The following is a 1153433-nucleotide window of genomic DNA, read 5'->3' as shown; positions in this document are numbered from 1 at the left end:
TGCAATACAAAATTTCCTAAGTGAGAAATTACGTACAAATCAACTGAAAAAAAATCAAATCCTTTCCAAATGATAACAGAAGTAAATATAGCAGGACTGAAGGTTTTGCTTCAAAGACAAATTTTGCCTGGTTTCTATCAGCTGAGGTTTTGAAAGTCATTCCAACAGATTTGCATAGAAACATTACAATCTAAATCCAGTGCTGTAAATAAAACCAAGTCGAAATGCATGAAAGTCAGGGTCACAATATTATGTAACCACATTCAACAAGTTATGTAGAGAGTCCAATTTATTACAACCTATAAAATAAATTGATATAAATTGCAGTATTATTCCCTGGACACTATTTTTTTTAATATCTGTTTCTCTTTGAAGCAAGTTAATGTAATAACCCTTAAGTCTGCACATAGTCCTGTGCTTTATTACACTTATTGTTAGATGTGCAACATGCAGAGGCTCTACATTATTAAAAAGAGCAATTATCTGTGCGTCTAACAGGTCGATGTGATGTATCCAGTGTGTGTCTGTCTGCTTCTTGCTTTTGCGTGCAAGTTCGCTTCTCATTTTCAGCCTATGCCACTGGCTAGCACAATGTGCAAAACAGAAGAGCCAAATTTGTAAGTTTTCTCCCTGTCACTACACAGCCTCACACTCCATTGCTACGTCTTCAGCTGCAATGACACACGGAAACTGACTCCTTCGCGACCTGAGGCTGAAGCTTCAGAACATGCAGTGGGCAGGCCCACCGACAGGTAAATATACCTAGTACTCATGAAACAAACTCTCAGCTATGGGAAAATAGCTCCACTTTCTTGTTCATACTGTGGTATTATCATAACTATCTTCATTACAAGGGCTAATGCAGTGTTGAGAGCAGCCATGAGAGGGAGCTACAGTTACAACTATATAAAGGCAGTGATGCCAGACCGTAGGGGGGTGTATGCAGGAGATAGCCAGTGAAGGTCATAAAAGCAGATAGTGTGAGTAAGGTTAGATTATAATTGATATAGCAGTGAGATGAGCAGTAGATGAGTGTTATTAGATGTTATGGATCAATTGTGTATTCTTAAGGACTGCGTGTCGAATCCCAGTTTAGTAGTGTAAATAAAATCATAACTTTGTTTAAGTTAAAGCAATTGTGTGGTCATTGTGAACACTATGCCAACCATACTGAAATAAGCAATGCAAAGTACACCACAGATACCTCAGAAAAGTTGAAGTCTAAGGGAGTAAATACTGACGGAAAAATCTGGAGTGGAACCAAAGGCGGACCGAGGTGCAACTATGTTGGGTGGGATTCTCCGTTGCTGACATCGAAATCGTGAAACGGGAGTGGGCGGAGGATCAGTTCCGACGCCAAAATCGCGGCAGGCACCATTTTGAAGTCAAATCGCAATTCTCCATCACCTCTAAGGTGGTGGCAATGCACCCAGAATTCATGTACAGTAAACACCGTTTGCATGTAATTAGCGGGCCTGACCCGGTATTCTCCGGGATCTCCGGAATTCTCCGCATCCGATGGGTCGAGTTCCGACGGCGTGGTTCACTTGTGCTTTTAAAAATGGTGTGATCGGTGTCGTGGCTGATGAGGGAGGGAGAGGAGGTAGAACACAGAGTCGCAACTGTGGGGTGCCGGGCTGGGCACTGGCCGGGCTAGCTGGGGTGGGGGAAGCCCTGCCAAGACCAGGGAGGGGAGTGATGGTGGAATGGTCCGAGTGGTCAGGGTGATCCCCCATGGTACTAGGGTGATGTCCAGGCACGGACTGCCATTGCGGTGGCCTGGAATGCAGCCATTTTGTTACACACCCCGCGTGAGGACTCATGTGTACCGCCAGTCCCTGTTGCTCGAGGACCTGCCGGACTGGGCATGCCATCAAAGACTCCAGCTGACCAGGGAGACAGTGCGGCATATCTGCCAGATCATGGCATAGCTGGCACCGTGGGGGTATGGGGAAGGACGCCCGCTCCCGGTGGTCATCAAGGTGACGGTCGCCCTTAACTTTTACGCAACAGGCTCCTTCCAGGTGCCAAGTGGGGACCTGTCCAGAATATTACAAACCTCAGTGCACAGGCACTTTCCGCCATCCACCGGCACCGTTTCTCATTGCAATCGATTGTGTTCCATGTGGCACTGTGTGCCAGCTCCTTAATAGTAACTGATTTGCACTAATTTTGCTGTCGTGGAAGTCCTCGAATTCTGCATTGGTGTCAACACTTTGTCCGAGAAACAGAGGGTGCCGTCCGTCATCTTTCTGGCAACTCCTGGAACTAAACCAGTGCTGAACACATTGCATCCCTTTGGGAGGTCGAGAGGGGTCTCTGATGTTTGGGCAATCCAGGGTCTCCAAAGATTTTGGCCATGCGTGTGGCCGGGTAAGGGCACTCCAGTTTTGTTGGAGAACATTAACATAACATGTGAGACAGAATTCACACACAATCGACCGCCATGGCACAGACCATTGGCTAATGAGATGGAAGATTGCCACAATAATTATCTGCAGAACTTTAAAAGAATGAATGGATTTGATTTGCAGGGCAGTTATATGCAAATGTCTGGAGCAGTCAAGATTATAATCTGTATTCTATTCACACAGTAGTTGAAACGTATGTGAGGATATGCATGAATTAATACCAAAAGATGAAACCGAAGTTATGACTTCTACCAAATATTTTACTTAATCATCAATTTACAGTTGAGTTTCACTTTTGCTGTATTTTTCTACCAGCTGTTTAATCATGAACAGCTTATCAATTATATTCCAATGACTTCTAACACTATATTGTAGATTTTACATTGAGCACTTCTTTATCCTGTTGAAAGATACAGCCATTAATATTTTGAGACAGAACTTTAGAATGGGAATCTGTCGTAACAGGTGCACCAGCTTATTCTAACCTTTTCAATTATGGGTGATAAATAGCCTGAGTCTAATATAATGAGACAAATTCCTTAAACTACATTTAAATTTAGATTTAATGAACAACTGTTACTTCAATTGGGAATACTCCAGGAAATTCTTCAACCATTATAAGGTTTTTTTTGTCCAGAAGCACTTAATTTCACGAGGCTCTTTATTGCCACGTTGATTTCACAGATGCAAAACAGGTTCTACATTATTGGTGACTGATGGAGTCAATTTCTAAGAGCATCTTGAGAAATAGCATTTCCGTCATTATATAAAAGGTGAATACCTATTAGGGAGTTGTGGCCTTTAGTGTTCACTGGTGACTAAATCAATCATGAGCTATGTCATCTTGCCCGTAAGTTGCAAAACAGCCAGAACGCAGTCCGCTATGGTATTTTCTCTTTAATATACTTCTTCCTTCATTCCATAACAGTTCTGAAATAGCATCCCTTTCGAGATTAATTTAATAATAGTAAAATAGATTTGGTGTTGCTTATTTTCTCTATTACGCTCAGGTGTAGTAGTGTATTAGTTGATATTGCACCATTCATCCCTGCCCAACAGACCTTTACTTTCCAACAGGTTTTTTTGCCAGTCTCTGTTGTGATCCCCAAATTTCTCATTTGAAGTCGAACCCTTTTGGTGAAGCCTATGGAATTAATTTGGTTCAGCAAAACAATATCCTTAAATAAAATGGAAGCCTATTTTGATGTTATTCTGTAGTTAGGGTGCAGCCATGAAGATGGAGAGTCATCGCAGGCCTTATCACGACCAAAGTTGAATTAGTTTAACTAAGAAATCGTTATCACAGGGAGGTGAATTCAAATGTCAGACAATCAGCCCAATGCCACGGGATTAATTTAAAATTGTGAGAGGCATTCACTATGCCGAAGTCCCCAGTGAACTATGGCAAAAAGCAGTATTTACAGAGGAGGCCAAGGAAGGATAGTAAATATTTTGCCTGGCAAAATTCCAGACACGAAGGCCAAAAATTTCCATCCTTGTTTGCGGCTGGGATTTTCTGGTGCTGCTGAAGGTGAATGGAGTTTTGGCTGGAAGGCCACAATTTCTGTTCTCGCTCACAACTGGTCCCACCATAGGCAAGACCAGAGAATCCCACCCTTGGTGTGTAAACTCACCTGATCTCATTGGTATGCGTATGGGATTTGAGTCTATGGACATGGTCTAACGGCTACGTTGAGCCCAGAATGGATCAGTGGTAGCCAGTTAGATAGCGGGAGAGGCCAAAATTGCTATCCGATCCAGGGGATTGTCAGTTTCTGATTGAACAGGCCTGCACCTATGGGCGGTTTCCGACCTAGATGTGCTGAGGTACCAATTGCAGCAACTGAGGGCAATCTCCATTTTGTGAGGACCATGGAGAATCCAGCATGAGTTGAAGGATAGAAAGAAATGACATTTATTTACAATAACATAGAAATACAACAGCAGCAGCAACTCCCTTGCTGCCCACTCCTCTCTAGCTGGTTCCAAACTGGCCAGATCTATTTATGCAGGGAATCTGCTAATGTTTTCTCTGTCCCCCTCAATGGGGAAGCTCATACTCCCTAAGGATTGTGGGATTGCCATTAGTCCCCAGCCAGTGGTAAGCAGGCAGGTTATAACATCTCTCCCCTCCAAAGTCCAAGGAATCCACCAAAGATGAAGGAGGGCGTCGGATTCCTTTTGCCGCAAGCCGGACACCATTTGCACGAGGCGCTGGATCGGGAGGCATGTAACGAGATGGAGAATGGCGCTTCCGTGATGAATGGCGTAACGGTTGTACATCCACGGCCATTGGGCCCCGAGGACTTTCCCTCTGAGGCATCCTGTGTCTCCATCTTGGAGTCAGAGTCTGCTGCCTCTGTCATTTCTGCGTCTCTATCTCCATGCGGTTCTGTAACGACCTGCGCAGGCTTTGAGTGCGGCACCAGAGGAAGATTGTGAGGAATACTCTCCACTGTGCCTTGTCTCTGTGGCTGTAGAAATGAGCTCTGGGAATCTTTGGAAGAGATGGTGTTCTGGACCGAACATGGTCTACATGCTTGCACTGGAGACGACTCTGGGCTTGCACCTGGTAAGAGATCGGGCCCATTCGGTGAACGATTATGCCAGGGACCCACTGGGCACCACCAGCAAAATTTCGAATGAACACTGGGTCACTGGGCTCAAACTGCCGAATCGGCCGATGCTGAGAAAAACCATGTCCCCGCCGTTCTTGAGTGCGGCGTACTTTTGCGCCAATGTCCAGGAAAGCCATATTAAGACGGGTGCGAAGTCTCCAACCCATTAGGAGTTCTACGGGAGCTACCCCAGTCACCGCATGTGGAGTGGTCCTGTATGAAAACAAAAAACAAGTCAGTCTCGTGTCCATAGACCCGGAAGACTGCTTCTTTAGGTCTCGTTTGAATGTCTGTACTGCGCGCTCCGCCAACCCATTGGAAGCCGGGTGGTTTGAAGCGGTGCGGATATGGAGTATGCTGTTCACCTTTCTGAACCTCGCAAACTCCTCACTTGTGAATGGAGTGCCATTGTCCATGACCAGCACCTCGAGGAGGCCATGCGTACTGAAAGACAAACGCATCTTCTCGATTGTTGCGCAGGACGTTGTGCCTACCATCTTATGCACTTCTAACCATTTAGACTGGGCATCGATTAATAAAAGGAACCTGGATCCTTGAAAAGGGCCAGCGAATTCCGCATGCAAGCGCGCCCAAGGCCGCCCTGGTCATTCCCAGTGATATAGGGGCACGGCCGACGGAAGCTTCTGATGTTCCTGGCAAATGGAGCAGTTTTGGCCCACCTTCTCAATGTCGGTGTCGAGGACTGGCCACCAGACATAACTCCAGGCCAGCATTTTCATTTTGGTCACACCCAGATGCCCATTGTGCAAGTCCCTTAGTATCAGCTCCTGTCCTTTTTCCGGGAAAATCACATGCGTCGTCTACAAGAGGATACCGTCTTCCATGCTAAATTCTGACAGCTTGGAGGAAAATGCCCGCAACTCGCCTGGGAGCTGTCTATGCTGCCCACCATACAGGACTTTGTTATGAACCTTTTGACAGTACTGGCACCATCTGGGTCAACTCATGGATCTGTGATGCTGTAACAAGGAGTCCATAAAATTTAGGGTTGCAACCACCTCATCGGTCATGGGGGTCGACATGGGGCCGGTTGATAAAGGCAATTGGCTCAGTGCGTCGACATTCACTATCTGGTTTCCTGGTTTGTGCTCCAGAGAATACTCGTAGGCAGTGAGCATCAAAGCCCAGCGCTGGATCCGTGCGGAAGCAATGGGCGGTATTGGCTTATCCTCTCGGAAAAATCCCAGCAGAGGCTTATGATCAGTCACGATAGTGAAGTCGCCGCCATACACATACTGATGGAAGCATTTCCCCGCAAAGACCACCGCCGGCTTTCCAGGATCATAGTGGGTTAGTAACCCAGACGACGACAATTGTTCTTTTACTCACCGGAAAGCGGTTTCTTATGGCTGACCCCAAACCAAGTGTGATCCTTCTTTAGCAGTAGGTGCAACGGGTCCAGCGTAGTTGCCAGATTGGCGAGGAACTTCCTGGAATATTTTACGAGGCTGAGAAAAGAACGAAGATGCGAAGTGTCAGTCGCCTAAGTAGACAGCGACACGCGGTAAACCTCTCAAGATGCCCTCCATGATGCTTTGAAAAATATCGCAGGCAGAGGATACTCCAAAGGACAACCGTGTATATTCATACAGGCCCCGGTGTGTATTAATAGTTACATATGGCCAGGAGGCAGGGTGCAGCTCCAACTATAGATAGGCGTGACTCATATCTAATTTAGTGAACGAGAGTCCGCCTACAAGCTTCACGTAGAGATCCTCTATGCGAGGCATTGGATATCGGTTGAGCCGGGAAGCCGTATTCACTGCAAGTTTATCGTCGCTGCACAACCGAACTGTGGCATCTGCCTTCATTACAGGTACAATTGGTACGACCAGCCAAGTTCAAGACCACGATCGCTACCTGAGAGAGACAAGCCACAGCCGAGACGAACCTGATGATTTCCAGCCGACGCACGTGGGGACTCAGATAAAAGTGTTATCTACCCGCACAGAGCTGATCACCCAGAAGTTAAGTAAGGGTCATTTTAGTTGATAGGTGTAGTTTAGTGCGTAGCCGCTGTAGCCATCTCAGATGGCCACCTGCAAAGCACCATGGGAAATATGGCCAACTCAGGACTCAGACAGACTCAGAGCTTGTGTGTGTATTTGCAACCCAGATAGCTAGACGCAATCAAAACTCCCACTCGTTTGCATTCTAATTGCCCATTTCCCCAGAACAAAAGAATTGTACTCAGGTAACCGATACAGATACAGACTAATCGGCGCCTCTCCCTTTACTCAAGGAGTCCAAACAGCCAAGGTCAATGACCGCTAAGGACACGCCCAGCCATCAAGGCACCCAACCCTTTATTGGCCAAAATCGAAGGCAGTGATCGAAGCCTGTCGAATTATTGGGTCCAAGTTAAGAACTGCCCCAAAGAGCGCAAAATCCCAGAGGGATAAGAAGAGACACAGCCATGAAGTTTAGCAAGCCAATGGCAATAGTGTGTTGCTTGGCACAGTTGCGAGCCACCGAGGAGGTCATAGAGGGACTCTGTGCTCAGTTAAGAGGGCAGGAGAAAGAAAACAGGAGAAACGATGAGGAACTCCGTGAGATGTTAGCCGTTAAGGAAAGGGAAATCGCCGATGTTAAACACGCCCACCAGTCCTGGCTAGTACCCCTTAGCAGCTTCCAAACCCAGTACGACAAGGCCTATCAAGACACACAACGTGCGGTCTTGGTGAGACAGGAGACCGAACAAAAGGTCACTCAGCTAAAAAGCAGATGTGTGGATTTACAGGCAGCATTAATAGCGCTCCACTGGGCCACTAAAGAGCAAAAGTAAAGTACTGCTGATCAATTCAAGTGCCAGCGGTAGATAAACAGACTCCAGTCATTACTTTCGGTTCATAATGGATTTATGTGTACCTTCGGGACAGTAGGGAAAGAGAAGGAAGAGATGGCCAATTGGGCAGAGTTAAAAGAAAGTGCACTCATATACGTAGATAGAACTGAAGGTCAAAAACAACCGCCACCCATCCCGAAAAGAAAAGCACCAGCAGCCCCGGCTGAACAGGTCGCACCAACCCCCATGAGTAGTGAAACTGCCCCGGCACCAATGAATCCGGTCACTACAGAGAGAAGGATAGGGACTCATAGAGGTCCACCTATCACCTACACCACCCCGCTCACGGTAGCACAGTTAAGAGACGCCTGCAATAAGATAACACCATTTGAACCCACTGCAGACCCGCATAGCTTCTTTGAGGAGGTGCGCCAACAAAAGGTTATGTATGGATTGGATGAGAGGGAGGAAGTAAAGTTAATAGTAATGAGCCTTAGCCAGTCAGGAAGATCAGCGTTACCTGAACCCCAAAATGTAGGAGGAGGAACCTGAGCTGAAATGAAGGACTCCATATTATCTACTATCGGGTATAATAAAGGGGATCCATCAGAGGGTTTGAATAAGTGTAGGCAACAGAAAGGAGAGAACCCGACGGCCTTTGCCGGTCGCCTCTGGATCCATTTCAAAGCCATTTTGGGGGAATTAAACCACACTAACCTGGATGACGAAGCAACCACTAAATGATCCCGAACCTTAGTTTTGCATGCAACAGAAGCAGGTAAAAGGGCTTGTGCAAACTATGACCCGGCAGATCACACACATAATGAGGCATGGGTACTCTGACCTCTCTCTAGGGCATGGGAAAAGTCGCTACAGGAGTAGATGGAACAGAACAGATTAGAAGGCACCATGCACCCAGTTAGACCTAGTTATGAACTCCCAGAGCACAAGGTTCACCCCACGCGCCAGGAGGGACGTGTTATACTTGTAGACAAAGGGGACACTTCACCCGCGATTGTAGACAAAAGCCCCCACCCAATTATTGACACCAGAGCCCACAGGAGCAACCCAACCCCCCCGCCCAGAAACAATAGGCCAGATCACGATCGCCAGCCACAGTAGCTGGAAGGAAACTCGCGCCCCATGCATGCCGTAAACACCCGCTCAGATAACCTCGCATACAACTCCCTTGATTGACGGTAGAGGATGGTGGTAGGATCACTGGATGATTTATATGGAGGATTCCAAGGGACGTTCACTGGAAGAGGTATCTTTAACATTACCAGGACATTTAGGAGCCCAGACAGCAGAGCTTGCAGCCATAGCCTATGTAATCGATCACCCAGACTCTTTCCTGATGCCTGCGGCCATACATTCAGGTAGCCTGTATGTCTGCAACAGTTTAACATAATTTCTCCCCCTCTGGGATGCTCGTGGTTTTGTGTCAGAAAATGGAAAGCCCCTACCCTCCGCCCCTGTACTGAAAAACATCCTTAAAGAAGCAGCCAGCCGCACATATGGCCTCATGAAAGTAAAAAGTCACCACTGCACCTCCCCACCTGGTACTCTTAAGGCAGATGCCTCAGCTAAAGCTGGAGGCCGCAATGGTCACTTCTGGCAACCATCCGAATGCGAGCAGATGCATCCACTCCAGGTATCCCAAGCCAATATCGAAGATCTGTCCCAAGCAGAGAAGGCAGAAGAGTCCCTTAAACAGATTTTGAACGGCACCTACCCAGCCCCTCATGATAAATGGAAGGACACACTCATTATACAGGATGGCATAGTTTTAAAGAACGGAATTTATGTGGTCCCCACCCAGGACAGTAACCAGTTAATATACCAGTTCTATGACGGACACGGACATCAGGGAATTGACGCTACCATTGCCCATTTAAAACCTCTGTGTTGGTGGCCTGAATTGAAAAGCGATGTCACCCATTATGTTGAGAATTGCCTCATTTGTGCTCAAAACAATTCCGATCGTTATGCAAAGAAGGGAAAATTAAGACACACCTGACCGGTAGAGGCCCCCGGGACAAATCTTCAAATTGATTACATTGATTCAGCCCCACGCCTGACTGGAGTCCCCCACCGACTTATCCGCCCTCGCCTCACAGCATTGCTTCCACTTCCAGGACCCCAGACCATGACTACCCTCCGACATGCCACAACACTGATCCTCCACTATGGCACTGTGACCTCTCTCGCTGATTGATAAGGCATGACGGATCAGACAATTCACAGGCCTACGCGGCAAACACCCAGAGTAACAGTATGAACCTGCAGATGCGAGTCTGGCTGCCAGGAAGTACAGAAAGTGCAGACAATGAGCCTCTTCTGGGAAATGATTTAACGGAACAATTGATGTAGGCAAATATCTGAGGTGTCCAGATGATGACAAGCGGACGCTTACTAAGAATTAAGGTGTTCAATTTCTGATGGAGCCTGCCCACACTCTGCCTCTTCTTCTTTGTCACCTCTCTTTTAACGCATTGTTTAAATTCATGTCGGCCCGATACCACATCGCACCAGAATTTCTTTGTACAGTCAAAGACACGATCTGTGAGCACAGGCTTGCTATTTCCATGGGGAAAGCTTTCAGACAAATACAAACTCTTTCTGTTTGTCACGGTCATCCTGGTAGGGAAACAAGGCACTAATCCCGGCCCTACCTGAGGACTCCAAACACTGGTCAAGTAAACCTCGGGTAGTGGAGTAACGGCATTTCTCCCGCCCTACTCGCCGATCCCACTATTTATGACCTGAAGCGGCCCATACGCACCCCATGTCACCCTTGCTGGAATAGTTTCCTACACGCTTCATTGCCTTAAACTTTGCGTCCAGCCTGACTATCCCCTCTGTTTGATTGTGGGATCAAGAATGTGTTCCACAATGCTCCATATCTAAACTCTTTTTTCTTCCACCTTTCTCTAGACCGCTTCGGTCATTCCCACCTGCTATTTACACGTTAGTCACAACGATTGCTGATTACTGCTGCTATACACAGAACCCCTCTGTGCCCCTGGGAGGAAACGTTATAAAACTGGCTGCCCTAAAATTCAGCTGGTTAAGCAAAGCCTCAACCACCCATGGTTGTGATTTAAGATGGAGACTTGTCAAAGGAAGTGTCCGCCCACTCCAAACATCGACCACACAAGCAGTGAGATACTTGAACACTGAATTCTGCACTTTAAATTTGCATTTCTGATCACTCTTCAAAAGCTATTATTGAAAAAAAAATGGGTGAGTCACACATGCTGACAACCATAAAGGGTAATTGGAATTAAGAGAGAAAGACCAATAAACACAGATGTTAACCAAAAATAATAAAATTATACTACGCTTGCTTCCCTAGGAATATACAGAAAAGACACAGAAGACAGACAACATACAAAATGAATCCAGGCCCCCTACTCTTCACACTGATCATCGCTGGTGTTATAACCTGCCTGCTTACCACTGGCTGGGGACTAATGGCAATCCCATAATCCTTTGGGAGTATGAGTTTCCCCAATGAGGGGGCGGAGAAAGCATTAGCAGATTCCCTGCATAAATAGAGCTGGCCAGTTTGGAACCAGCTAGAGGAGAGTGAACAGCAAGGGAGGCGGCGGCTGCTGCTGCTGCTGCTGCTGCTGCTGCTGCTGCTGCTGCTGCTGCTGCTGCTGCTGCTGCTGCTGCTGCTGCTGCTGCTGCTGCTGCTGCTGCTGCTGCTGCTGCTGCTGCTGCTGCTGCTGCTGCTGCTGCTGCTGCATGTTATTTCTTTCTATCCTTCAATTCGTGCTGGATTCTTTGTGGCCCTCACAAAACTGGCGACGAGGGTTAAAGTGGATAGCTGTCTACGCTGCTGAAGCCACCTCCCTGGATTTTTGTTGGATACAGGTTGGAAGTTGTTTTCTATTACACCATGCCTCTGTATGGACGTTTTGATTACAGGGACGTCGGAGCAGGAACATTTGGAAAATTTGGAGGCTGTCCTTAGACGCTTTTCGGAGGCTGGAGTCCGTTTACGTTGCACAAAGTGCGTCTTTGAGGTGAAGGAAGTAGTCTACCTGGGTTATTGGGTAGACCGCGAAGGTTTGCACGCCATCGCAGAGTATGTAGACCACTTTCGGTCGAGAAGACCATCCCTTCCAAAGATTCCCCACCACCGGAGCACATTTCTACAGCCACAGAGACCAGACACAGTGGAAAGTATTCCTCACAATCTTTCTCTGGTGCCACACTCAAAGCCTGCGCAGATCGTTGCAGAAACGCGCGGAGATAGAGACGCCGAGATGACGGAGGCAGCAGACTCCAACTCCGAGACAGAGGACGCCTCAGAGGGGGAATCCTCAGCCTACGGGCCATGGATGTACAACCGTTATGCCGTTCATCATGGAAACGCCATTCTCCATCTCATTACACGCCACCTGACCCAGCGCCTCGTGCAAATGGTGTCCGGCCTGCGGCAAAACAAGTCCGACGCCCTCCTTCGCCAGGGTCTTCGGTGGATTCCTTGGACTTTGTGGGGGGGGGAGGGATGTTATAACCTGCCTGCTTACCACTGGCTGGGGACTAATGGCAATCCCACAATCCTTTGGGAGTATGAGCTTCCCCAATGAGGGGGCGGAGAAATAATTAGCAGATTCCCTGCATAAATAGAGCTGGTCAGTTTGGAACCGGCTAAAGGAGAGTGAGCAGCAAGGGAAGTTGCTGCTGCTGTTGTATATATATGTTATTGTAAATAAATGTTATTTCTTTCTATCCTTCAACTCGTGCTGGATTCTTCGTGGCCCTCACAAAAGCTGGACTTACTGAACTCCGGGCGCAACACAACACAAGCTGAGACCATGCTGCATACCTGTGGTTTGCTCCACCAAATACAGGGGAATGTGAGGACGGTGTTTTATGGGTAAATCCCAACAGAAGCATTCTATTTTGGTGTAATAATCAAAGGGCAATGTACAGAAGGTCCGACGGGAACACATTTGCATGCTACATTAGCACAACTGGAAAAGGGGTTTGGTGGGAACTTACGAATGAAGGGTGCCCCGAAATTGGATGTTTAAGGAGAAACTCAGGGAACACATTAGGAATCGGACAAAACTGCCCCGGGACATCCACTAAAGGTAGCTTAATATTGCACACAATTAGTTTAGGGCATGAGCCAGCCCCAAACACCACCACCCCACAGACTACCTCTAGTCAGGACACCACCCAGCAACTGTTAGAGATCGAGACCAAAATCCCAACCTGGTGGGAAAACTTTGCAAAATGGAACCCCCTCTCCTACGTAGTCGAGACCCTCCCCCTGAGTGCGGTAATATATATTGTCATCCTCACATTCCAACCCCATAAAGGTAAGGCAAAAGCCTCCCACCCTCAGATATACACGGTCCGAGCCCCCCTTTTCGGAATTCAATAAAACCAAGGTATCCTAGGAATGTCAATTTATAAGCGAATGTAATAACTGCTGCTGAAATGAGCCATTTGTGTTTTCTTTTCGTTATAAGGATAAGTAGAATGAATGAGGTGCTGCTGCTTTAAATTTTCTGTTGTAAGTAAATTTCTTTAATATGTGAGCAAGCAGCATGAGAGTAGGGTAGCTTAGAGGTTAGGTAGAAATGAGCTGTTGGTATGAATTTAATTTAAAGATAAAACAATAATTAGCAATGTATTTAATTTTGAGAAACTATGAAATATTAAGGAATTAGGTAAAACTGTGCAATTAATTTTAGGACAGAGTAGAGTAGGACCTGAACTGACTGACAGGTGACCGGCATTGTCAGGTAGACATGGGCTCGAGTCTGTGATCCACCACGCTTCACGTTCAGGATCAAGAGGATGGATATGTGGTCACCTAAAATGGCTGCCCGCAAAGGATAATGGGAATTGTGGTCAAGTCGGGACACAGACAGTGCATAGCCCCTGTGTATTGTGCAAAGGGAAACCAGACCAAACTGAAACTTAAGGTCAATCCCTGATTTCCCCAGGACAATAGACTCAAATTAAAGAATAGCAAAAGTAGCAGACTCCCCGGCGTCACCTCCCCTTATTTGGAAAGGCATATGCACTTGGAACAATAACGACTTGGACCCGCCCACCATCAAGATACCCGCCCCTAATTGGCGGGTATCGATCAGAGTGATCAAGACCCTATTGGTCCATTGCATCCTGAGTTAACCCCGCCCAAAAGGGCGCGAAAGAGAAGGATAAGAAACCCTGTGCACTAGAGATCAGCCTCTTTTGGGACCAGCCTGTTGCCCACTCCAATTGTAGGGTAACGACCAGCTAAGTTCAAGACCATGATCGCTCCCTGAGAGAGATGAGCCGCAGCCGAGACGAACCTGACGATTTTCAGCCAACACACGTGGTGACTCAGATAAAAGTCTTATCTACCCACACAGGGCTGGTCACCCAGAATTTAAGCAAAGGTTATCTTAGTTGATAGGTGTAGTTTAGTGCGTAGCCGCATGTATCATTGCTCAGAGAGATAAGCCTTATGTTTAATAATAAACTGTCTTTTGAACTAACATACTATTTGTGTGGTCATTTGGTCAATACAAGAAACATACTCGCTGCTTGTGGTTTGATAATAAAGTGGCAACACATCTCACCCCCTTCCCCCCTCCGATGAGATCCTCTAAATCATTGTTCACTCCCATCCCCCACCCATTTCCCCCTCGCCCACCCCACCCCCGCCGGCTACCCTGTTCCACCCTGTGTGTAGCATCACTCCAGCGGGTCATTATACAAGGCAGGAGGGAGATAACAACCCACTGTGAGGTAAGCTCTGGTACTGCTCAATCTATGTCATAGTCTGACACTTGTCTTTCTGCTGACAGCGGCCCATACCCATCACCTGCACGTGGTATGCCTCGAGGACTCCAGGTCTAGGACTACTGTGCCTGGAGGGTAGGGGCTGGGGAGAGCAGAGGGCAAGAGGGGGTGGGGCTGCAGGCCGGCACATTATGCGGAATAGTGTGACACAAGCTTCACATGTCTCAGGTGTAACATGTTTTAATTGTGAGCATCCAAAACTCTAATGGTCCATGGTGACCCTCCCCCGCCCAGTGTTCACAAACGGATCCTCAATTCTCTTAGGCCTCTGGGCTCTGCCACTATTTCCAGGTGTGTCCCCAGAATGCATATCAGAGGTGGAAGCAGCCTGTGGCTTCATGTGACGTGGCCTTTGATGCTCCTGGCAGCATCCTCTAGAGGCCCTGGTGCCGGATTCCATGGTCATCTTACTGGTGACACCCGGCCCGCCGTGCCATACTGTTCTGCCTGCCAACCTTGAGATGCGTCGGAGTACAGAAGACGGACTCAGGAAATATGGAGACTGCCGTCATCTCGCTGTTGGAAATGTCCGGGTCGGCCTCCAGCACTTCCCCCTCCCAGACGGTGCCTGTAGGGCCCTCTAGGTCTCAATGGGACGTAGGGACAGCTAGAGTGAGCTCCAGAGGCCCCTGCATCATCCGGCCCTACCGGTTCACATGGTGTCGCCGCCCTCAGCAACTGGGAAATGCTTCGAGTCCCTCAGCCATGGTCCACACTGACTCATCCAAGCCTTGGACACCACCACTCATGGTGCGGATGTTGGCCACCACCTTAGCAGTGTTGGCCTCGGTGCCGTGCATTGCTGGAACCATCTCCTGCACCCGTAGCCTTTGGGACTCTTCCAATCATCTATGCACTCTCTGGAATGTTGGTGACATTCCCCCTGAATCTCACAGCCGGACTGTCGCATCTGCCTCAGCTCCGGGATAACCTGGTCCAGAGGCTCGAATTCTGGCTGGGATCCAGCTGAGTCCTGGTATCCAACAGAACTCCAAATGCTTGTTCCCTTGGATGTCCTGCCTCCACCTGATGTGCAGCTGGTGGGGCAAGGGGGGGGGGGGGTTTGGTTTGCTTGCGGTGACAGTAGCCGACACATTGCTTCTGGTGAGAGGGGGTTGGAGATGGGAGGTAAGACAAGGGGGCCAATGTCAACTTACCCGTGCAGCCCTGTGGTGGTCATTGACTGCATTGGACCTCAGTTCCCCCCCCCCCCCCCCCCCATGGCTCTGCCCAAACTGACGATCACTGATGCTGCCTCCCAGGCAGCACTGATGACCCTGTGGCTGATTATCCAACCATCTTGGGGAAGAAGGTGTCCCATCCCAACTCCATGGTTCCCAGCAGCATGGCCAGGTCTGAAAAATGGAGCAGGCCTCTGTGGTGCCACGGCTGTGTGCTGTCTGGAGTGCGTTGGGAGGGATGGTTTATATGCTGCTCCCCCTTGTTAACGGGGAACTGCCGGGCGCAGTCCAGATGAATCAGCTGGCGGGACCAGGGGAGAACATTTCCATCCCAAACTGATGTTAGATACAGGTCGCGGTGAGCCAAGTCGGCCTTCGGGAAGCTCCTAGCAAGTTTCACTCACTCCCATACTTCGTGCCTCTCCCATTAGATCACACACAATGCTTCCAAATCATGTCATTGAAGGGTGTAGTGTATGTAATGATGAAGAAAAAAACACTTTGGTTTATAACAAAGGCATGAGTATCAGAGGAAAGGCCACAGTAGGGGATATAAGCACCAGTTATATCAGGTAGACACAAATGCTCTGTTGATACTCTCCGCACACAATTCTGCACCTGTAGCCCACAGAGTAGACCAGAACTAATTTTGTGGCAACTCATATTTTGATGAAACCACAAGTGCAGGGAAGCGTTCCCACAGAGCTTGGCTTATATAATATTTCTCTGATTAAGCATAAGACCTGCCAAGATAGCAATTCATAATCTTTATTGTAAAAGGAGAAGCTGTAATAGTGACAGGCAAAGCAGATAACAGTTTTGATGAAAGGTCACAGACCTGAAACATTAACTCTCTCTCTCTCTCCATATAGGATGCCAGAGTATTTCCAGCACTTGCTGTTTGAATTATTAAAGCAGTAAACTTGTCAGGCACTTCACCCATGAGTGTACCGTTTGCCCACCTCCACCATCAATGCACCATGGCTGCAGTATAATACCCACAGGATGCACTGCAGTAAATCACCAAGTCTTCTTCAACTTCTCAAACCCACAACCTTCACCATCCAGAAGAACAGGAGCAGGTGCCTTCCTATAATGTGGATTCGTGAACTGCACACAGTACTCTAGCTGTGGCCTCATCAACATTTTATACAGTTCCAGCATAACCTCCCTGCTCTTAAATTCTATGCCTCAGCCAATAAAGACAATTAGACCATATGCCTTCTTAACCATTCTCTTCATGCCCTGCTACCTTAAGAGGCACATGATCCTCAGTGCTTCTCAGGGTCCTGCCATTCATTATGCCTTGCACGTATCTGGGTTGAATTCCGTTTCCACTGATCAGCCCATCTGACAAGCCCATCTATATCCTCCTGTAATGTAAGACTATCCTCCTCATTTTTTACCACCCCACCAATTTTGGTATCATCTGCAAACTTAATGATCAACCCTCCTACATTCAAGTCTAAATCATTTATGTAAACCACAAACAGCAAAGGCCCCAACACCAATCCCTGCGGGAACCCACTGGACACAGTCTTCTCGTCAGTGGTGGTCAAGTGATGGAAAGGCTTTGAGGAATTTTGTACCTGCTCCTGTAAACACTGCATTTCTTTGAACAGTATAGTTGAGTTAGTCGTCAATTATGACTGTTCCACCCCCCAATCCCAGCACCACTACAAACTTTGCGAGATATTGACAGTGGGGTATTCATTGATGGAAATGTCAGTGTGTGTCATATGAATGCAGTTATGTATGTCTTGTTGGAGATGATCATTGCTTGGCACCTGTGTGGCGCAAATTTTACTTGCAAGTTATTAACCCAAGTGTAAATATTGTCCCGGTCTTGCTGCATATGGGCATCGAATGAAGAGTTGAGAATGGAGCTGATATCTTCAGATAAACAGCTCTTCGTAGTGACAAATCATAGTACATCTGTATTTGTCAATGCATCACTATCTGTTCATTCTTTTCTCAATTCTTTGATGTGTATTTGAGCAAATAATGGGTGGGATTCTCCAGTTTTGTCCATGGCGGGACCCATTGCGAGTGAGAACGGACAATTAGGCATTCCACATAAAACTTCATTCACTCCCAGCAGCACCAGAAAATCCCAGCCGCAAACTGGAACAGAAGATTTTGGCCAATAAGTCTGCATGCTGGCAGCAGTCTTGTTTTTTGGCCCTAATTTGCCAAGTCCAAAGTCAGTGCCATGTGAATTGAGTGCACAAGGTTGCCCCCATTTTCTGATCCCAGAACACTGCATGGAAAGTGTCCAGGATGATGCAGAACCTCACACATTTTCCCCGTAAAGACTACTTGGATCCGACACAGGTAACAGCACAGGTTGGATATAACACTGACACAAAGAGGCAAAGCTTGATGGGTGACGAGGACACTATGTTTTCTGGGAATGGTTTTCTCATAGGCAGTTTGTGATAGTGGGAGGGTTTGAGGCAGGCAGTTCGGAACGTAGAAAAATACAGATGAGGAACTAAGTCCTGTTAGTGTCAGAGATCTCAAGCCCATTTGTAATGGCAGATAGGACAATCTGTGGGCACGGGAATAAATGAAGAACACAAGGCCTAGGGGCATTTAACATTTAGCATTTTAGTGTCCTTGAAGTATCTAATTAGCTGATTAATTATTAAGTGATTTTTAGCTTTGGAATAGATGATCAGCTGCAGAACTGTGGGGTCAAGTTTAACAGGCACACTAGGATCTTCAAAACAAGTTGGTTTCTTACCCACATTAAACCCTCCCTTTTACATAATTTCCCATTTTAACCTGCGATGTTCCTGCAGGCAGACAAGGTGCCAGTTTCTAACTGCTGAGGGCCTTATGAATCAGGGTTCCATTACTTGCATTGTAAACAGAAGAACCCCTCCAATCTAAGTACAAAACATCCTTTTTTAGGACCAGGAGAAGAAATTCCCTTTTCCACCAATAGAAATGTCACCTTGCTTGCCTTAGACCCATTTTTCCTTCCATGAAACCCACTGAAGTATCTCCCGCCCCAATTGATCGGAGTACTGGAAAATATTCCTTTAATGCAGAAAGACCTGCCCCTCCCCGCCTGCTGGCCCACTGCCACTTTTCACTGATGCTAGATGGACAGCTGACCAGTGACATATAAGTGATATTTTAAGTACCTCAATCCCAACTTAAGCCAGAGTGTATTTCATATTCACCACTTCCTGCTGGACTGTAAGCCGCTCAGGGTTACGGTAGATAATAATTTCTTACGCAATTACTTAAAATGTATTTATTCTCTGGAATAACCCAACCCATTCCGACTATAATTTCATCACAGTGACATGACCACTACACCACCAGCACCTCTGGAGGACTGTGTTATAGAGAGTACAGCAGATTAACACAATGCATGAGAGACCTTTGAGGGACCGCACTGGAAATCTCCATCGAACCAGTCAATACATCAGGACTGCGTCTTCAAAAGCCCAGAAGCCTTCTCGATGGTAGTCCTTGTAATGAGATGCCATCAGTTATATTAGGACTTTTCAAAGTGCAGATTGCGACCCGCGGGTCGGTCACGGGCGGGTGTTAGAAGGGTCACGGAACTGAGGGTCTCATCGGTGTTCCTGAAAGATCCTGATGATATTTCTGAAGATTAAAGCTCTACAGTGTTCAGCACACCTTTGCTGAGCTGTTCTAAAACAGCTGCAACACTCTTATCTACCCGGAGCTGTGAATAGCGATGTCCACATACCAGAGAGAAAGTAACCCGAGTAATGCGAGTGACGTGAGTTGTGGAGCCTTGTTACAAAGGTCTGTGATTTATATCAATTCAGGTTATGTTTCCACTCACATCGCCAAGCAATACCGCAGTCTCTTTGGTTTCAGACGCATAGGATTAAGATTATTTTCTCAATACCGATATATGGCTCTGCACTTGGAGGCAAAGGGTTCATTTCCCTTTTACTGCACTGATGGGCATAGGACCAAAAAGGCCATAATTTAAAAACCGCAGCCTGATCAAAAATTAATTATTATGAATCTGTCCTGTGTTGAACATCATAAAATGAGAGGTAGAGTGACAGAGAGTTAAAATGGGACAAGTAGATTTTGAAACACTCCATTGTTGAGCTTTTAATTGTATTATCAAAAGGGAACAGCCTAACTTCCGTCACTCTGTGTCTATATCACTACTTCTCATATCTCTGCATCACTCTCCCTACATACTTTGTAACCCCACCTCTATTTATACAAGAGCGCTGAAGTAGTTGAGACAGACATGAAAATGAAATGAAAATCGCTTATTGTCACGAGTAGGCTTCAATGAAGTTACTGTGAAAAGCCCCTAGTCGCCACATTCCGGCGCCTGTTCGGGGAGGCTGGTACGGGAATCATCACGGCTGGTACGACATCATGCTGGGAGAACAAAGAACAAAGAAGAAAGAAAAGTACAGTAAGAAGTCTTGCAACACCAGGTTAAAGTCCAACAGGTTTGTTTCAAACACTAGCTTTCGGAGCACTGCTCCTTCCTCAGGTGAATGAAGGAGCAGTGATCTGAAAGCTAGTGTTTGAAACAAACCTGTTGGACTTTAGCCTGTTGTAAGACTTCTTACTGTGCTCACCCCAGTCCAACGCCGGCATCTCCACATCAAAGAAAAGTACAGCACAGGAAAAGGCCCTTCAAGCCCGTGCGGACCAAGCTGGCCGTCTAAACTAAAATCTTCTACACTTCCTGGGTCCGTATCCCTCTATTCCCATCCTATTCATGTCTTTGTCAAGATGCCCCTTAAATGTCACTATCATCCCTGCTTCCACCACTCCCTCCGGCAGCGAGTTCCAGGCACCCACTACCCTCTGTGTAAAAAACTTGCCTCGTACATCTCCGCTAAACCATGCCCCTCGCACTTTAAACCTATGCCCCCTAGTAATTGACCCCTCTACCTGGGGAAAAGCCTCTGACTATCCACTCTGTCTATGCCCCTCATAAATTTGTAGACGTCTATCAGATCGGCCCTTAACCTCCGTCGTTCCAGTGAGAACAAACAGAGTTTATTCAACCTCTCCTCATAGCTGTTGCCCTCCATACCAGGCAAAATCCTGGTAAATCTCTTCTGCACCCTCTCTAAAGCCTCAACATCCTTCTGGTAGTGTGGCGACCAGAATTGAACACTATACTCCAAGTGTGGCCTAACTAAGGTTCCATACAGCTGCAACATGACTTGCCAATTCTTATACTCAATGCCCCGGCCAATGAAGGCAAGTATGCCGTATGCCTTCTTGACTACCTTCTCCACCTGTGTTGCTCCTTTCAGTGACCTGTGGACCTGTACACCTAGATCTCTCTGACTTTCAATACTCTTGAGGGTTCTACCATTCACTGTATTTTCCGTACCTAAATTAGACCTTCCAAAATGCATTATCTCACATTTTTCCGGATTAAACTCCATCTGCCATCTCTCCACCCAAGTCTCCAAACGATCTAAATTCTGCTGTATCCTCTGACAGTCCTCATCGCTATCCGCAATTCCACCAAACTTTGTGTCGTCCGCAAACTTACTAATCAGACCAGTTACATTTTCCTCCAAATCATTTATATATACTACGAACAGCAAAGATCCCAGCACCGATCCTTGCGGAACACCACTAGTCACAGCCCTCCAATTAGAAAAGCACCCTTCCATTGCTACTCTCTGCCTTCTATGACCTAGCCAGTTCTGTATCCACCTTTCCAGCTCACCCCTGATCCCGTGTGACTTCACCTTTTGTACCAGTCTACCATGAGGGACCTTGTCAAAGGCCTTACTGAAGTCCATATAGACAACATCCACTGCCCTACCTGCATCAATCATCTTTGTGACCTCTTCGAAAAACTCTATGAAGTTAGTGAGACAACCTCCCATTCACAAAACCATGCTGCCTCTCACTAATACGTCCATTTGCTTCCAAATTGGAGTAGATCCTGTCTCGAAGAATTCTCTCCAGTAATTTCCCTACCACTGACGTAAGGCTCACCGGCCTGTAGTTCCCTGGATTATCCTTGCTACCCTTGTTAAACAAAGGAACAATATTGGCTATTCTCCAGTCCTCCGGGACATCACCTAAAGACAGTGAGGATCCAAAGATTTCTGTCACAGCCTCAGCAATTTCCTCTTTAGCCTCCTTCAGTATTCTGGGGTAGAAAAACAAAATTGGTGGACAGAGACATAGAAAATTGGAAGAGTTGTTCGGGCACAGGGAAAAAAAGAGAGGTGAACAAAGAGAAGGAGAGTGACTGGGCCAGATAAGAACAGAAAGAGAAACAAGGAAAACAAATAAATTCCTGGTGATAAAAGGAAAAACGAAGAAAAGAGTCATACATTAGGAGAAACCCAGGAGAAAAGAGACTTGCAATGCATAAGAGAGGCATTGAAAAAGGGAAATAATGGCACATGCATAGAGATCAAAACAATCAGACATGGTGGGAGATGCAGAGTAACTTGTCGGGAGATGTACATTGATAGGGAGAGAGTAAAACTGAAATGATTCAGCATAGCCCAGACATTGAGTGGGGGTGGGGGGGGGGGGGGGGGGGGAGGGTGCAGGGGGGTAGTGAGAGAGACAGAGAGAGAGAGATAGAGAAGGCATGTCTTCCTTCTATGTGCTCCAGTTACTCTGGGCCGATGCAGTCGGGGATGCATTTCCTTCCTCCTGTCTCACCCAGTCTGTGGGAAGTTGAGATTGTGGAGTGAGATTGTGAGGACCAAGTAGGCTCGCCTGTCGCATTAAAGGTAAGCGAACGTGGCATGGGTCCCAAAGGTCAGCCGGCGTGAGTCCTGAAGGTCGGCCAGTTGGCAACAGTGAGTCCTGAGGAAAGATTTTGAAAAACACAAAGTTATACCATCCCTACGTCTCAGCCGCAAAGGTTTCAAAAGCTTTCAATGCCCCCTTATCCGTTAGCAGACATCCACAGTTGCTTGTTTGTCCTATGAAGTGCTGTGGCACCTGTGATTGCTGGAGGATGAAGACATCATGTTAACTGCCAGGATAATGTGCTCACATAAGCCACGGACAAACTGCGACTTTAGGGAGTGGAAGCCCATCCTGTAGGTGAATCTCCCTGGCTGCTCACTCAGGTGAAATACATGAACCTCCGCACATGAGGGAAGATAACACTGGAGAAAACCCTACTCTTTTCTGTGCCTACCTTGCTCCATCCATTGGAATCTTTCTGTAGCCCCACCCCAACCACCCCCCACCCCGCACCACCCCCCCCCCCGAGCCTTCGGTGTTAATTATAAATTTGAGAAATTGGATCCATTGAAAATTTGGAAATGGAAGCCTGCAACTGAAAATATAGATCCTGAAAGCCCTTTTTAATGATGGCTTGACTCAAGGAGAAGAAACGAGCAAACGTCTCTTTGTTTTTGAGTGAAATAATAAAATGATTACTTATTATACTGAGCCCATAAGAAGCTGATAGAAAATTAAACCTAAATTTTAAATTGGTTTCAGTGTATAAAAGAAAGAGCTTTAGATTGGTTTGGACTTAACAGCAGAAGCATCTGAAATTACTATAGATTCACAATTAGCTTATGTGAAAGATATATTTTGCATTGTAGAATTAATGCGCTGGTAATCCCAGTTATATATCACAATTATGTCATTTGTCAGGACTCACTGACACTAGATATATTAAACTTTTCAGACAGTGAACTTAGCTGTTCCACATGCTATCTACTTAGGTTTAGCATGAATTTTTAATTCCAGACATAATGGGTAACACAATAGTACAGTGGTTAGCACAGTTGCTTCACAGCTCAGGGTCCCAGGTTCGATTCCCGGCTTGGGTCACTGTCTGTGTGGCGTCTGCACGCGTGGGTTTCCTCCGGGTGCTCTGGTTTCCTCCCACGAGTCCCGAAAGATATGCTGTTAGGAAATTTGGACATTCTGAATTTTCCCTCTGTGAACCCGAACAGGGTCCGGAATGTGGCGACTAGGGTATTTTCACAGTAACGTTATTGCAGTGTTAATGTAAGCCTACTTGTGACAATGAAGATTATTATTATTATGGGGTGATTCGCCGAGCCCCGCCGGGCCGGAGAATTGCCGCAACTGCGCCACGACGCCACGACGCCCCAATGCCGGCGCGCGATTCTCCGAGGTGTGGAGAATCGGCGCCATTTGCACTGGCGCGTTTGGCGCAGTGCCAGCCACGGGCCGCTGGAATCAGAGGGGCCGCCGATTCGCCGGCCCAGATGGGCCGAGCGGCCGCCCCAAAACGACAGAATCCCGCCAGCGCCGTTCACCCCTGGTCGCTGCCGGTGGGAACTCTGCGGGAACGCTCGGGGGGCGCGGCCTGTGGGGGGGGGGAAGGGGGCTCCTTCACCGGGGGTGGGGAGGGGCCTCCGATGGGGTCTGGCCCACGATCGGGGTCCACAGATCAGCGGGCCAGCCTCTCTACCCCCCGGGCCTACTTTCCGGCGTGGCCGGCCCCTGAACACTGACTCCATGTTTGGTCGGGGCCGATGCGTGTAAGACGTTCCCCACGTATGCGCAGGATGGCGCGGCCCAACTGCGCATGCGCAGGATTGTGCTGGCCTAACTGCGCATGCGTGGGTTAGTGCAGCGCACATTTGGCGCTGCGTAAGGAGGCTGGAGCGGCGTGAACCGCTCCAGCGGCGTGAACCGCTCCAGCGCCGTGCTGGTCCCCTATGGGGACAGAGTAGGTCATGCCCGGGCCCTTTTCGCGCCGTCGTGAAATGCGACGGCGTTCACGATGGCTCGAATACTTGGCCTCAATATCGGAGAATCACCCCCCATATATCCCTATTTAACTCAAGGTGCCAAGAAGCTACTTCAAATTATTTTTTAATTTGTGCAAATAATCAGTACTTTGTTTAGTGCAATGTCAGTGGTGGGTGTACATAAATTATTCTGTTGAATTCTGCTGATTTGATTTGAGGAAGATGATATTCCTTTGAGGCTGAAAATCCTTGGCCTTTCCAGCATATTCTTACCATAATTCCAATGGGAATTCCAATGTGGAATTGCCACAAGCCAAGCCTGCTTCTGGACAGGCTGGGTCTCAAGAGTTTACTTACGTGCTTCCTGTGACCCTTGTTAGCCTTCAGCCATCTCAATCTATTACATTGTGCAAAGGGAAAAGGGACAGAGATGGAAACCCAGCAGCTCAATGTAACCAGGCTGGTTGGTATATGCAGTGAATCAAAAACTGCCTGCTTCAGTAGTGCTTGTCAAGAAACTGTAGTTCCCTGGAAGTATTTTCCCCATCAAAGAGTGTATTCGAGGCAGGAAAATGGATGGGTGCAGGAAGTTTCAAACAGGAGCTTCTAACTGAAATCTAAATGACACAGAATTAATGTAAGAAATGATTCCACATCATGTGGCTGGACGTTTAGATGAATGCTCTTATATACTGAGCACTCAGCATTAGTATACTGCACTTTTAGGTTGTGAGCTTTTACCACAGCTAAGGAAAATATTTTTACCAATATACCATTCCAATTTGAAGTAATTTGACCTTTGTCTACATAGCTGACATAGACCTGTTTCGTGGATTCTTCAGTTGTTATTGGCCAGGATTTAGAGAACCCCAAAGTATATCATGGAGTTCACCTGACCCACAACTTTTAATAGATTGTGGTATGGGGAGCACACGGCCCACTCCACAGGTGTGGTACAGCAGAAATGGAAAAGTAACTTTTAAAGCAAAACAAATGTTTATTCTATGAACTCAAGTTAACCTTTTTGAAACATACAGTGAACATCTTGGCAACCATTAATTGAAATACAACCCCCAAAGATGACAACACTAAATAATCCTTTAAGCTTTCATTTTAACATCCATACAACTTAAAACACCTTTTACCAGAAGCACATCAGGTTAAAGTCACTACTGTTATTAGTTTTAAATCACCAGGATCGATTTACAGTCTTTAGATTACAGAGAGAGATTCATGCACCTTCTAGCTGTGACTGCAGCTATCCAGCTCTGTCTGGCTTTATCTCCAACACTGAAAACGAAACTAAACCACACCCTGCAGCAAACAGCCTAAAACGAAAGTAAAAACCTGATAGACAGCCCAGCTCCACCCACTCTCTGACATCCCTGCAGTAGTAAACACCCATTTCTTAAAGGTACTCTCACGACAGATATTTATATGCACACCCATTTATAAACACCCATTTTTTAAAGGTTCTCTCACATGACACAGTGTTAGTGTGTAACTCAATAGAATAGAACCTAAGGAAGGAATACGTGTGCCATCAACCCTGAGAGTGGGTGCTGTGGTAAAAGATTGAAACCACTCAAGTTGTAGGTTACAGCAACTGAGACTTTCTTCACCAACATGCTTGGAAGACACAACCCTGCTCCTACAGGGTGTCTGCCTGATACCAAGGCTGTGGAACATAGTTCTATCTTTTGGCTATCACACTTATACTATAAAATCTTAAAAAGCAGAATTATGCAGGCTGTCACTGTCCCATTTATCCAACTGAAGGCTGAAGGCTGTGCTTCTTATCATACTTTTCTTTACTCATCCCATGAAGATCATTAAGTTTGAACTTGTTACTTTCCCACACCAGCATGCTCAAAGAGGGCTCTACCAGCTTATTTTAAAGGTGTTAATGCTCATAACTATATTCGCCTACTAAAAGTTATTAATGTTTACTGTTGAATTATTTCAATTACCCCAGTTCAGTGGGCCATTCAACTGACTTCTCCATCTTCTGCCTTCTCTTCAAAGGTCTATATCTGTGCATGGGAACTGGCTCAAGTGAAGAAAGAATGTGATGTGGCTGGTCCTGTGATCATCTTCTTCTGCTTGTTATACACTGTTCCAAGACAATCAGAGGCAATTATTGTGCAGCTAGTATTGGTGCATAATATGTATCAAATGCATACATCAAGATTGTATCCACACAGTGGTTGGCACTGTTGTTTCATAGTGCCAGGGACCAAGGTTTGATTCCTGGCTTGGGTCACTGTCTGTGAGAAGTCTGCATGTTCTCGGCGTGTCTGCATAGGTTTCCTCCGGGTGCTCCGGTTTCCACCCGCCAGACCCGAAAGACATGCTTGTTAGGTGAATTGGACATTCTGAATTCTCCCTCAGTTCACCTGAACAAGTGCCGTAGTGTGGTCACTCGGGGATTTTCACAGTAACTTCATTGCAGTGCAGTGTAAGCCTACTTGTGAAACTAATAAAGATTATAACATAGTGCCCGTTATGTAGGTGCTGAATGTGGCAAGAGTTCAAAGAAAAATCTACTGAAACAATTTGGCCTTGAGGTAAACATCTTGTGCCACAGCCCCCATGACTGGCAGGTAGAGGCTTGCTGGGAATGGTTAGATCCTGAAAATGAGGGCCCAGCTCTCATTCCCCGCTAATGCATCCATTGCCATTTTTCGGCTTGTGGCTTTCACATTGTGGAAGTGCACAACTTATTTATATCAGACTTCCCACAGAGAATTAGGAATCTAATTTAAATTTAATTGTTGATAGCTGAGATTCCTAGTTCTCAGGAAACCTGGCAGTAAACTGAAGATGGGAATAACCAGTTCCAAAAAAAGATGTGCTTTTTTATAACACTCCTTGTGGGTCAGCAGGAGTAGGAGTGTTTCTTTAGTCCCTTTAAATAAACCTTCAGCCTTCCTCCTGTCAACCACAATCTCTTTCTCTCGTCACTAAAATGATCACCAACTTCCACCTACCTATTCCAAATCTCTGGCCTATCCCACCTTCCAACCATTTCCAACCCCGAGTGTCCAGCCTAAACATCCAACCTCCCTCAACCCCCAATCTCCAGCCTGAAACATGGTCTAATCACCTCCAAACTCCAATCTGCATGGTCCAACCACACACAACCATGAATGTTCAGCCTCCCAAAAACCAAACTTCCCTCAAACCCCAGCTTGAGACAGTGTCCACCCAGCTTCAGACACCAATTTCCACACTGCTCCACAATCCAAACACACTCAACCACAAATCTCAGGCCTGACACTCGGTCCAATCATCCTCAACACCCCCAAACCCTCCCAAAACCCCATCGTCCAATCACCCTCAATGCCCTATCTTTGACCTGACCAACAATCCAAGTACCCTTAACCTCAAATCTCCAGCCCGTCACAAAATTGCAATTGCCAGAGACTGTCAACAAGATTTACTGGTTCTTGCCATCAGCTGCCTCATCCTGCAGTTGGCCAATGTATCAGCATGATGGACTGCTCAGGAGTGCGGGGGGGGGGGGGGGGGGGGGGGGGGGTTGGGCGGTGGGGGGGGGGGCACGTGGAGATCGTGAAAATAAATCCATAATGTAGCCCTTTCATTATGCTGAGCAGGACCTCCACACCACAGTAACACTAACACTGGACCATGCCCCCTCACCCTCAACATTGCTGCGCACTCTCTGTCTCCCTATACATATCTTGACCTGCTTGCCTGAGTAACAGAAATCTACCTCATGGAAGCTGGGCTTTTCACTCTATAATTGTGGAAAATTAGTGTGCTCACACACTCTCCATCACATGACAACCAAACAGAAAATTTGCAAGTGATTGAGGTATGGGTGCAGAATATGAAAGCAATACTTTTATCTGAATGCACCATTCAATAAAGAATTCTGAGGCAAGTTTTGCTTGAGATGGAATTTTTTGCGCACCTGAGGGGGAATGAAATTTGCGGCAGAAGTGAGAAGAGAAAGATTTAAGGTGTTGATTTTTGCAATGTCACTGAAGTCAATCAGGCAGGCAAGCTCAGGCAATGGGGAACATTTGAAGCACTGATCATTTCAGACACAATGGTGAAATACTGTAGCAGCTTCAATAATAGCTAAAATGTTATTGTGAGGATTAAATTGTTGAAAAGATACTGCCTGTTATAATTTATAAAATAACTAGAAATTAATAAAGTACTTTCATCTCGCGCAAAAACTTCAAATCCACTGTGGAACGAAAACCAAATAAAATCCATAATGTAAGTAATGGAGTAAGGGAGCTGGGCAAAGGGAAGGACAAAGTTATTTGCTTCTTAAGCAATTTTTGAAAGTTGCAGGTAAATAGTGCTTCATCAGCCTGTCATGCAGTATTGCTTCAGTAGATTCACTGTGTCGTATTGAGAAGTTAATTGCCATCACGTTAGGTAGCAGTGAACATTGAAAACTGTGCTCCAAATCCTGGTCTGCTCCATGTACTATCTAATTGAGCAGCCTGCAAACAAAACAACAGGGAATGTTTGGCACAGTGAAGATTTGTCTCAAATACCTGAAGTGGAGGAAAATTATAGCATGTTCCTCAGGGACTTAAGATCTTAGTAGCATGGAAAATTCTAATCGGTGTTGTTCTTCGTCATGACATTATGTTACATGTTCTTGTACTTAGATTAAATATTTATTGGGGAAAAAAACAAAGTACTAGATATAGGAGATTATTGTGGCAAAAAATGATCATGGCAGGGTTGAGCCAGTTGTGTCAAGATTAGACTGGTTAAATCAGTTCTCTCGAGCATTAGTGGTTCAGCTCAAGGCTATTTATGCCAAGTGATATTTGACCTAATCAGAAGGAAGGAAAATAGTTTTCCACAATAAGTTGTCTTTTGTAGATCATTAAAAGACAAGGCAGCCACATATCAAGACATTAATGGGAGTCGAAATTCAACTTTGGGAGGCACAAACCAACTGGTAGCGAATCTTCCAGATGTTGCACATGCTGCCTGATTTATTTTCCATAGAATAGGTGTATAACAGCCAGTGAGTCACCAGTCCCCTCTTCCAACCACACTGGCATTCAATTTCACCCCCAAGTTATTCGTTCAGTAGCTTTCTTTAGACTTCCAAAATCTCTGTAATGCCTCAGATGGGATCATTATTGCTCCATTTGTGGATTTTGGATGTGAATGTAGCAGTAACTGGTTGCCAGCAGTTATTGCTAACCCAATAATGTATTATTTTGCCGTCACTATATTTTAACTTGACAATTCAACTGGGCTTTTCAACTGATGATCACCAGAAATAATTATTGTTATTTACTGTAAGAAGCTCTGTAAGTAACTACATTGTCAAATCACTGGAATCAAATCATCAATAACTGAATATTTAAAAACATATTGAAAAATACAGCATGGCGCTGCAAAATTAGATATTACCACTAAACCTGCTATTTTCTTTTCTTTTTTTTTATAAAGTTAGAGTACTCAATTATTTTTTTACAATTAAGGGGCAATTTAGCGGAGCCAATCCACCTTCCCTGCACATCTTTGGGTTATGGGGGTTGTGGGGGGAGAATGTGCAAACTCCACACAGACAGTTACCCAGGGCCGGGATTGATCCCGGGACCTTGGCGCCGTGAGGCAGCAATGCTAACCGCTGCGCCACCATGCTGCCCAAATCTGCTATTTTATGATTGAAATCTCATTGGCATAATAATCACAAGAGACTTGTAAATTACGGCCCACTCTGACAATCCCTGATTCCAAGCCACATGCTTACCTTTTGAAGTTTGATCCATTGCTTTCTGATTAATCAATTAATAAGGCATTCAAGAAATGTTTTTTATATTATGTGACCACAATATGATTCCCTTCAATTTTTGGCAACCAGATATTCTGTCCGATTATCTTTAATAATCATTCATTCACTCAAAACTCAATTTGTTCATATAAACATTCCTTTTTCATTCTTTGGATTGCTTCTTTAGTGGTCTATGTCTGTGACCAAATTTGTGTGCTTGTAAGACTGAAGTGGGCAATTGAAGTAATTTGACATTGATTGCTTTAAAGTAGGTAAATGTAATTATGAGTATCAACAGTTTTAAAATAAGTTGGGTGTGATATTCCAGCCTCATTACACTCACGCTCAAGTGTAATGAGGCCATGAATAGTGGGAGAGGCCAAAAACAGGAACCGTGCCAGGTACCAGTTTGCAATGCAACCGGCCGGCTCCCGAAGGCAAATTTGGAATATCACCGAGAAACAAATTGTCAGCACTTAAGCCCCATTTCCATACAATTAACGAGAGCCACCCACCATCAACGGCCTCCTGCCATTACTGGCCTCCCCAGGAAGTGCTCACACTGGTGCCGATTAGTACTCATTTTTAAAAATGTGAACCAGGCGGAAGGGCTTTTGTAGGGAGCCGAGGAGGTGACTAGCAATCTTTGCTCACAGGCAAAGAGCCCAGGGGCACTGGGCTTGCTGCCCTTGTTGTTGGTGGGGGATACGGGATCCTTGGTTGGGGGTGGGGGAACTCTCCGCAGGGTTAGGCCACCATGGGAGGGTGGGGGGAGAGGCTCTGGAAGCGGCAACTGGGGGGGGCAGTCACTTGCGGCACCACCATGCCAACCCTTGGATTCCAACCCCATTCCGGGGACGACCCTTGTCCGTGCCCGTATTCCTCACCGATCACTCATAACCACCAACGACTGGTGAGGCATCTGGCCGTGCGGCTGAAGGCTATCGCTAATAGGGAACTGGTAATCATAGTTAAGTGAGCACTTGACACATGCCAGGTGGGTTCCCATTGGGTAGGCGGGCCAAGTAACATGTGAGAGTCATTGTCTAGCATTCCGATCACTCCTTGATGCCTGAACACTGTGTGGGAGTCAACACCACGCATGTAACAGCCAAAATCCAAACATCCAGGGGATGGGACACAGCTCCCAGGCCGTGACGGCGGCAAGATGGCAGATGGGGGCCACACAGAAGGGGGGTTGCCTGGGTAGACAGGGAAATGTTCCGGGGGTCAGTCCGCGTTGCGGATGAAAGTGACAGAGGCATCATGATGTTTGTGCAAAGAGTTGTTTAATATGCTGGATAATACCCCATTTCCAATAGTGCCGTCACCCCCAGCACCGCCAGCCCCCAACCTCACCCCCAATTAACCCCTCAACCCTTTCCTGGTGCCCTCAGTGATACACAATGTGCCTGGCTCTCCTAGCTCTACCTACATCTTGGTGTTTCCCCAGGATGCACATCTGAGGTGGAGGCAGCCAGCTGCTTAACTTGTCCTGTGGCCTTCAATGCCACTGACGGGCATCCGCTGGGAGCTCTGGGGCAGTGGGACCTGGCTCACTTGTCGATGGCTCATGCACAGCCGTGCAGCCCTGTCCCGCATGCTGACCTCGAGATGCGGCCTCATCAGGGGGTTGGAACTCGGGAGTGCTGGAGGCCACCATCGCCGCCCAATGGGACGGTCGGGGTTGGCACTAGGTGCCCCAGAAGCCTGACCATTAACATTTCCCATCGAGGTGTGTGTATCTGCACAAGTTGGAGGATGGGGTCACAGTTGTGCCGTGACTATAACAGTTGCATCCTTGGAGCTCTCCTCTGAGGTTTTCTCCCCGGGATCAGCAGAGGGGACCGCTGAGATGGCAGGAGGGGCATGCTGAGGAGCAGCACTTGGGCAATTGTGAGGTAAGTGGGTGAGGTCCCATTAGAAGCCAGGCTGCAAGGGCAGTAGGTGCCTCAGGAATGGCTTGTATCCCTGCATCATGGGGAAGCACAGCTGAATTGTGTGTAGAACCCCACACTCAGGCACCACTCTGACGACCAAAGGGTTGAACTCTATTGAATATCAGTTTTTTTTTAATTCATTCATGCGATGTGGGCATTGAAGGCTGGGCCACCATTTATTGGCCATCTCTGATTGCCCTTGAGGGAACAGTTAAGATTCAACCACGTTACTGTGGATCTGGAGTCACATGTAGGCCAGACTGGGTAAGGGTAGCAGATTTCCTTCCCTAAAGGATGTTAGTGAACCAGATGGGTTTTTATGACATTCGACAATGGTTTCATGGTCATCATTAGACTTTTTAATTCCAGATTTTTATATTGAATTCAAATTTCACCATCTGCAGTGGCGGGATTTGAAACAAAGAACAAAGAAAAGTACAGCACAGGAACAGGCCCTTCGGCCCTCCAAGCCAGTGCCGACCATGCTGCCCGATTAAACTACAATATTCTGCACTTCCTGGGTCCTTATCCCTCTATTCCCATCCGATTCATGTATTTGTCAAGATGCCCCTTAAATGTCACTATCGTCCCTGCTTCCACCACCTCCTCCAGCAGTGAGTTCCAGGCACTCACTACCCTCTGTGTAAAAAACTTGCCTCGTACATCTACTCTAAACCTTGCCCCTCGCATCTTAAACCTATTGACCCCTCTACCTGGGGAAAAGCCTCTGACTATCCAAAAAGCCTCTGACTATCGAACATTTCTCTAGGTCTCTGGTTTACTAGTCAATACCACAATGCCACCACCTCACAAATACTTATGAAGGTTACAGATGCTCTTTATATGCGGGCCCACAAGTAAATTAACTTAGACAGGGACCAGGTGAGCCCAGGTGCCAAGTCATGGGCTTCACTCATTTAACAGGCCTACCCAAGTGCACAGTTTGATAGACTTCACCCACGCGGCCCTGTTGTCATCATGGTATCATGCGGCACAATTTATGAATCTCAACAGATTCCAATCCCTCCACGTCCGTGAAAAGGCCACAAGCTGAGGCTGAAACTCGCCACAATGAGGCTCACACTTTAACGTGTGTGCTGGTGGAGCAGGCCATCGGACAGTGGAAGATGCAGTTCTCGTGCCTGAACTAGTTGGCGTGTGCCTTCTAGTACAGCCCCCAGAGGGTGTTCAGCATTATTGTGGTCCATTGCACTCTCTGCAACTTGGCATTGCAGAGGGGAGACCACCTGGACCCAGAGGAGATGGAGAAGTGCCATATCTCAGATGAGGAGGTGGTTGAGGTGGGCAGGCAGCCAGGCACAACCCGCAGAGGAGGAGGAGGAAGGACCTTGGCCATGGTAAGTGCTTGCTTGGACCGTTGGGCTAGGCACACTCTCATAGCCTCTAGGTTTGGGGATGAGCAGTGTTATATTACTAATTTAGTAATATATTTTGTTACTAGTTGCTGTTTGCCCAGAAGGTTCTGATGGTGTGATCCTGAAGAAACCACAAGTCTTCAACTTAAAGCAAACTAATTTATTAAGTACGATTAATAATAATTGAGTTCGACACTCGACAGAACTATCACTAGAAATCAAGTAATTAAATATTAATGTATTAACTGATTCAAAACTACACGTGCTAACTATGCTGTGATCTAGCTATCTACACTACTGCTGTCTACTCATTCCTGGGTTGAAAGAGACCAAGATCCTCTGGGAGCTGATACTTATAGTAGGATATAGTGGTGCCCTCTAGTGGTAGTGTTACAGCTAGATGTTATAATTAACCCTTTAGTTCTCTACATATATACATATCATTACAAGCAGGACTAGGGGTGAGGATATCTCCAACCTTGGGGACTATCTCAGCATTAATGTGCTGTCAGCGGTAGGTTACCATGATGCTGCCTGATACCATGGGATGGGCACTAAAGCCATTGTCTGGACTCTGCAGAAGAATTATGCAGGAGAATGTTGATGACTTGCATTGAGGACAGAGTGATGTTCCTGTCTTCCTCAGTGATATGTCTGATTCCTGCCCAACAGAGAGTTGAACGCATCCTGCGAAGCAACAGATTTATCAAGGGGTTTAGAGATGTGTGGTGACCTCTTATCTGCAACAGCTCCCTTTGAGCTGTTCATCTAACTAATTTCCAGGGTGGAACATAGGAACATAAAAACATGGGCATTTGGCGCAGAAGTAGGCAATTCAGTCCTTCGAGCCTGTTCCGCCATTCAATCAGAGCATGGCTTATCTCTTCCTGATCTCAAATGCACCTCCCTGTCTATTCCCCAAATCCCTTTAGCCCATTTTTAAAAAATCAGAAATACGTCTATCTCTTTCTTGAAACCATTTAAGGACTCAGATTCCACCGCATTATTGGGCAGCGAGTTCCACAAATTCACCACCCTCTGCGAGATGTAGTTCCTTCTCACCTCAGTTCTAAATCTACCACCTCTCAACCTATATCTGTGATCTCTCATTCTAGATTGCCTCACAAGGGGGAACATTTGGTCTACGTTAACTTTATCAATCCCTCTTAGTAATTTACATACTTCGATCAAATCCCCTCTCATTCTTCTAAATTCCAGCGAGTGGCTCAGCCTCTCTACACTTTGTCAGCCCATAGCATCCTTATCGCTGGAAACAGTGACAGGGATGAGACACCTGAGCATTGACGCGGGGAGCCTGTGTCTGCAGCAGCATGTTTTCACAGAGTCATCAGTGTGAGACATGGCAGAGATATAGCGCTGCCACTCTCACACAGCACAGGGATGAAGTGACGAGTGTGCGTGGGGGTTTGCAGAGCATAGCACCATGAAATGACAGTGGAGGATCTGTTGATGAACAAACTGATGTTTGTTTACAAGTGCCTATTTACAGTGGTGACCTATCTTAACTAGTGACCATGTTCACCATGCCCACTATGCGTCACAGTTTCCTAATCTTCCTCACAATCACATGACATCTCAGTGTCTTCCCAGGATCTACAGCTGAGGTTGAAGTTATCTGCGGCCTTCCACGAACTGTTGCCTGAACTGACTTTGGCAGACGTCCCTTTGGAGCCTGGACCTTGAGGGTTTTAGCGTACCCTCAAGCAGCAAGGGTGTTGCAGTGCTGCCCCCCTCAGTGTCGAGGGCTGGAGGGGTGTTGCTCACAGGGAGGGGGGAGGGGAGAGTCTGATGGGCTGGACACAACCGAGGTTTCCTGGGTGGAGGGTCGCAGGCTGTTCTCCTGCTGATTCTTTTCTCTTTGGGTACCTGGGGGCCTCTGGGCTCCTTCATGAGAAAGAGGGGCACCTAGACATCCAGGAGTCCCGCCGTCCTCTGCCGATGACACTTGTGGATTCCCGCCAGCGCCTGCACCATGCAGATGATGCCCTCACCAAGTGAACAGAGATCCCTTACCATGGAGTGGGTGTCTCCACCGTGGACGTCACCTTCACAGTTTTGGCCTCGTTGCACAGGAGTGATGGCAGCATCTCCTCATACAGAAGGCGATTGACCTCCTCCAGTTGGCTTTGTGGTCTGAGGAGCGATACCTCCTGATCATCGTGACTCTGTCTTTGCACTTCCAGCATCTCTGGGAAAACCAGACGAAGAGGCATGTCATCGGCCAGTGGCTCAACAGTGTCCAGGGCCCCAGCATCCCTGGGACGTTACTGCCTCCATCTCCTGTGAATCTTCAGTTGTGAGGTGCTAGCCAGTGACTGACCCAGACGTCTACCTACTAGTTAAACCCACTAAGGTGTGAGTATCTGCGCTGGTGGAGGGTGCGGGTGACACATGTGATGCCTCTTCAATGGTTAGATCTGAGAATTGTCCTGAGCTGCTCATGTCTGTTGTTTCCTGTGGGTGCGAAGATGGTCCGGGCTTGCCATCTGATGCTCCTGCAAGGGAAGGGAGATACCATTTGTATATCATGGAAGATAAATTATGTGACATTTTTACTCACATGTTTGTACTTAGGGTTCTCATTTTTGCCTCCCAAATGGGAGTGGAAATCCTGTTGGAGGTCAATTTAAACAATCCCCAACACCTTCATCACCAGGTGTTGTGTTTTATCCTTGGAGATTTACAGAGGTGATACACCAGGTTCCATGTGCGCAGAAGTTTTTTCTTTTAAAAAATTATCTCTCTCAGGCCAATTGCAACATGCCTCAGTTCAGCTTCTTTATTTAAATAACCATGTTTAATGAATCACACTCAAAGAACAAATACCAAATCAAACACTGAATAATTGAACAATTGAACACTACAGAATCCTCTGCAGATCTGTGACTGAGTCCTTCAATGACCTGGCAAACATGTCACCCTTTGAACCTGGTCTCATGACTCAGTACATGTTGACCTCAAATCTAAGGATCCTTACAGTGCCAATCTCTGAGCTGCTGACTGTGAGTGTCAGACCACATAATAGGACCCATTCAACAGTGCTGTGCTGTTGCCCTCTCACCTCTGTCATGGGCTGCTATGATTGGGTAGGTGGCAGATCTTGGGTATCCAAATGAAGAAACTCACAAGAGGAAGGTTGGGTGAGGAAGGAAGTGGTTGGATATAAAGCAAGAGGTCTTGGTTACACCATTGACGACTAGTTTATCATGACAGATAGCGGGAGGAGGGTGAGTTGGGAGCAGAGAAGAGACATAAGTTAGGAAAATACTGTCATCCTGAGTATTCTCAGGATGACATGGGCTCAGTCGCTGTTGGCCCCATGCTGTATATTCATGGCAGCTAGAGTACGGAGCTGTGATACAACTGTTGGAAGTGGGAGAAGGATCCATGTCCACCAGGGGTGTTCAGAGAGCAGTTCTTCTCCCTAAAGCTTGGTTAGGAACAGCATGTCAATACATCCGCACTGAAATCTGCCACCTTCTGCAGCCAAAACTGCAACCGCAGAGCAGAGTAAGGATGAGATTATCTGTGTCATTGAAAGTGATCAGGGTCATGAACGCATTGAACTCCTTGTAGGCTGGAGCCAGTGATTTATGCAACATTTCCCACTTTGCAATTCAATGTTGCTTCGGGAGGCTCTACATTCCGATAAGTTCCAATACATTGTTGCTCGAGAAACAATGGGCGCAATCTTACCAAAAAATGGAATAATGTCAGTCATGGTGAGAAAAAAGGAGTCGGCGGGATTTCACAAGGAGTCTTACCCCTCTTAAGGAAAATGTTTCTCTCCACAAGAATTGGCACGCTCTTGCTGGTTCGCTCGCCCCAGGGAAACTTCATCACTGTAATCATTGGGGGGTTCCATATAAACGCTTCCCCAGCACTGTCCATTTTTTTCTTTATAAATTTAGAGTATCCAATTAATTTTTTCCAATTAAGGGGCAATTTAGCATGGCCAATCCACCTAGCCTGCACATCTTTGTGTTGGGGCGAAACCCACACAAACACGGGGAGAATGTGAAAACTCCACACGGACAGTGACCCAGAGCCGGGATCGAATCTGGGACCTCAGCACTGTGAGGCTGCAGGACTAACCCACTGCACCACCGTGCTGCCCAGCACTATCCATTGTTAGGGTACCAGACCAGGCCCCATTACAAACTGTGTAGTTGCACATCAATCAAGAAAAATCTGTTCAACCGTGTCCCGCACTTTTACAGCCAATCCCATGACCAACAAAACCATGGCAACAACTCCAAGTTGATGGATTTACAGAAGTGCAAGCAGGTCTGAGGACTCAATGGTTTTCCTTGTTGTTCATCATGTACTTAACAAATGGCAGGAAGTCATTACAACAAATTCCATAACCACCATTTCAGTCCTTCACATTCTAGGCAAGTAATTTACAAAAAGGGGATTGCCAGTGACTATCATGGCGGACAATGAGCTGCAGTTGTTTCCAGTCAGTTCACAGAGTTCCTAGCAAGAAATGGAATTCACCATCATCTTACAACCCACCATCAAATCGTGATGCTGATCAGAGTGATCAAGGACAGTCTGAAAGCTGGAATGGCAAAACAATCCTTCATATCCTACTTCACACATATTGATCCATCCAACACTCTCTGGCCACAAAGTTATCAGCCAAACGTTGACTGGCTGTAACTTTCACATGCCACTGACCGTTGTTAACACAAGAGCAAACAAAAACACAAGCAATGGGAGCAGGAGTAGACCAAGTGACCTGTCAAGCCACTAGTATCCACCAGTGAATACTATCAGCTGACTTTGGGCTTCAACTCCATTATCCTACCCACTCCCTATATCCCTTAATTTCCTCTCAGACCAAAGATCACTATATTCCAGCCTTAAATGATGATGAAGTATCCACAACCCTCTGGGGTAGAGAATTCCTAAGACTCACAACCCTTTGAGGGAAATAAATTCACCTCATCTTGGTCCTGAAAGATTGGCCCCTTATCGTGAGACTGTGCTCCCGTGTTTTACATTTTCCAGAGGATGTAATAAGCTGCCACTGCTATCCAACAAAAATAATAACGCAAAAGCGGATGAAGGCGCAAAGCATCAAAGTAATGCAAAATTACATTTCCACAATCGAACATGTGCAAGGAAACTACAATTGAAGTCGGAGATAGGGTTCACATCAAACCGCCAAATGGTGACAAGAAACCCACATCATCTTCAACAGGACCAAAGCAGGCCAAGTGGTTGTTCAGTATCAACACTTATCTTTTGGATGGCAACACCAAATGGAAGGCAAGACACTTGATGATCAACAGACCAGGGTCGGGACTCTGTGCAGCCCCGCGGCGAAATCGTGAGGGTGGAGAATCGATGTTTACACGGGAATCGTAGCCGGCGCCGCTCCCGTGATTCTCCGGTCCCCGGAGAATCGCTCATACACGCATTACGCGACGTGGCTGGGGGGCCATCGACAGAGGCCACCCCCCAGTGATTGTCCAGGCAAAATGGCCTGAGTTCCCAACGCTGCGGTTCTAACCACGTCTGGCCGGTCGGGAACCTCGGGTGGTGGCTGCGGACCAAGTACCGGGGGGCCTTATGGGCAGCCGGGGCGGCGATCGGGTGTGTTATATGGAGCGGCGCAAGGCCAATCATTGGCACCTTCTTTCATCATCCAGGTCAGCCTACTGAGTCTGCCATAGCGTTCGGCGTGGCTGCTTGAGGCCGCTGTGTGCATGCGCGGACTCGGAACTGGAAGTGAGGGGACCCGTACCCACAGCTGAAGTTGCAAGAAGCGCTCCGGGGTCCTGCCAGCCCCCTGCAGGTAGGTGAATAGCTGCTAATATTTTTATTAAATCTCCAGAGTAAAGCTCTTCTGCTGTAGGGATATAGCCAGCCCCAGATATTTCAAGCACAGTAATAATGAGGATACATGTTCTTCCCCGATGAGTGACCATGATATTGACCTCCACCTTATTGAGCTGATCATGCAGAACTTCAACCTCAAGTTCAAAGATCGCAGCTCCTTCATATCTCAAAAGTCTATTTCTGTACTTAGAGAAAATGAGAATATTTGGGTGCCTGCTTCTTTAAATAATGCAGTGCCCCATCTTATCGGAGAACACTTAATGCTTACAGAATGATCCACAAATTTATGCCAGAATTAGCCTTGCCCAAATTATATCCTCAGGTGGCATGAGCTATTTGGCTATGTGGTGTCAGTATATGGTTGGGTTCTGACCTTTTGGTGCAAGCTGGGGATACCCTTTTGTGCATCTCCCAAGACCCCACATGAGCTAGGCAGGAATCAACGAGTAGCAGAAATCATGCCGCAAAAACAGCATTAGGTCTGAATGTGATTGGAGGTGGTCCAATAGAACCTAAATCCATGCCCAAAAGGTTAACAGGCTTTTCATAGATTCAGATTAATAGTTAAATTTAGATCAGTAACTGTTGCCCCGGACCTTCAGGATGTATCGGACTGGACACACACAAGGATTTCACTCTGCAGTGAGGTTGAAAGCTGTGAAGCAATAATGCTTATTGTGAAGCAGAGAAATTGCTCCAGTCAAAAAACATTACAAATTTCTCAAAACAGTTTGGAGCTCTGGCACCTTGTGACTACTTGTGAAAAATATAACAGAAAGCCAATGTGATAATTTTTGCAGTGTTAACGTTTGGAACTTACCCAGAATGGAAGAAACTCATAAGTGCAATTCACCAATTAGAGTTACGGGGAGAGGTCATAATGTTATACGATCATGTAACGCAGGTCTGATAGAGGTCTGGCAGTCTGTTTTTCACTTCTCTATTTTTATTTTGGTTGACTTTAAAGGAAATGAAAATTGGGTGAGAAGTAAAGCAGCTGGCCAATTAATTGTCACTACTTTTACACTCGCACAGGCTGAAAATCTTCCCCATTGAGTAAGGTTTACAGCTCTTTGCACAAAAGGTTCCTGTGCTAAAGATTGAAAAACAACTCAGCAATCATAGGATGGCCCTGGATGCAGCATATTTCTTCACAGCCCAAGCCATTCCCAGGACTATAAAGATGTACAATCAAAATTAATAGATTTAATACCTTGACAATGTTCTTTTGGTAGACGTAAAGTCATTTTTATTACCAACACTTTATTAGTTTTCTGCATGTAAGAGATGTGCATATATAAAATAATGAATGTCTGTAAACCTGTAACAAAACTGTACAGCAATGAAATAGGACCAATTACATTGTAAACTACAGAAGCAAAACCTTCAGAAATTTATTAACCCCTGTGGCCCCACAAATGAGTTCTCTCAACAAATCACGATCAGTATGGTGAATAGAACTTATCCCGTATCGGTGAGAAGAATTGGAAGCAAAGAAAAGTCTGACAAAGGCAAGAAGGAAAATGGAAATAGAATAATTAGTGAAGGCAGTGTTTAAAGCTTGGTTTTAAAACGGTGTGTGTTTATTTGAAGTACATATAAGCAAATATTACAGTTATGACTTTGTTTCTGATGCTTGAGTAATATTTATTCCTGCACGTCAATGTCACAGTACCACAGTGTATGAAGCGCAAATTGTGAAAATGTCAAGCCCAGGCATTGCCTGACAATGGCAGGTTGAGGTCGGAAAGCCTTGAATTTGTTGATGAGGAGGTGTCCCACACCTTTCTTCGCAAGGGAGTCAGATTAAAATTAGAAAATAAGTGATCCTTTCAGGTAATGATCCTAGCTTGGCCTTCCAGTTAGGCCTCACTTCCAAACCTCAGACCATGAATACCTCTTCGCAGTTATTTGCTGAATCTCATTTTTTTAATACATCTCACTTTTTCTCTTTAGCCTTTCATGGGATGTGGGCCACTGGAAATTAAGGTCAGTATTTGTTCCCTATGTCAAATTGCATTTGAATTGAGTGATTTGCTACGTTGTTTTCAGAGGGCAGTTGTTGTGTGTCTGGGTTACATGTAGGTCAAACTGGGTAAAGGTGGCAAGTTTCCTTCCCAAAAGGACATAAGTGAGCCAGGTGGGTTTTTTTAAACAATTGACAATAGTACCACAGATAGGAGGGTGTTAAATTAAACAGCACTAATCTCACCTCTCACCACCCATCTGTAAACAAAAAGATGATTTGATTTGTTTCCCTATTCATATTTCCCAGCCTCTTGGTTTCTTTGTGTGATCTCATTTTCTTTTAATAACCCCACAGGAAACTCGAGATAGGATGGACTCCATTAGTTAGTTGATTTGCACAATCTCAAATGCGGAAAAGGGGGTAGCAACCTCACTCTCTCATATTCATGCAGTAAAAAGGATACAGAGAAGAGGGCTTTACAGTAGAAACCACTAAGAAAAAAAATTGCTCAAGAAAGAGTCCTGTCAAAGCTGTTGCCCTCATCAGAACTTCACAAGAATACCAGTACAAGGGGAAAACAACAATTTATACAGCACAGGAAGAGAACACTGATTGGTTGACCAAAGGACTCTGATTGATCGAGGCATTGCCATGGGGAATGCACCAGTTGATAGTTACTGAAAGATAACTGCAAAGAATTGTTTGAAATTCAAATCAGGCAGCTTGACCCTGATTGACAAAGGCATTGCCCTGGGAAGTGAATCAGAGAATAGCTGTCACTAATAATCTTTTGATGAAACAGGTGTAATGTGTGTACATGTATATATCATTGCAATTTTGACCTGCCGCCATTGCATGAATCAGTATTCATTGACTTGGCAACTCATGCAGTTGAGTTCAGTTTAAATGACTTCTGTTAAGATCCCAGTTCATGGTGGCACAATGGTTAGCATTGCTGCCTATGGCGCTGAGGACCTGGGTTCGAATCCCGGCCCTGGGTCACTGTCCGTGTGGAGTTTGCACGTTCTCCCCGTGTCTGCGTGGGTTTCACCCCCACAACCCAAAGATGTGCAGACTAGGTGGATTGCCCACTCTAAATTGCCCCTTAATTGGAAAAAATCATTGGGTACTCTAAATTTATTTAAAAAAAGATCCCAGTTGATGTTATAACTGACCAGGAAGATCTCAGAATGCAACCCTGACTCAAAATACCACAGATTCAACGTTTCTTAAAAATAAAACATGGAAGAACAAAGTCAAACTGAGCTGCTAATTACTTTTAACAGGAACAAAAAAAACATTTATTAAACATGAAAAGTTGGATTATGATACAATATTCCTTTACTCCCCTGTTACCTTAACAAATGCACACAGATTTTAACATTAACATGGATTACAAAGTACATCTTAAAATACAATGGTCTCATCAAAATGCAAGGTCCCCTTAAACACACAAAATGGTTCTGGTAAACCTCAAGTGAATGTCTGGACTTCTCTTCACAAATCCCCCCAGATTATTCTTACACCGTGAGCGACCTTGACTCATTAAACTCCAGCTTCCACATGAGTGACTTCAATTCCTTTCAATAATCATATTTTCAAATATTCTTTTAAATTATGCTTTCCCTCCATTGCTTCCATCAAGGTTTCACTTTCAGCTTTTATATCTCTTCTTTCAGGTTTCCTATGTTTTAAAGGCATTTACACAAACCTGAGGTCCAGTCACTTATTTCCACAATTACTTCAAATAATGGCTCCCAAACTAGTAATTTCTCACAAACCTTAGTACCAGGGCAGATGTCTTTCTGGCCTCTCATGGCCCAATGTCATTCCAACTCTCTGTGAATTTACTGAACAGCAATCAGTTTTCCCAGTTTTCTCTGTTCCTTTCATTGTAGACTACTTGAAAACTTTTCTTAATTTCTCTAGTTTTCTTAACTAGCTGGGCTTTAGGTTTACGACATCTGTTTCCTTAACTATTGCTTCATAGTATGGCTTTTCTTCCAGCAAGGCTGGCAAAGATGTTCTCTAGCCTTTTATAACCAATTGCTTCTGGGTGAGCTGTGAGAGCTGCCATCTCTCTCACTACCTATCGCCAACCACAATCAAATTAGCTGCACTAAAACATAAAAGCTTCTCTACCTTACAAGGTTCCAGCTGCTAAGCAATCACTGCTGGTTTATTTATTCTTCATTCTGTAGCCCTCTCTAAGCACAATAGTGACACAGTTGGAACTAAACCAAACCCCGCACCTACAAACATCTTTTGTCCAGCATGAATCGAACAATTGGTTTTATCCTTCCCGGCATAGACACATTAAATTAAACGCACTTAAATCTATAGCTTGGGCATGATTCAGCTCACTCATGTTAAAGTCCAAACTATAGCCAAACCTGAATGTTGCCCAAGCAGGCAAGCTCTGCTTCATTATCTGAAGAGTTGCGAATGGAACAGAGCAGTGGGTAATCATGAAGAAAAATCCTCAATAATCATAGAGAGAAGGTCATTGATGAAGCAGGTAAAGATGTCTGGGCCAAGGACACTACCCTGATGAGCTCTTGCAGCAATGTGCCATGGCTGAGATGATTAGCCTCCAACAACCACAATCGTTTTCTTGGAAATCTAAGGTATAGCTCCAACCGGTAGAGGGTTTTCTCCCCAATTCCAATAGACTCAATTTTTCTATGGTTCCTTGGTGCTACACTCTGTATGGATGTCAAAGAGAGGCATTCATGCCTCATCTGAATAATGTTTAAATATTGATTTCTGAGAAGTGAGAAGATGTGGGTTTCAGAGAAGCAATGTTATTTGCAGTGAGAATGGGTTATTGCTGGTTTCAGAATTCAGTTATGATTAGCTCCGATATAGTTTTTTTGAATGCTGGATTTGTTTCATGAATCCCTGGAATCTTGATTTATTTTGCAATTTTGCATGATAATTAAAGATCAAAAGCTTTCACGTTCCTGATTAGTGAAGCCATGTGTAGCAGAAACATTGTCAAGTTGTATGTTATTTTCTATAAATGATTTAAAACTTCAATAAAAATACAATTTGAAAATATACGACTGACTTGTAGAAAGTCAAGTCTCAGCTGTGCCATTAGGGTTTATTGCAAGTCTTTTCCATAAAATTATTGATGTTGATATATGTTTTAATTTTTTTCAAAATCAGTGCAGTGAAAGAAAACATGAGTTTTGTGGCTGCTGAATATTATATTTGGTATTGAAACATTCCATTAATCTAATAGTTCAATCTACAAATGCAGCTAATATGTATATATGTAAGCTTAAATGTGCTGTAAACAAAATAATGAATGATTGGTTTGTGAGTTTAGTCAGCCATTCACCGAAATAGCACACAGTCAAATATTGGTGAATTTATATTTTCTCATTGCCCTTTTCTCAACTTCAAAGTTGTACGGAAATTTATGACAGGATAACTCATTGGTAACTCTTTTCTTTGTCTAGCACCAGTGTTAATGAATCCTCTGTCAGATCCTCCGAATAAATTTTGAACTATGTTGATGTAGGGCTGCATTCTCCCCTACCTGGCGGGGTGGGGGTTCCGGCGTAGGGGAGTGGCGCCAACCACTCCGGCGTCGGGCCTCCCCAAAGGTGTGGAATTCTTCGCACCTTTGAGGGCTAGGCCCGCGCCGAAGCGGTTGGCACCACACCGACTGCCGCCAAAACCGGCACCAGCGGCCTTTCAGGCCCGCCGCCCGGCGCCAGGGCTGGCCGAAAGGTCTTCGCCGGTTCACGCATGCACCGGTGGTGACGTCACTGCTGGCGCATGCGGGCTGGGGGATTCTCTTTTGCCTCCGCCATGGTGGAGGCCGTGGCGGCGGCGGAAGAAAAAGAGTGCCCCCGCGGCACTGGCCCGCCCGCCGATCGGTCGGCCCCGATCGCGGGCCTGGCCACCATGGGGACACCCCCCCGGGGTCCGATAGCCCCGCGGCCCCCCCAGGACCTCGGGGGCCCGCTCGCGCAGCCGATCCCGCCGCCACCAGAGGTGGTTCAAACCTCGGTGGCAGGAGAGGCCTCCCAGCGGTGTGACTTCAGCCCATCGCGGCCCGGAGAATCGCCGCAGGGGGCTCGCCGCTCGACGTGGCGTGATTCCCGCCCCCGCCAATTCCCGAGTGGCGGAGAACTTCTGCCACGGCAGGGGCGGGATTGTCGGCGGCCCTGGGCGATTCTCCGACCCTGCGTGGGGTCGGAGAATTTCGCCCATAAGAAGAAAAGAAATTGGAGCACAGGAAATGTGCCCCATTCAACCAGTTCCATCATTCAATGTGATCATGGCTGATCTTACTTTGAACTCCAATTTCCTGCGCAATCCAATGTTCTTTAATTCCCTGAGAGCCAAAAATGCTGTCTATCTCAGCCTTAAATGTATTCCTCAAAGGAGCATCTTACAACCTTCCAGGATAGAGAATTCCAAAGATTCACGACACTTTCTTTGATTGAAACAATTTCTCCTCATTTCAATCCTAAATGATTGGCCGCTTGTCCTGACATCGTGCCGCCAGGTTTTAAACTCTCCAACCAATGGAAACAACCTTTCAGCTTCCACCCTATCAAGCTCCCTCAGAATTTGGAAGATTTCAATGAGATTGTCTCTTATTCTTCTAAACTCTAGAGAGTATAAACCCAATTTTCTCAATCTCTCATTATAGGATAACACTCTCATCCCAGGGACCAATCTAGTGCATTTCGCTGTATCGCGTCCAACGCAAGTATATCCAGGGTGCCCAGGTGGCACCAGCAGTGCCAGGGTATGACCCTGCCCCGAGGGCCTCCAATCCACTGCAGGAACCCCCACGAGTGCCATTCCGTCTGGCCCCCTTTTGTGGAGGCAAGCACTGAACAGTACACGGCCGAGGTCTCCAATACGAGGGAGTTAGATTCCACTAGCTGTCTCACTCTCATATGCAAATTTGCCAGAAAGTGATCCCACCCACAATGGGCAGAATTTGCATCAAAAGATCGCGTTAGATCTCATGAGGTGTGGCGAGCCAGGTAGATCCCGGAAGTGGGATCTCTTGGCATCTACCGCCCACTTTGGACCCAGCTACGCCACGCTGCTTTTCGTGAACAATGTGATCGGTAGATCCTGCCCAGAGTGTTAGGTTCAGACATAAAGCTGGCATGCATCTCTCCTGATGCACAGCTGAATTTCCACTCCAGGTTTTCTGGCACTCAGTACAGAGAGAATCTGGGGGCGTGGATTGCACCATCACTCTGGTGGGGCAGGGCCTGATAGGCCTGGCAAGGCCACTCCACAGAGATCAGGGTGCCATCATTAAAGGGCATCCCAATCTGCACTAAAAATAAACTCTCCCTCCCCCCACCAAACCTTCCTTGGGCAGAGAGGAAGTCTGCCACCCAGGCATCCCTTACCTCCCCTCGCCAGGCATCAGGGCACTGCCCTTCTCAGGAATAGCCCCCAAGCATCAGGGCACTCCTTTCCCTCTCAGGTATACCCCCCAAGCATCAGGGCATTCCCCCTGACTCTCAGGCATACCCCCTCACAGACATTGGGGCGTGCCCACACACAGGCATTGGGGCCCCACAACATATAAGGGAAACCCTCCCCCAATGGGGGTGGCACTGCCAGTGTGGCACTACCAGGGGAACTTCCAGGGCACTACCCAGGTATGTCCCTTATAATCCGGATGCCAGACTTACCTGTAAGCGTGAGTTTCCATTTTTGAAAGCCAGTCACGATTCGCCGACCGGTGTGAATTCACACCAGCTGGATGGAACGATACGCAAGAGTAGCAATGTTAAGCCTTGTAATGATATTTAAATTAATTATAAAATATGCTAACAAGGCTTGCCCTTCGTGGGTGTGAACCTGATTGTGGTATCGGAAGGAGGCTGGGAAGATCGCGTTCAGAAATCTCACTGACGCCAATCTCGGTCGGGATTCTCCAGTCTCCAATGCTGAAATCCCGTTCGGCGCCGAAATCGGGGCCAGCGCCGCTTTTCAGATGCTCCGCCCCTCCAAAACGGCATACTTGCAGAGTACGCAGCACGCGGTATGGACGGCCTCAGGACATCACCTGAGGCTCTCCCCCGATGCTCCGGCCCGATCGGCCTGGATCCCGACGGCGTGGGTCACTCATTCTATTTTTCGGGATCCTGGCGTGGCGGCTGCAGACAAAGTCCAGCGCTGCCACAGTTGGGGGGGAGCCAATCCGCGGGCGGAGGGGACTTTGCTGGGGGCTGGGGGCACTGGTGGGGGTGGTCAGGGAGTGGCGTGCCTGGCCAAAGGGTCAGCGCTTGGCCAGAGCCATGTTGCATGGCACGGCCGCTGGTGGCCACCGCCCTGCGCATGCGCGGCAATGGACCAGGGGGTTCTCCACAGCTAGAGCCTGCAAGCCCCCCACCAGACAGAGGATCGCTGGACGTTTTGCACCATTTGTTCGGGTCTAAAATGCCACTGTTCCCATGCTGGCGTCAGCACACAGTCTCAAAATCGGAGAATCCAGCTCCCCATATTTTGCCTCTCATGGTATTTACTGGCCATTATGGAATTTGCGTCCACGGCCAGTGCAGCCACTAATTTTTTTCTTTAAGTGTTTCCTACTGTTCATTTACCTCTATTTCTATTAGTCTATTTACCCAAATAATCAAAGCCTGTTCTCCTCTCATACCTATGTAACTGGCTCAACTTGGGTTATTGTTTGTGTTTGGAATATGGAACTCTCAAACTTAACATAGAATTGAACGATATGATCAATATTTCCCAGTGGATTTCTCACTATGGCATTGCTAATTAACTCTGTTTCTTTCAACAATAACAGATCTAAGATCATTTTTATCCCTAGTCGGCACCACAACATATTGTTCCAAGAAACTGCTACAAAAACATTCTGCAACTCATCCTCTCGACCACGCTTACCAATCTGATTGGCCCAGTCAATCATAGTTACTCTACCTAATTATTTTTTAGGAATCCCTCTATTTGAAAGTGTGTTTAGGAAGCACTGAACGAAAGTTCACGCTAAATTACAACCTGCCTGCATCTGTTGACATGAAAAATGGCAACTTGGGCAAGCTCATGGAAGGCCATCATTATTGAGGGACTATATTCCTATATGATGCATGTTTTTCAGGAGTAAAAGGGAGATCAGGGATAACCTGAAAATAAAAATGAAAATGTTTAAATTTGTCAAAAAACAAGACTTTTTTTATTGATAAATAACTAACATTTTGTACCTATTGCTCACCTGACTTGAAGCAAAAACAATTCAGACTCTCTCCCAGGTGGATTATCAAATTGATTCAACAGAAGTTTATCTCAAAAATCTTTATTTGTTTTTTAAATATTGGATTATTTGTCACAAACTACTCCATTAAGACAAGCAGCTCACTTGGATTTGATTTTAAAAATCAAATTTGTCAGTGAATGACAGTGACATTTGTCAGCATTCAGGGATGTTTTATTAAGCAGAAGGAATTTACACCAATGGAGAACCCTTATCTCATGGGCCTGAATTTCACACTGCCCCATTGGCGGGTTTTTAGGTTGGGGGAGGGGGTTATTGAATTGAAGGGATGAGATTCCCCCATGGATTCCCACACACCCCGACTACATTGGGGTTTTATGCTGGGGCGGGCAAGGCCTCAGATGGGAAGTCGGCCTTTTCCCATTTCCCAGCCAATATTTAGCCTGGCAGAAAGATTAAACTTGCCTGGGGGAAGGTCGAAAATCAACAGAGTTAAATTTTGGATGAGAAGTGAGGGGGAGGCGCCTCCATCAGACGCCCCCTTCGAAAGTCAGCCCCCCCCATACCTTCCCTACCCTCCCTGCCCTTGGACCCCTTGAACTTACCTGGGCATACAGGTAAGTTTGGTCTCAGGCCTCCCTCCTGCATTTTTTCTTCTGCTGCAGTGCTGTCACTGGGGAAGGGGGGCAGGGGGCGGGGTGGGGGGGGGGTGGGGGGGGGGGGGGTGAGGGCTGCCTCCTGAGACAACTCGCCTGCAACCACGTCATGTTCATTTTAATGTGTAATGGTTGCAGGGCAATCAATGCCGTCTGGTCTATGACTCTTCCGACGGTGGAAGTGAGATCCTGCCATCTGAAAAATTCAGGCCATGGACGCTTGTATGATTTTTTGCATGGTAATACTTCACATACCAATAATCCCAAATCATAGGTCTGAGTGTAAAATTCCAAGGAGGAGAAGACACTGAAATCCCAATAACCGTTTCCTTTGAAAATACTGGGCTGGACCCTCTGCAGCCCGCGCCGATCGCGGAGAATGCACTTACATGCCGAAATTGGGCCCGGCACCAATCCGACAATTCTCCGAGACCCGAAAATCGGTGTGATCGCGGAGTACACCGTGCGGCTGGGGGCCCATTGACAGAGGCCTGCCCAGCAATCCTCCACTCCCGACCGGCCGTGTTCCCGATAGCATGGAACTAACCATCTATTGCCGGTCGGGTGCTGGCGAGGCGGCTGCGTACTCAGTCCACGGCTGTCCTGGTGGGGGCAGGGGGATCGGACACCAGAGTGTGGGGCCTTATAGGGGGCCAGGGGTTAGATCTGCGCAGTTAGATGATTGGTGCGCAGCCAATCGGGGAGTCTAATTTGTGCATCTGGCTCCACGGTCTGAGTCCACCATGGAACTCGGCACGGCCGCTGGAGGCCACCGCCGTGCGCATGCACGGACTCCAAACCAGAGATGTGGGGGCCCGTATCTGCAGCTGAAGCTGTGAGAATCACTCCGGGTCCCTGCTAGCCCCCTGCAGGGCATTGAATTAGTTCATCTTTTTTGCAGGAATCTCTGGATTAAAACTCCAGCGTTTTTACGCTGGCGTGGGGACATAGTCCCATTTTGGGAGAATCCAGCCCACTATCCTTGTAAAATTGAAATTGAGACAAAATATTTCACCAAACTAAAAATCTTTTGCGAGGAAGAAATTCAAACTTCATCCTTTAAAGATGAGCCAACCTACTGCAGTTGTGAGAAGAAAAATGTCAGGCCTGTGATTCAACCCTGGCAGCTTTGGAAACTTCGTGCTCTTTGACGTACATGTGACATTGCCTTGTGCTTAATGCATCCTTCCTTGATGACAATAGGCTCAGTCTTGAGTTCAGATGGTCTTTTTACACTTTTGGTTTCAATATGAGGTGATGGACTACAGTAAGTATAAAATGTTCGGCCAAGAATGTAATGCCTATTATTATAAATTCTAGAAGGTCATAATGTGTTGGTATCGCATTCATAGAAATAGGTTGCTGGTAGCGTTTGATCTGGAGTATGACGTACACCTCGTGTTGTTTGATGGAAACAACAGGGCTGGAATTAAAAGCCATTAAAAAACACTCGTTGTTACATATGCCAGGAATGTTAAAAGCATCTCTTTTTTCTATAGCTGTGATAATTATTCTAAAAATTAATACATTTAAACATGTGAAGCCAGTGCATTTTTAGTACTTGAAACTTTCTGTCAAATAGACTGACAACTCATAACTTTATATTTTATGTTGTTCGGAAGAGATGATTGTAGAATACTGTTGTAGTTCATTCAGAAGAGAATTTTTTTTGCAAAGAACAATGCCATTTAAGAAAGAACAGCTGTTAGATATTGACTGTTCCTGCATTTTTATGCTCTTTGTATAATAACATAATCATATTACTGTACCATTACCTGGCTGTGCGCCTGGAGTAATTAATTCCTACTTTTGTATCGACTAAATTTGACACGGTTAGTATTTTCCAAAGGAAACAATTAACGTGCCTTCAGTGCCTTCTCTACTCCCTTTGCATTTCATATCCAAAACTATAATTTTGCATATTTTTTTGGATTATTGGAGTGTGAAATGCAATCACGCCGGAAACAATACAAATATTCACGGTATGTCTGCCGATAAAGAATTTAGCAAAACCTGTGAGAATCAAGATTGTTTTCAGTTTGCCTCTTGCTTCATTTTATCAATAGTGGGTACTTAAGGAGGAGAAAGAGGCCAACGAGAAAATGAAGGGGTTCAGATACAGTTATAAAATGAGAGAATTCATGGATTGTTGTCCTTTTTAGTATCTATCAACTGATTCTTGAATCATGTTTGAAATACCTGCTAACTGCAAAGTGGCATCAGCATTATTTTAGTTCACTCTCAAATGGCATGAAATAATGGATTATCTGTAATGGCTGCTGAAGTTTTGAAGTGAAGCTAGCTCATTAGAATAGCTTTTATAGTTCTAACATCACAATTGAACACAATAATCATACAGCACAATGCTTCAGAACTAAGATAACGTTTACGATGGCCAGAAATAGAGCATTTCAAAATGTTAAGCCTCACAAATTGTTTGAATTTCTCTTTGGTTAGAGACGGATAATTGGCTTCCTGATAAGACTCAGAACTCTATCTAATGGAACAACGATTATGTGGTTTTAAGGACAAGAGTGAGGCATGCAGGCAACAACTGGGAAGTCCAGCAAGTTGAAATAGGTTCTGTACAATTGTAGAGGGAATTTCCTACAATCATGGCAAGGGAACATTTGAAAAGTGGCAGAAATAATTTTCGCAAGTGAGACAGAAAGGACGTGTCTTCTATGTGTGCTCATTTCTGGAAAAAAAATGGTAAAACATTTCAAAATCTCATTCATTGGTATCTGGCACTAAGTGTTGGTTTTGAATCACAATTCTCAAGGTGAAAATATATGAGCATGGAGATATGAAATGATAATAATAATCGCTTATTGCCACAAGTAAGGTTCAATGAAGTTACTGTGAAAAGCCCATGGTCGCCACATTCCGGCGCCTGTTCGGGGAGGCCAGTATGGGAATTGAACCCACGCTGCTGGTTTTGTTCTGCATTACAAGCCAGCTGTTTAGCCCACTGTACTAAACTAGCCCCTCTTCCAGTATTATAACTTGCCAAGAAGCTGAATATCAGCTGCATGATAATGGAATTTTCTGAATTTATTTAGTTTCCTGAATAGGAATGAGGTGATTAACTAGATATATTTATTTTTATTCTTTGACAGGATGATCGCTGGTTAGGCCAGCATTTATTGCCCATCCTTAGTTGTTCTTCAAAAGGTGGTGGTGGGCTGCCTTCTTGAACTGCTGCAGTCCACGGTGGTGTAAGTTGCAGGACTTTTTAAAAATAAATTTAGTGTACCCAATTCATGTTTCCAATTAAGGGGCAATTTAGCATGGCCAATCCACCTAGCCTGCACATCTTTGGGTTGTGGGAGCGAAACCCACGCACACATGGGGAGAATGTGCAAACACCACACGGACAGTGACCCAGAGCCGTGATCAAACCTGGGATCTCGACGCCGTGAGGCAGCAGGTATAACCCACTGCATCACTGTGCTGCCCTGTAAGTTGCAGGACTTTGATTCAGCGATAACAAAGGAATGGTGATATATTTCCAGTCAGGAGGGTGAGTGAATTGGAGGGAAATTTACAGGTGGTGGAGGGAGTTCCCATGCATCTGTAGCCCTTGAGTCGGGTGGTGGGAGTTAACTTTTGAGGAAAGGTTCAACAGGTTGGGCCTATATTCATTGGTGTTTACATTATTGAGACATAAATCACCTGAGGGGACTTGTGCAATGCATAACAATATCTATTCCTAAGAGGGACAGGTATAAATTTCTCTTTGTTACGCCTATTTTCTGGCTGAAAAGTGGGGGCAAAAGGGTGCCAGTTTCATGGGGTTATGTCTAACATCACAAGAATGCTTGACTACGGCTGATTCCACATTATACCGGGTCATATTTTAGGTATCCTTGTCAGGCCTTTAGACATTGAGCAGCAGGGTAGCACAATGGCTAGCACTGTTGCTTCACAGCGTCACTCGGTGCAATTCTCGAGTTGGGTCACTGTGATTCTGGGTGCGATTCCCGGCTTGGGTCACTGTGCAGAGTCTGCACGTTTTCCCCATGTCTGCGTTGGTTTCCTCTGTGTGCTCCGGTTTCCTCTCACAAGTCCCAAGAGACGTGCTTGATAGGTGAATTGGACATCCTGCATTCTCCCTCCGTGTACCCGAACATGCACGGTAGTGTGGCAACTTGGGGATTTTCACAGTAATTTCACTGCAGTGTTAATGTAAGCCGACTTGTGACATTAATAAAGATTATTATTATTTTGCATATGTTCTGGAGGCACGGCAGTCACTGATTGCCCACCCAAAGTGTTCAAATTTGACCAGAGCTCACCTATGTGCTGCCACTTCGCTGTATTATCAACAGACATCAGATTATCTGCCATATACTCTGATTTACCCAATCGTACTCACTCTCTCCAGCGCTTCTGTGCTGTCAGACAGCTTGACAAATATTAGATGCTGGATTCTCCGTTCTGGAGACTAAATGCAGAAACTAAGCGCTCCCACTAGGAGCGATGTCTAGGGGAAATTCAGGTCATGCAAATGGGCCAGCACAATTTCCACCTACAGCCCGCATAATTCACAGCCCTGCTGGCGTCTGATTCGCTTGCATTGGGATTTTTGTTCATGGCTCCTGGAGTGGGGTTTGACCGAATGCTGGGTGCCATTGAGGAGAGGAGGGACACCCTCTTCCACAGGGTGGGCCAGTGACTCTAGTCCGCCATTCTGAACAAGGCCTGGAATGAGGTGGCAGAGGCTCTCAGTGCTGCCAGCCTCACCAGGAAGAACGGCATGCAACGCCATGAGATAATGGATCTCTTTAGAGCAGCTCGGGCGAGTAACCACCTCTGTGCCCCAGGCATTGCACATCACATCTGACCCAAATCCTCTAGAGGCCAACAACATCCCGCCTGCCTGCATCTCCCTTACAACCCACCCTCCACCAAACCCCAACACATGGATTGACCTCTTTGGCCAGGAACCTTGTGCACACCAGCCACCAGCTACACACATCCCAGCATCTCACTATGCCCTGTGTCCCCTAGGATAACGCGGCCCATAATCGCTGGGAGTGCCAGAGGATGGGAGGAGGCTTCCCAGATATTGGGGTCCACGCCGCCAGGAGGAAAGGGCCCTTCAACCCACGGGGAAGTTTGAGAAGATGGCAGTGGTTGCAATAGAGATCGGTATGCACCAAATAAGTGAGAGTCCAATGCAACACAGATGTCCCTTAAGCAAGTGAGTCACCCCTCTCTCACAGACCAATCCTTCCCCAAGATCTCACCCCATGCCTTTTGTCTTGCAGGATCACCATCATAAGAGACCAGGCCGCCCAGGGTCACTGCCCCCCCCACCCAGTCCCTCAGAACACTCCTTAGGCTGCCGGACCGGACGCTGGCTGGGCTGACTGGGGCAGGGGGTGGGGATGGGGGCAGCTGTCCTGCAGCCTCCGGCTAGCCCTCTGCTTCCTCCCTGGCCTTGTTCTCTAGCCCCTACAAGCCCAGCACTACCTCAACAACCTCATCCTCGCCCTCCTCCTCCTCGCAGGTGCCAGCCTCCCGTACCAGCCTCCCCGGACAGGCGCCGGAATGTGGCGACTAGGGGCTTTTCACAGTAACTTCATTGAAGCCTACTCGTGACAATAAGCGATTTTCATTTTTCAGGTAGCATATTTTCCTCATCAACAACGTTCAGCACGTCGCCCCTCTGTTGCACCAGCTTGTGGAGGGCACAGCAGACCACCACAAAGCGGGCGACCTGCTGGCTGGTGTACTGGGGTGCGCCACCAGAGTGGTCGAGGCATCGAAACCGCATCTTGAGGAGTCCAATGCACCACTCAATGACAGCCCGGGTGGCTGCATGGGCCTCGTTGTATCAGGTCTCCGCTTCAGTCTCCAACCTCCAGACTGGCATCATTATCCAGGTCCCCTTATCCCCAAAGAACCAGCCACCCATCCTGGGGTGCTCCCTAAAGAGGCCAGGAATGACCAACTGCACCAGGATGTAGCTGTCATGCACACTCACTAGGAAGAGTGCACACACATGCACTATTTTCATCTGGTGGTCGCACACAAGCTGTATGTTGACGGAGTGGAACTTCTTTCTGTTAACCTAGACCTCTGCCAGATGGCCCGGTGAGCTGCCCGGGCATTTGCTGAGCTTGGTCCATGTCAAAGATGATGTAGTTTTCCGCCCGGGGAAACAGGGAACCTGTCAGATGCACCTGTGGGCTGTGGCTTGTGAGATACCACACAAATCTCCGCGTGAGCCCTGGAATGATCCAGAGGCGTAAACGTTCAGAGCTGCGGTGACCTTGGCGGCCACCGGAAGCGGGTGTCCTCCTCCTCCATGTGGTCCACAGGGATGTGGCACAGATGCTGCAACGCCTGCTTGTTGAGGCGTAGTCTGCTGTGACACGGTCTGTCCGTCATCTGTTCGAATGACCAGTGATGCCTGTACACCTTGGGCTCCCTTCCTGACCTGATGGACGCCCAGGTCCTCAAGGTATGGCATGGGGTTCAGCACATGATCCCATGCCTCGAGCATCTGCAGATGCTGTTGCTGCAGCCGTCTCCGGTGTCTGGTTGCCTGGACTACCAGCTGCATGGACCACAACAGGGTAGTTGTTATGGGAGACTTTAACTTTCCAAATATTGACTGGAAAAGATATAGTACGAGTACATTAGATGGGTCGTTCTTTGTACAATGTGTGCAGGAGGGTTTCCTGACACAATATGTTGACAGGCCAACAAGAGGCGAGGCCACATTGGATTTGGTTTTGGGTAATGAACCAGGCCAGGTGGTAGATTTGGAGGTAGGTGAGCACTTTGGAACCTTTACGTTAGTGATGGAAAGGGATAAGTATACCCCGCAGGGCAAGAGTTATAGCTGGGGGAAGGGCAATTATGATGCCATTAGACATGACTTAGGATGTGTAGGTTGGAGAAGTAGGCTGCAAGGGTTGGGCACACTGGATATGTGGAGCTTGTTCAAGGAACAGCTATTGCATGTTCTTGATAAGTACGTACCAGTCAGGCAGGGAGGAAGGGGTCGAGCGAGGGAACCGTGGTTTACCAAAGAAGTGGAATCTCTTGTTAAGAGGAAGAAGGAGGCCTATGTGAAGATGAGGCGTGAAGTTTCAGTTGGGGCGCTTGATAGTTACAAGGAAGCGAGGAAGGATCTAAAGAGAGAGCTAAGACGAGCAAGGAGGGGACATGAGAAGTCTTTGGCAGGTAGGATCAAGGAAAACCCAAAAGCTTTCTATAGGTATGTCAGGAATAAAAGAATGACTAGGGTAAGAGTGGGGCCAATCAAGGACAGTGGTGGGAAGTTGTGTGTGGAGGCTGAGGAGATAAGCGAGATACTAAATGAATACTTTTCGTCAGTATTCACTCAGGAAAAAGATAATGTTGTGGAGGAGAATGCTGAGACCCAGGCTATTAGAATAGATGGCATTGAGGTGCGTAGGGAAGAAGTGTTGGAAATTCTGGACAAGGTGAAAATAGATAAGTCCCCGGGGCCTGATGGGATTTACCCTAGGATTCTCTGGGAAGCCAGGGAAGAGATTGCTGAGCCTTTGGCTTTGATTTTTAGGTCATCATTGGCTACAGGAATAGTGCCAGAGGACTGGAGGATAGCAAATGTGGTCCCTTTGTTCAAGAAGGGGAGTAGAGATAACCCCGGTAACTATAGGCCGGTGAGCCTCATGTCTGTTGTGGGTAAAGTCTTGGAGAGGATTATAAGAGATACGATTTATAATCATCTAGATAGGAATAATATATTAGGGATAGTCAGCATGGTTTTGTGAAGGGTAGGTCATGCCTCACAAACCTTATCGAGTTCTTTGAGAAGGTGACTGAACAGGTAGACGAGGGTAGAGCAGTTGATGTGGTGTATATGGATTTCAGTAAAGCGTTTGATAAGGTTCCCCACGGTCGGCTATTGCAGAAAATACGGAGGCTGGGGATTGAGGGTGATTTAGAGATGTGGATCAGAAATTGGCTAGTTGAAAGATGACAGAGGGTGGTGGTTGATGGCAAATGTTCAGAATGGAGTTCAGTTACGAGTGGCGTACCACAAGGATCTGTTCTGGGGCCGTTGCTGTTTGTCATTTTTATAAATGACCTAGAGGAGGGCACAGAAGGTTGGGTGAGTAAATTTGCAGATGACACTAATGTCGGTGGAGTTGTAGACAGTGTGGAAGGATGTTGCAGGTTACAGAGGGACATAGATAAGCTGCAGAGCTGGGCTGAGAGGTGGCAAATGGAGTTTAATGTAGAGAAGTGTGAGGTGATTCACTTTGGAAAGAATAACAGGAATGCGGAATATTTGGCTCATGGTAAAATCTTAGCAGTGTGGATGAGCAGAGGGATCTCGGTGTCCATGTACATAGATCCCTGAAAGTTGCCACCCAGGTTGATAGGGTTGTGAAGAAGGCCTATGGTGTGTTGGCCTTTATTGGTAGAGGGATTGAGTTCCGGAGCCATGAGGTCATGTTGCAGCTGTACAAAACTCTGGTACGGCCGCATTTGGAGTATTGCGTACAGTTCTGGTCGCCTCATTATAGGAAGGACGTGGAAGCTTTGGAACGGGTGCAGAGGAGATTTACCAGGATGTTGCCTGGTATGGAGGGAAAATCTTATGAGGAAAGGCTGATGGATTTGAGGTTGTTTTCATTAGAGAGAAGAAGGTTAAGAGGTGACTTAATAGAGGCATACAAGATGATCAGAGGGTTAGATAGGGTGGACAGTGAGAGCCTTCTCCCGCGGATGGAGGTGGCTAGCACGAGGGGACATAGCCTTAAATTGAGGGGTAATAGATATAGGGCAGACGTCAGAGGTAGGTTTTTTACGCAAAGAGTGGTGAGGCCATGGAATGCCCTACCTGCAACAGTAGTGAACTCGCCAACATTGAGGGCATTTAAAAGTTTATTGGATAAGCATATGGATGATAATGACATAGTGTAGGTTAGATGGCCTTTAGTTTTTGACTTCCCATGTCGGTGCAACATTGAGGGCCGAAGGGCCTGTACTGCGCTGTATCGTTCTATGTTCTATGTTCTATGACTATGGAAAGTTCTGGGTCCAATATCCCTGCCATAGTGTTCAATATCAGTAAGGAATTGGGAGAGGGTGTTAGACTAACAGACAGTGTTGGCTTCCACCCTGGACCCTCCAATTCCCCATTGATCCCCCCTCCCAACCAACCGGAAAGCCCTGCCCAAGCACACTCAGCTGCAACGGGCTCCTCTCACCGGACCCCAGACCCTGTACCCCAGACTCCCGCTCAAAACGTCACCTGGACCAGGTGCCCTTCCCATGGCCCTCATCCAACTTCCAACCACGGACATTGCCCCAGACCTGTGTCCTATCCCTTGGTGTTTGGATGTTGGCTGCTGTGTTTGTGTTAGCTAGAAAGGCTCTAAAGAGAGAGCTAAGAAGAGCCAGGAGTGGACATGAGAAGTCTTTGGCAGGTAGGATCAAGGATAACCCTAAAGCTTTCTATAGATATGTCAGGAGTAAAAGAATGACTAGGGTAAGAGTAGGGCCAGTCCAGGACAGTAGTGGGAAGTTGTGCGTGGAGTCCGAGGAGATAGGAGAGGTGCTAAATGAGTATTTTTTGTCCGTATTCAAACAGGAAAAAGACAATGTTGTCGAGGAGAATACTGAGATACAGGCTACTAGACTAGAAGGGCTTGAGGTTCATAAGGAGGAGGTGTTAGCGAATCTGGAAAGTGTGAAAATAGATAAGTCCCCTGGGCCGGATGGGATTTATCCTAGGATTCTCTGGGAAGCTAGGGAGGAGATTGCTGAGCCTTTGGCTTTGATCTTTAAGTCATCTTTGTCTACAGGAATAGTGCCAGAAGACTGGAGGATAGCAAATGTTGTCCCCTTGTTCAAGAAGGGGAGTAGAGATAACCCCAGTAACTATAGAACAGTGAGCCTTACTTCTGTTGTGGGAAAAGTCTTGGAAAGGTTTAAAAGGGATAGGATGTATAATCATCGGGAAAGGAATAATTTGATTAGAGATAGTCAACATGGTTTTGTGAAGGGCAGGTCGTGCCTCACAAACCTTTTTGAGTTCTTCGAGAAGGTGACCAAACAGGTGGATGAGGGTAAAGTAGTTGATGTGGTGTATATGGATATCAGTAAAGCGTTTAATAAGGTTCCCCACGGTAGGCTATTGCAGAAAATACAGAGGCATGGGATTCAGAGTGATTTAGCAGTTTGGATCAGAAATTGGCTAGCTGATAGAAGACAAAGGGCGGTGGTTGATGGGAAATGTTCTAACTGGTGTCCAGTTACTAGTGGTGTCCACAAGGATCTGTTTTGGGGCTTCTGCTGTTTGTCATTTTTATAAATGACCTGGAGGAGGGCGTAGAAGGATGGGTGAGTAAATGTGCAGATGACACTAAAGTCGGTTGAGTTGTGGACAGTGCAGAAGGATGTTACAAGTTACAGAGGGACATAGGTAAGCTGCACAGCTGGGCCGACAGCTGGCAAATGGAGTTTCATGCAGAAAAGTGTGAGGTGATTCATTTTGGAAGGAATAATAGGAAGACAGAGTACTGGGCTAATGGTAAGATTCTTGGCAGTGTGGATGAGCAGAGAGATCTCGGTGTCCATGTCCATAGATCCCTGAAAGTTGCCACCCAGGTTTGAGAGGGTTGTTAAGAAGGCGTACGATGTGTTAGCTTTTATTGGTAGAGGAATTGATTTTCGGAGCCATGAGGTCATGTTGCAGTTGTACAAAACTCTGGTGCGGCCGCATTTGGAGTATTGCGTGCAGTTCTGGTCGCCGCATTATAGGATGGATGTGGAAGCATTGGAAAGGGTACAGAGGAGATTTACAAGGATGTTGCCTGGTATGGAGGGAAGATCTTACGAGGAAAGGCTGAGGGACTTGAGGCTGTTTTCGTTAGAGAGAAGAAGGTTAAGAGGTGACTTAATTGAGGCATACAAGATGATCAGAGGATTAGATAGGGTGGACATTGAGAGCCTTTTTCCTCTGATGGTGATGTCCAGAACGAGGGGACATAGCTTTAAATTGAGGGGAGATAGATGTAGGACAGATGTCAGAGGTAGGTTCTTTACTCAGAGAGTAGTAAGGGCATGGAATGCCCTGCCTGCAACAGTAGTGGACTCACCAACACTAAACGCATTCAAATGGTCATTGGATAGGCATATGGATGATAAGGGAATAGTGCAGCTGGGCTTTAGAAGGGTTTCACAGTTCGGCGCAACATCGAGAGCCGAAGGGCCTGTACTGCGCTGTAATGTTCTATGTTACATAAGAACATAAGAACATAAGAACATAAGAACTAGGAGCAGGAGTAGGCCATCTGGCCCCTCGAGCCTGCTCCGCCATTCAATTAGATCATGGCTGATCTTTTGTGGACTCAGCTCCACTTTCCGGCCCGAACACCATAACCCTTAATCCCTTTATTCTTCAAAAAACTATCTACCTTTACCTTAAAAACATGTAATGAAGGAGCCTCAACTGCTTCACTGGGCAAGGAATTCCATAGATTCACAACCCTTTGGGTGAAGAAGTTCCTCCTAAACTCAGTCCTAAATCTACTTCCCCTTATTTTGAGGCTATGCCCCCTAGTTCTGCTGTCACCTGCCAGTGGAAACAACCTGCCCGCATCTATCCTATCTATTCCCTTCATAATTTTAAATGTTTCTATAAGATCCCCCCTCATCCTTCTAAATTCCAACGAGTACAGTCCCAGTCTACTCAACCTCTCCTCATAATCCAACCCCTTCAGCTCTGGGATTAACCTAGTGAATCTCCTCTGCACACCCTCCAGTGCCAGTACGTCCTTTCTCAAGTAAGGAGACCAAAACTGAACACAATACTCCAGGTGTGGCCGCACTAACACCTTATACAGTTGCAACATAACCTCCCTAGTCTTAAACTCCATCCCTCTAGCAATGAAGGACAAAATTCCATTTGCCTTCTTAATCACCTGTTGCACTTGTAAACCAACCTTCTGTGACTCATGCACTAGCACACCCAAGTCTCTCTGAACAGCGGCATGCTTTAATATTTTATCGTTTAAATAATAATCCCGTTTGCTGTTATTCCTACCAAAATGGATAACCTCACATTTGTCAACATTGTATTCCATCTGCCAGACCCGAGCCCATTCACTTAACCTATCCAAATCCCTCTGCAGACTTCCAGTATCCTCTGCACTTTTCGCTTTACCACTCATCTTAGTGTCATCTGCAAACTTGGACACATTGCCCTTGGTCCCCAACTCCAAATCATCAATGTAAATTGTGAACAATTGTGGGCCCAACACGGATCCCTGAGGGACACCACTAGCTACTGATTGCCAACCAGAGAAACACCCATTTATCCCAACTCTTTGCTTTCTATTAATTAACCAATCCTCTATCCATGCTACTACTTTACCCTTAATGCCATGCATCTTTATCTTATGCAGCAACCTTTTGTGTGGCACCTTGTCAAAGGCTTTCTGGAAATCTAGATATACCACATCCATCGGCTCCCCGTTATCTACTGCACTGGTAATGTCCTCAAAAAATTCCACTAAATTAGTTAGGCATGACCTGCCTTTAACGAACCCATGCTGCGTCTGCCCAATGGGACAATTTCTATCCAGATGCCTCGCAATTTCTTCCTTGATGATAGATTCCAGCATCTTCCCTATTACCGAAGTTAAACTCACTGGCCTATAATTTCCTGCTTTCTGCCTACCTCCTTTTTTAAACAGTGGCGTCACGTTTGCTAATTTCCAATCCACCGGGACCACCCCAGAGTCTAGTGAATTTCGGTAAATTATCACTAGTGCATCTGCAATTTCCCTAGCCATCTCTTTTAGCACTCTGGGATGCATTCCATCAGGGCCAGGAGACTTGTCTACCTTTAGCCCCATTAGCTTGCCCATCACTCCCTCCTTAGTGATAACAATCCTCTCAAGGTCCTCACCTGTCATAGCCTCATTTCTATCAGTCGCTGGCATGTTATTTGTGTCTTCCACTGTGAAGACCGACCCAAAAAACCTGTTCAGTTCCTCAGCCATTTCCTCATTTCCCATTATTAAAACTCCCTTCTCACCCTCTGAAGGACCAATATTTACCTTCGCCACTCTTTTTTGTCTTATATATTTGTAAAAACTTTTACTGTCTGTTTTTATATTCTGAGCAAGTTTACTCTCATACTCTATCTTACTCTTCTTTATAGCTTTTTTAGTAGCTTTCTGTTGCCCCCTAAAGATTTCCCAGTCCTCTAATCTCCCAGCAATCTTTGCCACTTTATATGCTTTTTCCTTCAATTTGATACTCTCCCTTATTTCCTTAGATATCCACGGTCGATTTTCCCTCTTTCTTCCGTCCTTCCTTTTTGTTGGTATAAACCTTTGCTGAGCACTGTGAAAAATCGCTTGGAAGGTTCTCCACTGTTCCTCAACTGTTCCACCATAAAGTCTTAGCTCCCAGTCTACCTTAGCTAGTTCTTCTCTCATCCCCTTGTAATCTCCTTTGTTTAAACACAAAACACTAGTATTTGATTTTACTTTCTCACCCTCCATCTGTATTTTAAATTCCACCATATTGTGATCGCTCCTTCCGAGAGGATCCCTAACTATGAGATCATGAATCAATCCTGTCTCATTACACAGGACAAGATCTAGGACCGCTTGTTCCCTCGTAGGTTCCATTACATACTGTTCTAGGAAACTATCGCGGATACATTCTATAAACTCCTCCTCACGGTTGCCTTGACCGACCTGGTTAAACCAATCGACATGTAGATTAAAATCCCCCATGATAACTGCTGTACCATTTCTACATGCATCAGTTATTTCTTTGTTTATTGCCTGCCCCACCATATCGTTACTATTTGGTGGCCGATAGACTACTCCTATCAGTGACTTTTTCGCCTTACTATTCCTGATTTCCACCCAAATGGATTCAACCTTATCCTCCATAGCACCGATGTCATCCCTTACTATTGCCCGGATGTCATCCTTAAATAACAGAGCAACACCACCTCCCTTACCATCCACTCTGTCCTTCCGAATAGTTTGATACCCTCGGATATTTAACTCCCAGTCGTGACCATCCTTTAACCATGTTTCAGTAATGGCCACTAAATCATAGTCATTTACGATGATTTGTGCCACCAACTCATTTACTTTATTCCAAATACTACGAGCATTCAGGTAAAGTACACTTATGTTGGTTTTTTTACCTCTGTTTTAAATCTTAACATCTCCAGTTTTATTCCTTTTGTTATTATTGGGCCTATTCACTGTGCTCCCCTCAGTCACTGTACCTTGTACTATCTCCCTTATGGATTTCTGACTATGTCTTCTCTGCCTTGCACTTTTCCCCTTACTTCCTTTTGTTTCTGTCCCTGTTTTACTACCTTCCAACTTCCAGCATTGGTTCCCATCCCCCTGCCATGTTCTATGCTGTTGCCTCTGACAGTGTTCAGGCACAGTCTCAAGCCATCACGGACGGATTGGGATGGTAGGCAATGACTCCAACATGGCCCATCCATCTACGGGAATCCACTTGGGTTGTGAAGTGCTCATGTAACCATGATTGCCAATTTCCTATTAGCTATAGACTTCAGCTGCACGGCCAGAGGCCTCGGCAGTTAGTGGGGGCTATGGTTGGTCGGTGGGGCAGATGGGCAGTGACAGAGATTGCCCCCACAATGGGTACACACGATCCAGGGATTGGCATGGTGGTGCCACAAGTCATTGGCACCCACCACCTCCTCCCCTGCCCCCCCCCCCCCCCACCACCATCCATGGTTGCCCACCCCAGCCGGGGCTGTCTCCAACCAGGCTTCCCCCAGTTGGGGGTCCCCCATCCTCCCGCCGAGCACTGGGGTGGTGTCCCCGGGTTCTTTGCCTGTGAGCAAAGATGGCTACTCACCTCCTCATCCCCCCACGGAAGTCCTTCCATTGGGTTAATGTTTTTAAAAAGGAGTACTAATCGGCACTGGTGTGACCATTTGCTGGGGAGGCCGATGAATGATGGGAGGCCATTGGATACAGTGTGACTCTCATTAATTGTATGGAAATGGGGTTTAAGTGGTGATAATTTGTTTCTCGCCAAGCTATGGCGAGATCCCATTTCGCCTATGGAAGTGGGCCGGTTGTATTGCAAACTGTTTGCCACCTGGCGCGGTTCTCGACCTCTATTCACAGGCCTCCTTTCGCTTGAGTGGGAGTGCACCGAGGTCGGAGAATCGCGCCCTTCGTCGCCCAAATGGAGAATCCTGCCCACTCTCAGTATCAACACCCCGTAGCCTGTAAGTTGCAGCTAGGGAGTGGGTTGAAACGATTTGCTGCAGCAAATAGGAAATTAGCCAGGGCACCCCAATCCAGAAGGGGACCTCCCGACTCCACGTATTTGCCACAAATTCTTTTCCTGCTACACTGGGAGGTCCAGGAAGTCAGAAAAGTTTGAAATGCTTGCTTACGTCTTTGCACCCCCCCCCCCCCCCCCCCCCGGAAGGTCCATTCTCCTCCAGATCGGGACACCCAATATCGGCATCAGGCAATGGAGAATCCAACTCGCACTTTCCTCAAGATAACAACACCAACAGCTTCCATTTGTATAATTCCTTTGACAAAGTAAAATACCCCGAGGCACCAAACATTAAAACTGAACCAGAGAAGCAAAGCAATCTTTAGGATCGGTGACCAAACACTTTGTCAAGCAAGTAGATGTTAACCCAAATCTTACAATAGAAGAGAGGATTGGAGGAGAGAGACAAAGACGATTTGGAGGGAATTCCATCACTTAGAGTCCAAAAAACTGAAGTAGTGGGGAAAAGAAAGTGGGGTGTACAAGAGAGCGATGTTGGAGGGATGGAGAGTTCTCCGAATGATGTAGGACCGGAGGAGGTTATTGAGAAAGGGAGGAAGGAGGCAATGGAGGCTATTGAGCACAAAGAAGAAGAATTTTAATATTGTGACGTAGGTAATCAATATAGACCAATGAGTACAGGAGTGATGGTTGAATGAAATTAGGTGCAAGTTAGAATGTGGGCAGTAGAGTTTAAACATTGGAAATACCAGAACCACAAACCTCCCATTCCCCTCCATGCTTGTGCTTTAGTTGTGTTGGTATTACAGACGAATATCTGTATTCCGTCAACATTTATATGGGTAAATTAGCGAAACAGGGCATGACCTGCTGAAATTATAGTTCTGAGAATGAAAGCGCTTAAATGGCCATTGTCTCAGGTTGAACCAGCATGTTTGCAATTTCAGCACCCTATATGATCCCAGCTGAGAAAAGTGAGTTGTTACAATCTGAAATTTATTACTTGAAAGGATACTGGAAGCAGATTCAATGATAATAAAGGGAATTGGATATATCTCTGAAAAAGAAACATTTTCAGGGCTAGAGAAAGAGGAGGGGAATGGGAATAATTGGTTAACACAGGCATGATGGGCCAAAAGGCTTGTTTCTGGTAAATTTTATCATTTGGACCTCATGTCTGTTCCATCACAAAGACTGCCGACTTCCATACCTGAAATTCACCCAGTACCTCAGCTCACCTGTCACTGAAAACCTCATCAATGCTTTTCATCTGCACTAGAATTGATATTCCAATTCTGTCCAAAAGAGTTTGCCATTGTATATCCTCTACAGATACACCATCTTGCATGGATACCCTACCTGTAGAAACATAACAGCAGAATGTGTTATAAAAATTATACTGACTGAAACCTCAAGCAGAAACACTATGGCTCAAGGGTGAGTGAATCTTCCTTCAGTCCCAATTTCAATAAGCTCTAATTAATGTAAAACTTATGAGAAAAAGATTGATTGCTTGAGTATTATTCATGCCTAAAATGGTGAATGGATGAAAGAAATTAACTGCAGGAAACAAGATTGTTCCTGTCGCTATATTCCTTTTGCCACAGTTCACAATATATAATCGGATGTGCAAAAAATAAAGCAGAAAACTACAGTGATCCTTTTATGCATGATGTGCATTTTAGATGGCCATAGATTTTATCTGGCAAATCTGATAATGTAATGACTGCTGTCACCCGATAATACCATCTATGTCATTTTCCTGTATTTAAGCTGGGTTTAAATCACTTTGAATGATCACCCTCATTCATTGCATACTATCACTAGGCAGCACTTTTCATTCCAAGGTTCTGTAAATGGGCAGCCATCAACTTCCATTTGGATATGGACAATAATTTTGTGATTTGCATTTGACCAATATAGTATAGCATAAGTTCAAGAAGAACCCACCAACATACATCTTAGCTGGTCTTTTCAATCAGATGTACTCTCTTGTGCAAAATCAGAAACTTGCATTAAGTAGCTGACATTTGTAACATCACATTCACAAAAATCCAGTTTCCAGTGTGCTACCTGTAAGTGTTGGCAAAATGGAAACATGCATCATGGAAATAGAAGGAAATGGCAAGCTCCTACTGAAGGAAATGGTGTAAGGGAAAAGGGATATTGGGAAGTATACGTTGTTGGGGGGGGGCATGGTAGCACAGGATTTGGGGGCATGGTAGCACAGCGGTTAGCACAGTTGCTTCATAGCTCCAGGGTTCCAGGTTCGATTCCCAGCTTGGGTCACTGTCTGTGCGGAGTCTGGACATTCTCCCCGTGTCTGCGTGGGTTTCCCTGGGTGCTCCGGTTTCCTCCCACAGTCCAAAGATGTGCAGGTTAGGTAATTGACCATGGTAAATTACCATTAGTGTTCAAAAAAGGTTAGATGGGGTTACAGGGATAGGGTGGAGGCTTGGGCTTAAGTTGGGTGCTCTTTCCAAGAGCCGGTGCAGACCCGATGGACCGAATGGCCTCCTTCTGCCAGTAAATTCTATGATACACTGCAACCTAATGGAAAATCATGGGAAGATAAATGAATACTGTCGCATTGGGTGAGCCGGAATAGCTGCTGGAATGCATAACTTTCAAGTCATAGTGCAGCCCTCTGCCTTGCCACTCCTGGTAAGGACGCTGCATTATCCCCATCACTACATCCAGCTCCTGTGTACATTTGTGCCTGTATCAAAACCCTGTTAATCATGCTGAATCATTCTTCAGATGTTCCTCAAGCAAAAAATAGAAGGTATCTCACGCGCTACACTTGCTGAGGCATAGCCTTCTTCGACGTTCTTTTTCCCCACCTGTTTTCTTACATCAATGGACAATTTTACCAGCCCCCAGGAGGCAGTAACATTATGGAGAGCCATGGTGGATTTGTTCTCCAACTATTAGGGAATTTTACCAGAATTGGACAGACTGCCTGCCCATGAATAACGACCATCCAATTTCCACAAATAAACACAGAGCCAGGGACCATTTTACGTGGTTGTTGGCATTTTGTTGCCAGCAGATCTATCCCCCATGGTGTGAGGAGCTGCCAGCTGAATGGAGATGTGGTCACGGTGGCAGTCCAGGTGGGATCATCCTGTAAAGCAAAGAGGGGGCCACGCTCAGAAGAAACAAAACAGCCAAACGGGGAAAAGGGAATACTGGTCCAAACTGTTTTTACCTTCTGGATGGGCAGGGAAGGCACTGGCCCCAGCCGGGAGGGTTCCGCCCCCTCAGACATGGCCCTGTATTCTTTTTTGAGTGAAAGATGTTTTCGCCCAATTCTGCATTGTGTGGGCCTGAACATGCCACAACAGCAAACACTGCTCCTGGTAGAGCTGCAGGCTCCCTTTGTTAATAGGACAGCAGTCTAGTAAACAACCACACAATTGGCGTGGCCTGTAAATTTTCGGAGCACGTACCACCTGTTGCTGTGCATGCCAGCAACACACCTTTCCTCCCAATGTCAGGGTGGCTACACGATCAGTAAAATTCAGGCCCATATTTCAATTCATACTCAGAATTGAGTTATTGGCCTTTTACGCTGCAGGAGCTCAGGGCTTTCAACAGTGCTTAAATTCTCACTTCAATTGTAAGTATCAAAATAGCAGCATAGAATTGCGCCTGGAGAAGCTGGGTTTGCCCAGCAAAAGGAGAAGACTTGAGAGACGTATTTCACGTAATGATTTTACCCAAGATTTTACAATAGGTTGAACCACGTAATGGGTAGATACAGTAAATAAAAATAAACTATGTTCACTGGTTGAAGGGTCAATAAGCTAAGAGCAAAAGAACCAAAGCAAAATGAAGAAAGGATTTATGCAATGAGTAGTTAGGATTTGGAATGCACTGCCTGATTGGATGGTCTATAGATTCAACATTAGGTACACAAGGGAATTGGACAAATATTTGAAGGAGAAAATAATTGCAAGTACAGGGGAAAGTGCAGGGACCGATTTTCAAAAGAACAGATGGATAGAACATCTCGGCTCGACAGACCAAATGGTCTTCTTTGATGCTGTGCTATTAACTGAACTCACACATATTGGCTGAGTCCAGGCAGACAGTCAGCTGGGCAGAAACCACATACCACATACTGAGGCTTAATCACTCAGAGTTCCTGGAAATAATTAGAAAGAACAGATAGGAAACAGACATGGGGTTAAAAATGCATTCAGCATTTAAATAAAAACTCGAACATAACTAATAGCTTCTGGAGTGCATTGGAAAGGAAAGCAAAATGATCCACCGAGCTTTAATGAAGCAGTAAGGAAGGGCAGGAATAATATGGTACGCAAGTATTTACATTGAACTAGTCACAATTGTTTTGATGATCAAAATCTTTCTTCTGCCTTATGGCTGATTTAGACTTCACCTCCTATGATAACTATTGTGAAGCAGGAGCAGTGCACAGTGTAAAGATTATCCAGTCACCAGCTGTTTTTACATAATTAATGGAAAATTTGTCTTCTCAGTCTTTGCTTAGCAAGATGAAATTATTCCCCGAGTGTGGGTTCATTCCCTGTAGAACCATATGACATAATTATAAGGGAACATAAAACCGACAAGAGAAAAAAAGCACCTTGTGGTTCTAAAGTCAACAGGTAGTCATGCAAAGAATACAGTGTACCAGGCACTGCAGGGCTAAATTTCCAATGGCACAAATAAAGGAGAGTTGAAACCCCAAATGCTCATATAAAAGAATGTTGACCCTGTCCCAAATTTTGGAGATGGGCAAACTGACATGTTCAGGGAGTGTGACTAAACACTGTAAGGCTGCATCAGAGATTGAGGTGTCTGCTGCAAAGCAGATGGGCACACAAGGCTGCCCTCAAGTTTTTTCCTGAAAAAACCTACAGTAAAGATTCTTCAGCACCAACAATATCCATAACTTGGGAGACAGTTCCTTCCAAGCAGTCAGAGTCAAGGTCCATTTGATGCAATTCTGCAATTTTCTGTTTGAATGGTAGTTGTTTTTTTGGCAATACCATAACTACTGCCATTTCACCAAATTTGGATCCAGTATTTGACAAAAGGTACAGCTAATATAGATTCTATAGAAGAGCAAGGTGCAATTGCACATATGTGTCAAGCAGCATTTGTCTCTGTGTCCACAATGGACACAATGATTTTTACAAGGATGTGGTGTCCTGGCAACATTCCAAATGACCCAGTAACAAAAGTCACTGGTGCCTTTGGGTAAACAGAGGTCCCCAGCTTCACACTAAAATGCGACCAGGACTTATACAGAATTGAGCTTATTTTCACTAGAGAAAATAAAGATTAAAAGCAGAGAGGTATTGTTCTTTAAATTTGAGGGACAAATATTTATTTTAGGGCATACTCATAAAAGGGGAGAGCATTTATACAACTTTAAAAGTCCCAGGTGCGGTGGGTGGCATGGTGGCACAGTGGTTAGCACTGCTGCCTCATAGCTCCAGGGACCCTGGTTCAATTGTGGTCTCGGGTGACTGTGTAGAGTTTGCATTTCTCCCCGTATGTGCGTGGGTTTCCTCCGGGTTCTCCGGTTTCTCCCACAGTCCAAAGATGTGCAGGTTAGGTGGATTGGTCATGCTAAATTGCCCCTTAGTGTCCAAAATGTCAAGTGGGGTTACTGGGTTATGGGGTTACGGTGGGCTTAAGTACGGTGCTCTTTTGGGCTGGTGCAGCCTCGGTAGGCTGAATGGCCTCCTTCTGCACTGTAAATTCTATGAATCTATAATCTACGACTGTAGACAAAATAAATATTTTTGCAATGGAATATTTTCCCAGAAAAAAGCAGCCAATATTATGTTAGCTAACTATTTTTAAAAAGAGATCAATTGTATCCTTTTAAGAAAATTGACAAAGAGTTATCTGGACTCGAAACGTTAGCTCTTTTCTCTCCCTAGAGATGCTGCCAGACCAGCTGAGATTTTCCAGCATTTTCGTTTTGGTTTCTGATTCCAGCATCCACAGTAATTTGCTTTTTAAGAATAGGATTGGATGATATTTTATGGAAAGAAGAAATTTGCTGTATAACTTCTCAAAGAAATGTATAGAAGTGTTTCACATACACATCATTTGTTTTTATAAACAAACAAGACAGACAGTTTTCACACAGGAAGGACATCATATAACAGCAAATGAGATATTAGAAGTGGTTGAGGAAAAATGTGTTGACCAGGAACCTCATTTTTTCCTTCACAAGATCTTTTCTATCAACAGAAAAGGCAGACAAAAGGCAGACAGATAGATATTCACATTCAGTTGTGATGGAAAACAGGCAGAAGGAAATCAGTTGCCACCCCAGCCATTTCCTGCCAATGTCTAAAGTGAAAATCTATCCTGGTTTATGTGCCCTTGTCAGTGCACTAGCACGCCTCCAGTACTGAAGTGAATTGCCAACCTGGATTTTATGTTTAATTGCTGGAATGGGCTTGAACCCATTACTTTCTACCTCAGTAACAAAACTACTACATTATGTTCATGTCAAAACATATCTCTGAGGCACAACACTAATGCAAAAAAAACATTACCCTGCTCTTTGCTTTCTGACTGCGAAACATCTCTCTTTGCAAATGGGGTGCTATTTTGACTTTAGTATCATATCTTTGAATTTTTCAAATGACATTTCTAATGTGAGATTTTATAAATGCTTCTGAAAATCCACAGATACGATGGGCTGGATTCTCCGTCGGCGAGATCCGCTGTTTTGCCAGCAGCGCACTCATGTCCATGGATTTCCCGATGGCGTGGGGGTGCCAACATTGGGAAACCCCATTGTCCGGCTGGTGGGAGTGAGAATCCTGCTGCCGGCAGGGGCGCGCCACACCAGAAAACGAGTGCAGCGGGATGGAAAATCCCACCCAATGCATTTTAAAAATCTAGTTACTTTGATTTGCTTCAAATTTGAAACAAATTTAGACAGAAACAACCTGTCCTTTTACACGTTCTTATGACTGTTCCGAATTAGCCCAAGCCTTTCCATCTACTGATTAATTCCATCCTCTGGAATGCACCTGGAAGATAGATTTTGCAATGTCTAACACTGCTGGTGGTGCACAGCTGTTACATATCAGAAAATGGTGGACAGCAATGGCCATGATTTTTCGAAATGCCTGTGTAAGAGGCAAGCAGCACAGAGCCTGATAAATGTAAAGATTTACCCACTAGTGCAGCATTCTAGTTGGCCTATAACAATGGTAGGCAACGTGCAGCCCGTGAACTAGGTACTGATTGCGGCCTATGAGGCATTTTGTTGAATATTGATCACATGCAGGGTTGGCAGATTTGTTGGTTGTCATCCACGTAGTTTCTTTCCCCCTACCAGCATGAATAAAGTGATACGCACGCAAAGCAAGGGCATGGGAAGTGATGTGTGTGCTGATTGCTCACAGCATTGACTGTGAGAGCTGTGCATTTCTGCTGCGTCCAATCAAAGCATACATCTTATTGCTTTTTACCGTTTGAAGTTGATGACATTTCTATTCATATGTGAATGATTAAGCACTTTCTCTAACTCATCATGAAAGTTTTAGCGTGTTTTTTAATGTATTTAATCTTATTCATAGGGTCATGGTCAGTGAAGATATTCGATTTCAATCTTACGGCTCACTGAGATGAAGGGCCATTCATGCAGCCCACTCACCAGCCTAGGTTACTCATCACTGGCCTATAATTTCCTGCCTCATCAATTTCCCTTACTAGCCATTTGTCATGATTCTCACTGTGAAACAAATGTTTGGTGAAAACTAAGGTTTGTGATATGTTTTCAGAATTCTGAGTCAGGTGACTTCTTATTTCTTTCCCCACCAACTTTTGAACACAATTGGCTTTTGAAGATTTATCTCCAGTGGAAGATAGTCCACATCCTCCTCGAGTTCTCCAACAGTCCAACTTTCATGCTCCTCTGTAAAAATATAAGGGCAAATACTCTGCTACTCCTAACTTACAATAATCCCTTATTTATAATGTGGTCCATCCTTTGTGCTCCTATTATTGTCTGCTGTTTCCCATAGCTTTTCTCATTTCCATTTTTACATCTGTAATTTGTTTGAAAATAATAGTCCCTATTTAATTAGACATTGGTCTAAATTTTCCGGTACGACCCAATTCCAGAATAGTCGGCAGCAGGATGGAAAATTTGATGGATCAGCAAAAGGCCCGTTAACTTTGAGCTGGAATTTCTGGTTCTGTGGCAGGTGGGAACCGAAAATCCCACCGTAGGATTATAGAATCATAGAATTTACAGTGCAGAAGAAGGCCATTCGGCCCACCGAGTCTGCACCAGCCCTTGGAAAGAGCACCCTACCCAAGCCCACACCTGCACCGTATCCCCATACCTCCACTCTATCCCCACACCTCCATCCCATCCCAGCAACTTCACCTAACCCAATCTTTTTGGATACTAAGGGCAGTTTAGCATGGCTAATCCACCTAACCTGCACATCTTTGGACTGTGGGAGGAAACCGGAGCATCCGGAGGAAACCCACGCAGACATGGGGAGAACGTGCAGACTCCACACAGTGATCCAAGCTGGGAATGAAATCTGGGACTCTGGAGCTGTGAAGCAACTGTGCTAACCATTACATCAGGTATCTGACACAGAAAGAGACATTTCGGTCCAAGCAGTCCATAGCAGCATTTACACTCCACTTGAATCTCCTCCTATCTTTCCTCATCTATATTTATCATTGTAACCCTCAATTCATAGAACATACATTGCATAGGCAGGCCATTCGGCCCATCGAGTCTGCACCGACCCACTTAAGCCCTCACTTCCACCCTATCCCTGTAACCCAATAACTGCTCCCAACCTTTTTGGTCACTAAGGGCAATTTAGCATGGCCAATCTACCTAACCTGCACATCTTTGGACTGTGGGAGGAAACCGGAGCACCCGGTGGAAAACCAAGCAGACACTGGGAGAGCGTGCAGACTCCGCACAGACAGTGACCCAGCGTGGAATTGAACTTGGGACCCTGGCGCTGTGAAGCCACAGTGCTAGCCACTTGTACTACCGTGCTGCCCCCTTCACTTCCCCCTTATATGCTTAAAAATGTGCTGGACCATTCACCTCAACCACTCCCTGTCCGATACCCAAAGAGAGGTGAGAATGTGGAAAGAAATTTCAATCAATGTAATTAGAATTGACGTTGCATATTCTATGTAACATGTTGTGATTTCCTGTAAATTTCATTGACTTATGTTTTATTTATTGCTTCTTTATTAGTCAGCATGTAGCAAAAATGAGCTATGTTGTAAAATCTTTTTAAAAATACATTGTGCTAACTTTCAGCAAAGAAAATAGAAAGTACACAAAGTAACTGTACGGCAACCTGAATGATCCCTAGAGAAATTGATGTCCATTGAACAAATGCTGAAATTTTAAAGTCACATTCTGGCTTTTAGCATAAGGTGAGTGGTAAAGTTTAAGTATCTGCTTTTCAATTTCTCATTTAAACTGTTGAAATTATTCCGAAGGCTTAAAAGCAGACTTCACTTTCAAAGCAAATTTGTGTAATGTGCATTTTATCTTTGCATGTGCGGTTCAAAATGGCAATAAGGTTATAAATAAAAAAGAAAAATGCCTTTGGTTGATTACTGTTTAAAGGAATTCTCCAAAGTGCAAAATTTCAAACAATCATGAAATACTTCTGCTTACCATAAATTAAATTTAAGCGTTTCAGACGCAGTTGGCAATGAATGATGATAGTGCGTTACAGATTAAGCAAGATAGGTAGAATGTTGCACATTGAGCACTGAAGTCTGCATTTCATTTACGAAACTACAGAATTTAAGAGTCATCCAGATTTGTGATTCCTTTGAAAGGTGAAGTCAGTCCAAAGCTCAAATTATCTATAGCTATGAAAAGAAAAACATGCAATTGGATGGTCTTTTGGGTTGTTTTCCCCTCAATTTAAAAAAACTAAAAAAGTTTCTCATTTGCCAATATCATGATATTCACATCCAACAATATGCACATATTGACAGCTGCAATGAAGAGGTGATACTCACAGTGAACTGTAGTACAAAATTAATTCAATGATTAGGTAAGGGAACACAGATCATTTTTATTTCAGTGGCATGATACTTACTTATATTTAGCATTAACTGTGCTTAATGTTCATTTGCATTTCTTGATGCAAACTAAAGAGAAACTGGGAACGTGAAAAAAGTTGCAATCAAGCCTATTGCTCAGGATGGTCAGCTTAAACGGGGCATGATCGACTGACCATGTCCCGCTGGGAGCTGAGCTGGACGCGGCTGGTAGATACCAGGAGAGGCCTCCCTCGGGCTTCCCAACTCCCAGTACGCGGTCAGGTCCCAGTCAACAACGGGTGGGGCCTGGGCAGCATGGTGGCACAGTGGTTAGCATTGCTGCCTACGGCGCAGAGGACCTGGGTTCGAATCCCGGCCCTGGGTCACTGTCCGTGTGGAGTTTGCACATCCTCCCCGTGTCTGCGTGGGTTTCACCCCCAAAACCCAAAGATGTGCAGGGTAGGTAGATTGGCCACTCTAAATTGCCCCTTTATTGGAGAAAATAATTGGGGACTCGAAATTTATTTTAAAAAAAATTAAAAAAAGGGTGGGGCCCAGTCTTGCATTCAGAAGTGGGTTTGTTTAAATGTGCTCCCGACGGATCTAACCAGCTCTCAGCATCTACTGGCCACCCCAGAGAGACCCAAGCAAGGCAGATGTTTAATACTGGTCCACACGACATGGACAAGGCAGAATAGCACCTGGGTCTCCCAGGCTATTGAAAACCCCTGGGGTATCAGGGACAGGGCAGGGTGCCCCCCTGGCTCTCTCCTTTGCATGCAGGCACCTTGGCACTGCCACCACTGGCACTGCCAAGGTGTCCAGGTCGCATTGCTAGGCTGGGAGGAGCGCTGCCAGGGTGGCAGTGCCAAGGTTCCCAGGTGGCTGTACCAAGCTGGCAGGAGCACTGCCAGGGTGCCAGGGTTCCTTTGTGCCAAAGTGGCACAGCCACTGGGGGGGGGGCATGCCCATGAAAGGAAGGTTGAAGGGGGAGTATGAAGGGTGGGGGGTGAGCGGGTGCAAGAAGGGGCCTCCGGAATTTTGGGGGGTGAAGGGTAGGGGTCTTGGGAGGTGCAAAAGGGGCATGGTAAGGCTGAAAAAGGGGGCCCTCAGCGACTCCATAGTGGGGTTTCCTTACTTGGGAGGATGTGGGGTAATGCCCATGTGTTTGGGAGGGGGGGGGGCATTGCCCCTGTACAGAGTGTGGAAACCCTCAAGCTCACATAGAAATCAGGGCACCCTTTCAAAATGGTAGCCCGGTCTCTGAGGAGCCAGTCTGGCCAGCGGGTTCAGCTCCCCAGTGAGGAACTGTGTGGGCAAAACCAGTGAGAAACTCCCCAGGGCCCAGAAAAGTGATTAAGGGCATGATTCGTTAGCCTCACTAGGCTCTTGCTCAAGCGAACTGAGGCAGGTGAATAGCAGGAGAGGCAGAAAACGAGAACCGCACCAGGTGCCAAACTGTTTGCGATGCAACAGGCCCGCTCCTGTAGGAGAAATTGGGATCTCGCTGGAGCGTGGCAAGCACCCAATAATAAACCATATTAGCTCCATTTCCATACAATTAATGAGAGGCTCCCCATGTCCAATGGCTTCCCATCATTCAGCAGTCTCCCCAGCAAGTGCTCACGCTGGCACCGATTAGTACATCTTTTGAAAAACATGAACGTGGTGGAAGGTCATCTTCTGTGGGGAGCCGTGGAGGTGAGTAGCCATCTTTGCTCATTGGCAAAGAGCCCGGGGGTGCTGGACTTGCCACACCATTGCTTGGTGGGGGGTGCAGGACCCTCGGCTGGGGGTGGGAGACCCTCCGGAGGGGTGGGCCGCTATGGGAGTGTGGGGGGAGGCAATGGGGGGAAGCTGGGGGGCAACCGCATGCGGCAATACCATGCCAACTGCAAGATCATGTGTACCCTGGGACAATCCTTGTCCCTGGCTACCTGCCTCACTGACCACCCATATTCCCATCGACTGATGAGCCATCTGGCCGTGCGATTGAAGGCCATTGCTGATAGAGAATTGGCAATCATGGTTGGGTGAGCACTTCACACAACCCAAGTGGATCGCTGTGGGTGGGTGGGCCATGTAGCATGTGGGAGTCATTGCCTACCATCCCCAATCACAACTAGATGCCTGGATAAGGATGGGACTCAGTTCTGGGGACATGTCAACGGCCGGAGGGTGGGTGGTTGTCATGAGGAGGGGGGGGGGGGGGGGGGGGGGGGGGGGGGGGGTGTTGCCAGGCACGATGGGCAAAGAATTCGGAGGTCAGCCTGCATTGCAGAAGAAAGTGACAGAGGCATCATACTAGTTGTGCACAAAGGTGTTTATTGTGTTTTACAATTCCCCACCCTCCTGATGGTGTTGCCCCCTCACCACCTACATACCCCACCAATCCCTCCCCAGGTGTCCCAGTGATCCGCAATGTGCTGTGCACTCCTAGCTCTACCCGACATCCAGGTGTGTTCCCAGGATGCACATCGGGGGCGGAGGCTGCCAGCTGCTTACCATGTCCTATGGCCTTCGATGCCCCTGGCGGGTGTCCTCTGTTCGGGTCTGAGGCCGGAGGGCCCCGGCTTCTCCTACACCCGTAGCCTCTTTGACTCCTCCAAGCAGCTATGGATCTGCTGGAGTGATGCTGACATCTCCTTCTCAATGTCTCGGCTCACCCTAACGTCTCCATCAGCTCTGGAATGATCCCTTCCACAGGCTCAGCATCAGGCTGGGACCCAGCTGGGTCATGAGATCCAGCAGACCTCCAACTGCTGTCTTGCCTGGGGGTTCCTGCCTCCACCAGATAAATATCAGCAGTGTGGTGCTCACCAAATTGTATCCCAGGAGCCTGGCCACTAACATGGCCCACTGGTGGAGGATGGGGATGACAGCTGTGACGTGGCTAGTATGGGTGACATCCTTGGAGCTCTTCTCCGAGGTGGTCTTATGGGAGACTGGAGAGGGTGCCACCCGGGTTGGGCTGGCACCGTCGGCTGGAGGACCTGCAGGAGAATGGACATATGGTCAGTGGGAGGGATGGGTCAGTCAGTAAGGCAATAACAACTCACATTTCACAGGTCCTCTGGGTGGAGCCCGGCAGTTCTTCACCTCTGCTTCGTCCGCCAGCCTACGCATTGGTGACCTCCCTGTCCTCGGCTACACCAGACATCTCCAGGGCACACTTCTCAAAGGTGGTGAAATTCCTGATGTCTGGTGCCACCACAAGTCTGAACCCTCTCCTCCTGATTGTGGGAGGGCTTTTCCTGAGGAGGCACAGAGGGAGCATCCTGAGCCACACACGTGGTTCACAGTGTTGGGAGGAGAGAGTGTGAAGGAAGGGTGGGGGGTTGAAGGGGGAAAGAGAGTGGAGGAAGGATTGGGGGCATTGAAGGGAGAGGGGGGTGGATGCTCCCGGGTGGGGGGGGGGGGGAGGTCTCGGGGTGGGGTGGGGGGCATTGGTGTCTACTCACTCATGCTACCTGGTGTAGGTCATTGACGTTCTTGCTGCACTGGAGGCCAGTCTACTTGATCTCACTCCCCGTGCTCACTGCTGCCGTCACTTCATCCAAGGTGGCGCTGGCTGCCCTATAGCTGACCCTCCTGCACCCTCAGGGGAGTAGGACATCCCTCCTCACCTCTACAGCATCTAGCAGCCTCCCCAGGTCAGCATCCCCAAATCTTGGGGCTGGTCTCCTCTACGCCACTGCTGCTCGATCTTGTAAATGGGGGGCTGGCGAGCGCGGTGCCAGTGATTCAGCTGCCGAGTCTTCATTTGCGTTGAGAATCCAGTGAGGCCTCGCTAAGTGGATCAATTACCATTGAATAACATTGCTGGCCTCACTGGGCCAAGAGCCGGGAAGCTCCCAGCAATTCCCGCTTGCTACAAAACTTAGAAATCTTTATGGAGAATCGCACCCTTAGTGTGGTTAGATAGCAGTGGGGAACTCGCCGACTGAGCCGGGGAACAAATCCCAGCCAAACCCGCCTGAAATGACTCTTCAGGCGGGATTCCCTGGTCGCGCCCGCCCAGCGAACGGAAATTCCCACCCAAGCTCAATGGACTTTTACATGGTCCGCAGCCTGCCCGTGGCTATCTGCGGTTGGCGGGGTGTAAGAATCCAGTCCTTAGGTCATGCCCATGATAACTGGCTGGATTCTTCCGCCCTGCCCACCGCAAGAACGCCACGGGCGAGACACGGGCAATGCAAAAATCCATTGACCTTGGGCGGGATTCTCTGTTTACCGGACGAATGCGGCCGGAGAATCCCACTGATTCCACTTTGCTTCCCCCTCTCAATTTATTGTGAGGTTAAATCTTTGACTTAGGTGAGGAAATTCATACTCTGCAACCACCTCTGAAGAATGGATAGACATTTGGAAGAGAAAAAAAATACACTGCAGATTCTGGCAATCTGAAAGAGGAACAGAAAGAATATGCTAGAAACATTGCGCAAGTCAGGCAAAATACTGTGGAGAGAAGTCATATCTTAGAACATAGAACATAGAACAGTACAGCACAGAACAGGCCCTTCGGCCCTCAATGTTGTGCCGAGCCATGATCACCCTACTCAAACCCACATATCCACCCTATACCCGTAACCCAACAACCTCCCCCTTAACCCTACTTTTTTTTATTAGGACACTACGGGCAATTTAGCATGGCCAATCCACCTAACCCGCACATCTTTGGACTGTGGGAGGAAACCGGAGCACCCGGAGGAAACCCACGCACACAGGGGGAGGACGTGCAGACTCCACACAGACAGTGACCCAGCCGGGAATCGAACCTAGGACCCTGGAGCTGTGAAGCATTTATGCTAACCACCATGCTACCCTGCTGCCCCAAATCTTGCATTTCATTATCAGCTCATATTACCTGTAATAATTTATTGCCTTGAAGGCCCTCTTTTAATCAATTGTCGGAGAAAAACAACCATTGTGGAACCAAGTTCGTGTCATCACTTGCACATGTAAACATATATTAATTAAGAACTGAACAAACAATTTCTTCGAAAATTTGCACAATTAGCAAGAAAATCTGTTGGTTTTCCTGTCAACAGCTTTAATCAAACAATCGATGAAGATGAACCAATGTACAGTTGAAGGGATTTATATAAAACTAAAGAAAGCAGCAACACTACAAATAATACCATCTCAATTTGGTGATTCACACAATATTAGAAGTTTAAAAAATGGCACTTTGTGAGAAATGTTGGCAGAGTTTCAGGGTGAAGGAGAAGTTAATGGTTGCAAAGCCAAAATTAGAAAATTGGAAAAAGTTGACAGATGCCCAAATGCTTTTTGAAGCAAGAGATGTAAAAGCAGAAATGCGTTAATATAATCATAAATATATAAGGGCAGCACGGTGGCGCAGTGGTTAACACTGCTGTCTCATGGCGCCGGGGTCCCAGGTTCGATCCCGGCTCTGGGTCACTGTCCGTGTGGAGTTTGCACATTCTCCCCGTGTTTGTGGGTTTCGCCCCCACAACCAAAGAGGTGCACGGTAGGTGGATTGGCCATGCTAAATTACCCCTCAATTGGAAAAAATGAATTGGGCACTTTAAATTAAAAAATAATAAATACATGTCTGTGTGAAATTTGGTGTGAATGTTTAAGGTGGGTTTAGAATTATCCTGGAATGTAAAATGTGGTACAGCCATAATGTAACAATTGACAACAGTTTACATTTTAACTTTCATGGCACTAATTTATAGGATGAGAGCTGTGATTGTTCAATTATTATCAAATAGAGCATTTACAATAATGTCACACAGGTTGGGATTATTTTTAAATAGTGAGGTATGACACAATCCAGGAAAAGTCTTTGCTTGTGAATTAAACATACACAATAATGACACCTCATATGTGTAGCTCTTTACATGCAGCAAAATGTGGCCAGTACGCACAAACAACTCAGTTTCTACTTCTCCAATTGCTGAAGCTGAAGTTCACTTTAAAGTGACAAATTGTGCCAATAATATGGAAATCAATCTTCATCAATTTTGACCTTGGCCTTCAAAAGTATATTTTTTATTCAAAATAATTTGGTGTTATTTTCAATGCAATTTTTTTTAATTGGAGTTGCTCAGATCAGGTTCATAATGATAGCTGGGCAAAGTATTCAGGGCATCCGCTTCTTCGAGGATAGAAATTTATAATCACCATACTTCACGTACAAGTGCCATTGCTCAATTGTCTTTGATACGTTCCTGTGAATGCTATTTGTATGCAGATATCAGAAGGAGTGTAGTTTGGCCCATCAAGCATTTGTACATGAAATTCAGTGAATGTAATTTATAGCCTTAGGTCTTCTAGGAAATAGGTAATTCTAAAAACTTCCTGAAAATGTAGCGTGTCTCTCCAAATATATATAATCTGTAATTACATTTTGAATATAATATTGAAATATATCCCTAAATTAAAGCATGGGGAAGAGGTGGGTATTATTTTAAACCAGGGGAAGTAGTGGCATAGTGGTATTGTCACTGGAATAGTAATTCAGAGACCCAGGATCATGCTTTGGTGACCTGGGTTTGGATGCCACCACGGCAGATGGTGAAGCATGAATTCAATAAAAAATCTAGAATTACAAGATTAATGATGACCATGAAACTATTGTCAATTGTCGTAAAAGAAACCATGGGTGAAATTTTCCAACCCCACGCAGGGTCGGAGAATCGCCCGGGGGCGCCGATATTCCCGCTCCCGCCATGTTCAAAATTCTCACACCCGCCATAAAACGGCGTTCTTCAAATCCCGCCGCCCGCCTCGGAGAACGGCTGGCGCCGGCGAGATGCCATTTTTTTTGGGCTTAATTATTCTCAGGCGTGGATGGGCCGAAGTCCCGCCGACGTGGCCACGGGTCACGTCGGCGAAAATCAAAGTTGGTTTATAACGGCGTCAACCATTGGTGATGGTTGACGCCGTTCGGTTACCTACGTCGAGTGCCGGGGAGGGGGGGAGGGGTTGTGAAGAGAGAGTGAAATCACTTACATCGCGTGCCGGGGGTAGGGGGGGTGGGGGGGGTAGGGGGGTGGGGGGGTAGGGGGGTAGGGGGGGTGGGGGGGGGGTAGGGGGGTAGGGGGTAGGGGGTAGAGGTAGGGGGGCTAGGGGTAGGAGTAGGGGGGGTTGTTGGGGGTGGGGGGTGTTGGGAAGAGAGAGAGATAAATACTTACCTCGAGTGCCAGTGGGGTGGGGGGGGGGGTTTGTGAAGAGAGAGAGTGAAATCACATACATCGCGTGCCGGGGGGTCGGGGTAGGGGTGGGTGGTTGGGGTCGGGGTAGGGGTGGGTGGTCGGGGTAGGGGTAGGGGTGGGGGGTAGGTGTAGTGGTGGGGGATAGGGGTGGGGGTAGGGGTGGGGGTGGGGGGTAGGGGTTGGGGTGGGGGGGGTAGGGAACTCAAGGTTCTGCAAGATGGCATAATTAAGTTCAAACATTTGGAGTAATAAATAATGAGGATCACCAAGAGTGCAGCAAATGTTTTTCTCTCTCTCTCTCAGATAGCCCCGCAGCACAATATACTCGCCATTTTAAAAAAAACAAGGCATTCACATCTATTCCAGCCGTGTTGGTTGCGGACTCTGCCACCCCTACCCCCTACCCCCCCCCCCCCCACCCCCCCACCCCCCCAACCCCTACCCCCACCCCCACCCACCCCCCTACCCCCCCCCTACCACCCCTACCCCCCCCACCACCCCTACCCCCCCCACCACCCCTACCCCCCCCCAACCACCCCTAACCCCCACCACCGGGCGGCGTTGATGATGTTGCCCGACATCAACCGACGCGCCACTTCCGCAGCGGGTGAAACTGACGCGTACAGCGTCACTCCGCTGTTGGCCCTTTCAGGACGGGAGATTTCGGGCTAATAAGCGGGCCCCGACGCCTGAGTCACCAGCGCCGTTTTTGCCCGCCGGTCAAGGGCGTCACGATGGACTTCGGTGAATTTCGCCCCATATCTCATTCACTAATGACTTTTAGGGAAGGAATTCTGTCGCTTTTACTTGGTCTGGCCTAAACATGGCAGGTCCACAGGAATGTGGTTGGCTCTTAAATGCCCACAGGGTTGAGCAATAAATGCTGGTCCAGCCAGCGACACCCACATGCCATGAATTAATTTTTTTAAATGATTATATGTGACAAATTAGTGCTACACTTCGAGAATGTCTCTTCAAAAAGCTACTTTGCATCCATGATTGCTCACCTGGAGCGTTCCAGCGCTGGTCACGCCCCGAGGCAGGTACAGAGTGAAGACAAGTAAAAGTTTAAGTCTTTATCATCCAGGACTCGCTAAAGATTGGGGCTGGCAGTCCCCATGAACAGCTAAACAGGTAGTCTTCAATCCCAGAACAATAGCATGAGAAGTGGTCATGATAAACAAACACAATATTGAAAATATGGAAACTTTAAAGAGATAGCAATTGTTAAACTCAGGACAAAGTTGTTCTTAATCAAAATCTCCACTAAAATACCTAAAAATGAGTCAGAACAATTTCAGAATTAATGCTTGAATTTTCTTCTCAAAATAGCCACTGAACCTCTATCCACTGAAGAAATTATGAGTGTGATTGGATGGTTATTTTTGTGAGATCAGTGTGTGTGTGTACTGTGCAACCTTCCGCTTGCTAATTCCAAGTTGCAGTGCCTCGGTGGATGCGTAACAACAAGCTCCAGCCTCAATATGCTCCTTAAATCTCCAAATTAAAATGTTGTCTGCAGAAAATTGACATACACCTGTAAGTTTCAAAACGGAAAGCAATGTTTGCTATGTTTCATCCTCTTCATTGCTATTGTGAAGTTCTTGGCAAGAAACAGGAAGAAACATTCAGAATCAAAATTGTACATGCTGCTAAAATATGGATGCAACATGGGCGCCTTTGTTGCTCTTCTAGGCTCCCTCTCCTGATAATGTGTTTTATTTGTTTGTTCATGGGATGTGGGCATTGCGGTTAGACCAGCATTTATTGTTCATCCCTAAATGCTCTTGAACTGAGTCGGCAGGATTTTCCATGCAACCCTACGGTGTGCCTTGCAGCTGCCGAGGCGGCCTGTACAATCAAATACTTGTTGTATTTGTGCAGCCCCCCCGACCCTCCCACGGCAGGGATTCACTGTTGGCGGGGACCAGAAGATCCGGCCGGCGCTAACAGCCAGAAAATTCCAGCCAGTGGCTTGCGAGGCCATTTCAGAGGACATTCAGAGTCAACACCATTGCATGGTAGCCTTAACTGGGCAAAATGCACAATTTTCAATACACTTTACTGTTATGAATTAAAATTACCCACATTGGTGTGTTCGGAAAAAAGACAGTGTCATAATATACACATCAGTATATGATGGTGCAGGGACACAGACTGACTGACACACTGCAAGACCAATCAACACACCCAACACAGCAGCCAATCACCAGTTAGGGCATGGTCACTATAAAGCCAGAAGGCACTAGTTTTCCCGCTCATTCGGGATGCAGCCTCTGAGACAGACAGAGCCCGCAGTCAGTAGCACAAACATCTACCATGAGCTAGCAGTATAGGCTGGTCAGGTTAGGCATAGGTCTTCAATAAATCTAACATAGTGTCGACACACAGTGCAAGTATGTTCAACAGCTCTTACTTAAATCAAATAGAGTTGTACTATTACAAGTGTTGGTAGCCTATCTATGTTACTGCTAAGGTAAACGCGGTCTCCACAGATCCAGAAAACCCAACACATCAGACAGTGGCCGAGATTCTCCCCTACCCGGTGGGGCGGGGGGTCCACTCCAGCGTCGGGCCGCCCCAAAGGTACGGAAGCCAAGTCCTAACATTGAGGGGGTAGGCCCGCGCCAGAGTGGTTGGCACTCCGCCGGCTGGCGGGAACAGCATTTGTCGCCACGCCAGCCGGGGCCGAAGGGACTTCGCCGGCCGGCAGAAGTCCGTGCATGCGCCGGAGCATCAGCGGCTGCTGACGTCAACCCCACGCATGCGCAGGGGAGGGAGTCACTTCCACCTCCGCCATCGTGAAGATCATGGCGAAGGCGGAAGGAAAAGAGTTCCCCCCACAACACAGGCCTGCCCGCCGATCGGTGGGACCCGATCGCGGGCGAGGCCACCGTGGGGGCACCCCCCGGGGCCAGATCACCCGCGCCCCCCCCCCTCAGGACCCCGGAACCCGCCCGCGGCGCATGGTCCTGCCGGTAAGGTAGGTGGTTTGATCCATGCCGGTGGGACCAGCATGACAGCGGTGGGACTTTGGCCCATCGTGGGCCGGAGAATCGCCCGGGGGGGGGGCTGCCGACTGGCGCGGCGCGACTCCCGCCCCCGCCGAATCTCTGGTGCCGGAGACTTCGGGACATGGCGGGGGCGGGATTCACGCCAGCCCCGGCGATTCCCGACCCGGCGGGGGGTGGGAGAATCCCGCCCAGTCTCTGGATCCATGGCAATGATTCATTTTTAAAACAAAATTATACAACCTATTTCTGATATTCAATTTTAATACATTAGGGACAATTACTCATTCTTATCTTAATGTTCACTGCAACAGGATTGATACATAGTTTTCAGCAGAATACACCTAAAAATTTATCTTTGAAATCTTCCCTAAATAGAAAGGCTTTCGTCAGGAACCAATGAACAAGTCGAACGACTCAAGTGACGGAGCTCTATAAACTGACTTTCTTCCTTATTGATTCTTCCTCCTCTAAAATTTTTAGATTTTGAATTTGGTATCTCTCCTTACAAGATTAAGTAACTGTTGTGCATAAACATGCTCATTATTAAATCTTTAACTGCAGAATCAGCATATGTAGAACAAACTAAAATTACCTTCCATTTTGTTTGGAGCAATTGTTTCTTGTCATCAAATCACAGTTGCCACTAAAAACAATTTGGCCAATTAGTTGTGCTGATTCTTCGACTGGAGTGATGAAGTTTTCTCTGTAATAAGGTCATTGGAAGTTTACCAAGGCTGAATCTCAGCCTGCCATGGGACCCTGGTCCTATTTCATGAGTCAAGTTTATGTTTTTTATTCACTCAAGGGGTGTTGACTACGCTGACTAGACCAGCATTCATTTCCCATCCCTAACGAATGAAATGAAAATCGCTTTTATCACAAGTAGGCTTCAAATGAAATTATTGTGAAAAGCCCCTAGTCGCCACATTCCGGTGCCTGTTCGGGGAGGCTGGTACGGGAATTGAACCGTGTTGCTGGCCTGCCTTGGTCTGCTATCAAAGCTAGCGATTTACCCCTGTGTTAAACCAGCCCCTTCAACTAATTGTCCTTGAGAACGTGGTAAGCTGCCTTCTTGAATTTCTGCACTCCGTGTGGTGTAAATATACCCACAGTGTTGTTAAGAAGGGAGTTCCAGGATCTTTGACTCAACAACTGAGAAGGACTGTAAATAAAGGCAAACATTGTCTACCTCATAAGATGCAGGAAAGAATGTCCCGAAGCGTGGTACATTGGCGAGACCATGCAGACGCTGCGGTAACAGATGAACGGACACCGTGGGACAATCGCCAGGCAGGAATATTCCCTTCCAGTCAGGGAATACTTCAGCAGTCAAGGGCATGCAGCCTCTGATCTTCGGGTAAGAATTCTCCAAGGCGGCGTTCAAGACGCACGACAACGCAGGATCGCCGAATAGAAACTGATAGCCAAGTTCCGCATGCATGAGTATGGCCTCAAAGGGGACCTTGGATTCATATCTCATTACATTACACCCCCCACCATCTGGCCTGAGCTTGCAAAATCCTACCTACTGTCCTGGCTTGAGATAATTCACACCCTTTTAACCTGTGATTATCCCTCTCTCCAGTCGCTCCTTCTGGACCTATAAAGACTTAATTACCTGCAAAGTCTTGCATTCAAAGTATCATCTTGCATCATTGATTTTGTCTATACATGTGTTTCTGGAACCCACCTCTTCATTCACCTGAGGAAGGAGCTGCGCTCCAGAAGCTAGTGCTTCAAAACAAACCTGTTGGACTTTACGGGGCAGCAGGGTAGCATGGTGGTTAGCATAAATGCTTCACAGCTCCAGGGTCCCAGGTTCGATTCCCGGCTGGGTCGCTGTCTGTGTGGAGTCTGCACGTCCTCCCCCTGTGTGCGTGGGTTTCCTCCGGGTGCTCCGGTTTCCTCCCACAGTCCAAAGATGTGCGGGTTAGGTGGATTGGCCATGCTAAATTGCCCGTAGTGTCCTAATAAAAGTAAGGTTAAGGAGGGGGGGTTGTTGGGTTACGGGTATAGGGTGGATACGTGGGTTTGAGTAGGGTGATCATGGCTCGGCACAACATTGAGGGCCGAAGGGCCTGTTCTGTGCTGTACTGTTCTATGTCTATGTTAATCTGGTGTTGTCAGACTTCTTACTGTGCCCACCCAAGTTCAATGCCAGCATCTCCACATCTTGTAGATGGTACACACTGCTGCTACTGTGCGCCGGTGGTGGAGGGATTGAATGTTTATGTAACAGATGCGACTCAAGTGAGCTGTTTTGTGCTGGGTGATGTCAAACTGTTAGAGCTGCACTCATTGAGGCAAGGTGGGAATATTCCATCACAGTCCTGATTTGTGTCTTTAGACTGCAAACAGGCAGTCGGGAGTCAGAAGGTGAGTTACTCACTGCAGGATTCCTAGCCTCTGACCTACTCTTGCAGCCTAAGTATTTTGCTCAGTTCGCTACTTGGTGATATGCATATGCAGAGCAAAGTATATAGGGCGCGATTCTCCGAGGGCGCGCCGGTTGGGAGAATAGTGGGCCGCGCCACTTTTTCATGCGACGCCGGTTCGACGCGCTCCCGCGATTCTCCCAACTGGCGAAATGGGTCCCGTCGTGTTCCGTGCGGCGCAATCCGGAGAATCGCCCGAGGCACCCAAAATGGCGATTCTCCGGTACCCCCGCTATTCTCCGGCCCATGGGCCGAAGTCCCGACAGCGTGACCCCAGTTCACGCCGTCGCCGTTCACACCTGCTTTTTATAATCGTGAGCCAGTCGTGCTGGCTGACGCTGAGCAGTGAGGAGGTGAGTGGACCATCCCGGAGTCTCCACAGACTGGGGAAGGCTTCCCCGAGAACGCTGCGGCCAACGGGGGGGGGCGAGGGGGAGAGGGAGTGAGTGGAGTTGGGAGAGGGAGAGGGAGTGAGTGGAGGTGGGGGGAGAGGGAGTGAGTGGAGGTGGGGGGGAGATTGAGTGAGTGGAGATGGGAGGGGGAGAGGGAGTGAGTGGAATGGGTCGTCCACCCACGTTTGCAACATGTCAGCCGCCCTGCCATGGCAGGACGGTGACGAGGACACGCCCGCAGGTTGTCGTGTGGCTGATGGGCAGAGCCCACTGATGCACCGGTGAGGAGGACATTGCTAACTGACCGTCGGACGCAGACAGTGACCAGGGGTTAGGCTGGCCGCGTGTCAGCAGCGCGACCAGGCCACTGGGGCACACAGGTATCCCGTGGCAGCCGGCTGCCGAGGTGTTGAAGAACCTCCGTGTAACATGTCGTTTCTCTGCCCCCCCACCACCCTTCTGCAGGTCACCATGTATGCCAACCAGACAGCGATGTTCACCGCAGTGGTTGGCGCCGCTGCACTGCAGTTGGCCATCCAGCAGTGTCGACAGCGACAGCCCACAGTGGATGCAGATGCAGGGGCTGCTGCAGCAGCAAAGGGAATGGCCACGGAGTGGGCCGTCATTGCCGTACAGGCCGCAGGCGCTCATGGCCGGTATGTTCAGGGGGATGCCGAGGGGAACATTGACCCCCAAACGCTGAGAAAGGCACAGGATACAGGCACTGATGTCGAGCAGCATGGGGGGGAGGAGGAGGAGGAGGCGGAGACACTGATGGTGGAGCCAGGGCGCCAGAGGCGACAATCGAAGCCGAGGGTGTACTGTGACCGGATCTCTTTCGAGGTCCTACCGGACATCACCTGCAGGAGGAGACACCGGTTCAGCAGGGAGACTGTCGCACATATCTGCCACCTCGTGGCGCACCTCGCCCCACGTGGAACGAGAGGAGGACACGCTATACCGGTATCCGTCAAGGTGACGGTGGCCCTAAACATCTACGCTGCCGGTTCCTTCCAGGCTCCGAGTGGGGACCTATCTGGGATATCACAGGCATCGGTCCGCAGGTGCATCCGGGATGTGACCGACGCCTAGTTCGCCATTGCGGACCGTTACATTACATTTCCTGAGGACCGAGCACATCAGGAAGCACAAGCCCGTGGATTCGCCAAGGTGGCCGGGATACCGATGGTCCAGGGAATGATCGATGGTGTTCACATCCCCATGCGCCTGCCTGCAGACAACAGGGAAGTGTTCACTAACAGGAAGGGCACATACTCGATGAACATCCAGGTTGTCTGCGACCCCCACATGAGGATCATGCACGTATGTGCAATGTTCCCAGGGAGTGTGCATGATGCCTACATTCTTGCGCAGTCGTCCATCCCCGCAATGTTTGAGGGACGCCCCCGGCTGAGGGGCTGGTTGTTGGGCGACAGGGGTTATCCATTGAGGTCTTGGCTGATTACGCCGATACGGAGGCCTCAGACCTTGGCGGAGACCCGATACAACGAGGCCCATGCAGCATCCAGGGGTGTCATGGAGCGATGCTTCGGCCTGCTGAAGATAAGATTCAGATACCTGGACCGCTCTGGAGAGGCCCTGCAGTACCGGCCCGACATGGTCGGTCGCATTGTTGTGGTATGCTGCGCGCTGCATAACACTGCTATGCAGAGGGGAGATGCCCTGGTGGAGGAGTCGGAGGGAGAAGCCAATGGCAGTGGTGCTAACGCTAATGAAGAGGAGGAGGAGGAGGAGGTTGAGGAGGAGGAGGTGGAGGAGGAGGTTGAGGAGGAGGAGGTGGAGGAGGATGGCGTGCAGCAGGGTGGGGCATGGGGCGCAGGACACAGACACGACCCGGGTGCTGGTAATGTCCAGGAGGCTGCACGATGGCACCGTCGAGGACAGCGGGCACGTGACGCGTTGGTGGCTGTAAGATTCACGCATTGCGTGGGAGGGGATCGCTGAACCCTGCATCGCCAATCGTGCACATGGACAGCACACAACCCCCCCCCCCGCACTCCCTCTCCGCGTACACTGCTCCAATTCAACATCACCTTACCACTGCGGCACAACGGTATAGGACAACATTGATGGCTGTGTCAGCGGGTGTGATCAGTGCCATGTTGAATGATGACAGCCCGCTCTGCGATGAGCTGTGAGCTCAGAATCGTTTGACAAAATCTGACTCATGGCAATAGCTGAACCATCCATCTCGGTGGTCGCTGCATTCATCAGGGACACTCCATCACGTGCCCGCGTGGGGTAGCTGGCGTCGGACTGCCGAGGACTACGGTGTCCGACTGTGGGGTGGGGGGGGGGGGGGGGCGTGAAAGGACTGCACACCCGGCACCGAAGTTTCACCGCTCGTCAACCCCAGCGACACTCGGTCACCATCAGGATCCCTGTGGCAACGGAACAATCACACAGTCTTACAAGTTAGGTGCAACAGTGAGTTTAATGGTGAATATTATGTCCAGATGCCCTAGCCCCTACAACTAAACTGTGCAGTGCACCCGTGCCAACTTACTATGTGTCCCTCTTCATTGCCTTACGGGCCCTACCACTATGCCTAAGTGAATCCCCAGATGGTACAGCAGGAGTGGAGGTGGACTGCTGAGAATCACCCCCTACGACATGTCTCCCCGTCGGCACTCGTTTCCTGGGGCGACCCAGCCTTGATGGGCCAGGCTGCTCCGCGGGCGCTTCGGATGACGTGGTGCCACTCTGCTCTGCCCGCTGCCCACCGGATGCACCAGGGATGGGACGGGGGGAGGCCGAGCATTCAGGGACGTCCCGTGATGGAGTTAATGGGACGGCCCCCAGAACCTCCTCCTCCCTCGGGGAGCCCGGTGGCCCCCGGGCTTCACTGTGGGACGGAGGTGTGAGCGGGGAGGTGCCCCGTCGCCCCACCGACACCTGCCGCTGCCAGTCCTGGAAGCCTGCAACGGTATCGACCAGGGTCCGAATGGTCGCTGAGGCGGAGTCCATGGAGTGAGACATTCCCACCAGGGACTGTGCAACCTCAACCTGTGAGTGCGCGCACGCCATCCAGCATGTGCGTCAGGCGGTCGATGCTCTCCGCGACTGACTGCTGGGACTGTGCCATGGCCTGCTGAGACTGTGCTATGGCCTGCTGGGACTGTGCCATGGCGTGCTGGGACTGGGCCATGGCGTGCTGGGACTGGTCATGGCCCGGTCAGACTCGGCCAGGGCATGTAGCGCCGCCGGCAATGTCATTTTGGCTCTGGCGCATTGCTGCCTGTGAGAGGGAAGCCCTCTCCTGGGCCATGGATGACACGTGCACATGAAGCCCAATGCCTTGCAGAACCTGACCCATGGCCGAAACCATTTCACCCATTGCCTCGACCACGGAAGCCACCCGTGCGGTGTCGGCCTGGGTGGCTGCCATGAGCGGCACCACTCCCTGCTCCTGGACGTGGATGGACTCCTCCAACTGCGTCTGCAGCTGCTGGAAGACGGCCCTCATCCCGTCATTTTGTCCCTGGGTTTCAAAATGCATCGGCTGTCCGGGTGGGTCGAGTAAATCCAGGAACCCGGGAAACGTCTGGGCGCCAGCTGGATGCTGGGCCTGGGCTGCCCTCCGACCGTCCAGCCCCTCGGCTGCTCCGAACTCCACCTGCTGTACCGGCTCAGCTGTGTGCTGCACGCCAGACCGTGACCCAGGGGCCTCATCACTTAATTGCCCAACCAAGATGAGTGTCTCTGGGATGGTGGATGGTGTGGGAGACAGCAGTGCCGCAAGCTCTAGGTCCTCATCCATCAGATATTCAGGAGTGTCCTGGTCCCAGTCATGTCCCGGCGCAGGGCGCGTGAGGCCAATGTACGGTTCAGCGTCGGGTGAGTTCGTTGACTGCGTCACCGTCCTCTGTGCGTCTGGGTCGACTGACCCCGTCCTGTCCTGTCTCACGGCCCGACCTTCAGGCAACGCACAGCCATGAAAGTTGTCACTGTCCGTCCTCTGTACGTCCCGCTCGAGAGTCCCGGATTTGGAGGATGACCCTCCTGGCCGACCTCCTACCACCCTCTGGAGTGCGTCCCTAGGTGCGATTGTCATCACGGATGGTCGCCTGTGTGTGGCACTAGACGGCCCTGGACGTTCGTCGGCTGGCCCTGGGGAACAGAATGATGCGGGGTTAGTTAGACACGCTCGGCCGGGTGTCGGGTGGTCCAGTGGGCAGAGTGTGAGGGGAGAGAGGATGGGTGGTCCAGTGGGCAGAGTGTGAGGGGAGAGAAGATGAGTGGTCCAATGTGCAGAGTGTGAGGGGACAGAGGATGGGCTGGGTGGGAGGTTCAAGCAGGGTTGTCTCACTTGCTTCTGCGCCTCCAACCTCGCATTGCGCGACCTCTCGGGTGGCAGATCCCCCAGCGAGGTCCAGTGCCCTCTGCTCAAACACTGTCGGGGGAGCATAATGGGTGCACCCCCTTTGGTTCTGTTGCGTTCCCGGCTGTTGTGAGCAGTCTTTTCCTGTTGGGTGGGGGGCATGGATAGAGCATCACAATTAGGCGGGTATCATCAGGGCATTCAGATATAGGCTACATTAATGCTGGGTGGGGGGAAAGTTGGAGCCACACCATGTTATCTCACCAGGGGGTCGCAGCGCTCATGTGGGTCTGTGACAACATTGTTCACCACCCTCCACTCACTCTCGCCCCCCCTCCCCCTCATGCCTGGAAAGGAGGGGGGGTGATGAGGGACATTGGGGGGGGGGGATGGTCGTGACCCGGGGGCACCCTCATGGCACTCACACAGGCAGCCCTGGTGAGGTCGTGGAGCTTCTTGAGGCATTGCTCCCCGGACCGAGGGGTCTGCCCCACAGCACTGACAGCCGTGCCCACCTCACGCCAATCCCGTCGCACGGCGCTGCGAGGGTGGCGATGCCCTCGTCTTGGGCAGAAGATGCCCCTGCGCTGCTCCACCTCATCTAGGAGGGTCTCTAGGTCGGCATCTCGGAACCTCGGCACTGCCCTCAGTGGCTTTGTCATCTTCCTCCCACCTCTGCTGCGGGTCTTTCTTTGCGCGGATTGCGCCTTTTAAGATGCAGCGCGACGTCATTCGGGCGACGCGCACTGATGACGTGCATTTACGCCACGCCCCCCGTGTTCCATGCGGCCCCGATGCTAGCCCATTCCCGGGGCCAGAATTGGTCGCGATCGGGGCCGTTTTGCGCCGTCGTGAAACCCGACGGAGTTCACGACGGCGAGGTCGCTCCTGCGCGACATTAGAGAATTCCGCCCCTAGTTTTCCGTATGACCTCGGACCAGCAGGTGGCGAGGGAGATCAACCATGAGACTCCAGAGATCCACCAGTTGGTAGTAAGTCGTACTGGAGAACAGTCGCATTAGAAGTAGCTCCAGCAGAATTCACTGAATTCACTAATCATTACCGTTTTTTTTATAGTTGTTAGTTATCTTTCCATGTGTTCATTTTGTTAATAAACTATCTTACAAGTCAAAGAGCTAGATGTTCTGTGTGCATCTTTACCACTGCCACAACACAGAACATAACAGGCTAGACAGCTGGTCCATGATACAGTGAGGCCAGCAGTACAGATTCAATTGCCATACTTACTGAGGTTATTTATGATAATCTCAGTAAGGTCCCACCTTCTCAACTTTACCCCTCATCTGAAGTGTGGTGATCCTCAGGTTAAATCACCATCTGTCAGCTCTCCCCCTCAAAGGGGAAAGCACCCTATAGTCATCTGGGACTATGACAACTTTCCCTTACTTATATATTTTTTGATAATCTTTCTTGTCACAAGTAGGCTTACATTGCAATGAAGTTACTGTGAAAAGCCTCTAGTTGCCACATTCCGGCACCTGTTTGGTACACGGAGGGAGAATTCATAATGTCCAAATTAACTAACAGCACGTCTTTCGGGGCTAGTGGAAGGAAACCGGAGCACCCGGAGGAAACCCATGGAGACACAGTGCTAACCACTGTGCTACTATGCTGCCCTAGTCCAGCTGTGTTTCTGGTCAATGCAAACCACCTCTCCCCCCACCCCAGGGTGTTGATAGTGGAGTATTCAGTGATGGTAATATTATTGAAAGTCAAGGGAATCTGTCTTGTTGGAGATGGTCATTGCCTGACACTTGAATGGAGCGGGTATTATTTGCCACTTGCCAATCCAAGTCTGTATATTCAGTTCTTGCTGCATTTGAACACTGATTGCTTGACTCGTCTCGAATGGTGCTGAACATTGTGCAGTCATCAATGAATATCCCCACTTCTGACCTAATGATGGAAGGACGCTGAAGCAGCTGAAAATGGTTGGTCTAGGACACTACCCTGGGGAACTCCGGCAATGATTTCCTGGAGCTGGGGCGACTGACCTCCAACAAACACATACCAGTACTGCACATCGGTTGCAGCATTATTTATAACCTCGACTGGAATCTCAGTGTGTGTGTGTATGGTGGAAAGATGGAAGGATGGTGGGGGTGAGAGAGGAGGGGAGCAGCAATGCGGCTGCTGAAGGTTAATTCAATGCTGCTGAACATCGAAAGTGGGTCCTTAGCTCATCTTTTCTCTCTGACCACCCAAAATGTGCCCGAGAAAGAGACGGAAAACATTAAGGAAACCTGACCACCTACATTATTCCTATTTTCCTGTCCTTTTCCCATATCCACAGTGGAATAGTCTTGTTTTCCATAGGAGTATCCTTTCATACTGTTTGTAGTGGTTATAGAAAATTCTAGCAATGTGACTAATGATATGAAGACGCAATAACTATTATCTTGAAATCACGTACTGGAATAGTGATTAAAAAGCAGATAGCATGCCAAAGTAATTCAGCTGCAAGCAATGTGTGCTGTGCCAGCTTTCATACCAAACAAAGGGGCACATCACTACCTTTTTATGATGAATTATGAAATTAGGGAGTGGAATAATGTAAGTACGTTTGACTGGATGCTGCACAATAGAAAGTGTGAGAAAATGAATGTAATTCTGCTCACCAGCCATTTCATTTATATCTCCAAAATTAAACCAGATAAGTGGCAATTTTTAAAACGTCCATGTGTTTGTTAAGTTGAATTAAGTTCACTGACAATAATGGTGTGAATTAAGTTCTTACATGTACATTTTAATCAAAAGGAAACCTTCTTTAACCTATCAAACTTTTCCATGAAATTTGTTTCCAGATTTCAATGAATCAACAGGAATTCATAACAACTCAACCTACACCTTCAATTCATCAAAACTGTTTTTTGTATTTTTAGAAAACTAAGCACCTGCTTATTAGCATATTTTGTAAAAGCAGTATCAGCTGCATCTTTTATCATTAATTTTTATTTTAAAAGTACCGTCTGTAATGTGGAGGTTATACATTTTCAAACGATTAATGTTGAAAAAAAAATGTAAATGTGTTCTGTCCCATAAAACTGCTCCAATTCAGAGTAGAACAGAGTGCTGTAAATAACAAGGGATGTGGATTTAATGGTGGAATATTTGAACTGATGAGCCTCCATGATTCTTAAGTGTTCGTGGAATCAAACCATCCAAACCAGCTTGGTCAAAGTTTTCCTGAGTTTCTGGGAATGGAAGAAACTGGTGAAATATTTGTCTTGACCAGGGAAACTCCAACCATGAATCCAACAAGTATTGATATTTATCCTGGACTCCATGGCAACAAGCACAAAGCTACAGTTCTTTCTCTTTATGACAATTAACCATGGAATCAATTAAGTTCAATTTACAGCAACGTATTTGCTATGTCATGTCAAAACGTTTGGGGCACAGGACAACCCATATTTATTATATTTTACCCTCCCTTCTTGGAAATATTTTGATAGGTCACCCAGATCAGTTCAAGGGTCAGTGAAGAGCAGCACCCCTGGGAGCTATTAGGTACACCCATGCTGTTGGGAATCAGGAGAAGCCCCAGGAGCCAGGTTATAGTTCTGTGCTGCTGAGAGTTCGGGCTTAGAAGTAGCTTTGGCAGCCATTGATAGCTCAGTGCAGCCAAGAGTTAGGGGGTCAAGCAAGCCCACATGACTGGCTGTGTTCAGAAGGCTTTAAAAGAGGCTTCAGCCAAACAAAGTTCTGTGGTTGGCAGGCTCCAAGTAGTGAGGCTTCAGGAGAAGAGCTGGAGAGCTGAAACGGTAGGGAAAAGTTGGTGACTCTGGTATTTTGCTTGGAATGGCCTTGGGAATCTGAGGGAACATAGTCTCAGGAGTGGAAATTGAAACCTTTGGAGATGAGGGGTCTCTGAGGCAGTTTGAGTCAAAGCAGCTGTTGTCGGAATTCAGAGGTTAGATCTTCAAATGTGGAAATCCCTCATGAGGGGGCAGAGTGTTTAAGGGATTGTTTAACTCACAATAGGCTCTGACATCTGATTAGATGTGGAGACATCATTGGTACCTGTCTTGGTCACATCTGCTATTTATTGTGCAGGGCAGTGTGTTTGACCACAGTTTGTGTGTCAATTCACATGTACCTTATATTGATTCTGGTCGTTAGCATTCAAGATCGATATTGTAAATTGTAAATGGAGAATCCCACTGCCAGCGGGGGAAAGGAGCGCCGGGGGTGGGGTGGGGTGGGGGCAACAGGTTCCGTGCTGAAAACATGGGGCTGGATTCTCTGCTCCTCGACGTGATAATTGCGTTCGGCGATGGGCCGGAAAATCCATTTTGGCGACAAAAACGGGAGCGACGTCGGTTTCTTAATTCTCCATCCCCTGAAAATCGGCGTACTCGAGCAGTACGCCGCGCCAAGTATGCATCACCTCAGGCCATTGCCTGAAGTCCGCACCGTGATGCTCCGTTGCCGAACGGCCAAATTCCTGACGGCGTAGGTTACGTGTGCTCACATCGTCCGGGATACTAGCGTGGCGCCTGCGGACTAAGTCCGGCGCCACCACAGTCGGGGGAGGGCCAAATGGCAGGCAGAAGGGCTGGGGGCAATGTGTGCGGGCGGTCCGGGGCGCGCGAGCGGTCAAAGGGGGGCACTATTTTGGCGGTCCCGGTCTGCGGGCTGAGTATGCCATGGAGCACGGCATGGCCACCACAGGGTGTCGCCGTGTACACGCACGGCTTCTGAACCGGAAGTGCTGGGGGCCGTATTGGCAGTTATAGCTGTGAGCTCGACACTGGGCCACTGACAGCAAAACGGGGATTCAGTGGCCTTTTGACGCCAGTTTTCTTCGCGTTAAAAAACATTGTTTTCACGACGACATCAGCACTTCGTCTCAAAATCGGAGAATCCAGCCGAGAGCATGTGGGACAGAAAATACCACCCATGGAGTCTTGCGATTTTATTCTTAGTGGGTAATAAAACTTTGTCTGTTTTAAATAAAAAATTACTGGTTCCCTAACTGGATTATACCTAAAATTTGGGGATTGGTCCAGGATCCTAAATAGCCATCAAAGTGAATTCTTCAATTTAGTCAGATTACAAAAATCATAGTAGTAGACTGCAAGCAAGCATGTATTTTTTCCATTAAATCAAAAGACACAGATTTCAAGGAATTAACCTTACAACTCCTAACATGTTTCGTGGAGGTTTTTAGATAGAAAATCTAGTCTTAATTTTCTTCATTACCATCCCAACGTGACGCTAAAAGAGTGTTAAAATAAGGGGAGAAAAATCAGAAAAAAAACAAAATAGCAGAGCCTGGATTTAATTAACTCCTGTTGGTGGAAATGTTTCTGAGAATGAGTAAGATAAGCAGGGTTGGTACAAAGGGAGACAATTGTCAGGGTGGACTGTACCGTTGATGTTCACCTATTTGCTTTCGACCATCAGATTCCACGACCATTGCAGTTGACTCCACTTTATTCGTTTATCAGGCTTCACATTTTCATTTCCTATTCCCCTTGAACTCTCCTCGAACTCTCAGGGTGTAAATTTAATTAAACCCGCATGATAGGAAACTCATGAGATTGGGTGGAATTCTACGTTTTGCACTTCCCTAAACTCTACTTTCCATCAAGATCAATGGAGAGTAAAATCGGACATAGTATAAAACCAGTATTGAACCTAATCCCAACCGGCAGGTTAGGTTAGAATTGCCTCTTTGCTGCCTCCTATATCATGGGCGGGGTTCTCCGCCGGCTGACACCGGAAATGGGGAAAGTGGCTGGGCGGAGATCGCGCATGAGGCGAAAATTGTGGTCGGCGCCAGGCATGCCATGCTCTGGTGTCTCAACAGCAGTGTCAATGTGTCTGCCAGGCCGAGGGGGGCAACGTGGGGGTGGGGGTGGGGGGGGGGGGGGGTGACAGGGTGACCAGGGGATGGGCCGCGGGGTCGTGGTGACCCACGCTGGGACCGGGGTGTCCGGGCACAGACCGCCATTGCTACAGCCTGAAAGGCCGCCATGTTGCTGCACACCCCACTGACTGCCCTCCAAGGCCAGTGGGTGATCAAAGTGACACTGGTGATATGGGTGCCCCCACCCCACCAGCAACTGTACCCCAGCCCCCAGCCTCCACTCCACCAACCCCACACACCAACACCCGCCCTCAATCCGACCACTGCTGCATCTCAGCCTGTACTCTCCACCCCACCAACCCCAGTAACCACCTCACACCCCACCAACACCCCCCCCCCTCCAACTAAACAACTGCCATCCATTGGCAGGGCAGCATGTGGTCCACCCAACGGCAATGCTCACAGTAGAACCTATAGGAGGGCACTGCACAGGGGCCGTGGAGCATACAGCTGGCATGTATGTCACCAGCCAATGACATCCCTGGCAGCTGGGACGAACACCAGGGACACAGACCCCCACGATGCTGGGCACCAACAGGGTCAGGTGTGCGGAGCGCAGGGTCCCAGGGGGAATGGGGATAGGTCCATGCCACTGGTCACACCCCCGGTCAGTGAGCCTGGAGGCGATTAGAGCATCCCGTGCACGACGGCCCAGGTGCACACTTTGTGCGGCCTCCTATGTCACCTTGGGCTGATATCCTGTCCACCCTCACCCTTCCCCGCATCCTCCTCCAGCATGATGTTGTGGATGATGCAGCAGGCCACCGCGATGTGGGAGACTCAGAGAATGTCCCTCATCGCACCTGAACATCATCTTCAGGATGCCGATGCACCACTCGATAATAGCTCTGGTCACTGCATGGGCGTTGTTATAGCGGGTCTCCGCTTCAGTCTGTAGCCTTCGGATAGGCATCATCAGCCATGACCGCAGTGGGTAACCCCTGTCACTCAGGAGCCAACCCTCCAGCTGGGGGTGCGCCTCGATGAGGCCGGGAGTCGTCGAGTGGGTCAGGATGAAGGCACCATACACTGCCCGGGTATCAAGTGCAGATGTGCATGATGTGTATCTGATGGTCACACACCAGCTGCATGTTCATAGAGTGGAACCCCTTTCAGTTTGTGCAAAACTGGCCTGTTATCTGCAGCTGCTCGTAGGGTGACATGCATCCTATTGATCACCCCCTGGACTCTGGACATCCCAGTGATGGCAGGGAACCCCACTGCACGGGCATGCTGGTGGGCTCAGATGAAAGGGATGCATTGAAAGGGATGCATTATGCCAAGTGGGGGCTGGAGTGATGGGGTGGTAGGATTGGTGAGTGGGGGCTGGTGTGCAGTATGGTGGGGTGGAGGGTGGGGTCTGTGGTGCGGGTGGGGGGGGGGGGTTGGAAGAGTGGGGGCTGGGGTGCAGCTTGTGGGAAGCCATACGACCGGTGTCACTCTGCAGAACCAGGCGCCAAGGTGGGAAGTCAGTGGGGTGTGCAGCAAGATGGCTGTCTTGCAGGCCGCGGCAATGGCTGTCCATGCCTGGACACCAACCCATTCCCGAGGGGGTCACCCTGGCCCCAGGCCTGTCCCCTGGTCTCCCTCCCGGTCCTGGCAGGGACCCCACACAGCCAGTGTCATGACCAGCAGCCCACGGTTGCGCCTCTCTGTGTCCTACCTTCTCTCTCTCCCTCAAATGCCATGGTGCCTCAATTTTTAAAAGCACAAGTGAACCTTGTCGTCGGGAATTCGCCCATGTGGAGACGGAGAATCCCGGAGGTCCCGGAGAGTACCGAGTCAGGCCCGCCAGTGATACACTAACAGCGTTTACTGCAGAGTAGAATGCATTGATGCTGCTGTCAAGGCACCGTAGAATTGCTATTTGATGTGAAACCAGCACCTGCCACGATTTTGGCATCAAAACCGATTTTCCATCCAACCGTGTTTCTCGATTTTGGCGTCAGCCGACAGAGAATCCCACCCTCTGTATTTCTGTTTTTCATACCAATATGTATCAACTTACATTTCTCCACATTTTATTCCATTTGCCAAATTTTTGCCCACTCGCTTAGCCTCTCCAAATCTCCTTCAAGGTCCTTTGCATCCTTCACACAATGCATGGGTCAATGCATGGGCCTTGTTTTGAATTATCTGCAAATTTGGAAATATTACCTTTCATCCCCACATACAAATTATTGATATGGATTGTGAGTAGCTGGCGCCCAATCATTGATCCTTGCGGTACTCCATTAGTCACAACCTGCCAACCTGAAAATGACCCACTTATTCTTATTCTTTTCTGTCTGTTAACCAATTCTCAATCCATGTGTGGGACCTTGTCAAAATCTTTCTGAAAATCTGAATATCCCATGGGCGGGATCACCCATTACTGCGGCTAAATGCCGGCTCGAATGGAGAATCCGCGGGAGGTCGATGCGACAAAAATCAGCGCAATCCCCTCACCGATTCCGGTACAGAAGAGGGGCTAGCACCGGCGCCGGCCAAACCCCCGCCTCCTGGGCTGAAAATGGCCGGGTCCCGGGCTGTGCATGCGCCCGGCTGACGACCTGCAGTGGTCGTGCCGTACAACACGGCTCCGGCCATGCATTGACCCAACCCGCAAACTGCATCAAAAACACACGAGCAGGCTTGTGAAACATGATTTCCCTTTCATAATTCCATGTTGACTCTGCCCAATCCTACTGTTAAGTATCCTGGTTTTCATGTCAATTATGTCAGTTGATCGTTACTTGTGATATCAAATGATAGCTAAACAATTGCTTTAGTGTGTAATTCATGTCAAATCATAGTTACATTGTTGCATTTGAGTGTTTTTGATATCAAATAAGCTCAAAATGAATGCTCTTACATCTACATTGTGTCAAAGTGTTGTGGTAGGGCTTTCCTCTTGTCATGCAGGGATGATTACATGTCGCCACTCACTTCTTTGGCTCCCATGTACTCAAGAGTCATCCCATTCCACATTCTCACTTGTACTATCCATTCCGCCCACCATCTTGCTGTTTCCCATGTCTTTGAGGAGAGCACCTACCAACTTTGAGGCCTACTCCTTTTGGAGAATCAGCTGTCTAATATCCCCTCTTATCCCGCACCTATCACAGGGATTGTACACTAGTTTCCCCAGCAATAAAAATAAGTAGCAGCTAGCAGGTGAAGAGAATCTGACTGTTTGCTGTCATAATATACACCAGTATATCATGGTGCAGACACGTACTGATGGACATACACTGGGACCAATCAACATGCACAAACACCGCAGCCAATCACCAGTTAGAATACACGCACTATAAAGGCAGAGGGCATCACGGTTCCCACTCATTCTGGATGCTGCCCTCAGAAGCACAAGAGCTCATCAAGTATAGTACAGACTCACACCACGTGCTGAGAGATTCAACTGGTTCAGACAGGCACAGGTCTCTAGTTAAACTAGCATTGTTTAAACCCAGAGTTCTCGTATGTCTTTTATTCTATAAGTAGTTAAGCAAATAGAGTTGAACCTTCTCCAGTGTTGGTGGCATATGTTAGCTTCGCAAGTCTACATCGTCCAACACTTCATTTGCGTCAGGCAACTGAGATTATAGACCAACTGATGTCATGCTACCAAAGTGGAGACTGGAGTTTTAAGTTTGTGTAATTTCAATTAGTAAAGTTGACAGTTCCCCTTTTAAAATACTAAAACACGCTGAACTACTGCACAGTGAAAATAGACCTGCCATCAATTTACAGGCTGAAGTCCAGAAGTAAAGGGGGGAGTGGGTATTGCCTTGTCAGGCAAGTCAGGCATCATCGCTTGGTCATTGCAAACCCAGTGTGATCAGAAATTCTTCAACCATTTCGTACTGTTTAATAATAATAATAATCTTTATTAGTGTCACAAATAGGCTTACATTAACACTGCAATGAAGTTACTGTGAAAATCCCCTGGGTGCCACACTCCAGCGCCTGTTCGTGTACACTGAGGGAGAATTCAGAATGTCCAATTCACCTAACAAGCACCGCTTTCTGAGCTTGTGGGAGGAAACCCACGCAGACACGGGGAGAACGTGCACAGTCAGTTACCCAGGCCAGGAACTGCAGCGTTAATTTCTTCCCATGCCCCAACATTATTCCCATGTTATATTGGAGTTGTGATAAAGAAATACCAGAGATATTTGAAAAAGCTGACCTGCATTTTCCAATAGCGCTGGTTTTACAAAGAAGACGTTTCGCTCACGTTTCTGCCAAAACTCATTAGCCTAAGCCTAAACGTAAAATCCCCCCTCAATCACTACATTCACGTTGTGCAATCAATTGTGATCAATTTGTGACTGATATCTACTCCAGCCTCAAAAGAGGTGTGGAATTGCCATGAAATGTTACATTCTTCAACTAACTGATTTAATGTGCTCTTGCCTTACTTTTTAATTGGCTTCAATTGACTGCTTTGATCTACCCTTGGTACATGAGACCTGTGACAAGCAGTCAATTGAAGCTACACAGGTGTGTCTTGTTCTGGTGCAATAAAATTTAGACTAATATGAAGTAAATTTAAAATAATTCCAGTAGCTGCAGGAGAGCTGGCACAGGTGATTAACACTATACTCATGTCATCACGGGGAGGCTATACTTAATTGGGGATATGCAACCATGTCGCAAACTCTCACTCCAGAGGAGGAATCATTATCGGAATCACTGTCAGGGAGAGGACATCCAGTAATTTTCACCACTCCCCAGACACATTGTTAAATTTCATTTCAGCCCTGACATTTCATCCTGCCCATGATCGAGGTTATAGCTAAAACGCTGCACAGCCAATCTGTCTATCCACCAACCATGAAAGTAGACAGGTCATGTAAAATTGCTTTCAACTGGCCCTTTCATGGGCTAAGTTGCCTGCTTTTCTCAAAATATGTTTTATTGCAGTTTTTCATTTTATTTATTACACAAAAAGAAGGCTATGTGCATCAGGTAGAATATACATGAAATTTCCATTGGTATCGACCACCCTCCCCTCTCCCTTTGGTCCTTTCCTCATCCCCCGACCCACCTTTTTATTGCTTTAAGATAGTTCCTTCAGTCTCATATTATACAGTGGGCAATCTATTTAAATATATGCAGTTCTTTCCCCTTTCCCTCCCCTCTTTGTTGATTGCTCCCCCCCCCCCCCCCACCCCCCCCCCCCCCCCCCCCCCCCCCACCCCCACCCCACCATCCTGTTTCCGGTGTTTTTTTGGGGGTTCTGTTATTTGTGGCCTGGGACTAAGCCCCCTAATATCCATTTTGGCCATTCTTCAGCTCTGTATCCTCTCTCTCTGCCCCCCCCTCCCCTCCCCCCCCCCTCTCCCCCCCCCCCCCCCTCTCCTGTCCCTTCCCAGTCGGTTCCCTGTAGTCTCTTTGGCTCCCGTGTGCTCCCCCCTCCCCTCGCTCAATTGGCTGTTGACTTCGAACAGGTCCTGGAACAAGTTGGTGAATGGCCTCCACTCTGACCCTGGAATAGCGAATTTGATCTTCTCCAGGTGTAAAAACTCCAAACAGGTCTGCCTGTCAGTCTGCAGCTGTGCCTGTGTGTTGATCGCCAGCCGAGCAGGATTCTTTGGTGGGTGATTATGGAAGCAAAGACAAGGATGCTGACCCCCTTCCCCATGAATAATTCTGGCTGGTCTGATACTCCAAAGACTGCCATTCTCGGGTATGGCTCCACCCTCAGCTCCAAAACCTTGGACAGTGCCTCGAAGAATGCTGTCCAGAACAACACAACAAGCTTGGGGCAAGCCCAGAACATATGGGTGTGGGTGTGGGTGTGGGTGTGGTTGCCCCCCCCTCACCCCCCTCCCCCTCCCTCCCCCCCCCCCCCCCCCACACCCCACCCCCGCACCGTTCACATTTATCCTCCACGTCCGGGAAGAACATGCTCATTTGGGTTCTTGTCAGGTGTGCTTAGTGCATCACTTTCAGCTTCGTGAGGCTTAGCCTTGCGCATGAGGAGGTGGAGTTGGCCTTGTTCAGTACTTCGTTCCAGAGTCCCCAACCTATTTCCATCCCAAGTTCTTCCTCCCTTTTTTCCCATGTTTCGTCCAGTAGGGAGCGTGTCCTTTCTGACAAACTTCCGTACAGGACCCCGCAGTTCTCCATTCACAACGCAAATGTAGTGATTGAGGGGGGATTTTGCGTTTAGGCTTATGGTAATGAGTTGCAGCAGAAACATGAGCAAACCCTCATCTCTGCAAACCCGGTGCTATTGGAAAATGCAGGTCAGCTTTTTAAAATATCTCGGGTATTACTTTATCACAACTCTGATGTAGGTCACTCTGTTCAGGCAGAGGATCACCTCTGGTATTCTCTCCCCGGGTGGGTAACCATTCTGATAGTGTTTTTTTGTCATCTCTCCTGCAGGAGCAACCACAGAATTCCTGCACTCCAGGGTTTCACTTTGTTAGGGGGCCATCCAAAATTAGCCATGGTCACTGTAGTCACCATGGGGCCAGGCCCCTGTGCTCCAGGGTTTCCCTTTGTCCAGGGACCACACAACATGCGGCCAACTGTGTGTAGGTTATGTGGCTGAGCCCCATGCACTCTGGGGTTTCCCTTTGCTTTGTGACCCTCTAAAACTTGCGGTGCCATCTTGTTCCATGTTTCATAGAGTGACTTGCTGAAGCCAGTCTGGAGCCCTTCCCCCTCCCTACCTGTCGTTTTGTTCCCCCTATAGATTTGTTTCCCCCCCTTACTGCCTCCCATGGACCCTATCCCATACCCCCCTTCTGTTTACCCCTCTTTTTTCCCCACTTTTATGCTGTGCCCCGCCCACCAGATGCTCTCTCCCTGATGGGAGATGCACCATGGCCCCCCTTTCACTCCTACCTCCTGGCGCTAAATTTTCCATTTGTGTGGTGCCCCCTTCCAGGGGTCGGTCTGACAATCTCCTCTAGCAGTATTTCCTCCATCACCTCCTCACACTCTCCTGCCCCTCTGCTGCACTCACCCACTCCTTTCTACAAACTAGTTCCCCTGTTCATAACAGGGCAATGCAGTCCCATGCAAAATTGTCCATTGGTTCTTCTCTGCCTCCTCTGTGTCTTCTTTAATGCTGTCTCCCTTGCTGTCTATCTATACCATTATTTTGGATGAACTTGTCCGCTTCTGCAGGTGTAGTAAAGTAATGTTCCTTGCCCTGGTATGTCGCTGAGAGCCTGGCTAGGTACAGTATCCCTGATTTAATTTTGTTTTTGTACAGGGCCGATTTTGTCGTATTTACATTCTGCCCTGCGCTTTGCCAGGTCAACCCCAATGTCCGGGTAGACTCTGAATTTGTATCCCTCCCAGTTGCATGCCTTCATCTGTCTGGCCCAGTGAAGGATTCGCTCCCGGTCCTGGTATTTGTGCAGCTTGGCAATGACTACAGTCGGCTGCTCCCCCGGCTCGGATCTTGGTTGGAGGGACCTATGAGCGCTGGGGAAGCTATCTCTCCCGACTAGGATACATAGAATTTGGGCCACATGGTCGGTTGGGTGCCTGCCCTCGATTTCCTCTGACAGGCCCATTATTCTGATATTCTGCCACCTCAACCTATTTTATTGGTCCTCCACCTTCCCTTTCAGGCTCCCCTGTGTTGCCACCAACCTCTTAATTCCGTGCTCCAGGGCGACGGGTCGGTCGCTCTGATCCATCGAGGCTTTCTCCAGCTCCTTTATCATGCTCCCCTGGGCCTCCAAGCTCTTTCCCATACTGTCAAGGGCCCCCTACATTGTGGCCAGTGCCTCCGCCACTGCCGCTTTGACTGTCGCCTTTATTTCAGCCTTAATATCGTCTCTCATCTCCTTCAGTTCCCTGGTGAGGAACGTCTTCCATCCATCATCTTGCGGGGAGGGCTCGGGGGTGCTCATTGTTTGGGTCGCTGGTTTCCTTCTCTCGAGAATGGCCAGGACCCCTCGCCTGGTGGGTCTTCTGATCGACTTGCTCACTGCCTCTGTCCCTTGCCACAGATTTTGGTGTCTCTGCGGCCTTTGAATTGCTGCTTCTTGGCATCCTTGCTGTATTGTTTGTTGTTAAGGATAAGGGGATGTTTTAGTCGGATTTTGTCGGCTAAATCCGGCTAGAAGTGTCTATTATTCTGTCTTTCAAAGGACAGCCACCTGATGTGTGACTACCCAGCACATCCCCGTCACCGGAAGTCCCCTAGGGCACCCAGTATTGAAGAAGGTGTGGCTGGATGCTAAATCACGAAGGTAATTTGGCCATTTTCCCTTCCTTTACTCTTACCAGTTAACTCTATACACACACCCAGACAGAGCATAGCATCAATGGGCTGCCTATATTTTCAGCTATACAATGCTGCTACTTACCCCTTTCATTATGAACCTAGTCTCTCTGCCCTTGCCTCTCTCCCTAGCTAAGTCCATTTACTAAGAAACCTTCATTCATGTGTTATTGACAGGAAAGGGAGGCAAAACTGAACTCTTTCTATTTTTCACCATCTATCTGTAAACAGAGGTGTTTCAGTTTTTACAATAGGCTGTGTCACATTTCCCAAACCCTCTGTTCTGTGAGGTCAAATTTTCAAGTGACTTGCAGCAAACTCTTTAGTGTTAAATTAGAAGTATAATTAATTCACACATTCAAACCTGGGGATGGTCACAACTTCATACACAGACAAAAGCGTAAAATAAAAATAAAAAGAAAGAAGAGATTTTACAACTATGAAGAACTTAAAATAAAAACCATCACGTACGTGGATATCAGTTCATGTGATTGCCAGTGTGCAGAAAGGTAGAGTCCAGTGAGAGTTCCTTCACAGAGGAGCTACAGTTCAACTAGCTGAAGCAGGATTTTGTAGAATTCCTTCAAATTTGATGATGATGCAGTGAGATGAGATTTTGGTATCCAGAAATTTGGTCTACTTGGCAGGCAATTGCAGGAATCTTCCAGAGAAAAATGGTTTAAAGTGGCTTAGACTTGACGCAGATTGTTGGTGAGCATGGAGTCCTGTTTTGATATTTGCAGACTGGAGTTTAACCAGCAGGCTGACTGCCAAGTCTGGAAAATGTAATAGTAAAGCTTTCCAAACGCTTAGCTCATGTGAAGTGGCATATTGATGAATCAGTTGCACACTACATAACAGTTCCTACGCCTTTGCTCAAAATCCATTGATTACTTCTGGAGATAAATGGTAACCTTTGGAGCCTCTGTGGGTATAACACATTTTAATGAATTCCTTTTTGTTATAGGACCAGGTTGGGGAGCAGGCTCTCTGCTTGTCCATGGTTTAATTGAATGTAATGTGTCCTCATAATGAGATTCCTCAAGGATGAATTTTGAGCTTTTGTCCTGTAACTGCTGTTGCAAATTTCCAGAAATTGTAACCAACTTGTGAATCATGTGACCCATAGCAGCCATCGTTTGGTTAATCAAAGTTCCCTTTTAAAATAAGCAGAAAAGTAACATTTAGTTTAACAGTTTATGATTATTTTCATGTCTTAGGGATAAGACACTTGTCTTAGTCATCTCCAGACTCAGTTGCACCAAACACTTTCCTGGTTGATTTTGCATTCTCTAGGCTTTCCATCCAAAGTTCTTCTGCCCACAATTTATTTCTCACAAAGTTCAATTTATCAACTTCAACAGTTTCTTAAGGCTCAAATTTAAATCTGTTGGACTGCTGTTAAAATTGACATAATCCCCATTCCTTTGCCTTTTGTCACCCCCCCCCCCCCCCCCCCCCCCAACCCACCCCCCAATTTCCTCTGCCCTGTTTGACCCCGTGTTCTAGATTTCCTTCCCTAACATCCTCCAATGTTAAACAATTTTTTTAAAGGTTTTCCATAAATCATAATTATTTTTTGGGCACCACTGCTAATAGCTCCTTCATAATGATTAGTGCACTTGCTGATGTGAAGGTTACATGCTAACTAGAACTGGTTGAACGGAATCACCTGTTTTCATTGTGCACACGTAATGTAAAATTGCACTTCCATGTAAAAGTGCAATATTTTTACATTCTGACTGTAAGAAAAAAGTGTGGATAAACATAGATAGGTTCATGCTAGAAATTGTGGGGAGACATAGAAGAGATATTGATTAGAAATGTGATCAATTAGGAATGCAGGTAGTGCAAGCCCATTAAGCCCTAGAATTGTACCAGTACCATATTGATAAAGTTGAAACAATTGGTTTCCAGTCCCCATTCAGGAAACTTGTGGGGCAACTTTGGCATACACGGTGAAATATGCAAGACAGCGGAGGGCTGAATTTTTGTCTGAGTTCAGAGGATTGTTTTGCTATGCAAATGCACACACAGTGTTTTCTGTGGTGGTGGGGGGGGGGGGGGGGGGGGGGCAAGAGATCATTGCGGGTTAGAAATGCGATTTTAAATGGGGGACTAAAATTGGATTTCCGTCATGCACTATTTTCATAGGGCGCTGTTGGGTTTTTAAAGCCCATTAAAAGCGTGCCAGGATTAAGAGTCAATGAGGAAAATGGAAAATCTGCTGAGTTGGGAACTTCGTGAAAGGTAAGTGTAAACTGTTTGCACACGTTCAAATACCACTGTTAGGTGCTGTACTGTAATGTGGATGGAGTTTGATGTAATGATTCATGGAGATCTGCCTTGCAAATGTAAATTAACCCTTACATTGGCCAACCTTTTATATTTTTGCAAATGCACTACACTATGTTTCCAATGGACAAAGCACCACAATGCAATGAAACATGATGTAAACTGTCCTGCCAGCCTGTGCTGTCATTTTTTGTACGGTGATTTAAAAGACCCTGACTGATTTTTAAAACTGCTTTTGACACTTGACAAAAAAATTACTTTTTCCCTTACATTTGACATTTGGAAAATTAACAACACTCAGAAAAACACCGAACTACATAATTCTTTAGTTCCCAGAAAGTAGTCTATTGATTGGGCGAACGTGGCCATTATCCATGTTTGACTGAGTTTCAAGTACCAATGGGTTTCAGAACAGTGGATACTCTATTCATCTGAAAATGAATTGCAGTTTTAAGTTGTAAAAATAGTTTCTGATTTGCTGATCCAAGCTGATAGGATTACAGATATTAGAATACTTTTTTTCACATAGCAGAATGTACATTTTCGCTTAGTTTCAATAACAGTGTATTTTCTGGCGATTTTTATTAGATTGTGAGAGGTTTATTTCTCCCCCAAGGAATATAAAATAGTTTCTGTCAATATTACATGGAATCTGAGGACTCTACATCATGTGTATTCAGTGAGTGGCAATGGAGGATACATAGGTAGGGTGGGCATAGAGGTGCCATGGATGTTTTAAGGGGGCATGAAGATACATGTGACCTGGAGGTGACATGGACAATCTGAGAGGCATGGGTGGTGGGAGGGCATGAGGAAGCCAATGGCTGAGGCTTAATGGGTCTTTAAACCCGATTGAGATCTGGGATACTGTGCTGGAGAACGGAGGTGGGACTTGTAATCAGAAACCTATGCACCAACACTCCTCCTGCACTGGCTCACAAACTGCACTGTGAACCCGACCCTGATGTGAAAAGACAAAAATAGCACATGAAGTCACACATGGGTTGGGTCTGCCATGAATATGCACAGGTTTGTTTTCCCATGCCCAGCGGGACATTCACCCCTGAGACACAACTACAGTTGGACCATTGGAGAATGATTTCACATTTACATGATCACTTGGTTTCTGAGGCAATGTTGTTTCTCAAATTGAGTCAGTTGACATTTTGGGCAACCAATAGGGTTACAATAACTAAATTGCCTGTGCAAGTCTTCAAAGCATTTTTATAATGTGGACCATTGTTTATTACATAAATTTCACTGATGATGCCATTCAGACAATTAAATTCTAAAGTAAGGTAGGTTTTCAGATGGATCACTGTTGGCTGAACATACTCAGGAGAGAAAGGTCCAGCAATCGGAATGTACTGAGGCACACAAATTCTAAAACCGATTTCCCTTCATGATTGAAAGGCTCTTTATTCATAGAGTGCAGCTGGGCCTACATTTGTAAGCCAGATCCTTTCATCACCCTGGTGAAACAAAGGAAATTTACTGAAAATTAAAATATGAAGGGAAATCGGTTTTAGAATATACTGGATGGGAAGAACCCAGAATTGAATCCTGGCTCGAAAGATCGTGGGCAGAATTCAGCCAAAAGATTTCTCAGTGTCATTTTGGGCGGGTTTGGTGAGGTGTTTATTGCTGGCTTTTTGGGGAAGATCTGCACCGCTATTCAACCACACATAGGGCGGGATTCTCCGGTCGCGATCTTCCCCTGAGATCTTCCCCTGAGGAAGGAGCAGTGCTCCGAAAGCTCGTGTTTGATCCAAACATGTTGGACTTTAACCTGGTGTTGTAAGACTTCTTACTGAGCTTCCCAAAAGGGAACAAAGCTCCCTAGTGAGCACGTTTAACGCAATTCAATGCTTCTTGTGTAGAATAAGGAGCCTAACCGGGAAGCGCATCACTGAGGCCGCAGATAGCCCCATTTTTTACAACGGAGAGCTCTGTTCGCCAGAACTCCCCATTGTAGCGAGAGATCGGGACACCATTTTTAAGTAGCATCCCAATCGCCGAGGCCCACAAAAAATACACTGACGTCCTCCCAGCCCGAACACAACATGGGAGGGTCCCCCAGACCCCAACAGTGGGAAACCCCAGCCTGATTGCGCAAAATATGCTAGCTTGGCACCATGGCAATGTCCCTGCTAGCTGGCAGTGCCACCTGAGCACCTTGGCAGTGCCAGGATAGCACCCAGGTGGCACTACCAAGGTCCAGGCTGACACCACCAGGGTACCCAGGTGGCACCAGCAGTGCCAGAGCACCATTCTGCAGAAAGGGCATGCAGCTTTGGGAATCCCTTGGGAATCCCCATGAGTGTCATTCCGTCTAGTTTCTGTTTCTGGAGACCAGCACCAAACAGCAATCACCCAAGGTCCCCAAGGCAAAGGGATTGAATCGCAAAGCCTGAGGTACCTTGGAAGTCTGCATATTAGAGTAAGGCTATCTGCCTCGCTCTAATATGCAGATTTGCCAAAGGGTGATCCCGCCTATTGTGAAACGTCTTGTGAGATTTTGTTGAATCTCGCAAAGTGTTGCGAGCTGGGTGGATCCTGGGAGCGGGATCTCACGGCTTTCACCGGCCATGCTGCACTGTAGCGAGATGCTTTTCTGCCACAGTGTGGCCAGAAGATCGCACCCTCTGGCCTCGTTATGCTCTCGCCCAAGCAAAATTAGGTCGATGAAGAGCGGCAGGGACCAAAAACGAGAACCGCGCCACGCACCAAACATTTGCCGTGCAGCCAGCCTGCTCCCTTAGGCGAAATCGGGATCTCGCCGCAGCGTGGTGAGCAACCAATTATCACCACTTAAGCCCCATTACCATACAATTAACGAGAGCCACGCCGTATCCAAAGGCCTCCGGTTATTTAGCATCTTCCCCAGCAACTGGTTACTGGCTTCGGTTAGTACTCCTTTTGAAACGTGAACCTGGTGGAAGGTCTTCTCTGGGGAACCAAGGAGGTGAGTAGCCATCTTTGGTCACAGGCAAGGAGCCCAGGGGCACTGGGTCTGCCACCCTAGTGCTTGGTGCGGGAGTGGGGGACCCTCGGCTGGAGGTGGAGGACCCTGTAGAGGGATGGGCCACCATAGGAGAGTAGGTGGGTGCACTGGGGGGGTAACGGGGGAGGTAGCCGCTCGCGGCACTAGCATGCCTGGATTGTGTGTACCACTTGTCGGCTACACATGCACAGCCGTGCTGCCCTGTTTCGTGTGCTGGCTGCGAGACGCAGCCTCATCAGAGGGGTGGAACTCGGGGGAGCTGATGGCCACCGTCCCTACTCTATCATTCGGATCCACGTTGGCACTCACAGCTCCTCCTCTAGGTCGGTGCCCATAGCACCCTGGGTTCACTTCAGGGCGGAGGGGCAGCTGGTTCGAGCCGCGATTGTTCCTGAATCATCTGGCTCTGCCAGCCCAGGCGGTTCCCCATGGTTCGCACCATCGTGTCGACACCCTCAGAGATGCTCCTCAGTGACCAGGCCACGCTCTGCAGCACCTCGGCAATTCCCACCTGCGGCTGAGACAAGCTCCACAGTGCCTCAGCTATGCCCATCTGAGAGTGGGACATGTCCCGCAGAACTTCATCAAGGCCAGCCTGGTACTGGGTGACATCCCCCAGCAAGTTAGACATTCTGTTGAGACCCTCTGCCATGACCATCACTGACTGTGCGATGCCTTGGACACCTTCACTAATGGTGCCGACATCGTGCAATGGGCTCTCCACTACAGTTGCCACACTAGCAGTGTTGGCCTCGGTGCCACCTGGTGAAATATGTGCCCATAGCCTCTGGGACTCTACCAATCAGCTACGGACTGTTGGAGTATCGCTGACATCTCCCTCTGAATTTCCTGGATGCTCCCTTATATCTCCATCAGCTCTGGGTAACCCTATTCCAGAGGCTCAGCATCCAGCTGGGACCCAGTTGGGTCTAGGTATCCAGCAGACCTCCGACTGCTGTCTTGCCTGTAGGTTCCTGTCTCCATCTGCTGTACATCAGCAGCAGTGTGGTACTCACCAGATTGTGCCCAAGAAGCCTGATCACTAACATTTCCCAGCGAGGTGTGTGTATTTGCATTGGTGGAAGGTGAGGATGACAGCTGCACCGCGACTATTATGATAGCATCCTTGGAGCTTTCCTCTGAGGTGGTCTCCTGGGAGGCTGGAGAGGATGCCATCCGGGATGGGCCGGTGCCTTCAGCTGGAGGACCTGCGGGAGACATGTGGTCAGTGGGAGGGATGGATCAGTTCGTAAGGCTATCAGTACTCACGATGACAGGTCCTCTGGATAGAGCCCGGTGGTTCCTCACATCTGCAGTGTCCTTCAGCCTCCACACGGGTGACCGCCCTGTTGTTGGCCACACCTGTTACCTCCAGTGCCTGCTCCTCAAAGGATTTTCAAGTCCGACAGCCCAGTACCAGTCTGGCCCTCTCCAAACGATTATGGGAAAGCTTTTCCTAAGGAGCCACAGGGAGGGCATCGTTAGCCACACATGTGGTTCGCAGATGTGGGGGAGAGGGATGTGGAGGGTTGGGGAGGCGGGAGTTGAAGTGGTGGGTGGAGGGAGGGCTGAAGGGGGAGGGGGATAGAGGAAGGGTTGGGGTAGCCTGGGGGGATGCTCCCATGGAGGGGTTTGGGGGTGGGCCGTTGGTGTCTACTCACTCGTGCTAGCCGGTGTAGGTCGTTGACCTTCCGACACTGGAGGCCAGTCCTCCTGGTCACACTGCCCGATCTGACAGCTGCCACCACCTCATCCCAGGCAGCACAGGGGGAACATTAGAGGTGGGCATTCCCATCTCGCCTCCACCATAACTAGAAGCCTCCCTAGGTCAGCATCTCCAAATCTTGGGGCCTGTCTCCTTGGTGCTATTGTTGTGAGCTGGCTCAAGCTTGTTAGCGAGGGGCTGGTGAGCGCAGTCCCTGTGAATCAGCTGGCGAGCCGGTATTTGGGGCAGAAAGCCCTTGAGGGCTTGTTAAGTGGACCGAGTGCCGGGAAACCCGCAGCAATTCCTGTTCACGAGCTCACTTCAAAATTTTTCCGGAGAATCACACCTTTAGTATCTGGATTCTTCACCACAAGATCGCTACGAACAGAACACGGACCTGTAAAGGTCCATTGACCATGGACTTGAATTTCCGGTCACCGGTTGGGCATGGCCGAAGAATCCAGCCCTTGGTTACTTTTTTAGGCACTAGGCCCTGGGGAGTTTATCACTGGTTTAGCTCACACTCCGAAGGCCCAAGTTCATTTTTGGCGGGTTTTTCAAGGAGTTTCCGCCAGCTCTGCCAACGAGTTCTCCATCACTATCCAATGACATTTGTCACTTTTGTGGGCCCTGGGGAGTTTCTCATCAGTTTCGCCCACACGTAGATTGTGATCCTCTTCATGATGTTGTCCGAAATGCAGTTTTCCGCGGCGCACTGAGGCTGTTGAGAGTCAGGAAACTCCGCTCCCGGGACCTACCCAGCTCGCCACGCCTCACGAGATTCAACGCAATCCCGCAAGATGTTGTGATGTGAATCCTGCCCACAATCGGCAGGACCATTTTTTGGCGAAACTGAATATTAGAGCAAAGCAGTAAGTGCCTTATAAGGGTGGTGCCCTGGCATTGCTGGTGCCACCTGGTTACCCTGGCAGTACGACCTGCATGCCAGCCTGGCACCCAGGGCACAACACTGTCCAAAGGGCATGTAGCCTGGGGGCTTCCGATCCCCTGAGTGAACCCCACGAGTGGCATTCCGTCTGATCCCTGTTGTGGGCAGGAATCACATCGCAACATCTTGCGACATCCTGTTGGATCTCGCAAGGCATGGTGAGCCGAGCAGATCCCGGGAATGGGGTCTCCTGACTTTCAACGGCAACACTGCGCAACGGCGAGCTGCGTTTCGGGCGCAGGGTGCCCTTTGGATCGCACCCTTGGAAATTTTTGAGCATTTGGAAGCTGAACTCAGAGATCAGACGGCCACTTTGAAAGGGTACCCGATCTCTCAGTGAGCTTGTCGGTCCCCCACACAGCGCCCCCCCCCCTCCCCCCCCCAAGGGCAATGTGACCACCTACAAATACAGAGGCATTCCCCTCTCCCACCCAATGAGAACACCCCTTTATGGGGTCCCTATTGGCCTCCCACGCCCCTTACGTGCTCCCCCTTCGAAGACCCAAAACTGTCACCTCCAACCTCCCAGAGACCCCTACCTACCTAGCCTGCACCCCCCACCATACCACCTCCACCCTCCCTTAATGGGCATGGCCCCCTCAGGCCCTGATCTTTGGCATGCCACCCTGGCACCCGGACATCCTTGCGCTGCCACTCTAGCACCCTGGCAGTGCCCCTTCTAGCTTGGCATTGCCACCCAGACACCTTGGCAGTGCCAGGGTAGCAGTGCGAAGGTGCCTGCATTCAAGGTGGAAGGCCTGAGGTAACCCTGCGCTATCCCTTTGGGCAGTGTTGTGCCCTGGGTGCCAGGCTGGCATGCAGGTCGTACTGCCAGGGTAACCAGGTGGCACCAGCAATGCCAGGGCACCTCCGATGACCTGGGAGATGCCCCGGGTGATGTTCCACCCATCCACGTTTGTGTGGCCCAGTGTTGAGCCCACCTGCAGCCTCCCTGCGGAGCCAGTAGATCCAATAAGAATTTCACCGGGTAAGCTCACCTCAGTCGGTTTATAACCAACTTAGATGCATGCTGTTTGGTCACACCCATTTTAGGCGGGGTTTTGATTCCAACACCTTGCGAGCTCTGAATAGATGCCATGAGGTGTAAAGGCTGCCGGAAGTCCATGGGTGACCCCACCTGGGATCTACCAGCCACCGGCGCTCTTGCTCGAGCACAACATGGCCAGTAGATCACTCTCTTTACGTTATTTGTATATTTACCAATACAAATGTAAATTACTTCAACCAAACTTTGTTTTCCTAACATGATATGTAGGTACCATTACGAATCTGCCATTGGGATCCGCGACAGTGTGTGTCAGTGGCCGAGAAAAAAACCCATTTAATGGCGAAGATCGCTGTACCTCGGCCCGTCCATCAAATCCCAAATGGAACACTTGGCTCACCCATCCCTTCCGCAGTCTGATCTGAACCCGTACTCGCAATTGGGCCTCCTGCAAAAACACCACATCAGCATTTAGATTCTTTGATTAGCAAAAACTCTCAACCTTTTACCAGGCCACCCAACCCCCTGAGGCTCCAGCTGATCAGCAGAACTGGGGCGCCCCCTCCCCCATCCCTGAGTCAGTCATTTCCACAGCCAGGGGCCACCACGTTCCTACTAAAAAAAAACGGACCTAAGGCCCGCCAAAATGGTCGCCACAGAGTGAGATAAAGAGAATCTCGTAATCACCATCAGCAAACTAGCCCCTCTCCTAAATTCCACTTCACACAAATATACGTTTTGATACCCAATTAAAACCAAGACCCCGCCACCAAATATTAACCTCCAACTATTTATAAATGCTAAGCTTGTCGAACCATGTGAGACTGTTTCAACAACTCCAGCTCTTCCCCACAACCCCCATTTCGCTCCCATTAACGAGCAGAATTTTAATACTAATGGGGGTAGTCCCCCCTCCCCTCGCAGGATACAGAAGAATAAAAACAGAATTTTATTACCCGTTCCAAGGATAAAACAGGCCTCTCAATACCCCCACAAGACTAACTTCCAAACCGGGGGAGTATAACTCCAGCCATGAGACAGAAAACAAAAGAGAACAACCCTTTTTATATGAGTCACCTCACCCCCCCCCTCCCCCAATAATCAAACCATATGTGAAGCAAAAATTCTCCATCATCCCCAGAGAAGAGAAAACCAAAGGAGATAAGAATTTCACCCTCAAACAACAACAATTCAATATGGGATACACCGATATTCCTCCCAACCTACAGTAGTCAAAGGCCAAACAAAGCATCATTAATTTGAACTGAGTCCATTCTTCTTGTGGCGTCCGTCTCCTCTGTTGTATTGAAGTAGAAGTCCCTTGACTGTACGTGACCTGCAGTCTCGCCAGGTACACCAGCCCGAACCAAACTTCTTTCCTGTACAAGGCAGCCTTCGCCTTGTTGAAGGCTGCCGCTTCATCGCCAATTCAGCTCCCATGTCCAGGTATATCCACATGTGACTGCTGTCCCATCTCAAATCCTGATGATCCTTGGCCTGTTTCAGGACCCACTCTTTCTCCTGAAAACTGTGGAAGAGCACTATTATCGCATGTGGCTGCTCATTCACTCGGGGTTTTTGACGAAGGGTCCAGTGAGATTCTGGGGGGGGGGGGGGGTCCACTCTCCTCCATCATTTTCCTGAAAAATCGAGAAAGGTATGCAGTTAGGTTCGGGCCCTCTACTCTCTCCGGCAACCCCACGACTCTAAGGTTCTGCCTCCTAGTTTAGTTTGCGAGGCCGTAAGCGTTACCCTTCAACCTCCTGTTTTCAGCAGCCATCACGGCTATTTCAGTTTCTAGGGAGGCAAGCTGTTCGCCGTGACTTGAGAGCACTTTTTCCATGCTTTCGATCACTTTGCCATGTTTTTTAACTACCTCCGCAGTTTTTCCTAATTTCACCCGGACAGGGTTTAGGGTTTCCTCAAATGACTTGCATAATTTTTCTTCCATCCACCACCACTACTTCTCGAAATGGGCATCAAATGCTTTAACTAGCATGCTGGCCGGCATGTCTGCAATGATCAGGGAGGCTACTGTTGCCAAAGCAGCTTCCGCCATTTTGTTCACGAGGGAGCCGCTCCACGTCTCCGAATCTGTCGAAGAATGTCGTTCTGTATGTTGCTGGCATTTTTTTCTTCATTGCAGTGGGATAGGGATCCTTTACCTTTAGTAGAAAATGTTTTGTTGAGAAAAAATTCCTGAAAAGAACAGGCATAAAAGGTTCTAAAATGCAGATCCTGGTGGGAGCTGCCATGTGACGATACCGGAAGTCCCAACTAAGGTGTAATAAAACCCCTTGAACCCAGAGATTGGTACCTTTAAAGTAGTAAACTCCATTAAAACCAGTCCTTCACAAACAGCTACCTTAACTGTTAATTGTCAACCAGCAGAAATTCAAACTGAACTGTTTAAAAGATGGTTACAATAAAATCCATACATGTTACTCCAGACCAACAAAAAACCCTCAAAATGAGTACTATCAAAATCTTACCCCATGATTCGGAAGATATCACAACTGTATAAGACAGGCTGAGTGGACCTGCTGGTCTTTTCCAAGATATTTGTGTATTCCAGTTAAGGTTTTGAACATGCACAATTTTACTAAGCCATTATAGCATTTCAACTATAGTCCTCCCAATCCCATCACAAAAAAATAAATTCCACATTTTATTAGTTTAAATAAAAATTATGTGCGAGTGTCATTGGCAAGGTCATCAGGTATTACCCATCCCTAATTGCCCTCAAGAAGGTACTGCAGCAGTCCATCTGGTGTAGGTGCACCCATAGTGCCAATAGGCAGAGTGCTCCTGCTTAAGTGAAGGATTTCCAAGTCAGGGTGGTGTCTGACTTGGAGGGGAACTTGGCAGATTGTAGCATTCCATGGAGCCTGCTGCCCTTGTCCTGCTAAGTGGTAGAGTCATGGGGTTGGAAGGTTCTCTCAAAGGAGCCTTGCTGAGTTGCTGCAGTGCATCTTGCAGATGGTACACTCGGCTGCCAGTGTTGGAGGGAGTGAATATTTAATATGGTGGCTGCTTTGTCTTGGATGGCTTCATTATTTTGGTCATTTGGTTCTTGTGTGTCGTAAAGAGTATTCCCAGTATTGATATTCGGTGAAAATTGCTGTGTACAAAATTAAATGGCAATGTCTACATCTAAAGCCTTAGCTTTACCAATATTATTTTTAATTGTTTGTTATGACACTTAAACTGGAAATCTTCTGAGGAGCTTCAGTCATGGTAAGCTGTGCAAACATTTGTTGTTTTATTACATCTGATTCTTGAAACTGTAGGTCTTTCCGTTTCCAAATCTCTTTTGTTTATCTACAGCATTAAAGCGATATTTCATTTGGATGAGTTGGGTTTATCTATCCATTTAGTACTCATGGGATTTTGTTTTAAAAAAAACAAGCTGCTTAAGTACCGATGTACAGGGGAATTCCTGAGATATCCTGCATCTTAGCTCTTCATAATTAATATGTTTGTAGTCTCTAGTGTAATATAGAAAATCATATTGTTTTCTGGCAGTTCACTTCCAATATTTAATTTTAAAGAAGTGGTCACTGTTTTCAGGTGCTGTGCATTCTGATTGGTTATGCCCCATTGTTTTGAATGAATATATTCATGTTTCTGTCATCGAAATTACCTTCAGGTTCTGAGTTTTTTTTATCACAGTGACCAGGTTTGTTTGTAACCAATTTCTGGAGCCTGCCATTTCCATGTGAAATGTATCAGAGACAATCTAGGGTGTATTAAAGAAACTGAAGGGGCTTCTTGATGAAAGTTCTGATCATCCTGGCTAAAGTGATGATATGTGAATATAGAGTTCCCAATGAATAAAATGCAAATGTATTTTGTGAGTTAGTTTCAACTTCAAGGTTTCAGTGGTCCATACTGACAAAAAAAACGACCTTAATATAATTTTGCCATTTCCATTGAGCACGTTTACTGACCCGTGAGCGATTTTAATTTTTGTTCTCCAGCTGATGTTTTCACAGGAATATCATTCATAATATAGCTCTCCTCTTTCCTTGTTTTTCATTCAGACTCAGTTCACAAGTGCTTTCAACGGGCAGCACGGTAGCATGGTGGTTAGCATAAATGCTTCACAGCTCCAGGGTCCCAGGTTCGATTCCCGGCTGGGTCGCTGTCTGTGTGGAGTCTGCACGTCCTCCCCGTGTGTGCGTGGGTTTCCTCCGGGTGCTCCGGTTTCCTCCCACAGTCCAAAGATGTGCGGGTTAGGTGGATTGGCCATGCTAAATTGCCCGTAGTGTCCTAATAAAAAGGGGGGGGTTGTTGGGTTACGGGTATGGGGTGGATACGTGGGTTTGAGTAGGGTGATCATGGCTCGGCACAACATTGAGGGCCGAAGGGCCTGTTCTGTGCTGTACTGTTCTATGTTCTATGGTGGTGAGCTTGGAAATGGATAGGGCATGTAATTAGATGGACGGTGGTCTACTGGGACCCTGCTGCTTTCTCTCCTATGCCAGAATTAAATTCAACCTTTCCACCTCAACATTTATTCTAGCCCTCAAGTAATCAATGAATGACCATTTAAAGTGCCTCATCCAAACACTTCTGGCATTAATCCAGCTGCAGGTGGGCCTGCCGCCATGTAGCAGATAAAACTGTGTGACTGCCTCATCATCTCTTGGGAGGGCGGGAGGGTTGCGGGGGAAGGGGAGTTCCTTGATTAAAGGAAATCACTGCCTGATCGAGGGACTGTTCATCGGGAGGGGAGGTTGCTGAGAGCCACTCCCTGACCTTGCTGTCGACTCCCCTGAAACTCTCTATCCCTCTCCCCACATTCTGGGAACACTCCTCCTCCACCCCATTGACCCTCCACTCCATGACTCATTGATTCTGGAACTCCAGTGGTTGTCCTTCCAGCAGTAACAATTTCCGCCCAATGACGCTGCTAAGGCCAAGAGCTGCTGGTCTCTGATTAGTTAACAGCTCTCAGTAGGTGGGGCTTCTACCCCAGGGATCTTGATTCCAGGGGAGGCCTGATTGGTTTGTGGTTCAGTGGGCCTTCCCAAAGGAGGTAATGTGGGTCTCTCGCCAGCTCTCCAGCCAACAGACGGGACCTCAGATAGCTCAACAAGATTCTGCGCTGGGAGTGGGAAAAAGCAACAGAATCGGAGAAAGAAAAATCAAAGCTGAAAACACCCAAGCTGAAGAGAGCCAATTTCAGTGATTTGAGAAAGAATCTAGCATACCTGGACTGAAAACAAAGCTTGACCAAGGAAACAGTAAGTAAACAATGCCATCATATATCGGCAGAGATAGTTTTGGCAGAAATCAAAACTTGACCATAAGGAGGAAAGGGTACAGAGCAGCTAAAGCTGGAGTTCCCTGGATGAAAAAATGAATTAGGGTACTAGAAATGCAAATTTATGACTAATACCGGGCACAAAATGGATAAAGAAAAACTTAAATTTATACTATTGATGATTTTGGGACATCCCACAATGCTTAGAACCAATGAAGTAGTTTTGAAATAATCACTGTTGCATTGGATGATGCATGGCAGCCAATTTTCACACAGCAACCTCCCACAGACAATACAATAATGACCAGATAACGGCAGAGTACAGAAAAGAGGAAAACCAAAAAAAAATAACAGCAAAGGGAGAGTATGAGAAAAGATTAGCAGGTAATTTAAAAGGAAGCCCAACATATTAAAATTAAAAATATAGTTAAAGTAATTGTGGGGTGATGAGAGACAAACACTTCTTGCAGAGACATCTGGCATGACTGAGGTACTGAATGAATACTTTGCATCTGTCTTCCCAAAAGTAGGAGATGAAGTTAATGCTATGGCAAGGACAGGGGAAACCAGATATTGGATAGGAAAAAATAAAGAGAAAGGAGTTTGATAAAGTTTCCCATGGCAGGTTGATGGAAAAAGTGAAGTCGTATGGGGTTCAGGGTGTACTAGCTAGATGGATAAAGAACTGGCTCGGCAAAAGGAGGCAGAGAGTAGTGGTGGAAGGGAGTGTCTCAAAATGGAGAAGGGTGACTAGTGGTGTTCCACAGGGATCCGTGCTCGGACCACTGTTGTTTGTGATATACATAAATGATCTGGAGGAAGGTATAGGTGGTCTGATGAGCAAGTTTGCAGATGATACTAAGATTGGTGGAGTTGCAGATAGCGAGGAGGACTGTCAGAGAATACAGCAAAATATAGATAGATTGGAGAGTTGGGCAGAGAAATGGCAGATGGAGTTCAATCCAGGCAAATGTGGGGTGATGCATTTTGGAAGATCTAATTCAAGAGCGGACTATATGGTCAATGGAAGAGTCCTGGGGAAAATTGATGTACAGAGAGATCTGGGAGTTCAGGTCCATTGTACCCTGAAGGTGGCAATGCAGGTTGATAGAGTGGTCAAGAAGGCATACAGCATGCTTGCCTTCATCGGACGGGGTATTGAGTACTAGAGTCGGCAGATCATGTTACAGTTGTATAGGACTTTGGTTGGGCCACATTTGGAATACTGCGTGCAGTTTTGGTCGCCACATTACCAGAAGGATGTGGATGCTTTAGAGAGGGTGCACCAGAATGTTGCCTGGTATGGAGGGTGCTAGCTATGAAGAAAGGTTGAGTAGATTAGGATTGTTTTTGTTGGAAAGACGGAGGTTGAGGGGGGACCTGATTAAGGTCTACAAAATTATGAGAGGTATGGACAGGGTGGATAGCAACAAGCTTTTTCCAAGATTGGGGGTGTCAATTACAAGGGGTCACGATTTCAAGGTGAGAGGGGGAAAGTTTAAGGGAGATGTCCATGGAAAGTTTTTTACGCAGAGGGTGGTGGGTGCCTGGAACACTTTGCCAGCGGAGGTGGTAGAGGCGGACATGATAGCATCATTTAAGATGCATCTAGACAGGTATATGAATGGGCGGGGAACAGAGGGAAGAAGACCTTGGAAAATAGGAGACAGGTTTAGATAAAGGATCTGGATCGGCGCAGGCTGGGGGGGCCAAAGGGCCTGTTCCTGTGCTATAATTTTCTTTGTTCTTTGTTCTCTTTGTTCTTTGAGGTGCTAACTAGGTTTGCATTCCCAAGTTAACATGTCATCTGGTCCATATGGCATGTCTCCTAAGTAGCTGAGGAAAGAAAGTTTAGAGATGGCAGAAGCTCCAATCTTCAATGTTTCTTGGATATGGAAGTGGTGCGAAAGGACTGGAGAACTGCAAATGTTACACCATGGTTAAAAAAGAGGGTGATTGCAGCTGTATCAGTCTAAAGTCATAACTCGGAAAACCACTGGAGATAATTGTCAAGGACAAAATTAAGATTTACTTGCCGAAGTTGGAGTTAGTAAGGATCAACCAGCAGGGATTTTGTGCAAAAATGCAAAAGGAATCTGATTTGCCCAGTAAAGTAATGGAAAGGGTTCTGAAAGGTAATGCAGTAGATGTATATATAAACTCACAAAAGACATTTGATAAAGAACCACATAGCAAACCTATTTGGAAAGTAGAAGAACATGTGGAAAGTGATATGTTTAGTATCTGATTGGTAAGGAATAGGAGGCAGTGACTGGTAGCAGATGGATATTTTTCTGACAGCAGACAGTGTGCAGTGGGGTTCTCCAGCAAACAGTAATTCGGTTATTCCTTTTCTTGTTCTATATAAAAAAATGTGGGCATGGATATTGGAAGTAGAATTGCAAAGCTTGAAGATAATGGGTGGCCAAATCCCCCACCCTATCCCCGTAAGCCCTCCAAAGCTCTATCTTCTTGATCTCCATACAGGATTTACTTACCCAATACTCCTCCAACAGCCGTTCCCAACCAACCAGAGTTCGAAGGGCACAGCCTTTACCAAAATGGCCAACCCTAGCTCATGAGCTCCTTCAAAATTACTGAAGTAGCAGCAATAGTACTGGACCTGTGCTTAAGAACTTGTGTGTCCCTACCCAAGCAGTTCTTGTATAGCTGCAACATAGGGGCCTCACGGTAGCATGGTGGTTAGCATCAATGCTTCACAGCTCCAGGGTCCCAGGTTCGATTCCCGGCTGGGTCACTGTCTGTGTGGAGTCTGCACGTCCTCCCCGTGTGTGCGTGGGTTTCCTCCGGGTGCTCCGGTTTCCTCCCACAGTCCAAAGATGTGCGGGTTAGGTGGATTGGCCATGCTAAATTGCCCGTAGTGTAAGGTTAATGGGGGGATTGTTGGGTTACGGGTATACGGGTTACGTGGGTTTAAAGTAGGGTGATCATTGTTCGGCACAACATCGAGGGCCGAAGGGCCTGTTCTGTGCTGTACTGTTCTATGTTCTATGTTCTATAGGTCTCGACCCGGCAATGTGGAAAATTGGCCAGCAGGGCAAATGCCTGTACACAAAAAGCAGGACAAATCCAACATGGCCAATTACTACTTCATTAGTCTACTCTCAGTCATCAGTAAGTAAAGGGATCATCATCAATGCCATCAAATGACACTTGCTTAGCAATATCTTGCTCAGTGACCCTCCTTTTGGGTTCCACCAGGCCACTCACTCAGCTCCTGACCTCATTGAAGCCTTGTTTCAAACATAGACAAAAGAGCTAGGGCGGGATTCTCCGATCCCCCGCCGGGTCAGACAATCCCCGACGTGAATCCCGCCCCGCCGTTCCAACGCTGGCTGCCGTATTCTCCGGCGGTGGTTTTTGGGTGGGGGCGGGGATAACGTTGTGCCGATTGGGCACCGTTCACAGCAGCCCCCCCCCCCACCCCCGGCCCCGATGGACCGAGTGGCAGAACCGCCGGCGTGAAATGGACATGGTCCCACATGGCAGGACCTGGCTGGTAGTCCGGCTGGTGCGGTCCTCGGGGGGGGGGGGGGGCGCGGGGGGATCCGGCCCCGGGGGGGGGGGGGGGGGGGGCCACGGGGGCAAGGCCCACGATTGAGGCCCACCGATCTGCGGGCAGACCTGTGCTGTGGGGGCACTCCTTTGTTCCACGCCGGCCTCTGTAGGGCTCCGCCATGGAGAAGACACCCCCCTGTGCATGCGCCAGAACACGCCGGTGGTTCTGCGTATGCCTGAACTCGCGCCGGCCGTTCAGCGCCGATTGGCGCAGCCCCAATCCCTCCAGCGCCGGCCTAGCCCCCGAATGTGTGGAGCATTCCGCAACTTGCCGGCGGCCCGACGTCAGAGCGGTTCGAGCCATTCTTGGCGCCGGCGTCGGCCCATCCGCCGATTGAGGGAGAATCCCGCCGGTAAACCCCAGAGATGAAGTGAGAGTGACTGCCCTTAACATCAAGGCAGCATTTGGCCGAGTATGGCATCAAGGAGCCCAATCAAGATGGAGTCAGGAGGAAACAGGGGGGAAACTCTCCACTGGATTTATACCGACCTCAAAGAAAGATGGTTGTGATTGTTGGAGGTCAGTCATCGCAGTTCCAGAACATTACTGAAGGAGTTCCCCAGGGTATTTACCTAGACCCAATCACCTTCAGCTGTTTCATTGATCACTTTCCTTCCGTCATAAAATCAGACGTGCAGATGTTCACAGATGACAACACAATGTTCAGCACTATTCGCAACCCAACTAAGATACTGAAGCAATCCATTTCCAAATGCAACAAAATGTGAAGAATATCCAGGCTTGAGCTAACAAGTGGCATGTAACATTCATGCCACACAAGTACCACAAGTACAAGTACAAGGCAACGACCACCTCCTGCAAGAGAAAGTTACCCCTTGACAATCAAAGGCATCACCATTACTGAATTCCCCACTATCAACATCCAGGGGGTTACCATTGACCAGAAACTGAACTGGATCAACCATATAAATACTATGGCTACAAGAGAAAGTCAGAGGCTAGGAGTCCTATGGCGAGTAACTCACATCCTGTCTCCCCAAACCCAGTCCACCATCTGTAAGACACAAGTCAGAGTCTGATGGAATATTTTCCATTGGCCTGGATGAGAGCAGCTCCAACAACGCTCAAGAAGCTCGGCGCCATCCAGGACAAAGCCGCCTGCTTGATTGCTCCCCCTTCCACAAACATTCAATCCCTCCACCACCAACACATAGTAGCAGCAGTGTGAACATTCTAGAAGATAGGTCGCTAAAATTGCCCCTTAATTGAAAAAATATATAATTGGGTCTTCTAAATTTATTTTTTTAAAATACAGGCTTTGAAACCAAAGTCCCTCCGGAATTCGACACACTGTTCAAGCAAACAACTTATCACAAACCTTTCCCCACTAGCCAGCAAACTGTGGATTCCATCACAACAGGCACAATGGGCTGAATGGCCATTTTCTGCACTGTAAAATTCTATATTTCTCATCTATTATTCCATGAAGGATACCTCAACATGATGTTTTCATTCTCTATCATATCTTCTGCGCTATCACAGGGATACTGCCATTTCAGACAGTGTACAATACAGATATATTCAAGGATGGGCACCATATTGTGCTTGCAGAAGGTAGCACGTTAATCACTTTACTTGTGGAAAGAGTATTGGGGCCACTAAGAAAATGCAGAGGGTGGTCCCAAAATAGGTGATTCTGTCTCACAAACTTGATTGAATGTTTGAGGGAGCTATGACATTGGAAGACAAGAGAAGCCCAGTAAATATTGCCATTCGAAAAGCTTTTGATAAAGTACTCCGCAAGAGTCTGCAAAGCACGGCTATGTGTCGTGCTACCATTGGGTAAGGAGGAATAAGCTAGCTCCCCTTTTTTCCAATCTCGACGCGCACACACATACATGCATGCACACACACTTGGATGAAAAAAAGAAGTTTCAGCAGGAGTTAAATGTAATGATTGTATGGGGCAATGTTTGACAAAAATCTTTAAACTTAGGTGGATGTATCCTAATGCATTTGCCAAGGGAAATTCCAGGAATCCCCAGGGCTGCTGAATGGGAAAAGGGTTTGGAGATTCCTAGTTCATTAGTACCTCAGAGTTTGTGACCAGCATCACTAGGTTATTGAGAAGTTGTAAAGAGAACAATTAAATATAAAACTTATATTGTACATGGCCTTTATCCAACCACATGTTGACTGTCCAGTTTTGTGGTGAAGGACATTAAGGATCAGGATAAGATGTAGAGGAAATTAATACCTAATTGAAGATTCTTATTTATGAAGTACAGGCCTGGAGAACGGAAACTTGTTTAAAGTGCAAACTTCAAGGGTATATGATTAAAAGCTTTTAAAATAGGTTCTGCCCAAATAGATAGGTTGATCCCATCAACTGATATTTTTTTTTTCCTATAGTCAGGTAAAAGGGACTTGAATGATTGGATTGATTCAGTCAGTAACCTTCTGCGATGTTAACTGCTATCTGTGGTTTACTGGAAGGTGGTTGCCAGGCCGACAGAAGGAATGAATATAACTCTGCAACAGAGAGAAGTATTAACAAAGGTCAGAGAGAGAAACTTGCCGTCTCACCTACTGTTTTAAGCAGGAAGCGGGTGTGGACAAAATCTGCTGGATGATATGAGGTTGTTGATGGAAGCGTGCTGATGTGTGACTTGATTTTATTATATTACTTTATTATGAATCTTAACTGCCCCACACATGGTGAGAGAATGCAATACATTTTTCCAACACATACTTTTTAACTATGCTGAAATGCGCATGTTATCCAGACACCAATGCCAGAATTATCTGGTTGTTGAATTCACTTTTCCTGATGGCAGCGCACTCCCGTCAGTGGGTTTTCCGGCGGCATGGGGTGGTTACAATGGGAAATCTCATTGACAAGCGATGGGAGATAGAATTCCACCGCTAGCGAATGGCATGTCGCCGAGACACATTGCTGGCAGACTGGAGAATCCCATCCTGGATTTTTTTAATGAACTAAGAGGGTAAACATTGCATGTGTCAATGAACAAGCAGCAAGTATGCTGTCTGTGGTGATATGCATCACTGTAGATACACAAGGGGTTATGTAAGTACACGTAGACTGGCTAGACACTAGAGGAAGCACCAGAGACATGACACACAGACATTCATCCAATAGGTCAGTAAGATAGAACACGACCAATGGGCATCCACGATACACACAGAGGTGACACTACCACAGGAGGGCATTACACCAACCCATATAAAAAGGACACAGCACACATGATCTTCCTCTTTCCAGTGGAGACACTCGAGTACAGACAGAGGGTTGATTAAACATCACACCCACCATGTGGATTGTAGCAGACTGGTTCGTCAGTCTGAGTAGCTATAGAAGGATTAACAGTAGAGTCGAATCCAAGTAGGAGAATTTTTAATAGTTCAATAAACGCGTTGGAGCTATCTCCACGTCTGAACCTTCCTTTGTCAGAGTGCACATTAAGGAAGCAGCTTATGCTAAGTCAAGAGCATAACAAGACATGGTACCAGTGAGTGACTGTTTCAATCCATATAGTTACAACTCAGCAAACAGTGACAACCAGCAACAAAACCCAGGCAAGATGATCGAGATTCCAGTTCCACAGTGGCTCACGTGCCAAGGAAATCTCAGTGAAAACTGGCGTGCATTCAGGCAAAGGTTTGAGATCTTCCTGGTAGCAGCCAACCTACAAGACATGGCCGATGCTGAAAAGACAGAGCTTCTGCTCACCATCGCCGGTGCCAGAGCAGAAGAAATCTTCAAAACATTCAAGTTCTCCAAAGGGCACAACAGCGATTTCTAGGCAGTCCTGGACAAATTCGAACAATACTGCAAGGAAAGCACAAACAGACCAACAGAAAACGGTAAGAGAGGCGCCAGTACCCCCCAAGAGGCGGAGGTTCCGGAGCAGAGAACGACAATTTTGATCAACGGCCATCTTGGTAAAGGTGCTGCACGTGCGCAGTTGAGAAAAAGCCCCCAAGTAAAGGAACAGTGATCTGAGCATGCCCAATCGCTTCCTGCGACCTATGTCACATGCAAAATGATGTCAGAGGCCCCAGACCACGCCCACTGAAAGAGGTAATGTCCCAAAACACGGGGAAAAAAAATTTAAAGCCGTAAAACCCGATTCTTTCACCTGGAACGACAGTACAATGCCTGAAATTCGACCAGTAGCTGAAAGTAACCCCCGCAGAACCATGAAGCAGTTAGCACCACCCAAAGAGATGATACAGTCCTTGAAGACTGTGACTCAGACCTTGAATTCTTCTTTGGACATCGCGAGCCCAATGCCAGCTCTGACACAAAAGGTGATGATGTGATCTTGGAAGACAACGACTCAGATGAACATTTCACCTTGGGAGGTGGCTACCCCAGTACCAAATCCGAACCGCAACTAGACGTGTTGTACATTGACGACCCCGAATACGAGTTATTTGGATTGGGGAATCTTCAGCCCAGCATATATGACATCCCGACTCGTGAGTGCAGGATTATGCTGCGGCCTGACACCAAGACACAGAGAGCGGTACAAGCCCACAGAGAGCGGCCTGCTGCCTCACAGAGAGTGGTCCACGCACTGCAAAGGTTCCCCGACTCTACACAGAGAGTGGTCCATGCACCACAAAAGATCCCAGCCTCCACACAGAAAGCGATGCAAGACTCCACACCGCAGTCCTTGCATGAACAAGAAGTGACTCGAGTGACACAAGCCTCCACAGCGAACTCGTGGACAGCCTCCATGATAGAAGCAAGGCAAGACTCCAAAGCACAGTCCTTGCATGAACAAGACCATGAGGGTCTAGCAACCTCCTCTGAGCAAACAGCAGCAGACAATGCAAGTTTGCCACGCTCAAGTGAACAACAGAAAGACTATGACAGTCTGCCATGCTCAAGTGCACAGCAAGAAGACTATGACAGTCTACCACGCTCCAGTGAACAACAAAGCAACTATGACAGTCCACCCAGATTGTTTGAGCCACAAGAAAAAGACTCTGACAGTCTACCCAGCTCACGTGAACAACAAGAAGCTACTGAGGCTCTACCCACTGTATATGAGACAACTGACAACGGCATCCCACTTCCCATACAAGATGTGCAATGTGACAGACCTCAGCTAGAATGTACAGAGGCACTCGATGATCACAGTGAGACTACTGGTGACTCCGGTGACACCACGTTACTTCAAACCTGATTCGCTCGAGCCTCTCCACAACCAAATGCATTCCTGAATGTTTTGACTCCAGACGTGGAGCATCAAGAAACCTCAGCTGACTCAGGTGAACCAGAAACTACCCCAGACGATGAGCATCGACAAGCCAAAACCGACTCAGGTGAAACAGACCAGACTCCAGATGGGGATAAACCTCAAGCCAAAGCTGATTCAAGTAAGCCGGACATGACTCCAGACGGGGAGCGCCGCGAACTCAGTGATGGCGCGCTCAAGAAAACAGCAGATGCCACAATGCACGCTGACACGAGTGACTGTGTGAAGGACTCGTATTATCCACAGAGTGTGGTCCTTGACCACAGCAAACACGGCAACAGATCCATCCAACACAACAACACAACCTATGAAAACCACATCAACGACAAGAATGAGAAGCGTACCAAAGGCAACAACGTCGACAACAAGCACGCCAAACACAACGCCACTGGAACTAGACTGGTACGACATGGTACAACTCTGCCCATGAGGGAAACTGTTACTGCTCAGCTCAGTACAATGATGTACCATGGCAGGATGATGCATCTTTCCACTTCACGTTTGCTGCACTGCCAACAGGCAACCTGGCCTTCAGGACAGATGCCATCCAACATCGCCACCGCAAGCATCGGAAGAAAAAAAGACTCCAAATCAGACAACAAAGTGATTTCACCACTTCTTGGTTCCTCACGCATAGGGATAAGGATGGCATTTACAATGCAATGCCATCATCAATATCACCACCTCACCAACCCAACAAGAAAGACATTCGACCATAATAATTAATGAATTTTGGACTCATGAATATGATTTGGACTTATTGTTTAATGATCACTGTTATCATTACTTGTACAGAGCATCAGTTATCTACCTGTTTTTGTTCAATTTTCTTTAACAGTGTACAGAAAATATGTAGGGGGGATGTGGTGATATGCATCACTGTAGATACACAACGAGTTAATGTAAGTACACGTAGACTAGCTAGACACTAGAGTGAGCACCAGAGACATGACACACAGACATTCATCCAATAGGTCAGTAAGATAGAACACGACCAATGGGCATTCACGATACACACAGAGGTGACACTACCACAGGAGGGCATTACACCAACCCATATATAAAGGGCACAGCACACATGATCTTCCTCTTTCCAGTGGAGACACTCAGTGAGTACAGACACAGGGTTGATTGAACATCACACCCACCACGTAGATTGTAGCAGACTGGTTTGTCAATCTGAGTAGCTATAGAAGAATTAACAGTGGAGTTGAATCTAAGTAGGAGAATTTTTAATAGTTCAATAAACGTGTTGGAGCTATCTCCACGTCTGAACCTTCCTTTGTCAGAGTGCACATCAAGGAAGCAGCTTATGCTAAGTCAAGAGCATAACAAGACACTGTCAGCATGTGACCTACTCACATTTGGTAGCTTGTAACACCCATCTTCTCCCACATTCTTCCTGGAAACTTTGGAATAGTGAGAAACAGCAGGAAATGGAAGAGACAGTATGAATGTTCCCCAGGTTCCCCACATCAGGAAAAGCTAGCCACCCCACTTAAGTGGCAAATAAATAACTTTTCTTTGTTCATGTAATATGAGCACACTAGCAAGGCAAACTTCTATTATTCATCTCTAATTGCCCGGAATCACCTTCTTGAACTACTGCAGTCCATGTGGTGTAGGGAAACCCACAGTGCTCTTCGGGAGGAAGTTCCAGGATTTTAACCCAGTGATAGTGATGCAACAGTTTCAAGCCAGGGTGGTGTGTTGCTTGGAGGGAAACTTGCAGTTGTTGTGTTGCTGTGCATGTGCTGTGCTAGTTCTTCTCAGTGGGAGATGTTATGGCTCGAACGGTGTGTTGAATGAGCCAAAGCAAGTTTCTTCAGTGCATCTTGTGTATTGCATGCACTTTGCCATTATGCACCAGTGGTGGAGGGTATGCAAAACAAGTGGGCTCTTTTGTCCTGGATAGTGTGAAAGTCCTTGGGCTGGATTCTCCGCACCCCTACGGTGAAATCGCGGAAGGTGCCGGGGCAGAGAATTCAGTTTGACGCGGAAATCGGGACCGGTGCCGGTTTTCCGATTCTCCGGGCACCGAAAAGCGCCGTCACCAGGGAGTACGCCACGCTGCCGGGGACCATTGCCAGAGGCCCACTCCGACATTCTCCGCCCCCGACCGGCCAAAGTCCCAACGGCATGAAACTAACTTGGTCCAGCCGGCCGGGATACTCGCATGGCGGCTGCGAACTCAGTTCGCAACCGACCTGGTCGGGGACAGGCCGATCAGAGGCTGAGGGTTCCTTATAGGCGGCCGGTGAATGATTCTGCGGGGTTTGAGGGTTGGGCACGTGGCGGATCGGGGATCTCCTTTGTGGGTCTACTTCCGCAGTCCGAGTCTCCCATGGAGCACAGAGATGCCGCTGGAGGCCACCGCCATGCGCACCCTCTGACCCGCCGGAAGTGCGGGGGCCCGTATCTGCAGCCAAAGCTGCGAGATTTTCTCCGGGTCCTTGCTAGCCCCCTGCAGGGCTGTGAATTCATGTCCCTTTTCAGGAGGAAAACTCCACCGTTCTGATGCCGGCGTGGGGACAAAGTCCCAAAAACAGAGAATCCAGCCCCTTGAGTATTTTTGGAGCTGTATTTATCAAGGCAAGTGGGGATCAGACTTGTGCCTTCTAGATGGTGGATAGACTTGGGGTCAGGGGACATTTCTGGAGGAGAGTTAATCACCACAGAATTTCCAGCTTCTGATCTGCTCTTGTAACCACAATATTTATATGGATAGTCCAGTTCAGTTTTTGGTTAATAGTAACACTCAGCATGTAGATGGTGGAGGATTAAGCAATGGTAATAGGTGATGGTAGAGAGTTAATTCCTGCTTTTTGGAGATAGTCATTATCTGATTATTTATGTGACACTAATGTGAAGCCTTTGTTGTAATGCTAGTCTGCTGCTGAAACCCATTTCATGCCTTTATTACCCCTGAGCTTTGATAATCACAACACATTCTAGTCAGTCTTCCACATTCCACACTTTGCAAACTGGAGATCATTCAAAACTCTGCTGCCCATGTCCTTACACCAAATTCCACTCAACCATCTCCTGTTTCTTGTTTTATTTGGTTACAATGGTTCGCAATTAAGCAATGCCTCAATGTTAGAATTCCCATCCTTGGCTTGGATTTTTATCTCTAGGGCAAGTAGTAAAAGTCAGGAAAATTCCCAGCTTTGTGTGCAGGCCTTGGAAAGGGTCCAGAGGAGGTTCACAAGAATGATCCCTGGAATGAAAAGCTTGTCATATGAGGAATGGTTGAGGACTCTAGGTCTGTACTCATTGGAGTTTAGAAGGATGAGGGATCTTATTGAAACTTACAGTATACTGAGAGGCCTAGAGAGTGTGGACGTGGAGAGGATGTGTTCACAAGTAGGAAAAACTAAAACCCTAGTGCACAGCCTCAGATTGAAGGGACGATCCTTTAAAACTGAGATGAGGAGGAATTTCTTCAGCCAGAGAAGAATGAATCTATGGAACACTTTGCCGCAGAAGGCTGCGGAAGCCAAATTACTGAGTGTCTTTAAAACAGAGATAGATAGTTTCCTGATTAATAAAGGGATCAGGGTTGTGGGGAGAAGACAGGAGAATGGGGATGAGACCATAAGCCATGATTGAATGACAGAGCAGGCTCAATGGGCCGAATGGTCCATTCTGCTCCTATGTCTTGTAGTCTTCTGACTTGAGAGATATATTTTTTTTAAAGAAACCATGGGGGAAAGTTACTGAACAAGTTCACAGACTCTGCTGATGATCGCTTAATACAAAGAATCAAATATTTCTTGAAACACAAAAAAATGAACTATACTACACCAGAAAGAAACATTGGAAACACCTCAATACAAACACCAGAAGACAATTCAAATTCCCACTATCCTAGTAAATCGTGCCCCATATTTTACACATCTGATCACAAAAATCCTGGAATTCCCTCCATAGTAGCATGGTGGGCGTACCTACGCCCCAGGGATTGCAGCGATTCAGGAAGGAAATGCACTCCCACCTCCTCAAGGGTAACTAGGAATGGGCAATCAATGCTGGCCTAGCCACTGATGACCACATCCTGTAAATTAATAATAAGTTTAAAAATCCATGTTCCTCCACATTTAAGTTCTTGATAAAGCATCTGCTATGATACTGCTTTTTCCTGCTCCACAAATAATTTACAAATTATACGGTTGCAGCAGTAAACTCCAATAAAATAGCCCAGATTCTTATTATGAAATTTTGCAAAAAAGATTAGGGGATTGTGGTCTGTATGAATAATAATCTCTGTAGAGTTGTTAGATATGTAGATTTCAAGATGTAACACGATTGAATACTTTTGCTGGCAAGAATTCAACTTCTGAGAAAAGTAACTAACAGACTATTCAATCCCCAACTCATTCTGCTCGAATAAAACTGCACCAACAGCTACATCGCTGGTATCAACAACTATTTCCAACAGCTTAGCATTATTCAGTACCCTACAGCCAATACAGTAGTCACACAACTTTCAAATGGTCAAAGGCACTTTAACACTCATTTATCCACACAAATTTCTTGGGCGGTATTCTCCGTTAGCTGACGCCAAAATCAGGAAACGCGATTGGGCGGAGAATCGGTTCGACGCCAAAATCGTGGCGGCCGCCGCTTTCATGCCAAATTGTAATTCTCCGCTGCCTCAAAAGCAGCGTCAATGCATTGCAGAATGTATGTACAGTCAGCACCATTGGCATACCATTAGCGGTCGTAACCCGGTATTCTCCAGGGCCTCCGCGATTCTCCGCCTCCAATGGGTCAAAGTCCCAATGGCGAGGTTCACTTGTGCTTTTAAAAACGTGAAACCGGCGTTGTGGCTGATGAGAGTGAGGTAGGACACGGAGAGGCGCAACCGTGAGCTGCCGGGCTGGCTGGAGTTGGGAGGGGCCCTGCCATATCCGGGTGGAGTGGGGGGAGTCGGTGGCGGGGGAACTGGCCTTGCGGCCAGGGTGACCCCCAGAGGACTGGGGCGGTGCCCAGGCATGGACCACAATTGCCACGCCCTTCAAGGCAGCCATCTTGCTGCGCACCCCAGTGACCACCCACTTTGGCCTTGGTTCTGCAAAGTGACACCGGCTGTGTGGGTGCTCTCATCCCCCCTCCCCAACCAACCTCCAGATGAATTGACTGGGGGGTGCTCGCCAGCAGCACGAACACTGCATCCCACACCCACATCCCCCCCAACACCCGCCCCCAGCTACCCCCCTCCTTGATACATACCTGCTACACTACGTGGTTGGGGGCCCTGGGTTGGCAGTAGCAGCGGGTCTGCTCCATGGGATGGAGGATGATGACAACCCGCTCTGGGATGAGCTCTGGTGCTCCACATCATTTGACAATGTCAAACAGTAAAAATAGAATTCCCTTTTCCCAATTATTGATTTTCATGACAGTAGGCTTTGATCTTATGCTTTTAAGTTTGATGCTATCTCTCTAATGCTCCTTGTGACTGCAGTTCATAAGCTGAAGAATTAAATTGTTTTGTTACCGAACAATTCAATGGCCCATAATTTCCGGGTTCCCCAGCGTCATATTTTGGTGGTACCCTATGATGCGCTGGGAATCTCTGTAGGAAGTTCCCATGTATGGGTTTACCTAGTAATTGCCCAGAAGTCAGAACTTCTCTGGACAATTGCACTGTGCTGGAAACCATCCAGCAGAAGCAATGTAAATCACTATTTTCGGATGGTTCTGCCAGTTTTACCCTGATAATTACTCGAAAAGAGTCAGAAGAAAAAAGCAGCTCCATCTCCAGATAAACTATTTAAACATTCAGACTGATCCTCATATGGGACACCCCGCACAAACCAAGGCACCTACCACACCACCCCCACACCCAGCTCTTCCTCCCCCCCCCCATCCCCCACAAAACCCCACTTTCCACAACCCCGACCCTGCTCTCCCGCCATCCCCAGTGTGGCCCGGTCCGACGCCCCTCGCAGACTGACGTCCCAGCCTCCCAGACTGAACACACTCCCTCCCTCTCTCCCAGAATTACCTTCCTCCCTCCCTCCCAGACTGCCCTCCCTCCCACACTGATCTCCTTCCCGGACCCTGGTCCGAAGCACCCCCCACAGGTCCTCCCCCCCCGCCCAGCCCCCCCCCCCCCCCTCCCCCTGTAAATTATCCCTTTAACGTCCCCTTTATGGCAGCTGCTGCTGTATACAGGGACGTTTTTTACCTCTTTGTGCCCCAGTTATTCCATGGTGATCATGCAGGGGGCATGCTTCAGTGCTTCTGTCTCACCCAGCCTTAGTGAGGAAGATTGGGTGAGGCAGGTGCTTAGGAATTACAGCGCAGCTAAATCTGGCAAGAGTGCCAATCCGACAGAGATTGCCACTCAGCGGAAGTTACGGGCCATTATTTCTTTGAATATTTGGGACATAAAATTTGAGCCTTAATCTGATTGTATTTCAAATGAAATTGGAAAAACTCAGCAGGCCTGGCAGCATTTGTGGAGTGAGAAACAGAGATAACGTCAGTCCGTATGGCTCGTTCCGGCATCCGCAGTATTTTGCTTTTATTTTCTGATTGAATTTCCTCAGGTAATCCATACCTTGTAAAAGCTGAACTAACTTTTCTGCTTCCAGTTTTTCCATAATTGTGCCCGAAGTGACTGCCTCAGATATTGATTCTCAACTCTGATTTTAGATCGGGGTCCACCACAGTCTATTCAGACCCTGCTAAATGGTTCTTCAAATGTTGGTATCAGAATTAAAGGTGCAGCTTTAACTGATGATTAGGGTTCCACACGTGTTAGGTACTCTGGTCTAACACTGGCTGCAACTGGATGCAGCTTAGATCAGAAAGATACTCCAGACCTTGAAGTTAGTTCAATCAGTTTTATTGAACTAATAGCACAGTTAGCACAGTTCTCTGTGAGTTTGACTCTCTGCTAAGTTAAGTGTGGTTACTCTGTCTGACTGAACCAGACTAGCTCTGAGCCACATGGTGGAGGTGTGAGATTGTAACAACACCTTTGACTGACTCTCTAGATGTTCATCAGTGGAACGAGGCGGAGTGTGAGTGTCTCGTGTCGTATATAATCAGACTCCACCCCTGAGTGTCCTGCCTGCTTATTGGTCATGTCCTGTTCTCTGTCTCCATTAGCTGCTGGTCTGTATATCATTAAGTGTGTGTCTGCATATCATGACACACACTACCTGATATGTATGACATGTTGTACTTCTTAAACTTCCGATTTGTGAATTCCTTCTTCTGCAGCTTACTCTCTCCCTTACTTTGCACTTTTTCCAATGCTACATCTCTGCAGCCGTGTAAGAATTCAAAGAACAAAGAGCAATACAGCATAGGAACAGGCCCTTCGGCCCTCCAAGCCTGTACTGGTCATGATATTAACATTTGCCAAAACCCTCAGCACTTCCTTGTGCCGTAACCCTCTATACCCATCCTATCCATGTGTTTGTCAAGATGCCTTTTGAACGCCGTTAATATATTTGCTTCCACAAACTCCCCTGGCAATGGATTTCGGGCACTCACCACCCTTTGCGTAAAAAAAACCTGCCTTGCACATCTCCTCTAAACCTTGCCCCAAGGACCTTAAACCTAGGCCCCAGGTGACTAACCCCTCCACCCTGGGAAAGAGTGCCTGCCCATCCACTCTATCCATGCCCCTCATAATCTTGTAGACCTCTATCAGGTCACCCCTCAACCTCCGTCTTTCTAATGAAATCAGTCCAAGTCTATTCACCCTCTCCACATATCTAATACCCTCCAGACCTGGCAGCATCCTGGTAAACCTCCTCTGCACACTCTCCAAAGCCTCCACATCCTTTTGGTAGTGTGGCGACCAGAATTGTACAAAATATTCCAAGTGCGGCCTTACCAAGGTTTTATACAACTGGAGCATGACCAAGGTTCTATAAAACTGCAGCATGTGAGGTAGAACATAGAACAGTACAGCACACAACAGGCCCTTCGGCCCTCAATGTTGTGCCGAGCCATGATCACCCTACTCAAACCCACGTATCCACCCTATACCCGTAACCCAACAACCCCCCCCATTAACCTTACTTTTTTAGGACACTACGGGCAATTTAGCATGGCCAATCCACCTAACCCGCACATCTTTGGACTGTGGGAGGAAACCGGAGCACCCGGAGGAAACCCACGCACACAGGGGGAGGACGTGCAGACTCCACACAGACAGTGACCCAGCCGGGAATCGAACCTGGGGCCCTGGAGCTGTGAAGCATTTATGCTAACCACCATGCTACCCCAGGTGACTGAATTTACAGCATATGCAGAAGCCAATTTAAAAAAAAAGAGCATATGCACAAATACTTGTTATTCTTCAAGAGAAATGGCAATGGAATCTCAAACACTGCAAATTCCTAATTATGAACATGAATTTGTGGGATCCAATTACATATATCAGATCCTGATTCCAAAAGTGGAAAGTGACAAATCTTACAAGGTCAAGGTGATATAAGCAGCTATCTTTTAAATACTAAAAGTTTTTTTTTTAACAAGTTACATTGATTAAGTGTTTGCTGTGTAATTCTATTGTCAGAGATTTATGGGGACATTTTTGCCAATTTGAATGAATGCTAAACATGCTTGCATCAAATTTCGTAGTCCACTATTTTAATAATGGATTAGTCCTATTTAAAACAAATGGGTTAAAGTCAGTATTGTATGAAAAGAAGAATCATGTTTTAATATCACCATCAGTGGTTTCTTAGCTCAAAAGGTATAGTGTCCAGAAATAGGACCAGTGCTAATAATGAAAACAAAATGGTCAGAAATGCAATCCTGATGAGGTCACTGAACACCACTATCTACAGAGGTCATTCTCAGACTGCTAGCAGCCAATCAGACATTAAAGTTGTTTGGCACCAGGCAGCCTTGATCACAGGGATTGAGATATCAATGTAGTTGTGGAAAGTGCAGGTTTTGGCCCGCAAATGGTCCTGAGAAACCAAACTTCACAGACCAGGCAGCTTCAAACGGTAAATGCAATAGTTAGCGGGTCATCTTTGAGTCAATGGGTTGAAAACTGCCAAGGTTCACTGAAGTTATACCTGGAGGAGTTCACCGATCAGGACCATGAAACACACACACAGATATTCAAGAAAGTCACTGAGAGTGGGAGAATGAAATCCAAACCACACCTTGTACAATATTCAGCATTATTAAAGCATCTCTCCATTAATCAGTCTTGAAATTAGTAATGTCCTGTTGTTATAGCAACAGTTAATAAATGTGGTATGTCTGAAGATAAAAAAGAATCAAGTCAATAAAGCTGTTGCCCAAAACATTCCAAATTATCGAAACCTGCTGCAGGAAAAAGCTGAGCACCTCATACTCTGAGTACAATATATTTACCAATTGGCTCAGGGCCAATGCTTTAATCTCTGTATGGCTTATATAGAATTACAAGTGGAATGATGGAATCATGGTGTTAATTTTCCAATCCTGCAATCCAAAAATGTGAAGATTTGGGAATAAAATGGTTGTCGCTCATCTCTAGCTTGTGCCCACTTTCAGCACAGTTCCACACATATTTAAATGAATAAATATAAAGCCTCATAACAGTGATGTTGCAACCGTTCTGTTTGCTGAAGTTAAATGTAGCCAGTATCGCTAGGGAAGTAGCAAAGACATGGTAAAAAGAAGTGAAAGAATCCTCTATACCCCTCCAAAGAGCACACTTAGGAATTTATTACCCTTGCACTATTGACTGGAGCATCCCACTCTCAGCAAATATTCAAAACCATACAATTCTCTGTTGACTGAAACCCTGCTGAATTCAATTGACAGACACAACAACTTTCTTTCTTTAAATCAAATCACTGCTTTGTTAATCAATGTGAACCATCAAGATCATTACTACAACAAGATTAATTCAGTTTCACACTGCCTTGGTAACAAACAAGCAATAATGTCCTCCTCTAAGACTATGATAAGCTCACAAGTATTAGTCATACTAATAATATTTATCCAGTAAACCTGTGTGGCGGTGTCATTACGCAATCACTCTGACCAAGCACAAACAGGGATTGGGTACTCTCTTCAAGTTCTGTACTCGAGGTCATCTTCTGCAATGGTTGTTCCCAGATTGTTGCTACCTTGGTCTTCTCTGTGATAATTTTTATACCTTTGTTGGTTTCATGTATCCAACTGTCCACATGCATGCCTGCACGTAGCTAGTTATCACACTTTATTTTGATCAAATAAAGATATGTAGATTTCTGCAGTTGTCTACTTCCAACTGTCCTTTTGTCCTTCTGTCTATGAAGTTGCTGGGCTGGATTCTTCCATAATGGGACTATGTCCCCTTGCTTGCGTAAAAACGCTGGAGTTTCACTCTGAAGATTCCTATACAAAAGATCAGCCAATTCACTCACCTGCAGGGGGCTAGCAAGGACCCAGAGTAGTTCACGCAGCTTTAGCTGCAGATACGGGCCCCCGCACTTTCGGTTTTGAGTCCTTGCACACACACGGCAGCGGCCTCCAGTGGACGTGCTGAGTGCCATGGCAGGCTCAGACCGCGGAGGCAGATGAGAAATATAGCTCCCCCCCGGATCGGCTGCATGCCCGGAGATCCAACCGCCCCAATCTGTCCCCCGGCCTCCCATATAGATGTACCAGTATAGATCTACTAGCTTGTTCCATGATTGTAAGAATTCTACAAGTAGCATGCTTGACTTGGTTGCAAATAGCTTTCGTAACTCTCCAAGGACATAACTTAACATACAAACTTAACACTCATGCACATCATTGCTGTTAATATCTGGATGTCAGAGTACAAAATTCAAGTAGAGTGGAAAACCGGAGGGAAGGAATGCAGATTCAAACTCTGTCTCTGGTTTTCAGAGCAACACAAACACATAGGATGCAACAAGAGATGTACAACTTCTGAAGTCCTGCTAATGTTCCCCCCCCTCCCCCACACACCACCCGTAACCCCCCGCCACCCCCACCCCCCATCCCCGTCCCAAGTTCAGTGCCCGTGGTGCATATCTCAAACAGAACAAACCTCGCTGCCACAAGTTTATTTCAAGCTACTCGTATACATCACTATCCTCATGAAAAAGATGGAGCAACTCAAATAATGCTGCATTTCTACCAAGTTATTGGCTTTCCATAAGTGGTGGAATTCATAATTGCACCAATATAATCATCAAGATGCTTTATAGGAACCGAATGGCACACATGAGTCATAAAAGATTCTTCAATGAGCAGAATAAAGCAAGAGGTTGGTCATATCCACAATTCTTTAACCTTTTGACAGTGTACAGTTCCAACAGAATAAGTAGTTAGCTGGTGACCAGGGCTAACCCTTGTTGCCCTTCAGTACAAAACTCCACATCAAGCTCAAAAGAAAATACAATCAAAAGCTGCATTTCTCTAACCGAAATCTGGTGGAGAAAAATATCAACATACTAAAACATTACTTCTGACCGCCTGGTACATCAAGTAGGTCTTATGTTGTCGTCAGAGTGAGACTTGAAAATTAACAGCACAATGTATGATGTACAATTTTGACATTGATGGTGAGGAAGCCCTCCACCAAAAAAGCGGAAAGAAAAGTTTGCAGCCCTGGCTACAAAGGATAGAAGAAGAAATCATAACCGAACAGTACACATTACCAATGATGAAATCATATTTTTTTAGAAAACCTGCCCCATATGGGTCCTTTCTCAGAGGTTGCCTCCCTGGTGCGTGCAATGTTGTTGAGGAATGTAAGGATATAAATTGTGGAGATATTGATCATAATCTTCCAATTGTTCCCCAATCCAGGGATTGTGCCAGAGGGCTAGGGAATTGCCTTGTTCTGTTAAAGAGGTAAGGATAAACCCAGCAACTACAGTCCAGTCAGTATAACCTCAGTGGTGAGGAAGATTTTGGAAAGAGTAATCTAGGGAAAAATTAACTGTCAAAATTAAGTCCCTGAGACAAACATGGGTTCATTACGAAAATTCTTCACAGATGTGTTTAAGGCAAATTGTGTTTAACCAACTTGCTTGAGTCTTTTGATGAGGTAACAGAGAAGGTTGAAGAAGAAAGTGTTTTGATATGGATTGTGTATGGACTTTCAAAAGGTGATTGATAAAGTGCCTGCCAGCAAAGCTGAAACTAATGGAATAAAAGGGACAGTGACATGAGAGGACAAGAAACAGTGTGAATCGTGTTTTTCAGGCTAGAGGAAGGTATACAGCATTGTTTCCCTGGGGGTGGATACACGGATCACTGCTTTTTATGATATATATATTAATAACTTGGACTTGGATCTGTCAGACACAATTTCAAAATTTGCAGGTGACAGAAAACTTGAAAGAGTATTTAACAGTGAGGAGGAAAATTAGAGGTTTCAAGAGGATGGAGGCAGGCTGATGGAGTGAGCAGACACATAGCAGATAAGAGTATGAAGTGATACATTTTGTATGAAGAATGAGAAGTGGCAATGTAAGCTAAAGTGTACAATCCTGAAGGAGAACAGAAACAGAAAATGCCGGAAATATTCAGCAGGTCTGACAATAGCTGTGAAATTAATGCATCAGATTGACGACCCTTCATCAGAACTGGGAGCATTTAAACTGGGCCCAGGAAGAGAGACACCCATGGGTATTTATGCATAAATCATTGAAGGTGGTTGGGCAGGATGAAAAAAAAGCATATGGAATTCTGGGCTTTATAAATAGTGGTATAGGTGTACAAAAACAAGGCAGTTATGATTAACCTATATTAAAAAACTACTTGGCTCAGTTGGAATAATGTGTCCAATTCTGGGCACCACGTTTTAGGAAGGAAGTGAAGGTCTCAGAGTATGTGCGGAAAATAATTATTAGAATAAACACAGGGATACGGGATAAGTTACATGCTACGGCCATTCAAATGCCCAGTCCTTGTTCTCTCATCCTCATTCTCCCTCTTCTCATGTTCTCTTCTGGCTGAGAAGCAGTTGATGGTATAAGCATGCAATTCGGACTTTCTCCTCACCCATCAACCCCAGTGCAGCCTTCATGTTTTTCCTCTCTGGCACCCAAGAACTGCAACATGCCCAAACGTGGAGGAAGACCAAAGAAGAGAGTGATGATGAAGATACAGGATTGTTTCTCAATTTCACAGCTGCAGCCACCAGCTCAGATGCTAACATGAGGATAGTACTGAGACAAGGATCTGGGCATGGTCAGACACAGAGAACAAGTACACTGCAGCGAGGGAAGAGGGAAAGGATAATATGAAGGGGCCCAGCACCAACTTGGCACAAGATTGAAGCCTATCCTTTCCAACATGAAACAGGTAGATAGCTCCAGAAGTACACCTATCGAACCAATTATGATGCCACATCTGATGTCTGTATCTCTCTTCCATTGCAGCATAATCAGCATCCACCTAATATCAGTGATTCAGGCGAGCTCAGACCACCAGGGCTCTGAAAACAACTGTTCAAAATGGCTTCTAGACTTATATTAGAGCATTCCAGCAATCTATTCCCTAACAAAGTATCAGATTCACTGTGCCAGTGGCCCCATGGAGTATCTGCGGCTCTCTCAGAATATTAGCATTGCTGCTCCTACCCCTGCCCTTGCTGTTGTCACATAACATCTTAACCCTACCATGATTCTACCAACTCACTCTCACCAAACTATTTTCTTTTGTATCTCAACCTTACTTCTGGCTTGGTGGGATTTAGAGAACCATATCGTTTTACATTTTGGTCAGGCACACAGCAGCTGGAATGTTGTCCCGTTGAATGAGGAGCTCGCCTTCTCTCATCTCAGTAGGGACCTGTTGCCTTCCCAGATTCCTTTTTAATTCCTGAATTCTCTAGCATGCCCTGCATCTTATGTTCACTGACTCCTGAAAAACATTGTCACGTTTCTCAGCACAGTAGCTTGCTCAAACCAAAATGTGTTTTCGCTTTTCAGCTCTTAGTTTTTCATCGCCCGTCCGTCCTTGGATGAATGCAACTACTTTTTATAAAGGGACCCTGTCCCCCTTCTCTCGGCGCACAAATCGCTCGATAAAGATGCAACAAAATAATGAGGAAAAGGCAAAACGCTGGAGATCTAGGAGCTATATATTGGTGGGAAACTATTACAAATGCAGGTTAAACATCCCCAAAAAACTGTTGCCAGTCAGCCCACCAACTCAAACTGTTTGTAATGGCTCTAAGCCCAGAGGGGCCTGGAGATCACTCTCCAAGGTCAGCTGCAGCCTTCTCCAATGAGAGTCAGCGACTATCTGTAGTCAACCATGCTGTAATCACCAGTGAAGATCTTCATTGGAACATTAGGTAAGGCAGAGGCAAGCAAAGGCATACCGAAAAGGCACAAAGTGAATGCACAAAGGTGATCAGTTTATCTTGCCTGATTTAATTAGTACATTTGGATTGGAATGCTTATTTTGTGTTGGCTTTTACTTTTCCATTGTGAGAAAGACACCAGTTGGCGTTTGGAAAATTGGGATTGAGGTGATTGATATAGCTCATTAATTATTTGTGGGCAGCACGGTGGCACAGTGGATTAGAACTGCTGCCTCACGGCGCCGAGGTCCCAGGATCGAAACCCGGCTCTGGGTCACTGTCCGTGTGGAGTTTGCACATTCACCCCGTGTTTGCGTGAATTTCGCCCCCACAATCCAAAGATGTGCAGGGTAGGTGGATTGACCATGCTAAATTGCCTCTTAATTGGAAAAAATGAACTGGGTGCACTAAATTTAGTTAAAAAAATTAAAATTAATTATTTGATCATGTAAAGCCCCGGCAGAAAAGGACTCTAGGTTGCAACTTCCGTTCCTCTTCCAGCTCCTCAATATCTCACCTGATACATGGTGGCAAAGGTTGTTCCCACATGATGGTAAGGTTATGCCACCTTGAGCATACCACACCAAACTTTAAGATCTGCTTGGCCGACTACTGCAGGATTCCTCCAGAATGGTCCAGACAGTGCTATTGTTGCTTTATGATGACAATGGTCTGTTGTATAAGACTTCCTGCAGCACCAGTCTCTCGTATGCCTTTTTAAAAATGTATTTGGTTCCAAACTTATTTGAAAAGTCCAAAAACATAATTTTTTTTTTTCTTTATAAATTTAGAATATCCAATTCATTTTTTCCAATTAAGGGGCAATTTAACGTGGCCAATCCACCTACCCTGCACATCTTTGGGTTGTGGGGGTGAAACCCACGCAGACACGGGGAGAATGTGCAAACTCCTCACAGACAGTGACCCAGGGCCGGTATCGAACCTGGGTCCTCACCACCGTAGGCAGCAATGCTAACCACTGTGCCACCGTGCCGCCCGCAAAAACATACATAATCTGGGGAACATGCTCCCCAACTCATAGCTTTACAGTCTGCGCAATGTTTTTCCATTTTTCACTACCCCAGAACATATGCGCATGATTCACTTCTCACATTTGTCTACCACGCCTTCGAGGAACCCACTCATCCTTGTCCTCGTACTGTGCACCCTATGTACCACCTTAAACTGTATCAAACTCATTCTCGCACATGACGAGGTCGAATTCACTCTACGCAGTGCCTCACCCCACACACCCCAACCTATCTCCCCCTTCCCAGCTCCTTCTCCCATTTCTCCTTGATCCTCACCACTGGCGTTCCCCCCTGCTCTTCCAGCCACATATGTCCCCAATCCGATATTCCCCTTCCACATCCAGAAGCAGCAACCGTTCTAAAAGGGCAGATTTCAGCAGCCTAGGAAACTGTTTCCACACCTTCCATGCACAGTTCCTTACTTGTAAATACCTAAATTCACTTCCCTTCGGGAGCTCTACTCGCAACCTCAGCTCCTCAATACTTGCGAACTCTCTTCCAGATATAAATCCCTCGCCCTCACCAGCCCTACCTCTCTCCATCTCCTGTACATACCATCCGTCTCCCCCAGATTAAACCCATGGTTCTTACACAACAGTGTTTATACCGACATCCCATCCATCCTAAAATGTCTCCTCAGCCCTCAGCTGGTTCCACATCTTTATTGTGGACTGTACAACTGGGCTCTCAGTATATCTCCTCAGTGCCAGTGGCAGCACCATCGTTACCATGGCCCTCAGGCTGCACTCCCCGACATGACTCTTCCTCCATCCTAACCCATTCTAACCCCTCTCCTTCCCACCACCGCCTCACTTTCTCAACATTCGCTGCCTAATTTAGCCTCGCTAAATGCCCCCAGTAGGTGTGGTGCTAGTTCCGCCGCACCATTCCTCTGGGGCCTTCCCCGACTTCATCCCTCTTAGAACCTCCATCCCTCCATTACCTCCATCGGCCCTAGAGCCTCCTCTAGCGCCTGCCTCCTCTCCTCATCCAGCTGCGGAACTTCCAGCCTGTCTAAGAACCGCCCCATATCCCCTCCTCACCCCCGGATCTGCCCTGTACAATTCCTCATAATATTCCCTGAACGCTTTATTTATCTTCCCCTACTCTGACACTATCTCTGACACTTCCTTTGCACTAACAGGCACCATCTTTGGGTGCTGGTTTAGCACAGTGGGCTAAACAGCTGGCTTGTAATGCGGAATAAAGCAACAGCACGTGTTCAATTCCTGTGCCGACCTCCCAAACAGGTGCCGGAATGTGGTGACTGGGGGCTTTTCACAGTAACTTCATTGAAGCCTACTTGTGACAATAAGCGATTATATTTATATATATATATATACATATATATATTATGTGTATACCTCCCCTTCCCTGTCCATATCCTGAAGATGTTCCTAGATGCGACCTGCCTCCGTAGCTGATGTGCTAACATGCGGCTTGCCTTCTCTCCATATTCATATTGCATCCCCTTCCCCCTCCGTAGCTGCCCAACCACCCTTCCCTTCATCAAACTGTCCCTGTAACTTCCTTCTCTTGGCCAATCCTCCACGGTGGGGGCCTCAAATACTCCCTGTCCACCTCGACTATCTCGCTATAGTCGTTCGTAATCCTCTTCCTATCTTTGTGTGCCTTGAACGAGATAATCTCCCCTCGAACCACCACCTCCAAAGCCTCACAGAATGTGGCAGCCGATATCTCCCTGGTTTGGTTCAACTCCACATAGTCTTTATTCACCGACTACACTTTATCGCAAAACCCCCTGTCCGCTAACAGCCGTGAATCTAACCTCCATCCCGGCCTCTACTCCCGTCCCGAACTAAGTTCAGTGCAGCGCGTAGTCCGAGATTACAATCCTCCCACCTCCCCCACCAAGACCTCATGGCTCACCACAAAAAAAAATAATTCTGGCGTATACCTTATCCACGTGGGAGAAGAAGGAGTACTCCTTCTCCCTCCAGGTTCTTAAATCTCCATGGGTCCACCATTCCCATCCTTTCCATAAACCCTCCAAGCTCCTTTCCCATCTGCAGCCTTCCCATTGACCTGGGGCCTGACCTGTCTACCCTCTGTTCCAGCGCACAATTAAAGTCTCCTCCCATAATCAACTGATGTGCATCCAAGTCCAGAATTGCTCCCAGCAGCCCACTCATGAACCCCACATCATCCCAATTTGGTGCATATATATTCACTAGTACCACCGGGGTCACCTCCAACACCCCGCTCACCATCATGTATCCTCCACCCGGGTCCCTCATTTCCTTTGCACTCACGAACACCATCTTTTTACTTAGCAAAATAGCCCCCCGTGACTTTTAGTCAAACCTGTGTGAAATACCGAGGCCGGGATTCTCCGCTATCCAGCGCGGCGAACCATACTGGCGCTGAGGAGTGGCGTGAACCACTTCGGCGGCGGGCCGCCCGGAAGGCGCTGAATCCTCCGCGCCTACAAGGGCTAGGCTGGCGGCAGCGGGGTTGGCGCCGCGCCAACCAGCGCCGAAGGGCCTCTGCCAGCCGGCGCAAGTCGGCGCATGCGCGGGAGTGCCAGCGTGTTCTGGCGTGATCCCAGCACATGCGCAGGGGGGCTCTTCTCCCGTCAACCATGGCGGACCGTTACAGCGGCCGGCGCTGAGGGAAAGAGTGCCCCATGGCATAGGCACGCAAGCAGATCGGTGAGTCCCGATCACGGGCCAGGCCACCGTGGAGCCCCAAGATCCCCCCGCACCCCCCCCCCAACCCGGGGCTCAGAAGGCCCTCCACAGAGCCAGGTCCCGCTGGTAAGGACCTTGTTCGATTTACGCCGGCGGGACTGGCCGAAAGCGGGTGGCCACTTGGCCCATCGCGGAGTGGAGGATCGCCGGGGGGCCCACTGCCAACGGACCCCGACCGGCGCAATGCGATTCCCACACCCACCGAAAAACCGGCGTCGGAGAATCCGGCAGCTGGCGTCGGGGCGGGATTCACACGGCACCCCGGCGATTCTCCGGCCCGGCGGGGGGTCGGAGAATCCCGCCGCTAACCTACCCATCCCTTTCTCAGCGTAATCTGATCCTTCACGCGGAGGTGTGTCTCCTGCAGAAACACCATCCCATCTTCAGCCTCCTTAGGTTCGCAAAGACACAAGATCTCTTCCCTGGCTCGTTTAGCCACTGCACGTTCCATGTTATGAGCCTTACCGGAGGCCTGCGGCTCCACTCCCCTCTACTGTTCACCATCCTCGCCGACCCATTCTATCCCCTTTAATTTCACCTTATACCGGACCCATCCAAGATGGCCCGCTTCTGCACCCATGACCACGCTCCTCCTCCAACCTTGCCACATCTCATCTCCATCTCCCCCACCCAAACGATGCATGTTCACCAGCATTACATGCCAGCGTGGCAGCTCATGTCCGAAGGCTCCTCCTATCTACCCCTCCAGCCCTCCCCTCACTCTTTCCTCCTTGATCTGTGTAAACAGCTCCCGATGGCTTTCCCCCACTCAAACAAAGTCACATCCAAAACCAAAGGCCACCTCCTCCAAAAAATAAACACCCCCACAGGCAGCAGGTGTGAGGGGCAGTTGCCCCCTTAATAACTTATGACACCTTGACAAATAGTTGTCCCAACAAACTTCCCCCACCTGAGAAGAAAGAAAAGTCCCCCCACCCTCCAACCCCCACACTACCCATGTCCTCTGAACTCAGTTGTGCCAACTCCTCCGTCTTCCATCAAAATTAAGTTCTGCCCCAGTTTATGCTCTTTAATAAAATCATTGGCCTCCTCTGGGGTTTCAAAATAGTGCTCCCAGCCTTCGAAAGTCATCCACAGTTTCACCGCGTACAGCAACCTAAACCTAATCTGCCATCGATAGAGAGCCGCCTTGGCCCTGTTGAACCCAGCAAGCTTTTTTGCCAGCTCCACTCCAATGTCCTGGTACATTCGGACCTTGTTCCCTCCCATTCAGAGTTCCATTTCTCCCTGGCCCACAGCAGAATCTTTTCCTTTTCCACAAACTTGTAGAGCCTTACAATCACCACCAGTGGTAGCTCCCCCACTCTTGGCTTCTGCCTTAGAGACCTGTGTGCTCTATCCACCACTGGGGCTTTGTCCAGCATCCCCTCCACCACCAGCCCTGCCCACATCCTCGAGACATATCTCGTGGCATTCATGCCTTCCACTCCTTAACGCAGGCCGACAATACATAGGTTCTGCCTTCTGGATCTGCTCTCCTGCTTTTCCACCTTTGCCCTTAACGACTTGCAAAGGTCCCCCAGGAGCCCCACATCGGCCTCCAATGCCACCACTTGATCACTGTGGTCCGACATCACCCTCTCCATCTCCCGGATTTGCGACCCCTGTGCCTCCAAACACTTCTCGACCCTCTCCATCGAGCCATCCATGGATGTAACTGCTCCTTTGATAGCCTTCGATCGGTCTCCCTGCATTTCCTTTCTTTGTTGGTGAAACACATCTCTAATAAATGGCATCAACTGTTCCATCTCTGGTTTTCCAACCTGCATCAACTCTTCGCTTCCGCCATTTTCCAATTGCTGCTGTGCCATAGGTCTCTTCCAGTTCCTTGGCCAGGTCTTTCACCTTCTTCTGCCGGGTCTGATAACCAGTAGGCATGCCACTCAAGGGGGGGTATCTTCTCCTCCGCACCTTCCACTACACTGCCCCCTCAGAATTCTCCCATTTCCGGGAAAAATAGATCAATTCTACACCTTGGAGCTGGAACTGCCCTGTGTGCGACCACTCACTCCATGGTTGCCACCGGAAGTCAGTCTCATGTATGCCTGCTGTGATGCATAGGTGGGTTGCAGACCAGAGCCATATGCCATGCCATCAGTTGCCACCCTTTGGACTGTTATAGTGATTGGAATATAACTGGCACAGATGACCATCACAGAATGAGTACATTGTGATGCTTGCTGTCAGGATATCAAGCATTGACCTGCATACTATGCTGTCTCTGGCCGCAAACCAGTTACATATTACATTTCTTGGTTCAAGCACGTGGCAGAGCTGATGTGAGGCATATGAAAGCAAACTGCATTCGATCAAAGGCACTTTCCATCATCCTCACAATCCTCGTGTTCGCTCTATCTATTTGATGCTGGCAAGACAGAATGAAATGAAGCTTTCTCTCTTTGCATAGACAGCATCAGTGACTTCCCTTATATTACAGGTGTACTGCAATCTGAGAGATTTTACTTCTATCTCCAACAGCAGCTTGGAATGAGACAGATGCATTGAAGTTCAAAGCTTGATAGCTGCAGGCAACATAGTCCTTATCCTGCTGGGAGGTTGGAGTATGGCTCCACCAGGTGGCAGTTCACCAACGATCCCTTTTCAAGCATTGGTCATCACTGATGCTCCTCAGATGGATATGCACTCTTGCCAAGACCTTCCCTGTTGCTCCTCCCTCCTCTAGCAGCTTGTCCTGTTCTCTATGGCCCCTCCTTATTCTTCCAGTCTTGCAAGCAGAAGGCCTACTTTGTTAGTCTACCTGGCAGCAATTGGCTGTGCAGAAACCTTTAAGTCAGCATATAAGTACATCAGTAATGATGCACCTTTCCTTGCTGAATATTAACATGTTAAATCAAATATTGTAGGCACCCAAACTGCATATAATTGCAACCAAAGCCAAAAGCAATAATGCAGCAAATAACCTGTGAGTAATTCCTAATCACTTTAAATAGTGCTGGTGGGGTGTCCTTCACACTATTTAACATCATGTTTAGCTGCACAAGGTTAAGACAGCTGCAGACTACAGTGTGGAGCTCCAAAGTAGCAAAATTGACATCAATTCAACATTGCTTGCTGATTGGTGTCATTATTTGTTTGCTCTGCATGCTGCCTGTGGCCAACAGGTGTGCATGCACACACTTCTATGAATGCCATCTTTGACACTTAAGTGGGCATTTAGTGGCCATGGAAAGAGCCCAAATCTATCTCCTGAAAGTTTTACAAGAGTAATAGGGGAATTCGGACCAAGGTCACATCATGGGAAAAAGCAGTCAAATGTTAAAATTATAGACGCTATATCTGGAAGCAATCAAAAGAAGATAGAATAATTAATGGCACAAATAGAGACACATTGATTTGATCTACTGTGATGTGGTCACAGGGTTGTGAACTGAATCTTTCAGGTTATTTCACTTTTAGAAAAGGAGGTGGGGTTGCCCTGAATTAGGATGTGGAGATGCTGGTGTTGGACTGGGGTGGGCACAGTAAGTAGTCTTACAACACCAGGTTAAAGTCCAACATGTTTGTTTCAAATCGCTACTTCGGAGCGCAACTCCTTCCTCAGGTGATAAAGAATTAGATAAAGCAATAATGAGAAAGGATCTTAACACAGAAGACTAATATGTAGAATTAGTGTGTGTGAAGCTAAAAACAACACCAACTTGCATTAACATTGCACCTTTAACATAGTGCAATGTGCATAGTTGCCACCCGGAGCAAACCCCCGCAACAGTTCCATGTTTACAGCCAACATGTGTGACATATTCCCGCTAATTTCCTGGGGAAGCTAACTTTGCACATGTCACTTAACAGGCAAACTGCAGAAAATCAGTTGAGCACCATCCTATTCCCTTTGATGAATGGCAAACATCTGCAAGTCACCACCCCAAATGAAGTGGCATACCTTTCCTGAGAGCTGCAGAACACAAAAAGTCATCATTACCGCAAGACATGTTAATAGTAGCCAGGTAGGAACTCAGCTGAAGAACATGACAATTAGCTACTGACACTGCTGATTTCCTTCTGATAGAGATAACCTGATCTCTTTTTGTCCCGCTTGCCCCGAGTGACGGCATTTCATCAGGTCCCATGTGCTGCTGCCTCTCTCAATAGTGATATCAAGAAGCATACACCACTATTTTGCACATTCTTACTGGAACATGCTTTAACCCCAAACACTGTTTTGAGAGTACCTTTGTGTTAATATAAGCCTCCGTGTAACACTCTGCAAACTTGCTGGTTAATGGTGTCATCATCCAAGATTGAAGAGGATAGCCAGAATCCCTCAGTAGCAGCCATCCGTGTAGTTTTCTATGACTGTGAAAAATTGCTTCAATGTTGAACTGTCGCAGGATACAAGAGTTATGGGTTCAATGTAGAGGATGAGAAACTGTTTATGCATTTCCCAACTAAACACTTCTGCATGTGAAATGTTTCAACCTATGCGATAATGATGAGGTTGCTATATAAATGCAGATTCTTTATTTTTTTTCTGTAAGATGTGGCTTAGCCAGATGAAGCTCAAATGAGCATGTTTATTCAATTGCTGATGTCTGCATCTTTTGGGAAATGACAATATCAAAAGAAATTTTGCTGTATAGATGTCTGCCGTTGTGGCTCAATGCGGAGGTGAATATACCACAGCTTGTACTTAGCAAAGTCTTGTGGACACAAAGCTACAGAAAAGAGCAACTCACACCTATCGAATTTTGTTTCCAGTTGGAATGACCCTGAAACAACATAAACATCAAGGTCATGGTTGCACTCACTATGAATTCCTCTTCTAGCATGGGTTTGCTAAATGGCACTACTTTCTCTTTGGATAGTTACAGACATTATGTGTGGTACTGTACTCAGTTGGCTGGACAGCTGGTTTGTGAGGCAGAGCGAGGCATGGGTTCAATTCCCTTAGTGGCTGGGATTACTCATGAAGGCCCCACCTCCTCAACCTGCCCCTCGCCTGAGGTGTGGAGATCCTCAGGTTAAATCACCACCAGTCAACTCTCTCTCAAAGAGAGCAGCCTATGATCATCTGGGACTATGGTGACTTTACTTTAACTCTGAATAAAATACTAAGTTGTTGGTCCTTAGGTAGTGGATGTGTTCCCATGAGTGATGGCAAGGTTAGCAGTTCTATATTGTCTGCACACCTTTCAACATTCTACCATCAGCACCTATGCAAAATACAAAGACTGTCAATGTTGCTTATCCAAAGTGCTTTTTCAGCAGTATTGTTTAATTAATTTCAACTAAAATAATTTATCAGTGAAAATTGCTGATCAAAGCGAAAATGCAAAAATAGGCCTTAATTAGGTGCACTAACAAGAAAAAATGCACACAATTCTAGCTCCAATTTGGGACTAGTGAAGATCCGTCTCTCATAAGTAGGAAGAACTGTTGAGAATTCAAGTAACCCAATTCTTCACTTGGTCTATTGGAGTATTGTTTAATATATCGTGGGCCGAAGGGCCTGTACTGCGCTGTATCGTTCTATGTTCTATGTTCTATGTTCTATTAACCATTAATCACCTGTGACTAATGGGTGATAATATACAGTAACTAAATAATCAACACCATCATTGGCTCTGCAATCTCAATACACATTTCCTCAAAATATGTATATAAGGGCAGCATGGCGACACAGTAGTTAGCACTACTACCTCACAGAGTCAGGAATCCAGATTTGATTGCTGTCTGTGTGGAGTTTGTACATTCTCCCCGTGTCTGCATGTGTTTACTCCAAGTGCTCCGGTTTCCTCCCACAGTCCAAAGATGTGCAGGTTAGGTGGATTGGCCATGATCACTGTACGGGGTTACGGGGGAGTGGTCCCAGGTAGAGAGAGCTCTTCTGGAGGGTTTGTGTGGACTCGATGGGCCGAATGACCTCCTCCAGCACTGTAGGGATTCTATGTACTTCAACCTTGTTTTGCAATTATTGGTAAAATATAGTAAGATAATAGGATAAGCAGAATGTCTGACTGATTTTTGATTGCATGAATTTTACATAACTGCTCATTGGCTATTTGCTAAAATGGTGTACAAAACATTGAATCTCCGTATCGTGGAAACACTCGTAACATTGTGAGGAGTGTAGCTGGATAATCATGGTCAACTAGAGCAATTCGAAGAACGACTTTGGCATTGTTGAAGAAAGCAAGTCCATCCAGTAAGGAGCAGCTGCAGCAGGGTTTATCATAGCAAAGAGCAAGCGGCATTTGGATGTGTTTTGGATGAAGAGCAGGGACACATCTGGCATGTTTTATTGTGTCACTTTCAGCATCACTCTGATAAATTCAAAGCGTTGCTTACAACTGATGCAAGTCTAGACGCTGCACTGAAAAATATTGTGTTAAAGAGTCATGCCAAAATTCTGAACTTTAGTGAAAGTGACAAACAAAAATGAAATGAAAAATGAAAATCGCTTATTGTCACGAGTAGGCTTCAATGAAGTTACTGTGAAAAGCCCCTAGTCGCCACATTCCGGCGCCTGTCCGGGGAGGCTGGCACGGGAATCGAACCGTGCTGCTGGCCTGCTTGGTCTGCTTTAAAAGCCAGTGATTTAGCCCAGTGAGCTAAATCAGCCCCTAATGTTCCACTCTGATAAGTTAAGCAAATAAATATGTGAAATATCCATTATCTTGCGTGTATTACCTGTACGCTTTTTATAAAAAATCTAAATTATAACAAGTGGCTTAATGATCCCCAAGAGTATAATCTTAAAACAGATGGGTAAATAATATCACTGTGGTTGAGCCTATGGCTAATCAGTGATTTCTTTTGGATTATGCTGACATGATTCTAATGTTTAAAAAGGAAATTAGAACAAATCTGGGAACTAGACACCAATTAGCGTAATGTTAGCAATAGAAATGATTATTGAAAGAAGGAATAGGAAAATATCTAATTGAATATAATCAAGGGTGGACAGCGCGGATTTAAATAAGTAAAGTCAAGCTTAACTAACCTTATTGATTTCTTTGCAAGGGTAGATAAGTATTAAGCAGTAGACACAATGGGTTTGATTCAGCCAATAAATGTCGATGTATCATTTTGGGCGGATTTGGAGGGGTATCTCCCACTGGCTTTTTGGGTAGGATCTACACCGTTATCTAAGCACAATTAGCCATTTTTCTGGCCCTTGGGGAATTTCTCCCACGTCTAGCCCGCACTTAGAAATTTTTTTAACACTGAATTCGCTGGTGAGAGCGACTCCTAAGAGATCGGGCCACATTTTGAATGGGTGCCCCGAACTCTAGGTGAGCTTGAGGTTCCCACACCCCACACCTCGCAAGTGCAATGTCACCCACAGCACACATGAGCATTACCTCCCACCCTCCTAAGTGAGGACACCCTGCTATGGGGGCGTTGAGAGCCCCTCCCTTTTAAGGCTTCCCTGCCCCCCCTCCCCCCCTTTCAGGACGCCTACTCTTCACCCACCCAACGTTTATTAGGTCCCTTCATATCCGCCCTTCACCCCCACCCTTCATAATGCCCCTCATCTCTCCTTTAATTCACATGGCCCCCCCTTGGGCCCAGATCCTTGGCAGTGCCAACCTAGAGCCCAGACACCCTGGCACTGCTACTCAGACACCTTGGCAGTGCCCCTGACAGTGCCACCTTGGGCACCTTGGCAGTGCCAAGGTGACAGTGGCAAGGTGCCCGAATGCGAGGGAGAGCGTGGGGGACACCCGGGTACCGTTACGCCTGGTCCATGAGGACCAGTACTAAATGTTGCCTGGTCCAGGCCTTACTCGTGAGGCCATTAGTTCCTGGGCCCCAGAGAATACGGCCCTGGGAGAATGCAATGGATACATATTTAAATGAGCCATTCGGATGAATCTAGATAGATGTCTCAACCTGCTCAACCGTCGAGAATCTCACGAGAGGCCTCTTGCCAGATTTATCGGCCTCATCGCGCCACCAGGTCATTAAAGGCATTAAATCACGCCCAATATCTTTGTTTCCAAAAGTTCTTTAATAAAGGTGCCATATAGTAGACTAAGACAGATCATGTGCAGCCAGAGACAAGTAGCAGACAGGATAGCAATCTGGCTACAAAATGCAAAACAGAGTCGATCTTTGAATGGGGTGGTGGGAGGGGGGGGGGGGGGGGGGGGGCGCAGGGTGGCAGTGGCATAGCGGTATTATCATTGGACTAGTAAACCACAGACCCAATGACACTAAGGGCGCGATTCTCCACCCCCCACGACGGGTCGGAGAATAGCGGGAGGGCCTTCCCGACATTTTTCCCGACCTCCCGCTATTCTCCCCCCCCCCCCACGCCCGCCCCCCGACACGAATCGCTGCTCACCGTTTTTTTACGGCGAGCAGCGATTCTCCCCTAGCCAATGGGCCGATTTCCCAGGCCTTTACGGCCGTTTTCACGAACGGCAACACACCTGCTCTCACCGTTCGTGAAAACGGCCGCAAAGTGCCGTTCTGGGTAACCATGGCACCGATTGGCACGGCTGCACCAAGGCCGTGCCAAGGGTGCCATGGGCCCACGATCGGTGGGCACCGATCGCGGGCAGCGGGTCCGAACCCCGCGCACTCTTTGTTCCTCCGCCGCCCGCTGGATCAGTCCGCGGGGCGGCTGAGGTGCATACCGGCCCGTGCATGCGCGGGTTTCACGCATATGCGTGATGACGTCAACCGCGCATGCGCGGCTGACGTCATCGTGCGCGTCAGCCGCCGTTAACTTTGACGTGCGGGCTTAGCGAATTTCGCTAAGCCTGCGATGCCGAGGTTCACGGGGCCCCGCTGCTAGCCCCGACTGGAGAGCAGAATCGGGTCCCGGGAGGGGGCGCGGAGGCTGCCGGGAAACACGGCCGGTTTCACGGCAGCCTTCACGACTCTCCGCATTTGTGGAGAAAATGTTTACAGGCCTGCTATGTATTTTGTCATTTTTTACTCTTCTGGAAATCTAGGTACAGTACATCCACTGGTTGCCCTTTATCCACAGTACCTGTGCCTGTTTCAAGGAACTCCAATAAATTGGTCAAAAATTATTTCCCTTTCTCAAAACCATGTTGACTCTGCCTAATTATCTTGAATTTTCCCAAATGCCCCGCTGAAACATCGTTAATAATGGCTTCCAACATTTTCCCTATGACAAATTAGAGGCTAACTGGCCTGTAGTTCCTCTTTTCTGTGTCCCTCCATTTTTTGCCAAAGATCATTCATTCTCAGAGCTGGCACACATTATATATTTAAAGGCTGTTATACATTAGATAAAAATCTAAGAAGCTTTCAGGGGAGGAGTGAAAGCTTACAAATCAATTTCAGGATTTTAAGATTCGCAAGTTGCTTGTGCAGTCGCAGTGGAGGCTGAAGCTTATTGATTTCAACATTACACCTTACCCATTGTGACTCACTAGTCAACAACATGGGCAGCAATGTGCCCTTTGTGACAGCTTTATGCTCAGCACAATATTCAGCATCCTTTTTCTTTTTCATCCCTTCTTGTTTTCATTCTCATTTTCATCCCTTCTTGCTTTCATTCTTCTGCAATGGTAACTCGTACGTTCAACTACCATGTGATACTTAACATCTGAATACTTTCATGGCCCTTTAGGCTGGTGAATCAGGTAGTTTGCAGTGCAATTGGAAACCTTCTGTGAGGCTTATGAAGGATCTTCATAATTTTAAATGGTGCCAAGTACTGTTGCTAGGGCTTAGATATGTGATGCTGACAATAATCCTTACCAATGCAGTTTAAAATCAGAGGCAGAACACACAGGTCATTTGATTTTCAAACATAAATCTAATCTAGTATTAAATTAATATGTTCATGTGATGCATGATTCTTTTTCAAACATCCAAAATATGTCATTACACTTCAAAGCTGATCTTCAGGAATACAGAGAATTCTCAATAGGACTATCACGTGAGAATTCCCACTGTCACTGCCATTATCGACACTCTCCTTTCCCCATACTCAGAATCCTGAGCCCTCATTGCTCTTGACAGGAGTCACTGCTTCCTGCTCATTCCCAACCCACTCAAGTTTGCCCAAGACCAATTCCCAGTTTCCAATAACTGGGCCCCACTGTAAGCAAGACCTAGCTTAAAGTTTCCAGAATATTTTCAGCCTTTTCAGAAATGTGTTTTAAAATTTTCAAAACAATGAAAAAAATTTAAATTGGCTTCTGTTCACAGAAACCCCCAGATTTTGACAGGCTCAAAGCACAATTCCCTACAGTACTTACTCATGCAAGCAATAATAGTATTTTATTTAAGCAGTGTGATTGTCAATTAATTAAAACAGGGCTTTCAGCGAAGGGTGGAAAAGTACAGTAGACGTTTTAAATCTTCATTTTCTCTTCCACTCCCACTGCGCTGGACACCCATTCCTCTCCCTTCAACCTCACCATGTTACAGTATTCTGTTTTCTACCATCATTTGTCATCTCTGCTTATATTGTGCTCCATCCTACATGCCAGTCTTTTCCACCTCCTACTGGTTCCTTGTACCTGTACACCATGTCCTTCCCCACTCTGGCTCCTCCCACTGTCCTGCCATCACTGTGGCTTTTTCTCCTTCAAGCCACCTTCGACTATTTCCACACAAACATTGACATCTATCCCTTCTCACAAATACATTCCTACTTGGAAATATCACAGCAGAACCAAACAAGCAACCATTATCGCCCATCGGTCAGAAGCAATTGTTTCTATGAACCAAGTTCTGTGATATAAGCACAGCTGAAAAATGATATCAGAATCACAGAGTTTGAAGCTCAAATATTGACATCAACCAATCTCCTTACTTGCAACAAACTTACAAACAAATTTCTCCCAGTCCCCCTTGTGCCCATCATTAATGATTTCCATGATGGGGAAAAAAATGTGATCATGATAAAATGTTACATTTGACATCAGCTGTACAAAAATTCTACACCATTAGGATTTTGAGAGTGTGTCTATTTTTATGCTAATGATTAAAATATTATACATTAATCAAACAATGAATAAGATTATTAATAAACATAAGTTAACAAAAACTAAATCCACAGTAAATTCAGAATTCAAGAACCATGCATGTTAGGATTTTTGATATCAGTTTCACAAAATCAATGGCGAAGATAGTAATTATATGAACTACAATGCGTATCTTAAATAAAATTATAGATTTTTGTGATGAGTAGGATTGATTGGTAGAAAATATGATTAATATAATAATGATACGATCCTCAATTAATCATCTGATGGGGACAGAAAAAAACATCTTGGTGGAAAACTGCTTGGTATTTCTCACCAAAACAAAACACTTTGGCAGGAAACATTTTTTAAAATTTAATATATGAACTTGCATTGCTCTTCCACAGTAGGTTCATTTTTCTTCCCCCAACATGACTTGTTTTGTCAGACGCGAGATCGTTTACAAGTCAAACAAATCACTCACTACTTCTGTTAAAAAAAAATTAAGAGCGTTTATTTTAAGATAAATGGCTTTAGTTAAAATGAGATAATAATCTGGAAAATCATGGATCGACCTATTTATAACATTTTCATCACTAAAGCCACACGCCACAATTTCAACCTATTTGTGTTGTCCAAAATGTATCACACATTGAATTGTGAAGTAATCTACCACAGTACTCAATAAAAGCTTACATTTATATAATATCCTTAATATAGAAAATAATTCCAAGATTTTTCACAAAAACATAACTAGACAAAAAATGGTGTGAGCCAAAGTTTGGGATTTTGGGAGGGGGTGACTAAAAGTTTAGTACTTTCACATTCATCGTAATAATGCAATAAGTGAACTGCAAACAATGATGTAATCCATGGGTTCAGATCCCAGCATAAACATAGAAACATAGAAAATATGAGCAGGGGGAGACCATTCAGCCCTTTGAGCGTGCTCCACCATTCATTATGATCATAGTTGCTCATCCAAGTCAATAGCCTAATCCCATTTTCTTCCCATATCCTTTGCTCCCCTTCACCCAAAGTGCTATATTTAATGGCTTCTTGAAAACACACATGTTTTAAGATGGAATCAAACTCATATTGTGCACATTTATCTTTTGGATATCAATGGTAAGATTATTTTTTGAATTTATTGTACTTACAAGCATACCATTATCATTTATTATACACCGAGGGTTGAAGCTGAATGGAAGAAATTCAACATTGTTAGAAGGGCTAACCTTTGGCTGAGACATTTAATGTCTTGTTTGCTTGTTCAGGAGAACATGTAAGATCCTCTGGCGCAATTCAAAGAAAAGTAAGAAATATCTCCCAGTGCCCCAGCTATCATACCCTCCACAATTACCAGAAGTAGAAGAGATTTACTGGTTACTAATCCCGTTTGCTCTTTCCCAGATTGACAACTATTATTTGTGCATTTGAAACAATAAAAAAGATACTACTGTTGAAACACTTTGGAACATCTTGAGGATGTAAAAACTATTGTATAAATGCTAATTATTTCTTTGCATATCAGATCGTGAATATTAGTTCTAACTATGACACTTATTGCTCCAGTGGTCTACATTTGTGATGTTTGACCAATGACACATAGGACATTGTGCCTAGTCAATCTGATGGTATCTAATTCTATTTTGAATTAGGCCATAATATTTACAGTACTGTTTCCTTTTATAACAGAGTAACTGAAAATCTGTGCTCTTGTAAGTATTCTATATGACTATTTTTCATGATTATTTTAATGCAAAATCAATTTACTCAATTTAGTGATCATATACTTTCTAACTACGTGTGGCTGTAGCATTACTGAACAGAAGATGCGATTAAATGAAAAAAGATGATGAAAATCTGAAAAGAAAATACTGAAAATGTACAGTGAGTGAATCAGTTTCTCAAAGTGAGAGATGCTTTTCTCCAACTAATTTTCTTTCAGTTTTTCTCCTCTCATTTTCTTTTGATAACATCACCTCTTTGCTGAGATATTGTTCTATTGTTGGTAATTACCCTCCACATCTTTCCCCGTACATCATATTTACATACAAGCTATGCGGGTGGGTGTTGTTGGGTTATTTGTCTATTATGCCATTTCCATAATTGGCTGCTGGATAACAATTATGTTTAGAAATATATGGAACATAAGAAACAAGAGCAGAAGTACACATGGCCCCTGAAGCCTGATCAGCCATTCAATAGAATAATGGTTGCCCTTCTGCCTCAACTCTACTTTCCTGCCAATTCCTCACATTCAATTCCCTGAGATATCAAAATTATATCCAGCTCTGCATGGAATATGTTCAATGAATGGAGTATCCACAACCCTCTGGGCTAAATAATTCCAAGACTCACAATCCTCTCGTGAAGAAACTTATTTCACCTTAGTCTTAAATGGTTGACTCCTTATCCTAAGGCTTTGCTTCAGTATTTTAGATTCCCCAGACAAGAAAGTAACCGTTCAGTGTCTTCCCCTCCCGAACCATGTATGTGTCAATGACGTTGCCTCTCATTCTTCTAAACTCCTCACGGTACAGGCCCAATTTACTCAGTTTCTAAACAAAAATCAGTCTAGTAAACCTTTGCCGTACCACCTCTAAAGCTAATATCTCCTCTCTTAGATATGGAGACCAAATCTGTGTACAATACCCAAAGTGTGGTCTCACCAAAGCCCAATACAACTGTAGCAAGATTTCCTTGTCCTTGTATTTCAATCTCCTTGCAATAAAAGCCAATATGTCATTAGCCTTCACAATGACTTACTGTACCTGCATGCTAATTTGTGTAGCCCTCTAAAATGTCCACCTGCAAAGGACCAAGGGAATTGTGGTTAACTTGGATACAGACAAGTACACAGCCTCTGTGTATTGTGCAAAGAAGCCAGACCTGACCGAAACTTGCACCCATTAAAAGTCAATCATCATTTCCCCCAGGACAATAGAGTTTGAATCAAAGAACAACAACAGTAGCAGACTAACCAGTGCCACTTCCCCATATTTGGAAAGGCCTACGTGCCTAGGACAATGATAGCTAGGACCCGCCCAGCCACCGAGGTATCCGCCCCCTAATTGGCCAAGATCAAAAAGGGTGATCGAAACTGCATTGATCCATTGGAGCTGGAGATAGGACCACACAAAAGGGCGCAAAAGAGAAGAAGGATAGGAAGCCCTGTGCACTAGGAATTGCCTCTTTTGGACTGGCCTGTGTGCGTCCAATTGCAGCATATTAACCAGCCAAGTTCAAGGACCCGCAATTGCTACCTGAAGGACTAGCCCAGCCGAGACAAACCTGAAGACTTCCAACCGACCCACGTGGACACAGATAAAGGCCTTATCTCCCGCACAGAGCCGGTCACCCGAAGTTAAGTAAAGGTTATCTTAGTTATTAGATTTAGTTTAGTGTGTAGCCGCATGAATCACTGCATGTAAAACAAGTGTATTTGTTAATAAACTGTCTTATGACCAATATACTGGTTGTGTGGTCATTCGGTCAATATAAGAAACCGCTTGTGGTTCACATAAAAATAAAGAAGTCAACATTTATTGGCGACTCTAACAGCACCTCAATTAGAAGTGACTTGTTACTCTGAGAGGAAAGCCCACAGCTTTGAATTGAATTTGGAAAAGAAAAACGAACCACAAGAGTAAGTTTGATATCGACCAAATAACCGAATTTCGGAAGTGTGCACTAACCGCATGCGTAACTAACTGGGAAGAATAAGGTAAATTCGTCAGACTTGCATGCAAATCTAGAGGGATTGTGAACTGGAATATAGCTGTAAGCCATACCCATTGTTCGATTGATTCCTTATTCCCCCTGTTCCAAATTATAAGTAGAGAAGAGATGGCAGCGCAATTGTTGGAGAAAATGATGAATCCACAGCAGCAACCCGAGGTCACAGTAGTCGACAAATCAGAGCAGTGTCCCATATGGGAGGATGTGTTGAGAAAGTATTTAAAGGCGAAAGGATGGTCGAATTTTTGTGCAAATACTGAGTCAGGTCCAGGAAAGATAGGACAAACTTAGTGGGTGAATTTATGTGAAGTCTATAAGAAAAACGTAATAAAGTTCAGAAAGCCAATGGCAATAGTGTGCTGCTTGGCACAGTTGCGAGGCACCAAGGAGGTCGTCGAGCCACTCTGCAGTCAGTTCATAGAGATGGAGGAGGAGAATGAGGGAAACAGTAAGGAAAGCGAGAACATTATTGAGGAACTCTGGGAGACGTTAGCTGCTAAAGACATGAAAATCTCTGATGTTAAACGCGCCCACCAGTCTTGCATAGTACACCTTAACAACTTCCAAACCCAGTAAGACAAGACCTATCAAGACACACAGTGCGCAGTCTTGGTAAGAGAGAAGACTGAACACCAGGTCACTCAGTTAACAAAAAATGCGCCGATTTACAGGAAGCTTTAAGAGCACTCCACCAGTCCACAAAAGAACAAAGGCAGAGCACTGTTGACCACGCTAAATGCCAGCAAAAGATAGATAAGCTCCAGTTGTTACTTTACGTTCACAATGGTTTTATGTGTACCTTCAGGACAGACGAGACAGATGAAGAAGAGATGGCAGATTGGGAAGAGTTAATTGAAAGCCCTTACATGTATGCAAAGGGAACGGAGAATCAAAAGCAACCACCACGCATCCCAAAAAGAAAGGCATCAGCAGCACCGGCTGCACTGGTCGCACCAACCCCCACAGCTGCCCTGACACCCATGAATCCGGTCACCACAGAATGAAGGATAAGGGATCAGGCCAGTCCAGATATCACCTACATCACCCCACTTTTGGTATCCCAGTTAAGGGACACTTACTCTAAAATCACTCCATTTCAGTCCACTGCAGACCCGCACAGCTTCTTTGAGGAGGTGCGCCAGCAAAAGGTTATGTACGGATTAGATGAGAAGGAGGAGGTAAAATTGATCAGAATGAGTCTCAGCCAGTCGGTACGGTCAGCTTTGCCAGACCCCCAAAACGTAGGAAGAGCAACCCTAGAGGAAATGAAGATCGCAATATTAGACGCTATTGGATACAGCAAAGGGGATCCAGAAGAGGGATTAAACAAATGTAGGCAAAAGAAAGTGGAACACCCGACCGCCTTTGCCGGTCGCCTCTGGATACATTTCAAGGTAGTATATGGAAATTTAGACCGCGCTCACTTAGATGACGAAGACACCACTAAATTGTCACATACTTTAGTTTCACGTGCCACTGAAGCAGGTAAAAGGGCTTGCGCAAATTATGACCTGGCAGATACTACACACAATGAGGCTTGGGTACTCAGACGCCTATCTAGGGCATGGGAACAGTCCCTGCAGGATCACATGGACCAGGACGGAGTAGAAGCCACAATGTACCCAGTTAGAACTAACCAGGAACCCACATGGACAAATGAGGGCAGAAGAGAGGGACACTACCCCAGAGAACAGCACCCCAGAGCACCAGGCCCAACTCATGCACCATGAGGTTCATGTTACACTTGTGGGCAAGTAGGACATTTCACCCGTGACTGGAGACAAAGCCCCCCACACAATCAACGACCCCAACATAGAACATAGAACATAGAACATAGACCATTACAGCGCAGTACAGGCCCTTCGGCCCACGATGTTGCACCATCCTGTGAAACCCTTCTAAAGTCCCTCTACACTATTCCCTTATCGTCCATATGCCTATCCAATGACCATTTGAATGCCCTTAGTGTTGGCGAGTCCACTACTGTTGCAGGCAGGGCTTTCCACTCCCTTACTGCTCTCTGAGTAAAGAACCTACCTCTGACATCTGTCCTATATCTATCTCCCCTCAATTTAAAGCTATGTCCCCTCGTGCTGGACATCACCATCTGAGGAAAAAGGCTCTCGATGTCCACCCTATCTAATTCTCTGATCATCTTGTATGCCTCAATTAAGTCCCCTCTTAACCTTCTTCTCTCTAATGAAAACAGCCTCAAGTCCTTCAGCCTTTCCTCATATGATCTTCCCTCCAGACCAGGCAACATTCTTGTAAATCTCCTCTGTACCCTTTCCAATGCTTCCACATCCTTCCTATAATGCGGCGACCAGAACTGCACACAATACTCCAAATGCGGCCGCACCAGAGTTTTGTACAACTACAACATGACCTCATGGCTCCGAAACTCAATTCCTCTACCAATAAAAGCTAACACACCGTACGCCTTCTTAACAACCCTCTCAACCTGGGTGGCAACTTTCAGGGATCTATGGACATGGACACCGAGATCTCTCTGCTCGTCAACACTACCAAGAATCTTACCATTAGCCCAGTACTCTGCCTTTCTGTTATCCCTTCCAAAATGAATCACTTCACACTTTTTTGCATTAAACTCCATTTGCCACCTGTCAGCCCAGCTCTGCAGCTTATCTATGTCCCTCTGAAACTTGTAACATCCTTCTGCACTGTCCACAACTCCACCGACTTTAGTGTCATCTGCAAATTTACTCACCCATCCTTCTACGCCCTCCTCCAGGCCATTTATAAAAATGACAAACAGCAACGGCCCCAAAACAGATCCTTGTGGCACACAACTAGTAACTGGACACCAGTCAGAGCATTTCCCATCAACCACCACTCTTTGTCTTCTATCAGCTAGCCAATTTCTGATCCAAACTGCTAAATCAACCTGAATCCCATGCCTCTGTATTTTCTGCAATAGCCTACCGTGGGGAACCTTATCAAACGCTTTACTGAAATCCATATACACCACATCAACTGCTTTACCCTCATCCACCTGTTTGGTCACCTTCTCGAAGAACTCAATGAGGTTTGTGAGGCACGACCTACCCTTCACAAAACCATGTTGACTATCTCTATTCAAATTATTCCTTTCCAGATGATTATACATCCTATCTCTTATAAACCTTTCCAAGACTTTTCCCACAACAGAAGTAAGGCTCACTGGTCTATAGTTACCGGGGTTATCTCTATTCCCCTTCTTGTACAAGGGGACAACATTTGCTATCCTCCAATCCTCTGGCACTATTCCTGTAGACAAAGATGACTTAAAGATCAAAGCCAAAGGCTCAGCAATCTCCTCCCTAGCTTCCCAGAGAATCCTAGGATAAATCCCATCCGGCCCAGGGGACTTATCTATTTTCACACTTTCCAGAATCGCTAACACCTCCTCCTTATGAACCTCAAGCCCTTCTAGTCTAGTAGCCTGTATCTCAGTATTCTCCTCGACAACTTTGTCTTTTTCCTCTGTGAATACTGACGAAAAATACTCATTTAGCACCTCTCCTATCTCCTCGGACTCTATGCACAACTTCCCACTACTGTCCTTGACTGACCCTACTCTTACCCTAGTCATTCTTTTATTCCTGACATACCTATAGAAAGCTTTAGGGTTATCCTTGATCCTACCTGTCAAAGACTTCTCATGTCCTCGCTTGGCTCTTCTTAACTCTCTCTTTAGTGCCTTCCTAGCTAACTTGTAACTCTCAAGCGACACAACTGAACCATCACGTCTCATCTTCACATAAGCCTCCTTCTTCCTCTTGACAAGTGATTCAACTGGTTTAGTAACCCATGGTTCCCTCACTCGACCACTTCCTCCCTGCCTAACAGGTACATACTTATCAAGGACACGCAGTAGCTGTTCCTTGAACATGCTCCACATTTCCATTGTGTCCATCCCCTGCAGTTTTCCTCTCCAGGCGATGCATCCTAAGTCTTGCCTCATCGCATCATAATTGCCTTTTCCCCAGCAATAACTCTTGCCCTGCGGTTTATACCTATCCCTTTCCATCGCTAAAGTAAACGTAATCGAATTGTGGTCACTGTCACCAAAATGCTCACCTAACTCCAAATCTAACACCTGTCCTGGTTCATTATCCAGTACCAAATCCAATACGGCCTCGCCTCTTGTTGGCCTATCTACATACTGCATCAGGAAACCCTCCTGCACACATTGGACAAAAACGGATCCATCTAAAGTACTCGAACTATAGTGTTTCCAGTCAATATTTGGAAAGTTAAAGTCCCCCATAACAACTACCCTGTTATTTTCGCTTCTATCCAGAATCATCTTTGCAATCCTTTCCTCTACATCTCTGGAACTTTTCGGAGGCCTATAGAAAAGCCCTAACAGGGTGACCTCTCCTTTCCTGTTTCTTAACTCAGCCCATACTACCTCAGTATTCGAGTCCTCATCAAATGTCCTCTCAGCCACCGTAATACTGTCCTTGACTAACAATGCCACCCCTCCCCCTCTCTTACCACCTTCCCTGAACTTACTGAAATATCTAAACCCCGGCACCTGCAACAACCATTCCTCGCTCTGCTCTATTCATGTCTCCGAAATGGCCACAACATCGAAGTCCCAGGTACTAACCCATGCCGCAAGCTCACCCACCTTATTCCGGATGCTCCTGGCATTGAAGTAGACGCACTTTAGACCACCTTCCTTCCTGCCGGTACACTCCTGCAACTTTGAAACCTTACTCATGACCTCACTACTCTCAGCTTCTTGTGTACTGGAGCTACAATTCAGGTTCCCAATCCCCTGCTGAACTAGTTTAAACCCTCCCGAAGAGCATTAGCAAACCTCCCCCCTGAGGATATTAGTACCCCTCTGGTCCAGGTGTAGACCATCCTGTTTGTAGAGGTCCCACCTACCCCAGAATGAGCCCCAATTGTCCAGGAATCTGAAACCCTCGATCCTGCAACATCCCTGCAGCCACGTGTTCAACTGCTCTCTCTCCCTATTCCTCGACTCGCTAGCACATGGCACGGGTAACAACCCAGAGATAATAACTCTGTTTGTTCTAGCTCTAAGTTTCCACCCTAGCTCCCTGAATTCCTGCCTTACATCCCTATCCCTTTTCCTACCTATGTCATTGGTACCTATGTGGACCACGACTTGGGGCTTCTCCCCCTCCTCCTTAAGGATCCCGAAAACACGATCTGAGACGAACAGCCCAACACCCTACCCAGAAACAGTAGACCAGACCATGATCGCCAGCCACAACAGCTAGAAGGAAAAGTTCACCCCGTGCATACCATAAATGCCTGCTCAGAGAACCTCGCTTATAACTTCTTAGATTGATGGTGTCTGGAGACTCCAAAATGGGTCTGTGACACGCACTGGGATAATGTTGGATGACCGGTAGTCACAGGCACAGTCCAGGGACATGCAGTTGATTTTCTCTGGGACACAGGAGGTCCCACATCATACTAAACTCCTCAAACCTGTTCCAAAAAGGGCAGCACGGTGGCCTAGTGGTTAGCATAACCGCCTCACGGCGCTGAGGTCCCAGGTTCGATCCCGGCTCTGGGTCACTGTCCGTGTGGAGTTTGCACGTTCTCCCCGTGTCTGCGTGGGTTTCGCCCCCACAACCCAAAAATGTGCAGAGTAGGTGGATTGGCCACGCTAAATTGCCCCTTAATTGGAAAAAATAATTGGCTAATCTAAATTTATAAAAAAAAAAAACCTGTTCCAAAAAACACCCTGTCCAACCACAGATACCATTACACTCAGTGGATTCACAGGTCACATGCAAGAGGGATACATCACAGCCCCTATACGTGTCCAGATAGGAAATGTAACCACTAAATACCCTGTTGTTTTAGTCGACCTATCCCCAACCGCAGAACATATCCTAGATATAGATTTCATGAACTCTCATAACCTCTGCTTCGATCCCGTAAACACGTGTGCCTGGCAGATGTCCAAAACAACCAGAGCTTCCACCACGGTCTCAGTAGGAGATTACGAAAACAGGATTCGCTCAGTAGGGGACTATAGGTTCAACCCTTCGGCAATTAGCACAGATGCCACCATTGAACAGGTACTAGCCACACACAAAGGTGCTTTTGCCAAGCACAAGCATAACCCCGGCACATTCCTGGCACAGTTATGATTTCAGGTCCCGACCCCAAACCACAGGATCAGTATGAATTCCCACAGCAGCCTGAGAGCGAAATCTTAAAAGTCATTAACAGTCTGTTAAAACAAGGAGTGATTAAATCCATAGCTTCCATTAATAGTGCCCCGATTTGGCCCGTAAAGAAACCAGATGGTTCATGACAACTCACAATTAACTATCGTAAACTACATAAAGTTACCCCTTTAACAGTCCCCACCATTTCCACGAGTCCCGCGACCATGCTTAAGCAGGGAGTGCAAGCAAAATATTTCACCGTGTGGGATATTAGCAATGGTTTTTGGTCCATTCCCCTAGACCGAGCTTGCCAATATAAATTCGCGTTCACTTTTCAAGGCCAACAGTACACATGGACGTGTCTTCCCCAAGGATTCCATAGCTCCCCCTCCATTTTCCACAGACAGCTAGTTTCTGGTCTCTCTAAATTCTCCTGCCCCGAATGCCTAGTTCACTATAAGACGAACTACTCCTGCAAACCAATACCAGGTAAATCATGTGGCTCTGTTAGACAAATTACTAACCCTGGTCCAGTCCATCGGATGTAAGGTAAACCCCAAAAAGGCACAGATACTGTGGGAAAAGATACTCTATTTAGGCACCATTATCACCCACAGCAAACGCAAGATTGAACAGAAGCGAATTGACTCTATTGTGAAATTGCTCCTGCCCCGTAATGTAGGTTTAGTGGGATACTGTAGGAATTACATAGATGGTTTTGCCATCAAGGCCGGCCCACTCTCAGGGCTTCTGAAAAAGAACACCCCATGGAATTGGCTTCCACAGCACACAGACGACATAGACGATTTAAAACTCACCCTAGGCACAGCTCCCGCTCTACAAGTCCTCGACCCTGACTTGCCCTATGCCATAGAAGTAGCAACCAATGACTGAAGCCTATCAGCAGTGCTCCTATAGGAACGCCATGATCGATTAGGACTGGTAGCCTACGCTTCTAGAGGTTTGGACCCCGTAGAACAACAATATTCTGTCTGTGAACGACACTTGCTTGCAGCCTTTTGGGCAGTTCAGTATTTTGCTTATATTACAGGCCTCACAAGGACGCCCACTAGAAGAGGTATCTTTAAAATTTCCCGGCCACTTAGGTTCGCAAGCAGCAGAACTCGCAGCCATAGCTTATGTAATTGATCACCCGGACACTTTTCCAATGCCTGCAGACATACACTCTGACCGCTTGTAGTTTGCAACAGTTTGACCGAATTCCCCCCCCCTATGGGAATCTCCAGGTTTTGTATCCGCCAACAGAAAACCCCTACCCTCTGCCCCTTTACTGAAACACATTCTAAAGAAGCCACCGGCCGCACATACGGTATCATTAAAGTAAAGAGCCATCACCGCACCTCCCCACCCGGTAATCGCAAGGCAGGCGCCTTAGCTAAAACTGGATCACGCAATGGTCACGTCTGGCAACCACCCGAAGGTGAACAGATGCCTTCAATCCAGGTTTCCCAAACCAACATTGAAAATTTATCCCAAGCCCAGAAAGCAGACAACTCCCTTAAACAGGTACTGAATGGCACCTACCCAGCCCCCTATGATAAATGGAAGGACACACTCACAAGACAGGACGGAATAGTTTTAAAGGACGGAATTTATGTGGTCCCCACCCAAGACAGAAATCAGCTAATCTACCAATTCCATGACAGACACGGACATCAGGGAATAGACAACACCATTGCCCATTTAAGACGTTTGTGTTGGTGGCCCGAATTGAAAAGCGATGTCACACATTATGTTGAGAATTGTCTCATTTGCGCTCAGAACAATCCAGAACATTATACAAAGAAGGGACAATTAAGACACACCCAACCTGTAGAAGGCCCCTGGACAAATCTGCAATTCAATTACATTGGTCCCCTCCCCCTTAAGAAATGGTTTCAAGTATGTGCTGGTTGTTATAGATACATTTACAAAATGGGTCGAAGCATTCCCCACACGTTCAAACACAGCAAAGGCCACCGCTAAAATTTTGACCCAACAGATATTTACGCACTGGGGTCTTCCACGCAGCATTGAGTCAGATCAAGGTTCCCACTTCACCAGCAGTGTAATGCAAACCATTATGACTATTTTCGGCATCAAACAGAAATTCCCCACAGCATACCATCCCCAATCCAGCGGTATAGTGGAGCGCATGAATCGCTTTATAAACGGAAATTAGGAAAACGGTACAGCAGAACAATTCCATTTGGGACACAGTACTACCCTTCACTCTCATGTTTATCAGGAACACTGTTTCCAGTTCCACAGGTTTCACCCCCCACACCCTTATGACAGGGAGACCCATGAAAGGCATTGAATGTTTATTAGGGCTCGATTTGGCAAATCCCACAGTAACCGCTATCACCCATGGAAAAGCAGTTCAACAGGTCACAGAGAACACTAAAGCGGCACAGCTAGCTGCTGCTGTCCGACTAGGTTCTAGAAAGAAGCAGAGTAAATCCAACTTCGACAAAAAGGTTTACCCCATAGAATACACTGTCGGCCAGCAAGTTATGATCTCGTTGCACAATCTCAGTTCCTTCCTATACTCTAAATTTGCAGGCCCCTACTCAATTTCTGACAAAGTAAGCCCCTCCGTGTACAAAATATCGCACCCTAACGCTAAGACTGGTTGGTTCCACAACAACCAACTCAAAGTCTACGGATCACAACGTAGTCACGCCCACCACTTAACCTTGGCAATGGGAGAGGATGACGCTCTGCCCACTGACGATTCAGCCCGACGCCCACTCCAACCCTCCCCCCCTCATAATGACACCTATCCCTCGACTCTGCCCATACTCACAGCTTTCAATCCGCATTTGACTCGGATGAGAGCCTCCTGGAATTGACTGACATCCCTGACAACTGGCGTGATCTCTCCGCCATCAGCTACCCTAGCCCCTGGAACGACGTGTTGAATCTCTTTGACCCTTTCAATGACCACCCCCATCCACCGACTGATCCTCTGCCTACCCGCAGCAACACTGCTTCCACTTCCAGTTCACCAGTCTCTGACCACCCTCCATCACGCCACTACCCCGCAACTCCTTTTTGGCACTGTGGCAATTGCTGCAGGCTGGTAAGACATGACGAACCGGACCATCCGAACTCCTACGTGACTAATGCCCAAAATCTGCAGACACGAGTCTGGCAACCAAGAGAAGAAAGCACTGAGTCCCTCTTGGGCAATGATTTAACGCAACTGATGCACGCAAATATCTGAGGTGTCCAGATGATGGGAAACGGACACCAGCTAAGAATTAAGGTGTCCTAATTTCTGATGGAGCCTGCCGTCTTCTTCTTTCTACCTTATCTTCCTTCTCGATACATGGTTTTAATTGACATTGGCCTGACACCCGATTTCTTTATACAGTCATAGTTACTCTTCCCACAGAGACATAAGATGTGGTGTACTGACCAATGGCCGATAAAGGCACACCTGTTGGATCTCACATGACTACAAATTCTTTCCACTAATTTCGGTCACCCAGGTAGGGAGTAACGGCACTAATCCCTGCCCTACCTGAGGGCCCCAGAATAATCCGGTCAATTCAAGCTCGGGTAGTGGAGTAACGGCACTAACCCCCACCCTATCTGGGGATACCACCCTTTCTTATCCCACTGCAGCCCACATGCACCTCATGTTGCCTTTATGCTCCCTGGAATGAATTACTACACGCTACAATGACCTGGGCAGGTCTTGAATCTTCCTTTCACTCCATTTTCTAAACCCTTAGTTCTTGCACCTTTCTTTACACCCCTACAGGACGCTTCAACATGCTATTTACACTTAAAAGTACAATGGTTGTTGATCACTGCTGCTACCTCTGAGCCCCTGGGACGAAACTTTATGAAACTGGCTGCCCTAAAATTCGGCTGGTTAAGCAAAGTCTCAACTTCCCATGGTTGTTGGTAAAGATGTAGCCTGGTCGAAGAAAGCATCCACCCACTCCTAACATCGACCATACAAGCTATGAGTAACTTGAACGATTGCATTGCGGCACTTCAATTAGTACCTCTCAAATTTTTTTTTAGAAACAAAATGGCGGAGTCACACATGGTGACAATCATAAAGGACAATTGGAACTAAGCGAGAAAGACTAACACACACAGATATTAACCAACGATAATGACATGACACTATGCTTGATTCCCTACGATTACACGGAGAATAGACACAGGATGAATCCAGGACACCTACTTTTCACATGGATAATCGCTGGACTTACCGGTCTCCGAGCACAAAACATCAAAGACTCTCCACAGCCTGGCGGCTTGTGGTATAAATCCCCAGATGCAGGGGAATGCGAGGAAGGAACACTTTGGGTCAAGCCCAACAGAAGCTTCCTATTTGGGTGTGATAACCAAAGAACCGTGTATCAAAAGCCCAACGGGACCACATCAGAATGTTACATCAGCACAACTGGGAAAGGAGATTTGTTGGAACTCACTAATGAAGGGTGCCTCAAAATTGGATGTTTAAAGAGAAGTACAAGGAACACATTCGGAATCAGACAAAATTGCTCTGGGGCACCCACTAAAGATAACTTGGTAATACACATAATCAGAAGTAATAGAGATAGAAAAAAACTGATTTTAAAAAAAAAGGCATGAAACTGTTAAATATAGATTTTTAGAGATACCGGGGTGGTGGTGGTGGGGGGTGAACACCAAGTGTTGACTTCTTTATTTCTATGTGAAATAAAGATTAGGGCCATGACGCACTCCTGGTCTTCAGATCATCTACTACAGTCATCCACATTTTCAGATATGTACGACCGAGAGAGTGGGACTGGCAAATATAATCCATCGCCACTGTATTCACTCGATGCACTGCAATCATTTCAAGCACATGTACTTCTTGTGGGCACACCTTACCACCTCTTCCACACAAATCCTGTTATATACTGAAATACATTCCTTTATATTGTGGGTGAGACAAAAAGGAGAAACAGGAACTCTACTTAGCTTCCTAGGTTCAAAGAAAGAGGAGCAGAATTAGGCCATTTGGCCCATCGAGTCTGTTCCATAATTATATCATGGTTGATCGTATCCTGGCATTAACTGGACCGTCCTCCCCATTCTCCATAGCCCTTCAACCCATTACCAATTACAAACCTGTCTCACTCCTCCTTAAATTTACTCACTGTCCCAGCATCCATCACACTCTGAGGTAGCAAATTCCACAGATTCACAATCCTTTGAGAGAAGTAGTTTCTCCTCAACTCTGTTTTAAATTTGCTAATTCTTATCCTAAGACTATGACATCTTGTTCTAGAATGCCCCACAGAGGAACATGGAACATACAGTGCAGAGGCAGGCCATTCGACCCATCGAGTGCACCAACCCACTTAAGTCCTCACTTCCACCCTATCCCCGTAATCCAATAACGCCTCCGAACCTTTTTGGTCACGAAAGGCAATTTAGCATGGCCAATCCACCTAACCAGCACTTCTTTGGACTGTGGGAGGAAACCGGAGCACCCGGAGGAAACCCACGCAGACACGGGGAGAATGTGCAGACTCCACACAGACAGTGACCCAGCGGGGAATCGAACCTGCGACCCTAACGCTGTGAAGCCACAGTGTTATCCACTTGTGCTAACGTGCTGTCCATATCCGTTTACTTTATCCATACCTTTTATCACCTTGTATACTTCAATTTGATCTCTCCTCTTTCTTCTAAACTCTAGATAGTATAGGCGTAAAATGTTCAATCTCTCTTCATACGACAAACCCCTCCTCTCTGGAATCAACCTAGTCAACCTCTTGAAATATAAACTACTTCATCAAGACAACAGCTCCCGACCCCAGTATAGAATTGGGAAGGAAGCTATTGCAATACAATCTTGACATTTCTGCTCTAATCAAAACCCAACTAGCAGAGGAGGGCCAGAAGGCAGAGCTATTAGCAGATCAATTATTATTTTCAGTCGGCAAGTCAAAGAATGAGAGGAAAGAGGCAGATGTCAGTTTTACTATCAATTCTACATCACAGAAACTTTAGATACTTTCTATAGAAGATATAAACAATCACCTCGTGACTCTATGCATAGCTCTCATGAACAAATATGTCACGATGATCTGCGCATGTTCTCCAACAATGACTAGTCCTGAGGATATCAAGGACAAATTCTATGAGGACTTGGACAGAGCTATTCCAAATACTCCACAGTAGGACAAGCTCTTTGTGTTGGGAGTTGTTTCAATGTCAGGGTAAGAGCTGCCTATCAGGCTTGGGAGGGTGTCCTCGGTATCAAGAACCCAGCAGCAATGGCCTGGTGATCCTGAGTCTCTGCTCCCAAGGGAATGTGTCAATCAGCAGCAACATCTTTAGATAGGAAAAAAAGTACAAAAACACTTGGATCTACCCACCATCAATTTCACTTTACATCCTTAAGGTTGGCCTGCTGGATGATGATAACAATCACCAGGGTTACGAGAGGAATCACACTATACTATTCTCTAAGACAGTGTTCTTCAAACTTTTTTTCCGGGGACCCATTTTTTATTTATTTTTTCTTAAATTTAGAGTACCCAATTATTTTTTCCAATTAAGGGGCAATTTAGCATAGCCAATCCACCTAACCTGCACATCTTTGGGTTGTGGGGGTGAAACCCACGCAGACACGGGGAGAATGTGTGGGGACCCATTTTAACCAACCGGCCAACCTTCGGGACCCAACCCGGCCGACCTTCAGGACCCTACCCGGCCGACCTTCACGACCCACGCTGTCCGACCTGAGCGACCCACCATTTTCTCTCACCCTGTTTGCTGCTGATAAAAATGGAGGAAATGGTTTTGGGTCCCTTTGGCCCTCGTACACGCTCCTCCAATGGAACCTGTTGGATAAAGGTGAAGCCTTCCGGTGTCGGAAAGTATGGAGTCGCCATCTGTCCAAAATTCTGCATTTCTTTCCTGTACAATTTTATCAAATAAAACACCCCCGTACTTGTAAAAAAAATGAATAAAATAAATGAAAAAATAAAAATTAGATGAATAAGATAAATGAATAAAATGAATAAAACCCCCCCGAACTTGTAAAAAAAATTAAATGAATAAAATAAATGAAAAAAAAAATTAAATGAATAAAATGAATACACACACCCCCCCGTCCCCGAACTTGTAAAACAAAAAGCCGCGACGTTAAAAGAAAATAGCGGCAGCACTGCGCATGCGCGGCAATTATTTTTTTTACATGTTCACGCCCATTTTGAAGGCCGCTTGCAGCTGGCGTCATGAAAAGCCGGCTGCTGCGCGGGGATTTGCGCGATCGGGAGCGCCGCGAAGGACAGCTCCACGACCCTCCCGACACCCGCCCGTGACCCACCCGTGGGACGCGCCCCCGAGTTTGAAGAACACTGCTCTAAGATGAAGTTTACTATTTCACCCAAAAGACCAACTTTCACTCGACCCCCCAAGAAAGGTGGTGCAGAATTTGGCAGCGTCAGCTAAGAAATCACACCAGGAGGGCAAAAGGAACCCACAATCGAAACCGTGTTGGAGACAAGACGCATGGTGGGTCAAACCAGACAGAGTTTCAAGTCTCTGTTGAACAGCGCAATATGAGGCATTTTTGTAATGACCTAGAAACTGGGTATAGTTTCCCCCCTCAAGGGGCTACTCACCTGTTCTCAGCACAAAAAAGAGAATCTCCTCTGCATATTTATCAAAGAGTGTTGGGCTGATGTTTGTTTGGGATACATTTAACTGCCCATCCACTATAAACGGGCCAGCTACTGGCCCAAGGGTGAAATTCTGGACAGCAAATTTCTTGTCATTGGGGCTGACAAAGCCATCAGATCCCTACCCTCAAAGAAAACGCAGACAAGATCCCAGGAAAAGTATACAAATCTGGTGTTCCCAGATAACCATCAAACTCACACAATGTAACCACAGATTGTAGGATCAACAAACCATTCTTCAGGAGTTCGAGGATACCATGATTGTTCACGTGTGCAAAGAAACAGGACAAAAATCTGTGCGACAACCACAGAGGAGCCTGCGATAGCTGGTAATATTGTGCAGACTGGTAAGCCACAGAGCACATTGTCTATCGGCAGAAAGTCAAAGTAGATTCAGGAAACGCAGAAGCACTTGCAAAATAACCTTCACCCTTTTGAGAAATCCCAGGAGAAATGGTTAAATATTTAAGGTTCCAAAGTAGCCATTGGTAAAGCTATATTTTCTGCCTATTGCCTATAAATGGACAATAAATTCAGCCCCTGTGTAATGCCAAACTTGGACTTTAATAGTTATAATAGTAGGTGCTATACTATATGAAATAACATACTTTGAAACAGAGTTAAAATGTAACAGCTTGGTTATTTTCAGAAACTACATCTGCAGTTCTATTCTTCAGTTCCATCATACCTTGAAGACTGTCCAACTGCATTATTACTGTAAACCTCCCTCCCAAGCATCCATTTCTTTATTCTATATTTAACTGTAATAAGCAGTCACTGTCGTAAGCTTATGTAATCAATAACAGTGAGCTTCTTCCCTCTATGAATTGAGAGAGGGTTAATACAATTACATGGCAATTATATTGAAATGATATCTTTTGTAACATTCAGCTCGCTCAGCAGGCTGACAACAATTAGTTGATTTTAGTGGGTAGTACCAAAGGAGAGATTTTATTCATTGCATGTTAATAGTAGTGAAACAGTTTTCAGAATTTAAATGATGTGATATTAGACAGGTGTCAGGAGGGATACAGTCCAAACTAATGAGTTCTTAAGGATAGAATCATGTTCTCCCCTTATGAATGCTGGAAATGAGAAGAAGAACGGAAGTAAGAATCCGAGGTCTAAAATACAAACAAATTTAATTGATAGTTTTTTACTGAAAACAAGAATGGTAAATGTTGTTACTATTGTGGGTTTTTCATGACTTGCCAGATTAGCTGTTGATTTTTGCAATGGCTGACACTGCATATACAGTTCTGAGCTTATCCAAATATCTGAACGAAACAATTCCTGACATTTTCTTATTCATTTAACTCCGATTTTAGATTTTTCCCATGAGATTTCAAAGGTTATCAATTTATAATAAAAGTGCAGATTTGATATTCCACATGGCCACCCGGGGCAAAGTTTCAATTTCTGGTAAAGACAAGAGCATCTAAACGAATCAACAATAATACAACCATCAAACCTCCCAGCCCACATTCCATTCCTCCAGAATAACACCTTCTGTTGCAAAGATCGATCGCTGCATTGCTGTTGACCTGCAAAACTCCTTGGGTTCCCTCATAGCAGTAATCCAATCAGCACTGCATTTCACTGAGGCAGTGAGAGGTGTATCTTCCCACTCCATGCAGTGTAGGTCAAGGTACAAAAAGAAATAGTCCAGAAAAGAATCAACATTGAGACTGAGTCTGGAAATATTTTCTAGTTATAATCCTTGGCCCACTGCTCAAAGCTGCCCAATACATTGCATTGCACATATTGCAGTCATAATGCACTAGCGATGGGAATGTTTGGAGATACCACATAATGTCCCATATATAACCCATTTAGTATGCAAGAAAATGATGAACCAGCCCATCTGCCAATTAATATTCACAAACCATACAGTAACATATTAAATTCCTGTACCTGTCTCCCAGAACAGGCGCTGGAATTTGGCAACTAGGGCAGTGGTGTGCAGAGGGGGGGGGGGGGGGGGGGGGGGGGGGGGGCGACGGTGCATTGGCCCCGGGCATCCATTGGATGGGGGCATCCAATCAGAGAAGGAAAAAAAAAAAAAAAAAAAAATTTTTTTAAATTTAGATTACCCAATTATTTTTTTCAATTAAGGGGCAATTTAGCGTGGCCAATTCACCTACTCTGCACATTTTTTGGGTTGTGGGGGCGAAACCAACGCAGACACGAGGAGAATGTGCAATCTCCACATGGACATTGACCCAGAGCCGGGATCGAACCTGGGACCTCAGTTCCGTGAGGCGGTTGTGCTAACCACTAGGCCACCGTGCTGCCCCAGAGAAGGAAATAAGATAGTAATTTTAAAATTTCAGCGGTGATAAATCAATTTTTGGAGGCTCACCACACTGCAGAGGCAGTTGTTAGCCCTTGATTCCTTTAACATGGTGTACCCTTTCTGTCTAGAGAAAATGGTCCTTCTCCCCATCCCCCCCACCGCATGCGCATGATGTACGTGGTGCAACCATCAAAAGCAACAAGCAGACGTGGCTGTTCGTTCCTGCGTTTCCTCGAGTCATAACTCGTCTTTTCTTCAGCTTTTTGTGCATCTAGATTAGTTCTTTTACCTACTCAGGTCAGTGAATAGCTCTAGAACAGGTGCAACTATGGTTTTTATAGGTTTTTTGGCGATATTTAATGAAATATTTACGTGGGATGTAGTAAGAGTGAAGCCTGGATGATCAGAGGACTGCTATGGCATTTAATCTCGGAATAGGAGACATTTATTCCTTAACATGCTAATATTCGAATACAGATACCACTAATTTGCAAGTCTATGATATAAATTGCACAAAATTATCAGTGGAGAATCAGTGTGAAATAATTTGATACGAAGGAACAAAGAAATGAAATATGGTTTATCCGTCTGCAACTGACCGATTGTTTACCATTTTCTTCCCATTTTCTCATGCGTCTTACGGTTTTTGAGATAGAAAATGAAATGTTACGAGTATTTCGTGTACAACCGAGTGGAGCACAGAACAGGAAAAAAAAGAGGGCCAGAGTCGAAGAAGAGTCCTATCAAAGAGGGGCATTAGATGCATGGATAAAAATAAGTAAAGAAGAAGTAGGAGAACCTGGAGAAGTAAAAGATGATGTGGGTGCAGAGAAGGATTTTTCTGATACGGATTCAGCTCGGTCAGAACATAATACTCTCTCTCCTCAGTCTCGTTGTCAGGATGATGATCCATGTGAAGAAAATAAAGAAGATATTTGCATATTTTTGCAAAGAAGCGATTTTGGCTGTTTGAAGAAACCGACTCCAGATCATTTGAAGATGACAATATTACAACATGGCCCTGAAAGATATCAGAATAAAAGTGGTCCATTTGCTGAGAAGGATGGGAGATCATTTTCCAAACAGTGGTTTGATAAAGTTTCCACAAACGGAGAAATTGTGGAGAGAAAATGGTTGTTATACTCTCCATATCGGAAAGCATGCTACTGTTTTGTTTGCTTTTTGTTTTCAAAGGAGCATTTGTCGTCTGTGTCAAACTTTGGAAAGGAAGACGGTTTCTCCACTTGGAGAAAACTAAATCCAACAATACCTGACCATGAGAAAAGCCCTTCTCATAGAGCTCACATGAGGGAATACCTGAACCTTGTAGTTCGACTCCATCATTCAACTACGATAGATGCTGAACTTCAACAGCAAATGTCTGCTGAAAAGAAAAGATGGAAAGCTATAACTGAACGGATTGTCGAGGTTATATCCTTTCTGGCAAAGCAGAATCTGGCCCATCGTGGACATTGAGGAGAAGGAATATATGGGTTATCAGAGCCAGGGGAGACAGTCAGTGAAAATACAGGAAACTTTCTAGCAACAATCAGACTTTTGGCCAAATATGATGACATCTTAGCAAAACACTTGCAGAGAGGGAAAGAGAAACCAAAAAGTGTCACCTACTTGTCCAACAGAATTCAAAACGAAATAATCAATCTTCTTGGTGAAACTGTCAAGAAAAATATAATTTCCGAAATTAAGGACGCAAAATATTTTAGCATAATGCTGGATTCAACTCCAGATATTGCCCATGAAGATCAGGTTTCTGAAATTCTGCGTTACGTTCATATTGATGAAAACAGAAAAGTAGAAATAAAGGAGACATTTCTGGGATTTTTTCAAGTCAACAAGAAAGATGCAGTCTGCCTGGTAAATAAAATTCAGGAAAAATTGGAAGAAGACAAAATTTCCATGAATGACTCTCGTGGTCAAGCATATGATAACGCAGCAGTTATGGCTGGAGTGAGAGGAGGTGTTCAACAAAAAATTCTTGAATTTAACCCAAAAGCTGTGTTTGTGAACTGCGAGAACCACAGCCTCAATTTGTCCTGTGTCCATGCAAGTGAGGTGCAACCTGTTGTTACATTTTTTGGCATTCTAGAAAAACTCTACTTTTTTTTCTTCATCTACTTCTCGTTGGGAAGTGTTAAAATCATTTGTCACTCGGACTGTGAAAAGACAGTGTGACACAAGATGGAGTTCCAGCCATGATGCTGTGCAAATAATCCACGAAGAGGGTGACAATGATATTGCAAGCCTTCAACACCTGCTGGAAGGAGAATTTTCAAGGGAAACTAAATCTGATGCAGGATCGCTACCGAACTCTATTCAACAGTTCCCGTTTATAGCTTTATTAAATTTTTGGTACTCATTTTTATCATCAGTGGATAAAGTCTCAAAACGTTTGCAGGATCCGAAAATGGGGTTCCATGAAGCTTCTTGTGATCTGAGAGGACTTATTCATATCTTGAATTTGAAGAATGACGAAATTATCCACAATGCAATAGATTTAGCCAATGAATATTGTCAAAATTGGGGAATACCAATTGTACGAACAAGGAGAAGAAGAATAATGCATGGAGAGTCAGCAAGAGATAGTGGACTGACGGCACAAGAAGAAATGAATAGAGTATTGGTAGAGATTGTGAACAGATTAAAAACTGAAATTGAAGACCGCAGTGTCCGTCTTCAAAGACTCAGTGACCGATTTTCTTTTCTTCTGAACTTGAATTCAGGAGTGATTGAAGATAAACAAGAAAGAGAGAAATTAAAAAAGGAATGTTCAGACTTTGCAAATTATTATGACAATGATGTGGTTGCAATTCAGTTATATGACAAAATTATTGATTTTGTGATGCTCCTTCGAGCTGGAGGGAATAGAGTTCCCCCTGATCCTAAAGATGCTCTGGAGTCTTTACTGCAGTATGGGAGGGATGTCTTTCCGACGCTGTGTGTTTCATACGGATTACTGCTTACAATCGCATTTTCAGTCGCAAGCTGTGAAAGGTCATTTTCAAAACTGAAATTAATAAAAACATATCTGAGGTCTTCTATGTCACAGGAGCGACTGACCAACCTGGCTTTAATAAGCATTGAAAAAGAATTTCTCACAGCTGATGTAAAAAGTGAAGTAGTTCAGGTGTTTTGTGACAGGAGGTATCATTTGGGGAAAAGAACTTAATAAATTTGATTGATTTATATTAAAATCGAATAAAGCGTTTATTTCATGTTTCATCTGTGTTTATATATTCAAAATGTTTTCCTTTCTCATAATATTTCTCAGTATATTAGGCCTTATACTTGAGTCTTTGGGGCATACAATCAAGATTTGCCCCGGGCATCACCAGACCTCTGCACGCCACTGAACTAGGGGCTTTTCGCAGTAACTTCATTTGAAGCCTACTTGTGACAATAAGCGATTTTCATTTCATTTCATAGAAAAAGACTGAAATAGCATGAACAGCATCAATGTTTACAATCTGAATTTATATAATGTATTCAACCTAGGTAAGGACGACGAAGCACTTTACAGAACAAAAGGAAAAAATGCAAACATTGAGTTAATGGAGTGAATCAGAATAGCCAAAAGCTTAGTCAAAGCACTGAGTTTTGTGCAGCATCTTAAGGAAGTGGATGTGTTTTGCTAAGGAATCCCAGGCATTGAAATCATACAGCTGGAGGCATGGTCATCAATATTTCTTGATCTTTATTTTTTTTTTACAGGATGTGGGCTTTGCTGGCAAGGCTAACATTTGTTGAACATCCCAAAATTCCCTTGAGAAGGTTGTGGCGAGTTGCCTGCTTGAACCGCTGCAGTCCATGTGGTGTAGGTACACCCACTGTGCTATCAGAGACAGAATTCCAGGAGTTTGACCCAGCAACAGTGAAGGAGCGGCGATATGTTTCCAAGTCAGGGTGGTGAGTGGCTTGAAGGGGAGCTTGCGAGTGGCGGTGTGCCCATGAATCTAGTGCCCCAGGTGGTAGTGGTCATGGGTTTGGAAGGTGCTGCCAAGGACACTTGGTGAGTTCCTGCAGTGCAGTTACACGCTGCTGTGTGTCAGTGGTGGAGGGAGTGAATGTTTGTGGAAAGGGTAGCAATCGAACGGCTGCTTTGTCCTGGATGCTGTTGAGCTTCTTGAGTGTTGCTGGAGCTACACCCATCCAGGCAAGTAAGGAGTAATCCACTGCATTCCTGACTTGTGCCCTTTAGATGGTGGACAGGTTTTGGGGAGTCAGGTGAGTTACACGCCACAGGATTCCTAGCCTCTGACCTGCACTTTCAGCCACAGTATTTATATGGTTAGTCCTGGTTCTGGTCAATGGACACCCCCAGGATGTTGAAAGTGAGGGATCCAGTGATGCTAATGCCATTGGTGGTCATCGGGTGATGACTTGATTCTCTCTTATTGGAGATGGTCATTGTCTGACAGTTGTGTGGCGCGAATGTTAATTGCCAGTTGTCAGCCCAAGCGTGGATATTATCCAGGTCTTGCTGCATTTGCACATGGACTGCTTCAGTGTCTGAGAAGTCACGGTATGGTAGTGATTTTACAGATCCACCACACTCTGGGTGAAGACATTTCTCCTAACCTCAGTCCTAAAAGGTTTACCCCTTATCCTCAAACTATGATGCCTCGTTCTGGACTCCCACACCATCGGGAACAGTCTGTATGTACCTGGTCTAATCCTGTTGGAATTTTATACGTTTCTGTGAGATGCCACCTCACTCTCCTAAACTCCAATGAATACAAACCTAACCAACTTAGTCTCTCCTCATAGACAGTCCTGCCATGCATGGAATCAGACTGGTAAACCTTTGCTGCTCTCCCTCCATAGGAAGCACATCCTTCCTCAAATAAGGACACCAAAATGGCACATAATACCCCAGATGTGGCCTCACAAATATCCCATAAAATTGTAGCAAAACATCCCTATTCTAAAACACAAATCCTCTCACTATGAAGGCCAACATACCATTTTCCTTCTTTACTGCCTGCTGTACCTGTGCCCTTACTTTCAGTGACTGATGCACGGGGACACCAAGATCTCGCTGTGTAACCACCTCTCTCAATTTATGCCTTCTTATTTTTGCTACCAAAATGGATAACCTCACATTCACCCACTTTATACTGCATCTGCCACGCATATGGCCACTCACTCAGCCTGTCCAAATCACGCTGAAGCATCTCTGTATCCTCCTCACATCTCACCCTCCAACCCAACTTTGTGACATCTGCAAATTTGGAAATGCTACATTTAGTTCCCTCGTCCAAATCATTAATACATAAAATGAGTAGTTAGGGTCCTAGCATAGATCCCTGTGGTACCCCACTAGTCACTGCCTGCCAATCGGATAAAGACCCATTTATCCTAACTTTTTGCTTTCTGTCTGCGAACCAGCTTTCTATCCATCTCAAGACACTACCCGTAAACCCATCCGCTTTAACTTTACATCGTAATCTGCTGTGTGAGATCTTATCGAAAGCCTGAAAGTCTAAATAAATCACAATCACCAGCAGAGGGACAGGTAGTATTGAGGAAGCAGGTGGGCTGTAGAAGGACTTGGACAGGGTGGGAGAGTGGGCTAAGAAGTGGAAGATGGAATACAATGTGGAAAAGTGTGATGTTATGCACTTTGGAAGGAGGAATGGAGGCGTAGACTATTTTCTAAATGGGGAAACGCTTCGGAAATCAGAAGAACAAAGGGACTTATTCAAGATTCTCTTAAGGTTAACGTGCAGTTTCAGTCGGCAGTTAGAAAGGCAACTGCAATGTTAACGTTCATGTTGAGAGGGCTAGAATACAAGAGCAGGCTTATACTTCTGAGGCTGTATAAGGCTCTGTTCAGACCCCATTTTGAATATTGTGAGCAGTTTTGAGCCCTGTATATAAGGAAGGATGTGCTGGCCTTGGAAAGGGTCCAGAGAAGGTTCACAAGAATGAACCCTGGAATGAAGAGCTTGTCATATGAGGAGCGTTGAGGACTCTGGGTCTGTACTCCTCGGAGTTTAGAAGGATGAGGGGGGATCTTATTGAAACTTACTGGATACTGCAAGGCCTGGATAGAGTGAACATTGAGAGGATGTTTCCACTGGGAGGAGAAACTAGAACCCAAGGGCACAACCTCAAACCGAAGGGATGATCTTTTTATACAGAGATGAGGAGGAATTTCTTCAGCCAGAGGGTAATGAATTTGTGGAACTCTTTGCTGCAGAAGGCTGTGGAGGCCAAATCAATCAGCGTCTTTAAGACAGAGATAGATAGGTTCTTGATAAATAAGGGGATCAGGGTAATGGGGAGAAGACAGGGGAATGGGGATGAGAAAAATATCAGCATGATTGAATTGTGGAGCAGACACAATAGCCGACTGGCCTAATTCTGCTCCGATGTCTTATGGTCTTGTTGAATTATTGGGCAGGATTCTCCCGTACCCGGCGGGGCGGGGTGTCCTGGCGGGACGGAATGGCGTGAACCACTCCGGCGTCGGCCCGCCCCAAAGGTGCGGAATCCTCCGCACCTTCAGGGGCTAGGCCGGCCCCAGAGTGCTTTGCGCCCCACCGGCCGGTGTGGAAGGCCTTTGGCGCCACGCCAGCCAGGGCCGAAGGGACTCCGCCGGCCAGCATGGGTCCGCGCATGAACGAGAGCGTCAGCGGCTGCTGACGTCATCCCCGCGCATGCGCAGGGGGGGGGGTGTTCACCTACGCGTCGGCCATCACGGAGGCTGACACGGCCGATGTGTAGGAAAAGAGTGCCCCCCCAGGCACAGGCCCGCCCGCGGATCAGTGGGCCCCGATCGCGGGCCAGGCCACCGTGGGGGCACCCCCCCCAGGGCCAGATGGGCCAGCACCACCCCCCCCAGGACCGAAGAGCCCACCTGCACCGCCAGGTCCCGCCGGTAAAGGACCTAGTCTAATCTACGCCGGCGGGACTGGCAAAGAACCAGCGGGACTTCAGCCCATCGCGGGCCAGAGAATCGCTGGGGGGGGGGGGGGGCGCGCTGTGAGTAGCCGCCGACCGGAGAATTCGGCAGCCGGCAGGGGCGGGATTCATGCGATTCTCCGACACGGCGGGGGGTGGGGTGTCGAAGAATCCCGCCCAAAGTCTCCGAGCATGGTTTCCCTATCATAAATCCATGCTGACTTTGTCTGATTATACCACTGCTTTCCAAATGCTGTGCTATGAAATCCTTGATAATGGACTCTAGCAACTTCCCTACTCCCAACGTTGGGCTCACTGTTCCCTGTTTTCTCTCTACCTCATTTTTTGAATAGCAGGGTTAATTTAGTCACCCTCCAATCTGTTGGAACAATTCCAGAATCCAAAGGATTTTGGAAAATGTCCGCCAAATGGAGCTACTATTTTTAGGGCTACTTCTTAAGGATTAAGATTTTCAGGCCCTGGAGATTTATTTGCCTTCAATCCTATTAATTTCCCTCAAACTATTTCTCACTAATACTTTATTTACGCCCCTCACGAAAACTTATGTTTCTCACCTCAGGCTAGGTGAAGTTAAGACATCCACCTTTGTCCCTTTATGCAGCAGTGAGGCCAATACTTCAAAAACAGCCACCAACGGGCACGGCTCCAGCTGAACATCACAAATCTCTGACATCATATTAAAAAAGGAGACCCAGAAACTGACAAGCTTGGGCAAGACCAAAATACATGTGTGTGATTCATCGGCTCTCTTGAAAATAAATATCTGTGGATTAATTCCATCATCTCTATATTTTTTTTGGAACATACAGTGCAGAAGGAGACCATTCAGCCCATCGAGTCTGTACCGACCCACATTAAGCCCTCACTTCCACCCTATCCCCGTAACCCAATAAGCCCGCCTAACTTTTTTGGACACTAAGGGCAATTTAGCATGGCCAATCCACCTAACCTGCACATCTTTGGACTGTGGGAGGAAACCAGAGCACCCGGAGGAAACCCACGCAGACACAGGGAGAACGTGCAGACTCTTCACAGACAGTGACCCAGTGGGGAATCGAACCTGGGACCCGGGCGCTGTGAAGCCACAGTGCTAACCACTTGTGCTAACGTGCTGCCCTTAGTGCTACCATGCTGCCCTTTATGCCAAATAAAAAAAACGAAGGGGCAAAAATAACTTGCTCAGAAACTGTCACCTGGGCCTTGAAAAAGAGTGAATTAAAGAGATGACATGAACTATTGTGTGCCAACATGCAACACCTGGGTGAGAAATATTTCCCTCTTGGTTGAGCTTTCTGGATGAAGTTGCCAGCGACATGGCGGGCATGAAGGAATCACTTTGCTTCAAAGAAACTGACCAAATAAAATGTGTTCACATGTAGTTTACATGGATTTCAGCAAAGCCTTTGACAAGGTCCCACATGGGAGACTTATAAATAAGGAAATGCACACAATGTGATACTGGGGAACTTGATTAGGTGGATTCAAAATCGCCATAGCTGTAGGAGACAAAGGGTGATGACAGATGGCTTCTTTAGTGACTGAAGTGGCAAGTTTGCTGATGACACAATCCTAGTGGGTTGGATCTTGAACAACGATGAATCAGAGTACATGAGGGTAATAGAGAACCTAGTGGAGTGGTGTAACGACAACAATTTCTCCCTCAATGTCAGCAAAACTAAAGTGCTGGTCGTTGACTTCAGGAAGCAGTATCGTACACACACCTGTCTGCATCAGTAGTGCCGAAGAGGTTGATAGCTTCAAATTTCTAGGCGAGCACATCACCAACAATCTGTCCTGGTCCACCCATGCCGACGCTACAACCAAGAAAGCACAACAGCACCTATACTTTCTCAAGGAACTAAGAAAATTTGGTATGTCCACATAGACTCTGACAAACATATACAGGTGCACCATAAAAAGCATGCTACCTGGCTGCATCACAGCCTGGTACGGCAACTGCTTGGCCCAAGACCGTAAGAAACTTCAAAGGGTCATGAATACAGGCCAGTCCACCACACAGACCCGCCTCCCATTCATCGACTCTGTCTACATTTCCCGCTAACTCGGGAAAGCGGGCAGCATAATCAAAGACCTCTCGCAACCGGCTTACTTACTCTTCCAACTTCTTCCATGGGGGAGGAGATACAAAGGTCTGAGAACACACACTAACAGATCCAAAACAGCTTCTTCCCCAGTATTACCAGACTCCTAAAAGACCCTCTTATGGACTGATCTGATCTCTTCACACATCTTCTCTCCTGAGTAGTACTGCACTCCTGTATGCTTCATCCGATACCTGTGTCTATGTATTTACATTGTGTATTTATGGTTTCTCTATTTTTTTTCATTTATGGAATGATTTGTCTGGACTGTACGCAGAACAATACTTTTCACTGTACCTCGGTACATGTGTCAATAAACAAATCCAGATCCAAATTCAAATGGAAGCCAGTGTCCAATGGCATACCACAGGGATCTGTGCTGGTTCCCCTACTGTTTGACATTTATATAAACAACATAGATGAATATGTGCGGGGTAGGATCAGGAATTTTTGTGGATGGCACAAAGATTGGCCAGGTGGTTAACAGTGAGTTGAGTGCCTTGGGTTACAGGACAGAAAAGTGGCAGATGCAATTTTACCCTGAAAAGTCTGAGGTGATACACTTTGTAAGGAGTAATGTGAGAAGGAATTATTCAATAAATGGCCTGACACTGAGAAGTTCTGAGAAACAAAGGGACCTTGGATTGTATGTCCATAGATCTCTGAAGACAGAAGGGCAAGTTAATAGGATGGTGTTAAAAGCGGCATGATGGCACAGTGGTTAGCACTGCTGCCTCACGGCTCCAGGGACCAGGGTTCAATTCCTGCCTCGGCTGACTGTGTGGAGTTTGCACTTTCTCCCCATGTATGTGTGTGTTTCCATCGGGTGCTCTGGTTTCCTCCCACAGTCCAAAGATGTGAAGGTTAGGTAGATAGGCTATGCTAAATTGCCTCTTAGTGTTCAAAAGGTTAGGTGGGGTTACTGGGTTATGGGGATAGGGTAGAAGTATAGGCTTAAGTTCAGTGCCCTTTCTAAGGGCCAGTGCAGACTTGATGGGCTGAATAGCCTCCTTCTGCACTGCAAATTCTCAGAAAAGGCTTATGCGACACTTGCCTTTATCAGTCGAGGCATAGGTTACAAAAGCAGGGACATCATGTTGGAATTGTGCAGAACTTTGGCAATAACTGGAGTATTGTGTGCAATTTTGGCCGCCACATTATAGGAATTATGTGATTGCACTGGAGGGGGTGATTCACCTGGATGGAACATTTAAGTTATGAAGAGAGGCTTGAGTTCTATTCGCTGAAGCAGAGAAGACTGAGAGGCAATCTGATTGAGGTGTACAAGATTATGAGGGGCATGGACAGGATGGATAGGGAGCAGCTGTTCCTCTTTGTTGAACGGTCAGTTGCTAGAGAGCACAAATTCAAGGTGAGGGTCAGGTGGTTTAAGGGGGATTTGAGGAAAACGTTTTTTACCCAGAGGGTGGTGATGGTCTGGAATGCAATGTCTGGAAGGGTGGTAGAGGCGAGTTGCCTCATATCTGTTAAAAAGTACCTGGATGAGCTCTTGGCATGTCATGACATTCAAGGCTATGGGCCAAGTGCTGAAAATGGGATTAGGTTGGTATGACAGGTGTTTTTCATGTGTCAGTGGAGACTAAATGGGCCAAAGGGTCTCTTCTGCACAGTATTATTCTGTGATTCTGTGTTTCAATTAAGTAATTTTCTCTTTTAATAATAAAATATAGGGCAGCACGGTGGCGCAGCTTTAGCACTGCTGCCTCACGCCGCTGAGGACCTGGGTTCAATCCTGGCCCCGGGTCACCGCGTGTGGAGTTTGCACATTCTCCCTGTGTTTGCTTGGGTCTCACCCCACAACCCAAAGATGTACAGGTTAGGTAGATTGGCCGCACTAAAATGGGCATTGATTGGAAAAATTTAAATTTAAATTTAAAAATAATACAATATAGAAACAGAAAATACTGATAAACTCAGCAGGGGTGGCAGCATCTGTGGAAGGAGAAACATTTCAGATCTAAATTACCCTTCCTGTAGTCTATCCAGCATTTTCTGTATTTAGTTCAGATTTCCAGCAGTATTTTGCTTTCATTTGAGTGCCTCCCTTTAATTAATTAATGCTAGGTTCAACTTAAAATTCCTAAAATAATGGATGTGGAGAAACGGGGTTGAAAGTGAGCTTCAACAAATAAGTATTCTCTCGGATTTATGTTCCACTTTCACATGCCAATTGAATCGAATTCCTGGAAGCCCCCTGGTGGTAGTTCATCATGAATTCAACCAGCTACAGTACCAATAGTAGGTAAACCATTCATTTTAAATACGCACAATAAGATTGTTAATAAAGATGGTTTGAAGGAAGATATTGTACCCCACGGGTGATCTATCTCTTGCTGACTGAACTACTCGAGATTTCCTGATTTCCCCACTTTATTTGTGGTTGTGAATGTTGGTTTAGAACCACACACACACATATATATATAACATGGGACTCATATTGACAAAGGTAGAAATATAATGTAGTCAATGTGATAGCCTCAAGTACAGATATTGACTTTCGAACAAGAATGCAACCTTAGCCCTAATCTATCAACATTATATGTTGCTGTATGCACAGTTAGCAAATACTGATTGTCAAAATAAACTAAGTTCTCACTCCATATGGTCCATCTGGACAATGCTCCATTATCTCTTTATGCCGAATAAAAAAGGACCAAAATCATCTTGCTCAGAATCTGCAGCCTGGGTCTTGAAAAAAGAGTGAATGGGAGAGATGTTATGAACCATCGTGTGCCATGCCATGCAACACCTGGGTGAGAAATATTTCCCTGTTGGTTGGGCCTACTGGATGAAGTTGCTAATGACCATAATGCTATGGCAGGGATGAGGAATTGCCTTAAAAAAAAACTGTCCATAAAACTCAACCAGATTCTATACAAACTTGGTGTGAATTTCTGGAACCGAGCGGCTGTTTTCTATCTTCCAAGCCCCCACCTCGAATTCACCTATTGATATGATATAGTATGTGTTAAACGTTCTGAAGAGGAGGAATGATTTGACGGTCGCGGTTCAAAGCTATTTCCTATTTGGGAGAGTCACAGTCCCCTAACGCCAGTTACCTTAATAGTCTCTCACTGAGATTTCACTCTGACAACGTCAACTTGACAACGTTTTTAACACGCTTTCGGTATCACCATTGATTCATACAAAAGCTAGACTAGAGTGTATGTGAAGTAAACATAATATTAGGCGCACATTAAAGCAGTTACACTATAATATTTGCAGAAGAAATAGGCTACAGTATCCGACAGCTGTAAAGTTCAAGATCATTGGGTCTGGTTAGTAAAATAGTAGTTTATTTAATCCTCGGTTGTTCCATCCGGGTACCTCCACCTGAGCATTTTATATCACAAACTGAATTATAGGAATCAAGTGTTGATTTTGTAATTGAATTATTCATAACATTAAGTTTATTAATGGTCAATATGCTAATTCACATTGAAGCAAATTGCCAATCAAAACATTTTTTCAAGATATGCCAATATGTTAGTCTGCCCAACATCTGCAACATTTCTTTGAAGTGCTTTTACATATTTTAATGACACATAGACGACACAATGTCCCATGCAAACGTGCCTGTATCAATGGATTGAATAGAAAGAAATGGGAAGTAAAGTCACCATAGTCCCATAGACTGTTTTCCCCCTTGAGGGGGAGAGCTGACTGGTGGTGGTTTAACCTGAGGGTCACCACACCTCAGGCCAGAGGCAAGGCTGAGAAGGTGGGACCTTCATGAATAACCTCAGCCAGCACGGGGCTAAAAACAAATAATGATAATTTAATATCAATAGAAAACGCTATTGCTGGTATTGTAAATAGAGTTGACTGACATTCACGAGCCATTTAAAACAGTTAAAATTAAAAATGCAGATAATGTAAATCTTGACTATTATATTAATAATGCTTATGAGGTCGGAAGCCATACAGGTCAACACTGCCCGAGATGGAGAAGCAGATATCCTCAGTCAGCAGAGAGCCACGTATAGGCAGGTGGCAAGCGTTTTATTTTGTAAAATCTTTCTGATTTATTTGACAAAAAAACTCTACCTACTCTATGCTGTTTAAAACTAATTAAACAAACGCTTTCCCTTCCATTCCATCCCATATTTTCACATTAACTTCATTGCAGTGTTAATATAAGCCTACCTGTGACACTAATAACGATTATTACTATTTCTCGTTTTGATTTTGGCAATTAGGAGTAAAGTTGGGGGGGGGGGGGGGCATTAGCGGGAATTGTTCTTCCAAAGTGTGGTATAATTCATGATGTTCTCCAATTTGCAACCACGTTTCTCTGCAATTGGCAAACATGGCCAGTCAGTGGTTGAATAGCATTTGGAAATTGAGAAAGCCGAAAGCCACTAACGGTTTGTCAGTTCACCTCTGACAATCGCGTAAATGATCACGTTTTTAATTGAATCTGAATAGACGTGTGGTTTTAGAGGGTTTTGTGCACTGTTGGAGTGGGATTGGGTCGCAGTGTGTATATAGCAGCAGGTTAATCGACAGAGACAGCCCAGGTGGTCTCTTTAGCTATCTTTAATAACTTTCCCCGCCTTTTGTTTATTTGCTTATACTTCCTGGGTTTCCCGGTATGTGTAGTCATTTCATTGGGTAGACTTCTCCAGTTATTGTTTGAACCCTTCTGGCAATATCTTGTTTGTTTAAACATTTACAGGATTTTTTTTAAATGTAGGCGAGCAATCCACCTTGTATTTTGTTATTTAAAGCTGGCCTCAGTAGCAGTAAGATGCGTTTTATGTGTGATATTGACACCCCCTAGTGCTCGGTGTCAGCTCTCTGACCTGCTGCCATTGCCTGGCTGACGCCGGCTACATTCGCTCGGATTGAACCATAAATATATATTCTGCAAGTTTGTTAAAACCATCATTCTCTATTTAGGGGGAGGGGGAAGAGCATCAGCCCCATCCTCTCTACACTCTTTATGATAATGTGATTTTTTTTTAAAAAAGATATCAAGTTGCACTAGGGCAGCCGGCTGGACGAGGCTGTGCTGAAAGTTGTCAATTTGGGAAGCTCCGACTCCGAGAGGCAGTGGAGCGGCTGTATGAAGGTGGCGTCTGTCTTCCCGGCGTTTCCCAAAACCCGAGGACTCACTCAGCAGCCATTTGCTTGGAACAAAATTTTTTTTAAAAACATACTTTGCTGGCCAGCGAGAGATTTCAGGGGGTGGCTCACAGTCGTGTTCGTACTTTTTTATTGTACGGCAGCAGCCCCCGCTGCCGGGGAGAGAGAGAGAGAGAGGATAAACAATCTCTCTCTTTATCATAGGGGGCGGTTTCCCGAGTGGGAAAATCTTCCTGCGGTTTAATGTTCCCTCTTTAGAGAGAGGAACCTGAGTCGCGAGTGACTGCTTCAGTTTGTGAGGAGATGCTGCTGCTGCCGTGTGTGTGTTTGCTGATTCCACCACCCAGACCATGTTGCCCATGGCTCCCTCAGTCTGGACGTGAGCGGGTGGCCGGAGGAGGGCGGCTGCATTGACTCTCGGCGGCAATTCTATTATTCCACTTCTCCCTTTGACACCCCGCCGGCCTACCTGGTGTTTTCAGCCGGAGGGAGAGGAGCAGCTTCTCCTGGACTAAGGGAACAAGGTGGCGGGAGGAGGTGGGGGTTGTTGTTTGCACTGAAGGATGATTTTGAGCGTGAAATTCGGCGTCTTCCTGCTTCTCTCCGAGCGGCTGCTCGCCGCCGCGACTCACCTTTCCAACCAAGGTAAGAGAGGGGAAAGTGTCAGCTCCTCATCGACACTTTTAACTTTCACAGTTCTACCAGCAGCCCCATCCAGACCCTCTGTGTACAAAACGGCGTGCTTCCCCTCTCCTGGCAATGGCCAAAGAGGGGTTTTAAAATCTTTCCAAAACGTGTATTTAAAAACAAAACTGTTCAATCTTTTCCCACATCTGAATAATTGGTAGATTCGCCGCAGGGTTGCACAGCACAATCTGTGCCATGGATATAGATGGATAGTACAGCTACGTCTGCACCATCATTCATCTAGCAGCAGCACCTTCTCGAAGTTTAATGGATCTGAACTGATGCAAGATGGCAATGATAGACAAGTTTGGTATTTGTGCACGATAGTCGCTATTTGTTTTTTTTTTGTTAATTCGTGCCCGAGATGTAATCCCCACTTTGACTTAAACAGTCAACCATCGATCATTACTTAGTCTAAGCAACACCTAAAAGGAACGGCATTTCAATGTGTGGATCTCCCAATGAACACAGTGCCGAGTTGCGCTGCCAAGTTCATTCAACAATCAAACATATTTTTACACGTGCCCTGCTAATTTATCCGGCCGCTTTGATTTCATTCGGTAACATGTAACATCCCAAGTAGGATGAGCAGGGTTGGAGTCGACACCTTTGAACTGAAATTTGTAGAAGTGCCAGTTAGTCGGATAATTTCGTTACTATGGAATAGCCACTCAGACCAAAGGGCACAATATTGAAGATGAGTGTTTATAGTATATTAAACTGTAGTTGAACTTTACTGGTTTCCAAGACCGAACTAAGTGCTTTATTATTTGGCCTTCAAATAGTTATGAGATTTGCAATAAATAGATTATGGCACAATACTCGCAATTTAGGATCGACCTCATTTCGTGCTTTTGAGGAGGTACAACTACTAATTTTATCCAGTGATTTCAATATAAACCAAGCATTAATATATTGAATGTTTATACTAAGGATAGTGACCATTTAATTGAGCTGATTAAGATTTAGCATTATTTAGAAGGTACTATTGCAAGGGTACAACTATGATAGCCCTTTTCAGAGAATAATGTGGTTTGATGTAGGGTAAGATTTAGATTTTAATTGGGGACAGCGTTGTAGAGAAGAGCATAACAATTCATTGTTGTCTGTGAAAATAGCAAGTGGATTCTCCTAATATAATTAGTGTAATAAAACGAGTCATTTGAGGTTTTGAGTATTTTTATAATTAATGAATCACATTTCAGTACTTATTACTTCATCAAAGAATGGGCCAAATGGCTTGGAGCAGTAGCACTGGCGAAAGTAGAAAATGAATTACTAGCTATATTGAAAGTATATTTAACTTGATTCTAATGATAGAAATACTTTGCAATTTGATTAGAATTACAATGTGGAAACAGTCCCTGATCATTTCAATTAGTTTTAATCAATTCTTCAAAAATGATGGTACTTTTTGGAGTTAATAAATACTATTGAGCTATTTTTTAATTTAAAAAATACAACAATGAAATTCTTGCTTAATATTTCTGAATTAAAATCAATCACCACTCGCCTTGGAATTAAAATATTTTCTGTATTGAATAAAGACACACATTGGAATGCTGAATAAAACAATATTAAAACCTATTGCAAAAGGTACAGTGCTGTGTTCTAGAAAAAAATGTGTTAACCTCAAACTTTCTGCATCCATGCATCAATGTGATATACACTGCAAAAAATATATAAGATTTACAATTTGTCAGATTGAAAGCAGAAACCTTTATGACAATCCTCATCTGACAGGCTCGCAAGTCCCTATTTGAATTTGGCTAAGTATGAAATATGCATTTGCATCAGAAATCCTGACTGTAAGGTATTACTTTAGTCACCCTCATGTTAACAATCACATTTTCCTTTGTTTACAAATTACCTCAACAGTTCTGAAGTATAAACAAGAGACCAGATCTGTATGGGAAAGATTATCACATGAACAAAGTCAGAAACTAACTGTGTCAAAATAAAAAGCATAATCTTATGGTATAATGCATTTGGAGTAAGTCAAAGGCAATCTTGGAAGGAAAAAGACAATATTGAAAACTTTATAAACTGCTTCTCAAGCAAAAATAAAATAGAATTTTCTGCCAAGATAATGGTGTGGTTCCGTTAGTGATCTACGCATGGTTCAGCGGCTTAAGGCATGGGGCAGATGTGCCATTAAAATATCTGAAAGTTGCTGTCCAAGTTTCCATCGTCTGATATTAGCTTCATGATGACCATATCTTGCTGTTTACCTCGCCACTGAAGTGCATGAAATGGCCGAATTGTGTTAATTATAGCCAGTCAATGTTTTGCTTAACTGTTATAAGTATGAGTCTCATTCCTTCAAGTTTTAATTATTTGAGACTTCAAAATGTAAAATTTTAAATACTGTTGATTTTACCTTTCTTTCCTTTTCTCATCCCTCCCTTTATTTCACTTTCTGCACCTGATTTGATATTGCTACCACCGACTCTAATTCACACTTGCTTCTTAGTCCTGCTGGTGTTACTTCACAATCCTTCAGTCTGTTTGAGGTGCACAGATGTTTGTTGTGCTTCATCAGGACCAGGATGCCATATTCCTCTCACTGTGACATTATCAGCTCACTCTTTCAGTACCTTGTCATGCAAAAACCCCAAAAATTTCAATACGTACAAGGGCAAGTATAACTATATGGTAGATTATGGTTAATGTCCTGCCACAGCAAATTATTGCCTAATACATTGGAATGAGAAATCCATAAGTAGATCAGCTAAATTGTTGTGTACATTTTCATATGTCAAAGCAGATTGGTGATAAAATATACTACTGACTTCAGTATAACATTCTAATGCACCCTGTAACAGTGGTTAGCACTGTTGCTTCACAGCGCCAGAGTCGCAGGTTCAATTCCTGGCTTGGGTCACTGTCTGTGCAGAGTCTGCAAGTTCTCCCCGTGTCTTTGTGGGTTTCCTCCTGGTGCTCCGGTTCCCTCCTACAAGTCCCAAAAAGATGTGATGTTAGGTAAATTGCACGTTCTGAATTCTCCTTCAATGTACCCGAACAGGCACTGGAGTGCGGTGACTAAGGGCTTTTCACAGTAACATCATTACAGTGTTAATGTAAGCCGACTTGTGACAATAGATTATTATTATTATTATTATTTTTATACTTATCAATCAAGTCATTCTGTAAGATAGTTTCAAGTTACAATGGTTAAAAACTGGCCTAAATGTAAAATCCGTTCCTTTCGCTACCAAAGTAAAGGTACTTCACAGACATTGATAGAATATCTGATTTGCTCCAAAAATTAGCATTTGAGTTTCTGTCCTCCAATCCTACATGGAAATAAAAGTTTAGAACTGTCACCTGAAACATTACATCTAATATTCTCACATAGCATTGGGTGGAAAATTCATTGCCTACCTATGTTACCTTCTCTTTTTCCATGCTATGTCATAAAGAAAAGGAAGATACTGGAACAAATATTTTCCTGTTTTTTCACTAAGAATATATGTAGATGCTTTGCTATTTAAAAGAAAAAAATCATTTTGCATCAATATATTGGATGGCGAGAAAATAACCTGGTAATTGTGTCATATGACCATAAGTGGCAATGTGTAATTTGAAAAAAAAGCTTTATTACCAGAATGCATGTGAAAGTGTACGTGTGCATTGTAAACATCGAATTCCAGTGGAAATCTGTACGTAAATTAGAGGGGCATGCTATCCATAAAAGCTCCATGTTCATTGCTTTAAATGGAATTATGGGGAGTTTTGTTTTAAAACATTTCTATTACACAGATTTTCGATAGCTTTCTAATTCCATGTATAACTCCTAACTTCCCAATGTACATTGATCTGTTCTATTTTTTACCCACAGCATTTTCGAATGTACATTTCCTTTTAACCATGAGGCAGAAAAGCTAGGTCTGATCATAAACGTATTTGAATGTTTTGATTTTAATAACTAATTGTATAGTTTTACTGACATGGCATAGTAGCACAGTGGTTAGCATTGTTGCTTCACAGTGCCAGGGTCCCGGCTTCGATTCCCAGCTTGGGTCACTGTCTGTGCGGAGTCTGCACATTCTCCCTCTGTCTGCGTGGGTTTCCTCCGGGTTCTCCGGTTTCCTCCCATAGTCCAAAGATGTGCAGGTTAGGTGGACTGGTCGCGCTAAATTGCCCTGCAGTTCCAAACGTTAGGTGGGATTGCTGGGTTACGGGGATAGTGTGGAGGTGTGGGCTTAGGCAGGGTGCTCTTTCAGGGGCCGATGTAGACTCGATGAGCCGAATGGCCTCCTTCTGCACTGTAGATTCTATGCTATGATATGACATGGTTCAGTCACATGCTGCAGAAAGCTGTATATCCTTTCATTAATTAGCTGTGATCACCAAAGTTAATTCCTGATAGAATTAAATTCTGGTTAAAGTACAAGAGCCAGGGATAGCATTGAGGAATAATTGACACTTGTTTGTTTTATTTTGTTGTTTAAATATGCATTTTGAAGCCTTGGGCTGGATTCTCCGCACCCCGGTGGCGAAATCGCAGCCGGCGCCGGGGCGGAGAATCCAGTTTGATGCCAAAAACGAGCCCGGCGCTGGTTTGGTGATTCTCCAGACACTGAAAAGCGGGATCATTGGGGAGTACGCGCGCCGAGTTCCCAACGGCGTGGAACTAACCTGCTATTGCCAGTCAGGATATGCATGTGGCGGCTGCGGACTCGGTCCGTGGCTGCCCTGGTCGGGGGCGGGCTGATCAGAGGCTGGGAGAGGGGCCTTATTGGCGGACGGGGAATGCTTGTGCCAGGTTTGAGGGTCGGGCCCGTGGTCGATCGGGGGTCTCTTTCTTGGGCCTGGCTCCACGGTCCAAGTCTGCCATGGAGCATGGTGTGACTGCTGGAGGTTGCTGCCGTTCACATGCGTGGCCTCTGACTCGGAAGTGTGGGGGCCCGTATCTGCAGTAAAAGCTGCAAGATTTACTCCGGGTCCCAACTAGCCCCCTGCAGGGCTATGAATTCATGTCCCTTTTTTTTCTAGGATCTCCAGGAGTAAAACTCCCAAGGTTTTGACGCCGGCGTGGGGACATATACCCAATAATGGAGAATCCAGCCCCTTGTGTTTACTGAATATCAGAAAGTAACTTTTCAAGGTTACTCTTATCTGTCTGAAGTATTTTCTTCTGTCTTCTGCACGGTTTGTGCTTGCAATCGCAAGGGCCGTGGCAATGCTCTAATAGCTGCTAGCCAGGGGAATTGTTCTGTTCTCCTTGATGCAACACTGTAACTTCCTTCTCCCTGCTTAGCAGAAAGGTACTCCGACCCCTTTCTATCCTTGTATTGAGACACTGGACTGAGCGTGTGCTATGTGTTTCTAATTTCTTTTACACTTTCCTGTATTCCTTTGCCTCTCTGCTCTTGTCATACAACATGGAAGGTAGGGAAAAGCTAGTAAAAATTGCAAAGGCTAAATATCAAGGCAAGGACCTTTTTATGACTCTGGTTAAATATAAAGATTGACTTCGTCATATCATTGATATGACTCGGGTCACTTATTCAGACAAGTAAGCAGCGAGGGTCAAAAGGGTCAGCCTTTAAAGGATATAAAGCACAGCCAGATTTGTAAAACACATTTATGCATTTTCCCCTCCATTTTGTCAATTCATATTTCTACTGTTTTGGGCATTAAACATCCAAATTATTTTAAAATAGCAGGATTACTGATAAAATGACCATCCATGATAAGTGATGCTCATAGCACAAATTCTTGCTGGCATTTTTTTCTTTTTCATTTGAATGAATAAAATGCATTTGCTGCAACATTTGCTATTGTGCTTGCTGATATTCCTTTGAGTTAATTACTTAATTTAGTGTTGGAAATCCTTCCTGAATTGCCAATTCATTTTATATAAGGTGGTTGTGAAGTTGTCTTTTTTAAATAAAATGATGAAACAATCCGTGTAGGTAAAACCTAGGTCAACGTTATCAATCTTAAATTCTGTGGATACCTAAATGCACCTTGATATTACTGAAAAAGTTAATATTAACATTGCTGTATTGCAGAACTAAGAATAGAAAATATTGTGCACAGAAATCAGAAAACTTCTATAATTGATTATATTACCTAATGATAAGCATTGTACTGTTAGTTAGAAAGCGACCATACAGCCCATTGTGTCTATGGAGGCTCTCTGTATGTATCATTTTAGATTTAGATTTAGAACAGTACAGCACAGAACAGGCCCTTCGGCCCTCAATGTTGTGCCGAGCAATGATCACCCTACTCAAACCCACGTATCCACCCTATACCCGTAACCCAACAACGCCCTCTTTTATGCTGCCGCATTCTTCCTAAAGTGTTCTGGATACAAAGGGGGCCATTCTCTGAGCCCTGTGCCGGGCCGCAGTATCGCTGCAACCGCGCCACGACACCCCGACACCAGCGCACGATTCTCTGAGATGAGGAGAATCGGCGCCATTTGGAATGGGCAGGACCGTCGATTCTCTGGCCCATATGGGCCGAGCGGCCGCATGGTTACGACAGAATCCCGCCGGCGCCGTTCACCCCTGGTCGCTGCCGGCGGGAACTCTGCGCGAGCGGGTGGGGTGGGGGGTTTCTGTCCCGGAGGGGGGGGGGGGCTCCGATGGGGTCAGGCCCGCGATCGGGGCCCACCAATTGGCCCCCAATACTCCGGTTGAGGCCAAACCAGTGCTTTTGTAAAGACCCCCGTGCTTTTGTATACTCTGCCCCTATTTATAAAGCCCACATTCCTGTATGCCTTATTCAGGTGCTTTCTCAACCTGCCTTGTCACTTTCAATGTGAATGTGCCCCGAGTTCCTTCTGCTCCTACACCTTCTTTAGAATTGGATCCTTTAGTTTATATTGCTTCTTCTTTGTATCAATTTACACTTCAGTGCATTACAGTTCATCTGCCAGATGTTTGTGTATTCCACTAGCCTGTTCATGTCGTCCCGAATGTCTATCCCAATCACCCTCTCAGTTCATAATCCTTCCAAGTTTCATGTCAACTTTGTCCTGGACAACCAAATTAAGATCATGAATAGAGATTACAAAAAGCAGTGTTCCAAATACTGAACCCTGGCGACCCCACGATTTGATGTCATTCTCTATACACGAATAGATTGCGGAGCAAAATCCTATATTGTAATGTGACAAAAAGATCATCTCTATAAATTTCAGTTTTCAACAATTGTGTATTTGTATCAGTTCAATTTATTCTTCCTGTCTGGGGATGTTTGCTTCCTTAATAAAACAAATCATAATTATATTTTCAACGTGGCAAGATAAAATAATTGAAGTGTGATGTTCAGCAATGTATTCCATATGGAGTTTGAGATGACACTGATACATGGTTACCTGTTGAAGGAAATAAAAGACTGCATATTTTGACAAAAAATCCATAATGAACAGAAACCTTATCTGTCTCTATCATGGATAAAAATCTGGAGGCTATTATCCAAGGTTAGAATTCATACTCCATTAGAAGCTTCTAAACAAGCCATGTCTGACAAATTTTTAACGTGTATTGGTGAAAGGAAATGCAGTGGGTGTTCAATAGGTGGATTTCTGAAGTGTCTGATAAGGTAAGGCATAAAGAAGGGACTTTTGGGCTGAACATGGATTTAAAGGAAATGGAGCAGCATGGATAAGAAGTTGGTTGTAGGAGAGAAAGAGATTAGTGATTAACAAATGTATTTTCATTTGGACTTTAAACCCTCCTGTTGGGTTTTTCTATCTCCAGCTCCAGGCTGTGGTACAATGACCACGATATTAAAACTTGATTCAAAATAGCCATTGAAAATAATTATTTGGAAAAGGTTTAAAAAAGGATTGAAATAACTATTGAGCCAGTACAAGAATGATGGGCCAAAGGGCCATCTCTGTGCTTTAAAATTTTTTTCATTAAACAAATTCAGGAAAAGTATTTTGCACAGCAGGAATCTGAGTTAAACGTCGTCCCCCCCCCCCCTCCCCCCCCCCCTCTCTTCTCTCAAAGGTTAAGATAAATAGATAATTTATGATGCCAAAGTTGCACAGATTCTAGTGTCCCACAGATTCTTTTCGGCTATGAAGAGTGACCGTCATGTTAACTTGTCCAAATATTTTATTACACTAAAGCATTGTGTCACCACTACATAGTTTTGCATTTTAATTCATTCCTGATTTCAATCCACATTCAGGAGACAAACGTATGTCATGCATTTTTCCCAGCAGTCTGTGTGCAAATGTTGGGGGGTTTTAGCAATAAATGGGGAAGAAACAGTTTCTACTGGCAAAAGGGCAAGTAACCAAAGAAAAGATGGGCGGTGATCCTGGTTATTTTCTTGAGGGGAGTAATAAAGCCTTATCAATTTGCCCTGTCACCTTAGGATTTGTGAATATGATCCCTCTGTTCTTCTACGCTTAGTAGCACCATTTAGACTTGAAAGGAAGGCATTTTGGAGTCTATGAGGAAAGAGCAGAGATGTGTGACAAATTGGGTAGCTCTTTCAAAAAGCCAGCATGATGGACTGACTAGACTCGCTTGTTCTTTATTATTCTGACTCTACGATCGCGCCTGTAAACCTCCAAAAACAGTTACACAAACAGAATCTCGGGAAAATCTCCTTTGCTTTGAGTTCTGAGTGAAATAACTAAAAGGAAGAGTCATATGTCACATTTTATATAAAACAGGTGATCGATTTTTGGAATTAATACGGTCAGAAGAAATCTCAGTATTTCTAGCACCTCTTTTATGTCAGATAGCCAGACGTAGCACTTAGTAATCACTGGAATGGTTTTAGATATTAGAATTGTTATAAGGAAACCAAGGTAGCTGAGAATTAATTAATCATGCCGTGTATTGAAGGAAAGAAAGACTTTGATTTTCCAACCAGTTTGGGTGGTTTAATTTTACCCATGCCTGGTTATTTTGGTTGCAATAAAATGGAAATAGCACCAGCAAATAAGTAAAATCTTGTCACTTTAAGCACGTTAAATGTTATTGAATATCCTACTGCTTAAAACTGTCAAGTGACTCCACTAAACCAATCATATCAACACAAAGCCTTAGATATAATCTAAATCTTTCACTCTTGTTACCATCCTGTTCGGGACCATGAGCATCTGAACTCATCAGACTTAACTGATGGAACCAAACCACAAGATTTCACATTTTAAACAAAAAAAACTTTATTGTATGCAAGAAGATTTCCCACACCCCTCCCCCAATGAATTCCCTTCTCCATCACAACAATTGAGAAGATTTATTCACTTATGCAGGGACCTATTCACAAACAATGCCAAAAATCCCTCCGTCCAAACCCAGTCTTTTTTATTTTACTTCAGTGTTCCAGTTATTCTCCAAGGTAATATGTTATGGGGTCCTGGCCATTAGCTTTTCAGCTAAACAACTCTCAATAATACCTTATGATTTTGGATGCCTCAGCTCCTAGTTATCATTGCCAATAATACCTATCTGCCTTCTCTTGGATTCCAAGCTATCTCTGCTGACTGGATTCTGCCACAATATTCTGAGGACTACTGTAGACCTCTTCCTTTAGCTGCAATCTAGGCAAGCTTTCCAGTTGCTATGCCCCTCACAAAATCCAGTTCCAGCCATTGCTGTGTGGTCAACAACAAAGTTAGTATTTTCTCTGCTTTAAAAGGGCACACCTGACTAAAGATCATCTCCCGTTGGCCCTATCAAATCAGTGAGATGTAGTCTCCATCAAAGCGAGACTGCAGCTGCCTGCTTTCTGAGTAAACATCCACATATCTTAAACAAAATAGCCTTCTAACCCCACAGTCCATCTCTTTAACAAGTGGTAATTTTCCAAAATTCTTTGCCTCTGGAATGATTCTTGCAGACTGGAGGATAGCTAATATAACCCCACTATGAAAAAGGGAGGTCGAGAGAAAACGGGGAACAAAAGACCAGTGAGCCTAATGCCAGTAGGAGGGAAGTTGCTAGAGTCCATTATCAAGGATTTCCTAGCACAGCATTTGGAAAGCAGTGGTATAATCAGACAAAGTCAGCATGGATTTATGAACGGGAAATCATGCTTGGCAAGTCTACTGGAATTATTTAAAGATTTAACTAGTAGAGTTGACCAGTGGTTGTGGTTTGTTTAGACTATCTGATGGCAGATTACTATGTAAAGTTAAAGCACATGGGATTGCAGGTAGTGTCTTGAGATGGATAGAAAGCTGGTTAGCAGACAGGAAGCGAAAAGTTGGAGTAAATGGGTATTTTTCCAATTGGCAGCCAGCGACTAGTGATCTGTGATAGGACCCCAACTGTTCACATTCTGTATCAATGATTTGTATGTGGGGAACTAAATGTAATATTTCCAAGTTTGTAGATGATACAAAGTTGGATGGGGGTGAGAAGGATGCAGTGGGATTTGGACAGGCTGAGTAAGTGGGCATATGCATAGCAGATACAGTATAATGTGGATAAATGTGAGGTCATCCAGTTCGGTAGCAAAAATAGGAAGGCAGATTATTATTTGAATGGGTGTAAATTGAGAGAGATGGATACCCAGTGAGACCTTAATGTCCTTGTGCATCAGTCCTGAACATAAGCACACAGGTACAACAGACAGTAAAGAAGGCAAATTATATGTTGGCCTTCATAACAAGAGGATTTGAGTATAGGAATAGGCATGTTTTACTGCAATTGTATAGGGCATTGTTGAGGCCACACCTAGAGTATTGTGTGCAATTTTGGTGTCATTATGAGGAAGGATTTTCTTGCTATGGAGGGAGTGTAGCAAAGGTTTACCAGGCTGATTCTTGGGATGGCGGGACTGACGTATGAGGAGAGACTAAGTCAGTTATGATTATATTTATTGGAGTTTAAAAGAGTGAAAAGGGATCTCATAACCTGTACAATTCTAACAGTTTTAGACAGGATACATTTAGAATTGTGGGGAGTCCAGAATTAGGGGTTACAGGCAAATCATTTAGGACTGAGGTGAGGATACATTTCTTCACCCAGAGAGTGGTTAATCTGTAGAATTCACTACCGTAAAAAGTAGTTGAGGCCAAAACGTTGTCATTTCAAGAAGGAATCAGATATCCTCTTGGGGCTAAAGGGATATGGGGGGAAGGTAAGCTCAGGCTATTGAACATGATGATCAGCCAGGACCGTAATGAATGGCGGAGCAGGCTTGAAGGGCCAAATGGCCTCTTATTTTATATTCTAAAGTTGGCATGCTTTGAGATGGTCCCGAGCAGGAATGCAAACCCATTATTTTACCCTCAATACAACTCTTAGATTATGCAACCCATATGATTAATTTCTATCCTTAATGGAGTTTTATTACCTTCTTACCCAGAATTTAGGTTCTTTAATGGATATAATGATAGATGCCCTGGCTGTACAAAGAAGTGCAGAAATAAGTCATTCGTTGTCTGGTGTTCACCGAGGACCCGAGTTCAATCCCGGCCCCAGGTCAGTGTCCGTGTGGAGTTTGCACATTTTCCCCATGTCTACATGGGTCTCAGCCCCACAACCCAATGATGTGCAGGGTAGGTGGATGCTCAATTGCCCCTTAATTGGAAAAATTAAGAAAAATCATTGTTTAGTGTTTACACTTCCAACTCGGGCCTTGTAAGAAAATACGGACCTTTTAAGTGCAATAAACCCAGACTTTCTGAGTTGCATTAACATTAGTTGTGTTAATCAGTTTCTCAGCGAGATGCTCCAATTTCTCGACAGTTAAAACTGTAATTCCGAAAGCTAGATTGAATTGTAAAAATTACACCCTTGTTCAAAAAAGGGTGTAAAGATACACCTAATGACTTTGGTGGTGGGAAGATGTTTAGAAACAATAATCTGTGGCAAATTAATAGTCATATGGGTTAATTAAGGTCACTATGATAGAGTTTTTGGAGAGGTAACAGAAGATGCTTACTTTGGGGCAGGCACTGTGGTTAGCACTGCTGCCTCACAGCACGAAGAACCCAGGTTCAATTCTGGCTTGGGTCACTGTCTGTGCAGAGATTGTATGTTCTCCCTGTGCCTGCGTGGGATTCCTCCGGGTGTTCCAGTTTCCTCCCACAGTCCAAAGATGTGCAGATTAGGTTGATTGGCCATGCTAAATTGTCCCATAGTGTCCAGGGATGTGCAAGTTAGAGTATGGGAACAGGGGGGAAGTGAGTATGAATAGAGTGCTGATTTGAGGGGTCGGTACTGACGCGATAGGCCAAATAGCCTTCTGCACTGAGGGATTCTATTCTATGAACAGAGGATTAATGAGGACAATGCAGTTGATGTGGTGTATATGGACTTCAAAGAGGCATTTTATACAATGTCACACAATAAGCTTGAAGTTATAGCTCATGGAATAAAAGGGACAGTAGCAACCTGGATACAAAATTGGCTGAGTGACAGGAAACCAAGAGAAGTGGTTGATGGATGATTTCTAGACTGGAGGAATCTTTATAGTGGAGTTCTCCAGGGGTCATTGCTGGGATCCTTGCATTTCCTGATATATATTAATGATCCAGAGCATGGTGCGCCAAGCACTATTTCACAACTTGTGGATGATATGAAACTTTGAAGCATTGAAAACTGAGGAGGATAATGTAGGACGCCAAAGGACATAGACAAATTGGTGGAATGAATGGACAGGTGACAGATGAAGAGAAATGTCAGGTGGTTCATTTTGGGTGAAGGAACATGGAGAAACAATATAAAATAAAGGACACAATTCTAGAAAGAGTATAGGAACAAAGGGTGTATGTGTGCATAAGTCATTAAAGTTGGGAGGACAGAGAGTGATTAATAAAGCACACCGTATTCTATGCTTTATTCAGGGCATGGAGTACAAGAGCAATGTTGAACTTCTGTAAGACACTAGTTCGACCTCAGTTGCAGTAAGCATCCAATTCTGGTGGCGCACTTAGGAAAAATATGAAGGCATTGGAAAAACTGCAGAAAAGATCCCTGAAAATGGATCCAGGGATGAGAAACTTCAATGATGAAGATAGATTGGAGAAGTTAGGAATGTTTTCCCTGAAGAAAAGACTGAAGAGAACTGATGGAGGTATTCAAAATCATAAGGAGTCTGGGAAGAGAAGATAGGGAGAAACTATTCCCACTTGTGAAAGGATTGAGAACATGAGGGCACAGAACGTGCACCGAGGTACAGTAAAAAGTAGAATCATACAATCATAGAATTTACAGTACAGAAGGAGGCCATTCAGTCTATCGAGTCTGCACCGGCCCTTGGAAAGAACACCCAACTTAAGTCCATGCCTCCACCCTATCCCCGTAACCCAATAACCCCATGTAATATTTTTGGACACTAAGGGGCAATTTCGCATGGGCAAGCTGCCTAACCTCCTGGATCCTGGAGCTGTGAGGCAGCAGTGTTGACCACTGTACCACCGTGCCGTCCCACATATTGTTCTGTGTACAGTCCAGGCAGATTGTTCCATATATGAAAAACATAGGATATATGATAAATACACAAATGTAAATACTTAGACGTCGGGTGAAGCAAGTGGTTAAGGTCCGACGTGCACTGCCTGAGTATGGGTGGAGGCAGGTTCATTCAAGGTATCAGACTGTTATCTGAAAAGGAAGAATGTCCAGAATTATGGGCAGAAGGCAGGAGATGAAGATTGGCACTAAGTGTAATGCTCATTCACAGAACTGTTGCAAACACAATGGACTAAATAGTTGCCTCCTGCGTTGTGGCAATTTATGATTGTGATCCTGTAAAAGTTTTATATTCTGAAGCATCTAAATTATGAACTAGATATTTGCAGCACTTTGCTATTTCATGTCAACGTTAAACTACAGTACAACACCTGGAAGTCTGGAACTCTGTCTCTGCATGGATACCATGAAATAATGAGTCCAACAGTAGCAGCTGTTCTTTACATATATATTAAAGTGAAGATCAAAAAAAGGTCACATAATAAATTATTGTAATTTTCCTGTGAAACATGTTGTTTACATATATTTAAAAAGTACTGGAAATCTTTCCCTTTCCTCCCACATTAATGTTGTCTTTTTAAATAAACAAGCTAACATTGTCTGACATTTTGCTCAGTTCATGTACATCGTTCACAACCAAGTCCAATCATCCTGCTTACTTATTTGCTTGACTAACAAAGATGTACAATACTTATTCCAGTTTCAAGATTTGCAGGTGACAATACAGTTCAAAATCAGTGACTTAAAAAAAAAGAACATCTTTCCATTTAACCTTTTTAGATCGTAAGATGCAGGAGCAGAATTAGGCCATTTGGCCCATTGAGTCTGCTCTGCCATTCATTAAGGTCATGGTTGATCTGATATAATCCTCAACTCCAGTTTCCCGCCTTATCCCCATAACCCTTGATTCCCTTACTGATTAAACATCTGTCTATCTCAGCCTTGAACATACTTGACGATCCAGCCTATACAGCTCTCTGAGGTAAAGGATTCCACAGATTCACTACCCTCTGAGAGAAGAAATTCCTCCACTGTTTGTCTTAAATGGACAATCCCTTACTGAGGTTATGCCCTCTGGTCCTAGACTCTCCCACAAGAGGAAATATCCTCTCAACATCTATCCTGTCAAGTCCCCTGGGAATCCTATATTTCTCAATAAGTTCAGCTCTCGTTCTTCTAAGCTCAATGAGTACAGGCTCAACGCTCCTCACAAGAAAATCCCTCTATACCCATGATCAACCAAGTGAACCTGCTCTGGTTGTTACAGTATGTAACAGTATGAAAATCCTCCATTTACCTTGCCATCATATGCTCCATAAAGCCTACTTTGGGAAGTATTTCTTACATTTGACCTTTGCAGTGTACTTCACTATTGCTGAAGTAAGTTCTATGTATGGTGTTTATATCGGGCTCAGAAATTGCTGAAGTGGCGTATTTCACAGCATCCTCCATGCATTGGACTGTTCTTTGCTCTTGCTCTTATTTTCATACCACAAATCGCTAGGAATGCAAATTGATAGCCGTGTAATGATATCAATGCGCATTAGGTTTGATGGTTTAATCTCAAAATGGTGAAACTTAAGGATACAGGAAAGGAAGCAGGATGAGTTTTGAGTAAAATTATTTGCAGTGAGAGAAATGGGGGGGGGGGGGGTGCATTCAATTAAGTGGAAAAAACACAACAAAGAAAACACTTTTTAAAAACTATATTCAGCACCAAGGAAACCAGCAATTTCCTAACAGGAGTGAAATTCCACAGTTTAAATTGTTCCCTTTCTATTCTGTATTGTTGGGAGGTATTTCAGCACTGCAAATCACATCATTAACAGGATTCTTCGGAATGAAATACAAAGCCCTCAATAGCCGTGACGAGATTCATTTGAGCTCATGGTCTAACTCCAACAATTTCATGACATTTATCGGTACATTAACAGTGAACTTCTGCTTTTGTGACACTAATGGCAGAACGGCACATACTCCAAGTTGTGGTGATTAGCAACTGGCGTATCTCTTCCTTGTTTTTTTAAATCTACTAATAAGGACTGATGTTAAAGGATGTGCCATTAGGGCAGCACGGCAGCACAGTGTTTAGCACTGTTGCTTCACAGCGCCAGGGTCCCAGGTTCGATTCCCGGCTTGGGTCACTGCCTGGGCAGAGTCTGCACGTTCTTCCCGTGTCTGCGTGGGTTTCCTCCGAGTGCTCCGGTTTCCTCCCACATACCAAAGATATGCAGGTTAGGTGGATTGGCCATGCTAAATTGCCCTTAGTGTGACCAAAAAGGTTAGGTGGGGTTACTGTGTTACAGGACAGGGTGAAGGCGCGGGCTTAGGTAGGCTGCTCTTTTCAAGGGCTGGTGCAGACTTCATGGCTAAATGGCCTCCTGTACTGTAAATTCCATGATTACTTCAGACTTTTCCCAGCAATCTTGCTCTCTCAAATATTTGCATCATTACTTTCTGGAACTGCAAACTATAAATCATGTACTTAGGGTGTTAGTATTGGGTTCTCTCTGAATGGTCGAACTGACACAGTGGGGGTGATTCTCTGGCTGTGTAACACCAAACGCACATCCCGCTATGCCAGGAGAATAGCAAGTGAGCCCCTGTACAGGCTGTACGTCGGGTGGCAAATGCTCCCGGCCCGATACAGGTGACACAATCAGGTTCGTGCCCTCACTGGGTGTCAACCAGATCAGCATATTTAAATAAGCATTAGATATGCTGCATCCGTATAAAACTGGATTCTCCCAGTATCTCCCCCAACCACCGCTCACCACCGGTGCACCGTGAGGCCAGCAGGAATCACCTCTAATCCACAGAGACCAGACATGATGACCATGCTATGAGGCTCCGAGCGCATTGGAGACATGATGTCTGTGATATTGTGAGAGCGACACTCACACTTTGAGATCGAGGTGCCCTTTAAACATAGCGCCAGGGACGAAGCCCACCGAAAAAGTGGTCTATGGGACCTCAAGATGCTGGCAAGCCCAGCTTTATTGAGATCAGGGAGCTACGTTTAAAGGGTATCTGGGGTTCAGTACCACCCCACCATCCTTGCCAGCATCAGCCCCCTCTTCCCTCCACCCCGTGCTCCAAGGATTGCTGGCATCAGGGCCCTCTCAAAAGCATCTACTTTCAGGCCCCACCCACTTCTCATAGCAAAGCCCCCCCCCCCCCCCCTCAGGTGGCAATACCCTACGGGGATATCAAATGCCCATCCTATCATGGCCTCACGCCCTGGCACTGCTACCCAATGTCAATGTCAAAAGAAATGACGTGTCAGTGCAATTTGCACCAATTTTCCCACAGGAAATTAGTCATATTTTGGGGAAAATTCTGCCCAGTATCTCCTTAACCAATGAAATTTAAGGATTAAGGAAGAAACCAGAACAACAGAGAAAGGAACAGGGTGAATTAAGAATCAAATCCAATACAGAAAAAGAAATAAAGAAAAGGAAAGAAAGATTGGAATAAGAGAGAGGAAAAAAAGTTTATAATGTTTCAAACTATTTGGAATTAGATTGAGAAGTTGAAGTTCTGTTCTGGTGCAGAGAGAATAATTTGCTATTGAAATAAAATATCACCCTATCAAAAGAATGCTTGCACTCAATCACTAACCTTCACCTTTTTTGTCAAGTTTCGTCAATGGAAAATGAATCTGCAAATTGTCCAGGATGCTGGTGAGGCCTCACCTGGAATACTGTGTACAGTTTTGGTCCCCTTACCTAATAAACAATATAGTAATATTGGAGGCTGTCCAAAGGAGATTCGCCAGGTCAATTCCTGAGATCCGAGGGTTGTCCTATCGAGAAATTAAATAGTGTGGGCCTGTATTCCTTGGAGTTTCTAAGAGTGAAGGGTGACCTTATTCAAACATATCCTGAGGGGGGCTTAACAAGGTAGATGCTGCAATGTTTTTACTAGTGGGAGTGTCTTGAACAAGGGGACATAGCTACAAAATAAAGGGTGATCATTTAAAACTAATAACCGGCGGTGTAGGAATTTCTTCTCGCAGAGGGTGGTGAATTCCTGGGATTCTCTGCTCCGAAGGGTCATGGAGGCTGGATCATTAAAAGCATTTAAAGTGGAGTTGGATAAATATTTGATAGATCAAGGAATACTGGGCGGCACGACAGCACAGTGGGCAGCACAGTTGCTTCACAGCTCTCTGGTCTCAGATTCGACTCCCGGCTTGGGTCACTGTCTGTACCGAGTCTGCACATTCATCCTGTGCCTGCGTGGGTTTTCGTTGGGTGCTTTGGTTTTCTCCCATGCCATGCTAAATTGCTCTGAGTGTCCAAAAACAACGGTTAGGTGGGGTTATGGGGATAGGGGGATGGTGTGGGGATAGGGTGGTGGTGTGGGCTCAGGTAGGGTGCTATTTCCAAGGGCCGGTGCAGACTCCTTCTGTAAATTCTATAATAGAGGGCTATGGGGAAATGGCACAGAAGGGGCCAGCATAATCAGCCATGATCCTATTGAATGGTGGGGCAGGCTCGAAGGGCCTGGTGGCCTACTCCTGCTTCTATTTCTTGTGTTCTTGTCCTTCACTAGTATTAGGCACAAGGCCTAATCCTTGCTGCAAAAGTAACAATGTGTTAATGATGCGTACCTTTATTCATGTGTAAATTCAGGAGATTAAAAGATAACCCATGAATAGCAAATTGCTGCTCGATCATTTCCTTCACAGAGACAGCATCCTTCTCTTAGTCTCCTATCACGGGCAAAGATTCAAGTAGCGGAATTATGATTAACCAAAAGACAAAGATCTTAAGGAAACTGGCAAAAGAACCAGAGGTCATATGAGGGAGAAAAAGTTTTAAGCAGCAATTTAGCAAGTGATTCTCATAGCAGTGGAACAACGAGAGAGGCCGAAAAAGAGAACCGCTGCATGCGCTAAACAGTTTGCGATGCAACCGGCCCACGCCGTAGGTGAAATCGGGATCCCGCCATAGCATGTGGCGAAACCACTTCAGCCCTATTCCAAACAATTAATGGGAACTAGCCCATATCCAATGGCCTCCCGTGATTCAGCAGCCTCCCCAGTGAGTGTTCACGCTGGCACCAATTAGTACCCCTTTTGAAAAACGTGAACCTGGCGGAAGGGCTTCTGTGGGGAGCTGATGAGGTTGGTAGCCATATTTGCTTACAGGCACTGGGCCTGCCACCCCAATGCTCGATGGGGGTGTGTGGGGCACCCTCAGCAGGAGGGGGGATGATGTACCATCAATTGAACGCGAGACGAGTTGCTGAACAAAAGTATGGCTTTAATCTACTAGATGTTAGCCCTGCGGTCGATTACAGTATAAGGACAACTGCCGGGAGTACTGGGTATTTATACCCCGCCCAATCGGGGAGCCGTCACATGACTGGTCTCAACCAACCGGTCGAGAGGCACATGACTGACCAGGGCCAATGGTAAGCCGTTGTTCTGCACCAATGGCAGGCAGCTATGCTAATCATACCACCACATTCACCCCTTGCGGAGAAAGAAGCCGGGGGGGGGGGGGTGGGAGGTGTTAAAGAGAGCTGGGGGGGGGGGGGGAGAATTGGTGGTATGAGTAGTAAGGAGAGAAGGAAAAAAAATGTATCCTTGGCTTCTCACTGGCCCAGACATTTAGCAACAGTACATAAGTGTCCATACAAGGTCCATGGTGGTGTTGAAGTAAAATGGACTCGATCAGCCTTTTCGTTGCCCTTGACATCCTGGCCGACCGCCGCAGTGGAGTTGGTGATGTTGGCTCAGCCGATGGTGGTGATTCAGGATAGAATGTCCTGGACTCCGGGAGTGATGGTCCTTGAACTGTCGCCGTACCCTGGGCTGGTGGGGGAGATGCCATGGATGGGGGAGGGGTGGCCTGGGTGGGGTGCTGGGGGAAAAGGGACAGGGGGGGGGTCTGTGGTGAAGGGGGGGAGGGCCGCATGCCTGCGGGTGCCAGGTCCCGGAGGGAGACCGTGTCCTGCCAACCGTCGGGGTACTCCACGTACGCATACTGCGCGTTAGCGTGGAGTAACTGGACTTGTTCCACCAACGGGTCGGACTTGTGCACCTGCACATGCTTCCGGAGCAAGGTGGGTCCAGGGGCGGCCAGCCACGTCGGGAGAGGGGATCCGGAGGACGACTTCCTGGGGAAAACAAGAAGACGTTCATGAGGTGTCTGATTAGTTGTAGTACAGAGGAGGGAGCGGATAGAATGTAGGGATTCGGCGATAACCTCTTGCCATCGGGAAATAGGGAGAATTCTGGACCGGAGGGCCAGTAGTATGGTCTTCCAGATGGTACCATTCTCCCGCTCGACCTGTCCGTTACCCCGGGGTTATAGCTGGTCGTCCTGCTAGAGGCAATGCCCCTGCTGAGCAGGAATTGACGCAGCCCGTTGCTCATAAAGGAGGACCCCCAATCGTTGTGTATGTACGCGGGGTAGCCGAACAGGGAGAAGATGGAGAGGAGGGCCTTAATGATGGTCGATGTGATCATGTCGGGGCAGGGAATGGCGAAGGGAAGCGGGAGTATTCATCGATCACCGTCAGGAAGTAAATGTGGCGGCTGCTAGAGGGAAGGGGCCCCTTGAAGTCTATGCTGAGACGTTCGAAGGGGCGGGATGCTTTGATCAGATGCGCGCGCTCGGGGCGGTAGAAGTGCGGTTTACACTCTGCGCAGATGTGGCAGTCACGGGTTACTGTCCTGACTTCCTCGATGGAGTAGGGCAGGTTGTGGGTCTTTATGAAATGATAGAAACGGGTCACCCCTGGATGGCAGAGGTCCGCGTGGAGGGAGCGGAGGCGGTCTATCTGCGCGCTGGCGCAGGTACCACGGGAAAGGGTATCAGGAGGCTCATTGGGCTTCCCAGGACGATACAAGATATCGTAGTTGTACGTGGACAACTCGATCCGCCACCGCAACATCTTGGCGTTCTTAATCTTGCCCCTCTGTGCATTATCAAACATGAAGGCTACTGACCGTTGGTCTGTGAGGAAGGTAAACTTCCTGCCGGCCAAATAGTGCCTCCAATGTCGCACAGCTTCGACTATGGCCTGGGCTTCCTTTTCCACTGAGGCGTGGCGGAGTTCGGAAGCCTGGAGGGTTCTGGAGAAAAAGGCCACGGGTCTGCCCGCTTGGTTCAGGGTGGCCGCCAGAGCTACTTCTGATGCATCGCTCTCGACCTGGAAGGGGAGGGACTCGTCGATGGCGCGCATCGTGGCCTTTGCGATGTCCACTTTGATGCGGCTAAAGGCCTGGCAGGCCTCTGATAACGGCTGGAAGGTCGTGGACTGAATGAGGGGACGGGCCTTGTCGGCGTAATTGGGAACCCATTGGGCGTAGTAAGCGAAGAAACCCAGGCAGCCTTTAAGGGATTTGAGGGTATTGGGTGAGGGAGTTCCATCAGGGGGCGCATGTGTTCGGGGTCGGGGCCTATCACTCCGTTACACACTACGTAGCCGAGGATGGCTAGACAGTCGGTGCTAAACTCGCACTTATCCTTATTGTAAGTGAGGTTAAGGAGTTTTGCGGTTTGGAGAAATTTTTGGAGGTTGGTGTCATGGTCCTGCTGGTCGTGGCCGCAGATGGTGACATTATCGAGATACGGGAAGATAGCCCGTAATCCGTACTTGTCGACCATTCGGTCCATCTCCCGTTGGAAGACCGAGACCCCATTTGTGACACCGAATGGAACCCTGAGGAAGTGATAGAGGCGCCCATCTGCCTCGAACGCGGTGTACTTGCGGTCACTCGCGCGGATGGGGAGCTGGTGATAAGCGGACTTGAGGTCCACCGTGGAGAAGACTTTGTATTTCGCAATCTTGTTTACCATGGCGGAAATACGGGGGAGAGGATACGCGTCCAGTTGCATAAACCGGTTGATGGTCTGGCTGTAGTCGATGACCATCCGGTTTTTCTCCCCAGTCCGGACCACCAGCACTTGGGCTCACCAGGGACTGCTGCTGGCCTCTTCCTTCAGCAACCTCTGGACCTCGGACCTGATGAAGGTCCGGTCCTGGGCGCTGTACCGTCTGCTCCGGGTCGCGACGGGTTTGCAATCGGGGGTGAGATTAGCAAACAAGGAGGGGGGGTCCACTTTGAGGGACGGGAGGCTGCAGACAGTGAGGCCCCCGAATTGGAAGGTCAAACTCTGCAGGTTGCACTGGAAGTCCAGTCCTAGGGGTGCCGGTGCGCAAAGGTATTTTTATTAAGGCATTTTGTATATATATTGAACACAACCAAAACCAGAATGAGAACAAACAGGAAACCCCCCTCCATTCCAACAAGATCCATCTCCGGGCTACCAGGGAGACAAGATGTCGGCCTCTCTCACCCCCTGCCACCTGGGTCTTCGGACACTCCGAATATCACCACTTCTGGACTCGGGACTGCTTTCAGCTTCAGCACCTTGGACATCACATCCGCGAACCCCTGTCAGAACCCCCTCAACTTTGGACATGCCCAAAACATGTAAACATGGTTCGCATGCCTCCCCATGCACCATCCACACCTGTCCTCCATCTCCTCAAAGAACCTGCTCATCCTGGCCACTGTCATATGCGCCTTATGCACTACCTTAAATTGGATAAGGCTAAGCCTAGCACACGAGGAAGATGCGTTCACCCTCGTCAAAGCCTCCTCCCACAGCCCAGCCTCCATTTCCATCCTTAATTCCTCCTCTCACTTCCACTTAGCTTCTCCTATCGGGGCTCCCTCTCAGTCCATTAACTCCGTAAATCTCGGATACCTTACCCTCATCACTCCTGCTTTCAATATCACCTTGTCCTGAAGCTTCAGGGGCGGCAGGTCGGAAAAGAACGACACTTGTTTCCTTACATAATCCTGCAAGTACCAGAACCCATTTCCGCTGGGCAGCTCATACTCCTCTTCCGATTCCTCTAACTCGAAAAGCTGCCCCCCACAAAAAGGTGCCCATACTGCTCGATCTCCGCCCGCCGCTACCCTCAATCCCGCGTCTAAGCTCCCGGGTGCAAATCTAGGTGAAGGGCTTTTAATGTTTCACAGGTGTCCCACTCTCGCGATGATGCAGCCCCATTCTCCCCACCACCTGCTCCCCCCCCCCCCCCCCCTCTCTCCCTGGTGCCCTTAGTGATCCTCAATGTGCCTTCCTTGCTCTACCATTATGTCTAGTTCTGTCCCCAGGAAATAGACTCAGCCAGCTGCTTATCATGTCTTGTGACCATCGATGCCCCCGGCAGGCATTCTCTAGGGGCTCTAGGCCTGGAGGGCCCCAGTGCGCTTGTCAGCGGCACATGCACAGCTGTACCACGCTATCACATGTGCTGACTGCACATCAGAAGGGTGTAACTTGGGGAGCTGGTGGCCATCATCCCCACTCCATGTGATGAGTTCCAGTTGGCACCCAACGCCCTCTCCTTCTGGTCAGTGCTCATAGGGCCCTGTGGTTCACCTCGGGATGGATGGACAGCTGGTTAGAGCCCCGGCTGCCCCTGCATCATCTGGCACTGTCAGCCCTGGTGGCTCCCTGATGTCTGCACCATCGCATTGACACCCTCAGCAATGCTTCTCAGTGATAGGGCCATGTTCTACAGCACCTCGGCAATGCCCACCTGTGACTGGGGCCCACTCTGCAGCACCTCGGCCATGCCCATCTGAGAGTGGGGCATGTCCCGCAGAACCTCATCAAGGTCAACCTGGTCCTGGGTCACGTCCACAAGTGAGTTGGGCTTTCTGCTGAGACCCTCAGCCATGGCTGTCACCGATGCGCGACGCTTTAGACACCTTCACTCATGCTGACATCGTGCACAAGGCTGTCCACTGCAGTCACCACCCTAGCAGTGTTGGCCTCGGTGCTACGCATTGCTGTCGATATCTTCTGCACCCGTAGCCTCTGGGACTCCTCCAATCAGATATGGACCTCTCGCTGAATGTCCCGGTCGCTCCGGATAGCCTGGTTCAAAGGCTCAGCATCTGGCTGGGACCCAGCTATATCCTGGGATCCAGCAAACCTCTGACAACTGTCTCACTTGTGCATTCTTGCCTCCACTTGATGTACATCGGCAAGTGTGTGGTGCTCACCAGATAGTGCCCCAGAAGCCTGACCACTAACGCCAGTGTGTGTCTCTGAGCGAGTGGAGGGTGGGGATGATAGCTGTAACGCTTCGATCTTGGCATCCTTGGAGCTCTCCTCCGAGGTGTTCTCATGGGAGGCAGGGGTCGAGGGTACCCCAGATGGGCTGGCGCCGTCGGCTGGAGAACCTGCGGGAGAATTAACATGTGGTGAGTGGGAGGGATGGATATGACAATAACAACTCGTGTGTGGCCGGTCCTCCGGGTATGGCCCGATGGATCCTCAACTCCGCGGTGTGTGCCGAGATCCGCATTGGTGACCGCTCTGTTCTCGGCAACCCCCGACACCTCCAAGGCCGGTTCCTCCAAGGTCGTGAGGATTGTTATGTCCGACACCCCTCTGCCAGTCTGTCCACTCCTGGTAATTGTGGGAGAGCCTTTCCTGCAGATACACAGAGACGACATTATTAGCCGCACACATGCTTCACACTGGTGGGAGAGGTGGGGAAGGAAGGGTTAGGGGCCGCTTGGAGAGTTGGGGGGCTGTGGATGCTTGCGTGGGGGAGGAAAGGCCTTGTGGGGTGGTGTTAGTGTCAACTCATCCGTGCTGCCCGGTGTAGGCCGTTGACCTACTTGTGGCACTGGAAGCCAGTCCTCCTTGTGTTCTGTGTTCTTGTCTATGCAATGCATCTACTGAACTGCTGGTGACTTAACTACAATGATGATTTATTGATGTACACGTGGTAAAGTAACAATCAGAATTGCTACTCAGACCAAGTTATCATCGAGTTACATTAGACTCTCCTGGAACCACCCTTATGTACGATTGTCCTAGTGTACGCCTCACAACCTTTTCCGATAGCCTGATGTCACATGACTGATGCCTGATGCCTGATGCCATCTGAAGGGCGGAGGGCGCACTGCTGAGTGTATGTAATAATATTCACATATCACCACATACCTGGCCATGGTTCCTGAGATGACTGCTTCTGCTACTCCATCCCAGGTAGCCCTGTGGCTCACCCTCTGGGGGAAACAGGACATCCCTCCTGGCCTTGAGCGTATCTAGGAGCCTCTGCAGATCTTCATCTCCAAATCTTGGGAACGGTCTCCTCAGCACCTTGGCTCCGAGCTGAGTTGGGTTGGCTGTTAACGGGGGGGGGCGGGGGGGGGGGGGGGTAAGCGCAGTCCTGGTGAATCGGCTGCAGAGCCATTATTTGTGCTGAGAAGCCTGTGGGGTCTCGTTAAGTGGACCAATTAATGTTGAACAGGGTTCCCGGCCAAGCGCCAGGTAGCTCACAGGAGTTCCCACTCGCTACCACACTTGGAAACCTTTCTGAAGAATCACATCCATTGTCGAGAATGACAGTGCCCTGCAGAAGAGAATTTGGAAAGTACTCATCGGGGAAAATTTGCAAGTCTATGGAAAAAAAACGAACATAGGACTAACTGAATAGGCCTTTTGAAAAGCTGGATAGGCTTGATAGCCGAATGACCACCATTATGTTATCATTCTATGGCAAGACATTTATTCAAATGTAGAAAGCACATTGAAATTTGCTGTGCTGTTTCTGATGTATTGTCACACTTGCTACAAAATAATTTACCTCTATTGGTAATTGCATTTGGAGTAAAGACATGGTGCAATCTCTAGGCAAGTGGTTGAAATTGACAGCATCTCACCATTGGGGGAAATTTGCAGGTGCAATCACTTTCTTGAAGCTGCTTACATGTCATTTCATGTCTTGGTTGTGTAGTTGGTTCAGTTATTGTTAAAAGAGGAAATCGAACAATCTTCGCCATTGCTTAGTCTTGCCCTTCTTTAGAAGTTAAATCTGTGTGACAAATTCTGAGTGAAGGAAACAGAATATCTGTGCAGAAAATCCGACTGAAGCGAGCAGGGAATTCATAGAATCATAGAATCTACAGTGCAGAAGGAGGCCATTCGGCCCATCGAGTCTGCACTGGCCCTTGGAAATAGCACCCCACTTAAGCCCATACTTACACCAAATCCCCTTAATCTAGTGACCCCACCTCCCCTTTTTGGAAACGAAGGGCAATTTATCATGGCCAATCCACCTAGGGATTTGTAGGACAGCACGGGAGCATAAGTGGATAGCAATGTGGCTTCACAGCGCCAGGGTCCCAGGTTAGATTCCCCACTGGGTCATTGTCTGTGCGGAGGCTGCACGTTCTCTCCGTGTCTCGTGGGTTCCTCCGGGTGCTCCGGTTTCCTCCCACAGTCCAAAGATGTGCAGGTTAAGTGGATTGGTCATGATAAATTGCCCTTAGTGACCAAAAAGATTAGGAGGGGTTATTGGGTTACGGGGATAGGGTGGAGGTGAGGGCTTAAGTGGGTTGGTGCAGACTCGATGGGCTGAATGGCCTCCATCTGCACTGTATGTTCTATGTTAACCTGCACATCTTTGGACTGTGGGAGGAAACCAGAACACCTGGCGGAAACTCACGCAGACACGGGGAGAACGTGCAGACTCTGCACAGACAGTACCCCAAGCTGGAAATTGAACCTGGGACCTATCTGTGCTAACCACTGTGCTACCGTGCTGCCCCTATTCTACCGTGCTGCCCCTGGCAATTGTCTATCTCAACTCATTAGATTGAAGGATTGAGAACTAAACAAACAAGGACTGAAAAGGAAGTAGAAATGAGAGTAGGTGACTTAAATGTCGAATCAATTATAAAAGTAGAAATAAAGAGTGAAAGAATGATGATTGAGAGTGAGGAAAAGAGACAAAGTTTTAAAATCTCAAAACATTTATGAAAAATCTCCAATTAATATCTGAAGGAATGAGATTGGACGCTTCTAATAATTGTCAGTGCCATAACGGTTGATTTTCAGGAATGAATACTGATTATGCCATTAAAGCATACTTGTATTTAAAATGTCGAGGCTTGAACTATTGTAGCAAGTTTAGTTTGCATTTACCTAGCAAATATAGAAATTGCACAGCATTCATTGATGCAGACCGAGAAATGCTGTTTTCATGCAGCTACGGCAACACAGCACATCAAGTCAACTTCTGGAAATTTAAGGGCAGCACGGCGGCACAGTGGTTAGCATTGCTGCCTACGGTGCTGAGGACCTGGGTTCGAATCCCGGCCCTTGGTCACTGTCCCAGTGAGTTTGCACATTCTCCCCGTGTCTGTGTGGGTTTCACCCCTGATGTACCATCAATTGGACGCGAGACACGATGAAGATCCAAACTGTGGCTTTAATCAGCTAGTTGTTAGCCCGGTGGTCGACTACAGAGAAAGGCCGACCGCCGGGAAACCTGGGTACTTATACCCTGCCTCGGAGGCGGGGTCTACTTGCCTCTCGACCAATTGGTGAGCTGTCACATGATTAGTCCCAGCCAATCAGACGAGAGGCACATGACCAGCCAGAGCCAATGGGAAACCAATGTTCTGCACCAATGGCAATGCTCCCACTCATATCACCACAACCCCCACAACCCAAAGATGTGCAGGATAGGCGGATTGGCCACGCTAAATTGCCGCTTAATTGGAGAAAATAATTGGGTACTCTAAATTTATTTTTAAAACACTTCTGGAAATTTATAATTCAGCCACACATCTGCTCAACACCATGATCTGCACATTAGTAATGACGAGCTTCCTAAGTTTCCTCACTAGAAAAATTTGGCCTCATTATCTATTTCCATGCTGACTGCAACCTTGGCTTCATTAGACAAATAATAAATTCAGCACTTGTGCACTTCAAATGATCAACTTTATTAGGTTAGTTTTGAGGGAAAAATATTCTTTAAAAAAAATGGAACACCTACTCGGGAATGAGGAGATTCTGCAACATACCTGCAATTATTTTGATTGTAGAAGATTTTATCAAATGCGATTGTTTGGACGTTCCACCTGTGAATTATTTTAAGGCACTGCTCAATATCAGACTATTATGATGGAGCATGATGGATTGTGTGTGTCCCCTGTGCTGTGATCTTGGCAGCAGCTCATCCATGAAGGTGTGATCTAGAGGTGAAGTGCCCTGTTTATAAGTTACCTGAAGGAGCAGACGAGGTAAGCACTAGAAGTCTGATTTTTCTTTTCAAATTCGCACAACATTCCTCTGGGCAAGAATATAGGACAAATCCAGAAATTATATTTGTGGTATGTTATTTTTCCCACTCCAGTAATAACTCTCTTCAATGTCCTGTATTCCTTTATGGTAGTTATGGATGAGGTGGTTAAATGGCAAGATACAGATACATTGATCTGGAATTTGAAGTCAATGCCGCGAGAAATCTAGCAATCTCTGTGCTGTGGTATTCCATTTTCCTGCTGCTAGATTAAATATGGCACCAAATCAAAAGAGGTCTTGGCTTGCAGGAACAGTAATATCAGCAAGCTGGTAAGCAGCCAATCATATAGAAGTATTCACAAACAACAAAGAAAAGTACAGCACAGGAACAGGCCCTCCGGCCCTCCAAGCCTGTGCCGACCATGCTGCCCGTCTAAACTAAAATCCTCTCCACTTCCTGGGTCCATATCCCTCTATTCCCATCCTATTATTGTATTTGTTAAGATGCCCCTTAAATGTCACTATCATCCCTGCTTCCACCACTTCCTCCGGCAGCGAGTTCCAGGCACCCACTACCCTCTGGGTAAAAAAACTTGCCTCGTACATCTCCTCCAAACCTTGCCCCTCGCACCTTAAAGCCATTGATGCACGATCAATTGTACAAAGACTAAGGTTGGATACAACTGTGGCTTTATTGCAGTAAGATGTGTGGCCTCCCACAGCAGCTGGCGAAATGGCTGCTCAATAGAGGACACGCATATTTATACTCCTACTGGGCGGAGCCAGCAGGCAGGGGCTACCGGCAAACCTGTAGTATAGGTCCTACCTTACATCACCTAATACAGGTGTAACAGTGGTTTACCACATTCACCCCTGTTAAAAATGAGTCCGGTGGGGGTAGTGGAGAAGTATATACAATAGTGAATTTATGTAGTGTTTTATCAGGGGGAAAAAAAATGTCCTTTGAAAGTCCGGTGCCAGTTAGAGATTCAACCAGTCAGGTGCCTTGACGTTCCTCTGTGAGCGACGTAGTGGTGGCGGTGATGTCGATGCTGACCTGATGTTGGATGACTCCGGAAGTGGAGGGGGGCACCAGGCTGGAGAAGTTTGTATGGGTAGAACCTGCTGGTGCCAGGTCCCTGAGGGAGACAGTATCTTGGCGGCCATCGGGGTATGCCACATAGGCATACTGGGGGTTGGCATGGAGCTTACGGCACTTACGGCATCGTCTGGAGTTCCGCATTATGCTGCCCATGTGCACATTCCTGAAGTTGCTCTCCATTTAATTGGAATCATAACACTGAGCACTGACAGCTTCACCATCATTTCCACTGCAAAATCTGGGCCATAAAGATTTTAGTGACGCTATTCTGGCGTTTTCAGTTCTGACCCACTCAGCATTACAGTCAAAATTGTGTTTGGCTGAGGCCCATGCTGTGCCCAGTTACAGAGTTATATTGATTTTGCCCGTCAACTGCCTATTTAGCTGAGTTTGAATTGAATTAAATACCAAGTGTGTGATGTTTTACTGCTAAGTGTGAAAGGTCACATTTCTGCTCCGGCTCAGTGGTCGCTCTCTCATGAGTGGGAGGGGTTTGGGGTCAAACCACTCACGAGAGATTTGAACATGTAATCAATGCTGGCACTTCAATGCAGTATTGAGAGTGCTACACTGTCTGATGTGCATATTTTAGATGGGAAGTTAAACAATGCTCTGTTTCTCCACTCAGATGGATGTAAAGATCACATGGCACTTTGTTGAAGAAGAGCAGGGCAGTTTACCCCAATATACTGGTCAATATTTCCCCTTCAATCAATCTTGTGTCATGTGGTGTGTGGAGGTTAAGTGAAGACATTTCAAAGAGAACTAATAGATGGCACTTAGAAGTCACCAGTTGTTCCCTTCCCAACTCCATACTAGCATTTTCCAGTTATAATCCATAGCTCCTATTATCAGTGAAACCTGCTTGAGTAAGTTATATGTCACTGAGCTAATGGACAAAGCTTGAATGTTCTTTTGTTTATCCTACTAATGTGCAGTTGAAATCGAATAACATTGATACATAGAGTCTGAACATGTATTGCTATTATTTCAATAAGTACTTCTATATATTTTTTTAAATGACAGAAATGTCTATGCATTATTCTATGATTGAGAGAATGTAACTTAATTGCCTGAGTGAATGCCAGATGCCTGTTTTTGAAAAGAAAAGAAGTATCAATCTTGGTGGTGGCACCGAAGCTGCAGGAGGGGGAAGGGGGTACGTGTATGGATGGAAATGTTGGAAGTTTCTTCCAACTGTTGGAATGTGAAACAAAATGAGTAGTGCCAATGCATTTTGTGATTGGAATAGTTTTAACTTCAGGAGTAGTTGCCTCAATTCTGTTTTGATGTGACTAAACCCCAATTTCAGAAAAGGAGTAGCATTTTGGCACTATGAACCGAGGATGTGGATTGAATTCACTAAAATTTAATTTGTGTGGGGCGATTCTGCGAGAGATTGAGAAACCAGAAACACCCGCACAAGTGAACAGTTAATTCGATCAACCTAGACTAAATTCAAAGCAGTGCCCAGATCCAAAAGACATGTTATGCTAATATAATATTTAAATCGATTAAAAACAAATATTTTGCTGTATATAAAATATAACTTCTGTCTTTGGAAATGGCTGCACATAGGACAGTGATTGAAGTGTCAGTAATGCAATTGCGTTGCACTATTGGAGACGAATAGAGAAAGACAATTGTGATTTTATTCCCCCCTCTTGGATGAATTACTACCAAACACTCACTCGCATGTTTGTTTTTTGTAATAATACATGTCGTATAAATTGCCTTAGAAAGAAAGCATAAATACATTTTCTAAACTTGTTTGCATCAGGCGTGCTCGATGAAATTTTACTCCATGCCATTAAACCATTGAGCAGGATAAGAAAAATGTGTACATTAGTGTGACAAATTCTATAGTTTTGTCACTGGCACATCGTTGATAAAGCTTTGATTTTGTTTATAAATATCAATGAATACAATGTGTCCTGTTTAACCAAAGCTGAGAAAGGAAAGGATTAAGTTGGCTTCTCGAGTGCATCTGGTTTCCGGAAAACTTCGATACAATACCTTTTGTGGTAATGAAGCCAGAAAAGCATCAGGCTCAATTCTCCGTTGCCGAGGGAACCCCTTTACCAGCGCTGGGTCCTGGTCCCCGCATGGGTTGGGATTAAGGTTCAAGCCACGTGCCATCAAGAGGATGTAAATGGATCATTAAGGTCCATTTGCATCCTGTTAATGGGTTGAGCACCATATTCTCCGGGCCCTCGTCATTCTCCGGTCCTCTGGGCCAGGACTCACGTGGGCGAGAATTGGCACAGGTATTGACAAATGTGGTCCTGACACGGTGCACCTCGCGGTGGGTGAAGGGGGAAACTCTTTCAGGGCTTTGCCCCCAAAGTCCATTGGAGGGCTACCATTGCCCACCCCCCACAACCACTCGGCAGAAATTGCACCTCATTTCCTGCCAGAGATCACAAGAAATGTTTTGGAAGAATTCTGCCACTTGTGTTTATTGGAGGGAAATATAGGGCACGATTCGCAGGCCTCGTTGCATTCTTGCTTGAGCAAAATAAGCCTGGTGAATAGCGGGAGAGGCAGAAAACGCGATTCTTGCCAGACGCCAAACAGTTTGAGATGCAACCAGCCTGCTCCTGTCAGAGAAATGGGATCTCGCCATAGCTTGGCAAGAAACTAATTGTCACCACTTAAGACCTATTCCTATACAAGTAACGGGACCCACCCCATATCCAATGGCTTCTCCAGCAAGTGGTCACACAACCCAAGTGGGTTCCCGTGGGTGGACGGGCCATATAGCACGTGGGAGTCATTGCTTCGCATCCCAATCAGACCGCGATGTCTGGACACTGTCCCTAAACATTGCAGGAGGCGACAGCAGCGAACACCCGAACACCCAGGTGATGGGACACAGCTCCTGCGACATGTCCATGGCCGGAGGGTGGGTGGCTGCTACGGGGAGCTGGGGATGCTTGGTGAGATGGACCAAAGGTTCCTAGGTTGGGTCGCATTGCGAAAGAAAGTTACAGAGGCGTCATACTGCTTGTGGTCAAGGGTTTTTAATATGTCACAGGTGTCCCAACGACTCCCTCACCACCCCCCCCCCCCCACTTCTGCCTAGCACCCTCCCCGCTCTCCCTCGGTGTGCTCAGGGATCCTCAATGTTCTTAATCGTCTCTGTTCCAGGATGTACATCTGAGTTGAAGGCAACCAACTACTGACCTCATCTTGTGGACTTTGATGCCCCTGGTGGAGTCCTCTGGGGCCGGAGGGTCACATCACACTTGTCGATGGCACATGCACAGCCTGACCGGTGTGCTAACTTTGAGATGCGGCCTCATCAGAGGGGTGGAACTCGGGGGAGCTGTTGGCCACCATGGGACCAGTGTGGGTTGGCTTTCGCTTGTTCTCCATAGGGCCCTGGGGTTAACCTCAGGATGGAGGGACAGCTGGTTCTCAACTGCCCCTGCATCATCTGGCTCTGGCAGCCCTGGCGGCTCCCCAATGTCTGTACTAAGGTGTTGATGCACTCAGTGATGCTACTCTGCAGCGCCTCAGCAATGCTCACCTCTGGCTGGAACAAGCTCCGCAGTGCCTCAACCATTTCCATCTGAGAACGGGACATGCCCACAGAACCATCAAGGTCAGCCTGGTACTGGGTAACATCGCCCAGTGAGTCGGACATTTTGCCGAGACCTTCAGCCATGGCCGTTGCCAATTGACTCCTTGGACTCCTTCACTCACGCTGCTGACATCGTGCATCAGGCTCTCCACTGCAGTTACCACCCTAGCAGTGTTGATCTCAGTCCCACGCGTTGCCGGCGACATCTTCTGCGCACATAGCCTCTGGCACTCCTCCAATCGGCAATGGACCTGCTGGAGTGTCCTCATCTCTGTAGCGTCCGCCAACCTCCGCATTCATGACCACTCTCGCTCTGTCCTCGGCCAGCCAGGGCCCATTCCTCGAAGGTGGTGAGAATTCCTATGTCTGACTCCCCTCCTATGGTGTGGGCCCTCTCCCGACGATTGTGAGAGGCCTTCACTTGCAGAGACACAGAGAGGGCATTGGTAGCCGCACGCATGGAGGGGAAGGTGTGAGCGAAGGGTGGAGGGTTGAAGGTAGAGGGGGTTCAGGGAGGGTTCGGGGCCGCATGGAGAGTTTGGGAGGTGGATGCTCACACAGGGGCGGAAAGGTCTCGGTGGGGGAGGTTGGGGTGGGGGGGGCATTGATGTCAACTCATCTGTGCTGCCTGCTGTATGTCATTGACCTTTTGTCGACATTGAAGGCCAGTCTTCCTGGTCACACTCCCTGAGCTCACAGCCCCTGCCAACTCATCCCAGGTGGCACTGGCTCCCTCATGGCCTCCACTGCATCGGGGAGCCAACCCAGGTCCGAATCCCCGACTCTTGGATCCGGTCGTTTTGGCGCCATAGTTGCGAGTTGAGTGGGGTTGGTTGTGCAACTGCTGTTTAAATGCTACTTGACCTTGTTGCGGGGGGGGGATGCGGTGGCGAGCGTCCTGGCGAATTGGCTGGCGAGCCTTCATTTGCAGCGAGAAGCCCACGGGGCCTTGTTAAGTGTGCCAATTAACGCTGAATTACATTGCCAGCCTTACCGGGCCAAGGTGCGGGAAGCTCGTGGCAGTCTCCGCTCGCTACCACACAGAAATCTTGCCGGAGAATCGTGTATTGGACACTGATAATCTAGGATTCAGCATGTATTAATATTATGGAACTTCTGCAAATGGTCCAAGTAATTCACAAAGATTGGGTTTATGAAAGGCATGAGATTCTTGGAAGTGCTGTGAGATTGTTGCCACAGGAAAACCTCCTTTTAAAGTATTCTGGAATTTTATCACGTTTGTGGTCGCAAATTGATTTTCTTGTTGCTTTCACCTATAAGTACAATCTCCTCAATGCTGGAGCTATTGTATTTTCAAGCTGAATTAATTCAGATCTTGCTTCAATGGGGAGTTGAGATCAGTGGCGTGCAGAGGTCTGGTGATGCCCGGGGCAAATCTTGAGTGTATGCCCCAAAGACTCAAGTATAAGGCCTAATATACTGAGAAATATTATGAGAAAGGAAAACATTTTGAATATATAAACACAGATGAAACATGAAATAAATGCTTTATTCGATTTTAATATAAATCAATCAAATTTATTAAGTTCTTTTCCCCAAATGATACCTCCTGTCACAAAACACCTGAACTACTTCACTTTTTACATCAGCTGTGAGAAATTCTTTTTCAATGCTTATTAAAGCCAGGTTGGTCAGTCGCTCCTGTGACATAGAAGACCTCAGATATGTTTTTATTAATTTCAGTTTTGAAAATGACCTTTCACAGCTTGCGACTGAAAATGCGATTGTAAGCAGTAATCTGTATGAAACACACAGCGTCGGAAAGACATCCCTCCCATACTGCAGTAAAGACTCCAGAGCATTTTTAGGATCAGGGGGAACTCAATTCCCTCCAGCTCGAAAGAGCATCACAAAATCAATAATTTTGTCATATAACTGAATTGCAACCACATCATTGTCATAATAATTTGCAAAGTCTGAACATTCCTTTTTTAATTTCTCTCTTTCTTGTTCATCTTCAATCACTCCTGAATTCAAGTTCAGAAGAAAAGAAAATCGGTCACTGAGTCTTTGAAGACGGACACTGCGGTCTTCAATTTCAGTTTTTAATCTGTTCACAATCTCTACCATTACTCTATTCATTTCTTCTTGTGCCGTCAGTACACTATCTCTTGCTGACTCTCCAGGCATTATTATTCTTCTCCTTGTTCGTGCAATTGGTATTCCCCAATTTTGACAATATTCATTGGCTAAATCTATTGCATTGTGGATAATTTCGTCATTCTTCAAATTCAAGATATGAATAAGTCCTCTCAGATCACAAGAAGCTTCATGGAACCCCATTTTCGGATCCTACAAACGTTTTGAGACTTTATCCACTGATGATAAAACTGAGTACCAAAAATTTAATAAAGCTATAAACGGGAACTGTTGAATAGAGTTCAGTAGCGATCCTGCATCAGATTTAGTTTCCCTTGAAAATTCTCCTTCCAGCAGGTGTTGAAGGCTTGCAATAACATTGTCACACTCTTCGTGGATTACTTGCACAGCATCATGGCTGGAACTCCATCTTGTGTCACACTGTCTTTTCACAGTCCGAGTGACAAATGATTTTAACACTTCCCAACGAGAAGTAGATGAAGAAAAAAAAGTAAAGAGTTTTTCTAGAATGCCAAAAAATGTAACAACAACAGGTTGCACCTCACTTGCATGGACACAGGACAAATTGAGGCTGTGGTTCTCGCAGTTCACAAACACAGCTTTTGGGTTAACTTCAAGAATTTTTTGTTGAACACCTCCTCTCACTCCAGCCATAACTGCTGCGTTATCATATGCTTGACCACGACAGTCATTCATGGAAATTTTGTCTTCTTCCAATTTTTCCTGAATTTTATTTACCAGGCTGACTGCATCTTTCTTGTTGACTTGAAAAAATCCCAGAAATGTCTCCTTTATTTCTACTTTTCTGTTTTCATCAATATGAACGTAACGCAGAATTTCAGAAACCTGATCTTCATGAGCAATATCTGGAGTTGAATCCAGCATTATGCTAAAATATTTTGCGTCCTTAATTTCGGAAATTATATTTTTCTTGACAGTTTCACCAAGAAGATTGATTATTTTGTTTTGAATTCTGTTGGACAAGTAGGTGACACTTTTTGGTTTCTCTTTCCCTCTCTGCAAGTGTTTTGCTAAGATGTCATCATATTTGGCCAAAAGTCTGATTGTTGCTAGAAAGTTTCCTGTATTTTCACTGACTGTCTCCCCTGGCTCTGATAACCCAGATATTCCTTCTCCTCGATGTCCACGATAGGCCAGATTCTGTTTTGCCAGAAAGGATATAACCTCGACAATCCGTTCAGTTATAGCTTTCCATCTTTTCTTTTCAGCAGACATTTGCTGTTGAAGTTCAGCATCTATCGTAGTTGAATGATGGAGTCGAACTACGAGGTTCAGGTATTCCCTCATGTGAGCTCTATGAGAAGGGCTTTTATCATGGTCAGGTATTGTTGGATTTAATTTTCTCCAAGTGGAGAAACCGTCTTCCTTTCCAAAGTTTAACACAGACGACAAATGCTCCTTTGAAAACAAAAAGCAAACAAAACAGTAGCATGCTTTCCGATATGGAGAGTATAACAACCATTTTCTCTCCACAATTTCTCCGTTTGTGGAAACTTTATCAAACCACTGTTTGGAAAATGATCTCCCATCCTTCTCAGCAAATGGACCACTTTTATTCTGATATCTTTCAGGGCCATGTTGTAATATTGTCATCTTCAAATGATCTGGAATCGGTTTCTTCAAACAGCCAAAATCGCTTCTTTGCAAAAATATGCAAAAATCTTCTTTATTTTCTTCACATGGATCATCATCCTGACAACGAGACTGAGGAGAGAGAGTATTATGTTCTGACCGAGCTGAATCCGTATCAGAAAAATCCTTCTCTGCACCCACATCATCTTTTACTTCTCCAGGTTCTCCTACTTCTTTACTTCTTTTTATCCATGCATCTAATGCCCCTCTTTGATGGGACTCTTCTTCGACTCTGGCCCTCTTTTTTTCCCTGTTCTGTGCTCCACTCGGTTGTACACGAAATACTCGTAACATTTCATTTTCTATCTCAAAAACCGTAAGACGCATGAGAAAATGGGAAGAAAATGGTAAACAATCGGTCAGTTGCAGACGGATAAACCATATTTCATTTCTTTGTTCCTTCGTATCAAATTATTTCACACTGATTCTCCACTGATAATTTTGTGCAATTTATATCATAGACTTGCAAATTAGTGGTATCTGTATTCGAATATTAGCATGTTAAGGAATAAATGTCTCCTATTCCGAGATTAAATGCCATAGCAGTCCTCTGATCATCCAGGCTTCACTCTTACTACATCCCACGTAAATATTTCATTAAATATCGCCAAAAAACCTATAAAAACCGTAGTTGCACCTGTTCTAGAGCTATTCACTGACATGAGTAGGTAAAAGAACTAATCTAGATGCACAAAAAGCTGAAGAAAAGACGAGTTATGACTCGAGGAAACGCAGGAACGAACAGCCATGTCTGCTTGTTGCTTTTGATCGTTGCACCACGTACATCATCCGCATGCGTGTGGGGGGATGGGGAGAAGGACCATTTTCTCTAGACAGAAAGGGTACACCATGTTAAAGGAATAAAGGGCTAACAACTGCCTCTGCAGTGTGGTGAGCCTCCAAAAATTGATTTATCACCGCTGAAATTTAAAAATTACTATCTTATTTCCTTCTCTGGGGCAGCACGGTGGCCTAGTGGTTAGCACAACCGCCTCACGGAACTGAGGTCCCAGGTTCGATCCCGGCTCTGGGTCAATGTCCGTGTGGAGTTTGCACATTCTCCCCGTGTCTGCGTTGGTTTCGCCCCCACAACCCAAAAAATGTGCAGAGTAGGTGGATTGGCCACGCTAAATTGCCCCTTAATTGAAAAAAATAATTGGGTAATCAAAATTTTTTTTAAAAATTTAAAAAAAAAAAAAAAAATTTTTTTTTTTCCTTCTCTGATTGGATGCCCCCATCCAATGGATGCCCGGGGCCAATGCACCGTCGGCCCCCCCCTCTGCACGCCACTGGTTGAGATCCAGTGCAGTTTTCAGATGAAGGTGGGATAGAGAATGGAGAAAACTGGAACACAATGCAGACGTACTTTGTCCCCATTTTAAAGTAATACATTTGATCCTAAATTTTAAATTTCCATTATTTGTGAATCTTTCATGTTGCACACAGTAAGTTGGAAACTATCTTGTCTGTCTCTGCTGTCTTTGTGTTTTATTGCTTTCTTTCTCTACCCTTAACTCTTCTCATTTTAAACTACACGGTCAACCTCTGTAGCCTTGTTTTCAGCTTGCTTCTCTGTCACTTACCTACTGCTGAACTTGCCACCTACACTCCTCCATTTCTTCTTGCTCTCCCTCTGGAGACCTTGCTTCAATATTGTCCCCCTCCACTCTGACTGTGCCTTTCTGTGAATCATTGAGGCTTTGTTTTCAAAGCTCAACAAATTTAAGGGAAAAAAGTCAATTGAGAATACAAGTAGTATCTCTGTACTTCCCATTTTCCATATTGGCCTTTCCGAGCGAGCAAAAAAAACAGAGGTGAGACAACTAATTGGCTTATGAATTCAGCTATTTAAAGAAAAAATATCAAATGGAGAATATCCCTCTTGGCCACACCCTTTAAATACTCACCTGTTACCTGAAAGCTTTTGAAACTGGATACAATTTCAAAGCTACGAAAGAAAGTTACGGAGGAGAAATTTCAAGCTGAGGAAAAATCATTGGTTCAGCTGACTAAACAATTCGGATGCATCATTGGAAATTAAGTTCACTGCATCGCTCAGAATGCAAATCCAAAATTAGCTTGAGTCACAACTTTGGGAAAAAATATCAAATCCAGCTCAGGCTTTTTGGGAGAAACCAAGTCCTCTTTAGTGAAGACATTAATACAGATTAGTGGATAAGCTTAATTTTACTGGAATTATTTTTGTGTTTGATTTATTTAAACCTTTTTCACTCAACATTAGAAATCCCCATTACTTAGGCAACAAAAGATGAGAAATTTGAAATAGGTTGCACGATTAGGTTCAATAAAATAGCAAACTACTGCGGATGCTGGATCTGAAACAAGACCGATGCTGGGAAAACTCAACAGCTCTGGCACTATCTATTAGGAGAGAAAGCAGAATGAAATGAAATGAAAATCGCTTATTGTCACAAGTTGACTTCAAATGAAGTTACTGTGAAAAGCCCCGAGCAATTTAGCAGACACGCACGCCCAACTTGGTGTTGGGACAAGGCCATTGAAACTCACGAGAGGCTTCCTGCGAGATTTGTATCGTGAGATTTAACATAATTACGTGAAGTGCCGCAATCTGAATCTTGCCCATCAGGCTCATTTAAATATGCATTTGTAGGATTCTCTGTGCCTGAGATCTAATGGCTGTACCTGGGAGACCTCGCCAGAACGCTGTTTAGTACTGTTTCACAAATGCGGACCAGTCATAAATGCCATTAGAGACCCCTGGTGGGGCAGCACGGTGGCACAGTGGGTTAGCCCTACTGCCTCATGGCGCCGAGGTCCCAGGTTCGATCCCGGCTCTGTGCCACTGTCCGTGTGGAGTTTGCACATTCTCCCCGTGTTTGCGTGGGTTTCGTCCCCACAACTCAAACATGTGCAGGCTAGGTGGATTGGCTGTGCTAAATTGCCCCTTAATTGGAAAAATGAATTGGGTATTCTAAATGTTTTTTAAATTAGAGACCCCTGGTGGTCGGGGACAGGGCAGGGTGGCAGCCTGAAATTCCCTCTGGCACCCAGGCACCTTGGCACTGCCAGCTTGGCACCACAGCCATGGTGACAAAGCCAGGTGGGCATTGGCAGTGTCAGGGTGGCTGGGTGCCAGGTCGTCACTGCCAGGGGTGTGGCCCAGTTGGGTGGGGGGCTTTACCAGTTGGAGGTGGGTGAGGGGGTGTTTCCAGGGTCCTCTCCAAGGGGAGGGTCACAAATGGGGGGGCTCAACGGCAGGTAATAACTTGGGTGTGGCCTTGGCGGCGAGAAACCCCTTGAGGCCAAAATGAAGGCAGCTTTCCATTCAATCACAGAGAGTTTCTCGGCACTATAGCCGCCGAGAAACACTCCGCTTAAATGCGTCCAGAACCGGACATCGATTTATTCCCAGTTCAATCTCGCCCAACAGTCCGAATCCATTGTATCTTCATCAGAAATGATGGGAGGGAGAGTGTGCTGGAGCTGTAAGAGATTGCAACTTGAGAGATTACATTGAGGTGAAAAGATTGTGTTAACATTGGAATTCAGAATGGGACAGGGTGGAGTCAGGAATTGACAAACGTGATGACATGAAGCCATGTTGTGCAGACAGGAAATGTATGCAAATCTAAGATTTTTATTACTGATAAATTTTTCTGTCTATATTCAGCCTATGTAAACTTGTGCTATCATCATTATCCTCCTGTTAGTTATGATACTGTCGGAGGCAATCTCGGTCTAAAAACAATGGAGGTTGGTGGTTAATCACTGATCATCCTGAGCACATCCTTGCACTGCCCAACTTCCCCATTAATATACATCTAGGTTTATCATGCGTGCCAAATTTTATGCCTTGATACTCTGCTGCACTGTGTCTAACGTTCAGGTAAATAAGCTTTCAAATATATTGGGCAGGATTCTCCGATTTTGCGGCAAAGTGCTGACGCCTCTAACCTGGTGCTGCAGTGTCAATGTTAGACAATAATAACAGGTCGTATTACTATCTCTAGGTGCTTTGGAAAGGTAGTGGTGAGCCCTAATGAAAAGTCGAAAGTCTTGTGATGGTGATACTCCTATGATGGCAAGGGGGAATCCCAATAATATGAACTGATATTTAATATGGTATATAACTTGGTGATCCTGGGGTGTTGGTGTTCCCAGGACTTTGAGGGTTGCTGCACTTGATGTTAAAAGAGAGTACAGATGTATATTGAGTTCAGTGATGTGGTATTTATCTAGTGTGACAGCTTAGTGAAATTGGTGTGTGACCAAGTATCCTCTAAGATTGGGAGATTAAGTTTACAATTAATTATCAACATGTTGAGGTAAATAAACTTTCAAATGTATTGGCTATGTTCTTGTATATTTTAATACACCTGGAAATGCTTGCCTGAGTGGAACCTGGAAAAGTATTCAAATAATGAAAGGTAAATCTATAAAATAAGAAATATTGCTCAAAAGATATTGAACAAATATTTTCTCCATTTCTGCATATTCGTATGAGAACCGAATAGGAGATTTATTCATATGTGTTTTTAAGATTTTAAAGTAGCTCACCTTTTGCGTTATCACTCATTAGCCACTCCAAAGTTACACAAGTTCAGTATTTGTAGATGAAAAACATATAATTCTGGATTGCAAGCATGAATTACATCTCTGTATGACACTAATTTCCAATTTTCTCCTTTGTATGGGGGTTTAAAAAGTCAAACCAGGAGGCTGCTGACCTGCTTGGATATTTGGCTAGCAAAGCAGAGGCAAACCTGCGGTCAGGCAAAATTATAAAGATGGCCAGCAGGTAGCAGGGTTGAGGCAGGCATGTGGTTAGACAATGGAAAGTTACGAAAAAGATGCTGGGTAAGAATTGGTTGATCAAATCTTCGGCATTTTCAGCCAGGAATGATAGCAAGACTTAAAGGGTTTAATATTTGCTTGCAGGGGGCAGCACGGTGGCGCAGTGGGCTAGCCCTGTTGCCTCACGACGCCGAGGTCCCAGGTTCGATCCCGTCTCTGGGTCACTATCCGTGTGAAGTTTACACATTCTCCCCGTGTCTGTGTGGGTTTCGCCCCCACAACCCAAAGATGTGCAGGGTAGTTGGATTGATTGAACATGCTAAATTGTCCCTTAATTAGAAAAAAAATGAATTGGTGTACTAAATTTATATATTAAAAAAATATTTGGTTGCAGAAATGTAACTCATGCTGGGTTGATTACAGAAGATTTAGAGGTGATTTTATTTCAGGGTGTATAAAAAAAAATGATTAATGAATTTGGTTGGGCAGCCATGTCCTCCAGGGAGCTAGCTCCAGAACAAGGGAGGCACAATTGCCAAATTAGAGCTTGGTTATTCAGGGTTGAAATAATGAAGCACTTTCACACAAACCACAGAGCTCGGCAGGCATTCTCTCTCCCCCAGCTTCCCCCACAAAAAAAGCTCAGTTGAAATTTTCAAGGCTGAGATTGACAGATTTCCTTTCAAGTAAGGGTATTGAGGGATACAGATTAAAGGGGGATAAGCGTATGAAATGTTACATCTTAGTAAGAAAAATTACAACACTTTGAAAAATTAGAGTCTAAATACGCTGGCGGGGCGAAGGGAGCTGGGAATAAAAATGTACACAAATCGATAAAAGCAGTGACTCGTTAATCAGGCCATTTAAAAAAAAATCAGCGAGGCATATTGATTTTCGAAAGGGATGGAATTGAAAAGTAGTATGCTAAATTTATATCGAACCTTTATTAGATCAGTGTTTGCATGTATTTCTGGGAACCATATTATAGAAAGGATACTGAAGCAGTAGAGAGTGCAAAAAAAGAAATTATAACAGTTGAGAATATATTGTTGAATAGGCTGTATTTCTCTTTGAAAAGAAATGCCTGAGGGATTGATTTAATAGCGATCTTGAAAATTATGAAAGGTTTTCATAGATTAGACATGGGCTGGGATTCGCCGTTTCTGATGCTAAGTGTTGACGACGCCAGAAGTCTGCCGCCGAATGTGGATCAATTTAGCAACAGTGGAGGGGCTAGCACCAGCGCCACGTGGAACACAGTTGATTCCAATGTAAATCAGTGTGGGATTCACCAGGTCAGTGATTGACACTGGAGGCTGACAAGCTGCAGCTGCATATACAATCCCCACATACACTCATCCCAGCCAACAAGATCGCATAGGGTTGTGCTGGTGTGCGCCCATACAGCTGATGGGTCGGCTGGAGCCAGAGGACACCTAGGGTAGTAGCCTGGGAGGACACCTATTCAACCCATGGCCCTAAGTTCACAGTGGGCTGTTAGTGGCGTGTGCAGCTGCATGGCGGCCTTGCCTGCTGCGGCAATGGTGTTCGGTATCCGTCCACCAGACCCCACAGCCCACTTCCTGACCATTCCCCGCTACTCCTCCCGGCCCTGGCAGAAGCCCCCAGCCAGTGGTACAACTGTCAGCATACTACAGCGATGTTGCACACTTCCCGTGCCCCCCTCTCTCCGTCAGCAGTCACGATGCTGGTTTCACGATTTTTGAAAGCACCAGTGGACTGCTCCTGCTAATGACATGCAAACGGTGCTTCCTGTATGAGCATTATGGACTGCATTGACGTCGCTGTAGAGGTGACGGAGAATTGCGATTTGGCGTCAGATTGGCATCCGCTGCGATTTTGGCGTCAGAACCTATTCTCCACCCAATCGGGGTCAACCGACAGAGAATCGCGGCAATGGTGTTTTCACTTGTGGAAAGAGCAAAAATGACGACCATCAAGAAAAGGTTGATTTAAGATACAGATGCTATAATATTGAATGGCAGTATAGTGTGGCGCTAACAATTTCACTCAAAGACGAGACACAAGTACAATCAAGGCTTTATTGCTGTGTGATGCTATTCCTCCGGCTGCAACTGTAGACTAGGGTCTGAGTGACTCACACGCATATTTATACACAAGCTCCCTGTGGGCGGAGCTAGCCGGCAGGGGCTTACCGGAGGAACCTGTATTTCAGGTACAGCCATACGTCCCCCTACTGCAAGTATGCATATCTACAGTGGTTATCACCACATTCACCCCCTGTAAAAATGAGTCCGGCGCGGGTGACGTGTAACTATAATACAAAGGATGATATATTTACAAAAGGGTTCAAACAAAGAAAACCAAGAGTCCATCCGATTAGCAGGTTACAGGTTGAGCTGAACCGGCGGTCGAACGTTCCGCTGTGATCGGCGTAGCTGTGGTGGCGACGTTGGTGCAGGTGCTGGCGGTGTTGGTGCTGGCTGCTGGCGGGATGACTCCGAGAGCGAGCTGAAATCTTCCGTGTCCTCCAGTGTGGGCAGGGGGACGAGGGATGGACCTGGTGGGGACGAATAGGGGGGCGCCGGGGAAAAGGAGGGTGGCGCGGGGGGGGAAAAGGGTCATGAGCATGAGTTCGACACCTGAGGGGGCCAGGTCTCGGAGCGAGACTGTGTCCTGGCGGCCTTCGGGGAACTCCACGTAGGCATACTGAGGGTTGGCGTGGAGATGGCGTACTTTGTCCACCAGGAGTTCCGCCTTGTGGTGCTGGACATGCCTACGGAGAAGGACTGGGCCCGGAGTCATGAGCCAAGTCGGGAGCGACACCCCGGATGTGGACTTCCTAGGGAAGGCAAAAACACGTTCATGGGGTGTACTGTTAGTTGCGGTGCACAGTAGTGACCTAATGGAATGGAGCGCGTCAGGGACGACCTGCTGCCAGCGAGCGGCTGGGAGGTTCCTGGACCGTAGGGCCAGCTGGACGGCCCTCCATACCGTCCCGTTCTCCCTCTCTACCTGCCCGTTTCCCCGGGGGTTGTAGCTGGTCGTCCTGCTGGAGGCAATACCCCATGCTGAGCAGGAAATGACGCAGCTCATCACTCGTGAACGAGGATCCCCTGTCACTGTGGATGTAGTCGGGGAAACCGAACAGGGCGGAAATGGAATCCAGGGCCTTGATGACGGTGGCAGTTGTCGTATCCGGGCAGGGGATGGCGAAGGGGAACCTAGAGAATTAATCGACCACACTAAGGATGTAGGTGTTGCGGTCGGTGGAGGGGAGGGGCCCTTTCAAGTCCACGCTGAGGCGTTCAAAGGGGTGGGACGCTTTCACCAGGCGCGCGCGATCTGGCCGGTAGAAGTGCGGCTTGCACTCCGCACAGATCTGGCAGTCTCTGGTGACTGTCCGTACTTCGTCGACTGAGTAGGGCAGATTGCGGGCTTTGATTAGATGGTACAAGCGAGTGACCCCCGGATGGCAAAGGCTCTTGTGCAAAGCACGGAGCTGGTTCACTTGTGCGCTGGCACATGTACTTCGGGAGAGGGCGTCTGGGGGCTCGTTAAGCTTGCCGGGGCGATACAAGATCTTGTAGTTAAAGGTGGAGAGCTCGATTCTCCACCGCAAGATTTTGTCATTCTTGATCTTGCCCCGCTCCGTATGGTTGAACATGAAGGCTACCAACCATTGGTCAGTGAGGATAGTGAATCTCTTGCTGGCCAGGTAATGCCTCCAGTGCCGCATGGCTTCAACGATTGCCTGGGCTTCCTTTTCAACAGAGGAATGTCGAATTTCGGAGGCGTGGAGGGTGCGTGAAAAGAATGCCACGGGTCTGCCTGCCTGATTCAGCGTGGCGGCAAGTGCGACATCTGAAGCGTCGCTTTCTACTTGGACAGGCAGTGTCTCGTCTACTGCGTGCATCCCGGCCTTGGCTATGTCAGATCGAATACGGGCGAAGGCCTGTTGTGCCTCGGCCGAGAGGGGAAAATGTGTGGACTGCATAAGTGGGCGGGCCTTGTCCGTGTATTGTGGGACCCACTGGGCGTAATAAGAAAAGAACCCAAGGTAGCGTTTGAGGGCCTTGGGGGAGTGGAAGCTCCATGAGGGGGCGCATGCGGTCGGGGTCGGGCTGTGGCGGAACACGCACTTCTCCTTGTTGTACGTGAGATTAAGGAGAGATGCGGTGTGGGGGAATTTAGAAAGGTTGGCGTCATGGTCCTGCTGGTCATTGCCGCAGATGGTGACATTGTCGAGGTAAGGGAAGGTGGCCTGCAGTCCGTACCGGTCAACCATTCGGTCCATTTCTCGTTGAAATACCGAGACTCCATTCGTGACGCCGAAGGGAACCCTAAGAAATTTGTACAGACGACTGTCTGCCTCGAAGGCAGTGTAGGGACGGTCCGATTTACGGATGGGGAGCTGGTGGTAGGCAGATTTCAGGTCAATAGTAGAGAAGACCCGATACTGTGCAATCTGATTGACCATATCAGAAATGCGGGGGAGGGGGTACGCGTCGAACTGCGTGTACTGGTTGATGGTCTGGCTGTAGTCCACGACCATCCTGTGCTTCTCCCCGGTCTTAACCACTACCACCTGGGCTCTCCAAAAGCTGTTGCTAGTCTGGATGATACCCTCCCGAAGCAGCCGCTGGACTTCGGACTTGATGAAGGCCTTGTCCTGGGTGCTGTACCGTCTGCTCCTGGTGGCGACGGGCTTGCAATCTGCGGTCAGATTGGCAAAGAATGAGTGAGGCTCGACCTTGAGGGTCACGAGGCCGCAAACGGTGAGGGGAGGTAGGGGTCCGCTGAATTTAGGGTGAGGTGGTTATCACCACATATAGGTTCATCAGAATGAATAGCTGACTCTAATTCATTTTGTGATGTTGGTGATGGAACCTGACTGGAGGCACAGGCAACTTGCATAAATGAGTACTTGATACTCAATTCCAGCCTGAGTTAGGATAGAGTCCCCCTTTAAAATGGTGCCTCATGTATGATTAACATATGCGTGCAAGTATATTAACAGGGTGCAAGCAGAATATTTTAAGACCAGTCAAGAAAACAGGGCTGGATTCTCCGTTTTAGGGACTATGTCCCCATGCTGTCGGGAAAACTGTGGTCTTTTACGCCAGGAAAACTGGCATCAAAAGGCCACAGATCCATCGTCTTTCAGGGGGCTAGCAGGCAGCTGTCGTAGAGCTCGCAGATCTAGCTGCCAATACGGCCTCCCGCATTTCCGGGTGAGAACTGCGCATGCGCATGGCAGCAGCCTCCAGCGGCCGCACCGTGCTCGATGGCAGACTCAGCCCGTGCACCTGGACCGCCGAAATAGTACCCCGCATTGGCGGCTCATTTGCCCTGGACTACCCTCACACATAGCCCCCAGTTCCGAATGAAGCCCTTTGATTGGCCCTCTCCCGACTCCGCGGCCACCACTTGAGGTTCCCAAATGGCAGGACCATGTCAGAACCACGCCGTCGGGAATTCGGCCAGTCGGGGACAGAGAATAGCAGGGCGGGCATAGGGCAATGGCCTGAGGTGGGGGATACTAGGCGCGATGTACTCCCCAAGTACACCGATTTTCGGGGGGGCGTGGAATAAAGAAACCAGCGCCGGTTCCGATTTTGTGTGCAAAAACGGATTCCCCGTTGCCGAACGCGATTTCGGCGTCAGGGTGCGGAGAAATGTTCCTTAAGTAAAGAATTCTACTTGAGCAATTTTCACTGGTTCCAGTTCTGGATGAAAATAACTGCAGATTGCTGCTGCAAAATTTAAAATATGCTGCCTTTCCACCTGCGCATCTTTATTTCCTCTTGCAGCACCCCTCTATTCTCATTCTCACAACAAGATTGGCTGTGCTTGCTCAAAGTTCTCTCCTGCACCTATTTGTAACTGCAGCTGCTGGACCAGAGATAAAGCCAAAAATGTAATATCTGTTTGGTAAAGGCCCTGGGTGGGTTTCTCTGTCCCACCGCACCAGACTTCTGAAGCGGCACGCCATCGAGATTCTCCGTCCCGCTGGCTGGTCGATGGATTTTCCCATTGTGGGGTAGCCCCACAACGTCGGGGAAACCCCTGGGTTGCTGGCAAAATGGAGAATCCGAACAGCGGAGAATTCAGACCACTATATGTGAACATATAGAAATCCTGCTGGTGGTCACTGCAACACTGATCCCAGGTGAACTGGCTTAAAAATGCATTGTGCATACACATTCCTGCACTGGATCCTAAATGTAACACCAGCCACTTAATGTGCTGTTCCATTAGCTTTCTTTTTGATGGGACCGGATTAATATCTTAACCAAAATTTATATCGTGGTCAAAATTAATATCTAGACCAAAAAGCTTCGCTTTACACCTTTAGTCCCCTATGGTAGATTAACTTAGAAAGGAAATTGTAAAATTTTAATCAGTCTTTCCAAAGTCCCTAGGACTTTTTAAATTTGCTGCTTTGACTTACAATTTCCAGTTGTAATTATGCCAGCCTTCACCCTGCCTTGATTTTCTTGAGAGGCTTGAGGAGACTAGTTTTGTTAATATGTACCCTATTACCTGAGCTTATGTCTGGTCCATTGTTTCTCACAGGCACGTTTCCAGTTTACGGTTTGAATTAATTCAAACAAAAATAATTCCCCTGTTGCTACCTTTCTAAAATACTGTCCCAATTCTTTTGAATCAATTTCACTAGAAATGAAACTGGATCCAGAAGTCCTGCCCCCATTTCCAACATTCATTTCCAGGGGTGGGGGAGGAAGGGTAGCAAAGATCAAGGAAAAATGCAACTCTCATGTTGGAGTCCGCAGAATCAGGCAGGGCCATTTGAACTCCATGCTGAGTTCAAACATGCCTTTTGTTTTGCTGCAACAAGGTTTATGGCTCCTCTCATTATTCGCTGTCCTGAAATGTGAAAGTTATGAATGTTTAGAGAAACTGTAAATACTCTTGAAGTAGGGCAAATCGGTAGAGCTATCAAGTTGTCAAGTCATTTAAATGGCCAACCTTTAAAAACAAAATACTTGGGGTGGAGGGGGGAGTGCCTTCCTGAACATTTTTTTTTCAGTTCTTAATGCTCTTTACGCTTCAATACCCATTTGTTCATGTAACGCTAAGTGCTATCATTATACCATTATTAATGCTTGGCTTCTTTCCACAATCTATCATTATAATAGTGATTGAAAACTCAGTGGTTATTAAGGGATTATCTGTCTTTGAAAGATTGTGAATATAAGTCTATTTGTTTTGATAAGGGATTGAGTACTAGAGGGGACTTAAATGTTTAGGATAGACTTTTCTGATTGGGAGTTTTTTTTCCACAGTGAGCTTTATTAGATATTCAGAACTTAATTTAATCTCGGCATCAGATCTGCCATGGTGAATATTGCGTGATAGGGCATGAAAGGTGTAAGGACAAAGTCCAGTGAGTGCATGGGTCATAGGTTATCATAAGGGCCATAAGGATGAATGGGGTCAGGATTGGCATGGAGGTCATTGGACATGGATAGAGGTCATGGGATGCCATGGAGGCTGTTAATATTGTTGTCAAAATTAATATCTAGACCAATAAGCTTCGCTTTACACCATTAGTCCCCGACGGTAGATTAACTTAGAAAGGAAATTGGAAAATTATAATTAGTCTTTCCAAAGTCCCTAGAACTTTTTTAATTTTTCATGGTGGGGGTATGAACTAGCATGCATGGGTAATGGTGAATGAGTAAAGGATGAGTGGTTTTGAGTATTAGAGGCTTTAAGCTTTAAGATGACAACTGGGGTGAAGTCCCAGAGACCTGAGGTGGGCCTTAAAACAAGCTCCGTAGCCCATCCCGATCTACATCCAGGAATGCTGGGGGTGGGTGCAGCGAGCTTGGAAACTTCCCAATTCCCTCTACCCAATTTGCGAACAATACCCCAGGGTGGAGATCTCGGGCGCGATTCTCCCAAAACGGGAGAAATCGTAAGGCTGGCGTCAAACCCGGGCGGGTTTGACGCCAGTGCGCCCCTTCCCGACCGGGAACCGATTCTGGTCCCCGGTCGGGGCTAGCAGCCCGACGCCGCAAGCTCCGGCATCACGGGCTTAACGAATTTCGTTAACCCCGCTTGCCGGAGTTAGCGCCGGCTGACGCGTCATATGACGTCAGCCGCGCATGCGCGGATTGGAAGACTCCAACCCGCGCATGCGCGGATGACGTCATCGCGTATTTGCGCGAAACCCGCGCATGCGCGGTCCGGGATGCCCCTCAGCCGCCCCGCGAATGGATACTGCGGGGCGGCGGAAGGACAAATAGTGCGCGGGCATCGGGCCCACTGCCCGCGATCGGTGGGCACCGATCGCGGGCCCATGGCACCCTTGGCACAGCCGTGGTACTGCCGTGCCAATCGGTGCCATGGTTATAAAAAGCGAGTTGTTCCCGCCGTTTTTACGAACGGCCAGACCAGGTCTGTTTGCCGTTCGTAAAAACAGCGTAAAGGGCTGGGACTTCGGCCCATCGAACAGCTGTGAATCGCTGCCGGCCGTAAAAAAAACGGCGGCAGCGATTCGTGTCGGGAGTTGGGGGGGGGGGGGGGGGGGGAGAATAGGGGGAGGGCGGGAAAAATGTCGGGAAGGCCCTCCCGCTATTCTCCGACCCGTCGTGGGGGTCGGAGAATTTCGCCCCTCATTTTTGGTATTATACTCTGTTAAAATAACTTGGTATGGTCACTTCGACTTATTTGTTTATATTAAATTGCTAAGCTGTAGCTCAAAGATGGGAAAGTTTTTGAAAATCCTCAAGTATTATAAATCTGATAAGAGCAGGGCAAGAGTTATAGCTGGGGGAAGGGCAATTATGATGCCATTAGACATGACTTAGGATGTGTTGGTTGGAGAAGTAGGCTGCAAGGGTTGGGCACACTGGATATGTGGAGCTTGTTCAAGGAACAGCTATTGCATGTTCTTGATAAGTACGTACCAGTCAGGCAGGGAGGAAGGGGTCGAGCGAGGGAACCGTGGTTTACCAAAGAAGTGGAATCTCTTGTTAAGAGGAAGAAGGAGGCCTATGTGAAGATGAGGCATGAAGTTTCAGTTGGGGCGCATGATAGTTACAAGGAAGCGAGGAAGGATCTAAAGAGAGAGCTGAGACGAGCAAGGAGGGGACATGAGAAGTCTTTGGCAGGTAGGATCAAGGAAAACCCAAAAGCTTTCTATAGATATGTCAGGAATAAAAGAATGACTAGGGTAAGAGTAGGGCCAGTCAAGGACAGTGGTGGGAAGTTGTGTGTGGAGGCTGAGGAGATAAGCGAGATACTAAATGAATACTTTTCGTCAGTATTCACTCAAGAAAAAGATAATATTGTGGAGGAGAATGCTGAGACCCAGGCTAGTAGAATAGATGGCATTGAGGTGCGTAGGGAAGAAGTGTTGGCAATTCTGGACAAGGTGAAAATAGATAAGTCCCCGGGGCCGGATGGGATTTATTCTAGGATTCTCTGGGAAGCCAGGGAAGAGATTGCTGAGCCTTTGGCTTTGATTTTTAGGTCATCATTGGCTACAGGAATAGTGCCAGAGGACTGGAGGATAGCAAATGTGGTCCCTTTGTTCAAGAAGGGGAGTAGAGATAACCCCGGTAACTATAGGCCGGTGAGCCTAACGTCTGTGGTGGGTAAGGTCTTGGAGAGGATTATAAAAGATACGATTTATAATCATCTAGATAGGAATAATATGATTAGGGATAGTCAGCATGGTTTTGTGAAGGGTAGGTCATGCCTCACAAACCTTATCGAGTTCTTTGAGAAGGTGACTGAACAGGTAGACGAGGGTAGAGCAGTTGATGTGGTGTATATGGATTTCAGTAAAGCGTTTGATAAGGTTCCCCACGGTCGGCTATTGCAGAAAATACGGAGGCTGGGGATTGAGGGTGATTTAGAGATGTGGATCAGAAATTGGCTAGTTGAAAGAAGACAGAGAGTGGTAGTTGATGGGAAATGTTCAGAATGGAGTTCAGTTACGAGTGGCGTACCACATGGATCTGTTCTGGGGCCGTTGCTGTTTGTCATTTTTATAAATGACCTAGAGGAGGGCATAGAAGGATGGGTGAGTAAATTTGCAGACGACACTAAAGTCGGTGGAGTTGTAGACAGTGCGGAAGGATGTTGCAGGTTACAGAGGGACATAGATAAGCTGCAGAGCTGGGCTGAGAGGTGGCAAATGGAGTTTAATGTGGAGAAGTGTGAGGTGATTCACTTTGGAAAGAATAACAGGAATGCGGAATATTTGGCTAATGGTAAAATTCTTGGTAGTGTGGATGAGCAGAGGGATCTCGGTGTCCATGTACATAGATCCCTGAAAGTTGCCACCCAGGTTGATAGGGTTGTGAAGAAGGCCTATGGTGTGTTGGCCTTTATTGGTAGAGGGATTGAGTTCCGGAGCCATGAGGTCATGTTGCAGTTGTACAAAACTCTAGTACGGCCGCATTTGGAGTATTGCGTACAGTTCTGGTCGCCTCATTATAGGAAGGACGTGGAAGCTTTGGAACGGGTGCAGAGGAGATTTACCAGGATGTTGCCTGGTATGGAGGGAAAATCTTATGAGGAAAGGCTGATGGACTTGAGGTTGTTTTCGTTAGAGAGAAGAAGGTTAAGAGGTGACTTAATAGAGGCATACAAAATGATCAGAGGGTTAGATAGGGTGGACAGCGAGAGCCTTCTCCCGCGGATGGAGGTGGCTAGCACGAGGGGACATAGCCTTAAATTGAGGGGTAATAGATATAGGACAGAGGTCAGAGGTGGGTTTTTTACACAAAGAGTGGTGAGGCCGTGGAATGCCCTACCTGCAACAGTAGTGAACTCGCCAACATTGAGGGCATTAAAAAATTTATTGGATAAGCATATGGATGATAAGGGCATAGTGTAGGTTAGATGGCCTTTAGTTTTTTTTTTCCATGTCGGTGCAACATCGAGGGCCGAAGGGCCTGTACTGCGCTGTATCGTTCTATGTTCTAGTACATTAGGCAAGTCATTATTTATCAGAAAGCTTTGAGCAGAAAATTTGCCTTAAAAATGTTGCATTATGTAATGAGCATCTAAACTAAGGCCCACATCTTATGACCCACCATTCCTGATCAGAGTGGAGATGATTGGAGACCTGGAATCAGCTCTGCTCTGAGTAGCCCTTGGGATGAGGGGGTTGCCTTCAGCTGAGAGGGTGAATAAATTGGGCCTATATTCCATGGAGTTCCTAAGAATTCGAGGAAATTTCATTGAAAAGACAAGATTCTGAAGGTACGATTAGGTAGAGGCTGAGAGCTTGTTTCCATTGATTGGGGAATCTAGAACAAGGGGGCACAGTCTCTGGTTAAGAGGCCGATCACTTAGGACTGAGATCTGAAGAAATTACTTCACTCAAAGGATTGTGAATCCTGGGAATACGCTATCCATGTAGATGTTCCATACATTTAAGGCTGGGATGCAGAGATCTTTGGTGTCTCAGGGAATCGAGGAGCCATAGAATGGAACATCTACATGGAAGCCCAAGATTTGCCATGATCATATTGATGCAGTGTCAATCCCTATCCCTTGGATAACCAGAGGCTTTTCCCCAGGGTAGAGAGGTCAATTACTAGGGGGCATAGGTTTAAGGTGCAAGGGGCAAGGTTTGGAGACGATGTACAAGGCAAGTTTTTTTACACAGAGGGTAAAGGGTGCCTGGAACTCGCTGCCGGAGGAGATGGTGGAAGCAGGGACAATAGTCACATTTAAGGGGCATCTTGACAAATACATAAATAGGATGGGAATAGAGGGATATGGACCCAAGGAAGTGTAGAAGATTTTAGTTTAGAAGGGCAACATGGTGGGCACGGGCTTGAAGGGCCTGTTCCTGTGCTGTACTTTTGTTTGTTCTTTGTTTTCTTTCTTTGTTCTATTGAAGGTCAGTAACTACAGGGTCATAAGTGGTGTTGTGCTAGAATCAATCAATATGTTGCATTTTACCATCCGCTGAATAGCCATAACACAGCTATTTCGACACAGAATGAAGCTGTTTGGCCCATCGTGCCTGCATCAGCTCTCCGAATGAGCAACTCACCTCGTGCCTTCCCCTGCCTTCTCTGCATAATCCTGCACATTCTTCCTTTTCAGATACGAGTCTAATTCCCTTCTAAATGCTTCAGTTGACCCTGGGACCAACAGACACTCAAGCATTAGTTTGAAATTAATTTGTTCTACTTTTTCATAAAAGTGAAAATCCTTATTCTGCTGTTTTCTTTACATTGCTTAATTAAAAACTCAATAATTCCCAATTTATTTGAACATAAAATGAAATTTATTTAACAAGAACTGTGTTGCTTCTGCGTGCAATGCAATATCCCCAACCTATTTCTCTGTAAAGCAAAAGTATCAAGGATCATAACTTTGATATTTCCCATCTTCTTGCTTGTGTTGTCTCTAATTGACCCTGCAAATAGATGGAAAAGGCATGTTTTGGAACAGGAATTTGGGGACAAGAGTGCCACCCAAGTGTCTGTTTGATCAATGGCACCATTCCTGGACTCCACCCACCTTCACTCTTGATGCACCAGTACAGTCTCAGAATTCTCCACAACTTACTAAGCTTGCTTCAATGTCACCTTCCTACTTGTGACGACTACTACAGAGCAGGACACAACAATATTATGGGAGCATTATCATCTCCAACTCTTTTCCAAGTCACATGCTTCCCGGACTTCAACTATCACTGCGTCTTAGCCACAGGGCCAAATTACTATTTTTAAAAAATTATTCATTTATGGGATGTGGACGTTGCTGGTTAGGCCAACATCTTGAAATTCTGTCGCTAATATTATTGGAAGGACACAATCTGCATAAGGCCTGCAGCAGGCCGTCTTTACCCTTACTCCATGACCTAGAATTTAAGCAACCTATGAGTAAATATTACATAGCGGTCATCCTTTGACCACGACCTTTCTATACATCTATGCATAGGTGAGAAAGTGATCTTTTGTCAAATTTGCAATAGTCATACGAGAGTTTTGGCTCAAAAACAATCTCTTCTTCCAGCACTATTGCTGAAATTGCTTAATTAAGTGAATCATTCTAGTGTATGATATTTCTTTCCCTCTTTAGGAATGGCTCAATTTAAAAGAGGGTGAGAATACAGAAGACATAATAGATTAGCACATTGCACATTATGTAATGACTTATGGGACCTGGGTTTGAGCTCGATGTTGGTGATGGGGAGAAATACCTTTTCAGTTTGCTGAGGAAAAAGCCTATGTGAAATCAGTTTTCCAGCTTAATCTAATTTTGAAGGAACATGGATGTGGTGCAGAAATGCTTCCACATGTGATAATTTCACTGAGACCACAAGAGGATAACTGATGTGGAAAGTGGAAGACAGGTTAATTGTTTCTGAAGTTTGAATTAAAACAGATTGCTGGAGTAAGTGTAAAAGGTACTTGATTTTGCATGAGGCCACACTGTACCTGATGTGGGAAAGATTGTGATTCCATGAGGCAGAAGAGGAAATGGGCATCGAGAACCTTTACCTCAACAAAAAAAAAGCATTATTTAGACTTGAGCAAATTATTCAGTGTGCCTGAATGTTCAAATTCGATTAAATATATTCCAGGATTTCACTGGACATGCAGTAATTGCAATGGCCTCATTTTCAAAATAATTCAAAGATGTGAAGATTCACTTGTCAAGATGATAAGATACTCCTGTGAAGAAGGCGATTAAGCCCATTTTGATTCATCCATCCAGAACAACCCTATCCTTGACCCCTTTATAGCATTTAATTATTTCTTAAGTGATTTGGTTTGTATTGCCTCCGCCACTTTACCAAGGATTCCATTTCCAGACGATCATGCTGTACTTGAAAGAAATACTTCTGATGCTGTGCTTTCATCATTAGAAATTTGTGTTGCGTTGTTTTACTGTCACAGTTTACTTTGCCGTTCCAAAATAACCTTTTATATACTACATTCAGTCCCTTTTTAAATTAGTTGAATCTAATTTTTCAATGCAATGGAGATTAGAAAACAACATGAGCACCATGAGTTGTTGACTTGGTGGTAGCTACATTACCGTGAGGAAGGGCCAAGTGAAGGTTAGGAGGGATCAGAATAGGTTGAAACCTTGGAGCAGGTTGCTTCTCCAGCTTATTGGGTGGGGACTCTGTAAATGTCCAACTGGCGAGTGTGTTTGCAGACATCTTCAAACTTTCCCTACTTCGTTCCGAGGTTCCCACCTGCTTCAAGAGGACCGCCATCATGCTGGTGCCAAAGAAGAATCAGGCAATGTGCCAATGGCATTGACTTCTATCACTATGATGTGCTTCGAGAGGTTGGTCATGAGACACATTGGGCGGGATACTCCAACCCCCCGCCAGGTTGTGAATCCCGCCCCTGCCGGCCGCCGAATTCTCTGGAGCCAGAGAACTGGCAGGGGCGGGAATCGGCCCCCCCGGCGATTCACCGACCCGCAATGGGCCGAAGTCCCGCTCGATCTATGCAGGTCCCGCCAGCGTAAATTAGAGATGGTCCCTTACCGGCGGGACCTGGCGGCGCGGGTGGTCTCCGGGGTCCTGGGGGGGGGGGGGGGGGGGGCGCAGGGCGATCTGGCCCCGGGGGTTGCCCCCATTGTGGCCTGGCCCGCGATCGAGGCCCACCGATCCGCGGGTGGGCCTGTGCCATGGGGCCAGCCATGTAAGCCTCCATGGTGGCCGACACATGCATGAATTCAACAGCCGCTGATGCTCCCGCGCATGCGCAGACCTGCGCCGGCCGGCGGAGTCCCTTCGGCCCCGTCTAGTGCGGCGCCAAAGGCCTTCCATGCCGGCCGGCGGGGCGCCAACCTCTCCGGGGCTGGCCTAGCCCCGAACGGTGTGGAGTATTCCGCACCTTTGGGGCGGCCTGATGTGGGAGTGGTTCACGCCACTCCGTCCCGCCGGGACCCCATGCCCTGCCGGGTATGGAAGAATCCCGCCCATCAACTCTCTCTTTCAACTTCCCATTGGGCAGGAGATATAAAAGTCTGAGAATACGCACTAACGAGTTCAAAAACAGCTTCTTCCCGGCTGTTACCAGATTCCTGAATGACCCTCTTATGGACTGATCTGATCTCTGATCTGATCTTTTCACACACCTTCTCTACTGAGTAGTACTACACCATAGACTCATCCGACGCCTGTGCCTATGTATTTACATTTGTTATTTATGTATATCCTTTGTTTTTTCATTTGTGGAATGATCTGACTGAACTGTACACAGAACAATACTTTTCACTGTACCTTAGTACACGTGAAAATAAACCAAAATCCAAATGTGAGGGAAAACAATTTGGAAAAGAAGATTTTTACCCAAAAATAGAACGCAGCTTGGATGGACATAATTTTTATTCTTTTCAGGAAACCATGTTTTCTAAAAATGATTGAATTTTCTGGCTAGAAACCACTAATTGAATTTTTGAAAACTAAAGCCACATTTCAATGACTTGTGGCTGAACATTTACATAAATATACTTTCCACATTCTCCTGAAATAGAGACTGCCTGCCTGCAAAGCCTCACCAGGAACAATTGCATTGAAGGAGCTTTGAAGGACCATGAACCATCTCCTATCCCATTTGCAAAGCATCCCAACTCACCTGGATATACTCAGCTGAGTAGGGACAAACCATTAGACATAATCACTAGGACAATGGGACTCTGACTATGAAAGGAATCTGACCATATAAACCAGACAATTGGAGCCACTGGCCCTGAACATATTTGAATCACTAGGCAGTTGGGAAATGAGGGTTATGTGCCAAGTTAGCTTGCCCTTTGTGTATTTAGGCAGCTGTTTTCACTGTAGACCAGTGCACAAGCAAACAAGATGTTGAAGAAGCGAGACCCTGAGAGAGTGCGTCCATTCTCTGCAAGTTTTGAACCTTGTCTTGTGATTTTGACACACAAGTGCCACAGGCGGCGGCATTTGTAAAGAACTCAACCGAACAGCTGCCATCTCCACCAGAATCGATAAATTGTCCATCTTAATCTTTAAACTGCCTCAGTGCTGGACCCCGAAGGACCACCGGGTTCAGCCTGAAGCCAGCCAAGTCACTAGCCTTTGAGAGTTCTTTCTTCTTCTCCTTAGAGTTTGGCTCCATTAGGCGTCAGACATTTTGTGCATTCTGCCTTTGACAGTTCAGGATCTCAGAAACCTGCATCAGCTTCTGCTGCAGGAGTGAACACTTGTTGCTGGTATGCCTCCGAGATCCTATGCCTCCACCGGCGGGGGGGGGATTCCCGACGGCGAGGATAACCTTTGCTTTCAAAAATTCAGAAACAGGTGGGTGGCTGCTGGGGGGAGAGAGGGAGTACAGAAGGTGTCCAACATTGCTATAGTGTGTTGACAGTTGTGCCGCTAGCCGGGGGGGCTTCTGCCTGGAGCGGGGGGGAGTAGTGGCGGGTGGCCAGGAGATGGGCTGTGGGGTCAGGATGGATGGGCATACACCACCATTACCGCTGCCTACCAGGCAGCCATACGACTGCACATTGTGAACTCAGTGCCGTGGGTCATATGGGTGGCTCCTCACACCAGCCCTCCTAGGTACCCACTGGACCCAGCCGACCCATCAACGGGATGGGCTCCAGCGCACCCTGTGCTTCTTGTTGGCTGGGATGAGTGTGTGCGGAGAGTGGAGTGTTCGTATGTGGCTGCAGCTTGTCAGCCTCTCGAGTGCCAATCACAAGCCCAGCAAATCTGGCAGTTTTCCGTTGGAATCGATCGTATTCCACGTGGCTGGTGCTAGCCCCTCAACGGTCAGTGAATTGGTCCAAGTGCGGCGCCAGTTTTGCTATTGTAGTACTCCACTAATCCTGCCCCGATGTCAACACTTGATCTCAGGAACGGAGAATCCAGCTGAAGGAATCTATTTAATCACAATTCATAGCTTTTTGAAAATATATTAAAGAAAAATATGGGGCGGGGTTCTCCGTCCGGCCACGGTGCGCATTTCCTGGTGTGGTGGGATGGAGACGGCGCTCCCCTGTGGACAAAATGGGGCACTCCCCTGTGGACAAAATGGGGTTATGTGCGGTTTCACCCGCGCGTTCCCTGCTGCGGCCCCTCATACAACGCGAGATGCTGTGTGCGCCAGGAAATACGTGACTAAACGTGCTTGCTATGGGACTTTGTTCCTAATTAGTTGAATCACACCCTTGGTCACCAAGCTGCTTCAAAGTGGCCATCTTTTGATATATCGTTTTCCAGCGTTTGACATGTGATCCAAAGACATTGCTGGGAACAATTCAGCCTACTTGTGGTGGCTTTCTATAAGATTGCACATTTTGTTCAGCTCAGAAAGCTTTCACTATGGCCTGATGAATGAATTTGTATTTAGCTTTCTAAGTGAGGAAATATTTAATTTTATTTCACTTAGTTACTTTTCTCCCATTGTAGGCACAAAAATGCTCAGTGGGAAGTTTGTTTTCCTGAAATTGAAAGAATTTTAAAATATGTTTGATTTTTAATTAGCAGATCTGTAGCACAAATACTACAGATTTGTAGTATTTGTAGTGAAGTGGTTGAAAGCATTTCTATTTGTTGTGGGAGATCAACACACCAATTTTTTTTTAAGTAACAAAATGGTTGCAATAAAAAAATCTAAGTGAAGCAGCTCACATTGTATTGTTATAAAGATGCTTTTGCGTTCTTTTGTTAATGTACAATGTTTATAAGGATATCTAACCTAAAAGAAACTTGAGTATTAATTTAAAGTATTGGTGCTAGATTGCTCCAGTTCGAGTTCTATTTCACCATACCCGTGCCTGCATTGGGATTTTGGATCTGAACATGCTCCATTTGTCTTCAGAGTGATGGCTAGAATCGAGCCTAGGATGATGGAAGGAAATCTTCTCCCACCCCCGGTTTTCATGGCCATAAATGAAAGGTGCTCTGGGCAAGTTCAATTCTGTACTCAGTGGCTGCTGTCCCATCACACGTAGCTGCTGCTAGTTTGTCCTTGGTTACACTAAATTGGCAGCCTCACATTTAAAAATCCAGAAGTAGGTTGGAAGCATAAGTAGAAATATACCGATGGAATCATGAAAGTACATTGGGAGACACCACTGAAGGAATCTTGCCCTTTGTTTAATCTCTGCCAGACAAGTATGGGTATTGCTGGTACAAAAATAGTGAGGAATGTTCCTTTCCTGTGCACCTGATGCGTTCAACCTTGATGAGCAAAAATAAAGTCAGGAAGTACTTTTTTTGTAGTTTCACTGTAGCTCCTTAAGACGTTCAGTGACAAAAATAACGTCATTTATTTTTTCAGTCTGCTTCTTGGGACTCATTATCCATACTGGGAGGAAAGAAACATTGTTTAGATTCAATTTTGCCATGATCTGTGCAGTAGGTATTTACAATGTTATAAAAATAGAGCAACCCTATTCATGAATGCATTATATATCCTTGATGCATTCCATCAGAAGCGTAACAAGGCACTACTCTAATGAGCTGCCAAGAAACAAATTAAACCACATTTGTAAATAACTTAAATTAATGCAGAGAACTGTAGAATCAAAAAATACAGTAAGAATGTTTCTAAATGATTTTCTTTTAGCAGTGCTAAAAATTAAATGGCTACAGATGAGGACCAGGAGATTTGTGTTTATCACATGACTGGAATTTAGCAAAAATTCTTAAATGCAGATGTATGTTCTTAAATGGGCTTTAAGTAACAGTTTCTTAGTAATCTAGGTAATCAAGTGCAAAAGTACGACCATCAGAATTTGTTTCCCAGTAATTCACCAATGAGTTTTATTCAGGGAGGCAAATATTGTATAACAATTACAGTTTGGTTTTGCAGTACATCTTGGAGGCATATCTAGTGTTTGGTGCCTGACACAGAAGTGTTTGAATAAATAATGAGCTTCTGTCTGCATTCGCGCATTGCAGCTTAGTTTCAGGATTCTGCCAGCATCCTGCCGAATGTTTTTGTAGCACATATATAAAGGTGACCTATTTGGTTGTTAAGACTATTTAGCACTGTGCTGCTATTAAACAAAAGGGTGACGATCAGGAATAAAACTGCCGTGTTTAATTTATGACTGTCGTAAATGTTTCAATAGATAAATAATTAAACATTGTGTCACATTGTATTTATAGCAACTGTTTAAAAATATAGCTAACTACTAGATACGATACAAATAGCATTGAGAGTAAGCTATATGTTACATTAAACACAGAATTATTGGAGTGGCCAAATAGGCTGACACACAACTAAGGGAAGTATTACAGTGAGGTATACATTCAACCTTACTCCATGGCATGAATTTTGCAGTCTCTAGAAAGGTAAGGGGAGGATCTCCCGATCTCCCTGTGTCTAGTAACCATCTGGGTGGGAGGGTGAGTTGTGAAGAGGATGCAGAGATGTTTCAGAGTGATTTGGACAAGCAGAGTGAGTGGGCAAATGCATGACGTATGCAGAATAATGTGGTTAAATGTGAGGTTATCCACTTTGGTAGCAAAAAAATGGGAGACAGATTATTGTATGAATGACTATAGATTGCAGTGAGAGCTTGGTGCCCTCATACACCAGTCACTGAAGGTAAACATGCAGGTGCAGCAGGAGGTAATAAAGGCAAATGGTATGTTTCATAGCGAGAGGATTCGAGAACAGGAGCACGGATGTCTTGCTGCAATTATACAGGGCCCTGGAATGTAGTTTGCAGTTTTGGGCTCCTTATCTGAAGAAGGATGCTCTTGCTATAGAAGGAGTGCAGAGAAGGTTTACCAGAATGATTCCTGGGCTGACAGGACTGACGTATGAGGAGAAATTAAGTGGTCAGGTACATATTCAGAAGAATTGGGGGGAGGGGTGGAATTTCATAACCTATAAAAGTCTAACAACACTAGACAGGGTAGATGGAGGAAGGATGTTCTCAATGGTGGGGGCGTGTCCAGAAACATGGTTCATAGTCAAAGGAAATAGGATAAACCTTTTAGGACTGAGATGAGGAGAAATCTCTTCACCGAGACTGGTAAGCCTTGGAGTTGGCTACCACTGGAAGCAATTGAAGCCAAAACGTTGTATGTTTTCCAAGAACGTGTTAAATCTAGCACTTGGGGCAAAGTGGATCAAAGGACACGAGGGCAAAACAGGAACAGGTTACTGAGTTGGATGAACAGCCTTGATCATATTAAATGGCGAAGTAGGCTGAATGGCCTACTCCTATGTTTCTACCTCTTATACCAGATCAACTGACGATTGTGAAAAAGAGAGAACTTGCAGTTATAAATTGCCTTTCCCAACCTTCAGAGTTCTGGCCAATATTAATATGTCAACTGACACTATTATAGTTAATTATCAGGTCATTATCACATTGCTGTGTGCAAATTTGTTGCTATGGTTCCTACTTTACAAAAGTAACTATGCTTCAAAAATAATTGATCAGCTGTAATGTTCATTGGTACATATGAAACTGTGAAGAATAATATGTACATTCAAGTTTGTTCTTTGTCCCAAAGGGCTAAATGATTAGGATCCATTAAATCCACCATTCAGAACAAATTCTTGTCAAACAAAACAAATGAAAATAATGGTAATTTTAATCAGTCTTCCCCAAAAGGAAACAAAATAAAATAATGTTAGCGACTCATCTCCATGCAATAGAAAATTCCCATACTGTGCATCAAGTTGGGTAGGTAATAAAATTGAGTCTTTGTAATATTCAGGGCTTTGCTTACTTCAGGATTGAATGCAGCACATGGGTTTGACTGCAACTGTTAATATGTCTAATATGCTTCACTGTGTTTCACAGACATGTATTCCAGATTTATCAATTGTTCAAAATGTCTTGTGAATATTTGTTAAAATCTTTTGAAATATTTTTTTTGCTGTTAAATTCACCAATTTAACTGTTCCTGGATAGACTCCACTATTCTTGAGATCACAGCATCATCGGATAGATAGCCATATAGCTTTCACAAAGGGGCATCTGGACTTGAAACGTTAGTTCTTTTCTCTCCTTACAGATGCTGCCAGACCTGCTGTAATTTTCCAGCATTTCTCTTTGGGTAAGCGTATAACTTTTTGTGCCGTGTGCACAGAAAGCTTGTACCGTTATTTGACTCTGCAAAATGAACATTACCAACTTTGATTATACGTTGGTATCACTGAAAATGACAACTAAATTCTAATATTGACATTTTACTTATTTCTAGTTGTACTACTAGACACAACAGCTGCGCTAGGAGAGCTGGGATGGAAGGCATACCCATTAAATGGGGTGAGTCCACAATAATTTTCTTTAATTGTGTGCATCTATATGTTGGGCCACAAACAGCAGTTTAGTAAGAAAAATATTTAAAGAGGGTTTCACATGTAGAAGTTGAGGAGTATTGTCACATATTGGTGTTGGGTGGGATTCTCCACCGGCGGGATTCTCCGTTATTCCGGTGCCCGGGGGTTTCCTGACGGCATGGGGCTGCCCCACAATAGGAAACCCCATTGACCGGCCGGCGTAACCGTGTATGCCACCGGCGGGTCGGGGCAGAAATGTGGCGTGGCGGGGAGGAGAATCCAGTCCCTGGACCGTGTGCTCCACTAACTCATTTGACGCTGGGTGGTCACACAAATGCTTTTCATGCATGAGAATGACTAGTTACTATAGGGAAAATACATTGAGAAATCTAAAATGTTTAATGCTAGAAACTTGGCTTAATTTCTTTTTAAATACTGTTGCAGCCAAAGTGCTTTTTTACACTTCAAATTTTAAAACACTTATCAGCCTTTTGACTCCTGCACCAATTCTTTGCCAAAATTATTGCAGTGCTCTGATAAGTTTAATGTGTGACTCATCCCGATTTCTTTTTATAGTCAGGTTTATCTACTAGATTAATGCTGCTCTGATTGTAAATGTGATGTGAAATGCCAACATAGTGCAGTCAATTTCACGCAGCACTTCAGGTTCACCTGAGCTAAGATCTACCCATATGACGGCCTGATGTAATGTTTTCACAAAATGTCCTAGTTTTTGCAGTCCGTAATGAAGCAACAGCACTTAGCCGACAGTGCGGAAATAGATGATTGGGATTGGATTAAGATGGACGAGAAAATAAAGATAGATAAAGTGTTTATAAAAATTAAATCCTCATATTATCCATTATCATGGAGAAATTTGCTATTCAATAAATATATTGGTCACAATTCTTCTGGACAGCCTGTCAGTCAGTGCAGGGAATCCGATGGCCCAGTGAATTGGGCGCGAGCCAAAAACCGGTTTCACACCATGCAGCACTCACCCTATCACTCACTCCGTCCCTCCTTCCGCCCTGCCTCCCCCCCAAAAAAACCTATCCACACACTGGATTGGGAGAGGAGGAAAACTCATGTGGAAACGCAGTCCACTCTGAGGTGGGCTCAGAGGATACGCCAGCAGAGGTGCCAATGCAAGGTTGGTGTTGGGTGAACCCTACTCCTGAGCTTGGCCTTTCTCCACTCCCGCTTCCCTGATGACGACGACTTGGGGTCTTTCTCCAGCTGTGCTTCTTAAGCAAAAAGGCAAAAATTAAGCAAAAAGGCTCTGCTGCTTGTGTCCTTCAGTTGTCATTTAAACAATTTATTGTTTTGACGTTAATTTTGTTATTTTTTTCATAGTTAACTGTGTATTAAACCAGATCTCAGGCAGCTGCTGTTTGGTTTCTTGTTGAATGGGAATGAAAGCCTGGTTGTTTTTGGCAACTGGCAAAAAGGGTTATTTTTCTCCAATAGAAATGCTCAGCACATCTGGCACTATCTGTGCCCAGAGAAACAAAGGTCAGTGATGGTGCAGGACCTCACGCCTCAATTCCATTTCTCTCTCCATTGACACTGTCTGGCCTGCTGATTTTTTTCCAGCATTTTCTATTTATATTTCAAATTTCCTAGACCTGTAGTACTTTGCTCTCCAATGATAAACTCCATGTGGCCATTTGTAAGTGTGGTTACTTTCAATTTAAAGTGAGAAAATGTTTATCACTCAATGCAAAGTGCAATGTTTCTATTAAGAAAGCCCACATGTGTGAATAGAGGTAGCACATTATCCACAGGTAGATTGATTGGTGATAATTTACTGGAAGTTTTTTTGCCATTTTTAAACTTGGAAATGAAACCAAGAGTCATGTGCCAATAGCATATATTACAGTTAGTTCAATATATTCTGATTTGTACATAAGATTGATGCTTGCAGTGCTTGAAGTTCAAGTCTTTTGGATGTTGCTGTCTGAGTATTGCAGAGCGCCAAGTTCCAAGAAGCAGATTTCGTAGCATAATATGAAAGACCAAGCTGTGTGTAATTGTTTGACAAAGTCATGGCTCTAAAGTGCATCATGCTGAACTTTCAATGGGTTTTATAAATAGAGGCATAGAACATATAGTGCATATACTGCAGAACTAGGCAATTTGGCCCATCGAGTCTGCACCAACCCACTTCAGTCCTCACTTCCACCTTATCCCCGTAACCCAATAATCCCTCCTAACCTTTTTGGACACTTAAGGGCAATTTAGAATGGCCAATCCCATCTAATCTACACATCTCTGAACTGTGGGAGGAAACCGGAGCACCCGGAGGAAACACACACCGACACCGGGAGAACGTGCATACTCCGCACATAGTACAAACGTCAAGAATTATTTGCTAAATCTATACAAAACTCATCAACTCCACTGTGACTCTGGTTCCCAATTCTGGGCGCCTGCAGGATGTGGAGGGCAAGAGGAATAAAGGGCCCGGAAACAGGAGAAGAACTGGGGCCCATGATTTCTCCCCCTGGCCTTCCCAAAGGCTGTCCACCATCTAAAAGGCATAAGTCAGAGTGTGATGGAATACTTCTGTTTGCTTAGATGAGTGTGGCTTCAATAACTTTCAATAAACTTGACACCATCCAGGACAAAACACCCCTCTTGATTGGCACTCCATTTCATCAGCTGAAGCATTCACTCCCTCCATCACTAGCACACAGTGGCAGCGATGTGTACCATCTGCAAGATGCACTGTGTCAGCCTGCCAAGCCTCCTTCGACAGCACCTTCCAAACCAGTGACTTCAACCACCTAGGACAGGCATGGGAACACCAAAACTTGCAAGTACCCTTCCAAATCACACACCATTCTCACTTGGATCTTTTTCACCATTCCTTCATTGTAGCTGGTTCAGAACCTGGAATTCTGTCCCTAACAGCACTGTGAGCATACATGCACCAATTGGATTGCTCACCACCACCTTCCCAGGGATAATTAAGATTGGGTAACAAATGTCAGCCTTGCCAGCAAGGTCCACATCCCAAGAAAGAATCAAAAAAGTGACAAGCACCATACAGTGAATTCAACAGTTCTAAGGAAATACATTTTAGCTTTTCCATACTTGCATAGTGAGGGAACAGTAAGAAGTCGTACAAAACCAGGTTAAAGTCCAACAGGCTTGTTTGGAATCAATGGGTGGGATTCTCTGCGTTCGGTGCGTTGGCCCGACTCCGGCATCAAAAACGGCACGAACCACTCTGGTGTCGGGCTGACTGGAAGTAGCGGAATTCTCCGGTGCCGGAGGGGTTCATGCCGCGCCAGCTGGCGCTGAAGGGACTGCACGAGTTAACGCATGCGCAGAACCGCCGGCGTGGCTCCGCGCATGCGCAGGCCAGCCGGCGTATTCTGGCGTATGCGCAGGGGGGGCGTGTTCTCTGCGCCAGCCATGGCGGAGCCCGACAGGGGCCAGCACAGAAGGAAGAGGTGCTCCCACGGCACAGGCCGGCACGCAGAACGGTGGGCAATGATCGCGGGCCAGGCCACCGTGGGGCCCACCCCGGGGCTTTTGGAGCGCACCTGATGAAGGAGCAGTTCTCCGAAAGCTAGTGATTCCAAACAAACCTGTTGAACTTTAACCTGGTGTTGTAAGACTTCTTACTGTACCCACTCCAATCCAACACCGGCATCTCCACATCATGGCATAGTGAGGGGGTAGACGCCAGAAAATGTTGTGTACAGAGTAGAGTCCAGTAGTTCAGATGTAGATGCCAAGTAGACTCAAGGAACTCCATTGAAAATTATATAATAATCTCCATTAGTGTCACAAGTAGGCTTGCCTTAATAATAATAATAAGGACGATGTCTAATCTTGATTCTGGTGAATTCAATGTGTAAGCCTCCAATTACATTTTCATGTTCTACTCTGATATGGTTCCTACAAATCTGAATAATAAAAATAATGGAAAGGTAAGAATTTATTGTAATTTGGTTTTAAGCTTTCACACCATGCTGACAGGATTTTTCAAATCAATTTTTTTGCTATTGAAAATATATTCAGACACTTTCACGCTGGAGCTTCCAGAAATAAAAGGACGTGCAGCATCTAAGAACAAAGAACAAAGAAAAGGACAGCACAGGAACAGGCCCTTCGGCCCTCCAAGCCTGTGCCAACCATGCTGCCTGTCTAAACTAAAATCTTCTACACTTCCGGGGTCCGTATCCCTCTACTCCCATCCTATTCATGTATTTAAAGAGGATTGTGGAGTTAGTTGTGTCATGGCAGAGATTTCACAATAGCGATTATAGCAAAACATTCACTGTTTAGCATCTTCACCCTACAGACAGCAACTTTTAACGTCCGCAAATGCAGAAATCCAAAAGTTGCTGTCAGTGATTATATGCATCTCCAGAAGGTGAACTGCTGAAGCACCTCCAGACTGCATTCAGTGGAAAATCACCTGAATTTACAAGAACTTCCACTCATGCGCTGTTAGTCTCATTAGAAAAACCCTTGCAAAAGTTACACTTTGTTGAACAATTGGAATTAGCTACATAATTGCTGCTAAATACCCTCACTGTCCTTAAAGAGCCAATGGGCACAATTCTCTCGATTGGAAACTAAGTGATCCAGCCAGCAGCAAAACCGGAGTGATTCCCATTGGTTCTAGGAATGATATCGACGTGCCATTCAATGGAACACCGGTGTTCTCATTAGACCTGAGAGAAGCGGGTCCTAAATTCTCTGACGAGTCCTGTTCCTCAGAGACCAAGACTCCACAATCTCTCAATGCTGCTGCAGCACCCGCCCCCCCCCCAATCTGGTAGATCGCTGGCAAGGCCCCCCCCCTTCAGTTTCCTTCTTCACCCCCTTTCAGCCCTGCCCCCATCACCCCCTCCCCTTCAGGCCCTGCCACTTGGCAGTGCCAACCTTGGAGCTAGCAATCTGAGGGGTGGCAAGAGGGTGAGTACCTTCCTTAAAAATGCCTTCAAGGTGCTGTAGCTGGTCCTTCATGGGAGCTGGGATGTAAGGGGGACCGTTTGGCTTCTTTTCCCATCTGCAGCCTTTATACCCTTTAAACTGCCTGACAGCATGCCAAGTTCAAAATCTGTGAGATGAAGATAAAAATAGTCCATTGAATGTGGTGAAAACCTTTGAAGTGTTTTTTTTTCCCACAGTTAATTTCATTGCCCTTTAATGTTTTCTAGCCTGTGTGTCTGCCTAGGAGCCTGAAAGCTTTGAACTGCATTGTGTACATTCAATTTAATCAACCATTGTGTTATAAATGTAGGAATTTCAGATATATTGTACGATAAGTATTTGGTGAAGTAAAGGGTTAAAACCTTGGGTTAAAGTGTGTTTGACTGCTGAAAACATGTTTTCAAAGTATCTTAAGTTGAAAAACAACAAAACATTTTGGAGCCAGAGGTGCAATTAGCCATCATTAAAACTTAAACTAGTGCAATCTTGTTTTAACTAAGGGGAATTCCCTGCGAGTTAATTAGTTTCCAGCTTGGTGGGATGATGTAATTGCTGGGTGGAGCTAAGGCATCAAGCTTTTTGAGAAAGCATTTTCAATTCAGTTCTGTTCTTGATGAAGTCAGGATTTCCTCTCTTCAGTTTAGCTAAAAGACAATTAACAGTCTTTAAAGCACTGTAGACCTGTCTGAGGACAAGGGGGAGTTGAAACAGTCCAGTTGAAATAGCTTTTGAAGACATACAGCCAGAATTTCTGACAGGAGTCATATTTCTTTCTGTAAAGCAGTGTCACTTTCTCAAAGAATATCTCTGTGTCATTGGTGTTTAAGGTGGTTTGAGAGCAGAAATTGTTTATTTTCTTGTTGTTTAAGTGGGAATAAAGATAGCAGTTAAGAGTATTCACAGTATGGGGCAGCACGGTGGCGCAGTGGGTTAGCCCTGCAGCCTCATGGCGCCGAGGTCCCAGGTTCGATCCCGGCTCTGGGTCACTGTCCGTATGGAGCTTGCACATTCTCCCCGTGTCTGCGTGGGTTTCGCCCCCACAACCCAAAGATGTGCAGGGTAGGTGAATTGGCCACGCTAAATTGCCCCTTAATTGGAAAAAATGAATTGGGTACTCTAAAAATTGAAACAAATATTTAAAAAAAAAAGAGTATTCACAGTATTGAGCAATATTGTTTTCGGGGTCTTGTGTGATGTTATGGATTTTAGTGCTGTGTTAGTAATAAAGTTTGTTTTTGTGCAATCACTTCTGGAATGAGGTATCCTTTCCTCTCAGTCTCACAAACTTAAAATAAAATACTGGGGTCACTGTCCAGTATCCCAGCCACCATTGTGATCTATTCTGGGATAGTTATAATTGCCTTTCATAAGTTTTTTCATTGACAGGTCCAGGAAGTTTCAAAAGGAGGATTAAGGGTGTGTATATATATTTAGCTCTTCAGGGGTGCATTAACTCCGAGGAGCAGCTGTTTATTTTTCCAACAAATTTTTTTGAGAGGTTGTCTCTTTGTTCTGAGCACCTGGAAGCTCTGGAGAATAAAGAGATCACCTCTCAGACACAGTTTTCTTTGCGTATCTCTGTTCTCCAAAACACTGATCAGCTTCTGTTTGTGCTCTCACTCATTTGACGAAAGCTTTGGGATGACAGTGATGTGACAAGCTATGTTTCCTCTCAATCCTGTCTAATGCTCCAATTGCGCTGGGGACTCATTTGTTTTTTCTTTGCTCTTTCATGGAATATGGGTATCGCTGGAAGGCCAGCATTTGTTGTCCGTTCCCTAATTACCCTTGAACTGAGTGACTTGTGAGATTATTTCAAGTCAGACTGAGACTAGCTTTTTTTAATTCCAGATTTTTTATTTATTGAACCTGAATCCCACCAGCTAACATGGTTGGATTTGAACCCATGTCCCAGAGCATTGGTCTGGTCCTCTGGATTATTAATCCAGTGACATGACCACAAAAAGTACCATCCCTCCCTAAAACTGTAGCTCTTCAGCAGGTTTGCACCTGCACAGAAGGGTCAGAGTGCGAGAAAGGGTAAATAACATAACCCAGAATGCATTCTGGCTGTTGAAACACATTGCTGCATGGTCTATGGCCCTTGTTCCAAGAACTGCTGCTACCACAGAACTTTGCCTTGGAGCGGAGTTCCTGCCGGATTCTTGCTTGCGAACATGTTGAGGTGTGAAGTATCCACATGAGCAGTATTTCCCAACCCCCACAAAGGCACGGGCCCTAGTGATTAGCACCATATGTACCCTTGCTCCACCCTAGCTGGAGACCTGCCCTTTGGGGAATCAGGGAGTGAGTTGCCCACTGGGGAATTTTCAGCCCACTGGCCTGTTCTTGTCGTCACAGGATTTATAAGGTGTGTCCAGTTAACCTTCTGCTCAATGGTAACCCCCAAGATGTTAAAGTTGGGGAATTCAACAATGGTAATGCTTTTGAATATAAGGAAAGATGGCTAGATTCTCTCTTGTTGGAGATGATCATTGCCTGGGACCTATGTGAAAATAATGTTACTGCTTATCAGCCCAGGCCTGAACATTATCCAGGTCTTGCTGCATATGGATGTGGACTGCTTCAGTATAGGAGTTGCAAACTCTATTGAACACACATCGCCACATCTGACCTTATGGAGGGAAGGCCATTGATGAAGCAGTTGAAACTGGGTGGATCTGGGACACTATCACGAGCAAGTCCTGGATCTCAAATGATTGACCTTTACCAACAATGACCTTTATGTTAGGTAGGATTCAAAACCAGTTGCGAGGCTTTCAATTTAGGCTACTTGGTCCCACGTTGATATGAAGGGCAGCAACTCTCACTTCACTTCCTGAATTCAGGTCTTTGTGTCACATTTGGACCACAGCACAGCCAGCGATACCTTCTATTGCTTTACTGGTGATCTAAGAGTGGATTGATGAGGTGGTAATGTGGTGGTTTGGATTTGCCCTTCCGTTTTGTGGAGGGGAGGTATCTGGACAAATTTCAACATTGGTGGTGCCACTGTTGTAGCTGTACCGCACTGCTGTATGGCTAGTTCCAGCACAAATCTTCAGGACTATCGCCAGAATGTTCTTGGGGCCTATATATTTGCAGTATTCAGTACCTTAACCTATTTCTTGATATCATGTGGAGTGAATTAGCAGAAAACTGGCATCTGGAATGCTGAAAACCTCAAAAGGAGGCCAAGATAGATTATCCACATGGCACTGTCACTGAAGATAGTTGAAGATGTTTCAGTTTGTCCTTTATGCTGTTGTGTTGGTTTCCCCTATAGAATGGAGGTATTTGTGAAGCCGCCTCCTCCTGTCAGTTGTTTAATTGTCCACCACCATTCATGACTAAATGTGACAGGGTTATAGAGCTTTGATATTTATTCTGGGATCCCCTAGTTATGACTATTGCATGCTGCTTCCATTATTGACTGGCATGTAATCCTCTGTTGTTGTTCCACCCCTGGCTGTAACACTCGAGCCTCAGGGCGTGGTATTGGGGGTGGGGGATAGACCAGATCCACTGGGAATCCCCTTCAGACGTTCAGGGGTATGGTTTTCATGGTAATTGCCTGGAAGTCCAAACTTCCCCTGGGTAATTGCCCTGCACTGGGGGTCATCCAAAAAGTGTGATTTAAATCGCACATTTCGGATGGCGCCGGCTGTTACATCAATAGTTAGAATTAAAACCAATTCTGGGCAACTATTGCACAGTGCCACATTGACCCGCAAACTCCCAGGGGACACCCTTCAGCCCCCTAAATGACTCGCCCACTCACCTGATGTCCTACGTGCTGACCCTTCTTCCCCCACTACAGGACACTCCCCCCCCCCCCACTACAGGACTCTTTCTCCCCCCCCCCCCCCCCCCACCCCCCCCCCCCCCCACCAATCAGTCCCGATTATTAACCTTCCCACCCCCTTAAGGCCAGGCGGAACTCACTGGGAAACTGTGAACTAGTCCTTTTTCCTATTTGGCAAATCATGATAACCAATGGGACACGCCATCACGCTCCCCTGTAGAAAAAAACACTGCTTCAAGAAAGCAGCAACATTATCAACGGGGAGTAATGTTCAGGTTAACAGATGAGCTGCAGGGCAGTCCTCAGGATAAAGACATCTTCCCAGTCACACAAATAAGCAAAAGCCAAGAATAAAGCAAGATCAATGAGCACTCTTCAGAATCTCTCAGGGCTTCCGACCATTGAAGTAAGAAACATCATTATTTCTGCCATGCAATCAGACGGTCTACAGCCTAGGTCCCCGCTGGCGAGGGAGGACTTGACCAGTTCAACCACCTCAAACCCCTTACACCAAGCATCAGGAACAGGACAATGCAGGACCAGTGACTGGTGAGTCAGATCGATCCCTGGCCTCGAAGACAGGATATGTTGATGCCATCAAATCTGATGCAACCTGCCTCCAAATCAATATTACAAAAACATTGGCAGTCAATTTTAAAATTCACTCGGGAACTCCTCCGTCACCCCTGACCAAGGGTCGGGCCCAGAGATATACCTAATTCGGTCTCCTTCTCCAGGACCCTTCAGGATGGATGACAAGCCATGTAGCAGGATCTCGACAACACAGAGGTGGGCCCCCACCTGGGAAAGTGGTCTTAAGTGAAAGAACCTTTTCATGTGGGCAGCATGGTAGCATAGTGGTTAGCACAGTTGCTTCACAGCTCCAGGATCCCAGGTTTGATTCCCGACTTGGGTCACTGTCTGTGCGGAGTCTGCACGTCCTCCCGTGTCTGCATGGGTTTCTTCCGGCTGCTCCGGTTTCCTCCCATAGTCCAAAGATGTGCACGTTAGGTGGATTGGCCATGCTAAATTGCCCTTAGTGTCAAAAAATGTTAAGTGGGGGTTACTTGGTTACGGGGATAGTGTAGTTATGTGGGCTTTGTAAGGGCCGGTGCAGACTCGATGGGCTGAATGGCCTCCTTCTGCACTGTATATCCTATGATTCTGTGTGCCTCCATTGTCTCCATTACGTACTCTGCAACTCTTGGAAGTGAGCCCTAATGACCTGCACCGCAAAACTGAGATTTTCAGCAGAGACAATTGGCCATATTCTCCATTCCTGAGAATAAGTGTTGAGGTCGGAGCTGGATTCGTGGAGTTCTACGCAAAACATGCGCTACAGCTGGACCAATTCAATGACCATTCAGCGACTAGCACCGGTGCCACGTGGAACACAATCGATTCCAATGGGTAATGGTGGCGGATTCACCGGGTCTGGGATTGGCACTCAATTGACGAGCTGCAGCCGCATTTATACTCTTCACTCCCCACACAGACCATCCCAGCCAACAAGACTTGCGGCCCTGAGGTTCACTGACATGGAACTGTGGACCCTGCTGGCTGCCGCTGAGGAGAGGTGGCTGGCCCTGTACCCCAGGGTGGGAAAGAGGCTGCCAGCTGCCTCCATTTATTGGGCCTGAATGCAAGTGGCAGAGGTGGTCAGTGCCATGAGCAACACCGTCCGGACTAGCCAGCAGTACCAGAAGAAACTGTAAGATCTCAGGGTGGCCAGGGTGAGTAGACAGCACTGTGCATCTGGCACCAACCCCAGTCCCACTCACCTGTGACCCAACTATAATCCTACCCCCACCCAGAATGTGCCCAAACCCGCACCCTGCACCACATGCCGGCACCGATACTCGTTGCCATGGCCGCGTGCCCTGGCCACTCAAGCCACCAGCCACCCATCCCCAGGATTCATGCATCGAACTGTTTAACACTGCATTTCTGTGCCCCACCGCCCCAAGCACAAGGCCGCTCATAACTGCCGGGAGAAGCCAGAGCAGAGGGCACTGGACATGGTCGATGGACTCGAGGAAAGGGCAGTTGCCGGAGTAGAGGTCCAAGGCGAGGAAGTGAAAACCCGCTTGTTACATTATGTACTCTGGGATATTACAGGCTGCAACTCGATGCAGCTTTGACCAAAAGATACTCCAGACGTTGAAGTAAGTTCAATGTGATTTATTGAACCATTAGCACAGTTCTCTGAGTTTGACTCTCCTGCTAATCATGCTATAGTTACTCAGTCTAACTAACCAGTCTGCTCTAAGCCACGTGGTGGGTGTAATGCTTCTAATCTACCCCTGTCCTACTCTCTAAGTGTCGCCTGTGGAAAGAGACAGAGCATGTTTGCCCTGTCCGTATATATGGGTTGCCCCCTTGTGGTAGTGTCACCCCTGGGTGTCTTGACTGCCAATTGGTCGTGTCCTATTCTATGTGTTCATTAACTGTATGTCTGCATGTTATGACATCTCTGGTGCTCCCTCTAGTGTTTACTTAGTCGTTATGTATTTACATTAACACCTTGTGTATTTTTGCTGTTTTTGAGGGGGCGGAGAATCCGAGAAACGACGCTACCCCCAATTTTGGCGTAAAAACGGATTCTCAGGCCAATCGCCAAACTCTACTTTGCTCAGTCAGATTCCCTTGCAAAATGGTAGACGGGGCTTTCCATACATTGTGTTCCATTTGGTCACTACTATCCTACTTTCTTTTCCCCCACCTTTCCAGAAATATGATAATGTTTCCTTTGTCTTCACCAACCCACCCCAAAACCCCCCGCATTTGACAGAACACCTTCCTCTATTTTCACCAACTCTAATATGAGCCCACATTTTCTACTCCACCTCCAGCATTCCAAGGAATTGGTCCTTATTTGACACCTTAATCCTGATCAATCTTCTAACACATGCTCTCCTTTCCCTGACAACTTCACAGCATTTGAAACACCTATGATACGTTATCCTTTTGCTAAATGCCAATACTCCTGGACTCCTGATGCTTGCAACTTCTTTGTCCCATTCCAGCTTGGAAGCAATTGGTTAATTTTAACTGTCATGATGCAACTTTACCCTATTGCTTCCGGGGTGATGTTCTGTCTAGGTAGCGAGTCCACATTATACAATAGAGGGGTAAACTGTTTCCTTGGAGCATTGGAAGTTTAGAACTGTATTCTAAGAGTCTTGTAAAATGGTGACTTAATGTGTAGATTTAGCTGAAGGAGTTATGGGGTGGGGTGTTAGCCAGGACTCTCCACTCGTAAGCACAATGTGGTTTTAATGAAAGAGGAAATGCTGGAAAATCTCAGCAGGCCTGGCAGCATCTGAAGGGAGAAAAAGAGCTCACGTTTCGAGTTCGATAACTCTTTGTCAAAGCGCAATGTGGTTTTCATTGGGTAAGCTCAGACAGTATCCATTGGATATATCTGGAACTTCCTAAGTCTTGCCACTGATGGCCTGAACGTACCTGAACTCTCTGATGAAAGAATATGCATTTGCATGTCAAGAAAAATTCTGCAAATGAATATTTCTCAGTACCTTAATTGTGACACTTATTGGAGATCTAAGCCAGAATTTGAATTTGTTCGGGCAGGCACGTGCCCAACCAAGAAGCGTATGAAATCATGCGACAAGACTTCACAAATTCAAGACGTCGCGCACTCGAACAATGTTTTGGTGGGTGGGTGCAAGAGTGCTAGCACGCCCACCAACAATCCAGCTGCTAATTTAGTACATTTAGGAGTCAATTGAATGAAATTTTACACAGCCCATCCGCTTTTATAGTTGGTGGGTGGGCCGATTGGCCAGGTGGCCGTTACGTTTTAGCTTCAATCTCGATCCAGGGCAGGGTGAACTGTCAGGGCTGAAATAATATTTATACGGTTGCCTGGGGACTGAGGTTTGTGTTTGAATGTGCTGCCCAGACATTTTGCAAAGTTTTTTCAATCAGTATTGATATTTTTACATATCTGCAGTTCGCTGAGGCAGCTCCACAGTGGCTGTCCCCTGAGGGAGCACGATAGAAAGTGTCAGCCCGTATACTCCCTTTTCTTGGTTCCTTTCCTCCCTGGCAGCACTCAGCCTTTCACAGAGCATGTTTCACGCTGGCTGACCTTTAATTGAAATAGCCCTCCAGGGCCGACTGCGGCCGGGAACGACTTTTGCGCCCGCTTCTGGGCTTGCTGAGCGCACACACCCAGTGGACGAGAATTCAGGCTCTAGATTTGTTTTCTGTATTTGTACAATTTCTAGCTGCTCAACAAAAACAAAGAGCCAGAAGAAGATGAACCAATGTTGACTTCCATTGCTGCCCTAAGGTATTGATTGGATTCAGGTCAGCTCGCAGCACATGGTAAAGCTCTGCAACTCTCCCTGCCATATTTAATCCTGCAGGGGCAGTTCTGGGTAGTTGTGTTTTACTCTTGTTTATACAGTTGTTTGCATAATGGTTGTGCCTTTGTCCAATTGCATTAAATCCTCTGATGGAAAATAGTCGTCATTTCTTGCAATGAGAAGCTGAGAGAAAGCAAAACTTTATACACATTTCTGGAAGTCAATATCCCTGGGGACATTTAGTCTTACATGGCAACATGTGGAAAACCAAAACAATCACAGGCTTCTTCTTTACCGATTCATTTTCATAATTTGCTCGCCGGGGAAGCTCTTCATATTCTGTACATATTCTTTCCCGAGATGCATTCCCAAGCTTACAGGCTTTTAAAGTTCACATTCCCAAGCTTACAGGCTTTTTAAATTCAGGTTATCAGTTGCGAGATTTGAGAAACCCCAGATGTACATGTTTGTAAGGAATGACAATAGTGAACCAGGCACTCGCCAATAAAAACTTTCCCTGATAAGTTTTCTCTTATCCCCAGTCTGAAAATGTCCACACATTTAATACTTTGGAAAAATATGAAGATGGCCAAGCGCTTATCTATAGGTTTCTTATTAGGCAGCACCACCAATTCAAGGGCAATAAATTGCATTTTTTCCCCACAGTAAACATGGTGTCATCTGGCACTCTGCTGACCAGAATTTCTGACAGCTTGATTTTTTTTTAAAGCCAATCACCTTCAGTGTTCAGGCAACTTAAAAAAAATAAAGAAACTGCCAACAATAGATTGTAAATCTGCAAAGTTGGTTTTAGATTTTAGATCAAAATTATGGGTCAGTTCTGGTTATTGTCTGAACAAAGTTATACCCACCATTTCTTCTGCCCAGAGTAATATAACTTCCCATTGACTAGCATTTTTGATTTACCGGCACCACCCATTCATCCCCCATGCCAGAGAACAAAGATTTTACTGTATAATGTTCTTTTTCCCTAACAAAGATCCAAAGCACATACAATACAGCTAACGGAAGTTGCTAATAAATTTACATTGTGTATTTCAAGTCATAACACAAATAGCGTGCTACAAAAACAGTCCTATTTAGAAGCATAACTGTTCTAATGCCATCACAACTGATGACTGCTCCTCTAGGTAGCACCCATGATTATTCAAGGTTGCTTTATCTCTGGGCTGGGCAAGGAGGCAGAACCCAAGCCTACCTCAGCTAGAAAGGGGATTTAAACCTTGCACTATTGGCATGATTCTGAACCATACTCAAGCCATCTAACCAACTGAGTTAATCAACCCCACCAGAAAAATACTAATTAGATCTATATCGAACAGATTATAGCCGTGCCAGTTGAGCATTTTCCCCACAAAGTTTCACACAGTGAGATAGATTCAATATGTAACCCTATTGAAAACACTTGAATATGAACTGTACTAGTGAATACACATCGTGCAGTTTTGATAAGTAATGGAAATATTTTTTGACAGGTAAGAGAAACGCCACATTCAAACAGAATATTATAGTGAGCAAATTGGTTTCCAAGAAGCCATTAGAGTCAAATCAGTAGTAAAAACACAAATTTTCTTTTGTTCGACAGACTCACAATGAAACCTCTAATCACTGCTATGTGCAGCATCTGTGTTTTCATAAGAGATTATGTGCGCAAACACTGATATTACTTTTGGGTCCCATCTGAGCACATGTGTCAGGCTGCACTGTGATCGTAGTGGAGTGAGTAATGGTCTTCACTAACCACAACGCCAGACTTTTTAATTGGCCAAATCAAATTGAAATTACATTTATAATAAAGCTGATTTGATGCTCATGAAGACTAGTCAAGAGAAGTTAGAAGAATGAACAACATGCGGATCCTCTTTAGCTTTTTTTATACTTTTTGTGAACATTATTGATTGAAAAGTGAATATGTTGTCAGTAAAGATACAAATGTATCCAAAACAGCCATCCACAGAGCCTTGTTGCATCAGATTACTAAATTAGTGCTAAATGGATTCACATTATGTGCTTTCAGCCTGCACTTGCTCAAACCTATATTACTTTCCTTATTGTTATGATCCCAGATGATGCTATTGGGTGGGAAGATCCCAGAATGGAACCCGCGCTCAAACGACCATGGGTGGGATTCACCGTTTGTGAGACTAAGTGTTGACGGCAACGCCGAATTTATGGACTTTCACGACAAAAAAACTGCCGCCACACCTGGACCGATTCCACTACTGCTAAGGGGCTAGCACCAGTGCCACGCGAACACAATCGATTCTAATGAGAAACGGTGCCAGTTTTGCGATTCACACTCAAAGGCTGACAAGCTGCAGCCGCATATACATATTTCACTCCACACACACCCTCCCAGCCAACAAGATGGCAGTGAGGAGATCAACCTCGAGGTTTATCGATGATGAGCTGGAGACACTCTTGGACGCGGTGGAGAAGTGGCAGATATCCTTGTACCCAGGCCCGGGAAGGATGCCAGCTGCCACCATGTGATGTGCCTGGGCGCAGGTGGCAGAGGCCATGAGCACCATGGGCAACACACCATCCAGACAGGCCAGCAGTGCCGGAAAAAACTGCACGACCTCCTCAGGGCGACCAAGGTGAGTAGGCAGCACTGTGCCCATGGCAGTAACCTGCAATCCCACACACCCGTCACCCTACCCCCCTTCTCCCACCAGGAGGACGGCCGAACCCCTAACCTGTCGGTACCCAAACCTGTCGTTATGGCTGGATGCCCTGGCCACTGAGGCCACCAGCTACCCACTCCAGGGGCTGCATGCATCGGACAAGAGGGGGACTGCCAGACCTGCAACCCTTCACCGTGGCCGAGCAGAGGGCCCTGGACATGGTCGGTGGCCTAGAGTAACAGGAGATCGTCGAAGTGGAGCTTGGCCCTGGGCGAGTAAGTGAGAACCTGCTTAGTTGCCGTTCTCTGTAACACGTACCAACCCACCCCCCCCACCACCCACACTCCAATATCACCCTCACCCCCACACCAGCTTCATGCCAACACCACCACCCCCCACACCCACATGCCCAACCCCACTCTCTCCCGACCCGCAATCTAATCATGCGTCTTGTCTTGTCGTGTGTCTTGCAGGACCTGCTGATGATGGGGCCGGTCCATCTGGTGTCCGCACCCCCAGCCAATGCCACACCCACACACACACACACACACACACCTCCCCCCCCCCCCCCCCCCCCCCAACTCCATGAGCCGAGCAGTGATGTTGAAAGCAGCTTGGATACCAGATCTCCGCCTGAGACTCCGGACGGGTAGGAGGATGACCCTGATTTCCCATCACAGCTATCTCCATCACCCTCCACCATCCCAGAGGCACTCACTTCGATTGGGCATGTTAGTGAAGAGGCTGCTGGGACATTATCTGGTGCGCACCACCTGGAAATAGCAGCAGCGCTCCTGAACGTGGCCAAGTCACAGCAAGCCATGGCTGGGAATGTCGGCAGCACTGCCCAGGCACTGGCCAACGTGGCACAGACACCAGAGGGAGATGGCGCAGTCACTGGCTGATGTGACACAAACCCAGAAGGTGGTGGCACCCTGGATGGGCCGAACGGCTGTAAAGAAAAACATAGAACATAGAACAGTACAGCACAGAACAGGCCCTTCGGCCCTCGATGTTGTGCCGAGCAATGATCACCCTACTCAAACCCACGTATCCACCCTATACCCGTAACCCAACTACCCCCCCCCCCCCCCCCAACCTTACTTTTTTAGGACACTACGGGCAATTTAGCATGGCCAATCCACCTAACCCGCACATCTTTGGACTGTGGGAGGAAACCGGAGCACCCGGAGGAAACCCACGCACACACGGGGAGGACGTGCAGACTCCGCACAGACAGTGACCCAGCCGGGAATTGAACCTGGGACCCTGGAGCTGTGAAGCATTTATGCTAACCACCATGCTACCGTGCTGCCATGCTACATGTCCCGCCGGCGCCATTCTAACCTGCTCTGAGCCAGCGGGACCTCGGCTTTGAAGGGTCCTAGGGCAGCCTGTGGGGGGGGGGGGGGGGGGGGGGGGTCTGACCCCGGGGGGCCTGCAATGTGGCCTGGCCCACGATCGGAATACACTGATCGGTGGGCCGGCCTCGCTGTCTCCCGGCCTCCTTTCTTCCGCGCCGGCACCTGTACTCTTGCGCCACGTTGGGTTGGGGCTGGCGTGGACAAGGGAGACACTGCATATGCGCAGAAATTGCACTAGTGGGACTGCGCAAGAGTGGGTTCGTGCCAGACCCACTGTGCATGCGCGCATCCCCCGCCACCCATTCCATGGCCAGATCAGCAGCTGGAGCGTGTGAACCGCTCCAGCGTCCTGCTGGCCCCCTTTAGGGGCCAGAATTGCTGATCCTGGGGCCATGTTGACGCCGTCGGGAAATGCGGCGGTGTTTCTGACGGCGTCAGCACTTAACCTCAGGATCAGAGAATCCCGCCCGTAGAACTTTAAAAATCTCTTAGTATAATATACTATCTGTAGATGTGAAATACCAGTTTAAAATGTTTTCTTGGGCTCCGTTTCATGTTATTATGGACATTTGGTCAGCTCTGAACAGTAGCTACGATACTGGACCAGATGCCATAACATTTTAAGTTTTAAGATGGTGCAGAAAGATCGATTTGTTCCAGGAGTGATAATATATGAAGTGGGCTTGGTTATTTTATAAACAAACTTTATTGAAACAAAAGAAAATAAAACAATATTTAAACTTTTATTTCAGCCCGAACACTAACGGATTGAATGTAGTTTCTTAACCTTAACTGCTGCCAATTCACACCGGAGAAGCCAATAATGTTGCTCTTTTTAACTGGATACTGATATGGCAGTTATTAATGATGATATTACTTTTCAGAGTCGGCAGATATCAAATGATACCATCACAAGATTTTACCGCATATTGATCAAAGACCAAACAACCAGTAGTTAGTTCAAGTTCAATAATAGTTTACTTGCACACAAGAATTACTTCGACATGCAACATAAAACACTAAAAGCTAAACTACGCCTAACACTGCAACAACCTGTACTTAACTTCAAGCACCCGGCTTTATGCAGAGTAACAAGGCCTTTGTTCGGATCTTGCGTGGCTGGGTCTGGAGAAGTGACTTAGGGCGCAATTCTCCGCACTCACGACGGTGCGGAGAATAGCGTGGCACGTAAAATTTTACGGCCACGTTAGTCCGACGCCCTCCCGCTATTCTCCCCCCCCCATCCCCCCCCCCACGCTCAACTCCCGATACGAATCGCTGCCGCCGTTTTTTTTACGGCCAGCAGCGATTCTCAGCTGTCCGATGGGCCGAGTTCCCAGCCCTTTACGGCTGTTTTTACGAACGGCAAACACACCTGGTCTGGCCGTTTGTAAGAACGGCCGTTAAGTCCCGATTTGTAAAACCATGGCACCGATTGGCACGGCAGTACCACGGCCGTGCCAAGGGTGCCATGGGCCCGCGATCGGTGGGCACCGATCGCGGGCAGCGGGTCCGATGCCCGCGCACTCTTTGTCCCTCCGCCGCCCCGCTGTATCACTTCGCGGGGTGGCTGAGGGGCATCCCGGCCCGCGCATGCGCGGGTTTCGCGCAAATGCGCGATGACGTCATCCGCGCATGCGCGGGTTGGAGTCTTCCAATCCGCGCATGCGCGGCTGACGTCATATGGCGCGTCAGCCGGCGCAAACTCTGGCAAGCGGGCTTAACGAAATTCATTAAGCCCGCGATGCCGGAGTTTACGACGGCGGCATGCTAGCCCCGACCGGGGACCAGAATCGGTTCCCGGTCGGGGAGGGGGGGGGGGGGGGCTGGCGTCAAACCCGCCCGGATTTGACGCCAGCCTTACAATTTCTCCCCCTCTGGGAGAATCGCGCCCTTAGTTTCTGCTGGGCTCATCTGTCTGGTAGCGATTGTTGGTCTTGAACTTGTCTTCTGGTCGTGATGCTGCACTTGGTTTTAGGTGTAGGTCGGGGCCAAGAGAGACCAAGTGCCAGCGCCAAGAGAGACTGAACACATAGCAGAGTCTCTCTTTATCCTTCTGGGGTTTCGCGTTCTTTTGGGCGGTTCTTAGCTTTGGACCCAATAATTCAGCAGGCTTCGATTACTGCCTTCGATTATGGCCAATAAAGGTGCGGTTGCCTTGATGGCAGGGCATGTCCTGAGCGGTCATTGACCGTGGCTTTTTGGGCTCCCTAAGCAAAGGGAGTGGCGCCGATGAGTCTGTTTCTGTATCTGTTACCTGAGTACAGGTCTTTTGTTCTGGGGAAATGGGCCATTAGAATGCAAAGTAGGTGGGGGTTCGTTAGCGTCTAGTTATCTGAGTTATCAATATACATAAGCTCTGAGCGTCAGAGTCCTGGGTTGACCATATTTCCCATGGTCCTTTGCAGATGGCCATATTTCCCAGGGTTCTTTGTAAGTGGCCATCCCAGATGGCTACATAACACATTAGCTCCCTTAAAATTCACTTTAAATAACCATGCCACTCTGATGCCACTTACACAGACAGGCCAAGGCAATTCTTGCATTTATGAAGCAATTTTTCTTCTGTTAGAAACATTTGTTCAGAACCCGTTACCAAAGTCTGCCTCTGTGACAACTTTCATGACCTCTCTTGTCAATTTCCACTGCCTTCTGCCTGTAACTATTCAGAATAGCATTATTTCTCTCTCCCTTTCTAAGCTCCGCCCAGCCCCTTAAACAAAGCTTCTCTGGGGTATCCAGACTTGAACCTATCATCATTATCTTGGCTGATTTCTCACTCCCGTTTATGCAACAGAGGTATTCCATTCATATGCAACTAACCTTCTTGTGATAGACAATTAGGTCATTAGACTCTGTGATGGGCTAATGGCGAGTCATACAAGGTTGGCCTGAAGGACAGTGAATCTTGAGTGGAACATCCTGGCTGAACCACCCTGTGTATTTCCACTGATGAGGTTAAGCGTGAATGGAACAAGGTAACTCAAACTCTGTGCATGTCCCTCTGACTCTTCTGCTAGCAGTCTTTTCCCTCAGTCTGTTTAACCCCTAAGCTACCTGCTGCAACTTGGACCCCATTTATATACCCAAGTTCCTAATATCATGACAATGTCACATACCTATATCGAATCGTTAGCCAGGCCCTTAGCACATGAAATACCAGCCCTAAATATCAGCACTAATATTATTACGTATTTGAGGGGTAAATCAAACCATTGTTAGAAATCCATAGGGAGATTGAAGGCGAGCTTCTGGTTTTATGAGGCAAACAGAATTTCTACATATATCTCACCACAAATGCAGTGCTTTTTTTTAACATGTTTGAAATGGCAGGCATTGTGAACTTGTCACTATTTTTCTTGCAATCTTTGACTCTTTCGCTGGTTGGACGAGCTTGCACTTAATCAATTGTGGTGTTACATCTTGGGCTTCTTCTAGCAAGCCTCTCAAAATTGAGTATTGCTTTGGAAATGGATAAAAGACTTGATTGAGACTGGTTTCAAAGGATGGAAGATTTTGATCGAAGTCTACTTAATTGATAACTCCGTAACTGGAAAATACAATTTTAGGGATAAATTTACAATCCTTCTCTGTCTACCATTGAGGGCTGGAAATTCTTTTGGTCAGTGAAATCTTGTGTACATGTTGTGTATTTGTCCAGCTTTAGTGTTTCTAATCGAGTGCATTGTGCCAAAGAAACAATGTCAAATTCTAATAATCTGATGAAATCTGCTCAACTGGGCCGGGGGGGGGGGGGTCTCAACTGGGTCAGGGGGGGGGGGGGGGCCTATGTTCCTCTGTGCCGGGCCCCTGTAGTGCTCTGCCATGTTGCACAGGGGCTGGTGCGGAGACAGCAACCACGTGCATGTGTCGGCGTGGAGACAGGCATGTGCGGACGTGTGCCAGCCGTGCAGGGCCGGCTTTTGGTGCTGGAGCAGCGCACAGCACTCCGGCGCCATTCTAGCCCCCGAGGAAAAGGAGAATGACTGGGCCTGGAGGCCATTGACGCCGGCGTCGCTCGCGCCAGTTTTGACACTGGCGTCAACACTTGGCCGCGATATCGATGAATCCCGGCCCTGACATTTTTGCTACTGTCTGCTTTTTGCTTTAATACATCAGCTAAGAACTTTGCAGCTTAAGTTGTACATGTTGGTACATGCATTATACCACTATCTGAAGACTTGAAAAACATGAGAGGGGTTGTGCTGCATCAGTTACTGTGGTTGAGACGCTAAATGAAGTCCATCTAACCTGTTCAGTGAACATGAAAGATCCAAAGAGTGGGGGATTCTTCTAATATAGGCGAACATTTATCTCTCAACCAGCATCATTGAAACATTTATCTCATTGTTTTTGTGATGCCTTGCTGTATGAAAATCGTCAGCCACATATGCTTGCATTATAACAGTGACCACCAATTAAATGTTTTTTCAATGCAATGAAGCACTTTGAGGTGCCTGACCATGTGAAACACATATGTAGACGATGTTCCTTGTCTGTTGAGATAGGTTAGTGAAGGTGACTGGATGGAAGAAAAACCTGGAATACATTTAATGGAAGTGTCTATATGATTATTACGTCTTAGAAATGTTTATTTGTTTGATGAGATTACTATATTTTTGGACTTTAGCTTTAAATTGTAGCATAAATGAAGAGGGTCATGTGACCTGTTCTGCCATTAAGCGTGGGTGGTTAATTGTTAGGGATCAGAGGAATAATGTTGTTTTATTCAGAGGGAGATACAAAGTATATACTTAGAGATAATGCTGGTAAGCATTGAGCCGCAAATCGATCCCAAGTGCTTTTGCTATTAAATTGTTAACATTGTGCTGTATAATATCCCTTCAGCTCTGAAATGAAAGGGAGTTGGGATCAAAGATAACTGATTAGCTTTGTACCTATGTAAAAAGCTAATGTGTTGCCATGGGTAAAGGGAGAAGGAAGGCATTTTGAGAAGGGGAAACAGGCTTCCCTTAAACTCAGGCATATCACAAACAGTACTTGCAGTTTTGTTTTGTGTGGCCTGTAACCAATTGAGGAGAGCACGAAATGGAATCAACCAAACCTGCAGTTTAAGCAGAGAAAAATGCTGCTTCTGTCCTTCGCCAGGCAGATTATGGGTGGGAGCTTGTGATCAGTGTGAAAACATAGTTTGTAAGCAGTTAAAGGACGCTGGAGGATTCATCGTTAAGAGGTTCTTCTGAAATATGAAGCAACCCATGGGAAGGTGGGAGTAATTTTGTTCGGTATAAGAACTATGATTCCGTGGAGAGTGTGTTGTGTGACGAGTAGCAAAGAACCACTTATTTCTAGTTTAGAAATTGCCTACAGAGAAAAAAAAAGCATTTTGCCAATCATATATTTGACATTTGACACCATAAAAGTTGTAAAAATACAAAAACTTTATGTCATTTTTTTCTCAACTGGTAGCAAAGTTTGAATTTCTCTTTGAAGTTATAGGTCTCCACTGAGATCATAACAAAATATAATAGTAAAAGGTAGTAGATCCTAATATAAAAGCACTGAGTGCTTCAGGAGCTTTTTAGAACTGGTACTTTAAAGTGCAAAATTTGTTTTAACATGGTTTTCGTGCCTGGATGGATGTTGGGGCATGGGAGCTTACATCCACTTAAGGACAAAAGTTGCGGGACAGTGGGGAAATACTTACGTTTGTATAAAATGCATTTCTCAGATTGTTGCTGAAGAAATTTTCTTGTAACTGGAAGAATTGCACGCAGTTAACGCCTTCCACTTCCGCAACCCCACAGCTTCATCTTAATAATAATTGGATCCCTCACACCAACTGGCGGGCAGCACGGAGCACAGTGGTTAGCACTGTGGCTTCACAGGGTCCCAGGTTCGATTCCCGCTTGGGTCACTGTCTGTGTGGAGTCTGCACGTTCTCCCCGTGTCTGCGTGAGTTTCCTTCGGTGCTCCGGTTTCCTCCCACAGTCCAAAGATGTGCAGGTTAGGTGGATTGGCCATGCTAAATTGCCCATCGTGTCCAAAAAGGATAGGAGGGGATACTGGGTTACGAGGATAGGATGGAAGTGCGGGCTTAAGTGGGGTGGTCTTTCCAAGGGTCAGTGCAGACTTGATGGGCCAAATGGCCTCCTTCTGCACTGTAAATTCTCTGTTCTATGACTCCGAACCTGATTTGACCTAAAGGCTCAGGTTTTCCTCCTACATTTACAAAAGCCAATTCCGAGGCCGCAGCACTTTAATCCGGTCGTGGTGAGATGGGGGAATGACTACATCAATTGCAGTATCAGCAGGAGCTTATAAATTCACCATAAAAAATAAGACCGAGTAAAATACATATTATAACAGGAAAAGATGTTGGGGAAGGAAGAACAAATTTACTTGCATCTTAAGGAAGCTTTCTAAGTGAATGCGTCTTTCAGACATGTGTCATTAGGCAGGGGAAGGCTCAAGTTTTGGGGTTGAAGGTGGTGGAAGAAGCTGGTGGATGTGGACAATAGGTTTGGTTGATTTTTTTCTGATCCCTTTTAACCATGTCACTGAAGAGCACTTTTTGACTCCAAATCTCCAATAAGGAATGATTGCAGAGTGGCAGTCATCTTTATCGAGTGGCTTCAACAGAGTGACTGAGAAGTTTAGTGCCTCGGACATGGTGACGGCAGATGCCCTGAGGATTTGTTTACGTGGACCTAAAGCCTAATGAAGGGTTTGAAATATATTATTTTTGAAGCATCAGGATGCTTTTTGTGATTAGACTGGCCTTACCTCTAGAGGCCAGATTTTCTGTGTGTAAGGCCTGCTTCATCTGTCTGATGCTGTTAGATTGAAGAGGGAAAGACTTGGCCTTATGTATTTGAATTAGAAGGTTGTGCTTTTGAGGTCTCCAGCAGGACTTGAGCACTTAATCTCGGCTGACACTTTGACAAGACAGTACTCCTTTAGTACTGCATTGGAGACATTAAACTGAGGCCCTGCCTGTCTGTTCAAGATGGAAGGAAAATATGTTTATAAAGAAGAACTCAGGATTCTCCAACTGACCTGAAAAGATTTATCCAAAAATCACCAAAACAGATTAAGAGATCATTATAAATTTGAAACAAAAATCAGAAAATACTGGAAACAGTCAACAAATCTGGCATCATCTATCGAGAAGCATGATTGATAATCAAAAGTCAATAATTGGTCTCACATGTGTTATTGAGTGGAACCCGCGTTATTAAGTGGAACCTGTTATCTATGAACCAGCTGCCATGTTTTCTTTAAAATAATAGCTGGGATTCTCCCCTACCCGGCGGGGTGGGGGGTCCCGGCGTGTTGGAGTGCCATGAACAACTCCAGCGTTGGGCCGCCACAAAGGTGTGGAAGTCCCGGCACCTTTAGGGGCCAAGCCCTCACATTGAGGGGCTAGGCCCACGCCGGAGTGGTCCCCGATCCGCCGGCTGGCGTGAACAGCCTTTGGCGCCACGCCAGCTGGGGCCGAAAGGAATTCGCCGGCTGCCGTAAGTCCGTGCATGCGCCAGAGCGTCAGCAGCTGCTGACGTCATACCGGTGCATTTGCATGGGAGGGGGTCTCTCCCACCTCCGCCATGGTGAAGACCACGGCGAAGGCAGAAGAAAAAGAGTGCCCCCCGGCACAGGCCTGCCGGCCGATCTGTGGGCCCCGATTGCGGGCCAGGCCACCGTGGGGCACCCCCCGGGGTCAGATCGCCCCGCGCCTCCCCCAGGACCCCGGCGCCCACCCGCGCTGCCAATCCCGCCAGCCAGGTAGGTGGTTTAATCCACGCCGGCCGGAGAGGCTTGTCAGCGGCGGGACTTTGGCCCATCGCGGGCTGGAGAATCGGCGCGGGGGGCCCACCGAACGGCACGGCGCGAGTCCCGCCCCCGCCGAATCACAGGTGGCGGAGAATTTGGGACACGGCGGGGGCGGGATTGACCTGGCAGGGGGTCAGAGAATCCCGCCCATAGTTAACACTTAAAAATTAAACACCTTCATGAAGCAGGTGGACCCATGGAGGTTCAGCCACCTGAGGGAGAAGGTGTACCCCTTCTTCTCCAATGTTCACAAAGCTTATTCCCGCGTAGACTGCTTCGTAAAGGGTAAGTCGGTGCTTCCAACGGTGGTCTTCCAGGCGGAATACTCCACAATCGTAATCTTGGATCATGCACTACACTACATGGATGTGAGGTTGGAGATAGGCTGGGCCCATCAACCCCCAGGGAGACTGGACACCACCCTCCATGTCAATAAGGCATAGGGCGAAAAAATATCTCAAGCCATCAATGGATATGTATCCTGTAAATAAAATGGGGAGGTCACCCTCCACATTCTGGGAGGCAATGAAGGCTGTGATAAGGGGGGATGGGGAGAATAATAGCATATAAGGCCCTCAGGGACAGAAAGGAAAAGGCGGCCAGGTAATGGCTGATCGACTCCATATTAGGAATAGATGGCAGCGCTCCATGGCCCCAGCTGGGGAGCTACTGGCGGAGGGGAATAAGTTACAAATGGAATTTGTCCTGCACTCCATGGGGAAAGCAGTGAAAAAGAAAACAATTTAATTCTCTGGCCCGCGATGGGCCGAAGTTCCGCTGCTGACATGCCTCTCCCGCCGGCGTGGATAAAACCACCTACCTGACTGGCGGGATTGGCAGCGCGGGCAGGCGCCGGGTTCCTTGGGGGATGGGGGGGGGGCGCGGGGCAATCTGACCCCGGGGTGTGCCCCCACAGTGGGCATGATCGGGGCCCACTGATCGGCGGGCGGGCCTGTGCCGTGGGGGCACTCTTTTTCTTCCGCCTTCTCCATGGTCTTCACCATGGCGGAGGCGGGAGAGACCCCCTCCCATGCGCATGCGCCGGGATGACGTGACGCTCTTTGTGTAAAGAACCCACCTCTGACATCCCTCCTATATCTCCCACCCTGATCTTACAGTTATGTCCCCTTGTAACAGCTACATCCAGTTTCTCTCTGGATTCTCTCTCTGCGGAGCTCCAGCATCATGGAGACTCGATAAAAAATGACCTTATGGTGGTCATGAGGTTGGGAGTAGAGGCAGTGCTGGCTCCCATAAAGGGAGTAATGGGCAGAGTGCAGTGGAGACTGGAGACCCAAGAGGTAATGGTGCGGTACCTGGAGAAATCGGCCACCGACCAGGACAAGCGGAGCTCCTCACTTGCAGCTGAGTTCACAAGGTTGGTGATGACCCAGAAGGCACTGATTCGCCTACGTGTCCTTTGTCCTGGGATTGAGATCGGGGTCTTCCTTTCTCTACTTTTGCTGATCTTGCAGCTCTGCTGCTGGTTCGACGGCATCTCAGTCGGTTGGGTATTAAGTGGGGGCGAAGCTGGGGAACTTTGACTTATTTGTGGGGTCCATTTGATCGGTCAAAATGGTCGAGTGAGAAGTTCCCAACACGTTTTGTGCGACCGCTCCGCTCATGGCCGCCACCGGAAGTGACACGAACATTATGGTGAAAGCATTGCTAAATTGTCCATTCAAATTGGGTTCCCTGAAGAGAGTTTGTACTCCACTTGCTTCACTTGGTTGTTTCCTGTGCTAAGAATGTAATCAACTTCTGGATATTGCTGGCAGTAAATGTGAATAATTACACCATTCCCCTCAATTTGCAAATTGAGAATACATGAGAATACATATTCCCTAAATATTCAAATACTCTTATATTTTCTCTTTTTCTGTATGTTTATGCTTTTGTTGAGTCCATGGCATTATGATTATCACAAATCCACACTACAGGGTAAAATGTGTTTCAATTGTCTTGTATTTTGATTGTGCATATCTTAAATATTGAACAGTGTCCCCTCAAAATTCAATCAGATCTTCATCCTAATGGTTGACAGTATGAAAAATAAACCTCGCCTGACTTCCTCTCTTCCAGAGATGATGTAACGCTGGGATGAAATAGAAGGTTCAGGCTTGTGGGACATATTAAAATTGGGGAATGCCGTATCAAAAATTTTGAACAGCAATAGAATTTGCTGGCAAAATTTTGATGTTTAAGTTTTTTTTTTAAATTTAAATTAGCTTGGCAAAGGAGGGATTTGGATAGGAGAGAAACAATGCTGGTAATAGCAGGAAGAAAAATAGTAAGTGAAATTGGAAACAGTGGAAACAAAGGCCAGCATCAAATGGGGTTGAAATGCAGAAAGAATGTTAAAAAGGCAAAATTAAAGGTACTCCATCTGAACATGTGCAGCATTCGGGAAAAATGCAGATTAATTAATGGCACAAATAAAAGTATATAGGTGTGATCTAATTACAATTACGGAGACTTGGCTTCAGGGTGACCAAAGCTGGGAACTGAATGTTCAAGGGTGCTCAACATTTAGGAAGCATGAAAAGGAGGTGGGGGAGCTCTGTTAATAAAGGATGAGATCAGTAAATTATTAAAGTATCTTAGATTAGAAACTCAAGATGTAGACTCAGTTTGGGTGGCGCTACGAAGCAGCAAGGGGCAGCAAAGATTAGTGGGAGTTAGTTGTAGGCCACCTACAGAAGTGGTGAAGTAGGGCATAATATATCAGGAAATTAGAGGTGCGGGTAATGAGGAAAATAGAGTAATCACGGATGACTTCAGTTTACAGAGAGGGTGAAATTTCCCCAAATATTGGCAAAGGCTGATAGCGGGTAGAAAAGTTACATTAAAACCACTGTCACCAACTGTAGCTTTCTCAGCTATATTATTCGGGACATAGTGCCAAGAACCTAAAGGCGCGGGTTCTACAACATCACTAGGGAAGTGCCTGGGCATACACTCACCTCAGCTTCTCTGGACGACTTGGCCACCAGGCACATTCCTCGGGAGACCAGTTGTAATTTACGTTGGTGTGCTCTCATGTGATGTGAATCGATTTTCTAAAGGGGGGAGGGGTTGCTGGATGATTCAAGCATAGAGGCCTGATAATGACATGTAAATGTATGGAGATGTATGTTCCCAATGTTGAATGTCAGGAATCGTGTTACGTCACTGGTGGGGGGTGGGTGGGTGGGGGGGGGGAAGGAGTGGGAGCAATCATGACACGCTTTTACGACAGCATGAAATATGATTTGGGCTCCTTGCAAGATTTTCTGCTCTTTTCAGCAAACCGGCCGCCCAAAAAAGTGGAAAATCCGACTATAGACACCGGGCAAGCCAAATTAGCACATGTGCTGTGGAGCATGAATTCTTTCAATGTATGAAATGATTTCTAAATCTGTTTGCTAAGATATCAACTAGGGAATGGGTTGTTTTAGATCTCCATTATGCAATGAAAAAAGGCTAATCAATAATTTCATTGTAAAGGACCCTATAGGGAAGAGTGAATATTATATGATGAAATAGAAACCATGTTTGACAAACCTATTGTTGATGTTTGAGGACAGAACTAGAAGAATAGATGAGTGAGAAGCAGTGAATGTGGTGTATTTAGATTTTAAGAAAGCTTTTGATGAGGTTCCACCCAAGTGGTTAAAAAATAAAATTAGAGCACACGGAATTGGGAATAATATACTGGCATGGGTTAAGATTTGGTTAACAGGCAGAAAACAGAATAGGAATAAACCTGTCATTCTCAGGTTAGCAGGTTGTCTCTAGTAAGGATCAATGCTTGGGTCCCATCCATTCTCACTCTATGTTCATGATTTGGATGTCGAGATCAATGTTTGCTGGTGACACAAAACTAGGCAGGAATGTGAATTGTGAGGATGCAAAAAGGCTTCCAAAAACATGGCAGATAGAATTCTCCCTGGCTGGGGAAACATGCTCAAAATAAGTGGTAGGCTATTTAGGACCGAGATGAGGGGGATTTTTTTTCAGTTGGAGGATGGTGAGCCTTTAGAATTCTCTGCCCAGCGGACTGGGAAGACACACTCATTGTGTATGTACAAGGCAAATATCAATAGATATTAGATATCAAGGGTTATGGGGATGGACTGGAAAGTTGAGGTCAAAGATCCGCCATGATCTAGTTGAATGGTAAAGCAGACTCGAGGGCCCGAACGGCCTATTCTTTCCTAGATTCCTATGAATGCCCTTGGGTTGATCACTCTTTTGAATCTGGATGCAATGCTTGATTGTCCTTCCCGTCCAACCACCAGTGAGAGCTTTTTGAGTCCCAAGTTAAACTTGAACTGTTGCAAATGGAGCTTCCAGTTGTGAGATTCATGAAAACATATGCCCTTTAAAGTAGAAAGGAGGAAACCTGTTTTAACTACAACTACAGTGTAGAAATGTCAATTTCTTACTTAGAATCGCATCTCCATTAACAGGATGTCTTAAAAAAAATTGCTTTGAGGGTGAGGTGTGGTGGAAAGGGGTGGAGGGAGAGAGACAGAGAGCTCTGAAGATGTGTCACACTGACTTGAAACGCCAGCTCTGTTTCTCTCTCCACATATGCTGCCAGACCTGCTCAGTTTTTCCAGCATTTCCGTTTTCATTTTAAAATATCATAGCCGTTTGTTTTGGACGGATTTCTGTAGGTTGTCAGGACAGGGGAAAAGAGGCTCTAAAGCATGACATAACCTCTATTCTCAGTTGAAAAGAAATTCAGCTGAACAAAGCTCAATTTTGATGACTGTCAGGTAATGATTAATTAGGGATGTTACTGTGTCATTTAGTATCGACTAACAGAATGAAGGCGCTGGCATATTCGAGTTGGTTCAGCAACCATTTCAATAGTCAAGTCTGTTGTACTTGCGCAGTAAGAATCTTTGTCATCCTCTTATCTCCCTAACTGAAGGCTGCTTGACAACCTCATTGAATGTAAGAAATTTCAAGGTGAAGGCATTTCTGTACATAGATCTATATGTTGTAAGTAATTTCTCATCAAGGAGCTCTGTTCTTTTTATTTTGCGACGATAAAATGTATTAATTTTCTACCAAATATTGGGCTTATCTGATCTCACACCTCATTATGGTTTGGTATGTAGAACAACTAAGCTCAGGATAAAAGTAAATTACTGCGGATGCTGGAATCTGAAACAAAAACAAAAGTACTGGACAATCTTGGCAGGTCTGACAGCATCTGGAGAGAGAGAAGGGGGCTAACGTTTCGAAGCTCAGGTGCTTCTTGGTGGGATGCTAAGAGACATAATGGCAGAACATTGTCATCTTTTCCTTTTTGTTTTTTAACCCTGGTCCTCTGTAGCCCCATCTCCATAACCTGGGGCAGTATGAAGAGGCAACCTGTCAATTATTTAACTGGATATAGTGATTTATAGAGGTAATTCCTGCAGCGTCCCAGTCATGGTGCACTGTATTGTTGTCTCACTACGCAACTTCTAGTTTTTGCAATTAAAATGTGAGACCTCAAAATTATTTTCACTGGCAGAATTCTTCTGTGAGACTTTAAACAGTGAATGCAGTAGAGCAGGGGTGGGCAAACTACGGCCCGCGGGCCGCATGCGGCCCGCCAAAGGTATTTCTGCGGCCCACCAAGTCATTTAAAAAAAAAAAAAAAAAAATTTTTTTAAAAAATTTTTTTTTTTTTTTTTTTTTAATTTTTTTTTCAGGTTAATGGGGGGGGGGGGCTGTTGGGTTACTTACTGGTATAGGGTGGATACGTTGACTTGAGTAGGGTGATCATTGCTCGGCACAACGTCGAGGGCCGAAGGGCCTGTTCTGTGCTGTACTGTTCTATGTTCTATATGAGGCGCCCAGAATCATAACCGGGTGAAGTAATTATTTTACTTAATATACTATGCGGCCCTTTGTGAATTGTGAATTTCTGAATGTGGCCCTTGCACGGAAAAGTTTGCCCACCCCTGCAGTAGAGACTGCAATAGATGCACTGAAATGATATAAAACAAAATCCTTTTGCATTAATTGTACCTGTCTTGTTAAAGGGTGACCACATGTTGAACGTTTTTCTTTTCTCTATTCTATTTTTCCAACCAACATTATTTTCAATTCAATGTGACGCTGAGCAAAACACTTCAGCTCCTTGCTTTACTCCATTGTTTTTGCTTCAGAGCTTTATGGCGAAGCCTGAGAAGATTACTTTTCTTTCAATTTTCTCCTCTTCTCTGCCCTTTTGTTTGTAGAAAATGACTGAGCAGTGTTGAATGGGTGATTCCACCTACTTGATGGAGTTAAGGACAGGATGAGATCAGCCATGATCGAATGGCGGAGCAGACTCGATGGGCCAAATGGCCTAATTCTGCTCCTATATCTTATGAACACATGAACCCCCGCAGCATGTTTTGCAGCAGTGGTGGGGGCCCCGCCTTTGGCCAGTGGCGGGATAGCCTGGTCTCATTGCTATCAACAGGTTTTCCAGTTATTCATGCCCGCTGCCTGATATTGATTAATCAGAAATGGAAATTATGATTGATTTCACTACCTTGTCTTTTTCTCAAATTCCTCCCCACTCCCCCACAACCAACAGTTTCTGACCCTAAGCTTAACTGCCTGGAATTTGTTAGCTCAATTATGGTGCATCAAACTGTACAGGTGGGCTAAGTGATGTGCCAGTTTAAACTGTTGATTTGTATCCCACTCTGTCCGCATATCAATCCTTTGAATCTTTTGTATTTGCTGTCATTTTGATTACAGTGAGCAAATTTAAATTAGTTCTTTACATTGATATTTTTGTCAAACCTGTAGCAAACGCGATATCAAATCATTATGTAATTTGTCACTGTTTTACCATGTGTTGTTAGGAGTCAATCTTTAATGCTGTAAAATTAGGCTTTCCAATGAGTTTAATAAAAAAAACTTCCAATTCACAAACCCAATTTTGCCATTCTGTCGCCTTATACTAAACTTTGGTCCCTATTTTACCCCTTTCTTTAACCATTCTGGAATTTGCATGTCTGTGTCTATGTACCTTTTTTAATAAAGGAGAAAGGCTAGAAACGGCAAGGCATAAAAACAGTAGTGCTCTTTTCAGTCTGCCCTCTCTTATGTGAGGGCATGCTTGAGTGGAATACTTAGTTTCACTGCCAGAACCATTATTTTCATGTACATTTAAGTCTCTTGTGTATCACCAGAATTATTTTAAAACAATATATAGAAGTAAACAGATATGTCTCTTTGGCTTTGACTCATTATAAATCAAGCGCTGGGTTTTTCACACTCTGGCATCACAGCCTTTTCACATGTTGAGTTCCAAACCTGTGAAGGCACTGTGCTGTCTCTGTCAGCATCCTGATAAACACGATTTTCCAGATAAATGTCTCTCTCTTTCTCTGGAATGTCTGACTAAGGAGCTAATCATAATCCATTCATCTCCGAATTCAAACTTGCATACTAAAATATATTCTATTCCCAATAGCTAGCATTGTTAATCTGAACCTTGGTGAGTAATGTCACACCAGCTGACATTATATTTTGGAAGAATGTGATTGCTTGGTTGTTTCTCTGGAATATGATGCATCACAGTTTCTATTTGTACACATGATTGGTGAGGTAGACCCTGAACAAAAGACCAAATTTAAAACAAAACCGATGCATAACCAATCAAGAAACAGAAACTCTATAGGCGCACAAAATCTATGACGTATTTAATTTTTGGATATAATGCCTTTACACATTCACCTTCAGATCAGATTTTCTTTTCAGTTCTACTGCTTTCACGGCCAAGTATTTCAATAGTACCTGACACATTAGTCATTTTATTCAAACTTTTTGCGGTCTTTTGAAAATCCTAACTTCTCATTCATGTGGCCCTCCTCCACAACAATCTTTTCCACACCTGTCTCAGCCCAGACTTGTGGGTTGTGTCTGGTTGATGCAACCCTGTCCCACTCACTTCCCTGTGGCACACAACTACGAATTAATATCTTATTTTGTCCTTGAACCATATTTAAAATGGTGCACCCTTTAATAAAGACGTGGGAGTCCACCCCGAGTAAAACAAAGGACTAGATTTATTCACAATAACGATATGTGCACTATCCAGTAAATCCCTACCAGGTTCCTTCTCTGGCCAGTAGCTACCAGGGTTCTCCCACTCCTCAATGGGGGAGCTTGTACTCCGCGAGGGCCATGGGGAAGATAATCACTCCCAGCCCATAAACCTTATACGGATTTTACACATGACGTGGAGATGCCGGCGTTGGACTGGGGTGAGCACAGTAAGAAGTCTTACAACACCAGGTTAAAGTCCAACAGGTTTGTTTCAAACACGAGCTTTCGGAGCGCAGCTCGTTCCTCAGGTGAATGGCGAGGTATGTTCCAGAAACATTTATAGAGACAAAGTCAGAGATGCTGGACAATGCTTGGAATGCGAGCATTTGCAGGTAATCAAATCATTACAGATCCAGGGAGAGGGATAATCACAGGTTAAAGAGGTGTGAATTATCTCAAGCCAGAACAGTTGGTAGCAGGGCCGGCTCAAGGTACCGGCAACTCGGGCAGTCGCCCGGGGCGCCATGTGCTAGGGGGTTCCATCAAGGTGTGCGGGTCCCGCGCATGCGCAGTTGGGCCGGTGCCAACCAGCGCATGCGCGGTGGCCGCCCTCCCTCAGGCCGCCCCGCACAAACATGGCGGATGGATCCAGGCTCGCCGGTGGTCACTCTGGCCACCCCTCGGGCCCCCCCCCCCCGCCACCCCCCCCCCCCGGAAGGGCGCCGAAGTTCAGCTTGCCCGGGGCGCCAGCAACCCTAGGGCCGGCGCTGGTTGGTAGGATTTTGCAAGTCCAGGGTTTTACACACTCAAACTTGGTTCCCTCACATTTTGGATCATGAAGAGGCGACAGAAATGTTTCAGAAAGGACTGCAAGAATAGGTTCCCCTCTTTTTAAAAAAAAATGTATTTGCTCGGTCTATTCACTTAAGAGATGCATTAGCAACGGGGTCGTTTGATAGGACTATATAAAATATTGAAACACTAGGGGCGGGATTCTCCATTGGGCAGAGAATAGGTTCCGATGGCAGTCACGGCGGGCGCTGATTCAACGGCAAATTGCAATTCTCCGTCACCTCGACCGCGGCGTCAATATGTACTGGAACGCACGTACAGTAACATCGTTTGCATATCATTCACGGGCCTGACCCAGTATTCTCCGGGGCTTTCGCAATTCTCCTCCTCCGATGGGCCGAGTTCCCAATGGCGTGGTTCATTTGCGCTTTTAAAAATCGTGAAACCGGCGTCATGATGAGGGAGAGAGAGAGAGGAGGTAGGACACAGAGAGGAGCGACTGTAGGCTACCGGGCTGGACACTGGCTGGGGTGTGGGGTGGCGATGATGGGGGAAAAGTCCGAGTGGCCAGGGTGACACCCCTGATTCTGCAGAATGACACCAACCATATGGGTGCCCACTCCCACATCCCACCCTCCACCATGCCCCCCCCCAACTTGGCCGTCATCCTTCGACGGCCCACCCAGGACAATGGGGGCCGCGATGCATACCCCTGACGACGGCAGTGTCAGCCAACGGTACCCCTGGCATCAGGGACAGGTGCGAGGGCCAAAGGCCCTCACAGTGCCGACCACTGATGGAGCCAGTGGTGCGGAATGGGGAGGGGGGGGGGGGGGGGGGGGGACATGCAGGGGCAGAATCCGCAGTGCCAACCAGAGACACCTTGTAGCTAGGTGAACCTGGTTGGGCATGGGGTACCCACCATGTCATTGAGTTGGCTTTTCACCCCCTGCAGACAATGGATATTGGAATGTAACCAGCAATGGTGGCCTTTCTGCTGGTTGTCGCCGACCTAAGGGATAGCCTGCACGAGCCGGCGCTGCTCTAGGAGGAGAAAGCTGCAATAGCGGAGCGTGCAGCTGCGGAGTGAACGAGGGACAAGTGGCAGCCGTCCAGGATGGAGAGCGAGCTGTTCACTCAGCTGAGGAGGTCCGCCCTTTCCCCCTCCCACCCTCTGCGACCAGCCTCCCTCTCACACCCATCAGACAGAACACTGAGACAGGTTGTAACAGTTGCAACAGGTGTTTAATGTGAACAAATATTTACAGATTTGTGCCCTAGCCCCTATAACTAAACCGTGCCCTATACTCATGTCAACATAACTGCGGTCTAGCTTTCTAGTCTTATGTGCCCTAACACTACATCTTGGTGGACCCCTAGATGATATATCTTTCATCTAGGAGGAGTGGAGGCGGCCTGCTGTGGCACCTGCCCTGCGACAAGGGTCCCTTTGGCGGGCATCTTCCGGGACGACCAGTCCTGGGCGGACCCGGCTGCTGCTCGGGTGTCCCAGGTGGCGTGGTGCTGCCCTCTTCTGCCCGCTGCCCACTAGATGCACCAGGGACAGGAGTGGAGGGGAGTCCGAAGTGCTGCAGTGTTCTGGCACCTCCCCTGCTGGAGCCACCAGCACTGGGTCCATCACCACCTCCTCCCTCGGGGTGCCCAATGGCCCCCAGACAACTCTACAGGACAGGGGTGTGAGCAGAGTTAACCCCGAGGGCTCCCCACCACCTGGCGCTGCCAGTCCTGGAGGCCCACTCTGGTCTCGACCAGGGTCTGCCGCTCTCAGCCATGGAGCATAAGGATTGGACCATCTTCGTCTGGGACTACGCCTCAACACTCATTGACTGTGCCTCCATCTTCTGAGTCTGTGTCACATCAGCCAGTGACTGTGCCATCTCCCTTTGGGACTAGGCCACCTCCCTCTATGTCGGCGTCACGTCGGCCAGTGCCTGGGTAATACTAGCGATGTTCCCAGCCATGGCCTGCTGTGACTGGGCCGCGCTCAGGAGCACCGCTGTGATTTGCAATTGGCTCTGGCACATAGTTGCTTGTAAGGCAGCAACCCCGACCGGGCCTCGGCCAGCACCTGCACAGAATGCTTCAGGCCTTGGACATGCTGATCCACAGCCAAAACTGTTGCCCCAATGCCTCCACCGTGGATGCCACCTATGTGGTGTTGGCCTGGGTGGCACGCATGGTCGGCACTACCTTCTGCTGCTGCTCGCGGTTGGACTCGTTCATCTGCAGGTGCTGGATGCTTGCTGACAATCCGTCATGTAGTCCCTGGCTCTGCATCTGCACCTCCACGATTGATGATAGTCATAGTCTTTATTCTCACAAGTAGGTTTACATCAACACTGCAATGAAGTTACTGTGAAAAGCCCCTCATCACCACATTCCGGCCCCGGTTCGGGTACACAGAGGGAGAATTCAGAATGTCCAATTCACCTAACAGCGCGTCTTTGGACTGTGGGAGGAAACCGGAGCACCTAGAGGAAACCCACACAGACATGGGACGAACGTGCAGACTTCACACAGACAGTGACCCAAGCGGGGACTCGAATATGGGACCCTTGCTCTGTGAAGAAGCAGTGCTAACCACTGTGCTACCGTGCTGTCCAATGGGTCTGTCCGTTTCAGAATCCCGACACTGTCTGGATAGCAGCTAGTCCCTGGGGTCGGCCTGCCCTCCGACTGTCCACCCCCTCGGGTGTTCCTACCTCCAGCTGCTGTACCGGAGCAGCTGTATGGTGAGCACCTGATAGCGGCCCAGGAGCCTTTTCACTAACATGCCCAACCAAGGTGAGAGCCTCTGGGTTGGTGGAGGGTGTTTGAGTCAGGTTTAATGGAAAATCACTGCCACCCCCCACTCCGAGGTCTCCTGACGGCTGGTGTCCGAGCTGCTCTCATCACTGCCCTGCTCACGGTGGGGCACAGGCTGTGGGTGGGGTATGCTTGATGGACCTGCCCCATCCCCAGCAGGGGATACAAGAAGAGACGCATTATAAGACCCCGGGCCGGGGGAGAGTGGGGGTGAGCATCTGGCTATGGGCAGAGGGTGGTAGGGTGGGGGTGGTGTAGGCTGAGAGTGGTGTGGGGGTGAGAGTGGTGTGGGGGTGAGGTTAGGATGGGGTGAGAGTGGTGTAGTGGTAAGGTGGATGTTAGGGTCGTTGACACACATGTCATGGGAAACCACAACTAAGCGGCGTTTCACTTCTTCGCGGCTGAGGTCCACCCCGCCGACCTCCCTTTCCTCTGGGCCGCCGACCACATCCAGGGCCCTCTGCTCTGCCACACTGAGGGGTCGCAAGTCTGGAGGTCCCCTTCCTGACTTATCCCGCTCCTGGCAGTTGTGGGCGGCCTTCTCTTGGGTAGGGGAACAGAAAATGACAGAGTTAGACAGTCCGATGCATGCAGCCCAGGGGGTGGGTACCTGGTGGCCTCAGTGGCCAGGGCACCCAGCCACGGCAGCCAGTATGGGTGCCGACATGTGGTGCAAGGTGGGTGTACGCCTGCCCTGCAGGTTGGGGGATGGGGGGAGGGTCGGGTTATGGGTGTGTGGGATGGGGGTTAATGCCAGTGGCACAGTGCTGCCTACTCACCCTGGCCGCACTGAGGAGGTCTTGCAGTTTTATACGGCACTGCTGGCCAGTGTGGTCGATGTGGCCCACAGCGCTGACCGCCTCTGCCACCTGTGCCTGGGCATGACGAACGGTAATGGCTGGCAGCCTCCTTCCCACGCCAGGGTAAAGGGTTGCCCTCCTCTCCCCCACCGTGTCCAGGAGGGTCTTGAGCTCTGTGTCACGACCCTTGTTGCTGTACTCCTTGTTGCCATCTAGTTAGCTGAGATGGGTCTCTGGGGAGTGAAGTGTGTATATGCGGCTACAGCTTGTCAGCCTCCTGATTGTCAAATCGCGAAACTGGTGAATCCCGCACCGTTTCTCATCAGAGTCGATTGTGTTCCACATAGCGCCGGTGCTAATCCCTTAACAGCAGCAGAATCATTCCAAGTGCAGCACCAGATTTGCTGTCACGAAACTCCTCGAATTCTGTGTTGGCATCAACAGTTAGTCTCAGAAATTGTGAAGCCCGCCCCAGATTTTGTTCCCCTTTCTCTGGTTTTGCTTTCCACAGATGCCACCACACTTGCTACTGATAGATTATTGCAATTTGAAAAATTGGAGGTGACCAGTGATCATGTATATATGTTGCAACAAATTGGAGCTCGTTTTAGATGCTCCCCAGAGTAGAGCAAATTGCTGATTGGTGTGGAGCAATCGGGTGTTTGAGAGAAAGGCTACTTTTTTGGCTGGGGTAGATATCGTATCTAATAAAAGTTGGGAATAATTTTCTCGTAAGATTGCGAATCTGTGGAACTCTCATCCTCAGAGAGTGGTAGAAGCCAGGTCTTTGAATATTTTTAAGGGAGTGGTAAGTAGATTCTTGACTAACAAGGGAGTCGAAGGATATCGCACGGTAGCATTGTGGATAGCACAATCGCTTCACAGGTCCAGGGTCCCAGGTTCGATTCCGGCTTGGGTCACTGTCTGTGCGGAGTCTGCACATCCTCCCCGTGTGTGCGTGGGTTTCCTCCGGGTACTCCAGTTTCCTCCCACAGTCCAAAGATGTGCAGGTTAGGTGGATTGGCCATGCTAAATTGCCCTTAGTGTCCAAAATTGCCCTTAGTGTTGGGTGGGGTTGGTGGGTTATGGGGATAGGGTGGAGGTGTTGACCTTGGGTAGGATGCTCTTTCCAAGAGCCGGTGCACACTCGATGGGCCGAATGGCCTCCTTCTGCACTGTAAATTCAATGTAATGCTATGTAATCGTGGATAGACTGAGAACATGGTGTTGAGGCCATATCAGATCAGCCAAGATCTTATTGAATGTGGAGCAGGTGTGAAGTGCTGAATGGCGTATTCCTACTCGTAATTTGCATGTTCGTACATATATTTCGATATATTCTTCGTTCTTCTGGTCTCATGGGCTAGTTTTTCATTGCCTCAGGGGGCTGAAGAGGAATTGTTCCATATTTTTGCCCTAATTAATTGTGGGATTTGATTAATTTTGCCTTTCCCTGGAGATTACCTGGCTACTGATGGATAGAGATTTTTTATTCATGATGTCTGTGTGCGGATGACTTGATCACCCAAGTGGTATTTTGCTGTCTGTCATTTCATTATGTTCCATTCAGAGCTTTAATGATTAGCAGGATACTTTAATTTTATTCCTGATTGGATTATTATGCCACATAAAAAATGTGGCATAGTAATGTTTATTTGTTTAAAAATTGATAGTGAAAATTAGCGACTATGTACATTTTCTCAATTTATTTTCCTACTGCCCCTAAAAAAAAATCCCTTTATTTTATCATAGTCTTGGGAATAAGAATTCAACCATTAAGGACTCTGGTGTGTCCCAGCGATTTATCCTTGGCCCCTTCTATTTCTCATCCATATGCTGCCCATCAACTGAAAGTGCAGCCTTAGTTTTCATATGAACGCTGCCAACACCCAGTTCTATCTCACCACCACTTCTCTTGCGATCTCGACTGTTGCTAAATTTTCAGACTGTCTAACTGACATCCAGTACTCGAATGAGCAGAAATTTTCCCCAGTTAAATATTGGGAAGACTGAAGTTTTATGTTTGGTCCCTGCTGCCAACCCCAACCTACTGACTCTATCCCTCTGCCAGTCTCCGATTGAACCAATCTGTTTGCAACCTTGGTGTCACACCTGTCCCCATAATGAGCTTCCAACCAGCCATCTGCGCCATCACCAAAGACACCTATTTTCACTCCGGAACATTGTCTGACTTCTCCCCTGCCTCAGTCAATCTGCTAACGAGACTCTGTTACCTCTAGACATGGATATCCCGACACAATCCCGGCTGATCTCTCACATTCCACCATCTGTAAACTTGAGGTGACCCAATACACTACTCGTGCCGTAACTTGCCCAAAGTTCCATTCACCCATTAGCCCTGTGATCACCGACTAACATTGGCTCATTTGACCTAATACTTCCTTGTGTCTGTCAAATTGTTTTTTATAATCCTCCTGTGAAATGTACTGGGACATTTTTATTACATTTTCATTTTTGTTGCGTTGGGAAACCTTTGCATTTAGTGGTTGTCGTCCTTCGAATTCTGTTTCTTAGAGCGATGAGGATACTCCGTTATTAAAGACAGAGATGGATTGATTTTTTGGATATTTAGGGTATTAAAGGTATTAGGGATAATGCGGAGAATTCAGAGTTGAGAGAGATGATCAGCCATGATCATATTGAATAGCAGAATAGGCAGAGGGCTGAGTGTCCTACTCCTGTCCAATTTCTTGGGCGGGATTCTCTCACTCCGGGGCTGGGCCGGAGAATCGCCGGGACCGGCGCGAATCGTGCCACACCGCAATCTCTGGAGAGCACAGAATCGGCCCCATTGGTGCCAGTCGGGGGCCGCTCTACGGGACCCCCCAGCGATTCTCAGCCCAGGATGGGCCAAGGGGCCACGCTAAAAAAGCCGAGTCCCACCGGCGCCATCCACACCTGCTCTTACCCGGTAGGGCCTCGGCGTGGATGCATCTCGGGGTGGCCTGGTGGGGAGGGAGCGGGTCCGATCCCGGGTGGGGGGGGCCTCCGCTGTGGCCTGGCCCATGATAAGGGCCGGCCGATCGGGGGGGCCAGCTTCTCGGGCTGGGGCCTCTTTTGTTCCGCGCCGGCCCCTGTAGCCCTACGCCATGTTGCGTCAGGGCCAGCGTGGAGAAAGGAGCCACTACGCATGCGCGCATTGGCGCCGGCCCCACTGCGCATGCGCAGACCCACGGCCCCCACTGACGCCGAGGATCCATCAGCTGGAGCGGCGTAGGTCGCTCCAGTACCATGCTGGCCCCCTGTAGGGGTCAGAAATGCTGCTCCTGAGACCATGTTGATGCCGTCGAGCAACACAACGGCATTTACGACGGTGTCAACACTTGGCCTCAGGATCAGAGAATCCCACCCCTTATGTTCTTAAGACTTAAGTGGCAATGCAGTCATCAGACATCCGAAACATCACCCCACCACCCACCCTCTACATGGGTCTGGAACCCTGAATTCATCTCAGTTGTGTGCACACATGCCATCAGATCCTTATACAACAATTCCACGCCTGCCACAAACATGGGCCCAATCCCAAAGCTCTCCAACACCGCAAACAAATAGCTGCCCTCCACACGATCAAACGCCTTCTCTGCATCCAGTGCCACCACCACCTCCAACCCCCTCCCTTCTGCCGGAGAAAGCACCACATTCAACACACGCCACACATTTGATGACAACTGCCCTGTACCAACCCCAACTGATTCTTCCCAATCACCTTTGGGAGGCAGAACCTGTGTGATCCTGAACAGGGAAATAAATGTGTCGCTTCAACCAATCAGATTGAAGAATCTTCACTGAAATATGCAACGAGGAAGTGTGAGTTAGAATTTTTCTTTCTCTTGTTTATCGAATGGGTAAATATTACAATATCGTGCCCTTGTATATATTTCAATGCAAAGTCGATCAGTAAGGTACTAGTGTGGTGCAGCTTGCGCAGAAGCTGAATAAATAGAACAACAATTTTGGGAGTTGCATATTTCACTGCACATTGATGCGACGCCCTGGGCTAGGGCGTGATCAATACCAGCCCCTCATGCCCCGGAGTCACAACACAAGTGAATTAACCAATAATGCTTATAAAAATACTCAAAACTTTGATCCTTGGCTCTCCCATAAGTACAGTCACCAAGTTTTAGTTTAAACACAATTACTGTTTATTTATAATCAGAACAAATATGAAATAGGCATTGAATACAGCTGCTTAACGTCAAGCTAATACCTGACTCCCAATTTAACTGCCCCACCCTATTCCTACACACACAAGATGAACAAATACAGAGGTGGAAAAGGGTAAAAATAGTATGGATTAAGATCAAAAGTTCAGGGTCCTTGTTTCCGATGATGAGTTCTTCAGTACACTTTCTTCACAGTATGAGTGTAGTTTAAAATTTCTAGTTTACAGCCTGTAATGTTCTTTGCTGCAGCTAGCAATATCTTACTCACAGCTTTTCCAGCAGAGGCCCCTGGCTTCATACCATCCTGTTCTGCAGAAAGAGTTATCAGATTCTGGTCTCTGCTTGCATCAGCATTTTCTGCAGAGAGTTGGTTCCTACAGTAATGTTTTGGTGACAATTCACTGGTTATTACTGGATGAAACAGAGTGGGGGGAAAATAAAACTTTATTCCCTTAGTTACCAATTGCAAAAACTGAAAGCTCTTTAGGTCTTTGAAGCATTTCAGTGGGAACAGAACCAATCACCACATATTACCAGGCAGAGCACCGCCTTTTAGTCCCATTCATTGGCCACCTGCGACATCAATCAATCTGAGTCATCACTGATGTGTCTAAAACAGCACAGCCTTCTGGATCTTCCTGTTTGAATTAAATATGCAGGCTGCTGCTTTGCCTTAAAGTCATAGGTCTATTAAACAACCATAGATCAAAATGTAACAGCAAAAATAGAAGGGAAAAGAAGGGAATAAACAGGGGATACACAACTGCAACCAGGAATGACCCTCAGTCTGTAAAGGGATGAATAATTATTGTTAACGAGATGAATTTCCCAATGACCAATGGAAATATCTGAAAGACAAGATTTCAAGTTTTAGGACATTTTACTGTACCAAATTAAAATTAACATAGATCAAACATTACTTACTGGGCAACCAACACTCCAAACCAAACAAAATGTACTCCTGCATCAACAATTTAGTTAAATCAAGATTCTTTTTAAATTTCCTTTTGTTGTGATTGCAGTTCTGGCAGATGGGCAGGAATATAAGATTAAGTCCCAAGGCACTCCCATTTTGTAGTGGGCTCACCTTTCCCTACCATGAATCTGCTGATGGAATTCGAAAATTGTTCCACTCAGTTGGGATATCCCAGCACTCACTGTCACCAGCAAGACGTATCGCAGTGACCACTTGTTCCTTAAATCTCAAAGTCCCATCAGTCGCGCACTCTTCCTTCTGAACCGAGCAATACCTTTTACAAGTGTTCTTAGCTGCTAACACCAAAACAGTTCACCCTGTGTTTCACATCTGTAGCTGATCCTTCCTCATACAGCAGTAATTCATTTGTCCCTCTCTGTCTCTGTGTTCAAAAACATGTTATCCCTCTAATTATGTAAAACTGTGAAAATTGTGACTTGATTATCAATAGATTTCAGTTTGAGTTTCTTCCTCATAACAACAAGATCACAAGGGCCTGTCACTGGGCAGAAGTTTAGTATGAGCTCACCAACCCCCTTTCCAGAACATTCTGTTTCTCCTCCAATTAAAGGAGACATTTTAAAGCCCAACTGTCTTATAACGTCCCACATTCTTAACACCATATAAAACACTAGTTGGATCTCACTGTGATTACTGTATCCAATTCTGAGCATCACACATCAGGATGCACATGAAGGCTTTGTTGGAGGTACAGAAGAGATACACAAAAATGGTTCCAGGAATAAGGGATTGCACGTTTGTGGATGGACTGGAAAAGCTGGGGTTGTACTCCTTGGAGCAAAGAGAGCAAAGTTGAGATTTCTTACAAGATTAAAAAATCATAAATGTTTGGATCGAGTAAATGAGGAGAAAGGGTTGACAACAGAAGGTACAGAATTGAAGTTGTTGTCAAAAGAACTAGAGATAGCAAGAGGCAGGAAGTAGCTGGGATATAGAATAAACTGGCCAATAGGGTGGTAAATATAGATTTAATAGTAACCTTCTTCGGGAATTATGTTAATACTTGAAAGAAGAGAGCGATGGAGGGAACCAAGTGGACTGCTCCTTGAAAAAGCCAGTGCAGCTACAATGGACTGAATTGCCATCTCCCAGGCGGTGCTATTCTATAATTGTAGTAAAAGGAAATTGATGAATGCCTGTCACTTTGTGTTGCTATAAATCTTTTAAATCCTGCACAGCACAAGTTTTTATTTCTCTTTCTTTCTCCCTGCCCCATCCACCCCTTACACTCCTCCATCTGAGGCTTTTTTCACACTCGATGTTGCACTCGGTGCAACATCGAGGGCCGAAGGGCCTGTACTGCGCTGTATCGTTCTATGTTCTATGTTCTAAATATTTTCATGGGTTTGTGCAATAATAAACAATCTACATTTGTTCTGAATTTTCCACCATTCTAAACATTAAATTTATTAAACTACCAAAAGTTTTGGTTGGAAATCTGAAGATTAATCCTTTAATGCAGAATAGAAATTTGATAACCAGATTCTCGTACTCCTGGATACTATTTTAAGCAGGGCCATTCTGTGTTGGATTCATTGCCGAAAGGAACATTTCTCTAAGCAGATCCCCTGGTAAAGATTATTCTCATGAAAACGTTTATGAGAATCCTGTTAGTGGTTCGTGCAACTTACTTGACAGATAAGGTAACCTTATGATCCCTTATTTTTTATCGCCTTGATAATGATGTCTTAATAATTTATCTATTAGTCCCTTTTGTATGTGTGTTCTTTCCAGTTCTATGGCGAGCATCTAATGCTGTCAAAGGGACATGATCCAGACTGATATCGCAGAGTAGAAAACTATTCCACCTCATTGAGATTTTAATGAAATGTTTCACCAATTCCCATTGCATAGGAGACAAAGCCTATGATTGCCAATAGAGATAGTCACAGGTAGAAATGCTTTGGTTACAATAACGGGCAGCTTTCAGCAAACATTTTATTTGATCTGTGCTTGAAAGAGCCATGCGAGCCATCAAAGAGTCCTTCGAGAAACCATGGGAAAAATTAACAGCAGGTTTTACAGAACATATCAAACATCACTCAAAGAAACGGCATTTTTCTGACAACTTTCAAGAGGCCGATCTGTATCTCAAGTGAGACGCCGAAACCACTTTAAATTGTGCTTTAAATTGCAATAGCTGCAGACAATTCCTCCTGGGCTATGCAGAAACCTGCCATCCTACAGTGACAAAGACCCAGTTATTGTAACTGAAAGATGGTGAATTAGATTGGAATTAATTTTGATGAAGATTGGCCTACTTTGGTCTGAAACAGAATCGGCTGCTGAGTCCCACAAACAGGTAATGCAGCCATCGGTTCCATCAATACAAATGTCTCTTGGAACTAATTCTGACAGACAGAAAATTGTAAAACTGTTAAGTTTAGTTGGTTAGCGAATCTTTTGGATTTCATGACTTGACTGTCAGTCCTCTGCTAGAAGATTGAGAGTGGTGCTCCTGCATTTCATACTTTGAATTAACCTACACCTTTATTGAAGGGCAGCAACAGACATAGTTTATCATAGGTGGTAAACAGTAATAGTTTATTGACTTGTTTAATGCTTTGAGAGTGAGAATGCAATTGGGATTCAAGAACCGAGTGTTGGAATAATGCACAGGAGGTTAACAATGTCATTAAAGTTGATACATAAGCTCAGTTGTGAACAAATTTAAAATTATGCTTTCACATTTAAATGCAGAGTGGCACGTTCTTACTACAGCAGTGCTATCAATGGTGGTCCAACTTCGATAGAAGCAAATAAATGAGGTAATGCTACTGCTAATAGAGGAGCCTCCATGCACCCGAAGAAGTGATCAAACCTAATGTTTCAGGATGCAGCCCAGCACTGACTGCAAATTTAAACACTCAGGTCAACAGTGCCAGACATGGTTTTATTTTGTCATTGACAGGCTGAGTGCTCAGCAAACCTGTGCAGGCTAGTAATGCAGATTCCCTTTCAGAGATTATACATAGGGCGCGATACTCCAGAGAAATGTCAATGTGGTAGCGAGCAGGAATTGGTCCGAACTTCCCAGTGCGCGGCCCAGTGAGGCCGGCAATGAAATACAATTTTAATTGGTCCACTTAACAAGGCCTAATGGGCTTCTCTCCGCAAATGATGGCTCACCAGCTGATTCGCCGGGACCGCGATCAATAGCCTCCCGCTAACAAGGTCGAGCAGCACTTAGGCTGCACTTGCTCAGCCAACCCCAGCCAGCTCGCAACAATGGCACCAAGGGGCCCAGCCCCAAGATTCGGGGACGCTGACCTAGGAGGCTCCACAACGCGGTGGAGGTCAGGAAGGATGTCCTGTTACCCCGAGGGTCCCAGAGGGTGAACCACAAGGCAGCCAGTGCTGCCTGGAACGAGCTGGTGGCAGCCGTCGGCTCAGGGAGTGTGACCCAGGAGGACATCCTGGCCTTCAGTGCCAGAAAAAGGTCAACGACCTGCACCGGGCAGCACGGGTGAGTAGACACCTATGTGCCTCCCGGTGACCCCCGGCACTCTCTTCCCCCCTCAGCCACCCCGACCCCCGCCTTCAGACCCCCTCTCCCACCACTGTAAATCACGCATGTGGCTAACTATGCCCTCTCTGTGTCTCCTCAGTAAAAGCTCTCCCACAATCAATAGGACAGGGCCCAGACTGGGGGTGGGGTGCCTGTGAGAATCAGAAACCTCACCTACTTCGAGGAATGGGCCTTGGAGGTAACTGGTGTGACCAAGGACAGGCGGTCACCAACGGGGAGGCTCACGGATGCCGCAGAGGTGACGAATCACCGGGATCCACCCGGAGGACCAGTCTAATGTGAGTAGTGATTACCTTACTGACTGACCCATCCCTCTCACTGACCACATTTCCATTCTCCCACACACTCTGCAGCCGACGGAACCAGCCCATCCTGGGCTGCCCCCTCTCCTGACTCCGAGGAGAACACCACGGAGGAGAGCTCAGAGGATGCAACTATTATAATCACGGCACAGCTGTCATTCCCCACCCTCCACCTGCGCAGATACACACACCTTGTTGGGAAAACTAATGGTCAGGCGTCGGGGGAACAATCTGGTGAGCACCACACTGCCCATGATGCACATCTGGTGGAGGCAGGAACCCCCAGGCAAGACAACAGTCAGAGGGCTGCTCGATCTCAGGGCCCAGTTGGGTCCCTGCCTGATGCTGAGCCTCTGGAAGTGAGTTACCGGGAGCTGATGGAGATGATAGGGACCAGCCTGGATGTTCAGAAGGAAATGTCAGCATCCCTCCAGCAGATCCATAGCAGCTTGGAGGAGTCCCAGAGGAAACGGGTGCAGTAATGGCGCCGGCAATGAGTGGCACCAAGGCCAATATTGCAAGGGTGGCGGCCACAATGGAAAGCCCAGAACACAACGTCGGCACCATGAGTGATGGTGTCCGAGGCATTTTGCAGTAGGTGATGGCCATGGCTGATGATCTCGGCAGATCTCGTTGGGGGATGTTATCTAGCACCAGACTGACCTTGATGATGTTCTGCGGGACATCACCCGCTCTCAGATGGGTATGGCTAAGGCACCAAGGAGCTTGTCGCAGTCTCAGGTGGGCATGGCTGAGGCACTGCAGAGGCCGTCGATACCATGGTGCAGACATTGGGGAATCGCCAGGGTTGGCAGAGTCAGACAATATAGGGGCAGCTGGGGCTCAAAGCAGCTGCCCTTCTGCCCCAAGGTGAACCTCAGCACCCTGTGGACACCGACAGTGAGGAGGGGGCATTGAGTGCCAACCCGGACCTGTCCCATGCAATGGCGGTGGTGGACATTAGCTCCTCCGAGTTCCACCCCTCTGATGAAGCCGCATCTTGAGGTCTGCACATGGGACATGGTGGCATGGCTGTGCGTGTGGTGCCAACTTGTGAGCCGGGGCCCTCCAGCCTCCAGAACCACCAGTGGACACCCACCAGGGGCATTGAGGGTCACGGGACAAGGTAAGCAGCTGGCTGCCTCCAGCTCAGATGTGCATCCTGGGGAAACACCTTGATGTAGTGGCAGAGCTAGGAGGGCCAAGCCCGTTGAGGATCACTGAGGGCACCAGGGGAGGCGGTGGGGGAAGGGGGCGAAGTAGGGGGTGGCGACAGCGGGTTGGGGGTTGTGGAGTGGCACCACAGAGAGTGAGGTATTGTACAGCACTGTAAAATCCTTTTTGCACAACCATTATGATACCTATAACTTTCTTCCACGACGCAAGTTGACCCTTCGACCCTTTACCCATCTCTCCAGTCATCCCCCATCCTCGTGGGACCCATCTTCCGGCCGTGGACATGTCCCCGGACGTGTGTCCCATCCCCTGGGTGTTCGGATGTTCAAGCACGGTGGGGTTGGCAATGTCCCCCACATGCTACATGGCTCGCCCACTCACAGGAATCCATTTGGCGTGTGTGAAGTTCTCACTTAACCACGATTGCCAATTCCTATCAGCAATAGCCTTTCACTGTGCAGCCAGAGGTCTCAGCAGTCGGTGGGGGGTATGGCTGATTGGTCGGGCAGCCGAGTAGGGTCAGGCGTTGTCCCAGGAATGGGTAAATATCATCCAGTGTTACCATGGTGGTGTCACGAGTGCTTGCCCCCAGTTGATTCCCTAGCGCCCCCTCCACCCCCCTTGGCGGCCTACCCCTGCAGAGGATCCCCCACCACCAGCTGAGGGTCTGCTGCCTCCTTCCGGGCACTAGGGTGGCAAACCCAGCGCCCCCTGTCTCTTTGCCTGTGAGCAAAGATAGCTACTCACCTCGTTGGCTCCCCATGGAAGCCCTTCCGCAGGTTTACATTTTTCAAAAGAAGTACTAATCAGCGCCAACGTGAGCACTCGCTGGGGAGGCTGCTAAATAACGGGAGGCCATTAGATATGGGGTGGTTCTCATTAATTGTATGGAATTGGGGCTTAAGTGGTGATAATCGGTTCCATCTATGGGAGCGGGCCAGTTGCATCGCAAATTGTTTGGCGCCCGGCGCGGATCTCGTTTTTGGCCTCTCCCGCTATTGACCGGCCTCATTACGCTTGAGTGAGAGCGTAACAAGGCCGGAGAATCACGCCCATAGTTTCTCTACCCTGCAAGGATGATATATGGCAACCAATAATAAAGCTGATTTTAAAATGACTTAATGTGGATAATCTTATAAATAAGTCATTGTTTGACTGTTCCTGCTGATGCAGTGGAACAGCCATGTTGTAAATATGTTGGATTCTATAGTATCAGCAGCTATCTGCAGTGGTTCGACAATGTAGAAGGACTGTTTAATAGCAACAACAGCATTTGACATGTTTTCCGATAAGGCACTCTAATTTACTAATGGTTATCCACAGCTTACTCTTGACAGTTTTCTGTTTATAAGTCAAAATGTCTGTGTGCCAAAAAATCTAATGAGATAGGGCGAAGGATGGTACTTTTCTCTGATTATTTCCTGCTCTAATTTTAGTACTAGATTGAAATTAGTCATTATTTTCTCGGCAGAGAATGTTCCATGTACTGAGGGCAGTGGTCACATTTGATACTTGCAGTGTTCTTACAGATTAAGCCCGAACGTTACAACAAAGAAAGAAATGTTCACAAATTAGATTGTAATTGATATGGTTTGCATATATATTTTTGCCAAGAAATTTCCATAGTGCAAACCAAACAAAAACTAATGCGACATGTTTCCTTTCTGAAATGGTATTGGCTCAGATATTGTGATTAGACCATAAGACATTGGAGCAGAATTAGGCAATTCGGTCCATCAAGTCTGCTCTGTTATTCAATCATGGCTGATATGTTTCGCATCCCAATTCTCCTGCCTTCTCCCCATAATCCCCATCCCCTTGTTAATCAAGAACCTATCTATCTCTGTCTTAAAGACACTCTGTAATTTGGCCTCCACTGCCTTCTGCGGCAGAGTTGCACAGATTCACCACCCTCTGGCTGATGAAATTCCTCCTCATTTCCGTTTTAAAGGATCGTCCCTTCAGTCTAAGGCTGTGCCCTCGGGTTCTAGTTTTTCCTACTAGTGGAAACATCTTCTTCACATCCACTGTATCTAGGCCTCTAAGTATCCTGTAAGCTTCAATAAGATTCCCCCCATCATCCTTCTAAACTCCAATGAGTACAGACAGAGTCCAAACATTTCCTCATATGACAAGCTCTTCATTCCAAGGATCGTTCTTGTGAACCTTCTCTGGACCCTTTCCAAGGCCTACACATTGTTCCTAAATATGGGCCCAAAACTGCGCATAATACTCCAAATGGTATAGGATCAGCCTTATGCAGCCTCAGACGTACATCCCTGCTCTTGTATTCTAGCCCTTTTGACATGAATGCTAACATTGCATTTGCCTTCCTAACTGTCAACTGAATCTGCACGTTAATCTTAAAATAACCTTGAACGAGGTCTCCTCAGTCCCTTTGTGCTTCTGATTTCCTACGCCTTTTCCCAATTAGAAAATAGTCTATGCCTCCATTTTTCTTCGCAAAGTGCAGAACTTCATACTTTTCCACATTGTATTCCATCTGCCACTTTCTTTGCCCACTCTCTTAGCCTATCCAAGTCCTTCTGCAGCTCCCCTTCCCACCGTTTCCTCAATACTATCTGTCCCTCCCTCTGCTTACCTCTGTATCATCTGCCAACTTAGCAACAGTGCCCTCAGTTCCTTCTTCCAGATCATTAATGACGATTGTGGAAATTTGTGGTCCCAACACCGACCCCTGAGGCACACTAGTCACCAGCTGCCATCATGAAAACGTTCCTTTATTCCAACTCTCTGCTTTCTGCCAGCCAGCCTGTCCTCTACCCATCCTAGTATCTTGCCCGAAACACCATGGGCTCTTAACTTATTTAACAGCCTCCTATCCGGCACCTTGTCAAAGACCTTCTGGAAATCTAAATAAGATCACCTCCGCTGGTTCTCCTTTGTCTAACTTCCTTGTTACCCCCTCAAATAATTTAAACATATTTATCAGATGTGACCTCCCCTTGACAAAGTCGTGCTGACTCAGTCCTATTTTATCATGCACTTCCATGTACTCCGCAATCTCATCTTTAATAATGGACTCTAGGGGCAGCATGCTGGCACCGTGGTTAGCATTGCTGCCTCTCGACGCCAAAGTCCCAGGTTTGATCCCAGCCCTGGGTCACTGTCCGTGTGTAGATGGCACTTTCTCCCCGTGTCTGCGTGGGTTTTGCCCCCACAACCCAAAGATGTGCAGGGTAGGTGGATTGTCCATGCCAAATTGCCCCTTAATTGGATAAAATGAATTGGAAATGCTTAAATTTGTATATAAAAAATAATAATGGACTCTAAAATCTTACCAATGGTCAAAGTCAGGCTAACCGGCCTATAATTTCCCGTCTTCTGCCTCCCTCCCTTTTTAAACAGTGGTGTTACATTACCCACTTTCCAGTCCTCTGGAACCCTTCCTGCCACCAGTGATTCCTGAAAGATCACCACCAATGCCTCCCCAATCTCCTCAACTATCTTCTTTAGAACGCTGGGATGTAGCCCATCCAGTCCAGGTGATTTATCCACCTTCAGACCTTTCCGTTTCCCCAGCATCTTCTCCTTAGTGATGGCCACTGCACTCACCTGTGCCCCCTGATTCTCCTGAAGCTCTGGTCTCCCACTGGTGTCTTCCGCTGTGAAGACTGATGCAAAGTAACTATTCAGTTCCTCTGCTATTTCTTTGTTTCCTATTACTACTTCTCCAGCTTCATTTTCCAGTGATCCAATATGTATTCTTGCCTCTCTCTTACCTTTCATATATTTTAAAAATGTTTGCCGTCATCTTTTATATTACTATGATATCATATTGTGGTCATTGCTCTCTAAGGGTTTCTTCACCATCAGTTCCCTAATCATATCTGCCTCATTACACATCACCAAATCCAGAATTGCCTGTTCCCGAGTCAGCTCTACCACAAACTGCTCCAAAAAAACATCTTGTAGATGTTCCACAAATTCCTTTTCTTAGGATCCGCTACCAACCTGATTTTCCCAGTCCACCTGCATATTGAAGTCCTCCATGATTATTGTAATATTGCCTTTCTTATATGCCTTTTCTATCTCCTGATTTATTTTCTGCCCCCCATCCTGACTACTGCTAGGTAACTTTCATAACTCCCATTCGGATCTTTTTTCCTTTGTGATTCCTCAATTCTATCCACACAGATTCTATGCCTTCCGATCCTAAATCGCTTCTTGCTATTGATTTCATTTAATTCCTTATTGACAATGCAACCCAGCTCCCTCTGCCCATCTTCCTGTCCTTTCGATAGGACTCATATCCTTGGATATTTAGATCCCCACTCTGATCCCCTTGCAGCCACGTCTCTGTGGTGCCCACAACATTTTACCGGCCAATTTCAATGTGTGCAACAAGCTCAATTACCTTGTTTTGTATACTGCGCGCATTTAGGTACAACCCTCGCTGCATTGCATTGACCACAACCCTATTCATATTTGTCCTTTTTTTCACTCTGTTACGATAGGGAAATGATAGCATTATTGATAGTTGCATCATGAAATTGACAGCAATTTCTGGCATTTGCACATGTAATGAAATACTAAAATCCTGAAGTTGCTGCAAGCAATTCCCCGTCCCTTCACAGGAGGAGGATACATCTTTTTTTTAAAAACCACTTAATTTGAGGTAAAATTCTACATTTTACTCTAATACTTGTGCTGTAAAAGCACTTGCAAAAGCTAGCTTTTGCTGAATCATGCAAAACTAAGTTTTTAACTGCATCATTATTGCTGACTCGCCTCTCTGGCTTTGAAAAACGTAGCTTTATGTGGAATGTCAAATGTCTAGATTGGAATACAATTCCACTGTTCTTTTGTTTTTTATGTTGTTGTTTCAAGTTTTATTTGTTCTCATGAGTAAATAGTGAATAATAACCAGTGCTTCGTACTTCCTGGTTTCTTGCCCATGAAAATTCTGCAGTGTAATTGGCTGTTTAACTGTTTGGTGACATTACGTTTGCTGGACACCAGAGATTCCTATGGCACACTGGCATCTTCCTTCAAAGTCACTGGCCACAAAACCCAGGCATGTTTAAGTAAACACAATGGGAAAGTAACTGTTGCATTGTTTTTAATCAATTCTAAATAGTACAACTGAAAACAAATTCAGAATACGATTGGCAGCTGAGCTCAATGCATGTTAATGAAACATAACAGCAAAGAAAAAACAAATGTCAGTAATCAACCAGTTATTTAAACAATCATTCTGACATGCAGTTTTGTAGAAAAAACTTCCAGTTAAAAATACATTATTGAATCCTAAAAACTTTAACCTCAAAGCAATTATATTAATTGTAACAGCCAATAATTTTGTAGTTAAATATTGTATAAATGACTGTAATTGATTAAACATTCAAACTCAAGGCTCATTAGCTCAATATCTGCTATGTAAAAGAATGAAGCATGCATCAATTTGTCAAAAACTAGTACAGTAATGTTTCCTGTCATTTGTGTAATTAATAATTGCTTAACATCAAATTTAACATGAACTGTGATGAACCAGAATGGCAAAACAATACTCTAAAAGGGCCAATTTGAAGGCAGCAAGGGAAAAGCATAAAGTAGAACGAGGTGAGCAGGGATAACATGCAGGTGTGCTTCTGTTGAAAATGAAGGGTCCTTTTCAGAAAATGTCAGGCACATAGAAAAATGACAAACTAAGGAAAGTAAATAAATTTAGGAAGCGTGACCCAAAGTGAATTAATAAGAGGGAAAAATGGAAATAGAGAAAACAAGCCCCACAAAGCCGTTGAGAGAAAGGGGAAGTAAACCATTGACAGAATAGCAGAATATTCAACGGGGGCTGATAAAATGACAGAGAGAACTTGAAATGAGCATAACTACAGCAGCTGAACACAACAGTAATAACCTCTTCCCGTATTGTAACAGCAAGATTTAAACTGCCAAGTAATTTAATGCCTCGTAACAAAAAGAAATAGCAGATTTTCCATTATCTACAAAATAGAGATGATACTCCTCAGAATACAGAACATAAAATCACAACACCTCAAAATAAAACTAGACCTGGTAAAGTCACTTGACAAAAACTTTGGCGAGGTTCACTGTATAGTATTTTTTTGCACTCTCTGAAGTTCATACTGGGCATCATTACTTGTAAAAATAGATATGTGACATAGTTTGAATGGAACAACAGCTGGGCTTTGTCTTCAACAAGCATCAGTGTATAAAAAGACAACCTTCCATTTTATTCCAGCGACCAAAGATGTATCATCGTTTCTTATTTCTATTTTGATGTGCATCAACCGGACGGTCATTTTTCAATTGAATCCGATCTTAATCTTGTTTATAGCATGATAAGAATAAAACAATTAAATCAATATGATTCACTGCAGATACAACTTATTGCAACAGTATCAAACAGCAACATCAATTTGGCATTTGGGTGAATTGTGCAGGCCTATTACTTGACTTGTAACTATTTTCAAGTTTGATTTTGTTGCATCCGCTGTACTGTTACGAAGCAATGGCTTTATAATTCAATAGGGAATCTGAATGATGCTCTGACAAATTAAGAAGCTTTGAATTCTTTGAAATAATTATGTAAAGTTATTTTAGCCTCCTGGTTTCCGTCATACACACTTGTGGCATTTTCATAGTTCCCAAAACGTATGGTAGGCCAAAAGTGCTCGGATAAATTCAGTTGTCACGAGTTAATTATCTTTGAAGGTCAAGCTGTTTTGATGTATTGATGTTTCAGAAGTGAAATATTGAAGCTAGGTAGTTGAAAGAGTTTCAGTGAGGGAGGTACATATGGACATCTAAGTGTTCAGCATTTCAAAAGCCATTTCTAATAACCCAGCAATCACAATACAGAGATAGATTGGATTAAAGGTAACAGGAAGGAATTGAATGAACATTGTGACAGCAAGGTTCCTTCTTGCTGAAAAGTAGAAGTCAGAATAAAGGCAAACCAATAAAATCCTGATGAATAGCGACACAACTCAAAGCCAGTATTAATTATGCTACATAAATGAGATTCCCTTTCAATCGATTATTTTCAATATATTCTGAATCTTATGCTTGTTTTACCAGTTCCAGCAGTTAGGTTTTTCACTTGAGTTGAATGAACCCTTGACCCGTCAAGTGAGGACCAAGTGCACTGTAATCGTCACAATAACGCAACATTTAAAAAAAAAAATCTAATTGCAATCTCAGCAGACTCCTATACATTCTCTGCCAGGAAACAACGTGAATTCTTACAAAATTTCTGGTATCTTCAGAACACCACAAAACATTTCGCAAGTAATAAATACATTTATTGAAATGCAGTTGCTGTCATACATCCAGTTTAAGCACAGCAAGATTTCAAAAGCAACAGCAATGATTGCTTATGTTTTTGGTTATTGTAGCTGAGGGAAGGATATTGACCGGGGGATATGAGCTGTTTTTAATTCATATGACCTTTTTATATCCACTGGGGTAGCCAGATTCTCATCTGATATTATCTCTGATACAGAGTTCCCTCAGTTTGTGCTTAAATGTTGGTGTGGAATTCAAAACCATCATTCCGCTTAGGGTGAAATTAATTCTGGACAGAAATGCTGAATGGCATTTTACATCCTGCTTGATTTTGCTTTTCAGTGGACAAGGCAATTGTGCAGGTGTGGAGAAGGCTGCTGATTTGCTTTCACTCGTTTTGTGCCCAAAGCCAATTTCACCCTTTTCAATTCAAATATACATTGTCATTGAATCATGAGAATTGCACCAAAAAATCTGTTTGCTCAGCTCAGCAACCTTGTGCCTGTGTTCGTTTTTTTTAACTTGTCCAACTACGGCAATCAAATGCTCCTTCCTCCTGTCTGCTCTTCAAATACTTTTGAATGATCTAGTGTTTTGCCTAATCAGCCATTTGTGAATTTGTTGTAATGCATTCTAATAACTGTTTTTCTTCTAACTATGCCCCTTGCTAACAAACATCTAATTTACTAATCAATGGATCATTTTGAACCATTTCCCTCGTTTTCAAGCTTTTCAAAGATTTTATTTGCTTCAATTCAAATAATAAAGATAAGGGGAGAGTAGACAATAGTATCTCAAACTCATCAAATTAATCCAGCTACAAACATGTTTGGGTATAATGGTTGACTGGCCTCCCATGCTGTCAACCTCAATGTTTCATGACTATAATGCCCAATTCCTTCTTTAAGTCACAAATCTTTACCTTCCCCATTAATCTCATTCTTCTTGTTTTTTTTCCTCCCTGTTCTTTAATGCCTTGCTGGAATTCAATGTAACCTTTCTATTCAGTGTCTTCCATGTAAATCCCCTTTCAAGATCTATATCTGTGTCTTCAGATTTATTTTCCATTCCCTGTTCAAAGTTTTACTATTTTTTTCATAAACTTAGAGTACCTAATTATTTTGTTTCCAATTAAAAGGGCAATTTAGTGCGGCCAATCCACCTAACCCGCACATCGTTGGGTTGTGAAACCCACTCAGACACGGGGAGAATTTGCAAACTCCATCTGGACAGTGACCACCCAGGGCTGCGATTCGAACCCGGACCCTCAGCGCCAGAGGCAGCAGTGCTAACCACTGTGCCACATGCCGCCCCCAAAGTTTTACTATTTAACGTATTGGTACAGCCAGGGAGGACTGAAGCCCACGTTTTAAAAAAAATAATAATAATTCTGGGGCTTTGCTAGCTAGGCCAGCATTTATTGCCCATTCCTAATTGCCCTTGAGAAGGTGGTGATGAACCACCTTCTTGAACCACTGCAGTCCGTGTGGCATAGGTACACCCACAGTGCTGGTAGGGAATGGCAATGGCAATATATTTCCAAGTCAGGATGGTGCGTGGCTAGGTGGGAAACTGGCAGGTGGTGGTGTTCCCCTGTGTATACAATCCTTGTCCTCCTTGATGGTAATGTCTGTGGGTTTGGAATGTTCTGTCGAAGGAGGTTTGGTGAATTCCTGCAGTGCATCTGCATTCATCCCTATCACCTGTGCTTGCCGAATCCTCTTCACGCCTCTGATAACTAATTCCCATGTTCTTCCATTATTCTCTTCCTCTTTTCTCTACTCTTGCATTCCAAGCTGCTTCCATTATCTCTGCACACCTTTCTATAGGTCTACCTGTACCCTTGCTATCAATTTTCCTTGATCACTTTCTCCTGATTTGCACATTCATTTGTGCACTAAGTGGATTAGACTGAGGAAATGAATCTCTCACACGCAAGCAAGATAGTTTGACCTTTCAACTCTTCAGTTACACTGAATAATATTCATGCAATATAACTAATAAATGAAATGCATGATGATTATGCATTGTTTTATTTTTCATTGAACCCTTGAATCACGTGTCAGCTTCAATTATTGATAATTTTAAATTCATTGACATAATTTAAGATACTTTCTGTTTGTTTACAGTAGACTGGTATTCAAGTCTACATTTTAGTAATTCTCTGGGGGTAATTGGACACAACTGCAGAGCAGAGCACTATTGTGTCGCAGCTCAAGGAGGATTAGCATTGTGCCTTTTTCACTCTGCAGTTAGTGAATCTCCTGTCAAGTGAGTCACAGCTGCATTGCTATTTTTCAAGTGACGGAGGAATCAATATATCCCTGCAGTCCAACACTTGGCTGATGCAAGGCCATGCAGAAGCAATTAACAATGAAAAAAGTGGGTCTAATCTGTGTGTGTGTGTGCGTCTCTCTCTCTCTCTCTCTCTCTCCGCCTCCATCTCTCTGTGCCTTCCTCTCCCTCTCCCTCTCGCTCTCTCTGTGCCTATCTGTCTCTCTTTATAACACACCTTTTCTCATTGTATTTGTTTGGTCACCCTCCCTCTGCCTTCCACCCTCTCCCCGTCTCTCATTTCATCTGGTTTGTTTTCCATATATCTACAAATATCTTTTTTTTTTACCATCCCCCTAGAGATCAATAACTTTCAAAAAAGAGATATGAGTTTTCCTGCAACCAATGGAAAGAAGTGCATGACAAAAAAAAATAAAATCGCATATTCAGACTTTTACTGTAATAAACAGCTAAAATCAACACAATCTAAACTTCTAGGTAGTACATCAAACTACAGAAGAGGTACTCCTCCATTAACTAATTAACTCAACCAAAAATGTACATTATGCCGTGCTTTCAGCAGATGTTTAGCCTTGTAGATGAAGTCTCACATTCTTCCTGATGTAATTTGAAAGTTTCTTCACTCTGCCTTCTGAGTATCCCCAAACTCAATCTGGTAACTCGTTGGCCTTTAAATCTCCAACACCCAAACTTTTCAACAAAAGATCAGTTTTCCTCAGTACCCGACTTGTTAGCTAACACAACAGTCTCTTTTTCTGCATTTCAGAACAGAGATTTCATTATCTCTCCTGGTCTCTGAGCCGTATAGTCTGTGTCCAGAAAAAATAGCTGCCTCTCTTTTTGGTGTCAAGGTGCAAAAACTGGCACTTTATTTTCTACAGGTTTTAGCCTGGGCCTTTTTCCCCATGACAAGTAAATCACATGGACTTGCCTCCCGGTAAAATATGATATTATCCTCCCGCGCCCCCCCTCCCCCACCCCCCTCCTCCAACCCTGTTCTCGGACTTTGTTTTACCTTGACATGGAGGAGATAGTGTAAAACCTAACTGCCTTATAAAATCTTTCACTCATAACATTTTGACTTTCATCAATTATTGCTCAGTCTTTGCTTCAAGATGACAGCCAGCAAGTAGGATATTGGAAAATATATGGAGCAAATTTACTGAGGTACTGTGGTTGTAGGCCTGATGCCAGGAAGGGGTAAGATGGCTGGTGCATTTGGATGGAATATGAAGAGACACAACAGGATGCCTTGTAGTCTGCGGTGGGTGGGAAAAGTAGCCTGCTTTGAGCTGAGATCCAGGAGCAAAGATGGTAGTCTGGTACGTAGCAATAGAGTGAGCTAACTCTTAGGTGGCAGGAACCTGATATTCTAAAGATAAGACTAGACCGAGCAGTACTCCGGAGAAGAGAATTGTCGGGGATGGCTGGTAATAAAATATTAGAACAGAATCAATTAAAGAAAGACACTGAAGTGAATTCTACGCCGAAGGGATTCTCCGTTCCATTGGCAGTGCTCCCTGCCTGCAGTTTCCTGGTGGCGAGGGGTGGCCACAAATCCCACTGGCCGGCAGCGGGAATGGAGAATGGAGTGCAGTGGCACGTTGCCATGGAACATGTGGCTGGGGAGGCGGAGAACCCATTACATAGCTCTTAAGCTACTAATATGGAATATAACAAATACAATATTTTCACAAGAGAAATAATGAATTATCTAATGTCAATTATAGCAATGTGGAACCTCCTGACGATAACTTAGAGTCAGTTTTAGGTCAGAGGTATGAATTTTATCTTCAGAGTAGTGCTTTAGTGGGCTCCTGCCCTTTTGCTGGGTGGGTTATTGTTCAACCACTTCTTCCTGGCCAGTGTAGCCCATCTATCCTGAAAAGGGAGTTTGCATGGGTGAACTCTGCCCTGATGTCACAACCCTACCAGCTGTTTGACATCAATTCTTCAAGTACTGGCACCAAATGTGTACATCCCTCACAGGGATTCAGCTGAAAGATGGGCGCTGCCCTTGTGTTATTTCAAGGGTCAGTAAACAAGCTGCAGGTTAGTTGGTTTTGTGTTGCTTCAGCCTTGGCTGAGTTTATGGAAGCATGGTACTGGATTAAGAATTTGTAAGTTTGTGCTTCTAGTCGGGGAGGGTGGAGGAATACCTGACTCAGGCATAGGGGCTATAGCCACAGTGACCAGGAGATGGAGCACAGGACGCAGAGGGGGAAAAGTCTGAAAAAGGGCAGAGGAGGTGGACTCCGGCAGAAGGCCCTATCTTTCAATAAGAGAGCAGTGGCAGCTTCAGGTTCAGAAAGGAGGTGGTTACCATCTGGAGCCTGTCACCAGGGCAAGAATGACCCTGCCAGCGGCTGTCAGGATCACCATTCCCCTCACCTTTTACATATCATGGTTCTTTTAAGTGGGATTGTGAAACATGGGCCAGTATTGCCCAGCATATTGCCTACTGCAGCGTCTGGGCAGTGACCAAGGCTAAACACAGTAGATGAGATGAATTCATCAATATCTCACTAGGGAGAGAAAAAATGGATGAAAGGTCATGTGGCTTCTCAAATTGGCAGGATTCCTGATGGTGCATGGTGCAATTCATTGCACCCATGTAACGCTGCAAACTTTCCATGTCAATGGGGAGAAGTCAGGGACCACAAGGAGTTCCATTCAGTTGTGTAACTACGTCAATTCACCATTGACTTGCTGAATGCCCACTATCCTGGCAACAGCGACAATGCAGGTACAGGGCAGCAGTTGGCCCTACCCACTTTTCGCCTTCTTAGAATAACTAGAGGTTGGCTGCTGGGGGAAGGGACTACCCCCCCCCCTCCATGGGGCACACATGATGACCCCATTACATCATCCTTTCATGTGAGCTGAACAGGCCTTACCATAGCCACGAGTAACATCGTGGAGCAAGCAGTCAGACACCTCAAACAATCATATCATAGAACCATGGAATTCTTACAGTGTAGTAGGAAGCAATTTGGCATAGAACGTCTGCACTAACTGTCTAAAAGAGCATCCTACGTAGGCCTACTCCCCTGCCCTATCCCCGTAACCACATCTAACCTGAAGATCTTTGGACTGTGGGAGGAAACTGGAGTCCCCTGGAGGAAACCCACATAAACATTGTGAGAAAGTGCATAGTCTACACAAGACAGTCACCCAAGGCCAAAATTGAACCCAGGTTCCTGGCACTGTGAGGCGGCAGTGCTAACCACTGTTCCACCGTGCCGCTCCAGTAGATCTGCTGCCATGACTACTATAGGATCATAGACTTAGGAGCAGGAGTAGGCCATAAGGCCTTTTTAGCCTGCTCCACAATTTAAGAAAATCATGGCTAATCTGATTGTGTTCAGCTCTACCTCCCTGTCTGCTCACCATAACCCTTGACTCTATTGGCTATCACATTTATCTAATTCGGCTTTGATTAAATTTAAAGACCCAGCCTCCACTACTTTTTGAGGAAGAGAATTCCACAGACGAACAGCCCTGAGATAGAAAAAAAATCTCATCACTGGCTTAAAAGGAAGATGTTGTACTCTTAGCTCCCTAGTTTTAGTCTCCCCCTCGAGAGGAAGCATCCTCTCAGTCTACCTTGTCCAGTCCCATCATGATCCTATATGTTTCAATAATGTTTCATGTATAATGACCCCAGTCTTCATTAGTGTCCATCTCTGAGAGAGGCTTTATTGAACTGGCTAGCAATGGCACCCTACAGTGCTAACCTCCTGGTAGAGTTACATGAATATAGCAAGGCAGGTAGTCGGGCAGTACAAGATTGCATTTCTAAAATGCAAACTCCAATATGCATCGGCCGAGCATGTTCAACCTTTCCACATAGAATAAATCTCCCATGCTAGGAATGAGTTGAGTGAACCTTCTCTGAACTACTTCAAAAGCAGTTATATTTTTGAAAATAGGAAGCCCAAAACTGTACACAGTATTCCAGATGTGGACTCACCAATGCCCTGTACGGCTAGAGTAAAACTCCCCTACTTTTATATTACATTCTTCTTGCAATAAATACCAACATTGCATCTGCCTTCCTAATTACTGCTGTACTTGCTGATTAACTTTGTGATTCATGTACCAGGTCACCCAAATCCTCTGTACCACTGAGTTTTGAAATTTTGCTCAGTTTAAAAAACACACAGCTTTTATATTCTTCCTGGCAAGAAGTTTACATTTACAGACTTAGCACTTTATCTGCAAAATGTTTGCCCACTTAACCTGTCTGAATCCCTTTACAGACTCTTTGTGTGCGATTCTCTGATCCTGAGGCTAAGTGTTGACGCCATCGTAAATGCTTCAGCTGCCGATACCGGCGTCAAACGGGCGCTGCAGGTCTGCGCATGCGCGCTGCGGCCGGTGCAAATTCTGGCATGCACGTCACGACCGGCACGAACTTGCGCATGCGCAGTAGGTGCCTTCTCTACGCCGACTCCGACGCAACATGGCGGAGAGATACAGGGGCCCGGCGCGTAGTAAAAAAGGCCCCCACCAGGAGAAGCTTTCCCGCTGAACGGTCGGCCCTGATCGCGGGCTAGGCCATGGTCGAGGTCCCCCCCCGTGTCGGATCCCCCCCCCCCCCCAACCAGGCCGCCCCCCCTGCAGGATGAACGCCGAGGTCCTGCCGCCAGGTCGGACCACATGTGAACGGCGCCGGCGGGACTCGGCCTTTCTCGGCGGCCACTCGGCCCAACATGGGCGGAGAATCACCGGGGGTGGGGACTGCGTAGAGCGGAGAATCCAGCCTATTAGCTCCTCTTGACAACTTATTCTCCTACCTATCGTAGTGCCATCAGCAAATTTAACAACCACACTTTCGGTCACTTCATCCATGTCATTTATGTAGATTGTAAAATGTTGAAGACACAACACTGATCCATGTGGCACTGCACTGTTGTATCTTTAGACTAACAGTACCAAAGACATAGGATTTCAGAAGCACATGGGTTTGATGCAAGATTAACAGAGGTTTATTGAATAGGTCTTCACTGTACAAGGTTTGACACCATGCCCCCTATAAACCCATAAAGTAGCCAATGGCATCACACATTTCACCTGACTCAGACCTTAGAGACAATGCACAAAAATACAATAACCCACAAATATAACATCTCTCCCCCTTTACTTCTAAGATCCCATGTAACTAATAACTAGGATATTACTGTATGTAGCGAGCCCTGCAGATTGACTCCTCAGTGTAATGATATGTATATTGACTGGGATGTAAAGAGTTAACAAGTTAATGATAATGCTTCCTACCACTAGAGGGAACCACAGAACAGTCATATATATATCATGTGACTTGAGGGATTCTGGGATAAGAATGTGAGGCACGAGAGAGAGAGCAGTTGCACTTGAGAAAGTCTGCTCATTCGAGAAAGCATAGTTTATTAGAGAAACCTTCTACTTGAGGAATGTGATTGAATCTTAGAAGTGTAATACATTTACAGTTTTGTTTGTTGACAAAGCTATGTGCGTTTTATTCAACATTTCACATCCATGCCATCCAGGTAAAGCAAAATAGAGACAACAACATGGTACCAGGTCTGGTCTTAGAGTAGAATAGTCAGGTCTAGGGATAAACAAAAAAAATTCTGTTTGAAGAAAGAAATAAAAATGTGTGAAAAAGAAGTCTCAACCAGACTCCAGTAACAACAATCCGATTCCAAGAGCAGCAACTAGCAGCATCACAAAAAGTAATACCCAGCCAAAGCTTCATGGAGGGTGTGCAGACACCAAGGTCATTTAGGACATCGGGTAATGCAGATGTGAACTGGAAAATTTTCAAACAAGAGTTTGAACTGTATCTCTCAGACTTAAATCTCCAAGCAGTCAGTGCGAAGCAAAATATTGTGCTGTTACTCACTTTGGCTGGACCACAGGCTATAGAAGTGCACTTTGAGAATTAAGTTGAAAAAAATAAGTTTGAAGTGGTCATTGAAAAAATTGATAACTATTTTGACCTTAAAAGAAATGAAAAGCTCAGTGAACAACTGCAAAAGATACAACAAATAATGCTGGGAGATTCAATAAAAATGTGCTGTGTATGTAAAGAATCTAAAAATAGATGTGCCAAAATGTTGAATCGGGAACGTGGTGCGAAAATTCTCAACTCCGTTGAAGCTCTGGAGCAGATTGAAATTCAGCGCGCTCAAAAAGATGGCTGATTCGCGCAAGGGCACCGAAAGAAAAACCACGATTCACCTGTTGAATGTTCTACGCTTTGCACAGGCGTAATCTGGAAGAATACCGTTTTGTGCATGCACAGAATCTTAGTAGTGTAATAAATTTATAGTTTTGTTTGTTAACAAAGATTTGTGTTCTTTATTCAATACTACGCATCCGAGCCATCCAGGTAAAGCAGAATAGAGAACGCAACACTCAGATTTCCCTTCTCTTGAATTTTTCCAAAACTTTATCAGTTTCAATGCTAGCAATTTCTGATCTTCTGTTAATCAGTTGATCGATTGATCAGGTGAAGCTGCTCCACTTCAACGATTTTTGAAAAATAAAAATGTTGCTTCATTCTTCTGATCCTGCTGTCATACAAAGTTTTCTTTTTATGAATTGTTGTATCTTTAGACTAACACTACAAAACAAACTGGCTTGCAGATCCTTGTGGGTTTACTGCAAGATAAACAGAGGTTTATTGAATCGGTCTTCACTGAACAAGGTTTGGCACAAGACTTCCTAAAAGCTAGCGAAGTAGATAATGATGTCATGCATGTTACATGACTGTGATCTTAAAGAGGCATTGCACACAACTAAAATAACCCACATATATAACATCTGCCAGTTATAGAACTGAGAAAAGGTCCATTCATCCCTACTCATGTTAACTAACCAAGCTTTTAACCATGCTAACGTGTTACCCCCTGTACCCCAACACGTGTGTAGCAACCTTTGATGAGGCATTTTATCGAATGCCTTTTGGAAATCTAAATATACCACATTATTCACCTTGAATCTTACTTCCTCAGAAAATGGATCAGTTAAACATGACATCTCTTTCACAAAATCCACGTTGGCTCAACCCAATCAAATTGTGATCATTTCAGTATCTTGCTACAACTACCTTAAAAATGGATTCAGGCACTTTCCCTCTGACAGATGTTAAGTTACTGACCTGTAGTTTCCTGCTTTTTGCTTCGCTCCTTCCTTGAAGAAAAGTGTTACATTAGCTATTTTTGAGTTAGCTGGGACCATTCCAGAATCTGAGGCATTTTGGTCACCGGAGAATCGCGTGCCGGCGTGGGGGCCCATTTTGGGTCATTCTCCGCTCCCGCACTGAGTGGGATTTTGACGCGGAGGGTCGGACAATCCCACCCTATTTTCTTACTCATTGGGATAACACGAGTGTTATTAAATATCTCCTTAAAAGGTCTCCCAGTGCAACTCTCCTGTCCTACCTTTTAGCCTAATTTCCCAGTTCACCTTATCCAGCGCTGCCTCATATGCTCATAGTTACCTTAATTTAGCTTTTAAACATGGACCCACACGTCTTGTTGTCAAACTGAGCATTAAATTTTATCACGTTGTGATTGCTATCACCTAGAGCCTCCTTTGCTATGAAGTTATTGATTAATCCTGACTCATTTTACATTCCCAGGTCTAGAGTAGCCTGCTCCTTGGTTGGTTCCAGAATATACTGCTATTAGCAACTGTTCCGAAAAAATTCTTATAAACCCATTTTGCAGACCACCTTTGCAAATTTGATTTGCCTAATTTACATGTAGATTAATTCCCCCTGTCCCCGTGATTACTGCGGTATTTGTCTTAAATGCCCCATTTATTTCTTACTGTATATTCTGTGCTACAGTGTGGCTACTGTTAGGAAATCTATAATCTACTCCAAAAAGTGACATTTTATCTTCCTGTTCCTAATCTCTAACTGAACAGATTCTACATCTTGCTCTTTTAAGCTAAGATCATTTCTTTGTATTGAACTAATGTCATCCTTAAGAAACAGAGCTACCCCACCACCTTTTATGAGCTTTCTGTCATTCTGAAATGTCAAACACCCTTCCAACATTTATGCTCTAGATGAGCGTTGCAGCGCACTACAGAGAGGGTTTTGAAGGTTCTCATGGTCTGCTGCATCCTTCATAATTTTGTCATTATGAAGGTGCACACCTTACTTCAGGAATCTGGAGGAGGATGAGGAGGGATTCTGATCCTTTGTAACTGGGCAACTAGTCAGAGAGTGGGTTTTCAGGCTCTACTTCCACTGAGCCAATTTCCCCAGAACAACATGGGCACAACTGGCACGTTGCAGCATCCTGTTGACTATCATCTGAAAGTAAAAGCTATCTGCAAAAACCCTTGCATAACATCCGTATCCAACAACACATTCAATGTTGCTGACATAATGAATTATTCACACTTGTGTAATCTCTTAGTGCCAGCCTTGCAGGTGGCTTTGCCTTTCCTCGTGCTCCTAAACAGTGCTATCCCAGAGACATAGAACAGAGAACATACAGTGCTGAAGGAGGCCATTCGGCCCACCGAGTCAACACTGACCCACTTAAACCCTCACTTCCACCCTATCCCCGTAACCCAATAACCACTCCTAACCTTTTTTGGTCACTAAGGGCAATTTATCATGCCTAATCCAGCTAACCTGCACAACTGTGGGAGGAAACCGGAGCATCTGGAGGTAACCTACGCACACACGGGGAGAACGTGCAGACTCCGCACAGACAGTGACCCAGTGGGGAATGGAACCTGGGACCCTGATGCTGTTAAGCCACAGTGCTGTCCACTTGTGCTGCCCAAGACTGCGGCATGGCTATTGGACGTCTGCTGACTTCACTGGGGGAGATTGCAGTGACCTTGCATGATGCTCTTGAGCAGCTTTAAGCCTTGAACCTGGCTTTTTGACAGTGCCAGTTCAGCTTGAAAGTACCAGGGCGGGCTTGGTGAATGACGGTCAACACAGGGCCTTGTCTGAATGACAGCATTGAGGGATTAATGTTTTCATCTGGAAAGGGATCAGCAAGTTCATGTTCCACAAAGCTACTGCCCCCCGGGGAACACTTCAACAACCAGAGTAATCTTTTGGAGGACTGATTGCTGGGCTACTGCAAGAGCCTGGATTTCCTTTGAGCACAGATCTGCAGCAACAATCCTGGCAGTCTGAGCCTGCATGGCATGAAACATGAATCTCTCAACCTCAGAAGTCAGCTGTTGCAAGATTTCTGCTTGCGCTGTATTGGAGGCTGAGATAGTCATTAGATGCCCCAAGGACAAATCTGCTGGTGCAGTCATGGAATTGGCTACCAGCTCCACAGTGGAATGGAGGGGCTTCAAGCACGATTCCCACTGACATGATGGAGCTGGACTCTCGTGTTCCTCGAGACTGAAAGAAGAGACTGACAGAAGCGACTGACAGAAGAGACTCACATCAAGCACCCTTTTGTGGACAGCATGGTAGAACAGTGGGTAGCACTAGTGCTTCACAGTTCCAGGCTCCCAGATTTGATTCCCGGCTTGGGTCACTGTCTGTGCGGAGTCTGCACGTTCTCCCCGTGTCTGCGTGGGTTTCTTCCAAGTGCTCCAGTTTTGTTCCCACATGTCCTGAAAGACAGGCTGTTGGTGAATTGGACATTCTGAATTCTCCCTCTGAGTACCCGAACAGGCGCTGGAATGTGGCGACTAGGGGTTTTTCACATTAACTTCATTGCAGTGATAATGTAAGCATACTTGTGACAATAAAGATTATTATTATAAGTCTGCCTGGCAGAGCTGCTAATGCATCAAGCATCTCTCAAAGCAGATATTATCTGCATTCTGGCTTCCGGGGAGTTGACACATCAAGTACCCTTTTCCCCTAGCTTGACTGCAGCCCACTCGTGCCCAGTTACACACCATATGCAGGTACTGACTCTAGACTAGCCTCTCAGTACAAGTGGTTTCAGAATCTGAGCTGAGATCTGCCAGTGTCAGATCAAGTGTGTTCTTGTCACCAGTGTGGGGATGCTTTTACTTTTCCTCTTTAAAAATGTCCACATGACACCAAATCACCCACTTGACACCAAATCACCCAGAGTGTAGGAGTGAGGATTGTTGGGGGTAGATAGCAAGCGCTCCATGATCACACCATCTGCAACTTTCACTTTGTGCTACATCTGAGGATGTGGGTTCGGAGGGAGTTGAAAAACTGCAGAGGCAGTCACTTAGTGTCTTCCTGGATAGCCTTAGTGGCATATAGGCCACAGGCTCTACAACCAGATCCATGATTCTGAGCACCATCTCGAGGGGCTCAGGAGTTGGAGTCATGCGCAACCCCCCGCCCACCTCCACCCACTAGTTCCTCTGAGGGTAACCTCGTACTGCAAGGGGCTGGTTTAGCACATTGGGCTAAGGCAGCTGACTTGTAATGCTGAACAAGACAAGCAGCGCGGGTTCAATTCCCGTTCCAGCCTCCCCGAACAGGCGTCGCAATGTGGTGACTAGGGGCTTTTAACAGTAACTTAATTGAAGCCTACTTGTGACAATCAGTGATTATTATTATTGTTATTACAGGATATAATATCAGTGAATAAGCTCGACTGTTTGCTTGATTTCCTTACCGTAGCTGAATAGCTGGGGTTATATGGAGGCAGCGAGAGGTAGATTTGAGGCTAACATCATTGGAGGATATGTGAGGGTGACTAGAGTATGAATGTTAGGTGCGAGTTCTGAGAACTACTAAAGGATAAGGGTATGCTGCACTGATCAACTTGAGAGGTTGGTGAAATGGTGAGTATATTCACATTTGAGGATGTACTCACCGACCTTGACCAATAAATCAATGATTGTTTGTGAAAACATTGAAACCATTTACTCCTGAGCCCTTGCCCAGTCATAGAATCCCTTGGTATCCTGACTGCGCAGAAGGAGGCCATTTGGCCCATCGAGTCTGCACCAACCCGCCAACAGAACAGCGACCTAGAACCACTCCCCTGCCCTATCTCTGTAACCCCACCTAAACTTTGGACACTAAGGGACAATTTAGTATGGCCAAGGACAATTTAGCATGGCCAATCCACCTAACCTGCACATGTTTGGACAGTGGAAGGAAACTGGAGCACCCAGAGGAAACTCACACAGACACGGCGAGACATGGGTCCCTAATGCTGTGAGGCAGCAGTGCTAACCACTGTGCCACCCTCCAGCCATACTATGGATCTAACAAGGCATCTCAGCCTGCAAAATCCACCAAGACAGAACCTGCCCTGGTCAGCGCACCAGAACCTCGATTCCTCCTACCAAGGCTTTGCTGCAGCTCAAACCTGAAAACAATGTGAATGATGATTTTCTGCAACACTGATTGAGAAGCAAACGTACTATGGTGGAGATGTACACAGGTTTGGCCCTTGAATATCAGGTCAAACGGTCAGGATTCAGACTATATGTGGCCACGACCAGCTGGCGGTGCTACACAGCCATGCCCTGAAACCAAACAGTTTTGTGGTAGTATCAGACAGTGCCCACTTTGTACGCAATTGCCGTCACCTTCTGCAAGTAGCAGAACCAGCACCAACAGATAACATAAGGCACCAGCAGAGCTGCAGACTTCTACAGAGGTCAACACAGCAAATCTTGCACAGAAGAAATGTCCCGTGTTGCTAACAGTGAGGACACTGGCCACAGAAAGACTGCAATGCTACGAAGCAGTGTAATCACATACTCACGTTCGTTGCAATATTTGGGGTGTCGGATTTGCTGGTGCTGCAGATGGATGCGTTGGCATATTTTCTTGCCTTCGCCTCGTTGATTACCCGGAGGCGTGTTCTGCTGGGGTGGAGGTCTGCGTCTCCACCCAGTGCCTCAGTATCGTTGGGAGATTTGATGGTGACGGTCAAGTGCACTGTGAGAGATTTGGCTGAAGGATTCTCCCAGAGGTGGCGAACTTTCATAAGGAACCAATCACCATCAATTGTTGAGGGAGTGGGGGGATGGAGGGGTTGTGTTAATGTTACTTTTGCATGCCTTTTTTCTGTACATTTTATTTTGTTCTATGGATTTGTTTATTTTGTAATTTAAAAAACAAAAAAATTCTGATAAAAACAATTTTTTAAAAGTAATCAAATGCTCAGGGCACCTGGGTAGGTTGAACACAAGGTTCCAGAACTTTATTATCACGTAGCTGAGAACTGACTTTCGAATTTCAGTTTTCTTTCCGAACAGGAAAGCGGGCGGGGGGAGGGGGGTGGAGAACAAGACGTGATGGGCTATGCACCAGTTGTTTCAGCTTAATCCGTGCTTCTATATATATATATATTTTTTGTAAATAGTTATGCATTGTTGGTCGTTTAATTGCATGTCACACAATGGTCTGTACATTGTCTGTTATTGCGCTCACTGTTGTATCTCATGCCACTGGGGATCTCAACTAAATGGGGAGCATGAACACCGAGTGATCTTGTGAGAACATGATGATGCAGCTGCAAAGAGATCTCATTGCGGGAGCATGGAAGTGATCTCTGGGAGCGCAAGCAGAGCACAAGTGTTTTAAGTGGCTGCAGAGCTGGTGAATAAAGTGCCTTCTTGAAAGTGCTTGTTGTTGGTGATGCAGGGAATCCACAAGATTTACAATGAATAACTAACTCTAACAAGTGCCCCTTTTCTTCATCCTGCTTTATATTCTATATGTTGTTCTGATTCCTCTCTGATGCACAAGTCTTTACGTTCAGAAAAGCGATTCTTGGAAACATGCGTTGACAATTTAAAAAGTCATTGTTATTGATTTCTAAGCATTTTGTGCATTAACAATAAGATAATTTGTGTGTCTGTCGATCAATTCAAATATCTTGCTCGCATCGTTCAGTTACCTTGGGCCTTCAGTATAACTGGCACTGGGGCAACGCGAATGTTTCCAAATCTAGATGCAATTGTAATTGTGACAAGGGGGGTGACGTGACCTGCTCCAAGATGTATGGCAGCGTCATTTTTTCTTGAGCAGTCCAAGGTTAGCTTGTCCCCAATTTTCCCTTTCTATCAGGGAGCTACCCATCTTCCATTGTATGCCAACCTCGATGTAGCATCTCTGATGGAAAGTCACAATATAGAGAATTGCAGGTGTGCAGATACATTTTATCACAGAATATTGGAAGAAGGAGTGCACTGGGCTATTGCACCATTTTTTGGAAGGTATAATTTTACTCTAATGCCTTACCATGCTTCTAGTAGTCTTAATGGTAAAAACAATGTTCACTTATAGTTCCAACTTCTGGGGAAGGGGAATATTAGATTAAATGTTTCTCGATGGAAGTGCATACTCGTCATTTTATAGGGTTTTTATGTGTTAAATTTATATGGTGAATTTCGTGCGCATTAAGGTTAAAAGGTAAGTGCTAGGAAGTGCTACATTTTATCTTAATTTTTGCCACCTCCCTTAATTATCCAGCATTACCTGGTCAGGGATGTCAATAATTCTTCAACAAGGTGCGTTAGCACCTGAAGACTGTACCTCCCTTTCTCCAATTTTCTACCATTTTCAGCTTGTATGGTATAAAAACATGTTTTTTTGTTGCTGAATTGCTCTGTAATATGCCAAGCAGAGCGGTATTGTGATTTGCTCAAAAATCACAAAAGCAACTTTTGCGCAACCGTGTGTCCATTGATCCGGTATAATTGCCAGCCACAGGCATTATAACTCTTACAATACCTTGATGGTCGGGAACGATCCATGAAAGTCAGGAATGGCAAAAGTAAATTGAAGTCCTTTGCCAACAGCCAAATTCAAGACCTATGCTCGCACTTGCTAACAGAAAAACCCTCTCCTCAAGATGTCTCTGTTAGGCCTGTCATTAATCACTTGCACTATTGGCTTACCCCAGAGGAAAAGCGGCATTGTTTTTAATCCATTACTTCATCCAATTCTCTCTTAGTTTCTTTATTTATCTGACTTAATTTTAATATTAAATGTGCCCTGAAAAGGTCTGTTCCTATGTGCAATGATAAACAATGAAATCAAGTCTTAGTTTGCTGTTGTGTGCTAGCTAGTTTATATAACCTGACTATAACTATTACTGCCACAGTTAAGTGAATGCAGCTGCAGTTCTATTTAAATTGGTGCCATAGTGCTGCTGTGAGGAGAAGTATCTTTTTATCTGATCATCACAGTAATAATATTGATTGTGTGTGCATTTGCCACAATTGCGAGATGGCTAAAGTGTGAAATTGTTATATTTGCGGTAACCTCAGGGCATTGTTGCTACTTTGTAACAAAAAGTGTTCTTATTGTAAGTCAAAATTGTTATTGCGCTGACAGCTCCCAAGACAATCTTCAACTTTCAGCCCTCTCGGTGACCCTGAATCATAATTTTCTCTAAATCTCTTTGAATTGCAGATTCAACTTTCCCTGAAATAGGATTTCTGTCTCTGTGGCATTTCTCTCTGACATGCCATTGCCCAAATACACGCACTACCTGTGGTTTCCAGGACATCCTCTTCACTTCGCTCCTGGCCTACCTCGCATACTGAACGTGGGACAACCTTTCCATGATGACTAGTCTAGACTTGACATTCTAAATCAACAAACTTGCAAGGTTCACCGAGTGGAAAGTCTAGAATCTGCTTATTCTAAACCAGGGTAAAATACTATTGCAATAGGGTGAACAATTTTGACTTAAAAAAAAATTAACCTTAGAATGTGAGCATCCCTGGCAAGACCAGAATTTATTGCCCATCCCTACTTGCCCTCAAGGTGGTGGTAGTGAGCCACTGCCACGAACTACTGCAGTCCATGTGGTGCAGGTACACCCTATACCAGGCTGGCAAACTACAACTAGTGGGGTGCCGCAGGGGTCAGTCCTCGACCTCAACTGGTTACAATCTATATAAATGATCTGCAAACAGGGACAGAGTGTAACAGAGCAAATTTGCGGATGGTACGAAAATAGGTGGGAAATAAGGCAGTGAAGAGGAGATAAAGGGCTGGATTCTCCATTTGAGACACAAGGTGCTGACACTGGGACTGAATCACAAGTGATCTACATGCACAAAGGCGATGTCGGTCACAGAGCAATTCAGGACATCTTAATGGGCTAGCACCGGTACCACTGGAACAATGCATGCCAGCATATGACACAATGGATCGGGATCGGCACTGGAGAGCCTTTCAAGCAGGAGCATCATATAGGCACTCCGCTCCCTACACACCCTCATCAAAGCCAAGAAGATGGCAATGTTTGAGCTAGAGCCGCCCATGGGGTCGGCTGGGGCCAGAGAGTACCTATGGGTTGGCCTTGACACATTGATAAATGCTCCCCCTTGTGGGGCAATCTAGAACGAGAGGTCACAGATACCGGTTGAGAGGCGGTAGATTTAAAACGGAGATGATTTAAAACTACTTCAGTTCAGAGAGTGATGAATTTGTGGAATTTGATGCCTCAGAGTGCAGTGGAGTCTGAATCATTAAATGGTTTAAAGAAGGAGATAAATATATTTCTGATTTTTTTTAAAAAATGGGTTAAAGGAATATGGGGAACAGGCAGGGAGGTGGATTTGAGACCAGGCAGAGATCAGCCATGATCGAATTGAACAGAGAGGCAGGCTCGAAGGGCTGAATTGCCTACTTCTACTCCTAATATCTATGTACCCTGCAGTGCTGCTACACAGGGGAGTACCAGGATTTTGATGCAGTTACAGTGGCGGAACAGTAATATAGTTCCAAGTGAGGATGGTGTGTGGCTTGCAGGTGTTGGAGGGAGCTCCAATGTGGTCCATTGCTTTTATTCTTGTGAGTGGTGGATGTCGTGGATTTGGAAGATGCTGTCGAAAGAGTCTTAATTAGTTGTTGCAGTGCATCTTGTATATGGTACACACTGCTACCAATGAGTACTGATGGTGGAGGGAGTTAACTTTAAGGTTATGGATGGGGTGTTAATCAAGTTGGCTTTTTGCTTGTGCGGCATTGAGCTTCTTGAGTGTTGTTGGAGCTGCACTTATCCAGGCAAGTGGAGAGTATTCCATCGCACCGCTGGCCTGTGCCTCGTAAATGGTGGACAGGCTTTGGGGAGTCGGGTGGTGAGTTATTCACCGCTGAATTCACAGACACTGGCCTGCTTTTGCAATCATAGTATTTATATGGCTGGTCCAATTAAGTGCCTGGACAATGATAACCCTCACAGATGTTGATGGCAGGGAATTCTGTGATGGTAATGCCACTGAATGTCAAGGAGAGTTGGTTAAATTCTCTCTTGTTGAAGATGGTTAATACCTGGCACTTGAATGGCACCAATGTCACTTGCCACCTCTCAGCCTAAGCCAGAATGTTCTTCAGGTTTTGCTGCATGCAGGCACAGACTTATTCAATATCTGAGCAGTTACGAATGGTAGTGAACGCTGTGCAATTAAGTGGCTGCCCCAATTCTAACTTCATGTTGGAGGGAAGGCCATTGTTGAAGCAGCTGAAGATAGTTGGTACGAGGATTGTACACTAAGGAACACCTGCGGCGATGATGAGTATTATGTAATATAGTGCCTCAGTCACCATTGTGCCTTCTTTTCGAGTCCATCTATTTCATTTCATTGGGCAGTACGGTAGCATTGTGGATAGCACAATCGCTTCACAGCTCCAGGGTCCCAGGTTCGATTCCGGCTTGGGTTACTGTCTGTGCGGAGTCTGCACATCCTCCCCGTGTGTGCGTGGGTTTCCTCTGGGTGCTCCGGTTTCCTCCCACAGTCCAAAGATGTGCAGGTTAGGTGGATTGGCCATGATAAATTGCCCTTAGTGTTGGGTGGGGTTACTGGGTTATGGGGATAGGGTGGAGGTGTTGACCTTGGGTAGGGTGCTCTTTCCAAGAGCCGGTGCTGACTCGATGGGCCGAATGGCCTCCTTCTGCACTGTAAATTCTATGATACTCTATGATTGTACCTTTTGATGCAGTATTCTACATTTACCAACGATTTAGATCACTGGATCAAATATTAAGATTCTGAAAGGAACGAAGAGGATTGAACTTGCAATTGCATCTTACTGTAGAAAGCTGTAAAGGATGATTTGGTTGAATGCAAAGTCTGTGTCAGGTTTAACTTATGTTTGTCAAAAATATTATCACATCTTCTGCCACTGATACATGAATTCACAACCGTTTTGGTTGTCGTGGCAGCCATTTCTGACGTGTCACTTTCTAAAATCATGCAGTAATAATTGCGACAGAAATAAATTAACAAATAAAATGAACATTGTCAAATGCAGTTTTCCGTTGAAAATATTTCCTAATTTTCCCATACAATTATGAAAAGACGTGATGTGCATTTTCAATGCTTCAAACTTAATATATTAATACAGTGTGAAGGTTTTCATGCTATTAGACTCTTGCTATGCTGCCAGTAGATGTTTAGTTGGCTTGCTGATTGTGGGAAGGAGTGGGCATTGAGGAGAATGATTTATTAACAGTACTCCATGTCTGTAAAAGAACCACCTTCTGCAGATAAAATTGACATCAAATAGGAAGTCCAGGTGTTTGGATTAGGAGCTTGAGGGTGCTGTCAGAGGCGAATTATTTTTAGCAGAGCTTTGAAAATGGAAAAAGAATGGTAATTCTGGGAGAGAACCTCTATGCTAGAATGAGCCATGGCTCCATTGCTTTAAAAAATGGGCTCCGCTACTCGTTTTTCAAGATTATTCTCCTTATAGCTTTTCAAAAACAAAATATATAAAATTGAGAAATGATAATTATTTAATAATTAGTTTAATAATGTGATTCCAACACCAATACTCATGTATCATGGTCAATGTTTACAATGTCATGCGCATTCATTTAATTTCTCTTCTGGCTGGTGTATTGAGGAAATAGCTTGCCATTTTATTACGAGTAAGGGAAGACATGATTACTAAACTTGGATTCCACTGATTGACTGTCCAAGTCTTGTGTTTGGAATGAAAAAAAACACAGAATCATAGAATTTACCGTGCAGAAGTAGGCCATTCGGCTCATCGAATCTGCACCGGCCCTTGGAAAGAGCACTCTACTTAAGACCACACATCCACCCTATCCCCGCAACCTCACCTCACCTTTTTTGGACACTATGGGACTATTTAGCATGACCAATCCACCCAATCTACACATCCTTGGACTGTGGGAGGAAACCGGAGCACCCAGAGGAAACTCACGGGGAGAACGTGCAGACCCCGCACAGACATTGACCCAAGCCGAGAATCGAACCTGGGACCCTGGAGCTGTGAAGCAACAGTGCTAACCACTGTGCTACTATGCCGCCCATCAAATTAGCACTCATTTTAGTTTCTTTGTTCTGACTTGTTTTTTACATAAAATATTGAACAAAATGTGTGTTTACACACTGTCTTAGTATATCAAGATTGAAGTATTGAAAATGCACATGCCATTTCATAACTGTAAGTTAAAATTGGGAAATATTTTCAATGGAAAATGCATTTAAATATGTTCATCTTATTTGCTAATTTATTTCTGTATCAATCCTGGAGTAGCATTGCAACATTTTGGAAAATGTTATTTTTCCTGTAAAAAACAAATGTCTGTTCCTCATCCTGAATGTACCACGTCCGACAGCACAATAGAGGCTTGTAATAATCCAAGAGTGATGGGGTTATTAGTAATACTGTGCTAATGAACTGGAAAATGTTTTGTATGGATAGATTTCCTTTGATTAACTATGATTCTAACTCTTTCATTTACAAGCTGGGTTTAACATTGGAAGGGAAGTTTTTGTTAAACTACTATTTACTGGAAATGCCAAGATGCCTTAGTCACAGAGTATTGCCAGCTGGAGGCAATCCTAGATGGTCCTTTTGTGTTTTGACAGTGTTATCTCAATCATCTTTCAGTGCAGAACCCTAATAGCTCAAGCTGAACGTTCTACAGAAAAGCACGGCTGTGCTGGGCTTCTGGACACTTAACAGTGAGAACTTCTGTACATGATCTTTTCAGGAGGAAAATTGGTGTTGGCCTTTCGAGTCCATGGTGCAATCTATAACCTCATCAACTAAACGTAGACAGGGCTCACTATAAACCAATAATCTTTTCTGTCCCCCTCCTATTCAGTGGGAAAAAAATATGCAAACGTTTTTCTTCCTTATAGAGCAAATCCTTCTCCAATTGTCTTCACCTATCAATGAGTTAAAATTACCTAAATTATTAGTTACTTGTGATCCCTAAATTCTTGAAGCAATTTCAAATCTATGTTTCAGAACTTTAAATATTGTAATCGTGAAGTCATCAAATTAAGAAAGTTAATCATTTAACTCAGTGCAGTTTCTTCATTAAAAGGTGTTCACATTTTACCTGTGATGTACAGTCTGTTACAACTAGGTGAAGACGGGTGCAAAGACCCTTTTCCCCCACCCGCCCGTCCACCCCCCACCCCACTATTTTCCCATTTCTTGGTTGATTGTAACACAGTATTTTGAAATTGTTAGAACCCCCCCCCCCCCCCCCCCCCCCCCCCCCCACCCCCCCGGGCTTGTGTACGGCCAATTCCAGCTTCACTTGACCCAGAGTTGCAACACAAGTGAAAGTCAATGTTATTTTAAAATACCTCTGGTCCTTGGCTGAGCCCAATAAACTACAGTCACCAGGTTTAAAACTTTTAACACAAGCAACTATTTATTACTCACACTGCTATTAAAAACTGACAGAAAAATGTAATTGACTATCTAATACTCCTTTCCCACCAAACCCCCCCCCCCCCCCCAAATATCCCCACTTTTTACACACACAAACAATAAAGGGGAAAGGATGAGTGAGAGGTAAAGATAATATTAATAAAAATAAAGGGACAAAGGACCTTTGATGCACTAGGGTGGCTTCTAGTTAACTTCTTTCAGGAGTTCAAGTTTTGTTTTGGTACTACTTCCTTCCAGGTTTGAGATGGTATTTCTCTTGTAAGGTTGTTTACTTTCTCTTTAGATTCAAAAGTTTATAGTAAAGATGTGCCAGGCATTCACTGGTTTTAGAACAATAAAGCAGTTCTTTACTTCAGTAATGAGAGAGAGACTTTCCTTTGCTTCCAATGTCTAAACACTTCTGCGTGGTTCTCTCTCCAAAAGCATCATGCTGGAATCAATCACTGACTGTCATAATGTAGAACACTGTCCCTGGCCAAATCACAGGTTGCCAGCCAGCCAATCGAACCAACTTCCTCCATGGTTGGTTCCTAAGATTCATCGGCACCGACGGTTTGTTTGCTCCCCTCAAAAATACAAACCTAAAAACACACTGTCCTGACGAGCAGGCTACTTCAGGTTGAGTCTGCTCACATTCCAATTATGGGTCCACGGACCAAGAATAATAAAATAAAAAAATATAAACAGGAAGGACTCTTACAAAATTCTCAAGGATGAATGTGCCAGTTTAGTGTATATACTTAACTAGCTATCTGCTGTTTACAAACAACTCAACTTTCTTGACTTTAAATGAGTAAAGGGTTAGTTGTATTGTGCTAACCCACCCAGGTAAAGATGATATATTGAAAAAAGGGTACATATATCCCGACTGTTCAAACATATGTGCATGCACATGCGCACACATATACACGAGCATTCAAAAATACAAGATACAAAGTAGAGGAGGTTAATTTTTAACCAAGTTAACATTCAACGATAAAAGGAAAAGATATTAAATGTTCACAGATTGAGACCTTTGCTGTTTCAGCCTTTTGGCTAGCGTCCTTGGGCTTTCCTCTTGGAAATGCTGCTTTGAAGCTTTCCTTAGAATTTATTTGCTGTATACAGTCTGATACAGCAGGCAGGTTTAATTTCAGTTGACCGAGAGCAAGGGAGAGAGAGAAAGGTATGCAGATGTTTCTTTTCCAGACTGCAATCAGAGTTTTGGAATAAAAGACATTTCAAAATGGTGATGTAATATTTGAGTACGCTACAAAAAGTAATTACTTAGCCCATGTCAGGAAAGACCTAGGGCTATTGTGCTGTGGCCTAGGTGATTTTTTTTTTAAATGTCCAAATCACTTCTGATTGACTCATTCTTCCATGTAATGAGCTGAGAAGAGCATCAACACCTTCAAGGTAGCCATTGTTTCTGTAGCCTCTCCATTTCCAGTTTCACGGAACGTGGCTTTTATAGTGATGCAAATTGTGGCAGCCATTTTAAGTTTTAATCTATCCTCAAAGTGAACTTTGACATCTGCAGGTGTCAATTTCACAGGAGGGTAGCCCTGGACGTGTATTGGCTCCATCCACATGGGGAAACTTCCAAAACTTGACAAATTTGCAGTTACAGTCCTGTTGGGTGAAATGTGGCAGCCAGCTTAAGCCAGTCTCTTTGTTTTAACAATTTAAACTGCTCTTTTCAAAAAGAAATCTGCATACAAGTTAGAACATAGAACATAGAATATTACAGCGCAGTACGGGCCCTTCGGCCCTCAATGTTGCGCCGACCTGTGAAACCTATCTGACCTACACTATTCCATTTTCATCCATATGTCTATCCAGTGACCACTTAAATGCCCTTAAAGTTGGCGAGTCTACTACTGTTGCAGGCAGGGCGTTCCACACCCCTACTACTCTCCGAGTAAAGAAACTGCCTCTGACATCTGTCCTATATCTACCACCCCTCAATTTAAAGCTATGTCCCCTCATCTTGGTCATCACCATCCGAGGAAAAAGACTCTCACTGTCCACCCTATCTAACCCTCTGACGATCTTATATGTCTCTATTAAGTCACCTCTCAGCCTTCTCCTCTCTAACGAAAACAACCTCAAGTCCCTGAGCCTTTCCTCGTAAGACCTTCCCTCCATACCAGGCAACATCCTAGTAAATCTCCTCTGAACCCTTTCCAATGCTTCCACATCCTTCCTATAATGTGGTGACCAGAACTGCACGCAGTACTCCAGGAGCGGCCGCACCAGAGTTATGGACAGCTGCAGCATGACCTTATGGCTCCGAAACTCAATCCCCCTACTGATAAAGGCTAGCACACCATATGCCTTCTTAACAGCCCTATTAACCTGGGTGGCAACTTTCAGGGATTTATGTACCTGGATGCCAAGATCTCTCTGTTCATCTACACTACCAAGAATATTGCCATTAGCCCAGTACTCTGCATTCCTGTTACTTCTTCCAAAGTGAACCACCTCACACTTTTCCGCATTAAACTCCATCTGCCACCTCTCAGCCCAGCTCTGCAGCTTATCTATGTCCCTCTGTATCCTATAACATCCTTCAGCACTATCCACAACTCCACTGACCTTTGTGTCATCTGCAAATTTACTAACCCATCCTTCTACACCCTCTTCCAGGTCATTTATAAAAATGACAAACAGCAGTGGCCCCAAAACAGATCCTTGCGGTACACCACTAGTAACTGAACTCCAGGATGAGCATTTGCCATCAACCACTACCCTCTGTCTTCTTTCAGCTAGCCAATTACTGATCCAAACTGCTAAATCACCTTCAATCCCATACTTCCTTATCTATAGTACTCGAACTATAGTATTTCCAGTCAATATTTGGAAAGTTAAAGTCCCCCATAACAACTACCCTGTTACTCTCGCTCCTGTCGAGAATCATCTTTGCAATCCTTTCCTCTACATCTCTGGAACTATTCAGAGGTCTATAGACAACTCCCAACAGGGTGACCTCTCCTCTCCTGTTCCTAACCTCGGTCCATACTACCTCAGTAGACGAGTCCTCAAACGTCCTTTCTACCGCCGTAATACTTTCCTTGATTAACAATGCCACACTCCCCCCCCCCCCCCCCCCCCCCCCCCATCTTTTACCATCTTCTCTGTTCTTATAGAAACATCTAAATCCTGGAACCTGCAACAACCATTCCTGTCCCTGCTCTACCCAGTTCAAGAGTTAAAATTGAGATGTAATATTTGACATCAATACACCTCTGTAACAAGTCACAGTGACATTGAGTGGAACATTGAAACATCATTTAGTATATTTGTTTCATTCTCCTACATTTCTTTTTGTATAATAAAAGGGTTTCTCTCCTCAAACATGTGTCACAATATCATCTATTGATGTAGTGAACCAAGACCACATACAATGTTACAGTGGGAGAGTTAAGTGTTGCATGTAGCCTGAATAGATGTGCTTTGAAGCAATGGCATTGATATGAGTGTGCAGAGAATTTAATTGAAAGGAACATGAATACATTCCACTTTTTCATTGCATAATTATTACTTTTGAATTTATTTTGAATTGAAGCTGTGATAATTGTATCCTCTGCAAAATTGTTTTTTTAGTACTTTGCTGTTTTCTGATCTCTTTCACTTGGAAGTATTGGCAGGTTGTTAGTGGGGCCACCATAGGCTGTTTGTAGGCCCATTGGTGTTGCGGGGGGGGGGGGGGGGGTTCTTCCAGGCAATTGGAGGTCCCCTTGTGGTTGGCCTTTTGGGAGGGTGATATTCTGGCACTGCTAATACCACTTGGGCACCCTGGCACTACCACCTTGGAAATGCCATCTGAGTACCTGGGTGGCACTGCCACACTGGGGTTTGGGCCCAACAGTGACCTGCCCTTATGAGGTAGAACATACAGTGCAGAAGGAGGCCATTTGGCCTATCGAGTCTGCACCGACCCACTTAAGCCCTCACTTCCACCCTATCCCCTGTATTATTCCTTGTGTCTGAATAAAGCTTGTAGTCTTACAGTTGTAGCAGATGCTTTATTTCTATGAGTTTGTTCTCTCTCCAGCATTTATACTATGTTACATCTGAGCTGTCTGTCTGTGTCCTGCTCACCAGATGCCATTCCTGTGAAGACTCTCCTGACTTCCTGTTTGTCTATATACATCACTGGTGCTCTCTCTAGTGGTTACTTAGTTGTAGTGTATTTACATTAACCCCTTGTGCATATACAATGATGCATAGCACTACATTCCCCCCTTTATTTCTTTTTACATATTTTCTGTACTTTGTAAAAGAAAATTGTACAAAACAGGTAGATAAATTATGATATGTGCAAGTTGAAATGATATTGATGATTATACAATGCCAATTAATATTTATGAGTCCAATCTTAATTTTAAAAAAATTATGAGCCCAAACTTTATGAATTTGTTCGGTCGAGTTGCTTTCTTCTATTGTTGTTGAAATGGTGATGTTGATGTTGTCATTTCTTTGTGAACGACATCAGTGTTCTCGTGTTTAAGTAACCAAGAAGTCACCATGAGGTGTTTGAATGGTCGAATCACTTTGTTGTCTGATTTAAATTTTTTTTTCTATGCTTGTGGTAGCGATTCTGTATGTCATCTTTGTTGTCTGACCTGGTCTTTTTCCTATGCTTGCGGTGTCGATTCTGGATGTCACCTTTGTTGTCTGAGCTGGACTTTTCCCTGTGCTTGTGGTATTGATTCTGTGTGTCATCTGCCTTGAAAGCCGGTTTGCTTGTTTGTAGTGGAGCAAATGTGAATTTGTGAGATTCGTTGTCATGCCATGGTATGTTTGTACTCTTGCTGTTGTTTTGAGCTGTGCTGTTACATTGTTCTTCATGTGCAGAGTTGCACCATGTCATACAAGTTGTTGCTTCGATGTTGTTTTTGTCATTTCTGTCTTTGTTGTTTCCGTTGTTGTTCTTGTTGATTTTGCCGTGCTTGTTGTTGCTGTTGTTATGCTTCTTGTTGTTGTTTTTGTTGTTGTTCTTGTTGTTTTTGTTGTCGTGCTTGTAGTTTTTGTTATCGTGCTTGTAGTTTTTGTTATTGCTCCTGCTGTGCCACTTGTTGTTTTTGTTGTTCTTGTTGCGCTCAATGACTGTTCCGTGTGGATGATTTGAGTCCTTCTCAAAGTTATTTGTGTCAGTGTCCTTTGTGGTATCTGATGTTTCACTGAGCGTTTCTTCTTGAGTATTGTGAGAATGATTTGATGTTGCATTGATCTTGGTGACATCACTCCTTTGTGGTTGATGTGATTCCTTTGATTCCTTGGTGCTCCTCTTCTGGAGTCATTTCAGGTTCATTTGAATCATCTTTGGTTTCTTGGTGCTCCTCTTCTGGAGTCAAAATCTTCAAGATTTCATTTTCTGGTGGATAGTTAAGAGTAGATGAGGTTTTAATTGACGTGGTCTTACTGGACTTGAGTAGTTTCACTTTGATTGTTGAGTGCTTTTGTCCATACGAGCTGAGATCTGTCAGTCTCGCTGTGATCTTGCACATCTTTTATGTCGATTGCGATCACATTGTCACTATTCTCACATACAGTGGGTAGACATTCAGTGTCTTCTTGTTGGCTAAATGAGCTGGGTAGACTTTCACAATCTTCGTGCATGGTTGTCGCTGTGGAGTCTTTAATTGCTTCCATTCTGGAGTATGTCAACGAGCTTTCTGTGGAGGCTTGCGCACTCTGTGGAGTCTTGCAGTGTTCTCTCTTTGGAGTCGATCTGTGCTCTCTCAACTGAGTCATTCAGTACTCCCTGTGTGGCATCGTTTTCTTCTTGGGTATTTGACAGGTTGCTGTCATCCAATGTATCGACGATCTGCCATTGCATCATGGTTTTGGATTCATGTAGAGTCGTGTTGAGCTTTTCAACCGTGGCGTTGATGCTTTTATGATCATCATATCCGAATAACTCAGCCACGTCTGATTAGTATTTTTCGATAAACGAATCATCTGTTTTTGTTTCAGATATGTTGTTGTGCTGTTCATGTTCAATGAACAAATCATCATCTTTGGTTTCGGATTTGTCATTGTGCTCTTCACTTTGGGTGGTGCAGACTGCTTGTTCCAGAGTGCTGCAAAAGTTATGTTCAACTGCTGGTAGAAGTTCAGGCATTGTTGTGCCTTTTGATGTTAAATTTGTTGGTTTTGCGCCTTTAAGAGTCTTGTTCGTGATTTTAGGGCATCTCCCCTTTAAGTGGGTGTGGTCTGAGTTGTCTGACATCATGACGCTTGTGATGGAAAGTGTTGGACTCGATTGGGCATGCACAAATCCATTTTCCTTTATTGTGCGCTTTTTCGTAAACTGCGCATGTACGGCTTGCGCATGTGCAGAAGGATCTGCGGCCAATACTTCTTTTTTCAATTGCACATGTGCAGTTGCAGTTTCCTGTGCATGCACAGACCCAGATTTGCGTCTTTTGTTCCTGGGAAGTTTAAAATGTGCTCAGACTCCATTTTAACTTCTTCAGATCCGTGGAAAATAACATTTTTGCTGTTTTTTCTTGTTAAAAACTTAAAGTTACTTTTTTCTTGCGATCTGCACTTGTCAATCGCAGTTTCCAGCAATAAACCTTTCTATTCTGATGATTGTTTCAGGTCCGCAACACTGATTCCCTGTGCAATTTGGTCTCTGAACATTGAATGTCTTAAAGCAGCATTGTTACTGGTGTTACAGTGATCTTCAAATTTTTAGGTATTACTTCTAATTTGGTGTTGTCTTCACCTATCGACTAATTAAAGCAGTTATAGATTTCTCTAGCTTCATGTCCTGCTAGAAGCGCTATTTTCATTTCTTCTGAGGCCGTGCTCAGCTCATTAGCTACAATATATAGTTTGAATGTTTGTTTCAAGATTTTCCATCTATGACTTAATTTACCGGTTGTTTTCAGCTGCGGTGGAGTTCAAACGAGTTTGAACACGAGGTTGACACAAGTCAATGAAGTTACTGTGAAAAGCCCCTAGTCGCCACATTCCGGCGCCTGTTCGGGGAGGCTGTTACGGGAATTGAACTGTGCTGCTGGCCTGCTTGGTCTGCTTTCAAAGCCAGCGATTTAGCCCTGAGCTAAACAGCCCTGACATTTCTACAGTCACAATATTTCTGCATTTACAGCTCGGTTTCTAGCAGCTCTGTTTACTTTAGCTCTGAGTCAACAACCAGGCGTGACCCATCAAACAAAATTGGCATAGATTAGTTCCCAGACTCTTGTAATCAGAACAAAACATTGAAGCTGCAGTGATTTTTTTAAGTGTTCTGAAAACTATTTCAAGGTTTTCTGTGGCATCATTGAATTTTGAAAAACTTGAATTTTCATGTGTCATGCAAGAATTCTTAAAACTCACAGTGATTGAAGATGGTGGTTTTAATTTAATTTGTTGCTGTGCTGCATTTTTGAGCTGTTAAAATAATATTACCTGACTTCATACAAATTCACACAGGTAGGAGTTGTTCTTCACCATTCTTGTAGCAGAAGGGATGTGATTCCATGTTCGGAGGTGACTTAATTTTCCAAAGGTGTGGTATAATATCCATGAATCCCTCTATTTTACTTAAAGATTCTTTCTTTTGTAATGGGTAGGCAGAAGCCCAATGTTGGATAATCTGGATGAGGCTGGAAAGCCAGCAGCTAAGAATGTGATTGGTGTGGTGTACATGCAGCCATTCCCTCATTTAAATATATAATATATTAATATATGTTGTGAATAGTTGGGGTCCTAGCGCCGACCCCTGCGGCGCCCCACTAGTCACTACCTAGTGCCATTTGGAAAAGGATCCATTTATTCCTACTCTTGGTATTTTGTCTGCCAATCAGTTTTCTATCCATCTAAATACACTAACCCTAATCCCAGGCACTGCACGGTGGCACAGTGGTCAGCATTGCTTGCCTCATGGCGCCGAGGTCCAAGGTTCGATCCCGGCTCGTGCGGTGGCAGACCGTGTGGTGTTTGCACATTCTCCCCGTGTGTGCGTGGGTTTCGCTCCCATAAGCCAAAGATGTGCAGGGTTGGTGGATTGGTCACGCTAAAATTGCCCTTTAATTGGAAAAAAATGAATTTGGTATTCTAAAATTTACACGCTAATCTCTCATATAGGACTTTGTCTAAAGCCTTCTGAAAGTCCAAATAAACCACATCCACCAGGTCCCTCTCATCAACTCTACTTCTTACACCTTCAAAGAATTATAGATTTATCACGCATGATTTCCCTTTTGTAAATCCATGCTGACTTTGTCTGATCTGCCACTGTTTTCCAAGTGCTGTGCTATTATACTTTGCGATGTGGAGATGCCGGCGTTGGACTGGGGTGGGCACAGTAAGAAGTCTTACAACACCAGGTTAAATTCCAACAGGTTTGTTTGGAGTCATGAGCTTTCGGAGCACAGCTCCTCTCCAGGTGATGAAGGAACTGCGCTCCGAAAGCTACTGACTCCAAACAAACCTGTTGGACTTTAACCTAGTATTATATTTTTTATAATGGATTCTAGCATTTTCCTCCTAACGATGTCCGTCTGACTGGTCTGTAATTCCGTTTTCACTTTATCTCCCCTTCTAAATAGTGGGGTTACATTAACTACCCTCCAATCTGTAGAAACTGTTCTACAGTCTGTAAAATCTTGGAAGATGACCACCATTGCATCCACTATTTCTAGGGCTACTTCCTTAAGTACTCTGGAATGTACATTATTAGTGCCTGAGGATTTATCGGCCTTTAATCCCATCAATTTCCCCAACACCCATTTCCCCACTAACACCGATTTCCTGCAGTTCCTCCCTCTTACTAAAGCCTGTGATCCCCAACATTTCTGGTAGGTCATTTGTATCCTCCTTTGTGAAGACATAACAAAGTATGTATTTAGTTGGTCAACCATTTCTTTGTCCCCCATTATAAATTCCCCTTTTTCTGACTGTAAGGGACCTAGATTTGTCTTCACCAATCCTTTTCTCTTCACATATCGCGATGTGTGACACTAAACTGTTCTCAATCCTCATGTCTGCTGGGATTTTGTTCTGGCCATTTTGTATGCCTATTCCTCAGATCTAATACTATCTCTAATTCCCCTTGTAAGCCATGGTTTGATCATTTTTCCCATTCTATTTTTGCAACAGACAGAAATTATCAATTGTTGCAGTTCACCCATGTGCCCTTTGAATGTTTGCCATCGCCTCCAGTATGTCTCCAATCTGAGTACTGATTAGAGCAGTGTTCTTCAAAGTCGGGGGCGTGACCCGCAGGTGGGTCGGGGGTGGATGTCGAGAGGGTCGCGGAGCCGTTGTCCGCGGCGCTCCCCAATGCGCAAATCCCCACGCAGCAGCCGGCTTTTCATAACACCGGCTGCAAGCGGCCGCGAACATGTTTTTAAAAAAAAATTGGCCGCATTGCGCATGCGCATGCCGCGAACATGTTGAAAAATTCAGCCGCATTGCGCATGCGCGCACGATGATCGGCGCGCATGCATGCCGGTAATCGAGCACGCATGCGCAGTGCGGCCGCTATTTTTTTAAATGATTGCAGCTTTTTGTTTTACAAGTTCTGCAGTGGTTTTTATTCATTTATTCATTTATTTTTATTCATTTCATTTTTATTTTTTTCATTTATTTTTTTTCATCTTTTTTTTACAAATTCGGGGGGGGTTTATTCATTTTTTCCATTTATTTTACTCATTTTATTTTTTTTAGAAGTTTGGGGGGGTGGGGGGGGGGGGGGGGGGTTGTTATTTGATAAAATTTTACAGGAAAAAATTCAGAACTTTGGACAGATGGAGACTCCATACTTTCCGACACCGGAAGGCTTCACCTTTATCCAACAGGTTCCATTGGAGGAGTGTGTACGAGGGCCAAAGGGACCCAAAACCATTTCCTCTATTTTTGTCAGTAGCAAACGAGGTAAGAGAAAATGGTGGGTCGCGCAGGTCGGCCGGCGTGGGTCGCCAAGTTCGGCTGGCGTGGGTCCCGAAGGTTGGCCGATTGGTAAAAATGGGTCCCGGGAAAAAAAGCTTGAAGAACACTGGATTAGAGGCAAATGGTATTGTTTTTGCATGAAGACTCGTTTAACACTTGGCTCAAGCATGATTTATACCTTCATACTTGGTACTGTCGTAGAGTTGCATTAATTATTACTTCTACACAATTAATTCGCTCCAAATACTTTCATTACGAGATATCAAGATCAGTAAAGCAGAAAACGACTCTGAAATGCGTAGGTTGGAGTCGTGTCAGTGGAGTCATTCACTGGGAAATGGGGATAAACAAGCTTGTTTATGAATTGAGTGTCATTGAATGTAAGAGGCAGAGTTTCCACATGACATGTTGATAAGGAGCAATTTTATGTAATTAAGTTCTTAAATGGAGAAAAGCATTCAGTATTGTTCTTTTTCACCATGAATAAGAATGTTGTGGTAATGAACATCAGGAAATGTAAAATTTATATGCAAATGCAGAAAATTAAAGCTACCTCACCTTGCTAAAATATATGTTTATACTCTTGTGATGGAGCAAGTTCCTGATGTATGTTCCGGGACAGGAGGCAGTTGGAATTTTTTCTTATCAGAGATTGCTAGTTTATTTTGTTTGTGAAGAAAAATTTCTGACTCAAATGCTTTTTTGAAATATACAATGGTAAAGTAGTCCAAAAATGTAATTACGTTTATATACTGTTTTGGGGTTCTGTGGAATGAGATATTGAGGCAACAGGGAGATGGATATAAATACATTGCCTGATACTGAGCCGTGCAGGTAAAGGATGCTTCCGAGCCTGTTTCCTGCTATGTGTTGACTTAGCTGGTTTCAGTTAGCACAGCAGATTGATGCTACAATTGGCCTCCGTAGAGAGAGAAAAATTGGTGGTGAGCACTAGCCAGTGTTCTGTTGAGACGTAGGTGTGTAATTTGCTCACTACCAGACGAGGAGCACATCAGTTAGTGAGGCCACCTTTTTCTGTTTTTTTAACAAATTACACAGTCTACACAGAGGAGAGAAGAACAGCCAGAGACTGGGGTTGGGGGGGGAGAGAAATAAAGCACAGCGAGTGTGTGTAATCAATTCAGAACACAGTGAGAATTGCTTGCAAGTAGAGCCGGGTAGGGAACGCAGGAAATTAAAATGCCTGGACCTCGATGCTAGCTGCTTCTCGACAGAAGTGGGTGAAAGGGACATCCTGCTAGCAGGTATACAAAGAACATTTCCATAATGCTACCATATTGGAGAGCCCACCATCTCTGAAATTATTTTGACTTATTTCCCTATCTGCCACTTGACTACTGCCCTTATGGCTGCTCTCTGACCTTTTCAGTTGTGGAGAGTGGGGAAATTCATGATGGAACAGCCCCAATTACAGGCTGAATATACAAAGGCTATTTAATAACCTCTGACACTTCAATTTTTGATCCTTAATGATTTATTCATGAAGCTTGAACTTAGGGAAAGGGGAGATAGAGTCGAGGTAAAATTAGTCAAGTGGAGGAAGCAGCAGCAACATTTAGTGACAACCCCAGTGGTGAAAAGACCAGTTTCAACTTCTGTGGTGGCGGGACACTGGGTATGGCTACTGTCCATTATATACTCGTACTGGAGCTGACTGCCAGTTAGACACCAGTCCCCAGAGACAAATGCCTGTTATCAGCACCATGCAGGGACCCACTACCCGTTATACACCAACTCCCAGAGGCAACTGCCTGTTAACCCAGACCTCACAGGGACCCACTATCCATCATAGAGTGTGCACCGGGACCTGCTGCCCATCACAGAGCGTACATCGAGACCTGCTGCCCATTGTGGGGCATGCACCGAGACCCGCTGCCCATCATCTGCTAATTATATGGGCAGCACGGTAGCATTGTGGTTAGCACAGTTGCTTCACAGCTCCAGGGTCCCAGGTTCTATTCGCAGCTTGGGAGTACGGAGTCTGCACGTTCTCCCTGTGTTTGCGTGAGTTTTCTCCAGATGCTCCGGTTTCCTCCCACAGTCCAAAGACGTGCGGGTTAGGTGGATTGGCCATGCTAAATTGCCCTTAGTATCCAAAATGGTTACGGGGATGGGATGGAGGTGTGGGCTTGGGTAGGGTGTCTTTCCAAGGGCCGGTGCAGACTCGATGGGCCGAATGGCCTCGTTCAGCAGTGTAAATTCTATGAATACACCCCTCCCCAGGATTGAAACCTTAATCACAGACATTACTACTCAGCAGGTTTGGCAGCATCTGTGGAGAAAGAAACACAATTAATGTTTTGAGTCTATATGACTCTTCTACATAAAGAATACTAGATGAAACATATGCACCAGTCAGCAATGGACAAAGACAGAGCTATTTGTGACTTCTCATCACCAATGTTGTGCTAATGGTTAAACAGTTACCTGCCCAAAATGCAATGGGGTTTAACCAAGATCCTCATTAGCTGAATAGCTCGACCCCAAATGACCATGTCACGTGACTTGGGCTTCTTAAAAATTCATTTATGGGATGTGGGTGTCGCTCGCTCGGTCAACATTTATTGCCCAGACTCCAGTCTCAGTCATATGACATGATTGTTTCTGGTCGAGCTTTAAGCTGTTTGAATTGTTTTAATTGTACAGCTTTTGCATTCTGTTTTCAGTCACTGTTTTATCTTAAGAGAACCAGGATTCCATGCGAGCGTCCTGCGTCTGTCTTCCATCTTCCATCAAAAGCAGCAGCAGAACAAGGAGCTGGATTCTCCACACCCCGACGCTGAAATCATAGTCAGCGCGGGGGCAGAGAATCCATTTTCCAGCACGTAATCGGGACAAGTGCCGGTTCCCCAGAAAACACGCCACCTGGGACCTACCTGGGGCCATTGCCAGAGGCCCACTCCGCCATCTGAGCAGTGCAATCGGTGGAATTTACATTCTTCAATCATTGGGTGAAGCCCGTTTGGTGGGCATGGTCTTATTTGGGCTAATTGAATTTTGAACCAGTGTAAAAGATTGAAGGAAAGCCAAACGTAAGTGGTTCACATTTAAAAATCCCTCATACTTGTGTTGCTTTGGCTAATTCTGCTTTGATTTAGCTGCTATTACTGGAATTATGGAATGAAAACTCTCTTTAGGAATTTAAGGGTTATTCTGTTAATGTCCCCTCAAACCTTTTTGTTGTAAAAAGTGAAGCTGTCCATTTTACACCTCTGTCCATAATTTGTCAATCTCAATGGATGTCAAGCTCAGTTTGAACCCAATTGGCCATTGGCAGTTACTGCCAAATGAAGACAGCCATTGTGCTCATAATAATGCGGAACAACATAACCAACACCCAAATAACTATATCTTATTGTTCCTCAAATGCATTTTTTTTTGTCTCAATCTAACTGCGCAGAATTCTTTTACAAATACTACTTACTCTTTGAGTGCAATCTTCCCAAAAGTGAACGAAGTCCTGAGCGAGACCATTTTGCCGAGAAACACCTGGCTATTTAATACAACTTGCTTTCAATAATGGGCTGAACAGGGAACGCGGCCAAGGCCGCACGTAGCCCTGTATTTTAGCCTCTTATCCCCTTGGAGACCCCCACAAGAGCCGTTCCACCTGGCCCCCATTTTTAAATTGCATTCCAATCTCTGGGGCACCAAAAACCTGAGTGCCAGGATGGCACTGCCAGGGTTCCCAGGTGACATCAAGTGCCTGGGCACCACCCCGCCCACAGGACATGCAGCTGGGGGCCTCTTATCCCCTTGGAGACCCCCACAAGAGCCATTCCTCCTGGCCCCCATTTGTGGGGCTCGCCAAACGGCACTCGGCCAAGGTCCTCGAGGCGATTACTTGCCTGGATGAGTGCAGTACAAAACTCAAGAGGCTGAACATCATTGAGGACCCATTTGATTGTCACTCCATCCACAACCAGTGCTACAAGGTGCATTGCAGCAAATTGCCACTCCTCCTTTGATAATCCCTTGCATTCCCACAACCTCTACCATTTAGAAGAACAAGGGCAGGAGACTCATGGGGACACTATCATCATCTACAAGTTCCCTTCCATGTTGTAAAACATTTTGATTTGGAACTGAACTGTAGTTCCTTCACTACTGCTGAGTCAATATCAGAACTCCCAAGCAGTGCACTGGGTGTACCTACACGCATGGACTGCACTGGTTGAAGAAGCTGTTCCCCACCTTCTTGAGGGCAATTAAGAATGGGCAATAAATGATGATCTTGCCAGTGATGCCCTCATCCCATGAATGGATTTTAAAAAACCTCCTCCAGACTTTCCAGTTGTTTCCTTTTGGTTCTGATTTGCTGTTTGTTTCATTCATCCAATCTGTGGTGTACTGTGGGAGATCGTTCGGATACTAAATTTGCTAAATTTACTAAATTAGTAATTACTAATAGTTTAAAACAATGAAAGGAACAGATAAGGAATTACATGTGAAGTAATAGTGGTGGAGGAGAAGCAGCCATGAGGAAATTCCTGGCCTGATTATTGTGATGAAGTCAGATGTGCGGAATCACCTTCTGTCAGCCCCGCATTATGATGTCCGGTCAGTACAGTAATGCATGTATTCATCTAAGAAATACACGAGTCACAAAGTCATTTGTGTTTCATTTCAAATATTATTTTAAATATTAATGTTAAATCTGGTTTTGAAAAGCAGGTTAATTAAGTTTTCTGATGTAGCTAAAGTACCGCCAACCTACTTTGACAGTTGTAGAGCCTTAAAAATAGTGCAAAGCACAAGTTTTCCTTCAAAAGGGGAACAATGTGTATTATATATGTGGGTTATTATTGTTCTGTTGATGAACGGTCACTTGAAGAGTTTAGTCACGGGATAGTCTGTGCTGTCATCAGTTATTTTACGGGCTTCGAGCCAGTCTTGACCAAGCCTAAAATGTCTTGCCAATGTTTACACCAACTTTGCTGGTTCTTATTATGGGCACATGTTCATGGACACCTTCCAAGTGGCCTGAGGTGGTCCGGATGAAGTCATCAACCACAGTAAAAATCAGCAAAACATTCAATGAGATTTTCGGCAGTTGTACACGGTTTACGGCTCAGGAGTGCGATGAGTGGTATCCAACTCATAAAATCTGCACTTTATCACTTATTCATGAATAACTTAACCGAAAGGCTTGTCCAATCTTTGAAGCATGCACTGAAAGCTTCCATGGACCCAGGTTCATTACATCGCTGCTTAAACAGTTCCTTGGTGACTTTTGGCAACACCACACATGTGACTACACAGAGTTCCCCAGCTTTACTAATGACGAGGAAGCTGAGAACTACATTTTATCAACTCCACAGGAGACTTCCGAGATAGTAGAACACAATCAGCAGTCACAGATCATGGGAAAAGGTCATTCGAGAAGACACTAGTTAAAACAAGGAGAGCATACGGCTATACCACTAGTGAGAAGTGGGTTTCAGCAATTGTATTGGCTCAAACTGGACCAATCTCCTATACAGTACAAACTGAAGATGAGTTAGTGTAGAGATGACATGCAGATCAGTTATCTACATGTATAGATGTACCAGTAGATATATGACAGAACTACCTCAAGAGGAAACATCATTCATAAAACCAGACCATGTAACTGAGACTTCTGGTCAATCTGCGGAGCAGAGATTGTCGAAGAATACCTTGCTGCTACTAGACTCATAGAAACATAGAAAATAAGAGCAGAGCTGGAGGGGACGCTGGTGGTATTAGTGAACAGCTATGCATCAAACTTGCACGATGTGGAGTTTATCAGGCGGGTGTCAGAGAAGAATCCAGGCATGGACCCGTATAGGCTGATCATGGGAGGGGACTTTAATACGATTATAGATCGACGGCTAGATTGGTCAAGTTCGAGGTCAGGGAGGGCGCCAGCCACGGCAAAGGAGCTAAAGGGGTTCATGGAGCAGATGGGAAGGGTAGATCTGTGGAGGTTTGGATGACCGAGATCAAAGGAGTTTTCTTTTTTCCCCAATGTGCACAACTGTACTCCCGGATCGACTTTTTTGTTTTAGATAGGGCTTTTCTGGCGGGGGTGGTAGACAGCGAGTACTCGGCGATTGTAGAGTCGGACCATGCCCCACACTGGGTGGATTTACGGGTGTGAAAGGGGGGGGGGGCCAGTGCCCGCACTGGAGATTGGATGTAGGACTGTTAGCGGATGAGGAGGTCTGCGTGCTGGTGAGGGAGGCCATCCAGAAATATGTGGAGACAAATCACACAGAGGTTTAGGCAGCAACGGTATGGGAGGCACTGAAGGCAGTAGTTCGGGGGGAGTTGGTTTTGGTACGGGCTCATAGGGAGAAGATGGAGCAGGCAGAGATGTACAGGCTGCTTAGAGAAGTTCTCCAGCTGGATAGGAGGCACTCGGAGGCCCTGGACGAATTATGCTATGAAGGAACGGCAGAAGTTGCAGATGGAGTTTGGTCTGCTATCCACAGGGAAGACGGTGGGGCAGTTGAGAAGGGCGAGAGGAGCGGTGTATGAATATTGGAAGAAGGCCAGTAAGATGAAAGCATGCCAGCTCAGGAAACGGGAGGCTGCTATGGAGATGGGAAGAATGAAGGATAGAGGGGGCAACCAGCAGGGGTGAATGGGGTGTTCAAGGAATTTTATAGTCGCCTGTATGAATTGGAGCCACCAGCTGGGGTGGAGGGGATGAGGCAATTCTTGGAGGGTTTGGAGTTTCCGAAGGTGGAGGAAGGGATGGTGGTGGGTGTGGGAGCCCCTATCGGACTTGTTGATGTAGTGGAGGGGTTAGAGGCCATGCAGTCGGGAAAAGCTCCGGCTGGACGGATACCCAATGGAATTTTATAAAAGGTTTTCTGGGGTGCTGGGTCCATTGCTGGTGAGGGCATTTAATGAAGCTAGAGAGCGAGATGTTCTTCCCCCACTAATGTCACAGGCTTCGATCTCATTGATTCTGAAGCAGGAGAAGGACCCAGAACAATGCGGGTTGTACAGACCAATCTCTTTACTCAATGTAGATGCCAAATCGCTGGCCACAATTTTGGCCTCGAGAATAGAGGGCTAAAATGTTGTCATGATGCCCTCCAAGGGTAGGGAGGTGGTCGCTATGGACGCGGAGAAGGCCTTTGACTGGGTGGAGTGGAAGTATTTGTGGGAGGTCCTGGGACTGTTTGGGTTTGGGCAGGGCTTTGTAGATTGGGTCCGATTGCTGTACCAGGTACCAGTGGTGAGTGTTTGGATTATTTTAGACTGAACCGGGGGACAAAGAAGGGGTGTCCAGTCTCCCCACAGTTATTTGCCTTGGCTACAGAGCCATCGGCGATGGCGCTGAGAGCGTCAAAGGACTGGAAGTGGTTAGTCAGGTGGGGGGAGTGGAGCATAGGGTCTCGTTTTATGTGGATGATCTACTGCTGTATATTTCTGACCCATTAGGGGGGATGGGAGAGATTATGTGACCCGTTAGGGGGAAAGGGAGAGATTATGTGGATCCTAGGGGAATTTGGCCGCTTCTCGGGACTTAAATTCAACATGGGTAAGAATGAGGTCTTTGAGATCCAGGAGAGGGGCGGGAGAGGGGGAGCTGGCTTTATCGAGCTTCAGGAACTATTACTGGAAGGCAAATATTGCCATGATCAGGAAGTGGGTAGTGCGGGAGGGGTCTGTGTGGGATCGGGTGGAGGCAGCGCCATGTCGGGGCACCAGCGTAGGAGCACTGGTGACAGCACCTCTGCCGTTCTCAGCGGCTCAGTACTCCACAAACTCGGTGGTGGTGGCGGCTCTGATGTTAATGGTGGCAGTGGCGCAAGCATATTGGATTAGATTGGATTTGTTTATTGTCGCGTGTACCGAAGTACAGTGCGAGCAGCTCAACAGATCATTAAGTACATGGGAAGAAAAGGGAATAAAAGGATATGGGAGTGGAGGAAGCATCGGCGTCAGCTCCAATTTGTGGCAACCATTGGTTTGTGGTGGGAAGGTTGGATGGGGGGGTTTCAGAGGTGGCAGAGAGCAGGGATTGAGAGGCTGGGGGATTTGATTATCGATGAGAGCGTTCCTTATTTGGAGGATTTGGAGGAGGAGTTTGAACTGCCGGGCGGGAATGGGTTTCGCTTTCTGCAGGTGAGAGACTTTGTACGAAGGCAGCTTTCAACCTTTCCGCTTCTACCGCCATAGAGGATACAGGATAAGGTAGTTTCAAAAAGGGGGGGTGGGGGAGGGCAAGGTCTCAGAAATTTCTGAAGAGGTCAAGGAGTAGGAGAGAACCCAGCTAGGGGAGGTAAAGCGCAAGTGGGAAGACGAGCTAGATAAGGAGTTAGAAGCGGGATTGTGGGAGGATGCTCTGAGTAGAGTCAACATGTCCTCATCATGTGCCAGGCTCAGCCTGATACAATTCAAGGTGGTGCACTGGGCACACATGACGGTGACCCGGATGAACAGGTTTTTGAAGGGGTGGAGGACAGGTGTGGGAGGTGTGCGGGAGGGCATGAAAATCATGCCCACATCATTTGGGAATGTCCGAAGCTTAGGAGATTCTGGCACGGATTTTCTGATGTCATGCCCATGGTATTAAAGACAAGGCTGGCACCGAGTCCAGAGGAGGCAGTTTTTGGAGTGCCGGAAGACCCGGGAGTCCAGGGTCCAGTGAGTGAGGCTGACGTTTTCGCCTTTGCTTCCTTGGTAGCCTGGAGACAGATCTTATTGGCGTGGAGGAGCTCGGGGTTATGGGTTAGCGACATGGCTGGGTTTCTCAGGCTTGAGATACTCAAGTCCGCCCTAGAGGATCAATGTTAGGATTCGTCGGAGGTGGTAGCTGTTTATCGACTTCGTCGGGGGAAACTAAATTGTTAGCGGATACAATAGGAGCGCGGTTGGGGGGGGGGTGCTAGGTAACGTGGGGGGGTAGGGGGAGATAGTTTAGTTTAGGCGGGATCAGTGAGAGGAGGAGGTGGGACTGGGGAATTGTGTGTATAAGCCATGTTGGCTGGGTATGGTTGTTGGTTGGGGGGATGTTATTTACTGTTACATTTACATTTGTATTTGTTGTTATAAAATCGTAAATGCCTTAATAAAATGTTTTTTTTTAAAAGAATATCAGAGCTGAAGGAGGCCATTTGGCCCTTTGCGCCTGCTCCACCATTCATTTTGATCATGGTTTGATCATCCAACTCAATCGCCTAATCCCGCTTTCCTTCCCTATCCATTGATCGCCTTTGCCCCAAGTTCTATATCTAACTGCTTCTTGAAAACATACAATGATTTTGGCCTTAACTGTGTCCTGTGGTAACAATTCCACAGGCTGACTGCTCTCTGGGTGAAGAAATTCCTTATGCAAAAGAGTCTGTTATGCCTTCTAGGGTAGAGTCATCCACAGAAGAGCCTGAGTACATTTAAGGTCAAGAGTAATCAAATCCCTGAAGTGCGCAGTCAAACAGTGCGGAGTAGACACCCAACAGATCACTGTTCCTATTGATTATATTACCACTGTGTAATAATTTAATGCCTGCCCTTTTATATATATATTTTCATGTAAAAATACTGTAGTTATTTGTTGTGTTGGACTTTAGAGGTAAAGAGGGAGGGATGGTATATAGAACATAGAACATAGAACAGTACAGCACAGAACAGGCCCTTCGGCCCTCGATGTTGTGCCGAGCAATGATCACCCTACTTAAACCCACGTAACCCGTATACCCGTAACCCAACAATCCCCCCATTAACCTTACACTACGGGCAATTTAGCATGGCCAATCCACCTAACCCGCACATCTTTGGACTGTGGGAGGAAACCGGAGCACCCGGAGGAAACTCACGCACACACGGGGAGGACGTGCAGACTCCACACAGACAGTGACCCAGCCGGGAATCGAACCTGGGACCCTGGAGCTGTGAAGCATTGATGCTAACCACCATGCTACCGTGAGGCCATATATGTGGGTTGTTATTGAATGTTGTTGAATGGTCACTTTGAGTTTAGTCACATGATATCATCAGTTACTTCACAGGCTTAGAGTCAGTCTCGCTCTAACCTTTGTACAGTACAACCATCTAATAAACCTCGGTTGATTATCGCGTTCGACCCATGTGTTTCAGCATTTCCATTTTTTATCTTGCGAGTACCATACACAACAATGTGTTGCGCCTTTTGTCTGAGGTTTGGAGATTATTGTCTCCTTATCACTGTCTTGGGAAGAGCTGCTTATTTATTTCAAACTTTGTTTTTGTGAAACCCAAACTTGCAATTCTAAAGGGTGTCTTTTAATAAATTGGTAGAAATTCAATTTATAGCAATTTATTCTTATTTCAGAATTCTTTGAATGAAAACTATTGCATGTGCGTGTGTGTGCGTGCCCAGACTTGACAAATTATGGTTCAGTGTGAATGCATTTCTTAATGGATTTGACTGAAGCCTTTTTCAAGTTATGTCTCCACTTGCTAGTTTCTGTTTGTATGTATTTCCTCTCATTATTACTTCGTATGGATTGTTGCATAAATGTACATAGTTCCCAGCAGAGTAAAAAATCAATTTGTGCTGAATGTGGCAGTGAAATGAAGCCAGCAGGACATTTGAGCAGATAGCTAATCAGGCTCATAAGGACTGATGTTCTGTGTCAACGCTTTTAATTATCTTATAATATTTAGGAGTACATTAATTTTGGCTATGAAATCTAACGAGGATTAATTGTAAAGTTTCTTATTCTAGAAACATGGAGATTTTACAGCACATTCAAGCCATCATGTTTGTTCTGTGCAAGAGTTAACCAGCAAAATTATACTTTTCAGCTCTAACCATAGGATGTGATGTAATGGCACATCCAAGTACTTTTAAAATGAGGGTACCTGGCTCGACTTCCCTCTGGGTGAAGAACATTCTCCTCAACCCCCTTCAAATCCTTCTGCCAATCACGTCAACCTCTCTGCGCTGGGAAATGGGTCTATACTGTCCAGGCCCCACATTGTTTTACATAGCTAAATTAAATCTCCCCTTCTCCTGCTCTGTTCCAAAGGAAATAACCCCAATTGATGCAATCTTTCCTTGTCGTTAAAATTCTCCATTCGATACATCAAAGTGTGTTTTTGAATTAAAATCTGACTAGAATTCGAATCAGGCCAAATTATTACCTCTGAAATCAAACCATTTTCACATTGGGAAATATTTGTGTCCTATTTTTTTGATACCTATGGCTTGGAATCACCGTTCGACTTTTAGTCTAAATCCAATGGGAATTATAAATGAGAGCAAATAAGTTATGTGATTTTCTTTTAAATAGCAATGGGATTTCTAGTCTATTTTCTAAAAAGAAAACTAGCCTAAATACAACAGCTGCTGACCACAGGTGCAAAAATAAGTGCCGTAGTAAGACAGGATATGGAAAATATCTAAATCGTAAAATATGCATATGTTTTATAGCAAACCACTATGTTTTTGCAATTTCTGAATCACGTTTTCCTTTTGTAATGAGTGCTTCTTTAAATTACATCTGTCTTTCAATCAAATCAACCTTCTCTTTGCTGATTGCTTTTAAAATATTGATATATCCTCTTCATGCTGTAATGCTTTTCAGGCAGTGCTTCATTGTGGTAAACTTTGAATGGGTATCAGCAGCAGTCCAAATCTGGAAACCTGCCAGGATAATATAGGAAACAGCAGGCTGCATTTTGCTCTTTTTCTACTGATAAAATAGAGGCCGAGAAGAAGTTTATACTCAAGTGAAAGTATCAAATGTTTCCCATGGTGGTTTCCTCAAGAACAACAACAATTTGTCTTTACACAGCAACTTTAAATGTTCCCAAGCTGTTCCCAGGAGTTGTATATAGCAAAATTAAACACTGAGCCCCATATATTGCTCTGAGGACAGATCGTCAAAAGGTTTTTCTAAAGCGGATGGTTTTAAGGAGAGTGTTGAAGGAAACAAAAGTGGCAGGAGGGTGGAGAGGCTGAGAAAGAGAAAGCCCTAACCAACTGAAGACCACCAATGGTGGAGCGATTGAAATCTGGGATGCTCAGGAAGCTAGAATTAGACAAGTGTGGACATCCCAGAGGGCTGTGGGCTGGAGAAGTCGATAGAGGTAGGTGAGCAAGGAGGCCATGGAGGAATTTGAAAACAACAAGGAGAATTTGGAAGTTGAAGTATTGATCAACTAATAGTCAATGTAAAATAAAAGCAAGTTATGACGGATTCTCTAATCTGAAACAAAAACAAAAAACGCTGGACAATCTCAGCAGGTCTGACAGCATCTGTAGAGAGAGAACGGAGCAAACGTTTCAAGTCTGGATGACTCTTCATCAAAGCTAGGAGTCAATATAGGTCAGTTTGTGCAGCAGTGACGGGTGAATGGGACTTATTGCAGGTTAGGAAACAGATATCAGAGTTTTGGACAATCTCAGGTTTATAGGGAGTAGAATGTGGAAGCTAGCCAGAAGTGTATTGAACAATCATGTCCAAAGGTAATAAAGGCATGGATGAGAACTTCAAAAGCATGGCAATAGACAGGTTTAGTGATAGAGTGTGGGTATGTGGTCGGAAACAGAGATCAATTTCAAGCATGATACTAAGATGGAATAGTTTGATCAGCTTCAGACCATTGCCAAGGAAAGGAATAGAGTCAGCAGGTAGGGAACTGATTCTGTAGCAAGGAATGAAGGCAATTGCTTCATTCTTCCCAATATTTCAGTTGCAGGAAAATTATGCTCACTGGTTGGAGAGGCATTCTGATAATGTAGCAACACTAGAGGAATCGAGAGATTTTTCAACAAACAGTTGTTTCAATCCTTGTAGAGACCAGTAACTTTAAAAGAAAAAATCGCTAAGCTACTTAGGGAAAGAATCATTGGACAAGAGTTCACATTTTCAGACATTTAATGTAACAAACAAAAGTCAAGATAGCCTAAACAATACTTAATAGGCAACAAATAACCCGAACTACAGAAAAGATACTTCTCCATTAACTAATGCAACTAATATATTTTACAGCACAGTTTTACTTTTTGACATGTTCGCAGCAGATATGTAGACTTGAAAATTAATTCCCAAACTCCTGGCTTTTCAGTTAGCTCCTTTCTCTCTGTGAGACCAAGACAAGTCTTCCAATATCCTCCTGAATGCCATTCCACTCAGATTGCATCTCCAAACCGGTTTCGAGCATTCTCTTGGGTCTTTAAATCCCCACAAGTTCTGTCAAGAGTAGTGGCCAATTAATGCTCAAATAAGGGTCTTATCTCACCACTGTCCTAATTTCAAAGGCAGTGGAAAAAGCCTGTCAATTGGGCCAGTGGTCAGTAGGCAACCCAAAACCTCATCCCCTGCCTTAAAATTGTGGCAGGGATGGGAGCGCTTGGGCTGGTGGTGAGTACACCATCAATGACATGGCAGCCAAATTTATAGGTCCGTTCACCTTTTTCCTGCCCATAAAATTCAGCATGAGTCTGTGTGTCTCTGTTGTGAAAACCAGTTACTCATTTGTGTTAATATGTGAAAACAGACACAAGGCGCGGGATTCTCTGGTCCGATACCAAAATCGCATTCGGTGTTCGGCTGGAGAATCCACGTTGGCGCCGAAATCGGGGGCAGCGGCGCTTTTGTAATGCTCCGCCGCGCCCCCCCCCCCCCAAAATGGCGCATTCGCAGAGTACGCCGCACACCATCAGGACAGCCTCAGGACATTACCTGAGACATCCCCCCCCCCCCCCCCCCCCCCCCCCCCACCCCCAGTGCTCCATCCCCGATGGGCCAAGTTTCCGATGGTGTCAGTCACGTGTGGTATTTTTATTCGGGAACAGGGTGTGGCGGCTGTGGACTAAGTCCAGAGCCACCACAGTCAGTGGGGAGCTGATCCAGGGGCCTTTGCCGGGGTCAGGGGCACTGCTGGGGGATAGTCTAGTCTGGGGGTGGCGAGCCTGGCATAAGGGGTCACTATTTGTCAGGCCAGGTCCGCGTGCGGCCGGCACCATGTTGCACGGCGTGGCCGCTGCAGGCTGCCACTGTGCGCATGCATGGCCACAGACCGGAAATTCTCTGGGGTCTCTACATTGCGTGTCTGCTAAACCCCACCAAATGGAGGATCGGTAGATGGTTTACGCTATCTTTCAATCGTAAAACGCCACCGTTTTCAGGCCAGTGCCAGCACTTAGTCTCGGAATCGGCCAATCCAGCCCCTGATTGTCTGTAGGTTTTAGTGGCAAAACACAAACTTTTCAGAACAAAACCTTCACAACCCCCCCCCCCCCCCCCCCCCAGTCCCCCACCTTCATTCAAAATGCTTGTTTCACCTTAAATTAGCGATGTTTTTAAAAACGTGAGAATTGTCTTAAGTATGGTGCTGCTCAACTTCAGCACATTTACTCAGAAAAGTGTATTTAGTTTGCTATTAGATACATTGGCCCAGATGATCTGGGAGGAGACGCAGACCAGGAGCCACTGAGGGGAGAGGGGAGCAGCAGGGCAACTCTTGACCTCCAGGTAAGGGTTGAGGAGGGAGGGCGGGTGGGCAACCAACCAAAAAGAACAGGAACATGGCCATGGCAGGCCAGGGTCAGGAGGGCATTAATGTCATTGGGGTGGGGTTTGACGTCATTTGGGGTAGGCTGCCATGTTACTTGGGGTGGGGCATGATGTGGTGAGACCCTCAAAGAGGGAGAGCATGGAGCCCCCCCAAAAGTGTAAATCTGACTCTGGAGGGGTGTGAACCTTTGGAATTCTCTACCCTGGAAAGCTTTGTATGCTCAGTTGTTGAGTGCATTCAAGGCTGAGGCACGTGGATCTTTGAATTCCAAGGGAATCGGACATATTGGTCAGGTGGGAATTTAATTTTGGCAAGCTAAAAGTGAATCTTGTATAAAATTGAAACAAAAATTGCTGGAAATACTTAGCAGGTTAGGTGTCATCTGCAGGGAGAGAGAAAAACAGCTTAATTGTCAGGTTGACGACCTTTTGTCAGAACTAGAAAAGGTTAGAGACGTAATAGGTTTTAAGTATGTACATAGGCGGATAAAAGAGAGAGAAAGAAAAAAAATGTAGGATCTGTGATTGAACAGAACATCCATTCTATCAGCGATTTACTTGCACAAATTTCATTTTAGCTTACCTCTTTCACCCTTCTCTACAGTGTCTTCTCTACATTGGTGAGACCAAACACAAATTGAGTGGCCACTTCATGGAAAATGTCCATTCAGCACGTAAGGTGACCCCGAGTTTCTCGTCCGTTGGGGCAGCACGGTAGCATGGTGGTTAGCATAAATGCTTCACAGCTCCAGGGTCCCAGGTTCAGTTCCCGGCTGGGTCACTGTCTGTGTGGAGTCTGCACATCCTCCCCCTGTGTGCGTGGGTTTCCTCCGGGTGCTCCGGTTTCCTCCCACAGTCCAAAGATGTGCGGGTTAGGTGGATTGGCCGTGATAAATTGCCCGTAGTGTCCTAATAAAAGTAAGGTTAAGGGGGGGGTTGTTGGGTTACGGGTATAGGGTGGGTACGTGGGTTTTGAGTAGGGTGACCATTGCTCGGCACAACATCGAGGGCCGAAGGGCCTGTTCTGTGCTGTACTGTTCTATGTTCTATGTTGTCACATTAATCCTCCGCTCCACTCGCACTCTGACCCCTCTGTCCTGAATATCGACACTCGTCCAAAGGAATTCATGGCAAGTTTAAGGAACAGCAGCTCACCTTTAGATTAGCCAGTATACAGCATTCCCGAATCAAAATTTAGTTCAACAATTTTGATCATAATCTATGTTCCAATTTTTATGGATTAGTCTGCTGTTGTCATGTACCCATCTTTTGTTTCTGCATTTTTCCCGATACCATCCACTTTTGACTTGCACCATCATCCAGTTTGTCATTTAATCTGTCCTGCCTTCTAACGTAACACCCTCATCCTCTCCGCCCCCTTTACCAACCACTTTGCCTGCTTAAAACCTGTAAACCTTTCATCAGAAATGAGAAAAGTGAAAGATGTGTGAACCAGAAATGTTAACTCTGATTCTCTCTCCTGCTGCTCCCTGACCCGAGCATTTCCAGCATTTTCCAGGTTGAATTATCAGACCCTGGTGCAATAAGACCAGAGCTGGAAAATGCAATGAGCCATTGTTTTCAATAGGACCAGAAGATCCCACGGTGGGAGAGGCCAGATGTTTCAGCACAGATTTTCAGAACCTGCAGCATTTTAATTTTGCATTCGGGTGCTAAATACCCCGTGCATATAAAAGATTGATTAAAGGAGTATTTTGTTATATATTGATTAGCAATTCCACACAACAAGCTGTAATTAAATGTTTTGCAGTTTTTCTGGTTAACAAATGTCGTCAAAAACTAATTCTGCTACTCTTGAATTTTAGAGTGGAATTGGCTGCAGGTATTATAGAATTCTGACAATGCAGAAGCAGGCAATTTGGCCCATCGAGTCTGCACTGAACCTCTGAAAGAGCACCCACTTAGGCCCATGACCCTTACCTAACCTTTTGGACACTAAGGGGCAATTTAGCATGGCCAATCCAAATAACCTGCACATCTTTGACTGTGGGAGGAAACCAGAGCACCCAGAGAAAATCCAAGTAGACATGGGGAGAACGTGCAAACTCTGCACAGTCACCTAAGGTCGGAATCGAATCTGGGTCCCTAGCACTGTGAAGCTGCAGCATTAACTACTGTGCCACCATGCTGCATGTACAGCAGTTAAGTTCAGTTATATCCAGTGATTAGGCTCAATTGTTTCTTGTGTACCAGAAGCTGCAGCTCAACATTAAAACATTTGGCTAACTTCAAAAGAAATTTGAATAATAACAAAATAATGGCAGGATGTTCTGGCCCTCCAGAAAATTGATCATCTAGAACAAAAAGCATAGACGATTCCTCTGGAAGAAACCATTTTGTAGCCTTTTTGTACACTGCAATAAAAATAATAAGACTGCTCGATTGACGAACAAAATGGAGGCAAATAGTTGAGTTAAATTATTATTTGCAATCTGTGATTAACACAGTTTGAAAGTGTCAAGATTTTAATTGTTGCAATGAGGGTCAAAGCAGAACACAGTCCATTTCTCCTCTCTTTACCAGCCTCCTGTGCGCCCAACCTTCCAAAACTTGGGATATATCACATTCCCAATGCCTCCAAACTAACATTTGCTGATGATGCAATTATATGTTCCTCAAAACGAGGATTTGGGTTTTCTCTGTCATCGTGATGATGCCACCTGTCTACCTCCACACTCCCATTACTAGCTGATGGCCTTGCCTGGATTTAACATTTTAAACCTGAAAAGTGTTGAAATACAAGACAAATTACAACATACAACAGTATGTTATCTGTCAATGTAACAATATCTAGAAATATTAGTCAGTTTGCACTCAACCTCTGTGACAGAACAGTGTAAAATAACTTCCCTTTAGAATGTTCTGGTGGACGTTGAGGGACACAAAGGTATTTCAAAGGAAGTTGCTGAGTTATTGAAAGCTACAGTTTGTAAGCGATTTCTTAAAGCACAAGAAAAGTGGTTTTCAAGAGTGTTGCAGAGAACAGGAACATCATGACACAAATGGATTGAAGGAAACAAAACAGGGAACAGGCAGTAAGTAATATGAAGCTAGAGGATTGGAGTTTGCTGATAAGCTAGAGGATTGGACTTTGATCATAAAATGGAGGATTGAAGTTTGCTGATTGGTACTGCGATGATTACACCAGCAGAAACTCTTGCACTTCCATGTCATAAAATGTCCAAAGGAACTTCACGGAAACATTATAAAACAAAATATGTCACCAAACAAAATAAGGAAATATTAGGCCAAACCACTAAAGAGGTGGGTTTTAATAGGTGTCTTCAATGAGGAAGGAAGCTAGATAGGCAGAAAGGTGGAGGATGTGAATTCCAAAGCTTATCCTTGGCAAATGATGGCATGACTGTAGCCATCTCAGATGACCACCTGCAAAGGACCATGGGAATTATGGCCAACCCAGGACTCAGACAGACTCAGAGCTTGTGTGTGTATTTGCAACCCAAATGGCTAGACACGATCGAAACCTCCACTCATTTGCATTCTAATGGCCCATTTCCCCAGAACAAAAGAACTGTACTCAGGTAACCAATACAGATACAGACTAGTCGGCGCCTCTCCCTTTACTCAGGGAGCCCAAACAGCCAAGGTCAATGACCGCTAAGGGCATGCCCAGCTATCAAGGCACCCGCCCCTTTATTGGCCAAAATTGAAGGCAGTGATTGAAGCCTGTCAAATTATTGGGCCCAAGTTAAGGACCGCCCCAAAGAGCGCAAAATCCCAGAGGGATAAGAAAAACACAGCCATGTGCTCGGTCTCTCTTGGATCCGGCCTATGCCAACCCAAGTGCAGCACAATGACCAGACAGACAAGTTCAAAACCAACGATCGCTACCAGACGGATGAGCCCAGCAGAAACCGAGCCACTTCTTCCACCCAGCCACGCAAGGTCTGGACAAAGGCCTTGTCCATCTGCATAGAGCCGGTTGCCCTGAAGTTAAGTATAGGATATTGTAGTTGTTAGGTGTAGTTTAACTTGTCGTGTGTCATGTTGCATGTTGAGGTAATCCTTGTGTGTAAATAAACCGTTTTTGAACTTGAACTGACTAACTGGTTGTGTGGTCTTTTGATCGATACCCGAAAGCCTTGTGGTGGCGACTCTAATGAGCATCATTATTAATTGGCAACATTATTGGCAACTCTGGTGGCAACATGACCAATGGCATAGAAATTAAAATTGCAATGTTCGAAAGGCCAGAATAAGATGACTGCAGAAATCTCTGAGGGTAGTGGGGCCAGAAGAGGTTGCAGATGTTGGGAGGGGGCGAGGCCATGGACGAATTGCTAAACAAAAATGAGAATATTTAAAATTGAGTTGCTTGAGTCATAGCCAATGTAGGTCAGTGAGCACAAGATTGATAGTTGAATAGGACTTGGTGCAGGTTAAGACATGGGCAGCAGAGTTTTGTTGACTTCTGTTTATGCAGGGTCGAGACGTGCTTTAAAAATGCTGGACTAGAGGTAATGAATGCATCAGTAATAGATTAACTGAGACAGGAGAAAAGTCAGACATATAATGGAGGGGGACAGAAATGATCTTAGTGATGGTATGAATGAGTGGTCAGAAGCTCATCACAAGGTCAAATGTGACACCAAGGGCAAGATATACCGACTACCCCATTGCGTGTTTTTCGATGGCTGAGGCTGTCCGCCAGAGGGATCTACCAATTCTGCTGTTGTCAACAGGATTTCCCGGTGATAGCACTCCTCATCACCGGGAAACATGTGTGCTGGCGTGGGATCAGAATATCCAGCCAGTGTGAACAGCCGGTAAATTCTGCCCCAAGTTTGTGAATAAACTGGATTAGTCTCAAGTCTGTTGCCTGGGAGTTGGTAGCTAGAAGATAAAGTTTGGGGTGGGATTGAAAGCAAGGTATTCAGTCTTCCTAATATTTAATTGGAGGAAATTCCTGCTCGTCCAATACTGGATGTTATATAAGCATCCTTCTAATTTAATAATTGTGGGGGAGTTGAGGGTGAGGAAACACTGGGTAATGTTAGTGTACAGGTGACACCAACAATATCCTTTCAGATGATATAATTGAGGGGCAGTATTAAATGAGAAGTAGATGGGGAACAAAATATAGACACTTCAGAAACAGAAGAGGTAAAGGTGCAAGAAGAGAAGCCACACAAGTGATTTTCTGGTTATGATTGAATAGAATCATAGAAACATAGAATTTACAGTGTAGAAAGAGGCCATTGAGTCCATCGAGTCTGCACCAGCCCTTGGAAAGAGCACCCTAGTTAAACCCACGGTTCCACCCTATCCCCATAACCTAACCTTTTTGGACACTTAAGGGTAAATTTAGAATGGCCAATTCACCTAACCTGCACATTTTTGGACTGTGGGAGGAAGCCGGAGCACCCAGAGGAAACCCACGCAGTCTCGGGGAGAAAGTGCAAACCCCACATAGACAGTCACCCAAGCTGGGAATTGAACCCGGGTCCCTGGAGCTGCGAGGCAACAGTTCTCACCACTGTGCCATGGTGCCGCCCCATCGACAAGAATGGAATCTGGTGAGAATAATCCCACCCGCTGTGAAAGGGTGAAGGGGAATGAATTGGTCAATATTACTCAAACCGTGTCGAACAAGGCTGTGGAAGGATGGCAAAAAGTAGGATGATGGCCTTTTGAAGTGTATTGAGTGATGCACAAGGAATCAATTAAGCTTTAGAAGGATGAGAGATGATAATTGTCTGTAAAATTCCAAACGGAGGATGGAAATGGGAGCTGTTGGGAATTTGTGAGAAAGCAATCCTTGGCTATTCAAAAATGTGTTTCAAGGCCTTGGGAGCTGAGGAGTGAAGAGATAGAAAGAAGTATGAGGGTGTCGACAAACTAGATGTCAGATGAGACTTAGCAGCGGGTTGGACAGACTATTGGGATTGCACACCACTGGATTCAGCATGAGTGCACACTAAGGAGATAAATAAAATGAGAAATTCAAGTGACAGATGTTGAAATGGATAGGTGTGGCTGTGGTAGACGTCTTAAAATCTGGGATGTGAAATGGAATATAGTTACATTTGTAATTTTTTTTAATGCAAACCATGGATCATGAAAAATTATATGCCCTTCTATTTTTATGAACAGTCCTAATGAGAAGTTTGACAAGTTGTGAGATTACATGCTTAAACTGAAGAAGAAAATTCTTTGACAAGACCATATTTCTTCTAATACTAAGGAAGTAGTAACATCTATAAAATACATTGCCCGGTTTTAACTCAAGGTCTAGTTTCCAACACTGAAGTGAATGTTTAAGTTAGAACATCGTCTCCCACCCCTGAAAAAAAGCCTCCGAATATTTTAATATCCAGGGCTCATTAAATTCTGCCGATGGAATTCTGAACCATCACAGGCAGGAAGTACTGGAAAATGATATGTCCCAGAATTATTCTCCAAAACCAAGTAAGTGATGGTGTTCGGCTGCTGAGCTGACGCAGGGAGTGACAGTAATGCATGAGTGGGGGTGGGGTGTGTGATAGAGGGGCAATTTTTTTGGCGGTTAGGAGGGGCCTAATTCTTTTCCGGTACACCTAATGTCATTGATGCCTGACACGCATCAACAAACAAAATATCCCACTGATTCTGAGTGGGTGTTATTGTTGGTCAGTTTGGCAGTTTAAAATTGTATTTAGGTGACTGCAAAAACAGGTAAGTAACCTTGCTAATGGACTTCCAGTGGCAGCATATAGGAGAAAGTCGCACATTGGGTGGTTCCTGCTCTAGGCTTGATACTTTTGAATTGAATGCCCAGTCCCAGGGGCAATTCTTCAACAGATAAGTGCAGGAAGACATAAGGAAGGAGGGGGATGCCCAAAAACCAAAAGAAAGCCGCCGTGAAGAAGGGAGCGAGTGAAGATTCACCGTCGCTTGAAAGGGTCAGCTCGGCAACTGGAAAGATGACGGAGGCTGGGTCGCTGGGTGGGGCCGCATTGTTCACAGCAGAAGATGACCAAGGTGATGGTTGGGGAGTTTGAAAAGCAGTTTGCAAAGCACAAAGTACTAATCACAAAGGAACTCGCCTCATCGGAGGCGGAGAATCGCGGAGGCTCTGAAGAATATCGTATCGGGCCTGCTAATGATATGCAAATGGTGTCTACCATACGAACAGAGTGAAACGCCTTGACGCTATTTTCAAGTTGACAGAGAATCTTGATCTGGCGTCAAATCGGTGACTGCACCGATTTCAGCGTTTGAACCGATTCTCCGCCCAATCGCCTTTCCCGAATTTGGCGTTGGCTAACGGAGAATACTGCCAGGGTGTCTCTGTATGTGGATAGTTTATTGTTATATATCTCCGAGGGGAACATAATGGAACTTCTCAAAAGACTTGGGTCTTTTTTAGGATATAAATTGAACCTGGAAAATAATAAATATTTTGTGGTGTCCTGGCCGGGAGTGGAAAGGGGAGTGGGAGGGCTGCCATTTTGCCGGGCAGCAACACACTTCAGCTATTTCTGGGGGGGGGGGGGGGGGGGGGGGGGGGGGGGGGGCTCTTTTTACTAGCTTGGTGGGGAGGGTGAGAGCGGACTTGGCAATGCTGGACAACCTCTCTCTGTCACTAGCAGGTCGGATGCGGCCGATTAAAATGATTGAGCTGCAAGATTTCTGTTTCTATTTCAGTGCCTGTCGGTCTTTTTGCCGAAGGCATTCTTTAAGGAAGTGGGGAAGTTTGGCACTTTGTTCATTTGTGGGAGGATGATAGCCAAGGTCAGGAGATTGGTCCTGCAGAGAGGATGGCAAGCGGGCGGCGTTGGGCCCCCGAGTTTATTATACTAATTTTAGGGCGAATGCCAAAAGGTGGAGTTAGGTTGGAAGGGGAAGTCCTGGTGGGTTAGAATGGAGGAGGGTCTGTGTAAGGGGTCAGGATTGAGGGCGTGGCACCGGCACTGCTCCCGATGGCCCTGAGCAAGTACTCTGGGAGTCTGGTGGTGGTGGCAACACTGAAGATTTGGAGGCAGTTGGGGCAACACTTTAAGTTGGGAGCTGGGGCAGGGAAGATGCCAATCAGGTGAATCACAGGTTTTAGCTGGGAAGGCTAGATGGAAGATTTTGGAGATGGGAGGAGAGGAGTGATCAAGGTATTAAAAGACCTGCTCCTGGCTGGATGTTATGCAAGATTGGAAGAGTTGGGGAGAATATGGACTGGCACATGGGGAAGGGTTTAGCTACCTGCAACTCCAAGATTTTGCAAGGAAGGAAGTTCAGAGCTTCCCGATAGCACCAACCCCGTCAGTGTTGGAAGAGATATTGGCACCAAGGTGAATGGAGAAGGTGGTGGTGTCGCCGATCTACAGGAGGATTTTGAAAGAGCTGGTTTAGCACACTGGGCTAAACCGCTAGCTTTTAAAGCAGACCAAGGCAGGCCAGCAGCACGGTTCAATTCCTGTACCAGCCTCCCCGAACAAGTGGTGGAATGTGGCGACTAGGGGCTTTTCACAGTAACTTCATTGAAGCCTACTTGTGACAATAAGTGATTTTCATTTCATTTCATTTCCATGGAGGGAATCAAAGCAAAGTGGGCGGAAGAGTTGGGAGAGGTTATGGAAGACAGTTTGTGGAGTGAGGTGCTCCGGACGGTGAATGCCTCAACCTCATGCGTGAGGTTGGGGCTGATACAGATGAATGTCGTGTACAGGGTGCCCCTCATGAGGACAAATCTTTTGATGGAGTGGAGGACTTACGTGAGCATCATGAGAGGGTCCCGCAAATCATGCACATATGTTTTGGTCCTGTCCGAAGCTGGAGAGGTATTGGGGGGAAGGTTTTCAGTATCATCTTGGGCATACTGCATGTGAACTTGGAACCAGGACCCTTCAAGGCCATTTTCAGGGTGTTGGACCGGCCCGAGCTGCAGGCGGGTGCAGGGGCAGATGTTTAGGCCTTCACCTCGCTGATTGCCCGGAGACGGGTCCTGTTGTGTGGAGGTCTGCTTCTCCAGCCTGTGCTTTGGCTTGGCGGAGGAACTGACTTGAATTTCTGACTCTTGAGAAGTTGAAATTTGAGCTGAGGAGAACGAAGGAGGGATTCTACAATTCATGGGGCCTGTTTATTCTGCACTTTCGAGAACCGGTTGCCATTAAACATTGGGGAGGAGGGGGGGTTTGGGGTTATTTTTGTTTTTGATTGCACTGAATGACTTAATCTTTCACCTGCAATACACGTGTGGGTGTGTTGGTCTGTATATTGAGGGGGGTGCTGTTTTTGTTTGGGGAATTGTTATTGCATTTGTTTTTTGTTTGTTTTTTCTTTTGTTGTTTATTTCATGAAAATGTTGAAAATGAGGAGAATAAAAAGATTTTAAAAAGGTAACCTTGCTATTTTTAATTGTCCACTGAGGCAGATCATTAAAATAAGTCCATTATTTTAAATTAAATCACATTTGAAATAGAAAGATGTAAAGTATTGTGAAGAAATTAATTAATTGTGATGTAAATCTAACACTTTTCATGGAGTGAACACAATTGAAACAACGGTCCTGTTTCTGTGTCTCTGATATTTCCAGGTTAGGTTGTTCCAATACACATGGGATTTATCTACCAGGGAGTACTTAATAACTTTGCTACATAATGACACAAAGTTATTGAGGCTCCTCAATTACACTCTCTCTATTGTTCCCTAGCCGAGGTTAAGATTCTGCTCATATCTGACTATAGGTTAAGCATTGATGCCGACACTGAGCTAATGATTGGGATTCTCTTGGGAATGGTGGGAACCCCGATGGCATGGTGAATCAGGTGTCAGACCAAAAGCTGATTTCACGTCAATCATGAAACGCGTTGCGAGTTTTCAAGTCGGCCCCGATGAGGTCCCTGCACAAACCTGGTGGGAACATGCAAATATCTTATTTGAGTTGTTTTGAATGTAATTTATGGGCAGGACGCATGCCTCCTGGGATGCTCCAGCCCCCCCTCAGCTGAAAGCCCTGTTGGCGTGAATAGGTGCAGGTCCTGAGAAATGGGGACCTGGCGGCTTGCGGTCTGAGGGTTAGCAAAGGCTTCCAGAGTGCTGAGGGAGTCCCTCCTGGGAGGTGGGGTGAGAGGGGCTTGTGCTGAGCTGGAGGGGCTCAAGTCGGGGGACTTTCTTCAGATGGGGTAGTTTGGCTACTTTTCCAATTACAGCCTTTGAACCCTTTAAACATTCATTCAGTAATTTAAAAATACAGTTTTGTAAAAGTGTTCCCATATGTACTCCTAAACCCTTTACAGAGAATGTCAAAATTGTCATGGGAATGCCCCTTAAGAAATGTTTGTCTTCTCAAATGGCTGCAGTGATATCATTGTGTGGGTGGAGCTGGGCTCTGGCTCTGGTTTTTACTCTTGTTTGAAGCTGTTCCCAAGGATCTGGGACTCTCTCTCTCTACTCTCTCTCTCTGCATGTTTAAAAAGCTGTTCCCAAATCACTTGACAACTTCAAGTAATACCTGTTTTCTGTAAGGAATTCAAATCTACAGTTTTGTGGAAAAAAGGGTGTTTTGGTTATGGATGTAGTTACTTGATTGAAGTAGTAAAGGGAAGTTATTAAGAATTAAATATAGAGTTCTGTAGCTGTGTGGGGTTTTATGTTTGTAGTTGATAAAATGCTTAATGTCTGTGTTTATAAAATGTTAACTGAATTTGTAGAATAATCTTTGTTTTTGATTTAAAGTACTTAAGGCTCAGTTTGAGTACAACCTTGTGCTCCTCATAACCAAAATCTATTAAAGGTTGCAGGTCAGGTGAACCCCATGATATACTTGGGTGTTCTTTAAACCCTGGCCCATAACAAATTGTGGGCTTGTCCGGGATAAAAGTCTATCTTTCGTGATTGGGTTGGCTTAGTGAACTTAAAGACAGTGAGGGGTGAGCATATTTGTGTTTGCTTTTCAGGTGTGGTATTCTGGGTTAAGTAGGGATGGTGTTGTGGACAATGGCTCTTTCAGAGGCTCAGACGTTTTGGGGGGTGGAGAAGGTCAAATGCAGTACCTTATGAACAGAGACTAAAAATACGACTTTTAGATTTGGCAAAAACATTGCAGTTAACATTACCTGACAACATACGAAAAGAAGAGGTAATTGCTGCGGTAGCTGAGCATTTAAAATTGCCTGAGATACAGTCAGACTCATTGGAAAAGGCAAAATATCAGTTACAAATCAAGCAACTTGAACATGAAAAGAATTAAAGCAGCTTGAATATGTAATGAGGGGAAAAGAAAGAATTGCCCGAGCAGAACAAAAAGAGAGAGGGAGATACAGATCAGGGAAAAAGAAAAATAGAGAGAAAAGATGGAGAGGAAAAGAAAAGGAGAGAGAATAAAGGGAAAAAGAGACAGATTTTGAACTTCAGAAAATGGACATGAAACATGACAGTCAGTTAAAATTGGCGAATGTAAAGAGAAACGTACAGTTTGAGGATAGTGATGAGGATAGTGAGAAAGAGTGACACAGTCGATGGCTTGGTGGGGATCTATTTAAATATGTCCAAGCATTTCCAAGGTTTGATGAGAAGGATGTAGAAGCCTTTTTCATTTCATTTGAGAAGGTAGCTAAACAAATGAAATGGCCACAAGTCATGTGGGTATCACTGATTCAAACAAAGTTAGTAGGTAGAGCTAGTGAAGTGTTTGGATTACTATCAGGGGAGGTATCTGGGACGTATGAGGAGGTGAAAAATTCCATTTTAGGTGCATATGAGCTAGTGCCTGAAGCCTACAGACAAAGGTTTTGGAATTTAAGGAAAGAACTTGGTCAAATGTACATAGAGTTTGAAAGAATTAAACAGAGTAATTTTGATAGGTCGACAAGAGCTGTGAAAATAGACAAAACGTATGAAGCTCTTAGAGAAATTATTCTTTTGGAGGAGTTTAAAAATTAAAATCCTAATGTAGTGAGAACTCGTGAAGAGCAGAGGGTTAAAACTGTGAGATTAGCAGCAGAAATGGCAGATGATAATGAAAAGTTCATAAATCGAAGTTTAGTTTCGTACATCAGTTTCAGCCAGTGAGGGATAGAAACTGAGGAAAAGAGAAACACTCAAGTGGGTAAAGGTAAAGGGGGTATAATGGGAGATAATAAGGAGAGTGTACCTCAGATTAAAAAAGAAATCCAGGAGAGTGGAAAAGAAATCAAAAGTTTTAGATGTTTTCACTGTAATAAACTCGGCCATGTAAAGTCACAGTGTTGGTGGGTGAGAAAAGCACTGGGAAGGCTGATGTGGTAAAACAGGATAAGCCAGTGGGTTTGTTAAAGTGGTAAAGGAAAGCCCAAGTGAAGTGAAGGAGGTGCAGAAGATTATACAGCCTGATCAAGAGGTAATTAGTAAGAAGGTGGCAGATGTTTTAAAGAATTTACTTGTGTGGGTCATGTTTACGCATGTGCACCAGGAGGAGCAGGTAAAGAAGTCAGAATTTTAAGAGATACAGGAACTGGTCAATCTTTGATGATAAGAGTTATGTAGTTTGGGAGGAATATTGCCAGAAAAGGTGGGTAATATGTGGATTCAGGATGAGAAGAATTTTCCATTATATAAGATAAAGTTGGAAAGCCCAGTGAAGAGTAGTGACGTGGTAGTAGGAATAATAGTTTATCTTGTCCGGGAATACAGTTTATCTTGGATAATGATATAGCTGGATTGCAGGTCGGAGTGATGCCTACTGTGGTTGATAAGCCACTGAAAAAAATCAGGACAACTGAAGTGTTGAAGGACGAATATCCTGGGATGTTTCCAGATTGTGAAGTAACCAGGTCGATAGTCACAGGTTAAGACAAGAGGAGAAATCAAAGAGTGAAGATGAAGTTAAAGTTCAATTATCAGAAATGATTTTTGATCAGATGGTTGGAAAAGAACAAGAACAGGTGGAGGATGAGGCGGATATTTTTAGCTCAGGAAAATTCGTGGAGTTACAACAGAAAGTTACAGAAATAAAATGGTTGTATCAGAAAGCATACATGGAAAAAGAATCTGAGTGTATACCAGAATGTTATTACCATAAAAATGATGTCTTTATGAGAAAATGGAGACCTTTACATATGTAGGTGGATGAAAAGTGGGCAGAAGGTCATCAAGTAGTATTGCTGGTAAGGTATAGAAAGGAGGTGTTGTGGGTAGCACATGAGGTACCAGTAGGAGGTAATTTGGGAGTAAGGAAAACTCGAGCTAAAATACATAAACATTTTTATTGGGCTGGAATACATAAAGTTGTAGTTAAATTTTGTCAATCATGTCACACATGTCAAGTGACAGGAAAACCTCAAGCAGTGATAAAACCAGCAAACTTAATACCATTCCAGCATTTGAGGAACCTTTTACAAGGGTCTTAATTGATTGCGTAGGACCGCTTCCTGAAACAAAAAGTGGGAATCAATATCTTTTGACTATAATAGATGTGTCTACTAGGTTTGCAGAGGTCATTCCAGTACGCAATATTACTGCTAAAAGGATTGTGGAGGAGTTACTTCAATTCTTTACTGGATATGGACTACTCACAGAAATTCAATCGGATCAAGGATGAAATTTTACCTCCAGGTTATTCAAAGAAGTTATGGATAGCTGAGGAATAAAACAATTTAAATCCACTGCATACCATCCAGAATTGCAGGGAGTGTTGGAAAGGTGGCATTAGACATTAAAGATAATGTTGAGGGCTTATTGTCAAGATTATCCAGAGGATTGCGATACAGGAATTCCATTCGTACTGTTTGCAATTAGGGATGCACCTAATGAGTCAACCAAATTCAGTCCTTTTGAACTAATTTTTGATTGAGGTAAGAGGACCACTTAAATTGATTAAGGAGAAATTGGTGAGTGAGAAATCAGATCTTCCATTAGTGGATTCCATGTCAAATTTTAGGGAACGATTAAATAGAGCAGGTGAATTGGCTAGACAACATTTAAAAATTGCACAAAATGTGATGAAATGGGTAGCGGACAAGAAAGCAAAAGTTCGTAGTTTTTCCAGTGGAGATAAAGTTTTAGTATTGTTACCAGTGGTAAGTGAACCTTTAAAAGCAAGGTTTTGTGGACCTTATCAGATTGAAAGGAAATTAAGTGAAGTGAATTATGTGGTAAGAACACCAGACAGAAGGAAAACTCACCGAGATTGTCATATGAATATACTTAAAAGGTACTTTGAAAGGGAAGGCGAGCAAAAGAAGTAGGTTTTAGTTATTCTGACTCCAAATGCCGAACCAAATCCGAATGACTATGAATTTGACATTCCTCAAATTAAATTGGACAACGAGGATATTCTTAAAATTGGGATAAATTGTTGAGTTACCTTCCAGAGGAAAAAACAGACTGACCTGAAAGAGTTATTGCTATCACATGAGCAAGTTTGTGGAGATAAGTTGGGAAGTACTAAAATGGCTATACATGATGTAGATGTGGGAAATGCTGTTCCAATTACACAACATCCATACAGACTTAACCATTTACAATTGGCACAGGTTAACAAAGAAATTGAAAGTATATTTAAAAATGGCATAATTGAGGTGGGTTGCAGCCAATGGAGCTCACCCATACATATGGTACTAAAACCAGATGGTTCCCAACGATTGTGTGGAGTACAGAAATGCAGTTACCAAAACAGACTCTTATCCTACCCCACACTTGGAGGATTGCATTGAGAAGGTGGGACAGTCAGTTTTTATTTCCAAACTGGATTTACTTAAAGGTTACTGGCAGGTATTTTTATCCGAAAGTGTGAAGGGGATTTCAGCTTTTGTGACTCCAGATGGTATATATCAATTCAAAGTTATGCCATTTGGCATGAAAAACGCACCAGCCACATTTCAACGGTTAACTAACAAAGTCTTTCAGCATTACCCAATTGTGCAGATCGCCGATCTGGTGATTTTCAGTCAGACATGGAAAGAACATTTGAAGCATCTGATGGAGTTATTCGATCGACTTGAAGACGTGGGTTTGGTGGTAAACCGAGCTAAAATTGAATTTGGTAAAGCCCAAGTCACTTTCCTTGGCCAAACAATTGGGACAAGGTCGAATGATCCCGAGAGTGAAAACAAAGTTATTGGGGCGTTTCCAATACCCTCAACACGAGGGAAATAATGTGATTTCTTGCCATGAGTGGATTTTACGAAAATTTGGCTGAATTTTAGCAATGTGGTTACTCCACTGATGGACGTGCTGAAGCAGCATAGCAAATTTCAGTGGACGGTGGAGTGTCAACAGGTATTTGCTGGCTGAAGGCTGTGTTAACCACTGCTCCTGTGTTGTCCACACCCAAATTAAACAAAACCATCTCAAAGTGGCTGTTAGATGTGAGTGTTGTGGGTGTAGTGCGGTGCTCTTACAAGAACGTGACGGAGGACTAGAGCGGCCCATTGGTTATTTTTCAAAGAAATTGAATTATCACCAGAGGAAGTATTCAACGATTGAGAAGGAGACGTTGAGCTTGGTGCTGGCTTTGCAACATTTTCACATTCATGTGACCAGCAATTTGTCTGAAACAAATTTATAGACTGATCATAACCATTGACATTTTTGGAATGATTCTGGAATACCAATGCTAGACTGTTTCAATGGAGTTTATTGTTACAGCCATTTCATTTAAAAATTATACATGTGGCAGGATGAGAAAATGTGATAGCCGATGCTTTGTCACGAATGTGATGAAGAGAAGCAGGTTCGATGGTGGAAGAAGAAGAAATAAAATGGACTGTATTATTATTAATGATTGCCTGTTTTGTTTTTGTTCAAAAAAGTGTATTTTTCAATATTCTTTGTCAATTTTCCTTGAAGGAAAGTGAAAAGGTGAAAAATGAAACCATCTTGAACTTGATGGGTTTTTTTCTTGGGTGAGATGTCATGGGAATGTCCCTTTAAGAAATGTTTGTCTTCTCAAATGGCTGCAGTGATGTCATTGTGTGGGTGGAGCTGGGCTCTGGCTCTGGTTTTTATTTTCGTTTTGAGCTGGAAGCAGTTTGTGGCTCTGAGTTTTACTTTTGGTTTAGACAGTTGGAAGCTGTATTCAGACTACAAAGATCTGGGAGTCTCTCTCTGCATGTTAAAAAGGTATATCCAGGTCACTTGATAACTTCAAAGTAATACCTGTTTTCTGTCAGGGATTCAAACCTACTATTTTGTGAAGAGGGGCGTTTTGGTTTATGGATGTTGTTACTTGATTGAAGTAGTAAAGGGAAGTCATTAAAGGTTAAATATAGAGTTCTGTAGCTGTGTGGGGTATTTATGTTTGTAGTTGATAAAATGCTGAATGTGTGTGTTTATAAAATGTTAACTGAATTTGTAGAATAAACTTTGTTTTTGATTTAAAGTACTTAAGGCTCTGTTGAGTACAATATGAAAGGATGGCCCTAATGCTCCTCATAACCAAAATCTACAAACAGTAGTAGCTCAGGTGAACTCCATGATATACTTTGGTGTTCTTTAAACGCTGGCGCATAACAATGTGCCAAGGCCTATGAGATGAAGGAAAAAGTTCATTTTAATGTGGTGGAAACCTTTGAGGTGTTTTTTTCATAGTCAATTTCATTGTCCTTTAAACTTTCCTTGCCTGTTTGTATGCCTAGACACCTAAAAGCTTTGAACTGCATTATTTATATTCAATTTCCTTGACTATTGCCTGTTACAAGCTTTTGAACACAGATCCAGGCTGCTTCATAGAGAGGGATTAAGGTTGTTTATTTATGTAGCTCTGCAGGATCCATTGACTCAGAAGTGCAGCTGTTTTTTAACCACAATTTTTTTCAAGACGCTGTCTGTTTGTTCTCAAGAACTTCAGGTGTTGTCAGACTGTTCAAAGGGTTTTAAGGCTGCATATGGGAAGAGCAGTCAAATAACCCTCATCCCAGTAAATACTCCGACATGAGTCACTCCAGCCCAGCACAAACACCCCTCACCCCCACCCCCTCAAGAAAGACTCCCTTCGGCACATAGAACATAGAAATAGAACGACTACAGCGCAGTACAGGCCCTTCGGCCCTCGATGTTGCACCGACATGGAAAAAACTAAAGGCCATCTAAACCTACACTATGCCTTATCATCCATATGCTTATCCAATAAATGTTTAATGCCCTCAATGTTGGCGTGTTCACTACTGTTGCAGGTAGGGCATTCCACGGCCTCACCACTCTTTGCGTAAAAAACCCACCTCTGACCTCTGTCCTATATCTATTACCCCTCAATTTAAGGCTATGTCCCTCGTGCTAGCCACCTCCATCCGCGGAGAAGGCTCTCGCTGTCCACCCTATCTAACCCTCTGATCATTTTGTATGCCTCTATTAAGTCACCTCTTAACCTTCTTCTCTCTAACGAAAACAACCTCAAGTCCATCAGCCTTTCCTCATAAGATTTTCCCTCCATACCAGGCAACATCCTGGTAAATCTCCTCTGCACCCGTTCCAAAGCTTTCCACGTCCTTCCTATAATGAGGCGACCAGAACTGTACGCAATACTCCAAATGCGGCCGTACTAGAGTTTGTACAACTGCAACATGACCTCATGGCTCGGAACTCAATCCCTCTACCAATAAAGGCCAACACACCTATAGGCCTTTCTTCACAACCCTATCAACCTGGGTGGCAACTTTCAGGGATCTATGTACATGGACACCGAGATCCCTCTGCTCATCCACACTACCAAGAATTTTACCATTAGCCAATATTCCACATTTCTGTTATTCTTTTCCAAAGTGAATCACCTCACACTTCTCCACATTAAACTCCATTTTGCCACCTCTCAGCCCAGCTCTTGCAGCTTATCTATGTCCCTCTGTAACCTGCAACATCCTTCCGCACTGTCTACAACTCCACCGACTTTAGTGTCGTCTGCAAATTTACTCACCCATCCTTCTGCGCCCTCCTCTAGGTCATTATAAAAATGACAAACAGCAACGGCCCCAAACAGATCCTTGTGGTACGCCACTCGTAACTGAACTCCATTCTGAACATTTCCATCAACTACCACTCTCTGTCTTCTTTCAACTAGCAATTCTGATCACATCTCTAAACACCCTCAATCCCCAGCCTCCGTATTTTCTGCAATAGACGACCGTGGGGAACCTTATCAACGCTTACTGAAATCCATAAAAACACCACATCAACTGCTCTACCCTCGTCCTACCTGTTCAGTCACCTTCTCAAAGAACTCAAAAGTTTGTGAGGCATGACCTACCCTTCACAAAACCATGCTGACTGTCCCTAATCATATTATTCCTCTTCTAGCTGATTATAAATCGTATCTTTTATAATCCTCTCCAAGACTTACCCACACGATGTTAGGCTCACGGCCTAGAGTACCGGGGTTATCTCTACTCCCCTTCTTGAACAAAGGGACCACATTTGCTATCCTCCAGTCGTCTGGCACTATTCTGTAGCCAATGATGACCTAAAAATCAAAGCCAAAGGTCAGCAATCTCTTCCCTGGCTTCCCAGAGAATCCTAGGATAAATCCCATCCGGGCCCCGGGGACTTATCTATTTTCACCTTGTCCAGAATTGCCAACACTTCTTCCCTACGCACCTCAATGCCATCTATTCTAATAGCCTGGGTCTCAGCATTCTCCTCCACAATATTATCTTTTCTTGAGTGAATACTGATGAAAAGTATTCATTTAGTAGTCTCGCTTATCTCCTCAGCCTCCACACACAACTTCCCACCACTGTCCTTGACTGGCCCTACTCTTACCCTAGTCATCTTTTATTCCTGACATACCTATAGAAGCTTTTGGGTTTTCCTTGATCCTACCTGCCAAAGACTTCTCATGTCCCCTCCTTGCTCGTCTCAGCTCTCTCTTTAGATCCTTCCCTCGCTTCCTTTGTAAGTATCAAGCGCCCCAACTGAAACTTCATGCTCATCTTCACATAGGCTCCTTTCTTCCTTCTTAACAAGAGATTCCACTCTTTGGAAACCACGTTCCCTCGCTCGACCCTTCCTCCTGCCTGACTGGTACGTACTTATCAAGACACATGCAATAGCTGTTCTTGAACAAGCTCCACATATCCAGTGGCCCAACCCTTGCAGCCTACTTCTCCAACCAACAAATCCTAAGTCATGTCTAATGGCATCATAATTGCCCTTCCCCCAGCTATAACTCTTGCCTGCGGGGTAATTATCCCTTTCCATCACTAACGTAAAGGTCACCGAATTGTGGTCATGTTTCAAAGTGCTCACCTACCTCCAGATCTAACCACCTGGCCTGGTCATTACCCAAAACCAAATCCAATGTGGCCTCGCCTCTTGTTGGCCTGTCAACATATTGTGTTCAGGAAACCCCTCCTGCACACATGTACAAAGAATGACCCATCTAATGTACTCGAACTATATCTTTTCCAGTCAATATTTGGAAAGTTAAAGTCTCCCATAACAACTACCCTGTTACTTTCGCTCTTTTCCAGAATCATCTTCGCCATCCTTTCCTCTACATCCCTAGAACTATTAGGTGGCCTATAGAAAACTCCCAACAGGGTGACCTCTCCTTCCTGTTTCTAACCTCAGCCCATACTACCTCAGAAGAAGAGTCCCCATCTAGCATCCTTTCCGCCACCGTAATACTGTCCTTGACTAGCAGCGCCACACCTCCCCTCTTTTGCCCCCTTCTCTGAGCTTACTAAAACACCTAAACCCCGGAACCTGCAACAACCATTCCTGTCCCTGCTCTATCCATGTCTCTGAAATGGCCACAACATCGAAGTCCCAGGTACCAACCCATGCTGCCAGTTCCCCAACCTTATTTCGTATACTCCTGGCATTGAAGTAGACACACTTCAAACCACCTACCTGAACACTGGCACCCTCCTGCGAAGTCAAATCTGTGCTCCTGACCTCTATACTCTCAATCTCCCTGGAGACAATTGTAGGGAGATTTACTTATCCATTTGCCACTCCTTGAACTGCAAGGTTCCAGGTTGCCATGTCAGAGGTGGGGCCTGACAAGGGGATATTAAGGGGGTGAGGGGGAATGAGTGACGTGTTGATGTGGGTGGGGATGAAGGGGTTACTGAATGGTGTGGGGGGCCCTTGCCAGCGATCCAGGGGCCCTAACTGGCATTCTGGGAATAGGTGGTGGAGTGCAGGGGCCTACAGCAACATTCTGAGATTGGGGCATCCTTCTGAGGAGCAGGAACCCTGAGTTTAATCACTGCCCCTCTCAGGCACAATGAGAACCCCAGTGTGCCACTGATGGCATACAAAACCAGATTGAAGGCAAAAGATTTCTAAGTGCCATTGAATGGCACATTAGGTTGCTCCTTGTACCAGTGGGAATCACTCCGGTTTGCAGGCGGGGAGCACTTAGTCTCTAATCAGAGAAGCACGTCCAATGTGTCCTCTGGTAACTCAAAAAATTAAGTTGGAAAATTTGCATTTTCATCAGATAGACTGCACAGTATTCATTGTATAAAGGCTGAAACTCATAAATAATAGTGTAAAATGTGTAGTATAATTTCCCTTTGAATAAAATCCAATAATACTGATATTGTACAATGAACAACCTTGCATCTGCATAAGTTGATTTTTTAAATAGTTTAGTCACACCTTCTGTCAATTCTTTCACATTCTTAAATTTTGTGTCGTCAATAACATTTGCTGCATAAAATCTATCAGAACTATTGCATAATCATCGGTTGTGCCATATGACTTTACTTTGCTATATTTATTTTAAATGCATTCAATACCGATTCTAAGGTTATGATAAAAAAAATTGCTAATTTCTACATTTGTTCTCTCCTGGATGTGTCCTGCACCTTAAAAATCTTTGTCCCATGTGGTCTGTTTCTTTGTCACCACAACTATCTATTGGTCCTCTTTTTTTTCACTTTCTTCCATACCATGACTGCCCATTGTGCAACCTCCTCCACCACATGCACCTCCCCTATTTCCCAACACTTCTTACCCCTCTGCTCCTCAGCTCCATTCTGAGCAGACTTACCATATTAATGTTGATGGTGGAGCAGAAGTGAACAACAAACCTATATCTTTTACAAGTATTTGACCATTTTCCCCTCCATATTTTTTTTAAAAGCTTTACTTTTTAAGTCAATTGCAGTTCTCTTGTAAGTCAGCTATGTCACTGAAAATTGCTCAGATATTTCCAAAAATATTGGAGAGAGCAAACATTTATGCATTCTGAGACATGGGGTTGCTTTGGTCGTATACTGGGATTAATTGATTGTCCAAACTTCTCTGGTTCCGATTACAGTGACACTAAGAGACTTAGGGCGAATTCAGCGGCCTCGTCGTGCCTGACTTGGTTTTAGGATTAGGCTGTTGAATGTCACGAGAGGTGATCTGGATCTCGCACTTGGCTGGGCAAGATCCAGATATGCATATTTAAATGAGCTGTTAGCCGTTTTTAGTACTTCTATACATAAATGCGGACCAGTCATAATGGCACCTGGGGTGGTAGTGGGGGGGGGGGTCTCCCAGGCCTTTTAGAGACCAACAGGTGGTCAAGCATGAGCAGGGTGGTATCGTGGCATTCAGCTAGAATCTGGGAACCTTAGCACTGCCAGGGTGCCCAGCTGGCAGTGTCAATGTGCCCAGGGCTAGGTTTCCCATGACAGGGATTGGGGCATGAGGGTGCCTTGGCCATAAGAGTTGGGGTGAGGGGGGGGGGGGGGGGGGGCGAAGGCTGCATTGGGGTAACTGAGAGGGGTGAAAGATCTGCCCTGATCGGCGAGCAGTCTTCTTGCACTGGTGAAGCTCAGCTCGGGCAGTGCAGGAAATGACCTAGGCGGCCTGTTGATGTAGTGTTCTTCTTCGAGGCCAAAAAAATAGCAGCATGCCGTTGGATAGCGTGGCAACGCCGAGAAACATACCGCTAAACTCACCGGAAACCGGACATAGAAATGTTTTGGTTGAAACAATAAGGCTCAAACATTAGTGAGAGGAGATAATAGATTTATAAGAGTGGTATTAAAGATTGAATATCCAGTTACAAAACTAGTGAATATTTTTGTCTATTTTCTGAATAATATTTTCTTTCATTTCAGATTATCATCATGGATCAAAATTTAGCTGAATCCAGAGTTGCTCAGTTTCTTCATTTGATTTTCCTCTTTGTTTTGCAGTGGGATGCCATCCCAGAATGGACGAACGCAACCGACCCTCCACACCTATCAGGTTTGCAATGTGATGGAACCCAATCAAAACAACTGGCTGCGGACGAACTGGATTTCACGTGAGGCGGCTCAGAAGGTGTACGTTGAATTAAAGTTCACCCTGAGGGACTGCAACAGCATTCCCTGGGTTCTAGGAACTTGCAAGAAACGATCAATCTATATTACATGGAATCAAATGAATCTCATGGTGTTAAGTTCAAGCAAAATCAGTACACTAAAATTGATACAATTGCAGCTGATGAGAGTTTACTCAGATGGATCTAGGTGATCGTATACTTAAACTGAACACTGAGATCCGTGAGGTTGGGCCAATAACCAAAAAGGGCTTTTACCTTGCCTTTCAGGATATTGGTGCTTGCATCGCTCTTGTCTCTGTGCGTGTGTACTATAAAAAATGCCCATTTACTTTCCGCAACTTGGCAATGTTTCCTGACACAATCCCCAGAGTGGATTCTTCGTCCCTTGTAGAAGTCCGTGGGTCCTGTGTAAAGAATGCAGAGGAGAAGGATACACCAAAACTGTATTGCGGCGCAGATGGAGACTGGCTGGTTCCTTTGGGAAGATGTGTCTGCAGCATTGGCTATGAGGAGGTTAATGGAGCCTGCCATGGTGAGTGAATAAAACATGCACTAAAAATTTTTACGACGGTACAAGTAAGTTTTCCTTTCGAGACTGTTTGACAATAGTGGTAGGAGAGAGAGAGCGCAAGTAATAGGTATCGCATCACATAGTTATTCAAAAGCACAACATCAAATCTAATCTTATGGTCTGACATGGGCTTTCTAGAAAAGAAAACATGTAGCTAAACAATTTCTCCACTTTTGTGCAATCCAAAAATAAACTGTGAGACAATCCTAAGGGGAATTACAGCACTGCAGCAAAACAGAAACTGTCCATGGGTCAGAATTCCCAATGTAACTCGGCTCCTGAAGCTTTTAATATAAACTGTCTGAAAAGCAGTAGTCACTTCTTTTCAGTCTAAACCATTAGTAAATGGAAGCATTCTATTTTCTGTGAATGTCAATGACCAGACTAATGTTTTTGGACATCGAATATCTGGACGTCATACTACCTGCATTCGTTAAATTCTTGTTTCATTTCATGAATATAATAAACATATTTGTGCGTTATAGAAAACAAAATAAATGTTTGGGAAATTGCCATATATGCAACTTGTAGTATCTATCCTGCATTTGCTTCTAGATTCCTGACTTATTAGTTAAGGGCAGTTTAATTTGAATGCCTGCCATGATAATTTCTACAGTGATCAAGGTTGGAGTGTATATTCCCACGTGTCTCTTGTGGTTCAGAGGGAACTGATGGGCAGGAATGTTAACTTGATGTATTTATCACGTAGACCTGTTTTCAAAGGGGCACTGGCAGAGTCCTCTGAACAGCTTGTGTGTCTGCTGCCTTGGCCACAGATCTTGCATCACATGTAACCATCATTAGAAGTGTGAAGGAACATTCAAATAGTCAAAAACGAACCAACATCATGCAGCCAATTGAAGATAGAAAGCAAATCAAATTACTGCATAATGCGGTTTGAATATAATGAGTAACCAGGAAAATGGGTCCAGGAGCACTCACTAATGTTCCATCCGAGATGGAACTCCTGTGTGGCCTCTTTGGGCATTTATGAGTTTATATTCCATTATGTTAATTGGTTGGGTCACAAATATAAAGGGCCCACTGCGTGCTCACACACTGTTTATTTGTACATAGAAGCTGTATAAGGTTCTTGATAACTGCTTTCATTCTGCAGTATATTTTGGTGGCCAGACTCCTAACATTTGAATTTTTAACACCTCCTGTTTCTCTGGGTTTTTTTTGATATGGCATCAATTTGCACATTAACTTTGTTGCTATGACATCAACATTCTATGATGTACTTGATTTCTTATATAAGATCCATCTGTGTTCCTGGTTTTTAAATAGTAAAGCAACTGCCTGTGATAGTGCACTCACTGCAGTGCATTCACAGCATTTCTGCCACCATTAAGTATGTGGGCATGATCACAATAAAGCTGGTAGCATGTTCTGACCACAGACACAAAGTCGATCCTAATGCTCATTATAGATGCGTAGCAGGTTTCATTTCTGATTTTGATATTGAAAACCTCCATCAAATCTTCCCTCAACCTAATTCCTGTTCCACAATGAGACCTCCCAGTTGCTTTCTTCTTTTTTTAATAAACAATTTTATTGAGGTAGTTTTGGCTTTGTAAACAGTTACAGACATCAACAGAAAGAAAGCAAAAAAGGCAAAAATGTGCAAACATCCATGTACTTTCAATACTTCAATTGTAACATACTGCACAAGCCCGCTCCTCTCCCACCGGTACTACCCGCCATTTTATCCCTCCTACTCTACTCTACTCTACCCCCCACCCCCTGCTGACGCTCACTCTCCCGCAAAGAAGTCAAAAATGGTTGCCACCTCCGGGCGAGCCCCTGTACAGATCCCCTCAAGGCGAACTTAATTTTTTTCCATACCCAGGAAACTCAACATGTCCGCAAGCCACAATTCAGTCTTCGGGGGCTTTGAGTCCCTCCACGCCAATAGTATCCGTCGCCGGGCTATCAGGGAAGCAAAGGCCAAAACATCGGCCTCTTTCTCCCCCTGGACTCCCGGGTCTTCCGAAACCCCAAAAATTGCCACCCCTGGATCCATCGCCACCCTTGTTTTTAGCACCCGGGACATGACGTCCGCAAATCCCTCCCAGTACCCCCTCAGCTTACGGAATGCCCAAAACATGTGAACGTGGTTCGCTGGTCCTCCCGCGCACCTAGCGCATTTGTCCTCTATCCCAAAGAATTTGCTCATCCGAGCCACCGTCATATGGGCCCGGTGAACGACCTTAAATTGAATCAGCCCGAGCCTGGCACATGTCGCGGTCGAATTTACCCTACTCAGGGCCTCTGCCCACAGCCCGTCCTCCATTTCCCCACCTAGCTCCTCCTCCCATTTAAGTTTCAGTTCCTCCGTCTGGGACCCTTCCTCCCTCATGAGCACCTTATAAATACTAGAGACTCTACCCTCCCCTTCTTCCCCCCTAGAGACTACTCTGTCTAGGATCCCCATTGGCGGGAAGCGTGGGAAAGATGGGACCTGTCTACGAACAAAGTCCCGCAACTGTAGGTACCTAAAATCATTTCCCCTTACCAGCCCAAATTTCTCCTCCAAGCTCCTCAAACTCGCAAAGCTCCCTTCCAGGAACATATCGCCCACCCTTCCCACCCCCGCCCGCTGCCATACTCGAAACCCCCCATCCATACTCCCGGGGGCAAACCGATGGTTGTCGCAGATTGGCGCCCAAACCGACACCCCCGTCTCCCCTACATGCCTCCTCCACTGGCCCCATATCCGCAGGGTCGCCACCACTACGGGGCTGGTGGAGTACTTGGCCGGCGGCAGCGGTAGAGGAGCCGTGACCAGGGCTGCCAAGCTGGAGCCCCTGCACGAAGCCGCCTCCACCCGCTCCCAGATAGACCCCGTACCCACTATCCACTTCCTTATCATAGCGATGTTGGCCGCCCAGTAATAATTAATCAGACTCGGCAAAGCCAGCCCTCCCTCGCTGCGGTTCCTCTCCAACATCGCCTTCTTCACCCACATAGATTTTCCCGCCCAGACAAAGCTCATGATCATCCTGTTAACTCTTTTGAAGAAGGACTGTGGAACAAAGATCGGGATGCACTGAAAAACAAACAGAAATCTAGGGAGGATTGTCATCTTTACAGTCTGCACCCTCCCTGCCAGCGACAGCGGGAGTGCATCCCATCTCCGAAACTCTCCCTTCATTTGCTCCACCACCCTGGCCAAATTTAACTTGTGCAGCCTGCCCCAGTCTTGTGCCACCTGGATTCCCAAATACCGGAAATTTTCTTCATCCAGCCTAAACGGTAGCCCTCTCAATCTGTTCTCCTGGCCCCAAACATTTCACTCTTGGCCGTATTCAATTTGTATCCTGAAAACTGGCCGAACTTCCTCAACATTCCCAGTATACTTCCCATCCCGGCCACTGGGTCCGACACGTACAGGAGCAGGTCACCTGCGTAAAGAGAGACCCTGTGTTCTACCCCGCCCCTCACCATCCCCTTCCATCCCTCTGCGGCTCTCAGCGCAATCGCCAGCGGCTCTATGGCCAGCGCAAACAGCAGCGGGGAGAGCGGGCAGCCCTCTCTGGTCCCTCGGTACAACCTAAAGTACTCCGACACTTCTCTGTTTGTCCTGACGCTGGCCCTCGGGGCCTGATATAATAATTTGATCCAATCCACCAATCCCTCCCCGAACCCAAACCGTCCGAGCACCTCCCATAGATAGTCCCACTCCACCCGTTCAAAGGCCTTCTCGGCATCCATTGCCACCACTACCTCCACCTCCCTGCCCGCCGGGGGCATCATTATCACATTAAGTAATCTTCTCAGGTTGGCCGCCAGCTGCCTACCTTTCACAAACCCAGTTTGGTCCTCCCCAATCACCTCCGGTACGCAGTCCTCCATTCTAACCGCCAGTACCTTTTCCAGGAGCTTGGCGTCAACATTAATTAGGAAGATTGGCCTGTAGGGCCCGCACGCCTCCGGGTCTTTACCCTGCTTCAATATCAGTGATATAGTGGCTTGCGACATTGCCGGCGGCAGGGTCCCTTTGTCCCTTGCCTCATTGAAAACCCTCGCCAAGACCGGGCCCACCAGCTCAGAAAACTTCCTATAGAACTCTACTGGGTATCCATCCGGCCCCGGTGCTTTCCCCGACTGCATGGCCTTTAGGCCCCCCAATACCTCCTCCACTCTAATCGGGGTCCCCAGCTCATCCACTTGCCCCCCACCTACTGTTGGGAAGGTTAACCCGTCCAGAAACCTTTTCATCTCCTCCGGTTCTTCCGGCGGCTCCGAAGTATACAGCTTGCGATAGAAGTCCCGGAATACCTTATTGAATCCTGCTGGGTCCTCCACTTTGCGCCCCTCCCCATCCCTCACTCTACCTATTTCCCTGGCCGCCTCCCTCCTCCTGAGTTGCTGCGCTAACAGTCTGCTAGCCTTTTCCCCATGCTCGTACACTGCTCCCCTCGCCTTCCTAAGCTGTTCCACGACCCTACTCATGAATAGTGCCCCCAGTTTCGCCTGTAGTCTCTGCCACTCCCTGAGTAAAACCTCCCCCGGGGACTCCGCGTGCTCTTCATCTATCCGACCCATTTCCCTGACCAATCTATCCATCTCTGCCCTGTCTGCCTTGGCTCTGTGGGCCCCAATTGAAATCAGCTCCCCCCCGCACTACTGCCTTTAGCGCCTCCCACAGGGTCACCGCTGAGACCTCCCCCATGTCATTCACCTGCAAGTAATTTTGCATACACCTCCGAAGTCTCTCACAGATCCCCTCCTCCGACAGCAGTCCCACGTCTAGCCTCCATTGCGGGCGTTGATAGCTCACCCTCCTGATCTCCAGGTCTACCCAGTGCGGGGCATGGTCTGAGATAGTAATTGCCGAATATTCCGTGTTCTTTACCTCCCCTATACAATCCCTGCTTAGTACGAAGAAATCTATCCTAGAATATAGTTTATGGACGTGCGAGTAAAACGAGTAGCCCCTTCCTGTCGGCTGTCTATCTCTCCAGGGGTCCACTGCCCCCATTTGCTCCATAAACCCTTTCAGCTCCCTTGCCATTGCTGGGAGTCTACCCGTTCTGGGACACGACCGGTCCAAAGCCGGATCAAGGACAATGTTAAACTCTCTCCCCCCCCCCCCCCCCCCCCCATTATTAGCCTGCGAGAGTCCAGGTCCGGGATCTTCCCCAGCACTCTTTTAATGAAATGAAAAATGAAATGAAAATCGCTTATTGTCACGAGTAGGCTTCAATGAAGTTACTGTGAAAAGCCCCTAGTCGCCACATTCCGGCGCCTGTCCGGGGAGGCTGGTACAGGAATCGAACCGTGCTCCTGGCCTGCTTGGTCTGCTTTAAAAGCCAGCGATTTAGCCGAGTGAGCTAAACCAGCGGATGAAGTCCACGTCATCCCAGTTCGGGGCATATATATTCACCAGCACCTCTCTTCTCCCGTCCATTCTGCCCCGTACCATCAGGTATCTGCCCCCCCTGTCTGCGGCTATGCCCTCCGCCTCAAATTGCACCCGCTTGTTGATCATGATTGCCACCCCCCGGACTTTGAGTCCAAGTCCGAGTGGAAGACTTGGCTAATCCAGCCCTTCCTTAGCCTGGTCTGGTCAGACACTTTCAGATGTGTCTCCTGCAACATAATTACGTCCGCCCTCAGAGCCCGCAAGTGCACGAACACCTGCGCCCTCTTAATCGGCCATTCAGTCCCCTGACGTTCCAGGTGATCAGCCTGGTCGGGGGGCCCAACCCACCCCCCCACCATGCCGGTCAGCCATAGCCTTTCTCGGGCCGGCCCCCAGCCCGTGCGTCGCGCCATTCCTGGCCCGCCCGTTGGCTGCCTCCACCCTCGACCTCCTTTCCAGTGCCTATTTCAAGTCCCTCCCACGTCAGCAGAACAACCCCCCCCCTAACCACATCCCCCGATACTCCCACCCCTGCCATCCACTGGCTGTGATCTCCCCCCCCTCCACCTGACTCCCTTGACTAGCCAATCTGCTAGCCCGATGACTCAACACTCCGGCGCCTTCCTGTCTCATTCCCATTGTTTCCCCGTCCTCCTCCCCATCCCCCTCTCCAACCCACTGGAGCAAACTCACTGGCACAGGAAGGCATGGACATCAACAAAACAACAAAAAAAACCACAAACCAAAAAAACAAAACCCCCAACCCACGTCCTTGGCCCCCCTTGCTGACCGGCCCCACTTCGCTACCGTGCCGGCTCCAGTGTCCTCCGCGAGCTGCACAAAAAGTACAAATCTGCCCAAAAAGGAAAAAACAGAAAAAAGAGGAAAAAACAAAAACATGAGAAAGAAAAACCCCCAAACCACTGCCCATGAACAAAGGAAAGAGTCCCAAATGTTCCGCTTGGCACCTTTGACCCAGCAAACCGTTGAACAGCAGTCCAGGTCCATTCGGCGTACCTTCCCACAGTAATCCTCGGGCCTTAATTTGCGTCCGTGGGGCCTCTTTTCGGGACCAGCCCCTGATCCCTCGCAAAATCCATCGCTTCTTCAGGCTCGGAGAAGTAGTGGTGTTGACCCTGGTGCGTGACCCATAGGCGAGTCGGGAACAGCAGACCAAACTTCACGTGCTTCTTGAACAGCACCTCCTTGACATTCTTAAAGGCTGCTCGCCGCCGAGCCACCTCCTGGCTTAGGTCCTGGTAAATGCGGAGAACACTGTTGTTCCACGTGCTGCTCCTGGTGCTCTTTGCCCACCGCAGCACCCGCTCCTTGTCCACGAACCTGTGGAACCTAATCACCATCGGGCGGGGGGGGTCCGCCCGGCCGCCCCTGCCTCGCCTGCACTCTGTGTGCTCCCTCCAGCTCCGGCGGTCGCGGAAAGGCTTCGGCCCCCATCAGCTGCATCAATAGGTCTGCTACAAACGTTGCGGCATCAGCTCCCTCAGCCCCCTCCGGGAGGCCGACCATCCTCAGGTTGTTCCTGCGGACTCTATTCTCCAGCTCCTCCACTCTTTCCAGCAGTCTTCTCTGCCGCTCTTTCAGGCCGTCAACTTCTAGAGCCGCAACCGTCTGCGCATCCGCCTGCTCCTCCACCACCTCTCCCAGCTCCTTAACTTTAATATCTTGTGCATCCAGCCTCTGGTTTAGCTGATCCAACGCTTTCTGGATTGGGTCCAAGCTGTCCCGCTTCAGCGCTTCAAAACTGGACTTCATTACCTCGAGCATGTTATCCAGTGCCAGCTGGATTGCTGAGTCCAGGGTCCGTATGTCCGCCATCTTAGGTCCCAGGTAAGTTTCTTCAGGTCTTTGCCTCTGTCCCTTTTTCTCTTTTTTCTTCTGCCTTCTGGACTCCCGCTGTTCCATGTGCCGCAGCCCGCTCCTCAGCACTTTCGCTGCCGCCTTCCTACAGGTCCGTGGTCCCGCTATCGCGGGGAATCAGCCCCTAAACGACCGCCGGAGTGAGAGCCCGCCGAATGTGCGGCTCACTCGGGCATCGCCGCCACCGGAAGTCCTCCCAGTTGCTTTCTTGACCATCCTTTTGGATTTGTTACTTTTGCTTCTGTTTATCCTCAATACAAAGGCCTTGAGATTACAAATCTGGGGTCCACAACCCCACCTTTCCCTACTTGCACCGTCCGCCTTCTTAAAGGTGGTTTAACACTCGAGCACTGATTAGACTTTTTGTAGGGCATTTTTGGAGACCTTTTGTATGAGGTCTCCAAGCATGCACTTCCATTGAAGGTGTGTCGTGGATTGGCTGAATCACAACAGGATGTTTCAGAATGGCTTAGTGACAAGAGTGAGAAGAGGTAAAGGCCCTCTGTGAACTGGATGCCCTGGAGGACTAGAGCTGCTGTGACGATCCCTTGGAGCAGAGGAATCCACCTTGTCCTCCTGCCGTCCCCTTCTTCAGCAGCTGGTGCGGCTCTGACCCATCTCATTTCCTACTCTCATTCCTCTTGCAGAGCAAGGGAAACCCATGCAAGATGTCAATGGATAAGCATTCACTTTTTCTTGATGCCTTCTAGAAACTCAAATATGTAGAGTAGCCTATTTTAGGGTTAAGTCCTCAGTGAGTTTCCAATATGAATGTTGCCAGAGTGTTCGTGAAGTCTTCAAACAATGGTCCATAACTCTGGTATCTATATCTGCGGGGAGGGCGGATGGGGGGGAGGGGGGGGGGGGTACTCCAAAGATGTGATGGGAAACCCCAAACTCCAGAGGTTTCCAGGTCAGGATTGCATGGCAACTGTCCAGGAAGTTTGAACTTCCTTTGTGAAATTGCCCTGGATGGTGAACCATACAACAGTATAATTTAAATCGCAAAATTTGGATGCTCCCAACTGTCATTCAGCAACAGTTACCCAGAGGTTAGAAGAATTAAAACCACTTCCAGCTATTTGGTAGCTATTGTACTGACCCTTGCCCCCGGAAGGCCCATATGGACCAAGCCCACCCCCACCACCCCCACAAACCCCTATCCTTGCCCCTCCCTGGTTTGTCAAGGTAGCTGGACCTTTTAAATGTACCTGCTTTATGGCAGTTGGTGGTGTCGTAAAACTGGGGCATGGCTTACTTACCTATGACTCAGCTGCCCTTGACTGTAGGCCTCAGAAACCTGCTGCACTGGAGTGATCTTGCCCGGCCTGAATGGGAAGGTCAGGCGAGATAGGAGTGGCTGCATTTTAAGATGAGAAATTAGAAGTCATGTGGCAATCTGATTCAATTGCTGCTCCCCCGAGGTTACAGGCCTTTAAAATCCCAGAAAGTCTCCAATATGTTTCAAAGGTTCTCTTTGAACTTCTGGCAGTAAATAGCAAATAGTACATGACATACCTTTGCAATGTCTCATTTACTTCCTGTCAGTTTGGTGCAGCAGGGTGTTAGTTCAAGTGTCAGCCACCAAAATGCTGCAGAGCCTCCTTAAGGGACAATGGCAAACACTTTAATCAATCAGGCAATCGGCTGCTTATATTTCTCTGTGCAAGCATCAACTACTTTACCTAGATGACATCTTGTGCATAAAATGGGCAAGTGGACATACTATTTACTGTGTCATTGGAGGAGTAGTCAGAAGTGAGTGGTGCTGGATCTTTCCAAGGAGTTCAATGGAGTTTCAAGGCTCTGATCAACAAATCTACCAATACTCATGCCGGCTATATTTGTAGGCTCTCTTGGGTTGCAACGTGACAGAGAAACAGAATGCAGGCAACAAAAGGGGGGAGCAGAGGGAGCAGGAAGAGGAGGATTCTCAGTGGAAGGTCACACCCACCAATGTATTCAGAGAGTACATCTACCTCCATCTCCGCCAATTGAACAGTGTCTGAGATGGCTAATAATGCTTTTATCCTGCACCAATCAGCAAATCTTGCTTTATTTGAGACAATGATACCGTGGGTGGCTGCTTCTTGACTAGGGAAACTCTTTTTCCCAGTGGCTCGTTGGTCTCCTTTGCCACCTGACCAGATGGTTGTTATGGGGCTGGTCTAGCACAGTGGGCTAAACAGCTGGCTTGAAATGCAGAACAATGCCAGCAGCGCAGGTTCAATTCCCGTACCGGCCTCCCCGCACAGGCACTGAATGTGACGACTAGGCGCTTTTCACAATAGCTTCAGTGAAGCCTACTTGTGACAATAAGCGATTATTATTATATTATCAGGAACCATTCTTCAACCAAGAATATCATGGAGGAAACCATTGACATTCCATAAAAATGATTCCACTGTCTGGACCACTCAAGGGTCCTTACTTGTTGGAATGGGTCTCCAAATCTGTGGTGGCCTGCTGCATTGTACAGAACCCGACTCTCTGGTATGGGCGGCATGAGGGCGGCATGTGGCTCAGTGGATAGCACTGAGACTGTGGCGCTGAGGACCCGGGTTTGAATCCGGCCCTGCGTCACTGTCCAGTTTGGAGTTTGCACATTCTCCCATGTCTGTGTGGGATTCACCCCCACAACCCAATGATGTGCAGGTTAGGTGGATTAGCCACGCTAAATTGCCCCTTAATTGGAAAAGAAAAATGATTGGGTACTCTAAACATTTTTTTAAAAAAGGTATGGGTGGCATGGAAGCATAGTAGTTAGCACTGTTGCTTCACAGCTCCAGGGAGCCAGGCTCGATTCCCGGCTTGGGTCACTGTCTGTGCAGAGTCTGCACGTTTTCACCATGTCTGCGTGGGTTTCCTCCGGGTGCTCCGGTTTCCTCCCACAGTCCAAAGACGTGCCGGTTAGGTGGATTGGCCATGCTAAATTGCTCTGTGTCCAAAATAGGTTTGGTGGGGTTACTGCGTTACAGGGATGGGTGGAGATGTGGGCTTAGGTAGGATTCTTTTTCCAAGGGTCGGTGCAGACTTGTTGCGCCAAATAGCCACCTTCTGCACTGTAAATTCTATGATTCTATATGGGTTTCAAACAAAAGAGGTCCCTGGTCAGATCATCTATAGCTTGCACTTGATTGCCAGAAAGCGGGATGTGGATGAGATGGATTTTGAGGAGAGTTCTAAGGTAGGTATATACCATTATCCTTGTTGTTTGGTGATGCTCTTTGCAACAGCAAAAGCCTCCTAATAATTCACAGCACCCTCTCCTGCGAATGGCTCAGGAGTACAGTCAATCACAAAGTCTCTGTGGCTCCTACCTGTGATGTACCACCTTGTCCTGCAAGCAAGAGGAAGAATGTCAATGAGAGTATTGTAAGAAGTCTTACAACACCAGGTTAAAGTCCAACAGGTTTGTTTCAAACACGAGCTTTCGGAGCACGGCTCCTTCTTCAGGTGATTCACCTGAAGAAGGAGCCGTGCTCCGAAAGCTCGTGTTTGAAACAAACCTGTTGGACTTTAACCTGGTGTTGTAAGACTTCTTACTGTGCTCACCCCAGTCCAACGCCGGCATCTCCACATCAATGAGAGTATTGCAATGCTTTAAGCTCTGTATCATGGTGAACAACTGCAAGTATGGACAGGCTGTGAAATGTGGGTAAGAAGTCTGTGTCACTGGTAACTGTATGGGGGGAGTGAGTTGGATAATGTTACTATGAATGTTATGATGTATCCTTATTTCCAGAGATTGCTGAATGTTGAATGATGCCAGAATAATGCATTGAGTAGCATGTGAAGTTGGTGGTGTAAATGGTAGTTGATGGCATTTTGAAGATGCATTCACTGATTCTGACCACTCATGTAATGTCGTTAAACCTTTTGAGACACAACAAACCAGATTCTTGGGGCCAGGCAGCTTGAATTGACCTTCATGGATGTGTATTCACATTCCAGTATCTGTCTCAAGGGTCACCTGGTCTTTTGCAGAAACTTCACCTCCTATCCACCGCCTCGATTAAGGCCTCCAGTGCCACACCAGAAAACCTCCCTCTGGACTGTGGTTGTGTTAGTAGCCTTTGTTACTTTCTATGGAGAGCTGCTGGGAGGTGTGTGGGGGGTGGGGGGGGGGGGGGGGGGGGGGGTTGATGTGGAGTGTAGTTGGGAGATAATCATCTTCTGTCGCCAGCAAGACATTCTTCTTTAAAAAGTGCAGGTTAGCTATAACTTGTGAAAAGGATACACTCACCTCGGCTCCCTACATCACAACAGTGGGGCGTGAGGTAATTGTGTATCACAATCCCCATTGGCATAGTGACAAGAGGTGTCATCAACAGTGCTATCAAGTGACAGTTACTATCCAATAACCTGTCTCCCAATGCTCAGTTTGGTGTGTGCCAGGGCAACTTGTCACCAGGCTGCATCATAACCTTTGCCCAAACAAAGACAAAATTGTTGAATCCATGAGGTGAGAGTGACTACCCTTCACATCATCGTAGGATTTGACTGAGTGCGGCATCAAGAAACCTTGGCAAAACTGAAGTCAGTCGGAATCCAGGAGAAAACTGTCCACTGGCTTTATTCATACGTAGCACAAAGAAGGATAATTTAGCTGTTGCAAGTCAAGTATCCCAAACCCAGGACATCACTGCAGGAGTTCCAGAGGATAGTGTCTGAGGCCCAATCATCTTCAGATGCTGACCTTCCCTCCATCAAACTATTAGAACTGGGGATACTTGATGATGATTGCAATGTTCAGTCTGATTCCCAACTCCTCTGATAATAAAGCAATCATGCAGCAAGATCTGGACAGCATTCAGGATTGGACTGATAAACAATATTTGTGCCACACAAGTGTCAGGCAGGACCATCTCCAATGAAAGAGTGACTGAGCACCGCCACTGAACATTCAATGGGATCATCATCACTAGATCCTATTCCATCAACATCTTGGGGTCACTATTGACCAGGTGCTTAACTGAGTGAGTGAGATAAATATGGTGGCTACAAGGGCAGGTCAAAGTCTGGCTATTTTGCAATGAGGAAATCACCTACTAACTCCAGATGCCTGTCCATCACATACAAGGCACAAGTCAGGGGTGTGATGGAATATTCCTCACTTTCCTGGATGACTGCAGCTCCAACAACACTCAAGACATCATCCAGGACAAAACAGCCCACTGAAAGGTATCCCATCCACCATTTAAACATTCACTTCCTCCACCATTGGCACACCAGAGCAGTGTGTGGACCATCTACAAGATGGACTACAGCCTAAGTTTCCTGAACTGCATCTTCCAAACCGCTACCACTACTGTGAAGAAGAAAAGGCAGCTTACAAATGCAAATATCACTACCTACTAATTTTCACACAAGTTGCATACCATCCTGGCTTAAAAGTTAAACGTAAGTCTTGTATTTAAAGAATGCTATTCAGTAAATCCCTCAAAGTGCTTTACAGTCAGTGAAGTCTTGTTGAAGTGTAGTTCAAGTCATAATGTAGGAATGCAGAAGCAATCTATTTGCACACAACAAATTGCTGCAGTAAAGAAAAAGAACATTTGGCCCATCGAGTCTGCACCAACCCTCTGAAAGAGCACCCTATTTAAGCCCACTTACCCGCCCTATCCCCGTAACCCCATAATCCCACCAAACCTGCACCTCTTTGGACAATAAGGGCAATTATTCATGACAAATCCACCGAACCTGCACATATTTGGACTGTGGTCAGAAACCGGAGCACCGGAAAGAAACACTAGGAGAATACACAGTCACCCGAGGCCAGAATTGAACCCACGTTCCTGGCGCTGTGAGCAGCAGTGCTGTGGCGCCCAGCAGGAAAACAACCCAATCATCTTGCCCAACCTCATTAATTAATTTCCATGTTGGGACAGGCCTGGATAGCCTGCAGTCTGCCATGGTGTCCGGGTGCCATATTTAAAATGTGTCCAACATCACGGACTCACCGTTGAAGAAAGAAGATGGACCTCCTGGCAATGAACATGGATCCACAGGATTACTCTGAGACTCGAAGGTGGACCTCCTCCAGGACATAATCTTCAAGGGCCACCTGCAGATGCTCCTCCCACCCACTTCTGTGCTGTTCCAGAGACCAAGGTTGTAGGTAGCCTCCATCCCGAACTCCGGAAGCAGCATTGATCGGATGAGTCTTGACATCTGCACACAGGTTGTTCCTAACATGTTTTATGCCGTGCGTAGAATCTGGCGTGGGGAGGATGCAAATGAGATTCATGCTGGCCTTGAGTGAGTTTTCCAAACTGTCATGGCAGGCACCAGCAGAAGATTCCACTGTTAATTCACACTGGCACCATATTCTCCCTCGCACCTGCCATCAAACACGTCGGTGGAGACTTGGGAGAATCCATCTATATCACTTTTCCTTTTATTCTCGCAGGTTCAAAATACTAAAAATTCCTCGCTAACACCAATGTGACTGTACCTACATTCATAGACTGTGGCAGTTCAAGAGGGTGGATCGCCATCACCTTCTTGAGTGCAATGAGAGACGGGCCATAAATTCTGGCCTTTCCAGTGATGCTCATGCTGTGTGAAAGAATGAAAAAGCTTTTGACTTGTAGCAACTGTTTATTCCACGCACAAGAATACCTCAAACAAATGGCAGTGGGTCAGGAAATGATATACATTCAAATGGCAGCTGGAGTGATGACTTCATAGTTGTACACTCCACATGATCCGACATTGACATATGGCTGTTTGCTTTGGTGAAGTGAAGTTCTTGCTGAAACTTCCATCTGAATGGCATTGGGTGTCTATAAACAAGTTTTATCCTCACCAACTGGAATCCTGGCTGGCAAGGTGGATGCTACATAATTTTAATGATTGCCGCAAATTGTTATGTGTGTTATCCTGATGAGCAAACTAAGGATTCTTGAGTTTAATTAGCAGTGGTCACCAGCCTTCAGGACACCTGTAAGAGGCAGGACAAAGCAGGGGCCAATTATGTAATTTACATATGGTATAGCTCAAAGTGGTTTTCGGTTGAGTCGGCCTGATTAATTAGCTTTCAAGTGGAAAATATGCAGAGCCTTAAGGTTACTGCCTTGAACACGATATGCTTGAATTTCTGGCACCGATGATTGAAATGTTTCTTTAGTTCTTCAGGAAGCCACACTGCTTGAATTGTAAAGCAATATCTACAATAACAGCTGACAATGAAAATAACGCACCACAATAAGACCTTGATAATGATCTGGGTATCTGGAATCCTTTAATAATTCACTCCATCTAAGAACTTTGTAATTTATCTGTCTAACCGTTTAAAGCACGGATTTGTGGTTTATCGATTATTGCCAGCCTTTTCCTTGGGCTCGACTGAAAGAGGTGATGGTTCCGGTCAAATTTTCTAAACTCAGTGCAGCATTTCTTAGCCAGTGAGAAGCACTAAAGGTGCAAGTGTAATGCAGAGAGCATTTCAGATTGTAGCTCTGGTCCCAGCCTAGCAGAATCCAATTTATATTGCCCAGCTTCAACTGTTAGAACTTTAACTGTAGCACCATTCACATGGAGGGATAAACATGAGCAGAGAACTCTCTATGCTCTCTAAACATTAAAATCCTACAGACACCCACTTGATAAATCAGGATTGATTCCACAATATATTTTCGCTTCATGCAGTGTCAAAGCTGATAGGTTTTAAATTTCACTTTAACGTGTGCAAAAGGGAATCTTGCCGTATCAGTGCATAATGCTAAGTGTACCTCCAGAAGAAAGAAAACTTCCTGTTTGCTCAAATCAGTGATAGACACATTTTAGAAGAAATTAAGTTAAAACCATTATTGACATAAATATGGCCCGTAACTTTCCCAGAATGGCAAACTCTGGTGGATTGCTACTCTCACCAGACTTACCCACACTCGGAATTCCTAAGTCCCTGACTCATCTAACCTTCCTCACTCAGGCTGGGTGAGCCAGGAGCAGCGAAACGCAGTATCGCGTGGAATAACTGGGGTGCAGAGAGGTAAGAAACCTCTAGCTGCCATAAATGAGGTGTTTAGAGGGACAATTAACAGGTAAGTGGTGCAGAAAAATGGGAGTGGGGGGTCCAGACCTGAGAAAATGGAGGGAGGGGTAGGGGAGGGGGGGGGGGAGGGGGTGTTGGGGTCAGGTGGGGATGGTGTGGTGGGTCGCCCGGGAAGTAATGGGCCATATAATACCCTTATATTTATTTAAGTCAGAAAAAAGACATAAAATCTTATTTCATAAGAGAATGCAGCTCTGCTTCACCAAAATAATGCTAGGAATGGGAAAGTATGGTTAAGAGGAAAGACTTGTATTCCCACTTGAACCAAAGAAGATCGAGAGGAATTTTTAAAATATGAAGTGGTTTTGTTGAGGTGATCTGGGAAAGAAATTAATTCCTTTCGTTGGAAGTGGTGGATTCAATGACAATTTACAATGTTAAATCTTAGTGCTAAACATTTAAGAAGAGAGTTTCGGAGAAATTCCAAACACAGAATGCTGTTGGAACTCAAACTCTTTGCATGGTTGAGGCAAAACTGTGATGATCTTTGTTTAAATTAATATTATTAAGTTTGTGTTGTTGCTTAAAAGAACATGCAGACTTTGTACTAAACCAAAGTTGATTTATTTACACAACGCTATACATTGTGAACTCCTGAGTATGCAGAAAAAGCTAAGTGTTAGATAAAATAACTACAATATATAGAACGACTGAAAAACACAACTGTCGCCAACCCTCTCTACTAACTCTCTCCAAGAGCACGTGGAACACCGTGTGGATTGTGAGATGTGCTCTTACTCCATCTAGTGGCTGGATGCTGTAATTACAAACTATTCTACATGATCATTCATATATGCAAAGATGATGTACTAGATGTCATTACACTGTCTTAAGGTAGAGTTTGATAAATAATTGAATGCGAAATATGCAATGAAGAGAAAGCAGAATAGCGAAGTTCCACTACAGACATGATACAAAGATACGAATTAGGAGCAGGAGTAGGCCACTTGACCCCTCGGGCCTGCTCCGCTCAGTAAGCTCAAGGCAGATTGTGACCTGAACCCCACATTCCTGCCTCCAACTGATAACATTTCACCCCTTGTTAATCAATAATCTATCTAGCTCTGCCTTAAAAAATATTCAAATACTCTGCTTCCACTGCCTTTTGAGGAAGAGAGTTCCAGAGACTCGCTACCATCTGAGAAAAAAAATCTCATCTCATTCTTAAACGAGTGACACCTTATTTTTAAGCAGTAAGCCCTAGTTCTAGTTTCTCGCACATCTTCTCCACATCCACTGTCAATACCCCATAGAGCTTTAAGATTTTGATCAAGTCAATGGACCCCCCAGATGACCATCTGTAACATTCATTGTTCCAAAAAGACAGTTATTTTTTCTGGCATCATCTTGTTTGACGATGAATAGGCTAATTTTGCAATTAGTGGTTTATATCGGCAATTTTATCTTGCTAATAATATTCTCCAAATATGTATAATGTCACATAGGAACTTATTTTCTGATTGTCTGTTTCTGAGAAATTCAAAGCATTAATATGAACTGTGCAATGTCACATGCATTCCACTGTTGTGCCCCCCCCCCCCCCCCACCACCACCCCGCGCTTTGTGCTCCCATATTGAATTCCGTAAACTTCTCATGATGAAGAGACCAATTAAAAGAAAAACTTAAAAATTATTCTTCTCGCATGTCTAATGCAATGCAGGCATTTATCGATTTCAGTTGCCCTTGTAGGTGACCACATATTATCGACCATAACATTGAAGCAACAGACTGTGTCTTCGGAGCAAAGTCCATTCTTAATGGTATTTAGTTGTATGGCCCAGATGCATCTTTTCTGCTCTGTTCTGGGATTTGCAGATAACTCAGTTTCTGTTTGTTGGAAAGGATGCTTTTTCATGAGTATACTGACACCTCTCAATAATAAAAGATCCAACAGTAGAGACTGAAAAAAGAGACTTGAATTTGCTATTCAAAGGATCCAGTATGCATGGAACAAACAAGTTGTCTTTCTGTTCTGAATTGTACACAAAATACTGATAAAATAATTCTACAAGCCGCCATGAGGCTATACTGTTACAACCTTAAAATGAAAACGCAGTAAATTAGGTCATTTATAAATAAAATAATTCAAATCGTTGTAGTGAAGTACTATGGTTACAAATACAATATTGATTTGCTTTCAGTGAATACAGGGAAGCCAATTTGAGTCAACTGAACTGGAAAGAAATAGGGTGAATAGATATGCATTTGGAAGATGTTAAAGCAAACTGGATTCAAACCTGATCTCTCAGCAAGTTTAAAACCCTGCAGATATGTATTAGGTAGCCATAGATGTTTTGTGTGCTGTGCATAAAGCTACACCATCAAATTTGCCACCCACACACTAAAATTTACTTTCATGCTAGATAAAATCTAAAGCCTAAAGGTTATGCTCTGATATTGTAGGAAATATACTTGACATATATTACATTGCATCCCTTATCTGAAATTCTGAAAACTGAAAAATTCCAAAAACCGCATTTTTGTTTGAGTGCCAACATGATGTCATGAGTGGGGAATCCAGCAAGGCTCTAGGAAGGTTCCTGGGTGATGCGCAGGTGGCAACGCACTGCACATGCACATTATCACATTATATTCCGGAATTGGAAAAATTCTGAAATCTGATACACACTCGGCCCCAAGCATTTTGTATAAGGGATGCTCAACCTGCACCAAATATTGTAACCAGTCATTAATCTACGTAGTCTAATTTTATTACAAGTTTGGTACATATGACATGATGGCACAGTGGTTAGCAATGCTGCATCAAAACGGCAGGGACCCGGGATTGATTCTGACCTTCGGTGACTGTGTGGAGTTTGCACATTCTCCTGTGTCTGCGTGGGTTTCCTCCAGGTGCTTTGGTTTCCTACCACAGTCCAAAGATGTGCAGGTTAGGTAGATTGGCCATGCTAAATTACCCCTGAGTGTCCAAAAGGTTGGTGGGGTTACAGGGGTAGGGCGGGGGGAGTGGACCTGGGTTGGGTGCTCTTTCGGAGGGTTTGGTGCAGACTCGATGGACTAAATGGCCTCCTGCATTGTCTGGATTTCATGATTCAATCCAGGAATGCACTTAGAAACAAATTGAGTCATTGAGTAATAACATATTTAAGTACTTCACAGTTATTTGTGGTATTTTAGGTTTGAAATGTGCTTATCATGAAGGTACTATCCTCCCAGTGATCATTTTCCTGACATTGTGGAACACATCCCCCAACCCCCACCATCCGTAACTTGTATATCTGGTACCAAAATGCAAAGCCTGTGTGTTTAGCACAGGGGTGGGCAAACTACGGCCCGCGGGCCGCATGCGGCCCGCCAAAGGTATTTCTGCGGCCCACCAAGTCATTAAAAAAAAAAAAAAAAAAAAAAAATTTTTTTAAAAATTTTTTTTTTTTTTTTAAATTTTTTTTTAAATGTTAATGGGTGGGGGGGCTGTTGGGTTACTTACTGGTATAGGTGGATACGTTGACTTGAGTAGGGTGATCATTGCTTGGCACAACGTCGAGGGCCGAAGGGCCTGTTCTGTGCTGTACTGTTCCATGTTCTATATGACGCGCCCACAATCATAACCGGGTGAAGTAATTATTTTACTTAATATACTATGCGGCCCTTTGTGAATTGTGAATTTCTGAATGCGGCCCTTGCACGGAAAAGTTTGCCCACCCCTGGTTTAGCATCTAGCTCTATGACAAGTTGAACTAGGAGAAATTTGACTTTGTATCCATTCCAGCCAAAGCACCTGAGCAGAATTCTAAGCAGACTATAAACTGCACCCTGATCACAGTGAATACTCCACATGCACACTTTGCTGCAAATGGAGTTCAGATAGCGGTCAGCCATAATCTAATAGAATGGCAGAAACAGCTCGAGAGACTGAATAGCCTTATCCCGCTCCTCTGACATAAAATGGCACATTTTGTAATAAGATTGCATAATAGTATCTAAAATATAGGCATTTGTTTCAACCGAAACAAAAACTGACAATTGCAAATAGAAGATGGGTCATGTGTGCATTATTAATCTATAGACATTCCATGGAAATGCAGAACTTTAAACGGTGATTGAGTAGTTATAAACCGTATGGAGAAATCCGCTTCGGTAGAAATGGAGTAAGTTGTTCGTGGTTTTACTTTTACATTTGCCGTGGTTCTTAGTCTTAAATTTGTTTCTAAAAAGCTCCATAAAATGGAAATCTCATATCTGCCTTGTCAAAGCCAGCCACGGTATTCTGCAAGGAATCCAAATGTTGTTAACATGGTAATATTTTAACCACCAGGTTGTTAGTGCTGGTGTGCCACCAGAACACCTCCTGCTGTCTAATCATATCTATTCCAGCAGTCAGCATAGGGCCCTGATTTACATATTTAAGATAGCTTGCCCTTATTTAAGGTGGACTGACAGGCCCATTCACAGGCTCCCCTGGAAATTTTATTGGGCTGGTTTGCGGCAATTATGAAGCAGCCACGATCCCCACCCAAACACAGATTTTGGAATTATTGTCTGACTATTTTTCAGGGGAGCAATGGATGGCTGTCAGTGGAAGATAGTCCCTGAGACATCTTGCATTATTTCCATTGAGGTTGTTACCAAAATAAGAGGCTTATTGTTTACCCAATATATCCCACTATCAGATACTTTCCTAAGTTCAAAGAGCAGGAAATTGAGCCTGGTGAACAGGATAAGTATCATCATCATCAGCTGTCCCTCGATTCATGGGTGTACTCAGGTTTGTGACTTTCTGCCATGGATTTCCATGTGACTGAACAGGCCGATTCTCAACCCACAGATCCCTGTACACATGGGGTAGGATCTCCCATGAAGTAGTAGTCGTGCAGATTTTAATTCATTTTCTTTCCTCCTCTGCTGCCATTTTGCCTCATCATTAATGCTCGTGTCCTTCTTGAAGCTAGTGTCCTTCTTGAAGCCAAAACCATGAGCATTCAAAATAAACTCCTGAGAAACCAACCGCGATGGACTGGACACTGTGTCCCGATGACTGAAACGTGTCTCCCCCACAAGGTCCTGTTTTCCCAACTGCAAAATGGTCAGTGTTCCAGGGGAGGATGAAGAAAATCTTCAAGGACATTCTCAATCTCTCCTAGGAAACTCTGAAGCTCTCCTTGAAATGTGGCAATATTGACATTAATGACTGTGAGTAAGGAGCTTGCTACCAGTTGCTCCAAATGGCGACAGTTTGTCCATCAAGCTGCAATCTGCTTCTGAGTCCAAACGCCTTAATGATAGGGTTTTAAAGAGTATAAAACCCAAAGAAAGGGAGGTCTCACATGAACCTAAATTTTAGATTGTTTTGTGAAAGGTTCAATGCATAGTTCATTGAAACAGTGGTTTCAAAAATTGGTGGATTTACACTGAGTTGAACAATTTATTATGAATAAAACTGGTTTTCATAAAACAACAGGCATGGTATAATAAAGGATTCTACTATTTCCATGGATGAGTTTTGTGAAGCTAGTGTGATGATAGGCAAAGAATGAGGCAACCAGACACCAAGGAATGATCTTCAATTAGCATTCTTGGGGGAAATCCTGGGTGGAGTTCTCCAATCCCGCGGCAGGGTGTCCACGCCAGCGTGAACGGGCTGCTACCATGGCACGGTGCTGGAGCGGTTCCCGCCGCTCCAGTTGCAGATCCCAGCATGAACTGTGCGCCGCAGGATCCACGCAGGCGCAGTGGCACCGGCGCCAACGTGCGCATGCGCAGTGGCCTCCTTCAACTCGCCGGCCCCAACGCAACATGGCGCAGGACTACAGGGGCCGGCACGTAGGAATGCAGGCCCCCAGCCACAGAGGCCATCGGGGCGCGTGGCACAATTCGTGCGGAGATTGGAGAATCTCGCCCCCTATCTTGTGAAAAATCTTATTACACCACAAATAATAGCTGAGCTGATGTTATCATGGCTTTGCATTGCATAAGGGTATAACATTACTGAGGAAGACTTTATACCTTTATGACATTGTGACTAAAAGTCGGAGATGAGACTAAGGTCATCAGAGGAAGGAGCTTGAGGCTGGAAAATTCTAATCAATGATTTCCCCTGCTATTTTTACAATCCATGACCATATTAAGATTTTATAAGAAATAAATGGCTTTATTACACACAGTCAGGAAGTATTACTGGGGGAAAATTGTGATATTTTAATCTAATACAATGTATTTTATTTGATTACAGAACAAAATATTTGATTATATCTGGCTGTTAACTTTTCAATATAAAAAGCATACGTGGCCTAACTGAGCAACATACGTGTTTAAAATACAATTGCCTCCAAAAATCTGAGTTAATCCCCCAAAATATCAGTCAATCTCCTTTAAGAAGCCTTAACAACCCTTTCATTTTGCCCAAACCAGCCCCTGGTAATTACCATAATTCTATCTTCTCTTTGGCGATCACTCGCTAACATGTATGATTTTCCACCTAAGTAACTCTGTGATACTGGTCATGGGTTCTGCGAGTTTTTGCACGGCTGATGAGCCCGTTCCTAGAGCCCCATCTTCAACTGAACACTTGGCTGGTGTTTCTGGGAGGTGGGATCGGACCTTGGACTCTACAACTACATCTCAGGCTCCATTTCTGGTTCTCCTCTTGCAGTTCGGTGTCCTTGAAGAATTGTGTCCTTTCAATCAGGAGGTTCCTCCAAGTATGTCTCTTCTGAGAAAGGGTCTGCCAGGCGGAAGGTAAGCCTTCAGGGTTTTTTGAAGCGTTTCCTTTGTCCTCTTCTTGTTCGGGAGCATTCCTTGAGCTGGGAAAAGAAGATTTGCTTTGGCAATCGGGACTCTGACATTCTAAGCACATGGCTGATCCAGCGGAGTTGGTTTCGGATGATCATGGCCTCGATGCTGGTACGCTTGGCACCTTTTGGGACGCTGATGTTAGTATGCCTGTCCGCCCAGCTGCTGCGGTGAATCAATCTCAGACAGCATTGAAGGTATCTCTCCAGGGCCTTGAGATGTATGTAGTCCATGTTTATGAACCGTATAGAAGAGTTAGGAGGACAACTGGCCTGTACGTGAGGATCTGGGTGTCAGCACAGATGTCACAGTCATCAAAGACTCTCCTCCTTAGGCTTCCAAAGGAGGTGCTTGCGGATTGGATATGATGTTGGATCTCCGCAGCAATGTCAGCCTTAGAGGAGAGGTAGCTCCCCAGTATGGGAAGTGTTCCGTATTTTGTAGGATTTCTCCATTGATCTTGATAGAGGGAAGAGACCGGATCTTTCCCTGGGGCAGGTTGGTAAAGCACTTGAGTCTTCTTGAGGTTGAGGCTGAGACCGATTCTTTGGTATGCTTCCTTCCGCGAAGGCATACATTATGGCTTGGAGATTCTCTTCTGTGAGAGTGAAAATGGTGATGTTATCCATATACTGAAGTTCCACGAGCGACGGTGTTGCTTTCTTCTTGGATTTCAACTGGTCGAGATTGAAAAGTTTTCCCATCCTGTAGAGGATGTCCGCTCCAATAGGAAGCTTGCTCTTGACAAATTGAAGGATGGCGGGGATGGAGAAAAGGGTGGGGGGCAATGACACATCCCTGCCAGATTCCAGTCTTGACTTCAAATGTTTCTGTCTTATTTCCATCGGTGGTGACTGTCGCCGACATCTTGATGTGGAGGAGTTGGAGGATGTTGATGAATTTCTCTGGACAGCTTTACTTTGACAGGGTCTACCATAGCATTTCCCGATCGACTGAGTCAAAAACTTTCCTTAGATCAATGTCGGCCCTGTAGAGTGGATGATATTGCTCCTGGCATTTCTCTTGAAGTTGCCAGGCAGTGAAAATCATGTCCTCTGTTCCACGGTTTAGTCAGAAGTCACACTGGCTTTCTGAAAGGATTGCTTCAGAGACTAGGAGAAAGCAGCTAGCAATAATTCAGGCAATGATTTTCCCAGCGATGTAGCGTAGGGAGATTCCTCAATAGTTCCCGCAATCCACTTTGTCTCCTAGTTTGAAGATGGGGGTGATGGCGGCCTCCCTGAGGTCGGCAGAAATATCTTCTCTGTCCCAGATTTCAGCTACAGCTGCTGAAGATGACAGGTGATCTCTTCTCCTTCAAGTTGGAAAATCTCCGCTGGGATCCTGCCCATTCCTGTGGCTTTTCCATTATTTATGTGATTAATGGTGGCTTCAACTTCATCTACGTTTGCTGGGAGTCCACGATCATCTTTGAAGGGGAGTTGGGGATTTCCTGAAGCATGTCCTTATATCCAGATATACCACATCCATCGGCTCCCCGTTATCTACTGCACTGGTAATGTCCTCAAAAAATTCCACTAAATTAGTTAGGCATGACCTGCCTTTTACGAACCCATGCTGCGTCTGCCCAATGGGACAATTTCTATCCAGATGCCTCGCAATTTCTTCCTTGATGATAGATTCCAGCATCTTCCCTACTACCGAAGTTAAGCTCACTGGCCTATAATTTCCTGCTTTCTGCCTACCTCCTTTTTTAAACAGTGGCGTCACGTTTGCTAATTTCCAATCCACCGGGACCACCCCAGAGTCTAGTGAATTTCGGTAAATTATCACTAGTGCATCTGCAATTTCCCTAGCCATCTCTTTTAGCACTCTGGGATGCATTCCATCAGGGCCAGGAGACTTGTCTACCTTTAGCCCCATTAGCTTGTCCATCACTCCCTCCTTAGTGATAACAATCCTCTCAAGGTCCTCACCTGTCATAGCCTCATTTCTATCAGTCGCTGGCATGTTATTTGTGTCTTCCACTGTGAAGACCGACCCAAAAAACCTGTTCAGTTAGAATTTAGAACAGTACAGCACAGTCCTCAGCCATTTCCTCATTTCCCATTATTAAAACTCCCTTCTCATCCTCTAAAGGACCAATATTTACCTTAGCCACTCTTTTTTGTCTTAAATAATTTGTAAAAACTTTTACTGTCTGTTTTTATATTCTGAGCAAGTTTACTCTCATACTCTATCTTACTCTTCTTTATAGCTTTTTTAGTAGCTTTCTGTTGCCCCCTAAAGATTTCCCAGTCCTCTAATCTCCCAGCAATCTTTGCCACTTTATATGCTTTTTCCTTCAATTTGATACTCTCCCTTATTTCCTTAGATATCCACGGTCGATTTTCCCTCTTTCTTCCGTCCTTCCTTTTTGTTGGTATAAACCTTTGCTGAGCACTGTGAAAAATCGCTTGGAAGGTTCTCCACTGTTCCTCAACTGTTCCACCATAAAGTCTTAGCTCCCAGTCTACCTTAGCTAGTTCTTCTCTCATCCCCTTGTAATCTACTTTGTTTAAACACAAAACACTAGTATTTGATTTTACTTTCTCACCCTCCATCTGTATTTTAAATTCCACCATATTGTGATCGCTCCTTCCGAGAGGATCCCTAACTATGAGATCATGAATCAATCCTGTCTCATTACACAGGACAAGATCTAGGACCGCTTGTTCCCTCGTAGGTTCCATTACATACTGTTCAGGGAAACTATCGCGGATACATTCTATAAACTCCTCCTCAAGGTTGCCTTGACCGACCTGATTAAACCAATCGACATGTAGATTAAAATTCCCCATGATAACTGCTGTACCATTTCTACATGCATCAGTTATTTCTTTGTTTATTGCCTGCCCCACCATATTGTTACTATTTGGTGGCCGATAGACTACTCCTATCAGTGACTTTTTCGCCTTACTATTCCTGATTTCCACCCAAATGGATTCAACCTTATCCTCCATAACACCGATGTCATCCCTTACTATTGCCCGGATGTCATCCTTAAATAACAGAGCAACACCACCTCCCTTACCATCCACTCTGTCCTTCCGAATAGTTTGATACCCTCGGATATTTAACTCCCAGTCGTGACCATCCTTTAACCATGTTTCAGTAATGGCCACTAAATCATAGTCATTTACGATGATTTGTGCCATCAACTCATTTACTTTATTCCGAATACTACAAGCATTCAGGTAAAGTACACTTATGTTGTTTTTTTTACCTCTGTTTTGAATCTTAACATCTCCAGTTTTATTCCTTTTGTTATTACTGGGCCTATTCACTGAGCTCCCCTCAGTCACTGTACCTTGTACTGTCGCCCTGTTAAATTTTTGACTATGTCTTCTCTGCCTTGCACTTTTCCCCTTACTTCCTTTTGCTTCTGTCCCTGTTTTACTACCTTCCAACTTCCTGCATCGGTTCCCATCCCCCTGCCACATTAGTTTAAACCCTCCCCAACAGCTCTAGAAAACACCCCCCTAGGACATCGGTTCCAGTCCTGCCCAGGTGCAGACCGTCCGATTTGTACTGGTCCCACCTCCCCTGAACCGGTCCCAATGCCCCAGGAATTTGAATCCCTCCCTCTTGCACCATTTCTCAATTCACGCATTCATCCTATCTATTCTGACATTCCTGCTCTGACTAGCTCGTGGCACTGGTAGCAATCCTGAGATTACTACCTTTGAGGTCCTACTTTTTAGTTTAACTCCTAACTCCCTGAATTCAGCTTGTAGGACCTCATCCAGTTTTTTACCTATATCGTTGGTGCCTATGTACACCACAACAGCTGGCTGTTCACCCCCCCCCCCCCCCCCCCCCCCTCCCCCCCCACAGAATGTCCTCCAGCCACTCCGAGACAACCTTGACCCTTGCACCAGGGAGGCAACATACCATCCTAGAGTCTTGACTGCATCCACAGAACCGCCTATCTATTCCCCTTACGATCGAGTCCCCTATCACTATAGCCCTGCCATTTTTCTTCCTGCCCTGCTGTGCAGCAGAGCCAGCCATGGTGCCATGAACCTTCCTGCTGCTGCCTTCCCCTGGTGAGCCATCTCCCTCAACAATATCCAAAGTGGTATATCTGTTTTGCAGGGAGATGACCTCAGGGGACACCTGCACTGCCTTCCTACTCTTGCTCTGTATTTTACCCATTTTCTATCTCCCTCAGTAACTTTCACGTGCGGTATGACAAACTCGCTAAACGTGCTATCCACGACCTTCTCAGCATCGCGGATGCTCTAAAGTGAGTCCATCAGCAGCTCCAGAGCCGTCAAGCGGTCGAACAGGAGCTGCAACTGAACACATTTCTTGCACGGGAAAGAGCCAGGGACAGTGGATGTGTCCTTGAGCTCCCACATCGCACACGAGGAGCATGACACGGGTCTGGGATCTCCTGCCATGTCTTCAACATTAGGTAAACTTATACATCTACAATTTCAAAAAACGAAAGAAAAATAAATAAATTAGACAATGAAAAGAAAAACTACTTACCAGTCACTTACCAGAGTTAAAAGCACCTCCTCCCCACCCAGCTTCGAATTCCCACCTAGCTTCAAATTTACAAACTCACTCTTGGTTGAGCCTCACTCTGGCTGTGTCTTCTCTGACTCACTGGGAGAACTCACCCAGGGTCTCAGAATCTCCCTGGTTCTCTCCCTGCAGATTAAAAGTTACAGGCCAGAAGAAAGAGAGAGAACAAAACAGCAGAGAAAAAGCACCTTCTCCCACTCTGCACCGAATTACCTCACTGCACCAAATTACCAAGTTCCAACTTCCTACTCTGGTTGTGCCTCAATCCGGCTGTGTCTTCTCGACTTGCACAAAGCTTACTGAATGCACTTTCTGTCTGTCTTTATCTCCAGGAAGACTTTATCTTTTTGGTGGAACAATGTATTAGTGATGACAAGTTAGTGTTCCACGCACTTGGTGAGCAGGAGAACCCATTGGAGTTGCGATCCCAACTCCTTCCTTTCCGTTGGTTCCTTTCCAGAGATGGGAGTCCTTTCCAATCCTGGCGTAGAAGTCCCCAAGAAGGATAATCTTATCTTCCTAAGGAATGTTGGAGTACATGGTGTCCAGGGTGGGTATGAAAACCTTTGTACTCATCACTTGTATCAAGGGTTGGGGCATAGGTCCTCCAACTGTTGCCTGCTGGTTCTTAGCAAGTTGTAGACTGAGCACCATGAAGTGCTCATTGACAGGGAGCCCTTAGAGTTGGTTGGTATTTTCTTCTTGATGGTAAAACCAATTCTGAGTCCTGGATTGGTCCTTGGGTTTTTCTCTCCTGAAGAAGGTGTAACCACCGCCATCTTCCTCAGCTGCCCTTCGCCTGCTTATTGGGTCTCTGAAGGGCAGCGACATCCAATGTTGAAGAGTCTGAGTTCATGGAGAACAAGGCAGTTCTCCATTCTAGTCGATTGTTTTGCTCATTGTCAATGAGGTTTATTAAATACCAGGGACCAAAATTCCATTTAACTTTGATTTTCTGACTGCAGGTAGATGTGGTTTTCCAAACAGGTTGGAGATAGAACAGATTATTTTTAGGGCACCTTTTCTAGTCTCTTCCCCATGTGGGGTGAACAGAGTGAATCCTGAAGAGGGTAGCTCAGTCGTGAAGGTGCTGAAACGCTCTCCTGTTCCTATTCCAAGAGTGAAACGACTGAATAAAACTTGTCTGTGCGGAGGTGTGCTGGTTTCATCTAGCTAGGAGCCTGGTGCAGAAAACATGTCATGTGGGAATGCCATTCACACCAGCAGACACACAGTCCTTGATAGGATAGGTCAAGTTGCAGTAACAAAGGAAGCTCAATGACTGGAGATCTCACGAGATAGGTATATAAAAACAGTTGGTTTTAATTCTGTTCATATTGAACTAGGTGCCCACTAATCACTCTATCCTGCATTTCAATGGAAGAGGGAGATACCACGATGGCTTCATCATGCAACAATCTGGCATCCCAGCCTTCACATCACAGAGATGTTGGTTTATGCGTGTTGTTATTCCCTGCAATAATGACCTGGATTTTACTTGGTATATTCACTGATGATCCACACTAGCTGCTGCCCCTCAACCAGGTGAAATTACTTGAACAGGAACTTCCCTGCTCAGTACGTTGTGGAGGAAAGCAGAGAGAGTGGACTTTTCAGGAGCACCTTTGTGTTTAATAGGGATGAATCCCTGGAAGAGCTTTTCTTTAAGTACGGGCAGATCTCTAAAGTGAGAATAATTAAAGCAAAGACTGGGAAAATTGACTAATTATAATCCAGCTGAAGAAACATGAACCTGGGGAGGCAGCTTCTATGGAGCTCCTACAACTAGAGACATTGGGCGGGATGCACTGTCACCCGACGCCGATATCGTAATCGGTGATCAGGCAGAGACTCCCAAATCAGGGGCGGAACCGGTTTGGCCCCGATTTTCTATTTTCCGCACACTCTGAAATGGCGTCATCATGTCGTGCGCCATTGGAATGCCATTGAAGCGTCACCTGAAGGCCCTCCCCCCGATACTCCACCTCCAATGGGCCGAGTTCCTGACCACGCGGTTGACGTGTGGCCTCAGCGGTCAGGAACCTGGCGTTGTAGCTGCAGACTGTGTCTAGCGCCGCCGCAGTTGGCCTGGAGCATGTTGCTGCCTGGGGGTCGGGGAGCTTCCACGAGGGCTGGGGAAACTGGTGGGGGGTTGGGTAGGGGTTGCCCAGGGTTACAGTATTTGGCAGGTCGGGTCCGTGCACGGCTGGCGCCATGTTTTACGGCACGACTGCTGTAAGGCACAAAAATTGAAGCCCTAGGTATATAATTTAAAGCTAAAGTGTCAAAAGATAGGCGGAACTGTCGGCATTTAAAAAATAATAGAAGTGTGATCATATTTCGTAAGATCATTTCAGGTAGGGATTGGATAAATGCTTGCGAGGAAAGGGAATATAGGGTTCATCCCTCCATAATCTGACAAAGAAACAAATGAGTTTTTGTCAAAGATCAGGCTGGATTTTATCCTGTCCAAGAAACTGCCATGGGCTGCATCCCTTTAATAGCTGCTGCTTTCCAGATTTTTGTACTCCTGGGTCAGACTCTCTCAGCAAGCTCTCCATTCTGCCACAGCTTATTCCAATTCGGGAAAAGATTTCCCACCACAAAATTCAGCATTTCTTAAATTGAAGCCATTGTGTGTCTGCATTATGAACCAGCTGAAGCACAATTTTGCCATTGTTGTAAAATTAGATTTATTTTCTCTGCACACTACAGGGGACCACTCCCAGTATAATATTTACCATATCGAACATTAGTTTTTTAAAAATCTGCTTTGCAAGTATATGCTGGAACATACAAATGAGTCATGTTATCTAGGTGCTCCATGCACCCTACGATGTTTGCGCTGATGTGGAAGTAATGCCTTTCTATTCTCTTTCTAATGCTCTGTCCCTCATTGAATACACTGAAAGGACATGAAAACATTGGCCTTTGTTGTCTCAGACATCTTTCAAATTTTATTCAGGAGCTGAACAAAGTCGTGGTGTAACAATTATTAAAGGCTTTTTGTTGGAGGAACCCTCATAGAGATAGAAACATTACATGTGATATATATTTAGCATTTGTCAATGCTGGTTATAATGTGTCATTTATTCAAGTATTATTTTACTTTGAAACATTTTGCTAATATATTTCTATTTACTTAAATAATTCATCGTAATTTTCATAATGCTTGTACCTTGATAAAGCGTTCACTATGCTAATATCTTGAGCTTTCACTAATCCTGCAACACCTTTTGCCTTTTATGACTGATTTAGCTTTGGCAATACAAATGGACCTCGAACACTGTGTGTATCCTGTAGGCTATCAAATAAACATGAGCTCCGTGCAATAGGCACAATTAATGCTACATGAAATCTGTGGTTTAACAATGTTAAAATTAACATAATGGAAGTAAAATCACTGAAATCATGATTTTAACCTAACCGGCAAGTCTAATTGATCAGAAGGAGGACTGGGTCATTTTAACCAATGTGGAGGCTGATAGGCAGAAACATCAAATTGTGAAACAGCTAGCTGCCACTGAGGCCCAAGGTTGCCATATGAGGGTCAATCCTTCTGCTCCTGTCCCACAAAAAAACCTTAGATTGCGTTTCTTTATTTTCTTGGCCTGCAGCTCATCTGAGGTATCCGGTTTCCCTGCTCATGCCAACAGTAAGAAGTCTTACAGCACCATGTTGAAGTCCAACAGGTTTGTTTCAAATACTAGCTTTCAGAGCATTGCTCCTTCCTCAGGTGAATGAAGAGGTATGCTCCAGAAACATATCTATAGACAAAGTCAAAGATGCCAGACAATGCTTAGAATGCGAGCATTTGCAGGTAATTGAATATTTACAGATGCAGAGATAGAGGTAACCCCAGGTTAAAGAGGTGCGAATTGTCTCAAGCCAGGCCAGTTGGTAGGATTTTGCAACCCAGGCCAGATGGTGGGGGGTGAATGTAATGCGACATGAATCCCAGGTCCCGGTTGAGGCCGCACTCATGTGTGCGGAACTTGGCTATAAGTTTCTGCTCAGCAATTCTGCGTTGTCGCGCTTCCTGAAGGCCGCCTTGGAGAATGCTTACCCGGAGATCAGAGGCTGAATGCCCTTGACTGCTGGAGTGTTCCCCGACTGGAAGGGAATATTCCTGCTTGGTGATTGCCGCACGATGTCCGTTCATTCATTGTCGCAACGTCTGCATGGTCTCGCCAATGTACCATGCTTCGGGACATCCTTTCCTGCAGCGTATGAGGTAGACGACATTGGCTGAGTCGCACGAGTATATACTGCGTGCCTGGTGGGTGGTGTTCTCACGTGTAATGGTGGTATCCATGTCGATGATCTGGCATGTGTTGCAGAGATTCCCATGGCAGGGTTGTGTGGTGTCGTGGTCTTTGTTCTGAAGACTGGGTAGTTTGCTGCAAACAATGGTTTGTTTGAGGTTGTGCGATTGTTTGAAGGCAAGTAGTGGGGGTGTGGGGATGACCTTGGCAAAATGTTCATCTTCATCGATGATGTGTTGAAGGCTGCGAAGAAGATGTCGTAGTTTATCTGCCCCAGGAAAGTACTGGACGACGAAGGATACTCTGTCGGTTGTGTCCCATGTTTGTCTTCTGAGGAGATTGGTGCTGTTTTTTGCTGTGGTGCATTGGAACTGTTGATCAATGAGTCAAGCGCCATATCCCATTCGTACAAGGGCATCTTTCAGCATCTGTAGATGTCTTTTACGCTCCTCCTCATCTGAGCAGATCCTGTGTGTACAGAGGGCTTGTCCATAAGGGATGGCTTCTTTAACGTGTTTGGGGTGGAAGCTGGAGAAGTGGAGCATCGTGAGGTTATCCGTGGGCTTGCGGTAAAGCGAAGTACTGAGGTGACCGTCCTTGATGGAGATGAGTGTGTCCAAGAATGCAACTGATTTTGGAGAGTAGTCCATGGTGAATCTGATGGTGGGATGGACCTTATTGATGTCATTGTGTAGTCTTTTCAGTTATTCTTTGCCGTGGGTTCAAAGGAAAAAAATGTCATTGATGTATCTGGTGTATAACGTCGGTTGAAGATCCTGTGTGGTGAGGAGGTCTTGTTCAAACTTGTGCATGAAGATGGTGGCAGATTTAGCTGCGAATATGGTCCCCATGGCTGTTCTTTGCATCTGGATGAAGAATTTGTCGAAGGTGAAGATGTTGTGATCCAGAATGAAACGGATGATTTGAAGAATTGCGTCTGGAGATTGGCAGTTGTCGGTGTTGAGTACTGAGGCTGTTGCAGGAATGCCGTCGTCATGGGGGATGCTGGTGTAGAGTGCCGGGACGTCCATTGTGCCGAGGAATGTTCCTGGTTCAACTAGTCCATGGGTGCTGAGTTTCTGTAGGAAGTCCGTCCTGTCGCGACAGAAGCTGGGCGTACTTTGTACGATGGGTTTCAAGATGCCCTCGATGTAGCCAGAGAGGTTCTCACACAGGGTCCCATTGCCTGAAACGATAGGACGGCCTGGTGTGTTGGCCTTGTGTATTTTCAGGAGGCAGTAGAGATCTCCAATGCGGGGATGAGAGCACGTAGGGTGCTCTGAAGGTCTGTATCCAAGGTCTTGATTGGTCTGTTGAGTTGGCGGATATGTTCCATGGTCGGATCTGCGGGTAACTATCTGTAGTGTTCCTGGTTGTTGAGTTATTGGTATACTTCTTTGCAGTTGTCCGTTCTGTTCAGTATGACGGTGGCCCCTCCTTTGTCTGCTGGTTTGATGACGATGTTACGGTTGGTCTTGAGAGCGCGGATGGCGTTGCGTTGTGCTTGGGTGACGTTCGGGACTGTCTTGTGAATGCGACTGATGAATCTGACATTGACGCGACTCCTGACGGCTTGAGCATACATGTCGAGTCTAGGGCAGCGGCCTTCCGGAGGGGTTCAATTTGACTCTTTCCTCTTCGGTTGCCGCACTGCAGATCTCTCGGTTTGCTGTTCAGGTTCATTGGTAAACTCCTTGGGTTCGCTGTCGGCCTCATGGGGTCTGTGGAAAAATTCCTGGAACCTCATTCGTCTGATGAATTCCTGCATGTCTGCCGCGAGACTGATGGGGTCCATTTTGGTGGTGGTGCAGAAATTGAGCCCTCTGCTGAGGACTTCGATTTTGTCTGGTTGAAGGGTGTAGTCCCACAAGTTGACAATAGATTTCCCTTTATTGTTTTCTACTGTGGTACCGGGGGAGGCTTGGTTGCTGCTGGTGCTGATGCCGAGTTTCTCAAGTTTCATGGGATTCATGTTGCATTACATTCATCCCCCACCATCTGGCCTGGGCTTGCAAAATCCTACCAACTGGCCTGGCCTGAGACAATTCGCACCTCTTTAACCTGGGGTTACCTCTATCTCTGCATCTGTAAATATTTAGTTACCTGCAAATGCTCGCATTCTAAGCATTGTCTGGCATCTTTGACTTTGTCTATAGATATGTTTCTGGAGCATACCTCTTCATTCACCTGAGGAAGGAGCAATGCTCCGAAAGCTAGTATTTGAAACAAACCTGTTGGACTTCAACATGGTGCTGTAAGACTTCTTACTGTTGGCATGAGCAGGGAAACTGGATACCTCAGATGAGCTGCAGGCCAAGAAAATAAAGAAACACAATCTAAGGTTTCTTTGTGGGACAGGAGCAGCAGGATTGACCCTCATATGGCAACCTTGGGCCTCGGTGGCAGCTAGCTGTTTCACAATGTGATGTTTCTGCCTATCAGCCTCCACATTGGTTACAATGACCCAGTCCTCCTTCTGATCAATTAGACTTGCCGGTTAGGTTAAAATCATGATTTCAGTGATTTTACTTCCATTATGTTAATTTTAACATTGTTAAACCACAGATTGAAACAAACCTGTTGGACTTTAACCTGGTGTTGTAAGACTACTTACTGTGCTCCCCCCAGTCCAATGCCGGCATCTCCACATCAAGCCAACAGTGGCAGTTGGATGCATGAGGTCCAAACTACACCAGATCCTGAAATTTGCATTTCAGTGAGGCCTCTGCATAGCCCGGGAATGTTGGCCACAATGTATCTGGAAACTGGTACCTGGTGTGAAGTGCATTTAGTGAGTAGGATGCTGCCCTGGGTTTTAACCTATAGTTGTCAAGCGCAGGGAGTGGTTGGTGGGGTGGTGGGGAGGTTAAGATCATCCGTTGAAGCTACTTTGCCTGTATTAGAACACAAATTATTTCATATTTACAAAAAAAAGAAAATGTTGGAAATAATTGGGTCCAATAGCACCTGTGGAAAGAGAAACCGTTAGCCTTTCAGGTTCGGACAGGCTCCATAAAGTGGTTAATCTCAAATTATGTCATTGTTTCTCGAGTTATCTCATCAGAGGTAATGTAGGGATTAATAAATAGCTGGTAATTGACGTGTTGGGTACTCTGGATCAGTGGAGACTGCTTTTACCTTAGCAATAACATAGACAGGCTACCAACACTTATAATCGTACAACTCTACTTTATTAATTTAAGAGCTGTTGAACATACTTGCACTGTGGGTCGACACTATGTTAGATTAATTGCAGACCTATGCCTAACCTGACCAGCCTATACTGCTAGCTCATGGTAGATGTTTGTGCTACTGACTGCGGGCTCTGTCTGCTCAGACTGCATCCCGATTGAATGGGAAAACTAGTGTCCTCTGGTTTTATGGTGACCGTGCCCTAACTGGTGATTGGCTGCTGTGTTGTGTGTGTTGATTGGTCTTGCAGTGTGTCAGTCAGTCTGTGTCTCTGCACCATCATATACTGATGTGTATATTATGACAGTAATCATTTGTGAAAAAGAAAGAATGTTGGCAACATCTTGTGAAAGCTCAACTCATTTTAAATTCAGAAACAGTTGGGCGGGATTCTCTGACCCCGAATCCCTGGGGGGGGGGGGGGTAGCACAAATCCCGCCCCGCCGCTTCGAGGCCGGCTGCCATATTCTCCGGCGGCGGTTTTCGGGCGGAGGCGGGGATCACGCCACGCCGGTCAGAGGCTGTTGGCAGTGGCCCCCCCTGGCAATTCTCAGGGCCCCGATGGGCCGAGCGGCTGTCAGTTCCTGGCCAGTCCCGCCAGCGTGAAATGGACATGGTCCCACACGGTGGGACCTGGCTGGTAGGCCGTCTAGTGGAGTCCTTGGGGGGGACTGCGCATGCGCCAAGTTGCGCCGGCCCTTTGGTGCCGGTTGGCGCGGCACCAAACCCTCCGGCGCTGGCCTAGCCCCTGGAAGTGCAGAGGATTCCTCAACTTCCGATTGGGCCGACACCGGAATGGCCATCCCGCCAATTGCGGGAGAATCCCGCCCAGTGATTTTTATCTGCCCATTGGGTAAAGTACTGTACTGTACTTTCAATTTTTCAAGAATGGTAACCACATGTTTGGATTGAATTGGATTGGATATGGTGTATATGGTGGGAATGATTGACTGTAAATTGTCTTTGAGCACATTTTCCACAATCACCTGTCGTCATGTTATTGTAGATAAACTATTTTAACCTGCAACATGACTTGATTTATTTTCCAGCTTTAAACGACAAATGATTTTAACGTCATATTGCATCGATCAAAGTTTTCCATCCCTTGAGTAATGAGATTTTCTCACACATACTACACAAAAGTGGAACTTTTTTTCATGATCACAATGAAAAATCCATCATCAGCCTTGTGAGAAATGGTATAATAGCTCTGACACTAAAGGAAACAGAACTTCCTACCCTATTTCCTGATGCTGAAATAGAACATTATTGTGAGGGATTAATACCTTACACAGCATATTTTTATAAAATATTTACATAGAGCCTCATTGCTTCATTTTTAAAATTAATAAATAAATAAGACCATTAAGATGGTTGAACCTAAGTCTGTCTGTGATCACCCCTTTCCCCCCCCACGTCCAATCATTCTTTCAATTTGTAATGGCTGAGACATTTAGCAATCTTCGAAACCCAGCTGCACTTTAAATAATGGATGCATATCCTTTGCTGGCGACTGGGTGGAGAAGTGGGGATCATGTGAACTCGGCCTCGGGCCTGTTGAACAAGATAGCATGCCTTTCTGAGCTCAATAGTCCAGTCTGCTTTTTATTGTCTGTCCAGCAGCCTCACAGACAAGGAGCTCTGCCCAGTTGGGTGGTGAGATGAGAACTTAGTGCTGTTTAAACTAACCCCCTTCTGCCTGTAACAACATAGTACCTATATAGGTATTGTAACATAATAGTTATAGAACATAGAACATAGAACATTACAGCGCAGTACGGGCCCTTCGGCCCTCGATGTTGCGCCGACCTGTGAAACCATCTGAAGCCTTACACTATTCCATTTTCATCCATATGTCTATCCAGTGACCACTTAAATGCCCTTAAAGTTGGTGAGTCTACTACTGTTGCAGGCAGGGCGTTCCACACCCCTACTACTCTCTGAGGAAAGAAACTGCCTCTGACATCTGTCCTATATCTACTACCCCTCAATTTAAAGCTATGTTCCCTCGTGTTGGTCATCACCATCCGAGGAAAGAGACTCTCACTGTCCACCCTATCTAACCCTCTGACTATCTTATATGTCTCTATTAAGTCATCTATCAGCCTTCCCCTCTCCAACGAAAACAACCTCCAGTCCCTGAGCCTTTCCTCGTAAGACCTTCCCTCCATACCAGGCAACATCCTAGTAAATCTCCTCTGAACCCTTTCCAAAGCTTCCACATCCTTCCTATAATGTGGTGACCAGAACTGCACGCAGTACCCCAGGAGCGGCCGCACCAGAGTTATGTACAGCTGCAGCATGACCTTGTGGCTCTGAAACTCAATCCCCCTACTGATAAAGGCTAGCACACCATATGCCTTCTTAACAGCCCTATTAACCTTGTTGGCAACTTTCAGGGATTTATGTACCTGGATGCCGAGATCTCTCTGTTCATCTACACTACCAAGAATCTTGCCATTAGCCCAGTACTCTGCATTCCTGTTACTCCTTCCAAAGTGAACCACCTCACACTTTTCCGCATTAAACTCCATCTGCCACCTCTCAGCCCAGCTCTGCAGCTTATCTAAGTCCCTCTGTATCCTATAACATCCTTCAGCACTATCCACAACTCCACCGACCTTCGTGTCATCTGCAAATTTACTAACCCATCCTTCTACACCCTCTTCCAGGTCATTTATAAAAGTGACAAACAGCAGTGACCCCAAAACAGATCCTTGCGGTACACCACTAGTAACTGAACTCCAGGATGAACATTTGCCATCAACCACCACCCTCTGTCTTCTTTCAGCTAGCCAATTACTGATCCAAACTGCTAAATCACCTTCAATCCCACACTTCCTTATTTTCTGCAATAGCCTACCGTAGGGAACCTTATCAAACGCCTTACTGAAATCCATATACACCATATCAATTGCTTTACCCTCATCCACCTGTTTGGTCACCTTCTCAAAAAACCCAATAAGGTTTGTGAGGCATGACCTACCCTTCACAAAACCGTGTTGACTATCGCTAATCAACTTGTTCTTTTCAAGATGATTATAAACCTGTTACTAGACTAGTATTCCTGAGGCCTGCATTATTGATCTCGAGTCATGAGTTCAAATACTGCCACAGCATTCAATTAATTAGATAACAATGTGGAATCAGTAACTAGTATCTGTAATAGTTACCATGAAACTACTAGATCATTGTAAAGTTCTGATTGAAGAGTGTCCTAGCAATTCAGAAATGACCTGCCAAACTACTCAGTTGTACTCCAGAAGGTGGCTCTCTCCAACCTTGACAAGGACAATTGGAGATGAGCCTGGGTCAGTCCACGTAAAAGTGGGCATGGGCTGCATCAGAAATCGCCCCTAATTGGTGCTACATTCACAGTCTTGGTCAGAAAAGCCATGGGATAGCAATACATAAAATGGTGAACTGACTGATGCTCCAGATCATTAATGTGTCAAAACATTATTTCAAATAATTTCAACAACATTCGGTGAAATATATCTTTTAACAGCATATTTCTCAATGTGAGATTGCAACATTGGACCACAATTCAGTTTATTAAACGTGCAGTGACTTACACTAAAGGCAATGCGCCTTATTTTTAAATTTCCTTTGATCATGTGTTGAAACATTTTATAACTACATTTAATACTTTCAAATATTGCATCAACTTGACTAAAGATAGGTGCCGTCACTATGAGTATCAATTGGAAATATGTAACTGTACAAGCTGAGCACAAGAATGCTTTTTTATGGCTCTCTTATAGCTCAGTAAGTTAATGCTGTTTACTATGACACTGTAATCTGCAGGTCAGACAGGCCCTAGTTTGGGTCTACAAAGAATGAGTCAACCTCAGTCAAGCTCCTGTCAGAGATAGTGCAGTGTGCCTCGGGCAAAAGTTTGTTATAGTTCCTGTCACTGTTAATTATGCAGCAACTCTTGCTGTTGTTGCATGTTCGTGGACATCAGATAAACAGATGTTCTATATGACTCGCTCTCACCTACCTACCATTAGGCTTTTCATTAAACCTATTGCTAGTTAATAAACACAGTGTTTGGTACAGGTTCTTTCCATTGAGTTATGTCTGCAAGTGCAGTCTGTAGCCACCTTTGATGGTCTGATCCCATTGTTGATGTGCTTGCTGATCAGTATTTGTTGAAAGGGCATTCTGTTATACATTACCACGACAATTATTTTCTTACTGGAAACCTAACTTCAGAATACTTAAATGTTCTATCAATTTGCAACTTCACAGGTTTGTTTGGCGAAGTGCTACCGCAAGAATAAAACAAAAGCCTCAAGGTGATAATTCAACAATTGTGAACTGATGTGTGGAATAATGTTTAAAACATAGACAGCAAAACCAAGCCTTTGTAGCACAGTTTCAACTGAAGGTATCCAGAATCATCTGTGGAGTAACAAAATGACCATTGGCAATGCTGCATCTGATTTGCTGCTCTGCTGACAAAAACATGTGGGAATGTATGGACTAAATTATTAACAATGAGCTCAATGTACTCGACCACAGAATTTATAGAGTATTTCGTGTTTTGTGGCATCTTGTTGAGTGTGGCCAATTAGTTGTTGTTGGCTGATCATTATTTCATGGATCACTACATTGAGCAACATGTATTGATCGGAGTGCTGCAACTACGTTTTCAAAAGAACATTTTAAGAAGCATTGCAGTGGAGCCAGCAGGCGTTCTCCCTTGAATCCACAGCATCCCATTCAGTGCGCCTCCCAGGACTCGAATGGGACTCTGTCAGTGGAGGCATAGCAGGCACCAGCATCACCTATTGACATTATTGTAGCTCAATGCCCAAATTCAGGCTACCTTGGTGCTTCCAGGTTGACTATGTTGCACACAAATTCCTACCTTCCCACCCAAAACCAGCTGACAACAAATTTATTCTCAATGCGCTCCCCATGCCTGTACTAGTCCGCACATAAATAACTGAATTTATAAATCAAACCATGAAAAATTGGGAGCTTTATAATTTTTTCTCTTATTGCCAGAAGCAATAAGCAATCTTCCTAAAATGTTTCACAATTCACATTGTCATAGAAACTAGCCGCATGGAAGGTGGTGTGTTCGTGTTTGTCGCCATATCTAGCCTAATGCTGCCTTCAGCTCTTAGTCTATAGCATTATACTATAGAGCCCTACATTTGGAGTACTGTGTGCAGTTCTGGTCGCCTCATTTTAGGAAGGATGTGGAAGCTTTGGAAAAGGTGCAAAGGAGATTTACCAGGATGTTGCCTGGAATGGAGAGTAGGTCATACGAGGAAAGGTTGAGGGTGCTAGGCCTTTTCTCATTAGAACGGAGAAGGATGAGGGGCGACTTGATAGAGGTTTATAAGATGATTAGGGGAATAGATAGAGTAGACAGTCAGAGACTTTTTCCCCGGGTGGAACACACCATTACAAGGGGACATAAATTTAAGATAAATGGTGGAAGATATAGAGGGGATGTCAGAGGTAGGTTCTTTACCCAGAGAGTAGTGGGGGCATGGAATGCACTGCCTGTGGAAGTAGTTGAGTCGGAGACGTTAGGGACCTTCAAGCGGCTATTGGATAGGTACATGGATTAGGGTAGAATAATGGAGTGTAGGTTAACTTCTTAAGGGCAGCACGGTAGCGTTGTGAATAGCATAATTGCTTCACAGCTCCAGGGTCCCAAGTTCGATTTCGACTTGGGTCACTGTCTGTGTGGAGTCTGCACATCCTCCCCGTGGCTGCGTGGGTTTCCTCCGGGTACTCCGGTTTCCTCCCACAGTCCAAAGATGTGCAGGTTGGGTGGATTGGCCATGAAAAATTGTTCAAAATTCTATGATTAACCTAGGACAAAAGTTCGGCGCAACATCGTGGGCCGAAGGGCCTGTTCTGTGCTGTATTTCTCTGTCTCTAAGTGCAGATCCAAGTATGTTTTACATTTTGAGTTGTTCTGTCTTTCCTTCAGACAATAAGTTCCAGATCCCTGCCATCCTTTGTGTGAAAAATACCCCCAGCCCCCGCCCCTTAACTCCACTCTCAACATCTATCTCTTACCCTAAATCTGTGCCTCCTGGTTGTGGATGGCACTGCATCAGAGCCCAGTGTATGAACAAGGACATAGAACAAAGAATAAAGAAAAGTACAGCACAGGAACAGGCCCCTCGGCCCTCCAAGCCTGTGCCAACCATGATGCCCGTCTAAACTAAAATCTTCTACACTTCCTGGGTCCGTATCCCTCTACTCCCACCCTATTCATGTATTTGCCACGATGCTCTTTAAATGTCACTTTTGTCACTGTACCCACCACCTCCTCCGGCAGCGAGTTCCAAGCACCCACTACCCTCTGTGTAAAAAAACTTGCCTCGTACATCTCCTCTAAACCTTGCCCCTCGCACCTTAAACCTATGCCCCCAGTAATTGACCCCTCTACCCTGGGAAAAAGCCTCTGACTATCCACTCTGTCTATGCCCCTCATAATTTTGTAGACCTCTATCAGGTCGCACCTCAACCTCCGCCGTTCCAGTGAGAACAAACCGAGTTTATTCAACCGCTCCTCATAGCTAATGCCCTCCATACCAGGCAACATCCTGGTAAATCTCTTCTGCACCCTCTGTAAAGCCTCCATATCCTTCTGGTTGTGTGGCAACCAGAATTGAGCACTGTACTCCAAGTGTGGCCTAACTACGGCTCCATAAAGCTGCAACATGACTTGCCAATTTTTTAACTCAATGTCCCGGCCAATGAAGGCAAGCATGCCTTATGCCTTCTTGACTACCTTCTCCACCTGTGTTGCCCCTTTCAGTGACCTGTGGACCTCACTGACTGTCAATACTCTTGAGGGTTCTACCATTCACTATAAATTCCCTACCTGCATTAGACCTTCCAAAATGCATTACCTCACATTTGTCCAGATTAAATCCCATCTGCCATCTCTCCGCCCAAGTCTCCAAATTATGTAAATCCTGCTGTATCCTGACAGTCCTCATCGCTATCCGCAATTCCACCAACCTTTGTGTCGTCTGCAAACTTACTAATCAGACCAGTTACATTTTCCTCCAAATCATTTACATATACTATGAACAGCCAAGGACCCAGCAGTGATCCCAGCGGAACGCCATTAGTCACAGCCCTCCAATCAGAAAAGCAACCTTCCATTGCTTCTCTCTGCCTTCTATGACCTAGCCAGTTCTGTATCCATCTTGCCAGCTCACCCCCGATCCCGTGTGACTTCACCTTTTGTACCAGTCAACCATGAGGGACCTTGTCAAAGGCCTTACTGAAGTCCATATAGACAACATCCACTGCCCTACCTGCATCAATCATCTTTGTGACCTCTTCGAAAAACTCTATCAAGTTAATGAACCACGACCTCCCCTTCACAAAACTGTGCTGCCTCTCGGCAATACAAATATAGTTGTGGGTGTTTTTTAAGAGCGGTCTGAAGTCCGCCCAGTTGAGTGCATCTCTTGGGCGATGTGCTGTGGCGGATTCGACAGCCGATGTGTCAGTTTTTCAAAAGGGGTCCCGTCGATTTTCTAGATAGCTACAAACTCCCCATTGGGGAATTGAACCCCGGTCTCCCGTGTGACATAGGGTGGGATTTGGGATTTCCCACTCTTTCCGCGGCATGTTTTCCAGTGGTGGTTTTTTTGGTCGCTGGTGGGGATGGAAGATCCCGCTGGCAGGAAGAGCCTGAAAATCTCACCCATTGTGCATGAAGGCAATATGGATACTATTGTAGTAGGGGCCTTCACCAGCAGGTGGTGAGCGCCCTAATTAGGGGAACTGGTCAGTCCCGCAGGGCCCCGCCATGCGGGGAGCAGTGTCCTCATCAGGCTGAGGGGATTGAAATAGATGCCATGAGATGAGGGAGAGAGCAGTAGGGTGCAGAATTCAAGGAATTTTGCTGTAAGACCAATGCCACAAATAATATAACTTGAAGCTTCTGACAGTGCTTAGAAAACTGGGAAGTGGAGCAGAGTGGACATACAGCCCAGGAGACCTAGTCACCTTGATAGTACCTCCCCAATCTGAGAAGCCCAAGGAGGGGAAGGTTCCCCTTTTGTCTGGAAGACGAGATAATCTAGTTCACGTGAATGTGGAAAATTAGCAGTAAAAACTCAACAACTGAACTCTGCAACCTGGCAGATCAGGAGTTAAACTCTCGAAGGAATCCTGGTGGATCTGGAGTGTCGGTCACAAATATCCATCGTAAATAGTCCGTGCCTCTAAGTTAAGCCTTTTCAATGAATGATTGATGCCAGTGGAATAAAGGATCCCTGTTTTATAACCTTTGCGCAGTCCCGTGTGCTTAAATCACGCATTAGATGACAAAAGTTGACTTTATGGTGACTGTAACACTTTGCTGCCAATACAATGGAGCTACCATGGAGTTTTTGGAGTAAACTGTTGAAGGTTTGCCAAGGCCACATAATGAGCCTTTCCAAAATGCCATTTAAATGAAACAGCGCATCTAATGGGATTCTACCTTTCTTGTTCCATGTGCTTAGTTACATTTGGTTGCAGTTATTGCTAGTGCTTACATGAGTTTGTACAAAAGGGAAACAAGCTTTCATTTCAGAAGAACCAAACCCCAAACCAGTGAACAGATAATCATCTTAATTAGTGTCACTTGTAGGCTTGCATTGGCACTGCAATGAAGTTATTGTGGAAAAACCCCTAGTCGCCACACTCCAGCGCCTGTTCTGGTACACTGAGGGAGAATTCAGGACGTCCAATTCACCTAGCAAACATGGCTTTCGGGCAGTGTTGGGAGGAAACCAGAGCACCCGGAAGAAACCCATGCAGACAGAGGGGAATTGTGCAGACTCCTCACAGACAGTGACCCAAGCTGGGAATCGAACCCAGATCACTGGCACTGTGAAGCAACAGTGCGAACCACTGTGCTGCCATGTCATACTATTGCCAATTAGTTGCAAAGTTATTTAATATAACATTAACTTAAATGACCAGAACTGCTTTTAAATCTAGAGAGCCAATATCTTTGTTGGCGGGTGTATTCAAATTGGTTTCATTAGTTTCCAGTTAGGTACTCCATTAAATACACACATTTTCAAAGCATTTCCCCAGGGCACACTTCATAAATAATTACATCAATTGCATTTGCTTTGAATTCAAAATATGAGGTTGATGCAAATAAAATCTTTGAAATATTTGTCGCCATTAGCATCTGAAACAAGGTTTGTTTAATTGTCTTGATAAAATGGATGTGTGTGGGTATTCTTTAATGATTTTCTGAAAAGCGATTCTCATCTCTGGGCCCTTTCAACGCTCCTTTACAAATTTGATTACTAAAACAATATAAATTAAGCATAAAATTCTTGCTTTCATTATTAGATTTAAACGTTTTCAAATAAATATAACAGTCTCTTTCACTATTTTTTATCAGAAAGCTAATTTAAAAGTAATTAATTGAATTAACTAGGGAAACTACTAAATGCTGAGTAAAACTAATCTCTTGTATTCTTTTGAGAAAGCACTGGGGAAAATTGAAACTTTGCCCAAACTTAGGTCAATGTCATCACAGACTGATCATTGACATTTTCCAAGATGTTTGACATTTTCACAATTACAATGGCTTGCGTTTCAGGCCAACTTCAGCTATGTTCGAACTCTTAAACAATACATTTACTCGTCCAATAGCAACAGCGTCAGTAAGCCGATGCAAGAGACTACCCAACCTTCAGAACAACTACCACGACACCACACAATCCTGCCATGGTAATCTATGCAAGACGTGCCAGATCATTGACATGGATACCACCATTACACGGGAGAACACCACCCACCAGGTATGCGGTAGATACTTGTGCGACTCAGCCAAGGTTGTCTACCTCATACGCTGCACGAAAGGATGTCCCGAAGCATGGTACATTGGCGAGACCATGCAGACGCTGCGACAACGAATGAACGGACATCGCACGACAATCATCAGGCAGGAATGTTCCCTTCCAGTCGGGTAACACTTCAGCAGTCAAGGACATTCAGCCTCTGATTTCCGGGTAAGCGTTCTCCAAGGCGGCCTTCAGGACGCACGACAACGCAGAATCGCCGAGCAGAAACTTATAGCCAAGTTCCGCACACATGAGTACGGCCTCAACCGGGACCTGGGATTCATGTCGCATTACATTCATCCCCCACCATCTGCCCTGGGCTGGCAAAATCCTACCAACTGTCCTGGCTTGAGACAATTCATATCTCTTTCTCCTGCCGTTACCCCTATCTCTGGATCTGTAAAGGTTCAATTACCTGCAAATGCTCGCATTCTAAGCATTGTCTGGCATCTTTGAATTTGTCTATATGTATGTTTCTGGAACATACCACTTCATTCACCTGAGGAAGGAGCAGTGCTCCGAAAGCTAGTGTTTGAAACAAACATGTTGGACTTTAACCTGGTGTTGTAAGACTTCTTACTATCTTAAAAACACTCAGTGATTTGGCCTCCACAGCCTTCTGCGGCAAAGAGTTCCACAGATTGACCACCCTCTGGCTGAAGAAATTCCTCCTCATCCTGTTTTAAAGGATCTTCCCTTTAGTTTGAGATTGTGTCCTCTGGTTCTAGTTTTTCCTACGAGTGGAAACATCCTCTCCACGTCCACTCTATCCAGGCCTAGCAGTAACCTGTAAGTTTCAATAAGATCTCCCCTCATCCTTCTAAACTCCAATGAGTGCAGACCCAGAGTCCTCAACCGTTCCTCATCCGACAAGCTCTTAATTTTAGGGATCATTCTTGTGAACGTCCTCTAGATCCTTTTAAGGCCAACACACCTTCCTGAGGTACGGGACCCAAAACTATTCATAATATTCCAAATGGGGTCTGACTAGAGCAGGGGTGGGCAAACTTTTCCGTGCAAGGGCCACATTCAGAAATTCACAATTTTAAAGGGCCGCATAGTATATTAAGTAAAATAATTAATATTTTAAATAGCCAAAATAAAAGGTCTTTAACGAAAAAAAAGCACATTTATTTGAAAAACAAAGTAACTCAGTAAGTAACAGAACAATGTCAATGAGAATGATGCATCTGACTGCAGTCATTTACCAGTTTGTTGAAATCAGGTGTCAAGTTGCTTGTGCTGATCCTTAACACTGACAGAAGCACAGCCTGGCCGAGTCAACGATAAAAACGCGCGTAGTGGGGTGGATGAGTGGGGCTGCCTTATTGGTCGGTTTAGTTGGGTGTGCGACCAATAGGAGTCCAGGTTACAAACAATAATAAGGCTTATTGTTTGTAACCTGGACTCCTATTGGTCGCACACCCAACTAAACCGACCAATGAGACAGCCCCACTCATCCACCCCACTACGCGCGTTTTTATGCGGCCCGCCAATGAGGTGCCCGGAATCATAACCGGCATTTTTGAAAAGCCGCCGGGGAAAAGCCGCTGAAGTAAATGCGCTTATTGAATAAGCGCATTTACTTCAGCGGCTTTTCCCCGGCGGCTTTTCAAAAATGCCGGTTATGATTCCGGGCACCTCATTGGCGGGCCGCATAAAAACCTTTGTTGGGCCGCATGCGGCCCGCGGGCCGTAGTTTGCCCACCCCTGGACTAGAGCCTTATACAGCCTCAGAAGTACATCCCTGCTCTTGTATTGTACCGGGCAGCACGGTAGCATGGTGGTTAGCATAAATGCTTCACAGCTCCAGGGTCCCAGGTTCGATTCCCGGCTGGGTCACTGTCTGTGCGGAGTCTGCACGTCCTCCCCGAGTGTGCGTGGATTTCCTCCGGGTGCTCCGGTTTCCTCCCACAGTCCAAAGATGTGCGGGTTAGGTGGATTGGCCATGATAAATTGCCCGTAGTGTCCTAAAAAAAGTAATGTTAAGGGGGGGGTTGTTGGGTTACGGGTATAGGGGGGATACGTGGGTTTGAGTAGGGTGATCATTGTTCGGCACAACATCGAGGGCCGAAGGGCCTGTTCTGTGCTGTACTATTCTATGTTCTATGTTCTATTCTAGCCCTCTCATCATGAATGCTAACATTGCATTTGCCTTTCCTCCCACACCAATCTTTGAGCCACGCATTAACCTCCTTAATCTTATTGACTCCGCCAATTAGCTCGTGACTCAGGTAATTGTTTGATGAGGTGACACTGGCCTGGGGTTTCCTCTGTTCGCTATTACAGATTTGGGAGAGATATAATTTCCAGCCACTTTCTTTTCTTTATTTGTTTGTGGGATGTGAGCCTCGCTGGCTGGGTCAGCATTTATTGCCCATCCCTGAGGGTATTTAAGAGTCAACCACATTGCTGTGGATCTGGAGTCACATGTAGGCCAGACTGGGTAATGATGACAGATTTCCTTTCCTAATGGGCATGAGTGAACCAGATGGCTTTTCATGACAGTTGACCATGGTTTCATGGTCATCATTAGACTTTTAATTCCAGGTTTTTAAAATTAAATTCAAATCCCACCATCTGTCTTGGTGGGATTCAAGCTGGGTCCCCAGAGCATTACCCTGACTCTCTGGATTATTAATCCAGTGACACAATATGCCATCGCCTCCCCTATTTAAATGGCCACATGTGTCCGATGGATAGCCAAAACACCTATTCATTCTTGTATGAGTGTATTCATATAATACAGTAACTACTACACATCATCTTTGTGAAAGAGCTCTCATTTTAGAAGAATACACAGAAGGGCTGCAGGAGGAGCAGCCTGAGGATGAGGTAGAGGGGAATCCATTGCTGCCTGAAAAGGCATTTGTTTTATTCTCAAAGAAGAGACCTTGACTTAACTTCCACTTCTGCCCATGACATTAACTATACATTACTATATCTTCATTCTTCCCCGCAAAACTATCGCCCCCTCTGCATTCTGCATCTAGAAGAGTCCGATGCACCACTCGAGCCAACCAGCCATCCTGGGGTGGTCCTCGAAGAGGCCGGGGATGTCTGACTGCCCCAGGATGTAGCTGTCGTGCATACTCCCTGGGAAGCGTGCACACACATGCATGACCGTCATGTGGTGGTCACACACAAACTGGACGTTCAGGGAGTGGAACCCCTTCCTGCTGACGTAGGGCATTCCCAGACGATCTGGTGAGCACAAGGCGACACGTGTGCCATCTATTAGCCCCTGGACCTAGGGCATCCCGTCAATGGCAGAGAATACTGCTGCCCGGGCATCTTGTTGGGACTGGCCCATGTCAAAGTTTATACAGTTTGCTGCCCAGTCAAAAAGGGCATCCATGATCTCGCAGCTGCACTTGTGGGCTGCAGCTTGTGAGATGCCTCACAAGTCCCTACTCGAGCCCAGGAATGACCCTGAGGCATAGATGTTCAGGGCTGTGGACCTTGATGGCCACCGTGAGCCCGTATCCGCTTCCTCCACATGGTGTCACGTCCACGAGGACATGGCACAGGTGTCGGACTGTCTCCTTTTTTGAGGCAGAACCTTCTGTGGCACATTCTGTCTGTCATCGGTTCGAAAGACCAGTGACGCCTGTACACCTCGGGAAGTCGCCAGCCTCCTCCTCTGGGTCCCTCCCTGGCCCGGTGGGCGGTGGAGTCCTCAGTGTGTTGGAAAGTGGGCCCTGCACAAGTGCCACTGCTCAAGTCTCTGTTGATGCTGCCCCCTCTGGAGCCAGGTCGCCTGGCCTGCCAGCAACACTGTGGTGGCAGCCATCATGGGGTCCAAGATATCATCAATTGCGTGTAATATCTGTAAGGAATTGGAGAGGGTGGGAGATTGACTACCAGCGGTGTCCCCCACCCAGGACCCTCCATTGCTCCCCACTCCCACATCCCCTGCCATTCAACAAGCCCTGCACACACCCTGAGAGCCCTTGGCCACCGGACACCACACCCTGTACACCAAATACCTGCACGTAACGTTACCTGGTCCCCTCTTCAGTTCACACTTCCACACTCTGGTCGCCAAAATGTCCCTGGTGTTAGGGCCCAGCCCCTGGGTAATCGGATGTTAGCTGTTGCATCCGTGGTGTTGCCTTTCGCACTGATGAGGCACAGTGAGCAAGCGCCACGGTCTGATTGATATGTTCTGCAATAACTCCCAAATGCTACATGGCACGCATACCTACCAACTGATACCTACCAGCACGGTAGCATTGTGGACAGTGGCATGCAGAGGGGGGGCCGATGGTGCGTTGGCCCCGGGCATCCATTGGATGGGGGCAGTGGCGTGCAGAGAATGGATCACGCCTGCGCACCGCGGTCGGCCGGAGCGCGCCTGCGCAGGTCGCCTGCTGGTGAAGAGGCGGCTTTCCACTCGCCGGCTGGAGCGGGAACAGAAAGGGCGCGAATTCTCCCGAATCGACGGCAGTGCCACCATGGGTGCGTTTTCTTTATTCTTTATCTTTATCTTTTGATCCATTTTAAAACTCTTCTCTGAACCCTCTCTATAGCTGTCAACTTACTAAACTGTCGTGCCTAGAATTTGACATTTGGGCTAGGGGCACCCATTTGGGACAGAACCAGTATCTTATAAAGATTCATCATGGCCTCTTAACTTTTGCCCTCTTAGGGCAGCACGGTGGCCTAGTGGTTAGCACAACCGCCTCACGGCGCTGAGGTCCCAGGTTCGATCCCGGCTCTGGGTCACTGTCCGTGTGGAGTTTGCACATTCTCCCCGTGTCTGCGTGGGTTTCGCCCCCACAACCCAAAAATGTGCAGAGTAGGTGGATTGGCCACACTAAATTGCCCCTTAATTGGAAAAAATAATTGGGTAATCTAAATTTATAAAAAAAAAAAAAAAAAAACTTTTGCCCTCTTACCCTTTATACTTAAAGCCCAGGGTCCTATAAATGGGAGATTCTCAGAGACTTGACTGCCAGCTGCTAGAGCTCGGATCTTGAACAGAGCTTTTATATCTGGATTTGGGGACCCTTTATGCACTGGCATAGTGCAAAAACAGGCCCCACATGACCAGGGTTTTGTGAAGAAGAAGGGATCTGGAAATGTGTCGACTGTGAAAATTATATTTGTGGAAATTGGGTGAAGTAATGCCGGTGTTTGATGAGACTTGGTGCTAAAGCTTTAGAGAAATGAAGATGGAATTTGATTTGAAGAAGTTCAATGTTTTGAAGGATATTGTGGCTGAAATGAATGTGATACGTGCTGAATGGGCTGACTGAGAAATGTGTGAGATATGTCTTTGTATCTGCTATGTGTAATTTATCGGTCATATTATTGCAATTTTCCTGTTAATTCATGTTTAATTTACGTTGATTTTGGTGTGATTGCTAATATAAAAGTGAAGTCTTGTATATTGGCCTTAGTTGGGTTGTTTGTAGTTTGTTTCCACAAGGGTCATAACAGTATTTCCATGACGTTGCTGCTCTTATCCTTCTCCATGGGGGTTGCAGAGGAGGGAGGCACAACTTTCGAGACATAACATAACGAGTCTTTGGGGCATACAATCAAGATTTGCCCTGGGCATCACCAGACCTTTGCACGCCACTGATTGTGGATAGCACAATTGCTTCACAGCGCCAGGGTCCCAGGTTCGATTCCGGCTTGGGTCACTGTCTGTGCGGAGCCTGCACATCCTCCCCGTGTATGCGCGGGTTTCCTCCGGGTCCTCCGGTTTCCTCCCACAGATCAAAGATGCGCAGGTTAGGTGGATTGGCCATGATATATTGCCCCTAGTATCCAAAATTGCCCTTAGTGTTGGGTGGGGTTACTGGGTTATGGGGATAGGGTGGAGGTGTTGACCTTGGGTAGGGTGCTCTTTCCAGGAGCCGGTGCAGACTTGTAGGGCCGAATGGCCTCCTTCTGCACTGTAAATTCTATGTAAAAAAACTGGGATCCACTGGGGATGTGTGAAGTGCTCACTCAACTATGATAGCCAATTCCCACTTAGCAATAGCCTTCAACCAGGCGGCAGAGGTGTCCACGGTGAGCCAGAGTTATGATTGATTGGTGGCGCTGGTGGGCTTGGGCAGGGGCTGGGGTTGCCCCAGGAACGGGAACACACGATACATGGGGTGGCATGGCAGATCCGTGGGTGCTGTGTCACCCAACCCCCCCCCCAAGAAGCGGTGGCAGCCATCCCCCTGGTCTGCAACCCCCCCCCCCCCACTGATGGCGGCCCACCCCGACAGAGGCTGGCCCCCCTTCGTGTACCGGGGTAGCAACCCCACTGACCCCCGGCTCATTGCCTGGGAGCAATTTCCCCTGGCAGCCCTTTTGCCAGGTTCACGTTTCAAAAAGAAGTACTAATCGGTGCCTGCAAGACCACTTGCTGGGGAGCCAGTTGGATTATGGGGGCTGTTAGATAGAGGGTCCCTCCCGGTAATTATATGGAGATTGGCCTTAAGTGGTAGCTATTGGTTTCTCGTCACACTACGGTGAGCAGACCGGTTAGATCACAAACAAATCGGCGATAGGCAGGGTTCTCAATTATGGCCTCTCTTGCGATCTAACTGCCTCATTGTGTTCTCACTTAAGCGCAACACGGCCTTTAAATCACACCCAATGTTGTAAGTAGGATTAGTAGCTCAAAGCACGAGCAAAATAAAGTGCAATAGATTAATTTTACTAGAGGAATCCATACAAACAGAATAAGATCCCGTAAGCATTATAAAACAGTGCAAATTGAGAGTGTTCATCAAATTGGGGTAATTCAATCAAAAAGCATCTAGCCAATGTGTGAACCCATGTTCAGCAATGTATTATTCACCTTGATACTCCCTTTAGCATTGTTGATTTGCTTTTGTCTGGACAAGGAGATTTGCCTTATCCAAGAAGACAGCAGTTGCTACTGTCAGGCTCAAAAGATAAATACAGATGAAGTCCATTTATTCCATCTCTTGTTCATTCACCCAGAAGGAAAAATGGAAAATCCTTTCATCACTGCCTTCGACTTGTTCCTAAATCACCCCAGAAGATTTTCATTTCCATTACTCTTCTCGTTCCAAGTGTTGATTGCTTTCTGCAGAGAAATTCTCCTGCATAAATGTCCTAAATCTGTCCTTTCACTTATCTGAATCTGTTACGCCTGGTCTGTTGCCGTAGTGTGGCGACTAAGGGATTTTCACTGTATCTTGCGACAATAATAAAGATTATTATTGGACATTGAGAATTCTCCTGCTGTTATGTATTTCCTTGGAATAGTGTTTCAGATTTGCCTTTGTTAGATAATTGAATACCTATACACTTCAACATTCATGGCTAAAGAGCTTTGTTTTTATAGTTGCTTCGTATATTTAACATCAGGGAAGAATTTAGTGTCTCTTAGCAGTCCTGTGTATGGGTTCAATGAATTTAATGCTGCAAGATTGTGAGATGTTTCTGCCATTCACTTGGCACTCAAGGTAAGTCATCTCTTCATCTCATCTGTCTTCCAGATAGGTGCATGCAACAGTATACATGCATCCAGGATTATAATTTTCTCACATCCTTCTGATTCCATAACAATGAGCAAGTAACTTATTCACTTGACAGGATAGTCCATCATTTGGAACTGGAATATTTCCCTCATCCTGTTGGCTAATGCTGAACAAAGCACTGAAGGTAGAGACTGGCAAGTGGACTGTATAATAGTAGCTCAGTACCATTTTAATTACATGCTGAATGAAATAGACAAATGACCCAATTTTGGATTTGTGGTCAGCTGATAATTGCCATTGCTTTGTATGTATCTAGATGAAAGTATGGTGCTGTTACGATAATGTGAATCAACACCATCATGGCATTGCAGCTTTCTATGGGAGCTGATGTCCTACTCTCCTGTCATCCTATGGTGATGTTCTCTCCATTGACTGCCACGGGCTTGTAATTTGCAAACACTTGCCATGTTTTATATTATTCTCTTTTTGAAAGAGAGTGTGTTGTCAGGAATTAACGTGGCAAATCCAGGCACAATTGCGAGCACATTGTTAATTAAATATAAACACCTATAACTTGTACAATACCAATGTGCCACTGATGTCATGATTGTGTCTGGAGCCATTCAATTGTGAGCAACGTGCTTTAATAGCATCCGATATATAAATGTTTAAGTCTGCACCTCTTTGTTCCTCTGTATTAATATTAAGAGTTTATTAAAAATTTATGATGCAGCACAATTGATTTAGTGAGCCTCAGCCTATAGTTTTCTCACTTCAGTGCCTCATTTACCTATTTAAATCAGATTCTACCCTCCACAACGGACCTTGAAATTATTACATTGGGATGTTCATTGTTCAGCAACATATATTTGACAGCTTTCCCAGTCACAGTAATGGATTATGATAAGCAAAATGAAAACGGTACCAAGTGGCAACACATCTAAGGCAGTCACAGACTGCACTGGAAGTGTTTAGTCTTTGAGGAATTCTTACTTCAAAGACATGCCGATCAAAGCTAAGAGAAATTCCCACATGATACAGTGAAAGAGATGTTTAAAAAAAAATCTTCTGTAGACAATAATGTTAAGTGCTCAGCATTTTGGCATCAATTTATAGCAGCACAGAGAGAATTTATGTATGATGACAAAAGTTTATCATCTTCACCTATTCACTCAAACAGTCACCTTATTACAGTAATTTAGATTCTAGACTGCCATTTCAGTAGATATTTTCATCTTTGGATTTGAAAGGTCATCCAAGTAAATTGTGTACAAAAAAAAACATTTTAATGTACAAGGTTCTGTTCGAAATTAACTTCTTGACAAAACTGTGCTTTCTCTACAATTTCTACTTTTACCACAACGTATCTCCTTTTTTTAAAGAGTTGCATGTTGGAAGGTGGGGATGCACTGAATGTGGCAGTGAATATACTTTCTCGTTGATTGACTTACTTTAAGAGCTCCATCAACCAGAATGATCGTTGCAAAATATTCCTTGATAGAAATGCTTTTTAAATGTTCGTTGAGACACAATTAAGTAAAGCCAGATGTTTTTTCTTACTTCCCCACTGTACCTTCACCAAGGGTTTCTGGTGAGTACGGCGCTGGATAGGGAGCAGCTAAAAGGGATTTTCTGACCATTTGTCAAAGATCTCCGCCGACCTTTACGTTTTACTTAGCTGTTTTGATAAAAATGAATGTGCAATAAAAAGTTTACTCGACTAGTGATGGAGAAAATGGTACTTTGTATTCTATGTTCATTTTATTGAAAGTTTGTAAGCGAACATTAAATTAATTATTTTCTATGAAACCTTCTAAAATAAACTGCTGTCATTCAGAATTTTTAGTTTCCTTAAAACCAACAAGCTCGCCATCTATGAATCAATTGATATCTAGCCCTAAAAGAGGTCTGGCCTATGGGTGTGAAATCCTTCACCCTCTTCCACCCTTGATACTCATGAGTTCCTTTGGCATTGACTTCCTTTTCAAGATCACCTTCCTGTTTCCTCTGTACTGAGAGGCAGTGAATAATTTTAAACTAGATATCCCAGATGTTGTGTTCCCCTTTTCCGAGAGGTTTAACTCAACATGCAGCCCAGTAAATGCTTACAAATAACATTAATTTGTGGGAAACTGGGATAATAAGTAACTCAGTGTAAATAATGGGATTCTAGCCTTGTTCCAGCTTTAGCTACAGATGTTTATGAATGCTGTGTTGTAGCTGGCGCTGGCAAGCCAATATGGATGGCACCAATTCCCAGCCTAGGTAAGTGGGGACGGTTTGCAGCAGGAAGAGTATCCAGCTGCAAAAATCACCTGCCAAATCCAAATGATGATTGATATAAAAGGAGAAGGGTGATCAACCAGCATTGATCAACCTCCATGTAACATAGGGGAAAAAGAGGAAGAAGAAGAAGTAGTGTCTCATTTTGGCCTTTCGGAATTGTGGTTGAGGATTACACCCTTTGATATTTTACTATCAACATTGGACCATGCAAAGCCATTCTATGTCACTTTAGACTTCATGAAGTACCTGAAGAAAGTATTGTTTTTTCCAGTTTTATTGAAGTTGAGACAACAATCTACTTTCACGATTCAGTGGTCAGTTTATTTAAAATCCTCCTACAACAAAGATTTGCATATCAAAGGCTGCAATCATTAAGCATCCCTTTCTGGTTCCATCTGCTGCCTGCCTCTGGTGAGACTCGTAAAGCGAAATAAAGCAATGTTATGGAGATCACAGTTACTGTATACTTAACTCCCTCTAGTATTATGCTGAAGAAATTTCAATTTTCAGATCAGGTACATTACTGAAGATGTGCATATAAATGAAAGTACAGCTCAGCCATCAAAAGGATAGATAGCAGGGTTTTGGAAATTAAACCACAGTAGCTGTCAGAAACGAGCATGGCATTGAAATTTCAGGCAAGAAAACCATGATGTTTTGTTTCAGCTGGATAACCAATTCTATTTATACAACACATCTGCAATGGTCTGTGCAGGAAAAAAAATAATGTAACAGATCAAAATGAAGAGCCACCAAAAAGCAATAATAACTCCGTAACTTTGATATCTTTGAAGGGAACAAAAATTCCAGACAATATCAGCAAGTATAATGATGTCTCCATGCCATTTGGGAGTTATGCTGTGCTTTCTTAAAAGTATACCAGTTGAATCTTGGACTGTTAAGCTTAGTTTCAACAAAGCTCAACTGATATTATTTTGAAAAGTAAAGCTTGGCCCTGCTAACAGCAAAGTATCCGTACTCTGCATGATGATAAATGTACTTTATGCAACATTTTAACATTGATGTTAGCTTGACAGCTCTGCCTGACATGCAAAATCAACAGCCTTGACCCCAGATACACTCTCTCTCTCTGTCTCTCTCTCTCTATCCGTTGCCAGCAGTCAGTTTAACACCCATACACTCCAGTGGCTAGCCTATCTTCAGACCCGACATCCTAAGGCTTGATATGAATAATACATGCAGAGAATACCAAAGGACGCGATCACCAATTAGTACTTCCCTTCAGTTCCGGCATCAGGTGCTCTACATTTCCCCACTTGCACAGTGTCGAAACTGGCAGCTTGTGTGCTCACTGGTTTTGCCCCACACTGTTTAAATTGCTTTGACTCCAAGCTCAAGAAGCTCCATTTCCTGGACTTGGGATCAAGCTGACCGTTTGCTGTCTGGGAAGTGTCTGGGACTACACCTACCCCTCAAAGTCTGAACTGAGCTTGAAAAACTCCTGCCATGCAATATTCGGATGGATCAACAGGAATAAAGGGCTCATTATAAAGGGAAACCAGTGCAGGGCCGCTCACCGGCCCCACCCGCATTCCTCTCCACCCTGTTCCTACCTCTGCCACCCAAAGGTTCGGTGGGACTGTGTGAAAGAATGGTCAGATTGCATGCTGGGATCACCCAGGTGGAGAGTGGAATTTGCTACACTGGGCAGGAGTCAGATGTTGTTGAACGATGCAGAGCACAAGAGCTTAACGCAGAGCGGTTCGTCATCATCCTCCGTCCCATGGTCCAGACCCACAGATACTGCTAACCCAGGACCCACATCCTGTGGTGAGGCAGGTAGAAATCATGGAGGGGGTTGCAGGTGTAGGGAAGGGTTGGTGCAGGAAGAGTGGACATGGGACCGGGTGGTCAGCAGGGGAGTTGTGGGGGTGGGACAGGATGTTTGTGCCACCAGCCACGCCTCCTAGTCGGCGAACCTGGAGGCGATTAGAGTGTCCTGTGTCGCCTGCCCTGGCTCGTATGTTGTGCAGCCTCCTGTATGGTCTGCTATGGTCATGGCTGATGACGCCGATCTGGAAATCACAGACCAACGTGGAGACCCACTACAACGATGCCCACGCTGCGACCAGGGCCATGGTCGAGTGGAATATCAGTCCTGAAGATGTGGTTCAGATGCCTGCAATGCTCTGGGGAGGGTCCTCCAGTATAGTGCTCAGAGGATGCCGCAGGCTATCATGGTGGCCTGATGCATTCTGATGCATCGCGCAGCAGAAGGGCAACATGCTGGAGGAGGAGGATGAATGACAGGCCTTGTCCAATGAGGAAGATGCTGGGCAGGGCATGCGGCTCAGACAGGCACAGAAATCTTCAGAAAAAAAATGTCAGAAAGCTAATTTGGCCCTTGGAGTTGCTGGTTGCTTAATAGGTAAAGTCATTGTTACAGATTGTATAAATTAATTCCACATGTTCATACCCGGGTCTTTTTTTCACTGTTGTAATAGTATGTCTGTAATTAATCTAATTTTAGTACATGCAGGTTTGAGATTTTGCAGGAAGGAGATACAGAGCTTTCCAGTGGAGCCGGCCTCCACATTGCTGGAGGAGATGCTGACGACAGGGGGACTGGCGAAGGGGGTAGTATCGGTGGTTTACCAGGCTATTTTGGAAGAGGAGAAGGAACCACCGGAAGGGATCAAAGCAACGTTGGAGGGAGAGTTGGGAGAGGTTTTGGAGGAGGGGTTCTGGTCTGAGGTGCTCCGGAGAGTGAACGCCTCCACCTTGTGCGCGAGGTTGGGGCTGATACAGCTAAGGATGGTATATAGAGCACACCTCACTAGCGCGAGGATGAGACGGCTCTTTGAGGGGGTAGAAGGTGTGTGTGAAGGTTGCAAGGGGAGCCCTGTAAATCACATTCATATGTTTTGGTCCTGTCCAAAGCTGGAGGATTACTGGAAGGAGGTATTTAGGGTAATTTCTAAAGTGGTGCACGTGAAACTGGACCCGGACCCTCGGGAGGCCATTTTAAGGGTGTTGGACCAGCCGGGTTTGGAAACGGGTGCGGAGGCAGATGTTGTAGCCTTTGCCTCATTGATCGCCCAAAGGCAGATCTTGATGGGATGGAGAGCAACCTCTCCACCCTGTGCCCTGGCGTGGCGGGGGGGACCATTTGGAATTCTTGACTCCTGAGAAGGTTAAGTTTGAACTGAGGGGAAGGATGGAGGGGTTCTACAATTCATGGACATTATTCATTATGCACTTTCAAGAACTGGATAACATTGAACATTAGTGGGGGGGGGGGGTTTGGAGGGTTGGGGGGAGGGGGCTCTACGTGTTAATGGTGACTGGGTGATTCCTGGTTCCTTTTTGTTACTTGTTTATGTTATCATGCAGGCAATTGTTTGGGGCTTGGCGGGAGGATGGGATTGTTGTTGTTGATGTGGGGATTGGCATTATTTTTGTTACTGCTTATTGTTTATTGTTGGTGGGTGCAAATTTGGGAGAAAATGTAAAAGGAGGAGAATAAAAATATTTTATCAATGAATCTAATTCTAGGAAAATATTGAGTAGTTTATGAAATATATAACCCTAACCCAACCCCAACCCTAATTCCACCTCAAAATATGAATTATACACACTTTTTTAAGTGTTTTTATTTCCCTCACCTTTTCGGTTTTCTAGCAGGATCAGGGTCCTTCTATAATGGCTTGACTAGTTACGTTGGTATGTATCTGAGATATAATCTTTGGGAAAATATTGATTCAGTCCCTGGTAGTGTGTGCTGTATTGGTGATCTCACTGTTGGGCAGCGATAGGGGTGCTGACAATTGGAGCAATGCCCCTAAGTTATGGTGTGTTTGGGGACAGGGAAGGATGATCTGAATTATTCAGAACTTCTACTCTTCATTGCTATTAAATAACAACAACTTGCATTTATATACCCACTAGGAAATGTCCCTGGTCCTTCCCAGAGCTATTCGTAAAACCAATTCAAAGGAGCAACTTGGTTGAAAAGAAGCATTTTAACGCTGGCTCTTAAAGGAAGCAAAGGAGTTAGAGAAGAGAGCTTCTTAAGGAGAGAATGTCATGAGCATGAGCAGAAGGCATCACCACCATTGGTGAAACAGGGAGGCCAAAGTAAGAGGACCAAAGAATTTCAGGGAGGGGAATTATAGTTCAGAAGAGGTAGCAGAAATGGGGAGGGCCTAGGCAATAAATAGATTTGAACACCTAAATGAAAACGTTGAATCTGAGGCATTGATAAATGGGTTGCCAATCCAGAGCAGTGACGATGGGTTTGTAAAGGACAAGGTATCAGGAGAAAATCAAGACGATTGACTCTGGAGGTAACATTTGTTTGAAGGAGGGTTTCAGCAGCTGTTATGCTTGAGGTAGACTGAATGATGATTCCAAGGCTTCGCCAAGAAAGGAATATGGCCACTGAAGTTCAGTTCAGGGTCAAACGGGATACTCAGGTTGCAGTCTAATTCAGGACAAGATAACCGCCAAGAAGGAAAATGACATTTTCAGTGAAGATGCAAGGCTTGTTGCACAGGTCAAAGTTTCAAATTTGTCTTTAGCTAAAGGAAATTTCACTCTTCCAAATTTGGATATCAAACCAAGTGTGGCTGCACAAAACCGTTAAAGAAATCAAAGAAAATGGAAGAGAGATAGAGCAGATTCATGCAAGAGCAGCACGGTAGCATAGCGGTTAGCATTGTGGCTTCACAGCACCAGGGTCTCAGGTTCGATTCCCTGCTGGGTCACTGTCTGTGCGGAGTCTGCACGCTCTCCCCGTGTTTGCGTGGGTTTCCTCCGTGTGCTCCAGTTTCCTCCCACAGTCCAAAGATGTGCAGGTTAGGTGGATTGGCCATGCTAAATTGCCCGTAGTGTCCAAAAAGGTTAGGAGGAGTTATTGGGTTAAGGGGATAGGGTTGAAGTGAGGGCTTAAGTGGGTTGGTGCAGACTCGATGGGCCGAATGGCCTCCTTCTGCACTGTATGTTTTATGTATATCTATGTATAATATCAGTGCACAAGTGAATGGTGATCCAATTGCTTCAATGCCAGGCAAAGACCATCCCCAACAAGAAAGAATCTAACCGTCTCTCCTTGACATTCAATGGCTTGCCCTCACTGAATCCCCCACAATTAACATCCTGGGGCTTACCATTGCCCGCTTGATTGACACCCCATCTACAAACGTTAACCACCTCCACCACCAATGCACAGTGGCAGCCATGTGTACCATCTACAAGATGCACTACAAGAACTCACCAAAGTTCTTTAGGCAGCATCTTCCAAGCCCATGACTGCTATCATACAGAAGGACAAGCCTTCCAAGCCACTCACCATTCTTCGCCTTTCCTTCACTGATGCTGGGTAAAAATCCTGGAAAACTCTCCTGAACATCCACATCCCCCAAATGAATTTTTAAAAAAATGATATTTTCACAGGGCAAAATGTAGGTGAGGAAGAGGAGAGGGACAGGGTAGGTTTCTGAGTACCTCCTCATTTGATGGTGTTTAAGGGCTGAGAAGATAAGAGATGCTGGAGATGCTCTGACTACGAATGAATAGGTAAGAACTGTATTATGTCAAGCTCAGTATCAAGGAGGTGGTCAATGGAGGACAGATATTGGAAGAAAATTGTGTCAACCTTGAGGCTGCAAGATGAATGAACAGAATGTGGAATTAATCTTAATTGCAGAGAATTTAGTTTGTGATGCTAACTAGGACCACATTGGTGCTCTGCAAAGTGGCAAAGCTGAAATTTCCACTTTGGGCAGGAATTTTATCAGTTACAGGATTGGTGGACTCAGAATTTAGAATAGAATTAGAATCATGGAGTTCCTACAATGCAGAAGGAGGCCATTTGGCACATCAAATCTGCACCAATGCTCTGAAAGAGAACCCTACTTAGGCCCACTCCCCCACCCTATCCCTATAACCCCACCAAACCTGCACATCTTTGAACCCTAAGGGGCAATTTAACATGGTCAATTCACCTAACCTGCACATCTTTGGACTATTGGAGGAAATCAGACCACCCTGAGGAAACCTACGCAGAAACAAAGAGAATGTGCAAACTCCACACAGACAGTTACCAAGGCCGGACTTGAACCTGGGTCCTGGGTGCTGAGAGGCAGCAGTGCTAACCACTGTGCCACCAAGCCGCCCCACAACATCTTCAAGGACCCTGAAGAAGAAAGAGAGATTGAGTGTGGGTCAGTAACCTTTACAGACACAGAAGTAAACGGTCGATATTTTCAGGGATCATGATGAAAATTATTTTGAAAGATCGGGGGGAGAGTGCCTGATGAGAAGAAATTTAAATATCTGTAATGGGGGATATGTGTCTTTAATCTTAAGTCAGGCGGTAACTGTTGGCAACCTTCCATCTCGTGAGATGCTGATTTGCTCTGTGGTAGTAAATTCTGTATTAAGCATCATCTGCTATCGTTCAGAAGCCCCATTCTGGCATTTGCTGCAGAGGTTTGAGAAGGTGCACAATCCAGTGGCTTCTCTTTTCTCTGGGTCCTCCTCTCGACCAACTGAGTTTTTCATTTTTTTTTAATAAATGTTTTTTATTGGGTTTTTGAACATAGTATATTTATAGAACATAGAACATAGAACAGTACAGCACAGAACAGGCCCTTCGGCCCTCGATGTTGTGCCGAGCCATGATCACCCTACTTAAACCCACGTAACCCGTATACCCATAACCCAACAATCCCCCCATTAACCTTACACTGCGGGCAATTTAGCATGGCCAATCCACCTAACCCGCACATCTTTGGACTGTGGGAGGAAACCGGAGCACCCGGAGGAAACCCACGCACACACGGGGAGGACGTGCAGACTCCACACAGACAGTGACCCAGCCGGGAATCGAACCTGGGACCCTGGAGCTGTGAAGCATTGATGCTAACCACCATGCTACCTGTGTACAATTATGTACACAGATTAAAATATATATATATATATATATATATATATAGAAGAGAAAAAAACAACTGGTAGGATATTGTACACTAGCTCAAAAGCAGCAACTCTGTACAGTTAACAATATTATGTGTAAAGCTTTTCATTTCTGCTGACCTCTTTCACCGCCCATCCAGAAGTCACGGCCATCAGCGACCAGCTCTCATTTGTCTGTCGATATCCCATGATCTTCAGATCTTGCTTGCCGGTGGTGGAGATATGGATGCCCACAAGAATGTGACCCTGTGACCAGTTCTTTGCACAAGTCTTTGGATACATGGTCACCATCCATCTGATGAATGTACTTGAGCCAGCGCAGTTATCATTGGCTCAGCAAGAGCATATGTTGATGGAATTAGTTCACGACAGGATCTGAGTTAGTAACCTTGCCCTGCCAAGAGATGCCAAGGATACATTTGAGACAGCGAAGCTGGAAACTGTTCAGCCTTTTCTCCTGCCTAGGATTTGTTGTTCCGGTCTCACCATTGTATAGGAGTGCACTGAGAATGCAGGCTTGGTAGACTCACAGTTTGGTGATCTGTCAGTTTGCTGTTGTTCCACACTCTCTTACTCAGCTGCAGCTTTTGCAATGTGTGCAGTTTTTGCAATGTGTGCATTTTGGTTTCAGCATCAAGATTACTGGTGATTGTAGAGCTCAGATATGTGAAGCTGCCAACAACTTCGAGCAACACATTATCCATGCCGATAGATGGTGGCGTGGCAATATCCAGGGCTGTGACATTTGTCTTCCTGATAATGACAGTTATGCCAAACTCAGTACAGGCGTCAGAGCCTTTCCATTTTCCCTTGAGGAGGTTCCTTGCTATGGAATATTAGTGTGGCATCATCAGCATCGAGAAATTTGCTTAAGAGGACTTTTGGCACATTTGATCTTGGATCTAAAGTGGTCAAGGCTGAACAGCTTTATGTCAGTTCTGGTATGCAATAGACACCCTTTGTCGATGAACTAAAGTCATATGACAGCAGCAATGAGAAGATTGCCAAATACTGCCAGTGCCAGAACACAAGCCTGTTTGAACTTTGACAGAGTCATCCAGACTCAAAACGTTAGTTCCCTTCTCTTTCTAGAGATACTGTCAGACCTTCTGAGATTGTCCAATATTTTCTGTTTTGTTTCAGCATTTGCAGTAATTTGCTTTTATCTACAAGCCTGTTTGACCCCACTGCAGATCTTGAAACCTTCCATATTTGCGCTTAAATCAGCATTGTTGTCATGGAAAGAGGGGATTGAGCAGCTTAATTGGGCAGCTAATTTTCTCCATCAGCTTAAATAGACCACCTCTGCTAACATGGTTCAATGCCTTTGTGAAATTGATGAAGGCAGTAGGTCATTCGGTATATTTGTTTATGGCATTTCTCTTGCTTCTGTCAGACTGAGAAGATCGTGGTGGAAATTCACCATCTGGGACTAAGTTGCGTCACAGGGAAAGGTGGAATGGTTGCCTGCTGTTAAGGCCGGCAGGCCACCATGCCACATCCTTTGACCCCAACCTCATTGATTATGTACCCGGGGGTTTTGTGCCATATACCATGGCAGGGCAGGCGTGATGGCGAAAGTCGAGGCATCAGATCTAGGTGTCATATTTAATAGGTGCCGAACATCACTGACTCCCGGTTGGAGAAAGAAGATGGGCGTCTGAAAAAATGGATCTCCAAGAACACACTGAGGCTGGAAGATGGACCTACTCATGACACAGAAGTTGGAAGATGCACCTGCAATCTGCTCCCCCCCCCCCCCCCCCCCCCCCCTCCCCACCCACTGATATGGTGTTCTGGGGTCCAGGATTGTTGGCAGCCTTCATACTGAACTCCAGAGGCAGTCTCAAACATTGTTCAGGTGGGTCCTGACTTCTGTCTGCCACATTGTTCCAGATGTGGTCTGGAGCTGTGTTTTTTTCCTGCTGGCGTGGCAGAGAATTGAGCGTGGGTGGAAGATTCTGGTTAGAACTTCATCTGCATCTCATTAGCAGGATGCAAATCAGTATCACACTGGCCTCCAGCTGGTTTCTCTATCTGCCATGGTGGTGACCAGCGGACAGTCCCGCGGGAAACTTCCACCGACATGAGACTGATTTTGGCCTCCTGCCAAATTCTCCCCACCTATTGGCGAGGCAATGGGAGAATTCTGCAACATGTCGATTGTGGATTTTAGTTGTGAAACCACACTTGGATTCAGGATGAATGAGTTCAGCTGAGATCTGCAGTCTTGAAAGGGGAACAAGAGCAAGTACTTTTCCTACTTTGCACATCAGGGAGAAAAGCAGGGAGAACAGGGGCAGCACGGTAGCAGTGGTTAGCACAGATAGGTCCCAGGTTCAATTTCCGGCTTGGGGTACTGTCTGTGCAGAGTCTGCACGTTCTGCCTGTGTCTGCGTGAGTTTCCCCCAGGTGTTCTGGTTTCCTCCCACAGTCCAAAGATGTGCAGATTAACATAGAAACATAGAACATACAGTGCAGAAGGAGGCCATTCGGCACCTCAAGTCTGCACCGACCCACTTAAGCCCTCACTTCCACCCTATCCCCATAACCCAATAACCCCTCCTAAACTTTTGGACACTAAGGGCAATTTGTCATCGCCAGTCCACCTAACCTGCATGTCTTTGGACTGTGGGAGGAAACCGGTGCACCCGGAGGAAACCCATACGGACACGGCGAGATTGTGCAGACTCTGCACAGACAGTGACCCAGTGGGGAATCGAACCTGAGACCCTGGCGCTGTGAAGCCACAGTGTTAGCCACGTATGCTACCGTGCTGCCCACTAAATTTAGATTACCCAATTCATTTTTTCCAATTAAGGGGCAATTTACCATGGCCAATCCCCCTACCCTGCACACCTTTGGGTTGTGGGGGCGAAACCCATGCAAACACGGGGAGAATGTGCTAACTCCACACTAACAGTGACCCAGAGCCTGGATCGAATCTGGGACCTTGGCGCCGTGAGGCAGCAATGCTAACCATTGCACCACCGTGCTGCCCTTCCATTCTGTTGTTGCTGCAGTCGCTGTAGTTGTCCTTGTTCTTTGTACAGCATCACAATTGTTGTATCAGACATATTCTGTGGCACTGCCCCTTTACTTCAGCAGAGACACAGAAATGTGTACCGCTGCTGCAGGAGTGTTGGTTTCCTGAGCGTTGTCTTCTGTTGGTATAGCATCAGCACCTGGAGCTTTGCCATGGATAAATCTGTGGCTTCCACTTTGTACAAGATTGAAATCTGTCATTCACCACAGTTGGAATCCCAGCATGTCTCCACCTTACATATTGGTATTCCAAAATATTAATACACTGAATCCACTTTTTTGAGTGTAAAACGTTTCTACCTTTGATGTGGATTGGCCAGCACTCAGGTCAGATACAAAATAGAGCTTCCTGTATTCTTATCTTGTGGACACTTTTATATTGTAGTCTTCTCTCTTTGAAAAGCAGTTGGAAAAAGTTGCTCAAACTTAACTCATCATTTGAGGCTCAATTCAGAACCTAGGGTCCAGAGGTGAAAGGACATTGCACTAACCTATTGCACCACCTAGTGTCCACTTTGCCTAGTTTGTTCCCATCTATTTTATAATTGGATTTCAAATTGTCATTTGCATATCACATAATTAGGGATACCACCCATTTTGACTCATCCATCCAGATAAATCAAAACACCAGCAGCCACCACCCCTTCCCCTGATATGTATTGTTTCGCTGATTCACTGTCTTTTTTAAACCCTCATTTTTCCATGGACCTTTATTCAACTTGTTGATCACTGTACATAGGGGGTTGTACAGTGCCCCTACACAGGGGTAGCATGGTGGTTAGCATAAATGCTTCACAGCTCCAGGGTCCCAGGTTCGGTTCCCCGCTGGGTCACTGTCTGTGCGGAGTCTGCACGTCCTCCCCGTGTGTGCGTGGGTTTCCTCCGGGTGCTCCGGTTTCCTCCCCAGTCCAAAGATGTGCGGATTAGGTGGATTGGCCATGCTAAATTGCCCTTAGTGTCCTAAAAGTAAGGTTAAGGGGGAGTTGTTGGGTTACGGGTATAGTGTGGATACGTGGGTTTGAGTAGGGTGATCATTGCTCGGCACAACATCGAGGGCCGAAGGGCCTGTTCTGTGCTGTACTGTTCTATGTTCTATAAAGAAGGATTTATATATTTATTTAGCCTGCACTGTAACCTCAGATTTTTAAAGAATCTAGTATTCTCTCGTTTATCTTTGTCTAGTCTTATATCACAACTCATTATTCTCTGTCTTTAGTACTTGAATATCTCTTTTTTGATTCTTGATGAGCAGAACTGGGTGCAGCTTTCAAAGTGTGGGGCTGTGGTAAATACCACTGGTCACACACTACGTGTATTGCGGTACTGCCACTGTACTGCAGTTAATACAGTAAATCCCAGCCTACTGGCTCCTCCCAGCAGGCGCTGTATAAAAGTGTATAATCTCCTGCGCTGCTTTCATTCTGGTTCCAGCTGCAGGAGGCTTAACATCTAGTGCCATGAATTGATATACCATCAATGACCATGAGACGAAATGGTGAAACTATTGAGGCTTTATTGCACTGGATGCACCCAAGTCCCACAAGGTGTCGGAATCAGAATCCCGCCCAAAGTGGCATGACCAATGCACGCCTAAGTAGGTTTTAAACCTACTTAGGTGAGTTTACCAGGGATCTACTGGCCTCTCGGGATCTATCAGCTTCCAAGCAAGGCTGCAGCCGGGCGCCATTCAGTACTGGTCCATACAAACGTGGACCAGGCGGAATGGCAGGGTTAGTGCAGGGTGGCCCCCTGGCTTTCCCCCTGGAACATAAGCACCTTAGCACTGCTTAACTGGCACCCTTGCACAGCCACCCTGACAGTGCTCCTGCCAGCTTGGCAGTGCCAGGGTGCCCAGATGCCAGGGTGGCACTGCCAAGGGTCAGGGCGCGAGGGGGGCAATGCCCATGAAAGGATAGCGGAGGGAGCTTTTGAAGGGTCGGGGGTGCAGGGCAAATAAGTAGTGGCGTCTGAGTGGTTTGGGGGGCTGACGGGTGAGGGTCCCGGAGGTGCCAGGGGTCTCAAAGGGTGTGTGTGGGGGGGGTGCTGAAGAGGGGAGGGGTTGAGGAACACCAAAGCGGGCTGCCCTCACTTGAGGGTGTGGGTAGTTCCCATGTGTGTGTGTGAGGGGGTGACATTGCCCATGGGTGGGGAGTGTGGGAGGCCCACAAGCTCACTTAGAGATTGGAGCACCCTTTCAAAATGGCGGTCCGATCTCTGAATTCAGCTCCCCAGTGCTGAAAGCAAATTTAAGTGTAGACTAAACCGGTGAGAAATTCCCCAGGGCTCAAAACATGACTACATGTCGTTTCATTGCGGTGGGGAACTCACTGGCAGAGCTGACAGGAAACTCCCATCAAAACCCACCACAAATGAACTTAGAAATTTTTCCATTGAATTCCGTCCTTGGTCTCATGAGAGGACTCATGTTTGATCATTTCCTCCTGTTACCAATATTCTTATTGTTTTGGCTATGTTAGCCCTTTGAGCCTGTTCCACCATTCAGTGAAGTCGAGTTTAATCTGCAACTCAATGGCACTATAGCGCAGTGATTAGCACTGCTGCCTCACAGCTCCAGGGTCCTGAGTTCAATTCCGGCCTCGGGTGATTGGCTGTGTGGAGTTTGCACTTTCTCCCCGTGTCTGCGTAGGTTTCCTCCGGGTGCTCTGAGTTCCTCCCACAGTCCAAAGATGATTGACCATGCTAAATTGCCCATTGGTGTCCAAAAGAAAAGGTTAGGTGGGGGTTACATGGACTTAAGTAGGGTGCTCTTTCCAAGGCCAGTGCAGACTCGATGGGCCAGATTGGCTCCTTCTGCACTGTAAATTCTGAACTTCATAAACTCATCTTTGGTTCAGTCGCCTTTGGTTAACAAACAACTATCAAAATCAAATTTAAAACTTACGAAAACAGAAAATGCTGGACACTCTGAGCAGGTCTGACATCATCTGTGGAGAGAAAAGGGAGCCAATGTTTAGAGTCTGAATGACACAAAGCTTTGACCAAGAGTCATCCAGACTCGAAACATTAGCTCCCTTTTCTCTTCGCAGATGCTGTCAGACCTGCTGAGATTGTCCAGCATTTAATGTTCTTGTTTCAGTTTCCAGCATCCACAGTAATTTGCTTTTATCTAGGTGTTTAAAATTTACAATTGATCTGATTTTTAGCCAATTCCAAGAGTTCCAAACTGAAACCACACTTTGGTTGTTGAGGTATTTCGTTTAATTTCTGAAAAGTCTGGTCCGGACATTTAGACAATGCCCCTAATCTTAGAATCACCAACCAGTGAAAATAATTTCTATCGATTTACTCGATCTGTTCCCCAAACTAAGTCTGCTATAACTTCCAGATCATTCTCAGCTTCAGCCTTGGGCCTTTCAACATTACTCACACAGTCTGCAATTTGTCTTTTTTTCTCTCCTGAGTGCAATATTTTACATTTGTATGCATGAAAGTTAATCTGCCTTTATTCTGCTAGCTTTGTTATCTTGTCCAACCCATTCCATAATTTATGAGTGACATTACCACAGTTCTTCCTAATTGTGTTCTTCAGCAAATTTGATCACTATGCGGTGAATTTCTGAATCAAGATTTATGTAAGTTACAAACAGTCCTGAGGACCTGACTCATGCTTCCAGCAACTCGGCTAAATTGCTGGCTTTTAAAGCAGACCAAGCAGGCCAGCAGCACGGTTCGATTCCCGTACCAGCCTCCCCGGACAGGCGCCGGAATGTGGCGACTAGGGGCTCCACATAACTCCTCTAATGAGGGCTCATTGAATGGAAATTTCTATGGGACTTCGCCCTCTTCAACGCTTTAACTTTGCTGGACATACTGTCGAAACTCTGTTAAGACCTGAAAATTAGCTCATATTCACACAATTGGTGAAGTTACGGTTGTAGACTGTGAGCAGCTCCAAGAAAATCCACTACCATCGCTCCCTAACCCTCAAGCATTTATTTATCTACTCCCAAGGTTTATTCTGATCTCAACAGCATTGAATTAATTGATAACTTTGAAATGAAAAATGAAAACCGCTTATTGTCATGAGTAGGCTTCAATGAAGTTACTGTGAAAAGCCCCTAGTCGCCACATTCCGGTGCCTGTCCGGGGAGGCTGGTACAGGAATTGAACCGTGCTGCTGGCCTGCTTGGTCTGCTTTAAAAGCCAGCAATTTAGCCGAGTGAGCTAAACCAGCCCCTTTGCATGTGTAAGTTTTGTACTTTTTTGGAAACTCAAGATATACCGGGCGCGATTCTCCGCACTCACGACGGGGCGGAGAATAGCGGGCGGCGCAAATTTTTACGGCGACGCTGGTCCGACGCCTTCCCGCTATTCTCCCACCCCCCCCCCCCATGCCCGCCCCCCGACATGAATCGCTGCTCGCCGTTTTTTTACGGCGAGCAGCGATTCTCCCCTGACCGATGGGCCGATTTCCAAGGCCTTTACGGCCGTTTTCACGAATTTTAATACACCTGCTATACAAGTTCGTGAAAACAGCGGCAAAGTGCCATTCTGCAAAACCATGCCACCGATTGGCACGGCCGCACCACGGCTGTGCCAAGGGTGGCATGGGCCCCTGATCGGTGGGCATCGATCGCGGGCAGCGGGTCCGATTCCCGCGCACTCTTTCTCCCTCCGCCGCCCTGCAGGATAAGTCCGCTGGGCGGCTGAGGGGCATTACGGACCGCGCATGCGCGGGTCTGACGCATATGCGCGGATTGGAGTCGTCCAGTCCTCGCATGCGCGGCTGACGTCACCATATGCCCATAGCGAAATTCGTTAAGCCCGCGATGCCGTAGTTCACGGGGCCGCGATGCTAGCCCCGACCGGGGAGCAGAATCGGGTCCCGGGAGGGGGCGCGGAGGCTGCCGTGAAACACGGCCGTTTTCGTGGCAGCCTTCATGACTCTCCGCCTTTGCGGAGAATCGTGCCCACCATGTCTCGGGGCTTATGCCAACCAACTTGGGTTATCATTTAAGTAAATTTACTCCTGACAATTCATCTGTACAACTCTACATAGAAATGGAAATAAGGTTGATGACAGTTGGTTTCGCAATCTTTTTACCTATTGGCACTATACATACTACTGACTATTTTGTTCTTCTTTTAGTTGCTTTTAACTTACAACTGCAACAGGAATATAAGTCATTCAAAAATAGATATTCTGTAAATTGGCATCTGGGTTCAAACATTCACCTGTAGACATTACAAATATCACTGGCAATGCTCTGTATTGGCAATTATAGCATCAAGTATTGCCACTGTCGACATGTTGGAGGCTATGTGTTACAGTTGTCGATTTTCAGACAAACTGGCCTCGGGTTACAATTATGGAGCCATTATTGATTAGTCAGAGATAATGATTATTTTACTAAGAAAAGTCAAACCATTAACAATAAAATAACGTATTGCTGGGTTACACAATGGAACTTGTGTTGAGTGCCCACTGAATGCTTATCTTTGCTGCAGCCAGCTTTGAGCTGAGGCTTTGATGATTAAGTGGAGAATGTCTGTATCTGTAGAGTCCTCTTTCAATGCCTTGAATTGCCTTGATGTGGAAGATGAAAGGTTAAACTTAGTGAACTAAACAGCCGAGCACTACTACCCAGATAGACCAATCATATCTTTGAAGTGCAAGTCAGATTCTTTGAAGAAATCTTTGCTTGTTTTTCAATTGGCCAGTAATTATACTAATTATTTCTGACACTTTAATAGAAGGGGAGGTGGACAATCACTTTTGTGTTGTCTGAGCAATCTTTACTAGGTCAAGTCTGGAACACAGTCTTTGAAATTTCATATGTTTCAGAAGATTTCTTTAGTTTTCTTTAATTCCTTCATGGGATGTATAAGTGGCTGGCTGGCTTACCATTTATTGCCCATTCCTGAGGGCATTTTAAGAGTCCAACACATTGATGTAGGTTTGTAGTCACATGGAGGCCAGACCAGGTAAGGATGACAGATTTCCTTTGGGCATCAGTGAACCAGATGGGTTTTCACGACAATTAACAATGGTTTCATGGTTGCCATTAGACTTTTAATTCCAAATTTTTATTGTATTAAAATTCCAACAACTGCCCTAGTGGGATTCAAACCCAGGTCCCCTGAGTATTACCCTGGGTCTCTGGATTGCCAGTCCAGTGACAATACCTCTACGCCACTGCCAACCCGAGCATATTGACCAGTGACACTAGTAAACCTTGGCTTTGATAGGTTTTGCCTACAGCCATGTTAACATGGCTCAGTTAGAAACACACTCGTCTCTCAAATGGAACATTGTAGGTTCGAGCCCATTACAGAACTAGGGTCCAACAGCAATCCAGATTGACACTTCAGTGCAGTTATGAGGGAGTGTTGCACTGTCAAAGGTGCTGTCTTTCGGCTGAGATGTTAAACTGAGGCTCTGTCTGCTCTCTCAGCAAGACATAGAAGAATCTTCGGTACTATTTTGAAGAAGAGCAGGGGAGATATTCCTGGTGTCTTGCCAATATTTGTCCTACAGTCAATCTTGCAATAAAAAACAGATAATCTGATCATTATCACATTGCTGTTTGTAGGCGTTTGCTATGTGCAAATTGACTGCCAGATTCCTTAAAGTACAAAACAGTGACTACACTTTAAAAGTACTTCATTAACTGTAAAGCACTTTGGGATGTCCATTGGTCATGAAAGGTGCGATATAAAGGAAAGTCTCTTTTTTTAAATAATCAAGGTCAGGGGGGTGTGATCTACCGGCCACGTTGTGCCGGGCAGTTGATAGCTGGAGAGGCCGAAATCGTGAACCACACCGGGCGGGATAGCTTTCCGATCTAACCTGCCCGCTCCCATTGGTGAGTTCCGGATCCTGTCGCGGCAAGGCGAGAAACAAATTAACAACATTTGAGACCAATCTCTATCCCATTATCGAGAAGGACACCCTATCAAACGGCCTCCCGTGATATAACCGCCTCCCCAGCGAGCAGTCATTCAGAACACTTATTTAAAAATGTGTAGCCAGCGCAATGGCTGCTGTGGGGATCCAAGGAGGTGAGTAGCCATCTTCAGAATCAGGCACCCACCCCAGGAGCACCGGGTCCACTGCCCCAGTTTTCAGGATGGGGGGGAGCCCACGGGTCGAAGGTCAGGCTTGTGGGGGCTGTCATCGTAGGGGAGGGGGTCGTTCCTGGTCCAAGGGGCCACAGCACCCATGGGTATAGCTTTCTGCCCCCAAATCCAGGCTCTCCAATGCGGTTGCACTCTAGCAGTGTCAGCCTTGCCACCACAAAGTACCGGTGCTATCTCCTGCGCCCGTAGCCTTTGTGACTCCACCAATCTGCTATTGACCCACTGAAGTGTTGCTGACACCCCCTCTGAATCTCACAGAGGCACCCTATCGAGTGCATCAGCTTACTCATCAATAATTACTTAGCTTATTCAGCCAGGTGCTGCACTTCCATGGTGCTGCACGACTAGTTATTGTGGACCTGTCTATTCCCACACTCTGAGTGGTCTGAGGGACCGTTGATCTGGCAGAACTGTTCCACACAAATTCTGGCACAGACTCGGTCCTGAGGTTGCATGTTGTGAGACACAGTACCTGTATAGCTGGAGGCAACCCTCCCCCCACCATAGGCTACTAACTAATTTCCAGGCAATGGCATTTGTTACCTTACAATCAATCTTTGAGACAGAGCTGAGCTCTTCAGAGTGTAGCTGTAAAGGGTTATTTTAAATGCATTGACCTGCTAAAAGTTACTGTGCAATTATATATATTTTTATAAATATTTTTATTCTCCTTTTTCACATTTTCATCAAAATTTACAACAATAGATAATCAACAGTAACAACAAATAAAATGGCAATCCCCCAGCCAACAATCTCCTTATCCCACCTTATCCCACCCACCCTCAGCTCCTAACATTTTGAATACAAAACACCAATGAAATAGAATCATCAATAACTTATACATTCCAAAAGAAAGCCCGACCCCCCACTCCAGTGTTCGATGTCATCTAATTCATGAAAATGCATGATGAACAAGGCCCAGGAGTTTTAGAACTCTTCCATCCTCTCCCTCAACTTGAACTTTACTTTCTCGAGCGTTAAGAACTCCAGCAGATCCCCCCCGTATACGAGTTGGTACTATTCAGTTGAGAAGATATACGGTGGCTCACCCTTGCGTGCAGTAGACTGAGTTTCTGCTCCTCTGTAGTTTCTGGAGTACTTGATTCAGCCAGGTAGGCCTTAGAACATCTGAGCCAGTGCTGGTAGATTTATCTTGCCTCTGCAGCCTGCGGGTCGAGTTCTAGTCGGTCAGGTTTGAGGGCTGATTCCATAGTTGTTTCTTGAGTTGTTTCTTCGATTTCTTCTTATCGATTTCTTCTTGTTTCCTAAGATCATTAAATGGAGGTGACCGTCAATTCACACGACACGTAGTTGGAAGTGAACAGTGGTCTGGGCTGCAGGAGAGTTTGGAGAGGGGGATTTCTTCACCAGGCACAAAGTTGTTAGAAGAATTCCTGCGGGAGTTAAAGATTTTAGCTCGGGACTGTAATTCACCACACTGTGCAATTATATTTTCCAGAAATATTTTAGGATATCATGCACAACAAAACCTTTCATCAGCCTTATCTGAGGAAAGATGTTCTTGCTGTGGAGGGAATGCAGCGAGGGTTTACCAGGCTTATTTCTTGGATAGCGGGACTATATATGAGGAGCGACTAAGTCGGTTAGGATTATATTCATTGGAGTTCAGAAGAGTGAGAGGGGATCTTATAGAAACTTATAAAATTCTCACATGATTAGATGGAGTAGATTCAGAAGAATGTTCCCGAATGATGGGGGAGTCCAGAACTAGGGTTCAAAGTTTGAGGTAAGGGGTAAACCTTTTAGGACTGAGTTGAGGAGAAATGTCTTTACCCAGAGAGTGGTGAATCTGTGGAATTCACTTCCACAGAACGTAGTTGTGCCAAACTGCTATGTAATTTCAAGAAGGAATTAGATGTATCTCTTGGGGCTCAAGGGATCAGGAATATGAGGGGAAGGCGGGATTGAACTTGATGATCAGCCATGATCATAATGAATGGTGGAGCAAGCCCAAATAGCCAAATGGCCGCCTCCTGTTTCTATTTTCTGTACAACACCCTGGCATGACCTATGTATTGATGATATTGTTTGATGTTATCTGGCATATTTCATACTTTGTACATAGATGTGGAGACATAACATATTAGATTGCAACTCACCAGGGCGGCACGGTAGCACAGTGGTCATCAATGTTGCATCACAGCGCCAGGGTCCCAGGTTCGATTTTTGGCTTGGGTCATTGTCTATGCAGAGTCTGTATATTCTCCCTGTGTCTGCTGGGTTTCCTCCGGGTGCTCCGGTTTCCTCCCACTGTCCAAAGATGTGCGTGTTAGGTGGAGGTCACGCTAAATTGCCTTGTCGTGTCCAAACGTTAGATGTGGTTGCTGAGTTACGGGGAATAGGGTGGAGGTGTGGGTTCAGGTAGGGTGCTCTTTCAGGGACCGGTTCCTGAATGTTCTACCAAGGACAGGAAGGCTGCATCTGGAGTTTATAGTTTCGGTTTGATGTTAGGGCTGAAGGAAGCTCTTTGGAGTTTTCTCTCTCCCTTAAAAGGGTAGATCACTCTCAAGCACCTCAGCTGGGATTCACTCCAGGTAAACGGAACAACCAGCTTTTCCTCTCTATCCAGCCTGTGAGTGTTCAATGTTTGAAGACAGAGCAGGAGGGCATGATCTCTCTCTCTTACCTGATGGATTCTGCCTAAAGGTTCAAAGTAAAGACCTTTCTCTCTCTACAGTCAGATAGACCTGCATGGAAGTTCAGTCCAGAAACAGCTGCAGGCAGTGCTACTTGTTTAAAGAACCCTTTTTAAAATCTCATGGGTGATCTTTGCTTTTCCGCAGTAAAACTAGGGAACATTCTGGTGGAATTGGAAACAAAACATAATTACACAGGCCTGATGGAAGTTCAGTCCAGAAACAACTCCAGACAGGGCTAGTTATTTAAAGACCCCTCTTTAAAATCTCGTGGGTGATCTCTGTTTTCCCTCAGTAAAACTAGGGGACATTCTGGTGGAGTTGGAAACAAATATGAATTACACAGGCCTGAGGTGGATATTCTGAGTGAAGGTCCAGACTAATAAAAGTGAAAGTAACTCCCCAGAGGGAATCCCACAGTCTGGGGTTTTGAATGTTCCAGCCAGAAGACCACAGTCAGCTTGAAAGCCACTCCAACATCCGAAGCAAGGACACACATCTTCCATTTTACATTGATCCTCTTTTGTTCTTCCCCTCCCCCTCCAAATGTATGTCTTGTGTGGGTTTAGGAAGAGAGTGGGACCAAAATAGGGGGAGTAGTTGATTAGCTGCCCACTTTTCCAGTTTAATTATTTCATGAGTTGATCTCTGTTGTTCTTGTAAATAAACAGTTGTGTTTCGCTCACAAATTTGGTGTCTGTAAGTCCTTGGAGCAATCAAGGGCCAAACTTGATTGGAAGATTTATACAAATGATTGGTTAATTCACTTGTGTTGGGATTCCGGGGCCTGTGGGGCTGGAATTGAATATGCACAAGCCCAGGGTATCATAACACTGTGGAGAGAGGAAGATAGGGTTAACACCAAGCTTGGCTTCATTTTCCTTGGTGGTTGAAAGAATTCTTGTCCCTACTTCTCATTTCATGTCGACATGATATAGCCTGGTCTCATGTCAAGTTCTTTATTAATACTCACAGTTGAGTGAGCTCCTCCATGATGTGTTCTCCTTGTGTATCAGTTCCTGTTACAAATCTCCCATCGCAATCAGCTCATCTACTGTGAGATTTATTGTTTGCTTTCTTCTCGCTAACTCGACTTTTCTATTTTTTTCTGGCTAAATATGCTACTGCTTATCAGCTAGATCACTGTTTTTATAGTGTTAGAATCATTTCTGCTTGCAGGCTTGTTTACTGATCCTGGTGGAGCAGAATTGCCCCAGTGATAACTACACCTAATTATCACCGCAAAACTACTCATTGGGACTAAACTAAACTAAATTATTGTCTGAAAAATTGCATGTCTTTGAGATTGACCCGATGGAGATGGGATCAATCTTTCATAAATTACAGATTCAAATAAAAGCCCCAATGGAAAGGAATGAAAATGTCTGTTAGTGCCCGTAGCCACCAATGTTCTCCAGTGGTCTAGTCCCCAGGCTTTGATGTTGTTCATTTTCTTCTTCACCTTTCCTCCTCATCCATTAACACTTTGCTGGATTCTAGCTCCCCATTCTTTTTTTAAATGTATTTTATTTTATTACAAACATGTATCAAAGCAGGTTACAGCAAATAAACATCCTGGGAAACATACTTCCCAACAATCAACTATACAGTCTGTACAAATCCCTCACCTTGACCAGCCCCACTTACCCATGATTCTCGCAAAGCGGCGTTAGCACAGACATTCCTTCCATCCTAAAATGCCTCCTCAGCTGATTCTATATCTTCACCGTTGACTGCACCACTGGGCTCCCTGAATACCTATCGGAGCCATTGGCAATGCAGCCATTGCCATAACCAAAGGGGTTATTCTTGACTTGTGAGCCATTATAGAGTTTCAGCAAGCTATTTTCCCCTCATGTTGCTCATAAGATAAACTCATTGGACTACCGGTACCTGCTTCTACTTTCTTAATCACTTTGATTTTTGGGTGTTCAATGAAATATAAATAAGATGCATTCATTTGTGACTTTGATGTAAGTGTTTTGAAAGGCCAGATAAGGAGTACATGTATCAATCTGTAAACTTGAATAGCAGGGACAAATGGCAAAAGCAGAGCCAACTTATTTTACTGGGGCAGTGTCATAAATATATTAATCTCTCGGACTGTTGACATACTTACAATGAACTAAATACATGGGTACATTTTTCATCAACCCAAATACAAATTAAGGGAGTGTATTACCTGAGCTTTTTATTCTTAATTTGTCAATTTCCTCCTATCAATTAGAGGAATAAATCCCTTATTGTGTATGTGTGCATCGATACATATACATTAAAGTTTGTTACTTCTCATAAGTGTGACATTTTTTGTCTTATTACGCCTGCCATTATTACATACATAGCTCCCTATTTCTAAACCCGGACGCTTTATTTATCTGAAACTCATTCTTCCCATATAACTCATTTCAGCTCGGGTTTGCATAATTTCCAGTTGACATCATCAAGATACGTGGTGCCTATCTTGGTTGCGATCCCCTTGAGGTGTTTCAAAATTCCATCACCTTTCACCCACACTCCCACCTGTTGCCTCTCATATCTTCATGCAAATTGCATTTCCACGTTTGCTCCTGCTAGCTCGTGGTACTGTGGTTCACTCACCACCTCCTGAACGGGAAGCAATCAAGTTTTATCTCATTTAAAATGCTTATTACTCTTTTACCATACAATCCAGAAAGAGATTGAAAGAGTTTAAAGTCAGTTCCTAGATCAAAGCCGGGATTCACCAATAGGGCAAAGGTTGATGCCCTAAATGGCTTCAGTGACATTCAGTGAGCAGTCAGATTTGATGTTCAAAAGTGCACTAGAATAAGTTAAATGGCGTGTTATGTCAATGCTGCTACAATACCACTTAAAAAACAGTTGTATCAAAATGATCCACACTACTGCCTGCCTGGTGCCTGCTCCACCATATGTAAATAAGAGCAGATAAGCTTGTCAAAGTTCCAGGCTCTATTTCTCTCAATCAGTGACTCAAATGAAAGATCTAAGAAGGCTGCCACTATATAGGTGGTAGTAATATGAAGTTTATATAATATTGAGGTGCCTGGACATTGATTTGTTCTGTCTATTGCTCGATAACTACTCCGAGCACTTCTCCGATAGTGAACAATATTATATTTCTGGATGCAAGCAATGGATTTCACAAAAGGAAATTCTATCTTTGTATCCTGAAGAGAGGATGAGGAAATTGAAGAAAATAGTTTGGAGTGAAGCGTCTTTGAAAAACTGTTGTTAAAATAAATTTAGAGCATCCAATTCAATTTTTCCAATTCAGGGGCAATTTTAGCGCGGCCAATCCACCTAGCCTATACGTCGTTGGGTTGTGGGGGCGAACCCATGCAAACATGCGGAGAATGTGCAAACTCCACACGCACAGTGACCCAGAGTCGGGATCGAACCTGGGACCTTGCCACCATGAGGCAGCAATGCTAACCACTGCACTATCGTGCTGCCCATCTTAGAAAAACTTTGTTTCCAATATGTTGCCACTCATTTGTTTAGGGTTTGAAGACTGAGAAATCTTAAATTGACTTTGATCTTAGATTATCAGTGTCATGGATTTCCCCCTCGAATCTATTGGGGGGAGTTATGCCAGCTGCTAACAGGAGATCTACAGCCTACTCGAAAGAGGAAAACATTTTTACAACACCTTGGGTGAATGCGCAGCCCCACGTGCCCGGAGGCACTACACAAGTGAATTAACCAATAATTCTTATAAAAATACCCAAAGACTTTGGTGCTTGGCTGCCCAATAATTACGTAATCAACTAGTCTGTAAATGTAAACACAATTACAGTTTATTTATAACAAGAACTGTTATGAGATATGCAACAAATGCAACTGGTTAACTATAAACTAATTCCTAATCCCTACTTTAATCTGTCCTCATCCTCCACCCACACACACTGGACAGGAAAACACAGGGGATGGAAAGAGGTAAAAAGCATAAATGAAAGGAAGAAAGAATCTTTGTTTCAGATGATGGTTCTTAGCACACTTTTCTGAACAGCAAGCTTGCAGATTGAAGTATTTGATGTGCAGCATATAATGGTCTTCTCTGTAGATTAATTCATTCAGGTTGTCTGTAGTTTAGAAGTGCTGTACTCAGGGCAGCATGTGGTTAGCACTGTGACTACGGCGCTGAGGACAAGGGTTCAAATCCTGGCCCTGGGTCACTGTCCATGTGAAGTTTGCACATTCTCCCCATGTCTGCGTGGGTTTCACCCCCACAACCCACAGATGTGCAGGTTAAGTATAATAATCATTTATTGTCACAAGTAGGCTTCAATGAAGTTACTGTGAAAATCCCCTAGTCGCTACATTCCAGTGCCTGTTCGGGGAGGCTGGTATGGGAATTGAACCCACGCTGATGGCATTGTTCTGCATTATTTTGTATTACAAGCCAGCTGTTTAGCCCACTGTGCTAAACTGGATTCCTCTGCTTGAATTAAAGATACAGGCTGCTTGCCTTAAAGACACTTGTCCATTAATCATCCATGGATCAAAATGTAACAGCAAAAATAAAAGAAAGGGGAAATAAGGGAATAAACAGGAAGGACCCTTACAACAGTATTATAATTGAAAAGACCACTGTTTTTATCACTGTACCCTTCCAAGTAAGGTCAGATGTCATTTGCCACATCCGTCACACTGCAGTTCATTATAGGTGGTCAGCTTTGGCTCAGTTGCATCACTTTCACCTCTCCGTCAGATGCTCAAGAGTTCAAGCTGAAACCCAAGACTTCAACATAATACGACTCTGAACTTTCAGTGCAAGGCTGAGAGAAAGCAGCATTATTAGAAGTGTTATCTTTCAGTTAAGACATTAAACCAACATCTTCTGCACACTCAGCTGGATTTAATCAATCCCTTATCACTATTCAAAGGCAATCAGGGACATGTCCTGGTGTCTGGGCTAATATTTATCTCTCCACTAACACTAGCCACCTGTCAATGGCCCCACCAGCCGTGCCGTGTAACCCAGAGAATCATGGAAGGGGCGCCGGCTACAATTCCCGCGTAAACATAGATTCTCCACCAAATGCGATTTTGGCGCTGGGTTGCGGAGAATCCCGTCACATATATGTGGATTGATTGGAGATCAGAAATGTTCCCTGTATCCATGGGTTAGGATTACAGCTATGTATCCACTGATGGAGTGGGAAAGCAAATATAATGAGGCCCCATGGGACAACAGAACTGTGAAAGTGCAGACCAGCGACATTCTTAAGTCTCAATTAAAGCACCTGGATAAATCTGGTGGAGCCAGAAAGTGAAACACTGCAAAAGCCCCAGAATCAGAGCAGCTAGGTCTGACATAATAATCCCGTTAGGAAGAAAAGAGTTCTGTTTCCTGAAGCTGAAAGATAATAGAGAATGACACATTAGGAGAAACATTCCCAGGAAGCAGAAGACTGGCACAATTAAGACAGCCATCACCTTGTTATTGGAGAAAATGGGGCAGCAAATTATTGCTGAACGCTTCCAATAAATGTCGAGACATCAAAATTAAAATTTTCTTCTCTGAACGTCCATTCCTTCTGTCCAACTCCCATCAAAAGATTCCTACATCTCAGAGTTTCTTATGTTTTTATGTTCCATAATTCAGCTCTTTGACTGAGGCATTAACCTCAGACTTTGTATCGTCTCTGAAGTGGGCAGAAAAGATCCTATTGGCTGAAGATGAGCAGATTATTTCACCGGTCCTTGGCCATTAATTATTCCTCAATCAACACTTGCAAGAACATCTGATCTATCTGGCCCTTTATGTGATTGTCTTCAAAATAGACTGATATTGTACAAATCTGTTAAATTGCAACTTCCACAGGAATCAATCCTGAAGTTTATATGCTCATTTTTTTTTCTTTCCAAACTAAAATTCATAAATAATGTGCAATAATTCCTTACACTACAGCAGCAACACTTCCTTACCTCAATGTTTTCTCCTTGTGCCAATTACTTGGCTTATTGTATTTCTCTGAGGTACTCTCTGACTGACGAGAATTGAGAGATAGATAGTTGGGAAATGTTGCCTTTGATGCCCTAGGTTAGTGGATAACACAATGGTTAAACTTTTGACTTTGGCTGGTGATGTAAAACAGGGGGTCTTGATTCATGAACAGTAATCCCCCATCATATATATTTGAGAAGTGAAAATCTGAAGAGAAATTCTTCACGGCAGCATGGTAGCACAAGTGGATAGCACTGTGGCTTCACAGTGCCAGGGTCCCAGGTTCGATTCCCCGCTGGGTCACTGTCTGTGCGGAGTCTGCATGTTCTCCCTGTGTCTGTGTGGGTTTTCTCCGGGTGCTCTGGTTTCCTCCCACAGTCTAAAGACGTGCAGGTTAGGTGGATTGGCCATAATAAATTGCCCTTGGTGACCAAAAAAAAAGGTTAAGAGGGGTTATTGGGTTACAGGGATAGGGTGGAAATGAGGGCTTAAGTGGGTCGGTGCAGACTCGATGGGCCAAATGGTTTTATGTTCTATGAAATGATATGGTTAAATTGATGATGCTTATTTTAAACTACCAAAATTTTCAGGTCAAAGTCAATAAACTGGGTTCTCTGCCATCCTCAGGCGGTAGGAGTTCCCGATGCGGCAGGGAATCCAGCATTGTGGAAAAAGCAGGACCATTCGTTTCCGATGCTCCGGTCCCCCACGAGCATTGGGATCAAGGTTCACACCTTGCACCGGCGAGAGAATGCAAATAGGTCATTTTAGACCCATTTGCATCTTATTAATGGGCTGGGCACCATATTCTCTAGGCGCGCATCATTCTCCGATCCTCTGGGCCGGAACATAAGTGGGCAGGAATTGTTGCAAGTCTTGACAAACATGGTCCTCACGCAGTCGACCTCGTAGTGGGTCAAGGGGAAACTCTTTAAGGGTGACCTACAGGACCTGCCCGAGCCACCTCCATCAGGCCACTTCCGCCACCAGACACCCCCACAATAAATGAGACTGGCCCAGAGATCCCCTAATTAAAGAGGCCCCCACAGACTCCCTAAATAGAGACCCCCTCAGAGACCCCCGAAATAAAGAGACCCTCCCCACAGCCCCCCTAAATGAAGACACTTCCCGAGGGAATCCTTAATAAAAAGACCCACCACAGAGACCCCCGAAATAAAGAGACCGCCACAGAGACCCTGGAAATAGAGAGACCCTGCCCAGAGATCTCTAAATAAAGAGATCCTCCACCCAGAGACATCCCAGAAAAAGACTCCTGTCAGGAAGCCCCCCCGCCCCTCCCCCCCCCCCCCCCTTGTCTGCAAGCTGGAGAGCAGTCCAGACAGAAGCAGTGAAAACAATCACCACATTGAAACTCAATACATCTGCTGGCCCAGACACAGGAAGCAGCACCTGTAAATTCATGGAAAGAGAAATCTAGCCAGATGTGTTTAAACCCACTCAGATCTTTGATAGAAAGCCATTCATTCATTTCTCCTTTATATAGATTTTACTCGGCTGTGATTTTATTCGGCTGTGATACACACCCAGCTGACAACATTATTCCATTCATCTCTCTTGATGGTTGTATGACTTTGAAGTGGTCAGCTGTGAAACAAAAGTAATGTTTCTAAACATCAAGCTCTGAATAACAGCTCCTGCACCACATCAAACAGAATTAAGTACTTTCTGTTAGTTTCACTGGTGATTACTTCTAAGTCACTCAACCATGAAAGGGGTTGCTTTATTTATGGTGTCTCGGGGGGGGGGGGGGGGGGGGGGGGGGGGGGATCTCGTTATTAGGGGGTCTCAAGGGGGTTGTTATTTAGGGAGTCTCAGGGTGGGGAGTCTCATTATTTAGGGGTCTCTGGGGTGGTCACTTTATTTAGGGGGGCTCTTGGAGTCATCTGTTGATTTAGGGGGTTTCTGGGCATGGTATCTTTATTTAGGGGGTCTCTGGAGGGGGGAATCGTTGGAGGGGGATGTCAGGTCAGTCCCATACTGGTGTCGCGAAATTGAGCTGCAGGATGGCTGAATTGTGCTGCGGGAGGCTGAATTGCACTGCAGGGGGGCTGAATTGCACTGTGGCAAGGATGAATTGCACTGTGGTGTGGGGTGTAGACCTCACTATTTGGCCACCTGCTCAAAATGGCAGCCCATTAGCGGGATTCCTGAGGAATCACTTGCAATGCTCGCCGTGACAAATTTGCATGGCTAAGGATTGTGAATCGCTTCCTGATTTGTGCTCTGCATAAGCTCGAATCAGGTGCAATTCAGCTCCGGTGGGAGAATTTGGACGGTATTCTCCGTTCCCTGACGCCGATTTCATAATCAGCGATTATCCCTTTTGACGCTGAAATCGGGGGCGGTGCCTGTTTGACGCACGTTTCATATGCTCCGCCCCCTCCGAAACGGCACCATCGCCATGTACGCCACACACCGTTGGGATAACCTCACCGCCTCACCTGAAAGCCAGGTGCCCAATGGCATAGTTCACTTATGGCCTCCGCCGTATGGGAACCCGGCGTGGGGGCTGCGGTCTGTGTCCAGCGCCGCCACAGTTGGGCGGGAGCCGTGCTGCAGGTCGGGGTGGGGGGGGGGCTTCTGCGAGGCCTTGGGGGAATGGTGGGGGTGGCCACGGGTTGGCTAGGTCGGCACCATCTGGCAGGTCAGGTCCGCGCACGACAGTCGCCATGTTTTAAGGCTCGACCGCTGCAGGTTGTCGGCGTGCGCGGCCACTGACCTGGCCATTGTCTGGCCGTTTATTTTGTGGAGGCCGGGAGTTTTACGCGACACAGCTGCTAGCCCCTCACTGGTCGCATGATCAGTAAGGGAGTGGCGCCGATTTATTTCCACATAAAGCGCCATAAATCCTCCGGACGTATCCTCAGAAACGGAGAATCTGGCCCAATCTCCCCAAAGGGAGAATCCTGCCCAATAGTTTGCAGAAGACACTGGATTCCACCTGTAGTCTGAAGCCAATTAAACTTTATGCTGCTGCTGAACTGCGCAGAAAACGTAACAGTGATAATGAACCATGCTTATGCTCAGCTGTAGAACAAGATTTTTGTATAGTTAAGTAATAACACATGTCATCATTCCCATACCAGCCTCCCCGGACAGGCGCCGGAATGTGGCGACTAGGGGCTTTTCACAGTAACTTCATTGAAGCCTACTCGTGACAATAAGTGATTTTCATTTCATTTCATTTCACCATTGTGATTGTATCCAGGACATTTTTGAATTTACCATAGCCTCTTTTAGAAAAATAATTTGTGGAAATCCATCATGTGGGAGTTGTCTTTGTTCCTTGCCATTTTTAGTGTAACTATCTGCTGGCCATTAATCCAAATATATGACTTATTTGTATAATAGGAGATTTGTCCTAGCTTAATCTTCACTGTCTCATGTGGTTGTCTTGTTACATGGCGCAGTAGTGGCAAAAAAATCAAGTTCTTCTCCAGTTTGCCAAACTGGAACGGAACATTGTGGGGGTTAGAGTTAATGCACCTGTGGTACAGTTGACATTTTTGGGCTCAGTTTTTATTTCTAATGTGCTTGTGCTTGGTTTCACCTTCAAAGTCTATATGATCAGTACTTAGCAAGTCAACCTAATGAAATCCTACGTAAGTCGAAAATGATTCCTGAAACAATTCATGAAGGACATTACTTATTATCCCTAAATCATGGATAAATTAATGAAATGTCAGCCTTTTTCACAGTCTATTGTATATAGCTCTGCCTTTACTTCATCTCTGTATCTTCAAACGCAGCAAAGAAGTGAGTATGAAGTACTTCAAACCTCAAAGTTATACCACAGTACAAGCTTCCATTTATGAACCTACAAAGCACTTATTTCTTAATATACATGCAATTTTATTTACTGTAGATTATGATGTATTGTGTTATCATAGTTATCATAGAATTTACAGTGCAGAAGGAGGCCATTCAGCCCATTGAGTCTGCATCGGCTCTTGGAAAGAGCACCCTACCCAAGGTCAACAACTCCACCCTATCCCCATAATCCAGTAACCCCACCCAACACTAAGGACAATTTTGGACACTAGGGGCAATTTATCATGGCCAATCCACCTAACCTGCACATCTTTGGACTGTGGGAGGAAACCGGAGCACCCGGAGGAAACCCACGCACACACGGGGAGGATGTGCAGACTCCGCACAGACAGTGACCCAAGCCGGAATCGAACCTGGGACCCTGGAGCTGTGAAGCGATTGTGCTATCCACAATGCTACCGTGCTGCCTTTAAACACCCTTGGGCCAACTTTGGTGGCAAGTATAAAATGTGAACTGGTGCTGTTGGTTTAGGTGGTTGCCATTTTGAAATTTGTAAAAACAATACCAGTAATTCAAGTTAAATCTAATTGACCCGTGCTATTAAATAAATCAATTCTACGAGAATTCCTTGAACCACAATCAAAAGATTTTAAAAACCGTCAAATTAATTGTCTCAGCATCCCGTGGAAAGCTTCATCCAATTCATTCCAAGCCACTTTGGATAAGGCATCATCAGACGGATTCTACTCTAGATCAAATTTGGTGCTTTTTGTTTCAGAATAGAACTGTAGACATGATACAGCATATGAGGGGACCATTAGGTCCATCTTGTCCACGCCGACCCAAAGACACCCTTTCTAATCCTTTCTTCCTTCACACTGCCCATAACCCTGCAGTTTACAGCACTTAATGATCACTCAACAGCAAATCATCATCTTCTCCGCCCACTCATTTGGATACTCCGCGTTTTTGAACGATCTGATGGCAATTGAACGATCAGGGGCTGGTTTAGCACAGTGGGTTAAACAGCTGGCGTGTAATGTAGAACAAGGCCAGCAGCATGGGTTCAATTCCCGTACCAGCCTCCCCGAACACGCTCTGGAATGTGATGACTCGGGGCTTTTCACAGTAACTTCATTGAAGTCTACTTGTGACAATTAGCGATTATTATTATTATTTATGAATGAATAACAACCCATATTTGATGAGGAAATATCACAAAACATTAAACCGAGCAGGATGCTATTTCCACTGTTTGTGAAGGGTTTGCTCTCCATCAACCATCTGCCTGTTCCAGTCAGCGTGAACATCATCCTCCAATGACTTATCGAGGCACACATCAAAAAGTTGAGCTATGAACATTAGACCCCGAACCAAACTTCAATTTGGGTGTCATTTCTTCACATGCTTGAAACTCATTAGTTATAAGCTGTGTTCTTTATGTAGACCTGTTCTACACATTATCGATCCACAACTTCACTCCATCCTCATCCATCCAACCATTATCATGAACATGCTCAAAAACCCCTGCAGATATTTTTGGCATGGATTTACTTTTGAAAATTACCATATGTTCTAATTTTGTTCTTTTGGTCATGAGGGTTAGTGTTACGGTGAATATTGTCTTCTTTTGGTTTTCAGTTCAACTCTTTTCAATCCTTACCAACTCCATCGTTTGGCTGCTGCGCATATCAAAATTCATTGTTGTTTCATCCATGTTGCCAGTGTATCATAATGGGCACTCGTGTTTTGGCCGTTCTCTGCTGATGCAGCATGGAAACTGGCAATTTTAGTAGTCTCTGAGTGATCTTGGTCTTTTGCCGTTGTACCTTGACATTTTTGTTCCACAAAGCAGCTACACCCAATTAGCTTTTGTTCTGAAATCCTTGCTGGTCGCGGGGTTTGATTTGGTCCACTTATGTGCATATGTGTGCATTGTATTTCTGGTGTCAATTTAACAGTCCCACAATTTTCAAGGACCTGTTATAATATCTGCTTCTCGAGATAAGGCCAGTGGCTGGTCCCAGATCCCATGGTGCATTTGGTCTTGGGCATCTTCTTCAGGGCAGATTCTTTCTTCTTGACTTATCTCTCCAGCTTTTCAACAATACCAGATTCCCTCACTGCTGCACAGTCATTTGATGAGTTGACTAATGTTATGACCTTTAGCTTGAAACCAACTTCATGCTTCGTTCTTTTTGCCAGGGAACTAATTTCCATTCAGCGTTTGCCGCACATGGTCTGCTCTGTGTTGGTATGTCTTAAATTCCCTTTCATGTTCTTGACAACACAGCCTGTATCATCTGCTTGATCCCATATGTCAACTTATAAGTTAAGTAAACAGGCACCTCTGAAGTGAAAATTGCCAACTCCTAATGTGAGTACAGATTTTCTGAGCAAAAAATGGGTGGCGATCTTTTTGCTGAGTATAGCCCTAAGCATAGGGCGGGATTCTGCATTGCCCGACGCCGATATCATAATCGGCGATTGGGTGGAGAATCAACTTTGTTGCACAGATCGGGACCGGGGACGATTTGACGCTGGTCAGCCATGCTCCGCCCCCTTGTAAATGGCGTAATCGTGTCATGCACTGCCATTGCAACGGCGATGGCATGTCATCGGCCGGCCCTCCCGCGATGCTCCGCCCCCGATGGGCCGAGTTCCCAACTGCGTGGGACACATGTGGTCTCAGCGGCTGAGAACACAGCGTGGCGGCTGCGGACTGTGTCCAGCACCGCCACACTCGGCCAGGATCCATGCCGCTGACCGGGGGGGGGCGGGGGGGGGGGGGGGGGGGGGGGGGGGGGGGCTTTCGTGAGGACTGGGGAAACTGGTGGGATGTGACCAGGCGGTGGCCTGGGGGTAGCCTGTGGGGTTACGGATGACGAGTTGGTCCACGCACGGCCGGCGCCATGTTGTACGGCACAACTGCTGCATGTCGTCAGTCGTGCATTTGCGCGGCCTGGGAACCGGCCATTCTCCAGCCTTTTTCGGCACGGGAACCTGTAGTTTCAGCCGCTGCCGCTGCTAACTCCTCACTAGTCCCAGAATCAGTGAGGGGTCGGTGCCGATTTTTTTCATTGCAAACTTCCCGCAAATTCTCAGTTCGAGCTGGCACTTAGCCGCTGAAACGGAGAATCCAGCCACGGGTTTTGGCATCAAAAGAATTGAGTCATCTAACATGCTGCGATTTACTGTAATTAGAAACCAGACTATTAAGCACATTCGCATAATTCCTTTTGGTTGAGTGGTTTGTATCAGCATTGGCTTTGCACAGTTTATCAACAAATACTTGAAAAGTTGAAACTATTCACTGTTAATTCATGTCAAAGCAATACTACATATGGTTTCTGGGTGTTTAGCTGCAAGATGCACTGAACAATTTTTTTTTGCCGAAGATTGTACCAGTACCATCACGGGCAAATCAAACTAAATGCTCTTTATATATCTGACTTAATATCAACAGCCATTGAGACATTCAGAAAAGCTCTGTGTGATGGTTTCTGTTTCAACTTGGGGATGCTCAGTAGGTTAGACAACATTTAGTGAGGGTCAATTGTTGTGTCAGTGTGCCAAGGAAGATACAGCACTTGTGTAGGATGTATATTGATCAACTTTAGTTGATATCTTACAACTAAAAATCCACAACCTTCTAACTGTACCCTTACTATAACACGGATTAGATTGCACCAAAATGACTGCAAATAAGGAACCTAGTTACTCAGGGGTTTTGCAGGGTCTTGTGAGAAACAAAGCTTATGTCCACTTACCAGACCAATAGCACAGGAGGTTGTCATGCTGAGAGCAGGAATTCCCAATGACAGAAGTTCAGGTGTGACTGACTTGGGCATCTCCACAACAGTCAATACACCCATTGAAAGACGACATACCATCCACTTTCTGGCTGGAAGTAGGATTTTCTATGATTCACCAACCTGGGCACAATGGCTGAATTGCGTGTGAGCCCCAAATTGGGTACTGTGCTGGGTGGGAAAACTCACGTGAGTCTCCCGACCTGCTCTGCCCGGCACGATCTGGATTTCGCCCTCATTGGATCTAGTACTACATATTTAAATTAGCCGTATGGATTATTTAAATAACCCAGCTGCCGGATTCGCCTGGCTGGGTGCCGTTTAATAAGTCAGAACAGCACCCAGGGGGTCTCCAAGGCCATTTGAGACACCGGGTGGTCGGGGAGACAGGGCAGGGTGATACCCTAGCACACCCCCAGCACGTGGACACCTTAGCACTGCCAGCCTGGCAGTGCCACCCTCGCACTGCGAGGATGCAAGAGGCAATGTTAGGGTGCCAGGCTGGCAGTGCGGCGGGCTTCTTGCCAGGTAGAGGATGTGTGAGGAGGGATCCCGAGGGCCTCCACAACATTGGGGGTGCTGAGGAAAGGGGAGCAGTCAAAAGAGTGTGTGGGGGGGGGGGGTGCTGAAAGGGATGGAAGGATAGATTGGGGCTACAGGACGAAATGGCTTTCCGATCTGCGAGGACATTTCCTGCTGGCTCCAGCTGAAAATCCCTTTATGTACGGCCACAGTGTGAATCCCCACCTAACCTTCTGAGCTTCAATCTCAGAGGTTTTAGGGGGGTGCATGGTAGCACTTAGTCCAAAATCACCACCCCTCCCCTGCCTTGTTATGCTCTTGGCGTAGCATAAGCGGCTTCCTTGATGTTCACTCTGACAAAGGAAGGTTTAGACGTGGAGATAACTTCAACACGTTTATTAAACTATTAACAATTTTCCTACTTAGATTTACCACTACTGTTAATCCTGCTATAGCTACTCAGACTGACAAACCAGTCTGCTACAATCCAGGTGGTGGGTGTGATGTTGAATCAACCCTGTGTCTGAATTCACTGAGTGTCTCCACTGGAAAGAGAAAGATCATGTGTGCTGTGTCCTTCATATATGGGTTGGTGTAATGCTCCCCTGTGGTAGTGTCACCTCTGTGTGTGTCGTGAATGTCCATTGGTCATGTCCTATCTTACTGATCTATTGGTTGAGTGTCTGTGTGTCATGTCTCTGGTGCTACTTCTAGTGTTTAGCTAGTCTATGTGTACTTACATTAACCCCTTGTGTATCTACAGTGATGCATATCACCACATCCCCCACCAGTGGATCTTTGACCTCGCCTCTTATTGTGAACTACTTTAATCTGTGCATATCTCCTTGTGTGGTCTTTGTTGCACTATGATCCATTTCAAAGATTTAATCCCTTTATTCCTGCAGTTAAAGTTGGATCCAAATATTGGGAATGATTCTTTGCCGGTTGGTGATCATTGAAGAAAGTCTTTTGGAATTGAATCTAGTTCTGACGTATGGATTCTATCCATGACTACTTCCGTAAATGAATTATTTCCTGAAGAATCATCTTTGCTTCTTAATGCTTTGTGTTCCAATGTCAGCTTTCTCAATGATCATGATTGAGCATCTCTTGTTTTTCTAAAGGCAGATCAGGTGAATTTGTTATTGCTCATTTGGCCCAGAAGCTTGGCTTTTCCAATATGGTTGAAGCTTAGATCTGAACAATCTGAAGCAAGATTTAGTTAAGAATCAAATGGACATGTGAAACAAAAACATAAACATGGCAGATGAAGTTTAGTGCCGAGGTAGGATATTTCCTCAAACGGGGAATGAAAAAAAGTACGAGGCAAGATTCTCAATGGAGCAGGATCAAAGAGCTTTTAAAGATGGGAACTCAGATACAAAATGGCTAACAGACATCAAAAATGTTGGCTTTATACATCAGAATATTGAATATAAAAGGAACGAGATTATGAATTTGTACATTGTTGATTAGGCCACAGCATGCAATCTGAACAACGCATTAATTATAAGGAGGATATTAGAGCATGGAGTTAACAACAAAGTTTAACCAGAAGAATGAAGAGGCAAGTAAGACAATATTCCACAAATGGAGTCATCAGAACATTAATGGTTTAATTTAAGTTTGCAATAATAGCACAAGGAATTAGGTATTTGAAAAAGACAATCTCTATTGAGTAGTACTGCACTCCGTATGCTTCATCCGATGTCTGTGTCTATGTATTTACATTGTGTATTTATGTATGTCCTATGTTTTTTCATGTATGGAATGATCTGACTGGACTCCATGCAGAACAATATATTTCACTGTACCTCGGTACACGTGACAATAAATTCAAATCCAAATGAAAAAAGTGTTTGGAAAAAGGACAAAAGGTAATGTTGAGAATAGATAGCTGTAGTTGAGGAGCTGACAATGGCACAGGAGTGGTTGGCAGAATGGCTTCTTTTTGGACTGTAATTTTGATGGTCCACTGCAGAAATTACATGATTTTCTTTTGCAGCAGTTTTGCCGAGGGGTTCAATTTACAGATACCAACAGTTCATCATTTTAGGCTGAATTTTCCAGCGTGCTTGGGACCCCAATGTCAGGTCCATTTGATGCTCCAAATATCATCAGCCTGCGCACAGATGCAACCAGCTGGGAAGTGGTCTCTTAATTTTCCAACTGTACGTTTGCCACCCTATTAATGGATGGTGGATGGGTTCCTGAGGTTAAAGGTTCATTCAGAGGATCTGCAGCACTGAGTGGCTGTCCCACCTACTTGGAGATGTTGCTGAGCAAAAAAGTAGATCTTGAGGGTGCCTCAACAAGGATGCATTCTCGATTGCCAGCAGCTAAGTCAGCAAATAAGAGGCCCGAAGCTGGCAGACAGGGCCACTACTGTTTAAGGGCAGCAGGGTAGCATGGTGGTTAGCATAAATGCTTCACAGCTCCAGGGTCCCAGGTTCGATTCCTGGCTGGGTCACTGTCTGTGTGGAGTTTGCACGTCCTCCCCCTGTGTGCGTGGGTTTCCTCCGGGTGCTCCGGTTTCCTCCCACAGTCCAAAGATGTGCGGGTTAGGTAGATTGGCCATGCTAAATTGCCCGTAGTGTCCTAATAAAAAAAAAAGTAAGGTTAAGGGGGGGGTTGTTGGATTATGGGTATGGGGTGGATACGTGGGTTTGAGTAGGGTGATCATGGCGCGGCACAACATTGAGGGCCGAAGGGCCTGTTCTGTGCTGTACTGTTCTATGTTCTATGTCTCTATGTACTCATTGATTTGAAGAGAAACACCTTTTGCAGGATTGGTTTTGGCTGAGGTTACGGCCTTTGCATAGGGTTCTGTCATTGAGGCATAAAAAACTTGCTCCAATGGCACCCACCTCCATGCTTCCTGGAGGTCACTTCAATTCAACTGATGGACTCTGAACTGAGCAAGCATCCAGTCTGCTGGTGGGAAACTATTGGCACTGTCGCAACATGGCCCCTAAGTTACCCAAATTAGATGCCTGCTTCTGTGGATCATGCAGGCCACCATGTGTGCCTCCTGAGTAATCCCCCTATCCCAACACAGCTCACCCTCACTTTTTGTGACCCCCTGCCTACACGGGGCTGGGAAAATTCAGTTTGTGATAAAGAAGTAGCAAAATATATACGAGACCATTAGCTTTCTTTTGAGTACGAATTAAAGCAAAGATTCTCTCTTTGTTTACCTGCTACTTTAATTGTGCAGTTTAAATAATATACGCTACATATACGTGCTGCTGTCCATGCCACGGCAGCCAGAGTATTATGTTTATGGCCAGTTAGGCACAGTCGCCTGACTGGAACTGTTATTTAAAAGAACATTCAAATAGTAAAATTGCATTGATGTGCACAATTAAGCACCTTAATGAAGTCAAGAATGGAATATGAGAGCCCTAAAAAAGATGTGGATCTGAATAATGCTTCGGGATTGAATACCTGATCATGTTGCATCCGGTAAATCATTGCTTTGGAGGCTATCACTGTGTTCTCAAGAATCCAAAGCTGCTGCTCGCATAATCAACTGCTCAGTCATTTTTCAGAAGGTCTTTCTTTGTATTCTTGTTAAGTTCATGTCAGTGGTAGCTTTTGGGTTGTTTAATATTTGTTTACATAGGCTTGATCGCCCCATTTAACGGACCTTGTCATGGGACTGTTTGGAAGATTTTAAATAATCTGATGGCAGTGGAAATTAATTAGATGGCCATTGCCATTCAATGGGAAACATGGAAGCCCCATTAACCATACTGAAAATGAGGAGCTATCCTGGTGAATGTACAACAATGGACCAAATGTATGTTTAACAATTGGACATAAATAAACAATTCTACAAGCAACCGATCAGGTTCAAGCTTGGTTGGGGGGGGAGGGGGGCATTGTGACACAGTAGTTAGCACTCCTGCCTCACAGTGCTGAGGACCCAGATTCGATCCCGGGCCTGGTTCACTGACCATATGGAGTTTGCACATTCTCCACATTGCTCACCCCCCACAATCCAAAGATGTGCAGAATCGGCGGGTTGACCACGCTAGATGGCCCCTTAATTGGAAAAAAAATAATTTGGTACTCTTTAAAAAACAAAGAAAAAAAATGTTGTTAAATAAAATAAATAAAGCTTGGCAGCCCTGCACATCCAACTCTGATTGGCAGGAAACAATTAAGCAACTAAAAGGAAGAGAGGTTTTTCTGAAAACCCATTCCTCAATGGTGGTGGAGTTCAGCATGTGAGTGCAAAAGATGAAAACTTCTCCTGAGATGTCCACTATCCCAGATGCCAGACTTCAGTCCATTCAATTCACACCACATGATATCAAGGAACAATTGAGTGCATTGGGCACAGCAAAGAGTTTGGGTACCAACAACATCTGGCTATAATACTGATTCCTGGAAGTTACAAACCAAGGCCAAATATATATTTTTAAGGTTTATATCATATTCTAAATTTTGGGCTGTGTAAAATACATATTATTGAGAATGTCAATATTTCAAGTTCTTAATTCTACAATCCACATGGTTCCAAATCTGAAATAACTGTGTTGATATATTTTCCCAGTATTGAAATGTTATCTTGAAATGTTTTATTGGCAATTTTGGTGCAGATGGAACATTATTCACAATGTATTAATTGCCTGCCCCTATGATCTGCAACACCACTGATGTCAACCTCCGTTTGTAGATATATAGATCAAAAAATGTAATCTTCCATTCAGCTTATTTATGAAGATGTATCAGTGCTTTGGATAAAATGACTTCTTACAGGAGTTTCAGAATGTTGTCCTCGGGCTACATATAAATATATTATTTTTTTCTCCTCAAGTAATCATGCTTCTTCATCTTCCTTTTTTGCAGTCTTCAGGGAGTAACTAGTTTGCAGTTCTGAAAGAAAGTGTTGCATTCTGAATTTCAAAATATACCTCCTTTGCTCCATATGCCTTAATGGTTTTGGTTAACATAAATCTTTCAATCTCAGTTTCAAATTTAGCAATTATTGTTTCTTGATTTCACTCTTGAAAGGTCTGGCTTGAATTTTTAAACTATGCCTTCTGGTCCTCAACTCCCAACAGCAAAAATAGTTTCTTCCCCTATCTATTACCATGTTGAATTCGGATTTGGTGAAATCCTGTCTGTTGGGTTTCCATTGGGGTCATTGCGGAAGTTTGGTTCTTCAACATTATTGGTCTTCAAGTAGAGCACCACATGTGCAATTTTCCAGTTTAAACAATTTTAAAATAAATTCTTTCATGGGATGAGGGCATGCTGGTTGGGCCCCCATTTATTGCCCATCCCTAATTGCCCTTGAAGGGGCATTTTTAAGAATCAACCACATTGTTGTGGATCTGGAGTCGCATGTAGGCCAGACCAGGTAAGGATGGAAAATCAGAGCAGTATTTTCTGAGCAAAGAAAAATACTACAAATATTAATTTTAATTAGCTTAAGTGTATTTCAGTCATATGCAATGTTGCAAAAAATGTTCACAGTTCTAAACGAAAAAACAGTAGCCACAACTAATTTATCATGAGCAATTTATCATTAGCCTTGGTTCAAACATGGACAAGCCTTGGTTCAAACATGGACAGAAGAGCTGAATGACAGAGGTGAGGTGAGAGTGAACGTCCTTGACATCAAGGCAGCATTTGAGGGCACCACGGTAGCATGGTGGTTAGCATCAATGCTTCACAGCTCCAGGGTCCCAGGTTCGATTCCCGGCTGGGTCACTGTCTGTGCGGAGTCTGCACGTCCTCCCCGTGTGTGCGTGGATTTCCTCCGGGTGCTCCGGTTTCCTCCCACAGTCCAAAGATGTGCGGGTTAGGTGGATTGGCCAGGCTAAATTGCCATTAGTGTCCTAAAATATAATGTTAATGGGGGTTGTTGGGTTACTGGTATAGGGTGGATATGTGGGCTTGAGTAGGGTGATCATTGCTCGGCACAACATTGAGGGCCGAAGGGCCTGTTCTGTGCTGTACTGTTCTAAAAAAAAAAGTGCATCTTCTGCCAGTTCCTTGCTCCTTAAACTATAATAAACTGATCAGGTTCTTCAGGCAGGAGATTTGCGTGACACCAAATGTCATCTTATTTATTGCTGGGTTTTGTGAATTGTTACCTTTTTATTGATCTGTTGTTTAGTGAAAACGCAGTGTTATTTTCCAATGTTAGAAGGCAGAGCTATGCAGACATGAAGCTTGACAGATGTCAGTCAAAAATATTGTTTTTGGATAGAAGGTATTTACCCCAGGGTTAATTTAGGGAAAATACATGGGATTGGGGAATGACACCAGGTCTTTGTCTAATTTACTCAGATATTTCCAGAGGGAGTTTATAAACCGAGAGTAAGTACAATCTTAATGAGAAGAGTATGACATCACATAGCTACAATTTTATTTGGGTCGCTGCTTTTCGAAAGGCAGATTGTTGAGGGAAACCGTGATCAGAATTGAGCCTGTGCCTTCTGCCTAGCTTGCTCAACCAGCAGGACCTGACATTGACCTGGGTACAATTTGGGGCCAATTGGAAGGCAGGCTGTTTCTTTTCATTAGGTCACTAGGACAGACATAACGTGAAGATATCAGAAAGTCCGAAAGGAAACAGCTATTCCCATTGCTGCTCTGCTCTCAGGCTTACAGTAACATTTTAACTTTCTTCTGCTACTAAATTGTGTTCCTGCATAGGTTTGAATCCAGAAATATAAAAGCCAGGGAGAGTGCGTTTCGAATGCACTCCACTTGACAACCAGAAAAATGCAGCAAAAAGGGTAAAATTGGCTCCATGATGTTGCTATAATTGATTAATGGCAATAGTGTCTTGACTGTCTTAAAATTGGCAATGTGAATTGATGTGAAGAGTGGATTCCTTCTTTGACCTAAATGTGTTAAACTAAACGAGTGCACATGGTAGGTACCATGTATTGTGTACCCATTTATCCAAAACGACCAACTCCGGATATGCAAGGTGCATTGCTGTCTATTAGAGAATGTGCCTGTGAGGTCTCGATAGTCCAACCCAACTCATGTGGCTTTATCTCCACCTTGCCAGCACAAAAAACAGTTTGGTCATTCCATCAGTTTCTTCCAAATTAGTCCATTACAATATCAGTCCTGCTCCCCCAAATAGGCTCGGCAAAAATAGACAATTTTTAAAAAAAATCTATTTTCTCATCGGTAAGAACGAATATCCCTTAAAATTTTAGCTGGGCTCCAGATTTTCAATGTCATCCATTTGATTAAATGTTAGCACAAAATCAGAGCTGTGCTGGATGCTTATGACAATTATTCAAAAAGCTTGACACCCCAAAATTGTGTTTAATCAGGTCCTTGCACGACAGGCCAGCTTTGTATTAGTCATAGAACACAACAGGGCAGAAGGAGACCACCAGGCCCATCGAGTCCACACTGACCCACTTAAGCCCTCACTTCCACCCCATCCCCACAACCCAACAACTCCCACAATCTTTTTTGGTCACAAAGGGCAATTTATCATGGCCAATCCACCTAACTTGCAAGTCTTTGGACTGTGGGAGGAAACCGGAGCACCCGGAGGCAACCCACGCAAACACGGGGAGAATGTGCAGACTCTGCACAGACAGTGACCCAGCAGGGAATCGAACCTGGGACCCTGGCACTGTGAAGCCACAGTGCTAATCACTTGTACTGTAATGGTAGCCAGCCATTATGTTAAGACCGTAATTGAAGCCTCACATGTCATCAAAAGCAGTATCACAAAGATATAGTACAGATCAAGAACAATATAAATTTCCAGTATGTTTTGTGTTATTCATTCAGGGGATAAAGGCTTTTCTGGCAAGATGCGGATTTATGGTCCTTAACTGTCCTGGAAGCCGGTTGTTGAGCTTCATTTTTGCACTGCTGATGTATCTGGAGTGAAGATCCTTGTTGCACAGAATTTTGAACCAGCAGTGATGAAAGAACGACAATCAAATGAAATCTTGCTCAGTCAAACCCAGATGACATGGAATTATACATGCATCGAGGTTATCAATCATTCCGGTTGAAAGAATAGGAAAGGTCATGAAACATTGGGCGGAATTCTCCACAGGGTCAGGAAATCACCCGGGGCCTTCGTAAATCCCGCCCCCACCGTGGCCGGAATTCTCCGCCTCCCCCGGCGGGGTGGGAATCACGCCCCGCCGATTGGCGGGCCCCCCGCGCCGGTTGGCGGGCCCCCCGCGGCGATTCTCCGGCCCGCAATGGGCTGAAGTCCTGCCGCTGTCAGGTCTCTCTGCCAACGTGGTTTAAACCACCTCTGGTGCTGGCGGGAGCAGGTGGCGCAAGCAGGCCCCGGGGTCCTGGGGGGGATCGCGGGGCGATCGGACCCCGGGGGGTGCCCCCACGGTGGCCTGGCCCACGATCGGGGCCCACCGATCGGCGGGTGGGCCTGTGCCGTGGGGGCACTCTTTTTCTTCCGCTGCCACCATGGCCTCCACCATGGCGGAGGCGGAAGAGACCCCCTCCACCGCACATGCGCCGGTGGTGACATCAGTGGCCGCTGACGCTCCGGCGCATGTGCGGACTCATGGTGACAGGCGAAGGCCTTTCGGCCATCCCTGACGCTGGTCGGCGTGGCGCCAAAGGCCGTTGGCGCCAGTCGGCGGAGCGGGAGCCACTCCGGCGCGGGCCTAGCCCCTAAATTCTCCGTACCTTTGGGGAGGCCTGACGTCGGAGTGGTTCTCGCCACTCCGGTACGCTGGGACCCCTCGCCCCACCGGGTAGGGGAAAATCCCGGCCATAGTCTATGATTAGTCAAAATTTGCAGAGCTCAATCGGTTACTCGACCTTTGTTTGGCGCGTTCCAGAAAAATAATGCCAAAACCTTTCACGAGGAGAGCGGCGGTGAGTCAGTGAAGGAGCGCGAGGAGAGCGGCAGGACACAGTGAGAGCGAGGAGTGCGGCGGGGACACAGGATAAAAGAGCGCGAGGAGAGCGGCGGTGAGTCAGTGAAGGAGCGCAAGGAGAGCGGCGGTGAGTCAGTGAAGGAGCGCGAGGAGAGCGGCGGTGAGTCAGTGAAGGAGCGCGAGGAGAGCGGCGGTGAGTCAGTGAAGGAGCGCAAGGAGAGCGGCAGGACACAGTGAGAGCGAGGAGTGCGGCGGGGACACAGGATAAAAGAGCGCGAGGAGAGCGGCGGTGAGTCAGTGAAGGAGCGCGAGGAGAGCAGCGGTGAGTCAGTGAAGGAGCGCAAGGAGAGCGGCAGGACACAGTGAGAGCGAGGAGTGCGGCGGGGATACAGGATAAAAGAGCGCGAGGGGAGCGGCGGTGAGTCAGTGAAAGAGGGCGAGGGGACACATTGAGCGGCGGGGTGCCAGTGGAAGTAAAGATAATATAAGGCGGGAACCGGAAGTACGACCCGCGGACTTCTGGGAAGGATTTTCCCCTAGCCAATAAATTCTGGCGGAGAGGAAACCCGAGACACTACACGTATAGTGTCTCCCACCCGCCCTCCTCCTCTAACATAATAATAAGGCCCATTGGTGTGAGCAGGTAAGTGCTATATTATATTATTATTTTTTATTTATTTTATATTTGTTTACCAGAACTTGGTTGGAACTAAGAGGGATGGCAGGGAAGACAGTGCAATGTTCCTCCTGCAGGATGTTTGAGGTGAGGGATGCCGTTAGTGTCCCTGCTGATTTTACCTGCAGGAAGTGCAGCCATCTCCAGCTCCTACAAGACCGAGTTATGGTACTGGAGCTGGAGTTGGATGAACTTCGGATCATTCGGGAGGCAGAGGGAGTCATAGATAGGAGCATCAGGGAAGTAGTTACACCAAAGACTGGAGATAGATGGGTAACTGTAAGAGGGACTGGGAAGAAGCAGTCAGTGCAGGGACCCCCTGCGGTCGTTCCCCTGAGTAACAAGTATACCGTTTTGGATACTTGTTGGGGGGGGGGGGAGACTTACCAGGGGAAAGCCATGGGATACGGGCCTCTGGCACAGAGTCTGTCCCTGTTGCTCAAAAGGGAAGGGGGGATAGGAGCAGAGCATTAGTAATTGGGGACTCAATAGTCAGGGGCACAGATAGGAGATTTTTTAGGAGCGAGAGAGACTCACATTTGGTATGTTGCCTCCCAGGTGCAAGGGTACGTGATGTCTCGGATCGTGTTTTTCGCGTCCTTAAGGGGGAAGGGGAGCAGCCCCAAGTTGTAGTCCACATTGGCACTAACGACATAGGTAGGAAAGGGGACAAGGATGTCAGGCAGGCATTTAGGGAGCTAGGATGGAAGCTTAGAGTGAGAACAAACAGAGTTGTTATCTCCGGGTTGTTGCCCGTGCCACGTGATAGTGAGATGAGGAATAGGGAGAGAGAGCAATTAAACACGTGGCTACAGGGATGGTGCAGGCGGGAGGGATTCAGATTTCTGGATAACTGGGGCTCTTTCTGGGGAAGGTGGGACCTCTACAGACAGGTTGGTCTACATCTGAACCTGAGGGGCACCAATATCCTGGGGGGGAGATTTGTTAGTGCTCTTTGGGGGGGTTTAAAGTAATTCAGCAGGGGCATGGGAAACTGGATTGTAGTTTTGGGGTACGGGAGATTGAGAGTATAGAGGTCAGGAGCACAGATTTGACTTCGCAGGAGGGTGCCAGTGTTCAGGTAGGTGGTTTGAAGTGTGTCTACTTCAATGCCAGGAGTATACGAAATAAGGTAGGGGAACTGGCAGCATGGGTTGGTACCTGGGACTTCGATGTTGTGGCCATTTCAGAGACATGGATAAAGCAGGGACAGGAATGGTTGTTGCAGGTTCCAGGGTTCAGGTGTTTTAGTAAGGTCAGAGAAGGGGGCAAAAGAGGGGGAGGTGTGGCGCTGCTAGTCAAGGACAGTATTACGGTGGCAGAAAGGATGCAAGATGGGGACTCTTCTTCCGAGGTAGTATAGGCTGAGGTTAGAAACAGGAAAGGAGAGGTCACCCTGCTGGGAGTTTTCTATAGGCCACCTAATAGTTCTAGAGATGTAGAGGAAAGGATGGCGAAGATGATTCTGGAAAAGAGCGAAAGTAACAGGGTAGTTGTTATGGGGGACTTTAACTTTCCAAATATTGACTGGAAAAGATATAGTTTGAGTACATTAGATGGGTCGTTCTTTGTACAACGTGTGCAGGAGGGTTTCCTGACACAATATATTGACAGGCCAACAAGAGGTGAGGCCACATTGGATTTGGTTTTGGGTAATGAACCAGGCCAGGTGTTAGATCTGGAGGTAGATGAACACTTTGGAGACAGTGACCACAATTCGGTGACCTTTACATTAGTGATGGAAAGGGATAAGTATACCCCGCAGGGCAAGAGTTATAGCTGGGGGAAGGGCAATTATGATGCCATTAGACATGACTTAGGATGTGTAGGTTGGAGAAGTAGGCTGCAAGGGTTGGGCACACTGGATATGTGGAGCTTGTTCAAGGAACAGCTATTGCGTGTTCTTGATCAGTACGTACCAGTCAGGCAGGGAGGAAGGGGTCGAGCGAGGGAACCGTGATTTACCAAAGAAGTGGAATCTCTTGTTAAGAGGAAAAAGGAGGCCTATGTGAAGATGAAGCGTGAAGTTTCAGTTGGGGCGTTTGATAGTTACAGGGAAGCGAGGAAGGATCTAAAGAGAGAGCTAAGACGAGCAAGGAGGGGACATGAGAAGTCCTTGGCAGGTAGGATCAAGGAAAACCCAAAAGCTTTCTATAGGTATGTCAGGAATAAAAGAATGACGAGGGTAAGAGTAGGGCCAGTCAAGGACAGTGGTGGGAAGTTGTGTGTGGAGGCTGAGGAGATAAGCGAGATACTAAATGAATACTTTTCGTCAGTATTCACTCAGGAAAAAGATAATGTTGTGGAGGAGAATGCTGAGACCCAGGCTATTAGAATAGATGGCATTGAGGTGCGTAGGGAAGAAGTGTTGGCAATTCTGGACAAGGTGAAAATAGATAAGTGCCCGGGGCCTGATGGGATTTATCCTAGGATTCTCTGGGAAGCCAGGGAAGAGATTGCTGAGCCTTTGGCTTTGATTTTTATGTCATCATTGGCTACAGGATTAGTGCCAGAGGACTGGAGGATAGCAAATGTGGTCCCTTTGTTCAAGAAGGGGAGTAGAGATAACCCCGGTAACTATAGGCCGGTGAGCCTAACGTCTGTGGTGGGTAAAGTCTTGGAGAGGATTATAAAAGATACGATTTATAATCATCTAGATAGGAATAATATGATTAGGGATAGTCAGCATGGTTTTGTGAAGGGTAGGTCATGCCTCACAAACCTTATCGAGTTCTTTGAGAAGGTGACTGAACAGGTAGACGAGGGTAGAGCAGTTGATGTGGTGTGGTGTATATGGATTTCAGTAAAGCGTTTGATAAGATTCCCCACGGTCGGCTATTGCAGAAAATACGGAGGCTGGAGATTGAGGGTGATTTAGAGATGTGGATCAGAAATTGGCTAGTTAAAAGAAAACAGAGAGTGGTGGTTGATGGGAAATGTTCAGAATGGAGTTCATTTACGAGTGGCGTACCACAAGGATCTGTTCTGGGGCCGTTGCTGTTTGTCATTTTTATAAATGACCTAGAGGAGGGCGCAGAAGGATGGGTGAGTAAATTTGCAGACGACACTAAAGTCGGTGGAGTTGTAGAAAGTGCGGAAGGATGTTGCAGGTTACAGAGGGACATAGATAAGCTGCAGAGCTGGGCTGAGAGGTGGCAAATGGAGTTTAGTGTGGAGAAGTGTGAGGTGATTCACTTTGGAAAGAATAACAGGAATGAGGAATATTTGGCTAATGGTAAAATTCTTGGTAGTGTGGATGAGCAGAGGGATCTCGGTGTCCATGTACATAGATCCCTGAAAGTTGCCACCCAGGTTGATAGGGTTGTGAAGAAGGCCTATGGTGCGTTGGCCTTTATTGGTAGAGGGATTGAGTTCCGGAGCCATGAGGTCATGTTGCAGTTGTACAAAACTCTAGTACGGCCGCATTTGGAGTATTGCGTACAGTTCTGGTCGCCTCATTATAGGAAGGACGTAGAAGCTTTGGAGCGGGTGCAGAGGAGATTTACCAGGATGTTGCCTGGTATGGAGGGAAAATCTTATGAGGAAAGGCGGATGGACTTGAGGTTGTTTTTGTTAGAGAGAAGAAGGTTAAGAGGTGACTTAATAGAGGCATACAAAATGATCAGAGGGTTAGATAGGGTGGACAGTGAGAACCTTCTCCCGCGGATGGAGGTGGCTAGCACGAGGGGACATAGCCTTAAATTGAGGGGTAATAGATATAGGACAGAGGTCAGAGGTGGTTTTTTTATGCAAAGAGTGGTGAGGCCGTGGAATGCCCTACCTGCAACAGTAGTGAACTCGCCAACATTGAGGGCATTTAAAAGTTTATTGGATAAGCATATGGATGATAATGGGATAGTGTTGGTTAGATGGCCTTTAGTTTTTCGACTTCCCATGTCGGTGCAACATCGAGGGCCGAAGGGCTTGTACTGCGCTGTATCGTTCTATGTTCTATGTTCTAAGAGAGATGCTTCTACAGCACAAGCAAGCAAGCCTCCTTCATCAGGAGTCATGTAACTGTGCCGACTAATCAGAGTGTAACAGTTAGATGTAGGCTCACTGAAATATTAAATGCTGGCCAAGCCATAATTTAACATCACAATTACCAAGTGAAGTGACGTGCAAAGCATGAAAGTAGATCAAATCAGTGAGAAAGTCAATAGTGCTGTTGATTGGAGAGAAGGTGAAGTTGATAGAGCAAGTAGAAAATTGTGAGTGGTGGAGGAATTAATCTTTAAGGTGGTGGATGGGGGTGCTGATCAAGAAAGTTGATTTGTCTTGGTGTCAAGCTTCTCAACTGTTTTGGGTGCTGAACTCATCCAGGCAAATGAGGAGTATTCTACCATACCCGTGCCGTACAACAGCCAGGATGTTGTCATGGCACATGGTCTTTGCAGTGTCCAGTGTCTTCAGCTATTTCTTGATATCACATGGAGTGAACCAAATTAGCTGAAGACTGGCATCTATCATGGTCAGGTCCTCAGGTGGAGGCCAAGGTAGATCACGCACCTGGGATTGTTGATTGCACTGGATGTGTCTTGATTGTATTCAATGCCCAGAGTCAAGGCCAATTGGCCCATTCACTTTAATACAACTGAGTGCCTTGTTGAGCCATTTCAGAATGCAATTAAAAATCAACTATATTGTTTTTGGTAAAACTAAGTTACGGCGGATGTCGGAATCTCAAACATCAACAAAAAGTGCTGGATAATCTCAGCAGCTCTGACAGCATCTGTGGAGAGAGAACGGAGCTAAAGTTTCGAGTCTGGGTGACTCTTTGTCAAAACTTAGCTTGTTAAACAATTTGTGGCACAAATTAAGTGTGATGCAATGTAATTTTTGCCCCATTGAATTCACCATGAAATAATTGGGAAATTATAACAGGCCATTATTTCTTTGTGATGCACGATCAATTACACAAAGACTTGAGTTGGGTACAACTGAGGCTTTATTGCTCTAAGATGTGTGGCCTCCCATAGCAGCTGGCGAAGTGGCTGCAGCATGGGGGACACACATATTTATACTTCGCCTACTGGCCGGAGCCAGAAGGCAGGGACTACCAACGTACCTGTAGTACAGGTCCTAATATACATCACCTAATAGAGGTGCAACAGTGGTTTACCACATTCACCCACTGTTAACATTCAGTCCAGCGGGAGTGGTGGAGAACTATATACAACAAATGGTTTTCTTTTTACATTTACATTTACAATATTTGTTAAAGAGAAAATAAATGTCTTTTGAAGTCCAGTGGACCAGTTAGAGGTTTAACCGGTCCGGGGCCTTGATGTGCCGCTGGGAGCGACGTAGTGGTGGCGACAATGGCGATGCTGGTCTGATGTCCAGAGCCTCCGGGAGCATGCTGAAATCCTCGGGCATGGGCAGGGGGGGTTGCTGCTGGGAGCGCTGGGGGAGGGGAGGGTGGTGCCGGGCCAGAGGGGTGTGTGTGTGTGGAACCTGCTGGTGCCAGGTCCCTGAGGGAGACAGTATCCTGGCGGCTGTCGGGGTACGCCACATAGGCATACTGGGCGTTTACATGGAGCAATTGCACCCTTTCCACCAACGGGTCAGCCTTGTGGAGTTGGACATGCCTACGGAGCAGGACGGGTCCTGGAGCTGCGAGCCAAGTCGGGAGCGACACCCCGGATGTGGACTTCCTGGTGAAGGCAAAAAGACGTTCATGGGGTGTGTTGTTAGTAGCGGTGCACAGCAGTGACCGAATGGAGTGGAGTGCATCAGGGAGGACCTCCTACCAGCGGGAGGTTCCTGGACCGCAGGGCCAGTTGGACGGCCCTCCATACCGTCCCATTCTCCCTCTCTACCTGTCTGTTTCCCCGGGGGTTGTAGCTTGTCGTTCTGCTGGAGACGATACCCCTGCTGAGTGGGAACTGACGCAGCTCATCACTCATGAAGGAGGATTCCCTGTCACTGTGGATGTTGGCGGCGAAACTGAACAGAGTGAAGATTGTGTTGAGGGCTTTGATAACGGTGGGAGACATCATATCGGGGCATGGGATGGCGAAGGGGAATCTGGAGTACTCATCGACCACACTGAGAAAATACGTGTTATGATCGGGGGAGGGGAGGGGCCCTTTGAAATCCACGCTGAGGCGCTCAAAGGGGCGAGAGGCCTTCACCAGGTACGCATGGTCCGGCCGGTTCTTTAGCCACAGTATTTGTGTGGCTGGTCCAGTTAAGTTTCTGGTCAATGGTGACCCAAAAGATGTTGTTGATGAGGGACTTGATGCACGATCAATTGTACAAAGACTGAGGTTGGATATAACTGTGGCTTTATTGCAGTAAGATGTTTGGCCTCCCACAGCAGCTGGCAAAATGGCTGCTGAATAAAGGACACGCACCTCCTACTGGGCAGAGCCAGCAGGCGGGGGCTAACGGCGAACCTGTAGTACAGGTCCTACCTTACATCACCTAATACAAGTGTAACAGTGGTTTACCACATTCACCCCATGTTAGAAATGAGTCCGGCAGGGGTGGTGGAGAACTATATACAGTAGTGAATTTATGTACAGTGTTTTATCAGGGAAAAGGAAAAAAAAGTCCTTCGAAAGTCCGGTGCCAGTTAGAGATTCAACCGGTCTGGTGCCTTGACGTTCCGCCGGGAGCGACGTAGTGGTGGCGACGATGTCGATGCTGGCGATGTCGATGCTGCCCTGATGTTGGATGACTCCGGGAGTGTGTCGAAATCCTCTTCATCCTCTGGTGTGGGCAGGGGAAGGAGGGATGGTCCTGGTGGGGTTAATGTTGGGAGCGCTGGGGGAGGGGAGGGTGGCGCCGGGCCGGAGAAGTGTGTATGGGTGGAACCTGCTGGTGCCAAGTCCCTGAGGGAGACAGTATATTGGCGGTCGTCGGGATACGCCACATAGGCATACTGGGGGTTGGCATGGAGCAAGTGCACCCAATCCAGCAACGGGACCGCCTTGAGGTGTCGGACGTGCCTACGGAGCAGGACGGGTCCGGGAGCTGCGAGCCAAGTGGGGAGCGACACTCCGGATGTGGACTTCCTGGGGAAGGCAAAAAGAAGTTCATGGGGTGTGTTATTCATAGCGGTGCACAGTAGTGACTGGATGGAATGTAGTGCATCAGAGAGGACCTCCTGCCAGTGAGAGGCTCGGAGATTCCTGGACGGTAGGGCCAGTAGGACCACCCTCCATACTGTCCCGTTCTCCCTCTCTCCCTGCCCGTATCCCCGGGGATTATAGCTGGTCGTCCTGCTTGAGGCGATACCCCTGCTAAGCAGGAACTGACGCAGCTCATCACTCATGGATGAGGATCCCCTGTCACTGTGGATGTAGGCGGGGAAACCGAACAGAGCGAAGATTGTGTTGAGGGCTTTGATGACGGTGGCAGACGTCATATCGGGGCATGGGATGGTGAAGGGGAATCTGGAGTACTCATCGACCACACTGAGAATACATATGTTTCGGTTGGTGGAGGGGAGGGGCCCGTTGAAATCCATGGTGAGGCGTTCAAAAGGGCGGGAGGCCTTCACCAGGCGCGCACGGTCCGGCCGGCAGAAGTGAGGCTTGCACTCCGCACAGACCTGGCAGTCCCTGGTGATTGTCTGTACTGCCTCGACGGAGTAGGCCAGATTGCGGGCCTTTATGAAATGGTATAACCGTGTGACTCCCGGGTGACAAAGGCTGTCGTGTAGGGCCCGGAGTCGGTCTACCTGTGCGCTGGCACATGTACCTCGGGATAGGGCATCTGGGGGTTCATTGAGCGTACCACGGCAATACAAAATCTCGTAATTGTAGGTGGGGAGCTCGATCCTCCATCTTAAGATCTTATAATTTTTGATCTTGCCCCGCTGTGTGTTATTGAACATGAAGGCTACCGACCGTTGGTCAGTGAGGAGCGTGAATCTCTGCTAGCCAGGTAATGCCTCCAATGCTGCACAGCTTCAACGATAGCTTGGGCCTCTTTTTCGACAGATAAGTGCCGAATTTCTGAGGCATGAAGGGTGTGGGAAAAGAATGCCACGTGTCTGCCTGCCTGATTGAGGGTGGCGGCAAGTGTGACGTCTGATGCGTCGCTTTCTACTTGGAAGCGCAGTGTCTCGTCTACTGCTTGCATCCCGGCCTTGGCGATATCGGCTCTGATATGGGCAAAGGCATGTTGGTCCTCAGCCGTCAGGGGAAAATGGGTTGACTGTATGAGTGGGCGGGCCTTGTCCACATAGTTTGGGACACACTGAGCGTAGTACGAAAAGAACCCCAGGCAGCGTTTGAGGGCCTTGGGGTAGTGGGGGAGGAGGAGCTCCATGAGGGGGCGCATTCGGTCGGGACCACATAGCCGAGGATGGCTAAGCGGGCCGTGCTACACACACTTCTCCTTGTTGTAGGTGAGGTTTAGGAGAGTGGCGGTGTGGAGCAATTTGGCAATGTTGGCGTCGTGGTCCTGCTGATCATGGCCGCAGATGATGACATTGTCTATGTACAGAAAGGTGGCCTGCAAAACGTACCGGTCAACCATTCAGTCCATCTCCCTTTGGAAGACCGAGACCCCATTGGTGACGCCGAAGGGAAACCTGAGGAAGTGATAGAGGCAGCCGTCTGCCTCGAAGGCAGTGTATGGACGGTCCGATTTACCAATGGAGAGCTGGTGGTAGGCTGATTTGAGGTCAACCTTGAGAAGACCCGGTGCTGTGCAATCTGATTGACCATATCAGATATGCGTGGGAGGGGGTACGCGTCGAACCTTGTGTGCCGATTGATGGTCTGGCTGTAGTCCACGACGATTCTGTCTTTCTCCCCAGTTTTAACTACTACCACTTGGGTTCTCCAGAGGCTGTTGCTGGCCTCAATTATGCCTTCCTGAAGCAGCCGTTGGGCGTCGGACCTGATGAAGGCCTTGTCGTGGGTGCTGTACCGTCTGCTCCTGGTGGCGACGGGTTTGCAATCTGAGGTTAGATTTGCAAAGAGGGAAGGCGGATCTACCTTTAGGGTCACGAGGCCGCACACAGCGAGGGGGTAGGAGCCCGTCAAATTTCAGGGTTAGGCTCTGGAGGTTGCACTGGAAGTCCAGGCCGAGTAGTATGGCAGTGCAGAGGGTAGGGAGGATGTTGAGGCATAAGCCGCTGAATTCTACACCCTGGACCGTGAATATGACCATACAGTACCCCCGGATCGCCACGGAATGGGATCTGGAGACCAGGGCGATTTCTTGGTTGGCAGGGTGTACCGCGAGTGATCGGAGCCTTATCGTATCTGGGTGGATGAAGCTTTTGTGCTCCCGGTGTCCTGCAGACAAGAGGTCACGTGTCCGTTGATTTTAACGCTGGTCGATGCGGTGACCAGGTTGTGCGGATGAGACTGGTTGATGGTCACTGAGGCGAGTTGTAGTCGGTCGTCGCTGGTGTAGAATGATGGAGAGCGCGGGGGGCACAGGTCCTGGAATGCTGGCGATGCCCATGTGCCATGGGGGAGACAAGATGGCGGCGCCTGAAGATCTTGCGGAGGACAAAATGGCGGTGCCCATGGGCCACACGTGGCTGGGGTTGAACAAGATGGCGGTGCCCATGGGCCGCACATGTTGCTCGGAGGAGAAGATGGCGGTGCCCACTGGCCGCTCTTGGTCTGAGGGGGAGAATATGGTGGCGCCCACTGGCCGCACGTGGTCCGGGGAGGTGAAGATGGCGGTGCCCATTGTCCGTAATACGAAGGGGGTGGGGGTGATAGCGGCGATTGCGCGGGCCTGGCATACTGTGGTGAAGTGCCCCTTCTTTCCGCAAGCCTTACAAAGGGCAGCGCGGGCCGGGCATCGTTGGCGGGGGTGTTTCTGCTGGCCACAAAAGTAACATCCGGGACCCCCGGGGTTCGCTGGCTGGTGCATGGCGCCGGCGTATTGGCTGGGTAAGGCCCCTGCTGGGGTGGCAGTCTGTGGGGTCCACGATGCGCAGGAGGGGTGGGCCATTTGGCTGGGGTGTAGGCCTGAACGTTGCACGAGGCAAACGTCATGGAGAGTGCTGGTTTCTTTGTCTCTGCTATGTTGAGCATGGCCCCTTCTAAAAGTCGCTGGCGTATGGGGTCTGACCCAATCCCCATAACAAACACGTCCCGCATGAGGAAGTTTGAATGTTCAGTGGCCGTAATGGCCTGACAGTCACAGTACTGGACCAGTGGGATTAGGGCCCGCCAGAAGTCTTCTGTGGACTCACCAGGGAGTTGAGAGCGAGTGGCGAGTACGTGCCTGGCGAAGAGCATGTTTGTCTTCTGAGCGTAATTCTCTTTGCGAAGCGTCATGGCTTCAGCGTAGTTCGGTGCGTCCTGGATTAGCGGAAAGATGCTAGAGCTCAACCTTGAGTACAGGATCTGTATCTTCTGAGCCTCCGAGACAGGGCTGGGCGCCGAGTTGATGTATGCCTCGAAACAAGCTAGCCAGTGTTGAGAGTCCTTTTTGGCGTCACGGTTTGATACCAAGGTCCACGTTTTGAAAATCTTAGAGCAATAAATTGACACACGATCAATTGCACAAAGACTTGAGTTAGGTACAACTGAGACTTTATTGCTCTAAGATGTGTGGCCTCCCACAGCAGCTGGCGAAATGGCTGCAGCATGGGGGACACACATATTTATACTCTGCCTACTGGGTGGAGCCAGCAGGCAGGGACTACCAACGTACCTGTAGTACAGGTCCTACCATACATCACCTAATAGAGGCGCAACAGTGGTTTACCACACTTTGTAAATAAAAAAAAGTTTTATCTTGCTGTTTTGAATAAAGCTGCGATTAACGATAGAGATATTAATTTGGGTAATGGAGTGGTTTTAGATATGGGCCGGGATTCTCCGAGCTTTCGCACCGCAATCGCGCTCAGCGAATGGCATCAGATCCCAGAGAATTGCCGCCAATCGCGTTGGCGTGCGGTCGATGTGGCGCCGGTCGGGGGCCATTGAAAGAGTCCCCTGCGGCGATTCTCCACCGCCAACTGGCCAAGTTCCCGCCGGCATGGTTCACTCATGGTTCCACCCGGCAGGAGCTCGGAGTGGTGGCTGCAGACTGACTCTGCGGCCGCCCTGATGGGCGGCGGGGGGATCCGTCACCGGGGAGGGCTTCCAGGACGGCCAGGCCCGTGTTCGGAGGCCATCGATCGGCGGGCACATGCAATCTCAGGGGGGCCTATGTTGTCGGGACTGGGCCGCGGTGTGGGTCTGCCATGTCGCGCAGGCCACCGCTCGTATGTGCAGACCCACGGACGGAAATGCAGGGCCCCGTATCGTGAGCCGGAGCTGCGAGGAGCACTCCAGGGCCCTGCTAGCTCCCTTCAAAACGGATAATCACTTTGGACTTTCTCCAGGAAAGTCCAGAGTGATTCGCGCCCGTTTTCTCGCAGGTGTGGGAACACAGCCCCATTATGAGAGAATGCCACCCATGATCTCTGGCACAGAAACAGGCCATTTGGCCCAATCACTGCACGTCAGTGTTTATGTTCCACTTGAGCCTCCTCCCATCTTTCCCCATCTAAATCTATAATTCTAACCCTCTATTCACTTGTCCTTCAGATACTTGTCTAAAGTCCCCTAAAATACATCTAGAAATTTCACTTCAACCCACTGCCCATGTTAGCACAATCCAGTTTCTCACCGTTCTCTGGGTAGAGACGTGCCTCATGAGGTTCCTAGTTATGCTGGCTCAAAAAGTGGTAGACTGATGGGATGTAGATTAATTTGTTCTTAACCTAGGACAAAAGTTCGGCACAGCATCATGGGCCGAAGGGCCTGTTCTGTGCTGTATTTTTCTATGTTCTATGTTTTTTATGGCGGGATTCTCCTCCCAGCGAAGCCTGATTCGCGAGGCACAATCAGGTGGAGAATTGTGAGTCAGCCGAAAATCAAGGCCGGCGCTGGGGCTCCAACGGAATGCCATTCTCCGGTGCCTCGACAGCGAAGTGAATGAATTCTATCCCACACAGAGAGAAAACGCCATTGGCATATCATTAATGGGCCTGTCCAGGTCCGGGGCTCCCGCAATGCTCTGCCAGCATGAATTATCGACGGCAAGTTCACTTGTGGTTTTAAAAATCGGGAAACAGGTGCAGTGGCTGCTGAGGGAGAGAGTGAAGGGTGGTCACGTTCCCAGAGACGTGACCATGGGCTGCTGGTCCAGCAATTTGCATGGCTGGCTCAGGAGGGGCGAACGTCTGCTAGGGTCAGGCAGAGTAGCGGTGGGTGATCAGGGGATGGGCAATGGGTTTGGGATGTCCCCCCCAGGACCGGGATGTCCAGGAACAGGCCACCATTGGAACGGCCTGCAATGCACCCATCCTGCTGCGCACCCCACAGTACATCGTGTCCTGTGGTTACGTAGAGCGACACCGGCCATATAAGTGCACCCAATCCCCCCCCCACTAGCCCAGCACCACCCCATCAATCGCCCCATCCACAACCAAGCGGCACCCACCGGTAGGGCATCACGGGCCCACCTAAGGGGAACATCTATGGTAGCCCATACAGGAGGGTGCCAGAAGGGGGCCATGGAGCGTACCACTGGCATGGGTACCGCCAGCCACCAGTCCTTACTGCTGAGAGGGGCAAATGTCCGGGCCAGGGATACGGTGTGGAGGGCAGAGTGCCGGGGGAACGGCCAGGGGTGGGTGTGGAGTTGTAGAGGAGGGAGGGTGTAGGGATGGGGACATGTGAGGGCAGGGGCTGCAGTGCAGGCCGAGACCTCCATGTAGTCCATTGGACCTGGTTGGACAGGGGCTCTGCACCAAGCTAACCATTCTCCCCCCCCCCCCCCCCCCCCCCCCGCCCCCACTGCAGACAATGGATTTTGAAATCCTACTCAGAATGGTTGCCATCCTGGCTGCATCTGCCTTGCTGCAGCCCTTTTAAAAAAAATTATTTTATTCCAAACTTATTCAAACGTTTACAAACCAAAAGTTCAGGGAATATGCTTCCCACCAAACAATCTTACAGTTTATACAAATTTTTCCCATTTTCATTCCCCTCCCCCTCTCTCCATGATGAATAACTTCTCAAACGTGACCACAAACATCCCCCATCTTGCCTGAAAGCCCTCCACTGAACCCCTCAATTCATGTTACATTTTTTCCAGACGGCGAAAGTTATATCAGTCACCTAGCCAGGCCGCCACACCTGGCGCCATTGCCGACCACTATTCCAACAAGATCCTTCACCGGGCAACCAGAGAGGCAAGGCTACGACATTGGCCTTCCTCCCCTCCATCAGCTCCGGCTTCTCTGATATCCCGAATATCACCAACCCCCTCCCCCTCCGTTAGTGTCGTGAACACTCCCGCCCAATATCTTTCCCGCATCTCGCTGCCTCAAAACATATGCACCCACACTTCTCGCGCTTGTCTGCCACTCCCTGGAAGAACCCATTCAGTCTCGACCAAGGCATGTACCCTGTGTACCACCTTGATCTGTATCAAACTCATCCTCACACATGAGGAAGTTGCATTTACCCTGCACAGCGCCTCACTCCATACTCCCCGGTTTATCTCCTCTCCCAACTCCCCCTCCCACTTCTCCTTAACCTTCACCACCTGTTCACCTCCCTGCCCTCCCAACCATTCATAAATGACCCCAATCCTGCCCTCTCCTTCCAGCAATGCCCCCCCCCCCCCCCACTTCTGTAACTATTTCCAGACCTTCTGTGCAAAGTCCCTTACCTGCAAGAATCTGAACTCACTTTCTCTCGGGAGCTGTACACTCTCCTTCAGTTCCTAGATAATAGTAAACCTCTCTTCCAGGTACAGATCCCTCACCCTGACCAGCCCCACTTCTCTCCACTTCCGTCTGTTTCCCCTTTCCCAAATCCTTGGTTCTCGTACAGCGGCATTAACACCAACATCCCCTTTATCCTAAAGTGCCTCCTCAACTGATTCCAGACCTTCACGATGAATTGCACAACTGGGCTCTCCCTATATCCAGTGGCAAAGCTGACCTGACCATAGCCCTCAGACTGGACACCCTGCAGGATCCTTCCTCCATCCCAACCCATTCTGCCCCTTCTCCTTCCTGCCACCACCTCACCTTCTCCACATTCACCGCGCAATAATAATGCAGCAAGTTTGGCAACGCCAAACCACCACCCCCCCCCACCCCAATTCTGCCTCTGCGTCTGTCTCTGTAACAGGGTCCTCTTTACCCTTGGCACCTTCCCTGCCCACACATACTCTGAAATAATCGTATCCAGCTTCCGGAAAAAGGCCTTTGGTCCAAATATCGGAAGCATCTGGAATATGAATAGGACCCTCCCTGCCAGAGTCAGATGCAGCGTGTCCCACCACTTAAGATCCATCTTAACCTCCTCCACCAGCTTTGTTAAATTCCAATTATGCAATGTCGCCCACTCTCCTGTTGCCTAAATCCATAGATATCTGAACCTGTCTCTGGCTACTTTGAATGGTCGCCTCCCTTGGTTGGCACTTTGACCCAATTCGTTTACAGGGAACACTTCACTTTTTCCTACGTTCAACGTGTATCCCGAGAATGCTCCAAACTTCCCTGATAGGCCCATTATCCTGCCTGTGCTCTCCAGCGGATCTGACAAGTACAGTAACTGGTCGTCTGCATACAGTGACACCAGGTGCTCTTTTCTTCCCCTCCTGATCCCTCGCCACTTTGCCAACCCAGGGGCTCTGTTGTGAATACGAACAGCAGCGGCAACAGCGGTCATCCCTGACTTGTTCCGCTGTGTAACCTGAACCTTTGAGCTCATATCTTTTGTTTGTACACTTGCCACAGGTGCCACACTCACGCCACAATCTTCAGCCCACACCTGTACCTTTACATGACCTCGAACAGGTACCGCCACTTCAGCCGGTCAAATGCTTTCTCCGCATCCATGGACACCACTACCTCTGGTTCCCATCCTCTCTTTGGGGTCATAATCATATTTAACAGCTGCCTAATATTACAGGAGAGCTGCCTGCCCTTTAGGGAACCTGTTTGGTCCTCCACGACCACCCCTGGGACACAACCTTCCATCCTTCCGCCAGCACTTTTACATCTGTGTTTTACAGCGATATGGGCCTGTATGACCCACAATCTAACGGGTCCTTCCCCTTCTTTGGTAACAATTGATCGTTGCCTGCACCATCGTCTCCGGCAGCGCGCCCTTCTCCAGCGCCTCGCTAAACACCCCCACCAGATGCGGTGTCAGCTCTGTCACAAACTCCTTATAAAATTCTGCCGGGTAACCATCCGGCCCCGGGGCCTTTCCTGACTTCATACCCCTTATACTATCCAATATCTCCCTCAGCCCCAAAGGCTCCTCTTGCGCCTGCCTCTTCTCTTCCTCCAGCTGCGGAAACTCCAGCCCATCCAGAAACCCCCCCATGTCCCCTTCTTCACCCCCTGTCTGCCAACAACCCCAAGTCAAGTCTCCATCCCGGCCTCTGCTCCCTTCCTGATCTGAGCCGAATCTCCAGCCAGTGGGGCGCATTGTCCGAAATTACTATTCTTGCGTACTTTGCCCCCTCCAACCCCACAAGCACCTTACAGCTCACCACGAAAAAGCTGGTTCTGGAGAGTACCCTGTAAACATGTGAGAAAAAGGAATACTCCCTTCCCCCTCGGTTCTTAAAACACCACGGGTCCACCAAGCCCATCTTTTCCATGAACCCTCCCAGCTCTTTTGCCATCCATATCCTTCCCATTGACCTGGGGCTCGACCTGTCCACCCTTGGTTCCAGCACACACTTAAAATCTCCCCCCATGATCAATTCATGCATGGCCAAGTCCAGGATCGCTGCCAGCAACCCCTCATGAACAGTACATCGTCCCAATTCTTCTTTCTCATCATGATGGCCACCCCCTGCGACTTTGAGTCACCACCCCTCCCGCCTCCCTCATCTCTTTGTTCGGTGTAGAAGGCTCCCAACGGACCACACCCTCCCCAACACACCCCACACCTCAGTACGCCTCTTCCAGAAAAAAAGCAAAAACACCGCCACAGGCAGCAGGAGGGGGGAGTCCCCTTACAAGCTTTTCACCCCTGCTACCCATTGTTGACACAACAAGAACAGAAAAAGCCTCCACCTGGGACGAAAAGAATCCCCCCCCCCCCCCCCCCCCCGCCCTCCAACCCCCACTCTACCCATTTCTTCCGTTACTCCGAAGTGCCGGCACCGCCATCCCCCAATAAAGCTCAGTTCTCCCCCAGTTTGTGCTCCTTAATAAAGTCACTGGCCGCATCTGGGGTCTCAAAGTAGTATTCCCGGGCCTCATAAGTCACCCATAGTTTTACCAGTTAGAGCATTCCGAACCTGATTGCCGTCTCTACAGCACCACCTTGGCCCTGTTGCATCCAGCGTGCCATTTTGTCAGTTCGCTCCAATGCCCTGGTTTATTTGAATCTTGTTCCCCTCCCATTCACAGTTCGGCTTCTCCCTGGCCCACTGCAGGATCTTCTCTTTTTCCACAAACTTGTGGAGTCTTATGATCACCGACCGTGGCAACTCCCCAACTCTTGGCTTCTGCCTCAGAGACCTGTGCGCTCTGTCCCCTTCAAGGGCCTTATCCAACACCCCCTCTGACACCAGCCCTGCCAACATCCTCGAAACATACCTCACGGCACTCGTGCCTTCCATATCTTCAGGCAGGCCGATGATGTGCAGGTTCTGCCTTCTCGACCTTTTCTCTTGCTCTTTCACTTTGCTCTCAGCGTCTTGCAAAGGTCTCCTGAGAGCTCCACCTCTGCCTCCCAATCGCTGTTGTCCAACATCACCCTCTCCATCTCTCGGATCTTCGACCCCTGTGCTCCAGACCCTTTGGCATCCTGAAGATGCGGTTCAGGTGCCATTCAACCCTTTTCATCGAGTCCTTCAGGGGTGCCGCAGCCCCTTTGATGACTTTTTAATCTGTCTTCCGGCATCACTTTCCTTTGTTGACAGAACTCTTTCCTGATAAAAGCCATCAACAGCTCCATCTGGCGCTTTCCAACCTGTACTGGTCCTTCCTCCTCTGCCATCTTGCCAATGCGTATTGCCCACAGATCTCTTCCAACTCATTGGCCAGGTCTTTCGCCTTCTTCTGCCGAGTTTGATAACCAGTAGACATGCCACACCCGGGGGCAACTTCTTCTCCAACCTTCCACTACACTTTTCTGGGGAAGGTGAAAGGTCTGAAGGTGGATAGATCACCTGGACCGGATATATTACACCCCAGGCTTCCAAAGGAGATAGCTGAGGAAATTGTGGAGGCATTGGTGGTGATCTTTCAGGAATCACTGGAGACAGGAATGGTCCCAGAGGACTGGAAAGTGAATATCTGATTATGAAGAGAGGGAGGCAGAAGACAGGAAATTATAGGCCAGTTAGCCTGACTTCAATCATTGGTAAGAATTTAGAGTCCATTATTAAAGATGAAATTGCGGAGTACTTGGAAGTGCATGATAAAATAGGACTGAGTCAGCGCGGCTTTGTCAAGGGGAGGTCATGTCTGACAAATCTGTTAGATTTCTTTGAGGTGGTAACAAGGAAGTTAGACAAAGGAGAACCAATGGATGTGATTTGTTTAGATTTCCAGAAGGCCTTTGACAAACTGCCACATAGGAGACTGTTAAATAAATTAAGAGCCCATGGTGTTAAGGGTAAGATCCTGGCATGGATAGTCGATTGGCTGACTGGCAGAAGGCAGAGAGTGGGAATAAAGGGGTCTTTTTAAGGATGGCAGCCGGTGACTAATGGTGTGCCTCAGGGGTCTGCGCTGGGACACAATTTTTCACAATATACATTAACGATCTGGAAAAAGGAACTGAAGGCACTATTGCTATGTTTGCAGATGATACAAAGATCTGTCGAGGGACAGGTGGTATTGTGGAAGCGGGGGGCTGCAGAAGGATTTGGACAGGCTCGGAGAGTGGGCAAAGAAGTGGCAGATGGAATACAACGTGGAAAAGTGTGAGGTTATGCACTTGGAAGGAGGAACGGAGGCAGAGACTATTTTCTAAATGCAGAAGTGCTTAGGAAATCAGAAGCATAAAGAGACTTGGGAGTCCTTATACGTGATTCTGTTAAGATTAAAGTGCAGGTTCAGTCATTAGTTAACAAGGCAGGTGCAATGTTAGCCTTCATGTCACGAGGGCTAGAATACAAGAACATGGATGTACTTCTGAGGCTGTAGAAGGCTCTGGTCAGACCCCATGTGGAGTATTGTGAGCAGTTTGGGGCCCTGTACCTAAGGAAGGATGTGCTGGCCTTGGAAAGGGTCCAGAGGAGGTTCACAAGAATGATCCCTGGAATGAAGAGTTTGTTTAAGGTACAGTTGAGGCCTCTGGGTCTGTACTCTGAGTTTAGGATAAGGGGGGATCTTATTGAAACTTCCGGGATACTGCGAGGCCTGAACAGAGTGGATGTGGAGAGGATGTTTCCACGTAGGAAAAACTAGAACCAGAGGATATAATCTCAGATTAAAGGGCCGATCCTTTAAAACTGAGATGAGGAGGAATTCCTTCAGCCAGTGGGTGGTGAATCTGTGCAACTCTGCCGCAGAAGGCTGTGGAGGCCAAATCACTGAGTGTCTTTAAGACAGAAATAGATAGGTTCTTGATTAATATGGGGATCAGGGATTATGGGAAGAAGGCAAGAGAATGGGGAAGAGAAAAATATCAGCCATGATTGAATGGCAGAGAAGACTCGATGGGCCGAATGGCCTAATTCTGCTCCTATAACTTATGGTCTTTTCCATCGCAGTTTCTCCCGTTTTCAGGCAAAAAGAGTGCTTTTCTTTGCCTTTGAGCAGGAGCTGCCCTGTGTGTGACCACTCACACCATGGCCAACACATAAAGTCCTTGCCGCAGCATCCCTGGGAGATGCACTGATGCTGTCCGAGCAGGAACTGCACGGGAAGGACTCTGCAGCAGTGGAGATTGCCCCAGAGGAACTGGCGCCAGCCGGTGAGGATGGAGAGCCGGCCGTCCAACAGGCCGAGGAGGAAATGGGAAAGACATGCCATATCAGATCTCATGTGTACCGGCAGCACATGTCATTCAAGGACCTGCTGGACAGGGCATGTTGTCGAATACTTTGGCTGAGCAGGGGGACCGTAAGGCAGAACTTCTGGATCATGGCGCACCTACCATCGAGGTATTGGGGAGGATACCCCCTCCTGGTGGCCGTCAAGGTGAACCTTTTCGCCATCGGTTCCTTCCGGACCAAAGTGGGGACCTGTCAGGGGTCTCGCAGTCTTTGGTACACAGGTGCATCTGCACGTCTGTGCACCCCACCCCCCCCCCCCCCGCCTCCTGTCCTCTCCAACCCCACACCCATCCCCGGCCAATCCCCAGGCACTCTGCCCTCCACACCACACCCTTGGAGGCCTTTTCGGTTTGCACAGGATATCAGCTTCAAAGTGGACCAAGCCCACAAAGGTGCCCAGGCAGCAGGGTTCACCATCATTGCCAGGATGCCCCAAGTTCAGGAAGTGATCAGTAGGACGCATGTCCGCCTACTGTGGTGAACGTATTATAGTAACCATTCACCACTCTACTACATTGTATCACGCTGTGCCCATCTGGGCTACACCTATGGACCATTGTACTGTGCTACACTGTTTGTATCATGTTGGTGCCCTTCTGGGCTCAGCCCCCTTGAGGAGAGATATAAAAAGCAGCTGCCCTGTAGGCGGCTCTCATAGTAGACCAGTCGCAGGCAGGCACTGTTGGTTAAAGCCTCTCTTCACTTCTATTCTCTGTCTCGAGTGAATTGATGGTCGCATCACCTACAAACATCGAAGCATGAGGGGTGGTCTTCATGAATAGATTGGGGTACTACACGATAAATGTGCAGCAGGTGTATGACCACGAGATGCACATCATGCCCGTCTGTGCCTGATACCCGGCAGTGTGAATGATGCCTTCAACTTGGCACACTCGATGATTCCTGACACGTTTGAGGACCCCCGGGTGAGGAGTTGGCACCTAGGCGACAGGGGCTGGCTGCTGCGGTCATGGCTGATGATGCCTATACGGAGGCCACAGACCAACGTGGAAACCTGCTACAATGACACCCAAGCTAATGACCAATGCCACTCGTGATTGAGTGGTGTATCAGCATCCTGAAAATACGGTTCGGGTGCCTGGACAGCCCTGGAGAGGCCTTCCAGTATAGGGCTGTGGGTTTAAGTAGGGTGATCATTGCTCGGCACAACATCGAGGGCCGAAGGGCCTGTTCTGTGCTGTACTGTTCTATGTTCTATGTTCTATAGGGCTCGGTGAGTCTCCCACATCATGGTGGCCTGCTGCGTCCTCTACATAGTGCAACAGAGGGATGACCTGCTGGAGGAGGCGGATGAACGCTGGGCCTCATCCAATGAGGAGGACGCGGGGGAGGGCCAGAATGGACAGGGCATGGGGCCCAGGCAGGCACAGGAGGTCATGCAATATAGTGAGACATGACCCCCCCCCCCATAGCAAATTCATGCTGACTGTTCTTGATTAATCCCTGCCTCTCCAACTGCAGTTTATTCAGTACCTAAGAATTGCTTCCAATAGTTTCCGCCCAACCGAGGTTAGAATGGCTGGCCTGTAGTTTCCTGGTTTATCCCTTCCTCCCTTCGTGAATATTGGTATCATATTGGCTATCTTCCTGTCCTCTGGCACCTCTCCTGTGGCCAGAGAAATTAAAGTTTAATGTCAATGCCCCTGTTATTTTCTCACTTGCATCACGCGACAGCCTAGGATACATTTCATCTGTCCCTGGATATTTGTCAACTTTTGAGCCTGCCCGACCACTCAGAACCCCCTCTCTGTCTGTGTTAGAACCATAGAATCCCTACAGTGTAGAAGGAGGCCATTCGGCCCACTAAGTCTGTACCAACCGTCTGAAAGCGCACCCTATCTAGGCACACGCCCTCACCCTCTCCCGTAACCCAGTAACCCCACGTAACCTTTTGCACACTAAGAGGCAATTTAACATAGCCAATCCACCTAACCTGCACATCTTTGGACTGTGGGAGGAAACCGGAGCACCCGGAGGAAACCCACGCAGACACAGGGAGAACGTACAAATTCCACATAGACAGTCACCCAAGGCTGGAATTGAAACCGGGTCCCTGGCGCTGTGAGGCACCAGTGCTAACCACCAGATGCGTTAATCTCTTGAACTTTATTACAGTCCTTCTCCCTGATTTCTATACCTACAGGGTCCCTCTCATGAGTGAACCATCATGAAGTATTCATTTAGAACCTTACCTACGTCTCTGGCTCCATCCAAAATTATCACTGTGGTCCTTAATGAGCCCTATTTTCCCTTAGTTATCCTTTCACCTTAATGTACTTTTAAAACAATTTAGGATTTTCCTTTATCTTACCTGCCAGTATCCTTTAATGTTCCTATTTTTCTCTTCTAATTTTCTTTTTAAGTTCCCTCTTTCACATTATCTGTGCCTCTAGGGCTTCTGCTCTTTTGAGCCCTCGATATCTGCCATAAGCCTCCCTTTTTCTCTTGATCCAATGCTATATATCCCTCGATATCCAGGAACATGTTGGCCCTGTATTCTCCCTATTTCCTTCTTGAATGCGTCCCACAGATTTACCTAGAAGCGTCTGCTCCCAGTCCACTATGGCCAAATCATATCTTATTAAAATCAGCCTACTTCCAGTTTAAACTTTGATCTCAGGCCCATCCTTGTCCTTTTCCATAACAACCTTGAATCTAACGGAGTTATGATCATTGTCTGAAAAATGATCCCCCACTGATAGTTCAACCACTAGTCCAGCTCGGTTACTGAAAATTAACTCCAGGACTCTCTCTTGTAAGACCCTTCACATACTGGCTCAAAAAGTTCTCCTGGATGTATTTTAAGAATTCCGCTCCCTCTCAACCTTTCACACTTTGTATACCCCAGTTAATATTGGGGAAGTTGAAATCCCCCATTATCATTAAAATAATAATAATAATCTTTTGTCACAAGTCAGCTTAAATTGCAATGAAGTTACTGTGAAAAACCCCTGGTTGCCACACTCCGGCGCCTGTTCGGGTACACAGAGGGAGAATTCGGAATGTCCAAATTACCTAACAACACATCTTTCGGGACTTGTAGGAGGAAACCAGAGGAAACCCTCGCAGGCACGGGGAGAAAGTGCAGACTCCAGACAGACAGTGACCCAAACTGGGAATCGAATCTGGGACCCTGGAGCTGTGAAGCAACAGTGGTAACCACTGTGCTACCGTGCCACCCATATCAAATTAGTACCATATTACCTACCATATTACTTTCGCACTTCTCTGAAATTTGCATACCTATCTGCTCTTCTATTTCTCTCGGACTGTTAAGGGTTGGTAGAACACTCCCAGCAATGTGATTGCTCCTTTTTGGTTTTTAAGTTCTACCCATATGGCTTCAGTTGAAGAGCCTTCTAAGATGTTGTCCCTCCTTCCTGCTGTAATTAATACACTAATCAAAATAGTTACACCCCCTCATCTTTTACCTCCTCCTCTATCTCGCCTGAAGATCCTGTATCCTTCCAGATAAATGTTGCAATCTGCCTCATTCCTTGATGAGAAACTATTGTTCAAAATCAATTCTAACCACTTATTCCCTGTTTCACCTCATGATCAAAGTTCAGGATACCAGACACCATGGCGCTTGTCCTGAACTCTAGAATTGTGTCGAGCCATTTCACTTGAATCTTAATGAAGCCAGCCTCAGTTGCTGTACCTGTTCTTTCAAGGATTGCTGTCTGGCTCTGGAACTTCCCATGGACTACTGTATTTGCAGGCTGTCAGAGATGACAAATATCAATGGTACGACTATTGTTGTATTTATGACTATGAATGTGTGGCCAGGTCAAAGTGAGGTTGGCCAAAAGAAGGCAAAAGCAAATCAGGTAAATAATATTTTAGCAGTGGTGACACTAGAAGTGGAGGTCAAGTTACTGTTTGGAAGGAGAAAGTAAGCATGTACGGCACAGTATATTTTAGCTTATTTTGGTGGATTCCTAACTGAAATAGAATATATTGAAAGAAGTCGAGCATTTTCTTGTTGATCCAATTGTGTAATAGGTGAATTGAAAAAGCTCGAATTCTGTAAGTTTGTTTCTGATGCACACACACTAATGTTTGGTGTCTAAGTTAATTTTTGAAAGAAGTCTTTTCCTATTGCCAATCTTCAGCCAATCAATAGTGGTCCTAAAGTCCACACTGAGATGAAATTCCTGGCAATTACATCTCTTTCTGTCTACCTGAGGCTTACATCCTCGCTAAGTGCCATGGGAATAGATTTAGAACTGTAATTGTCCATCAGGTGAATTCAATGTGCTGGTATCAGGCAGGAGGGAAGAAGTGATATTGCTAAAAGAATAATATTGTCAGAAAATATACCAGGCCAGATTTTGTAGGAGGAATTACTGTTCCCATTATTATGGAGTAAATCAGTACCAATTTCAGCATCCATTCACATGTAGTTAAACAGAAAAATCAGAAAACTACTGTCCAACTTGCTTGATGCCTTCAAAAGCTTTGCTACGTCAGAACCTCTTCAAATGACTAGGTATTCTAACACGTGGAAGGAATTTTATTCTTTCATGGTTTGTGGGCATCACTGTATAGGCCAGCATTTATTACCCATCCTTAATAGTCCTCAAGGAGGTGGTAGTGAGTCTCCTTCTTGAACCATTGTAGGCCATGTGCTGTAGGTGCACCCACAATGCTGCAGGGAAGGGAGGTCTAAGTTTTTGACCCAGCGATAATCCGTAGAATCCCTACAGTGCAGAGGAGGCCATTTGACCCAACAAGTCTGCACCGACTCTCCAAAAGAGCACTATCCGTAACCCACCTAACCTGAACATCTACACACTGAGGGGCAATTTAGCATAACCAATCCACCGAACCTGCATACCTTTGGACAGTGGGAAGAAACCAGAGCACCTCGAGGAAACCCATGCAGACACGAGGAGAATATGCAAACTGCACAGTCATCCAAAGATGGAATAGAACCCGGGTACCTGGTGCTGTGAGGCAGCAGTGCTAACCACTGTGCCACCGCGATGCCCATGAAGGTGTCTAAATGTAACGAGTTACCCACAAAACATGCAAAAAAAATTAATCCTTGTCCTTTCTACCGTTATAGGCATATTTAACATTGTGATGTGTCTTAATTCCTACTGAACAACCCTTCTGCCACTGAAAATTAATTTCTACAAATGTAGAGTCACATTCTTTAATTGTCATTGGACTTCTTTTTGCTCCTGTTCCTGTCTGCCTATTTTATCTATTTCTTTGCCCTTTCTTTTTTTCCACCTCTTTATTTTGCTTCCTGCAGGCAATTAGGCATTAATTAATTATTCTAACTTCTATGGCTCTTTACATGGCTCTTTAAAGATTCTCCAATCTGACTGTCCATCGATTGCACTGTTTGCTCAGATCCAAAATCCTCTTTAGAGTGCATTGTGCAAAATCCTAGAAGAAGTCGATGGGCAGCTGTAAGCGTAATGGACAATGGATGCTCTTCATTCTCTGTTGACTGCAAAATCTGAAGCAATGATATATATAGTTTCCAGATTTGGATACATTTTAATGTAAAGAATTTTATTTCCACTTTTTTGTCATTCTGTTCTATCTCTTCCCTAAAACCCTCGATTTTGTATGTTTTCATCAAACATGTAATTTGCTTAGAAAAGGTGCCTGATAACCTTTTAACGTCATCTGAGAAGCTGTGACGGGATATGTAGAGATCAATGAAAATAGTTGAAATTGAAACAATTGTAATCTGATGCCTACCAGTTTAATGCAAAGATTTTGACAATAAGGTCAGGCAAAATAGTTTTGCAACTGACACCTATTCATTTTTTCTTTTCCAAATTTCACCCCATATCAGTGAAATAAATGAATGTGAATCAATTCTAATTGATTTTACAAGGCTCTGGTATTCAATTGTAGCATTTTCTCTTTACAGCTGTCATCTGGTTTATAATGATTCAGTTCTAACGGGGAACAGAAAATCTAGTAGTGACATTAATATAGATACAGACAACTGTTCTAAATTTAGATATATATTTGCAGCAGACTGGAGAAAAGTGATTGGAATTTGTCGCAAGCAAGGGAAGCAAAATTGAATTGATTTGATACTTGTCCTATGTGTACGTCTGTATCTTGAGCTGCTTTTATTTTAACATTAACTCAGTGTATAGAAAGTCAGATTGGTTTCTTGTGATGAAATTCCACAGTGCTCTCTGGTATCTGATTTTCAAAAATCACTCAAAATTACCCAGACAAGGTTACTGATTTGTCGAATCAAGGGCAAAACACCCTTAAGTGGCAGTGTCATGAAAGTCTTACAGAAATGAAACACATTCAAATTAAGAACAGGAATTGTGCTTAGCTTACGACAATCTTTTTTTTTTAATAAGATACTTTGGAGGCAAGATTACAAGGAAATTAAAAGGAAACAAAAATAAAACATCACTGGTCACAAACACCTTGTCTGGAGTGGATTTTGGGTTTGCTGAAGCTCCAAGATGCTTGCATCTGCCATTGTGCTCTGCAAACCGTTATTGTTAACTTAGCTTTACAAGTGGCCCCCAAGCGTAATGCTGTTATGCCTGTAGCCAAAATATTTGCAAAAAATGTTCAAATATGCATAATTTGCAATGTATCAATAGAATTAAGCAATAACCTGTTCAACTTGCAGCATTTTGAAATGGGTCTCGTAGGATATTAATTATGATTTTCATAATTCACTATTTTCCACAAATGTACAGACTGGTCAGTCATAATATTTAACCCAAGATCTCCTTTAAACAGACAAGAAGGAGGGGATTACATATTGGTGAGACACAACCTATTTTTGTGCAGAAATCATGTTAGGAAAATCTGATATGGCCTCCCCTGACTGTGATTATATAATACATCCCTGATAATTCCCTCAAGCATCTTACCTATTAACGATCTCAGGCTAGCGGGATTACAATTACCCGGTTTTCTCCAAACCCCCTTTTTAAAAAATGAAACTATGTTAGTCCCCAACAGTTCCTGATTCCAAGAAGTTTTAAAGCTGTGGGTCAGGAGGTTGGCATCTGTCCCAGCTCCTTGACAGGTCTAGACTGGCAGCCTGATGTAGCTGATTATTCATGCTGAAACAATAGTCTTATCCATTTTAATATTAATACCTTGACTAGTTTGAGGGACAAATATACAGTATTGACGTTCAGTCCTTCCGATGTCGATCTGAAATATACCAGTCAGCAACAACTGCCACCAGATACCAGGAAGTAGGGGGTTATGGGGATAGGGAGAAAAGTGGAGTTGAAGCTACAGTCAGATAGTTATAATCTTATTGAATGGGGGAATAGGCTTGAGAGGCTGAAGAGCCTGCTCCTGCTGCTATTTATTTGTGTTCTTATGTTCACTTTGCATCAAAGACCTCAATTATACCATGTACGGTATTGGAGTGCATGTTATAAGAAGGATATTAAAGCTTTGGAAAGGAAGCATCATGGATGGAATCTTCTGCACTCAATGCTGGTGAGACCATTTTCAGAACAGTGATCTACTTCTGCAACAGGCCAGCTTTTCTGAGGCTCTTTCCCAGAGCCCTAGTTTTACCATTCCACCCTCAAGTTCCCTAATCAATCAGGGAGGTTGGGTGGCATGAAACACTGGATCTGTCAAAGGACAGATTTCTCATTAAAGGGACCATGACATGGGTGAGAATAGTTTAATGAGCATGGATTTTTGAGGTTGTAACGAATGGATCACTTACCTGGGAGTCCTGCTGCAGGATCTGAGGGTCTGCAGTGTGGTGAATCCGAGGAAGAGGACAGTCTCTTCAGTCAAGCAAGCATGGGTGGAAGTAGTTGAAGAAGTCAGCAGTGGAAATGTTCCCTCTCCTGCCTGGAGACAGTGCACCAAGAGGGCCAGAAGGATGAGTGGTGTACCACTTTCAAATGCCAATCCCCAAATTCTAAATTCCCCAGCATTATCCTGCACAGCACTCCTTGGAAAAAAAACTTTTCAGCTGCACTCATTACTCTCTCTCCAAGCACCTCCTCATATCCCTTTCTGAGCAGCCAACATTCATCCTCATCTTAAAGCCATCTCACCCCTTGTCCCCACAGTCACCTTCCACACATGGTCACTTTCCTTGCACAATCTGGCAAGAGGCAGTGGTCCCAGTCTGGTGAGGAAGTTTCGGTGAATCTCCAATATCAGCACATTTCCTTCCCTGCCTGTCAATTTCAGTGAAGAAGTGCTTCCCATTGTGCACTCGGCGCAGTGACTCTGATCAGATACTGTCAGGTGACCTTGCTGTCAAAACTATAATAGAGTGCCAAAACAGTACATTTTAAACTGCCTTAATTACTTACCTAACAGATCTAAGAAGGTTCACCAACTTCAATCCCACCTTGCGGAGAAGGATGGGAAGACGGCAGAATCCCAATCCAAAGTAAATTTGAGGGGATTAAACTCCTCGCATGCATGCACACTAATCTGCCTTGAATTGGCTGGGTCAATTCCACCCACACAAACTCATTAGGAAGCTATGTGATATGAGGAAAAAGCAATATGAAGATAGTCTTTAAACGTTGGAACATTTGCCCAGTGGCGGACTGGCCAGGGTGTCAGCTTGCCCGATGGCAAGTGGGCCCCTGATGAAGTGGGCCCACTATATCAAATAAAAATGCAATAAAGAAACAAACACAGACAACTGTTTTAATAATAAAAAGGAATAAGAAAAAAAAGAGAACAGGACACAAATAAGCAGTGCATGAAAAGGAACGAAGCAGGGGAGGTAGTGGAAGGATGTGGAATAGGGGGGCCCGGGTCGGGCATAATTAAGGAAATTTCATGTTTTCAGCAAGAGTGTGTGAATTTAAAGATAAAGTTACAATTCGTGATTTGAGATGGTCGGCAACTTCAAAGGATATCAAGCAGTAGTCTTGGTTCAGCCGGTACATCGGTCCAGGGCCTGGAGAGCCAAGAAGGGGCCCGTGAATCTCTGAAGAGCCCTTAAAAATTATAATTAATTAGATAAATAAATCTCCAACTTCTTTCCTGAGATTTGTATTCTAACTTAATAAAATATAAATGTTTTTAAAAAGAGCAATACCAAATAAAAATGCAATAAAGAAACAAACAAATAATCACTCAGTGTATGAAGGAACGAAGCAGTGTTAAACGGATGTGAAAAGGAGTGGAGGGGCCGGGGGGGGGGGTCTGGTTCACCCGGGTCGGACATAGTTGGAAATCCACGTTTTCAGCAAGAGTGTGTGAATTTAAAGATAAAGTTACAGTTCGTGATTTGAGAAGGTCGGCAACTTTAAAGGATATCAAGCATACATAGGGTCGTGAGGTCACCGAAAAGGAGAAGCGGTAACTTTGACCGTGAATCATGAGGTCAAAGATATTGAAGTGATAAGCCATTATCGGTAAACTCAAAGGGTTGTGACTTGTAACACTACACTGGTATCAAACTGGACATGTTAACTTTGGTCATGGGACCATTCTAAATGTCTTACTATAGCTGGACCAAACTTCTAAGTTTCAACAGTTGGCTCAGTTGCTTGCTGGTGTGAACACTGGAAAGTGGATTGTCTCCTCTTCTGAAGCTGCATAGGCCACAGTAGTATTGACTAATGAACATAGCCTATTGAAGTGTAAGTAAGTTATTTTATATTTTTTATCAAGTAGGGGTTTATCTGCCGTTCCTTCAAGTTATTCTTGCAATCATCAATATTAATTTTTCCCAATGTGGGCTATTTTTAATTAAGTTTTTATTTCAGGAATATTACCCCTACTAGCATGGAAAAGAAAAAGCATAAATCTGGGTCACTAAAACGCAAAGAACAAAAAGAAGCAGAAAGGAAGGAATCAGCCAAGCGATGCAGGCCTATTACAGAGTTTATAATACCACAAGCACAATCCACATCAATATCCAGTTCTGCAACAAATAATCAAGAAGCAAGAAACAATGCTCATGGTGAAGATGCAATGACATGCTAGTTACAAGAACAGAGAAGAGCTACTTTGAATGTAGAGACAAATACAAGTGCATCCATTACTAATCAACCCAGGCCCAATATTTCTTCTGGCTTCCTTGTTCCGGTATCTGTACTGCCTGTAGTTGCAACATCTGAACACATAGCTTCAACTAGTGACAGGGAATCAGATATTCCTTCAAGCATAAATGACTTGGTTTCTGAAGCACATCCTGTAAATGAACCTGCGCAAGAAAATGAAAGGTCAATTACTGGAATCTTCCAATATCCATCACGAGCAAAGCTAAAACAGTTTTTTGCTGAACATCCACTTCAGCCACTTGATGATCTGCCATTTGATGCTCGTTTGTATGAGAGGAAAATTATGAATGACTCAGTCCCAAGAAAATGGCTAAAATATAACAAAGAAAATAGATGCTTATATTGTTCATACTGCTTAGCCTTTGAGTTTCCCAACACTTGTAATCCATCACCCTTTGTATGTGGCTTTAGTGACTACAGGCGTATTAGCCAGAGCTTGACTTTACATGAATCGACAACAACACATGTCAGAAATGCTCAGCAATATATCAGTGTGGTTAATGATGGCACCTTAGATAATTTTTTTGCAGCATCACTAATTAAAAGGAAAGAAGAAGTATTGAAGCAGAGAGGTATTGTCATGAGGATTATAGACATCATAAAGATGTTAGGCAAGCAAGCACTTCCTTTTCAAGGTCACAGAAATGAATCGGCCTACACTCTAGATAATGAGGTTCTGAATCATGGCAATTTTTTAGCTACAGTGCAGTTGATGGCAACATATGACCCCATTATGGCAGCTCACGTTTCTGCAGTGCAAAACAAGTCTAAACAAAGAATCAAACGATTAGAGCAACAAGTAAAGGCTCAAAGTAAAGGCCGTGGTGGACTTGTTACATACCTGAGTAAAACAACTATAAACATGTTAATCAAAATTATGAAGAATATGATACAAGAAAGAATTAGTCACGAAGTTTCTCAAGCAAAATATTATTCTATTCAGGTTGATTCAACACAAGATAATTCATCCATCGATCAGTTTAGCATTATTATTCGGTATGTGCTTAAAGGAATTATCTGTGAGCGACTACTTTCAGTTGTGCCAAGTAATGATGGTGCAGGACAGGGACTTTTTGATCTATTGATTGAAACATTACAGCATCTTAAAATTGACCCCCAAAAATGTTTATCTGATAGCACAGATAGCGCTGCAAGCTACCATGGCCAGTATAATGGTTTACAAAGTAAAATTGCTGATGTGGCTGATCAACATGTTCATATATGGTGCTATGCCCATGTCTTGAATTTGGTGATAACTGAAACAACAAAATGTTGTGTGCCTGTAGTTTCTTTTTCCAATTTGCTCCAGAATATAGCAACTTTTGTCAAAGCATCATGCAAGAGAACGGCTGTATGGATAGAAGTTGTTGGAAAACATCTAGGACAAGAAAAAATGAAACAATTAAAGCTAATTGATGAGACCAGATGGTCAGGAAAATCCAATGCAGCAACAACTATATTTGGATGTTTTGATGATGCCGCTGCCAGTACTTTCGTAAATCTATTGACATGCTTATCAATGATACAAGATTCAAAAAACTTTGATGCAAAAACAAAACATGAAGCAAATGTTTTACTTCAAAGTCTTCTAAAGTTTGAAACCATATTGACAGCATTTACTTACTTGTATATATTTGAAACTACAACCCCGTTATCAAGTTATCTACAGACAAGTGGTTTAGATATGTTTACTGCATGGAGTTTGGTAGATTCAGCGACAACAAAGTTGAAGGAACAGACAAGAACATTTGATATCGTTCACAGCAAGGCTTTGGAATTTGTAAATAAATGTAATGACAGGATTTCACAGATGAATATGGATGAAAATCAAACATTGGAAATTGATGCGTTGGAAACAGCATTGCCAGTTAAGAGGCAGAGGAAGAAGAAAAGAATGGCAGATGAGCTTTTTGATGATGAAAGAAATTCCTCAGATTCTCTAGCTGATTTTCGAGTAAATGTGTTTAACCTAATAATGGACCGCATTGTCCAGTCACTAGAATCACGCTTTGTACAACACAAACAGTTGTATAAAGATTTGTCCTGCTTGGACCCAGCAAAGTTTAAAACTATTGCAGAGAAGGGCCTTGAAGATGAAGCATTGGAAGGTATTATTAAGCTGTTTCCACAAATCAGCAAAGATCAAGTAATATTGGAATTGTTTTCTTTTGCTTCAAACTTTGATGTATTAAAGCTATTGCTTAATGATGGTGAGAATATGGATTCCAGTTTCAACAATTGTAAAATTTGCAGCACTTGCCCATCATGTGTACTAAAAATTCTGGCATCCAACAGACTTCATGACAAGGCATATGATAACCTTTATGAACATTATAAAGTCATCTGCACACTATCAGTTACTCAAGTCCAATGTGAGAGGACATTTTCAAAGCTAAAGATCATAAAGACAAGGTTAAGAAATTCGCTGTCTGAGGAGAATTTGGAATCATACATGTTGCTATCCATTGAAAAGGAATTGTTAGATGAATTGGATGCAGAAGCAATTATTGGCAGATCCGCACAATCATCTAGCGAACACAAACGATTGCTCTTAATATAGTGGACTGCCTGCAATGCTGTATTGTGCTTTTGAACTATCTGTTAATGTGTAAATTGTGCAGTAAACTATTTAAAAATATCAACCAATTACTTAAAATTTAAAAAAAAATTAAAAATTCAATTATAACATTCTGTATTTACATTTGGTATCTACTGCCAGTAATATGTACAGTACATGTACACTGTAATTACTAAGAAATACACATTTTTTTCCACAAAAATTTTAATTGTACCCTTTTTTCCATATGTATTTTTTGAAAATTTTATTTATTCGTTATGAAAATTAAATGATAGCATTGTAGTTGTGGGTGGGCCCACTTTGTCTCCTGGCAACCAATATTTTTAGACCCAGTCTGCCACTGCATTTGCCATTCACAAAGAGTTTACAGGGTGGCCTGATTGCATTGTCCAGTAAGTAAATAATATAGTTTCTCAAATTTGTTTTCAGCAAAATTAAATTTGAAAATGTGTGTGATTTTGTCACCTATAGGCCAAGCTGTATAAGTAGTTTATTTTTGCATTTGTTCAAAAAACATGCAATTTCAAAAATGCATACTTTCCTTCATATGACCAATCTGCATTTTTCATTTCTTTCTGATACCTGACTTTCCTAGTTTTCTGTGTCCACGTACAGAAAACCCTGGATATAATCCAGGCTTGGGCGATGGTGGCAAGTGATATTTGCACCACACAAGTGCCAGGCATTGACCGTATCCATCAAAACAGAGTTAACTACCTCCCCATGACATTCAATGGCAATGCCATCATTGAATTCTCACCACAGACATCCTGGGGCGGGGGGATTGTGGGGGTGGGGGGGGGGGGGGGCTGGTGGGGTGGTTGCCATTTATCAGAATCTAAACTGGACAAGCCTCACAAATACTGTGGCTACAAGGGCCACCTTTCTACCATCGACAAGGCACAAGTCAGGAGTGCGATGAAATACTCTCCACTTGCCGGGATGATTATTATTCCAGAAATACTAAAGCTTGACACTATCCAGGATAAAGCTGCTTGATCAGCAGACATTCTGTAGTGTGTGCTATAGAAAAGATACACTGCAGCAACTCGCTGAGGCTTATTCGGCAGCACATCATAAACCCACAACCTTGACCGTCAGAAGGACAAATGCGGCAGGAGAATAGGTAACCACAACTCCACATCCACCTCTAAGCCACACTGTTGAACAAAAAAACTAACATACAAAGAAGGCTTTCAACAAGTTGAAATTAAATATTTAACTTTTCATTGCTGCGTTAAATTGTCGTTAATCTTTTTGATTCATTCGTGAAATCTGTGCCAGCATTTATTGCCCTTGATTAAGGGCAGGGTTCTCCAGCCCCGTCCATCCGGCAACTGGAGAATCCCACCCGAGGTCAATGGATTTCTCCATTGTCTGTGACTTGCCCGTGGAGTTCTTGTGGCTGGCGCGGTGGAAGAATCCAACCCTAAGAGTCAACCACATTGATGTGGGTCTGGAGTCACATATAGGCCAGACTGGGTAAGGATAGCAGATTTACTTCCTTAAAGGATACTAGTAAACCAGCTTTTAGGACATTCAATTTATGATCATCATTAGACTTTTAATTACAATTTGTTTTATTGAATTCAATTTTCACCATTTGCTGCGGTGGGATTCTAACCCGGGTCATTACCCTGAGTCTCTGGATTACTAGCCAAGCGACAATACCACTACGCCATCGCCTCCCCTAAATTGTTGCTGTAATGCTATCAACTTTGTTAGACCTGTGATAAATATTCTGCATATTAGTCACAGTGCTCTTGGAGCATTTGCAGCTATTTGGTTTGTTCTTCCAGTTTTGCTGCAAAGTTGTATTTTATCTTAAGATGACACTGATCTATGAGAAATACAATACTTTTCATATTATTTTGCTCTGCATATAAATATAATGCATAAATAGCACCATCAGTTTGGTCATGGAAACCATTGTTTCTTATGGATTTGAGTTCCAAATTTCATAGCGCAATTTACTCATCAATTTAGGTGATCTGTTTTATCTCCTTTAAACTGCATCAGTAGTCGGAATATGTAATTGGCCCAGCTTTTTTACAATCTTGTATTTTTTTTAATTGGCTGGGCAGCACGGTGGCGCAGTGATTAGCACTGCTGCCTCACGTGCTGAGGACCTGGGCTTGATCCCGGCTCTGGGTCACTGTCCGTGTGGAGTCTGCACATTCTCCCGTGTTTGCATGGGTCTCACTCCCACAGCTCAAAGATGTGCAGGGTAGATGGATTGGCCACGCTAAATTGCCCCTTAATTGGAAAAAAAATAATTGGGTACTTTAAATTTATATTAAAAAAATATTTTAATACTGGCAAACAGAATAAAGGGACCTGAGTAAAATTCTGTGTTTTGCACATTGCTGAAGGGCAAGAAAATATCTAAAAGATACATTTTTTAATTTTCATTCTCATGGATATACCTTTTCCATATACCTTGCATTAATTACCCTTTTTATATTGTCTAATGAGGCAGAATTTACTGTCAAAAGAAAGGTGTGACTAATGGCACTCTCCGTTATTTATGCATGAATGATGCGGCAAGTTCAAGCAAGAGGAGCAAATGCAAAATTAATATTGAAAAAGTTTCTGCTTGAGTTGCACTGTTTTGCTATTAGTTTTGTGAAAATGGCACTTCTCTGCCTAGCCCGCCAGTGAAATGCATTGAATGGCATGAGTTGCTTTGTTTGTGTTGTGGATGTAAACTAAACCCTCCAAAGATACTGAGGATTAGTAATTAATTGCTTAAGTATGCTTCCAATGATGCGATAATTGTTCATTACTACAAATCAACCTCCATGGCAATCAAAATTAATCAAAATTAACTGTTACAAATGTGAAGTTCCACTCCCTTGTGCTTTGGCGTTTTCAGGGTAATTTTAAAGAAGTTAAATTTGATTTTTTTTGTTCTGAGTTCTCTATGCTGTCTTTTGTTTTTATCTCTGGTATTCTCATTCTTCATTCTTCCTCTTTACCTGCCTTTCTGTACTTGCTTTGACCTTGAACTCAACCTGTTAATGTTTTTCAGTCCTTCTAATTATTTCTCAATCTTTGAATCTGATTCGTTAAGGAGGTACTCTGTTAGTTACTCTGTTTAGTCAAATCCTGGATGCCATGTTCCTTTGGGTGCGATATGAACAGCTGGATCTTTCAGCAACTTCTTGGACAAAATGTTTTAAACTGAAGGGTGCTTTTTCCTGGATGGTGTCGAGCTTCTTGAGTTGGAGCTGCAATCATCCGGGAAAGTGGAGAGCATTTCATCATACTCCTGACTTGTGCCTTGCTGTTGGGGAACAGGTTTTGAGGAATCAGGAGGTAAGTTATTTGCTGCAGAATTCCCAACCTCTGACCTGTTCTTGCAGCCACGGTATTTATAAGTCCAGTTCCTGATAAATGGTAAACCCCCCCAGGATGCTGGTAGTGGGGGATTCAGCGATGGTAATGCCATTGAATGTCAAGGGGAGATGGTTAGATCCTCTCTTGTTGGAGATGGTCATTGCCTAGCACTTGCGTGACGTGAATGTTACTTGCTACTTATCAGCCCAAGCCTGAATGTTGTCCAGGTCTTGCTGCATATGAACATGAACTACTTCAGAATCTGAGAAGTTGTGAATGGTGCTGAAAATTCTGCAGCAATCAGTAAACATTCCCACTTCTGACCTTATGATGGAGGGAAGGTCATTGTTGTAGCAGCTGAAGTAGTTGGGCTTTAGAGGAACTCATGCAGTGGTAAACTTGAACTGACATGATTGACTTCCTACTTTTTGTGTACAGGACGTCGCTGGGTACTTTTCCACATTGCTGGGTAGATGTCATTGTTGTAACTGTACTGGAATAGCTTGGCTAGGGGCGTGGCAATTTCTGAATCAAAAGTCTTCAAGACTATTGCTGGAATATTGTCAGGGCGCATCGTCTTTGCAGAATCCAATGCCTTCAGCCTTTCCATTATATCATGTGGAATTAATCGAATTGACTGAAGATTGGCATCTGTGATGCTGCGGCCCTGTGGAGGAGGCTGAAAATCATCATCTGCTCTGCACTTGTGGCTGAAGATTGTTGAAAATTCTTCAGCCTTTTCTTTTGCACTGATGTGCTGGGCTCCCCCATCATTAAGGATGTGGATATTTGTGGAGCTTCTGCCTCCAGTGAGTTGTTTAATCGTTCACCACTATTCACGACTGGATGCGTCAAGCCTGTAGAACTTACAGTTGATCTGTTGGTTGTGGGGTTGCAGAGCTCTGTCTATCGCATGCTACCTCTGCTGTTTGGTATGCCAGGTTGACACCCCACTTTTGGTATGCCTGATGTTGTTCCTGGAATGCCCTCCTGCACCCTTCATTGAACCGGGGTTGATCCCCTGCCTTGATGGTAATGGTAGAGTGAGGGATATGCTGGGCTATGAGGTAACTGATTGTGGTTTGTGTACAATTCTGCTGCTGCTGCTGATGGCCCGCAGGGCCTCATGGATGCCCAGTTTTGATTTGCTAGATTTGTTCTTAATCCATCCATTCAATACAATGGTAGCGCCAAACAACACAATCCTCAATGTGAAGTTGGGATTTCATCTTCACAAAGACTATGCATTGGTTACTCCTACCAATACTGTTATGAACTGATGCATCAGTGACAGGTGGATTAGGGTTCGGGTCAACCATGTTTTACTCTCTTATTGGTGTCCTCACCACTTGACGCCGACCCAGTCTAGCTGTTACGGTCTTCAGGACCTGGCCAGCTTGGTCAGGTGTGGTGCTATCAAATCCCATTTGAAGATCCCACCCAAAGTACATTCTGTGCCATTGCCACCCTCCAATGGGGGATGATATGTGGTAATCAGCAGGTTTCCTAACCCACATTTGACTTGATGTCATGTTCCCAGGGCAACTCCCTCCCTGTATCCTACTCTACCGCTAACCTCTTGAGTGTCCATCCCACCAGTGGGACAGGGCGAACCCAAGAATGGTGGTGTCTGGGACATTGTAAGATATGATTCTGTCAGTCTGACCACCTCACGCTGTTACTTGACTAACTTTTGAGACAGCTCTCTCAACTTTGGCACAAGCCTCCAGATGTTATAAGGAGGACTTTGCAGGGTGAACAGAGCTGGATTTACCATTGTTACTTCCAGTGCCTGGATCAATGTTTGGTGGTCAATCCGGTTTCATTCGTTTTTGACTGTGTAACTGAAAATTTTACGTGGCATTTAAGAGTCAACCACATTGCTGTGGGCCTGGGGTCACATATTGGCCAGACCAGGTAAAGACAGAAGATTTCCTTCCCTGAAGGACATGACTGAACCAGATGGTTCTTTGCGACAATTGACAATGGTTCCCAAACCACCGTTATTGAGCTTTTAATTCCAAATTTATTAGTTGAATTTAAATTCCACCAGCTGCAGAAGACAGAATTTGAACCCTTGTCCTCAAAGCATTAGACAGAGCCTCAGGATTATTAGTCCAGTGACATTACTACTATGCCACTGCTTCCCAGCATTCTGCATTGGCACAGTTTTTTTTTTACCTCCCTTCCAAAGATATATTGAAATGGAGGATGCAGCCATCTAACCAAATAAAGAACTACATTTCAAGCACATTGATACCAGTGACCCCTGCTGGAAGCCCAGAATGCCTTGCCCACTGGGAACTGGTGCTTCTGTAATGTGCAACTGATGAACACACGTGGAATTCTCGCACCAAGCATGCTTTCAGGCAACCATGACACTCTTGCACTGATAGAGTGACACCACTAAGGGATGCAAAATTATAGAAAAGAAACAGACATTTATAAATCATCTGACACAAACAAACAAGTATTCACTACATACACCTTGAGGCCCAAGTGCATCTTGTGTTCTCTTGATTCTTTTATGTGTACTCCACATGGCGATTTTTCTTTTCACTACAGTGGAGGTAAACTGCTCACTTTGTAGTCCAGTCACTTGGGATTATCTTAGTGGCTAAGCGACATCTCCAGGGTGCCAGGATGTTGTGGGGTTCCTGCATAGGTACAGGGGTCTCCTCTGTCATCACAGCAACATGAGATGCTGTTGTCACTGGCAGAGGGACTGAAGAGCTATTGTCCACACTCTGAGTGCCCTGAGAGGAACCTCCAGATGCAGAAGATAGCTGCTCCTCACAAAGCACACGTATCTCTCCGAGATGGTGCAGATTCCCGGCACCTTGTCTACCTCTTACCTTGGCATTGTCCCTTGAGCTCAGTGACATAATATGCAGGTCAGTACTCACCCCCAGCTGCCACTGACTGGTATATTTATTCTGGCTCTACATGAAAGTCAGAAATCTTTGATGAAAGAGGCAACATATGCAGATGAGAGGAAAATGGCAGCATTCGTGACACGGATATACTTCTCCACTTCCAAACCAGGGTGCACACACAGCCTGGAATCCCCACCATATCTTCACACACCTCACATTGAACTTCCAGTATCTGCTGCCTCACCAATGACTGCAAAAGGTACATCATCAACCTAGTGCTCAGGATGGGTCTGGCCTCCTACTCTCCTCCAAGTATCAGTAGCCTTGGCTGTCACAGCCTCTGACAGTTGTTCGGATGCGTGTGGTGCTCAAAACAGATTGTGACCCCATTTACTTGTGAATGCATACCCACTAATGTGGAAGTATCAATGCTGGTGCAGGATGTGGAGGGGGAATGATGTGACAGTGCACCCTCTAAGGTACCCTGTTCCTCCTCAAGCAATGGACGAGTGTCAGCTCTCTGTTCCTGTGGTTGACCTCTGAAAGAAAACAAAGTAATCTGCGCATCCCATCCCTCCAAAGGAGCCTACAGTCAGCACCATCTCAAATTAATGTCTGTATATTGGAGGCTACTTGAACACCAGATCAGGAATACGAAGGGTGGAAGGGTGCAGTCACAATGTTGGGGGTTACTACAGGCTTCCCAACAGCCAGCAGGCGATAGAGGAGCAGATAGGGAGACAGATTTTGGAAAAGAGTAAAAACAGCAGGGTTGTTGTGATGCGAGACTTCAACTTCCCCAATATTGACTGGGACTCACTTAGTGCTAGGGGCTTAGATGGGGCAGAGTTTGTAAGGAGCATCCAGGAGGGCTTCTTAAAACAATATGTAGACAGTCCAACTAGGGAAGGGGGCTGCACTGACCTGGTATTGGGGAATGAGCCCGGCCAGGTGCTAGAAGTTTCAGTAGGGGAGCATTTTGGGAACCGTGACCACAATTCAGTAAGTTTTAAAGTGCTGCTGGACAAGGATAAGAGTGGTCCTGTGGTGAATGTGCTAAATTGGGGGAAGGCTAACTGTAACAATATTAGGTGGGAACTGAAGAACCTAGATTGGGGGCGGATGTTTGAGGGTAAATCAACATCTGACATGTGGGAAGCTTTCAAATATCAGTTGAAAGGAATTCAGGACCGGCATGTTCCTGTGAGGAAGAAGGATAAATACGGCAAATTTCAGGAACCTTGGATAACGAGAGATATTGTAGGCCTTGTCAAAAAGAAAAAGGAGGCATTTGTCAGGGCTAGAAGGCTGGGAACAGACGAAGCCTGTGTGGAATATAAGGAAAGGTGGAAGGAACTTAAGCAAGGATTCAGGAGGGCTATAAGGGGTCACGAAAGGTCATTGGCAAATAGGGTTAAGGAAAATCCCAAGGCTTTTTACACATACATAAAAGGCAAGTGGGTAGCCAGGAAAGGGTTGGCCCACTGAAGAATAGGCAAGGGAATCTATGTGTGGAGCCAGAGGAAATGGGCGAGGTACTAAATTAATACTTTGCATCAGTATTCACCAAAGAGAAGGAAATGGTGGATGTTGAGTCTGGAGAAGGGTGTGTCGATAGCCTGGGTCACATTGAGTCCAAAAAGAAGAGGTGTTGGGCGTCTTGAAAAATATTAAGGTAGATAAGTCCCCAGGGCCTGATGGGATCGACCCCAGAATACTGAAGGAGGGTAGCGAGGAAATTGCTGAGGCCTTTAAAAAAATCTTTGGATCCTCACTGTCTTCAGGTGATGTCCCGGAGGACTGGAGAATAGCCAATGTTATTCCTTTGTTTAAGAAGGGTAGCAAGGATAATCCAGGGAACTACAGGCCGGTGAGCCTTACGTCAGTGGTAGGGAAATTACTGGAGAGAATTCTTCGAGGCAGGATCTACTCCCATTTGGAAGCAAATGGACGTATTAGTGAGAGGCAGCATTGTTTTGTGAAGGGAAGGTTGTGTCTCATTAACATGATAGAGTTTTTCAAAGAGGTCACAAAGGTGATTGGTGCAGGTAGGGCAGTGGCTGTTGTCTATATGGACTTCAGTAAGGCCTTTGACAAGGTCCCACATGACAGACTGGTACAAAAGGTGAAGTCACACGGGATCAGGGGTGAGCTGGCAAGATGGATACAGAACTGGCTAGGTCATAGAAGGCAGAGAGTAGCAATGGAAGGGTGCTTTTCTAATTGGAGGGCTGTGACTAGTGGTGTTCCGCAGGGATCAGTGCTGGGACCTTTCCTGTTCGTAGTGTATATAAATGATTTGGAGGAAAATGTAACTGGTCTGATTAATAAGTTTGCAGACGACACAAAGGTTGGTGGAATTGCGGATAGCGATGAGGACTGTCAGAGGATACAGCAGGATTTAGATTGTTTGGAGACTTGGGCGGAGATATGGCAGATGGAGTTTAATCCGGACAAATGTGAGGTAATGCATTTTGGAAGGTCTAATGCAGGTAGGGAATTTATAGTGAATGGTAGAACCCTAAAGAGTTGAAAGTCAGAAAGATCTAGGTGTACAGGTCCACAGGTCACTGAAAGGGGCAACACAGGTGGAGAAGGTAGTCAAGAAGGCATGCGGCATGCTTGCTTTCATTGGCCGGGGTATTGAGTATAAGAATTGGAAACGCATGTTGCAGCCGTATTGAACCTTATTTATGCCACACTTTGAGTACAGTGTTCAATTCTGGTCGCCACACTACCAGAAGGATGCGGAGGCTTTAGAGAGGGTGCAGAAGAGATTTACCAGGATGTTGCCTGGTATGGAGGGTATTAGCTATGAGGAGCGGTTGAATAAACTCGGTTTGTTCTCACTGGAACGACGGAGGTTGAGGGCGACCTGATAGAGGTCTACAAAATTATGAGGGACATAGACAGTGTGGATAGTCAGAGGCTTTCCCCAGGGTAGAGGGGTCAATTACTAGGGGGCATAGGTTTAAGGTGCGAGGGGCAAGGTTTAGAGTAGATGTACGAGGTAAGTCTTTTTACACAGAAGGTAGTGGGTTCCTGGAACTCGCTGCCGGAGGAAGTGGTGGAAGCAGGGACGATAGTGACATTTGAGGGGCATCTTGACAAATTCATGAATAGGATGGGAATAGAGGGATACGGACCCAGGAAGTGTAGAAGATTGTAGTTTAGTCGGGCAGCATGGTCGGCACGGTCTTGGAGGGCCGAAGGGCCTGTTCCTGTGCTGTACTTTTCTTTGTCCTTTGTTCAAACCCGTTCTCTCCCGAGGCTTCCCGCATTGCTGGTGATAAGGCGACTTGACTTCCTGCGTCGGCAATCTGGCCACATGTCCATGATGGGGGAGGCACTGTGATATCCTGCCAAATCAACAATAGCCTCCTTCTATGCGCAGCAGGATGGCAATGATCAGAACTCTGTCTCTCCTGCAGGAACTGAATAGAATGATTTTGGTTGCCACACCAGAGCAGACACAATACCTGATCACTGCATACCAGCTGCTGCCTTTGTATCCTGTGGCATATCTGTGGCAGTGAGTCCCTCTGGAGTCATAATACGAAGTTTGCACCCCCAGCCAGCAATGGCTGGTTTGTATCTCTGACAGAGCTGCAGCCATTCCTTTCCAAGGGAATGCTTTAGCCTGACCCCATTGCCAACAACATGGTGGGCTGTTACTCCCCAGGAACCGCGCCCGTACACATATCCAGGTGTTTACCCCTAAGTAGACTGAGGTGTGGTACTTTCCCTTGCAGAGTGCAGAAGATCATTGATGACAGCCACATTCTCTGGCCGACTGCTTGGCTACTAACCTCCTCCATGATCTCCATCTGGGCTTGCTTGGATATGCAGGGATGTCTCCTCCTGCCTCTAGGGAAGAGTAACTCCTGCCTTGTCCAGGTAACCTGGAGGAGAACATTGTGAGTCACCACTGAAGAAATAGCCACCCACCGTTGTCCTTCTGCTATGCTAACCAAGTGCATGTCTCCTGTGAAATTCACCTCTGGAGGCTGCATAAGCCACGGGTCAGAGGAATTTTGTAGGTCTCTGAATCTTCAGTGCTGGGATGATTGCCACAACAAATGATCTTTGGATCAGGGCCAATGTATTGATGGCCCTTTAAACATGGCATCAACACTTTCCTTCTGTGTAAAGTGCCAGTACAGCCTCTGCCTCATTGCTTGTCTCCAGCTGTTGAGTGATCACAGCAACCCTGCCTGCCGGCCATTAATTGACCAACTGGCATGAGCTTGTGACAATTATCGGGCCTGGGAGTGTTTTCACACCTGTTCTGATTCCGGTTCTCACCTGGTCCTGTGAAAACACGGCCACATTTTCCAGAAGCAGTTCCTTGTTGGGATGTATGGTATTGTGTCCTGTTGATGCATGCTGGGACTGGACAGATACTTTGACATTCGTTTCAGTGGGAAAGCCCCATTGACGCTAATTTCAGTTAACCAATCAGACACAAAATATAGTTAAAATGTCCCCATTCTGCTTATCTATAGTCCAAAAGTTTTCAGAAGAATAAATGAACCTAAACTGAGTCTGGATCTTCAAATTCAGTTTGCATATACTGTATCCTGCAAATGTTCCTGAACCCAAAATGTTGAACTACCTATACATTCTTTGCAGAATCATTAATGTTTAAGTCTTGCTGTTCTTCCCGGGGTGTGTGCTCTGCCTGAAGGCAGGTCCTTGTCTGTTGATCCTTCATCTTGAGCTGTTTACTTGGCAGTTCCTTGTTGGCGGTGATTTGCTATTGCCTTCCACTCTGGGAGCAGGGCAAATAGACAGGCCTTAGCCAGAACACTCTTGAACGCACACTGCTGGTGTCATTTTGAACCACACGCTAGCCATCTAGCCAATTTAGCTGGTCTGCCTTTGTTGTTCTTCATATTTACCATATTATTTATACCATGTGTATGTTATCTGAATCATGTGCTAATTCGTTGATGCCAGCTTTAGATCCTCATGATTGCAGGAAGTGTCAAAGAACAAGGAAGTAAGCTGAGGTTGTGGCAATGATTGAACTGGATTGTGAGACTAGCATCGAAATTCACCGTTCATTGCACCTTTAAGTTGTCCACAGCATTTTTCTTCAGGAGTCTGAAACAGCACAGCTTGCTCTGTGTGAGATCTGGGACCTGTGTAAACAGGGCAAACAACAGTGTGACTCATCAACCAATCCAAGTCCGACGCAGAGTCCAACACAGGAAGTATAAATTAGAGTATTTAGCTTAATGAAAAATCGTGTACTCAAAGTGAAATAGAGGGAAAGAAAGATGGGGGTAATTCATTCAGTAAATACACAGTGAATAATTAATTAATTAATAATTAAAACCTGAATGAATGAGATGCTACATGTATAAAAGTAAATCTTTAATAAAAGGAAACTTCACTTACCCTTGAGCAGACAAGACCTAACTTTATCTCGTGTTTCTAATTCAGAGAAGTGGGTAATTACCACAACTTCATGATCTCCATGCATATTAGTACCTCTTTTAATTACTTTTCAATGTAACAATACCAATGGAAGTATTATAAATTGGACCGAAACTTCATGATTTCCACATTTTACTGTGCATTTGAGGATACCAGACATTGCTGTCCGATTTAGCGCATAATATGTCAGTCCAGATAGTCTCACGTAACTCGCATCTCAATATGTGCCAGATGCGCCATGAGCCTTGCTTTGAATGCAATGGGAAACAAGGCAGGGAATTTGTAAGGCGCAGATCTGTTGGAATTTTGATGGAGAAAAGATAAACATTTTGACAAAGAGACAGGCAGTCAAGAGACAGGCTGGAAAGTTGTAAGATTTTTTTCTCTTAATTAGAGCAGTAGTTTACAATAGGCCTGGGATTTATGAGTATTGTATTAAATTTAAAGATTAACTAATAAAACTACTTGACATAACTGCAACAAATCATTGAATAAAGATGTATTTACTACCTGTAGAGACAAGAAGAAAGACTGCACAGAGGGGAATAGAGCAGAAGATAAAGTGGTAATAATAGGGAACACTCTCATTCGGGAGATAGATTGCATCCTTTCCAGCCAAAAATGAGAATCCTGAAGGGTGTGCTGCCTGTCCAGTGTGAGGAGAAGGGCTATCTTTTGGTGGCTGGAGAGGAACTTGGAGAGAGGTGGGGAAAATCCAGTTGCCATGGTCCATGATAGAACTGACAGTATAGGTAGGAACATAGCGGGAATCCCATTGAAAAATGTCTTGGCTCTGAATTAAAAAGGAGGACCTCAAAGGTAATCTTTGGATTACTGCTTGAGCCAAGTGCAAATTGCCATAGGTGCAGACAGATGAGGAGAATTAACAAGTGGCTAAAAAGCTGTTGTGGGGGAAAAAAAAGGGGTTCATTTTCATGGGACAGGATGCAGCAGAAAGGGTTAATAGGGAGGTGAAAAATTAAGGGTGGCAGGAGGGGTCTACAAGAAACATGAGTAGCCTAAATGTAAACAAAACAAGCCAGGAGAGCAAAAGAAAGAATAAAGTAAGAGATGGCAAGTTATAGATGGGAATCTAAAAAGATGGTCAAATATTAAATGAGAAGATTTAAATTAGTTAAATTAAAAAATGAGTTAAAATGTCTGCATAGCAATGCACATAGTATTTGCAAAAACAGGGAAACTGGAGGTAATCGTGCATTGAGCAAACCAGACGGGGATTACTGGGACATACATGACCTCAAAAAGTTTAGTCTGGGAATTAAAGATTGCAGGGTATAATATATTTAGAAAAGGTAGAGAGGGGTGCTGGAGTAGCTGTACTTATTAAAAATAAGAAAGGCAGTAGTAAAAAGGGACACATTTATCAGCGAGACAAAAACAGAATCTATAAAGAAAGAGATAAAAGATACTAAATAATCAATCACATTAATTAGTCTGGTCTACAGATTACCTTGTAGTGGAAGGAGATTGAGAAAGAAATATGCAGATAAATTAGGAAATTGAGTAAAAACATAATGGCCTGTTACTTCCTGGCTTCCCAGTGTCGGAATTGGGGGGTACCCTAAAGATGCACAGGGGAATCCCTCAGAAGTTTCTCCCAGTCATCATCCAGAAGAGCTAACTTCCCCTGGACAATTACATTCCATGGGGAACCATCGGACATAGCGATTTAAATTGCTAACTTCAGATAATTCTGTCAATGTTCCACTCTGGAAAATGTTGGAAAAAATAAAAGCACTTCGAACTTCAGTGTAACTATTTTAAAGACCCAGACCAAGAGCAGCATGGGACCCCCTCACACACACTCTGGAACTCCCCAACTAGGCACTTCCCCCATGGTAAGCTTTATTTCCAGAGGAATAGATTGGGAAGTTCTGCTAAACCTGTAGTGCACCATGGTTAGATTACACCTGAACTGTGTGCAGTTCTAGTCTCCATATTATAAAAAGGAAATAGAGGCATTGGAGAACATGCAGAGAAAATTTACAATGATGATACCAGAAAGGTGTGTGTGTGTGTGTGTATAAGCATATATATATATATTTTTTTAAATAAATTTAGAGTACCCAATTATTTTTTCCAATTAAGGGGCAATTTAGAGTGGCCAATCTACCTATCCTGCACATCTTTGGGTTGTGGGGGTGAAACCCAGGCAGACACGGGGAGAATGTGCAAACTCCACACGGATAGTGACCCAGGGCCGGGATTCGAACCCAGGTCCTCAGCGCCGTAGGCAGCAATGCTAACCACTGTGCCACCGTGCTGGCCATAAGCATATATATATAATATATGGCCGGCGAATGACATAACAGAGGTCTTTAAATCTCTGAAAGGTTTTGATAAAGTTGATACAAAGAGAATGTTCCCAATTGTGGGAAAGACATAAAATAGTCGTCAAGAAATCCGATAGGAACTTCAGAATCATTGACTGTTACAGCACAGGAGGAGGCCACTTGGCCTATCGAGTCTGTGTCAGCTCTTTACAAGTTTCATTTCCCCGCCTTTTCCCTTTAGCCCTGCAAATCATTTTAGTACAGCTCAGTGGGACTTTTCTTGTTTCCGCTATGTAATTGTAGCCAAAGCAACTCCAGCAATGGTTCCTCTACACCCTCACCCCTACTCCACACCATTGTTGTGAAGTCCTCCCAAGGGTTCAGAAACTACTTCACCAAGAGTGGTGAGAATGTGGAACTCACTGGGCGTGATTTAACGGAGAAGAAATCAGAGTCCGCTTTTTGGCGCATTGGGCAGCCACCGAGAAACACCCTGCTTTTCACCAGCACTTTGCCATTTTTAGGGCCTCTGTGAGGAACGCCCTGTCAAGGCCACACTTACATCATTTTCCTGCATTGAGGAGCCCCCCTCAGTATCCCACCGCGGCCTCTGGGCCCTGCCACTTCACTCACCTTACCTCTTCCGGGGTCCTGGAGGCCCTCTCCCCTCACCTACCTCTTAAGGGCAAGGCATCCCGGGTCTGAACCGTGGGATGGGCAACCTGCGCACCTTGGCACTTCAAACCTGGCAGTGCCTCTGCTAGCCCGGCAGTGAAACTCGGGCACCCAGGCAGTGCCAGGCTAGCAGTGCCAAGGGGCCTTCGTGCCAGCAAGAGTATCAGGGTACCACTCTGCCAAGACCCCAACCACCTAGGATCGCCAATGGCCTGGGAGACTCCTTCCAGGTACTGTTGTGACTGGTCCACTTTTGTGTGGACCAGTACTAAACGGTGTCTGTTCAAGGCCTCAATGGAGAGGCCATTAGTTACTGGGCCCCGTGAGGATGCGGCACAGGAATATTTAAATCAGCCTAATGGCATATTTAAATATGCCAATCTGGATCACACCCAGTGAGGGCGAGTTCCTGATCACGATGACTTGCGAGATTTGGTTGAATCTGCGAGACGCCTCAAGTTACATGAATCTCACAAGCGGCCTCTCGCTGATAAATCCTGTCCACTGACACTGGGACTGTTCGAAGTGAATAATATGGCATTTAAAGTGAAGCTATAGAAATAGGGAATAGGGGGTTACAATTATAGATTTAGATGAGGAATAGGCTCAAGTGAAGCACAGACACTGACATGGCTGAGCTGAATGGCTTGTTTCTGTGCCCTATGTCTTATGTCATTCTATGTGATTGGAGCAACAAGTATTGTGCTTAAATTAAACTCAACAGCCACACATTAGATTATTGTCTCTTCCAAGGGCTAGTTCCCAAAAGAGCTGTTTGAAACCAGATATGCAAATCACCATATGGAAAATCCAGAAGGTACTAGTTTTTCAGCAAAGTTTATTAAGACAGCCTGTTCAGACAAAAACATGTTTTCTGGGAAAGAAAAGGGTAATTTGGCACAATTCAAAAAGCAGTTGAAGACTGCTGAAGATTTAATTCTGTTGCATCTGATATAAATGAAAGGAATGTCCACAATGTGAGGGCGAGGAACATTCAATAATACCTGTTCTTTCCCCATCTCTCTTTTCACTGCCTAAAGCCCCAAACAGTTCTTCCAGGTGATGCAATGATTTATTTGTATTTCTTTCAATCTAGTTTGCTGTTCTCGCTGCTCGCTGTGGCCTTCTCTACACTGGGGAGACCAAACACAAATTGGGTGACTGCTTTGCAGAATACCTCTGCTCAGTCTGCAGACATGGCCTTCAGCTTTCAGTTGCTTCCCCATCCTGCTGTCACGCTCACATTTCTGTCCTTGGTCTCCTGCAGTGAAGCTCAATACAAGCTCGAGAAACAGAACCTCATATTCCGATTAGACACTTTTCAGCCTTCTGGACTCAGCATTGAGTCAGTCATACAACCTTTGGCCATGCACCCTGTTCCCCATTTTGATTCTGTAATTTGCCATGTTTTGGTTTAAATCTTGTTTTTCATGTTTTTGCTTTCACACAGAGCTGTTCATTATTCTGGCATCCACACTAACTCTGGACAAATGCTTTTTCTCATTGCTAAATCACTGTTTGCCTTTTGTTCCATGACATCGAATGGGGTGGCACAGTGGTTCGCACTGCTGACTCACAGCACCAGAAACCCGGGTTCAATTCCGGCTTTGGGTCACTGCCTGTGTGGAGCGACACTCACCCCGTGTCTGCGTGGGTTTCCACTGGGTGCTCCGGTTTTCTCCCACAGTCCAAAGCTCTGCAGGTTAGGTGGACTGGCCATGCTACATTTCCCCATTCCAGGGGTGTGTGGGTTAGGTGGGGTAATGGGGTTACAGTGATAGGGCGGGAGTCTGGATAGTGTGCTCTTTCAGAGGGTCGGTGCAGACTCGATGGGCCAAATTGCCTCCTTCTGCTCTGTAGGAATTCTATGAATTCATGATGAGAGGGAATTATTTAGACCAAGAAATAAAGTTTGATGGACACCGATTTGATGGGAGTGGGGTCAAGGGAGCAGAAAGTGAGTCTTCTTGACAAGGTGAATTTGGGAAGAGTGAGGGGAAATAGGAAATAACTGGAGCGAGATAAATTATTTTACATCTATGGCAAAGAAAATGTTTTATTACATAGAATTTACAGTGCAGAAGGAGGCCATTCGGCCCATCAAGTCTGCACCGGCTCCTGGAAAGAGCACCCTACCCAAGGTTAACACCTCCACCCTATCCCCATAACCCAGTAACCCCACACAACACTAAGGGCAATTTTGGACACTAAGGGCAATTTATCACGGCCAATCCACCTAACCTGCACATCTTTGGACTGAGGGAGGAAACCGGAGCACCCGGAGGAAACCCACGCACACACGGGGAGGATGTGCAGACTCTTCACAGACAGTGACCCAAGCCGGAATCGAACCTGGGACCCTGGAGCTGTGAAGCGATTGTGCTATCCACAATGCTACCGTGCTGCCCCTGGGATCTGGGAATGGGTTTGGCTTGGTGGGCAGTGGGAAGAGGAGGAAGCAAAAGACAGAATTGGGCATGCGCTGCTTGTATTTGTTGGAGATGAAGGGGACGGGGAAAGTGTAACCTAGGTTATTTTTGTTGTCCAGCATGATCCTAGCACAGTGGGCTATTTTGTTTGATGACTGTGATGCCTAATAGTGCTTGAAATGATCAAAACCGATCTGGTGATGAATTACTATGTTGGTGCCAGATAAAGAACATAAGAACAAGGACAGGATGAGGCGATTCAGCCCCTTGAACCCACTCCGCCATTCAATATGATCATAGCGGATCTGGTCTCGGCCTCAACTTCACTTTTCTGCCCATTCCCCATAACCCTTCAGCCCATTACTAATTAAGAATTTGTCTATCTGCTCCTTAAATTTACTCAATGTCCCGGCATCCACCGCACTCTGGGGTAGTGAATGCCACAGATTCACGACCCTCTGAGAGAAGTCATTTCTCCTCATCCCTCTTTTAAATTTGCCACCCCTTATCCTACAACTATCATATCTCATTCTAGGTTGCTCCACAAGAGGCATCATCCATTCTGTGTCTACTTTGCCAATACCTGTTATCATCATACAGACCTTAAAATCTCCACAGAAGGCTTTAGAGGCCAAATCACTGACTATCTTTAAGACAGAGATAGATAGGTTTCTGATTAATAATGGAATCAGGGGTTATGGGGTGAAGGCAGGAATATGGGGAAGAGAAACACATAAGCCATGAGTGAATGAGTGGCGCAGAGTCGAATAGCCAAATGGCCTAATTCTGCTCCTATGTCTAATGGTCTTATGGGCTCCTCTCATTCTTCTGAACTAAAGAAAATATAGGCCTAAACTGCTGAATCTCTCTTCATAAAACAAACCCCGCACCTCTGGAATCAATCTAGTGAACCTCCTCTGACTGCCTCTAATGCAGCTACCTCCATCAGGGGAGCAAAAATGTACACAGTACTTCAGATGCAGTCTCACTAATGCCTTGAACAGTTGCAGCAACACTTCCCCACTTTTATACTCTATTTCTTCAGCCATGAATGCCAACATTCCATTTGCCTTCCTTATTACCTCTGTACCTGCTTGCGTGTTTCCTGCGATTCATGCTCGAGGACATCCAGATCCCTCTACACCAGGTCACTCTGAGGTTTCTTGCCATTTAGATAATAAGTTACGTTTCTATTTTTCTGACCAAAATGGATAATTTCACACTTGCCCAGTTAAACTCCATTTGCTAAATTTTGGCCCACTTTCCTCACGTATGCCTTTGTAAATGTCTTATTTCCTCATTGGAGCTTACTATCCCATCTACTAGTGACATCTGCAAATATGGCTACAGTACCTTCCATCCCTAGCTCCGCATTGATAAAGTGAAGATGAGGAATCACGCTCGGAGAAATGACTGTCATTGGAGAGAGCAAAGATCTTGCTTGGGTAAGAGCATCGTAGGTGGAAGTGAAGGAATGGTTGAGCAAATTGAAAATGAAAAATGAAATGAAAATCGCTTATTGTCACGAGTAGGCTTCAATGAAGTTACTGTGAAAAGCCCCTAGTCGCCACATTCCGGCGCCTATCCGGGGAGGCTGGTACGGGAATCGAACCGCGCTGCTGGCCTGCTTGGTCTGCTTTAAAAGCCAGCGATTTATCCCAGTGAGCTAAACCGGTTGCAGATGTATTATGACAAATGGAAGGCAGTTGGGAGTTTGAAAATCCAGTTGTAAATGACTTTGCGCAAAGGCTCTAGCCAGCTTTTTTTGAGTTCCTCTGTTTCCTCCCAATGTCTAATAAGCTGAAGGTTAATGAATGCAAGCAACTCAATCTAAAAGTTACAAAGGAGCTGCATTAATTTACAAACTGCTTTCAATGTAATGAGAATTCCCTGCTGCAGCGGATCATAGTGCACTGATTAGATTCTTCTATCAGCTTTTCAAATAAAATGGGAGCTAAGTGTTTCAATGAGATTTATAAAGTACAAACATCTAATTCAATATTAATAAGAACTAGTAAGCAGGGACTACCATATTTTTCCTTATCAGTCTTTTTCTTCATCAGAATAAATAGACAAAATATCATTATTAATATCACAAATGCACGATTGCATGTGATAGGTGAGCAAGAGATAAGCCCCTGAGTTACAGAGCATGTTATAAAAATGGATCATTAAAGCTCGATGGAGAAATAAAGTTAGTACTTTTCAACTGCTTCAAAGCAGACAGAGAGAGATACCAATGGGCACGATTCTTCCAAAAGGGAACAAAGTCCCATAATGAGCGTGTGTCCCAGCACTCACAGTGCCGAGAAACACATGGCTATTCAACACAACTCATATTGAATAAGGGGCCTGAATGGGGAACGCATAGCCAAGGCTGCAAATAGCCTAGTTTGGTACAGTGCTGAGTTCTGCTCACCGGAATTTCCCATTTTAGCAAGAGATTGGGACACCATTTTTAAATGACATCCCCCTCTCTGAGGCGTCCGAAACAACCCCCAAACCCCCCCAGCCCAAACGCACTATGGGAGGGTCCCCGGCGCCAGCGCCGCCCCCGTGGCACGGCCCCCCCCCCAACACCCACGCTGGTTGACGCCGGTCTGATCGTGTACGTGCAGAAAATGCACTGTTAGGGTACCCAGGTGGCACCAGCAGTGCCAGGGCACCACACTGCCCAAAGAGGGTGCAGGTAGGAGCCTTCAATCCCCTTGGAGACCCCCACATTCCACCTAGTCCCCTTTTGTGAGGACCAGTGCGGAAAGGCGCTCTCCCAAGGTCTCTAAGGCGAAGGGGTTGAATCCCAATGCCTCAGGTACCTTGGGATTCTGCAAATTAGAATGAGGCTTACTGCCTTGCTCTAATATGTAGATTTGCTGAAATATGATCCCGCCCATTGTGGGCGGGGTTCGCATCGCAGGGTCTTGACAGATTGCGTTGAGTCTCGTGAGGCGTGGCGTGCCGAGTAGATTCCGAGAGCAGGGTTACCCGGCTTTCAATGGCCACGCTGCGCCGCTGTGAGCTGCTTTTCCGGCGCAGCATGGATGTTGGATCGTGCCCAATGTGTTGACACAAATAAAGTGAACAGCAAGGTAAATTCATGAAGAATTTCATGTCCGAAAAATGAAGTGGATGCAGCAGCAAAAGTGATGGAGAGTTGAATGCACAAATAATTCAAGTTGTAGTGAGTAATTCCTAAATGTAATCACTTTCATGTTAGTCTGCAGGCCTTTTTCCTTTTGCTGGTTGTCCGTGTTTATTAATCAGGGCTAGCTGCTAAAACTGAACTCCGACACCACCTGTGAAAGTTTGATTTAAATGTAAACATTTTTTTAAAATTTAGAGTACCCAATTCATTTTTTCCAATTAAGGGGCAATTTAGTGTGGCCCATCCACTTAGCCTGCATATTTTTGGGTTGTGGGGGCGAAACCCACGCAAACATGGGGAGAATGTGCAAACTGCATACAGACAGTGACCCAGAGCCGGGATTTCGGCACCGTGAGGGCGAACCCACTGCGCCACTGTGCTGCCCTATTTAAATGTAAACATCTCAAATGAAGAGATGAAAATAGTTGAGGTAAGTTTCTGGAGATTATCATGTGCTTATAATAACAGGTGCTTATAATAATATGAAAACAGGTCAGATTGTCAAGTCAAAAAGTGGCATGGAGGCACAGTGGTTCCGGCCTCGGGTGACTGTGGAGTTTGCACGTTCCACCCCGTGTCAGCTGGGTTTCCTCCGTGTGCTCTGGTTTCCTCCCACAGTCCAAAGATGTGGGGCGCGATTCTCTGCTCCCCACGCCGGGTGGGAGAATCGCCGGAGGGCCCCCCGACAAATTGCACGACCCCCTGGCGCCCCCCCCCCCCCCCCCCCCGCGATTCTCCCCCCCGCCCCGCCCCCGGCTCGGAAGAATCGGCGCTCGCCGTTTTTCATGGCAAACAGCGATTCTCCAACCCGGATGGGCTGAGCGGCCTGCCGTTCGCGGCCGTTTCACGACGGCGACAAACACACCTGGTCGCTGCCGTCGTGAAACGGGAGGGAGAAGCCCGTTTGGGGCTTGTAGGTGGCCTAGCAAGGAAAGAGCACCACGACTGTGCTCGGGACGGGACAGGCCCGCGATCGGTGCCCACCAATCATTGGGCTGGCGTCTAAATCGGACGCACTATTTCCCCTCCGCCGCCCCGCAAGACCAAGCCGCCACGTCTTGCGGGGCGGCTGAGGGGAAAGACGGCCACCACGCATGCGCGGGTTCGCGCCGTCAGCGTCATGAAGCCAGCCGCGCATGCGCGGGTTGGAGCCGGCCAACCTGCGCATGTGCAGCTGACGTCATTAGGCGCGCCGGCCATGTCATTCTTGGCGTGATGCCCCCACGGCCGAGAGTTACGGAGCACCGCTCCTAGCCCAGACGGGAGGGGAGAATAGGGGGCGAGGAGCGGCCTCCGAGGCCGTCATGAAACTCGGCTGAGTTCACGACGGCCCTCCCGATTTTTCCCGGGAGTGGAGAATTCCGCCCGTGTAGTTTGGGTGGATTGGTCATGCTAAGTTGCCCCTTTATGTCCAAAGCTGTACAGTTTAGGTAGGATTACGGAGGTCGGGCAGGTAGTGTGCCAGGGTAGGGTGCTCTTTCATAGGGCTGATGGAGACTCGATGGTCCAAATGGCCTCCTTCTGCCCTGTAGGGATCCTTGAGAGAAATTGGCTGTCTTTGTTTTTGTTAAATAGATTTAAATGTGATTTTGGATGGCATGAATGTGTTCTAGATGCAGGGCTTTACATTGCGATGAATGCCGTAAATTAATTTGAAATGCAGCAACGTGGTACTGGTTTGTGGTGTCACTATGGCAAAACACATGCTCGCCTCCTCTGCCACTTTAATAATGTTGTGCCGTTTTGACACAATTGTTAAGCTGGTAAATCGAGGATGTTGTATCAGATTAATTACTTCACCAGAAACAATTAGGAATCTGGAGGTGGAAGAAAACTTAATGTTTTGAATGATCAGTTTGATTTGATCTTCTTGACCTCAACAATGCAAATGTACAGAATTATAAACTGTGGGGAGTACCAATAAGTACCATTCTTCTTTTAATAATTACAGTAAGTCCTCGTTTTAAGTTGTGGTTGTTTTCCTGGAATCACAACTGTAAGTGAAACAACTTGGTATGAATCGTAAGTTCCCATAGGAATCAATGATAAAGCTGGAGTTAGGTTCCACCGGACGTTTCTCGCCCGGGGAAAAAAACAATGTACAAGTTGAAATACTGCACCATACGTGTACAGCACTGTGGTTCCTAACTGAAGTAACTTGAAATGAAAATGAAATGAAAATCGCTTATTGTCACGAGTAGGCTTCAATGAAGTTACTGTGAAAAGCCCCTAGTCGCCACATTCCGCCGCCTGTCCGGGGAGGCTGGTACGGGAATCGAACCGTGCTGCTGGCCTGCTTGGTCTGCTTTAAAAGCCAGCAATTTAGCCCAGTGAGCTAAACCAGCCCCTGAAGTACTTTACTTGAGAAGTAAAGTAGGTCTTGAAATATATAATAAAGCCTGTATAAATTAAAGTTAGACAACATTTACTCTCTTCAAGCCATTTTAAAACATTCAATTTCACTGTGAATTTGATGGCTTTTCTTGCTTTCTTTGCAGGAGCAGAGACACCGCCAGCACTTAGTGGGCATTCTGGCTCATGTTTAAAAGTAATTTAAAAGTCTCACTCGCAGCAGGTACTCCTGAAACTTCAAAATTTAAATTAAGTCTAAATCCAATTTTTTGCTTGGAAAAACTGTCATTGGATGCCTCTGGGCTTTTAAAAAAATTGACAGTGCCTCATATCCAGTACAAACAGCCTACTTAACAATTGTGTCAATTAGGTCACAGGAACCAATGTTACAAGAAGGGAGGTGACGCGTGATGATAGCGGGAATGGCACAAGAAAGGCAATGACAGAAGATTATTCTAAAATAGAAATCATGACTTAAATTGCAAATGATAGACATAAAACTGCTTTGAAACATAACAACTTGAAGCAAGCAGTTGCTGTACCAGGAAACATGAAAAAGAAATGTATCTCCGTGTAAATAGCAGCGAGTGTTAAAACCAAAATCACATGATTAATTAAGGAAGTGAAGAACAGCGGAGGCGATTCTCTGCTCTGCGGACCAAGTGCCCGTGCCGTCGTGAACGCCGTTGCGTTTCACGACGGCGCAAACAGGGCCCGGGCACGACCTATTCTGGCCCCCACAGGGGCCAGCACGGCGCTGGAGCAGTTCACGCCACTCCAGCGTCCTTATGTGGCAGCAAATGGGCGCTGCGTGAACCCGCGCATGCGCAGTTGGGGCAGCTGAATCCTGCGCATGCGCAGTTGGGCCGCGCCATCCTGCGCATGCTAGGGGAACTTCTTACGCGCGCCGGCCCCAACGCAATATGGTGTGGGTGTTCAGGGGCCGGCCGCGGTGGAATGTAGGCCCGGAGGGGGTGGGGGAGGCTGGCCCGACGATCGGTGGGCCACGATCGGGGACCAGAGCCCTTCGTAGGCCCTCCCGGTGAAGGAACCCCCTCCCCCCGCCCCCACCCCCCCCCCCATCCCACCACAGGCCGCCACCTGAGCGTTCCCGCAGAGTTACCGCTGGCAGTGAGCAGGGGTGGATGGCACCGCAGGACCCTGACGTGTCGGAGCAGCTGCTCGGCCCATTCAGGCTGGAGAATCGCCGCTCGCCATTTGCGGTGATTCTCCGAGCAGCCCGGTGCAATTCGCGCATCGCTGGCTTTGGGCGGGTGGGAAAATAGTGTGCGGGAGTCGGGGCGGCGTGGCGCGATTCGTGCGGCGTTCCGGTGATTCTCCCACCCAGCCGGGGGGTGGGGGGAATACTGCCCAGCGTGTGGTGGCCTTTGACCTGGAAGCAGTACCATCAGGACAATTTATCATCAAAATAGAAAATGCTGGATAAACTCAGCAGGTCTGTCTGCATCTATGGAGTTAGACACCAAAGGTTTGAGTCCATATGACTCTTCTACAGGAGGAAAGTTTGTAAATTGTTTCGGGAATCTGTAATTGTCTGAAAGTAATATGAAAGGGTTAATGCGCGATCAATAAGCACAGAAACGAACGAGTAGTCCGAATCGAAGGCTTTAATCTACAAGAAGTGTGCCCAGCAACTTGAGTGCAGAAAGAACGATGGCTGCTGGGAAACACGGGCTCTTATACTCCACCTCGTGGGCGGAGCTACCTTCATCTCGACCAATGGGAAAGCAACACTTGAGCCAATGGGCAGCAAGTCTTCTCCACCAATAGCAGCTCACACTCCCAGGTACCGTAGTACCTCTAGTCATACTACCACAAGGTTCTTTTGAGAGTTTGCATCTATTGTAAACGGATCCATTGTAATTTTCTTTAATGAGAAGAAATACTGTTCCATGAGCCCTGTTGACCCTTGGCCTGGAAGCAGTACCACAGGAAAGAAGTAAAGATATACGTGCCTTGTGGGCAGAGACAAAGAGGCTGCAGCCTCTTTCACAGGATATTATCCTTTCACAGGATATGGGTGTTGCTGGCGAGGCAAACATTTGTTGCCCAATCCCCATTTGCCCTTGAGATGGTTCTGGTGAGTTGATACCTTGAACTGCTGCAGTCCATGTGGTGTGGTAGATACACCCACAGTACTATTAAGGAGGGTGTTTCAGGATTTTGATACACTAAAGCAGGTTCTGCTGGAGTGTATTTTTCAGGTGAAATGCAGCTGCTGGTGAATGTGACTCAAGGGCCAAATTGAGTGGAAAAGTGAGAGACTTTGCAAAGCAGAGAACAAGGTAGAAAACTTTAGAACTGCACATGGTGCCACATGGCCTAGCCAGCGATGCCCACATCCCAAGATGATTTTTTTTTAATGCCTGCAGTGAATGATGTGGGTACTGGTGCTTTTGTATCTTTGTTGTATCGACTATTTAAAGGCAAATTAATTGTTTTATTCAAAGTATCATTGGCCTGTTAATTCATGTGTAATTTGCACTGAGTGTTCAGTATTTAAGTCAAAGCTTTAAAAGGTGAAATCATTTTGATAATTTCTTCATTTTGGATGGTCATTGGGTTAATTTGGTTATTTTGATTTACGTTCCCTCATGGATCTTAACGAACCAAAAATTATTATTGAAAATACAGAGTGGTGGGCGAAATGGAAACCCCACAAAAATAACTCAGGTGAATATTTGAAGCAACAGTCAAGAAACGACAATGGTGATTGATAACTGCAAAGTTAATTAAACCGTGTCTTTCATTGCAGAGCAGACAGAATGTTAAATAGTAGCTGGGATATTTTATAGAATATGTTCGATTGAAAGATCATGGAAGATAAGAATATGGATGACTTTAGAAGTTCCAGTCAAACTGGTTCTGGAACCTATGATATATGCATAAGTCAATTATAACTGCATTATGCAAAATTTAAATAATTAAATGTCTCCTGCACTGGGTGAAATTACCCCTGAAATTCTCAGTAAGATGCATGAGGAAGTAGATGAGGCACAATTTCAAGACCTCCATAAATATTAATTGTGTCTAAAACTGAAGACAAACCCATGCAAAGTCAGGACAAAAAACTAACTGGTGTATAGTTTATTGATTTTGGTCTGATATTGGAGCAGGGAAACTGTCAAAGCTATTTAACAGGATATTATCATTAGCCATCTCAACAGTAAAGCAGTCATAAGGAAAATATGTATCCTTCCCCAAACAGCAGATCAGGCATTTCAAGACTGACGGAGCTTGTTTAGAGAATCTGACCATCTCTGCATGACATTCAAAGGCATTATTATCACTGAATTCCCTACCATCAACAACCTTGGGGTTGCCCTTGATCAAGAACTGAACTGGACCAGTCATATAAATACTGAGGTTACAAGAGCAGGGGCGAAATTCTCCGACCCCCAGCAGGGTCGGAGAATCGCCTGGGGCTGCCAAAAATCCCGCCCCCGCCGTGGCAGAGATTCTCCGCCACCCGGGAAGGGGCGGTGGCGGGAATCTCGCCACTCCGATCAGCGAGGCCCCTGCGGTGATTCTCCGGCCCAAATGGGCCGAAGTCCCGCCGCTGGGAGGCCTCTCCTGCCGCCGAGGTTTGAACCACCTCTGTAACGGCGGGATCAGCGGCGCGAGCGGGCCCCGGGGTCCTGGGGGGGCGGGGAGCGATCGAACCCCGGGCGGTGCCCCCACGGTGGCCTGGCCCGCGATCAGGTCCCCCCGCTCAGACTCCGGGCCAGTGCCCTGGGTGCACTCTTTCTCCTTCCGCGGCCGCCACGGCCTCCGCCATGGCGGAAGCGGAAGAGAACCCCGCATCGCGCATGCGCCGGCAGTGACGTCAGCGGCCAGCTGCCGCTGACGTCACTGCCGGCGCATGCGCCGACCGGCGAAAGCCTTTCGGCCAGCCCCGCTACCGGGGGCGCCGGTTTTTTGCGGCAGTCTTCTGGTGCCAACCGCTCCGGCGCGGGGCTTGTCCACAAAGGGGGGGAGAATTCCGCACCTTTGGGGCGGCCCGACCCCTGAGTGGTTGGCGCCACTCCCCTACGCCGGGACCCTCCATCACGCCGGGTAGCGGAGAATCCAGCCCCAGGTTAGAGACTGGGAGTTCTGTGGCTCGTAACTCACCATCTGATTCCCCAAAACCACTTCACCATCTGCAAGGCACAAGTCAGAGGTGTGAAGGGTGTTGTTCAACTTCAATACTCAAGAAGCTTGGCACCATCCAGGACAAAGAAGCACACTTAATCGTGACATTAATGTTAAGCGGAGGTTTGTGAAGCCAAGCAGATGCCATTTATACTTAATCGGCATCCCACCCATCACTTTAAATATTCAGTCTCTCCACTGTGGGCACACCAGTGGGAGAAATGTATACTGTATTAAGATATACTGCAGCAACTTGTCAAGCCTCCCTTGGTAGCACCTTCCAAACCTGCGAAGAGCAACAGACACATGGAACACCACTACCTGTAAATTCCGCTCCAAACCACGCACCATCCTGAATTTGACCTGTAATACAATCCCGATGACTCAAATCCGCAGCGATCCACCCAAAGATTTGTGTTAAGCGGAGGTGTGTGAAGCCAAGCAGACCCCATTTAAACATGAATGAATCTCTATTTAACCCATATGACTACAAAGGTGGTCTATGTCTAAAACAACAGGTTCAAATGTCCAAATTAAAACACAGTAAATCAGCGAATGTGTAAAAATTCTTTATTCAATTTGTTCACACCTTACAATGGCCTGACCTTGTCAAAAACTGGGGTTTTGCATTGAACAATGTCAGGAATCATCTCCAGAAATACATTGGGCACGATCCAATGGCTACGCTGTGCCCAAAAGCATCTCACCATGGCGCAGTGTGGCCGATTTAAAGCCGGGAGATCCCGCTCCCACGATCTACCCGGCTTGCAACGCCTCACGGGATCCAATGCGATCTCACGAGACGCATCGATGTAAAACCTGGCCATTGTGGATGGAATCACATTTTGGCAAATCTGCACATTAGAGCGAGACAGCTGGTCTCATTCTAATGTGCAGCTTCCTGGGATACCTGAGGCTTTGGGATTCATCCCTTTTGCTTCGGAGATCTCGGGCGAGTGCCATTCAGTACTGGACCTCACAAATGGGTAGCAGACGGAACGGCACTCATGGGGATCTCCCAGGGGTTCGGAGGCCCCCAGCTGCATGTGTTTGGGCAGGGTGGTGACCTGGCAGTGCCACCTGGGTGCCAGCCTGGCGCTGCCAAGGTGCTCAGGTGGCATTGCCAGCTGGCGTGGGCACTGCCAGGTTGGCACAGGAATGTGCCAAGCTGGCATTTATTTCATGCTGCGATCAGGGGGTGCCCTGCATGGGTGTTGGGGTCATGAGGTGGAAGGGTCAGGGATTGCTGCGGGGGCCTGGGAGTTAATTTCTAAATGGCGTCCCGATCTTTCACTGCACTGGAGAGTTCCGGCAAAATCAAGTGCAGTTTTGGCCCCTGATACAATGCGAGTCATGTTGTACAGCCGTGTGTTTCTCGCCACTGCGAGTGCTTGGAGTGCAATTTAGCCATAAACTCATTGGCTTTGCATATCTATTCACAAGGAAGTCTCAATGTCAAATGATGGCCTGCCCAGTGCACCATGATTTTGTGCTCTTGTGTTGTCTAACTCTGTACTGATTAATCAGCACAGCCATATGAAAAGATTAGCAAATTTGACTAATCCGGAGATACCAGTGCAAAATTTTGACTTACCACGGGCATCGTTCTAAAAGATTTGTATTCTAACGTGAGAATCACTGATGACTGATAAAACTGGGGTTTTGTGTCTCCTAAGTTCAACTCATTGGGATTTCACTGTATAGTGCATTCCTTCACTGTTGCTGGGTCAGAAAGCTGCAACTCCTTTCCTAACAGCACTATGGGTGTATTAAATGTAAATGTGACCACAGGCTGCTCTCGTTTTTGAGAGCTGACAGGTAATTCTTTAATCTAAGGGCCACCACAGCCTGGGTGAGGGGCAAGGTTGAGGAGGCAGAGCCTTCATGAATAACCTTAGCCAGTACGGGAATTAAATCCTTGCTGTTAGCGTCGCTCCGCAACACAAACCAGCTGATTATCTAGCTGAGCTAACTGACCCCCTTCACCAATTAGACTGCAGCGGATCAAGAAAGCAGCTCACTGCCACCTTCTAACGGGCAATTAGGGATGGGCAACAAATGTGTTGTTGCCAGCAGCTTTCTCATCCATGGAATAATAAAATAAAGGACATATCAAGCTGATATAATTTGTTTGTGAGAAAATGTTAAGATTCAGTAAGAAGCAGAACCATTGCGCATTCTTTTAAACAATGGATTCCTTTATCCTCCCTCTGGAATTCCTCTGTTGATAAATAGATATGATGGCCTTGGCCAGACAAAATGCACGATGCAATCTTCAATACGCTACGACATTCCACTTCTTAATAACTGCGAGTCATTGCATTTTTCAGTGGTTTGTTTCCAGAAGTATGAACTTCAACATCGACCGGAAACACGTGCAGATTTAACAATGCGCTCTCGATATAAAATGACACCTGACATGGTGTAATCTCATTTAAGTCATTCTTCATTGGAGATATCAAAGTCGGAATTGGGTTCAATGCTTACGAATGGTGTTTTCAGTGCCTGGAAGAATGTTTCCTGTGATGATTTGTGAGCCGCGCTTCGCAGTAATCACTGATTCTTTTGTCTTGACCGTAACAAATGTCTGGATGTCATAGGGGTTGTTTGCTTTCCAATAGGACGATCATGTTTCACAAACTCTTATCACGTGGTGTTAATGATGCAGTTCTGAATTTCATGTTTTCCCTGTGTTTAATTTAATTTGATCTTAATGTTCTCAATCGTGTTCCCATACCTGTTGCACATTAGCTACGCAGGGTAGCTCAGGAAGAGCCATTTGCACAGGATGTGCTGAGGCAGGTGTAGCAGGAGGCTTTCCATTAGTTGAGTAAGGAGTCGCTCTTTAATTGTGGGGGAATAAACAACACAACTCTTCCACGATTTCCTTCCAGCTGTAGCTGTACGCTTCACTTTTTTTGTTCCTCAACTTTTCCATTAGCTCTTGTCCAGTGGGATTTGAATTTTCAAATGGGCTACCCAGGTAGTTTACCAATTTACTAAAATAATCGCTGTTGAATGAGGGTCCATTATCATTTCTTGCCGTTCAAGGGCCTCCAAACAAAGTGAAAATTTAGCCAAGCTTTGCGATGACTGCTTTTGTTAAAGTTGATGTAACTATTTTTACAACTGGGAATCTGCTGTAGTCATCAGTGACAACAAGCAAGTGTTCACCAATAGGCGAATGTGTGAAATTAACACCAACTTCAATCCATGATCCTCAAGTAGATAAGACATCTTGAGAGGATAACAAAGATTTGACATTGTGTTTGTTTGACATGACAAAACCTGATTGATTGATTTTGTGCTCTACCATGCTGTCAATTCTTGGGAACTATTCCTTCAGGAGTTGTTTGGTTTTGTTAATTCCCTGGTGATCTCCATGTGCGATATTGATGACACATTCCCTCAACGTTGCTGAATGACAATCCAAGGTTAGGGTTAGCTCTGCGCAGGTGAAGGAGACACAGCCTGAATGAGTGAGACACATCCAGAGTGGGAATTAGAACTTGGTAATTTGGTGCAGTGAGGTAATTTGGTGCAGAGTGGGAGAAGGTGCTTTTTCCCTACTGTTTTGCTCTCTCTCTTTCTTCTGGCCTGTAACTTGTAATCTGCAGGGAGAGAACCAGATAGCATCCTGGGAAGGTAAGTGATTTTTATTTTTTTTTATTACCTTTTCAAATTGTGTGTGGGGGGGGGAAATTGAAGTAACATCACAGTAAAGCTGTGACCTGACTGGCTGTTTGGGAATCTACACTAAATTTAAACAAATTAAGCATTGTTAATCTAATTAAACATAATTACTTAATTATAATTTAGAGGGGTATCTAAGCCAGAGATCAGAGAGTACTGTATTTAGCTTTCACATTTATAGTAGAAATCTAGTGCTAGGAAACATATAGTTAACAGCAACTTTTAAAAAAAATGTTTAAATTTAATTTACCAATTAATTGACGCAATGTCAATTAGAGGGGTGCAGTGCTCTGACTGTGAGATGTGGCAGGTCCGGGAGGCTTCCGGCATCCCGGACGGCTTCATCTGCAGAAAGTGCATCCAATTGGAGCTTCTCGCAGACCTCATGGTTCGGTTGGAGCAGCAGTTGGATGCACTTAGGAGCATACAGGTGGCGAAAAGCGTCATAGATAGTAGTTATATAAATGTGGTCACACCCAAGGTGCAGGCAGAGAGATGGGTGACCACCAGAAAGGGCAGGCAGTCAGTGCAGGAATCCCCTGTGGTTGTCCCCCTCTCGAACAAGTATATCCCTTTTGATACTGTCAGGAGGGATAGCCTAGCAGGGGAAAACAGCAGTAGCCAGAGCAGTGGCACCACGGCTGGCTCTAATGTTCAGAGAGGGTCAAAGTGCAGACATCGGACGTGAATGACTCCAGGATGGTATGTTGCCTTCCTGGTGCCAGGGTCCAGGATGTCTCTGAACGGGTAGCGGGCATCCTGAAGGGGGAGGACAAACAGGCAAAGGCTGTTGTACATATTGGTACTAATGACATAGGCAGGAAGGGGCATGAGGTCCTGCAGCAGGAGTTCAAGTAGCTCGGCAGAAAGTTAAAAGACAGGACCTCTAGGGTTGTAATCTCGGGATTACTCCCTGTGCCACCTGCCAGTGAGGCTAGACATGGGAAGATAGAGCAGCTAAACACGTGGCTAAACAGCTGGTGTAGGAGGGAGTGTTTCCATTATCTGGACCACTGGGAGCTCTTCCGGGGCAGGTGTGACCTATATAAGAAGGACGGGTTGCATCTCAACTGGAGAGCCATAAATATCCTGGCCGCGAGGTTTGCTAGTGTCACACGGGAGGGTTTAAACTAGTATGGCAGGGGGGTGGGCACCGGAGCTATAGGTCAGAAGGTGAAAGCATTGAGGGAGAACTAGGGAATAGGGCCACTGTGGCTCTGAGGAAGAGCAGACAGGGAGATGTTGCTGAAAACAGCAGGTCCGGTGGCCTGAAGTGCATATGTTTTAATGCAAGAAGTATTACGGGTAAGGCAGATGAACTTAGAGCTTGGATTAGTACTTGGAACTATGATGTTGTTACCATTACAGAGACCTGGTTGAGGGAAGGAGAGGATTGGCAGCTAAACATTCCAGGATTTAGATGTTTCAGGCGGGATAGAGGGGGATGTAAAAGGGGTGGCGGAGTTGCGCTACTGGTTAGGGAGAATATCACAGCTGTACTACGGGAGGACAACTCAGAGGGCAGCGAGGCTATATGGGGAGGGATCAGGAACAAGAAAGGTGCAGTCACAATGTTGGGGGTTACTATAGGCCTCCCAACAGCAAGCGGACATAGAGGAGCAGATAGGTAGACAGATTTTGGAAACGAGTAAAAACAACAGGGTTGTTGTGATGGGAGACTTCAATTTCCCCAATATTGACTGGGACTCACTTAGTGGTAGGGGCTTAGACGGGGCAGAGTTTGTAAGGAGCATCCAGGAGGGCTTCTTAAAATAATATGTAGACAGTCCAACGAGGGAAGGGGCTGTACTGGACCTGGTTTTGGGGAATATGCCCAGCCAGGTGCTAGAAGTTTCAGTAGGGGAGCATTTCGGGAACCGTGACCACAAATCAGTAGGTTTTAAAGTGCTGCTGGACAAGGATAAGAGTGGTCTTAGGGTGAATGTGCTAAATTGGGGGAAGGCTAATCATAACAATATTAGGCGGGAACTGAAGAACCTAGATTGGGGCGGATGTTTGAGGGTAAATCAACATCTGATATGTGGGAGGCTGAAAGGAATTTAGGACCGGCATGTTCCTGTGCGGAAGAAGGATAAATATTGCAAATTTCAGGAACCTTGGATAACGAGAGATATTATAGCCCTCGTCAAAAAGAAAAAGGAGGCATTTGTCAGGGCTAGAAGGCTGGGAACAGACGAAGCCTGTGTGGAATATAAGTAAAGTAGGAAGGAACCTAAGCAAGGAGTCAGGAGGGCTAGAAGGGGTCATGAAAAGTCATTAGCAAATAGGGTTAAGGAAAATCCCAAGGCTTTTTACACGTACATAAAAAGCAAGAGGGTAGCCAGGGAAAGGATTGGCCCACTGAAGGATAGGCAAAGGAATCTATGTGTGGAGCCAGAGGAAATGGGCGAGGTACTAAATGAATACTTTGCATCAGTATTCATAAAGAGAAGGAATTGGTGGATGTTGAGTCTGGAGAACGGTGTGTAGATAGCCTGAGTCACATTGAGATCCAAAAAGAAGTGTTGGGCGTCTTGAAAAATATTAAGGTAGATAAGTCCCCAGAGCCTGATGGGATCTACCACAGAATACTGAAGGAGGCTAGAGAGGAAATTGCTGAGGCCTTGACAGAAATCATTGGATCCTCACTGTCTTCAGGTGATGTCCCGGAGGACTGGAGAATAGCCAATGTTGTTCCTTTGTTTAAGAAGGGTAGCAAGGATAATCCAGGGAACCACATGCCGGTGAGCCTTACATCAGTGGTAGGGAAATTACTGGAGAGAATTCTTCGAGACAGGATCTACTCCCATTTGGAAGCAAAACGGTGTATTAGTGAGAGGCAGCATGGTTTTGTGAAGGGGAGGTCGTGTCTCACTAACTTGATAGAGTTATTCGAAGCGGTCACAAAGATGATTGATGCGGGTAGGGCAGTGGATTTTGTCCATATGGACTTCAGTAAGGCCTTTGACAAGGTCCCTCATGGCAGACTGGTACAAAAGGTGAAGTCACACGGTATCAGGAGTGAGCTGGCAAGGTGGATACAGAACTGGCTAGGTCATCGAAGGCAGAGAGTAGCAATGGAAGGGTGCTTTTCTGATTGGAGGGCTGTGACTAGTGGTGTTCCGCAGGGATCAGTGCTGGGACCTTTGCTGTTCATAGTATATATAAATGATTTGGAGGAAAATGTAACTGGTCTGATTAGTAAGTATTCAGACGACACAAAGGTTGGTGGAATTGCGGATAGCGATGAGGACTGTCAGAGGATACAGCATGATTTAGATCATTTGGAGACTTGGGCGGAGAGATGGCAGATGGAGTTTAATCCAGACAAATGTGAGGTAATGCATTTTGGAAGGCCTAATGAAGGTAGGGAATATACAGTGAATGGTAGAACCCTCAAGAGTATTGAAAGTCAGAAAGATCTAGGTGGTCCACAGGTCACTGAAAGGGGCAACACAGGTGGAGAAGGTAGTCAAGAAGGCATACGGCATGCTTGCCGCCATTGGCCGGGGCATTGAGTATAAGAATTGGCAAGTCATGTTGCAGTTTTATAGAACCTTAGTGAGGCCACACTTGGAGTATCGTGTTCAATTCTGGTTGCCACACTACCAGAAGGATGTGGAGGCTTCAGAGAGGGTGCAGAAGAGATTTACCAGGATGTTGCCTGGTATGGAGGGCATTAGCTATGAGGAGCGGTTGAATAAACTTGGTTTATTCTCACTGGAACGACGGAGGTTGAGGGGCGACCTGATAGAGGTCTACAAAATTATGAGGGGCATAGACAGTGTGGATAGTCAGAGGCTTTCCCCAGGGTAGAGGGGTCAATTACTAGGGGGCATAGGTTTAAGGTGCGAGGGGCAAGGTTTAGAGGAGATGTACGAGGCAAGTTTTTTACACAGAGGGTAGTGGGTGCCTGGAACCTGCTGCTGGAGGAGGATGGTGGAAGCAGGGACTATAGTGACATTTAAGGGGCATCTTGACAAATTCATGAATAGGATGGGAATAGAGGGATACGGACCCAGGAAGTGTAGAAGATTTTAGTTTAGTCGGGCAGCATGGTCAGCACGGGCTTGGAGGGCCGAAGGGCCTGTTCCTGTGCTATACCTTTCTTTGTTCTTTGTTCTAAGGTAGTGCTGTGTAATGTGAGATCAAATCTGGTTGTAATAAGAATATAAGAACATAAGAACATAAGAACTAGGAGCAGGAGTAGGCCATCTGGCCCCTCGAGCCTGCTCCGCCATTCAATTAGATCATGGCTGATCTTTTGTGGACTCAGCTCCACTTTCCGGCCCGAACACCATAACCCTTAATCCCTTTATTCTTCAAAAAACTATCTATCTTTACCTTAAAAATATGTAATGAAGGAGCCTCAACTGCTTCACTGGGCAAGGAATTCCATAGATTCACAACCCTTTGGGTGAAGAAGTTCCTCCTAAACTCAGTCCTAAATCTACTTCCCCTTATTTTGAGGCTATGCCCCCTAGTTCTGCTGTCACCCGCCAGTGGAAACAACCTGCCCGCATCTATCCTATCTATTCCCTTCATAATTTTAAATGTTTCTATAAGATCCCCCCTCATCCTTCTAAATTCCAACGAGTACAGTCCCAGTCTACTCAACCTCTCCTCATAATCCAACCCCTTCAGCTCTGGGATTAACCTAGTGAATCTCCTCTGCACACCCTCCAGTGCCAGTACGTCCTTTCTCAAGTAAGGAGACCAAAACTGAACACAATACTCCAGGTGTGGCCGCACTAACACCTTATACAATTGCAACATAACCTCCCTAGTCTTAAACTCCATCCCTCTAGCAATGAAGGACAAAATTCCATTTGCCTTCTTAATCACCTGTTGCACTTGTAAACCAACCTTCTGTGACTCATGCACTAGCACACCCAAGTCTCTCTGAACAGCGGCATGCTTTAATATTTTATTGTTTAAATAATAATCCCGTTTGCTGTTATTCCTACCAAAATGGATAACCTCACATTTGTCAACATTGTATTCCATCTGCCAGACCCGAGCCCATTCACTTAACCTATCCAAATCCCTCTGCAGACTTCCAGTATCCTCTGCACTTTTCGCTTTACCACTCATCTTAGTGTCATCTGCAAACTTGGACACATTGCCCTTGGTCCCCAACTCCAAATCATCAATGTAAATTGTGAACAATTGTGGGCCCAACACGGATCCCTGAGGGACACCACTAGCTACTGATTGCCAACCAGAGAAACACCCATTTATCCCAACTCTTTGCTTTCTATTAATTAACCAATCCTCTATCCATGCTACTACTTTACCCTTAATGCCATGCATCTTTATCTTATGCAGCAACTTTTTGTGTGGCACCTTGTCAAAGGCTTTCTGGAAATCCAGATATACCACATCCATCGGCTCCCCGTTATCTACTGCACTGGTAATGTCCTCAAAAAATTCCACTAAATTAGTTAGGCATGACCTGCCTTTAACGAACCCATGCTGCGTCTGCCCAATGGGACAATTTCTATCCAGATGCCTCGCAATTTCTTCCTTGATGATAGATTCCAGCATCTTCCCTATTACCGAAGTTAAACTCACTGGCCTATAATTTCCTGCTTTCTGCCTACCTCCTTTTTTAAACAGTGGCGTCACGTTTGCTAATTTCCAATCCACCGGGACCACCCCAGAGTCTAGTGAATTTCGGTAAATTATCACTAGTGCATCTGCAATTTCCCTAGCCATCTCTTTTAGCACTCTGGGATGCATTCCATCAGGGCCAGGAGACTTGTCTACCTTTAGCCCCATTAGCTTGCCCATCACTCCCTCCTTAGTGATAACAATCCTCTCAAGGTCCTCACCTGTCATAGCCTCATTTCTATCAGTCGCTGGCATGTTATTTGTGTCTTCCACTGTGAAGACCGACCCAAAAAACCTGTTCAGTTCCTCAGCCATTTCCTCATTTCCCATTATTAAATCTCCCTTCTCATTCTCTAAAGGACCAATATTTACCTTAGCCACTCTTTTTTGTCTTATATATTTGTAAAAACTTTTACTGTCTGTTTTTATATTCTGAGCAAGTTTACTCTCATACTCTATCTTACTCTTCTTTATAGCTTTTTTAGTAGCTTTCTGTTGCCCCCTAAAGATTTCCCAGTCCTCTAATCTCCCAGCAATCTTTGCCACTTTATATGCTTTTTCCTTCAATTTGATACTCTCCCTTATTTCCTTAGATATCCACGGTCGATTTTCCCTCTTTCTTCCGTCCTTCCTTTTTGTTGGTATAAACCTTTGCTGAGCACTGTGAAAAATCACGTGGAAGGTTCTCCACTGTTCCTTAACTGTTCCACCATAAAGTCTTAGCTCCCAGTCTACCTTAGCTAGTTCTTCTCTCATCCCCTTGTAATCTCCTTTGTTTAAACACAAAACACTAGTATTTGATTTTACTTTCTCACCCTCCATCTGTATTTTAAATGCCACCATATTGTGATTGCTCCTTCCGAGAGGATCCCTAACTATGAGATCATGATCTCATTTCGAATGTTGTGAAAATCTTGTTGTGCTTCAGCGATTTGGTTTACAGACATTCTCTTGATCCACCTTGTAGCTGTCAGCCTGGGGCAGAAGGTAATATATGTATGTGTGTTGTGCATGGATATGCATTCAATCTAAAGGCACACACTAATCACAGATACATGTAAACGATGTGCACACACCAACCATATACTAACACACACAATCCTCGTACACATACTATAGTCATAGACAAACAAATACCAACGATATATAATACTAAACCCTGCTTCAAACTGAAACGTAGAGGTTTGTGAGGCATCATGGGGTAACGGCTAACTGACTTGACTATTCGTAAAACCTTCGTAGTTCCCATGGATATTTATGGGGAATGGCTTACTCAGCAGGACATGCCTTATTGGGAACTGCCTCTGAGAAACATGTTTGTAGCATCAGTCCGTAGGTATCAGGCGAACCAAAGGATAATTCATAAGGGCCTCCATCTGTTTTTGAGTACAACACACAACCCCATGCTGCCGAGCAACCAATATTGTTGAACTGTATCCAGCCAACATAGGCTGCGTAACTAGCTTTGACTTACACAGTGGTACAAGGCAAGCGTGCCCACTGTACTGCTGCTGTTTGCGCTGGCCATGGAACCATTGGCGATGGCTCTCAGGGGTCGGCAGAGTGGCGGAGGATTATGAGGGGACAGAGGGAGCATCGGGTGTCGCCCTATGCCGATGACCTCTTGCTGTATGTTTTGGATCCGTTGGAGAGTATGGGAATGCACAACGCCGAATTTTGCTGGAGTGGCGGTCGGCATCGCCACCTGGAGTAGCGTCTTGGTTGGTTGGGTGACCTGTACGACTTCCTGCGATTAGAGAAGATAAAGTGAATTAAGGGGCTCCTCAGAGGGGTTTGAGGAAAGGTGGGGAATGTTTGTGACAGTGTTTGAGTGGGTGTTCATCGAAGGGGAGTGGGTGGGGGGGGGGCGTGGAAAAGAGGAAAAATCTGTACAGACTGTCTAGTTGATTGTTGGGAAGCGTGATTCCCAGGGTGTTCATTCGCTGTAACCTGTTTTGATACATGTTTGTAATAAAAAACAATCTCTTTCCAGTTTCATGATTCCATAGCCATCATATATAGTTACAATACCATATATAGTTACAATACCTCATCTTGTCAGTTTTACTGACCTTGGCACCACATTTAGAACTATGTAGTTAAGATGTTGTTTGGCAACCATGAAATCTTGACTATGACCAACTGTCAGCAAAGGATGTTGCAAAGGATAGTCTGCCAGTTTGAACCTGACTGGCTGCTACTCAGTATGGAATTCACTGTCTTATTTGACTTCTCAATGCTTTATTTGAGTGGATGATTTGCTGTGTGGATTGTTGAAGAAGCTTACTGATCACTTCAAACTTGCTTCCTTACATGAAAGTGTAAGATTCCCCATGTAGATAATGTAGCGAGGTCAGGAAAGAAACCACAATGATGCACTATCAATTACCACAAAGACGAGAGTAGTGAAATAATTAAGGCTTGAGTGAGCAAAGATGCTGTGCCTCCTGTAGCTGCTATTAGAATGGCTGCAGCACCGGCGAGCACACACATTTATACACCGCCTACTGGGCGGAGCCAGCAGGCAGGGATTTACCCATGTACCTCTAGTATATGTGTCTTACCATAATACATATAATACAGCTGTTGGTGACTACCACACACGTGATTAGTCCTAGCAGACCATGGACTTCCTGCATGTTTATAAGATCTGCAGCACTTGCAATAATTCCAACTTCCCATGGATCAGATTGTATTCTACATCCATTAAAGACATGACCGATTCATTGATTCAGTCTTTGTTCAAGAGGGAGTTTGCATTCTCAAAGACACTGTAGGTGTGCCTCAAGTTCACTTTTGGCATGACGGGAGATGGAAATGTCATCACTGATGTTCAGCATTGAATTCTTTGAAACCTTGAAATGCCGACTGAAATAGCCCAGCTGCTGAATTGACTACAAAGTTGAAGGAAGATACCTCCATTCTTCTGCAAGTTCAATTTAATGGTAACCTGCATTGAGGTCAAATTTAGCGAAGGGCTCAGCATCATTGCACTGGTCTTTTTCTGCCATTCTTTTGTACATTTGCAAGTTCAAGTAATTAATTGGAGCACTTTGAGCCATTGCTGAGAAGTGTGATAAATCACTGCCAAATCCCTTAGTCATAAAAGTAAGTTATCAGTTTGAGTGTCATTTAGCAACCAAATGTAATTTTTCAAAGGACAGATTTAAAAAAAATGTCTTGTCATCTTTGCTGAGAATAGGCATCTGGAAATGTAATGGCAAAGAAGTTAACATTTATTCTGCGACGTGTGCAGTAGTTTAGAGCATGTTTTTACACATAATTTCACCTCCACTTCCTCTGCTAGACATCAGGAAAGTTCTTTATGATAATTCAACCTTTACGGTCCTTCACCCACTCAGCTGAAGGACCATATTGGACAGGAATTAATTTTCTGCATTGCATCAGGTAATAAGCTTTGGCTTTATGCAAATAATGGTTTCTTCTCAATTAGTCCAACAATGCAGCTCACCCCAATTTCAGATAAGCACCTCCAATGGAGCAGTAAGACATTTCTGATTCACAAAATCTAGCTTTTCAGCCTCACAGCTCAATTAGTGCCATATTTGAAGCAGTTTGGAGTTTAGGATTTATTGCATGCCTCTTGGGAATGATGAAATTGACACTGTCAGCACTTAATGCATTGTCAAAGGAGGAGACATTTTTGCAGTTACCATGCTTTATTTGTACTCTGTTTTGCAGTTAGGTGAGGGGATTTTCACTTATCTACTTTGTGTGTGTGACAGTATAAAATGGTATAGTGCCTGTGTCATGTAAATCATGTTGCCTTCGTAGCATTTTCAATATAAGCAATGTACTGTATTATGAAATCATTAACTAAGATAGACCATGTGTTGACAGCTTCTTTCGGATTTTGCTTTGCCATTTCCCACTGCCTCCCTTTTCCGAATCTCTTCACCACTACTGTTTACCCTTTGCCCCCAAAATAGCAGGTGTATTTTAGCCCAGACTGCAAATTGAAGCAACAGGTTTAATGTTGCTTGTATACAGGCCACATTGTTTATTCCCCAACCATTCTTATTCAATGGCTGAAAGGTTCTGCTCAAATTTCATTTCCCAATTTCCTGGGTTTCTTGGTCATCAGGACTAGACGGTACTGCTGGCTGACTCTGGCTTGGGTATTGTGACCTTGCTCTGCTATTTGGCCAGTCCAAGTATTATGGTAACCTGTAATAGTTAGCAGTACCAACTCCCAATCAGATTTAACAATGCACTTCAGTGAGCTACTGAGATTTCAGCTTTACTCTGCAGATCTGTTGGATAAATTAATTAATTTTTCACAAATAGATTTCAAATTAAGATCATGGGCGGGATTCTCCCTTTGGGGGACTAAGTCCCCACGCCCGCCGGAAAACAGGTGAGAATCACTCCAGAAATTTTCCTCGAAAGTCCAGGGTGATTCCCCATTTTTCACAGGGCTAGCAGGACCCCGGCGTGTGTCCCACAGCTCTGGCTGCCGCCAGGGCCCTGCTGGACAGACATCTAGCCGTGTCATGCGGACGGCGGCCGCAAGCGGGTCCACGCATGCATGCAGCGGCCCACCTCGGCAGGGCGCGCCGACATGGCGGAGCCACTCAGCGGGCCCACGCGGAGGAAGATAGGGTCGCTCCCAGATCACGATGGCCCGCCGATCCGTGGCCCCCAATCGTGGGCCTGCACGTCGTCAACGTCTCCCCCCCCCCCCCCCCCCCCCAGTGTCTGATCCCCACGCCGCCTCACCATAACGGCCACATCAGCCGTGACTCCGGGTTCCCATTGGGAGCAACCACATTAAAACCACGCCGGTGGGACTTGGCGGGCACTCGGTCCGTCGAGTGCGGAGAATCGGCGGGTGGCCTTTTCCAACAGCCCCCGACCAGTGCCGCGGCGATTCTCCGGTCACCGGAGAATAGCGGGATGCCGTGGGAGCCAATTTTGGGTAACTCTCCGCCCCCACGCTGAGTGCGATTTCGATGCGGTGGGTCGGAAAATCCCGCCCCATTTTTTGCATTTGTCTTATGATCTCTGACATCAACTTCTCAATGTGTCTGTTGTAATTTGGACTGTGATTAATTGAAAACGTGATCTATCTGAGTATGGTGTAGATCACTATTAAATTTGTGCTATCAATATTTTTCATTATTGGAAAGGATACTTGTTTATTGTTCCTTGGTTGAGTTTTGATAGTAAAAAGTTGTAAGAAACAGAGGATATTGAACTGGCAGCAATGGAAATCCACAGCTTACATTCCAAAACCCTGTGCTATTTCCAATCACAGAGGCCAGATAATGATTTTTTTCTTCTTTCAGTTGAGCAATAACAAAAATACCCTCTTGATTTACAAAAACAATTTACCAGGGTTAAGTTCCTTTATAAGCTGACCTGACACCAGTGTTCTCGAAAATTAGGATTCTATTCGGTTGTATTCTTCCTGATTTGCTGGTGTATTTGATAAAGAAAGAAAGGCTTACATGTATATAGTGCCTTTCCTGACCACAGGATGTCCCAACACACCTGAAAGCCAACAAAGTACTTCTGAAGCGTAATGTAGGAAATGCATCAGCTAACTTGTGCACAGTTAGCTTCCATAACCAACAATGTGATAGTAACCAGACAACAAGAAGTAAATCCAGTCATCAATGTATAGCTGTCTCATTTACTTCACATCTGTCTTCACCCAAGAGAATGTGGAGGTGGCTATGGAACTCGGGGGGGAGACTGTGAGGTTCTTGAGCAAATTGTCATAGGGAGTGACAACGGAGAGGAGGTGGTGGCAGGCTTAAAAGTGGACAAATCTCAGGTCTCGATGAATTGTGTCTCAGGATGCTGTGGGTAGGCAAGGGAGGAGATTACAGGGATCTGACCCATTTTTAAAAATTCCTCTCTGGCCACGGGGGAAGTGCCAGAGGTCTGTGGAATAGCTAATGTGGTCCTACTATTTAAGAAAGGTTGTTGAGATAAGCATGGGAACTACAGACCAGTGAATCTCACGTCGGTTGGTGGGAAACGTTTAGAGAAAATTCTGTATTAGCGAATCTATCTCCACTTGGAAAGGCAATGTTTGATCAGAAATGGTCAAATAAGCTTCGTCAGAGGGAGGTCATGCCTAACAAATTTGATGCAATTTTTGAGCATGTGACCAGGTATGCAGATGAGGGTAGTTTACATGGATTTCAGAAAAGCCTTTGACAAAGTCCCACACGGGAGACTTATAAAGACGGCAAATGCGCATGGGATACAGGGTAAATTGATGAGGTGGATTCAAACTTGGCTTAGCTGTAGGACTAGAGGGTGATGCCAGATGGCTGCTTTAGTGACTGGAAGCCAGTGTCCCGTGTCAACCGCAGGGATCTGTGCAGGGTCCCCTATTGTTTGTCATTTATATAAAATACATCGTTGACTATGTGAGCAGTAGGATCAGTAAGTTTGCAGATGACATAAAGATTGGCCATGTGGTTAACAGTGAGGTTGAGTGTCTTGGGTTACAGGACGATATAGACGGGACGGTCAAATGGGCAGAAACGAGGCACATGGCATTTAACCCTGAAAAGTGTGAGGTGATACACTTTGGAAGGAGTAATGTGACAAGGAAGTATTCGATCAATAGCCTGACACTAGAAAATTATGAGGAACAAAGGGACCTTGGCATGTTTGTCCATAGATCTCTGAAGGTACAAGGGCAGGTTAATAGGGTGGTGAAAAAGGCATATGGGACACTTGCCTTTATCAATCGAAGCATAGATTACAAAAGCGGGGAGGTCATGTTGGAGTTGTATAGAACTTTGGTGAGGCCACAGCTGGAGTACTGAGTGCAATTCTGGTCGCCACATTATTGTAAGGATGTGATTGCACTGGAGGGGGTGCAGAAGTGATTCACCAGGATATTGCCTGGGAGAGAACATTTAAGTTGAGAAGAGAGGTTGGATAGGCTTGGGTGTTTTCACTGGAGCAGATAAGACTGAGCGGTGACTTAATCGACGTGTACAAGATTATGAGGGGCATGGACAGGGTGGTTAGGAAGCAACTGTTCTTCTTAGTTGAAGGGTCTGTTGTGAGAGGACACAAGTTCAAGGTGAGGAGCAGGAACTTTATAGGAGATTTGAGGGGAAACCTTTTTACCCAGAGGGTGGTGATAGTCTGGAATGCACTGCCTGAGAATGGTGGAGGTGGGTTGACTCACATCCTTTAAGTAACTGGCTATGAGCCAAGTGCTGGCAAATGATATTAGGTATGCAGGTCGGGTGTCTTTCATGCATCGGTGCAGACGCGATGGGCCAAAGGGACTCTTCTGCACTGTATTATTCTCTGATTTACACTGCTAAATTGTACCTGTAAACAATCAAAGTTGCTATATGTAACTGTTTTAGCTGATGTGGTTTCAGATTGTAGGACATAATTGTGCTTCAAGGTGAATGGTTGTTACAGTTAAAACATTAACTGTCATAATAAAAATTGATTTCAATATATTCGGAGCACCTTCCTCCATGTTCCTCTTCCCCGCCTCCAACTCATTATGGTGTGTTGTGTACAAATTGCTGTATTTCCAACGTTACCATCGTGAATACACTTCAAAAGTATTTCATTGCCTGTAAAGTGCTTTGGGACACCTTAAGATCATCAAAAGCACTGTATTAATGAAAGTGTTTTCTGTGCCAACATCTATCCTATTTAGTTCTTCAGGATGACAGTTGGATTATGCAGATATATTTAAAACAAAGTTTGCTTTTGGAACACATAATTGCTACTCAAAATCAAAGAATCCCAACATTTGATTAACTTGGAAATGCTGACTATTGATATTATGTAAGAGCATCTCAATGTCAATATAAAGACCTGAGGAGTAATAACACAGTCGCTGTTGTAAGATTACTGAAGCACAGCTCCTGTCGTTTCTATGTTACATCTTATGTTCTGTTGAGATCTTTTATGTTGAGGTGTCTTTTCTAATCTGAGAAATATTTGGTTCACAAGAACTGCAGAATAATAATAACATGGATTTGCATCTATTAATCCAATGATAGATTTGTTCCAGTAGTGCCAAGAATCATGATTTTAAAAAGAGCAACCACTGGACGAAATTGTTCTATAAATAAGCTGTTTTTAAAAAAGTATCTAGGATGCAATTAAGTGAACATATTAATAATATCTCTGCTAACAAGAATAATATAATCAGCCTTCAGAACTTCATTTATGATCTTTTGTACCCAAAGTTTGAATTTTTTGATATGTTTACATGTTAATCAGTGCTCTGAAAACCTGGGAGGAATGAACTGCACTTTGGCATGGCTGGGAATAGAGATATGCCTGGCGTAGTGGCAATGTCCCTGCATGAGTAATCAAGAGAACAAGCTCATGCTCTGAGGACATGGGTTCAAATCCCACCACTGCAGCTGGTGGAACTTAAATTTGGTTAATAGATAAGGAATTGAAAGCTAATGGCGGTGACCATGAAACTATCGTTAATTGTTGTAAAAAATCATCTGGTTCACTAATGTCCTCTAGGGAAGTAAATCCTCGTCCTGACTCACTCTGGCCTACATAACTCAAGACAATGTTGTTGGTACTTCATATTGCACTGAAAGGGCAATTGGAGATGGTCAGTGGCACACACACACACACACTCCATGAAAGAATAAAAAGAAAAAAAACCTCCCTCTAGCGAAGCAGTTCTTCAGGTCTAGCTTTGTTCACACTGCTTTCTGGGAACTCCTGCTTTCTGGTGGGAGATCTAAATAGCATAGGTGTCAGCATTTCCTTAAATATGTTCTTTCCCTTTGATCTCTCCATTGTCTCACCCCATCTCTTCCAGAATGCATTCTCCCAGAATTGATTACATTAATGTCTTTACTTTAATCTTAAGATGTAAAAGAAAAGTAAACTCGTCCTATCTTTCCTTTACTTCCTTACATCTCTTTTACACCAATACATGTTTTCTCTTGAACCAAAAGAACCCATTCAAATTTGCCCCTGTCATTGCCTTATGTAAACACTTGTTTTAAGTCATATCAAAATCACTTCTTACTGTTAGCTTAGGTTGTCACAATCACACTATATCTTACTTTTACCATACTCACAAACCCCCAACATGTCGCCTTCCAGTACGTACTAAATATGATAATTATATTACCGACAGAAAGGTATTACAAATCATTTGTATTCTTGACACACAGCTGACACAGACGCAACTGGCTGGCTGGCCCCTGCACAATAACCATGTTATGATATAACTGCTGAAAAATAATGAATTCTCATCCTGCCTCTGGTTCTTTTGCCAATTATCTTAAATCATTGTCAACTGATTACCAATCCTCCAGCCTCTGGAAACAGTTTCTCCCTATGTATTCCAGCAAAACCCATCCAAATTTTGAACATTATTGTTGAAACTCTCCTAAACTTCTTCTGTATTAAACAGAATAATTTCAGCTTCATTAATCTCCTCTTCATATAGCTGAAGTCCTGGTATAATTCTAGTAAATCTCCCTCAGGCCTTGACATCCGTTCTAAAGCACTTTGAACATAATCCAGCAGAGGCCTAACCAGTGATTTATAAAAGTTCAACATAACATTCTTGTTTTTCAATTTTATGCGGCCATTTACAATATCAGTGATTATATATGCTCTATTGACAACCTTCTGAACATGTCCTCCAAGTTCAAAGATTTGTGTCTGTAAGCACCCAGGCCTCTTAGTTCCTGCACCCCTTTTAATATAATACCATTCAGTTTATATTGCCTCTCCTCATCTCTCCTCCCAAATGCATTCTTTTGCACTTCTAAATAGTATTGCCTCCTGAATTACTTGTGATTTGCAAATTATTTGATAATATACATTGGCTGCTGATGCAAGGAAAAAGCAGCCTCTGATTGGACAAGCAGCTTCAGAGCATTTTTCAAATGTTATACATCAGCCTGGCCTATGGTGGGATCACTGGATGTGTTGAAAGGAACCCCAGGGTTAGGTAGAACCCAACTGGATTGTCCATGGTAAATTGCCCCTCAGTGTCCAATGATGTGCAGGTTAGGTAGATTGACCATGATGAATGTGTTCCGGGAATAAAGCGGGGGACTATGCCCAGGTAGAGTGCTCTTTCAGAGGGTCGGTGCAAATTCAATGGGTCGAATGGACTCCTTCTGCATTGTAGGGATTCTGTGGATTCTATGGATGCCGTTGGGCGGAATTCACCCAAAATAATCCTAAAGGCGGGATTCTCTAGCTACGCCCGCTCAGCGACCGGAAATTCCCACCCGAGGTCAATGGACCACATCCCGCCCATGGTGATCTAGTGGCAGGCGGGTTGGATGAATGCAGCCCTGATTGTCATTTTGCGGGACTTTGACAGGGTGTTTCCCGCCAGCTTTTTCAGTGAGAGCCACACCAATATTGATCCACAGGCAGTCGTTTTGGGGGATTTGGGGAGCTTCTTCCCGGGATAGCCCACACTCAGAAATTATTTCAACAGGGGGGAGCTGACTTCTCCGGCGAGATCGTCTCCTCAAAGATCGGGCCATCATTTTGAAAGAGTGCCCGAATCTCTAAGTGTGCTTGAAGGTCTCCCACACTCCCACCCACGGTCAATGTCACCCTACCACAGACATGGGCATTACCAGCCCCCCCCCCCACCCACCGGCCCAAGTGAGGACACCCCGCTTTGGGGTCTTTGAAGGCCCTGCACCTTTCAGGCCCCTCATTTTTAGGACCCCCAACCTTCACCCACCCCAACCTTTCTGAGGCCTCTTCATAGCCGCCCTTCATCTCTCCCCCCCCCCCCCCCCCCCGCCCCACCTTCAACCCCCTCTCGTGAGGTCACTCGAGAGATTCACAACACTCGAAATGTCTCATGAGATTCAATAGAACCCTATGAGATGTCACGATCTGGATATCACCCTCACTGAGTAAGATCCAGATCAGCATATTTGAATGAGCCATATGGCTCATTAAGTACATATTCTCAGGATTCACTCGGCATGCGGGACATAACGACCACGCCTGGGAGACTTCGCCAGGATGCCACTTAGTACTTCTTCACACACAAGTGGATTAGTCATAACAAGCATCGCGGGGTGGGGGTCATTCAAGACCCCCATGTGGTCGGGGACAGGGCAGGGTGTCACCCTGGCTCTATCTCTGGCAAATGGTCACCTTAGCATTGCCATCCTGGCAGTCCCAGGGTGCCCGTGTTTCAGGTTGGCACTGCCAGGTGTCAGGCAGGGGTGGCTTATCAGGTGGAGAGGGGTTCCTGGGGGGCTTCCCCAAGGTTGTGGGATGAGGGGGGAATGAAAAATGGGGGGGGTGGGGCAGGACTGAAAGGGAGGGGGAGGGGGAATCCAGGCAGCTAGACAAAATGGCGCTCCAATCTGTGAGAAGCCTTTTCCGCTGGCGCGCGTCAGCTCACCAACAGGAAATCCCTCTTATTGCGGCCTCGGCAGAAAGAATCTCCCCGAGGCCAAGAGAAACAGCGAAGTGCAATGGAATAGCGGAGTGTTTCTTGGTGCTGCAGTGCTGAGAAATATCCTGTTAAAAACACCATACTTTAACTCAAGTTCGCTCAATCACACCCATTCGTTTTTAAAGGGCATAAACACTATTTTAATGAGAAATGGATGTAATATGTTCCAGTTATATGATCAATGCTGGCATAGTTCTAAATCCCTTTGTGTAATCCACCTACACTCACTGTGATGGTATCCATAACCATGCTCTGCGTCTGTGCGTTAAATTAAATTCCCAGAATATGCTTTATCAGCATTGTATATTGTCACTGTATTTATTAAAAGAATCTCATAGGACAGTCAGCTCATCATTCAAAATAAAATTGACTAACAGCACAACTTGTTTTTTTCAACACAGGCAAAATAAGAGAGAGTACTGTGCTGGCTGCAGTTTGTGCAAAGAAAGGTCAGTAGAAGTGAAAATAAGACTCGCAAGGGGACCCTAATGAGGTAGTTTCAGGGGAAAAATGGTGCGGCGTGACCTCAAGTATTACATGGAATCACAGAATACTATAGCACAGTGGAGGCCATTTGACCCATCTGGCCTGCAGCAGCTCTTTTGAAGAGTCATCCTGCTGGTGTCACTCCACCGCCACTTCCCCACATCCCTACAGTTTGTCCTCCTTCAAGTATTTAGCACATCCTTTTTGAAAGCTACAATAGAAATTGTATCCACCACAATATCATAGAGTGTATTCTAATTCCTAACCACTAATACATAAAAGTGTTTTTCCACATGCTGTCGCTCGTTCCTTCATGTTAAGTCTGTGTCCACTGGTTACTGACCCTTCAGCCTTCAAAGCCAGTTTGTCTCCATTTACTTTATCATTACAATTCATGATATTAAACACCTCTAATAATCTCCTCGTGGTCTTCTCATCTCGAAGGGGAACAACCCTATTATAACATTGCAATTAAATATCTGTGTAGAATTGTTTGTTTTAAAAAGTATCCATCTTACAATATATATGTATAGGAATCTCAAAGTTTCAGCACAACACACTCATGGTGGATTTCCCTGCTTGGTAGATCTTGTGATGTCAAGGGGCTATACTGACTAAGGCGATGATTGAAACAGGTTAGAACAACCAAAATCATGACATAGATGTTAAACACTAAGCTCATGTTATCACAACCTCACCGAAGCAAAGCAGGCATGCTCCCATTGGGTTCTTCTCATTAATTGCAAGGATGGTTAGTGTTGTGCAACTCACTATCATTAAAAATATTATGGCAGAGACTGCCACTGAAACTGGTATAAAAAAACCTCAACAGTAGAACAAATCCCACTTGACTCATATGCTTCATTACCTAATGTTTAATTATGCTTTACAGAGTGCTCACTGGCATACCGTTAAGCATTATGTTGTCCAGCATCACCGGCCAGGGTTTTTAATACGGGGTGGTGGGGAGTGCGTGCAGTGAGTGGTTGGAGCCAAGGTGGATTACACATATCAAGAAAAAATGTTGTATTTTCAAACTTACCACTTGATAATATACAGCAAATACTTCCATCCTTTATGTAAAGTTGCCATAGTCTCAGATGACCATATGCTGTTTTTCCATTTGAGGAGGAGAGCTGACTCGGTGATTTAACCTGAGGATCACCACACCTCAGGCGAGGGGCAAGGTTGAGAAGGTGGGGCCCTCATGAATAACCTCAGCCAGTCTGGGAATTGAACCGGTACTGTTTGCTTTGCTCTAACTGGCCACCAATCCTTTATGTATATGCGATGCGATTACATCATTCATTATTTTTCTTTTTTTAAAATAAATTTAGAGCACCCAATTATTTTTTTCCAATGAACAGGCAATTTAGCGTGGCCAATCCACCTACCCTGCAAATCTTTGGATAGTGGGGGTGAAACCCACACAGGCACGGGGAGAATGTGCAAACTCCACACAGACAGTGACCTGGGGCTGAGATCGAACCTGGGTCCTCGGCACCATGAAGCAGCAGTGCTAACCACTGCACCAATTATGACATCATTCACACTGATAATATTGTATTACTATAACTCCTCACCTTATTATACATAAGCTCAGACCAACGCTACCTGACTACAAGTGATGTAGTCTATTTGCTTTTCTTTATTCCTTCACAGGGTGTGGATCAGCATTTATTGCCAATATATAATTGCCCCAGAGAAAGTGCTGGTGAGCCACTATCTTAAAGCACCCACAGTGCCATTAGGGAGGGAGCACTAGTATGTTGACCCAGAAATAGTGCAGGAATGGCAATATAGATACAAGTTGGGATGGTGTGTGGCTAATAAAGGAACATGCAGGTGGTAGTGTTCCAATGCCTTTGTTCTTCTTGGTGGTAGAGGTTGTGGGTTTGGAAGGTTCTGTTGAAATAGCCTTGGCAAGTTGCTGCAGTGTATTTTGTAGGTGATACACACTCCTGCTATTGTGAACCAGTGGTGGAAGAAGTGAATGTTTAAGGCAGTGAATATGGTACCAAGGAATATAGAAATTGTGAGCAGAAGTAGGCAATTCAGCCCCTCGATCCTGCTCCACCATTCTATCAGATCATGGCTGATCTCTTCCTGGTCTCAAATCCACCTCCCTACCTATTCCCCATGTCTCTTTAACCCATATTTTTTATCAGAAATATTGCTATCTCCATCTTGAAACCATTTAATGACTCGGACTCCTCCACACTATGAGGCAGCGAGTTCAACAAATTCACCACTCTCTGCGAGATGTATTTCCTCCTCATCACAGTTCTAAATCTACTGCCTCTCAACCTATATCTGTGACCTCTTGTTCTAGATTGCCCCATAAGGGGAAACGTTTAGCCTACGTTTACTTTATCAATCTCTTTTAGTATTTTATATACTTAGATCAGATCCCCTCTCATCCTTCTAAACTCCAGTGAGTATAAACCCAAATAATTTAATCTCTCCTCATATGTCAACACTTTCATCCCTGGAATCAATCTGGTGAACCTCCTCTGAACTGCCTCCAACACCACCACATCCTTCCTCCAATAAGGAGACCAAAACTGGACAAATACTCCAGATGTGCTCTCACCAACACCCTATAAAATTGCAACAATACTTCTCTACTTTTATACTCCAGTCCTTTTTTAAAAAATGTTTTTAATTGAGTTTTCATATTTTATATCCAACAAATTACAAATTATTAGGGAAAAAAAACACGCAAAAATTAACATGTATATTTACAGGTAAGCATCTTCATAATAACAACTGTGGCTGTCCCCTTTAGCCGGCATACATATTTTACATTCCCCAATATGGCCGAGGCACATGTTTATAGGCATTTATTTATAGTTTGGTTTTGGGCCTTAGCTTGCCATCAAACCCCCATAACGAACCCGTAGCCCTCCCCCCCCCCCCCCCCCCCCCCCGGCTACCTTCCCCCGATTCCCGTCCATTTTCCCCTGATTCTTGGCCACCCGACTATTCTTCCTCTTGTTCGTTGGCCACAAACAGGTCCCAGAACAATTGCATGAATGGCTCCCACGTTTTTTGGAAGCCGTCGTCTGACCCTCGGATGGCGAATTTGATTTTCTCCATTTGGAGAGATTCCGAGAGGTCGGACAGCCAGTCTGCAGCTCTGGGCGGTGCTGCTGACCGCCAGCCAAACAGGATTCTACGGCGGGCGATCAGGGAGGCAAAGGCAAGGGCATCCACCCTCCTCCCCAGGAATAGATCTGGCTGGTCTAAAACCCCGAAGACCGCCACTATCGGGCATGGCTCCACCCTCACCCCCACCACTTTGGACATAGCCTCGAAGAAGGCTGTCCAGCACTCCACAAGTCTGGGGCAAGACCAGAACATGTGGGCATGGTTGGCCGGGCCTCTTTGGCACCGTTCACATCTGTCCTCCACCTCCGGGAAGAACCTACTCATACGGTTTCTTCTTAAGTGGGCTCTATGTACCACTTTTAGTTGCGTCAGGCTGAGCCTTGCGCACGTGGAGGTGGAGTTGACCCTATGCAGTGCTTCGCTCCAGAGTCCCCACCTATCTCAATCCCCAGGTCGTCCTCCCATTTCATTCTTGTTGCGTCCAGTACGGTGTCGTCCCTTTCTACCAGTCGGTCATACATGTCGCTACAGTTCCCTTTCTCTAGGATACTTGCGTCCAGTAGGTCTTCCAGTAGTGTCTGTCGTGGCGGTTGTGGGTACGTCCTTGTCTCCTTTCGTAAGAAGTTTTTGAGCTGCAGGTACCGTAGCTCGTTCCCCCCGGCTAGCCGAAATTTATACTCCAGTCCTTTTGCAATAAACGGTAACATTGCATTTGCTCTTTCTAATTATATTTTGTACCTGCATACCGACCTGCGATTCACGAACAAAGACACCCAGATCCCTCTGCCCAGGCACATTTGAATGTGCTTTCCATTTGGATAATTTCCCTTTCTATTTTTCGGCCAAAATGTATAACCTCACACTTATCCCCATTGAACTCCATCTGCCAAATTTTGGCCCAATCTCCTAGTCCAGTGTTTTTGAAACTTCTTTGTGCGGGTCACATTTTTACCAAACAGCCATCTTTCAGGAGCCACGCTGACCGAACTCCACGGCCCACACCGCCCAAACTTCATGACCCACCATTTTCACTTATCTTTGATGTTACAGGTGAGTCTGCTTGGTCCTCACGGTCTCACTTTCTTTGCCATTCAATGTTTTCTTTTTATAAATTTTGAGTACCCAACTTTTTCCAATTAAGGGACAATTTAGCAAGGCCAGTCCACCTGCCCTGCACATCTTTGGGTTGTGGGGATGAAACACTAGCAAATGGGGAGAATGTGCAAATTCCACACGGAAAGTCACCCAGAGCTGGGATTGAGCCTGCGCCACCGTGCTGCCCTTGTCATTCAATGTTACATTTCTGCTCAGGACTTTAGCTGATGATTTAAGTTCTCGTTGTATCCATTGAAAAAAATCGAGAGGTTTGTCGAACTCGCCATGCTTAGTTTTAAATTGCCTTTGAAGTTTTGAGGGTTTTAATCTCTCATTTGTCAGTACTTCCCCAAATATAACACACACAAACTTTACATCCTGATTTGCAGTGGCACAATTAATAAGCCCATACCTCAAGAAATCATTTTTATACTACTTTGTTCCTGCTTTCAGCTTCTTCAGTGGTTGTTCACCAGAGGCCCTGGAGCTGACACCAGCACGTCTGGTAGCTACAAAATGGAGGGATATCTCTCTCGCCGCGAGCACATGATGTCAGTGTACGGAGCATATGACCTGCTCTCTGAGAGGTCGCGCAGGCGCAGGATGGCCAGCATTCTGAAAGTTGGTCATGGCCGACGTTTATAAAAGCCGATCGCGGCCATTGGGCACTCTTCCTGCAATCAGAAATGCCATGAAAATGACTGTCCTAGCCAATCTACATTAATTCCCTCTTCGCTGCCTGCTTTCCCACCTATTTTACTATCATCTACAAATTTTGCTATGTTATACTCTGAACCTGCTTTCAGATAATTTATATAGATTATAAACAGTTGAGATCTGAGGACTGACCCCTGCAGCACCCCACTAGTTACAGTTTGCCAGCCAGAGAAGGACCCATTTATACCGATCCTTTGTTTTCTGTCAGTCAGCCATTCCTCAATCCAATCTAGTACTCTATCCACAATCCCTTGCGATCACACCTTCTCAATCAGTCTTTATATGCAGCACCTTGTCAAACGCCTTCTGGAAGTCTAGATATACCACATCCACAGGCTTCCGTTATCCACCTTGCTAGTTACATCCTCAAAGAATGCAAGCAAGTTTGTCGAGCATGACTTGCCCTTCATAAAACCATGCTGATTGAGTTTTGCCTTTCCAAATGTTCAGTCATCTCCTCCTTAATGATTGTTCCCAGCAACCTCCCCACCACAGAGGTCAAGCCAACCAGTGCACAGTTTCCTACTTTTTTTGCCTTTCTCCCTTTTTGAATAGGGGCATCACATTAGCGTGTTTCCAATCCACTGGAATCTTCCATGGTCCAGGGAATTCTGAAATACCAGAACCAATGCATCCACTATCTCTGCTTCCACCTCCATTAATACCCTAGGGTGCAGGCCATCAGGTCACAGAGACTTACCCATTAGTTTATTCAGTACCATCTTCCCAGTAATAGTTATTGCACCAGGTTCCTCTGCATTAACTGCAGGTTTTGGAAAACCTTTATTATCCTCTACTGTGAAGACAGAGGCCAAATATTAGTTCAGTGCCTTCACCATCTCTGTGTTCCCCATTATTACCTCACCACTATCATCCTCTAAAGGACCAACATTTACATTAGTTATTCTCTTCCCCTTTATATACTTATAGAAGCTTTTGTTATCATTGTTTATGTTTTCTGCTTGTTTCCTTTCGCAGTTCATCTTGGTTCTTTTGATTTTATTTTTAAGATCTTTTTGCTGAACCTCTCAATGCTCTAGCTTAACACTAGCTTTTGCAGCATGGTATGCCCTAGCTTTGCCTTCATGTCTTCCTTGACTTCCTTTTATAACCATGGAACTGTTTTTTCCCTTTTATAATTCCTCTTCTCTCAGGAATATACTTTAATTCCGAGGTATTTAATAAATCCCTGCATATCCACCACTGTTCCTCAACTGTCCTACCCTCAATTGATTGTGCCTAGTCTACTTGGGCCAACTCCTTTTGTCAGCCCTTGATAATTACCTTTGTACAACTGTAAATCTCTAGTGTGGCACTCTGTCTTCTCTTGCTCATTCTGAATTTGAAATTCTAGCATGCTGTGATCACTCCTTCCAAGAGGATCCTGAATGGCAAGATTATTTATCAACCCTTATTCATTACAAAATACTAAATCTACAATAACCTGCTCCATGGTTGGTCCATAACATATTGCTCTGAATAAGAAGTCTCACAAAGTTAAAGTTAAAGTCCAAAAGATTTATTGAAATCACTAGCTTTCAGAGTGCTGCTCCTTCATCAGGCTCCTTCATCTTCACCTGCTTACCATTCACAATGATTACCATTGTGCCCTTCTCACAACCCCTCATTATTTCTTGGTTTATACCATGGAAGTATTGCTTGGAGGCCAGTAACTTACTGCTACCAAGAGGTTTTTTCCCTTGTGTTTTATTTCCACCCAAATCGATTCAGAATTTTGGCCCTTAGTGCCAATATCATTTCTTAATAAAGCCTTGATGTCACCTTTAATCAATAAAACTACTCCACCTCCTGTTCTATCCTTTCAGAATACTGAATACCCTTGAAGATTCAACTACCAGTCCCAGTCCTCTTGCAACCATGTTTCAGTAATCCCCACCAAATCATACCCATTGTCTCTATTTGTGACGTCAGCTCATTGATCTTATTCTGAATACTGCATGCATTTAGGTACAAGGCTTTTAAATATATCCTACTGATTTGTCTTTCCCTTGCAGGATTTTCTTGTGCACTATGCTTTTAAACATTCTGACCTGCTTCATTAACCTCTGTTTTTTTTTATAAATTTAAAGTACCCAATTCATTTTTTCCAATTAAGACGCAATTTAGCATGGCCAATTCACCTACCCTGCACATCTTTGGGTTGTGCGGGTGAAACCCACGCAATCACGGGGAGAATGTGCAAACTCCAAACAGACATGGACCCAGAGCCGGGATCGAACCTGGGACCTCGCCGCCGTGAGGCAGCAATGCTAATCACTTTGCCACCGTGCTGCCCTTCATTAATCTCTGATAACCCTCAGCCCCACCCTCAACATTCAGTCCTATGGTCACCTTACATTTTGATTTTATATGTTTCCTCTCCCCTCTGTAGTTGTTAGACCGGCCCTGCCTGTTCTTTATCCTTTCCACAAGAACACTGGTCCCAGATCCGTTCAGGTGGAGATCGTCCCAAAGGTGCAGATCCCTCCTGCCCCAGTACTGATGCCAGTGCCTCTCCTTTAACCACGTGTTTACTTCCCTAATTTTCTCATCTCTATGCCAATACAATCCAGAGATTGTAACCCTTGAGGACCTGTTCTTTAATTTTGTTCCTAGTTCCTGATAATCCCCAAACAAGTCCTCTTTCCTAGTCTTTCCTATGATGTTTGTCCCACCATGGACCACAGCAACTGGATCCTCCCCCTCCCAATCCAATATCCTTTCAAGCCGGTTAGAGATGTCCCTCACCCTGGCTCCGGGCCAGAACATACCATGCGGCACTCGGTCCTTTTTGCAAATGATGCTATCAGTTCCCCTAACTAGAGAACCCCTACAACTACCACTTGTCTTTTTTCTCCCCCCCCCCCACTGAAATGGCCCCCTGTACCACAGTGCAGTGGTCGTCTAGTTCATCCTCCCAACAGTCCTTTTCCTTATCCGCACAGGGAGCAAGTATCTCACACATGTTGGACAGCGTCAAGAGCTGAGGCACCTCCGTTTCTGATTTCAGGATGCTTCTATGAGTCTCACTCACAGTCACACTCTGTTGTCCCTGATCACTGGCCAAATTGGAGATACTTAGGTACGGGTGTGACCGTCCCCTGAAATAAAGCATCCAGGTAACTCTTCCCCCTCTCAGGTTTCCCGCAATGTCTGAAACTCAGACTCCAGATTATCAATTCTGAGCCGAAATGCCTCATGCAACAAACACTTGCTGCACCAGGCGGCATGGTGGCACAGTGGTTAGCACTGCTTCCTCACAGCTCCGGGGAACCGGGTTCAATTCTGGCCTCAGGTGACTGTGTGGAGTTTGAACTTTCTCCCCGTATCTGCTTACTTTCCTCCATGAGGGACACACTCATGTTACTTTTATGAAGTGTTATGCCACCCAGGGCAAGTGCGCGGTCAATTCCAGCAAAATGCAACAGCAAAAATAAAAGTAAGGGAATAAAAAGGAACTAGCAGGAAGGACCCTTGCAGAAGAAAAAGAAGAAAATACTCCTCTCTTTTGACATATTTTTTCCCCCTGTCTGTTGTCACAGTAATGTAAGGAAAATGTTGCATTACATCTGGCAGTATTGGTCTTTAAATAAGATCTGTGAGTTTTTGAAAATTGACACACAAGCCCAAAGATGGCTGAGGATGTAAAGTCAATCACTGGCTGAAATGCTGCTGGGTTGTACTCTGTGGAACCGCACCTTATTTCCAGACAAAGATAACTCTAAAGCATACCGAAACTAATTGCCAGCTCCTGTGGAGATAATGGGACATGATTGTAGATGGGTATTATCTCATCCAGAAATATCCTGAGTATTATTCAGATGGATTTGTGGATTCCGCTGTCCAGGAGTACATGAAGACTGGGATAAAAGCCAGCTGAAAAGCGGCCCCACAAATATGTGTCAGCTAGTGCTGGAGGTGTCAGAGAGTGCGACACAGAGACAAAAAGCAGCCAGCAGCAGTTACACCGCTACAAAAGCTTTTTGCAGGTATATCTCCATCTTTCTTTCTGATGGTTGAAGCAAGGCAAGTCAGAAAAGACCACAACTGAAACGGAAACAAAGAAGTTTTTCTGTGAAACAACAGAATACTGGAATCTCAACATTGACTATTCGCCTGCTTGAGTCAGCATTGCTGGGATGAAATTTCAACAGCCGCAACGCTCAATCTTCTACTCCTCATGTGTCGAGGACTTTTTTCTAGACTTATTTACTTTGCGCTCAATTCTTACATTTGTATGTGCATGTATTTTATCAATCTCTTGCCTTCAATGGTTAATAAACTAATTATGTCTTTATCTCAAGAGAGCCTGGTTAAATTGGCTCCTTTTAAAGCATAAATATTGGTTCCGGGAAAAGGTATCTGCAAAGGGCGGAATCTTTTTTAGGTTTCTTATTGTAACCAGCAGAGAATGATTGAAATTAGAAAAATTATCCCTCCTCACACAGTGCATAATCCCAGCCAGGCGGTAACAAATTGAGGGATATTGCCCGCGTTAACAAATTTGGGGAACCTCACTTGGGACCAGTCATAACACTGTTTTAAAGCACTTCTAGCTGCATTGTCAATGTAGGATTTCAAATTGGGCATTCAAAAGATTCTCTGTCCAATTTTTTATTCCTTCATGTGGCCTCCCTTCATAGGCAGCAGCACAACTAAGCTACGGAATTCAGATTGTGAAGCAAATTGGCATCCTACTAATCCACACAACAGTGCCAGTCTTCAAATACTACTTTACTAGTTGTAAGCTGGCTGTATTGTTGATATTTAACATGTAAATAAGCGAAGCACAATAAATATTCATCAAAGAGGAATTAAGGAATTTTATTGTTCACAGTAATATTCATTTTTCATTCGTCTGCAAGGTGAGTGCATTGTCAGAATATTTTAATTTTCTATATTTAAATATGTTATTCTGAAGGCAAGGGGTTGTATTCTCCAATAATGGGTCTATGTCCCCATGCCAGCGTACAAACTGTGGCGTTTCGCTCTGGACTTTCCGTAAGAAAGTCCTGAGTGATTCTCCTACCTGCAGGAGGCTGGCAGGGCCCAGGACTGCTCCTCGCAACTCTGGCTGTGGGTACTCTGGCTGGCCTTGCACTTCGGGTCGGAGTCCGCTCATGCGCATGGCGGTGGCCTGCAGCGGCCACCCCATGGGACATGGCGCACCAGGAATGGAGCCCCCCCCCCCCCCCCCGCGAGATCGTGCATGATGGGTTCCCATTTATGTTACAAAGAACAAAGAAAAGTACAGCACAGGAGCAGGCCCTTCGGCCCTCCAAGCCTGTGCCGACCATGCTGCCTGTCTAAACTAAAATCTTCTCCACATCCGGGGTCCGTATCCCTCTATTCCAATCCTATTTCACGTATTTGCCAAGATGTCCCTTAAATGTCACTATCGTCCCTGCTTCCACCACCACCGCCGGCAGCGAGTTTCAGGCACCCATTACCCTCTGTGTAAGAAAACTTGCCTTGTACATCTCCTGTAAACCTTGCCCCTCGCACCTTAAATCTATGCCCCCTAGAATTGACCCTTCTACCTTAGGAAAAAGCCTCTGATTATCCCCCCTGTCTATGCCCATCATAATTTTGTAGACCCCTATCAGGTCGCCCCTCAACCTCCGCCGTTCCAGTGAGAACAAACAGAGTTTATTCAACCTCTCCTCATAGCTAAAGCCCTCCAAACCAGGCAACATCCTGGTAAATCTCTTCTGCACCCTCTCCAAAGCCTCCACATCCTTCTGATAGTGTGGCGACCAGAATTGAACCCTATGGGCGCGCCCAGGGGTGAACGGTGCTGGCGGGACTCTGCCGTTTCCGCGCAGCTGCTCAGCCCATCTGGGCCGGAGAATCAGCGGCCCAGACAGCGGCCTGCGACCGGCGCTGTGCCAAATGGCTCCAATTCTCCGCACCCCGGAGAATCACACGCCGGCATCAGGGCGGCGTGGTGCGGTTGCGGCGATTCTCCGGCCTGCCGCAGGGTTGGGTGAATCGCGCCTTATACTCCAAGTGTGGCCTAACTAAGTTTCTATACAGCTGCAACATGACTTGCCAATTTTTGTACTCAATGCCCCGGCCAATGAAGGCAAGCATGCCGTATGCCTTCTTGACTACCTTCTCCATCTGTGTTGCCCCTTTCAGTGACCTGTGGACCTGTACACTCAGATCTCTCTGATTGTCAATACTCTTGAGGGTTCTACCATTCACTGTGTATTCCCTACCTGCATTAGACCTTCCAAAATGCATTACCTCACATTTGTCCGGATCAAACTCCATCTGCCGTCTCTCCGCCCAAGTCGCCAAACGATCTAAATCCTGCTGTATCCTCTGGCAGTCTCATCACTATCCACAATTCCACCAACCTTTGTGTCGTCCGCAAACTCACTAATCAGACCAGTTACATTTTCCTCCAAATCATTTATATGGAATATGAACAGCAAAGGTGCCAGAACTGATTCCTGTGGAATACCACTAGTCGCAGCTCTTCAATCAGAAAAGCACCCTTCCATTGCTACTCTCTGCCTTCTATGACCTAGCCAGTTCTGTATCCATCTTGCCAACTCATCTCTGATCCCGTGTGACTTCACCTTTTGTACCAGTCTGCCATGAGGGACCTTGTCAAAGGCCTTACTGAAGTCCATATAGACAACATCCACTGACTTACCTGCATCAATCATCTTTGTGACCTCCTTGAAAAACTCTATCAAGTTAGTGAGACACAACCTCCCCTTCACCTCCCCTTCACAAAACCGTGCTGCCTCTCGCTAATATGTCCATTTGCTTCCAAACGGGAGTAGATGATGTCTCGAAGAATTCTCTCCCGTAATTTCCCTACCACTGACGTAAGGCTCACCGGCCTGTAGTTCCCTGGATTATCCTTGCTACCCTTCTTAAACAAAGGAACAACATTGGCTGTTCTCCAGTTCTCTGGGACATCAACTGAAGACAGTGAGGATCCAAAGATTTCTGTCATTACTTGGAGCTGAACAATCAATGTTAAGACATTTATTTGTTGCAAAGAAAAGGGAGAGGATCTGGATAGTTACTTTGCATCAGTCTTCACGGTGGAGGACACCAATGGGATACCAGAACTCCATGAGAATCAGGAGGCAGTGTTGAGTGTAGTGACCATCACTAAGGAGAAGGTTCTGGGGAAACTGAAAGGCTGAAGGTGGATAAATCACCAGGCTTCTAAAAGAGATGGCTGGGAGATTGTGGAGGCATTGGTGGTGGGCAGCACAGTCGCATTGTGGATAGCACTATTGCTTCACAGCTCCAGAGTCCCAGGTTCGATTCCGGCTTGGGTCACTGTCTATGCGGAGTCTGCACATCCTCCCCGTGTGTGCGTGGATTCTCCGGGTGCTCCGGTTTCCTCCCACAGTCCAAAGATGTGCAGGTTAGGTGGATTGGCCATGCTAAATTGCCCTTAGTGTCCAAATTGCCCTTAGTGTTGGGTGGAGTTACTGGGTTATGGGGATAGGGTGGATGAGTTGACCTTGGGTAGGGTGCTCTTTCCAAGAGGTGGTGCAGACTCGATGGGCCGAATGGCCTCCTTCTGCACTGTAAATTCTACGAATCACTGGAAGCAGAGAGGGTCCCAGAGGACTGGAAAATGGCTAATGTAACACCCCGTGATAGAAGGGAGGAGGGCAGAAGACTGGAAACTATAAGCCGGTAAGCCTGACATCGGTCATTGGTTAAGAATTTAGAGTCCATTATGAGAGGTGAGATTGCGGAGCACTTGGAAGTGCCTGATAAACAGGAGTCAGCATGGCTTAGTCAAGGGGAAGGCATGTCTGACAAACCTGTTAGAATTCTTTGACGAGGTAACAAGGAAGTTAGATAAAAGAGGACCAGTGGGTGTGATCTATTAAGGTTTAAGAGCCCATGGTTTTAAGGGCAAGATACGAGCATGGATAGAGGATTGGCTGACTGGCAGAAGGCAGAGAGTGGGGATAAAGGGGTATTTTTCAGGATGGAAGCCAGTGACTAGTGGTGTGCCTCAGGCGTCAGTGCTGGGACCACAACCTTTCACAATATACATGGAAGAAGGAACTGAGGGCACTGCTACGTTTGCAAATGATACAAAAATATGCAGAGGGACTGGTAGTGTTCAGGAAATAGGGGGCAGCAGAAAGACTTGGGCAGGCTAGGAGAATGGGCAATGAAGTGGCAGATGAAATACAATGTGGAAAAGTGTGAGGTTATGCACTTTAGAAGGAAGAATTGAGGCATAGACTATTTTCTAAATGGGAAAATGCTTAGGAAATCAGAAACACAAAGGGACTTGGGAGCCCTTTATTACGATTCTCCTAAGGTTAATGTGCAGGTTCAGTCGGCAGTTAGGAAGGGAAATGCAATGTCAGTATTTATGTCGTGGGCAAGAATACAAGAGCAAGGATGTACTTCTGAGGCAATAAAAGGTTCTAGTCAGACCCCATTTGGAGTATTGTGAGCAGATTTGGGCCCTTTATCTAAGGAAGGATGTGCTGGCCTTGGAAACGGTCCAAAGGAGGTTCACAAGAATGATCCTTGGAATGAAGAGCTTGTCATATAAGGAGCGGTTGAGGACTGCGGGTCTGCACTCGTTGGAGTTTAGGATGGGGGAGGTCTTATTGAAACTTACAGGATACAGTGAGGTCTGGATAGAGTGGACGTGGAGAGGAAGTTTCCACGAGTAGTAAAAACTAGGAGAAGGGCAGAGCCTCAAACTAAAGGGACGATCCTTGAAAACAGAGATGAGGAGGAATTTCTTCAGCCAGAGGATGTTGAATCTGTGGAACTCTTTGCCGCAGAAGTCTGTGGAGGCCAAATCACTGAGTGTCCTTAAGACAGAGATAGATAGGTTCTTGATTAATAAGGATCATGGATTATGGGGAGAAGGCAGCAGAATGGAGATGAGAAAATATAAGCCATGATCGAATGGTGGAGCAGACTTGATGGGCCGAGTGGCCTAATTCTGCTCCATTGTGTTATGGTCTTGTGGTTGTGGTAACACTCTCATTTGCAATTGTCTTTTTCACTCTGTGCAAAACCTGTATGAATTGGTGTCTGACTCCTGAAAATACATTTTTTGTTTTTCTTTATTAATTTCGAGTATCGAATTTTCTTTTTCCAATTAAGGGACAATTTAGTATGGCCAATCCACCTATCTTGCACATCTTTTGGGTTATGGGGGTGAGACCTACGCACACACGGGGAGAATATGCAAACTCCACACAGACAGTGACCCGGGGCCGGGATCGAACCTGGGACCTCTGCGCGTGAGGCAGCAGTGCTAACCACTACGCCACCGTGCCGCCCAAAAACACAATAATAATAATAATGTTTATTAGTGTCACAAGTAGGCTTGCATTAACATTGCAATAAAGTTACTGTGAAAATCCCCTAGTCGCCACACTCCGGCGCCTGTTCGGGTATACTGAGGGGGAATTATGTACTGTACTCCATAAATAAAGCTCACAAATTAGGTTGGATGGAATTTGGCCTGCAACATACACACAAACTTGGCAAAGAATGTTTCAAATATACCAGCGTGGAACATCTAAACTTGTGTTAGTTTGCACCTCCTGTCTATGCTACTTGACATCCCGTTGTCACAGCTATGCTGTACTTTTTCTGCCAGTGTTTTCCAATTCTATATTCTTGTGGCAACATTTATCATCGAAAAAACTTACGTAAACTTTTCACTCTCAAAGTGTGTTGACTGGATCTGCCATCGAAGGTGTCCTCTGGGGAGAGGTAGCCCTTCTCTGTCACTTCATGGAACTACATGGCTGATTCGCTATCATTGAGAAAACTGTGCTCGTGTTCATTAATCAGCTTGCAAACTCCCCACATTGTATTTCTCTTTTCTCAATTTACACTGAATCCTAATGTGTGAAATTGATTTTGAAGCTTGATAAAACTGAAGAAGATATTCATGCCCATGATATCCACTCAATCCCTTTAATTTGGATTTACAGCCACTTGTTCTGTTAGACTCGGCTTTCTGCATAAGGGGAAAGCTATTCCAGCAGTTGCGCAGCATTATTCAAAGGGCGGGAGCACAAGTTTCAGAGCAATCAGATGCACTGGAGAAGAGGCGATAGAAAATAATTCCAGTGGTTCAGCAGAGTAAATGGTAATGATGCATCTTGTGAAATCTGGTTCAATGTATATACTCCGGTTGCACGGTCCCTCATTCTAACTGCAGGTGAAAGTAGCCGTTGACTTTTCAGAAAGGCTAGTGATTTAAAACTAAAATGACAGCATTACACAGTATCACAGGCAGAGTATATGGTTGGGATTCTCCATTCAGTAGTCGAAGTGCTCCCGCTCTCGGACAATCACGGCAGGTTTGCGTTGCTGCTGGAAGCAATTCACAGGATGTAAATGGGCCAGCACACTGGCTACGTGCATCCCCCCTGAGTCCTGGATCTTCAGGCACCTGATTCACTGGGGTCGGGTTTAGAGTCGAGAGGTTGACAATCTGGAGCAGCTTTTAGGTGCTCCCTGCAGCCCACATTCCCATTGCATCCAAAAGGAAGGTTGGGAAAAAAAAACCTGCTCCCAGGTTTCTGGATGCTGACATCAACTGGATGTTGGATGCCGACGAGGAGAGGAGGGGCACATTTTTTTTCCAGAGTGTGGAGGCGACATCAGCCACCAATAATAACCAAAGGCTGAGAGGAGGTGGCAGAGGCTGGCAGCCTCGCCAAGAGGACCGGCATGTACTGCCGCAAAAAGATGAACAACCTCCTTCGAGCAGCCCAGGTGATTACTCACCTGTGAGCCCCAGTATCATTCCTAACCTTAACCCCTCATACCTGTCCCCAATCCTAGGGATGCCACTAACACCCCACATACCTACATGTCCCTCGAAACTCAACCTCCAAGAACTCCCAACACATGCCCTGCCCTCTTTAACCAGGAGGGGGTGTCAGCAACATTCCAGCACCTGCAAGTCCAGCTGGAGGAGTCCACTCGCCTTCAGGTGCAGGAGATGTTGCCGACGATACGTGACACCCAGACCAACACTGGAAGGGTGGCATTTGTGGTGGAAGGCCTTGGGCAAAAAATTAGAAACATGTGCCAGGATGTCCAAGGCTTGGAGCACACTGTTCTGTCCATGGCTGAGACACAGATGGACATATCCCGGGCACAGACTGACATTGTAGTGGTGCTCCAGAACTTGACCATTCTCAAAGGGACATGGCTGAGGGCATTGAGAGCATTGGCCGGGCGCTGACTGACCTTAGCCAGTCACAGAGGGACAGGTCTCAATCACAGAGGGACATGACTGAAGCAGTGAAGGATATGGCAGTCTCACTGAGGGACATATTCCAGTCACAGAGCTCCATGGTTGAGGGCATCGGCCCCATGGTTCGGATGAGGGCAGACCTCCTGGACTCCTGGCAATGCCAGGTGACGGTGAGGCCTCCAGAATTTACCCCGGCTTTCCCTTCGTCCCATGGAGTAGCCCAGGGACCAGAGTCCATCCCGAGGTAAGAAGAAGTGATGGGGTCCATGTCGGGGAGGAGCTGGAACACTTCACCCCTTCTGATTCTCCCCCCCCCTCCCCACCATCACCTGACACTGCCGCATCTGCTGGGCAACAGGCAGAACAGTGTGACTGAGTGAGGGGAGCTCTCAGGATGGCTTGGACACATTAATGTCCCGCATGCCTACACCCTCAATGAGGCAGACCAGGGGAGCCGCTGTATGAGACTGCCGAGTGTGACAGCATCTCCAGTAAATGAGCCAAACCCCTTCATCATCTCCCCCCACCCCCATTCCTCCAACATCTTGGAGCCCATGAGAAGGAGCCCCCATCGCACAAGCCGGGATCACCCTCAACGGTCGCTGAATTGGTCTTCATGCGGCAGTTTTGCTATTGTGGAAGAACACAAATTGCCCCAGAGTCAACAGTTAGTCTCAGGAATGGAGAATCCCTCCCAAAGTCTGTAACACACTACCACACAGACAATATAGACGATTAGAAAAGCAATACAATTGTAAGCTGTAAATATTTCCGTCTCTTTGGTAGCATGCGTGCCATTTCTTAAATGAATTAAATATTTGGCTGGAGCAGAGGTCTTGTAAAACAGAGAATTCACAGCAAACTGTGAGGCTTCAACCAGTTGAATTGTCAGGAGGTTGGCTCTCAGGTGAACTTGAAGATGAAATGTGTCTTGTTCTGATAATGTTACAAATCAAAACACAAGGCTCCAATCACTTATTAGGGATTGGGTAAACACATTGTGGGTTCATGTATTAAGACTAGTCACATGAGAACAGTTTTATATACTGATATAAAACTTGAACGACATTAAGAGCTGTGTGTGTGCCCTACACAAAGCAAAAGTGAAACTGAAACAGGATCATGTGACACATTCCCCCATGTAGCAATGGCGCACTGATATCCCTTAAGGGCATGTTCCAATACGATATTTTGCGGAGGCGAGGGATGGCAGGAGAATTCTTCACTCACTTTTAAGGTCTGGTTGTCTTGGTTGTATGGTAGTCTTGCATCTAGTTTGATGGCTTTTCAGATGGTGTTTCAGATGCTATCTATCATGGGGTTTCTGATCAGAATTACTTCAGCAATTCCAGGGGTTGGTTTAGCACAGGGCTAAAGAGCTCGCTTTGAAAGCAGACCAAAGCAGGCCAGCAGCATGGTTCAATTCCCGTACCAGCGTCACCGAACAGGCGCCGGAATGTGGAGACTAGGGGCTTTTCACAGGAATTTCATTTGAAGCCTACTTGTGACAATAAGCAATTTTTAGTTTTCATTTTTGAGAAGAACAGATAACAAACTTAGCTTTGTTTGTTTGAGCCAACTTTGAAAGCTTTGTGACAGCCAGTGTTTTTCAAATGACGCATTCCATCTAACTTAGCCTTTTGAATACCTTTCAGGAAAAGCCTTTGGCTGGATGCACCCACGCATGCGTGTTTCCCGGCTGCATGGGATGGCCACAATGGGAAATCCCATTAGCAGGTGGCGGGAACAGAGAATCCCGTTGACCGCAAGGGCGCGCCGCCCAGGGAAATGCGACTGGCGGACCAGAGTATCCTGTCCCTTGAGGTTCACTGTGTTTTTGTCCCAGGGTGATGTCGAAAAATGAGTCAACAAATATGTCTTGTTCTGCTAACAGAACATCTTATAAAAAGGGACTTGTGAATTTCATAAGTGCGTGGCACTGTCTGTCTTTTAATTGGGTATTTGTCTGAGTTTCAGGGCTGTCTGGAGTGGATATTGCCAAATTCGGAGGATAGTGTGTGCCGACTACTTTCAAAATTGTGATGTCCATTTTAAAAGACAGCTTTAAAATGTGTTCTATCTTCAAGGGTAATTTAACAGATATTGTTGTGAAATAGGTTTTTATTTCACTTTTTAAATTTTGCATAAAATTGAATTTTGGACACAGGAATTTCAGTTTCCAAGGTAAAAGTCTGGTTTAAAAGTCAGGATAGATAGGATGAATGCGTGGCTCGAGAGATGGTGCAAGAGGGAGGGATTCAAATTCCTGGGGCATTGGGACCGGTTCTGGGGGAGGTGGGACCAGTACAAACTGGACGGTCTGCACCTGGGCAGGACTGGAACTGATGTCCTAGGGGGGGGTGTTTTCTAGAGCTGTTGGGGAGGGTTTAAACTAATGTGGCAGGGGGATGGGAACCGATGCAGGAAGTTGGAAGGTAGTAAAACAGGGACAGAAGCAAAAGGAAGTAAGGGGAAAAGTGCAAGGCAGAGAAGACATAGTCAGAAATCTAAAAGGGCGACAGTACAAGGTACAGTGACTGAGGGGAGCACAGTGAATAGGCCCAGTAATAACAAAAGGAATGAAACTGGAGATGTTAAGATTCAAAACAGAGGTAAAAAAACCAACATAAGTGTACTTTACCTGAATGCTCGTAGTATTTGGAATAAAGTAAATGCGTTGATGGCACAAATCATCGTAAATGACTATGATTTAGTGGCCATTACTGAAACATGGTTAAAGGATGGTCACGACTGGGAGTTAAATATCCGAGGGTATCAAACTATTCGGAAGGACAGAGTGGATGGTAAGGGAGGTGGTGTTGCTCTGTTATTTAAGGATGACATCCGGGCAATAGTAAGGGATGACATCGGTGCTATGGAGGATAAGGTTGAATCCATTTGGGTGGAAATCAGGAATAGTAAGGCAAAAAAGTCACTGATAGGAGTAGTCTATCGGCCACCAAATAGTAACGATATGGTGGGGCAGGCAATAAACAAGGAAATAACTGATGTATGTAGAAATGGTACAGCAGTTATCATGGGGGATTTTAATCTACATGTCGATTGGTTTAACCAGGTCGGTCAAGGCAACCTTGAGGAGGAGTTTATAGAATGTATCCGCGATAGTTTCCTAGAACAGTATGTAATGGAACCTACGAGGGAACAAGCGGTCCTAGATCTTGTCCTGTGTAATGAGACAGGATTGATTCATGATCTCATAGTTAGGGATCCTCTCGGAAGGAGCGATCACAATATGGTGGAATTTAAAATACAGATGGAGGGTGAGAAAGTAAAATCAAATACTAGTGTTTTGTGTTTAAACAAAGGAGATTACAAGGGGATGAGAGAAGAACTAGCTAAGGTAGACTGGGAGCTAAGACTTTATGGTGGAACAGTTAAGGAACAGTGGAGAACCTTCCACGTGATTTTTCACAGTGCTCAGCAAAGGTTTATACCAACAAAAAGGAAGGACGGAAGAAAGAGGGAAAATCGACCGTGGATATCTAAGGAAATAAGGGAGAGTATCAAATTGAAGGAAAAAGCATATAAAGTGGCAAAGATTGCTGGGAGATTAGAGGACTGGGAAATCTTTAGTGGGCAACAGAAAGCTACTAAAAAAGCTATAAAGAAGAGTAAGATAGAGTATGAGAGTAAACAGACAGTAAAAGTTTTTACAAATATATAAGACAAAAAAGAGTGGCTCAGGTAAATATTGGTCCTTTAGAGGATGAGAAGGGAGTTTTAATAATGGGAGATGAGGAAATGGCTGAGGAACTGAACAGGTTTTTTTTGGTCGGTCTTCACAGTGGAAGACACAAATAACATGCCAGCGACTGATAGAAATGAGGCTATGACAGGTGAGGACCTTGAGAGGATTGTTATCACTAAGGAGGGAGTGATGGGCAAGCTAATGGGGCTAAAGGTAGACAAGTCTCCTGGCCCTGATGGATGCATCCCAGAGTGCTAAAAGAGATGGCTAGGGAAATTGCAGATGCACTAGTGATAATTTACCGAAATTCACTAGACTCTGGGGTGGTCCCGGTGGATTGGAAATTAGCAAACGTGACGCCACTGTTTAAAAAAGGAGGTAGGCAGAAAGCAGGAAATTATAGGCCAGTGAGCTTAACTTCGGTAGTAGGGAAGATGCTGGAATCTATCATCAAGGAAGAAATTGCGAGGCATCTGGATAGAAATTGTCCCATTGGGCAGACGCAGCATGGGTTTGTAAAAGGCAGGTCATGCCTAACTAATTTAGTGGAATTTTGTGAGGACATTACCAGTGCAGTAGATAATGGGGAACCGATGGATGTGGTATATCTGGATTTCCAGAAAGCCATTAACAAGGTGCCTCACAAAAGGTTGCTGCATAAGATAAAGATGCATGGCATTAAGGGTAAAGTAGTAGCATGGATAGAGGATTGGTTAATTAATAGAAAGCAAAGAGTTGGGATAAATGGGTGTTTCTCTGGTTGGCAATCAGTAGCTAGTGGTGTCCCTCAGGGATCCGTGTTGGGCCCACAATTGTTCACAATTTACATAGATGATTTGGAGTTGGGGACCAAGGGCAATGTGTCCAAGTTTGCAGATGACACTAAGATGAGTGGTAAAGCGAAAAGTGCAGAGGATACTGGAAGTCTGCAGAGGGATTTGGATAGGATAAGTGAATGGGCTCGGGTCTGGCAGATGGAATACAATGTTGACAAATGTGAGGTTATCCATTTTGGTAGGAATAACAGCAAACGGGATTATTATTTAAACGATAAAATATTAAAGCATGCCGCTGTTCAGAGAGACTTGGGTGTGCTAGTGCATGAGTCACAGAAGGTTGGTTTACAAGTGTAACAGGTGATTAAGAAGGCAAATGGAATTTTGTCCTTCATTGCTAGAGGGATGGAGTTTAAGACTAGGGAGGTCATGTTGCAATTGTATAAGGTGTTAGTGCGGCCACACCTGGAGTATTGTGTTCAGTTTTGGTCTCCTTACTTGAGAAAGGACGTACTGGCGCTGGAGGGTGTGCAGAGGAGATTCACTAGGTTAATCCCAGAGCTGAAGGGGTTGGATTATGAGGAGAGGTTGAGTAGACTGGGACTGTACTCGTTGGAATTTAGAAGGATGAGGGGGGATCTTATAGAAACATTTAAAATTATGAAGGGAATAGATAGGATAGATGCGGGCAGGTTGTTTCCACTGGCGGGTGACATAGCAGAACTAGGGGACATAGCCTCAAAATAAGGGGAAGTAGATTTAGGACTGAGTTTAGGAGGAACTTCTTCACCCAAAGGGTTGTGAATCTATGGAATTCCTTGCCCAGTGAAGCAGTTGAGGCACCTTCATTACATGTTTTTAAGGTAAAGATAGATAGTTTTTTGAAGAATTAAGGGTTCTGGTGTTCGGACCGGAAAGTGGAGCTGAGTCCACAAAAGATCAGCCATGATCTAATTGAATGGCGGAGCAGGCTCGAGGGGCCAGATGGCCTACTCCTGCTCCTAGTTCTTATGTTCTTATGTTCTTATGTTAATGTGGAAAATTTTAACAACCTCAATGATGTGAGGAAGTGGTTATGGGTCAGGGAGAATTAGCTTTGGAATTCCCAATAGAGTGCTCATATTGGTGTTGTTGCTAAGATATATGGAGAGATGTTTTAACATTTAACATCTCACAGGAAACATGTTACAATAGGGCAGCATGGTCGCATAGTGGTTAGCACTGTCGCTTCACAGCGCCAGGATCCCAGGTTCGATTCCCCGCTGGGTCACTGTCTGTGTGGAGTCTGCACGTTCTCCCCTGATTAGCAAGTTTGCAGATGATACTAAGATTGGTGGAGTTGCAGATAGCAAGGGGGATTGTCAGAGAATATAGCAAAATTTTGATAGATTGGAGAGTTGGGCAGTGAAATGGCAGATGGAGTTCAATCCAGGCAAATGTGAGGTGATGCATTTTGGAAGATCCAATTCAAGAGTGGACTATACAGTCAATGGAAGAGTCCTGGGGAAAATAGAAAGACCTGGGAGTTCAGGTCCATTGTACACTGAAAGTGGCAACGCAGGTCGATAGAGTGGTCAAGAAGGTATATAGCATGCTTGCCTTCGTCGGATAGGGTATTGAGTATAAGAGTCGGCAGGTCATGTTACAGTTGTATAGGACTTTGGTTAGGCCACATTTGGAATACTGCATGCAGTTCTGGTCGCTACATTACCAGAAGGATGTGGATGCCTTGGAGAGGGTGCAGAGGAGGTTCACCAGGATGTTGCCTGGTAATGGAGGGCGCTAGCTATGAAGAAAGGTTGAGTAGATTAGGATTGTTTTCATTGGACAGACGGAGGTTGAGGGGGGACCTGATTGAGGTCTCCAAAATTATGAGAGGTATGGACAGGGTGGATAGCAACAAGCTTTTTCCAAGAGTGGAGGTGTCAATTACAAGGGGTCATGATTTCAAGGTGAGAGGGGGAAAGTTTAAGGGAGATGTGCGTGGAAGGTTTTTTACCCAGAGGGTGGTGGGTGCCTGGAACGCTTTGCCAGTATAGGTGATAGAGACGAGCACGATAGCATCATTTAAGATGCATCTAGACAGATATATGAACGGGCGGGGAACAGAGGGACGTAGATCCTTGGAAAATGGATGACAGGTGTAGATAAAGGATCTGGATCGGCGCAGGCTGGGAGGGCTGAAGGGCCTGTTCCTGTGCTGTAATTTTCTTTGTTCTTTGTTCTTCTTTGTGTGTGCGTGGGTTTCCTCCGGGTGCTCCGGTTTCCTCTCAAAGTCCAAAGACGTGCAGGTTAGGTGGATTGGCCATGATAAATTGCCCTTAGTGTCCCAAAAGGTTGGGAGGGAATATTGGGTTACGGGGATATGGTGGAAGTGACGGCTTTAGTGGGTCTGGGCAGACTTGATGGGCCGAATGGCCTCCTTTTGCACTGTATGTTCTATGTAGTTTCCTATGGCCACGATATTTAATGAAATGGCAATGATCAACTTTCAAAATGTATTTGCTATGGATTTATGAAATGCAACAAAAATGCTAAAACAGCTTTTTTTTATTAGTTGCTGTATTTGTAGCACTGCGGCAACAAATTGACTAATCCTTTTACTTTCTTTTGAAAGAAAATGCTAGAAATGGAAAACTTTGAACGGTTAAAAAAAAATACGCTGTGGCAATCCTTCTTGCCTGCCATGAGAAAAGAGCAAATTAGTGGTCATTGTCTCTGAGCCGCTTGAGTGCTCTGCAACTGCATGATGCACGAGTGTCAGCTCCACTTATCAGCAAAGCAGCATTCGAATGAGACACAGAAGGGATCAGTTCCAGTCACTGCATATATGCTGCCAACTTAAGCTATTTAGCTTGGCCTTCAGCTGATAGAAAACATCAAAATTCCTTCACAGAATTGGCTGTATATCATTCTGTTCAATTGACACCAACAATGTGGTAATAGAAGGTCGCTCAGGTGCCAGAAACCACAATTACCTTCAAGTGAGTTGAAGCATTCACAAACTATTTCTTCCTGCTATGAAATAAGGTGGCTTGCAATAGGAGCACATCACAAATCGTTTGAGCATTTCTTATTGAATTGAATAGGAAAGGGAAATGAAGGTATTTCCTCAGGAAAAATGAACACAAACATGATGTTGAGAAAAGCAGTGAAGAAATGCAACACGGCATCCAGAAAATCACATCTGCAGCCATCGGTTAATTTTAAGCAACAAACAAATGCCTTTTGCAGGCTGCGAAATTCTGATTCGAAACCAATCCAGATGTGTTTTTCAAATTGCGGCTTGCAATTAAAAATTGTACACATTGTTACAATCCCTTGTAGAGATTGATAACTTCAAAAGAGATTGGAATTCATAGTGACCAAACGATCAAATGACAAGATTTCACATTTTAAGATTTTTACTGCAACAAAATCAAATCAACAACTAATAGCACTTTGTCAGCAATCAGTACATTAAACTGCACCGTAGGCGGAATGGTAGCACATTGGTGAGTTAGCATTGCTGCTTCACAGCTCCAGGGACCCGGGTTCGATTCTGGCCTTGGGTGACTGTCTGTGTGGAGTTTGCATGTTCTCTCTGTGCCTGCATGGGCTGGCTCCAGTTTCCTCCTACGGTCCAAATGGGTGTAGGTTAGATGGATTGGCCATGCTAAGTTTCCCCTTAGAGGGCAGCACGGTGGTGCAGTGGCGAGCACTGGGACTGCGGTGCTGAGGACCCGGGTTCGAATCCCGGCTCTAGATCACTGTCCGTGTAGAGTTTGCACATTCTCCCCGTGTTTGCATGGGTTTCACCCCCATAACCCAAAGATGTGCAGGTTAGGTGGATTGGCCACGCAAAATTTCCCCTTAATTGGGAAAGAAAAATAATTGGGTGCTCTAAATTTCTAAAGAAACAAAAAAAAATTCCCCTTAGTGTCCAAAAGATGTGCAGGTTAGGTGGGGTTATGGGGATTGGGTGGGGAGCGGGCCTAGGTGGGGTGCCCTTTTGGAGAGACAGTCAGGATTCGATGGCCCACATAGACGCCTTCTATAGAGATTTTATTCCGTATCCCTCATTAGCTCTTTAACATGAGTAAAAACTGCATGTTGGATTTATACATTGCATCGGACTCTAGTAGAATTGTGGTCTTTAAAGGCACCAGCCTAAAGGTACTCTTCGTTTCCAAAAGGCTTATTTATTTCCCTGTTTCCCTGAGCCATAATATCTAGTGTCCTCAAGTCATTTCCATCAGTCTTCTGAGAATCCCAAAAGAGATTTGCAGCAGCCAGGCCCACTGATTCAGGATCCCGACCACGGCAGGTGTATTTTCCAGTGCTCTTGGATTTCCAAAGGGCCCTTCCCTTCAGCCAGAGAACAAGCTCCCATTGGCATCCTGCGTGGTAGGTAACAAAGTACATCTTTTCCCCCTGCTGTTCACAGTAGCTATTGCTTCCTGATCTCTCCAGGCCTTTGAGTCTTATTGGTTGAAGGTCTGTAATCAGTACAAACCAAGACCAGTTACTTCTGCTGTTGTGTTCTTGTGTGAAAACTGGGACTTGAGTTTCAATTGAACTTGCCCCTGTCCGCTTGTTTACAAGTCACTTAGGCTTAGAACATAGAACATAGAACAGTACAGCACAGAACAGGCCCTTCGGCCCTCGATGTTGTGCCGAGCCATGATCACCCTACTCAAACCCACGTATCCACCCTATACCCATAACCCAACAACCCCCCACCCCTTAACCTTACTTTTTAGGACACTACGGGCAATTTAGCATGGCCAATCCACCTAACCCGCACATCTTTGGACTGTGGGAGGAAACCGGAGCACCCGGAGGAAACCCACGCACACACGGGGAGGACGTGCAGACTCCGCACAGACAGTGACCCAGCCGGGAACCGAACCTGGGACCCTGGAGCTGTGAAGCATTTATGCTAACCACCATGCTACCGTGCTGCCCCGTGCTACCGTACCGTGCTTCTTACTGTCTCAATGCCTAGTGGTCATGGCAACATGCACTAATTTGATTGAGGTTTTTTTTGTGAGGTAATGGAGATGTTGGATGAGGGCAGCGCTTGATGCTGGATATTGTACCGTGTGACAGACTTGTCCGCAGCATTGAATTGGATCTTTCAGGGTTCTGTGGCCCTCATCTCCCAGCTAAATAGTTGAGGGTGGGGAAGCCTGCTCATGATTTTAAAGACTGTCCTGCAGAATGTGATGCCAGGAGCTGCATTAATTGCTTTAAGATAAGACCTCCATTCCTATCTCAAGAAGAAGATCCTCCTTGGAGATATGCCACCAATTTCTCGGCTGGCAACTGTGTACACCCAGGAGGGCCAGCTGGGAGTGGTGGCTATTTCTGGGACTACAGGCAATCCCACTATGCTGAGGAGTCTTGCTAGGTTTGGGGTCGGGAGTCTCAAAAAGGGAACTGTGGAGAGTGGGGCATGGATTTGAGAGGCCAGGAGAAGGGTCAAGTAGATGGGGTGGGCCATCACCTTGAGGGTGATAACTCCTATTGCAAAGGAGATTACCTAAATTTGCCCGACAGCAGTTTCCCACATGGTGTGGACCCCTCACTGGGGATAAAATATTGGTGGAAGTGTAATAAGGCCTTAAGTGGCGATTAATTAGCCACTTAAGGACCTCTATAGTGGGGCTATCTGAATTGTTCTTTGAGAGAGATAATCAGGTTCACCAGACTGAAACACGATCCTCTGCCGCAACGCCATATTTTGTCATTTTAAAGAGGTTCAAATCTAAGCTACTTTGACCTCAGATTTGGAACACTTGAGCTAAACAAAAAAGCTGACATGTCAAAATTAATTCTCAACAGTCAAAAGCATTGAATAAAGTTGATGACAAAAACACTATGTAAAGGCATCTGAATTAGTTAACAACTTCTTAATCACACTGATTTTGGGATTTCCAGAAAGGATTTTTCTGTGAAAACATATACTCAGTGGATTTAAAAGCACATACTGCAAATGCTAGAAAGATCATCAAAACAGAAAATTGGAAGCATTTAACAGATCAGGGGAATATTGTCTTCCGGTTGCCATTGCTATGTATATACATTTTTTTAAATTCATCTACTGGATGTGGGCATTGTTGGATAGGCCTGCATTTATTGCCCATCCATAGTTCTCTCTCCCTAGTTCCCCATCAGAAGGTGGTGATGATTTGCTTTCTTGAACCGCTGCAGTCTTTCAGGCGTAGGTACACCCACTATGCTGTTAGGGAGGAGGTTACAGGATTTTGCCAGCGACAGTGAGGGAACGGCGATATGTTTCCAAGTCAGGATGGTGAGTGATTTGGAGGGAAATCCCCAGGTGGCGGAGTTCCCAAATATCTGCTGCTCTTGTTCTTCTAGATGGTAGTGGTCATGGGATTGGAAGGTGCTGCCTAAGGAGCCTTGGTGAGTTACTGCCGTGCATCTTGTAGATGGTATTCACTGCTGTCACTGTTCGTCAATGGTGGAGGGTTTGAATGTTTGTGGAAGGAGGAGCAATCAAGTGGGCTGCATTGTCCTGGATGGTGTCAAGCTTCTTGAGTGTTGTTGGAGCTGCACTCATCCAGGCAAGTGGAGTGTATTCCATTTCACTCCTGGCTTGTGCCTTGTAGATGGTGGGCAGGCTTGTGGGAGGGTCAGAAGGTGAATTAGTCACCGTAGGATTCCTAGCCTTTGACCTGTCCTGGTAGCCACAGTATTAAATTGGCTAGTCCAGTTCAGTTTCTGATCAATGGTAACCCTCAGGATGTTGATTGTGGGGGATTCAGCGATGGAAGGCCATTAAATGTCAAGGGGCGATGGTTATATCCTCTCTTGTGGAAGATTGTCATTCCCTGGCACTTGTGTGGCGCAAATGTAACTTGCCACTTGTCAGCCCAAGCCTGGATATTGTCCAGGTCTTGCTGTATTTGGATATGGACTGCTTCATCATCTGAGGAGTAGCGAATGGTACTGAATATTGTGCAGTCATTCGCAAAAATATCCACTTCTGACAGTCTAATGACCATGGATTAGATTGCAAATTCCCTAATCACATAAATTTGGGTTCAAGGAGCTTCCAGGGAACCTGAAGGGGAACTTGCAAATACTTTTTTTTCAGTGAGGAATACGTTTAAAACACTGACGTTAGAGAAAAGGCTGTTTGCACAGGTGGGTGGACCGACCTTCAAAGACTGCTGCACAACCAAAATTTTTCAAACCTACTTATTTCAAATGAAATTGGACATCATTTGGTGGCTAAGGTGGCTGCTGCATGCTAGGTGACTTTACAATTGCTGTACAGACATGGATTAGTTCATGTCTGAACCTGCTTCTGTAAAATTCACAATTGCAAACGGGTTTCTCAGGTGCAAAGTAACCACTCTTACCAACTCAATGGAACGGGATCAACAAATTAATGGTCGGCAGACTTGTCGGAGCCGTAAGGATGGAACATCCCTTGCAAACAACCCAAAATTCTCAACACTCTTTTGAGACTTCGGAGACTTACAGTCTCCATTGTTAACACACTAGCTGCTGTCAGTGTCTCCAATAGTAAATACTTTGCACCATCTTTCCAATAAAACCACCTAAATCATCCTTGGATCTCTAACCACTCAGTCAGATGTCAGGACAAGACACAGTCCCAAAACATAATTGTAGAAAACTCATAATTGTAATAGGGAGGAGTGTTTTGTTTATTTAAGCCTTCATGGTTGACCTTGCCTTAGCCTTTTCCACTCCTAGCATACACTAACTGTACCCCATTTTTCGGACAAATTTAAGGTACTTTTTGGAGCCTTTTTTCCAAGTTAAATGACATTCTAAAAAAAATAGCTTGACCTCAGGCATTGTTGCACCTATCTTGTTTTTCTTACTCATTTTCCAATGATTTTCTCCCCACTCCTCTAAGGTCATTGGCTCTTTCATTGAAATGTAGTTCAAACAGAAGTAATTGATTTTTTGGTATCCAGATGACTACTATTAATTGCTGAGTCCTTATAGTGAGGGTCAAAAGCTATTCTTTTGTGGAAGACACTGCAGTTTACTCATTTACCAAGCACCAACAGCTAAATGTCCACATACTTTTTTCTGCACAATGATTTTGTGGTAAGAGCATTGGTGGATTTACTTTTCTTTGTCCAGCAGGCTGTGTGTGTGTGGCTACTTTGACTGGGAAGCGCTAATTCTTTGGGAAGGCAGGCTGCAATTGCAGTGGTTTTGCATCTTGTCATTTCATCTCCAACTTAGATCAAAAAAGTATCTCCTGTCTGATGTCTAGAAATGTCTTATGTGAAAGGAGATTGAACTTTTAAGATGTTGTGTATCAGGCATGACAATCGAACATAGAATGACAGTGTCATGCTGTCACATTTAGCCACAGCTAAACCATGCAATTGGAGTATCTGTTGAGATTCTATCCAATCAGCCTGACAGTGCCTCAGTTGCCTAATATCTGTCTCTGGAAATGTGTTACTCGCTTGTGTTTGTTCAGAGGATGTCAAGGGAGATCAATTCCAACCTCCACAGTAGTATTAAAAGTTAGCGATACAACAATAAGGATAGCAAAGATGTTGCCAAAAAAAATTTAATCAAGTGGTATTAGGACAAAATGCCTTCTCAGTAAAAATCCAGTTATTGTTTTGGGCAACAGATAAAGAATTTGCATTTGAATAGCACCTTTCATATCCTTAGGACTTTCCAAAGCTAATGAAGTGTGAAATAGGGAGAAAGCGGAGAGGCAATGTACACTAAATGGTTCAGTTTTAAAAGGGATGCAGGAAGAGATTGACCTGGGGTATAAATATCCAAATCTTGGTAGGTGATTGACCAAGTTGAGAAAATTGGAAAAAAAAGTACATAAAACCATTGGCTTTATCAGAAGAGACATAGACTTGATTTTCCATTCCTTCACGCCGATGGGATTCTCTGTTAACGCTGCAGTGGATGGAGATTTGGCTGAGCACCAAACTCTCTTGTTCCCACTGGCAGCAGTAGCGAGGCGGTCCCGCAACGGATAGTCCCGCCATAGAGTGCGAAAGAAAGGAAGTAATACCAAAAGTTTATATAGCAGGGTTAGGCCTGTATATTTAGCTGTATATTGTGTCCAATTTATGGTACCATACTTCTGAAAGGATTTCAAAGCACTTGAGAGGGTGCAGAGGAATCGTACCTGGAATCGTACATCGAATATGGAATTTCAATAATGGAGAGTCTAAAGCTGTAATTGGTCATTTGGGAGTTGGGGGGCGCGACCGCACCATGCCACCCTGTCGCCGGCACGTGATTCTCTGAGGTATGGAGAATTGCCGCCATTTGCACCGGCGCGTTTGACGCGGTGCCGGTTGCGAGCCGCTGTACGTGGCTGGGCCACCGATTCTCCGGTCTGGATGGGCCCAGCGGCCATGTGGAAAAAGCAGAGACCCGTCGGCGCCGTCCACACCTGGTCGCTGCCAGCGGGAACTCTGAGAGAAGGGTTGGGGGCAGCCAGTGGGGGTGGTCCTCCGATGTGGTCTGGCACGCGATCGGGGCCCACCAAGTACAGAAAATATTTTGGCATTCATTGATCTCTTCTCTATACATTTACTTTCTTGAGATGGAACTCAGTTAAATTCAGGTAGCTTCTGCTGAACATTGCAAAGCATAATACAAATAATAGTCCATGGTATGACTTTAGTTAATGGAGATATAACTTGATGAACCATTTTATTGCCAAGTTCACCTTCCTGACATGTATGATCGTCACACATCTAATTTTCTATTTATAGTTCTGTTGCTAACCTCTTTTGATCCTATGGGATGAAAGAGGAAGCTTATCTCATCTGTGAAATATCTGAATTTCTAGAGTAAGTTCAAATGTCACTGTTCAATAGTTATTTCATAATCTACCTACTTACATTATGCTAAACATTGTGCTTTAATCGACTTGATCCAATTCTTTTCCATAAATAAAAGTAATGTAAAGTTGCCATCGTCCCAAATGACCATAGTCTGCTTGCCCCTTTGAGAGGGGAACTGACTGGTGCTGATTTAACCTGAGGATCACCACACCTCAGACGAGGGGCAAAGTTGAGAAGACTTCATGAATACCCTCAGCCGGTACGGGAATTGAACCTGCGCTGTTGGTCTTTCTCTGTGTTATGGGACAGGGTTTCGAGAATCCCAAAGTGTATCATGGAGTTCACCTGACCCACAACTTTTAATAGATTTTGGTATGGGGAGCACACGGCTCACTGTACAGGTGTGGCACAGCAGAAATGGACGAGTATTTTTAAAAAAAAAACAATGTTCATTCTATGAACACAAGTTAACTTTTCTAAAGCAAACAGTGAACATCTTAGCAACCAGTAAATCAAATACACCACCCAAAGAATATAACATTAAGTAACCTGTATGCTGTCCTTTTACACCCAAAAGACTTAACAAACTTTAAACAGAAGCACATCAGGGTTTACATTCAATACTGAAAACATTTAAATTTCTGAATTCACCAAATGATCAATAGATAGTACTGCATGGCAGAGAGCTCAACAATACAGCTGCTTTGGCTGACTTCAGCTGCAACACACTGCAAAATAAAACCAAAAAGACAGACACAACCAAGCTTTTCTCAAAGTGAAGCTAAAAAGCAGAACCAGAGCTCAGCTCCACCCACACTCTGACATCACTGCAGTAACATGAGCAGCTAACAATTTCTTAAAGCAACATTCTCATGACACCACCCCCCAAGAAAAAAAACCCATTAACTTCAAGATGGTTTAATTTTTCACCTTTTCACCATCCTTTAAGAAATGCACACAGTAAATATACTTTATCGTTCGCAAAAAAACAACACATGCAAACAGGTATAATAATAGTCCATTTTTTTCCCGTTCTTCTTCCTCCAACTGAAACTCCTTCTCGATTGACAGTCTCTTTGAACAAGAAGGTCTCTGCATGATCCGTGCATTTCTCTACGCCTCAGCATTTCTCTTTAAAGTCAGATACTTTAGTTCAATCTGGTCACCGAGTCCCTTGTAATTCTCCAACACAGGAGCATTGGTTATCACAGCTCTCCGGAAGTCAAATGCCTATTGAAAGTCCGCTGTTCATTGAAATTATTAATGTTTCTTCAGCAAGTCCATCAGTGGAGCAATCAAGCGACAAACCGTTTGCACCAATGTTCAATCAAATCCACTCATACCAAGAAATCACATTATTTCCCTTTATCTTGAGGGTATTGGAAACTCCTCAAGGAAAGTGATTCGGGCTTTTCCAAATTCACTTTTGGCTAGGTTTATCACCAAACCCTCCTCCTGAAGTCGATCGAATAACTACATCAGATGGTTTAAATGTTCTGTCCATGTCTGGCTGAAAATTACCAGATCATCGATGATACTGCACAATTGGGTAATCCTGAAATGACTGTGTTAGTTAAGCGTTGAAATGTGGCTGGGGCGTTTTTCATGCCAAATGGCATAACTTTGAATTGGTATATACCTGGAGTATATACCCGGAGTTACAAAAGCTGAAATCTCCTTTGCCCTTTTGGATAAAGTTATCTGCCAGTAACCTTTAAGTAAATTGAATTTGGAAATAAAAACTGATTGTCCCACTTTCTCAATGCAATCCTCCAAACATGGGATAGCATAAGACTCCATTCTTGTAACTACATTAACCTTTCTATAGTCCACACACAGCCGTTGGGTACCATCTGGTTTTGGTACCATCACTATGGGTGAGCTCCATTGGCTGCAACCCGCTTCAATTATTCAATTTTTAAGCATACTCTCAATCTCTTTGTTGACATGTGCCAATTTTAAAGGGTTAAGTCTGTATGGAAGTTGTTTGATTGGAACAGCATTTTCCACATCTACATCATGTATAACCATTTTAGTACTTCCCAATTTATCTCTACACACGTGATATCAATAACTCTTTCAGGTCAGTTCCTCTGGAAGGTAACTCAACAATTTATCCCAATTTTTAAGAACATCCTCGCTTTCCAATTTAATTTGAGGTATGTCAAATTCACTGTCATCTGGATTTGGTTCATCACTTTGAGTTAGAATCATTCAAACCTCCTTTTTCTGTCCTTCCCTTTCAAGGTACCTTTAAGCATATTCACATGACACACTCGGCGAGTCTTCCTTCTATCTGGTGTTTTTACCACATAATTCACCTCACTTAATTTCTTTTCAATCTGATAAGGTCCACTAAAGCTAGCTTTTAAAGGCTCATCTACCACTGCTAACAACACTAAAACTTTATCTCCACTGGCAAAACTGTGAACTTTGGATTTCTTGTCCGCGACCCATTTAATCACATTTTGTGCAACTTTTAAATGTTGTCTAGCCAATTCACCTCCTCTATTTAATCGTTCCCTAAAATTTGACACGTAATCCAATAATATAATTTCCGATTTCTCACTCACCAACTTTTCCTTAATCAATTTAAGTGGTCCTCTCACTTCATGACCAAAATTTAATTCAAAAGGACTAAATTTGGTTGACTCATTAGGAGCATCCCTAATTACAAACAGTACGAATGGAATTCCTTTATCCCAATCCTCTGGATAATCTTGACGATAAGCCCTCAACATTGTCTTTAATGTCTGATGCCACCCTTCTCATGCTTCCTGCAGTTCTAGATGGTACGCAGTTGATTTAAATTGTTTTATTCCGAAGCTATCAATAACTTCTTTGAATAACTTTGAGGTAAAATTTGATCCTTGATCCGATTGTATTTCTATGGGTTGTCCATATCTAGTAAAGTATTTAAGTAACTCCTCCACAATCTTTTTAGCTGTAATATTACGTACTGGAATAGTCTCTGGAAACCTAGTAGACACATCCATTATCTTTTTTTTGAAATAAAAAAGAAAAATTATTCCTTTTTTTAAAATTTAGAGCACCCAATTAATTTTTCCAATTAAGGGGCAATTTAGCGTGGCCAATTCATCTAACCAGCACATCTTTGGGTTGTGGGGGTGAGACGCATGCAGACACGGGGATAATGTGCAAACTCCACACGGACAGTGACCCAGGGTCGGGATTCGAACCCGGATCCTCAGCGCCATAGGCAGCAATGCTAACTACTGTGCCACCGTGCTGCCCTAGACACATCCTTTATCGTCAAAAGATATTGATTCCCAATTTTTGTTTCAGGAAGCGGTCATATGCAATCAATTAGGTCCCTTGTAAAAGGTTCCTCAAATGCTGGAATGGGTATTAAGGGCGCTGGTTTTATTACTGCTTGAGGTTTCCATATCACTTGACATGTGTGACATGATTGACAAAATTTAACTACATCTTTATGTGGTATGGGGAGCACACGGCTCACTCGACAGGTATGGTACAGCAGAAATGGACGAGTTTTTTTGAAACAAAACAATGTTTCTTCTATGAACTCAGGTTAACCTTTCTAAAACAAACATTGAACATCTTAGCAACCAGTAAATCAATACACCACCCAAAGAATACAACACTAAGTAACCTGTATGCTGTCCTTTTACACCCAAAAGACTTAAACGTTAAACAGAAGCACATCAGGGTTTACATCAATACTGAAAACTTTAAATTTCTGAATTCACCAAATGATCAATTGATAGTACTGCATGGCAGAGAGCTCAACAATACAGCTGCTTTGGCTGACTTCAGCTGCAACACACTGCAAAACGAAACCAAAAAGGCAGACACAACCAAGCTTTTCTCAAAGTGAAACTAAAAAGCAGAACCAGAGCTCAGCTCCACCCACACTCTGACATCACTGCAGTAACATGAGCAGCTAACCATTTCTTAAAGCGACATTCTCTTGACATCTGCATCAGGGACTATCTGGCCAGCCACCTTTTTTGACCCTGAGCTGAACTTCTAACCATCTCAAAAAGCAAAATATTGTGGACGCTGGAAACCTGAAATAAAAACACAAAATGCTTGAAATACTCAGCAAATTTTGCAGCACCTGTGGAGAGGGGAATAGATTTACCATTACATGATAAAAAGCACAACATAAAAGATTAACTCTGTGTCTCTATCTACTATCCTACATTTTTTATTTTTTTTAAATTCATTTTTACGGGATGTGAGCATCTCTGGCTGGGCCAGAATTTATTGCCCATCGCTAATTGCCTTCCATTTCAGGAGACATTGAGAGTCAATTACATCTTGAGTCATATGTAGGCCAGACCAGGCAAGATGGCAGATTCCCTTTCTTGGAGGACATTAATGAACCAGGTGGTTATTTATGACAATCAACAATAGTTTCATCACCAGAGTTTAATTCCATATTTTTTATTGAATTTAATTTCACCGTCTGCCATGGTGGGATTTGAATCCCCAGATCACCCGCTGGGTCTCTAGATTAGTAGTCCAGTGACAATGCCACTATGACACCACCTGCTGAGTATTTCCAGCATGTTTTGTTTATATTTTTGATCCTGTATTATGCATGACATAAAGGCTCACTAATGTGACATTGACAGCTTCCATCCCACTTCAACCCATGTAATACTGAAACTATCTCCCATATTTCTGATGCACTCAAGAACCACCATTTCAATGCTACCCTGGCTGACCTTCCATCCTCCACTTTGCATAAACCATGGCTCATCTAATTAAAGTCTGTGGACTTACCCTATCCACACAGTTCATGTTCCTCTGTCACTTTTGACCACACCGACATAAATTCTTAGCTTTTCAACCAAAATTTACACTTTACAAGTCCCACCTTGATATTTAAATCCATCATGGCCTCACTCCTCCCTATTAACTGTAACCTGATACACCCCAACAACTCCAACCAATCTCTCCACTTATCTGGCTCTGGCTTTTTGTGTACAAACATAGCCTGCCTCGCCATCCCGTTGTCTTATCACATGAATATTGATCAAAGCCCAGACTTCAGTGGCATGATTGTTAAGTTAGCAGAGTACTGTAGTGGCTGCAGAAGCACATAAAAATGATGCAATATCCCACTGGGAGTACAGTGGCAGAAGTATAAACAGTGCCAGACATCAGTTCTTTCTCTGTTGTTATTGCTGTAGAATCAATGTAGATAGGATAGATTCCATTATACTGAGAGCTAAGGGTGTTCACAATATGCAAGATAATTGGTGCTGCTATAATGTAATTATGACACCGCGGCAGTAGAATATAAAGAAAGAATGGTTTGCTACAACTATGCCTGACATGGAAAATAATACCTGAGCTGATTACTAATTGTGAGCAATCATTGTGAACTGGATATACCTCAATTCACTTTGTCAACCACTGAGTTTGATTTAAGATTAATGTATCTCTAAGTTAGTTTTTAGTCTAATAATATTCTGTTTTAGTGCTTGTAACATTCCAAATTTACATTACTAAATGTATCAGCAACAACAGTGAAACGTCTACACACAACTGCGCAAAAAACATGTTTGTAATTTTGTATTTCAGTGTGGGAGCTTCACTGATCTTGGGGGAAGTGTCATGAATTTGAGCACAGCATTACTAACATGTACGGATGGATAGGAAATTACCCTAATATAACTGTCATTTGTAAACTTTTAAGATACTTTTTTATCAGCATTTGCTCTGTTAGCAAAGAAATGACTCAATTCCAAATTGTAAGATTATTTAAATTGCTTTTTAATCAAGTTTTCTGAGGACCATAACAGCGTTACCACAGCAAATATCATTCTTGCTAAAAATGTGCTGTTAATGCTCATTACACATTTACACAGAAACATATTTAGTATTTGTGAAAACAAAACACTTTGAAAACTCGAAGGTTATTTTATTGCTTCAAGGCAAATGAGAAACCGGAGAGCCTCTGAATAACATAAATATGCAGCATAGATAGAATCTTCTTCTAACTGAAGGAGTACATGGAATACTGTGTGTGACACTCTTTACTGTTCAGCAATTCAAAAAATGTCCCCTTTTGCCCTCCTGTCTCAAGAGTGTTCAAAGAAAGTCTTTACTCTGAGCAAAATATGTGCAAAATAGGCTGATGTTATCATGTGTCATAATAAATAACAAGGTTAGCACGAAACCTTGGATAATGTGTCCCCAGCCAGTGTTTTGCCATTGCCTCACATGTTGCCTGTACCCTTTTATAATTCACACTTATTTATCTGGCGATTTATGATGGGCACATTTTGCCTGTGAATCAGCACTTATTATTTTTTTAAAAACAGCTGTAGTACACGAGGTTTAATTTAATAGCAACTACGAAAGCCCAGAAGATTATCCGGTAGCTTCATGGAACATTGCACAGAAATTTGCTTTCTCCGGTTCCTGAGGTGCCGGATTTCCCTATACAGAACAGGCTATGCAAGTGTCTAAATAGGAATTTTGTTCGAATTCAGAACTTTGCAATGGCTTCTAAATAAACATTTTTTTTCATAGGAACAGATTTGGCATGTCTCATTGACTTTAATCATAAATATAACTTGGGCTTTAAAGTAAACACCTTTCCAAAGAATAAATTAATGAATCCAAGGCTTTTGACAGGAATCACATTTGAATGGATTTGTGTTGGAGAAGCAGAAAGGCAATGTCATAATTCTAACCCTTACTTGAACTCCCTTGCAGCATGTCTCCCTGCTCCGGGTGTGAGATCGATAAATGCATTCCCATTTGTTTAAATGTGTTGGTGTATTTTTATGCATAAATTATTTTTCTAACACAAACTGACCTTGACAGCTATGCAATATCCGACTGCAAACCTATTGATATGTTATCGATTAAAATGTTTCAACTCAAATCTGCATTTTAAATCATTTTTCATGTCATGAGTATCTCATCTCACTCAGTAAAGATATATCATGAAACAATTTGTGCAATTTCAACTAAACTCATAGTTTCATAATCAGCTTTGAGGGATCCACATCATGAGATAGATCTGCATCACTGAGCTATCCATAATTCTGCATTAACTGGGGGCAAAACCAGATTGGAAACATCACCTTGTACAGTTGTCGTCGGGAGTGTTTATTTTCTGAGTAGGGGTCAAGGAAACTTTTTAGAACAGAGTAAAAGTTTCCATATTTCCTAATTATTCTTATGTTATGCATGATCTAGGATTACTTAATGTTAGCAATTACGTGTAAAAGAGCAAAAATGTATTTGCTTCCCAAGTACTGGTATTCCTTATCTTGGAGCAGTTAAATTTAAAGCATAAGCTTAATTTTAAAGTTTCTGTGTAGGTCTTCTTGACCCACATAGAGGCTAGGCCTTTTATATTTTGAAAATATGATTTTTCAACTTGCAACTTCTGGAGGGAAATAGCCCCAATCGGTTTAGTCTTTTATGATAATCATAATTTCTCAGTTCTGGCATTATTTTTATCAGTCAGTTTTGTACTTTTCCAGTATCTCTAAGCCCTTTTGAAAATTCAGTAATGAGAACTGTGAACACCACCACTAAGTGTGGTCTGACTGAGGCTCCTCCAGAGAAGAGCGATCACGATGATGATAGGATTTCAAATTCAGTTTAAGGGTGAGAAACCTGGACCTGAGACTTGTGCCTTTAACCTAAATAAAGGCAATTGCAAATGTATGAAGACAGAGTTGGCTAAAGTGGACTGGGAAGAAGACCAAAGTTATATAGCAGATAAGCAGTGGTAGGCATTAAGATGATATGACATAATTCTTATTTTTTGTCTAGTTATTAATACTTCATAATTTCACAACAATGATAAATTCTATTCAGAAAGAAATTTAATGAGAAGTATCAACTATCCCAGGCTAAAAAAGGTAGTTGAAGATGTATCAAATTGAAAGAAAATGCATACAATGATGCAAAGATTGGTGGTAGGCCAGCACACTGGGAACATAGAAACTAGCAATGGATGACTAAAAGAAAAATGAGGGAGAAAATGGATTATGAGAGTCAATTAGCAAGAAATATAAAAACACACAATGGATTATGAGTAAACTAACAAGAAATATAAAAAAGTCAGTAAGAGTTTCTATAAATATCTAAAAAGGAAGAGATTAGATAAAGTAAACATTGATCCCTTCGAGGGGCTAAAGAACTAATGATTGGAAACGAGAAAATGGTCAAACTTTGAACAATTATTTTGTATCTGTCTTCAATCCAATATTGACATGAAATCAGAGGGCAAAGGGAGCGAGGAACTTCAAACAATAATTATCGTGAAAGAAAAAGTATTAGACAAACTAATGGGATAAATGCTGACAGGACTCTAGACCTGATAGTTTGCATCCTAGGTGCAGGAGCGTTTTCAGAGACTGAGTATTGAGCTGGCTTTTATGTGGGGGAATCTCCCCTCTTAATTAAGGCTCAGCTAACACAAAGCCTTGTGGAAACAGCAACTCTGGTTAAGACGGCTTTACTTTTCAAGCTTGGTCAACGTACGAGGGAGAGTGATGTAGACAAGTGCCAAAATCACTCTGCTTTACATTGCTTTAGGTTCAACAGTAATACAGTTTCCAAAAATCAGTAGCCCTACTGGACACGGTCCAATCCTTGTAGCTATAGATTATACCTTGACCAATGAATTTTTCTTTAGGCAGCATAGTAACTGCATGATCAGCCCATGATGTAGTCATGTCCTCTCCACTGGCCATCTGTTGTTTTCAAGACCCCCCATTCACTGTCCTTTGCTCTCCCTCACTCCCTTTTCCTCTTACCGTAGTGTGGTTCCTAGCTGTACCATAGCCTACCTGTGTATGGGATGTCTAGGTTTGCTGATAACAGCTGCTTCCTCTGGATGTGTTTCTGCTGACCACATTATTTCTGTATTATTCTGTCTTTCTTACGAATGTGGTCAAGTTAGCTATCTTAAATCCCATCATACATTGCGGCCACTAGTATTAGCAAGAGTTTAAATGCTTGTTACTGCTATGTTCGATGAATACATGTTCAATAGTTAATAATGATTATTGGATATATTTTCTAGTTAGTTTAAGCCCTCAATAAACTAACTTATGTAGAACTTTTCTAGTGTTATCCTATCTATCTGGTTTTAAGGGGTCTCATCGCAGAACCCCCCCCCCCCCCCCCACTACGTTCTAAAAGAGTGGCTGCAGATATAGTGGGTGATTGGTTGTAATTTTCCAAAATTTCCTAATTTCCGGAAAGTTCCAAGTGAATTGGAACTGTAATGCCTCAATTCAGGAAAAAAGACATACAGAAAGCAGGAAACTATAGGCCAGTTAGCTTAACATCTGTCATTCGTGAAATGCCGTCATTAAGGAAATAGTAGCAGGACATTTAAAACTTCCTGAAAAAATAAGGCAGTATCAATATAGTTTTGTGAAAGGGAAATCATGTTTGACACATGTATTGGAGTTCTTTGAGGATATAATGAGCAGAGTGAATGATGGGATTTTAGGCTTTTTGAATGTCCAAAGGCATTCAATAAGGTGCAATAAGGTGCCACATAAAAGGTGACGACACGAGAGCTTATGATGTTAGGAGTAATGTATTAGTTTGGATACAGGTTGGCTAAGTTGCGGGGTGCTGCTTGCTGATGGTTCCCGTCCACTCGCTCCCCTGTGAATCAATCTCGCAACCCCCTTCCTGCCATCACTCGCTGTTGCCTGGGTCCTTTCTTGATCTGAGGCCTCAGCTGGATGTCATACTGGAGCAGCCACCGCCTCCCGAGGGGCACTGAAGAGAGCAGAATTGCTGCTGGCCTTTGAGTAAGTAAGTGACAAAAACTGGAACACTACCAGGCAGATTACAGATCACTGTGATCCAAGAAATCTTTTGTTTGAATTAAATTTGTGCCTGGTTTTCATTAGAGATGTGGGTTTCCTCTGAGATGGGCAGGCATTTTATGAAGATATTCAAATATGCGAGACTTTGCAATGCCAATTGTTGTATGCTGCCATGTTGATATGTTAATGCCGGAGAAATTATTCCAGTCAATTGAAGCTGAAAGTTAACATGCGGATTCATTAATATTCAAACCAATTCTCTAGATTATTATTCACCATTGAAATTTTGAATCTATTTATGGACAAAATGTTTATACCTTTCTAATATTTTAGAGAAGCCACATATTTTAAGTAATAGTCAACAATATGTTTTTAACATATTTCAATCCCAAAGGAAACATGGCAACCGTTTACAAATAATATTCCATACATTGATGTCCAGTGCTATTTTAAGTAAACTTGAAATAGGACACACACATGGGTTTAAGGTAGAAGTTTAAATATTGTATTATTTTAAAAATCATACAATTTACAATTTTTTTCTGAACGAATGTAACTTCACAATTGTGAAATTAGTCTTTCAGGCCAGAGAGATTGTTCAACTGTGGCCATGATTTAGAGCGCCATTAAAAACTGTGTTAAACTTTATTAAATAAGATTTGACATTCTAATTGGTGTTTACAGTGAAAAGGTGCATAGAAAGCTGAAGTTCGCATTCAACCCATTGCTTTTGTGTTGATTATATCTGCAAAGGCTGCAACAGTTCACCCTATGGGGAAGCAAGGAGTCACGGAAAGTTGGAGAGCAAAGGGTTAATATTGGTAGCATACATGATACTGATGCAATGATGATGTCAGATCATATGATTGAACAATTAGAAAGATCTGGGAGGAGGAGAAGCATATTTTGAGAGTATAGACAATCCTCAAAACACCCATCTAGACCCTGACGACATAAGACAACATGGTGGCAGCAAGCAAAAGGCCCAGCAAAATGTAAACCAAAGATACAGGGCTGACAAGAAAAGCAATCCTTGAAGGAAGGACAAAGGGAAATAAAATTAAGACTCACCAGGATGTCAGAACATCGTAGGAACAACAGATGCAGGAACAATTCCAGAGCTCAGTGGAAGAATGGAACCCACGCTACCTCTCATAATAATAATCGTTTATTGTCACAAGTAGGATTCAATGAAGTTACTGTGAAAAGCCCCGAGTCGCCATATTCCGACGCCTGTTTGGGGAGGCTGGAACGGGAATTGAACCCGCGCTGCTGGCCTTGTTCTGCATTACAAGCCAGCTGTTTAGCCCACTGTGCTAAGAACATTTCAGAATGTAGAAGGTTCGCAACAGCCCAGAACTGGGACAACTGGAGAAAAGGGTTCACAAGATACCAAACTGCTTCAGGATTGCACAAAAAAGATCAAAAAGGCCAGGTTAGTACATGACTTTAAGCAAGAGGATCTATCATTGATGGTGTGATGGCAAGGCAGAGGGTTGATGAGGCTTCACCCTCTTATGAAGAACTCCTGCAAGCTTTCAACTTTTTATTTCTGTTTCTGGAATTTAATAACAGAGAGGATTAAATTTAGTGGAAGAAAGCAAAGGCTAGGTGAAAGCATGCATTTGTTCATCAACCATCATGATAGGCTGGCAAGGAATGGCAATTATGGAATCTTAAAGGGTAAGCTGACTCGTGACAGGATTGTAGTTGGAATCCTAGATAGAACATTATCAGATCTGTTACAGGCATGGGACAAGGGAGAATTTAACTCTCGTCAAGCAGTGCAGATTGGGAGGCAAAAAGAAGTCGGAAACAGAATCGGGAGTATGTTAACTGGGAATCAGAGTTTCCATGGAGAAGATCGAATGGCATCATTCAGTTTTCAGGGCATAAAAGAGCATGGCCAAGCCTAAGTTGGTCAAAACAGGAAGATGTGCGCCAGTCATCATTTTGAAATGTCTTCGGTGCAGTAGGAACACACAGCACAATTGAGAAGAATGGCCCAACAGGAGCGGTAGCATGCTACAATTATGAACAAATAAGTCATTTCACAGTGTTTGTCATTCAAAAATGCTGACAACCTGTGAAAAGAGAGAGATAATTTTGAAACCGTTTTTATAAATATACAAGAAGTGGAAGTACCACAAGTAAAGGATCTAACCAGTAAAGTAACAAACCTTAATAAAAGCAAATTACTGCAGATGCTGGAATCTGAAACGAAAGGGACAATGCTGGAAAATCTCAGCAGGTCTGGCAGCATCTGTCGGGAGAGAACAGAGCTAACGTTTCGAGTCCGATGACTCTTTGTCAAAGCTTTGACAAAGAGGCATCGGACTCGAAACGTTAGCTCTTTTCTCTCCCTACAGATGCTGCCAGACCTGCTGAGATTTTCCAGCATTGTCCCTTAAATAACAAACCTTTCCTGGGGGAGGTGAATGACAGTGAAATCACGTATTGGGGTATTAAACTCGAAGTGGATCAACGCCATATGGCGTTTTAAAACTAGACACAGGAGCAAGGGTTTCTATTTTATATGATGAGGTAAAATGGTCCTTACATGTTACATTGCAACAATCACTTATCAAATGACAAGGTCCTGACGGGACAACTTTGAAAGTCAAAAACCAACACATAGCAAAGCTGAAAGATAAAGACCGATAAATCTTCAGCTCCGTGATTGAAAGTCAAACGTGCTCTCTACTCGGCAGAAAGGCATGCATGCCTAAGACTGAAGTTAATCTATCAAGTGGATGAGGTTGGTGAGAGGAACAACAGCAGTACATTTCATGATGAGTCTACAAAATTATTTACAGAAGTAGGACTCAGGAAGTTAAAGACTGAGCACCAGACAACCCTACAAGTTGTTGCTAAACCAATTAGCCTCTTTACATCAAGAACTCAGTCTTGAATGAAGGCAAGGGTGAAATTGATGGGATGCAGCAGCAAGGGGCTACCTCACAGGTCAAAAGCCAACAAAGTAATGTTCTGGAATGGAGTTAGTCCGAAAGCTAAATGACTTGATAAGAATGTGTTTGGATTTAACGCAATTAAATAAAATCAATGGAGTATGAGATCCATACTTTATTTACCAAATTGGATGTGAACGGTGCATTTTGGTAGTTTCTCTTGGACAAAGAATGCAGATTACTGACCACATTTATTAAGCCATTCCGTTGATTATTTTTTCAGTGGATTATACTTTGACATATTCTGCACGTCCGCTCCAGAAATTTGTAACAGAGCAATGACTTCACATTCTCGATGTTTTGGATAGAGTCATATGCTATGTGGATGATATACTTATACATGGCTCCATAAGAGAAGAGAATGATCACACATTCAGAGCTGTCCTGATTACAGGATGCAGGCCAAACATTGAATGAAAAATGGAACTAGCTAACAAAAAGGGAGAACTGATGAGTGAACTGCAGTGTTGTCACAGGAAATAGAACACTTAAATGAGGACTTGAATGTCTAAATAATAAACATGTGGAAGCAAATTCAATAAAGATCTTCAATTAAAACTTGATGAACTTCAAGTATCAGTAGTCTTGATTAAGTATCCTGAAAAGCACCTTGAACAGGAAAAGAAATTGCTGATGAATTAGAATATTTGGTTGAATGCTAAATTAAAAACCAAGACTGATGAACTACTGAAACTTCGCTGTAAAAAATGCAATGAAATTATTGAACTTTGATGCAATCTGGTGAACAAAGAGGATGGATGCACCGTGAGGAAGAACTGGGAAGCAACCCGGCTAAGAACATTAACGACAGGTATACAGCACGTGAGTTACCAGTAATGAAGTCCAGAGAGACAGCATGGATCCGATACCAATCTTATTCTTTATCATATATTTAAGGATGGGACCATCATTGAAAAAGCTACACGACCAATATTATACCATGAGGTATAAGGTGAAACCAAACACAGCATCTTAATATCCTTGGAGAGGAAGCAGCAGAAACTTGGACTTAATACTCAGATACCGATGATGAAGAAGAAGAGAATTGCTACAAGCTCCACAACCACACAGGAAAAGAATGCTCACGCTGACAGAAGGGAGAGTGCAGAACATCCTCGACCTCCGAAGGAGATCAGAACTAGGTCAGGTAGATTGGTCAAGACACCCCAGGGCTAACCCTGTTAAATCTAAACCTTTGCAGGGATCTGTGGGAGGATGTAAATATGATGGGGGTAAAGACTTGTGAGGAGATGTAGAGAAAAGGGTTAACATCAAAAGCAAACATGATGCTGATGTAATAATGAGGCCAAATCACATGACTGAGAAGGAAGAGGAGATATGGAAGGACAAGATCCAACTACGTGTAGAGGTCCAAATGTGTAATTACGTGCTATGAACAGAGTAATGATTTTGCGAAACAAGATTAAGTAGTGTACTTTGGGAGAATAGCCAGTCCCCAAAACATGGGCAGGATTCTCCCGCACTTGGCGCGATGCCCGATCCCGGGCCACCCGGAAGTTGCGGAATCCTCCGCACTTCCGGGGGCTAGGCAGGCGCCAGAGGGGGTTGGCGCTGCACCAACCAGCGGCGAAGGGCCGTGTGGACCGGCGCGAGTTTGCGCATGCGCAGGACTGCCGGTGTGTTTCGTGCGCATGCGCCAGGGGGTTTCTTCGCCACGCTGGCCATGGCGGAGCCTTACAGAGACCGGCAAATAGGGAAAGAGTGCCCCCACAGCACAGGCCCACCCGCAGATCAGTGGGCCCCGTTCGTGGGCCAGGCCACCGTGGGGGCTCTCCCGGGGCTGGATCCCCCCGCGCCCCCCCCCCCCCCCCCCCCCCCCTCCGAGGACCCCGCTAGACAGCCGACAAGCCAGGTCTGGACCATGTCTATTTCACGCCGGCGGGACTGGCTGGAAACAGGCGGCCGCTCGGCCCGTTGGGGCCTGGAGAATTGTTGGGGGGCTGCTGCAAACAGCCCCCGACCGGCGCGGCAGATCCCCGCCCCCACCCGAAAACTGGCGCCGGAAAACTCAGCAGCCGTCGTCGGAGCGGCGGGGCGGGATTGACGCCACCCCCCACCGATTCACCGACCCAGCGGGGAGTCAGAGAATCCAGCCCAACTTGTGTCTGGAATCTGACTACGTGATGAAACAACACTGACTCTGGGATTTGTGCATTTAACTGTACTTCTACGGGCACTAGAAATTACTGATAGGTTTGCATAGTATTGACAGCAAGTACGAACACTTTTGTCATCATTACAACTGTGTAAATTCTGAATCATTATGCCATTGTTTAAGCATACTATCAATTATCCTTTTGACCTCTCACTGGACTCGTGAGCTCTGAATAACCAGATTGCGTTTTGAATGCTGATATCACTACAGTTCCATCCTGAGATTATAGGTGAGACTCTGCTCGAGAAACAAACTGTGATAAGACCCAAATATCTTAACACCAGTAATGAAATAAATATCAAATGGGACAAAAACAGAAAATGCTGGATGAACTCAGCAGGCCTGGCAGCATCTGTGGAGAGAGAAAATTGACTTGGCATCTCAGGTCCGTACGATTTCTCTTCAGCTCTGAAGAAGAGTGATACGGACTTGAGGCATTATCTCTATTTCTCTCCCCACAGGCACCTTCAGGCCTGCTGAGTTTATCCAGCATTTTCTGTTTTAATTTCAGATACTAACATCCGCAGTGTTTTGCTTTTATTAAATATCGAATGCTGTGTTTGTGGCATTGGGTGCTCATTTAAAATATTGGTTGACAAAAATACTGGTCGACAAAAAGAAAGTAAGAGATTGCTCTTACATCATGATTATACATCCTCGAGATATTCTCAATTCTTCAGTTAATAAATTATGGTTGAAGTAGAGTTATGTCGGCAAATGTGGGAACCAATTTGTGCACAGCAAGGCATCAGAAATTACATGTGATCAATTGACACTGAAACAGTTTTGGTAATGAGGGTTGAGGAAGAACTCTGGCAAGCACACTGGGAGAACATTTTTCTTCTTTCTCATACAGTGCCATGGGAAATCTTCCTCTTGAACAGACAGACAGAACCTTAAGGTTAATGCTTCAACTGAAAGGCAACACCTCTGACTGAAGTGTCAGCCTAAATTATTTGCTCCAGCACAATCTTCTGTCTCAGCGATGTGAGTGCTGACTTCCAGCATGAAACAATGCCTGAAAAAACCAAAAAAGAATTTCTGTAGCCGTGAAGTAAACAGTTCATTTAATCAATAAAAACAGTTAAGACTTGTCTAATGTTCTTCAATACCTTAATAACACTAATTCCAAACCAACACATTTTCTTTGCTCACAAACTGCACATTCATAGATATCATAGAATTTACAGTGCAGAAGGAGGCCATCCGGCCCATCGATTCTGCACCGGCTCTTGGAAAGAGCACCCTACCCAAGGTCAACACCTTCACTCTATCCCCATAACCCGGTAACCCCATCAACACTAAGGGGAATTTTGGACACTAAGGGCAATTTATCATGGCCAATCCACCTAACCTGCACATCTTTGGACTGTGGGAGGAAACCGGAGCACCCGGAGGAAACCCACGCACACACGGGGAGGATGTGCCAACTCCGCACAGATAGTGACCCAAGCCGGAATCGAACCTGGGACCTTGGAGCTGTGAAGCGATTGTGCTATCCACAATGCTACCGTGCTGCCCGTACTCGACCCATATGTGACATCAAAAACCAATGTTTTCACACTGGTCGGGTTCACAACGAAGTTTGCAAGCTGCGATGGAGTGCATGAGGTATGGAATGCAGAGGTGAGCCAGTAAGGTGGCCCACTGTACTTCTCCAGCTCAGTATCCCAGCTCCCAGTAGTGTTTAAAGACTACCCAAAACTCACCTCTCATCTCCCCCGCCCCCATGCCCGCTGATCCAGTATGAACTTTGTCTTCAGATTCTGTGCAATATTAATGGAAGATATCTTCCATTACTAGGGGGGGGGTTCATCTCGTAAAAGCCTCAATTTCATTGATCCAGATTAAATTCTGCTATGTGAAAAAATCCTCGGAATACTTGTAATCCTATTGCCAACAAACCACATCAAATTGTCAATCTGTTATTGCAACTTCTTGAAACTGTCATTCATTCTCAGATGAATGGAATAACAACTGTGTTGAAACCCATTAGCACTTGAAACTCAGCCAAGCACTGATAATGGCAACAGCTGTCCAAACAATATAGAACTCTCTAGGAAGGAAAGAAAGTGCCTGTCAATCATTTCCTAATATGTATGCCCACACAGTTCTGAAATGATCCTTGTAAATTGTCTTTGCACCCGATCTTTGCACCCTCTTGGATATGCCACTATATCCTTTTAATAGTTTGGTGAACAGAACTACATGCAGTTCCAAGTCTGGTCGAACCAAAGTTCAATACAAATTTAGCATAACTTCCTTAATTTTAATTCTATCATTCTAGAAATAAGGCCTAGTGCTTGTTTTGTATGGTTTTGTTAACCTTTGGTGCAACGTTAATGATTGCATCATTGTTTTGTACTGATTGTATCGAAGTTGTGGTATTTGTCCGGTAGGTACAGACTAAACTCGCCACAGTAAGTTAAGTCTTGTCCATTTCATCTGAATTCCCTTTTTTAACAATGTGACAACTATTACACTATCAGTCAAGCTCTCTGAAAGTGAAAATTAACACTTACAAGTCTTTTTCTAATTTAATTCCTTCTCAGATCTCTTGCCATCACTTTCACATCAACAGCACCAACTTGCATTTATGTGGCATGTTTAAGCTAAATTATCCCGAGATGCTTTACAGGGATGTTGTCAATCAAGGTTGGACACTGGTCCACATAAGGTGCTATAGGCATTGGTGACAAAAGGCTTGGTCAAAGAGAGAAGTTTTAAGGGGTGTCTTAAAGGAGGAAAGAAGAGTTGAGAGTCAGATAGGTTTGGGGAGGGACATCCAGAGCTTAAGATCGGAATGGCCACCAGTGGTGAAGTGATTACCATTGGGGATGTTCAAGAAGTCAGACTTGGAGGAGTGCAGATATCTTTGAAGGCTCATTAATTCAATTGGTTAAAGGAATAGACAGAACTTGCCATGTTTGCTGAGATCCTAGATGCCTGATTTCCCTTGCTACAACATTATCAATTCACACATTCAGCAACACACCATGCAAAATTGTAAAAACCTACAAGTGTGCAAGGGCAAATGCAGCTGATGACAGATGTTGTTCGATGCCCTGCCACTGCGCATTATAATCTGTTAATTTTTGCAGTTTCCAGGTACTTTCAGTTTAAATTTGCAGAAAACAAAACTGCCAATGATCTAATGATAGTAACTGAACCTGAGGAAAGCCAAATATCTTTTTAATTACAATTGGATCAACAAGATTACTTTAATGGCCAGGTCCTCCACAGCACCAGACTGCAATAATTTCATTGCGTTTCAGTATTTATTTTCGACTGCAGTTTCACGCATGCAGAATATATTCATGTTCCAAGATGAATAGACAGAACTCAATGAGTGCCTGATTAGAACCTAAATGGTGGCCTGTGATGTAAAATTAATTGCTTCAGGCCCCACTGTAGCAGATTCCACGATTCATTTTGAATCTGGTCTGCTGCCACCTGCTCCCTGCTGCTCCATCAAACACCCGCAGCACAGCCTGAGAATGCTGATGAAGGTAAAGGTCAAGGAGTCCACTTCGATTTACAGAGTCCTTAAATACTTCAGACAGGCTGCAACTAGAATCCGTTTACCTGTTAATGCATGTCATGAGGAAGAATTGAAGATGAAAATTAAACTTCAGATAAACATATATGATATAGAATGTTAATGTGGAGTACATGCAGCCATTGATTAAATTAGCACACAGTGGTTGCGATCTAGTGGCCCCATTCGCTCCGGGCGCAAATTCCGTTATGGCCGCTAAATCAGGTGAGGGCCAAAGTGGGATTTGCACTGGCGAGATCTCAGTTTCAAACTTCCCTGCCCTGTCGGTTATGTGATAACGGGGCGTGAACCTGATTTCCATGAATTTGTGTACATTTTAATATAATGAAAGGGCTTTACGGTATAGCATCTGCCCACGATGTATCCTCCACCCTCCCCCCATGGCGAGATGTCACACTGGCGCAAAATGCTCGCAAAAGCCAGATGTGATGACCATGCCAGGGGCCCTGTGACACCTGGAGGCTACAGGGGTTGAGGGGAAAGGCTGGGCATTGCCCCTGGTATTGTCAGGGGGCACTGTCAAGTTGGCAGTGCCAAGAGGCATATAAAGAAGGCATTGACAAGGGAGCTCTGGCAGGGAGTAACCCTCCTCCATGGGGAGGAGGTCAGTTATGTGTGGTGGAGGGGGAGAGCCCTGATGACTGCGCAGGACGTTGGAGGAAGAGGGTAAACCTCTGATGACTGTGTGGCGGAGGGGGTTAGGCGCAGAAATATTGGTTTGTGGTGCTGGAGAGGCTTATCTGTAACTTTGAGATCATGGGGCGCCCCCAAACCCAGAACCCCGGCTTTACAGACTTCTTTAGCCCCCGCCCCAGCTGGCTGTGTGATCCTTGCCAGCACTTTGAAATTGCATAAAGTGCTGTTTGATCAGATGGAAAAAGGCCTTTCTGAATCCAACAAATTTCACACAGCTTTTCTCCCCTGATCCAGCGCACTCTGCTATTTTGGGAAAATTCCGCCCAATATGTTTTCCTGTGTTCAGCTTTTAGCGCAGCAAGTAATTGTGCATGATTTCAATCTTCACAGTATATTTTGATTGAGGCAATCTCAGAGACCGTCTACAATGATCGCCTGGTAAATTAGAAGGAAGGAAAAATTGGACAATAATGGATCTTGGGCATGCAGGTAACTGCAACTGAAAATTATCCATTTAACTGGAGGAGTTTTCTGAAACAGAATGCAATTGCGTTTTGTGTTAGATTGACCAATATTAAAATTAATTCCATGGTGCAGCTTGATGCATTTACTCTATCATGCAAACACAATTTACATTGTCGCCAGTCACCCAAAATATATAATCAGTTCAAGTTGTTAAAATGTACAATTTACACTTTAGAAAGTACTTGAAAAAGGTACAGCTATTATTCCCTGAGCTGGAAATAGCAAAATATGTTAAATGTGGAACTGAAAGTATTCTAATATTTTGATAACTTGTGATGACAAAATAAGATGATTGGCTCGAGGTACAATGTGTGAAAGAACGTCCAACTAAATGACAGTGCTAAAAAAGTAACCTCTACCTAAGAAGGAGTAATGTATTAATTTAAAAGAGTAATAAACATTCTCTAATTTAGAAAGAAAATGCTTAAAGCATTCATCATTGGGTTCATTTGGGGTTTTCTTTTGACATTCACTTAAGTTGTTTCAGTCTTATCTTTTAACTTTTAGCCCATATAAACATGCAGCATTCAAATATATTTGTTTTGAAATTCCACATTTCATGATTTTTTTTAATTCAGAAAAGTTATTAGAGAAAGAAATTGATGTAGAAGAAAATCTTTAAATGCTGTTCAAAGAAATAATAAATTCTGGAATAAATAGTTAATAGGTTAAATTGTTAACTATTATAGAAGAACATAGAACATAGAACAGTACAGCACAGTACAGGCCCTTCGGCCCATGATGTTGTGCCGACCATTTATCCTAATCTAATGTCAACCTAACCTACACCCCTTCTATTTACTGCTGACAATGTGCCTGTCCAAGAGTTGCCTAAATGTCCCTAATGACTCAGACTCCACCACCTCTGCTGGCAGTGCATTACACGCACCCACTACTCTCTGTGTAAAGAACCTACCTCTGACATCTCCCCTATACCTTCCTCCAATCACCTTAAAACTATGTCCCCTCATGACAGCCATTTCCACCCTGGGGAAAAGTTTCTCGCTATCCACTCTATCCATGCCTCTCATCACCTTGTACACCTCTATCAAGTCACCTCACTTCCTTCTTCGCTCCAGTGAGAAAAGCCCTAGCTCCCTCGACCTTTCTTCATAAGACATGCCCTCCAGTCCAGGCAGCATCCTGGTAAATCTCCTCTGTTGCCTCCCCAAAGCATTCACATCCTTCCTATAATGAGGCGACCAGAACTGGTGACAATATTCCAAGTGTGGTCTAACTAGGGTTTTTTAAAGCTACAGCAAAACCTCGCGGCTCTTAAACTCAATCCCCCTGTTAATGAAAGCCAACACACCATACGACTTCTTAACAGCCCTATCAATCTGGGTGGCAACCTTGAGGGATCTATGTACATGGACTCCAAGATCCCTCTGTTCCTCCACACTTCCAAGAATCCTGCCTTTAGCCCTGTATTCAGCATTCAAATTCAACCTTCCAAAATTAATCACTTCACATTTATCTAGGTTGAACTCTGTCTGCCACTTCTCAGTCCAGCTCTGCATCCTGTCAATGTCCTGTTGTAACCTTCAACAGCCCTCAACACTATCTACAACTCCCCCAACCTTCGTGTCATCGAAGGTCATCGAACCCACCCTTCCACTTCCTTACACAAGTCATTTATAAAAACCACAAAGAGCAGAGGTCCCAGAACAGATCCCTGCGGGACACCACTGGTCACTGCCCTCCAGGCGGAATACTTTCCATCCACTACTATCTTCTTCTGGCCAGCCAATTCTGTATTCAGACAGCCAAATTTCCATGTATCCCATGTAGAAAGACTGACGGATGAAAAGATAAAGTTGGAGAGATGTGTGATCAGACAAATAAAAAATAGTTACATATGGGTGGATCATTAGATTCAAGATGTGGAGATGCCGCCGTTGGACTGGGGTGAGCACAGTAAGAAGTCTTACAACACCAGGTTAAAGTCCAACAGGTTTGTTTCAAACACGAGCTTTCGGAGCGCAGCTCCTTCCTCAGGTGAATCAGTCACCTGAGAAAGGAGCTGCGCTCCGAAAGCTCATGTTTGAAACAAACCTGTTGGACTTTAACCTGGTGTCATTAGATTCAAGTACTGGAAAAAAAGAATGCTTCATTATGATTGAATTTAGAGTGTAATTTTGCAGATATTACTAAGTAACATGGTTTTTTGACAGTGCCACATTCTTTTATACTAAATAATTCAAATGAGACATACCTTTAATGCAAATTAAGTAATTAAATGACTTAAAACAATTAGGCCAAGATTTTCCAAACTAGATGTAATTCCTGTGGCACACAGCATCAGCATGCCAAAATGTAGAGGTTCGCGTTGGATATCTTTGGATCAGATCATCTTTGGATCATAAATCTTGCTCATTGTGCAGTCAGGATATGGGGAGCAGAATCTTGACTGTTTAAGTTGGAAAATGGGTCGCCAGCCAGGGTTGTGCTGGAATAGTTCAGCCTAGCGATAATTAAGACATGTGTGAGGGCAGGGTTGGTGTCGGGTAATATTACCAAGGTGGAAATAGGTCATCTTCGTGAGGGTGCGAAACAGATGCTGGCCTTGGGATCAAATGCAACGTTAAGGTTGCGAGTATTTGGCCTCAAAGTTGTCAGATGAAAGGAATGGAGTGAGTGACTAGGAAATGGTGTTTGTGATGGGGAGCAAGAACAATGGGTTTTGTCTTCCCCGATACATAGTTGACAGAAATCTCTGCTCATCCAGTACTGGATGTCAGACTAACAATCTGACAATTTAGAGACAATGGAGAAGTTAGGAGAGGTAATGGTGAGATACAGTTGGGTACCATCAATTACAGTGGAAGCTGAAGCCCTACTTTCAGATGATGTTGCTGAGGGGCACTATGTAGATGATAAATAGCAAGGGAGCTAAGGATCGAGGACGGTGGAGGTTGTGAAGTGTGAACGGGAACAAAATCACTGTGGCTGGTTCTTTGACTGCGACGAGATATATAAAAATGGAACTAATATTAGTGCACCAAAATTGCCTTAACTGATTATGAACTATGGATCTCTCAGGAAAGGATAGAGAGAACAGTAAATTGCACTTTTGTAGCTATGAGCAGATTATATGGGGAGGGACTTCATTTCAGTAATGTGACCTCTGAAACAGTTGATTGCTTAAGTGTGGAGTAATTAACTTTCCTTAAAGACTTGATTTGGATTGCAAAATTAAATAATCAGACCTTTACTCACATTGATTAGAGACATACAATTGGTTTATCTCATCAATAAAGATATTGCAACAAAAAAACCTTCTCATTAAAAAAAAAGCCCAAAAATATTAATCAACTGTGAGGTTGAAGTAGCTTTTAAAATAGGCAAAAATAAATCAAAAAAAGTGCTTATAAATATCGGCAGCGTCGAGATACACCCTGCTATTCACCAGTACCTTGCTGGTCTTTCGGGCCTCAGGAAATTGCTCCCCACCGAGGCCACACTTTAGCCATTTTGACCAGCAGCCCTAATCTCTGCACCCCCCACTTTCAGGCCTCGCCTGCATTATTGACACACCCAAAATTCTCAAGCCCCTGAAACCCCCCTCTAATTGGCAAGGCCTGACCCCTGGCAATGTCAACCCGGCACTGGGGCACCTTGGCACTGCTAGCCTGTCACCCTGGCAGTGCCTTCAGGGCAGCTGGGCAGTGCCAGGGTAACCAGGTGCCGGGGGCATTCTAGGACTCTACCCAATCCATCCCCAACCACCTGGATGTCTATAATGGCCTGCGAGACCCCCCCCCCCTCACACCTGGTCCACATTTGTGAAAACCAGTGTTGTCCTGTTGAGGTCTTGCAGGCCTGGCAATTGCCCCCTGGGCGCTCGGTGAAAGTGGCATCCAGGTATTTGAATTAGCCTAATAGGTCATTTAAATATGCAGATCTGGATCAAGCCCAGTGAAGGCGCGATCCAGGTTATGTCAGGCAGAGTGAGTCGGGCGCTACGCGATGTCTGGATCACACCTGTTTTCTGTAAAATGTATTCAAGCACTCAGCCTATCAAAGACAAAATTTTGATGCACTCAATTTATTCTGTTTGACGTACAACCCCTCCTATACATTGCTGAAATATCAAGGCCAGAGTTGTGACGAGGACTATGATCCAAACACTGGATGTCAGAAGCTGGGAGGTTGTTTGGAGGTGAATCTGGAAAGGTTTATTTATAATGGAAGCTCCTTCAAGTTTCTTTTTGGGATGTCGAGCTATTTCGATTCAACACGGTTAGGATGTAGGAAGAAGGGGAAAAAAATCATGTAGAATGATATATTCGATGCTTAGAATGGACCAACAAAGAAAATTCAGAGCTTAGTGTCATAATATACACACAGGTACATGATGGTGCACAGACAGGCAGTGATTGACACACAGGATGACTGGGAACACACAGAACACAGCAGCCAATCACCAGACAGGACACAACCACTATAAAGCCAGAGGGCACTAGTTTTCCCGCTCTCTTGGGATCCAGCCTCTGAGACAGTAAGAGCTCGTGAGCAGCAACTAGAACATACACCATGTGGTAGTAAGATAGTCTGGTCAGGTTAGCCTCAGGTATCCAGTCAAGTCAGCATAGTGTTAACCCACTGTTAAAGTATGTATGATAGTTAAGAGTTCAATAAAATTGAGTTGAATTTCTTCAAGTGTTGGAAGCCTGTCTCTCTCACTACTGCAGTAAACGCAGTGCTCGCAGACTCAGCTTACCCAACACATCACTTAGTACTTCAATAAAATAAAAAGGAAATTTCGAGCAAGCAGAGCAATGCTATGGGGATGAGGATTCAATTCTAATGGTTTATTTGAACAGAATTTTGAAGCAAAATTGAGGTCTGCTGACCACTGAGTTGAAGATCTTGTGGTAAATGCAGCAAAGGGAAAGGTAGATAGCCTTCTGCCCACTTTTCATATGCCTGGCAGAGATTTCACAGGGTGGGTTCATGGAGCTTTCTTTAGTTTCCATGAAAGCCATGCCTGCTGAGAATAGACAAGAGTTGCTTTCCGGAAGGATTTTTTCAGTGATTGGGGAAAGGATGCTAGCGAGGATTCGGACAATGATCTTCCCAGCGATGGAAAGTAGTGAGATTCCTCGGTAGTTCCCACAGTCTGCTTTGTTTCCTTTCTTGAAGATGGTGGTATCCTTGAAAGTGCCATGGTCAGCTGAAACCAACTTTGCTGGGCCAGCCAAGTACTTAGGATGCCAGAGTCAAGACTGCCAAAGCATATTTTCCTCGCCCTGCTCAACAAAGGCTCCTAAACAAGAGGAGGACAAAGGAAGCACTTCAAAGGCACCCTGAAGGCCTACCTCAATAAATTCAATAGACTTCAATACCTGGTAGACTCTTGCTCAGATGACACCTATTTGGAGGAACCTTCTGAGTGAAGGGACACGATTCTTCGAGAACAGGAGAAAGCAAGAGGAGGACCGGAAGAGGAGTCTGAAAAAGGCATACCAGTGATTATGAGTCCAAGGACCGATCCCACTTCATAGAAACACTTTTAAAATGTGTGATTGGAGATGCTCTAGGATTAGGCTTAGCAGCCACGCAAGGATCCACAGAGCCAATGACTAGTGACATGGAGTTTCTTAGGTCAACAATTGTACTCGTTAGTGAGTGATTGATGAAGAAGATTGTGGGAGAAATTCAACTGTGGCTACTCCCTCTTATACACCCCGTTTCATGTTTAATTCCACTTACGTCAACCATTAAAAAAAATTGAGTGAGGTGTATAAAGTTTCCCCAATAGTTACTTTCCATTTATACTGAAATGCTGAAATGCACGCTGCCTCAGCCTCTGAGCTTTACTTCAGCTTGCAAGAGCTGGGAGTGGTGTATTGGAGTTGAATATAGGGTGGAAGCACTATAAAAAAAAAGTAGATTATGTTGAATTTCATAGAATTTACAGTGCAAACAGGAGGCCATTCGGCCCATCGAGTCTGCACCGGCTCTTGGAAAGAGCACCCTACCCAAGCCCACACCTCCAGCCTATCCCCATAACACAGTAACCCCACCCAACATGAAGGACAATTTTGGACACTAGGGGCAATTTCACAAAATCACAACAAACTCCTGAAGTGAGAGTCAGAAAGTGAACCATTGCAACAGAGAGAGAGAAATCTGAGAAGATGCAAGGTAGTCATGAATGTAGATTTGGTGGGAGGTCGTAAGATCACAAGCAGTTTTGAAATACCAGACTCCATGGGTTACGTTTTGCTCTTTGAGTGGGGGCCCCAATGTTCGGGTCAGATGGGGGGGGTACATTCTGTGGGGGAAAAAGTCACTCAGCAGTGATTTTTTTTCTGAATTAGTGGCCAGAGGATGGGCTCAGTTAAGGACTCTATGTGCCTTCTCGAAGCTGGTGGACTTTTAACTATCCTTAGTTGACTCAGTCCTGCCCACTCAGATTCTTCCCTGGGAAAATGGCCTCGGACAAGATGGAACCAGCAAACTGGTGCACTGGCCACCCACCTAAGCACCTTTGTGGAACTGAAAATCCTGCTCAAACTGTCTTGGTGAAATCCAATGCATTGGCAAATGATTCATTAAGGCATTTTCAAGCAGTTTCTTTGGGGAAAAAGATGACTGAAAGCAGAGCCATGTTGTGGCAATGGTGGGCCAGAACAAAACTTTCAAAATGATGGTTAACTTCCTTTCCAAAGTACAAATGTTACTCACGGTCAAGCGTCTACTATTAAATTCCAATAAATTAAATAGACCTAATATTGACATTTAGATAATTGAAAAATTGATGTTACTATTTTCATTTATTTTAGTCTGGATATTTCCCCCTCAAAATATACAAAATGCCCTCTTTCAGCCTTAGTGTAATTAATGAATTTCCATTCCGAGAAGATTAGTCTGAAGCAAAAGCTGAGGTCAGTGACTGATTGGAAATTAGAACACATGGCATGTCATCTTTAAAGAGCAAGGTTAATTTGTTCCCTTGATACAATTCTTCCACGTCAGATGCTTAGATTAATGACTCTTTAATTTCCGTTCTACGAATTTATGATTGATGCATAGTGTCCTGAAACTCAGAGTGTACCATGGACTACTATTTCTGTTTTTAAAAAATAGGTTGGAGATACCACGTGCAAAAGTCAAAGTGAGACACTTCTCCTCCCATATCCCCATATCTTTCGAAATGTTAAGATATTTGCTGCCATTTTTTTGTAAAATCATTAAAAGTTGGTACAGAACAATATTTTGTTTCCTCGTAGTTTTGGAAGCCCTAAATTATAAAACTATGCATTATAGTTAGCAAAACAAATATCATTCAAATGAGAAACAAACGGGTGCTCAGCGCTAATTACAACATTTTTATGAAGTGGATTTGCTCAGTAGCCTGATACTGGTCAAACCAAAGACACTCGTGAGAAGATTTAACATCAACATATTATGTATAAATCTCTGATCCTTGGAAAAAACTGTTCACATCAAAGTAAACTCCTTCTAAAAAAAACAACTTTGGAGATATGCTGTTTTATGACATCAATTTAAAAATACTTGCTGAGTCTTTTTAGGGAACAGTTGGGGATTTCTCAGACTATTTTTGTTGCCACTTGGGAGGATGTTGAGAAGAGAGATTTTGCCAGCAAGGAAGACATAAAACATGGAACATGCAGTGCAGGAGGAGTCATTTGGCCCATTGAGTCTGCACTGACGATTTTAAGCCCTCACTTCCACCCTACCCCTGTAACCCAATAATCTCTGTAAAATAAAACATAAAACAAATTAGATAGGGAGTCAAAGACAAAAAGATTGTAAGAAATCCAGGATAATATCACAGTATAAGACACTAAAATCCCTCTAATTCTTTTGAGCCAGTGTTCCATTCTGGAATCTTCCTGTCCAGTTACATCAACTGGGATTGTAACATAGGCAAACTACAAAATTATGAGAGGTATGGACAGGGTGGATAGCAACAAGCTTTTTACAAGAGTGGGGTGTCAATTACAAGGGGAAAGTTTAAGGGAGATGTGCATGGGAGGTTTTTTACGCAGAGGGAAGTGGGTGCCTGGAACGCTTTGCCAGCGGAGGTGGTAGAGGTGGGCACGATAGCATCATTTAGGATGCATCTAGACAGATATATGAACGGGCGGGGAACAGAGGGAAGTAGATCCTTGGAAAATAGGGGACAGATTTAGATAAAGGATCTAGATCGGCGCAGGCTGGGAGGGCCGAAGGGCCTGTTCCTGTGCTGCAATTTTCTTTGTTCTTTGTTCATAAATTATAAGTTTCATGTTTACACAGTTGTATTCGATAGTCTGTAATTACTTGTTCAAAATGATGCTTGTGTTAGTCTCGGGTCCAGAAGTGTACCACCCAACTCTTCAGCCTGGCCCCAGCAAAAGCTCATACATAGATTTAAGTCTGACTGCATGCCATTTCTTCGGGGATGCTTACAGTCCATCAGTGACCACCATTTTCCTACTATTTGATTGGCTGGCAATTCTTGGAGATGGGATTCACTCCCAGATTGGGAAGGGGGAGGGGGGGGGGGGGGGGGGGGGTTGATGGTGGTGGAAATAAGTCCCATCTCCAGCCAATTCACACAATCATAGAATTTACAGTGCAGAAGGCTATTCTGCCCATTGAGTCTGCACCAGCCGTTGGAAAGAGCACCCCACTCAAGCCCCCGTCTCCACCCTATCCCCAGGACCCAGTAACCCCTCCTAACCTTTTGGATATCAAGGGGAAATTTAGCATGGCCAATCCACCTAACCTGCACTTCTTTTGACTGTGGGAGGAAACCGGAGCACCCGGAGGAAACCCACGCAATGGGGAGAAAGCATAAACTCCACACAAACAATCACCCAAGCCTGGAATAGAACCTGGGTCCCTGGAGTTGTGAGGCAGCAGTGCTGATGATTGTGCCACTGTACCGCCCATTGACAACCCAACAGTTGTAAATTGGCTATGAGGTGATCTGTCCAAATGGAAGTGGGCCCCTGTCTCTGAAAAATCCTGGCTATGGAGCATTGTAAACAGCATGCGCACCAGTGGATATATAGCAACAGCCTGAGTAGAGATAAAAGCAAATTACTGCGGATGCTGGAATCTGAAACGAAAGAGAAAATGCTGGAAAATCTCAGCAAGTCTGGCAGCGTATGTAAGGAGAAAAAAGAGCTAACGTTTCGAGTCCGATGACTATTTGCTAAAGGTTGTCCGAGCTTTGACAAAGAGTCACCGGACTCAAAATGTTAGATTTCTCTCCCTACAGATGCTGCCAGACTTGCTGAGAGTTTCCAGCATTTTCTCTTTCGATCCTGAGAAGACAGTTTTGCAGGCCTATTGTTTTTCATCTAGAATTGTAATTCAGGACTTCCGGTGGCGGCTATGAAGGGTTGGACTTTTGGATCTTTTCCCCTGATTTTCTACCGGACTTGAATTGTAAAACGGATGACAGAGGCAATTGTTTACTGAATTCCCACATCGGTGCATGGAGAGAAGGACTAGAAGTGCTCGTAAAGGCAGAAACAGAAAGACGGAGAAGGCCTGGGCTGAAGCTGCAGCGGGAGAATGCATGGCGAAGGACTGGACCTCTGGTTTGTTGACCCAGCGGTCAACGGAGCAGCTGATGCAAGTTATTTGGGAAGGCTTTGCTAAGCAGAAACGGGACTGCTTGGACCCTATAAAAGAGTCAGTTGAGCGGCTGGAGCTTAGATTGGACGCCCAAGATCGGGCGATCCAGAACAACAAAAGAACAACAAAGAACAAAGAAAATTACATTTCAGGAACAGGCCCTTCGGCCCTCCCAGCCTGCGCCGATCCAGATCATTTATCTAAACCTGTCTCCTATTTTCCAAGGTCTACTTCCCTCTGTTCCCCGCCTGTTGTTGGATAGGACTCAACCTATTCTACATGAATAAAAAAATCTATATATTTTGGTACAGTGTAGCTATGCATCCGGCATAGCACAAGGATTGATGTGAATGTGATTGTGCAAAACACACTGTTGCCTCAACTATTTAAAGTGAAATTTACCTTTTTATTTGAAGTATCATTTGCCTGTTAACTCGCGTTTAATTTACATTGCTTCAGATTAGTGTTTTTTAAAAAATATTTTTTATAGTGTTAAAGTAAAAGCTCAAAAAAAGAATCTTGTTGGTAATTTCTTCATGGGGGGGGGGGGGGATGTGAATCGGGGGGGGGGGGGGGGGGGGGGGGGCGGGGGGAGGTCAGTTAATAATTTGTGTCCGGTTTATACTTCCCCCACAGGGATTGTAGCATCAAAATATGTTTAATTGCCACCTGAAAAATGTTCTTCAGCAAGGTTGCTAACATGTGCAATCAGTCTTGATTTCAGTGTGGTTAAAAGAATGGGGACAGCATGCAGTAATTACAGCTGAGAGAGAAACATTTAGAATTCATATTGTCAATAAAATAGGCAACAGAAGATTGTGACAGAAAGAGAGAACTGAAAAAGCAAGAATATTAACCATTGATTGAATTGTACGTAGCACAAATTCATGGTCTTACGGACAAGATGATAACACTGTGAAGTAGATTCATAGCCAGTGCAAAAAAACAAGATGAAAGTCTCTTGTTCAGGTCAGAGGAGTAGTAAAAGAGGTTGTTATTTTGTCTATGATGACTGATGTGGTGAGTGTCAAGTCAGCCATGCCATTCTAACAAAAGAAGTGACGAGGAAAGGAAATTAACGCTGTTCTTGCACCCTTCCAGTTAATAACAGCCCTGACTACTTTCTCAGTTGAGAGCAGGGAACCGACAAATGGGAAAATGACAAATAATAAAGAAGCGTTTCTAACGAAGGAAAAGGTTTCTCTTCCACTGCTAACCTTTGTTTGACTTATGCAAACCTATTACAGAGGATTGACCAAATCCACAGCCAAATCCATTTCTGTTTGCATGGTTAGCCTCATTTACTTAAAACTGTGCAGAATTCTATGAAAGAAGTTAAATTCAGAAAGACTTTAATTAAAATATTTTAAGTCCCAACAGATGATGCAGCTTACTGGAATAATTATCTGGCAATCTAGACTTGGGGAGACTAAAAGTATACACTGAGAGTATTTGTATGTGCTATGGGTAGCACGGTAGCATTGTGGATAGCATAATTGCGTCACAGCTCCAGGGTCCCAGGTTCGATTCCGCCTTGGGTCACTGTCTGTGCGGAGTCTGCACATCCTCCCCGTGTGTGCGTGGGTTTCCTCCGGGTGCTCCGGTTTCCTCCCACAGTCCAAAGATGTGCAGGTTAGGTGGATTGGCCATGATAAATTGCCCTTAGTGTCCAAAATTGCCGTCAGTGTTGGGTGGGGTTACTGGGTTATGGGGATAGGGTGGAGGCGTTGACCTCGGGTAGGGTGCTCTTTCCAAGAGCCGGTGCAGACCCGATGGGCCGAGTGGCCTCCTTCTGCACTGTAAATTCTATGATGGTGACCAATGAGGAGATTAGGGATGTGGAATTGTGGTCCGTAATGCTGCTGTTGTCAGCTGTATAAAAGCCCGGAGGGGCAAAATGTCATGGGCCATGTTGCTGCCGACTTGAGGTGTGACACCACCCCCCCCACCACTACCTTTCCCCCTTCACCTCCCTTGTGGTGCCCCAAGCTGAACAGGATACTAACCCTGTCCATCGAGTCTGACAATGACATCAGTCAGCCATTCTGCTGCTACAACTTCAATTGTGTAGGTCCATTGAAAAGCTGCGCTAATAACCTGTAACTAAATATACATTCACAATGGACTCTCTCAGTCATACTGTTCAAAGGGACAGCCATTGAACTTGCAGTGTAAGTGCTTTTGACTTGTAAAGTTGGTAGAAGTGCTGTGCCTTGTTTCTGGAGGTCTGTTAGTGAGATTGCACATCCAGTCAGGGAGGTCACCATCAGAAGTGTCTTCAGGATGTATGAGAGCGATCATTGTGGTGTGTGTGGGCCTACAACCTAACGAACAAAAAGCAGCTAGGGGAATCTTTGCGAAGAAGGAGGAGGAGTGCCCTCCCATTGGCTTTTTGTCAGATCCTCCCAAACCTCCACCTGGACCGGGGCAATGCTTCCGACAAGTCAGGTTCACCAAGTGAAGAACAGAATGATACTACTCCCTTCAATGTGGTCAGGAGCTTCTCACCAGGATACAGTCAGATGTGCCGGTGGTTGTAAAGGTCAGAGTGCATTAATCTTCTATAACTGGAGCTTTCCAGGCCCAAGTGGGTGACATATCCGGACTGGGAAGTGAAAGAGAATGTCGGTCAAAAAAGGCAATTAAAAATGCTCTCTCATCAGGGAGAAGCAGAATGATTGGGTGCACAGATTTACCAGGATAGCGTGAAGTAGATCGCTATTGCCTGTTATCCCAATGGAATCAGCTCCAAATCCCTAACCTGTGCACATGAGAGAGCCATTGACTACACATGCTCAGTACACACTGAGTGGATGCCCAAACTTGTGGATTTCTGCAACATTCTTTAAAACATCACCATCGTAAGGGTGCAGCAATTGCCAGCAAAAGTCTGGAGGCCATCTCATGAGGAGGAAGATTAGGCAGGGGGAAAACTCAGAAACAACTTTTCTATGAATGAATGAGCTGTATAGCGGCACCTGCTCAGATTCTACTTCTGACTTTCCTTTAGCAGCATGGCTCCACTATTCAATCCTCACCATCCATCTGGGATTCCCCATCACAGCGCCACATTAACCAACATCCTACAATAAAAGCCACCAACAGGATAACTTCTTTATCCAAAATACATTCATTTATAAAAACAGCATGATTATTCACCATTGTGCATTCTGTTAGTGCCTGCCTTGTGGGTATCTTTCTCTGTCGTTGTGCTTCTACACAGTTGCTACCCTATTGGCTGTAGCATGATTAGTGGATGCTGTTCACTGTGTTGGGGGAGACTGCATGTAAAGTTGCAGGCAAGCGACCAGCCGGAAGCAATGTCTGTAGAAAGGTTTGGTTTTATTCTAGCAACTATACACACCTCCTACTCCCCGAAGGATGTCCTGTCCACGGCCCACAACTGGGCCAAAGTATTTATACCCTAGTAGTCCTGGACGAAGGGGGGTGTTAGCCCCACTCCCCTCATCGGAGTAGATCGTATTAAGATGAGGCCACAGCGAGTCTAATGTTGCAGATCCCCAGGCTCCTGTAGGGATATAACACTGCAGATGTCCTTGCAGGGTCGCTTGAGCATCTCTAGACCTTGAGAACCTGATGCATCAGGAATCCTGGTAATTGAATGGACATAGATTGCTGGACTGGTGTGAGAACCTACGTGTGCCTTTGGAAACCATATACATGGCCATACAGACAGCTGCCTGAGCATACATTCCAGCTAGCATGATGCATGATGCCAATCTGAGTTTCCACTGCAGCCCTGAGTTGGTAGATGGATTTCTCCCTCTGCTGTAATTCGATGTTCAAACAGCAGCCATCACAGCTGTGCCTACCAATGCTGTCATTGAGTTGGCCAACCACTTCATTAATGGAAGTGATGCGCTCCATGCTATATGTGAAGCCTTGTGGGGCTGGTTTAGCTCACTGAGCTAAATCGCTGGCTTTTAAAGCAGACCAAGCAGGCCAGCAGCACGGTTCTATTCCCGTACCAGCCTCCCCGGACAGGCGCCGGAATGTGGCGACTAGGGGCTTTTCACAGTAACTTCATTGAAGCCTACTCGTGACAATAAGCGATTTTCATTTCACATTGGAGCTGGGCTCTTCCATGACAATGACAGGAATCTAACAGGCCTGCTGTTGCACCAAAGCATCTTATTATGTGTACTCATCAGACCTCTGCTGCCCTATGAATGTCCTTATCTGAGGCCCTGCAGCAGGACCAGTCTGAAATCTCGCCCTCCAATCAGCTGGCACAGGAACTACCCTTTATCCCTGCCCTAGTTGCAGTCCATTCATGCCCGGTGTAGATGTCCACTCAATATTAGCCGCTATCTGAACAGGTGTCATATCAAGTGATGGGGCTTCTTCATCAGTGTTGTGGTGTTTCTCTCTCTCTCTCTCTCTCTCTCTCTCTCTCTCGCTCTCTCTCTCTCTCCATCTCCTTGGACTGCTGTGACTGGTGGGCAGCAATTCTTAAATGTATGGGCAAGAGAGGGTTGAGGTGAGGGGGAAGGTGGAGTGAAAAGCAAGAGATCAAATGTCATTCAATATAGCAGGGTAAGGATGGGAAGGGCGTTGAGAAGGGCTTTAAGACTAAGGCCGGACTTCTCCAAGCCTCCGTGCCACAATCACTCCTGCGCGGGGGCAGAGAATGTGGCGTCAGACTCTCGGCGCCTTCCCGCAATTCTCCGGCGACCGGAGAATCACCACCAGTTGTACGCGGTCAACGCAGCGCCAGTCGGGGGCCATTGAAAGAAGCCCCCGCGGCGATTCTTCGCAGATGACTGGCCGAGTTCCCGCTGGCATGGTTCATGAATGGTTCGACTCGGCGGGAGCTCAGAGTCGTGGCTGAGGTGGCCGTCCAGAGGGGTGGGGATGGGGGGATGGGGGGTGGGGGGCTCCACGATGGCCAGGCCCATGATTGGGGGCCACCAGTTGGCGGCCGCGCGTGATCTGGGGGCTGGGGATACCTACTTCTTCAGCGCCGGCCCGCTGTGTGGGTCTGCCATATCGCGCGGGGCCAGCTCCGCAGACGGCTGCCACGCAAATGCGGGGACCCGCGGCCAGAAGTGCAGGGCCCAGTAACAGCAGCCGGAACTACATGGAGCACTCCGGGGCCCTGCAAGCCCCCTTAAAATGGAGAAACCACCGGACTTTCTGGAAAAAAGTCAGGAGTGATTCACGCCCGTTTTCTCGCGGGTGTGGGGACATAGCTCCATTATTGGAGAGCCCCGCCCAATGTTTCTTGAATGCAGACAGCGCTTACCGCAAGCCCCTCACCCACCCAGCCAGCTAATTCAGCTTTGCTATCGTCTATTGTCAGGAACCTTGTCGTGCCAGAGAGGAGACAGAGTGTCAGAGATTGTGCTGCACTTTGTTTTAGTGATCTTGCTGGTGGAGTGAAGTTGGTGTCTTTGGAAGGTTTGAGGGGGGTCTGGAGTATTTGACAGTGAGGTCTGAGTTTTGAGAGTTAGGAATGTCAGTAGTGGGGTATGGCTGGCACCCTGAGGAGTGTGAAAGGTTAATGGTGCAGTGCATAATAGATGACATGTGAAGATGCACTCATTGACCTTTACCACCGGTGTGCGGTTATTGAACATTTTTATGGCACTGCTGCCAAGTTCTTGGGGCCAAACACCAGAAGTCCCCCCCCCCCCCCCCCCCCACCCCCACCCCCAGCCAGCTGACTGCATTCCCTCTGGAATATGTTCCAAAGGCTTCCGGGAACCCTGCAGAAACATGACATCTCTCCCTCCGTCAGCCTCCATGACCACGGCATCGCAGAGCCCTATCTCTGCCCTAGTGCTCCATTTTTATTCTCTCCAATTCAGCAGCAGCCTCCTCTGAAACATGAAACTTCCCTTTTGGAGGGACAGGCTCTCTTTAAGAGCTGGAGGTCACCTGGAATATGTGCTAGCCTAACACACTGTTAGGCTGCTCATTGTGCATGTCGCCAGGCAGCATTTAGGCTGCAGGTTTCATGGAAAATAAACAGCAGCACAAAGTTTTCATTCTGCCTGCTTCAATGGGGCAAGTCACAAATCCTGACCCCACTGCTCAAAGACGGATATGGACAAACGTTCAGCTGGAAGGGTATTCAGTTTGTAATTTTTATCCCAATTGGAAAGCTTTAGCCAGCGTTGCACATTAGTGATTAATGAGAGTTGTGACATAGGAAGTATTAGCACAGGACAGCACAGTGGTTAACACAGTTGCTTCACAGCTCACCAGGATCCCAGGTTCGATTCCCGGCTTGGGTCAATGTCTGTGCGGAGTCTGCACGTTCTCCCCATGTCTGCTTGGGTTTCCTCCAGGTGCTCCGGTTTCCTCCCACAGTCCAAAGATGTGCGGGTTAAGTAGATTGGCCATGCTAAATTGCCCTTAGTGTCCAAAAACGTTAGGCAAAGTTACTGGGTTGCGGGGATGGGATGGAGGTGTGGGCTTAGGTAGGGTGCTCTTTCCAAGGGCCGGTGCAGACTCGATGGGCCGGATGGCCTCCTTCTGCACTGTAAATTCGATGAATTCCAGTGCTTGTATGATCCTGGTTTAAAACAAAGGGTAGTCCTGGATGAAATAGCTCCCCTCCTTTAGTCTGCAACTAGCAAACAACTAAAATTAATCACATGTCAATATCTAAATCATACACCCAGGCCAAGTGTTCCAGTGTACTTGCGTAGATATCTTGTTGGCTGCCTGGGAATATTGGCTAATGGCAGTGTTTGATGAACGGCCCCAGGGTCTGATTGAGAGCTCTGCAGTAATGTGACGAGGATGCTTTAATGTTCCCACTGTGGTACAGATGGCAGCAACAACCATAACTGGTTCTGAGGGCAGCACGGTAGCATTGTGGATAGCGCAATCACTTCACAGCTCCAGGGTCCCAGGTTCGATTCCCGGCTTGGGTCACTGTCTGTGCGGAGTCTGCACATCCTCCCCGTGTGTGCGTGGGTTTCCTCCGGGTGCTCCGGTTTTCTCCCACAGTCCAAAGATGTGCAGGTTAGGTGGATTGGCCATGCTAAATTGCCCTTAGTGTCCAAAATTGCCCTTAGTGTTGGGTGGGGTTACTGGGTTATGGGGATAGGGTGGAGGTGTTAACCTTGGGTAGGGTGCTCTTTCCAGGAGCCGGTGCAGACTCGATGGGCTGAATGGCCTCCTTCTGCACTGTAAATTCTATGTAATTCTATGTAATTCTATGATTGATGGTTGTCCACTGTTTGAGGAAGGTTTGTGGCTGAATTCTCCGCTGTCGGGATTCTCTGTTTTGCCGGCAGCCCGGAGGTTTCCCGACAGTCTGGGGCTGCCCCCGATCTTTCACACAGGATTGTCGGGTCCTCCATAACAAATCATTTGGCATGGCATAGTTCTTCCCAGCATTGCATCATTGGTCACAGGGTTAAGGGGAGATCGCTGAAGAGCATCAGCGATAATTCAAAATGGGTCTTCTAAATTTAGAAGTTCTGTAGAATGGTCATTTATATCCAAAACATTAATTGTTTCTTCTCCAGAGATGCTGCCACACCTCATATCCAGCATTGTCTGTTTATATTTCAGATTTCTGGCATCCACAGCATTTTGTTTTTATTCTAGGTTTGAGACAGGTTGGTGCTAGGTTGGCTAAGTCGATCTGGGTAATTATTTATTTGCTAATGCAGCGGCTGTATTCTCTGGAGACTCTAGAATCAAAATGTAGATGAGGTGCCATGCTATTTCCAAGCCAAGGTGTTGGTGTTAACACATTCTGCTGGTGATAATTCTCATGCTAGAGTTTCGCTGGACATCAATAGATTTGTAAAGTTGACAGCCATGCCAGAGAGCAATACTTTGCCATAGAGTATAGCAGGGAAAGTGCTGTCATATGGAGGGACCGTGTTTCTGCTCCACATTTGAATCCAATGAGTCTCTGTATCAGGCTGACACTACTTTTTCATTTCTTCCCAAGGTTCTGATAATTCAGTTTCTACAGGCAGGTGCAATTGAATGTAGCTCCTAAAAAAAGAGGTTTTTTTGGTTGTGAAGATGGATCATTGTTCTGCAGATAAAATATTGAAAAGCAGTCCATGTGTTCATATGGCATACGGCGATGGCTGGCCCAGGAGTGGCATAAAGGTCTTGAATTGGTGTTGGAGGTCAAGTCTGCTTCAGTGCATGTTGATAATGTTACTGCTTGGTACAGTCGCTACAGCCGTCCTAATAATAAGAATCTTTATTAGTGTCACAAGTAGGCTTACATTACACTGCAATGAAGTTACTGTGAAACTCCCCTACAGACCACACTCCAGTGCCTGTTCTGGAACGTGCTTACTATCCTAAGATGATTCAATATCACTCAGTCACTGTGTGGATGCCCCTTCTCGCAGTTCCTGTTCAAAACTATTTTTCAAGTGTCATCCTTGGTTCAGTGGGATTGCTGTCATCACTGAGAGAGTATTGCACTGTCAGAAGTACTGTCTTATCAGAAGAGATTGATACATAGAAAATAGGAGCAGGAGGAGGCCATTTGGCCCTTCGAGCCTGCTTTGCCATTCATTGTGATCATGGCTGATCATCCAACTCGATAGCCTAATAGAGCTTTCCTCCCATATCCTTTCATCCCCTTTGCCTGAAGTGCCATATCTAAGTGCTTCTTGATGTTGCACAAGTTCCTATTTTCCCTCTCAGATGGCCATAAATGTTCCCATGACACTAATCAAAGAAAAGCAAGGGTGTTTTCTCTGTGTCCTCACAATTATTAATCCCTCAATCAACATCACTGTCAAAATAAAAGGATTGTTATTGTGCACAAATTGGTTGTCACATTACCTTACATCAAGACACTGATTCGACTTCAAAGAGAATTTAATTGGGTGGAAAGTATCTTGGGGCTACCTGAGGTTTTGGTAAGTCATAATATGAATTCAGTATTTTTCTTCTTTCTTCAGCAAAAGTTTTGAAAGGAAAGGTGGAGGAAGGATTTAAAAATCTTTAGTCCGGTGAGGTTTTATTGAGTGTGTTTTTAAATAATGTTATTCGAAAATACAAAGGCTGTGTGTACCTTTTGAATGGAGAAGTTGTGTGTGAACATGTGAAAAAAGACTGTCTGCGTGCATTGCAACTTTAGTTTTTGTGCCAAAGACATTGAGAAAGCATCAAACTGAGTGAGATAAAAAAAAATGTGAATGGAGGTAATTTTCAGTTTAGCCACCTGGATGTCACTCTGGCAGAACAGATTGTCAAAGGTCAAATTTTCATCCTTTTTATTTCAACGGGATGAACATTGGGCAGGTTCCACAACAATGGGTGATCCACTCACTCCTCCTTTGTTGCTGAGTTCAATGTCAGAGAAAGAAATGTTCAGTTTTAAAGTAAAACCTTCTAATTATCTCACCAGTTATATTGGTCATAATTACAGCTGTCAAGAAGCATTTCCTCATTGACTTGTGTGCTTTTTTTATTAAAAGGAAAAAAGTTAAATTTTGAAAATTTAAGGATCATTCTCAGGTCTATTTATAAAAGTCATGTGAGCATGTTTAATTTTTATTGGGGCGAGGGTCTAGTTTTCCAGATGTTGATTCTTGCAATGTTAACTATACCCTTCATGGAGGTTGATTTTCTTAAGATTGGGAGCTGAAAGCTGTCAGATCCCAGTGGCTCCCACCCCATATACTGCAGACTCTCGTCTCCCCAATGAACCAATTCACACTCTTCTTCTCTGATTGTAATGCTGCCAAATTCCAGGCACTCCACTGTCGACCTCTGTCAACCTCAGGAATTTTCTGATGGAATCTGTCAAGCCTTGGGTGGTGTAGAGAAAACATAGGACCATAGAACATTTACAGCACAGAAAGAAGGCATTCAGCCTCTCTGTGCAGGATGTCTACCAGAGCAAATTGCTTAGTCCCACCCCCATGTGTCCCCCCCCCCCCCCATTTTCTTTCCCCTCAGATACCTACCTAATTCTCATTGGAAGACCATGATTGGATCTGCCTCCCCCCGTCCACTGTCAATGATGCATTCTGGATCTTAACTACTCACGGTGTGAAAAGGTTTTAAAATGAAGAGATTGGGCTGGAAGGTGGTTGGCTGGCTGCTGGTTGAGCACCCCCTCTCCCGCAGCCCCAGTATAGGCAAGCGATTCTGTGGGTGGGGGGGGGGGGGAGATCTGGGATTTTATTTTAGAAGATTACTATTACTGTGACGGACAGCCAAATGGATCACTAGACTCTTTTTGGAGGAAGAGGGCCTAGTAGTAGCCACTACTAGCTGTGTTCAAGCTTCTTAGCTGAACAATTGTCCATCAGCTCATACCCATTTCTGAGGAAGTGTACAGAAATGCTTTTGGTGTATTTGTGCCTTATTTAAACCAGGTTCACTTTCCTTAAGGCACTGGCACATCAGCAGATGTCCTAAAATACCACCAGATATTTCTTAGCCGCTGTGGCAGGCACACTTGGCGGCAGCGATGCTCCTGGGAATTTGCCCTAAGTAATGGTTCCGAGTAAAATGGGAAAGGATCATTGCCACTCTAACCATCTTCCAGCAGCAATCCCTTTAGAGTGAACAATTCAAGTCCCTCTGTTTTTCCAGGGGAAATAAATGGATTATTAATCCTTTATAAATTAATAGCTTAAGTATTTTTATACTTGTACATTTTTATATTCATAATTACAGGCATTTTAAAATTTGGCTTCAAGATTTGTCCCTTCCTGTCAGATAGGAGGAGAAAATCTTGTTTAAACATTTAAATGTGATCTTTTTTTGCATTAATGATTTTAATTGAAGTGAAAAACTAAATACTATTTTGCTCTTCTGGTTCATTAAGTGAAACTTTTAAATGTATTTTGCTTTTTTGCTTCATTAAGTTATTAAAAGACTATGTAGATGTTCTGCCCATAGATTCGGAATGAGCAAAATGGATTAGTCAATACCATTAAAGCAATTTCATCTGTTTTTAATTGGCATTTGTTCAATTCACTTGAAATGTTGCACAAAAAATATTGCTCTTGTAGTTTTCCAGGGTGAATTTACATTTTTATTGATCTCCTGACATACTATTCATCACTTTGACCTTCAGTTACAAGTGCTTTTCACATATCCACTTCACCAGTAATAGTTCTGTTTGACTGTCATTTTTCAGCTTACAGGACTCAAGGCTAACTTGCACATTACTTGTTTCCTACTTTTTTATCACATTGCATTAGATCACAAATCAGTTATTTCCAAAATGCATCACCTTAAATTCTCAATGTGGCATTCTAAACTGTGGAATGTATACCATCATGAATTTGGCACCCTTAACGACCTCAGGCAGGCCTTGTAACTCTTTATTGATCGATATATTAGTCTGTGCCCTTTATAATGTGAGGAGTTTAGAGCTGTTCAACAACACTGATCAAATACACAGGGCGGAATGGAACCAAAAAATTCCGAAAGGCGTGGGGTGGGATTCTCCCGTAATTTTCGCGATCGCCAGAATCAGGCGCCAAAAACGGTGCGGATTACTCTGAGGTGGGCCCCCCCAAACGGTGCAAATTCTCCGGTCCGGATTAGGCTAGTAACGGCCTGATGCCATTCGCACGGTGTCACAGCACAGAAGATCCCCCCCCCGGAGACCAGACAAGATGGCCGCCTGCCGTGCAGCTCCGAGGTTCCAGGAGCGTGACATTGAGGCGCTCGTGGACGCAGTAGAGCAGAGGAAGGAGGCCCTGTACCCCAGACACGCAGGGTTGCCCCAGGTCTCAGCCGGCGCCTGTGGAGGAAGTGGCAGAGGCCGTCAGCGCTGTGGCTGTAACGCCGAGGACAGGCGCCCAGTGCCACAAGAAGGTGAATGACCTTGTCAGGGCAGCCAGTGTGAGTACCCCACCCCCCGCGCGATGTGCGGCACACCGCCATGTGCAACTAACCCTAACCCTAATGAGCTGCGCACCTCTGCCAGTATACGTACAACCGGTGGCCTGCATGTATATCCCTGCCGACCACTGTTGCCCTTTATCCCTGCCGTCTCCCCGCCCACCCCCACAGGAGAAGCGTGCACACAACAACAGGGAGCGTGAGAGAACTGGAGGGGGTCCAGCTGATGAGAGACCACTCATCGTTCATGAGGAGAGGGCCCTGGAACTGGCAGGCGGACCTGAGGACCAGGAGATTGTCGATGCAGAGATCGGGGGCGCAACACCAAGTGAGACCGCCCATGGCCCGTCCCCTTCCCCTTCCCCCATATCCCCCCTCCCCCATATCTTCCATATCCCCCTCCATCATATACCCCCATATCCCACATATCCCCCATATCCCCCTTCCCCATATCCCTCTCCCCCATATTCCCCATATCCCCCTCCTCCATATACCCCTCCCCCATAGTCCCCATATCCCCCCTCCCCATATCCCCCTCCCCCATATTCCCCATATCCCCCCTCCCCCATATCCCCCATATCTCCCCTCCCTCATATCCCCAATATCCCCCCTCCCCCATAGTCCCCATATCCCCCCTCCCCATATCCCCCCTCCCCCATATCTCCCGATCACCGCCTGCATGTCTAACCATGCATGCTGTATTGTGTATTGCAGGACCAAACGTCGAGGCGCCTGTCCCCGCGGAGGCCGACCATCCCCAGGACGCCCCAGGACTTCTACGAGACAGGGAGAGATGCGGCCCCTCCGGCATGCGATGCCCCAGGGCGGCCACGAGACAGGGCGAGACCCGGAGCAACACGGAGACGACGCCCCCGTCTTGTGCGAGTGCGGCAACACAGGCGTGCGACACCCAGCAATGAGGGGGGCAGCCACAGGCCCCCGTCGCAGCCGAGCCAGGACAGCCCTACCCAGGACAGCCATACCCAGGACAGCCCTTCCCAGGACACCGACACACATGACACCGACACACAGGACACCCACACACGGGACGGGTGGACAGGAACCACCACCCCAAGGGACCCCGGACTCTGGGTCGGACGATGATCACAACACAACGCCACTGTTGTCTCCAACACCCTCCACCATCGCGGTGCCCCTCACCTCGGTTGGGCACTTTAGCGATGAGGCTTCGGGTACACTCACTGGTGTGCACAACACAGCCGTACTGGTACAGCAGATGGAGGTGAGAGCAGCCAAGGGGCCAGGTGGTCGGTGGGAAGACCGGCCACAGCAACCATCTGCCGCCAAGACGGGTCCCGGGTTCCTGGATTTACCACAGCCACACACAGACCCGATGCAGTCACGGAACCAGGGACGATCGAGGGGGGTGACGGCTGGCTTGCAGCGGCTGCAGATGCAGGAGGAGGAGTGTACTCACATCCAGGAGCTGGGAGTGGTGCCGGTCATTTGTGCCACCCAGGCTGACACCGCAATGGGTGGCGTCCGTGGTGGAGGCAATGGGTGCAACGGTGTCAGACATGGGGAGCAGTATGCAAGGCCTGGGCTTTCCGTGCAGGCAGCGTCTGTGGCCCAGGACATGGCTGCCCTCTCACAGGAAGCCATGAGCCAGAGCCAGTGGCAGACGGCAGAGGCGCTCAACGCCGTAGCCCAGTCTCAGCAGGCCATGGGCCAGTCTCTGCAGGCAGTGGCCCAGTCTCAGCAGGCCATGGCGCAGTCCCAGCAGGCAGTGGCCCAGTCTCAGCAGGCAGTGGCCCAGTCTCAGCAGGCCATCGCTGGGGGCATCAGCGCCATTGCCCAGGTGCTGGCCAGTGTTTCCCAGACACATACAGGGATGGGCTTGCCTGAGCTCCATGGCTGTAAACTTGCAGACCCTTGTCGATACCAGGGCGGGCCTCCACGACTGGAAGCGCCAGGTGTCCGGGGGGGGGGGGGGGGGGGGTCAGATGGTCGGTCCCTTCGCATCCCCGACCCATCGGGCACCCTGAGGGAGGAGGAGGTGCAGGGGCCCGTTCCGGGTTCCCCCTGTAGGGGAGGCCCGAGAACACCACGACACCTCAGACTTGACGGACACGGGAGAGGGTGTCCTCCCTCAGTGCCATGCGGTGCCAGGTGTGCCATCAGGTGGCAGATGTGTGCCACTGTTTCATGGCTCATCTGGAGTCTCCTCCTGCATGCCTGGTCCGTGAGGTCCTGGTACGATGAGCGGGGCCAGTACACACGGGGCCTCTTTGGGCGTCTCCGTTGCCAAATTTCGAAGTGGGCAATAATATATACTGCATGAGAAAAGGGTGCTGATTGGTTGGAAAGTCAATTCTGGTAAAACTATTGCCATAGAGAAAGCACCATCACTGTTCAGACTCGGTGAGGATCCTTCAAGATAAATTAATTGGAAAGATACAGTTACATGCTCTATTTGCTGAGGCTCAGGTAGAGAGCACTGTTTTCTAATTATAGCAAGTTCCAGTGCAAAATGCAACTTGTTAGCAAGTGAAATGATGGATAATGCTATTTGTTGACTGTTGACGGCAAAATCTGACCCAAAGCTCTTAAAGTATAGAATTAAATGCTGGTAGGCCACAGCCTGGGAGTGTCCTAATTGCTTGTGCCAGGAACACCGGTAGCAAATTGATAGAAAAAAATTTAAAATTTCAGTTAAATTTTATTATTGTACTGTTATAACAGTAAAATGAAGATAATTGGAAATGGCAAAAGACAAGACGATAAATAATGGGCAGGAATTTCTGGCCATTCACACTGCCGGGATCTTATGGACCTGTCGACGGCGCACCCTGTGGCGGTGAGGGGTCCATTCAATGGGAAACCCTGGTGACAATGGCGGGACCAGGAGATTCTGCCACTGAGAACTGACCACTGCCACTGCAGAACATGGGGAGGAAATTCCCGCATAAAGGTTTTTTACTTATTAATTTTTAATTTATTCTTTGGATCTGGAGGGCAGTGGCAATCATACACCCCTAGTTTTCCTTGAGAAGGTGGTGGTGGACCCTGTTTGTCAAGTGAAAGTCCAAAACACTGCTCCACCTTAATTTAGAAATTACAATATTAGTACATAAAAGTTTCTTTTTAATGTCTATTTATTCGGATTTTCAGTTTTTCACTAAACGTTTGCATCAAACAAACAAAAGCCGAATGATAGCTCCAGGTGTCAATGTGCAACTGATACAGCACTAAACAATAGTCCTTACATAATTGAGAACAAATTGAGACCGGATGAATCAGGGACAAAATCCCCAACATGTTCGTTCCACTGGTAAATGACCCATCTGCACCCGAACGTGGTACAGGTAACATTGTGGACCGACTTCTCACCCATAGCGACAGAACAAAATCTCAGAAGCAGAACAGAACACCCTGAGAACCCCTGTACGAAGGGGAAATTGACTAACTCTTACAGAGCAACTTAAACTCTTCTCTCAATGCAGACCAGAACAAGCAGCCGTTCTACACATTTGAGATGGCAAAATGACAAAATCAAAGAGAGGACGGGGCACAACCAATCATGAATACTCAGCCTAGGCTCTCCCGGAGAAGAACTAAAAAGAGCAAAAAAAAGAGCCGAGCGCAAGAATCCAAACTTCCACAATCCTATCCCCCAGCCCCAGATCAAAAGACAAAACAGATCATCGGTCCACCAGCACCACCCTCAAGAGAGTGGCAGGGTATTATGGGGTCAAGAACCAATAGGAATATAACAACCCCCAGACTGGGGAGCACCCTGAGATGGAGAGGCAACCCGTCGCCTCCCACAACAAAGACTTAAAGAGGGAGCTATTCGACCTTCGACCCTGCTCCGTCATTCATTATGATCATGGCTGATCATCCATCTCATTGGCCTGATTCCCCCTTCCTCCTATATCCATTGATCCCCTTCACCCCAAATGCTATATCTAGCTGCTTCTTGAAAACATACAATGATTTGGCCACAACTACTTTCTGTGGTAGCGAATTCCACAAGCTGACCACACTCTGTGTGACAACATTTCTCCTAATTTCAGTCTTAAACGGTCTATCCCATACCATCAGGCTGTAACCACTGGTTCTGGACACACCCACCATCGGGAACATCCTCTTGCATCTACCCTGCCTAGTCCTGTTAGCATTTTATCGGTTATCGAAGATCCCTTCTCATTCTTCTGAACTCCAGTGAATATAATCCTAAACAATTCAATCTCTCCTCATACATCAGTCCTGCCATCCCAGGAATCAGCCTAGCAAATCTTCTCTGCACTCCCTCTAGAGCAAGAACATCCTTCCACAGATAAGTAGACCAAAACTACACACATATTCCAGGTGTGGCTTCACCAAGGCCCTGTATAATTGCAGCAAGTCATCCCTGCTCCTGCACGCAAATCCTCTGGCTATGAATGCCAACATACCATTTACCTTCATTACTCCCTGCTGCACCTACATGCTTATCTATAGCACCTCGTGTCTGAGGAGAGCCAGGTCTTGTTGCACTTTCCCCTCTCTTAATTTATGACCATTCTGATAATAATCTGCCTTTCTTTTTTGCTACCAAGTGCAAAATCTCACATTTATCCAAATTATACTGCATCTGCTATTCATTTACCCACATGCACAACTTGCCTAAATCACACTGAAGGATCTCTGTATCCTCCTCAGAACTCATCCTCATCCCAGCTTTGTTTTGCCCCTGATTCTCATTGACTCCATTTAGCTAGGACTCCTTGAAGCCATACTCAGATCAAATGCTGCACTGATGTCAAGGGCCGTCACTTTCACCGTACCTCTGGCATTCAGCTCTTTTATCCATGTTTAAACCAAGGCTGTAATGAAGTTAGGAGCTGAGTGACCCTGGCAGAACACAAACTGAGCATCCATGAGCAGATTATTGCTAAGTAAATGCCGCTTAATAATACTGCTGATGACCCCTTCCATCAGTTTGCTGATGATCGGGAGTATTGTTGCTAAATGTTGCTAAGTGTGCTTTACACTTAATTGCTCTGTTTTATAACCTTACTCTGGAATCGCCAGGTATCTTTATGATACCACCACGAGGTTCAAGTTCAAGTGCTGATCAATAACTCAATACATCAGTTAGTAAGGTTCAAATCAAAACACATTTATTATATACACAGTCAATCGCTACTCATGCATAAAATACTATTCACTAGGCTATTTCTAACACTAACAGGCCAATACTTAGCTTTGGAAAAGGGACCCACTAGGCCAGGGGAACAATTGGCCTCTTGTTCGATCCTGAGTCTGCAGGCTTCAAGCTGGTATGGACTAATGGTTAGGAGCGCCTATCTCGTAGCGTTCGTTGACTGGACACTTACTTGTTAGTGCAGCTGCGAGGCAAGTCTCTCCGAGTTGAGAGTCACGGTCAAGAGTTCTTTGAGAGCTGCCAAGAAGAACGAATTGAACTTGGGGACTCTACTTTATAGTTCCCAGGGGCTTCGCGCCCTGTTGGGCGGACCCCGTACCTGGTTCCAAGTGTTTGGACTGAGTTCTGATCACTTGGATCGATTTCTCCAATACTGGAGCTGTTCCCTGATCACTGGGCAGTTCCTAAGTGTCCGTTGGCCTTTCTTTGTCTTGGCTCTTGCTGGCGCCGAGGAGTCCGGCTTGGCCTCTATTATCTTAACTGTTTCAATTGTTCCCAGGGATCGCTCATCAATATGTAGATGGTCGTCAGTTTCAGTGCTGTCTGGGTTCTGCAAGTTATAATATACAGGAGATTTTGCACCTGTTTGTTTTTCTGTCCTTGACTGAATTTCCCTGCATTCTTAGCGAATCTCCATTTTAAAGTCAGGAAGTGGCCAACCCAGGTGGTTACAGTATTCTGATGGGGCATTAACTGGTTGGGTTGGATTTGTTTGTCTTTTGAGTACAGGATATACCTGGGCAATTTTCCACATTGCTGGGCAGAAGTCAGTATTGTAGCTATACTGGAACAGCTTGGTCAGGGGTGCAGCAAGTTCTGGAGCACAGGTCTTCAGTATCATTGTTGGAATATTGTCAGGGCCCATAGCCTTTGCAGTATCTATTGCCTTCAACCATTTCTTGATATCTTGTGGAGTGAATCAAATTGACTGAAGATTGACATCTGTGGTGTTGGGGACGTCAGAGAAGGCCGTGATGAATCATCTACTCCACACTGCTAGCTGAATATTGTTGCAAATTCTTCGGGCTTGTCTTTTGCATTGATGTGCTGGGCTCCTCCATCATTTATGATGAGGATATTTGTGGAGCCTCCTCCTCCAGTGATTTGTCTAATTGTCCATTCACGGCTAGATGTGACAGGACTACAGAGCTTAGATCTAATCTGTTCATTGTGGGATCACTTAGCTACGTCTGTTACTTGCTGCTGATGTTGTTTGGCATGCAAGTAGTCCTGATTTTTTTGTAGCATCACCAAGTTGAAACCTCATTTTTCGGTATGCATGGTGCTGCTCCTGGCATGCCCTCCTGCACTCTTCATTGAACCCGCGGTGATCCCCTGATTGGTGGTAATGGTAGAGTGGGGGATATTCCAGGCTATGGGGTTGCAGATTGTGGCTGAGTACAATTATTCTGCTGCTGATGACCCCCAGTGCCTCATGGATTCCCATTTTAGAGCTGCTAGCTCTCTTTGAAGTCAGTCCCATTTAGCACGGTGATAATGCCACACAACATGATGGAGGGTATCATGAATGTGAAGATGGGATTTTGTCTCCACTAGAGAGAAGCAATGGGCAAGGACTTCTGAGATTGTCTAGTAACTGTGCAATTAAACTTTCATGGGACACGTTTTTCATAGCCTCGTTTTGAAATGATGATCGGCATTCTGAGGAAGGTACTCTCACAGAACACTGATGGATTAAATGCTCCAATGAGTAGTGCTTGCAATTTAGCTGAAAGTAATAACTTCCAAATAGATATTGCCATGCTTGAAAAAAAAACATATTACCTCAGTGTCCCTGCCATGTTAAAGAGGAACTAGCTGGGGATAATGTTATTTTCAGCATTTAATTTTAAATGTTCAGAAGCCGAAATTTAGAAGATATTGCAGCTGAAAGTTGTTGATTCCTATCAAGGTTCAGCTGGAGTAGCTATGTAAATTAAAACAGATTAAAAATAATAGCAGGAATGCCCTCACCTCAAACCGAAAAGCTTTCCTTCTCGTGTTGTTTCCTGGAAGTGTCCTGTTGTTATTGGGCAAAGTTCTACACCAATCCCTTTCTTCAGCTTCCCAGGGAGATAAACACATTGGTGTTATTTTATGGTATGAAATAAATGCTTGATAGATTCATCACATTTGGGCAAGTAGGGGGGGAATGATTCATCTTATTTCTCAGTTTGCAGTTTATACTAAAAATAGTAACCCAGTTTTGATCATTAAGGTTAGTATTTGCTCATCATTAGCCTCCCTCCAAATATCACTATCACCCACGGCAACTTGGGTACAATTCTGGTAGCATGCTAACCTTGAACGTTTTGGATTTTTTAAAAGACATTTAAATTAGTATGTTCTGGCTGTTAAGCACTATTTATACCGCAGTTATATTTTTAAACGTAATGTTGGAAAAGTGGTTTATTTGGATTTGCAACAGATCAATCAAACAACTGCTTTCTCAAAAATTAACTCAACCATCTTATTATCTCTTACTTAAGATGCTCATCCACTCCTGCTCTCCTCCTCCAAAACAAAAAGTATTTAGTTCAAACTAATGCTCATCTCTCCCTCCTGCCATTAACCTGAGGAATCAATCACTCTTTGTCTCTCCCATAATTCATCCTTCCTCCAATCAATGGGACGGCCAAGAATCTGCCCCCACCAACACAATTGTGCACCCAAAGGCAAACAATTAAGGAGAGACTCTTTCCCCCATCCCAATCCTGAAAACATTGAATCCTGCTGAAATACCGTGTCATTGATGCCAAGGGTCTCTTGGTAACTCATTCAATGTTGCTGTAATTCACATGTGAGCCTTGAAGATGAGTCTTGTCAGGTTTCATAGCTGCTAAGGGTACCAGCGAATAACTTGATTCTGTCCTCACCCGATCTTTATATATTTGCACTTTTAGAAGGGCTTACTGGGTGTCAATCAGAAGTCAGGAGCCTGGTGAAATGTTCCCTTCCTCGCCCAATGCAATTGAATTACTTAACAGTTTACCTGCTGCTTCACATGGGATCAGCTAATGCAGCATCGACTGGGGATCAAAACTACACTTCCCCCCTAATGGACGCCCCAATCCCAGTGTCGAGAGACAGGACCCCCTCTCCCCACAATGGAAATGGTGACCCCTGCTGACAAGGGGAGCACCCCAAACCCCTCAACAAAGAGGGAACCTCCTGCCCCCCCCCCCCCCCCCCCCACCACCACAAAAGTAATAGGTGACCCCCCCACACCACGCAGGTGACCTCCCCCCCCCCCCTCAGCCCCCACCCTCAGGACCCCCTTTCAAGCCCAGCCCCCTTGGCATTGCCAACAGCGCAGTGCTCCCAGCATTGATACCCTGACCTGGTGCGCTGAACCCAGAGGAGGGTAAAGAAGGTAGATCAGGTGCTCATGTGCCCCTCTGCTTCTTCCAGGCTGCAGAGGGAGGGTCCCCCAAGGGTCCTGTGGGTTTGGTGGGCTCAGGCTGGGAGTAAGGGGTTGACCGCCCCTGGGATTGAAGTCCTATGGCTGGACTGCCCCTTCTAGTCCTGGGAAACCTGAAGATCACTCTTGGCATTGTGATTTCAGGTAGTTCTCTGATCAAAATCAGTCTTGTCTGTGTCTTGTGAAAACTTTGAAGTGGCCTGGTCACTTTGAACTGCTCTCCTTAATAGCTGATGAGCAGATCAAACCGTTCATTGAGGATATAACAGGAGAGCTTAGCATCAGGGTTCAAGACTGCTAATTATATGCAAACTAGGGGTTTTGCATAATTATTGGCTTTTTGTCACTCTGGGTGAGAAGTCCGTTTTTTCCAGGGGGATGGGTCCAGAGACTCATGACGGGTCTGCTGCCAAGCACCAATCCTGATTTTTGGGCAGATGTGGAATTCTCCATGCAATTGAGATTTGTGATTTCAGTGTGGTGGGGGTGGGGAGAGAATCCCAGCCAAGGTATACAGGCAGAGGATAAGTTGTCTGATCATCAGTGCTTCAAGTTCTTACAGCAGGTCACTGCTGATATTGGCAGCCCTCTGGAATGAGACCACCTGCCCAGTGGATTAGCTGCATACACATTGCCAGTGGCCAATAAGATGCCATTCACTGGAGGCTATGCCTGCATACCCTGGTTATGCTGGTCACCAATACTGTGCGCTCTCCTCTCCTGCTAGTCGAGAAGAGGTATGAGTTTTTGTCATGGCTTGTGTGGAGAGGAAGGAAGGGCAATATTTGTGGGAGGGGACTATGAGGCTGTCCGGAGGAGCGCTGTACAGGAGAGGGCTGACACTCTCAGAGTGGGGACTTGGCACTTGAAAATGCTTTCCAACTTTTCTGAGGTCCGAGATCCCCCTGGTACACTGTTTCTTGGCTAGAAGAACCGCACTTGTACCAATGATTCCTCGGTCACTTCTTTCTAAATTGGCTAGGTTGGAAAGATAGTCTTCCTGTAGTTGGAAAAGATTGCTTCACTGCAGCACCTCAGCTCCCTTAGCAGGACCTCCAATAAGAGTGAAAGAGCGAGGTTGCAGTCTTTCCAGGTCTCCTTTCAATTCCTGTGGCTGATGTTGCCTCTAAAATCCATGTCCTGTTGTAACTCATGTTGTGGTCTCTTTCATTAAAAATCCTTCCTTTGACAGTTCCAACACATCATGCTGCCTGGTATTTTACAACATTAGATCGGTGAGCACCTCAGTTTAGGTACTGCTCCTTGCGTGCTCCTCTACACCCCTCATTGAACCAGGGTTTATCCCCTGGTTTCTTGGACCACAAGGCTACATATTGTGATGAAATGCAGGTTTTGTGTGATAGGACTGTTACAAATTCACCCCACTTAGCATGGTGGTAGTGCCACACAACATGATAGAGCGAGTCCTCAGTATGAAGATGGGGCTTCATCTCCACAAAGTCTTTGCACTGGTCATTCCAACGAGAAGGACATCAAGAGGACATAGACATGCTGGTAGAAAAAAGGCCATAAGCATGGTGGATGTAACTTAACAGACTTTTCAAAGGGATACATTTTGGTGGGAAGAATGGAAAAACAAGTGTAGAAAAGTATTATACATGTGTATGCTTCATAACAGTCGGGAATTTTGTTAAGTTTATATTGTTTTTCCCGTGTCTGCGAGGGTTTCCTCTAGGCCCTCTGGTTTCCGCCCACAAGTCCCGAAAGACGTGCTTGTTAGGTGAATTGGACATTCTGAATTCTCCCTCAGTATACCCGAACAGGCGCCGGAGTGTGACGACTAGGGGATTTTCACAGTAACTTCATTGCAGTGTTAATGTAAGCCTACTTGTTACACTAATAAAGATTATTATTATTATTATTATTATTATTTTGATCAAAGAGCAGGTTGAGAGGAAATTTAATTGAAGTACTCAAGATCAGAAAGCGTTTAGTCAAAATAGATAGAGGACTGTTCCCATTGTCGAGAGGGTCGAGAACCAGAGGAAGAAGATTTATGACAATTGGCAAAGGGAGCGAATTAACATGAGGGAAATTAGGCAATGAGTTGTTATTATCTGGAATGCACTTCTTTGATCATTTGGTGAACGCAGATTTAATCATGGCTTTCAAAAGGCTATTAGATAAATGCTTGAAGTGAAAATAATTGTAGGGCGGCTGGGAGAGGGTGGTGATTTGGACTAGCTGGATTGTGCTTGCAGAGGGCCAGCATGGATTTGATGGGTTGAATGGCCACCTTCTGTGTTACAACCATTTTATGATTCTATGTATGTAACCTAAATATTAAATGGAACTTTGTTCCCCCTAACGTGACCAACACGCACTCTGGTGTAACTTTTTCTGCTGCCTGTCCGAAACAATAGACATTTTTCAAGTTATCCCTCACATTTAAAAAAATGAGAAAGGATGAATTAATGAGCACCAAATCAAGATTGCATGAGTGCAAGGCAGAAGGTTATAGAGCCAAGGTCAAAGTTATGGGCTGGTCAATGGCTCCTTGACATCTCATGAACCATTAGAACAAGCTGACAGGACTTCAATATAACATCTAATCTGAAGGGCATCTCGATTAAATTATTAGAGCTTCAAAAGACATAGATTTTTCCCGTGTTGATAGTTTGACTAATGATTTGTTTCAGCTGCAGGTCAGACTCACCTCTTCAATCAGTTATTTTCATTCTCCTTTACTTTTCACTTCCCTTTCACATGAAGTGCTGTGAGATATTTTAAGAGACGTGGTGAGTTCCTATATAAATGCAAGTTTCAAAGGAACAATGTACTAAAATGAAAGAAAGTTGAGATAAGTTTCACTCTCATCCATCCAAAGTACATTTTGTTTTACAATTTATTCTGTCGTAGCTAGGTAATCCTCTGGGCAGCCTGACCCTGTGTCACAGGGCTAAGTGTACATGAGAATAATTAAGCAGGTTTTATTGAACATGACATATGCAGTTGAATTAACTGTTGGTTCAACGGTAGCTGTTCAGACCTGAGTGCTTTTATATGAACCAGGCTTTCTCCCTTTCCCCTCTGCTAATGGCAACTAATAACCAATTGCTGGAAAGTGTGCAAGCGAAGCCAAATGATACATTTTCTGCCTGTTCCTCGGGTGTCCCTGTCGGGAAGTAAATAGCTGCCAAGTTTCGATCCCAGCAATGATCTAATTAAGATTGTGACATCAAAATAAGAAGTTTTGCATTTGAACCATTTTACTGACAACTCCCAACACAGATCACAGCCATTTCATAGAACTGTATTGCCATACCCTACCCAAATGAATATGGATATGTATTTTTTATAGTTAGAATTCATGGACCATGAATATAATTGTAATTTAAATAGTCAAAATACCCATATTATACAGTCTGTGAGATGATTATTGAGCACAACTAGCTTAATTTGAACTACCTTAAGTTGACAAGAATTGAGTTTTACACATTCACAAATCTCTTTTACATTGCTGGAAAATGGAGTGACTTCAGTATTATCCAAATCAAAATTGTCAGAAATGTGTTAAAAATGAAAACATTTAATTGCATAATAGATTGATGTAGACATAAATGACAGGTTGTTACAGCACACACAATCCTACTCAGGCATTTTAATAGGACTATTATTGATGAACTGCAAAACTGATTAGGTGATTAAAATATTGCATGGTGGGGAAATCCAAGGTGATTTGAGTGTGAAATTAAATTTATAAAGCTGAATAAAAGTCTTCCTCGATTCTTTTAAGTGCTGGAGCTGTACTACTTCAATGTATATGTTTTCTATCCTAGAATATTTGCTTCCCAATACTCTTCTCTGAATAGCTTATTAAAAACATTGAAACTAATGATAGATCAAGTTCATGAAGAGATAAATTTTCCTTTGAAGGTTGAATAAGGATGCCAAGGTAAAGAGGTAATGTTCCCTTGTATGAAACTTTACCACATTTATGCACAATGATCTGTGTAATACATGAAGTCTGATAACACAGGAGCAATCAGCGACTGCCCCACTTGCACAAGAAAATTGATTTTTTTTTTAAGACGTCATCTGTCCCTTAGTTGCACAATTCCCAATCAATGGGTTTTTCGGATATGCCTACAAATGGATGACGAGTGCTCTTGCCTGAAACTAGACACAAGCAGACTTCACTATGCCTACTGGGGTCATTGGTGCAGAACTCCAAATGCAATTTTCAGTACTGATGGGGAGAGCATTCATCACACATGCTGCATTCAATGGTAATGGCCTTCAAACTGCCTAACCAGCAAAAAGAGATTATTCATAAAATGGCCAATCAGCATTTCTTGTACATCTTTGTGGGGTGAGGGAAAGATACATTCACTGGATCAATAGAAAGGTTAGAGTAAAATTACTGCTACAATTGCAGGGCTTCACAAGACGATTATGCTTTAAAATGTTAATTTTAACTTGAGGCGCAACAGAATGTTCTGGAGAGGGGGTTGCAGATCATATGAAATCTCTCCCTGGAGGCAGGCCCATGAGATATGGTTGTCATGGGAAATGAAATCTAAACTAAAACCTCTTGAAAATCAGGTGACAGTTTTCACATCTTGACAGATAGCCTGCTTTTTGGAGTCAGAGAGAGAGAGAGAGAGATGATGCAGCAAATGGTGTGAGGAGCAGGGAAAGATTGATTTCTCTGTTAGCAACTAAGCTGGTTCTCTTTTCAAAAAGTAAATGACCAAACAGACTGGACCTGTGTAGGTTGAAAGAGGAGAAGAAAGATGAGCCATGCTGTTGGAAGTCTGTGCTGGAATGCTCTGGTTGAGTGAGACAATCTTTGGAAGACAATGCATGATTCAACATGTTGAATCTGGTTTAGCTCACAAAGCTAAATCGTTGACTTTTAAAGCAGACCAAGCAGGCCAGCAGCACGGTTCGATTCCCGTACCAGCCTCCCCGGACAGGCGCCGGAATGTGGCGACTAGGGGCTTTTCACAGTAACTTCATTGAAGCCTACTCGTGACAATAAGCGATTTTCATTTCATTTTCATTTCATTTTTCATGTTGTGGCAGAGAGAAATGAGTCTGTTGTAAAGCTGGGAGCAACTTGGGAGTTAATCTTGTAATGATATACGTCTGCCAGAAGTATGATGCTCAGTGAAAAAAGTTATATATTCGGTACCACTATTTGCATTAGTTAACTAAGGCAAAAATACCTTTAATTTAGTTTGATATATTAGTCGGCCATTAAGTAATGTTCGACCTATGTTGATTTTAGTTTGCTTGTTATAGTAAAAGTCTTACAACAGGAAACGATTGTCCCTGGTTTATTTCCATCAATCGCTGTGAAATTTATCTTTTTTTTAAAATTATCAGTCGCTACAGGCGAATTGTTATAAGAGTTAAGGCATATTGGATTCAATATCAGCTAATGAGAGGACTGAAAATAGAGTAAATAATGGGCCAAGTCTTCAAGAAGTGGAGATCACTGTTGGATTGCCAGTCTGCTCCAATTCATTTAACTTGCACCAGAGCTGCACATTTCTCACCCATATTTCCAAACTGGACCTTCTCAAAAATGCAGAAATTATCTGAGGGTTCTTCCTTTGCAGGGCAGGAACATCGAGTGAAGCCAAGCCCTGTCCCTTTTTTACAACACTCCCTGCTGTATTCTGGTAGGTTTGAAGGTCCCAAAGCCAGTTTGAGAAAATGTTGAGAGAATGTAATTTATGTGTAATGTAAGTGGGTGTGGGGATATGGTGGGAGCTGTGGAGGTGAAGGGATAAGGTAGGTAATTAACTGAGAGGTAGGGTGGCCTGTGGGTGATTGAGGGGGTAGGGTGTTGGGTAGGTGAGTGAGATGACAGGGTGGCAGGTTTGTAGGAGGTAGGGTGTCAGTTAATTTGGTGAGGGTTTAGGGTGGTAAACAGTTGACGAGATAGGATGGCAGGTAGGAGGGTGAGAAGGTAGAATGGCAGATAGGTGAGGGTAGGGTGGTAGGTAAGTGGGTAAAGGTGGTAGGGTGGGTTGGGGTTGGTAATCATGGGGCACAGTGAAGGTGTTAATTGGGTTGGGAGCTAATTGAAGTGAATTGGGTTGATAGTTGCGGGGGGGGGGGGGGGGCAATGGGATGGGAGTTAGTTGAGAACTGTTTTTATTCCTTCTAATCTTTCTTGGGGAAGTCTAGCAAGTGAATCGGGACCATCCAAAATCTCGAACTCTAGATCAGAGTTACTACTGTAATAATATGTATGTATAATGTAAATGGTTAATTAATACATCTCAGTGTAATACAAACACTAGAGGGCACCACCACTTCCAGTATAAATATAAGAACTCGGGGAATCTTGGGTAGTCTTCGGTTAGTAAGATTAGAGTAAAAGAAAAAAAACCATGAAGCTATTCGACTTGCGGAGCACCAACCTGAAACTGCAGAACCTTGTCGAATCCAGGATCGATGGACAAAGCTCAAGCTCCACGACATCTAAGAACGGGTGTTCAAGCAGCAATTCCAAATGTATTTAGAGGCTTTTGATTTGATGCACATAAAATTGTTCTTCTACACCCTATGGCTGGTCCACATGCCATTGTGATACAACATAGAACATAGAATTTACAGTGCGGAATCTATAATTCTTTCCAAAATATGTCGAATCAAGATAAAACAAAGTTTGAAGTAATTCTTGCAAAATTTGATCATCATTGCAAATTCTAAACTAATGAAACATTTGCGCGTTTTATTTTTAAAAAGTGATTGAAAAACAAGGATGAATCAATTGACTGCTTTGTTACTGATCTTGAACTACTAGCACAATCGTGTAACTTCTCAGCACTGAATGATTCCATGATTAGAGACCAAATAGTCTTTTGCATACTTGATGAAAAGCTTAGAGAAAGATTGCTCAGACAAAAGGATTTGACACTTTGAAATGTGTCATGTTCATCAGCAATCGAAAAATCAGTACCAAGAATTTTTTCTCTGTGAAAAGGGCGTGAAAACCAACCACGAGGTAGAGTTAAGGAGAGTTGCAGATGAAAAAGATGCGCATTTTGGATGGCAGCCTCTTGCGCGCGTATTCTAACCCTACACATGCGTACTTCGTCAAAAGACGTGAGACGGACAAAAAATGATCTGCGCATGCGCGAAGAAGTGTGTTTGATGACGTCTACGTCAATAACGTATGGAAGGTGTGTGTGGAACCTCCCATTTTCAAAAAAAAATCCCTGCCAGAGGAAAACAATTCTCACAATGTGGCAAGCAAAACCATTTTGCTGCTCTGCAAATCCACACTCGCATTTAAATCTGCGAAGTCCAATTCAAGACAGATTACTGTAAGAAGTGCAGAATCTAAGGGACAAGATTTTGAACAAAATTTTTCAAAGAACACAGAAGTTTACTCTTTGGAAAACACTTTATTTATCGGAATCATAGAAAAGTTTGATCACACCAATGAAGTAACATCACCTCTGAAGAGGAAGCAGCAGTGCTCCGAAAGCTAGTGTTTGAAACAAACCTGTTGGACTTTAACCTGTAAGACTTCTTACTGTAATCACCTCTGAAATCAGTCAATTCCATTAATTTGGATACAGAATAGAATGCTGTATTGAAAGTAAATGACTGTCCAATCAAATTTAAGTTGGATACAGGCACCTCTGCCAATTTGCTTGCAAAGCTTGACCTCAAAAAGCTTAAGCAAGCCCCTAAAATACCATCAGCCTGTAAATTAAAAGACTACAATGGCAATTCAATCACATCAATTGGATCATGCTATTTGATAGTTTCCAACATTGATATAGCAACTTCACTAAGATTCGAGATTGTCAAGTCAGATAAATCATCACTCTTAGGTGCGCAAGCCTGCAAAGATTTAAACCTAATACAGCAAATTTATACTGCAACTTCATGTCAACCCATACTGCATGATGAGGTATACTGAACCAATATCTTTGAAGGCATGGGTACTCTTCCATTCAAGCACAAAATCTTGTTAAGGATGGATGCCAAACCTGTGGTAAACCCTCCGAGGAGAATTCCTGCTCCACTCAGAGAAAGATTAAAACTTTAATTAGAAAGGCGACAACAACAAGGAATAATTTCAAGAATCATCAAACCGACTGACTAGGTCAGTTTGATGGTTTATGTGAAGAAACTGTCAGATGATCTCAGGATATGTATTGACCCCAAGGATCTCAACAAGAATATCATGAGGGAACATTATTCCATTCCAAAAAGAGAGGAAATCACTAGCTAGATGGCTAATGCACGCATCTTTTCCAAATTGGATGCATTGCGAGGTTTCTGGCAAATGCAACTGGATGAATCTAGTGGAAAGTTATGCACTTTCAACAACTTTTTGACAGGTTTAGTTTTAACAGGAAGCCATTTGGGATCATCTCTGCTTCTGAGATCTTCCAGCGCATAATGGAACAGATGACTGAGGGCATCAAAGGTGTTCGTGTCTACATCGACGACATTATCATATGGTCATCAATGAAGCAAGAACACATCTCAAGACGACAAAGGGTTTTTCAACGAATACACAAGTATGGTTTAAAGCTGAATCGATCCAAGTGTAGTTTCTGCATTTCCAAGCTAAAGTTCCTTGGAGACCAAATTTCTGAACATGGTGTTCGACCAGACACTGACAAGATTGCTGTCAATCAATGAATGAAAGTTCCAGAGGACAAAAAGGCAGTTCTATGTTTCTTTGGTGTACAATTTTTTGGCAAATTTATTCCTAATCTCTCAACCAGAACGACAGCTCTTAGAAATTTGATTTAAAAAGCCAACCACATTTGAATGGACAACCGATCATCTGATATGGTACTTGGATGTGAAATGTGTCAGAAGTTTAAACCTACACAATGAAAGGAGAAACTACAGCAACATTCTTTGGAAACATCTCCATGGGCCAAAGTTAGTATAGATCTATTTCATTGCAATGGCCGTGATTATGTTCTGATACTCGACTACTACTCAAATTATCCAGAAGTCATGAAGTTACCAGATCTTACATCCGGTTGTCCTTAAAGCAAGTCAGCAAACTTTCACCAGACATGGAATATCTACCATTGTCATGTCTGACAATGGACCGTGGTTCGACAGCAATGAATGGGCTGAGTTTTCACGACTGTACAACTTTGCTCATATCATGTCGAGTCCACATTACCCACAGTCGAACGGAAAAGTAGAAAAAGGAGTACATATCATCAAACAACTTCTAAACAAAGCTTTTGACTCTTCATCAGATATCATAGAGAGCGACTCCTCTTTCAACTGGACTATCACCTGCACAGATGTTAATGAGCAAAGAGTTGAGAACAACTTTACCATCAATACTTCTTCCAAATCCAGATCATTTGCCTTTGATATGAAAAATGAAACAGGAGCATGAACAACAGAGAATGTACTTTGATCAACATACAACGACTCTGGACTCATTGCCCCAGATGATGCCGTCAGGATCAATGTACCTGATGGAGGTTAGTCTGCTCCTGCAAGAGTCATCAGACAAGTAGCACCACATTCTTACATAGTTCAGATAGCTGACGGAAACATACTTCGACAAAATTGTGATGCACTTCAAAAAATTAAGCGACACACTAAAATATTTCCAGATTTACAACTTCATGAAAGTATTTTCCATGATACTTTAACCAGTACTCCAGTTTGTGATGACACACAAAGAACTGTTAAAACTTCTACGTCACCTCCTCGTGTATTAAGAAAATCTACGAGAAGAAGAAATCCTAATAGTCTGAATTTGTAAATAATTTATAGTGAACTTTGTGATCGTCACTCATTTTGCTCTGTTATGAGAATATACATATCATGTATTGTGATTGTATTTTTTCCTTTTGTTATACACAGAAATGAAATGTACCAGCCTCCCTGGACAGGCGCCGGAATGTGGCGACGAGGGGCTTTTCACAGTAACTTCATTGGGACCGGTTCTGGGGGAGGTGGGACCAGTACAAACCGGACGGTCTGCACTTGGGCAGGACTGGAACCGATGTCCTCGGGGGGGTGTTTTCTAGAGCTGTTGGGGAGGGTTTAAACTAATGTGGCAGGGGGATGGGAACCAATGCTGGAAGTTGGAAGGTCGTAAAACAGGGACAGAAACAAAAGGAAGTAAGGGGAAAAGTGCAAGGCAGAGAAGACATAGTCAGAAATCCATAAGGGCGACAGTACAAGGTCCAGTGACTGAGGGGAGCACAGTGAATAGGCCCAGTAATAACAAAAGGAATAAAACTGGAGATGTTAAGATTCAAAACAGAGGTAAAAAAACCAACATAAGTGTACTTTACCTGAATGCTCGTAGTATTCGGAATAAAGTAAATGAGTTGGTGGCACAAATCATCGTAAATGACTATGATTTAGTGGCCATTACTGAAACATGGTTAAAGGATGGTCACGACTGGGAGTTAAATATCCGAGGGTATCAAACTATTCGGAAGGACAGAGTGGATGGTAAGGGAGGTGGTGTTGCTCTGTTATTTAAGGATGACATCCGGGCAATAGTAAGGGATGACATCGGTGCTATGGAGGATAAGGTTGAATCCATTTGGGTGGAAATCAGGAATAGTAAGGCGAAAAAGTCACTGATAGGAGTAGTCTATCGGCCACCAAATAGTAACGAGATGGTGGGGCAGGCAATAAACAAAGAAATAACTGATGCATGTAGAAATGGTACAGCAGTTATCATGGGGGATTTTAATCTACATGTCGATTGGTTTAACCAGGTCGGTCAAGGCAACCGTGAGGAGGAGTTTATAGAATGTATCCGCGATAGTTTCCTAGAACAGTATGTAATGGAACCTACGAGGGAACAAGCGGTCCTAGATCTTGTCCTGTGTAATGAGACAGGATTGATTCATGATCTCATAGTTAGGGATCCTCTCGGAAGGAGCGATCACAATATGGTGGAATTTAAAATACAGATGGAGGGTGAGAAAGTAAAATCAAATACTAGTGTTTTGTGTTTAAACAAAGGAGATTACAAGGGGATGAGAGAAGAACTAGCTAAGGTAGACTGGGAGCTAAGACTTTATGGTGGAACAGTTGAGGAACAGTGGAGAACCTTCCAAGCGATTTTTCACAGTGCTCAGCAAAGGTTTATACCAACAAAAAGGAAGGACGGAAGAAAGAGGGAAAATCGACCGTGGATATCTAAGGAAATAAGGGAGAGTATCAAATTGAAGGAAAAAGCATATAAAGTGGCAAAGATTGCTGGGAGATTAGAGGACTGGGAAATCTTTAGGGGGCAACAGAAAGCTACTAAAAAAGCTATAAAGAAGAGTAAGATAGAGTATGAGAGTAAACTTGCTCAGAATATAAAAACAGACAGTAAAAGTTTTTACAAATATATAAGACAAAAAAGAGTGGCTCAGGTAAATATTGGTCCTTTAGAGGATGAGAAGGGAGTTTTAATAATGGGAAATGAGGAAATGGCTGAGGAACTGAACAGGTTTTTTGGGTCGGTCTTCACAGTGGAAGACACAAATAACATGCCAGCGACTGATAGAAATGAGGCTATGACAGGTGAGGACCTTGAGAGGATTGTTATCACTAAGGAGGGAGTGATGGGCAAGCTAATGGGGCTAAAGGTAGACAAGTCTCCTGGCCCTGATGGAATGCATCCCAGAGTGCTAAAAGAGATGGCTAGGGAAATTGCAGATGCACTAGTGATAATTTACCGAAATTCACTAGACTCTGGGGTGGTCCCGGTGGATTGGAAATTAGCAAACGTGACGCCACTGTTTAAAAATGGAGGTAGGCAGAAAGCAGGAAATTATAGGCCAGTGAGTTTAACTTCGGTAATAGGGAAGATGCTGGAATCTATCATCAAGGAAGAAATTGCGAGGCATCTGGATAGAAATTGTCCCATTGGGCAGACGCAGCATGGGTTCGTTAAAGGCAGGTCATGCCTAACTAATTTAGTGGAATTTTTTGAGGACATTACCAGTGCAGTAGATAACGGGGAGCCGATGGATGTGGTATATCTGGATTTCCAGAAAGCCTTTGACAAGGTGCCACACAAAAGGTTGCTGCATAAGATAAAGATGCATGGCATTTCGGGTAAAGTAGTAGCATGGATAGAGGATTGGTTAATTAATAGAAAGCAAAGAGTTGGGATAAATGGGTGTTTCTCTGGTTGGCAATCAGTAGCTAGTGGTGTCCCTCAGGGATCCGTGTTGGGCCCACAATTGTTCACAATTTACATTGATGATTTGGAGTTGGGGACCAAGGGCAATGTGTCCAAGTTTGCAGATGACACTAAGATGAGTGGTAAAGCGAAAAGTGCAGAGGATACTGGAAGTCTGCAGAGGGATTTGGATAGGTTAAGTGAATGGGCTCGGGTCTGGCAGATGGAATAGAATGTTGACAAATGTGAGGTTATCCATTTTGGTAGGAATAACAGCAAACGGGATTATTATTTAAATGATAAAATATTAAAGCATGCCGCTGTTCAGAGAGACTTGGGTGTGCTAGTGCATGAGTCACAGAAGGTTGGTTTACAAGTGCAACAGGTGATTAAGAAGGCAAATGGAATTTTGTCCTTCATTGCTAGAGGGATGGAGTTTAAGACTAGGGAGGTTATGTTGCAATTGTATAAGGTGTTAGTGCGGCCACACCTGGAGTATTGTGTTCAGTTTTGGTCTCCTTACTTGAGAAAGGACGTACTGGCGCTGGAAGGTGAGCAGAGGAGATTCACTAGGTTAATCCCAGAGCTGAAGGGGTTGGATTATGAGGAGAGGTTGAGTAGACTGGGACTGTACTCGTTGGAATTTAGAAGGATGAGGGGGGATCTTATAGAAACATTTAAAATTATGAAGGGAATAGATAGGATAGATGCGGGCAGGTTGTTTCCACTGGCGGGTGACAGCAGAACTAGGGGGCATAGCCTCAAAATAAGGGGAAATAGATTTAGGACTGAGTTTAGGAGGAACTTCTTCACCCAAAGGGTTGTGAATCTATGGAATTCCTTGCCCAGTGAAGCAGTTGAGGCTCCTTCATTGCATGTTTTTAAGGTAAAGATAGATAGTTTTTTGAAGAATAAAGGGATTAAGGGTTATGGTGTTCGGGCCGGAAAGTGGAGCTGAGTCCACAAAAGATCAGCCATGATCTAATTGAATGGCGGAGCAGGCTCGAGGGGCCAGATGGCCTACTCCTGCTCCTAGTTCTTATGTTCTTATGAAGCCTATTCGTGACAATAAGTGATTTTCATTTTTCATTTTCAAAAGGAATATAATGATATGTATATATGTATACAAGTAAAGGGTTAATTGCTACATCTCAGTGTAATACAAACACTAGAGGGCACTACCAGTTCCCAGTATAAATATAAGAACTCAGGGAATCTTGGGTAGTCAGTTGATTGTTAGAAGCAGAGAGAGATAGATCACCGCATAGTTAAGACTAGATAGAAGTAGCACGTGTAGTTCATTAGTTATTACTTAAACGCAGATTACTTTATTAATAGTTATAGTTCTGTGGAGTGTGCAAACTCAATATCAATTTAATTGTTATTCAATAAATCAGTTTTGCTTTAAGTTAGAGATTGGTGGTTTCTTTATAATCACACCATCAGACTATTCTGGGTGTGTGAAGCAAAGAATAACGATATATTACCAAAGAATAATATAACAACTACAGTTCCAGCTGGAGGGCAATCACCCTTTGGACTTCCCAACTTCCTTGGCAATTCCTGTCATTGTGCAGGGACTTCCAAGCGGTCCAGTGCTTTTGGTAGGTACAACCATCCCAAGATCGTCAGCTATTGGGGCCATTGTTTTTCAAATTGATGGGATTCGGTAATGATGTCCTCCAGTAACTGGAACCTCTTTTCCATCTGTATAAATGTTTTGGACATAGCTACAAGAGAGGAATACTGAATTTAGGTGAAATCAGAAAACTGAGGTGATCTGTGCAGAATTATGGAAGGGATTTCAAGAAGACAAACTGGTTAATAGACTGGGTAGCTAGGTAACAGATACATTTCAATACAAGTAATGTGCTGTAGTGCATTTGGGATAAACAGTGAAAGGAGGCACACCCGAAATGCCGAGGCTCCCGAAGTTCAGAAATACAGATTTAAGGAGGTGCGGATGCATCAACCTTTAAAGGTGAGAGTGGGAGTAGAAAATGGCAATTGGTTTTGTATTCGGGGACATGACATTTTAACACAACATTGGCTAGATCACAGTTGGATTGTTGCATGCAGTTCTGAGCATCCCATTAGTCGGAAGACGAATAGGTCTGTGGAAACAATACAACAAAGATTCACTGAGTAATATAAGGCATTAAATATAATGGTTACGATTGAAAATTGGGACTTTCCTTGCTCCAGACAATCAAAGGATAAGAGGAGATCTAATTAAGGCTTTGAAGTGTATGGCAGAGTTTGAAAGAATAAATAGTGAAAGATTGTTTCCCCCGGTTAGCAAACTGGCAGCAAGGGACATGTACTGAGAATTATCACTTGTAGAATGGAGAAGTTAAAATACATTCTTCCTACAATTGACAATTGACACAAAGATATAACCTTGTTTAAAGGAGAATTGGATAGATATTTTGAATAAAGACCAAGACAGTACCCAGAAAATATAATTTTAAAATCATCGCCAAAAGTGTGAAGGTTTTCAACAATTTTATTTTATACAGAAGGTTGTAAGGACATGGAATATCCTCCTGGAAAAATACTGCCTAGAGCAGAATCCATAACGGCTTTTTAAAAAACGGCCTATATATTTCAAAATGAAAAATATAGTGAAAGAAATGGAAATGTACAAGAACTAAATGTAAATCTCCTTTAGAGAGGTGGCACGTACACATTGGGCTGAATAACCTTTTGCTGTAAAATTTTAGTAATCTATTCTCAGAGTGAAAGAGCAGAGAAATTACAGTAGAAATGATTGTTCCAGTGGAAGTACTGGCACCATCCCAGAAATGATGGGTGGAATTGCTTCCATGCTCTTAAATGTCAATGATCTTTAAAGGCTCAAACTTATATATCATTATAATAGGGATCGGAAATGAAACTTGAGAAAAGCAAAGCATCACAGAGCATCATGTCAAATGTACATGGATTGAAAGTGGTTTAATGCCTTATTGCTATCCAGCATTGTACAGTAACTCCCATACTCTGAAGAATACCTACTGTTACATTATGCAAAAGATTTGGGGCGTGATTTAACGGCCGCATTGCACCTGGCACGGGTACGTTGGTTAAACCGCAAGAGAGGCCAAAATTGGGATCCGGGCTGGGCGCGAATTGGTTCACTATCTAACTGACCCGCTCCCTTTGGCTAGTTCCGGATCCCACCCAGACGGGCAAGACACCAGTCGGCACCAATTCAGAGCAATCTCCATCTCATTAGTGAGATGGAAGCCCAATCTAACGGCCTCCCGGGAACTAACCAGTTCCCCAGCGAGAGGTTACGCAAGCGCCGTTTAGCACTCCTTTTTAAAAATGGGAAGCTAGCGCAATGGCTGCTGACAGGAGGTGAGTGGTCTGGGGGCTGGATGCCATAGGCTAGGGATTGCCCCTGGGTGTGGGGGGGGGGGGGGGGGGGGGAAGAGGGGGGTGGTTGAAGGACTCAGCGTCTGCGGGACCTACAGGGCATTCTCCAATACTGTTTGTACCCATAATAGGGGCAACTGTAGCTGCTGCCTGTCTCTTCTACCAAACATTTAGAGGACAGAGTCCTGTTTTTGGTTATATGCTGAAGGTCACTTTAACTCCCTTTGGCTGTGAGCAGCTTCTGGCTGCACAGCTGAAGGCTTTTGCTAATAAGGAATTGGCATTGTTAGTTGTGAGAGTACTTCACAGCTGCAGGTTGTGTTTGCTGCTTGTTCCTTCTTGTGGCTACAAATGCCTGGAGGCTGTTGTTGCTGTTTCCTTCCTTTTCTGTAGTTGGAAAGAAGGACTATTTTAATAAGATACCTGTGTCCTGAAACACCTGGCTCAGGGGGATGCACGAGTCCAGAGGGCAATCTGGTTTAAAACACAAAGATGCTGCGGGACCTGGTGCACGCTATTGCTCCAAATTAGCCACCTGATGACCCTGTTGAAGAAATGCTGCGCAGAATTGCTGATGCATTTGTTGCTGGTGTGGTGAGTGCTGCATATAACTAGCACGTCACTGCGGGTTAATTGCTAGGACAAAGTTCTGGACATGACAACACCTCCTCAGGTTATCCTCCGTTTCTGTTGAGGAACCTACGAGGGATGATACAGTGTGTTTGTTTCTTTTGTGAAAATTAGCTGATATAGCTTTGTAATGGTATCAATATGAAACAACAACGCTTCCTTGGTTGTTTAATGGCTAGTGTGATAAGTGAAATGCTATGTAGTTGATTTTCAAATTTTCTTTACTATTGACCATTTAATAAACAAATGATTCTCAAGGGCATTCTCTTGTGTACACATGTCTTGTCTCAGATGAGTGTTATTGCTGAGCATTCCAATCAAACTGTGAGGCCTGGACACATTGCCTGAACGCTGGGGGTGTCAACACCACAAGGGCAGCAGCTGACAATCAAACACCCAAGAGCTGGGCTTAAGCATTAGGGATATCCCCACAACCAAAGGGTGAGTGCGTTGATCAGGGGTGGATACCTAAGCACCGCACTCCCTATTGTCCCCGGCAGGGGTCTGGATCTTGGAGCTCCTGTTTGGCTGGGGGGGTGTGCGCAGAACGGGTTCTCCTCACAATTGGCTTGATTGTCGGTACTGCAGAGAAGGCGAAACACAAAAGGGTGGAGGGAGGGTCCAGGAATATGATTGTCTCTATCCTGCTCCAATTCCGTACAGCAACCTAGATGGATGGTGTTGTTAACCCCGCAGAAGCAGCCCTCGTGGTGCTAGTGGCAGCCCAGGCAGCCAGACACTGGCAAAAGCAGCAGCAGCTTCGACACAGGCTAGAAGTGGCACCCCATGTGCAGGGGACCACTGCACACCCTGCAGACGCAGCCACCGATCAGGCCGAGGAGGGACCTAGAGGGGGACGCCAGTGATGGCCTCAGGTGTACAGGCAACATTGATCTTTCGAAGAGATGACGGACAGCATGTACCGTAGGAGACTCCGCCCCCACAAGGAGATGATGCCGCACCTGTGCCACATCCTTCCGGACTTGGCACCTCGTGGAGGAGGAGCACACCCACTCCTAGTGGCTGTGAAGGTCACTGCATCCCTGAATTATGCAGCAAATTCGTTCCAGGGCTCGAACAGGGATTAGTGCAACATTTTTCATGCTACAACCCACAAGTGCATCCGTGAGGTCACGGATGCCCTGTATTCCCAGCCAGCTGATTATAGTAACTTTGATTTGGACCAAGCGTATCATGATGCCCCAGGTGACGTGCATGTTGTCTTGCATGCACTGGGGCGCTCATGTGTGGCCACCACCTCGGGATCATGTACGTGTGTGCATGCTTCCCAAGGAGCATGCATGACAACTACGTCCTGGGACACTCGGAGGTCCCTTCTCCAGGATGATAGTTTGACTCTTGGGGGATAACGGGGATCTACTGAGGCCCTGGCTGATGATACCTGTGCGGAGGCTGGAGCCCGAGATGGATATCTGAATAAACGAAGCCTATTATGTCACCCGTGCTGTCTTTGAGCAATCCCCTCCCTCCCATACACTGTGGCCCCACCCCAAACTACGCTGTTCTACCCTTTGAGGGTTTATTTGCCATCACTCCAGGGTGATGGGCCTGTGTCGACACTATCAGTGGATCACTATATAAGGCTGGAGCATGATGACCACTCGCTATGAGGTAAGCTCTGGTGCTCCTCAGTCTGTGTCAAGGTCTGACTCCTTTCTGCTGAGGGCGTGGTCTCGCCCTTCACCTGCACGGGGTCTGCATTGGGAGCTCTTGCTGTAGGACTACTGTACCAGGGATAGGAGATTGGGAGAGCGGAGGGCAGCTGGGGGTGCGGGCAGACCTGCTGTGAAGAAAACATGATGGGGGCTTCAATGTACCAGGTCTAACATATTTTAACAGTGAACATTCAAAACCCATATTGTCTTGAGCTACAGATGGACCCACCCCTCCCTCCCAGTGCCCGCTCAGTGATCCTGAACCTTCTTCATCTTTCAGGCTCTGACACAATGTCTAGTGCACATCAGAGGTGGATGCAGCCTGCTTCTCATGCCATGTGGCCTTAGATGCCCTTGGTAGAGATCCTCTGGTGGGGCCTGAAGCGAGAGGGCCCTAACTGGCCTACCGGTGTCACTGAAATTGCCGTGCCACCCTATTCTGCCTACTGATCTTGAGATATGCCGGTGTCAGAAGGGGGGGGGGGGGGGGCGGGGTGCGGATTTGGGTGACGTGGGGAACATCGTTGTTTTCCTGGTGGCAGGCCCTGGGTCAGTCTCCAGCGCTCCCTCCTCCTGGATGATGCCCAGAGGGCCCTGAGGGTCTCTATCGGACTGAGGGACAGCTCGATTTAGCTCCAGAGCCTTCTGCATCACCTGGCTTTGCTGGTTCTGACACCTCCCCGTTGTCTGCATCATGGTATTGACACGCTCGGGGATGATCCTCAGCAATTAGGACATGTTGTCGAGGATCGCAGCCATGGCCGTCACTGACTGAGTCACGCCTTGGACATCACCACTCAAGACGCTGACCTCGTGCTGCAGGCGCCATGTCGTGAGCCCATAGTCTTTGGGACTCTTCTAATCGGCTATGCACTCGCCAGAGTGCTGCTGTTGTTCCCTCCTGAATCTCACGGCCGTGCCTTAACAACTGATTCAGCTCCGAGATGAACTTGCCCAGAGTTTTGGCATCTGACGGGGACTCAGCAGAGTCCTGGGATTCAACAGACCTCCTACTGCTTACTCGCTTGGATGTTCCTGCCTCCATTGATGCACATCAATAACTATGTGGTGCTCACCAGATTACGCCCCAGAAGCCTGTCCACTAATGTTGCCCACCGAGGTGTGAGTCTCTGTGCTGGTGGAAGGTGGGGGTGTTAGCACTGATGTCTCAATGGTGGTCTCCTCTGAGCCCCCTTGGGTGGCCGGGGGTGAACCGGGGGGGGGGGGGGCGACCCGGGTGGCCCAGCCTCATCAAGTGGAGATCCTGCTAGACAATGGACATGTGATCAGTGAGAGGAAAGGATCATTCTGTCTGCTGTGAACAACACACTTGTGACAGGTCATATGGATGAAGAGGCAGTGGATCCTCACCCCTGCGGTGCAGGCCGACCTCACTGACCGCGGCTCTCCTCGGTGAACCCCCCCGATCTGAAGGGCCGTTTGCTCATAGCGGGTGACGACCCTGATATCCAGGCCCCGCTGCCTGTCTGACTTCTTTCTTACCTGTATGGGTTAAGTTTTCTTGCGAGAACAGAGAGGGGGCATTGTGAGCTGCATGCTTGAGGCATCAGACGAGGCTATGGCAGGTGGCATGTGTTGGCACCACTCTTGGGCATGGAGGGTTTGTGCTGGTGGGTGCGAGCGCGTGCTGGGGTACAAGTGAAATGATATGCTGTGGGGGACGGGGCGGGGGAGGTTTGGTGCCAGAGGTTGGAGTGGCTAACAGGTGGGATTGATGCCTAGGGGCCGATGATAACTTGCCCTGGTGGCCCGGTGGAGGTTGTTGATCTTCATCTGACATTGTATGGCAGGCCAACTGATCTTGCTGACCGAACTGATGACTGCTGCCACTGCCTCTCAGGTGGCATTGGCGACCCTGTTGCTGGTCCTCCAACCCCCTCAGGGAAACAGGGTGTCTCATTTCTCTCCCACTGCATCCAGCAGCCTGGCCAGGTTGGCATCCTCGAAGCATTGAACAGGTCTACGTGGTGCCATGGGCATGTGCTTCATGGGAGTCAGTTCAGAGGGAGAGTTTATGAGCAGCTTCCCCTTATTTTTAAAAAATAAATATAGAGTACCCAATTCATGTTTTCCAATTAAGGGGCAATTTAACATGGCCAATCTTCCTAACCTGCACATCTTTGGGTTGTGGGGGCAAACCCACGCAAACTCCACACGGGCAGTGACCCAGAGCCGGGATTGAACCTGGGATCTCCGCGCCATGAGGCAGCAGTGCTACTCACTACCCCACCGTGCTGCACAGCTTCCCCTTGTTAGCGGGCAGCTGCCGACCACGAATCCAGCGAATCAGCTGGCAGGACAGCCAGTTCCACCGTGAAGCCCATGGGGGACCATTTCCAGCTCTAAGTGCCGTTAATTACGGGCCGTGGTCTCGCCGGCTTGGACATCGGGAATACCCGGGAAGTCGCGCCCGATATTTCACCGAGAACTGTTCCCATGAAATTGCATGCTTGATTTTTTTGTGCCATCCAGTTTAAGCTTTCTGAGTAAGTGAGTTTTGATGTTGAATAACACTTTTGTAATGCAAACTCAAGCCCAGCAGGAGTAGAGTTAAGACTACTCAAATTGATTTTATTCAGCATATGTCTAAGCTTCAAGAGAGGGGGATTTCATCCCATCGGGCACAACAAAATTCAAACACAAAATATCAAGCCTTATTCCTTTGGCAGATCGCTGTTTCTGATTTTGTTTTACAAACGGAATTTAGTTTTAGTAATTTCACAGTCCTAATAATAACTGAAACACTGTAGGGCAGATTCCCAAATTTCACTCCTGTTGAGGATTCTTACCTATCTGAATCTGAAATTAGAATCTCAAGTGCATGCTCAACATGGTTTCCCATCAATTCATCTGAAAGTTAATGGGAAGGAAATTATAGTAGACACTTATCTGAGTTCCTGAGCAGCCAATGGGGAGGTCCTCATCGTGAGTACAATTTATACAAGTGGCCCTTCCTTATGTGTCGGTCCTGCTCTGATCTCACCCGTAACATTTCTCTAGTGTTCTGGTCAAGAGGTGAAACATTTTAACCCAATTAATGCCCCATTCAGCTTTACTGTGGATATACTTTGACATTGTAGTAGTTCTTTAATGTTTGTCCTGATTGTGCTGTTACAGATAATTGATATAATTGATCATAAAAGTTGTTTGGCATACCTGGGTTCTTCTATTCTGTGTAACTCCGATATAACAACCATACTCTGCAGATTAAAACATACTCCACACTCGCGAATCACATTAATTAATTGCATATGACTTCACGCTTTCAAACTGTTCTCCACATGTACAAACTGGATGCTATTGGAATCAGGAAAGCATGTTACTCTATTAATCAATGGACTACTCATTTAGAAAATTGGAGTTGATTCTAAATTGTATGTTTTGACAATGTACTGACAAAAAAATTCAGCTTTTCAAGGTTCAATTAGTGCTTCAATCTCCAGACAGGTGGTTCTTTTAGACATGCCTGGAGTAATCATGTTGTCTAAATCAGGTAATAATTCCTTGAATGGCTATGTCTCCTACAGTTTTGCAGTGAATAATTATATAGTACTCGTCAATCTCCCAGATTGTTGCATGCAGTAGGTGGAGAATAGGCTCTCACTCTTACTGACTTGGTTCCTTCTCTTGACCTTCCCTTTTCAACTTTTATCCCTCTTTTGTTTACCCGCTGCGCCTCACCCCTACCTGTTTGTTTTGATCTCACTTCTTCCATTTATTTTATTTTCCTTTATGGTGTGTCAGGGGAAGAAGCCGCTATTTGCTATCAGCTGCATTTTGGGGTGGGAGTTGTGGAGAAAATGTAGATCCCTGTCACTACTCTGACCGACGACTACAACCTCAACATTCCATATCATTCATTGAGAGAGGGAGCCCAGCAATGCCAGGGTGACTGCCACTCTGGGGAAGTAACAAGCATTACACTTTATCACACACACTCTGAAATACATCTGGATGCGGTTTTCTTTCCAAGCATATCCCTCACTCTACCATTGCCATCAAGCCAATTGACCAACCCTGGTTCAATTTAGTGTAGGAGTGCATGCTCAGAGTTGCACTGGACAAAGGAGATACCAACCTGGTGAAGCCAGAGCATAAGACTCGCGTGCTGACCAGACAGCTGAGGCAGCATTCGCTAGACAGAGAACTAGCACATCCAGTCATGAATGGTAGACAATTAAGCAACTAACTGGAAGAAAAGCAACCCATCCTCATTGTTGAGGGAGCCCAGCACATCAGTAAAAAAGAATACAGAAGCACAGCCATCTTCAGCCAGGTGGGCTGAGTAAATAACTCACCTAGACCTCTTCCTGAGATCACTACCTTTGTAGAGGCCAGTCTTCCGATAATTCAATTAATTCCATGTGATAACAAAACAGCTCAAGCCACTTGAATACAGCAAGACCAAGGGCCCTGAGAACATCTCAGCCGCAGTACTGAAGACTTATGTTTCAGACTAGCCTTGTCCTTAACCAAGCATTAATAACGGATTAAGTTTCCGAAGAAATTCTTGCTACAAAAGGCAGTACTAATCCAACCCAGCCAATTACTACACCATCAGTCTGCTCTCAATCATCAGAAAAATGGAGGAAGGTGTCATCAACAATGCTATCAAGTGGCACTTACTCAGCAATAACCTGCTCCCTAATGCTCATTGGGCTATGTCAGGGCCACTCTGTTCCCAACCTCATTGCCCACATTCCTTGGTTTAAAGATGGATGAAAGAGCTGAATGCCAGAGGTGAGGTGAATGTGACTGCCTTTGACATGAAGGCAGCATTTGACTGTGTGGCATCAAGGAGCCCGAACAAAGGTAAAGTACTTTTCCTCCTTCATAAAGGTTATGTCAGGGTCACTGAAGTGGGGATGTTTGTTGCTGAAAATCGCACCATATTCAGTATAATTCATGATGCAGCAAGACCTGAATATCATTCTTCTGGGCTGATTAATGGCAAATAATAATGGAGCCATGCAAGTGCCGAACAATGACCATCTCCAACAAGAGACAATCTAACCACCAACCCTTGACTTTGAAGTGGTATAACCACTGATGAATCCCCACCACCAACATCGTAGGGGTTACCACCAGACATTGGGAGCGATTCTTCGGCTGCATGGCACTCAAGCGAGAGCACCAAATGGCCGGAGAATCTCGGGAGAAGTCTGCAGCGAGCCTCCCGACAGAATCCGCGCCTCGTGGGATTCATCGGAGTCCCGTGAGGTGTCAGAGTCGGACCCCGCCCCAAATAGTCGTGACCAAATGCAGCTCCCGGAAGTAGGTCGTAAACCTACTTGTGGCCTATCTGCCCGGAATCTACCAGCCTCCCTCAATTCTCCGACCTCCTCAGGGAGGCTGCAGCCTGGCGCCAAACACTGCTGTCCACACAAATATGGATCAGGAGGAATGGCACCCGGGGGGGGGGGGGATCTCCTGGGCCACCGGAGACCCATGGGTTGTCAGTGTAAGTGCAGGGTGGCTCCTTGGCCCTCCCCTGGAATGTGGGCACCTTGGCACTGCCAAGGTGCCTGGTGGCAATACCAAGCCAGCACGAGCACTGCCTGGGTGCCAGGGCAGCAGTGCAAAGGTGACCTGGTGCCAAGGTGGCAATGCCAAGGGTCAGTGGGCGAGGGGGGCCGTGCCCATGAAATAAGGGTTGAAGGGAGGTTTGAAGGGTGGGGCAGCGCAAGGCAGATAAGTACAGGCCTCCCGGAGGTTGGGGGGGTGATGGGTGGGGGGTCCTAAAAGGGAGGAAGGTACCTGCAAGGGGCGTGGGAGGGCCTGAAGAGGGGGGGGATCCCAGGGACCCCATAACGAGGTGTCCTCACTTTGGGGGCTGTGTGGTATTGTTGATGTGTGTGAGGGGTGACCCGTGAGAGATCGGGGCATCCTTTTAAAATGGCAGCCCCGTCTCTGAGTTCAGCTCCCCAGTGCTAAAAAAAATTCTAGGTGTGAGCTAAACTGGTGAGAAACTCCCCAGGGTCCAAAAAAGTGACTAAGTGTCATTGAATAACGGTGGGTTACTTGCCGGCAGAGCCGGTGGGAAACTCCCTGAAAAACCTGCCGCAAATTAACTTCAAAATTGTTTGGGAGAATCGCACCCATTAACTCACGAAAACTCCTTCGACAGCACCTTCCAAATCTGTGACCTCTATCACTTAGAAAGACAATCACAGCAGATGCATGGGAACACCACCAAGTTCCCCTCCAAGTCAACAAATGCTGGCATTGCCAGTAACACGCGCATCCTAAGAATTAGTTCTTTCAAAATTGGCATTTGATAAGTACTTTATGATCCAGAACACAGATTTCCTCACCTTCATTATTATTATTGTAGTTATGAAAAGAACATGGAGAGTGTAGATAACAGAGGATTACCACTTTCTCCTTGGCTTAGTCATCTGTTTGCTGACATTTATATTTTGTGAAAATTAACACCAAGGTGAAAACTTACAAACATATGAATTAAGAACAGGAGTAAGCCACTCGGCCCGTGGCTGATCTGATGGTAATCTGAACCTCACATTCCTGCCTACCCCTGGGCGGCGCGGTAACGCAGTGGTTAGCAGTGTTGCGTCACAGCGTCAGGGAGCCGGGTTCGATCCGGCTTGACTCACTGTTTGTGCGGAGTCTGCATGTTCTCCCCGTGTCTGCGTGGGTTTCCTCTGAGTGCTTTGGTTTCCACCCACAGCCCAAAGATGTGTGGGTTAGATGGATTGGTCATGCTAAATTGCTCTGTAGTGTCCAAAATGTTTGGTGGGGTTGCTGGGTTAGGGGGATAGGGTGGAGGTGTGGGCTTAGGTGGCGTGCTCGTTCCGGGGCCGGTGTAGACTCGATATGCCGAATGGCCTCCTTCTGCACTGTAAACTCTATGAAATCTTAAAGCTTGCAAGTAGGCAGAGGAGGCATGTTAGCTGATTGGTTCAGCCTGCCAGTATAGGCTCGTGAAGCGGTTTTTGTATTCACTAATCTCTCTATAACATTAGTCGTCATTTAAAAGAATGGATGACTTGTGTTTATTTCGTGCCCCTCATGATTTCAGTGCATGCAAAACACTGCAGCTAAAGAAGTGCTTTGGAAGTGTTGTTACCTTGGTAATAAAGCAAACGTAACAGACAACTTGCAAGCTGCCACAAATAGCAACCTGGTCATCGCCACATTATCTATTTTAATAATGTCCAGTAGTAGATAAATATTGGTCAGGACACCAGGGATAGCTGCCTTGCTGCTTTTCAAAATATGCCATGGAATCTTTTATGTCTACCTGACAGAGCATACAGGGCATTAGTTTAGGATGTCCTCCTCTGACAGTCAGTGTCAGGAATAAGGGAGATGAATTTAGAGCATGGATCAGTACTTGGAACTACGATGTTGTGGCCATTACAGAGACATGGATTTCATAGGGGCAGGAATGGTTGTTAGATGTTCCGGGGTTTAGATGTTTTCAGAAGAATAGTGAGGGAGGTAAAAGAGGATGGGGAGTGGCACTGTTAATTAGGGAGTGCACCACAGCTGCAGAAAAGGAGGTAGTTGAGGAGGGTTTGTCTACTGAGTCAGTATGGGTGGAAGTCGAAAACAAGAAAGGAGCAGTCACTTTATTGGGAGTTTTCTATAGAACCCCCAATAGCAGCAGACAGATAGAGGAACAGATTGGGCGGCAGATCTTGGAAAAGTGCAGAAGTAACAGAGTTGTTTTCATGGGTGACTTCAACTTCCCTAATATTGACTCGAACCTCCTTAGTGCAAATGTTTCAGATGGAGCAGATTTTATCAAGTGTGTACAGGAAGGATTCTTGACTCAATATATAGATAGGCTCGACAACAAACCAGGCCAGGTGTCAGATGTCTCGGTGGGAGAGCATTTCAGTGACATGACCACAACTCCTTGACCTTTACCATAGCCATGGAGAGGGATAGGAACAGACAGTATGGGAAGGTATTTAATTGGGGAAGGGGAAATTATACGGCTATTAAACAGGAGCTGAGGAGCATAAAGTGGGAACAATTGCTCTTGGGGAAATGCACAACAATAATGTGATTGTTTAAGCCGCACTTGCTGCGAATGCTGAATAGTTTTGTCCCACTGAGACGAGGAAGGAATGGTAAGGTGAAGGAGCCTTGGATGACAAGAAAAGTGGAGTTTCTGGTCAAGAGGAAGAAGGAAGCTTACGTAAGGTTGAGGAAGCAAGGATCTGGCACGGCTCTAGAGGGTTACAAGGTAGCCAGGAAGGAACTCAAAAATGGACTGAGGATAGCTAGAGGGGGGCATGGAAAAGCCCTGGCGGGAAGGATTGGGGAAAAACCCAAGGCGTTCTAAACCTATGTGAGAAATAAGAGGATGATCAGAGTGAGAGTAGGGATGATCAGGTATAGTGGAGAGAACTTGTGCTTAGAGTCTGGGGAGATGGGGGGGGGTCCCTAAATGAATACTTTGCTTCAGTATTCACTAGAGAGGAGGACCTTGTTGCCCATGAGAACAGTGTAAACCAGGTTAATAAACTTGAGCAGGTTGATATTAAGAAGGAAGATGTGCTGGAAATTTTGATAAGCATCGGGATAGATAAGTCCCCTGGGCCTGATGGGATATACCCAAGTTTACTACGGGAAGTGAGGGAGTAGATTGCCGCGCTGTTGGCGATGATCTTTGCGCCCTCACTCTCCACTGGAGTAGTACCGGAGGGAGGCGAATGTTGTTCCCCTATTCAAGAAAAGGAATAGGGAAATCCCTGGGAATTACAGAACCATCAGTCTTACGTCTGTGGTGAGCAAAATATTGGAAAGGCTTCTGAGAGATAGGATTTATGATTAATTCGAAAAACATGGTTTGATTAAAGATAGTCAGCATGGCTTTGTGAGGGGCAGGTCATGCCTCACAAGCCTCATTGAATTCTTTGAGGATGTGACGAGACACAGTGATGAAGGTTGGGCAGTGGATGTGGTGTATATGTATTTCAGTAAGCATTTGATAAGGTTTCCCATGGTAGGCTCATTCAGAAAGTTAGGGGGCATGGGATACAGGGAAATTTGGCTGTTTGGATACAGAATTGGCTGGCTGAAAGAAGACAGTGAGTGATAGTGGGTGGAAAGTATTCCGCCTAGAGGTCGGTGACCAGTGGTGTCCCGCAAGGATCTGTTCTGGGACCTCTGCTCTTTGTGGTTTTTATAAATGACTTGGATGAGGAAGTGGGAGGGTGGGTTAGTAAGTTTGCCAATGATACAAAGGTTGGGGGAGTTGTAGATAGTGTTGAGGGTTGTTGCAGGTTACAACAGGACATTGACAGGATGCAGAGCTGGGTTGAGAAGTGGCAGATGGAGTTCAACCTAGATAAATGTGAAGTGATTCATTTTGGAAGGTCGAATTTGAATGCTGAATACAGGGTTAAAGGGAGGATTCTTGGAAGTGTGGAGGAACAGAGGGATCTTGGGGTCCCCATACATAGATCCCTCAAAGTTGCCACCCAGGCGAATTGGGTTGTTAAGAAGGTGTATGGTGTGTTGGCTTTCATTCACAGGGGGATTGAGTTGTAGAGCCGCGAGGTTTTGCTGCAGCTTTATAAAACTCCAGTTAGACCAGACTTGGAATATTGTGTCCAGTCCTGGTCACCTCATTATAGGAAAGATGTGGATGCTTTGGAGAGGGTACAGAGGATATTTACCAGGATGCTGCCTGGACTGGAGGGCAAGTCTTATGAAGAAAGGTTGAGGGAGCTAGGGCTTTTCTCACTGGAGCGAAGAAGGCAGAGAGGTGACTTGATACAGGTGTACAAGGTGATGAGAGGCATGGAGAGAGTGGATAGCCAGAGACTTTTCCCCAGGGTGGAAATGGCTGTCATGAGGGGACATAATTTTAAGGTGATTGAAGGAAGGTATAGGGGAGATGTCAGAGGTAGGTTCTTTTCACAGAGAGTGGTGGGTGTGTGGAATGCACTGCCAACAGAGGTGGTAGAGTCAGAGTAATTAGGGACATTTAAGCGAGTCTTGGACAGACACATGGACAGCAGAAAGTTGAAGGAGTGTAGGTTAGGTTGATCTTAGATAGGTTAAATGGTTGGTAAAACATTGTGGGCTGCAGGGCCTGTAATGTGCTGTACTGTTCTATGTTCTCTATGTTCTCTGTTAATCATGGATTGGGCAACTACCAAATCTACCTTGTAATATAAATGGACAGTTTTTACAACAAGGTCCTTGATCATATATTGAAAAAATTCTTCCTGATGCATCCCTGCAATATGATGAGACCATTAAAACAATACCAAGTGGTTACAAAGTTTGTTTTATTACATTTCTGTATACTTCTGCTTTAACTTTGTTTTCGCATTGTATGATGATAACATCACAAAGTTGCTTCACAGAAGAGTAAGATAAACCAGAATGTAAATGTTCGATTAACATTAATAGAGATTAATTAATTAAAACAAATGATCTTTAATTGTATCATTGCATAATTGAACTTTTTCATACGACATTACACAGGTGCATTTTTATCTACTGCTTGCTTAATTTTGGAGTAGGGTTTCTGCTTTACACACATCTGATAACCCAGGTATTATTTGCATTTTCTTCCTCAAATTGCCACCCAGGTTCATATGCATATGGTAAAATATAAGATCTGTACAATACTGTAGCAGTGAAATTGGGCAGTGTCTTGGAAGACAAAGATTTTATGCTCAGCGGTGAAGCGATTGCACTTACCACTGATCTTGAAGGAAGTGTTCCTACAAAAATCTAGCAAGCTCTGTAATATGGACTTCATCTGTCCTAATGTTAATTTCATTCTGCCATCAGCTTTGGGGGATCTCTGGCATCCAGCAACAATGATCCCATCAAGCACGTTAAACAGCCAGTTACATTGAAGTATTCTCACAGACAGCAAACCAGGAAGTAACAAGTCGGTTTTATATTTCATTTGTTAGAATTTTATAGAAAGCAAATAACGTTTGGGACGTATACGTGGGATTAAGGTATAAACGGAAATATTATAAACAAACTTTTATCATGGAATAGAGACAGTCCATAAATATTAAATTTGGTTTTCAGACAAAGAAAATTGCTCACCAGTAGTTATAAGTTAGTATGCGATCAATAAACCCACTGACACCTCATTCAACAATGCTTAACTTTATCAAGGATTTTTACAATGAGATAGAGCATAAAGCAATGATGCTCATGTCAATTTCATGATTCCTAATTGATTTTCATCTGTCGGGACTTTGACATTACACCCTGTGGAGGAGCGAGGATTCACTGACAGCAACTTCTGGATCTCCGTGTATAACTGTCCAGGTGCACATGGGAGAGATTGCTGTCAGTTTGACAGAAAAACGGCAGCAAATGCTGATCGGTTTGACATCATGACAACTGTAAAATCCACCCACCTGCGAGTAACCAAAACTATATTTGTTTAAAGAAAGGCTATTTAGAATCCTTTGCTAGTTATATTGGTGTACAATTGTATTTTTAAGTACATTAAAAAAAAGTAATTCAAAAGCTTTCGCTTTGGAGGGTCACAAATAGGTGTCTTTAACAGAAACTAGCATTGATGGTTAACGCAATCCGGCAGCAACACCTATCTGAAGGTGCAGCCAGCTTCTCATGAGGTTGTATTTAAAGTAGCACCAAATAGCATGAAAACTTAATTCGTCCTGGATGTGACTTATGCTTCAAATTCTGCAGACCTTTGTGCTGGTTTGGCTGGGACAAATTGCTCTAAAAACTAGTGCAGCTCGTAGAAAAACCAGGGTGCTGACTCTTTCATTGAGATTTGATTCTATGGCCATCAGGTACTCTGTGGTACATCATCCAAGTAGCCATTATTTGTCGAAGTCATGATGCTGAGTACAAGTGGTTTAGCCAACGATTGAGGACATTACAGTCCAATATGGACACGTCCTCACTTACCATAAACATATGTGCTTGCAGTATAGCTTTCTGTAGAGCATTGAGGTGGAAACTTTGATTTGTTCCCCAATCCCTACTGTTTATACGGAATTGCAACAAAGTAAATTTGAAATGAAAATCGCTTATTGTCACGAGTAGGCTTCAATGAAGTTATTGTGAAAAGCCCCTAGTCACCACATTCCGGCGCCTGTCCGGGGAGGCTGGTACGGGAATCGAACCGTGCTGCTGGCCTGCTTGGTCTGCTTCAAAGCCAGCGATTTAGCTCAGTGAGCTAAACCAGCCCCTATATTATTGCCCTATATTATTGCACTTTGTTAATTTACAAGTTGAAGAGTCAATGGATGGGAGGCAGGTTCATGTGATCGACTGGACTGTGTTCACTGTTGTTCTGTTTACTTGCTATAAATATAGCAGTCAATACGGTCGCCTTCCTTAATCCTAATTATGTTTACACTTAGAGTCGCCAGGTATCTCTCGATACCGCCACAAGGTTCAAACCTGAATACCGATCAAAGAGCCAATACAAGAGTTAGTTAGTTCAAAGTCAATACTATTTATTTACACACACAGTAGGATCTACACATGCCCAAAGTAGTACAAACTAAACTATCCCTAACGCTAATGCCTATACTTAACTTTGGGTGCCCACTCAGTCAGAGGAACAATGGCCATTGTTCGGATCTGAGGTTGTTGGGTTCGAAGAGGTAACAGGAGAACAGCTAAGGTCGTCCGTCTGGTAGCGAGCGTTGACCTTGAACTTACTTGCTTCTGGTGATGCTGGTGGATGGGTCTCTCCGCCTGAGAGCCAAATCCAAGAGAGCGAATCTCTCGTGGGGGTTCCTTCTTATACCCAGAGGGGCTTCGCGTGCTTTTAGGCGGGCCTTAAACTTGGCCCCAATTAATTGGGCCGCTTCTCGATCGCTGGTATTGATCTTGTCCAATAAAGGGGTGGGTGCCCTGATGGCTGGGCGTGTCTTAGGTGGCCGTTGGCCTTGCTTTGTTTGTGTCTTTCTGGCGCCGGGATGTCTGCAATAGTATCGGGTACTTGAATGTTATTCCTTTGTTCCCGGAGATGGTCCATCAATATGCTAATCGACCTATAGTTTCAATTCCGTCTGGGAGCTGTCTCTCCAATATGCATGCAGGCTCTGTGCCTGCTTGTTTTCCTAACATTGTCCACAGTTCCCTACATTCTTTGTGAGCGTCCATTTTGTATTCTGGAAGTGGCCATTCCAGATGGCTACATCACGACTCTCTGATGTTTCTTGCGGTCTTGGGCTGAGCAGTTGCCATACCAGGCTGTGATGCAGCTAGATAGGATGCTTTCTGTGGTGCACCTGTAAAGATTGGTAAGAGTAAGTGTGGAAATGCCGAAGTATAGGCGCTGTTGTGCTTTCTTGCTGATAGCGTTGGCCTGGGTGGACCAGGACGGATTTTTGGTGATCTGCACCCGTAGGAATTTGAAGCTGTTAACTATCTCCACCTCGGCCCCGTTGATGTTGACAGGGGTGTGTACAGTACTTTGCTTCCTGAAGTCAATGACCAACTCTTTAGTTTAGCTGGCATTGAGAGGTAAATTGTTGTCGATGCACCACTCCACTAGGTTCTCTATCTCCCTCCTGTATTCTGATTCATCGTTATTTGAGACCCGACCCACTATGGTCGTGCCGTCGGCAAACTTGGAAATGGAGTAGGAACCAAATTTTGCCACGCAGTCATGTGTGTTCAGGGAGTATAGTAGGGGGCTAAGTACACAGCCTTGCAAGATCCCGGTATTGAGAACTAGCATGTTGTTTATTCTTACTGATTGTGGTCTGTGGGTCAGAAAGTCGAGGATCCAGTTGCAGAGTGAGGAGCCAAATCCTAGGTTTTGGAGCTTTGATATGAGCTTGGCTGGGATTATGGTGTTGAAGGCAGAGCTGTAATCAATAAATAAGAGTCTGATGTAGGAACACTTGTTGTCGAGATGCTTTAGGGACGAGTGTAGGGCCAGGGTAATGGCGTCTGCTGTGGACCAATTGCGGCGGTATGCGGGTTACAGTGGATTTAGGTGTTTTGGGAGTATGGAGTTGATGCGCTTCATGACCAACTTCTCGAAGCACTTCATTCTGATTGATGTCAGGGTCACCGGACGGTAGTCATTGAGGCACGTTGCCTGACTCTTCTTTGACACCGGTATGATGGTGGTCTTCTTGAAGCAGGTGGGGACCTCGGAGCGGAGTAGGGACAGGTTAAAGATGTCCGTGAAAATGTCTGCCAGCTGGTCCACGCAGATTTGAGTGCACAACCAGGGGTCCCGTCTGGACCCGTCGCCTTCCAAGGGTTCACTTTCAGGAAGGCCGACTGACTTCGGAAGCTGTGACAGTGGGTATGGGTGTGTTTTGGGAACTGAGCATAGAATTCATTGAGTTCATTGGGGAGGGTTGCACTGCTGCTGGAGATGTTGCTCGACTTCGCTTTGTAGCCCATTTTATTCTTTAGGTCTTGTCACAACCGACGAGAGTCGATAACTCTGGTCTGTGACTCCAGCTTGGACTGATATTCTCTCTTGGAACCCGGATGGTTTGTGGAGGTTGTACCTGGATTTCTTGCTGATGAAGCCTTGGGAAGTTGCTGCAGTGCATCTTGTAGATGATGCACGTTGCTGCCACTGTGCATCAATGGTAGACGAGATGAATGCTGAAGGTAGTGGATAGGGAGCCGGACAAGTGTGCTTCTTTTTCCTGGATAGTGCTGAACTTCATGGAGAGTATTTCATCACACTCCTGACTTGTGCCTTTTATATGGTGGACATGCCATGGTGAATGAATTGAGTTACTTTCCATAGAATTTCCAGCCACTGACCTGTTCTTGTAGCCACAGCATTTATGTAGCTCGTCCAGTTCAGTTTCTGGTCAATGGTAAACCCAAGACGTTGACAGTGGAGGCTTCAGCAATGATAATGCCATCAAATGTCAAGGGAAGATTAGTTAGATTCTCCCATGTTGGAGATAGCTATTGGCTGGCACTAGTGTGCCGCAAATATTACTTGCAATTTAGCAGCACGAGGCTGAATGTTATCCAATTCATGCTGCAAATGGACATGGACTGCTTCAGTATCTGAGGAGTCACAAACGGTGCTGAATATTGTGCAATCATCAAGGAACATCCGCACTTCTGATCTGATGATGGAGGAAAGTCATTGAGAAAGCAGTTTGAAAATGATTGGGCCTAAGACACTACCCTGAGAAACTCCTACAGTGATGCCCCAGGGCTGGGATGATTGACCTCTAACAAACACGCCCATCTCCCTTTGTGCCCAAACTGGCTCCAAACAGTGGACAGTTTCCCCCAATCCCCATTAACTCCAGTTTTGCAAGGGATACTTGATGCCATAGTCAGTCAACTGTTGCCGTGATGTTATACTCAGTCACATTTTCCTCACCTCATGATCTCCGCTCATTTTCCCATGTTAGAGCCAAGGCACAATGAGGTCAGGAACTGAGTAAAGTGAGCGTGAGTAAGCAGTTATTGATATGTAAATTCCGCTTGATAACAGTGTCAATGCCACTTTCCACCACTTTGCTGATGATCAAGAATAGAGTACATGGCCAAATTGGATTTATCCTGTTGTTTGAGGATAGGATGTACCTGGACAATTTTCCACATTGCTGGTTAGATGCCAGTGTTGTCGCTACACTGAAACAGCTTGGCTAGGGACACGGCATGTTCTGGAGCACATGTCTTTCGTTCCATTGCCAGAAGATTGTCAGGGCCCATAGCCTTTGCAGTTTCCAGTGCCTTCAGCTGTTTCTTGATATCACGTGGAGTGAATTGAATTGGTTAAAGGGAGGCATCTGTGATGCTGGGGACCTCTGGAGGAGGTTAGGATAAATTATCCACTGTGCACTTCTGGCTGAAGATTGTTGCTGCTGCATTTTATCTTTTGCACTGATGTACTGGGCTTCCCCATCATTAGGGATGGTGATGTTTTTGGAGCTTCCTCCACCTGTTAATTGTCCACACCATTCTTTTTTAAATTTAGAGTACCCAATTATTTTTTTCCAATTAAGTGGCAATTTAGCATAGCCAATCCATCTACCCTGCACATCCTTTGGGTTGTGGGGGTGAAACCCATGCAAACATGGGGAGATTGTGCAAACTCCATACGGACAGTGACTCAGGGCCGGGATTTGAGCCCGCGTCCGCAGTGCCGTTGGCAGCAGTGCTAACCATTGTGCCACCATGCCGCCCGGTCCCCACCATTCTTGATAGATATCTGTTCAAAATGATACAAGATTTTGACATAGGGTGAAACGGTTTCCATGGACAGGAAACAGAGGTATAGATTTGAGAGAATTGGCAAAAAAATACCAGAGGTGATCAACAGATTTTTTTTACACTGTGACTTGTTATGATCTGGAATGAAAGGGTCTTGAAGGAGGGTTCAATAACTTAGAAAAAGGAATTGGGTAAACACTTGAAAACCAAGAACTGTAAGGCTGTGGGGAAAAGACATGGTATTGTCTATTGGATAGCTGTTTCAAAGGACTGATAAAAGTTTGATGCACTGAATGGACTCGCTCTGTGCTGTACAATGATGTGATTCTATTGAGGAAAATGGAAACAGGGTGGCCACACATGGATTGGAATGCTCATATGAATGATAGGGCAGCACGGTAGCATAGTGGTTAGCATCAATGCTTCACAGCTCCAGGGTCCCAGGTTCGGTTCCCGGCTGGGTCACTGTCTGTGCGGAGTCTGCACGTCCTCCCCGTGTGTGCGTGGGTTTCCTCCGGGTGCTCCGGTTTCCTCCCACAGTCCAAAGATGTGCGGGTTAGGTGGATTGGCCATGCTAAATTGCCCGTAGTGTCCTAAAAAGTAAGGTTAAGGGGGAGTTGTTGGGTTACGGGTATAGGGTGGATACGTGAGTTTGAGTAGGGTGATCATTGCTCGGCACAACATCGAGGGCCGAAGGGCCTGTTCTGTGCTGTACTGTTCTAAATTCTAAATGATAAACACCAACATTGGTTGGGTTAGATGCTGTTTCCACATTGTGTCTAGTTAATTCTATGTCACAATAAGATGGACAGGTGTAGGAGTGGTTAGAAAAAGAGATGAGACAGCCAAACTCATTTCTGATATCTATTGTGCTTGCATGATGTGTAAATGAGCTCTAAAGGAGCCTCCAATGGGACTAAACACATCATAGCGCTTAACACCGTAGGAGTATTTCTTATACCTTGTTATATCTAGAGTATGAAATAAAAGCAGCTTTCAGAGTATCACATCATCTGAAATCCTCATGGGACAACTCAGTTGGTGATGAGTTTGGGATATTAATATGCAGTCCATCATGCAAATGTCCATCTTCACTCGGTATATAACTATTATTCAGCTGGTAAAATTCCCATCATCAGCAAGCTATTCATCATGTAGTGCATTAGATGGGATAACACAGGGGAAAGTGCAGTATCGTTGCACGTTGTACTGTGAATTCAGCTCAATAACCAATTTCTCCACGAGAAAATCTTTGACAGTAAGTGAACCTGGTGCATGTAGGTGGAACAATAGGAATAGGCATTTAATTTTATTGGTTTGAATTTGATGGTCACGTTGGTAAGCTAATAATAGCCTATATTTTAATTATAATCAAAGCTGCAAGAGGATTTAAGTATTATGAAAGTTAAATATTTATGATCAGCATAGGGAACAAAATGCATGTCCAAACAGGTATGAGTGAAATTTCTTCACAATGCTTATACTCCAATTTAGATTTAAAAGTGTCAAACAAGTACTGTGCAAAATTTCCTTCTGCTGATGAACTCGGAAGGTGTCATACTGGTAATGTTATAGACCTGGGCGAGATTCTCCGAGCATCCACGCCGAAAGCGTGATCGGCGCGGGGCCGCAGAATGGGCGTCAAACCCGAGATCGGGGGCGAAATTCTCCGAGCCCCCTACTGGGGGCTCGGAGAAAGCCTTTCGGCCAGCCCCGCTGCCGGGCGGCGGGCCTGAAAGGCCGCTGGCGCCGGTTTTTTGCGCCAGTCTTCTGGTGCCAACCGCTCTGGCGCGGGGCTAGCCCCCAAAGGTGCAGAGAATTCCCCACCTTTGGGGAGGCCCGACCCTGGAGTGGTTAGCGCCACTCCCCTACGCCGGGACCCCCCATCACGCTGGGTAGGGGAGAATCCCGCCCCGGGTCCGAGGGCGCTCCCGCGATTCTCTGGTCCCCGGAGAATCGCCGGCAATTGGGCATACGCAATCGACACGCCGCCGGTCGGGGGCCATTGAAAGAGGCCCTCGCGGTGATTCACCGAGTGCAGCTGGCCGAGTTCCCTCAAGGTTTCACCCAGCGAGAACGCGGTGTAGCGGCTGCGGACTCAGTCCGTGATGGCCTGTTGGGGGAGCCGGGGGGATCAATCATGACGGTGGAGGAGGCCTCCAGGATGGCCAGGCTCCGATCGGCGGCCACTGATCCGCGGGCGCGTGCGATCTGGGGGGGGGCCTAACTTCTTGGTGCCGGTCCGCGGTATGGGTCGGCCGTGTCTCGCGGGACGGCCGTGCAGGCTGCTGCCATGCTCATACGCGGACCCCCGACCGGAAGTGCAGCCGGAACTGCGAGGACAACACCGGGTCCTGCTATCCACCTGCAAATCGGAGAATCATCCTGGACTTTCTCCAGGTAATTCCAGAGTGATTTGGGCACATTTTCTGACATCGGCCCATTGTTGGAGAATCCTGCCCCCTGGGCTGGATTCTCCGATTCTGAGGCTCTGTCCGGAGCATGTGTCTAGCGTTCTGAATAAAAAGTCGGCGGCGCCCCCGCACCGATACTCCATCTGGTGGGGGGCTAGCAGCTGCACCACGTAAACCCCCCGGTTTTCCCTGCAGTTACGGACGAAGAATTGCTGGGTCCGTGACTGCGCATGCACACAGCGGCGATCTGCAGCAGTCGCGTCGTACAACCTGACTTGCCAGATAGTGCCTCCTGTAACCACCCCTCGCCAGCCCAGACCACTACCCAAACAGTCCCCCCAGAATCTGCCAAAGCCCCCCTGGCCAGCGGAGCAGCTCCCCCACCCCCCCCTCCCCGACTTTGGCGGCGCAGGGCACAGTCCGCAGCCGACACGCGAGGTTGACAAAACCTCAGACCGCAAGTGATCGACGGCGTTGGGAAGTTCGCCCATCGGGGATGGAACATCGGAGGAGTGCCTTGAGGTGACGTTCTGAGGCCATCCCACTGGGGTGCGGCGTACTCAGTGATGATGCCGTTTTGGAGGAGGCGGAGCATCCAAAAAGAGGCGCCGCCCCTGATTCGGCGTCAAAAGGGATTCTCTGGCCAATCACAAATGTGATTTTGGCGTCGGTAATCAGAGAATCCTGCCCAAAATGTTCCCGTAAGCAGAGAATTGGGACTGGTCCCCACTGGCTTGAGGAGCACCCCCGATATGCCATTCCGTGGTACTTGTAAAAAAAATTTATCCACACCGGTATGTGCGCTGCAACTGAGAGGGGAGGGACCTAATCTCTCAGGCAAGTCCTGCAGCACAGAGATTGGACCACACTTTTTAAAGGGCGCTCAGATCTCCATGAGCTGCTGCAGCCCCCCATCACCACAGATCGCAGGCAACGCACCACCCCACCCTAATAGCTGGCGAGGACCCCCAACTCAGAACCCATCCTTCAGTCCCCCCTGTATTGTTCTTGTTGGATGGCCTAATTTATATTACAAGATTTATTTATTTAGTTTTAATTTTTTAAAATAAATTTAGAGTTCCCTATTAATTTTTTTTTCAATTAAGGGGCAATTCAGTATGGCCAATCCACCTAAACTGCACATCTTTGGGTTGTGGGGGAGAAACCCATGCAAACACAGGGTGAATGTGCAAACTCCACACAGACAGTGTTCCAGAGCCACGATCGAACCTGGGACCTTGGCGTCGTGAGGCAGCAGGGCTAACCATTGTGCCACCGTGCTGCCCCATATCACAAGAGTTATTAACATTAACTGTGGGTCAACTATATAAAAACAATAACAGTATGAACATGCACAAGCAACCTCTCTCCCACCTTCCTAGTCAGTCTGAGGTCACCTGACTCTAGCATTCACTTATATTCTAATGGGATTTCTAGTGGTCAGTCGATGAATTACAATATAACCATGATATCACTACAGCTCCCCATTCAGACCCCCTCATCCTCCCAGACCCCCCTCTTCAGCCTCTCTATCCATGTTCATTGCCGCCTTCAGGCCCCATCCCATGACCTGGCACTTTGCAGTCAAAGGGGTGGGAAAATGGAAAGCACCCTCCCAACAATGGCCGCCAAGGTGCCCAGGGTGTCCTTCCAGGGAGGTGGGGGTTTGGGGGCCTTGTGCGGCACTGGAGGGGCTCAGGTCCGGGTCTTCACTGGGATGTGCCTCCTTCAGCTTTCCTCCCCATCTGCCGCACTTTGGTAGGAAGAATAGAGGCAAAGACAATTTTATAAATGGGGAAAGTCTTTTGAAATCAGAAGCAAAAGGAGCTTAGGAGTCCTAATTCAGGATTCTCGTAAGGTTGACTTGCAGGTTCAGTTGGCAGTTAGGAATGCAAATGCAATGTTAACATTCATGTCGAGAAGGCTGGAATACAAGAGCAGGGAAGTACTGTTGAGGCTCCACAAGGCTCTAGTCAGATCCCATTTGGAATATTATGAGCAGATTTGGGGCCCGTATCCAAGGAAGAATGGTGCTGGCCTTGGAGGGGATCCAGAGGAAATTCACAAGAATGATCCCAGGAATGAAGGGCTTGTCATCTGTGGAGTGGTTGAGGACTCTGGGCCAGTCCTCGATAGATTTTAGGAGGATGAGATCTAATTGAAACTTACAGAACACAGAGAGGCCTAGATAGAGTGGAGGTGGAGAAGACGTTTCTAATGATAGGAGAGATTGGAATTCGAGGTCACAACCTCAGCCTCAAGGAACGATCCTTTAAAAATGAAATGAGGAATTTCTTCAGCCAGAAGGTGGTGAATCTGTGGAACTCATTACTGCAGAAGGAGAAGGCTGAAGAGGCCAAGTCACTGAGACACAGACAGGTCGATTCTTGATTAATAAGGGGATCAGGGGTTATGGGGAGAAGGCAGGAGAATGAGGCAGATCAGCCATGATTGACTGGTGGAGCAGACTCGATGAGCCAAATGGCCTAAATCTGCTCTTATGTCATATGGTCTTGAACCCTTTAAAAAGTAAGTCACTATGTAAGAAATAAAGGTTTCTCACAATAAAGTGAAATTGATCCCATCTTTACCACTAAGGCCTGTAAAACATCTGTCAGAGTGTCAAGTTTAAAATCCTGTGAGATTAAGGGAAAAGTTATGCCTTTAAAGTAGTAGAAACCTTTGAAGTGGTTTTTATATCGTCAATTTAATTGCCTTTTTATGTATTGAGGGCAGCTTGTATGGCTAGGAGGCTGAATGCTTTGAACAGGATTGTTTGCATTAAAATTCACACTGCATTGCCTGCTAAAGGCATTGTGATTGACAGCTCGGTGGAACGTCAAAGCACTCTCAAGGAAAGGACAGCTGTGGGGGCTGCCCTTTCACTTTCTTTGAAGCACTCAAGAACAAAGAGGCAGACACATAACAAATTACTGTGAGAGAAACACCTGCTACCCTGACTTAATGAATCCCTGCAGAGCTATAAACGTCAACAATCTAATTCTACGCTTTGACGTTCCAGCAAAGATGCTGTTCAGGAGAGTCAAGCCTGCAAATCCTGTAGAACCTATACAAGGTAAATGCCAGCAAAGCCATGGCAGCACATTTATGTTCACTTTATCTCACTGCAAATATGGTAATTTTGTTTTGATTTTTTGAGGGAGGAAAATGTTATGCATTGCACTTGCATCTTGTGTAACTTGTCTTGTAGAGACCCTTACGCCAGTGGAAGTTAATAACTTGTAGCAAATACATAATAATAATAATTGCTTATTGTCACAAGTAGGCTTCAATGAAGCCCCTAGTTGCCACATTCCGGCACCTGTTCGGGGAGGCTGGTACGGTACATTTCTGAACCGTCTCGTATACTTTTTGTAACTAGAGAAAATATTCTGGAGAGCTGAAAGGAAATGCAGCCAGTCTTGTGCAACAGCACAAACTTACATGTTTATTGTATGTAACAATTTCACTTGGCACCCTGGAGACTTTGGAGACTTTCATGTCATTGGGCTAACCGGACGTAACCGTAGTCCTGAGATTGAAAGCATCATACCTACCCTGCCGCAAAACCTGGTCCCAAGAAATAACTTATGCTGGAATGTGTTTATTACAGGCTCCAACTGATTCTCAGTTTGTTTTAATTATGGCTTTTGTGCAAAGGGAACACCTTGTTAAATTGAACAGTTGAATTTCCGCAGGACATCTCAACTAAAAAATTAAAATTTGTGTTTAGTTTTAGTGCCTAAGTATAATGTGGAGAGCAGCTTGGCAAAAGGAATACCTTCACTTATGCAGAATTTCTCTATTTGCATACAAGCTTTTTCTGTTATGGCAGAAGGGAATATGGTCCTCTTTACAAATCTTCCCTCTGGGACCATTAAATGGAGAGGTGATAGCATGATATTCATTATCTTAGTTACTTACAAATAAGAGCTCCTTAATTACACCGAAGAAGAAAAAGCAGTGACAACGACATGCTGCCACCAGTCACTTTCCTATTGCAAACTAAACTTGCATAACTTTGCAATTCATTGGTAGTGCAATCAGGCTTTCCTGTCATATAAAAATCTGCATCTCTCTAAGCATCTTCCATTTATTCATTGAATAATGGGTAACACTACATGGGTTACAAAACAGCAAGTTAATCAGAGTATAGATGGCATGCACCATTTGCCAGCAGTGTTTCTGTAGCTCTCTGAAATGCTTCAGAATGTTTTGCATTCCCTTGCATTTGCAAATTCAGACTTTCCGCGCAATGTATAAATGATTAAGAGGCAGGACTAGTATCAAGGAATATTGCTGTGATTAGACTCAATGCTATTGATAACTAATTTGTTTCATGTCATCTAAGCAATTTGTCTAATTTACCACTTTGTCATTGAACAATCATGGAAAAGAACACTAGCTTGGCATGCATGAAATACACAGACAGCATATGAGCAATGATAGCAGAAAAGAACCCTTTGGTCCACCCAAGCCACTCACACAATTGTCATATATTGCATGCTCTCTACCCCACCTAGAAACCATGCTATCACCTAACAAGAGACAAAATAATGAACCATTCAGACCAAACTGAAGGAGAAATATCTAGGGAATTCCTCTCCAATCTCCGCTCCCACCCACCAGGCAATTAAAACGAATCCTGATCACTCTGGCCTTGAATTCCTTGCAATACATACCTTTCTCAGAGGTAATCTCTGCCTCAACCAGCAACAGGCCTAGATCACACTTGAAGTAATTCAATGAACCGATAGCCACTGCACAAACCAGCAGCCGGTTCCAGGGCTCCATTATTCTCTGGGATAAGAACCACCTCACCTAGATCTAGCTTTACGCAAATTAGAATTGTAACCCTTGATCTGGTCCTCCATAACCTATTAAATTGGAACAAATTGTCAACACCAGAACAATCTGTAGTGATCTCTGGGTATCAATATACATGATCAATGTATGTAAAAGTAGTACAGTCAATTCAACACTAGATGTCTGTCTCACTATCAGATGGTCTAAAAAAGACTTTTCCCCTCTTTCAGAGAGCGTGTGCTTCAGGAGAGTGAACAGACAAGACATAGACTAGCTAGAGAGAGAGAAGTTATAAGTTATTTCATTATTACATGATACAGTTAGTTGGTTATCTTTATTGTATTTTATTTCTTTTACCAGTTGAGTATTAAGTACAAAGGACTCACAAATATTATTTATATTACTCATTAAATTAGTTCATTTTTAAAAGAAGACTATTGTTCATTTCAACAACTCGGCTAGTTCAAAGAGTAATATATATATTACGTAAGGTAATATAACACAATCTATTCCCTTCATAATTTTATAAACCTCAGACAGATCACATCGAAGTCTGCAGTAAGGAAATTAAAAAAAAAGAATATTTTGAATGGTGAGGAAATTAGAATGTATGTACTCAGGGAGATCTAAGGAGCCTTGCACATATACAAAAAATGTACATGCAGCTACAGCATGTAATTGGTAAGGCAAATGGTATTTTAGCTTTTACTCAAAGGGATTAAGGTATAAAATTACACAAGACATCGGTGAAGTCACATCTGGAGTACTGCGTGCCTTTTTGGCCGTCTTACCTAAGAAAGCACATGCTTACCCAGGAGGGAGTATAGCAAACATTCATTGGACTGACTCTGGGGTTGAGGGGATTGTCCTGTGAGGAAAGATTGATTAGATTACGCCCATATTCCCAAACCCATGCCTCCACCCTATCCCCGTAACCCAATAACCCCACCTAATCTTTTGGACACGAAGGGGCAATTTAGCACACCTAATCCACCTAACATGCACTTCTGATGGGTACTTCTCTATGGTATAGAGCCCACCTCTTTTAACTTGTCATTATAAATGCACAAAATGAGCTTATCTTCCACCAAATTTTCAGGTACAGTCAGTAACAAAAAAAGGTGTCTGTTGAAAGGAAAAAATGAGATTGAATTTGTTGCTCTTTCTCCATCCACTGTCTATGCACGGTGGTATCAGGAACATACACATCTCTGTGTCCCCATTGTCATTGTTATAAAGACCCAATTCCACAAACCCTTGGATTTTCTATTTGTTTTAGTTTCCTTCTGAGTGTAGATGCTAATTTAAAATATTCAAGATTACACAATAAACAAAATGTGAAATTCATTGAATCTGTTTCAGTAAAATTCTATGTTCTGGAAATTACTGTAAAGAAGAAGCAAATAAATGGGTAATGTAAACATCTGTTCATGTTTCTATTCAGCTGAGATTTTATGAAATATTCTTTATTACTAATTAAACATAATGTTGCAGATTAGCAAGTTAATTAATTGTTATTTTGACAATTTAGGAATTTTACAATAAAAATTTACCATGAAGGACAATGCCTTGCTCAGAGATTCATGTAATGGCGAAGCTATTCAAGCAACTTGGATGTTCACGAGAAAGCATGGGCACAAGTCAGCCACCCTGTTCCACCTGCCGTGGACTGAATCGGCGCAGGCCCAAATCGACCTCCACGCCTGGCCGATCATGAGACACCCGACCCGCGCGCCGTGATCTAGATCCAGATCTGAATGTTTAAATGAGCTGCTGATTTAAATACCCGGACGACGGAATCACCTGGCGTCTGGGCCTCACCAGCCGTGCCTGGGAGACCTCGCCATGACGCCATTTAGTACTGGTCCACCAAATATGGACCAGTTGTAACGGTACAGACCATTGGAAACCCCAGGGTGATTGGGGACATGGCAGGGTGACACCCTGGCACTTAACCTGGTACCTGGATACCCTGGCACATGCCAGCCTGGCACCCCGGAAGTGCCAACTGGGCACCCTTGCAGTGCCACCCGTGACAGCCTGGGTGGTGCTGCCCAGGTGCCAGGATACCCAGATTCCAAGTTGGCACTTCCAGGGGTCGGGAGGGGGGGGGGGGGGGGGGGGGGGAGCCTTGCTAAGTAGAGTGGGGATGAGGGAGTTTGTTGGGGGCCTCCTCGTGGTTGGGGGTGAAGGAGGGTCAAAAACGTGAGTAGGGGGTGGGATAGATTGGCGCTGCCCATCAAAATGCAGCTAGCCCCCGCATCTGCAAGAAGCAGGAAATCCCTCTAAGTACAGCCTCAGTGGACAGAATCTCCCTGACGCCAAAAAGAAAATGGCAAAGTGCCATTGGATAGTGGGATGTTTCTCATCGTGACAGCCACTGAGGAACACCCCACTAAACGCACGCATCAGCGGACTTTGACTTCAGTCCACTGAATCGGGCCCATATCTAAGAAAGCTCATGGGGTGAAAGTTTTCTCTTGATGCACACTATAACTATCCTGTGTTTTCAGAATAATGAAGACCCTGGGTACAAACAGTGCAAATTCTGTTTGTGTTTTGGGACAAAAATAATGAGTACATGTACCCTAGTCCATTTTGGTGGGCTCTTAACATAAATTTGCAAAGTCTCCCTGATAAGGGTAAAGTTCTGAACTTGTAACCTGCAAATGCCTAACTGTTGAACTTACAATATCTGTTTTCATCCTGTCTTACTGGAAAGAATTATAGATTAAAGAAATATGGCAATACAAGGTGCTGGATGTCTCCTGAATGATTTGGCATTGCTAATGATGGGTTATTATTTAGCATGTGCCCAAAATAAATGCCCATTTCTGCTCCTACTTCTGGGTTGAAAACCTACCTTTGAGCTATTATAAAAAGTTCTTCTCTTTTGGGCAAGCTTCTGCCCACAACACATATTCACTTCTGTTCGAGACAGTTGTGTGGAGAAAATAGTCACAGAATCCAGAACCATGGTGTGCATAAAAGAATACTCAATTTTCAGGAATAAGTTATACAATTGTCTTCAAAACTTCCTTTTCATTACAAGGATCTGAGCTTGAAATCATTCAGATCAGCTGATTCAGGTATCCACAGTGATTATCAAATGACTTGAGCAGAATTACTCCAGCTAACATGCTGCAAAAGCATAGTGTGGAACCAATATCTTGATTCATTTTTTAATAAACTTTTTATTGAGGATTTATGATTTTATAACAATAATAGAAGAAGAAATAGTGTACATACAAATATAAACATAGTGCAAAGGCAATCTTCTTCCCTCACAGGCCCCACCTTTCTTACACACTAATCTAAACAAAACTAGACCCTAACCCTCCCCCCTGCTGACAGTTAATTTTCCCTAAAGAAGTCGACGAACGGCTGCCACGGACGAACCCCGATATTGACCCTCTCAGGGCGAACTTGATTTTCTCCAGACAGAGAAAGCTAGCCATGTCAGTTAGCCAGGTCTCTGACTTCGGGGGCTTTGAGTCCCTCCAAGCTAATAGTATCCGTCTCCGGGCTACCAGGGAAGCAAAGGCCAGAACGTCTACATCTTTGTCCTCTTGGATTCCCGGTTCTTCCGACACTCCTAAAATTGCCACCTCTGGACTCGGTGCCACCCTTGTTTTTAACACCTTGGACATGACATCCGCAAACCCCTGACAGAATCTCCAAGCTTCAGGCATGCCCAGAACATATGGACATGGTTGGCTGGTCCTCCCGCACACCTTGCGCAGTTGTCTTCTATCCCAAAGAACCATCTCATCCGGGCCACTGTCATGTGTGCCTGGTGAATGACCTTAAACTGTATCAGGCTGAGCCTGGCACATGTTGTGGACGCGTTGACCCTACTCAACGCATCCGCCCAGAGACCTTCTTCTATCTCTCCTCCTAACTCGTCTTCCTTTTTGTGTTTCAGCTCCTCGGTCTGTGTTTCCTCCGACCCCATAAGTTCAAAATTCTCCCTTCACCCACCCATATTCTGGAAACTACCCTGTCCTGTAACCACCTTGGTGGTTGGAGCCGGAAGGTTGAGATCTGCCTGCGTAGGAAATCTCGCGCCTGCAGGTACCTAAACCCATTCCCTCCCGTCAATTCAAATTTCTCCTCCAACTCTCCCAGGCTAGGAAAGCTCCCCTCTATGAACAGATCTCCCATCCTCGTGATCCCTGCTCTTTGCCATCTCCGAAACCCTCCATCCCGCCTCCCCAGGGCAAACCGATGATTATTGCAGATTGGAGACCAGACCAATGCTCCCTCTGCTCTCATATGTTTCCTCCATTGCCCCCACAGGGATGGTGGAGTACCGTGCCGGCGGGAACGGCAGAGGCACCGTTACCAATGCCACCAAACTAATGCCCTTACATGATGCCACCTCTACTCGCTCCCAATCGACCCCCACCCCCCCCACCACCCACTTCCTAATCACAGCTATGTTTGCTTCCCAATAATAAGTTCGGCAGCACCAACCCCCCCCCCCCCTCCCCCCCCGCTACGCTCCAGCATCCCCTGTTTTACTTGCGGGGTCTTACCCGCCCATTCAAAGCCAGAGATCACCTTATTAACCCATTTTAAAAAGGTCAGTGGAATAAAGATGGGGAGACACTGAAACACAAACCGGAATCTCGGGAGGACCGTCATTTTCACTGTCTGTACCCTCCTAGCCATTGATAGCGGGAGCATGTCCCACTTTCGGAAGTCTTCCTTCATTTGGTCTACTAGTCGGGTCAAATTTAACTTATGTAGCTGTTTTCATTCCCGTGCCACCTAGATGCCTAGGTACTGAAAGCTTCTCCCTACCACTTGAAATGGCAGCTCCCCCAGTCGCCTCTCCTATACCCTTGCCTGGATTGCGAACATCTCACTTTTCCCCATGTTCAATTTATAACCCAAAAACCGGCCAAATTCCCCCAGAATCCTCATAATTTCTCCCATCCCTTCTAGTGGGTCAGAAACATACAGGAGAAGGTCAGCTGCGTCTAGCGAGACTCTGTATTCTACCCTTCCCCGAGCCAGCCTCTTCCAGCCCCTTGAGGCTCTCAGCGCAATTGCCAGTGGCTCTATGGCCAGTGCGAACAACAGCAGGGAGAGGGGGCATCCCTGCCTCGTCCCCCGGTGCAGCCTGAAATAGCCAGATGTCAATCTGTTTGTCCGGACAGTAGCCAGGAGCCTGATACAGCAGTCTAACCCAGTCGATGAAGCCCCATCCAAACCCAAATCGCCCCAGAACCTCCCACAGATAGTTCCATTCCACCCGACCAAATTCCTTCTCTGCGTCCATGGCAACCATTACCTCCACGTCCCTACCCTCTGGGGCATCGTGATCACATTCAGCAACCTTACTTTGGCCACCAACTGCCTACCCTCAATGAATCCCGTCTGGTCCTCCCCAATCACGACCGGAACGCAGTCTTCAATCCTAGAGGACAGCAAAAGTCTCCCAGCAAAAGTCCCTCCCCTATCAGCAGAGCAGTTCCCCCCTCCCCCCCCCATAGCAACACTATACAAACAGCTCCCTTCAACAAGCATAACATCTGCTCACCCCCCCACTGCGCTTCCGTGAGCTAGCCCGCCCAGCTACCTAGATAGCCCCTGCCCATGTTGTCAGACATTTTCCCACCTATTGTTCCCCCCCCCCCCAACCACTGTGCTCGGACACACACAGTCAAAAGAAAACAACCCCAGCCAATTGACCGAAAGAAACACAACGAAAAGCAAAAATCCCACATCGAAAATTCACACCTCCATCCCCCATCAGTACAAATGCAAACTTTAACTTACACAAATATGTGGCTGCCCCAGGATCAATACAGAGGGCATTACAGATATAGTCCAAAAACTATTTTAATGTGAATGCTGCAGCAAAGTTCAAACAGCTCAGTCCACTGCCAGCCCTTTCATTCTGGCGAAGTCCATCGCTTCCTCGGGCGACTCAAAGTAGAAATGTTGCTCCTCATAAGTGACCCAAAGACAGGCCGGATGCAGCAGTCCAAACTTCACCTTCTTCTTGAAAAGGATTGACTTTACTTGGTTGAACTCTGCTCTTCTCCTGGCTACGTCCGCGCTTAGGTCTTGGTAGATACGCAGGATGCTGTTCTCCCACTTACAGCTCCGTGTCTGCCTAGCCCACCGTAAAATACGTGTCTTGTACAGGTACCTGTGGAATCTCATCACCTTTGGCCTCGGGGCTCTGTCGACCGCTGGGTCATTGAGCCAGGACTCCGGTCATCCGGCATGCTTTCTCCCACAGTAGCTTCAACCCAGGTCTTCTCGGTTCGCCTATTTTTTCCTTTGCGAGCACTTCTGGTCCGCCTCTCCATGCACTGGTGTGGAATTTCTCCTCACAATTACGTCCACCATCAATTTTCTGAGTAAAATCCGAGTAAAAGTCGGGCAAAAGGTCCAAAGGTCCGACCCGAGCGGAGCGACCATATGTGCGACCTACTCCTTCATGTCCGCCACCGGAAGTCACCAATATCAGATTCTATTCTAATCAAGCACAACATGGGAACTCAGTGAGTGTAGGGGAGATGGTGGTGTCGTGATAATCATCTCGGGGATACAATCGTGTCATGATAATGTCACTGGACTGGTAATCCAGAGGCCTAGGCTAATTCTCTGGGGACATGTATTCCTATTTCAACGTGGCAGCTTGGTGGGATTTAAGTACAACTAATAAAAACCGAGAATAGGAAACTATTCTCAGCAATGGTGACTGTGAAACTTATCATCAATACTTGTAAAAACCCATCTGATTAACTAATGCCCTTCAGGGAAGGAAATCTGCAATCCTAACCAAGTCTGGCCTATGCGTGACTTCAGACCCACAGCAATGTGGTTAACTCTTAGCTGCCCTTTGAAATTGCCTATCAAACCCTTCAGATCAAGGGCAAATAAGGATGGGCAACAAATGCTGGCCTTGTCAGGAACACCCACATGCCATGAAAGAATAAAGAAAAAAAATAACTTGCAGTAAAGGGTTCCTAACTGTACGTACGTTTTGAGGTACACTGAAGGCATTTTGAGGGAGATTTGCATTGCATTTAATCTATCATACTTAATAGTGTTTGATGCTGTCACTGAGTACAAAATGGAAAATAAACCATTCTGGAGCCCTGTCATTACTCCTTGACAGGTACTCATAAGAGTAAAAAAATGTCATTACCACAATGGAAATGACTTCAAACATAATACATATGGTCTAATAATACCGTTGGAGTACAATTTAAGCTTAAACAAATCTATGCAAAAATAAAAACCGGAAATCTTCAGCTTTGCAGTATTTTATTTCTCCTCTTGCAGACTGAAATTCATGCTTTCATTAATTTTATTAATACAATGATAAGAGTATAGAATATGTTCCTAAAAGAAAATGCTGGAAAAATCTCAGCAGGTCTGGCAGCATCTTGTAGGGAGAGAAAAGAGCTAACGTTTTGACTCCAGATTACCCTTTGTCAAAGGGTCACCTGGACTCGAAACGTGAGCTCTTTTCTTTCCCTACAGATGCCGCCAGACCTGCTGAGATTTTCCAGCATTTTCTTTTTGGTTTCAGCTTCCAGCATCCGCAGTAATTTGCTGTTATGCAGAATATGTTCCTGCTTTGTACTCATGCTATTTTTTTTGCTGAAAGCAACACGGGGAGGAATTCCACCCCTGAGTTGGTATTCAGTTTTACATATAATGCGCACAGTTGACTTTCTAACAATAATCCAAAGGTTGGATGACTCAATACTTTTGATTAATTCTCAATTACTCTAATTTTGAAGCAGTTTTACGTAGATTTAATATTAATTGAACAGAACTGTCATTAGCACTTTTAACCCCAAATCTTTGAAAAGACACATCATTAATTACCAAGACTTCCGTCTTTTTAAAAAATAAAGTTGCACTGATTTGAAAACAAATTGCTCACTCTCTCTCAGTGGTTTCAAATCATGGGGTTATCTAGAATTTAAATTCACCTCTGACACTGTATAGTGTGTTTTCCTAACTTCAGCTGAACCATTAGGTTAACCATTTGGGACAGATGATTTTTAAAAATTCATCATAATTTTATTAAAAACTGTCTTTTGTTGGCTAATGAGGGATTTCAGGCCAGGATGAAGAAATTCCCAACTTGGACTGCACTGCCCATCTGGTGTCCAGTCAAGGCTGAGTGATCGGCAATGTTGAGGGAAAATTATTGTCGAGAAATATATTTTAATATATCTTGCAAAATAGATGTTCAAATGTTAATATTATGTTCCTTTGAATGTTTTCAGTTAGACAGTATAGTGACCCCTGGCAATGTAATTGGAACAACATCTACACTTTGACAAAGAAATATTACATTTGCACACACACGATTGTATCACGCTGCTTAACTTCTGAGGAGGGTAGAGTTCCCGCTTTTGGTGTAATCATGAAACTGGTTACAAAATTTTCTTGCAGTTTTTCTGAAGTGCAGTTATGTTTCTGTACAACCTTAGTCACATAACTGAATACATAAAATGGCTCATGAGTCAGCAAAACAGAAAGTAATTGTACATTGATTTATTTTACAGTAAAATATATTCCTTGATGTATTTAGGAATGGTGACCTGATTCAGTTTTATTAATAGAGCTGAATATGGGTTTATAACAAAAAATAAGTATTTTAATGCATCTTGTCCTCCCCTATGTATAACCTGATTTTAAATAACTAAAAAGAAAATAGGTGCCTTTTAGCTTAGCTGGTCAGACAGCTAGCATGTGGATCAGCATGGGGTTTGATCCCTGTTTTGGCTGAGGTCGGCTTGAGGCTCGTCTCCTCATTTGACTGCCTCACTATAATAAATAACCCGCCTCTGGTTCGGTGAATAATCCCCAAGGACCTGGCCTCTGTCAAAGAGCTGAAGGAGAAAAACAGAAAAAAAGGCTACAATGAACCATTTACTAGTCTTTTGCGTGTGCAGTAGTCAGTTTTCATTTCAGTAAGTTAAACATATTTTAATATATATAAACTTCTAAAATGCACCTGTGCACCTTTAACAAATGAACTGAGTTTGAAGACCCTTTTTGAATGGCTTCAATCTGTGGAAATTCGCCATTCTTATTATTTCTATTCAGCGGTGCGGCCAGTTATGTAGGCAAGGCTAGCGTCAGACAGATTAATTAATGTTAAAACTTGTGGAAACTCGATTTATGTTTTCTTTAAATCACATTTAAAATTCCCCCAATGGCAACATTGATTCAGTTGATTTGACCTGGTTACACTGATACGAATAGGGGTGGGATTCTTCGGCCTTTCCCACCCGGCGACAAGAAATTCCCAACCAAGGTCAACGGACCTTTACATGGTCCCCGTCCCGCCCATGCGATCTTGCAGCAGGTGCAGCCGAAGAATCCAGCAACTACCAAATGTTACCCTCCCTGCCGCCACAAATCTTTACAAATCCCAACCTTTCGGATCTACTTCATGAACTCCGAAAACATCCAGTGCTCTCACATCAGTGTTCTCTCATCTTAGGATGTCCCACTTCACAATGGTTCTGACCCAGATACCTAACACTCCTGGATCCCTGACCTTGCTCACCCCTTTATGCCTCTTTCGTGCTTCTTAACACTGGAGTCCTCGCTCAGTGCTCTCTGACCCCACAATCCTGAGGACCAATTCCAGTACTTCCAGATCTGAGGTATCATTCCCAGTACTCCTAGATCCTGAAGTATTATGTAAGCTCCCGGAAGAATTAATAGCACTTGGGGTGAAGGATTCGCCCACTGTGCTAAACCAGCCCCTGGCACACAAACCAACTAGCATAATTGTTAAAACCAATTATTGTGACTTTGCATGATTGTTGCTGTAATTCAGGTCAATTGGCATGTGATTATTTACCTTTAACATTTGTGTATTTTATTACTCTGTTAGCTTGCAGGCCTGGATTCTACAAAGCTTTTGCTGGAAACATCAAGTGCTCCAAATGTCCTCCACACAGCTTCACTCATGATGATGCCTCAAAAGTGTGTAAATGTGATAGCGGGTACTTCCGAGCAGAAATAGACCCACCAACCATGGCATGCACTAGTAAGTAATTATAACTATCTGATCTTGGCTTCTCGTGGAATAGGTAAGAGTTACTAAAATAGTTAAAGAAAAGTTATTGTTGTATCACAAAAAAAAGGAAAAATATGACTTGAAATGCAATTCACAACAGGAACCAAAACCTTAGTGTTGGAATATTTGTATAAAAAGAGGTTTTAAATGTTGTGGGTGTGAACTTTATCAGAAAATGTTAACATCGGGCACTTATTTATACAGTACTGTATATATTTCCTGCATACTAACATGAAAGAGACAAACAGATTTTCCTTCATTATTCCAGTCAACAGTGAATTTTCAGAATATTTAACATAAGGTGGAATTCTCCACCACGCACTGCAGGTAGCGGAGTTCGCAATGAGGCAGAGTACTAATGGTTGTGAACGAAATGGAACAGGCACCGATCCGTTTTCAATGCTCTGACCCCCACTAGTAGCGGGACCGAGGTTCGCACCCCGCCCCAGCGGGAGAATGCAGATGGGTCATTAAGACCCAATCGCATCCACTTAATGGACCGAGAACTATATTCTCCGGGCCCCTGTAATTCTGCGGTCCTCTGCACTCGGAATCACGTGGGCAAGAATCACTACTGGTCCTGGCAAGGGTGACCCTGAAGTGGTGGACCACTCTGTAGGCAAAGTGGGTAACTCTTTAAGGGAATTGGACCCAAAGTCCCTCTGTGGTGTGTTGCCCAGTTGAGTGTTAAAGCAGTCATTTTTTTCACGGCCTCCATCTGGACTGCTCTCTAGCTTCCAGACAGGACCCTTTCTTCTGGCGGGGGGCTTCCTTACAACGGTCTATTTTCTGGGACTTTCTGACATAGGACTCTTGACCGGGGGGGGGTGGCTCCTGACAGGCGTCTCTTTTCTGGGAGGCTTCCTGACAGGGTTACTTTTATGGGAGGGTCTGTCCTTATTTAGGGGGTCTCTTTATTTAGGTGGTCTCTGGAGGGAAATCCATATTTAGGGGTCTCTGAGGTTGTCTTTTTATTTGGGGGTCTCAGGGTGCAGGGCAGAAAATAAATCAGGAGGTAGAAAATGCATATAAGAAAGGCAATATTACAATAATTATGAGGGACTTCAACGTGCAGGTGGACTGGAAAAATTAGGTTGGTAGCGGATGCCAAGAAAAGGAATTTGTGGAATGTCCAAGAGATTTTTTTTGGAACAGCTTGTGACAGCCTACAAGGGAATATGCAATTCTGGATTTGGTGGATGTTTAACAAGGCAAACTTGGTTAGGGAACTTCAGGTGAAGGAGCCCTTAGATGAGGTGACCTTTGACAAGGTGCTGCACAGGAAGCTGCCAAATAAGATAATAAGATAAATAAGATGGTGTTACGGGCAAGAACTGTCATGGATAGAGGATTTTCTGACTGGCAGAAGGCAAGGAGTGGGGATAAAGAGATCCTTTTCAGAATGGCAGCCGGTGACTAGTAGTGTTCCGCAGGGTTCAGTGTTGGGACCATAGATATTCACTATATACATTAATGATCTGAAGAAGGAACTGAGAGCATTGTTGCTAGGTTTGCATACAGTATAAAGATATGTAGAGGAACAGGTTGTGTTGAGGAAGCAGGGAGATTGCAGAAGGACCTGGACAGGCTAGGAGAGTGGGAAAGAAGTGACTGATGGAATACAATGTGGAAAAGTGTGAGATTATGCATGGTAGGAAAAATAAAGGAATAGACTAAATTCTAAATGGGAAAAGGCTTTGGAAATCAGAAGCAAAAAAGGACTTCGGAGTCATAATTCAGGATTATCTTAAGGTTAACATGCTGTTCTGTAGGCGGTTAGGAAGGCAAATGCAATGTTAGCATTCATGTCGAGAGGGCTGGAATGCAAGAACAGGGATGTACTGCTGAGGCTGTATAAGGCTCTGGTCAGACCCTATTTGGAGTATTCTTAGAACAGTACAGCACAGAACAGGCCCTTCAGCCCTCGATGTTGTGCCGAGCAATGATCACCCTACTCAAACCCACGTAACCCGTAACCCAACAATCCCCCCATTAACCTTACACTACGGGCAATTTAGCATGGCCAATCCACCTAACCCGCACATCTTTGGGCTGTGGGAGGAAACCGGAGCACCCGGAGGAAACCCACGCACACACGGGGAGGACGTGCAGACTCCACACAGACAGTGACCCAGCCGGGAATCGAACCTGGGACCCTGGAGCTGTGAAGCATTGATGCTAACCACCATGCTACCGTGAGGCCATTAAAATGTTGTGGAGAGGATGTTTCCACTCGTAGGAGAAAATAGACCGAGGACACAGCATCAGACTGAAGACACGATCCTTTAAAACTGAGATGAAGGAGGAATTCATTCAGCAAGAGGGTGGTGAACGTATTGCCACAGAAGGCTGTGGAGGCAAAGTCACTAAATGTAGGGGATTATGGGGAGAAGGCATGAGAATGAGAATGAGAAACATACCAGTCATGTTTCAATGGCAGAGCAGACACGATGGGCCAAATGGCCTAATTTTGCTCCTATGTCTTTTGGTCGGGGGGGGGGGGGGGGGGTGTAGGTTCGGGTCACCCGCATTCTGAGGGGGATGGGGGATGGAAGGTGGACCCAGAAAATCCGGAGGTGGGGTCTGAATTGCGACGGGGCAATCGTAGGCCCTCACTATCAGGTCCAAAATGGTGGCCCAATAGTGGGATTCCCTCTGGAATCCCTTGTGATCCTCGCCATGCATACGTACAGCGAAGGGGAGCACAAATCAGGTGCAATTCAGCTCAGGTGGGAGAACATAGTCTCCCAAACCAAGAATTTTGCCCATTGCAAACATTCGTACCAACTCGACTGGCACAGAAAGAAATGTTCAATGTTGTAGTAGGACCAATAATTTGAGGCTTCACCCTCACTTAGGGAATTTTAAAAAAGGCAACTAGTTTTGGGAATGAGGCTAGAACAGAAAGATGCGTAGTATCTCACCCAGAAAACATAGAATAGTTCAAGATGTGGAAAGAAAAGATCATAATGGTGCACCTAGAACTGTTCTTATGGAAAGAGGGTGAAAACAATACTTTGTGTACAGTCACAGAAATCTTTACTTGGTACCTAACCTATGCAGTGTCTCATTTGGGATTTCTAAATACTGACAAAAGGGGCGGGATTCTCTGACCCCCGCTGGGTCGGAGAATCCACGGGGGGGAGGAGTGAATCCCACCCCGCTGCTCCGACGTTTGCTGCCGTATTCTCCGGTGCGGTTTTCGAGCGGGGGCGGGGTTTACGCCACGCCGGTCGGGGACCATTGGCAGCGGCCCCCCCGGCCATTCTCTGGGCCCCGATGGACCGAGCGGCTATCAGTTCCTGGCCAGTCCCGCCGGCGTGAAAAGGACATGGTTCCACACAGCGGGGCCTGGCTGGTAGGCCGTCTAGTGGAGTCCTCGGGTAAGGGGTGTGGAACCAGGGTGGGGGGGGAGGGAGTGGCCTGGCCCGCGATCGGGGCCCACTGATCTGTGGGCGGGCCTGTAACATGGGGCACTCCTTCCTTCCGCGCTGACCTCTGTAGGGCTCCGCCATGGCCGGCGCGGAGAAGAACCCCTTTGCGCATGCGCAGGAACATGCCGACCGGTCTGCACCACAACTTCCGGTTGGCCCGTGCCGGAGTGGTTCCCGCCGTTCTTGCCGCGGCATCGGGTCATCCCGCCAATTGCGAGAGAATCTCGCCCAAGGTTTTCAGGATAGAAATGTGTTTCAGTATTCAACATAAAAAATTCTAACTTAATTAATATGAAAGATTAATTACCCATTCCTCAGAAATGACATTTTCAATGCCAACTAGTTACTGCTGAACAGCAAAAGGAAAGACTCTTTAGCAAGAAAAGAGGATGCTGGAAAAACTCAGTTGGTCTGGCAGCATCTGTAAGGAGGGAAAACAGAGATAACGTTTCAAGTTTTTTGGCTCTTCATCAGAACTAAAGAAAATATTAGACATTCATATTAAAATGTAGCTGTGAGAGATCGCAACAAAATGCAGCAACTTTAAGAACAAAAGATATATGGCCTTGTGTGGGAGGGGGGAAGGGGATTTGCGTTGAGAAAATACATGTATGGTTTATTTAAGATGATGGAGAAATGTCACAATTTAAAACTGCTGAACTCAGCGTCGAGTCCCGCTGAGTCAGTCATGAAATGCTGCTCCTCAAGCTTGCATTGGACTTCATTGGATCATTTCAGCAGGCCATGTGGGCAAGGTGCCAAGTAAAAATGGCAAGCTACAGGAAGGTTAGGGTCATGCTTGCAGACTGAGCAAAGGTGTTCCGCAAGGCCGTCACCCAGTCTGCTTTTAGTCCCCCAATGTAGAAGAGACCCCATTAGGAGCAGCAAATACAATGGACCAAATTGAAGGAAGTGCAAGTGAAACGCTGCTCAACCTGAAAGGAGCATTTTCAGAGCCTTGACTATTGAGGAGGGAGGAGGTAAAGGGGCAGGTGCTGCACCATCTGAATTGCAAGGGAAGTTGCCATGGGAAATAGATGAGGGGTTGGGCTGTTGCACTGGAAAGTAACACAACCATCAAAGTTAGAAGATTAAGAAAAAACAATTTTTGCACCTCTTTTATTAATAGCATATCATTCTCAACATATTCTACTGTTGCTTTTATTATTAGTTGTTCTTGAGAAGGGTTATTCAATAATTATTTTCCATGGAATTAATTTGGCCTTTAGAACTGACATCTAGACTTGGCCACCTCATAATGGAATCATGGAATTTATGGCACAGAAAAATGTCATTTAACCCATCACATTAGTGCTAGATTTTTGCTAGAGCATAAAAAATTGAGTCTCAAGGCATGTGAAATTGCTAAGTCCTTCAACTTTAATTAAAAATCAATTTATTTTTTTGAGAAATTGTAGTTACTTGATCTTACTTATACTTTCAGTTGCAACTTTTAAACAGTGGAATACTTGCAAATTTAGTCATTCTGGTGTAACTCTAACACCGCCATTTGTGTTTGGCCTGGAATGAATAACTTCTGGAAACAGCAACTTGAGTTGTAGCAGGAAACCGACAGAACCCCTGAAGAACCTTAGCCCCTGGATATCATCGAGATAGAAGAAAGATTAAAGGAACTTGTTCTTTAATTTTGTGTTGGTAAAGCAAAGATTAATATGTTTCTTGTTGTTAAATTCATCACTATCTCACTGCTTCAATGTAAAAGAGTCCTTGAGATATCAGGAGAGACCCCTACAAAATATCCCTCATAAGAGATAGCCCCACCAGAGCCCCCCCCCACAAGAAAGACCCCCCCATAAGAGAGACACCTCATAACAGAGACTCCCCAATAATAGAGACCCCCACCAAAACCGCCACAATACAGAGACCTCCACCAGAACCCCCCATGACAGAGACCCCCACCAGATAACCCCCAATAAGAGACCCCACCAGAAACTCTCCATTACAGAGACCCCCCCACCAGAGATCCCCCAATAAGAGAGACCTCCATCAGTGACCCCTCATTACAAGGACCCCCCACCAGAGAACTCCCAATAAGAGAGACCCACATCAGAAACCTCCCACATTACAGCGACACCACCAGAGAATCCCCATAAGAGAAAGCCTCAATGGAAATCCCCTCCACAACAAGAGATACACCTAGTAGAGATCCCTGCTGTTTGTGGGAGAGAGTTCCATACCTCTATCACTCTTTGAGTGAAGAAGTGCCTTTCTGAACAGTCTAGCCCTAATCTTTAGACTGTACTCCCTAGTTTTAGAATCGCCAACCAGTGGTAATAGTTTATCTTTATCTACTCTGTCTTTCATAGAATACTTGCATTGCAGAAGGAGGCTTTCAGCCCATTGAGTCTGCACTGGCCGTTGGAAAGAGCACCCTACTTAAGCCTCCATCCAATCCCCATAACCCCGCCTAACCTTTTGGACACTAGGGGGGTAATTTATCATGGCCAATCCACCTAACCTGCACATCTTTGGACTGTGGGAGTAAACCAGAGCAGCCGGAGAAAACCCATGCAGACATGGAGAGAAAGTGCAAATTCTACATAGTCACCCAATGCCAGAATTGAGCCCCGGTTGCTGGAGCTGTGAGGCAGCAGTGCTAACCATTGTGCTACTATGCTGTCCTATTAATACCTTAAATATTTTGAAAAGATCACCCCTTGACCTTCTAAATTCTAGTGAAAACAGGCCTAATCTGTGTAAATTAGAGACAGAGACAGACAAACGGAGAGAGCCAGTGGAAAAACATCATTGCTTTAAAACTCACCTGTGTAATGCACCTGCTGGCTCAAGCAGAGGAAGCGTCACCTGTAAATGCCTGGAAAGCAAAAACAACATCAGCTGGGGTTAAATCTCCTTAGAACTTTGATCTGCAAGCCTTTCATTCATATCAATGGGAATTGGGTTTACCAGGCTGAGATTGAGAGCATACACACAGCTTGCTGTCTGCATTGTTTAATTCCACTTCCCTTCAGGCTTGAATGGATCTCAGGTACAATACTGTGAAACTAACCAATGTATGTAAATATATATATAGCAATGATTGACAGCTCTTGGACCACATCAAAAACAGTTAAGAGCTTTCTGCAGAGAAAAAGAAGTGAGAGCACTTAACTCCCTTTGATGTGGTCCAAGAGCTGTCAAGCATAGATAGATGTTTGTAAACATTGATCAGCTAGGTGCTTGAGGTTCATAAATTTGCATGGCAAGGGATAGTGAATCGCCTCTGGATTTTTTCTCCAAGCAAAAGCACAAATCAGAGGCAATTCATCACCGACAGCAGGACAGAGTCACCCAAATGGAGAATTCAGCCAATTTTTTACTCATATAGTCATTGGTGTTTAGTATTAATTTACAGTTACAAATTAGAGTGAATGCTGTCACTAATGTACCAAAGTCAATATTCTTTTAAATCTATGTGAGCTATTCCTCCCAGCTACTTGTAGCTACACAAGTGAGGACCACAGGAGACTACCAATGTGTTGATAATGTCCATGGCAATCTTATTTATTTATTCGACTGAAAAATAGGTTGTCATGAATTATTTATTAAAGACAACTTTTTGGATTTTTTTCTGAACATTAAATAATTATTGAAGCTTTCAATGCCATGCAACTCTTATTATGAGGTTGTTAGTTGAATAAAATTGTTGGATTTTTTATTGAAATAATGTCATTGAATACTTTGATTGGAGACGGCTTGATTTTAGGAATTCATTCAAATCCTGTACCTTTCCTTAACTGATCAACTATTGGCTACACATTGACAACTTACTATTAGGTTGAGTGACATTTGAGTTATATGATAGTTGTCTAATAGATTATTTTAAGATTGTTTCAGCATTTTATGTAGGCTAAGAAAATTAGGTATTCACATGGTTTAAATTTAATGTGCAGAGAACAGTTGCATGATTAAGTCATTTTCCGAGTGAAATATTAACAGTATGCAAATATTAAACTGCTGTGAATAATGCCCAACCTGTTACATGGAACCGATAGATTTATGACATCCCATAGTGTGATATGTATTATAGAGTATGGTAATGCTATAAATGAGAAAAGATGCTTTTGCTGCCGCTAATAAACCATGCCACAGCTTTTCCTTCTCTTCTGGGTTTAACTGTTAGTCTTGTAGATGTGCACCTCAGTATCGGGCTCTGCATAAACATTTATCTCCCTGTCACAGAGAAACAAAGCAAAGAGGTCCTATACTCCAACACAGAAATAATTTTGCCTTCATGGCATTAAAATAAATTAATTAACTAAAGATTTAATTAAGATATCGGGCTCAATTCAACCAAAACATTTCTATGTCCAGTTTCGGGTGCGTTAGCGGGATCTTTCTCGGAGTCTGCAGCGCTGAGAAAGACCGTGCTATCCAATGGCACTTTGTCGGGTTTTTTTGTTATTGGCGAGGGTGCCCTGTCAAGGCTCTGTGGGGCATCATGGTAGTACAAGTGGATAGCACTGTGGCTTCACAGCACCAGGGTCCCAGGTTTGATTCCCCGCTGGGTCACTGTCTGTGCGCAGTCTGCACGTTCTCCCCGTGTCTGCGTGGGTTTCCTCCAGGTGTTCCAGTTTCCTCCCACAGTCCAAAGATGTGCAGGTTAGGTGGATTGGCAATTGCTAAATTGCCCCTAGTGACCAAAAGTGTTAGATGGAGTTTTTGGGTTACAGGGATAGGGTGGAAGTCAGGGGTCGGTGCAGACACGTTGGGCCGAATGGCCTCTTCTGCACTGTATGTTCCATTTATATTATTTCCCGCACTGACGAACCAGCGACCCAATGCCTGACCACCTGCAGGTCTCCAATGGCTTGTCTCCAATGGTTTGAAGCCCCCCCCCCCCCCCCCCCGCCCCCTGCAAAGTGCCATTCCGACTGTGTGGGCCAGAACTAAACTGCATCCTGGTGAGATCTCCCAGGCACAGCCGGTAAATCCAGGGCCCTGAGACGATCTGGTGAGTGCACATTTAAATATGCATAACTGGATCTCACCCAGCAAGAGCGAGATCCAGATCGTGACATCTCGTGAGACTACATTAAAACTCATGAAACATTTCGAACCCCTCTCGAGGTCACTCTCTCTCGAGATTCAGCAGCCTCACCCCGACACCAGGTTGGGTATGGCAGCAGCTTACAGATATGGGAAAGGGCATGAATTGAGAACCCTTGCCAGGAATTGCGTCCATATTCTAGAATTACTGAATGTTACTTTATTTCCATTTTTAAAAGTAAATTTAGAGTACCCAATTAATTTTTTCCAATTAAGGGGCAATTTAACGTGGCCAATCCACCGACCCTGCACATCTTTGGGTTGTGGGGATGAAACCCACGCAATCACGGGGAAAATGTGCAAACTCCACACAGACAGTAACCCAGGGACGGGATCGAACCTAGGACCTCGGCACTGTGAGGCAACACTGCTACCACTGCGCCACCGTGCTGCCCAAATGTTACTTTATTTCCACTGGTTCAGTAAACTGTTAGCTCTTTATTTAACTGTAAGTTATGTCTTCTATCTCAGTTCTCCTGCTGCTTTCTATCTGTATGGATTATGAATGATGAAGCTACTCCCAAGATCTTCAAGTCACTCACTCATAAATCTCTATTCATAACTGTGATTCTACCATTTCAACATTGAACATCATCTCCATCCCTGATGGATTTAGATTTGCCAACTTCTTTTCCTGTGTCAAACAATCTGTCTCCACTGTATGAGCAATAACAAAGCAATCAGGATATATACATAAAAACGTACTAATGCACATAATTCTCTACTGTCACAAAATTAGAATTAATCGACTTGCATTGTTCCAGATTCTAAATCTTGGTAAATGATTCACTGCATGTCATTACAGCTTAAAATTTGCATGAAATCACAGTTTAGCTGGAATAATTTAACAGCAATTAAAAAGCTATTTAATCATTCATCATGCAAATCAGCATGAAGGACCCCGAGAGTAAATCTGCCTGATCTTCAGCAGCTTACAGATATGGGAAAGGGGGTGAATTGAGAACCCTTGCCAGGATTTTTCCTTTAACTTGACGGCATTCTTCGAAATTGCAGAAGGGAATCATTTCACGTATTGCAAACAAGGACCACAAAGTGGGGGTGGGGGAGGGGGGGGGGGGGCTATGTTTCAAATACTGTATTACTGACAACTTCATGATTTGCTCTTAGATGACACACCTCAAGCTCTAAACAGATCAAACAATATTTTAAAACTTCCATTTTGTTCCAAGCACACACCATGAAACTATGATACATGTTTATTGATGGATGAGTTTTAATTGTTAGTTATTCTAATTTAAAATAGGTTTACTATTTTTCATGTTACATAATTGGATCTCAGTTCGTTTCTACGCTGTTAGATTTCAGAATTGATTTCATTACATAGTAATCACATTCAAGATATTTTGTACATCAAACCCTGCAAACTGTTCAATATGTCACATGCGTCAGTTTACACTTTGGCTTTTCCCAGATGTGGAATAACCTGGCAAGCAGTGAAATTAATTAGCTGCCTCCTCCATACAATAAAGTACATAATTAGAATTCCTGGAGTCACACAGAAAAGCTTCACTTATAATTCAATCAGGCGCTTCGACTCATTACATGTAGATACACAGTTGGTATTCCTCTTGATATACACCCATGTATGGATGTACATTCAGGAAAATCCATTATCGTTGCTAATATTCCAAGTGTTTACCAATTAATTTACATACAAACTTCTGTTGTATCCTAAACTTGAAAACTATTCAACAGGGTAATAATGGTAGGTTTAGACAATTTAGAGAGCTGTAACTATTTGGCGTGAGGAGGAGTTGCCAGTCTGAGATTTGTGCTCAGTTGGGTAATAATAGGTTGGATTCTCTGCTGCTCACCGACGCTTGCGAAGTTCCCAATGGGTGCCGATTCAGTTCCGATGCTCCGGTCCCTTGTTGGCGTCAGGCTGGGAACCATATTCTCTGGTCCCACATGATTCTCCAGTCTTCCAGTCACGAAGACTAGAATTGATGCAGGTCTTGATAAACGTGGCCCTGACGCGGTCGACTCTCAAAGTGGGCCAAGAAGGTAACTCTTTAAGGGAGTTGTCCTAAAAGTCCATTGGATGGCCACCCCACCCCATCTCCATGTTGGGTGGCTTTGAAGTACCCAGCTGTGAAACTAACATTATTCACTAAACTAAATTTGATGTGGTCCAGGAGCTGTCAATCATAGTTAAATGTTTATAAACATTGTAGTTAGTTTCACAGCTGAGTACTTCAAAGCCACTCAAGCATGAAGTGAGATGAATGAAACAATGTAGACAGTTGGGTGTGTGTAGAAGCTGTCAATCAAAGCCGAGTGAAGGCAATTTCACAGAAAAATGAATGAAAAGCTTGCAGATCTGTTGGAGATTAAGCCCAGCTGACTGGTTTTCTCTTTCCAGAAATTGACAGGGGCTGTTTCCTCTGACTGATCCAGCAGGTGTATTGCACAGGTAAAGCAGTGATCTTTTCACTGCCTCTGTCTAGACTGCTCTCTAGCTTCCAGGCAGGAGTCTCCCTTATGGTGGGCGTCCAGGCAGGGGTCTCTCTTGTGGGGGGCTTCCAGATGGAGGTTTTTCATACGGGAGACTTTCAGGCAGGGATACCTTTCATGCGGGGTCTCAGGTGGGAGTCTTATTAATTTGGGGATCTCTGGTGGGGGTCTCTCTAATTAGGAGGTCTATGATGGAGATCTCTCTAATTGGGGGGGGTCTCTGGTGGGGTTCTCTCTAAGTGGGGGTCTATATGGGTGCATTTAATTAGGGGTTTCTGGTGGGTGTTTGCTAATTAGGGGTCTCTGGTGTGCGTCATAGAACTTACAGTGCTGAAGGATGCCATTCAGCCCATCGGGTCACCACTGGCCTTTGGAAAGAGCACCCTACCTAAGCCTACATCTCCACCCTATTCCCATAACCCAGCAACCCCTCCACCTTTTTGGACACGAAGGGAAATTTAGCATGGCTAATCCACCTAACCTGGATGTCTTTGGATTGTGGGAGGAAACTGGAGCACCCGGAGGAAACCCACACAGACATGGGGAAAAAGTGCAGACTCCGCGCAGACAGTGACCCAAGCTGGGAATTGAACCTGGGACCCTGGAGCTGTGAAGCAACAGTGTCTACCACTGTGCTACTGTGCTGCCCCCCCCCCTCCTGTGCTACCAAGCCACCCCCACTGTGCTACCCTGCCGCCTGATTCGGACCTCCTTGTGCTGTATGGGGAGGCATGACCCAGATAATCCCGGGAGGTGCTGAATTGCCTGGCAGGGGGAGTGGGGCTAAATTGCATCATTGGGGGAGGGGCTGAATTGCAATGCGGGGGGGGGGGGGGGGGGGGGGTAGGGGGACTGGACCTGGTATCAGGCTGCCTGCTCAAAATGGTGACCCAATTGCAGGAATCCCTCGCAATTCTGACCATGCATAAATTTGCATGGCAAAGGTTTGGGACTCGATTTCTGATTGCGCTCTTAGCACAAGCGCAAGTCAGCTGTGATTCAACTTCGGAGGGGGAGCATCGGGCTTGATTCTCCGACTGCCGACGCCAAAATCGCGTTCGGCGATTAACCGGAGAATCCGTTTTTTACGCCGAATCCAGGGACGGCACTGTTTTCCGGATGCGCCTCCCCTCAAAAACAGCAACATTGCTGAGTATGTCGCACGCCATTGGGACGGCCTCAGGATGTCACCTGAGGCCCTCTCCCGATGGGCCGACTTCCCAACGGTGTCGGTTGCTTGTGCTCACAGTTTTCCGGGATGGCTGAGGACTGTGTCCAGTGCCGTCACAGTTGGGGGAGAGCAGTTCCAGCGGGGTTGGGGGGACTGGTGGGAGTGGCGAGGGGGGTTTACAGGGAGGCATGGACCTGCAAATTTTCTGTCCATATAAGAATAATAATAATAATCGCTTATATCACAAGTAGGCTTCAATGAAGTTACTGTGAAAAGCCCCTAATTGCCACATTCCAGTGCCTGTTCAGGGAGGCCGGTATGGGAATTGAACCCATGCTGCTGGCCTTGTTTTGCATTACAAGCCAGCTGTTTAAGCCACTGTGCTAAACCAGCCCCAACATCTGCAGGTAAAGCTGGGGGCTTGATGTGGCCTGGCTGCAAGGCCCCACCGGGCGGAGCATCGGTGCGGGGGCGGCGATGACTTTTTGGTCTCGAAACAAAGAATTCTGCCCAATGTCTCAAGCCTTCGGATCCTATTATAGTTTGGGAATTTTATATTGAAGGAAGCTATTGTATTCCATATTTGTTCTGCCAGTTGGCTCTTCTGATTGGTTCCTACTGAGGCTATATTCTATTTTCATTTGGATCTGGGCATGTTACTGGCTAAGGCTCTGCCATTCTTTTGGTCAGTAAATGGCCATTTTATTGCAGCATACTATGCCTGTATTTGGATGAAGAAGACAGCTGCTGGATCTTTAAGTAAATTAGCAGGTTCTAGATGATACTTGGATTTTCAGTGGGTTTGTGGTAATCTTCTTGAAAAACCTTTTCGCCTCAATTTTGACATGCGTAGAGTTAACTGCAATTCATCTGTTGGATTGAAACTTGCCCTGGCAATAGAGAGCAAATTCATTATTCAGTTCGACGTGGTGGCTAGCACAGGTTTGCATGGCTTTAAGTCCCCTGAGGCTAGAATTGCCTGCTCCCATCATGAGGGGCACGTCGCGGCTGGATGATCCCGGCGGCAGGTGGGGTCAGAAAATATTTCACACCATTGATGAACAATAATGGAGACTATTTTGTTGATAACAGGACAAGCTTTACTGATGATGTGAAGCCGAGTGTCCTTCTGACCATTGTGAAGGGAATTTTGACGGCAATCAAAGCGATCTGTATCAATGATTGAATGAGTAAATTAATAGCAGATGGATGCATGTAAAGGAATGTACACCAATGAAAAGAATAAGACACATGCTCAGAATTAAGGAATGTCAGAATGTCCATTTTGAGAAATGGCACAGGATTTGCCTGTAATTTTTAATTATATAGCTGTTGCCAATAAAGATGAGCAACCAATGGAGCATGCTGCAAAATTATTTATTATAATCAGTTATTTTATCTCTTTATAACATAGTAGTTGGTTCACATTTGTATCTTGGCATGGAGTTTTGGGCCTCTCTCAAAAACATCATTTCATTTGATAGGGTTCCAAGGAATTTTTATTTTATAAATTTAGAGTACCCAATTCATTTTTTCTAATTAAGGGGCAATTTAACGTGGCCAATCCACCGAGCTTGCACATCTTTGGGTTGTGGGTGCGAAACCCACGCAAGCACGGGGAGAATGTGCAAACTCCACACGGACAGTGACCCAGAGCCGGGATCGAACCTGGGTCCTCGTGCCGTGATGCAGCAGGGCTAACCCACTGCGCCACCGTGCTGCCCCGGGTTCCAAGGAATTTGAGACCTGGGATTCTACCTCTTGAAGAAAAACTTTAACAATTTAATTGCTGCGGAAAGGACAATAGAAAAGGAACATAATTTAAGCTTTCACAATGACATGATAAATTAAATCAAAGATAAAACCAAGTTGTTTAAGTTAATCTGTAACAGTAGAGTTCAAGGAATGGAGTTCAAAATTAACAAGCCTCATGTAAGATGAGATTTTAAAATGTTTCAAACCACAGTATAACACAGTTGGTAATAAATTGATTACCTATTCAATAAACAACTATTTATTTAAATTTAATCTGATGCATCAATATTAAAATCATAGTGGCTCTGAAATGCAACTGTTCTTTCTTCTTATGTGTGCAAGTGTTATAGTCTCTCGCTTTGTTTCTTCCCTGAAGTGTTTTTAATAAAATCACCTATGTTATTTCCAGCTTTCTACTGGGAAATACTAATTGTCATGACAACAAGAAAATTGAGCGGTTTGCGAGTAATGTTTCAAATATGTATACATTAGGAAGATGAAATATTTTAAATACATAATAATATAGTTGAATGTTGCCTGCAAAAATATGAAAGCAGGAGGAGGTTGTGAAATATAAATGATTATGGGGCTAAGTTGAATAGCGCCAAAATGAGAGTGGGAATCACAACATACCTGTGCCTTTGTTTGCAATTCCAACATTTGTGCTGCCTGCTCGTTTCCATGATTTGTGTGTGAAGCCACTACTTTCCACATTGTTCATTGGATGAACACATGAGCAGAGGTTATGATATCGAGAGTGCCGATCACTGTTTAAAGCTATCTTCCAGCTTTTAAAGGGAGGTGCATTATAACTTCTAATGGTGCTCAGATCATTCTGAATATTTTGCTATAGAAAAATGAACAGTGGCAGAGATAGTGTATTCCAAGACTTTTGGACATTGTAACAGTGACCTCGGTGAAGGGGGTGAAAAAATAAGTTAGAAAACCAGTAGCCTTGAGGGTTGAGGGGTTGTCAAATCTAATGTCCTTGTCTTTTCTTCATGGAAGTTAAAACATGCAAGTGTGCCGTTCCCCATCCAGTTAATACCTGCTGGGAGATGATACCAGGAATGTAGCCCATGGACCTCAGTACAAAGCAGGAAAATGTTTAATGATTTCACATGAGTGGTCAAAGTCAGTGAATATAGTCAAATGCCATATCTTACTAACTGCACCATTTGCCTCATCCAATGCTGAATTCACGACACCCGCATCACTCACCTACCAACCATCAATCATACCTAGCAATTGTTTTCCACACAAGAAAGCCACATAGTCACATCTCAAACCTCACATACGCTGGCAGCTATTTAACCATGACTGCCAATTCACCCAAACATGTTGCTAACTACTTATTGACACACTTGTCTATTTCTAAAGGAAGCAGATGGTGCATAACAGGAGGCAGCAGGAATTCATGCCAGTGGGAGAAGTGCACTCCCTTGTTTCAACTCCCATGGGAAAGGGGGTTACAGAGAATCCATCTTCCTCTCCTCCTTTCTCTGGAACCAGCTTGTCTTGCTCAGTGTGACCTCTGCTCACTTACTAGCACATGCTAAAGACCAAGCGACAGGCTACTCGGCCATCCATGTCTGGTAGCAACTAGTTTATATACAGTCATCAAAAATATGCTTCAATACCAGACGGACCACTCACAGGATATGATTGAAGCATTAATCAAGTAGGAAAAACACCAATAACAAGTAGAATTGCAGTAACCACCAGAAGAAATAATCCAGGAATTAACCTTCAAGTGAACCCTCTAAATAACACCAGTATAGGGTCATTCATGTCATTTAATGTCAGATTCAACTGTGCGAGGTTAAGAGAGTGCATTAATTTTAGTGTTGAGCTCAAAATCGGATGTGCTGGTGACAAACTGACATCATGGAGTGCTTGCTCTGCATGTTGCTGGGGACATTAGGACCTTCATGAAGGTGGCAACAATTTAAAAAAATGCTGGACAGCCCAATTTAAACTTTCATGTTTAGAAAGACAGTCCACAGACTCGACTTCCGGGCGGCGAGCGAGGAGGTCGCAGGGAGAGGGGCTCCCGCAAGCGCCAGGAAGGAACCCCCCCGACAGGCCGGACGGCGGAGGAGGAGCGGGCGGCAACGGCGGAGGAGCGGGCGACAACGGAGGAGCAGCGGGCGGCAGCGGCGGGCGGCAGCGGAGGAGAAGCGGAGGAGGAGCGGGCGGCAGCTGAGGAGGAGCGGGCGGCGGCGGAAGGCGGAGGCGAGGAGCGACGGCGACAGGGAGGCCCAGCAGCGGCAGGTCCAACCCCTCTCTCCCCCCCCCCCCCCCCACGCGGGCCGGGAACGGTGCGGCAGCGGCGGGCCCTCTTCCCCCCCCCAAACCAGCAGCGGGACACCACCTTCCCCCCCCCAACCAGCAGCGGGGACACCAACTCTCCCCCCCCCCCCAACCAGCAGCGAGGACACCAACCCCCCCCCCAACCAGCCGCGAGGACACCAACCCCCCCCCCCCCCCCCCCCCCAACCAGCAGCGAGGACACCAACCCCCCCCCCAACCAGCAGCGGGGACACAAACCCCCCCCCCAACCAGCAGCGGGGACACAAACCCCCCCCCCCCCCCCCCCCAACCAGCAGCCCCACTCGCCCCTCCCCCTCCCCCCAACTGCAGTGACCACCACGTGGCAAGGACAAAGGGGGACTCTCTCTCTCTCTCCTGGGCGAGTGGAGAGAGAAAACAAAAGAAAAAAGAGACTTATATTTCTGTTCTTTTTTTTAAAATAAAAACCCAAAAGAAAACTGGTAAAGAGAAAAGGGGTGAAATAAAGGGGTAAAGGAAAGAAGGGGGGAAATAAATTTTTCATTTAAAAAAAAAAAAAATATATACATATATTTTTATATATATATATATATATATATATATATATATAAATAAAATTAAAATAGGGTGCGGAAAAGGGGGAAAAGAAGAAAAAGGAGAGAAGAAACGATGAAGGGGAAGGGGGAGAAAAAAATGCCAGAAGGGACCCAAGAGAAAGGGGGCACCGGAGGTGGACGGGGCAAAGGGCAAACCAGCTTGGGCGAACGAGTCAACACGCGAAGCAGCGGGAAGAATGTATCGCCGCATCCAAAAGGGCTGGACGGGCGGGCAACCTCTCCCCTGGGGTTAGAGGGGGGCGTGAATTGGAAGGAAGCCATTGCAGAGGTGGTGAGGGAGCAGCTGCAGGCAATCAAGGCAGAGTTAAAAGCAGACACAGAGGCCGCAGCACAGGCAGCAATGACCAGGGCCATGTCAGGGGTGCAGCAGGCTCTGACCAGAATGGAGGAGAAAGTGGATGCCCAAGGGAAGATACTGGAAGCCCAAGGGAAGATACTGGAAGCCCACGGGGCAACCATTAAAGAGCTGGAGAAGGCAGCGACTGACGTGAGCGACCGGGTCATGTCCCTGGAGAGGGAAATGGCGAAACTGAGTGCAACACAGGGGAGCCTGAAGGGCAGGGTAGACGACCAGGAGATCAACTCGAGAAGGCAAAACATTAAGATAGTGGGCCTGCCAGAGGGGATAGAGGGTAGAAATCCCACAACATTCGTGGCTGCGATGCTGGGCTCCTTAGTGGGGCGGGAAACTTTTCCCACCCCACCGGAAATGGACAGAGCTCATCGGTCACTGCGCCCGAAGCCCAAGGAAGGGGAAAAACCGAGAGCAGTTATAGCCAGACTGCACCGGTACCGGGATAGGGAGACAATCCTGCGCTGGGCCAAGGAGAATAGAGCCTGCAATTGGGACGGGCACGCCATCAGAATCTACGAGGATTTTGGAGCGGACATAGCTAAGAGACGGGCGGAGTTCAACAGAGCGAAAGCAGCTCTCTATAAGAACAAAGTACGTTTTGGTATGCTGTACCCAGCAAAACTCTGGGTCACATACCAACACAAGGAATATTTCTTTACAGCCCCTGCCGAGGCGAATAGATTCGTTGAGGAGCACGGGCTGGAAAAACGCCATGGGAAGTAGGGACGAGGGGCCCATGGCAAGGAGATACGTCATGCCGACGGGGGGGTGGGGAGGGGCGAGGCAAAGCCAGCCCCCTCCCCCCTGGCAGGAGCACCCAGGAAAAACAACCCAATGCCCAAGGGCCCGCTCCAGGTGGGAGGCCAGGCCCCGGCACGAGGGAACGGGAGTACTGGAGAGGGGAGAGGGGAAGGGGGACAGCAACCTCCGAGCGGGGAGCCACCGTGCTAGCAGGAAAGCTAGCGAAGGGGGCGCGCAACAGAGCAGGGCCGCAGCGCACCCCCAACAGGGGGGAAGGCGCCAGGCAGGGGAGGGGGGGGATCACCCATCAAAGGTGGGAGAGCAAATGGGGACAGGAATGGGGGAGAGAGGGGCAATGGAGGGGTACACAGGGGTATCCCCGAAAGGGATAGAGCGGGGGGGGGGGGCACTCGGGGGGCGAGAGACCAGGGAGGGGAAATGCAGGGACGAAGGGACAAAAGAGGCCAGAAAGGGAATAGGGCCACAAAGTGCCACAGACAAGGGCTCGAAACAGGGAACTGCTGCAAACACCCACCCAGTACGGTCTGTGGGTGAAGGGGCCCCCTGGAGTGCAGGGGGCTACCCGCGTGGCGGACACACAGTGGACGGCCATGGCGGGTGTCCCCGGGACAAGGGGGAACCCCGGAGCGCAGGGACCCGACCGCATGGGGAGAGCAGTGATAGTGGACATCCTGGACGGCCCCCTAACAAAGGGAAACCCCAGAGGGCAGGGGCGCGTCCACCGGACAAATATGGTTAACCCCACAGGAGCAAGGGGGCAGAAGCCCCCCACCAGAATAGTCACCTGGAACGTAAGGGGACTTAATGGCCCAGTGAAGAGATCTAGAGTCCTCACCCACCTTAGAAACATGAGGGCCGACATAGTCTTCCTCCAAGAGACGCACTTGAGGGAGCAGGACCAACTGCGGGTAAGAAAGGGCTGGGTGGGACAAACCTATCATTCCTGTTATGGGGCAAGGGCCAGGGGGGTGGCGATCCTGATTGGCAAGAGGACAATGTTTAGGGCGACAAAGACGGTTACGGACCCAGGGGGACGGTATGTCATGGTCAGCGGGGCCCTGGATGGGGCGCCGGTAGTCCTAGTTAACGTGTATGCGCCCAACTGGGACGACACGAGCTTCATCCAAAAGACCATGGCAGAAATCCCGGACATAGCGACGCACCGACTAATCATGGGGGGGGACTTCAACTGTGTACAGGACCCAACGACGGACAGATCAAACCCCAGAACGGGGAAAACCTCAAACATGGCAAGGGAACTCAGTCACTATATGGAGCAGATGGGAGCAGTAGACCCCTGGAGATTCGCCCACCCGGGGGAGAAAGAATTCTCTTTCTTCTCCCCAGTACACAACGTGTACACCAGAATTGACTTCTTTGTGGTGGGGAAAACGGTGCTTCCAGAGATAGACAAGGTGGAATACTCCGCAATTGTGATATCAGACCACGCCCCACACTACATGGATGTGCGGCTAGAGACGGGAAGGGCCCAGCGCCCCAAATGGAGGTTGGACGGTGCCTTACTAGCTGACAAGGCCTTCAGCGAAAGGATAGCGCGGGCCATAGCGGAGTACACTGAGATCAACCAAAACGGGGAGGTCTCACCCTCCACGTTCTGGGAAGCGCTTAAGGCCGTACTAAGAGGGGAAATCATAGCCTACAAAGCGCAAAGAGATAGGGAGGAAAGGGTGGCTAGGCAGAAGCTGGTCGACTCCATACTGGAGGTAGACCATAAATACTCCGAGACCCCGACCGTAGAACTCCTGGCGGAGAGGAAAGAATTACAAAGGAACTTTGACCTGCTCTCCACCAGGAAAGCAGTACACCAACTCCGCCAGGCACGCGGGGCCCTATACGAACACGGAGACAAAGCCAGCCGCCTGTTGGCCCACCAGCTGAGAAAGCAGGCAGCCAGCAGAGAAATTGCGCAAATCAGAGATACCAGAGGCACGTTGGAAACAGAACCAGAGAGGATTAACAAAACCTTCAAGGCCTTCTACCAAGAGCTGTACACCTCAGAGCCCCCAACGGGGAAGGCTGGGATGAACCGGTTTCTTGACGGACTGGACATACCAGTTGTGGGAGAGGGCAGAAAACGGGATCTGGAAGCACCACTAGCACTGGGAGAGATCATGGACAGCATTAGCTCCATGCAGGCGGGGAAGGCGCCGGGACCGGACGGATTCCCGGCGGACTTCTACAAAAAATTTGCGACAGCGCTGGCCCCGCACCTGCGGGAGATGTTCACAGACTCGCTAGCTAGGGGCACATTGCCACCCACGTTAGCACAGGCCTCAATCTCGCTGATACCTAAGAAAGACAAAGACCCAACGGAATGTGGGTCATACAGACCCATATCTCTGCTGAATGCAGACGCCAAAATACTGGCCAAAATCCTAGCCAAGAGGCTAGAAGACTGTGTACCTGAGGTGGTCACAGAGGACCAGACGGGCTTTGTCAAAGGTAGACAGCTTACCGCGAACATCAGGCGCCTGCTGAACGTGATAATGACCCCCTCCGGGGAGAGAACACAAGAGGTGATCGTCTCCCTGGACGCAGAAAAGGCCTTCGACAGAGTCGAGTGGAAATACCTCATAGAGGTACTGGAGCGGTTCGGGCTTGGAACAGGGTTCACCGCTTGGGTAAAGCTCCTGTACAACGCACCCATGGCGAGTGTACAGACCAACAATACCAACTCCCAATACTTCCAGCTGCACAGGGGCACCAGACAAGGATGCCCACTGTCCCCGCTGCTGTTCGCACTAGCAATTGAACCGCTAGCAATCGCGCTCAGGGCAGCAAAAAATTGGAGGGGGATCCGAAGGGGAGGTAGAGAGCACAGAGTCTCACTCTATGCGGATGATCTGCTCCTCTATATCTCGGACCCACAAAGCAGCATGGACGGAATCATCGCGCTCCTGAAAGAGTTTGGAGCCTTCTCGGGCTACAAACTCAACATGAGCAAAAGTGAGATCTTCCCAGTACACCCGCAAGGGGGGGGGGGGGCAGCACTAAAGGGGCTGCCGTTCAATCAAGCCCGACATAAATTCCGCTACCTGGGGATCCAAATAGCCCATGACTGGAAAGGGATCCACAAATGGAACCTCACCAGCCTGACGGAGGAAGTTAAAAAGGACCTGCAAAGATGGAACACACTCCCGCTCTCCCTCGCGGGGAGAGTTCAGACGATCAAAATGAACGTACTGCCCAGGTTCCTCTTCCTGTTTAGATCCATTCCGATCTACATCCCCAAGGCCTTTTTCAAAGCGCTGGACAAACTCATCATGGCGTTCGTATGGGGGGGTAAAAATGCTAGGATCCCAAAGAAGGTCTTACAAAAAACAAAAACCAGGGGAGGGCTAGCCCTCCCGAATCTACAATTCTACCACTGGGCAGCAACAGCCGAGCGAGTAAGGGGATGGATCCAGGAGCCAGAGGCTGAGTGGGTGCGTGCGGAGGAGGCCTCCTGCATGGGAACCTCCCTCCGGGCCCTCGCCACGGCAGCACTCCCATCCCCACCCAAAAAACACTCCAGCAGCCCAGTGGTGACAGCCACCCTCCAATCCTGGAACCAACTGCGGCAGCAACTTGGCCTGACCAAAATGTCGAACAGGGCTCCCATCTGCAACAACCATAGGTTCACACCAGCACTGACTGACGCCACCTTCAAAAGGTGGAGGCAGGACGGGGGGACACTGACAGTCAGGGACCTATACACGGACGACAGGATCGCAACACTGGACGAACTGACAGAGAAGTTTCAGCTAGCTGGGGGGAACGAGCTACGGTACCTGCAGCTCAAAAACTTCCTACGAAAGGAGACAAGGACGTACCCACAACCGCCACGACAGACACTACTGGAAGACCTACTGGACGCAAGTATCCTAGAGAAAGGGAACTGTAGTGACATGTATGACCGACTGGTAGATAGGGACGACACCGTACTGGACGCAACAAGAAGGAAATGGGAGGACGACCTGGGGATGGAGATAGGGTGGGGACTCTGGAGCGAAGCACTGCATAGGGTCAACTCCACCTCCACGTGCGCAAGGCTCAGCCTGACGCAACTAAAAGTGGTACATAGAGCCCACTTAACAAGAACCCGTATGAGTAGGTTCTTCCCGGAGGTGGAAGACAGATGTGAACGGTGCCAAAGAGGCCCGGCCAACCACGCCCACATGTTCTGGTCTTGCCCCAGACTCGTGGAGTACTGGACAGCCTTCTTCGAGGTTATGTCCAAAGTGGTGGGAGTGAGGGTGGAGCCATGCCCGATAGTGGCGGTCTTCGGGGTTTCAGAACAGCCAGATCTATTCCTGGGGAGGAGGGCGGACGCCCTTGCCTTTGCCTCCCTGATCGCCCGCCGTAGAATCCTGTTTGGCTGGCGGTCAGCAGCACCGCCCAGAGCTGCGGACTGGCTGTCCGACCTCTCGGAATCTCTCCAAATGGAGAAAATCAAATTTGCCATCCGAGGGTCGGACGACGGCTTCCACAGAACGTGGGAGCCATTCATGCAACTGTTCCGGGACCTATTTGTGGCCAATGTACAAGAGGAAGAATAGTCGGGGGAAGGTAGCGGGAGGGGCTACAGGTTCGGTACGGGGGTTCGATGGCTAGCTAAGGCCCAAAACCAAACTAAATAAACATGTTGGGGGGGGGGGGGGGGGGCGGGCGCAGTTACTACTACGAAGATGCTTACCTGTAAATATGTATGTTAATTTTTGCGTGTTTGTTTGTTGTTTTTTTTTTTTTTTTTTTTTTTGTTCTTTTTCTCTCCTAACAATTTGTAATTTGTTCAATATAAAATATGAAAACTGAATAAAAACATTTATAAAAAAAAAATAGAAAGACAGTCCATTCAAGTAAATAAAATAACTGGGTATCATTGAATGTGGTGTGGGTGGAATGTTCCCAAAATTGCTAGTGCTGGATCAGGCAAGAAAAGCTGTGTGAAACTTGCTGGCTTCATGGAAGCTTTTTCGAGCCGGACTTAACAGCACTCTGTGTAGTTTCAAAGTGCTGGCAAGGATCTCACAGCCGGGGGGTTGGGGGTGGCCTAACCTTGTTGGGAAAGCCAGATTTTGAGATCACAAAGTTACATTTAAGGTACCCCCCATGGACATGGAGACCCCTCCCCGAGGAGACAAGGTCCCAGAGATCAGGACCCCCCTCCCCAAAGAGATCGGGACCCTCCCAAGGAGATCAAGACCCCCGGAAGACATGGAAAACACCCCACAACCCCCACATGCAGAAGGGCAAGCACCCCCCACCAAAGATCTGGCACCCTCCCTTGCCTCCCCCCACACAACATGCAAGTGTCGGTATGACCCGTCCCCCCCTTACTGGCACAGATACCCACCCCCACTCCATCACTGACATTCCCCCACACCCTCCACAGTCTCCAGACCCCCACCCCTATGCGTGCACAGCTCCCAACCATCAAGCCCTCCTCCCACCCTCACACAGAGGAGGAACCACCCTATGGATTTCCCCAGAGGGCTCTTCCCTGGCAGTGCTTGGGTGCCAAGTTGACAGTGTCGAATTGGAAGTGTCAGGTTGGCAGTGTCAGGATGCAAGGGCACTGCCTGGTCATGTCCCTCACCGCCCAGCAGCTATAGTCACCTCCACACTTCCAGTGCGGTCATCACGATTGGTTCTCATTTTTGAAAACCAGTAGTGGTTCACGCTGGTGTGACATTACACCAGGTGGGTGGGAGGGTAATTATGAGTAATCATAATTTTCTCTTTTCAATATACTCGCAAATTCTAGTGCAGCCTTCTATTACTTAAATTCAACAGTCGCTGGCATAAAGTTGTAAATATTAAATTACTGCTTTCAATCATCTCTTATAGGTATTGTGTTACAGGAGCTCATTTAAAACCAATACTTGTCGTAGCAATGGAATACCAGTGAATCCAAGTTGTAATTCTCTCTCTGCATTCCCTTCTGGCAAGGCAACGCAATGCTCTATTAATGCATGTTTACATGCATACATGGTTCTCAGTCTCACCGAGTCTTGTCACTCTCCTGTCTTTGTCAGAAGATAATTCTCCCAATCTAAAGCTTTAATCTAGCTTCACACAGTGAAGGAGTGCTGCATTGTCAGAGGCACCGTCTTCTGGATGAAGAGGCCCCATCTATACATTTAGATGAACAGAAAATAGCCCCTGTTACCATATAAATAATGATGTGGAGATGCCGGCGTTGGACTGGGGTGAGCACAGTAAGAAGTCTTACAACACCAGGTTAAAGTCCAACAGGTTTGTTTCAAACACGAGCTTTCGGAGCACGGCTCCTTCTTCAGGTGAATGGAAAGGCTTGTTCCAGAAATGTTTATATAGACACAGTCAGAGATGCCCCGGAATGCGAGCACCTGCAGGCAATCAAATCATCAAAGATGCAGAGAGAGAGGTAACTCCAGGTTAAAGAGGTGTGAATTGTCCCAAGCCAGTTCAGTCGGTAGGCCTCTGCAAGTCCAGGCTTGTTGGTGGGGGCCGAATGTAATGCGACATGAATCCCAGATCCCGGTTGAGTCCGCATTCATGCGTGCGGAACTTAGCTATAAGTTTTTGCTCAGCAATTTTGCGTTGTCGCGTCTCCTGAAGGCCTCCTTGTAGAATGCTAACCCGGAGATCAGAGGCTGAATGTCCTTGACTGCTGAAGTGTTCCCCAACTGGAAGGGAACAGTCCTGCCTGTTGATAGTCGCACGATGCCCGTTTATTCGTTGGAGTCCTGCCTGTTGATAGTCGCACGATGCCCGTTTATTCGTTATGCCAACGAATAAACGGGCATCGTGCGACTATCAACAGGCAGGACTGTTCCCTTCCAGTTGGGGAACACTTCAGCAGTCAAGGACATTCAGCCTCTGATCTCCGGGTCAGCATTCTACAAGGAGGCCTTCAGGAGACGCGACAACGCAAAATTGCTGAGCAAAAACTTATAGCTAAGTTCCGCACGCATGAATGCGGACTCAACCGGGATCTGGGATTCATGTCGCATTACATTCGGCCCCCACCAACAAGCCTGGACTTGCAGAGGCCTACCGACTGAACTGGCTTGGGACAATTCACACCTCTTTAACCTGGAGTTACCTCTCTCTCTGCATCTTTGATGATTTGATTGCCTGCAGGTGCTCGCATTCCGGGGCATCTCTGACTGTGTCTATATAAACATTTCTGGAACAAGCCTTTCCATTCACCTGAAGAAGGAGCCGTGCTCCGAAAGCTCGTGTTTGAAACAAACCTGTTGGACTTTAACCTGGTGTTGTAAGACTTCTTACATATAAATAATAGCAGGGGAGTTCTCCTGGTACCCTGGCAGTCTGCATCCCTCGACCAGCATCAGCAAAAACCAATTAACTGGTTATTTATCTCATTGCTGATTGCGGAGCCTCGCTGTGTACAAATTGACTGCCACATTTAACTGCATTATATCAGTGACTACACTTCATAAATACTTCATCAGCTGGTAAGCAGCTTGAGATATCCTGCATAGTGATCTGTGCAAATTCATTCTTCTTTATGCACACATCTGATTACTGGTATACAAATGCTGCTTAATTTTAATGTTGGGGAAGAGCCAAAGGCTGTGCAAAATTTCAAAATATATGGGCCACCCATGCATGCATTTTATATTGGGCCAATTTATTTTTATGTAGTCGTCGATTGTGCCACTATTTCCCTTGTGATGGGTGGTGACACACAAAGATGACAGACCTGATAAAATAATTTATTTAGATATCAAAATCTTATAGCTTTGCACATATCAAGATACAGTGTTGATTTCAGGTGAAGTAGCGGTGGAAGGTGGGAATAATTGGACCAGGGCATGCAATTGTAATACTGTCCAATTTTAAAAGTCTACTTTATGTCCCTATTTTTCCAGAATACTTTGTTTTGTTTATTATTCATAGTTTTTTTTTTAAATAATTTTTATTGAAGAAATTTTTCAGAGTACAAACATTTTAACCCCCCCTACATTTGAATTATATCAAAACAAAGTCAAACCCCCCTACTTAACAAGAATCCCCCCCACCCCCTACCCGCGCGCCCCCCCCCCCCGCCTCCCCCCCCCCCCCCGCCCCCCCCCCCCCCCCCCCGCCGACGAACCGGCCGCCCGACCATCTTGTCATTTCTGGCAGTGTCCTCGGGTAGGCCTTGCCCGTGACACCACCGATACCGTGTTTCCTTCGTTTCTATCCCCCCTCCCCCCCCCCCCCCTCCCCCACACCCCCCCCCCCCCCTCCCTCCCGCCCTCCCCTCCCCTCCCGGGTTGCTGCTGTCACGACCTCAGTTTCTATCTCTGATCTAAGAGGTCCAGGAAGGGTTGCCATCGCCTGAAAAACCCCTGCACCGACCCTCTCAGGGCGAATTTGATTCTTTCCAATTGGATGAAGTTTGCCATGTCGTTTAACCAGGTGTTAACACTTGGAGGCCTTGCGTCCCTCCACTGAATCAAGATCCTCCTCCGAGCCACCAAGGACGCAAAGGCTACTATTCCAGCCTCCCTCGCCTCCTGTACCCCCGGCTCCACCCCAACCCCGAAGATCGCAAGTCCCCATCCTGGCTTGACCCTGGACCCCACCACTCTCGACACCGTCCCTGCCACCCCCTTCCAGAACTCCTCCAGTGCCGGACATGCCCAAAACATGTGTGCATGATTCGCAGGGCTTCCCGAACATCTGACACACCTGTCTTCACCCCCGAAAAACCGACTCATCCTTGTCCCCGTCATGTGGGCTCTATGCAGTACCTTAAATTGAATGAGACTCAGTCTCGCACATGACGACGACGAGTTGACCCTCTCTAGGGCGTCTGCCCATGTCCCATCCTCTATCTGTTCCCCCAGCTCTATCTCCCACTTGTCTTTCAACTCCACTACTGGTACCTCCTCCACCTCCTGCATAATCTTATAAATGTCCGAGATCTTCCCCTCCCCGACCCAGACCCCTGATAGCACCCTATCACTCGCCCCCCTGTCGGGAAGCACGGGAAACCCCTCTACCTGTCGTCTGGCAAATGCCTTCACTTGGAGGTACCTGAACGTGTTCCCCGGGGGGAGCCCGAATTTCTCCTCCAGCTCTCCCAAGCTCGCAAACCCCCCCTCTATAAACAAGTCCTTCAGTTGCCTAATGCCCACCCTCTGCCAGCTCAGAAATCCCCCTCCTGTATTTCCCGGTGCAAATCTGTGGTTCCCTCTTAGTGGTGCCCTTATCAAACCCCCCACTTCCCCCCTGTGTCGCCTCCACTGCCCCCAGATCTTGAGGGTGGCCGCCACCACCGGGCTCGTGGTATACCTCATGGGAGGGAGCGGCCATGGTGCCGTTACCAGTGCCCCTAAGCTTATGTTGCCACAGGACGCCCTCTCCATACGCTTCCAGGCTGCCCCCTCCCCTTCCATCATCCACTTTCGTACCATCGATGCATTTGCCGCCCAGTAATATCCTGAAAGATTGGGTAACGCCAGCCCTCCACTATCCCTACTCCGCTCCAAAAAGACCCTTCTAACTCTAGGGGTGCCATGTGCCCACACGTACCCCATGATACTACTCGTTACCTTCTTGAAAAAGGCCCTAGGGAGGAAGATGGGCAGACACTGGAACAAAAACAAGAACCTCGGGAGGACCGTCATTTTAACTGACTGCACCCTCCCTGCCAGCGACAGCGGCACCATGTCCCACCTCTTAAACTCCTCCTCCATCTGTTCCACCAGCCTAGAGAAGTTCAGCTTGTGGAGGGTCCCCCAGTTCTTTGCCACCTGCACCCCCAAGTACCTGAAACTTTTTACTGCTCTTTTGAAGGGGAGCCTCCCAATTCCCTCCCCCTGGTCTCCCGAGTGTATTACAAAGACCTCACTTTTCCCCAGATTTAATTTATATCCCGAAAAGTCCCCGAACTCCGCTAGTATTTCCATAACCTCCGGCATTCCCCCCTCCGGGTCTGCCACATACAGCAACAGGTCATCCGCATAGAGCGAGACCCGATGCTCCTCCCCTCCCCTTGTCAGTCCCCTCCACCCCCCTGAACCCCTCAGTGCCATCGCTAGCGGTTCAATCGCTAATGCAAAGAGTAAGGGGGATAGGGGACATCCCTGCCTAGTACCTCGATGGAGCCCAAAATATTCTGACCTCCTCCCGTTTGTTACCACACTCGCCATCGGGGCCGAATAGAGCAGCTTTACCCACTTGATAAATCCCTCCCCCAAGCCAAACCTTTCCAACGTCTCCCACAAGTATTCCCACTCCACCCTATCGAATGCCTTCTCCGCGTCTAGCGCTACCACTATCTCCGCCTCCCCCTCCACTGCCGGCATCATGATCACGTTTAACAATCTCCGGACATTTGTGTTAAGTTGGCGTCCCTTCACGAACCCCGTCTGGTCTTCATGTATTACCCCTGGCACACAATCCTCTATCCTGGTTGCCAGGACCTTTGCTAACAGCTTGGCATCTACATTTAAGAGGGAGATAGGCCTGTAGGACCCGCACTGGACCGGGTCCTTGTCCCACTTCAAAATCAAGGAGATCAGGGCCTGCGACATTGTTGGGGGCAAAACCCCCCCCTCGCGCGCCTCATTAAAGGCTCTCACCAGCACTGGGCCCACCAAGTCCACAAATTTCCTGTAAAACTCCACCGGGAACCCATCCGGCCCCGGCGCCTTCCCCGCCTGCATCTGGCCTATCCCTTTAATTAGCTCCTGCAGCTCTATCGGCGCCCCCAACCCTTCTACCAGCTCCCCCTGTACCTTTGGGAACCTCAATTTGTCGAGAAAGTTCTCCATTCCCCCTCTCCTCTTCGGCGGTTCAGACCTATACAATTCCCTGTAGAAGTCCCTGAAGACCCTATTCACCTCTTGCCCCTTCTGCACTACGTCCCCACCCCTCTCTCTCACTCCCCCAATCTCTCTGGCTGCATCTCGCTTACGAAGCTGGTGTGCCAGCATCCTGCTCGCCTTTTCCCCGTACTCATACGCCGCACCCTGCGCCCTTCTCCACTGCGTCTCCGCCTTCCTAGTGGTCAGTAGGTCGAACCTGGCCTGTAAACTGCGCCGCTCCCTCAGTAGCCCCTCCTCTGGTGCCGCCGCATATTTCCTATCTACTTCTAGGAGTTCCCCCACCAGCCTCTCCCTTTCCTGCCTCTCCTTCCTCTCTCTGTGTGCCCTTATGGACATCAGCTCTCCTCTAATCACTGCTTTCAGGGCCTCCCAGACCGTCCCCACCTGCACCTCACCCGTGTCGTTCGTACCCAGATAGTTCTCAATGCCCGTTCTAACCCTTCTGCACACCTCTTCGGCCGCCAACAGCCCCACATCCAGGCGCCACAACGGGCGCTGATCCCGCGCCTCCCCCAATTCCACGTCCACCCAATGTGGTGCATGGTCCGATATCGCAATGGCCGAGTACTCCGTGTCCTGCACTCTCGGTATCAGCCCCCTGTTCAATACGAAAAAGTCTATCCTGGAGTACACCCTGTGGACGTGGGAGAAAAAAGAATACTCCCTCGCCCTAGGCCTACCAAATCTCCATGGGTCTACCCCTCCCATCTGCTCCATAAACCCCCTTAACACCTCTGCCGCTGCCGGCCTCCTATTCGTCCTGGAACTCGATCTATCCAGCCCAGGGTCCAACACCGTATTAAAGTCCCCTCCCATGATCAGGCCCCCTGCCTCCAGTCCCGGGATGAGGCCCAGCAGGCGCCTCATAAAGCCCGCGTCGTCCCAATTCGGGGCATACACATTCACCAGCACCACATTCTCTCCCTGCAACCTACCCCTCACCATCACATACCTGCCCTCCTTGTCTGCCACCACTTCTGCCGCCACGAACGACACCCTCTTTCCCACCAGAATCGCCACCCCCCGGTTCTTGACATCCAAGCCTGAGTGGAACACCTGTCCCACCCACCCCCTTCTCAGGCGGACCTGATCTGCTACCCTCAAGTGAGTCTCCTGCAACATCGCTACATCAGCCTTCAGTCCCTTCAGGTGCGAGAAGACCCTTGATCTTTTAACCGGCCCATTCAGCCCCCTTACATTCCACGTAATCAATCGGATCGCTGGGCGACCCGTCCCTGCTCCCTGTCGATTAGCCATGTTCTGTCCCTTGCTCGCCCCGGGTCATCCCTCCCTTTCTGACCCGTTTCCCATAGCGATGCCCCCCCCCCCCCCCCAACTCTCCCCTTCTCGTCCCTGGTCTTTCCAGCAGCAACCCGGTATCTCCCCCTAACCCTCCCTCCCCCCCCCCCCTCTCCCCCCCCCCCCCCCCCCCCCCCCCCCTGGCTTGGACCCCTCCTAGCCGCGATGTGCCCAACATCGTACTCCCGAGAGTCAGCTGATCTCCGCTGACCCGGCTGCTCCTGCCACACTCCGACTCCTCCCGGTTCGAGGGGGGGGGAGGGACCTCCCCCCCCCCCCCCGCCATTCCACTCTGACCCCGCTCCAGCGCGGGAAAGGCCGCCATTACTGGCCACGCCCCACTCTTCTCCCCTCCTCTCTCCTCCATCCCGCGCGCGGGAAAAACAGAGGAAAGCCCGCGCTTTCGCCCGGCCACACCCCGCCCCGCCATCTTCCACTCCCCCCCATCCCCATCCACGCCCGTGAAGGATCCCCTTAAAACCCCAGAGATAAACCCGCATGATCAACCCACTCCCCCCCGTCCCGTCTTCCCAACTTAACAATATAAATACCCAATGGCAACTAAATACATAAATACTTAACTACATACTTAAATAACAAAATACTTAAATAGCTATCAACTAACAATGTGCTTAACCATCACCCTCCATCAGACAGTATAAATAACCACAGATAACCATAACCAGAGAGGGAAGAAAAAACAAAAAAAAAAAAAAAGGGGACCAAACACCCGAAGAAAAAGGGGTAAAAAGGGTAAATGACTAAGGGAAGTTGGAAACGGGAAGAAACACACCATAAGAAGAAAACGACCCGCAATAGAAATTTCAACAGTTCAAATATACAGAAACACCAAACAACTCGAAACCTTCAAGATATTCAAAAAGTCAAACGTTCAAGAAAAGCCAAGCAATCCAAGAAACTGTTACCCAGCTCCGACCTGGCCTGAAAAGATAAGGGCCACTTGCTCAATCAAGAGTACCCAGGCGGCTACGACCGCCGGTGCTCCCAGGTTTTAGTTCATGTCCAGCTTTTCTTCTTGTACAAAGGTCCAGGCCTCCTCTGGGGACTCAAAATAATGATGTTGGTCCTTGTAGGTGACCCACAAGCGCGCCGGCTGCAGCATTCCAAATTTGATCCTCTTCGCGTGTAGCACCGCCTTCGTCCGGTTGAACCGGGCCCGCCGCTTTGCCACCTCCGCACTCCAGTCCTGGTACACCCTTACCGTCGAGTTCTGCCACTTACTGCTTTTCTCCCTTTTTGCCCACCTCAGGACTTTCTCCCGATCACATAGCCGCTGGAACCGCACCAGCACCGCCCTCGGGGGCTCGTTTGCCCTAGGCCTCCTGGCCATGACCCGGTATGCCTCTTCCAGCTCCAGGGGCGCAGGACCGGCCCCTTCCCCCATCAGGGAGCTCAGCATCTCCGCAACATATCTCGGGAGATCCGACCCCTCCAGGCCTTCTTCTAGGCCCAGGATCCTCAAATTTTTCCTCCTCATCCGAGTGTCCAGCTCCTCGAAACGGCTCTGCCACTTCAGGTGGAGTGCCTCGTGCACCTCCACCTTTGCCCCGAGGACCGTGGCCTCCTCCTCCCTCGCGGTCATCTCCTGCTGCAGCTCTCTGATCGACGCCTCTTGGGTCGCCTGGGCTCCCACCAACCTGGTGGTCGTCGCGTTCATGGACTCTAAGAGCTCCACTTTCAGCTCCGTGAAAAAACGGAGGAGAGCGGCCTGCTGCTCCTCCGCCCATTTCCTCCATCCCTCCGGAGCGCCGCCGGCCGCCATTTTGATTTTCTTCCCCCGCTTTTTTTGGGGAGCTGCTGCCACTTTTCTTGCCGCTCCACTCCGAGTACCGACCATAAAATCGGTCTAGTTCTCCTCAGGGGACCTTCCCCCACCGGGATTCGTCTTTTCAGCACCGTTGGGGCCCTCCAATTGGCCCGAAAACACCTTTGTCGCAGGAGCTTCCAAATGTGCGGCTCAGCTAGTCATAGCCGCAACCGGAAGCCCCTATTATTCATAGTTAATAGCAAAACATATTAATGGGCGGGATTGTCCGTTGGCGAGATCTTCTGCCCCTCCAGCAGTGCACCCACGCACGTGGGTTTCCCAAAGGCATGGGGTGGGCCACAATGGGAAATCCCATTGGTCAGCTGCAGGAATGGAGCACCCTGTTACCAGCCTGGGGGGTCGGGGGGGGGGGGGGGAGGGGGGGGGGGGGGTCCGGGGGGGGGGGGGGGGGAGCTGGTGGGATGGAGAATCCACCTCCCACTTGACTATCATCGATAGTTGTACCAGACTGTTGTTGAAAGGTCAAAAAGGAGTGAAACCAGTTGAACCACCTGGCGTTGACCTAGGCTCCAGAACTGACAACAGCAAACCTATTAACATCTGGGGGCTTATACCAATTGAGAGAGCTATCCCACAGACTAGTCAAGCCAACAGCTGACATGCACATACTCAACCAATCTTACCTTACAGATAATGTCATCACCATCCCTGGGTATATCCTGTCACATCAGCAGGACAGACCCAGCAGAGGTGGTGACATAATGGTATACAGTGAAGAGGGAGCTGTCCACCATTGATTTTGGACATCAGGTCAGACGTGGATGAGGAAACCTCCTGCTGATTATCACCCTCCTTCAGCTTATGAATCAGTATTCTTCCACTTGAACATCACATGAAGGAAGCATTGAGCTTGAGAAGATATTCAATGTCTATCATCAAGAATGGTTTGGTAGCACCACTAATGACTGAGTCAGCCAAGTCCTGAAGGATGTATCTGTCAGCCTGGGCCAGCGGCAGATGGTGAGAGAACCAAAAAGGAGGAAGTACCTACAAGACCTGGCCCTTGCCAATCTACCTGTCACAGATACATCTATTCATGAGAGTAAAGGTAGGAGTAACAACCTCACAATGTGTTATGTGGCACTACCACGTGCTAAATGGGAGAGATCCAGAACAGATCTAGAAGCTCAAAACTGGGCAAAAATGAAGTGGCGTCAGAAATTAACAGTGGCTGAATTACATTCAAACACAATCTGTAACCTCATGGCCTGGCATATGCCTCATTCTAGCATTACTATCAAGCTGGGGGATCAACTGTGGTTCAATGAAGTGTGCAAGAGGGCACAGGTCAGAAACAGAAGTGGGCACATATAAACCTGGTAGAGCTACAGCACAGGACTACTTGTGTGCCAAACAGCAGAAGCAGCATGTGATAGACAGGGCTACGCAATGTGACAACTAACAGATCCGATCTAAGCTCTGCAATCCTACCACATCCAGTTTTGAACAGTGATGGACAATTAAACAATTAACAGGAGGAGGAGTGATAGATCTGTACTTTGTTGATATATTTATGTGTCACCGCACTATATATTAATTGACAGAACTTGAGACTGAGCTTTTTGGGTGAAATAAAGTATAGCTTTATTTGTGTCAGTTTTAAAATCTACTGATCAAGTCAATTAAATGCAAGTACAGAATTTAGAAAGTTTGTTTGTGCAACACAAATACAGATTGTTGAGTTGAATTCAAAATACAATTCAGTTTGTGCTAATTTCTTCAGATCAAAATGCACAATAGAAGATTAAAACAAACGGAAATAGCAGTTTGCAAAGTAAAGAATAGGTTTCAAAGGTTAGGTTAAAGATGAGTTTGGAGAGAGCAAAAAAGGTTCTCTCCCGGTCTCTTAAGATAATCATAATCTTTTAAGGTTCTGTCCCCTTTCTGACTGTGATTGGGTTAAAATAATTATAATTAATCTAATTCGACCGAAATATCTGTCTATCAAGTTTTAAGAGATAATGTGGCATGACAAAATATCTGCATGTTTCCACAATATGGTGTGATCAAACCACCAGTTTCCTACCATGTTTTTGAGAACTGGGATTTTTGCCCAGTAATGATAACAATGAGTTTATTCTGCAGCATGGCCTTGGAGTGTATAGTCTGTTTTCAAACTGACTTCCTTCTCTGATCTTTTGCCATGCTCTCAGCATTTTCTGCTGTCATGGCTAATATATGACTTTTAATAGCATAATGTCACTAAATTGTTTCTTCCTTTAAATTTTTATTACCTATAAGAAAAGTAGGTTTCTATCAAGGAGTCTCCACCAATATCTATATCCTCGGTGATGGAGAGTGCCCAGCACATCAGTGCAAAGGAGAAGACAAGCATTTGTAACTATCTTCAGCCAGAAGATCCCGGCCTCCTCCAGCATCACGGATTGCTGGCTTCACTGATATAAAGAAATGACAGTTAGCCCTGACAATATTCTGGCAACAGTACAATAAACTTGTGCTCCAGAACATGCTGCATCCCTAGCCAAGTTGTTTCAGTACAGCTACAACTTTGGCCTCTACCTGGCACTGGGAAAAAATTGTCCCCGGTATGTTGTCCACAAAACACAGGACAAATCCAACCCGATCAATTACCACCCTATCAGCCTCCTCCCGATCATCAAAATTACGAAGATGGTGTCGACAGCACTGTCAAGCGGCACTCAAATAGCAATAACCTGTGCAGGTGGGCCACACAGCTCTTTACCTCATTCTAACCTTAGTCCAAACATGGAAAAAATAGCTGAATTCCAGACATGTAGGGAGAATGGAAGAGGAAAACAAAAGTTAACATTTTGAGTTTGTTTGACTTTTCTTCAGATTTAAAGAGAAGGCGAAAAGTGGTGGAGTGTATACTAGGGATTGGAGCAGACTGGATGGTCCTATCTAAGTGGGAACAAGGAGAGATTTGGCAAAGATATTTTGGTGACAAGACAAAGGGAGTGTTACTGATAGTGTTAAATACTAAAGAAGGTGCTAATAGTGGCATAAAGGATAGAGAGCAGAATGTGTTAATGGCAGAACAATGATCAGCACTCAGTGAAAGCAAAACATACAAATAAGTGATAGAGGGCCCTGTGGGAGACAAGGAGGACAGTGGGGCAAGAAAATGTGATTTAAAAAGGTTGTCAAGTTTTTTACATTTTTCAATTCATTTACAGAATGTGGGCGTCGCTGGTTAGGCCAGCATTTATTGCTCAGCCCTAGTTGCCCTTCAGAAGGTGGTGGTGAATTGCGTTCTTGAACCGCTGCAGTCTGTGAGGTGTAGATATACACACTATGTTGTTAGTGAGAGAGCTCCAGGATGTTGCCCCAGCAACCGTGAAGGAACGGTGATTTATTTCCAAGTCAGGGTGGCGAGTGGCTTTGAGGGGATTGTCTAGACTGTGCTGCTCCAGGTATCTGCTACCATTGTCCTTTCAAATGGTAGTGGTCATGGGTTTGGAAGGTGCTGCCTAAGGAGCCTTGGTGAGTTCCTGCAGTGCATCTTGTAGATGGTACACACTACTGCTACTATGCTTCGGTGGTGTAGGAAGTGAATGTTTATGGAAAGGGTGCCAATCAAGTGGGCTGCTTTGTCCTTGATAGTGTCAAGCTTCTTGAGTTTTGTTGGAGCTGCAATCATCCAGGCAGGTGGGGAGTATTCCATCACACCTGACATGTGCTTTGTGGATGGTGGACAGGCTTTTGGGAGTCAGGAGATGAGTTACTCACCGCAGGATTACTAACCTCTGACCTGGTCGTAAAGCCACAGTATTTATATAGCTAATCCAGTAGAGTTTCTCTCTACTTTTGATCATCAGTAAAGGGATGGAAGGGGTCATCAACAGTGTAATCAAGCAGCACTTGCTTCGTAATGACCTGCTCACGGACGCTCATTTTGGGTTCTGCCAGGGCCACTCAGCTCCTGACATCTTACAGTCATGGATCAACTTGGAAAAAGAGCTGAGCTCCAGATGTGAGCCGAGAGTGATTGCCCTTGACATCAAGGCAGCATTTGACTGAATGTGGTACCAAGCAGCCAGAGTAAAATTGGAGTCAATGGGAATCAGGGGGAAAACTCTCAGCTGGTTGGAGTCATATCTGGCACAAAGGAAGATAGTTGTGGTTGTTGGAAGTCAATCATCTCAGTCCCACAACATCACTGCAGGAGTTCCTCAGGATGGTGTCCCAGCCCAACCATCTTCAGCTGCTTCAACACTGGCCCCTCCAGCATAAGGTCAGAAGTGGGAATGTTGCTGCTGATTGCACAATTTTCAGGACCATTTGCAACTCCTCAGATACTGAAGCAGTCCATATCCATATGTAGCAAAACCTGGACAGCTTTAAGAGCTGATAAGTGGCAAATAATAGTCATAACAGACGTGCCAAGAAATGATATCACCAAAGAGAAAGCCTAACAATTGCTGAATCCCTTATCATCAACATCCTGGGAGTTACCATTGACCAGAAACTGAACTGCATCAACCATATAATTATTGTGCCTACAAGAGCAGGTCAGAGGCTAGGAATTCTGAATGTATAACCCAACATCTGTCTCCCCAGATCCTGTTCATCATCTACAAGGCACAAGTGTGATAGATTCCCTTCACTTGCCTCAATGAGTGCAGCTCCAACAAGACTCAAGAAGCTTGCCACCATTCAGGACAAAGGAGCCCACTTGATTGCATCTACCATCGTAGACATTCACTCGCTCCACTGCCAGTGCATAATGGCAGCTGTGTCTATGTATATAAGATTCACTGCAGCAATTTACCAACGTTTCTTCGACACCACCTTCCAAACATGTGACAACCACTACCTGTAAAATCCCATCCAAGCCACATACCATCCACACTTGGAACTCTATTACTGGCAACAGTGAGTAGGCATAATGGGTGATTTTCTGGTTGGCAAGATGCAACAAGTGGTGTGTAACAGGGATCAGCGCTTGAGCCTCAACGTTTATAATTAAAATAAATGTTTTGGATGAAGGGACCAATGGTATGATTGTTAAATTTGCCAATGACACAAAGATAAGTAGGAAAATAAGTTGTGAAGAGGACATACGAAGGCTACAAAGGGATATAGCTAGGTTAGTGAGTGGGCAAAGATCTATCACAGATTATAATGTGGGAAATGTGAAATTGGCCATTTTGGCAATAAGAATAAAAATGAAGCTTATTATCTAAATGGTGAGAGATTGCAGAGCTCTGAGCTACAGAGGGATCTGGGTGTCCTCATACATGAAAAACTAAAGGTTAGTATACAGGTAATTAAATAATTAGGAAAGCTAATGGAATGTTACAGTTTATTGCTGGGGAGTTGACTACAAAAGTAGGGAGGTCATGCTTCAGTTATACAGGGCATTGGTAAGACCACAGCTGGGGTACTGTGTGTAGTATTAGTCTCCTTATTGAGGGAAGGATAGAAATGCTTTGGAAGCAGTTCCGTGAAGGTTTACCAGGCTAATACCTGGAATAATGAAAGGTTGGGCAGGCTAGGCCTGTACACAGTAGGGTTTATGGTTTGGAAGAGTAAGAGGTGTCTTGATTTAAACATCTAAGATCCTGAAATGTCTTGACAGGGTGGATGTGGAGAGGATGTTTCCTCTTTTGGGAGAATCTAGAACTAGGGGCCTCTGTTTAAAAATAAGGGGTCGCCCATTTAAGAAAGAGATGAGAATTTTTTCCTCTCAAAGGATCGTGAGTCTTTGGAACTTTCTTCCTCAAAAGGTGGTGGAAACAGAGTCCTTGAATATTTTTAAGGTAGAAATAGATAGATTCTTGATAAGTATGGGGGTGAAAGGTTATCGGTAGGAGGGAATGTGGCATTGAGGTTACAACCAGATCAGCCATAAGTTTGTTGAATTGTGGAACAGGTTCGAGGGGCCTTGTGGTTTCCTCCAGATCCAAATTCCTATCTTCCTTCTGTAAGAGCATTTCCAAGGCCTGAGTATTGAGCTAGCTTTTATGTGGGGTTCTTCCCTCTTAGTAACAGTTCAGCTGAATACACAGATCTGCAGGCACACATCAACCCGGTTGAGACGGCTTTATTATTCCAAGCTTGGTCCATGTACATAGGAAAGTGATTTGGATAAATGCCAAAATCAATCAATCTGACACTGGTACAAATACACCAATTATAGGGATTCCCAAAAATCAAAGTCCACCCAAGTTAGATTTGATCCAATCCTTGAAGCTGTCGATTTTATATTTCCAATAATTTCTTTCAGCAAAATGATGACTTGTGATTAGCTCATGATTTAATCCCATCCTGCCACCTGTTGTTTACTAGAATCCTATGTCCATTAGAAAGTTGTTTTTCTGACATTCCCATCTTGTGTGTTGCAGTCACCTCATTGTTCATCCAGGGGCAGGATGCCAAAGTTGGTTTCCTCTTAACACCATGGATTGTCTAAGACAGGATTTTGGGGGCACTGATAAGAACTATTTACTGAGCTGACCCTGTTATTGCTGACCACACAATCCTGTTTGTCTCAACAAAATGGGCAAGTTAGCTAGCTTAAATCCCGTCATGCATTGTGGCTATTGCTTGTAGCAAGAGTTTAAATGCTTATTACTGCTATGTCCTAAAAAATCTATGTTTAATGGTTAATAATGATTACTGGGTATACTTTCTATGATTAATTTCTATCCTTAATAAGCTAACTTATGTAGAGCTATTCTAGTCTTATCCTAACTCTTCAGTTTTAAGGGGTCTCATCTCTGGACACCCCCTTCACCTTCACTGTCGCTGGGTCAAAATCCTGAAACTTCCTTCCTAACAGAACTGAGTGTGCCCTCAGCACATGGACTACAGAAATTAAAGAAGGCAGCTAACCATCATCTTCTGAACAGTGATTAGCGATGGGCAGCTATTGTTGCCTTTCTCAGCGATGCCCACATCACATGAAACGGTAGCACATGTGGCTGGCACTGTGGCTTCACAGCGCCAGGGTTTCAGGTTTGATTCCCCGCTGGGTCACTGTCTGTGCGGAGTTTGCACGTTCTCCCCGTGTCTGCGTGGGTTTCCTCCCGGTGCTCTGGTTCCTTCCCACAGTCCAAAGACATGCAGGTTAGGTGGTTTGGGCATGATAAATTGCCCTTAGTGACCAAAAACGGTTAGGAGGGGTTATTTGGTTACGGGGATAGGGTGGAAGTGAGGGCTTAAATGGGTCAGTGCAGACTCGATGGGCTGAATGGCCTCCTTCTGCACTGTATGTTCTATGTTCCAATGAAAGAATAAGAAAAAAAAATGGGAAACAGCAAAGTTGAGTTTGATAGTGTGCCAAAGACATGCCAGGTTGAAGGGTCGGGATATGGAAGTCTGCATCACAAGTGGGGGGGGGGAGGGGGGTCTAAATACAGTGTGACAGATCTACATAGATAAGTTCCATGATACATTCCCCCACTGATACATCTTTAGGTGAAGTGACATTAGACGGAAGGGACAATTGGAGCAATTCGTCAAAATATAATTGAGTCTCCATTTTTTATAGCCACACATTCTGTCCAGATTGAGCACATAGTTCAAGGGGGAAGAGATAGGGCTTAGTCAGTCAGGGGGAGGGGAGGTTGATAATGCAATATCATAGGGATAGTGTACTGTAGGAAGAAAATTAACATTTAATGGCAGACAGTGAGGAGAATAATGGAGATTATACATATCTGAGCCGGGATTCTCCACTACCCGGCGGGGCGGGGGGTCCCGGCGTATTGGAGTGGCGTGAACCACTCTGGCGTCGGGCCGCCCCAATGGTGCGCAATTCTCCGCACCTTTAGGGGCCTAGCCCTCACATTGAGGGGCTAGGCCCGCGTCGGAGTGGTTCCCACTCCGCCGGCTGGCGTGAACGGCCTTTGGCGCCACGCCAGCCGGGGCCGAAAGGACTTCGCCGGCCGGCGTAAGTCCGCGCATGCGCCGGAGCGTCAGCGGCTGCTGATGTCATACCGGCGCATGCGCAGAGGAAGGGGTCTCTTCCACCTCCGCCATGGTGAAGACCATGGCCAAGGTGGAAGAAAAAGAGTGCCCCCACAGCACAGGCCCGCCCGCCGATCGATGGGCCCCGATCGCGGGCCGGGCCACCGTGGGGGCACCCCCTGGGGTCAGATGACCCCGCGACCCCCCCAGGACCTCGGAGCCCGCCCTCACCGCCAATCCCGCCGGTCAGGTAGGTGGTTCGAACCACTCCGGCGGGAGAGGCCTGTCAGCGGCGGGACTTCGGCCCATCGCGTGCCGGAGAATCACCGCGGGGGCCCCGCCGACCGGCGCGGCGCGATTCCTGCCCCCGCCGAATCTCGGGGGACGGAGAATTCGGGACATGGCGGGGGCAGGATTGACGCCGGTCCCGGGCGATTATCCGACCCCCCGGGGGGTCGGAGAATCCCGACCCTGGTTCGGGAGGTTCTCAATTCATGCTTAGTTCCGGACCTTGACAAAGAAAATTATGCTTAGTTGGGGAGGCGGTGAGGCAATGTGTTGAATGTTGTGTTTATTGAGGATGGCCAGACGATGAATATTATGGTCCATACTGGTAAAGAGGCTGGGAATGATCTTGCAAGTTGATCTGCTGGGCTGAATTAAAGGAGGACCCAGCAGGGGGACAGAGTAGATCAGACCTAAAGTAGCTCAGTTAGAATAAAAAGTAACAGGTGAGTTGTCTATCTCCAGTGCTGCAGAAGTGACGCACCTGAATTGTCAATAAACGTTGGTATTTAAGTTAAGATTTTCGGAACTTGGGGATGCATTGCTGAAGTTTGATGACCAAATTATTTGTATGTGTATTTTCCCACTAATTTTAGATTTTAAACCATTGAACACTTAACAGCTGCGGACATTTGCAATGGCTGAAAACAGGGGTTCACAGGTTAAGAAGGCAAACAACTGAAGAAACAAGTGAAAATCTGACAAATGTTTTGATGAAAAAACAAGTTAAATATATGGAAAAACTTTGTCTGAAATTCAATGAAACACCTAAGAAAATATAGGGGGATGAATTGATACATAACAAATTGGTGGGAAAGTTGGCAGTGAAACTGCTCCACATGCAGGTCCAGGCTGACCAAACAAATTTGGATTTGGATCTTGTTTGAAGGGAAGTGTTAAGTTGCAGATGCAAAATGACCTGTGGTTGTAGCTCACTGCCTGGGCCTGAGTACCTGCAAAACGCCGTGAGGTTAACATACTCCCCACAGTGTTCAAATTTTCACTGAATATATTAATCCCTGCATGTGGAATTTTAGCTAAAACAAAACAAAATGATCCAGTTGAAAGATGAACTGGCATAGACCATTGAGAACACTTGCTGCATTGTCATCAGTAATGAGGCAATCAGCATGGCAAGTTTACTTAGATGAATATCATTATAAACTGAACTAGGAATCTATACTTGGGCAAAAACTGACCCAAAATTGTAACAGGAAAGAAGGGTGCACAGAGGAAGGTTTTGAATTTCTTTTTATCAATTATAGTAGTAGGAGATGCAAAATTAGGTGCCAAATATAGTTATATTATTGTTGATTTAACAGAACAAGTAAAATAATGCATGGTTAATAAGTTGGTGCCATTTATTATCTAGAGTTTTATGGTAAGGGTGGAATGAGTCATAAGGAAAACTGATCCTAAAATTAAAGCCTATCAACGAGGAATGTCTCATAGGACAGTATTTATATGTAATGGTGCATGAATCCAGTATCATGTTACTAATCATCATCAGTAACACAAATTGCTTTGTTGAAGTTTTAAGTAAAACAAACGTTACAAGTCAGATAATACATATTATTTTATCTGATTCTCCCAAAAACATTTATGCCTGTTTCCCAGATTAGTTCCACAATAGTTCATAAACAGCTGAATATTTATTCTAAGAGAGGTAAGATTAATAATATTTAAACGCACTTCAAATTGAAAAAAAAAATCCCATCCTCAATGATGGGGGAGGCCAGCACATCTGTGCAAAAAAACAAGGTAAAGTATCTTCAGCCTGAAGTGCCAAGTGGATGATCCATCTTGGTCGCCTCCTGACTGCCCCATAATCATAGATTTATTCCATGTGATATCAAGAAACAGCTGATACAACAAAGGCTATGGACCCTTACAATACTCTGGCAGTCGTAATGAAGATGTGTGCGACAAAACTAGCTGCGACCTTAGCCATTATGTCTGTATAGCTGCAACACTGGCATCTATTTGGCAATGTGGAAAACTGACTCGCTATGTCCTAGAATGGACAAGCCTAGTTTGACTGATTATCACCCCATTAGTCTATTCTTAATCAGCAGCAAAGTGATGGAAGGTGTTGTCAACAGTGCTTTCAAGCAGCATTTACTCAACACCAACCTGTTTACTGAGGCTCAGTTTGGGTTCCACGGGGCCACTTGGCCCCTGACCTTGTTATACCCTAAGTTGAAAGATGGACAAAAGAGCTAAGATCCAGAGGTGAGGTGGGAGCGACCACCCCTGACATCGATACAACATTTGACAGACTGTGTAAAAATTGAAGTCAATGGGAATCAGGGAAAAAACCCTCCCATTGATTGGAGTCATACCTAGCACAAAGGATGATAGCTGTTGTTATTGGAGGTCAATCATCTGAGCCTCAGAATCGCTGCAGGAGTTCCTCAGGGTAATGTCTAGGCTCAACCATCTTTAGCTGCTTCATTAATGACCTTCCTCCAACATAAGGTCATAAGTATGGACATTTACTGATAACTGCACAGTGTTCTGTACTTGGGGGAGGCAGTGTTGCAGTTGTATTGCCGCTGGACTAGTAATCCAGAGACTCAGAGTCATACTCTGGGGACCCAGGGTCGAATCCCACCATGGCAGATGGTGAAGTTTGAATTCAATAAAAATCTAGAATTAAAAGTCTAAAGCTGACCATGAAACTATTGTCAATTATCGTAAAAAAAACACCTGGTTCACTAATGTCCTTTAGGGAAGGAAATCTGTCATCCTTATGTGGTCTGGCCTCCTTATGACTCCAGATCCACAGCAATGTGCCTGGCGCTTAAATAACCTCAGGTGGGGCTGGTTTAGCACAGCGCTAAAGAGCTGGCTTTTAAAGCAGACCAAGGCAGACCAGCAGCACGGTTAAATTCTTGTACCAGCCTCCCCGAACAGGCGCCGGAATGTGGCGACTGGGGGCTTTTCACGGTAACGTTATTTGAAGCCTAGTTGTGACAATAGCTGATTTTCATTTAATTTCCTTTTTCATTTCATAAGGGCGATAAATGCATCCGCCAAGTGGGGGATTGAAAGCAGAGTAGCAGCAATAATCACAAAATGTTCCAAGAGCTGTGCTTCAGGAGGCTGTAACTTGCACTGTCCCTCACCCTTTTGCTGAATGGAAGATTCTGGTGCTATACTGCGATCACACCATATATGCCTAATTTCAAGAACAGAAGTAAATAAACGAAAAGTTAATTAATACGTTTATAAATGCATCCATAAATTATTAAGGCATTCCCTGAACAAGACTAAATAATCTTAAAGTTAATTAGTGCATTTATAAATTCATCCATAAATTGTTCCTTAATTTGTTTATTAATTAATACATGTTTACATGAATTCAAAAAGCTTTTTAAATTTTGAGATGCAATTAAGAATTTGTAAATGAAATCAGAAACTAATTATCATACATTTCCAAAAGTTAAATAAAAATATAAATAAATGTATGAAAAAATGAATGAAGTTAAACAACCAAGCTGGAGAAGGAGGTACTGTAATGCAATATTAAATATGCCCACACTTGTGTGCACACCCATTTTGTCTTTTCTTGGCAAATCTCCACAATATATCCTCTCGCCATCTTTTTTCCAAAGGCATTGACTGCTTGCTGGGATGCGGTTCCATGGATGCTTGTTATCCTCAGATACTTTACACAAATGTCCTTTGCTCATCTGTAAGTATTGATAGGCTATATGTATTGACAGGGATATCAGAGCGAAATTTGATCCTTTACTCAAAGTGCCATCACTGCACACATCCAGCAGAAGTTGTTGAAACTTTGTCAGTTTTGTTGTTTTTTTCCATAACCCAATTATAGCTGTCCTACTAATTAATTCTGTTGAGGATTCAACCTCTGCGACCTTCCTGTTTTGTTTGGCTGGAGCCACTGGGAGAACCCATACCATTATTTGAAAAGACTGTAGGAAATTCACCCAGAATTTTGATGTCATAGGCAAGATCATTTTCCTGCACAGACCTTCTGTCAATAAAATGTAATTTGGTGCAGCATTTAATCTAAACACACTAAAGTGATTGAATATTTTTTTTTCTTTTTTATTAATATAATAGGAGGGTGAATCTGCATTTTCTCCTTGGCTGCCAGTAGTGTGTCAGCCTTGGTTCAATATGAGCAGTCTCATGTCTGAGAGGATCAAGTCTCACTCCAGAAAGTTAACCACATGGCCTAGGCTGCCAAATCAGTGTAGTGCTGAGAGTGCGCTGCACTGTTGGAATGACCATATTTTAAATGAAATGCTAAGCCAAGAATCCTGCCTGCCTTCTCACATAGATGTAATACATACCTCAGTGCTAGAAGAGAAGTGGAGTTCTCCTGGTCCCCTGGCCAGTAGTATAGCCCTCAGAAAGCCAATGACCTGCATTTTTAGAATGGTGGGGGCTTGACACTCAGGTTGGCCGACACTCTCCAACCTCTCCAGCAACAGCACTGCAGTGGTCAGAAGAGGTGCTGCATGAACCAGACTGAGACTAGATCCCAGGAACCAGAAGTCCAAGTAAGTATCAGTGGTCCCATATGGGGATTCATGAGGGGGGCAGTTGGGGTCTCAGGAGATAGGCCAGGAATGGAGGTGCGATCTGGAAGTCAGCGGACCTTATGGGAAGCGTGCTCCCTGTCAGAAAGGGGTTTAGTGGAGGTGTCACCCCCCCCCCCCCCCCCACCCCCTTTCAGCCCAAGATCAAACTCTCTTTATTTCTGGCTCCCTCCCCCTCTGAGCTGTCATCCATCCACTAGCTGAAAAATTGAGGCTGCATGGGAAATAAAAGAAAGTGGGTATTGATTGACCACTTAAGGTCTCTACTGGGTTAAGGGTGGGCTTCCTGTCTGAGGCCCAGTCCAACCCAGCGTATGCAGTATCTATGCGGTTGGGGTGGGTAGGAACCTAAAGGGAATTCCATCCATACAATTTCACGTTCCTGCACCCCCGCCCCCATCCCCTCCCCCACCACCCCTGCCCCCCCAATCCCAGAACTTGTCGGGAGGGGAAGAGTAGAATTCTGGCCTGTACATATTGGCTTGGACCTGTGGATAAATTAGCCATCACATTTCCCAGCATTGCAACAGTGATGACACTTCAGAAGTACTTCATTAGCTGTGAAGGACTCTATGTCCTAGAAACATGAAAAGTGCGAGATAAGAATGTGCCCAGATGCTGAAAGTACTGTAAGCCAACTTGTCTAGTCTTCAGAAATGAGGATGTGATACTAACAGTTGCTAATAAATACAGTTTTGTTTAATTGGATATACACAACACATAATTGAAGTGGCAAGTCACACCAGTTTTCCCACAATTGCAATTAATAAATGCAAATTCAATTCTAAAATTATTGGATGCACACCACAAAAAGAGTGGTTGTAAATGAGCATTTAATTCTCATGTGCTGAGTAGTGTCGAGAGAATTTCCTTTGGGACCAATCCTCAGACTATTGTTCTTGATCTTTATCAACAATCGGGATGAAAGCATGACACAAATTATGTAGGATGGTTAATTGAGTCAGAGAGATGAAGGTTATTCAAATAAACTTACATTATTGGTAAATGGTAATTGAACTGAATGCAGAATTGCACATACAAAATATATTCTCTGAACAGTTGTTGCATTTGTGGCATTTTCCTTCACCTGGGTAGATCACTAGAAGTTATTGAGGTAAATTTGTACTGACATGGTCAAGGATTGCTTATGATAGGAGGGTACCTATGCCAGTGGAGTAAAAGATCAGTTTTCTCTGACAACCTGAGGTAAGTCAAGTTTTCACATCTGGGGCGGCATTCTCCCCTACCCGGCGTGACGGAGGGTGCCGCGTAGGGGAGTAGCGCCAACCACTCAGGGGTCGGGCCTCCCCAAAGGTGGGGAATTCTCCCCCCCTTTGGGGGCCAGCCCCGCGCCGGAGCGGTTTGCACCAGAAGACTGGAGCAAAACAACGGCGCCCCCGGCAGCGGGGCTGGCCGAAAGGCTTTCGCCGGTCGGCGCAGGCGCCGGCAGTGACGTCAGCGGCAGCTGGCCACTGACGTCACTGCCGGCGCATGCGCGATGCGGAGGCCGTGGCGGACGCGGAGGAAAATAGTGCACCCAAGGCACTGGCCAGGAGTCTGAGCGGGGGGCCCCGATCGCGGGCCAGGCCACCGTGGGGGCACCCCCCGGGGTTCGATAGCCCCCCCCCCCCCAAGGACCCCGGGGCCCGCTCGCACCGCTGATGCCGCCGTTCCAGAGGTGGTTTAAACCTCGGCAGTGGGAGAGGCCTCCCAGCGGCGGGACTTCGGCCCATCCGGGCCGGAGAATCACCGCAGGGGCCTCTCCGATCGGAGTGGCGAGATTCCTGCCGCCGCCACTTCCCGGGTGGCAGAGAATGTCTGCCACGGCGGGGGCGGGATTTTCGGCGGCCCCAGGTGATTCTCCGACCCTGCTGGGGGTCGGAGAATTTCGCCCCTGGTCAGCTGCACCATGAAATGGGCAGAACACCGCTGGCTGACAAGTGGGAGCAGAAGTTTAAAAGACTGCAAAAAGAAGACTAGCCGGTGGTGTCATCAGGAGGGTATTCAGTAGAGTCGGTCAGGAGGAAACTTTAGGAGTTAAAGGATGGGGGGGGGGGGGGGGGGGGAGAGAGGATCCAGGGCCAACAAGGCTGCAACTTTCCTTTGTGGTCAGAAGGAGCTGGAAATGAGTCAGAATCTGTGATGTGGAAACAACAACTAAACAAAATCTGGTCTTCACACAGGCAGCAGATAAAACGACATCTGCAATTCACAAAGGAATTCAGTAAAGGATGTTGACCACATATGGAAAGCAACAAGTTAATTTAAATTGAATTTGTACATGTGTCCCATCTCTCAAATGTATTGCTGAAAAAGCATAGGGCAGCAATGAGTTCAGATCATGAGGGAAACAGATGAGTTTTCATACAAGACATTGCATAGAACAATCATTGCTGCATGTAAATATATCATTAAGCTTTGCTGTATTTGACAAAGTGTTTATCTCGTTAGTGCTTGTTCTGAGCTGGGTCTGGAAATTACATAATTATCTGTTTTAATTGTATATGAACCCCACCCCACTTTGAATATGGTTGCTGTTAGGTTGTGGCATGTTCACAAATTCATTTCCAACATCTGAATTTAGCCACTAGAAACTAATAAGCTCTTTCCATAACATATTCAATATGCCCTTCTGAGATAGTGTCTGATATTTTGAAATAACATCCACATCTGAACAATTGTTTCAAATACACGTAAAACAAAAGTTATACAGGACTGAGTGTACATTTGATTTGAGTCCCATTTCAGTATAGATCTGACTCGAGTGATATCTAAGCTTAAATTCTTTCAAGAACTCAACCCCACTGAGCTATGTATTAAGCTGCCTACATTTAGAAGAGGAAAACCTCCTTATAACCTGCTTTACAAGGAATGGTTCCAGTGTGAGAAACTTCAGTTATGAGGATAGATTGGAGAGGTTGGGACTGTTCTCCTTGTGAATAAGAAGGTTAAGAGGAGATTTGATAGATCTGGTCCAAAATCATGAGGGGAATGGGCAAGAGCCAATGGGGAGAAGCTTTCGCACTCGTAAAAGAATGAAGAGTGAGAGGGCACAGATTTTAAATGATTTGCAAATGAAGCAAATGTGATGTGAGAAAAAAATTATTCTCACAGCGAGTGATTCGGGTCTGGTATGCAGTGCCTGGAAGTGTGGTGGAGACAAGTTCAATCAAGGATTTCAGGATGGTATTAGATGATTATTTGAATAGAAACAATGTGCAGGGGTACAGGAAAAGGGCAGCATAATGGTATTAAGTCTGCCGTTGCAAACAGGATGGGTCAAATGGCTTCCTTCTGTAACTATTCTGTGATTCTGTGAAGGCAGAGACATGGCTAAAGTATTAAATAAGTATTTTGCATCGGTATTCACAAAGGGAGTAAATGATGTGAAGGTTATAACAAGAGGAGAGATAAATTATGGACAGGGTAATAACAAAAAGATGTACTAGAAATATTAGCATTGCCGAAAATTGTTAAGTAATGTGGTCTGGGTGTAATGGATCCTAGGTTGCCAAAAATAACAATATTAGAAGCAGCAGATATATTGCTCACAGTCCTTCAATCCTCACTGGATAAAGGAGTAGTGTGCAGGACTAGAGGGTTGTTAATGCTATTCCACCACTCAAGGGAGAGGGATAAACCAGAAAATCACAACTTAACATCAGTGAGGGAGAAGCTGCTAGAAATTAGTGTCAGGAATAATATAAACCTTCATTTGGAAAGAAAGAGAGATGGATTGGTCAAAGATAAATTGTGTCTGGCTAATTTGATTGAATTCTTTGATGAAGAAGGCTGATCGTGGAAGATCAATAGGTGTCGCATATATGGACCTTTAGAATGCTTTCGACAAAGTGCCAGACAGGTGGCTTATTTTGAAACTGGAAACCCAGGACATTAAGGTATGAGTGGGGATGTGGATACAAAATAGTTTCATGTCACTGAGCAGAGGATGTTGGTGGATGAATGTTTTTCAACTTGGAAGGGGATTTGCAATGATGTTCTCCAAGGGTTAGTTTTGGGTCCATTCCTCTTTTTAATTTTAATGAGGTATCTAGACTCAAGTGTAGGGAGCAGTATTTTACAGATTGGAAATAATATAAAACTTGGTAACGCATAAGATGGTGATGAAAATAACTGTAGAGTTCAGTATGAATCAATAGGATAAGAACAGCAGATAGAGTTCAATGTAGATAAACGGTGCACTCTGGGAGAGTTAACATGGAAAGATTGTAGACGCGATTTACCGGCCATGTCCCACCAGAATCGGGATGGAACGTGTTCAGTAGATCCAGCAAGAGGCCTCTTCTGGGATTCCCATTAGTCGTTACACCTCACGAGAAATAACAAGATCTCACAAGACGTCGTGATCTGGATCCCGCTCACAATGGGCGGGACCCAGACTTGCAGTGTTAAGTGAGCTTAAAAGCTTAAAAGCTCACTTAACCCTGTTGACACCAGATCTTTTTTTTAATAAATTTAAAATACCCAATTATTTTTTTCTCCCAATTAAGGGGCAATTTAGAGTAGCCAATCCACCTAACCAGCACTTCTTTTGGATATGGGGGTGAAACCCACGCAGACACGGGAGAATGTGCAATCTCCACACTGACAGTGTCCTAGGCCAGGATTCCACCTGCTAGCCTATTATGACATGGTCGGGATCAGCTTTGTTGTTCTTCTCTGCATCATTTTAAGGCCCGAGTCTTTCTTTCTATCTCAGCAATCAGAACTAATATAGATTTACATTTAGAGTCACAGAATGCAGCATACTTATATTAAGGTTATGGCTTCCTTCCACAATATTATGTGAAGAACTAGATTTACAGAAAAACCACTTCAGTTGAGAGAAGCAAAGATTATTATTGGAAATAATATAAAACTTGGTAACGCATAAGATGGTGATGAAAATAATTGTAGAGCTCAGTATCAATCAATAGAATAAGAACAGCAGATAGAGTTCAATGCAGATAAACAGTGCACTGTGGGAGAGTTAACATGGGAAGATTGTAGACGCGATTTACCGGCCATGCCCCACCAGAATCGGGATGGAACATGGTCGGTAGATTAAATCACTGCCATGAATAATAACATTGAACCCTACCAGCAGACTCTAGGGATATAAACCTAAAATAATTTGGAATAGGTGATCAAAAGGATTAGGTTTGTTTATTCTGCAAATTCATGCCATTTACCAGGATAAACAGGTGCAAATTTCATGATTTTGTTTTGGTGATTGAAGCTAGTTTGCACAATAAAAGCAGCATAATATGCTGTGCTGACTTAACGAAAATGAATAAAAGCTCACAAAGAATTATAGAATGGTTACAGCACAGAAGAAGGCCATTCAGCCTGTCGTGTTTGTGCTGGCCCTTTGAAAGAGCAATTCCCCTTGTGCCATTCCCCTGCCTTCTACCCATAGCCCTGCAAGTGTTTTCTTTTCAGATAATTATCCAATTTCCTCTCGAAAGCTTCAAATGACCCCATCACCATCGAGCTCTCAGACAATGCATTCCAGATTCTAACCACTCTCTGCGTGAAAAAGATTTTCCTCATGTCACCATCGCCTTTTTGCTAATCACCTTAAACCTGTGCTGTTTGGTTTCTTATCCTTCCACCAGTGGGAACAGTTTCTCCCTGGCCACTCATGATTTTGAATACCTCTATCAAATCTCATCTCAGGGAAAACAGTCCAAACTTTTCAAATCTTGCGCATGTCGGTAGCAAAATTCTTGCTCTGGTTCAACTGAAGATCCTCACCCCGGAACTGTTTTCAGGAATCTTTTCTGTGACCATTCTAGTGCCTTCACTTCCTTCCTTAAGTGTGGTGCCCAGAGGATGCACAACTCCAGTTGAAGCCAAGCAAGTGTTTAACATAACTTCCTTGCTTTTGAACTCCCTGTCCCTATTGATAAAGCCCAGGGTGATGCATACTGCATTAACTGCTCAATCTCTCCAGCCACCTTCAATGATTTATGCATCTATACTCCCAGGTCCCTCTGCTCCTGCACCCTCTTTAGCCTGTCACCCTTCAGTTTATCTTGTCTTTCTGTGTTTTTCCCACCAAAATTAACCATGTCACACTTCTCTGCATTAAATATCATCTGTCTCATGTCTACCCATTCCACCAACCTGTCTATGTCCTTTTGAGGTTCTACTCTCATGACTCACGATACTTCCAACTTTCATATAATGTACAAATTTTTTAATTGTACCCTGTACACCAAGGCCGAGGTCATTTATTTTGATCAGGAAGAACAGGGATCCTAACATCGATCCCTGGAGAATTCCAGGATAAATTCCCTGCTGAATAGCCATCCATCAGGACCAGTGAGTTAAGGGTAAGAGACTTTCAAGCGCAGTGGTAGCGCCTCCTGCCTTTGGGCCAGAAGCTTTGGGTTTGAGTCCAACACTGGGACTTTTTGGTCACAGGGTACTTACTAAAGGAAGTGGCCATAGAAATTGTGGATGCATTGGTAGTCATCTTTCAAAAGTTTGTAGATTCCCAGCAGATTGGAGGATGGCAAATGCAACCCTGCTATTTAAAAAAGGAGAGAGGGAAAAAACAGGGAATTACAAATCGGTTCGCCTAACATGAGTAGTAGAGAAAATGCTAGAGTTTATGAGAAAGGATGTACTACAAGATAGAAAATATCAACAGGGTTAGACAATGTTAACATGGATTTATGAAAGCCTTTTTTGAGGATGTAACTAGTCGAATAAGTAACGATGAACCAGTGGATGAGGTGGATTTGAATTTTCAGAAAGCTTTTGATACAGTCCCACATAAGAGGTAAGTGTGCAAAATTAAAGCTCATGGGATTGGGGGTAAAATACTGGCATGGATTGCATGAAACAGAGAATAGGAAATGAGTCTTTTTTGAAGTGGCAGGTGGTGAATAGTGAGGTGCAGCAGTGATCAGTGCTTGGGCCCCAACTATTCACAATATACATCAATTTTTTGGATGAGGGAACCAAAAGTAACATTCCCAAGTTTGCTGATGACATGAAACTTGGTGAACTTGAGTGGTGGGGAGGATGTTTAGAGGCTTCAAGGAGATTGAGACAAGTTGAGCAAGTGGGCAAATGTGTAGCAGATACAGTATAACCTAGGTAAGTGTGAAGTTATCCACTTTGTCTGGAGTAACAGAATGGCAGAGTGTTATTTAAATTGTGATAGATTGGGAAATGTTGACGTACAAAGGGATCTGGGTGGCCTAATACAACATTCATTGAAAGCAAGCTGCAGATACAGCAAACAGATAGGAAGGGAAATGGTATGTTGGCCTTCATTGCAAGAGGTCTTGAATTAAGAAGTAAGAATATCGTATTGCAGCTGCACTGGGCCTAGGTGAGACCTGGGGTATTGTGTGCAGTTTTGGTCTCCTTAACTTAAAAAGGATATACTCATCATAGATGGAATGCAACGAAGGTTCACCGGCTTGATTCCTGGGTTGGTAAGATTGTCGTATGAGGAGAGATTGGGTCACATAAATCTATTTTCACTGGAATAGAAGAATGAGAGGGGATCTAATTGAAAATTATAAATTCTGACAGGGCTGGGCATACTGGATGCAAGGATGTTGTTTCCTCTTGCTGGGGGGTCAGGACAAGTGGTTAAAGTCACAATATGGGATAGGCCATTTAGGACTGAGATGCGGAGAAGCTTCTTCACACAGATGGTGGTGAACCTGTGGAATTCTCTTAAGGTGTCAGGGGGTACGAGGAGAGCACTGGAGTATGGGGCTGAGATAGAGGATCAGCTGTATTCATGTTGAATGGCGCAGCAGGCTTGAAGTCTTGAAGGGTCAAATGGCCTACTCCTGCTCCTATATTTCATGTTTCCCTGTTCATAACACAGTTTAATGGGCTGCTAATCAGTTCAGAAATCCTTCCACCACGTCCCCCATTATTCCCCCAAGGTTAAAAAACTGTGTGGGTGTGAAGATATGTGAGGAAAAAGTGAGAGAAATTAGGGGTCATGTGGTCCTTCTGATTCCACCCCTTTAACCCTCAACAGCTTCCATCAGGCACCTTTGTGAAGTGCTTTAGATCATATCGAATAGTGCAGCACAGAAAGAGGCCATTGAGTTCCTCGAGTCTGTGCCAGTTCTTTCAGTCAGTCTTGGCACCCTCACCCCATCCGCTCTTTTTCTGTATTTGTTTTCTCAAAGTATTTATCCAATTTTCTTTTGAACAATAATTTGAATCTGGACCATCACAATATCAAGAAGGGAGTGCATTCCAAATTCTAACCACTTTTATGTAAAGGCTTTTCCTCAAGTCTCCTCTGGTTCTTTTGCCAATCAACTTCAATTAAGTTAAACCTGGGCCATCTGATTGCTGAGTCTGAAGTCATTGTTTTCAATTTATTCTATCTAAACCCTTCGTAACTTTATACAAATCCATCAAATGCCCTCTGGCTTCTTGGCTCTAAAGAAAGCAACCCCAGCTTCTCTTTAATCCCTCATCCGTGGAACTATTCTCATCTGAACCCTCAACAAAGCCTTCAGGTTCTTTGGGTGCCCAGAATTGGGAACCATGGTCACAGTGGTGTTGAACTGTTTCATATAGGTTCGCCAAAATGTCTTCATTTCTGAAAGTGATGCCTCTATTTATAAAGCCTATTGAAAGTTCTGTTTTCAGTTCGATGCACTTCAGAACCATGGCTTTTTCAGACAATTACACACACATTCTGGGCAACAAATCTGCTTCTTTGAGCATGGTCTTCTGCAATATCCGTACAGCAACATCCAAAAAGACTTGAACCTCACAAGTTCCTGTTATGACCCTGAGTCATGGGAGGAGATCCAGTCAGGGGCCAATAATGTTTTGTTTAAAGTAGATAAAGTTTGAGATTCAAGATACTGAATAAGAAAATGAAGCCTTAAGGTTCCATGGGTTTTAAACAAACAAAGTAAATGTGATGATCCAAGTTCAGAAAGATAAAAATTATACACTTAACATTCAGGGTAAGTATGAGGTACATGTGAATTAACAGGCAACCTGTGGTTGAACACACCACACCACACTACACAATAAATGACAGGTGCAATCAAGAAGTGATTCCTGGGATTTCTCAATAACCCACCCAAATGTTAGTCACACTGTGAGACAGCCCATCTCACTGAACTTTGTCTTTCCCACATGGGTTTCAAATCTCCACTTTCGAAGATCTCGCCTTGGAGTTCTACAAACGTGGCTCCCACTCAAACCCTCGAAGGGTTTCAATCTCACCTTCGAAGATTACATTCCCCTGGATTTCTGAGTACACTCAAAAACTAGCTATGAGCACAATTTCAGCTCTGCGGCCACACGAAGCAGAACACCACTTCTCCAAAGGGGTACCTCTGCCACAATAGCCCATAGCACAGAGTCACCAACCTTTGCTGTGGATCTTCCAGGCTTCTCTCAAGCTCACTTAAAGTTTGCGAAGTGCAGCCCTTTACATATATTTAAATGAATGGGATCCCTTCCTTTCCCTGTCCCGGTCTCTATTTGGGGTTTTTCTTTGCTGATTAAAAAAACTGACTGACTAAATAAACCGACTATTCACTATTCCTTGACTCGATCTGATAACCTATCACAACACTCAAAGAGGTGCGCGCCCTTATTACTATGCAGATATAAATGTAACAAGCATTGGAACCTTAAAATGGTACCTTTAAATGTCACAATCTCCAAACACTTCTAACTTGCAGAGCACATACATGGATTTCCTAAAATTCCATAAACCACAATCCCAAGTACAAATAAAACTATGTTGAACTAACAGTGACCTATTCAATTGCTGCATGTCTCCTGGTTTCACTTCCAAATTTGCAAATGATGAAACATTTCATTATATTAGCACCAACCAATTTACCTGTAAGAATGTTCTATTTCTATCCACATAAGTGGACTTTGTTTTTTTATTACAAATTTAGAGTACCCAATTTATTTTTTCCAATTGAGGGGCAATTTAGCGTTGCAAATCCATCTACCCTGCACATCTTTGGGTTGTGGGGGTGAAACCAACGCAAACGTGACCCAGAGCCGGGATCGAACCTGGGACCTCGGCGCCGTAAGGCAGCAATGCTAATCGTACTGCCACAAGTGAACTTTGTTAACAGAAAAATTAAATATTTTAACCACACTTATGGATGCCCAGCATGGAGGAACTTACTGTAGGAGAGTAAAGTACTGCCGATGCAAGGAATCTAAAATATAAACAGAACATGGAGGAAATTCTCAGCAGGCCGGCCAGCATTATTGCAGAGGGAAACAGAGTCAACACTTAGCCTGCGATCTGCACGACTTCTGAAGAAGGCTCACCGACCACAGTGTTTCTCTGTGCAGATGCTGCCAAGCATGCTGAGCACTCCCGACATGTTCTATTGGAGTACAATTAACCCCTTTTGCCAGCGCTCCAAAGAACAACCAGACTTCTTGTGAGCCTTTCAATCTCCTTCAACAAGAAACTCAGCAACAGCTGCTGGAGATCAGGTTTGGCACATTCTGAAAAAAGAAATTAAAATCGCTTATTGTCACAAGTAGGCTTCAAATGAAGTTACTGTGAAAAGCCCCTAGTCGCCACATTCCGGCGCCTGTTCGGGGAGACTGGTACGGGAATTGAACTGTGCTGCTGGCCTGTCTTGGGTCTGCTTTCCAAGCCAGCGATTTAGCCCCGTGCTAAACCAGCCCCTTTAAAGGTGAATTTAAAAAAAAAATAAGGTTTGAAGAGAACTTAAAAATTGCTGAGCATAATATATTTCAGCATCCAAGCAATAAATTATTTTAAAAAGTGAGATATTAATAAAAATAACCATTTTTAAAAAAGCCATGCCACAGAGCCAACTAACAGAACCATTTAGCCTCTTTGCTTAGGTAGAGCTAGTGACCACCTCCAGCTCCACCGTCCCCACCCCCACCCCGCTCAAGTCCTGGTCACCAGGGATGGGAGAGCGGCTGGGACAAGCTATGAGTTGCTTTTTGTACTCACTTCTCGTATTGTTCACTTTGAGCTGGCCTCAGCAGGAATCATATGGAAGTGGGGGTCAGAAGTGGGTTGCCTTGCAGCCTGTGTTTTTCTCTTCTCCCAGACTTAGAAAATATTTATGAGCCTGGACCATTTTTGGGTCCTGACTCCACTGAAGTCACCAGTGATTTGGAAATCATTCTACGTGAACTTCGGCATTGAACAACAAGCCTTGAGGAGGATATGGCTGGTCTTTCTACCTTCACTTGTGGTTTGAGCAGGAACATATGGAAGTATTTTTGCCTCCCAGCCTCAAGACATCTCCTTTCCCACTTTTTCCAGTACTTTGTTAATATTACTTACATACATTCCTTTCTCTCAAAAGAGAAAGGTAGGGCAAACTGTTGTGCCTGTCTAAACCACCGTGTGTCCTAGCCCGTATACTGTGGACAAATGGCTATGAGACTCAGTTTATAAAACAGAACAATATTTATTCACACGTCTGCAATGGTTATGGTTATTCAGTCACACACTCCAATCATAAGTTACACTATACACCAGTAATTCCAAGACCTTAACTTGGCATTCGCTGACAAGTGCGAGGCAGATACAGGCCTGTTATCTGTAGTTGCGGTCTTGTAGTCTCTGTTAGTTGGTTATCCATCTGGTTCTATTCTGGCTCTGGCCTTCCTTCTGTTGGTAGCATGGATGGTCTCCTTCATCAGCTGGTGGAAATCACCATTGTTGGTTGCTGCTGCAGAGAGAGATTCTAAGGTGGTGCAGCACCATTTTAACCTGCTTGAATTTCATCCCCTAGGTCATTTGTAAATCAATTGATCAAGGTTCAATCAGTCTGATCGATCAAATACAATCCGGGCCTGCCACATCAATTTTTGGGTGGGCACTCAGTGGCCATACCTGGGAGTGTTTGAGGCATATAAGCCCTTCCAAATAAGGAACCTAAGTGCCGCTATGTCTGGTAAACAAGTGTGATTGACAGGACAGTTCTATTGTTCCTGGGATGGCCTGGAGATGACCATTTGCCTATGTTATTTGCATCAACATGTGAAATCTTTTGAAGTCTGTAAAGCCTTTTGCTGCAACTTTGTTTGATCTGTTCTGCAGCCTGCTTGCCCATAAAACCTGACCACTTTTCCAAGCATCCCTTGCTGTACACCATTTTAGGTGGCCACAAAACAAATCCAGAGATGAGGAAGAAAAATTGTGCTTATGACAGGTGTCAGGTAGAAAATGCAATTGAGAACCAAGAAGGATATAGAAGGTTCTGAGGGGAGATGTAAAAGCATATTAGAGAAGTAAAAAGGAATAATGAGAAAAGGCTGGCAGCCAATGTAAAGGGGAATCCCAAAGCCTTCCATCGGTATATAAATAGTAAAAGGGTGGTAAAAGGGGAAGTAAAATTGATTGGAGACGTAAAAGGGAATTAAATATGGAGGCAGGAGGCAAAGCTGAGGTATTTAATGAATACTTTGCATTCATCTTTACCAAGGAGTGGGCAGCATAGTGGCGCAGTGGTTAGCACTGGGACTGCGGCGCTGAGGACCTGGGTTCGAATCCCGGCCCTGGATCACTGTCCATGTGGAGTTTGCACATTCTCCCCATGTTTGCATGGGTTGCACCCCCACAACCGAAAAGATGTGCAGGTTAGGTGGATTGGCCACGCTAAATTGCCCCTTAATTGAAAAAAAAATAATTAGCTGCTCATAAATTTATTAAAAAAAAACAAAAACAGCTTTACCAAGGAGGTAGATATTACACAGGATATGGTGACAGATGAGGAAACTCTGTCCTCAGAAGAATTCAATATTGATAAGGAGGAATTTGGTACTTACCATTGACAAGGCATACTGAAGAAAGTGAGAACAGAAATTGCAGGGGTGTTGGTCATAATCTTCCAGTCTTTTATAGACTCATGGAAGGTGCCAGAGGACTGGAGAACTGCAAATATTATGCCTTGCTCAAAGAGGGTGCTAAAGATATGCCCCAGCAATTATAGAATAGTCAATTTAACATCTGTGGTGGGCAAGCTTCTCAAAACAAGTATTCAGGATAGTAGTCATAGGAAAAAATGGGTTAATTAGGAAGAGCCTGCACGGATTTCTAAAGATGCCTGTCATAAGTGCAGGACGAGACTTTTCTGTGCAACCTGCTGTGGCGGTGGTGCCATTGGCTGGCAGCTGCATCTTCTGGTCTTGCCATTGTCAACAGGGTTTCCCATTGAACTCACCCCTCACTGCCAGGAAACCGGCAGCAGGGATGCACTGTTGGCGGGACCGGAAAATCCCGTCGACGTGAACCACCGGAAAGTTCCGGCCTCAACTTTTCTTCCTTATCTTAATTTTTATCTCCTTTTTCATCCAGGAAGCTCTGGATTTTTTTTACAGGGAGACAGTGGCACAGTGGTATTATCACTGGAAACATAACCAAAAACCCAGGATAATTCTCTGGGGGCTATTGTTCAAATTACTTTTGATGGTAGATGGTGAACTTTCAATTCAATAAAAAAAAAACTTGGAACTAAATATCTGATGATGACCAAGCAATTATTGTCAAAAAAACCCATCTGGTTCACTAATGTCCTTCAGGGAAGGAAATCTGCTGTTCTTACCCTGGTCTGGTCTACATGTGACTCCAGACTCACAGCAATGTGGCTGATTCTTAAATGCCCTCTAAAATAGCCTTGCAAGCCGTTCAGTGCAAGGCAATTTGGGTTGGATAACAAATGCTATCCAAGCTAGTAACACCCACATCCCATGAATGAATTAAACAAAATTAACATGCTGGAGTTTTTTGTGGAGGTAACAGAAAGGATCGATGAGGGTAATGCTGAGGCCATGGTGCACCTGGACTATCAAAAGCATTCAATACAGGGCCACACAACAGACTTGTGATGAAAGCTCATGGAACAAAAGAGACAGGAGCAACGTAGCAATGTGGATCCAAAATTGGCTGAATAATAGGAATAATGGTCAATGGATTTTTTTGGGCTGGAGGAAGGTTTGTAGTGGAGTTCCCCAGGGGTCAGTATTAGGAACCTTGCTTTTCAAGATTATATTAATGATCTAGATCTTAGTGTGCAGGAGACAATTTCAAAGTTTGCGGATGAGACAAAACTTGGAAGTGTTGTAAGCTGTGAAGGGAACATTGTAGAGCTTCAAAGGGCATAGACAAGTTGGTGTAACGCAAGTTGGTGGAACGGGCCAATAGGTGGCAGATGAAGCTCAATGTGGAGAAATGTGAAGTAATGTATTTTGGAAAGAAGAACAATATAAAATAAGGGGTGAAATTCTATGGGGTGCAGGGGCAGAGGGACTTGGATGTATTTATGCAGAGATCATTGAAGGTGCCATTCTCCTGTCTTTTCCCCATTCCCAGCACATTATTTTTATTCAAATAATCATCTAATGCCTCTTGAATGGTGGAGAGAACAGTTAACAAGCTACATAATATCCTCGGCTTTATTAATAGTGGCATAGAATACAGGAGATAGGAGGTTATGCTGAATTTATGCACACCAAGAATTAGATCTCAGCTGGAATATTTTATTCAGTTCTGGGCATCACACTACAGGAAGGATCTGAATGCATTGGAGGGAGTGCAGAGGAGGTTCACAAGAATGTTTCCTGGGATAAAAAAGTTCAGTTATGAAGATAGATTTGAGAGGTTGGGACTGTTCTCCTTGGAGAGAAGAAGGCAAAGAGGAGATTTGCTAGAGATGTTCAAAATCAGGAAGGGGCTGGAGAAACTGTTTCCGCTTGTAAAAGGATCAAGACTGAGAGGGCACAGATTTAAAGAGACTTGCAAAAGAAGCAAGTGCGATGTGAGAAAAAAAAATCTGATGATGACCATGGAACCATTGTCGTGTTTTGTAAAAAACCCAGCTGGTTCACGAATGCCCTCAGGAAAAGAATCTGTCATCCTTACTTGGTCTGGCCTACATGTGACCCAAGAACAACAGCAATGTGGTTGACTCTAAAATGCCCTCAGGGATGGGCAATAAATGCTAGTCCAGCCAGCGACGCACAGATCGCATGGAGGAATAAATCTGCTTTTCTACCTCAAAATGGACACTTTCTTTCAAAATTACTTTATTTTCTGAAATCATTGCAATTACTTTTCCAACTAAAGTTATTTCCTATGCCATTGCTCAAAGATAAAATACAGCCACAATAACGTTTGGATTCCTGTTCGGCAACATCAAATTCTTTCCTTGGGATCATCTTTGCTTGTATATCAGACACTCTTGTATGCCTAGTAACTGAATATTGAAAAGTAACCACCGCTTGTATTCTCAAAGTTTTATTTCACTGTTGCAAATGTTGGAAATTAACCTTGCTTCTTTTGTTCTGTGCATCAAAGCAGCTGTTGATGCCTGCCCTGACTCCATTCTTAACCAGACTATTAATTTTCTACTCAAGTAGACAGATGGTGGCATCCTGCAGAAACATAACACTTTATGCTAGCTGAATAAGTACATCGGTTTGAAATGCACCATGCAGAGATGATAGAAGAACCCAACAGTTTTCCAGGTTATTTTTATATTCCTTCATCAGGCATCTCCCCTTTCATTATCCTGACAACCCTCTGAGCAATAAAATAATTCTCCAAACCACTTTGATCTTTCGTTGATGATCTTAAATTGATGCCCTCAAGATTTATTGAGTTACCGATCAATACAAATACTTTTTCCAATTCGCCTGACAAAATCCCTTTGTGATGTGGAATATCTCTACAGCAAGTTGGAATTCCAGTCGCACAAGGCATGCACTCACATTGAAAGTACAATTCAAAATCTGGAGTTTTGGGCAGCCCTATAACAGCCCTGGGAAATGACAAAAATGAACTCTTTTGGAACTGCAGGTACAGTGGTAATTATTTTTTTCTAAGCTACACATGATAGGCTGTCAGTCAACCAGTTCAGCAAGCACTATTTTTTTTTCTAAGTCTAACTGACAACTGCAGCCTGTTTTTTTCATGTTTAAAGGGCTGGGGATTTAAATAAATTCAGATCATGATACATTAACAGATGTTATGCACCCTGCAAAAGTGTTTACACATACTCCTGAACTTTGTGACACACAAACTTGAGTTAGGGCCTCAGAATAGTGAAAAGAGGGGTCTGTTTGAACTCAGCACATTTCAAATAGTCTGTTGAGTCTGGATTTCCCATCTGTATAATGCCTCACTCCCCTTTTGAGAAAGGACGTACTGGCGCTGGAGGGTGTGCAGAGGAGATTCACTAGGTTAATCCCATAGTAGAGGGGGTTGGATTACGAGGAGAGGTTGAGTAGACTGGGACTGTAATCGTTGGAATTTAGAGGGATACGGGGGGATCTTATAGAAACATATAAAATTATGAAGTGAATAGATAGGATAGATGCGGGAAGGTTGTTTCCACTGGCGGGTGAAAGCAGAACTAGGGAGCATAACCTCAAAATAAGGTGAAGTAGATTTAGGACTGAGCTTAGGAAGAATTTCTTCACCCAAAGGGTTGTGAATCTATGGAATTCCATGCCCAGTGAATCATTTGAGACTCCTTCATTAAATGTTTTCAAGATAAAGATAGATAGTTTTTTGAAGAATAAAGGGTTATGGTATTCGGGCGGGAAAGTGGAGCTGAGTCCACAAAAGATCAGCCATGATCCCATTGAATGGCGGAGCAGGCCAGATGGCCTACTCCTGCTCCTAGTTTTTATGTACCCCTGCTAGGTATTTTTTTCCTTTCTTTATTTTGTTTGTTAAATGTTTACATACAAACATATTTGCATTGGTTCACCTCCCTTGACAATGCTTATGATGTGTTGAAAAATGTTGTGAAAGTCAGTGACTGATATACAGTAAGCTGACTGCTTTTTACTTGTCCCTAGGAAATAAAGTGTTTTTTTTCTTGGTGGTTGCTGCTCACAAACAAACACTTTTCCTTCCCAGTGCCAGTAGACAAATAACAAAAACTGCTTCAATAAAATGGGATGCATCAGAAATGGGGACGCAACTTTCACATAGGGGTCCTGCCTATCATTTATAAAGGTCCCTGGGGTCAGTCTGACTCCAGCCTTCTACATTATCTTTTGCACAGATCTTAAAAGCAATCAAAGTGCATGACAGTTCACCAAGGTGATGTGTTGGGTACTCTGGATCTGTGGAGACTGTGTTTACCTCAGCAGTAACACATACAGGCTACCAACACTTGAAATAGTACAACACTATTTTATCAAGCTAGGAACTGTTGAACATACTTTCACTGTGGGTCGACACTATGTTAGATTAAACTGAAGGCCTATGCCTATCCTAACCTATACTATCAGCACATGGTAAAGATCTGTGCTACAAGCTGTGAGCTCTGTCCTTCTTAGAGGCTGCATCCCGAATGAGCGGGAAAACTAGTGCCCTCTGTCTTTATAGTGAGTGTGCTCTAACTGGTGATTGGCTGCTGTGTTGTGTGTGTTGATTGGTCTTGCAGTGTGTCAATCAGTGTGTGTCTGCACCATGATATACTGATGTGTATATTATGACACAAGGTATTATCAGAACTGAAAGTTTATAATGATGAAAACAGGCATTAGACATTTAGGTTATTTTCACTATAGCCAAGGAGGTTGAAGGAAGACCTGCTAAGGGTGTTCAAGATGGCAAAGAATAAGTAGTGATGGATGATTTTCATTTGTCAGCGAGGTGGTGATTTGAGTTTGCAAATTTAAGATTACCACAAGCGAATTGAAGGAGCTGATCCATTTCCAGTTCAACATCCAGAGCTCATACTGGAAAGTAAGCTGAGGAGTGGGAAGTGCCATGCAGAATTTTAGATATTAAATAATTATTTGTACACTTAATAATTGTCCTTTCTGAGAATTGTATTTTTGCAATGTTTTTCATAAGCACCGTCTTTAGCTGTATTCATTGAGTGAAAACGGAAGTGGCCAAAACCTGCTAATGAGACCTTTTACAACTGTGAAAGAGATCAAAATCAAGGCCAATTTTTGTTTCACAAAATATCCACATAGTTGAAGCTCTGAATAGTGATCAGGAATAGAAATTTGGTCTGAATCTCCCGGTGTAGAGCTCCTGTGGCCCACCCAGCCAAGTTCTGTTAACACAGTTTATGGATTAAAGCTTCCAAACTTGTACTGCTTAGCTATTTTCTGATATTATCTTAGTAATAGGGATCAGGCATCTGGTGTATTCACACACAGCATCTTTATTGAACACTTCTAGATTTTTCACAAACCATCATTAAACCATAAGGTGCTTAGCTGGTAAGGCATTCTGCAGCAACACATGGATAAGGGACAGTTTGCGACTGTAGTTTTCCAAATGAAGTCTGAGTGCTCTTGCCCTTTTATTTGCAATCTCTGTTAAAATTCAAGTTCACCTTGAGATACTGTTGTCACATGGCTAAATGCCCATGGCTTGTACAGAGTTCCTATGCTTTATCTATGTTGCAATAAATATTGTGTACATTGTATTTACCAGAATAGAAATGAATTCCGCCTACATTTAGCTATTGCCCATCTGATAATATACAACATAGGGAGAGAATCAAATAATTTTACCGCCTCAAAATAGGTTGTATCATCTAATTTTATTCAGTGGGCAAAGTTTTCCACCTTGCAATGCCGCATACCTGAACTGTGCTTGATCAGAGAATCGGGCATCTGACCAAAATCGGGGTCTGCTCCCGATGCCGATTCGGGTGGCGATACGCGGTTTACGCCCCGCACCGGCAGGGGCATGCAAAACCTGCATTTGCATTCATTTAAATGTGATTAGTGCGCTTGACCCACTTTGCTGTGAGCCTCTGCGATGCTCCGCCCCTCTCATGCGGTGGTCATGCGGGCGCGATTTACTACAGATATTTACAAACTTGGACTGGGCGCCATTGCTGCTGAGTGGGAGAGAGACGGTAAGCAAAGTTTAAAAAACTATTAAAAATTGAAGTGCTTGCTGGAGGCTTGCTGCCAGAGCCGGGGGGAGTAGTGGGGAGCGACTTGGTGAAAGTCTGTCGATTCAGGGTGTCCCCCTCAGGATCAGGGTGACCTGATTCAGGCCACCATTGTTGCAGTATTTGTTTTAAATGCACCCATTTGGTACAAGTTCCAAGCCCTTGGCTGCTCACAGTGCTGACTGCTCACTGTGTCCTGTAAATGTTCACGGAGCCTCTGATCATTTGGGAGCCCACCGAACTCACCCCACTGGCTGAACATGGCCAAGCTCAATCAGTGGCACACCAATTGTTGGCACTCCTCATGCACAGCCCCACTGCAGGGGAAGCAGGGGAATAACAGCTCACCCAAACAAAGGACACATGCACCATGGCCTCAGCACCCTCCCTGACACATTGCCCCTCTCAGAGCAGAGGCCTCACCAGTGACACTATCAGTTAGCCCACTCCACTGGACCACTGGCTGTCCCCAAGCCCTGCCTGCCCACCGCGCCCTTGCGCTCATCCATCCTGCCCCCAGTCAGGTTGCCACAACCTGTGTGTCACACCCAGGACCCATATCACACTCTAGTTAAGGTCCCAACAGACGCACAGTTCCCTCGCTCACGCCCATCTGTAGGACCATCCCACAAATTAGCCTCTATGCCTGGAGGTGATTGGTGGCATACCGTGTCCCTCCGCATCGCACAACCAGTTGCCACCCTGCTGATGGGATAACACATAGCCCATCCAGTGAAAAGACCCACAGTAGATCCCACTTTTAGTAGCCCCAAACTTTTATGCCTCTTGGTTTTTCCAGGGGCTGAGTGGGGATTTGACCGGAACAACTCAGACATCCGCACACAGGTGCATCTGTGCTGTGATGGATGCCCTATGTGCCCAGGCAGCAGTCGATATAAACTTTAATCTGGACCAAGCCCACCAGGATGCCCGGGTAGCAGGATTTGCCACCAGGTACAGGCGGTGAGCGATGGAACACATTTAACCCTATGAGCACCGGCTCATCAAGGAGTGCCCTTCATAAATCGTAAGGACTTCCACTCCCTGAATGCACTGTTGGTGTGTGACCACCAGCTACACATCATGCATGTCTATGCCTGGTACCTGGGTAGCGTGTCCGATGCATACATCTTGACACACCTGTCGGTTCCTTGCACCTTCGAGGCACTCCTTTGGGGCAGGGGCTGGGTCTTGGGCGACAAGGGGCTGGTTTAGCTCGTTGGCTTTTCAAGCAGGCCAGCAGCACGGTTCAATTCCGGTACCCGCCTCCCCGGACGGGCACCGGAATGTGGCGACTAGGGGCTTTTCACAGTAACTTAATTGAAGCTTACTCGTGACAATAAGCGATTTTCATTTCATTTTTTCATTTTCAAGGGTTTCCTGCTGAAATCTTGACTAATCATGCCTGTCCAGAGGCCCCACACAGGTGGAGAACCGCTACAACGACGCCCATGCAACAACCAGGAGCGTCATTGAGTGGTGCATTGGTGTGCTCAAGATGTGCTTCCAATGCCTAGACTGCTCAGCTGGGGTGCTCCAATATAGACCCAGGAGGGTCTCGAACATCGTGGTTGCTTGCTGCGTTCTGTACGACATTGCACAGCAGAGGGAGGCAGGTCGGAGGAGAAAGAATAAAGGCAGGCTTCATCTGATGAGGAGGATGGCAAAGAAGAGCCTGGCATAGAGCCCCGGCTGACACGGCAGGCTGCCCAACATCTGCTCCAGTGTCACCACACTCGGGACAATCTCATCACCTCCAGATTTGGCAACAACCTTCCAATTTGGCAATTAGGAGAGATGGCTAGCGGTGGCTCCGCCACCCTATCCCACCTCTCTATACTCTTTTCACACCCCCCCCCCTCTTCCAAGTGGTGCCCCCTCCTCACAGCTGCTCACATTGTTGTGCTCTGACCCTTACCTCTAACCTATGTGCTGCAGTCAAGTCAACTTAGCTGGTGTCTAACTTCCTTATTTTCCGTGGCCTACCGCTCCTTCTAGGTGTGATCCCAGACAACACATCAGACACGGAGGCGGCCTGCTGCATATCCAGCCGTTTGACCTGAGGTGCCTTTGGCGGCCAAACATTGGAGGGCCTGGACCTGGATGGGTCCAGCTGACTCAGGTGATGAGGTGTCGCCCTGTTCTGCCCGCTGCCCTTGAGATGCGCCAATGTCAGGTGGGGGGGATTCAGAATTGTTGAGGTATTTCAGCAACACCCCTGCAGGAGGCACCAGCACTGGCCCCATCACTTCCTCCTCCCATGGGGTACTCAATGGCCCCTAGGCTACTCCATGGGATGGAACTTAGACCGCAGTGATCTCTAGAAGCTACACTGTCACTTGCCACTGCCAGTTCTGGAGCATGCTCTCATCTCAATCAGTGTCTCGATGCCTTCAACCATGGAGCACAAAGACTGGGTCACGTACCTCAACGAACAAGTCATGTCCCTCTGCACCGCAGTCATGTTCCTCTGTGGGCAGCACGGTGGCACAGTGGGCTAGCCCTGCTGCCTCACAGCGCCAAGGTGCCAGGTTCGATCCCAGCTCTGGGTCACTGTCCGTGTGGAGTTTGCACATTCTCCCCGTGTTTGGGTGGGTTTCATCCCCACAACCAAAAGATGTGCAGGATAGGTGGATTGACCACGCTAAATTGCCCTTTAATTGTAAAAAATGAATTGGGTACTCTAAATTTCTTTTTAAAAAGTCATGTTCCTCTGTGCCTCTCAGTCAGTGGGTGGCCAATGCTCTCGTGCCCTCAACCATGGCCCTTTGTGAATGGGCCAAGCTCTGGAGCACCGCAGCAATGACCATGTGGGCCCGGTACATGTCTACCTGTGACTGGACTTCCCTATCCTAAGCCTCAGCCATTGATCGCACAGTGTGCCCCAAGCCTTGCGCGTCTTGAACCATGGTTGTGAGTTTTTGACCCAAGGCTTCCACTACAGATGCCATCCTTTAGTGTTGGCCTGGGTACCACACATTGTCAGCACCGTCCACATAAATTATAATCTTGTGAATTTCCTTACCTCGTGGAAAAGTCACATCAACATGGGTGAGTGAATAATGTGCTATATGTGAGCTAATGTTGTGACTGAGCCACTCGTTATCCAGATACCAGAAATGGGAGTGAAAGCGAAGAACAAATAAACCTCACCAGTGCAGAGAGAGCATAATCTTACTGGATCTCGGATATTCACTGCTCCATGACTGTATTCAAAACTAGAAGAAAATGCAAATATATCTGCACATACAAACCTATTCAGCTAAACTAGCAAGTCGCTTCCTGTGCTTCTGCTGGCACACAAGATGTTGGCACAAAGAAAAAATAGTTGCCTCAGTTGCCAAGATAGCCAGGTGGCCAAAAGATACACTTGTAAGTATTGGCTTCATATACAGATCTACTTCAGTTCCTGGGGACAATTTGTGAATAGTTCCTGCTTGGTTCACTTGCAAAACAGAAATGTTTATACTTTCCATATGTTTGCAAGAGAAGGAAGCCATTCCATATGCATACGTCCATTTAACATAACGGGAGAGTTACACAAAGATCAGCAATTCTAACCAAGGAATTGAAGGGGAAAAACAGATTTAAATAATTACCATTAAATTTGATTGTGGATCAGTGTCGAAGAAATAATCTGATGTTTGCATTTCAATGCATTCAATTGCCATATTTGTTGGTACCCCTCAACCCTGCTGAGAAAGTATTTCTTCTCTTTCACCCTGAAAACTTCTTTCCAAGTGTTTTCTTTCAAAACAAATGCAGGCAAGAATTTATTTCTTCCACTGCTCTGCACCTATGTTTCATCATTTTGCTCTTGATGGGATCAGAGACACTATTATTGGTTAAATTTGTACAAGTCTTACTTTGTGTGGTTTGCTGTTTCTGTGACAGTTTTATGCACAAATATGTTTACAATACATACTGAGTAATTTAATTAAAATCCTGCAGCAGCAGAGCATGATATTAATTGAATCCATTGTAAAGGTTCCTAGGAGCAATATTCCTGTACCTTGACCTTTTGTATCAAAGTAGTTAAAAATAAAGATCTAATTTTAGCAACAATTAGTCTTAATTGAAGGAATGTTTTATTCTCTGGACTAATATCCCTCAGGGATTTGAATTCAAACTACACAAGCTCCTTCCATTTTAAAATCATTAATGTAAAGGGTGAGGAGCTCTAAGTCTGCACTGGAATTGTACAGCTTTCTGAAAGAAATGAGCCACCCTCGTCCCTTAATTTTAAATTGCATTTGTTCCATTTGAATTTGTGTAACCATTGTTCCTGTTATGTATTTGTTGTTGCTGTAAAGAGAAAAAGTAGTTGAGGTGCCACACTTGAAGTTCTTAAGAACATAGTGCGGGGTTTATTAAAAGATGTTGCTGCTGCAGTGGGTAGCTGGGTAAGGCTTACTGAGGGTAAGATGGTGAACTCCCCAGAAGCCTGCGAAACGCTCCGCTGACGTCATTGCATATCACATGACATTTCACCAGCAAAGAGTGTTACTTGAATATATAACACCCCTCCTTTCCCTTTACTCCTTAAGTGCCAATGACTTTTCTGTTAAACACTTAAACAACATATCCATCACAATACATCACTATGTTATTTCTACATATGTACATCAGTAAGACAGTCTCTTTGGTGGATGTTTGTCTCGTTTAGGTAATATCGGACATTCAGGAAATTGACTCTTTGAGATCTCGGAAGTGTCTTCCAATTCACTTGTTGGTGGTGCATCTTGAGAAACCATGGGCGAGATTCTCCGCAAATGCGGAGAATCGTGAAGGCTGCCGTGGGTCACAGCCTGTCCCACGGCAGCCTTTACGATTCCGGGGCCGATTCTCCCCCCCCGGGCGGGGCTTGGAGCGCGGCCCCGTGCGTCACGGCGGCGCGGCCTTGACGACGGTCATCAAGGCCGCACGTCAAGTGTCACACCGGCTGACGCGGCCGATGACATCAGCCACGCGTGCACAGGTTGGACAATGCCAACCCGCACATGCGCAGTTGGTGTCTTTTCCCTCAGCCGCCCCGCAAGATGTGGCGGCTTGATCTTGCGGGGCGGCGGAGGGAAAAGAGTGCGTCCTTTATGGACGCACGGCCCGCAATCAGTGGGCACCGATCGCGGGCCTATGCCCCCCTTGGCACGGCTGTGGTACTGCCGTGCCAATCGGGCCCCCGGATGCCCCAAACGGGCATCTGGCGCCCGTTTCACGACGGCAGCAAGCAGATGTGTTTGCTGCCGTGTTGAAACGGGCGTGACGTCCCGGCCGCTCGGCCCATCGGCCTCGGAGAATCAGCGCTCGCCGTTTTTTACGGCGAGCGGCGATTCGTGGCGTGGGTCGGGCGTGGGGGGGGGAGAATAGCGGGAGGGCGTGAAAAATGTCGGGAGGCCCTCGCGCTATTCTCCCACCCGGCGTGGGGGCGGAGAATCGCGCCCCATCTCTGGATCTGTCTCCATTGGTATTGGCGATTCTGTAGTGATAGACTCAGTAATTCCTACAATAGTGGACCTCAGTTCTAGTGTATCACTGATCATACTCTCCAATGAGAATATTTCTGCCTCAGACATTGTACATTCACTTTGTGAAGATAATAACTGGTCAGTGTGACAACGCTAAACTCGTTCATCGCCTGTTTGAACTATGTAAGATATTGGACCTGTCTTGGCTAGAATGATGGTTGGAGTCCATTTTTCACTCATAGTATAATTTCTAGCTAGAACACATTCTCCATGGTTAAAGACTCTACTCTTCAAATTTTACTCTTTTCTAACGATTTGTGTTTGATACTGTCGCCTGACAATTTCTGAAGTTGTTGGTGGTGTCAAGAGGTCAAATTATGTTCTCAATTATTTCCTCTTGAATAGTAGCATCGCTGGTGAACTTTTCATTGTTGAATGTATGGAATTTCTATCTGACATTGCGAAGTTGTTAACACATCTAGGTAAAGAGCCTTGATCTCTTGATGCCTTTACTGTGTGTTTGAGCAATTGCACAAAGCGTTTGGCCAACCCGTTGGTTGCTGGGGGATACAGCGTTGATTTAATGTGGCGGATACCAATCATCTTGAAGAAATCCTCGACTCTGTTGATGTAAATCGGGTCCCATTATCAATCTCAAATTGCTCCAGCCTTCTAAATCTTGCGAATACCTCACTTAGTCTCTCAAGTGTCTGTTCAGTTGTCATGGACTTTATGATTGCGACTCCTGGCCACGTTGTGTGCGTGTCAACCATCTGCAAGAACATATGTTCCTTGAATGGCTTAGCATAGTCAATATGAATTCTCTGATATGGCTGTGGAAGTCATTCCCACGGATGCAAAGGTTGCAGAGGTGGAGTATTTGTTAATGTTATGCATGATTGGCATAGGCACACCTTCTGAATTTGGGCATCTAAACCCAGCCACCAGATGTAGCTGTGTGGCAAGTCCTTCACGCTCACCACAGCAGGATGTGCTTCATATAGCTGTTCAAGGATTCTGTTTCATATACACGGCAGAATGATTACTCAAATACCCCACAGCAGAACTCCACTCTGAACTATCAATTAAAGATGCCAAGTGAAGTAGGGCTTGAAGTGTGGATTATTTTGGTGCATATTTTTCAATTGGCTTTTTGGATCATATCCATAACCTTCCCCATCACTGGATCGGTTCTTTATACCTTTGTACTTGCAATGAAGTTACCGGTATGTTTTCAACGTCGGAGATATACAAGATATTTACAAAATTTTCCTCAGATTCTTGTTTGACTTCTTGATCATCTTTGACTTGTAGGGGCAGTCGAGATAAAGTGTCTGCTCTGACTTAGATACTGGATGTCATAATTGTGTGCCGACAAGATTAAAGATTATCTTTGAAATCGACTAGCTGTAAAGAAGGAATGCGCTTATAGGGCCAAAGATTGTAGTTAAGAGTTGATGGTCAGTCAAAAGTGTAAAATGGCATCCATAAAGGTAATGTTGGAAACTTATTATGTCGAAAATAATGCTCAAAGCTTCTTTTTCCAGTTGAGCATTGTTCGACTCAGGGCTAGTTAAGGTTCTAGAGGTAAATACTATTTGTCGATCCTCTCCTGAGGGCATTATGTGTGAGACAATTGCACCAACCCCATAAGGTGATGTATTGCACGTAATCTGTAGCCTCAGCTTTGGACTGTAATGAACCAATAATTCCAATTTCTTTGTTCAGCTGCCAAGCTTGTTTGACACAAAACACAAGTGTGGAATGGCTTCTGCCTCATTACTAAGTGAGGAATGAATTTGCCATAATAACTGAGCAATCATAAAAATGACCTCAATTGAGTCATATTCTGTGGATGTGGAGCTCATGGGGATCTTGGGCATCTTCTTTGGATCTTTATGGAAACCATCTCTATCAGTGATATGACCCACATAGTTGGCAGATAACTTAAAAATGTACCCATTAATTTCTTGATTCTAAGGTTATGATTCTGCAAACATACAAGAGTAGCTTCCAAATTCTTTACATGTTCTTTATAATTTGAACCTGTAAGAAGAATATCATCTGGGTAACATTGCACATCAGATAGCCCACTCAGTATTTGATCCATGGATCTCTTAAAAAGAATTGGTGCTGAAGTTATCCCGAATGGAAGCTGTCGATAATGAAAAAGGCCCTTCTCTGTCATTATGGTACGTTCATCTGAAGATATGCTTGAGAAAGATCTATCTTGCTAAGTTTGTGGCCTCCCGAGAGTCCAACAAATACATCTTCGATAACTGGTAGAGGATAATGGTCAGCACACAATGCTGGGTTGATTGTGGTTTTAAAATCCACATATTCTTATTGAACCATCCCTTTTTAACACCGGAACGATTGATGTCGCCCAATCACTGGTGGCAACAGGCTCAGTGATTATGATTTCAAGTAGCATCTCAAATTGTTCTTCAGACGGAGAGACAAATGACCTTCCAAGATTGTCATTAACTCTTTGTAAGTCTTTTCTCCTCGTTTATCTGGGTGGACTAGATTTTCTTTTTAACAATTTGAATGTTTTTCACCCAACTGAGCTGAGAAAAGTTCAGTTGGTTTTCTGGTTTTCTGGTTTTCTGGTGTCTGATTTTCCACAAGGTACAGTTGGAAGCTTTCCTCATAATAATTCCATGTTGTATAATCCTCGTCAAACACGCCCATGGCGTCACATTTTCCCGCTATTTTTCCAATTTTGGTTCCCTGCTCTGTAATCTTTCAGTCTTTCTCCCTTCCGTTTATTTCCCAAAAGCAAGCGATCTCCAACTCTACAAGCAAACTGGTTCTTTCCTTGTCTGTACTATTGATTCCTGAGTAGCAGGTTGCAGAGTCAGTAGCCTTCTAGGTTCCTGTTCCCGTTTACAGTGCCACCTATGCGGTCTCCACAGCTTCCACCCATTAAAAGCAGTAAGTATGATACCTGAAACTCCCAATTATCGTTTAAAAGATATGCATGAGTAACTCACAGTTGCGTCCTGATTTAGTTTTGAAATTATTTCGCACAAGTGGCTGTCATGATCGATTGACGGACTCATCAACTCCTCTCTATGATTTGAATGATTTTCTTTTCTGGTCTACTTGCCACAAACTTGTTGATGATTTTCAGCACAGTGTTGATGATGGTTTCCTTCAGACCTTAAATCTCTGTGGATGATTGTTTATGGCCTAAATCTTTATCAATGTTTTTTTCTTCTGCACAAATCCTTGTTGATGGTCGTTTATGGATCGACTCCTCATCGCCAGTTTTCTCTTCTGTAATATATTTTTCATTACCACAAAGAGAAATAGAAGGAGAGGTGACATGCTTTAAGTTGGAAAAACATAGTGCAGGGTTTATTAAGAGATGTTGTAGCTACAGAGTAAGATGGTGAACTCCCCAAAAGCCTGCAAAAGGGGCTGACTTCATTTATTTATATTGTTATATTTATATTTTATAATCTTTATTGGCACAAGTAGGCTTACATTAACATTGCAATGAAATTACTGTGAAAAACTCGTAGTCGCCACATTCTGGCGCCTATTCGGGTACACTGAGGGAGAATTCAGAATGTCTAATTCACCTAATTGCATATCATGGGCCTGGCTTAGCACCGTGGGCTAAACAGCTGGTTTGTAATGCAGAACAAGGCTAGCAGCGTACCAGCCTCCCCTAACAGGCGCCGGAATGTGGCGACTGGGGGCTTTTCACAGTAATTTCATTGAAGCCTACTTGTGACAATAAGCGATTATTATTATTATGCGGCATTTCACCAGCAGATTGTATTTTTAAAATTAATTTACGGGATGTGGGCGTTGTTATATTACTGGGTCTAGTAATATGTATCGTTACTAGTTGCTGTTGATGCCGATGGTCTGATGGTGTGATCCTGAAGAAGCCACGAGTCTTCAACTTAAGCAATCTAATTTATTAAGTAATGATTAATTATATCTGAGTTCGACACTCTACAGAACTATCTCTAGAAATCAAGTAATAAAATATGATTGTATTAACTGATTCACAACTATAAATACTAACTATATTGAGAGCTATCTATCATACACCACTGCTTACTAAACACTCCTGGGATGAAAGAGACCAAGATCCTCTTGGAGCTGATACTTATCCTGGGATCTAGTGGTGCCAGGGAATGGGAGGACCGCGGGACGAGGCTGCTCCCGGCCCAGGAGCTCCCTGTGCCCACCAGGATCCGGAGGGATCGTGGGACAAGGCTGCTCCCGGCCCAGGAGCTCCCTATGCCCGCCACTGACTGAAGGGACCGCGGAACAAGGCTGCACCCGGCCCAGGAGCTCTCTATGCCCACCACTGACCGAAGGGACTGCGGGACAAGGCTGCTGCCGGCCCAGGAGCTCCCTCTGCCCACCAGGGACTGGGGGATCGCCGGACAAGGCTGCACCCAGCCCAGGAGCTCCCTATGCCCGCCACTGACCGAAGAGACTGCGGGACGAGGCTGCTCCCGGCCCAGGAGCTCCCTGTGCCCGCCAGGGACTAGGGGGATCACCGGACGAGGCTGCACCCAGCCCAGGAGCTTGCTGTGCCCGCCAGGGTCCGGAGGGACCGCGGGACGAGGCTGCTCCCGGCCCAGGAGCTCCCGGTGCCTGCCAGGGACTGGGGGGATCGCCGGACGAGGCTGCTCCCGGCCCAGGAGCTCCCTGTGCCCGACAGGGTCTGGGGGGACAGCAGGACGAGGCTGCACCCAGCCCAGGAGCTCCCTGTGCCCGACAGGGTCTGGGGGGACAGCAGGACGAGGCTGCACCCAGCCCAGGAGCTCCCTGTGCCCGACAGGGTCTGGGGGGACAGCAGGACGAGGCTGCACCCAGCCCAGGAGCTCCCTGTGCCCAACAGGGTCTGGGGGGACAGCAGGACGAGGCTGCAACCGGCCCAGGAGCTCCCTGTGCCCGCCAGGGACTGGGGGGAATGCCGGACAAGGCTGATCCCGGCCCAGAGCTCCCTGTGCCCGCCAGGGACTGGGGGGAACGCCGGACAAGGCTGATCCCGGCCCAGAGCTCCCTGTGCCCGCCACCGATTGAAGGCTGTACTGGAACAGCTTGGCTAAGGGTGTGGCAAGTTCTGGAGCAGAAGTCTTCAGTACTATTGTTGGGATATTGTCAGGGCCCATAGCCTTTTCAGTGCCTACTGCCTTCTGCTGTAGACATAGATAGATTGGAGAGTTGGGCAGAGAAATGGCAGGTGGAGTTCAATCCAGGCAAATGAGAGGTGATGCATTTTGGAAGATCTAAATCAAGAGCGGACTATACGGTCAATGGAAGAGTCCTGGGGAAAATTGATGTACAGGGAGATCTGGAAGTTCAGGTCCATTGTACCCTGAATGTGGCAACGCAGGTCGATAGAGTGGTCAAGAAGGCATACAGCATGCTTGCCTTCATTGGACGGCGTATTGAGTACAAGAGTCGGCAGGTCATGTTACAGTTGTATAGGACTTTGGTTAGGCCACATTTGGAATACTGCGTGCAGTTCTGGTCACCACATTACCAGAAGGATGTGGATGCTTTAGAGAAGGTGCAGAGGAGGTTCACCAGGATGTTGCCTGGTATGGAGGGTGCTAGCTATGAAGAAAGGTTGAGTAGATTAGGATTATTTTCATTGGAAAGACGGAGGTTGAGGGGGGACCTGATTGAGGTCTACAGAATTATGAGAGGTATGGACAGGGTGGCTAGCAACAAGCGTTTTCCAAGAGTGGGGGTGTCAATTACAAGGGGTCACGATTTCAAGGTGAGAGGGGGAAAGTTTAAGGGAGATGTGGTGTGGAAAGTTTTTTACGCAGAGTGTGGTGGGTGCCTGGATCGCTTTGCCAGTGGAGGTGGTAGAGGCGGGCACGATAGCATCATTTAAGATGCATCTCGACAGATATATGAATGGGCGGGGAATAGAGAGAAGTAGATCCTTGGAAAATAGGCAACAGGTTTAGATAAAGGATCTGGATCGGCGCAGGCTGGGAGGGCCAAAGGGCCTGTACCTGTGCTGTAATTTTCTTTATTATTTGTTCTTTGTTCTTTGTTTCTTGATATCACATTGCGTGAGTAGTATTGGCTGAATGCTGACATCTGTGATCCTGGGGACCTCCGGTCGAGGCTGAGATGCATCATCCACTGGGCACTTCTGGCTGAAAATTGTTGCGAATGCCTCAGCCTTTTCTTTTGCACATATGTGCTGGGCTCCTCCATCATTGAGGGTGGGGATATTTGTGGAGCCTCCTCCTCCAGTGAGTTGTTTAATTGTCCACTCCCATTCCCGGCTGGATGTGGCAGGACTACAGAACTTAGATCGAATGCATAACACTACCCTTCTCTTCTGCCGATTTTTACTGTCTTGGACAGCAGTGCAGACATGACACATTTCTTCCTTTTAAAGTATTTTTATTGCCATTTTCAATTTTGCACAGTGAAACATTGTGTTCATCATTTACAGTTTATACAGTTCTTATGTATGTACAATCTTTCTTGCTATATCCCCCCCCCCCCTTCCCCTCTCACCCCCTCATCCCTCCTTGGCATCCCCCTTTCCCGCTCTGGGCCCCTCTCACCCCCCTATTCCTCCTTGGCATCCCCCTTTCCCGCTCTGGGTGTTCTGCCTCTGAGCTCCTGTTCCCCCTTTCCTCACCCTTCCTTCTGTGGTTTTTTGTTGCAGGCTTTATGGGTTCGGGGGGGCTTCCTGCCCCCTCTCCCCTCTTCCTCCCCCTCCTCCATGTTTCTTCCTGTGATTTCCCCTGATTTTCCTCCTCATTTCCTCCCCCCTCCCTTTTGTAGCTCTTAGTGTTGTGTATATCTGTCTGCTCTCCCCCGTCTCACTCTTTCCCTCTTTCACTAGTCACTGTTGGCCTCAAACAGGTCTTGGAACAGGCTGATTAATTCCCCCCATGCTCTGAGGAAGACTTCTTTCGACCCTTGGATGGTGTACTGTATCTTCTCCAGATGGAGAAATTCTGCCAGGTCTGCCAGCCAGTCTGCAGCTGTGGGTGGTGCGGCTGATCACCAGCCGGGCAGGATTCTCCGGCGTGCGATTAGGGAAGCGAAAGCAAGGCCATCGGCCCTCTTCCCCATGTGTAGCTCTGGTTGTTCTGATATCCCGAAGATTGCCTCTCTCAGGCACGGCTCCACCCTCATCCCCACAACCTTGGATATTGCCTCAAAGAAGGATGCCAGAACCCTACAAGTCTGAGGAAAGCGCAGAACCGGTTCATTCTGGGTCTGGTTAGGTGCACTCTGTGCACCACTTTAAACTGCATGAGACTGAACCTTGTGCAGGAGGAGATAGAGTTGGCCCTGCTCAGTGCTTTGCTCCAGAGTCCCCAGCCTACCTCCATCCCCAGTTTGTCTCCACACTTTTGTTTGGCTTCATTGAGTGGTAGTCTCACCCTGTCCAGCAGCTGTCCCTTGATTTTCCTGCAGTTTCCCCCTTCCTTACTATGACATGACACATTTCTGCTGAAGGGCTGAAATATGTATATCATGGCAGACACTGCAAATGGATCCTTCCACTCAGTCCATGCAAGTCTTCTGTGACAGCTCTCCACAGCTGTGCTTTGAGAACACAAAGGAAATTGTGGACTAAAGCTGCTTTTGCACATCTTTGTATAAAAACCTAGGATTGGTGATGTCGGCAACAGAAGTGGCCAAGCATTTAACGTTATGCCAGAACTTTTTTGGAACTTTAATATTCCATCCTCTGTGCGATTTACAAGTACAAAATTAGCTGGTATCTCCAAGTCTTATTAGATATCATAAAACCACAATTTCTGAAGCACACTGAAATCACAGAGGCCTTCAGTTGATTGATTTGACCTCAATGTGAAAATGATAGAGGCGGAGTAGCTTTAACATACTGTGTCACTTTTTCTACCCATAGGACCTCCTTCTACTCCTCGAAATGTCATTTTCAACATTAATGACTCATCACTAATTCTGGAGTGGAGCCCACCAGTCGACACGGGGGGACGGAAAGATCTCACCTATAATGTCATCTGCAAGATGTGTGGCTTGGGTCCTAAGAAGTGCTCGCTCTGTGGAGGAAGCATGCGATTTTTACCTCGCAACACAGGCCTGACAAATACTTCAGTGACTGTCGTTGACTTTCTTGCCCACATGAACTACACATTTGAAATCGAATCAGAGAATGGGGTCTCCAGCGAGAGCATGGTTCCCAGGCAGTTTGCCATTCTCACGATCATCACCAATCAAGCCGGTAAGCCACCTTTTGTGTCTATCCCCTTGTAGCATTAATTCTAAGATTAAAGATCAATTTGCAATCCTCTGGTTGCAGATTTTAGTCTCAGACTAAACTACACTAACTAATAAAAATTAAACTGGGATGGGTTTCACTCGGTGCTTGGGTGTTAGTCAAGCCTGATGGTCGAACCCTCAATAGAAAGAAATTGAGACTATGCACTAACCATTGAATTGTAAAATGTGATCATGTGGCAAACTGTATAATTCATGAACAGCTGAGTTGCAATGTCATATCAAAATTGATTATTGTAATGTAACCGCTACCAGATGTTTCATGTGGTGTAGCTGTATCCGATTCCAAACAGGAAAACTGGGTCTAACTTTAAAAGCAAAATATTTGGAGATGATCAATGCCTGCTGCTTCAGTAAAAGTGATCCTATAATAAATAATTCCATAACATATAAAGCATCAGCCATTGCTCAGTGGGCAGTACTTGAGACAGGATGTTGGGGATTCAAATCCAACTCCAAGGCTTGAGCACGAAAATCAAGGCAGACACCCCAGTGCAGCACCAAGGGAGTATTGCATTGTCAGAAATGCTGTCTATTGGCTAAGACTTTAAACTGAAGCTTATCTGCCCTATCAGGCAGACGGAAACTTCTCATGGACTTATTTCAAGGAAGAGCAGGGAAGTTATCCCTGGTATTCTGGCAAATATTTATCCCACTATCTACATCATTATCTGATCATTATCACACTGCGGTTTGTGGAAACTTACTCTCCACAAATTGACTACTGCATTTCCTACAAGGCAATAGTGAGTAGAATACCTCAATGGCCATAAAGTGTTTTAGGACTTCTTGTGGTTATGAAAGGAAAGTCTTTATTTAAATTAGATTATTACCATGTTGTAAATTCAGGACATTTCTGCCGTCAATTAATAGATACCATCCAATTGTAAACAAAGAGATTGATTTAAGTTGGGACTTAACCTATCTGCCAGCGAGGTTATATTTCTCATGTCAGGTTGGTTTTCTTTTGCTCTTTCTCCCAATATCAGTTTCGTTCAGTTGGTAACACTCCCCACTCTGAGTTAGAAGGCTATGGGTTCAAACTTCATTGTGGACTTGCTCACACAAAGTAGGCTGAGAGTTTAGTGCAGTACTGAGAGAGTGCAGCATTTAGAGAATGCTGCCTTACAGAAATACCATCAAACAAAGTCAAGCCAATATAATGGATTCCAAGGCACTATTCGAGGAAGAGCAGGAAATCCTCCCAGCTAGCTAACCAGCATTGCTCCCTCAACAAACTGCTGCTGAGTACAGAACAGATTAAATATCTCTCATCTAATTTGCGGTCAATACTGCTGAGTCGTCATTGTCTGCCATTCTAACTTCCAGAACAGTGACTAAACTTCAAGAAAGAACAATTCTTTCAGTATGAAGGGTTAGGTGTTACATAAATGCAAGTTTTTACTTCAGTTTTGATAGTCTTTTTGTTCCATGTTCGCAAAAATTTCAGATTCCCAAGAATGTGTATAGTGTCGGTGAAAATATTCACAAATAGCCCTTTGAGTGAGTAAAGAAGTGATTTATTAATTTTCAGAATTCTGGGAGAAAGGCCTTTGACTCCCATGGTCTGCAGCACCCTTTCTCGCCTGAGCTGAGGTCGCACTAGGTTAATATACAGAAGGGAAGCGGAATTAGTTTGCATTCGCATTTACATATACTCAATCAATTCTGTTTGCGTCACACTCCATAACATGCATCTTTAATGCCATAAATGGCTACAAGTTAGCTCCTATAGCCTCTCATTGGTAGTCTGTGACCCATTACAGATAACAGTTACATACAGCCACATTGAACAAGTGCTTCCTCATTCCTTGCTAGTTCCTTAATTTGAGGCCCCTTTGTCCAGTCTGTTAGCTAAGTAGCTAACAATAACGACATTGGGCAAGTTTGCTAATGGATAATTGTCACAGCTTCTGTGTCACTTGTTTTGCACAAAGCTTTACTTACTTCAGCAGCAGACACTGATAATAACATAGGGTCAAGAACTTTGACAGAGTCCATTTTATATCAGGCGGCATCCATGTTGTATCTTCTGTACTCCATTCAGAATTCTACCTCTTCAATAGATATGTGAGACTGAGTTATAAGGTTATAAATGAATCATTTGTTTGACATTATAAACCACAATAAATAAACTTGAGTCGTTAATGACCATTATACTCTGGTCGAAAACCAATCATTTTGGAACCCTGCTACTCTGTTTGAGAGCTTGGACCGATCACGTGCATTATGTCAGTTGTGATAATTGCAAAATTGTCTCATCATATTGATAAAAAGTGATGATTCAGATGTATTATTGATCCCAGGATTTCTAGTACAAGTCATTATGATAATACTCTCGGTACTGTTAGCTAATGCAGAATGTTGCTGAGGCTGCAGAGTCCAATAAAACAGGAGTTTTACTGTGACACATCAGACTGTGCTGTCTCCATCTTTCACACGGCTGCTTGAGAGAGAGCAAACCATGCGATGCTAAGTCATGTCCTGTGATGATGAACAGAGTATTGGATTATCATATTACACAGTTAGAGTTACGTCTTATACCACATCCCCTCTGTCTCCCTGACTTCCATTTCTATATTGTGAAGATCAAACAAACCACATCTTTAACTCTGGTGTGTTGCAGTTGCTTTTTTCTCTTAAGTCCTATTTTTCTGCCTTTTTTATATAAGAACAAGCACTGTGGCAGTTTTACAAGTCTGCCCAAAAGGAGCCCCTTCTGCTTTGGAGGGAATTGGGCTGTGGATTCCTGAGGGTGATCTCTCCGAATCTGCTGCACAGGACGGAAGTTAGTAGATGACTCAGGTTCACCAGTCAGGTTGTCATCTAGACTGGTGGATGAGTGTTGTATCTCTGGCCCGTTTGATTGATTAGGTGACTGCTTCTAGAATGAGAGATCATAGTTTTAGGATAAGGGGTAGCAGATATAAAACTGAGAGGATGAGAATTTACTTCTCGCAAAGGCTCGTGAATCTGTGGAATTCACTGTCCCAGAGTGCGGCAGATTCCAGGACGTTGAATAAAATGAAGGAGGAGACAGACAGATTTTTAATTAGCAATGATTTAAGGGTTATGGAGAATGGGCAGGAAAATGGAGTTGAGACCGAGATGAGATCAGCTATGATCGTATTGAATGGCAGAGCAGGCTCGAGGGACTGAATTGTCCACTGCTCCTCCTAGTTCTTATGTTCTTATGCTTCCATGGGATAGAGGGTTGCTTCTGTTTGGCAACGAGAGCACCTCTGTTCTGTCTCACTGTGCCATGTTCTGTTTGGACAATGTGCACCTGTAGATGTGGGGCGGAATTCTCCGACCCCCCACGGCGAGTCGGAGAATCGTCCGGGGCCGGCGTCAATCCCGCCTCCGCCATGTCCCGAATTCTCCGCCCCCCCGAGATTTGGCGAGGGTGGGAATCGCACCGCGCCATTCGGCAGGCCCCCCGCAGCAATTCTCCAGCCCACGATGGGCCGAAGTACCGCCGCTGACAGGCTTTTCCCGCCAGCGTGGTTTAAACCACCTCTGGTACCGGCGGGATTGGTGGCGCGGGCGGGCTCCGGGGTCCTGGGGGGGGGGGGGGGGGGGGCGCGGTGCGATCTGACCCCGAGGGGTGCCCCCACAGTGGCCTGGCCCGCGATCGGGGCCCACTGATCGGCAGGCGGGCCTGTGCCATGGGGTCACTCTTTTTCTTCTGCTCCCGCCATGGCCTTCACCATGGCGGGGACAGAAGAGACCCCCTCCTGGTTTGACGTCAGCAGCCGCTGATGTTCCGGCGCATGCGCGGACTTCCCTTTCGGCCACGGCTGGCGTGACGCCAAAGGCCGTTCGCGCCGGCCAGCGGAGCGGGAACCACTCCGACACGGGCCTAGCCCCTAAAGGTGCGCTCCGCACCTTTGTGGAGGCCCAACGCCGGAGTGGTTCACGTCACTCCGTCCCACCGGGACCACCCGCCGGGTAGGGGAGAATCCCGGCCGTGGTGTCTGTTCGCTTGTCCAGAATAAGCTTGGTCTTGGATCCAAACTAGCTCTCATGGCTGGAATCTGGCAGGTTATGTGCCTTGTGTACTGTCCTGAAGACAGGAAAGAAAATATATATCTACGTCAACCTTGGTACTTCATAAAATTATTTGCTTTCTTTAAAATGGCTAAAGTCTTTATCCTGGCCTGCCAATGACAAAGGAGTTTCTAACCTTCAGAACCAGCAGGGCCCTTGTAATTTTTAAAGAAATGCGAATGTCTGCGACTGCAGAGAATCAAATTCCAAAGCGATGCACCAACACCCGTTATATTTCTGAGGTAGAGCCTCAATGGTGACGGTATGACTGCAAGGACAAAATGGACCCTGACTCCTCTATTAAACACCTCATGATTCCAGACCTGGAAAAATACATCCTGTATACAAAATCCAGGAGAAGAAGTGGGAGATATGTCACATGACCTCCCCAAACTCCCAGGACCTGTAATATTGCCATGTGGAACTGAACCCAGGGAGTATACCATTTTACCACCCAATGTGTAGCAGCTGAACGAGCTGTTTCCAGTTACATTGCCTGGTCCTCATTTACACTGGGTACTACTGCAACATCGGAACTCCTGGACCTAGGCTTATATTTAATCTCCACTGTGGTGATCTTTATGAGGGGTTTCCACGATGGAAGGCAAAATGATCACAAAGATACACAAAGCTCTTTTGAAGAACTAAACTAATTTTATTAACACTACAAAATTTGATTTTGACACTTATTCTGAATAGCACAGAATCATAGAATGCACAGTCAGAAGGAGGTCATTCGGCCCATGGAAAGAGCACCCCACTTAAGCCCACACTTCCAACCTATCCTCGTAACCCAGTAACCCCACCTAGCCTTTTTGGACACTAAGGGCAATTTAGCGTGGCTAATCTACCTAACCTGCACATCTTTGGGCAGTGGGAGGAAACCGGAGCACCCGAAGGAAACCCACCCAGACACGGGGAGAACGTGCAGACTCCACACAGACGGTGACCAAAGCCGGGAATCGAACCTGGGACCCTGGAGCTGTGAAGCAACTGTGCTAACCACTGTGCTACCATGCTGCCCTTAGCAGACATACCTGTAAGAATTAAACTGCACTCACTAACACCATCTCTATCCACTAACTATAACTATTATATCTTATCAAACTCTGCAATACACTATGAATCTTATCTTCGTCAGCTCCAAATGGTAATCCTCTTCCCGTAGCTTAAGAGCCAGTGCAATGTATAGTACTGTCCCTTAGCTCCCAATAGTGACTCGGCTTAACATAACATAAACTCTTCACATGCTGTACATTTGTGTAATGTCACATCCACTTACCTTGTTTCAATGGTGAAGTCATTGCTTCTGGAAAGACAGATCACCTTGCAACAGTTTCAGCCTGCTACCGTCTGAAGAAACGCATCATTAGACTTTTGATTCTGGACTCACATGAAACCATAACTTATATTTTATTGTGGCCTTGCCCTGTACTGCTCTCTTTCCCTTATTCCTCTTTTTTTATTGCATGAATGCAAAAGGGTGGACAATGCAAAACACCTTCGCGTATTTTGTGTTTGTGTTTGTGTTAAATAAATTAACCCTCTTATTTTATCTTTTCTCAAGTTTGCTGTGGGGTTATTAATCGAGGATTGATCACTTCAAACTGAAGGGTTGGGGAAATCAAATATTGTTTATGGATGGATAGCAAGAGGAGAAATCAGGGCGACTAAATTAATCCCCTTGCTGTCTGTAATACTTGCGACATTTTGCATTGTTCTCGGAAAGATCAATCTTTCCTCAGAGATGGGTAAATCATCAATTATAGAATTGTATATTGAGGTATTCTCTCTGCTCATAGTACTGTCTGAGAATGGGATTGTGTGGCATGTATGCTGGTCATCCTTTGATGCAGTATTCTTTGACCTGAGAAAATTCTTATCAGATTATTGTGTATCTCTGATTTCATCCCATCGCTGGATCGTTGCTGGTAAAGTTGTGGTTGTTGTCGATGCAAAGGTTTCTACCTATTCAACAAGGATTACAACACCTTGTTCAGATATTGCCACTGGGATACAGGACAAAGTATCTGCTGTAGTTTGCTGCCTTTCCGGAACTTTGCCTTGAACTTCAACATCCTTGGTCTGAAAAATTGTAATTATGGAGGCATTTTTGCCAACTCCTTAGAATTTAGCAGCATCACCAAGGGTTTGTGGTCTGTATCTATGTTGAATTGTAGACCAAGAACATAATCCATGTTGCAACTAATTTTTTTTTCTCTGTCAGTGTATGGGATGCATATTAAACTGATGTACACTTTCCATCCTTCTGTCTTTGAAAGAGCATAGCTTCCAATCCTCCACAGTATAAAAATTTACCACTTTCTCTGTCTGTTAGCTTTGACGAAGAATCATCGGACTCGAAACGTTAGCTCTTTTCTCTCCCGACAGATGCTGCCAGACTTGCTGAGATTTTCCAGCATTTTCTCTTCGTTTCAGATTCCAGCGTCCGCAGTAATTTGCTTTTATCCAGATATTATCTTCTTCATGGGTTTGGCCACCTTTTGAATGCTTCCTGTTGTGTGTATTCTGTACAGCCTTCTTATTATAGCTCAGAACCTGGAAGTGGCCAATCTTTCTGTAACATTGGCATTTAGTCTCTTTGGCAGGGTTGTTTTCATGCCTATGCTTTTCCCTGCCACAACAATTACAATTACAATTAGCTGGGGCTGTTAATGAACACTCATCCTGTTATGCCAGCCTTTTTATGACAATGTGTCTGTTTTAAAAATTGACAAATTCACAAGAGTCAGATGCTTTGAAGATGGGATTCCTGCTGTCACCTCAAATCACAGGGTGGCACGGTAACACAATGGTTAGCACTGTTGCTTCACAACACCAGGGTCCCAGGTTCGATTCTCGGCTTGGGTCACTGTGCGGAGTCTGCATGTTCTCCCTGTGTCTGCATGGGTTTCCTCCGGGTGCTCCGGTTTTCTCCCACAAGTCCGAAAGACGTGCTGCCAGGTAAATTGGACATTCTGAATTCTCCCTCAGTGAACCCGAACAAGCGTCAGAATGTGGTGACTAGGGGCTTTTCACAGTAACTTCATTGCAGTGTTAATGTAAGCCTACTTGTAACAATAATAAAGATTATTATATTAATTTTGCTTCCTGACCTCAATTTGTCCGTTTATTGGATTGTCTTTGGGGCTGGTTTAGCACAGAGGGCTAAACATTTGGCTTGTAATGCAGAACAATGCCAGCTGTGCTGGTTCAATTCCCGGACCGTCGGCCTCCCCGAACAGGCACCGGAATCTGACGACTAGTGACTTTTCACAGTAACTTCATTGAAGCCTACTTGTGACAATAAGTTATTATTATTTGCTAAGTTTAGATCATCTCCCAACTGCAAGTGGTCAGTCAAAGCATCATCTAAGATGTCTCTGACAATTGTCTCTGATCAGTTCATCCCTTAGGGTGCCATACCCACAATTCTCTGCATGTCCACATAGATAATTTATAAATTTATCAACATTTTTCCCTTGACATTGGATAGATTTGTTAAATTTAGCCCACTCAGCAATTGTATTATTTCTCAAATTGAAGTACATAATGAAGTGCTTTGAGGCAATCCAGTGTGATATAGAGCCAATCTCTGATATCAGTTCAGTTATGCTTCTGCTAGATTAGGGCTTATGACTTGCTTGAAGATTTTTGGTAATAGAAACCCTACCAAGCAGAAGAAGGCCATCCGGCTGATCGAGTCTCCATTGACCCTCCGAAACAGAACCCTCCTGGCCCACTCCCCACATTCTATCACCGCAACCCCATCTAACCTGCACATCTTTGGTCACAGGGACAATTTTAGCATGGCCAATCCACCTATCCGGCACATCTTTGGACTGTGGGAGGAAATGGCGCACCCAGAGGAAATTCACGCTGAAATGGGGAGAACGTGCAGACTCCACACAGACAGTCACCCAATTCACCTGGAATTTAACCCAGGTCCCTGGCGCTGTGAAGTAACAGTGCTAACCACTGTGCCACTGTAGTGCCCACATGGTAATGGTAAAGGCATTTCCATATTTGTTCTTCCAATCAATATGTGATGATGTATACATTATCTAATTAGCATATTACACAGTTAACCCCTTAAAGTACAATTCTGGGGCTAAAGGTACTGAATTTGCAAACTTTGTTCAAGCTGTCATAACAAAAGGTTTGCTGTGGCTACCACTTTCATGCCTCTTCTCTCTTTTTTATTATAATTACAATATGATATTAGGAGGCATTTTAACCTGAAGGAGGTTGCATGGATTTGGTTGTGGACGGGGTTTAACTGCTAAAACTGCCAGCAGGGTTGCCGACTACCACCATCTTCCACATTTAATTAATTTTATGAGGCAGATTGTACAAAATTCCCCTCGGGAGAGGAAGGTTGACTGTTAACATATGCTGATTGCACATCTGTAGCGATGTCTCAACATAGTTTTAAGATTAATGTTGCATCCATGGGTTTCCCAGACTTCCTGAAACTCATTAAAAGCTGAGAACACAATGGCAATGTAGGGTGTTGATTAAAACTTATGGAATTACTGCACAAAATAATGATACTCGTGGGGGTGGTGGGGAGGTGGGGAAAGGGAGGCATGGGGGGGTTGAGTAAGGTTAGGAAGACCAGTAATTCAGCTAGGGTGACATCATGGCCACCATATACTGGACCTCAGGAGTTAAGGAATATGGGCAACATCAGCCTCCTATGGCGAGCTCTCTGCAGCTGGACAGCAGAACAGGGGTGCAGCTCATCGGAGACACCACCCATGACATGGTGTACAGGCAGAGGTGGAGTCTCTTTGGCATGTTGTAAAAGCAGTACCTCAGGATGTACAGTTTGTTATGTACGGCGATGGCAGACATCTGCAGCCTCCGAGAAGAAGACGAGCCGAAATGAGTGGTCAGGCAATGGCTGTCAAAGTCATCACTGTCCTCAACACTTTTGCTCTGGATCCTAGTCAGGATTTTGCCAGATACATATCCGGAATCTTCCAGTTGGCGAGCCATACATTTCTGGCTGTTTTTTGGTTGCACACAATTGGCAATCCGTATGATGCCGATTGAACAGAAATATTCATGGATGACGAGACTTCTACTCCAGCTGGTTTGCAATCACAGAATAATATTTCTGTTGGTGTGCACAAGATTCCAGGACAGTTGCCATGATAATTTTATCATGTGGCAGTCCAAGCTCCCTCACTTTTTTGGACATGCAAGTACACTAAAGGGGTCGTTGATAGGAGAAAAACTTAAATGATGACACCAGATGGAGACCTGATCAATGAAGCCGAATAGCACTGCAGTTACTGCCGTATGACCGCCAGACGTGTAATCAAACAAGCCATCAGCATGCTGATATTGCGCTTCACGTGCCTAATCAGATTTGGAGGCATGCTTTAGCCAGAATCACCAGAGTAGTTGTCATATGCTGTATATGATGTAACATTGTGCAGAAGTGACGTTTGAACCTGCCAGAGGAACAAGGTGCAGAACGCATGTAGGTTACAGGTGGTTCAATGGAGGGGGTTGAAGATGATGAGGGCAGTGCTGCACAAGCTGCTTATATTGCTGACCGGGATGCCACGGATGCCCTTATTAATGCAAAGAACGAATCTAACCATCTCCTCTTGACATTCAATGGTATTACCATCACTGATTCCACCACTATCAATATACTGAAGGTGACCATTAAACAAAAACTAAACTGGGCCAGCCATATAAATACAATGGCCAGAAAAGTAGGTCGGAGGCTGGGAATTCTGGGATTAGTAACTCATCTCCTGACTCTTCAAAGCCTGTCCACCCTATAAGACACAAGCCAGGAGTGTTATGCGATACTCTCCACTTGCCTGGATGAGTGCAGCTCCAACAACACTCAGGAAGGTCAATGCTATCCGGGTCAAAGCAGCCCAGCTGATCAACACTCCATCCACCAATTTAAACATTCACTTCCTCCGCCTGCAAGTTCCCCTCCAAGCCACACACCATCATGACTTGGAATGAGATCATCATTCGTTCCCTTTTGCTGGATCAAAATCCTGAAACCCCTTCAAAGCCATGGAACTCCATTCTAACAGCATTGTGGATAGATGTACACCAAATGGAATGCACCGGTTAAAGAAGTTGGCTCTTCACTACTTTCTCAAAGGCATTTAAGGATGAACAATAAATGAGGGTCTTGCCAGCAAATCTCACATCACACGAAAGAATAAAATAAGACTCGGGCTGTGACAGTGGACCATGTCAGACATAAAAGCAACAGTCACACTTCATGTTCTCCACCAATGCACGGCACAAAGAAATCCTGCAAACAGCCAGCCACACTTTTCACATTCCCCTAACCCTGATTGGCTGCCATCAATCCTTGTCTTTCTAGTTTAGTGTACCATCAATCTGGATACATTTTTGTTGGTCTCCTCATCTAAGTCATTGATTTTAAATTATAAGTAGATGAGGTCAAACATTGATTTTCACAACCTCCCACCAGTTACAGCCGGCCAACTCAAAAGTGACCTGTTTATTCTTACTGTGTGCTGTCTGAACATTAACCAATCTTCCATGATGATCCATATTACTCCCAACCTCATGAGCATTATTTTTTTGCAAGAACCTCTTGTGTGGCATGATACGAACTGTTTTCTGAAAGTCAAAATAGACGATTCCCCTTTATTGATTCTGCTAGTTACAACCTCAAAAAAACTCGAATTGATTTTCCAGATGTGATCTTGTTTTCATAAGGATGTGATTCAGTGACCCCCATTGCACCTGGCACGGGCACAACGGATGAATTTTGCGAAAGCCCCAAACCGGGCTCTGCGCCAGGCGCCAGAGCAATTGCGATTCACCTGACTCACTCCACCCATTAAACTCACTTAAATACCTGGACACTGGTTTCACCCGGTGCTGAGGACTGAACAGTCGTGCCTGCGAGTCCTCACAAACGTGAGCCAGGTGTACCAGCACCTCAGGTCTCACAGGGCTTAGAGATCCCTGGGTGCTTGTGAACAAGGCAGGGTGGAGCTCTGGCATTCCTCCTGACAAATGAGCACCTTGGCATCGTCAGCCTGGTACCCTGGCAGTGCCACCTGGGCAGCCTGGTAGTGCCACACTGACACTATCAGTGTGCCTGGGTGGCACTGCCAGGGTACCAGGGCCACTGCAGGGTGCCAAGCTCACAGTGCCAGAGTTCCTGAGTGACAGTTTGTCACTGCTAGGGCTTGGGCCCAGGGGGCATTGCCGATTGGAGGGGGTGACAGGGGAGTTTATTAAGCAGGGGAGTGTCTGAAAGGGGGGGGGGGACGATGGGGCTGCTGCTCAAAATGGTGCCCCGATCTGCGAACATCCATTCCAGCTGGCAAGATCAGCTCACCAGTAGTAGATCTTTCGAAATGCTGTATTGGCGGGGAGTAACTCCCTGAGGGAAAATTAAACGGCAAAATGCCATTGAATAGCAGGGTGTTTCTTGACACTGCAGCCGCCAAGAAACACCTCGCTAAATGCCCCCAAAAGCAGACTTTAACATTTGTTCACTGAATCGTGCCCATTGATCCTAGCCAATCATATTGCCAAGTGCACCATGTCCCTAATTCAGTACACTGATTTAAATTGAACTTACTCAAGTCATTTGTTCGGTTATTACATGTAATTAATATTGCAACTGCAAAAGCAGTCTGTCATAGCTTCTGAAAGGTAAACAATCATAGGTAACAGTTTGAAGAAAAAAAGTCTGTAACTATGATTAGCACAAAAAACTCCCAAATTTTCAACTCACATTGAATGTGCACTATTCATCCTTGGCCAGTGTTTTTCTGCCAATGGCATTTCCATCACCCGAACAACATAGAGTGTTTCTGCAGTGTTTGTTTACATCAACCTATGCCTGTCCTTGTTACTATTAAACCTGATATTCAACATTTTACTTATTAAAAGGAGTTACTTGAGCTCTTCTGATGTCTCAAGGACTTTATCAATAGATTTGCAAAATAAAATCGGGCTGGTTATAAAACTGGCTGATAATTTGTTTTTATTTAGTTTTTGCGGATGATAAAAGTTCATGTTATTCCCCATTATTTCTGTACTAATAGATAATTCCATATGCAAATGGTTCACAATCAATTTTTGCAAATGAAAATCTGGCCACAGGTTATAGAATTCCTTGGAAATGCTTGCTCAACTAACCTCACATGTGGAATTTTGTAAAGTGCATTCTGAAGATCGATATCAATTATACCCACTAGATAATCACTCTTTACTAATTGATCTACCTTCTCAAATGTGTTTTGTACACTTGAGAGGTGTGGGCTATTGATATCAATCAGAGCATGTGCAAAAGGCTGAATGCCTACTCCTGCTCCTGGCTGGGACTCAATTTGATTGGATATTAATTCTCTAGAAGGCTTTTCAGAGCCACAAAGTTCCATTTTAGTTTCACTTTTGATTCTGGCAGTGGAGATAAAAGATGCAGAAAATTCCGTTCCAGAAAACTGCTACTAAGCCTCTTCAAAAACGATCCAGCTAACTCTCTCTCTCCAATAAGCCAGTGGGTGTTGGATTCCTGAAAACAGGGCCTGAAGGCAGGCCACAAACTGAGAACTAAGTCTGATGAAACAGGGACTCTGTCTCACCAGCACAATTGTGAGTACAGGCTGCAAAACCAGGACTGTGATTCTGCAGCTTACTGTGGAGAAAGCCTGTAAGGGCCCATCATCTAAAGCAAAGACTCTTTTCTCTTTCATTTACCCCACCTGCCTGTTTTTGTCTGCCCTGTGTGTCTGTAGAGGGTGCAGAAGGTAGTGGGAGTTAGGTACATTTTAATATTTAACCAACTGTATCTGCTGTGTATTTCACCATTAATCTTGTTATAATAAAAAAATAATTGTTTTTCATCTTATAAGCCTGGTGACTGTAATTAATGGGCAGTCAAGGGCCGAAGATTTGAGGAGTTGGTCTAAGAATTATTGGTTAATTGACTTGATGTTGTGACTCTGGGCCACATGGGGCTGGAATTGACCACGCACTAGCTCAGAGTGGCGTAACAACATCAGAATTTCAAGTGGTGACATTAAATCCTGTGATACGTGATTTATTTGCAAATTTCCTCAAAAAAGAACATTAATTACCTCACATATTTGTTCAATTACAGCTGCAAGATTTTGTGAGGTTTTTTTCCAAGACTTCTTAAATATTTTGTTAGAGTTTTTTTAACGCTTCCACTGATTAGTCTCCTCGTTAATGGTCCCGGCTCATTTTTTAAATATCCAGAGATACTTGTACATAATCCCTATAGGGCTATTTGAATTGTGAATTATCAAAGTAATCCCCTGTTTTCCAGTTCTACTGTTCTTGTATTTCATATGTGACTCATATAGTAATTCTATGCAGTGTACAATTATGTGGTTTACGGAATTAGTTTTGAAGAATGCAAATAAAAAGCTATTGAGCAACAAGAAATTAATTCAAACCTCCACTGACAACATTAACAAAAGAAACACTAAACTCTTGGAAATGATTGCACAAATCAAAAGGAGAATTTTAAACGGGTCAAATTTGGATATGTTCAGAATTCAGTGCATGTATAGTCATTTTAATATAATAGGTTGCAAAACAACTTTATACCAAGTCTCAATAGAGAGAAAGATATGGGGCATAATTCACCTACCACCCCCCAACCACCCCCAATGGTGGAGGTGACCCACCAATGGCCTGCAATGGGACCTTCCGGTCGAGCTGCTGGCAACATGTTTTCCCATTTTCCGCTCCACTCCCTCTGCCGTTGGGAAACTTGTACTGGGAGGGCCGCTGTAGGCAGGACCTGAAGATCCCGTCAGCGGGAACGACATGTCGATTTTGGCCAAGATGCTTGCAAAATTTGTCTTTTTCTGTTTTAATTTGTTTTCTGTCTGAATACAGGAGCCAACTTATTTTATAGCTTAAAGGTATGCATTCAATTTCCACCTTGATTAAGTGAATGTAAATTACAGCTTCTTTGTCTTCATGTGTTTGATGGCCTGCTTCTTGATTGCCATGCGGTAAGCAGTTGTTATATTTCTTGTCGCATTAAATTCATTATTGATAGAAGATTTTTAAGCCAATTTCTGAATTTTGTGGAACCCAATTTGGGCCTTTTTAAGTTAAAGTAAAATATGAAGTTGGTCAATTGGTAGAATTGTAGCCTCTATGTCAAAAGGTGCTAAATTCAAGCCCCACATGAGGATCTTTGCATATTAATTGAGTTACTTCAATATAATATTAAAGGAGTGCTGCACTGTTGGAGGCACCTTTGGATCAGATATTGAACTTGATGATGAACCATGATCATAATGAATGGCGGAGTTGGCTCTAAGAGCAGAATGACCTCCATCTCCTTCTATTTTCTGTGTTTTTGTGATATAAACCTGAAATCCTGCCCGTTTCTTTCAGTGGTTCTTGTGGACATAATGGCCGGGCTTCTCCCCTAACCAGTGAGGCGGGCCGTACCGGCGCCGAGGAGTGGCGTGAACAACTTCGGCGCTGGGCCGCCCAGAAGGTGCGGAATCCTCCGCACCTTCAGGGGCTAGGCCGACGGCGGCGGAGTTGGCCCTCCGCCGGCCGGCGCGCGTTAGAACATAGAACATACAGTGCAGAAGGAGGCCATTCGGCCCATCGAATCTGCACCGACCCACTTAAGCCCTCACTTCCACCCTATCCCCGCAACCCAATAACCTCTCCTAATCTCCTTGGATACTAAGGGCAATTTATCATCGTCAATCCACTAACCTGCACGGCTTTGGACTGTGGGAGGAAACAGGAGTACCCGGAGGAAAACCATGTAGACCCGGGGAGAACGTGCGGACTCCGCACAGACAGTGACCCAGCAGGGAATCAAACCTGGGACCCCGGCATTGTGAAGCCACAGTGCTATCCCCTTGCACTACCATGCTGCCCAAAAATTGGCACATGATCCCACACATGTGCAGGGGGGTTCTTCTCCGCGTCGGCCATGGCGGAAGTTTACAGCGGCTGGCGCGGTGGGAAATAGTGCCCCCAAGGCTCAGGCCCGCCCGCGGATTGGTGGGCTCCGATCGCGGGCCAAGCCACCATAGGGGCACCCCCCAGGGCTAGATCCCCCCACGCCCCCCCCGAGGATTCCGCAGGCCGCCCACAGAGCCAGGTCCCACCGGTAAGAACCTTGTTTGATTTACGCCGGCGGGACAGGCCAAAAACGGGCGGCCACTCAGCCCATCGCGGAGTGAAGGATTGCTGGGGGAGGGGCCACTGCCAATGGCCCCCGATTGGCGCGACGCGATTCCCGCCCCCGCCGAAAAACCGGCGCCGGAGATTCCGGCAGCTGGCATCGGGGCAGGATTCACGCCGCCACCCGCCGATTCCCCGGCCCCGCGGGGGGTCGGAGAATTCTGCCCAATATTCTTCATCTAATAATGCTTTTGAGTTATTGGACTATCCTGGTTAAACTCAACTCCATCAAAATCATATGAAATGATCATTGCTGAGTGTGGGATTTTACCATGTTCAGAATATCTGTTGCATTGGCTCACATAACAAGAGGGATGTCATGAAAAACTATATGATCAATTTAGCAGTTTATTATTTTCTGCCTGTAAAATGATTGCAGCTGACCTGCGCACAGGAGTAGAATGCTTCCTCTGGCTTCCATAGAATTTTCTGAATTCTGTTGTCTATTTCTCAACCAGCATGGCAGGTGACAGGTCATGTATGTCCAGCCACACTATTCACACTAGCTAGATGATAAAGAGAGAGGTGTTGCACCAAGTAATGGATGATATGTTATGCTGCTAATGGATGATATGTTATGCTGCTTCGGTTGATTTGTGTTTCTATAATGCTAAAAATGTTGCTTGTCCTATAAATAAGTTTAATCTTTTTAAGACAAAACTGCAGAGACTTTGGCAAACCCGTAAGCTTTAGACTGTAGTTCAGCCAGCAATAACCGACTGGATTCTTTGCTATCTTGTGTGATCTGTGAGTGATATGTGGATTGTGAGGTAAAAAATGTATACTCCATAAATGTGACTGCTCATTCTCATTGAACATTCTAAGCTTGTTGCTGCAAATTGTAGAATGTGCATTCATTCACAAATTGCTTGTGCACTAGTAGTGATATGTGATCACTGGTAGTTATATGCAATATGGGAGAGGGTGCTGGAGGTTGCTCCCACGTGACTATTGGAAGAGCATGTAAGAGCATCCAACAACCTTTGTAATAAACAGTTGAAGTTATCGCCTGTGTCACCATTCCCCTACAACCACACAATAATACATGGTACATGGTGCCCTGAACTGGCTGAGATGACACAAGGATTCCAGCACATCGACCCACTTACTTTTGATGAGAACCAACAACAACTGGAAAATATTTGAGAAGGAATGGCCCAGTTTTTAGCTCAAGTTCATGCTCTGTGCATTCACGCTGTCCATTGTTTCTTATTGCCATTTCGGTACTGCGCTTTGTGCGCAGTTACAGATTGTCGCAACCAGAAATGGCGAAGATGCAGAATTTGCATTCATTAGTAGTGATATTCAAAGTGGGGGAGGGCACCGGTGGTTACACCCATGTGGATACAGACACAGTATTAAGAGCAGTCGAGTACCTGTGTAATAAACCATTGACATTATCACCACTGTCCTCATTTCCGCACAACCACACACTGTGACTGGGTCCTGTGATTTGTCATTGTTTGCTATTCTTCTACTCTTTTGTTTTAAACCAAGTCGGTACATTGATACTCATTGCTCGATTACTGAAATAGGCTGTTAAATAAATTCATCCTGCTGAAAGACGAGAAAGAACATCATAGACAATAGACACTCAAACAACTGTTGCCTTTTGAAAAACATCTTTATTTCATTTTCAGATTATGCACAATACCAACTGATTATAAAAGTATTGGTCAAAATAACTAATTCTATGCAATTAGCCTTATTTAATTTTTCTGCATTTTTAATGATATCTCAGCTGTTTCACACCTGGAGTATTGTGTTCAGTTTTGGTCTCCTTACCTGACAAAGACGTACTGGCGCTGGAGGGAGTGCAGAGGAGATTCACTAGGTTAATCCCAGAGCTGAAGGTGTTGGATTACGAGGAGAGGTTGAGTAGACTGGGACCGTACTCATTGGAATTTAGAAGGATGCGGGGGGATCTTACAGAAATATATAAAATTATGAAGGGAATAGATAGCAGGCAGGTTGTTTCCACTGGCGGGTGAAAGCAGAACAAGGGGGCATAGCTTCAAAATAAGGGGAAGTAGATTTAGGACTGAGTTTAGGAGGAACTTCTTCACCCAAAGGGTTGTGAATCTATGGAATTCCTTACCCAGTGAAGCAGTTGAGGCTCCTTCATTAAATGTTTTTAAGATAAAGATGGATAGTTTTTTGAAGAATAAAGGGATTAAGGGTTATGGTGTTCGGGCCGGAAAGTGGAGCTGAGTCCAGAAAAGATCAGCCATGATCTCATTGAATGGCAGAGTAGGCTCGAGGGGCCAGATGGCCTACTCCTGCTCCTAGTTCTTATGTTCTTATGTTCACCAATAGATATGAATTTGGCATTCATTTCTAGAAATGCCAGTAGTCTCCTTTCAGCTTTTAGCAGACTCATTTATGTGTGATATTTAATTGTAAGTCAAATGAGATGCGTAATCATATTGAATAAAAATTAGGAGAAAATATTCTATCCTTGAGAGTGGGCTGTCTTCATAAACCTGTCAGCTACGTGACTAGTAAAATCCAAATCACAATGTGGAAAATACCATATATTGAGGGTGGCACTTTCATTGAATATGCAACAGATATTTATTGACTGTTTACAGATTATATGATTCTGAAAGAGAATCTATAATCCTACCGTTGCTGTGACCAGTGTACCCAACAGTGTACCCAACTGTTTTTCAATGTCACGATGCTTCAATCAAATTGGCTGTAGACTGGTACCTGTGTTCAGGGGGACCAGAAAGTTGACATGAGTTATAGACTTATTACTTCTGGCTTGAGGTTCCTTGTGTTTTACACTCCTAGCTTCTGCCATCATTGAGGGTGATAGATCCTGTTATTTGCTTAAGCGTTCACTCCCATTTTCGACTGGATATGGTAGATTTCCAGAACATTGACCTGATCTGCTGGTTAAGCGATTGCACCGTCTGTCTCGCATTATGCCTTTTTTGTTTAGTATGCATGATGCTGTATGATTCGGTAGGTTGGCACCTCGGTTTTTGGTCTGGTGCTGCTCCCAACATGTCCTTCGCACTTCCCTTTGAATCAGAGTTGGTCACAGGCTTTGATGGTGATGGGGCAGTGAGGGATATTATGGGCCATAGGCCTTCTCTTTGTGGTGGTATCCAATGTTGCTTTTTACAATCAATTCAAAGGGTATGGGCGTCACTGGCTAGTCTAGCATTTGTTTCCCATCCCTGATTGCCATTGAGAAGGTGGAGATTGACTGGGAGGTGGTGGCACAATGGTATTGTCACTGGACTAGTAATCTGGAGACCCAGAGTTATGCTCTGAGGACCTGAGTTGGAAACCCAGCGTGACAGATGGTGAAATTTAATTCAATAAAATTCTAGAATTAAAAGTCTAATGATAACTATGAAACTATTGTTGATTGTTGTGAAAACCTATCCTTTCGAGAAGGAAATCTGTTGCCAGTAACTGATCTGGCCTGCATTTGACAAAATGGTTGACTCTTACATGCCCTTTGAAATGGTCAAGCAAGCCCCTCAGTTGCGTCAAACTGCTTCTATTGCTGATGATGCACATCAACTCATGTGTGTCTAGATTTATGGTGATACTGACCGCATGCACCACATTTCTGAGACTAACAACAACATTAGGGGCACGATCTACTGGCCATGTCGTGCCCCAATGGGAATGCGACGTGGCTGGAGATCCTGGGTGAAGCTTCCCACGAGCTTTCCACGATGTCTCATGTGATCTCGCCCAAATCCTACGAGGCGTCGGGATCAGGAACCCACCCACAATAGGTGGGACCGAGCCACATTCACGTAAGTAGACCTTAAACATATTTAAGGCCTATTCCCGTACCAGCCTCCCCGGACAGGCGCCGGAATGTGGCGACTAGGGGCTTTTCACAGTAACTTCATTGAAGCCTACTTGTGACAATAAGCGATTTTCATTTTCATTTCATATCTGGTATGTAGTTGGGGGCCCCAGGGACACCATACTTGGGTGTCCTCCTTTTGGAGGTGTGGGGTAATGCCAATGTGTGTTTGGGGTGGGGGGGGGGGGTTGACATGGGTGGGGGATGTGAGGGACCCACAAAATCACTTACAGTTCAGGGCATCCTTTCAAAATGACTGCAGGATCTTGGAGTTCAGCTCCCAGTGATGAACAAAAATGCTAAATGTGCGCTAAACCGATGGCAAACTCCCCAGGGGCCAAAATAGTGACCAAGTGTCATTAGATAGCAGTGGGGAACTCGCCAGGAGAGCCAGCGGAAAACCCCAGCAAAACCCGCCACAAATGACACATAGAAAGTTTCCATTAAATCGTGCCCTTGGAGTGCCCTCGGCAGCACGGTAGCACAGTGGTTAGCACAGTCACTTCACAGCTCCAGGGTCCCAGGTTCGATTCCCGGCTGACTCACTGTGCGGAGTCTGCACGTTCTCCCAGTGTCTACGTGGATTTCCTCCGGGTGCTCCGGTTTCCTCCCACAGTCCAAATATGTGCCGATTCGGTGGATTGGCAATGCTAAATTGCCCTTAGTGTCCAAAAAGTTTGGGCGGGGTTACTGGGTTCCGGGGACAGGATGGAGGCTTGGGCTTAAGTAGGGTGCTCTTTCCAGGGGCCACTTCAGACTCAATGGGCCAAATGGCCTTCTGCACTGTAAATTCTATGATTCTATGAATCTGTTATATGCAGAATAACACAAAAATCCAGAAGTTGCTGAAGGAACCTCCACTTCTCCTATAGTTGCACCCTTGAAATCCCAAATATGCCACTTTTACACTGTTAATCTCACTGCAAAAGCCCTTGAAAACTCTGTGCCTTAAATAGAATGGTGTGTAAATAGGAATTAACAGCAGACTAACTTCAGACATACTTCTGACCACTCTCTCTGGCCCTGAAAAGCTAATTTTATATTTGTGGAATGTCAAATTTCTCCATTATGAAACAATATTAATTCTACATATTTTAAAATGAAGATTTTAAAATTTATTTATGATGTTGCGGCCTCAATCTTAATCTAATCATCATTTATTTCATTATCTGAAAATTTAAGCTCAAGGTGGCCATCAGTGCTTTTAACTTCCTAGTTTGCTGCCTGTGGATATACTTCAATGTGAATGGCTTCCTACCCTCCTCCCAGACATCAGTGCTGCTTTGAATGATCCCCTTGACTTAGTACCAAATTAAGATGACATCAGGAAAGGGGAATTCATGCCTCAAAGATCATTAGGTCATAGATAACTTTCTTTAAGGTTCATGACAAGTTGCTTTGTCATTGGCCAAAACATCTGGCTCTTTTCAAAATGGTTGAACACATTTCTTCGAGGAATTCCTGATACGCTTCTAACATATTGAGTGGAGTATTTGAGCTCAACTGCTGGTTGAATTATCTTGCAAGTGTTATGTTTGGATTGTAACATACATGAAGAGAGCATCTCCCATTTGCCAGTTACGTCTGAAGCTCACAGCTGTTTGATATTCATAACAAGGTGAGAAGTCTATCTCACAACCAATTTGTCCATATTCATAAATTTGCCTTTGGTTCAGTGGGAAACTAACATCTTCAAACCCAAAGTGATTCTTACTATCCTATAGCACACAAGATCACAGGATATTTAGGAATAAAGGTGACAACTTGGCCTCTTCTAAGTCATTATTTATTTTTTTAAATTTAGAGAACCCAATTATTTTTTTCCAATTAAGGGGCAAATTAACTTGGCCAAACCACCTACCCTGCACATCTTTGGGTTGTGGGGGCGAAACATGGTCACATTGTGGTTAGCACAGTTGCTTCACAGTTCCAGGGACCCGGATTAGATTCCCGGCAGGGTCACTGTATAGAGTTTGCATGTTCTCCCCGTGTCTGCGTGGGTTTCCTCCGGGTACTGCGGTTTCCTCCCATAGTCTAAAGATGTGCGAGTTAGGTGGATTGGCCATGCTAAGTTGCCCTTGGTGTCTTAAAAATGTTAAGTGGGGGTTACTGGGTTACGGGGATTGGGTAGATACGTGGTCTTCAGCAGGGTGCTCTTTGTGCCTGGTGCAGACTCGATGGGCCGAATGGCCTCCTGTACTGTAAATTCTATGATTCTATGAAACCCACGCAAACAAAGGGAGACTGTGCAAACTCCACATGGCAGTGACCCAGAGCCAGGATCCAATCTGGGATCTGTGCAGTGATTCTAATTCATTCATGCCGAACAGCCCTACACATTCCTTCTCTACTGAAGCATCATGCTCTGTCTGTCATGGTTTCTGGATTTACAGTAGTTTGAACCAATGTCTCAGGTTCCACTCCCAATGTCTTTTTTAAAACAGTATTCTGGATAACATTTTCCACCACATGTATTACCTGAAATTGGCCCCTTTCGAAATGAAACACCCAACTTTTTCCAGTCTTGTCTAATCATTTAGGCTCCTGGAACTGAGGATCAGTTGAATAACTCTTTCCCACGTCTGCACTGCTTCCAACACTTCAGTGTCTCCTTTGCTAATCATGACTGGAACTAGACATTTTACACAAGGTACAATCATATCAAGGCACTCTACAGTTTGATTGCGACTTCTTCTAAAATGAAAACTACCAGTTTTTTTAAATATGTGACCGATGGGTGCGCATACCTGTGCACCATGCTGCGTAAGATTTGATTTGAGTGCATCTTAAATTTCAATGACCGAACTGTTGATTACTGGCTAGTTCTGGAAGAGTTGCCTTCACAAATACAAGCAAGTGGCCATTTTCACTACTACTGCTTATGAAATAATGGACATTTTATTTTAAAACTTGTCACAGCAAAGTGCCTTAGCCTCAGTTTATGAAAATCACCACTCACTGGACTTCTATAGTATCCATTTCCCATAAATCCTCCTTGTGACCTCTCAGTAAGATTGTCAATGTTGTACTAAGTTTGGGTAGTTTTCTGCTATGAGTCCAGATCGAATTAGTCTGAGATTGCCAAGATTTATTTCACACAGTCAACAGAGAGAGAGACTCCTCCACTGAACTTATGCTGAATTTAAAGCTTATGCTGAATTTAAAGGAAGTGCCAAAGTTAAAGGATCAATGTGCCAATTCAGGGGGCGGGATTCTCCCATGCCGTGCCATATGGGAGAATCGCTGTTCGTGCCATTTTTTTCCCACGGCGCCGGTCCGACGCTGGCAGGCGATTTTTCGAGGAGCGGAGAATCGGCACCTTTTACGCCGGCGCGTTTGGCACGGCACCGGTCACGGACCGCTGTCCACGGCTGGGCCACCGATTCTCCGGCTTTGATAGGCTGAGCGGCCGCGCGGAAACGGCAGAGTCCTACCGGCGCCGTTCACACCTGCTCGCAGCCGGCGGGAACTCTGCGTGTAAGGTTGGGAGTGGCCTGTGGGGGGGGGGCTACTTCACCGGGGTGGGGGGGGGCCTCCGATGTGGTCTGGCCTGCGATAGGGGCCCACTGATTGGCGAGCCCGCCTCTCCAGCCCCAGCCTGATTTTATTACGTGGCCGGCCCCTGAACCCCCACACCATGTTGCGTCAGGGCCGGCGCATTGAAGAAGTCTCAGCGCATTCACGGGTTGGAGCTGCCCAACTGCGCATGCGCGGGTTGGCGCGGCACGACTGCGCATGTGCGGGCTGGTACCGCCCCCCGTGAGCACCAGGAATTGAGGCTGGAGCGGCATGAACCATTCCAGCACCGCATCGCTAGTGCCTGTACCCGTTTCACGCCGTCGTGAAACGCGACAACTCTGTCTCGCAATCGGAGAATAGCGCCCAGGTTCTCAATAAATGACACATTTTATTGAATGGTTGCTGTTGAAAGATCATCTTCATCCTCCTTGCATTTTACACAGACTTTCCCTGATACTTTTCGATAAAGTTTTCTCACATGACTTTTAAGTGAACGTATACAAAAATGTTGAGAGTAATTTATTTTAGTTAAGCATATTGTAAATCAAAAATTTCAGTATGCATATTAGAAACATACTGGCACATACATAATATTAGTCAAAGGAAATTTAGTTCAAACTCACACTTGTTTGTGGACTGGTGTTAAACCTTCATTACACTAGACTGCCAAAGTTATTTGCAGTCTGGCACAGACAAACAATTCAAACTGAAGTTCTCCATCATTAGTGTGCATTTGTCTTGGTGATTTAAATTACAGGGAAATTTTAAAATAGAGGGACTGTGCCACAGAGGGGAGATGCAAGAAAAAATAAAAAGGAATAATATTACTCAGTGAATGGTTCAGATGGTAAAGGCACTGCAAGTTGGAACAGCACCAGACAGATCATATGGTCTCACGTTTGGTGCGTCAATACAAAGTTCACCAGTCTTGACCCGGAAGCAGTTGGAGTGCTACAATTGACTTTGAGTGTTCTTGGCCATGGAAGAATCTTGGTGGTGTTGACAACCAGTGATATCACTCCGAATGTTGCCATGCAGTGCAACATGTTTGGACTCAGCTGTGGTCTCTTCCACAGGGAAATAACCTGACAATGTTCAATCATGCAAAAAATTAAATATTGCAGGATATCAACAATAAAAACAGATAATGCTGGAAATACTCAGCAGACCTGGCAGCAGCTGTGCAGAGAAACATAAGGTGAATGTTTCACATTAGAGATGTATCAAGTTTCAACCAGATACAGAGCTAGGGACGGGGAGGGGGAAGAATAAAAGAAATGGCCTACGATTGAATGGAAGGCATTAAACATTAAGTGACAAAATAATAATGCTGCAAGGCCAAAGGTGATTGTAAAGGGACAAGTGGAAAAAAACAAAAGATGGAATGAGGAGAGGTAAATGGAAAGTAGCAGAATTAATACAAACAGCTGCTGCCCAAAAAATGGGGGGCAAAGGTGTAACCCGAGATTGTTGAACTCCGCCTTAGTGCAGAAGGCTGTAGAGTGCCATGAAGTTGAGTTTCATTGGAACAGTGTTGGAGACTGAGAACAGAGAGGTCAGACTGTGAATGGAAAGGAGAATTAAAATGACTGGCGACCAGAAGCTTGGGATCACATTAGCGGACTGAACGGAGATGTTCCAAAAAAATGATCACTCGATCTGAATTTAATCTCCCCAGCGAGAAGTGAATGCACAATTCTAAATTGCATTCTGCTAGCATTCTCTTGCTGTGGGGTGAGTGTGTGCAGCAAAGGTTAACCAAGCTGATTCTTTGGATGGCAGGATTGTCATATGAGGAGAGACTAAGTCGGTTAGGATTATATTCATTGGAGTTTAGAAGAGTGAGGGAATCTCATTGAAATTTATAAAATTCTTCTCCCAGGATTAGACAGGGTAGATTCAGAAAGAATGCTCCCAATGTTGGGGGGGGGGGGGGGGGTACTAGTGATCATAGTTTGCGGATAAAGGGTAAACCTTTTAGGACTGAGGTGAGGAGAAATTTCTTCACCCAGGGAGTGGTGAATCCGTGGAATTCACTACCACAGAAACTAGTTGAGGCCAAAACGTATACACACACGCAAGACAGACAGAGGGGAAGAAAGGGGTAAAAAGTCATAAGAAAAAGAGTCTTTCGGCGCGATTCTCCGCAAATGCGGCGAGTCGTAAAGGCTGCCGTGAAACTGGCCGTGTTTCACGGCAGCCTCCGTGCCCCCTCCCGGGACCCGATTCTCCCCCCCCCCCCCGGGCGGGGCTAGCAGCGGGGCCCCGTGAAGCACGGCACCGCGGCCTTAGCGACCGTCGCTAAATCCGCGTGCCAAGCGTCACGCCTGCTGACACGCACGATGACATCAGCCGCGCATGCGCGGGTTGGACGGCTCCAACCCGCGCATGCGCGGATGACGTCATCATGCAGACGCGTCAAACCCGCGCATGTTTGGTCCGTCATGCCCCTCAGCCGCCCCGCGGACTGATCCTGCGGGGCGGCGGAAGAACAAATAGTGCGCGGGTATCGGACCCGCTGCCCGCGATCGGTCCCCACCGATCGCAGGCCCATGCCACCCTTGGCACGGCCATGGTGCGGCCGTGCCAATCGGTGCCATGGTTGTCCGGAACGGCACTTTGCGGCCGTTTTCACGAACGGTGAGAGCAAGTGTGATTGTGTTTATGAAAACGGCCGTAAAGGCCTGGGAACTCGGCCCATCGGCCTGGGGAGAATCGCTGTTCGCCGTAAAAAACGGCGAGCAGCGATTCGTGTCGTGGGGCGGCCGTGGGGGGGGAGAATAGCGGGAGGGCGTGAAAATTGTCGGGAAGGCCCTCCCGCTAATCTCCGACCCGTCGTGGGCAGCGGAGAATCGCGCCCCCAGTTTCAGATGGGTGTTTCCAGCACCTTACTCCTCTTCAAACTTTACTTTCAGTGAGCCTTTACTGTAGATTTATTCAGGCCTCCGTTGTTTCAGAAATACAGCACTCTCAGCCTTTCATGAGAAAACACAGAGAAGAGAGAGAGAATCTTTGTCCCTGTTTTCCCTGCCATCAAATTGAGCTCCTTAGGACCCTGAAAAATCATTCCATTGTGACCGAATCCAATCACCACCTGCTGCCGGGCAGAGTATGGCCTTTTGGGCCATTGATTGGCCCCGACCAATCAATCAACCAAAATCGCAGCCCAGCTCTCTCTCTGGTGCCGAAAAGTCTGAAGCTCCTGTTCAAAAATGATAACGGCAAAATAAAAGAAAGAGGAACCAGCAGGTACCCTGAGAACTTACTTAAAACTAGTTCCACCTTTCACATTTTCTAATTCTGATGAAAGGTTGTCAACCTGAAATGCTAATTCTGTTTCTCTTTCTACCACTGCTGCCAGACCTGATGAGTATTTACACCAATCTTTGTTTTTATGACAATATTCACTGTTTAGGTTCATAATGAAAACTGAATGGTCATCATGGGGGTGAGATCTCAGATGAGCTAATGCCTCTGGAAGTGTACCAAATTATTAGGCAACATTGTCATGAAAAGAAAACGGAAAATTGGTGGGGATATGCAAAAACATGGATAAATCGGAGATCTACTCAATTTATTTATATGTACAGGGGTATTATATGAATGAGCTTTGCAAACAGAAGTGACTTAAACCAGTGCAATTGGTTCATCTACATTGGTAGTTTAGAGAAAAAAGCATGAGACACTAATCTTGTGTAATCTTAGGCATATAACAAGTAGGAAAAACAATTTCAGTGATACATTTGTGTTTTGAATCTGTTACGTTTAAAACAGTTTGCATAAATACTGGGTTTAACCTTCCTCAATTGAAATGATAAGCAGTGATGCTTAGAGCATCTTTGCCACCTCAGCTGTTCATAAGACTTTCTCCTTCAGCATTCTGGTAACAAATCTCATTAAGTATTAAAATTATTTTTGAAATTAATGATGAAACAGTTCTAGCTGTTCGTTTTTTAATTAGATTATGTCTACACTGTAAATAACTAAATGGAAATTCTATGAGGCTCCCATCAGAAAGACGACCAAAATCAGATTTGCTATTATAAGTGTGATGTGTTTGTCAGTGGATTGCCTCAGGCTGGAAGACCTTCTGCTGCTAACCTTTATAGTCCAACAATAGGGAGATATTTTTTATCATAATTACCAGCAATTTTAAATATCTTCTCTTCAGTACCCCAGGGTTAGCATTGTTTGGATGCTGTGGGGAAAATAGAAATCCCAGAGCTCTGGTTTTGTGAGGACTTTAGTGTCTGAAATGACTCTCTAGGTAGTATGCATTTCAACTATATTGTCTTAAAAGTTAATGAACAAGATTTGTCCAGCCTTGAGCTGAATTAGACAGAAAATTACAGCACATGGCAATCTCAACAATGTGCTTTTGAAATTAATTACCTGTGATGGGAAATTACTGGAATTGAGCATCATTTCATTAGTAATATAATATAACATGTAATTATGATCATTTGCTTGATTATTTGCCCTGTGCTAAGACTTTATAGAGATCTAAAGTGTTTCTTTCGAAGGAAATATTGACCAATAATTGAAAAGTTTATATTACAACATTATAACAAATAAAATAATAAAACACATATTTTGAGTTACTTTAGAGAAATTTCTTAAGAATGTACTTAAGCACTGTTATGCTAATATTTCATATGAGGATGAACAAATAAGTGTGAACTTATAGTAAGATATTTTGCAAACTAGATACTAAAGCTCCAAATTTAACCTGAAATTACAACAGCCTCTCTGTTAAGGCCATGGTTATGATTAGGGTCAGAAATTATGACCAGGATGCAATCTACATAGTAAATGAAGGCCCTGCTGGCTCCAGGTGGCTCACCTTGCCGCCTCATAGAATCTCTAGTGTAGAAGGAGACCATTTGGCCCATCATGTCTGCACCAATTCTCTGAAAGAGCACCCTCCTTAAGCCCAATCCCCGTATCCCCACCTAGGGGCAATTTAACATAGTCAGTCCACCTTACCTGCACATCCCTGGATTGTGGGAGAAAAGCGGAGCACCCGGAGGAAACCCACGCAGACACGGGAAGAATGTACAAACTCCACACAGATAGTCACCGAGGTCGGAATCGAAGCCGGGACCCTGGTGCTGTGAGGCAGCAGTGCTAGCCACTGTGCCACCTTGCCACCTTGTCAGATAAACAAGTTAAAATTACAATCTGAAGGATCCACTGACAACATTTTGCATTTAAATATTTGAAAGTGTTTACTCATATTTAAATGGGGTTAGTCATTAGAAGTCCAAATGAAAAGAAAACATAAAACACTATAAATGTGACGTAAAACTATAGAAAATTAGAAATATGCAGTGGATCAATCAGCCTCTGAAAGTAGGAAAAAATTGAACAACCTGGACTGACTCCTTTGGATTTTTTATGATTTGTACTCTGGATGTGGCCACATTAATTACCACCCCTAGTGCTCTGAGAAGATGGTAATGTATCTTCCACATGAATTGCTGCATTGGCTGTGTTGATGGTGCTTTCACAATAGTGATAGGTAGGGAAATCTGTTATGTTAACTCAATAACAATAAATTAAGGAATAGTGATGAACGTGGAGATGCTGGTATTTAATATTCCCTCTCATTTTCCTTTGCTGTGCCTGACCTGTTTGTTGCACTTCCGGATTGCTGCATGATTGCTCACCCATGCAACTTAGAGGGAGCATTGATGGTCTTTTCTTGATGTTGGTCCTCTTGCCTTTCTTGGTGGTCGAGGTCAAATGGAATAGAGGTGAAATAAAATGAAAATGAAAATCGCTTTTTGTAGTTGAAATAACCTGGGACTGGTTTAGCACACTGGACTAAATCGCTGGCTTTTAAAGCTGACCAAGGCAGGCCAGCAGCACGGTTCAATTCCCGTACCAGCTTCCCCGAACAGGTGCCGGAATGTGGCGACTAGGGACTTTTCACAGTAACTTCATTGAAGCCTACTTGTGACAATGAGTGATTTTCATTTAATTTCATTTCACCTTGATCAGTTGTTGCAGTAAGTACTGTCAATCGCACAAACTGCAGCCAGTGGACTGGGGATGGAGGGGGAAAATATTAGGTCCATTGGCAGGAGGGCTGATCAGTACAAATTCTCTCTGTCCTGGATGGTCTTGAGCTTTTCCTTATCTAAATTCTTTCGAGTTCAAAAAGATGAGAGCTGACCTCATTGAAACATACATGATTCTGAAGCGGTTTGACAGGGTAGACACCAAGAGATTGTTTCAACAAGCTGGACAATCTAGGTAATTTCGACATTCTGAATTCTTCCTCTGTGTACCCGAACAGGCGCCGGAGTATGACGACTAGGGGATTTTCAGTTACTTCATTACAGTGTTGTAAGCCTACTTGTGACAATAAAGATTATTATTAAAATAAAGATGATTATAGTAAATTGTGTGCATTCAATTACATTATTTACTTGAGCCATACAGGTGATAGGTGGGCTTTGAGGGTCAAGAGGTCAACCTCTTGGCAGAGTTTGTAGATTTTCGCCCTGCTTTTGTAATCTGTGTTAATATGGCATGTCCAGTTATGTTTCTGCTCAATGGCCAAACCCAATAGCAACTTCCTTCTCACTTAAAATAAATACATGAATCAAACTGAAAGGACATATCAAAGTGATAATCACATCTGCTAACATATGTCCATGCACTGGCACCTTCTTTAGCCCCGAGTCGAGAATACATGTACAGTGATTATCCTGAACAGACATCATAAAAACATCACCATGTGCCAAATCCTCTGGGAGCGACAATCACCATCAGATTTCCACTCTGCTCCTATTTTCTTACCTTAGGCTGAAGCTTGAGGAGTAGTCAGGTGGTCAGAGGGAGGGGGTCGGGAGTGGGAATGTGTCATTAGGGGGTCAGGGATGGAGACAATTGGTGAGTCGGAGGGGTAATTGTGAGGTTGGGGATAGTTTGGGGGTGGAGAGGGAGTCAGGAGGCTGGTGGTATTGGGCTGGTCAGGAGGGGTGATTGGGAGCTCCAACAAGGAAGTTGTGGGGGTCGGGGGAGGGGGGGATGCAGGGGATGTGTAGTATAGTCACCCAGGAGTTTTAATCCTTCTTACATTTCCTGGGTAGCTATTCTGCTTAGTGTTGGAACCATCTGAAGTTTCCATCTTCACATTGGAGTTTTAGAGGGTTCCAGATGCAGATTAATTCCCATCTGATGTTGAAACATCCTGAGCAATTCCAGTGTGGTCAGTGCATGGGGACCTCAGAGGGATTCCCCAGGGCATCTTCCGAAGTTCCATGGGCAAGGGCAGCACGGTAGCAAAGGGCAGCAGAGTAACATAGTGGTTAGCATAGTTGCTTCACAGCTCCAGGGTCCCAGGTTCGATTCCTGGCTTGTGTCTGTGCGGAGTCTGCACGTTCTCCCCGTGTCTCTGTGGGTTTCCTCCGGGTGCTCTGGTTTCCTCCCACAGTCCAAAGATATGTGGGTTAGGTGGATTGGCCATGCTAAATTGCTCTTCGTGTCCAAAAAGGTTAAGTGGGGTTACTGGGTTACGGGGTTAGGGTGGACGTGTGGTCTTGGGTAGGGTACTCTTTTCAAGGGCCGAATGGCCTCCTTCAGCACTGTAAATTCTATGATGATCAAGGTAACTCTGGGGTACGACCATCCAGAGAATGGAAGGTTTGGATATATGGTTTGAAAGAAGAAATGATAATGTATAAAAATGTCCGAAAATAGCTTGTATGTCCAGAGTGTAGCATGTTTGTTTTCTTGAAAGTTTACATCATAGTTTTGGAATGTTCTTGTTTATCAGAACTCCAGGATTCCCTTTGGTCTTTGACAGTTGCTAAGGGTGATGTGAAGCGCAGAGTTGGTCAAAGGCACTTCAGGAAGACATTAATCAGAGCAAGTCAATCAGAAACAAATTGTGTTTGAGGCTGCCATGACTTTTTTTGTAAGCCATTAGGGAAAACATACAAGGAGAAGGACACAATGAATTATCACTAACCTGCTGCTGTTTGCTTAGGGATCCTGTAATAGTTACCCCAGTAAAATATGTTTGTTGCGTTTTCAAGTATTTGCGTGCCTCTACATTGATAATCCACAGATTTCTCTGAACACAAGTTGATTCAAGACAGAAAAATAAAATCTGCACCTGAACACGTCTGAATGCATTGCAACAAATGTGACTTAAAATATAAACTACAGCTAAACAGCTAATAATCGGAAAGAAGTTTGATAAATTTGTAATGTGAAATAATAAAATTGTTATTTTAATCTCTGTATCTGGCAATTATTTGTTGCCAGTTTAGGCACTGAATTTTCTCATTAGATTTAAAAGGGAACGTTCGTTTACTCGTGTGCATTATCTATATTTGTTGGTATCTTCTAAAATTCAGCAGCTAAGACTCAATCATTTGTTTACTAGCAGCCTGCTGCACAAATCAAGCTCAGTTTTACAAAGCCATTCTTCATCGTGAAAAACACTTTAAGTATTGGGCCGAAAACCCTTTTGAGTTTTAAAAAACTGAGGCAGCATTCCAATGATGTAAAAAGACAACTTCCGATATGGCTGAACATTTGCATGACTGTACATTGCAAAGCCATTAAAATGAAGTCAGCTTGTCTGGAAGAACACAAAGACAACCTTAGAGGAATGTGATTGACCATATCATGTAACCCTTTCACAAAACACTCGGACAGAATCTGAGTATTCAAATGGGTGGGAACAAACCATTAGATGTAATCACTTTGGACAGTGGAATCGAGCTGAGAAAGAAACTTGTCTAACTGTAATCTAATCTAAACTGAAAATAGGGACCTGGAATCAACTCAATATGACCATGTTTAGGTAACTGTTCAGTTGGTGAGAGGAGATCATGTGTTGAGCCAAAATTTGTAAGTTACGTGCGTGTGTTTCTGTGTATGTACGTGTGCATACCCTTGAATGCATGTGCATGACAGTCAGAATCTTTTTATTATTTTTATTTAGACCAGGTGTTAAATAAGATAAACACAATTCTAAGATTAGGGCCAACAAGGATAGTAGTGGAAAGTTGTGTGTGGAATCAGAGGAGATAGGGGAAGCGTTAAATGGATATTTTTTGTCCGTGTTTACACTGGAGAAAGACAATGTTGTCGAGGAGAATACTCAGGTTCAGTTGACCAGGCTAGATGGAATTGAGGTTCACAAGGAGGAGGTGTTAGCAATTTTGGAAAATGTAAAAATAGATAAGTCCCCTGGGCCAGATGGGATTTATCCTAGGATTCTCTGGGAATCAGGGAGGAGATTGCAGAGCCTTTGTCCTTGATCTCTATGTCGTCTTTGTTGACAGGAATAGTGCCGGAAGACTGGAGGATAGCAAATGTTGTCCCCTTGTTCAAGAAGGGGAGTAGAGACAACCCTGGTAATTATAGACCTGTGAGCCTTACTTCAGTTGTGGGTAAAATGTTGGAAAAGATTATAAGAGATAGGGTTTATAATCATCTTGAAAAGAACAAGTTGATTAGCGATAGTCAACACGGTTTTGTGAAGGGTAGGTCATGCCTCACAAACCTTATTGAGTTTTTTGAGAAGGTGACCAAACAGGTGGATGAGGGTAAAGCGGTTGATGTGGCGTATATGAATTTCAGTAAGGCGTTTGATAAGGTTCCCCACGGTAGGCTATTGCAGAAAATAAGGAAGTATGGGATTGAAGGTGATTTAGCGGTTTGGATCAGTAATTGGCTAGCTGAAAGAAGACAGAGGGTGGTGGTTGATGGCAAATGTTCATCCTGGAGTTCAGTTACTAGTGGTGTACCGCAAGGATCTGTTTTGGGGCCACTGCCGTTTGTCATTTTTATAAATGACCTGGAAGAGGGTGTAGAAGGATGGGTTAGTAAATTTGCAGATGACACGAAGGTCGGTGGAATTGTGGATAGTGCTGAAGGATACAGAGGGACATAGATAAGCTGCAGAGCTGGGCTGAGAGGTGGCAGATGGAGTTTAATGCGGAAAAGTGTGAGGTGGTTCACTTTGGAAGGAGTAACAGGAATGCAGAGTACTGGGCTAATGGCAAGATTCTTGGTAGTGTAGATGAACAGAGAGATCTCGGCATCCAGGTACATAAATCCCTGAAAGTTGCCACCCAGGTTAATAGGGCTGTTAAGAAGGCATATGGTGTGCTAGCCTTTATCAGTAGGGGGATTGAGTTTCGGAGCCACAAGGTCATGCTGCAGCTGTACATTACTCTGGTGCGGCCGCTCCTGGAGTACTGCGTGCAGTTCTGATCACCGCATTATAGGAAAGATGTGGAAGCTTTGGAAAGGGTTCAGAGGTGATTTACTAGGATGTTGCCTGATATGGAGAGAAGGTCTTACGAGGAAAGGCTCAGGGACTTGAGGTTGTTTTCATTAGAGAGGAGAAGGTTGAGAGGTGACTTAATAGACACATATAAGATAATCAGAGGGTTAGATAGGGTGGACAGTGAGAGTCTCTTTCCTCGGATGGTGATGACCAACACGAGGGGACATAGCTTTAAATTGAGGGGTGGTAGATATAGGACAGATGTCAGAGGCAGTTTCTTTACTCAGAGAGTAGTAGGGGTGTGGAATGCCCTGCCTGCAACAGTAGTAGACTCGCCAACTTTAAGGGCATTTAAGTGGTCACTGGATAGACATATGGATGAAAATGGAATAGTGTAGATCAGATAGGCTTCAGATGGTTTCACAGGTCGGCGCAACATCGAGGGCCGAAGGGCCCGTACTGCGCTATAATGTTCTATGATCTATGTTCTATTTTCTTTTTTGAAGCTTAAAACAAAACTATGAGTATGTGTATCATATATTATAGTCACAACACATAAACAGCTAAACACTCACTAAATTGGCAAGCATTCTTTTAAAAATAAAACCTGTTGCGATCAAACAAAGGACAGAATCTTATCATATTCTTTCAAAGTGTCAGACTCTGACTAAAAATCAACGATTAGCTTTCCAGCTGCAGTTTTCACTCCAGATCTTGAGTCTCTCTGAGGAAAACAAATAAGTGGGCGGGGTTTACACCATCACTCCGGTGGGGTGGGCCCTGGTAGAGCCGGTGAGGCCGGTTCCAGAAATTGGGGTGCCATCTATAAGGGGCACCACGATCAGCATAGCAACTGAACATCCCAGCACCCCCCACCCCCTCAATGTACATGTTAGGACTCCCCTCACAATCGTTGGGAGCCCTCCCACCACTGAAGTCATGGGGGCACTCTTTTCCCTCCCCCCCTCACAGACATCATCCCGCCCCAAACACAAAGGGAACCCCTCCTACGGGGCTGTTCAGAAGGTTCAACCCTGGCACTTTCCCCTGGTACAGGTTGGCACTGTCAGATTTACACCCTGGCAGTGCCAATGTGATAGTACAAACCTGTTCCGGGGAAGTGCTAAACTGTGCCTGGACAGTACATGAAAGTCTCCCCCCCCCCCCCCCCCCCCCAACTCGGTATCTATACTTCCTTTTGTACCCCGGGAGCGGCTGCTTTTAAATTCCTGTTATAAACTTCTCCTGAATTGGCATCGCATGAGCGAGGTATGAATATTCAGTTGCGGGGAGGGGGGAGAGATCATGTGGCTAATGACATTAAATTGTGTGCCAAACATTAGAGTGAGATTCTCGCCCTCTGCGGGTGTCAATGTCGTGAAGTCACTGGCGTTTGTGGAAAATCAGGAAATGCAATCTCACCAGCGTGAATCGCTTTTCTTGATTTCCAACATATTTTCTGCCTCTGTTGCCATTCTCACTGACAGCAAAAACAGGCTTAAAAGCGTCCCAAAGAGGGGAGCCATTCTTCCCCTCCTCACTTGTGATATTAGCATTATATATTACCAGATTCTATGGTTTAGATATTTTACTTGTTTAAAATGACCTTGGTTTCATGGGAGAGGTATATGCTGTTCACTGTAATGATGCCGCACCGCCAACTCATGGGGAGGTATTGGAGTCTGCAGTCTAGCCCTCAAGACCAAAAACTGCTTTTAGTATCCAGCATTGTCATTAGAAATATATAAAATGGACGATCAGAAACCTTTCACTCTAGAGGTATGCTTCGTAAGGGTATTTGGGTAGGAAAACGAGCACCCAGCACAGTCCATTACAACAAAAGTGGCGGCAAAGGATGGATGCATGCTGCCTGCCATATTAGATGCTTACATGCAGTGCCCTCTAATTTCTTTGCTGTGCATGGCCTCTTAGTTTCACTGCACTGTTGAAGGAACCACAGTCTGTTTGCTCCTTGCTCAGTACATTCCCAGTTCCTGCAGCTTACAAGGAGCATTGCCTGTGTGCCAGTTTTATCCTTGTAAAATGTCTGTGGCACACTTTGCTCAACTCAGTGCAGAATGCGTATTAGCCACCGGCAAGAGAAAGGTAAATAAAATCTTAAGAAATAGCTGGCAATAAAATTAAGCTTCTAAGTTCTGCTGATATTCGTTTAGACCCGTGTTTGATTGTGATAATATGAAAATCATAGAGTCGCTCAGAGGGTCGTAAATATATGGCATGCTCTTCCCTGAAGAACTTAGTCACTGAATATTTTCAAGTCAGAGGTAGACAGATTCTTGACCGACAGGGGAGCCTTAAGTTATCGGGAATATGCGGAATGTGGAGTTGGAGCCACAATCAGATTAATCATGATCTTATTGAATGTTGGACAAGGCTCGAGGGGCCGAATGGCCTGCACCTGCTCCTGATTTGTATGTTGGTATGTATGTACGTAACCACTATTGAATTACATCCTTGTGACTCACTACTGACTGTTATTAATATACTATACTGAGGTATGATTGAATAAATCTATGGAAATACAGATGTTTCTACTGGTAATATTTGCAGGAAATGAAATACAATTACCAGGCTTATGGAGAATTTGGGAGTAAAAATTTTCTTCTGGTTCTCAAGCCATTAAAAGAAAATATGCAGTAATCCTTACTTTAAGCTGTCACTTTTGGGAATGATCACTGGCAGCTGGTTATAACACTGCTAATTAATCTGATTTCCATTAAAGAAATATCGCAGTGAGACACCGACAAATGGGTTTGTTAAAACCAAGTGATCATTATTTAGGTAAGAATGATTTTTACTGTCTTGGAAACAAAGACCGGACAGGCTGTTGCTTTCTTATCTGTTTCCTGGTCCTGCTATTATCAATTTACCCATACGATACAAGCAGAATCCTTTACAAATGGATTCTAACTTTTTGTTTCCAGAACATGTTCACAACTTTGTGTTTTGTTGTTTAATTATTTGTTTAGTGCCTGCACAGTAATAGCTGTGCATGTCGGTCGGAGGTTGAACCAAGTGGAATACCGAGTTACAGCTCACTTGATCGGCACATTAAACATTCAGTCTTTCAGACAACGGTGTACAGTGGCAGTAGTGTGCACATTCTAGAAGATGCACTGCAGAAACTCATCAATGCTCTTTCAACAGCACCTTCCAAACCTGCGAACTCTGCCACCTGAAAGAACAGGGGCATCGGAACATCACAACCTTCAAGTTTCCCTCCAAGTCACAGATCATCTAGACTTAGAACTGTATCGCTGTTCCTTCACTATCACTGAGTGATAATGGAACTCCCTCCCTAATAATGCCTTGGGTGTTTCTACAATCCATGGGCTGAGCAGTATAAGAAGCCTGCTCAAGGGCAATTAGGCATTGGCAACAAAGGCTGCCCTTATCAGTGATAGCCAAATCCCATGAAAAAATAAAATGAATATAAGTATCTTATTGATTGCCAAGCATTTGAGACCTCCAGAGGTTGTGAGAAGCATTATATCAAAGCAAGTTATTTTTAATGTGTTACATTCCAGACATGTATTTTAAAGGAGATAGACAGCTTGGAATTCTGTATCTGGAATTGAGACTACACACCATTCTTGGAAGGATCACCTTCTGAAAAGGCATGGACAGCATTGATGTAGCTCACCAATGTAAGATCCAGAAGTCCTTTGTTTAAGATGATTCCTTCCTGTCTCCCCCAAGAGCAGTGGCTATTGAAGGTAGAAATGAGTGACACTGCTAGTTTCTTTTTATTTCCCTTTGCCTTAGATATCACTCCCTCAGACTGTGTCCCTGAATTCACAAATGATTTATAAAAGTAGCTTTTTTAAAAAAAAACAAGTGAGACAACTTCTAGTCATACAAAATGGTCGACATTTCCCAGTATGTTACTGCTTCTGATAGCTTTGAATTTACAATGTTTCCTGACGCTTTTGCTGGCCCTGACCCCAACATGACGTGTATCTCTACGTGTTTCTTCTTGTAGTGCACTGTTATCATCATGAGTGTTTAACTGAGGTTATCCTTGGCTAGGATTGACAGAGACTGCTGGGTGCAAGGCTGTTGGTAAACTAGAACTTTTATTAAACATAGAATGTACAGGAGAAGGCTGAGCATGAAGCTTCACATAGAACTAGCTCTCAACATTCTCTGTTGTAATGCAATCTTACATCAATTTTTCTACCTCCCACGTGAATTCAGCTCTGTACTCATCACAGCAGTCTACATCCCACCACAGACTGAAGTGAAGAAAGCACTTGACTAACTAGACTCCACCATCAACAACCAAGAAACAAATCATCCTGAAGCACTGACAATCGTGGCTGGAGACTTCAACCAGGCCAATCTCAGGAAGGTTCTACCCAAACTCCATCAACATATCTTCTGCCCCACCAACACCCTGGATCACTGCTACACAAGCATCAAAGGTGCCTACCGCTCCATTCCCCGACTACACTTTGGCAAATCTGACCACAAGTCGGTACTCCTACTTCCGTCTTACAAACAACAACTCGAGCATGCCGAACCAGTAAAGAAAACTGTGCAGTGCTGGTCCAAGGCATCAAAGGACATCCTCCGCGACTGCTTGGAGTCTGTGGACTGGGCCATATTCAAGGCTGCGGCAGCTAACCTGGACGAGTACGCAACCACCGTCACAGACTTCATCAGTAAGTGTGTTGAGGACTGTGTACCAAAGAAGACAATATGGGTGTTCCCCAACCGGAAACCCTGGCTCAACCAAAGGGTTCATTCCCTGCTGAAGTTCCGGACAGAGGCGTTCAAGTCTGACGACCCTGACCTATATAAGAAATCCAGGTACAAGGTACGAAAAGCCATCAGGGATGCTAAAATACAACACCACATCAAACTAGAGTCCCAGTCCAACAACACAAACCCACGACGACTATGGCAGGGCTTTCAGGAGATCACAGGCTACAAAACAAGGCCAGGCGGAATATCTGGGGCTGGAGCATCCCTCCCGAATGAACTGAACAAGTTCTATGACCGCTTTGTACAGTCAGCCAATACACCAGTGCCACCTGCCACAACAGTCTTGGACACACCCATACTCACTATTACTGCCTCAGAGATAAGAGCTGCCTTATTGAAAGTGAACCCGCGGAAAGCGACGGGCCCCGACGGAGTCCCTGGGCGAGCACTCAGAGCTTGCGCAGACCAGCTGGCGAGTGTAATCGCAGACATTTTCCAACACATCATTCCTCGGCTCCGAGAACCCACCACCTTCAAGAAAACTACATAATACCAGTCCCAAAGAAGAACAAGGTAGCCTGCCTCAACGACTGCTGACCGGTGGCTCTGATGTCTGTTATCATGAAATGCTTTGAGCGGCTAGTCATGAGACGGATCAATGCCAACCCACCAGACGGTCTCGATCCATTGCAGTTCACCTATCACCGCAACCGGTCCACAGCAGATGCTATCTCCCTGGCTCTACAATCAACACCCGAACCTCGACAACAAGGACACCTACATGAGACTGCTGTTCATAGACTACAGCTCTGCCTTCAACACCATTATCCTGACAAGACTGATAACCAAAATCTGCAATCTTGGACTTGAACTCTCCCTGTGCAGCTGGATCCTTGACTTCCTTGCCAACAGACCACAATCTGTCAGGATAGGCAACAGCACCTCCTCCACAATAGTCCTCAACACCGGGGCCCCGCAAGGATGTGTGCTCAGTCCTCTACTGTACTCCCTATACACACATGACTGTGTGGCAAGATTGAACTCCAACTGAATCGATAAGTTTGCGGATGATAGGACTCAAACAACAACGAATCAGACTACAGAAGGGAAATAGATCACTTGGTTGCATAGTGTACCGAAAACAACCTCTCTCTAAACATCGGAAAGACGAAGGAATTGATCATCGACTTCAGGAAGCGTAGCATGACACACAATCCCGTCTGCATCAATGGCCCCGAAGTGAGCAGGCTGCGTCCAGGGAAATATTGAAGATACGGAATGGGGCTGGGGATGTGGTGTCGGAGCCAGGGAAGATAAATAAGGCATTTAGAGAGTATTGCCAGGGTCTTTATGAGGTGAATCCGGGGGAGAGGAGTGGGATATTTCCGGAAAAGCTGGAATTACAGTTGCTGTATGTGGCGCCAAGAGCAAGGGTGAGGACGAATGATATAAGCTCACAAAGCTTTGACTTACACAGGGGTATGAGGCAGGGGTGCCCAATGTCACCGTTGCTGTTTGCCCTGGCCATACAGCCATTGGCGATGGCTCTCAGGGGATCGGCGGAGTCGTGGCGGATTATAAGGGGACAGAGGGAGCATCGGGTCTCGCTCTATGTCGATGACCTCTTGCTGTATGTTTCGGATCCGTTGGAGAGTATCGGAAGGATTATGGGACTGTTGGGGAGGTTTGGAGGGTTCTCAGGGTACAAGCTGAATGCAGGGAGAACTGAGGTATTCCCGGTGAATCAACTGGGACAGTGGGCTAATTTAGGGATGCGAGGGATAGGTTTAGGTATTTGGGGATTCAGGTAGCGAGGGAATGGATGAGGCTCCTTAAGTAGAACTTAACGAAGCTGGTGGAGGAGGTCAAGGAGGATCTTAGGAGGTGGGATACACTGCACTTAACGTTGGCGGGGAGGGTCCAAGTGGTGAAAATGAATAATCTGCCAAGGTTATTGTTTATCTTTCAGGCTCTACTGATCTTTATACCAAAGGCCTTTTTTCGGGAAGCGGACACGATCATTTCTGACTTTGTATGGGCGGGGAAGGTGCCAAGGGTGGGGTCGACCCTGTTACAGAGACACAGGCAGCAGGGGGGGTTGGCGTTGCCAAACTTGCTTCGTTATTGTTGGGCGGCGAATGTAGACAAGGTGCAGCGGTGATGGGAAGGAGAAGGGGTAGAGTGGGTTCGGATGGAGGAGGAAACTTGTAAGAGGTCTAGTTTGAGGGCTATGATGACGGCAGTATAGCCAATGGCTCCGAGTAGGTATTCAGGGAGCCCAATGGTGCAGTCCACGGTTAAAATATGGAATCAGCTGAAGAGGCATTTTAGGATGGAAGGAATGTCGGAGCTAATGCCACTGTGCGAGAATCATGGGTTTGAGCCGGGGGGGATGGATAGTATATATAAGAGGTGGAGGGAAGTGGGGCTGATCAAGGTGAGGGATTTGTATTTGGAGGAAGGGTTCGCCAGTCTGGATGGCCTAAGGGAGAAGGTAGACCTGCCGAGGGGTAATGAGTTCAGGTAGCTGCTGATTAGGAACTTTGCACAAATTATCTGGAGGGGTTCCCTAAGTTGCCGGGATACACCCTGCTGCAGTGACTGCTGCTTACGGATGTGGAAAGGGAGGGAAAAATTGGGGATATATATAAGTGGCTGGGGGAGGAGGGAGGTGAGCAGGTGGTGAAGATCAAGGAGAAATGGGAAGCGGAGTTGGGAATGGAGATCAATTGGGGAGTATGGAGTGAGGTACTGCAAAGGGTAAATGGGACCTCCTCTTGTGCAGGGATGAGCCTGATACAGTTTAAGGTGGTGCACAGGGTGCATATGACACAGGCGAGAATGAGTGGGTTCTTTCAGGGGATAGCACATGAGTTGACAGGTGTGGGCGGGTCCAGCAAATCACGTGCCCATGTTTTGGGGTTGCAAAAAATTGGGAAGATTCTGGGCGGGAGTGTACGCGGTCTTACCCAGGGTAGTGGAGGATGAGGTGGACCCGGACCCCTCAGTGGTGAAATTTGGGGTTTCAGAGAAGCCGGAGCTCATGGAGAGGAGGAAGGCCGATGTCATGGCCTTCGCCTCTCTGATTGCACAGCAGCGAATTTTGCTGGAGCGGCAGTCGTCATCACCACCGGGGTAGCAGCATGGTTGGGTGACCTGTACGACTTCCTGCGGTTCAAGAAGATAAAGTATGAGTTAAGGGGCTCAGCAGGGGAGTTTGAGAAAAGATGGGGGATGTTTGTGACCGTGTTTGAGGAGCTATTCGTCGCAGGGGGGTGGATGGTGGGAGGGGAGATGAAAAGGGGGAAACATCTGTACAGACTGTATAGTTGATCGTTGGGAAGTACCTTTCCCGGGGTGTTTATTTCCTGTAACCTGTTTTGATACATGTTTGTATAAAATGTTTGTTTTTTCTAAAATAAATTGCTCCGAAGTAGAGATGGTCAGTAGCTTTAAGTTCTTGGGGGTCACCATCACCAACAGTCTGTCCTGGTCCACTCATTGTTTTTTTAATTTTTAGAGTACGCAATTAATTTTTTCCAATTAAGGAACAATTTTGCGTGACCAATCCACCTACCCTGCACATCTTTGGGTTGTGTGGGCGAAACCCACGCAAACATAGGGAGAATGTGCAAACTCCACACAGACAGTGACTCAGAGCCGGGATCGAACCTGGGACCTTGGCGCCGTGAGGCAGCAGGGCTAACCCACTGCGCCACCGTGCTGCCCTGGTCCACTCGTGTTGATGCAACAGTCAAGAAAGCCCAACAACGTCTCTACTTCCTGCGGAAGCTAAAGAAATTTGGCGTGTCTGCATCGACTCTCACAAACTTCTACAGGTGTACCATAGAGAGCATTCTATCCAGCTGCATCACAGCCTGGTATTGCAACTGCTCGGTCCAAGGTCGCAGGAAACTGCAGAGTGTGGTGAGCTCAGCCCAACGCATCACACAAGCTTGCCACACTCACATTGATTCTGTATACACCACCTGCTGCCTCAGGAAGGCAGACAGCATTACCAGAGACCACTCACCCAGGATTTGCCTTCTCCCAGACCCTTCCATCAGGCAGAAGTCTGAAGGCCCGCACATTCAGATATAGGAACAGCTTCTTCCCCTCAGCTACAAGACTCCTCAATGACTCTCCCTCTGACTGATCTGTTCTCTGTAAGAACATAATTCACGATGCCTATGCTGCTCTTGCTCATGTATTTGCTTTGTTTGGGCCCTTGTTCTGCACCGTAACCAATCACTGTTTGTGATATACCATTTGTCAATGTAGTCTGTCGATTATTCTTTTGTCTGCTATGTATGTACTATGTACGTTCCCTCGGCCACAGAAAAATACTTTTCACTGTACTTCAATAAATCAAATCAAATGATGAAGTAGATTATTTACATTAACCTTTTACACTACTTTCCCCCCAAGCCTCTGAATCTGTTAAATACATTATTTACAATATTCTACATCTTCCCCCCCTTTGAAATCTTTGAAGGATTTCAAGTCTGAGAACTCGAGGTATGGCCAATCTCTCATTATATTATCACAAATCATCCATAACACCGAGATGTCTTCATTGCTCAACGTATTGCTTCAGGTAGAGAACATTTGGAACATATTCTACTCATCCTTTTATGTAATATTCCCGAAATTGAGAAAAGTCTTCATCTGCTTTTTGTGTCTTTTGACTTTAATTCAGCTGTTGTTGGTGGAAATTTTGTGGTCGTTGAAGTACAGCACCACATCTTCAACAACATTTATGGTTTCTTTTTCCAGATGTTTGAACAGGAATGTGAGACAATGCACCCCTGTAGATTTGCGTTTTGCTTGGACATGATTGGTCATAGTATTGAATCTCATCAATCTCGAGCAAAATCTCTGAACTCTTGGCACCATTTTGGCTACTCTTCAGCATTTAATAACATTGCCATTGGTTTGTTGTTTGTCTCAATGGCATTAGGCCAAAGGCACAGTTGGTAAACTTCTGACAAACCCATATAGGTGCAAATGCTTCTTTTTCAATTATATCTTCCATTTCAGTCAATGATCAAGATGCATAGTACACTGGTCTGCATTTACCATCTTAGTGATTTTGAAAGAGTGCTGCTCCCAGTTCAGTCAACTATCATTGGCACTTCTGGATCATAGTAAGCCAATATGTCTGGTGAAATGAGCATCACTTTTGTGCTTTCAAATGACATCTGAAAATTTTCTTCCCAACACCAGGCTTTGTCTAGTCTAAGTAATTGTCACAGTGGTACATTCACATGTGCCAGATTAGGTAAGAACTTTCCTACTTAATTGACCATTCATATGAAAGGGCTGGTTTAGCACAGTGAGCTAAAGAGCTGGCTCGTAATGCAGAACACAGCCAGCAGTGCGGGTTCAATTCCCGTACCGGCCTCTCCGAACAGGTGCCGGAATGTGGCGACTCGGGGCTTTTCACAGTAACTTCATTGAAGCCTACTTGTGACAATAAGCGATCATTATTATTATTATTAACACTGAAGTTTCATGATGTTGTGAATCCGTGGAAATTCTTTGATTGCCTTAGTTTTTTAAAAATAAATTTGGAGTAGCCAATTAATTTTTTCCAATAAATTGGCAATATAGCTAGGCCAATCCACCTGCCCTGGACATCTTTGGGTTGTGGGGTGAATCCCACGCAAACACGGGGAGAATGTGCAAAATCCACACGGACAGTGACACAGAGCCAAGATAGAACCTGGGACCTCGGCGCCGTGAGGCAGCAATGCTAACCACTGTGCCACCGTGCTGCACTTGCCTTCGTTTTTTGAGGTTCAGCTCTGATGCCTGATGTGAGAATGATGTGTCCAAGAAACCTAATGGATTTTTAATAAGGACTCACATTCATTATTAAAGGTTGGTCCTGCTTCTTGCAAGCATTGCAACATTGCGTTCACACTGGCATCATGCTCCGATGTAGTGGACCGTGGATCAGGATGTCATCCATGTGGCAGATGATCCCTTCTAATCCTTCTAAAATGCCTGGAGCATGCTTGGTATAATCCCTGGTATCGATGAAATACTAAAGGGTAGTCATTTGTTGCAATATCTCCCAAATAGTGTGATAAATGTTATCTGTAGTTTGGATTTCTTGTCCAAAGGTAGTTGACAAAAGCTACTGATTGCATCTAGTTTGGGTAAAGTTATGCTTTTTGCTCGCTTTGTCAAGCCCTCATCTATAGGCGCTATTGGGTGGGTCTCCTTTTCCATAGCTTTGTTCAGCTGTGCGAGGTCAACACAGATTTACAGTGAACTATTTGATATTGGAACCATACCTGAGCACCAACTTGTCGGTTTTGTTCCAGGTGAGATAACACCTTGACGCAGCATTGATTCAATTTCTTCTATTGCCTTTATAAAAATGGGTGTGAAACTTTCTTTGGGGTGAACAAGCACACTGGTTTGGCAACTGGTCTCACTGTGGTATTCTAGGCTGTTTTCAGCTTCACGTTAAATAAGTTTGGAAGTTCTGTCCTGAATTATTTTGGTTAGTGTTGGCTTCCCAGTTCATCTACTTTAGAGATGAGCTGTAGATCTGTGAAAGCTTTTCAGCTTAATAGTGAATAGTGAACACTCTTGGTTTTAGATTATGTAGAAATTTTCTGCGATTTATCTCCCTTTGTACTAAAGTGTAGCAGTCCCTGTACTTTCAGTTGAATACCTCCTGGACTATAGAGCCAGATGGTTGATGGCTGGAGAGAGTACTGATTTCGCCGCTGTATTGTTTGTGAAAAGACTGAAAATCATGCTCCAGTATCTAATTTGAAGTTTGTTTTATGCCCATTAATTATAATGTCTGCACTCCAGTTATTCCCATTAATCCTATAATTTCACTACACCAGTGTTCTTCAAAGTCGGGGGTCGCGGGAAAGTGTCGGGAGGGTCGCGGAGCCGTCCTTCGCGGCGCCCCCAATCGCGCAAATACCCGTGCAGCAGCTGACTTTTAAAAACACCGGTTGCAGGCGGCCTTTAAAATGGCGGCAAAAAAAAATTCAGCCGCATTGCGCATGCACGCGCAATCATCGGCGCACATGCACAAAACTATGCACATGCGCGTCGATGATTGGCCGTGCATGCGCAGTGCTGCCGCTATTTTTTTTAACGGTCGCAGCTTTTTGTTTCAAGTTTGGGGGAGGGGGGGTTTGTTCATTTTATTCATTTATTTTATTCATTTAATTTTTATTTTTTTCATTTAATTTTTTTTACAAGTTCAGGGGGATTTTATTCATTTTTTTCATTTATTTTATTCATTTTTTTTACAAGTTCAGGGGGGTTTATTTGATAAAATTTTACAGGACAAAAATGCAGAACTTTGGACAGAAGACTTCATACTTTCTGACACAGGAAGGCTTCACCTTCATCAAACAGGTTCCATTGGAGGAGCGTGTATGAGGGCCAAAGGGACCCAAAACCATTTCCTCCATTTTTATCAGCAGCAAACAAAGTAAGAGAAAATGGTGGTTCGCTCAGGTCAGCCGGCGTGGGTCGTGAAGGTCAGCCGGCGTGGGTCCCGAAGGTCGGCCAGGTTGGGTCCCGAAGGTCGGCCGGCGTGGGTTCCGAAGATCGGCCGGGTTGGGTCCCGAAGGTCGGCCGGGTTGGGTCCCGAAGGTCGGCCGGGTTGGGTCCTGAAGGTTGGCCAGTTGGTAAAAATGGGTCCCCGGAAAAACAGTTTGAAGAACACTGCACTACACAATGGCAATTAATTGCCTTTTCCATGTTCAATTTCTTGATTATTACATATATTCATTAGTTTCTTCTTACATTTCTGAAATGGAAGATCTTTACTGTGACATACAGTTTTAAAATGTCATCCCGTCTTTAGGAAAGGCACTCTGCATTTTTGGTGGGATCTTCTTCACACCGTGCAGCCTTTTCCTGCCACAGAAAGAACGCAAAGACGTGGCACCTTCTGCACCCTCTTCACTCTTCCCCTGTTTTTAAGTAGGTGTGCATCTACTTATGTGTCCTACAAACTGCATCATGTCAGTTGTTTTTCTGCAAAAACTTCTTGACAGCTTGAATAAATGCACAATTTTGCTTTCTCAGTCTGCCTGCTTATTTAACTGCACAGTCTTTCATAGAATTTACAGTGCAGAATGAGGCCATTCAGCCCATCGAGTCTGCACCGGCTCCTGGAGAGAGCACCCTATCCAAGGTCAACACCTCCACCCTATCCCCATAACCCACCAACCCCACCCAACACTAAGGGCAATTTTGGACACTAAGGGCAATTTATCATGACCAATCCACCTAACCTGCACATCTTTGGACTGTGGGAGGAAACCGGAGCACCCGGAGGAAACCCACGCACACACGGGGAGGATGTGCAGACTCCGCACAGTGACCCAAGCTGGAATCGAACCTGGGACCCTGGAGCTGTGAAGCAATTGTGCTATCCACAATGCTACCATGCTGCCCCTATTTGATAGCATTAAATCCTTCCTTGACTACAACCATGTGATCCCAAATTAATTCAACTTTTAGTCTCCATATTCACAATTTTCAGTCAGTCAATATAATTCATTAATGAAGGAATGTATGTTCTCTCCCAGTTTTTGGGTACATCCGATGAACTTTATGATTGTGTTTCTTCCACATCTGAAATATGTATCAAAGTCTTTTATAAAACTTTCATATGTTGCTGATCTGCATCGGGTGCCAAATTGTTTGCAAAGCAACTGGCCCACTCCCAGAGGTGAAATCAAGATCTCGCCATAGCATGACAAAAAAAACAATTATCAACACTTCAAGAACGACCCCATATCCAACGACCTCCCATCATTCAACATCATTCAGCAGCCTTCCCAGCAAGTGCTCACGTTGGCGCCAATTAGTACTCCTTTTTAAAAACGTGAACCTGGCAGAAGGGTTTCTGTGGGGAGCCAAGGAGGTGAGTAGCCATCTTTGCTCACAGGGGGCGCTGGTTTTGCCACCCCAGTACTCGGCGGGGGTTGGGGTCCCTCAGCTGGGGGACTGTCCGCAGTCATGGGCCATGATGGGGGGGGAGGGGGGGGGGGGGTGAGGCAACCGGGGGGCAACCGCTCGTGGCACCATCATACCAGCCCTGAATTGTGTGTACCCTTTCCGGGGGCAACCCCTATTGCTGCCCGTCTGCCCCACCGATCACCTATACCCCCCACCGACTGCTGAGGTCCCTGGCTGCGCGACTGAGGGCTAATCGCTAATGGGGAATTGGCAATCGTGGTTAAGTGAGCACTTCACAAATGGCAATAGGATTCCCGTGGGTAGGTGGGGCATGGAGCATGTGGGAGTCATTGCATAGCATCCTAATTGCACCTTGATGCCTGAACACTGTGCCTAAACACTGCGGGAGACAACACCACACACACAACATCTGGGCACTCAGGGTATGGGACATAGCTCCGGGAACATATCCACAGTCGGAGGGTGGGTGAGTGCCACAGGGTGGGGGAGGATGCCTGGAGAGATGGTCATAGGATCGGAGGGTCAGCCTGCATTGCGGAAGGAAGTGACAGAGGCATCATAATGGTTGTGCAAAATGGAGTTTAATATGCTGTACAATAGCCCACTCCCATTGATGCCACCACCCCAACCCCCAACAACCCACCCCCACCTCCCCTGGTGCCCTCAGTGATCCTCAATGTGCCTGACTCTCCTGTCTCTACCACTACATCTAGGTGTTTCCCCAGGATGCATATCTGAGGTGGAGGCAGCCAGCTACCTACCTCATCCTGTGGCGCACGATGCCCATGGCAGGTATCCTCTGGGGGCTCTGGGGCCAGAGGGCCCCAGCTCACTTGTCGACAGCACATGCTCAGCCATGCCACCCTGTCCCATGTATTGACCTCAAGATGCAGCCTAATCAAAGGGGTAGCATTCGGGGGTGGTGGTGCGCACCATCACCATTCCATGCGACAGGTCCAGGTTGGCAATCAGCATCCCTTCTTCCCAGTCAGTGCCCATTGAGCCCTGGAGTCCACCTTGGGGGGGAGAAGTGACACTGACATCTCCCTCTGAATGTCCTGGTCGTTCTCTATCAGTTCCGGGTTACCCACTTCTACAAGGTCAGCATCATGCTGGGACCCAGCTGGGTCCTGGGTTGCAGCAGCCCTCTGACTTCTGTCTCACCTGGGGGTTCCTGCCTCCTCCAGATGTGCATCATGAGCGGTGTGGTGCTCACCAGATTGTGCCCCAAACACCTGACCACAAGTATTTCCCACTGAGGTGTGTGCATTTGCGCTGGTAGAGGGTGAGGGTAACAGCTGTGCTGCAACTATAACAGTTGCATTCTCGGAGTTCTCCTCTGAGGTGTTCTCTTCGGAGTCAGGAGTGAGTGCCGCCCAGAGTGAGCGAGGAATAGACATGTGGTCAGTGGGAGGGATGGGTCAGTCAGTAAGGCGATCAGTACTCATGTTGACAGGTCCTCCGGGTGGAGGCCGGTGGTTCCTCACCTCTGCGGCGTCCGCCAGCCTCCGCTTTGGTGATCACCCTGACCTCGACCAAACCAGTGACCTCCAGGGTCCGCTCCTCAAAGGTGGTGAGCATTCTGATGTCCGGCACCCCACCGCCAGTCTGGGCCCTCTTCCGCCCATTGTGGGAGAACTTTTCCTGAGGAGACACAGAGAGGGCATTGTTAGCCACATGCATGGTTCACTGTGGCGGGAGAAGGGGTGTAAAGGTCGGATTGAGTGGGGAGGGAGGTTCGGGAGTCGCCTGGGGGATTGGGGGGATGGATGCTCCCTGCAGGGCGGGGGGAGTGCATCGGTATCTACTCACTCGTGCTGCCTGATATAGGTCGTTGACCTTATTCCTGCACTGAAGACCAGTCCTCCGAGTCACACTACCCGAGCTGACGGCTGACGCCACCTCATCCCAGGCAGCACTGGCTGCCTTGTGGTTCAGCCTCCACAACCCTCAGAAGAACAGGACATTTCTCCTACCCTACATCGTGTCCAGGAGTCTCCCCAGGTCAGAGTCCCCGAATCTTGGGGCTGGTCTCCCAGGCACCATTATCGCAAGCTGGCTGGGGTTAGCTGAGCAAGTGCAGCTAATGTGCTGCTCGCACCTGTTAGCGGGGGCTGGCGAGTGTGACCCGGCGAATTAGCTGGCGAGCAATCATTTGCAGTGAGAAGCCCGTCTGGCCTTTTTTATGGACCAATTAACATTGAATTGCGTTGCCAGCCTTGCTGGTCCGAGCGCCAGGAAGCTCGCAGCGATTCCCGCTCGCTACCACACTTTTCTGGAGAATCGCGCACTTGGTCCCAGACGGGAGAATTCTACCCAAAAGTTTAAAAGTAAGGAAATTATGATGAATCTTTATCATACAATAAATTCTGGACACTTCATTTTAGGAAGGATGTGAAGGTTTTAGAAAGAGTGCAGAAAAGATTTCAGAGAAAGGTTATAGAAATTTTGGGACCAAGAGTTTGTGCCGTCGTGAACGCCGTCGCATTTCACAACGGCGCGAATCAGGCCTGGTTACATATGATTCTGGCCCCACAGGGGGCCAGCACAGCGTTGGAGCGGTTCACGCTGCTCCAGCCTCCTTACGCGGCGCCAAATGGGCGTTGCGCTGACCCGCACATGCGCCATTGGGGGTTCATTGGCACGGGTGCTATCTGATCTGTGGGGGATTGGGGCGCTTTCCTTTTCTGCTGCGCTGCTAGCGCACATGTTCCCTGAACATATTGCTGCGCTGTTTCACTTAATTCCTGCCAATCTGGGGCATTTTCTTCTTCTAACTGTGTTCCAAAGGACTCTTGGAAGCCATTCTGCACAGAAAGCAGAGATTGCAGCTGCGCAATCTGCTTCCTACATTTAGCATGGTCCACTGTGCTTTGCCTTTGCTCAGTGGTGGCAGCATGGAGTGCCCTTAAAGCTGCCTTTAGGTCGCTACACTGCTTCTTCAGTGTTTCTACCTGTTTTTCTGCTTCTTCTCTTATCAGGACTGCACGCTGCACATCTTGATAGGCTTTTTCATACTGAACTTGGGAACTGCTCAGATGGGCTAGACAAGACTGATGTGCCCTCTTGGCATCGTCCACCTCTCTATCCTTATCTGCCAGTCGTTGCCTTAATCCTAAATTCTCCTTTTCAATGTCTCTGACATCCACTTTGCTCATTCTGTTTTTCTCTTCTAACTCTGCTCGGAGCGTCCTGACGACCTCCTCTGTGCCTCGCAATTGTGCCAAGCAGGACACAATTGCCATCGGCTTACGTGCTTTACCTAAACTCTTCTTGTGAATTTCAGATAGGTTCTCCCACCAAGTATGTCCTATACTCCCGGGACCTGTCTCCTCATTCACACAAAACTCACTCCAAAGGGGCCATCCTTTCCCTTTGAGGTACTTCCTGAGTTCCAGCTCCCAAACGGGACACTGACCTACTCTACTGCTGTTGGTCGCTGCGACCACGAACTGCTCTGGGTTCATGAGGCGTTCCATTGCCTGCATGGCCATTTCTTTTTTCTCCTATGCTCTCTTAAATTTGGAACGAGGGATAATAAGGCAATGATATAAAATACAGGTACGGCTTTTGCTATGTTCCGAATTATAAACTCCCGACAGTTTGTCGCAACAAAAATCTCTCGGTTTTACCTTACAACCCTGTTAGTTACGCATGCAAAAACACACTTTCGAATTATGAGGATTGATTTGAACTACTTGAACACTTGTGGTTTTTCCTTTTCCCAATTGGATTTCAGATTCAAATTTCTGGGTTCTCTCGGAGTGGAGGGGGCCCACTTCTAATCGAGTCCCGGCGGATGTTGCCACTAAATGTTGCTCGTTCTGGGTGAGTGTGCTTAACACTCAATTTAGCTCTGTTTCGTTCCTTAGCTGTGGAGTCACCAGGTATCGTTAAGATACCGCCACAAGTTTCAAGTTCAAAGCAATAAATCCATACACCAGTTAGTAAGTTCAAAAAGACACGTTTATTATATTACAATAATCTACAAATCATGCATATAAAACTATAAGACTAGGCTAATCCTACCACTAATAGGCCAAATACTTATCTGGATAAGGGATCTGCCGGATCAGGGAACAACGGCATCTAGCTTTGTCCTGGGTCCGCAGGCTTCCAGTAGTTATGGACTAAAGGGGGCCAAGAGTGTCTACTCTCATAGTGTGCGTTGTATGACACTTACGTGCTGGCGGCTACTGTCCAGGCCTCTCCTCCTCACGGTTCTTCTGCTGCAACGGTGTTCTGCTGGGAGGGCTGGCTGGTCAAGGAGAGGCTGGCAGAGAGAGAGAGAGCTGGGGTCGGGGTCTCTGTCCTATACCTCTCTCAGGATCTGGGTAGACCCTCTATTCACTCGCAATCGATTGGGTCTCTTCCCAATTGATTGATTTGAATTCCCCAATAACGGAGCAGTTCCTCGATCCCTGGGGGATTCTTGGGACTTATTGTTTTGGACTTCCTTTGGCGCCGAGAAGTCTGGCCTTCCATTTAATGTATCGATTTGTGTTAACTTGTTTCCATTGTACCTGGGGATCGCCCGGTATTGCCTCATTAGTAGGCTAACTTGTTTTCTTTCACAGTGCTGTCTAGTTTCTGCAGCATTCAGAACTGGTTTCTGCAGTAGTCAGAATACACAAGCGCTTTGCAAGCTGCTTGCTTTTGCAACATGTCCATTTTCCCTGCATTCTTTGCAATCTTCCATTTTGTGTTGGGCAGTGGTCACCCCAGGTGGCTACAGATGGAGGCAGAGTGAATCGTGGCTTTTAAAAGGGAATTGAATAAGCACATGAGGAGAAAGAAAATTCAGGGCTACAAGGAAAGGATGGGGGACTGGGACTAATTAAATTGCTCTTGCTAAGAGCTAGTACAGACTCACTAGGTCAAATGACCTCCTGCTTTGCTGTAATCATTCCCTGATTTCATTCTATGATTTCTTTTTACTTCCATTGTCAATTTGGCACTCTTGCCTTGCCTTTATTTTGTACTCATCATCTCACATCTATGAATCTTCTGGGACCATGCATTATTGCAAGGACACTGTCAATTATGGAGCTGATTATGCTGATCCCAGCAAGCTCATGCTTAATGCTGCTTTTATTTTCACATTTGTTGTCAAATCTAAAACTGTCAGTCACATTATTAGGCTTCAATCTTTGACGGGGGGATTTTAATCAAAGATGACAAATTGGGCCTGCCAGCGGCTACTACCTCTGTCTGCCGCAGCTGCCATCACGGTACACCTCACCATCAACACCAGTCTGTCCCGGCAGAATTTAAATTGAGCGTGACAAATTAAGCAGGAAGTTAATTACGAGCTCGGGAAGATTAAAATGATGTTGATTGGAAAAGGTGTTCAACAGCTAATTTTTAAAAAAAGAATCTCTTGACATCCTGACAGAAAAAGGACAGTGCCAGCATTAACTGGCCAGCTGAAGTGGTGTCCCTGACTGTGTGAAGGTGACTTTTCTCTGAGAAATTTGCTGAATGGAAAAGCCAAATTGGAAGATGCATTAGGGCCCGTGTTACAAGAGTGTGGGTTATTGCAGAAAATACATATATCTCTATCATTGTTGACTGTGTATTAAAGTCTTTGTCAGTATCGCTTCCTGTCATATCTCATGAACGAACAATGGCATTTTAAGTGAATGTGACCTTAAACACCAAGAGAATCCATAAATCACGTGCTGCTCCAACAAGTGCCATATTTATTTTCCTTTGAGCCCATTACAAATAGCTTCCATAGTTTTTCTACATTTATTCTGATCGCTCACTTGCTGATGTAAAGCTTGTAATAATATCTGCTGTAATATTTCAGACATAATTCAGAGCTGTTTTTCACAATAAGAGCTGTTTTTTCAGTAGCAATGTCTCCCAGTGATTACGGGAAGATAAATGATTTACCATTTCACGGAGGCATTAATGTGCTTAAGTTTTAAGATGTAGCAATAAATCATTATTCTGTGCAAGAGTGTACCATGGAGATGTAAACTGAGCAAGTATTGATAGCATACTCTGCCCATCGCATTGATAATTGAGTAATAATTCTAATACTGCCATATATAATGTAACATTTCAATCATATTTGAATCATTTAAATTACTGTTTGATTAATTGCATGTCTGATTTTGTGAATATTAAAATTGTTTATTATTGTACACAGATATTTTGCATGAGGAAAAATTGCTTTGTATTTTTGTTATCAGTAAGAGGATTTCTTTTCTAACTGGAAGGTCATTTTATTGGCAGTAATAACAACAGTTATGGTGAAAATTTTGGTAGCTATGCTGGAAATAATTTTGACATCACGTTCGGGTGTTAAAATACTCAAAGGTAGCCAGGATGGAGTCTTGCGCTGGAACACAGATTCAGCACAAATATGTCTTTTTTGGTAAAGGCGTTGAAGTACATGTCAGAAATGACCAACCAGAGGCTCATTGAAAGGCTGATTATCACTTAAAATGCCTGATGATACTCATTAAGGAGGTTACACAGCATTTTGGTGGCTAGTTCTCATTCTGATGCCCACTCCTAACAGCAACCAGCTGTTTGGAAGGGCATTGATCTGTATTTAAAATGCTGCTGGAAAGATTACTTGCTGTTTTGCTATTGGAGCAATGAAGAGGTTCTACGAAACACGTTGGAGAACTCCCTGAGACACTTTTCCAGAATTTACCAATACTCAGGTGACATTCATTCTATAAATTCTCTGAGGATTTCAGAGAAAAAGAGTAAGTTTGTGCTACTCCCGCTTAAAGGAGACACCAGAAAAAAAGAGAGTTTGAATCATGAGCATCTGGTTAGGGTTCCCTTTGGTCTGAATGAATAATAGGAAGGAGACATGAGGTGATGCAGAGCAACACCAACTGCTACAGGAGAAAAGAACGGAGAGTAAGACCATAAGACCACAAGACATAGGACCAGAATTAGGTCACTTGGCCCATCGAGTCTGCTTCGCCATACAATCATGGCTGATATTTTCTCATCCCCATAACTCCTGATCCCCTTATTAATCAAGAACCTATCTATCTCTGTCTTAAAGACAGCAAATTAGCCTCCACAGCCTTCTGTGGCAAAGTGTTCCACAGATTCACCACCCTCTGGCTGAAGAAATTCCTCCTCATCTCTGTTTTAAAGGATCGTCCCTTGAGTCTGAGATGGTGTCCTCTGGTTCTAGTTTTTCCTGCAAGTGGAAACATCCGCTCCACGCCCACTCTATCCAGGCTTCACAGTATCCTGTAAGTTTCAATAAGATCCCCTCTCATCCTTCTAAACTCCAATGAGCACAGACCCAGAGTCCTAAAACATTCCTCATACGACAAGTTCTTCATTCCAGGGATTATTCTTGTGAACCGCCTCTGGAACCTTCCAAGACCAGCACATCCTTCCTTAGATATGGGGCCCAAAACTGCTCACAATACTTCAAATGAGGTCTGACCAGAGCCTTGTACAGCCTCAGAAGTATATCCCTGGTCTTGTATTCTAGCCCTCTTGACATGGATGCTCACATTGCATTTGCTTCCCTAACTGCCGACTGAACGTGCACATTAACCTGAAGAGAATCATGAACAAGGACTCCCAAGTCCCTTTGTGCTTCTGCTTTCCGAAGCATTTCCCCATTTAGAAAATAGTCTATGCCTAAATTCCTCCTTCCAAAGTGCATAACCACACTTTATAACAGGGGTGGGCAAACTTTTCCGTGCAAGGGCCACATTCAGAAATTCGCAATTTTATAGGGCTGCATAGTTATATTAAATAAAATAATTAATATTTAAAATAGCCAAAATAAAAGGTTTTTAAAGAAAAAAAAAGCAATTAATTTTTATTAATTAATATTTTAAAGTAGAAACTTTACATGAAACACATTTATTTGAAAAACAAAGTAACTCAGTTTAAAGAAAAAAAACAATTAATTTTTATTAATTAATATTTTAAAGTAGAAACTTCACATGAAACACATGTTGTGCCGAGCAATGATCACCCTACTCAAGTCAACGTATCCACCCTATACCAGTAACCCAACAGCTCCCCCCCCCCCCCCCCCCCCCCCCCCCCATTAACCTTAAAATAAAAAAATAAAAAAAATATTTTATGACTTGATCTTGGTGGGCCGCATAAAGACCTTTGGTGGGCCGCATGCGGCCCGCGGGCCGTAGTTTGCCCACCCCTGCTTTATAACATTGTATTTCATTTGCCTCTTCATTGCCCACTCTCCTAGCTTGTCCAAGTCTTTCTTCATTGCCCACTCTCCTAGCTTGTCCAAGTCTTTCTGCAGCCCCCTTTTTCCCCTCAATTCTACCTGCCCCTCTACAGATCTTTGTATCATCTGCAAACTTAGCAAAAGTGCCTTCAGTACCTTCTTCCAGATCGTTAATGTATATTTTTAAAAGTTGTGGTCCCAGCACAGACCCCTGAGGCACACCACTAGTCACTGGCTGCCATCCAGAGAAAGACCCCTTTATCCCTACTCTCTGCCTTCTGGCAGTCAGCCAATCCTCAATCCATGCCAGGATCTTACCCTGAACACCATGAGCTCTTAACCTATTTAACAGTCTACTATGCGGCACATTTTCAATGGCCTTCTGGAAATCTAAATAAATCACGTCCATTGGTTCTCCTTTGTCTAAATTGCTTGTAACCTCGTCAAAGAACTCCAACAGATTTGTCAGACACGACCTCCCTTCGCCAAAGTCGTGCTGACTCAAGTCTTATTTTACCATGCACTTCCAAGTGCTTCGCGATTTAAAAATCTTACCAATGACCGAAGTCAGGCTAACCGGCCTATAATTGCCTGTCTTCTGCCTCCCTCCCTTCTGAAACAGTGGTGTTACATTAGCCACCTTCCAGTCCTCTGGGACCCTTCCTGCCTCCAGGGATTCCTGAAAGATCATCACTAATGCCTCCACAATTTCCTCAGCTATCTCTTTTAGAACCCTGGGGTGTAGTACATCCGGTCCAGGTGACTTATCCACCTTTAGACTTTTCAGTTTCCCCAGAACCTTCTGCTTAGTAATGGTCATTGAACTTACCTCTGTCCCCTGGTTGTCCTGGAGCTCTGGCATCCCACTTATGTCTTCCACCGTGAAGACTGATGCAAAGTAACTATTCAGTTTGTCTGCCATTTCTTTATTTCCTATTATTACTTCTCCAGCCACATTTACCAGTGGTCCAATGTCTATTTTTGCCTCTCTCTTACCTTTTATATATTGAAAAAATCTCTTCCTATCTTCCTTTATATTCCTAGCTAGCTTGCACTCATACTTCATCTTCTCCCCCCTTATTGCTTTTTTAGTTGTCCTCTGTTCATCTTTAAAAACTTCCCAATCCTCTGGTTTCCCACTACTCCTCGTCACTTTGTATGCTTTTTCCTTAGCCTTTATGCTGTACTTCACATCTCTCATCAGCCATGGATGCCTTGTCTTCCCCTTAGCATATTTCCTCCTCCTTGGGATGAATTTCTGTTTTGCCTCCCGAATAACCCCCAAAAACTCCTGCCATTGCTGTTCCACTGTCTTCCCTGCTGGGCCCCTTTTCCAATCAACTCTGGCCAGCTCCTCCCTCATGTCTTTGTAGTTACCCTAATTTAATAGTAATACCTTTACATCTGATTGCAGCTTCTCCCTCTCAAACTGCAGGGTAAATTCTATCATATTGTGGCCACTGCTCCCTTTGGGTTCCTTCACCTTTCGTTCCTTAATCAAGTCTGCCTCATTACACATCGCCAAATCCAGAATTGCCTGTTCCCTCGTAGGCTGCTCCAAAAAACCATCTCTTAGACATTTCACAAATTCCATTTCCTGGGATCCACTACCAACCTGATTTTCCCAGTCTACCTGCATATTGAAGTCCCCCATGATTATTGTAATATTGCCTTTCTTATATGCCTTTTCTATCTCCGGATTTATTTTCTGCCCCATTTCCTGACTACTGCTTGGGGGCCTGTACATAATTCGCATCAGGGTCTTTTTACCTTTGCGATTCCTCAACTCTACCCACAGAGATTCTATGCCATCTGATCCTATATCGCTCCTTGCTATCGATTTAACTTCATTCCTTACTAACAATGCAACCCCGCCCCCTTTGCCCATCTGCCTGTCCTTTCGAAAGGACATATATCCTTGGATATTTAGATCCCAGCCCTGATCCCCTGGCAGCCAAATCCTTTGATGCCCACAACATTGTACTGGCCAATTTCAATGTGCGCAACAAGCTCATTTACCTTGTTCCGTATACTGCACGCATTTAGGTACAACACCCTCAATCCTGCATTGGCCACCTCCCTTTTCACACTTTCCTCAGTCACTGTACCCTGTACTGTGGCCCTTTTTGATTACGGCTTCTCTGCCTTACATTTTCCCCCTTACTGCTTTTTGTTTCTGTCCTTGCTTTACTTCCCTCCGACTTCCTGCATCGGTTCCCATCCCCCTGCTACATTAGTTTAAACCCTCCCCAACAGCACTAGCAAACACCCCCCCAGGACATCGGTTCCAGTCCTGCCCAGGTTAAGACTGTCCGGTTTGTACTCATCCAACCTCCCCCAGAACTGGTTCCAATGCCCCAGGAATTTGAATCCCTCCCTCTTGCACCATCTCTTGAGCCACACATTCATCCTATCTATCCCGACATTCCTACTCTGACTAGCTTGTGGCACTGGTAGCAATCCTGAGATGACCACCTTTGAGGTCTTACTTTTTATTTTAACTCCTAACTCCCTGAATTCAGCATGTAGGACCTCATCCCGTTTTTTACCTATATCGTTGGTGCCTATGTGCACCACGACAGCTGGCTGTTCACCCTCCCCCCCAGAATGTCCTGCAGCCGCTCCGAGACATCCTTGCCCCAGGGAGGCAACACACCATCCTGGACTCACGATTGCATCCACAGAACCGCCTGCCTATTCCCCTTACGATCGAGTCCCCTATCACTATAGCCCTGCCATTTTTCTTCCTGCCCTGCTGTGCAGCAGAGCCAGCCAAGGTGCCATGAACCTGACTGCTGCTGCTTTCCCCTGGTGAGCCATCTCCCTCAACAGTATCCAAAGCGGTATATCTGTTTTGCAGGGAGATGACCGCAGGGTACACCTGCACTGCCTTCTTACTCTTGCTCTGTCTTTTGGTCACCCATTTTCTATCTCCCTCAGTAAATTTCACCTGCGGTGTGACCAACTCGCTAAACGTGCTATCCACGACGTCTTCAGCATCGCGGATGCTCCAAAGTGAGTCCATCCGCAGCTCCAGAGCCATCAAGTGGTCTAACAGGGGCTGCAGCTGGACACATTTCTTGCACGTGAAGGAGCCAGGGTCAGTGGATTTGTCCCTGAGCTCCCACATTGCGCACGAGGAGCATGACACGGGTCTGGGATCTCCTGCCATATCTCAAACCTTAGGTTAACTTATACAACTACAATTCCAAAAAATGAAAGAAAAAAAATAGACAAATGAAAAGAAAAACTACTTACCAGTCACCCGGGATAAAAAGCTCCTCCTGCCCACCCACCTGCTTTTAGATCAAAGTAGCTTAAGGTAATTGACACTTAACTGCCAACCAGTATGGGAGTGGGTGGGACAGGCCCTTGTTAACCTTCACTGCACAATTCTAGATTAATTTAAATTCCTGAAATTTAAAAAGGAACAGTCTTTCCGATTCAATTCCCACCTAGCTCCAAATTCCCAAACTCACTCTTCACTGTGCCTCACTACGGGTGTGTTTTCTCTGGCTCACTGGGGGCAAGGCGGTGTTCTTAACCACTTGCATGTACAGGACGTTCCTACCTCTGGACTTTCTTCATCAGGTAGTCCATTGTTGCGTTCAAGAACTTGTGCAACTTCTCCCTCAGTCCCTGAACCATCCTATAATGTGCACACCAGAAAATTCTGCAACTTCACTGAAAGGAGATACCATATAACCAGTTCCACAGAAATTGCTTCTAATCAGCACTTGAGCACAAAACCTGCAGTTGTCTACCACTTCCAGGCAACATCAAATTATGTTAATTGACAATTAGAACCAAAATTATGTGCCAAATCCAGACTTGAAAAGCACCTATTTAATGCCTATTTTCATTCTTTAGCCGAAATAACACCAAAGATCTTGTGAGAGGTCATTTGAATATAGTTTGACAATTGTTTGTTGAGGCCTGATTTTGAAAGAACCTTTTGCTACAGTCAGAAAATGTGACAGTAAAGTTTGATTTGATGAAGTTAATAAACAACAGGTCAAATTTCTTATGTAATTTTAGGGTTAACCTACCTAACACCATAACAGGATGTTACAATTTGTTGCAGCCTATATAAGAGGACATATTGAAAGGCCTCCACATTGGGCTTCCTTTTGTAAGGGTCACATAGTTGGAAATGAGGATAAGTGGGCCTACAATTTCCCACTGCTGTCTTTAATATGATGGTTTGCTGCATGTCCCTGTTTTGGAGCCATTTTTGAAAGGGCTGGTTGGGTTTGACAGCTACCTGCCTGCAAGCAGTGGATCAGCAATTAAAGGCTTATTAAGGAAACATAGAACATAGAACACTACAGCGCAGTACGGGCCCTTCGGCCCTCGATGTTGCGCCGACCTGTGAAACCATCTGAAGCCTATCTGACCTACACTATTCCATTTTCATCCATATGTCTATCCAGTGACCACTTAAATGCCCTTAAAGTTGGCGAGTCTACTACTGTTGCAGGCAGGGCGTTCCACACCCCTACTACTCTCTGAGTAAAGAAACTGCCTCTGACATCTGTCCTATATCTCTCACCCCTCAATTTAAAGCTATGTCCCCTCGTGTTGGTCATCACCATCCGAGGAAAAAGACTCTCACTGTCCACCCTATCTAACCCTCTGACTATCTTATATGTCTCTATTAAGTCACCTCTCAGCCTTCTCCTCTCTAACGAAAACAACCTCAATTCCCTGAGCCTTTCCTCGTAAGACCTTCCCTCCATACCAGGCAACATCCTAGAAAATCTCCTCTGAACCCTTTCCAAAGCTTCCACATCCTTCCTATAATGTGGTGACCAGAACTGCACGCAGTACTCCAGGTGTGGCCGCACCAGAGTTATGTACAGCTGCAGCATGACCCTGTGGTTCCGAAACTCAATCCCCCTGCTTATAAAGGCTAGCACACCATATGCCTTCTTAACAGCCCTATTAACCTGGGTGGCAACTTTCAAGGATTTATGTACCTGGATGCCGAGATCTCTCTGTTCATCTACACTACCAAGAATCTTGCCATTAGCCCAGTACTCTGCATTCCTGTTACTCCTTCCAAAGTGAACCACCTCACACTTTTCCGCATTAAACTCCATCTGCCACCTCTCAGCCCAGCTCTGCAGCTTATCTATGTCCCTCTGTATCCTATAACATCCTTCAGCACTATCCACAACTCCACCGACCTTCGTGTCATCTGCAAATTTACTAACCCATCCTTCTACACCCTCTTCCAGGTCATTTATAAAAATGACAAACAGCAGTGGCCCCAAAACAGATCCTTGCGGTACACCACTAGTAACTGGACTCCAGGATGAACATTTGCCATCAACCACCACCCTCTGTCTTCTTTCAGCTAGCCAATTACTGATCCAAACCGCTAAATCACCTTCAATTCCATACTTCCTTATTTTCTGCAATAGCCTACCATGGGGAACCTTATCAAACGCCTTACTGAAATCCATATACACCACATCAACAGCTTTACCCTGATCCACCTGTTTGGTCACCTTCTCAAAAAACTCAATAAGGTTTGTGAGACATGACCTACCCTTCACAAAACCGTGTTGAGTATCGCTAATCAACTTGTTCTTTTCAAGATGATTATAAACCCTATCTCTTATAACCTTTTCCAACATTTTACCCACAACCGAAGTAAGGCTCACAGGTCTATAATTACCAGGGTTGTCTCTACTCCCCTTCTTGAACAAGGGGACAACATTTGCTATCCTCCAGTCTTCCGGCACTATTCCTGTCGACAAAGACGACATAAATATCAAGGACAAAGGCTCTGAAATCTCCTCCCTGGCTTCCCAGAGAATCCTAGGATAAATCCCATCTGGCCCAGGGGACTTATCTATTTTGACATTTTCTAAAATTGCTAACACCTCCTCCTTTTGAACCTCAATTCCATCTAGCCTGGTCGACTGAACCTGAGTGTTCTCCTCGACAACATTGTCTTTCTCCAGTGTAAACACTGACGAAAAATATCCATTTAATGCTTCCCCTATCTCCTCTGATTCCACACACAACTTTCCACTACTATCCTTGATTGGCCCTAATCTTACTCGAGTCATTCTTTTGTTCCTGATATACCTATAGAAAGCCTTAGGTTTTTCCTTGATCCTATCCGCCAACGACTTTTCGTGTCCTCTTCTCGCTCTTCTTAACTCTCCCTTTAGGTCCTTCCTGGCTAACTTGTAACTCTCAAGTGCCCTAACTGAGCCTTCATGTCTCATCCTAACATAAGCCTTCTTCTTCCTCTTGACAAGTGCTTCAACTTCCTTAGTAAACCACGGCTCCCTTGCTCGACAACTTCCTCCCTGCCTGACAGGTACATACTTATCAAGGACACGCAGTAGCTGTTCCTTGAAAAAGCTCCACATTTCGATTGTACCCATCCCCTGCAGTTTCCTTCCCCATCCTATACCTCCTAAATCTTGCCGAATAGCATCATAATTGCCTTTCCCCCAGCTATAATTCTTGCCTTGCGGTATATACCTATCCCTGTCCATTGCTAAAGTAAACATAACCGAGTTGTGATCACTATCACCAAAGTGCTCACCTACATCTAAATCTAACACCTGGCCGGGTTCATTACCCAAACTGTGACAACATTGGCTGGAGGTTTCATTAACATTTGAGAAAAATAAAATTATATGGATGAGTCTACTAGCCCACACATTCTTTCTGAGCACCATTAGGTATGTAGGTTATATTTTCTATGTCTTCAAAAAGATTTGTTATAACTGATATCTGCAGGGAAAAGGATACATTTTAACGCGTGATGTAATGGGAAAAAACATCAGAGACAACAATGTGTGATCAATAATTAAATTCTACTGAAGGAAAGTAGATGGCTGAATGAGTTGAAACGATAATATCTGGACTAGACTTTTAAAGTGATGAAAATAAATTTCTTCTCCCTAAAGATTGTATGGATTCAGCATGAAATTAGTTTGAGCAGATCTAACCCAGTATCAACTTTGTATTTGTCAATAATGCAAAATGTTCAATAATATATGATTTAATTAGTGTTTGAATGCAGAGAGGCCACATAGAGAGGCTGGTTTAGGATGTGGGAAATACTCGTTGGTGCAAAAGGCATTCAAAGGGATATTTTGGCTGGGGGAGGGGAATAGATTATGGCATAACGTTGTCATAACGTTGTCATAACCAGGGGCTGGCTAAATCGCTGGCTTTTAAAGCAGACCAGCAGCACGGTTCGATTCCCGTACCAGCCTCCCCGGACAGGCGCTGGAATGTGGCGACTAGGGGCTTTTCACAGTAACTTCATTGAAGCCTCCTCGTGACAATAAGCGATTTTCATTTTTCATTTCATTTCATGAAGGACACAGATTTCACATATGCCTTGTTGTGCATGTGCTGTGGAATGTACCAGTTGCTGGTTTAAGCTGCTAAACATGAAATTATTTTTCATTCCACTGTCTTCATTAAGACCATTGGTCACCCGAATAAGCATAAAACATATAAATATGATAAAATGGAAGCTGTTCTTGACAGAAGCTTGAAATTCCTGGTAACAGTAGAGGCAAGGCTTTGCAAAAGAGCCACAAACACTTGCTCTCGAAAGCAGAGTTCTCTGCCATTACTACAGATGGTGATTACTGTTGAAATATAGGAGAAATATGAGAGAAGGTATCAGACAATTTTTGAGCTTGTTAGTTTATATGCAAAATTGAGGTCATTCCCATATTCTTCTTTGTTATCAGCACATGACACTCAATGGTATAAGGCTTGGCAGAAGGCAATGAGATTTAAAGTTGTAACTTGCTTTGTTTTCCAGGCTGTAGGTTCTATAAAATAACCCAGACTGCAGACTTTAGTTTGACCTTTGGCTTACAATGTGAATTGATATTTTTTAAATTATACCTTAAGAAGGGAATAGCTGCTGTGTTATGTATCATATACAATGTTCAAACATGGGGGAAGGACTTTACATTGAGTCCAATCTCTTGATGTCAGTGTGCATGAATCCCTGGCTGTTGCATTTCCTTTCCCTGATAAATAAATATGCCTATTTCTGGCATGTACAAATTCAGTTTCTTGTCACGGTTTGGTGGGTTGCCAGTTCAGGGAGTATAAATTATTTATGCAACTACATTTGATCCTCATGTGAGATTTTTCTGTTTAATCCTCCTGTGCCACAGTGGAAGTATTGATCGTTTTTAGAACTATCAGGAACCTTATAAGTAGATAAATGGATAAATCTCAGTATGCTAATCTTGTCCTGACAAGAGCTTCACAAGGAGTGTCAGTGTGGCAATCACCCTGCATTGATCGTCATCGTTAAGACACCTGGGGTAGCACTAAGTTTTAATCTAATTGATAGTAAATAGATACTTAAACACTTCAAGGCAATAAAAGCATTGTCTGTTGGGGATCATAAAAGTTTCTCACTTTCAGCAGAACGCTTGGGAATATTTTCTCACCAACAGTTATTTTACGAAAATTGGAATTCAAAGTCTGTACAAATATTAATTTGCGTCAATCGATTATCTGGTTTTTACTCCAGACTTATTGGCCGCGATTTTCCTTTCTGGGGACTAAGTCCCCACGCCAGCGGGAAAACAGACGCTAACCAATCCGGCGTCAACAGCCCCCGAAAGTGGGGAATTCCCCGCACTTCCAGGGGCTGGGTGGACACCGGAGGGGTTGGCGCCGCTCCAGCCGCGTTGAAGGGACTGTGCGCATGCGCCAAAAGGCCGGCATGATCGCGCATATGTGTGGAACCGCCGGCGTGTTTTGGCGCCTGCGCGGGGATTCTCTTCTCTGCGTCGGCCATGGTGGAGCCCTACTGGCGCGGAAGGAAGGAGTGCCCTCACGGCACAGACCCGCCTGCAGATTGGTGGGTCACATTCGCAGACCAGTCCACCGTAGGGGGGAGGGCCCCCTGGGGTTGGATCATCCCACCCCCCCCCTCCCCCCCAAGGACCGCTCCAGCCGACTTACATGCCAGGAGCTGCCGGTACATGAGCTGAGTGATTCATGCCGGCAGGACTGGCCGAAAACGGGCGGCCGCTTGGCCCATCGGGGCCGGAGAATTGCCCGGGGGGGGGGCAGCTCCCAACGGCCCCCAACCAGCGTGGCTTGAGTCTCGCCCCCGCCCGACAAACGGCAGCGCAGTACACGGCAGCCTGCAGCGGGGCGGGCTTTGCGCCGCGCCCCGGGGATTCTTGGGCCCGGCATTTCATTGGCTCAGATTTTGCAGTCAGTAACAAAGTGACACGACTTGCTCCTCACCTGAAAGAAAACTGTCCTCAAAGATCTAGTGGTCTCTATAGTAAAGATTTGACGTTTCCCAATATCAGTTTGAGTCTGGAACCAAGTCATAGGACTGTCCAAGATTCCAGCAACAGTGATGTTATCAAACAGGGTAAGCAGCCAATCATATTGAAGAATTCTCATAGACAGTAAACCAAGAAGTTAGAATCGTGGATTATCATTCACTTTTTAATATAATTTTATCATGAGTAAAGCAAAGTTGAGGAAGGACATATAGGTTTAGGATAGAAGTTGAAACATGATAGACTTAAAAAAGGTCAGTTTTTATCATATTGAAGAAATTTGACATCCCACAAATATGAACTGAGTTTATCTGAGCCAGAGAAATTGTTCAGCAGTATCTAATAACTTATTGTGCCATTAAAAATCCACTGGCACAACCTTCTCGAGGTTTTTTACAGCAAAATTAATAATGTAAAAATGATTTAGATTTTATGGTTGAATTTTAAACAAATTACAATTCCCAGCGTAGCGGAATGGCGCCAACCACTCCGGCGTCGGGCCTCCCCAAAGGTTCGGAATTCTCCGCACCTTTGGGGGCTAGGCCCGCGCCGGAGTGGTTGGCGCCACACTGACTGGCGGCAAAACCGGCGCCAACGGCCTTTGACGCCCCCCACCCGGCGTCGGGGCTGGCCGAAAGGCCTTCGCCAGTTCGCGTATGCGCCGGTGCACCAGCTGCCGCTGACATCACCACCGGCGCATGCGGGGTAGGGGGGTTCTCTTCCGCCTCCACCATGGTGGAGGTCGTGGCGGCGGCGGAAGAAGAAGAGTGCCCCACGGCACAGGCCCACCCGCTGATCGGTGGGCCCCGATCGCGGGCCTAACCACCGTGGTGGCACCCCCGGGGTCCGATCACCCCCCCCCCCCCCCCAGGACCCCGGGGGCCCGCTCACGCAGCCAATCCCGCTGCCACAGAGGTGGTTGAAACCATGGTGGCGGGAGAGGCCTCTCAGCGGCGGGACTTCGGCCCATTGCGGGCCGGAGAATCGCTGCAGGGGGCTCACGATCGGCGCAGAGGGCACGCTGATCGGCGCGGAGGGCACACTGATTCCCGCCCCCGCCAATTCCCGGGTGGCGGAGAATTCCGGCCACGGTGGGGGCGGGATTTTCACCAGCCCCGTGCGATTCTCCGACCCTGCGGGGGGTCGGAGAATATCGTCCCAGGATTGTCAGTGATTAGGGACCAAAATGAAAATCCTTGGTGGAGGCAGAAGACATGGCTGACACACTAAAGAGATATTTTACTTCAATGTTTGCTAAGGAAAAAAATTTTTGCCAAAACAAGATACACAAGGATGTTATCGAGATATGTTTGAGCTTCAAAAAAATCAAAAGGAGATAATTGACAGACAGGTATAAGCCAAATGGCCTGGATGAGATCAATCCTAGGCTGCTGAGGGAAGTGAGGGTAGCAGGGTAGCATGGTGGTTAGCATAAATGCTTCACAGCTCCAGGGTCCCAGGTTCGATTCCCGGCTGGGTCACTGTCTGTGAAGAGTCTGCACGTCCTCCCCGTGTGTGCGTGGGTTTCCTCCGGGTGCTCTGGTTTCCTCCCACAGTCCAAAGATGTGCGGGTTAGGTGGATTGGCCATGCTAAATTGCCCATAGTGTCCTAATAAAAGTAGGGTTAAGGGGGAGGTTGTTGGGTTACGGGTATAGGGTGGATACGTGGGCTGAGTAGGGTGATCATGGCTCGGCACAACATTGAGGGCCGAAGGGCCTGTTCTGTGCTGTACTGTTCTATGTTCTATGTTCTATAATAATTGTGGAGGTCCTGCCAAATCATCCAATCCTCTCTAAATATGAGGGTGGTCAGTGGACTGGAGGATCGCCAATGTAATGTCCATGCTCAAAAAGGGAAAGAAAGATACACTTGGTAAGTACAGGGCCATTATTTTTGACATTAGCGGTGGGGGAGCTTTTAGGAAGAATAATGGGAGAAAGTAAAGAATAATTTTGAACAAGCATGGCATTGAAGAACCTGCAGGGATTTTTCAAAGATGAACAAAACTGTTTGAGGTCAGCGCTCATTTGGTATTATGTACATGGACTTTCAAGACAATCGATACATTGCCATGCATTGGCAAAATTAAAGGCATGGGATTATGGAGACAGTAGCAGTTTGGATACAAGATTGCCCTCAGGATAAAAAAGAACGTTGAGGTGAATGGCTGTTTTTCCAATTGGAGGGAGGTATACAGTGGAGTTCCCCAAAGTTCAGTATCATTGCTCTTTTTGAAATACATTAATGACTTTGACTGTGAGGGGTGGTGGTACAGGTCAAAATTTGAACATTTGCGGGTAATACAAAACTTAAAAGTACAATAAACAGTGAGGGAGACAGTAATAAACTTCCAGATGACATAGGCAGGGGGATGGGGAATGGGTGCACACATGGCTGAAATAAAGTTTGAGAGGATACATTTGAACTGGAAGAATAAGGAGAGACATTATATGATAAAATGCAATTTTAAAGCGTATGTAGACACCTGGAATGTTTTTGCACAAAACTTTGAAGGTGGCAGGACTGGTTAACAAAGCAGATAAGTCATATGGCATCACGAGTGATTAGGAATTGGAATGTAAAGCTTGACAGTGTGATGGAGTCAGATTCAATTGTAACCTTGAATAAAAGCAAGAAGGCTGAAAAATTTACAATGCTATGTGGAAAAAGCATAGAAAAAGGGCCAGTTAGATTGCCTCTCCTTAGAGCCAGATCCGATGGACAGAATGGTCTCCTTCTGCGTGGTACTATTTTATGATTCTGTCATGTTAAATTTTAGGTACTTAAATACTAATAAAGATAAACTTTGATAATACGATTGCAAATTGGCAAGTTTGAAGCATACTTTGTATGAAACAAAACATATAATTATATTCGTAATCCTGATCCTGTGAACTTACGCAAGTATATAAGTATATTGCCAATGCAAACCATACACTTGAACACAAATGGATTAATGAAATTTGAATGCAGGCTAGGTGCCTACATGGTAAAATAGAACTAAGGACTCCTTAAGAAATCATTGTGCGACAAAAGGAAGAAGATCCATTCAGTATTAGAGTTTGATGATCGAGAATTAATAGGGTGAATAATTTTTCACCTGCTATATTTATTGTCAATAGATATCATAAAGCTGTTGAACTATCCATCATACTGCTAAAGACATTATCCACCAAGTGGTCGAAGTTAAGTTTTAGAGATTTGTGTGAAAAAATGTTCACAGCGTAATGAACAATGTGAAAGCTGCAGGATAATCCCATAAGATTTATAAATAATGTCAAATGAACCATATCATCAAATGTGACGTAAAACCAATTTGGTCCATAGAATATGTTGTTTGGAGGTTAAAGCGTCTGGTATGACTAGACGCAGTAATGACACCGTGTAATTCTCTTGGGAGAAAATTATGTTGCAAAGCCACACCATTAATTGTCACTAGCAAATTAATGGACTACAATTTAAAACATGCAAATAGTAATGAATATTTTCACATGCTGAATAAAAGCTATTCTTGAAGATTTTCACTGGCAAAGACAATTAAATGAATAATGCCTTATCAACCAGTACTTACTGTGTAACCAATAAAGTGGAATTCAGCTACTAGAATAAATAAATTATTTGGTAGGAATTTGTTGTAACTATATAATTTTTCAAGAATTATAGTTCATATCAAGATGTAATATTGAGTGTTTATTGGCACATCTATGAGCAGTTTCCATATTTCAAGTCCTTATGACGTATTAATGCTGAGTCAACTTTGGCTCCATGTACTTGGTAAAATTTGTTCATTGGTCGATGTTTTAGGGCTGTGCATTTCCAGCCCTCCCTGCCGTCAGATACTACCAGTCCCGCGAAGGTGACACCCAGGCGATATTGCCCAGCGTTGAGGCCGGTGAGAATCGCAAATGGCCATTGACTAGAGCGGGACCAGAAGATCCTGCCAGCGGCCATTGGTGAGACACCATTGCAAAGCCCATCACGGGGGGGGGGAGAAGAATTCCGCAGACCCAGCTATTTGGGCATCTCCAGATACTTTTTCTTGTGCCTTTCATAACTGTGAATTCAAATAAGCTAGTCTTTGTGTATAATGTTCTGACCAGGTGAGAAGGAGTGAGCCACACACCCTTCTACTCAGCCACCTTGGCTGTTCGCAACAAAAGTTTGAACATTTATTTTTCCTGTAAAATGCTTTTTCCAATCAAAAGATTTTATTTGTTAACAATCAAACCAGGTTGTTTGTTGCTTATCTTTGAGGCATAATTGTTGAACATTGCAGCTGCATGAAGTTAGTTGGTTTCACATATAACACTGGAGTTGACTTTGTTCAGGACACTTTTTTAGCTTCACAGCCAGGGATCTTTACTGCTCTCTTCGAGGAGAAATGTTTACTGCTCTCTTCAAGGATAGATCTTTAATACTGTCTTCGAGGAGAGATCTTTACTGCTCTCTTCAAGGAGAGATCTTTACTGCAGTCTTTGAGGAGAGATCTTTACTGCTCTCTTCAAGGAGAGATCTTTACTGCAGTCTTTGAGGAGAGATCTTTACTGCTCTCTTCAAGGAGAGATCTTTACTGCAGTCTTTGAGGAGAGATCTTTACTGCTCTCTTCGAGGAGAGATCTTTAATGCTCTATTCGAGGAGAGATCTTTACTGCTCTCTTCAAGGAGAGATTTTTACTGCTCTCTTCAAGGAAAGATCTTTACTGCTCTCTTCAAGGAAAGATCTTTACTGCTCTCTTCAAGGAGAGATCTTTACTGCTGTCTTCAAGGAGGGATCTTTACTGCAGTCTTCAAGGAAGGATCTTTACTGTTCTCTTCAAGGAGAAATTTTTACTGCTCTCTTCATGGAAAGATCTTTACTGCTCTCTTCAAGGAGAGATCTTGACTGCTGTCTTTGAGGAGAGATCTTTACTGCTCTCTTCAAGGAGAGATCTTTACTGCTGTCTTTGAGGAGAGATCTTTACTGCTCTCTTCAAGGAGAGATCTTTACTGCTCTCTACAAGGAGAGATCTTAACTGCTCACATTGAGGAGAGATCTTTACTGCCCTCTTCAAGGAGAGATCTTTACTGCTCTCTTCAAGGAGAGGTATTTACTGCTCTCTTCAAGGAGAGGTATTTACTGCTCTCTTCAAGGGGAGATCTTTACTGCTCTCTTCAAGGAGAAATCTTTACTGCTCTCTTCAAGGAGCGATCTTTACTGCTCTCTTCAAGGGGAGGGCAGCACAGTAGCATTGTGGTTAGCACAATTGCTTCACAGCTCCAGGGTCCCAGGTTCAATTCCTGGCTTGGGTCACTGTCTGTGCGGAGTCTGCACATTCTCCCCGTGTGTGCGTGGGTTTCCTCCGGGTGCTCCAGTTTCCTCCCACAGTCCAAAGATGTGCAGGTTAGGTGGATTGGCCAAGCAAAATTGCGCCAATGTCCAAAATTGCCCTTAGTGTTGGGTGGGGTTACTGGGTTATGGGGATAGGGTGGAGGTGTGGGCTTGGGTAGGGTGCTCTTTCCAAGAGCCAGTGCAGACTTGATGGGCCGAATGGCCTCCTTCTGCACTGTAAATTCTATGAAATTCTATGAGATCTTTACTACTCTCTTCAAGGAAAGATCTTTACTGTTCTCTTTGAGAAGAGATCTTTACTGCAGTCTTTGAGGAGAGATCTTCATTGCTCTCTTCCAACAGTGTTTTTAGATGACTGAGATATTTATTTATCTTCCTTTCCAATTCTGCTTATCAGACCCAGAAAGAAACTCAATTAGCATGCCTTGCAGTCGTTGTTGCTGACCATCAAATCCCACTTTATTTGATCTGTGCAGCTCTGAAACTTTTGACACACTTCAAGATAGACATCAACAGGAAGCAGAGTTATTTTGTTTTCAACAGGGGATTTTGAATGTCTGATGAGGATGGTTTACTCACAGTTCCCACTGTCCTGATAAAGCTACAGCAGATCAAAGTCTAGCACTTCACATTTCTAATTCCTTCTTTTCAATAAACTCCCTTTTTGAAGTGGGCTTGACACCCTCTCAGGTGTGAAATTCCATGCAACAGATCTGCTTTAAATAGTTCTACGTATCTGTGGCTAGCTGGTGAAGTTGTAGACAGATAATAATAATCATTATTGTCACAAGTAGGCTTACATTAACACTGCAATGAAGTTACCATGAAACGCCCTTAGTCGTCACATTCCGGTGTCTGTTTGGGTACAGGGAGGAGAATTTAGAATGTCCAAATTATCTAACAGCAAGTCGTTTGAAACTTGTGGGCAGAAACCGGAGCACCCGGAGGAAACCCACACAGGCACAGGGAGAACGTACAGACTGCATTAGACAGCGACCCAAGCCGGGAATCGAACCTGGGACCCTAGCGCTGTGAAGCAACAGTGCTACTCACTGTGCTGCGATGCTGCCCATATCTCAGTTCAAGTAGGTCACAGTTTCCTGTTATGGAGTCCATAAACTCCCAACACCATTCACGTAAAAATCCCATCTTGGCCCATAACTTCCCGGTTCCCCATCATCGCATTTAGAAAGTGCCGCAGTGATGTACTGGGGAATCCCTCTAGCAAGTCCAAAGATGTGCAGATTAGGTGGTTTGGCCATCCATGCTAAATTGCCCCATAGTGTCCAGGGATGAGTAAGCTAGGTTACGGAGTTATGGAGATAGGGCGGGGTGGGAAGAATAGATCCGGGCAGAGTGTTCTTTTGAAGGGTCATGGGCCGAATGGTCGCCTTTTACATTGAAGGGATTCTATGAAGTTCTCATGTAAGGGTTTACCCAGCAATTATCCAGAAGTGCTAACTTCCTCTGGACAATTGCGCTGGGCTGGGAATGATCGAATGTGATTTAAATCCCTAACTTTTAGGGATTTTAGCAGTTTTACCGATAGTTCCTCAGAAAGAGTTATAAGGAAAAAAGTCACACAACTCCTCGCACGGGACAACTCACACATTTGCAACCGCCCAGCAGATCCCCCATACATCCCATCCCTGAACCGAACCCCCCACCCCTGGCCCAACACCTCTTCTCCCAGTCTGCCCTGACCCAACCTGACCTCCCCCGAACCCTCCAAGCCCAACCCAACCCCCCCCCCCCCCACCGCCTGATGTGATGACCACTTTCTGCCCTGGACACATCCGCTCCCCCCCCGCGCCCCCGACCAGTTGTTGAAAGATGGAGGTTACTATAAATCAACTTTAGTAAAATCAAATAACTGTTAGCTTTTCGGATTAATTACCTTAATCTAGTTGGCTTTATGCTAAAATCGAATCCCTGTGAATCGTCAATTTGTAAAATTAAGGTGATTTCACTCTTGTGGTTCCACTGTACTGAGTTCAATCAAATGTTGCTTTGTTTTCTCTTCCCGGACTGAATAAATTACAATGGATTAAAATATTGACTTGTAACTATCAAAAGCGGGTGTAACAATCTATATTATTCGGTTTACTGTTTTACTTTCTGGCATTGTATTCCAGTTTCAAAGTGTGCTTTTTAAAATAAATAATCAATGGGCAATTAAATCCTTTAAACAGAGTTTGCACTGATATTGATAAACCTGCCAGTTACTGGATGTAGCAATATTGTCAAACTCCCGTTATTTTAATGGAAAGGAAATTATGTGCAGATTAAGACTTTTTTCATGTTTATTCAGGACTGCCATCAAAGCAAATTATATCGACTGAACAGGGTCAAAATGAAATTTAAAACTCAGTGAAATTGTCTTTTCTTTCCCCATCAAGTATTTTATACATCACTAATCCCATTGGACAACTTTCTGCTAATGACCTTTTAAATTTGTCTCCATAAAAGTGCACCGTGGTGGAGTTAATTGCAGCAGAGGTTTTGGAAGGGTGACAGATTTCCTTAGAAATTCCAAGTAGTTAGCACTGCTGCATCACAGTGCCAGTAACCCAGGTTCAATTCTGGCCTTGGGTGACTGTCTGGAGTTTGCACTTTTTCACCATGTCTGCGTGGGTTTCATCCGGGTGCTCCTGTTTCCTCCCACAGTCCAAAGATGTGCAGGTTAGGTGGAATGGCCATTCTAAATTGCCCCTTAGTTTCAAAAGGTTAGGTGGGGTTTTGCTCGTTCTGGGTGAGTGTGCTTTACACTCAATTTGGCTCTGTTTCGTTCCTTAGCCCTAGAGTCGCCAGGTATTTTTAAGATGCCGCCACAAGTTTCAAGTTCAAGTTCAGACCAATAACTCAATACACCAGTTAGTAAGTTCAAACAAGACACGTTTATTATAATATAGTTATCTACAAATTATGCATATAAAACTACAAGACTAGGCTAATCCTACCACTAACAGGCCAATACTTATCTGGAATAAGGGAACCGCCGGATCAGGGAACAACGGCCTCTTGCTTTGTCCTGGATCCGCAGGCTTCCAGTCGGTGTGGACTAAAGGGGTCAGGAGTGTCTACTCTCGTAGCATGAGTTGTATGACACTTATTTGATGGCGGCTGCTGACCAGGCCTCTCCTTCTCAAGGTCTTCTGCTGCAACGGTGTTCTGCTGGGAGGGCTGGCTGGTCAAGGAGAGGCTGGCTAAGAGAGCTGGTCAAGAGAGCGAATCAGTTCTGGGACCTGTCTTTTATAGGTCCCAGGGGATTTGCATCCTTCTGGGCGGACCCTCTATAAACCTGCAATCGATTGGGTCTCTTCCCAATCAATTGATTTGAATTTCCCCAATAACGGGGCCGTTCCTCGATCACCGGGCGGTTCCTCACACCTTATTGGTGTCCTTTGTCTTAGACTCTACTGGCGCCGAAATGTCTGGCCTTCCATAGAATGTTTAACTGGTGTGTCCATTGTGCCTGGGAATCACCGTAAATCGCTTCATTAATATGCGCAGCTTGTTATTTACAATTCTGTCGGGTTTCTGTGGCAGCTAGAATACAGGGGATTAAGGGCAGCACGGTGGCCTAGTGGTTAGCACAACCGCCTCACGGCGCTGAGGTCCCAGGTTCGATCCCGGCTCTGGGTCACTGTCCGTGTGGAGTTTGCACATTGTCCCCGTGTCTGCGTGGGTTTCGCCCCCACAACCCAAAAAATGTGCAGAGTAGGTGGATTGGCCACGCTAAATTTCCCCTTAATTGGAAAAATTGGGTACTCTAAATTTAAAAAAAAAAGAATACAGGGGATTCTGCAGACTGCTGGTTTCTTTGCCAATGTCCATTTTACCCTGCAATCTTTGCGTTCTTCCACTTTGTGTGCGAAAGTGGCCAACCCAGGTGGCTACATGGGTTATGGGGATAGGGCGGGGGAGTAGGCCTACATAGGATGCTCTTTGGGGAAGTCGGTGCAGACTCACTGGGCCGAATGGCCGCATTCTTCACTGTAGGGATTCTATGATTATTGGCATTGATCTATTTTTCACAATGTGCCAGACCTTCTGGGATAATTGTAAGCACCAGTGGATAAAGAGCATATGATAGGCCCAGCATGCCATCCACCAACTTTCTCCTGCTAGTCGGGCGTGCGGGCCTCATTTCAACTCCACCAGCAAGCTGCAAGCACAAATCAGACGCCCCATTGCAGGTCATGCAGACTGAGAGGCAGGAGATTTGTCAGCTGCTGTGCTGAGCAGACCACAGTTCAGGTCCTAGGTGGGGGCGATTGAATCGGAGATCTATTTAGGATCCCATGTGCTGCCATAACAATTGAGGAAGGTCATTATGATAAGGATTTTTTTCTGAAATTGAACCATCCCAGCACCTGACTTTCCATGTGATTGATGGCTTTCCTCAGCAGCTGATGGCCTGAACAATTATGTTGGATACAGCAACAAAACTATGGGACAGGCTCATCTTCTCATTGTAGGCTAGTTGCTGGTCTGTCCTCTTAATTTGCTATCTAACACCTGCCTTTTTTTAACTATATTCCACTATCCTCAAATTATTTCTGAATTTTGGAAAAACATTTTGGGTTGATGCATGACTGATTTCCTTTCTGCTTAGTGAACAGTTTATTCCAATTATAGGTGGTCTGTTAGATTTGTCTTCGGGGCTGAAGGGTGAAAGGAAGTAGTAAAAAGTGCAAATTAGAACACCGCAAGTTAAGAAAAGGAAACTACAGGCCAGTTAGTCCAAAACCAGCCATCAGGAAATTGCTGGACTCCATTACAAAGGAAGTAGTGCAAGGACATTTAGAAAGTCATAATCATAATTTTATGGATGGAAAATAATATTTGACAAATGAATTAGTGTTTATAATAAGCAGAGTGGCTTAAGAGGAACCAGTAGATCCCATGGGCGGGATTCTCCAGTAATGGGGCTATGTCCCCACACTGGCGTGAAAAGCCAACCCGTCTGGCATTACCGGTCCTTGATAATGGGGAATGCTCCCCTTCCTAGGGGGCTAGGTCGGCACCGGAGTGGTCCCTGCATCTCCAGCCGATGTGGAACGGGCTGTGCGAGTTCAAGCAAGAGCGGAACGGCCCGTGCGAGTTCGCACATGCGCGGTACGGCCGGCGTGATTTTGCACATGCACGGAAAGTTCAGTATAAGATTCAGTAGAAGCATTATCATGATCAGCGCCAGTGAAGGCTCTAATTTACTATGTTCTCAAAGTCGCTTCATGAGTGTGTCTTCTGGTTCTAGAACCCCCAGCCAGGGGAAATATCCTTCCTGCATCTGACCCATCTCACACTTAAGAATTTTGCACGTCTCAATGAGATTAGCTCTCGTTCCTCAAAACTCCAGAGAACACAGGGCCTGTTTCTTCCATCTACAGGGCAGTCCTGCCATCCCAAGAGCAGTAGTGTCACCTGTAACTAGAGTTGTCTAAGCAGCTTATCCAAGATCACTAGGGGCACGATCTCAGGTTCGGCGATGCGGGCTGAAATTCTTGTGAGAGCCGGGTAACGTGATTCTCAACAGAGAGATTGCGTTTCCCAATTTCCCCTGCCCCTTACTATCGATGCTAACATTTTAATACATTTTCCTGTTATTAGCTACCCCCCCCCCCCCCCCACCCACCAAATGCGCCCCCTCATTAAATATTTGTTTACAATAGATTTGGCCACATGTGAGGCAGTTGAGGGAATCCTTCTGCGTGAACAGAGATGAGTATAGCCACTGGAGAGGGTAAAGGGACATGCCCAGGCTGTGCCCTGGTTGTCACCGGTGCAGGTTCATACTGCCAGGCTAGCACTGCCAAGCTGGCACAGCTAGCTTGGAACAGTGCCAACCTTGTAGTGCCAATCTGACCATGTCAACCTATGCCAGGATGCAGTGCCAGGGGCAAGCCTTAGTGGGAGCTCCATGACAGAGGTGCTTTGATGTGTGGTGGATGGGGGAGAGTGGTCATGAGTGGGAGGCCGAGGTGGGGGTGGGGGGCGGGGGGGGTGGGGGGGAGGAATGCAGGCTATACCTCTACATTGTTAGTGAGGGTTGCAATGCAGGCAAAGACTTTTGGGGTTTTGGAGAAGGGGTGGCAGCGAGGATTTTTGGTTGGCAAGGGGAGCCGCCGATACCGCTGCGTTTGTGTTATGATTCTTGACCAGACCCCCAGGCTTTTGGTGTAATCTGATTAGGGAAAAGTAACTTGTTATTTAAAGTAGACAAAGTCTGAGATCTCAGGCACTTAATGAAGTGGCAAGATTTTTGAACAAACAAAATAAAGTTTATAAGGCCACAAAGATAAAACAATTTACAATATCCATCTTGTACTTTAACTTTCAAGGTTAATATGGGATGAATTAACATGCTAATTCTGGTTGAATGCCTTGCACTGCACAATAAATGGTACTTTCAGCCAAGGCATAGATTCCATAGATTTCTCAACAGTGCACCCAGATATCAGTATAACTACAAGTCAACTAATCTCGTTGAAAAGCTCTCTCAGCAAGAATTCCAGTCTTCACCTTCGAATATCTAACTTCTTGAATTCCCTCCAAAGAATGCTCCCACTTGGACTGCTTCAATGACTGCTCACGCGAGGTTTCAATCTTGCCTCCCAACACTCCATTCCCCTAAGTACCCAAGTCTGCACTCCAGCATTAACACACAAGCAGAACTTCAACTTTTCATCCAAGCCAAAAAAAAACACTGCTCCAATTAATTACCTTTGCCCCAACAGACCATAACACAAAGTTACTGATGTGTCTGCTGCCTTCCCTGGTCTCCAGGGCTTCTCGCAAGCCCACATTACTTGAAGCCTGCTAGTGGCAGCCCTTTTTCTGTTTGGAGCTTTTTTCTCTGCTCCTCTCCCTGATAGTTCCTATGGATGGTCTTCTCCTCTCAGTGGCTCCTTCCTCGGATCTTTTTATCTGTATGGGACTTCTTGTCTCCTTTCTTTGGGATTCCTCTCTGGCTCCTTTCCCTCGCATCTGTTTGGGACTCCTCTCTGTTATGGCACCAAGCTCCTGAATCTCATAATCGGAGTTTTATCACCCCATATTCTTTTTATTTTTTCTTGATGCCGGCACATTCCCCAAAGAACTCCAAAGAACAAAAAATACATTTTGAAAAAATTTTGAAGTTCTGTCACTGGCATTTCCAAGCATAGGGGCTGGTTTAGCACAGTGGGATAAAGAGATGACTTGTAATGCAGAACAAGGCAGCAGCGCAGGTTCAATTCCTGTACCGGCCTCCCTGAATGTGGCGACTAGGGACTTTACACAGTAACTTCATTGGAGCCTACTTGTAACAATAAGCGATTATTTGTTATTATGTGCTGCCCACTCCCAATTTTCACATGCTCAGTAAGTCCAGGCGCCCATCAGTACTTTAAAAAAATAATACTAATTGACCATCCCCAATTGCCCTTGAACAGAGGGGCTTGCATTTCAGAGGGCAATTAAGTGTGAACCTCATTGCTGTCGGCAGTGGGACAGTTCGTTTTTACAACAATTAACAATAGTTCCACGTGCCCTGGAGTCACAACACTTGTAAATTAACCAATAATTCTTCTAAAAATGCCCAAGGTCTTTGGCCCTTGACTGTCCAATAATTAAAGTCACGCGGTTTGTAAATTTACAGTTTATTTATGACAAGAACCATAATAAGATGCACAGTAAATACAAGTGGTTAACTATCAGTTAACTCCTGACTCCCACTTTAATAGCCCCCTCCCCTTTACCCACACACACACAAGACAGACAAACACATTGGGGAAAAGAGTGAAAAATAATAAGGATGAAAGTCAAAAGAGCCTTTGCTTTAGATGGTGGTTATTTTAGCAGCTCTGCTTCAATCATGGCCTTCAGTTCAAGGCCTTTACTGTGGATTCATTCAGGTATCTGTAGTCTCATAAATAAACACACAGTCTCTCTTATGTCCTTGTCTTTGTCTGCAGCCTATGATGACTTTCCTATAGATTGATTCAGTCAGGTTTTCTGTGGTTTCAAGAATGCAGTACTCACAAACTTTTGCACCTTTCTGGAAAAACATCTATTGCTCACAGCAGCTTGTTGGAGAGAGTTACATTAGGCTCTTGCCTCTGTACTGCCAGAATCAAAACCAAAACCAAACTGAAACCTTGAAACTATGAAAAACATCACAATGGAATAGTCTCCAATCACACCTGTTACTGGGCAAACCACAGCCTTATGGGTCAATCTATTGGCCACCAGCTAATCAATCAAACTTTCTATTTTTTTTAATAAATTTAGTGCATCCAATTTTTTTTTCCAATTAAGGGGCAATTTAGCATGGCCAATTCACCTCCCCTACACATCTTTGGGTTGTGGGGCGAAACCCACACAAACACGGGGAGAATGTGCAAACTCCACACGGACAGTGATCCAGAACCGGGATCGAACCTGGGATCTCGGCGCCGTGAGGCAACTGTGCTAACCACTTGCGCCACCGTGCTGCCCCTCAACACATCTTTCTGTCAGTGGTGCCAGCCAGTCTGCAGCTGCAGCTGCTGTTTAAACCAGCACAGCCTTCCGGATTCTTCCTGCTTGAATTAAAGATAAAGGCTGCTTGCCTTAAAGTGGCATGCCCATTAAATATCCATGGATCAAAAATGTAATGGCAAAAGTAAAAGAAAAGGAAAATAAGGGGGACCCTTACATCATCATTAGATTTTTAATTCCAGATTTGTTTTATAGAATTCCATTTTCACCATCTGATCTGGTGGGATTTGAACACAGGTCCCCACAGCATTGCCTGAGGATTCTGGACTATCAGTCCAGTGATAATACCACTATGCCACCACTTTATAGTTGCGAAAATCCAACTGACGGCAAGGTAAATTGAAATTCTTAACAACAGTATCTCCACTATGCCAGACTTGAGAGGGATTTCCCCACCTTGAGGATCTGGTTTAGCTCACTCGGCTAAATCGCTGGCTTTTAAAGCAGACCAAGCAGGCCAGCAGCACAGTTCGATTCCCGTACCAGCCTCCCTGGACAGGTGCCGGAATATGGCGACTAGGGGCTTTTCACAGTAACTTCATTGAAGCCTACTCGTGACAATAAGCGATTTTCATTTTACTTTTCATCTTTAACTTAAACATAAATATATTTTGTGAGTGCAGTGTTACTGTAAAAAAAAAACCCTACACATTGCTTAAAAAAAGAAAGGCAGTTCAAGACAAGGTTTTGAGCATTCCTCTTTTTCCTTAAAAAAAAAGCTATTGATGGTTCTCCAGAAACAATGACAAAGAAAACATTTTAACAATTATATGAGACCATTTCTTTAAACTGTATATCATACTGCTCAGTTAAAGAACAATATCTGCCAAGACAAAATGTTAATAGCTTTACATTAAATTTTTGTTGTGAACTAAGAAACTTCTGTAAATAATTTATGGTTCTAGTTCCACAAATCAATAGGCTGAACTTTCATTCCTATTGCACTTTTTGGTTTGTTTAGTTCTGTTCCACAAAATGTTGCAGAAACAACAAATTGCTCCTCTAAAAAATGGTCTCCTTTTATCTACTGCATGCCGGAGACATTGATTTTGGGTTTTGACATTTTTCTAAGTATTTATTGCTCAAATGTCAGGTGTGTTTCTTAGTAAGATCAAATTAAAGGTGACTTTTATAAATTTTTGTGGATATCACATGCCTTGGTATTTTCAGTCTCAATGTTCTGATACTTATCGTGTATTTGATTTCTCACTCGTGTAGTTTGTGGGGATGAACGTAAATCCTGGCTAAATATCCAATCTAATGTGAATTTGGTCAATCCAATCGAAACAGGCTTTGCTTGCATAAACCTTATCTTTATTCAATGGCCGGATCTAAATTTTTCTGGGCTGAGATCTTGTTGCTGTCAAACAAGAAGGCAGTAATACCATTACTAGCATGATCACGTTGAGGTGCGTGCAACCACATCTAATCAGGAGATTTTGTCATTGGAATTGCGGCAAAGTAGAGACAACATTACAATTGTGTATTATCTTTCCTCGTGATTCTGTTGTTCTTTTAGAAATAGGAGGTAACCCTTCAAGCTTGCTCCACCATTCAGTTGGATCATGGCTGATCTGAACCTCAATTCCATTTACCCACCTTTTCATCATATTTTTTGTTAGCCTTATCCAAAACTATTGAACCAACAAACTCAACCCTTGGGAGGGGCAGGTTCTGCTGCGTGGGGTTCCATATTTCCATTATTCTTTGTCTAAAAAATTGCTCCCTGATTTCGGTCCCGCACTAATTTTAAAATCTGTTCCAGATTCCCCCAACAAGGAAATAGTTTCTATCCAATAATTTTAAAATCTTTATTAAATCAATCAGAAACTTACTAAATTCCAAGGAACACAAGCTATCTATCGGCAACCAGGCCTTGTAATTTAACAACCCAAGCCCTGGTATCTGTTGGTGAATCTTTGCCGTAGCTCCTCCAAAGCTAACAGAGGTTTCCTGAGGTTTGATGGACAATAAATGCTGAACATGGTACTCCAGGCAGGATATAGCCAAGACTCCACACAACTGAAAAGATCGCTTCTTCACTTTTTTATTCCAGCCTCTTTGAGGTAAAAGCAATTTCCATTTGTACTTTTGATTACCTTTTGTACCTGAGTGCAGCATTTAGTGATTTATGTACATGTGTGTCAGCGATGGCACAGTTGGGAGAACTCAAGTATCCACTCGCACCATTACTGACACTCAGTGGTAGCAGTGCGTACCATGTACAATATGCACTGCAGCAACCTACCAGGCTCCATTGACAGCAAATCCATGACTCCTATCACCTGGAACGACAAGGACAACAAATGGGGAGGAACACCAACACCTGCAAATTCCAACCCAAGCCACACACCATTCTAACTTGGAACTATCTACATAAAAGTGTGATCTTCTACTACCTCCTCCTATATTCTAGTCTCGATATTATGGGATCTTTCCTCATAGGAAATGTGTCATCCTTACCCGGTCTGGCCTACACGTGACTCCAGACCAGCAATGTGGTTGACTCTTAAATGCCCTCGGAGATGGGCAATAAATACTGACCCAGCCAGCAACACCCACATCCCAAGAATGAAACAAGAAAGAAAAATTTCAGATCAACATTCAGGAGAGAAATCGGCCTAGAAGAGGCACATTCCGTCGAATCTTCACCTGCTTTCAGAATCAAAGAAACATTCGCCTCATGAAGTATCGGCGGCAACAGCCCTTCCTCAAAAGAATGATAATACATTCCCACCAACGGTTCCAACAACAAATCTTTAAACACCCTGTAGAACTCACACCCAAAGCTATCCGGTCCCAGGATAATATCCGGCTGAAGCTCCTTAATGGCCACAGCCATCCCACCTTTAGTGATAGGAGCTCCGAGAACCAGGCATTGGCTCTCCATAGTCTCTGGAAGCCTGAGGGAAGAGAAAAAAATATTCATGCCTGCCAACTCATCCCCAGGCTGATCTGACTTATATAATTCTGCACAGAAATCCTTAAAAAGCACCATTAATCTCCTCTGTCCTCATAACGCTCTCTTCACCCTGGGTGACGCACAGTGGGGCCAGCCCTAGAATCTACCTTCCTCTTAGTTAGGCAGGCCAAATACTGGCTTGGCTCATTCCGAAACTAATACAACTTCTGCCTTGCAAACTTTAAGCTTCTCTCGGCCTACTGAGTCAATAGGAAATCAAAAGCCATCTTTGTTGCATTAAACTCCTTCAATGATTGCCTGTTAGGAGCAGTTGGTGTTGGGAATGGGAATCAAATGCCCCTCCCGCATTTCAAGCCCACCCATGAAGACCTGAATTCACCAGCCACCCTTGGGCAATGGCACCGCTCACTTCTGCCATGGTTAAGATACGGATAGTAAGAAAAACAAAGGATAATAAGCACATGGCACATGTACCCTGACTAAGCTAATAAGTCCCTGTAAAACTCAAGGAGAAGAAAAAAACATTCCACACAGTGCCCAAATATTAGCATCTCCTCTTAATCAGGATAAGAGACAACAAATTCAAAGCAATAACACCATGATAGGGAAAAAAACCCAGATAAAAGCTTTGGATTGTTCAAGTTGCAGTCCAAATCCTTGTCCCTCGTGGTTTTAATGAGACCAAGACAGCAGTCGGATTATCAAAAGACTTTGCAGAGTCATCAGATATGACTTTCAGGGTCGCAGGATAAAGCATAACCTAATTCACTCCAGCTATCTTAAAGTGCCTTTGAACTTCATTGAAGCTTCGATGCTTTATCTGTGTTGCCGCTGAAAAGTCCAGGAAGAAGAAAATTCCCACACCCACATGGAGCCAGATCCCGCCATGTCTTTCCGTCTCCAGGCCCATCTGCTCATCTTTAAAATTGTAGAAGCGAATGATTATCAGCTTGTGACAAAGAGTGATCCTTGGCCTTAACGACAGGATACGGTGACACCCTTTCTATTTAAAATGCCCAGCATTCACATCCAGTTTAAGAAAATGTGGTAGCCAACTCTCAATGAACTTAACAGGAGCCTTACCCTCAACTCTCTCAGGCAGTGGGCGGCGCAGTGGTTAGCACTGGGACTGCGGCGCTGAGGACCCGGGTTCAAATCCCGGCCCAGGTCACTGTCTGTATGGAGTATGCACGTTCTCCCCATGTCTGTGTGTGTTTCACCCCCACAACCCAAAAAGATGTGTAGATTAGGTGGATTGGCCACACTAAATTGCCCCTTAATTGGGAAAAAAAAATTGGGTACTCCAAATTTATCAAAAGAAAACTCTCTCCGGCAGACTGAAGACTCAGATATTCTTTCTCCGACCACGGTTCACCAAATGCTCCAGGATTTCCGACATACCACGTAGCTAGTTTTCCATGGTCTAAATTCTCAGTTCCGCTGAGGAAGCAACATGTTCAATGTTCACGATTCTCTCCTCTGCATCATCAAGCCTTTTATTAATATTCTGAAACTCAGCCCCATGAGCACATAGGTTTTTGAGTCAGCGTGCCAAGCCTCTGATCAGTAAAACGGATAATATCAGCAGTCAGCATTTTCACCGTCTTCGAGGGTGCCTCTGATAGCGCTGGGTCGAGAAACCTCACGGCATCAGGATGCCATATTGAAAGGGAGGCTCCAGCCCCCGCTGAAACTGCCTGTGCGCCCCATTCTCGCTGGATTTATTGACATTTTCCAGTATACTCATCCAGAAGTCTTCCAGGGATATAATATCAATTTCTAATTCAAGGAGTAGGCACATGAGAGCCAGGTAATAAGGATAACTGATGCATTTAAGCGAATAGCACCAGAAATGCCGTAAAAGCGACTATTGCCCAGCTTGTATTATGTGGTCCTCGTAATTAGCTGCTTTGATAAAGCTACCATCAAGGGTAGCAGATACATGGGAACACCACCACCTGGAAGTTCCCCTCCAAGTCACTCACCATCCTGATTTGAGAATGTACCAAACTTTCTTCAGCTGGGCAAAATCCTCGAGGGGGGGCTATGGCATGAAGAATAAATAAGCCAGCAGTGATTGCTCAGCAACTGGGGGGGGCCAGGGGGGGGGGGGGGGGGGGGGGGGGGAGCCGGCCCTGACTAATAGCACTGCAGGTGCATCTGTACCACATGGCTTGCTGTGGTTCAAGAAGGCAGCTCACTACCACCTTCTCCAGGGCAAGTAGGGATGGATAATAAATGTGGTGACCACATCCTATGAGTGAATGTTTTAAAGTAGCAAAGGTGCAAAATTGGCCATTTTGGTGTGTGAATTAAACTTTTAAACTAATGGTGCAACCTGCGGAGTAGGGGGTCTAGTTAAATTACATATTCTATCTACTCTGGTCGTACCATTAAAGTCAGCAGATAAGCACTTCGGCAAAACAATGTTGGTGTTTTTCTTTCAATTGATTTCACCGCTTTGGACATCATACCGAAGAAAATTGCAGAATATCATTACTTTGATTATTTCTTCATTTCTACACATGTTTTCACCTTCTCCCAGCATGAAGAGAAACAACATGACATACAGGCAACCTGCTCCCATATTGTTCTTGATTCTTTTTTTCAACCAGCCGCCAGGTCTCGAAATCTCTAATTTTAACCTTTTTCTTTGCACCTTTACTTTCTGGGAAGCGTCTGTCTTCAATCTGCACTTCTCCTGAGCATGCAATTCATCTCAATAAATAATGATGGGTTCCAGTAATACACTGGTTATTATTCCCATATCTTTTGTGCATTATTTTAAAGCAGTTGTTGTCCGTTATGGTGTCCACGAAGGACACGGGGATCATCAATAGATCTTCCCGTGGACTTTGTGGAATATGAATTCCTCTATTAAGCGCTCAGTAGCTAGCCCAACAGGAAATGTATGACAGGAGCTTAAAATCCTTTTTTTTTTAATTGTCACAAGTAAGCTTACATTAACACTGCAATGAAGTTACTGTGAAAAGCTCCTAGTCGCCATATTCCAGCGCCTGTTCGGGTACACTGAGGGAGAATTCTAAATTTTCAGCTAGTACGGGAATTGAACTAGCGCTGCTGGCCTTGTTCTGCATCACAAACCAGCTGTCTAGCCCACTGAGCTAAACCAGCCCTTTCCAACCCAGACCGATATCCCGTCGGTCCCCAGGCTTGGACACATGTGTTCTAAGTCGCGGCTGAGGCCTTTTTCATTATTAAATAAAGGGGTTTGTTATTGGAAGACTGGCCTTGGCCAAGTTTTTATCCTGACCTATTTAAAAGCCACCTGTCTGGCACCTGGATAAAATCACAGGAATTTAAATCAAACTCGCTAATCAACGAAAATGAAACCAATAGATATAAATTTATTTTCTAACACTATGTGACCCAATGGATTTGTACAGTGGCACACCTGAACCATGAGACACTGTGATAATTGGTTTTTAATCTGCCAGAGTTCATCAGTATTGCAGTGCAAGTACACATAGTTAACCTCGAGCTAAAAGTTTCATATTCATCCTATTAAATCCAAGTTACTAGTAAAATTACACTAAAAAAATTAATAAAATTATTCCGTGAACTGCCCTTACATGACTGGGCTCCTACTTGTTCAAACAGTAAATTCATTTCCAGTTCCTCAGTTGTACTACTCAGTGAGATTCTTCCAAGGCATAGTCAGCTTTCAATTTACTGATGATGTTTTTGCCCTACCTCTCCGCTACTTCAGTCACCTCTGAACTGTCAACCCTCTGATTTGATCTCAAATGTTGTTGAAGTAAAGACTTCTTCCAACTTAACACAATGAAGACCAAAGCGACAGGATATGGCCCCTGCTATAAACTTTGTTACTTTGTAAGTGACTCAGTTTCTTTCTGCTCCGGCTGAATTAAACCATGTTTGGTATTCTGCTCAACCCTCAACTAGCCTTCCAATTGCACAACTCTATTCATCACCACGGCTATCCACTCCATCCGCACTGCTGTTGAAACCCTTGACTATTGCTTTGTTTACCGATAGACTTCATCTCTCTAACCTGCATCTTGCGAACATCATATTCTCCACCCTCAAGGATCCTCCTGTCCTTTCTAACTGCATTACACACCAGCTCCTTGTGAACGTGCCTTCCCTATTCTTTTGCTGCTGCAGTTCTTAGTCTCTGCCCACATGGCTTCTGAATCATAACTTTCTTCCTGGTGGCACAGTTTCCATATCAAGGCTCGGCAGGTCACAAAGTTCAATATTTTTTCTTCATCGCAAAAGTTACAATTGATCCAATTACAATTGACGCAAAAGTCCTTTGAAACTTCATCGAAACAATTACAGATTCCACAGAAGCTATATAGAAAAAAAACAAAGGCCGCAATTTAATGGCCTTGATGTGCCAGGCAGGAATCCGTGCAAGCTGGTACAATCATGGGAGCAGCCCCAGTAGGGAACCTCACCAGAAGACAAGCGGATTGCGATCGAACCAGCTTGCTCGCGTTGACAGATTCTGGAACTCATCTAGGCGTGGCAAGAAAACAATAATCACCAATTTAGGCCAATCTCCATCTCATCCAATCCAACGGCCTCCTCAATGGGAGGTCCTGTGAGCAAAGATTAATACTGGTCCACACAAATGAGGACCTGACGGAACAGCACCTGGGGGGTATCCCAGGTCATAGGAGGCCCTTGGGTGGTCAGGAAAAGGGTATGGGGGTACTGTAGCTCTCTCCCTGACACATGGGTACTTTGGCACTGGCACCCTGGTACTGCCAGGCTGGCGGGAGTACTGACAAGGTGCCACAGTGTCAGTACCTGGATTCCCAGGCACTGCCAAGGGTCCAGGCCTGAGGTGATTGACGCCTGTGAGAGAAGGGACGAGGAGGAGTATGGAGGGCATGGGTTGAAGGGCGGCATGGGTGGCCTCCAGAATGTCGAGGGTGATGTGTGGGGGGGAGACTTAAAGGGGGTGCGAGAAAACCTGAAAAGGTGGACCCTCGTCGATCCCATGTCAGGGTGTCCTTCTCACTGGAGGTGGTATGGGATAATGATCATGTTTGCAGGGCATGACACTGCCCGTGGGTGGGGGACGTGGGGGGACCTTTCCAAAATGGCAGCCCGATCTCTGAGCAGCCGGTCTAGCCAGCAGGCTCATCTCCTCAGTCTAAAAATAATTCTAAGTGTTGGCTCACCTGGAGAGGAACTTTGTACAGCCCCCATAAAACCTAAGTGCCGTTCAATAGCGGTCAGGAGCTCACAAACTATAGAGGAACTCACGGGAAACCTCACTCGCTACCGTCCTTTGCATTTTTCCTGTTAATCATGAACAAACTTTCATTATGGTGCTGCTTCCGGGTTGAAGGGTCATCACACCATCACCACAGCCTTTGCCAAATGGACCCTGGCAGAAGCCTGCGCGTAACTTTATTTAATGTGGTCCTTGGGAGAGCCCCCAAGCAGTATTCTGCTGACCTAATACACTGCAGGACAGCCCTCGCATTGGGCCCTCAGACTTAGCTCTCCCGCATCTGTTGTGCCATCTCTAACTTGATAGTAAACACAGACGGCAAGTTAATTGTCAACCGGCTTTGATCATGCAGGCAGGTGGACAGCTGACATGGGGTGGGGTGAAAAGGATCTGGAAATGGTCCTAACACCCATGAACTTTGTAAATCTGGAAAATTCCTGCCAAAGTATCTTCTGGGTGATAATGTTCCTAACTCATGCTCTTTCTAGGCACCAACTAAGTGTCCGGACTACATGAGATGGATGTTGTGTGTCAATCGAGTTTCTTCGTATTTGGGTGATCCTTAATACATTACAATTAAGACCTAATATTATACCTAGACTACGAACGTTAAATTACGTCAGAGATTACACAAATTGCGTCTGTTTTCGCTGGAATTTAGAAGATTAAGGGGTGATCTGATCAAAGTATTCAAGATATTAACAGGGAAAGACAAGGTAGATAAAGATAAACTATTTCCACTGGGTGGAGATTCTAAAACTATAGGGCATAGTCTAAAGGTGACGGTATGACCGTTCAGGAGAGATGTTAGGAAGCACTTCTATACACAAAGTCTGGTAGAGGTTTGGAACTCTACCCTACAAACAGCAGTTGAAGCTGGAACAATTGTTAGTTTTAAATCTAAGACGGGCAGCACGGTGGCACGGTGGTTAGCATTGCTGCCTACGGCGCTGAGGACCCGGGTTCGAATCCCGGCTCTGGGTCACAGTCCATGAGGAGTTTGCACATTCTCCCCGTGTCTGCGTGGGTTTCACCCCCACAGCCCAAAAGATGTGCAGGATAGGTGGATTGGCCACGCTAAATTGCCCCTTAATTGGAAAAAATAATTGGTACTTTGAATTTATTTTAAAAAAATATTTTTTAAATCTAAGATAGATTTTGTTCAGCAAAATATTAAGGGATTATGGGCCCAAGGCAGGCATATGGAGTTAGGCCACAGATTAGCCATTATCTCATTAAATGATGGGACAAACTCGAGGGGCTGAATGGCCTCCTCCTATTCTTGTGTTCGTATGGGTGTTCTGCTACCGCTTTATGTCTGCATCCTTTTTGGCTTCAAGGTATGAATTAATAATAATCTTTATTATTGTCACAAGTAGGCTTACATTAACACTGCAACGAAGTTACTGTGAAAATCCCCTAATCCCACGGGCTAGATCCCACTGAGAAACACACAGATTGTGCCTGCTGTTATCAACAGATTGATTCCAGAAACCTGCCTGTCTGGTATGAATTGCACAGCAGTGAGAAAGAGAAAAATATTGATTACGAGAGATTTGGTTCTGCATTTATATTCATACCAAGCATATTCATTAATTCATTCGGTGACATACCACCTTTTAAATCCTGAACCAAGCCAGGACCAAAAATCTGGTTTTCTGACAGCATCTGTGGAGCCCGATGTGACTGGGTGCATGATAACGTTCCTTTCTTACCGACCAACATTCCTCAACATAATAAGAACACAAATACAGCAGCAGTCTGAGTGATAAGCTTGTGAAAGTAATTTAGCCTTGGGAAAAATCATTATTTCACTCATTCTTTCCTCCAGGAATCTAAATTTGTATATTTGGTACTAAATTGACAACAAATACATGAACAGACAAGTTACCCATTTTGGTTAATTGATAAATAACAAACAATTTTAGCTTTCGAGGCCACGTGGAGATATTGAATGAGCACAGGCAACTATATTTTTGTTGGCAGAGAGATTATGTTTCAGGAAACCGTCCCCATGTTGCACATTGATCTTTGTCCAATCTCCAGATCTTCTGCTTCATTTGGTGTAAATGCTGCTGTTTGGATCAGAAGCTAGTCAGACAAGACAAATTGAAGCTGATGTAATGCCCTTCAGATGATTTTAATGTGTTTATAGAAGATGAACAAGCAAATGTACTTACTGTAGTCCCATTGTATTAACAATCATGTGTACTATATAAACAGGTGAATTTTTTTTCATGGAATTTAGTCATCACTGGCTCGGCCAGCATTTATTACCCATTTTAGTTGCCCTCAAAAAGGTGGTGCTGAGCCACCTTCTTGTACTGTTCCAGCATTCTGACCCAGTGACAGTGAAGGAACGCAAAAGATAATAGTCCTTGCTTCAGATGATGAGTTCTTCAGTGCCCTTTATTTACTATATAAATGTGGTTTAAAGTCTCTGGTCCATGTCTTGTAATGATCTTCTTTGAAGTTCACCAGTATAACTTACTCACAGCTATTCCAGGAGTGGCCTCTAGTTTCACAGCCTGTTCTTAGAGAGAATGATCAGATTCTGGTCTCCGCTTCACATCAGCCTTTTTTGCAGAGAGAGAGAGTTGTTAGATTCTGGATTCTGCTTGCGTAGCCTTTTCTGGAGAGAGAGGTGGTTCTCACAATGGCCTTTTGGTGAGAATTGACTGGATATTCCTGGAGTGAATTGGTTCGATTCCTCCGTCCAGCCTGCAGAATCAAAAGAGAAATTAAAAAAACAAGCCTCATAACACTGAAAAGCATAGCAGTGTGATCAGATCCAAACACCACCTGGTACCGGGCAGTGCACTGCTCCTTTTGGCCAATTCATTGGCCTTCAGCCAAATCAATCAAATCAAGTGATCACTGATCTCTCTTTCTGCTGCAATAGTCTGCTTGAATTTAAAGGCACAGGCCACATACAGGCTGCTTTGCCTTAAAGTCACAGGTCCATTAATTATCCATGGATCAAAATGGTAATCGCAAAAATAAAAGAAAGGGGAAATTGCAGCAGAAAGGGGAAATAAGGGAATAACAGGAAATAAACAGGAGAGACCCTTACAATATCATTTACCTTCTTTCCTGCCTGCTGAACCTGTGCCATTATTTTCAGTGACTGATGCACAAGGACCCCAAGGTTTTTGAGCATCCACCTCTCTCAATTTACATCCACTCTGCCTTCCTATTTTAGCTACTAATGTAGATAAACTCACATTTAGCCACATTATATGGGTCGGGATTCTCTAATCCCGCGGCAGAGTGTCGACACCGTTTTAAACAGCGAGCCTAGGACTAATTCTGGCCCCTACAGAGGGCCAGCATGGCACTGGAGCAGTTGATGCCGCTCCAGCTGTCGATCCTGGCGTGAACTGTGCGCCGCAGGATCTGCGCATGAGCAGTGGCACCGGCTTCAACGCGCCGGCCCCAACTCAACATGGCGCAGGGCTACAGGGGCCGGCGCATAGGAAAGGAGGCCCCAAGCCAGAGAGGCCAGCCCGCTGATCGGTGGGCCCCAATCACAGGCCAGGCCACATCTGAGGCCCCACTTGGGGTTGGAACCCCCCCCCCTTCCCCCTCCCACAGGCCGCCATCTGACTCTTCAACGCCGAGCTCCTGCTGGCTCAGAGCAGGTTAGAACGGCGCAGGTGGGACCCGTTTTCTTTTAACGCCGCTCGGCCATCCGGGCCGGATAATCGCAGTGGGGGAGGCTGCGTAGAGCGGCCCCCCACCAGCACCATGCCGACCACGCAGGCCCCAATGGTGCCGATTCTCTGCTCTGTGGAGAATCGCGTCCTGGCATCAGGGCGGCGTGACGCGATTCGCACGGACCCCCGGCGATTCTCCGACCCGGCGTGTGGTCGGAGAATCCCGCTCATTGTATCTGCCATGCATATGCCCATGCACTCAGCCTGTCCAAATCATGCTGAAGCATCTCTGAACCCTCATCACAGTCCACCCTCCCACCCATCTTTGCATCACTTGCAAATGTGGAGATAGTACATTTAATTCCATCTTCCAAATTATGAATATATAATGTGAACAGTTGGGGGCTAAGCACAGATCCCTGCGGTTAGCTAGTTGACACTGCCTGCCAATCACTAAAAGACCCATTTATTTCAACCCTTTACTTCTTGTCTGCTTTCTAATCATCTCCAGGCACTCAGCAATCCCATGCGCATTAGCTTTGGATAGTAATCTGCGATGTGAAAGCTTGTCTGAAGCCTTCTGAAAGTCTAAATAAACCACACCAACCGGTTCTCCCTGCTCAACTCTACTCGTTGCATCTTCAAAGTAGATTTGCCAAGCATGGTTTCCCTTTCATAAATCCATGCTAACTTTGTCTGATTATACCGCTGCTTTCTAAATGCTGTGCTTTGAAATCTTTGATAATGGACTCTAGCATTTACCCTACTACCGATGTTGGGCTCCCTGATTTATAGTTCCCTGTTTTCTTTCAACCTCCTTTTTTGAATAGCAGGTTTATATTAGCTACCCTCTAAACTGTAGGGACCATTCCAGAGTCCAAAGAATTTTGGAAAATGGCCACCAATGGATCTACTGTTAATAAGGTCACTTCGTTAATTACTCTGGGATGCAGATTATCTTGTTGGAGATGGTCATTCCCTGCTATTATGTAGCATGAATGTTACTTTATGGTAACAGAAAAACCATTAAACAAGGTGAGAATAATATTTCCCATGGAGTTCCCATCAGAGTTGAGGAACAAAGAAGTGTGAGTTTGTATCTGATGTATTAATCTGTGTGGTATTTTTGGTGAAAAGGTTAAACATTGTTGTAAACAGGGTATTTCTCGTGTAATTTATCACTAAAACAACAAAGCAAAGCAAAAAATGTATGCGATTGGCTATTTTATAAATAGATCCCAATCTCAAACCAGACTAGCACCATCTTAGTTCTTGGTACCCCAGGGTGAAAATGTTAAAATTTCTATCCTGTGCTTAAATCCTTTCACAGATTTTCCCTCACCCCAACCCCTCCCGCTGCCATTTCTGTTGCGTCTTTCAGCCTAACAACCCTCCTCAGTAACTCTGCTGGCTGCCCATATATGTGAGCAGGAACATACAGCTGAAGGCGAGTGAAGAGCTTGACAGGCAAGTTCCTTCCACAAAGTTGGCAAGCACCTTTCAAGCAGTGAAAGAACTGGCTTAGAGACAAGCTGCTTTGAATAGTGGTTTCTGCAACTGGCCATGGCTGCAAATCTTCAATGTAACTGATCAAGGGCTTCCCAGCTGATCAGTTTCACTGAAGAAGCTCCTGCAACTACACATTCACCTCGGTGACCCTGGTGAGATACAGACACATTATGGAATCTGTGCACTGTTCTGAAAGAAAAAATCTAGGTTTAAAAAAGCTTGTGGTGTCCTTTTTAATTGGTTTAATTCCTTTCCTGCCAGACTCACGGAGGTTCCCCACTGGACTCCGAACACACCTGGAAAAAAACTGGAAGATGGCACGATGCCAACATGATGTCAGTTTCAATTGATTTTGTACTCCGCACACACCAAAACTCACCTCCACTTCAGTGGAAGAATTCTACCCATCGTTTCAGCTTGATGACCTTTTGCAAGAAAGTAAAGATATAACAGTTTTTAAGCAAGTACAGAGGAAAAGAACAAAAGGGCAAATTTGTTATAGGGTGGAGGTAGGCGAGATTAAATGACAAAAGGGGTGTTAGTGCAAGGCAAAAGGAGATGATGGGACAAATAACCGGACAGAAAATGGGCCGAGATAAGGTATGAATGGGAATAGCAGTATCTTCCCCAACATGATTTAACAGTGTAAATTCCTCTTTTTGTTCCAAGCTGGGAAGTTCTACCAACTTGTCTTCCTATTTCCACCTTTCCCTCAACTTCACACCGTCCATTTCTATCTCTTCCTACCCTCCTTTGGCTTTTATATCTCCATTTCTGGAGGTAGGCTGTCAAGCAATATCCACGGCTTCCAAGTCCATTGGCTTCCACAATTGTGACAACTCATTCTTCCATCACTTCCTGGAAAGATTCAATTCCATGCTCTCAGCTTTATCTCTCTGATGTATCTGTTCTGATGATCCCGACTTCCATAACTGTGCTTCTGAATGTCACCGTTTCTCCTCAACCTATGATTTCCCTTATCCATTTCATTTCCCACAGTTCGATTTCTAATTCTTCCTTTCTCTCTCAGGACCTTGATGGGTTGTCCTTCTGCTCACCTTCTAACCAACCAGCCTCTGTATTCATTGTAACATCCTCTGCTATTTCCGGTACCTCAAACATAATGCCACCACCAAACACATCTTTCAGCATCCTAAATGGACTGTTGCCTCTGCAGCTTCCTGTTCACTCCTCTGTCACTGCTGGTCTCCAACAGCAGAGACCATTTGGTGACAATAGCAGGGGTGCTTGGAGATTGTTGGAGCCCTCGGGTGGTCAGGGACATGGCCTGGTGCTGACCCTGGCAGCCTGTCACCCTGGCAGTGCCAACTTGTCAGCTTGCCATGGGGCACAACCAAGGGGTGGAGTCTGAAAGGGGTGTAGTCATGTGGGGGGCATTTGGCAAGCCAATAAGGGGTGTCGCTCACCTAGGGGTGTGGGCTGGCACTGACGATTGGCGAGTTGGGAGCTAATGACAGCGAGAAGTGGGGCAGGGCCTGAAGGGAGACACTTTGGGAGGACCCCAATGCCAGCAATCTTTGGCGGGGGTTGTTGCACTCTCATTTTGACATCAGGGCCGCCCTTTGTGAGGCTGAGTTTGCCGGAATCTTCAGATCCCGCACATCAATTTCCTGGCGTATTTCAACCCTGGCTCCATAAAATGAGTAAGTGTGGGAGAATTGCGAAGGGAACCACGCTGGAACTTACGCCGCGATTCGTACTGATTTTCACACCCAAAATGACATTAGGGCATGATTCTCCAGCCTCGTTGCGCTATCGCTCAAGCGAAACGAGGCTGGTGAATAGCGGGAGAATCCAAAAGCGAATACCATGTCAGGCGCCAAACAGTTTGCGATGCTCCAGTAGCCAACATCGGGATCCCACTGTAGCATGGCAAAAGACCAATTATCACCAATTAAGCCCTATTTCCATACAATTAATGGGGATGACTCAATACCCAACAGCCTTCCCTGATTCAGTGGTCTGCCCAGCAAGTGGTCACACTGACGCCAATTCGTACTCCTTTTTAAAAATGTGAACCCGGCAGAAGAGTTTCCATGGGGAGCCGAGGAGATGAGTAGCAATCTTTGCCCACAGGCAGAGAGTCTGGGAACGCTGAGCACACTGTCCCAGTGCTCAGCTGGGGGGGAGGGGGGGTACAGGGAGGGGGGCATCTTCCTCAGGTCTGAGTCACTATGTGAAGCTGGGGGGGGTGCAAGACGCTAGGAGTCAACAGTGCGCAGCACCACCATGCTAACCCATGGATTGTATGTTCCCGTTCCAGAGGCAATGCTTCTCCCTGCCCGTCCGCCCCATTAACTACCCATTACCCCTACCGACTGCTGAGGCTTCTGGCCATACGACTGACAACTATTGTTAACAGAGAATTGGCACTAATGGTTAGGTGAGCACTTCACACAACCCAAGTGGATTCCCTTGTGCGGGCATGCCATATAGCATGTGGGAGTCATTACCTAGTATCCCAATCAGACCATGATGCCTGGACACGTAGGAAGCAAGACTACACATGAAGCAGCCAACATCGGAACACCCAAAAGATGGGTCACAGCTCCGGGGACATATCCAGGGCCGGAGGGTGAGTTCTGTGGGGAGGGGACCAGCGCCCAGTCCAGGTGGCGTTATGTGCGGGTGTCTGGGGTACAGGGTCTGGGGACCGTTGAAGGAGGCCAGCTGCGGCCGTAGGCAGGTCGTGCCTGGAGAGGGGGATGGATCAACAGGGGAATGGAGGTTCCCAGGGTGGGAACCACCGCTGTTTGTCAGTCTAACACCCTTTCCCAATTCCTTACAAATGTTGAATGGTATGGAAGGTATTGAATGGTATGGAAGGTATTTTGAACCCCGCAGAACAGGTGCTGCTGGTGGGCAGGGCAGCAGCATCTGCAGATGCTCGACGCGGCGGCCCATGTGCAGGACCCCACCCCACACAGAGGACCTGTTCAGCAGAATTATCTGCCATCGCTGGGATGCCCCTGGTCCAGGGGCTGATAGGCTGTACGCATGTCGCTTTGCGCTCACTGGGGCATCTGGGAAGTGCCTGACATTAACAGGAAGAGTTTCCACACCCTCGTGTGTGAGCACCACATGAAAATAACGCATGTCTGTCCACGCTTCCCTGGGAGTATATTCTGGGCAGTTAGACATCCCCAGCCTTTACGAGGACCACCATGGGATGGGTGGCTGGCTCTTGGGGTAGAAGGGGTACCTGCTGTGGACCTGGCTAATGAGGGCAGTACGGAGGCATGAGACTGAAGCGGAGACTCGATACAATGAGGCCCATGTGGCCACCTAGGCTGTCATTGAGTGGTGCATCGGACTCCTCAAGATGCGGTTCCGTAACCTGCACCGCCCTGGTTGTGCCTGCAGTACAACGCCCGGTGGGTCACCTGCTTTGTGGTGGTCTGCTGTGTCCTCCACACCTGGCACAGCAGCTCGATGATGGCTGTAAACTGCGGATGAAGAACATGTGGCCACCTCCGAGGAGGACGAGGACGATGAGGTGGCGCCGGACCAGCAGGAGCTGGAGGCCGATCCCGGGGAGGAACTGAAGGACCAGCTGGAGGTTGCAACATAGGCGGCAGTGGCGAGGTTCCGGCAAGGCCGGAGGACCAGGAGACCGTCATGCTCACCCGCTTCACATAGGATGTGGTCTGATCCATCATCAATACCTTACACATCCCCCACCCCTGTAGTGATCTCTGTATATCAATATACATGATCAATATATGTAATGCTTGTACAGGCAATTGAACACGAGATGTCTCACCATCAGGACCTATAAAAATAGTTTGCCCACTCTTTCTGAAGGAGTGTGTATTAGGAGTGCAGAGAGAACAGATATAAGAAAGCTAGAGAGAAGTTATTAGTTATCAAAGCATTTGTTGTATAATTTAATTAGTTATCTCTACAATTGTTGCTTTGTTTTACTAGTTGAGTATTAAGTAAAAAGAACTCACAATATTTATTTATATTACTCAATAAATTAGTTTACCTTTACAAGAAGACTACTGCTCATTTCAACAACTCGGCTGGTTCAAAAGAATAATATATATATTACATAAAGTAATATAACATGGTACCAGGCTAAAATCAGGCTTTTAAGAAAGACAAGTAAAGAAAATTTGAACAAAAAGAAGAAAAATCGAAATCAACTATCCGACTGGTAAAGTCATCACAACTTCGGAATCGTCGACGGAAACAGAATATTGATGGACCAAGTGCAAACTCCTGGATATCTAAAGACCACTGGTAATCTGAATTTAAATTGGAAGTTGTTTAAATAACAATTCCAGCTCTATCTGGAAGCTAGTGATTTAAACTCTGCATCTGATGCAAGATGAATCGCTTTGCTTCTGTCCCTCGCAAGACAGCAAGCAATTGAAATGTATAATTCATTTAATTTTGCTGCTGGTGAAGATAAGTCGAAGTTTGAACAAATTATTGAAAAATTCGATGACCATTGCAAGATGCAAACTAATGAAATTTTAGAAAGATTCAGGTTTCATAAGCCAGTCCAAAATGTTGGTGAACCAGTGAATATCTTCATTACAGATCTGAAACTCTCAGCTCAAACCTGTAGCTATGCGAATCATCATGCTTCTCTTGGAAGAGATCAACTTGGTTATGGATTAACTCAGTGTTTTTCAAACATCTTTTCCGGGGACCCATTTTTACTAGCCGGCCAACCTTCGGGACCCACGCCGGCTGATCTTCGCGACCCACGCTGGCCGACCTTCGCGACCCACCATATAAAAAAATGCGGCCACACTGCGCATGAATGGCCATTCGTGGTGCGCATGCACACCAATGAGCGGGTACACATGCGCAGTGCAGCCACATTTTTTTAATATGGTCGTGGCCTTCTTGAATGCCACTCGCAGACGGCACTGTTAAAAGTCGGCTGCTGCGGCTGTTGCCCACAAATTTTCACAATCAGGAGTGCCACGACGGACGGCTCCACGACCCTCATGACACCTGCCTCACTCGCAGGTCGCGCCCCCGACTTTGAAAGCGTCTGGAATAACTGATACTGTATGAGAAGCTTTAATGGGGCAAATTGATTTAACATTGAAAATCACGATAGAGAAATGCATCTCCAGTAAAGAGACTAAAAGTCAGTATTTAGAATTTTATCCCAAGGAAAAAGGCGTGAAAGTCTACCACAAGGCAGAGAAAATAAAAATGGTGTCGCAGGCAGCAGAGAAGATTGTTTGGAACAGGAGCTACCCAGCGCATGCATTTTCCAGCTTTGGACATGCGCACAGAAATGCGAGACTCCGCAAAAGTGGTATACGCATGCGCGAACGTCACTAATACGTCACAGCGACAATGTGGTGATGTATCATAGGTGTGGCAATGCCCACTTAAAGGGAAACTGCCCTGCTTTTTTAAAACGCTGTCTGAGATGTTCGAAAATGAATCATTATGCTTCTCAGTTTCAATCATCCGCAAGCTAACATCCTCCTGCACATAAAAAGAACTACAAGGTGGGAGCTGTTGACAAAGGTGACAAATCAACACTCAAAAAGATTTCACACAAGGTGATGAAATTTTCTCGTAAGAAAATACTTTCTTCGTTGGAGTGGTTGACGCATCCCCAAAGACTAGTCTGCAAGCAAGCAAGAATGATCTTCAAGCAAAAAAAAGCTCTTCACAAAAATGAAAAGGATCTTCAAGCAACCAAAGATCAACACGTCAATGTCGTCAGCAACAAATGGATGACTACTGCCCGTATTAATAATGTTCCAATCTCATTCAAATTAGACACAGGTGCTTTAGCGAATCTTCTCAATTCCAAAGATTTGTCTATGATTAAACGTCACCATGACACAATTCCTCCAGAATCCAGGGGGCAGCACGGTAGCATTGTGGATAGCACAATGGCTTCACAGCTCCAGGATCCCAGGTTCGATTCCGGCTTGGGTCACTGTCTGTGCGGAGTCTGCACATCCTCCCCGTGTGTGCGTGGGTTTCCTCCGGGTGCTCCGGTTTCCTCCCACAGTCCAAAGATGTGCAGGTTAGGTGCATCCCTGAACCTTGGGCCCAGTCTTCTTGGTCTTCAAGCTGAGTGGGGTTAGCTGTGCAAGTGCTGCTCGACTTGTTAGTGGGGGGCTGGCAAATGTGGTCCTGGGGAATCAGCTGCTGAGCCTTCATTTGTGGCGTGAAGCCCATGGTGCATCGTTAAGTCGACCAATTAACATAGAACATTACAGCGCAGTACAGGCCCTTTGGCCCTCAATGTTGCGCTATCCTGTGAAACCCCTCTAAAGTCCCTCTACACTATTCCCTTGTAGTCCATATGCCTATCCAATGAGCATTTGAATGCATTTAGTGTTGGCGAGTCCACTACTGTTGCAGGCAGGGCATTCCACGCCCTTTCTACTCTCTGAGTAAAGAACCTACCTCTGACATCTGTCCTATATCTACCTCCCCATCAATTTAAAGCTATGTCCCCTTGTGCTGGACATCACCATCCGAGGAAAAAGGCTCTCAATGTCCACCCTATCTAATCCTCTGATCATCTTGTATGCCTCAATAAAGTCACCTCTTAACCTTCTTCTCTCTAACGAAAACAGCCTCAAGTCCTCCAGCCTTTCCTCATAAGATCTTCCCTCCATACCAGGCAACATCCTTGTAAATCTCTGTACCCTTTCAAATGCTTCCACATCCTTCCTATAATGTGGTGACCAGAACTGCACGTAATACTCCAAATGCAGCCGCACCAGAGACTTGTACAACTGCAACATGACCTTATGGCTCCGAAACTCAATTCCTCTACCAATAAAAGCTAACACACCGTACGCCTTCTTAACAACCCTCTCAACCTGGGTGGCAACTTTCAGGGATCTATGGACATGGACACCGAGATCTCTCTGCTTGTCCACACTACAAAGAATCTTACCATTAGCCCAGTACTCTGTGTCTTCCTGTTATTCCTTCCAAAATGAATCACCTCACACTTTTCTGCGTTAAACTCCATTTGCCACCTGTCAGCCCAGCTCTGCAGCTTATCTATGTCCCTCTGTAACTTGTAACATCCTTCTGCACTGTCCACAACTCCACCGACTTTAGTGTCATCTGCAAATTTACTCACCCATCCTTCTGCACCCTCCTCCAGGTCATTTATAAAAATGACAAACAGCAGCGGCCTCAAAACAGATCCTTGTGGTACACCAGTAGTAACTGGACACCATTCAGAACATTTCCCATCAACCACCACCCTTTGTCTTCTATCAACTAGCCAATGTCTGATCCAAACTGCTAAATCACCCTGAATTCCATGCCTCTGTATTTTCTGCAATAGCCTACCGTGGGGAACCTTATCAAACGCTTTACTGAAATCCATTTACACCACATCAACTGCTTTACCCTCATCCACCTGTTTGGTCACCTTCTCGAAGAACTCAATGAGGTTTGTGAGGCATGACCTACCCTTCACAAAACCATGTGGACTATCTCTAATCAAATTATTTCTTTCCAGATGATTATACATCCTATCTCTTATAAACCTTTCCAAGACTTTTCCCACAACAGAAGGCTCACTGGTCTTTAGTTACCGGGGTTATCTCTACTCCCCTTCTTGAACAGGGGGACAACATTTGCTATCCTCCAGTCTTCTGGCACTATTCCTGTAGACAAAGATGAATTAAAGATCAAATTCAAAGGCTCAGCAATTTCCTCCCTAGCATCCCAGAAAATCCTAGGATAAATCCCATCCGGCCCAGGGGACTTATCTATTTTCACACTTTCCAGAATCACTAACACCTCCTCCTTATGAACCTCAAGCCCTTCTAGTCTAGTAGTCTGTATCTCAGTATTCTCCTCGACAACATTGTCTTTTTCCTGTGTGAATACAGACGAAAAATACTCATTTAGCACCTCTCCTATCTCCTTGGACTCCACGTGCTGACCTCACCGGGCTAAGCGCTAGGATGCTCGTGGCTGTTCCAGCTTGCCACAACACTTAGAAATCTTTCCGGATAATCGCGCTCTTGGTCTTTATTTGGGAGAATTTTGTCCATTGTATTTGCTACCGACAAGTGATCTCCTCTACATTTGGGAAATCATATATTGGGTGACACCTCTGTTCAGGCCAAATAACTCAATGAGCTGCCAGTCACTTTAATTCTCCACTTAGCTCAGACCCTGTATTCAGACTCACACGCCTACAATGAATCTCAACGTAAGTTCAAGGAGCAGCATCTCATTTTTCGATTACGTGCTTTGCAGTCTTGTGGAATTAAAATTGAGTCCAACATTTTTTGATCATAACCTCTGACCCATAGGGTGGGATTTTTCGGCCTCTCCCGCCCGGCGACCAGAAATTCCCATCTGAGGTCCCGTCCGTGGCAATCTTGTGGCAGGCACAGTCAAAGAATCCAGCCCATGGTTTCAGATAGCAACTGTTGATGGTGATTCTGATATTTCCCTTTACACGTCCTGTCGACCCAATTATTGTTTCCTTACTTGTCCCATTACCGTTGCCTTTTGCTTTGCACCATCATTCCTTCTGCTTTTTTAACTGTCCTACCTTTCACCCTATCAAACAACCTCCCCTTTCTCCTTCTCCATCTTTTTCAGTTCTGCGATTGATCCGATACATTCACGGTGCTGTTAAGTAATTTGGACATTCTGAATTCTCCCTCTGTGTACCCGAACAGGCGCCGGAATGTGGCGACTACGGGCTTTTCACAGTAACTTCATTGCAGAGTTAATGCAAGCCTACGTGTGACAATAATAAAGATTATTATTATTCTTTCTGTCTCCACAGAAATGGAAATATGTGCAAATCTGAAACAAATCTATTTTCAGTACATGCTTTTAGATTTAATTCTTGCTTTTGATATGCCCAATGAAAGTTGAGTGACCTGATGCAAAAACTACAATTTGAAGTTGATCGGAATAATTGGTTCAATGACAGTCAGTGTTTTACATAATACTTAAGAGTGTTCTGTTAATGAGTTCCATACTTTATCCTCTTAGTTTAATACAAATAGTACTTACTTGTTTTCAGTTAATGGGAAAATCTGCCCTATTGTACATTAGCAAAATCTGCATATTAAATGTGCCTAAATTACCATAAACCATTAATATGCTATTCCTAAAGGGGTGACAATTATCATGCTTTTTAAATTTCGTAGCGACGTGCATGTGACTTGTTCATGAAAATTTGTAAATATTATGTCAATAATGGCATGGATATTGACAATCTTTCTTTTCTTCCCCTGTACTTTGCCTTACTGGGGTGGGTGGGGGGGGGGGGGGGCGTGATCGAACCTAACAAAATCAGAGTCCATTCTAGTGCTGGGAATTACCCGGCTATCTAATGGCACTCTGTAGTTATTTTGGGCCCTGGTGGGGAACGCTCCCCCCACCCTCCACCCGGAGATCGCACTTAGCTTCATTGGCACGCCATTTTAAAATGGTGTCCGATCTCCCAACGCCACCCCTGCACCTTCGAACACCCCAACTCACCTATAAGAAGGTCCTCATGCCCCCCTGCTGCCACCTCACATGGGCATGGCACCCTCAAGCCCTATTCCTAGCATGGTCGAAATGCCAGCACGGCACCGTGACTCTGCCAGTCGGACAGTGCCAACTGGGCACCCTGGCAGTGCCATGGTGGCACCGGGTGGCATTGCCAAGGTGGCACTGCCAGGGTACCCAGGTGGCACATGCAGTGCTAGGCTACCAACCTGGCCAGTGGCCGACCACCCAGGGGCCTCCGATTGTCTGGGAGACCTCCCCCTTCCAAGTGCCAGTATCCCTGGTCCCCGTTCGTGGGGACCAGTGTTAAATCTCTCTTGGCTGGGGTCTCTTCGGAGAGGCCAATAGATGCCAGGTGGCTGTTCCATCCGGCATCAGCTAAGTGGGTTTTTAAACTCACTAAACTGCGAGACTGGGTTCCTATAGGATCTCTTATGCTGTCTTCTAATAAGAGTCAATTGTCCGGCTTGGAGGTGTCCAAAATACAACTCTATTGCTAATTATTTATTTTAGTGCAATTGCATAAGAACTAAATCAAAACTTAGATTAAACAATACATGAATTGGTCTGAACATAACGTAAAGCGGTAAACATTAAAACAGAAGAAGAGCATAAAGAAATAGATGATTCAAGAATTCAGGAAAGCAGGAATTCAAGAATGAAACTTCATCCACGAGGTCTTAATTTTAAGGGAATCCTTATCCGTGGTCTAATCCATCATTTACTTTCATTGGTTTCTAATTCTCGGCTGTGACCTCCTGATTTATTCAAATAAATGTATGTCACTTCAAAGGTGATTTGTTAATCCAACATTGGTCAGTACTTAAGATTTACTAATGTCCATCAAAATTCATTTGGTGTACATGTGCAACTTCACCTCATGAAGATAAGGTGCTTCGTTAAGATTAGCCATTAACCTTGTTGTTCTGAGCATTTGATACATTTTCATTACTAAATGCACTGGAATAAAATGATCTCATTTATTACATGAAACATTCATGAAACTTTTTGTGAAACAATGTTTGAATTTCTGCAGCCGTGGCTCCAAATTTCGATAGTTTATTCATTATCTGAAACATTGACTATCTTTTTGCGGACAGGGTGTTTTTGAATACTTCTATTCCCTAGCTATATACTCAATTAATCCTTAAAGGCACCATACAAATTAAGGTATCAATAAATCAGTAATCCATCATTGCTCCCTTTTGATTATTCGAAATAGAATAGATCAATTAAAATTAGCAAAAGGTGAAATAGTGAAAAGCAAAGTAAAGAGAGCAATCAATAAAGAAATAAAGCTGAAGAACACACATTCACCATTGCCTTTGATGGTCCCTTTCTTTAGGAACAGCCTTCAACACTAGAATGGGCATTTCTTAAAAGAGTTACAAGCATTTAAAGTTAGTAAAAATGAGTTAGTAGTAAAAAGTTAATTGCAAGAACCCTTCATATCTTGCAAAGGTATTACTGCTTCAGGGCTTTTTTACATTCTCTTACAGATACATTTAGTTGTCAGAAACACAAGATACATAGCAAAAATAATTACAAAGAACATGACCAAATCTTGGACCACTGAGGCTCCCAAGGACCCTAGCCACTCCATAGCCCAACTCCAAAGGGTGCTATACTCGGGCGGCTTGAGTTTTTAAACCTCCTTCTGGATATGTGTTGCCAATTCAGTGATCTCTTTGTAGTTATCTGGAATGTAAGTACAACATTCTGAGCCAATCAGGGCACGTGTCCCACCTTTCTTGGCGAGAATGTGATCAAGAGCCATTCGATTTTGCAAGGCCCCAGTATGAATAGCTAGCATTTCAGGATAAATCTTGAACAAGGCAATGGAGTTGTTATTAGATACCTTTTCTCCGATGACTGCCATTTTATTACAATCTCTGGGTACCTTGACATCACCATAAAAAGGAACAAGCATAGTGAAAAAGCTTTCACGTGCAGTAATGGCACGTTTTACGTCTTTGGACTGATAGATTATATCAGTAATTGTTCAACCTTAACATCTCACATCACTGTCTTAAGTCCTTGGGCGCGATTTTCCGCTCCCGCGCGGCATCGGGCCGAGTTTCACGACGGCGTCGGAGGCCGCTCCTCGCACCCTATTCACCCCCCCCCCCCCCCACCCCCAGGGGGCTAGGAGCGGCGTTGTGAGAAACTCGGCCGCCGGGCCTTGACGTTGGCGTCAAAGCGGCGCGCCAAAAATGACGCGACGGCGGCGCCTCAGTGACGTCAGCCGCTCATGCACAGGTTGGCCGGCTCCAACCCGTGCATGCGCGGTTGCCGTCTTCCCCTCCGCTGCCCCGCGAGACGTGGCGGCTTGATCTTGCGGGGCAGCGGAAGGGAAAGAGTGCTTCCTTGGAGACGCCGGCCCGACAATCGATGGGCACTGATCGCGGGCCAGTCCCCTCCCGAGCACGGCCGTGGTGCTCCCTCCCCTCTCCACCCCCCACAAGCCACAAACAAACCTTTTGCGCCATGTTCATGACGGCAGCGACCAGGTGTGGTTGCCGCCGGCGTGAACAGGTCGGGAACATCAGGCCGCTCGGCCCATCCGGGCCGGAGATTCTCCGAGCGGGGGTGTGGGAGAATCGCGGGGGGTGCCAGGGCGGCGTGTCGTGATTCGCCCGGCCCTCCTGCGATTCTCCCACCCAGCGTGGGGAGCGGAGAATCGCGCCGCTTATGTTTTCTCCCTCGACAATTCTGAGTGCGAGGCTAAGACCGGGAGAAAATTCGCTTCTTTGATTTTGTTTTTGATCCCAATTGTCTCTTCACATAACCTGTACTGAATTCCAGTTTATTCCATAATCTATTGTAACTTGAATGTGATCTCTGAATAATTGGATTGATACTCCTTTCTCTCTGACACTCCCCATTTGCAAATCATCGCACTCAAATATCATTCAACAAACATCATGGATGGACTTAAAATATTCTCCAGCTCTCCAAATTGTCTGTATCCCCATCTTTTGGATATTCCTCACCTGGTGTACTTGCTACCAGGCCCTTACTTGTTCTTATCCAAATAATTTACCCTGTCATTACAATTGTGCTCATTTCAACAGGTATCAGTATGTTTGATTCTATGCCAATTATTTTAAAATCAGTTGCTCTATGGTATATATGTCAGTTTCTTGATCACTTAATGATGTTGTTTTACTCTGTTCGCTCCATTGACCATTTCCAGCCATCCTGTTTGTCAAGTAGAGTGCATGCAAGGGTACTGCTCTTCAATGCATAATGGCAAGTCTGCCTATTAGTTACTTCATGCAGAACTCATCTGCCCACGTACGCAGTGTCCTACCACACACTCTTGAACTTTTTGTGATCTGATCAAAAGATCTCAAAGTTTTTGCTTATCTCTCCATGTATCGTCTAGATGCCTTACATGGTGGCCAGTGTATCACACTTCTTTCTCTTAAATAATATTTTACAATATTTTACATGAAGTGTATGTAATATTACATGAGGATAAAACTGCTGAGCCATTTTCAGTAGCTGTGTTTCATCGGCCCCATCCGTTTCTTGAAAACGTCTTTGCACATTTTAATCATAATTCCCATGGTAAAAATTAGTTTGATAAATCTGACAGAAATAAACTGTTTTGTCAGTGAAATTGACCCTCGGAGCTGCAGCTCCATGTGTGGAATGTTGATTCAGTCACTATTAATTGAACTTTTACAGTTTGAAAAATAAGTTCCTTGTTTCTATTTACTTTTTAAAAATGTACATTGTTACACATGTCCCTAGAGATTAGCAGGAATTTTTTTAACTCTGTCTTTTTCCAGGAAGAGACTATGCGCCCTAAATATGTCTAACATCAGGCCATCAAGTAGGTTTTTCTATTCTACAAGACTGTGTACAATCTCTTCAGCAGGACTCTCTTCTATTTTCGCTAACTTTAGAATTTCTATCACTTAGCCACAATTTTCAGGTAGCAGAATATATGTTTGTCCCAGATACATTGCCAAGTACACATTATCCTTATACTTCAATGATGCAAGCAGATAAAGGTATCTATCCGAGACATGTGTGTACCATTAAATAGATAATTAACGGAATAGATTTCATGAAGAAGCATACACCATTTTGATAGATTTTAATCTTTCTATAAATATTTGCACTTCTGTGTACTTTTTGATATCCTGATGAAGGATATCAGGGGAAGTAATTTGGAAGTATTCCTGAACACGGCTGTGTGAGAAAGCTGAGCTGTCCATCAGCGGTAATACGTTAATTAGTCTAGGGGATTCACGTATCTATCTTATCTTTTCCAGCTTGGATTCACTTTTGGTTTCAGTAACTATTTTGAATCAGCTTCTATTAATATCATTACCCTTCATGACTTAACCATTACTTGTCTGTCATTGTTGATAATGACAGTATATGATTCATCACTAATTTCATACAGGCTATGGATTCCCATATGATGGTAAACATCTGATTTTCATAAGAACATAAGAACTAGGAGCAGGAGTAGGCCATCTGGCCCCTCGAGCCTGCTCCGCCATTCAATGAGATCATGGCTGATCTTTTGTGGACTCAGCTCCACTTTCCGGCCTGAGCACCATAACCCTTAATCCCTTTATTCTTCAAAAAACTATCTATCTTTACCTTAAAAACATGTAATGAAGGAGCCTCAACTGCTTCACTGGGCAAGGAATTCCATAGATTCACAACCCTTTGGGTGAAGAAGTTCCCCCTAAACTCAGTCCTAAATCTACTTCCCCTTATTTTGAGGCTTTTCATAAGGAATCTTTTCTCACACAAAGGAGATTGGATGCCAGATTGGCCTAAGGGCTGATCCTTCCGATGAGCTCTCTTTTGCAGCTCGCTTTCCAGCTTTGTCATACCATCATGAATCATCTTTTGCTACTTTGTCAGTTGAGCTGCCACTTTTTTTTAGATTGGTCTTTAGGCAATCTTTGTATTTTTTGAACTGACTGTCATGACAGCATTTACCAAGTTTCAGTTCACCATAAAATACCTCCTCAGGGAGTTGAGTACCAAACATTTCAACTGGGTGAGCATCTCCATTTAGTCTTTATCTTCACTGCTTCCATGCCTCATGTATTAACCCTGCTGAGAATGTCAGGGCCACTGTCAAATCTTTCTGGGGAAGTAATTTGATTTTCAGTTGTGACTACAAGTGGTTCAAATAGACATACAGCCAGGATATTATGACTGTTGCTTTGTAGACCTTCAACTGTGTTGCAAGTTTAATGTTTCTTTTATCCCATGACCTTACACTAATCTTGTCCATTAACAAGGTGAAGCCATCAACATTCATTAACATGCTTCTTGAGAGGGGAGTAGAGATGGTTTGAAGTATCAAGTATGAACTATTTCTACTGTTTGTCAATATTCTCTCAGTTTCTTGCTGCATTACTCTACCAGTATGGCTCACAGCTTTGATTGAGCTCTCCGTGCTTATTAACCGTGGATATTTAACCTATGGGCGGTAAACAGTACCCCTCCAACAAACAGTTCTACGGACTCTGTTGTTCTCATCAAACAGCCTTTGTATTTTCTGTCATTTTCCCCGTTTGGTCTGTTTGGCTGTATAATATAGTGCATCCATTTGCCAAGTCTAGCTATGGCTCCCTTCCAGAATATTGGTCATCTCCTACTGAAGAATTGAAATAATTCATGATAACGAGCTTGTCCTTTCCAGGACCATGGGAAATGACATGCTCTGGGCCAGTGTTTCCCAAAGGTTTTCCCATTTTAATGCCTTAGAGTTGGTGTGACCCCAGAGTGAAAATTTGTGGCGTATAATATTTGTTGAGCAGGAAATGAAATGAAAATGAAATGAAAATTGCTTATTGTCACAAGTAGACTTCACATGAAGTTACTGTGAAAAGCCCCTAGTCGCCACATTCTGGCGCTTGTTCGGGGAGGCTGGTACGGGAATTGAACCGTGCTGCTGGCCTGTCTTGGTCTGCTTTCAAAGCTAGCGATTTAGCCCAGTGCTAAACCAGCCCCTACTGGTGCACAGGGAGGTGCACAAGAAAATAAAAGACAACAGGATAGTAATCATCACTATTTTATTGTTAAAGTGCACACCAACTTTAAACATGAAATCATGTTAAATTGAAACAATTTTGTGAAAATGTTACCTTACTCACTGGACCGAATGAAATATGTGTTGAGACACAACCTGTCAAAATAATGCAATGTGGTTGATAAGTTCTGCATAAAAATGTGCCCATGATGTGAGCTGCAGGTTGCTGGTAATTATCAAAATGACCCTCCGCCTATTTAGCTGCAGATTAGAGAAGCACCGTACCAATGAGGAGGAATATTGCCGCAATTTGTCGGTGTCAGTCTCTGACGGAAAACGTGTATCTCTCCGGAAACACAGCCGAGTTTTCACTGCAGATTTTCTGGCACTCTGTGCACTGAACATCTGGGGAATGTTTAACACTCTGGGGGGTGGGCCATGATATAAGGGAAAGGAATAAAGAGTTTTTTAGTCGTGTCCACTCTGTGGAATCTGAGCAGGTGGGCAGTTACAATTCCCTGTGGGATTCACCCACCCTGTTTCCCAGGTGTCCAGTGTTTAACTTGCGACTTGGAGTAGATGAAAGGGATTTTACAGAAACTGATAGAAATATGCACATCAGCCATCGATAACCTCATCAAGGTTTCTAGATACTTTTACTGTGAGCCTGAGTGAGAAAGGGATTATGGATTCCCACCAGATCTGGAGACAGAAGGAGAGTGACATTACTCCTCTCAAATTCACAGGAATACTATTAAGACCCAGAAAGCCGAACGGTAGAGTAAACATTGATTTATTCACAGTCACGAAACGTTTGCCTATGGCAGCCAACTATTTACAAAGTACAGTCCCGCTGGGACAACTAACATGCCAGTCCCTGTCCGGGCCGGCATTTTTATTGGATCATAGAATTCACAGTGCAGAAGGAGGCCATTTGGCCCATCGAGTCTGCACCGGCCCTTAGAAAGAGCACCCTACTTAAGACCACACCTCCACCCTTTCCCCGTAACCCAGTAACCCCACCCAAACTTTTTGGACACCAAGGGCAATTTAGCATCGCCAATCCACCTAACCTGCACATCTTTGGACTGTAGGAGCAAACCGGAGGACCAGGAGGGAACCCACGCAAACGCGGGGAGAACGTTCACACTCCGCACAGACAATGACCCAAGCCGAGAATCGAACCTGGGACTCTGGAGCTGTGAATCAACTGTGCTGACCACTGTGCTACCTTGCTGCCATATGAGGTCCTTATGGGCCCCAGCTGGGTGGGCCTCTGCCCACTAGTGGGGAAGCTCATATTCCACGAGTCCTATGGGGAGTTCAGTCAGGGTATCCAGTGGACCTCGTGAGGGTTATGACAAATATTTTAGGATTCCCCCAATCAACTTAGCAGAATGCTGGCAGTGGCGTCCTCTCATCCAACATCCTGCTTCTGCCTGCCAGCCAGCTGCAGCTTGCCAGCTGATAGGAAAGTGTTTATGGGAAATGCAGATAAGCTCAGGGAATTGGCTACTGGAATATCAGATGCTGCCAGATGTGTCCAGCCTGCTTGAAATATACACTCTTACCAAACAAAGTCTCAGGTCTGGATATTAGCCAAAGTGAATTATATTGATGGGTTTCCTGCATGCTCTGAAGATTTAACTTTGCAGCGTGCGTCTTTTGGATCCGACAGCTTCCCCAGCCAGAAGTCAGGCTGATTGTTAACCTTTTGGTTTGAATTGTTGTAGTGGTCAGAAAGGTGAAAGCAACTTCGCCTCGGCCATTAGGGGGATTTCTAAGCCAAAATTCTAGAAGTATAGCTTTGGGCCTTCTGTCCTTTTGAGCAACAAGAACCTCTCTCCAAAAAAGCTTATAATAAGATGGTTGGCAGTTCTTCAGTCCCAACAGTGATTCTAGGAGTGTCAGTCACTGATAAAACTGTACCTACCCAGCAGAAGCAGCACGGATGCCACCCTAAGACCAAATAATTGGAATTGGGTACTCATTGGGACCCTGCCCCGCCAAAATAATGGTGTAAACAGTGCCCCCAGATTTTCTATTGGTGAGGGCAGTGGTTGTTGGGTCACCTCCATGACTCACAAAATGCCCAGTCAGGAAGGTACATCCTTGAGCCCACAGGGAGGATGCCAGGGTTCACCTGGCAGTCTCCGCACATGGTAGAAAGCCCACCCACCAGTGGTAAAATGCTAGTGAAGGTGAGAAGAGACCCTTCATTTGTTACTTAGGTGGCACTATTGACCTCTGGATGGGAGAGTTATCCTCCACCTTTTCCACTGCTGGTCCCCTTCCTCTTGATTTACCACCCTGCCATGCATCTGGCCAGCAGCATACCTGCCCAGCCACAGGTAGGAACCTGCCTAGTAACAGCAATAAAACAAAATGACTAGGCATGATGGGATGCTATTTTTAAAGTAGCAAGATGTAGATTGCCAGACAAATGATATATAGTTGCCAGGACCCTCAGAAGCAGAGAAGCGGTTTACACCTAACTGCCAGAGAGGCAAGTTTAAAATCTAACTGCCAGGAGCCTCGACTAGCATGTAAATCTTAGAGCCAAAGTCATTCAGCAATCCTGGTAAAAGCAGTTTACATATTTTCTCTGGCCCAGGAAAAGACGTTTCTCAGACTTGAGTATCCGTAGTGTATTATGTGGTAATTATAAGCTGGATTTGACTTAAAGTTTTACTTAAATTTGGGCGTTGTTGGAAAAGGGAAAGTCAGAGATCGTAGATATGGCTTGGACCATGAATATAAACTGTGTGTGTTTCAGTGATTAATATACTTAATTGTCCTAGAGTATGGTAGTCCTGTTCGTGCAGGTAGTCCTGTTCGTGTATATTTGTTTTTTCTTTAATACATAATCATTAATGATTGTTACACGATGACTGGGCCGGTCATTCACACTGGGGCTTCACTGGACTACTCACATCATTCCAAAAAACAGAACAAAACTATACACCCCACGAACTGCTGTTCCAAATGGGATATGCTCGCAGATACCATCAGCACGGTTTGTGACAACCCACTCCCCCCCCCCCCCCCCCCCCCAGCTCCTTTCTTGCTGCTGCAGGCCCCATAAAATTCAGCTCATGAACTGCACTCTGGAGCAGGATACAGAAATAGGTAGGTCTGAACCCTCGTTCCAAGGGGCTTTGACTGCTTTGGATCCAATGGAAGGGGAGTTGCCTTCACCTCATTTCTAATGCTAGATTTCCCAAAGCCTGTGAAACCTGTCCTCCCCATTGTAAAATCTACAAAGCATATTACATCAGAGGCTGCAAGTGTGTTTGAAAGATTTAGATTGCCAGTTGAAAGATTTAGATTGCCAACTGAAGTTCTAGGACCAGGTTGGCTGCCTACCCCTTTTGCAGTCTCCATAAAATCCAGAAGTAGGTGGGTTACGTTAGGGGTACTTTTCAAACATTTTTAAAATCCAAACTGAACTCAGTTCCCCCCCCCCCCCCCCTTCTTGTCTGCTGAAATTCAACCGTCAAACTCTTAAGTCAACAACTGATTTTACTCCATATGATGAATGAATGTTATACAACTTCCTGACACATGAAATAAGAGCAGACGTAAGCCATCGAGCGTGCTCCGCCATTTATTAAGCTCATGGCTGATCTGTTTGCATTTCAACTTTCACATTTCCATCTGCCCTCGATAACCTTTGCTTTCCTTGCCGAATGAGGATCTATTGATTCAGCGACTTCACTTCCACGGCCTTCTGAGGCAGAGTTCCAAAGTTGTACAATTTTCTGAGAGAAAACATTTCTCTCAATCTCTGTCCTATAAGGGTGACTCCTAATTTTAAACATTGCCCCTAGTTCTGTAATCACCCGCAAGGGAAAACATCCTTTCCAAGTTCATACCGTAGAACAAGCATTTCTCTACCCACCTCCTTATTATGTAAAATAATAGACATCATTCAATAAATTTCTCACTGAACATTAATTTGAAAATAGAGACCGACTTCTATTTTTATATTTTATATTTGAAAAATGCTTTGTATTATTTTGTATGCTAACCCCTTGCCATTGTTTCTAGTTGCAATATAAGGTACGAGTTAACATTTAACTGACAAAATTAGCAATCAAATAACAGGAAATCTCGGAACATAGGAGTTAGGAGCAGGTGTGGACCATTCAGCACTTTGATCCTGCTCCATCACACAATAAGGTTATCACTGATCTGATTGTGGTCTCAATCTACTTATCCTTCTGCCCCTCATAACCCTTGACTCTCTTGTCTATTAAAAACCTGTCTAACTCGACCTTGAATTAATTCAGTGACCCAACTCCACTGCTTTCTGGAAATGAGAATTCCGCATTCTAATATCCCTCTGAGAAAGAAAAATTCTCCTCCTCTCCATTTTAAAAGACAGACCTCTTATTCTTAAACTATGTTCCCTGGTTTGAGTCACTCGCACAAGTGGAAACATCCTCCCAGTATCTTCCCTCTCAAATCTCCTCAGGATCTCACATGTTTCAATAAGACCACCTCTCATTCCTCTAAATCCCAATGGGTACAGATCCAACCGTTTCAATCTTTCTTCATAAGATAAGTCCCTCATCCCAGGAATGAGTCAAGTGAACCTTTTCTGTACTGCTTCCAATGCAATTACATATTTTTTCAAATAAGGAGAGCAAAACTGCACACAGTACACCAGATGTGCTCTCACCAAGGTCCTGTACAGCTCCAGTAAAACTCCCCTACTTTTATATTCCATTCCACTTGTAATGAATGCCGGCATTCCATCTGCCTTCCTAATCACCTGCTGTACCTGCATATTAACGTTGTGTGATTCATGTCCAGGAGACCCAGATCCTTCTGTGCCATCGAGTTCTGCAATCTCTCCCCATTTAAATAGTATGCTGATGTTCTATTTCTCCTGCCAAAGTGGAAAAGTTCACATCCTCCCACCTTATTCTCCATCTGCCAAATTTTTGCCCACTCACTTAACCTGTCAGAGTCCTTTTGCAGATTCCCTACCTTCACTTGACAATTTACTTTCTCACCTATCTTGGTTTCATTGACAAGTTTAGCAGCCATACATTTGGGCCTTTCATCCAAATCAATGATTTAGATTATTGAGGCCACAGCACTGACCCCTGTGGCACTCCACGCTCTACAGCTTGTCAACTCGATGAATTTATCCCTACTCTCCTGTCAGCCAACTATTTTTCTCAGCACCTTTTCCCTAGTGATGGTGATTGTTTTAAATTCTTCCCAATTACTTGTAGAAACTCTTACTATCTGCTTTTATATACTAGCTCGCTTTCTCTCATACCCTTCTTTCTCCCTCTTTATTTTTTTATTTTTTTCCCGTCATTCTTTGTGATCATTCTTTTGACCTAAATTTGCAGATTTGTAAAGTGTTTCTTTCAATTTGGTATTATCGTTAACTTCCTTCTTCAGCCATTGATTATGCATCCTTTGAGTCTGGGTTAAATCTTGTTATTAAATATCTCCCTAAAAGCTTGCCCTCTCTGAATATATATTTATATTGCAATAGTTTTCAGTCATAAATATATTTTAGAAATTTCACTTTTATGGCTGTTTATTGTCAACAATTTTACAGCTGTTTATTGCCAACAGTTCGCTCTCTTCAAGTGTTCTTCCTCGCTACTTTAAATCTGCTGTCACCAAGCTTCTCCACAAAAATCCAACCCTTAACCACATCGTCCTTACATATACCAATCCAACTCCAATATCCCTTTTCTCTCCAAAGTCCTTAAATGCGTTGGTGCTCAAAACTGTTTCCAACTTTTTCAGATTTCCATATTTGAATCCTTCCAAACAAATTTGCATCCCTGCCACAGTGTCAAACCAAGTCTTAACATGACAAATGACGTCCTATGTGACTATGATAAACTATCCAGTCCTCATTCTTCACAATCTGCCTGAAGCCTTTGACATAGTTGACCACACCATTCTCTTCCAGTGGTTGTCCATTGTGTCCAGCTGGATAGAACTGCCCTCACCTGGTTCCATCGTTATCGACCTAATCATGGCCAAAGAATCACTTGAAATTATTTCTCTTCCTGCTCCTGCATTGGTACCTCTTGTGTCTCCAAGGATCTATCCTATCTCTCCATCTGCTGTCCCTCAGCGGTATCATCTGAAGGCTTAGCATTAGCTTTCACATGAGAGCTGACAACACCAAGCTCTGCCTCACCATCACCTCTCTCGATTCCTCCCTGTCATTGCTAAGTTATCAGACTGCTTATTCAAAATCCAATACTGGATCCAGTATTAACAGCAATCCCATTCTCCTACCACCCCATGTTCGCTGACCTACGTTAGCCCCCAGTGACGCAATGTCTTGATTTTAAAATTCTTATTATTTATATCAAAACACTCCTTAACTATATTTGTAATGTTGTACAGTTCCAGAGCTCTCTGATATATCTGCATTTCTCTGATTCTGGCCTTTATGAATCCCCAATTTTAATTGCACGCTCACTGATGGTTATGCCTTCAGTTGCCTTAGCTCCAAGCTCTGGAATGATCCAGTTCTCCCCCCATTCCTCTCCCCCTCTCTATATCACTCTCATTTTTAGAATGTTCCTTAAAACTTACCTCCACCAAATTTTTGATCCTGTGACCCAATATCTCCAAATGTGTCTCAGTGTGTTACTTATTCCGTGCAGTGACATTTTCCCTATTATAAATGTTAATCTAAACACCTTTTCTTAAATAAAAAGACCAACACAGTATACATTGCTCCAGGTGGTGTTTCTCCAGTGTCCTAAATAACTGAAGCATAATCTCCCTACTTTCGCCTTCAATTCCCTTGCAATTAGCAGTATGCAATCTATTAACTTTCTTAATTACTTGGTGTACCTGCATACTAACCTTTTGCAATTCATGAACTGGGACACCTAGATCCCTCTGTATCTTAATAGCTCTGCTATCTCTCAACATTTAAAAAAAATATGCATTTTTCTTCTTGTCAAAATGGACAATTTCACATTTTTCCACGTTTTACACCATTTTACAGATCTTTGCCCACTTACTTAAACGATCTACATCCCTTTGTATCCTCCATACGTCCTCTTCGCAACATACTTTCCTACCTATCTTTGTGTTCTTTATCAACATATCTTCGGTCCATTCATCTAATATAAATTGTAAAAGGTTGAGGCCCCAACACTGATCCCTGCTGTGCACCACTCGTTACATTTCGCCAACCACAAAATTATCCTTTTTTTAATAAATTTAGAGTACCCAAGTAATTGTTTCCAATTAAGGGGCAATTTAGCATGGCCAATCCACCCAGCCTGCACATCTTTGGGTTGTGGGGGAAAAACCCATGCAAACACGGGGAGAATGTGCAAACTTCACACGGACAGTGACCCAGAGCCAGGATCAAACCTGGGACCTCAGCGCCATGAGGCAGCAGGGCTAACCCACTGCGCCATCGTGCTGCCCAAAATTATCCATTTATGCCTACTCTGTGTTTCTTAGCGCGACAATCCTCTATCCATGCTAACATGTTACCCCTGCACCATGAGCTTTTATTTTACCTAGTGACCTTTCATGTGGGACCTTCTCAAATACCTTCTGGAAATCTAAGCACAACACATCCACCAGTTCCCCTTTATCCACAGCACATTTCTTCAAAGAACTCCAATAAATTGGTTAAATATTATTTTCTTTTCACAACGCCATGTTGACTCTTCCTGATTGCCGTGAATTTTTCCAACCCTGCTATAACGTCTTTAATAATGGCTTATGACATTTTCTCTATTATAAATGTTAATCTAACTGGTTTGTAGTTTCCTGCTTTCTGACTCCCCTTTTGAATAGAAGAATTACATTGGCCACTTTCTGATCCAATGAAACTCTTAATATCTGTTTTTACATTTTTGCTTGCTTTCTCTTACACTCTGATATTTTCCTCCTTATCAATCTTCTAGTCATTCTTTGCATTTTTTATATTCTACCTAATCTTATGAACTACCACCCATCTTAAGGTGCACAATTATATGCTTTTTCTTTAAGTTTGACACCATCTTTAACTTTTTTAGTTAACCACGGATGGTGGGTCCTTGCCTTGGAATTTTTGTTTCTTGTTGAAATGTATCTATTCTGGATATTCTGAAATATCCCCGTAAATGCCATTGCATCTCTATTGACCTATCCGTTAACCTAATTCGCCAGTTCACATTAGTTAGCCGTGCTTTCAAGCCCTCATAATTGCCCCTATTTAAGTTTCAAATACTAGTCCTCGATGCACTCTTCTCTCCCTCAAACTGAATATAAAATTCAATGATATTATGATCACTGCTCAGCGTTAAACTTGCTGGAATGCTAAAGCCACAAAACAAAGATTGAAAAACAATATCCTCTGGCCTGGCTGCACAGTACAGTCATTAAATTTGCAGGCAGCATGAAGCCTGCTTGCTCGCTGCATCAGAAGCAACGAGTGCAGGGTATCCCCGCATTGCAGTCCTTGTGCCTGTTTTTGGAACCTGTTCAATTTCACAGCCATCGGTTTCTATCAGTGTTCCAGCATCAATGAGCTCTCAATTTTGGCTATGAAGTCAGGGAACTGAATGGACGTATGGAGCAGAAGAGAGAACCAGAAGGCACTTCACACTGCTGTCATATGCCTTCCAATGGTTAGTTCAGAGAACGCTGTGACATTGTGCCAGATAATTACATATGCAGCAGTTTTTCTTTGTACTTGATACTCAGGATGAAAGTGTCATTCTACTGCACTGCTTTCTATGACTAAAACCCCGAAATACAAATTTGAAAGCATGCATTTGAAAGCTTTTGAAACGTTCCTCATCGTTTCGTAATATTTTCATACAATTAAAACAATACGGACTTCTGACATTTCTCGGTGAGTTAATGGGGTGAGTTTGAATTTCTGTAATTCTTTTAAGCTTTTCCAATTGTTAGTTATATTGTCTGCCATGTCCAATTTTGCTGGGAGTGACACATTCATAAATTCACAGAACTGAACAGTAATTGAATTTCTGATGTTTAATATTTTAATTTTGGAATGACTTTTTAAGCTAATGCAGCTGCTCAGGGCAGAATATGGTTGAGCAAATATTGTATAATGTCTGAATGTTATCACCTTATAGCAGGCTCACAGTTGACAGAGCTGAAAGCAAAGGCAGCTGTAGAAAGTTAGCCTTCCTGACTTTGAATGTTCTTTCTTCCTCCCATATCTCTTTTGACAACATTCTGGCAGATACCAAATTAATTGCTTTCATTTTGACACCATTTGGCACTCGTTAAGTTGAGTTAGTAACAAACCAAAAAAGACAGCCAGCTTCAAATGTCTGCATTTGGAATTTCTGGCTGGGATTCTCTGGCTGGAGACGAGCAAAATACCTGGAAAAATGCCGCAAGTGGTTGAACAAAATAAGCAGGAGATTGGGAGAATGGTACGGAAAATCAGGATCCTGATTTATATTCACACAAAAACTTTCAGCTCACAGGGAACCACCTAAGATCTTTCAGATACATAACTATTGAGTAAATTACATCAAGATTGATGAATGCACAAACCTTAACATTTATGGTGCCAGCCTGTCTACAGTAGTGACATTAGAGAAGATGATTCCTGACAACAGAAAGACAAGTTGTCAACTCCTTTCAATATTTGGTGAGGACAATCTTCATTGATAAGGAATGGGGAGGATGTGCTCAGGCCATATTAATTCATTGCCCAAAATATTTGCATCTCTTTAAAAGCTGGAAAACAGTTTGTGCTCAGAATGAAAATGTCTGCAAATTTCAGTGACATATCAAATTAAAAAGAAACATGCATGTTTAACTGAAAAGTTATGTCTGCTTCAGTGATCAGTCGCTCATGAGTCTGATTGTCCAACTAAGAAACTCTGTGTAACTGGTCATGGGTTCTGTGGGTTCTTGCATGGCTAATGAGCCCAATGCTAGAGTCGCATCTTCACCACACACATGGGAGGTGGGATCAATCGAGCATCTCGAACATTTCGAGCATCTCGAAAACAAGGACTCCTACATCAGACTCCTATTTATTGACTACAGCTCCGCCTTCAACACCATAATCCCAGGCAAGCTCATATCAAAGCTCCAAAACCTAGGACTTGGCTCTCCACTCTGCAACTGGATCCTTGACTTTCTGACCAACAGACCACAGTCAGTAAGAATGAACACCAACACCTCCTCCACAATAGTCCTCAATACCAGGGCCCCACAAGGCTGCGTACTTAGCCCCCTACTCTACTCCCTGTACACACACGACTGCATGACAAAACTTGGTTCCAACTCCATCTACAAGTTTGCTGACGATACAACCATAGTGGGCCGGATCTCGAATAACGACGAGTCCGAATACAGGAGGGAGATAGAGAACCTAGTGGAGTGGTGCAGCAACAACAATCTCTCCCTTAATGCCAGCAAAACTAAAGAGCTGGTCATCGACTTCAGGAAGCAAAGTACTGTACACACCCCTGTCAGCATCAACGGAGCCGAGGTAGAGATGGTGAGCAGTTTCAAATTCCTAGGGGTGCGCATCACCAAAAATCTATCCTGGTCCACTCACGTCGACGCTATCACCAAGAAAGCACAACAGCGCCTATACTTCCTCAGGAAACTAAGGAAATTCGGCATGTCCACATTAACCCTTACCAACTTTTACAGATGCACTATAGAGAGCATCCTATCGGGCTGCATCACAGCCTGGTATGGCAACTGCTCGGCCCAGGACCGCAAGGAACTTCAGAGAGTCGTGAATACCGCCCAGTCCATCACACGAACCTGCCTCCCATCCATTGATTCCATCTACACCTCCCGCTGCCGGGAGAAAGCAGGCAGCATAATCAAGGATCCCTCCCACCTGGCTTACTCACTTTTCCAACTTCTTCCATCGGGCAGGAGATTCAGAAGTCTGAGAACACGCACGAGCAGACTCAAAATCAGCTTCTTCCCCACTGTCACCAGACTCCTAAATGACCCTCTTACGGACTGACCTCATTAACACTACACCCATGTCTGCTTCATCCGATGCCAATGCTTATGTAGTACATTGTATATATTGTGTTGCCCTATTATGTATTCTCATGTATTTTCTTGAATTCTGTTTAATTCCCTTTGCTTCCCATGTACTGAATGATCTGTTGAGCTGCTTGCAGAAAAATACTTTTCACTGTACCTCGGTACACGTGACAATAAACAAATCCAATCCAATCCTTGGACTCTAGATCACTGATATTCTTTTCTCAGGTTCCTTTTCCAGGCCACCTCTTGCCGTCAGGTGTCCTCAAAGAAATGTGTCCCTCCAAGGGTTCCTCCAAGTAGGTTTCTTCTGAGCAAGGGTCTCCCAGGCATTGACATGCAAATATTGAACTTTAAAAAAACCTGAGTATTATTTTTAATAATAGACACAGATCCAAAGACGGCTGAGAATATACACACAATCCATTGGTTTGCACTGCAGGGTGATTCGTCAACGGACAATGATATCCCTCCCTGTTTCCAGACAAGATACTTCTAACAACATCCAGAGACTGATTACCATCTCCAGTAAAGACAAAGGGACATAATGGCCATCTTATCTCAGGAGATCCAGAGACTAATTACCATCTCCGGTAAAGACAAAGGGACATAATGACCTTCTCACCTTGAGCGATCCTGCAAGTACTACCTAGATGGAATTGTGGATTTGTCAAAAACTTGTAATGTACAAAGAATGGGTTGAAAGCCAGCAAAGAAAGCTGCTCCAGTGTCTGTCTGTGTGGCAATAAACAGCTAGAAGTTTTCACACTGAAGTTGTGTGGCATAATAAGAGAAACTGCCAGCAAAAATACCCATTTTTGCAGGCGTACCTTCAACCTCTCTCTCTGACTGTGGAAGTCAGCCCCAGCCAGCAAAAAGATCACAGCTGAAAAGGAACATGGGGAGTTTCTCTGCTAAAACACAAAACACTAGAATCAAAGGACCAACTGTTTGCCTTCTGAAGCAACTAGAATCTCGAATCATAGCAGTCACAATGCTTCATCATCGACTCCCCATGAGTCAAAGGTTGTTCTGTATACTTTAAAAAATCAATTTACTGACTTTAAGCTCAATTCTCCTTTCTAATTTGTACGATTATATATGTGTGTGTGTTTTACCATTTTCCTGCTTTAGTAATTAATGAATTCACTCTATATTCAACTCAAGAAAACCTGGTTAAATTGGCTCTGTTTAAAACATAACTATTGGGTCTGAGAAAAGGTACCAACGGGAAAGGGAACCCTGTTGGATTGAACCTTATTGCTATGAGCAAAGGGAGTTGAATAAAGACAGGGAGCCAGTCATCCCTCTTCACCTGGATTTGTAACAATCTGGGTTTATCCCAGCCGAATGGTGAAAGAATCGAGGGATCTCAACAGGGTTCCCTTTCCCGCTGGTACCTTTTCTCAGATCCAATAGTTATGTTTTAAAATAGAGCAAATTTAACTAGGTTTTCTCTTGGGGAACTTCAGCTGGGATCATTGCACCAGTATTCGTTCTATATTATATAGGACACGATTCTACCAAAGCATTGCGCCTGGCTCCATGACGGATGCTCCTGATGAATCGCGGAAGAGGTCTAAGTGGGTTTTGCGTCTAGTGCAAAACCTCGAGCGAGTCACCCGACTTGTGGCACCAGCGTGATCTGGATCATGCCCTCACTGCCTTGGTACCAGGGGCACTGCCTGTGTCCAGGCTGTCGGTGCTAGGTTGGCACTGCCAAGCATTGAGGCCTTAGGAGTGCCATGCCAATGAAAGGTGGAATGAGGGGGGATTGAAGGGTGGAGGTGGTGGTGAAGAGAGTATGAAGAAGCCTCAAAGATTGGGGGTGAATGGAAGGGTTGAAAAAGGGAGCCCTCTGCATCCTCATTCTTGGGTGTCCTCACTTGGGGTGGAGAGGGGGGGGGAATTCCAATGTCTGTGGTGGTTGGGTTTGTGCATGCGTAGGGTGTGTGGGGGACCCTCATGCTCACTTAGAGATCAGGGTACACTTTCAAAATGGCGCCCTGATCTCTGAGGAGCCGGCCTCGCTGGCAGATTCAGCTCCACACTGTTGAAAACATTTCTAAGCGTGGGCTGGACCTAGGAGAAATTCCCCAAAGCCCAAAAAACGACTAAGCGTGCATGAATACCAGTGTGGATATTACACCAAAAGCCAGCGGGAGATACCACGCTAAAACCTACCCAAAATGACACTTGGAAATCTGGTTGAATTCCGCCCATAGACTAAAAGAAAATCTGATATCGGTCTATTTAAATAAAAGCCCCTTTTTCTCAGAACAAAATCTCCCAGGATTCAGATGGATATTTAACTTATTTTTTAAAATGTTTATTCAGATGCTGTTTATATGCTTACTAAACTGATGGATAGTATTTTTTCGGATGTCTGATAATAAAAGCACTTGTAAAATGTAAATTGGATAGTTTCCTCCTCAAGTAGCAATTAGTTAGTAATTAAGTTTTACTGAATTATATTTAAATGGTACTTAATTGTAATTAAAGATTGAGCATGGTGCTAAAGTCTGTCTACCATGAAGCTTGAAAGTTTTTGGCCCTACTCCAACTTTTCGAATGGCTGAGTGTGAGGGTTTTGTTCAGAGGTAAAGAAGAGGACATAGTCATAGGCGAATAGGTCTTGCACTCAGGCAGGCATGATCAGCAAGGCTTCGATTAAGACTGTGAGGGACGGTGAAAATGAAGCTGCAGTGGGAGTAACTGACTGATGTGAGTCAATCTCAAAATGCACCATAGAAAGCATCCTATCTGGCTGCATCACAGCCTGGTATGGCATCTGCTTGGCCCAGGAACGCAAGAAACTTCAGAGAGTCGTGAACACCGCCCAGTCCATCACACGAACCTGCTTCACATCCATTGACTCCATCTACACCTCCCGCTGCCTGGGGAAAGCGGGGCAGCATAATCATTGACCCCTCCCACCCGGCTTACTCACTCTTCCAACTTCTTCCATCAGGCAGGAGATACAGAAGCCTGAGAACATGCACGAACAGACTCAAAAACAGCTTCTTCCCGCTGTTACCAGACTTCTAAATGACCCTCTCATGGACTGATCTCAATGACACAACACTCTGTATGCTTCATCCAATCCCAGTGCTTATGTAATTACATTGTATACCTTATGTTGCCCTATTATGTATTTTCTTTCATTCGCTTTTCTTCCCATGTACTTAATGATCTGTTGAGCTGCTCACAGAAAAATACTTTTCACTGTACTTCGGTACACGTGACAATAAACAAATCCAATCACTGGCATTCCGTCTGGCACCCGGACACCTTGGCACTGCCAGCGTGTTGCCCTGTCAGGGTCCCAAGGTGGCACTACCAGGCTGATAGGGGCACTGCCAAAGTGCTCGGCTGCTGTGCCAGGTGCCAGGTTGGCACTGTCTTGGATCGATCCCAAGGGGCCATACTAGGTGGAGGAGGGGTGAAAGGTGTTTCCGGCTGCCTCCCTGAGGTTGGGGGGAGGGCAGGGGGGTGCTAAATGGCGGTGTGGGGGGGGGGAGAATCAAGGAATCCAGACAAAATGGTGTCTCGACCAGCGAGGAGCCTTTAGTCAGCATTGCGACATTGGCAGAGAGAAATTCCCCGTGGCCAAAAAAACGTCAAAATGCTGTTTCATATAAGTGTGTGCCGAGAAGCACCCCGAGAAATCCACACAAAACCGAACATGGATATTTTATCCATTGAATTCTGCCTGAAATTATAAAAACCTTTGCCAAGAAGAGTGACAACATGGTAATTCATTAACTCTCCATTAAAACTGTACAAACTTGATAATTTGGAAGATCACGATGCAAGTCCTGCCAATATGTATTCTTTGGAGATGCAAAGTTTAAATAAAGTCAGTACTATTACACATTTATGTAGTGAGAAAAATAAATTGATGGCAAGTCGATAATTTAATTTGTCTCATTGCCTCTGCATGTTGTCTTGAAAATTCATTTTACACAAATGAACATCCAAAAATTATTGGCTGCCATGTTTGAGGTAAGAGGAACAAATGGCCATTGAGGGGGATACGGTGAATTGTAATCTGGTTCAGATACTGGAACAGTTCCTAGTGAAGAGACTTAAGGCAATTTTAATTCTGCCCTCCAGGGACATCAAGTCCGCAGCACATTAGTGTTCTCAATTCAATTTGACAAAGTAGCTTGGGGAGATTGTGAGGATACACAGTGGGTAATGACAGCTTGTCACTGATACAATTAGGGATTCTTTTTTGAGCTCCAGATTCTATCATATTTTCAACTAGGAGGCCACAATGCTGGTAGAATGAGAAAATGACTATTTCCAATGATATAAAGTTCGTGTTTATATGCCAATATGGCTTGTGGTAGTGTGTTACAGTTCACTTGGGAGTCTGAGTTGTTGTGTCAACATGCATTTTTACACGCATGTTGTAGCCTGTAGCTATGGATCATGATGGTGGCGGCTCCAACTTTTGTTCCATTGCACAGATGACCAGGAATCTTTCCCATTCTTGCCACCTGCCAGCGATGTGTTGCAAGGATTTACAGGTCGATAATCGATCATCTTGTCCACGTTATGAACTCATCTTCCTTGGCAATTGAATCCGAGGGTGGGATCAGAGCCCAGAGCTTCTGATTCAGGTAGGGACACTACCTAGTTTGCTACAGACCTCTTCACCAGTATTACTCCAAAGCCATGCCATTGTTTGAAGGTAAACTTTTTTTTTCCTTGCTCCAAGTACAGTTCATAATGTTAATGTCTTGAACAGGAATATGGACAATAGGAAATTTTCTCTCAAGTAGAATTCAATTAAACATAATATTCTAAAACAAGCTTCTACTGCATAGAAGAAAGGCATTTACTGAGTGGTAGCTAACATGATTTGAAGCTTTGTAAAACAAACAAAAACTATTAACTGCATGTGCTCAACAATTAATGTGAGTATTCATTCACTGTCCCCAACATTAACTGACCCATGCAATGGGAGCAAGGTGGGAGATGTTATGGGCTGGAAACGTGGAAGAACAAGTTTCCCAAATAACCTGTACTTTTTAGATGTTGGATGTCCTTAAAGAAAAATATTCCAAATTTCCCATTTAACAGGCAGCCTGATTGACAGGGAATCCTGGAGCAAAGGAGACAATCAAGGAGCAGAGAGGTCTTGTGGTTATGGGACGGCAGTTTTGGGATGGAGAGTTTGTGGGGTAGGACAGAATGTGATGGTAAAGGGTGCATAATGGTGGTTGGAGAGGTAAAACATAGAGGGAGGTGGGGGGTAGCTGTTGGTTGCTGGGGTGAGGGCTTGGTCTGGGGATGGAAGATGATAGTCAAGGGGGAGTTGAGGGTGTTAAAGCGGCTAAATTGGTAGTTGTGGGAGGATAGAACATGTTCATAGTCAGAGGTTCAGGGGTGCTGCTTAAGGGGGTAGAAACATGCTTGGAGTTTGGAGATTCTGGTTAAGGGGGTAGAAGCATGGTTGGGTTTGGAGATGCTGGTTAAGGGGGTTGAAGCATGGTTGGGTTTGGAGATGCTGGTTAAGAGGGTAGGAGCACGGTTGGAGTTTGGAGATGTTGGCTAAGGGAGTAGAAGCATGGTTGGGTTTAGAGATGCTGGTTAAGGGGGTAGAAGCATGGTTGGGTTTGGAGATGCTGGTAAAGGGGTTGAAGCATGGTTGGAGTTTGGAGGCGCTGGTTAAGGGGGTAGAAGCATGGTTGGAGTTTGGAGGCACTGGTTAAGAGGGTAGAAGCATGGTTGGGTTTGGAGATGCTGGTAAAGGGGTTGAAGCATGGTTGGGTTTGGAGATGCTGGTTAAGACGGTAGGAGCACGGTTGGAGTTTGGAGATGTTGGCTAAGGGAGTAGAAGCATGGTTAGAACATAGAACAGTACAGCACAGAACAGGCCCTTCAGCCCTCGATGTTGTGCCGAGCAATGATCACCCTACTTAAACCCACGTAACCCGTATACCCGTAACCCAACAATCCCCCCATTAACCTTACACTACGGGCAATTTAGCATGGCCAATCCACCTAACCCGCACATCTTTGGACTGTGGGAGGAAACCGGAGCACCCGGAGGAAACCCACGCACACACAGGGAGGACGTGCAGACTCCACACAGACAGTGACCCAGCCGGGAATCGAACCTGGGACCCTGGAGCTGTGAAGCATTGATGCTAACCACCATGCTACCGTGAGGCCCCATGCTACCGTGAGGTTTAGAGATGCTGGTTAAGGGGGTATAAGCACGGTTGGAGTTTGGAGATGCTGGTTAAGGGGGTAGAAGCATGGTTGGGTTTGGAGATGCTGGTTAAGGGGGTAGGAGCACAGTTGGAGTTTGGAGATGTTGGCTAAGGGAGTAGAAGCATGGTTGGGTTTAGAGATGCTGGTTAAGGGGTTGAAGCATGGTTGGGCTTGGAGATGCTGGTTAAGGGGATAGAAGCATGGTTGGGTTTGGAGATGCTGGTTAAGCGGGTAGAAGCATGGTTGGGTTTAGAGATGCTGGTTAAGGGGGTAGAAGCATGGTTGGGTTTGGAGATGCTGGTTAAGGGGGTAGAAGCACGGTTGGAGTTTGGAGATGCGGGTTGATGAGCTTCCCCGGTCGATATTTGATATCATAATTGTAGGTGGAGAGTTCAATCCTCCACCGAAGAATTTTGTCATTTTTAATTTTGCCCCTTTGCGAGTTGTCGAACATGAAGGCGACCGACCGTTGGTCGGTAATGAGGGTGAACCTCCTACCTGCGAGGTAGTGCCTCCAGTGTCGGACAGCCTCCATGATGGCTTCGGCTTCCTTCTCAACTGAGGAGTGTCGGAGTTCTGAAGCGGATAGGGTACGGGAGAAAAATGCAACGGGCCGCCCTGCTTGGTTTAAAGTGGCTGCTAGCGCTACCTCTGAGGCGTCGCTCTCAACCTGAAAGGGAGTGGATTCATCCACCGCCCGCATGGCTGCTTTGGCGATGTCGTCCCTAATGCAGCTGAAGGCCTGGCGCACCTCAGCAGACAGGGGAAATAGTGTGGCCCTGAAGGGTGGGCGGGCTTTGTCCGCATATTGGGGGACCCACTGGGCGTAGTACGAAAAGAGCCCCAAGCACCGTTTGAGGGCCTTGGGGTCATGGGAGAGGGGGAGTTCTAAGAATGCGGTCCGGGTCTGGGCCCAGGACTCCGTTCTCCACGACGTAGCCGAGGATGGCTAGTCTGTTTGTGCAGAACATGCATTTCTCCTTGTTATATGTAAGGTTTAATTTTTGGGCCGTCTGGAGAAAACGGTGGAGGTTGGCGTCGTGGTCCTACTGGTCATGGCCGCAGATGGTAACATTATCCAGATACGGAAACGTGGCCCGCAGCCCGTACTGGTCTACCATTCGGTCCATTGCTCGTTGGAACACCGAAACCCCGTTAGTGACGCCGATGGGAACCCGGAGGAAATGGAAGAGGCGGCCATCGGCCTCGAACGCCGTGTAGTGGCGGTCCTCCGGGCGGATTGGGAGCTGGTGGTATGCAGACTTCAGATCCACCGTGGAAAATACCCGATATTGGGCGATCTGGTTTACCATGTCTGCGATTCTGGGGAGGGGATACGCGTCTAGGAGCGTAAAGCGATTGATGGTCTGGCTATAATCGACGACCATGTGGAATTTTTCCCCGGTCTTGATGACCACCACCTGAGCTCTCCAGGGACTGTTACTGGCCTCTATGATCCCCTCACTGAGCAGCCTTCGGACCTCCGTTCTGATAAATACCCTATCCTGCAGGCTGTACCGCCTGCTGCGGGTGCATACCGGTTTGCAATCCGGGGTGAGGTTGGCGAAGAGAGGAGGGGGGGGTGATGCGCAGCGTGGTGAGGCTGCAGATAGTGAGTGGGGTCAGGGGCCCGCCGAAGCTGAGGGTGAGACTCTTGAGATTACATTGGAAATCCAAGCCTAAGAGGAGTGGCGCGCAGAGGTCAGGCAAGACATACAGTTTAAATTTGGAATAGCTAGCGCCTCGAATCGTTCGCGTTGCAGTAGTACGGCCTTGGATTTGGATGGAATGGGAGCATGAAGCGAGGGCGATAGTTTGGTTGACGGGATAAATAGGGAAGGAACAGCGTCTTACCAGCTCTGGGTGTATGAAGCTCTCTGTGCTGCCAGAGTCGAAGAGGCACGACGTGTTGTACCCGTTTATCTGGACCTCCGTCATCGAATTTCTCAGATGCTTGGGGCGCGATTGGTCGAGGGTGACCGTGTTGCGTTACAGGCCGCGTGGTGCGTGGCCGGGGGAGTCGAATTCTTCCGATCGGGCGTCCTGTCGCGTAGATGCCGGTGCGTTCTTGCGAGCTTGATACAGGAACACTGCGCTGAGTTGCGGGCCATGTGGTGACTGCCCGGGGAGGTCATACTCCTCTGATGAGCTGTTTGAGTCTGAGGATGCAGCTAGGGCCCGTGGATCGCACGTGGAGGGTGGTATTGAAGATGACGTCCAAGATGGCGGCCCCCATGAATCGCACGTGGCCGGCCGCATGGTGGAGGTTTGCCAAGATGGCGGCCCCCATGGATCGCACGTGGCGGGAGGGGGAGGAGCCTGAGCATAGGCCGCAGCGTTTCGGCCCCGTGGGCTTCTGGTGCTGGGGGCGATGTTTTTGGACTGTTGGAGTGTTGTGGGCTGGGGCCCTTCTGTCGAGGCACACTTTAGCATAGTTGCCTTTCTTCCCGAAGCTGCTGCAGGTCGCGGATTGGGCTGAGCAATGCTGCCGCGGGTGCTGGCTTTGTCCACAGAAGTGGCAGGCTGGAGCAGTTGAATAACTGGTTTGGGGAGCTGAATAGTGACAGGCTGGAGCAGTTGAATAACTGGTTTGGCGAGCTGAGTAGCTGGCTGGGGGAGCTGAGTAATTAGCTGGAGCAGCTGGATAGTTTGAGTAGTTGACTGGGACAGTAGGACCGGCTGTGGCAGCGCGATAGCTGGGGGGCCTTGCGGCACAGGCTTGGGGGGTCCTTAGGTCGGGGGCCCATGCGGGGTTAGCGGGGTCCACGGGAAACGAGTTGAGGCTGCGGAAGGAAACTTCCATCGTGATAGCAGCCTCTACGGTAGTCTCTAAGCCCTGGGCCCCATTTTCTAATAGTCTCTGGCGTACATAGCTAGATCGAAGGCCCGCTACAAAAACATCCCGCACAGGAAGCTCCCTATGTTCGGCCGCGGTTACGGCCTGGTAATTGCAGTCACTTGAGAGATTGTTCAACTCGCGTGCAAATTCAGCTAAAGCTTCAGTAGCTCGTTGTCGGCGAGTCATGAGCACATGGCGGGCAAATACCTCGTTCATGGGCCTAATATACATTTTGACCAAAATCACCAGTGCTGCGGTGTAGGAACCGGCTGGATTTAATTGTGTAGAAATTCTGCGGCTTACCCTCGCATGCAGTAGGCTGAGTTTTTGTTCCTCCGTAGTTTCAGCGGTGCTGATTTTGGCCTGGTAGGCCTTAAAACATTTCAGCCAGTGGCAGAAGATTTCTTTTGCCTCTGCATCCGGCGGATCGAGTTCTAGACGTCCTGGTTTTAGAGCGGATTCCATGCTTTACTTCGGCAGCTTCTTAAGTGTATTAAATTGATGGAACCATCAATTCAGCGAACACGTGTAGTTGGATCTGAACAGAGGCTTTAATACACTTACAATAGAGCCAGCCTATTCGTCGTTGAACTTCAGGTGAACTGGCAGGCTGGCTCTAAGGCACTGATCTTTCTACATCGGTCCCAGGGGGAGGAGTCCTGGGCGGAGCCAAGGGAGGAGCCCAGTACAAACTCTCGCGTACTCCCAGAACGACTCCCCCTGGTGGTCGGATAGTGCAACTGCACTTACAATGGGTAGATAACGAACATATATACATGGAGTGATATTGGCAACTATATATAGTGCGAATCACATTCACCACACTGGTTAAGGGGGTAGAAGCTTGGTTGGAGTTTGGAGATGCTGGTTAAGGGGGTAGAAGCATGGTTGGGTTTGGAGATGCTGGTTAAGGGGGTAGAAGCATGGTTGCATTTGGAGATGCTGGTTAAGGGGGTAGAAGCATGGCTGGAGTTCGGAGATGCTGGTTAAGGGGGTAGAAGCATGGTTGGGTTTGGAGTTTGGAGATGCTGTTTAAGGGGGTAGAAGCATGGTTGCGTTTGGAGATGCTGGTTAAGGGGTTGAAGCATGGTTGGAGTTTGGAGGCACTGGTTAAGGGGGTAGAAGCATGGTTGGGTTTGGAGATGCTGGTTAAGGGGTTGAAGCATGGTTGGAGTTTGGAGGCACTGGTTAAGGGGGTAGAAGCATGGTTGGGTTTGGAGATGCTGGTAAAGGGGTTGAAGCATGGTTGGAGTTTGGAGGCGCTGGTTAAGGGGTAGAAGCATGGTTGGGTTTGGAGATGCTGGTAAAGGGGTTGAAGCATGGTTGGAGTTTGGAGATACTGGGTAAGGGGGTAGAAGCACGGTTGGAGTTTGGAGGCGCTGGTTAAGGGGGTAGAAGCATGGTTGGGTTTGGAGATGCTGGTAAAGGGGTTGAAGCATGGTTGGAGTTTGGAAGCACTGGTTAAGAGGGTAGAAGCATGGTTGGAGTCTGGAGATGCTGGTTAAGGGGGTAGAAACATGGTTGGGTTTGGAGATGCTGGTAAAGGGGTTGAAGCATGGTTGGAGTTTGGAGGCACTGGTTAAGGGGGTAGAAGCATGGTTGGGTTTGGAGTTTGAAGATGCTGTTTAAGGGGGTAGAAGCATGGTTGGAGTTTGGAGATGCTGGTTAAGGGGGTAGAAGCATGGTTGGAGTTTGGAGATGCTGGTTAAGCGGGTAGAAGCATGGTTGGAGTTTGGAGATGCTGGTTAAGAGGTTGAAGCATGGTTGGAGTTTGGAAATGCTGGTTAAGAGGTTGAAGCATGGTTGGAGTTTGGAGATGCTGGTTAAGAGGTTGAAGCATGGTTGGAGTTTGGAAATGTTGATTAAGGGGGTAGAAGCCTGGTTGAATTTGAAGATGCTGGTTAAGGAGGTGAGAGCATGGTTGGGGTTTGGAGATGTTGGTTAAGTGGGTAGAAGTATGGTTAGTGTTTGTAGATGCTGGTTGAGGAGTAAATGCATGGTTAGGGTTTGGCTGAGCATGGTTAGGGAGTGATGAGATGGTGGTTGCAGGGAGTAAAGAATTCTTGAGGGTAAGGTAGTGAGAACAGTGGTAGAGCATGGTCTAACAAGATGATGGCTGTGGCAAGTTGGGGCATAGCCAGGAAGACCAGATTGTTGGGGGGGTAAATGATCGCAGAAGGTGGGTGTGATATTGGTGGACTGGAGACCTGGAGGTAGGAGGAGCAGACCAATTGCTCAAGTTCCTGCAGAGTACTTCATTTGGCCAGAAGGAAACACTGCTCCCTCTTCTGGCCTATCAGTCTTGCTGGCAAGGTACTTCCCATTGTGAAAACCAAAATGGTCAGGGATCAAGGCGTGTTCTGTTTTTCAAATTTTATGAATTTTAACTGGATTCAAACATATCAAGTTCTTATCTGTGGGGTGGGGGGAAGTTTAAATCTGTCATCTGTATGACCAAAAAATGGCTAGCTTTAATTATCTCTGTCATAAGCCTTTTGTGTCATGTACATGTATGTTGACTTGAACAGTGTAATATTTTCTATTTGTAGATTCACAGACGGATCACTGTAAACATGCTAATATTTCTACACATGTAGTTAGCAGTGAAGTTTGGGGTCATGTGAACCTAATATTCCTGCTACGAATCTTTGACCAGCTGCTCATTCACACCTTGCTGAATTTTACTTTGTGTTGACTCCGTTGGTGTAAAATAAACTGATCTGATCCTGTCAGTTTCAGTCAAGCAGCTTGGGTTAACATTATCACCAATGCAACAATTCATAACAATGGAATTGCTGTGGATGGACTGTTTAAGGGAATCTAGTCTTCCATGGAGTTAGGCGAAGCTATCAATGATAAATGTTACTGGTTGTGTACTGTTTTTGTTATCCTGTCTTTTTACCATTATTCTAAAAAATCTGTATTTAAAATGAATCAGGTTTGTTTTTATTATAATAACATAAATCAATGTTTTACGTTCACTTTTATTAAACATTAAGGGGGAGTTCACTATGTTATGATCCAGTAAAGACATATAACTTTTAAAAAGTTGCTTGTGACCAACCTTAAGGGATAGCACAATAAGATTTTAAGTTTTAAAACTTTAACTGCGCCAAACAAACTAAAAGTAATACTGACTAACATGACTTTGTAAGCAACTCATCCTGTTAACTACATAAAAGCTAACCCTCGTAAATATCGTAACATCACCGATAACCTCTTGCTAGATACATTTACATTACAGTCCACTATCCATAGGATTACAGTCTGTATGCAAAGCAGTTAACAATCACTCCCAACTTCAAATGGGTTTGTATTCCTTCATTTCACAGAATCGTTGAGTGACCATTGAAAAGCGCTTTCTGCTGTCGTGTACAGTGGTTCCCAACTGCTGTGCCGTAAAGACCATCCGAAGTGTGCCCCGAAAAAGGATTCAATATGATTTAAAATTCGTGTAATTGAACTAAAACAAACCCTTGTCTTCCGCTCTGTGGTCGGCATCTCCAAAACCCGCCAAACTTCAACTCTCCCACATACGCGCCAGCTGGAAATTGGCGCACATGCGTGGTTTGGATTTTTTAAGTTGGTCCTGCTCGTGCGCATGAGTCAGCGGCAGTCCAGAGCTTGGCCCAGTCACAATGGGTTATGACTGAGGGTGTTGTTGGCATTGCTTGGGTGTTGGCTGACATGCGTCAGTCCCGGAGGGAGATGGCACAGTCCCAGGGGGAGGTGGCCCAGACCTCGCGCTTCAAGGCACAGGTGGCGGGAGAGCCCCATGAGTTCACTCTGCTCCCTCTCCGACGGTGTAGCCGGGGGCCATCGTGCACCCCGAGGGAGGAAGGGGTTCTAGGGTCTATGCTGTGATTCCTGCAGGGGAGGCGCTGGAATACCACAGCACCTCGGACTCCCCCCGCCCCTCTCGGTCACAAGCGCATCTGGTGGGCAGCGGACAGGGTGGCACCGTGCCACTTGGGACACCCAAGCGACAGCTGGGCCCACCCAGGTCCAGTCGCTCCATCGGACGGCACCAAAGAGGAGAATCCAACCCTTGGTCTCACTTAAACTTAGACCAGAATTCTCCGGCTGTTGGGATTCACCCTTCAAGCCGGCAGCACATCCCCACCTGTGGGTTCCTCAGCGGCATGGGGTGGCGTGAATGGGAAATCCTATTGACAAACAGCGGGAATATAGAATTCCACTGCCAGCGAATGGCACGTCGCCCGGAAACATGCTGCTGGTGGACTGTGAATCCCATCCTTTGTCATTTCTTTGGGCCTTGGGGAGTTTCTTCCCGGTCCCCCCCACAATTAGAAATGATTTCATCAGCGGGGAACAGAACCCACTGGCGAGACAGACTCCACAGTGATCGGGGCACCACTTTAAAAAGGTGCCTTGATCTCTATGTGAGCTTGATGGTCCCACACCCTCCTCCCACCCATAGGCAATATCATCCCCCCTCAGACATGGGCATTACCTCCCCTTAAGTGAGCACATCCCGCTATGGGGTCACTCAGGAGCCCCCTTTCAGGCCCCCCCCCCCCACCCTCCCTTCCAAGATCCCTCCCCCCACCCCCTTTCAGGACCTCCCCACCCTTCATATACTCGTTCTCACCCCCTTAAATGGACAAGGCCCCCCTGAGGCTTGATACCCTGTCTGTGCCCCGGCACTCTGGCAGTGCCAAACAGGCACCCTGGTAGTGCCAGATTGAGACTGCCCAGGTGCCAAATTGGCATTGCTAGGGTGCTGGGTTCCAGGTGGAGTGCCTCGGTACTGACCTGCCCTGCATCTGACCACCTGAGGGGCTCCAATGGTTGACAAGACCCCCGGAGTGGCCATCACACCTGGCCTCCGCTTCTGGAGACCAGTACTAATCGGTGTCTGGTTGAGGCCTCGTTGGTGCGGCCGGTGACTTGCGGGCGCCGGGAGAAAGCAGTTTCAAATAGGTCATGCATATTTAAATGAACCGAATGGCTCATTACTTGGCACCCAGTGTGGGTGTGATCCAGATTGCGGCATGCAATCAGGTCAGGTGTCTCGCATGCATTTATGCGCCTGGTGTGAAGCCCGATAGGAGCCTCTCTTGTGATGCTCCCGACATGGCGAAATCAGCGCAGGCGCAACACTGTGCGAAAATGGCACCCCATGTTTCACATTGGCTGCCGTTACATTGTGCGCAGCTGATGGTGACCTGAAGTGATGTTTACACATCACTTGTTTAACTGTAATTGGATGATCACAGTTAAATAACATTACAGTTTTCTTTGATGACAAGCTGAAACCAGTTTATATCAATGTAAACATCAACAGAAACAATGGAAAAATTGACCTCTGTGTGTCATTTTATTCAATGCTTTGGCATGCATGCACTGTATGTAAATATATACTGAAGTCCTAGTTTGAATTGAACTTTTCTTAGAGCTATAAATAATTATTTATTTTATCCTTATAATAATTGTATGATAATATTGTTGGGCATTGTTGGTGGCACAGTAACTTAAAATCTTCAGTCAGTGTGATTTTAGCTCTATTTTACGTTTACTTCTAACTGTCAAAAGCATTTTTGGAGTTATTGCATATAGTACAAGAAAATTATTGGCGATGGAAATGAAAAATATCTGCAGATGTTTCATATATGTTCAGGTTTCACTAAAATGCGCAGGAATTATGTCAACTACTGTATCAATTTCCGGCACTTGATATTTTTCCAAAATAAAATATTCCATCGGTATCAAACTGCCTCATGACAAATTTAAGTGTGTTATGCGATTGCTTAATTGGCATATTTAGTTTGTGATTGCAAACTAACAGCGCTGGCCCCGCACATGCGGGAGATGTTCACAGACTCGCTAGCTAGGGGCACGTTGCCACCCACGTTAGCACAGGCCTCAATCTCGCTGATACCTAAGAAAGACAAAGACCCAACGGAATGTGGGTCATACAGACCCATATCTCTGCTGAATGCAGACGCCAAAATACTGGCCAAAATCCTAGCCAAAAGGCTAGAAGACTGTGTACCTGAGGTGGTCACAGAGGACCAGACGGGCTTTGTCAAAGGTAGACAGCTGACCGCGAACATCAGGCGCCTGCTGAACGTGATAATGACCCCCTCCGGGGAGAGAACACAAGAGGTGATCGTCTCCCTGGACGCAGAAAAGGCCTTCGACAGAGTCGAATGGATATACCTCATAGAGGTACTGGAGCGGTTCGGGCTTGGAACAGGGTTCACAGCTTGGGTAAAGCTCCTGTACAACGCTCCCATGGCGAGTGTACAGACCAACAATACCAACTCCCAATACTTCCAGCTGCACAGGGGCACCAGACAAGGATGCCCACTGTCCCCGCTGCTGTTCGCACTAGCAATCGAACCGCTAGCAATCGCGCTCAGGGCAGCAAAAAATTGGAGGGGGATCCGAAGGGGAGGTAGAGAGCACAGAGTCTCACTCTATGCGGATGATCTGCTCCTCTATATCTCGGACCCACAAAGCAGCATGGACGGAATCATCGCGCTCCTGAAAGAGTTTGGAGCCTTCTCGGGCTACAAACTCAACATGAGCAAAAGTGAGATCTTCCCATTACACCCGCAAGGGGGGGGGGGGGCAGCACTAAAGGGGCTGCCGTTCAAACAAGCCCGACATAAATTCCGCTACCTGGGGATCCAAATAGCCCATGACTGGAAAGGGATCCACAAATGGAACCTCACCAGCCTGACGGAGGAAGTTAAAAAGGACCTGCAAAGATGGAACACACTCCCGCTCTCCCTCGCGGGGAGAGTTCAGACGATCAAAATGAACGTACTGCCCAGGTTCCTCTTCCTGTTTAGATCCATTCCGATCTACATCCCCAAGGCCTTTTTCAAAGCGCTGGACAAACTCATCATGGCGTTCGTATGGGGGGGTAAAAATGCTAGGATCCCAAAGAAGGTCTTACAAAAAACAAAAACCAGGGGAGGGTTAGCCCTCCCGAATCTACAATTCTACCACTGGGCAGCAACAGCCGAGCGAGTAAGGGGATGGATCCAGGAGCCAGAAGCTGAGTGGGTGCGTGCGGAGGAGGCCTCCTGCATGGGAACCTCCCTCCGGGCCCTCGCCATGGCAGCACTCCCATCCCCACCCAAAAAACACTCCAGCAGCCCAGTGGTGACAGCCACCCTCCAATCCTGGAACCAACTGCGGCAGCAACTTGGCCTGACCAAAATGTCGAACAGGGCTCCCATCTGCAACAACCATAGGTTCAAACCAGCACTGACCGACGCCACCTTCAAAAGGTGGAGGCAGGACGGGGGGACACTGACAGTCAGGGACCTATACACGGACGACAGGATCGCAACACTGGACGAACTGACAGAGAAATTTCAGCTAGCTGGGGGGAACGAGCTACGGTACCTGCAGCTCAAAAACTTCCTACGAAAGGAGACAAGGACGTACCCACAACCGCCACGACAGACACTACTGGAAGACCTACTGGACGCAAGTATCCTAGAGAAAGGGAACTGTAGTGACATGTATGACCGACTGGTAGATAGGGACGACACCGTACTGGACGCAACAAGGAGGAAATGGGAGGACGACCTGGGGATGGAGATCGGGTGGGGACTCTGGAGCGAAGCACTGCATAGGGTCAACTCCACCTCCACGTGCGCAAGGCTCAGCCTGACGCAACTAAAAGTGGTACATAGAGCCCACTTAACAAGAACCCGTATGAGTAGGTTCTTCCCGGAGGTGGAAGACAGATGTGAACGGTGCCAAAGAGGCCCGGCCAACCACGCCCACATGTTCTGGTCCTGCCCCAGACTCGTGGAGTACTGGACAGCCTTCTTCGAGGTAATGTCCAAAGTGGTGGGAGTGAGGGTGGAGCCATGCCCGATAGTGGCGGTCTTCGGGGTTTCAGAACAGCCAGATCTATTCCTGGGGAGGAGGGCGGATGCCCTTGCCTTTGCCTCCCTGATCGCCCGCCGTAGAATCCTGTTTGGCTGGCGGTCAGCAGCACCGCCCAGAGCTGCGGACTGGCTGTCCGACCTCTCGGAATCTCTCCAAATGGAGAAAATCAAATTTGCCATCCGAGGGTCGGACGACGGCTTCCACAGAACGTGGGAGCCATTCATGCAACTGTTCCGGGACCTATTTGTGGCCAATGTACAAGAGGAAGAATAGTCGGGGGAAGGTAGCGGGAGGGGGGGGGGGGCTACAGGTTCGTTACGGGGGTTCGATGGCTAGCTAAGGCCCAATACCAAGCTAAATAAACATGTTGAGGGGGGGAGGGGGGGGGGGGGGCGCAGTTACTACTACGAAGATGCTTACCTGTAAATATGTATGTTAATTTTTGCGTGTTTGTTTTTGTTTGTTTTTTTTTTTCTCTCTCCTAACAATTTGTAATTTGTTCAATATAAAATACGAAAACTGAATAAAAACATTTATAAAAAAAAAGTGATTGCAAACTATTTGAGTATTCTTTTTGTAGCTGATGAAATCGTCTAGAATTCTTGATCACTGTCAACTGTGTCATCATGTATAAGATGGTAATATTACTGCACTATTGGTTATGGAAATTCTTATGAAAAAGCAATATTATTATTCATTTGCGACAAACTTGAATATTGAGTGATAACAATCCAAACAAGAAAATTAGCAAATCTAATAGATGTTAACTAACAATTAACAAGCTGACCATTATTGCTGAATATTTTTTGCATAATGATAATTATTACAATGTTTGTAATGTTGCATGTTTAGTTTGCTTAATTATTTAACATCATCTTATTGAACAGAAAATTATCCAGACTTGTGTACTGCAATAGGTCTCAACATTGTCCAATATTGCACACTATTACAAAATCTTTTTGTTGGGTTCATAAAATCTCTTTTGCAATTGAAGGCATTTTGTTCGAGTGGAAATAAAAATTAGAATCTATTGATTCTGAGCTATTAAAAATATACTGTAGGCTGAAGAGTAACGGTAGTGCACCTCATTTTATTTTTACATCTTGTATATCTCATTGTTCCATGTCAGAGATCACAACACATAGTGACAGATGTACTTACCATTCAAACTGGATGACAGTATGAAGAATTCTGGTCATGTGAAATGTGGTATCGGCCAGAGCAATGCGTGAATCTTAGAAACGCAGTTCAAATAATCTATTTGAATCCTGACCTTAGAGGATCACCTGATGCTTATCCATTTCCCAAGCTGCTTTCCCTGTTGACCTTTTAGAATTAAATTGCTAAATTAGTGCCAATGTCGTGAATAGGTAGGTAGCTTTCTGCTATCAACGTAAGCTAACTGCAAACTGCATTTAGATTGCTCAAATTCCTATCATTCAGCAGCCTTAAGAGCTCTACGGGAGAATACTTTCATCTCCTTTGTCCCCATTTGATTTAAGCCAAGCTCGCAAAAATCATCATTGGTGTTCTATTAAATCCATGACCACTGTAATGTGTTTCTAGGCTGGAGTTGTCATTGTGTATAGTTTCTTGAATACTGGCACTTGAATTGCCTTTAAAGGCTCGTTTCATGTTTTCAGGGTGATAAAACTTTTTGTAAGCAGATTTCCATGGTGAACATCTAATGGAGATGAAATTGCTCAAAACCAGTGGAATGAAATCGGCAATAATTTACCGCAGCCTGTTTTACACCACGTACGTTCCATTGAAGTCAATCAAAAATAAGTGCAAAATCAGCTGTTGCTTCACTCTTGGTCTGTTTTATATCCTTTGTTCCTGTCCATGTGAGTCCCTTTTAAGAAAGGTTTTGTTTACCACATGGCTTGTAGCACGGTTTCAGTGATGTTATTTGTGGGTGGAGCTGGGCTGTGGCTAACAGGGGAGAAGGGGTTTAGTGTATTGGTTTCATTTTCAGTTTGTTTGTTTGGACTGCAGAAGAAGAAGCACTGTGTTAAACTGCAGGAAGTTCCCTGTTTCCTCTGGGGTTTTTTTTTTAAAGCTTTTCGAGGGAACTGAAATCACATTGGGTGTGGCAAATTACCTTGGTAACCTTACCGCTAGAGTTTCCGGAAGGAGTTTTGAATCTGCTGGTTGGAAACTGGATCATAATCTTAGGGAAAGGGTCAGTCCCAGTCAAGTGAGATTACAGTGTGCTGGGTCAGGCCCTTGAAAGGGGTTTTGGTTTTATTGGATTGGAACAGCTAAGGGGGAATTCATTAAGAGTTACATACATAGATTACTGTAGCTGTTGTGTGTTTGTTTCATGTTTGTAATTGATAACAGATTCTTGCTAAGTGTTTTGTATATGTTAACTACATTCTTATACTAAACTTTGGTTGATAAAGTGCCAAGGAAGTCTGATGATTAACACCTGAAGTGAAGGCCCTTGTGTCATCCTAGCCAAATTCAACATAACGGGCAGGAGTCTCCCATTCGGTGGCAGAGTGTACACGCCGTCGGAAATGCCGTCGCGTTTCACAATGGTGTGAACAGACTGCTGGAGGTACCGATTCTGGCCCCTACAGGGGGCAAGCATGGAACTGGAGCAGTTCACGCTGCTCCAGCCTCCCATCCCGGTGCGAACTGTGCACCGCGGGATCCGCGCATGCGCAGTGGCGCCGGCGTCACTATAGACATGCGCAGTTGTGCCGGTGCCAACCCGCGCATGCGCGGTGGCCTCCCTCAACGTGCCGGCCCCGACGCAACATGGCATGGGGGTTCAGGGGCCGGCGCAGAAGAAAATAGGCCCGGGGAGCAAGAGGCCGACCCGCTGATCGATGGGCCCTAATCGTGGGCCAGGCCTCCCCCCGACCCTGCATGCAGAGTTCTCGCCGGCTGCGACCACGTGTGGATGGCGCCGGCGGGACGCTTCCTTTTTAGAGCGGCCGCTTGGCCCATCCGGGACGGTGAATTGGCGGTCCAGCTGTGTAGGGAGGCCCGCCCGCGTAGAGCCACCCGCGACCGGCGGCGCCCCAATGGCGCCGATTCTCCACTCTTCAGCCCCACAACCCACTGAGATATCTTATTGCAATTCTGCTGTTCTGAACATCTCTGATTTGAATCATTACAGCAATGACAGCAATGCCATCAGCTGCTAAGGCCCTTACCTCTGGAATGTTCTCCTCCTTCACTTTCTCTCTTTCTTTCTTTAAGGTGCTCCTTAAACCTATCTCTTTGGCCAAGTTTTTAGTCATCTGCCCTAATTCTTCTCAAGTGACTTGGTGCTGAATTTGGTTTGGGACTGAGAAGCACCCTGGGATGTTTTACTACATTGCAGGTGCTATAGAAATGTATGTTGTTGGTGCTGATACCAATCTTTCAGTCAATCTTTCCTGCCTGTGAAGATGTTTTATTTTAGCTCGTGACTGCTCTCCTTAGGCAGTGTTTGATCAGCAAGAACAATGTGATAAAGTAGCAGAGAAAGAAAACAGTGACAGAGGGTTGAAATGGCTGGTAGAGACTTGACATGAACAAACTGAGTGGCAAGCCTATTGTTGCTAATATAGTGATAAGGAAAGTGGGTCTACCTAGATAACAAAGAACAGCTTTTGTCGCTCAGTTGGAAGCAATCCATCTGGTAATCCTTGATAACAGTTTGCAAATGCGGTCAACATTATAATCAAAAAGAGGGGAAAACACAAGCTATAAATGAACAAGCCAAAGAAAATCAGACTGCAGAGACGCCAAAGAATGCATTCTAAATCAACATCATAAATATACATAATAGAATGGAATTCCTGAGCATATTGATTAAAAGCAGGTACTTGGTGCTTTATTTGTTTTACTTGGAATTGTCGACAAATGGATTGTGTTTAATCCCTGAAAAAACATTAGATATTTTGGAACAAAAAGCTTTTTTATTTGGCCCCTGTGCTCAGAACAGTTTTGCATCATATTACAATCTTGTCTTCATAATACAAAAAGGCAATACAAGTTCTCATGGTGGAGTATCAAATTTTGGCACAACATGCTATTTTTCTTTCATGGAACCTTAGAATTATACAGCAGAGAGGCAAGCCATTCAATCCTTCGTGTCTGGGACAACACATTGGTGGAGCAGTCCAAATAGTTCCATTCCCTTGTGCTGTCTTCATAGATCTGTAGCGAATCAATTTAAATCTATAACCCTCTGGTAACTGGCCCTGCTGCCACTGGCAACGGTTTCTCTTTATTTACTCAGTCACAACAGTTCATGATTTTGAACACCTCAATAAAATATCCTCTTAACCTTCATAACTCTGGTGCGGCACGGTGGTGCAGTGGTTACCACTGCTGCCTCATGGCAGTGTTGTCCCAGGTTCGATCCCGGTCCTCGGTCACTGTCCGTGTGGAGTTTGCACATTCTCCCTGTATTTACGTGGGTTTTGCCCCCACAAACCAAAGATAGGCAGGGTAGGTGGATCGTCTCATAATTGGAAAAAATTAATTGGGTACTCGAAATGTTTTAAATAAAAAAGAAACCTTCCTCATGCTGTGGAAAACAATTTCAGCTTCTCTGCAGTCTCCACATATAATTGAAATGCTTCAACGCTGGTACCACTCTCATCAGTCATATCTGCACCTTTCCTAAGGCCTTGAAATCCTTTCTACAGTGCTGAACACACAACCCCAGCTGAAGTCTATAGCCAGTTTTATTAAAAAGGTGCAGCATAACTTCCTTATTTTGGAGTCAATGGACAGAATCTTTGCACTATGAATATTTCCGTGTGCCGGGACTGTTTCGAAACCTCAACTCCACTCGTTGCAGCTGTGCACCTACCAGCAAAATCTTACAGGAGGCGAGCATTGAGCAGGTGAATTTGCAGGTGGGTTCTGGAGGTGGGTGTTTGACACCTCACAGATGATTGCTGGGGTAAGAGTGCTGTTGAGGCCCAAGCAGTAGCAAAAGGCAGGAATTCAATGAAAGTCCCTTCTTTACCAGGGCAATTACTGCCACTGCATCAGTACCATCACTGTCAGAAACATCAGTTTCCACAAGATGCAACGGCAAGCCTCTGATCTGAGAAGGTAGCATCCTTACCATTTTGTTATAGGTGCACATTTAAAATCCGTCAAATCATTGCATTTCTGACCTCCCGTCAAGTATCCACGTCCTCTGAGTTCTTAGGATGCTGACACAGTTGGAGACCCTTGCAGTGCTGCCCCCCCCCCCCCCCCCCCCCACCCCAGCCGAAAACCATCTCAACGCATAGCTGCCTCGAAAGTAGGCTTGACCAAAGTTTTTGCGAGGGGGGCCACTCAATGAGTAACTTTCTGAAAAGTAAAATTTAACACAATCTGAAATCTTGGGGGCGCTTCTCCGAGCCCCTGCAGCGGGCCGGAGAATCGCCGCAATCGCGCCACGACGCCCCGGCGCGCGATTCTCAGAGGTGCGGAGAATCGGTGCCATTTGCACTGGCGCGTTTGGCCGCTGGAATCGGCGGGGCCACCGATTCTCCGGCCCAGATGGGCCAAGCAGCCACGCCGATACGACAGAGTCCCGCCGGCGCCTTCACCCTGATCGCTGCCTGCGGGAACGGTCGGGGGCGGCCTATGAGGGATGGAGAGGGGCTCCTTCACCTGGGGGGGGCCTCCAATAGTGTGTGGCCCGCGGTCGGGGCCCATCGATCGGCGAACCGGCCTCTTCCCTCCCCCCCCCCCCCCCCCCCCCCCCGGGGCCTACTATCTGGCGTGGCCGGCCCCTAAACACCAACACCATGCACCATGTTGAGTCGGGGCCGGCGCACTAAAGAAGTCCCCCGTGCATGCGCAGGTTGGCGCAGCCCAACTGCGCATGTGCGGGTTGGCGCAGCGCCAAAGGTGGCTGGAGCGGCGTGGACAATTCCAGCGCCGTCCTAGAATCGGTCGTACCCGGGCCCAGTTCGCGCCTTCACGGCGCGAACACTTGGGCTCCGTATTGGAGATCGCCCCCATTATTTTTTTTAAAACCAACATGCTAAGCAAAACAAAGGTGCACGTTGGTGTGTGAGGGTGAATGAGGACTCAGAAACTGGGAGTGAGCCGGACCTAATCACACATCCTCCCCCTGTGTACAATGTCCCCCCAATCTATCCCTCCACACTCTCCATCCCTTTTTTCATTTTCTCTCTCTGTCTATCCCCCCCCCCCCCCCCCCACTCCCCGGTTGCTGCTGTTGCTGACCATCACCTAACGCTCCACCAGGAAGTCTAGAAACAGTTGCCACCGCCGGAACAACCCTTGCACCGACCCCCTATGGCAAATTTGACCGTCTCCAATTTGATGAACCCATCCATATCATTGACCAAGAATTCCGCGCCTGGGGGCCTCACATCCTTCGCCGGGCTACCAGGGGCGCAAAGGCCAGAATACCGGCCTCTTTCGCCTCCTGCACTCCCGGCTCCACTGCCACCCCAAATATTGCGAGCCCCCAGCCTGGCTCAACCCTGGAACCAACCACCCTAGACATCGTCTCCGCGACGCCCCTCCAAAAACCCTCCAGCGCTGGGCACGCCCAGAACATGTGGGTGTAGTTTGCTGGACTCCCTGAGCATCTGACACACCTGTCCTTTCTCGCAAAGAACCGGCTCAGCCTTGCCCCGGTCATGTGCGCCCTATGCAGCACCTTGAATTGTATTAAGCTGAGCTCGCGCAAGAGGAGGAGGAATTCACCCTCCCCATCCTTGTGCCTATTTCAACCAAACTTGGTACAATGATAGCTCGGACCAAGGAACATGTTGTGGGGAACTGCCGTCCAACCACCCCAAGCAGATGGGCTTTGGCCTCCTAGAAGGCAATCCCGCAGCAATGCCTACCCTGTTTCCTGCTGACATCATCAGACGTGCTTTTAACCACACATTCCACGAAAGAATACAACAAATTTACATCACATCCCTAAGTTTCTTTCATATTTTATGTTCCTTGTCCTCTCGTTTTATTTGTTTCATGTAAGTTATATTCTGAGACACTACACGTTATTACTTGCTTGGAGAAAGTGGCAGGCGGCATGCAGAGCCAGGGAAGATGAAGGGGCGAGAGCAAAAAGTTGACATCGACAGTCAGCAATTAGGGAAAGGAAAGATGCAGAGGCTAAAATATGAAGGCACAAAGTTGACAGAGACCAACAGAATGCCAAGAAGAACCAAAGCTGCAAGTAAGAGACCAACTCTTTAAGGAATCTTTCATTTATGACCCCCATCATAATTATGTCCCAGACCCAGAAAATGTTACCGGCAGTAGATCAGAAGTATGTGAACATTGTGGTGCAAAAGAGTGTAAAAAAGAGCCAGCTTCAATTGCGCAAATGACAAAATACAATTGCTACCCTGAAGTAAGCCATCTAACCCTTTGAATGTTTGTCTTACTGGAACAACAACAAAATCAAAAATCTTTCTGATAAACATCAGAAAATACACAGCTAAGTAGGATCACCAAGAATTCTGTTTCTGTCGGCCCGAGAAGGAATGTAGTCTCATGTATTCTCTCATGAAATATTTAATATTTCAACAAACACTGAAAATGTATAGTGACACATGATATGTAAAGAGTGTTACTGCAGATGTTTGTGCTTGACGTTAATGATGAAATATTCAGAGTATTAACAAAACTGAGCGAATAAGAATAAAAACAGAAAATGCTGGAAATACTCAGTAGGTCTATTGAATTTACAGTGCAGAAGGAGACCATTCGGCCCATTGAGCCAAAACTGACCCTTGGAAAGAGCATCCTACTTAAAGCCCATACCTTCAACCTATCCCCGTAACCTTTTGGACACTAATGGGCAATTCAGCAGTCAATCCACCTAACCTGCACATTTTTGGACTGTGGGAGGAAACCGTAGCACCCAGAGGAAACCCACGCAGGCACAGGGAGAAAGTGCAAACTCCACAAAGAAAATCACCCAAGGCCAGAATCGAACCTAAGACCCTGGAGTTGTGAGGCAGCAGTGCTAACCACTGTGCCAACCCTGGCCGCATCTGTGGAGAGAGAAACAGGGTTAACATTTCAGGTCCAGGATTTTTGGTCAAGGTCCTTTCTTCAGCAATTTTGAAGAAAGAACCTTGACCTGAATCTTCAACTCCATTTCTCAATCGATGCTGCCAGATCTGCTGACTATTACTAGAATATTTTATTTCAGATTTCCACCATCCACAGTATTTTGCCATTATTTGAAAAAATAGGTGCAGGTTTTGATCCTGAGAATTTTGAAAGTGATACTGAGAATGTGGAGAATAATTAGTAGAAATCATATCGCAACAGCTGTAGGGGCAGTGCCAGGGTACTGCACAGGCATGTCCTTCTGCTCCCAGTGGCTCACCAGCTGTGTGCCTCTGGTGGCTTCCCTTCACCTGATTCATATTTATTGTAAACCTCGCTGACATGATGTCACATCGGCAAGGTAGGAAATCCCAATATGAGGACACAATACCGGGGGGGAGTCCTACTAATAATATATGAAATATATTTAAATGTGGTTCCCAACCCTCCTGGGTGAGAGCCTCATTATGCCAATGGCAGGGGGTCGATGGGCCGCAAGATCTTGTTGGCGAGAATCTCGCTTTTGGCCTCTTGGCTGATTTTGCGCCCATGTCACCGTTTGCGGCCAAAGCGGGCGTAAAATCTTGGCCATGCTCTCCACTCTTTAGGGAATTGTGGTCAGTTTTGACTAAATGTTTGACACAAGGGTCATTTTATTTTAAGAAAGCAAGTACAGACACCAAGAATTTGGTTTAGGCTGCACAGAGGGTGAAAGAAGGCAGGAAAAAAAGCGATGGTCTGTGTATCACAGGATCCCGAGAAATCATTTTGTTTGTGCTACAATCCTCTGGAGTGGGGATGGTGTTGCTTGTTGCTCTGATCATACCTGTAAATTTACATTTCAGCTTGCTGGGCAAGTCAAATTTTGACTGATTGCTAATAACTCAGTCAACTGTCAATGAGATTGAAGAAATATGTGTTTGAGGGACACAATTTGATCACAGAGGGAATCTATTATTGGTTTCAAGGTCTCGTTTAGGTATCAGAATCAACTCCCATAAATAGGAGAAAACAGAAATGAAGTGTTGGGCACTGTGGACTGGTGAAGCAGACATATGCCACCAACACTGAAGAAGGTTCAACACTATTTTATTAACTCTGATAAAATGATAGACATCCTATAATTGTGGGTTTAAACAATGCTAGTTTAACTAGAGACCTGTGCCTGTCCGAACCAGTTGAATCTCTCAGCACGTGGTGTGAGTCTGTACTATACTTGATGAGCTCTTGTGCTTCTGAGAGGCAGCATCCAGAATGGACGGGAACCGTGATGCCCTCTGCCTTTATAGTGTGTGCATTCTAACTGGTGATTGGCTGCCGTGTTTGTGCATGTTAATTGGTCCAAGTGTATGTCCATCAGTATGTATCTGCACCATGATATACTGGTGCATATTATGACAAGAAATTGCTGGACAGACGCAGCAGATCCGAAAGCATCTATGGAGAGAGAAGCAGAACTAATGTTTCAGTTCTGTCAGAAATGATGAAAGGTCACAGACCTGAAAAGGAAACCCTGGGCGAAATTCTCCGACCCCCCGCAGGGTCCTGGGGGAGCGCACGGGGCGATCGGACCCCGGGGCGGTGCCCCAACGGTGGCCTGGCCCGCGATCAGGGCCCACTGATCGGCGGGCGGGCCAGTGCCATGGGGGCACTCTTTTTCTTCCGCCGCCACCACGGCCTCCACCATGGCGGAGGCGGAAGAGAACCCCCCTACCGCGCATGCGCCGATGGTGACGTCAGCGGCCGCTGACGCACCGGCGCATGCGCGAATCGGTGAAGGCCTTTCGGCCAGCCCCGACGGCGGGCGTCAAAGGCCGTTGCCGCCGGTTTTGGCGCCAGTCGGCGTGGCGCCAACCACTCCAGCGCGGGCCTAGCCCCTAGAGGTGCAGAGAAATCCGTACCTTTGGGGAAGCCTGACGCCGGAGTGGTTGGTGCCACTCCGCTACGCCGGGACCCCCCGCACCGCCGGGTGGGGAGAATCCCGACCCCCGTTTCTCTGTCCAGTGATGCTGCCAGAACTGCTGAGAGTTGCCAGAATTTTCAGTTTCCATTTCAAATTTGCAACAGCGGCAGTGTTTTTCTTTTGCCGCATAAATGTAGGATGCTCAGACTATCTCAGGAGCAACTGCCATAACTGCAGGCTAGTGGGCATCTGCAGCAAAGCAAAATTCAAAATACAGAATAAGAGGGATACCGATTCTGTTTCAGGTCTCCTCTGTCTTAATTAAAACTGGTTCGGGCGATGGTGCAAGAGAACTTAGTGAAACGGGATCAAGAAAAGCTTCCACCTCCTGACCTCTATTCAGTTATTCCAGTTGTCAAGTCCACGGCATGTCTAGATCATTTGAGCACCAGATTAGGTTCAGATTTATCGTTCCCAATAGTCAAAGAGCCTATCTATACTTATGTTATCATCTTGGCACACAGACAAAGACTGGCCATTTGACAAAGTCATTAACTGTAAAAATTAGAAATTTTCTCCTTGTAGAAGAGAAAGTGAAGTTTTCAAGTTGATGAGACTTTTAATTGAGTAGAAGGAGGAAAACTATTCCCTCAGGCAAATGGGTCAATAGGTTTGCTGACGATACGACCATAGTGGCCCGGATCTCGAATAACGACGAGTCAGAATACAGGAGGGAAATAGAGAACCTGGTGGCATGGTGCAGGAACAACAATCTCTCCCTCAATACCAGCAAAATTAAAGAGCTGGTACTTCAGGAAGCAAAATACTGTACACACCCCTGTCAGTATCAATGGGGCTGAGGTGGAGATGGTTAGCAGTCTCAAATTCCTAGGTGCGCACATCTCCAAAAATCTGTCCGGGTCCACACACGTCGATGCTACCACAAAGAAAGCACAACAGCGCCTATACTTCCTCAGGAAACTAAGGAAATTTGGCATGTCCACCTTAACACTTACCAACTTTTACAGATGCACTATAGAAAGCATCCTTTCTGGCTGCATTACAGCCTGGTATGGCAACTGCTCGGCCCAGGGCTGCAAGAAACCTCAGAGAGTCGTGAACACAGCCCAGTCCATCACACAAACCTGCCTCCCATCCACTGACTCCATTTACACCTCCCGCTGTCTGGGGAAATAGGCAGCATAATCAAAGACCCCTCCCACCCGGCTTACTTACTCTTCCAACTTTTTCCATCAGGCAGGACATACAAAAGACGCACGAACAGACTCAAAATCAGCTTCTTGCCCGCTGTTACCAGACCCCTAAACAACCCTCTCATGGACTGACCTGATTAACACTACACCCCTGTATGCTTCACCTGATGCCGGTGTTTATGTAGTTACATTGTGTACCTTGTGTTGCCCTATTATGTATTTATTTTATTTTCATGTACTTAATGGTCTGTTGAACTGCTCGCAGAAAAATACTTTTCACTGTACCTCAGTACACGTGACAATAAACAAAATCAAATCAAACTGTGAATTTAGAATCATTTATAAGAGATTTAAAAGGGAGTTTACCGAGAAACCTTTTCAGTTTGAGGGTTGTTGGAATCTGGAAGGATCTTCCTGGAAAATTGAGGGGAGCTAATTCAATACACAATGGAAAAAGAGAATTGGGCAGGTTGTTCAGATTGAGAAAGGTGCAGATGGGATTAAGCATGACTGTGCTCTCGGGAGAGCCAGCACAGGCACAAAGTGCAGAGCGATCTCTTTCTGTGTTGTAAGATTCTGTCTGAGGTGACTGGCACCTTCAGGGCATGAGAGAGAAAAACAAGGAATGATAACGAATTGTGTCCAGAGAATTCAGGAATGTCCACTAGTTGTAATTTCAACACTAATCGTCAGTTCAAGTATGGAGGTTTACCACCAAAGAACATCGAACCTGAAATTGGGGCAAGTATCTGTTAAATAGCAAAGAAGATCAAAAGGTACCAACCCTGTGAACAATTGGTGTTTGGATCACCATTTTCTCAACTCAAAGTCAATCTCGTAAGCTCGTGGGAGAGAGCCCACAATTCCATTCAGCAGTTGACGATACTTGAAAAATTATGTAAACCTCCACTATTTGCACATTTCTCTCATGCTAATTGATAGATACATTACAGATAATTGTGAACACTCAAACATTTCAGCGAGATTGCCAATAATAATATTCTGGATGTTTCAAATGCCTTCGCCTCCCTGGAATTCTGGTTTGGTTTTGATTAAGCTATTTTCAGTTGTGCGGTAATGGTCATGATACGTCTAGTGGCGTAATGGGTCCGGCTTCCCAACTTACGGACTAGAAGCTCTGGATTCAAGTCCCACCTCGGTTTTTGAACGTACGTTCATCCTGTGGCCAAGGAGCTTGATTATCAGCCGGTAAATCTTTCCAATATGCCTGAGAGCTGGTGTAAAGAGTGGGAGAGTTTCCTGGTCAGTTATACCGCAGAAGGCAATGTGAAAACATTGCGGTCCTTTGCCAAACATAATTAAGGACCAATCCAGTGGAAATCCATGGTTTCCCCTAGGGCATGAAGGAGAAGATAATGAACAATATCTAAGGAAACAGGATATAAATTCTGCCTACTCAATGGAAAATCCGCCATGTCAGTAATTATAAATAAACTTCTGCAGAGCAATCTGTAAATGTCGAATCTGAATGTTAAGTATTTAGAAACTGTAATTGGTTGTTTTCTGCAAATCAACATTATAATCTCATATATAAGACCCAATTTAATAGTTGATGTTATTCTTGATACCAATGTCAAATGTGTTTGAATGGTTTTTTTTTAGTATTGTGACAGCGTTTATAATATGTGTGTACTTTTGTGCCATTAATTTCTATCAAATAGTAAATTATATTTGAGCAGAAAAGGATAATAGAAGTATTTCAGTCCATTATATTCTATTATCTGAGCAGGAAGTAGGAAGTTATATCATGAAATGGCAAATTCTTCTGTAAATTTTTCTAAACTGCAGCTATATAATTATTGGCAACAGTAGGACTAATATTGAACTGTTATTTCTTTCATTACTCTTAAGAAGTCAGCTCCCCTTTATTTTCTCTAAAGTATATATTGCGTTTTTGTGTTTTGAATATGTTAATGTAAATCTTCTATAATTGTGCGGAAATATGTTTGCATCAAAGTAAAAGGTAAAGTAATGTTCCAACGCACCATCCTCATTGAATTAGATTAAAATTTCTTCTTAACCTCATCTCTACAAATGGTAACATTTTGTTCATCCAACATGTCATCCCACTTCATTGTTCAAAGAATACTGACCAGCTAATGCCAGACCAATGCAAACAATGCTAGGTAAGACAGGAGATGGAGACAAGGGACATGATTCAACCAAAACATCAATTTTGGGCAAGTTTGGTGGGGTGTTTCATGTTTTTTTTGGAGGGGAGGGGGAGATTCGCACTGCTATTCACCTATACTTAGTCATTGTTTGGGCCTTGAGGAGTTTCTCCCTGGTCAAGCCCACACTTCGAAAAGTTTTCAAGACTGGGGAGCTGAACTAGTCAGCATAAATGCTCAGAGATTGGGCTGCCGTTTTGAAAGGGTGCCCCAATCTCTAAGTGAGCTTGAGGGTCCCCCACACACTCCACCAATGGACAATCACCCCACCATTAACCCCCTCAACCTTTATGAGGCACATTCATTCCTGCCCTTCACTCCCCCCATACCTCCTCAGGCTCTGACCCTTGGCAATGCCACCCTGGCACCACCACCCTAACAATATTCCTGCCAGCCTGGAAGTCCCACCTGGGCACCTTGACAGTGCCAGGCTAGCAGTGCCAAGGTGCCAGACTGGCAATACCAAGGTGCTTGGCTGCCAGAGGGAGAGGCAGGGGTCGCCCTACCCTGTCCCTGACCACCCAGGGGTCTCCAAGTGCTGATAGGCCTAGTGCACATTTGTGTGAACCAGTACTAAACTGCGCCTGGTCCAGGCCTCACCGGGAAGACCATTAGTTCCCAGTCGCCAGGGGAATCAGCTCATTTAAATATGGGTATTTGGATCACGATGTCAGATAAACCTGGCGGGATGTCTCAGAGGTTGTGAATCTTGCAAGAGGCATCTCATGAGACTCACCGGCTCGTCGAGTCATCAAATCGGGTTCAATGAGGCCAGTAAACCGCGCCAAAGGTCACATGATTCAGGGAGCATCAGATGCAGCAGCAGAAAAAAAGGGATAGCTAAAGACAGAGATAATAGAGCAAATCAGAGCATGTTCAATGGAACTGCGCAGAGAAATAATTGGGGGGAGACAGATTGTTATAACCTTCCTGAAGACTATTGGCTGTGGACTATTGGCTATCCCATAATGTTTTATTTTAGGGTGTATAAGCTCCCCCAATGAGGGGTACGGGGAAATAATTAGCAATTCACCTGCATAAATAGAGCTGGCCAGTGTGTTACCAGCTAGAGGAGTGGAGCAGTGGTGAAGTACTACTGCTGCTGTGTATATATTATTGTAAATGAGTTATTTTCTTTTGACTCTACAAACTCTTGCTGGATTGATCGTGGCCCTCAGAAAACAGATGTAAGCAAAAATAAGTTCCAAAAACACGAGAGGAGTCACGCAGTGTGTTATGTCATACGTGGGTGTAATATGTGGGAGAGATTAGGGTAGACAGATGGAAAAATGATGAGGCATTAAATCTAGGCCCATCTGCCCCACCTGATGGCATCTTTTATCCCAGGACATTGTTCGTAGAAGAGTAGCGAGATTTTCCAGAGCCCTGCCAAAGTCTGTCCTTTAAATAACACTGCCAAAAATAATCAACTGGTGAACCAACTAATAACTGTCTTTGGAACATTCTTGTGTATATATTAGCTACAAAGCATAATTAGTTGCCTGCAAAACCTATTAGAACGATCTTGGATGACAGGAAGCTGATGATAACCTGCTGTGAGGTGAGCTCTGGTGCTCCTCACTCTGTGCCATAGTCTGACTTCTGCCTGTCTGCTAGGTGCGCTCTCAACCCATCACCTGCACGTGGTATATATTGTGGGGACGGGGTACTCAAATCCAGGACCACTGTGTCTGGGGGGGGCAGGGGCTGGGGCAAAGTGTCGGAGGCCGGCCCGCATTGCAGAATAACATGCCAGAGGCTTCACATGTCTCGGGTGCAAAGTATTTTATTGTTGTACACTTGTGACCCCAACTTCCCCTCGCCCCCGATGTTGCTGGCCTGGCCTCACCCCTCTCCCCTTCCCCACCACTCCCTCCCCCCCCCCCCCCCCCCCCCTCCCGCCCCTTCTCCAACCCATTGTCCTCTCAGTGATCCCGCTATCTGCTTGGCCTTCCATGCTCTGCCACCACATCAGGGTGTACATCAGCGGTGGAGGCAGCTTGCTGTTCACCGCGTCCCGTGGCCTTTGATGCCCCTGGCGGGCATCCTCTGGGGTCTGTATATGCCCCGCCATGACACCATGTTCCAGATGCTGACTCCAAGACGCGCAGTTGTCGGTGGAGGGGTGGGCTGGGGGCTGGAACGCAGGAGTGCTGTCACCTGTCATTTCTCAGAAACTGGGACATGCTCAGCCATGGCCGTCACTGACTGAGCCATGCCTTGGACACCACCATCCGTGGTGCTGGTGTTGTGCTCCAGGCTCTCTTCTGCAGTCTCCACCCGAGCAGTGTTGGGCCCGGTGTCATGCATTGCCGGTGGCACCTCCTGCACCCACAGCCTTTGAGACTCCTTCACTTGGCTGCAGATCTGCTGGAGCGACCCTGACATCCCCCTCTCAATCTCACGGTCACACCCTATGGACTACATCAGGTCCAGGTAGATCTGACCCAGAGGCTCAGCATCTGACTGGGACCCAGCTGGGTCCTGGGATCCAGCAGACCTCTGACTGCTGTCTTGCCTGGACGTTCCTGTCTCCACCTCATGTGCATCTGCAACTGTGTGGTGCTCACCAGCTTGTGCCAAGAAACCTGTCTTCTACCTTCTCCCACCGAGGTGTGTTACTCTGTGCTGGTAGAAGTTAGGGGCTGGTTTAGCACAGTGGGCTAAACAGATGGCGTGTAATGCAAAACAAGGCCAGCAGCGTGGGTTCAATACCCGTACCGGCCTTCCCGAACAGGCGCCTGAATGTGGCGACTCGGGGCTTTTCAGCAACTTCATTGAAGCCTTGTGACAATAAGCGATTATTATTATTATTAGGTAGGGATGACAGCTGTGACGGGATTATGGTGGAAATCTCTGAGCTCTCCTCCAAGGTGCTGTCATGGGAGGCGCAGATGGGCCGGCACGTTTCGATAATGACCCTGTTGGAGAATGAACATGTGGTCAGTGAGAGAGCAGGATCGTCATGCTGGCATGAACAACATAGGTGTGCCAGGAGTCATCTGGGTGGTGACCGGCAGATAGTCACATCTGTGGCGCAGGCCAATCTCGGCATCGGTGACTTATCTGTCCTTGGCCACGACCTCAAGGGCCCGTTCCTCGTAGGGGATGAGAACTCTGATGTCTGAAACTATGCCGCCCATTTAGACTCGTTCACGCCTATTGTGGCTAACTTCTGCAGGGACAGAGAGAGGGCATTGTGAGCTGCACACTTGGTGTCGGGGGGGGGGGGGGGGCTGTCTTTGGCAGTGGCATGGGCACCATTGCTGGGCATAATGCCAGGCATATGGTCATCAGGAAAGGGTCGGGGGTGACATGTGGGGCCGGTGCCAGGGGGCCAATGCCAACTCACCTGGTGGAGGTTGTTTACCTTCTTGTGGCATTAGGCAGCATTCCTCCTGGTCACACTCCCCGCGCTGATAGCCACTGCCACTTCCTCCCAGGCGACACTGACTGCCCTGTGGCTGACCATCCAAGTCCCTCGGGGGAACAGGGCATCCTGTCTGGACTCTACCACGTCCAACAATCTGGCCAGGTTGGCATCTCCGAATCTTGGAGCTGGCCTTCTTGGTTGCATGGCTGCATGCTGTGTGGGATTTGCTCTGGAGGATGGGTTTAAGTGCTGCTCCCCCTCATAAGCAGAGAGCTGCCGGGCGCAGTCCTGGTGAATCAGCCTGGTGACAGTCATTTGCGGCATGAAGTGTGTGGGGCTTCATTAAGTGGACAATAAACGTTAAATATCGATGACCGCCTCGCCTCCTGGCATTTCTCACTTGCTACCACATTTCAAGCAATTTCTGTTCGATCGCGCCCCACATTTTTATAACTCCAGCCTGCAAAGTATTTTCTCATTGATTTTCATTGACTTCAACTATGTTAATGGCATATACTTGGAAATGCTGCCTTGATGTCAAGGACTGTCTCTCTCATATCATCTGTGCCATTCAGTTCATGTCTCCATGTAGACCAAGGCTGCAATGAGGGGTGGATTTGAATGTTCCTGGTGGTAGCCAAACTGTACATCAATTGACAACTATTGGTGAGTAAGTGCTACTTGAAAACGGGTATCAGGGATCCAATAATGGCTGTTTTCAGACCAGATCCAGAAATTTGTCTGTCTTAAAGGCAGCAAGTGTGGGTCCTGCTCCAATTGGGATTACTTGGTCAAGTTTTTTTTAATTATTTACCTTTACATGAAGCCACGAGGAGCAGAAGAATCTGCCATTGCTCAATTCCCTCCTAATTGTCTTCCTTCTCCTGGACTCAGCCCCTTAGCAGGTATCCGAATCAACTGAGCTTGCAAGTCCCCTTCCCTGCACATACAAAAGATCAGATAACTATCACCCACACGTAATACCCACACCTGCCAGTAATAGACCATTGAAGCTGGTGGACCGGTTGTCGCCGGGCATGTAAAAGAGGGGCAGCATATGCTGCACCTGATCATCCCCCAATTCAACTGTGACCCGATTTCTCGGCCTGTTTATGGAGGTAATTAAAATCAACAATTCATCTTCACTGCAAAAGAAGTATATTTGGATAGATTAGATAGTTTAGCTTCCAACCTCTTCCTGAAGAATTTTTTTAGCTTTTGTCATTTTCTGGAGTAGATTTTATAACTGGTGACACTTGATGAAACATTTTTAACTAAGACAATCTACAGGATCCTTTTGAACAGAAGAACTAGGAGCAAGAGTGGGCAATTCAGCCCATCTAACCTGCTCCGCCTTTCAATACAATCATTGATCTTATGTCAGCCTCAACTTCTCTTTCCTGCCGATTATCAATTTGGCTCATTACATCTTCGAAGAACTCTAACAAATTAGTCAAACACAATTTACCCTTCATATAATCATTTTAACCTGATGGATTGTGTTTTGACTTTCCACATGTCATGTTATTACTACCTTATTAATGGATTTTAACAATTTCCCATGACAGTTGTTAATTTACCTGGTCTGTAGTTTCCTACTTTCTGCATCCCTCCCTTTTTGAATTTACATTACATTACCACTTTTACAATCCACCGGAACCTTTCCCGCATCCAGGGAAGTTTTGAATATTACAACTCATGAATCCACTATCTTTGCTGCCACTTCTTTTAAACCGACCTACAACACAGACTACACTGAGAGACTCTGCCGTCGCACCTCTCTCACACTCCTCAACCACCTCGTACACCAGCTCTACAGCAGACGACGCAACCTGGAAACCAAGATCATAGATCATAGAATTTACAGTGCAGAAGGAGGCCATTCGGCCCATCGAGTCTGCACCGGCTCTTGGAAAGAGCACCCCACCCAAGGTCAACACCTCCACCCTATCCCAACAACCCAGCAACCCCACCCAACACCAAGGGCAATTTTGGACACTAAGGGCAATTTATCATGGCCAATCCACCTAACCTGCACATCTTTGTGTCTGTGGGAGGAAACCGGAGCACCCGGAGGAAACCCACGCACACACGGGGAGGATGTGCAGACTCCACACAGACAGTGACCCAAGCCGGAATCGAACCTGGGACCATGGAGCTGTGAAGTCATTGTGCTATCCACAATGCTGCCGTGCTACCCTAGATAGAGACCATATTCTCAACTTGCGCTCAGGATGCAGCAGACCAGCTGCGGAACACCGCCAAACAGATGAGACAACGATACTATGCCACCTATATGCACGCAAAGAACAGGAAGCTTGAGAAACTCGACATCAGCACCAGCAGCAACCAAGCCTCCCCCGGTACCACAGTAGAAAACAATACAGGAAACTTGTCGGACTACACCCTTCAACCACACGAAATCGAAGTCCTCAGCAGAGGGCTCAATTTCTGCACCACCACCAAAATGGACGCCATCAGTCTCGCGGCAGACATGCAGGAATTCATCAGGCGAATGAGGCTCCGGGAATTCTTCCACAGACCCCAAGAGGCCGACAGCGAACCCAAGGAGACTACCAATGAACCGGAACAGCAGACCGAGAGATCTGCAGTGCGTCAACCGAAGAGGAAAGAGTCGAATTGGACCCCTCCGGAAGGCTCTACCCTAGACTCAACATGTATGCTTAAGCCGTCAGGAGTCGAGTCAATGCCAGATTCTTTTTTTTTAACAAACAATTTTATTGAGGTATTTTTACAGATAACAGAAATGTGCAAACATCAACATAAAACCAATACTTCAATCAAACCATACTGCACATGCCTGCTCCTCTCCCATAGACACTACCCGCCTATTTATCCCTCCTACTCTACTCTAATCTCCCCCCTCTTCCTCCTCCCACCCCCCTGCTGACGTTCACTCTCCTGTGAAGAAGTCGATGAATGGTTGCCACCTTCGGGCGAATCCCAGTACAGATCCCCTCAAGGAGAACTTAATTTTTTCCATACCCAGTAAACTTGACATGTCCAAAAGCCATTGTTCGGTCTTCGGGGCTTTTGAGTCCCTCCATGCCAGCAGTATTCGTCACTGGGCCATCAGGGAAGCAAAGGCCAGTACATCGGCCTCTTTCTCGCCCTGGACTCTCGGGTCTTCCGAAACCCCAAAAATTGCCAACCCTGGACTCATCACCACCCTTGTTTTCAGCACCCGGGACATGATCCCCGCAAATCCCTCCCAGTACCCCCTAAGCTTCGGTCATGCCCAAAGCATGTGAACGTGATTCACTGGTCCTTCCGTGCATCTAGCGCACTTGTCCTCTACCCCAAAGAATTTGCTCATCCAAGCTACCGTCATGTGGGCCCAGTGAACGACCTTAAATTGAATCAGGCCGAGCCTGGCACATGTTGCGGTTGAGTTTACCCTATTCGGGGCTTGCGCCCACAGCCCGTCCTCCATCTTCCCGCCAAGCTCCTCCTCACATTTGAGTTTCAGTTCCTCCGTCTGGGACTTATGCAACCTGCCCCAGTCTCGTGCCACCTGTATCCCCAAGTACCGGAAACTTTCCTCAACCAGCCTAAATGGCAGCTCCTTCAGTCTATTCTCCTGGCCCCTTGCCTGCACCACAAACATCTCACTCTTGGCCATATTTAATTTGTACCCTGAAAACCGGCCGAACTTCCTCAATGTTTCCAGTATATTTTCCATCCTGGCCAGTAGGTCCGACACATGCAGGAGCAGGTCGTCCGGATAGAGAGAGAACCTATTCTCTCCCCCACCCCCCACCCAGTCATTCCCTTCCACCCCTTCGCAGCTCTCAACGCAATCGCCAACGGCTCGATGGCCAGCGCGAACAGCAACGGGGAGAGTGGGCATCCGTCAATGCCAGATTCATCAGTCGCACTCACAAGACAGCCCCGAACGTCACCCAAGCACAACGCAAAGCCACCACGCTCTCAAGACTAACCGCAACATAGTCATCAAACCAGCAGACAAAGGAGGGGCCACCATCATACTGTACAGAATGGACTACAGCAAAGAAGTATACCGACAACTTAACAACCAGGAACACTACAGACAGTTAGCCGCAGATCCGACCAAGGAACACATCTGCCAACTCAACAGACTAATCAAGACCTTGGATCCAGACCTTCAGAGCACCCTACGTGCTCTCATCCCACGTACTCCCCGCATTGGAGATCTCTACTGCCTCCCGAAAATACACAAGGCCAACACACCAGGTTGTCCTATTGTTTCAGGCAATGGGACCCTGTGTGAGAACCTCTCTGGCTACAAAGAGGGCATCTTAAAACCCATCGTCCAAGGTACGCCCAGCTTCTGTCGCGACACGACGTATTCCTACAGAAACTCAGCACCCATGGACCAGTTGAACCAGGAACATTCCTCATCATAATGGACGTCCCTGCACTCTACACCAGCATCTCCCATGACGACGGCATTGCTGCAACAGCCTCAGTACTCAACACCGACAACTGCCAATCTCCAGACGCAATTCTGCAACTCATCCGCTTCTTTCTGGATCACAACGTCTTCATCTTCGACAACAAGTTCTTCATCCAGACACATGGAACAGCCATGGGGACCAAATTCGCACATCAATATGCCAACATCTTCATGCACAAGTTTGAACAAGACCTCCTCACCACACAGGACCTTCAACCGACGTTATACACCAGAGACATCGATGACATTTTTTTTTCTTTGGACCCACAGCGAAGAATCACTGAAATGACTACACGATGACATCAATAAGTTTCATCCCACCATCAGACTCACCATGGACTACTCTCCAAAAAAAAAATCTTCATTCATCTGAGGAAAGAGCAGTGCTCCGAAAGCTAGTGTTTGAAACAAACCTGTTGGACTTTAACCTGGTGTTGTAAGACTTCTTACTGTACTTCTTTTAAACCCTTATAAGAACATAAGAATATAAGAACATAAGAACTAGGAGCAGGAGTAGGCCATCTGGCCCCTCGAGCCTGCTCCGCCATTCAATTAGATCATGGCTGATCTTTTGTGGACTCAGCTCCACTTTCCGGCCCGAACACCATAACCCTTAATCCCTTTATTCTTTAAAAAACTATCTATCTTTACCTTAAAAACATGTAATGAAGGAGCCTCAACTGCTTCACTGGGCAAGGAATTCCATAGATTCACAACCCTTTGGGTGAAGAAGTTCCTCCTAAACTCAGTCCTAAATCTACTTCCCCTTATTTTGAGGCTATGCCCCCTAGTTCTGCTGTCACCCGCCAGTGGAAACAACCTGCCCGCATCTATCCTATCTATTCCCTTCATAATTTTAAATGTTTCTATAAGATCCCCCCTCATCCTTCTAAATTCCAACGAGTACAGTCCCAGTCTACTCAACCTCTCCTCATAATCCAACCCCTTCAGCTCTGGGATTAACCTAGTGAATCTCCTCTGCACACCCTCCAGTGCCAGTACGTCCTTTCTCAAGTAAGGAGACCAAAACTGAACACAATACTCCAGGTGTGGCCGCACTAACACCTTATACAATTGCAACATAACCTCCCTAGTCTTAAACTCCATCCCTCTAGCAATGAAGGACAAAATTCCATTTGCCTTCTTAATCACCTGTTGCACTTGTAAACCAACCTTCTGTGACTCATGCACTAGCACACCCAAGTCTCTCTGAACAGCGGCATGCTTTAATATTTTATCGTTTAAATAATAATCCCGTTTGCTGTTATTCCTACCAAAATGGATAACCTCACATTTGTCAACATTGTATTCCATCTGCCAGACCCGAGCCCATTCACTTAACCTATCCAAATCCCTCTGCAGACTTCCAGTATCCTCTGCACTTTTCGCTTTAACCACTCATCTTAGTGTCATCTGCAAACTTGGACACATTGCCCTTGGTCCCCAACTCCAAATCATCAATGTAAATTGTGAACAATTGTGGGCCCAACACGGATCCCTGAGGGACACCACTAGCTACTGATTGCCAACCAGAGAAACACCCATTTATCCCAACTCTTTGCTTTCTATTAATTACCAATCCTCTATCCATGCTACTACTTTACCCTTAATGCCATGCATCTTTATCTTATGCAGCAACCTTTTGTGTGGCACCTTGTCAAAGGCTTTCTGGAAATCCAGATATACCACATCCATCGGCTCCCCCTTATCTACTGCACTGGTAATGTCCTCAAAAAATTCCACTAAATTAGTTAGGCATGACCTGCCTTTAACGAACCCATGCTGCGTCTGCCCAATGGGACAATTTCTATCCAGATGCCTCGCAATTTCTTCCTTGATGATAGATTCCAGCATCTTCCCTATTACCGAAGTTAAACTCACTGGCCTATAATTTCCTGCTTTCTGCCTACCTCCTTTTTTAAACAGTGGCGTCACGTTTGCTAATTTCCAATCCACCGGGACCACCCCAGAGTCTAGTGAATTTCGGTAAATTATCACTAGTGCATCTGCAATTTTCCTAGCCATCTCTTTTAGCACTCTGGGATGCATTCCATCAGGGCCAGGAGACTTGTCTACCTTTAGACCCATTAGCTTGCCCATTACTCCCTCCTTAGTGATAACAATCCTCTCAAGGTCCTCACCTGTCATAGCCTCATTTCTATCAGTCGCTGGCATGTTATTTGTGTCTTCCACTGTGAAGACCGACCCAAAAAACCTGTTCAGTTCCTCAGCCATTTCCTCATTTCCCATTATTAAAACTCCCTTCTCATCCTCTAAAGGACCAATATTTACCTTAGCCACTCTTTTTTGTCTTATATATTTGTAAAAACTTTTACTGTCTGTTTTTATATTCTGAGCAAGTTTACTCTCATACTCTATCTTACTCTTCTTTATAGCTTTTTTAGTAGCTTTCTGTTGCCCCCTAAAGATTTCCCAGTCCTCTAATCTCCCAGCAATCTTTGCCACTTTATATGCTTTTTCCTTCAATTTGATACTCTCCCTTATTTCCTTAGATATCCACGGTCGATTTTCCCTCTTTCTTCCGTCCTTCCTTTTTGTTGGTATAAACCTTTGCTGAGCACTGTGAAAAATCGCTTGGAAGGTTCTCCACTGTTCCTCAACTGTTCCACCATAAAGTCTTAGCTCCCAGTCTACCTTAGCTAGTTCTTCTCTCATCCCCTTGTAATCTCCTTTGTTTAAACACAAAACACTAGTATTTGATTTTACTTTCTCACCCTCCATCTGCATTTTAAATTCCACCATATTGTGATCGCTCCTTCCGAGAGGATCCCTAACTATGAGATCATGAATCAATCCTGTCTCATTACACAGGACAAGATCTAGGACCGCTTGTTCCCTCGTAGGTTCCATTACATACATGCCTATAAGTAGGCAATCAGAGTCTGGGGGCTTTTCTGCCTTCAATCCCAATAGTCTGCTTAGTACTTTTTTCGTATTGATGCTGATTGTTCTAAGTTCTTTCCTTTTTTATTACCCCCACGTGACCTGTTGCAGTTGGAATGATACTAATGTTCTCCACCATGAAAACTGAGGCAAAATATTGATTTTGTATCTTCCCCACTATTAACGCCCCAGTCTCATCCTCTGAGGGCCAACATTCACTTCAGCCACTCTCTTCCCTTTTATAGACTTATCCAAGCTTTTGCTATCCGTTTTTGTATTTTTTGCCAGTTTTGTCTCACAATTTACCTATACTATTTTTATTACTTTTTCTGTAACCCTTTATTGGTCTTTAAAAGTGTCCAAGTATTCCAACTTGCCACTGCCCTTTGCAATATGATATGCCTTAGTTTTTTTCACCTCTTACAATCTTTCTTCCTCTCTGGAATATATTTTACTTGGGAGGAATGAATATCTCCTTAAACAATTGCTACTACTCATCAACTATCCAACCTATTAGTCTTCCTGCCCAGTTCACTGGGGTCAAATCTGTCCTTGTGCTGAGGTAATTACCTTTGTTTAACTCCAGAACACAGTTTTCCATCCTCAAAATAAACTTGAAATTCTCTGATGCTATGATCACTCTTCCCTTAACTCTGAGATCATGAATTAATCCCTCCTCATTACACAATACCAACTTAAGAATAGCCTGCTCCTTGGCTCCACAACATATATCTCCAAGAAACAATCTCTAATACATTCAATGAGCTCTCCCTCGTGGCTACCCTTGCCAATTTGATTAATCCAATCTATATGAATATTAAAATCACCAATGAGTGTTGTCATACCTTTCTTACAAACTTCCAATATTTGCTGGTTTATACTGTGCCCCACTGCAGATTTACTGTTTGGGGACCTATAGATTACTCTACCCAGGTACTTCTTTCCTTCACTGTTTCTTATTTCTACCCAGACTGATTCCACATCTTGACCTCCAATGCCTGTATCATTTCTCATTGTACCACTGAACTCTTCCTTTCCTCGCAAAGCTACACCACCTCATAATCGCCACCAAATCATACCACCTTGTCTCTATTTGCGCTGTTAACTCATTAATTTTGTTCTGAATGCTTTGTGCATTCAGACACAAAGCCTTTAAGTTTGTTCTGTTCTTCTATTATCAAATTTCCCTTCTCTTGCCTGATTTCTTGGTGCAATTTGACATTTACACATTCTGTCCCTTTTATTTTCAGGTAACAATCCACCTCATCACTAATCTGCACTCCTGTCTGCTCCTTTAACTTTAATTTTCTAATTTTCCATGCGATTGAACTGCCACTCTCCCCCCCCCCCCCCCCCCCCCCCCCCCCCCCCCCCCACCCTACACACACATGCATACACATACACTATTTAGTTTAAATATCCTGGACTGGATTCTCCGCGGCGGGATGCTCTGTTTTGCTGGCAGCGTGGGGCTGGCCCCATTGACCAGCCGGCGTAAAGGAGCATCCCGCCGGCGAGTTGAAATAGAAATGTGGGGTGGAGGATCAAACCCCCTATCTTTGTTAACCTCTTCCCATGTCATGGTGCAGTGAGAAGGAATTTGCTAACCATGAAAAACTGCATTAAAATACACCGAGCTTCAGGAAGCTTTTGATTCCAAATTTGTCAAAAGAAATATTGCCAAGTTCCAGTGCAATCCTTTGATAAATCTGTCTTTAGATAATTAGGCACTTACAGGGCAAGGCATTACATTTAAAAAAATAATCTTTATTCGTGTCACAAGTAGGATTACGTTAACAAGGGCAGCACGGTAGCATTGTGGATTGCACAATGGCTTCACAGCTCCAAGGTCCCAGGTTCGATTCCGGCTTGGGTCACTGTCTGTGCGGAGTCTGCACATCCTCCCCGTGTGTGCGTGGGTTTCCTCCGGGTGCTCCGGTTTCCTCCCACAGTCCAAAGATGTGCAGGTTAGGTAGATTGGCCATGATAAATTGCCCTTAGTGTCCAAAATTGCCCTTAGTGTTGGGTGGGGTTACTGGGTTATTGGGATAGGGTGGAGGATAGACTCGATCGGCCGAATGGCCTCCTTCTGCACTGTAAATTCTATGATAATTCTGTGAACATTGCAATGAAGTTACTGTGAAAATCCCCCAGTCGCCACACTCTGGCACCTGTTTGGGAACACTGAGGGAGAATTCAGAATGTCCAATTCACCTATCAGCACTTTCGGAACTTGTGGGAGGAAACTGGAGCACCCGGAGGGAACCCATGCAGGCAGTGGATGAACGTAAAAACACTGCACAGACAGTGACCCAAGCCCGGAACCGAAACCGAAACCGGGTCCCTGGCGCTGTGAAGCAATAGTGCTACCCACTGTGCTACTGTGCGATCCTTTGTATACTTTGCTGAAGTAGATATTATAGCAAATGCTCCTTTGAAGGCCTGTTACAAAATAAAATGAAACAGATTGTAAATATGCAAATTCACAGCTTGGTGATTATGATGAATAATTTCCATCACCCAGGTGATAGCCTTCTGCCACTTGTCGAACAATGGAGATAATTTCCATTCCAAACATCTAATCACAGCCTTTCTTAATTCCTTAAAAGTAATTTAAAATATCAGAGAAGGAAAAGGGAGAAAGTTACTCTTATTGCTGTGATTCAATGATGCTGGAGTTTTGATCAAATAGTCTGTGTATTCTGTAGAGATAAATTGTTGCAAGCAGGCAGTAGCCATTTTAAAATGGCCACAATATTGACACAGCTGTAGCCCCAACACTCGCCAATAATATATAAAGTAAATAATTCTTAATGGCCCCAAAAATTTAATGTATCAACAAAAACAAGTTAGGTACCCTCTTTAGAGAGACCATAAGGATATGACATGGAAGCAAGAAAATGTCATGCTTGTCAAGAGGCATCCTACACCCGTACAAATTATAGAAAGAAAAGATCAAACCAGCAGATATGCTTCAATTCCATGCATATGGAACATACATATTTCACCAAAACCAGACTCATAAGTTGTGGATCATTCAAATTAATAAAATAATTGGCAAAACATTGTTTTCAAGATTTTCTGTTGGCTTTCTCCAAATTTATTGCTCCACTGATTTGAAGGTGATGCTACCAACTCCCCACTGTGAACGCACTTCATGTGCAAACCTAGAAATTGTGACTTCACACTGTTCAACATTGAGTGCTCTGACCCCCGTTCCTGTCTTCACCTGAAATTTTCCTCACACCTATTAACCACAAGATCTGTTCCAATATCATTATCACTGCCCAAGCTGAGATCAGCTAACTCTGCAAGGACCCCGGAGGCTGAAAACTTACCTGTCCTCTGTTTCAGCTTTCCATTTGCCAGAAGAACCACGGGAAGAACTCTCCTTCCTAATAATTACTGCACCCCTGAGGAAAAAAAATAACAAATGTAGAATGCTTAATATTCTCAAACAAGATAAGTTGGAACCATGTGACATTTTGCAAGGTACTGCCAACATCTCACTTTTTACATTGCCAGACGAGCTGAATTGGGAAGCCGAGAGTTTCTTTCTTTTCAATTAAGTTTCAAAGTTGCTGGATGTTAAAGATCAAAGAGTTAACGGTGTAGCATTTTCATTAAATAACGAGTGCATTGTAAATTAAGTTATTTGAGACTCTCTGTGCATTAGTATCTCAGAAAATTATTCACTGACTTATTTTAGCAAAATAACACAGGTTTCACTTGTGTTCAATTAACAGTTAGGAGATGGTCTGTGCAACAAATTACATTTTGAATTCATCACAGTGTGCATTGCGCCCAGCGTGATCTGTGCACGCCAATTAAATAGCGGGAAAGGCCAAAATCGCGGTGCTCGCTGGGCACAATTCAGTTTGCCATCTAACCAGCCCGCTCCCGATGGCGAGTTCCGGATCACGCCCAAATCTGGCAAGGTTATTATTAACCTTACTTGGCATTAATTTCAATCTCATTAGCATGATTGACATTGAATGTAACAGGCTCCCGAGAATTAACCGGCTCCACAACGATAAATCAAGGGGGCGGGGGGTCATTCAGTACTCCTGAACAGCGGGGGAGGAGCCCCTTCCGGGAGGTCAAGGTTGGGCTTGGTCGGGGATGCGGAAGCAGTCAAGGTCAGGGGTTGCTTCTGGACTGGGGGGGTTGGGGTGAGGGGTTTTTCATCTGTGAGGCCTCCAAGCCATATTTAAATACTGTGGATACCCATAACAGGGGCAAGTACAGCTGCTGCCTATCTGTGACGCCAAACTCTTCCAGGTAAAAGCCATGTTCTTGGTAATATGCTGAAGGTCACTTTAACTCCCTTTGACTGTGAGCAGCCTTCAGCCTCACAGTTACACACTAGTGCTAATAAAGAATTAGCCTTGTTAGTTGTGAGAGCATTTCACAGCTCTCAAGTGGCTTCTCATAGGTAAAGGTGCCATGTCTCAGATGATGACTATTACATTGCATTTCAATCAATCTTTGAAGCCTGAACACTTTGCCTGACCTCTAGAAGTGTCAGCACCATAGAGGCAGCAGCCAACAATCAAACACTCAAGAGTTGGGCTTCAGTACTGGGGATATTCTGCACCATTCACGACTCCACAGACAATGAAGCAGTCCATGTCCAAATGCAGGCTTGGGCTGACAGGTGGCAAGTTATATTTTCGCTGAACAAGTGCCAGGCAATGGCCATCTCCTACAAGAGAGAATCTAACCATCACCCCTTGACATTCAATGGCATTACCATCGCTGACTCCCCCATAAACAACATCCTGGGTTACAATTGATCAAAAGCTGAACTGGCTAGCCATATTAATACTGTGCCTACCAGAGCAGGTCAAAGACTAGTAATCCTATGCTGAGTAACTCACCTCAGCCCCCCCCCCCCCCCCCCCCCCCCAAGCCTGCCCACCATCAACAAGGCACAAGTCAGGAGTGTAATGGAATACTCTCCACTTGCCTGAATGAGTGCAGCTCCAGCAACACTCAATAAGCTTAACATAATCCAGGACAAAGCAGCTCATTGTTACTCCTTCCACAAGAATTCAGTCCCTCCACCACTGAAGAACAGAGGCAACCATGTGTACCATCTACAAGATGCACTGCAGGAACTTGCCAAAGTTCCTTAGGCAGCACCTCCAAACCCAAGACCACGACCATCTCGAAGGACAAGAGCAACGGTACCTGGGAACCCCACCACTTGGAGGTTCTCCTCCAAGACACTTACCACCCCAACGTGGAAATATGTCACCATTCCTTCACTGTCACTGGGTCAATATCCTGGAACTCCCTCAAACAGCATTGTGGGTGTACCTACACTTTGAGGACTGCAGCGGTTTAAGAAGGCAACTCACCACCACCTTCTGAAAGGCAACGAGGGATGGGCAATAAATGCTGGCCTAACCAGCAAGATTTTCCAGAACAACTGGTTTGCTGGATGGCACTCTGAGAGAAGGCAGGAGATGCAAGGGTGGGGGAGGTTTGGCGGATTTGCGGATCCCGGGATGGAAACCCAAACTAATTGTCAGTCTCCTTCTCCAATTCCTTACATAGTCCAACGTGGATGGGCGGTGTCAGTCCAGCAGAGGATCAGCAGAGTCCTGAGATAAAGCAGACCTCTGACTACTGGGTCCCTTGGATGTTCCTGCCTCCACCAGATGTGCATTGGCAACTGTGTGGTGGTCACCAGATTGTGGCCCAAAACCTGTCCACTAATATCCCCCACTGAGGTAGAAGGTGGGGGTGATAGCTGTGATGCCTCAAAGGTGGTCACCTTGGAGCTCTCCCCTGATGTGGTCTCTTGTGTGGTGGGGAGGAGATGGCTCCATTTGGCCCGGTTGGGGACAAGATGGCTCTAGTTAACCCTGCATCATCAGGTGGAGATCCTGCAAGAGAATGGAAATGTGGTCAGTGATAGAGAAGGATCATTTTGTCTGACAAGAACAACATACTTGAGACAGGTCATCTGGATGAAGGGGCAGTGAATCCTCAACTCTGCGGTGCAGGCCAACCTCGGTGACTGCCCTCTCCACGGACAACCGCATGATTTCCAGGGCCCGTTCTTCATAGCGGGTGAGGGCTCGTTCTCTGGTACTCTGCCCCTCCGTCTTGGTCCTTTCCTGTTTATTATGAGCAATCCTCTCCTGTGGGGGCAAAGAGGGCTTAGTGAGCTGCTTGCTTGATGGATCGGGGGGTCTATAGCAGGTGGCAAGTGTGGGCACCGCAGCTGGACCTGAAGGGGTTGTGCTGGTGGGTGCCAGGGGATACCGAGGAACAAGCATGCAGATTGGATGTGGGGAGGATGCAAGGTGTCAGCCAGTCATGTTGGGGGGCAGGCGGGGGTTGTGAATTTGAGCAGTGGTAGCTGGAACTGATGCCAGGAGAGAGGTGGTAACTTACCCTTGCAGCTCGGTGGAGGTCGTTGGTATTCATAGAATGCCTACAGTGCAGAAGGAGGCCATTTGACTTATTGTATCTGCACCAATCCTCTGAAACAGCACTCCACCCAAGCCCACTGTCCCTCCCTATCCCAATAACCCCCTAACCTAACCTACACTAAGGCAATTGATCATTGCAAATCCACCTAACCTGCACATATTTGGGGGACCTGGAGGAAACTCATGCAGAGATGGGGGAAAAAGTGCAAACTCCACACAGACAGTCACCCAAGGCTGGACTTGAACCTGGATCCCTGGTGCCGTGGTGCAGCAGTGCTAACCACTGGTCTTCCTACATTGGACGCTGGTCCTCCTTGTCATGTTGCACACACTGGTAGCCACTGCCACTTCCTCCCAGGCGGTATTGGTGGCCCTGCTCCTGGCCCTCTGACCCCCTTGATGTCCCATCTCTCATCAATGACATTGAGGAGCCTGGCCAGATCGGCATTGCCACAACCATTCTTGTGTGTTGACTGGGAGTGAGTGGTGAGGGACCGCTTAAAAGCAGCCCCCACGTGTTAGCGGCGACGCTGAGGCACACGTCTGGCGAATCACATGACAAGACAGCCAGTAATAGCGAGAAGCTCATAGGGGTTCATTTGCGGTTAAATACGGACCCCGATCTCGCCACCGCAATCGGTGTAAACACCACCCTCCCCCCCCCAATTGCACCCAAAATGACACTTAGAAATGTTTCCGTTAAATCGCGCTCTGCATTTTTCAACTTGCACTGTATAATTTCTCCATTTATGCCCAGCATTAAAAAAGCCTTGAAAATGGTATTGCAGTTTAGTTTTCTGAAGATGGCGTTGCATATTTTAGTTTAGCAAGCATGACAATATTGTTAAAGGTAAAGTGGCAAAATGGATAAAGGGATAGCTTAAGGACCGGAAACAGAGACTTTTTGGCCTTGCCACAGTGGGGGTTTTGTATGGCGTATATGGCGATCAATTCAAATCCCCGTTAAATTCAGTGGGAGTGCAAAATCCCATCAGCGGAATCAGAAGATCCCGCTAACGGAAAGGGCCAGAAAATCCTTCCCTGGAAATTAATAATAAACGTATGTTTCTCTCATTGGCAAGACGTAGCTGGGAGCGTTTCCCGGGAATCTGTGTTGAGGGCTTTTCCCTTTCTCCATACACTGAGTAAATTCTGTCAGAATTTGATGCTGATGACAACTGAGGAGATATGGCAAGCTGTTAGAAAGAATGCAGAAGTGGCAGGCGAATGCTGTCATATTAGAGGAGTTGACAACATGTGGCAAATGCAGTTCAATGTAGAAAAATGTGAAGTAAGGGTCGGAATTCTCCGACCCCCCACTGGGTGGGGGGGTGGGGGGTGGGGGGGGGGGGGGGGGGGGGGGCTCCGTAGTGGCCTGGCCCACGATCGGGGCCCATTGATCGGCGGGCCGGCCTCTCTGTCTAGGGGCTCCCTTTCCTCCGCACCGGCTCCTGTAGCCGTGCGCCATTTGGCATCGGGGCCGGCGTGGGGAAGAAGGCCACTGCGCATGCGCTAGTTGCCGCCGGCCCAACTGCACATGGGCCGCTCCAGCGCCATGCTGTCCCACTGTAGCATGGAGAATCGGGTCTCGGAACAGGTGCTGATGTCGGAGTAAAACACTCCCGTTTGTACGCCGGCGTCGGCACTTAGCCGCCCGTTGGGAGAATCGCGCCTCAGGGTGTCTGAAAAGAAGAACAGTAATCACAAGTAGAAAAGAATGCTGAACCGAAAAATTCTCAGTGAACTAATGAATAAATCTTTGGGTACAAAAGTGTAGATCTTTAAAAACAAGTTTAAATTATGTTTGAACTAAATAATTTGCACAAAAATATTTGTCTCACTGTCCTAATTGCCTCAAATCCCCATAAATCTGTCAAACGGTGGCACAGTGGTTAGATGGCTAAAACAACTGGTGCAGGAGGGATAGCTTTCTTTTTTGGATCATTGGGATGTCTTCCAGGGAAAGTGGAGCCTGTACAAAACGACGGGTTACACCTGAACTGGAGGGGCATCAATATCCAGGCTGGGAGGCTGGCTAGTAAGATTCAGGTGGGTTTAAACTAACCTGGCAGGGGTGGTGGGAATCAGGACAGTAAGCCAGCAAGTATAGAGACTGAAGATGAGCATGGTACCAGGGTCAGGCTGGCTGAGAGGAAGCGGAGGCTGGGGGAGGTCGAACTCAGTGGGCCTGGAAGTCTGGAGTGTATCTGCTTCAATGCACAGAGTATAACAGGTAAGACAGATGAACTTAAAGCCTTAATTCATGCACGGAATTTGGATGTGGTTGCTGTAACGGGGACTTGGTTAAAAAAGGGACAGAACTGGCAACTAACTGTTCCAGAATATAGGTGTTTTCAGCGAGACAGGGAGGAAGGTAAAAGAGGTGGGGGGAGTTGCAATAATGAAATGAAAATGAAATGAAAATCGCTTATTGTCACAAGTAGGCTTCAATGAAGTTACTGTGAAAAGCCCCTAATCGCCACATTCCAGCGCCTGTTCGGGGAGGCTGGTACGGGAATTGAACCGTGCTGCTGGCCTGCCTTGGTCTGCTTTCAAAATCAGCAATTTAGCCCAGTGTGCTGAACCAGCCCCTGGTTTGGTTAGAGAACATATTATAGCTGTACAGAGGGAGGACACCATGGAAGAATCAAGTTGCTGGGTAGAACTCAGAAACAGGAAACAGGCAGGCACTGTGATGGTGTGTACTACAGGAATCCCAACAGCCCACGGGAAATTGAAGAACAGATATGTAAGCAGATTCTGGATTGATGTAGAAATAATAGGGATGTTGTCGTGGGAGACTTTAATTTTCCTCATATTGTCTGGAAATCCCTTAGGGCTAGGGGTCTGGATAGTGAGGAATTTGTTAGTGTGTCCAAGAGGGTTTTTCTGAACAATTTGTGCATAGTCTGACGAGAGAGGGGGCTATATTGGACCTAGTACTAGAGAACGGGCCCGGCCAGGTCATCAAAGTTGCAGTGCGAGAACATGTGGCGAACAGTGACCACGATTCTGTAAGCTTTCGGATACTCATGGAAAAGGACGAGTATTATCCAATGTCATGTGAGAGTACCTTTAAGAACTGGGTGTTTATTAAATAGCTGTATTGAATGTGCCTTTAAGAAACGGGTGTTTATCAAATAACTGCAGTGATATCAGAGTGTGGGTGGAGCTGGGCTGGCTGTCTTTCACTTTCGTTTTTGCTGTCTTTCTGTAAAAAGGGTCTGTAGAACTTGGGGGGAGGTGTCAAGTGAGAGTACCTTTAAGAACTGTGTGTTTATCAAATAGCTGTAGTGGATGTGCCTTTAAGAAATAGGTGTTTATCAAATAGCTGCAGTGATGTCAGAATGTGGGTGGAGCTGGGCTGGCTGTCTTTCCCTTTCATTTTTGCACAGGCATTTACAGTATGTTTTAGTTTCGTTTTCAGAGCTGGATTGCTGTAGGCAAAGCAAGCGGCTGTATAATGATCTCTCTACAATCTACAGACTGTCTTCAGCTCATTTGAGGATTTCAAAGTAATATCGGTTTCTGTAGAGAATTTAAACCTGCTGTTTTCTATAAAAAGGGTCTTTAGAACTTATGGATCTTGTTAGGAAAGTTCTGAAGGGTTACTTATAGAATATATAGGGATTATTGGTGTTGATAGTTGTTCAGATGTTTACTGTGAGTTTATAAAGTGTTAACTGGATTCATAAATAAACATGGTTTTGTTTTAAAAGTACTTTAGATCTCTGTTGCATCACACCTGTAAAGTAGGCACTTGTGCACCCCATAACCAAAATCTATTAGAAGTCGTGGGTCAGGTGAACTCCATGATACACTTTGGGGTTCTAGGATTAAGGTGCGAAACTGGGGCAAGGCTAACTGCAACCAGATTAAGCAGGATTTGGAGGCTGTTGTTTGGGAGAAGCTGTTTGAGGGTAAATCGACATTTGGCATGTGGGACTCTTTTAAGGATTCTCCGCAGAATGGAGAATCGGGGCCATTGGCGCCAGCGTGGTTGGCACAGCGCGGGTTGGGGGCCGCTCTACGGGATCCTCCCGCCGATTCTCGGCCCGGGATGGGCCGAGTGGCAGTTGGAAAAAACCCGAGTCCCGTCTGCGCCGTTCACACCTTCTCTCAGCCGGCGGGACCTCGGCGTTGAAGGGTCCAGGGGCGGCCTGTGGGGGGGGGGGGGGGGGGGGCGGTTCCGACCCAGGGAGGGTGGCGGTCCTCTGTAGTGGCCGGGCCCGTGATCCAATTGGCGGGCCGGCCTCTTGGGCTGGGGGTCGCCTTTCTTCCATGCCGGCCCCTGTAGCCCTGCGACATGTTGCGTCGGGGCCGGCACGTTCAAGCAAGCCACTGTGCATGCGCGCGTTGGCGACGGTGCCACTGCACATGCGCGGATCCCACGGTGCCCAGTTCACAACAGGATCAGCAGCTGGAGGGACATGAACCGCTTCAGTGTCATGGGCCAGAATTGCTGATCCTGAGGCCGTGTTGACGCCGTTGAGAAACGCGACCTCGTTTACGACGGCGTCTACACTTAGCCTCAGAAGCACAGAATCCCACCCAGGATCTCTGCACATTTGGAAGTGAATGGTCTTATTTAGCAACAGACAGCATGGTTTTGTATGAGGGAGGTCATGTCGCACTAATTTAGTTGAATTTTTTGAGGAGGTGACAAAAATGATTGATGAGGGAAGATTGATGTTGTCTACACGGAGTTTAGTAAAACATTTGAGAAGGTCCCTCATGGCAGGCTGGTTCAAAAGATTAAATCACATGGGGTTAGGGGTGAACTAGCTAGATGGATTTAGAATTGACTTGGCCATAGAAGACAGAGGGTAGCAGTGGAAGGGAATTTTTCCGAATAGAGGTCTGTAACTAGTGGTGTTCCACAGGAATCAGTACTGGGGCCTCTGCTCTTTGCAATATATATATAAGTTACATGGAAGAAACCGTAGCGGGTCTGATTAGCAATTTTGCTAATGACACCAGGGGCGGGATTCTCCCCTACCCGGCATGACGGGGGGTCCCGGGGTAGGGGAGTGGCGCCAACCACTCCGGGATCGGGCTTCCCCAAAGGTGGGGAATTCTCCGCACCTTTGGGGGCTAGCCCCGCGCTGGAGTGGTTGGCACCAGAAGACTGGCGCAAAAAACCGGCGCCAGCAGCCTTTCAGGCCCGCCGCCCAGCAGCGGGGCTGGCCGAAAGCATGCGCCAGCGGTGACCACTGGCGCATGCGCGATGTGGGTTTCACTTCCGCTTCCGCCATGGCGGAGGCCGTGGCGGCGGCGGAGGAGAAAGAGTGCACCCAGGGCACTGGCCCGGAGTCTGAGCGGGGGGCCCCGATTGCGGGCCTGGCCACCGTGGGAGCACCCCCCCGGGGTCCGATCGCCCCGCGCCCCCCCCAGGACCCCAGGGGCCCGGTCGCGGCGCCGATCCCGCCGCCACCAAAGGTGGTTCAAACCTCGGCGGCAGGAGAGGCTTCCCAGCGGCGGGACTTCTGCCCATCCTGGCCGGAGAATCGCCGCAGGGGCTCGCCGATCGGAGTGGCGAGAATCCCGCCCCGCCAATTCCCGGGTGGCGGAGAATCTCTGCCATGGCGGGGGCGGGATTTTCGGCGGCCCCAGGCGATTCTCCGACCCTGCTGGGGGTTGGAGAATTTCTTCCCAGGATTGTGGGAGTTGTGGATAGTGATGAAGATTGTCAAAGAAACAACACGACATAGATAGGCTGCAAAATTGAGCAGAGAAATGGCAGATGGAATTTAACCCGGACAAATGCGAGGTGATGCATTTTGGTAGATCCAATTCAGGTGGGAGCTATAAAATAAGTGGCAGAACCAGCATAGAGACACAGAGAGATCTGGGCATGCAGGTCCACAGATCCTTTAAAAGTGACAGCGCAAGTGAAAATGGTGGTTAAAAAAAAAAGCATAAGGCATGCTTGCCTTCATAGGATGGGGTATCGAGTATAAAAGCTCGAAGATTATGTTATAGTTATATAGAACGTTGGTTAGGCCACATGAACATAGAACATACAGTGCAGAAGGAGGCCATTTGGCCCATCGAGTCTGCACCGACCCACTTCAGCCCTCACTTCCACCCTATCCCTGTAATCCAATAACCCCACCTAACCTTTTTGGACACTAAGGGCAATTTATCATGGCCAATCCATCTAACTTGCACATCTTTGGGCTGTGGGAGGAAACTGGAGCACCCGGAGGAAACCCACGCAGACACGGGGAGAATGTGCAACTCCGCACAGACAGTGACCCAGCAGGGAATCGAACCTAGGAACCTGGTGCTCTGAAGCAATAGTGCTAACCACTATGCTACCGTGCTGCCCTAACATTTGGAATTCTGTGTCTAATTCTGGTCACCGCACTACCTGAAGGACGTGGAGGCTTTGGAGAGAATACAGAAAAGGTTTACCAGGATGTTGCCTGGTATGGAGAATATTAGCTATGAGGGGAGATTGAATAAACTGGGAATGTTCTTCCTGGAGAGACGGAGGCTGAGGGGCGACCTGATAGAAGTTTAGAAAATTATTGGGGGTATAGATAGGGTGAACATTTGGAGGCTTTTTCCCAGGGCGGAAATTACAATTACAAGGGGGCACAAGTTAAAGGTGGGTGGGGGAAAGGTTCAGCAGAGATGTGCAGGGGAAGTTTTTTTTTACACAGAGGGTGATGGTATGCTGGAATGCCCTGCCAAGTGAGGTGGTTGAGGCAGATACGTTAGCGACCTTTAAGACTTATCTAGATATGCACATGACAAACGGGGTATAGAAGGATATCGTTCACAGATCATAGAATTTACAGTGCAGAAGGAGGCCATTCAGCCCATCGAGTCTGCACCGGCACTTGGAAAGAGCACCCTACTTAAGTCTATGCCACCACCCTAACCCCATAGTAACCCCACCTAACTGTTTTTTGGACACTAAGGGCAATTTATCATGGCCAATCCACCTAATCTGCACATCTTTGGACTGTGGGAGGAAATGAGAGCAGACATCCGCACAGACAGTGACCCAAACCGGGAATCGAACCTTGGCAGTTTGTCTAGATAGAACACGTGATCGGCGCAGGCTTGAAGGGCTGAAGGGCCTGTTCCTGTGCTGTTTTGTTCTTTGTTCTTTGTGGGGTCACTGGGTTAAGGGGATAGGGTGGAGGTGTGGGTTTAAGTAGGCTACTCTTTGCAAGGGCTGGTGCGGACTCGATGGGGCAATTGGCAGGAAGAATGATGAGGTCCTGCAGAAGGAGTTCAGGGAGTTAGGCAGTGAGCTAAAAGGCAGGACCTCGAGGGTTGTAATCTTAGAATTACTCCCTGTGCCACGTGCCAGTGAGGCTAGAAATAGGAGGACAGTGCAGCTAAACACGTGGCTAAACTGGTGGTGTAGGAGGGAGGGTTTCAGATTTTTGGACCATTGGGATCTCTTCTGGGGCAGGTGGGACTTGTACAAGATGGACGGGTTGCATCTAAACTGGTGGGGCACCAATATCCTGGCTGGGAAGTTTGCTAGATTCACTCGGGAGGATTTAAACTAGTATGGCAGGGGGGTAGGAACCAGAATGTGGCTGAGAAGGTGTAATAACTGAAGGGGAAATAGACAACCAAAATAACGTAACAACATCACCCTCAGGCAGAGCAAAACAGGTGACAAGTGTGAAATGGGAGTGGCCAATGCAGGACTGAGGGTGTTGTACCTAAATGCACGCAGTATACGGAACAAGGTAAATGAGCTTGTTGCGCACATTGAAATTGGCCAGTACGATGTTGTGGGCATCACAGAGACGTGGCTGCAAGGGGATCAGGGCTGGGATCGAAATATCCAAGGATATATGTCCTATCGAAAGGACAGACAGATGGGCAAAGGGGGCGGGGTTGCATTGTTATTAAGGAATGAAGTTAAATCGATAGCAAGGAGCGATATAGGATCAGAAGGCATAGAATCTCTGTGGGTAGAGTTGAGGAATCGCAAAGGTAAAAAGACCCTGGTGGGAGTTATGTACAGGCCCCCTAGTGGTAGTCAGGATGTGGGGCAGAAAATAATTCCAGGAGATAGAAAACAGTAAGAAGTCTTACAACACCAGGTTAAAGTCCAACAGGTTTGTTTCAAACACGAGCTTTCGGAGCACGGCTCCTTCTTCAGGTGAATGGAAAGGCTTGTTCCAGAAATGTTTATATAGACACAGTCAGAGATGCCCCGGAATGCGAGCACCTGCAGGCAATCAAATCATCAAAGATGCAGAGAGAGAGGTAACTCCAGGTTAAAGAGGTGTGAATTGTCCCAAGCCAGTTCAGTCGGTAGGCCTCTGCAAGTCCAGGCTTGTTGGTGGGGGCCGAATGTAATGCGACATGAATCCCAGATCCCGGTTGAGTCCGCATTCATGCGTGTGGAACTTAGCTATAAGTTTTTGCTCAGCAATTTTGCGTTGTCGCGTCTCCTGAAGGCCTCCTTGTAGAATGCTGACCCGGAGATCAGAGGCTGAATGTCCTTGACTGCTGAAGTGTTCCCCAACTGGAAGGGAACAGTCCTGCCTGTTGATAGTCGCACGATGCCCGTTTATTCGTTGTCGCAGTGTCTGCATGGTCTCGCCAATGTACCACGCTTCGGGACATCCTTTCCTGCAGCGTATGAGGTAGACTACATTGGTCGAGTCGCACGAGTATGCGCCGCGTACCTGGTGGGTGGTGTTTCCACGTGTAATGGTGGTGTCCATGTCGATGATCTGGCATGTCTTGCAGAGATTACCCTGGCAGGGTTTTGTGGTGTTGTGGTTGCTGTTCTGAAGGCTGGGTAATTTGCTGCAAACAATGGTTTGTTTGAGGTTGCGCGGTTGTTTGAAGGCCAGTAGTGGGGGTGTGGGGATGACCTTGGCAAGATGTCCATCCTCGCTGATGATGTGTTGGAGGCTGCGAAGAAGATGTCGTAGTTTCTCCGCCCCAGGAAAGTACTGGACGACGAAGGGTACTCTGTCAGTGGTGTCCCGTGTTTGTGCGACTATCAACAGGCAGGACTGTTCCCTTCCAGTTGGGGAACACTTCAGCAGTCAAGGACATTCAGCCTCTGATCTCCGGGTCAGCATTCTACAAGGAGGCCTTCAGGAGACGCGACAACGCAAAATTGCTGAGCAAAAACTTATAGCTAAGTTCCACACGCATGAATGCGGACTCAACCGGGATCTGGGATTCATGTCGCATTACATTCGGCCCCCACCAACAAGCCTGGACTTGCAGAGGCCTACCGACTGAACTGGCTTGGGACAATTCACACCTCTTTAACCTGGAGTTACCTCTCTCTCTGCATCTTTGATGATTTGATTGCCTGCAGGTGCTCGCATTCCGGGGCATCTCTGACTGTGTCTATATAAACATTTCTGGAACAAGCCTTTCCATTCACCTGAAGAAGGAGCCGTGCTCCGAAAGCTCGTGTTTGAAACAAACCTGTTGGACTTTAACCTGGTGTTGTAAGACTTCTTACTGTGCTCACCCCAGTCCAACGCCGGCATCTCCACAACAAACACGGGACACCACTGACAGAGTACCCTTCGTCGTCCAGTACTTTCCTGGGGCGGAGAAACTACGACATCTTCTTCGCAGCCTCCAACACATCATCAGCGAGGATGGACATCTTGCCAAGGTCATCCCCACACCCCCACTACTGGCCTTCAAACAACCGCGCAACCTCAAACAAACCATTGTTTGCAGCAAATTACCCAGCCTTCAGAACAGCAACCACAACACCACAAAACCCTGCCAGGGTAATCTCTGCAAGACATGCCAGATCATCGACATGGACACCACCATTACACGTGGAAACACCACCCACCAGGTACGCGGCGCATACTCGTGCGACTCGACCAATGTAGTCTACCTCATACGCTGCAGGAAAGGATGTCCCGAAGCGTGGTACATTGGCGAGACCATGCAGACACTGCGACAACGAATAAACGGGCATCGTGCGACTATCAACAGGCAGGACTGTTCCCTTCCAGTTGGGGAACACTTCAGCAGTCAAGGACATTCAGCCTCTGATCTCCGGGTCAGCATTCTACAAGGAGGCCTTCAGGAGACGCGACAACGCAAAATTGCTGAGCAAAAACTTATAGCTAAGTTCCACACGCATGAATGCGGACTCAACCGGGATCTGGGATTCATGTCGCATTACATTCGGCCCCCACCAACAAGCCTGGACTTGCAGAGGCCTACCGACTGAACTGGCTTGGGACAATTCACACCTCTTTAACCTGGAGTTACCTCTCTCTCTGCATCTTTGATGATTTGATTGCCTGCAGGTGCTCGCATTCCGGGGCATCTCTGACTGTGTCTATATAAACATTTCTGGAACAAGCCTTTCCATTCACCTGAAGAAGGAGCCGTGCTCCGAAAGCTCGTGTTTGAAACAAACCTGTTGGACTTTAACCTGGTGTTGTAAGACTTCTTACTGTGCTCACCCCAGTCCAACGCCGGCATCTCCACATCAGGAGATAGAAAAAGCATGTAAAAAAGACAATAATACAATACTCATGGGGACTTCAACATGCAGGTCTGGGAAACTCAGGTTGGTAGTGGATCCCAAGAAAAGGAATTTGTGGAATGTCTAAGAAATTGTTTTTTTTGGAGCAGCTTGTGACAGAGCCTGCAGGAACAGGTATTTCTGGATTTGGTGATGTGTAATGAGGCAGACTTGATTAGGGAACTTAAGGTGAAGGAATCCTTAGGGAGCAGTGACCACAATATGATAGAATTTACCCTGCAGTTTGAGAGGGAGAAGCTGCAATCAGATGTAACGGTATTACAATTAAATAAGGGTAACTAAAAGACATGAGGGAGGAGCTGGCCAGAGTTGATTGGAGAAGGAGCCAAGCAGGGAAGACAGTGGAACAGCAATGGCAGGAGCTTTTGGGGGTTATTCGGGAGGCATAACAGAAATTCATCCCAAGGAGGAGGAAAAATGCTGAGGGGAGGACAAGGCATCCATGACTGACGAGGGAAGTCAAGGACAGCATAAAAGCTAAAGAAAAAGCATACAAAGTGGCGAGGATTAGTGGGAAGCCAGAGGATTGGGATGCCTTTAAAAACGAGCAGAGGACAATTAAAAAAGCAATAAGGGGGGGAATATGAAGTATGAGTGCAAGCTAGCTAGTAATATAAAGGAATATAGGAAGAGACGTTGGACCACTGGAAAATGTGGCTGGAGAAGTAATAATAGGAAACAAAGAAATGGCAGACGAACTGAATATTTGCTTTGCACCAGTCTTCATGGTGGAAGACACCAGTAGGATGCCAGAACTCCAGGAGAGCCAGGGGGAAGAAGTGAGTGCAGTGGCCATTACTAAGGAGAATGTTCTGGGAAAACTGAAAGGTCTGAAGGTGGATAAATCACCTGGACCCGATGGATTACACCCCAGGGTCCCAAAAGAGATATCTCAGGAGATTGTGGAGGCATTGGTGATGATCTTTCAGGAATCACTGGAGGCAGGGAGGGTCCTAGAGGATGGAAAGTAGCTGATGTAACACCCCTGTTTAAGAAGGGAGGGAGGCAGAAGATGGGAAATTATAGGCCGGTTAGCCTGACTTCGGTCATTGGTAAGATTTTGGAGTCCATTATTAAAGCTGAGATCGCAGAGTACTTGGAAGTGCATGATAAAATAGGATTGAGTCAGCACGGCTTCATCAAGGGGCGGTCATGTCTGGCAAATCTGTTATAGTTCTTTGAGAAAGTAACAAGGAAGTTAGAATAAGGAGAACCATTGGACGTGATTTATTTAGATTTCCAGAAGGCCTTTGACAACGTGCCGCATAGGGGACTGTTAAATAAGTTAAGAGCCCATGGTGTTGAGGGTAAGATCCTGGCATGGATAGAGGATTGGCTGACTGGCAGAAGGCAGAGAGTAGGGACAAAGGGGTCTTTTTCAGGATGGCAGCTGGTGACTAGTGATGTTCCTCAGGGGTCAGTGCTGGGACCACAACTTTTCACAATATATATTAATGATCTGGAGGAAGGAACTGAACGCATTGTTGTTATGTTTGAAGATGATACAAAGATCTGTAGAGGGCAGGTAGTATTGAGGAAGCAGGTGGGCTGCAGAAGGACTTGGACAGGCTCGGAGAGTGGGCAAAGAAGTGTCAGATAATAATAATCGCTTATTGTCACAGGTAGACTTCAATGAAGCTGCTGTGAAAAACCCGCGCTGCTGGCATTTCGAATACAATGTGGAAAAGTGTGACGTTATGCACTTTGGAAGGAGAAATGGAGGCAGAGACTATTTTGTAATGGGAAGATGGTTAGGAAATCAGAAGCACAAAGAGACTTGGGAGTCCTTTTCACGATTCTCTTCAGGTTAACGTGCAGGTTCAGTCGGCAGTTAGGAAGGCAAATGCAATGTTAGCATTCTTGTCAAGAGGGCTAGAATACAAGACCAGGGATGTACTTCTGAGGATATATAAGGCTCTGATCAGACCCCATTGGGAGTATTGTGAGCAGTCTTGGGCCCCGTATCTAAGGAAGGATGTGCTGGCCTTAGAAATGGTCCAGAGGAGGTTCACAAGAATGACCCCTGGAATGAAGAACTTGTCGTATGAGGAACGGTTGAGGTCTCTGGGTCTGTGCTCATTGGAGTTTAGAAGGGTGAGAGGAGATCTTATTGAAAGTTACAGGATACTGTGAGGCCCGGATAGAGTGGATGTGGAGAGAATGTTTCCACTTGTCGGAAAAACTAGAACCAGAAGACACAATCTCAGACTAAAGGAGCGATCCTTTAAAACAGAAATGAGGAGGAATTTCTTCAGTCAGAGGGTGGTGAATCTGTGGAACTCTTTGCTGCAGAAGACTGTGGAGGCCAAATCACTGAGTGTCTTTAAGACAGAGATAAATAGGTTTTTGATCAATAAGGGATCAGAGGTTATGGGGAGAAGGCAGGAGAATGGAGATTATAAAAATATCAGCCATGATTGAATGGCGGAGCTGACTTGATGGGCCGAGTGGCCTAATTCTGCTCCTATATCTTATGGTCCTATGGCCTCCATATGCACTGTAAATTCTATGATTCTATGAAAACACAATTTATCAATATTCACATCATTAATTTCCCCCACATCTCACTCAAATTATGGTCTTCAACAGGTACTAGCTACTGGAAAGTCCAGGCTCATGTTGCCACCTCTCAGCTACATGCAGTGCTCTTCATCCACTATCCAACACCCTATACATCACTGATTAGAAGCGAAGCAATTAACAGCAGGAGTCTTGCTTGAAATGATTCAACCTCCTTTTTTACTTATCCAGCTATTGCAGAAATTTTGGTAATGTCTAGTTTTCATTATGCCATGTTAATGTTATCAGTTGCCAACAGAGAAACATGAATCTGGAGTCAGTCACATCTGCAGAGTAATAAAGACTGGGGGAAGTGCTGATTCTTCTTCACACCTCCTGTTAAGTCTTGTGTTGAAAAAAGTCTATAAATCAGTACCATTTACAGCTTCCATTCAACCTCTATCAGGCTTCTGCAGATTCATTCTTTGACACCGATAAGACCAAGCTTCACCTGACTGTGGTTTAATGCATCATTAATTATGGGTTTCCACATAAGTATCGAGATTACTTCAACAAATAAGAATTAAACAACTTCAGCTTGGAAAGCGACAGTTTTATGAGTTCTTGGAAAATGCTGCAACATGCTTTTATTGCAGATTGTTAGAGCACCGAGAGATGTATTTTTAAGGGAAAATATTGCTTGCTAATTAATGTCACTACTACTGCTATTTTATTAACGCAATGAAAATTTGGATTATTCTTGTACTTCAGTGAGCTGCATACAAAGTGTAATCGGATGAGTTTGTATTGTTATATACTGTGAACTGATGCAGCTTCAAAATCACCAATAATAGTGTTGATTTACTACAAACTAAATCTAGACAAGTGACTATTTTGTGGTCCCTCGGCTGGGGGTGGGGGCAGGGGTGGGGGGGCTGCCATTCCGTAGAGCAGGGACTTACTTTAGGTACCTGGGAGTGCAGGTTGCCCAGGAGTTCGGGGGGGGGAGGGGGGGGGCGGGGCTCCGCGGGTACAACATTTCTAGTTTGGTGGGGAGAGTGAAAGCGGATCTGGCAAGGTGGGATGGTCTGCCTCTGTCACTGGCGGGTCGGGTACAGGTGGTTAAAATGAACGTGTTGCTGCGATTTCTGTTTATTTTCCAACGCCTGATGATTTTCCTGCCAAAGGCTTTTTTCAGAGAGATTGAGGGAATGACTACTTCGTTGATATGGGGAGGGAAGGTGGCCAGAGTGAGGAAGGTGCTGCTGCAGAGGGGAAGGCAGGCAGGGGGTTTGGGTCTTCCGAACCTGATGTACTACTACTGGGCAGCGAATGTGGAGAAGGTGCGGAGCTGGCTCAGAGGGGCTGATTCCCAGTGGGTCCGAATGGAGGAGAGTTTGTGCAGGGGGTCGGGATTGAAAGCACTAGCGACAGCGCCGCTCCCGATAGTTCCGGGGAAATACTCAGGGAGTCCAGTAATAATAGCTCCATTGAGAATTTGGAGGCAGTTTCATCAACACTTCGGGTTGGGGGCAGGGTCAAGGGAAACGTCGATTCGGGGGAACCACAGATTTGAGCCAGGGAGGTGGGATGGAAATTTTCAGAAATAGAAGGAGAAGGGGATTAAGACACTAAAAGATTTGTTTCTTAGGGGTCGGTTTGCAGGATTGAAGGAGCTGCAAGCGAAGTATGGGCTGGAGCAGGGAGAAATATTTAGATACATGCAGGTTTGAGATTTTGCCAGAAAGGAGATACAGAGATTCCCGGTGGAGCAGGCCCCCACATTGCTGGAGGAGGTGCTGACGACAGAGTGACTGGAGAAAGGGGTAGTGTCAGCGGTTTACGGAGCTATTTTGGAAGAGGAGAAGGCACCACTGGAAAGGATCAAAGTGAAGTGGGTGTAAGAGCTGGGCGAGGTTATAGAGGAGGGGGGTCTGGTGTGAGGTGCTCTGTCGAGTGAACGCCTCCACCTCATGTGCGAGGTTGGGGCTGATACAGCTGAAGGTGGTATACAGAGCGCACCTCCCGAGGGCGAGAATGAGCCGATTCTTTGAAGGAGTAGAAGATGTGCGTGAACGTTGCAGTGGGCGGGGGGGGGGGGGGGGGGGGGGGGGGGGGTCATATGTTTTGGTCCTGCCCAAAGCTGGAGGATTACTGGAAGGAGGTTCTTAGGATAATTTCTAAAGTGGTGCACATGAAACTGGACCCGAGCCCCTGGGAGGCCATATTAGGGGTGTCGGACCAGCCAGGGTTGGAAACGGGTGCGGAGGCAGATGTTGTAGCCTTCACCTCGTTGATCGCCCGACGGTGGATCCTAATGGGTTGGAGAGCAGCCTCTCCACCCTGTGCCCTGGCGGGGGGACCTGCTGGAATTCTTGACTCTTGAGAAGGTTACGTTTGAACTGAGGAGAAGGATGGAGGGGTTCTACAATTCATGGGTATTATTCATCATGCACTTTCAAGAACTGAATAACATCGAACATTAGTTGGGGGGCTGGGTGGGAGTGTTGAGGGGAGGGGGGCTGTGTGTGTTAATGGCGACTATGGGTGATCCCTAATTCCTTTTTGTCATTTGTTTGTGTGAACATGCGGGCTAATGTTTGGGGTTTGGTGGGAGGATGGGATCGTTGTTATTGATATGGGGATTGACATATTTATTACTGATTATTGTTTATTGTTGGTGGGTGTAAATGTGGGAGAAAATGTGAACAAGGAGAATAAAAATATATATTTTTTAAACAGAGTGCCATGAATGTATTTTTGTCCACACGTGAGTTGTCGCAATTGGTAGAATATTTCATTTGGCTGCATATGCGATCTATTTAGATGTTCAAACCACTTTGATATCTGACACTGCATGCAAGACACGAAAATATATCTGAAAAAGAAACATAATGGTTTTTAAAAGTATTAACTTCGTGGCTTAGATTTCCTTCTGTAGTAGTGCCTATTTAGAGGCAGATTTGGGATGATAAGCAAAGAAAATTACATTAATATCTAACAGAGCTATTTTAAAAAATAAATTTTGAGTACCCAATACATTTTTTCCAATTAAGGGGCAATTTAGCGTGGCCAATCCACCTACTCTGCACATCTTTGGGTTGTGAGGGCGAAACCCACGCAAACACGGTGAGAATGTGTAAATTCCATACGGACAGTGACCCAGAGCCAGGATCGAACCTGGGACCTCGGCGCCGTGAAGCAGTAGTGCTAACCATTGCACCACCGTGCTGCCCTGGCCTAACAGAATCTGACCCCGCATCCACTATCTTCTGGCTTATATTTTTAGTTAGGGGGCTGGTTTAGCACAGGGTTAAATAGCTGGCTTTTAAAGCATTACAAGTAGGCCAAGCAGTGCGGGTTCAATTCCCGTACCAGCCTCCCCGAACAGACGCCGGAATGTGGTGACTAGAGGCTTTTCATAGTAACTTCATTTGAAGCCTACTTGTGACAATAAGAGATTTTCATTTCATTCCCTTCAATCACATTATCAGTCTTCCCTTGAGTCCAATCTTGCAATCTCAAACACTCATTTCTGGTCACCTGTCTATTATGTCTACTTCCTGCCTGCCGAAGGTTTCATGTGGCGGTTATTCCACACAATCACCGCCGCTCTCTGCCCACCTCCCTCCCCGCTCCCCCCCTCCCCTCCCCCCCCCCCCCCCCCCAACCAAAAGAGTATTTTGTACCCTTTGGAAGGACAGCAGACAATGCCACAAATCTGTGAGTGGCATACAGACTTAATGTGAAGGTCATACATGTAATAGTAATAATGGGAGATGGAAGTTTCTCACATCTTTCAATCATGTTTAACCAATTTATTGGAATTCTTTAAAGGAATCACATATTCTGTGGATGGAGGGAATCAGTGGATGTACTGTACTTGGATTTCCAGAAGATATTTGACAAGTTGCCACATCAAAGTTTCTTGTAGAAAATGAAAGCTATGTTTTGGGGGGTAACATATTGCCATGGATTGAAGATTGGCTCGCTAATACGAAACAGAGTTGACATAGAATCATCATAGAATTTACAGTGCAGAAGGAGGTCATTCGGCTCATCGAGTCTGCACCGGCTCTTTGAAAGAGCACCCTATCCAAGCCCGCACCTCAACCCTATCCCCATAACCCAGTAACCCCACCCAACACTAAGGGCAATTTTGGACACGAAGGGCAATTTAGCATGGCCAATCCGTCTAACCTGCACATCTTTGGACTGTGGGAAGAAACCGGAGCACCCGGAGGAAACCCACGCACACACGGGGAGAATGTGTAGACTCCGCACAGACAGCAATTGTGCTAACCACCGTGCTACCCTAAATAATCACTTATTGTCACAAGTAGGCTTCAATGAAGTTACTGTGAAAAGCCCCTAGTCGCCACATTCCAGCGCCTGTTCGGGGAGGCTGGTACAGGAATTGAACCCACACTGCTGGCTGTGTTCTTCATTACAAGCTAGCGATTTAGCCAACTGTGCTAAACCAGCCCCATAAATGATCATTTTCTGGTTGTCAGGTTAAGATGTGTGGTGTACCAGAGAAATCAGTGCTGGGGCCTCAGCGTTTTACAATTTATACAAATAACTTGGATGAAGAGACTGTAGGTAGAGTTGTTATATTTGCGGACAACACAAGGATAGGTAGGAACATAAATTATGAAGAGAACGTAAGGAGGCTACAAAGGGACATAGTTAGGTTAAGTCAGTGGGAACATATCTGTAAATGGATTATAATGTAGGAAAAAAGGAATTAGTCCATTTTGGCAGGTTGAATTAGAAAAAGTTTATTATTTAAATGTTGAGAGATTGCAGAGCTCTGAGGTGCAGAGGGATCTGGATGTCCTAATGCATCAATCATAGACGGCTAGTGTACAGGTAATTAGGAAAACTAATAGAATGTTACTGTTATTGTGATTAATTACAAAAGTAGGGACATTATGCTTCAGTTACACAGGACATGGGTGAGACCACATCTGGAATATTGTATACAGTATTGACCTCATTATTTCAGGAAGCAGTTCAGAAAGGGTTTTCTAGATGTTGTGGAAATCATAATAAAGACAAATTCCTCGAGGTTCGATTTGAGGAAATTTATTTACACAAATATATTTGCGGAGAGAGAGTGTTCTAGCTGCAAAGCCAGGGCACCGCACTCTGAGATTCGATTGAAGACAGCATGTTTTAGAGTCTGAAATCACAGTTTGAAGTAAACAGCCATGTTTATATTAAATAGACCTTGGAAAGTGGGTAAGCTGAAATACATAAAACATGTGTTCTTGCCCTTGGCTAAAAACAATTCCATGACACATTTTGTCATCTTTCGGAGGACAATGTGTTTTCATAATAAGGCCGAAACCAGAATATTTCAGCAGTATTTCATTTATGTTAATTTCCCTTCCACACTCGACTAATACCAGAAATGGGCAGGTAGTCTTTAGAGGAAAAGTTAGCGAGGTTAAGTTTGTATTCAGTAGAGTTTAGAAGAGTAAGGAGGTGACTTGATTGAAACCTTTATAATCCTGAGGGGTATAGTCAGGGTGGATGTGGAGGGGATGTTTCTTGTCAGAGAATCTAGAACTAGAGGTCACTGATTAAAAATGTGGGATTGCTCATTTAAGACTGAGGTGAGAAGAATTTTGTTTTCTCTGAGGGTCATGAGTCACTGGAACCCCTCATAATCTGAAGGTCGTGGAAGCTCAGTCTTTGAATATTCTTCGGGCAGAGCTTGATTGATTTGTGATTAACAAGGAGGTGAAAGGTTATTGGGGGTCGGCAGGAATGAGGGTTTGGGGTTACATTCAGATCAGCCCTGATCTTATTGAATGCTGCAGCAGGTTCAAGGGGCTGAACGGCCTACTCCTGCTCTTAAGTCGGATGCTTGTATGTTTTTAAAGGAAGTATTCTTGAAACTACTGCACCCCTGTGGAAGACACAGCATGTTAAGAGTTCTGTTTTCAGTATGAAGAGGCATGTGGGGCAGCACGGTAGCATTGTGGATCGCACAATCGCTTCACAGCTCCAGGGTCCCAGGTTCAATTCCGGCTTGGGTCACTGTCTGTGTGGAGTCTGCACGTTCTCCTTGTGTCTGCGTGGGTTTCCTCCGGGTGCGCCGGTTTCCTCCCACATACACAAAGATGTGCAGGTTAGGTGGATTGGCCATTCTAAATTCCCCTTAGTGTCCAAAATCATTAGGTGGGGTTACTGGGTTACCGGGATAAAGGGGATAGGGTGGAGGCATGGGGCTTACGTAGGGTGCTCTTTCCAAGGGCCGGTGCAGACTCGATGGGCTGAATGACCTCCTTCAGCACTGTAAATTCTATGATGAGTGTTTGGAAAGGGTGCTCTCAGCAAAAGTGTGTTTCTATGTCACCCATGGGTTGAGAGTAAAACAGATTATCTGTACTTGAACAGCCACTTAATGAATGGCAGTCAACACAGATTCAGTAGGAGAAGAACTTCATTGACTGACCACTCCACCACCTTGAGGAAATAACCTCTCAAGTGTCTTGACATGTGAAAGCCAATTAGTTAAACTGAAAGCAGTGAGACTTCAGAGTAAACCTTTGGAACGGATAAGGAATTTCTGGAAGGGTCGGAAACACTGAGGTGATCGGAGTCGGGGAATACACTCACTGAAATGCTTCGGACTCGCACTTGGGACCACTGCTGTTACTAATTAACATAAATTGCTTAAGGACATTATTGTCAAATGACAAAAGTTTGCAGATAAAACATACTTGGAAAAGCAGTGAAATCAGAAGAGACAGTCAGAAATTACAGAATGATTTCATTAAATGAGGCACTAAATATGTCTTATATCGGGATGTGCGTCATCTCTTCTTCAAGAGTCAGCCACATCCTGCTTCATAGCTGGATGGATAAATGTACCTGGTTCTCCACACCAACTCAGCTCTCACCTGTGTATCCATGTAGCTGCATGTGCACAGCAGCAGCCACAGCCCTATACCTGCATTGGCTCACAGACCAAAGCAGGTGAGAGCAGCTTTCAGGCTGATGTCCACATGTGAGGGAGAACACCTTTCTCTAACCACACTTTTTCAGGTGCACAAAGAAGCTGCCTTCATGGATGTAGCAAATGAAACGGTATCCCTTACAGGTACTGAAAATGCGGCGCACTGCTGTGTGGACAACTTTAAAGTTCATTAGAACAGTAAAATTTAAATAATCTTTATTTTCACAAGTAGGCTTACATTAACACTGCAATGAAGTTACTGTAAATGCCCCTAGTCGCCACATTCCGGCGCCTGTTCGGGTACACAGAAGGAGAATTCAGAATTCTCAGCTGGTTCAGGAATTGAACGCGCGCTGCTGGCCTTGTTCTGCATCACAAACCAGCTGTCTAGCCCACTGAGCTAAACCAGCCCCATCAGTTCCAGAAGGCACTGCAGATCTACCACTGCTGTCAACCACATCTGCAGTCGTCCTTGACTTATACCACCAAGAACAGATTGTGCAAGACCAAGGAAGTGGGGCTGACCGAGCGTAATCCACTGCCAACTGTAATCAATTCATGCACAGTAGTTCTTGTGTGCACACCATACTGACTGCTTGACACACATTTTTCCCTAAATGATCTCCTTTGCTATTCGCTCGCACATTTCTGTATTTTGCAGGTAAGAGAAGTAGAAGAAATGTCAGGGACTCGACTTAGCTGTTTTGAATAGACAAACTCTACTTGTGAAGACAACAGCTCCCGAACGCAGCTTAGAACTACTCTGGTTGGCAGGAAGCTATCGCGATACAATATTGACATTTCTGCTCTGAGCAAAACCCAACTAGCAGAGAAGGGCCAGATAACAGAGTTAGCAGCAGACTAATGTTTTTCTCAATAGGCAAGTCAAAGAGTGAGAGACAAGAGGCAGGTGTCATCTTTACTATCAAGTCTGACATCACAAAAAGTTTAGATACTTTCCATAGCGGGTGTGAACAATCACCTCATGACTTTACGTATAGGTCTCATGAACAAATATGTGACGGTGATTTGCGCATGTTCTCCAACAATGACTAATCCTGAGGATATCAAGGATAAATTCTATGAGGACCTGGACAGAGCTATTCCAAACGCTCCACAGTAGGACAAGCTCTTTGTGTTGGGAGATTCAATCTCAGGGTAAGAGCTGCCTATCAGGCTTGGGAGCGTGTCCTGGGTATCAAGGTGTGGGGAAATGCAGCAGCAATGGCCTGCTGACCCTGAGTCTCTGCACCCAATGGAATGTGTCAATCAGCAGCAACATCTTTAGATAGATGACAAAGTACAAAGACACTTGGATCTACCCACCATCAAAACACTGGCAAGTGACTGATTTCATCACCACATGGCAGGACAACATAGAAGATACTATGATAACCAGCGTTAAGAGAGGAGTGGAGTTCTCCACAGACCACAGGATGCTACACTCCAAGCTGAAATTTACTTCCTCACCAAAACGAAGATCAACATGTGCTCGATTCTCTAGATCTTTGCAGGAACTGGCACCTGCACAGAGAGTGCAGTGAAGAATACAGGCTCAGACTAGAGGAACAGCTGTTCTCCAAAATAAACCCAAGTGGTGATGTTGAAGTGGCATGGGTAACCTTCAAATCAACAGTCTGGAAGCTGCTAAAGATGTCCTGGGAATACAGAAAAGAATCAAGACATTGGTTCAATGAAACCACTGTTCAACTTTCGAATTGCTGAAGGACAAAAATGCAGCAAAAACAGCATGGCCAGAGAAGAAATGCACATCCACTGCTAGGAAATCACACCAGGCAAGCTAATGCAAACCGCAACTGAAACTGTGTTTGACACAAGACACATGGTGGGTCAAATAATCTCTCACAAATACACATCTCCTCCCCTACACTGTATCAATCCCACACACACACCTCCCTACACTGTATCAATCCCACACACACACACCCCCACACTGTACCAATCCCACACACACACCTCCCCTACACTGTATCAATCCCACACACACACCTCCCTACACTGTATCAATCCCACACACGCACCTCCTCTCCTACATTGTATCAATCCCACACACACACCCCCCACACTGTATCAATCCCACACACACACCTCCCCTACACTGTATCAAGCCCACACACACACACCCTACACTGTATCAATCCCACACACGCACCTCCTCTCCTACACTGTATCAATCCCACACACACACCTCCCCTACACTGTATCAAGCCCACACACACACCTCCCCTACACTGTATCAATCCCACACACACACCTCCCCTACACTGTGTCAATCCCACACACACACCTCCCCTACACTGTATCAATCCCACACACGCACCTCCTCTCCTACACTGTATCAATCCCACACACACACCCCACACACTGTATCAATCCCACACACACACACCCCCTACACTGTATCAAGCCCACACACATGCCCCCCTACACTGTATCAAACCCCCACACACACCTCCCCTACACTGTATCAATCCCACACACACACCTCCCCTACACTGTATCAATCCCTTACACACACCTCCCTACACTGTATCAATCCCACACACACACCTCCTCTCCTACACTGTATCTATTCCACACAGACACCTCCCCTACACTGTATCAATCCCACACACACACCTCCCCTACACTGTATCAATCCCACACACACACCTCCCCTACACTGTATCAATCCCACACACATGCCCCCTACACTGTATCAATCCCCCACACACACCTCCCCTACACTGTATCAATCCCACACACACACCTCCCCTACACTGTATCAATCACACACACACACTTCCCCTACACTGTATCAATCCCACACACGCACCTCCTCTCCTACACTGTTTCAATCCCACACACACACCTCCCCTACACTGTATCAATCACACACACGCACCTCCTCTCCTACACTGTTTCAATCCCACACACACACCTCCTCCTCTACACTGTATCAGTCCCACACACACACCTCCCCTACACTGCATCAATCCCACACATGCACCTCCTCTCCTACACTGTATCAAGCCCACACACACACCCCCTACACTGTATCAATCCCACACATACCTCCTCCCCTACACTGTATCAATCCCACACACGCACCTCCTCTCCTACACTGTATCAATCCCACACACACACACCTCCCCTACACTGCATCAATCCCACACATGCACCTCCTCTCCTACACTGTATCAAGCCCACACACACACCCCCTACACTGTATCAATCCCACACATACCTCCTCCCCTACACTGTATCAATCCCACACACGCACCTCCTCTCCTACACTGTATCAATCCCACACACACACACCTCCCCTACACTGTATCAATCCCACACACACCTCCCCTGCACTGCATCAATCCCACACACACATCTCCCCTACACTGTATCAAGCCCACACACAGCCCCCCTACACTGTATCAATCCCACAAACACACCTCCCCTACACTGTATCAATCCTATACACACACCTCCCTACACTGTATGAATCCCACACACCCACCGCCTCTCCTACACTGTATCAATCCCACACACACACACCCCCCACACTGAATCAAGCCCACACACATGCCCCCCTACACTGTATCAATCCCCCACACACACCACCCTACACTGTATCAATCCCCCACACACACCTCCCCTACACTGTATCAATCCCCCCACACACACCTCCCCTACACTGTATCAATCTCCCACACACACCTCCCCTACACTGTATTAATCCCACACACACACCTCCCCTACACTGTATCAAACCCACACACACACCTCCCCTACACTGTATCAATCCCACACACACACCTCCCCTACACTGTATCAAGCCCACACACACACACCTCCCCTACACTGTATCAATCCCACACACACACCTTCCCTACACTGTATCAATCCCACACACACACCTCCCCTACACTGTATCAATCCCACACACACACCTTCCCTACACTGTATCAATCCCACACACACACCTCCCCTACACTGTATCAATCCCACACACACACCTTCCCTACACTGTATCAAGCCCACACACACCCCCTACACTGTATCAATCCCACACACGCACCTCCTGGCCTACACAGTATCAATCCCCCAACTCAGACCTCCTCTCCTACACTGTTGCAATCTCACACACAAATCACTTCCGCTACACAATATCATTCCCACAAACACCTCCTCCGCCACACTGTATCAATCCCATACACACACCTCCTCCCCTACACTGTATCAATCCCATACACACACCTCCTCCCCTACACTGTATCAATCCCACACACACACCTCCTCCTCTACACTGTATCAATCCCCCACACACACACCACCTCCCTACACTGCATCAATCCCATACACACACCTCTTCCTCTACACTGTATCAATCCCATACACACACCTCCTCCCCTACACTGTATCAATCCCACACACACACCACCACCCTACACTGCATCAATCCCATACACACACCTCCTCCTCTACACTGTATCAATCCCCCACACACACACCACCTCCCTACACTGCATCAATCCCATACACACACCTCTTCCTCTACACTGTATCAATCCCACACACACACCTCCTCCCCTACACTGAATTGAGCCCACACATACCTCCTCCCATACACAATATCAATCCACACACACAAACCTCCTCTCCTACACTATCAATCACACACACCCAGCTCCTTCTCTACACTGCATCAATCTCACAAACATACCTCCTCCCCTGCACTGTATTATTCACACACATATATATATATACACACACACACACTTATTCCCCTACACAGTATCAATCCCACACACAGTTACTTCCCTATACTGCATCGATCCCACAAACACACCTCCTCAACACAATATCAATCCCACACACACACTTCCTCCCTTACACTATCAATCCCACACACACCTCCTCCCTTATACTGTATCAATCCCACATACTCACACTTCCTCCGATACACTGCGTCAATCCCACACAAACACATTTCCTCCCCTACTATGTATCAATCTCACATGCACACATCTCCTCCCCTACACTGTATCATTCCGAAACATACATTTCCTCCCCTACACTGCATCAATCCCACACACACTTCCTCCCCTCCATTGTATCAATCACACACACACACCTCCTCCCCTACACTGTATCAATTGCACACACACACACACACACTCCTCCTCCCCTGCACTGTATCAATCCCACACACACATACCTCCTCCCCACACACACACCTCCTCCCCTACATTGTATCAATCACACACACACACCTCCTCCCCTACATTGTATCAATCACACACACACACACTGTGTTGTTCCTCGTGTCTTAATAAAGCTTGTAGTCTCAAATGTGGAGAAGATGCTTTATTGTGAATTCGTTCTCTCTTCAGAGCTTAATATACGGCTACCTCAAATGCTACCTGCTTGTGTGTCTGTGTCCTGCTATCAGTTCTGCCTTCCGTGAAGTGTGTCCTCACTTCCTGTCCCGGTGTATTTATAGCTCTCCCGTGCTCCCTCTAGTGTTTGCTCAGTTGTATTGTATCTAGTCAATCTACGATCACCACACACACCTCCTCCCCACACTGTATCAATCTCACACACACACACATCTCCTCCCCTACACTGTATCAATCCCACACACACACTTCCACCCTACACTGTATCAATCCCACACACACACACACACACACACACTTCCACCCCTACATTGTATCAATCCCACACACACACATTCTCCCCTACACTGTATCAATCCCACACACACACATTCTCCCCTACACTGTATCAATCCCACACACACACATTCTCCCCTACACTGTATCAATCCCACACACACACACTTCCACCCCTACATTGTATCAATCCCACACACACACATTCTCCCCTACACTGTATCAATCCCATACATTCACACTTTCTCCCCTACACTCTATCAATCCCCCCACAAACACACACTTTCTCCCCTACACTGTATCAATCCCACACTCAATTCCTTCCTTACACTATGTCAATCACACACACACGTTCTCCTCTAAAATGCATCAATGACATCCAAATGCTGCACTTCTTTACTGCTTCAGTTTGATTCAATTCCCTTACTCACCTTGTTCCATCAAAATAGCGAACGCAATTTCTGTTATATTAGTGGTTTTTCATTATCTAACATTCAGCCAGCCAGAATATTTGAACAAAGATGCATAGTATTAAACATATTGAAAGAACAAAAAGGTCACTATGTGTTTTCCTTCAATATTGTCCAACAGATGCTATGACTAGCACCTGCCTAAATCAGCTATTGAGAAGATTGAAAGGTTACAAATGCCTGACAATGCCATGTGTGGCCAGAAATGGTACATCATTAGATTTGCCTCAGCACCACACAGGAAGTTTAAATCGTTTGCTGATATTTATCAGCTCAAACTGACAGGAAACAGCAAGCTTAAAACATTTCAAGTTGAGGATTAGGAAGTAAGTATCAGTGCTGTCCCGATAATTCCCTTCTATCCACAATTTTACAACCATCGTGTCCAATTATTAGTCAGGGCATTTTGACGCACTTGGTCTTCAGGTACTGTTAGAAGAATTTAAGCAGCTTTTCTCCAGCAAATGGTCACATGCATATAACATCCCAAAGCCACTTACTGTTTGCATAATGGTTGTTATCAGAATACAGGGTGTGCTGATTGAACAATACAACTCAGAAGGAGGCCATTGTCTCTGTGCCAGCTCTTTGGTAAAGCTGTCCACTTAGTTTCACTTCTCTACTATTGGACCATACCCTTGTCAATTGTTTTCTTTAAGTACTTATCCAAGTTTCTTCTTGAATATTATATTACTCTGCACTGTATCAGGCAGCATTTTCAGATCACATGTCATTGTGTAAAAAGAAAATCCCCATGTTGGAGTGGCACAGTAGCACAGTGGTTAGCACTGCTGCGTCACAGCACCAGAGACCCAGGTTTGATTGCAGCCTTGGTTTGCATGTTCTCCCTAGGTCTGCATAGGATTCCTACGGGTGCTCCAGTTTCCTCCCACTGTCCAAAGATGTGCAGGTTAGGTGGATTGGCCATGCTAAAATTGCCCCTTAGTGTAGGCTAGGTGGGGTTACGGGGATAGGGTGGGGGAGTGGGCCTAGATTGGGTGCACTTTCAGAGGGTCAGTGCAGACTCAATGGGCCGACTGACCTCCTTCTTCACTGTAGGGATTCTGTGATTCTATGCTGTCTCTCGGTCTTTTGCTAATCACCTTAAATCTGTGTCCTCAACTGACCAACTCTTATGCTACTGGAAACAGTTTCTCCCTATTACTTGATCAAAACCGTTGGATGATTTTGAACACATCTCTCAAATACCTTCTTCACATTGTCTCCTTAACAACCCAGGGTTCTCCAGTCTCCACATAATTCAAGTCTCACATCCCTTGTACCATTCAAATCATGCTTTCTCTGCCATCTGTACGGACTTGAAATTCTTCCCAAAGTGTGTTATCCAGATTTTAACACAATACGGTAGTCAAGGCCTAATCAGTGTTATGTTGAAATTTTTGTAATCTATTTACCTAATAAAAAAGCATATGGGATCCTGGTCTTCTCAACTTGCCCTGTCACTCTCAAAGATTTTCATACTAGATCTTAAAGGTAGTACAGTGGTTAGCACAGTTGCTTCACAGCTCCAGGGTCACAGGTTCGATTCCCGGCTTGGGTCACTGTCTTTGCAGAGTCTGCACATTCTCCCCGTGTCTGCGTGGGTTTCCTCCGGGTGCTCCAGTTTCCTCCCACAGTCCAAATATGTGCAGATTAGGGGACTAGTCATGATAAATTGCCCTTAGTGTCCAAAAAGGTTAGGTGGGGTTACAGGGATAGGGTGGAGGCGGGGCTTAAATAGGGTGCTCTTTCCAAGGGCCGGTGCAGACTCAATGGGCTGAATGGCCTCCTTCTGCACTGTAAATTCTATGATTCTATAATTCCCTTTACCTGTTCAAAATTGTGCCTTTGTTTTTGTATCATGTAGTTTATATTGCTTCTCCTCCTTTTTTGATTCTAAACTGACAATACAGGTGCTGCCCGTTAACATGGGTTGCTCACCACTGAGGCAGACAAGCAATCTCAGTTGTTTAGATCAACCCATTTGAAGTTCTACCTTTCATTAAAACTGTATTGACTATCTTTGGGGTTTCTCCACATAAAATGTGTGAATAATTCTGACTTGGCAACTAATGCTGGAACATTGGCATTCAACTCAGATGCCTCGGTTCAAATGATTGCTCTGACTGCCTTGACAATTTGATTCCCCTCAATGTGCGAGTTTTGCTCACTCATATCTCAAAAGTACAAACATACCGAGCGCGATTCTCTGCCCCCCATGCCGGGTGGGAGAATAGCGGGAGGGCCTCCCGACATTTTTCACGCCCTCCCGCTATTCTCCCCCCCCCCCCCCCCCCCCCCACGCCCGACCCACGCCACGAATCGCCACTCGCCGTTTTTTACGGCGAACGGCGATTCTCCGAGGCCGATGGGCCGAGCGGCCGGGCCTTCACGCCCGTTTCAACACGGCAGCAAACACACCTGCTCACTGCCTTCGTGAAACGGGCACCAGATGCGCGTTTGGGGCATCTGGGGGCCCGATTGGCATGGCAGTATGGACGCACTCTTTTTCCTCTGCCGCCCCGCAAGATCAAGCTGCCACGGCTGCGGTACGGCTGAGGGTAAAAATGGCAACTGCGCATGCGCAGGTTGGAGTTGTCCAACCTGCGCATGCGTGGCTGACGTCATCGGCCACGTCAGCCGGCGTGACGCTTGACGTGCGGCCTTGATGACCGTCGTCAAGGCCGCGCCGCCGTGATGCATGGGGCTGCGCTCCTAGCCCCGCCCGGGGGGGAGAATCGGCCCCGGAAGTGGGCGTGAAGGCTGCCCTCTATTTCTGGCGGGTAAGAAAGATGAGAGGAACATGTGTCAGAAACAGCCATTTTAAACCTCCGAATAGCTATTCATTGTGACATAGAATGCACAGATGTTAATTTGCGCCAATATTCCAAATGTCTTCTCATCCAGATGTATAGAGGATGAGATGGTGGTAGAGATGCACAAAAAAGTGAGGTGAAATTATTTTTAAGCAATTCCTGAATATTGCCACAGAAAGCAATGCAAAGCATTTTGACAATGGGTATGCTTGGATTGAATTTGTTTTATTATCACGTGTACCTAGGTACAGTGAAAAAGTGTTGTTCTGCTTACAGTCCAGAAAGATCATTCCATACATGAAAAGAAAACATAGGACATACATAGATGCACAATGTAATTACATAGGCACAGGCAATGGATGAACATATGGAGTGCAGTACTGCTCAGTAGAGAAGATAAGTGTAGAGATCAGTTCAGTCCATAAGAAAGCCATTCAGGAGTCTGGTAACAGCGGGGAAGAAGCTGTTTTTGAACCTGTTAGTGCATGTTTTCAGACTCTTGTATGTCCTGCCCTTTGGAAGAAGTTGGAAGAGTGAATAACGCAGGTGTGAGGGGTTTTTGATTATGCTTCCTTCTTTACCAAGGCAGTGGGAGGTGTAGACAGAGTCAGTGGACGGGAGGCGGCTTAGTGTGATGGACTGGGCTGTGTTCATGACTCTCTGTAGTTTCTTACGTGTTGTGCTGAGCAGTTGCCATACCAGGCTGTGATGCAGACAGATAGGATGCTTTCTATGGTGCATTTGTATAAATTGGTAATAGTCAATGTGGACATGCCAAACTCCCTTAGTTTCCTGAGGAATTATAGGTGCTGTTGTGCTTTTTTGGTCGTAGCATCGATGTGGGTGGACCGGGACAGATTGTTGGTGATGTGCACTCCTAAGAATTTGAAGCTGTCAACTGTTTCCATCTCGGTCCCATTGATGCAATCAGGGGTGTGCACGATACTTTGCTTCCTGAAGTCAATGACCAGCTCTTTGGTTTTGCTGACAATGAAGGAGAGATTATTGCCATTATACTAACCCACTAGGTTCTCTATCTCTCTCTTGTATTCTGACTCATCGTTGTTTGAGATCCGACCGACTATGGTCGTGTCATCAGCAAACCTGTAGATGGAATTGAAGCCAAATTGTTTACACAGTTGTGTGTGTATAGGGAGTAAGGTAGAGTGGTAAGTATACAGTCCTGAGGGCCCCCGATATTGAGGACTATTGTGGAGTAGGTTCTGTTGTTTATCCTTCCTGATTGTGGTTTATGGGTCAGGAAGTCGAGGATCCAGTTGCAGAGGGAGGAGCCACGTCCGAGATTTTGGAGATTTGATATGAGCTTGGCTGGGATTATGGTGTTGAAGACGGAGCTGTAGTCACCAAATAGGAGTCTGACATAGGAGTCCCTGTTGTTGAGATGCTCCAATAATGAATGGAGGGCTAGGAAGATGGTGTCTGCTGTGGACCGGTTGTGGCAGTATGCGAATTGCAGTGGATCAAGGCATTCTGGGAGTATGGAGTTGATGTGTCTCATGACCAACCTCTCAAACCACTTCAGAATGATCGATGTCAAGGCCACTGGATGGTAGTCATTGAGGCACATTGCCTGGTTCTTCTTTGGCACCGGTATTATGGTGGTCTTCCTGAAGCAGGTGGGAACCTCGGAACGGAGTGAGAAGAGGTTGAAGATGCACCACAAACTCATCCACCAGTTGGTCCACGCAGGATCTGAGTGCACGACCAGGGACCCCGTCAGGACTCGTCGCTTTCTGAGGGTTCACTTTCAGAAAGGGCGATCTGACTTCGGAAGCTGTGACGGTGCGTATGGGTGTGTCCGAGGCTGCTGGGGCAGTTGACAACGGTTTGATGGTTTCCTGCTGGAACCGAGCATAGAATGTACTGAGGTCATCGGGGAGGGGTGCGCTGCTGCCAGACATTCTGTTTGGCTTTGCTTTTAGCCCGTTGTGTTGTTTATGCCTGCCACAACCGGTAAGAGTCCGTGACATTAGTCTGTGACTCTTAACTTAGTCTGATATTGTCTCCTGGCATCCCTAATGACTTTGCAGAGGTCATACGTGGATTTCTTGTATAGGTCAGAGTTGCCTGTCTTGAACACCTCAGACCTGGCCTTCAGTAGGGAGTGAATTTCCCAATTACAGCATGGTTTCCGGTTGGGGAACGTATGTACGACCTTCTTTGGCATGCAGTCTTCTACGCACTTGCTGAGCCAATATGGGAATTATTATTTCCATAGGAGCCTGTTGTTCTTACCAGGTCTGGCCATTATGTCATTCTCGACCCATGCCGGTGTGGCTCCCTCTTAGTTGCCCTCTGAAGCGACCCAGTAAGGCACTCAGTTGTATCAAATCCCACCCAGCAGTTCAAGAAGAAGGGCCATCACTGCTCTCACAGGGCAATTGGTAATGGACAATGAAATGTGAACCAATGCAGTAATTATTATTTTCTGTACGTGCAACTGGGGAACTGCAGTAACCAACTCACAACTTCAAATTTCCTTCTTAAAAATTACACAGATGTGATCCTCACATTAACTCTTTTCGATCAGAAGCACATCAAAGATTACTTTGGGCATGCATTTGAATGGAAGTGCTTATGGTATTAGACTGTTAATCCAGGGAATGCGAGTTCAATTGCCAAGAGATTGAGAATCAGAATTTAGTTTTAGTTTTATAAATCGGTGGGGGTGGGAGCCAGGGGTAGATGCACAGTGTTGGGGGGAGGAGGTGCTGGGGTGGGGCGTACTAGTACGAGTAAAATAATGCATGAAGCTGGTGAATTTTTGTAGAAGCACATCTGGTTCACTATTGTCCTTTTAAGGATGGGAGCCCGTTGTTCTAACCAAGTCTGGCCTTTATGTCATTCTCGAACCACACCAATGTGGTTACCTCTTAGTTGCCCTCTGAAGCGACTCAGGAAATCACTCAGTTGTATCAAATCGCTACCAGCAGTTTAAGAAGAAGGGTCATCACCACTCTCACAGGGCAATTAGTAATGGACAATAAAATGTTGTCCACTTTTGCAACATCTAAATCCCAAAAATGATTTCTTAAATTACAGATTAGCTGGCATAAATGTTCATCTTGGCTTCACTATGGACGTTTCCTCTGGTTTGGAAATAATTGTGGGAGTACCTTTCTCAGAGCTGCACACCAAGTCTAGATTAGAGAAAATAAAACAACTGTTGTTGGTCATGTCTCCCATTAAGCACAATCAAGTAAATAGTGGCACATTGGAATTGCTGCACAGTTTGTGACCAGTTGTCAATAAGTCACAGAGATCCATTGAAGAAATTGGAGTCAGAGGGGTTATTGGTCAAACACAGAAGGCATCGACATTCAACAGCAGTGGTAACAGGAGAGACTGAGGGTATCCACCTGTGAAATTGAAATAAGCACAATAACATGTTGCATTATAGCGCACTGACAACTGCTGCTAAACTGATCCAAAAGCCAAAGTTTCACTTGAGCTGGTTTTCCCTATGAATATTTTTACAGAACCTTTTGTCCTTTCAGCTCCCTCTCTGATTGGGTTTCTGAGGAAAGATTGGGCATCCCAGAACAGTATTGGTCTGTCATGGCAGGAGCCTGAGCATCCAAATGGAATCATTCTGGACTACGAGATAAAGTACTATGAAAAAGTAAGGATCCATTGAAAATGTCACTGTACAGAATATTTAGTTTCTGAGACATTACACGCTTACAAAATTGACAACCTCACAATGAAGCCGCATAAAGTTTAAAGAACTGGGTAATAATTTTGCACAATGTTTAAATTAATTGAAATCGATGCTTCTCCATTAACATTCTAAAGGAAATGGAACGTAAAATAACTGTGCCTGGTTTTCTGTTGATGTGATTGGACGTCCCAATGCAGGTTGTTGCTGGTGATAAATTCAATATCAAATCGCAACATAAAGGTGTAATGTTCACCCTTATGCTCCTTTGACATTTTATCAAAGCTTCAGAAAGTAAAACCTCACACACAATTACAAAGTTAAGTTAATCAGTCTGTGCTTTCGGTGAAGAAGCACGTTTCCTGAGAAAAAATGTTTTTAAATGCCCCACATGACTTAGCCCCTCTCTCTGTAATCTTCTCCAGCTGAGCCATCAACACTTTCCTAATTCTGTTCCTTTGAGCATGCCTGACTTTAATCACCCCACCATTGGCCTCCAACTGCCATGGCCCCAAGCTCCCCAACCACCCCCATAACCTCCCCAACTCCCTTTATTTCCTGTGAAGTGCCTTGGGGATGTTTCTTTACATCGGTGCTATGCAAATGCAAGTTGTTGATGTACACAGGCACATTTGAGTCATGGTTTCAAAAAAACTCAATGAGAAAGAAAGCCATTCTCTGCATCAAGGAAACATCTTTCTGAACACAAAATACATTCTAATAGACGTCAGCAGTCATACTGAAAAGGTTATATTAAAAGGAAAGCTGGTAGGGCTATTAACTGATCCAAGTATCTGGCAGATTAAGGGGCTGGTTAGCTCAACTGGCTGGATGGCTCACTGGATGTGATTCAGAACAATGCCAAAAGTACAGGTTTGATTCCCATTCCCACTGAGGTGGACCAGGGACCTCCCACTTCGCTCTATGCATGAAGGTAGAAACAAACCACTACCGGCAAAAAACTACCAAGAGAACAGCTGGTGTGATCATCAGAGATAACGAGCCAAGGACCTGCCTTCAAACAGGACATACGTGGCATGACAGCTACCAAAATATAAGCTGTATCAAATTGAAAAAACAGGAATTCTACATTGTGGCATTAGAAGAGACCAACTTGGTTCGAATCTGCTGCTGATTAATATCAGGATAGTGCAATGACCCTGTACTTTTAAATTATTTATCAGCCTGTTGACCATGAGTACTGCAACAGGAGGGCCTCTGCTGTTGTTTAAATCAATATTATCTGCTGCACTTTACCCATCATCCTTTAAAGTTCTAAATGTATCAAAAAAGAGAAGGAAAGTCATCCGTTTCCTGAAACCTGATTTACTGCACCTGCCAATTCATATCCTTCCCTCAACAATAATTAACATCTAATTAGGTCGCACATTCGCAAATGTTAAATCTTGTGGACTGAAAGTGACTGGACTGATTAAACCCCTTAACAGCAGAATAATGCATTATATGCTTCAGGTCATTATAAAACAGCATATCATCCAATTTAAACCAAGGGAGATCCAACAGGAATACAACAACCTATAAGGCATAGAATGCTACCGGACACACAGTAGACTAGACAGCTGGTTTGTGATGCAAAACAAAGCGAGCCACTGCACCAACTGAGGTTATTTATGAAGGCTCCGCCTTCTCAACCTTGCCCCTCGTCTGTGGTGTGAGGTATGGTGATCCTCAGGTTAAATTACCACCAGTCAGCTCTACGCCCCTCAAAGGGGAAGGCAGCCTTTGGTCATCTAGGCCTATGGCAACTTTACCTTTACCTGCTATTGTATACCACTGTATCACAGAAGGTTGGAATCAAAATGATATTCATCGTCAGATTGGTCGTTCTAATTCATTCAATAGCCAGTTCAGAATGTTTCCACCCCCTGGCCATGTTCAACGAGAAAAGAAAGTCTTATGATCTGTATTCCAATTCTGGAGAATTGGAATTAAATTTGCTTTCAAAGAATACCAGAAAAACAGATAACATGCATAGAAAGTCCTTTAGTTCACCAATAGCTGGCCAGTTCAAGCATGCAGAACAACGGGAGAAGAGCCACTTTTGGGACAGAGCCCTTGTTGAGATGCAATAAAAATAACTATATCCATTATTTAGCTACCCAGGCCCCAATTAAATAAAACATTCAAAAATTGAAGAATCAGCTACTCTATTCCAGCTGTGGGTATTCCAGGAGCCACAAAACAGGGAAATATAGCACATCCATTGGCAGTGATGGAAAGAGTAGATATATGAAAGCTATCCAGCAATCTCATTTCGTATGTGTGTCATTTCTCCTGAATTTCTGTTCAGCTGGCAGGATACACCCCAATTACCACAGCTCAACGCAGGTTTAAAAAATTATTCTTGCTGCGTTTATGACAATAATTACAGAGTAGTGAGGCCAAGGTGGTAATGTAGTCTTAGGCTTCAAATTATGTCTAAGATTTGCAGTTGGCTTCCAGTCTCATCACCTCAGACCCAACTCCTTATTATTTATAATGCGAGAAGTCAGGAGTTGCTGTTGACCATCCAGACTGGACGGTCAAAATAAATTATCTTTTTGTAGATACAAAATACGTATGATAGACAAAGTATTTACTTACATGACCTCTGTAATGGCTCATGAAGTTCAAGCTCCACCATGATCTTATTGAATAGTGGAGCAGTCTCGAGCGTGTCCGGCACCTGCTGCTATTTCGGATGTCCTTGTTGACCAATCTTGAAAGGACCTTTTGTGAAACATATTACTGCATTCTGTCTCACTAAATTAACCAACAATAACTGTTTGTTTTTGAGTAAAACCCATTTCTTTCATTCATGATTATGACTGATTTTGATATCAAAGACCATTAATATTTTATCAGGTTCGATTAAAAATAGTTGCGGATTCCATTCAAATTAATTACTGTTGGCAACTGGATTGCATATTGGATTTGAGCAGCATTCCATCATTGCTGTAACTTGAATTTGAACTTAACTCACTCGCATAAATGAGATCAGTGCCTTCGCTACCTGATGGACATGGATTCTAAGGTTTAAAAAAAAATGTTCATCCTCTCTGCATGTTTTTATCTGTGAGAACCGACAGTACAAAGCTGTAGACACTTTTGGCATTAAGTTCAATTCACTAAATGGTCACTATCACTAAGAGAGGACCCAAGGATGACAAGCTTTTCTGAGGGTCTTCAAGACATATTGGGGAAAGTTTCTGTTTTTGCCATGTCGTTGGACCTAGCACCGAGAAAACACTTTCCTTCACTGCTGAGAATATACAGAAGGTGCTTTATGTGTATTCTGTGTTATAACTGGAACTAATAGCTATTGGCATTGGAAAACAAATTGCCTATTCCCCAGTGCTGACATTCCTCAACTTAAGGAATAGAGAATGCATTCAAATAAATTTACACAAAAACAAAGCAAATGGGTTTTCATTTCAATGGATTGGGAGGAGGTGAGGGCCGACATGTTCGACTTGGTACAGCCATTTAATCAGCATCGGGTTTTATTTTGATCTTCATGTAATTTATCCTTAATTTCACGCAGGAACATGAACAACTCAGCTACTCCTCTACGAGGTCCAAATCTTCCAGTGTAATCATTAATGGACTGAAGCATGCTACGAAATATGTATTTCAGATCCGTGCCCGGACTGCAGCTGGATATGGCAGTTACAGTCAGAAGTTTGAGTTTGAAACCGGAGATGAATGTAGGTTAACTGGATTGTTGCCCACAACATTTATTTGTGTTTTCATTTACATTTGGACGCGTTGTTACATGCTTGCTTTGGTCTTCTTCGTCGTATAACTGTGTTTGTTTTTACAATCTGTAAACTCATAAACAAAAGTTTAGCAAAACCTCTTTGGTTCTTCTTGAGATAATTCATTATTCCGTAACAGTTCTCTTCCCATAACGTGCTGTGACAGTATATCGTGTTTGATGCCCATGTTACATACTTAACAGATTGAAAACAAACCTTAATTTTCTGACTACTTCAAACCCCATACGTCACTGGCAGATTTTAATCATCAAATTGGTGACCAAATAATAGCAAGTAATTCTAGCTAAGTTTTCATGGCTAACTCAGCGAAAGAGCTTACCTCTAGAATTCAGGCTCATTAAAAAATGAAATGCTTTAAACATGTCATCATGTAAGCATAAAATATTGCAATTGACTTATATTGCACAGATATAGTGATAGCAAAGCTCACAATTGCCATGCACGATGTCATTTGGCGCTTTACAACTTTGTGTTATCCTAACTTGCATTCCTTTTCTTTAATAGGCTGGTTAAAGGGAAAGCATTTATCCTTAATTGTTGTGCTGTGTGCCAGGAAAAGTGTGCCATGCAAGAGAGGTTGGCAACTGAACTTTGTTCCCGAATACCCCTTTTGTAAGATGATGGAACAGAGGTTTTACTACTTGCCAGCTGATCTGTCTGTTGTCTTTTCTTTAGAATCTGATACAAACTGAAACAGTCAAAAAGGGAAGTTTTCGCATTTTCTCTCATGGACTAGTCCATTAAAACTTGAAAATTGAGCAAAAATGAGTGAGAAATTGTGCTCATTAGGATGCGCTTTTGGAAATGGCAAGTGCCCTTAGAGTTCCAAAATGATATCTGTGGGGCAAGCAGCATGCACTCGTGGGACAAGTCTCACCTGACCGCATATTGATGCAGACATTAGTGAGTGTGCAGTGAATGTATACCAGAAATGTTCAGAGCAGGCAAATCATGATGTCAATCACATGGCAGCAGTGTTATGTTGGAGCACAATGCTCCAGCTAATGCCCTTTCTTAACCTTGCACATCTGAATATGCATTCGGCAGCAGGAGACACACTTGACTGGTACTCTTTCAGGGGATCATCGACTACCTTCAGGTTAGTTGCTGATTGATTTCTTTCGGTTGTTTTGCAATTCTATGAGAGTTTGGTGTTTCTTATAGTGGCTTGTTGCAAAGGTCTACAGGGAGTGTTGTGGCAGGAGCTGAAGGGGTTTTGCTGACTTCAAGGCATCTGCACAAAGCAGCTGCTCCCAGACAGAGCACATTTTTAGGTATTCTCCTTGAATACCTAAAAGAAAAGGAGAATGAATAGATGATACAAAGAGCAGGACAAGCTGCTGGAAGAGGAATGAGAAAGAAATGGATAAAGGACCGTGAGCAGGAAGCATTCAAGGAGCACTTTTACCTGAACCTTCGCAAAGAACAGAGTCAGATGCCTGCCTTTCACTAAGGATTTTGTCACTGAAATCTGCCACCTGCTCGAGAAATAACTGTAACAGCAGAGCTAGGTCTACATTGCCAGGGTTTGTTGTAATACATTTGGCTCCTTCCAGGTTAGAGCTGGAGATATTTGCAAGCTAACTAAATTTAATTATTTCTTGCCAGCTAGGAGTCAGCAGAGCAAGCACATGGCATTGTGGAGAGAGCAGACTCTCCATGTAACAGTGTTGACATTCACTGCACGCATATTGCTTTGCAAGCTCTGCATTTCAACTTTGCCCTATACCAAAACCAAAAAGCATTCCACCTGCCACCGTCCAGTTTGTGTTTGAACAATGTAGCAGAACAGGCAGATCAAAGACTGGTATGCAGCAATCAGGGTTTCTTCATTCTGTAGAAATCTATTACATAAAGCTATTTGCACTTGAGACACATGGAAAAGAAAGGAGTCACTATTGGGTGACTAGGGAAGCTGAATCTGAACTGGAACCTATGCACAAGTCTGCAGGCATGTATACATGAAAAGCCATAGAGCAGACCACTGGCAAGGGAAACAATGTGTCTGTTGTATAGACTGCTCTGATCTGAGGAGCTCTACTGTATTCAACATTTTGTGTGTTGAGATTCATGATGGTCAGCTACATGCTACACAACCTCACCTTCATGATGGGACAACCCTTCCCACCAGCTGTATAGCCAGGGGTGTAAGTTGGAGGAGGGGGGCAAAAAATGAGGAAGAAGAGAAAAAGGAAGGCTGTATGCAACCTAGACAGCCTCTTTCGGGCTGGGCCATCCATGAAAAACTCAGACAAGTAAGATACCAATAAGCATAACCCCAAATTTCCATTGACGAACCATCCCACATCTCACTTTCCCTGTTACAGATCATCACAGCATCCACTTGGCAACAATGGAAAAATAAAAACCACCAAAGAAATAAACATTCTAAACCAAAGTTTAAAACAATCATGTCATTTCGTATACAAAGGTCCACAACTGACACTTGCGAATTCCGTTAGTGCATCTCTTCCATGTGTTGGCTTCCTACAACATGGAAAGACATTCAACATGGTATGTTCAAAACTTTGAAATGGGTCATCCAACTAGAACTACCACACAGGAGAGAGATCAAGAGCCACTATACTGGAAGAGATGCTAATAATCATCTGTCCCTCTCCTAATGAGGAACAATGGAATTCTTGCCAGAGTCACATAATTTTATTGTTAAGATGCAATTAACCATTTATGTAACACTTGACATGACCCAAGCCTATGGCCTTTTGGCTAGTTATTATATTACATCTTTAGACAAGCACTCTGCTGTTTAACATCAAACTGGTGAACCACTAAGAAGCAGAACTCTAGGCAAAAAAATTCCTGACATTGCCTGCAGAACGGATCCAGTCTCTTTTTACCTATTTTATTTTGTGGTATTAGCACTAACTGTAAAGCCTTCTTTCCTATATGAAATAATTCCTCATTGGACTCTGACTTTGGATTCTGGAAATCACATCAATTGATTTCCATTCCTGTGGTTCTAGTACTGTTGTAAAACTCCTTCTTATATCCACCCCCACCCCTTTACCCCACCCCCTTTACCATGTGTGTGCACCTGTGTGTGCATGTATGTGTGTGCGTGTGCATGTTATGCAGGTGTGAACACCCCTTCCATGGGCTTAGCATTGAAATACACTAATTATATTGTGACTTTGCTGTGGGTTATTGATAAATTGAATTACACAAACCGAGTTTGGGAAAACACGCCATTGCACACTTTACAAATAATTCAAAACACCCTCTGCTTACAGACATGTGTTAAGAGGAATTAATTATGGTTTGCCCGCCTCTCTCCTGTCTGTAACACTGCCAGCCGGCTAATGGGATTTTCCATTGAGGGCAGCCTCACGCCATTGGGAAATCCCAATGTGGGTGCGCTGCCGGCGCAATGGAGAATCCCAACGACCATGGAACTTAGATACACCACTAATCCCAGCGGCTTGACTCCTGGCAATGACCTCTCTAGATTTCTGATCCCACTGCCTTTTAACCATGTGTCTGCAAGACCTCTGGCTCTTGTCTCCCGGAGAATACAAGACATCTCACCTGTTTTTCATCCCCTCTACCAAGACCTCCAGTGACGTGTTCAAAGATAGTGTGGCACAGGCTTTCTCCTGCTATGCAATCTTTCACTCTTTCCCAAACCAAATTCTATTCAACCATGACTCCTAATACCTGCTCCAGCTGCAGTACACCTCCCCTTAAAGAAATGCTGGTTTATCCAAAACAGTGCATGCTTCCTTTAAGTGATGCTTGCTGCTCAGAATATTGGCTCCCTGATATTGCATCCAGGTGTTGTTGACTGGATACAGATCATTCAAACATGAAGGGAGCACAAATTTAAATTATCCAATTTAATGCCCAATCAGTTTGCCCAAAAGGGAAAAAAATTGAAAAAAGCATAAGTACTTAATATGTATAAATAGGACAGGCAGTTTTCCTGTGATTCAAATTCGAATGAACATGTGGATATACTAAAATTCTCTGTGAAAGTCAAAAGTTAAGTGGATTGTAATCTTAATCCCTGTTGGGTTTTTCTGGATCGAGAGCACTCTTCTGATAATTACTCTCACTCAACTACAAGGTAGCCAGCTCTTATGAACACTTGTTTTGGTCTAAAGAACCGATCTGTGTCTTCCTTAAGGAGAGGAATCAGCAAAAAAACTCCCTTCTTTCAGATAAACATCTTTTATTAGCATCAGCTCGGTTAGAAATATTCCACATATTATAAGTATCCCGAGATCTCTCTTCAATAATGCATCTTCCCATTTAGGATTGTACAAAGAAGGGCTCTTGGAATTGAATATGGAATGCTACACAAGATGATATATTTTATGAACCTATCTAAAAAATGATTAAACAACCGAACAGGCAATACACATCAAGAAGCTAAGTACATCGCAGCATTAAAGATTATAAAAGAATGGAAAACATAATCTTAGGTTTAATATAGAATCCAAAAGTTAAACCTCTACAAAGTCATAGTCAAAATATCTAAGGATATCCATCGAAATCTAAAGTGCTACCTTAAATCCCAACAGCAAGACACTTGTCTTCAATTAAAAGATGTATATGCCCCGGGAAGAGTTCTCTTTTCTTTGTGAAGGGCAGGGCACCCTGGAATGGGTTCGCCCCGAGAGAGGGGTTTCCCCGCGCAGGTTCGAATCCTGCCGACTACGCCAATTGTAGTATCTTAGGATTTGATCCAGTTTTATTTTTAATTTACGGTTGCCGGTTGTTGGTGAGACATTGCTGAAACTCAGTAGAAATTCAAGTTAAAAACTTGTCAGGTGCAAATAAGAATTGTTTTATTGAAGTTCATTGGTTACAACTTGAAAATGATTTAAAAGGTAGTTTGTAGACAATTTGATTTTCTTCAAAGAATCACAGGAATTATCTTCTGAGACAATAGCCTGAACACAACTTTAAAAGTCAAAGGCTGAAGTCAAAGTATGAAAATGAAATAGGAATACAGAACTCTTTTCTAATTCTCTTCCTTTACTCTCTCTCTCTCTGTCTCTCTGTGTCTTTCTGTCTGTCTTTCTGACTTTCTGTCTTGTTGTCTTTTCTCTTGTCTCTAGTCTCCTCGCCTCTAGTCTGTCTCTTCTCTAAAATGGTGGCCAAATTATCCATGGATATACTCTTTGATATCTGTCTTAAGCGATCCGATCACACCCCAATATAATCCTAATTGGTTTAAGCTATATTCAAAACACATTTGATTTGATAACAAGCCGTCCATCCTCCCAATGCAACGCCACTTCCAATTGTTGCTTATCTGCAACAATTGAGACGTTAGTCATCTCATCATGCTATTATTTCGAAAATATAAATGAAACTGTATTTTGACACAGTTCTAAATGTTTCAGCTTGCATACGTTATGGAATGTGGTTCAGGCTGTTATCACAAGTGGCCAGAATTCACAACAATGGAACCTTTGATTATACCACCTTAAAACCCATGGGATTTGCTGCTGCCCTTGAAAGAATGTGATGTTTTTATCAGTGGTTCTGTTTTTCCCAAACACATGTCTGAGTTTGGAAGTTGTATATTTCTTTCATTTTAAAACTAGGATTTAATATTTCTGTCTTAAACAGTCTTCTTACCTATATTAAGTGTATTTAAAATACCTGACTTCTACTACTATGCATTTGGCACCTTTAACCTTGAGAAGCATTAATTGAGGTTTTCAATACTTCCCAGTATTCAGTGGTGTCGTTTCTATCTTTCTACAGTTTCTAATTTGATTAGCTCATATTTTGCAAATGTGGGTATAGAATTTACAGTGCAGAAGGAGGCCATTCGGCACATCAAGGCTGCACCAGCCCTTGGAAAGAGCACCCCCACTTAAGGCCACGCCTCCACCCTAACCCAGTAATGCCACCTAATCTTTTTTGGACACTTAAGGGGCAATTTAGCATGACCAATCCAGCTAACCTGCACATCTTAGGACAGTAGAAGGAAACCGGAGCACCCGGAGGAATCCCACACAGACCTGGGGAGAAAGTGCAAACTCCACACAGTCAGCCGAGGCCAGAATTGAACCTGATACATTGGAGCTGTGATGCAGCAGTGCTAACCACTGTGCCACCGTGCTGCCTGATATGCTACTTCACGTAACAAAATCCCTTCAGACAGCTACCCTTATCAACTCCCCTTTTTAAATGTTATTTTATTCCAATTTCATTTGTTAACCTTAATTATTCCCCAATTCAGTCACCCTGCATGTGCAAAGTCTGAGTGAAACTGTTAATGCTTTCCTGCTTTAAACCATTTGTATTAAGAAAATCTTTATTCCTGAAATGTAATGTGCTAATTATACCTGAATTCTACCGAACTAATTATCCATATTCCACCTAATTATGTATATTCCTTCACAAAAACAGTCTTACATTGTTCATTAAATCTTAACATTAATGTTGAATAGCAATTAGCAGGAACTGGAGGAAGCTGAAGCTTTACTGCCCCTCAGGTCTAGTGTTAATAACTTCCAAAAGAAATCCTTGCATAGATATAATCTTGCATGTTACACAATCGAATCCTCAATGAGTTAGACTTTATTTAATCCTAATCTTGCAACATATTTATCTCACACGTATGTCAGATATATCCATATGACACCTGGAGGGATGCCAAGTTATGACTAACACGGTTCAACATGCTGATATGTAGCTTCTAGTCCTCCACCTTCTGTTAGACCTGTGACATGTCTCCTTAGTTCAAATCTATAGTCTGAAAACATACAGAGGAGGAAATAAACATACACCTAGTAGAGAATATTACAGTGGTAGCTTTGCTTTACTTTGACCATTTACATGTGCAATTATGTAATTTTTATTGTACTATAATATCAATAATGCAACTGACATTCTACTTGTGATATATAATATTTTTAGTAAGAAGTCTTACCAGGTTAAAGTCCAACAGGTTTGTTTCGAATCACTATCTTTCGGAGCACAGCTCCTTCCTCAGGTTCCAGAAACATATATATAGACAAAGTCACTGATACAAGATGATACTTTGAATGCGATTGAATATATAGACAAAGTCACTGATACAAGATGATACTTTGAATGCGATTGAAAGATGATACTTTGAATGCGGGAATGTTGCCTTCCATTTGGGGAACACTTCAGCAGTCAAGGGCATTCAGCCTCTGATCTTCGGGTAAGCATTCTCCAAGGCGGCCTTCAGGACGTGCGGCAACGCAGAATCGCCAAGCAGAACCTTATAACCAAGTTCCGCACACGAGTACAGGGACCTTGAATTCATGTCACATTACATTCACCCCCCATCATCTGGCCTGGGCTTGCGAAATCTTACCAACTGTCCTTACTTGAGACAATTCACTTCTCTTTAACCTGTGATTATCCCTCTCTCCAGTTGCTCCGTCTGGACCTGTAAAGACTTAATTATCTGCAAAGACTCACATTCAAAGTTGCATCATTGACTTTCTCTATATATATGTTTCTGGAACCCACCTCTTCATTCACCTGAGGAAGCAGCTGCACTCCGAAAGCTAGCAATTTAAAACAAACTTGTTAGACTTCAACCTGATGTTGTAAGACTTCTTACTGTGCTCACCCAGTTCAACACCGGCACCTCCACATCATTATATATTTAAACATAGAGAAAGCAGATAATACTGAGACACATTTAAAATACTGAAGGATTTCCTCTGGTGTTGCTCACAAGGAGTTAGATGACATAGTATTTTGTTGATCACCAATCTTGAATGAGATAAAAATATATAGCAATATTGGATTTCCCAAAAGCCTCCAACATAATAACTGATGTAAAGCTCTTGTTCAAACTTCACCAGTTTGGAATTAAGAGGAACAATGTTAAATTGGATCCGGCACTTCCAAACCAGAAAACAAAGAATGTTTTTGATGTGGAATTATCCTCTCCTAAAGAGGAGTGTCCCTTGGAACAGTATTGGGATTCTTACTTTTCCTGACACACATAAATAACCTTCATAACAAGTTAGAAAAACAGGATTCAACCATTTAAAGACAGTTACATGGTCTACACATCAGGGAAAACTCAACATTATATCAATTCACTACAAGATTATCTTCTGGAATTGCAAAAAAAGCAGGACCAATGGTGATATGGCATTCAACTCCAAACATTGCTACATCATGTGCAACACAAACAAAAAGGTTCCACAAACAAACAACTAAGTACTGTAATATTTTGCCAGAAAGGAAATACAGAACTTCCTGGTGGAGCCCTCCTCCACGTTGCTGGAAGAGGTGCTGACGACAGGGACTGGAGAAGGGGGTAGTAACATCGGTTTACGGAGCTATTTTGGAAGAGGAGAAGGCACCACTGGAAGAGATCAAAGCAAAGTGGGAGGAAGAGTTGGGAGAGGATATGGAGGAGGGGTTCTGGTGTGAGGTGCTCTGGAGAGCGAACGCCTTCAACTCGTGCGTGAGGTTGGGGCTGATATAGCTGAAGGTTGTATATAGAGCACACCTCATAAGGGCGAGGGTGAGCCGATTCTTTGAAGGGGTAGAAGATGTGTGAACGTTGCGGTGGTGGGGGAGGGGGGGGGGGCAAATCACATTCATATGTTTTGGTCCTGTCCTAACCTGGAGGTTTACTGGAAGGAGGTGTTTAGGGTAATCTCTAAAATGGTGCATGTGAAACTGGATCCGGGCCCTCGGGAGGGCATATTCGAGGTGTCGGACCAGCCGGGGTTGGAAACGGGTGCAGAGGCAGATGTTGTAGCCTTCGCCTCGTTGATCGCCCGAAGACAGATCCTGATGGGATGGAGAGCAACCTCTCCACCATTGCCCTGGCGTGGCGGGGGGACCTGTTGGAATTCTTGACTCTTGAGAAGGTTAAGTTTGAACTGAGGGGAAGGATGGTGAGGTTGTACAATTCATGGGCATTATTCACTATGCACTTTCAAGAACTGGATAACATTGAACATTAGTTGCGGGGAGGGGGTTTGGGGGGAGTGGGACTGTGTGTGTTAATGGTGACTATGGGTGATTCCTGATTCCTTTTTGTCATTTGTTTATGTTAACATGCGGCTAATGTTTGGGGTTTGGTTGGAAGATGGGATCGTTGTTATTGATATGGGGATTGACATTATATTCGTTACTGATTATTGTTTATTGATGGTGGGTGCAAATTTGAGAGTAGATGTGAAAAAGGAGGAGAATAAATGAAAAATGAAATGAAAATCGCTTATTGTCACGAGTAGGCTTCAAATTAACTTACTGTGAAAAGCCCCTAGTCGCCAGATTCTAGCGCCTGTTCGGGAAGGCTGGTACGGGAATTGAACCGTGCTGCTGGCCTGCCTTGGTCTGCTTTCACGGCAGCGATTTAGCCCAGTGTGCTAAATCAGCCCTTAAAAAATATTTTTAAAAAAAACTAAGTTCTGTAATAAAATTCTCCCAACAGGTAAGTACACATTCAGCAGATAACATGCAAAGCAAACGGGATTCTTGGATTTCTGAGGATGTAGCTTTGGTGTTGCAACAGATATATCAGAATTACAGCTCAGCAAAGATTAGTTTTCTGAATCGTGGGAATATGGAAGTGGTGTGTGGGATCTTTGCTCGAGATGATTCAAGATATAAGTGAGCCTGAAGCGATCAAAGATATGCTACATGACTCTGCATGAATCAGCATGAGAAATACACCAGTATCACATCCTTAATCAAACATATGGAATGGGAGGGCGGTACATGACTCAGTGGTTAGCACTGCTGCCTACGGCGCTGAAGACCTGAGTTCGAATCCTGGCCCTGGGTCACTGTCCGTGTGGAGTTTGCACATTCTCCTTGTGTCTATGTGGGTTTCACCCCCACAACCCAAAGATGTTCAGGTTTGGTGGATTGGCCACGCTAAATTGCTCCTTAATTGGAAAAGAAAAATAATTGGCTCCTCCAAATTTTTTTTTTTAAAGATATGGAATGGGAATCACTGCAAAGGAGAGAGAAAAGTATGGTCTGTCATGATAATGATACGATACTTTGGACTTCTTTACTGTCGACACAAGACACTAATCTCTCATAAGGGATTGGGTAAACACATTGTAGATTTGTTTATTTAGACTAGGCACATGAAAACAATTATACATAAAGCTGGAAGGCATTAGAGCTGTGAGTGTGTGCTCTGCTCAAAGCAAAATTGAAACTAAGACTGACACATTTCCCTTCTGTTGCTGTGATGCTTATATTCATTGAAGGCATAATACAGAACAGTAGACTTGTGTTCTATACAATATGGAATAAACTGGTCGGAATTGACAAAACGTGAGGTAGCTATGAAAACAACAATCAACAAGCCACGACCTGAACCGCAATTGACGTACCCGCCAACCGTCAAAGGGAGGAGGTCGAGATGCCCAACACCGTTTTCGCGAATCCTGACCCGAACTCCGACATCGACATCGAGCCACAGGAAGATACCCTCAATACCAGAACACTGACACCAGGCAAAACAGACAAAGGGTCCCACAGATCAGCCAGAGGACATGGATATTTCTCTGGACTTGTGAGGGGAGGGATGTTATGAACCCTTGGCAAGGAAGGGAGCGTTCACTATCCGATTCCCATTAACTCATAACGAGTATGGTCTCCCCCTGTAATTTAGGACGGAGCTTCGCACTTAACAGGGAAGAATCCACAGTATAAAAATCCCATTCTGGGTGCAGGTCGTGGAGGGTGACCCTTCAGGGAGTGGGAATTTAGTCGTGTATCTTAATAAATCTCTTTCTTTGTCTTCTACCGTGCGTCAGAAGAGCGTTTCTCGCCCATTGGATTCTACACATAGTGCTATTTGTTTCTTAGCTTTGGTATAGCTGGTGCACTTCTCATTTATATTAGCGTCGTAAACTTTAACCTCATTTTCTAGTTGCTGTTGCACTCGGTAAAGTTTATCCAACTATTTTCTTCTTCGTTTTTATAACTTCTGCTGTGCCTTGTCTTGGGCGAAATTCTCCCAAAACGGGAGAAATCGTAAAACTGCCGTAAAACCAGGGCGGGTTTTACGGCAACGCGCCCCTTCCCGACGGGGGACCGATTCTGGTCCCCCGTCGGGGCTAGCAGCCCGACGTCGGAGGCTCCGACAAGTCGGGCTTAACGAAAATCGTTAAACCCGCTTGCCGGAGTTAGCGCCGGCTGACGCGTCATATGACGTCAGCCGCGCATGCGCAGGTGGGAAGACTCCACCCGCGCATGCGCGGGTGACGTCATCGCGTTTTTGCGCGAAACCCGCGCATGCGCGGGCCGGGTTGCCCCTCAGCCGCCCCGCGTATTGATACTGCGGGGCGGCGGAAGGACAAATAGTGCGCGGGCATCGGGCCTGCTGCCCGCGATCGGTGCCCACCGATCGCGGGCCCATGGCACCCTTGGCACGGTCGTGGTACTGCCGTGCCAATCGGTGCCATGGTAATTTTTTGCGAGTTTGTCACGACGTTTTTACGAACGGCAGGACCAGGTGTGTTTGCCGTTCGTAAAAAGGTCGTAAAGGGCTGGGACTTCGGCCCTTCTAACAGCTGAGAATCGCTGCCGGCCGTAAAAAAACGGCGGCAGCGATTCTTGTCGGGATTTCGGCGGGGTGGGGGGAGAATAGCAGGAGGGCGTCAAAAAAGTCGGGAAGGCCCTCCTGCTATTCTCCCACCCGTCGTTGGGGGGGGGAGAATTTCGCCCCTTATTTTCTGTCTTATTACAGATTTATCGTTTGTATGTAATTTATTGCTAAAACTCTCAAGGAGCCTCTCTTTATAATGCAAATCATGGGACGCAACTGAGTCTTGCTTGCGTTCAGCTCTTCATTTAGTCATTTAAGGTCTTTCAGTGCCCTACTTCTGGAGCCCATCAGTGCCCTTCTGCTGGGTCCCAACAGTGCTATCCTTCTAGGGCCCATCAGTGCCCTCCTTTTGGAGCGTCTTTCACTGCCTACTCTTAGTCTGGCATTGCAACTTCTTTGAGGGCTTATTACTGCCTCTGAGCTCCAGAGTTGCCTCTCCTTTGAGGCCTTCATTGCCTCCTATGAGCTCCTGTGTTGCTAATGGGCCCCCTTTTTAGAGTTGCTGTTTATCTGGAGTCTTCTCTTAGTTCCTGCACCTTGTCCTTTGTTACTTCTTGTGACATGCGTTAAATGATGGGCAAGTTTAAATGCATTACCTGTCATTTTTTAACTGCCAAAGCTACCGTTTCTCTCCCTGCTTTTCCTGCGGGGGAAACTTTTTTTTAACCCTTTCTGGACCCTTGTACCCTTTTCAAGACAGTGATTTATCTTATATGACTGTTAACAGACTTCCACAAACATTTCTGCAATTTTCTTATTTAATTCTGGCTGACTGGAAAGTCCGTACTTCTCTCGTTGTTCGAATATCGATCTTGTCAATCTCCCTGGGAGACACAGCATGTTCCCATAAGGGTCATTTTTTTTTTCTTCAAAACTTTCTAACTTTGTCTACTTTGAAACAAATTGGGGACTTCTCTTCTTTCCAAAACTCCAGAACCACCTTTCTGGAAGTCACTTAGTGCAGGGATCTCTCTCCCCGGAACCCTTGCAGGCTCTGGTTTGATCAGGACACCTTTTTTCATGGAATTTACAGTGCAGAAGGAGGCCATTCGGCCAATCAGGTCTGCACCGGCTCTTAGAAAGAGCACTCCAGGGCAGCACGATGGCACAGTGGTTAGCATTGCTGCCTACGGCGCTGAGGACCCGGGTTCGAATCCCGGCCCTGGGTCACTGTCCGTGTGGAGTTTGCACATTCTCCCCGTGTCTGCGTGGGTTTCGCCCCCACAACCCAAAGATGTGCAGGTTAGGTGAATTGGCCACACTAAATTGCCCCTTAATTGGAAAAAATAATTAGTAACTCTAAATTTAAAAAAAAAAGAAAGAGCACTCCACTTAAGCCCACAACTCCACCCTATCACTGTAACCTCACCTAACCTGCAATAACTCCCTGAGGCTTATCTTCCCCTATTTCTCTTTTTAGCCTCTGAACTTGTTTAACTGCAGAAAATGTCTGTCTTCTGTTTTTTTTTAAAATTGAATCACAGCTCTCTTCTAGCCAGGTATATCTTTTTTTAACATTAAACATTCTGTCCTTTTTTTAGCTTCTCTTTAGCTCAAGTTTTACTTCTCTTGCTCCTGACGGCTAATCTCACTTCATTTTAATAGCCTCTGTCATCCCAAGCTTTTGACTTGCCAGCCACACCAGGTTCGTCCCTTTGTTTGCCCCTCATGGCTTGCCACTACCTTGCCAACTCTCTGAGTCTAATCACCCGAAAAAGGCACTCAGGTGAGTTATCCCTTTTTCTCATTTAAGTGCCCCCCACCCCCCCCGGGCCTGAGGTAGTCCTCAGGTCAAATCATATTCACCACCAGTCAGCTCTCCCCCTCAAAGGGGAAAGCAGCCTATTGTCATCTGGGACTATGACAGCTTTACCTACCTTACCATTACTATGTTGTGGCAGAATTCTGCCGTTGCCAAGAGACTCCAGACTTTGTTAGGGGTAGGAAAGTATTTATTAATAAAGAATAACTTGGCACAGGAAGTGTTTGCTGCACTAAGCTTTTCTGCTGCACTGTCTTAAAGAGACAATCACCACAAACACTGCAGGAATATATTTGTAATTTTCGGACTCCAGGTCAATCCTAGCAGTTTTTCAGATTGGGTTTGCATCTGTAGCTGGCATGTGGCATGTTCTAACTATAATGTTTTGGATGTTATGTAAGAGAAGGATAGTAAAATAACAAAGGTTTTTCAAAAATTTGGAAGTCGAGTAGTCTGTATAGGACTGCAAATTTGAGTGCATTGAATTCAAATGGGATCCTTGCAGGTCTATCATTATTTTTGCAAAAGAAACAAATAAAACTATAGAATGATAAAAAGACTTTACAATCTATTGAGCCACCTAATTCCATGCACCAGCTACAGTCTACCATAATTAATATGTTATTTAAACTGCTCAGAGAAAGATTTGCACAGATATTCCCTGATTTCCCCAAACGGATCTAAGCAAATTTGCAGATCAGTTAAGCCTTCTGGCTACCTTTCAGTTGCCTGTGGCTGTCATTTCTAGCAGCCAGTAAAGTGTTCACTCATCCTTTGGGTTGGCATCAGCAAATCAAATGGTGACAATCTAATGATATAGTTGTGGGAGTTTCATACCGATTTAACAATCATGTCCCTCGCTCCCATCTGACCAGACGACAGTGCGAGTTTCACTTTAGGAACTTTATTCCAGTTCTCGCAGGGAGCTAAGCATTCCAGCTCCCTTATCTTAGAAAATACAGAGCATTTGTTTGCCTCCCAGGTAATTAACATACACAATCAAAAGAATACATTTGTTCAGAAGTTATCTACGTCCACTCACAACTAATAATTAGGATTGCATAAGGTATAACATACGAGTATAATTACCAATCATATTTGGGGCATGTATGTTTAATTATAATATCGGCAAGCACATATTTGTCTCTATTTATCTGTTAACTACTAGACATGAGTAAGGTAAAGATACGTCTGAGCTGTGATGTACCGTACTCCCTTTACTTTGTCCAGTGTTTCTGTAGGGCACACGAGCTGCAGCTGCATAATGATGAATTGAATTTTTGTGTGCAAACTATGTGACTCTGCCTCTCTATAATTAATATATCAAGGGCCTTGAGGTGTACCTGTAGACTCTGAGCTGAAGTAACTGGTTTCTCATCACTAATTTTCTGTCTTTAAGAATTTACCAGCTAGCATGCAGCAGTGAGCATGATGGTTTTTAACCCTTTCAATATCATCTGTCACATGTTCCATAACTTTGTTCTGCCTCATTTGTATTAGAAATTGCTTTAAATGGGCATCTGCAGAAGAGGCAGATTTGACGAGTCTTTTTGTAAGATTTCTTAAAATCTTAATTCTCACTTGTCTTTGTTGCTCTTCTTTTGTATTCTTCCGATTGTCAATGATTTTCTATCTGCCTGTCTGCCATTTTCTGCACGGCTTTCATTCCTAATTACACAGTGATAGAATTCCAGGAGGGGGATATGCCTGGTCCTGCAGAAGGGGTTTGGAGGTGGGTGAGCTGGGAAAGTAGCAGAAGACCTGGTTGGGTCAGGTCCCCAATGTGTTTGCACCTCCAGGCATGTTTCTCAGGAGTTGGTTGCTCTAGGTAGCTGGGTGATCAAAGTAATTTATGCCTCTAATCAAGGCCATTCCCTGAGAGTGATGCAGATTTGTCAGGAGCCCAACAGTGCTTCAGACACAGCTGCTCAGCGGGAGGCCACAGGGCTATCAGAGGCTGCTGCAATTAGACTGGATTCCAGGTGACACATGGCTCAAAGGGGTGCAGTCACAATCAAATATACCTGGGGGAGCTCCTCCTCCACACTGAGCACCATCACCGCTTTGGGCTTTCCTTTTCATAACTCCCTTTGTGCCCTTTTATGAGAGCCTCTCTCATGATGCACTTCCTTAGCCTTCCCCCTTCCTCATCAGTGCTCATCTCTGCCACTGGGGCAGACGGCTGGCCACCTCTTTGAGCTCTCCCATTGCCCACACACACTCGTGTTCTGCCTACCACGCTTAATTAAATGGTGAACACGGTGGTGGCCAATTTGTAGGCCACCATCTCCTGTAAACTTGCACCGGTGGGCATGCTGCCAAGAACGGTTAGCTTAGACCTCACAAATGATCCTGACATAAGGATCCCAATGGCTGCAGAAACATTCAGCTATACTGGATTGCATCCTCAGATCCAGACGTGCTCCCTTGTTCAAAGACAGCAACAGGAAAGGTTTCCACTGTCTCATTATGCAGTTTGTTTATGACCAGGTGCGTCGAACAATGATATAATGAAGTCTTTTTAATGAATCAGAGATTAACTATTGAGCACATCAGTGGCCTGATGAATGTGTGCTTCAGGTGCATCGATTCTTCTGAAAATATCTGCAATATAACCTTACTGGAGTCTCAAGGGCTATGTTTATGTGCTCCAGCTGCACAACTTTGCCTTACAATGGAGCCTAATGATGGAGACTCATGAAGAGGAATGTTCATGAGCAGCAAAAGGAACACGAGCTGTCTGAAGAGGTTGAGAAGGATAACCCAGAACTGGCTGTGAGCTGTTTCAACGGTGTTAATGAATGTCAATGAGATTTTATGAATACCATGCTTTCTAGTCTTTCTCGACCCACGGTACTGCAGTTGACTCTTAACGCCTTCTGAAACTGCTTAATAAGCGACTCAGTTCGGGGGCAATTGGGGATGGGCAACAAGCAGCAAACGTTGATTGTGTCAGTGACACCCACATCTCATGAAAAAGTAAAGAAAAACGTATAATAACCAATTATTCTACATCTAGCCGCCATAATCCCAAAGTGTTACATTATTTTATTAAACTATTCAATTAACATTTTTCAACATCTGTAAACCTCCTATATTGCTTGCAGTTTCTATCCAATTCCTATCCTTGCCCCCTCCTGGGCTTCAAACTCCAACAATCTTCTTGGATCTTTTGAAGGACCTTTTGAACATATGCAGTCACTTGTCTTTTTCCTGGAAGGTAAGGTAAATACATTTGCAGAGTGGGATAGCAGCTTCCCATAACTGCTGCTAACTGGGCTGTAACCTCTACGATGACCTGACTGGAAGGGTTGTGAAACCCATTTAATGAAAAACTGATCCAAGACAGAAGACTTCAGGACATGGACAATCACACTTTCTTGAATTGGAAGAGGACAAACCAATATTTTCCCTGGAATCATCTTAACCTTCTTTACACGCTGGTGAAGGGCCTGAGAAGATGAAACATTTTCAACTTTGGCAAAGAATTTTGCAGCTGTATTATTCACCCCAGCAATGATGATGAAAAATGTAATCAATCTCTGAGATTTGAATAGATCTGGACCCGGGGGCTGGATTCTCTGGTCCCCCAGCCTCATGTTTCGCAGCCGTGCGCTGTTCCCTGGTGGCGGGATTCTATCTTCCTCCAATTGTCAATGGGATTCACCATTGTAACCACTCCATGCCGTTGTGAAACCCGCTAGTAGGGGTGCACTACCGGCATGAAAATTGAATTACAATAACCGGAGAATTCCTGCCCAGAGGAAGAAGGATCAACACCCTGAAGACATTGCAGAATGCGTAGAAAATGCTATATACCTACTACACTCAGAGCATGACATTTACTTTCTGTAGATAGTGCTAACACTTCCACGTTTGTTTCAGCCTGAAACTATTCCACAGTTGGCAATGGGAAATGGGATGATGATGTCAACATAGCAGGTAATACTACATCATTTTCAACAGTGGAATGAATCCCCAGAACTGGATCAAGATGAAATTCCTATATAGGACTCTTCAGCTGTAGAAGTTCTGTAGTTTTGGCCTCTGCTTCTACAGCTAAAGGACGATTTAAGTGTAAGCATGATTTGCTGATGAGAGTCAAGTGTCGGCTGCAGTTTACTTTCACACAAATGAGTAGGCTCTATGTTTCCTTCATTAGTTTGATCCAACTTGGAAGCAAGCATTTCTCACCTGGATAGCTCACTGTAGTCAGCCAACAATTCACAGTGCACCTCTTTGGTGGGTTCAGTGGGACAATTATGTGAATTCAGCTCTTCAGCAGCTTCTTCAACTGACTCCTCAGAAAAGAAAACAGTAGCTTCATCTGGATTGGCAGTGGAGTTAAAGAGTGTAATAGGATCGAGAATTTTGTCTCCCAATGGTCTTCTCATGAACATTGTCAGGAAAGAGCCAACAAATGTCTAAAGCTCCTCTGGCAGATGGTCACTGTTGTTTCAGTGCCTTCTATTTCCACACCTTCTAGCTCGTCTATGAAAAGAAGTGACAGATCTGCAATCTTTGGTCCAGTAGATGGGGCTTCAACAGAATATCGTGACTCACTACAGTCCCTACATGTTTTGAAAGTCCTGATAAGAGTGAAAGTTGGCTGTTGGGCGATTCAACAATACTCTTTACAACTGTGAGTGATATATCAGATTAACTGTCCTCCCAAGTTCCCTCACCTCGGTCGCAGCTGATTACAAATACAATGAAGCCTATGCCGGCAGCCAAATGATTATAAAGCGCAGTACAGATATTGCTAAAGTAATAATTTTGTTGTTTGGACTGCTGAGAAGGAATGCTACTCTGCAGTCCAACCAATCTAATCACCCTGTGTTGTGTAAGTATAACATTACAAGAGTGCTTTAAAAAATGTTGTTTTGTTCATTACCAATAAACATTTTATTGCTAGATTGCAATATGGATATGCCAAAGATACTGAAAAATATACCTCGGTCATTTTGAGACAATGTGAAAACCACATTAAACAGAACCTACCACGCATTTTGGAGAAATAAATCTATAGTTAAACTTATATCTAGGAGTTTTATGTGTGATTCCTAATTTGACACTTGAATAGTCACAGCCTTCGCCTGCTCAGCTCTATTATTCGATTCTGTCTCACAACCTTATTTGGTTCCTTCTGGTAACATTATGGGCAAAATCCTCCGCTGCTTGTCGCCAGTAGAGGGGTTCCCAATGCAACGGAGAGATCAGAACCCATGATGTTCCAGCCCCTGCTAGTGGCAGGATTGAGGTTCGCATCTGTGCGCCACTGGGAGGTTGCAAATGGATACAAATGGGTGTTAATGATCCATTTGCATCCACTTAGCGGGCCGGACACCATATTCTCTGGATCCGTGTAATTCGGTCCTCTGGGCCGACAATCACATGGACAGAACTTATTACAGGTATTTCCCAATGTGGGCTTTTTTGATGTGGTGGGCTAAGGGGCTAACCCCTGAAGGGAGTTGCCCTGAAAGTCCACCTGAGGATCACCTTCCCCCCCCCCCCCCCCCCCCCCCCCCTCTGCCCCCACAAGGAAAGGCAGTGGCATACTGGTATTGTCGCTGAACTAGTAATCAAGAGACCCAGAGTAATGCTCTGGGGACCCGGTTTCAAACGTGGTGAAATTTGAACTTATTAAAAATATCTCCAATGGTGACCATGGAACCATTGTCGATTGTCATAAAAACTCATCTGGTTCACTAAAGTCCTTTAGGGAAGGAAATCTGCCATCCTTACCTTGTCTGGACTATATGTGACTCCAGGCCCACAGCAATGTGGTTGACTTTTAAATGCCCTCTGAAATAGCCTAGCAAGCCACTCCGTTGTATTCAACTGCAACAAAAACACGAAAAAGGAATGAAACTGGACGGACCACCTAGTATCAACCCATGCACTGGAAATGACAGTGGCAAACCCAGCCCTGTCGACCCTGCAAACACCTCCTTAGTAACATCTGGGGACTTTTGCCAAAGTTGCAAGAGCTGTCTCACAGACTAGTCAACGAGCAGCCTGACATAGTCATACTCACAGAATCATACCTTACAGACAATGTCCCAGACACCACTATCACCATATCTGGATATGTCCTGTCTCACTGGCAAGACAGACCCAGCAGAGGTGGTGGCACAGTGGTATACAGTCAGGAGGGAGTTGCCTTGGGTATTCTCAGCATCAACTCTGGACTCCAGGAAGTCTCATGGCTTCAGGTTAAACATGGGCATGGAGATTTCTTGCTGATTACCACGTACTGTCCACCATTGACTGATGGATCAGTATTCCTCCATATTGAACACCACTTGGAGGAAGCACTGAGGATGGCAAGAGTGCAAAATATACTCTGGGTAGGGCACTTCAGTATCTATCACCAAGAGTGGCTCAGTAGTACTGCCACAGACCGAGCTGATGCTAAAGGGCATAGCCGTTAGACTGGAACTGCAGCAGGTGGTGAGGGAACCAACAAGAGGGAAAGACATACTTGACCTCATCCTCGCCAACCTGCCTGCTGCAGATGCATCTGTCCATGTGTTCAGAATGAGGATACCCTCCATCGTGATGTGTGGGACTACCACTGTGCTAAATGGGGTAGACTTCAAACATATTGAGCAACTCAAGACTGGGCATCCATGCGGTGCTGCGGGCCATCAGCAGCAGCATAATTGTACTCAACCCAATCTGCAACCTCATGGCCTGGCATATCGCCATTCTACCATTACCACCAAACCAGGGGATTAACCCTGGTTCAATGAAGAGTGCAGGAGAGCACGCAAGGAGTAACACCAGTTATATCTAAAAACGAGTAGTCAATCTGGTGAAGCTGCAACACAGAACTACTTGTGTGCCAAAAGCATAAGCAGCAAGTAATAGACAGTTAAGCTATTCCACAACAAACACATCAGATCTAAGCTCTGTAGTTCTACCACATCCAGCTGTGAATGGTGGTGGACAATTAAACAACTCACTGGAGGAAGAGGCTCCACAAATATCCCCATGCTCAATGATGGAGGAGCCCAGCACATACATGCAAAAGACAAGGCTGAGGCATTCGCAACAATCTTCAGCCAGAAATGCCGAGTGGAAGATCCATCTCGGTCTCCTCCGGTGGTCCCCAGCATCACTGTTATCAGTCTTCAGCCAATACGATTCACTCCACGTGATATAAAGAAATGGCTGAAAATACTGAATACTGGAAAGGCTATGGGCCTTGACAATGTTCCGACTATAGTACTGACTACTTGTGCTCCAGAACCTGCTACACCCCTAGCTAAGCTGTTCCAATATAGCTATGATATTGGCATCTACCCTGCTATGTGGAAAATTGCCCAGCTGTGTCCTGTACACAAGAAACAGGACAAATCCAACCCAGCCAATTACCCCCCTATCAGTCTACTCTGCACCATCAGCAACGTGATGGAAGGAGTCATCAAGAGTACTATCAAGCGGCACTTACTCAGCAATTTCCTGTTCAATGACATTCCCAACGTCAGTACCACAGTTTGGGGATCTATATACAATGCCCACTCATGTTTTTTTTCTCCTTGGCTTTTCTCAGCTATACCCATGCAGATTCCACCTTGTCAGAGCTGAAATCCTTCCTCACTATTGCGTTAATCTACTCTTTGACCAGCACTGCAATCCCATCGCCTTTTCCTTTTTGTCTGTCCTTCCTCAATACTGAATACCCCTGGATGTTCAGTTCCCATCCATGATCACCCTGCAACCATGTCTCCGTAATCCCGATTATATCATACCCTTTTATTTATCCCGCTCCCAATATTTTCATTATGTACTGTTTGAATCTGGCCCTTGGTTTTTCTGAATATGGCCTTGGACAAAAAAATAAAGATTTCTTTCAACTAAGTAAAAATACACATATTTCAAAGTAAACCACAAAAATAGATGCATACTGATGGCACTTTTCTTATTCCCCTTTCTGTCTTTTGCTTTTGTCCTCGATTCCCCCTCCTCTGATTCATTGCATAGGTTCCCATCCCCTCTCCCCAGCCACTATAGCAAATGGATACTTGGGTAGACAGTAGAGGTTATTTTTCCTAGAAAGGGAATCTCCAACATGGGGGCACAGTCTCAAGATAAAGAACTCATCATTCAAGACTAAGATGAGGAGAAATTTCTTCACTTAGAGGGTAGCGAGTCTTTGGAATTTTGTACCCCAGAGTGTTATGGATGGTCCATTTTTGCATATATTTCAGGATGGGATAGATGATTATCTCCCAGGGGACCAAGGAATCTGAGCAGTAAATTGAAAACCCACGCAGACACAGGCAGAAAGTGCATACTCCACACAGTCACCCAAGGCAGGAATTGAACCCGGGTCCATGGCGTTGTGAGGCAGCAGTGCTAACCATTGTGCTCTATTCTTCTTGATTCTGTTCCTGCACCTAAAGATGTAAGAGGCAGGTAAAGCACACGCTTATGTCTGTTTCTGTAGGTAGTCTTTCCTACAATAGGTCACTGGCCTGTCACCAGAGGCTATATTTTGAGGCGCGCCACTCCACAACAAAAATGGCAGATTATGAGGCTTTTCCTGTCATAGGGGTATCAGAAGGATTTACAGGTTGACAATATTTTGGCACATGGTGAATGCATCTTCTGTGGTTATTAAGTCTCAACGTGGCACTCAAACCTGGAGCGCCTGGCTCAGAGGTACAGACGTGACCAGTGTACCAGAAGAGATATTAACATCAAATTCAATACTTCAGAAAAATATCACAAACTTAACTACAGACTCACTCTGTATAATCATTCTGTCAACCTTCCCCTGGCCCAGTACATCTCCTCAGGCTTTATCTCCCAGTACTTCAGTGTTGAGCACTCCTACTTGGGTAAGTTTCAGCCTAAACAATATATGCATGGCACATAGAAAGCTCACTATTTGCTCCCATAGCTGCTTTTTATACTTTACGAAAACATTTGCAGACATTTGCAGACTACAGCTCTTCTGTAGTGTCTGTTTCACCTGACTTTTAAATAAAACATAATCAGTTTTTGTTCTCTGCCTTGAGTGGTGATTATGAGGTGTAAGCAGCAGGGCCGCATATTTATCTTAACTCTACAGCATTTGGGTTTATCTATTTGGAGTCTCCCACCAGTCGAGTAATTAACACAGGGAGAGGGACTCAGTTATACAGTCTCTTATTCACTGACAGGATAGTTAATAAGCTAATATCCAGCCAAAATCGAGCTCCGCGCCAGGCGGCGAACCATCCGCAATGTTCCAGCCTCCCGCTGGCGGTGGGATGGGAGGTGCACTTGCGTGCCAGCGGGAGTATGCTAATGGATGCAAATCGATCCTAATGATCCATTTGCATGGCATGGCAACGGCAGCATCTCCACATCAGTTCTATTGTGTTGTGACCAGAACTGCACACAGTACTCCAGCTGGGGCCTAACCAGCATTTTATACTGCTCCAGCATAACCTCTTTGCTCTTAAATTCAAAGCCTCAGTTTATGAAGGCATAAATCCTATTGGCCTTCTTAAGCATCTTATCTAACCAGCCCATCTATATTGTCTTGTTATGTAAAGCCTTGCTCCTCATTATTTATCACACCATCAATTTTTGTGTCATCTGCGAACTTACTTATCATACCTTTAACAGTCACATTCAGATCATTAATGTATACTACCAGGGCAGCACAGTGGTCCAGTGGTTTGTAATGCTGCCTCATGGGGCCGAGGACCTGGGTTCAATCCTGGCCATAGGTCACTGTCCATGTGAGTTTGCACATTCTCCCCTTGTGTGCATAGGTCTCATCCCCACAACCCAAAAGAATGCACAGGGTAGGTGGATTGGCCACGTTAAATTCCCCCTTATTTGGAAAAAAAAGAATTGGGCACTTAAATTTGATGTATACTACAAACAGCAAGGGACCCAGCATTGATCCCTGCGGAAAACTACTGGACACAGGCTTCCAGTGACAAAAACAACCGTCAACTATCACACTCTGCCTCCTATCACTAAGGCAATTTTGGATCCAGTTTGGCAAATTGCCATGGAGCTCATGGGCTCTTACCTTCTTCATAAGCATCCCATGTGGAACTTTGTCAAAGGCCTTACTAAAGTCCATGTAGACTACATCTTCCGCACTGCCCTCATCTACACACCATCTCACCTCCTCAAAAAGTTCAATCAAGTTTGTAAGACATGATCTCCCTTTGATAAAACCATGCTGACTATCCTTGATTAATCCTTGACTCTCCAAGTGGAGATTAATTCTGTCCCTCAGAATTTTTTCCAGTAGTTTCCCAACCACTGAAGTTATGGCCTGTAATTTCCTGGCTCATCCCTACTTCACTTCTGGAATGCTGGCACGCCATTAGCTGTCCTCCAGGCCTCTGGCACCTCTCCTGTGGCCAGAGAAGATTTGAAACTTTTTGTCGTCTTCCTGATCTTTACATGTGGATTCTGGGCATTCCTCATGTACAAAAGTCAGGAATATTGGCTGACGTGTGTCTAAACTAAATTGGAACACAATGATGAAAAATAATGCTTCACCTCTAAACATCCTGGTCACAGGCTCCAGTGAACATGATTGTCGCCGCACTAAAGATTGCAACAAGGTAATAGGCCCATCATTTCTGAGGTGCCATGACCTCTTTGCTGCTGAGTTGAAGAGCAGAAAACTGTGTGGAAATGAGCATTAAATTGAGCATTAAATTGGAAAGGTGAAAGAAAGCCAAATGAAGTATAAATTCAGTGTGTCATCAGGAATCCTGCAGCTCTATTTTGTTACAATGATTCTCCTGTTAACAATTATCAACACTTTTATAGACTCTCCATTGTATTCAGGTGGGAGGATTTGCAAAGAACATTAGGGCTTATTAGCTTCACCAGTAAACATTCACTGTTAGATCTCCTGCATTACAGACACTCAGTGGGATTCTGTGCTGCCCCTCGACAATATAGCAATCTTCGAACGGGCGGAGAATCATTCCGGCGCCCAAATCGGCGGCGGCGGTGGTTTGACGCCCGTTTTCGAGTTTCCGCCCCCTCCCAAATGGCATCATCGCGTCGCGCTCCGCACGCCGTTGCAACAGTGTTGGCACATCATCGGCAGGCCCTCCTGCGATGCTGCGCCCCGATGGGCCGGGTTCCCGACCACGTGATTGGATCAGCCTGGATCAGTGCCGCTGACAGGGGGTGGGGGGGGGGGGGGGGGCAAGGGCTGGGCTGGGGGCTTTGGTGGTGGGTGGCCTGTGGGGTTGCATTTGGTGGATTGGGTTCGCACATGGACCGTGCCATGTTGTACGGTGCGACCGTTGCAGGCCGTCGTCGTGCGCATGCAAGGCCAGGGAACCGGCCATTCTCAGGCTGTTTTTGGCATGGGAGATGGTGGTTTCACCCGGCTCCACTGCTAGCCCCTCACCGGTCCAGAATCAGTGAGGGTTCGCCGCTGATTTTGGCGTCGTAAATCACCCAGAAATTCTCTGTTTCAGACCGCACTTAGCCGCTGAAACGGGAATCCAGCCCAGCATCTCTACCAATTTCAAGAAAAAAATCATCAAGTGTTACAGAGTGACATTTTGAACCACTCTCCTATGTGATTGTTTTTCTGGCATTTGTTGAGGGTTCTGAGCATGTGCAGGTTTCCGCATGCTTCTCAGGCTGGAAGAGGGTGACCTGTCTGCAAGACCTGTTTTACTAGTGTTCCTGTTTTCATAGTTATTACTGCTGAGTTGCTATTTATTTATGTAAAGAAGTTCCTCCATTAAACAACACATACATAACACACTTCTTACCTTTGCTCAGGGCACTGGAATTCCATATTGCATGTCAACGTCAAGAAGCAAGGGCATGCATTCATGTGGTCAAAGGGAAAGGGCCGTGATTGCTAAGGCTGGACAGGCTCAGACAAATTTCATTGAAGTGGGGTGAAATCAAGCACATGAGGGTGACCAAGGATGTTGTCAAGACGTATCCATAAGTGTTCAAGGGTGAACTGGGTACATTGTGTGGTACTACACTGAAGTTGTATGTAGATCCACAGGCTACTCCTCTCTATTTCAATCCTCAGACAGTGCCCTTTGCCATGAGAAGGAAAGTGGAGGAAGAGTTGGAACGGCTGCAAAGGCTTGGAATCATTCAGCCTATTCAGTTTCCTCATCGGGCAACTCCAATCATTCCTGTTTAAAAATGATGGTATGGTGCGCATGTATGGTGACTACATGTTCATCATTCGCCAAGTTTCCAAGGTAGATGCTAAATCTAGGGTGCAATATTTATTTGGAACTCTTGTGGGAGGCAAGACATTTGTAAAACTGGACATAAGTGAGGCGTATCAACAGCTCTTGTGAGAGGAAGATTCAAAGCAGTACGTGACCATCAACACGCAGAAAGGGTTGTTCAAGTGCAATTGTTTGGTTTTGGTGTATCCTCCAGTTCAGCCTTTATTCAATGGACGATGGATAACCTGTTGCAAGGCATTCCTCAGGTGGCAGTCCAGCTGGATGGCATCTTAATTACAGGGAAAACTGAGGAGGGCACTAGCAATCAGGAACAAATTTTTTAAAGGGTTTCAGAGGGAGGACTACGTCTGAAGAGGAGCAAATGCATTTTCCAGGCACAAACTGCAGAGTGTCAAGGCCACAGAATCACTGCACAAGGATTATCTCCTGTGGAGGGGAAAATTCGAGCCATAAAGGAAGCTGCAGAGGTCAGGTCATTTTTGGGCTGGGTAACTGTTATAGAAGGTTTTTGTCAGACCCGTCTACAATGTTGGCTCTCCTGGACCTATTCCTGTCCAAACAAACCAAATAGAAGTGGGAGTCCGTACAGAAGAAAGCATTCAAGGATGTGAAAGTGCTACTGAAATCCGCTAATGTGCTGGTCCATTTTGATCCAGAAAGGGAATTTATCCTGTCATGCAATGCCTCGCCCGATGTGTGGAGGGTGGTACTTTCCAATTTAATAGAAGACGGGTCTGAAATCCCCATTGGTTTTGCACACAGAACACTGACAGTGGCTGAAAAGGGATATTAACAGTTGGACAAAGAGGGTCTAACTATCGTTTTAATGGTGAAAAATTTCATCAGTACCTCAATGGTGGTTCGCTCACCATACGTACCAACCACAAACTGTTGATTAGTCTTTTCAGTGAGTCAAAATGCATTCCTCCCAGCCTCAGCAAAAATTCAGTGCTGTGCACTTACATTCTCAGGGTATCAGTGCAATATTGTGTTCAGAGTCAGCAATTGTTACAGATAACATAGCAGATGGTAATGCTGCTGTGGGTGTTCACCAGGAAGTAGCTCCTGTGATCCAGGTTTGCCACTTGACTCTGCTGAGGGAGTGGAAGGGGAACGTTTACAATGTCATTTTGAGTAAAGAGTGTTCTTACAAATCTTTTCCCTTTGTAATTGTTTTTCTGGCGGCGGCTGAGGGTTCTGGGCATATACGGACTTTGACAGACTTTTCAGTCAGCAAGGTGTCCTGTAAGCAAGACGTGTTTTGCTAGTGCTCCTGTTTTCACAGTTATTACTGCTACTACAGTTCTGTTGAGTGACAGTTATTGTCAAACTTTGCTATTTATTTATATGAAGATGTTACTTCATTAAACAGCACATTTGACTGCCTACTTTGTGATCTCAAGTTACAACAGAAAGTTCCTAGCTGTTTTTTTAAATGAGCACTTGTTATGCAATTGATTATATTCGGTGAACAGTCATAGTAAAATTTTCACAGTAACTTAATTGCAGTGTTAATGTAAACCTACTTGTGACATTAATAAAGATTATTATAAATTGTTCAAGCAAGAACGAGGCCAAATAAAATAAGTTGAAAGGTAAAGTGAGATTAGCAAAGTGAGATTATGAGAATGGAATGGCAATCGACATAAAAGAGAACATAAAAATCTTCTACCAGCCTGTTGATAGTGAGCAAGTAGTAAGAGAAGGACCAGGAAATGGGGGGGCATTCAAATTAAATCGCCGTGAAACATAACTCCAACCTACCAAGTATGTTGCCTGCCGCCATTTTGTGAGGTAGGCATGTGATAGATTTAAGAGATGCTGGAGACAGACAGAGGGCAGCAGAGAGCCTGATTTAAATTAAAATTTCCAGGGCTTGAAAAACCTAGCAGCAAAAGGGAGATGGGGTCAGCGGACTGTAGATTCTAAGTAATTTTCAGAGTACTTCTTTAAAGCTAGGACAGTCATGAGTGCCCATCCCCATTAACGTTAGGCAAACATATTGCTGATTATGGCCTCTCCTCATTGCCTTGATTTGCTGAAGCCTGCGTAAGCTTTGACCTGTCCCCCCCACCCCCACCTTGTTTCTTTCCTTCACTCCCTCCAGTCACTCCCTCCAGCCCCAGTCTTTCTCTCTCTCATGGAGTCCAAAGATGTGCAGGTTAGTGGATTGGCCATGATAAATTGCCCTTAGTGACCAAAACGGTTAGGAGGGGTTATTGGGTTACGGGGATAGGGTGGAAGTGAGGGCTTAAGTGGGTTGGTGCAGACTCGATGGGCCGAATGGCCTCCTTCTGCACTGTATGTTCTATGATTGATGTTGCCCAACATCCCTCTGTTGGGAGCCTGTCAATCTGTAAGAAATGGATTTCAAAAATTATAATGAGGTGCAGCCACTAAACTCAGCTGAACGTCCATGCTCCAGGATTCCAGATTTCCGCTTGCAACCACACTCCTCTGATTCTTCCCCATTAACATCGTAGCGGTTACGTCTCAGAGGATTTGGTCTTGATACAATTCTGCAAGTCATGAAAATTAAATTGAAGGAAATGATAAAAATGAAGTTCCTCCAATGGCTCATATTCCTCATTCAGTGAATGGGTGATCTATATGAAATAGTAAGGTCTCAAGACCAGCTCTTAGTCTGTGGAGATATAAGCTCAGTAGAATTGGCCTCAGTGAACCTAAGCTATGACATGGAATATCTATCATTGTTTTCTGCTTCAGGTGTCCCCAGCTGAAGTAATAAAAATGTTGGGTAAGAATAGGGTCAGGATTGACCGAGAGGGCTCTCTAGTTGTCTGGTAATGGTAAACCTCACCAATGAAAAATGGTACTTTGCTGAGGCACATGGCTGTGGAACCCATACCTTTGCAAAGAGGATATGTTTTCAGAAAGACGAGAAGACAATTGGAAAGAAAACTAATCAAAGCAAAATACCATTGCTGAAGTCAATAACTTGTCACCCTATTCATTTGGAGCACGGTCCATTCTTCATTGATTCTATGTATACAAGGTCATCTATTGGTGCCAAATGATCTATATACCTACTTTAGCATCTAGTTTCATGCAATGTTGTCTATTGACACCTAATTTAGAGACACAATTTCACAGGTAAAGGAATAATCATGCCCTCACCATCGCATCATCATTTTTCATGATCTAGTTAATGTCTCAGAAAAATGAAATGGCAACCTAATCGCGAGCAGATTAGTGATTCTCTAGCATCTCTGTTTAAATATAACAGATGACATTTGTGCTTTAATATATCTCTGCTCTACCCTTGTTCCTGAAAGGAATTGTCTGAAAGGATTCAAAATATTTCATTATTTTTGCACAAGTGTTTCATTGCTATTAAACTGAAAAGAGACACACATTTCTTCATTTTTGTTTACACTGAGCTCTTTATCTTAACCAAAGCCAAGTAATCTTCACTTTGCAGAAAGGTAATGGGCGCGATTCTCCGCTGCCCACGACGGGTCGGAGAATAGCGGGAGGGCCTTCCCGACATTTTTCCCGACCTCCCGCCATTCCCCCCCCCCCCCCCCTCCCCCCACGGCCGCCCCACGACACGAATCGCTGCTCGCCGTTTTTTTACGGCGAACAGCGATTCTCCCCTAGCCGATGGGCCAAGTTCCCAGGCCTTTACGGCCATTTTCACGAACGCAAGCACACCTGCTCTCACCGTTCATGAAAACGGCCGCAAAGTGCCGTTCCCGACAACCATGGCACCGATTGGCACGCCGCACCACGGCCGTGCCAAGGGTGGCATGGGCTCGCGATCGGTGGGCACCGATCGCAGGCAGCAGGTCAGATACCTGCGCACTCTTTGTTCCTCCGCCGCCCCTCAGGATCAGTCCGCGGGGCTGCTGAGGGGCATGACGGCCCGCGCATGTGCGGATTTGATGCATATGCGTGATGACGTCAACTGCGCATGCGCGGGTTGGAGCCGTCCAATCCACGCATGCTCGGCTGACGTCATCGTGTGCGTCAGCCGCCGTGACCCTTGGCGTGCAGGCTTAACGACGGTCGCTAAGCCTGCGATGCCGTGCTTTGCGGGGCCGCGCTGCTAGCCCCGACCGGGGGGGAGAATCGGGTCCCGGGAGGGGGCGCGGAGGCTGCCGTGAAACACGGCCAGTTTCACGGCAGCCTTTACGACTCTCCGCATTTGCGGAGAATTGCGCCCAAATACATTTTGATGGCTCCTCGTCCCAATATGAAAGTGCCATTCATTTAAATAATTAGACATGCCAGTCACTGTGATTACTATGTCATTGCTTGTTGCAATACATTTGCAGAGAAGTACAACATAATGAGACAAATTTCACTAAGCTGTAGTTAAATACTGCACATATCAAATATTAAGAGTAAACTAAACTTAGTCTAGAGTATTCTGCTGAAGTTTGTGGTGGTTGCAATGAAGGGCTTTCAAAAGTCTCTATGATAAAAGTTCTTAACCAAGTTGGTCTTTAAATTCAGGCTTATGACCTTCAATATGTGAGCGTGCATTCTTCTGGGTGCTATTGGAACTGGGAACTGGTTCTAAAATGTTCAGTCAGATTCAGAGTTCTTGATGCTTGATTTTTTAAAAAATCCATTATATGGGATGTGGGCGCTGCTGGGTCGACCATCAGTTATTGCCCACCCCTAGTTGCCCTTCAGAAGGCCTGCCAGTATGAAAGCACAGTGGGTCTTCCAAGTAAACTTTACACATTTCTCCAGTCAGGATGTATTCCCCTTCATGAGCTATTGTAATGCAATGCAAAAGGACTTTGTGGCACGTAAGGCATGTTTAAAAACAAGTACACCGATCTAATTGATGATGGTGCTGCCTCATGCATCAGTGCGCAATGCATTCATGTTATTTTGATTAAGTATGATAATAAAACTCATCACACTAACTAGCATTAAAAACTCAACTCAGTGTGACTGCAAAATATTGGCTTGTTGGCAATTATGATTCTGGAATTGCTGTTTGGCTCAAATTAATTGGATACAGCCCCCAATAATTGGTTTTCTGCTGTTGTTCAGCTGCTGGTTTTAACATTTTATTATCTTGTTAAATCCATTTAGAAAAATGAAAACTGTTGTTATTGCCTCCCCCTACTACACTTTGGCACCAAGTCAGCCATTGTGCTGTTTGATGGGCATAAAGAGTGTTCTCAGCATGATCATAACTTCATCATATGACCATCAAAATAGAGAACCACAACTATCAGGTTTTTTGGATAATTTGTGGGTTCTTGTTAAATAACAGCATTCTGAACATCTTTACAGTTCCCTATTACTTTTGTTGTGTTTTTATGATTATATAAAGGCACCAATTACTCATGAGGGATTAGGTAAACATGATGTGGGTTAATTTACTTAGACGAGGTGCATGAAAACATATATATGTATGTGTGTGCTGTGTTCTGCTTAGACCAAAATGAAACTGAGGCTGGATCACCTGACACATTTCTTTTCTAGTGATGGCAAGCTGACAGCTGTTAAAGGCATATTACAAGATCTCCCTTTTTTTTCCAAGATATTTCCCCATTTCCAAAGAAGTATAACTACTGTTCATGTTTAGATACCATTTCCTACGTTTATAGGACTGGGGAATCTATCAGTTTCTAAAGCATAGACGTAATCTGCTGGTATGCCAAGATCTTGGGCGCGATTCTCCGACCCCACGCCAGTTGGGAGAATAGCGGTCGCGGCTGTTTTTCACGCGACGCCGGTCCGACGCGCTCCCGCGATTCTCCCAAACGGCCAAATCGCTTCCGTCGTCTTCTGCGCGGCAAAACCTGGATAATCGCCCGAGGCACCCAAAATGGTGAATCTCCTGTACCCCCGTTATTCTCCAGCCCGTATGGGCTGAAGACCCGACAGCGTGACCCCAGTTCACGCCGTCACCATCCACACCTGCTTTTTATAGTCGTGAGCCAGTCGTGCTGGCTGACGAGCAGTGAGGAGGTGAGCGGACCGTCCCGGAGTCTCCGCAGACTGGGGAAGGCTTCCCCGAGAAGGGAGTAGTGGGAGGGGGGAGAGGGAGTAGTGGGAGGGGGGATAGGGAGTAGTGGGAGGGGGGATAGGGAGTAGTGGGAGGGGGGAGAGGGAGTGAGTAGTGGGAGGGGGGAGAGGGAGTAGTGGGGGGGAGAGGGAGTAGTGGGAGGAGGGAGAGGGAGTGAGTAGTGGGGGGGAGAGGGAGTGAGTAGCAGGGGGGGGAGAGGGAATGAGTGGAGTGGGTCGTCCACCCCCGGATGCAACATCTAAGCCGCCCTGCCATGGCAGGACGGTGACGAGGACACGGCCGCTGGTTGCCCTGTGGCTGATGGCCACAGCCCACTGACGCACCGGTGAGGAAGACGTTGTTAACTGACCGTTGGATGCAGAAAGTGACCAGGGGTTAGGCTGGCCGCGTGTCAGCAGCGCGACCAGGCCACCGGGACACACAGGTATCCCGGGGCAGGCGGCTGCCGAGGTGTCGAATAACCTCCGTCTAACATGTTGTTTCTCTGCCCCCCACCACACTTCTGTAGGTGACCATAATGTATTTGAACCGAACGGTGATGTTCAGCGCAGTGGTTGGGGCCGCTGCTCTGCAGTTGGACATCCAGCAGCGTCCACAGCGACAGCCCACAGTGGATGCAGGGGCAGCTGCAGCAGCAGAGGGAATGGCCGCTGAGTGGCCCGTCATCGCCGTACAGGCCGCAGGCGCTCATGGCCGGTATGTTCAGGGGGATGCCGAGGGGAACATTGACCCCCAAACACTGAGTACGGCACAGGATACGGGCACTGATGTCGAGCAGCATGGGGGGGAGGAGGAGGAGGAGGAGACACTGATGGTGGAGCCAGGGCGCCAGAGGCGACAATCGAGGCCTAGGGTGTACCGTGACCGGATCTCTTTCGAGGCACTGCCGGACATCACCTGCAGGAGGAGACTCCGGTTCAGCAGGGAGACGGTCGCACATATCTGCCACCTCGTGGCGCACCTTGCCCCACGTGGAATGGGAGGAGGACACGCAATACTGGTTGCTGTCAAGGTGACGGTGGCACTTAACTTTAATGCTACCGGTTCCTTCCAGTCTTCGAGTGGGGACCTAGAAGGGATATCGCAGGCATCGGTCCACAGGTGCATCCGGGATGTGACCGACGCCCTGTTCGCCATCACGGACCACTACATCACATTTCCCGAGGACCGAGCAAATCAAGAAGCACGAGCCCGTGGATTCGCCAATGTAGCCGGGATACCGATGGTCCAGGGAGTGATTGATGGTGTTCACGTCCCCATGCGCCCGCCTACAGGCAACAGGGAAGTCTTCACTAACAGGAAGGGGACATACTCCATGAACATCCAGGTGGTATGCGACCCCCACATGAGGATCATGCACGTGTGTGCAAGGTTCCCTGGGAGTGTGCATGATGCCTACATTCTTGCGCAGTCGTTCATCCCTGCTACGTTTGAGGGACGGCCCCCCCGGCTGAGGGGCTGGTTGCTGGGCGACAGGGGTTATCCACTGAGGTCTTGGCTGATGACGCCAATACGGAGGCCTCAGACTAACACGGAGACCCTTTACAATGAGGCCCATGCAGCAACCAGGGGTGTGGTGGAGCGTTGCTTCGGATTGCTGAAAATGAGATTCAGGTGCCTGGACTGCTCCGGAGGGGCCCTGCAGTACCAGCCCGACAGGGTCACTCGCATTGTTGTGGTATGCTGTGCGCTGCACAACATCGCAATGCAGAGGGGAGATGCCCTGATGGAGGAGTCGGAGGGAGAAGCCACTGGCAGTGGTGCCAACACGGAAGAGGAGGAGGAGGAGGAGGAGGAGGTGGAGGAGGTTGGTGGTGCGTCAGGCACAGCACACACACGACCCGGGTGCTGGTAATGTCCAGGAGGCTGCACGACGGCACCGGCGAGGACAGCGGGAATGCGACGCGTTGGTGGCTGCAAGATTCACGCGACGTGTGCGATGGCATCGCTGAACTCTACCACTACCACCTGCATTGCCAGTCGTGCAGACGGACAGCACTCAACTCCCATCACCACTCCCCCCCCCCCCCCCCCCCCCCCCCCCCCCGCACTCCCTCTCCGCGTACACTGCTCCAATTCGACATCACCTTACCACTGCGGCACAATGGTATGGCACGACATTGATGGCTGTGTCAGCGGGTGTGATTAGTGCCATGTTGAATGATTACAACCCGATCTGCGATGAGCTGTGAGATCAGAATCGTTAGACAAAGTCTGACTCATGGCAATAGCTGAACCATCCATCTCGGTAGTCGCTGAGTTCGTCAGGGACATTCCATCACGTGCCCGCGTGGGGTAGCTGGCGTTGGAGTGCCGATGACTACGGTGACCGACTGTGGGGGGGGGGGGGACTGCACACCCGGCACCGAAGTTTCACCGCTCGTCAACCCCAGCGACACTTGGTCACCAGCACGATCCCCGTGGCAACGGAAAAATCACACAGTCTTACAAGTTAGGTGCAACAGTGAGTTTAATGGTGAATATTATGTACAGATGCCCTAGCCCCTACAACTAAACTGTGCCCTTCACCCGTGCTAACAACTTACTCTGTGTCCCTCTTCTTTGCCTTACGGGCCCTACCACTACGTCTAAGTGAATCCCCAGATGGTACAGCGGGAGTGGAGGCGGAATGCTGAGAATCACGCCCTGCGACATGTCTCCCCGTCGGCACTCGCTTCCTGGGGCAACCCGGCCATCATGGGCCAGGCTACTCTGCGGGCGTTTTGGATGACGTGGTGCCACCCTGCTCTGCCTGCTGCCCACCCGATGCACGAGGGATGGGACGGGCGGAGGCCGAGCGTTCAGGGACGTCCCGTGATAGAGTTAATTGAACGGGACCCCCCCATCCTCTCTCCCCTCACACTCTGCCCACTGCCCCCCCATCCTCTCTCCCCTAACACTCTGCCCACTTGACCCCCCATCCTCTCTCCCCTCACACTCTGCCCACTGGACCATCCTACGCCCGGCCGAGCGTGACTAACTAACCCCGTATCATTCTGTTCCCCAGGGCCAGCCGATGAACGTCCAGGGCCGTCTGGTGCCACACACAGGTGACCATCTGCGATGACCACCGCAACCAGGGTCGCACGCCAGAGGGTGGCAGGAGGTTGGCCAGGAGGGCCATCCTCCAAATCCGGGACTCTCCAGTGGGACGTACAGAGGACGGACAGTGACGACTTTCATGGCTGTGCGTTGCCCGAAGGTCGGGCCGTGAGACAGGACAGGACGGGGTCAGTCGACCCAGAAACTCAGGGGATGGCGACGCAGTCAACGGACTCACCTGACGCTGAACTGTACATGGTCCACGCGCGCCCTGCGCTGGGACATGACTGGGACCAGGACACTCCTGAATTTCTGACGGACGAGGACAACCTCCTGCCTCGGGGAGCCCGGTGGCCCCCGGGCCTCACTGTGGGACAGAGGTGCGAGCGGGGAGGTGCCCAGTCCTGGTCCCAGTCATGCCCCAGCGCAGGGGGCACATGGCCCATGTACAGTTCAGCGTCAGGTGAGTCCGTTGACTGCGTCGCCATCCCCTGGGGGGGGGGGGGGGGGGGGGGGGCATAGATAGAGCATCACAATTAGGTAGGTATCATCAGGGCGTTCAGATATTGGCACAGGGTGGGGGGAAAGTTGCAGCCACACCATGGCATCTCTCCAGGGGGTTGCAGCGCTCATGTGGGTCTGTGACAACCTTGTTAACCACCCTCCACTCACTCTCACTGCCCCCTCCCCCTCATGCGCACGGTGGTTGATGAGGGACATTGGGGGGCCCCCTCGGTGGTTGTGACCCGGGGGCACCCTCCAAGCACTTACCCTGGCAGCCCTGGTGAGGTCGTGGAACTTCTTGCGGCACTACTCCACGGACCGAGGGGTCGGCCCCACAGCACTCACTGCCGTGCCCACCACACGCCAGGCCCGTCGCACAGCGCTGGAAGGGTGGCGATGCCCTCGTCTTGGGCAGAGGTTGCCCCTGCGCTGCTCCACCTCATCAAGGAGGGTCTCCAGGTCCGTATCATGGAACCTCGGGGCAGCCCTCCGTGGCTCCGACATTTCCCTCCCTCCTTTCCGTGCGTGGATCGCGCCCTTTTATGACGTGGAGCGGCGTCATTCAAGCGTCGCGCGCTGACGACGCACTTTCGACGTCACGCTCCCCGTGTTCCGCATGGCCCCGATGCTAGCCCATTCCCGGGGCCAGAATCGATCGCGATCGGGGCCGTTTCCCGCCGTCGTTGAACTCGACCGAGTTCACGACGGCTTTCCCGATGCGGTGCGACATCGGAGAATCGCGCCCCTTGTAATAGTAGCCTTGTCTAGGGGTTTCTTTAATTGTTCACAGTGATCTGTGGGATTGTCATTCTTGGCTATTGTTCCTGATTGCATTTGGGACCTTGTCAGATGTGCAATAGAACTGGATGATGGTTGAGGAGATGGAATGGATTGATTTGTCCCTAGTTATGGTTCACTGTTGCACCTTTATCTGTAATGACTTCATAGGACCTTGGTTCCAAACAAATCCTTGCCACCTTAGTTGGTTTCTAGACACCTCCTCTGGGATCCTCGATGTGAACTTGTTGTCCTAACTGCAAACTCGGCTATTCTGTATCTGTACCTGGATTTTGATGGTGCAAGTTGGTCATTGTCTCTTGTAGTTCTAAAAGTCTCTCTCTAGTTTCTGAGAGAGTAGAATGGGTAAGAGTTGGTAAATCCATTCCCACTGGTCTGCCAAACATGAGCTCTGCCAATGATGGGATAGATGCACTTAAAAGTGTCACTCTCAGATGTAACACTACAATGTTTAGATCTTGCTTGGTCTGTCTACATTTAAGAATGAGTAATTTCACTGTGCGATTCATTTGGTCAATTGGGCTATTAGATCCATGGTAATTGAATGCAAAAAGCCATACCTTCCACATTGCTCACCAGATTTGGGTGTGCTAGTGACTGCATCAACAATTGAGCTTGTGCCTGGGATCTGTAAGCTATGTCGGCTTCGTACTTATAACCATCTGCTATGCAAGTGTAGAATCTTCTTGGATTCAAATGTATTGAATCCACTCAATTCATTTGAATGAAGAGCGCAACATCAAGATGTTGTTTTCCTGAAGCTATCAATAGGGCAGTGCACCTCTAATAGGAACTTCTCAATTTCCTTGTTTAATTGGCCTGAAGTTGATATGGCCATGCCTCAGCATTGTTTTGAAAACAAATGTTGGGCCAATCTGTTACATTCATATTGGTTAAGGAATGAATATTGGTCAGGATAGGGGAGAGCTCTCCTGCTTTTCTTTGAAAAATGTCATGGAATTTTAATAATATACTTACATTTTGTTGATGGGATGCCAAATAATCCTAAGTGGAAGTCATAACAACCGATTTCAGTGAGAAGCCCTAAAAGGGATGTCAGTAACCACCCTACCACTTACACATGGAAGGGGACTGCCATCTTTTGTAGTCAAGTACCAGGAAGGCCTGCAATGCTGCCATTATCAACATGGAGGCGCCAGAAACGCAGTCCCAGATCATGCACAGAACTTTCTACCCTGAAATCAGTCTTTTTATCCTTGTTTCTGCTCAGGACATAACACGGACTAATGCCTACTCCATCGTGTTTCGCTGCAAGCTCGTTTTCTACAGTTTGGATATGGGTACACAAATTAGCAGCATGCAAGCACTTATATTTCCCAATTTAATTCCAATCCACTGTGATTTACAGCTATAGGAATGGTTAACTGTTGGTAGGGAGGCAGGGGTATAGTGGTAATGTTGCCAGACCAATAATCCAGAGGTCCAGGCTAATGTCCGAGGGATATGGATTCAAATCCACTTAATTGAAAGCTAGCCTGGCCATGAAACCGTCACTTGGTTCACTAATGCCCTTTAGAGAAGGAGATCTGTCTTTCCACGGTCTGGCCTACTTGTGGCTCCAGACTCACAACAATGTGGTTGAACTGCCCTCTGCAATTGTCTGGCAATCCTCTCAACTCAAGGGCAATCAGAAATGGGGAACAAAGGTTGGTCTTGCCAATAATGCCCCCATCCAAAAGAAATTAATAAAATTAATGTCAGGCTCTGAAGTTACATTCTGGTGAGAATCCATAGAAATCCTACAGTGCAGAAGGAGGCCATTCGGCCTATCGAGTCTGCAACAACCCTCTAAAAGTGTACCTTACCCAGGCCTACTTCCCCACTACTCCCCCCACCCTATCCCCATAACCGAACCTAACCCGCACATCTCTGGACACTAAGGGGCAATTTAGCATGGCCAATCACCTAACCATATGTTTGGACTGTGGGAGAAAACTGGAGCACTCGGAGGAAACCCACCGAGACATGGGGAGAATGGGAAAACTCCACACAGACTGTCACCCAAGGCTGCAATTGAACACGGGTCCCTGGTGTTGTGAGGCAGCAGTTCTAACCATTGTGCCACCATGCCACCCTGTTAGCAAAGATTTTCCAAGGGCGATGTTCAACAATATCACTTTATATTGTTTCTATAATGTTGGGTGATCCGTCATAGAATTTATATTCATATCTACTGACTATTTCCTGATGTGGCTCATCATTTAATATATGTGAAGTAATTCCATCATAACTAATGTTGATGTCCTCATGCACAAGCCCATGCTTATAATCAGTGTCCACCAAGATACCCGATTGCACAAGGAAAGGCACCCAGGCACAGCACAATCTGCATGGTTACATGCGTGGCAAAAATTAAGGAGAGACAGAGAGGTATATAATCTTGGCTCCTTTCTCACAATTTGTGACATGAGCTACTTATATTTGTTTTTTTGACATCCATTATTCTTACCTCTTCGACCTTCAGGGCACATTGATTCATTGTGTGATGTTAACTTTGAAAAGTGGTGAATGTAACTTTATGTAAAAAATGACCTGTCATGTTGCTGTATTTCAATGTCCCATTCTGTCCATTTTTGTTCCAGCATCTGACATTGCCACAGAACAAGGACAAGTATTGGTCATTGCAACTGCTGCAGTTGGAGGATTCACTCTTCTCGTTATCCTTACTCTCTTCTTCCTAATCACCGGCAGGTAATACGTCCATTGAGCATTTTCCTTTTGAATATCCATGACCATTGTCATGTTCAGCCAGAGAAAACACGCTGGGGTAAATTTTGATTTTGTTGGTCAGTGAAATAAAAATCAGGAGAGATCTAAAATGTGCTGCTGATTTGTTATCTCACAAAGTCAAAACCTACCCTGCTGTCATTGAGATTGTCCATTTTTGCACTGACATTTTGAATGTATATTTACATGGTTCTCTTTTATTAATCATTTTGCTTGGTTAGAAGGTGAAACTTCCCATTCTTAAATTCCATTTTAAGAAGTTAAGCAGCTTCAGGATGAATAATTAGCAGCAGATAGTTTTACAATAATCATTTGTTTAACAGAAACAAGCTCTGTAACTGCTCGTTCAATTCAGCATTCCGCTGCAATGCCGCTATTTTATCAGCTCAATACAAACTGCTTTGCAGGGCTAAAGTACAAGAAGTGAATATTAACATCACAGGTGCATCAAGTATCCCTTTTGTAAAGTATGTGGACTCAAAATTATGAAAATTGAAGTCCTAAGCGTTTTCTCAGTATTTTGAATTAGAGATTGTTTGCAAATGTCAAACACATTTGTGACCAAAGGAAAAAGTCCTTCGCATTCTGTCACTTAAAATGTAACTTCCTATGATTGACAGATTAATAGGGCTTGTTGTTCCCTCAGTCGGATCTGTGGGTCCAATGAAGCCCAAACTGAGAATTGGTAACTAAGTTATTGGTGAGTAAATACTACATGATGGAATTGTTGATACCTGCTTCCGTCACGTTACTGATGATTGAGTGTAGGCTGATAGGATGGTAATTGGTCAGGTTGGATATAACCTCCTTTTTATGCAAATACCTGACAGTTTCAGGAGCCTTATGATAGCCAGGGGCGAGGTTAACTGGGGACCAGTACAATTCAGGCACTGTGCACTCCAGTGTCCTCAGTCATTTGTCAATATCACTTGCCGTTCAATGAATTGGCTGAAGACTGGCATTTTCAGGAGGTTGCTGAAAAGACCCATCCGCTTGGCACTTTCAATTGAAGATAATTGTAACGGTTGATGTTGTGTCTTTTGCATTCGCTCCACCATTATTGAGGATGGAGGATATACATGAAGCTGTCTGCTTAACTGTCCACTATTATTCATGACTGGATATGGCAGGGTTTCAGAGCTTCAGCCTGATCTGTTAGCTGTGGGATTGCTAATTAATCCAACAAATATGAGTAAATGCTGTTATTGTTTTTGCATGATTATACTGTGCTTCCTGATTATTTTTGTCTCAGAGGGAAATTAATACTGTTTAACACAGATTTCTCATAGGAAAATCTAAAATAAACTCTTTTGTTGAAATCCAGATACAAGGGAGAGCTAAATCAACTTGTGTAGTAATGTTTTTCGGCATCCAAGATGCACAGACACATTGCTGATGGGAAGCATACCAGACACGAACTTGGTAAATGTTTGCACACATGCACACACCAAACGAATGCTGGCAGTATGCTGAGCAGGAAGATTAATAACATCAATCAGTAAGCAATGCTGATTTAATGCTTGTGTTGCCATTTTTGAGTATAGTGCTCAAGTCTACACCCTGACTTAACATCTGACAGCTGAATATATATTAAACGTCATGAAGAACGCCCACTCGTCCACTCAGGCCTCTTAAATAGATCATAAATCGCTTTAAGAATAATTATAGGATTATTTCTTCTGACTGTTGGTTGGACACATTTTTGGAGGTTTCCAGTGCTTTTCTAAAGTTTCAATAGTCTGCAGGGAGTGGTTTGACTGGTGCTGAAGAGTTTATTAGAAATGCTCAGCTTTCCCCTTGGAATTGAGCTTAACAGAGAGAATGAAGGGAGGCCACCCAGAGCAGGACAAAATGTTAGGAGAGGGAGGGGGAAAGGCCCTCAACAGAAAGCTCTATCACCAGATGTTGCTTAGATGTCATTCTCTTACCTCAACCTGAGTGACAATCAATGCTTCAGATAGCGACATTTCACGAAAGAGCGCCTGATTAAAATGCAGCCAGAACTGCAACCTCCAGGCATGTCGAAGAGAGCAATGCCTGTTTCTGTAAAGGCGACCATGGTTCCCATGAGCTGGATTCTCCGATTTTGAGGTAATGTCAGGAGGAAGTTTCTAGTTTCACGATGGAAATGTCAGCGCTGACCCGCACCGATGCTCCGCCCGGATGGGCCTATATCCTGACAGCGTGGTTCTAACCACCTATACCAAATCGTGACACCGGTGTGTTGGCTGAGGCGGCTGCGAAAGGAGGTAGGAACAAAGAACAAAGAAAAATTACAGCACAGGAACAGGCCCTTCGGCCCGCCAAGCCTGCATCGATCCAGATACTCTATATAAAACTGTCGCCTATTTTCTAAGGATCTATATCCCTCTGCTCCCTGCCCATTCATGTATCTGTAGCTTAAATGATGCTATCGGGCCCGCCTCTACCACCTCCGCCGGCAATGCGTTCCAGGCACCCACCACCCTCTGCGTAAAGAACTTCCACGCATATCTCCCTTAAACTTTTCCCCTCTCACCTTGAAGTCGTGACCCCTAGTAATCGAGTCCCCCACTCTGGGAAAACGCTTCTTGCTATCCACCCTGTCTATACCTCTCATTATTTTGTAGACCTCAATGAGGTCCCCCCTCAACCTCCGTCTTTCTAATTAAAATAATCCTAATCTACTCAACCACTCTTCATAGCTAGCACCCTCCATACCAGGCAACATTCTGGTGAACCTCCTCTGCACCTTCTCCAAATCATCCACATCCTTTTGGTAATGTGGTGACCAGAACTGTACGCAGTATTCCAAATGTGGCCGAACCAAAGTCTTATACAACTGTAGCATGACCTGCCAACTCTTGTACTAAATACCCCTTCCGATGAAGGAAAGCATGCCATATGCCTTCTTGACCACTCTATCGACCTGCGCAGCCAACTTCAGGGTACAATGGACCTGAACACCCAGATCTCTCTGTACATCAATTTTCCACAGAGCTTTTTCATTTATCGTATAGTTCGCTCTTGAATTGGATCTTCCAAAATGCAATACCTCGCATTTGCCCAGATTGAACTCCATCTGCCATTTCTCCGCCCAACTCTCCAATCTATCTATATTCTGCTGTAGTCTCTGACAGTCCCCTTCACTATCTGCTACTCCACCAATCTTAGAGTCATCTGCAAACTTGCTAATCAGACCAACTATACCTTCCTCCAAATCATTTATGTATATCACAAACAACAGTGGTCACAGCACGGATCCCTGTGGAACACCATTGGTCACAGTTCTCCATTTTGAGAAACTCCCTTCCACTACTTCTCTCTGTCTCCTGTTGCCCAGCCAGTTCTTTATCCATCTAGCTAGTACACCCTGGACCCCATGAGACTTCACATTCTCCATCAGCCTACCATGGGGAACCTTATCAAATGCCTTACTGAAGTCCATGTATATGACATCTACAGCCCTTCCCTCATCAATCAACTTTGTCACTTCCTCAAAGAATTCTATTAAGTTGGTAAGACATGACCTTCCCTGCACAAAACCATGTTGCCTATCACTGATAAGTCCATTTTCTTCCAAATGGGAATAGATCCTACCCCTCAGTACCTTCTCCAGTACTTCCCTACCACTCATGTCAGGCTCACCGGTCTATAATTATCTGAATTATCCCTGCTGCCCTTCTTAAACAAGGGGGAAAAATTAGCAATTCTCCAGTCCTCTGGTATCTCACCCGTATTCAAGGATGCTGCAAAGATATCTGTTAAGGCCCCAGCTATTTCCTCTCTCACTTCCCTCAGTAACCTGGGATAGATCACATCTGGACCTGGGGACTTGTCCACCTTAACACCTTTTAGAATACCCAACACATCCTCCCTCCTTATACCGACTTGACCTAGAGTAATCAAACATCTATCCCTGACCTCAACATCCGCCATGTCCCTCTCCTCGGTGAATACCGATGCAAAGTATTCGTTAAGAATCTCACCCATTTTCTCTGACTCCACGCATAACTTTCCTCCTTTGTCCTTGAGTGGGCCAACCCTTTCTCTTGTTACCCTCTTGCTCCTTATATATGAATTAACGGCTTTGGGATTTTCCTTAACCCTGTTTGCTAATGATATTTCATGACCCCTTTTAGCCTTCTTGATTCCTCGTTTCCCGATATTCTTCCAAAGTTTCGTCTGTCTTCAGTCACCTAGGCCTTATGTATGGTTCCTTTTTCCTCTTAGCTAGTCTCACAATTTCACCTGTCATCCATGGTTCCCTAACCTTGCCATTTCTATCCCTCATTTTCACAAGGACATGTCTGTCCTGCACTCTAATCAACCTCTCTTTAAAAGCCTCCCACATATCAAATGTGGATTTACCTTCAAACAGCTGCTCCAAATCCACATTCCCCAGCTCCTGCCGAATTTTGGTATAGTTGGCCTTCCCCCAATTTAGCACTCTTCCTTTAGGACCACTCTCGTCTTTGTCCATGAGTATTCTAAAACTTACGGAATTGTGATCACTATTCCCAAAGTAATCCCCGACTGAAACTTCAACCACCTGACCGGGCTCATTCCCCAACACCAGGTACAGTATGGCCCCTTCCCGAGTTGGACTATTTACATACTGCTCTAAAAAACCCTCCTGGATGCTCCTTACAAATTCTGCTCCATCTAGACCTCTGACACTAAGTGTATCCCAGTCAATGTTGGGAAAATTAAAATCTCCTATCACCACCACCCTGTTGCTCCAACATCTTTCCATAATCTGTTTACATATTTGTACCTCTTTCTCATGCTCACTGTTGGGAGGTCTGTAGTACATCCCCAAAATTGTTGCCGCACCCTTCCTATTGCTAAGCTCTGCCCATATCGCCTCACTGCTCGAGTCCTCCATAGTGCCCTCCTTCAGCACAGCTGTGATATCCTCTCTGACCAGTAATGCGACTCCTCCACCCCTTTTACCTCCCTCGCTATCCCACCTGAAGCATCGATATCCTGGGAAATTTAGTTGCCAATAATGCCCTTCCCTCAACCAAGTCTCAGTAATAGCAATAATATCATATTCCCAGGTACTAATCCAAACCCTAAGTTCATCTGCCTTACCTACTACACTTCTTGCATTAAAACAAATTCACCTCAGACTAACAGTCGCCTTGCGTTCATCATCTGCTCCCTGCCTACTCTTCCCCTTAGTCACGCTGACTTCATGATCTAGTTCCTTACAGGCTTTAGTTTCTACTTCCTTACTGTCCACGAACCTCCTCATTTGGTTCCCACCCCCCTGCCACATTAGTTCAAACCCTCCCCAATAGCGTTAGCAAAAGCACCCCCAAGGACATTGGTTCCAGTCCGGCCCAGGTGTAGACCGTCCAATTTGTAGTAGTCCCACCTCCCCCAGAACTGGACCCAATGTCCCAAAAATCTGAACTCCTCTTCCTGCACCATCTCTCAAGCCACGCATTCATCCTGCCTATTCTTTCATTTCTACTCTGACTACCATGTGGCACTGGTAGCAATCCTGAGATTACTACCTCTGAGGTCCGACTTTTTAACTTGGCTCCTAACTCCCTAAATTCTGCTTATAGGACCTCATCCCATTTTTTACCTATATCATTGGTGCCTATATGCACCACGACAACTGGCTGTTCACCCTCCCCCTTCAGAATGTTTTGCAGCCGATCTGAGACATCCCTGACCTGTGCACCTGGGAGGCAATATACCGTTCGGGAGTCTCATTTTCGACCACAGAACCGCCTATCTACTTCCCTTATAATTGAATCCCCCATGACTATAGCCTTTCCACTCTTTTTCCCGCCCTTCTGTACAGCAAAGTCAGCCACGGTGCCATGAACCTGGCTACTGCCGCCTTCCCCTGATGAGCCATCTCTCCCAACAGTATCCAAAACGGTATACCTGTTTTGGAGGGAGATGAGCGCAGGGGACACCTGCACTGCCTTCCTGCTTTTTCTCTGCCTTTTGGTCACCCATTCCCTTTATCCCTCAGCAATCCTAATCTGTGGTGTGACCAATTCGCTAAACGTACTATCCACGACCACCTCAGCATCGCAGATGCTCCAAAGTGAGTCCATCCGCAGCTCCAGAGCCGTCATGCGGTCTAACAAGACCTGCAGCTGGACACACTTCCCGCACGTGAAGGAGCCAGGAACATTAGCAATGTCCCTGAGCTCCCACATTGAGCAGGAGGAGCATAACACGGGTCTGAGATCTCCTGCCATTTTTAATCTTAAGCTTAACTTAGCCCAACTAAGGAGTTGGCACCGGCCGTGCTTTCTGGGGCGGGGAGGGGGGAGGGGGGGATCTGCCAGGACCGGGGAGGGAGGGGAAGGGGGAGGAATAGGCTGAGCAGTTGGGGGCTCCCAACATGACAGGGCTGTGCCCATGCATCAAGCCCCATTACGGCAGCCATCTTGTTGGCCATCACCCCGTGCACTGGGTGCACCCCCCCCTCCTCCCTATCGGCCAAACCACTCAACTGGCGACACCCACTGGGGGGAACACCCAGGGCCACACTGACGGGAGCCCCCATGCAACGGTGGCAGGGATGGGCGCCAGGAGTGGGGGCACCAATGGGACGGGGGTGGGGGTCATGCGTGACTGGGGCACACGGTGCCAATCGGGGCGACCATGTAGCCCACGGTACCTAGTTGTGCACGGGTGTATGCGTCATGATAACATTTTTGCGTTTGTCCCCTGTGTGTTTGTCCCCTGTGTGTTTGTCCCCTGTGTGTTTGTCCTCTGTGTGTTTTTCCCCTGTGTGTTTGTCCCCTGTGTGTCTGTCCCCTGTGTGTCTGTCCCCTGTGTGTCTGTCCCCTGTGTCTCTGTCCCCTGTGTGTCTGTCCCCTGTGTGTCTGTCCCCTGTGTGTCTGTCCCCTGTGTCTTTGTTCCCTGTGTGTCTGTCCCCTGTGTGTCTGTCCCCTGTGTGCCTGTCTCCTGTGTCTCTGTCCCCTGTGTCTCTGTCCCCTGTGTCTCTGTCCCCTGTGTCTCTGTCCCCTGTGTGTCTGTCCCCTGTGTGTATATCCCCTGTGTCTCTGTCCCCTGTGTGTGTCCTCTGTGTCTCTGTCCCCTGTGTGCCTGTCCCCTGTGTCTCTGTCCCCTGTGTCTCTGTCCCCTGTGTGTCTGTCCCCTGTGTCTTTGTTCCCTGTGTGTCTGTCCCCTGCGTCATGGTCTCCTGGCTCGTCTCGGGCAGAGGGCTGGTGTTCCAGCTGCTCTCCCCGTTGGTGCTTGGGTTCCTGGGGGCAGGAGGCCCCGGATGGGCCAAGCCCATCGCCGACTGGTCCTGTCAGACACAAGACAGCATGTATGGTTAGACTGCCGGGCAGGGGTGAGGCGAGAGGTGGTGAGAGCTGTTGGTGTGGGGTGAGGGAGGTTGGTGTGTGGGGTGAGGGGGTTGGAGTGTGGGGCGAGGGAAGTTGGGGTGTGGGGTGAGGGGGTTGGAGTGTGGGGCGAGGGCAGTTGGGGTGTGGGGTGAGGGGGGTTGGGGTGGGCGCACATGTGTCATGAGGACCCGCAACCAGGCAGGGGGTCTCACTTTGTGGCGCGCCTCCAACCTCCGCATCGGCGAACTCCCTCTCCTCCAGTCCCCCTCCGGTCTTCTCCCGCTCCCGGCGGTTATGCATGGCCTTGTCCTGGTGGCATGTTGGGGGGGGGAGGAAAACACAACCAGCAACATGTTAGATGGCCCGGTGCATGCAGCCCAGGGTTGGGTCTCTGATGGCATTAGTGCACAGGGCATCCGGCCATTGCAGCTGGCATGGGTTGGTGCAGCAATGTGGGTCAGGGTGGGGGTGGGACCATCCCCCTGGTGGGGATCACTTATGTGTGGGGGGTGGGGGGGGGGTTGGTGCCAGGAGCACAGTGCTGGGTTATCACCCTGAGGAGGTCATGCAGCTTTTTTCTGTACTGGTCTGCAGTCCGGGCCACCTTGCTGACAGCACTGATGGCGGCTGCCACCTCTGTCTAGGCACGGTGAACGATGGCAGCTGCTATCCTCTGCACCGGCCTGGGGTACACCGCCAGCCTCCTCTCCTCCACAGGGTCCAGGAGGCTCTCGAGTTCACTGTCCCGAAATCGCCCTGCTGTTCTCCTGGCAGCCATCTTGCCTGAGATGCTGTGTGTGTGAAGGGGGAGAATTATTAAATGCAACCATGGCGTTGCGTCAATGATGGAACCGGCGAATCGACAGCCGGTCCGTGGGGTGTTTCACGATGCACCCATGCTAGCCCCTTGGGAGCGATTGAATCGCTCCACCCGGGGGCCCAATGATGCCGTTGCAAAACTCGACGGTTTTCACGCTGGCGTCTACTCTTAGCCTCATTTTGGGAGAATCCAGCCCGTAGTGTATTTGGATTTCCAAAAGGTATTAATTAAGGTGCCTCATGAAAGGTTACTGCACAAAAGCCTATGGTGTTAGCGGTGAAATATTAACATATATAGAGGATTGGCTAACAAACAGGAAACAGAAAGTTGGGATAAATGTGTAATTTTTAGATCGGCAAGCAATAACTTGTGAAATGACGCAGGGATCATTGCTGGGTACTTAACTATTCATGGTGTATATCCATGACTTACCCATGAAGTGGCTGAATGTGTTGCAACTAAATTTGCAGATGATTCAAACATAGGTAGGAAAGCAAGTTGTGAGGAGGATACAGAGAGTCTAGAAAGGGGCGTAGACAAGTTAAGTGAGTGGGCAAAAAAATGACAGATGGAGTATAATTTGGGAAAGTGTGAAATTGTCCCATTGTCATGAAGAGTAGAAAAACAGAATATTATTTAAATGGAGGGGTCTTCAGAATGCTGCAGTACAGAGGGCTCTGGGTAACCTTGTATATGAATCACAAAATATTAACAGGTGGGGTGAGCAAGTAATTGGGAAGGCAAATACAATGGTGACTTTTATTTCATGGGAATGGAGTGTAAAATTAGGAAGTCTTGCTACAACTGTACAGCAAATTGATTAAACTACGCCTGGAGTAGATTCGATGAACCATGATCTTATTGAATGGTGGAGCAAGATCAATGGGCTCATATTTCTTAAGACTTATGTTCTTGCAGTTCTAAACCTCCTTTTTAGGACGTGCTGCTTATCTTTAAGCACAGTAAGAAGTCTTACAACACCAGGTTAAAGTCCAACAGGTTTGTTTTGAATCACTCGCTTTCGGAGCACAGCTCCTTCCTCAGGTGAATGAAGAGTAGGTTTGAAACAAACCTTTTGGACTTTAACCTGGTGTTGTAAGACTTCTTACTGTGCTCAACCCAGTCCAACACCAGCATCGCCACATTATATCTTTAAGCAGTGTTAGCCACTTGCAAAATCTGCTGCCTGCTAATATGGGCATCCAATAAGCAACATAATTAGCAGTGGATGTAAGGAACAAGCTTGTAAAATAGCAGGGAGCACGATTTGCCACTTGCCTACAATGCAATAAATAGCCGTGGGGTAATCCACAAGCACATTTTCAGCTCTTATCCAATTTAACCCCTTAGGTCTTGCACTCAGGATAATCAATTCTGAGCCGCTAACATTTAATTATCAGAGATTGTATATCATGTGCCTCATTTTTATTGTACAGATACAGAAATTAGAGATTAGTTTTCTAGGAATTTTTCTATTTGAATTCTAACTTTTCATGTAAAACTATATTAGCCATTTTGTAATAGAACATAGAACAGTACAGCACAGAACAGGCCCTTCGGCCCTCGATGTTGTGCCGAGCAATGATCACCCTACTCAAATCCACGTATCCACCCTATGCCCGTAACCCAACAAGGGACCCTGGAGCTGTGAAGCATTTATGCTAACCACCATGCTACCGTGCTGCCCAAGTAATATTATAAGTAATATTTATAACTGAACGATTGAATCTGTCACCTGCAACTGATTAAGAAGTACCCAGCATTAATACTCCCACAGGAGTGTGATTGTATATAGGTTTGTGGTCACATTTGCAGCATGTTCTCGATCTTCAGAATATTGCAAGGGCGAAGTGTCACACGGGTACTTAAATGCCATCGCCAATGGTCCCAGTTGGTTTTTAAAATGTTTTTATTGGCATTTTCATGTCATGTCCATCGTTGTGCAATACATGTAATATTTTCCTATTTACATTTTGTCACCCTCTGTCTTGGTGCTCTGTCTGCGTCCCCATTAAAAATAAGCTTTTAAATGTTTGTTAACTATATACAACTGTATACAGGGAGAGATAAGCATGAGGCTCCTTCCAGAACCATCTCTCTCGGACCGCTCAGGTCACACATGATCTGACATCACCGATGATGTGTATTAGCTATTACTACATCTCCTCCCAAGTTTTTAACACTACCCATTAAACATACACATGTTATCCGACACCCTGCCTCTCCCGCCCCTCCCATCGAGTCACTTGTGGCATTGGCATTTACCTCTGAAGTGTTCGCAGCACACTTGGAGGACGTACAGGGCATATGCTCTCCATATTCTTCCATGGATGTAGTTAAGTACATAGACTTCTGGTTTGCTGTGGAAAGTTGAAGAATGGACATTCTCTTCCTCATCCTTTTCTTTTGATGTTCTAGGACCAGCTGCTCTTTCTCAAAACAATTAGACATTGTCATCTTCCCCTGTTGTTGCCCAGCTGTCACGGTCTGCGAATCCTTAAACAGGCAATTAGGGGTGGGCAATAAAGGCTAACCCAGCCAACCGTGCCCACATCCCGTGTATGAATTTTGAAAAAATCCAACACGTCCATTGTCTGGGAAAAGTATCTGTTGCTGAAGCATGTTCAGTGATTCCGATACCTGGGATGAGGTGCTGTGCAATTCCAGTATCACATTGATGAATTAATCAGATAGACGAATCAGAAGAATGAAGCTTATTCTCAAGCAAGGTTGAAGATTCTTTTGTTGGCACTGTAGTGGTTTGTGTATTAGGCACACATTCTGCCCTCACACCACTGTGTTTCCTCCCTCTGCTGGGGCTTCACACCTTAGGAACACCAACAAATCAAATCGACATCTGGAATATAGTAAGATCTTGCCTCGGTTTCTGTTGCTGGTTGTGTTTTTCCAGATTAGATTGTTTTTCTATTGCTTCTCTTCCTTGTAGATCTGAAATATGCCTGAGATCAGTGACTGGTACTTCAGCAGTTACCTCTTCAGTTTTGAGATGAGGTTTTCCTGAGTCAAATTTATTTCCTGGAATTGTTTCACAAGGTATTCTGGGAGCTTCTATTCCTGGTTTGGCTTCAGGAAAGTCAGTTCCTGTACCAGGTTGTTCCATGTTACTGGGATCCTCACCGGAGTAGTCAGAGAGATTGGTATCATGGTCACCTTCCTCAATGGTGTCCTGGTTATCTCCACATTCATCATCCACCTTCTCTTAGAAGAGGTGTGAAATTTCTAGAATTTCCTCCTGCGGCTGCAGGTTTGGAACTTCTCACAGGAAGACTGGCTGAGACCGTTCTGGCATGAATTGGGTTTCGAATGCAACAGACGAACAAAGGAGCTGCAACTTTATGCAAGCTTCTCTGCTTAATAAAGAGCAACTTCCATTATGAATAATGTACAGAGTGTAATGTAGTAGTCATCTGCCCTTACAGCTTCACCATGCTGTCCACTGGACCAATGTTTTTCAAACCTTTTGTCCCGAGATCCACTTTTACCAACCAGCCAACCTTCAGGACCCACACTGGCAGACCTTCACGACATATGCCGCCCAACCTTTGCGACATACCATTTTCGCTTACCTTTAATATTAAAGGTGAGCCTTCTTGATCCTCACAATCTCACTTGCTTTGTCATTCAATGTTACATTTCTGCTAAGGACCGCATCCTTGAAAAAAATCAAGAGGTTTGCCCTCGAACTCACTATGCTTAGTCTTCAAATGCCTTTGAAGTTTTGAGGACTTTAAACTTATTTGCCAGTACTTCTCTGCACATAACACACATGGGCTTTGCATCCTGATTTGCATTGGCACAATTAACAAAGCCATGCCACAAGAAATTATCTTTACACTGCTTTGTTCCCGATTTTAGTTTTTTCTTTGTTGGCTGTTCACCAGAGGCACTGGAGTTCCTGGCAAGGAAGTTCTCTGGCCATCTCTTCCTCAGAACAAAATGTTAACATCTTCAGTTCTTCACAGTTCCTTGTCTTTTCATTTCATTTCATTTCATTTTTCATTTCTTGCTTGCTCGCAGCTAGAAAATGGAGGAATCACTCCTCTATGATTTTGCGCCAACAGTATGTACATACAAAATGTGTGTCGTCAGTGTATATGTTGGGTGCGGGCCCTGCTTTCTGTTGCTGCTTGTGGCCAGAAGACTGCATTGGTCTATTTAAAAGCCAGTTGTAGCCAATGTTCTCAGACTGTACTCGTTGGAATTTAGAAGGATGCGGGGGGATCTTATAGAAACATATAAAATTATGAAGGGAATAGGTAGGATAGATGCGGGCAGGTTGTTGAGGGGTGGCAGGAAATCCCATGTCAGGAGAAAGGTGGCAGCTTACACTTGCAGGCTTGGTCTTCTGCTAACATTGGACGGCACTCCTCCTGATCATGTTTCCCGCACTGACATAAGAACATAAGAACTAGGAGCAGGAATAGGCCATCTGGCCCCTCGAGCCTGCTCTGCCATTCAATGAGATTATGGCTGATCTTTTGTGGACTCACCTCCACTTTCCAGCTCGAACGCCATAACCCTTAATCCCTTTATTCTTAAAAAAATCTATCTTTACCTTAAAAACATTTAATGAAGGAGCCTCAATTGCTTCACTGAACAAGGAATTCCATAGGTTCACAACCCTTTGGGTGAAGTTCCTCCTAAACTCAGTCCTAAATCTACTTCCCCTTATTTTGAAGCTATGCACCCTAGTTCTGCTTTCACCCGCCAGTGGAAACAACCTGCCCGCATCTATCCTATCTATTCCCTTCATAATTTTATATGTTTCTATAAGATCCCCCCGCATCCTTCTAAATTCCAACGAGTACAGTCTCAGTCTACTCAACCTCTCCTCGTAATCCAACCCCTTCAGCTCTGGGATTAACCTAGTGAATCTCCTCTGCACACCCTCCAGTGCCAGTACATCCTTTCTCATGTAAGGAGACCAAAACTGAACACAATACTCCAGGTGTGGCCTCACTGACACCTTAAATAATTGCAACATAACCTCCCTAGTCTTAAACACCATCCCTTTAGCAAGAAGGACAAAACTCCATTTGCCTTCTTAATCACCTGTTGCACCTGTAAACCAACTTTTTGCGACTCATGCACTAGCACACCCAGGTCTCTCTGCACAGCAGCATGTTTTAACATTTTATCATTTAAATAATAATCCCGTTTGCTGTTATTCCTACCAAAATGGATAACCTCACATTTGTCGACATTGCATTCCATCTGCCAGACTCTAGCCCATTCACTTAACCTATCCAAATCCCTCTGCAGACTTCCAGTATCCTCTGCACTTTTTGCTTCACCACTCATCTTAGTGTCATCTGCAAACTTGGACACATTGCCCTTGGTCCCCAACTCCAAATCATCTATGTAAATTGTGAACAATTGTGGGCCCAACACTGATCCTTGAGGGAAACCACTAACTACTGATTGCCAACCAGAGAAACACCCATTAATCCCCACTCCTTGCTTTCTATTGATTAACCAATCCTCTATCCATGCTACTACTTTACCCTTCATGCCACGCATCTTTATCTTATGCAGCAACCTTTTGTGTGGCACCTTTTTTGCCTTACTATTCCTGATTTCCACCCAAATGGATTCAACCTTGTCCTCCATAGCACCGATGTCATCCGTTACTGTTGCCCGGATGTCATCCTTAAATGACAGAGCTTTTTTTTAATTAATTTTTTTTATTGGGTTTTTGAACAAAGTATATTTACCGTTATGTACACAGAATAAGAAATATATATATGTATATATATATAGAAGAGAAGGGCACACCCAAACATACCAAAAAAAAAGTAATAATAAATAATTAAAATTAAAATAGAATAACTGGTAGGGTATTATGCACCAGCTCAACAGCAGCAACTCTGTACAACTGGCAAAATTATTTACAGCACACAAGTCGGCACCTGTTTGTGGGGGAGGAGGGAGGGGGTGGGGAGACTGGGGAGGTAAATATACATTTGTTTGCGGGAGAAACAATTACAGTGGGCAATACGCAAATGGGTTTGGTGTTAGTGTTGTCACTTGCTTCTCCCGGACGGATCTCGCTGTCGTTGACGTCTCGCGCTCACCTCCGCTTCAGCCATTCCTCCCGTCTTTCGCCTGTATTCTCCCTGTTCTCTGTTCCTGGAGATGCCAAGTTTGTGATCGTATCCCGTGCCCTCCTTCCGGCTGTCATTTCCCTGCCTCTCTCCCACCTCTCTGGTTCTCCTCTCTTATTCCCTATCTTTCTCTCTCCCCCCACCACTCCCCCCCACCCCCTCCTGTAGTTCGCCTTTCTTTCCTCTTAGGCTCAGCTGTCCGTCCGTTCCCCCGCCTCCCGGCCTATCTCTCCCTCTCATGCTTTGGCTACTTTCCCCTGATTCTTGGCTACCTGACTATTCTTCTGCTTGTTCGTTGGCCACAAACAGGACCCAGAACAATTTTTTGAATGGCTCCCACGTTCTGTGGAAGCCGTCGTCTGACCCTCGGATGGCGAATTTGATTTTCTCCATTTGGAGAGATTCCGAGAGGTCGGACAGCCAGTCTGCAGCTCTGGGCGGTGCTGCTGACCGCCAGCTGAACAGGATTCTATGGCGGCCAATCAGGGAGGCAAAGGCAAGGGCGCCCGCCTTCCTCCCCAGGAATAGATCTGGCTGGTCTGAAACCCTGAAGACCGCCACTATCGGGCATGGCTCCACCCTCATCACCACCAATATGGACATTGCTTCGAAGAAGGCTGTCCAGTGCCCTGCAACTCTGGGGCAAGACCAGAACATGTGGGTGTGGTTGGCCGGGCCTCCTTGGCACCCTTCACATCTATCCTCCACCTCCGGGAAGAACCTACTCATACGGGTTCTTTTTAAGTGGTCTCGATGTACCACTTTTAGCTGCATCAGGCTGAGCCTTGTGCACGTGGAGGTGGAGTTGGTCTTGTGCAGTGTTTCACTCCAGAGTCCTCATCCTATTTCAATCCCAATTTCTTTCTTGTTGCGTCCAGTACGGTGTCAGCCCTTTCTACCAGTCAGTCATACATGTCACTACTGTTTCTTTATCGAGTATGCTTGCGTCCAGTAGGTCTTCCAGTAATGTCCATCATGGCGGTTGTGGGTACGTCCTTGCCTCCTTTCGTAGGATGTTTTTGAGTTGTAGATACTTTACCTCGTTCCCCCTGGCTAGCTGGAATTCCTCTGTCAGTTCGTCTAGTGTTGCGATCCTGCCGTCCGTTTATAGGTCCCTGACTGTCAGTGTCCCTCCGTCCTGTCCCCACCTTTTGAAGGTCAGTGAGCGCTGGTGTGAACCTATGGTTGTTGCAGATGGGAGCTTTGTCCGACATTTTGGTCAGACCAAATTGCTGCCGCAGTTGGTTCCAGCATTGGAGGGTGGCTATCACCATCGGGCTGCTGGAGTGTTTTTTGGGTGGGGATGGGAGTGCTGCCATGGAGAGGGCCAGGAGGGAGGTCCCCATGCAGGAGGCCTCTTCCGTACGCACCCACTCGGCTTCTGGCTCCTTGATCCTTTCCCCTTATTTGCTCGGCCGTCACCGCCCAGTGGTAGAATTGTATTTTTTTAGGACCTTCTTTGGGATCCTCGCATTCTTCCCCCCCCCCTCCCCCCTATATGATTGCCATGATTAGTTTGTCCAGTGCTTTGAAAAAGGCCTTGGGGATGTAGATCGGAATGGATCTATGTAAGAAGAGGTACCTGGGCAGTACGTTCATTTTGATCGTCTGGACTCTCCCTGAAAGGGAGAGTGGGAGTGTGTTCCATCTTTGCAGGTCCTTTTTTACTTCCTCCGTCAGACTGGTGAGGTTCCATTTGTGGATCCCTTTCCAGTCATGGGCTATTTGGATCCCCAGGTAGCAGAATTTGTGTCGGACTTGTTTACGGCAACCCCATTAGTGCTGCCACCCCTTACCGGGAAGTATTTGCTCATGTTGAGTTTGTAGCCCGAGAAGACGCCAAACTCTTTCAGGAGAGCGATAATTTCGTCCATGCTGCTTTAAATAACAGAGCTATACCACGTCCCTTACCATCCACCCTGTCCTTCTGGATAGTTTGATACCCTTGGATATTTAACTCCCAGTCGTGACCATCCTTTAACCATGTTTCAGTAATGGCCACTAAATCATAGTCATTCACGATGATTTGCACCATCAACTCATTTACCTAATTCCGAATACTATGAGCATTCAGGTAAAGTACACTTATGTTGGCTTTTATACCTCTGTTTTGAATCTTAACACCTTGATCAGTACCCTCTCCTAAGTTAGTTTTCCTCTTAACTTTTCTCCTAATTTTTCTTGACGTTGAACCCATATCTTCATGTAACAACCTGCCGCGTTGCTTTCCATTTATGTTTTTACTTCCCGTTTTATTCCTTTTATTATTACTGAGCCTATTCACTGAGCTCCCCTCAGTCACTGTACCTTGTACTATTGCCCTTTTTTATTTTTGTCTATGGCTTCTCTGCCTTACACTTTCCCCCTTACTGCCTTTTCTTTCTGTCCCTGTTTTACTACCTTCCGACTTTGTGCATCGGTTCCCATCCCCCTGCCACATCAGTTTAAACACTCCCCAATCGCTCTAGCAAATAGCCCCCCTCGGACATCAGTTCCAGTCTTGCCAGGTGTAACCCATCCAGTTTGTACAGGTCCCACCTCCCCCAGCACCGGTCCCAAAGCCCCAGGAATCTGAAACCCTCCCCCTGACACCATCCCTTCAGCCACGTATTTATCCTATATATCCTGTCATTTCTACTCTGACTAGCATTTGGCACCTGTAGTAATCCTGAGATCACTACCTTCAAGCTCCGATTTCTTAACTTCTTTCCTAGCTCCCTGTATTCTGCTTTTAGGACCTCATCCCTCTTTTAACCAATGTTGTTTGTACCACGACATACCTATGTACCTATGTGTACCACAACCACTGGCTGTTCACCCTCCCCCTCCAGAATGTCCTGTACCGACTCCGAGACATCCTTGACCCTAGCACCAGGGAGGCAACATACCATCCTGGTACCTCGTTTGTGGCCACAGAAACGCCTGTCTATTCCCCTTACAACTAAATCCCCTATAACTATTGCACTGTCACAATTTTCACCCCTCCCCTCTGCAGCAGAACCAACCGTGGTGCCACGAGTTTGGCTCTTCCTGTTTTCCCCTGAGTGGCCGTTCCAAAGCGGTATATCTGTTCTGCAGGGGAATGGCCACAGGAGATTCCTGCAGTACATTCCTCGCTCTCTTGCTCTGTCTGGTGGTCACCCATTCCCTTCCTGCCTGCGGAGTCTGAGCCTGGGTGTGACCACATCTCTATACATGCTACCCACGATGCTCTCTGACTCGCGGATGATCCACAGTGTCTCCAGCCGCCGCTCCAGCTCTGAAACTTGAGCTCCCAGGAGCTGTAACTGGAGACACTTCCTGCACACATGCTGATCCCAGGGACTGGAACTGTCCCCAGCCTGCCACATGGAGCAAGAGGAGCAGACCACACCTTGGAGCTGTCCTGTCATGATTTATTCCTTCAAATTAAACTTTTGAAATTAAACTTTAGGAAGATGTTTTTGTGTCGGATTATATCCAATCGCCTGTATACTATTTAATTAGCTTTATCTCTGAGTATTTATCTTGCTTGATCTGACAACAAATTAAATAGTTATTTAATTGAAATTTTAAAAGTTATTTAATTAAAATTTTAAAAGTTATTTAAATCAACTTAGAAATAGTAATTTAAATCAACCCAATATAGTTATTTAAGTGAGATTTAAAAATTTAAAAATAGTAATTCAAGTCAACTTAAAAATAATAATTTAAATCAAATTAAAACTAGTAACTCCATAAATATTCAAATTTAGCCCAGTCTGCCTTTCAGCCAATCAGGTCACAGTCTCCTTGTCGTCACTTTACCGGGTTTTTTTCAATTTTGAAATAAACAAACAGACAAGCAACTGTCCTACCTGCAGCAGTGTTCCGCGCAAATCCGCTCCTCTCTGCTCCCGGAAGGTAAGTCTGCTGCCACTGCCTCCCAGGCAGTATTGGTGACCCTGCTGCTGGTCCTCCGGGAACAAAAATCCCATCTCGCATCGACAGCGTCAAAAAGCCTGGCCAGGTCGACATCCCCAAAGTGAAGAGCAGGCTTGCACGCTGCCATGCTTTTGTATTGACTGAGTCAGTGGAGGGGGTGTGTTTCAATGCAGCTCCCTTTTGTTAGCGGTGAGACGCTGAGGCGCGGGTCTGGTGAATCACACATCGAGACAGCCAGTAATGGCGAGAAGCTCAGAGGGAGACACTTCCAGCACTACGATCCGCTAAATATGGGCTTCAAACTCGCCAATTCGGCCTTCGAGAAACTCCCCACCAAACGCACCCAAAATCACACCTAGAAATGTTTCCATTAAATCGTGCCCTTGGTCTCCCAAATGCAGAATCCTACCCCTGGTAATGCAATGGTGACCTTCTGCTTCAGCCATCTTTCTGCCAGGAAAGAAGAATGCCTTGCTACAAGAACCTTGTCTAGATATTGTGACCAGTAATACTCTTGAGAGCATCAGTGAGAAAGAAGATTCACAAATGCACATAACCTAATATCCAGCTGCAGTAAAATCCTAATGAGTCAAATCCCAGGGGATACATCCACAAATTCAGGTTAAATCAGAGAGTCGTAGAGTCAAATAACTATTAAAAGGCCTTTTAGCCCATCGAGTCTGTGCCGGTTAGATGGATTGGCCAGGATAAATTGCCCTTAGTGTTCAAAATTGCCCTTAGTGTTGGGTGGGGTTGCTGGGTTATGGGGATAAGGTGGAGGTGATGACCTTGGGTAGGGTGCTCTTTCCAAGAGCCGGTGCAGACTCGATGGGCCGAATGGCCTCCTTCTGCACTGTAAATTCTATGATATCTATGAACTGTTCTAATCCTATTTCCCAGCTCTTGGCCCATAGCCTTGTATGCCTTGGGGTCACAAGTGCACATCTAAATACTTCTTAAATGTCATCAGTGTCTCTGCCTCCACCACCTCTTCACACAGCAAGTTCCAAACTCCGACCACCCTCTGGGTAAAAAATGTTTTCCTCACATTGCCTCTAACCGGCTGCACCTTACCTTAAATCTATGCCCTGGTCATTGATCCCTCCACCATGGGGAAAAGTTTCTTCCTATCTACTTACTCTATCTATGCCCCTCATAATTTTATACATCTTAATCATGTTCTCCCCTCAGTCTCCTCTGCACCAAGGAAAACTATCCAAGTCTATCCAATCTCTCTTCATAACTAAAACTACCCAGCCCAGGCAACATTCTGGTAAATCTCCTCTGTGCCCATTCCAGTGTTCTCATATTCCTCCTGTAATGTGGACTCCAGAACTTCACACAATACTTTAGCTGTGGCATGACATTTTAAACAGTCCCAGAATAACTTCCCTGCTCTTAAACTCAATGCCTCAGCTAATAAAGGCAAGTATACCATATGCCTTCTTAACCACTGTATCCACCTGCTCTGCTACCTTAAGGGAACTGTGTAAATGCACACCAAATCGCTCTGATCCTCGGTGCTTCCCAGGGTACTGTCGTTTATCATGTATTCCCTTGCCTTGTTTATCCTGCCCAAGTGCATCACCTCACAATTATCCAAACAGAAATCCATCCGCAAACTTACCCTCTCACATTCATATCAAAATCACTTCTATAAACCACAAACAGCAAGGACCCCAACACTGATCCCTGCGGAACCCCACTAGACACATGCTTCCAGTCGGAAAAACACCCTTCGACTATCACCCTCTGCTTCCTGCCATTCAGCAATTTTAGATCCAATTTTCTAAATTTCCTTGGATCCCATGAACTCTTACCTTCACTACCAGTCACCCTTGTGGGACCTTATCAAAAGTCTTGCTGAAGTCCAAGTAGACTACGTGAAATGCATCTACACACCTGCTGACCTCTTCAATTGACGAGCCATCTAAGATGCCATCCCCCCCTTGGGGCGCACAAGGCGCAGTGGTTAGCACTGAGACTGCGGCGCTGCGGACTCGGGTTTGAATCCTGGCCCTGGGTCACTCTCCATGCGGAGTTTGCACATTCTCCCCGTGTCTGCATGGGTTTCACCCCCACAACCCAAAGTTCTGCAGGGTAGGTGGATTGGCCACACTAAATTGCCCCTTAATTGGAAAAAAGAAAGAAAGAAATAATTGGGTACTCTAAATTTAAAAAAAAGATGCCATCCCTCCTTACTGCTGTAAAGTGGAGCTTTGTGATAGCCAAGGCCCCATTTATTCGTACATGAATACACCTGAGTTTAACCCGATATGCCTACCAAGATGATCTATGTCAAAAACAACAGATTTGAATGCCCAAATGAAAACGCAGTAAAACTGTAATTTTGTGAAAGGTCTTAATTCAATTTATTTACATTTTACAATAGCTTGACCTTGTAAAAGGCTGGAGCTTTGCATTGAAAAAAGGTCCACAGTTAACCTTGGGAAACTCCATGAGCTTTTTCCTCTCAGCGATGTGCTCTCTTCAGATGTGCGCAATTTAGTCCATCATATCTTCAGTGCAGTCAGACTTTCAGGCTGTAGCGTGGCATCCTGGATCATCTCTACGATTTTTGTGGCATTAGCTCAGGAAACAGGCAGGTGCGCAGACGGGCATTAGTCAAACTCTTCAGGGTCATCAGAATCTTTGGGCTCCTCAGTTGAAGGATGTATTGCATCTATGACTGCATCCCCCATCAGTTCTATACAGCATCATCGACCAACATGGTCATCTCTGCCAGAATTTCCATGCCAGTCTTTCGCAGGTGAGTGTAAAGTGCCTTGCCATAGAGTTGTTTGGCCTCACCCCACTGTCTTCACTGTCGACATCTTGTTTAGTCAGTGCCATGCCTTACCTTGAATCAGTCCAGCAATCCATTGCCACAGTAAACCCCATGGGCTGGATTCTCCACTCCCCGATGCCGAAATTGCGTACGGCGACGGGGCGGAGAATCCCTTTTGCTGCCAAAATCGGGAGTGGCGCCAGTTTTTCAATTCTCTGCCTGCTGAAAAGGGGCGTACTCTAGGAGTACGCCACGCTGATTATCCACCGCCTCAGGCCAAATTCCCGATGCTTGGGATTCTCATGGTCCCAGCCGTTCGGGAGCCCGTTTGGGAACCTTGCGAGGCGGCTGCGGACTCAGTCTGGGGCCGCCACAGTCAGGGGAGGGCCGATCCGCGGGCAGGGGGGGTTTAATTCTGGGCTGGCGGCTCTGTGGGTGGCCGGTCTGGGGCTGAGTCCGCCATGGAGCATGGCGCGGCCGCTGCAGGCCGCCGCCATGTGCTTGCGTGGCCTCTGAACTGGAAGTGCTGGGGGCCATATCGGCAGCTACAGCTGCGAGCTCTATGCTGCCTCCCTGCTAGCCCCCAGAAAAACTGAGAATCGTTTGCCTTTTGACGCCAGTTTTCCGAGCGTAAAAGATCACCATTTTCACGCTGGCATGAGGACTTAGTCTCCAAAACGGAGAATACAGCCCCAGGTGTCCCAGCTTCTTTCCCACAACGATTCCTCTTTCCTGCAGGATTTGACTGGAGTTGGAAACATTCTCTGCTTGGGGCTGCCTTAGACCATGTTCACTGACGTTTTTCACTGCCAGGATAAGCAGCCACTCTCATCCTCTTCTTTACTGGAGAGAGTGACTGCTTGTTGAACTGTTCTGTGTTTCATGAAGGAGTACAAATTCGATGGTGGAATCTCCCACTCCTTCACAATGTCCGCTTTCCACCGCGGTCTCTGATTGATAACACTTTTACCTTTCTCACAGTTTTGGGTCACATTCACAAGCTTTACATGTCCTTTCACAGGGAGATCTCAATATCTAATGATGGCTTGGCTAGCACTCCATGATTTTGCGCTCTTGTGCGGTTTAACTCCATTCTGCTTGGTCAGCATATAACAAGCCGAGGCAAGTTTGACTAAGCCGGAGTCACAATTGTGGAATTTTAGTTTATCATGGGTATCGTTCTCGAGTGTTTGCTATTGTGCTGGTAGGAATGATTAACAACTTCAACTGAAGTTTCATGTTATCCAAGTTTGAAGCAATGTGGTTTCACTGTACAGAGAGTAAGAATGACAGAAAAGATCAAAAATATACCACGAGTTTACTTTGCAAGGTCAGCCTGTAACCTCCAGTGAATACATAGCACCCAGAGCACAAAAACACTAACCATATTAGCAATGCATCCCAAAGAACAGTTCACTTGATGAATCATTTGAAACCTAACAAAGGTGAATTCATAACAGTTGATAGAACGAAGCATAGGTCAATCCATGAATGAAGAAAAACATGCAATTCTGAGAAATTGAACCCCAAAAAGAAGCCATTCGATCCATTTGTTCACTCTTTATTTGACCAAACAAAATTAATGCAGCTGCTCTGCTCGCTCTTTCCATTGCCTCAGACATTTATCATACACCATGCTCCGGTTCAATTGTAATTCTCCAAAGAATCATTCTTCACAGAGCTGCGCTTTTTTATTATCTTGGGAGTTTACATTAAGTATGAATACCACTGGTGAAACATATTTTGCAAAGTTGTCATATTCCTGTTTACTTATGAATCATATTGCACATATGTTCATTTCAAGAACAAATACCATATAGGCAGGGATTGAAATGAATCATTGCTAATTAATTTAATTGTCAATATTGTTGCCTTTGAATTAGACAGGAACTAAAGGGTGTTTAGCAGTATCCAGCCAAGCTTTGTCATTTGTCTAGTGATACCCTGATTTTTCAGTTGAGTTACCCAACCATAAACCAGCTATCAAGAGACTACTTTTCGAGTTATGCCTGAAACAGGAATTCAGTGGAGCATGTGTTCAGCCTGCCCCTTAGTGCCCCCGAGACGTGGCAGCCATTTGGACCAGTGCCAGGGTAATGTGCCTGGCAAACTATCAACACCATGCAAACTTGCATCTGCAGTCGTTATTTCTAGGAAGGTGGCCAGCTCTTATGCAGACTCTGCCCGCAGGTTCAAATCTGGGGGAGGCATAGGAAGAGGCAGTTGAGGGGAGAGGGACCTTAAATTGCCCAGAGTTTTTTTAATGGATCGTCTTTTGGCTGTACAGAACTTATAAAGGTCTCAATTGGGTTATTAGTGGACGTAGGTCTGCACTGTAAATCTCCCTAATTTGGCACAGACTGGAAATCATGTTGAAAGAGTCTGATGCACTATCAATTACAACGAGACGAGAGTAGAGAGTAATCGAGTCTTTATTACGCAGAGATATGGAGCCTCCCGCAGCTGCTGCCGAAATGATGTGGAGATGCCGGCGTTGGACTGGGGTGAGCACAGTAAGAGGTCTTACAACACCAGGTTAAAGTCCAACAGGTTTGTTTCAAACACGAGCTTTCGGAGCGCAGTTCACCTGAGGAAGGAGCAGTGCTCCGAAAGCCCGTGTTTGAAACAAACCTGTTGGACTTTAACCTGGTGTTGTAAGACCTCTTACTGTGCTGCCGAAATGGGAGCAGCTCGGAGAGCCCAAACATTTATACTCCGCCTACTGGGTGGAGCCAGAAGGCAGAGATCTACCCCGTACCTGTAGTACAGGGGCCTTACCGTAATACCCTCGTATGCAGTATACACAATACAACAGTGGTGACTACCACATTCACCCCCTGTTAAAAAAGGAGTTCAGCGGGGGTGGTGGAAACTATTTACATACAGGTTTTAAAAAAAAATACAGGTTGTTTAAATTTCAAGAAAGAGGTTACAAATTTAGACGGTCGGGCGCCTTGGTCCGTCGTTGCAAGCAACAAAGTTGTGGTGTTGATTCAAGCGTCGGTTCGGTAGTCGGGGACTCCGTGAACGTATCAACCTCATCTTCATCCACAGGTGGGTCCAAGGGACGGTGGATCGTCCTGGAGCGGGGACTGTGGTGGGGTGCGCTGGGGGGAAGGAGGGTGGCGCCGGAGCGGGGTTTGGGGACCCAGCTGGTGCCAGGTCCCGGAGGGAGACTGTGTCTTGGCGGCCGTCGGGGTACGCTACGTAGGTGTACTGCAGGTTCGCGTGGAGTAGCTATACCCTCACAACCAACGGGTCCACCTTGTGGAGCCGCACGTGCTTGCGGAGGAGAACGGGTCCTGGAGCTGCCAGCCATGTTGGGAGCGAAACCCCAGAGGTGGACTTCCTGGGGAAGGCAGAGAGACGTTCATGGGGGGTTTGGTAAGTCGCAGTGCACAGGCGCGACCGAATGGAGTTAAGGGCGCCAGGGAGGACGTCCTGCCAGCGGGAGGCCGGGAGATTTCTGGACAGTAGGGCCAGCTGGATGGCCTTCCAGATCGTCACATTCTCCCGCTCCACCTGCCCGTTTCCCCGGGGGTTGTAGCTGGTCGTCCTGCTCGAGGCGATGCCCCTGTTGAGCAGGTACTGGCGCAGCTCATCGCTCATAAATGAGGATCCCCGGTCGCTGTGGACGTAGGCGGGGAAACTAAACAGAGCGAAGATGGTGTCGAGGGCTTTGATGACGGTGGCAGACGTCATGTCGGGGCATGGGGTGGAGAAGGGGAATCTCAGGTACTCGTCGACCACATTGAGAAAATACGTGTTGCGGTCGCTAGAGGGGAGGGGTCCTTTGAAGTCCACGCTGAGGCTTTCAAAGGGGCGGTAGGCCTTCACTAGGCGCGCACGGTCTGGCCGGTAGAAGTGCGGTTTACACTCCGTGCAGACCTGGCAGTCTCTGGTGATAGCCCTGACTTCCTCGATGAAGTAGGGCAGATTGCGGGCCTTTATGAAGTGATAAAAGCGGGTGACCCCTGGGTGACAGAGATCGTCGTGCAGGGTGCGGAGTCGGTCCACTTGTGCGCTGGCACATGTACCTCAGGATAGGGCATGGCTCATTGAGCTTACCGGGGCAATACAAAATCTCGTAATTGTAGGTGGAGAGCTCGATCTTCCACCTCAAGGTTTTATCATTTTTGATCTTACCCCGCTGTGTGTTGTTAAACATGAAGGCAACTGACCATTGGCCAGTGAGGAGAGTGAATTTCCTGCCGGCCAGGTAATGCCTCCAATGTCGCACAGCTTCAACGATCGCTTAGGCCTCTTTCTCGATGGAGGAGTGCCGAATTTCAGAGGCATGGAGGGTGCGGGAAAAGAATGCCACAGGCCTGCCTGCCTGGTTGAGGGTGGCGGCCAGAGCGACATCTCATGCATCGCTCTCAACTTGGAAGGGTAGCGTCTCATTAACCGTGTACATCGCGACCTTGGCGATATCAGCCTTGATACGATTGAAGGCCTGGTGAGCCTCGGCCATCAGTGGGAAAACGGTGGAGTGAATGAGTGGGCGGGCCTTGTCCGCATAGTTAGGGACCCACTGGGCGTAGTACAAGAAGAGCCCCAGGCATTGTTTGAGGGCCTTGTGGGAGGGGGAGTTCCATGAGTGGGCGCAAGCGATCGGGGATGGGCCCTAGAACTCTGTTCTGGACCACATAGCCGAGGATGGCTAATCGGTCCGTGCTGAACACACACTTCTCCTTGTTGTCGGTTAGGTTGAGGAGTTTGGCGGTGTGGCGGAATTTGGAAATGTTAGCGTCATGGCTGCAGATGGTGACGTTATCCAGGTGCGGGAAAGTGGCCCGCAGTCCGTACCGGTCAACCATTCGGTCCATCTCCTGTTGGAAGACCGAGACCCCGTTAGTGATGCCGAAAGGTGATGTGTTCAGCAGGTTGGTTCGATGTGGACTGCACTCGATGCAGGGAAGTTAGAAACAGACGTCTAACACTGGAGAAGATCAAACACTGTTTTATTCAACTATAGAACTGCTATACATATTCAGCTGTGGGTCGACACTATACTGATCTGACTGGTGACTTTGCCAGACTTACTAGCTACCGCATGGTGTTTGCACTTCCTAGCTCGTGGACTCTGACTGTCTCAGTAGCTGGGTCCCAAGAGAGCGGGAAACCTAGTGCCCTCTGGCTTTATAGTGGTAGTATCCTGTCTGGTGATTGGCTGTACTGTGTTGTATGCTTACTGGTCATCCTATGTGTCAATCACCGCCTTGCGGATGGGGACCTGGTGGTAGGCAGATTTCAGGTCCACAGTTGAGAAGACCCGGTACTGTGCAATCTGATTGACCATATCAGATATGTGTGGGAGGGGGTACGCGTCGAGCTGCGTGTACCGATTGATGGTCTGACTGTAGTTAACTACCATCCTGTTTTTCTCCCCAGTTTTCACCACTACCACTTGGGCTCTCCAGGGGCTGTTGCTGGCCTCGATAACACCTTCCCGCAGCAGCCGCTGGACCTCAGACCTGATGAAGGTCTGTCCTGGGCACTGTAACATCTACTCCTGGTGGTGACGGGTTTGCAGTCCGGGGTGAGGTTCGCAAACAGGGAAGGTGGATCGACCTGAAGGGTTGTGAGGCCGCTTACAGTAAGGAATGGTAGGGGCCCGCTAAATTTCAGGGTTAGACTCTGGAGGTTGCACTGGTAGTCCAGGCCGAGTAGCAAGGCAGCGCAGAGGTTGGGGAGGACGTAAAGCCGGAAGCCACTGAACTCTATGCCTTGGGTGGTGAGGATGGTGATGCAGTACCCCCAGATCGCCACGGAGAGGAATCCGGAGCTCAGGGTGATTCTCTGGTTGGTGGGGTGGACCGTGAGGGAGCAGCGCCTTACCATACCGGGAGTTGATGCCGCTTGGAGAGGAGGTGCCTGGCGTAGATTTTGTTGGTCTGCTGAGCGTGGTTCTCCTTCAGTAGCGCCATGGCCTCAGCGTATGTTGGCACGTTCCAGATGAGGGGGAAGATGTCTGAGCTCAGCCGCGTGTAAAGGATGTGGAACTTCTGTGCCTCTGAGGATGGGTCAGTCGCCGATCCAGTATATGCCTCGAAGCAAGCTAGCCAGTGTGCGAAGGCCGACGTGGCGTTGTCTGCTTGAGGGTGCAGCTGCAGGCGATCAGGCTTGATGTGGAGATCCATCGTTTTAAAATCTCTGCGTAATAAATTGATGCACTATAAATTACAACAAGACGGGAGTAGAGAGTAATCGAGGCTTTATTACGCAGAGATTTGGAGCCTCCGGCAGTTGCTGCAGAAATGGCTGCAACTCGGAGAGCCCACAAATTTATACTGTGCCTACTGTGCGGTGCCAGCAGGCAGGGATCTATCCCCGTACCTGTAGTACAGGGGCCTTACCAAAATACCCTTGAATGCAGTATACACAATACAACAGTGGTGACTACCACAGAGACCATAGGCCGGCCGATGTGGGAAAGGAAAAATTGTTATTCCGATGCAGTATTTTTGCAGAACCTCACAGTTCTTGTGAGGTTGGGGCAGAGGAATAGTCTGAGCTTTACTCTGTATCTGCTTGTGCTGTACCCGACTGGGAGGGCTGAGTTTCAGCTATTGCTCAGTTGGTAACGCTGTCACCTCTGAAACAGAAGGTCATGTGCTCAAGTCCCACTCCAGGAATTCAGCGTCAAAATGGAAACTGACATTCTTGGTGCAGTGCTGAAGAGAGTGCTGTCTTTTGGATGAGACATTAAAGCGAGGCGCTGTCTACCCTCTCAGGTGGATGTATAAGATGCCATGGAACGATTTTGAAGAAGAGTAGAAGAGCTAACTCTCAATCAACATCACAAAAACAAATTATCTGGCCCTTATCGCATTGCTATTTGTGGGAGCTTGCTGTGCACAATCCCGGGAGGGCCTCTACGATGGCCTAGCCCTTCCGCACCAGCCCCTGAAGTGCTCCGCCATGGCCGGCGTGGAGAAGACACCCCCTTGCGCATGCGCCAGAATACACCGGCCAGTCTGCGCAGTCCCTGCGCCAACCCCTCCAGAGCCGGCCTAGCCCCCAGAAAGGCAGAGAATTCCGCAACTTCCGGTCAGCCCGACGCCGGAGTGGTTCACGCGTTTTTTACGCCGGCGTCGGCCCATCACACCAGAATGGGAGAATCCCACCTCAGAAGTTCAGTCATAAACCCAATGCAGTCTTACTTCTTCTGGTGTTCAATTTGTGGAATATAATCCGCATAATATGGATCTTAGTTTGGTTACATGTGGTCTATAATTGAGATTCCTCGAGTTTTAATTTAAAATCTGAATTTAGTTGAAAATATTCATATAATTAATTATCATTGACAGCTGAAACAAAAATTTGCATTTGAATCCACAGCTCCTTTTGTTAATTTAAATAACTAATGTAATCGTTCAATAGAAAATAGCAGATTAAAAATACATTCCTGACCAAAAGATTGTAATTTACGTTTCTTGAGAGATAATTAGCATTGCAGATGAGAACAGATAGTGAAGCCAGATACTCTGAGGCTGCATGCAACAGGATTTGGACAACATCCAAGCTTGGGCTGACAAGTGGCATGCAGTATCCGTGCTACTCAATAGCAACACAATGACCACCTCCAACAATTGAGAATCTAACCATCGCCCCTTGACGTTCCACAGAATTGTCAGAAGAGTCCAGTGGTAAACCACTGTTACATCTGTATTAGGTGATGTAAGGTAGGACCTGTACTACAGGTTCGCCGGTAGCCCCTACCTGCTGGCTCCGCCCAGTAGGAGGAGCGGGTCCTCTATTCAGCAGCCATTTTGCCAGCTGCTGTGGGAGGCCACATATCTTACTGCAATAAAGCCACAGTTGTATCTAACCTTAGTCTTTGTACAATTGATCGTGCATCAATTTATTGCAGTAAGATTTTTTAAAAGATGGACCTCCAAATCAAACCACATCGCCTGCAGCTGGATCCGCAATCAAGCGACGCCAAAAAGGACTTTAATCACTGGCTTTGAGGCCTATATCAATTCAGCGACCACTCCTCCGACGGAGGCTCAGAAGATACAGATCCTGTACTCAAGGTTGAGCTCCAACGTGATTCCACTGATCCAGGACGCCCTGAACTACGCAGATGCCATGGCGCTCCTCAAAGAAAACTACGCACAGAAAACGAACACAGTCTTTGCCAGGCACGTACTCGCCACTCGCTCGCAACTCCCTGGTGAGTCCATAGAAGACTTCTGGCGGGCCCTAATCCCACTCGTCTGGGACTGTGACTGTCAGGCCACCGAACATTCCAACCTTCTTATGCGCGATACGTTTGTTACGGGGATTGGGTCGGACCTCATACACCAAAGATTGCTAGAAGGGGCCACGCCTAGCTGAGACTAAAAAGCTAGCACTCTCCATGACGGTCGCCTCACATAATGCTCAGGCCTACCCCTCCGAATTCGTGGCCCACCCCTCCTATCCCTCATGGACCCCACAGACAGCCGCCCCAGCTGGGTATTCACCCAGCCAGTACGCCTGTGCCACACGCCAACCCGCGCACCCCGGGGTCCCCGATATTACTTCTGTAGCCAGCAGAAGAACCCCCGCCAACGCTGCCTGGCCCGCACTGTCATTTGCAAGGCTTGCGGCAAAAAGGGACACTTCGTCATGGTGTGCCAGGCCCACGCAGTCGCCGCTATCACCCCCTTACCTACACACAATGGGCGCCACCATCTTCATCCCGCACCACGCGCAGCCAGTGGGCGCCGCCATCTTCACCTCCCCAGACCACGCGCAGCCAGTGGGCGCCGCCACCTTCACCTCCCGGGGCCGCGAGTGGCCAGTGGGTGCCCCCATCTTCCCCCCCCCCCTCAGTCTACATGCGGCCCATGGGGGCCGCCATTTTATCCCCCACAGGCTCTTCAGGCGCCACCATCCTGTCTTCCCCACAGGGCATGGACGGCGTCAGCATTCCATGACCTGGGCCCCCCACGCTCTCCATCTTCTGACGCCAGCGACGACTGACCGCAGCTCGCCTCAGTGACGATCGACCACTCTCGTCCGCACAACCTGGCCACCGCTTCGACCAGTGTGAGAATCAACGGTCACGTGATCTCTTGCCTGCTGGACTCCGGGAGCACCAAAAGCTTCATCCACCCGGATACGGTAAGGCACTGCTCCCTCGTGGTCCACCCCGCCAATCGAAGAATTTCCCTGGCCTCCGGATCCCATTCCGTCGCGATCCGGGGGTTCTGCATGGTCACTCTCACGGTCCAGGGTGTAGAATTCAGTTGTTCAGCCTCTACGTCCTTCCTAATCTCTGCGCTGCACTACTACTAGCCTGAACTTCCAGTGCAATCTCCAGAGCCTTACCCTCAAATTCGGCGGGCCCCTACCACCACTCACTGTGTGTGGCCTCGCGACCCTAAGGGTCGACCCTCCCTCTTTGCTGATCTAACTCCAGATTGCAAACCTGTTGCCACCAGGAACAGATGGTACAGCACCCAGGACAAGACCTTCATCAGGTCCGAGGTCCAGCGACTGCTTTGGGAAGGCATCATCGAGGCCAGCAACAGCCCCTGGAGAGCCCAAGTGGTAGTCATTAAAACTGGGGAGAAACACAGAATGGTCGTGGACTACAGCCAGACCATCAATCCGTTCACGCAGCTCGACGCGTACTCCCTCCCACGCATATCTGATATGGTCAATCAGATTGCGCAGTACCGGGTCTTCTCAACGATAGACCTCAGATTCGCCTACCACCAGCTTCCCATTCATAAATCGGACCGCCCATACACTGCTATCGAGGCGGACGGTCGTCTCTATCACTTCCTCAGGGTTCCCTTCAGCGTCACTAACGGGGTCTCGGTCTTCCAAAGGGAGGTGGACCGAATGGTTGACCGGTACGGTTTGCAGGCCACCTTCCCATGCCTAGACAACGTCACCATCTGTGGCCATGATCAGCAGGACCATGACGCCAACCTTGCCAAATTCCTCCACACCGCCACGCTCCTCAACCTCAACTACAATAACGAGAAGTGCGTGTTCAGCATACCCCGCTTAGCCACCCTCGGAGTTTTGGGCCCAATCCCGACCGCATGCACCCCCTCATGGAGCTTCCCCTCCCCCACTGCCCCAAGGCCCTCAAACGCTGCCTGGGGTTCTTCTCCTCTTCTCCTACTATGCCCAGTGGGTCCCAAACTATGCGGACAAGGCCCGCCCACTCATTCAGTCCATCCACTTCCCCTTACGGCCGAGGCACAACAGGCCTTCGCCCATATCGGAGCTGATATAGCCAAGGCCGGGATGCACGCAGTAGACTAGACACTGCGCTTCCAAGTAGAAAGCGACGCATCAGACGTCGCACTTGCCGCCACCCTCAATCAGGCAGGCAGACACGTGGCATTCTTTTCCCGCACCCTTCATGCCTCAGAAATTCGGCACTCGTCCGTCGAAAAAGCAGCCCAAGCTATCATTGAAGCTGTGCGCCATTGGAGGCATTACCCGGCCGGCAGGAGATTCACTTTCCTCAGTGACCAACGGTCGGTAGCCTTCATGATTAACAACACGCAGCGGGGCAAGATCAAAATCATAAAATCTTGCAGTGGAGAATCAAGCTCTGCACCTACAATTACGAGATTTTGTATCGCCCTGGCAAACTCAACGAGCCCCCAGATGCCCTATCATAAGGTACATGTGCCAGCGCACAAGTAGACCGACTCCGGGCCCTACCCGACAGCCTTTGTCACCTGGGGGTCACACGATTGTACCATCTTGTCAAGGCTTGCAATCTGCTCTACTCCATCGAGGAAGCACGGACAGTCACCAGGGACTGCCAGGTCAGTGCAGAGTGCAAGCCGCACTTCTGCCGGCCGGACCGTGCACGCCTGGTGAAGGCCTCCCGCCCTTTTGAACGCCTCACCATGGATTTCAACGGGCCCCTCCCTTCCACCAACCGAAACATATGTATTCTCAGTGTGGTCGATGAGTACTCCAGATTCCCCTTCGCCATCCCATGCCCCGATATGACGTCTGCCACCGTCATCAAAGCCCTCAACACAATCTTCGCTCTGTTCGGTTTCCCCGCCTACATCCACAGTGACAGGGGAACCTCATCCATGAGTGATGAGCTGCGTCAGTTCCTGCTCAGCAGGGGTATCGCCTCAAGCAGGACGACCGGGGATACGGGCAGGTAGAGAGGGAGAACGGGACAGTATGGAGGGTGGTCCTACTGGCCCTACCGTCCAGGAATCTCCGAGCCTCTCACTGGCAGGAGGTCCTCCCTGATGCACTACATTCCATCCAGTCACTACTGTGCAGCGCTAAGAATAACACACCCCATGAACTTCTTTTTGCCTTCCCCAGGAAGTCCACATCCGGAGTGTCGCTCCCCACTTGGTTCGCAGCTCCAGGACCGGTCCTGCTCCGTAGGCACGTCCGACTCCACAAGGCGGTCCCGTTGCTGGATCGGGTGCACTTGCTCCATGCCAACCCCCAGTATGCCTATGTGGCGTATCCCGACGACCGCCAATATATTGTCTCCCTCAGGGACCTGGCACCAGCAGGTTCTACCCATACACACTTCTCCGGCCCGGCGCCACCCTCCCCTCCCCCAGCGCTCCCAACATTAACCCCACCAGGACCATCCCTCCTTCCCCTGCCCACACCAGAGGATGAAGAGGATTTCGACACACTCCCGGAGTCATCCAACATCAGGGCAGCATCGACATCGCCAGCATCGACATCGTCGCCACCACTACGTCGCTCCCGGCGGAACGTCAAGGCACCAGACCGGTTGAATCTCTAACTGGCACCGGACTTTCGAAGGACTTTTTTTTCCTTTTCCCTGATAAAACACTGTACATAAATTCACTACTGTATATAGTTCTCCACCACCCCTGCCAGACTCATTTCTAACATGGGGTGAATGTGGTAAACCACTGTTACACTTGTATTAGGTGATGTAAGGTAGGACCTGTACTACAGGTTCGCCGTTAGCCCCTGCCTGCTGGCTCTGCCCAGTAGGAGGTGCGTGTCCTTTATTCAGCAGCCATTTTGCCAGCTGCTGTGGGAGGCCAAACATCTTACTGCAATAAAGCCACAGTTATATCCAACCTCAGTCTTTGTACAATTGATCGTGCATCAAGTCCCTCATCAACAACATCTTTTGGGTCACCATTGACCAGAAACTTAACTGGACCAGCCACACAAATACTGTGGCTAAAGAACTGGTCAGATGCTGAGAATTCTACAGCAAGTGACTTACCTCCTGGCTTCCCTGAACCTTTTTTCCCAGCCACAGAACACAAGTCAGGAGTGTGATGGAATACTCTCCACTTGCCTGGATGAGTGCATCTCCAACAACACTCGAGAAGCATGACACCATCCAGATCACAGCAGCCCCACTTCATCAGCACTCAATTCACCATCTGAAAGATTCACTCTTTCCACCACTTGCACACAATGGTTTCAGTATGTACTATCTACAGGACTGATTACAGCAACTCGCCAACACTTCTGCAACAGCATCTCCACAATGTGATTTCTGCCATGTATAAGGGCAAGGGCAGAAGGTGCAAATGAACACAACCACCTATAAATTGCATTCTAAATCACATACCATCCTGACTTGGAAATATATCTCCATTCCTTCATCATCATTGGGTCAAAATCCCAGAACTCACTCCCTAACAGCACTGTGGAGTACCTCCACCCCATACACATATACACACACGCCCCTCCACAGCCACCATACCATCCCCCACCTACTCATAATTCCCCCCCCCACACATTCCCCCTACACTGCCCCCAAAAAACACACACACAGCCCCAACCTCTACACCCATACACAGACTCACACACAGCCCCATCACCCACATACAATCCCTCCCCTCCACCACACACACCACTCCCCACACACACCACTCCCCACACACACACACACCACTCCCCACACACACCCACACCACTCCCCCCACACACACACACACACCACTCCCCACACACACACGCCACTCCCCACACACACACACACCACTCCCCACACACACACACACCACTCCCCACACACACACGCCACTCCCCACACACACACACCATTCCACCCCTCCCACACACACACACACACACACCACTCCCCACACACACATGTACACAGACCCACATACATATTCACACCCCTCCCCCACATGCACATAGCCCGAACACTCACACACACATGCACAGGCACCCAACCCCCCCCCCACATAGATTCCCCACGCTTCCCAAAAAACGCACATACTGCCCCACCCCTCAACATACATCCATACACAGCCTCACACACAACCCCACACACCTGCACACAGCCCCACAGACACACACAGCACCTTTCCACCCACACACAGCACCTCCTTAACCCCAACCACCCCCCCTCCCCCACACACACACACACACACACACATACACACACAAATAAATGCATTGAGAAGAATTAAAATGGCAGTATGTTGCCATGGCTATAGTTATGGTACAATCTCATGTTACTTTCAGCAAAATATTTTTGAAATGTCATACTGGTGGTCACCGGACCAATTTTGTATTTATATAATGAAATGGCAGCATTACCTTCACAATTAATTCATTACAATGTTGGTAAATGCTACATATGTGTAACCTAATTCTCCATGCAAAATAGCCATTGCTTTGCAGAAGTAATTAATTGTATGAGATATTGTATTGCAGGTCAGGTATTATCATTGATAATCAGGCATTGTGGCTTTCCCCTCTCTCCTCAAAATAATGGATTTGGAATGTCACAGATCTATATTTACAGTACATATGTTTATAACCAACAATAGACATTTCCATGCGAGAAAATCACTTGTTATTAACTGACAATAATCAATTGACTTTCGTTCTGCCATATATGGACATGTACCTCATAAATAAACATGGGCAAAGCCAAAAGCAGCGGAATGCTTCTGACTTGTGATGTATGGAGGGTGAAATTTGAAGCTATCCATAAAATAGTACATTTAACATGGAGACAGCGAGATTCTGATTAATTGGCAAATATATAACCATTATCTCGGCTGTGGCTCCTCAAATGAGTGATTGTAACAAACATGCACAATAAACAAAAGTCTGTTTCTCGTGATAATGCCCGTTTGCAAAGAGTAATCCAATTTGTAGATTGGTGCCGCTTGAGCTACATGGTAGATATTGTTAAATGCCATCAATCACTTCTGTTAGCTTTTGTATTGTTACAACAGAGGAGTGTACAGTTTATCTAGTTCTACTATTAGTTTAACATTTTATTCACTCGCCAAAATAGCCAGTTATTTACCTTCACTGATGTCAGACTAGAATAAAAGAGACTTAACCAGGCTTCTTTAAATAAACTTAGAATGTTTGGATTTATTATGAAACAAATTTCTTTTAAAAAAACAAGTTGCAAGAACTGGCAATTGTACTCTGGAAGTATAACTACCTGTCCCTTTTCAAAAATACCCCAGCACGCATGCACGCGCACACACATGCAGACACACACACACACACACGCACAACACATTTATAAAATAAGGGATAAGGTTTACAGGGGTTCAACACAGTCAGTCTGGGGCTCCACCATTTGAGGATGGGTTGCTGGACCTAGTAAATGACTGGAGTTCTCACCAATGAAGCTTCAGTGTGGAGAAGGGTATAGAGTTGGATCATTTCTTTTTGTCTCAGCTTTGCAGAGTTTGCTGAAGTAAATTTAGAGTACCCAGTTCTTTTTCTTTCCCAATTAAGGGGCAATTTAGTGTGACCGATTCACCTACCCTGCACATTTTGTTGGGTTGTGGGGGTGAGACCCACGCAGACATGGGGAGAATGTGCAAACTCCGCACGGACAATGACCTGGGGCCGGGATCGAACCCGGGTCCTCAGTGCCCATGAGGCAGCTGACCACTGCGCCACCGTGCTGCTCCCGCTTTGCAGATTTTCAACTGCAGATATTTATACACAGATGAGGATTCTCTGGGTGCAGGTTGATAACCACTCATGGAATTTCAAGCAAACCAGGGAAAGAATGAGTTAGGACAGCCTCTCTTCTCAGCTTTTTCCCCAAAACAGAGTTCAAAACAACAGCTTCAAAACGTAAAGCTTCTCTGTCAGGTGGATTCCAGTAAATCACGAGTTTTGCCTTTCAACTAATTCTTTTTCCCACAAGCACACAGCTCTCCCCCCCCCCCCCCCCCCCATCCCCTCGCCCCCCTCCGCCACTCAACAAAGAAAATTTCAGCACAGGAACAGGCCCTTCGGCCCTCCCAGCCTGCACCGATCCAGATTCTTTATCTAAATCTGTTGCCTATTTTCCAAGGATCTACTTCCCTCTGTTCCCCGCCCGTTCATATATCTGTCCAGATGCATCTTAAATGATGCTATCATGCCCGCCTCTACCACCTCTGCTGGCAAAACATTCCAGGCACCCACCACCCTCTGCGTAAAAATATTTCCACGCACATCTCCCTTAAACTTTCCCCCTCTCACCTTGAAATTGTGATCCCTTGTAATTGACACCCCCACTTTTGGAAAAAGCTTGTTGATATCCACCCTGTCCATACCTCTCATAATTTTGAAGACCTCAATTAGGTCTCCCCTCAACCTCCGTCTTTCCAATGAAAACAATCCTAATCTACTCAACCTTTCTTCATAGCTAGCACCCTCCATACCAGGCAACATCCTGGTGAACCTCCTCTGCACCCTCTCTAAAGCATCCACATCCTTCTGGTAATGTGGTGACCAGAACTGCACGCAGTATTCCAAATGTGGCCTAACCAAAGTCCGATACAACTGTAACATGACCTGCTGACTCTTGTACTCAATACCCCGTCCGATGAAGGCAAGCATGCTGTATGCCTTCTTGACCACTCTATCGACCTGCGTTGCCACCTTCAGGGTACAATGGACCTGAACTCCCAGATCTCTCTGTACATCAATTTTCCCCAGGACTCTTCCATTGACCGTATAGTCCGCTCTTGAATTAGATCTTCCAAAATGCATCACCTCGCATTTGCCTGAATTGAACTCCATCTGCCATTTCTCTGCCCAACTCTCCAATCTATCTATATTAGGTACCATGATGTTCAGATGATATCTTGGAAATGATATTGGGAGCTATTTAACGAGAACAAAAGAGTCCCGTTTTGGGCACGTTTACCGGGGTCTTTTTCAGTGCCTGCAGCGCTGAGAATGAGCCCATTATCTTACGCGACTCTGTTTTGTTTTATGGCCTCGTCGAGGGACGCCCCGCTGAATTCGCACTTATTTTCATTTCCTGCACTACGAGCTCAGCCACCCCAAACTCACAAACCCCCACCACGGCATCCGGCCCCCTCCCAACCTTCTTGTTCGGGGTTCCTCGATTTCCCCCCTCACCCCACTTCATAAGGACAGGGCACCCCCACGGGCCAAATCCCTGGCACGGGACACATGGCACCCAGACACCTTGGTACTGCCAGCACCCTATCTGTGCCTCTGCCAACCTGGCAGTGCCAAGGTGCCAGGCTGACAGTTTGCAGGTGGCAGCAAGAGTGCCAGGGTACTACTCTGTCCAGAGCCTAACCACCCCTGTGGGGGCCTCCAATGTCCTGGGAGACCCCCCCCCCCCCAAAACCATTTGCCGTTATGCCTGGCCCATGTTTGTGTGGACCAGTGCTAATGGACACCAAGACGAGGTCTGTCAGGTGTGGGCATTCAATCCAAGGCCTTGGGAGACTCCGGCGTAAACATATTTAAGTGAGGCCTCTCATGAGATTTAACGGCCTCGTTGCGTCCCGAGTCAGGTGCAACAAGTCCATTTGGTTAGACCCATTGCTGCTCCCAGTTCAAAGGTGAACTTATTAACTTTTTGTAAAATAAAATCCAAGTTTCCAAATAATACAATGTCCTTCCAAATCCAAATTCAAAAGAAAAAATTTGTGAAGATATGCCAGATATAAAGATATTATACTGAGCTGTATTTCTACGTAGCATTTATATTGAAAGAGCTTCTTGCACAACAAGCAATCTATCTTAGTGCTTTCACAGAGCCCAATAATTTAGAACATAGAACATAGAACAGTACAGCACAGAACAGGCCCTTCGGCCCTCAATGTTGTGCCGACCCATGATCACCCTACTCAAACCCACGTATCCACCCTATACCCGTAACCCAACAACCCCCCCTTAACCTTACTTTTATTAGGACACTACGGGCAATTTAGCATGGCCAATCCACCTAACCCGCACATCTTTGGACTGTGGGAGGAAACCGGAGCACCCGGAGGAAATCCACGCACACAGGGGGAGGACGTGCAGACTCCACACAGACAGTGACCCAGCCGGGAATCGAACCTGGGACCCTGGAGCTGTGAAGCATTTATGTAATTCCACGAAAATTACAAATTATTGTAATTTGAATGAAGCATTTAGTCATCTTCTGGACAGTTCCAACATGTTGTCTCAATTTCTGAGTTGTTTTGATAACTGTATTGAAGTTGACATGTGTTCTTTGAAGTTTGAAGAATGCTTGGTGTATATTTCATGGCATTCACTCTCGTATCTTTGTGAAGGTGCCACTGGTATATCAAAGCAAAAATGAAATCTGAAGAAAAGAGGCGAACACATTTCCAAAATGGGCACAGTAAGTAGAACCTAACCAAGGCTGGATCAATTGTGAGAGAATAGAATCACAGTCTGATTAATCAACCATTTTTGATTTCATTCTGTGACTAAATTAACCACTGAATGTATTTTTATTTTAATTGCATGTATTCCAGGAAATGAAATTTGGATGTAAGAGTATGACTGGCAGAACGTCTTATTTTTTAGTCATAATTGTTGTGAGAAGTAAGCATGAGAACAATGTCTGACTTTGTACTGGGGAAAGATTCTTCTGACCTGGATTTATTGGTCAGCCGAAACTGATGACCTTGTGAAAGCCTCCCTGAGAGGCCTGGTGATGTGGGACGAATTTTAATGCTCTCAACGAGCAACTGAATTTTCCCAACAATGGGGTTGGTGGTCTTCGAGCCAGGGTATTGGGAGAATGGGGTGGGCAGTGGCAGGGAAAACAAGCGGGGCAGCTCCCAAATGCATTCCTGTCACCAGGAACATTTCTCATGGGTGGAGAGCCAGATAGATTCCCCACGCCTGGAGGCAGGCAGCTAATTAAGCTGATTTTGCACCAAATTAAGTTAGATTTTGCAATTGGCAGAGCAGCCCCTCTGCTACGTGCAGGGGCCACTATCCCAATGGAGCCGACAGTTTGGTTTGGGGAGTGGGGTGGAGGAAATTCCGGGGGGGGGGGGGGGAGGTGGTACTGAGAGAATTAAATCCAGAGGCTCCATGCCTGTATCCTTCTGAAGGGTGTACCCTCCACGCCAGAGGCCCAACAGCTTTGCCCCTCAGACTTTGTAATTTGAATGCACATTTCCGATGGTGCCTCCATGTTGAGGGGCTCTCTCGACCTCTGACCTACTTGAGCAGTGCCCACCTCTCCCAGAGGAGCTTTTGAGACACCTGAGCTGTTTGCCCATGATTTGACTGGTAGTATCAGGAGTCTGCTCCCTGTCCTTAATAGAAGGACAAGCATGGAGGAAGCTAATGAAAGCCGCTTCTAGGAAGATTGCACTGTCAGGGTCCTGATGACCATGAGAAATTCCAACTTCTAGTTGGAACATGGTGCTCTAGTGATGTCATCAATCACCCAAACACATGAAAGAATTCTCACAGACAGGCTACACGAAAATGAATAGCATCAAATTCTTTTTTAAAATTTTACATGAAGCAAAATAAAGTTTGGGACATACATAAGGGATGAAGCTAGAAGCTGAAATATGAGGGGCGGGATTCTCCATCGCCCGACGGCCATATCATAATCGGCGATCGGGAAGAGAATCCCTTCCGATGTCCCAAATCGGGGGCGGAGACAGTTTGACGCCTGTTTTTGAGTCTGCACCCCTCCAAAATGGCAGCATCGCATCGCTCGCCACATGCCATTGGGATGCCCTTCCGCAATGCTCCGCCTCTGATGGACCGAGTTCCCGACTGTGCGGTTGACAGGTCAGAGCGGTCGGAAACCTGGTGTGATGGCTGCGGACTGCTGCTGGCTGGGGGGGCTTCTGTGAGAGCTGGGGGGATTGTTGGGGGTGGCCAGGGGGTGGCCTGTGGGGTTGCATTTGGCCGGTTGGATCCATGTATGACCGGCGCCATGTTGTATGGTGCGACCACTGCAGGCCGTTGCCATGCGCATGCACGGCCAGGGAACCGGCCATTCTCCAGCCATTTTTGTCGCGGGAGCCGGGGGTTTCACCCGGCGCCGCTGCTAACCCCTGACCGATCCCGGAATCGATGAGGGTTTGGCGCCGATTTTGCCATAAAACGCCTGCAAATTCTCCATTTCAGCCGGCACTTAGCCACTGAAATGGAGAATCCAGCCCCATGTTTTAAAAAAATATTATTTAAAATGCTATCGTTCAAAAAGACTTGTAATTAATTATAAAGTTAACTTTTCATGGCCATAATCTATTGTTCAGCAATAGTTTTTGCAAATTTCGTCTGACTATACAAAATGCAACTTTTTGTAGAGTTTCTGACAGTGATGTAAGAGTGGCAAAGAGGAATTTCTAACTGGTTTCACTGATTGCTGGCTCTGTGGTTGAATCAAATACCAGCCTTGATGGAGACGTGAGTGAGTGACAGATTTCAATTCAATGATTTATCCCTTAATCTGCCTACTCGCTTTCTCCTCAAGCTGAACTTTCTTTCAGTGGGGCAGTGACAGCCATGTTGATAGTTCTCTGTCAAAAGATGCAGGCCATAAAATATTCGCTATGAAGTTGGTAAAGATGCCCTGTGTTTAATATTAAGTTAAACCGTGAACATGTTTTAAAAACATCTAAAAGTTCTCACTTGAATAGTAAGCCAGGGAAATATTCACAACACATTTCTGATTTGACTTCATATAGTAGCCAGAGGACTTTTCCATCTCCAACATTTGAAGAGACCATTTTGGTTTTTGATACGTCTTATCAAGTGTCAAAACTACTTTCTGATTCTGAACTTTGAAGTGTGATTCACATCGGGTGATAATTATTGGATCATCAACATTGCAGGTCTATGTTCCTGAGCTATGTTTATAATATGGTAAGTGGGTGACATTTGGAAGCAATGGGTGACTTTGGTACTTTGGTTCCCAAACCCACTGGGATTTTCCTCACCTCATGTCTAGGCCTGTTGTATACCGATTAATAGTGATGACCATTAGTTATCAACTCCATTATTATTATTTAGGGTGAAATGTGTGCATGTTCACTCTAAGATTGCTTCAGTCACTTCCCATTTTTGGCACAGTGACTGGAAATATCCCTGCTTCGAAACATTTGTGAAGCAGCATATGCAAGGTGGAAGGCCATGAACAGTGAAGTTGCTCTTCAAAAACGCCCCAATTGATTTCAAGATTGACAGTGTTGCAGAGGCTAGTGATTCAAAGATTACAATACACCAGCAGAAGTGTCAGATTGAAGATACAAATGAGAGTCAGGCCTGAATGGTGAAAGTTTAGAGGGTAAAAGTTGAAAAAAATAAGAGAAGCGAAGATGGAGTATAAGAAGAGACTGGCAGCTAATATAAAAATAAATCCAGAAGTCCTCTTCAGAGCAGCACGGTAGCACAGTGGCTAGCACTGTGGCTTCACAGCTCCAGGGCCCCAGGTTCGATTCCCCGCTGGGTCACTGTCTGTGCGGAGACTGAATATTCTCCCTGTGCCTGTGTGGGTTTCCTCCAGGTGCTCTGGTTTCCTCCCACAGTCCAAAGACGTGCAGTTGGATTTGCCATGCTAAATTTCCCTCCGTGTCCACAAAAAAGGTTAGGAGGGGTTATTGGGTTATGGGGATAGGGTGGAAGTGGGTCGGTGCAGACCCGATGGGCCGAACGGCCTCCTTCTGCACTGCATGTTCTATGTTCTTGGTAAAGAAGTCTTCTGAGTATATAAATAGTAAAAGAGTAGTAAGAGGATGGACTGAACTAAGTAGGGACTGAATTGGAATCTACACAAGGAGGCAGATGGACTAAATGAATACTTTGTGATGTACCATCAATTGAACGCGAGACGAGTTGCTGTACAAAATTATGGCTTTAATCAGCTAGATGTTAGCCCTGCGGTCGACTACAGTAAATGGACGACCGCTGGGAGTACTGGGTATTTATACCCCGCCCTGGTGGCGGGGTTAACTCAGCCTCTCGACCAATCGGGGAGCCGTCACATGACTGGTCTCAACCAATCGGTCGAGAGGCACATGACCGACCAGGGCCAATGGTTAGCCGGTGTTCTGCACCAATGGCAGGCAGCTATGTTAATCATACCACCACAGTCACCCCTTGCGGAGAAAGAAGCCGGGGGGTGGGGGTGGGGGGGGGGGGGGGGGGTGGGGGGGGGGGGGGGGGGCAGGAGAACTGGTGGTATGAGTAATAGCGAGAGAAGGAGAAAAAAAATGTATCCTTGGCTTCCCACTGGCCCAGACATTTAGCAACAGTACATACTGTCCATACAAGGTCCATGGTGGTGTTGAAAGTTAAATGGACTCGATCAGCCTTTTCGTTGCCCGTGACGTCCTGGCAGACCGCCGCAGTGGAGTTGGTGACGCTGGTTCAGCCGATGGTGGTGGTTCCGCTGATGTCCTGGAGTCCGGGAGCGATGGTCCTTGAACTGTCTCCGTAACCCAGGCTGGTGGTGGAGACGCCATGGATGGGGGAGAGGTGGCCTGGGTGGAGCGCTGGGGGAAAAAGAACGGGGGGGGGGGGGTCTGTGGTGAAGGTGGGGGGCGGGCCGCACGCCGGCGGGTGCCAGGTCCCAGAGGGAGACCGTGTCCTGTCGACCGTCGGGGTACTCCACGTACGCATACTGCGGGTTAGCGTGGAGTAACTGGACTTGTTCCACCAACGGGTCGGACTTGTGCACCTGCAAATGCTTCCGGAGCAAGTTGGTCCGGGGGCAGCCAGCCACGTTGGGAGAGGGGATCCGGAGGACGACTTCCTGGGGAAAACAAGAAGACGTTCATGAGGAGTCAGCGGATAGAATGTAGGGCATCGGGGATAACCTCTTGCCATCGGGAAATAGGGAGATCTCTGGACCGGAGGGCCAGTAGTCTGGTCTTCCAGATGGTACCATTCTCCCGCCCGACCTGTCCGTTACCCCGAGGGTTATAGCTGGTCGTCCTGCTAGAGGCAATGCCCCTGTTGAGCAGGAATTGACGCAGCTCGTCGCTCATAAATGAGAACCCCCGATCGCTATGTATGTATGCAAGGTAGCCGAACAGGGAGAAGATGGAGAGGAGGGCCTTAATAACGGTTGATGTGGTCATGTCGGGACAGGGAATGGCGAAGGGGAAGCGGGAGTATTCATCGATTACCGTCAGGAAATAAATGTTACGGTTGCTAGAGGGAAGGGGCCCCTTGAAGTCAATGCTGAGACGTTCGAAGGGGCGGGATGCTTTGATCAGATGCGCGCGCTCGGGGCGGTAGAAGTGCGGTTTGCACTCTGCACAGATGTGGCAGTCACGGGTTACTGTCCTGACTTCCTCGATGGAGTAGGGCAGGTTGCGGGCCTTAATGAAATGGTAGAAACGGGTCACCCCTGGATGGCAGAGGGAGCGGAGGCGGTCTATCTGCGCGCTGGCGCAGGTACCGTGGGACAGGGCATCAGGGGGCTCATTGAGCTTCCCAGGACGATACAAGATATCATAGTTGTACGTGGACAACTCGATCCGCCACCGTAAGATCTTGTCGTTCTTAATCTTGCCCCTCTGTGCATTATCGAACATGAAGGCCACTGACCGTTGGTCTGTGAGGAGGGTAAACTTCCTGCCGGCCAAATAGTGCCTCCAATGTCGCACAGCTTCGACTATGGCCTGGGCTTTCTTTTCCACTGAGGAGTGGCGGAGTTCGGAAGCCTGGAGGGTTCTGGAGAAGAAGGCCACGGGTCTGCCCGCTTGGTTCAGGGTGGCCGCCAGAGCTACTTCTGATACGTCGCTCTCGACCTGGAAGGGGAGGGACTCGTCGATGGCGCGCATCGTGGCCTTTGCGATGTCTGCTTTGATGCGGCTAAAGGCCTGGCAGGCCTCTGACGATGGCGGGAAGGTCGTGGACTGAATGAGGATACGGGCCTTGTCGTCGTAATTGGGAACCCATTGGGCGTAGTAAGCGAAGAAACCCAGGCAGCGTTTGAGGGATTTGTGGGTATTGGGGAGAGGGAGTTCCATCAGAGGGCGCATGCGTTTGGGGTCGGGGCCTATCACTCCGTTACACACTACGTAGCCGAGGATGGCTAGACGGTCAGTGCTAAACACACACTTATCCTTATTGTCAGTGAGGTTAAGGAGTTTTGCGGTTTGGAGAAATTTTCGGAGGTTGGTGTCATGGTCCTGCTGGTCGTGGCCGCAGATGGTGATATTATCGAGGTATGGGAAGGTAGCCCGTAATCCGTACTTGTCGACCATTCGGTCCATCTCCCGTTGGAAGACCGAGACCCCATTTGTGACACCGAATGGAACCCTGAGGAAGTGGTAGAGGCGCCCATCAGCCTCGAACGCGGTGTACTTGCGGTCACTCGCGCGGATGGGGAGCTGGTGATAGGCGGACTTGAGGTCCACAGTGGAGAAGACTTTGTATTTCGCGATCTCGTTTACCATGGCGGAAATACGGGAGAGAGGATACGCGTCCAGTTGCGTAAACCGGTTGATGGTCTGGCTATAGTCGATGACCATCCGGTTTTTCTCCCCAGTCCGGACCACCAGCACTTGGGCTCACCAGGGACTGTTGCTGGCCTCGATGACCCCTTCCTTCAGCAACCTATGGACCTCGGACCTGATGAAGGTCCGGTCCTGGGCGCTGTACCGTCTGCTCTGTGTCGCGACGGATTTGCAATCAGGGGTGAGATTAGCAAACAAGGAGGGGGGGTCTACTTTGAGGGACGCGAGGCTGCAGACAGTGAGGGGGGGTATAGGGCCGCCGAATTGGAAGGTCAAGCTCTGCAGGTTGCACTGGACGTCCAGTCCTAGGAGTGCCGGTGCGCAAAGGTCAGGGAGGACAAGGAGTTTATAATTTTTTTAAATCTTCCCTTGGACCATGAGGTCCGCGATGCAGCACCCTGTGATGCGGACGGAGTGCGAACCTGAGGCTAACCCGATTTTGTGTTTTACAGGATGGACAGGGAGCGCGCAGTGTCTTACCGTGGCAGGGCGTACGAAGCTTTCCGTGCTCCCGGAGTCCAGCAGGCAGCCCGTCTCGTGGCCATTGAGGTGGATCGGCGTCGTTGTTTTGGCGAGCGTGCGTGGACGTGATTGGTCGAGTTGAATGGCCACGAGCCGTGGAGAAGATCCATCGTCGTAGTCGTCGTCGCCCGAGTAGGTGCTGGCAGGACCTTGTGTGCCAGTCCAGGATGGCAGTGCCCAGGACCCGCACGTGGAGTCGGGGCCCCAAGATGGCGGCGCCAGGTCCCGCACGTGGAGTCGGCGCCCTAAGATGGCGGCGCCCAGGACCCGCACGTGGCGTCCGGGGCCCAAGATGGCGGCGCCCACGGGACCCTCGTGGTTGCTGGGGGTGGGGTTAGCGGTGCCGGTGGGCCGATCGGAGCGGCTGAGAGCGGGGGCAGAGAGGCGCGCAGGCCGGGCGCAGGGGCCCGGGGCGGGTGGTGAGAGATTGGTGCGGTGCGCTGGAAGGGCCCGGAAAGGCCCGGAGGGGGGGATCCCCGGTCGCTGCGCGGCACAGCAGCGACCGATTTGGCCTGGCAGACCGACGAAAAATGGCCCTTCTTCCCGCAGCTCTTACAGAGGGCGGAGCGGGCCGGGCAGCGCGGGCGAGGGTGTTTGGCGAACCCACAGAAATAGCAGCGGGGCCCCGCGGACTTGTCGGGGCGTCCCGTGGCGCGCAGGCCTGAGGGGGGCCGGGAGCGGCGGATGGCGGTGAGGAAGCGTGCCAGGAGGCCCAGGGCGCTGCAGCGCGGCTGGGGACATTGGCGTGGGCGTTTAAGTCGGCGACTTCCAGGGAGGTGGAGAGAGTCCGTGTCTCAGTTAGGCTGAGGTCGTCTTTTTCCAGCATCCGCTGGCGGATAGCGGTGGACTGCATCCCAGCCACGTAAGCATTTCTGATTAAAAGTTCCATGCGCTCTGTGGCTGAAACTTCGAGGCAGGTGCAATTCCTCCCCAGGACAGCGAGAGCCTGGTAAAAATCGTCTAAGGACTCACCGGGGAACTGTTGTCTGGTAGCCAGCAGATGTCGGGCGAACACTCTGTTTACCGGCTTAAGAAACTGTTCTTTCAGTTTATCCATGGCCGCGTCGTAATCTTTTTCCTCCCCTATCATCGCGTAGGCCGCCATGCCCACGCTGGAATGGAGAATGTGAAGCTTCTGTGCCATGGTGGGGACATGCTTGCGGACGCCAGGTAGCCATCGAAACACGCCAGCCAATGTTTGAAGATTTCCGATGCATTCTGAGTTTGCGGGCTGATGCGGAGGCATTCAGGCTTGATCCGGAGCTCCATCTTCAAAATTCTAGCTGATTAAATTGATGTACCATCAATTGAACGCGAGACGAGTTGCTATACAAAAGTATGACTTTAATCAGCTAGATGTTAGCCCTGCGGTCGACTACAGTAAATGGACGACTGCCGGGAGTACTGGGTATTTATACCCCGCCCTGGAGGCAGGGTTAACTCAGCCTCTCGACCAATCGGGGAGCCGTCACATGACTGGTCTCAACCAATCGGTCGAGAGGCACATGACCGACCAGGGCCAATGGTAAGCCGGTGTTCTGCACCAATGGCAGGCAGCTATGTTAATCATACCACCACACTTTGAAACTGTCTCTACCATGAAAAAAGATATTGCTAAAGCCATCATGAAGGAGGAAGTAATTGAGTTACTGGATCAGCTAAAAATTGGTAAAGAGGAAGTATTAAAAAGGCTGGCTGTATTTAAAGCTGATAAGTCACCAGCTTTGGATGAGATGCATCAAAAGATGCTGAGGAAAGTGAGGGTGGAAATTGCAGATGCACTGGTAATAAACCTCCGGTTCTGTTTAGGTCTGGGGCAAAACCAGAGGACCTGGGTATGCCATATGAGGAAAGATTGGACAAGCTGGGTTTGTACTCCTTGAAGATCAGAAGGATGAGAGCTGGTAATTGAAACATATAGCATCCTTGGGGACATTCTTAGGGGATTGGGCAGTGTATAGTTTGGGAGGATATTTTCACTCATGGGAGAGTCTAGGACAAGAGGACATAGTCACAGAATAAGGGATTCAAGACGGATTTGAGGAAGAATTTGAAGAATTTCTTCTCTCAAAGAGTGGTGAATCTTTGGAATTCTTTGCCCCAAGAAGCTGTGGAGGCAGAACATTTTCAAGGCTGAGATCGACAGGTTTTTAATCAAGGATAACAGCAAAAGATAAAAGTGGATTTGGTGAGTGTTAGATCAGCCATGATCTGACTAAATGCTGGAGCAGGCTCGAAGGGCTGAATGGTCTACTTCTGTTCCGATTTCTGGTCTTATGTGGTTGATATAGGAATGAGGATGCACATGGGATTACTCTACGTGTGCAGGATAAACACCAACACAAACCTATTGATTTGGATTGCCTGTTTCCATATTGTAATTTCTATGGACTCTGGTGGATTTCTGTGGGTCTGGGGTTAACAATGGAGATGAGTTTTTAAAAATGTTGAGTCCCAACTCCTTTTAACACCTTATAATTCAGAAATAGTCCCACAAATAATAAACATGGAATACTGAGGTTGCACACTACTTGAAAAGGGTTGTAATTGAATTAAAAAACTGAAAAAATAATCCCTGATGGACCTGGGAATAATTCCTTGGATGTATATGACAGGTTGATGGGAATTACAATGGTGAATCAATCTTTCAGGTTAATTTCCTAAGGAAGTGGAGAAAGTCAATGACAATGTAAAATGTTTCAATCTTTTCAATATATCGGGCAGCGTTTTCAGGGAAGCACTAAATCGAACTGAAATCAGATACAAAACATTACTGTCTTTTAATGTGCGTTCCAAGGATATTAAGAGGAAATGATCAAGTGGCCATCTGGATCTGATCTCTTGAGGAGAAGCACCCAAAGACTCACATGTTAGTAGAGTCAGAGGCGCCTCCAAAAATTCACAATACAGCTGTGAAATGAAAGAATATATCATGAAAAATGCAGGCTACTTTGACAGTCCTAACTTAGCCGACTGGAAAAAGCAGAAGTGTTTGCCAAGAATGGTGCAATTCTAGATTTGGACAAATACAACTTTATAACATTATTTGTACCCTACTTTTTGGGGTACACAATAAAAATTGCTGGAAACACTCGGCAGGTCAGATAGCATCTGTGGGGAGAGGAAGGTGGGGTTAACGTTTCAGGTCTGTTACACTTTGTCAGGGATTCGGATGAGGAGTCATAGAATAGAAACATTAATCCTACCTTCTTCTCTCCAAGAATGTTGCCCAAACTTTTGACTGTTTTGAACATGTACTGCCTTTATTTCATAAAAGTATCCAATATGCCTTTATTTCTAGTCAGCTTGGAATAAAGTCAACATCAGAATCTAGTGTTAATTATGGACAAATTAATCTTTATTAGTGTCACAAGTAGGCTTACATTAACACTGCAATGAAGCCGCTGTGAAAATCCACCAGGCGCCACACTACAGCCTGTTCGGGTACACAGAGGGAGAGCTCAGAATGTCCAACTCACCAAACTCACTTTCGCATGTCTTTCGGGGATCAAACCATTGGGAAGTGTTTAATTGGAGGTCTGCAAATACCCTTTTTAATAATTTGTAAAATCCATTCTAAGAATTTTTGTCAAACCAGTTACAATGCTGTCTGAAGCCTAGGTATCATCGTTTGAGGCAAACGGATTTAATCCTCAGCAGTTCACAGAAATAAAGGATGCTGATGATCAAGACAGGCATGTGTAGTCATTATATTGCAGATACAGTGGAACCACAAATGTTTTGAGATATAAATAAGTTGTTTACTACTGGTGTCCAGTACCTTCTCAAGGGCAACTAGGGATGGGCAATAAATACTGGCCTTGCCAGCGATGCCCACATCCCATAAATGAACAAAAAAAGGTGAAAATGTTCTGCCTTATTTTGTCCCATGTTGTTTTTCCTGGTCCATTATTTCAAAGAATAAAGAGAAACGCCAGCACAGGAACAGGCCCTTCGGCCCTCCAAGACTACGCCGATCCAGATCCTCTACATAAAACTGTTGCCTATTTTCTAAGGATCTGTATCCCTCTGCTCCCTGCCCATTCATGTATCTGTCTAGATACATCTTAAATGACGCTATCGTGCCCGCCTCTACCACCTTTGCCGGCAATGCGTTCCAGGCACCCACCATCCTCTGCGTAAAAAACTTTCCACGCATATCTCCCTTAAACTTTTCCCCTCTCACCTTGAACTCGTGACCACTAGTAATTGAGTCCCCGACTCGGGGAAAAAGCTTCTTGCTAACACCCTATCTATACCTCTCATGATTTTGTAGACCTCAATGAGGTCCACCCTCAACCTCCGTCTTTCTAATGAAAATAATCCTAATCTACTCAACCTCTCTTCATAGCTAGCGCCCTCCATACCAGGCAACATCCTAGTGAACCTCCTCTGCAACTTCGCCAAAGCATCCACATCCTTTTGGTAATGTGGCGACCAGAATTGTACGCAGTATTCCAAATGTGGCCAAACCAAAGTCTTATACAATTGTAACATGACCTGCCAACTCTTGTACTCAATACCCCTTCCCTTGAAGGAAAGCATGTCGTATGCCTTCTTGACCACTCTATCGACCTGCGCAGCCACCTTCAGGGTACAATGGACCTGAACACCCAGATCTCTCTTTACATTAATTTTCCCCAGGACTTTTTCATTTACCGTATAGTTCGCTCTTGAATTTGATCTTCCAAAATGCAATACCTCGCATATGCCGGGATTGAACTCCATTGCCATTTCTCCGCCCAACTCTCCAATCTATCTATATTCTGCTGTAGTCTCTGACAGTCCCCTTCACTATCTGCTACTCCACCAATCTTAGAGTCATCTGCAAACTTGCAAATCGGACCACCTATACCTTCCTCCAGATCATTTATGTATACCACAAACAACAGTGGTCCCAGCACGGATCCCTGTGGAACACCACTGGTCACAGTTCTCCATTTTGAGAAACTCCCTTCCACTACGACTCTCTGTCTCCTGTTGCTCAGCCAGTTCTTTATCCATCTGGCTGGTACACCCTGGACCCCATGAGACTTCACATTCTCCATCAGCCTACCATGGGGAACCTTATCAAATGCCTTACTGAAGTCCATGTATATGACATCTACAGCCCTTCCCTCATCAATCAACTTTGTCACTTCCTCAAAGAATTCCATTAAGTTGGTAAGACATGACCTTCCCTGCACAAAACCATGTTGCCTATCACTAATCAGTCCATTTTCTTCAAAAGGGTAATAGATCCTATCCCTCAGTATCTTCTCCAGCAGCGTCCCTCCCACTGCAGTAATTTGGTAAGTTGTATTGTTTTCCTTTGTTTAATAAAAAAAGTGGGCATTTTTATATTGATCACATTATTAAAAACTATAAAGCTACTGAAGAATTTTTTGTGTGTTTTATTTATACTGAGAAGCTTCACCAAGCTCAGGTACAGAACAACTTATATTCAGCTGAATAATCATTCAGACATTCAACAGAGTAAGTTGGAGTTCTTGTTGGCAGAAACTGGCGACAGTGTTGTTGCCACCCGATATGTGATTGTACAAAGTTATCATTAGTGCAACTAATTATGCTTAGGGGAGGAGGCCTAAACAAAACCCATTGCTGGAACAACTGAAAAAAAACCCAGCTTACTTCATTACTCTTTTTCATTTTTATGTTTGTCTGTTTTCCTTTGCAATACCATTGTCGCAATCAGAAAGATAATGGACCAGTTATAAGTTGACTAATTCCCCTAGAGTTAGTCATTTCCTATTCCCTATCTAGTTTCTGACTCGGTTTGTATACGGCTCATGTGCCACACCAGCAAACAATAGCACGCAAAAATACAAAGCTGTTAGTTTATTGCCTATCCCATTAACTGTTCTCAGTGAGAACAAATTGCTGCAACGTGTAATTTACCACTCAAATACTTTCATGAGATATCCATGTACTTGATTGGGAGAGAACCTTACTGGCACGGCTTTGACATAAAAATGCTTTGCGAATCCAGCCAGTGTTCCTGTTACCTTATAAGAACATAAGAACATAAGAACTAGGAGCAGGAGTAGGCCATCTGGCCCCTCGAGCCTGCACCGCCATTCAATGAGATCATGGCTAATCTTTTGTGGACTCAGCTCCACTTTCCGGCCCGAACACCATAACCCTTAATCCCTTTATTCTTCAAAAAACTATCTATCTTTACCTTAAAAACATGTAATGAAGGAGCCTCAACTGCTTCACTGGGCAAGGAATTCCATAGATTCACAACCCTTTGGGTGAAGAAGTTCCTCCTAAACTCAGTCCTAAATCTACTTCCCCTTATTTTGAGGCTATGTCCCCTAGTTCTGGTTTCACCCGCCAGTGGAAACAACCTGCCCACATCTATCCTATCTATTCCCTTCATAATTTTAAATGTTTCTATAAGATCCCCCCTCATCCTTCTAAATTCCAACGAGTACAGTCCCAGTCTACTCAAACTCTCCTCATAATCCAACACCTTCAGCTCTGGGATTAACCTAGTGAATCTCCTCTGCACACCCTCCAGTGCCAGTATGTCCTTTCTCAAGTAAGGAGACCAAAACTGAACACAATACTCCAGGTGTGGCCTCACTAACACCGTATACAATTGCAACATAACCTCCCTAATCTCAAACTCCATCCCTCTAGCAATGAAGGACAAAATTCCATTTGCCTTCTTAATCACTGTTGCACCTGACAAACTAGCACACCCAGGTCTCTCTGCACAGCGGCATGCTTTAATATTTTATCGTTTAAATAATAATCCCGTTTGCTGTTATTCCTACCAAAATGGACAACCTCACATTTGTCAACATGGTATTCCATCTGCCAGACCCTAGCCCATTCACTTAACCTATCCAAATCCCTCTGCAGACTTCCAGTATCCTCTGCACTTTTCGCTTTACCACTCATCTTATGAAGAGTACTACAGAGCCATTACACAGTTTCCAAATCATCTATCTATATCCATAGAATCTCTACAGTGCACCAGGAGGACATTCAGCCCATCAGATCTGCAATGACCCTCCGAAAGAGCATCCTACCTCGGCCCACTGCCCCGCACTATCCCAATAACCCCGTAACTCCACCTAACCTGAACACCATTGGACATTCAGGGGCAATTTAGCTTGGCCAATCCACCAAACCTGCGCATCTTTGGACTGTGGAGGAAACCAGAGCACCCAGAGGAAACCCACGCAGACACGGGAAGAATGTGCAAACTCCACACAGACAGTCACCCAAGGCCGGAATCGAACCTGGTCCCTGTTGCTGTGAGGCAGCAGTGCTAACCACTGTGCCACCATGCCCTGAGCAAAATCATATGGAATTACTAGTATTAACTAGTATTATTCTGTGACTGCATTTCGATTGGAGGGTTATCCCAGCAGAGAGGCATTGGTCATTCGGACATCGTGATGAAAGAGACCCCATTTATACTTATTCCATTGAGCTGAGTTTTCAATGAGCTGAAATCTGTTGCTGTACTGATTTTTGACTGTATTGGCAACTTCTCACAGTTGGGGCCTTTTCCTGCAACTTTTAAAGAACATACTTATTATTGGACAATAATATGGTGGTGGGAAAGAGTTTGTTTTTGAAAGCATGGTTTCAGAAAATGGGGGAGATGTTTTACAGGGTTCTGATCATTGACCTCAGGAAAAATAAGAGGATATATGGCCATTTCTAACTGTTTCTGTTGTTTGTTCAGATAGTCACCCAGAGTTCCAGTGGGCGATCGAGGGAACTCCTGCAGAAATTACAGGCATATATGGTTTGCTCAATGTTCTGAAAGTGGCAGATGCCATGAGTCAGATTAATATTAAAGTGCTGTGATTGTGTTTCATACTCTTGACAGTAATACTCATTTATTCAAAAATCATGGATGCAGCAAGCTCAATAGTCTAAATGGAAAGCAAGGTGTTAATTATACCACTGCAATTATTTCAGCATTGGCGTATTTCTAATCAGCGAACAACTGTGATTGAGAAAATAAATTTGCTGGACTTTTAGCTCCAGATGGAGAAGCAAATTCCCATTAAACAGACATTTATGATGCACACTTTTTAAAATCAATTTCCAAGATACCTGAACTTGCTGTGATTAAATACCTGTGATTAAATAGAGAGACTGGGGCTGGTTTAGCACAGTGGGGTAAACAGCTGGCTTGTAATGCAGAACAAGGCACCAGCGCGGGTTCAATTCCCGTACCGGCCTCCCCAAACAGGCGCTGGAATGTGGCCACCAGGGGCTTTCCACAGTAACTTCACTGAAGCCTACTTGTGACAATAAGCAATTACTATTATTAGAAGACTCTGTGAGCAAAATCTCCCAGTAAGTCAACAGAGAATTTCTGAATAATTCTGGGTTTATTTAATTCTTACCAATTGAAAAATTCTATTTTAATTCTTTCCAGTCAGATTTCCAGGGATGAGAACATACATCGATCCGGACACTTATGAAGACCCATCTCAAGCAGTGCACGAATTTGCAAAAGAAATAGATCCGTCCAGAATTCGCATAGAGAGAGTAATTGGAGCAGGTAAAAAAAATAGTAGGAAATGCAAGAGAATCCTTTCTGCTGGTAGAATTGTTTTGGTTTGACCTGTCTCTTTAAAAGTTGAAGCCTTTTGAGGTACTTGTTCTGCAAGTGATTCTTTCAAACCATTTTACTTAGCACTTAACTGGTTTCACGAAACAAGTCTTTGAACCTGCATTGTGGGTCTAATAGGTTCGAGCCATTAAAGTGTTCAGTAGAAATTCCACTCTCTGCTATTTGGTGAACTCATTAACCAATTTTCTTCTTTAGACAACGACTTTCATGTGCCTGAACGTGTTAGCCCAAAGCATAATTTCAAACTAGTTTTTTTTTATTTTAGTTTTTTTTAAACAATTATTTTAATTTCATTATTGAGATCCATCCACCATGACAACTATTGAGAAAATAACTCATAGAGTTAGAACATAAAAGTTTTAGGAAAGGGATAAAGACCAAATCTTCTTTTTCTTCTTTTATATCCATCTGCTTTCCCATACTATCTGTCAGTTTCTTTTCACTCTGAACCAAACCTTTGGAACTTTGGAATTAAACCAACTTCAGTGGCCTTCCCTGACAATTTATTCCACAATTCTATTGCTACTGGAGTGACAGGTTCCACCTGACTTCCCTCCTTCAGATTGAATTTTCTCATCAGTAATTTATAAAATTGCTTCAGTGCAGAAGGAAGCCCATCGAGTCTGGACCGACCATCTGAAGAGCTCTTTACTTAGGCCCACTCCCTCATCCTAGGGGCAGCACGGTAGCATGGTGGTTAGCATAAATGCTTCACAGCTCCAGGGTCCCAGGTTCGATTCCCGGCTGGGTCACTGTCTGTGCGGAGTCTGCACGTTCTCCTCGTGTCTGCGTGGGTTTTCTCCGGGTGCTCCGGTTTCCTCCCACAGTCCAAAGATGTGCGGGATAGGTGGATTGGCCATGCTAAATTGCCCGTAGTGTCCTAAAAAAGTAAGGTTGGGTTACGGGTATAGGGTGGATACGTGGGTTTGAGTAGGGTGATCATTGCTCGGCACAACATCGAGGGCCGAAGGGCCTGTTCTGTGCTGTACTGTTCTATGTTCTATGTTCTATCCTCGTAAACCCTGCCCATTGATCATTGTCAATCCACCTAACCTGCGCATCTTTGGACTGTGGGAGGAAACAGGTGCACCCAGAGGAAACTCACACAGACATGGGAAGAAGATGCAAACTCCACACAGTCACCCAAGGCCAGAAGACGGGAAGAACATGCAAACTCCACACAGTCACCCAAGGCCAGAATCAAACCTGGGTCCCTGGTGCTGTGAGGCAGCTGTGCTAACCACCATGCCTCCATGGTGTTTCAATAAATTGCTATTTTGCGCCATCAACCATCAGCCATCTGGTTACAAATTTTTGTATCACTCTATGAATTTTTTAAAATTTAGATTACCCAATTAATTTTTTTTCCAATTAAGGAGCAATTTAGTGTGGCCAATCCACCTGACCAGCACATCTTTGGGTTGTGGGGGTGAAACCCACGCAGACACGGAGTGAATATGCAAATTCCACACGGACAGTGACCCAGGGCCAGGATTCGAATCCGGGTCCTCAGCACCGTAGTCCCAGTGCTAACCATTGAATTTTGCTTCCGATTTGGAGGTTGAGTAGAAAAGTACTTAAGATCATGGCTGTACCTTAAAGCTTCCAAAACTTAGCACTGTGTTTCATATGGAAAAGATCACCTAATTTCACTATTCTAAAAGAGCAGGGGATGTTCTGGCCAGTAGTTATCGCTCAATCAACATCTCAAAATATGTTATAACAATGGCAATACTTCAAAAAAAATTACATTGATTGTAAAGCACTTTGAGATGTCCAGTATTCATGGAAACTGCTGCATAAACGCAGGTCTTCTTTTGTTACAGAATTGTTATACACATGTAATCTATTGCTGTGAAAGTGCAGTATTTTATAGTGGTATCTTGGGATGTGGTTTTCAGACCGCTTTGGCCTGGTGCTGATCTCATTGCTCTTGGTGCATCGTAGGTGAGGCCGAAACCATGCTTTGCACTGGCCGCCAAACCACGTGCGAGTCAGTCGACCTGCGGCACCCGGCACGATCTGGATCAGGCCCTCGCTATGCGTGATCGAGACAATAGATTTAAATTAGGCTAATTTAAATATGCGCCGCCTGTTTGAGGCCACATTCTCCAGCTCGCGGGGGTCACCAGCAGCACTGACAAGGCCTCAACTGGGCTCCGATTAGTACTGGTCCCCACAAGTTGATACCAGGCGTGATAGCCACACCAGGCGTCTGGGAGGCCGCTGGAGCCCCCCCGCATCAATGAGGACAGGGCAGGATAGTACCCTGGCACTGCCCCTGGCAATGTCAGGGTACCAGGTTGGCACTTCCAGGGTGTCACAGCATTGCCTGGGTGCCAGGCACGGGGCCTGAGGGGGCCATGCCCATGAAAGGGGGAAGTGGAGGGGGGTATGAAAGAACTTCATAAAGATTGAGAGGGCATCATGAAAAGGGGGCCTTCAGTGACCCCATTGCGGGTTGTGCTCATTGTAGGGGTGGGGGGGTAATGCTCAAGTTTTCAGGGGGTGGCATTGTCTGTGGGTGGCGGCTGTGGGGGATCCGCAAGCTCACTTCGAGTTTGGGGCACCCTTTCAAAGGGGCACCCCGATTTCTGAAGAGCCGGGCTGACCGGTGAGTTCAGTTCACCACTGCTGAAATAATTTTTTTAAGTGTGGGCTGGACTGGGGCAAAACGTCCCAAGTCGAAAAAATGACTTAAGGGCAGCTCAATCCCGGCCTGGATTGCACCCAAATAGCTGGCAGGAAACACCGTGCCAAAAGCACCCAAAATGACAGTAATACTTTGGGTGAATCACACCCATGGAATCCTACAGAGTAGAAACAAGTCATTTGGTTCACCATGCCTGTGTCAGTTCTTTGAAAGAGCAATGCAATTAAGCACAGCCCTTAGTACTCCACACTTTCAAGATATCATTCAGCTTTGTTAACCTTTCGCTAATTCTCCTGTCTAGAAGGTCTGCTACCTCACAATTTGGAAGGAAACTTTCAAAGAAAATTCTGCATCAATTAAACAAAATTTTGATTACAGTAAATTTGATGGCTTTAAATTAATCTCAATGTTTTTCATATGTTTAGTTATCAGTTGAAAATTAAATGAAAATCGCTTATTGTCACAAGTGGGCTTCAAATGAAGCAACTGTGAAAAGCCCCTAGTCGCCACATTCCAGCTCGGGGAGGCTGGTACGGGATTTATGAGATAATCAGACTGCATTAAGTTAGTTCTTATTTTATCTGTTATGGCAACCACGCGGAATCTTAGGGGCCCGTCGCAGCAGAAGCAGCTCAGTAAAATTCCAAAGTCTGCTTCAGCCAGAATAGGAATCAAATCTAAGTTATTGGGGTTATTCTGAACTACATGTTAACCATTGTGTCGACTGAGATATCCAGCCCCCTTGGACAGTGACATGCATCTTAGACTCACTGAAGGAACTAAGTTCATTTTGATTTTTACAAATGTCTCCAAATCTGGGCCTGCTGAAGCCAGTGGACTTTTGAATGGCTCGCCGAATTTTACTGCCCCGCCTCTTCTGCGACGGGCCCCTGAGGTTCCGCCCATGGTTGCCATCACAGATAAATAGGAACTAACTTAATGCAGTCCGATTATCTCATAAATTATAAGAGAAAAGCTCAATTGATAACTAAACAAATCTGGAGCCGTGGCACATTAACTCTCTTTGCTCACTTACTATTATTTATGCTGTCTATGAAAATGTCCATTCAGCTCATGGGGCAATAAAGCAAAGGTTGCCCTATATTTTAGTGCTGACATTATAATCTTTCCTGTCTTAAAATGCTGCAGCGTGAATTCAAAGCTCCAATCTTACATAATGAGTAGATTTGTGTGAATTCAAAGATGTTCTCAATGAATTTTGTTTTGCTGCTTAATGACAAAATCCATAGAATCCCAGAAGGAGGCCATTTGGCCCATTGTGTCAGCACCAACCCTCCGAAAGAAGCACCTGCACCCAGATTCACTCCCTCACCCTATCCCCATACTCCCACCCCGGTAATCTGAGCATTACTGGATACTAAGGTGCAATTTAGCATGGTTAATCCACTTCACCTGTACATCTTTGGACAGTGGGAGGAAACCGGAGGAAACCCACGCAGACACGGGAAGAGCGTGCAAACTCCAGTCAGAAAATCACCCAAGGCCGGAATTGAACTCGGTCGCTAGCGCTGTGAGGTAGTAGTGCTAACCACTGTGCTACCATGATGCCCATTGGTATGTGTTGCTCTATATCTAGTTTTGCAAAAGAGACATTAAATTTTATTTAAATTTTGAAACTGTAACTTATCCAAAACTCTTCATTTAATTGTTCACAAAGTGCCAGGTAAACTATACAAAAGCTCATTAAGAACCCTGTTTTCCCAGAAGGTACAACTCAGATATGTTTTGGAAAAATGATTGCCAACACCAAATGGGAGAATAATTTGAGAACATTATACCTTGTCAAAATTAATCCTTGTTGTTGCAAATTAATTGACAGTTGGTCAATTCTATTTTAATTTAATAAAATAATGTGTTAATTTATACAGACATTGTAACAGAATTCAATTGAAATCTGGAATACTTTCAAATTAAACATAATTAATAAATTATACAAATATATGCCAGCTGCGTAGCACGTATAACCACCCACAATTTCTTTTGCACCATGAAAATTTATAAATTATTATGTTCAGCCATTAAGATAAAATCTGGAATCAGGTGCAATTTATTGTCACTATCATTTCTTATTCTGATCTGACCAAATATCTTGCTTGCAACCTCGAAATTGCAGTCAGAGGAAATCATTGTGTGAACATTCAGCATATTAATATGGCCTTCCTCAATGACTTCTCAATGAGGGGTTGGTGACAATGGTAATAAGGCAGCTCACTTTCCCCATTTCTTTCCTGTGCTTTTGAGCTGGCAAGCGGGACTCCTGCAGGAAAGTCAAAGGTCCTTTATTCTATGTGCAGGTCAAACCCAGCAATATCAGGAGAGAAATTGTGGGTCAGTATCGGCCATAGATAAGTTTTGAAATTTTTATTTAAGTTTCCCTGTAGGCATGAGTAACAGGAATGCCCCTCCAGCCCTCATAAAAAAGCCATGCCTCTCCCTTGCTATTGTTACCACTTAATCCGGCCCTGTCTTCTCTACTCATGGTCACCTCCTACTCCCCCATCCAGTCATGACAGAGGGCCCTCTCCCCTTCAATTTATGGCCAAGGACTACTCTCCCGGGGGCCGCGTTACAGCCTCCTGCCAGGAGCTCTTACTTTTGTCTGCTAGCAGATAGTGGATTTGGAAAAAAGAATCAGGGAATCCTGGTGACCCCTGGAACATTATTTCAAATTAGACTTGACCACTGAGATCAGCCTGGCATTCATGCTCCTCCCTGTCATGTCACATGTTTGGGGGCTCATCTTTGCCCCCCTTCACCCTCAATTAAAATGAGCGGCGCGATTCATCCAAATGAGGGGTGCGATTCAACCAAAGGAATTCTCAAGTTTATTGTGGCCGGGTTTGGCAGGGTGTTTCCTGCCAGCTTTTTGAGTGAGATCCACACCGATATTCACCCACACTTAGGGCACGATCTACTGATCACATGAAAGGCAGCGCAAACGGCTGTCACGTGCCGGAAGATCCCTCTTCCGGGATCTACCCGACCCGCTATGCCTCGCGAGATCTCATGCGACCACGCAAGACATCATGATGCGAATCCCGTTCATTGTGCGCAGATCACATTTTAGAAAATCTGCATAGTGGAGCAAGATAGCTTGTCTCACTTTAAGGTGCACTCCCCCAATCTAACCAAGGCTTTGGAATCTCATCCCTTTGCCTTGGAGATATCGGGTGAGCTCCATTCAGTGCTGGTCCCCACAGACAGGGACCAGATGGAGCAGCACTTGGGGTCTCCCATGGGATTGGAGACCCTCACGTGCTTGCCCTCTGGCAGGGTGGCACCCTGGCAATGCTGGTGTCACCCGGGTACCTTGACACTGCCAAGCTGACACCCTGGCAGTGCCACATTGAGGCCAACATGCCCAAGTGGCACTGTTAACTAGCAGGGCACTGCCAGAGTGTCAGGTTGACAGTGTCAAGGTGCCAAGCTGGCATTTTCTATGCAACAGGGATTGGGCCCAGGGCAGGTTCAGCGCATATGGGGGGCCCGAGGACCCTCTCATATGGGTGTTGGGGCTTTGAGGGGTTCGGGGGTCACATTGAGGCCCCAACCTTGGCAGTGCCACCCTGGCATCCAGGCACACCAATACTGCTACCTTGGCAGTGCTCCTGCCAGCCTCGCAGTGGCAAAGTGGCCAGGTGCCAAAGGAAGCCAAGGGCCACCCTGCCCTGTCCCCAGCCACACAGGGCTCTCCAATGGCCTTGGTGCCATTACACCTAATCCGCCTTTGTGTGAACCAGTACTTAACGGCACCTGGTCCAGGCCTCACTGAGGAAGCCGTTAGTTCCCGGGTGCCGGGAGAATCCGCTTAGCTCATTCAAACATGTATATCTGGATCTCGCCCATGGTGGGCATAGATCACAATGCCTCGTGAGATTCAGTTGAATCTCGCAAGACGTTTCAAGCATCATGTAGCTTGCGAGATTCATCGCGTCACCAAGTAAGCCGCAACAAGACCGGCAAATCGCGCCCGAGGTCAATTTGCCTACTAGTTTGAAGAGTTTAAAGATTCTAACAAAATAATGGCCAGAATTCAAATAAATGCATCAAAATGCAAACAAAATGCAAATAAAAACAATGATATTTTTGTGCTCGGTTTTCATTTTAAAAGCTATTTACGTAATGGTTTTCACATCTGACCATTTACTGATTGAAAACTAATGACAATATTGGAGGCCAGAGCTTCTCCTGATACTTAAATAATAGAGTTCATCATGAAATGGATTCCTTACGCACTTCAACACTGAGGGATGTTTAGAAGAAATGCAATTGTTGGAAAGCAATACGATTCTATCATAAATTACATTAGTAGATTTAGCACACTGGGCTAAATAGCTGGCTTGTGATGCGGTACAACAGCAGCGCAGATTCAATTCCTGTACCAGCCTCCCTGAACAGGCGTTGGAATGTGGCGACCAGGGGCTTTAGACAGTAACTTCATTGAAGCCTACTTGTGACAATAAGTGATTATTATTAAAAATACCAACATTCAAAAACATGATTACACAGCATGTTTATTAAATTTTGCAATATTTGCAGGTCATTTTATGCTGCAAGAAGATTCCTTTGACTTCATTGAGTAACAGTGTGTCTTTCCAGCTCTTGCTTCCTTGGGTCCTTTATAAAATGGTCTCACACACATCCTTGTCACAAGGCTGGTCAAGCCCACAATTTCTAATATTAATTATTTTTAATTTGGTTCTGTGATTTTTTTCAGTATATTTTTGTTATTTTTATGGTGGTTACAACTATTTTTAAGACCATAACTTCCTGTGTCCCCAGCGTAGGATTTGGGGGGGGGTACCCAAAAGAAGCACCAGGGAATCCCTCCTAGAAGTTCCCAGGTAAGGGCTAACCTCCCTGGACGATTGCTGGATGACTGTGCTGGGAACCATGGACAAAGCAACTTAAATTGCCAACCTCAGATGGTCAGTTTTACACACTCTCGCTGCGATTCCAGCTGTTCACACTGGTGGGATCTACCAGTCCAGCTGATGACTCACCCCCGCCACAGGTTTCCTGGCGGCATGTGATAAATTCAATGGGAAATCCCATTGACAGAGGAGGGTCCAGAAGATCCCACAATCAGCCAGTGGCAACCCACGTCCTGCCACCAAGAAAAATCTCACCGAGGGGGCGGGAGGAGAGCGGCTAATCAAGTTGTGCACCAGTGTGGGAGGAGAGCAGCAAATCTAGTAGCACAGGAGGAGAGCGTTGAATCCAGTGCGCAGCAACACAGGAGGAGAGCACTGAATCCAGTGTGCAGCAGCACAGGAGGAGAGCGTTGAATCCAGTGCGCAGCAAAACAGGAGGAGAGCACTGAATCCAGTGTGCAGCAGCACAGGAGCAGAGCGTTGAATCCAGTGTGCAGCAGCACAGGAGGAGAGCAGTGAATCCAGTGTGCAGCAGCACAGGAGGAGAGCACTGAATCCAGTGTGCAGCAGCACAGGAGTAGAGCGTTGAATCCAGTGTGCAGCAGCACAGGAGGAGAGCAGTGAATCCAGTGTGCAGCAGCACAGGAGGAGAGCAGTGAATCCAGTGTGCAGCAGCACAGGAGGAGAGCAGTGAATCCAGTGTGCAGTAGCACAGGAGGAGAGCAGTGAATCCAGTGTGCAGCAGCACAGGAGGAGAGCGGTGAATCCAGTGTGCAGTAGCACAGGAGGAGAGCGGTGAATCCAGTGTGCAGCAGTACAGGAGGAGAGCAGTGAATTCAGTGTGCAGCAGCACAGGAGGAGAGCAGTGAATCCAGTGTGCAGCAGTACAGGAGGAGAGCAGTGAATCCAGTGTGCAGCAGCACAGGAGGAGAGCGGTGAATCCAGTGTGCAGCAGTACAGGAGGAGAGCAGTGAATCCAGTGTGCAGCAGCACAGGAGGAGAGCGGTGAATCCAGTGTGCAGCAGCACAGGAGGAGAGCGGTGAATCCAGTGTGCAGCAGCACAGGAGGAGAGCGGTGAATCCAGTGTGCAGTAGCACAGGAGGAGAGCTGTGAATCCAGTGTGCAGCAGCACAGGAGGAGAGCAGTGAATCCAGTGTGCAGCAGCACAGGAGGAGAGCAGTGAATCCAGTGTGCAGCAGCACAGGAGGAGAGCAGTGAATCCAGTGTGCAGCTGCACAGGAGGAGAGCAGTGAATCCAGTGTGCAGCAGCACAGGAGGAGAGCAGTGAATCCAGTGTGCAGCAGCACAGGAGGAGAGCGGTGAATCCAGTGTGCAGCAGCACAGGAGGAGAGCGGTGAATCCAGTATGCAGTAGCACAGGCGGAGAGCGGTGAATCCAGTGTGCAGTAGCACAGGAGGAGAGCAGTGAATCCAGTGTGCAGTAGCACAGGAGGAGAGCGGTGAATCCAGTGTGCAGTAGCACAGGCGGAGAGCGGTGAATCCAGTGTGCAGTAGCACAGGCGGAGAGCGGTGAATCCAGTGTGAAGCAGCACAGGAGGAGAGCGGTGAATCCAGTGTGCAGCAGCACAGGAGGAGAGCAGTGAATCCAGTGTGCAGTAGAACAGGAGGAGAGCGGTGAATCCAGTGTGCAGTAGCACAGGCGGAGAGCGGTGAATCCAGTGTGCAGCAGCACAGGAGGAGAGCAATGAATCCAGTGTGCAGCAGCACAGGAGGAGAGCGGTGAATCCAGTGTTGAGCAGTACAGGAGGAGAGCAGTGAATCCAGCGTGCAGCAGCACAGGAGGAGAGCAATGAATCCAGTGTGCAGCAGCACAGGAGGAGAGCAGTGAATCCAGTGTGCAGTAGCACAGGAGGAGAGCGGTGAATCCAGTGTGCAGCAGTACAGGAGGAGAGCAGTGAATCCAGTGTGCAGCAGCACAGGAGGAGAGCAGTGAATCCAGTGTGCAGCAGCACAGGAGAGCGGTGAATCCAGTGTGCAGCAGCACAGGAGGAGAGCGGTGAATCCAGTGTGCAGTAGCACAGGCGGAGAGCGGTGAATCCAGTGTGCAGCAGTACAAGAGGAGAGCAGTGAATCCAGTGTGCAGCAGCACAGGAGGAGAGCGGTGAATCCAGTGTGCAGCAGCACAGGAGGAGAGCGGTGAATCCAGTGTGCAGTAGCACAGGCGGAGAGTGGTGAATCCAGAGTGCAGTAGCACAGGAGGAGAGCAGTGAATCCAGTGTGCAGCAGCACAGGAGGAGAGCGGTGAATCCAGTGTGCAGTAGCACAGGCGGAGAGTGGTGAATCCAGTGTGCAGTAGCACAGGAGGAGGGACAGTGAATCCAGTGTGCAGCAGCACAGGAGGAGAGCGGTGAATCCAGTGTGCAGTAGCACAGGAGGAGAGCAGTGAATCCAGTGTGCAGCAGCACAGGAAGAGAGCAGTGAATCCAGTGTGCAGCAGCACAGGAGGAGAGCGGTGAATCCAGTGTGCAGCAGCACAGGAGAGCGGTGAATCCAGTGTGCAGCAGCACAGGAGGAGAGCGGTGAATCCAGTGTGCAGTAGCACAGGTGGAGAGCGGTGAATCCAGTGTGCAGCAGCACAGGAGGAGAGCAGTGAATCCAGTGTGCAGTAGCACAGGAGAGCGGTGAATCCAGTGTGCAGCAGCACAGGAGGAGAGCGGTGAATCCAGTGTGCAGTAGCTCAGGCGGAGAGCGGTGAATCCAGTGTAAAGCAGTACAGGAGGAGAGCAGTGAATTCAGTGTGCAGCAGCACAGGAGGAGAGCAGTGAATCCAGTGTGCAGTAGCACAGGCGGAGAGCGGTGAATCCAGTGTGCAGCAGCACAGGAGGAGAGCGGTGAATCCAGTGTGCAGTAGCACAGGAGGAGAGCGGTGAATCCAGTGTGCAGCAGTACAGGAGGAGAGCGGTGAATCCAGTGTGCAGCAGCACAGGAGGAGAGCGGTGAATCCAGTGTGCAGTAGCACAGGAGGAGAGCAGTGAATCCAGTGTGCAGTAGCACACGAGGAGAGCAGTGAATCCAGTGTGCAGCAGCACAGGAGGAGAGCGGTGAATCCAGTGTGCAGTAGCACACGAGGAGAGTGGTGATTTTCCACGCTCCTGCAGCGTGGTTTCTGGCAGCAGAGGCAGCCCACTGTTTGCCGATGGCGGGATCTTCAAGTCTGCCACTGTCAACTGAATATCCCATTGTTCACATCTTTCATCGCTGGGAAACACGCAACAAGGGTGCTGCCATCAACAGGATAGGAAGATCCAGGCAGTTGGAACAGCTGGAAACCCTGCCCATGTTTGGACTGGGGTCAGGCAAGGCGGTGTCATCGCACCAACAGTCTTCTCTATCTCCTGCATATATTGCTCTATATTCTCTATATTGCTGCATCTCACTCTGAGCTGAAGCGGAACTACAGAAGAAACAGGAATCTGTTCAACCTCCACCATCTGCAGGCCAGATCCAAGGTCATCCCAACCTCTATCATTGAACGACAGTATGCAGCTGAGCTACAAGCCATCATCAACACCTGCACTGAGGCAAATGAGAGCAAGGGCTTTACACTAAACATCCGTAAGATAAAGGTCTTCTGCCAACCTGTCTCTGCCACACCACACTGCCCCCTAATTATCAATGACAAGGCCTTGGACAACATGGACCACTTTACATACCTTAAGAGCCGACTGTCAACAAGACAGACATCAACGACGAGATTCAACACCGTCTTCAGTGTGCCAGCTGGGCCTTCAGTTGCCTGAAGAAGAAAGTGTTTGAAGACCAGACCTCAAACCTAGGATCAAGCTCATGGTCTACAGATTATTGGTTATACCTGCCTTCCTATATGGCTCAGAGAAGTGGACTATGTACAGCAGGCCCCTCAAACCTCTGAACAAGTACCATCAGCGCTACCTCCGCATGATCCTGAAGATCATTGACAAGAAAGACACACCAACATTAGTGTTCTCGCTCAGGCCAACACCCCCAGGATTGAAACATTGAGCTCGTTCGATCAGCTTTGCTGGGCAGGCCACCTCATCCACATGTCTAACACGAGACTCCCAAAACAAGCGCTTTACTCGGAGCTTTGACATGGCAAGCAAGCCCCAGAAGGCCAGAGGAAATACTTCAAGAAGACCCTCAAAGCTTCCTTGAAAAAGTGCACCAACTGACACCTGGGAATCCTTTCCATAAAACTGCCCGAAGTGGAGAAAAAGCATCCACAAAGGAACTGAACACCTCAGGCGAGATTCTATCAAGTTAATGAGACACGACCTCCTCTTCACAAAAATGTGCTGCCGCTCGCTAATACGTCCATTTCCCTTCCAAATGGGAGTAGATCCTGTCTCGAAGAATTCTCTCCAGTAATTTCCCTACCACTGACATAAGGCTCACCGGCCTGTAGTTCCCTGGATTATCCTTGCTACCCTTCTTAAACAAAGGAACAACATTGGCTGGTCTCCAGTCCTCCAGTCCAGGGACATCACCTGAAGACAGTGAGGATCCAAAGATTTCTGTCAAGGCCTCAGCAATTTCCTCTCTCGCCTCCTTCAAAATTCTGGAGTAGATCCCATCAGGCCCTGGGGACTTATCTACCTTAATATTTTTCAAGGTGCCCAACAGCTTGACGTTTTGGATCTCAATGTGACGCAGGCTATCTGCACACCCTTCCCCAGACTCAACATCCACCAATTCCTTCTCGTTGGTGAATACTGATGCAAAGTGTTCATTTAGTACCTTGCCCATTTCCTCTGGCTCCACACATAGATTCCCTTGCCTATCCTTCAGTGGGCCAACCCTTTCCCTGGCTACCCTCTTGCTTTTTATGTACATGTAAAAAGCCTTGGGATTTTCCTTAACCCTATTTTCCAATGAATTTTTGTGACCCCTTTTAGCCCTCCTGACTCCTTGCTTAAGTTCCTTCCTACTTTCCTTGTATTCCACACAGGCTTCATCTGTTCCCAGCCTACTAGCCCTGACAAATGCCTCCTTTTTCTTTTTGATGAGGCCTACAATATCTCTCGTTATCCAAGGTTCCTGAAATTTGCCGTATTATTCCTTCTTCAGGACATGCTGGTCCTGAATTCCTTTCAACTGACATTTGAAAGCCTCCCACATGTCAGATGTTGATTTATCCTCAAACATCCGCCCCCAATCTAGGTTCTTCAGTCCCCGCCTAATATTGTTGTACTTAGCCTTCCCCCAATTTAGCACATTCACACTAGGACCACTCTTATCCTTGTCCACCATCACTTTAAAACTTACTGAATTGTGGTCACTGTTCCCGGAATGCTCCCCTACTGAAACTTCTACCACCTGGCCGGGCAAATTCCCCAATACCTTGTCCAGTACAGCCCCTTCCCTAGTTGGACTATCTACATATTGTTTTATGAAGCCCGCCTGGATGCTTCTTACAAACTCTGCACCATCCAACATCAGTGGGTTGTGTCGATCAAGAACCCGGCAAATCTGTGGCGCATGAGCCAGCCAACGGGGGGGAAACTATTCCGCAGGCCGGGTCCACGAGCGGCTGCCGCCATGTTGCATGGCGCAGCTGCTGCAGTCCGTCGCTGTGAGTGTGCTTAACACTCAATTTGGCTCTGTTTCGTTACTTAGCTTTGGAGTCGCCAGGTATCGTTAAGATACCGCCACAAGTTTCAAGGTCAAGTTCAAAGCAATAAAACCATACAAAAATTAGTAAGTTCAAACAAATGAGTTTATTATAATACAATTATAAACTACTTATGCACACGCTAAGATGACTAAACTATTCCTACCACTAAATAGACTGATACTTATCTGAATAAGGAACTGCCGGATCAGGGGGACAATGGCCTCTGGCTCTGCACTGGGTCAACAGACTTCAGGTTGGTACAGGTTAAAAGGGGTCAGGAGTGTCTATCTCTGGTAACGATCGTTGTGAGACACTTACTTGCTGGCGGCTGCTGTCCGAACCTCTCCTCTCTCTCGGTCAAGGTCTTCTTCGGTAAAGGCTGGTCGAGAGGGCTGGTCAAGAAGAATGAACTGAGTTTGGGACCTGTCTTTTATAGGTCCCAGGGCTTCGTGCCCCTTTGGGCGGACCCTCTATCTGCTGGAGATCGATTGGGTCTCTTCCCAATCGATTTGTTTGAATCCCCCAATACTGAGGCTGTCCCTCGACTACTGGGCGGGCCTTCTGGTGCTTTGTCTTCGAACCCCGCTGGTGCCGGGGTGTCTGGCTTCCCATACAATGTTGCAATCACTTCCCTATTTGTGTCCTTTGTCCCTGGGATTGTTCCATTACTATGCTAACTGTCCCGGAGATTGCTTCATTAGTATGCGGAATGTTCGTTTCGGTACTGTCTGCTCTCTTAGCAGACAGAATACACGCTGGCTTGTTGCAGCCTGCTTGTGCTGCAAACTTTGTCCATTTTACCCTGCAAGCTTTGCGTTCCTCCATTTTGTATTGAGGGAATGGCCAACTTCGGTGGCTACAAGAGAATCCAGTCAGGATACCACATACAGAACATAGGCCATTTTATTTTTCAATTGTTTCACCATTTATTTTCATGGCCACAAGTAATGAGTTTACCAAATTGGTGTGATATTCAGTGTGGTCCATGTCATCAAGAGTTTGGTTAAAACTCCCTCAATGTATCTTGTATAAAGAGTGTGGTGATATGCATCACTGTAGATACACAAGGGATTAATGTAAGTACACGTAGACTAGCTAGACACTAGAGGGAGCACCAGAAACATGACATACAGACATTCAACCAATCGGTCAGTAAGATAGGACACGACCAATGGGCATTCACGATACACACAGAGGTGACACTACCACAGGGGGGCATTACACCAACCCATATATAAAGGACACAGCACACATGATCTTCCTCTTTCCACTGGAGACACTCAGTGAGTACAGACACAGGGTTGATTCAACATCACACCCACCACCTGGATTGTAGCAGACTGGTTCGTCAGTCTGAGTAGCTAAAGAAGGATTAACAGTAGTGGTGAATCCGAGTAGGAGAATGGTAAATAGTTTAATAAACGTGTTGAAGTTATCTCCACGTCTGAACCTTCCTTTGTCAGAGTGAACATCAAGGAAGCCGCTTATGCTACGCCAAGAGCATAACAAGACATGGTACACAGGAGTGACCTGTTTAAATCCATATAGTTACAACTCAGCAAACAGTGACAACCAGCAACAACAGCCAGGCAAGACAATGTTCGGGATTCCAGATCCGCAGTAGCTCATGTACCAAGGGAATCTCAGTGAAAACTGCCGTTGGTTCAGGCAGAGATTCGAATTCTACCTGATAGCGTCCGATCTAGATGGCGTGGCGGATGCAGAGAAAATAAAGCTTCTACTTTCCATCGCGGGTCCAGAAGCAGCTGAAATCTTCCAGACCTTCAAATACTCAAAGGGGCAAAACAAGAGCGATTTCCAGGCAGTCCTGCACAAATTCCAAGAATTCTGCGAGGAGAATACAAAAATAAACGGTAAAAGAAGCACCAAAACTCACCACGAGGTAGGCTTGCAACAGAAATCTGCAGTTTTGAATTGCAGCCATCTTGGTAAAAGTGCTGCACATGCGCAGTGGAGAAAGTCCTTGCATGCCCAATCGCTTCCTACGACCCACGTCACACGCGTCATGACGTCAGAGGCCCTGGGCCATGCCCACTTAAAGGGAAAATGTCCCAACACACGGAAAGAATTTCTTAAAGCCATAAAACAAGATTCTTTCACCTGGAATGACAGCACAATGCCTGAAAGTCAACCAGTGGCTGAAAGTAACCTCCTCAGAACCCTGCAACAAGCAGTTAGCACCACCCAAAGAGATGATATAGTCCTTGTATACTATGACACCGACCTTTATTTCTTCTCTGGACATCGCCAGCTCCGACACAAAAAGTGATGATATGGTCCTGGAAGACAATGACTCAGACAAAGCTTTCACCTTGGGAGGTGGCTACCCCAGTACTAAATCCGAACCACAACTAGACGTGTTGTACATTCAAGAGCCCGATGACGAGTTTTTCGGATTTGAGGATCATCAGCCCAGCATATACGAAATCCCGACTCGTGAGTGCAGGATTATGCTGAGGCCTGACACCAAGACACAGAGAGCGGTACAAGCCCACAGAGAGCGGCCTGCTACCACACAGAGAATAGTCCATGAACCGTGAAGGGTTCCCGGCTCCACACAAGAAACGATGACCGACTCAACAGCGACACAACTGCACGTCTCCACAGCGAGCTCGTGGACAGACTCCACGATAGAAGAAACGCAAGACTTCACACCACAGTCCTTGCATGAACAAGAAGTGAGTCGAGTGACACAAGCCTCCATAGCGAGCTCGTGGACCGCCTCCATGATAGAAGCAACGCAAAACTCCAAAGCAAAGTCCTTGCATGAACAAGACCATGAGGGTCTAGCAACCTCCTCTGAGCAACCAGCAGCAGACGATGCAAGTCTGCCACGCTCAAGTGAACAACAGAAAGACTATGACAGTCTGCCATGCTCAAGTGCACAGCAAGAATACTATGACAGTCTACCACGCTCCAGTGAACAGCAAAGCGACTATGACAGTCCACCCTCATTGTTTGAGCCACCAGAAGACTCCGACAGCCCAAGTGAACAAAAAGAAGCTACTGAGGCTCTATCCACTGTATGTGAGACAAGTGACAACAGCATCCCACTTCCCATACAAGATGTGCAATGTGACAGACCTCAGCTAGTGTGTACAGAGGCACTCGACGATCACAGTGAGACCACTGGTGACTACGGTGACACCACATTACTTCAAACCGCATTCGCTCGAGCCTCTCCACAAGCAAATGCATTCCTGCACGTTTTGATTCCAGATGTGGAGCATCAAGAAATCTCAGCTGACTCCAGTGATCCTGAAATAACTCCAGAAGCAGAGCATCGACACACCAAAACTGACTCAGGTGAAACAGACCAGACTCCAGATGGGGAGAAACCACAAGCCAAAGCTGATTCAAGTAAGCCGGACATGACTCCAGACGGGTAGTGCCGCAAACTCAGTGACGGCGCGCTCAAGGAAACAGCAGATACCACAAAGCACGTTGACATGAGTAACTGTGTGAAGGACTTGTATTATCCACGGCGTGTGGCCCTTGAGCGCAGCGAACACATCAACAGAACCATCCAACACAACATCACAACATATGAAAACAATATCAAAGACAACGGCACGACGCGTACCGAAGGCAACATCGTCAACAGCAAGCACGACAAAGACTACACCAATGGAACAATGACTGTATGACATGGTACAACTCTGCCCATGAGGGACACTGTTACTGCTCAGCTCAGTACAATGACATACCATGGCAGGATGATGCATCTTCCCAATTCACGTGTGCTGCACTACCAACAGGCAACCTGGCTTTCAGGACAGATTCCATCCAACATCGCTATCACAAGCATCGGAAGAAAAAAAAAGACTCCAAATCAGACAATGAAGTGATTTGACCACTTCTTGGTTCCTTATGCACAGGGACACTGATGGCATTCACAAGGACATGTCACCATCAAAATCACCAACTCACCAACCCAACAAGAAAGACATTCGACCATGATAATTGATGGGTTTTGGACTCACACATATGATTTGGACTTATTGTTTAGTGATCACTGTTATCGTAACTTGGACAGAGCATCGCTTATCTACCTGTTTTTTTGTTCAATTTTCTTTAAGTGTACAGAATATATGTAACACGCAAAAAGGGTGGATGTAGTGATATGCATCACTGTAGATACACAAGGGGTTAATGTAAGTACACGTAGACTAGCTAGACACTAGAGGGAGCACCAGAGACATGGCACACTGACACTCAACCAATAGGTCAGTAAGATAGGACACGACCAATGGGCATTCACGATACACACAGAGGTGACACTACCACAGGGGGGGCATTACATCAACCCATATATAAAGGACACAGCACACATGATTTTCCGCTTTCCAGTGGAGACACTCAGTGAGTACAGACACATGGTAGATTCAACATCACACCCACCACCTGGATTGTAGCAGACTGGTTCGTCAGTCTGAGTATATATATCAGGATTAACAGTAGTGGCGAATCAGAGTAGGAGAATTGTAAATAGTTTAAGAAACGTGTTGAAGTTATCTCCACGTCTGAACCTTCCTTTGTCAGACTGAACATCAAGGAAGCCGCTTATGCTACGCCAAGAGCATAACAAGACAAAGAGATCTTCATTTCATCAGTTTCAGCTAGATTTCATCTCAAGTCCCTGAAGAGGAAGATATCGGATGGAATTCACCCAGAAAATGGCTGAGGGATGAATTCTCCACTGGCCACAGCCAGTTGCGGGTTTCTTGATCCAGCAGAGAATCGAGTGTCCTGTTCCGATGCACCGGTCCCCTGCCGGTGATGGCAGTGAGCTATACGTTCCATCCCAGCGAGAAGATGCAAATTTGTTATTTGCACCCATTTACATTCGATTAACAGGCTGCAAGCCTGATTTTCCAGCCCCCTGTGATGCTCCAAGCCTCTCACCCTGGAATTGGTGCATGGATTTTCAAGTGTCGCCCTAACGGGGTGAACCTCATAGTGGGTCAACGGGGTCAGTGCATATCCGAGGTGTCCCCGATGCCCATCGGCATGCCCCCCTCCTCCCACAATGCAAATGTTGCTCCCCGCCCGACCACCCACCAGCACACCCATCAGACACCCCCATCAGACCCCTAACAGAGACCTCCAGCAGTGATCCCCTCATCAGATACCCCCATGAGACCCCCAACAGAGACTCCTGACTGAACGCTTAAGGGCAGTCCAGACAGTTGGGTGGAAAAGCATTGCATTTCCACTTAACCTTTCCCAACATCTGCTGCCTCAGCCAAAAGTGTTTAAAGCTGCAGCTGTTACAAGTGCCAGAGTCTTCCTCAAAATCCCATTCCACTTCAAATGGCTTAAAATCCCTTGACAGCCTTTGAAATACAAATCTTCCGTTCAGTTTCACACAGCAATATATTGCATTAGCCAGTCATTGACAGTTTTATTTTATTGCAGACACAGCTGCTTGGAGGATTATTTATTGATCTTTCCCTTCATGCTTTAATGCGTCTCCATTATGCTGCTTTAATGCGAACCACAATGTTTATAATCCATCCCCCAGTATCATTTCAGGTGAGAAAATCAGTGCGAATCGGGTTGGCAGTTCCAAATAGATTTGCATCTCAATCTTCTTGCACTTAATCACTTTTTTGAAGTGGGCCATGAGTTGTACCTACACTGAGAGAGGGGGAACAAGAGACCTGGGTTCAATTCCTACCTCGGGTTACTGTCTGTGTGCAGTTTGCACTTTCTCCCGTGTCCACGTGGGTTTCCTCCCGAATGGCCTCCTTCTGCACTGTGAAGGTTCTAAGACTCTATGACTCTAAACAAGCCAGCAACAGGTGAGCAACATCCCGCCATGGGGTCGGCAAATGCCCCCCCTTCATGCCCCACCCTGTACCATGTCCTGCCCCCTTTCAGCCACTGCCCCTTTGGCAGTGCCAACCTGGCAGTGACATTGGCACTGCCCTGCCATGACCCCCGCTATCTGGGGGCTTTAATGTCCTCCGAGCCCCCAGCCCCCTTTCCCGGCATGGTTATCATGTCTGGTCTCTGGTGCTGGAGTCCGGTAATGTTACCCATCGGATTAACAACTGGCAACCAGGAACCAGGAGAATCCAACTTGAAAATCACCCAGCGTCATTAAACGCTGATTTAAAATGCTAATCTGGTTCACACCTATCGGGGCGTGAACCTGATTATGTCTGCTGTAGCGGGCCAGGAGCATCGTGCACTGATCGTCGCCTGACGCAGACTCCGTTTAGGGGCTCTCCTGCTAGTCTCCAACATAGCAGGATATGCACTAGGCACCCTCAGCTGAAAAAGTGCCTTCATTTTGTTAACTCACTTCACCATCCAGTATGTTCATTGATATTGGGTAAGTTTTTCAGTTTTCCAGTACCATCCAAGGCTCTGCATTAAGAGTGAGTGATCGGAACTCGGTCGCCGGGGTCCTTTGATCCAGCCATGAAGTCCCTACCAGTTTATTTTGTGCTTGTACACAAATTTGTTACTGACTTCAACTCTTTAAATGGTCTGGGGCTTGGAGGCCTAAACGCTGCTCCATGATTGGTGAATTTGACCACTTATGGAACTAATCCTTCACACTAATTGGACAGACTTTACCTGCCTTCCAGGCCTTAATATTTCAAAGAACTAAGTTTTCATTTTCATGTTTTAGAAAGCCATATTGAATACACTAGACTGAATTATTTTGCACTTTTGCGCAGTACCTTCCTGAGTCACTTGTTGTAATGATCTGTGTTTTTTAGGGGAATTTGGAGAGGTCTGCAGTGGCCGGTTAAAGACTCCTGGGAAAAAGGAGATTCCTGTGGCTATTAAAACCCTAAAAGGAGGTTATTTGGACAGACAACGAAAAGATTTCCTCAGAGAAGCAAGCATCATGGGCCAATTTGACCACCCGAACATCGTTCGTTTGGAGGGAGTCGTGACAAAAAGTATTGTACTTTTCAAATGTTTATGTGTAATTCTCCAAACTTCTGAAGATTGGTATATGACAGTGTAATGATATATAACACGAAAACGATTGGACTTTGTGTACAATTATTATTGGGATGGCAGTGTTGTTGCACCAGAAAGATAATCTGCGGGATTCTCCATTGATGGGATCCTCTGCTTTGCCGGCCGTGCACCCACGCCTGCAGGTTTCCCGATGCCCACAATGGGAAACCCCATTGGCAGGCTGCTAGAATGGATGATCCCACTGCTGCCGGGGGCACGCGCACCGGAAAAACGAGGCTGGCAGGACGGAGAATCCCACCCAATAATTTTAGCCGAGACAATAGTTGTAGTCGTGGGCGAGAGGGCCCTTTGGTGCAGAGCACGGTCAGAGAAAACAAAATGGCGATCAATCGGTTGTTGAGATTGAAAGGGTTGTAGAGTGACCAATAAGAATTTTGGTCTGGTGGGGAAACTGAATACTCCTTGAGACCCACAAGCAGTGCTGCAAAATGGGTTTTACCTCCTGGATTTCCGGAGTTCTGGGAGAACCAGCCAATATGATTAGAAACAAAACCTGTGTAAAACTGTAAGCATTCAACCTCCTTAAAAGATTTTACCAATTTTCCCGCTGAGACCAGATTTGTTTGCTTTCCCTGACTACCTTCGCCTACCTCCCCAGACTGGCCGACATTAAAACCAGAATTTGGTGCATGTAGTCAAGCTTATAATGTTTTAAATTGTAGCTTATCACCTGACACAAGCCCAATCATTTAGCAGATTCAATTACCCCTAGATTAACATTGGTAAATATTCCCCATATTCAAAATGATGGTCAGAATTTGAAGTCAGAACTCATGTTGTTTGATATTAAACAGGAAACATGTAAAAGTTAAATTTTAGTCTGCTGTACACATTATTGTACCACATTAAGAGGGAAAATGGGTATAACTCACCATATGCCCTGTTAAAGATGTCACATGTTACATGTAGTTTGCGGAATGTTCTTCAGTGTATATGTATGCCTGCATAATGTACACAGCAGTTTAAAATAGTATGAAGCTATGTTTTGGTTCATGGTTGCCATAAGGAGTTGATTGTGTACAATGGGATAGAAATTGGTTTTACTTTCACATATTTTTCAGGTGTAAAACATATGCGATATTGATCAATTTGGTAGTGGAACACAGTCTGGGAGGCATTCAGCCTACTTTTAAATGAATAGGATCCATTTTGTCAGACAATATAGGAAGCTATCTGAAACATGCATTTTGGTCTCTCACACTAATTAGTTAGCAGCCTGTTGAAGGATCATTCTGTGCATTCTTTTCAACATGTAAAGGGCAGATGTCGGACCTGCTCCAATCCGGATTCTTCGGTGGCCTCTAACTAAAATTAAAGTTCTTTTTATAGACAGAGAAACATTCATGTGCAGCCAGGGCACCATGTTTTACCTCAATAACATGTTTGTGTGAATTTATGTCTTTTACTTTGGCATTCAGATCGTAAAAATCTTAGTTAAAATAACAGACTAACCAAATCCCATATCAAGATTAGTGATATTGCAAAGCACTGTTTTAAACCATATTCAGATTGTCTACCACTTTAATGCATTTCCCTATTCATTGTAAATGGAGCTTGACCACAAATATATCAGCACAGAATGACTCTAGTCATTGATTACAGGCTGATTAACTCAAAAATTAAATAATTTTTCCAGTTAAACTGTCATAGCTAATTTAACTGCTCTAATGCACTGGGTTTAATTGACAGCCAAGAATTACAAGTTGATGCAAGGGTCTGTGTCATTACCTCTACTAAAAAGTATCAAAACTCATGAACCCTGAAATTCTAGTCCCTTAAAATGATAAATAAGTTTGTTTGTGGAGTGAGGAGGGTCAGTTTCTATCAGGATTTCACCCCTTTCTAGCTCTAATGCAAATGTCTGGCAGGAGTGGGAATGCAAAGTATTTCTTGTCATCTTCCTTCCATTATAGTATTTATATACAAGGCAGGACTAGAGGCATGACCACGTTCGTGGCATGCATGATACGGGTATGTTTACACAATGTGATCCTGACAAAACTAGAGCCCATAATGTTGGTTTCTCCACTATCTGCAGAATATACGAGCATACGAACAAGGAGTAGGCCACTCAGCCCCTCTAGCCTGCTCCACCATTTAATAAGAACATGGCTGATCTGATGATAACCTCAAATCGACATTCCACCTATCCCTGAAAGCGTAACACCCCCTTGTTTACCAAGAATCTATCTGTTTTGTTATGCTCTTGACGTAGCATAAGCTGCTTCCTTGATGTGCACTCTGACAAAGGAAGGTTCAGACTTGGAGATAGCTTTAACACATTTATTAAACTGTTAACAATTCTCCTACTTGGATTCGACTCTCCTGTTAATCCTGCTATAGCTACTCAGACTGACGAACCAGTCTGCTACAATCCACATGGTGGGTGCGATGTTTTTCAAATCAACCCTGTGTACTCACTGAGAGTCTCCACTGGAAAGAGGAAGATCATGTATGCTGTGCCCTTTATATATGGGTTGGTGTAATTCCCTCCCGTGGTGATGTCACCTCTGTGTGTATCGTGAATGCCCATTGGTCGTCTCCTATCTTACTGACCTATTGGTTGAATGTATGTGTGTCATGTCTCTGGTGCTCCCTCTAGTGTCTATCTAGTCTATGTGTATTGACATTAACTCCTTGTGTATTTACAGTAATGCATATCACCACACTATCCACCTCTGTCTTAAAAATATTCAAAGGCTCTGCTACCACAACCTTTTCAGGAAAGGAGTTCCAATGACACACAACCCTCTGAGTGAAAAATATTGCCTCATCTCCATTTTAAATGGATGACCCCTTATTTTTAAATAGTGAGTCTTAGATTTTGCCAGAAGAGGAAACATCCTCTCTACACCCAGCCTGGCAAGATCCTTCAGGGCTGTATGTGTTTCAATCAAGTCTCCTTTTACTCTTCCAACATCCAACAGATACAAGCCTGGTCTGTCCAACCTTTACTCTTAAGGCAACCCATTCCAGGTATTAGTCTTGCAAACCTTCTCTAAACTGCTTCCAATGCATTTACATCTTTCCATAAATAAAATGACCAATATTGTACCAAGTATTTGAGACGTGGACTCACGGGTACCCTGTACAACTGAAGCATAAGTTTCCTACTTTTGTATTCACTTTCCCTTGCAATAAATGATGATATTCCATTAGTTTTCCTAATTACTTGCTTCATCTGCATACTATATTTTGTGATTCATGCACTGGGACACCCAGATTGCTGTAAATCTCAGAGCTCTGTAATCCCTCACCATTAAGATAATCAGCTTCTTTTTTATTCTTCCTGCCAAAATGGACAATTTCACATTTTCCCATATTCTACTCCATTTGCCAGATCCTTGCCCACTCACTTAACCGATCTATATATTTTTGTAGATTCTTTATGTCCTCTTCGCAACTTACGTTCCTACCCATCTTTGTGTCATCAGCAAATCTGGCAACCATCCTTTCATCCAAGTCATTTATATAAATTGTAAGTCGCTGAAGTCCCAGCACTGATGCCTGTGGCACACCACTCGTTACAACTTGCAAACCTGAAAAAGACCCATTTATGCCTACTCTCTGCTTCCTGTTAGCTAGCCAATCTTCTATCCTTGCCAAATGTTACCCCCTTTAACACAAACTTTTAATTTTCACAATAACCTTTGATGAAGCACTTTATCAAACGCTTTCTGGATACCTAATTACAGTAAATCCACCAGTTCTCCTTTATCCACCACACAGATTACTTCCCCAAAGAACTCCAATAAGGGTGGCACAGTGGTTAGCACTGCTGCCTCACAATGCCAGGGACCTAGGTTCAATTCTGGCCTTGGGTGACTGTGTGAAGTTTATACATTCTCCCCGTGTCTGCGTGCGTTTCCTCCGGGTGCTCTGGTTCCCTACCACAGTCCAAAGATGTGCAGGTTAAGTGGATTGGCCATGCTAAAATTGCCCCTTAGTGTTCAGAGCTGTTCAGGTTAGGTGGGGGTTATGGTGGGAAGGTGGGAGAGTGGGCCTAGGTAGTGTGCTCTTTCTTGGGGTTGGTGCAGACTTGATGGACACTGTAGGGATTCTATGGAAGATGGTTAAACATGATTTTGCTTCACAAAACCTTGTTGACTCTGCCTGATTACCTTGAGGTTATCCAAGTCCCTTGCTATAACTTACTTAATAATAGCTTCCAGCATTCCCTTAAGACAGATGTTGGGCTAACAGGCCTGTAGTTTCCCATTTGGGCAGCACGGTAGCATTGTGGATAGCACAATCGCTTCACAGCTCCAGGGTCCCAGGTTTGATTCCGGCTTGGGTCACTGTGCGGAGTCTGCACATCCTCCCCGTGTGTGCATGGGTTTCCTCCGGGTGCTCCGGTTTCCTCCCACAGTCCAAAGATGTGCAAGTTAGATGGATTGGCCATGATAAATTACCCCTAGTGTCCAAAATTGCCCTTAGTGTTGGGTGGGGTTACTGGGTTATGGGGATAGGGTGGAGGTGTTAACCTTGGGTAGGGTGCTCTTTCCAGGAGCCGGTGCAGACTCGATGGGCCGAATGGCCTCCTTCTGCACTGTAAATTCTATGTAAAAATTCTATGTAATTTGCTGTCTCCTTCCTTTTTTGAATAATGGAATTGCATTTGCTATCCTCCAATCTAATGTGACCTTCCCGAATCTGGGGAATTTGAGAAAATTAAAATAAATACATCAACTATCTCACTACACACTAATTTTAAGACCCTAGAATGACGTCCATCAGGATCCAAGTTCTTATCAGCCCACAGATGCAACAATTTACTTAGTACCACTTCTCTGGTAGCTGTAATTTTCCTGAATTCCTCCCTCCCTTCCATTTCCAGATTTATAACTGTTTCTGGGAGGTTACTTGTATCTTCTATTGTGGAGGCTGATGCAAAATACCAATTCCACTCACCTGCCATCTCCTTGCTTTCCATTATCAATTCTCCTGACTCATTTTCTATATGATTAACACTTTGTTAACTCTTTTCATTTTTAAAAATTTATAAAAACTCTTACTATCTGGTTTTATATTTCTGGCCATCTTTAACTCGTACTCTTAAGCCTCCCCTCCTTATAAATCTTTTGTCATCCTTTATTGTTCCTAATATTCTGTCCAATCTTCTGACCTGCCACATGTCTCAGCACAATTATATGCTTTTTCTTTAAATTTGATACTACCTTTAATTTTTTGAATTAACCATGGATAGTGGATCCATCCCTTGGAATTTTTCTTACTCATTAGAACATATCTATTCTGTGCATTCTGAAATATCCTCTTACATGCTTGTCACTGCATCTCTATTGACCTATCCCTTATGTAATTAACTAATTCAATTCAGCCAGTTTTTCTGAAGGCAAGTTGAAATTATCAAGTGGGATCTGCCAATTCCATCATGTTTTAAGAAGTTTCTGATTTTGGCCAAAGCGATATGACTGTCCTAAACAAAGCAGCAATGTTGAATGCCCAGGGAATGCTGTAGGGATAGAGTAGATGTCCCCTTTATGATAATGGTTCCAACCCTGTGATTTGGGAGAGGATGGATGCTGGGACTGGCTGAAGTCCTGTCCTGTCGCACTTCTGATCATTCTTAGGCAGTCCCTAAAGTTCCAGGATGACTTGTTTCCTCTCTGGTTTCATGCGTTCTGAAATGGCTGTTAAGTCCATTGTGTGACCAGCAGACTCTGCCACGTGTGAGGCAGGTGGTGCTTGAATGGGTGAGTAGCTGGGTTGTTTTGAACTTTTGTGCACTCCCTTCAATATCTTGGCCTTGCCTCTGCAAGTTCCCAATGATGTTTCTTGATGTGCTCAGCGCCTTTCCGAATGAACCTTCTCCATTTTCGTCTGTCAACAGTCAAGACCAAGTTTAGAGTTTATTTATTAAGTCTGTCACAGGTACAGGGAAAAGTATTATTCTGTGTACAGGCCTGACAGATCACCCTATACATAGATACATAAGTACAACATAATTACTGTAAAAAAGGAAAAATGCAAAGAATGATCAATTTAATATATAGACAGGCCATTCAAGAGTCTGTTAGAATGAGTTCGCAAGCTTTTGCATCTTCTGCCCAATGGAAGAGGTTAGAAAAAAGAAAAACTGGGATAGAAGGGGTCTTTGATTATGTTGCCCTCATGGTGCCGAAGATCCGAGTTCCATCCGACCCCGTGTCACTAACCGTGTGGAGTTTGCACATTCTCCGCATGTCTGTGTGGGTCTCACCCCCGCAACCCTAAAAAGATGTATAGGATAGGTGAATTGGTCACGCTAAATTGCTCCTTAATTGGAAAAAAAATTATTGGGTACTCCAAATTTATAAAAAAAATAGATTATGTTGCCCACTTTCCCAAGGTAGTGAAAAATATAGACAGAGTCAATCGGTAGAAGATGGGCTTATGTGATGGACTGAGCTGTGTTCACAACTCTCTGTAATTTCTTACGATCTTGCGCAGAACAGTTGCCATACCAATATGTGATGCAACCAGGTAGAATGCTTTCTATGGTGCATTGGTAAGAGTTATTGTGGACATGCCGAATTTCCTGAATTTCCTGAGGCAGTAAAGGCATTGTTGTGCTTTCTTAATTGTAATGTCGACATGGGTGGACCAGGACAAATTGTTGGTAATATTCACACCTTGGTACTTGAAACTGTCAATCATCTCCACCTCAACATCATTGATATAGACAGGGGCATGTACTACACCTTGCTTGCCCAAGGACAACATGCGGTCCATCCGATGAATTCAGAAGCCCTCAGGTTGCAAACCTCCTAGTTGGAACAAGGTCACTTTAAGAGTTCATTCATGTATTGATGACATCATTGGCAGTTTGGGCGGGCTAAGAGTGAGTCATGCTTTGCAGCCTGTTGAGTGAACACCTTTCTAATAAAGTTGTTGCTTGTTTGTTCCTTCGTGATCCGCAAGCCTATCCTTCAAAGGTACCACAAAGAAAACTGGCAACGAGAAGGTTGGAACTGGCCGAACCCCTGAGAAATTTTTTAAATGTAGAAAAATCATCAGCCATCCAAAAAGAATGAAAAAGATAAAAACGTTGCTGCAGCAAAACTGGCAAAGGCAGGTGCTCTGCTGGAAGGTTCTGGAACAGTGCTCCTTCTACTGTGAGTAGCAGGTATAATAACAAATAAAGCAGAGGTTTGCAACATCCCTTGCAAAGGACCGGCTGAGCTCAGGGTTACCTTGTTTGAAAGGGGAAAAAGAGAAGCAAGTTAGTGCTAAAACCTTTGTGGCACATTTATGCTTATGCAAGTCTTCCCATCATAAAATGACAGGTGTTTTTGGCACCATGGGATCGAATGATGAAAGCACCGAGCACTGGAGCTCATATGCTGTAGGTTTGAATACTTTGTCAAGGCATATAAAACTTTGGCCTTCGTAGTCCTGACCTTCCTGAATGCAATTGGGGGAAATCTGCTAACCTCTTGCGAAGTCTGGAGCAGCCAGAAAAACCAGGCTCAAAAACCTATGGTGAGATAATGCCGATATTGCAGGGCCACCTCTCACCTAAACCTCTAGTCATCACTGAAAAGTTCAAGTTCCATAAATGTAATCAACAAGATGATGGATCAATCATGCAGTTCTTAGCTACTTTGAAGAAATGAGCTGATCACTAAATTGCCTTGAACGACACCATTGGAGATGATTTGTGTGTGGATTAAGAAGCAAAGCTATCTAGAAAAGTCTATTAACAGGGAACAACGTAAGACTAGAGAAGACTTTAAAAGTTGCAATCTCTATGGAACTTGCACCTAAAGAGGTGCAACAATCAAGCTCTAGCACTAGAATCCGTAAGGTATCGGCTAAAACCCGAATACCGACATTGGTTCAATATTATCACTGATGTGCAAAAACTGGACACACAGCAAAGGAATGCTGGATTAAAGTTGCAAAATGCAATTGTGCATGTTGGAGAAAGAAACAGCAAGTTTCAAACAAGAATTAGAAAAAGCAAGAAACAAGTCCATCAAAATTCTATGCTATCTATTCTATGATAAACTAAAAATCAAATAGAGGAAAAGTATCCACATGATACAGAAAGGGGCACACAAAAGGACCACAGTCAGATGACAAACTTTTGTTGCATATAAGGGCCATTGCTGGGAACCAACCATTACTGGGTCACTCCTTTCCTGGATGGACAACAGGTGAAAATGGATGTGGACACTGGCACAGAGGTTTCATTGGCACCAGAAACTGTTTACCAGGAGAAACTATGATGTCTTGCCTTAAACCCCTCAAAGATAACACTTAAAACATACACTGGGGAAGTAGTGCCTCTGAAGGGCCTTATCAATATAAATGAGCAGCAAAACGGACAGACAGCAGACTTGTCCCTGCACATCATTAAAAGTAACTATCCAGCCCTAACCAGGAGAATCTAGCTGGAGAGAATCAAACTAAACTGGGCTGACGTGAATCTCATATTGGACTCGAAGCAGGTTTACTGAACATTTTTACTGAACTGTAGCATGGTGGTTAGCATCAATGCTTCACAGCTCCAGGGTCCCAGGTTCGATTCCCGGCTGGGTCACTGTCTGTGTGGAGTCTGCACGTCCTCCCCGTGTGTGCGTGGGTTTCCTCCGGGTGCTCCGGTTTCCTCCCACAGTCCAAAGATGTGCGGGTTAGGTGGATTGGCCATGCTAAACTGCCCGTAGTGTAAGGTTAATGGGGGGATTGTTGGGTTATGGGTATACGGGTTACGTGGGTTTAAGTAGGGTGATCATTGTTCGGCACAACATCGAGGGCCGAAGGGCCTGTTCTGTGCTGTACTGTTCTATGTTCTATGTTCTATTTTAAAGAAACATGCCATTGTCTTTAATGGAGAGCAGGGAAGCAGGAAAGAGATCTCGGGCAAGCTAAAGATTAAGATGAAGATGTAATCCAAGCATGTTTAAAGGCTAGATCAGTGCCATATTCCATCAGGCCTAAGGTCAAGGCAGAATCAGAGAGGCTGGTCTAATCAAAGCCTTCAAACCTGTTAATTCTTCGAATCAACAGGAGTGTGGGAATCATTGCTAGCCCAGCAAACAATGACCTTCGCATTGGGTTTGAGATTCCTGTCCTCAAATACTCTTTTCCTAAGTCAGCAGAAGGCTGAGCTGGCGCGTTGGATGATATGATGAATTTCATCAGTTTTGTCTGCCTTCATTGAGAGGAGGCTCCCAAGGTACAGAAAATGGTCCACATTTCCAGGATCTGAATTGATACAGGGAGGTGTTTTATTGGGGGAACTGCTTGGAAGAGGACTTTAGTTTTGGGTGTACAGTGAAATGCCCTTTTCTCATCTGCTTCAGAGAAGGAGTCGACAATGACCATCTTACGGCAACACAGGCCCCCGAGGATATTTGAGGCTATTGTCTTCATCTTTTTGATATTTTATTTTAACTCCTTACATGTTGTCCACATTCAGTATTGCTTCCTAGTCAGTACTCTTATTTCATTTCCTGATTTTTATATTTCCTGGTTTTTGTATTGTTGCCTTCAAGCCGTAACTCCGATGTCTCTGACATTCTCATCAACTTTTAGGATAGGTCTTATCTTTCTCCACCATTCTGTTATAGCTTAAAGCTATTCCCCTGCTGTTCTACACACCAAATGTGTCAGCTAAAATGGCTACGCCGTTAAGATACCAGACTTCAGAAGGTGTCACCTGCAGCATCATTATTCATTGACCAAATTATGCCTACCTGCAATTTACCAGTTTGGAATTGAGTCCTTAAAATGGGAAAACACTAGATATAGGATAGCATTCTCATTCATTGAGAATGATACTTAGTGACATATATTCTGTACTTTCTAATTTTTAGCAAGCTGTTTCTATTTTTGGAATAGAATTGTGAGAAATCAAGATTGGGCTGTACCAAGACTGGATCTGAAGTTGATAGTCAAAACTCACCGAGCGAGGCAACAACCTTCTGGATCAAAGTTATTTGCACTCTAGTCACGAGCAAAACAAGGGAACAACATTCTCCCTTCCAGATAAAAAATAAATTGTTAAAAATGTGCTCACTCTGAACTAGAACCAACATAAGCATTTGAGGTTTTCTGAGAAGTGACATTGATATGTCATGTACATCAGTCATACATATGCATTAATCTGGTTTGTTTTCCTGTCTAGCCCTGGCACTAGCTACCGTGGCTTTCTCCAGAATTACAATATGCCATTAAACCAAATGATGGCTGCTTGTTAATGCGTGGCAAAGCTCTGCTCTAATTTGCATGTATTTTTGATTGTGTGTAATACCTACAAATGCCGGCCGATTCAGTTCCTGTTAGCCAGAGGGCACTTTGGGTGTCCTCTGCCCGTTTTGCACTCGGATTGGGGGCAGAGGCAGCAGATATTGGATTGTACGATCATATAATGGTGAAATCTTGATTTGTGTTTGATTACTTACAGAACTAAGACATATTAGCCAGTGCAGCAGTTTTAGATAGTGTTCTGCATCTTTAATTAAACACTGGTGAATAATTCCAAATGAATTCTTGTTTGTGGTGTTGCCTTATTATTAACAAAACCACAAATGTTGGCAGAGAATTCAGACAATTATAGATTTTCAAAATGAGCATTGCAGAGCATTCACTTTGATTTGATTTGATTTATTGTCACATGTACCGAAGTACAGTGAAAAGTATTTTTCTGCAGCCAAGGGAACATACACAATACGTACATAGTAGTCAAAAAAAAGAATAATCGACAGAGTACATTGACAACTGGCACATCGACAAACAGTGATTGGTTACAGTGCGGAACAAAGGACCAAACAAAGCAAATACTTGAGCAAGAGCTGTCTGTCTCCTCCCCACAACAACAAACAAAGCAGCTAATTATTCTCTGTTTAATACCGTCAGCTGCTGTTATTCAGACCCTTCACAACAATTTCAGCTGCTCATGTAATCTTTCCCTCTTTTTGCAGACACTTCAAGTATAACACTTGTGAATCGAGTTGTTTCTACATGGGGCCTTTTTGGACCAAAGGAAGTGATTTATGCCAAGATGTGTAGGGCAAGACTAGAATCATAAGAATGGTTGCAGCATAGAAGGAGGCCATTCAGTCCACTGTTTCTGTGCTGGCTCCCTGAAGGAGCAATGCTGCCAGTGCCACTCCCCTGCCTTTTCCCTGGAGGCCTTCAAATGTTTTCTTTTCACATAATGATCCCATTCTCAGAGTCAGACTTACAACAAACACAGCGCAGCAGTGTAGAGCCCCAGCCAATGTAGGGCCCCATACTGAGAGGTAGCTGTGGTGTGTGCGCACCAGTCAGAACCTGGTAGCTCTGAATTTGTTGATAGGCTCAAGGCAATACAGAACACATCGGGCTCTGATTGGTAGACTTCTCTTTAGAGTGGGAAAACAGTGTGTCAGACATGGAGAGGTGATGAAAACTTCTGGTGCTTGGCCGGTCGGATTAAATGCACTAAAGAACGTCTGGTTCTTGACTAGTTAAAGTTTTATTGTTGAACAATTGCGTAGGTTAGATAACCATAAGAATATTATCAAAAACTATGAACCATTATAAATAATCTAAGAGCTACTACAAATTGTAACTATCCACTACTAAGACCAGCTAACAACTCCCTGAGGAAACTGTCACATGGTTGTTCTCTGCTGCCACCTGCTGGTTGGAGGCCTTTTATATCACTATATACATGATTGCTTATGCATATCATCACAGAAATTTAGAGCAGTTCAAACGGATCTCCTGATTGTCTGGTGTGACGTTTCTGAACCTTTGACCGGCAACCGGCTTCCGACATTCGACCCGGCAGCCTGAGGCAAAAATGAGGTCACCGACCTTACATCGGGTGCGAGCCTTCAGCAAGGACTGAGGAGGAGGCGGCGCTAGCCAACGGCCGTCGAGCAGGACAGCAGGGAGACTGTCAACCTCCAGGCCAGGGCTGAGGAGGGTGAATGGCCAACCAACCAAAGAAGGGACAAAGGCCAGGCCAGATAAAGCCAGCTGTCAAGACAGCTAGTCAGGAGCAGACACAGTCAGGGCTTGAGGCCTAGCCACCCGAGCAAGAGGTGAGCAGTAGGAGGTGCAAGGGCCAGCATTGTGTTTTTCGGGGGAGCAATGGCCAGCGGGGCGGCTCGACCAGAACCAGAGGCCTGCGCTGAGAGAGAGAGGGCTGGGCAGCAACTGGATCGGTGAGGGCAAGAGCAGACACCTGGCCAGATAGCCAGCAGCAGCAGCCAAGCAATCAGCCAAGAGCACACCCGGTCGTTGAGGCTTTGAGTCAGCCACCCAAGTGAGAGGTGTGAGCAGTCAGGAGGTGCAAGGGTCACGCTGATGCTGGCATTGTGGTTTTCGAGGAGCAGCACGGCAACTTGATCAGCGGCCAGGACTGAGAGTGCAAGGGCTTGGCAGCAACTAGATAGAACATAGAACATAGAACAGTACAGCACAGAACAGGCCCTTTGGCCCTCGATGTTGTGCCGAGCAATGATCACTCTACTCAAACCCATGTATCCACCCTATACCCGTAACCCAACAACCCCCCCTAACCTTAGGTTTTTAGGACACTACGGGCAATTTAGCATGGCCAATCCACCTAACCCGCACATCTTTGGACTGTGGGAGGAAACCGGAGCACCCGGAGGAAACCCACGCACACACGGGGAGGACGTGCAGACTCCACACAGACAGTGACCCAGCCGGGAATCGAACCTGGGACCCTGGAGCTGTGAAGCATTTATGCTAACCACCATGCTACCGTGCATGCCCTAGACAAGTAAGGGCAATAGCAGAGGCCAGGTCAGATAGCCAGCAGTCACGCAGCCAGTGAGCCACCATTAGCACACCTGTGAGCTTAGGCCGTAAAGGGGAATCGCTTCAGGGGTGACCCGAGCCCAAGGCCAGGGCTGAGGATGGAAAAGAAGCCTGCTCTTTCTGAAATATCATTTCCGTTGAAATCAAGACTGATCAGTCAATGTCCAGAGACAGGATGAAGCTGGCAGTCAAAAACGCAGGTAGTTGAAGGCACGGCAAAATTACGAAGCTAGGCAAAAGACAGTTTTGCTCTTTACTTTCAAAGGATTAAGCAGTGCCCAAATTCCACATTCATCCTCAACAACAACATCACAAAAAAGGTTTGGTGGCTTGTCTGATGATTTGACCTGCCAGTTTCTGGAGACAACATATCGCATGAAAAGCTTGAACAAGAAGAGGTGAACTCAAAATGGGACTGGAACTACAAGTTACTGCTCAAACTCACTGTTCTTCTGCTGTTGAAGTGAGGGAAGAAACCTACGCTGAAGATATTGCCTTATGGTCAAAATCTGTTCCATTGGGTATGATTGAATATTTTGTAATATATAGACCAAAGAACATAGGTAATATGGGAAATTTGAGAACAGAGTTTGAGGTTTGAGGCTGAAAGTAGTTTAGAAGTCTCCATGAGTACCATTTTCTGAGGAAATGGGAAGACGGAAAGGAGAAATTGGTTGATTTTTTCAGAGACTTTAAGGCAATCTATTGTTATGTTTACAAATTATTCTCTGACCCCAGTAAAGGAAAACAATTAACTGTCGATGTGTACTGTAACTGGAAAAATGCTGGGAGAGATATTGCTGATCATGAAACTTTCAAAAGTTATATTAAAGCTACATGTGCATTCGTTCAAAGATGTAAATTATCTGGAAGCATTGATTCTGTGTTATCGACTCAATTTGAAAAGGAGTGTTCTTAATGGAAGAAAGTGCTGAGATGTGTTGTTGCCACAGTAAGCCTGCTGCTTCCTTGGGACTTCCTTCAAGAGGACATGATGAATCATCAGTGTCGAGAAGCAATTTTTTAGCTTGCCTTGAATATTTTGGTGAATTTGATGAGCTTCTCCGTGAACTTTTGAAAAGTTATCAACACTGTGGCTGAGGGAAGACCAACCTTTTAACACACAGAGCCTATGATGACTTCAGCACAATAATGGAGTAGCCGCTCAGAAATCAGTTCACTAATGAAGTAAAAGATGCCAAATACTTTTCCATAATGGTTGATTCAACACCAGATGTGAGTCAATTGGACAAAATAACGTTAATTTTAAGATATGTGGTGTGGTGACCAGTGGTGGCGAAGTTGTAGAGCTATTTCACTGTTTTGTCCAGCTACAATCCCACATTTCTGAGTGTCCAGACATAACTGTTTTGGAAATCATTGCAAATTTTAGGTTTTGACATCAAAACTCGTCATGGGCAGAACTTCAATCATGCTGCAAATGTGGCAGGAAAATATTTCTGGTCTACAAGCAAGACTGAACGATGCAAGCCCCTGTGCATTACTCATCCCATGTTCCAGTCACTCCTTGAAGTTAATCTGCAATGCTGCAGCTGAAACGTGTGAGGGAGCTGTACATTTTGTTTTACTTTGATCAAACCTTGTGTACCTTTTTTCGGTTTCCAGGCATCGGTGTAGTATGATGCAATTAAGCTTCGAGCATGCATATATGGAAAACATTTGATGGTCAAAAGAATTTATGACACAAGGTGATCCACTTGTGCAGATGCTGTTTAAGCTTTGAGACTGAACTTTGTTGATATAAAGGAATGCTTATTAGACATAAAGAGCAGAGAAACCACGTGTGAAAGCAGAAGCAAAATCCTTGGCAGAGAAGTTTGAAATGTACAATTTTGCGGTTTTTACTGTTTTGTGGAACTGTTTATTTCAAATAATTAATTCTGTCAGCAAATAACCGCAAAACATTGAAACAATTTTATTGAATGCTTCACAATTGTTAGCCTCAGTTAGAAGTTTTATCATGAGTGTTCGAAATGACTATACCTCAGTGGAAGCAGAGGCACTAATATTAGCAAATAATGCAGGTCCCTCTGATGATGATAAGTGTACAAGATATAGGAAGTTATTTTTGATGAAACTGGAGACAATTAAATCACTTTAAAAGGGAAAGAGAAGATCATCGTTGTCACCGTTATTTTTGACACAATAATGGTGCAACTGCAGAGTAGAAATGGATTTCTGAAGAAAGCAATTGAATTATTTTGCATGCTTTTCAATAAAGGTTTAGATATGAATGCTAAGAGCTGCTACAATAAGAGGTTAATTGAATCCTACCAGGAGGACATAGACACAAATCATTTTGAAGATTAAGTGAAACAATTAATTTATTCCATTGATAATGGTAAACTCTGTGCATTGTGATCATCAGCTGATTTGTACAGACTTGCAGATAATGGTTTTGACAAATGTTTCCTGTGAACATTCTTTCTCTGTATTGAAAAGAGTGAAAAGTAATCTGCAAAGTACGATGAGCCAGAAACATTTGACCAGTTCAGCAATACTGCCAACTGAAAATGCATGTTTATAAGATTTTACCTACGATGATTATATTGATGATTTTATGAAATAAACTGCAGAAGAAAAGTCATCTAAATTACCATGGAATGCAAATAACTGATGAAGCAAGAAAATCAAAAAAGGAAGGTTAAGTAGTGATCTGGTAGAATGTACAAGTTTATGACATGTTTGTTTATATCAGGTCGATAAAGAAAGTCTTGGTGGTGTCCTTTTCCTCATCTACATGCTGCTTCTTAGTAACATCAGCCACAAACAAAGATCAGCATTTTCATGGAAGCTGAATCAGTGAGCTGAATCAGGGCCAGCAGATGAAGGAAGTTTGGCATAATTTCAATGGTGGGGGCCAAGGCAAATTATTCCAGTGTGTTGTGAAACTTGAAGGCACTGGAGGCAGCAGCCAAGATGGGAGCAGGATTGGAAGGGTTGGCAACTGGAGTAATTCAGCACGCAGATGGGAAATGACCTTAGGCATGAAAAGAGCAAAGCAAAGAGCTAGTGGACAGAATAGTGAGCAGAGCAATAATTTACATACAGAAATGGGGATGCCATCCAAATTGAGGAGATGGTGTTCAATGAAGTGCAGGCAGGAGAGATTTGTCATTCACCAGGAGCAGTCAGGTGGGATGTCCTCAGATGTAGGTGGAGGTTAGAAGCAGGGAGGTTGTTTCCAATGGCGGGCGAAACTAGAAGTAGGGGGCATAGCCTCAAAATAAGGAGGAGCAGATTTAGGTCTGTGTTGAGCAGGAACGTTTTCACCCAAAGGGTCGTGAATCTGTGGAATTCCCTAGCCAGTGAAGCAGTTAAGGCTACCTTGTTGAATGTTCTTAAGACAAAGATAGATAGATTTTTGAACAGAAAAGGAATAAAGGGTTACGGTGAGCGGGCGGATAAGTGGAGCTGAGTCCACAAAAAGATCAGCCATGATCTTATTGAATGGCGGAGCAGGCTCGAGGGGCCAGATGGCCTACTCCTGCTCCTAGTTCTTATGTTAGAAAATGAGGTCAGCATGGTAGTGGAATGACAGATATATGGGTGAAGCTAAGGCTGGTTTTGCTATTTTGGAGGCAGAAGACTGTGGCCTGTGCAGAGGAGAAGATGAGGGGAAGAGGACTGGGAGGGAAGAGAAAGAGGTGCCAGTGGCTGCCTACAGACAGAGCTCCAAAGCGTAAGAACTTAATAGGTGCAGCCATCACATGTTCCACAGCACTAACTTCCCCAAACTAACAGCATTGTTTCTTCACTAGAATCTTACTTATAACATAGATAAGTATTGTGCTCGTTCTCTGATTTCATTGATTATGATATTTATAGAGAAATCAAAGGCCTGGAAGCTGTTTAGTAACATAGGAAAGAACTGAAAGTTGAAAGTTAAAAAGTGCCCTACCCTAAGGGATGTCTGTTCAAATTTAACACCATTAGTAATGATTTTATTTTCAACTGCTGTGGCCCAGATAGAGCTTCAAAAATCCCTTGATGCAAAGAGAAATGTAACACATCACGCCGAAACATTATTTATGTACCTTGATTTGTACACATCTCAAATTATTAAAAACTGCATATTTTTAAAACAGTGTTATTTATTTGGGGTATGTTGCTGTACCAAGTAGCATTTCAAATGACTTATGTGTTGTGGACATCTGCTGTGAGCCTGGTACATTGAACCATTGCATAGAAATAACACAGCAAAGTCAGAGAAGGGAATTCAAAGTCTCATTTCACACAACAGATTTACCTGACATCAGGAAAGATTTATCAATTACTGTCAAATCCATTAATATTTGATGCATGTAAGGCACTGCCTAAAACCTGAGCCTTTTCTAACAGACAAAAGATGGCAGTGAATTTTAAAAAGTACAGTTCTATTTAAAGAATGGTGCATATTTTTACATAAAGAAGGACAAGTGCATTCTCAAGACGTCAGCTACAGTAATTCAATGTTCAATATCACTTATTCTTAGGTTTTATTTATGGTTTGAACACAAATTGTCAGAGGAACATTTAGTCTATGCTTATAGAATACCAAACTGTTTCTAGCTGTTTTTTTGGAAAAAGAATTTGTAAATCACATTACCGGGAGTGATTTAGCTTCTGTGGCCATTGATGAGGAGGAATTTATTCTCTCAGAGGGGCGTGAATCTTTGGAATTCTTTACGCCAGGGAGCTGAGGTGGCTGCATGTGTCATTGAATTTATTCAGGGCTGAGATTCTTGAAATATAAGAGAATTGAGGGTTTTGGGGAACAGACTGGAAAGTGGAATTGAGGTCAAGATCAGTTCAGCCATGATCTTAATGAATGACAGAGTAGGCTCAGGAGACCAAATGGCCTACCTCTGCTCCTATTTGTTGTGTTCTTATGGCCACAAACTTCTTGTTGTATACGTTCCACATGATTATTCCTGTTTCCCAATGCATGGGACATATAATATGCTGACCTCTCACTAAGGCAGCACAGTAACACAGTGGTTAGCACAGTTGCTTCACAGCTCCAGGGTTCCAGGTTCGATTCCCAGCTTGGATCACTGTCTGCACGTTCTCCTCGTGTCTGCGTAGATTTCCTCCGGGTGCTCCGGTTTCCTCCCACAGTCCAAAGATGTGCAGGTTAGGTGGATTGGCCATGATAAATTTCCCTTTGTGTACAAAAAAAGGGTTAGGTGGGGTTACTGGGTTACAGGGATAGGGTGGCGGCGTGGGCCTAAGTAGGGTGCTCTTTCCAAGAGCCAGTACAGACTCGATGGGCTGAATGGCCTCCTTCTGCACTGTAAATTCGATGTTCTATGTTCTAAATGCAGTGAGACAAATGTTAAAAAGTGATCTATTGGCCCTGAAAATTCATAGTCACTCACTGTAGAATGCATTGATAAATGGTAAGGTCCTGCCATTTTGCAGTTTTCCTTTTGATTCAGGGCCAAGCATGTGTGGGAGTCAGTACTCTGATTGAAGTGAACCATGCCAACTTCCAGATGGGCAGAAGTATACCCCAGAAGTATATATCAAAGCTGTCCAACTTTATTATTTTAAAATTATTGCCCCCTCCCTGCCTTACACATGGACCAAGGGCAGTATTTTCCATTTTGGACGCCAACATTGGTGTCTGATGCGGTTCCCAACCCCTCACCATGTCGAGAGCAGACACCCATTTTCAGTTGTGCCTAGAATGGTCGATGAGTGGATAGAGGGTGCAGACACCATTCACTTAAGGATGATGAGGTAGATCTCAAATCTAGAGCACCAATAGGGGGCCCTTGGACATGGACAGGGCTGCAACATGCCAATATAAATGGGTAAGAGAGAGTCTAGCCCCATCCGGTGGTGTCCTCTCAGCATTTTTAAATTATTTGAATTGAAAAAAATGGCCAAAGCAGCCAGACCACCTTGGGCAGGGGAACCCCTCCACAGGGCAGCCGAGAGCCAGAGGTGTGGGTAAGCAGGTAGAGGACTGTCTCAAGGTCATCTTGGAACTTTTGACCCCCAAACAGACACCAGGAGGTGTAAAAATTCCAGTTTTACACTGATTATTGGCCTGAATTGGTTTCTTAATTAATTTAACAATCGGCCTGCTTAGGGAACAGGTCACTATTGTGACCACAATCTGGCCTCAAAAAAAATGGCTCACTCCCACATTTGGGCTAAAATGCTGACCCAAAGGGATATGCCCAAGGTGGATGAATGGTGTCGGTACTGCGGGAAGTGTGTTTGCAGTGCGGCTTGTGCCCTCTTACTCCAACTTAAACTAATTTATTAATAAAATTAAAATGTCTGGCTCTGTATCTCATTCACTGAGAATTAAACAGGTATGTCATGAGTAAATCTGTTTGCAATTTGGTTTACTCTTTGGTACTTAAGTTCTCACTCCTACACTCATCTCTCTCTGGAGCCTTGGAAAATGTGCTTTATGTAATGTTTTGCTTCTTTCTTTTGCTGCATCCCACAGGTAGGCCAGTGATGATAGTGGTTGAATATATGGAAAATGGATCCCTGGACTCATTTCTGAGGGTGAGGCAGCCAACGAACTAAAGTACAAAGTAATGATGGTTTATGAACAATGACCAATGCTGGAATTATTTGTTACAAATGCATTTTAAATGCTGCTCCACATAGTGTCAAATGCACAATAGTGCTTCTCTGGAAGATGTTTAACTGTCTTCCTTTTTTTATTCCAAGTCATAACAAAAGAAGATTTGACTTTCGGATACAATTATTAAGGCTTGTGGCATTAAGTGAACAGGATTTAGGGAACTGGTATTCAAAGGAACGCATTAATTTATTACTTTCACAGGCTCATACATAATGTGCTTCAATGGACTGCTGGCTGATGCACTGCTATCATGGATCTGTGATACCAACAGGGAGCCTCGCCAGCAGCAGCAGCCTTGATTTATAACATTAACACTGCCATCTCACCAGACAATCTATTCCCATTGTAAACAGAGGAGCCTGTTTCACATTTTAGCCCATGTTATACACTTTATCATTTTCCTTTTAATAAATTCTAAGATTATAGTACAGAAATTGTGTCAGAACTATTTGCCCGCTGCAGATTCACAGAGCAAGTTTATGTGTCTGAACTACCTACAGGACATCCCTCCCATCAGCAGTACAATTCATTTTTACAGGATGTGGACTTCGCTGGCAAGGCCAGCATTTGTTGCCCATCCCAAATTACCTTTGAGCTGCCATCTTGAACCACTACTGTTCATGTGGTGTAGGCATTCCCACTATGCTATTAGGGAGGGGATTCCAGGATTTTAGCCCAGCAACAGTGAAGGAACGGCGATAAATATCCAAGTCACGGTGGTGAGTGACTTGGAGGGGAACGTCCAAGTGCTGGTGATGCCATGTAACTGCTGTCCTTGTCCTTCTCGATGGTAATGGTCCTTAATTTGGAAGGTTTGGTAAGTTCCTATAGTGTATCTTGTAGATGGTGCATACTGCTGCTGCTGTGTATCGGTGGTGGAGGGGGTGACTGTTAGCGGGAGGGGTGCCAATCAAGTGGGCTGCATAGTCCTGGATGGTATTTAGCTTCTTGAGTATTGTTGGAGCTGCCCTCTTCCAGGCAAGTGAGGAGTGTTCCATCACATTCCTGACTCATGCCTTGTAGGTGGTGGGCAAGCTTTGAGATGTCAGGAGGTGAGTAATTCACCACATATTCCTCGCCTCTGACCTGCTCTTGTAGCCACAGTATTTGCATGGCTCGTCCCATTCCGTTTCTGATCAATGGTAACCCCCAGGAAGTTGATTGTGTGGGATTCAGCGATGGTAATGCCATTGAATGCCACGGGGCGATGGTTAGATTCTCTCTTGTTGGAGATGATCATTGCCTGGTACTTGTATGGCACAAAGGTAACTTGCCACTTGTCAGCCCAAGCCTGGATATTGTCCAGGTCTTGCTGCATTTGCACATGGACTGCTTGTAGTGTCTGATGAGTTGTGAATGGTGTAAACATTGTGCAATCTTCCACGAACATCCCCACATCTGACCTAATATTGGAAGGAAGGTGATTGATGAATCAGCTAAAGATGATATAGAATTTCCCAATAGTTCATTTTAAATCACGAACATTGCATATCTGAATTTCATATCTCCACTGCCAATGGCAAGTCCCATGCCAGCAAAGGGACATAAAAATACCATGAAATCTAGCATGAAGCCCATTTATTGTAACTTTGTGAGGATCTGAATCTTAGTGCAAATTCCAACTGAGGTAATAATAGGGGAGAAATTCATTTATGTAGCAAGTCAGACTACATTGATTTCTCGAGGGGCAGATTGGGTTGCCAGCCCCTATCTGTGGAGCTCACATGTGTTTCTCAATATCAATGAGGAAACCCATGTGAACATGGCAAGTAGCAGTTCACAGTACTGACTTCCCTTGGAGAACCAATGTAGGTATGCGTAGGAGGCAATGTTACATAAGCAAATTTAGCCCCTGGTGTGCCTCAACATTATAGCAAGTATATTTCTATAGTTAAGGGAAATAAAGGAAAATTAATGAGGAGAAGATAAATGATGCACAGAGATGATTGGGAGAGTGGAATGGAGCTAATGTGTGACACAACAGTGATTGTGTGGTGAGAATAGAAGGCTGGAATTGACTTAGAGAGCAGAGTGGGAAATAGGGGGCTGGATTCTCCACCGGCGGGATGATCCATTTCCCAACAGCGTGGGGCTGCCCCACAATGGGAAACCCCATTGACCAGCCGGCGTAACAGAGCATCCCGCCGAAGGGGTGAGACAGAAATTGGCACGGCAGGGCAGAGAATCCAGCCCAGTGTCTACAAGGAGAGGGCAAGGAAACAGCCTTTACAAAGATGGGTCCATAGGAACAACAGTAAACAACTCATCTTCTGCACCTTCTTCCATCATTGAACTAGATCAAGGCTGACGTCTACCTGAAGCCCATTTAGACGCCTTTGCTGCATATCCCTTGATAACTTATCTAAGAATTATCTATCAATCTTTGATGGTTAATATTCAAATATTTTTAATAATAAGGCTATTATTAATATAATTGAATAGCATCAAATATTTGGAATTAAAATAAAGTGGAGGTGCCTTATTACTTGCTACAATTTAGCAGCTATACTTTTAATAAGTAAATGAACCCATTTAATTAAATAGCTGAGATAATTCAAAATACATTTCAAAATTATATGAAGAGATATGATTAAATAAAACATTAAACATCTTCATGGGTGCAGAGGAATAGTTTGATGTGTGAATAGCACACTTTGATTTCTTTGGAGTAAATCTGATTTTCCCTGCATTCCTGACCCCAGACCATTTTTCCCTGGCCTTTTTGTGGATCAGGAATACCTAGCATGCAAAACATGCATCTTCTCCCACTGAGTATGTGTTCATATTTTAAATGGAGGGGGGTGTAAATTAGATTTCTTGCCGCAGATTTTCATCTGGTGGTGCCAGGTTTTGGAAGCCCATGAAAAGCACACCATATTTCAGAGTTCATGATGAAAATGGAAGGCTGCTGAGGAGTTGGGGACATTCCAAAAAGTAAACGTAAAATGTTTTCAAAATTTCTTATGTCACTATTGGGTGCTACACTGTAATATCAATGTGTTTTTTATGCAGCGATTCATCATACCGACCTGTCCTGCAAGGATAGGTTGACACTTAAATTGGCCAGCATTGTGTAGTTGCTCAGATGCATATCAGTACTTTTGCAAGGGGGAAAGTTCCATGATGTATTCAAAGAAAACCCCCAAAATGTCCTCTGCTGTCGTGTTTTGTGTTTTGATTCAATCGGAATAGCAAATCTGGTTGTTTAAAAATATCTGCTTCGGAAGGTGGAAAGAATTGTCTGCACCTCCATTAATAGAAAAGCACTATGCTTTGAAATTAATATCTGCTCTCTCAGCGGATCGGGAAACTTTTGGCATGACAGTTGCTTCAATATAAATGCTTGGCTGGGTTTCAAAGGCTTCAGCTCAGCAGGTAGGCCTATTGATCCAAAAACTATTGAAACTTTTGAGCCTATAATAACAGATTATGGGCGGAATTCTCCGACTCACCGCGGGGGGGGGGGGGGGGGGGGGGGGGGGGGGGGGGGCGCGAGGTGATCGGACCCCGGGGGGTGCACCCACGGTGGCCAGGCCCGCGATCAGGGCCCACCAATCGGCGGGCGGGCCAGTGCCGTGGGGGCACTCTTTTTCTTCCTCCGCCACCATGGCCTTAACCATGGCGGAGGCGGAAGAGAATCCCCCAGCACACATGCACCGGCGGTGACGTCAGCAGCAGCTGACGCACCGGCACATGTGCGAACCGGCGAAGGCCTTTTGGCCAGCCCCGGCGCCGGGCAGCGGGCGTCAAAGGCCGTTGTGCCAGTTTTGGCACCAGTCGGCGTGGTGCCAACCACTCTGGCGCGGGCCTAGCCCCTCAATGTGAGGGCTTGGCCCCTAAAGGTGCGGAGAATTCCGCACCTTTGAGGAGGCCCGACGCCGGAGTGGTTGGCGCCACTCCGCCACGCTGGGACCCCCCGCCCCGCCGGGTAGGGGAGAATCCCGCCCTATGTCTTTGATGTGGTTTCTTATTTGTTTGCAAACCTGATAGGCACTTAAAAGATTACAGCCTTTTTTCCCTTTGGGACTTTTGGTCTAGTTTCAATGATAGTGAGTATGAATTCAGGCATTTCTTAGGTTGTTAATCGTTTAACAGTTTTCCAATAACTTTAAAATAATTCCCATTGCTATAGCATGGTTCTTGAGAACTGTACATAGTGCATATGGGTCGAATAGCAATGGAAGATCTATGGAAGTGCATAGAGGTGGCAGGGGATGGCACCGGGAATGTGAGGTAGCATGGGATCATAGAGGTGGCATGGGATAGTACAGGGTAATATGAGAGGCATGGGGTGGCACAGAATTAGCATAAGGTGGCACGGAGGTGGATAGAAAAAAAGAGGTGGTGAAGGGTGAGGATTAGTCAGCCTTTAAATGATGTTGGGAGCTTGGCTGCTGTGTTGGAGAACTGAGATTGTCCTTTTGACCAGCGCGCCTCTGCACCTACACTTCTCACGCACTCTCCACTGCGGCTCAAAAAATGTAATGTGAACCTGACCCAAATGTGAAAAGCCAAAAGTACCTCATATAGTCATACATGAATTGGGTGTGTAAGTTGTAAAATTGCAGAGGTCAGGTTTTCCAAAGCTGAAATGAACATTTTGCCCAATGTGTGTGGAAATAGGAAATAAAGCAGAATCAAAAGACAGGATGCAGACCTGGGCTGAGAAATGGCAGATGGCGTTCAACCTAGATAAATGTGAAGTGATTCATTTTGGAAGGTCAAATTTGAATGCTGAATACAGGGTTAAAGGCAGGATTCTTGGAAGTGTGGAGGAACAGAGGGGTCTTGAGGTCCACATGCATAGATCCCTCAAAGTTACCACCCAGGTTGAAAGGGTTGTTAAGAAGGCATATGGTGTGTTGGCTTTCACTAACAGGGGGATTGTGTTTCAGAGCCCCGAGGTTTCGCTGCAGCTTTATAAAACCCTGGTTAGACCACACTAGGAATATTGTGTCCAGCCTCATTATAGGAAGCATGTCGATGCTTTGGAGAGGGTGCAGAGGAGATTTACCAGAACGGTACCTGGACTGGAGGGCATGTCTTATGAAGAAAGATTGAAGGAGCTAGGGCTTTTCTTTTTTTTGGGGGGGGGGGGGTGCATAGAATGCACTGCCAGCAGAGGTGGTGGAGTCAGAGTCATATGGGACATTTAAGCAACTCTTGGACAGGCACATGGACAGCAGTAAATTGAAAGGGTGTAGGTTAGGTTGGTCTTAGATTAGGATAAATGGTCAGCACAACATCATGGGCTGAAGGGCCTGTACTGTGCTGTGCTGTTCTATGTTCTAAATACAATAAACAAAATATGTAAAAAGGCTTTAAATAGTCATGGCATTAAAATATGCGAAATGTCTAGAGTAAACTTTTAAAAAATGTGTTAAGCTGATTTAACAGTCGAATTCAAAAACATTGGATTAGGGAAATGATTCATGCAACCAGGCATTACACTTGAAGGAAAGCCCTTATACATTAACTGTTGCAGTAATTTTCAAAATAAAATTATTGTACAACAGAAGAATAAGAGTGAAATTGTTTTACACATTAATTAACAAAGAGAATTCATCTGTCCAATAGTGAAACAAATTGTTTGTATTTGATGAATCTTCTAAAATTTTGTATTATACAGAAACATGATGGACATTTCACAGTCATCCAACTAGTTGGCATGCTTCGAGGGATAGCATCTGGCATGAAATACCTGTCTGACATGGGCTATGTGCACCGTGACTTGGCAGCTCGCAATATCCTTGTCAATAGTAACCTCGTCTGTAAAGTATCAGATTTTGGTCTTTCTAGAGTACTTGAAGATGATCCTGAAGCTGCATATACTACAACGGTAAGTCAGACAGCATTATGAAGGAAATGGCATGCAGCAGCAGCCTAATAGTTATTTTTGAACAAGTACAATTAGAACGGTTAATCAGTATAGTTCCGTGTATTACTCCAAAGATGCTTCTAAATATCTAGCATGCCACTGAACGCTATACGCAAAATACATTTCGATGTGCGAAAACGTTTCTTCTTATAGTTCAATTTAACTTCCTCCATAATGAGGAAATCGCCAGGAATGTATTTCAAATAAGATGCTACACAGGTAATCATGAACAGCAAACAGCAGTGTAATTGTCTTCAGCTCAGTTAATCTTTGGAGTATGTCCAGCTCAGTAGGTCTGCCATCAACTCTTTTCTGTGTGATATAACATCTGTATATCTGTTCCATGCTCTGTCATTCACAGTAATTATGATGAATTGCCCTCCTCTGAAGTTTGTCACAGACTGGAACATAAGGCAGAGGCTGATCAGCAGCATCAAATGCAGAGAAAAGGGACATTTACAATGGCATCAGCATGCCAAGATCTATTTTGTTCTGAAGGCTCTGCAATTCAGGGAAAAAACTAGCAAATAGAATGGGGAGAAGTTATGGAGTTTGGAGAATACTTACCAACTTATATTGGAGAGTGTTAAATTCCCACATTAGGGTGGGAACGGTTAAACTTGTATTTGTTCACAGGACGTGAGCATCACTGGCTAGGCCAACACTTATTGCCCATTCCCTATTTTCCATTGAGAAGATGTTGGTGAACTGCTTTCTTGAATCTCTGCAGTCCATGTGGTGTAGGTACACCATGTTAGGGAGGGAGTTCCAGGATTTTGACCTGGTGACAGTGGTTCCAAGTCAGGATAGTGAGTGGCTTTGAGGAAACTTTGATTCCCATGTGCCCTTTATCTTCCAGATGGTAGCGGTCAAGGGTTTGAAAGGAGCCTTAGTGAAGTTACCTGGTGCATCTTGTAGATGGTATACACTGCTGCCACTTTGCATGGATGTTGAAGAGAGTGAATGTTTAAACTGGTGGATGAGAGTTGATCAAGCTGCTTTGTCCCGAATGGTGTCGAACTTTTTGAGTTCTCATTCAGGCAAGTGGAGAGTATTCTATCACATTCCTGACTTGTGCTTAGTGGACAGGCTTTGGTTTGTTGGAATATTCGAAGTGTGCTCATAGTTACACTAACAACCATCCCCAACGGGAACGACCCTAGATTTGAAGCATTTCCTCAGAAATCACACTCACCTGAATTCAAAGCAGCCATTTCACACAGGACGCCCGGATCACATTGACCAATGGGATGGAAAATCAGGCATCGGGCAAAATCGGGACCGGCGCCAGTCGCCAACCCGAAAGCAATGCTCTGACCTCCGGATCCGAGGTCCACGCCGTATGCCAGTGGAAGGATGTAAATGAATGCAAATAATAATATAATAATAATCGCTTATTGTCTCAAGTAGGCTTCAATGAAGTTACTGTGAAAAGGGCCCTAGTCACCACATTCCGGCCCCTGCTCGGGGAGGCCGGTACGGGAATTGAACCAGCGCTGCTGGCCTTGTTCTGCATCACCTTAATGACCTATTTGCATCCATTTAGCAGGTCTGGCACCCTATGCTCTGGCCCACCGTGACTCTTCGATCCCCATGGCTAGGAATCACGTGAATGCAGATCACTTGTAATCTCTAACAGCGTGGCCCTGACATGGTGGGCCAAGGGGGTAACCCCCTCTGCTTGGCCCACTGCAAGGTCCGCCATGCCAGGGCCATGCTGGTAAAGACCATCTGAGCCCAACCGAGGACCACCTGTCCCCCACAATGCACTGCTTACCCACCCCCTCTACCAAACCCCCTCATGCCCCCACCGGGAACCCTGTATTGGGGGACCCCCACAGCAAACCCTGTAATAGGGAGCCCCCACACCCTGCAACAACTATAATAGGGAGGGGTCCCTGGATTAACATTGCCTCACTCTAATGTGCAGATTCCTGAGGTACCTGACACATTGGGATCTATCCCCTGCGCCTCAGAGACGTCAGGCGAGTGCCGTTCAGCACTGGACCCCACAAACAGGGACCAGATGAAACAGCACTCATGGAGGTCTCTCATGGGATTGGAGGTCCCCAGCTGCACGTCCTTTGGGCAGGGTAGTGCCACCTGGGTGCCAGCCTGGCACTGCCAAGGTGCCCAGGTGGCATTGCAGCTTGCAGAGTGCCAGGTTGGCACTGCCAAGGTGCCAAGCTGGTATATTTTGCATGAGGGATCGGGCTGGGAATACCCACAATGGGTGTTGGAGGGGTGCGGGGTAGGTCGGACATCGTTTCTGGAGCCTCGGATCGCTTCACTGAGGATTTCTGATGAGCGGAACTCCCCACTGTACAAAACCGGGCAATGTGTGGCCTCGGCCTGAGACGTGTCAAATCGCCAGGTGTTTCTTGGCACTCGCGGTGCCAGGAAACATGCAGCTAAATGCACTCGCTAGGGGACTTTGTTCCCTTTTGGGAGAATTGCTCCCAATGTTCTCAATATAAATGAATTCTATCTATTTATTTGTGTATTTCCTTCACACATTTACGCCTACTAAAAGTGATGTGCATTAATGCACAGGGACCCATTTTCCACAAAGAAAAGGGAATACATTCAAGCCTTGTGCCTTTTTTTGAATTACCCAGGAACTTGAAGAACGTATAGTTGCCCATGGCAACAACTCGGCCACAGTCAACGTGCCAACCAATCAGCACTATCTTGCATTTGTCCTGATGGTTGCAAGATGAAAAACATTATTTTAGTGTAAATGCAGACCAAATCAACAAAAAGTTCCTTCATTTAAATTAGCTGAGTGAATGAAACTGAGTTCCCAACCACCAGCTTTTACTTCAAAAGGATTTTACACGCTTTCTTTTCGTGAGGAATTGTGAAAGGTTCCTAACAATTGAAGTGGATTGGAAGCCAATATCCAAAACGGCGTAGTAACATTAAAATCAAATATAGAGTAACATGCTGCCAACTTTGCCAAATAAGGACATCAGCATTGATTTTGGGACTACCTCAAGAGGGTAATGTCACTTTGCTAGTAATATATATTAGCTGCAAAATAACTCCAGCTAGCAAGCTGCTGTGTTTGAAATTTAACGCATTAAAAGTACACTGTAGTGTCTTTAGGTTTTGAATGATAGGAAACTGTCATCTACAATCACGAACAGAGTCACTGAACAAAGCTTAATGTATCTGTGCACCAAGCTATTTTTTTCTACAAGTCAGCATAGTTTAACTGCGGCTCATTTCTACTGGTATTCTTAAAAAAAGACACTTTTATTCCCAGTACTGCATAATTCAGCCTGCGTCTCACTGACCTCAGCAGTAAGGGAGTTCCACATTTTAATCCTTCTATTTATACAATATCAATTAATTGTCTGCAGTCAAAAAATGTAAATTGAAACAATTGCCTAAAGTTCAATGGCGAGCTCTTTATGAATTAAGTGTAGGCTGCCTTTCAGATACATTAATATACATATCCTGGGCGGGATTCTTCCCTAATCGGCAGGGCGGGCCGTTCCGGCGCTGAGGAGTGGCGTGAACCACTCCGGCGTCGGGCCGCCCGGAAGGTGCGGAATCCTCCGCACCTTCAGGGGCTAGGCCGGCGGCAGTGGGGTTGGTGCCATGCCGAAGGGCCACCGGCCGGCGCGAGTGGGCGCATGCGCGGGAGCGCCAGCATGTGCATCCCAGCGCATGCGCGGGCTGGTTCTTTTCCACGCCGGCCATGGTAGACCGTTACACCGGCCGGCGCAGAGAGAAAGAGTGCCCCCACGGCACAGGCCCGCCCGCGGATTGGTGGGCCCCAAACGCGACCAGGCCACTGTGCCCACCCCGGGGCCAGATCCCCCCCCCCGCGGACCCCCCCCCCCCCCCCGAGGACTCCGCAGGCCGACGCAGAGCCATGTCCCGCCGGTAGGGACCTGGTGTAATATACGCCAGCGGGACCCACCGAAAACGGGCAGCCACTCGACCCATCGCGGGCCGGAGAATCACCAACGGCTCCCGAATGGCGTGGCGCGATTTCCGCTCCTGCCGAAAAACCGGCACCGGATAATCTGGCAGCCGGCAGCGGGGCAGGATTCACCCCCCCCCCCCCCCCCAGCGATTTTCAGGCCCGGCGGGGTGTCGGTGAATCCCGCCCAATGTCGCTTTAACCATCCATAAAGGCAATAATACATCTTTGATTTTATTTGAAATTTTTCAATATGCACAATTTTTCTCCTGCTCCTTTTCCTCAGGATTTCCAGAAAATAAAAGCTATTTCCTTAAAATAGACAAAGCATATGTGGGAGGTATTTATAACCTCTTCCCTACCTTTGTTCCTTAGTGTACTATCGAATTTTCAACATCATCCTCTGCATTGCAATAAATGGAGGGGACAGCATAACTATAGTTTACCCAACAGAAGATAAAAGTTTACAAGCCTGACAGATCCTGGTGACAGACTGTCTATTCTTTAGAAAATGAGACAAAGATATGGCCTCACATTTGTCTTTTACTGTACAAGCCTCCCTGCCAGTGTTGCATGGAGATTACAGATCCATTACTCATGTGTGTTTCTGTGTAAACTGAACAGATTCATATCTCCATTGGCTGTGTTCAAATTTCTGTATTTTTGTGCTTGGACTCCAGAAAGCCTTGTTGAAATTATAGGATAAAGTGAACGATGTTGTCAGAAATCCTGGAGCTGTGGTCATAGTGATTTGGTGTCCAATTGGAAACTAAAACATGTCAAATGAAGACCAATTCTCTCACAATGAGCCCAATTGTAAGCACATACCTATTTAAAATGATCGATTAGTGAGTGCATTAAACACCACCCAAAGGTGCACTTGTTTATGAAAACACATTAAACAATGTACAACTGGAGTAAGTTGTATTCATGGGGGAAATCCTTTATCTCTCTGCTGACCCACTTTCCAACATGGAATGAGATGGAAGAAGCTAAATAATAACAAAAACAAACTTATTGCCAACTTCTGACACCAGTCCCCAACAGGTGTGGGGTTTTTGAGTGGGGCTCAATTTAGGCAGTCAGCCTTCTGGCAGGAGCCACATTGCTCCATGCAGATCGGGGTTCTTTGATGTCATTAGGATCCTGATACCATTTTTATCATTGGTTCTACAGAGCAGAAAATAGTCAAATCCAGTACAACTTAAACTGGAAGGAAGACTGGTATTATTATTAATTTATTGATTTGGCAGTTATAAACTTTCAGAATTGCATAAATTACCATCCAGGTTCCTTTCACAAAGTCCACAGTACATATCGTTCCCGTTCCCAAACCCCCACTGAACTGTTAAGTCCTCCACTTTAGGCTCAGTGGTTGTCCCACCACATCTAAAGTCGCCGTCGTCCCAGATGACGAAAGGCTGCTTTCCCCTTTGAGGGGGAGAGCTGACTGGTGGTGATTTAACCTGAGGGTCACCATATGCAGGTAAGGGGCAAGGTTGAGAAGGCGGGACTTCATGAATAACCTCAGTCGGTACAGGGATTGAACCTGTGCTGTTGAGCTCACACTGCATCACCAATCAGCTGTCCAACCAACTGAGCTAAACTAGACAAGCACATCTATTGCCCTCCCAAAGCCTTGAGTTGGCTGCAAGTGCCTGAATCACGTGAGCAATATGCTAGCGATTCTTAAATGAGGTCCAAATGTCAAAATTGTCAGGCTGTGGAAAACACTAACTACACCCAACGTTTGATAGGCGTCAAAGACCAAATCTATCACTCCACACTTGGGTATAATGAGAATTACTCCCAACAGTAATAAGCTAAAATCAAAAGTGTATATTCCATTCCATTTATAATTATCTGTGAGAATTCTTTTTCATTTGAACGTGAAGTGGCACGGCCCAAAGTTAGAAAGGCATTACGCAAGAGAACCAGGATTGTAATATCTCCATAATTAATTCATCATAGTAGGACTTGCTTGTTCACGACTTGCATCATGCATAAGTACAATACAGATTAAAAACACAGAATAAAATACAAATATGTCTCGTAGGCCACATAGTGGACTATAATAGTTTATGGATGTCTTTAATACTCAGTCTTTTCAAAATTATATTATTTTCTACAAATTGAAAAACCTGGGCATGGAATTTCTCCTTTCAATAATTTTACCAAAATACTATTTTGTGCTCATGATAACCGGAGTTTTCACTCTTGATACCTTATCAAGTAGTTCACTCAGACTGACAAATTATTTTAATTAGTCCAGCTTGCCTGCCATTAGTTTCCAGATGCCACATGGGATTTTTTTAAATTGCATTGTTAATGTTCGGAAATAATGTTTCAAGATACAGCTAGTAAGGTTTACCATAACCATAAATGAAATATGTATAATATTAACACTGGGCTTTTTATATGTATGAAACGGGTAGCTTGGATGAAATTTGAGTAACGTCAGTAGCTTGATAATCAAAATGATTTCAAACATTGGAAAAGCATTGTTGGTTGATAGCCTGAAATATTCCACAATGTTAAAACTGCTCTTTTTAGTACAGAATAACTAGGGTATGTAGGATTAAATTGCAGGAGTAAACTTTAACATTTCAACATCTTCTTCACTGAACCAAAAACTATTCATCGGAGCAAGAAATGAAGTTGAAACTGTAACAGAAAAAGAAACCAGCATAAGAGAGCTCCAGTATGATATTTATAACTCCATTCGTGTTGTACTTTGCTTTGGGCCTGTTTTATATAATAGACGACAAAATGTTATCACGAGCCAAGGGACAGTTTGGATATTTCTGCCTTTTTAGTATTTCTTCAATAACTAAATCCGAGCGAAGCGACAAAGCTTACAATCGGTCTGCTTTTTATTCCTTGGAATTAGCAGAAATATCCTTCATTACCTGGCATGTTACAAACATTGTTTCCCCCCACAGATTTTCTATAGCAACAGCAACTCCTCTTAAGGATATGGCAGCCACCCTCATTAGAGGAGCTGCTAGTCCGTGCAGCAGAGCTTGCAGAAAAATTCTCAACAGGGAGGAATCTATTGCCATTATGCCACATAATCCCGATGGAAATCAAAAACAGCAAGATTTAACTGGATATTCTATAATATGTCACAAATAGGTAGAATCTGCTTGTTTTCCTTCCAGAGAGCTTGCATAGTATGTCCTTTCACTTTGAGCATTTGGTTTCATCTCAGTCCTGCAACAAGGATAGAGATCACCTCCCGCTCCGGGGTGATAAAGGACATGAGTCAAGAGTTTCACAGCACGGAAAGAGGCCCATCGCATCCCTGCCAACCTTCAAGTACCTAACTATTCTAATCCAATTTTCCAGCACTTGATCCGCCATTTCAATAATAATAATCTTTATTAGTGTCACAAGTAGGCTTACATTAACACTGCAATGAAGTTACTGTGAAAATCCACTAGTCCCCACACTCTGACGCCTGAATGATGGTTCAGGCTTTCTTTCAGATGTGCTTCTGATCTCCAGCCAGTTGTGCAGGACTGCCATTTGGAGAAGGTGAAGATGTCAGCAAGGGAGATATAGTGAAACACCGAATGAGGTGCCTTGTCGTCCTGGCAGAATGAAAATCCCGGTGGACCCCGGTTCAGTAATGAATCATTACTTGCATCATCTCCAATGTAAAACGATGTGGAAAACAATGTAACACCTTTATTCAAGAAAAGAGGGAGGTAGAAAGTAGGGAACTGTAGGCTAGTTAACCTAGCATCTGTCAGAGGGAAAGTGCTCAAATCCATTAGCAATGAGGTTATAGCAAAATGCACAGAAAGTCATGTTATGATCAGGCAGCGGGTCCACATTGCTTTGTGAAAGAAAAATCATGTTTAACTAATCTGTTAGTTTTTAATAAGTAGCATTTAGGTGGATAAAGTGGAACAGATATGTGGCTTTCCAAAAGGCATTTCAAAAGGCACCTCATCAAAGGTTACTATACAGTCAACGAGAACATGATGTAGAGGGTGACAGATTAAAATGGAGAAAGGATTAGTTAGCTAACAGGAGGCAGAGAGAAGGGATAAATTTGGTATTTTTCTGATTGGTAGGCTGTAACTAGTGGAATGCCACTGGGATCTGTGTGGTCCTCAACTATTTACAATCTGTATCAATGATATGGATGAAGGGACTAAATGAATGGAAGATAAATTTCCAATGACACCAAGATAGGTAAGAAAGTATGTTGTCAAGAGGAGGTAGAGGGTGCGATTCCCCGGTAAGATTTCTAAGTGTTGTAGCAAGCGGGAATTGCCGCGAGCTTCCCGGTAAGATTTCTAAGTGTTGTAGCAAGCGGGAATTGCCGCGAGCTCCCCGGTAAGATTTCTAAGTGTTGTAGCAAGCGGGAATTGCCGCGAGCTCCCTGGTAAGATTTCTAAGTGTTGTAGCAAGCGGGAATTGCCGCGAGCTTCCCGGTGCTCGGCCCAGGAGGACCAGCAAAGCTATTCAACGTTAATTGGTCCACTTCTCGCCGCAAATGAAGGCTTGCCAGCTGAATCGGCGGCACCACGCTCGCCAGCCCAGCCCCCCCCCCCCCCCCCCCCCCCCCCCCCACCGCTAACAACTTTGAGCAGCACTTAAGCTTTAAGCTGCACTTTCTCAGCCAACCCCAGCCGGCTCGCAACAATGTCGCTGAGGAGACCAGCCCCAAGATTCAGGGATGCTGATCTGGGGAGGTTGCTAGACACTGTGGAGGCCAGAAGGAATGTCCTGTTCCCCCAAGGGACCAGGAGCATCGACCACAAGGCAGGCAGTGTCGCCTGGGATGAGGAGCATTCAGGGACTGTGACCAGAAGGACTGGCCTCCAGTGCAGGAAGAAGGTCAATGACTTATACCAGGCAGCACAAGTGAGTAGACACCAATGCCCCCGACAGCACCCCCCACACCCCCCGAGACCTCTCCACCCCCATGGGAGCATCTACCCCCCTCCCCCTTCAACCTCCCCTACCCATCCTCCACACCCTCCCTATTCAATCACACCAAACTCTCCTTCACACACACCCCTCCCACCACTGTGAACCACATACGTGGCTAACGATGTTCTCTCTGTGTCTCCACAGGAAAAGCTCTCCCACAATCCATCGGTGAGCGCCCAGACTGGCGGTAGTGTGCCAGACATCAGGATCCTCACCACCTTCGAGGAGCAGGCCCTGGAGGTGGCCGGTATGGCTGAGGACAGAACGATCACCCACGCGGAGGCTGGCAGACACTGCAGAGGTGAGGAGCCACCTGGCCTTACCCCAGAGATATCTCAAATGTGAGTTCTTATTGCCTTACTGACTGACCCTTGCCTCCCACTGACCAAATGTCCTTTCTCCGCATGTCCTCCAGCCAATAGCGCCAGCACACCCTGGGTGGAACCCTCTCCGACTCACCTGGAGAGCTCCGAGGATGCCACCATAATAGTCGTGGCACAGCTGCCATCCCCACCTTTCACCAGTGCAGATGCACACACTTCACTGGGAAATGTTAGTGGTCAGGCTTCGGCGGCACAATCTGGTGAGCACCACACTGCTGATGATGCACGTCAGGTGGAGGCAGGAACCCCCAGGTGAAACAGCAGTCGGAGGTCTGCTGGATCCCAGGACCCAGCTGGGTTCCAGCCTGATGCTCAGCCTCTAGTACAGGGTCACCCGGAGCTGATGGAGATGATACAGAGCGGCCCGGACATTCAGAGGAAGATGTCAGCATCACTCCAGCAGATCCATAGTCGATTGGAGCAGTCTTTGAGGCTACGGGTGCTGGATATGTCGCCGACAATGCCGAGGCCAATACTGCTAGAGAGTGAGGGGGTTGGGGTTGGGGGAGAGGGAAGGACCATCGGGAAAGTGAGGAATTGTGAAACACAAGAAACACTTGTGTGCCCACCACTACGATGCCTCTGTCACCTTCTTCCACAGTGCAGGCCATTCCCCGAACCTTTGGCTCATCTCTCCAGAATCTCCCCCTGCCCGTGGCACCCACCCACCCTCCGGCCGTTGACATCCCCGGAGCTGTGTCCCATCCGCTGGGTGTTTGGATGTTGGCTGTTGCGCATGTGGTGTTGCCTCCCGCAGTTTTCAAGCACAGTGATCAGGCATTAAGGTTTGATTGGGATGCTAGGCAATGACTCCCACATGCTTCATTGCCCACCCACTCACCGGAATCCACTTGGATTGTGTGAAGTGCTCACTTAACCACGATTGCCAAATCCCTGATAGCGATAGCCTTCAGTCACACGGCCAAAGTCCTCGCAGTCGGTGGGGATTATGGATTATTGGGGCAGACAAGCAGCTCCAGGAATGGGTACACATGATCTAGTGGTTGGCGGGTGGTGCCGCAAATGGTTGCCCACCCTCCCATGGCAGCCCACCCCTGCGGAGGGTCCCCACCCCCAACCGAGCGTCCCCCACCCCCCCACCCCCGACCAAGCACTGGGGTGGCAAGCAAAAGCCCTTCCGCCAGGTTCACGTTTTTCAAAGGGAGTACTAATCAACGCCAGGATGACCACTTGCTGGGGAGGCCACTGAATAACGGGAGGCCGTTGGATATGAGGTGACTCTCGTTAATTGTACGGAAATGGGGCTAATGCAAGATCCCAATTTCGCCTACAGGAGTGGGCCAGTTGCATCGCAAATTGTTTGGCGCAGTTCTCGATTTTGGCCTCTCCCACTATGCACTGACCTAGTTTTGTTTGAGCGAGAGTGTAATGAGGCTGGAGAATCGTGCCCAGCGAGTCTACAAAGGGTTATACACAGGTTACATGAGTGGGCAAAAATTTGGCAGATGAAGTATAACATGGGTAAATGTGAACTTGTCAACTTTGGAAAACTTTAAAGGAACATCGTAAAGAAGGATAAGGAACTAGAGAATTGTAGATGTTTACAGAGGGCATTCCCAAGCTTAGGGCCTAGGCAGTAGGAGACATGATCATTGGCAGGGGTGATGAATGTAGGACTTTCCAATAGATTGTAGTATATGTAGTTAACCCTTAAAAGCCTGGGTTAATGTGTGTATGACTGATGCAGTGGTGTTTTTTAAAAATCGTGTTTGCAAGGCAGCTAGGCTTTTTAGGAGCCAGAGGTGTAATTAAAACACCGCAAAAGCTTGGGCTAATGGATTTTTGTTCGAATTCAGAGGGTTTCTGGGGAGTAGATAGTGGAGACATTCAGCTGGATTGTCCTTCGGTGGGATCCTCCTTCTCGCCCGCAGCGCACTCACCACCTGCGGATTTCCTGATGGCATGGGGGTGCCCACAATAGGAAACCCCATTGACCGGCTGCCAGGATGGAGAATCCCACCCAGTGTGTTTCAGCTTGATAAGGTGAGATAACTAATGGGAGGAGCTAGAGACCAGGCATTTTGCAGATAGGCAGGTAGTGCAGTTGATTCCTGGCACTTGGCACTTCTTGTTGAAGATTTTTGCCTTGTCTTTTGCACTGATGTGTCGGGCTCCCCCATCATTGTGGATGATGATATTGTAGAGGCTCCTTCTCCCCTTAGTTGTTGTTTAATTGACCACGACAATTCACAACTGAGTGTGGCAGGACTGCAGAGATTAGATCTGATCAGTTGGTTGTGGGGTAATTTAGCTTTCTCTATTGCATGCTGCTTCTGCAGTTAGACACACAAGTAGGCCTGAGTTGTAGCTTCACCAGGTTGGCATCTCATTATTAGGTATGGCTGGTGCTGATCCTGATATGCCTTCCTTTACTCTACATTGAACCAGTATGAATCCCCAGCTTGGTGGTAATGGTAGGGTGGAGGATATCCCAGGCTCATGAGATTACACATTGTGTCTGAGTACAATTCTGCTGCTGCTGATATAGCACTTCATGAATGCCAATCTTGAGTTGTTAGATCTATTCAAAATCTATCGCATTTAGCATGGTGGCAGTGCCAACAAAACTATGGAGGGTATCCTCAATGTGAAGACAGGATTTTGTCTCCACAAGGATTGCGGTGGTCACCTCCTACTCATTTTTTATGGACAGGTGCACATGTGAAAGGTAGATTGGTGATGACGAAGTGAAGTAGGTTTTCCCCTTACGATCCTGTTGCAGACCGTCACTGCAGTTATATAGTTTAGGACCCAGTTAGCTACCAAGCCACTCTTGGTGATGGACGTTGAAGTGCCCCACCCAGAGTACATTTTGTACCCTTGCCACCATTAGTGCTTCTTCCAATTGGTGTTAAACATGGAGGGGAATTGATTCATCAGCTGAGGGAGGGCGGTAGTTGGTAACCAGCAGGAGGTTTCCTTGCCCAAGTTAGCCCTGATGTCATGAATCTACATGAGGTCCGGAGACAATGTTGAAGACTCCCAGGTCTGTATACCACTGTGTCGCTGCTGCCACATGTAGGCCAGGCCAGGTAAGGACTGCAGATTTCCTTCCCTAAAGGGCATTAGTGAACAGATGGGTTTTTACAATAATCGATGAATAGTTGTCACCATTACACCGATTACCTTTTAATTCGAGATTGATTAATTGGTGGAAATTTGACTCATACCCAGAACAATAACCTAGGCCTCTAGATCACTAGCTCGGTGATATTATCATTATGCCACCTCCTTCCCATCAGCCCCGTTTTCCAGCATGGCGCGCCCCCGCCAGCAGTTGGATTCTCCGTTCCCACAGCCAGCCATTGGGGTTTCCCATTGTGGTACACCCCACACCGTCAGGAAACATGCGGGCATGGTTGTGCTGCCGGCGGGGTAAACAATCCTGCCGTCGGAGAATCCCGCAGAATGTCTTTCCCAATGTCGTCAGGAAAATGCACATAACTTTAGTTTATGTATTCTAGTAATGTACATTGTATTCCAGGAGCAGCAATCCCCCTGATAATGAGTCTAAGATATCGGTCTCATTAACAAGTTGATTGTCCTCATCGGCCAATTTACTAAGCAGCTCCGATAGATCCACTGAACTCTTATATTGTATATAGCTTGGGTTGGGCCTTACTGTGGTTTCTTTAAACTTACTTTATGTTTTCAGCACTGTTGTTTCAAATCTTGAGGGGACACACATTCATGACCAAAATCTACCAAGAATGTGCAATTGCAAAGCAAAAATGTGGAGTTGTTAATGTAATAGCAATGTAGACAAGGCTTTGAGCAGAATAACAAAGAAAATATCCTGCAAGATAGAAACAGGAAATGCTGGAAATACTCAGCATGTCTGGCAGCATCTGTGGAGAGAGAAACAGTTGCAGTTTCAGGTCAAGTGTTGTACTGATAAACTCACATTGCCTTCCTTCTTGGTACAGGGTGGAAAAATTCCCATTCGGTGGACTGCTCCTGAAGCTATTGCCTACAGGAAGTTCTCCTCAGCAAGTGATGTGTGGAGTTATGGGATTGTAATGTGGGAAGTGATGTCATATGGGGAAAGACCATACTGGGAGATGTCCAACCAAGACGTAAGTTCTTCATATGGATAATTCTGCCAGTCATGTCACAACATATTTTTATGTGTTTAATGATGTATGACATATTATTTGCAGCATTACATTCTGCATTTCAACCATTCATAGCAGTGAGATGAAGATAGAATTTCCGATCAGCTATGCCCACTCTGAAAACATGAGAAGATAAGGAATAGGAGCAGGAAAGGATCACGGACTGCTCCGCCATTCAGAACAATTATGGCTAAACATTGGCCTTAACTCTGCTTTACTCTCAATTCCTTGATTCCCTGAGAAACCAAAAATCTGTGCATTTCAGTCTTAAATATGCTCACCGATGGAGTGTCCACAACCCTCTTGATTCTGTAGACCTCGATGAAATTCTGCCACCCCCCCCCCCCCCCCCCCCCCACCGCCTCCACAGCCATCTCTGCTCTAAGGAAAACAGCCCCAGACTATCCTGCTTTTCTTCATAGCTGAAACATTCCTCTGCACCCTTTCCAGTGCAATCACATCCTTGCAATAGTGTGGCAGCCAGAACTGCACACAGTACTCTAGCTGTGGACTAGCAAGTACATTATACATACAGCTCGATCATAACTTCCCTACTCTTATATTCTTATGCCTCAGCTAATAAAAGCAAGTATTCCATATGTCTTCTGAACCACCTTTACTACCTATCCTGTTGCCTTCAAGGATCTTTGGACATGCACACCAAGGTCCGTCTCACCCTCTGTATTTCCTAGCACCCCACCATACCCCTTGATCCCTTTAGCCCCCAGAGCCATATCCTTCTTGAAATTACACAACATTTTGACCTCAATACTTTCTGTCGTAGCAAATTCCACAGGTTCACCACTCTCTGGGTGAAGAAATTGCTCCTCACCTCAGTCCTAAAAGGTTTATCCCTTACCCTCAAACTATGACCCCTAGTTCGAGACTCCCCCACAATCGGGGGCATTCATTCTGAACCGACCATGTCTAATCCTATTAGAATTTTATAAGTTTCTTTGAGTTTCCCCTCTCACTCTTCTAAACTCCAATGAATATAATCCTAACCAATTTAGTCTCTCCTCGTATGACAGTCCCGCCATCCCAGGAATTAGTCTGGTAAACCTAATAATTGCTACTCCGTTTACCAGCTGATGTTTTTACTGCACAATTTGCAATGAATTGTATTAACGTTAGCTCCTGTGACTTTATTTCAGTCTGCCCTAATCCACATTTTTTCCATGTACCCTTTTATATTATTTATTTTCAAATATTAATTCAACACATTTTAAAATGATGTAATAAAGTTTAATTCCGTGACTCTGTGCTTCTAGGCAGAAGCTGTGCTCAAATGAAACATGGTTCGAAGATCAGATTAAAATATTGTCACCCCAATTAGCCAACCTGGACCCCTCTAAGGCCTTTAGATGGGCACATGGGATTGTGGAATTATCTCTGTAGTGTCGACCTCAACATCAACCAATAGTAAAACACTTAAGATTTCAAATCATTTTAGTTTTTCTAGTGATAATACATGTCTTGCAAATTGCAACCTTGATGAGCTGCCAGCTGATCTGCCCAGCTGTTTAGGAAGAATTTTTGAACCTGCTGATGGGACCTCATGTTGAGTGATAAGAAAAATCCTGCAAAATCTCCAAAGAAAATGCAGATTAAACAGCTTTGCCATCTGTTTGCTGCTAAAACAAAGCACTAAAAACTGCACAATTGTTTTGGTGAAATGATCATGCTCAGGCCGCATTGCGCCGCCGCTAATCCCACTATGTCAGGAGAATAGCAGGAGAGCCCCAATACGGGATTCGGGCCAGGCGCCAGACAGTTTGCCATCCTACCGGCCTGCTCCAGCTGGTGTGATCAGGATCTCATCCAACCTGATCGTACCTCATTTGCATTCATTTTAACCTCATTACCGAGTGTCACCTCCCCATCCCCAAGCGGGATGTCACGTGGGTGTCATTCAGTACTGCTCTGCAAAGCGGGGATGAGGTGCCATAGACTCCGAGGAGGAGCAAGGAGGTGAGGAGTTATCTCCACTTCCCTCCCGGCAGCATAAGGACACAGTATGTCATAGAATTTACAGTGCAGAAGGAGGCCATTTGGCCCATCAAGTCTACACCGGCTCTTGGAAAGAGCACCCCACTTAAGCCCACCCTATCCCCGTAAACCAGTAACCCCACCTAACTTAAGGGCAATTTAGCATGGCCAATCCACCTAACCTGCACATCTTTGGACTGTGGGAGGAAACCGGAGCACCCGGAGGAAACCCACGCAGACTCCGCACGGACAGTGACCCAAGCCAGGAATTGACCCTGGGACCCTGGAGCTGTGAAGCAACTGTGCTAACCACAGTTATGTGTTGGGCAAGTGCTGTTGGCAGTCTTTCAAAGGGGGTGGGGGCTGGGGGACTGGAGGGGGTGTGGTGAACGTATTGCTACCACAATTATGTTGATGCCATTGTGGGCTCCGTCTGTGGCTCCAGCCCTCGGGGGTGGTATATAAATCTGTAGGCGGCACTCAGTACAGAGCAGTCGCAGGCAGGCACAGATCTAGCTTAATAAAACCACTATTCACTTCTACTAATCGTCTCGTGTGAATTGATGGTCGCATCAATTTAATAAGCTAAGATATTGCAATGGAAGCCACCCTCAAACCTGATCGACTGGAACTCGACCTACAGGCAGCTGAAGCCAAAGGAATCTTTTCACACTGGCTCCGCTGCTTGAGGCCTACCTCGCCGCCTCCTCCTCGCCCGCCATCAGCGAGGCACAGAAGCTGAGTCTCCTCCACGTTCGGGTGAGCCACAGAATCTTGGTACTAATCGAAGACGTGACCATGTACGCAGACGTGGTCGTGATCCTGAAAAGACATTACGTGAGGCCAGTGAACAAAGTGTTCACGCTGCATCTCCTCACCACTCATCATCAACGCCCCAGGGAATCGCTGGAGGAATATCTACGCGACCTGAGGGTACTCGTTCGAAACTGTAACTACAAGGACGTCACGACCTCGCAGCACATGAAACTCGCCATCCGGGACACCTATGTGGCTGGAGTCCAGTCCAACTATGTCAGACAGCATCTGCTTGAAATGGGCGCCCTTGACCTAAAAGAGACGGTAAAACTATCCACTTCATTAGAAGCCATGATGTGGAGATGCCGGCGTTGGACTGGGGTGAGCACAGTAAGAAGTCTTACAACACCAGGTTAGAGTCCAACAGGTTTGTTTCAAACACGAGCTTTCGGAGCACGGCCCGACACGTACGACCGACGGGGGCTGCCTTCTTCATTCACCTGAAGAAGGAGCCGTGCTCCGAAAGCTCGTGTTTGAAACAAACCTGTTGGACTCTAACCTGGTGTTGTAAGACTTCTTACTGCACTTCATTAGAGGTACCCTTCCAGAGCCTAAATGCTTTCCCCTCCGACCACGCGATTTCCTCGTGGGCGCAGGAGGTGCGATTATCACCCTACCCGAGGGTGTCCCAGGCCTGTGCCACGCAGCTGCCCGCCCAACCCGGGGGGCCGCCCTGCTATTTCTGCGGTCAGAACCAGCACCCCAGGCAGCGTTGCCCAGCTCGGACCCCGACCTGCATCGACTGCGGCAAGAAAGGACATTTTGCCAAAGTCTGCTTGGCCTGACCCAAAGATCCAAAATCGCAGGCCCGACTCAGACTCACAGGCCCGCAGACCCCGCTGCGTGCCTGCCGGTACCGCCCCCTTCTGATGCATCATCCATCTCGTGCTATCCGTGGGAGCTGCCATCTTTAACTCTAGCCGACACGTGCAACTCATGGGGGCAGCCATCTTGGCCGCCATCTTCAACGCCGCCCGATACGTGCGACCGACGGGGGCCGCTATCTTGGCCACCATCTTCAATGCCGCCCGACACGTACGACCGACGGGGGCTGCCTTCTTGGCCGCCATCTTGGGACCACCCCGCTACCACCCGCATCTTGGCACTGTCACTCTCGACCAGTCACAGCCCAAGCACCTGAAGAACTCCATGAAGACCGTCCGGGTCAATGGGCACGAAACGCCCTGTCTGTTCGACTCTGGGAGCATGGAGAGCTTCATCCATCCGGACACAGTAAGGCGCTGTTCCCTCGAGATTTTGCCCCATCCCAAACAATCCCCATCTCTTCCAGATCACATTCAGTGCAGATCCAGGGGTACTGTGTCGTGAACCTTGCGATACAGGGTGCCGAGTACGCCAATTTTACACTCTATGTCCTTCCCCCATCTCTGCGCTCCTCTCTTGTTAGGACTGGATTTCCAGTGCAACCTCAGAAGCCTGACCCTGAAGTTCGGCGGACCCCTACCCCCTCTCGTTGTATGTAGCCTCGCAAACCCTTAAGGTCGCCCCTCCCTCGCTCTTCGCGAACCTCACCTCCGACTGTAAACCCGTCACCACCAGGAGCAGGCGGTACAGTGCCCAGGACAGGACTTTTATCAAGTCGGAGGTCCAGCGTCCCTTGAGGGAGGGGATCATCGAGGCCAGTAATAGCCCCTGGAGAGCCCAACTGGTGGTCATCAGGACCAGGGAAAAGAACCGGATGGTTGTAGACTACAGCCAGACCATAAATCAATACACGCAACTCGATGCGTACCCCCTTCCCCGTATAGCGAACATGGTTAATCAGATTGCACACTATCAGGTTTTCTCCATGGTAGATCTGAAGTCCGCATAACACCAGCTTCCGATCCGCCTGGAAGTCGCCACAACACTGCCTTTGAGGCAGACGGCCACCTCTTCCACTTCCTCAAGGTCCCCTTCAGCGTCACCAATGGAGTCTCGGTCTTCCAAAGAACGATGGACCGAATGGTTGACCAGTACGGGCTGCGGGCCACGTTCTCGTACTTGGATAATGTCACCATCTGCAGCCATGATCAGCAGGACCACGACGCTAACGTTCAGTGGTTCCTCCAAACCGCCCAAGCCCTCAATCTCACCTTCAACAAGGAGAAATGCGTTTTCAGCACAACCCGACTAGCCACCCTCGGCTATGTCGTGGAAAACGGAGTCCTCGGACCCGACCCCGACCGCATGCAACTCCCCCTTCCCCACTTCATCAAGGCCTGCAACCTGCCCTACTCCATCAAGGAGGTCAGGGCTATGACCAGGGACTGCCAAGTCTGCGCGGCGTGCAAGCCGCACTTCTATCGGCCAGACAAGACTCACCTGGTGAAGGCATCCTGCCCCTTTGAGCGCCTCAACGATCAAAGTGCCCCACCCCTCCGCTGACCACAACATGTATTTTCTCAACATCGTTGACGAGTACTCCCATTTCCCCTTTGTCATCCCATGCCCCGACATGGCCGCGGCCACTGTTATTAAGGCCCTGCACAGCATCTTCACCTTGTTCGGTTTCCCCACTTACATCCACAGTGACCGGGGCTCCTCTTTTATGAGCGATGAGCTGCGTCAGTACCTGTTCAGTAAGGGCATTGCCTCGAGCAGGACGACCAGCTACAACCCCCGGGGAAACGGACAGGTGGAGAGGGAGAACCCGACGGTCTGGAAGGCCGTCCTTCTAGCCCTACTGTCTAGAAGTCTCCCGATTTCCCGCTGGCAGGAGGTCCTCCCCGACGTGCTCCACTCCATTCGGTTGCTCCTCTGCACAGCCACGAATGAGGCCCCTCACGACTGTCTATTTGTCTTCCCCAGAAAGTCCACCTCCAGGGTCTCGTTTCTGACCTGGCTGACAACACCGGGACCTATCCTCCTCTGGAAGCATGTGAGGAGCCATAAGTCCGACCCCCTGGTCGAGACGGTCCAGATCCTACATGCCAACCCTCGGTATGCCTACGTGGCGCACCACGACGGCCGACAAGATACAGTCTCCCTCTGGGATCTGGCACCTGCCGGTTCCCCAGCGACCATCACCTACGCCCCCCCCCCCCCCACACCGAACACAGCCCCCGCCCCTACATGGCCTACACATTCCCCCCCCCCCCCATCGCCGACCCACCGTGAGGAAGCTCCAGACGACACACTCCCGGAGTCAACGAGCCCAACACCTGTGCCCGCAGCGAAGCCGGAGCTGAGGCGATCACAGAGAACGATCAAGGTGCTGGACAGACTCGATCTGTGAACCCACTTCGCCCACGCAGGACTTCAATTTTTTAACAAGGGGTGAATGTGGTGAACGTATTGCTACTACAATTCACCACTGTGTTGTATTGTATTATGTTGATGTCCACCTGTGGCTCCGCCCCCTCGGGGAGGTATATAGATCTTCAGCCTGTAGGGGGCACTCTGCAGCCTGTAGGGGGCACTCAATACAGAGCAGTCGCAGGCAGGCACAGATCTAGCTTATTAAAACCCACTGTTCACTTCTACTAATCGCCTCGTGTGAATTGATGGTCACATCAGGGGAAAATGTCAGGGGTCACCCCTGGGCTAAGGGGATGGGGTGATTTGTGTATGTGCAGCATTAATGCCAGCTTTATTTCTTAAGAACACTCATAACATAGCAAACCACAGCTGCAGCCTGCCTGTCCTACAAAACTCTCACAGGACAGACATGTTGCATTACCCTCTTGAGGTTTCCCCCTTTGTACCAGCCTCTTCAATGTCCATTTCACTCCCCTTGAAGTTTCCTCTTTGTACTAGCCTGCTTAAAGCCCATGAAGTTTCCCCCTTTTTTTTGCTTGCTTAAAGTCCATTTCGCTCCCCATTGACTATTACAAGCCTCTAGCTTAATAGCTGAAGGTTATCTCAAAGGAGGGATTAGCCTTGTTAGTTGCTGGTCCATAAACTCTGAAGTGTCTCCTTCAAAGAGCAGGTGCCCTGTCTGAGCAAGATTCTTCTCGACTGGATGTAACCTTCAATGCCTGAACACCGTGGCTGCACTGTAGGTGCATTAGCACCATGGAGGCAGTTGGTAACACTCGTGTATTAAAGAGGAGGGATTTACCACTGAGGACCATCTTGAGGCCAATGGTTAACTGTCTTGATGAGCGGAAGAGAGCTGAGTACGATCTCTCCGATGTTGCTTTCAGTGGCCTGGTGTCTCGGAGCTCCTGGTATGGCCATATGTGAGTGCGCAGAGCAAAGGTTACCAGCACAAGTGGCTTGCTGGATAGAACTCAGGGAAAGAAGGCACGAAAGTCATGTTTAGGGCAGGGGAGTGTTGCAACATGGACGTCTTGCAGGCTTAAAGGCACAGGGCAAGCTGTGGCTCCCCAGGTGCATTTAGTGTGATGGCATTACAGAAAGGCCCCGTATCGACCGTGCACAGTTATATCTCCCTTTGATGACTCTGTTAGATCTTGTGCCCTCTCACACTCCAACCACCTGGCCATCATCATTATGTCTGACCACTCTCAACTGCATCACTCTCCAAGTCTGGGTTAGCAGAAGTCTCCCTCAAAGGCAAGGGCTGAGGGTCACAGTCCAGGCAACTTGCATCCTCTCCCAGGCCAATATCCCCAGTATCAAGGCACTGATCATGCTCAATCAGCTGCGATGGGTGGGCCACATTGCCTGCATGCCACACGCAAGACACCGATCGCAAGTTCTTTACTCTGAGTTCTACAATGACAAGCGATCACGAGGAGGACAGAGGAAAAGCTACAAGGACACTGAAATTCTTCCTGAATAAATGCAACATCCCCACTGACACGTGAGAATCTCATGCCTTAGGATGCACAAACTGGAGAAAAAGCATCCGGGAAGCTGCCGATCACCTTGAGCTTCGAATAGTGGAGCATGCAGAGGACAAGCATTAACAACAGAAGGAGAGCACAGAATCCAGAGTGTCCCACCCACCCACCTCATCAAGCACCAACTGCCAAATCTGTGGCAGAGTCTGCATATCCAGAATGGGACTTTTCAGCCACCGCAGAACCCCCCACCCACCCCCCCGGAGTGGACGCAAGTCATCCTCAATGCTGAGGGACTGCCCGAGTGAGAGGGTGGGGGGGGCAGATGCCCCTACTTGTCATTCGGTGTGGATGCAGGATTTGCATCGTGGGGGGGGGGGGGGGGGGGCCTTGCAATGGACATTGAGGGGCACCTCTGTTATGACTGACCCTCTTGACCCACCTCGGGGGACCACCACATCAGGGCCCACGTTTGGGAAAACCTGCACGAAAGTTCACCCAAAGGATTTCACGCTGTGGGGGTGGGAGCATAATGGGGCAGTGAATCGGCCTTCCAGCCCGTTAATCAAATGGACGGGTAGCATGCGGGGGACTGGAGCAATTCAATGGGATTGGCGCTGCCTGCCAAACCTGTTTTTTCTTCGACTACCCTTTCTCCACCCAATCGGGCATCCTGATACCGGCGTCAGACAATCCATCAATAATTCACCCATTGGTACACCTGAAAACTTGGTTCTGTGTTCCCAATTGAGAGGTTTGTCCCCCTTACTGTACAGGATTGGATGAAACAGAGAAAATTCAGTTGTGGAACTATTGAGACAAAGTTAGAACAAGTTTATCACAAAATCAGGGAGAGATTTACAGTCCAATGTGGGTCATATCCATTATGTATTAGTTCTTGGTGGTAGAGCACACTTCTCTTGCAGTCTGTTCTTCTTGCTTCTTATCTTCGACAGCCACTCCAGCGCATGAGACACAATCAACCAGTTTCTCTTCTGCTGGTTCTCAAATCCAGTCTGCGCAAAAACTGGCCACCATCCCAGATCAAAATAATGGGCGGGACAAGTTTTCTGCGATTGTTAGATGAGGGTCTGCAATTTGAGCTTCTTTTTAAAAAAAGAACACAGGTGCCTATTTGGCGCATTATAAAAAATTTAAGGATTAAAAAAACGTGTAATTTACTAATAAAGTCACTCGTGTTTACCCGTGATCCCAGTAAACGGTTCAATATAGTCTTTAATGTCATTTTCAGTGATTTAAAAATCAGGTTATTCATAACTAGACAGTATAATTAAAATTGCTTTTTTTTGTGATAACGTATTTGCAACTGTACCAGCAGCAGGTACCAATCTAAAATACATTAATGCAAGAGGTAAGAAAAACAATTCTGTTCCATTACACTGCCCAATTGTTCTGGTTCATTAAAATTTTACAATGGTGTTCATAAAAGTTAGTTTGGGTGGAAACCTGATTAATAACTTCACTTTAGATATTGCGAGCACAGTTTGCACCCAGTTTTTCCATTTGTGCCCAAAACAGAAATTCTACCCCAATCCCTTCGGGTGCAACATGAGAATCAGTTCTAAAGATCATGATCCTATATTTCCCCACTTAACGGTGACAACCACTCTGAAACCATTGAACATATATGACTTTGAAAACAAACTGACTTATGTTTTTCCCCCATAGTTCGTTAATATTAACTGGAAATGCAATAGAATTACAACTCTGAAGTAACATTCTCCTTCCTCCACACCCTGATGTTTAGGTTATTTTATCGATAGAGGAAGGTTATCGACTCCCTTCTCCAATGGGCTGCCCAGGCACTCTCCATCAGCTCATGCTCCATTGCTGGCAAAAGGAACGAAACCACAGACCAAAGTTCGCAGAAATTGTGAGCTTCTTGGACAAGGTGATCCGCAATCCCAGCAGCCTTCAGATCCTAGTGGAAGAGGTGCATGGGTGGGTACAGCTGAAAATACATTTTCTTTTACAAGTCTCAATATGTCATGGGTGAATGCACTATTTGGATTTTACAAGTGAAAATGTTGACACGATAAGTGTTGAATTACAAATTATTTTCATATTTCCACATGTTAAATCATAAATTATAAATTTGCCTAAAAATATTTTTGCAACTATAAAATATAAGAATATGAACATTTTCCTCAACAGCAATAAATATAATTATCTCTAAGTACTTAGTTGACTGATTATATGGCAAGACTTGACTACTGGTATTTATGATCAGATATATTTTATCCATCGGGAGGCATTTTCAACAAAGAAGAGTTATTTAGAATTTACATTTTTTTAAATTTAAATTACCAAATTCATTTTTTTTCCAATTAAGGGGCAATTTAGCGTGACCAATCCACCTACCCTGCACATTGTTGGGTCGTGGGGATGAGACCCTCACAGACACAGGGAGAATGCGCAAACTTCACACGGACAGTGACCCGGGACCGGGATTGACGCCAGGTCCTCGGCACAGAATTTATATTCTCAACTGAAGCGTTTTACTCTTTGGTTTTGGTAGACAAATCTTAAAGGCCTTCTTTATTCTTGAGTATATAGATTTTCTACTAATAGCACATATTGGTCCATTATATTCTGGGTATTCATTGTGTCTGACTTCAGGTATGTCTCATGTCATGTTATAAAAGATCTCTATTCTACCTTTTAATTTAACTGTAGCGTTTTTCAACACTGAAAGGAGATCATCTGGTTCATTGTATCTGCGCTGGCTCTTTGCTTGACTGATCTCACTGCTTCTCTGTCCTCCCATTGCCCTGTTATTTACTCTGAATCAAATAGTTATCCCATTTTCTCTTAAAAGGTGCAATTGTGACTACCTCAATTGTTTCTTGTGGCAAAGCTTTCCGTGCTTCATCAACCATGATCCTGCCTCAGGAAACAACTCACTCAGCTGGTGTTCCAAATCTCATCCACCTGGGATGATAGAAATGAGTAATATTGATTACTCGGTCACTGGGAAAGAATTTAGGATTTCCACTGTGATACTTTCTTCTTCCGAAAGCTTTGTTTTTGATCTGACGTATAAAAATCTGCCACAACCTGGTATCTTCACTATGTGTTTACAGGTCACTGCTTGGCTAACATTCTGGTGAGGGAGAACTCTGCGGATGAGGTGGGGGAGGTGACAGGGGAAAGCAAAGTTCCATGTAGAAACACTCAGTGTCGTGAATGTGGATTGGAATTTAAGAGTTACAATGCTTTCGTTATTAAAGTTTCATAAAGTATTTTAAAGCACTGATGGAAGTTAAGTACTGTATTGTATTTTTATTTGCTACTTCATTAGGTCCCATGCAAGTCCTCTGTTTCGACTTTCTTAACAGCAATCAGTTGCTCTGCAGGCAGCAGACCCCATATTCTCTCTTTCAGTAAGGTCCACAGCTGCACACTACTGCTTGCTCCGCTTTAGCTGAAGTCTGATACAGCACTTCCAGCTTTTACTACTCCAGACCATCCATGCCGCATTGTCCAGAAACCGCAACTTATCCAACATGTATCCTGATTCACACTAAATCCCTTGCCCTGTAACAACATTTCCCTTAGCACCTCAGTTACAAGTTCATACTCTTATCTTTAAATCGGTTCCACTAACTTTGTAACCTCCTCTAGTCCTGCATCGCCCCCAGCCTACCACTGCTCTGACTCCTGCCTCTTGTATATTCGTCACAAGATTGGGGGAAGAGTTCTCAGCCAACTTTATCCTATTGTCTGGAATTTCTTCCAAAATCAGTCTACCACTACTCCCCTTGCTTCAAAAACCTGCACTATACTCATCTCCTTAACCAAGCTTTTGGACACCCTCTGTATCTCTGCTCTGCTATTGTATGATCTTATTTCCTTATGTGTTATTATCTTGGGATTTATTTGGCTTTCAGAGCTCTATAGAGATAACTTTGCTCATAAAGTAACAGCTCGACTTCTCTATCATTGCGAAGAAATATTCTGTTTTCTACTAAATGTGGTTTAAATTACACCCCATCGTATTCCATTTTCCTCAGGAGCCCTGGAATTTAGAAGATTAAGGGTCAATTTGACCAAAGCTTTCAAGCTATTAAGTGTAACAGATAGGGTACATGGAGAGATACTGGGCGCGATTTAACATGCAAAAAACAGAGTCCATTTTGGATGTGTGTAGGGGGTCTTTCTTGGCGCCGACAGCACCGAGAATAACCCCACTATCGAACAGGACTCTGTTGTTTTTCTGGCCTTGCCAAGGAACGCCCGCCAAGGCTGAACTTACCTCATTTCCCGCACTGCTGAGCTAAGCTCGTCAGTGCAAGAAGAGATTGGGGTTGCAATTTTTAAATGCCAACCCATGATCTCTCAATCCTCTCCCCATGGACACCCAACTGTGGCCTCCAGACACCCCCACCTTCCCCAACTTATCTCTTTGGGGGTCTCAAGCCCACCTCATAAGGGCAGGGTACCCCTGGGCCTGATCCCTGGCACAGGCAACCTGGCACCTGGGAACCTTGTCACTGCCAGCCTGGCAGTGCCAACCAAGCACCCTGGCGGTGCCAAGGTGCCAGCCTGGCTGTGCCTGGGTGCCAGTCGGAGTGCCAGCGTTCCACCCTGCCCAGAACCTGATGATCTGAGGGCCACAATTTATGTGTGGACCAGTGCCATGGCGAAGTCTGCCAGGCGTGGATATTAGTTCCCGTGCCTCGGAGGAATCAGGTGCAGACATATTTAAATGAACCTAATGGCTCATTTAAATATGTTAATCTGGATCTCACCCAGGGAGGGTAAAATCCAGATTGCGACGTTTCACAAGAACTTGTTAGATCTGACGAGGCATTCCGGGCATCGCAAATCTCGTGAGAGGCACCTTGCAAGATTTAACGGCCTCATTGCGTCACTGAGTAAGGTGTGACAAGGTCATTCTGCTTGACGGTTCATGTTGGGGTGGAGTGATGGATGTTATTATCAAAGATTAGAGCCAGACCATGCAGGAGTGAAATTAGGACAAACTTCTTCTTGAAAAGGGTGTTAGAAGTTTGGAATTCTCTACCATAAATGAACAAATGTTCTAGCCTCAATTGCAATTTTAAAAATCTGAGATTGATTGACTTTGTTTGCCATGTTTATTAAGCGATGTGGAGTTAGGTCACCTTGTCAGCCATAATCTCATCGATGGCAGAACAGCTTTGAGGCACTGGATGTTTTCCTCCAGTTCCTGACGTCCTATGTTATATTTATTAATGAGGTTGTGGGCTAAATTCTCTGCCTTCCGACCCTGGCAGCTAGAATTTCAATAGGGCGGAGAATAGTGCGCAATGGAAAAATCGTGATTTGCACTCGGCACCTAATCCGATGCTGTGCTCTGGTTCCCGCTGGCGGTGTCAGTGTAGTTTGCACCCCGTGTCGACGGGCCCATGCCGCTGGCGGTGTCAGTGTAGTTTGCACCGCGTGTCGGCGGGCCCATGCCGATGCCGCTGGCGGTGTCAGTGTAGTTTGCACCGCGTGTCGGCGGGCCCATGCCGATGCCGCTGGCGGTGTCAGTGTAGTTTGCACCAAGTGTCGGCGGGCCCATGCCGATGCCGCTGGCGGTGTCAGTGTAGTTTACACGCGTGTCGGCGGGCCGATGCCGATGCCACTGGCGGTGCCATGCCGATACCGCTGGCAGTGCCATGCTGATACCGCTGGCGGTGCCATGCCGATGCCGCTGGCGTGTCAGTGTAGTTTGCACCGCGTGTCAGCGGGCCCATGCAAAACCGTCATTTACATGGATTGAAATCTCATAAACTGGTTGCGCACAAGTATGCTTCACCCCTCTGTGATGCTCCACCCCTCTCAGGCGGGAGTCAATTGGTGCAAATATTACAAAAGGGGCCATGACTAATGAGGGAGAGCGAGAGGGTAAAAGAACTTTCAAAATCTATCAAAACATGCCATACTAACTGGGGGCTGGCTGCCTGGGCCGGGATGAATTGCGGGGAACAACTTGGTGCCAGGTCCGAGCATTCAGGGTGTTATCTTCGGGATCAAGGTGACCTGGCTCAGACAGCCATTGCTGCTGTATATGACTTAAAAGCACCCCTCTCGCGCTACTTTACGGTTCCTGGCTGTTCACACTGCTGAGTGCTCATTGTGTCCGGCAAATGGTCAGAGAGCCTCTGGTGATGTGGGAACCCACCCAGGAAACCCTCATACTCCAGCAGTATCATCAGTGGGGTGGGCATGGCCATGCTCAATCACTGGCCCACCAGGTGTTGGCACTCCTCATTACACTCTTCAGAAGCACAGAGGAAGCAGGGGATTAGCAGAACCAAAGGACACCGCATCATGGCCTATGGAACCCTCCCTAGCACACAGCCCCTCTCAGAGCAGAGGCCTCACCAGTCTTCTCTTGGTGAGGCTGGTAGCACTGACTGCCTCTGCCGCTTCCTCCAGGATCTGTTTAGGAGGGCGGGCTTGAGCCTGCGGTCCACCCTGAGGAAGAGAGGGTGTCCCTTCTCTCTTCATTGGCATTGAGCAGTGGGTCCATCTCAGACTCCCAAAATCAGGGTCCTCTCTGAGCCATCTTCATGTCTAGAATGAGTGTGTGGTGAGTGGAGCACTTATAAGCATGTTAGGCTCTTCAACATGAATTTCAACCCCAGTGGTTATGTCGGCTGTGGGGATGGGAATCGCTTCCAAATCACGCTGGCAGAGTGCTGGTCCATTTGGATGTCCTGAATTTTGGAACACATAGCGCCCCAACGGGAACGCAAATTGTTCGCTATTCAGTTCCGGTGGGAACACTTGGCCTCCCAAATGGAGAATCCAGCCTTGTGTTTCAGTTCAGTTTGTTTTTTGCCCATATTGTATCAATCTGATTCAATTTCTAAAATTTAATTTTGTCCATTCCGTAAAGAACTCAGGCACTGAAAAATAGTGCTGCAAAGTTTAACCAACCCAGAATATTAAATAAATACAGACAGAAATAACATTGAGCCAGTTTGTTTATATAAAACTGATAAAAGTTGTTTCATTTGAGTCTGATAAATTACTGTGGGCAATTTTACCTGTATGTCATTATTTGTAGATTTATCAATGCTGCTGGGCACAGCTTCATTTGTTTCAAATGCGCATTCCAACACAGGGCGATGGAAGTTATGCACAAAACAAATTAAATCTGTACACTTAAGATTTTTAGCGCAAAGTTTAAGACAGAATGTTGTTTCAATTTTTCTTTGCTCACTCCCCTTTCTGGAAGATTTGTTGGCATACAGAGCTCTTCAATTGGAAACAGCAGTGACTCCTCTTCACTGCCTGTCAATGCTGTTGTGTAAGTGTTGGATGGTGGGCTAGCTGTCATCATTCATCCCTCAGATGGAGTGCCCGGCAACAACAGAACAGTATGCGGTAATGAGACAAGTGCTAATGAAGCTCATTCTTAACAGTTTCAGCCTAAGCTTGTTCAAAAGAAAGCTTTTAGATTTGACCCGATTGGGTGCCAGATATTCCAATACCTATGATTTTGAGTCACCCTGCTGATTTTAATGTGTTTATTCCTTGCAGGCAGAACCTCCGCAAATTGTTTGTGGTGAAAGCCTCAAGGCTGAGTGTACCTCTCCAAAGTTCTGTCTGATATTCGCAGCCGTAAACCGGATAACCATGTTGCATCATCATCTAATAAGTAGTTCCGTTCATTTGCTTTCCTGGAAATAAGAAGTTAGAAAAATTAAAAATCAAATCCAGAAAGAAGAAAGAGTGGGAGACAGGAAATTATTTATAAGTTTCAGAGATTTAAAGCGGCCAAATATCGTTACATTTACTTAAAATTGTGCTCTCAGTGTATATTTATAACCTTGATGCCAAAGTAGTAAGTTTCTCCCTGTGGTTAAATGGATCAGTTCATTCCCAGTTATGAGAAGCTAGAAATTAAGGATGAGCAGGGAAGCTTCAGGATCCATGTCGAGAAATCACTATTGAACAGGTGGAAAAGAATCATTTAAAAGGTTAATGCATTGTCAGACATTATCTCAAGAGGATTGGAATTCAAGGAGGTGGAAGTTATGTTTCTGCTGTGTGGAGCTCTGGTTATACCTGATCTGCGGTACTGCACTCAGTTTTGGGCATCACAGCTCAGAAAGGATATATAGGCCTTATAGAGGCTGCAGTACAGATTCAACAGAATGATAACAGAATAACAGGGTTAAAAGGGGCTACATTATTTGCAGAGTTACATAGATTAGGGGCACGATTTAGCTTTAAAAAAACCATTCGGGGTGGGGTTAGCAGGCTCACTCCCGGCGCTATCTAACAGCACTCTGTTTGTTTTTAGTGCCCCAGTGGGAACAACCCCCTAAGGCCGCACTCATAGTCATTTCCTGCATTTTAAATGGCGCTCCAACCTCTCGATCCCCCAACACCCCAACTCACGTATAAAAGGGCCATCGAGCCCACCCGCACCCCACTTCACATGGGCGGAGCACCCCCAGGCCCGGTCCTGGCATGGGCAAAATGCCAGTCTGGCAGTGCCATCTTGGCACCATGGCAGCGCCAGGCTGGCACCAGGGTGGCACTGTCAGGGCACCAGGCTGGCAGTGCCAAGGTGCCTGGGTGGCAGTATCAGCAGTGCCAGGGTGCCACGCTGCCTTGAGGTCAACCACGCAGGGCCTCTGATAGTCTGGGACACCCCCTCCTCCTCGGTACCATTTTGCTTTGTCCCAGTTTGTGGGGATGAGTATTGAACGGCGCCCGGCTGGGGTCTTCTCAGTGAGGCTGATAGATGCCGCATGGCTGGTCGGCACTGTTGCCTCACGGCACCAGGGACGCAATTCAAATTCTGGCCTCGGGTGACTGTGTGGAGTTTGCACTTTCTCCCCATATCTGCTTGGGTTTCCTCCGGGTGCTCCGGTTTCCTTCCGGTGAGGGGGATCGGCCATGCTGAATTGCCTCTTAGTGTCCAACAGATTAGGTGGGGTGACTGGATTACGAGGAAAGAGTCGGAGCATGGGCCTAAGTAGGGTGCTCTTTCCAATGGTCGGTGCAGGTTGATGAGTTGAGTGGCCTCCTTCTGCACTCTGGAGATTCTATTATTCAATTCTATTTTAGATCCGACGCAAACATGGCTAAGTGGGTTCTTAAACTCGCGTGGCGGGACGCGGCAAGAAGATCGCGCCCTAGATATATATACTTGACTATAGAACATTAAGCAGCATTCTAATTGAAGTGTTTAAGGAGATTAAATGATTTGATAGGGTAGACAAAGATCAATTATTACCTCTAGTCGGAGAGTTCAGAACAAGCTTCATAACATTAAATTAGAGCTTGGTTATGGGGAGGGGGAGGAAGTACCTTTTCACTCAAAGAAAATTAAAACCTGGAAAACTCTCACCTAAAATGCTACTGAAATTGAAAATTTCAAAACTCATATTGATAGATTTCTGTTTAGCTATGGTATTAAGGAATACGGAACCAAGATTCAATAAAGACAGAGATCAGCTTTGATATGGACGACGGTGAACTATTGGTGGAACAGGCTTCAAGCCAACTTTTGTCCTTTGCTTCTGAATTAGGTACTGAGCATATTGACATTTGAAAATTAGGGGCAATATTACTAGGTTTGCAATCCCTGGAGTAAGAGAACAATGATTCGAATTCCAAAATGGCAGTTTTAGTTTTCAAAAATCTAAATATGAAATCTAATGTCAGTAAAATTGTCATGAAAACCTTACTTATTTCACCTATATTTGATCCCAGTCTCTCACCAATGTGCTTGACTTTCAATGCTCTCTGAAGTCGCCTAGCAAGCTGTTCAGAACAACAAACCATAGGGACTGGTTGAGCACAGGGCTAAATCGCTGGCTTTTAAAGCAGACCAAGGCAGGCCAGCAAGACGGTTCAATTCCTATACCAGCTTCCCCAAACAGGCGCCGGAATGTGGCAACTAGGGGCTTTTTTTCACAGTAACCATTTGAAGCCTACTTGTGACAATAAGCGGTTTTCAATAGAACTCCAGACATTCAATAAGTTAGTCTCAACCAGGGTGTTAGATGGAGAATTAACATCAATGCTCTCGGCAGAGAAAGAGCAAACGTAATATCCAATAACCCATGCTGTAAAGTGTATTGCCATGTCCCAGTACATTCTGAACTTCAGACTAATTTTTATGTTTTAAAAACTGATGGCAAAATGCTGCAAAAGGATGGGCACCCAAGGATCTTCTGGATTGAAACTAGTCCCCTGTCTCAAGAGGGGACAAAATAAACCTTCCAGACTGATGTTTATTCAACGCCTTTACTGAAATTGATTCAAATTCAATTGGGTCCTTTCAAATACAAAGACACTGGCTGTGTCAAACTCTGAATCCACAACACAGGATATTGAACCAACCAAATCACTCGCCATATTTAGAAGAGGACTTTGAATTTGTACAAGTCGCAGGATGAGACAACCATACTTTTTGTTTGCTTTTTGTTCAAATAATAGCAGAAGCTGTTCTGCGGTTTTACGATCGCAGATGACCTTACTACTGGCCAGTCAGCTCCCAGAGTGCAACCGGTCACGATAGATCCTAACTTTTAATTTTTGCTTAGAGGTATGATGAACAGAGTCACAGGACTCCCAATCAACTGTTAACAAAAGGGCAAAACATTTATTAAACAAGAAAGAATGAACTATAGTACATTACTCCTTCACCCCAGGATACCTCTCCAGATATATACAGAATTGTAAGGATAACACAGTTCTGAAGTATATCTTGTACTCCAATGTTCTCTGTAAACACACAGCCCACATGAACCAATAGGCAAAATGTGGTCAGAAACACCACACTCAAAAACAAATGACATGCCACCAAAACTACTTCTGTGGATTTCTCATCCAAACCCCCCAGATATTTATCACACTGAGTGCAAACTGGTCTCACTGGAGCTCCACACGAGTGTTTCCAATATCTGCTCTCGAAAAACACACCTTGGAATCTTCTCCCAAACAACATGTTTTCCCAGATGCCTTCATCAAGGATCTCATCCAGGCTTTCACTCTCTTATTTCAGAATTCTTCTGCCCAGGAATACCCTGTGCATTCAAGCTTCCACACAATTCCTCAAGTATCCAGCCACTCCAACAGAACACCACTGCTTCACGGGCTGTATGTCACCACCTTAGGATCACCATGGATGTCTGGTTTCTCATTAGCCGGTGTCTCCAGGTCTGCACCTTACAGCCCAGTATTTAACTGGGAGCTACTCTTGCTGCCCCTCTTTTTTTTTCCAGATTTCTGTTCTTTATCCCTTTAACTTCCTGGAACTCTCATTCCCTAATTTCTGGGACTTCCTGTTCTTGAGTTTTCTGTCCCTCTGTATTATTTTGTCTGCACTGGCAGCTTCTGTGGAACACTTCTTGCCTCTGGGTTACCTGGTGCTTGTGGTCATTCCGGACTTGGTTTTGCATGAGCTAACAGTGGGAGGGAATTGGAATTTGGTACAAGAACCAAAGATGGGCAGGTCGCTTCCATGCTCGCTTGCCCAGTCGGAGGGAGGGGGGGGGGGGGGGGGGGGGATGTGGGGGGCGAAGCTGCAGTCTGGGCTTAAGAGGGAAATGGGGGGGGGGTGGACCCATGGAGGTTAGTGCACCCGCGGGAGTGGGAGTATTCATTTTTCTCCTGAATTCACAAGGTTTATTCGAGGGTAGACTTTTTTGTTGTGAGGATGGCCTTGCTGGCTAGGATTAAGGGATCAGAGTATTCGGTGATAGCGATCTCAGGTCATGCGTACTCTGGGTGGACATTGTCCTGGAGAAGGGGGTAGCGCAGAGACCAGGTGGAGAATGAATGCGAGATTGCTGGGGGATTGAAGGTTTTGTGAAAAGATCAGGAACGTATGAGGCTTTAACTGTGCAGGGGAAGTATCACAGGCAGTGGTATGGGAGGACCTGAGGCAGTAGTGAGGGGCATGGTGATATAATTTAAGGCTAAGGTGGATGAAGAGGAGAGGGAGGAGCATCAAAGGCTGATAGAGGAAATGTTGGAGGTAGACAGGTGTACGGGAGATGCAGCTCGAGTACGTTTGGACAGAAGGAGGGAGCTCCAAGCTAGTTTTGACTGGTTGTCCACAGAGAAAGCTGTCCACTGACTGAGGGAAGGCGAGGGGAGCGATTTATGAATATGGAGAGAAGGCTAACTTGGGGAGGGAGGCAATGGCAAGGGAAAGGGTTCAGATGCGGGATAGGACAGGGAAATTGGTGACAGTTCCAGACCAGATTAATAAGGTGTTTGAGGAGTTCTGTGAAGAGCTGGATAGTTCGGAACCACCGGGGGAGGATCAAGGGATGAGGGAGTTCCTGGAAGGATTGGAGCATCCGAGGCTGGAGGAAGAAGATAGGGCCACTCTGGAGAGGCCAGTGGGGGAACGGGAGGTAAAGGGGGCAATTGGAAGGATGCAATCGGGGGAGGTGGTAGAGCCAGATGGGTTCCCAGTGGAGTATGGCAAGAAATTTAAAGACAAATTGGCTTTGCTGATGGTGGGGATGTTCGAAGAGGCAAAGGAAGAGGTGTCTACTATATAAGAAACCAGTAGTGAGTGTCCACATAAATAATATGAGCTCAGGGTACTTTGCTCTGCACCGGGGTACCAGGGTTGTCCTATGTCCCCTCTGCTATTTGCATTATCAATGGAGCCTTTGGCCATCGCTTTAAGGAGTATGAAACTGTGGAAGGGAATAGTATGGGAGGGGATGGAACATGTGTTTTTACCACAAACATTGAGGTAGGCTTTGATCACTTTGCTGTTAAAGAAAGACAAAGACCCGACAGAGTGTGGTTGTATATGCCTGTATAGCTGTTGAATGAAATGAAATGAAAATCGCTTATTGTCACAAGTAGGCTTCAAATGAAATTACTGTGAAAAGCCCCTAGTTGCCACATCCCGGCTAGACGCCTTGGCGAAGATTTTGGCGGCTAGGTTGGAGGGGTGCCTCCCGAAGGTGATAGGGGAGAACCAGACAGAGTTTGTGAAAGGAAGGCAGCTATTATTGAATATCAGGAGGTTACTAAATGTAATTATGACGCCGGCCGAGGGAAAGGGGGCGTAGGTGGTGGTGGCGGAAAGGCGTTCGATCGGGTAGAGTGGGGATACTTGCTGGTGGTCCTAGAGAGGTTCGAGATTGTGCTGAGATTTAAGGAATGGATGTGTCTACTATATAAGAAACCAGTAGTAAGTGTCCACACAAATAATATGAGCTTGGGGTACTTTGCTCTGCACCGGGGTACCAGGGGTGTCCTATGTCCCCTCTGCTATTTGCATTATCAATCGAGCCTTTGGCCATCGCTTTAAGGAGTTTGAAACTGTGGAAGGGAATAGTATGGGAGGGGATGGAATATGGGGCATTTTTGTACACATTCGCGGTACTATTGCTATATATCTCAGAGCCAAGTACTTCGGTGGGGAATATAATGGGTCTTCTCCGAAGATTTGGGTCTTTTTCAGGATATAAATTGAACTTGGAGAAGAGTGAGTATTTTTTGGTGTCCTGGCTGGGAGTGGGGGCGGGAGTGGGAGGGGGGCTGCCATTTCGCAGGGCAGCAACCCATTTCAAGTACTTGGGGGTGCAGGTGGCGTGGGATTTAGGAGGCTCCGTAGGTACACTTTTACTAGTTTGGTGGGGAGGGTGAAAGTGGACTTACAAGGTGGGACAACCTCTCTCCGTCACTGGCGGGTCGGGCGCAGGCAATTAAAATGGACGTGCTGCCGTAATTTTTGTTTTTATTCCAGTGTCTGCCAGTGTTTTTGCCAAAGGCATTCTTCAAGGAAGTGGACAAGTTGGTCACCTCGTTTGTTTTTTTGGGGGGAAGGTAGCCATGTTCAAGAAGGTGGTCTTGTGAGAGGGTGGCAGGCGGGGGACCTGGGCCTCTCAAATTTATTATACTATTACTGGGCGGCGAATGCGGAAAAGTGAGGAATTGGGTCATGGGGGAGGGGGAGTGGGGAATGGGGGAAGGGTGGTGGGGAATGGGGGAGGGGAGCCCTGGTGGGTTAGGATGGAGGAAGGTTGGGGGTTAGGTTTGAGGGCATTGGCAACGGCACTGCTCCCAATGACCCCGGGCAAGTACTCTTGGAGTCCGGTGGTGGTGGCAACACTGCAGATTTGGAGGTAGCAGAGGCAGCACCTTAAGTTGGGAGCTGGGTCAAGGGAGATGCCAATCAGGAGGAATTACAGTTTGAGCCGGGCAGGTTGGACGGGAGGTTTTGGATGTGGGATGAGAGGGGGATCAGGGTATTAAAAGACCTGTTCCTGGCGGGACGTTTTGCAACGTTGGTAGAGTTGGGGAAGAAATATAGACTGGGGCAAGGGTTTAGGTACCTGCAGCTCTGAGACTTTGCAAGGAGGGAGGTTCCGATAGCCTGACCCCCTCATTGTTGGAAGAGATATTGATGGCAGGCGGAATGGAGATGGGATTGGTGTCAGCGATTTAAGGGAAGATTCTGGAGGAGGACAGGGTGTCTATGGAAGGGACTGAGACGAATATATTAAAGCAGGTAGCATTTTTAAAATATTAGCAGCAGCACTTCACTTAGAGAACTGGAGGTATTCAAGGATGATAGAAGGGAAAGGAAAATGAAAGGCCTTCCATTGATTATGGGCTGCACATGACCTCCTGTCATCCCAAAATGCTTTGCAGCCAATGGAGTGCTTCAGATGAAACAAAATTCATGCACATGCGCACACTGGCTGCATTTACTGAATGTGACACATCAAACTATTTCCATCAGTCTGGCCAGAAACAGTTACATAAAATATACAGACATTAATCCAACCAGTCTATTCTAGCAATTATGCTACACTTAAACCTCTCCCCAAATCCTTTCTTAGTTCACTCCATCAGCAAAATCTTTTAATCCCTTCTCCCTCATTTGCTTATATATCCTTTCCTGAAATGCATTTATACTATTTATTTCCACAGTCTCACCACTCCTTGGGTAAAGATGTTTTTTATGAATTCTACAATTTAATTTCTTTGTAATTATCATATATTGAACACCTTTGGTTTTGCTTTTTCTCAAAAGTGGAAACTGTCTTTCTGGGGCAGGAATTTATATTTTTGGTCAAAACCGGGACCTTGGGATCAAATAGAGTTCAAGGCCCTGCTCTATCTGTAAAGCAAAAACCCGGCAGTAATTTTCCCCAGACTAGCCAATTGGTGGCTCGAAGATGTGCTCCCTGTCCAATTAAGGATGGCAGACAGTCTCTCAAAGTGGGAGTGCTAGTAGGAGGCCCTCCAACATGGAAGGAGCTGAAACTAAGTAAAGAGAGAGCACCGCCACCTTGAGGCGCCCTCTAAATATTTCTCAAAAGTTCTGAATTTAAAATGGTTCCAGCTGCCAATCCACCATTGCGATGGGGAAGCTCCTCCACAGTGTGGTTCATGGCTGCAGCTGGGGCTAGACAGACAGGGAGAACCTGAAACCTGTCTGAAGCACTTGAATATGTCTCACTTCCCTGCAGTGTGCTGCTGGGAAACCAACTCCTGGCAATTGATCCTAACCCAAACGGGGACATGCAGGCTGGACAGAAAATACCAATCAGCCATTGAGAATTAGCCTTTCACTTACTTCAATTACACTCATTGAAAGGGCAATTACAACAAATAAAAGTGCCCACTCGCCTCCATTCTAACATCCATTATCACCAGCCTATGGGTGAAAATTCTGCCTCTCGGGCCAGATCAGTCAGGCAGGAGAAAAAAATGGCAGCCAGAGTGTTCATTCAGAGGTCCTGCGCCACTTCTGTCTCAAGCTAGTTTCAAAGGTGGGAAAGGGGTGGGGCAGAAACTCCAAACGCATTATGTTATCTATTTTACTACTTAGAAATTGCCAGCAAAATTTTGGAAGTGGGCACATCAAACGTATGCAATTATCAAGGAGATAGCCTCATTGTGGAACCCTTTCGGATTCACACCTGATGAGTTTTTTTTTGCTTTGTTCATGGGATGTGGGCGTCGTTGGCTGGAACAGCATTTATTGCCCATCCCTGAGGCCATTTAAGAGTGAACATGGATTGGAGGCAAGAGAGTCTAAATTGCAAAAATGGCATTTTCTCCTTTATATTTCATTATGAAATGCTGTAGCCTGCATTTAATGATATTTACTAAAGTGAGTAATGAACGTGCAATGATTGGATAAGACCATGAAACAATGTGGTTTGCAGGTTGTTAGTTCTGACAAGGGGATGCTGTCAAGTGAAAGAACAGTGCTGTAAAAGTGGAAAGGTCTTCAGATACATTAGAATGGATCATCCACTGGATTGACTGCTATACAACATTGTCCAATATGGAAACTGTCACCCAATGTGAAATTATTAGTTAATTTTTGAACCTTTTCCCACAGCTTTCGTTCTTTCTTTAAAGAACAGTTTAGCCATCCAGTTGGTTGTGTGAAAGCTTTGGCAGATGTCTGAGCTATTGGCTGTCTTCCAAATCACTAATAGATTCTGCACTGCAGTGTTTGCTCACACTGCTGTGCTATGGAATCTCACTTTTATGAATTTGCTGCCTTTCAAAACAGTAATGGATTCTGTACTGCAGGAATTGTTGGCACAGCTCTCCTGGGAGACAGAATATGTTTGTTTTGACAGATTTATGAACTGCTAAGAGGATAATGATTTTTATGTGCCTATTTAAGAGTTGTTCGCTTAATTTTACAGATTTATGAGATTTTCTAAGATTTTGAGATGTTATTAGAGGATTCATGAGTTTGTTTATAAAGTGGAAACTGGGTGATTTTCTAAGGTGAGTTGGGGGGGTCAGAATGAAGTGTTGAGAAGAACAGAATTGGTGAGAGGATGAAAGGGGGTAAGGGAGATGAAGAGAGTGAGGGAGGTGAAAAGGAGGTGAGGGTGAGGTTTTCTTTACGTTGACCTGCATAACTGGGCTGATGTCTCTAATGGAGGTGGGCCATTTAACCTGGATTTTTAGCATCATCCCCCCTCCCCCACGGCTGGGATGGAGGTGGGATTGTGACGCTGGGAACATTCCAGACTTCCCTGATTCCCCCTCTATGATAAGAACCTGCTCTCCTCCTCTCCCCGATTCCCCACCACCCCTGTGTCTACTCTATCAAAACTGTCTACAATTTTAAAGACCTAATATTGGTTCATTCCGCAACCTTCTCTTTTCAAGGGAAAGAAAACCCAGACAGTTCACAGATACAAACTCACATTTATGGCATTATCAATGTAAATCTATCTTTGTGATGTTGATTGAAGGATAAATATTGACCAGGACACAAGGGATAACTGCCCTGCACATCTGTAAGATTGTGCCAAGGGACCATTTCATCTACCCAAGCAGGCAGATGGGGCCTCAGTTTAACACTTCATCAGAAAGACAATGTGGCACTCCTTCTTTACTACTTTGGAGTGTCAAATTGAATTTTCATGCTCAAGTCCTGGAGTGGGATTTGAACCCAGAACCTTCTAACTCCAAGGCGAGTGCACTATCAATGGAGTCAAGGCTGACACAATTGGTTCATTTTATTCTTTATGCCTGCTTTCTGCACGGGAAATCAATTAGTGGATTTTTTTCATGCTCTGGACTAATTATCTAGTTGCATGACTGAGTCCTATTAGGCTGTGCTTAATGTTTTCCTCAGTATTCAGTCCAAATATTTCTCAGCAAGTATTCAGGTCTTGATAACTGACTGATTGCTGGTCTGAGCAAAGGAGACTAATCTGGCCAAACCTTTTGTGTTCAGCTGATTAACTGTGACTATAAAACAGGCACATATAATGAAAGGTGTTCAAATGTGCTTTGTCAATGGTCAAACTGAATTGAATTTTCATCTGATATAACCTTTTGGTTAGGATCCAAATAATGTAGGCATCTCTATGTGTAACAGAAGGAGTATGTTTTGATTTTGTATATAATGAATCAAATAATGTTTTTCTTTTCTGCAGATTACCAGAATCGCCTGGTGAACTCCCAGAATTTTCTTTTTTTGTCTCAGTAAATGATTGGCTGGACTCAATCAAAATGGAACAGTACAAGAACAACTTCATGGCTGCAGGCCTCACAACTCTGGATTCCGTCACAAGGATGAGTATTGAGTAAGTGAAATATAATAACATAAAGCCTTATTGTGAGTGAACAAAACTCAGTCCACTGAAACCACTGCCTGGATAGCATGTGCATCAGTTGATACGTGACCTTACACTGAGGCATGCATATGGTTTGCACCATTAGAAATTGTGAAACGGGCTAGATTGAGCTAGGACCAGTATTCCTGAGGCATGCCTGCATCCAACAGTATTACCCAATAACACGAGATCATCTTATTTCAGTAATCTAGCAGTGCTGTAAGCATATAATGCATGATGTGCTGAGATGGCCCAGGGGCTCAATTGGGAATAGCACATATCAGTAGCCAGTGAAAAGCCACTCACTTCTTGTACAATGCCATGATGATATATTTTCCATTAGTCAGCCACTGGGGACCAAGTTCCCCTGGCTTGAGTTGATTATCGGAGGATTTTTTTAAAAGAATAGCAGCAAGTGAGGGTAGCCCATGGATGTGCCAGCCAGGAGTATATTTATTCTCTCAGGACTTCCCTCTTCTAAACAAGCATTTCACATCTGGAACACCAGTCAAGAATACCAGTCAAACTGTGAAGAGACTCCTAATTTAAAATGAATTGTAGATACTTAATTCTTAATGTGTTTTGTGTGCAAGTTTTCAATATTCTTTCCTAGTCTGAGAAGGATATCAGGTTGTATTTGCTATATCAGGTGCGTGATAAGCTACAATTCTTCATGCCTGACAGCATGAGTAACCAATATCCATTGCATATCAATGTAACGGGCACCAGCCATCTCATTATCGACCACCAAACACTCAGCACAAATCTCCAGTGTTCCAAATCTTTATACTCACTTGCTAAAATGTGTTTTGTAACATGTATGATACCTTTTTACTTCCGCTCCATTTAATGACACCCTATTCATCTAAGCTTAGTGAAAAAATCTCTCTCCTTTGCTCCATTCTGTTGTACCATTTTCAAGTGTGATCTCACAGAAAAGTCTGTAAGTGTCATTTGTGGCGGGTTATTCTGGGTGTTTCCTGTTGGCTCTGCCGGTGAGTTACCTACCACCATCTAACCACACCTAGTCACTTTTTTGGGCCCTGAGGAGCTTCTCACCGGTTTAGCCCACACTTTGAATTATTTTCATTACTGGAGAGTCGAACTCACTGGCCAGGCTCCTCAGAGATTGGGCCGCCCAGATCTCTCAAGTCAGCCTGAGGGTCCCCCACACCCCCCACCCACAAGCAGTATCAACCTCCCACACACATTGGCATTACCCCACACCCACCCCCTCCCCAAGTGAGGTCACCCTGCTATGTGGTCCCTGAGTACCCACCCTCTTCAGGCTCCCCCCAAACTCCTTAACAGACGCCCCCTTCCAGGACCCCACCCTTCACCCTCCCCAACCTCCCAAGGCCGTTACATAACTGCCCTACAACTCCCCCCACACGCCACACACACACCCCCACCCTCGTTTCATCGGCATGGACCCGCTCAGACCCTGACCATTTTTAAAAACTTTTTCTTTTAAACGCATTTTATTCAAACTTGTATCAAAGTAGGTTACAGCAAAATAAACACCCTGCGAAACATTCTTCCCAACAATCAACGATACAGTCTGTACAAAGTTTTCTCCTTTTTCACCCCCACCATCCCCCCCCCCCCCCCCCCCACCCCCACCTCCCCATCACCCACCCCTCCACCCCCTGCGACGAACAGCTCCTCAAACATGGTCACAAATATCCCCCACCTTTTCTCAAACTCCCCTGCTGAGCCCCTTAACTCATACTTTATCTTCTCTAACCGCAGGAAGTCATACAGGTCACCCAACCATGCTGCTACCCCCGGTGGCGATGCCGACCACCACTTCAGCAAAATTCATCGCCGTGCAATCAGAAAGGCGAAGGCTATGACATCGGCCTTCCTCCTCTCCATAAGCTCCGGCTTCTCTGAAACCCCAAATATCACCACCAAAGGCTCTGGGTCCACTCCCTCCTCCACTATCCTGGCTAAGACCGCGAACACTCCCGCCCAGAATCTTCCCAATTTTTCATAACCCCAAAACATGTGCGCATGATTCGCTGGCCCCCACACACACCTCGAACACTCATCTGCTGCCCCCTGAAAAAACCCACTCATTCTCGCCCGAATCATATGCACCCTGTGCACCACCTTAAACTGTATCAGGCTCATCCTTGCACAAGAGGTGGTCCCGTTTATCCTTCGAAGTGCCTCACTCCATACTCCCCAATTTATTTCCATTCCCAACTCCGCTTCCCATTTCTCCTTGGTCTTCACCACCCGCTCGCCTCCCTGCTCCCCCAGCCACTTATATATATCCCCAATTCTTCCCTCCCCTTCCACATCAGCAGTCGCTCCAGCAGGGTGTATCCCGGCAATCGAGGGATTTCGGCAATCCAGACCTTTCGTGCAAAGTCTCTAACCTGTTGATACCTGAACTCACTACCCCTCGGCAGCTCTCCCTTAGCTCCTCCAGACTGGCGAACCCTTCCTCCAAATACAAATCCCTCACCTTGACCAGCCCCACTTCCCTCCACCTCCTGTATACACTATCCATCCCCCCCTGGCTCAAACCCATAATTCTCGCACAGCAGCATTAGCACCGACATCCCTTCCACCCTAAAATGCCTCCTCGGCTGATTCCATATCTTCACGTGGACTGCATCACTGGGTTTCCTAACTATCTACTCTGAGCCATTGGCAGTGCTGCAATCACCATAGCCCTCAAACTAGATCCCTTACAATATTCCTCCTCCATCCTAACCCACTCTACCCCTTCTCCTTCCAACCACCGCCGCACCTTATCCACATTCGCCGCCCAATAATAATGAAGCAAGTTTGGCAACGCCAACCCCCCCTGCTGTTTCTGTCTCTGTTGCAGGGTCCTCCCTACCCTCGGCACATTCACCGCCTACAAAGTCAGAGATGATTGTGTCCACTTTCCGAAAAAAGGCCTTTGGTATAAAGATTGGGACAGCCTGAGAGATAAACAAGAACCTCGGCAGAATATTCATTTTCACCACTTGGACCCTCCCCGCCAACGTTAAGTGCAGTGTATCCCACCTCTTAAGATCCTCCCTGGCCTCCTCCACCAGCTTCGTTAAGTTCCACTTATGGAGCCCTGTCCATTCCCTCGCTACCTGAATCCCCAAGTACCTAAACCTATCACTCGCTACTGTAAATGGCAACAACGTAGTCAATACTTTCACATCCGTGTTCAATAGTGATATATGTCTATATGACCCACGTTCCTCCGGATCCTTCCATTTTTTTAGGATTAGTGTGATTACTGCCTGCTTCATTGTCTCCGGCAACTCCCCCTTCTCCAGTGCTTCATTAAACGCCCCCAACAGATGTGATGCCAGGTCCACCGCAAATTCCTTATAAAATTCTGCCAGGTACCCAACCGGCCCAGGGGCCTACCCCGACTTCATACCCCTGATACTATCCAGCACCATCCTCAGCCCCAGAGGCTCCTCCAAAGCCTGCCTCTTTGCTTCCTTCACCTGGGGAAATTCCAGCTTGTCCAGAAACCACCCCATGCCCCCTCCTCTCCTCCTGGGTCTGCCTCATAAAGTCCCTGGTAATACTCTCTAAATGCCTCATTTATCTTCCCTGGCTCTGACACCATATCCCCAGCCCCAGTCCGGGTCTTCAATATTTCCCTGGACGCAGCCTCCCTCCACAGCTGGTGCACCAGCATTGGCTGGAAGAGGAACTACACCAACCAGCTGAGACCTTGTCCCGGTAACCAGAGACCCAGGTAAGTGAAAGGGGTCCCATGACTAGGAGGCGAGGAAAAGCCTGGGAGTGTCACCAGGGAGGTCAATGGGGTGTCACACCCATTGACATGGGAGCTGCTGATGGAGGCCCCACCGACCCCACCCCCATCCCGCCCGAGATCTAATATTCTTTATATCTGGGTTCCCCCCAAGCTGTCATCCATCCATCAGCTCAAAAATTTAGGCTGGGCAGGAAATGACAGCCATTAACTGGCCACTTCAGCACCCTAAGTAGGGCAAGGCCTTTCCACCCCAATGTCAAATCGCTGTGGAGTTGGGGTAGGCAGGGCCCATAGGGAAGCCTTTCCAAGCAATTACACATTCCACACACACTGAAACCCGCTGGAGAAGTGATTGGAGTGTGTAAAATTCTGGTCCAAATATCTCTACTCATTCTCTACCTTTCCTTATGTGACGGTTGAATTTAAAATGCATGGAGTTCCCGTGAAGGAAATATGTGGTTGATCAGTAGTTGCTTTAGAATTACTTGACAATTTTTAACAAATTATACGTTTTTGCCACAAATGTTCAATATTAGTCTTCTGTGCTTTAATCTTGGATGCAAGTACATGCAGAAGCATGGAAAAATATAACCACAAAGACATTAGGGTACACAATAATGTTTTACACAAGTACAAAATATAACCACAAAGGGTACCTTCTTGGTCACAGTTGATGATATGTTTACATATAAGCTTCCAACCTTTAGCTTGCTATGAGATCACATCGGTTTTACTTTCTTTTGTTCTAGTGACGTGAGAAGAATTGGGGTAACGTTAATAGGACATCAGAGACGAATAGTGAGCAGTATACAGACTTTGAGACTGCACATGTTCCACATACAGGAGAAAGGATTTCATGTGTGAATGCACCATAAATGCTATTGAGTTGTATCTCAACCATTTCAGTGGGAGGACATTTTATAACTACAATGCCTAGCTTTGTCTATTTGAAAATACCATCAGACATTGATAGTTGGCATTTCCTTCATTTGGACAAGTTTTTCACATGAATCTTAATTCTCTACAAGTTTCCATCCTTTAGCTGAAACTTTACAGTCCAATTACCCGTAGAGCTAACAAACTATTGCTAATAAAGTGGAGTCTAACTGACACATTAATTGCCAATTTCCCCATTGTTATTTAAAGAAGAGTTCATGTGTAGATGGATACCTCTTATGGTAATATTCTAATAGCCATGTGGCTTCAACAGTATTGATACCTTTAGAGTTATAGGTTGAGAAGTAATCTCTTTTCCATGTTTGTGACTGTTTAGCTGCTAATATCAAATGTGCAATCAAAAGGTTGACTTTAATATCTTCTTTTTGTAATTTATTCTGTACAAATTTGAAAGGTTTTTGTTTTCTCTTTTTGGTTTTGAAATTAATTCTTGGTATGCTAGTATATGGATAAACTAGAGATCAACTGCATTTGAAAATGTTGAATCTAGAACTGGCTTACACAATGAAAAGATCTTACAGTTTAACTCATGCAAATAGATGCGGGCATTACATTATTCATTTCATTCTTTGTTTGTCTGAGAACAAATCTTATGTGGGTATGTTTTTACACAAGAAAATAATTTGGAATTACCAGTTTAATGCCATCGCCAGACTAATGTCTTTCAGTATAAGTAGGTATTCAGCAGGCCTTAATCTGCAACCATTTCGTTCATTGATGCCCTTAGGTTTCTGAGATTGTGCCGGCAACTATATCTATTGGCACCCTCAGTTTACCATAATCTGTAATATCAGTTGTAGTTTAGACTTCCAAAATGATATTTTATTATATGAAATTTTTAGAAAGGTTCTTCAGGTGTGGTTTTTATCTTTCTTTCCTGAGTGGTCAGTTAAAATCAGATTAGTAATTTACCAAAGACATCTTGATTACACCGCCTTCAATTTCAAACTGTTCTTCCGAGCAAGGGGCACGGGTACCCCCCCCCCCCCACACTCCCCCACCTCCCAATAATGTCACCAGGACCCAACTTCAAGTTCACGTATGACCTGAGTGGGGAAACTTCCCTGGCTTACCTTCCAGGTGATTGCAATGGACAGAGTATCCAGGGCCTAAAGAGGCCCAAACATGTAAGTTATTTTTGTTTGCCCTGTGAAGGCATTCTCGCATGAGTGCTCCTCTGGGCCCAGTTAGGAAAGTTTAAATTTCTCCTGTCCCAGATTTCCCACTGGGTGTGAGACCCTCCTGACACATTTTCCCTGCAACTAACTTCCTTGCCAACGGACCTGCCTTGGCGACAGCCAATGGATGGCCACCTGTGACTTGAACTTCTATGGCAGCATTCAAATGAGGCCTAGGAGAGAAAATGGCCTTGCAAACACATTGTCAAAGTAGGGGAGAAGGGTTTACAGCTCACTTCTTCCTTCATCCAGTCAAATCATGCTACAAATTCCAATTCCCGCTGACATATATTGAGCGGTGGTATTTTTCTTTTTAACTTTCTTCCTCCCGCTGTTAGCATCATCTCTTGGAATGTTCAGTTATCAACATGGCAAACAACTTAAATTAACTAAAATTTGATGAACTTCATCAGTTTATCGACATTTCACTCAATGGATGGAGTAGTGCACGGACACGAGGTGAAAACTCATGAAGGGCAATCTCACTAGAAATGTATAGCACAGGCATGAATAACTGCCACAAAATTCTGAAAATAAATATTCAACATATATATGTACACATCTGCTGGTGGAGGACTTAAAGTGGATATTCTCTGAACAGATAAATGGCAGATCAGTAAGAAATTTGAAACAGTTACCATAGAAACTGATAACTGAAAAAAAAATTAATTTGAACTTCTGGTTAATAGTTGAATGGTTGACACAACAAGATTCCACATGTTAAGACATTTTCTGGATCAAACTAAATTGACTAAACACTGAACATTATTTTGAGCCCACTACAGCAGTAATTGAGAACAACGATGCGGACACAAAATCTAAAGAGAATCTGACAATGCTATTCTCTCAGATGAGATTGGGATTTTGGATTTTCAATCCCCCCCCCTCCTTGCCAGTGGAGTAATGCAAGACATGCCGCGGGAATCCAGGAACCACATTTTAATTCATTAGCATGTCATTGTTAGCGAGCCCTCACTCCAGAACTCCCCTCCCCCCCCCCCCCCCCTTCCCCCTTACTGAATATTCACCGGGCACCGGGATGACATCACGCCAGCACCATTTACAACAGGGTTACATAAATGTGAACCTGGTGACTTCACCTTCCAGGGGGATTTCGGAGGTGAGTTCACAGTCAACCATCACCCTCAGGGTGTTAGATGCTCAGGGCCACTGAGGATGGGGGTCATTCTCTCAATTTCAGGGGGAGGGTCATTCGCAGGCCTCACCTCCCTTTCATGTTGGGGCACCTCTTGCCTTAAGGCTGTCTGGAGGCTGGCATGCAGGCATCGCTTCCTGTTTCTTCCAGTCTGGGCACGCCTTGGCAAAAACCATTGGCATCCAACGGCGGAGGTCCCCACTGAATGTCCCTTTACAGAGAGGTCCTCCCCCTTAATCTCAGGGACCTGGAGTGGAGGGTGTTGCACGTTACAGTCCCAGATAGCTGTAGACTGCATCGGTTCACGGACTCCCAAGATGCCTGCCTTTTCTGTGGCCTTGTGGATCCATGGACCATGTAAGTTGTGTTAGGCTGCACCTTTTTATTTTCTTGAAAAACCTTTTGTTGCAGTTTTGTATGTATTTCAGACCCACACTCCTGATCTACAGGCACCTTGTTGGAGAGAGGTGGGGAAAGAGGAGAACCTCCTCATGAATCTGCTCCTGGGCCTCACAAAACTTACCATAGACAGATCCAGGCAGCCAGCCTGACTGTCTGCCCCTATTCCACAGTTTAATTCACAGCCGGGTGTTCCTGAGATCACATGTGTCCACGGGCACCATCGAGGTCTTCCGTGCTTGGTCGGCAGGGCAAGGTCTGAGGTGCTTTATTGTCCCTTTTAATCACATTTCAGATTAATGTTTTGAAGTCTCATTGGTGTTTTGTTTTGTTTAAGGCAGTATCCCTTTCAGGGCCTTCCCATAGTACTTTATCCCTCAGTGTGTTTCCTTTTGTTTTCCTGGATCAGGGTCGTGGGTTGCCCTCCAATACAGCTCTCAGAGATTTTCACACTTAATAGTGATCTGCTGTGCACTCCACAACCTGGGTGCTGCAGAGGGGAGACCAGCTGGACCCAGGGAAGATGAGGAAATGACACATCCTTAGATGAGGAGGAATTCAAGGAAGGCGGTAAAGGTCAACATGCAGAGGCGGAGGATGAAGAACCTCGGGCGATGGCCAGTGCCCACATGGGCCAAAGAGCTATGGACACCCTCATTGCCTCTTGGTTCAGGGACGACCAGGACTAGAGAGTGAAGAGCTCTCCCACCATGGGGTCTAATATCGAACTTGTGATGCTGCCAACATTCATCGGTAGGGCACTAAAGTCATTGGCTGTCCTCTGCAGAAAAATAATGATCATTTGCACTGAGGATAGCGCAACGCCCCTCTTATCCTCAGTGATATGTCTGACTCTGCAAGACAGAGGAGTGAAGGTGTCCTGCCAATGAATGGGTTTATCATGGGATTCAGAGATGCTGGATGACTTGTCTCAGCTACTGTAGCCCCCCCCCCCCCCCCCTCAAGGTCATTAGTACTGGTGTTTTCCTCCAACTGTCCAACTCCGAGGTGGATAGGATCTCAACAATTTGTCAGCCCTTGGCCTCCTCATCAGTGGAGAAGTGTGGCAGACATGGGAGGCCTGAGCATTGATGTTGGCGCTGCCACCTTCTATGGGTAGGGGTTTGGGGAAGTGAGTCCGGGGCAGATGGGGGGGGTCCAGGGCAAAAGCAGCATGTCTTTACTGAGTCATCAGTGTGGAAGGCGGGAGAGACATAGTCCTGCGGTTCTCACACTCAAGAGGGATGAAGTACCGAATGTGAATGGACCTTTGCGGAGCATGGTGTCATGAAATGACAGGATGGAGGATGTGTAGCGAAACAAAGTGATGTTTAATCCAAAACCGGTATTAAAATGGTGACCTATCTCTACTATTGCTGATATTCATCCATGGACACAGATGCCTATAGTTTCTTACTCTTCCTCACACTCCTGCTACATCTAAGTGTTTCCCCAGGATCCACAGTTTAGGTTAAGACTTCCATGCCCTGTTGCCTGAGATTACCTTGGTGCATGTCCCCTGGGGTGTTTGGACCTTGAGGGTCAAGGCCTACTTTCGGGCTGCTTAGGTGTTGCAGTGCTGCCCTCCTCGGTATGCAGGGCTGGAGGTGTTTCACTCATGAATGTGGGATGTTGGGCTGGACACCCCAAGGATTTCATAGGAACAGGAATAGGTCATTCAGCCCTTTGAGCCTGTCCCACCCTTCAATTATATCAAGGTTGATCTGTTGCCGAACTGCATATACCTGTCTTTCATAGAATTCCTACAGCGCAGAAGGAGGCCATTTGGCCCATCAAATACACTCTACCTGGGCCCAATCCCCCACGCTATCTCCGTAATCCCACCCGGAGGCAATTTAGCACAGCCAATCAACCTAACCTGCACTTCTTTGGCCCATATTCCTTAACATCTTTGCTTAACAAAAACCTATCTAACTCAGATTTAAAATGAACTGTTCTATCTTCAATTGCTGTTTGTGGAGAGAGTTCCAAACCTCTACTTGCCTTTTCACAAAGAAGTCGTAACATCTCTCCTGAACAGTCTGGCCCTAATTTCTAGACTATGCCCCCTAGTTTTAGAATCTCCAACCAATGGAAATAGTTTATCTTTATCTACCCTGTTTTTTCTGTTAATATCTTGAAAACTTTGATCAGATAACCCCTTAACCTTATAAATACTCGAGTGGCACAGTGGTGCAGTGGTTAGCACTGCTGCCTCACGGTGCTGAGGTTCCAGGTTCAATCCCATGTGGAATTTGCACATTCTCCATGTGTCTGCGTGGGCCTCACCCCCATAACCCAAATAAGTGCAGGGCAGGTGGTTTGGTCACATGAGATAGCCCCTTAATTGGAATTTTTTTTTAAACCTTCTAAATTCTAGAGAAAACGGGTCTAATTTGTGTAATCTCACTTCACAACAGCAATGTGAAGTAAGTGTACCCTGCATCATAGAACCATACAATGCAGAAAGAGGCCATTCCTCCCATCCTGCCTGTGCCAGCTCTATAAATCCCAATTAATCCCACTACCAATACCAGCAATGTTTTCCTATGCAGGTATTTATCCAATTGCCTTTTGAAATTGAACCACTTGTAATTATACTGAAAGATGATTATTTCAGGCAGGTTTCACAGCATTGCACACTATTGGAAACTTTCTATTTAACAGTAGTTCTTGTGATGCTGTAGTTTTTAATCTGGCTCAAAATTTGTATTGAGCTTTTCAGTAAGAAGGAAACAATGAGTTGTACTTATAGTGATCCTCGCATCCTCAAAAGCTAATATTTTGGCCTTAAAATTCAAACAGATTAGAAAATTTAAATTGCTACATATTCCTTATTCACCTGAACCTTGTTTAAATGGATCAACATAAACTACAGCTGTAAAACTGTTGAAAGAAAAGTAATGCAGGTTAATTACTTGAATTAAAAGAGAGGCAAAATACTGTTTTTTCTTTAATAGTTTCTTATGGATATATAAGGGGTCGGGGAGAAGGAGTGCAACATTTTTTGAGTTTACAAAGGCTTTTCTTGTGAACGTACCAGAATACCAATGATATGGCAAAGTGCTCTTTGTCTTACCCTTGGGTAATAATGGTTGGCTGAAATGTTTCTACATATTGGTAACTTGTTTCTAAGTAGTAGAGTATCAGTTTATCTCCATAGTTCCTGCAATTTGCGTTCCCAGTTTTAACCTGGGAGATAATTCCCAGAAGGAGAAAATTCCCAGAAGG

At 45.7% G+C, this 1153433-nt stretch overlaps 1 protein-coding gene across 1 annotated transcript; it reads left to right on the top strand.

Annotated features, from left to right (window-relative positions):
* The first annotated feature begins 191833 nt into the window (after window positions 1-191833).
* On the top strand, window positions 191834-1148469 carry LOC119969034 (ephrin type-A receptor 6-like). Its single transcript, XM_038802175.1, is given in 19 exon segments — window positions 191834-192927; window positions 254864-254928; window positions 378134-378324; window positions 378327-378425; window positions 378428-378793; window positions 686619-686774; window positions 763744-764079; window positions 961892-962016; window positions 965597-965759; window positions 1004326-1004434; window positions 1042942-1043012; window positions 1058051-1058176; window positions 1078166-1078351; window positions 1097689-1097750; window positions 1103462-1103671; window positions 1116922-1117071; window positions 1126435-1126628; window positions 1142585-1142734; window positions 1147262-1148469. Coding segments are annotated over 18 exon segments (2814 nt in total). The 5' UTR covers window positions 191834-192927; window positions 254864-254923; the 3' UTR covers window positions 1147377-1148469.
* Window positions 1148470-1153433: the final 4964 nt, after the last annotated feature.

Source organism: Scyliorhinus canicula, chromosome 7 (assembly GCF_902713615.1).
Source record: "Scyliorhinus canicula chromosome 7, sScyCan1.1, whole genome shotgun sequence".
Classification (NCBI taxonomy): domain Eukaryota; kingdom Metazoa; phylum Chordata; class Chondrichthyes; order Carcharhiniformes; family Scyliorhinidae; genus Scyliorhinus; species Scyliorhinus canicula.
The sequence above is the reverse complement of the archived record's forward strand: the minus strand, read 5'-3'. Positions and strand labels throughout refer to the sequence as shown.